We start from the raw sequence: 1,079,940 nt of genomic DNA, 5'->3' as shown, positions 1-1,079,940 counted from the left end.
TCTTCTCAGATTAAAAAAACACAAACTGATTTTTTGACATGCTTTGAAGACACTCGCTCATCACAGTGCTGACACATCCTAGTAGCACAACGTAGATTTTGTAATATACAGAAAAGGGTCCTACAGGTTGTCCAGGCTGACACACACATCATGATGGTGAAGAAAAGCACAACAGGTTTTGTGCTACATTCAATGTATTCTTTATAAACCAGCTCACAGAGCTAAAGTAAATAACTGTATTTAAAATGGCTTTGTGATATCAGTAAACTTGTTTTTAAGGGTAATGTGATTTCAGTAAACTTGTTTTTGAGAGCAATGTGATTTCTGTAAACTTAACAATATAAACGTAAAATGCTAGAACTATTTTATTTGAAAAAAAAATAAGTTAAAAGGATGGTTCAACCGAACAGCACCGGCACCCATTTACTTCTATTGTATGGACACAAAACCAATGCAATTAATGTGTGCCAGTTAGCAACTTCAAAATATCTTCTTTTGTGTTCTGCAGAAGAAAGTCATATAGGTTTGAAATGACAAAAGATAAATGTATGACAGCACTTTTGGGTAAACTATCCCTTTAAATTGTTAACAATCTCTCATTTTGGAGGTACTCTAAAGACATATAGAATGCATATATAGGTTAAACATTATAACATTTGGCCACTCATGTCATTTCAAAACTGTATGGCTTTCTTTCTTCAGCGGAACACGAAGGAAGATATTTCGAAGAATGTTGGTAACCAAACCCCCATTGGCAACCATTGTATGGACCACCAATACATTTCTCAAAATATCTTCTTTGTGTTCCAGAGAAGAAATACTCACAGACAGGTTTTGAATGACATGAGGGTAAATAAAAGACGACAGATTGTTTTTATTTGGTGTGAACTATCACTTTAAGGGTTGTCATGTGCACCTGTTGTTAAGCAGGAGTCCCCGTCACTGCAGCCCTGTTTGTCTACACACAGGAGAGCCATCGCTCTGCCTTTCCCTGAAATGGCTAAATATGCATTCAACAGCTGTCTCTCCACCTCTCCTCCGCTTTGCAGCCGCAACGATGCACATCTCCTTTGATTCAACCGAACGCAAAATCTTCAACACGCATCTTGCCCTGACATGATGGATATTTCAAACCTTACGTTGTATACCTGTAACCGGTGACAAATGCATACAGCTAAACCTCATTTCCATAGGACTTCCTTGTTATTCTTTACAAAGACAACCAGAAACCCAAGGGTACAAGGCTGAGAGAGCGAGAGAGAGAGGAACTGGATGGGAGGGGAAGGTGGGACAGAGGCGGAAAGGCAGGCAGAAAAGCGAAAGGAAGAGGAATGATGGAGTGAACGGGAAGAGGGATGAGGGAGGAGGGTAGGGATAGGGTAAAAGAGGGAATGGGAAAAGAGAGAAAGAGTGGGAGAGAGAACATTGACATTCATCCTGTGCACCGTGCCTCACTGCTGGAATAATGATTAGCTACTCAGTATTCCAGTCACACAACCTCGACAATAAATGGTGGGCAGAGGGGGAGCCGGCGAGCGAGAGAGATGGTGTAACAGTGAAACGTGAGGGACCGGCAGACAGAGAGCGTGCTTGCGAGTGAAATAGACCCGACTGGACCGGATAAGCAAACCTTTTAACAGGACGCTGTACACACATAGTCCTATTTTAAATGAATGATAGACACGACTCCATCAGAATAAACCCGTTCTCATTCATTTTGTGTAAACGATCTCTTTTCAAAACAAACATAAAGGCCAAGGCATCATTTCGAGACGCAAACAAGCACATAATAATAATAAGTCTCCTATGTAGATGAATATATACAGCTCAGGCCATGTCCTCTCCCCACACACACACACTGCAGTACGGATATAGCACACGCACATACACATAGGGGCAACACACAAGGGGAACACTCTGTCAAAGTCACAGTAGGTACAGCTACCTCAGCAAAGAGAGACGGATGCAGAGAGGGGAGGAAAATAAAGGATATCCGTATAGGACTCACACACGCAACACAAAAACACAATTCATGCTGAATTACAAAAAGTTTGGTTTGATGAGAGTTTTGCTTGTTTAATGTAGTAGTGTGGAGACGGGAAGATGAAATGGAATGATGGTCAGGTGTGTGTTATACCCACCCCTCAGGGCACTGTTTGTGCTCACTGGTGTATTGTAAGGTCAGCAGGTTTTAGCCCATCGCTGAATATTCAGCCTCACGGCTTTTCCTCGTGAGCAGATATTTATAGATTGAACAAGATTTATAAAGAAAACTCCGGTGGGAAGAAAAAAGGTGATAGCTGTTTTTTGTCCTAAAGGAAAACTGTGTTTTTGTCTTAAAAACTGAACTCGGTTCAATGTCTCTGTATACTATTACGCTTGGATTCAAAGCAGCTTTACGAAGAAAAGTGCAGTACAAACACACTGTGAGGGAAATAACGGCAAGTGTTTAGAAACGAAGAAACAAGACGACGTGTGAATACTGGCTGATTGGGACACTTTTTGACACGAAGATAAATGTCAAACAGTCCTTATCTACCTGAGTTCACCATACATATATTTTTAAGAATATCTCATTGCCTCTGCATGAGGATAAGTCCAAAACTAAAATATGGGCAAAAGCATTATTAAAAAAACAGCATTTTGATCTGAATTGGAAACCATTTGGCGTGCCACAACAAAGAGTGATTGTCAATGACCGTAACATTAAAAAACATGATTTTTATCTATATCATGTTAGTTCTACACATATCATAATATTGTAGTTATTCAGAACCTGGTAAAGTGGCCCTGCAACGATGTGTCATGCATTCTGACTTCTTTACAATGTTAAACGTGCTGTCTTCTCATGCTTAACATGGTCAACTTGTCAAAAAACTAGTTGGGCGTATTATGTAGTATCGTACAGGTTTCGGAAAGGTTTTATTACATATAAAACTTTTCTCAGTCCCTTATTGGACAATTCTCCCGGAAAAGCACGCAGCACAGCCACAGGAGAGCAGGAGAAGGACCATGCGCAGACGTTACTTTCACTTGTAATCTGGAGAGAGAGAGAGCATACAGTTGTGTTCAAAATTATTCAACCCCCAATGCTTTAAATGGTTTTAGGGAATTTAGTGTACATTTGTAATTGTATTCAGAATGAAATCCTACAAGGACTTCTTAAAGAACCATATGCAACTAAAATGACATCAATTAGTTTTGTAATACAGTAGTAAATGTTTCTTTTGTGAATTCTTCATTGACATAATTATTCAACCCCTTAAAGACTACCACTCTGAAGAACAGAGGTTCAATGAAGTGTTTTCAATCAGGTATTGAAAACACCTGTGGATATCAGGGAGCAGCAATAAAGCCTAATAAGCACCAATTAGGCAGCTTTAAAATGACTGTGATACTCAGCTCCTTCTAGACATTTACTGGTGTGGTTACAAACATGGTGAGGTCAAGAGAATGGTCCAGGAAGACAAGAGAACAGGTGATTACTCTTCACAGGAAGGGCAATGGCTATAAGAAGATTGCAAAGATGTTAAACATTCCAAGAGACACCATAGGAAGCATCATTCGCAAATTCAAGGCAAAGGGAACTGTTGAGACGCTACCTGGTCGTGGCAGAAAGAAGATGCCCATTGATCAACGCTATGTTTGGAGGAGGAAGAACAACAAGGCCTATGAAGAAAAGAACACCTTGCCTACTGTGAAGCCTGGCGGGGGGTCAATCATGCTTTGGGGCTGTTTTGCTTCTGCAGGTACTGGGAAGCTTCAGCGTGTGCAAGGTACCATGAATTCTCTTCAGTACCAGGAGATCTTGGATGACAATGTGATGCAGTCCCTCACAAACCTGAGGCTTGGAAGACGTTGGACCTTTCAACAGGACAATTATCCCAAGCATACCTCCAAGTCCACTAGAGCATGGTTGCAGATTAAAGGCTGGAACATTTTGAAGTGACCATCGCAGTCACCAGACTTGAATCCGATTGAGAACCTCTGGTGGGACTTAAAGAAAGCAGTTGCAGTGCGCAAGCCTAAGAATGTGACTGAACTGGAGGCTTTTGCCCATGATGAATGGGCGAAGATACCCGTAGATCGCTGCAAGACACTTGTGTCAAGCTATGCTTCACGTTTAAAAGCTGTTATAACTGTAAAAGGATGTTGTACTAAGTACTAAGATTGAATGTCACTTGGGGGTTGAAAAAAACTGATAATGATGTGAGCTCAGAAAAGACATTTGTGGTTATTTCATTATAAATGTTATGTTATATTTGTCTGACCTACACGTGCCTCTTTGATTTAATTGTAAGCAGGATGACTGAATGATCATAATCAATGTCAAACCGACCAAAACAATCAATTTCAGTGAGGGTTGAATAATTTTGAACACAACTGTATATTTACTAGTGGTGGGCATAGATAATTTTTTTTAATCTAGATTAATCTAGATTAATTCCAAGATTAATCTAGATTAAAATGGCTCATTTGAATTCTGCCGAAGGCATTCAGAATATGTGTGCAACCCAAATAATGACTAAAAGTAAGTCTTTGAGAACGGGTTTCTCAAGCCAGGTGGCGCATTAGACCAGGGGCTCATCTCCTGTTTCCAAAATGCATCACAAACTGCTTGAGAAAGCTGTTCTACTATGATAATTGGTGATGAAAACTAAATTATGTTCAATAAAATGAACTTGTGTTTACTTCCGCATTAGCTAAGGGATGATTTGCGTGTAGGTGGTACTTGAGACTGGAAGAGCTCCTACAGTATATTTACATTTAGCAGACGCTTTTATCCAAAGCGACTTACAAAGAGTTAGGGAGCAACAAGCGATATGTCATAGAGGAGCCATAATACATTAGATCTCAATACAAAGTTACTGGTTTCAACTAAAGCTAGACCACTACCTGTTGAGAGAAAGTGTTTTTTTTTAAACCAATTCCGCATTGCACAATGTGCAAACAACCGCAGTCTTGTCGATGTTTCTATTGGGAAGCTTCTTAAAATTTAATATTCCCTGAAGCAAACCCGGCGGCTTCATAGCTGCATCCATGTTAGCACGTCACGTTTGATGCGGTAATTTCACAGTAACGTTATGTTGTGTTCAGACCAAACGCGAATGGCGTGTCAAGCGCGAGTGATTTACATGTTAATGCAAAGAGCCAATAGACCTACTTGTTGCGCGAATCGCGCGAATGAAGCCCTGGTCATGAGATGATGAGGCTGCGCTAAGGACGCGAATGAAACACTGGTTATGAGATGATGAGGCGGCTTCTGCTTCCGCGAATCACGCGAATCACGCGAGTTGAAAAATCTCGTTCTCGCCCCGTACAGTGCAGTTAAGCTGGTATACATCCGCGCTAAAATATCAAGGTGAAAGTCATCATAGCTTGCGTAGTATAGACCCAGCTCACAACCCAACTTTGAGAATAGATTAACGGCGACATTTTTTTTATCGCGCGATAAGAGTCTCACTGTAACGCCGTTAACGGCCCACCACTAATATTTACTAAGTTCAGGTGTTTGTTGGTTTCTGTCATTATTAACTCACCCTCAAGTTGTTAATGCATAGAGATAACAAACTCTGTTAAACACAAGATATTTTGAAGAATACAGGAAAGAAATTGTTGTTGGGCACTTCTGACTACATTTGTAATTATTCCTACTATGGTAGTCAATGGAGGCAAAGAACTGTTTGGTTACAAGCATTCTTCCAAATATCTTTCTCTGTGTTCATCACAACAAAGCCATTTATAAAGATTTGGAACAACTTGAGGCTGAGTAAATGACATAATTGTTATTTTTGAGTGAACTGTCTCACGAAAAACAAAATGATTGATGAATTTAACTGATAACATTTATTTCCTTTTAAAATAATCAAAAGACATCATAATAATATCATTATTGTAAATTATTTTGACTACGAAAATCTTGTAGAGAAAGTATCATATCGTGACAGCTGTGTTTACTGTACATAGCTAGAATTCATTTGATAATGTTTCTTTATAACATAATGCATGGTCTCAAGAGACGATTAAGATGTCAAAAAAGGAGGTAGAATCGATCAAAATCGTGAACTGATTTTCTCTTTTATTTGTTTCCCAAAGCAGCTCAACAGCTACCAGGAAAACCCATGGTGCATCTCAAAATTGCCCATTTACATGAAGGTCACACAGTAATTGCTAGTCAAAGTCTGTAAATGAATGAGCTGGGGAAGATATCACTCAAATGATTGTTTGGGAATTTAGTGCAGGGATGGTGTTTTGCTATCAATGTCTATCATCTATGGGACTAATCATAATGATGCAGTAGCCGTGTGGGGGAGGAGTTCAACACGACCTGACCAAATAGAGAGCAAGAGCCAAGTGCAGGAAAACAGTACGAGCTCCAGTAATGACCAGTTTCTCTTTGTCTCTCCCAATGAACCAAATCTCAATCCCCTACATGATGAGGTAATGGAGCTCAACTTAAAGCCCATTCACGTTTTGAAATTCATGCCGAGATTTGTAGGGTCTGGTTTCAACTGCAGTCCTCACTTACACCTAAATCTGCAAGATCATTTATTTATGTTGAGTTCATTGAAAAGCTTTTAATGTCAGAACAAAGGATCAATCATTTTTTGTCTAAAGGGGTCATGCAATGAAACACTAATAGTGCAATATCAGAATATATGGCGATAATAAAACGACTACAATAGAAGGGGTTAGTAATATCTTAAAAGGTTGTAATAAAACGGTGCAGAGTGTGTCCATATATATATATATATATATATATAAAACACATTCTCAATTTGTTAGCAATTGCTTTTCATAGTCTTTTTACTATACCTGCAATGGCTTTGAAATATGTCTTGTCCTTCAAGACAAAGAGTATCAACTGAAGTTTGCTCATATCAACATATAACTTGATGTAATGATGTTTCCTTTATTCTGGACAATAAATTAACTATTTATATCACGTTTCTGTTGCTACCGTTTTGTAATAGGCTATACAAGGTGGTGCATTATAATGATTTTACAATGGTAAAGAGGATCTGATTGGGATTGTACACCTCTAGGAACACCCCTTATGCCACGGTCACACTAGACTTTGTTCTATTGACATCCATCCATTTATACGCATGGATGCCATATGCAGCAGATGGGAAGTCCATAATGCACAGTCATGCAAACAAGTTCCTTTTGATGCATTTCAAAAAGTCAAGTTTGGTGAACTCTAACCTGTGAATTTGTGTCACGTGATGATCAATACGTCACAGCTAGACCTTTTTTAGGTAAAGGGAAAGCAGAAAATAAAAGTATTGCACAATCCCACTTTGTACAACACAGCTTTAAAATAACAAAATGAATAACCAAGCACATTAGAATTTATGATGTGTAAAATAAGAAGAAACTTAGCATTTTGCAAAAGTCTAGTGTGATCATGGCATTACCCATAGTAAAATCAGAACAATGGGTTTTTACAGAAGTCAAAGTCACAATGTCTTTTTATATTGAAAGAGAAGGAAAAACTTCTTTAAGCAGTAACCTTGACTTACAGAAACCAAAGCATTATCAAAAAACTATTATAAGTCAAAGCAAGCTTTAGTAAATCAGTACCAACCCAATGGGCTCAAGCTTTTTATTAAAATTAAACACCACAACTTATCGACCATCTTTTCTATTCAAGGCAGATAAAACAATTGAAATGAAAGCTAAAATCAAAGCGTAACTACAGTGGCAAATTTAAATATAAAAAACACATATGTTTTTGTTTTTTTCTTTTCTCCTGGGTAAAGACACTGAATCACTGTATATTTTTTATTGCAAAAGCAATAATATATATCCTATTCAATAAAGAGCCATCTTTCAAGAATACATGTGCATTGCTGAATCTGCTTTTACTCCACCCAAAAAGCAGTATCAAATAAGAATTCATATTTTATTTTATTCACACCTCTCCTACCTTAAATCTACCTCTTGCATTAATCTATAATGCAAGCTACTATGAGATAACAAGCTACACAGTTTCCTCTAAAATGACTTCAATTGTATGAGGAACATCTTGACCTGCCACCACAGAGATGTTTGGAACAGTCAGAGAGGGCATTGAAATGGCTGGCACTGTGATAGTGGGCATACTGATGTTAGGGTGAAGAAAGACCACAGATGAGCCGCAATCGTCTGCCACAAACATGCCCTCCTGGACCACAGGCACACCAGATGCGGACGAAGGTGGAGAGGATGAGGAAGACTCCTGTACTAAGAGGATAGTTTGTACGGCTGCATCATCATCTAGAACGTTTGGTGCATTGGGGTCAATGGGGTCGTTGGCGTGGAGACGCATGTGTTTGTCAAGGTTGGGTCGTGAACGAAAGGCGGTGGGGCAGCGAGGGCAGGCGTACGGCCGCTCGCCGCTATGCACGCGGGCGTGCTCTGTTAGCCTCGCTGCTACGCTGAAGCTTTTACCGCACACCCAGCACGCGAAAGGCCGCTCGCCGCTATGAATACGCTCGTGATCCTGCAGGTGTGGAAGCTGCCGGAAACGCTTCCTACAATGAGAGCACTAAAAGAGGAGAAAATTAGGAAAAAAATATTTCTATTTATTTATTCATTCATTAAGCAGGTCATTCCAACAATATGCAATTTTTTTACAATATTTCTAAAGGAAATCATGTTTTGATTTAATGTACATAAAATAATTTTCATTAAGAAAGTATGAATGTTGTACCTCAAAGGGTCGTTCGTTGGTGTGCGTCCTCATATGAACAGCAAAGGTGGACGCGTAGGCGAACTCCTTTGCACAGAACTCGCAGGTGAAACGGCGCGGGGCGTTTCTTTTGCCCATCGCACCGCGGCAGTGCGCCAAAAGATGTTCCCCCAACGCAGAGCTGGAGGCGAATCGTCGTCTGCACGGGGTAAGCGGACAACGCAGTGGCGTCTGACCCGTGTGAGAGAGCCGGTGCAGGTCGAGTCCATCCTGAGTGACGCAGCGGTGGCCGCACATATCGCACTCCAGTTGACCCCCGACCTTCCCTCGCCCCTGTCCCTTATACCTGCGGCGTACCGTAGGCTCTCCAGTGCAGCGCTGCATGTGCGTGTCCAGCACTGTCTGATTCAGGAACTGAGAGCCGCAGCTAGGACACGTCTTTGGTTCTTTATCTACGGAAAAAAGATTGATAGCAAGGTTTTGAGAACATGATACTTAACACGTAAATGCATGAAATAAGAGGGAGTGGGGTAAGTGTCACCCACTTATTCTAGTATTTATTTTTTGGTTATTAAATACAAATAAAATATTTAATTTCATGCTCTTATTTCAGCAGAGATCCCAAAAATGTATTAAAGCCCCTCATTCATCCTGACTATATAAAAAATATGGCACATTTTACACTCCAGGGTCATCCTGACTATAAAAAATCTGGTACATTTTACACTCCAGGGTTGCCAGGTTTGCAGATATCCCACAGATTTAGCTATTAAACTGTTGTGGCATATTTGTTTTAATTAAAGATAAATAGATTCTGTTCATCGGATGTCGGTCTTAAGGTGAAATAAGGTGCGAAAGAAATGATGTGCATACTAATGATTTATTATTTATTGTGACTGTAAACAAGTTATTTTATGTACAGCAGTTACATATTTAGAGTATGCCTCATCTCTAATGCACTTTTTTACAAGAATAGAAAAGGAAAGCCTTGCTTTTAATTTACAGGACATCTGAGAAGCTCATGTTTATGCACACATTTTTCCACACACAAAAACCCATCTTCGGCTTCTTATCAAGTGAGAAAAACAAACACGTTCGTTCCTCATCTAGCGAGAGAGATGGGAGCAGAGAGTGTAACACTAACACAAACACAAACACACAAAAGCCAGATGCCACTTGTTTGTGGAGAACCAATCAGAGAGAGGAACGCTGACAAACAGACATTTCACAGAACGCACAGCACTAGCGCGGAAACAAAAACAGCCTTTTATGGGGGTCACGGGTGATGTGACTGCGAGGCTGATGTTTAGATGCAGAGCGTATTTGATTAAGCATTCGCGCTGCCTGTCTGTGACTCAGCAACAATGACCTTTACAGGCTTTTAAAAGCTTCTGCTAACCAACCCTGCTCTGTTTTATTTACACCTATAAAAAATCTATTCGGGGTTCTTTCAATCTCTGTTTTGCCGAGGAAGAGCGACGACACTGGGCTGATCTGTGTGAGAAGCTCAGATCGGAGGTGATAGTGATCAGCAGCTGATCTTATAAATATACACACACAACCCATCCTGATCGATGTGACCTCTGACCTCATCTATTTACTTGGGGACGATCAATAAAAGCTCATTCGTCTGACAGTTCTGTCAGTGTGTGTGTGGCCTGATACACAATCATTAACGCAGACGGTGGACATTGGAGAAACTAAATGGGCCACTTAATAAAGATCTGTGTTTGTGTACATATGCATGAGTGTGCACACGGTCCAAAATTAACTCGGCTCACCCACCAGCGGCGACAGAGGGGAGACATTTATCGACTTAGTACAGCATATCTTACTTTTTCAAAATGTATATTTACTTTGCCCTAGTGACAAATCAATTATTTAGCTGCTACTTTGCAGCAAACAGCAAAGGCCATCATTTCAATCGCGATCACATAAATAAGCCAGTGAAACAAAACCGTTTGTGCCAAAATAATTAATTCATTAATTTGCTTTAGTGGCTCACAGCCAGGAATTTTCTGCCACATTTCAAGGGGTGGCCAAAAAAGCACACACATTTTTTTTTCTTCTGTAGGCTTTTCTTTTTATACAAGGTCTCTCTTTGAGTACATCAGATTAAAACAGCGATGGCATTTGGAAGCACATATTTATTCTGTAATTCCTAGTTCAAGCCATCTGGAGAGTAGCTATTTTACACCCATTTTTATTTGCATTTGGTACTTGGCGAGAGTTAATTTTGGACTATGTGCAAGACTGTAAGCGGGACTACCAATGGACAAAGGGCTAAATGTGGGATTGCTCAAGCTGACCTTGGTGGATGAGAGAGTGGAGGTCCAGCTCCTTGCGACGTTTGAATGCCTCCCCGCACTCCTCGCAGGGGAAGGGATGGCTGGTGTGTAGAAGCCTGGAGGAGCAGAAAACAGAAGGAGGGAAAATTTGAAAGGCTGTGATCCCTGGAGGCGATCCAACAACAATCCCTACTTACAAATTTGGTTTAATCATGCACTCACATTGAGAACAATTATAAGGCATCTGTAAATACAGCATCTCTTCATTTAAAAAATATGCAAGCAGGTGAGTGGCAGCCTCTCTCTCATGTTTTGAGGCGTACTCGCATGGGATTAAAATCACCAGGGTCCTCTGTAATTATTACTGACATCAGTAATTACTGCTCATATTTAGTTCTCAGTCGCTCGTGAACGTGTCATGTTCAACCAGTAACCTCCATAAAATGACTCCGGGAAACGTGTATTTCCCCGTAAAATTACTGACATTATAATTAACATGCGCGTATTAGCTATAAACAAATGAACAGTTTATCTGCATCCTGTTTTCATTAGCCGTATCAGTGCTCAAGAAAAAAACAAGAACCTTAGCAGATGAAATGGAGATAACAGCTCTGTACAAATGCTTCACTGATATGTTTTACTCCTATACAAAATTGAACAGCAGGAGAAATCCAGTAATAAGGGCCCCTGTGAATAGGGTTTCGAATTATCAGATAAACATTACAATGGTGCATAATGCACTAAATGCAGTACTACGTAGACCTTCTGCAGTTCTGGTTGTTGAACAGATCTCAGTCTAAATCAGGAGATAGAGCAGTATATTCTTTTATAATTTGTATACAGATGACAGCTAACACAGTGAAAATATGAATCAAAGAAAGAAAATCTCAGACTAGAAAATGATTAAAGTACTTTAGTAAAAAAGCACCGTTCACCATGCTGAATTTTAACACATGGTGCTCACTGTTCAGGTATGACTTCAATTTACAGTAAATATAGATTACACATTTTTAAGGAGAAAAGTTGAGATTTTAGCGGCATCTAGTGGTGAGGTTGTGAATTGCAACCAACGGCTAGCACACCTGCGTTTGCACTACTTTCCTGAAGGAGATTATGTATTTACAAAACGCAATCGGTAGAGCAGTTTGACCGTTTAGAAACAACATGGTGAATTCCATGTAAGGGGACCCGCAGTGTTTTTAGATAGAAATAGCTAATTTGAAGGTAACAAAAACATAACGCTTCATTATGTAAGGTGGATATACAACTCTGAAGACATATGTATATTATATAGCATTTCTGTCAAAAGATCCTTCAAAGAATTACAAACAGCACCTTTAATAAAGAGTTTTCTAAACGCCTATGACTTTATTTTCAATTTAAAATACTTTGGGAATGTTTGCGGAAATGCATTTTAGGTCATCTTATAAAGATTTTATCCTCATTCGATGTGGGATGTCATAGGAAGCATGTGATATTGTCTAGAGTCTGAATAAACTGTTTTCATTCACTCTTTTGTCATGCTATTGAATGGTGACCTTTAGTATGTAATGAATAGTGAATGAATGTACGAGACATCATTTTATGACACAAGTGTATGCGTGAATGCGTAAAAAGCGAGTATCAAAATGTTCTCTTGTTCGCCTTGTCAGTTGCAGTGAGAGTCCTGAGAGACATGAGCAGAGGCAAAATTATCAGTTTGCCCTCATTTCCTTCAACACTGACAGCTACTAACAGCTATGCGCAGCTGTTGCTTCACAAAGTCTCTCAGCATCATTTTGAACCTCACATCACTACTATATGACAGATATCGATACTCCGTCTGAACAAACTGATTACATTTCTACACTTGCAAAACATCAGTGCGAACCAAGCCTAAGAGACATTGCAACATGACAAGTTCTCACCGCTCGGACCTTTCCATCTCAACTAACAGTCAAACAAAACATCAGTCAGCCTTGCGACCCTGCCTGAACGAATCAGATCAAATCAATGAAAAAACAAAACAAAAACAATGCACAAATGCCCACCTGTGACTCATCAGTTGGGACTCAGACTTAAAGCTGGCTGGGCACTCAGGACAGGTGTGCAGACGTCCATCGCCCAGGGTAAGCATTCTTCCTCTTCTCCTGCCTCGGACCCTGCTTTCCGGGGCTCCCACCTGGTGAACCAGCATATGGCGTTTGAGCGAGGTCGACTGGAAGAACCTCTTATTACATAGGGAGCAGCTGTATAGACGGGATCCTCCATGTGTCAGGTTGTGACGCAGCAGACTGGCAGGAGAGGGGAAGCTCTTATTGCAAACTTTGCAGTTGAAGAGTTTCTTGCCCGTGTGTTGGGACACATGCTCACGCAACAGGCTACGGCGCGTGAAGCCCTCCCCGCAATGGGGGCACTTGTGAGGCAGAGCGGTGCGAGACCAGTCCCTGCTCAGCTGGGCGGGGGCCTCGATGGTGGCGTCTGCCGTTGCTACTAAGAGAAAAAAGTTGTTAATGTTGAAGGATATTAATACATCAGTTGATATCCCCAGATTGTTTAGTTACTTTTGTGACTGCCAACAGCTGGAAATGGCAAACTGCAAATAATAAGCTGCAGGCTATTTTGTTATGTTGTGCCCCTCTATGAGGACCTGGCTTTTAAAGGTATAGTTCACCCAAAAATATACTTTTTAATCATTTATTCACCCTTGTGTCATTTCAAACCTCTATGACTTTCTTTCTTTATACAGAACACATAAGAAGATATTGTGAAGAATGCTGGTAACCGAACAACATTGGGCCCCATTGACTTCCATTGTATGGACGCAAAACCACCGAGACATTCTTCAAAATATCTTCTTCTGTTGTCTTCCACAGACGAAAGAGTGCATAAATGATGACAGAATTTTTATTTTCCTTGAACTATCACTTCCATTTCTATAAAAACAGTATGATGTTTTGATCTTCGCAGATAATAATCACTTTGGTTTGGGACTCCTGATCATCACCCAAACACGTTTTGTGGTACTAGCCATTCGACTGTTCATAGATTCCAGTCTCCCTCCACATAACTAAGTTACACTTGCTATAATAAGCAGCGCTAGCTATTCATTTTAATAACTTTTCATTTTAATAACTATTCATTTTATTTACATTTCATATCTGCTACAGTTAACAAAGTATTTTTCTCATGGTTACTTTAATTTTTACTGGAGCCCCTTGCCTAGAACCATAATTACAAAGAACCATAATCAGTTAGTTAAATGCCTCACTCTTGTTTTTAACATCATTAAACTGCACGAATCACATCTTAGGGAATGGCTGAGCCTGTAAGGATTTCCTACTTAGTTAGGTCTCTAAGGAATTCATTGCAGCTAATCAGTGTTGTTGCACTTACTCTGACCTGGTTGTTTGAGAAGCACACCATCCTTGCATTTCGCAATAGAGGAGACAGTTGAAGTTGGGTAGAGCTTGCAAGTTTCCCCATCAGTGGGTGTCTGTCCTGCAAGTGGGTTCTTGCGATGCTCCCGGCGATGGTACAGGAACTGTGTGGTGCTCATGAACTCAGCCCCGCACTCTGTGCAGGTGTGCAATGCCGGGATCAGATCGTGCTCGGTCATGCGGTGTTTTGCCAACTCCTGTTCGCTAGTGAGACAGGATCCACACTGATGGCAGAGGAACTTCTGTCCTTCAGTGCCCGAGGAGGAAGTTAGCACAGGTTCCTCTTTTGCTTTACCTTCTGCCTCTCCCTGATTCTCTTCAACCACAGCTTTCTCGGTCTCGACTCTATTTTCCACCTCCACTGCTTCACAATGCGGTCCTTCAATCTGAACAGCAACCATCTCCATTCTTTCTTCTTCATTGACCCCTGTGACCTCTTCCACCATGACTTCGCCACTCTGCTCTTTCATAATGACTTCTATTACAGGTTCCTGGTCACTTTGCAGAACCTCCTCTCCTCCCGTCTCATTACCGTCAAGCTCTACCTCCACGTGTGCTGCAGGGGTCTCAGTTATAGCCTGTTCCAGAGTGGTCACCTCCATTAAACTCTGTCCTTCACCGGCCGTTGCTAAAAGTAAGAGTCCCTCACCTGAGGCGTCAAGGAAGGCTGTGGAGAGCTGCGGGACGGTAGGTGGGACTTCTTTGGGTTCGTTCTCCACCTCTGTGCGATGCTGTCTGCGGTGATAGAGGAACAGCGTGGTGTTGATGAAGCCCTCTCCGCACACGGTGCAGCAATGGATGGCATCCTTTAAACTATGTTGAACCCTACGGTGTGTCACAAGCTCTGAAACCTGACTAAAGCTCTGGCCGCACTCCACGCAGAGCAGGTTGGAAGGGGGCTTGTCCTTCTTTTGCCGTCTGCGTCTTGGTGGACTCTGGTCTGCTTGCAAGTGCACTACGGATGTTTTGTTCTGAGGGGCTGGGGTCTCTGGAGCTTCCCCGGGTTCACTGTTGCTTGATAATCCCTGCTGGGAGACCTCATGTTCAGCAACTCCTTTAGAAACCTCTCCTATTGAGACACACTGTTGAGAAGCGTTTACTTCAGGTTGCCCTTGCTCTTCTTTCACAACCATCTGTTCATCTGCAGGTTGTTCCATGCCAATCTCCTGATATTCTTGTTGGGCTGCTCCAGGACCAGGTCCCGTCTCGAGGCAACAGCCTGTCTTTCGGTGCTGTTGCCAGAGTGACAGAGCGTCAAAGAGAACTTCGCATTCGGCACACTGGTACAGAACACGAGGAGCATCACCTGGAGAAATCTTCTTCTGTCCCAGTAGAGAAGACAGATCCACTGTTGTCTGCATCTGGATCTCAGAAACAGACTGCACTGCCACCTAGTGAGAGGTAGGAATAAAAACACAAATAACCTGAAGACAAAAAATACCAACAGCTGTAAGGGGGAACAATTGTTGGTCAATGCCCACATCAATCTGCAGATAAACATTTTCTATAATCTATAGCAGTATCGCAACTTGTTTGATCACACAAACCTATCATGTTTTGTTAAGGCATAATTAATAACTAAAATATGTGCTATAAAAAAACAGAATCAACCGATGACAAAATAATCTGTGATCGTACCAAATTTATAAAATCCTCTTTGGAGCATCATTAGTAAATGTCATTTTCAGAAATGATTCTCCTGGGAAGTCAAGAACATATTTGATTTTGTACTACCATATTCAGGGTTCCCCTCCGACTAATGAATTTCCATGACTGGTAAGAGTCAATCGTGATTAATGGATAGAGATTTTTTAATTGAATTTTAATGGTGACGATAGTGAGCACCAAAACACACTCAAGGCGTTAACTCACATCACGCTCAATCAATTCAAATCTACCAAGGGCACGGCGGTGGGGTTCACTTTACAGTCATCCGACAGAACAGTCTACAACATCCTATTGAACTAATATGGCGAAAACCGTTCACTTTGCCCTTGTGATCTTTTTAAAATAGTCCAAGTACCCACTTAAGCCATCTTAATAAGAGGGTATAAAGAGCAGAGCAGATAGGAGAGATAGGAGCTTTAACTGAGGACAGCCATAAACCCAATGGACAGCACTTATTACCACATCTATTATCAGTATGGATGCTTCGGACAAGAAATTGAGATATAAAAACAAAGTCAAAGAGACAAAAAAGCGCTTTAGACTAGAGTCCAAAATTGCCAGAACAAGCACAGGTTCCCTTGGGAATTTCAAATCGATTTTTGTAAACATGAATATTCAATATTTATATGAAATAGTGTGCTAAAAAACATAAGTTGCTATTTCACAATATACAGTTAACAGTATAAACTAAAATATATTAAACTAAATAACAAAAAATAACAAATAAAATACATTTGAAAACAGTATTCTTAAAACCTTAAAGGCAAGTTCACAGTTCACCCAAATATGAAAATTCTGTCATCATTTACCCACAGGTTTATTCTGCTGAACACAATAGAAGATATTTGGAAAAATGTCAGTAACCAAACAGATCTCATCCCAAACTGGGATACTCCCATAGTACGGAGAATAAATATTATAGAAGTGAATGGGAGATGAGATCTGTTTGGTTGCTGGGATTCTTCTAAATATCTTCCTTTACGTTTAAGTGGCTGTGTACTAGGGCTGAAACGATTAGTCGACATTGTCGACAAATATTCTTGTTGTCGAGTAGTCGTTTGATAACGTGACTTAATTTAAGGGCCTGCAATATCACAATTTGACCGCTACGGCATTGTAGCGATAGAGTGTAAAGCAGCCTTCCCGAATGCTTTCGCAGTAGAAGGACACGCAGCGAGAATAATGGCGGAGTACAAACGAATGTGAACAAGTAAAGTGTGGGAAATTGAAAACAACAAAATGCGGTTGTGTAATGCAAGCAAGGCAGAACTTGCCTTTCACATCAGCACAACCTGCATGCTGGAGTATTTAAAATGAAACATCCCGGAGAATGAGCCGAAGAGAGGCGAGTGTTCTCCATCTAGACCTAACTAACTAATTTAGCGGTAAATCTTTTTATGAGAGAATGCAATAATAACAGTAATGATAATAACAACAATAATCATATAATTACAGTTATGTTTTTATTTGTTTTGCAAAGTAAAAAGCTTTGATAGAGTTTAAAAGTCAAGCCTGTTTTGATTATTATAACACTATTAGGTATTACATGAGAGGAAAATGATTATAAGAGAGGGAAGTTAAGTGATTGGAGTCTTATTTCTTGACTTTATTTTAAAATATTTTCTTCTGTTTCTTGCTCTTTTTCAATAACTCACCGACATGATTGATGATTTATCTCGTCATTTAAAAAAAAACGGTTCCCCGCCAAACGAGTTATAACGGCAATAAGTGGTTATACTGTTGTACAGCAGGTGGCGCTGTTACACACATTTCAGGAAAATACAGAATCCTAGAACCTAAGTTTATTTCTTATCGGTTTTTAATGATTGTTCTGAGTGTAATCTGTGCGGAATCTTTGACAAAAAAAAATTAATTGACTCAAAATTATCTTGATGCATTTATGAAGAAACCTACCCACATCTAAGGAGTGCTAAAAAAAGATCTAATCAAGATTGAAGGATACGGTTTCGTTTGTTTAAAAGCTGAGACTGTGTTTCATTTCATATATTCTTTACAGAAAATGTAGTGTGAGCCATCAAAGTTTGGTTAAAATGTAAAAAAACGCTGGCGTAGGCTGGCAACTTTTTTTTTAAAAGGCTGACGGGGATAGAGTTAAACTGAACTGTTTTCATATAAATGCTGCTTAATGCTTCTGTCAAGAGATTTGTCTACATTTTAGAAAAAATTGCCTTTAATGTACCTGATTTATTTATTTTTATTTGTATTTGAAAGTTTCTAGAGAGAGAGTATTTGTGTGATTCGAGTTTGACAGAATCAGCAAACTTAAAGAGAGTAACCAGTTGGTTCAAGTTCATTAAAGCAAATTTCAAAAGCTGAATGGATTTTATTCATGACGTAAATTATCTATAACTCAATGTTTTAACTAGTTGCAAAAGCTGAATAATCATTAAAAACGTACTGATTAGTCATCGAAATAATAGCCGATTAATCGATCTAATAATCGTTAGATTAGTCGACTATCAAAATAATCGTTTGTTGCAGCCCTACTGTGTACATGAAAATGCAATGTTCTAATTTGATTCACTAGGTTTTAATGGAGATTTGCAGCTTGCTTAAAATGCAGACAGCCAGAAAATGTATTTTTCAACTGTTACTAATAACTAGATTGAAGAGCAGTACTCCAATCATTATAAAAACAGCCAAGCGTTAATTCAAACTTGGCTGTTTTCATAACAACTGGAATAGAAAGTGCATCAACATCAGAGCGTGAAAGACAGAATCTCAAGAGCCTAATTTCCCCCCTGTGGTGAAGAGGCAAATTAGGAGCTGTACAAAAAAAAACTTATCCTCTTCCTAAATTATCCTTTTCCATTTCAATCCACTATTCAGGATTACTGGGAGCTGCTCTTCAAACTCTTTAGTCTATTTTGGATCATTATAATTAGGAGTTCAAGGGGAATCAGAGCATAAAAAATATTACAGTTTTACAGATTTGTATTTAAAGCTGAATATGTTAATAGCCCCATTTAGAAATAACAGAACACGGACATTTATTGAATGAATATTAATAAAACTGTTTTTTTTTTATCTAAAACATAGGGAAACCTTTTTTAAAACCTCTAAAAAAGGACTGTCATGTGACGGGGCTTAAAATGTCTAAAAGCGAGCTGAGTGCCTATACCTGTGGAAGACCTGCAGCTGCGGCCGCCGCCTCGACAGGCGTCTCATTGGTCATCAGCTGGGGATTCTCAGCAGTGCAGGTCACCTGATGTGCCAGCACTTCCTCCAGTGTAGGAAACTCCCGATAACAGGGGAAGCACATATACACTGAAGAGGACTCCATGGCTGCAAAGGCACAAAATATAACGTTTATGTACAACACAAATAATACAGTCACAATTACGAGTAAGGATAAACATAAGAGCAAAAGTTAAAACGGAAATTGAGAATAACATAACGCCAAAAACAAAAATGCATAAATAACACCATCTCGTGACTTCAATAACAGCGCCCTCTGCTGATTCAAAGGAGCATGTACAACCTAAAAATGACAGCCGTCTGAATAAAAAATACTTTACATGATTGCATTTTAAGTATTAGACAGATAGATAGTTAAAAATGCAAACCGCATAAAAGGTAACCAAATTAAAAAGATTACATTAACAAGATTGGATCATTTGTGGCAGATACAAAATGCAGAACACATGACCACTCCATGAGTCAGTTGCTGATGGCAAGCGAAATGTACTTAACAGTGTTAAAACGAGGGGGCCGAGTGCAACACGATGTATAAACTGTGACTAAACAAACTCTGCATAATTTGTCAAAACTGTAAGAAACGGATTCAGAGAAATCACAGAACTGTCAGTCAAGTTCACATAACCAATAACAGATATCATTTACGTATGACATAGCAATAAAGCCGTTTAGTATAATTGAATAAATGTATATTCCTTACATACACCAGCACATAATATAAATCAGCTCTAGTTACCAATTTATTACTAACAGTTGATACTAGTACTAAATGAATCTAATCTAGCCAATAATCTATATGTTATACCCTACACAAACCGAGCTGACAGTAAATCAATCAGCTTCAAAGTACTTTATTAGCATGATGTCTTAACATATTGTACAGTCAGTGTCAGTCATTAGCTAAGTTATAAGTTAACGTTACCCGGCAAGCTAACATCGCAATCCAAAAGCCACAGCCTTGTGAACAGGCTCTAGTGGCCTACTAACGTTAGCTCTCAGTAAGTATAAACTCCCAAAACAACGGCAAACACATGATATATATCTTAAGGGAGTTACGCTAATCTATTTTATAAACCGTTATGGGTTGGATGTACAGCCACTGCGTGTGCTCGGTTGCACTTAAACATTGAAGGCGCAAAGAGCGAGAAGCGCCGAAGAAGGGTTGCACGCGCTTCTTCGGTGGTAGTATGGCGGTTTCGCGCGTTAGTAAACCATGAACGTCTCCCCCAGTCGAGAGACTCCGACATTCTGCTGTTAATACATTGGCGTAACTTTACATACACGTGTATTAACTACATTAACGTTTGATCAGTGGCATAAGATAAACAACTCACCGATAATGGCCTTCTCTTTCGTTTCTGTCAGAAATCCTATTTGTAACGTCTCAACAACACGCAATGTGATTGGCCCAAAGCAACTTTGAACTCCACCAATAGAATTTCGTCTTAGTAGCAAAATTGCGCTACTGGGGCTCCGCGGTTTAACTGCAAAAAATTTTAGTACATTTAAGATGAACGAAGGGCTATTGCATTTTCTTTTACAAAAATACAGTTTAAATTGCATGTATTTATATATTTGCGTAGTTGACAAATAAATATGTAACGTTAACTGTTAAAAAATGTAGCAAAAACTGCCTATTTTATATTAGAATAAATATGAATAATCTAAACATTACAAGTAAATAATAAAAATGACATGGCATTTCAATCCCATGAAGTACATCTGAAGATGCGTTAAGAGCAACATCAGCAGGTTTTAGTTCAGTTGCTCTGTTGTGGTATTTCGTTCATTTTAGTTTACTAAAATTTTGAAAAGTATTTGTTAATTGAAATCAAATTAAACATTGACTTATTGGAAAAACTAAAGGAACAATTTAATTTTGCCTAAAAATTAACTGAAATGAGTTGAAGGACTAACATTTATCATAAAGTTATACAATGACAAAAGCATTTACCAAAATTTCTAGAACGAACTAAAATGAACATAAATCTAAAAATAAAGCCAGTTTAAAATATTAATAAAACTAAAATAACTGCACTAAACCCATGAGTATACATTATCTTTAAAAAGATAGTTCACACCCGAAAAAAATCTACCATCACGATGTAATATGTTACTATAACTAATAATCAAAGTAAACTAGTGTTGTTTAAGTACAGAACATTTTCGTCACACCACATTAAAATGAAGAATTTAACCCACAGAAACATTTTATAACTTTATTAATGAGTTTATTATTTATACCAACAAACAAAAACATTGTTTATCTCTCCCTCTCTCTCTCCTTTAAACCGTTCGTTGTTTTTTTACACTGATAGGGCCGAGCAGCCTGTGTGTGGTAGTGTGAACCTGCTCTTTCCAGAACATTCCATCAGAAGATATTTCAGACTTTGAGATATGAACATTATCCCATGACATCACACACAAAACCCCTCCCCCATCAGATTGTTAAAAAAATCTGAATCAGACAGCAATACAATAAATAAAGGATCAGAATTAACACTGATGAGGAGGGGGAAGGCCAGGCGAGGAGAGAGAGTAAGAGAAAGAGACCGAGAAATATCAGGTAAAAACAAAATTTTGTTCAGTTTTGTTTTCCTCTCTGCACAGATCAGAGAGGCTGGATGAAATGTTATATACAGCTGAATGATGAGGGGACAGGAGAAAGTGAAAGAATGGGCGAGAAGAGCAAGAGGACAAAGGCCGGCGTCTGCGTGTACCAGCACTACTCCATTAGGGGGGAAATCAAAAGGACATCAGAATAACAAAAACAAAAATAACAAAATAAAAGGTACATAGCATTTACATATTAGCAATGAGAGGGATGGAAGAAGTGAAAGACAAACAGCTCCATTCGTAAAAGTTTCCTTTGCTACGTGTTTTGGGGGATTTATGGTGTCATGCTCTAAACGAGCGTGCGTGCTGTTAAAACCAAGAACGTACTTATGTACACATGGGAAAGTAAATTTATATAAACACATACTCACACACAGGTTTAGATTCATAATATACAACTGTAATAAAATAAATTCCTAACACAACTATTGAAGGAATTTGCCTGTGTGTGTGTGTACATGCCAAAAAAAAAAGAGTAAAAGTTATTATACTGAAACTGAACAACAAAACAAAAACCCCAGACAACCCTGTCTCAGCGTATCCAAATACCTCTTTAAAAAGAAATTAAAACACAAAAGTGTGTGTGCAATGATTACTTAAAACACCAGGAAACATACACACATATTAAGACACTCAACCCATTTTAGCTCATATACGTTTGTCTCCACTTTTAAAGAGAAACACACTCTCGACACACATCTGGATTCAATCACTGACATCTCACGCTCACCTCTTCATAAAACACATCACGGTCCTTGCTTTGTCCAAGAACACAAAGAAAGCTAAAATGTTTTAAACTTTAAGAACAAAATCATATTTAAACGACCAAATGAGCTCAAAAACTGGATATCATTTAAAATGTCAAATGGATGATATTACATTGGCAGAGAGAGCAGTTACTGTGCGGTGCTCTTCCTGCCACTAGGGGGCAGAGAAGCCCTAACAACCCCTTCCCTGTCCTCAAACCTAAAGATGAACATGATGACGATAAACAGACCGCTTGTAGCCTTGAGCAGCGATGCATACAGATTTTAGTCAACCTCATCATCTCCTCCTCAGATGACCAATGTCATTTGGGCATCCCACACTCGATCCGCAATAAGAGATGACTATACAGAACACAAGGTGACGAGTGTGTGTAAGAGAGAGAGAGAGAGAGAGAGAGGGGGGGGGCACAAGAGAGACGTTTGGAGCTGCTGTTATAAGGAGAGAGGAATGAAAAAGCAGGGATGAGGAGAGAGGGGTGATAACATTGTGTGATAGCAGTAATGCCAAGGGAACATTTAGGTGTTGTTGCTCAAGGGTCCCGGTGCAGAGCTTGACTGGACTGGACCATCTGAACCACTGCCCTCTGTGGAAAAACACACATAAACACACAGTTAAAATTCTCTGAACGTACAGATACCGGACCATTCAATAATCAGACTGACAGAGGAAGGGTAAATCAAAGACAGTGACCATGTGGGCGACTCAGTACCGTGGGAGGCAGGTGTTGTCTGCGAGCGAGCATGGGGAGGAATGAGAATGGAGTTCAACTGTGGTTGGATAGACAGCTCTGCAGGACGACAGACAGACAGATAGGTTAGCGACTCATATCCGTATGTAGTTTTTGAATGTACTAGATTACTATTTAGTAATATCTCAGGCAGGCAGTGTAATAATAATGTGGCCAAAATTGAGGCTCTGTTGTCTGGAAAAAGACTGAACACCATTTACTGAATAAGTAGAAGTCTTTTTTAAGACGAGTTAGAATTAATTTAAACAATTGCTGTTTTATCAGCTATTTGCAGGGCTATGCACTTTAACTGAATGAGGAGCAACTGACTCCTATAATTTAAGCAATTACAGAAGCACCAATAATTAAACTTTAGCTTTAAGTCTACTGAACCCAAAGAAAACAGCTCCCTACGCAGACATCACAGCTCAAAGCATTCACTGATGTAGAAAGATACAGATTTGATGAAATTTGTACAAAAATTGGCAGTAAAATTAAGTTGCTGCCTATGAAGAACATTAGTATTATGGATAAAACACTTCTGTAGATAAGTAAGCCCGCTGGATTTTGAGACACGACCTCTGTGTTCTGAAATGCTGGTGTGTAAGATACAGAGACGGAGACAGAGGAGGAAAGAGGGCTGAAGCTGAAAAGAAGTGGCAGCTCTCTCAGTTCAACTCACCCACAGGGCTAAAGTTGAAGAGCTGGGGAAGTTCTCGCCCGTTGGGGAGACGGGCGTTTGGTTGGCGCAGCTCATCGAAAAAAGCGTGTGCACAGGCCTCCAGCGGTGAGAGACGTGTCACCGGTGTGTACTCCAGCAGACGAGAGCACAATGAGATGGCTTCAGGGGGAGTTCTCGGCTTAAACACCTAACAAACACACACAAATTAATATTATATTTCAACTTCGAGATGTAATTTAAGCTGTGCCCTGTTGAACAAAATGATTTGGGGGAAGCAAAATAAACCCATGACAACTGAGAGATGCTTTAGTAATTTAATCCTCTGTAAAGTCTCTAATGTCTTTGATACAACTGAGAAGCACCACAATTTCGTTGTAATAAAAAACTTGCCTTCGTCCAAGGGTGAGCTTTGATCTGTGGGAATTTAAACTCTGTGTAGTTGGGGTTCATCTCTCTGATCTGTTCTCTTGTGGGGGTCCCCAAAACCTGCAGACAGCCAAAGATTGGTAACTCTCACAGACTTTATTCCCATGCCTTAACACAGAAATATCCATTATTCCCTTACCTTAATGATCTCCACTAGCTGGTCCACTCCGCTGTCACCAGGGAATATGGGTTGCCCCAGCAGCAGCTCTGCTAATACGCAGCCGGCTGACCAGATATCGATGTTGGATGTGTAATCTGTGGCTCCAAATATCAGTTCAGGGGCGCGGTAGTACCGCGAACAGATGTATGACACGTTGGGCTCCCCGCGAACTAACTGCTTTGCACTGTGGAGATAAAGAGAATCTGTGAAAGAATTCCAACAGATTCACACGCACACGCAGGTCTACAAGTTTTAATATGTAGTTGTCACTGGCGATCAGTGCCTCCTCTTGCATGTAGCCCGTCATGTAAGTGCCGCGTCATGTCAAAATACGAGTTCAGCGCGTCACATGAACCTATGTGTATCAAGCAGTATGTAGACAGATCGAAAGGGTTTATGATAAAAGAGACGCTCGTGTTCAAAAGATACTCGCAAGACACTCTCTTAACACTTAACTCGGATTGAACATTAGACTAAGTAAGTATCTTGTGAACACGAGCGTCTCTTTTATCATAAACTATCATAGGGTACTTATCATGACACTATGTAGATAGGTTCATGTTACACGCCGAACATGTATTTTGACATGACACAGCACATGACCCTCTAAACACATATTTTGAATAACTGCTGGCCCTGAAGATTAGACACCGATCGCCACTTGTAGTGGATTTAACCACAAATATTTACCACAAGAATTATAAACAAAACATCATGGAGTGACTGTCCTGCATATCTGCTGAAGGATTTATCTAACAAGAATGTACAGTTTTTAGTAAAAACAAACATAAATGTAAGGAGACTTACAATTACCCAGGAAGAGAATGATGAATAAACAGCCTTTAACGGCCTTATTTGGTTTCGAAAATGTTTTCAGTGTAGCTTGCAAGTCATGATTTCTCAATAACAATGCATGGCTTATCCAAATATTACAACATTTTCAAGGAATGATCTTTCCTCGTGGTGCTTGACAGGTGCAGAAAAACATGTCTTAAGGGCTTTGGCACCAAGTTACACAACAGTCATCCATGATACTGATCATTCTCAAATCTTAAATACACAGTCAACAGTACTGAAATCAGAGCATAATCAAAATCCAATAATTAGGGCCTGAGCCCCAACTCAAACTTAAAGGGATACTTCACCCAAAAATAAAAACTCACCTTCAAGTTGTTCCAAATGTGTATACATTTCTTTGTTCTGATGCACACAGAGAAAGATATTTGGAATAATGCTTATAACCAAACAGATCTCAACACCCATTGACTGCCATAGCAGTAAAAAACTGGTTGTCAAAAGTGCCCCAGAATTGTTTGGTGTCCTATATTCATTCAGATGTCTTCTTTTGTGTTCAAAAGAAAAAAAAAACGATAAAGTATTTTTTCCTACTATGGTAGTCAATGGGTGTTGAGATCTGTTTTGGTTATAAGCATTATTCCAAATATCTTCTCTGTGTTCATCAGAACAAATAAATGTATACACATTTGGAACAACTCGAAGGTGTGTAAATGACAGAATTTTCATTTTTGCGTGAAGCATCACTTTTAACATACACAAAAACCTGCATGCAGGAAATGTGATCACCAAATAGGCAAAGACATTGAGAGGCCAGAATACTACATCCTGCACATGAATGCATTTCTATAAATACATGCCAGCAAGTACAATGACTGATTGACACACACCTGCCAAAGTCACACAGTTTGAGTACAGCTGTGTCCGGGTCCACCAGGAGATTCTGTGGTTTGATGTCTCGGTGACAGACACCTTGGGAATGAATATACGCCAGACTGCGAAATAACTGATACATATACACCTGAGAAAGAGAGAGCGAGAGAAATAGAGAGAGTAAGGGAGGTAAGAAGGGTGGGTGGGTGTATGGATGGTAAAGGCGAGACGGGGAGGAAAGAAAGATGTTATTGTGCATGTACATACAGTACACAGCAGCAGCGGGCAAGAGCATTACATAGACTTACTTTGACATAGATAATGGGGATGGTGGTCTTAGACTTGTTAAAGTGGCGTGCCACCCTGTACACGGTTTCTGGTACAAAATCAAGCACCAGATTTAGATACACTTCATCTTTCTGAGGAGAGAGAAAAAAAGCGATTGCTTATTACCAGAGACGCTGTGTTCATCAAATTATTATAGCAGTATCAAACATACAAAACTATTTGAGGAAAGTACACAAACCTTTTCTCCACTGGAGTAAAAGAAGTAGCGTAGCCTGACAATATTACAGTGGTCCAACTTCCTCATTATCTGTAACTCGCGGTTCTACGGAGAAGGAAATGATGTGTGAATAAAAGCAAAAACCAAACATGAAAACCAAACACTCAGACGCATTCGATGTCATTGAAGGATTTTCAATACCAATGACGAAAAAATCTGAGGGCCGTCCATCATTTTACGGATTACAATGAGGGCAGTTTGTAATTCCCCTTTTGGTCGAGTTGGTAGCATCCAATCTTTTCCTATCAGAACATGATCGCAGGGACACATACCTTTTTCACATTCATTACTCATAAACGCCTCGTCCATTCAGGAAAACCCACGCAGGGTCAGTAGAGACTTACGGTGCGGAGCCGAGCCATATGAGCCAGGGTAGCGTATAATAAAGACGACTATTACGGCACACCATCATCTAATTTGTTTCGCCATAGTTTCAAAATGAACTGAAAATCATTTTGCACTTTTTATGATAACAGAGCGATCTCTAACGTTGTTTGTGGTGTTGTTTCTGGATCTCATTCAGCAAAGCGTAAATCTGTCATTCATCTGCCTCTCATCGCGGGCTCTCATACACACACAGGCGCGCACAAACCAGTGGTGCGGTGTTTACACACTTTTTATCCTTCTGGGGACTAGCGTCATTTTGGATAAACCTTAACTTTCAGTGAGTGGAAAAAAGTCTCTCTGCGTCTTCTCCTTTCATGACCTAACAGCAGCTTAGTTACAAATAATTATAAAAACAGCGTGTACAACCACCTGCCTCATTATTGCTGACTAAACATGAACATTTGTCTGTAAGTAGTATTTTATGTCCGACAACAGAAACAATAAATATGTAAACGACTTCTGCTTTATTAGGTATTAAAATACTGTAAGTTCAAGGAACGTATGTACGTCGCGATGACGTCACAAACATGCTAAATGGCACGTTATATCACATTGAACCATAGTGGCAGGTAATAATAGATTATGACAGGTTTTTTTTTACGAGCCTCTACGTAAAAATGACAGACAATGAAAAAGTCTAGCGCAACCTCTTCATTACAGCAACGCTCTATGCTGGCTTCCTCATAGTGGAACAGTGCAATCTGTTCTTACAATCACATAATACAGATTCTCACAATGCAGTGACTGGTTTCATTTCAGAGGTATGAGAAGTGTTTACAATTAATAATGTGAATAGTAAGTGCAAACATTTTGGGGCTATTAACAAAATAACCAGTGCACTGACAGTATAGTTTTTTGGATCTGCATGATTTTGAGTGAGGAGCATACATCCTACCTTAAACCTCTTGTCCTGAAGCACCTTCTTTATGGCCACCATCTCCTGGCTGTCAATGAGGCGAGCCTGGTACACCACCCCGAACGAACCATTTCCGATAACCTTGATGTCCGTGTATGCGACCTCCTGAGGGCGGTCGGGGCCTTGCCCTGGCGTGGCTACTACTGTCGTCACCTTCCCGCTATCTCCTACAAGTGCAACAAACAAAAGTGATGTGTAAGAGCCTTTAAATGAAAGATCTGACCACTGGAATAAGTAAAACCACGAAGGACACTACATAAAGGCAGATCATGTTTTTTTGTCTCTGCTTTTATCCTCATACAGATACATAAAAATGAATCCCAAATAAAAATGTCCATCAAAAATTCATGAAAGATTTATGTACGTTTGACCATATACTTTAATGTTTTAATGGCCAGCCTACCTGGCTCTCATGTTTTACAGTACTCAAACATGGATTAGAAAAAAGTATTTCTGCTATATAATAAATGATTTGAGTTCAACACTGTGACGTATTTATAATAAACTGATCATAAAAAACACAATGAACCACAGGGCAAAGCTTGTCAAAAGGAACACACCCTTAGGTTTGAACAAAGATGGTGTAGAAGGCAGAGAAAATTCTTTCTACCTGTGGTCAAGAAGACTTATGTCTTCTTATATATGGCAATAGTATTATCTGCTGTATTAAAGCAGACAGTATTTCTCCAACTATCAGAGAAGGGTTGATGATATATTGGAAGAATTTCTTATTAGATTGACAACCGCAGTACTAATATAGAAATAATACTACATGAGTCAGCGTCTCAATGTTATAATTTTAGTTGCAGCTATTAAATATACCACTCGTTAAGCTGAACTGACGGCTAACCTTAACCAAACCATTGAATACAATGCCCATAAACAGAAACTACCGGTTCAAGATTTTCTGGGATACAGTCTTTGACATAACTGAACCTTTTATTAACCATCACCACTTCATGGAATCAAGCAGTCAGCACAATTGCTTGTGGAAATCCACCAATAATAATTGATACCAATCAATGGAAATCATTTATATAGCAACACATGAAGAGATTTCTGAGTTTTAGACAAGCAATCATATTAACAGTATTATTTCATCCATATATAGAGGTCGCATTTTCTCAATAGGAATTTTGTTTTAAATAGGCTTGTAAAAGGATATACAGGACGTGTGTTTGCAAACAAATACGATTACCATCATCGCTAACTGTATGCTATGTTGTATTGATTTTGTTTTTTTTCAATTACAGAGCCTTTGCTAAAAACGACGTAGCCTTCCTTATTTTGCTTGAAAGTGTAACGTTAGCTAAATTACCCATCGAAGTAATGTTAAGAACATTAAATACATCCATTAGACATACAGATGAAAAGATTGCAGGCAAATAAAAGACATAATCAGTGAAATGATGCAAAACTGATGAGGGCTAGCCGAGCTTTGTTAGCAAGCGAGCACATCTTGAAATTCAACGACGCCTGGACATCTAGGCAACTATAGTTAAAGAAAATGATAATTTGGCTTTCTATGAAGTAAAAATCAATCCACTGATTTTGCACTTAACAGATGTGTTTAACATGCATCTCTATGATAGAGTGTCGAGCTAATGTAGTTAGCGAAATCAAAGCCCTTGATCCGTCTACAAAAACAAGCCCAGGCTAGCCTAGCCAGTTAGCCGCCTAAAGTAGGTTAAAGAGATCATTGAAAAATGACGAGAAAATTAATGAAGATCATACTACACGGAACAGCAATGTGTCATGTACAAATGTATTAACATCACGTTTGTTGTGATTTTCGTGTAATGTCATTCAAAGATACTCACTGCCCAGCTTTAAGTTTCCGAAACCAGACGAACTCCCGCCTGAGGCCTGCGCGCCCCCGGTCTTTCCTGAAGAGCTTCCACCGGGGACGGCTGTTCCAGTAGCGGCTGCAGCGGCTCCCGGGACTCCCGGAGGCTCAGCAAACGAGCTAGTCCTGGGCCGCCCGCTGCCGCTCATTTCGGGTTGCGAGTGTGCCAGAGCGGGGGTAAAGTGTACTGATAGACTGGCCCCGGCGCGTATTGGATATGTCAATTGAAACAAAAACAATCGTTAAAAAATAAAGATTGCTGAAGTATCGTATCGTTGACTGAGCGCCTCCTCTTTCTCCTGTGTGGCTGGGCGACTAGAGCTGACGCACAATGACGCTCTATGCGCATGTCTTCTGGGTAATGAAGTACAACAACATTCTTGAAAAGATTCGATGCTGCAACATACAAAACTGCTTAAATGGCAAAAATAAAGCCAAAACAATGAGATAACGCAATACACATCAGGTAATAAGGATGGGTGGCATTTATTGCTAAATAAAATATGGAATACAAATAAATCTATTGTACAAGAATATAGGCCAACTTTACTGTAACGTTTTCGTTATGATCACTAAAGATAATGTGATACAGGTATGTGACGCGTCTGGTTTTCACAAATCCAAAATACGAGCTGGTTTAGGACTACATGACCTCACTCTCTAGTCTTATCCAATAAATCAAAGCTCAGAATACAGTATATACATTTATCATTTTATTCACATCCAAAAACTCAAAAAATCTAAAAATAGACTTCTTAAATACTTATAGTTTATATTATCTGTCAATTCAATCACAGAAAAATATAACATTTATGAATGCAATGAACCACGATCATATCACTAGAATTTGTTTTAGAAGTCTTTGATCGACGCGTCAGTTTACAAATGTGGTACAATGAAAATTTTTGATGTTATTTCCTACCGACATAATCAAATCTCTTATTGTCTATGTGAGCAAACGGAGTGTTGAGAAAACAGGTCAATCTCAATTATAAAATCGTTATGAGGCGGTTTAGACGTGTGTTTAAATTGTCTGACAGTCACATTTCATATAATAGAAGCCAAACTCTATTATATGAAACTTTAATCGCTCAGTGGTCACTATCAAACCACTAGGCTGTCCATCAAGACGTTTAGTTTGACAGACAGCCCGTTCATCCAATCACCGGCTTCCTCGAGCCACATGCCAACCCCTTGAGGCGGGGTAGCGCGCACAGAGCAAGGAACAGAGGCCAGACAAACGGTGCAATTCCACGTCCATGATGGCATTTACATCAAAATATATAAACAAACAGGACGTCGCGTAGAATAATATTGCTTCGCTTCGGTAAGAAATCATTCTAAACACGGGAAAGCTTAGGGCGGGCAGAGAAGAGCTGCACGAGGGATCGCCCAGCTGCAGCGCGCGAGGAAAGGCTCGGAAACGGTTGGGGAAAGAAGGCCTCGCTCAGCGCTCTTAGACCTGCGGGGAAAAGTGAAGAGCGCCGCCTGACGACCGCCGTGGAGCGGGGTGACTCGCTCAGGAGACCGCGGTGCGCTTCGTCAGCTCTGGCAAAAACTGTAGAGCGCCGCCAACTGCTCGCCACAAGGTAAGCAACGTATGTGTATATACATTTATTTTGTTAGGGTCAGTCTTTATATATAAAAAGTAAAGATATCCGCATACTGTCATCTTCCCTGTTTTATTGAAATATTTATTAACATAAAAATATTCACTAAAATTGTAATATTAACAATGACGGTTCACGGGATAGGATAAAAGTATGTTGTAAAAATAATTTGTCGTGCAGAGAGAGAATATAGTAATTATATTATTGATTATTTTTAGTTTATTATTATTATTTTATAATATTAACATGATTAGTGACAAATTTACACTAAATGTTTCAGCATACATTTTGAAAAACCAAACCATGATGATATATCTCCCTTATGCCATTTTTTTAATATTAACAATTTAAAATAACATACTATTAACAGTTTTAATGTCACACCCTAGGACACATGTACAGTATATTTGTCAACTACCCATATATTCATAGTCTTCAGATTAAAATATGAGAAATCTTTATTCCCTGCATTATAAAATGACTAGTATAATATGTATTTTTTAAAGAAATGGATAATGTACAGGCAGCCGGTTGTTATGTAAATAATAACTGACGACGGGCCGTTCAATTATTCGAAAATCTATGCACACTTTCGCGTCGTGGCTGTTACACCTCGGGTGTTCATTACCATTCGAATAATTGAACGCACCGGAGTCAATTATTCGGCTTATACCACGGTTACCACACCACAGGACATTGTTCAAATGTTAAATTTGAACGTTTATCATGTTATCGTCTTTTAAATGCTCTTGATGATAGGACTACTTTCTTGCGCATCTCATTTCAATCATCCTTGAGCGAACGGACTCGGAGGCTTGCTACGTAGTGTGTGTGTGTGTGTGTGTGTGTGTGTGTCAGTGTTTGTGAGTTAGACCACTCGCACACCTGCGTGTTTACAGTAATGTGACAGAAAAGCCAGTGATAATAATATTATTTATGGTATAGTTTCTGTCTCTTTTAAAGAGTAGGTCTATCAAAATATAGGCTATCTGTTAAGCAGCATGAAGAGGGAAACTAACCAGTAGGCTATCAGTGTATACTGTGTCATTCATTCTGGTCTTCTATTTAGTTGTTTTATTTATCAGATTACAGTATATGTATTTCTTTATTGTTTTTTAAACAAAACTGCACACGTTTCCATTTACAGTAAAGTTTCACATTATAAACGTCGGATCAAGAGCAGGGGGAGAGGAGCTTAACGCTGTTGCTTAAAAGTGCAAATTGAAACAAAAATAAAAGAATGCAGTGCACGGATAAATCAAATATAATAATCACTGCAAAACTGTGTAAAACACATCATTGTGACATTAAACTTGGCACAGTGATACCGAACTGTATTTCGGTCGACAGACCTGGAAAATAATGCACCCCCGTTGAACATTCTTCAGCCAATCAGAATGAAGCATTCCACAGCCCTGTGATATAATCTTTCACATTTACTCATTTGGCAGACGCTTTCATCCAAAGCAATATACATTGCATATAACTATATTCGTTTCTGCGTACGTTGCGTGCGTTGATAGTGCCTTGCTCTAACCTCTGAGCTACAGGAAAGTCAATATTATTTAAGAACTGACCTTTTTGGGGGGTATGTTTGTATTAATTGTATTCTGACATATTTCTATTCATATTTTTTTCAGGTTACGGATTCATATCTGGCACAGTAATGTGTACTGAACTCAGTCGTTGTGCCTCATAACATCTACCTATGGTCACATAGCACCGCATCTTTACATATTACCTCCTGCCTGCATTATCACTGCAACTATTACAGTTACCATGAGTGACCAGGAGTATATAGAGCATCAGTATATGTGCAGTGAGTGCCAGCAGCTTTTTAATACGTTGGAAGAGGTGCTGGTGCACCAGCAGATCCATACTGGAGCCGAAGGGGATGAAACAGAAGTCTTGGCCAGCCATGAAGATTATGAGACTGGAGAGAGCCAGTATCAGTGTCTGGAGTGTGGAGCCATCCTCAGGAATCCAGATGAACTACTGGCACATCAGGAGCTGCACATGAGGGAGGCAGGGCAGGGTGAGTGTGTGGATTTATAATGGCTTTAGAGTTTGTGCTGTGCATGTCAGAACACATTTCTTAAATTTAGCTAATGCATGTTTTTCAGAGCTCTGTGAGGTCACAGAGATGGTTGGTGCCAGTGGGGAAGTGCCAATCCAGTACCAGTGTCTGGAATGCCTGGCTCTCTTCGACAGACCTGAACTTTGGATGGCACACAGGCAGTCACATAGCAGAAGCAGTACCCATAGCACCTTGAGCACTGAAACTGTAAGTACACACACGTATACACACTGTTGTTGAAGGTCTTCTTTGCGTTGTCTGAATTTCTGTTGTTTTCTGTTTAAGGAATTTGTTCTTCAGCCGGATGGCTCAGTCACTCAGCTCCAGTCTCATAATGTGCAAAATCTTATTCTGGATGAGCAAAGGGCAGGCCAGATACTGACCCTAGCACAGGTCTGTTCCACCTTTACGCAAATATCCACACAATTTGTTATTCTTGGTGGCACCTGTTACACCGACTGTGGTTAATTTTCAGGCTCTTCGAAATCAAGAAACTCCATCTGAGTCCGCAGCCCCTGCCAGAGCTATGCTAGTTCCGGCAAACGCTTCCTTAACAGGCACCTCCTCCGCTATGCTCCGCCTACAGTTCTGCTCCGCCCAAGCTATTGCAGATGGGACTGCCTCGGGTGCCCTTTCAAAAGCCAAACTCCTCGCCCCCTTCTTACATGCCGATCCTATCAGGTTGGACAACATGACCACTCTGAGCCTTCTTCCGGCTTCTGGTCAGGTGAACACGTTAAAGAAGGAAGAAGAGGAAATTTTAATCATCCATCCTTATGAATGTTCCGAGTGTAATCTGCTATTCAGCACACCAGAGGATTTTCTTCAACACCAGGGGGAGCACTTCTTAGGCCAGGACAAGGAGAGTGGGGGCACCGGGGTGATGGTGGGGTATGAAGACAGCTCTGTGGCTCGGGAGGACGAAAGAAGAACCAATGGATCGGAAGAGGGCCGTAAAGGGGGCAGAGTTACTGTAGGGAGGTGTGCACAAGCCACCCGCTCCGACGGTCAGGGTATGACATCTCCTGCCTCTCCCAGCAGTCTTCAGTGTGAGGAGTGCAACAGAACGTTCACCACAGCCAATCGGCTTGCGGCACACATTCGGGTGCACGAGCAAGGAACTCACGAGTGTCCGGAGTGTGATAAAGTGTTTAAGAAATTGGTGTCACTACAGACACACATGCGAACACACTCTGGTGAGGCACGTTTTCTGTGTGTGGACTGTGGACATGGTTTTACCACAGAAATGACACTTATGATACACAGGTACTGATACGCATACAAACTTCTGGTGATTTATGTTCTTCCTCATCACAAAATCTAGATCTAAATGCTTATTTTTTTCTCATTTTAGGAAAACGCATACATCTGAACCGCTGCACAGATGCCCGTTTTGTGCCAAAACCTTCACTAACATGACCAAATTCTTGTACCATCGCCGAACTCACAAAATCCGTGAGCCGGTGGTGCAAGACTCTCAGGTAACAGTTGGTTGTAATGAAGGAAGTGCATTGCAACTCTTTGCTCCATTAAAAGTTATTGTGGCAGAAGAATACAACTTAAAAACTTAAAGATTTATGCAGGTTAAGACAAGACATATAATGTGACGCTAAGTTTTATTATATTGCATAAAAATAACAGAAGGGGCTTCCTAAAGAATCATTTAAATTTTTGAAGTGTCCTTACTCAGTCGATAATTTACTTTTACTTTCACAGGATGTTCTTTACATTATGTAGAATGTAGAGTAAACAGTCAATAACAAAAATCGTTTTGCTTGGTTTTCACAGACAGAATCATATATGTGTAGGCGAATAAGTAACATCCATTTTCATATTTATTTAACACTTATGTTTCCAGTGGGGAACATAAGACCCCCATATTAAGCCATTGAATGCATTAGCACATGAAAGGAATAGTCGACCCAAAAATTTAAATTCTGTCATGAATTACTCACTCTCTAGTTGTACCAAATCTGTATATATTTATTTGGTTGCAACCGAACAAATGGTTCTCTGGTTGGTCCAAGAACTGTTTGGTTATAAGCATTCTTCCAAATATCTTTTTTTCTGTACATCTGAACAAAGAAATCTAGAAAGATTTGGAACAACAAACTGTAATTTGGGGTGAAAAATCCCTTTATAATAAACAAACAATGAGATGAATGGCAATAAAATAACATTGACAGGGTTAACCTCTCCCCTTTGTAGTTTGTTCTGGCCAAGCAGTCATCCCTCTCCATTATCCAAAGAGCAAGAGAACGAGAGGCTGCTTGGAAGAAAGACAGACAAGAACTGCCAACGTCTCTTGTGAAAGTTCCCAGCGAAACAGGTCCTGTTGTCATTGAAGGTATTACTGTGGTCTCCCGGTCTGCGGAGCTGGCAGAGAATGGACTTTATGCTAAACTCACAGAGCAAACCCAAAATCAACTAAAGATGGAAACATGTGACCCAAACCATTCAACTACTGGCAATATGGAAAAAAGCGGGAAGCAGGAAAGTAAACGCAAGAATCCTGGTCCAGAGGAAGATCTAAAATTCCCATGTCCCACTTGTAAAAAAAGATTCTCCTCGCAGGTCCGCTTGTTGCGGCATCGCAGGACAGCTCACACCGCTGAAAGACGCTTTAATTGCAACATCTGTGGGAAACTTTTCAAGAAGCAGATCCACTTGCGGAACCACCTGCGCACTCACACGGGTGAGCGTCCGTTCCAGTGCAGCGTGTGTGGAAAGACCTTCTCCTCTCTGGCTAATCTTTCCCGCCACGGACTCACGCACACAGGAGTCCGTCCGTACAGGTGTGACATTTGCCACAAAGCCTTCAGCCAATCTTCCAATCTTCGTCAACACCGTCAGCATCTTCACGGCAATGCCAAACCCTTGCCCTGTCCGGACTGCTCGGCCTCGTTTATCCGTCCTGCTAAACTGGTAGCTCATCGTTTTCTTCACCACCCGGGGTCACCGGCACCATACCCCTGCCCGCACTGTTCTGAAGGGTTCTTGCGGAAACGCCAACGAGACCTGCATTGCCTGGAGGACCATCCCAACCTAACAGCCCCGCACAGTATCTCTCAAGATTTCCAAGCAGCATCTAGTCAGCAGTTATCGACAGACGGCACTGAGCAACAGAACACCACCTCAGTACTAAGACCCAATCTGGATTGCCCTATCTGCGGCAAGCGCCTCAACTCGCCAGCAAATCTTCGCTTGCACCAGCTAAGCCACGGACTCGGGCCGGGCAGGCCACGAGGCTCCGCCTCTACTGGTAAATCCCATCCCTGTTTAGTATGTGGAAAGCTTTTCGTTTCTGCCTCAAGTGTTACACTGCATCAAAGAGTTCACACTGGCGAGCGGCCGTATCCCTGCGCCATCTGTGGCAAGCGGTTTCGTCAAAACACACACTTGCGCGAGCACCTTCGCACGCATTCTGGCGAGCGGCCGTTTCGGTGCGAGTTCTGCGACAAAGGCTTTGTGCAGAGCATGCATCTGGCAGAACATCGGCGAACGCACACTGGCGAGAGGCCGCATGCTTGTGCTGAATGCGGAAAGACTTTCAGGACAGTATCAAACCTTAGGAACCACCGTAAGACCCACAATCGCACCCAAAAGCAAGAGGACCCAGAGCAAAATGCGGATGCTGGTCCAGAAGCTAATACAGCAATCTTTACTGTCATGGATGCTTCTGAGATAGATCTTGCCACAGCAGTACCGTCGCTTTGCCAGCAGGGGATGCAGCTCGGACAGTCCCAAGTCTTTCAGATACAAACATCTAACCTGACACAGGTAGGCAGCTGGTACTTGTGTATGCGAGTATAGGCCTGTAAATGTAGTGTTTAATAAAGTTCATTTGTAAAACTAAGATTTTTGTAAAATATTTTTGATTTGTTGTATTTCAGACTCAAGGCACTCCCACTATTATGTGTAATGAGTTTGGGGAGCCAATTGCCATTATAGAGACGAGTGGAGACCTGGCAGAGGCCATTGAGCTGTACCACACCGCCATGGAGGGCGGCATCAACATGGAGGCCATTACTGTGGACAACGTGCAGTTAATGTGAAACGAGTGAAGAACCGTGCAGTATTCTAGCAGCCTTTAGGGATCATCTTCAAAACTGGAAGATGACAGAAAGAGATAACCCGACGTGAGGGTCGGACTGATTGAAGTGAGCTGTCTGAGACGTTGATTGAATTTACTTCCATTGAAGTGTATCACAAAACGACCACTCGAATCAATTCTCTGGGATCAGTTTTCATGCATATTTTCTTCTTCCCAAGAGATGGAAAGACATGTGGTAAAGTCAGTCTGTGGCAAGATGGCTGTCGACAAACATTTTGGACAAAGGCAGAAAGCACCGAAAAATGACACCTGTTGGTGTAGCGGTGCAAGTATGTTTAAAGTGTTCGTTAATAACGAACATGATATGCTCATTGACGCTCCATTGAACATTCTGATCGGCATTTCTTGTGAGGTACCAGAAACGGCAACTGTTAACTTAAGGACTCAAAAACCATTTGACAGGTCATTATCGTGATGGTCAAATGTGTTTCATGCAGTATCATACCTCTCTGTCCGTACACTGAACATTATTTGTAACATTTTTTTTAAGGTTAGTACGATGACTTGGACGTGTTAATAAATTTAAACAGTTTGTCTCTGTCTTTTGGGTTGGTTTATGAACGTGTGCAGTTCTTACAACACTATAGTCTGCAGTATGGTGAAAGTATGGGATTGTCTCTTCTCAAGCTTCAAAAGACTTCTAAAACACAAAAGCATCATTAAATGTATCCACATGACTCGTGCAGTGAATTTAAAGAGTGCTGAAGGCATACTGAGTAAATGCAAACTATAATATAATCCATAAATTTGGCAGGTAGCAATTTAGTCCCATTGTCCTTTCACTTTTAATAGATCTGCATTTTGGGCCAGATGAACAAAGAATGAAATACATTTTAATTCAACAGCCTGATAGCTTGGAGTCAGTGGGTGTATAAAGCGTGCAGTTTTTTTTACAGATGGAGCATCCAAACAGTTCATTTGAGTCTGAATGGACAAAGTGCACACAAATATAAATTGAACCTTGATTTGTCATTAGCACATCATTCACACAAACTTTAAACATCTATTTATGTGTATAATGAGAGATACAGTGCATCCGGAAATTATTCACAGCGCTTCACTTTTTCCACATTTTGTTAAAATACAGCCTTATTCGAAAATGGATTAAATTCATTATTTTCCTCAAAATTCAACAAAAAATTAATATTAATAACGTGAAATAAGTTTTTTCGAGTATGATGCTACAAGCTTGACACACCTATTTTTGGGCAGTTTCTCCCATTCTTCTTTGCAGGACCTCTCAAGCTCCATCAGGTTGGATGGGGAGAATCGGTGCACAGCCATTTTCAGATCTATCCAGAGATGTTCAAACAGGTTCAAGTCTGGGCTCTGGCTGGGCCACTCAAGGACATTCACAGACTTGTCCTGTAGCCACTCCTTTGTTATCTTGGCTGTGTGCTTAGGGTCATTGTCCTGTTGGAAGATGAACCTTCGCCCCAGTCTGGGGTCAAGAGCGCTCTGGAGCAGGTTTTCATCGAGGATGTCTCTGTACATTGCAGCATTCATCTTTCCCTCGATCCTGACTTGTCTCCCAGTTCCTGCCACTGGAAAACATCCCCACAGCATGATGCTGCCACCACCATGCTTAACTGCAGGGATGTATTGGCCAGGTGATGAGCGGTGCCTGGTTTCCTCCAAAAATGGCGTTCAATCTTTGTTTCATCGTACCAGATAATTTAGTTTCTCATGGTCTGAGAGTCCTTCTGGAAGGTTCTCCAGAAGGAGACATGCTGGAGCATGTCTCTCACCACAGAGACATGCTGGAGCTCTGTCAGAGTGACCATCGGGTTCTTGGTCACCTCCCTGACTAAGGCCCTTCTCCCCAGATCGCTCAGTTTGGCCGGGCAGCCAGCTCTAGAAAGAGTCCTGGTGGTTCCAAACTTCTTCCATTTAAGGATGATGGAGGCCACTGAGCTCATTGGGACCTTCAATGCTGCAGAATTGTTTCTGTACCCTTCCCCAGATCTGTGCCTCGATACAATCCTGTCTCAGACAATCTACAGACAATTCCTTTGATTTAATGGCTTGGTTTGTGCTCTGACATGCACTGTTAACTGTGAGACCTTGTATAGACAGGTTTGTGCCTTTCCAAACCATGTACTATCAACTAAATTTACCACAGGTGGACTCCTATCAAGTTGTAGAAAGATCTCAAGGAAGATCAGTGGAAACAGGATGCACCGGAGCTCAAATTTGAGTGTCATGGCAAAGGCTGTGAATACTTATGTACATGTGCTTTTTTTCGTTTTTTATTTTTAATAATTTGCAAAGATTTCAAACAAACAAAATTCTTTCATGGTGTCATTATGGGGTATTGTTTGTAGAATTTTGAGGAAAATAATGGATTTAATCCATTTTGGAAAAAGGCTGTAATTGAACAAAATGTGTAAAAAGTGAAGCGCTGTGATGATCTTTCCGGATGCACTGTAGTTACAAATTTAGAGCTTATCAGTATAAAGTCTTGGATATGTCAATCAGCCAAACAAAGTTACACAGTAAGAAAAGTTTATAACCATATTTATTTCTCTTTTGTTTTACAATGCAATTTTCCGTACTGGCTTTGTTTCTTTCATTGATGCTCTTTATTCTGGTATCGAGTCTTTGGACTCTTCTGTATTAATGTACATCAAAGACCAGCGCTGCAGGAGAAGATCGCTCCTGATGCCTTCGGTCCCACCTCACAGCCGATAGTGATTGAGGAAAGAATGATAAAGTGACAGAGAGAGGAATGAGGAAGGGGAGGAATGTAAGTAATGCATTTAAGAAAAGTGTGTGTATACCAGAAAGAGGCTTGGAGTGTCAAGACAACAAAAGCCCATGTAATGAATTCCTGGTTTGGGAGAAAAACACCTAAATGTTAAAAAGTCGCTATAATGATAAAGAAAGTAGTGGAAGTGCCTATAAAAGGGACAGTCATCCCTCCGTTTCTGCTAAAGAAAGAGTATATTAATAGGAATACAGTATATATAGGATATAGGGATCAGATCCACAAGAATAACAAAACATTAATAAGAACAGTAATAATGAGAAATGTTATAACATAACTTGTAGAATTACATGTTGAAAATCAAGCGTCTCTTCTAAAAAGTTAATAAAATCGTTATAGTAATATCTGCTTCCTCCGTGCTTCACCAGCTCATGAAAGTTGAATGAAAAAGGCAGGGAAAGAAATGTTTAAATACGTGGAATCTCTTAATATATGGAAAAACTTAAATCAATGGCAATAATGTGCCTGTTGACTTTCCTTCCATTACCTTTTTCCTTCATGGCCAGCCAATCAGAGGCTTTGGAATGACTCCAGTTTGATTGACAACCACTACAGCCAATCATAGGATGAAAGGTTTGCAAATGGCAGCACACAGTTCAGAATGTGTCCCTCAATAAAGGTATTCAGTGCTTTAACAAAGCTATCCATGAAGTCCTCAGAAAATCTAAACACCACAGAAGAAAAAAAACAAAATATGTAAGTCTTCATTATCACTTTATCTCGGCCAATGGAGGCCAGCCTCACAATGACCGGCAGGAACTCACGAGCCATTAAAAAAATCTGTAGCCAAGCTACTGCCAATCAGGCCATAAAAACACAAATCGGTCTGAAATGGATTGGGTGCCTTCACTAGTCCCCCCTTCTAGAGAGACATCAGCAGCGCGACTTCACTGGTTTACAGGGCTTAACCCACAATCCTCAAAGTTCAAAGAAAGCCTAATGACTAATATTATACTGTAAATTCAAGTGTGTATATTCAAGACGATGCACTGCGGCGTATGCAATTGTCTTTAAGTTGATAAGTCATTTGAAATCTTAAAGTTCTCTTTAGTAACATAAAATACTGAGGAAATACGTTTCCACACCCCAAACGGTTTTGAGGCATCTCCCCTCATCTGCTCAATTTACATGAAATTTCTGCTCTTGCATCTTCTTCTCTCTCTACGTCCTTCGGAACTGTTCATAGCAGAGACGAGACAACAAATGATACAGATATCGATGGGAGAGGTCTGGTCTCAAAGCTTTCCAGCGGTCCAATAACCTCATCTGGTGGAGTCCTGTGAATCGCCAGCGTTTCTGGGCTCCTCTGGGCTGTTCTGCTCAACATCTCGCTCTGTTTCTTTTTCCAGCGGATCCATCCCTCCTCCTTCACCGGATGCCCCGGAAGGTCCCGGTAATGAAGCAAGGTCTGAGGCGGCCGATTCTGAAGGAGCTGCCGTCTGCATGATCTTCTGTCGGACCTCACGGATCTTGAGCTGTAAGCACACCTTTGTGGGGAAGATGTCAGAATATCGCGCCTGGAACCCAGCGGTAGCTTGAGCTGTTGATTCAGGGGGAAAGAGGAAGAAGAAAAAGAGACCATAAGACAGGAAGAAACTGAAACAGAGCAAACTGCTAATTGTCTAATGTCATTTTTTATAATTATTTTCTTGACAAGCTCAGTTTCTTGGACTCTTTACAATAGTACTGTTGCAATATTGCTAATTATGTATTGTGCACACAGAAAATGCAGATAAAATATGCTCCTTTACATGATATGAGAGTTTTTTCCTCTTTTCACCAAGAATCTAAATGCATTTAGTCAGTAACTTAGTAATTTACAACATTTTACAGTTCACATTGTAACCTGAAATGTCCTTAACAGAACCTCAACATTTTCTAACTCACTTTACATTAAAGTGACTGGATTCTTGTTTACAAACTCATAACAAATCTCAAAACTTTCTGCTTTTTATAAGTTTAAATTATATTTTGTTTTTGAATACCAGAGTTACTGTAGTATATCTTTTTTAAATGTAGATTCATAACTATTTTAAATTTTAGTTTAGTTAAGTTAAGTTTAGTTCTTATTTATTTCCAGTTATTACACGGCTCGTTGAAATGCTTGGTTCTGATTGGCCCGGATGCAGCAAATCATTTTGACAGTTTTTTTTACAAATTAAATATATATATATGTCTTTAATAACATATATTACATTATATTTACAAATGAAGAAACCAAATAGCCTGTTTGTGACATTTGAACGTCATTTCTTAACTTAAAACCAAAAGTAAACGGCATTTCCTCACGGAAGGTCTGCATATGGTAAAAATGAGCTAATAAAATATATTTCATGCCCAATTTTTTTCTCATGTGGCAAGTAGCAGTGTAATAAGCAGGATAATGTATAAGCAGCCTGCTGTTTTTGCGAAATAAGCCCCCTTAATGAATTTAGTGGCTTTCTTCATTTAGAAAGCAACTTAATTTCTATTATTTCTTGATTTATTTTCAGTTTGTCTAGTTTGTTTAGGTCTTCATTTTATTTGATTTTATTTATAACCTTCTCTCAGATTTTTTTTAAACCGATCTAGGCCAGGACCCCCAAAAGTCTTGATCTAATCGATGTTATTGTTCCCTTACATCGATTTGTTTTAATTAAAATGATCTCTAATGGGTCATTATTCTGCTGTGTGCGAGTTACACTGCTACACAAGTATATGCATCACCTGAGGGGAAGAATCCATGCTCTTGAAATAACTGCATGACAAGAGCTCTCCTTTGATCAAGAGTCCTCCTAAGAGAGGAGTAGGGCACCTTATCAAACTCCAGCTCCCCTAGCATATCCTCTCCATCTGCCCCGGAGAGAAAGAAGGACATGAAAATAATGACAGAAAGAGAAGGTGGCGACAGCCAATAAGAGATGCATTTTAAATGGTTTTTAATGGGGATGGAACATTACCTGGCCTTTCAAAGGTGAAAATGTCCCCCTCACACTTGGCAGCACTTTTAGGTGTGTTGGGCTCTGAACTGCAGCTGGATCTGCGACGGCTTTTCCTTTTAGGAGAGACGGGATCTTCTGTGGATGAGTCCAGGTCTGCACACAGTAGAGTTTGTTAATTTTTATATATTTTGATACATACAAGACAGGACTTTATTTTTTTTTACATGAACATCTACACAGAGGAATCATTTATGCTGAATTTGACTCTCACCAGTGGAGTTTTTTCTCTTTCTGCGGTAGCTGCCCAATATGGCTCGCGGAGAGGTGGCAAGACTCTGTAGGGTTGGAGAAGGCAGAACCTCCTCTGGACGGAACTCAGGCAGCTCTGCAAAGCGCTCCTCAAAGTACACGTCTGACAGGACCCTGTACACATAAAACCACACTTAATATCAAGGATTTAAACAGTATGATCTTTGTCTAACATTTTAATATTATATAAAATGAATAAAGAAAGCACTTTTTGCACTATTTTGTCTAGAGCCCTATTCGCATCGGATTAGTATAATCTGGGTTCCCCACATATGTATTTCATTTGCATGGGATAAGTGAAGCCTGTGATTTTACTCAAATTTACAGACTTTTTTTCCCGATATGATGGCAAGGCTTTGCGTGTAGTTTGTTTAGCCTAAAGTTGGATGATGTATAATGATATATAACTGTACCTATCAGCATTTGATACCTGCGATCGCGAACAAAACGGGAGACTACAGTCCAAAACAACAATGTTTGGCGGTATAGATATGACCCAGCACCCAAAATAATATCAAAACACTTCAACACAGCCTCATTATTCACAAACGGTGGATAAAACCTTGAAAAATGATAAATGACCCCGCCAAATCACAGAGATGCCGATTCGCACTAAGATCACAGACAACCCCGGCATTGAATACAAATGACTAGAGGTCCCCAGTTAATACTAATCCTATGTGAATAGGGCTAAAGTCACCAAATGTGAGGCATCAACCACCTTTTTTCTGTACAAAATGTGTGATTTCGTCATTCTAAAAAGCACACAAGATTTTATTGAAACATTTTCAAATAATAAAGTGTACGTAAAATGAATACTTATACTAGAAAGTCAATATCAATACTAAGAGGTCGATCAGACAGAACTAGTTTTTGCTGTAAGACGCGCCTCGTTTGAATTGTTTTCAGTTGGCAGGGAGTGTTTTGCGCGCTGCTTATGTGCCCCTCACGTTTTTGCCACCTGCAGCACTTCGTGTTTTGGCGGAGCACTCTGAGCACCTGAAGTTGAAAATAACTCTGACCGATAAGGCTTTTTTTCTATTGTCCAATCGAATGAAAGGAGAGGCGGACCTTCCGATGTGGTGACAGAACTTTACAGTTGCTTGAAACATGCAGACTGCAGTGGAACTTGTGTTGGTTGTCGCAGGTTAACAGAGCAAGGTCAGAGCAAGTGCCCTCTGCTTGATCCTTTTTAAAGTTTCTGATAATATGACACTTAACAGCAACTACAGCGTTTGCGCAATAATCCTTGACTGACAGGACAGCTTCGGTGGTTACCTAGCAACATACAAACTGCTGCCTGCTCTTTTCAAAGAGTCAACCAAAAGTGCAGCGTGGCGCGCCTCTGGTTTTCAAACATGACAGGCACGTTCTATGTGATCGCCCCCTAACGAAAGTTTTGTTATAGCTTTTTTAGTTAAACTTTCCACTCAAATTGGTTTTATCTGATACGGAAAAAGTGTGCATCCAAATAGAGGCATTTTAACTAGTGGTCTGAGACTCAGATTAGTAGAATCCACAATATGATTCTTGTCATTAAAATAAATCCCTACAAACATATGATGTTACAGATGAGTAAGAATAAAACAATGAAAATGTCATATTTCATGAAACACACCTGTCAACAGAATCAAACGGGCGTTTGAGTGGTGGAGGGCGGGCCTTGACTTTTTTAGTGGGTTGTGCATCTTTATCGCTGGAAGGTTGAGGGTGGGCAGGATCTGATCCAGAGGGAGGAGGTAACGGAGAGGAAGGGCAGGAGTCCTTCCATTCAGCCTGGTAAGTGAAAAAGTGAGAAGAGTGACAAATGTTTTGTTTCACAACTGGCTTCAAAAATGTCCGAAATTTTCTATCCCATAGAATGATTAATAAATAATACAAAATATACAAATATTATTAATATTAAAAATACTGATACATATTAATTAACAAAATACAGTTAATTCAAAACTACTCAATTAATATTGACCCATTTTATTGTTGATTATACAGTCAGGTTAGGGCCTAACCTCTTTGGCGTTTGCCTCTTTGCCAAGCCCGCTGGTGGCACTTCCCTCCACTCCAGGGTGGGCAGTGCGTTCCACTGTGCCCTCCTCCGGTGGGATGGCAGCAGGAGAGTTCGTCTCACTTGCTTTGTCTATGTCAAATGTGAATCGACTCCCACTCTCTTTCTCCTTCTCTCGTTCTCGCTCTTTCTCCCTGTCCCTCTCTTTTCCTCTCCCTCCTCCATCATAGCTCCCCACGGGGATGTTGGCCACTGTGGCTTTCACCTTCTGAGGAGGCCTTGCTGTGATCAGTTTTGGAGTCCCAGGAGCACTGCCTGTTGAAAGAGAGAAGACGGATTCTATCACTTACTATTAAGAACTTTAGCTCTGTTTGTCTTTTTGTTTATTTTTCATGTACACTCATACCAGAATGAGAGAGGGGAGCAGGGCTCCGAGGCTGCAGTGGCACTGAGGAGCCTGGTGGGGGCGCAAATGAGCTGCTGGTTTTACTGGGGACATGGTACGATTTCTCCGCCTGAGAGAGAGAGACCTTCTCTGGCTGTCTGTCAGAGGGCTGTTGGTAGATGCCGTCCGGATGCTGCCGGTCCTGGTGCGGCTGACGCTCAGAGTTTGATGACACGTTCCCCAGCCTATCTGAGGTCACAGATGACACGGAGGTTGTTGCTGTGGTGTGTTTAGGAAGGATGTGGGGAGATGGACTAGACACTGGGTACACAACACTGGGTGACACCGTGCCCATGGACACCACACCAGTCGCCAATGTAACACTTGTGGGGGTGTAGATGGCGGTGATGACTGGTGCATGAGGGGCACCGGGAGATTGGGCTGGGGCCAGCAGCGACGGCTGACCTAGAAAATCAAATCAAAAATTGTGTTTGAAAGTGGAAAACATTGTTAACAAAATCAAAATAATGTTCATAAAGTAAGCGGACCTGCAATCAATGGCTGCACCAAAGTCTGACCTGGATGAGCAATGGTTGCAAAAGTTGCCAGGGGTGATTGTACATAAGTCGATCCAGGTGTTCCTGAAGCCGTCTGAGAGGACGAGCCTGTTGTTGTGGGAACTAATGGCAAAGGAGAGGGAACCCCAGGAGTAGACTGTACATAAGTGATTCTGTGGGAGAGAACATTATATCCACAAAATCAAGCAGCATTCAGAGCCAGGGAAGCAAGTCAGGTTTTTTTTTTGAGTGGTGCAGTGGATTAGGAGTGTAGGAGTTGTGTGAGGGAGGGCAAGTGTGCGCTCCTAGGTAAGTATAAGTGTGCCTGTCGTGTGTTCGCTATACCTTGTAGGTGGGGGCGGTAGCAGCACCGTCTGAGACGGGGTAGAGCCTGGGGCGACCACTGTAGCAGTTGCCATAGTAACAGAAAACGGGCTCCCAGGTTGCACTGGTCCGGCAGAGGGTAGTTGCGATTGGACGACAGGCATTGGAGCGATCTGAATGATCTGGATGAAAGCAGAGATAAGACTTTGCTTTAATTACACACAAATGTTAATTTTATGTTATTAGAACGTTTTACGTTTGACATCTTACCTTGCTTCCAGCCTGTGCTCCATTCTGAACAGGAAGAGGAGGGGCTACCAAGGGAAACTGCTGGGAAGGGGCAGGAGCAGCCCGCACTGTTGCCATGGGAACCAGCATCTTGCCCTGCAAGACTGGGGACTGTGTTTGCACTGCAGGCAGAAAAAAAGAAGACATTGTTAAAAAAACCTGGTACAGCACAACTATAGAGAACAGTAAGTGCAAATAACCCAAACACTCTGAGCAACAATACATTGAAAAATTGTTTAACACATAATAATATAAAGCGTTCAACACATTTATGATAGTATGAATTCTCACCTCTAGCTCCTGGGCCAACCATACCCAACGCAGGATTGGAGACATACCCCGACTGCTTCCCATTGGCCAGTGAGGCATGAGTGGGCAGAGCAGTAGGTAGGGTGAAGATACTGGTTGGCTGACTGGCCTGCTGAGGGGAGGGGCTCTTGGGATGGTTGGTTGAGAGGGTAGGGAGAATGTACTGAACTTGTGTTATTGGTTTTTGGCCTGAAGAGGGCACTAATGAGGCAGAGGGCAGAATGTGCGGCTGCAGCATGGGCAGTGGACCATTACTATGAGTAAGTGAAGCCGACACAGGCGAGGCAGAGTTTTGCAGAGGAGGCGTGACAAGCTGCACAGCAGGCGGGGCTTGGAACGTGCCTCCCAAAACTAGATTAGTCACCAGTCCCCCTTGACCTGCTGATGCACTTACATGACTGTGCGATGTTGAGGAATAGTACCCACCCCCCCCAGCGCCAGGTGTCAAGGCATTTCCTGCGGCGCCGGGTCCGATGAAAAGTTGCGTCTGGGGTGGAGCAGGTTTCCAGTCGTGCGAGGATTTGCTGGCGATTGGCACCGGCGTGCTGATGACTGGACGCACCACGTTTGTGACGACGGTGGACGCTACTCTCACTGCACCTAGTACTGACGATACCCCCCCGCCAGAACTGACTAGGATGGACTGACCCACAGAGTACTGGGGGAGAGACTGAGACATGCTTCCTTCACCTTCCCTTCGTTCTCCATCACCTCCTTCTATGATCCGCTTCCTCTTTAAGGGAGCATCGCCGAAGCGTCTGGAGGTGGGGTAGGATGACAGAGACACACTGCGACCATGACCAGGACCATACGACGAGGAACAAATCACTGGAGCAAAAACTCTCTGATGCAGCACAAGAGTGAAAGTGAAAAGAAAGAAAACCAGAAGAATTAAAAAAGACAACGACAATGGGCATTTGCAACGATCTAGATCCTTTACCAGTTATTAAACATGTAATGGCTTTTTGTTAACTTTATTAATGATTAACTCACGAAATATGCTGAAGGACCACAAGGAAGGTTAACCGACGTTTTACAAGGCCATTTAGTTTGTCAAGAAATAATACATATTTTTGTCATCAATTACTCACTCCTACGGTATATTACTGTCTAACTTTCATTAAAATTCTAAACGAATTCTCGAAATATCCCCATGCCTGCTTTCATTAGCAGGTGAGTATATATTGTGAATATAAACGCTGTGATCAGTCATGTGACACAAATATTATTGCCATTAAATGTTTGGGGTGTATTATTCCATTAAACAATTCACTGTTGTAAAATAGGGACGTTGCGGTGATTGAATTTTTCCATCGGTTAATCGACATGTAAAAACACACGTGGTACGTAGTCGGTTCAATGTCTTTCTTAATAAAAACAGAAAAAACTATAAAAAAGTACAATGACATTTGCTTATATTAAACACAGACCCTACAAAACGAATTATAACAGCACACATCAAGCAAAAAATAAATAAGAAACGAAAATGAAATGAAAAAAGTTTGTGTTTAATATATAAATAAGAAACAAATACGAAACGAAAAACGTCTATGTTAAATAAATAAGAAACTAATAAGACAGGAATACAAAACAAAAAAACGTTTGTGTTAAACAAATAAATAAGAATGGAATACAAAACAAATAACGATGGTTAAATAAATAAATAAATGTAAATTACATAAGAAACGAATAAGAAAGGAATATGAAATGAAAAATGTTTATGTTAAATAAATGGCAAAGCAATGGCTTTTAACATTTAAACAAAAAGAAAACTAAACCTTAACCGGCTCTTGACAACAGTGCTTACATATTCTACTACGTGTTTTTTTTGCCAGTAAAACCTCCGCCATCGTCTTGTCAGTCAACACTTCACTCTCCTCAGACGATGAATAAACTCTTACTTTTGCTGCTGATATTTGCAGCGACAATTGTTCCGCTTGTACTGAATGCAGCAGCCGCGCAACTGTAATTTCGTCTTTCACTAAACCAAGTGATTTATTACTATAAAAAAAAAAAATGGTGGGCGTTGGTGCCGCTGTGGACAAGTGATGTAATCGGTAGGCGGGTGGACACTGTGTATCACCGGTGACACCGACTATCGCAACAAGCCTTTTGTAAAACAAAGATTAAATAGATAAGACGAATAAACAAACAGCAATCAAGTCTGTTACCTTGCGTTCTCCTTCATCTCCAGATCCATTTTCACTGTCGCTGTCTGTCACCCTCTCCTTACACTTCAGGTCAATGGAGCTTGCCGGGTATGAGTCCTCTGAATAACACATGACATACAAAAAAAAAACTTTAAAAGCAGAATTACACAGTGCCATCATCATGCATTACATCAGCACTTATTTTTAGAAAGCATACAGATTTATGGACCAATAAAACTAACAGAGATGATGAAGTATGACTCACCGATGACATCATCATCTCCCTCTTCCTCACAGATGACCATACGCTCTTCGTCACTTGTCATGTCTTCACTCACCCCCCTATGCGATTGAGAGAGAGCACCCCGCCCAGAAACCTGACCCCCATCACCACACATCTACAAAAACAATAACAGTGGTTCAGGCATGAATCTTTGTAATCATGCACCTTATGTGAGTGTTTGTCCAATACCTGTGCGAGCTCAGCCAGAGCTTGCGGGTTGCCTCTGTCACTTCTCTCCAGATTATGCATGGCGCTCTGAGAGAAAGCACGGGGACGGGGGAGCTGAGCGTGTCCCTCAGCTCCACCCCGCTCGGACACGCTCACCATGCCAGGCCCCACCCCTTTGAGCTCCGACCCCAATGAAACATTTGGAGGTTCTGAAAAAGTTACAAAAGCATTTAAGGAAGAATTTGTAAACTCAGAATTTGAATTTTTGTACACTCAGATATTATAAACAGAATATACTCAAGTACACTAGCTTTGCGTGCAGTAATAAACTTTCTTAAGTCTATTCCATACCTGTGGTTTCTGACATGCTTCTCTCACGGATGTCTTTGCCCCCTGGAACACCACGCCCCTCACTGCTGGATTTCTTTCTGTCCTTATTACACCACTTCCAATCAGGATGTGCCTTGAAGTGTGCCTCCTTCACCTGAGAATGGAGATAGAGATTGCAAAGGCTTAATGGAAACTATTATTTTGTCTAGACATGCATCTAACAAGTGTAAGACGGTTCTGCCAACCTGAAAAGCAAGATCGTGGTATTTTTGTTTTTCTTTGGGTCCCAGTGCATACCACCATTCCCCAAGTATCTTGCTGACCGTTCGGTTGTCCTGGTTTGGGTGTCTCTGATGAACCAGCGCACGATGGCGCTTGCTGAAGATCATGAATGCGTTCATGGGCCTTCGGATGTGATCTTTTTCCCTCTGTAAAAAGTAGAGTGTAAGAGAAAATGAGTGGATGTGTTTGTGGTTGTTACATTGAATGACAATGTATGTGGAAATGTGTACCTTGCCAGGACTGGTTTTGTCATCTTTGGGTAATGCACTGAGGGACTGAGATCTACGCTTTCCAGGAGACGCAGAGATTGGCGGATCAGGAAGAACAACAGGGAAAAACCTGGAGAAAGATTACATGTTTTCATTAATAAAAAGAAGAATCAGGCAGAAAGCATGTAAATAAAAGTCAATTAATGCTTCAAAATAATCTATCTTAAAAGTGACCAAAGGTTAAGGGGGCGAGAAAATCTAGATTTCAAAGCCTTACAATACTGCCCATGTTTAGCTGCTAAAAAATTGCAATTCAATTCTAGCGTTTAAAAAAAAAAAAAAAAATGACAATGTCCTCAAATCCCAAAACAAGATCACATATATCTTAATATTAGCATATCATGATACTGTACATATATCAGTAAAATATTTAACTAATTCCATGCTGGTTGTCATCAGCACCACAATAAGGTTATAGTCATATAATACTATATTGATTTTTTCCATCTACATCTATTAATCATACATAACAGCTTGCTCGCTCTCTCGATCGCTGTTCTTTACTTACGAAAAGCTTTATTCTTTCTCACACGCACTCTTCTCATTAATGCACACATCGATGTAGTCTTGAGTACATATATGTTTATTTATTCATAGCTGATACAAACCTACTAACTCAAAGACTCTAACATGTAGCTCTACAAAGACAACAAAGAAAGCATTTTCACTGTTGTCGCTCGATCACAGCTGCCTGGTTTTCTAAGTGCGAAGCCCACGAGAATGACTTCATCCTAGGAGTTATTTCATTAAATTCATTTCAGAGATTTTGTTCAAATTCAGCCTATTATGTATTTCGCTTGATGCACATGAAGATGATGCTGGACTGTTCTGCTACTATTTAGCTGATAATTATTAAACCGTAATGGCTGTGTCGCTGCTGTGGCCAAAAACAAGCCCAAAAGATCCACCAATTTCACTCACAGAAACCCTCAGGGCCCTTCACTCTGCCGTGAAACAATACAGCAGAAAGAGCCGAGCCAATTACTGAAACTGCAATGCACAGGGCTGATCTGCTACTGCTTTGCAGCTTACACCCAATACAGAAAGCACAGTGCTTTAATATATCTGTGATATCCACCATATGATGTGAAAGACGGATGTCAGTAACATTCCAATGCAAAAACAGTACAGTAATGGGTGATACACGTTTAAAGGAATTTTACTTCATAACAACAAAATGGATACCTTTTATATTTTGGGGATTAAATGAGAATCAGAGGGATATACGTAGATGACATTAATGTAAAAGCCTCTGGTTTGTTGCCATCGTTCACACACAAGAGAAAGTGTAATGCTTTTGTTCTCTCTGTCTGTGTGATGTCATTATGCAGCTCTTTCTACAAGGAGCAACAAAACACACTAAAACAGAATGACACAACACACACACTAGACCACTCACGGATCATCCACGTCACTTTCCGTTTCGCTGTCTGGTCTTTCCCTCTCTGCATCCTTCTCTCTCTCCAGGGGCAGTTCATCGGCTGAGGGAGCAGGGGCGTGAGGAAGGGGCTGGTGCTCCCTCTATAATCTCCTTCAGAACTGACCCACTCTGAGACTCTGAAAAAGAAAGCCGCATTTTTCATTACAGTATCTTTAATGAATCCCTCCAATCTGGCAACCCCTGGGGTCAATCTTTGGATGGGGTAATGGCTGTATTACAGCAGATCGAGTTACAGAGACTCGCTGCAGATGTGAGAGAGGAGACCAAATACATAACAAGGTTCGGACTATTCCAGGAAAATTGCTTCTAAATGTTTTTAATATTAGCATATAAATATGTTCTTTAATCTAACCCAAATGTTGACAAATAGCTTTAGACTAATTTTAGAATCAGGCAATGGGTGCAAAGTACATTACCTTTTTTCAGAGAGGCTGTCTGTGGATGACTGACAGTTTGTTGGCCCTCACCAGGTTGAGCTGATGGATCTGATTGGGTGGGTGCCAGAAAGGGACCAATGAATGCCAAGGAAACACTGGAACCGATCTGGGCTCAACATTAGTCCACACTACAGAAAAAAAGACACAGCAGTCATTTAAGGTAACATTAACACCGATAAACAACATCAACGCCAATAAAAAACCTATACAACATAACCAACATAAATGACTAGAGGCAAATAGCAAAAATATTTAGCTATACATAAGTATAAACATTTTAATAAAAACACACACAAAGGTTGATATTGCTTTGTCCGATTCTACAATACATTAATGCTATTAACTCAACAAAAGATGAAAGAGGTAAACAATCATATTTTTTAAATAAAGAAGACAATATCACACATGAACTGAATGACATCTTCACTCAAAATGAAGTCTGTTGTTGTTTATGAATGCTGTCTTATTAAAATGACTAATTGTTACAACAATGAACTCATGCTGCTGGAGCACAATATTATTTCAGGGGTGTCATTCGTTAGAAACAAATATAAACACAGACATAATTCATCAAAACCCTCCTAGCATCACTACTTTATCAATAGTCCAGATAACCCACGAATATGCGACAATTTAAGTAGGTATTATTGAACCAAACGAATCAATGATTTATGTGACTCTTGAACAATACTTCCATGCACTTTAGACACCATTACAACTACATAGACACAACTCAATCATATTAGATTACGGTTGCAAGAGAGTTCGGTTTTTACCTATTAATAACACAATAATACAAATTGAGCAATAAAGACTGACCAAACATGCTGAGTCCTTGGCGAAGATACTGCGGGCTTTCCGATGAAAACATGATTGAGAATGATCCTTGCTGACTTTTTTCACAGAAAATGTTCACAAACGTGTAGTTTGTCCATTAAATAGATGCACTCTTTCAAATGTTCGTTTGATATGAATTACGACAAGTTCTTGCGATCACAAATGAAGTATCAACATGATGCTTTTCCCAGACAGCTGAAAATAAGCGGCCATAATCGATGCTTCCAATATCCGTCTACTAGTTTCTACACGTTGGTACCAAATGTTCTGCCTTACAGTGCCCGTTATCCATTTACATTATTCTTGAGTTTTTAAACAGTCCTTTGTGTGTTCTCAGATTTATTGGCTCAGACAATGTTAAAAATATGACAGTGTACCGCATCTCCAAGAACGCGCGAGATTAAAAACAAATGACGATCTTTGTTTTAAAACACTTTAATGTACACACATAAGGTTAATATCCACACTGATCAAGCTGTTGTGGTTCGATAGGCGGATAGGGGTTTGGTTTCATTTGGATGATGTAGTTTGTTTTTGGTCCTGCTTGCCCCCCCCTTCAGGTCTTAGCTTGTTTACATTTACGGATGGCTCCGGTTATGAAGGGGTTATATAGGCCTCGCGGTCATCCTCGGAATCGAGTAGTGCAACAGCCGCGACCTGAGCACACCTCAGCCCATGGGCTTTACATAAACAACGGTACGATTGATAATTAATTTGGCAACATATATATATATATATTATCGCTATAAAAAGATAAAAGCACGACACTGATATCAAATGAGAAATGTATTTACTCGTGAAAACGGTTTTCCGTTATTCGTCGTGAAAATGGGAAGCCCAAACCTGCCAGATTAGCATGTTAGCATGGTCACTTGCGCGTGTTGAACAGAGAATGCTACCACACCGTAGGTCGAGTGTAATCTATTCTTTGGGTGTCTTTTGGTTGCGACACGCATCGGAAGCGACTTTCTAGATCCACAAATTAACCATCGGCCAAGAAAATAATACGTATCAAAGGATCAATAAAAGGCCACATGTAATACACATCTGTCTTTTTCACGTGGTCGCTATCGTTCTATCTTGGCTGTCACTGAACGACATTATCAGATCCACATCCTGTTTCAAATAAGATTTAAATGCATCAGTTTGGTGTACAACGCCTGGTTCCCCATCTAATGATTGACATACGCACAATCGCATCCTGCCCCGTATACAAGCGACAATCGGACTTATTTTATATTGCCACTTTAGTTGGATGGTTTTGGGGCTGCATTGGTGATTCGGACCTGGTTTCAGCAGCACAGTTCCAGATGAGTCCGTCCCCTCGGGAACGCCCCTGGTCTCGCATCCGCACCGCCGAGATCTACGACGAAACTTGTCCTCATGTCACGGTTTAAAACTGTAACACTACACGCAAAACAAACAGGTTAAAAAGGGGAACGAACGATCCGCGTCTGCCACTACTAATGCTGATGTAGACAACCTAACGTTACGTAAAACCCAAACAACGATGTCCACCTGTGCAATGTTCCGGATCAACAATCATTAGTTACAGTGTTGTAACACTGTAGCTGTAATCATGAGATGTTCAGACAAAATATTGTGTGCTATTCTTTCCGTTACGGTGTTTAATATGTTGTATAACTGTTAAAAACACTACTTCCCACCTAATTTCACTGCAAATGACTATATCCGTGATAGCAGCCTATCATATTATATCAAAGAAAATGGAGCCACTGTAGATTGTACAACCGCACGCTAAACGTGTATATTCCTAGACACAAAGAGCATCTTTTTGTGTTTCTTCCCTTAATCTTACTTTACAATTTTGCTATCCTAAAGATTTTTAAATAATCTTGCGAGAAACTGAAGTAGGTTTGAGCTCAAACCGAAGTTAAACCAACGCTGTGACTTCTCTTTTTAAATGCCTTCTCCGACACCCCCTCCCTCGCGCACACCCCAGCCTCAATAAGTGTCATCCAAAAGACTAATCGACCACTAAACACATCGCCTTCAGCGCGGACACGATATTAAAACAAGTCTAAATCAAAATGCTCTAATAGATGACTGCGCGAGACGGTACGACCCCGCCGCGTACTAACCCACTACGGACAACGGGGGGGCAATACAAAACGGAGACGAAAAGCTGGATAGAGAAGATCCGGCACAATGCTGTTGTGATGAAATGACGGCTCTGAATTGTAAAAATAGCCCGTAAAGTCCAGTGCGGTTCTCCTGCAGCAGGGTCACTTTACCGATCCGAGGCGACCCGCGGCGCAGTACGTGCTCCTCCCAGCTCGCTTCGTAGGTGTTCGTAGTAGAAAAGTCGTTGTATCATAACACCATTCAATTGGCCACGACTCCTTCCTCGAGTTCTCGCTCCCCACTTGTTTCGCAAAGCCTTTCTTTCTCTTTCCCTCCCTCTTCCTCTTGTTGTATAGTAGGCTGCCCTCTTTCGTTCTATCAGCGTGTCAACCTCGCCCAGCCCGTGACCCGCCTTTTACTCTCCGAATGCTTTCGTGCATTGGTCTACGATGCAGCCTATCGTAAGACAATCCGCTGCGCTGATTGGTCCAAGCGAGCGTTGGAATGTCAGTCATATGCAAATCCTGCTTCGCTTTTCGTCCATTCATTGGCTATACGGCTGAAATCGAGCTCATGAATATTTAACAAAGAATCTGGGGCATGACTTTACGTGGGTTCTTGTGACGTTGAGCTGCTGCGCTTGTGTACTTGCCAAAAAGCACAGCGTGTCATATCAGGTACTTTTTATATCTTTGCGTCTATTATGGGTTACAAAGACTGAGTTATTTTGGGATGGATTAAGCACACAAAATAATAGGAGGCCACACTAGACATATGCAAATCCATTTCGTCAAACTTCTATCATGACAGTTTAAAATGTATATTATTTGAGCACGTTTGAGAGAAGTGGGGGCATGAGCAACACATAAACATACTGCTAAAAATGTAGAGATTGGATGCACTGTAAGTGTCGGTCAAATACATACATGTAAAAATAATCCTTAAAGTCCCCGTGAACCGGAAGTTGCGAACGTTTTACTTCCGTATTCTGACACATTTCCGAGTGAAAAGGATTTTTAAAGGATACAATTAGAGGGCGTGGCTTGCGTCATTCACGGCGAAATGATTGGTTATGTAAAACAGCTGTTGCATTATTTTAAAGTGAACTGGCAGCAGACTTATGAGGAGTTAATGGATGCTCCGGCCAAGGGGTCTAATTTACGTCATTTGAGACGGATAGTCATTTCAAAGTGCACTTTTAGATTTTAACTAAAGATTATGAGGGAATATGAGTTTAAAAAGAAAATGACCCACACTGATTACCTATTTACTATAAACGCTGCAATATTTTATGACAAAATAAAAATTGTCATTTTTTATTTCACTGGGACTTTAAGGCTAGTTTCAAACCTGTCTCCATTTCTCTGTTCTGTTGAACACAAAGGAAGATATTTGGAAGAATTTTAGCAAATGACATTCTGAGGCACCATTGACTGCCATAGTATTTATTATTTATCTATCATGAATTTCATATTTATTATTATTACTGGGGTACAACGGTGGGAGAGGGGATGAGGTTGGTAATTCATGACCAAATTTTCATTTTTGGGTGAATTATTCCTTTAAACTTTTTCGTCTGATACTCTTAAAATTGTTATTTGTAATCCACAGTAAAGAAATATAAATACAATTTTAGGTTAAAATAGTTTTTAAAATGTAAAGGTGTGATATTTTTAAACAAGACTGGTACAATTTACGCACACATACAAACAGTTGTCAGTAATATTTTTTTTAATGTTACACGTTTACTGTTACTACATAAGACAAAGCACACAGTAATGTCTTTATCTACCTAATGCAAGTAATTTTCAGTAGACCAACCATTTCCTCTTTTACTGCAATTTTTCTCACTAATGCCACATATATGGTATTCATGGCAATCACGATTTGAGGCCAACATTAGCAAGAAAGGCCAACAAATACATTATAATCTCCACTGTACTGCAAATTTTACCCACTCTTTTAATCACATGGCTATGAACAAATGACAGCTACACTGCTACCCAGGAATGGAAAAGTGGGGGCTTTTCCATTCCTTGGTCTTTAAAGATTGGTGGTGATTGAATGAAACAGAACACAAATAAGATTTGTCATTACTAGTTTTTTGGAGATCATGCGGCTGTTGATAAAGCCGCAAACATCTAACAAACTGGCCATAAACGAAGCCAAATTAAGTAAAAAGGCGAGGAGGATGCTGGGACAAAGTGTTCAATTTGTCCTTCAAACAACATTGTGAGTTCCCCCTATCTTTCTCTGTTTACTATTTGTTAATGTTTTTACTTCAACAGTGATGATATCGCAGTGAAAGTTGACTGTCCAAAACCACTATTATCAGTGCATGCAGCTCTCAGCCAGCGTGACAGAGGCATGCTCACACTGTACATGAGTGTCAGTGTGTCTGTGAGTAGGTTTATGTGTGTGCGCTGAGCATGAGAGATCTCAGTGACTAGTTTGTTTGTATGGGGCAGAGGGGTATTGGCCTTGTACCCAGTATCAGACAGTCCCCTCACAAACAGTCACGCTACAATGACGAAGATTTGTGTGCGACAGAAAGAAGAAGAGTGACAGAAAAAAAGACAATGTGGCCAAGCTGTAGTAACTCAGCGTCCAACCAAACCACATTATTATATCTCAGCAAAAACTAGGAACTGTACAAAAAGACACTCAGAGTGGGTGAATAAAAATGACTGGCTCTGAAATGTTTGAGAAAAGAGAGGGAAAATGGGTGGGAAGGGGAAAGTGTGCAAGTCAGGGGTGTAAAAATAGAACAAGAGTCATTCTATCAAGAGGAGGGGAGGAGGGAGTTGTGAAAGTTGCGAAAACATGGCCCCACTCACTATACGTGGGAAGATGATAATAGAAAGACAGAAAATCTTCGAATAGATTAAGCAAAACGCATCACGAAAGGCTTGAGTGATTCTGTGTGCACAGTGCCCACATTAACTTGCCCTCAGCTCATGTAGTGAAATCCACAGACATTAAACTGAGAGAAGATTGTGGCAAGATACATGTCTTCTCATAGAACACAATGTCATTGTCAATAGGAGGGGCTTATTTCTTTCTCAGCCACTGAGCTTGCGCTGAGCTCTTGGCAACAGCCAATAGGGGGTGGCTGAGAACCACCAGCTCAGAGTATGATTATAGTAAACAAGTTATTAACTCTTTCAATGCTGATCCGATTTAAAATGACTAAAAAATATAATATCATGCACCACTTTGAGCTTTAAATTAATTCAACGTGAGCCTAAATAAATGAACAAAGTCAGTCAAATTATTGAAATATTAAAATCTGTACAAAGTGACAGTTATCTCATGTAGAGATGGGTTAGGCCCAGTGTGATACAGGGTTAATACTGCACGCCCCATCCACAAAACCCTGTCCCTCTCTCGTTTAATCATTGTTTTTGCGTAATTAAAACATAATCTCAAAGCCTACTCCTTGTTGCCATGGTAACAGTTTATGGGTAATGTTACTCATGCCAGTTTGGTGACCACTGGCCATGGTACCATCCCCACACACACACACTGGCCTTTTGTAAGATATTTATATCACTGCTTCCATCTGTCAGTACAAGTTTCCAGCTTCTTTACAAAGGACATATGGAGGATAATAGAAATGAAGAATGATGCCTAACCAATCCATCTAATACATCCATGTGTCCTGTTCTTTCTTTTCTGCTTCACAAAGTCTTATAGATTATTACCCAGATGCATGAAATGCACTACTGAGGAAAATAATATGTACTGTAGTTATGAAACTGTCCTTCTCTTCTGTGTATGTAATGCCACACACTATTCACATGGGGGCAGCACTATCCTATTGAAAAACTGAAACCCACCACGCAGTAAGAGATTACAGCTAGGGATGGGGGCTCTTATGTTAATGTATGTGTACGTCTAGAATACATTTATTAAATCTTATGATTTCCCCTGAGATAAAGCATTGAAATCATACATTCAATAAATACAAGCATGAAGCGTATATAATGCAAAATGGCACTTAAATATAGAAATCACAAATTTTGCGTTTTCTTTGCTATCTTTAAATTGATATGCGTGTGTGTCATGGAGAAACCTTCTACATGAGGGGAGACGGCTGGCATTCCCGAGAACACTATGATCAGAGGGAAACTGAGATACTTCTGCACTGCACCACAGAATGAGAGAGAGAGATATAAAGAGAGAAACAGGTGACGAAAAAGAGTCGAAAAACAGATAGGAGGGTGAGCGTATAAAACAGAGAGTTCAAATGACTTTACGCATACAGAAAGATTAAAGGGGAGAAATGCTTCTTGGATATAGATTTAAGATACACTGCAAAATAAACATGCGACAGATGGCAACCTTACACATAAATATAGTATGCTCAAACACGACAGAGACCTATTATGAATTCCAAACATATAACAAAAATTCTATAGTTCATCAAAAACCTTTACGATTAATAATTAAAGGGATGGTTTAATGTTTAAGTAAAAAAGTACCTGTACTGTAGCTTTCAGAAGGAATTAAATGCAGAAGCTGCTTAGAATTGTATAAGTTAACAAAATATGCAACCAGAAAACTGATATTTACAGTAACTGCTCTGTAATAAGTAACCGTACAACCCTATTGCATTTAAAATAAAATAGCCTGCATTTAAAAATACTCATTTAAAGATATATCGTGTTTGTAACATCTGGAGTGAGTTGTACATCTGTTTTTGCAGTGTGGATTCAGTAAGCATGATCAAATTAAACGTAGAATGTTTGGAGTTGTTACAATGATAAACAATTATTAAATACGTCCTTGAAAAAAAGCTTAGTAAAGTAATATTATTTTTTGTATATTCGCATTTTAACCTGCACATCTTAGCTAAGTTAAGAGAACACATTACTTTTGTTATAATATTTGAAAAAAATATATCCCAAGACTGTGTCGTTTTGTTTTTGACTTTTGAAACAAATTCACTCTTTGATTCAGACACATGCTTTGTGATTACTGTCAAGACTGTCACAATAACTAAACATATTGTTAATGGACCGGTATTATTGGTCTCCCTGGATGTCCTACATATCCTTATAAACAAATGTAAAAAACATATCGTCATGCTAACACAGACTTCTACACTTAAAAACCAATGTTACCTAAATTGAAACGAACTCTAGTGTTTATTTTTCGAAGAAATGTAAAAATTCAAGATATATCTGGACCAATCATATCTTTACTGATAACCTCCAAATTCAGTCAGTTTATTTAATAAACAATTTTGGGACGCACAGACACATCAATTATAAATTAAGGATACTTTTAAAACACGACTGAAATACAAAAACTGTCTGTATGCAGATAAAAAGCAGTTATTTCAAAATTATTTTGACTAATTTAAGAACATCATTTTCTGCTGGCTACTCAGACAAAGATATTTTAACACACAAAATAAAAAAAGAAACATTTTCAATGCCAATACAACAACAAATGATCATGAATATGAGCAGTACAGCAGAATCTCAGTTTATATGTGTTAAACAGCTGAAAGGAGATACAATATATCTGTGAGAATAACCGTGTGTGTCTGCGTATGTAACTGTACAATAACATAAGCCTTTATATAAAACATGCTGCACATATGTAAGATAGAATAAGATAAAAAGGAAGGTACTGCTTTCTTGCATGTCTGCAATTTTGTTAGAAATGTTTTCTCTCTGTTTACGTCCATTTCTGCATTCTAATATCAGCGTATCAAGGCAGGCCTACAAGATCAGGGCTACATTTTAACAAAGGCCTCCTTGCCATCTCGCAAGACATGCTCCTTTTCCTTCTGTCACACAAAAATACACTCCTGATCACAGCTAATCAAATACCACCACACATAATTAAATATATGAATAAATAATCTATCAATAGACACATGAAGACATGTTCTTTTTTATCACACTAGAATACAAGCTACAGAACGTCCACTCATACAAACTGTTATTATGTCTGTATACTGTCAACGCATACACTGAGAACAGACTATGAGACGAGTGAAAATGTCAATCAGTGACTTCCAAACATAATTCAGACACACAAAATTACACATGAATTATGAGTAAAGATCAAAACAGAAATAACTTTGCCATAAAAACATTATTTTAAGGGTTTGTATGGAAATTACTAAAACAACAGATGTTCTCTTAATCCTTCTGAACATGAACAAATGTCACTCATTCACAAACGCTAAATAAAATTCAGTCGCCTGTCACTTGTCACACTATGTGTGATTTGACATTTATCTAGGAACATATTTTTAACAACAAAATAATGGTTGGGTAAGTATTTTGTCCTTTTCAAAAACAGGTTCTAATAAAGACATAATTGCTTTGGTCTGTACCTGAGAACATTTAACTATTAAAATAACAACCAAACTATTTTGGATCATTTGTGAATCTGAAAGACAACTAGGTTCCTTGAAGCTAAAGAGCATTTCAAAGACGTTACAAGTAAAACAAATGCTTTTGGTACACATAAGGAGGGCTTAAACGAGTGTCTGGATGTCCCACTGGGTAATGTTGATGAAATTATTAGTTAAATCAAACTATCCAAAGACTACCTGAAGATGCCGGTAAATAATAAAATTCTGGACTTGTAAAAAAAGCCACAGACAAGTCTCCAGTCACTTTTAAACTAGCTACAAAATCCAGCAGGTGAGAACGGGTCAACCCTATAAGGATCACTGCATAGCACTATATTTTAAGGGTAATACAAAAATAATGTTTTTAAAACATCAGGAGTTGTTCAAAAAAAGCTTAAAATGACCCAGTTCCCTCGTGGGAAAAAACCTTGCGGTCATATGAGACTGTGCTGGAGCTTTTAAGCCAGTATTCAAGAAGATTGTGTGTTTCAAATCTAACATTTCCTCCCCATCTAACACCTTAAAAAGATAGCATGTCTAAATGTGAAGAATGCTGGTGGTAGCATTATGCTGTGGGGCTACTTTTCATCAGCAGGAACTGAGCTTTTAAATAATAAGGGATTGTTTGTGAAATAACAGGGAAAATACTGCAAGGGAACCATTTTGGTCTATTTAAAGCTTTTTAAACTACATTAAAATCCTGCTTGTAGAAACACACACAAAAATAATTATATTGATAAAATCATATAAATATCAGCATTTACATTTCTCTGGATTCAAATTTCATACTCAAGTGTAACATTATACATGATGTTCAGTGCTTTGAAATAAAAAAATATGAAATAAAAGGAATTTGATATGGGATCTGGTAATTCAGATACATGAGAGAACTGGCTTTGAGTCGGAATACCTTTAAACGTGCACTTTATTTAGAAATTGACTATTTTTATTATAACATACTTCTCTATTCTATCCTATTTTCAAGTCTCTGCTAACAGTACAAATTGTTCTTTGGTGTTTTTTTAATCAACCATCAATAAAAAAAACGTATTCAATTCATGTAAGTAAATCAATTGACTTTAAATATTAATTTGAAAACATTTAATTGTGTAGGAAAAAGTAGCAGGGTTATATAGGAAGCACAGTACAACAGCACAGTTATGTAGGAAATCGATGCCTGTGACAAGGTCAGAAATATGGTTTAACTTTCATCATGCAAGGCCATAGGAATGAATTCCGGGTCTATCTACTGTATATAGTATATTACTTCAGGTCCCTTACCTCTGTTTTAACAAATGCGACCTGATAGTTCCGGTGTGTGAATGCAGCACATTATATTTAATTGCCCTTTCTCAATATTTGTACTCTATTTGTTCTTGTTTAGTTTTTATAAGAAAGGTAACCTCAAACAGGTTTTTTTTATTAAAAATGTTGCACTGACAAAGCAAGGATTCCCTTTCACATTTATTTTTCCTGTGTAATAATTTTACCTTGATTCTGACCTTTTCTTTTTTCTTTGGAAATTGGTAATTTGGAGGATTATTTTCTGGAGATGGTGAAAGGGTTCGTGGATTGATATATTCAAATCATTGGAATTAAACAGCATACATATATGAACATTTTTATTTTATTTTTACTTCATGACGATCAAACATATTGAATTAATAATGATACTAGATAGATCATGTCCACCTTTTATCCCATTCACTATACCCAAAAATGTAACCATGTTTTCAAATATTGCAACTGTAACAATCAAGTAATCCATAAAATTGTATAACAATGTTTTATGAATTAAGTTGGTATGCCATATATATAAAAAAGTCAATGCTTGACATTTAATTGTTTGTTCATCTCACAGTGCCTTTATTATATCATCATTAGTAATGTCTTTACTGGTATCACAGGGTTTGCAATTATGTCCTTCATGATTCAAATAGACGTGTAAAACTACAATTTTTAGTCTTCTATGGTACTTCAAAGACTGAATAAAAACGTCTGAAATAGATAGCACAGTCTTTAAAACACTTTGACAACTGCTTTGACATTCTGTGGTGAGTAAACAAAAAAAACAAAGGACTTTCCTTAATGTCTTTATTTAAACCTTCTTTAAATCTATATGATGTGGCATATTCTGTTGTGTTATCAGATCAAAACAACACAATAACTGTCTTGAGGATCACCATTGGAATACTGGTATTTGCATTAAATGTAAATATAGATTTCTCTTACCAGTTCCAGGCCGCCCCATGATGATGTCTTTGCATGGCACAGGATGCAGGGTCTCTGTAGGAAGTATGAGCGGCAGCAACGCAGTGGGAGCAGGATGACAGGGGACAGGCTGCTGCACCATCACCGGACCATTCTTATCCTGTCCTCCTCCACAATCTGCTGCAATGAGACCAGGCCGTGTGGCAGGGCTAGGCACTGATATGCAAGCCAAGGTGGCGCTGGATTGCATGGATAGACCAGCAGTATTTGGGATGGAAGAGGTAGTAGACACTAGAACAAGAGTTGAGGTGGGGTTTTGAAGTAAAACTGGTCCATTGGTGGAAGCAGCGTTAATTGGTACAGGAACCTGTAGTCCTGTAACAGACTGTACACCATTTTGGTTATTTTCCGTGTAACTGGTCCTGTCCACGTCAGCAACTCTAGCCAGTGGAAGTTCTGTAAACTTTACAAGAGGAACCTCAGGATTTCTTACTATTACTGGAGAGTCCCTCAAAGGTTGATGAGCTGTTTGTAGTGAACCCGCTTCTAAGCCTAGGGGAGAAGTTGGTGTAGAAGAGGCAGTGGTTGAAGGAAGTCTTTGGGGGAGTGTGACAGTAGGTGTTTGAGGAGTGATAATGCAGACATTTGTTACAAGTGAGGGGTCATGACTGATTTGTTCCTGATCATGTTTGACAAATTCTTGTGACAGTGAAGTTGAGGGAGGTGGGGCATCCGTCCTGCGTTTACCCGGGCTCATAGGTACAGTGAAGGTTAGACTGGTGTGGAAGGATGGCACAATACCAGGCAAATTTCTGTCCTTGTCCCTCTCTAGACCTCCTGCCCCGTGTTTCGGAGTACCAGTGTTGGTACCACTGGGTTGTCTATGGCGGCGGGGAGGAAGGACTGGAGAGGCAGTGATAGGGCTGAAGTTTGCAGGGCGAAAACCAAATAGTGGTGAAGGAGATGGGGAAGGTGTAGGTGAGAATGGGGACTGATTTGAAATTGGTGAAAATGAGGGTGTTACAGACCTTGAGCTACCTAGGGATACCAGCATAGTTGCAGCCTCGCATTCATCAAAGTCAAAGCGAGAGAAATCTTGAGCAAGCAGTGATGGCAATCCAAGACGTGGCCGAGAGTCAGTACCCCGGCTGCTTGTCTCACTACTGTCCCTTGAAGTCTCATCCCAATCAAATTCACTGCTAGCACGACCCCGCAGATCTGAAGGGGTAACGGTCCCTGAGCTGCTCCCTCCACCTCCTCCACTTCCTCTCTCTCCCACTGCTCCCTCCATTTCTTTGGTACGCATGGAAAGGTGGCGGGAACAGTAGCCACGACGCTGGGACTCTTTCATGCAACCTTCCCTGGAGCACAAGCGCCGCCACTGTTTCCCATTGAACTTTTTACGGATTCCATTAGGCGTACAGACTACATCACCTTTCTTGTATTTCTGTTGATTAGCTGACAAAGGAGTCCTTGATCGTGAGGAAGAAGCAGAAGATGAGGCAGAACTCCCGGGAACAGGGGTGGAGGTCTGTGAAGGTGTAGGAGTTTTCTCAAGAGGTGTCAAAGACCCCCTAGAGTTAGGGGAAGGAGGCACAGAGGGTTGCACATGGTGAGAGATCCCTCCATCAGACCCTAAAAGTGCAGGTGATGGGGTTGGATGGGGACTTCCTAAAGATGTCCCAGAGATGCCTCGCATCACTGTAAGTGGACTTGGATACCCAGGAGGTTTGGAAAGAATTTGTCTGTGCTGATTAGGTCCCCCTTTAGGTCCCGCTGAGACTAAGGATCCTCCAACTTCTCTGAGTGGTGCCATGTTAAGCTGCAAAACCTCCATGTCCACCTCTGGGGTCTGCAATTGATTTCGCTCATGTTCCCTGTCTCGAACTCTTTCCCTATTTCCTGTTCCCTCACTGTCCCTACTAGCTGCTATACTAACCATATTTTTTGCTACCATTACAACTGCTGGTGAAGTGGAAGATGAAAGTTGTGTGCTTCCATAGTGATGAACCTCTGAAGATGGGAATCTGCTGTTCTCCCTGAGCAAACCTGCAGTTCCCAAATCCAGTCCCTCACTTAACTGACATAGTTCCTGCTCCACCTCCATCTCATCCCTGTGTTCCCTCTCCTCTCGCACTTTCTCTTTCATAACCCCATCCCATGGCGGAACAAGGAGACGCAGGTTTTGGCGGGCCACCCACACAGTCTTAGAACTTGATGCCTCCTCACTGCTGCACATCTCTTTCTTTTGCTCCAACCCTTCCTGCAAAAGCACCATGTAGGGGCATGCAACACCTGAATGAGAGTCCAACTGAGCCACCACACCTTCTCTGAAGCACTCTTTACCTTTATCTCCTCCATAAGGCACACAAACATGCGTCCCAACCTCCACAGGTTCATTGCCTGGGGGTGGGGCGTCTAAAATGAGGTCAATGGGTTGGTGCGGGCGACTTACTAATGTATGAAATGGATATGGAAGCAGCATCCTCTCTCCATCAACCTGCAATTCTACATTCAGCTGCTCTCTACTGGACCCACGCACCACACCGCAAACAAATACACATTCCTTGATTAGCTTCTCGATTTCTTTTACATTAGTTCTTGGTCGCCTTCTTGCTAGCACTCTTTGGTTTTTCAGTCCTTTAGCTAGAGCTTCTGCTATTGCGTCAGAACCTACCTGCTCAATTTGCAGTACAGGCAGTGTTGAATTGTTAGACGGCAGTCTTTTTGACATCCTTACATGACTGCCCAAACTGAGCTGCACGCCAGAGGGCTCAAGTACCTCTAGATCCAGAGAGTGTTCACTGGCTGTGTCTGTAGATGAAGAGCGCACCGAATTTGGGGCCTGCTCCCCATATCCATCTGCTTCCACTGTTTGAACTACCTTTTGTCCTGCAAAGGGCATTTGATTTTTCAACAAATTACCCAAAGTTTCATCTCCTTTTTGAGATTCTGTGCTTGGAATTTTGACTATTTCTTTACTGCTACTCTCACTAATTTCCAGATCAGAACTATCTGTTTTAGCCACATTGTTTCTGAGCACATCAGTACTGTTCTGAGTAACGGGGGTGTGTGATGAAGTTAGATGGTTGCTATAAAGTGTGAGAGGAGCAGTTGACAGGGTTAAACCAATGGGAGAGGTAATGGAAGCTTGATGTTCATACATGTATTTCTTCTTGGGCACCCTGGATTTGAAAGTGGCTGTTTTTCGACTGGAGGGTGTTGTGGAAATGTGGTTGGCACTGATAGAGTTACTTTTATTTACACTATTGGCTGTAGTATTTGTGTTTTGTGTATTGCTAGAAGTACTGTTTGCTTGTTGGTTGCTACCTTTACTGTTTGTGCTAGTACAGTTTTGTGTTTTTGTAATACATATGTCTGTGCTATTACTGTTTACATTTTCGTGTGCATTGCTTTCAAGTGCATTCTTCAATGAGTCTGTGCTCTCTGTTAAACTGTTTGTGTTCATGTTCTTGGGGCTTTTTGTCTTATTCACTATAATTATGTTCTCCTCAGTTTTCGATGTTTCCACTGTCCTTTCTCTTATTTGTTCTCTTAGCCCCACCCTGTTTGGGATGTTGCTACTCTTGATTTGCTTGTCCTGAGCGCTGTCTGCTTTAGAAGGAGCGTGTTTCTGGGGTGAAAGTGCAGACTGTGTTGTTCTTGAAAGTCCATCAAGCTTGCCTGCACATTTTCTTGCTCCTTTTCCTCTTGGCGATAAGGGAGAGCGTCCTCTCTGTTTCTTGGGTGGCCTCATCTTTTTCAGTTTGGCAAATTTAGATGATTTCTATTTTCCTTTTGTGGTTCTTTTCTTCTAACATTTAATGGGCTCTTTCAAGGTTGTTTTAGTACAGCTTTCCCTCACAAACAAAAACCTGAAACAAAAAGAAAAAGAATCAGCAAGACAAGATAGATTTACATGCAGCTATCAAAATACAATGTTTGGGAAGATGCTATAAGTCTATGTATCTGCTTGACTGTCTGAACACTAAGGCTGTCACTTTTACTTTAGTTCATTCTTTCTGAATTATTTTTGGGTATGGGTAGTTGACAAATATACCTTGAATGTGTCCTATGGTGTGACACGATCTCTATCATGCTATTTTTTATTAGAAATATAAATGTTAATAATATAAAATGAATATATTATTAACAGTTTCGTCTTGCTGTGGCACACCATAGGACACATGTTCGGTAGATTTATCAACAACACATACTTATGCAGACCTTATGCATTTTGCATATGCCAGACATTTAACAATATATTAATGTTAAGGAAAACCATCAAGAAAGAACATGCTCTCTAAAGTACACTAAGTGGAAATGTCAAGAAGGATCTTGACAAGCTTATAATAAACTTTTTGTGTGTATCTCCTCCAATCCTCATCATCCTCCTTCCATCAGTACATTTTACAAATACATATAAAACAGACAAAGGCCTACTTTTTTAGTATGCACTGTCATGCTGCTATTAAAATCCTGGTGAAAACCAGACTTTGATTCCTCAACACATAAACACATTTTACTATCCAGTCCTCATTCATTCGTATTCAAACACGTGTGTGAAATCACACTCCCCTTCACTCAATTTCTCACTCTCTTTACTATTCCACACTCCCACCCACTCACGAAAAATGTGAAAACAGACACTCCCACACAAACAATACAAGCACAGGATTTTCCTGTGAGAGATGGCTATAAAGGAGTATTGGGGATTTCTTTGAGTCATTCCATGACACACCCCACCCTCTGTTCATAATGACCCTGAACTATTTATTTGCAATGAAGTGACATTTCTTTCTCAATAATACAATACATATTACGCAGACAACATTACTGTGGTTTATTTCAAGTCCTGGATATTCACACTACACTATTCTTTACATTTCTGATAGATTATGTTTTGTGAAGGGTCAAAGTTCAAAGTGTGTTCTTTTGGGAATTGCTACAAACAATTTTAATTGCTCAGATACACCAGGTGCTTTAGAATCCAACATATGAGTCAGCATTTGAACTAACAAGAATCAAGCCAAAATTCTAAGTACATTTTACTACATAATATTATCAGTTATGTAGCAGCTGGTGAATTTAAGATATTGTCTGTTATATGAACAAATCTCATTTTTTCTGTTTCTGTCCTCGGTTAAATTTAACATCATCTATTCCCCTATTCACATGATATTACGTCAAAGACTCCTGGCAATGTTTTAACAAAATGGATTTTTTTAATATGGACAGTGAGTCAAAAAGAAATCATTGGAATTAAATAAAGACAAAAAGAAAAACAAGGCCCACACCTGATCCACGAATTCTTTTTGCTTTGTGTTTAGCAAATATTGGCACATGTTAAATAATATTTTTGAAAATATATTATGACTTGTAATACTACATGATCAATACAACTGCTCTGCTCATTAGCAATATATGGCAATTCCAGTTCAAAAAGAACATGCTATGTCGGAGACGATGGCCTAGTGGGCAGTGCTCCGACATGTGGCACAGTTGCACATCGGGCGATCCGAGTTCGATTTGAGTCTCATGGTCCTTTCCCGAACCCACCCCCTTCTCTCTCCCATTTTCGCTTCCTGTCCACTCTACAACTCAGTTGTAAAATTAAAGGCAAAAAGCCAAGAAAAGAGAATAATTATAAAAAGAACATGCTATGACTTCCTTCCCAAAAACAACCATTTCTATTACATGCTTAAAGTGGGTCACCAAGAGGATGTTACAGTCACACACATGAAACAGCAAAAACATGCAACACTGAAAAAAGACGAGAGACAAGCGGACAACAGGAAGATCAGGAGCAGATATCGCACATAACAGTGTTACATAGAAATCAGTGGCATAGGTTTAGAATGCAATCACTTCGCAGTGTTACATTAGCCGTTTCTACTCGTTCTATTCATGGTCACCCATGTACAACATTCTGGATTAAATTAATTTATATATAATAATAATATATACCGTCTTTTTGTGGAAATCAAAGTGAATGGTGACTTTTAAATGTGTAGCTCATATATACAATTTCTAAAAAACATATTCCAAGCAAATTTTGTACTGCAATTGTATTACAATCTTTTGCAAACTATGAAAATATGTTGTCGTCTTTATCGTTGGTATACATTAACATTTTATGCATTTGGCAGACCCTTTTATCCAAAGCGACTTACATTGTATTATCCTATACATTTATACTTAGGCATATGCAATCCCCTGGGATCGAACCCACAACCTTGCGTGGTTAACGCAATGCTCATACCACTGATCAAGACCATTCACCACTCATACCACTGATCAAGACCATTCACCACTCATACCACTGAGCTACAGGAAAGGTAAATGATAAGCAAAGTTGCTGCTTAACTGACATAGTGCCAGTATGATCTTTAAGTTTGCCTTAACTTTGCATTTCAATTACAATAAATTACTATTAATATAAAATGTTAAGTACTGTAAAGATTTTTTATTTATGGCTTTAATTATCTTGTATTTATTGCATCAATACATTAAAGCATATTATACCATGATCAGAAATGTATCACATCAATTTAGAATCTGTTTTAATCGGAATACCTCATCAGCCAGATTAAACATTCTGTTAAAATGGGGTGCTAATTTGCCTAAATTCAGAGATCACTGCTGCTTTTAGAAATTCCTGCTCAGGAAACTGACAACCCAATGGACGACATCAAACAGCACAATCTACAATCTGGAAAACTTTGAAAGATTGATCATGTAAAATAGAACTATAATAGCTCTAGACGCGTATAGACGAGTTTTGCTTTTCAAACAATATTTCAGATATTTCCAGATATTTTACATATCTAATGTGTGAAATGTAATTTTGCGATTCTTTGCACATCATTCAGGTGTCAAAACGTTAAGCATTAGTATACATATATTATACATTAATATAGTATATTTTCTTTGCAAAAATATAATATTCTAGTGTAAATAAATTATAAAAGAATTACCAAAGGCTCTAATTGGCAATTTCAACAATTACCTATATGTTTAATTATAAGTAAACTTTGACACGATTAATAAATCATTTAAATAACTATAATAATATATTGAGAAATGATATAAATAAAAAATGCAACAACAAATGCAAAATAGACTCCAGCCGATCATTTTTATCCGATCTAAAGTCTGCGTGACTGTGACATGTCTGACTCCTCTGCATGTGACTACAGCTGGTCAAATGAAGTCTCAGCATTTTGACTATTGCCATGATACCTGTATTAAAGGTGCCACTAAACCAAGAGAAACTCATAACGTTAACCATATAAATCCAATCCAGACACGCACTCTGAGAAAAGTCTCTGTGTAATATACAGGTCTCTGTGAACAGGGCCGCAACACACGTCACCCTCAGTCTCCCCAACATTAAAATGCCTCTAGACATTTCAACCATACTGCTCTTAAAAAACAGAAGAAACTCACTTAAATTGATAAATGGAGATGGCTTCACCTGTCATTGAACGGCTGTCTTGATCCAAAAAGGTCAAATGGTTTATTTGAGAATTAATAACATATACTTCCCCTTTAATCGACCTGACAAAAGCATTTTTCCTTTTTCGATTATAGAAATTACCTTCATGAGTCGATACATTTACTGTAAATGAATTGAGCAAGAACATATTTCAGTTCTCCCGGCTTGAAAAGTGATAACAGAATTTTGGTCTTCAAGGCATTATGATCAAAAAATTATTTTTATCCAAAGCCTATATTATGTGCGTCACAAAGCAATGCAAAGCTTATGCACACAAGATCACACACACGCACTTCTCACAGTGCACCAGTTGTCATTACATGGGAGCCACTGCTTGCTTAAAAGACTTTGCTTTAACCAAAATTTAACTCTGGGTCAATTATGCATATACCTATATAGACATTGAGACTGATGTGCAACTGGATAGCAAAAAGGTGGAAACCGACTGACACTTACTGTGGTTGTGATGCCAGTATGCCAGCCTGTCACACCACTCGGATTTAATTGGGGCATAGGTCTTACAGTGCACTGCTTCACCGTAGTGTTAATACACGGTAAAATAAACATGCAAAAAAAAATAACTCGACCGTGCAACATGCCATTCAACCCAATACAATTTTTTTAAATGTAGCATCAGCCCACTCCAAGTAACACATCGCGTAACCACAGAGATTTTGCATATCGATGTGCTAATTCACAGATTGTTCTCCAAATGTGCATTCTGGGGCATGCAGGAGGGTGCAGGGCTGCAGCAGTGCAGTGTCGTGCAGCTCGGGGCATGCATGGGTGCTATGACTTCCTTCCCAAACAAGTTTCCCACTATATTACCTGCTTTATTTGGACCTAAAGTGGGTCACAAAGGGGAAGTTACAGTCACACACATGAAACAACAAAAACATGCAACATAGAAGAAAGTCAATAGACAGGCGCACAATGGGGAGATCAGGGACATGTAACACACTCTTTGAAGATCATCTGTCGAACACTTCACACACTCCTAAAAATCCCCTCAAAGAGCCTTCGCACACTTCGAAATTGGTACCTAAACATTTGACTGGCTTTACTGTCAAAGTGTGTACCAAGTGCGTGCCAGCCATCGAGCTGTATGGACGCTTAAGCAGTACATGGACTGAATGACGTAGGAAGAATGCTGCCCAAAACAACAACCTATCCTTCAACACTTCACCGCATCACTCTCACAGGGAATTATATTTGTAAAACCCAGAAGAGCACAGGTCCTCAGTGGTACAAATCTAGTAAAATCATGTATAGTGACTGATGAAAAAAATAATAATCTAGATGATTTTAACATCATGCAACTGAGAACCACTCTAACAGCAAAGGGCATGAATTACAGACAGGATATTTACATGCATCTCTGAAGATATCACACATCTCATAACAAGATCTCAGAGTAACATTAAAAAGCCACCGGTGCCAAGCACATAAGCTCTGAGCAAGGAAGGCCGTGAACACTGAATGATACTTTTAAAATATTTATTACATAATTATTTAAAAAAACAACTGCTGTTCTCATCAAAGGTTCTTAGAGAGAGTCTATAAGGACATATTCCGAAAATGCACGGACTACGAGGTGGGCCGTTGAAATAATGCACAAGTGTGAAAATCATACCGTCAGACTGCGCACGAAACCCGCCGGTGGTAGTACTATCACTCGTAGCGCTTCGCAATGTCACGGGAGTAGTACTATGGCAAGGACTCGCAACAGTCGGGGATGTGAGCCGCAAAATTAGACGAGGACATTACAAGAGAACAAAAGAAAGCTTTAAAACGTGTAAAAACACACGCACGCGAACGTGCAAAACACTATGCAAAAGGATGTCCATGTCAATAAGGACGTACACGCAGCAAAAGTTGCAAATTATCCACCTTTGTGCGTCGTTCCGGTAGGTCACGGGAAAACGAGATGATGACAGCGAGTGAAGTAACGTTAAGCCGAAGTAAAATGATCTCTTAGGGAGTGAAGTCTCAATTTGTTTGTTTTGCGCGTTATCATTCGGTTGTATTGTAGGCAGCGCGATCCTTCTTCTATCTGAACTCGCGTAATCCTTCCACTGCGTAACGCCGCGCATGAGTGCCAATCTGCTCCGTTCAAGTTGCTCAAACTCACGCAACATTTCGGGATGCGATAACGTTAACTCATAAGTTACTAAAACGCGGGGTTTTAACGCTGTCTTTTAAACATTGGACAAAGTTTAACTCTGCACCCCACCCCCTCCCTCCTACTTGTTCTGGGTTCTTCCTTGATATTTATTTCAGTGCGCTAATTTGCACTCCGTTTCTCTTTTGCATGAAACACGTTCCACACACATACATCTCTCAATACGGATTACCACTAACGTTGGCAGCGGACCCCTTGGGGCAATAACAACTCACCAAAACAGGAAAAATACGTGCTATCCGATGAATTTACGGTGCAAATCGCAGATGGGGTCTCCCGTTTCGCCTGAAGTGGCGTGCAACGTCCGTCCATGTATTCTTTCGGTCGGGAATTTCACTTTATGTGGGTCCTCCGTTAAACATCTTTGCCCCCCTCCCAACAGCAACTCAGACATGGATTAGAAACTATATGAATCCTTTTTCACTACAGTCACAAAATGGTGAATGAACCACTAACAGCTGGCCCGCCCGACCAATCAGAGCGCGGTGACAGATACAGTAACCTATTGATGTGACAGCACAAACTTGGAGGCGTTTCTCATTGGCATATTCCACTTGATTGGCATGTGCTGTGGGCCAATCAGAATGAAAGTAGATAGCAAGCCGGTTCTCACTCCAAAAGTTACAGTATCCAATGAGTGCGCTGGGAACCATAGGAACAGGGTGTGGGCGGGCACAAGGGCAGCGTTCAAGAAGGCTGGCCAATAACGCAGTACGAGTCTTCGCTCCCTAAATAAAGGTGCATGTTTACCACAAACGACAGCGCAAACAAACCACCCTTGAATTACTAATGTTTTTGAGTTCTTTTTAGTTACAAGTGTTTCTAAGATGAACACGTCGTGCATTTTAATAGTGTCTGCAATATACAAAATACTATATAGAAATGCGGACTATAAATATCCAAGTGTAGAGCAAAATTATGTCGAACTGGTTAACCTCAAAAACATTGGCACGTCTCTTAACTAATTCTTTCGCTTTCCCACTACTATGCTCGTGAATACGGGATGCGTGTACGACGGACACTGTTGACTTTCTCGCTTACAATATTTTCCACTCTACCTCTCTTTTCTCTCAGCAACAGCCCCTCACCTCGCGCTCGAGAACCAATCACGGCGCGCTGTCCGGCTGTCTCTAACGTATGTGCCGTTGCGCCCCGCCCCATCCATACAATCCTGGTAGGATTTGGGGTGACGTCATCTCTCCGCCGCGCGATTGGCCGAAGGGAGCGCGTCGACGAGCCAATGATCAAACTCAGCGATGAAGTCATCAACCATGTTGCCACCAGCTGGACGGTAGGGGCGTGGCCTGACGTACTCGCATAACCCCATGCTCGATGCGTAGTAGGACAACATACTAGTGACGGATGAAACCAATATAAACGGCTGTTCCATGACACAGTGCAAAACAAGTAGTGTACTTTTAAAACAGGAAATACTGTCGAGGCTCAAACATTGATTTACATCGTCCTGCGAATATATTTCTCCATCTCGTAGTCCGTTCACTTTAGCTAAGTATTGAAATTCATTTTTCTCGACGTATTGACGCATAGAAACGACATTTAGAGAATGAGTGTTCGTGTGAATTTTCTCAGGGATGCAAAAAAACATTACATAATCGCTGTTGTAGACAGAATCAGATACTACGCGCCATCCTGAAATTTTGAAGCAATGCACAGCGACCCCTGCTGGTTTCTTTGAGACGTCAAACTACTCCAATGCCCAACACAGAAGGGGATTCTCATAAGCACTAGTAACAATACTTGTAAAATAACATACGTTTTTTTTACTGACCAATAAATGATTACATAAAATATAACGTCGGCTCTAGCCAAGTAGCTATCTGCTCAAAGTTGAAGTCCCTCATTAATATGTCTTCCACTCCCTAGAGTCCTGCCCTTTGACCTGACCCTCACCATGATGTCGACCCCTTCTTTTGGCTCTGCAATGCTGTGTCAATCAGCTGTCATACATCTATCCCTCCATCATACTCTCCCACTGCGCCAGAGGGGACCGCGTTCCCTCATCTACCTCCATAAAATGCACAAATGATTGGGGTGATAATAGAAGTAAAAGTGGGACGACAGACAGAGGATGTGACTAAAATCATCTCACGTGAATGGGACAAGACAAATCAAACAATCTGCCTCTCAAAGTTGATTTTACTCAGTCTGTGCTTATATTTATTCAATGAACAGACAGAGCTGGTAATTGATGATTGTGGAGATTATTTAGCAGTGGATATAACATGTTACAGGTATGGATTCATGTAACGTTAATCAAGGTCACGATTCAATGTCAAGTTTAACATTAAAAATGGTGCTTTGACTTTGAACCTGATCTTGCTCTATTTTAAAACAAGGCAAGGTACTACTAAGAAGGAAAAACAAGAAACAAATACCTTTAAGTGGAAAAAGGATTACTGCTCTTTAGTAGGCAATACACATCTGTGCAATGGCTTCTTGTAACAAAATTACAATAGCAGTTACAAATCATTTCCTCTATTTTAAATATGTTAGCTGGTTCTGTTTGTGGGTCTTTATTCCATTATGTTTTATGCATTTTATTGTGCACTTAATATTCCAATATGGACTACATCATACAGACATACGTTACCAAAATACAACAAATATGTCTTTGCAATTAGCAGTATTTATTTATACTTAATATCATTCATATAAATCATCTGTATGTGTTTGCAAATCAATTTCTAAGATTTCTCAAAAATAAATGCTGACTATGACGCAAACACTTGTACTTCTGCTCTTCAGACAGCAGAGGTCAGTCTTAAAAAGAACATGCTAAATTCTCCATCAAAGCACTTTATATCTGCAAATTGTTCTAAATATCTACTGAAGTTTATTAGTTTGCATTCAATTCTATAAAGCTTGAAAAATCACTCATATATACGTAGAGTCTTAAAAATAAAGATGCTTCACGATGACAGAAAAGTACCTTTGACATCTGAATTACCTTTCTGTTTCACAAGAGGTTCTTTGTGGCGAAAAAGGTTTCTTCAGATTTTAAAAAGGTAAAAAAAGAGAGAGTTCTTTAAAGAACCTTTGACTGAACCTTTCTTTTTGGAACCTAAAATGATCCTTTTATGGCGTTGCTGTAAAGAACCTTTTAAATGCCTGTGTAGAAAAGTGTAGAAATTCCTTGTTCACGTAACAGAAACTCAAAAAGAACAGAATGGTTTTTAACCGTTTAATTGACCCTGATTACATTTTAATTACAATTCTGAAAAAAGAACACAAAAATGAATAAAGGAGGAATAAAATGTTACATTGTGGTATTTAAACCTGTTATTATGAGTTATGGAACCACAGAAAGAAATTTCGAGAAAGAAAGTGAGAAAGATACAGACTTTACACAATAAAACAATACACAATATATCTTTTAAATCATACAATCCCCCAATGAAAAAATTTACAAGAGCAAGAAATAAGTAACACTACAAAATAACAACTACATGACATGACTTGAGGTCAAAATCAGAAGCCCGAACCTCTCCAGAATGCCCTTCCTCCATCCGCCACATCTCCACCCATGTTAAAGACGCGGTTTTACGTTAATTTACACATATTTAATGTTACACTAAAAACACACTGTCGGGTTGCTCCGTGAGAGGGCATGGGTGGGGAGAAACATTCTTCAAAGGATCTTTTACAGTAATGTATACAATGTTATCGTGACTACAATTTTCAACAAAAATAATAATAACTAATAATATTTATGATTAACAGCAACGATGACATCAGAGAGGAGATAAACAGGAGCGAGTTGGGTAAAAAAATAAAATACAAAACCTCATCTGTTGCTGGGATTCTGAGCGAGTAACATCCTGGGACAACCAAGGAGAGCAGCCTAAATAAATATCTCCCCTCTTAAAGAAAAAGAAAGCACTCACTTTGTGCCCAAGCATATTTGGGCATACAGAAGCAGAGACTGCGGCGCCCGTCAATACTGCTCACCTCATCTCCACCTCTCACATTATGAGGTATGCTGGGACGTGAAACAAGTGGTAAAGACCAAATTCAAAACCATAAGAAAGTACATGGGGTTTGGTTAAAGGGGGAGTAAGGCAGCTAGAAAGAGTAAAAAACATTGAGAAGGTTGACATCTGTGCCAGTTCTGTTATATGAAACAGTCCAACTCTGTAAAATGTCTCATTATAGCTATCAGAGACACTTCAGACATGAGATAACTTTCTTCCTGTGACTAGAAAGCCATTACACCATCTCGAGTGCCTGACTGGCCACGTCACCGATGTCTTTCTGCCGTGCTCAGTCCTGCACAGGGCTTTAGTGCACACAGGTTTATGAGGTTCATGAAGCAAGATTTCAGTGAGTTGATGAGTCTTAGGTGTCGACATACATGCAAATAGAGCCTCTGTTGAAAACTCTTTCTCTCTCTCTCACACACACACAAGCAACAAAAGAGCACCCAGACATCAGTTGTGGCAGTAAGAACAGGATGTTGAGGAGGTGCATGCTGGTTAAAGAACTGAATGTGCCACGTCTGTGGTACACAGCTCTCCTGCTTTTGTTTTGTGTACAATTTAGCTTTTTGCTCCTCTACCCTACAATGTATTAATGGGATGTATTTAATACACCCAAAATGAAACATTCTGTCATAATTTACTCACTCTCCAGTTGTTCCAAAGCTGTATTCAATTCTTTGTTCCAATAAACGTAGAATGCTTTTAACCAAACAGTTCTAGGCTTCTACCATAGTAGAAAAAAATACAATGGTAGTCAAAAGTGTGCCAGAACTGTTTGCTTTCCTACATTCTTCAAAATATCTGATTTTGTATTCTATGGAACAAAGAAATGTATTACACAATTTTCCTACTATGATAGTCAACGGTGGCCAAGAATTGTTTGGTTGCAAGCATTCTTCTGAAAATCTTTCTCTGTGTTCATCAGAACAAAGACATTTTTGCAGATTTGAATCAACAATGTAATTTCATTTATGGGTGAACTGTTCCTTTAACGTGGTAAAAAAGCAACGTTTTCCTCCCTCACCCAAACAATGGCATCATCCCTAAGGAGAAGAGTCAACCTTCCCCTCCAAACCAAATGTTACAAAACCCCTGAAACCGATACATCTTTTAATGCTATGCTTTCAACAAGTTTACAGTATGTTTAACACATTAGATAAAGGTATATTAAGTGTATACTGTTCAGTTCTTTTTTAAGATTTTTGTTTTATACTTTAACCTTTCAGACATGCTATTAAAACAAGGCATAGGCGGAGTTTGTGTGTGACCTTCCTGTTTATAAGTTAGTACTTTAATGTTTGAGTTTACGGATTTTTATTATCCCCCAGACCACAATAAGATCTCATATTTGTCAAATCTATTCTTACAAAATGACTGTGCATAATAAAACGAGACCCAGAATGACCACCTAGCTCATAAGGACACAAGCAGAGTAGACACATTCTTAATACATCAAATGCCAAAACAGTTAGATCTTAGAATCACTGTACATGCTTTGTGTGTGTGTTTGTTTGTGTGTGTGTAATGCTGGTTTTGTTTGCACTAAAAGACTATACAAGGGAAACTCCTGTGTGCCACTTTGTACGATCGTTTGATTTAAAGAGATTCGAGTGCGTGGTCTTTAAAATGTTTTCATGTCAGAATGAAACAATTTCAGGTATGGTCCCAAAGATTTGACAAAAGAGAACACAAAATAAAAGTGAGCTGGTTTTGACAGGATTGGAAGGACATAACCTGAGAACACAGTTAAGTTTCCAGAAACACAGGCATTAGGACACAAGTCTTCTGCACAAATGCTCACTTGTGACACACAATCTGTTCAGGCTTCATACAGGGAAAAGGAAGGGATTATATCTGCATGTGTGTGTGTGTGTGTGTTGGGGGTTCGTCCCTGAGGGTTCTTACTTCTGACCAGGCTGGTTTTCGAACAGTGTCTTTGTGTTCGTGAGAGAAAGTTTGTGCAGTTGTATACCACCACATCTTGTAGAATTTGATCATAGTATGTCACTGAGGAAAGTCATGCTGGGCTGCTGGAAATAAACACCAAACCCCGTTCTAGCTAACCGTCTTTGCCGCGTCCATTTGCTTTCTCTGTGTTTGTGGTGTTTTAAGGGGTAGCTCACAGGCACTTTGCAAATTAAATCTCTTTTAAAAATATAAAATTTTCTCTAGTGCCAAAGGTCAAAATTAATGACACCTGAGGGTCACTGGGGCACATGGGTGAACTCATTCCACATCATCGGTATACTGAGATGTACCAGATTTACGTGCACTGGCAAGACCATCGGCTGAAGTCAAGGGAGGCAGATGAAGGGGGTATAAAGTAGGGGGGTCTAAGTGTATTTGTCAGTATTGTTGTCCAGAAAGCAGTCTGTCAGTATCAGCAGTCATTGTTCTACAAAGACTCACGTGTGAGCGTGAGTCCATCAGCAGTGTTGCGCAAGTCGTCGTTGTCGCGTATCAGCAGTCCTTATTTTCCAGTGACAGCTGCGCCGTGGCACGGTGGAGTTCAGCGCTAACCCTGTGGTGAGAAGGAAAAGGCGGACTCTCTGCCTCTCCACTGCCATTCCCGCTCTCCTCCGCCTCTCCGTTCCTCTGCTCTTCTCCTCTCACTTTCTTGTCTTCCGCCTCCTCCATGTGCTGGTCCTGGTCCCAGCGTCGCTTGAACCTAAGCTTCAGCGGGATACACTGGGACTGGGAAAGCCCACCGGGCGGCAGCGGTGCCTCCACGGTTTCTATGGGTTCGCTCTTTACGACAGCATTCAGGCGGCGGCTTTCGACTGAGGCAGGAGGGATGAAGAAGGGTGGAGGGGCGGGAGCTTTGAAAACGTCCTCCTCAAAGTCCTCATCTAGGTGGGCGTCAGTGCCATTGGGGTGATGGTGCTTTCGGCTGTGAGGATGGTGATTTTGATGGTGATGATGTTTAAGATATCGCGGTGGGAAAACGTCAAACTCTTCATCTCTTTCATCAACCTCCTCGTCGCTGATGTCAGTCACTTCAACTTCCTCTTCTGATTCAATGTCAGATATGGGCTCCACCTGTACAGAAAGAGAGAAAACACATGTAAGTTTTAAAACCGAATCATTGTAGATGATTCTTTAAAACACCTTTTTCATCAAAATATTCTGATATGTCATTGTTGAATAATGATTTTATTTCTGAAGTAAATGTTTAAACGAAATTATAATGAAAAAATATCCATTTCAGACCCATGTCAAGTATTTAAGCAATTTTTAAACTTGTGATACATGTGTTTTTTTTAATGTCAACAAATTGGACCTGGTGTGAATTAGCCATAAAATGAAATTTTAATCAAAAATGACAATTCTTTCATCATTTAATCACCATCTTGTCTTTTTAAACCAGTATGTCTTTCTTTCTGGAGAAGACAAAAGATGATATTTTGAACAATGTTGTGATCAAACAACATCAGCCCCCCATTGACAAACAAGACGTTTCTCAAAATATCTTCTTTTGTGTTCCACAGCAAAAAAACTCATATACAGGTTTTGAAAGACATGAGTGTGAACAAATTCTGACAGAATTTATATTTTTTGTGTGAATTCTTTGTGTGTGTAATTCACATTTACCTTAATTTTAGGCAGCCCTGCGCTGTTTAGCGAGCCAGTTGAGGAGGAATTTGACACCAGTCCTGATCCACTGGCCGAGCTGAGGTCACTACCAAATGACAAGGAGGATCCCAGACCAGAGGTAGATGTGGAGGACAGCGACCCCTGTCTGCCCTGACTGTCACGCTGCTTGCGGCCCAACGGTGGAGGCTGTAGCTTGAACTTGAAGGAGGAATGGTGCTGGTCCTCTACCAGGTGGGGGTGAACGGGGTGAGCGTGTTGCGGGGGAAGGCTAGAGTGATGGCTGTTGAGCACCGAGGGTCTCTCGGCAGGGCCGCGTTCGCAGCCCTGGGGTCCGGGCATGCCTTTGTCGAGCCGTTGAGGGTGAGGAATGATGATGTTCGGGTAATGAAAGAAGGCACGAGGGCTCAGGTGGTAATTGTAGACGCTCTGGTTGTGAGCCTGCAGATAGCGCTGCATGTCCTCTGGATTGAAGGAGAAGATGGAGCCAGGCATGGGTGACATGGTTGGGGACGGGGTGTAGCCCAGATGAGAGCCTGGGGTCATGGAGAGCGCCGGGGACAGAGGAGGCGCCAACAGACCTGACCCTCCCGGACCGGGCAGGGGCGAAACAGTGAAGGGTGAGAGAGGCTCAGTATGAACCCTGTGCCCGGAGACCTCTGACACCCGGTGACCTCTGTGACCTCCGGGTCCACCGTACATTCTGAACATAGCCTCGTGAGACAGACGTGGATGAACGGCACTCCTGAAACCACCTCCTCTCTCTGCCACTCTTTCTGTCACTCTCTCTTCCTGAGCTCCTCCATTTCCTTCTTCGATCTCAGAGTTGACAGATGTTCCGTCACTGCAGTCGGAGACGGAGCCACGGCCCATGCGACGGGACGTGCTGAAGATACCGGGACTGCGCAGTTCCTCGCTGCTAGGGGAACGCAGCACATCCGACACCTGCATGTCAGATGGAGTCGATGAAGGAAAACGGAAATGGGGACCTGTAGGCACTGGTGGGGCACTCTGAGGAACAGGAGCTCCTGCGGGAGGAGAATACAGATGGAGAGACGTTAGCGTTGTAATATATTCCATAAATATAAACTTGAAATGTGTGTCTGCTTTTGTACCTCCAGACCCCATGTCAATGTAAGGATAGTTGACCAAAACAAGTTTGTTGAAATTAAACTTGTAGGTGAAGCGCTTTCCTTTAGTTTTATGCAGAATCCTCTTGTTGTAGTAATACCTGCACACAGAAACACATGACATATTAGTACTATGATCCAGTATATAAATTTGCCATTTAAATTTGAATTTAAACCTGACATTTAATAAGAATAAAACTTTTTGACACACATTGATTAAGACATACTTTAGATTATGTTGTGTGTCTAGATCTCAAAGCAAATGTAAGCAAATGTTTCATTGGCCATGTGTACACAACATCACATTTGCTTCCATTCCAGTCAAAAGATGCTTTTTGAAATATCACAATACATCACACCAGGAAACATATCAACTGTACAGGCTATTTGAGCGATTCCTGTCATAAAGCAAAACAAGACTTTTTATTAAAGCCGGTATTATCGGTCGCACACACTGGCCCGAGGTTAACTTTCAGCCTGTGTTTGGCTTATAATATACACTCACCTAAAGGATTATTAGGAACACCTGTTCAATTTCTCATTAATGCAATTATGGTGGTGTTGTAATGGTGTGGGGGATGTTTTCTTGGCACACTTTAGGCCCCTTAGTGCCAATTTGGCATCGTTTAAATGCCACGGCCTACCTGAGCATTGTTTCTGACCATGTCCATCCCTTTATGACCACCATGTACCCATCCTATGATGGCTACTTCCAGCAGGATAATGCACTATGTCACAAAGCTCGAATCATTTCAAATTGGTTTCTTGAACATGACAATGAGTTCACTGTACTAAAATGGCCCCCACAGTCACCAGATCTCAACCCAATAGAGCATCTTTGGGATGTGGTGGAACGGGAGCTTCATGCATCCCACAAATCTCCATCAACTGCAAGATGCTATTCTATCAATATGGGCCAACATTTCTAAAGAATGCTTTCAGCACCTTGTTGAATCAATGCCACATAGAATTAAGGCAGTTCTGAAAGCGAAAGGGGGTCAAACACAGTATTAGTATGTTGTTCCTAATAATCCTTTAGGTGAGTGTATGTATATATTTTAAATAAGTTAATTCATATTAACAATCATTTATATTAATCTTTTATTGTATAATAATGGATTTATTTGATTAAATGAAAACTACTCAACAGTTATTGAATGTTTGCAGAGGTCTACCGGAAGTTAAATTTCGGCCATGTGACATTTGTTTATGTTGTTGTTGCTAAAACCGTCTATATTCATTATATTTTTAGTTTTTATTAAATTTATTTATTTATTTATATTAATAATATAAACTATTGATTATATTTTCATTACACAATGTATTACATTTATTTATTAAATTGTAATATATTATTTGTATTATTTACACATTTGAAAAATTGGAACATTCAGAGCCAAGTTTATTCAGTCCACACTCAAATCTGAGTGCAAAAAATACATACATATGAAGATGTTTTAATGTGTATATTTGTGCGATTAGAGGTCCTGTCAGGACACTTTTGGTCACTCAAGTGCATGTTTATACAACACTATAACCCACCGATAAATTCTCTTTTCTTAATCTCTTTATATAATCCCATTCTCTCGCTCTCTCTCAATCTCTTCCTATCTATATATTAACCTTTTTCATTCTTTACATAACATTCTCTCTTTGCCTCACAACCCTCTATCCATTTATGCAACTTCAACGCCATTGCATCTTCATTACAGAGCTTTCCTTTTGGGAAAGACGCTGACACGTAGCGTTTAAAAAGCATAGAAGATATATTTACCAACCTTGCGTGTGTGTGTACGTTTAGAGTTCAGACAGTTGTGTCTGTAGGAGATTAAGTTGAGACAGACAGACACAGACTTGTGGTTAGAAAGAGACGTTTGCATGTGTAAATGTGTTTGAACATTCTCAAATCATCCAGACCACAACTCAAACACGACCTTGTTTTTTGGGGGGTTCTGGCCAGCATTACAGTTTTACTACTGTGTACTGTGAACCGCCGAACAGGAAAAGCCTGTTACAAAGACACCGCAGAATTCACTGATCGCACCTTAAATACAATTATTAACAAAGGCAGAGATGTAAGCAGGTGATCATGTGACTCACGCAGTGAGATATAAATATACTTGAGACAGCTGTGGATTAGCATGCCTACCAGACACCCAACTCACGCAATCCACTTACTTCTGCACTGTTTGGCTGGAGGCAATAACCTGAGCTATACCACGAATCACAGAGGACAATGTTGAGTCGAGATGATGGGATGCTCTTTTGATGACACCCTGGACTGTGACTTACAAATCAACAGGCGGGGGAAAGAAACACTTTTATCCACTTCTGTGAATGTCACAGACCTCTGAAGACAGGAACTGGCAGGAATTAAAAAATTGTGGTTCCTTATGATGACTGCATTAAGGATTAGTTTTACTTTTTGACCCTATCAATAGTTTATCATGTTATCTACTTGATAACGTGAACACACGCACTGTCAGTCTTGAACACACATACACCGGCGCAGTGAGCAGCTATCACTGCCGCGCCCAGGGAGCAAGTGGGGGTTAGGTGCCTAGCTCAAGGCACTTATGAACAGGTCACGAGTCCAACTCTCTAACCACAAGGCCACTACTGCCCCAACTATGCTACCTCATTACACTGGTTTAATGGTCTCATGGACCTTACATAGACAGGTCAACCAAAATTTTTGGGTCTGCTATCCCTTTAACACCATAGTGGTTCTTGGTTTATTTTGAGTAGGACATGACTAAAAATAATGGCCTGTGGTTCAATGAGTACGCCAGATGTTAATTCAGTAACTGCTATGACTGAATCAGTCTGTGCGTGAACTATTTTAGACAGATGGGTTCATGTGTAAATCATCTGTGAGTCGTTTGAGTAATTCATTTAAAACAGCTCAGAAGAGTCATACTCCTGATTCACAGCTCTCAATTCCTATTCCTTAAACTAGAACTTACACAAATTAAATCGGAATGCAAAAATGTAATTGTTAAATACGCTTTCTAATAGCATGGACACAGGTTACCCTTAAAGGGATAGTTCTCACAAATATAATAATTCTGTCACCATTTACTAACCTTCAAGTGGTTGTAAATTAGCATACATTTCTTTATTCTGATGAACACAGAGGAATATATTTGGAGTGCTTGTAACCAAAGTTCTTGGACCCCATTGACTACCATAGTAGGAAAAATTATTATTTTTTGTTCTGTTGAACACAAAAGAAGGTATTTGAGGAATGTAGGACATCAGACAGTTCTAGGGCACTACCATTGTCATTTTCCCACTATGGTGTTTATTGGGGTCCAAGAATAGTTTGGTCACAAGCATTTCTTCAAATATCTTTCTCTGTGTTTATAGACATTTATACAGATTTGGAACAACTAGAGAGTGAGACATTCATGACAGAATTTTCATTTTTGGGTGAACTATTCCTTTAAACGGCATTGCCCTATTAATGGAAAAACCAGTGAATAAATATTTACAGCTGTGGAAGACACCGATCAAAAAATATAATTCGAATTTAATATTTAAAGGTAGATGTTTTTTATTCAGTGGACATTGGACAACATTAATGACAACATTTCTCCCAAAATACAAAAGAAATATTTGCACAAAATTTAATTGGTGGAAAATTGTCTAAATGACAAAAAACATGTTTTTGAATACTGCAAAAATGTTCTTATTCATATTTAAACAACACAACACTACAGTTTTACACGATTTTATGATCCGTTTTAAAATAAATATAAGACGGAATATAAAATGGAATTTAAGATTTTAAGGAATATAAGATGTTTTTTTTACAACTTTCATGTGTCTTTGCATTCTCTCAGTCTTTCGAGTTGGGTGACTTTTTCAGTCCTAACATTTGCTTCTGTTGAAATTAAACAGACACTGAACTGGAATTGCCACAAAACCTCTAGAAATGCATATTAAATGCGAATTTGAAGTGGTCTCTTCTTTTTTACATGGTTTTACGTGAGCAAACATGATTGAAACCAACACTTTCAAGGGAGACAATCTTGAATAAAACCTGCACAGTTGCAAATTTTTGGTAAATATGACAATTTACAGGTAAATAAACTCTGTGACATGGAACACAATGTGAAGACAGTGTATCCTCTGCCCCCTGTCCCCACATACAACTGCATGTGCACCCAACACTTTAAAGAGCATTTGACCTGACTTCAAAGCAGAAGAAAGGATTCTTTGAGCGTCACCCTTCTTCTGTAGTATTCACTTACACATCTGTTTATAAACCGTGAACGCACACACACACATGCTGGTTTAATTGAAACTATAAGCAATATTATCAAAGTATTATCAAAATGTTAGTAGATAAAATGACCACTGCCGTTGGTGACTAAATGACTTTAGGTGGCACAGCCGAGCAGGTTTCCAGGAAACAATCAGATTTCACAGAGTAAAGACTTGGATTAAACAGCAGATTATTAAAAGCTCTCCGGGCAAATATTCCGTAACTGACGGGAAAACAGGAGCTAAACAAACGCTACAGCCGTTCCTGGTATTCGCAAATCAGGTCTGAACAAGGGACAGGATGAATAAGAGAGAAAGAGAGAGGATTATCAGCCAGAAGTATGATGAAGTGCTTTTGTCCCTGTTGAGTGTATTTGACTGTACTTGTCGCACTATACTGACCAAATTCGTGAGATAGTTACACAACAAATGCATGTCCACATAAACATAAACACAATTCTCCACATTACCACGTATTTTTTTCAATCCCTTACACATAATTATTTTACTTGGCTATACTTTAAGAACATTGTTCCTAGCATTAGCAAAATATGACCATATCCTATAGGGCACATTTATATTATTACATATTATTAATAAATAAATAAAACCTATAAATCCACCGGTTTTATAACTCATTTATAATCAGCTTTGCTTGCGTGTGTGTTATGTGAGAGGATGAAGAAGAAGGGGACATAAAATGTGAAGTGAAGGGGGTTGTATGGGTGTGGGTGGGCTTGCATGGCTCTGGGGCGGATGGTGAACGTACAGTGAGATCCAGTCCATCCATAAGCTCTATTGAAAAGCCAGAGATAAACATCATGTTTTGTGCGCTGCGTGTAAGCGCGTGTCAGTGTTACATGAGCGTGTGTGTGTATCTCCACCCACCGAGCTAATAAAGAGCTCATTCTGTCCCCGACAATAAGACACAAGGCTGCCCTCGAACACACATACACACGCACATGTCGTCATCCTCCTCCGAACAAAGAGGGCTGTTGTAGGACAAGGCCTCTGACACACTCTTTCCACGAGTACACACACTCACGCACATACTCGCACATGCAGTCAATCTTAATCAAATCTCCAAAGAGTGAAGAAGGAATCACGGTCAACCACTTCAATCAGCACTAGATCGGTTCTGATGCAGATGATCGCATCGAGAGCATCTGACATCAAAATAAAATCACGTTTAGAATGTTGGCCGAGCTGTACAGGACTGGATGGTCACAACCATTGACTTCCCGTTTGTACCACACTGGAGGTGGGGAAAACATTGATATTTAACAGTATTGTAATATTTTTCCTGACGATGAGCTCTTTAAAGGGCATCCTTACACTAAAGGCCCGGTCACACAAAAAATTAAAACTATGATGTCAATACAATTATTAATCCATTAATATGTTAAATGTTAACATGAACAACGATAATATGATTTAATATTTTACTCGTCCAAATGTAAACTCAAAACTATGTAAAAAATCAATAAAGTCCATAAAAGATTTCAAATGGAATTCAAGACACTGAAACCAAGCTATACTATTCCCTTACATTTCTGTTTTCTGTCACTGACGTGATTAATTTCTACAGCCCTGATATGATAAAGTAAACTAAGATGTTTGGCACTTGTTGCACTGAGAGCGAAGTTAAAAGACGAATGAGAAATGAGAAAGGGATCACAATAAACAATAGTAGGAGGGAAGAAAAATGGGCCACTTGATTCGAATCCATCACATGACTACATTTGCAATGTCAATGCCAAGGAAAACCATTAGCATAGCCGCTGTGGATTTTAGCTCCAGTGATTTCTGTGGCTGAATATCTGCCAAACCAGTTTTGACGAGAGCTGGATGAGATAAGGCGAGGGAGGGGAGCGTGTGGCTGGGCGTCCGTCGCGGACCGAGCCAGACGGGAAACTTGTGATGTTTCAGTGCACTGATGTTTCATGGAACATCAACAGCGGAACAATAGAATTCCATTTTTGTGAAGTTTCCACACGCGTGTGTCAGGAAGGTGATGAGCCCAAGTCCCAGCGGGACGTCCATGGGAAAACATCATTGAAACAACAACCCGGCCAACATTGAGTCAAATTCCAGTCAGGATTGGAGCTCAGCGCCATTAGTCACAATTTCAATACATGTCACAGAGTGGCCTGAAAAGCAGAATTTGTCAGAATAACGTACGTCACGAGTGTGCTGGGTTGATTCTGAAAGGTCTGTTGTGAGTGTTGAAGTGTCAGATTGAAGGTATGAATCAGATGGAGGAGTGCAGTGTGGGATTGTGGGGTGGGGAGGCGGTGGAGATGTGGAGGACCGACGGTGAGTCATTGACATCGTGAAGAAGAGATTGAAGGAGAAGAAATAAGACGGGAGAAGAAAGAGCACCAAGAAGACACGAGGAAGTGAAGAGAGAAAGCAAAGCAGATATCAGACAGTAAATTCAATCGGATCCGAAAGTAAAGAGACTTGAAGTGCGGTCCGTTCAATACGTGCTGCTTTACAGGAATGTTCAAGTTAAGCTCTATCGACAGACAGAAAATGATGTTTGGAAACAAATGAGGTTTTACAGTAAAGCGCATACAATGGAAGTCTGAAGGGCGTTGGATGAAAATGTTAAAAACACACTCTAAAAGAATAACCACAGGAACTAAACACAATTCGTGTCAACATTAGTGAGGTAAAATCACTACGTAGTGCCTGTGCACAATAATATTGGGATGTCTTGTAACTTTCACACAACACACGCAACGATACTACAACATTTTCAAATCCAGTGACAGGAGTGTAATCTGTAACGCCTGTATAACCTCATGGGCCTATAACAGTGGATGCTAACAATACAGCCATTTAAATAGTAAAACCACTCGATTCTGTAACTTTCCAAAAAGGGTAATGTTTATCTTTTGTTTTTGACTTCTTATTTCATAATTATGCATATTTCATATTTAAGTGAGCAAAACTGTTTAAAGCAGAAGAAGATGCAACACAGACTACGTTAAATATGGGTTTAGGTGCAGCAAGGATAAATATGGTTTATATGCTGACCACAATGTGTTTAGCTCTGTGAATTATTGGTCTGCTGTTAAGTGCACTGAAATTTCATTGATATCATAATGCGAGAAACTGCGGTGCATTTCCCATATTCAGCTATTACAAGACTTGGCTCAGTGTTTGTTCCATGTGTGCTAGTAAAAAACACATTAAAATTCAGAATTGTTTTATTTACATTGTATGATGTACTGTAGTTATATTGGGAATTCTGATTTCAGCTTAGATTTAGATCTACACAATTTAGTATAAAGAATGAATATGAAAAATTCCTTCACTTTAAACTACACTGCTCTTAAACCCTTGAGAATGGCTTGCTAATAGACATCCACTGTAAGTGTATGACTGTAATGTGTCTTTAATGTCAGCATTAGATTTTCAATAAGTCACTAAGTGTGTAATGCCTAATATTTCAAATCTGTTAAGATTCAAAAAGTGTAATCCAGCCTTATGGTCGGATAAATCTGTAAATCCAAGGACAGAATAAGAAGTAATATGAGGCCGCCTGACCTTCAGCAATGCAAAGATTTCCAGCATAGAACGGACTGAGGAAGATTGATCAAAAGATCGGTTTTCTTCCTGACAGCAAATGATGTTCCAACCCAATCCACCGAAAATGACCAGGTTCGAGTTTCATAACTCACACACACTGTGTCAGTAGCCAGGTTTCCATTACAAATATGCGCAAAACTTAAGCGAACGTTGATTAAAACATTTTGTAGAATGATGGCGTTTCCATTAAACGGTGTTATGCGATTGAAGTGTATATTTTTCTTCTCGCAATTAGCCATTCTGGACAAACTTCTTCTTTTTAGGTGTTATGACAGGTTTCAAACAAATGTTAGAGGTGCATTTTGCCACCTACTGAAGAGAAATGTATATACTTCCCAATAAATTTTTATATAACTTCACTGTTCCTAATAAATCTCCACATTGCACTCACTCGTTTTCCTGCATTTGTGCCATCATATAAGATATTACTTAATGTGAATTCATTACATCTTATCTTTCCAAATGTTTCCTTTATCGTATTGCCTGAAAAAAATACCCTATGCGAACACATGGGAGTTCTTGCGAAATTGACATGTTTTCATTCGGCGTATTTTCAATGGGCTATTTCAATTTGCACTTTTTGAAGGGAAATGGAAACTCAGCTTGTGTCGATTTGAAATGGGAAAAGTCAAAACTACACTTTGCGCTATGGTTACACATTTCCAAGCGCAATACAAGTGCACAAAGTCACATGAACATTTCACACAGTCACACGCTCACAGCAGCGATATAAATTAAAAAGTAAATCAGCACGGCCTGTAAAAAGTTCTTTTTGTATTATTTTACAAATAAAAGTATAACTTGGATTACCCAACATGACTGTTAAAGATTTTTAATACAGTGTATTCTGGATGACTGTGGAAAAAATACATTAACACTGGGTTAATCCTTCACTATGGGATGTTTCCACTTCTATAAACAACACTATCCTGGTTGCATATTCTGTCTTTACACAATAAGAGTATAGACCACTTCTTGTTATCACTCAGAATACAAATTTTCCTCAGAATACTTCCAAATAAAGATGACCCTACATCCGCTTTGAGGATCAGCGCTGATCTCTTAAATCGGCCAAGTGAGAGACCAAAATAAAGATATAACCGCAACAAATGCAGATCATGTCGGAAATGCAATGGAGGCTAAACTTGTCATCTGTCCCCCTGCCAGCCAGCACTTAGAATACATTCACCTGTCTGTCCTCTAAAGAGATCAGATCCTGTACAGGTAAAGTGACTAGGATTACAGACAGATCAGACTGCACTGTTATAACTCTACCTGTGCAAGGGTCAATCCCATAAAACAACACAAAAGCTGGTCAGTGTGGCTTTGTTCTTCATTTAGATTGAGCAGAAATCCACTTTAGTCTTCATTGGCCAAACTAAATCTGTGCTGAGGGGTTTAGTTTTTAAATAGTAAATGATTAAAGAATCGTCCGTGTTTGAGAGGACCAAGATATGATGGGATTGGCCAACAAATGTGAGAAGTGGGAATGGAAAGCTCTAGAAATAAAGTGATAGTTTGCCCAAAAAAGGAAAATTCTGTCATCATTTCAAACCTTTTTGACTTTCTTTCTTCCGCAGAAAACAAAAGAAAATATATTTTGAAGAAAGTTGGTAACCAAACAGCACTGGCCCCCATTTATTTCTATTGTATGGACACCCAACCTATGCGATTGAATGGGGACAAGTTAATAAAATTCTTCAAAATATCTTCTTTTGTGTTCTGCAGAAGAAAGAAAGTCATACAGGTTTGAAATGACAAGACGGTACTCAAATGATCACAAATTTACATTTTTGGGTGAACTATCACTTAATACACATGTTTGTCCATTACCACTTATTTTGTTATTATTTATTATTATTATTATTTTGTCCAATTTTAATTAAACTGTTTCTGAAAACTTGACAAACACATTTTTTGGATGATGTAAGGGTGAGTAAATTATGTGAGATTTTCATATTTAATTTATTAATTCCTTTAAAGAGTCTTTGGTTGGTTTGGTTTAGTCACCAAAAGGTGAGTTACAACCTAACAAGAGGCAATCCATGAGCTATTTCCATTTAATGCTCAATTTAGAGGCCAGATAGCTCAAAGGGGATTGGGCCTGAAATACCTGTACTGTACATTGTGTCAAATTCAAATATCTGCTAAATGAGTAACTTACAAAACATCGTTTATAAAAACTACATGAAACTGTTAAGTCATGTAGGAAAAGATCAAACCTTAACTAAAACAGACACTTTACCCCAAAATTTCATCTGTTTCGATGTCAACAGTTTGTGAATAAAATCATCACATCGCTATAGTTAATGCATAGAAAAAATGCACAAGTGCCACATTATTTATTACCTGAGAGCTCTGCTGAGTTTGTCATAGTTCATCTGAGGCTTACACTTGCGGGCGCCCCATAGCCTGGCCACCTCATCAGGGTCTTTGATCACAAACTCCCCGTAGTCCCCCTGCCAGGCAATCACATCATGATACTCCTCCTTCCTCAGCAGCTCCAGGATAAAGTGCCACAGCTGGATCTGTCTGGAGCCAGGACTGGACTCAGGTTTATAGGCCCAGTCTGGGAATGCTAACCCTACGGAGGCAGAGAGAGAGAGAAATAGGAGATCAGATGGTGGATCTTTTTTTGTCCTGATGATTTTGGATGTATGTCGTTTATTGGCTGAACTGGTTGTTCATCATCACCATCATTTTCATCAGCAAGGATTCACAAGGTATAGTTGATCATCTGTGATGTACAAAACTAGCATTTCTACTAAAATGTTTGATGCCCGATTTAAAGGAACAGTACACCTTCAAAATGAAAATTCTGTCATCATTTACTCACCTTGTTGTCATTTTATACCTGTGTGATTTTGTTTCTTCAGCAAAACACAAAAGTACATATTTTTGAAAGATGTTGGTTACAACAAACATTGGTCCCTATTGACTTCTATTGTATTTACAAAAAACAAATGCAAGTCAATGGGGATCAACGGTTTTCTGTTACCAACATCTTTTTTGTACCGGAGAAGGTTATACAGGTTTGAAATGCGGGAGGGCGTGTAAACAATGACAGAATTTTCAGTTTGAAGGTGAACTATTCCTTGAAATACAGCATGGAAAACTGTTATTAATATTCTGAAAGAATTAAAATGTCTGTATATTGGTTAAAGTATTTGATCATGTTTAATCTATTACACAACATTTTGAATACTGTCCCCAACAATCAGCAAAGAAAAAAGCCTTGTATACCCTCACATGATCACATGCAACTCAATGTAACACATAATCTGACCTGTGAAGCTTTTGAGTTTAATAAGAAAGGGCTGCAGTGAGGGTAAGTGGTGTCCAGTCACTGAGGGTTCACAGGGTGAAATGGTGTAAGGAAGGGTCAGGTGAGGCTGAGACTGGTTAAGGTTAGATGGGGTAACGGCTCCAAAGTCTACAGCTGACCTTGTTTACACTCCTACCATTCTCACGCACACACACATATGGAACCTAAAGTCAAATTATGGTTGTGTGTAGGACCTACGCCATAGCCTGTACACCGCAGGCAACGTGCCAGTTTCATTTATACTTGTGCATCGGTGTCCGTGTCGACAGGCAATGACCACTAGGCGTCAGTGTCCATGCGTGTTGCTTAGGTAACCAAGACAAGAGCCGAAGAAGCAGTGATAGCGATAAGTAAACAGTCACTTTTGTTGCAGCTTGAGATGTTAAATACAGAAGGACAAATAATTAAAAATAATTAATTCGTAGATGACGCTATCGTGGAGTTGTTAACCCTGGGGAGGGGTTCACAGCGCATGCTGTCCGCGTTGAGTTGACGCTTTTAAATTTTTTTGGAGAGGTGCACGTCAGGCTAGGCAGAGCTACGTACAGCCTACGGCATAGGTCTTACGCATGACTATAACTTGAGCTTAAATTGTTTTTACTTTCTAGACCAGTGGTTCTTAAACTTTTTCGTTGAACGGCCCCCTTTGTGTAGAGTGAACCTTACAGTCAAAACCAAATTAAGTGTATTGTGACTCTGGGTGGTTACAGACAACTGTTTTGGCTTGGCTGACAAATCGGATGATATTTATATCTTAAAAATATTTACTATCTTAAAAATATAAGCATCAGGTAATATTATCAACGTGGGTGATTTGTGAATATCTAATTTGTGTCACTTACAAAACTGCCTGTATTTTACAAATAAAGAGACCTTTATTGGATTTAAAATGTATATTTAGGTCAAAGTTTGTAGACTTTAAAATTAACCACGAGAACAAAATGAAATTTTGATGCATAAAAAATCTGCATAGTTTATTCCCACAAGACAAAGACTGCACATTTTAAATGCGTACATCTGCTAAAGATTAATTTTGTCAACTTTCTAGAAATCAGAGCTAACAGATGTGGACAAAAATTAGCAAAAGTCCTATTTTGATTTCCTGAGGTTTTCATGTTCAGATTCTGTCTCTATAAAACATTATCCAGAGCACGTTGCTCAAAGCACTTTACTCAACGACTCTTCTTAGAAAACGGACGACTCATTTCCTGTTGCTGACTCATCACACACTGTCACCTGTTTTTCCTGTTTCTACCTGTCAACAACCTAAACAGGAACCCTTTTAAAGGAAACGTGGCAATGCATTTACTTTTTTAGTAAATGAGCTTTAAACATTTAACCTTGTGCAAAAGAACAGAAATACAATGAAATGCAACACACCCCATAACCTCAACCATCTCTCTAAATATAACAACCACACAAAAGACGCACACTTTAGAGGGCACATCAGATTGCTCCTTTAAGAGGTCAAATGTACGATGCACCAGAGAGCGAAGTCTGCCTTCTGAAACTGCAGACTTGGATCTGGTTTCACAGCTCACATTCTCACACACACACATACACACGTGCACACGCATGAAAAGGATCCTTGCTAAGAAGTCTGAGCCAAATTCAATATGTCTGTCAAACTCCCTGATGAACAATGAAGAAGAGACTCCATGAGTTACACACACACACACACACACAACTCAACTCAACTCAACTCAACTTTATTTATATAGCGCTTTTTACAATTTTCATTGTTACAAAGCAGCTGTACATGAGACACATTTAATACAAGTATGAATTCTAAAGCAGCCCCCCCGGCCAGGCAGATAGTGCAAAACAATATGCAAACGGTGGTGAGGAACCCAAAACTCCCATCGAGAAAAAAAACCTCAGGGGTTAAAAACACACACACGCACACACACAAAAGGCCAAAACAGATACAGTTACTGCTCAAAGGACACACAAAAAAACATTGATGTAAACTCAATCAGCCACATTCGAATTTACACAATATTCAACACATATTTCAATTCATCCAGAAACATCCCGATTCAGGTTTTGATGTCAATGGCACGGCTGGTTGCTGCTGGCTGTCTCAAGGTGGGCGGCTGTTCCATATGCAGTGAAACTGTAATGACAATGAGCTCATGTGTTAGGATGAAACCTCTTCAGGCACCGTCTGTGTGTGTTTGTGTGAAGTATTAATCATAAGAGAAGGTTCCAGTACCAATGCGTTCTTACGGCCATTCGCACTCGCAACGTCAGCTCTGTGAAATTAAACACAAGCGTTTCTCAGAACTACCTGCCCGTGTACAGGCGCACAAACTTCTATATTGACTGATCCTCCACAGCATGGGAAAACGCACATACTCACTGCCAGACTCTCAACATTACTTGTGCACAGATGTTTACACTGTGTCCTAACCAGCGTGACGGGGTAAAGCTATAAAGCTGTTGCATGTAAATCAGAGAATTTGTCCTAACCAGCTGCGGCGAGCAAATAGACTTGGTCGGCATAGCTGGGAACGCCCACAAAAACATCATATCAGTTTGAGCAGTCGGAGGAAACAATCCATTACAATCAATGCATGTGGACCTTGTTAGGCAAATTATTCAATGCATTTCTTTACCACTCAAACTTCAACATTTTAACAGAAAATTCTGTGTTCTTAGTTCATCGCTGCCTTGACCCACATGATGCATTTGACTTATAACGGACTTCTATGTGGGAAACCGTCGCGTGCTAGTCTTTGATATCATAGCTTAATGAACGTGGGATAAAAATATAGACTGTTGAATGACCCTGGGATACTGATATTACAGTTGTCGCCTAGCTGGAGACTCAATCTGGTACCATTTTTTTTTCCAAGCCATTTCGTTGGGTCGTTTCTTCAGTCACAGATACTGCACAGATAATGGTTTTTCTATATATTTTGCTCTGTTGAACAGAAAAAGTGATTTTATGTTGACCATACTGGCTCACGGCGTGTACTTCCAATGAAGGGGAGAAGAATGCTTTCCGACTCCGCCCCAGGCCGCGGCCCCAGCTATGACACGACACCGACTAAGTCTTTGGATGTTTTGTTAATCGTTTTGTTTCTGTTGCTTTGTGCTGGTTAGCCCCGCCCATCAAAAACTCTAAAATATTATCATTCTAAAATTTTGCAATCTCTGCGTTTAGTTGTCTGAATAGATTGATCACTTTCTGCTGGAATATTGGCATATTACACTTTATAAGACACAAATATGACAAGTTGTGTGAGAGTGTTAATAACATGCTGTGCTGTGTGAGAGTGTATGACCTCATCCCCCATCCTACTTAACCTTTGTGACCTCCACCCCCCAATACACCTCTTTCTCTCGCTCTCTTTGCGCCCCACCCCAGGGGAAGACACTAGATCCCCATTACAGAAGAGAGAAGATAGACCCACACACACATACACCACATCAATAATGCAACAACCTGACCGCCTTCGTGTTTGTGTGTGTGGAGATAGGCTCTCTGTCCTGGAACATTAGTGTGTGTCCCAGTGTGAGAGTTAAAAGGCACTTTACAAATACGCTACATTTTGGTTTGCTTGACTTTTTAAAGCGCAAGTTTAATGTTTGGGTGTGATAACTATTAGACAACACACGTCTACCCCACACTGAGATTCCAACAACTTTTACTGTGTCAATAAAAATAATATTTTAATATTATTAGTTAAATAATGTAACTAACTGATTTTTTACATATTGCAATTTAATTAATTATAAAGTAATATTAATAACTGTAGTTAATGACATTTAAAATATTTAAATGTTTTTCAAATTTGTAAAACAAAACATTTAACTGTGTTCTTCTAGATCTATTTAGAGAGGGTTTCAAAAAATAAAAAAACCAAAGATTACATTCAAGGTTAAGGCACATTCTTTTACTGCTGATTTATTGGAAATTTGTTTTAGGTCCTGTATCGTATCCTATTCATAAAAAGTAATGAAAAAAAAGAAGAACTTGGAAAACCAAAATTGTGATGTCAAAGACAAGAGAGACCGACAGACGAGAAAAGAAAGAAGAGAACAAGGAGGACAAGAAGAGGGGCCTGAGGAGGGAGTGGGATAGGGAGACAATAAAAAGAGGGAAAGGGGGATGGGGTGTGAGAGGGAGGGGGATGAGATCATTGCTCCTCTAGTAGTCTGTTGTCACTCAGGTCAAATTGCCCCCCCCTCCCTTTCTCAGGAATCGATTCATCTTGTAAATCTTGTAGACTCTGGACTCTCTTGCACTCAAGTCTTTACATAGGAAGTATTTAAAGAATTCAGAGTATGTGAGGAAGACTATATCTCAGCTCTGTGTAGTGACAAGTATAGAAAGAGAAAAAAAGGTGATCATAAAAACGTTTTCGCCAAATGCTAGGAAACCTGAGACTGAACAAATTTGAATTATTGGGAGGTATGACACATCATAACCTGAAGGAAAATAACTTGTGTTTCTGCAAAAATGACTTACTTAAATGTATTTTAAATAATCCTAGTTTAAACTGTTCCTACTGTATATCAATTTCTGAAATCTCTTGGTTTATACAAGTGGAACGGAATAGAGAGAGATACTCAAATAACTTATCAAAAAGTTACAGAAGCAGTTTCTGTTAGGCAGCACAGAGCTGTCGGATTGAAAAGGGAAAATAAAGATAACTCTTCATTCTTCTCTCATATAGAATCAGCAAACAAAGAGAGTTTGGAGAAAGGATTCATATATACATCAAGTGCGTTACTTTTTGGTGTGCTGAGGCCTTTTCTTCCATTTCCAATTGGACTGAACAGGATGAGCAGAGCTTCATGTCCTGTTATATCAGTAGCACTTGATCTCTGTATATAACGTAACGGGACACAATATGCTGGACGTGGGACTGTCCTCTGGTCAGTTTCACACCTCTGATGAGACTGTGTGTGTTTAGTAATGTAAACTGATAGTAAATAGCTGACTGAAAGGAGAGATCATCATTGGTTTAACACTAACAGGTAAGTGTGAGGGCAGATTTTAGCACAGCGAAGACATTCAGAAGACTGAGTGTCAAAAGTTCATGACTTCTCACTGTGTTTGTGTGCTTGGATGAGCTACTGAGACCATCCTCTGCTCTGTGCAAATGACATACAAAACTACCGCGTGTTTACTTGTCTTAGTTTTGAGAACATACTTCAACGAACTTATTAATTACATTGTTTCGGTGCCTTCATAAGAAACTGATATTGAAGGACCAAGATTAAAATGATGAATTAATATTGATGATCAATTGAAATTTACTACAGCCACATCATTATAAAACTGGTTTCATCTTATTTTATGATCTAAAACAAATTCAAATGAGCTTTAGCAATAACCATGCAAATATTTGGTAACGGCAATGCTTATTTCTCAGTAGAATTGTCGCAGGCAGCATATTTCAGAATTCTCTCAGTGAGTACTGTCAAACTAAACAGAGAGAGAGATGTATGTCAGAAATGAGAAATAAAGTGCATTAGTACTCATTTATTAAACTGTATTAGAACAGTCGAATGAGCACTTGAGGAGGGCATAATGTTATTATAATCACACCATAAACACTGTGTTCACACATACAGACACACACAAACATGTGGTGTGTGTGAGAAAGAGCGAGTGCTGTTTTGTGATGTGCCTTGGAGAACTTAGAAATAAGACCGGGGGGGTTAGCAGTGCCCTTGAAGCGCCAAAAATAGAAGCAAACACACTGGGGTTATTGTTCGAGAGAGAGAGAGAGAGAGAGAGAGAGGGAAAGAAAGAAAGAAAGAAAGAACAGACAAGTTACAAGGTTTCACACCTTTAAACAACTTTTCTCTTTCACAGTCCACTACTTCTAAACAACCATGTACAGCTTTTTCCAAGAACATTGCAAGGGGAAAAAGAGAGAAAGGGCAGATGTGGAATGCTTTAAAAATAACCAATGTTTTCTTAATTTCTCCTTAAATTCTTAACTCAGAAACACTACACCTAGAGTACCTCACCCAAAATTGTAAAACACTTTCTCAATCTCATGAAGTTCCAAACCCATGTGACTTTCTTCACATTCCATAAAACACAAAAAGTAGATGTTACACACTTCATTGTATTTAACAGAATGAGCAAAGTAAATAAGTTAGTCAAAATATGACTCTTGCACTATATTCAAAGTGAACAATATTGTGTCGAGAAGTGTGGTGTTGGGTTTGACATCAATGACGCCAAACACTTTGTGTCATGTTGTCATGTGTTTTGCAAGCGAAAATGTAAAGATCTTCCAATGTTTTCATCCAAGCTTCAAGAGAATTATATTTTTCCATACCAACACTTGTGTTGTGAATAGCAACTTTTAAACTTTTTCATAAACATTTAAATATATAGGGTAAGACATGATTTACTAGTGATTTACTAGTGAGGACCACCTTAACCAAATTTGTTCACACCTGCACACTCCTTTTATGTGTTGTGTTAAGTTTTTAGTTTCACCAAATTTGTAAAGACATTTTTCAAACATTTAGCCCTCAAGTATATCCAAACCTGTACACATACACACACACACACACACACACAAACCCACACTAGGCTCTCAGTCAGTGTTAATGTTCCAACAGGTAGGTGAGAAACTGTGAGTTTAGTTAACCCTCCCCTCACAGCTCAGAGCGCTTCAAAGCGTTTGGGTTAGTTTGTGTGGACACAGGACCGCCTCCTGCTGAACTTTGTTTATGAGGTCACATTGCAAAAGCAGAAGTTAAAAGATGTTAGCGCTCGGCTGAGTGACGTAACATCAATCACACATTATGTCACTCCTGTCAGTCAAAATGATTTCAGCGGGTACAGAAGTAAAACGTGCAACAGGAGCGCTAGGGTTAAACGCTATAGAGTTACAGTAAAGCAAGCGAGTATGCGTGTGTATTCGTACGTGTGACTGGGTGTTTCCTGGAATGTGTCACCAATGCGGTACAGGAAGTTAGCAACTGTTCTGCACCACAACAACATCTCTGCTTCCTGCATGTGTGTGTGTGTGGGGGGGGGGGGGGGGGGGAGAGGGGGAGAGATTTTGACATACAACATTTGTCACTTTCCCTTATCTGAATCACATTGGATGGAAGTCACAAACTTTCAAAAGTTACATAAATGGATGCCACACACACACGCATAAACGTTAAGCTGCACGAACTGATAAAAATAATAAAGAAAAACAAGCAACAGGCAGTGTGTGTGTGTGAGTTTGCGTCAGAGCTGACTCAGTGCGTGAGCGTGTTTGTAATTCAGCCTTCACAACGCAAACAATCTCTCTCCTCCATTCCCTTGCTTTCTCCATCCTCTCTCCCTCCCTCTCTCTCTTGGACACCGTCTCCTAGCAACCAGACACTTCAGGCCTAAAAATAAACCCCTAGAAATGAAGAGAACAAAAAATAAAACATAAACGACAATTAATCCTTTCACCAGAGTGCCGAGTCTCAAATAGAATAGGTAGAAGCGAGGTAGGGCATAGAGAAATAAGTGAAGCCTCCAGAGGAGAGAAAAACGAGAAAGAGAGAGAGCGAGCAACAGGTATTTGTTAGTTTTCTTGTGAACTCTAACACTTTCAAGCTTGCTGGGAAGAGAGTGGACTTCGCAGGGTCTTCAAACACACACAAACAGGCAGACAAATGTGACTTAGGTTCATGGTATAAAAAGTTTCTGCAGGTGGGCTGATGTGTGATGCACAGCAACTCTTATTTAATGTCCACATTAAAAATAGTTTTAATAAAAACATTGTTGTCCTAATATCTGACACACCAGAAAGCAGGAGCACATGAACATACACAGACGGGTTTTACCACACGATGACAAGAAATTCAATAATTTAAATAAATAAAGAAGGGTAATTAAACTAAATACATACAATAATTGAACTAGGGCGGTCATTGAAATAAATAAATGCTTTCTGTCAATTGATCTTTAATTTGTGTTTGTCTTTTATAAATGGGTAAAAAAGTATTGTAGGTAGAGGTATGTATTATCACAATAACGATATTTGTGTCTTTTGGTGTCACGGTATATTGTGGCGCCCATAAAACGGACAAAATGCGAACGATACCTGGTGGTTTAATGCTGGACCTCTCCACAATAGCACGATTTGATGTATCGTTCGTGTTTGTAAAAACAAACAAAATCCAACATATGAGAAAATGACAGGCTTGTATATCACACATCTACTGCTTAGCAAGAGCATCTATAATATATAACAAAAAAGTAATATTAAATAATTTCATATTCATGTTTACTGGGGACAATGGTGTAACATGGTATGTTTTGATGGCCCCAAAAAAAGTGTCAATTTGATGTATTAATGTCATTGTATTAGATGAGATCATTTCAAACAAAGAGGCAGAAAGACATTCAACTTTTTAGAAACACAAGTGTGGCAAAAACATCCATGGACACCTTCTTGTTCTCAATCTTATTGTAATATGTCTACACCTGTAGGTAGTGCCATTCACAACATTTGACTTTTTTACCCGATGATTTTCTGACACAGTTGGTTGCTTTATTAAGTGTTCAAGTGAGTCACAATACATCCACCCAACCAGATAGTCGTTTAATGATCTCCCTTTGTCTTCCAAAGGGATAAAGTCAAACAAATTTACCGTACGAAAAAGTCATGATGCTGAGTAAATGCTTGCCGAATTTACATTTAATAAACACAAATGGTGTCATTTTAAAGGTGACACCTCTGCACGAGTGTCCCAACAAACAGCGGCCACCCTCCTGTCAGAGCGCAGCGCTTTTATCACCTTCCTCCTCTTTGTTTGTGTACGACAGACTGATTTGCGTCTGTATGACGTGTAACCGGCCAAAAATACTCCCTCTTCTTTATCTCCATCACCCCATACCTCACCTCCATCAGTCCTGCTCTTTCTCTCTTCCTGCTATTCTTCTACCTCTCTAATTTTAGACTGAGGGGAAAAAGTCCACCACACATCTGCTAACAATCTTTGAGAGGAAAATAAAGAGAGGCTTACAAGTGTTTCTCGTACTACAGTTGGTAAGAAACTTTAATATAAGGTCAGGAAGAGTGTTTGTGTGTGTTTATGTTTGACCATACTCGTGTGGACCGAATCTTAAAAAATGCTTTCACAAATATAGCGAACCATGTCAAAAAGAGAGAGATTTTAAGCTAAATGTGTACAGCTGTTAAAGGGAAAGTTCACCAAAATCAAAATTCTGTCATGATTTGCTCACCCTCAAGTTGTTCCAAACCTCCATTTCTTTGTTCTGAAAATATTTGGAAGAATGTCAGTAACCACACAGATCTTATCTCCCATTGACTCCCATCATTCTTCCAAATATCTTAATTTGTGTTTAGCAGAACATAGACATTTATACAGGTTTGTAACAATCTAAGGGTGAATACATGATGACAGAATTTTCATTTTTGGGTGAACTATCCCTTTAAGATCTCTGTGTATGTGTTGGTCTATTTAACCATATTTTTGGGACAAATGTGTTTTCTCATTTGTTAAAGTGCAGAAATTGTTAGGTTGTATTTTAAGTTTATGGAATGTCCCAATTTGAATACATAATTAAATGTGTTTGTTTGTCCGTGCGTGTGTGTGTGATTTCACATGTCTGATTTTGTGGTCCCGAAGAGAAAAACAGCTTATAAATCAAAATAAATAGTTCATTTGAAAATGTAAAACTGCAGAAAGTTTTCGTTTAGGGCTAAGTTTAGGGCAAGGGTAAACGGATAGAATATACATTATACAAATAATTTTGTCAATGGATAGACCCCATAAAACATGGTGTGCGTGTGCAAAAGGGGGTACAGAGGCCTGGACGCAGCATGTCTGTGTGTCCAATGGTAAACATCCACAGGCTTAGGAAACATGCAGAGATACCGCCTGTCACCATCACACAAACACACATATGCAGACGTGTCTCTACGTGATGGTAGTGTGGTGGTGAGCAGAAGGACGACAGCACTCTGTTTCTGAGAGCTGCTTAAATGGATCTGCTCAAGCTGATTAAAGTCCTGCTGCTCATCATTACATAACATTCACCTCACTGACACTACGGGAGACCTGCTATACAGCCGCTGCGCAAGTCTCTGTGTGTTTGTGTGTGTTAGTGATCACACTGTATTACTTCAGTCTCTATTCAGACTGTCCACATATTCACTGTTTATCTTCTGCTGTGTGTGTGTTTGTCTGTGTGTATCATTGTCTATAGATGATGAAAAACACATATCAGGGAGAGATCTCATAAATGACTGAAGTGATTGAATTATCAGTGCTGAGTATTTTTGGGTCCAGATTTGCCACATCCATCTATCTTCATCTCATTCTGTTGTTTGTCTTTCGCTCTTGGTCGCTATCTGTCAATCAACTCATTCACCCCGTCATTCTCTCAACAGTCACCTGCTTTCTGTCCAGGTCTCTCTATTTCAGCCCTTGTGCCAAAGTCCACCTATGTGTCTCTCTGTCTCAATCCCTGTCGTCCTGTTGGTCTTTCTTCGTCTCTCTCCTTTGAGTCCCTTCAGGCAAAAATGACCCTTCTCAGCAAGAGAAAGTAAAGGATGTTGCATTATGCAAGTCAATGATGATGTAACCATGCTTAGTCATTTAAAAACACACTGATCACTGAGCATCAACTGCTGGGACATAGAAAATCAAAACAACCATTCATCATCAGTGGATTTCAAGCCCACTCAAACGATTATAAAAGTCAACTCAGTGTGACCTAGTCACTGCATGCTTTATATGGTTCCATTGTTTTATTTACATTTTGTTCATATTCTTTCAGCACGATTCTCTGTATTGAGAAAGACTTCCAGGAAGCATTACACAATGGAAAACAACTATCCTCCTGTCGTAGATAGTAAATTGTTGTAACTCATTACTTGGATGAGACTATATATAGAACACGTATTGGTTTTACATCAAGTAGTACACTTTGCTAAAGGCGATCACTGTGCCAGAAATTTCGTCTTCACAGTCTCCTGCACATAGAGTCTGAAGTTGTCTAAACTTGCATAATCAACAATAAAAAACCAAAACTATCAAATAATAATTATATAATTATTTGAAAAGTGAAACAACAAATAAACATTTAAACAATTCAATGTTTTTAAAGCTCTCAACATTAAAGGGATATTACAGAGGCAAAATAAATTCCCCATGTTTTACCCACCCTCAATGCATCCTAACTGAATATGACTTTCTTCTTAAAGAATAATGCAGTCGAAGTTATAAGACCACGTATCATTTTACTTCCAAGTGGTAAAATGGGAGAGAATGGGCGTCGATTTCTCCAAAAAGTCCATCCATCGATCACAGAACTGCCCGACACGGCTCTGTGTTCTTAAGATCTTCTGAAGCGAATCGATGCATTTGTTTTTAAGAGAAATATCCATGTTGACAATGCTATTAACGTTGACGTCTAGCTTCCGTTCTCCCTCTGCTGTGCGTGAACCTGAGGCTTGTTTTTCCAGCAAATAACGCAGGCTTGTCGTAAGTTCCGGTGTTTTCTTCAAATAGGATGCCGTCTCCTCTGCGTTGGAGCTTTTGTCACCATCATTACCTGGAAAAACAAGCCTCAGGTTCACGCGCAGGTTCTTCGACTGCATTACTCTTGAAGAAGAAAGTCATATTCAGTTAGGATGCCTTGAGGGTGAATAAAATATGGGAAAATTTTGCCTCTGGAATATCCCTTTAATTCATCTCTCAAAAGTAACATCCTGTCTGTAAAGCATCAAAGCATCAAAGCATACATTAAAGGTAGATGTCAAAAGTTATGACACAAAAAGTCGTACTACTTTAAGATAAATTTGGCACAATACAACTAAAAAGAACTTGAGTTCAAATCTGATCCAGCCGTTATAAAACCAGGAAACACATGTGTTCAATGTTGGTCTCACCCTATTTAACTTCTAATTCAAAGATGTAACCCAGTCGGCAGGTTATCAGTACAACAGGGAGTGAAAGAGATTTTACAACCCTCTTACATGCTGCTGGTAAACAGTATAACGTAACTAGAAGAATCAGTACACACACGCACACACGTACGCACACACACACACACACACACAAAGAGTATAGTCCATTGGCCTTAGATAAGAAGCTAAATCATCTACATTTATTATGAGTAATCCACACAATATGGGATGGAAAATGACAGGTCGGTGCTCCACCCAGGGGAATCCCACCAAAAGCACATCAACCATCACAGCCTGACACGCATGGTGTCAGCAGGCATTGAGTTACAGTACCTGCGGAAAAGACAATAAACCTTCATGGTTCTCAGAAAAAACACACCTTGCTTAGTCACTCGAAAACACACAAACTCACACCTTTAACCTCACAGCAGATCCTCAAACATTTCTTTAATGAACTGATAATGAACACACAAAACTGGCAAACACAGGTTAGACAGAAAATACACACCTGTAGTCTCCTACAAAGTTTTTACTTCATTAACACCGGTCAAACATATCAACACTGTCTAGTCACCATCAACACTTTCAGGTCGCATTTGGGTGGTCTGTGTATTAACTGTGGCAGTCAACAGTTCTTACTTATTAGCACAGCGGACTGCACCTCCATCTGTTGTGCCGGAAGACTCGGGTTCACTTCAATTCCCTCCACAGGGAGATTTTCTTCTTTTTTCCCACAAGGGATCAATAAAGGAATCAATCAACTATGTATGGGATTTATGTATCTTGTGTTTTTATGTAAATGCAAAAAGTAATAATAATAAAATTATGACCTTACCAGTGAAATACCTATATCAGCACTCATAAAGCATGAATTGCAGTTTTTCCAAAAAATTGAAGATTTGGAATGGCTGGAATATTTTCTACACTAATTCAGATTAATTTGAACATTTTTAATTAAAAAACATTTGTATTATACATATTTTTGAAAATCGGTAAAGTCACAAATTACAGAATTCGACTGTAAAAAAACATACAAAAAAATATAAAAATACAAGTATTTGCAGGACGTCTGAAAACGTTTACATCCCTGTACTGCAAATGCGAAAAATGTAAAACGCTATTAAATGCGTAATTTCAGTAACGCTTTTATTTACTTTCCGCCTCTTTAAAATGTTCCGGCAACGTAGTGGACAATTTATTTTAACTGACGGACATTGAGTTGGAGTTGTTGCAGTGGGTAATACAAGACTATAAAGTTGCAAAAGTAGTGTTTCCCATTCATTAATTAAGACTATAGCGCCCCGCCATAGTAATTCTTTTTTCCGTAAGTGTTTCAAGACGAACCCCAAAATTTCTAATACTTCTCATAATAACATATTGTTATGTATGCATTTTTGTCTGTATTAATTAATTTCTCTATTCATGCACATTGATTTATACACTTTATTAAGTCATTTCTTATTGTCCATAGAAAATTAGCATTTGTGAGAAAATGTAAGGGAAAGAATATGGCCACGATGGCTGATGTTATTAATGTAAGGATGTATGATGTGTTCTGACATATCTGATACACTGTAGAGAAAAATGCTACAGTTTTAATAAAAATGGATAGGAATTGCTCTCCTGAAATTGCTCTCCTGAAATCCCTATGAATTATTGTAGCCTCCTCACATACAGGATTCTCTATAAAAGCACATATGACATATTCTCAAAATGTGTGCAATGAATGACTTTATTAAATAGATGAATGAGGTGAACACCATTTGCGCTTTAAAGAAGGGGAAGAGATCGATAGAAACTCTGGGTTTACCAAATAAGACATGCTCCCGACCAGGTTAGGTTCACAGAGTTAGTTACTACGGTAACTGGCTCTGAGTATAAATTACCTCTCTTTTAGAAATGGGCTTGAGTTACCCCGCTTTTTCGGGTTCAACATACCTCGCATTCAGAAACTGAAAAACAAGAATTTCCCTCATTTCAGGGTTAATATACTCAGAGTTTTCACTTAACCTCCTTTCTAAAAGGGGCCCCCAGGCCAAAACTAGGCCAAACGCAAACACAACTCATGAAGTGATGATGTCACACATATGCTAATTAGCGTGTGACGCAATCAGTCCCACAGTCTCTCAAAATCCTGTGGGAAACATTGCAAAAGTGATCAGAAATGTCCTTGTATTGCGTATCCTTTAAAGATAAGCATTCTGTACGATATTTTACAACGTTATCACACAGCCAAAACAAGTGTGCCACATGGAGGAAAGTCTCTGTTTTTATAGTTGCAGATGAGCTAGCTATACCATGTGTACAGTATAGCAATTGTTAGTACACATTACGTTATTTTAAATACATTCACAGGCAAACCTCTTCAGAAACAGATCATCTGTCTCTTACATATGTGCAATGTAAGCATAAAACACAATGTGTTTAGGCAGTTTTAACTGTTTTTCTGAAGGATATGAGGGTTCAGTCTGTGGAGGAAGGAGGATTGACAGTGTGAGATGATCGCAACCATGGCTAACACGAGCACTATGAAAAGCATATAGAGAAAACAACCATAGCTCTTTACTAAAAGCTACGCCTGTTAAGAAAACAAAGCATAAATGTTGTGTAATTACTGCCTGTCGTTTTAGTTTGTGACAAAACATTTTGCATTGTTTACATATTGTTTATTACTGCATAATATAATAAACTAAAAAATAAGTTTAATGTTTTTCATAAAGTACAAAGTTTGTTTCCATTTCGTGTTAACGTGAATAAAAGAAAAAAAATCACTTTATTTTCATCATTGAGGATTTCTTTAAAAAAGTCGAAAAATCGCGTCTTTTTTTGTGAACCCAGATAAGTGTCTAGTCACACCCCTAGGCCATTGTGTTAGTTTTTGTTAGAAATCAACACGCAAATTGCTTACATATAGTTGTCTCTACACATCACACAAGAACAAAATAAAAGTATCACAAAATTACACACAGTGTGACACAGGGCATCTGTTCCTTTGAGAGACAGAAAGCTAAAGCATCAGACTTTGCGCTCAGGGCCTCTCGGTCCCTGTCCTGCTCCGTTATTAAACTTAATCCCCTAAAACAACAATCACACAACCGTAACGCAGTCGAGCCCTGAGCTGCCCTGCCTCTGTGTGTGTATGTGAGAGAATAATCGAGTGTGTCTCTCAATATCTGGCCCACATGCGCGTGAGCATTGCATAATCAGCCAAACCATGTCTGAGGCTAAATATGGCACAGTTAAAACAATTATGAGTCAAGCACTTTGGCCAGAGATCACACACATAAGAAGCTTAAAGCTGATGTCATCTTCAGCCCAGAATATCAACATCGCTCAGAGCCACAGAAATGAAAGAGAGCAATGATGAAGAGATGTTTTGCGCTCACTTGTTTGTTACGGCCAAACATGCCACTAACATTTGATGCGGAGGGTTTCCTAAATACAGCAGCTCTCGGTCCAATCACATGTATTATTCAACAGCGCTGACATTATATGTCCATGTACATAAGTTGAAGAGGGAAAGAGCATTAAGAGCTTTAACGTTTCGTTTCCTGACGTACATACGGAGGTCACGCACTACAGAGGGGAAATGTATAGAGTTGCAGCGAGTGGGAGATTTCTGACTGTGAAAGTGTGCAGAAAAAGTGATGACACAGCACACACACCACTGGCCATCAAAGAAACGAGCACAAGCGTGTGCAACCAGCACCCGCCATTAAAACAAGAGAAGGACGGATGGGGAAAAGACGAAGGGAAAGAGAGAGTGATGGAAGATGAGATGCCACTGGGGTATTCCAGCATGGATTAGTGACAGAGAGGTTATACGAGTGTGTGTAAGAAGAGTGGCAGAATGGAGGTGAAATCGATGGTTTAAAAGGTTTTGCCTCAGAGGAACACACACACTTCTCTTACGTAGCTCACTATGAAACACAAAACTCTCAACGTTTCACACACATACACACACACATGTTGGTTTTTCTAACATGAAGGGAACTTTACACTGATCTTAATTATATTTTTGTTCCACAAAAACCTTTCTGCGTTTTCACATTTCCACGTAGACACTAGTTAGTATGTTTATTAGTCACAATGTAGGTGAATGATGATTGTTCTATTCTTGTGGGAAGCATAAGTCCTCTCACTATAGTCAGAAACTGATCCACAAGTGCACACACACAGGTTTGTTTTACTTTATTAATAAGGTCATCTAACACATACCAGGACACAGATACTTTATTTTCAAACCAGGCTACTGATATTTTCTAAACCTGAACTGAACCCTCACACGACTCTTTGGACATTACTAGATTTCATGCAAAACATTTTTAAGCGAATTATCCATTACAAAAAGAAAATATGCGTTCCTATATTTCAACTGTCAATAAACAGATAAAGTAAAAGTCATTTAATATATATAAAGCAAAATATTGAATAATTACACTTGGTTTTAAAATATTACATATTTTGCAGTATATTTCCATATATCTTGTTTTGTAAGGGATGAGCCTTTTTACAACTGAATACCATCTAAAATGGCCTAACACGTCAATATTTGAAGTGTTTATTTGCGACTTGGCCCTCGCAGGTATAGACCACTTTGCAAAATTAAAGCGCTGGTCTATAAGCACTTCCGGTTTCAGTGTTTACTTCTTATTTTTTTTAACCTTAGATACGTAATTAAATCTTAAAGATATTTGTTTCACATTTTAAATCGGTTGTATTTTGTTAAATAATTTGTGTAGTGTTAAAAAAATGAAACAGGGAGTTATTTTGGACCAGTGTTGAACCAACGTTGTTTATGTCCTCCAAAGTGGTCTATAGGCGGTTTAATCTGTCCCACGTGCCTGGTCTGAAGTTAAAGTCTGTGTTTGTTGATCGGTCTGGCTAGTGACTATTTATATTTTTATATTTCCAACACTACAGACTTTATTTAAGTTTATTAAAGAAATGTTCAATGTTAAGTCAAATATGGATAGCAAAAACCCCCTTTGAAGATTGTCATGTCCCCTTATCGTTTTTTGGCCACAAAAATAAAACCGTTCAAAGCCAAATCTGTACGGACACACACAGAGCACATATGGGATGTTAACATCATTTCTTCTGACTTTAAAAGTGTAATGTTAGAGATTGCAACCACGCATTAAACTGAACGGCGACTCGTATCCAATCGACAGCATCATTTAAAATCTTCATGGAGAAGATGTGACACCCGAAATCCAGTCAGCGATGTAAACAGAGCCTCCGGAGAACGTGTAACAGAATATCGCGACTAAAACACTGCGTCTTCACAGAGAGCAAGTGGACCGGCCGTTCTCCCCTCGTGACCCTGGAAACATTTCGCACCTGTCCTCTATATGACTAGCAGTACTTATTGCACAGGTGCGCACGCATACACATTTCTGTTTGTATCCGACACACGCAAAAACCATCCTTTGACCAAACACAAAGCCAGGGTGTGCCTAACTGATGAATTACAAATGAGTGCCGTAAATGCCAGTGACAAACTGGTTCAAAGTTCAGAACAAACTCCAATACACTCACGAACAGGTTAAAACACATGCATCGAGTGAGATACAAGAAGAGAACGTGATCTTGCATTCCTAGGAAGAGAAGGAAAAGGGACGGGGTACGATGGAGGGGGTGGGGTGGGTGTTCAAGTGGCGCCAGACAGCATTTGAATTCCCGGCAGTTGACCACACGAGCGCACACACACTCAGTAGTTTGTATGTGTGTGTCATGAAGTAAAAAGAAAGGTGTTTGACTTTCATTTTATTATTTGAACAGCATTATCACAAGCCAACAGGCACACACATATACTGTAGCACGAACAAACTATACAAGTGAGGACATCTAGTAGACGTCCTTTGTTTTCGTGCCAGGCAGGCTCATAATATTTTAATCCCGTTTCCTTATATCCCTAAACTTAAATCTTACACAAACCTGTTCATTTGCATATTTAAAATATTCTGTTAACTTCTACTACCTTATGGTCAGTTTGCACATGTATGCACACTCGTATCACTATCATAGAAGCAGGTGTTACACAGCGTCACGCTCATGACAATGCAGGCACTGTAAACTACCTGTATTACATTTCTCTCTCCAAAGACACACACACTTCCACACATGGAGAGCGACACGCAGCATTCTTTCACATCAGCATGAATTTCCTTAGTTCAAACACGCAGTAAGATCCAATGACAGCTGAGAGCTAATGAGCAGCCGCATCTACACAAAAACTAGCAGGAAAGACTAAAAACAGTACACAAACACCGTTTTCATGGCAGAATTATGAGTGAGGAGCTAAACATTTGTTTGTACATCCGCACGTCAGGAATGCCGCAAGACGCGAGCTTTTGCGAGAATGCCATTCGACGTGTGAGACTTGTGTTTGAGTAAATGAGCGAGCGAGCGTGCGTTTGGCAGAAAGCTTTTCCTGGAATGAGTAATGCCACACAGGCTGCAGTGATTTAAGTTTTAAGCAGGAATGTGGGAGGTCCGCGTTTTTTCTGCAAAACAAACCGGGGTGAGAGCGTGCGCCTGTTGGTGTTGAGAGAGGGAGTGTTTGCTGAACCATGAGAAGATTGCCCCATTATCGGTTTTCAATGGCTTGTCCATCAATATCAACACTTTGGCCATTATTCAAAATCAATAAACTTTGCTCGATATATATAGAGTCTATAGGACTGCCACTCTTCAGCATTGTCCTGAATGAGTGAACACAGATGTCTGAACTCTCCTATGGGCCGTGCAATTATGAGTATGTCTAATAACAGGCTAATGGAGGTTCCTCTGAAAGCACAATAGAAAGCCAGGGTAAACTGTGGTCAGACAGAGCGAGAGAGTAAAAAAAGAAGGAAAAAAAGAAGAAAGTCACTTAACCTTTAGTATGCCATTAAAACACACATTAACATTCAAAGACAAAAACGACTGAAACCTCTTGTTTGTGAATGACTGTTTATTCAATTTAACAACGTAGTTTGGGGACAATTTTTTTTTCTGTTGTAGAGGTATAATGAAATAGTGACGGTCTAAAAGAATCATTTAAGTGATAACCTTTCCCTCGTCCCAGTGCTTCCAGTTAGTTAAACCAGTCCAGTCACTCTATTTTTAAGCTCTTGAATCAGTCAAGGTGACATGTCCAGTGGTGACATAATATGTCTTCTTAAGATAAAAGGTGAGTTTTCTTTGTGAATTCCATTAATTTAATAATAACAAAAGTCACTTTTATAGTTCATGGCTCATTTTTTGTTTTCAAATTCCATACTTATTAAATGTTTTTATTGCTACATTACACACCGGTATTCACAACAGTTCTAAAGTACCTTCAATTTAGAATGAGATAAACAGACAATATAAATATATCAAGGAAGATCAAATACGAAGTAAATAAAATAATTATAACCAATTTAAACTTTTGTGAATACTATAATCATAATCTTCATGACGCGCTCTATAGACCAGTTCGTCCGTTTTGCGCTACTGTAGAAACAACAACATGGCGAATTACATGACCCATGTATGTAGATAGAAATAGCTCATTCTAAGTTAATAAAAACTAGTGGTGGGCCGTTAACGGCGTTAACGGCGTTAACGCAGTGAGACTATTATCGCGCGTTAAAAAAATTGTCGCCGTTAATCTATTCTCAAAGTTGGGTTGGGAGCTGGGTCTATACTACGCAAGCTATGATGACTTTCACCTTGATATTTTAGCGCGGATGTATACCAGCTTAACTGCACTGTACGGAGCGAGAACGAGATTTTTCAACTCGCGTGATTCGCGTCATTCGCGGAAGCGGAAGCAGAAGCCGCCTCATCATCTCATAACCAGGGCTTCATTCGCTGGATTCGCGCAGCAAGTAGGTCTATTGGCTCTTTTCATATAAATCACTCGCGCTTGAGGCGCCATTCGCGTTTGGTCTGAACACAACATAACGTTACTGTGAAATTACCGCATCAAACGTGACGTGCTAACATGGATGCAGCTATGAAGCCGCCGGGTTTGCTTCAGGGAATATTAATTTTAAAAAAGCTTCCCAATGGAAACATCGACAAGACTAAGGTTGTTTGCACCTTGTGCAATGCGGAATTGGTTTAAAAAAAACACTTTCTCTCAACAGGTAGTGGTCTAGCTTTAGTTAAAATCAGTAACTTTGTATTGAGATCTAATGTATTATGGCTCCTGTATGACATATCGCTTGTTGCTCCCTCACTCTATGTAAGTCGCTTTGGATAAAAGCGTCTGCTAAATGACTAAATGTAAATGTACTGTAGGAGCTCTTCCAGTCTCAAGTACCACCTAAACGCAAATCATCCCTTAGCTAATGCGGAAGTAAACACAAGTTCATTTTCCATCCATCCATTTTCTACCGCTTATCCGAACTACCTCGGGTCACGGGGAGCCTGCGCCTATCTCAGGAGTCACAAGTTCATCTTATTGAACATAATTTAATTTTCATCACCAATTATCATAGTAGAACAGCTTTCTCAAGCAGTTTGTGATGCATTTTGGAAACAGGAGATGAGCCCCTGGTCTAATGCGCCACCTGGCTTTAGACACCCGTTCTCAAAGACTTACTTTTAGTCATTATTTGGGTAGCACACATTCTCAATTCCTTCGGCAGAATTCAAATGAGCCATTTTAATCTAGATTAATCTAGATTAATCTTGGAATTAATCTAGATTAATCTAGATTAAAAAAATTAATCTATGCCCACCACTAATAAAAACATAACGCTTCATTATGTAAGCTTTTTATACACAGTTAAACATATTATGTTTATTATATCACATTTATGTCAATACAGCCTCCGAAAAATGACATACATCCCCTTTAAGTGCAAACCAAAAATCCCTGACAGTAGTATATCCAACAATACACTGACACTGTCAAAACATGTTTTCAAACCGTTAATGAATATCTCACAGTTAAATCTCAGGATATGTGAATTATTCAATTGCGATATGCAAATACAAACATACAAACCATCGAGGTTAAACTATTCTTTCAAAATCCTTCCTTCAACCGTAACTTATGCATAAGAGTAAGAGCATGTATGTTTGTTTGTGTGTGTTAGGGAAAAAGCAGAAGTTCAACGCATTTCTTTTGATGCTTGAAGACTGTTGAGAATATGAAGTGAGGAAATCTGACCTTGATAACAACAACATCTAACCAGAACCTTTGTGTTAATCTGTAGTAGTTCTGATTTGAAGAAAAGGGGAATTACACAGCAGAATGTAGGAAATTAGATAGGGAAATGAAACAGGGCTGACGCATTTTATACGCTCTCTAGAGTATAGATATACACTCACAAATAGAGGAGATGGCATCGGGCCCTCGGGCCATTGGCTGCTTGGCATGTGACTGGCGGGGAAGGGGGTGTGTGCTGGAATGCAGGGTTAGGGGAGCAGCTATAGAAGGTCATTAGGTCAGGGTCATACACACACATATTCACCCTCCCCCCTTTTTATACACAGGGGTCTCTGTGCTTCTGTCAGTCCATAAATGACTCGAACACATGGATACTTTCGTTCGTATTCTATGCTGGCCCCCATAATCCACTGACATGGCAAACACACACAAACCACTGTGTCCCTGTTAGACTAGACACGCTCTTATTGTTTTCATGGGGTAAAAACAAACAAAATACTGTTCAACCCCAGAGGACCTTATTCATCCCTAGAAACACACCACCCCAACACTTCCAGCGAAACATTTATTCCCAATGTGCCCAAATCAAGGGACTACTTCTCCCAAGGCGCGCTGGGACAAAAAGTTTACATCTTTTAATACCTACAGCACATGCCGTATCGCAGATATCTTTATTACGGTCCCAGACGTAAGCGTCCGTCCAGCCTCTGTGTGTGACATTTAAAAGCGCGTTCTGGGGTTCCATTTGTGTTCACAGAAATAGCATGACGGAGCACTTGTTTAAGACGCCTGATGGGAAAGTAGGCAGTAGGGAAAATACAAAACACACTCACACACACACACTGCTGAACAGGATACACAAGCATGTAAACACACAGAGAGGTGGCTGTTGATGTTGAACTGGTTCCAGAGAGACCTGAACAACTGAGGCGGCTGCATAACACCAACTAAAATGGAGCGCGCAGTCTCCAGTGTAACAATGCAAACAAGCGATAAAGGGCTGCTAATTGTTCCAAATTAACAATCTATTACCAGTACATGGCAACCGGCGTACAGAGAACGAACAACAACATGCACGCAAACACTCAGTTATTATATGCATGCAATTGCATAAACTGTTATTTCATTCCTTATGCATGGATGCATAATGTGTCAACATTGTATTAGAGATAAACAGCAAATACGACCAATTAAAGATGCATCCTTAAATGGGAAGTTTGAACTAAAATCATTAACAAATTTAGTTTAGGCCATAAAGGAGTTTTCTTACATCCCTACTATAGGTTTAGATGAGAAATACTAATTTTAAGGGATGAAAATTCTGTCATCACTCACACACCCTGTTGTCGTTTCAAACCTGTATGACTTTCTTGTGTAGAACACAAAAGAAGATTTTTTGAAGATAGTTGGTAGCCAAACAACGGCGGTACCCATTCACTTCTATTGTACGGACACAAAACTAATGCAAGAGAATGGGTGCTGTAGTTGTTCGGTTACCAATATTCTTCAAAATATCTGCAGAAGAAAGAGAGTCCTACAGGTTTGAAATAACAAGAGACTGAATAAATTATGACATAATTGTTATCTTTGGGTTGAACTATACCATTTAATGTACCTTATACTAAGTTAACATCACAGATCAAATTTGTCTAGGACGGAATTAATCTCAATCCATGATAGTGACTAGTAACTACTTCTTTTACGCAACCTTTTCAGTCCAGTATGTAAATAATAAACAAGATAAACTGAAATTAGGAGATAGGCACTTAAACTCTCTTTATCTAAGAGAAACTCAGCTTCCCACATGAATGTCTCTATTTCCTTAAAACAGCATAAGGATTACATAACATTTCAGAACGACGCTATGCAAACCTCGGTAAAAAGCCATTTTTAGGGCATGCAAATGGGGTCACTGACTCTTTACTGGAGACCATCTCACAAGATGTCTCATATATTACACGATAAGCCACTCAGGACCCAGCACTAGTAAATGCACACTAAGGCCTGTTGGGTAAACCAGTTAAACCACAGACACTTTCAGATATTACAGAGGAAACGGGATCAGACCGGGTCAGGTGAGTCCTATTTGTGTAGACAAGTGAGGAACTGATAGAGCATCACCTCTTATCTTATATGATTCATGTGGTCAGATATTTTGATGGATTGATAGAGTCAGTGTCATGAAGACTGACAGACATACATATCATGATGCAGGACAACAATGCTGACGAGTCCCGTTCTCATAACAAACCACAGCTTTCACAGAAAATACTCTCTCACTACTTATACATGCTCTAGCTATATAATTATACTGCTGTGGGTGTTTGCAAGTAAGAATACAGGCTAGGAAGATGCTCACCTCTCATAGAGTTAAGCACTTTACAAACCACATCCTATACTCGATACTGTATCTTTCTTTTCCTCACACACTTGCTTGCTCGCTCATCTGCATACTCAGCAGCTGAGCTCACCTTGTAACTATCGAGGTCAAAATGTGGCCCGCTTTGCCGTAGACGGATAAAACCACAACGTACCTGTAGTAGTTATTGGCTTGTGACTCAAAGCAGCATTTCACCCTTTCGCTGCATAACACTGCCAAGTTCACAATACATTAAAATGACTCTTTCCAAAGTTTAATTCAATTCAAATGTATTTCTGTAACGCTTTTCACAACTTTGTATTGTTGCAATTGCAAAGCAGCAGAAAGTCCTGAGACTTCAAGGTGTATGAAATGCAGAGCATGCTGAGAATGTAAAGGTTTTTGCAGCGCAGGTCGAAAGGTTAGCCATAAATGCTTTGCTTTTTTTGTTTTAGAATGCACTCCATTGAAAGAATAGAATAGGATGTCATCTAAAATACTTTCCTTTGAGGTTTACCATGCTTTAGACTGATCACATGATTTAAAGAGATATGCAGTTTTCAAATGTGTTAAAGGGATACTTCAATCAAAAATGAAAATTCTGTCATCATTTACTCATTTACTCAAGAATGTCAGATCTCACCCACCATTTACTGACATAGTAGAGAAAATAAATACTATGGGAGTCGATGGGGGGTGAGATTTGACAATCTTCCAGATATGTTCCTGCGTGTTCAGCAGAACAAAGAAGTTTGGAACAATCTGAGGGTGAGGAACAAACCAGCACAACACAACAAAACACACACAAACTGACACTATGACAGTCACCCTCACTGAGAACTTTTTCTGTTTATATTGAGATCTATGTAAAGATACTTATATATTTTATTTTACTGTAATCTTAATCTGTATTTGTGCATGTTAATATTTATTTTTCCGGTGCTTTGTCAATGTACAAATTTGCATGATCATGACAATAAATCTTTGAATCTTGAGTAAATGATGACAGAACTTTCATTTTGGGGAGTAGCATCCCTTTAACACTGGTTTTACTGCGCAGATTATTAATCTACATTTATTAATCTTTATATTGGCCACATTAAAAAAATGAATTTACAGCCCAACAAAGTGCAGGCCAGTGATTTCAGATATGACCATTTACTGTGCACTTCCCCCAATGTTGCATCCGTTAAATCTTCTAAATGAAACGACTGCACACTGTCATACTATCTTCATTTCGTGTCAGAACACGCTAGACTGCAAACAAATAAAGTTTAAAAAAGTCCTTTTTAAAAAGTGAGGACCATGGTGATCTCTAAACCGGACACGCATCCTAAAGCGCAGTCTGCATTGTGATGCAACAGTAGCACGCGCGCGAGCTCGCAGACAATTCTGATGATAATAACAGGGCCGTTTTCGGTCTTGTAATGTAATAGTTAAAGTCCGTTAAACTTCGTGCAACGTGGGTGGCGGGGTACAAACGCTGAGAAAATCGTGATGTGAGAGAACTAACTACGCCTGGGAGAGAGAAAGTGCGAGAGAAAGGATTCCCAAGTATGCTAGAAAAGGCGTTCTGAACACTGCTACTGAAACTTGCTCTAGTTGGCGGGACAGTAACAGGTAGATACTGGACAAGTGCATACATGTTACGAACTCAATACTAGGCAAGTACGCTAACTGTGATTGAAGTGAATGAAAACGACCAGGCTACTGGAAAGCATTTATATCAAACGTATGCGATATGACGGGAAATCATAACAACATCAAAGCCATTGCGAAGTTATGAACGAAGTCATGTATAAGTCTATTAAATTCGCTGGTTAAACAGCGGGCTTCCATTTTGAGTGTGCCGTGATATTCGTTCAAAGCTCGCGCTAGATCTTCACACAGCTGACACGGCCGAATATAAAAGAAAATGTAACGTTATTAAAATGTGTTTGATTCCGAATAGTTTGATGTATTTTTGAATAATAAAAAACTCGCTTTGAAAATCGCAGCCATTCAACAGGTTAACTACTGCTGGCAGGAGACAGAAATTAAGCAGTCGTTGTTTTAACCTAAATTTTAAAGAAAGACAAGCAAGTCTTGTCAGCATTTGTTATGAGAATGAATTCAGTCTGAGCTGGACTGACACAGTAAGACTTTCCATAAACAAGCCTCCAGCCCTTCCGTTGTAAAAGGAATATTGCTGAATTTTGAGCATTATTATTAGCTGTGGTGAAATGCAGACTGCGATCAATTACTTTTTCATAGACGATAGGACAAATAAAAAAAAACATGTTAACAGAAGCCAAATAAAGCTAACAAAAAGTTTCAAAGTAGTAAATCAGGTGGTTTGTCAGGGTAATAAATCCTGGGGAAACACCTAATCATTACACTTAACTGCCTACCACTCTGTCAACTCTCTTTTCAAAAGCAAAAGTCAGTTTGCAAGAGAGCATTCTCGAGCACATTTTTCACATTGTTATCTAACAATAAAGACCCTGTCCTCAAGATTACCATAGTTAATTCCTAACGTAGTAATTTACACACAGTTGTACGTTATACGGTGTCCCAAGTTTTTGTGGCAAGATGATAATGAATGCCTGGGTAACTTACCCGAGTCCCCCGGGGTTTTCATGTTGAAAGTTCGCAGCCCCTAACGCAGCAAGCTGGGTTAAGTTGTCAGTTCAACAGTGGCGAGAGTCGGCCTCTCCCTCAGCCCCGTCTCCGAAAGGCCAAACTTTTGTCAAATGTTCTGCGCTCCTGTTGCTCCCTGCTGTACGATCACCTATCGGATCGTCCTCTTTACACGATCACTCCAAATTCCTCGACAGCTTTGAGTTTGAACTTAGAGAGTGGCTCAGCACTTCAACTAGCGCCACGGGACGGGGTGCAACGGAGTTCCGAAACACCGCTTTCCTGTCTGTCCCGGGAACGATCGGTACAATCCCAACACGGCGGAAAAAGGGTCCGCGGCTCGCTGTCACATATGCGCTCTCTTATGCCGAGTTGATGATCTTCGCAACATTTTTTCCTCGTGTTAGTTTGTCATCTGCTCTCCCGAGATTCGCAGTATAGCAGTCAGTTTCCCATTCTCTCTTTCACACCGACTTTTTTTCCTTCCTCCACTCTCCCGAGTCTGAAACTACTCGTTGTCTCCTCCCCCATCTCTCTCTCTCTCTCTCTCGCTCTCTCTCTCTCTCTCTCTCTCTCGGGTGTCGTGTTTCGCTCGCTGCTGCCGCACGGGGCCGCCCACACGGACGGGGGAAGGGGGGGACTCGGGCATTGGCGGAGTCACGCCCCCTCACCACGAGCTGGGGCTGGCGTCAATGCAGCACGAGGCGTCGTTATGGAGACCGCCGTAGCCTCTGTCCGTGATGGCGTCACATCCGCGTCCTACGAGCTGCCGACGAGGCCGATAGAACCGAGATTCAGCGTCATCGCGTCCTTTAACTACAGCAACAAGTGGTTTTCTGTCTAATGAACCTTCTTTCTCTTTCATTTAATGATAATTGCATACCGCATCAAGAGGTCATTTTTGTAAGTTGCGAGATAAACATGGATGATTTTTTTGTGAATAAAGGGATCTTCAGGCTATGCTCAGGAAAACGTATCAATCAAATAATCAAATGTTTTGTTATGGTTATGGATGATCAAATGTTAGTCTGTGACACACATGGCCTTTGTTTATTTTAGTTTTGAATTGCATCAATTGCAAATGGATACCTCACATATAGATTCAACACATTTTTGTAACATTTAAATTTGTTTTTGATTTATCATTGGAGCACAGATATTTAGTTAAGCCCAAAATGAAAATGCTTTATCATTTAGGCTGCTCAACTTTATGTCGTTCCTAGTCTGCTTGACTTTCTTCTGCAGAACACAAAGAAGATATTTTAAAGAACGTTAGTGACATACAGGGTTGATTCAGAACAGGGTTTGAATGACATGATGGTGAGTAAATGATGACTGAATTTGTATTTTTTGGTGAACTATCCCTTTAAGCACTGAAATCTGATGAGTCAGATTAAATAGAATAAATAATATTTGTTCCTAAACACTTTCTTTTTGATGTCTTTTCGCTGATTTCACAAAAATCACCAGTGAAACATGTGAGGTTATGACCACAAACCAATGAGAGTAAACATGGATGCTGCAGTGCCACTGTCTGTGTGAGAAAGCGGGTGTAGATGTTAGTTTGTTTCCTGTATGATTTGAATGTGATCCATCTGCTCAAGCGCACACATCCTGTTTTAGCTGAGCACCTGAACCATAAAAGGACCCCCCCCCTTCACTACCTCACTGATGAGCAGTTCTTCTTGAATAAATGTGAGGTCACTCATGAGCAGTGTAGCATGTCTCCTTCTCTAGATCAGTGCATCCTTAGTGCCAGATAACAGGGGACTGAGGAGAGCAGGACACAAAATATTAAACAACAAAAAAAGACAAATGATGAAGTATTGATCCTCTTCTGGTGGTCATAATGACTGCATTTCGTGGAAAAAGCAGTCTGTGCAGTGATATGCGTATGATTGTGTTTTTAAATTCATCAAATTTCCCAAGTCTGCTGCGCCTGACAGGATTGCGTGTGCCATAATGAGCTTTAACCTGATCAATTGTCCTGTTAGCCACAATGTCCTGCGAGAGGAAACGGGTGTTATTGTTCTGTGACTTGTTATGCGCGTTGTGGGGCTTCTCATAATTGTGCTTCTTGTTGTTATTTGTGCTGGTTATGCTGTAGTGTGTCAGCAGTCATTTCTGGTCACAGGAAACAGACGTGGCTCAGATATGCATCTCAGCTCCATAACGCTGCTGCCGCGAACCCTGTGAACGTGTGTGTATATGTGTGTTTTGGAAATATCCATTGCTGTCACCTTTGCCCGAGACACCCCCCCACCCTACCCCCAGGAAAGAAAACAGAGCAGTTATTGGGATGGGCAATTTCCTTTGACCATATGGACAATAAATACAATCTACTCTTGTGTTTACACATAATCTTGCTCTTTTTCCATTTCCTTTCTCTCACACTTTCGTCTAAATCCTTCTCTCTTTATCTGCCCCTGTCTCTGTTTCCTCCGGTACTAAAGCAGAAACCATCACAACAGCGGCTACTTTTGTAGGTAATAAAATAGGAAGGTTACAATAGAAAAGCATGAAAAGACAATGTCATGTCTTTGTTAGTGTCTTGTTTTTATGTCATTGTATTTGGTTACATGTTAATTGTTATGAAGTGTAATGTTGTCAATGTGTTGTGTTATTTATTAATGTATTCATTAATGAATATATTATTCATTTTTTGCCTGTTGTTTTCTTCATCTACACCATTATTGCATGCTATCGACCTGCTCTCCTCCACATTCCGACTCTTCACTACTTCTGGACTTATGTCGAGTCTGTCAGCACAATAAAGTCAAGGTTATCGGTTTCTCAGAAAACTTCCATATTGTTCACATTCAGAGTCTTTCACCTCTGCGGTTCTGATTATTTTCAAGCTTTTCCAGCATAACTTTCACCAGATACACCTTTCACAGCAGAAAGGGGAATGGATGGGGAAGAAAAGTGTGAAAAGCTACTTATTCTTTATTATTGGAATAGTTCACTCTATAATAATAAATACAATTAATTCACCCTCATGTCATTTCAAACCTGTATTACTTTCGCTAGCAGAATACAAAATAAGATATTTTGAAGAGAATTGGTAACCAAAGAAAGACCTCATTGACTTCCATTGTATGGACATAATTACTTAACCCATAAATATATTATTTTGTGTTCCACAGAATAAATGACAGGAGTTTTATATCCGGGTGAATAACCACAATACATACTTTATAGAGAACAGTTACAATATTGGAATTATGAAAAATAGTTTGCCAGTATTGAAAGATTTGTTTATTTATAGCCATTTTGTATCTATAGCTTTCCTGTGCTGGCTGAGCAAACGTGTCTATTAAAAGTAATATAATAAAAATCTTAAATTGTCAAACAGAAATTATAGTATTGTTAAGAAATTCATCAATTGGCAGAATTTATTGTTTGTCTACAAAACTATTTTTAAACAGAAATACAAACCCCCCAGACCTTTAAGCAATCTGATACATGGTTCTATTGATTTGGGATGTTTGATTTGCTGTATAATATGGCATTTTGTTTATTTGTCTTGATTTAAACAGGAATAAAAAAGCAACAACAATTTTTTTTTAACTGATCCAATATTTCCCTCATCTTTTAACTTCAAAAACTGACCATATATGAATCTGTAATAGCTTTCCCTCGCATTCCATTATTTGTAAATACTTTGAAAGTACAAGTATGGAAATTAAAAGCGGATTAAAGTTTCACAGTCGCTCAATTTCAGCAAAATGTGAGAATCACCCTTTTATATCCAACCCCTCACCCACTCAACACAAAACATTTTCTCTGTTGCTTTTTATGAGACGATCAGCATTTAAATCAAAGTGACAGACAGATGCCTGAGCATACAGTGCTTCTCAACACCCTTGCACAGTTTAGGCCCTCCGGCTCCCTACTCCCTCTGTTCTGCTCTAAATGAGGGTACACACGCACAATCATCACTAATGTCCCGAGTGACACTAGTTGTTCTCCGAAATTAGAGCTCTGAGAACACATGTAAAATAGAGGCGCTTAAAGCAACACTTTGTAGTTTTTTCGACCTTAAAATTATGTCTCTAAAGTGATTTCAGTGGTAGAACAGCTCTTAACTGGACGTATTCTACTCCTGCTGCTTCCTGAGCAGTCTCAGAGCGGCTACAACCACACTCTGTAAGTTCTGTGTTCGGGTCGGTACACACAGCCCCACCCATCCCCTGCCTGTGGAAGAGTTTCCAAATAACGTTTCCAGCAGCTTAGTAAACAGTAAACATCTACATTATTTACAACACTGGTATAAGACATTTGCGCTTATCAACCACATGGGTGAACCGTGAGCAAAAGTTCTATAGTGTGGCTTTAAAAACCCTAGCAGGCATTGCACATCATGTGAATGTTAATTTAAATACTTAAATAACATAATTCAAAAACAGACAAGTGCTGTTGCTCTGTCGTGTTGTTAGACGATAAATGAGAGAGTACTCTGTGGATGAGGGCCTCTTTGTAACGCTCTATCTTTTGGCTTTCTGCTCGTGTGAAGCACGCCAAAGTAATGGATATGTTGACAGAGCAAGAGAGAGTGAAGTAGGTGTTTATATAAACACAACAAAAAGTAGAAAATGTTTTCAGACAAAATAGGTTTCTGAAAAAGTAAATGTTATGGCTCAGTGGTTGATCTTTCTTGCTCAGGAGATTTGATGGAGTTCTCAGTTGTGTTTCTTTTGAGTATCTATCAACGTAGTCTCAGATGTTTCTTCTCAAATTGCGTTGGAGAAAAAAATACAAAACAAATAAAAATGTACCGGTAAGATAACTGTTCAAATGAATGTAGATTGTATTGGTGAAATAATCTGAATTTGGGTTTATTTCAAGAGAAGTGTTTGAGTTCATATTGAGATCTTCAATAATATTGATTTTAGATTGTACACTTGACAAATCTGGGTTAAGTTTGTGGCATGTTTGAAATCTCTTCCGAAACTCTTGTGACATTTGTGGGATTTCTAGGTCTTTTTCTCAGGAGAAATATGAGACACAGGAGACCAAGTAAATTTCCATTTGCTATAATTTAATCTCATTGATGTCTAGGACAAATTATTTAAAGATTAAAGAGATATTTTCTGTGTTTTTTCTTTCTTATCGTCCTGAGTAAAGTATTTCTTCTGTAACAAGGGAAGGAGAAATATGCTTTTATCAAATTAACTTGACCTTTTTTGTTTTTTTGTCTGAACAATTTATTGACAAATCAATAAATTACAACATAAATTCAGACCTTTTCCCTGAATAAAGCCATAATATGACTTGGAGTATAGCATACATATCACAGGGACCACTGTCATGATGCTTCTTTCCTACATCCTTAAAGCTTGACAACCTTAGTTTCTGTTTATTGTGTTCACGTTGTGTGACATGAATTAACGGCTTATCTGTGATGATCACACATGAGAAAAAAAACTCATTCACAAGTGAGAAGGAGTGTGTCAGTGTGCTTTTGTCATAAATGTTTACTTTCAAGTTTGGCGCTCTAACTGTCAAGAACCTCATCATCTCCCTTTATTCCCCCTCCCCTCTCTCTTTATTCTTTGCCGGGTCTTTAGGGTCATGTTCCATAGTTTAAACCGCTTTTTGTCTGCTCACCAGTGTAACACAGAACTGACAATCCCCCTCCGCTGCCTCCTCTCTTTCTCCCTCGCTCACTGGCTCTCCCTCTCTTTCTCTCTCAGCTGGTTTTTGCACAAGAGTAATAGGATTACCACACACTGCTCTGCCAAGGACAGACACTGGGTAAGACAGGAGAACAGGTTTGAGAGTGAGAGGAGATCAGGGTTCATGTCGCGAGGAGGAAACAGAATGGCAGCGGAGAAGAAAAGAGGACCAAAAAGTTTGCGAGGCCCGACGAGCAAGTGACATCAGGTTTGATGATGGGCGAAACAGAATTAGATTTCAGCGTTCACCCACCCTGAAATCCAGCCCTTGGAGTTACAGGCCTGTGATATCTGAGCAGGGAGAGGCAGGGGCGAGAGAGCAAGAGATGTATGTCTTGCTCTGTCAGTTGCTATATTAGGCCCACGCTGTGTGTTGATAGTGTCTCCGATATCTTGCTAAGGAACAAACTCTTCCTATTGGCACAGTTTGCTGTTTCCACTACGGCTCATCTCTCCGAACAAACTTTCATACCTACATTCCAGAGCACTGGCTGTGAACAGGTCTGGATCCGGTACAGCTGTCATTTCAGAGGCGTGGAGCTAATCGGAGGTCCGATTTAGCAGCGTGACGGGTCTAAACTAGGGTCACCGTGGCGCTGACAGCTGTTGAACTTCATGTCGCGATCAGAGTTGATGCTTGGGTTTTGACATACCGCAGATTCATATGCAAAAATGGATCTCAGGGTTTCTGGATTAGATTCATATCAGAGATCTGAAACTCTGTTCATTAAATGTTTTTTAATTTGTTTGCAGAAAGTCTTGTACTGTGGATTTTGGAATATCACACATCTGCCAACAGACTTTAAAGCATCCTGTGAAATCGCAGTTGTCTATGTGTGACAGCACTATAGGCTCTGTTAACAGCATCAAACAGTCAGAGGAAGCCCATGGTTGTGTTAGCCAATCACAGGACTAGTCAGAAACTCTTTCAGCCTTTGAATCATTTTGTCTAGTCAGGTTTGCTGACAGCAGATTGGATGACATGCCCTTGAAGGGCGGGGCTTTGGAGAAAGGGCATGTGGTTGCAAGGTTAGCAAAACTACACTCTGGAAACAACAGACAATTCAGAATATATTGTTGGTATCGACGTTGCTTTCAAGGCCTTGACAATAGAAAAACCTCGACGGAATCATGGTCCACATTTGTGTGCTACTAATATTTCTCAGATTGCTCTAAACCCACATCTATGACAGCACAGGTCCATTGCCACCAGACTCCCATCACATGTGAAAACAGCATAAGAAGACTTATAGAAGATGTTCTAAAACCTGTAAAAACCATCCTGCAAAAAAGATATTTTCATAAATAGAAGACATTGTATGTCAGAATGAATCAACATTAAATGTTTGTCATTCAGAGGTCCACAATGTGTTGTTCTGTGATACTTAACAAGATCCTAATGCAGAAAAAGTTTAGTATATAGCTATTTGGGAGTGTTCACTTCATATTTTCTTTAAATGTATCCTGAGGGAAACATGCTATGACAGATGAGTATGTTACTGTACGTGCGTGGGCTAACCGCAGAAATGGGAAATATGTGTAGGTATTAAATTTATACTGTGGGCACTAGATGTTCCTAATGACTCATCAAGTCCATGTGTACCGTAGGACACCCCCATGTTTTCACAGTTTTGTTTGTGTATTTGTGCATGCGTTTTATTCTCGTGAGAAGAGGTGCTGGTGCGATGTGATTTACAATCTAACCCAAAGCTCTGGATTTATACCCTGGAAGGGATGGTCCATTACCCTCAACTCTTGAGTGAGACATTTATTACTCCAGGTGGACCCTCACAAAAAAGAGTTTATTAGTATACTTCTTTTAAACACAACGAAAAAGGGGAAGGAGAGAAAGTATACTTTCTGTGTACTTTTTATCTATACTTCTCAGAACAATATAACATGTTATACAATGTTATACAATATACAATATGCACTATATTTATTCTTTTAATTTAAAGTATAAATGGTATTCTAAGTACACTAGGCTCGTAGTTGTATTGTCTTTTTTGACAGAGTAGCCTATTTAATAAAAAAATTCACAGTTGTACATACTGCCTTTTATCAAATAAATTAGGTAAATAGTTCATTACACGTAAGATGTTCAGTTCATTAAAAAAAAAAACTATTAAAAAGAAACATGCTAACAAAAAATATGCTATGAGTATTGAACAGGTGTAATATAGTTGTGTCCTCAAAGTTTACTACAAGTACTTTTAATGGAAGCTTTTTATTTTCTTTAAATATTTTCATCGAATAAAAGTATAGGGCCAATTTAGTTCCAAATGTTATTGAATAGTACACTTACAAGTTTACAACTACCGTAAAAAACATTTTTTAAGTAAGACATTTTTATAATATTTTTTACAACCATTAATACAATTTCTTTTTACAGCATTTCAAAAATATGTGAAAATTCTTTCTACTTCAAGTTTTTTTGCAGTGTAGACATTAGTATACATTACATAATATACTTAAATAAAATATAAAACTATAAAAACGTAGTAAATGAACTTCATACTTGTTGTAAGAGGGTTTATGGCAGCTGTTCTGATAGTAAGTTGACTGTGGGCAGAAGTTTCCGTCATGTTATGAAACTGTTACATACTCAAATGCATCATACTTATGACAGGTGTGACCTGTTATGCTGATTATTGATCATTTGTGTGTTCAGTCTGTGAATAACAATAGCTGCTTATGATTTGACATGTGTTGAATACTTTGTAAATTTGTGTTTGCTTTGTGCAGGTGCAGCAGATCAGTGCAGGGTGTGAAAGCAGACAGGTAGCATAGTGGAATGTCTTTAAATGTGTGAGAAAATTCACCAAAACACTAATAACTCTTGCCTTTCCACTCGAGACTTGAGTCTACCTTGCAGTGAGGATTTCCTTTGCTGTTAAATGACCGCCTGACATGATTTCATGACAAAGATAAAGTGTTATGTTTGATAATCTAACACAAACAAACAAACATGTGTTCAAGCCCCATGTTTGTGGAATTTACCGTGCTCCTGTTACACACCTGAAATGCCGTCGTCATCTGTTTCATCTCGGGTCCGTCACTGTACGTTCACACAAACACACACCTGTACAGCTGTAGTGACAGATTGACCACCTGTCTTTCTGAGTGGGCGGGTAAAGTCTGACCGAGGCAGATTGTGAGTGGGAGCAGATATGACTGACGCATACTGTGACCAATCTGTAAACACCTCACTTCCCATGGGGACTAAAATCACAGATCACATTTATTTAATGTGCTGGACTGACATAATCAGTGGGTTTTAAAAAGTGGTGTCTTAAACTGGATTTTTACTCTATTGAGTTCAGTTCCTATAGGGTTTTCTGGTTGGTTGCTAAGGTGTTGCTAAGTGGTTGGCCTAGGACAGAAGAGCCTTTCCCAATGTCTCTACGACATTCTCTAGTTTATAAACTCACTATTTACTAGGCCTACTTTAAGGTCCTATGTAATGCAATATAATATACATGACTTCAGTGGTGTATAAAGACAATACATAATGATGCGTTATGTTTTTATTACTCTAGAATGAGCTGTATCTATCTACATATACAGCAGGTCCCCTTGCATGGAATTTAACAGGGTGTTTCTACAGTAGCCCTAAATGGACAAACTGCTCTACAGAGTGCATTTCGTTAATACTCTATCTCCTTCGGCAAAAAAGCGAAAACCTGACAACATTGTCCTGTGTTGGCCTCCAGTGCTTCAAAAGGGAGGGGTGGAGAGAGCCATTCATTGAAATTTCGTACACTGGACCTTGACAATCAAATAGTTAAACCTTAGCTTGGTTTAAAGTTGTTAGATATTTGGCGTGAAAACCTGCAGTTCATCATCATCTATATTAAAGCTAGAATCTTTAAAAACACTCGAATGTAGAGGAGAAAAACATAATTAAAGGACACACTGCATGGCAAAGACCAGATGTCCTATGAGTCAGCTGAGCAAATGAGAAACTGTGAAAAGTGGAAAAGCAGGAGAAAAGAGAGAAAATGGATGTAGAGAGAGTCAGTGAGGGAAGGGGAAGAGAGGGTGACTAACTTGATGTGCCATGTGGAGGCAGAAACTCTTTGGATGATTCATACATGTGAATGAGAACAGATTAGAGTTAACGCTGATGCTGCCACCCAGTGGTTAAAAGCGAAACAGCGGTTTTAACTTGAGGTCAAGAAAGATTTCTATTTTTTGATCAAATCCATGATACTTGCTCACAATGCTCTATCAAGTAATAACATGATTTCTTATTATTATTATAAATACTGAATGCCCGGTTTCACAGACAAGGCTTAAGGCTAGACTAAAATGAATCTTTGAGCTGTCTTATATGCAAATAATTTGCCCGAGATATCTTAAAATACGTCAGTCCCATTGTTTTGTCTGAGACTCACACCAGTTATGTTTTTTATAAGACATATTTATAAAAACGACTTAAATATCCTAATTTTAAGTCAAGCCTTGTAAACGGGTAACTCAAGACCCTTAAGGACATGTTGTGTATTCTGTCACATTGAGGGGAAAAAGTTTCGTAACATAAATGGTACGTGTTTCCCTGTAGTGCTGAATCATTTTCATAAATGGATCTAAGTCACAATGAAAAGACATCATTTTCATGCATTCTTTTTCTCTCTACTGTTTTTATTCAGATGAGTGAAACACTTTCAGTTACAAAAATGACTTTAAATGAACAACACTGTACAATGCACAAGCGAGTTTTGTCAACAATTTTTTGGTTTCAGAGATAATTACACCAAAAGGCTAACCTGTCACCTTAGGGAGGAAGAGAGACACAGAAGAAAAGAGAAAGAAGAACTGCTCAACTCAAAAATAACAAGTCAATTAAAAAGAGCAAATGGAAGGGTAAAATGTGACAGCGTACATCAGATTAGACCCTCACATTCACACACATTTCCACACTACCAACATAACTGCATTTGTTAACTATGAGTCCAAAGTGTGTAACATGCATACATGAACGTTTGTACACACAGGCGACAATGACAGACTTGCATTTATGCATTGAGTGAGCAGTGAACATGAAGAGATTGAGACAGATCACTAACCAAAGAAAAAAAATAGCATACACATACTGAGTCTTTTCTTTAAGATCATCATCATGATGCTTTCCCCCATATAATAGATAATTAAAAATATACATTTGATCATTTACTTTGTATAGTAGTTGAGTTTATACCTTCAGAAACTGGGTTGCTAGGTGACCAGAGAAAGAGACCAAAAATAAAAGCAATGGAGGATGTCAGTGTAGCTCTTTGGTTTAACTAGATGTGTTTAAGTTCTTTGTTATTTAAAAAAATCTTTTTAAACACCTTTGGACTGAAGCTGTTTCATTTTTATTATAATACAGAGAAAGTATCGTAAGAATAGTAAAACAAGAGCAGCTCTGTAACATACAGTTCTCTTAACCTGGTCAGGATTTATCAAAGTTTTAAATAAAGTTTATTTCTCTTTATGGGAAATGTTTTTATGATATAGGAGGATCAGAACAAAGAGAATCGGAAAATCTGAACAGTTATTTTTAGGGAATGTGTCTGCTGTGTTTGGTCTCAGAATGGGGTGTTGCTTTGGTATCATTCTCTGGAGATTCACGCCATTAAGAGACTCACACTTTGAACACGCTCCCTTACACTGCAGTTCATTACTTGCATATCAAAAGAGTTTTTTTCAGATAACCAATATAATGCCTGACTATAAGGTGAATAAAAAACATGGGAAAGTGGGATCCCCCTATTTTCCTCTACAACACATCTCCATTTTTAGACATAAAATTTGTCACCTAGCAACAACAGTCACCCCCTCCTCTCAGTCACCCGTCTGATTTATATAGCCATACACAATAAGTGTATATATTTCTCACATCGTGCCCTGTGTTTAGTGACTGGAAATGTGGTTCCAGGGGCTGGTGCAGGACAGAGGAAGTGAACAGACCAAAGTTCTACGTTCTGAACGGGGCTTTCATCATCATCACTCAAGATCTTTCAGTATATAATCCCTCAGCTCCGGCCAATCAGAACGCTTCTTTCCGTGTCCTATTAGCGGATACGGCCCGCCTCTCTAAATGTTTAAAGCATTCATCTATTTGGTTTATCAGTGAAGAGCGTGAGGTATATGAGGAACTATCTTTCTTTTACACTCACTACCTAAGAGACGAAACTACAAACATTCACACAAAAACAAAGCAGGAACAGGAAAAAGAGAAGTGAGGCAGAGAGCAAAAGAGAGGAAGATGGAGATAGCGCGGTCTATACATTTCTGCTATCACACAATACATAATATTTGGCTGTATTCTCTCCCCCCGGGAACCCCTTCCACCCAAATACCTCCATCTTTTCTCTCCTAAAGTTTTTGGTTTTGTAGCTGTTTAAAGCTTTCAGGTCAAGGCTAACGACAGCACTGCGCTCAACATACACGCATGGTAGCCTTCACAACAGTAACTATAGCAACACGATGGCTAACATCATCTGTAGTGAGACAGGTATAAGAAGATATTAAGACAAGTAAACAGTCCAAAGATATGTTTTCTGTCGATTATAATCTCACCCCTTCCTCACCGTTCCATTCCAAACCATGGCAGTGCATGCTTTTACTCTGGAAGGTTACTTCAACGTTGTGAACGAACGCTACCACAACATTTCAGTAGAAGAAACACAGTGCTGCTTTTCCCCTGATAGGTTACCCCTCCGCAGGCTAAGCTGTCTCAGTAAGGGACAGTTTAGAGGTTGAGAAGATGAGCGTCGACCACGTCGCGGTCGGTCGCTCGAGACCGACGGTTGCATTTGTCGATGGATTTGGTTTGAAAGGTTGCCTTGGCAAAGGAAGTTTACATCGTAATACAATCTGGTGCCTCAAACACACCCACTACAAAACAGCATTTGGAATATATTAAAGAAATCTTACAAAATGAAGAAACTCCGCACACCAGCGAGAGGAGAATAAATAAGAATCGAATTCGTTTAAAACGGGGGAGGAAGAAAACACGAAGAACTCAAAAGCGAGATGAGCATGGATTTTTGGTCTAAGTAAATATCAACATTTTTTTAATCTTTTCACAATGTTTTTCTTCCATACATTAGCAATAAGTAAGCATTATAACATAGATAATTTACTACGAAATCTATAGAAGCGCTAACCGACCCTTTCGGACTATACGGTGAGTTCATGTTCTCCATCCCTCATTGAACCTGCTACAGATTTCAGCACGATATAAATACAACTGTACGGTTGGGTGGATGAGAATATGGAAATTGCAGAGCATATGATATTTGGTTCTCTTTAAAGCTTGCTTATATTCGACTTTGGTTCTTTGGATGCGTGTGTTTATCCTGGTTCTTTGTCTGCTGTACTGAATTTTCACAGTATTGTTTCATCCACCTGATTAGAGTCTCTAACACAACAAGATAGGAACAAGGAACGCAAAAAATGAGATACCTTTTCCCCAAATGATAGCACACAAATGAAGAAGTACAGCATCTACACACACCGCAGCGAAAAACCGCACAGACGGAACAAATGACCAAAAAGAACGACCCTCCCAACCCCCAAACAAACCCAAAACATCTTCTTCAGATGAGTTCAGTGAGGTCATCAAAGATCCCGCCACCCAGGACCAGAAAGAGTTTTGAATGACAGTAGGCAGAGGAATCCCATCCATCCATCCCTTGCTACAGTTCTGGGTGACCTTGGCCCAGACACATGAAGGGATGTCTATTTATTCTGTACAGCGACTCAATTCCTCTCCACCGATATTTGGTTTGTTTTTGTTTTTCCTTTCTGGGTTAGTGGAACTTTGGCTGGCTGTGAAGTTTAGTGTCATTTTTGGCTTGTAAAGAAAGCTGGAGGACGGGAAGCCTCTTTACCAAGACATATCCCACGTGTTTCCCGTGTGTAAGTGGGGTTACCAAGGTCTTGGCTCCCGATCACTTCCTGTGTCGCTTGAATAATGAATGAGTGTGAATGAATCGCTTTGGTATTCATAAGGGAGAGAGTGAGTAACGGAACGCGTGATGGATGACTAATGCAATGAGCGTTATTAAGACAGACGTGAAGAGATTATTTACACTTTACTACAGGTATGAATACTACAGAAAAAGAGAGAGATAGAGAGGGTTGGTGTCACTATTACAGGATTGAATGTACCGCATCCATTTCACAGGATGAATCTATGGAAACTCTTGCTACATGCTGATAAGACTGATGATGATGATGGCCATTCAACAAAGATGGCAAACCTGCTACCTTCGGTAAAATACGAGAAATGAGGAAGAAAGAGAAAAAAACTGAGAAAGTCTAAACTAGTTATGAAAACAAAGGCATGGCTCAGATGTACAACTAATGCTAAAATACAACTTAATGGTAAAATGTACAGAAGACAGACAGTGTGATTTTATGGTAGATGATGAGCTCAGAGATGGCTGGATTGTGTCGCTGGATCTGGTCCTGGACGGCTGGCTATTTACAGGTCCTTTGGATAAAGCTTTTCCATCCGTATTTTTGGTGTTTGTTTTTGGTATTTGAGATTTTGGTATGCTTGTATTTTTTGTCATAGTGAGTCTCTAAAAGTTCCATTATACTTTTTGGTTTTCAGTACTCCACGCAGTTGCTTCTGAGAGTTGAAACTCTCCTATCGTTGTCTACAACACATTCCAAGTTCTTTTGTTGTTTTTGGTGCACAAAGATTCCAAGGATCTCGTTCTCCTCTTCACACTGCGCTATTCGCTCGAATAGTTATCTTAGGTTACGTATTTGGCTGCGTCCTGCTAAGCCTCGTGGTGTTTTTTTGGTTTCATATTTCCTCCTCCTTCCTTTCTCCTTCCATTCTGTCTCTCCGTCTCTCCCCTCTTATACTTGGTGTATTTTTGGTATCGTTAGAGTGGGAGAGAAGAAGAAAAAGAGTGGGAAGGATGACATGAAAGGGAGGAAGGAGATCAAAAGATGCTTTGGTTGACAGGTGAGGTTTCACCTCCTCCTCCTCCTGTGATTGGCCTACGGGCAGTGTCACTCAATTTTAGCCCCTCCCATCGAGTGAGGGCTGTGTACCAAATCATTGGAAGAGCAGGAAGAGGCGGGGCTTGAGCAAGGGGAGGGACTCATGCCGCCGATGAGAGGGAATGATGTTTTGGCTGCATGGGCGATAGCGGAATCGCCCAATCCCATGCCGGCGCCTGTCGCCATGGGCAACAAAGAGGAGTGGTTGATGAAAAGAGAAGAGGGAAGACTTGCTCCCTGGGCCCCAGAACCACCAAATAAAATCTTGCTGCTTCCTTCAAGACTGGAAATGGGCAGCTGGCCACCACTGGCTGCTAGTGCTGTGGAGGAAAGACAAGGCAAAAGACTTAAAACAATAACATTATTATTGAGAGATATTTTAACATCAGTGAAACAAACATGCACCATGACAACCAGAATTGCCTAGCAGGGTGGGAAATCACAGATGTGAGATAAATGAGACTAAGAGTGTTAGCAAAGGCAGGACAACATATGGACTCGATCGGAAACAACACAGATATGAGGAGGCAGAAAATGTTTTGGGGATAATGTCACTCAAACAGGTCTACTCAACATTGGAAAGCTCAGGGGCCACAACAAAGTTTATTAAAAATGGCTATTATTCACTTTTTTCATTCCCTGAGCTCACTTGGTAGAGCATTGTGCCAGCAACACAACGGACGTGGGTTCGATCCCAGGGAAAACACATACCCAAAAAAATGATGAAGTGAAGCTTGAGTAGCTCTGCTTGAGAGTAATGAATGTATCTCTATCTGGCTCCCTTTATCACAAACCTTGGATAGTAGCAAGTGGGTTGTTGGCAAGAAGAGCTTGGTTCATTCCCGCGTTAAAGCTCCTCATCGTATTTCTGAGTCACAAACAAATAACCACCCCCAAAAACACAGACAACCAGGAAAAGAGAGGGGAAGTAAGGGAAAAAGGGAAAGAAAGGAAGCATTAGGAAGCATAGTTAAGAGCCGTATAAACAGTGCAAGAAGTTCAAATCTTTCTCTTAATGCAGTGGAGCTTGAATAACAGCAGAACTGAAAGACGAATTGGTAGTTTCGAGTATTTATCTATAGTATATACCTATATATTTGTGTAGGGTTTTTCATCTAAATAGATCTAAAAACATCATCTACATTTTCCTTGACAAACAGTGTTTACGTGTGTTTGTGTTTATATTATAGTTATATAAAGTATACTCTGCCGGCTGTATTCACCTCAGACTGGCAGCAAAATCATTGATGTAGTTAGAAACGTCTCCATTCTTTTTATGCCAAGAACTGCGGATGACAAAATCACGCTCATAAAAATACATTTGCAGACACTGCAGTCACCTACCTTTGCTCAGGCAGAAGATGATGTGCAGTATTGAGTGACTGCTATTAAATGTACATGTGTGTAAATGTTAATATTTGGAAGAGAGAGAGAGAGAGAGAGAGAAACTCACCCTGTGTTCAGACTTAGTGTGCTGTTAATCGGAGGGGCGGGGCTGGAGTTACTGCGGGGAGGTGGAGTTACTGGAGATGGGGCGGAGCTTAATGAAGGACCACTCGGGGTCAACGGGCAAACTGATGACATGGTGGTCACTGAAAAAAGGTAAACAGAGTATAAATGACTTATTTTCATTATTTAGAGATTTGAGATCGGTCTTTCTGTAATGAAGATATTTTTAGGTGTGTACCATACCTGCTGTACTGAGACTGGTCACCGTCTGGGATGGACCCTGACTGGCCATCTGTAAGGAGGATGCAGGGGAAGACAAGAACATGATCAAGGGGGAAGGTTTCGAGGGGGATAAGAGGAAATAAGCAACAAGAGGAGCAGGGGTCAAACGGTGAAAAGCATTTGGACTGTTTGTGAAAATCATTTATGCAACACTTTAAGTAAACCAGTCAGACTTTTTAAGCTAGGGAATAAATGCAACATACGTTTATAAGTAATAATGACAGGGGTTGAAATCCTCAAAATAATCATGACAATTACACTGAACTAGTTTTAAAAAGTGCTTATGCCCTTGAGAAAATTGACCTGGCTTTAATACAAATAAACATTGTTACTATTCATAGTATGAATGCTACATAGTTTAACCAGACTGTGCATATAAAAATAGTTATAAACGTGTATGGTTACCACCATCTTACAATAATAAAAAACTATTTTCATAAGGGTAAAGGTATGAATTAAGACAACTCTGCTTTAAAAGGGCAAAGCAATGCAGGGTGGGTGAATGGGAATGATTTTCAATGTCTGCACATGCAGGAGCCATTTCGGAAGGGGAGGTGTGGGTCAAGGGCGCAAGCCGGGTCGTACCATGTGCGGGCTGTAGCAGGGGGGGTTGTGCGAGGTGGGCTGGGATTGGCTGGGCAAGGGAGAGGTGGCACTGTTGGGGTTTATACGTTTCTCTTTCTGTCGGCGGTTGCAGAACCAGACGCGGATCACCTCCTTCTCCATGTTGAGCTTGTCTGCGATGAGCTGGATCTCCTCTGAGGTAGGCTTCTGGTTCTGAGAGAAGAAAACAACCAACTTCATCACAAATTTAGAATGAGGGTGATTGATTGAAAAAAAAATCTTTTTTGCAAAAAGGATTGTCATTATATCAATAATTCAGTAGTCAATTCCAAGTAGCAGAAAAATTATTAATATCAATTTCAATACTACACCGCAAAAATCTTGTACGCCAGTACAAATATCTGAAAAATCGTAATTAAAGACACATTCACTAAAGAAGCAAAATTATTAAGATATTAGACAAAATGTATGATTAAAACAATAAAAACAACAAAATATCTTTCAATAGGGCTAAAAAATAAACTTTAAGTCTATTGAAGCACATTAATTAGGTTAAGATTTAATAACAATTCATTTTTTACCCCCTTGCCACATAATTTCCCTTGTTTTAAGCATATGCTTGATTGAGATCATTTAGATCATTTGTTTTCTAAAAACTTAATTTTCATTTTTCCTCTTAAGTATATAAATGTATTTGTTCTGGAAGACAAAAAACAAGACAATTTTTTAAGTGTACATATTATATTGGATATGCATGCCAATTTACTGTAGTTTCGTTACATATGTCTTTAGTAAATATTTTTTATTTTTCATTTATTAAAATGTTACATCCTCAATAGTAAATGAAGTGTGTATCTTTTGTTCTGACCGTAATAAAGCTGCGTTCCAGAGCAACGCGGACATTGGTCTCAATGCTGGTGCGTTTCTTCCTGCGGCGGCCAGGCAAGCCGTCAATGCCCAGTGAAGGAGAGGAGAGAGAGCTGGGACTTGGCATGGTGCTGTCCATCGACATAATCTCTGAGCAAACCAGTAAAAAGAATCCTTGATTACGACCATAAAATCACCATCTCTGTCTCAACCTTTCAATAATTCACATTTAATCTAATAACACCTTATGCTCAGACCTGTACATGAGCTTTGGGTTTGGTCAAAGCATGTATAATATCATGCAGTTGTTAGTGATGGTTACCTGCATCGGTGAGCCACTTCTCAAGCAAAGGTTTGAGCTTGCACATGTTCTTAAAGCTGAGATTGAGCGCCTCAAATCGAGAGATGGTGGTTTGACTGAAATCATTGCCGTAAAGCTTCCCCATGGCCAGTCCCACATCACCCTTTAGAGAAATATAATACAACAAAATATTTGTAAGGAAGCTGTTAAAGAAATTTTACATTCTTTTTTAAGCGTATATGTATGATTGTAAATTGATGATGTACCTGCGTGAAGCCCAACTTGATTCTTCGCTGTTTGAACGTCCGTGCAAATTGCTCCAGTTCCTCCAGGTCGCTGGGTTCCTCGGGGTGAGAGGTCACTGGAGTTACCGTGGTAACACTGCTCTCAGCAAGTTTCTCTCTCTGACGTAAACCAAATAGACACATACATGAGTCTACTGTGTTGAAGAATAAACATTGCTCTGTCAAAAATACTGTCACATTATGTTAATGTGTCATACAGTATAATACAATTATATGAGTATGCACACAAATGTTGGTATCTATCAATATTAAAAACATCTATTGATGAAGAAGTAAAGTGTATTTAAAGTGACTGATTTGAATGTTTATTCCTCATTTCAAAAGTGTTCTATGCATGTGACCAGGGCTGTAGGCAGGGTTTGAAAATGAGTGAGGTCCAGGGTGGGGTGTCAATAATTATACCTCACACCGTGTCTACTTGTTCTTAATGGGTTTTTCATGTCAGGCGGCATCCAGTGTGGACGAAATTTAAAATGATAATGGGTTCTAATGCGTTTCTAATGTCTTTTATCATGTTGCAGCGTGCTGGCCGAGTCCAGAGTAGACACGGTGTAATTAATGCTATAAATCGTTAAATTTAAATAAATATAATAAATAATAAAGTTATGAAATGATAAACGTATACCTATGAACAAGTCGTGGATTCGATCCCAGGGATTGTACCTACTTAGTAACAAATGTATAATAAAATCCAATGTAAGTCGCTTTGGATAAAAGCGTCTGCCAAATGCATAAAATCTAAATGTAAAATGAACAGGGCATGATACTGTGGCTATTGGTTTTTGAGAAATGATTTTTTTTAACTAAAGTTGACAATGTCATGGTGTGAGATCAACCGTCGAAAAAATGAAAACAAAAATGTTCCCGCCTGCAACTCCCCACTATATTAACTTCCTAAAGTGTGTCATTACGTGAAAACAGGTTTTCAAGTGTGTCATCACGCACGCACTCACTCTTTCAATCAGATGACGCCTTCAACCTCCCACATCAAGTGAAATGAATCATTAACCATGGACAATAAACAACTGCAAACTGTATAAACTGAATTATAGACGTGTAACGCAGAGATTCAACTGCTGCTTATTCATTCAGAGCTTCTCGTTATATTTTTTTATATGAAAAAATGACCTCATAGATGCCTACGGCCATGAATGTGACTTTTCCTGAGATGCTGTACCTGTGCTTGAAGACCAAGTCTGTGCGGGGCGGCCAGCAGGCTTCCTTGGTTTTGCTGAGGTAGTGGAATTAGATTTGGTGTTGAAAGCATCCCTGAAACATAAATACGTAACCTTAAGATTAAAATAAATAAAAAATCATCAAATTAAACAAATTAGTCTGATTTTAAAACTTTCGTTGTTGTTGTATTTATTTATTTTTTGTATGTAATTATTTGTATTGTTGTTAGCCTTTTGATTACTAAAGTATAAAAAGATATATGTTTAAATAGGTTAATTTCAGCAATGCATATCATCTTGAGAAAAACTAGTAATTCCATGTATTATAATACCTTATATTGCGTCTCTTATTAACTAATCTATTTCTCTTCACTACAGAAACCACTGCCTTATTGTATATAAAGCTGCTTTACAACAATGCAAAATTGTGCTATACAAATAAAATAGAATTGAAAGGAAATGAAATAGCCACGTGATTATAGCCTTCGTTTAGTAGATTTTTTTCCTAACCAGTTTATGCCATGACATGACAAGACAAAAACTTGACAACCCTGTCAGCTCTGCCCAATAAAATCTCCACGTTTTGATGTTTTGAACAATATTGAACACCAATACTGTGTCTTCCTATTATTTTTGCTGAGGATAGAAAAATGATTTGCTTTTGGGAACTGACATAGAAGAACACAGTCAAAGTGAGAGTAATGGAAGTTACTGTGTGTAACATAAATCACCCCGAAACATTTGAGCAAAATTTTTCCACTTTTAAAATGCATTTTTTGGCTAGGTCACTAGCAACTAGAGTAGCGAAATGAAAATCCTTTCCAATTCTGGAATCGGAAATCAAATTTGAAATACTAGCCTAGTATATTGTAAACCAATCAATAACCATGCTAAATGAAAATACAGGTTAATATCAAAATGTTTTACTTTGAAATTGAAGCTGGGAATCAATGATAATTCAAATCGATAAGCAGAATCAGAATTGATCAAATGTAAACGATACCCAACCTTACTAGCGGCATGTTTAAAATGGACCCCAGACGTAGTGTAACACATAAAAAATAAGATTTTCATACGATCTGTCAGTAGAAAGTCACCTTGCTGCCCTTGCTGTGGTAAAAAAAACTGTGCGGGTGAAGGCAAGCTGTGTCCTGGGACGAGAACTAACTGCTGCAGCTGCAACAGCTGCTGAATGTCCTAAAAGACAGATAGAGAGAGAGAAATGATGTTTTTCAAGAAACAGTACAATGACAAACATTGTTTCTCTGAGTGTTATTTCGGTTTCATTTGCATTCTCCCTCACAGGTGTGCTGCTCAGCAACATATACTGGATGTACCTGGGCAGTGAGTTGGATTGGCTGAGTAAGAGGGAGCTGGTGAGGATGAGACGGGACGGGGGCGGCGGATTGTTCTTGTGTGTTCTGCGACTGGCCGTGCGACTGCGTCTGAGCGGCCTGCTGTTTGGCCTGCTGCTGTGCTTGCTGTTGATTGGCTGCATGGGCCGCGTGCGACTGCTGCACGGCGGCGGCGAGGAGCTGCGCCTGCTGTAAGAGCAGTTGTTGCTGTGCAGGCAAAAGTGCAGTCAACTAGAGAAGACAGAGAGAGACAGATAAAGATATATGTGGTGAAAAGAAGAAGTGGATGAAAGGAAGCACATCTAAAGCAAGCAAGCTCACATAAGGAGCGCAGTCACCTCTCATAAGCGCACATAAATTACGAGAGAACATGAACTGCGCGTGTGTGTAGTTGAATGTTTGTCTTACTCCTGCCAGCTGGCCGCCTGTTAACATCAGCTGTGTGTGGGGAAGAGGCGTCTGAGCGGGTGTAGTTTGGACGGGAGCTGGAGACATTTCACCACAATCTTCCACCTTAGCCTGAGACACAAAGAATGAGGATGAGTTCATATAATCCACTGAGTGACATCAGAAACTGCAGATGCATATACATGTTTATTCACCTTGGTGGCATTGACCAGTGTAGGGGAAAGGGAGTAGGGATTGATTTTCATTGACTGAACCTGTTGGAGGAGAGAAAAGTCAGAAATAGAGTCCAGATTAAAAATAACACTAATAATTAAAAATATATAATTTGCCACACTGAAGCATTAAGTGAAATAATGTTGTCTAATATAAGAAATATGTTTTTTTTGATAAGCATAAAACATAAACTAATAAAAGTCACAATGTATTCTTAGTAAATAACTTTTTATTCATATTTTAATATTTTCTTAGTGTGATTTACATTTTGAACAGGGCTGTCAAAAGATGAATCACAATACGGAATAAAAAGAAACAAAATCAAAGTTTGTTTTCATAATATGAGCCTGTGTACTGTGCATATGAATTTTACAAATACATTTTCTTAAATATAGACATGTATGTGCATGTGTTTATAAATACTAAATTCATATGCAGTACACAGATATATATTGTGTAAACACAAACTTTCATTCTGGATGCGATAAATCGTTTGACAGCCCTAATTTTATATTTTTAATGCACTTACCTGATTATTAGTATCTGAGACATTTCTCTCCGAGTCTGAGTGGGAGAGAGAAAAAGAGAGAGAGAGAGAGAGAGAGAGAGAAGGTTAATGTCGTTCGTGGGCCTTTGACACATCTAAACGATCGTTTTTTACAGACTCTCCAGACTATATCTCCAGTTCACCTGTGCTCTCCATCGGAGAGTCTGCTGCTGGATTCTCAACCTCTACTGGTTTTGACATTCTGATATCTGTAAAAAGAGATAGAAGAACCATTGTAAGAAAGAGCGATCATCTATTTCTACAGGTTTGTAAAGCGCGTATTTCAGAATATTTTAAACAGGCATGCAGTTTAAAGACTTTTTTGATAGAATTGATTGAAAAACAGGGTCTGTTAATAGTAATGACATAACAGATGTGTCACTTCATTTAGAACTGCAACCGTCCCCATGGGGCATTCCCCTAGAGCCTTTCAGCGATGAAAGATACCAACAACTAAATCAATGTACAATGTATTCTGTCTATATGAAAATAAAAAAGTTTAGATTTTTTTAGATTTGATAGTTTAAACATAAAAATGATAAACAAACAAAAAAGAGGTTTAATAATATTGCACCATATTGTAATGATAATGATATTCTGCCCATATAAAAATAAATAAAAAAATACACAAAATATAATAACGCACATGTGCATTTTGGGTATGAAAAGTAGAAAAAACTTTCAAACAGACAGTATAAGACACATACACACAGAAACAAAGTAACTTCCCTATTGAGAAAAAATGCAAATAAACCCAACGACTGACTAATAATATCGCCCACCTGCATGTTCTGCTATCTCCCTCCTGCTTCGCTCTATCTGTCTCACACGCACACACACACTTCATCCATTCCTTTCATCAATGCTTCATTCCTCACTACTACATTTAACAATTAGACCTTCACCAGATACTGACCATTGATATCAAACTCCAGGGGGCAGTGACTTGATTTTAACAATACATTAAAACACTTGTGCTTTATATACTGCATAATTCAATAAAATCCCGGACAAAGTAAGACAGGAAACCAGATTTGACTAATATCAGTTATGTAACTCGCGTAAAAGCCACCAAAAGGCTGAAAAATTGCCGACTTCCTCTGGCAATCAAATCCAGTGTCCAATGGTGAAAAGGAAGTCAAACGGAAAGGAAACCCCCTCTGAAATCTTGTCTATCTATATAGAAAATACTGATTTCTGGGTTTCCACACAAAGTCCTGCTGGTAAAAGGGGCTAAATTAGTTTCAGTTGAAAATTCTAGAATATTTACAGATTGTGTAATAGACACATTCTGATTGATCTGACAAGAGAGTTTGCGTCTCATATTTGGTTTAAATTATAATTGCATCTGGTCATAATTTACCGCATGTACTGTATAAGCTTTATTTTTTATATTAATTTGACACTTGCTAACGCTCTTTATCAGACTCAATAACAACAACTGCAACAGTATTTATATTATTAGGCCAGAACCAAATGTTTGTTTTATATGGAGTAAATGTGCAGTTCATCATTAATAATAAGTTAATATGAAAGGGTGTTTGATGGTTTGGTGTCAATGTCTCACTTCCCTCTCCGTTTCCCCTAAGGCTGGGGCAACACAATGTGTTAAACCAAACCTTTATAGCTATTAATACACACACAAGTACTGTAAAATGTTGAGGGTGCTGCTATCATACAGCCTTAAGACAGTCGCATACACATGCAATTTTTTCACATATTCTGAACTTCTGCATTTTATAACTTCTGTATCGAAAGGATATAATAAAACCAGATCTGTGTTCTTAATATAAACTGAAAAAAAAATTGCTTACACACTGCCTGCACATACTGTAAATGATTGCCGAGCTCAATTATTGCAATGCAGAGTTATTAATGTTTATACAGAGGTGAGGACAGACTCACACAAATACATTATGCCCCGGTTTCACAGTCAAGGCCTTAAGATTAGTCCCAGACTTAAATTAATTTCGAGCTGTCTCAACTGAAAATAACTGGCCTTATCTTAAAATATGTCAGTGCCATTGTTTTGTTTTCAAGATGGATATCAGTAATATTTTTTTCTACGCCATTTTAACAAAAGCGACTTAAATAGCCTAAATTTACTAAGGTATAGTCCTGGCTTAGACTAACACTTGTCTATGAAACCGGGCCATTTGGGTTTCCTCTCTAATATGTATGTCTTAATGTCATTATTTGCCACACAAAGTCGGTTAGCTGGGGGCGGGACACGCTCGTCGTCACTTTGCACTTTACAGTATTTTTAAGAAAATAAAGCTTAATTTCTGAATCACAAATCTTTATCATTGCATGAATAAGCCTATTTGTTTTTCTCTTATTGCTGCTCACTGACCTCTCATCAAATTGACTATGTTTAAAGGCCAAATAAACCATTTTTAATGTCATGGGAGCACTTGTCAAGAAAGCATTACTTTATCTATACTCACAGCAAGTGTTAGCAAACATTTTACTGTTACTCAAGTAGTTTTCTCTCAATGGTCCAGACAGCGCATTCTGTCATCTGCATTATAGCATTATAAACAGTCTGTCATGCCAAGAGTTGCCAAACTGAGAACATTTGTCCTTTGACTGTCTATCTGAACCGTCTCCACTATATGTCAAAGATGCAGTTGGGAGCTGGAAGACGGGGGAAACCCATGAAGAACTTTACATCGGGTTTCCCAGAGGGTCTCTCAGTCCTTGTGTAACCTTTACTTCATAATCTCCTCTCTCTCTCTCAATCTCTCTCACTCTCTTTAGCTTGCATATTTGTCCTTACTTCTGCAAAGCCATCAGAAAAGATCAGCAATTCACCCACAGTGCTTTGCAACAGTCGGATCATTAGTCAGTTCTCATATTTACCATTTGCAATACAGTACCTACAATGCAGTGTAGTCTGGATTTCAATGTCTGTATAAGAAACTACTCCTTAAAAAATACTGTCACAAAATAGATATATTTTACCCAAAAAACCATCATATTAGCTAAATGAGCTAAAGACATGCAGATCAAAACTCAAAGGGATGGTGCAAATGTTATATTGGATGGAGGGAAAGACAACAAGATTTAATTCTGCTGAGAAATAATGTTTTTCTTTCATAAGGATGATGATCTCATACGGTGTATATTAGGAACATAAAGGTGAATGCCCTAAAATGCCCAATGAAACTCCAGATTTAAATTTTCAAAGTGTGTGGTACCGGTTGAACAGTGCAGGTCATAAACATAATCTGACATGTACAAAAGCCTGTATGTGTATTCATTATAAACACTAAAACCAAATGTATTTAATCTAAGATTACAGCGAAATATATGTCTTCAATGTTTATACAAAAAGCATATTAAGGAGCATATTTAGTATTATATTTTAACTATATATCTAGGCTTATTATATATTATCATTTTTTATTAAATAAAACATTTATTTTTTTGAAAAAACAATTGCGCCAAAAAACAGTTCAGGAGAATATGTGGTTCAGTAAATTAGAAGAATTCCTTAAATTCAGTTACAATTCTCGTGCAATGTAGCATTTAGAAAAAATACATATAGAACTATTAAAATACTTTATATTTTGTTATATTGATACACTACAATTCCTGCTAATTAAACCATAAAATAAACTGATACCAACACCAACCTGGCAACAACACAGATGAACGGGACACATACCTGGCAACCACATATGGGAATAATCCATAGATGCCACAGGGCCAGTCTTTGTCATGTTGATGGATCTATTTGCACTTGTTCAGTGTTGTCCTCTCCTCTCGTCTTCCTCTCTCACATGCACACTCTCTCTCTCTCTGTTTCACTCTCAATATGTGGCCAGAAGGAGGAACAAACTGATAATAAGTGGGGTGAACTCTCCACTCCTCCTTCTCCCCTCCCTCCGTCACCTCCTTTCTACGCTGTACCCACCCACACCTCCACCCCCTCCTGCCTCCACTTCCTGCCCCCGAGAGCACAAGAGAGGAGCAGGTCAGAGTAAACATACCGCATATTAGAACATTACGTTGTTGGCGGCTTTTAAGATTGGAAAGCGTGTTACACACCGTTTCATCAGCCAAACATCAGATGCAGAATGTGATGCTAAGCGGCCGATGGAGGAAGGCAAGAGACTGAGGGCAGGAAAGCGAACAGAACCTTGACTTACTTCAGTAGGAAGTAACTAAGTAGTGGTGGGCTGAGAAGTGGGGTCAGCTAAAGAGAGAGGATGAAAGAGGTGGGACGACGACGGCGAGGAGCGAGAGATAAAAGAATAAACAGATCGTGCGATAGAGGTTAAAGGAGGGGGAGAGCTGGAAAGTGCTGGGGTTGCTGGAAAGAGTCGCTCACTAGTCCTGCGGTGACATACACACTCTTTCTCTCGTGTACTCGTTTGTGGCTTGTATCACTACTGTACATCAACAGATCTGTCACAGCACGAGCAGAAAATATTGAATGAGGACACTTGCTCACAGGCTTTTTCCAACCTCACACATCCACACTGGAGCATGAATCACTCCGTGGGAACCCAAAACAAAGCAAAGAAAGCAAAACAAGCAATGGTGACTATGAATGTTCTGATTCAAAATGCATTATAAGCAAAATGTGCTGATTTAACATTACTTCAACTGTTTCTTTGTTTGGACCAAAATGCTAAAATTATAACAATATTGGACAAAAAGTTTGGACATACATTCTACTTACCATCTATTATTACTGGTGTGATTAAAAATGAGCATAAAGTAATTATGGAGATATATAATTATATATAACAATTATGTGTGTGTTTGTGTGTGTGTGTGTGTGTCCAAGAATTCAGAATTAATTAAGAATTAAAGCGATAGTTCACCCAAAAATGAAAATTCTGTCATCATTTATACACCATATTGTGATTTCAAACTTGTATGACTTTCTCTCTCCTGCAGAACACAATAGAAGATATTTTAAAGAACGTTGTTAAATGGCCCCCATTCACTTGAATTGGCTTTGAGTCCAAAGTACAATAGAAGTGAATGGGCTGCCGGCGCTGTTCGGTTACCAACTTTCTTCTTTTGTGTTCTGCGGAAGAAAGAAAGTATACCTTTGAGGTAAACATTTATAGCCATACATATAGAAATATATGACAAAATATACATTTACTCATTTAGCAGACACTTTTATCCAAAGCGACTTATAGATGAGGAAAACAATGGAAGCTATTGGAACAACATAAGGACAACAAGTAGCATAAGTGCAATAAAAAAATACTTTACACAGCCTACCATGGTATACAGACGTAAGAGTAGAAAAGAGATAGAAGTCAGAACTGATCAGTCAGGTGTGGATGGAAGATACGTGTTTGCAGACGATTCTTAAAGATGGCTACAGAACCAGCTGATCTTGTAACAGCGGGCAGATATACAATAAATATATAGAAGCAAATATAGAAGTAAATAAATAATACAAAATGCCTTTTAAACGCCAGTGGGTAGATCACAATGTAATGTCTAGTTATATCTGGCCACTTAGAAACACTCCGAAGTGATTTACAGTCAAGGGCAAGTCCAAATACATGATGGATAGGCAATATAAGAAATCGCAATACTTTAAGGTTAACACTAGGGGGCAGCATTGTCACGTTCACCACATCTTATGAACGCTTTGAAGATTTTTTTTCAATATTTCAATCTATTTGAAGAGCATCAGTTTCTTAGCTCTCGATCTTTACTAGTTCCTATAAATAAATGTGAAAAATGAGTTTTCATTTTAAAGCCTATATTAGACAATTCATATGCACGCACACACTTTCATAAACAAATATAATGCAAATGTAACATTTCGGTCTTATATATTCTCTCTCTGCAAAAAAGTATTATATTGTATGTCAGATTTAAATATGTCCTGCCTCCACACCAGAAGAGTCATGTATGTCAGGTTCACGGTCATTGACAGTCTGTGTGCTTATGTGTGTGTGCTGTGCGGCTGCCGGGGTGAAAGTTCACGACCCCAGAGGTCAGACAGCACAGACGTGTCTGTGTGTGTCACAGGGGTCTCAGGCCATTTGGCTGCCCCATCAACACATAACATGGTTTCCATGGATACCTCACTAGGAAAGCCATCTTAGTAATATCTACAAATGAGAGGTGAGTATATAACATTAGATTTGATGTGTGTGGGACCACACAAATTACATGCTGTTTAATGAATGTGAAAAATAAACAGGAACAACACATAGACCTCTCTAGCCCTTTCTTTATCTATGTGTCTCTCTCTCTCTCTCTCTCTCCTCCTCTTTCCATGTTTATCTGATCAGCTGTCTGTTTAAGAGAGCGAGTCACAGATCTCAAGAGAACCATCAATCTTAAAGGTGTCACAGCTCACAGCTGTATGCGCCTGTGTGTGCGTGAGTGATTAGATACTAACTATTTCACACAGCAAATACTCTTTGGCCCTGAGTTACAATAATGTTCACTTGAACATCTTGAACCCCTATAGTCTTTAATACTCAGAAGCGACATGTCCCAGTGGGTTTTAAATGCAACTTCCAATAAATAAATATGTTATAAAAGTTGCACGATTGCACGAAAAATTCAGTAATCGTCTACACATCCTTGCGTCGCTCAAAACTAGTTTGACTTTCTTTTCTGTGGGACAAAATGTCAAAGCTGCTATTTTTCTTGTGCTGATCTGGCTGTCAAGTTCAGGTGCGATGTTGATTGTTTTATTAAATTAGCTCAGATTTGAACCCATTTCAAGCTAAACTATTCTCTCTCATACATATACGGAGAACTAAGTGGTTTTCTTTCTCCTCAGGTCAGTTCTTGTCAGGCATGACACAAATTTCTTCTCCTCTACAAACAATCAAATGTGCCGGAAGAGCCCTTATTGCTGAAAAAGTTTGTGTGTAGACACTTTGTCTCGTGCTTTCGTGTCATCCTGACTTTCACGGTCCATCTTTTGAGCTTCTACACTGTTTTTTGTCCACCTCCACACCTCTATGAATAAAACACATATGTCCATTCTTTTCACCTCCCACTCGCTCCTGCAGCTGTGAAACCATCAGCATATCATTCGACCTAATGATTTGAATACTCTCTTTAAATTGTTTCAGACATTTTCCTCTTTCTCTTTCCTCCCTGCTGGTCAGCAGACGGCGTGACATCACTGGACACTGCTCTGCGCTGTGATTGGTCAGTGGCTGACGTTGCCAAGCAACAGCAGCAAAAGGTCTCTCTTGTGTGTGTGTGTGTGTGTGTGTGTGTGTGTGTGTGTGTGTGCGCACGTCTGTGCTTATGTGTATGTTTTTACCCCTGTGACACACAGTGAAATGGTAAACGAAACGTGCCTTTCTTGCTGATAAGTTTTCCTATCTGAAATTGTTCCTGTAATGTGAGGGTTGTGTGTATGTGCATATTTAATTTCTGTGTGTGTTTAAAGAAAAGTGTGTGTGTCTGGGGAATAGGTGGTTATTGTTTTTTACACAGACCCTCATATTTCTGCATCGATCGATTCCTCTGACTCCCGAAATGACAATAATCGCACACACGCACTCATACTCAGGCCTCTTTCTATCGGTAGCATTTTTACTGTGCGGAGAGGTAGAGAGGGAAATAATGGGAGCTGAGCGGAATTCATACGGCACAACGGAAAACACAGAAAGCAAGAGAGAGTTGCTCGGAAACGAAGTGCATAGTGGGAAAATTGATAGTAAAATCTCACAGGAAAAGAGAAGGACAGGAGGAGATACAGAGAGATGAGAAAATAAATGAAAAACTTGAAAGATAAGAAACAGAAGGGAATGTTTGTAAGCTAAAGCGTATGAGTAAACTGGTGCTTACTGCTAATGGATGTCCGAACTGGATTCAAGTATGTATTTGTATAATATTTTCTAAGAAGCTGACAACCTTCGGCGGTCACCAAGGAGAAGTAATCAGAACACAGCAGCGCGGGATAATAAAGGAAGAGCATTACAAGAGAGAAGATGAAGGATTTGTCCCATCTTTTTCCAATAAAAGACGAAATGAGGGATTGAATTGGGGAGAAGGTTGTGGTGGGGAAGGGGTACGACAAATGAGATGAGAGACAAACGCGTACACACACACACACACACACACACAAACTGTTGTTTTCACGGGGATTTGGAAGAGATGTTATTAGCTTGACAGCAGCATAATGACAGAGTGAGTCCAGAGCTGTCACACACAAAACAACAACTGCACACTGATGGAGAACAAAACACATTCATAGACACACTGTCACTTTTTGGAGGAACTGTTTGGTGTGACATTAGGGATGGGTCATGGCGCTCGACTAGCTGTCAGTTACACTCTTAAAAATAAAGGCTTTTGCAGCAGTGCTATAAAATAACTTTTTTTGTTGTACCAAGAATGGTTTAAAGGGATACCCCTTCCAAACCTTGAAATTCGTTAATCGTTTACTCGCCCTCAGATTGTTTCAAACCTGATGAACACAGAGAAAGATATTTGGAAGAATGTTAGCAATCTTCAGTTCTGGAACATCATCCACTGCCTTAGTAGGAACATTTTTATTAAAAAATGTTGTTATGTTGAGATATTTCGAAGAATTTAGGAAATCAAACTGTAATGGGGAACCTTTGACTACCATTTAAATTTTACTTTTTGACTACCCTTGTCATTTCTTTCTTACCTGTTTATATGATGTCACCCTGCCTGTGAAATCAAGCCCAATGTATTATAATATAAGTATGAGAGAATGAGCATAAAAGTTTGATTTCAACCATTAATTTCACCATCATTTAACATGGTCTTACTCAGTTTAAATAGAACATTTCAAGGTTATACATTCACAGAATGTTCTTTACATTATGTAGAATGGTTTTATGTAAAAAACAATACATGACAAAAAATAACTTTAGCTTGATTTCACAGCCAGGGTCACATATGTATAACCTTTTTCCACTGTAGAGAACATGTTCTGTGGATGCTTTAGGTTCTTTATGGAACCTTTTTATGGAAGCATTGTATAGCACCTTTATTTTAAGAGTGTAACTAGTTTCTCTACACTATCTTCATTGTAAAAAGCCGCATTTCAGATGCCTTCAATTTTTAAGTTGAATAAAATTAGCCTTATGAGTCAATGGAACTTAATTATTTTGAACTGAATTAAAAAAAATTGTTGTAAAATACATAAATATAATTTAAGTTTAATTGACACATAAAACTAATTTGATTAATTAAATGAAACTGTTTAACTTTTAAAGTTGTTTGTTTGCATTGTAGATTTTTTCTTATATTTATTTTTATGCATATTTAAAGGTATTCTTTTATTCTTTTTTGGGAGGGTTGACCAAAAAAAGATATCTGTGAGTAGTGAGTAGACTGTGAAAAGGTTACCTGGTCAGATTAACCTTTGACATTTCTGTTGTGACCTTCATCTGGTAAAATACATTTTGGCGTAAATAACATGAATGCATGAATCCACTCTGCCTTGTATGATCGGTTCAGTTTGCTGTTTGGTTCTGCGTGACAAATAGACGTACATGATTTTAAAACAAAAATAAAATGTTCTTTACGGTGTCGGTTCGACTGCATTTCTAAGACCTTGGAAACACGGATTTAAGATGTTTTAATGCTAATTAATGCCTTATTCTGACATTATGGAATTTAAGACTATTTAAGACATTATAACTGCTTTATGAAGTGTACTTAACAACTAATGCCTATTTCAAGCTGCACATCGAGTCGTGTCATGAAGTTCGGATCATTTCAAAGTGGTTTCCTGCACATGACAATGGGTTTACTGCACTCAATCAGCTAAAATGTACAAATTGCCAATGGTAATACCAGTTAAACTTTACAGCTACCATCAACCCACACATTCTCTATTTCTATCTTTTCTCTTAGTGTCAGTGTTGTCATCGTGATTAAAAGTCACTGGTTTCAGTAACAGAAATAATTTGACCTTTAACCCCATTTCGCCCTTTCCCTCTTCTGTCCAGCCTGCCCTCCGTTTTTTTCCTTTTCACTGCCTCCTGTCTATCATTCTTACTCATCAATATTCCCGCTCACCCTCCATCTTTATCACAACATCCATCTATCTTTCTCCCATAATCCCCCTCTCCTTCCCTTTCCGCCCCCCGTATCACTTCATTCCTCCTTCTCTCCCCCCATTCCATTTCACATCTCTCTCTTTCTCTTTGTCTATCCATCCATTTCCCATTGCCTTTTCTTCCTACCTCTTTTATTGTTTCATTTCCTTTCCTTTTTATGCCCCACTTGGCTGTCTCTCTATCCATCCTTGTCTCTGTGTTCGTGATAATAACTAAAATAAGAGTTTCTTCTGCCATTATTTATTTGACTCCTCCTGAGCGCAGGGAGATATCAAAAGCTACTTGGAGCCAGCACAGGGGACCCGTACTACATTTGGGGAATGGAGAGGAGCACTATGGGAAGGAGCGAGGGATGGGGGGGTAGGGGCTCTACTGCTGGTAGATGAGGGGGGTTTGGGGGGGTTAGGAAATCGGTCTGGCTAGAGGAACAGCTTTTCACCTATCTCTCTCTCTCTCTCTCCCCACACTGCTTTGTATTCTGTGGAGATGACAGGGGAAAGCTTTATTGCTCTGAGTTGGTATCGATCGGGGCCCCAGACAGGGGGAGAGCGCACAGACGACCATTACAGGCACTTTCTCAACGACCGCTCCCTACGAGCACAACCCCACCCTACCCCCCTCTCTCCTTTTCATTGCCTCTGAAATTCAAATTCAAGGTTTCTTCCTTGAGGCTTGACTGAGAAAGAGGGAGAAAAGAGAGGAGAGAAAAAATCTGGTTGGGAAAAAGACGTGCGGCAAAAGAAAATGTATCAATATTTCAACAACCTAGGAATAAACATGAAGTCCTACATTTCTCTTGTTCCTTTCAACTCGCTTTTCATTTGTTACTATTTGTTGCATTTTTAATATCGCACAGGACTTTTGTTTGTTGTAGGTTCAAACCATAGAAGTCTGATATCTGTTTGTGCATACAGTGTTTCTTCTCACATGTACATATGCACATTATGATGCACAAACAGCATTCTGCTCCATAGAGAACTGAAGACAGGTACTGTGAATACTGACTGGCTGCGGACCAATACCATTTGACTCTGTGTATGTGTGACTGTTAAAATCCCAATGGGATACTTTCCTTCTTTCACACTCGGGAATGAGACCTATCACCTATAATCTCCCTCTTCACAGAATTCCTGATTTTTAAATCAGTCTTTGGCGAGACAAGAGCGCCAACATCCCTCTCTGCTTTCTCTCTCTCAGCTCACTGCAGCACCGAACTGTCATTTTCAAGAAAATGCTTTCTGCTACCCCCCTGACCCTGACTATCAAAAAATCATACATGCTATAGTATAAATATTAATTCTCTATTACCTTGGTGAAAAGGCCTCACCTGCCGAGACTGAACTATGACCTTGGGGAATATGGAGTTCTATCTCCTCGGTCCTCATGGAGTGGGTTATAAAAGGAGTGGAAAAGGTTTGCACACATATTCCAGAAATATTGAGCCTCGGTGCCTATGTAGGAGGTGAAGATTGAATCTGGCATGCAACATGCCGTGATGTCATTTCCTCTCAGTCACCCCTTAGATTTCTCGTCCCTGCTCTTAAGTGTATTGTTTATTATGTATTAAATATCTTTATTCATGGCTGTCTTTTCTGGTCAATAGTAGAAATGTTTTGATCTGACAATACGCCAATAATGATTTAATTTCCAACCAGACAGGTTCCCGAACACCAAAGGAGTCAGTCTCTACTAACCACGTGGGAATAGTTCAAGGGACTTCAACGCAGCAACTGTGCACCATGTTTACACATGTGAGTCAATCGCTCCCACGCCAATCGATGGCAAGAAAGAGAGAGAATCCGTTACCTTTGGTCATTAAGACGGGGGAATCCCAGACTTAGGGTGGTTAGGGGGTTCATTGATAGAAAGAGAGTATTTGGCAAAGAGAGAGAGCAGACAATTATCTGTATTGATTAAAGTAAGGCAAGCACAGTGAAGAACAGAGCGCACTATGTGTCGATCAATAGGGAGAGAGAAAAGGAGGAAAAGAGAGATGGAGAGGGGGAATTGTAGGAAGAAAGGGTCAATAGGGTGGGAAAAAGACGATGACAGAATCATGTTTGAAAAAGAGAATAAGAGCGATGTAGGTAACAAAGTAAGAGTGCATGAAGTTTAATTGGCTACAGATGGAAACGTTCATTATTCAGATACATGTTTACATTCAGACATATTATAATATAATATTATAAATTCACCTAACATATTAATTATTTGTAGCTTTGGGTAGAAAGCACTTTATAGAACACTGAAACCTGTGGCAGAACTCATATGTTAACATTAAAATTGAATCAGCCTATTTGAGTCACACCTGACTGAAAATTTAGTCAACTTTTACCCACTTTCACATTCACACTCTTTAACTTTTTTCTATTTGAACACAATCAGAATTATTATAAAGATAGGAAAGATGTTGTAATGTATCTATTTATTTTTCTGTCATCTATTTTGAAAGCCAGTGCAGCTTTCCAATACATTCCTTTCATATCTTACACCATTTTTGTGTACTTTGATCAAGTCTTATTTAACCATAGAAGTTTAGACACTAAAGAATAGGAATGCACTGGTGCTCCTTCATAAAAGTACATGATATTTATCACTGTTTACTGTGTCATTGTATAGTGAAATGGTGGTGAATGAATTTCCCCTCACAGGGATTAATAAAGTTGTCTAATCTAATATAATCTAAATAATGACCGAATTTTTATTTTGAAGGTGAGCTATTCCTTTAACATGTGTAGAGTCATTTCCATTAAAGGGTATGGCTGAATGTGTATGTGTGTGAGCAGGCGAGTTTGTATATATGTTGGGTATCTTAGGGGGCCAACATCACTTCTCCTCGGAAACGAGTGAAATGCCATGACAAAGGCTTCAAAGAGGAGTAACAAGGAGTGAACTATGTAGACACAAGCAGTGTGGACAGACCCGCTGCCTGCTCTTTCTCAAAATATTAATCCCCTTTCAGACAAACTTGACCCCCCCCCACTATACACACACTCCCCTTTCCGCTCCCCCTAGGAGCAGAATGCATATCTACAGACTGCACTAACCGTTGCCTGGTAACCGTGACCCTCATCAGCTAACACCAGTAACGACAAAACATTGGTTCAATCCAGCAACAAACTCAGTTGTTGCTTAGTAATGTAACACTGTGTAGAAAGCATGTGTTAGTGCACTTTAGCTGAAGTTTTAAAGTAAAGCTGAGACCAAAATTGTGAGCAATAAGGACATTTAAAATCAAATGTTTGAACATATAAAACAGAAAAATATATATAAAACACACATGGCCTGCATTAATCAACACATACTGTACATACTATTGTGATAACTTCCAGATGCTTTTATGTTTTCTTTTGTGATTGAAACTGTACTTTATTTGTCCTGTCAGCCTATGCAGTATCAACTTGATAAACAAGTCTTAATAACCATATTCCTGCCATTACACTAAGTGACCCTCAACACGCAGAACTCAAATGTAAAAATATCGCTGCTGTCCTTCTGAAACCTTTATTTCATGACATAAATCATTATCAATCATTGTTTGTCACTGGGTTTTGTAAATATCTAACCAATAAAAAGTATTAAAAAGTGCTTGTCAACACTGTATTCAATCATTTTAAACAGTGTTTCTCCCATTTCCTGAAAAACACAGAATTTGGACTTCCAAGATTTCAGAAGGCCTAAGACGATATTTAAATTTAATGTAGAAAAGAAGGTTTGTCCTATATTCTTAGCCATGAAGAGGCTAGATTACTAGACTTCAGAATAACGTTAGATTTCCATATTCATTTTGTATAAAGTAAATTGTCCAAATAAATATTATAACTTGACAACTGCAATGTGTACACACTGTATAAACAAATGTCCCTTTGTTTAATAACAATAATACATGAATAATTAATAGCCTAATACATTTTATAAAAGTTTGTAAGTAATTAAAAGGTATATAATACAATTTCGTGTTAAATCATTAAAAAAATTATCATTTAAATAGATCTTTATAGTATTAGGGGATAAACCTTGTTTAAGATGAGGCAAGGTTACGTGAAGGAGGACGCAAACTGATAAAAGGATAATGAATCAGATCTCATATGGCTGTAAATACTTCATTAGATATTTTAAACACACACAAACACATGCATATAAACACACACAAGCAAATTACCAAAATGATATATTATGAATGATGATGAGTATAAATAGATGTATAAATACAAAACTCTAAACACAAACTCTGAACACAGTTGTCTGAAGAAACACAGAGAGAAAACTGAAGAGAGGGTTGCTGAAATAAAAAGGGCACGAGAATTCAGGTGTATAGTTATGCATGCATGACATCACAGGACCCTCCCCAGCCCCTGGGAGTGGGTGCCTTGGAAACGGTCACTAAGGGAACAGACGAATAAGGAAGAAAGAGAGAGAGAGAGAGAAAGAAGGTGAGAAAGGAAGGAATAAAAGAGAGTTAGGAAGCATTCTGCTCTGCCGAGCAAAATAAAAGTGAGAAAGAAGTTAAGCACCAAAAGACAGAGAAAGACGAACAGAGCAAGAAAGAGAGGGACGATGTGACAGGTGAACACAAAAGACTACACTAACACATAATACAGTATTTTCACAATATATTTCATTTGCTATAAAGTTATATTATAGTGCAGAATACATAGCTAGTATAAAAGATATTAAGACAGCATTGAAACATGTGAGATTTCATTACATTATTTGAAGAGGCAGTGGTGGCAGGAGTCGAGGCCTGCAGAGAGCAATGAAACACATCCATCTTCCACCTCCCTCCTTACTAATACAAAACAATGAAAGAAGAGCCTGGAGGCTTATAATGTATTAATTGCCAAATCTGTGAAACTAACAAACTATCTAACCACTATGTATATAAAGCTTAATAAAAGCTGCTGATTGATATCTCCAAAAACCAAAATCCTATTTCACTTTCCAGCCACCTGATAGGAAATTACCTGGAGCTGCGCCCTCCAATCATTTGGCTTTAATGTAAATTTATGCTGATGTTAAAGTTCACATTTCCATTTATATTCCATATACTCCCACAGCCCCGTTCACCGGGGTCTGAGACAAGCATCTCCTGTTACATCATTCATGAGCCTCCTTGAATATCAAACTGCTTTAGTACTGTATACATCACCATGCTGAAAACACACATTCCAACAAAGGAGGAAAATAAAGGCGAAGAGGAGGGACTTGAAAGGATATTAGGGCACAACGGACCCCGGTAGCCATCTCATCACCAATCCATCAACAACCTACAACCTATATGAAGCTTAAACTTAGGCTAGATTTGGAGGGAAACAAGAGACTTTGAATTGATAGTTCAACCAAAAATGAAAATTCTGCCATTTACTCACCCACTTGTCATTTCAAAGCTGTATAACTTCATTTCATCTGCAGAACACAAAAGAAGATATTTGGAAGAATGTTGGTAATTTACCATTTACTTGAATTGCATGGTTTTGTGTCTATGTCGATGGGTACCGCCATTGTTCGGTTACCAATATTCTCCAAAATATCTTCTTTTGTGTTCTGCGGATGAAATAAAGTCATACAGGAATGAAATGACAAGAGAGTGGCCAATGATGACCGAATTTTCATTTTTCATGAACTATCCCAAGTCAAACTAGTCAAACTAATCTTTGTCGTATAGCCACAACCTAAACATGATGAAGAATCTTTAGTTTGGCAATCTTTAGGCAGTAATCTCAGTACAGCGCTCTCTCTGTCCTCCCTAAACTTTCGCTTCGCTTCGTAGGACCTTTTAAGGTTCGTTAAAACTTACAGAAATGACAGATTCTGCTATCAGCCGCAACACAGCCGTGTAAAAAACATCCAACTAGTTCCAGAACCATCCAAATGTGAATTTACAGATGCTTATCCACTCGGGTGCAAGTGTCCGCGGTGGGCGCGAGATAGAGGAAGCAGAGAAATCTCGAACCGACATGTTCTCATATATACTGATAGGAGTATCTGACTCCACAATACTATTGCAGCATTGTTGAGTAAATGGTGCGCTACCCCCACCTTCCACCCGCTAGGTTGAGTCTTTAACCTTGACCTCTCGTGCTTCTGCCTCCAGTAATGAAGTCAACCCCCCGTCCCCCCCACTACCCCCCTCCCCTTTTATATATGCCCCCAGCTCTGCTGTCCAGAGCTCCTCTCATTCATAGTAAACACTATTGATTTTTCAGCACAGAGAGTAAAAAAAGCCATGAATTTTAATGTTACTATCTATCCCTCGCCCTCGCTCTCTCTCTTTCTATTTGTCATCTTTTCCTCTCATCCATTTTGCTTCTATCCCTCCATCCTATCTTCTCTTGTGCTAAATGTGAGAGTTGAAGCAAGTGTGTGTTTGGTCGGTTTTAAAGTTTGAGTATGTGCATGTGTGTGTGTGTGTGTGTGTGTGTATGAAGCGCTAATGCTCTCCCCTCTTTCACCCTCTGTGACTGAGACCGATTGATTTTTCTGTAAGCAGCGTTGAGGCTATGACAGGCCAGTAGCGACAGACAGCAAAGCTCATCGACGGCCAATAAACACAGAAACAAATCTCCTTAAAAATCCTTCTAGCTTGGAACAGTGTGGCCGGAGAGAACAAAAGAGAACAACAGAAGATAGAGGAAAGCTTTTATAACTTTCTTAAGATAAATCATTAAACATTCATGTATCATCACATCAAATAAATAAAACTTTACTGTTCAAAACAAAGAATCACAAAAGGGTTTATGCACAAGGGACGATGACGTGCTTCCGCTAAAATCACTGTCAGCTTTCTAGCTTCCGCTTTCATAGCACTAAGGGGATTTTTTCAGATTTTCACCAATGTGTTTAGTTGGAAAACGTTCAACTTTCGGCAAACCGGCAACATTAGGAGGAGCATTGTTAAGTGCCTGTTTGTTTGTTAAGTTTGTTGATGTACCTGGAAACTGATAGCCTGAAGTGCTTCTCCTTTTTGGTTGTCGATGTATTTCAAAGTGTTTGAATAATAAGACTCACGTTGTTGATCGTAATCCTATGAGCATCCTGAAGCGAAATGTGGCACCGGATGTAACAGAGCTGGCAGAGATTTTAGCGGAAGGATGCCATCGCTCCGTGTGCATATACCCCATTGAGACCTCTACTAGACATCAATGAGATTTAATTATCTGTTTCAAAAGAGATCTTAACAACGTCTCAAACTATGCTCAGAGTCTGTTTCAGGAGAAACATCTGAGACAACGTTAATATTTAAAAGAAATATAACTGAAAACGTTATTAAGAGCTGTAAAGCAGCAACCTCTGAGCAATAAAAATTTCCTCTGCTTTGACACATGGGAGCACCGTTTTTTATGAGGGAATGATTTAGAAATCAAATTATTGTCAGGAATGAACATGTCATTCCTCGTAAAATCTGCAACCCAATATATTTTTATGACTGTAATCATTTCTGCCATGTTGCCTGTGCTTTCATATCACCTCATATTCATTCCACACATGATGAATATGAGGTTAATCAGTCGTGATCCAGCGTTCCCGCTTTAACGTCCACCTGCATCATCATGTGCACGAGACTCTGTTTATTTGTACTGCCTCGTTTTTAAGTGAAGGTACATGATTTGCTCTTAAACATATGAGAAAATAATACATACTAGATATAAATGTAGAGTTATTTGATGCAATAGGCATTTTATGTACTCAGGTGCAGAGAACAAATTGGCAAGCCACATATTGATCGATAAGCCCGGATTGAAGGAAACCCTTTTAACAGGGTCCCTGTCTGGGGATTCAGAGTCTGTCCCCCCCACACCTTAATTTGATTGATGATCATACTTGTCACTCAAGGCAGCATGTGGCCAATTACAAGATTTCTACAGGAAGGTGGCTGGTGTTGTCGGCCGCGTTGTCAGTTAAAAATACCCTGTGAATGGGCTACTATTCATGGTTTTTAAAATTTCACAATCATTAACAGTAATGGACGCAAGCAACCTGAATTAAACCCAAAAAAGTACAAATAAAGAGCAAAGATGAAACATAAATATGCTCTACAAAATGAACGAAACATGATCATGCTGGTAAAAAAGGAAGGAGTCATCCACACACCTCTCTCTCTATTTCAATAAGAGCAGACTTGTCTTAACCATCAGGACACTTGGCCACTACAATATACTCTACATCAAATGTAAATTTGATTTATCATAGCATCTTGTTGCAAATTTAGATGTGAATTAAGTTAGAAACCTGTTTTATATAAAAGAATTGAGAGAATATTTATGATTAATAAACACTTATCCCATGACATAAATCACGATTTATAAAGTAAAAGCAAAACACAACTATCACATACACCTTGAAAGACAGCCGCTAAACCCATAGTGTGAACGGCCGGCCTTTATCATCATAAATCTTAAATGAGATGGAGGAAGAGAACAGATTTAGGTCTCCGGCTTGATCATGAAGAGTGAAGGTCATAATCAAGCTGCAAGCTTTTATTACAAATTCTTTATTATCTAAATTTGTGCTGCACACATAAACCAGCTGCTCCAATGACAAATGACTTGCCAATTTTCATAAGAGGAACGAGGCAAATTTACAAAGTTTATAACTGTGTGTCAATCCATCGATTTTTTCCTACGTGTCTTTCCTGAAAATCTGACAATCTCTTAGTACATTGGTTTAAAAAACCCAGTCAGTAAACTTTCTACGAGACCGTCATTTCCAATATCAATCCGTCCATTCTTGTCTATTTATCTACCTCTTTCAGTCCCCCCTTCACTCTACATTTTCCCCCATTTTCAATCCATCCACAAACAAAAGTCCTGTGTGTCTGAGGGGAATTTAACAATCTCTCTCTCCATCTCCGACAAATGCGGCCATACGCGAGCAAATGCACACGTGCAGCCGGATAATCACACTAAATTAACACTGCGGTGCAGAATCCACATGAGCAGCTTTAGAGTGCTGGTGTGCTTGTGGGGGGTGTATTGACCAGGTGCTCTATCACAGATGTGTTGATTAAGAACCTGTCTGTAGTGTACACTTGAACAATGAACACTTCTATTCCTCTGCCTTCATGTGGCCACCCACATCTCCAGAGTGTGTTTTTGTATGAGAAAGACAGAGAGAAATAAAGGCAGCAAGAGCAATAAACAGGTTTGCATTTCTTTCTTATACTCTCTGGTATTTTAAGCAACTAAAGGCAGCCTGCCACACACTACAAGGTAATCAGGACGATTTTTGGCTGAGTTCTCTTCTTTTGACCATAACATCCGGGTTATCTTGATGGTTCTACAGATTTTCCTGTGGAGAAGAACATTGTGGCTGCACCAATATCAAATCAGAAATGTCAAACATTTACAATCCCAAGGACAAACGCACATGCAGTCTGTCACGTTGAAAAAAACGATACCCAATCAGAAAGTGTAAAATCTATGTGCACGCTGTCTTAAGTTCATCCAAGCCTTATTCTTTTGTATTGTGATTTTTTCTTAAAAAACAGTGCAAACACTTTTGTCCCAATTTCTTCTTGCTCTGCTGTGTGTGTTTGTGTCTTCTCGTCCGCCTTGTTCGATTTATCTGAAGTCACGTTTGACCACAAGAGATTTGTGGTGTTCTGGTTGTATGTGAATGTGGTGTTCTGTCCTACAATATAGGAACTGTTAAATCATGTTATTGGTCTTTATCATATTATGATGAAATATGTGCTTCAGACAGCACCAATCACAATTCAGTATATGCAAATATCATGACGATGTCATCATTTATATAATAAGATATAAATGGATATAATACAGTAAATGTAAATACCGTAAATATAGCAATCATATATGAAGTCTATACATTAAGCTGTTTCTATGGCTAAATATAGTCTCTCTAATTGTACACAACAGTCCACAGACATACAATCGCCCAAGTGTGTGTATAACTGTGTGTGTGTGCCGGGACTTGTCGCTGGGGGAAGAAGGGTAACTATAGGGAATTCTTTACTGAGTTCCATCTCTCAGCAGTGCTAATGAGTGGAAGGGTATCATCAGTTTTAATACACCATAGAAGGTCGACCAACACGCATGAACAAACACTTTTCCAATGTTGAAACTAACCGTACAGCCAGAAGACCTGTGGGAGTACTGTCACTAAATAAACATCATGATAACATAGCATATCAATCAGAGTAAGATGAGGACAGAGAGAGAGAGAGAGAGAGAGAGAGAGAGAGAAAGACACATAGCAAAAAGTGGTTGAACATTCCGTATTGACATCTCCCTTATATCTATTGATTTCCCATTATGTTACAAATAAACCCAAGCTGATATTTTGTCATTGAAAATCATCTTAACACCAGGACTCCTCCTGATCTATAAACACGCACGCACACTCTCTTACTCTTGCTCCCAAACACACAAGTTTTAGCTGCAAAACATCCCTAGAGGTCCTTGTGAGGATGTGGAGTCAATCTTAAGTATGTATGTTTCATTTTGTTGCTGCTATTTTAAATGAATTCCATTACTGACAACTGGCATCTTGATTTTAAATCTTAAGTTAATAAGACAATTAATTTGAGCGCTTTCGAGTTTAATCTTAACTGAATAAACTCAATAAAATAGATCTGTAACTTGATACAGCTCAAAATGATTAAAAACCGAAGGCTTCAATAAAAAGATTTTTCATCCTATAGGACCTGTCTGATGCCATTCATAAAATATTAATGGAGCTGTTAATGCCATAACTCCGGAGACCTCTTTCAGCATCTTCATTAGCTTCTTTAACTCACATTTCACTGCTGATTATATTCTGTATAATTGTGTATGTGACATATAAAACCTTGAATCCTTTGCTTCTGTGTGCACAGTTCCACTGTTTATGACAAAATGTTTAACAGCTGCATAAAAGTCTAACTCTGCATAGGCTGCTGTGTTTAGTAAACTTAAAAAAAAAAACACATACTGTACTCCATTTATTCTTGGGCACACTTAGGCAAACTATCACACCCACCCCTCATCTGCATTGAAAATAGTGTAAGGCATGTATAATTAAAAACATACAAAATGTACAATCTTTCTTATCTCTCATCACTAATGAGCGAGACAAGCGTGTCCATACAAGCCGAAGATCACCTCTCCCACTCAAACTTGGTTTTCCATACTCATTCTCATTTTTCACTGTCATCTGCGCCTACTTTCCTTTAGTGCTCCACAGCTTTTTCTTTTTTTCTGCCCTCTTTTTATCTTCTTTTGACACTCGCTTTTTTCAGCAAAAGGGGCATGAAGCTCCACCACTTTTCCCCTGGCCCTGTTAATCTCTGAGGGGAAGAGCCTCATTAGTCCTTCCCTTTAGCCTGTATCATTCTGCAGGTCCACAGAAAACCTGGTTATGCAAATTATGAGGATGATTAAAAAAATATAACCTAACAATTAACAACTAACAATGGTTAGGTTAAAATATGAGGCAATACTTTAGAAACACCTCCCATATTCTGAATTACATAAATTACAACTTCCAAGCTTTGTCAAAGATAAAGGGTCTCACATATATATAAGCTTTGTTCTCTATAAAATAGAAAATATAAAGCAGCATTATGTTTATGTATCTTCAACGCTGTCGAGATCCAGGCTACACCTATCTACTCCCACTCGACCCCCACCCTCCACCCGTCTCCGCGGTCTTTCGTCTGTCTACGGAGCATCCGTACAACCGGCAAGTTCCCTCAATAGAAACAATAACGGAAACGTTTGATTTTTTTTGCAGGTTGCCATTCTCCAATTCCACACGTTATACACAAAATAATGTATGTGGTCTTTTAATCTAAAACACTTCTAGTCGATCTCACGTGTACAGTTTACCATCACACTACACATCCAGATTTGTAAAGCAGACACAAAATGTAAAAGCGGAATAAATGTTCATTTCTTTGTTTCGTCGCAATCCTTCCTCCTCTATTGTAGCAGCTCTGATTCTCTCCTCTCTCCCCTCGATCCGCCGGCCCCGGAATCGATCTCCGCAGGATCGATAAGTTGCCATGAATATTCCCAGCTCACCGCGAGTTTAGTTCGGGGGAGACGGAGGCAGAGGCAGAGGCGAGAGGAGGAGACGGACGGATGCGGAGGCTTGGAAAAACTAACCCACCGAACGCGAGACTGGAATACTGCTCGGGAAACACCTTAACAAAACAAAACCTTCGTTTAAAGGGCGAGACGGTGCGGCTTCGTTGAGGACAGTTCTGCCATTTACAAACTTGAATTGCGCGAAAGAAAGCGGGAAATAAACGGAGGATGTTTCATTCACACGATGGATACGGGGATAAGGCCCCTGAGTGAAATGAAGAGAGGAGATTTCACGGAGCTTGCGGTTATGGTGTGAAGGGAATGGGATGGTTATGATGGAAGAAGGCTTACCGGAGTGGGAGCGGAGAGCCAGCGGGGACCTGAGGTGCCAGGCGTGGAGATCAGATGCGCTTCTCGGCAAAACAAACGGCACCGGCAAAGGAACAAACATGATCCTCCGTCTTCTTGGCTTGTTCTTATGAGCTGTTTTCTTTTTCTCTTTTCAATATTAGCAGTAGTTTAAGAGACTTTTAACACGCTTGGTCCCGTCTGCGTTCCTGGTAGAGAGCTTTCAGCAATTCCGGGATAAAACAGGCTGATTCGTAATAGTAATAGTTACATGATATATTTTTTGGTTTTCTATTAACTTGAATATACTTTTGGTCTACGTGCATAGATACTCAAATTGCGCACAGTCTGTGTTTTTCCAGCGTGCACACAGGCGGATAGACTGAATGGAACAAGACAAACGTGGGCTATTTTATCTTCACTTTTACTTTAACGCTTGTCTAATTGTTTTGGTATTAAGCTGCAGTATTTGGTATAATAGTTCGGTTTGGCATAATGTTTATATCTGTCACTCAAACGCGTAGATTTATCTAACGAACGTTGAGGACTGCATATCTCCAGTATGTATGTTCGGCCGGCCTGCTTCGCCCCTAGGGTCGCAGTCGCTTTAACTTTGGTTAACGTTATATGCTTGTAAAATAAACGGACGTGTCTGCATTTGTTCTAATAAAGACAAAACATTTCACACCCTGACTCTAAACGTACAAAAGACAGCGGATATTGTGTTATTACTTGGCTAAAGGTGCATTTTTTGGTGAATTGATTTGGTCTAGCTCCACTATAGCTCTCTTCCTTGTTTGCTACGGGCTACACATTCATTCATGCAAAGTCACTAAACGTGTGTTAAAATGGCATTGCTTTCGCTCGTTAAAAAAAAATCCATACAAAAATAAGGCAACTCAACGTGCTCGCCCCTCCTCTCGCGCACCTTGTCACAAGCCAGTAATTAAAACGCGATCGATCTATAAATAACTAAATCAGGTAAGCAAACAAATAATGAACGAAAACATCCGGGGAAAGAGCTCGTTGCGTTGCCGGGTTTTAAGATCACTTGCCTATCCTTTCGTCCATCCGCCTGCGTGTTTTGCTCTGTCTGCTTGTTCCCGTTATTTGGGAACCCCAATAGCTCACTCGTGCACGCTCTCCTCCATACGCTCGCGCGCTCTGATTCCACGCTGCCTGCAACATTGAAGCGCAAGCGGAGCCGTTACAACTCTCACATCACCGCCACCCCACTCCACCCCCACCCTCTCTCTCTCTCTCTCTCTCTCTCTCTATCTCTCTCTTTCTCTCTCTCTCTCATCCTAACGGTTCCGTGTCCACCAAAAGGTAAAATCCCACACAGATACCAACAACCCTGACTCACCTAATACATCATAACAACAGATGTTCGTTAAACCGCACAACACTTAATAACCTAGAACATTAATTTAAGCATATTTAATTCAATAAACGAGCAACGTTTTGATTTTTGACCTAAAATAAAATATTCGTTGTATATAATGAACGTTATTTGATTTATTTGAACAGTGTTTGGAGCACATCTTGCTGGCTTTTATGAGAGCCGGTGTATAAGGAAATCTCGCCGTGCCAGCAAACCTCCCGGGGGCCTTAATCAGCGAACGCTCGCGGCTTCTCTTCCTACCGCCAATTCATCACGCCCTGTCAATTACAAAGCACGCTGCGGCGCACTTACACACAAGATTATTGTCGATATAGATTTTTAAATAGAAAAATCTATACGCTAAACACTCAAGTCGATAGTAGTGAATCGATTTCACTAGGCAGCGGAACTCTGTGAGCGCAGACTCAGTCTAGGCAATGACGAACGAACGGTGAACTTGCGCTCGCAAACACAAATGTTGCATTTTAATTCAAACGCACACAAATACTGCTGTACACAACTAAAGAGATCTTTCTTTATTGTTACACTTGCACTGTTATTATTGTTGTTTAACACATGATGCTGTTCAGTTTTATGGGTGTCTCTGACTGCAACAATGTCCTCTCTCCACATTTTATTCATCAGAAAGATGTGTTTTTATTGTCGGTCTCCTTTTCTTTCATCTTGCTGTTGACAGATGACATCCGCCGGTCAAGTGAAAGAGATGAAAAGAAGGAGAAGTGACCAGTTGTCCCTCACGTTCCCCCTTGACGCAATGAGGTAACGGGCGCTCGGCCCCTCCCTCAAGCACTCCGTTCAGACAAAAGCAATTATTTCTTGTAGAATATAGTGTGGTTGTGCGCATCTAAGAGAAGGAGAGCGGGACTGGAGGGAAAGAGAGTGCGAAATTGAGGGAGAGGAAAATAAGATGGTGTTGGTAGGATAGGGAGCTAACACCTCTTTCCTAACTGTGCTCTCTCCTCATCCACACATAACTATCCCATTGTTTCTGTTTGTGTGACGTCTTGGAGACAGAAATAGGAAAAGCTGTTTTTTATTCTCATACGCACTTTTTTAACATAACATTTAACATAAGACAAGCGTTAAATAGCCAGTTTTTGTAATATCCATATACTGTATCCGACCCAAGTTTGCAGGTATACACAAGAACATTTACTGTTACTTTATTTTAATATTTGTGTTACAGTCATTTTGTAGAAAGATAAAAAAATGTATCCCTCTGCATAGTTAGTTTGATCATTTTTATCATAATAAGTCATTGGTTTTAAGATCTAATGAAGATTTTTTTTAAATCAACATATGTGAATATATAACCCTTGCCTCGAATATGGACAAAGCAGTTGTTTTGTCATTTTGCCTAATGCTGAGAAGAAGTTTGTCTATAACTGTTACCTGTCTTTAGGAGAGCAGTGACAGCTTTAGATTATCAGATCAGTCTACATGAGTGTGAAATGAAATGCATGCATGATTAATGCTGCCGTGTTTGTTATTGATGATTAAACTGTCACGCCTTGACAACTATAGAAATATTCTGTGCTTATGTGCACTGAAAATAATAAATTCTCATAGGGTGTAACACACATTATCCAGACAAAGACATATAGCAGAGGGGAAAGTATGATTAATATAACAGAGGAAAAGAGAAGGCAGTGAGAATGTATAAATGAAAAAGCAAAGAATGAGGATTTTGTGTGTGTGTGTGCGTGCGTGTGCGTGCATGTCCGTGTGTGTGAATGACGGTTGCTTCTAAACAATGACATTAAGTTGACGAATGGGAAAATCATATTAAATTTTCTTCAACAATGCAATAGTTTAATCAATAGTATCTGATACATCCAGCAACACATTAGAACTGACTGTCATCTCTCTTTGTCATGCACTTCATGCATGCAATATAAATGCGGTTATTGATCTGTATTTATTGCTGTCACACACACAATCTCGTTTTTGAGCATGGTTTTCTATCTGAATGAGTGTTTATATAAGTAAACATGCTCTATGTACACATAAAAAGCAGAGCATTCACAAACACACACGCGCTCACTCATTCTTTTTGATTTCAGTTTAGAGCAGAAAAGCAGATCCATCTAAAGCCTCTGTTCTTTCTTTACACGTTGCCTCTTTTATTAGTTTTTATGAACTCCCTCTCCCCCTTTCTCCTTCTCTGCCTCTGTCAGTACTCTCAATAATCAATGCTGATATATTGCCAATATCCCAGCAAGTCCCCTGTGCCATCCCTCACTGCTCTTCCTTTATTGTGGGAGATCGGTCCAAAAATAATGATATTTATTAGATATATTTATTATCCTCACCATTGCTGCAGTGCTCGTGCGACGTGCCACAATACGCTTTGGGGTTCCTTCCTATACCTCAACCCAGAGCTGCAATTCTTAAAGGAATCGTGGGTACATTGATCAGAACTAAGGCACTAAATTTGATTTCCTCATTTCTTTTTACTTTTGACGGCATCATTTTTATGTATTTCACCTGATATATAATTTAGGGCTCCTTAGCTCCTGTGGCGTATAGAGAGATTTACAGAGGAGAGCTACAGCCTCATGGCTAAGTCCTAAGGCAGCCCCCCACGAACCCCCCTCAAACCCAAGGCCTCCAGACGTTAATCTACACCTCCCTTCCTCATCACTTCTCCTATCGATTTCCTCTTTCTCTCTTCCTCCTGCCGCGCTCTCTCTCTCTCGCTCTCGAGGACACATCAGGTGCTGCTAACTCATTGGTCAGCAGAAGCAGGGGGGAATCTGGCTACAATGGAAGACCAGCGACTGCACAACAAAAAAGGAAATAAATGCAAACATAAACAAACAAATACATAAATAAAGGAAGAAGCAAACAGCGACGAAAGAAAGGCAGGCCCATCCCTTCAGCTAGACAGCCAGGAGAAGGGGAAGTTCTGGATATATTCAAACAAAGGCCATGTAAACATTATTTCAATTTGATATAGAAATAGAGAAAAAGGGAAACAAAGAAGCAGACCGGTGACGTGTAACAATCATAGCAACTGCGCTTTTCACACAGCATGGTGTAGAAAAGGCGAGAAAAAGCAGAAATCAATAAAGACAATTACATCAAACCCCAGGAAAAACATTTTTACTTTAAACTAGAGAAAAATCACAATGATGATGAAAGCACTTCTGAAGAGCTCTGGAAACAGAAATGTGGGATATCTCTCAATTCTGCTGTGACTGACCACATCACAGCAAATGGACAAGATACCTTTCTATTCCCCATGAATACACACTGTTTGAGAGGAGACACACACACACACATTTGGTCAAGAAAAGGTCTCTCAGGCTTTTCATCAGTGGTAACCCTCAGCTGTGTCCAATCACTCAGAAAATAAAGAGCAAAATCTCTTTTTCTTTCTCCTTTTATATATATATATATCTCATCACCTTCCTTTCCATCATAGCTATTTCTCTTTCCTTCATTGGGATCCTGTGAACAGGCAGATGTTGATTATTCTATAAATTCTCTGTTTATCCATTTATCTGTCCACCCCTCTATTGACTCATCACTTCTAATTCAGTGCCGTCGACTTTGTTGTGTGTGGATAAACAGTCAGTATGAGGGAATGAGAAAGAAAAGGGAGAGAGAGATTTAAGCCCGAGACCAACGGGAAGTTTAAAAATCAATGCACTAACAACCAGGAAATCAATGAGTTCTAATAAGGATGCCAGTTGTTTCTGTCAAAACAATTAAGAGGTGAAGAAATGTTTAAGAAGAGTCATGAGAGGCCTCAGTGTGAAGCCATGAGGGAGTGAGATGGAAATTTGTTTCGGGCGTATTGATAACGATAATAATCTGCAGTCTTTCGTTTGCCGTCAACACAACAATACTTCAGGATTGTCCTTTAGGACGTAATGTGGTGACTGAGACAATGAATTGACATTCTCACAGTGTTTTTACAGAATGACTATGAAAGGTCTGTCTTGGATGGCAGGTGAAGGTTTAAGGAGTCTGAACTGTGTTGACAGCTGAGTTCCAATAGAGATACTGTGACTGAGAGAAAAGGGGCTAATTTGGGGTCAATCAATCAATACCACACACAGTCTCTCTCTCTCTGTCTTGTTCATTGTTGAAAGCTATCAATAAATAATCCAACAGCTTGCCATTTGTTGAGCATACAACTAAGCACATACTCGCACTGACAAAGCTGCAATTAACCTATTGATTGAGAAGATGTGTTCATGTACACAGAGCGCATACAAACAAACACTCGTGGGACTGGTGTCAGTTACAGCTCATTTCCTTGTTGTCAACCACATGCATGCCTCTGTGGTTTATAGAGCGTTGGCCTAGAGCAGTCAATCCTTAATGTATTATAAATCCAGTGAATGTTACTGTTTTTTGGAAACACATTTACATTTATGCATTTGGCAGACGCTTTTAACCAAAGCGACTTACATTACATTATCCTGTACATTTGTTTCTAAGTATCCCCTGGGATCAAACCCACAACATTGCATTGTTCACGCAATGCTCTTACCACTGAGATTCAAGAAAACACAAATGCAGGGCACTGTGATGTCTTATTTTTAAGAATTATTCTTAGGTAACATTGTTCATAATATTATTAAATGGAGTCCCTTCAAGCATAAAAGTGGTCTGTGGTAAATAATCAAAATTGTTAATCGTCTTTCTGATAAATTTAAGGAGAATAATCATAAAGGGAGAAATTCTTTTTTAACTGATATTTAAAGTAAAGAGTGGCACAATAATCAGGACTTGCAGGCACTTTACATCACCCAGATAACATGCACCAAGTTTTGTCCTTTAAAACACTCTTCACAGACAAGAAGTTTGAAGAATAACTTTGAAGATTTTACAGAGTAAAGCAGCTGAAAACAGAGTTGCACCAGTGTGAAAAGGTCTGACAGAAGATAGGCCTTTACATCAAAAGAACCATTCAAGTATGAAGATACAGAGATGCCATTTGGGAAAATATACTTTGGCCACATTAAATAGTTGGTTGGAGATTATCTAAAGATTAGGTCTGAATTAGTGAATGGTATAAAAACATTTATCTTAACTTGTACCAATCTAACAGCATTCAACATCATCCACTGAAATCTGTCCTGTCTCTTTTCAGTGTAGACATAACAGCTCAGTCTGATATCAAAGGAAAATAACGCAAGAATAACAAAAATACACTATCAGCAATAAAAACATGTTCTATGTTTTTTTGTAGAGAAAGATTCATCACATGCACATGCTCTCTGCTGTTTATTAAGATGCAAACTGAAATGCAATTCATGATACTGTACAATACTGTATATAGTAACTTAAAAGCCCTGTCCACTTCATTTTCTACACTCATTTAGATTTTATCCAATATTATTAGTATTTATTATTTCTGAGGTCAATATGTTTTCATAAAAATAAATGTTTAACTCTCAGTATGTGTTAATATCAACATTTACTAACACATTTTTAAAACCAGTTGCTGTATCTGTTAACATAAGTAATTGTACAATGAACTAACATGAACAAACAATAAACTGTTGTATTTGTATTCTCGAGTTAGCAAAATATTGAAAATCCATCCATTTTGTCCTTCGTTTGTGATAGAATAACAATTGGCAGCATTTTAAATGTTTAAATTATTTTAAAATATTTGCTAATACATTAAAATATAAACCTAACAGAAGTACTAACGGGAAAGCAAAGCAAGGAATTACATGAATCTTGGGGATTCAATAACTGAATCTGGACAACAAAATCTCAACCAGATTATGTGGGCTTGATCCTACAGTGAATTTCGAGAGGGAGAGAGTGAAATAAAAAAAGAGGCATTTGGTGCTGTGGGGAAGCATTCAGAGATCATTTTTCTCAAATAAGAGTCTACATCCAGTCATGGGCGCCGTAAAGGGGTGGAAGGTTAGGACGATTCTAAGGGCCCAGCCTGATTTAGGGCCCAGAAGAGCAGACCCCCTTTTTATTTTCCTATTTCTTTTCTTTTTTATACATACATTAAATGTGCTAGGGGCCCTCGTGCACTAAATGTGTATTTTGTCCGTTTTGACGATAGATTGAATATTTAAAAAACAAATAATGTATTTACTGTTTCAGTCACACCCCTCCCTGCTCCCTCACAATGGTTCATTCCACCTGCGCTGTCCGAGCTACGATCAATAGTGTAGCGTCTTTTGTTAATTGGACTTGTTATGATGCAGCGCAGACAGTGACACACGCAGACATGTCACATGAAAAGTCAGGGCATCAAAAACGTTAAGAAAAGAAGGAAAGAGAAGACAGAGAACGCCAAAGTCGACAGTATGTCACACAGTTTTTCAAAAAGAAAGGTAGCTTGACCTATTCCTGTACTCCAAAACTTATTTTTGTTGCTACATGACCTGCTTTTATCTAGCTATCTTAGTAAAATAATTACTGAATTATGAACACAGAATCAGCGGCTGCTGCACACCCACGTCCCCCACCCCCCGTCCCCGTCTCAGCCGAACAAGGTGAGCCTGAGCGCGAAACTTCGCGAAAATTTTAGCCTCTAAACACGTCTTATCTACTGTGTTCGCCACATGATGATAACTTTGCAAAACAAAAAGTAATCTACACGCTTCTAAAACGACAAAATCAGTTTGCCGGTGTGTGTCGTGTGTTCTGTGAAGTGACAGTGCTGCTGCTACGATCGATGCTGTCAAACTTGACGTTCTTAATATGAATAAAATGCCCCAGAAAAAAAATATATAAAATTGAATAAAACGTGTCTCTACTGTAGCTGATGTTTCCTGAATGAGCAGTTTGACCCAGCTAAAGCTTGTTCATGTAAAGTATATGTCAATATGTGTACATAATGTTCTGTTGTGCTTGCAAATGCAATTGAGATAATAAATGTTCTCCCTTTTATGTAAACAAGTACATATTTCTATATTTTTTTCTTGTTTTTGTAGGCTTTGTACTCATCCTTAACATTTTAACTATGCAATGTGCTAATTATCTTTTTTTTAAGTATACAGGGCATGTTTATTGGGTTAAATTTTATCTGTAAAAAATGTAGGGGGCCCAGAAATTTTGGTTTCCATAGGGCCCAGAATTTCTGGCGGCACCCCTGCATCCAGTCTCTTTCATCCCTCTCAGCAAAGAGCCTTGTATTTCAGAGCTGCTCCACCTTCCTCTCTCACTCTCTCATCATTTCTCCATCTCTCACACCCTTTCACATTGTACGTTTTAATGTTTGTTTTGTTTCCTTCAACAGCTTTCCCCTTGTAATAAATGAGGGGCCCAAAACAAGCGAGAAAAAGCAAAAAAGGGCTTTCTGAAGAAACAAGCAACTTATTAGAGATATTTAAGAATTTCTGAATTCTTGTCCTCACAAATGCAGACAATGTAAAACATTGTTTCAACATTACATAGGCACTTGCATGTATCATTATTTATCTGGGATTGTAAGAAATAGAGACCCTGTTCGACGGACATCATTTTGGCAAGGTCTGGGTAAAGCCGAGGCCAAGTCCCTGTTCGTACCTAAATGTTGCATTATAGAGCATTAGATGTTCTGGTGTTACAAAGGTGTTTTTCCGCTCAGTCAACCCAGAAATGTTCTCTGTTATCACTAAAGTCACCTTGGAGATAATACAGCTCCATGAGATTTATTGTCACTTCTCTATCACAAATTTCTGCTCTTCTCTCTTTTTTCTCTCTCTATTTATTTGCATACAGGTTAAATATGTTTTATAGGTGTTTTTTTTTTAAGAAAAAAATCTTTGGTGTCATATTTTTACTTTTACCTCAAATTATTTTGTTGTGGTTTTGTGTTCACTGTGAATCCTCTGAACAATGATCATCAATCTAATGTGCATATTTATTAAATATTAATTTAGGTAAATATTGTTTGTCAGAAACATAAGTGCAAAAATATATTGTACATAGAGTTTCGTGGCTATTTTCAACTTCACCCATGAAAGTGTTTATTCAAACATAATATTTTATTATTATGAATATTTATCTGAAATGTTTTAACAATATGGAAGCATGTTATTTAATTTTCATTGACATGATGAAGAATTTACGGACAATCTTTATTTTACTCTGTAGATCATTACACAGTCTAAAAAGGAATATTCAAATTTAATCCATATAACCTGAAACCATTGAGACCTAAACCTGCAATACAAGTCAAATTAAACAGTAATAGTTTAATTTCTGACCATCATATATAACTATTTTAAAGCCCAAAAAAAAACACCAGCCACCAAAAATGCTTTAAATGCCTTGAGTTTTGAGAAGAATCACAGGAACTTCCCCATCAAAGAGCAAATTCCACTAAACAGCCCATCACTGGTCGTCAAGGCCGACTGATTAGGTACCACCATACAGACCAGATAAAAGAAATGTCAGCCAAACCTGCTGTTCTCCTTCAGTGAGAGAACACACAGATACACCCTTGGATTTGGCCCATATAGAGAGATGGAAGTAATTGTTCAAATGGGTTCCAGGACAGGGGTGTGCAGACAAGGAAAAACGAAGGAAAGGAAAGGGCAGAGGAAATAAAGGACAGAAGTGAGGAAGGAAGGAAGGAAGAAAAAAAAGAAAGAAAGAAAGAAAGAAAGAAAGAAAGGAAGGAGGAAGGAGGAGGAATATTTCATAGCTTGGTTATATATGGGTAAGTTATTTCTCACAAAATTCCTTCCATAATAGTGTTAAGAATATAGCAGTGCGAGTTTAGATTTTATAAAACAGAAATGGGTGGATGGTAGGCTATATATAGAAAATTAAGAAATGGCTCCACAATATAGAAAGTCATAACCAGGATTAAACAAAGATCACATCATTTGTAAATGCATTTAGGGCGGAGAAAATGTAACTCCAGAAAGCTTTCCTATAGAGCACAAAGCGACGACCAGACATTTTCCTGAGCCTTTTCATGTCATCTTCCTCACCCTCAGGCTTGCTTCCTCCCTCTCACTCTTGTATCCTCCCTTGGTCATTGGCTAAGATGAGTAGCTAAACTAAATGTGCCAGACAGCTGCCTCTCTGCTGCCAAAGACAGGTCACATATGAAACTGCACCCCACTCATACCCCCATCATCTGCTCCTGTGGCCCTCACCCATGTACCCTGCTGGGGCTGTGAGAGTGGTCATCAGCCCTGATTCTTTACTACCCCTTTGGTATACCCATGAAACCAAAGGTGGTGAACAACTGCTGGTGTCTAAACCTCAATCTTATGGTTAGAGGAAGTGTGTGTGTGAATGCCTATAGACAAGTATCTGTGTGAAATAGAGAGGAGCTCATCTAACAGCTGAGGTTGTGAGAGCGATCTGGAGCTGGGGTGAAGATAGAAGGTCAAAGGTTAACATTTCTTTTGTGCTGACGTGACTGGTCTGGAGCAAACAGAGAAAAAAGATACACTTAAGAAAAAAGAAACGAAAGAAAAATGTATGTAAGTTTGATAACCAACTTGGAATATTGTTTTATATATGTTGCTGTAAAAAAACACAAGCTTTCATTTTCTATAAACTCTCAAGTCCTTCCCCCATCCTAATATAAGGTCATGCATAAGGGCAAGGTCGTCTGTCTGGGGGTTGAGTTTGAACTCTGACCCTGTTGTCTGATCAGGTTCTAAACACACGCGCTCATTCGCAAATGGCGCACGTGCCCCTCTGTGTATTACTGTGGTCATCTTGATTTCTTCAATAGCCCCCGTAAGCAGCACAGGGCCGAACAGACCGGTCACACATTCAAACCAAGAGCAAAAGGCACAGCTGCAAAGGTTACAGAAACCATCATAATTTATAATTTGCTGATATCCAGGTTTCGTTTGCAGATGTGAATGTGGTCAACGATGTAAATAATATGAATGAATTATGCAAAACTAAATTAAAATGACGATTTACAGAAAATTACTTTAACTCTAACGAAAAAATTATACAGGCCTATGCATCATATTTTTTTGAAATATAATAATCAAGCAAGAATATTATATCACTAAGCAATTTATAGCCTTAAGAAGATTCTCAGATATAAACATAAAATACCAACGTAGTGAAAAGATCAATATACTGACAACAAACTAAATAGAGATAGGAATTAGGTTTAAATAAGCGTTTATTTTCTATTAACCTTTTTCCAAACACACAAAAAGCAAATAGCCTACATGAATAACTGAATCAGCACTCAGTAAATAATAAATTCCAAAAAGCTTGACAAAAACGTCTTAAAATAACATGTAGGCGTAAACTAAATAGCCGAGAATATTACACATCCCAACAATTTTACAACAATTGTATTATGGTCTGCTTTCGATATTTTTTCTATAGTTTGTAACGGATTTTTTTTTTCTTTTGTAAGAGGAGAATTGAATAGGGCTCTGTCTCTGTCCGATTTAATTGCACCTGTGGTCGTGTGGCCTTTGACACGCGAGGTCGTGGTGTTAGACACGCAGACAGATGCTTATTAAAAGCCCCTAGATTGATGCCGGACACTGCGCCGAAAAATAAGAAGATCATAATAGGCTAATAAAAGCACTAATATTCGCGTTCGGCTTTTTGAATGAGTGGTATAAATAAAACGACAGTTAAAAACCTCGACGAAAATGTCGGTGACTGTGACAGATTGATCAATATCGAGAGTAGCCCGCAAATTCAGCAGATAACGGAAAATATCCAGCCAGAAATGTTGAGCTTTCTGCTCTCCGGGATCATAAGCACAGCCTAAATAAACGTACATGGTAGACTGAATTGCACAGATGTACCTTTTCCTTGGAGGTTTAACGATGAAGAAATAAGCCTTTTAAATTAATTTGTTTTTAGAAGTTTTAGCTATATTCATGTTCAAACAAAATTACAAATATCTACCGGCCTAAAATAGATGCAAATTTAATAAGTCCAATTTATAAGGTTTACATCGTAAACTTTCCTGCAGCAAAACTAAGAGATTGCTTTATAAAATGCGTTTAGGATTGTTTTCGTGGATTGTGCGCTTTTCTTTTTTCATACTTTTAATTTATTATCCCGCAATAGGCTTTGGATATCGCCCTAATATAAAAAAAATTAAACATAATTGAATGTGCATGCATAACATTGACAACAGATAAGCGTACATGTGTATATTGTGGTCAAGCACTTGTCTTCAAGTGGAACTGATGCATATATGATAATATATGTTTTGGGATGTTAATTGTTTAAAAGGTTGAATTTGACTTTTAAATTTGTACTAGTTTTTATATAGAAAGTTTTCCAAATATTCCTAAAGACTTATTTAAAAAAAGAGTTCCATACAGCTAAACATGAACGAACGTCAGTAAGACGCTAAAATGGACTTAATATTTTGACTTTATGCAACAATCCGTAAATAATAATTTACACAGCCTATCGTTTAAAAAACGTTTACGTTAAATCTATAACACATTATGCATATTTACATGAGCTGGATATTTAGACCACATCCTTTAATAATTAAACGTAATAATTAAAGACTTTAAAAACACAACAAATGTTTCTATAGCCTATTTTTTGCACAAGGTCTCAACACAGTGACATTGTGTTTATACCTGGAAACGCTGATCATTATTTATGTTGATATGCGTAATCAATATCGAAAAATTGTTTTTTAATAATTAAGTCAAAATATAAAAACGCCAGGATTACGCACAAGTGTCAAGTCTAAATCTAATTTATTCGTATTTTTCGGCAACATCAGAATGCAGATTGTTGTTTTTTAATATCAGAAAAGCAATCTGCTTCTGCAAGTCGACTTTTAAATTTTGCACAGGAAATTATAGCGCAGGCCTATAGCATATTTAAAAACTTATTTTTAACTTTCCATTTCATAATTCATTCAAAATTTCGGCTATGCTTTATGTTTCCTAATGCGCAAATATGGCCCTGAAAACTAGTCCTGAAGACATCGTTTCGTATCTCCAGATGGTGTTGTTTCTAAGTTAATCTTAAGCCTTATAACAGGTACACGGGTCTGTGTATCGACCACGAAACGTGAGGCCACATACACAGAGAGCTAAAGCATGCCGTCAGGTTGTTCAAATATTTGACAGACCATCTCCACTACCTTATGTAAACCTATCAGAACGTCTTTCCTGTCTGTCCCTTTCTCCAAAGCCATATTTACAAAACAGAAAGTGTTTATTGTGAATAAATAGTCCACGCCGAAATACATTTCAGTTTGTTCTTCGGACTGACTCTGTTTACTCCTGCTACATCGTCAGCCACCTCCTCAGAGTACAGTAAAAAGTTACAACGCTTAAGCCTAAAAGATCTGTTAGATTGTCATGATTTAAACACAGACTTAATCTACATCTGCTGTTTATAAAACTGCAAATATCTAGCCATCAAAGACAGAGAAAGCCAGAACACAGTCCAGAAATCTGTGAGCAACCTTTCACACGCTGTCCCCTGGCATTTTAAAGGCAAAATCTCCACCTCTTAATTGATTTTCTCATAATTAACTCAGTCTGCTCATCGATTTTCCCCTCAGTGAAGTATCAGACTGCGTGGCAGCAGACACTAACGGCCATGCTGAGGCCGCCTTATTACAACGTCGTTATCAAGGATACTCCGCCAAACAAATATCGACCATATTGATTAAAAAGCTCCACAAAGGACTAAATATACGTCTAGATTGTCCAAGTCAAGAGACAAAACGGCAGCTCGCGCTTATACGCGCGCAAAATGACAGAAATAAAGGAAGCGAGGGTGTTCATCCCGATGCTCTAAACCACGCCAACAACAAAGCCCTTCGTAAAATGACTGAAGAAAATGTCATTATTTTGACCACAACAACAATAAAATACACACATTATCATCTTATAGAATAGGCTAACAGAATTAGAACACGATGTCTAAATGTTATAGGGTACTAAATTAAAAAAATCTTTTCATAAACATGATAGGCTTCCCTAAAATTAGTTAATGACAGTATATTTGGAAAATACAGAAACAAGAATTATGGAAATACAAATACACGGAAACAGCAACAATTACTACGATGAAATAAGCATGCATTCTGAGCATAAAGCATATTATAAACCCCGGTTAAATCTGAACAGCCCTCGTGCACAATAGCTTGTAAAATGCAGATTGCAGGCATATTTTACAGCACTTGCATATTTCAAATCAAATATTCCCGCGATGGCCTGCGCCAATTACAGCATGCAGAACAGCACGAGCACATTCACACACAGGGATTCGCAGGTACACGCAGAGCGACACAAGCACAGAGAGAGAGAGAGAGAGGGCTGTCCCCTGAATTCATTCCGAACTAATCAATAAAAAGAAAACCCCGGTCCGAACACGATATCATTAAAGGCGATAACTCTGCCCGCCACTCCCCTATTCCCTCAGTGCAGGACAGGTTAAATTGAGATAGGATCATTTAAAAGTGAATTGTGATCGTGGAACATGAGCAACAGAAACAGCGCAAGGTAACGAAAACCAAACAGCACAGTTAAAGAAAAACAGACAGCAAGTAAAGATGACGTCAGAGTATAAAATTGATATGCAAAGTATAGTTTAATAAAGCTGTCCGTTTGTTTACACAACATTACCAGCGTTTCCATCGATGAGCTCGGCAGTCTCCGTCACGCGCGCGAGCAGCTCGGACACCAAAAGAGACGGAGACAGCGAAACGCGAGAGAAAGGCCAGATATGGGGGGGGGGCAGAGGTGTTTCTGGGGGACCGTTGGAGGGACAGAGGGGCAGAAGGAGAAAGGGAATTGAGTGAGAAGCCTGAATTTGAAATTAGGGGCGAAAGGTGAGGGGGTCGGGTGGAGGCAGTGTGCTCGTGCAGTGTTTTCTCGCTGCCTCCCTACCTCCATCCGTTTCCATGACTACGCGTTGACCGCTGGTGCTGAGGAAAATAAAAGCTATCATGAGACAGAATATTAACCCAAATATTAGAAAGGTGTAATCATTATTTCCCCTTTCTGGGGAACAACACCTCCATTTCAATTTAAGCAAAAGTAAAGCTGCCATCTACTGGTGAAGCCAATAGTTTGCAACATAGGCCCAAATTTAAAAAGCTCTCGACAGGCCACTCTTCACAAATGTGGTTTTCGCATATTAATATATAGACCGACAGCATTTAATACAAACTATTGATTTTTTTACACCAGTTCAGCGCATCCGTTTAATCATGTGCAATGTCAATAGACGCACACGCGCAGCTCCATTCGTCAGCACCATGGACAGTGTCATTACCGAGCTCGTGTAAATGTAGAAGTAATAATGTCAAAGCATAGACATAATAAATACATGGTTGCATAACTGTGATTCTTTATGATCAGCTATTTGGGCTGAGTAGCTGATATATTGTGAACCTTGTAAGGAGACTGCCAGTGTGTCACTTGCTGATTTGCATTTGCTGAACTTGTTCAATTTTCTTCTCAGTATTTCCAAGAAAATTCTCTGTGTTCTGACTTAAAAACAGAAAAAGCCATTCACACAATGGCTTTTACATACATTAAACTATAATACATTGAGGACGTCCCCGCAAGGGTATAGTTTCAACCAGTCCAATATGGCAGACGTGTTGAGTTATCACAGCAACAGGCCAAAAAGCTATCTATGTATTTATTATGCCTGTGTTAAGTGCCTAAGGCTACAAAGGCATAAAACCCCACTCAATGTTAGTTTGATTAAAGAGCAGTTTAGAAACGTGGAAAATAAGTGATGACATTTGCCAAAAAGAATGAATCAAGGCACACAACTTATTCCCTTTACCTGACAAAGAACAGGAAGATGGAGGTACAGAAGGAAAAATAAGTTGAAGGGTATAGACAAGAGCAGGTATGGAGTTTCTAATTCTAAAGAAAATAGTGGCAGTCAATTGATAATTCCAAAAGAGGTGATTGAAACATAGTGATGAGCTTCTCTTGCAATGTTTACAGTGAAGTGTCTATAAACAGAACTTCAGTTCAGTTTGAATATGGCACATGTGCTGTATTGGTAAATTTGTGTTTTTGGGTAATTGTTTAAATTCCATTCTAAGGTGTTGATGATATCGCAAAGTGTGATTTTAATAAAGACTATAGAAACTTCTTAAAGTTGACCTCAAATATGTCCAGCCATAGAGATGAAAGTTTAAGCATGTTTATGCTACTTCAATTTTTTAAACTCAAATTTAAAATACTTAAATATTATCAAACGCCAGACATACCCAACTGTGTTAACTATATTATCTTTATTAAGAATTATATTTAAATAAATTGACATGTTCCAAAACAGGTTATATCATGTTAAACAAAAGCTTGAAAAAAAACAAAAGGGTTTAATTTTCCACTGGCAACCCATTTATGTTAATCACTGGACTGTTCCAAACTGAATCACCACTAAGTACAGTACTCCAAAATGTTAAGCTTTCTTTGCATGTTTCCTATAAGGGTACAGACATAACAAATGGACCAATATATATTTTTTATAAGCAAACATACTCTAGAAATAGGACCAGAGGTTATTCTGGTTGTGTGTCAACACGTGAGTAAAATTACCCATTCCTTTATTACAATTAACTAATCTTGTTTATTCAGCCTTTTACAAAAGCATCCGGTCGCCCTGTTAATCTAACTGACAACCTTTAAACTCTGCACAGTGGGAATCTGTGGAAAAAAGAATATAATTATTGAGTAGTTGCATAACAAATGCCATAAGTCTTTCTTGTAATTGCTTAGAGAAAGAGCTCTCCTGATCCATAGTACACTGTCCAGCGTATCTACTGGCAAATGTGATCACATTCAGTCAACCAATGTATTTAGGATTTCATCATTGAATTATGAGCTCTTAAATCTTTCATCTGAAGCCAATGCAGCATAGTAGACCAACCGAAGAGTAGTCAGGTTATGTTTCCTTTACAATGGCCTGATGGCGGCAGTGTGAGATTCACCAATACCTCGCTATCAGATTGGGGGCTGAAACTTAAATTGAAATTCAATTAAATTATTCAAAATAATGTTACCCCCATCCACTCCATTGGTAGATTTTACAATATTACAGGAATGGGGGATATACCTGAATGGATGAAAGGGAAACAATTTCACCTCCTTCATCAAGTCCTTGAGTTACATTTTTTATACAAATTTCTTTATCCAAAATGTTATTTTACATTTCTGAGACAAGGTTAAACATAACTTGAGTCCAAGGGGGTTCATTCAAGTACAATATTGTCATCGCATAAGAAAAAACTTTACATCCACATACCAACCTTTGGCACAGTAAATAGTTTATATGGATGAATAGAGGAGGTGTGTGTTTTTAGAAGTAGTGCACTTGTCCCTTTTAAAAGCGCCTTTTGAAACTAACCTGTCTATAATAAACAATAATTTTCTTTCAGAAATAGTAAATGTCCAAGTGGCTGCCCAGTTTCGTCTACAATCTTTTAATAGGCTATCCGTCCGAGCAGGGTCACCAACACTCAACAGGCAATGTAGTCAAAACTCTATTTTCTTCATCAATCATAGCTGAATGTCTCAGGTGATTCTGTCATTAATCAGGGCCTGTGAAGAAAACAGAGATATATCACTTAATAAAATAGTGCAGCAGAATAAAGTACAAGACAATAAAAAATTTGCAATTCTACATCCATGAAAATGCACTAAAAAGATACAGTAATACTGATTTTTAATGCCCCCTGGTGGTTAACATGTTAATAAAAAGACCATGCAAAAGTAGTAGACTATATGACTGCTCTTCTCTGTGTATGTATAAAACAAGTCACCATATAACTGTTAAAATTCTTTAGGTTGCATGATAATATACTAGTTGGAGAAAATGCATTTAGTCTATTCACAAAATGTATCTATTTCCAAAACTCACAAATGAGCGCTTACCTTCATAACCCCCAGTTTGTTTCATTGTGTCCTTGGTTGCTAAGCAACAGTTTCCTGCCCTCTTCATAATCATCTTGATCCACGCTGACAAGCAGCCTGACCCCCTCCTGTCCCGCTGCCCTCTTCAAAGAGTCCGTGATGAAAACCCCTTTCAGCGCCTCCAGCAGAGCCCCGCTCAGGTAGTCTGCCCAGAACGCATCCAGGTTGGCAAGTTCAGAGAACTTGATGTCACAGACAATAGACCCCAGGTCCCGGGTGCGAAGCAGCAAGCTCGCTCGACTGAACAGTTCAAATTGCCTCTCCAAAGGCTGCTGCTTGTCCGAAGAGACTCCGTCACGTAGAGCCGACTCGTGCTCTGAATACTCCGCACGCACACGTAGCCGAATATCTGATAGAATGACAGAATGTAGGAGATGGAGAGACAAAGAAAGAGAGGAGGGTGGTGTGAAGGGTGGCATGCACGAAAACGCGAAAAAATCAGGAAGGTTTTGAGATGCAGATGAGAGTTTGGGATTTGTGAAGAATGGGGGGTTTGGTTTTGAAATTTGGTGAAAATACATTTTCACAAAGATGGAGTATTAAGAAAAAGGGGAGAACAGGAGAAATAAAACACAGTTAGTGATGGTCAAAAGAGAACAAGAAATACTTGATGCTTTGTTTATTTATACCATATATTTTGGCATAAAAACAACTGGAATATCAATGTGGTGAATTTCTCTAAACCCGAATGCTCAAATACGGAACTGCATCAGGTCTGAGAAATCAGGGATGTCTGAGGCCAACATCCTGAGCAATATACTGATAGAAATATATTGACCCTGCATATTTAAAATGTGTTAACCTTTGCAGTCCGTGTGGGTAAACCAGCACAGTAATTCAGGATTTGTCTTTTGGGCATTTTAGAAGGCCAGCAGACAAAAGAAATCATGGGGTGGCCTTCAAAATTTTTTTTAGGGCACACAGGGACTTGTTCCACATGTCCACTGAATATGACACTTCATTGCAGGTCATAAAGATAAATGTTGAGGAGTTTTGAAAGTCCAGTGAGATGATTTGGTTAGTTGAGGTGACCTGACAGCACCTCAACTCATTTGAATTGATTGAAGATGAACATTTGATATAATCCAGGGACAGTGAGCTGTGGTATTGCGAGTTAAATTCTCTCAGATTCTTTTTTTTTAGGACAAAGTTCTCAAGAGTGATATTTCTACGGATTTGTATTAACCCAAGCTCAGAAGGGGCCGTTATTAAAAGACAGAATGATGCCAGTTGGTTTACAGGAGGTAGAACTGATGTCATGCAACAGCACAGGGAACAGAGACGGCAAAATACGATTGGAGGATACATACTGAACCAGAGCTTCGCAGTGATGTCATTTCCTTTCATGTCATTATCTCAGAGGTCAGAAGAGGAAGCGGACCCATCAATCTTCAGAACATTGCTGCAACACAAATCCATTTTTTCTACAACCAAAGCCCCACCACATACTGAACCCCTTTTTTATACTTGCAAGTTTATGAAGCAACGGTAAACATTTAAGGGACTAAGAGTAACATCAGTAGTTGAAAAACATGTCATCGAATGCTTTGATGAAACTAAGATTTAAAATTTTGTCAGTTTATCATTTGTCTGGTGCCAATTGTACCATTCGGTTAATGGCTCTCTTTCACTGTGCAGTTACAAAATATATAAAGATTAGCATATATAAAGATTTTCAGCCAATGACGTCCAGGATATATATATACATGTGGATATCTGAGGGCATTTAGTTGCAATTTTTTTTAATCTAGTTTTTACCAATTTTTTTCACCATAAATATGTCAATATTTGGTGGTGTAAAGTCTAAACATTTTTAAAGCTTTCCATAGTCAGGAAATGAATTGTTACAACCACAATGGTCTATATTGCTTATAAATGGGCATATAAAAATAAAACATAGTATGTTCTTTAAAGAGGCATCCCTTATCTATTTGTTGGATGTTTCTGCCTCTAGTCTGAGCATCTTAATTCACAGAAATTCTTCAAAGTATGTAGTTTCTAAAATGTGCATCCATTTTGGTCACATCCATAATATATAATTTTTTTCTCGCTTTAAAAATACAAAACTTGTGTAGACTGTCATTTTTATGATGTCTGGGCTCTATCAGGAGATGAGTAAAATAGAGGATTCAAACAAATGACTCTATATATTGGTAATCAATACATTCCCTAAATATTTTTTTAATTTATATTTCAAGTTTTAACTGTAAATGTGTCATTCATAACACTGCAATTGCCCAGTTATATACTACACAACCTTTTAAAGAAGGCAACTGCTCTATGACATAATGTTAGATGAGCTCGTATAGTCATCGCTTGAGAGGTTCTCGGAACTGTAAATTTAGATCAAATCCACACTTCAAAATGTCATAAGAACTGCATGTTGCTATCCCTTATTGTATCAGAGTCTGGAAGCTTATGGTAACTCTGTTTATTTCATCCAAGTGTAATATAAAATATCATCAGATATATTAAAATGTAATGCAGATTGGCACACAATAGACTGGAAACACAAAGTTTTTTAACGTTCTTTTTAAGACAGCACACATTTACAGAGCACTTTTTGGTTTCATTGAACAACACTTTCATGTCCCCTCACACAAAGTTGCATTTAACATGATCATCATCCGTTTCTATCATCAGCACTTTCACTATAATTCCTGTATACAGCAGGTGACCATAATAAGCAGTACAATGTAAGTTTGTATACGCAAGATATGTAATGCTCTCTTTCTATGCATTACAGTTGTTTGCTTAGGAAGGTATAAAAATACATTTTAAGCATCCCAGAGCAAAAGTTACATATATTCAGAAGATCATTTTTTTCAAAATTAAAGGAATATCAAAGGATTTTTTTTGGGGGGGGGGGGTGCTCCATGTGAAGAGCTTCCACACTTATATCAATACCTCTTTCCGGCTGAACAACAAACCAAGAAGGAGGGAGAGAACGAGAACAAAAAGCTGACCACCTGTTGGTATCAAGTTTTTGACTGTTTTCCCTTTCATTTTCTCCCTCTCTTAGTTTGTGAGGCTTTCCAACTTGTTTTTGTCCCTGACACTTGTATGTCAGTCTGTTTTTCAACTGTGGACATAGAGAAAGGAGAGGAAGAGAGAGAGAAACAAGCAGTTTGGATGAACGTTGTTGCAACACTTTTGCTATGTCTTATTCTTTGGTCAAGCAGGCAAAGTTGATTTACATAATTTCTTGTCAGTTCATGAAGGCAAAAATTATATAGAGACCGCTGAAGCAAAGCGTTAGGACCATAAAGAGCTTATAAGGCATGATTTTACAATTTTTTTTAAAAAATTAATTGTTAAATTCAAAACAATGGCAGAATTTGATTAGGTGAAATGCTAAATAGAACGTATTCATTTTCAATGTAAAAAAAAAAAAATACTAAAAACTGTTATGACAGGCCTAAACAAGAACTGTTGGGTCATTTTCCCCAGAACTGCTTCAGTAAAACTTTCACTGAGGACATTTGAGAACAAATAATTAGTCTTAACGGTAAAACCAGGATAAGTTGAGTCAAAGTTTGAGCAAAAACTAAAACAGAGCCATTTGCAGGCAAAATAATGTTTGGTGCATCAGGAAATTCGGACAGAATTTGAATGCATTCTTTGAGTCAGTTCTGTGAAACTAAGGCCAACAACCCCTCCAATGAGGATATCGTTCCTATTTCTCAAATCTAGTCCCCATTTCATATTTAAGCACATGTACAAGCGGGCAAGGGGGCAAGTGAAAACTGACATTTGTACACACATTATTAGATTCACCCCTCCTCCTACGCGTGTTAGGAAGGGGGTTCTTTACCTTAGAACATGGACCAGGTGCGTGAGTTAAAGCGCTGTGTATGAATGGACAGAGAGGACAGTTTTTGTTGTGAGCTCGGTCTTTTTCACTCTATCCATTCTGCAGCTTTGTCTACTCAATCTTGAGTCAACCTGCCAAGATCAAATGTGGAGTCAACACAGCAATCAGCACGTTCTGCTAGTACGGAAGCAAAAAAGGTTCAAAGGTCAATCATGGCACAGCAGGACTGTAATGTTTGAGTCTGAAAATCTGTTTTTAACACACATGTAATTATTGTTCAAGGGAGAATCTTACCGTCAATAAAAATCAATCAATCATGAGATTTGGAATTATTAGATTTTGGGAAAATCTTTAAGGAACATTTTAGCAAAAGGGAACCACATCCCAGTAAAACCCAAGGCCATGCAGAAATAAGCTCAGTTACGAAGGGGGAACTATTAGCCAATTTTAGGAGAAGTGACAGTGATCGGCAGTAGGGCTGCAACAACGAATCGATAAAATCGATAAAAATCGATTAGTAAAAAAGTTGTCAACGAATTTCATTATCGATTCGTTGTGTCGCGCGACGCGGAGACGTTTGGTTATTAAAAAAAAACTTTATTTGAGCGCGGAGCGAAGTGAACACACTCGGTCTCTCTCGCGCACTGATGCTAGCAGAGTTCGGCGCCTCATATACAGGGCGGAGCAAAAATTAAAAAACGAGCGGAGGAAAGATACATGACGGAGGCAGAGAAATCCCCGCGACCCAAGTCATCATAGGTGCGGGAGCATTTCACACTAAATAAACAGAAAAACTGTTAACTACAAAATATGCAAACGCGACATGGCGGGAGCAACGCGGCAATGATCCAGCACCTGAAACGCAAACATGTTTGAGTCTGTGATGAGGAGGAAGGGAGTTCAACAGCAGGTTAAGTCACTACAGAATCCTACTTTTGTTCCGTTTCGAAGTGAAGAACGTAATGTCCCTGGTGCGGATGTTTACTCGTTATCCAGATTGACAAGCATCACAAGTTAGCATTAGCTCGTTAATAACAGTATAATCAGGGGTGGTGTAGTTACTTTGCGCTTTGCATTGTAAGACTAAAAAGACGTTTTTATTCACTCGCCTTTTTTGGACCATTCATTTATCAATCTGTTGTCATGTATAGCTACACTGCAAAACTTCCTTAGTAATTTTGTCTAATTTCCAGTCCAAATATCTAAAAAATCTTAAATCAAGATTACTAGACAAGAAAATTAATTGATGCTTAAAACTTCTGTTTGAAATGATATCTCATTAAGATTATTTTTGTACCCCATTGGCAGATAATTTTTCTTGCTTTAAGCAAACAATCACTTAATTTGACGTGTTTTTTCAGAAAACAAGACATAATTTCTTATGCTTTTTCATGTGTCTAGTACATGTTTCTTGATATAAGATTTTTTTTTAAATTTGGACTGACAACGGGACAAAACTACTAAGTTAGAAAAGCAATTTTTGCAGTGTATAGGCTATTCTGTGCTTTCTCCCATATAGGTTATTATTGACAAATATATTTGTGTGTGTTGTACTTTTTAATTTAATTTTAAAGTTCTTTTATAGCTCTTGGTCATCTTAAGCTTTGTTAAAATGTGGTGTATAAATGAAGCTTGCACTTACTACAATGATGGTAGTAATTGAATGAATAAGCTTCAAGTGAATTTGAGAGAGAGTGTGTGTGTGTGTCAGTGTTTGTCAGTGTGTGCGTCTGCAAAAGTGTGTGCGTTTGCGAGTGTGTGCATCTGCGAGTGTCTGTCTGCAGTGTAGTGTAGAGAACAAGTTCTTACATTCAAACAAATCCTGTTAAGTTTTCTGATTTGTATTGTTCTTTAGTTTTTATAAATTATTTATTGTTCTGGCAGCTCAGGTGGCACTTTTATTTTAAAAAAGTCTATATATTTGGCAGATGTAAAGCATACATGTGTATGTTTTTTGTGTTAGTCCATTTTTGTTTGATTTTATTATTTTTATAACAGCTCAGGGATGTTCAAGGAGCAACATGCTTGTGCACTTTCTAAAGATTTTAGTTCTGTTTTTGAATAAAGGGTTGGAAATTATTGCTTTTCTTGTGTTTTTTTTATCCGATTCATCGATTAATCGAAAAAATTATTTACAGATTAATCGATTATTAAAATAATCGTTAGTTGCAGCCCTAATCGGCAGTGTTTTACTGAATATCGCATAGTGGGATATAAAGGCTGAGGCCCAGTACTTAATAAATGTCTTCAAGACATTTCAATCTTAACTTCAACAAACCACGAGTTTATCACACTGAAAATGCTTAATTTTAAAACAAAATACGGAAAAGCAACAGGGAGAGAAAAGTTGATGGGAAAAAGTGAAAAATCTAAACAGAATGTGAGTGCATTCTGTCCGTAAATTGTAATATGAAGGAAGCAGGGGAATAGAAGCAAGTACAGCTGGTGTCATTTACATTCCCACATAACAGACGATGAACACAATTGTAATATATAACCTAAACCTAGCTATACAATGTTGTTTCTGGTGCTGCATTGAGAAATATTTTCACAGATGAACTGAACCCCAATTTATAGTGATGTTGTTCTGTTCTGTAGTAAGCAACTGCTGTTAATGTGAAACTAACTCTATCATGCTGCCCCAAACTAGCATTTGCCCAGGATGTTAAAGCAACAACTACTGGGATTGTAAGAAAAAAATCATAACATGTTTGAATATGTTGTTGTTGTACATTGTGCAAGTAAATAAGCGGCTTCAAAATGGAGAGTTGAAGAGTTCTACAGTACATAAGATGAAGAATGCTTTTAGTGGCATGCATTTTGTGCACAAGCACCTTGGCACAATGAGAGGGACAAAGTTATTAGATACCGATTCACACACTGAACAAGAAGAAACACAAAATGGAATCAACAGCCGGGTTCACATCACCCCATGTTTTATAGGGGTGGGAGGAAAAAATAGATTCACAATTAATGTAATTTCAATCTGAATTGAAGATTGAAATTGACTGAACTGCAAGATAAACGGCATTCATTTTTAGGAGGGTCTTTCTCCGGATCTGCTCTGCGCAGTGAGTGAGCGTCGGTGGAGAAAGAGCACATTCAATATAATAACGTTATACCGCAGCTGACTTGTCAGTAAGTGCAAAATAGCAGTTCCCAAAACCTGTCACTGTTTACAAGAACATGAACATACTTAAATATGCACATTTTGTTAGCCAGATGGATGTCCTGGGCGCTCTGCACCGGACTAATACACTAATATTGATAAAATAACTGCTCTTTTATTGTTTGTGACGTGATTTGAAGATTTTGTCATACGATGTGGCAATTTGTGGAAGTAACTGTCGTTTAACACACAGCACTAATGAGTCGCATTTAATTACGATTATGTACTTGTTTCAATGTCTGACAGCAGAATTTGTTAAGAATGGCTTTACTGGACAATCAGTTGTATTAAAATACAATATGTGACAGTTCTAAGAGTAGAAGCCAAAGTATCAACACTAGTATGACATTTTAAATATTGCAAATTAGTACACACAGAATAGATTCTAAATCGAATTTTGACCCTGTAAATCGATTCTGAATTGAATCATGAGGGACCAAACGATTCCCAACTCTACGTTTTATGCGCATTTTGAAGTTTCGCATCAGAATCGAGTGATGTAAACGCCAAATATCAAAATAAAAACCCTTAATTCGGCCTTAAATAAGGTTTTACACTCGCTTCAGGTGTTTTTCTTTTTTACGATAAGGGTTAATGCGAATAATGGGAGGTGGAAACACATACGCCAAATAAATTCCTCCAAAAAGTAATGTATCTCCACTATGGAACCTGAAAAGTTGTTAGGGTTATTCTTAAATGCCTTAGCAAAGTCGACAAAGCATTTCTGAAATTGCCTCACAGAAATGTCACTATTGCATTCACAAACAGCAGGCATCCACGAAAGCACCGTAATTATTTCGTAATTATTGTATATGAAAATGATTTTATTCAGTGGCTTCTCTTTTTTCTTACTGATATTTAGTGCCAGTTTGTTAGGAATTAACAGTATTACTCATTGGATGGAAACTTTTTGAGAATTTTGCTTATGAGCTAAATTTGAAACTTTGGATGGAAACCCAGCTATTGTTGTCTATGTTATTGACTTACACAACACATTCCTAATATTATTGGTTGCATCAGCTACTGCATATTTTTACACTTGTAAATTGTTTTTCACTGACTATAACACATTCCCTCTTGATTTACCTGAATCCTTTTCATGTTTTGCTGATACAAGGTTCAGTGTGTGGCTCACGATTCAGACATTTGAAACGATTTATTAAAAATGTCAATGAATCAGAAATATTTTAGGCAAACCAGAAAGTACAATGTGAACTCATTTTGGCCAAAGATCAAAAGGCGAGCATCATGCAGGTAAAATCAAGAGATGTATTTGCCCTGCGATGACGAAAGAAATTGCTATATTAGCTGACAAAAACTAATCGATTTTTAAACACAAACACACTAAATAAGAAGACACTGTCATTTCAACTCATTGAGATGATCATAGGTCAGCTTTTAAAGGGTTACAGGAAACTGCAGTGATGGCCTTGCTCTGAATACGTCTTATGAAATGGATGCTTGTTTTGTCAATTTAAAAAAAGGCAGGTTTTTCTCTTAACATGTTCTTACCTACGTTGCCATTATTGTTACTCTGTGCTCTGTTCTGGAGTTAGCAATGCCCTGATGGCAGGACAAAAGCATGAAGTGGCTTATGTGCAAGTTGTCTTTGAGTCCAATCGGAATGAAAATCCAAGTTATAACAGTAAAGAGTGCAGGATGATGTAATTAATATCAACCCCTGACAGCACTAAATATTCAAAGAACAAAAGTGAAAGGCACGAATAAATCAAAGGCACTAATAAAGGAGTTATTGGTTAAATCTAAACTGTCAATGAATAAAGCACCTGGGTTCAAAGCTACTCACTTTAGTGTATTATAAATAAAAATGGAGAGAGATGTTCAAGACAAGGGAGTTTAAATGAAAGAAGTGAGGTGGAAATTAAGTTCCCTTACCACAGGTAACTTTGTTGGGTGTTGGCTGCGGTTGGATTTCCATCAAACTTCTCGATTTTCGCTGAGAGCCTCTGCCACGCTTCCGTCGGGCAGGGGTGGTTGTCGTGACAGAAGAACTGACACCTGACATGGCAAACACAAATTAATTCACTTAACTGGTGAGTGACACATTTAATATTCAAATGACTTTGCTGATAATATAACATGGTTAATAATGTGACCATTTTAAGGTGGTTTTCTTTGGCTGTTGAGTGTCCCTAAAAAGTTTCTTTCATGTCCTCAAGGCATTAAGACAACGATCTAACAAAACAGGAAGATAATCAACATTACAGGCATCAATTTGCCAAGTTTTAACTGAGATCTCTGCTCACCTGTTCTCCACTGGTGGTCTTGTGTGTTTTCCAAGGACGGTATATCTGTGTTGGGGCTGATTTGGGTTTCCCCTCTGTATTCCACTTCAGGGTATGCAACTCTCTCTCGCTCTGGAGAAACTAACAAATACAGATAGCATATCAATATCTGTGCATATGTTTTTACCATGTCACAATGTTAACCACAATCCAGTTAAAAGCAAATTCTTACCTGTTCTTCTTTTCTTTTGTGAGACAAAGGACAGGACATCATGTCGTGTCAGAATTCGCAGCAACTGAAATAAAGGTTTGAGGTTTCCTTCGTTTATGTACCCTCGTCTCTCCAACTCTAACAGCAGTTCAACACCACTCTTGGGTCGGAGGCGAGATGCGATAGGACAAGGCTCATTCTGCGGCGGCTTCCTCCGCCATGCCATCAGAAGCCGAGGGCATGGAGATTTGCTCTGCGGAGTTCCATCAGGCCTTTCAGGGGACTCCTCGGCCCATCCCTCAGGATCGAGGGGATGTTTTCCAGGATAGGTTTCATCAAGGAGGAAGGACAAAACCTCTACATCAGTTTCAGTGAGTTGGGAGCCCACAATTTCAAAGATCTCGTGAAGGGACAACATCTCATAGTAGCTCAGGCACTCGGTCTCCTCCCAGTACAGGGAGTATCTCGTGCACTGCCTTTTAGCCATGATCCTTGTCCTTCCAGAAATATATCTAAACGTCCAAAGGTCAAACGTTTCTGGAGAAGAGAAAAGAATATGCTTGAATCTATTTCTTTTAGGGTTACTGACTGTCTGATAAAGATCATGAAGATAAAAACACAACTATATTGGTTTACTTCAAGCAAAAAACTAATTATGAAAGGCCGTAATACCGGGAAAAGTCCAGACCAGTGCAACAGGTCAACTAATAAATATTAGCCATTTAGCTAGCTTGTTGTTTGGGCGGACGTGTGACGTAAAAAGTATACAAAACAGTCAACCCACCGTTTCTTAAATCTTAATTTCGAACAAAAAGAAGATAAATAAAGATATTTACACGTGTTTAGCTGAAATATTGGTGGTATTTTGATTTGTATCTCGTTTCTGTGGTAACCCTCTCTCAGTCAGCTGCTGCTGTCAAACTTTCCTCTTGCGCAGCCTCTTACGTAATCACGTTTCTGTGTGGGAAGCACGCAGGCGCAGAGACATTGGTCGACTGTGTTCAGTCGAAATAATACAGAAAATATAGAATTTGGAAATAATACACAAATCACAGAATTCGTTTAACTGTACCAACTATATTGCTGATACTAATTTCGTGTGCGTTTATGCGTCAGCTGACGTTTAAGCAGCTGTCTTCAATGCTAGCTTTTCCCTTGACATCACAATGCACCAAAACACTCGATGTACCAAACACAAAGAAACACGTTACAAGCTAAAGACTACATATAAGAGCAGACTCCACGCTCGCTAAAATGAGCATGTGCTTGCATCCGGAAGGTTCGCTGCTATTTAAATCGAACGATGTTTCTGTGACGTTATCTGTTCGTGTTATGTGTTTTGGTGTTTCTTGTGGCTAAATTTTGGATCGACATTTACGTTCATTGGCAAATGTCATCAAACAGCAATCATAAAAACCCAAATACCCCTATTGTATTTAAGAACAAAAACAAATAACTTACCCGTATCAAATCGTTTATAGCCAGATTGTGATCAGTCCTGTTGTTCAAACACCACCCTGTGCTAGCGTCATGCGTTTTGTAAACAATCTCTGCGCAGTCGCAGATCTTTAATGTCGCTGTTGTGTCCCTCGCGTATGATTTTTATATTATAGGCTCCGAGACAACAAACAGAGACGCATTTTATGTAAACCGTAGTGATTTTGTGGGGAAAAATATGCACGGGGAAAGTAAAGGGTGTAGCGATACTGCTGGGAGTTATGGGAAATGTAGTTTGGTCGATAAATAAGGCGCTTTTAAAATTAAACCGGGGCTGTGTCCGAAATAGCCCCATATACCCTAATATAGTGCACTATTTGAGTGGACATCCATTTTTAATTCATAGGCTGCGTCCAAATACCCCCACCACGCGCTTTCCTACTTTTGGCCCAGATGTTTTAGTGCGTGTGAAGATACCAAAGGTGCGTCCCAAATCGCGCACGTATGCACTGTTCTGCGCCATTTTGTAGTATAAATAGTGTGAGTAGTGCGTACACATTGATTATCCTCAAAAAATATGCGCAACTCAGACGCTGCTCAAGCAAAACTCTACTGTAGAGTGATATCTATCCCTAAACCTTAACCTAATAGTCACACAAACATGTGTCCTCTATTAGGAAAACATTATATGAGCGAATTATGAGCCTTTATATTTAGTGAGGACCAGTAAAATGTATTTCACTGTGGTGCTGAGGACATTTGGCCCTCACAAATATAGCTTAACCAGGACACAGTAAAGCCCAAGTTGGTCATCATGTCCACGTCAGTAGGAGGCGGTCGTCAGTTTGACTCGTGAACGCGTACACAGAAGAAGATCATCATTCCTGCTGTGTTGTGTTGACAAACCGCATCATATCCGCTGAGAGACACAACACGAAACACAGCAACACAAAGTACTGTAAGTACGCTTTAGCACTATTTAAGATCAATCAGCCTAACCAGTATTGGGTTTATTATCGCTTTTAAAAGGTCTTACAACATATGTTTAATGTTAAGAGAGAAAACGATTAACTAACCAATTTTAACTAAAGCTTGTTAGGTTCCTCTTCAATATATTTGATAAACTTTTAGGAGTGTTGGTATTGAACAGATATAATTATGTTAAATTATCAAAGTTCATAATCCAGTATATTTTTGAGATCAGCGGCGTAACAAACTGGTTTTGCCGGATTCTTTCTCTGTGTGATGCGGATCCTGTGTGCCAGCCCTTGGGTGACATGCATTTTCCATTACTACATGATATAATTCAAGACAAATCTACATGCTGAACGGTTAATGGAATATGTTAGAAAAGCTAGCAAACTAAAAGCTTCAACAAAGTATTTGATTTCATTTGATTGGTAACGTTTGTTTCATACAGTTGTGCCTCAAGGGTTTACACACCCCTTGCAGAATCTGGAAAAGCTGAAACTTTGGAAAAATAAGAGTTTTTTTTTTGAAAATTAAGATTTATTTTTAATTTAGTCCTGCCCTGATTAAGTTATTTCACTAAAGAAATGTTAACATAAAGTTCACACTAAAGAATAATAACATCATTTCTAAAAATAGCCCAGGGCAAGAGTTTACATACCCTGATTCTTAATACTGTATGATGTTACGCTCACAATCAAAGACAGTTTTTATGTTTAGTCACAGTTTTTTTTTTCAGGATTACTTGTTTGTCATGAGTCATTAGATTGTCCACTGATCTTCAAAACAATCACCCAAGTCCTCCACAATCTTTGCTTTTTCAGCATTTCTATATATTTGACTCATGTCCAGCAGTAACTGTGTAATCCCTCTTTTTACATTGAGAACAATCAAAAGACTCATACACAACTATTACAGTAGATACATTCAGAGCTGCCCACAAAGTCAACACCATTCATTTAAAGTCAGGTGGGTGTAAAACCTCTGAAAATGCTTTTGCTGTAAATTGTTATTGTTTCATTTAAACATCTTATATTTTCATTTACTAATGTCCTTCAGAAGATTTTAAAATACATAAATGTTTTTCAGGAAATTAAATATATATATTTTTCACCAAAACCATTTTCAGAGGTTTTCACCCACCTGACTTTAAATGAATGGTGTTGACTTTGTGGGCAGCTCTGAATGTATCTACTGTAATAGTTGTGTATGAGTCTCTTGATTGTTCTCAATGTAAAAAGAGGGATTTCACAGTTACTGCTGGACATGAGTCAAATATATAGAAATGCTGAAAAAGCAAAGATTTTGGAGGACTTGGGTGATTGTTTTGAAGATCAGTGGACAGTCTAATGACTCATGACAAACAAGTAATCCACAAACAACTGTGACTAAACATAAAAACTGTCTTTGATTGTGAACGTAACATCATACTGTATTAAGAATCAGGGTTATGTAAACTCTTGCCCTGGGCTATTTTTTGAAATTATGTTAAAATTCTTTAGTGTGAACTTTATGTTAACATTTCTTTAGTGAAATAACTTGCTCCGGGCAGGACTAAATTAACAATAAACCTTTATTTTCAGAAATCCTCATATTTTTATGTTTCAGCTTTTTCCAGATTCTGCAAGGGGTATGTAAACTTTTGAGCACAACTGTATGTTAAAAAAAACATTTTTGAATGTTTGTTAATGGACAGGCACACGTAGGGAATGGTCTGTGTGAATGTCTGAACGTCCACTTTTACTGTAGTATAATATATTACATTAATTTTAATCTGTGTGTGTGTTATAAGGCACATTGCAATGGATGGAAAACTAAGCGACCCGTTTAGCAGTGAAGCCGAGCAGCTTCCAGGGGCAGGAATAATGGGCAAGTAAGTAAAGCCTTTTCTCTCACCAACATTTCAACACTTGCATATTTCCTTTCATTACACAAAATTTTCTTCAGTTTACACAAAAGTAATGTTAATGTTCTGTGTGTTTATTAGGTAGTTATTTTATCAGTTTACTGTTCTTTACTGTTGTATGTGTTATTATAATACTGCTTTATTTTCATTATATTCAATATATACTGATTTTTACTCAGGCTGTGGCTGCCCAGAGGTCTGTCCGGGAATGTGATGAAGGATTGGATAGATCGTAGGCGGAAAGCCATCCGTCCTTGGGCAACCTTTGTGGACCAGCGCAAGTTTTCCAAACCCCGGAACTTTGGAGAGATGTGCCAACGTGTGGTGAAAAACATGGACACCTTTTACAGCAACTACATCTTCATCTTCCTGGGACTCATCCTGTATTGCATGTAAGAAACCACCTTGTTATGTTAACAAATATGCACAGTGCAATGAAGAGCATGGGGCACATGTCATGTTTTATCCTTATGTACACACTTTATGGGTGGGTGTGTGTTAAGTTTACTTAAATGTCCACATTCACTCTTGATTGTTCTTCCATGAGGAAGAGGTTTAAAAGAATAAACATTAACACGTTTCAGGATGCTGTTCAAAGTAAAAGAATGAGCTGTGATGTTAGGCAATATATGAAATATTCACCATGACTTTGCTGGCCATAAAATGCAGGGCCATGAGGTCATCTGGTCATAAAAAACATGTGATGATTTAATATCCTGAAAGTCTGTATCATTTCCCTCAATCCTTTGTATGTTGATGATTTGCGAGGATTATATATGATATTAAGAAGACAATGTGTCCACACCTCTGTTTATTAATAATTTTTGTTAGTTTGTTTTAACTGTATTTTACTTATGTATTTTGAGCGATTTTATAAAAAAACCATACTGATTTATTATATTTTAGTATTTTTGATATATATATACTGTATGTAATGTGTTCAGTAAGATTTTCCCTCTTTCTCTTTAGTATCAGTTCTCCTATGCTGTTAATTGCCTTGGGAGTGTTTGCTGGTGCGTTCTATATAATCCACTTGAAAACCCTTGAAAAGAAGTTTGTGATCTTCGGTAAGAAAATATAATATTTTAATAATTGTACTCTATATGGGTTGTATCATTTTTAATCAAGTAAAAACGTATGTGAAAAGATATGTTGTTATTCAATCATTAAACTGTGTGTCTCTCAGGTCGTGAGTTGACTCAGGGACATCAGTTAGGGTTGGCAGGAGGTGTTTCCTTCCCGGTGTTCTGGCTTGCCGGTGCCGGAGCAGCTGTATTCTGGATACTAGGTGTGCATTATTTTTCATCTTTACCTCACTGTGTTGACAAGTTTTCAACAAATGATCTTTTTATTTACTCAGAAACTATCAAATTTGTCTGTATTTAGGCGCTACAATAGCCGTTATTGGGTCTCATGCAGCATTCCGTGAGCTGGAGTCGTCTGACTTGGAGGAGCTTCTCATGGAGCCTGTATAAATATACACCTCTCACCTTTGACCTTTCAGCTTATTACCCTATAATGCCCTGCCTTGTTGTAATACCACATATCGGTTGTGCTACTTTGAATTATGCATCAATGAATTAAACAATATCAATTTCCTCACAGACAGACCGGCTGAGAAATCCAGATAGACTGTTAAAGTGATATTGTCCCAGAAAGATTCGCTTAGCGAGCACATTTAAAGACCTCAAATGCCTTAACTGGTACCAGTGGATAGCATTTGCATTGTTACAAATTGAAATGTGAATTTTTTTCTCGAAGCACATACCTGAGCGTTAAGCTTGAATAAAAATCCTGTATCATTGCAGTAGTTATGATAAAGTACTTATTAGATAATTTAGTTATTTTGAAATTTTACAATGTGGCAATTTTAGGACAATTCTCGAATGTCCGGAATAGATTTACAGAGGCAAAAATGGGTTATGCTATCTAAAAAAAATACCTAAAGCCAGATATAATTTGTTCTCCTCTTCTACTTTACTTTTACATGGAGGGTATGGGTCATTGCATAATATATATTTTTTGTAATATTTCATTCATTTGTTCTGTTTTCTTACATGGCCTTGTTACATCAGCGCTGTTGTAGAACAACATGATTTAATGTCAGCATGTGTCAGTGACAGCACAGATTGATTTTTATACAGTGAATTACTGCTATTCTGTGTAATCGGTTCATCATAATGCCAATATTGTCAATGGAAGGATTTGTTTGATCTGTGTCTTCTTATTTTGTAAACGGTTGTTTCATGCATCTTTTGGTATTTAACACGCTTCTTTTGTATCGAGGAATGAAAAGTGCAATAAAATGCTATTCCTGGAACACACTTTCAAATCTAAACCTCATTTGGTTATTGATCGAGTGATACCTTTCTTTTGCATCCAACCTATTGCACATACATTTTGACTTATGTGATCTCTACGTTATGACAGCAGACCAGCTGTAGTCCATCTCATTTTTAGGTTGCCATAGTGATGACCTTGAGTAGGATCTACCTCCGTTTAAACACTGCGTCAGGAGCAGCCGATCGATATTCCATTACAGCAGTGCAGTAAGGAGGGAGGGAGGAACACTGCAGTGAACCCATTGCATACTCCCAGGGGACATTAGGGCTGTGTGTTTGTGTGTTAGACAGCCCAATTTTGCAAGTCAGTAGTTTGCTATGACAGAAATGTACGGTGAGTGCTGCAGTCAGCATGCCATACGCTGTTGTTGCGAAAAGCAAGATATGTATTTTAATGTAGAACCATTTTTAATGTGCATTTTTAACTATCTGCACATGAGTGCAGCCATCATTAATAGGAAGAGATACAACTCTGATGTTCTGTTCAGATATTCTGTATGATCTTTTTATTTGGAGTCACAGAAACCTGTATGGGACATATGTAAAAAAATACTTAAAGGGACAGTTCACACAAAAATAAAACATTCGGTCATCATTTATTTACCCTTGAGTTGTTTCAAATCTGTATAAATTCCTTTGGATGAACACCTAGAAAGATATAAGACCATTGACTACCATAGGTGGAAAAATGACCGTGGTTGTCAAAAGTGCCCCAGAACTGTTTGCTTTCCTTCATTCTTCAACATGTATTTTGTGTTCAACAGAACAAAGACAAATTGAAACAAATCTTTTTCCTTAATAATTATTATAAAACACACTCTTTTTGAAGTATGTTTTTTACAAATGTGATTTTCATCCAATACATTGTTTTTGTTAGGGGTCCATCTAATCTCTGACATACTGTCTCTTGTGTACTTTTCCACACATGGATTACTGGCAGAAATGCACTGCTACATGGTGAACATCAGTCAAGAAAGAAAACACTTTGCAGTTATCATGTTTTATGTAGTTATATATATTGTCATGTAATATATTTTAGAAGTGTATGACATTGATATGTTGTTCTCAAAGGAGTGAAAAGTCATATTTTGCTTAAACCAAGAAAGAAAACATTAGTCTTACTCCAAACATGTGCATTAAATAACAACCTATTTTTATAACAGAAGAAGTATTAGAAATATTAAACATCTTAAAAATGTTCAATTGCAGTTTGCAATAGTTGCAAGGACCATTAAAGCAAGTAATAATTATACTAATGTTCAAACTATCAAATCTGATAAGGTCATGAATGAAGAAGGGGGGAAAAGAAGACTCAGACATAGTTTTGTAGTATTAAATGTACTAGATGTTTTATTGGAGTTGACCTCTTTCAGACACACTGTTCTGACCGACGTATTTTATTTCTGTGTCTCAACATCCACAAATCAGTCAGATGAACAGTCAATGAGTGACTGCAACAGCGTACCATCCCTCACGCATTCAGAACACAAGACCTGATACTGTCAAACCCATTGCATCTTCATATAAACCAGCTGTGGAACCCTCACACACCAGGCTCAATTGGTTAGTCAACAAAACCTTGAGACTTAGATGATGAATCTTTTGATTTTGATATGAGAGATATCAGTTTGAAATCTGTACCTGTGCCAGATATGTGAAAATGTGACCAAACCAAGGAAACAAAACCTAATGCGTTTAGTTTTGTGATGGCAGTAGATTTTGTTACAGAGACGCCGTTCAACATCATGATGGTTTTCTGTGCAACACTTAATATGAAACTGACCTGCTTCCATTCATGCGAGCACATACAATGAGAATCATTTTATGCTGTTCTGAGTGTTTTTGTTTTCCATTATACGTCTTTATTTGTTTAATTCAGAGGTGGTAACGTTTACATTTTTTCCTAAAACACACAGAATTTGAGAGTGTAATTGAAATATTTTGGGATTATTGTAACAAGCACACCAACAATGACAGACAGAATTAATGACGACGAGAGATCAAGAGAAAGAAGGAAATGACGTGACTGTGAGAAACAGAATCAAACTGCTCCCATCAAACTTTAATGGGAAATAAAAAATGTATTCGACTATTCAAAGCCACTGAGCCGTCCCATTATGTTCTTTACTGAAAAAAGAACATAATATGACCTTGCATGCAAAATTCTTAACAAAAATGTAATGTAACTTTAAAAAAGTAAAACGGAGAATCTACCGGTGTGTGCATTGGGATCCAACAACAGCTTTGTGTGATCTGTCTATCCGTGTGTGACTGCAGGACAGATGGTGTAGAGGAGGATGTGAAGGGACTGGTGGAGGGACGGCCATTTTAATAGGCGAGCGTACATACTTTCTTTTTTGGGTCAAAAGCTCCTTTCGAATCTACATAATGATTATGCAGCTGCCAATTTTAGATATATAGAATACTTTATGTACACAGCCGTGTGAAAATACATGCAAAGAGTATTATAGGCAATGGGGGGATGATGTGGACAGTCGAGAATCTGGAAGGTGCTTTATGGTTTCTTCTTTGGGGTAGACGTGCTATTTGTTGTGTCTCTTTGATGGGGGGAATGGTTGTGCGCCTTGGTCAAGAGAGAAGTTGAGAAGTAGAACAAAATGGAAGATGAAGGAATGTGAGTTGAGAATATAATTTGTTGATCAATAGTATGTTTCCCTCTCCACCCATCCTGCAAGAAAAAGAGAGTTTTGGTTATTGAGGAAAGCTCATGGTGATGGATCATTTTAGGTTTTACACAACCAAGAACATCTTCCTGTAGAAGCTCATTGACCAGTCAATGTAACCAATTACTGTGCTATGTTGTCATAGTACTGAAGTTGTACTTATGAATATAACTACGCACATACAGTAACTGACAAATATTACCATACTAAATGTATGTTAATATATCGCGGCTGTCCTTCTAAAGCCTCTTATGTCTAATTTGGCTGTTTTTATAAAAAATTAATGATTACAAACTTTTTAATACTTTTTAATTGCAAAACCCAGAGACAAACATGAAACGTGAGTAATAATAATGATTAATAATCCCAAAATATGGAGTTAGGAGGTTTTGGAAGGACGCTGACAATATAATGTATCTTGCATGTTTTTGGGAACAGAGAGGAGAAACGCACCTCCTGGGTTTCGGCGTAACAGCAGCTTTCGAACCTCATCGTACACAAAGATTAAGAAGCTGTATGGAAATGCACAGAACCACCAGCTTGGCCTGAAGAAATAAACAGATCAATAAAATTATTTCACAAAATGGTTAATATGTACACCCTATTGGGCAAAACAAGTGTAAGTGGTTTGCAGTGATCATAAACTGTATCATATGAGTATTAGATAATACTATGTCTGTCGCTGGAAAATAAAAAACTGAGTTATCTGTTTTTGCAAATGAACTCTTCAATTATTTACTGGAATTAAATAGAAATTAAAACTATAACTGAAATACAAAAAACGTACAGAACATCCAAGTAAATAATGAAATTACAGAGGCACTAGAAAATGCAAAAAAAACTTGAAATTTACATGAAAGCTAAAATATAAAAATAAATGCTATTACAACATATTGATAAAGCAAACAAACAAATAAAGACCCTTGCATTTGATATATCTTTATACATTTATTCATATGAACAGAATGTGTGGTAAACTCACTTAAGTGGGTACATTCGAAGGGCCACGTCCATGCCTGGGCAATATGAGAGGAATGCAGCAAGAGCTGTTTCTTCAAACAGCCCAAATATTAAGATCTTATTCCTGCGGAGGACACACAATTTCATGAAAAATGCCTCTAGCTTTAACGTTGTCACATGTCCAAACACATACAAGAACACACACAAGTTTGGTGAACTCACTTCATGCCCTGCTGGAACACTGAGTTGCGTCTGGTCTTGCAGATGATGACATCAGCCCATTGTACAACCACAATACTGACAAAGAACGCTGTGTGACATGTGAACTCAACAATCTTCCTCTGCTCGTATGTCTGTGGGGCACGGACACGCAAACACGTTTACAACATGCTTCTCACAACAGATGGAATGTTTTTTATAGAGATCTACCACTTCTGAACATCTAGACACGCATGCACAGCACACAAGCATGAGTGGACCTGGTACCCACCCACTGCTGTCCATAACTGTCCTCCAGGTCATTATTGGAGCGGTCATCCCAGTTAAGTCTGATGCCCACAAGTAGAGAGGGCAGGAAGCCGTTCTCGGCCAGAATCACAAAGTAGGCAAAGAAACCACCCAGAGCCTGGATCATACCTAGACACAAACACACACATAAGTTTTTCCACAGTAACACAACTAAGCTGTTTCATAAACAAAGTTTATAATTCTCCAGATTTTCAACTAACCAATCTGTCCGTAAGCGATGCTTATAAGACGCTCGTTCACAAGTTTGTCTCTCAGAGGGTTCCTTGGCTGCCTTTTCATGATGTCACTCTCAGCAGCCTCGTAGGCCAGGGAGATGGCGGGGACCTGCAGAGGTAGAGACAAAAAGATTGTACAAATGTCTGTGTTTCTAGGTGAGTTTGTACGGAGCTTGATGTAAGCAAGAGTGTGTTTATTTCATATTATCTTGAGTGTTTGTATGTAAAAAGTGCATCGCTGAGTATGTATTCCGTGGTTCTAGCTGCTATATATCACCATGTCAGTGCCCAGGTCGATACAAAGGATGGTGATGGTGCCCAGGGGCAGAGGGATATTGACTATGATGAAAAACAGGAAGGGGGTGATCTCAGGGATGTTGCTGGTCAAGGTGTAGGCAATGGACTTCTTCAGATTGTCAAAGATCAGTCGACCTGCAAGAAGACAAATGTATTTACATTTCCTGTAAGGCAGGGCTCTATAATTCTGCTCCCGGTGAGCTACCGTCCTGAAGATTACATCTCCAACCCTATTCAAGCTTAAACATAGGAGTTCCGTTCCATTTGACCGTAAGTGGACTGCGAAGTGGACTTCACAGGGTGTTCTGCCATTTTAAATGAGATTCCAATCCAAAGGAAGCGAACATGTTTAGTTTGAAGGTCTAGGGAATATGGGAACATCGATACATCAATTCGCCTTAAGTGGAAAGGGAAAAATCCCCCAACTGCCATTGTGCTGCGTCACGAGTCAGAAAACAACGCACAAGTTTAGGTTTGCCTTTTTTACATTGTGAAATATTGTTGAATTATTGTTAATTATATTAAATACTGTGGTTTGCTTCACGTAAATATGTTATTTTAATTTGTGTAGCATTGTTATAGGCTACACACTCGAGATGATGAATGTTTTTATATTTATATTTTAGTGTGCAACTAAAACATAGTTTTTATATGCGTGTAAGGATTCATCCATTCTGCTTTAGTTAACCAAATTAAAATGTATTTTTATATATCATAACAGTAGAGTTTCAAATAATCAAAGCTGCATGAGTCAAATAATAAGAATAAACTAAAATTTAGATTAAATTAATTAGACACATAGACGTTTTATGTTTATGTATATTTCTTTTAAATGTTAAAGTAAAGTTACAATCTTTATTTACATTGTAATCTTTTCTTTTCTTTGATGACGTTGCAGGGCATTCAAATTAAGCAGGTTTTTTGTCAGCGAAGTCCACTTATCAAATGGAACGCAGCTAGGTTCTGTCCTCCTCTGAGGTCTTACCCTCTTCCACTCCGGTGACAATGGAGGCAAAGTTATCGTCCAGCAGAATCATGTCAGCAGCCTGTTTGGATACATCAGAGCCAGAGATGCCCATGGCAACACCGATATCAGCCTTCTTCAGGGCGGGAGAGTCATTGACACCGTCACCTGTTACAGCCACGATTGCCCCCTGAAAGACAACAAAACACAGAGAAAGGAGAAGACATAAGAAACATAGGTTTACGATGATATAAATATAAAGCATCTTGACTCTTAATATGCCGGGGTGGGTGTACCTGTCGCTGGCAGCCCTCGACAATGATGAGTTTCTGTTGTGGCGAGGTCCTAGCAAACACAATCTCTGTGTGGTTTCTCAGAACGTCATCTATCTGCTCCTGAGAATAGTCCTTAAGATCTGTGCCGTGAATCACACATGCTTTGGCATCCCTACAACATACAAAAAATGAACAATACAATCTGATTTAATCCAATAAACAAATATGCTGAGTGTTTAAAAGCATTTAAAACAAAGACATATTATGTCTTGAAATATTTAATCATGCTACACAGATCCTTGTCCAGGCTCTTGTCCTGGCCAGACTGGACTACTGCAATGCACTACTGGGAGGACTTCCAGCTTGCACAACCAAACCTCTACAGATGATCCAGAATGCTGCGGCAAGAGTTATCTTTAATGAACCAAAGAGAGCACACGTCACTCCTCTACTCATTAAGCTACATTGGCTTCCCGTAGTCGCTCGCATCAAATTCAAGACTCTGCTCCTGGCCTACAAGACCACTACTGGTTCGGCACCACCTTATCTTAAATCGCTAATGCAGACATATGTACCCACCAGATCCCTACGCTCTGCAAACGAACGACGTCTTGTGGTGCCATCCCATAAAGGTAAAAAATCTCTCTCGCGCACCTTCTCCGGATCTGTTCCACCTATGTGGAATGATCTGCCCGCTGCTACAAGATCTGCAGATTCTGTAGCCATCTTTAAGAAACGCCTGAAAACACATCTCTTCCGCCAACATCTGACTGATCTGTTCTGACTCTTTTCTTCTCCACTCTTTTCTTCTCTACTCTTTTTCTTCTCTACTCAACTAAAAAAAAAAAAAAAAAAAAAAAAAAAAAAAAATGTATGAATGAGTGAATGGTTACGTATACTGTGTTAGGCTATATGAGACTAGTCTTCATTTTAATTGCACTTATGCTTTTGTTGTACTTATGCTGTCCTAATTGCTTCCATTACCTACCCCACTTGTAAGTCGCTTTGGATAAAAGCGTCTGCTAAATGACTAAATGTAAATGTAAATGTAAATCAGCTAATCAAATTCTTCTATTACATTTCAAATTATAATAATGTTCTGTACACATATGTACAGCCATTTTAAGTGCATGGGGTCATTAAAGCAATTGGAAGACATACTGTAACAACTCTTTAATTGATGTGTTATGTTGATATGTGCTTTGTAATGAAAACATGAAAATATGTGACCTTGGCTTGGACCACACAAAACCTGTATTCTGTACTATGGGAATATTTGTGGCAAAATCTAACAAAACATTGTATGGGTCAAAATTCTCGATTTTAAGTAAAGATCATGTTCCATTAAGATATTTTGTAAATTTCCTACCGTAATCTATAAAAAAGAACATGTGAGTGGATGCAGCGTAATCCCTGTTAGGGTTTTATGTGTTTTTGACATGTCTTTTATTTTGAAGTTGTTTTTGTAGTTCTGTTCCTTGGTCATTGTAGTCTCTTGTGTTTCCCTGACCTGATTTTTCACAGCTGGTCCTTGTTTGTATAAGTGGCCCTCATGTTACCATGTCCTTTGTCTAGCATGGATCTTTTAAACTTGCCTTCAGTGGACTGTCATAACAGACAGCTAGACCTAAACATGAACCCAGCTGTTAGTTTGTTAGGGTTTATTTAAGAAGATTGATGCATAGATGATTATGTGTCAGACTTTTGTGGACTCTGTCACCAAGTGGATTTTAATGACGTGGTGCTAAAGGACATTTTTCATGTAGGTTTCAATGAGCCCATTGGTTCATATTTACTAAGGACTTTTATCTTGTTGCTCCTCCTCCACGTTGGCGAGTTGGATAAGACTGCCCCTAAACATTTTTGGGGAGGGGGCAGTTGGCCTCAGGCTCCATTGGCCAAAGAGGCAGACCCAGCACGGCAGCTTGCATGCTCAACATTCAAGATGGCCGCCAGTCCACAGCCTGCTCGCGAGATGGCCGCCAGTCCAGAGCCTGCTCACGAGATGGCCGCCTGTCCGGAGCCTGCTCGCGAGATGGCCGCCACACTGGTTTTTCGAAGTCAGGTGGTCATGGAGGCATCTGTTCCTGAAGTCAGCACTGTCTGTTGTGGCTGCAGCTTTGGTGTGTCCGGGGTGTGCACTGCTCTTCCGTTTAGTGTGTTTTGGTCATGTCTTTTATTTTGAATTTGTTTTTGTAGTTCTGTTTCTTGGTCTCTTGTGTTTCCCTGCCCTGATTGTTCAAAGGTGTTCCTTGTTTGTAATTAATCTTGTTTGTATAAGAAGCTCTCATGTAACCATTGCGCTTTGTCTAGCTTTGTTGTTGTTCATGTAACCGCTGTTGGAAAGCTTATGTTTTGTTCAGTTCATGTTTTTTTTATGGCCTGTGCTACAAAACTTTAAACATCTTTAACAACAGTGCTATGAGCAAAAAAGTTAACATACAGCGTGTCTTTTGGAATAACCCACTCAAGTTCATGTCTCTATATAAAGCTTAGAATTTCAGCTTTCAGGTTCATCTACTCTCCACAACGTTATTATGGCAGTAAGCCCATAGAGAGCTTTAAAATGAACCTGTTTCTTCTTAGCAAAGGCCTGTTACAGCGTCTACGATAACTTAAAAGGTTCTCAATATTTAGATTTTTCCTAACAATCCATACACATGATGTATAAATCTCAATTTCGAAAAATTTACTCATAAGACTGGTTTGTTGTCCAGGGTCACATATTAGAAAAAAGCCATTTATAGTTGAATTTCATGTCAAATGCATATCTGTTTGCATTTTATTTGGCTCTTCAATGTGTTTCAGTGTCAGTCCGGCCGGTGGTTTTACCTGGGATTGACCTGACTGACGGGGATGTTGAGACGGGCGGCGATGTCCTCCACAGTCTCGTTACCCTCCGAGATGATGCCCACACCCTTTGCGATGGCCTTAGCAGTAATTGGGTGATCTCCTGTCACCATGATGACCTTGATTCCAGCAGACCGGCACTTTCCCACAGCGTCGGGCACGGCCGCACGGGGCGGGTCAATCAATGACATCAGCCCCACGAAACACAAGTTGTCTGTCTGGAAGTTCACATCTTCTGTGTCAAAGGCAAAGCCTTTTGGGAACTGATCCTCGGGCATTAAGAAATGACAGAACCCTGTGGAAAGGAGACAAGTTCATGCTACTGCAACCATGCATACTCATTTGATTTATTTGTACAATACATTATATGATATATAATACTCACCCAATACTCGCTCTCCGAGTCCTCCAAGCTCCAGGTATGCATTCTGAAAAGCCTCCTTCAACTCCTCATCCATGGGCTGCTCTTTACCCTGTAGCATGATGGTAGAACAGCAATCGAGGATGCGCTCTGGCGCCCCCTTCATCACCAGCAGGTAACGGTTATCATTGGGGTCCTCTGTCTCATGGATGGAGAGCTGGGATAAAAAGAGGGATAAGATAAAGGCGATCCTTCCTGTATGCAGACTACCAGCCCAGCCCATGGCTTGAAAAGGCTCGAAGCTAACAGTTAACTGCTAGTTGCATTTTTCAATTCTAGCAGTTGATGACATACCTGGTATTTGTTGGTGGAGTTGAATGGAATTTCAGCGACTTTCTTGTTCTTCTCTCTCATCGCCTTGACAGAGCCACAGGACAGTTCGATACACTTGAGCAGGGCAGATTCGGATGCATCACCCGCCACGTCCTTCTTCAGGATAGGCAGAGCTTCCTGTCCTCCTTTAAACACTGCTCGGTTACAGAGCGCCGCCACACGGGCCAGAGACACCCATGTCACAGAGCTCTTATCAAATGATGCACCTAAAGAGCAAGACCAAATAACACATTGTAAAAAAACTGTGTGTCAAATTGCAAGAGTAGACCTCCAAAGCATTGCAGAAGGAAAAAATAGCAAACCGGATTGATCTTCAGTGGTGTCGGCTTCGTGGATCTGGTTGTCGAACCACATGTGTGCCACAGTCATTCGATTCTGGGTTAGAGTTCCAGTCTTGTCAGAGCAGATAGTTGAGGTGGAACCTAGAGTCTCCACAGCTTCCAGATTCTTTACCAGACAGTTCTTCTTAGCCATACGCTTGGCTGTCAGAGTGAGACACACCTGAGACACAGACCAACAAGGAAATATTAAATGGAATGAAAAAAATCCAAAATTTGCTAAATGATGATATGGTAGCACTGTTAATTCTTGAATTAGATTTAGATGTTTAAATAAATATATTATAATATATGAGGCTCACGGTGACAGTTGCCAGCAGACCCTCGGGCACATTAGCGACGATGATTCCAATGAGGAAAATGACGGCCTCCAGCCAGGAGTATCCAAGGATGACGGACAGAATGAAGAAACTGATTCCCAGGAACACGGCCACACCTGTGATGATGTGAATAAAGTGCTCGATCTCCTTGGCGATGGGGGTTTTCCCCGACTCGAGTCCTGAGGTGAGTGTGGCGATGCGCCCCATCACGGTCCGATCGCCAGTGCAGACCACAATGCCACGAGCGGTACCTGACAGACACACAGAAATGCTCAGGACCAATGTTGAGGAGGATACTGAAAATGGCTCAAAGTAGCTAAAGCTGTAATCTGTAACTTTTAGTTTAAAATAAATGAAAATCAATATAGATCAAGTAAAACAATTGTCTTTAAAACTGTTTCCTATCTCACCCTAATTCACAATAGTAAGCTTATAAAAATGATTAAAGTTTACCCGAATAATTTTTTTTTGAAAATATTAGTTGAACCCACATGAATAACCGTGTAAATTGCAGTTTTATGTTTTAAATAGAGATGGCGATAGAGAGACAAAGGCTTTTCAAGCGACCTTTTAAAAAAGTAGTTAATGTGTCTAACCAAAAATTGCTTAATATGTTGAAACAAAAATGTGTTGTCTGGCAGAAGATTTTCAATAAATATTTATTAGGATTATTTAATTCTAAATTTGATTATACTACATCTAAATCCCACACCTTCCACACAATTAGTTGAGAAGAAAGCGATGTTGCGAGTTTCCAAAGGGTTGTCATGGGTACAGTCAGGTGATCTGGTCTGGGGTTCTGATTCGCCAGTGAGGGAGGAGTTATCCACCTGTGTATGAGAACCACAAATATGCATGACTAATGGGTACCACCATAAAAAGTGTCAACTAGGTAGTGAAAACTCATCATTATGAACAGTTGAGGTACCTTGCAGCCATGAGCCGAGATGATTCTGAGATCAGCTGGGATTCGGTCCCCACCTTTGACTTCCACCAGATCACCCGCTACAACCTCTTCAGCATTGATCTGCGTCTTCTCTCCTTCACGGATCACTAATGCTTGCTGTTGACAGAAATAATTTTATATCCGCTCACATGCCTTTATACATGTTTTCATTTGAATGGAGAGATTTGGTACCTGAGGCACCATGTTCTTAAAGGACTCCATGATCTTGGAGCTTTTTGCCTCTTGGAAGTAGGAAAAGCAGCCGGTGATGATGACCACAGCAGACAGCACGATACCCAGATACAACTGAGGAGAGACCGAAAAGACATATAACTCCAGTATCATTTGATTCCTAACAAATCTGAAAAAGTATATAGTAAATGTGTGTGTACGTGAGTGGCGTGTGTGTGTGTTTTTAGATTACATATGTGTGTAAGGAGGATTGGGGTGAGAGGAAGACTTCACAAATTTGTTCACATTAGTGGAGCCAAAGTCTCCCCAAAGAAAATGGCTTAAACTGTGCTAAATAATATGTTAACAAAATCTGTGCATATATGTTTCTGTACGGGTTAAATACTGGAGATAAAGAATTGAAAAAAATGGGAATAGAAAAGTTCTCACATTATCTCCAGCTGGCTCGTCCTCAGTAGCGGCCTGAATGGCATATGCCAGAAAGCAGAGAATGGCTCCGATCCACAGCAAGACGGAGAAACCACCGAAGAGTTGACGACAGAATTTAACCCACTCGGGTGTTGTGGGAGGTGGAGTGAGAGCATTTGGCCCATCTCTAGCCAAAAAGTCTCTGGCCTTTGCACTGGTCAGACCCTTTTTGCAGGGAGAGAGAGAGAAAGACTCCTAAATTATCTGAATAAAAATAGCCCTACAAAATATGTTTAATGTAACCCACACAAAAAGTCTGTTTATCAGTGAAGACTGCCCCCTAGTGTTCATTAAGAAGTAGTGCAGTTCAACAACTGCAACTCAACATGAAATAATAAATACCTGAACAATGTCTGTCTGAAACTTCCGGCATACTTCCTCAATTGACATCTTGTGTTCTGTCTGAAAATTAGTTAAAATAGCCACATTTATGAATAAATACTAATAAAACATGACAGTAAACACAACTCTGTCAATGAGAGTCTTACCAGAGGAACTTCTTTCTTCAATTCATCAAGATCCTTTGCTCCCTTCTTCTTCTTGGGAGAAGCTTTATCATCTTTATCCTGTGTGGTGGCCACACGGTAGCTATCTGACCGTCCATACTATAACATAACGGACAGAGAAAAGAGTCAGTTCCGTTCTGTCAGCTGTGGACTTCACACTGAATTCATAGATAATTTAATATTAGTGGTCTGGTGGATTTATAATATTGGAAGGTGACTGAACACAGCAATCTTTCTCTTGGTCACCTTAAAAAGGTTATATATTGAGCCAAAATCACAGAGCATGACAAAGAAAAGGCATCACTTTCATCAAAGACAGCACTAGTTAGGCTGAATATGAGTCTGTTTTAGATCACAGTGACATGAAAGGTCTGAGACATGTATTGAAAATCTTTTCAACACAAACACAGTTTAGAGGATCCATAAGAGCGTTAATCTGATGTTTTATACTTTGTTCTTTAGCTGAATGAAGACAGAGTTACAGAGGTGGAAGAGTTGCAATATTCTACAACAGTATTTGATTTATAAGAAACTCTCAGAGATATATCCTGAGAGAAATGTATTTAGAGGTGGAGACGAAGAATAAATATTTAAATTGAATTGATATGAAAGTAATGCTATATTTTACCTCATGGCTACACTAAATTGATTTTATCACGTTTTTATTACATTTCCTAGTCTTTAAAAGGAGGTTCATCATCACTTAACCAGTGAGAAGATGAAAAGGTTTAGGTTACCATGCACTTCATTATTTTTTATGGTAAAAATTAAATAAATGAGCTTAGAATACAATTGTGCAAATTGTTGTATTAAACTCGTGGTAGTTAAATGTCATGGACAGAGTTTGAGCTTTCAACTTTCAATGTAGTATCATTATTCGTTCCCTTGGTAAATCTTTTGTTCTTATTGACTGGATGTGTGGACGACTGCAGAGCCGCATTAATACTGCAGAACCAAGATGGCTCCCCTGAGACTCCGTGGCACTGTTTTATTGGAGCAGTCTGCATTAAAGCAGGAAACTGAGTATCATCCGACCACATCGACTGATCAATACTGAGCTTCCAGGAGAGCCAACATGGCCCCCTTCAGGGAGTACAGAACTATATTTGTAGCACTGCCAATACATAAAGTATATCCCTTCCAGGAAATTACTAAGGTAAGACCCTGGCTCTCCCCTTAACCCACTCTCTTTGTTTCCATTGACATTGATAAGTATACGGTGAACAGGATAGCAGGCAGCAGAAAAATAGATTCAATAAACACTACAACACCAATAACTCTTGACTCTGTTCACTTAAGAGATGACAAGATTTTCATTAAAAGGACAGTTCACTCCAAAATAAAATTCTGTTACCATTTACTCACCCTTGAGTTGTCTCAAATCTGAATACATTTATTTGTTATCCTCTGATGAACACAGAGAAAGATATTTGGAAGAATGCTTCTAACCAAACAGTTCTGGGACATCATTGACAACCACAGTAGGAAAAATGACAACAATATTTTTTATTTTGTGTTCAACTAGGTTAGTCGATGGGGTCTAAGAACTGTTTGGTTACAAACATTCTTCCAAATATCTTTCTCTGTGTTCATCAAAACAAAGACATTTATACAGATTTGTAACTTGAGGGTGATTAAGACAGCAAAAAGAAGTTTTGCTTTTTGGGTTCCTGTAAAGCCCCACTGCAATGCCGTGGAACGCGTAGCATTATTTGATGTGTTGACGTTATTTTTAACTAAAAAATGCATAGAATGACATATCGAGTGACACCGCCCCTGTTTAAAACCACCAATCGCGTTTTATTTATGGCACACAGTCAGCCTGGTAAAGCTGGATTTAACAGTGTGATAGACACAGTGGTGCAAAAGTCTATTAATAGGAAGATCAGTGATACCAGTGATGTGTCATTTGAAGCGTGCTATTTACGCTGGTGAGTGACACTGGTGTTTCTCTTCTCCTTTACTCATGAAGGCTGTGATGTCGGATCTCATCCATAGAGCCTCGACATTCAACGTACATCTCACAAAGTGATATTTGCCTGTGGGTTTTATTTGCATTGTTATGGTCAACCGACACGCCTGACTAGACCGGCATCCACGTAGACGCTCACACACATGGCACCTATTAAAAAGGAATGAGAATTTGAGAGAGGAAGATGGATGGATAAAGAAGTGTAACAGTACATGGGGCAGATGGAAAAAGAGAAGGCGTGGGGGAGGGTACAATTGACAGATTGAGAGAGATATCCAAAGAGATGGAGATTGCGAGAGTGAGAGAGAAGGAGAGGAATATTTATCACTTGCTGTGTGGTAATTAGATATTGCCCTGCTGCTCTCTTGGTGCGTGTACTTGTTATCTCAGTGACATCATTTAAAGCGACACGTTTTAGTTTTTGACATTAGATAATGTCTCTAAAAGGATTTCAGTGATAGAACAGCTCTTAACTGGACAAATTCTACTCCCGCTGCTACCTGAGCAGTCTCAGATCGGCTGAAACCACACTTTGTGAGTTCTGTGTCTGGGTCGGTACACACAGCCCCGCCCATCCCCTGCCTGCGGAAGAGTCTCCTCTATTCCTTTTGCAAATATTCCAAAAGGTTGTTTTAATGCATGGTAACTCTCGGCTGCACACTATGCCTGCCCAAACATGGAAGTGCATTAAAGTTCACCCCGAACCCTTTTAAATGTTCGGTGGAATGTGAAGAACTAATATCCTAAGGCTCGATATTATTATGTGTCGAAAAGCAGAATTAACCTTTCACAAACTGTTCAAACAAATGTTTTAGTAATGCTTTTATAAACGAACAAAGCTTTAAACAGGTCATGCAAGCACACATAATGACCTTCACAACAGCCCACACAAGACACGCACCAACAGGTCCGGTAACAAAAGCACGAGTGTGCGTGCGGCAGATGACACTCCTCAATAATTAAGTGAATAGAACGTGAGGATCACCCCTATCAGGTCTCACTGATCTCACAGCCATAACGCCTCAGAAACACACATACCCAGTCTATTTCAATCTGGCAGTAAGTTAAAAAGCTCATGATAAAACTGATATCATACACCTGGAGACACTACAAACACGCAACCCTCTTTCATCTCTAAGATATTACAGCACCAGCTTAATACACACAGAAACAGGAGATGATGAGAGAAACATGTTTATAACATGTAGTAATGTTTGCTGTTATACTTAATCTTTATGTTTTAATTGCAGGTGTTATTAACTTTGTATGCTAAGGTGAGTGTGTGAATGTGTGTGTGTGTGTGTGTGTGCGTGTGTGTGTGTGTGTGTGAGCACCTGCCTCAGATACATCTGCAATGATACCTGCACTGCGGCGTAAGCAGGAGAAGAGCTCTCTCTTGCTCTCTCAGACAGGCCCGGTGCAAATTTGGAGTGCAATCAGATGAATATTAACCTTGAGTAAAGCTTACATTGAGAGATCCACTGTCAGAAATTCATTTGGTTAAGCTAATGTTGCTGGTCAAACAAAACAGAGCGATGTTTGAATACATGTTTAATCTAGATATGCATCGATGTATCAGCCAGTAATCGGTATCGACCGATAGCTTAAAAACAGGGATGATATATCCCGTCAATCAAAGAGGACATTCATTATTTGTTCATATTAATAAATATTAATTAAAAAAAATATTAAATTATCATTTCATTAAATAGAAACCTATTAAAGATGTGATATCAGTTTCTGACGTGATTGTGCTCTTTTTGGTAACAAAACGGATGTGTTTCTCATGAAGAACAGCTCTGATATGCTCTGTTAGACAACCAGATACAACAGGCTGGAATTACACGCTGCACACTGACATTTCTACTGACTGACTCAGAACACACACATCCCACAGAGGTCTGTCCCCTGAACTCTTATCACCAATTATTCATGCTCATGTAACTGAAGGACTGCGGAAGTGTGCATGATGGCTGTCAGTTGCAGGTGACACTAACTTTAAAAACTGTGTAGTGTAGAGTCATGAATATTTTGGTTCATGTTGTCACGATACCAAACTTCGGTACCAGTTGGTATTAAATGTGACGATACTTGCATTTCCCGCTTTTTGAGCGCTGTTGAGCAGATTATGAAAGACCTCTGATTGGCCATTGTGTTTCCAAGATCAACGGATATGTCTTTGAATGGCTCCTTAACGAGCGCTTGCGCAACCAAACCCGGAAGCGAGTGAAATGATCATTGCATCACAGTCTCTACCGAGCGCTTACACAGATACACGCGGAAGCGTTTGAAAGATTATCAAAGTCAAAATCCATGTGTTCATCTGTGTAGGCGCTCGGTAGAGAGTGTGATGCAATGATCATTTCACTCGCTTCCGGGTTTGGTTGCGCAAGCAATCCGATGAGCTTGGAAACACAATGGCCAATCAGAGGTCTTTCATAATCTGCTCAACAGCGCTCAAAATGAAATCGGGAAATGCAAGTATCCTCACATTTAGTACCGACTGGTACGTAGTTTGGTATCGTGACATCACTCCTTACAGCTTGAATAAGATCATATAGCAGCCTGTCTGCCAGTAGCAAGATCATAATGTTTCTTTCTCCTGTACTCATCTCTCTTTCCTCTAGCATTGAAATCCCCTGAACTCTGAACAGGGGACTGCAATCACAGCTTCTTTCAGTCTGCTACGTAAAACAATCTTCAGCAATTTCAGTATTTTAGAAGAAACACCTTAGGTCTAGTTTGTTTTGCTGTTAGGTATTGCTGGGATTTATATCTTGAACGGAAGATTCTGGAACGGAGGGAATCCCTGGCAGATCTTGTCTTCTCAGTCAAGTCTCTTCAGCAATTAGTCCTGATGAATATCTCCCGGCAGCTGTATATACAGCAGTTTACTTTTTTTTTGCAGCAGACACATCCATTCTACCCTCAGAGGGCTGTTCGGTGTGTTTGTGTGTGATGAAGTACTAGTGTGACGGTGTAAATTATTTTTTTAAAGGCATGTCGAAACGGTCCTGTAAAGGCCACTATGATGTGGGATCGTATGTGATGAGGATGTGTTTGTACATGTGACTCTTCACAGTGTGACTCATGAGGACTGTGCTGTTGTTCAATAGCAGACAAAACTTCATCCAGTATGTGAGTAAGTGTGTGTGTGTTATTTTTATATCCCGGTGGGGACGTAAACCTGACTGCACATCAACTCATGGAGACTCACTCGTGTCACCGTGGGGAGCAATAATGAGGTTGAAATGGGCAAAAAAGCTTATAAATCGTACAGAATTATATTTTCATAAATCTAAAAATGCAAAATGTTTTCTATGATCTTTAGGTTTAGGGGGTAAAATATAAAGTTTGTACAGTATAAAATCCGTATGCCTATGGACTATCCCCATGGAGATAATAAACCATACATGTGTGTGTGTAAGTGACCTTGGGGCCTTGGTGTACCATCTGTTATGCCGCGAGATGTAGACCAGGCAAGTACAGATTAAATAATCTGATTACGGCAGACAGGGATTAGCTCCAACTGCATCATCTCAGTCTCAAAAGAGGCATATTCATTTTCAGTTTTTAAAAGTGCGCCAGACCCACTAGACACACATTAATATTTTAAAACAGTCACACCTGACAATAAAAAAATACTTAGAACATTCAAAATAAATGAGCTATTTTACATAATGTTATAATGATAATGCACTTACTGTGTGTGCACATAAATTGATGCCCAAACAGTTTAGTATAGACGTACTGTTTACTTTAAATAGAAAGCTTAAATATAAATCAGGTTTAATGAGATTATTTAATCCACTTCTGTACCAAAGAATCCTTAAATAACCCAGGGCACAGCATGACACACATAACATACACTTGAAGGGAAGCTGAGAAAAGTGAAGGAAGAAGAGAAGAAACATTAACTCAGTTGAAAAAATGCTGTAGAAGTATTGTTCATTACCAGCTCATGTTAGCTAATGCATTTACTAATTGTTAACAAATAGAACCTTACTGTAAATGTTACAGTAAGAAATAAATAATATAATTTGATATGGTCTGTGTTTTTTAAAATAAGAGGAATTCACTATCTGTAATCTGTTTTAATGTTACCTCTCTATACCCCTCGTGTTTTTCTACATTCATCATTCTATCCTGCCATCTGTTCAAACTTGATCCACTGAGCCCAGCAGGTTTATAAGGGTGTAGTAGGGCATCTGTATGCATGTCTGTGCTTGTGATTAGAACAATAAATCACTGTCCTATGCTACAGTCACGGCAGGAAACAGAGATAGGCTACTTGACATTTCAAGAGAGTTGTCTGTGGATTCTTCTTTATTCGTTGAACTGTTATCTAACATCCAATAATCATGTAAAATGTTGTGCGTTTAATTAGTTTTTCTGCTTCAAGATTACATTGGGAAAAGTCTATGATGTCCTAAATCATAGTGGTTGGAATCCCTTGGTTCTTCATGATTCGAATCAGAATCGATTCTGAGGGTCAAGACTTGATTTTTGAATTGATTCTCGACGTACTTATTTTCATATGTGTGACGTAATTACGTTGCATTTGTGCTCAGAGCTGGACTGGTGTTGGCCCTCTTGCATCTAGTCTCTGAACTGTCACATTCTGTAAATGTAAAATGCAAAACTGCCCAGTGAGGCCGTTCTCATTTACATATTTTCTGTTTCTCTTGTCTGACGTTAAAATAAGTATAATACAGTAATTAACATGACTAATTCCTTCTACATGTTAACCGGTGTCAGAATTTTACATGACACCGGCAGTCAATTCAGGAATTGCCTGATCGTCTTACAAAATCATCATACACCTATGGAGAAGTGGATTGATCTAATGCAGCGCATTACTGCAGCATCGGTTAAAGCCAAGCTGGTCTGGACAGGTTCACAGAATTCCTTGTGGGCTGTTCTTGCTCCGCTTCACCTTCCAACAAAGGATTACATTAATAAATGATTGGTGCGGTGTGGACGTGGAACATGAACCAGGCCCTCCGCCCATCTCCCCACCAATGGATCGACAGAGCTGAGGGGGCAGTTACACTATATCACAGGAGAGGGTAATCTGACCTTGTCCACTTCACGCAAAGATATCTCTGGGACAGAATGTGACAATGAAACAGAACAAGATCCAATCAAACCCACTTTACCCCCAACAACAGAGACTGTATAAAAGGTTTATGGTAAAGGGGAGTTCAGATGAAAAACTGACAGCCAATAAGATAAAAGTCATATCAGTATGTTGCTTGATGCTTTGAAAACAAGTTCACCGAACTTCAATCTCACCATAATACAATTCACTACTACTTTACACTGTGTAAAATCTTTGCTAATAAGCAAACAGGCACAATAATTTAAAAGGAATCTAAATTCCCCATTCTCTGATAAAATCACACACAATTTCAAGCATTAACAATCATTCGTTCCACATTACGGACACCCCTGTGTCCTTTTCTTTAGTCACTGTGTGCCCATACCATCTGTACTCAGGTAACCCAGCCCATTCACACTATGGAAACACAAGCTCAGTCAGGCTAATTATACGTAACAGGATCTGTGTCTCTTCCTTCCAACCCCACCCGACTACACAGTCCTGCTGCGGCACACCCCACCCTTTTCCCTGCTCTCCTCCCACATTCAATCACCTGCATATTCAAACACAGGCTACGCACCCTGTCCCAAGTACTGCTGCATCCTCACGTGTCTAAAGATCCAGCGGTACATACAGTAATTTCATCACCAGATGTTTTGTATCAGTAATGTATATTGGCATGATATAAAGGTATGCATTGTGAGTTCATTAACATTACACACAATATAAATTATCATACGCCAAGACTGTAACAATATTATTTCATTGGTTTCTTTCTCTTCTTTTAAACCGATCAATTACACAGTAAGGCTACATTACTATTACGTTATTTACATTCTAATTTGGTATATAAGAGTGCTTTGATGATGCTACGGATGTGGTTACACGTTCTGCTGGTGATAAGAATTTAAGATACATTTATACACGACCCCAATGAACTTTAGTCAATATCTATTGCTTTCGGCATCAGTATTTGCCTATCACAGACAGGTACAGGGAATTTCCACTCGCGTGACTCCGCCTCTTGTCTGACGCAGAAGCGGCCTATGGGGAATGAAACAGCTGTGATGAGGATGGTGGTGGTGCATCACTGCGACAGCTATCGGCACATACCGCTGCAGTTAGGTCAAACTAACCCAAGCATCAAAACGAAGTAGAAAATAACACAACCAGTGTTGTTTCTCCTAACCAGTTTAACGGGTACGCAATATGAATCCCTGACAAAACTGTTTGCGTAATCATTTCTTGCACTTTTGGTACACCAGCCAAATCATCCGTTTTGGAGCTTGAGCTGCTGTCATTGAGCTCTGCAACATTGAGTGTTTCTAATTGACTTTTTTTCGTTAATATCTAAACTGCCGGTTCATCAGTGGTTACGACGTAGCCTACAGCAGCTGTGAACCGGCTTTCCTATTGCGCACCGCTATGCGCAACGACACGTCGCTATTCACAGCTCCTTACAGTTGTTGGACATGTCGATTAAAATCTAATTGAAATTATAAATCTAAATTGGGAAATTTTGGCTGACCGGGGAAATTGCGCATGTTTGACATTCATTTCACCCTCGACGCGGTCACACGATGTACTTGTATGAATCCGTATTGCTCTCAATCCAAATTCGACCTTTCGGGTCATCATTCAGAAACGAATCCATGATATCTGCCATGCTCCAGTGACTGCCGGCGCAGATTTGTCCCAGATGTTGGAAATAAGCCCGTTTGAGCACAGATTCCCAGTAACCGCATTATGACGCATGGATTTCAGCGAAGGATCGAGATCAAGTGTGTGGCCATAACTCGACACCAGACAATTCTACAAACACAGTAATGCCGCAAACATGCATTGAATTCAGATTCTTGTAAATACATTCCTTCAGCGGACTGACTGTACAGAACAGGGGATGCGCGTTGCGGTCGGTGACGAGAAGAGGAAGGATGCGTGAGAGAGGGGAGGATGTGGGTTTAGGAAGGAGGGTAACGATACCCACATTGCCTGCCATGAAAAGGAAAAACGAATAAAACACATCCAAATAACTTTAATTTTTGTATAAAGTCGGATAAACAAGACGTGTGAATAAATAAGTAGAGTAAAATGAGTAATTATACAAAAGAATGCGCACGCGCATGACGCAAAGGCAGTATGACGCAGTGATGCCCTTTAGAAAGTCTCTGACTAGCATAACCCGATTAGACTGGAACGAGATACAATCATTCACACTGCACCAATATACGCTTTCATTGAATATAACAGGGTTATATGCGTTTTGATAAGCACATCGACTAGACCACAGCAAAAGTTTCAAAACGTCGTCCAATTCACTCAAATAACGCATTTTAATGATTAGGTAGTGGGCAACGTTTCTCTAGTGTCATAATGTGTTTGTCGCAGTCTCTGATGATGTCAATATCGCATACGCTGTATAAGTCAATGTCATTCTGTCACTTTATGTCTGATAATGCAGGACATGACTCATTCATAGGGATTCATAGGGATATGGGTTTTTATATAAAAAATATTCTCTCTTTTTTTTAGTAAATAAGGAGATAAAAAGAGTGAGATATGCCGGTCTTACCCCCATGGTTGCGCAGTCAGTCCGTTCTCCTCAGGTACAGTGATGGAGAGACAGCCTTTCACGAAGATAGGATGCCAGTAATCAAAAAAGGTCTTAATAAAGCCTAACACTTACAAACTGAGATAAAAAACGTGTTTTTTCCAGTGATTTACTCGGCCGACAAGCTGAGAAACCTAATGCGCGTTTACTTTCACCACTTTCACAATTATTCGTCGCAACATTTAGTTAACGTATCTGACAGCGTTCAAAAGAATGCGGATAAATTAACTGACCAAATGAAATGTGACAAAAACGGTAGTGCATTTCGCAGAGATGCCGGTCTCATGCACTGCTCTTGGTAGTTGCGACAAAGCCGGCGAAACTAAGAAGCCGCACCGCCCCCTTTTTGTGTTCTGGTCTACCTCCGCGGCTCTGCCAGCTGCCGCACCACTCCGCCTAGAAAGAAGCGCCGGTGGATGTAAGGGATGAGCTTCTCCAACTTACCGACCTCATAAACGAGTGTCTCGTTGGAAACGCCCATATTTTCGGTCTGAGCAAATAAACACACGCACGCCTTATTATCGACGTATCATTTGTCCAATCAACGTGAACGCACTAGGTAAAAGAGACCAATAAGATGCGCGGATGGCCCCTCCTGCGGTACTGCAGAATTCCAAAGGTGACAGCGGTACAGCATCATCGTGTGCTCTGAGAAAATGTCTTTATGATAAAATGGACTAAAAATATGTTAAATCTCGATCGGTGAGGTTGCATGATTAGCGTATTGTAAACGTGTTTGGTTTATCGGTTGTTTGAATGCTTTCTTACGTTAAATTAAATGTTATCCAGAATGAGAACATGCTGGAAAATGTAGGACTAGCCATCACTGCGGCAGGCCTAAAGCACACTAAGTAATCAGATGGATTTACAATATTAAAATGTTAATCTTTGTGTGTGTTCTGCACGTCTTTATTATATTTTATTGTGTTTATTTCAACAAGCAATTATTGTAATTATTTCAATAAGAATGCTGCAATCTTTGGCAAATATCTCTTGCTCTCCTTCATGTTCAGTGTATATCTTGCTCTCTTTCTTTATCTACTTCTCTCTTTCCTTATCGTGGTGATTCTGATCACCTTCATTATTGAGTACAGATCAAAAAATGGAACTGCTACAGCTCAGTAGACGGCTGCATATTGTGCCGCTAAAAGAATCAAAGTGTGACCTTAAACTCGGTGACCCTGGAAAAATTACGAAAGGTAAAGCTTAGGATGCCAAGCGCATACGCTTTGACCTTCAAGTACTATAGACACATTTTATGTATTTATATCCTCTTTTACAAATAACAGTCTCATGTTACAGAGAACTGCATATATCAGGGAAAATAAATCATACTGATGGTTTCTTTAATAGCTAAGCGGCGTATCACAGAGACAGAAAACTCCTCTTACTGCAGACATCCGAACAGTGTAAACAGCATCTTTACCAAAGTCAAACTAACCATTTTCAGACCCCTCACCAATGGAAAGTAGTGGTACTGTATTGCAGAGGGGACAGACATTGTGCCGCCCTCAATTGTTGTCAGTCTTTCAAACTTTGCTCCAACCCCCAATGCACTTGCGTTAAATGAAAACCTGCATGTCATTGTCATCATAGTGCTTATAGGTTAATACATTTTGTACCAAATAAATTCCCCAACAGCAAAACCATGCTGCGTAGTCTTTGGCCTACAGAGTATAACAAATAAAGTTTTTTCAAAAAATTTGAAAAACCAAAATGGCTAGCACCATGCTCTATCCTTCTTTAACCTTTTCAAGTATCCCCTACCCCCCTTGCTGCAGAGAGAGGAAAAAATCTCCGTCTCCACAGCAACAGCGGTCAGGTGATCATCTCTTAGTCATTTTGCTGACTCAGAACAGGGGGAAATGAGGAAGAGATGGAGGCAAGAGTCAAAGAAACCCTCATTTCAATCTCTGACAATTGCATTATGTTTTAGGGTAGCATGATCTGAACCTACTTCTTCAGAAACAGCCTTAAAATCTAAATTACATATTCTGTGAAATGATCAGTGTTGTAGGGAAAGAGAAAAGGAATCAATTTGGATTAGAGTAAGCACACATAGAGAGGCAATAGGCTACAGGATATGGATGTTGAAGATGCAGAAACATGTGGAGGACCTGAGATGAGAATAAAACAAATGAATGTGGATTTGTGCTACTTAACCTGGAGACAGAACATTCTCTCTCAAAAGGGATGTATTTTTTTAATAGAATGCGTCTCAGATTTTGTGACACTGTGACTGCTGACTCTGCAGTTTGCTGTGATGGCTGCGTGAGCGTGAGGTTACGCCTCTCGATTCAGAACGACATGTGCTAACTGGGCACTTCCTCTTTAAGAGGTGGGTAGCCAATCAGGAGGCCAAACAGTAAGAGCACGGTGTCCTTGGAAACGACCTTGCGAGGTTGAGAGTCTTAAAGGGGATGAGGAGGGGGAAACAACCTCAGTAAAGGTCACAGCTTCATACATCAGAATTCCAAGTGAAATAATGCACAAACAGAAGAATGTGAAATACAGAGATAAATGAAGTAGACAGGGGGTATTGGAGTATTAAGAGAACAGCGGTCTCTGCAACACATGCAGACATCACCCCCCTCCAGATTAATGTGACTGCATGCCATGAGTCCTCGTTGCGTAATGACTTCTGTGAAAGGAACAGAGGACAAGATAGGAATAGACCGGGATTAAGGAGAGATGAAAGAGCGGGAATAAAGAAGAGGTTGGAGGGATGAGAGAGGTTTTAAAACAAGCAATCAAGTTGAGATTAAGTGTAGCTCACCGTCAGTGTTAAATGTATGACTCCTAATCCACAAGGCCTTTTTGTGTTAAAAATACCTTTTTCTCTTAACCTACGTATATAATGACCTTCGTTAAGAATAAAACTTGCAGGGAATAGCCTAAACATAGTGTATATAAAACATTTTGTGACAACTAGCCAAGGGGAAATTATATTATGTCACAAAATTTACTCAGTTGTCTAAATAGTTTTCTTAATTTACTGTATATGGCCGTCTGGAATTAACCGTATATATGTGCAGTGCTTGTTTTGTGTCGTAGTCTGCATGGAAACAGATATTTCATGCCTCTTCTGCAGCTGTCGGTCCTCAGAGTCTATTAGCACTAGGCTAGCATTTAGCACTGACTGAAATGTATGTGGGCACAATCAGGGCTTAAATAAAAAACCAAATACCTTACTTTTAAGTGTATCAAAATAAACTACAGCGGCCAAACCATATATTCAATTTTTTTTTTAAATACTACAAGATACTTTTACAAGAGAGCACAAAATTTCTTCAAAATCCCTGCATGAATTGGCCTATTTGATCTATCCCTTCAACATAACACTGTTATGTGGATTAAGTAAGCAATGTTTGATAGTAACAGCTTTTCTCTGCCCAAGTCATGCAATAAATCTGACATATGTCAGGGTTTGGGTGAGGTGCAAGGATAGAGGACCCAAATGCAGACAGCGGGTAAGGGGTTAATAAGACATTTAATGATCAAATAAAACAAAGACAAAACCCAACAGGGAGTAAAACAAGAACTAGGGTGCAACAGGACATGAGAACAGGAACAAGGACTAACTACACCTAACAAGACTGAAAATAACATATGACATAACTACAAAAGACTATACTACACTTACAAGACAAGAAACTCAACACAAGCAACAAGTGACAATGAACCAGCTCAGGACAGAAAACACAAGGGCATGATAAAGGTAACTAAATCAGGAGGGGAACGGTGTGGGGCATGAAATCATAACGAGTACTAACAAGGGGGCAGGAACAATGTCAAGACTGGAGAGAGACTATGGCAACCCATAAGTGGCAAAATTGTCTCTCTCCACATAAAACATGGTGTTCTGTCATGATTCCGCCACTAGGCCAAGAGAAACATGACATGATTCGGCAGAATCATGACAACATAGGCCTTTCCAATCAGTTAACAGATCAAATATTCACATATGCCTGGCTGTGGTCTCCCAGATAAAGGTTGGTTATAAAATTATCAACAGTTAAATGTTTTACAGTTTGTAAATGACTTGTAATTGTATCCTAATTTAGTTACTTGGTGGTTGGTAACAATGGACCTACACTGACTCAATGATAATAATATTAAACATATTAACATATTATGTATTGATTGGGAGCTGAAAACAAACATTGTAGCAAAAATGATATTTAAAATGTTTAAATGTAGCCAGAAATATAATCAAGAAGTATCAACAGAACTTCTCAAGGAGTATTAATCCAATTCCAACCACACAAGAGAGCAGGTATTCCAAAACACTTAACAAAGGTCCAACAGAAAGAGTTAAACTTATGTGTGAATGTGGGTGAGAGAGTAAGTTTGTGATTGTGTGTGTGTAGCCTGTGGACTACATCACAGAGTCTCTTTTGCTACCTAGTTGATGCATTACCGTATAGGCCAACTAGTATTTAGCCTAGGCTACTAACACAAAGAACAAAACTTAACATTAACTCTTTTGAAGCAAGTTGTGCAATAGACAGATGGAAATCTTGCTGCCTGCACATTTCTTACCGTGACTACCTTATTCCAATCTTCTGTTCCGCTCTCAACAACAAGTCCGGGCAAACTACCGAGTAGGCACCATTCAGAGGCTGCATTTTTATGATGTCAGCACGTAGATACAAGTATTTTGCAGTATTTGAAAACTACAAAAATACGAACACTGAAGTATTTTGATAGAAAATATGAAGCCATTTTCATCAACCCAATCAAATACAAATTGCAAAATACATTGTAAAATACGTATTTTAAATACATGTATCATAAATACTGCTCAGTCCTGGGCACAATGAATCATGTAGGGGTGTATGCATTGCAAACACACACATGAACAAACAGTAGATAGCACAAACACCTGGGTTGCTAACCCTGAACTATCATTACTTATGATGAAGCTTGTTATTAGGATAACATTTTCAATAGATGAATGTCCACGCACACAGGCAAACACACACACACACGATAATGTCACATCTTCCTCATTAGTGTGAGAAACTGCTGTGGCTAGATTTCAGACACACATCATCATTCTCTCGCTTTTGCTGTTCTCGCTCTTTGTAACAAGTACACAAATTCACACAGACAAACACACACAAAATATTAGATCAGCGGATTTTGTCATCAGTAGTGTCCATGTGTGTTACCATCAAACAGCTTCTAAGACAATTACGGTATGCACATGCAGTCTGCAATGTAAAAGCTTTATATAAGGCGATGCGAGATTTGGAGGAAGGGACATTTTTCGCATGTTAAAGAGTCTATAAATAGCTGCATGACATCACTGCCTCTCCGCCACATCTGTTAGTCATGCTATTTATGCTAAACACACACACAAGCATACGCATTAAAGGGATACTTCACCCAATTTTTTTTATTCTCTCATCTTTTACTCACCTTCGAGTTGTAAATAATCTGTATACATTTCAAAATCCCCCACAGAGCCCCAGCACATAACCAATCCAAATTTAACCCCTGGTTATAAGCATTTTTCCTCTGTTCATCAGAACAAATAAATGTGTTCAGATTTGGAACAACTCAAAGCTGAGTATGATGACAGATTTTGAATTTTTCATTTTTTAGAGATTTCAACCCTTCTTCATTCAAATAAACTTCATTGTAGAGATAAAATGGTATGTTCTTCTAATGTTATATGTTGAAATACTAAGACACACTATAGAAACAGCCGAAAGCTTCACCTACGATTTTTTAGGTTTCCCACTTGTAAGAAAGTTTACTGACAGCAGGTGACAATACATTCTGTAATGCGTTTTAAAACTGACATTTTAACCCATTTTTGCATTAATAATCAAGTATGTACAATGGAATTTTGATAATGTATTTTTGATTGTTATCAGTACAGCCAAATGAATACAGAAAATGTTGAACAAACAGGGTAAGGTTTGTTTATAACATTAAAAAACTCACATAACATATGAAGAGCTCTTTTCCAAAACGCTATAAATCCATTTTGATAGTTTTCATGAAAATGACATTTTTTTACCTAGACCCAAACATTTTGTTAATATTCAATTTATCCTGTTAAAATGGTCAGTTGGCTCAGTCTGAACATGTTAAACAATGATTGTTAAATGAAACAACAATATTGTCTTTTATTTTTTCAAAAAAAAATTGGTTTATTTCTTTTTAAAAACAAACAAACAAGAGAACATGCAACATATGACATCAGGGACTCATACTATAAATTAATATAAATCAAATAAATGCAAATGCATGAAATAAATAACAACCAAATAAAATAAATAGTAACAAACTAAATAATAAAATAAAAAAAATATTTTCAATTTCACGTTTCAATATTTTCCACCACATACAACAAATAATTTAAAAATAACACGCAATTTGGCGTTTAATGCGTTTTGGAAAAGAGCTCTTCATTTATTGCTTACAATTGTGTTCAAATCAATGGTAGACAAATACAGGACACATAGTTAAGTATAAGTATGTAAGTTTTTATACCGTAAAGAAGACAGTAATATTCATAAATAAGGTTGCCGGCAGCAATGCCGGTGCACTCGACCAATAGGGCATGCATGTTATATGATAGATCAATTAGCAATCACTAGAATCCTTCAAACAGTGAGAAAGTCAAATCATCCAATCAAAATTCACCTTTGATGAAGAGCATAGAACACATGCTTCACATGCTACATAAACTGTTAAAGGAACAGCACAAATGTAACCTCTTTCATCATTAACTCGTCATTGTGTCATGTCAAATCTGCATGAAAAATGTTGGCAAACAAACATCGCCCCCCCCCATGGACTTTAATTCTATACACACCAAACCACTGAGATGTTTCTCAAAAAATCTTCCTTTTTATTCCACATATAAGAGTCTCATACATGTTTTAAACACCATACGACAGAATAAATGTTAAGTTTCAACATATGAACTATATCCCTTTAATACATCTGTGTTCCCTTCTCTCTTTAAGGCTCCCTTTTCTCTTTCAGTATTTCTCTAGATCTCATCAAAGGTCATTGACTTAGTGCCTTTATTTCCTTCTTTAATGTCAAAGCTGCTTTATTCTCTTTTATATATTTTTATGTCTTAACATTTGCACACAGTTATATAAGCCGACATGTTTATTTGGTCATAATAAATCAAATGTGCTTTTCAATGAGAACAGAAATTTGTTCCCCACCACAATTCCAGTGAAACTGACCTTTTCTGTTAAAGGGTCTTTTCATCAGGGTAGACACTAAAAGGAGAAACCATGTGGTGTTCTTATGCACAAAATGAAAAGTCTGTCATCATTTACTCACCCTCAAGTTGTTCCAAACCTGTATAAATGTCTGTGTTCTAATGAACACGCAAAAATATACTTGGAAAAATGTTAGCAACTGACAGTTCTGGGATTGACTACCATGGTAGTAAAAATATTTTGTCTATTTTTTTTAAAATGATATATTTTGAAGTATATACTGTTCTAGGCCACCTTTGACTCCCATTTATCATTGTCAATGATATCCTAGATATGTCAGTTGCAAACATTAGTCCAAATATATTTCTTTGTGTTCAGCAGAATAAGGGGAATTGTGTCATGACAATTGTAAGTCATGACACAATTTTCATTTTCCCTTTAACATGATGGTTCACATAAAACACACATGCGTACACGCACACACACAATCATCCAGCATCCAATAACTTCTCTCAACCACCTCTATTTCTTACTCACCATGCTGTTCTGGTCTCCTCCCCTTCCTCTTCCGTCTTCTCCTCCAGCACACCACGACCTTTCCACCTGACAGTCAGAGGTGAAACAGCAAGAGAGGCAGGTCAGAAAATAAAGAGATGTTCAATAGATAAGTGTGAGAGGGGGCCTGGTCTCTACTCCAGATACTGTCCAATAAGCCCCTTAAACAATCTGTCTAATCACAGCTTCTATTACTTATCACTCGCACACAGCATTGCATGGGGTCTAGAGTCACATGACTGAGCTAATATCATCCTCTTAGCGGGACAATGGGTTGTTTCATTTGTACACGGTAACAAAATAATTTTTGTTTCCATCCATTCAACATTTTTCTCACTGCTGTCTCTAAGTTTGGCAATACACTTATTGTACTGTTGCTAAAAACGTATAGCCATACATTAAGATTTAGTGAGTTGAATTTTTTTACAGTGTAGGAAAGCAGACTTAATGGGTGCACATAACATACTTACTCAATTTACTACACATTTTGTAATCACATATCATCTAACACATTTAACACACTCAGCGGGCTGCTTTTGACAGCCCATACAATGATTTGACTTGACTCTAGAAACATGGATGAGGGGATGAGTGTCATTTCATTTTAGCAGCAGTCTATCTAGAAACCAGAAAGAGTGTGTGTACTGTATGTGGCCATGCCCCAAATATCAAGGTCTGTGTGGATTTGAAGTACGACAGCCTTATTTTGAGCACGTCCTTGAAGTACACAAAACTGTGTCACATGTCTTTTTTTTCAAGAATTTCTTCGCATCCAGTCTAAATTTGTATGATTTTCAGTCTAATACCAAGTACTACAGAGGTAAATAACAAAGATAACACCATTGATCTACGTTGTTTTTGAGAATTCCATAAAATGAAAGTCAATAGTGGACAGTGTTGTTCGGTTACCAACATTCTTTAAAATATATTCTTTTGTGTTCTGCAGAAGAAAGTCATACAGGAATGACACGAGGGTGAATGTATGATGAAAGAATTTTCATTTTGGGCTGAACTATACCTTTGAAATTTTAATAAAATATGTTTCAAAACATAAAATCTATTTCAACATTTCATAGGCCAAACTACAGTTTGTTTCGGTTTGTCATTAATTAACAACAATAACAAAACACAATCCACTTTATCCATTGCTGTAAACCCATTATAATTAATGACACATTTAGATTTGTGGTTATTTAGTGTGAAATAATTACAGCTGCTCCCTGTTAAAATGAGTAATGTGAGTAAACAGTATTTTTTCAGTTTGCAGTGTTGTCTCATAATGCTTTGATTTGACGACATCCTGAACAAAATGAAAAATGCTGCGTTTGTCACCAGAACTTACGACATGCCTGCGTCATGTGCTGGAAAAAACAAGGCTCTGGTTCACGCGCAGCAGAGGGATAACGGAAGCTAGACATGAACATTAATAGCGATGTTATCATAGATATTTCTCTTAAACAAACGCATCGATTCGCTTCAGGAGACGTTTGTTAAAACTAGAGATCTGTGTTGAACAGTTCTTCGATCAATGGAGGAACTTTTTGGAGCTTCAAATAATCGACGCCCGCCGGAGCCAATAGCCTAGTGGCCAGTGCTCCGACATGTGGCGCGGTTGTCTCATGGTCCTTTCCCAAAGACACCCCCTTCTCTCTCTCACTTCTCTTCATGTCCTCTCTACAACTGAGCTTTACAAAAAAGCAAAACACCAAAAAAAAACAGTTTTTTCTAAAAAAAATCTACTCTGTAATCTTCTTGGAAGTAAAATGATACGTATTATTATAAGTTGACTCTAAGGGAAAAAAACATAACACTCCATTATGTAAGGTCTTCTCAAGACATTTTTTTGTATATTATATTGCATTTCTGTCAATAGATCCTCCAAAAAAATTACACACTGGACCTCAAACTCCAAAACGAATACAAATGTTTCGCATTCTTTCTGGGAAGAGAAATCATTTCTTTCTGTCTCGCCTGTCTCTTTGTTATCTGTGTCCATATAAAACTTTGACTACAAATACATACATATGAAGTATTACAATCATTGAATAAATGTAAAAAAATGTGATATGGACTGCAATATTTCAATAATTTTGATACACCTTGCAATCCTATAAATGCATTTTTTATCACCCCCCAAAAAACAACAGTTTCTTCCCCTGTAAAAATAACTTTTCTACTGACATCATCTAATACCTGCAGGCCGTTGGCCAGACTTATTTTAGGCATCATGTTAGAGTAACTGCATTCAGGTCATTATGTTACGGTATCTCAATAATCAAATCCCCAAAGAAAGAGATAAAGTCCCATTTATTTATTTGCTAAATAACACTATTTTCACCTCATGAAAGTACAGAAGTATTGTTAAGCACACAGAGTTGTGTTATCTGTACTTGTGGAAACTATAGTTGCATGGTAGTGCAACTCTATTCTATAGGGAAACGGACATTACTCACCAGCCATGACAACAGTGCACATGCTGCCATGCTCATCATAGTCAGACACATGGTTACAGGCAGAAAGGGAGGAGTGAAGTTTGTCCATCACACTTTATTAACATGGCCGACACACAAGCCAATTAGTACATAGACTCTGAAACACACACAGCCGGTCTCCAACTGCGTTCTGCACTGTGATTGGCAGAGAGGAAGGAAGGATCAGAGGAAAGTGAGCTCCACCTGCTCACTCTTTAACCTCCTTTTATCCCTCTTCCGGTTGCTCATCCTCCTCTCTTCTCATTTATTTTTAGATAGATTAGTCAAGGAGGGAGCAAGATGTCCTTACAGGCCTTCTGTGTCAGGTGTATAGATCCCGAATGAATAAATGTGTGTGAAACAAAATCGATTGCTTTTTTGTCACATTAGTTTATTTTTCGTCACAACATACGCAGATTCAAGATGTGGTGGAAATGAAAATTTTCCAATAATGCTACTATATATCCACAAAATAAAAATAAGTCAATTTCGAAAGTGTTGTGAGAGTTTCATTTCTAGAAATCCACAAGTCCCAAAGCACCCATAGTTGAAAGACTAATATCAAACTTAATTTTTATGTTAATTTGTAAATGTGTCCGAGTTTACCAATGATATGCTTCACAAAGTCCTGATGCGCCACATCTTTAAGAGTAGCCAGGATAGTACCCAGATAGGCCTACCACGGTGCACTCAAAAACACATTATCTAACATTTCTCCATTTACACAATCCCCACCAGACAGACACAAAGTGGCAAATGTCTGCAGCTGAATCAGGCAGAAGCACAGAGGTGCTTAGACGAAACCGTCCAGTCCAGAACACAGCTCTCAAATCAATCCCGGCACCACGGTATTCAAAACCAGACAATTGTTTCCTTCACTTGCATTTTCTTTCTATCATCTGATGATGCTGATGTTGCTGTGGTAATTTCATTGGTTGCCTAGCAACAGCCGCCCTGGGATCCATGCAACCAGGGCTTCTGCAGGTACATTTGGGATTATTTGGGATTCATGACCATGTCAAGTTCATCAGCTGTACTTCCTATAGCAGTTCGGAATAAAAACACAGGGTTATATCATAATTTATATGAAAATTAGGGTCAATATAAAATAAACCATGGGATTTATGATTTAAAATGAATTCAAAAATTCTCATTCCAAGTTTATACTAATAAAAAATGCTGATTTTATTTATGTTAAATAATTAGTACAAAAGGTTAGTTTCCCTTTCATTAAAACACGTCTGAGATCATTCACTCAGTTCATGAGTGCTTGGAAAGGGGTGCCACTTCTGTTTGATTATGTCTGTTTGTATGATTTTAGACAGATAGAAACTATTTCTCCAGGTATGTATAGGCCGACCGAGGTTACACAATCTGAATCTGTAATGTCTAAAACCAAATTTAGTTCATTTTTATTAGATATATTAAAATAATTACGTCTGACTGTGAAATGGTTAGCATGCAAGTGCGTATTTTTGTGAGAGAGCGCCCTCGTGTGGTTTGATTACACAATGACACTGTCGAGCGAGGACAGCTGGTTTAGTATCTTCTAGAAAAAGTTGATGAAAGTAAAACCATAATGATGGGACGGAGATTTCATCTATCCTTACCACAAATTAATGCCTTCTCGTGGTAAATTTAGGGTTAGGATCCCAATAGTCTTGCAACATGATTGGATAGTTTAAATCTCTATATTAGAAAAGTATATTAAAATAGACAAAATTAATATTTTATGATAGAACTGACCATATAAGAATATTAAAATGAAAGTGAATAATAATAAAATATATAAATTATAAAATGTAATAAAATATTGTGAGTATTCCGCCCGTACACAGCCATTTAAAGCAGAGATAACATCACCCTTTCACCGTTTATTGAGAATGAACAATCAATAGCAGTACAGGGGAAAAGACTGTAACAAAGATTAATACTCCAGAGCAGCAAACTAAAAACAAAGAAATCAATGCAATTAAATAAAAATAAATTGCAACAGGATGCGAATAATTAGATCTAGTGTGTTGTACTAAATCTAAAAATCAATACAAAAAACTCAATCTTGTAAGGTAACATTTTAAATCAATTAAACAACATAGAGGAAGGCTGGAAGATTGAGGAGTAAACAAATAAAACCCTTTTTGTTTTAGAGCTGATTTTTTTCACCGAGAAAAGAAGCTTCTAGCATTCTTGATTGTACATTGCACCAATGTATGTCATTATTGATTACAATTCTCTTTTTGAATTGTATGTTTCAATCAATTAAATGTGTTTATCACTGGCTCATTGTGTTTTTATAACTAAAACAACAGGCGTTATTCTTAATATTACACATTCACACATTCGGAGGCGACACACATGACGCATTTTGTTTGCACCTTCACATGCAAACAAAATTGTGAAAAGATAAATGATATTAGATACAAACAGACAAATAAAGTGTGTGTGCACAGCTACATATATAAGTGCACACAGACAAGCACAAATGCCTTCATTCAACCGTTGAGGTTTCAGTAAGAAAGAGCCTCTTTCGAGAATGGCTCATACAGTGTTTAGCTAACATTGTGTACAGTAAAAAATAAAAGATATTTAAAATACAGTTTAAAAAACGTAATATTTACTTAATACTAATGAATATAAAAAGTATAGAAATTCCACAGTGTAGTGTTCACATTACAGTATAAAATAGGGCTCTAAAAACATGTCATCTCTTTTTGACTCCTCATTTACAGTACAGTGGATGGCCCCAAAAAGTCTTTACACTCAAGTTCACACAGGCGTCTTATCAGAGTAACCAGATGTGCAATTTGTCACATTAACTATGGACATGTTCCATTATGCTTGGCAACCAGAAATGCACAGTGGACAGTATTTGAGAAAATGTTCAAGTATTTTATCAGATGTTTTCACTTTGAAACTTCCCTACATTATAAAGCATACGGTATATCCACTACCTTTCATAAATACAGTAAATGTTTATTTTTTATTTTTATTTCAATTATAAATCTAGTACTTTCTTAATTTTACTTTTTAAGTATAAAAAGGAAAAACAACTTGTATTTATGAAATTTAGTGGAGTAATAAGTATGACAGATGCTTTAGAATATAATGAAGTATATTCTTTCGAAAGTGGAAACACTAAGGTACAAAAACTTGAAAATATACTAGAGTAAAAAAGTACTGTCCAGCTTTAATTAAAAATTAAAAAAAAACTTTTGGTAAACATGTTTGTAAGGATTTTTTAATATTTTACTGTACATTTTTTATGTTAAACATATGTTTCTACTTTTACACAAGTAAGTATCTGAATTAAGTATCTTAATTGTTTTTGGGGTCAATGTATATGGCACAGCAAGATCCTCCTGTCCTAGACCATCACACCTGATGACATAAAGCTACTCCCTCTATTGACAGAGAAGTAACGTTCCTCTTCCATCCTCCCGTCTCTCTCTCTATCATCATTGTCAGGAAACAGAGCCTCTTTCTGCCCCCAGGCATAAGAGGCATTGTGTTGTGAAGTCTCATGACGATCACCCTCATCATAATACGCCGAGAGACTCTGTCAGATTAGTGGAATAAACGAGAGACTGCAGTTAGAGTGTAATGTGAAAGCACATACTAGACAAGTGTGTGAATATTAAACCCTGATTATTATGCCATTAAACATCTGTGATACATTATTTGTATGATTATTTAAATCCCACAAATAATTAGAAGAGGAATATTGAGTTCTTACTGTATCCGGCTTCTCACTGTGTGTCACATGTTTCATGTTTTGAGAATTAGAAATAGGTTCACTGATGGTCGGCTATAAGATAAAAAAACAAATGTTCACCCAGGGTAACGTTGTCTTAACATGATCAGCACCAAAATGTCTCTTAAGGATTTTCCTCATTTTAAATCAAAATGTTTATTTATTTTACACTTAATTTCATTATTAACTGCTTATTACCAGGTTAAAATATGATTTTGAGTCAGTCATTTAGGACCCACAGTGTAACCAGATTTACATGCATAAACTGATCACACTGTCTAACTCTGGCTTGCAAAAAATAGCTGCAACAGTTTCCTACTATGAATTCCAAAATGAATTCAAGTTCTCTTGTGCCAATAAAACATGTATGTTTATCTCTCCTATACTCACTGTCTTCATAAGAAAAGACTTCATGGGAGGAGGAGGTTTGTGAGTGGGTGGAGCACTGTGAAAACACATATATAGATAATCAATGCAGGAAAACATGCATTGCTCATTCATATGTAACTTTTAATAAAACAGGGTACCGCGATCAAAATACTTTTTACTGCAACAGTGAAAGAATACGCTTAGGGTACTTACTCTATGTTTCTTCTCTGCCGTTTGCGAACCATCACTACAACAGTTGCAATAATAGCAAGCAGGATGATTACACCGAGAATTCCTCCAATAATACTTCCTGTAGCGGAACCCTTCATTGGCTGCGGTGAATCTACGGGAAGACAAAGTGAGAAAGAGAGAGTAAGAAAGTTTGTCTCTCTAAATGTCATGTCTTCAAAGACTTCTGAGTTGATGCTTTAAGATGTAAAAAGTGATTCAGCAGTTTAGTTGTTTCTTCTTAATTTTCTTAAATTGATTCAACTTGTAGTTTCTGAATTTGTAATTTCAGCTTGACATCTTTAGTTTTTACTGTCTCAACTAGAGTATTTGTCGCCTCAACTTTAAAACACTGGTTGAGTCAATTCAGTATCAATCAAATGATCCTGTGCAAAATCTTTGTTTTTATATATTTAGCTACATTTTCTAGTTAAATAAGCTACATTAAGTTGAATGAACGTAATATTTAGTACAGACAAAAAGTTAGTTTATATTAAATTAACTTAATTTTTTGTGATACTTTAAGTTGATAAACATGATTTTTAGCACATACAACTTGAAAAAGTGAGTTTACGATATTCAACTAAACTAAGTACAGGTAACTTGAAAACTTAAAAAACGAAAAGTTTATGGGCCAAATGTTTTGGCGTCAACTAAACTTTTTAAGTTGAAAACTTAACTGAGTCAAAACAAAAAGTTAAATGAACAATTTTTTTACAGTGCACAGCATAAAACCCATCCACCCATCCATCCATCCATTTTCTTCCGCTTTATCCGGGGCCGGGTCGCGGGAGCAGCAGTCTAAGCAGGGATGCCCAGACTTCCCTCTCCCTAGACACTTCCTCCAGCTCTTCCGGGGGGCCACCGAGGCGTTCCCAGGCCAGCCGGGAGACATAGTCCCTCCAGCGTGTCCTAGGTTTTCCCCGGGGTCTCCTCCCGGTGGGACATGCCGGAGCACCTTCCCGGGAAGGCGTTCAGGGGGCAACCGGAAAAGATGCCCGAGCCACCTCAGCTGACCCCTCTTGATGTGGAGGAGCAGCGGATCTACTCTGAGCTCCTCCCGAGTGACCGAGCTTCTCACCCTATCTCTAAGGGATCGCCCAGCCACCCTGCGGAGAAAGCACATTTCGGCCACCTGTATCCTGGATCTTGTCCTTTCGGTCATGACCACAGGTGAGAGTAGGAACGTAGATTGACCGGTAAATCGAGAGCTTCGCCATGAGGCTCAGCTCCTTCTTCACCACGACAGACCGGTACAGCGACCGCATTACTGCAGAGGCTGCACCGATCCGTCTGTCAATCTCCCGTTCCATCCTTCCCTCACTCGTGAACAAGACCCCCAGATACTTGAACTCCTCCACTTGATGCAGGAACTCTCCACCGAACCTGAAGTGAGCAAGCCACCCTTTTCCGACTGAGAACCATGGCCTCAGATTTAGAGGTGCTGATTCTCATCCCAGCCGCTTCACACTCGGCTGCAAACTGTCCCAGTGCATGCTGTAGGTCCTGGTCTGATGGGGCCAGCACGACAACATCATCCGCAAAGAGCAGAGATGAAATTGTGTGTTCCCCAAACCGACACCCTCCGGCCCCTGGCTGCGCCCAGAAATTCTGTCCATAGAGATTATGAACAGAACCGGCGACAAAGTGCAGCCCTGCCGGAGTCCAACCCGCAACGGGAACAAGTCTGATTTACTGCCGGCAATGCGAACCAAGCTCCTGCTCCGGTCGTAGAGGGACTGGATAGCCCTAAGCAAAGGGTCCCGAATCCCATACTCCCAGAGCACCCTCCACATGATGCTGCAAGGGACACAGTCGAACGCCTTCTCCAAATCCAAAAAGCACATGTGGATAGGTTTGGCAAACTCCCATGAACCCTCCAGCAACCTCCAGCACAGCATAAAACCATGACTTCAATATGTTGAATCTAAAAAAAATGTATAAGGGTCTCTTAAAAAACAACAGTACAACAAGATTTAGGCAGCACTCAAACCGTTGTGAGGATGTACAGAGGAAGAAACTAGTAGGTTATGTGGAACACGCTTGACCTGATTTTGCCAAGTGGTTGATGTCCTCAGGACAACATATTTTGTTGACCTAAGGACAACATTTTTATAAATAAAACGTAATATCAACCACATTGCAAAAACAGGAGAGCGTGGAACACTTGATCAAAGCATGGTCGTTGCATGTCCTGAATCTGTGCAATATGGCAATATGGTTTCATCGGACGCATGGCCTGAAGTGAACTTTCGATCTTTGATTATCAGTCTGGCTAGTGGCTTGTAATATAAGTGCTTATTTTATATTTATATTATCATTAACGTAAATAAACATGTATTTATTAGGGTTGGGCAAACAAAAATCGATTAATCGTTTTATTTTAATGAGTAAATACGACTTTTTTTCTTTCATATTGCGGCAAGCACTGAACATTCATTAACGTGAATGTTATTTCTACTACTATCCACTAGATTTCACTTTTCTTTTTGCAACGGAAGGATGTTACAACAGAGGGCATATTGTTCATTCAATGTTACGCCTCTCACAATATTTGGAACACCATGTCGCAAAGCAATTATACTGACAGGTACACCTACCTTACTTGCATATACATTTGGACAGTCTTGGTCAAATTATACCACGAACTGACGTAGATTTGTTGGGTTGTGGTTACACGAGGACGTTTCAGGCAAGTCTGGGAGAGATTTCGCATTTAGATAGAATGCATCTTTTGTTCCGACACTTTCATTTGTGCAATTTTACATGTCTAATACATGCATGGGCAACTTATAACACAAAAAAGACAATGAAAAAGTAATTTTGCGTCATATGACCCCTTTATTTAACATGGCGGATGTAGGTGAGTCGTTGAATTTAACATCACCTTCACATAAAGCATTGCAGCCCCTCTTAACAGCTAATTTTGTGAAATTTTGTTTGTTATAATGTATCTGAAATGTAAAAAATAACCTGTTCTGTTTCAATATCCCTACGTGTGTTTAAAGTTTAATATACAGGTTTGTGGCTCATCATTTCATTTTAATTCACCATTGTTATGTGATATTTACTGATCTTTTTAAGAAATATCTATAGGATTTGTATTAAATCTATAATCATTGATTCGAATCGAGAGGTTGTGAATCGGAATCGAATACGATCAGAACATCAGAATCGATACCCAGCCCTCGTACTTATCAATAATATTTACAACCGTTATGGAGGCTTTGCCGAGGTCTACCAGAAGTTAAGTTTGGGCCACAAACTTATTTTGTTCCCGCTGAAACCGTCTATAAAACAACCATAGTGATACAAATGATGACCACAAATGTATTTTCTACTGTATTTTGAGTCAGTGTGGGGAAACAATTTGACATCTTTAAATATCTAAATCTTCCCAAGCATACAAAGTAGGAAGATTATAAAAAAAAATCTAATAGTGTTAATCAGCAAATACGGTTGGCTAGAGATGCAATCTTGGCATCTCATTTGTATTTCTGTTTGGATCCATTAGGATGTTGTAACAATATGCATAATCACTAAGGAGATGCACTTATGATTATAATTATAATGAAATATGATTTACATTTATGCATTTGTCAGACCCTCATTCCCAAAGCGACTTACAAGCTGTACGCATTCCCTGGGTTTCAGCTCTATGACCTTGGCATCGCTAGTGTTATGCCTTACCTGTAGCTAATCTACAACATTGCAACGCAACACCTGTAAACATGTTACTTTCATGCAACCTTAGGTCTATAATGAAATATAAAATTATATACATATAAAAGTATTATGCAATAACATCAATGTACATTAGATGGCGCTACAACTACACAATCCCATCAGTGAGTGCGTCAGGTCACTGTGAAACACATTAATATCAAGTATTCCAGACACATATTCTCTGATGTCACCACTGTGAAAGTATATCTGCTCTCAAATCACTCAAATTATGTCGCAGGTGTTATGCTGACAGGCAGGGTTAAAGTCTGGCTTATGGCCGAATACCTGCGCTGGCGATTTTCCACAGAAAATGTCAACATGGGGATTTAAGTGAGGTGGCAAGAGTATGGCTTGACAGAGCGAGAGAGAAAAAGAAAGAAATAATGAAAGAAAGAAAGAAAGATAGAGAGAGAGAGCGCAGAAGAAAGATAAAAGCGTAAACACAGAATTGGTCATCTACACCGTCTGGTTCTCAAGGACAGAAGGTAATTCTCTCAAAGGGGGAAGAGTTGAAAATAAAGCCAGGTTTCGGATGAAAGGATGTGTGCATGTCACGTCTCACTGAATATCTGCCTTGTCAATCACATGCCGTTCTTTCACTCGCACTGTCAATCTTCCTTGAATGTCCTAAAGCTCTTTCCTCTCACACTCCTTGAGAGAAAAGGTTGACATCTCTAAGCAGATGTCATAGCTGGGAAGGTAACTCATATCATCACAGACTGTACATGCATACTCACGCATAAACACTGCATTACACACAGCTCATAAAAACAGAACACGCTCGAGTACAAAATAGAATGAGCAAAGTCTACAAACACAATCAGGAAGACAGTTAATTCAGGGGCTTAACAGCCTTTAGCAGTAAACCTTACACACAAAAAGATGAAGAGAGAGAATATGAGGTGTATAAAGGAATTGAAGGTCACTGCAGACTGTGGAAAGAGTGTGTGTGCTGTAAGCAACGGCTCAAGAAAGCGCACTAGGGGAAAGAATTCGATCAATCATTAAAGTGACATCTCAGTTTATAAACTCTCAAGTCCAGACTCTCAGACAGAGCCTCCACGTAACTGTGTTTACAGAAATGGTGGACACAGATATTGCAGTGCAGGAACTGTAAAAAGTCACGTTCACCGGGAGGGTTGTGTCATGTGTTGTAGGAATAGTCCACTAAAGTTCTGTCAATATTTACTCATCAACATTAGCTCCCAGCTGGGGCTGTAGAACTCCAAAATGACAAAAGTCTGCATGACTTGTGTGCTGTATCCTGCTGAAGATATAGTACAGCATTGTGTGAAGTACAGAATGATCTGTAGCACCATCCTCAACTATGAAACTTCATTCTTCGCCATAAGTTCAGACATGTTTTACATGTTCAGCTATTTTACAGTAGATAACACATCATCTGTTTTAGTTGACCGAATCAAGTTTGGAATGAGGTAGATAAACATATGGATAAATAAAGTCAGATATTTTGTGTTTTAGGTGAACTTAAAAATCATGCGCATACGGATGTGACAAAAAGACGCACATTCTTGAGGGACAACATACACTCTTAAAAAAAAAACTATATAAATATCCTTTAACATCTGGAGAATCCTTTCTGTTTCACAAATGGTTTTTTGTTGCAGAAAAAAGTTCTTCTGATTATAAAAAATGAAAGAGATTTTCTTTGTGGAACCAAAAGTGGTTCTTCTTTGGCATCGCTGTAAAGAACCTTTTGAGCACCTTTATTTTTAAGAGTGTACTTTGTAGAATTTTTGTGAATTAAAACGTGCAAACCAGAAGCAATAATACCCAACAAATGGAGAGGGGATGGCTCTTCATAGATTATAAACAAGTTTTTTATTTTAATGTTCATGTACCCATTTATAAGGATTACGTACAGTTATTAATGAGACAATTCACTTATCTGACTTTTGAAAACTATTCTTTAAAACTTTAAGAGAGACTTCACAAGGTTATTTAAAGTATCAGTATGGTAAAAACCTTTGGTAAAAAAGAAGATTTATTTCATTTTACAGTTGACATTTGCATTGAATTGCCCAAATACAGCTCAACTGGAAGCAGTTAGCAGCGTAAAGGTCATGGTTTCAATTCCCAGGGAACTCACAGACAGAAAAAACATCTATTGAATGTAGTAGTTTTGGGGAAACAAATCTGTCAAATGCTCAATTGGAAGTAAATGCTAATTTATTTGAATCTAAATTACAGCAAAAAATAACACCACACATACACAAAGGGTTTCCAAGCACCCACCCATACTCCTGAAGTGAAACGTTTTTCTAAAGTTTACAGACAAACTACAGTGAGTTTTAACACAAAATTCCCCTCCATGTTTGTCAAAACCTGATAATCGATAAACACGTGTAGTTGTGTTTACCTTTCGTGGTGGCCTCTGTTCTAAATGCGGTGTAAATAAAACTAAAAGCTTTTTGAAAGCTCTTGGGCTCAATAAACCACACTATACAATAATTCAGTTACGGTGATTAGCATCGGGTCACGTGACCCATCTCTGCCGCAGCGATCCTATTTCACACAGTATGTCTAAAGTGGCAGGTTGATGGGATTAATTTGTTGAATAAACAATTTAAGGTGAATTATGAATGTGTCGATGTGAAAAGACACATGCAATTAGAGGGATTATGGCCATAGACATGATGCCCTGTCAAGGCAATACTGCAAATAGATTGAGTGTGATTGTGTGTGTGCAAACCTTTCAGATCCACGCTTAATGGAGTGAGATTATAAGAATCAATTCTGACTGAGTGGAATGTGACATCAGAACACATCTTCCATAAGACATTGCATCCTGGTTACTAACCGTAAAAGAGAGAGAGAGATCAAACAGGGATGATGACACGTCTGACACTGAAAACTCAAAGACGAACGCTCTATCCCACATCACATCTAACCCCCCACACACAGATGATACAGCCTCAGCTGTGCTTGAAGCTCGTGTAAAACCTGGAAACCGCCTCAGGTGGATGAATGACAGTGAATGTGTTCATTATCACGGACATTTCTTTTTCCTTTTTGAAGGAGCTCTAGTGTTATTCCTGGACCACTTTGTGCTTGAGATAAAACACTTTGTGCTTTTAACACCTTTGTATTTCGTTGTGTGATGTGATACTTTAGCTTAGTGGTACAGTTTTTGTATGTGTGAGATGACTTGGGTTCAAAGTCGTATATACACTTTTTGTTCAAGAATTTAGTTTCGTGGAAATAAGAAGCTTTAACTTTTTGATAAGTTTGTGTTAACCAGTCATGAGTGTTGAGGGTGGATATCGGGCAATTCCAGCGTTATAGACGTGACATAAAAACGCTCAGAGAATTTATTTGTTACGAATATATTGAACCATCTGTTTATATTTTACTGAACTGAGTCTTAACACTTAAAAAAATATCAGTCTATGAAATATATATTTACAAAAGGGAAATAAACGCGTTATGGATGTGACAAAAAAAGGAAGTGTTTTTTTGGGAGACGATAAACCATCTGTAAAATAAGATGCACAATCCTGAAGCAATAATTCCCAATGAATGGAGAAGGGATGCCTTATATAGAACATAAAAAAGTTACTTTATATACATTTTTATGTGTCCATTCATGAGGAATATGTAGCGTTATGGATGTGACAATTCTGAAAATGTCACTTACCTGACTAAGAAAAAAATGCTTAAAAAATAAAACAAATGCATTACAAATTTGAAGAGAGATCTCACATGGGTATTTGAACCACCAAATGTTTCAAATCTGTGCTGTTACCATAGTAAAACAATCATGGTAAGTTTGACATTTTCACGGAATTGATGACCAAATATCCAGTTTAAAGCAAAAATAAAATGATCTTCTACATGCTTGACCTCTGACTTTGAACGGATACACGGTTTACCATTCATTTGACTCTTGCTGCATTGCGGTGAATACCACAGTACATGACACATACAGTTTGACTCACCCGATCACTCTTTATAGTGACATTCCAGCATACGTAAGTGTGTGTGTGCGTGCATGTGTGTATCTTCATTCATCATGTGACCCGGCTCTAATCACAGCTGAAGTCCAGTCAGCCCATGCATTTAAACTGTCTGAGGATTAAACTGCTGTCAGCGACACCGTGTCTCTGCGTGTGGATGTGTGTGTGAGTCTCTCTGGGGATGCAGTGAGGTTTCTGCCACTGCGTGTTACAGCAGTGAACAGTAGCCACAGGAGGAGGCTAGATCTGGATCTCCAAGGTCACCGGTCCTTCAACACCCACGGCTCTAAGAATCTGCTGATGTCACACATGCGATTTTTCTACATTTTATCCAATCACTTCATTTCGTATCATTCTGATTTTGTTCAGTAAACACACACGCACACATACAATGTTGGGCTTCCATTTTCTATGGAGAATTTCCATGGACATGAAATGATTTTCTAGACTGTACAAACTGTATGTTCTCTCAACCCACACACATATCTTTATGCATTTGTACGTTTTCAAATCAACAATATTTTGTTTTATTTATAAGCTTTTTTCTTCATTGGGACCAAAAAAATGTTTTCCACACAAGGTAATTTTTTTGGTATAACCATATCTTTGGGGATATTTGTTACCCACACTATCTTATAAAAACTATGATGAGTACAGTACTTTGAACATAAATGATTGATTATAAAAACACAAAAATTGGGTCACTTAAAAATCCACACTACTATAAATAGTTATTATAACTTAAAATAGTCAAGTAATGTGAATCATATTTTTCAGTTTAGGACCTTGATGTCTTCAAATTTTTTGTAACGGATTTAGCTCAGATGTGGGGACAGATTCATTTTAGGATTAAGCTACTGTACATATGCACGCACACAAACACACGCGTACATACACACAAAAATAGCTCTCACCGGTGTCCTAGTCATCAATTATTTTTAAACTTGTGATCTCTCATAGCCCTATCTTTTTTCCCCGCAACGCATACACACACATGTTAACTGCTAATGAAGTGTTGAGGAAACACCACACTTTACTTTCCCCAAGTTTTCTCTCAGTCATTAAGATTATATTTAAATGTGTCATGTCTCATACATTCCCTGTCCCATAAACACCTTCAGACAGCCATACGCAGCTCATCAAGTATTAAATGGCAAGCACCATCCTTTCCCTCAGTGTTTGCTCCATCATTACGACTGTGAGCTCACAAACAACAGAGAGATGCATGTTCATCATGTCTTCAGCAGTGCAGCAGATATAAAAAGCTTTGCTTCATCTCATTGTGTATCTTCCTCCCTTTTCAATTGTATCTGTGCAAGAGAATCATTTCAGCTGCTGTGTCTATTGTGTCAAACCCTCAGTTTGTTTATTTGGACAGCATGGTATATGCTTATTCTAAGAGTGTGCTGTCTATTATGTGAATAATAAATTTGACGATGTTCAGTATATGAATTATTAAGTTTTCATTACAAATTATATTAGCAACATAATTTGAAAAATGAGTTCATAAAATGTACATGAATAACTTAGTATTTGAGTGTTTGGAATGTCTTTTTCTAATGATAGAATGCACTGGAGCTACAGGGGCCACATGAATTCATCAAAAATCGGACTGATTCGAAAATGTCTTACAGAGCATTGTGTGTTTTAACAGAAGAAAAATATAAATATATTTCATTGATAAGTGATCTGATAATCATACAGAACCTTTTAAAAACTCTGTTTTGCTTTATGTGCATGTTTATGTTTTCACAATCATAAAACTGTTTACAATAAACGTAGCCTAATAATTTTGGTCTCAGGTTTCTTGGTCGCCACTGTAAAGTATTAAAAAGGTTGTGATCAGTAATTCATCGCAACATGTTTTCACATTAAATCAACAAAACAAGCAATTTCATCTAAAGTTGCAACGAAATAATGGCAAACAAATATGGCTCGCTGTCCTAATAGGAAGCTCGATCCTGAGATTCGACTCGGCTCGGCTCTTAGCTGAATTGTTTAAAATGAAAATATTTTTTGGTGTATTGGAGGGATGACGGTAGAGCTGTCGTAGGAGACTGGTTGTGTATGTAGCTGCTTAAATATGCTTGGAAATGATTGAAAGGACCATAAAATGTTCTCGCAAAGATGTTGTACTTCCTCCAGTACCAACTACGAGTTAATGTATTTCTGCTTGGGGCAGATAACGTGTTAACCTTTGTAACCTCTGTCTACAACATATACAGGAAGTCATTTACTCGATTTCCATGCATTAGCATTTAGCAGTGGCTGCTGGGCAGCAGTGCAAAGATTGCTCGTGTTTAGAGATGCAGATATATTACAGTTCTGTAGTTTAAGGCACCTGCCTGTGGCCTAAACAGTGTCTCCAGTAAACCAACCAGCTCCTGATTACTGGGCCATTACCCCAATTACACAGCCGCATAGAGCCACAGGGGCTCGATCTCTGCGAGTGTGTCTGCGATGTGTGTTCACTCATGTGTGTGTATTTGTTTACCTGTTACCGCTAGCTGGGAGTTATTCAGCTTCATTAGTGAGCGTTCATGCTTGCCGCAGACGTAATTGCAGTGTTTCACCACAGTCCGCGGCTACATTCCAAACTCACCCCGACACAACAGCCTTAACCATACAGCTCAAATATTCCAAACATCACAAATCCCACGACCGCACAGCCCAACACGTCCATGAATTTCAGAGATTCTACCCAGCATCGCCCAAGCGAATAGCTTTCACTCTCCAACCCAAAGCCATAGTGTCTATTGCAGACGTTGTATCTGAAACGAGCCCAAACCTTAAATTGCACACCAGATGAAAAAGTCTTTAATCTAACGGAGTTACTGCGCCTAACAAGTGAATCTGTAGCTTTATACTGTACCACAACTCCCACTCCATTATCTGCTACCAAAATAACTGAGCAGAGAGGAAGAGAGAGTGGGAGAGAGAGAGGGAGAGAAAGAGAGAGAGAAAGAAAGAGAGAGAGAAGGGACAATAGCGATCATTATAGCCGCCCATGTTGTCCTTTCCTTCCATAGGTGCTGGGGGCGGAGGGTGCGTGTCATTTTTGTGGGTAATACACATTCTGCGTTGATTAATATTATGCTCTTCCTCTGTGAGTCAGTCTCTCTCTCTCTCATTTATTATGTGAAATGATTGCTCATTAAGCTATTGGCCCCGGCCCAGTAAGTACTCCGCTATATTGTAATGAATCTGTGTGTCAGATACTGCAAGAAACCGTGCAGCTTATATTTACAGCTTATATTACTGTCATCAGACCTAGAAACAGAGCGTTGAAGCAAAGAGAGGGCCACTGTTGGAATCCTTTCACAGACACAAGCAAACACTAGCCTGTGTTTGAAAAACCAGATAGACGCAGAGATACAGACAAGTTTCCTCACATAATGAAAATATTAGAATAATGGACACAGACAAACACATGCCAAGAGTGAGAATCCTGTGTTTAGGTGCATTTTAATAGCAATTACTATCTAATTGATATCTGTAAATTGCTTGTCAAATCTGTTATATTGGTCCTATCACAACCCCAGGGAGAATATATGAGCTTCCAGGGTATGCGATGAACATGCACAATGGGAGTTCAAAGATGTCGAGCATCACGTGATACATGGAGCCTTCAGAAAGTTCCAGGAAGTTATGTTTTTTCTTTCATATTTACTTTAAATGGCTCCATGCGTTGCTAGTAACTTCCGGGAACTATTGAAAGACTCCATGAATCACCATTGCTGTGCAAAAAACGTTCCATTGGAGTCAACGCAGTTGACGCGTCTCTCTGACAACAGCTTTGGTTCATACAAGGAAAGTCAACTGCGGCCAGTGTTGTTTGGTTGCCAACATTCTTTACAATGTTTTGCAGAGAAAAAAAGTCATATAGGTTTGGAATGAGTGTGAGTAAATGATGACAGACTTTTTGGGTGAACTATCCCTTTAAAAAATGCAACTTGTGCTAGGCAGCCAAAGAAGAGTTAAGATGAACATTCTCATGCTGTCAGTTTGCTTTAAATGCATTGCATCAATTTAGATTAAGTTAATTAAGAAAAAAATGATCCGATCCATTTGATGTTTCAACCGAAGGCATTTTCTATTAACTAAATTTGCCATGGATTCCATGATTTCATCAGTGGCTTTGATGGTCCCATTCCCTTAATCTCTTTCATAATCTCTCCGTCTCTCTGAAACAAATACCACCACAACCTCGGTAACTAAAAACATAAACCAAAACCTGATCTAACGCCAAAAAATCTGCTCTCCATAAAATTTTACGAGGCCACTACTACAATAAAAACAAGTTAAAGGCCCCGACATTTCATAAATCAACCAAATATTATGGTCAACATATTCAGGATCCTCTGCAGGAGAGTTTTCACAACCCACAAAACCTTCACATTTGACCATCTCACCACACTGTACCCTTCTCTCACAGCTGCTATGGAGACAGAGGGTGGATCTTGCAGTGTAGTGCCATGGCAACCGTCTCCTGGGTGACTCGCGAGTGTCAGTGGATGAAGAGTAATCAATTTGCGGCATTAAGTAAGTACCAGTGATGAGATGCATAGGAGAGATGACTGAAGGCTGTCCTCATGGCACGGACACTGGCAAAAGCATTGAATCAATGTTCCCGTCCAGTTCACAAAGAGTTCATTTCATCTTTATCTGTGATACTGAGATAAATCCGTCTGCTTCACCGTGGCATAAAAAATGCAGTTTCGTGCTGTTTGTAAGATTGCACCAACCCAGGCTATAGCCTGACAAAAACATTGTAGGTTAAATTCTACTTAATAATGCTGGATGGTATTTCGTATCATCATTAGTATTGATAACTTTATATGATTAACATTATTAGATAAGAATTTGTGAAATATCGTGGGTTACAATTTTTGAGTTTGACAAAAAAAACTGAATTTGTTCTGTAACTTTGCAATTCCAGCAGTTTTTTTGATGGTGAAAACTTAAAATGTAAAATTTCAGAGAATTCTTTTTTTTACAAGTGAATTGAAGTATGTGTTTATATTTTACTAAACCCCTGATAATAGAGTCCAGACATCAGAAAAATATCAGTCTATGCACAAGTTTTCAATTATAAAAGAGCAGAAAATTCATGCGTTATAGATGTGAGACAAAAGAATGCATGTTTTTAAGAGACATACTTTGTACGATTTCGGTGAAATAAAATACAACTAGAAGCAATTATACCCAACAAATGAAGAAGGAATGACTCCTCATAGAACATAAAATCTTAATTATCTGTTAAATTCTCATATGCCGATTTATGATGAATATCACCGTTATGGATGTAAAAAAAAACTTACCTGACTATTGAAAATAAAAAAACGCAAAAAAGCTTTAAAGCTTTACATTGATATCCACACCACCAAATATTAACATATGACCTATCAGTATGGTGAAAAACTTCTTCATCTTAAGGTTGAAATTTTCATGGAATTGCCCAACTATATTTAGTTTTATACGGGTTCAATTTGCAGACAGTTTTTTATATAATGAAATCAGGACAGGTCTGTCCTGTCTCAACAAATCTTACTAAATGTATATCACTATTTTTGAATCACTGAGCAAAATGACAAATTACTAGATTTAACTTGCAAGAAAAACACGGTTTCAAAAGAGAACTGAAAAATGCATTACTGTGGCTAAATTTTTCATCAATACAACGTCAAGGAAAGGGATTTTATCCCTGAGATGTGTTTTGGTCAATCTGTTAAGTAAATTCTCCCCCAGCCCTTGTCAGAAAACACTGTCAGACTTGTCATAGCGGATTAGAAACGGCGCAAAGGCGTTCGCGACACTGACCCGTCCTGACATCTCAGTGTCAGAAAAATCGCCTATATGTTTATTTTAGGTTAAATTGCATTAGGTTCAAGAATGGCTGGCACTAGTAATTTCTGGAAATATCAGGTCCACTGCAGCAATGGGCCTTAATGACTAATGTCTCTCTGTTTGCCCTACAAAGAGCTCCTCTGGTCTGTGTCTCAACAGCGAAATATTCTGAGCGGTATGAGGAAACAGGCCATCTTTAACCAAGTACTGTCAAGGTTTGAACCACACCTCCAGCTGGCTACCAGCTCTGGTAGTTTTTAGTAAATGCAATAGCCAGAGGCAAACCCCAATGCCACAGGTGATCTCTGATAACCATCTGGGCCAAAATAGCAGAAAGTAGAGACAAAATGATGACTCAATATGTAAGGCACACTCATTATGTCTGACATCATGGACAAAGCCATATTGTCTACGAACGACTCTTATCTTTTGTTGTATCTGTAGGAAACCGAATAGATAATAGAAAGAACAACAAAGACAAATGTGTTCAATTTCTCGTGAAGAGAGACAGGAATGTCTGACTACCGAAACTTAAATCCTACAATGAGAGAATAGTCACCTGGTTGGTTTTATACAAAGCATACAATACAAGCCGGTATTTCCTGTCCCGGGGCTCACGATTTGACTAAAAAGGTCAGTTTTGTAGTCTGCCTGAAGCACAAATGACATTCGTCTTTTAATATCCATAAAGAAATGGGTTAGCACTCAAGTGAAGTGGAAGCTACAGCTCGGTCTAACCTATAAAAATTGGAACAACATGAACCAAGACATTTATCCAGCATCAAGCAATCTAAAAATGGCTGACAGGGGACTGAACTGCGAGTGGGAGTGTAACATGACTGTTCTGGGTGGACCCATGATCCAAATTGACATCTGTGTGATTTGGCTCAGCTTGGCTCTGTGTGTGTGTTTTCGAGAAGTCCCGCTGAATAAATAAGTAAGAGAGTGGCCGTCATGCCTGATGAGGAGTTATTTCTGAAATACAGCATGTCACAGAGCACCCCGCACTGTTTGGGCTGCAGGGCATTCTGGGAGATCTTTGTCTGAAATGCTCCGGCCATGACCACAGTTAGACGGAGCTAGCACTGTCCATCTATACACATAAAACACTCTCTCTCACACAACAGCCTTCATTTTAACAAAGATAGATAACAAGGACACATACTATAGATTTAATAGCTCCTAATTCAGATTCTTGTGTTTCTACCAGTCACTAAGCATTTCCTTATTGAATTACTCTGATGGAGGCAGACTTACAATTGGAGACACATGCATCTCTGTCTAATGCAGCCAGTCATTTGACTTGGGTCATAAAGGTCTGGTCCACTCGGACTCCCTCATAATGTCGGGTCCACTTAGCAGCTTATTGGAGAACAAAGAGACCACCTGACCAACATCTAAACAGCCAATCAAAGATGGTTTTGCTTTTACCTGCTATTTGGGTAAAGTTGAGAAAGATTATTTATGCTTCAACTATAAACTAGTGCGAAAGAAACTCATTCAAAATATATGTTGTGACATTCTTACGGATTCACAAAAAGATAAAAGTAGCAGAAGTGTTTTTTCTGTATTCAATTTTGCCAAAGCAGTTATTAGTTTTCCCTCTCAAAGAGACAGTACAGTGCACACAAATAGTGTCATATTCATCCTAATGTCATTCAAAACCTGTAGGTCTAACACAAAAGAAGATATTTCGAGAAATGTCTCCATGGTTTTGTTTCCAAACAAGGGAAGTCAACGGGGGCAATGTTGTTTGGATCGAACATTCTTCCAAATATCTTCTTTGTGTTCTGCTGACGAAAGAAAGTCATACAGGTTTGGAATGATCATTTTAGAATTCATATTTTTGGTTAACTATCCCTTTTAGAATTCATAATCTCAACCTACATTTTTGAGACGATGTTGTTGTCTTGCGCTGTCAAGTTTTGTATGCAATATGCATCATGCGGTCAGTGAATTGTCTGCGGGGGCAGTGCATGCCGTCTACTGAGAGTACACGTACCTTTTATTCACAAATGTGTGGAAAATTGAACCCACTATCACAACCTCACCGCATGGCAGCTTGGCATCACATGGCAGCGCCCCCCAACAGTGGCACAAGCGTAAAACAATCTTACTGCTCTTTCCAGCTTCAAGAATAAAGGACCGAGGCATATGAACAAACAGAAGAGCCAAAAGGCTAAACTTTGAAGGACAAGAGAGTATAGAAGGAGAGAGAGAGAGAGAGAGAGAGAGAGAGAGAAAGGGGGACAGTGTCATCTCTCTGCCCGCTGGCCTTCCCAGCTGTTCTTTCTTTCCCCTTCACATTTCATCTGCCTTCGCCCCAGCACCCTTTCCGCCGCAGACCCCTCTGTCTCCTCAGCGTCTATCTCTCATCCCCCACCATCTCCTCCCATTTTTCACTGTGACTCAGTGAAACAGGTCAAGTGTTACTGAATTCCCCCTCCAGCTCAACCTGCTTAATACAAGAGCACATAAAACTCATATGCCAACACAGAGCGCAGGGAAGCTCAATGCCAGCCCAGCGAATTTCTGCCAAGCACACAACATTAAGCCTCACAATAAGCCATCAGTGCATTATTTGATTTGTGCTTCACATACACATGCAGGCTGTGTGGAATTGACTCCACAGGAAAGCTCAGTGGCTGAAGTGTGCCTCTGTGGCGACTATGAAAATGGCCCATTCAGTTGATTGGGTGTAAGAGCACTGAAGGACAACAAGATCTTTTGAGTGCTTGTGTTTTGGTATAGATATGTAGAGTGGTGTGTACACTTTACTTAATGGTGTGGAAATGACTGTGTAGTGGAAAAGCTGTAAATAAAAACGTTAGGGGAGACATTTGAGACATTTAGTCTTACGTGTGCTCTAAAGATTGCCTTAAGGTTTGATTATTCCAAACTAATTACAAAATGTAAATACTAAGTATGATTTTTAATGAATGTGATTTTGGGGAATAATGTAACTGTTTAATTAATGAATGCAAATCAACAAAAGCAAATCACTTCATTTATTCTATAAGTACAGACTTCATTGCACTCTAGATAAGACAATAATTGATCTGCATACTGCATATTGTCACTTTATATTCTTGGTCGTTTGAGGTATATTGACGTTAATTAGACAAAATTAATTATTAACAGTCTGAAAAAAGCAATTCATCGACATTAATGGATGTAGCTCCCATCAATTCAGACATCGTTCTATTTGGAGGCCGATTACGATTTTTTACATGTTAAATCAATTTGACACTCATACTTGAATATCATTTTATCAATGTACATCTTATAAAAAAATTGCAATAATATCTATTCTATAATTTTATAATAATTTCATTTTTTCCTGCTTGTCACTACTATTCGTATTAATAAATGTGTGCTGTACCGCTGCTTTGCCACAATGCAATACTGTAAAACAATTGAGACAGAAATACATTTTGATTGATATAAATAGTTCGCCCAAAAATGTAAAATGCATTTATGTTATTTTATTATGAAAAGCTTTAGTTATGTATGGAACAAAAAAGTCCAGCTTTCTTTTGATTCACACAGAGATTTTGCATTGCTCCATTACTGTAGGCTTCTTAAATGGTGCTTTTCTTTTTCAACGGAGACATTTTATTTAATGTGTTTAAAGTTCCAGTGTGTCATTTTTGGAGTATCTATTAAAAGAAATGCAATATAATATAACTGTTTTCAGACAAGTTAATAATATGTGTGGTGCATCGGGATATGACGAAGACAGCATACCACACGAGTGGAGAAATCTCGCAAATTCTCTCGCGATTTCAGATTACGTTTTTATTATTTCACTGTATGTTTATTATATACTGTATGTATCCAATAGAAACAAATGTGTACATATAACCTTTTAAGTGATTTTAAGTATTGTTTACCATTGAGAATTTTTTCAAGCAGGGTTGTCTAAAGCATGGCACAGCACTGTATATTTTATTATAACTTTCAAATATTGTTGTATTTATGACTTCACAGTAATAAAAAAGTATATTAATACTGTTTTCTACAAAATAGCTGTTGACACCTGAAAGAGTCCACTGGCTTCACTAGCTCCACTAGGCCTAGTTTTCTGTTCTACCTGAAATTATTTGTAATTTTGATGATAGTGTTTGTAATGCTTTTGACAGAAAATTGACAGATAAAAGAAGGGTTTGGTTGAAGACATGATTACGGTTGTTATGCTTCTGTCAGCAGGCTTTCTGATTGGGTATCGTTTTGTTCCACGTGACAATCAACAGAGTTCTTGTGTGCTTGTGCTCAAGGTTTCCCCCACACATCAGGATTTCTGCTCGTAAATATTAAACGATTTGCGTTCGGGGGGGCTCCGATGTTCTTCCGATCGGGTTCATTGCCTCTCAACACACATCACACCACAGGAAAATATGATGAAAAAACTGTAGAGCCGAAGGGGATAAATCGACCCGATTATCTTATGCTGAAGCCCCGGCATAAACGGACAAAGTGGTCTACAGACCAGTAACGTGACAACATCTTAGTCCTGTGTCGGCCCCCAAAGTGCTTCAAAAGGGAGGGGCGGAGTGAGCTGTTGATCTCAATTTTTGCAACCTCACCGCTAGATGCCGCCAAATTTTATACACTGGAACTTTATTGACCAGAATAAAAATGGGCAGGTTAAACTAAAAGCTGTCAGTGTCTGCATGCTGAAGTGGCCGGTGTTTTCTGCAGCGGGCTGTTTTAATGTGTTATCGAGCAGTGAGTCTGTATGGTTGGACTAGTTGTTTCAGTGTGGCGCTGAATGCTGCAGAACACTTGGCTTGGAGTGTTCGAAGCAGTGAGGCAGAAGTGAGCAGCACTGAAGCTGCAGAGAAGACCAGGACGGGGAAAGAGGAGAAAAGTGCCCAGCTCTGCCAGGCTGTCAGATAGATTATCTCAATGCATCCCACACTCATTCATCAATGTATACCACCTCTTCAACAGAGAGAGGGTGGGGCTGGAGATGGACAGTGATATTAGACGATGGATACAAACTGTGATTCTTGCCTGAGGGGAGGGGCTAGTTGTCACACGGGCTATAAGTAACTATGAGGTCTGCAGTCAAAAATCTAGAAGCACAAATGCTTATCCGTCTCATTTTATTGGGTCAGGCTGTCGCATAGGTTGTACTTTGAATTGTTTTTGTATTATATTTAACATTTCTGCTGTTTTATTGTTGCCGTTGTTGTGTTGTATTTTACTGCTTGCATTTAGCTGAAGAGCCTTACAGTCTGGCTGTTTAATGGCAGCTTCTATTGGGGCATTTTGTTAGAAAAGGTCACCTTGTATTTTATGTACTCTATCTTTTTATCCTTGGCAGTAATGGTGAATTGTTTAATGGTCTTTTATAGGCAAGAAATGAAGGCAGAAACAAATCAACCCTGCGAAACATTCACTAGAGTTAAAGGTGACATCTAACCCCTGTCTCCCGTGAAGCAAGAGCAGTCATTATTAGCGTGTGCTGGATAAGAAAGATGCTCTGTGTCTCCATCTACAAGACTGGCTATGTGTGCTTGCCCTTTGGAAGAAGGAAAAGTGTGTGTCCATTCAGAACACACTAAACGCCAACAGCCACCCTCCTGTCATCTCACACTCTGTGTTTGCAGGTGGGCTCTTTCTCATGGGAGAGGACAGAATGAGTGAGAGAGTGAGCGAGACACGTGAGTTTATAAGGGCCTGTGCTCAGACAGCTGCCAAGACCTCTACAGACAAAAGAGCAAAAGAGAAGAAAACAATGCTGGTTCAAGAAATGATGGTTGAATATAATTTTGACCTTTCTCCTTTCTACTTTCTTTTTTTGCCAATAGCTTCATTAATTTTAATGGCACGTTCCAGGCTAAGAGTCGGAAGTGTTTAAGTTTAAAGTTCTTATTTCTGACACTAAAGTGCAACTGAAGTTATACATAGAACAAAACTTTAAGGCCCAAATGTTAAAACTGTAAATACAGAATTCGTACTTGAATTAAATAAAGTTGACAGAACTAGGTTAAAATTTAGTATTACATAATCACTTTAGGTAACACTTTATGATAAGGTTGCAGAATAACAATAACTGTACACGGTAAAAACTGTGATTTCAGATTAATTTTTTTAAGGACTGCTTTAGAGTTTTCGTAAACTACGGTGTAATTTTACGTGAAAAAACATCAAATGGTTCCTCGAATGCAGGAACATCTCCGTTTTCTACAGGAAAGGAAATAAATTAGATAGCATAAACTAACAATGACCAATATTTCTACAACATTTATTAAACTTATTTCCGGTTAACTTCAACATTTACGAATACATTTAAAAAAAAAAAAAAAATGTATCTATTAACAGTAAATTGCACAATGAACTCACAATGAATTTAACGGAATACAACCTTCCCATAAAGTGATGCCATACAAAACTGCCTTTATGAAAATGTTATCAAACAGCGTTTCTCACTGTCTTTGGGTGTCTGACTTAAAGATTCATTCGGATAGTAATTTTCAAATTGGAGTTGGGGACAAGGGTTGCCAAATTGTAAACTGTTGCCTCTGGTTGTTAGAGGTGGAAGGATTTTGTTTATCAGCAGTCATTCATAAGATGAAGAAAAAACCTGACAGCCTTTTATTATTATTGTTTCAATAAGAAATTAAATATATCTGTAAAATCTGTATTTTTTGGTAGTGTCATATTTTGATTTTTGGGGCTAGGATCGGGCTAGTTTTGATTGGACATTGCGCTTGTTTTATAAGCAGATCTGGCAACCCTAGTGTGGGTATTGTAAGCTGTCTGGAAGGCTGCAGAAGCCCTCCCTCCTGCTGTCTCCTCAGGTCTGTCCTTCCCTCGTCCTACACTCATTCTGCTGTGTGGCAAAAGGCCAGTCCTGTAACACCTCTTGGGTATCTTTCATATGAGTCATTCCATCCATCCATCCATCCATCCATCCATCCATCCAACAAATGCAACGTCAAGTTTAAATTCTAAATGTTGAATCTGCCATTTATTGTGTACCCATCTTGAGCACTTTAGCAAAATTGTGCTTATTTAGCCAGTTTGAGGTGACAGGCTTCTGAACCCAACCTTCATTTCTTATAATTTTCAAAAGGACTAACATACACGAACGATCGATGACATGCCTAATATGCATTTACTTTTCATTTTGTTGCACCAGAGCTTAAAAGCGTTTCTTTGTCCACAAGTGATAAAGGAATCAAAGTACATTACTGTGTTCCCTTATTTTGACGATTTAAATGCACACCACATCCTCATTACGACTTCAGAGTGTGTGAGTGGGAACTTCCCGAGAGAACTTGAATGCAGCACACCTGACACAAAGAGAAAAAACCGAGACAAAAGCTAAAATTGAGAGAAATAATGATTCCGGAGGCAACAGAGTAGTGGTGTTACTATAGTTACCTGTCAGATGAAGTCTATATCATCATGCCCACTGATTGATTATGTGCCCTGTCCTCTCTCAATCGTTTCACTTAAATGTCAGCGTGTCTAAAAGGTCACGGAATCTTCTTTCCGTACTAACAAGCGCAATTATAAAAGAGTGGCAAAGCAACAGTGATTTACTCTCCAGCACAAACTGATCAATCATCCATAATCGAAAGAATTGATACGATTGGACAGACCACCAGAAGAAACCCCACTGGGCCTAATCTATCTATTCATCTGTTACCCGTGCATAATGTTGTAGCCTTCGGGTGCCCACGGTGGACAGGGAATACCAGACGATCCTCACAGCCTGACAGCTCAGGGCAACGCGGGTCAATCCAATCTCCCACTGGGCGAGGGTGCATGCGCACGTCCAATTCATGGAATCGCTATAGATGACGGAAGTGTCACATGGCTTCAGGGCCAAGACACACCATTGAATCCTCGCCTTTCCACTCGGCTCTTAATTCAGCTCTTTTTCAGCTTTTCAAATCAGCCCTCCCTTTGACGGGGAATAAAAATAGAGGCTTTGGATCAGACTCGTCACTCGCTATTAACCGCACATCCGCATGTGGGGAATGTGATGTTGAATAGAGTTCTTTATATGTGTGCAACTTTAGAGGGAATGTCTTTAGGCTGTCTGGCAGTGCATGATCTCATAAAACATCTTATAGTCAGTATCTATGCCGCACCATGACATACCATCAGTCACAGGCCAACAATGACACTGCATTAACTCTTCCTGACATCATTACCTCTGCCTGTAAAAAATATGATGAATTAGCCATGTTAACAAGTTTTCCATTACTTTTCTAATCAAAATAATTCAACCAATTTCAACTTTACGTTATAAGTTATATAATAAGCAACTACATTTATATTTGTATAAATGTCTTTCTTCGGAACAAAAGAAGATATTTTGAAGAATGTTGGGAACCGAAGAATGGTGGTATCCATTCAATTTTATTGTTTGGACACAAAACCAACGCAAGTCAATGGGTACCGTCGTTGTTGGGTGAGAAACATTCTTCAAAATATCTTCTTTTGTGTTCTGCAGAAGAAAGAAAGTAATATAGTTTTGATATGACAAGAGGGTGAGTGAATGATGACAGAAATTTAATTTTTGGATGAACTATTACTTTGAAACTAATTATCTTTACAAGGTTTACAAGAATTTAATCAACTTTTGAATCCATTTGATTTGAGCTGCCTAAAATGTAGAGAAAAGTTGTATTTGGACATGGTAGCACTGACAAGTGGAATGCTTGCATGTTTGTTTGTTTATTAAAGATATTGACAAATATAACAAATCGTCGCAGTCCCAACCGAAATCTTGGATGTCCGAGGATTCAGTTTTTTCAGGAAATAAAAAAACCTCACTGTACTTACAGTTTTTTTTCGAAGTTTACAAGCACGTTTTAATATGTTTTGTTGGTTAGATATTTGTGAAACCCAGCAACAAATAAAACGTTTTCCTGTAGCATATTGGTAAGAGCATGGCGTTAACAACGTCAAGGTTTTGGGTTCGATCCCAGGGGATTGCACATACTTAGAAACAAATGTTTAGGATAATGCAATGTAGGCGCCTGCGTATTGCATAAATGTAAATGTAAAGGTGACTAAAATGATTTATGGCAAAAATAAAAAACATGAAATATGGAGAGGCTTGGTTTTGGAAGGACATCAGTGAGATATAATACTTATAGAGCTCTGTTTATCACATTTTGCCAAAAATATACAATAAATACAAAACTGTAAATTGTAAAAAATTTCAACTTTAAAAATGTAACTCAAAAGCTGCCTTCACTTGGTCACTTGGATTAAAAATGACATTAAACTGACTTGAATGAAGTTGTACTTGTTTGGATTATGTTTACAAGTAATGGAAAAAACGTGTTAACGTCCGAAGGCATTAAATGTCAACTGTTTCCCTAAAAAAACTTTCCCACATTAGTCGCTGGATGTAAAAAATGTTCTGGCGCAAACAGATTATTTAAATGTGTGTACAAGTCACCGTTTTGGTAGAAGCACCAGAACAATAGGCAAGATAAATCTGGTGACAAGGAGGAAATGTTTGGAACAAAGCACTGCCTCACATCTTTAACAGACACACACTTGACTTCCTCCCTCTCATCCAAACCGTCTCCATTCCGGTAAAATCACCAAATGAAACGCAACCAATTACATCAGCGATAGTGACAAAAAGATTCATTAAATTCACATTCATGTATTTTGCAGGTGCTTTTATCCAGAACGAATTGCAGTGCATTAAAAACCTGAATTTCTTCAGTATGTTTGATCGTAACCATAACCTTTGCGTTGGCAACACAAAGCTATCAACTGAGCAACAGAAACATTACTTTTTGTAATTGTTGGTTATGTCAGCCCATGAGGGGATTGAGCCATACTACTAAAATCCCAGAATTTCCTATGGACTTTAAATTCATAGATCATCTGCAAACCTGCACACAAATTTATAATCCCACATCTGAGTAACGACACGATTGTGTCTCAAGACAAGTGGAACACACCATTATATGCTAACATAAGGTTATTATCATGATACATTCGACAAGTGTAGAGGACAGCGTGAGAGAGAGAGAGAGAGAGAGAGAGAGAGAGGAAACAGGCAGCTGGTGCTCACGCCAGGTTGCAACTCCGAGCAATTAGAGCAGGCAGATGGCTAAATGGCCAAGAAAAAAACTCCAATTCCAAACGACAGTGACAAGTGTGCCAGCAGCACAGAGATTCTGACCCCATCAACAAGAAGAAGTGGAAAGAAGGACTGAATCTAGGGCGCAGCTACTTTTGGTGGAAAAACTGTGTTGTTGTTTTGAAGAGGAACATTTCTATCAGGGTCACATGCCACTAATGCATAGATACCACTGACAGGAATGTCTGCCAGCTATCTTTACTGTGACTTTTTCGGTTTCACTCCTCCCCCCCGCTGTGTAGTGGCCTCACATGTTCTTTCGGTTACATTTAGCTTGTTGAGATATGAGATCTGTTGAGTTCATGAAAACAATAAGGGTTTTGAAAGCTGAGCCACTGCTGCATAACCTTAAAGGGGAGAAACTCCGATACCAGCTCATCCACATTCCAGACACACGTGATTTTACTTACAGTACAGCTTTTTTAAGGTTTGTAGTTATGCGAACAAAACAAAGAAACGAAACATCAAAAGTGGCATATTTTGCTTTACAAAGGGCAAAAAAGTCAAAAGCTGAGCTTTATGTGCACGTATGTGCTCTCTTGCATAGCCTATTTAGCTCCATTTCAGTCCCCGGCGTTATCTGCGACAGGAGACTTATCAATACGCACACACACACACACACACACACGTGTCTAACGGAGCATTCACCAGCCATTCACAAGCCAGACTGTAAAGCATTAGGGATTCGACTGAGCCCCAGAGCATTCACCACATACCAAGATCACTTTCAAATATATTTAAGACTTTAATAAGCAACCAAATAAGAAAAGACAATTTTACAAAGACAGACCCCAAATCATTTTCACACAGCGAAAACAAAAGTCAAAAGCAACGCAAGGTGATAAAGCGTTTAGTAAAGCTGTGTTTCTGTGTCCGTGAGCGAGTTTGCAGCACCGCTTAATTGTTTACAGCACAAACACATTACAGGCATCAATAAACCACTCGGAATAAAACAAAGCACAGGTCATCCAACAAAAACATAAAAGAAATGAGGAAAAACGGAAAAATCATATCATATAAAACGCAATTAAAACTATACATCCTTCATGCTCACAGCTGTGAAGTTACAACACAGGATGTGACATCACTGTTGTTTTACGTGGTCACGTTTTGTTTATTTATTTATATTATATACACAAGGGAAATGTGACGGGTGATATTAAGGCTTTTAAATGTGTGCGTGTGTACAGGCCGTGGAACATCTACAGTTCTTTAATATTCTCAAGGCATTCATTCCTTGATTGCAATATTCCCGCTGGAGGAGTTGGAAGGTCGGCATGTTCTCTTCTTAATGAGGAGCTAAAGCGTTCTGCCTCTCGGTGCACGACTGACGACATAACTTCCTTTCTACTCTCACATCCGCATCAAAGGACCGATGGCAGTCTGACCTTTCAATCAGGATGTAAACTAGGTTGCGTCGAAGGCTCGGCCTATTCTGTGTCAGTCATGCTGTCAGAGACCGAACCGGTCTTGTGTCAGATTGACCAGCTTTTCAAAGGTGAGAACAACTGGCATTGATCCGGGGGGATTAATGAATTAGGGCCTGAAAAGCAACAATACAGTACCCGGCGTACTCTTACCTGGTCGGAAACACAGAGGAACATTTACAGATTCAAGGGCAGCTGGATTGACAAATGATTTAGAGATTGTGTTTGATGTCCAGTCAAAATCGCCATTTGTACAAGATGCTGAGAGCCCTCGAATCAGACTCAACTTTATACGTTGATTCATCCGCACAAACTACACCTGACAGATTGACTCTCGTGTACATGTTTAAAGAGCTCAGTGACAACTCGCAGGCGAAACTAGCACACTTAATACTAGATTACAGATACATGTGATATGTGCTCTTTTGTGAAGCCGGATGTTCCCAGTCTTTGTATTTACACCATTTAGATATATAGACGTTTTTCCTTTTTAAGAAAAATAAAATGTGTACATACAGTAGTTTACAATCACCTCACGTCAGACAGTACGCACAGTTAATTCAGTCCGGTTTGCTCGCTAAAGAGCTTCATTTTATTTCCCTGTCGCTTGGCAGTATATCTCCTTCCTTTTAGAGGAACAACACTAAAACGAGGAAATAACAGAGTAAGAGACGCATAACTGCGGTGTTAGAGGAGAGGTATATATTTAGCTGTGTGACCATGGTAACCACCCTGGACATAAAGTACTAAATAAAGATTTGTGTGTATTCACCATCACTTTGTTTAGTTGTAACACATTACATTATGTTGAGTTGGACGTTTACACGAGCAATTCTCCAGTGACATTTTACACTTTTACTGCAGCTAATAATGTGACCCTGACTTCCTCGTAATATTCTTAACAGTGACGTGCTACATTCTTTTAATGATTCATCGCCGCAGGGCTTTTATCTAACACGTACGTGAGCGGGAATAACCTTTGACCCCCCGACATGTTGCTTTGATCGTTTTTACCGACAAAACGGACCGTGGGTGAGAACGATCACATAATTTATTAACTTTGATGTGATGGGATTTGATTAGCCCCGAAACCAAATGATTCACTGGTGAGTCATGTCCCGTGATTCAGTTATTGAGCGCCACATAATGAGCGACTGAGAGTGAACCGAACGCTTTATCTTTAGACGGATGACGGTTTGAGGGTGATTTACAAGAAACAGGGTCAGAGAGGTGTGCTAGTCAAATATTAGACCGAGACAATAGCAGTATGATTGATTAAGGAAAGTGTAACACATCAGAACAGTCTGCGCTGCATCTTTATCTCATTTAAAATCTGACAAATATACAGGGACACCTTTCATAGAATGAGAGAGAGAGAGGCGGTAAGGCCGAGAGAGTGTGCTTTAACTCACACTGAGTGAGTCAAGATTTAAGTAATGAAACCAAAAAATAAAAACAACTTAAAAATACAATTACATAACCAACAGCACAGTGCATTAAGATACAACTTCATTTGTGTGCATGTCATATATATTATGCAGTTTCAACATTTGACGTTTCGTGTTACGATGACCAGAGCAATAGTTAGGAAGTGGAAGCCTGACAGTTTTTTGTATAGTGTCTATTTCCGTACCCGACCCTTCTTTGATTTAATCTGTGCTATATCCTGCATATTAATTCTTCCATCAATCATCCATTAATCCTTTCTCTCACTGTATTTGTTTTTACAATAAATGACTATTCTGCAAGAGGAAGAAATGCAATCCTTCTGGAAAGGTCCACTGTTTTTTTCGATCTTTTCTAACCTCCCCTGTCTGTCCTTTTACACATAGACAGCAGTCCGAGAGATCACAGATCCGTCATTCTGGGACTCCATATCATCATCCATGTCGTCGTCGTGCGGGCGGAGCTGCAGGATGGGTCCGCCTCCACCGAAATGGTCATATCTCTCGTCCTCTTCTTCAAGTTCGTCGAACTTCTTTCTTTCTACCTCATCCATCTCTCGGCTGAGCAGGATGTCCTCAGCCGTATGGGTGGTCTCGAGCAGAGCCACGCCCCCTGGATGCATGCCCTGGTTGGCTGTTTTCTCGTTAAGCCCGACGTCTCCACGGTAAATGGGCGTGTTGTTGTTGCCGTTGTTCCCGGTGCCGTTCTTGCTGGATTTGGCAGAGCCAAACAGGCGGGTAAAGGAGTCGTAGGGAGCGCCGGCGGGCTTGCCGGTGCCGCGGTAACCATTCTGTTGGCGACGGTTATGGGTTACCAGGAAGAAGACGAGACCGGCTATCAGTAAGAGAGCCAGAATACACGCGAAGATCACGCCTGCGATCACGCCCGCGTTTGATGTGGAAGGAGATTGCTCTAGAGACATGAAGAAGAGAAAGAGAGAAGAGAAAATAGAACAAGAAAAGAATTAGACAAGCATCATGGAAGGGAGTAGTTCACCCCAAAACTTTCATTCCAAACTTTTTATTTTGCCATTATTTATTCAAACTCAAGTGGTTCTGAACCTAAATTATTCTCTGTGAATCTTTCGCTGTGAAACACAAAAGATGTTGAAGGAGTAGTGCACTTTCGAAATAAATGTTCATGATAATTGACTCACCACCATGTCATCCAAGATGTTCAAGTAGTTTTTTCTGTAGTCCAAAGATGAAAACATTCAGGATTTTTATCCATATAGTGGACTTCAATGGACAGTTTCATTGCAGCTTCAAAGGGCTTTAAATGATACTAGACGATTTCTTATCTAGCGAAATGAAATCCTGGAATGTTTTCATCAAAAACCTTTTTCGACTACAGAAACAAATACATAAACATCTTTGATGACATGGGGATGAGTAAATTATCATGAACATTTATTTTGAAAGTGAACTACTCATTTAAGGCTGTGAGTGGATGGGCTTTTTGATACTACATTAGCAATAAGCATCTTAACAAAACGTTAATGGGGATTAAAATTCCTTTAACATTTTATTCAGTCATGTCATGTCAAACATTTATGATGTTCAATCTTCTCCAGAACAAGGTATTTTAAAGAGCAACATATTTCTCAAAATATTTTCTCTTGAGAAGAAAGAATCATACACAGGTTTTGAACAACATGATGATGAACAAATGATTAACATTTTTTTGGCAGTGAACTGTCCCTTTATTTGTATAGTTAATGCAATAAATTTCAAATGTACCATGATTTAGAATATAGCACACAAGTCACATGCACCACTGTTATGATACTTAGGCCATTATAAATGAGCATTCCCTTTACCTGTATGAAAGGCAGTTACTTTAACCAATGTTTACATTTTTGTTTTAAAATAATATTAAAATAAAACAGTTTTAAAACAACACCTTAAAGGAGTACATTTTTGGGTGAACTACTCAGAAAGAATGAAATATGTGGCCGGTTGCAGGAAGCCCTTGAGTTAATAAAACCCTTAGCTACTGTATATACGGTTAAGGAATCCCTTAGTGGAACATCTCCCTTAAGTATTAAATACGAGACCGCATGGTTACTAAAGAGGAGAAAATAGCCACGCACATTTTTAAAGATCAAAATAATCCATTAAATATGAGTGATGCACAATTATTAGTAGAATATCGGTTTGACCCTCACTCAATCTTTCACCTAACCGAGATAGTTAAGCCTGACATTGAGCAGCAAACCCTGCGGTCTTGTGCACTTCCTGCAGTTCTTCCAGTTTTAATTGCTTCGAAGTTTTTTGCGTGCCGTACTTTTCACTCTGTTATTGGCGACTTCTTAAAAGTACACAAATCCACCGTCTGCAGAGCTGCTCATCGGGTGACCTTATCTATGTCGTCGACTTGACAGATATGTAAAATTTCCTTCCAGAGATGAAGAGGATGCAATAACAGAGCACATTTTTGCAATTGCTGGATTCCCACACAAGGGCTTTTGGGGGACAGTGGTTTTCTGTGCTGTGCATGGCTGATGACACGCTTTAGGAATCCAGCAGGAGTAAGATTTATTTGAAAAGAATAAACCATTCAAGTTTGGGAAATGTGGTTTCTTTCATCATTGCGTTTTCATAATATATTAACTTTACAACACTGCTCTGACAAAAAAAAATAGAAAACAAAAAGGTTGATTGGCCAATTTAAAAGAAGATTTCACTGTACTTCCTATAGTGGGCTGATATATGTTTCGCAATAATCTGCCTAACATATTAACATTTTTATTATAATAAGTAGATGTTGATAAGATAATAAAAACAAATAAAACAAAGCAAAATTAAAGGGAATGTCTACGATAAGCAAATCACATTGGATAATGGCATACAGTAAATAAAAGTTATATAAAAAAATATTTGAATAAACCAGTTGCAAAACATTCAGTCGACTCTTCACTTTTTGGTAGTATTATTCCCTCCTGAGCAGGCGAGTTAATTTTGTGTTGCAGTAAATAAGCACAAATAACTTTAACTTAATACTACTATTTAAATTGACCATTTAACTAAAATGAATAAACAGTTGTTTATTGCGGAGTGTGACACAGCTGTTACTAGAGGTTGCTTGTATTCATTTCTTTCTGTAATCTCCTGGTCTTTGTCTTGTGTATGTGAGTGGGTTATTAGGGATTTGGAGTCTTTTTTTCCACATATAATAATTGCTTTCTCGTTCTCAGTCTAGTTTTTTGTAGTTAGTTTTTTTTAGAAAACTGTGACAGTGCAAACACTTACATGTGGGTGAAGGTGGCGGTTGACGTGCCTTTGCTATGCACTTTCCCTAAGGGATTTGATTCCCCATAACTTAAGGGTTTTCGTGCAACCGGGCCCCTATTTTCAATACCTCGTACTCTCTTGCGGTGACTGTGTATAAGTGCAAACACATTGTGTGTTTACACTAAAGCACGTAGGATGATGTGGGTGACATTTATGTCCATTCCTTGAGGGGACTGTTTTACATAAGGCTAGTTTGCAACGTTCACACACAATAAAACGCAGCAGCAACATGCAGCATACAGATGAAAGAGGACGATGGACAAACGGATGGCTGGCTGATGGACAGACAGACAGACAGACGAGAGCAGCATGCGATTGACAGGCTTAGACAGCAGACAGACGTATCGGCCTTGAAGCTTCAAAAAAACACAACAGCACACAGCTTTTCCTCCACTGTCCGATGAGTTTGTGCTTGTGTAAAAGATGAAATGAGTGTGAAGAAGTGACCAGCACTGCTGAAGGAGGTGATAACACACAAACAATACATTCAACCAAATGCCACCCCTCACCAAAACCTAATCAAACTCTTTAATCATTCATAGAACACCATCAGAATATTTCTCACACAAATATACATATAACATGAGACAGGATACGATCATATCTCACTGCCTCAGTCGCTGTGTTGCTTTTAGCCACCCACTGCCCGGCACTTCTCCTACACACATATACACCTCCACCTCCCACTTGCTCCGATCATCTGAATTATTCATGACAGTGTGATCATATAGTAGTCACACGCATCACCGACAGATGTACATGAAATCACTACTGGAAAACTGTATGCACACCAATTTTAGTTTTAGAATTACTAACGAACAAAAACTACTAGCCAAATTAATTACGATTTATTATAGATGTGTGTCATCACTGCAGGCCATTGTTTCTGCCTTTTGTTCACACAGGGCGATTTCCGGGACTGATCCTATGTTGATCCTACTGATGTTACTAGGTCCCCTTTTTGGAATCACTTTTCAGATCAATCCGGGATGCGTTTGCATTCACACAAAAGGCACTCGGGCAATTTTTTGGCAATTTTCTGGGATCAGCGGTCTGTGTGAATAAGCAGATTTTCACTTTTGCTCATCCATGCAAGTTTCATTCAGATTGGTTAGGTGAAATACAGTAGAACTTAAATTTCAATTTGGTCTTTGCAAAATAACACAACTTTTGAGGGCTTAGAAAATAGGACATGAATCAAATTAAAGGTGTTTGGAATAATTTTTCTAAGCTTAAAAGCTTTTAATTAAAAAAAAGCCTTCAATTGTGTCATAAAGGTTTGGAATATAATGGTGATGACTTTATGATGTTAGAAGCTTGTGGGTTATGTTATTGGGTGAGCAATTCCTTTTATAAAAGCATATTAGAACTCTGAAAAATCTTCTTCTCAGAACATTTAAAGGAATAGTTCACCCAAAAGTGTTTTTTTCATCATCATTTATTCACCCTCATGTCATTTTAAACCTGCATTACTTTCTTCTGCATAACAAAAGATAAAATATTTTGAAGAATTTTGGTAACCAAACAACACTGGCCCCCATTGACTTCCATTGCAAGGACACAAAACCAAATTTCACAATATATTTATTATTTTCGGTTCCACAGAAGAATTAAGTCATTAAGAGGTTTTGAATGACATGAAGGTAAATAAATGACAGATTTCCATTTTCGTATAAACCATTCCTTTAAACTGCATAGAAAAGATAAATCTCAATGCCTCACAACCTCTTTTCTTTGTTTTTCTCAGCTGTAAATGAATGGGAAAGGAGAGAGAGAGAGGTGGGGGTTGAATCTGGGTTAGCCTTGCTTGCCTGCTAGCAACATGAGTTGAAGAGTGATTTGGATCCGAGGTTGGGTTCTATCTCGGCTCTGGCTGAGGTTCTTCCCTACGAGCACTGGAGTTCAAAAATCAAAAACACGCTTGGAGGTATAAGTGTCCCGCTCTCTCACTTCCAGAAGAAACACAGAGACAAGATCTGCGCGGGCCAATCTTAGTCACCATGGAGATGGTTGCCGGGGGGCAAAGACAGTCGTGCGACAGAGAAGGTAGTGGCCATTTCATGGCTGTCAAGGCGGGTGCGCTTAAATGCGGCAACTTCACGGCTAACCCACACTTCCCCTCACATCTCCCGCCACACAGCAGGACAACTACATCCGCCAAAAACATTTTCAGCATTTGTCCAGCACAAATGTACGGCTTTGCATGATGGGGCTGATTAGCATTTTTCTGACAGAGGAGAGGAGGATAAGAGGCGTGCAGCTGAAGCAGCAGGGAATGACTTATCTTCAAGGAGGGCTTTTTCAGAAGAAGATGGATGGAAACGGGAGTTTGGTGGGACTAGCATGTCTGCTACAAAATTATCATTCACCAAATGAGAGTCAAAATTGGCGTTTGGCATGCAAATAAAACAAAATTATGCCGATACTTACATTAAGTCAACAAATCACTGACCCTCATGTTTTTGAGAAATCGCACTAGTAACACATGCAATAACATATGGAAAAATTCTAATAATAAGAACTAATTTGTCATAAAGACATCAATATAACTAAAACAGTAATAACAATGTAATAAAGATTCATTTTAGATTCTGTTTGGAAGGCATGGGACCGACTGGCTCAGGCGAATGAATGATGCAAGTGATGCGAACGGAAGAGGACAGGAAATTGAGAGGATGCATTTGTGATGGGGGTAGATGAGGGAGAGCCGCAGGTTCCCGGGGAGGGTTTAAATACCAGTAGCATTCATCCGCTCCACCCTCTTCAGATGCTTCTCTCTCTTCCTGCCTGTTTTCCCTACACTCAAAAATTGAATGGACCAAACGCCAAAAGAGAGAAACCAAGACATCAGTTTAGTGTTTAGTACTTGGGAGAATTTGAATTGCCTTTAAGCAACACAGATCTGTCAGAAATGCTTGCCAGAGAGAGAGAGAGATGAATTTGTGAGAAAACCACTATTTCTCCCTATTACCTAAAAGCCATTACCCTTACTGCAGAGTTCAGTGCCTCTAGAGTCAACTATGTGTATATTTTATTCCAACAGCTTGTCACAGGATATCAGCATGGGCTAGAAAAGCCCAAAAGAGAGAAACACACCTCACACATGTTCGCTCAGGACATGAAGCTCTGAGGACGGAGTTCAACATCTGAAAGTTATTCAGGGTCAGAAATTTTCTTCAGAGGTCAGAAACCCAATACAACAGCACTCTTATCTCGCGGATCAGATTACTGACAGAGAAAGGATTTTGTCAACGAAAATTAAACTTTCCTAAGATGGAAAAGACGTATCATGGTGATATTGGAGTCATTTTTTATTTACACGCTGTGTTGATGATAACACGTAAAGAAAAAGGAGCACATCCAGATATTATCAACACTATAACACCATGTTTTGGAATCGTATGAAGAAAGAATTGACTTAAATGAGGCAATTATAACAAATTGCAGGCGTAGTATAACAGCTTACATTTGCACAATGAATCTAATGCAAAGGCGAGGAAAGTTATGTGCCGGTTAGACAAAAACTATGACTAGTACTTCAGCGTTTAAAAATTAACACCACCCAAACACAGCTGCACCACATCCAACCCCACCCAGACATACAAACACTTCTCTATTCAGCAAAGTTTTTTTTATTAAAAACAAGCTTTTGTATTAAAGAGCTTTTTCTAATGCCCAGACAATAAAACGCATAAGAATCATGATGAGGCGGAGAAAAGACAATGCATGAGCGTAGAGCATAGAGAGGAGTGATCAAGAAAATGTGAAAAACGACACAGAGAAAAGTGTGAACAAACTGCCTTATGTCAGAAGCCTAAAAAATGGAACAGCTAATTTTCCCAGCTGGAGCCCTTTGTCACCACCTCACACTCGAGTGTGAGAGTCTATGTGCTGAATAACTACTGAAGACTCGTGCAGACAGACTCACCCCTTACGAACACTGTGATTTGATCTTTGTTGGATCCCAGTCTGTTCGTGACCTCACAGATGAATGTTGTGTTGATGCTGTCGTCAACATTCTGCACGGAGAGACGATTTTCTTGCACCTGTACAGTTTCAGGCATCAGGCCGGATAAACTGAGGAACAACAACACCACCACAATATTAACATAAAATTAACATATAACTTACAATTCTACTCATGGAAATGTTGTTTTGTCCTACTAAGTGGTTTAAACTATAGTTAAAGTCGGTTTCATCTGATGCAGCACCTGAGCTGAAGTAAACTTCTGGTCTGTGTTTGGCTATCAGCCTCAAAACCAAAAGCTAAGAAAACTGCATTTTGTCCAAGACTTTGTCCAGTTTGGGTTAAAAACCATCATTTCAGCTTTTGGTTTTGCACACTAGATACTGTATTCTTCTAGAAGATGGGTAACAGTGCCCCCTACAGTCTAACATTAAAAACCTGCGTTGCTGGAAATTTCAGACAATGGCGGGGAAGTGTTGTCTCTCATAAGAGGGAATATTTCGTCAATGCAGAGGACAGAGTTAAAAAATACCTTTAAAACATAATTTTGGTTCCCCTCAAAACAGGCAACAGGTTGCGCAAAACCAGCCAATCAGAACAAGGCTTTCGTTCAATACAATTCTGCAGAGAATGGACTTGGGTGTTACTCATGGATGTAGACTGAATGAGAAAGGAAATACTCACGTTCTCCAGGTGACCGTGGTGGGGGGAGGGTTTCCATCAGCTTGACAAGTCAAAAACGCACTCGTCCGACCCTTGTACCAGTTATTATCGTACCCCACTATCTGCACCCGTGGAGGATCTGATAGAGAGAGCGGAGAAAGCAGCGGAAAATAGTGAAAAAAGTCAATCGAACATCTCTGACAAAGCTGAATGTTAATAAGCCTTCATAAATTTGTTTTTCCTTCAGGCACTTAAGTCTTGGACAAATCAAACACTGAAAATGTCTTTAAGACTACTCCATGATCTTCGACAACCTCATTGACCTTTAGCTTGTGTTTCTGGTCCAGCCTGCACTATAATGCCTTAGGGCAATTTGCTTGATGACCGTTACTAAATCTCTGGCATGTTCTTTAGATACATTAACAAAATAGACCCATTTAGACGTGACTCATTACAATGCAATTACTCTGGTATCGCAACAGAACTGCGGTCAGCGAATCATAGCATAATTGAGCAGTTGGATGAGCAGCCACTGGTTTATTTAATGGTCTGGTTAAAATCAATCTTACACTCAACGACGAGTTTCAAAGGGAACCTCTCCGGTTGGTCCATGGTGCGGTGCGACACCACGCAGGTGATGTCTTTGCCGTCATCAGTGGGCTGCGGGGCCAGCATGTACTCGCTCTTGACGGTGACAGTGTTGTCCGGATTGTTCGTCTTCGGAAGCATCGTCGCATTTCCGCTGAGTGTCGTGGACCAAGATATGGTCGCTGCAGGACGGCCATTTAATGATTCACAGCGCGCCACGATGACCGGAGTGTTGCCTGCTGTAACCGTGACAATATTAGCCGTGTTCCTCGGTTTAGCTATGTGGGAAAGAGAGAGAGAGAGAGTTTGACCTTTATTTTATGGTTTTACTGGGAGGAGGGTAAAAGAAGTGGGGGAAGAGGAAACGAAGGAGATCACAGCTTTGCTTGTCCCGCCACACGCAAGCACAGCGCTCACATTGTGCTCACGTTTCGCTCGGAGAAAGACATCAAAGGGAGAGAAAGGAGAAAAGCGGTGGAGATGGTTAGCGACAGGGGAGCGACGGCCCCTCAGCATGATAAGCAGGAAGATCAATAGAGGAGAGGGGAGGAGGGGGCGAGCCAACGAGAGCCCGGCCAAGGTTACTGCCACATTTCACACACATTAACAGCAGCACAATTGATCTGACAATACCATTTATAAATCCCGTTTAAGCCAACGGACAATGACCTGTGCATGAGTGCACGGATTTGCTCAAAGACTCTCTTTCAAGCAAGGCTGAAAGTAAACTTTTTGAACAATCACAACATCAATCATTTTTTTCTCCAGTTGCTTCATTGGTTGAAAAAGCCAAACTTTTCAACAGCATTTAAATGTCTTAACCCAATGTTATACACTAAGCGATGTGCAAACTAAAGACTATTAAACATGCTTATATATGAATGCATGATATACATCATGCACACATTTTTCATAAATAGTAGACATCCCATCATAAAATCCTCAATAGAATAAAATGTTGTTGGTTCTTTAACGTCTCTTGACAAAACAATGACTTATTTGATTTAAGAGCTGAGCAAGCTGAACTTTCAGAATGATTTAATTTGACGGTGAAAAAGGACTTAAATTCAAGTCTGCTCTTGACACAAATGTATCAAACAGCTTCATAAGACTACAGGGATCTTAAGGTATGGATACTTTTATAATCTTTTAGGGATGCTTTTCTGATCTTTATGGAACTTGAAAGAATGGTCACTGTTGTTACATAAATAATTGATTTCAAATTATTTTAACAATTAAATGTTCAAAATCCAATCCTGCTAATGTTTCTGTTCTCACACACTCACCCAGCATGACCAGCGACGACACACCCTGTTCGTTGCCAGAAGGATAGGTAGCATATTCGCAGATGTATCGTCCCTCATCTGTCATCTTCACATCTTTGATCTCAATGGACGGATTATCCAGGGTGGGCGGGCTCTGTATAAAATGGACACGTCCCGACACTGGGGAGCTGGGTGGGTAGTTTACCCCAAATGTTGGATGGAAAACGGCAATGTTGGTTCGTTCTCCATTTGCGGGTTCGAGGATCCATGACACCTGCATCCCAGAGGAAACACAAAGGCTTTAGTGCACAGATTTAGCCTCAAAACATTTAGCCTCGTGGTGGAAGAAAGGAAATATTACAGAAATGTTATGACCAACAGATTTGACATTTTAGAAAAGGTTAAACTTGCAAGTTTACATCCCTTTAACTTTTAGGATGTTTTATATATTCATACTAGAAGACAAACACTACTGGTGGCTTTGTATACTGGCGTGAAGCATTAAAGTTGATTTCATACCTGAGTGAGCTGGGTATCGCCCGGTTTTGGAAACTGGCACCGCAGTGTCACTGTCTGACCTGGATATGACACGACTTCTGGCTCCACCCTCACCCGCTGAGCGAGTGACCCTGGAAAGAGAACGAGAAAAGGTCATGAGAACAGGAAACAACCTTCACTTCTGTCTGGCTACATTCAGGAGAACCTCGACCTCCCTGCCACACGTGTTATGGAGAAAATCACCACATGCCGGTGCAGAGATGCAGAAATGAGAAATGATGAATGAGGTTACAACCAAACAGCAAGTAGGCCAATGTTTCTGATCTCAGCCAGGGTGTGTGAGAGAGCGCCAGTCTAAATGCGAATGCGTGTGCAAGCGTGTGTGAAAGTATCTATGAAAAAAATATCCGGCTCCGTCTCTGCCCTGAGCATTCATCATCTAACACAGCCCTGACAGAACACATTCAGTGCGATCGTGGGTGCGTTCATATGTCAGAGAGGGTGTAAGTGGTAAAGAAAATACAATAACATACACAAGTGCCATGGGAGTACCATACTGTATATGCTGTGGACCAGCAAGTTGGAATTTGTCTCACAAAACGTCCCTTTCTTATCTTTTCTACTACAAGTTTTGCCCTCTATATACCATGTTATAAATAAGGGGAAAACGGGGAAAAACTAAATATATGGGAGGAGAGGAGAGTTCATGTGTGTGGAGTAATTTTTCTATGGCCCTAAATTATAGACACATTCTTTAGTTGATACAAGTCATCCTAAAATACATTAGATTATTTTATTCTTTATTTTTGAATAAAACTCAGTTTACACAACTAACATTAAAGTTCCAGAATACTCTGACATCACATTGAAACAGAACTGGAAAAACCCTTGTGGGTCTAAAACCAGTTAGTCCAGTTAATCTGCTGAACAGCTGAAATAGGCAGAAACTCAAATCACTCTGATTGAGAAATCCAGCAATACTAAGGAAGTGATGGAACATGATGAAGGAAGTGAAAGAAGCCGGTGTTTTAAGGAACATCTGACCATGATCAGGAATGCATGTCTCTTTTTGCCTCTCACGGGTGCTCAAACTGTGGGACGTGTGTTTACAGGTCTACACTTAGCACACTGAAACCTGTCTTTGAGAATATCGCTCCTGCCTTCTCTCACTGGAGGAAAGAGTGTGGACAGGTCATTACCCTGATGTGTACAAGCCAGTCACCAATCCATCACTAAACACACACGCACACTTCACCTTGACGTACAGCATCCTAGTGTGTAAATAGAAAGACGTTGTGGGTGGATATGGAATAATAAACTATAAAAAGATCAGGAGGGATGCTGGCAGCATAAATCAGCATTGTAAACACAGAAGGAGAAAGAGTAAGACTCACTGAAGCTATAGCTACCGTCACTATAAAATTATAAAAGGTTGTATAAGGTTGACAAAAAGATGTGACTCCTCATTAGTCCTGTGCACACAGTAGCAGAGCAGATCAGCAGTCAATCCACTTTCTCGAGCTCATGATATCAGTAATGACTGTAACTGCAGTAATAGGACTGCACAATAATGTGTAAAATGATGGTAACAGTTATTTTGCTCAAACTTGATGAAATGATTAATAATTAAGATTATATTTCATTTTAGACATTTTTGTTTCACTTTAGCATATTTATTATACTTTACAGCCATTTTATAATCTGCCACTGTTAATATTCTATGATGCCGAAATTTTGACGTGTGCCACCTTTCATACGCTCCACCCCAAAAATCAACTATTTCACCCTTAAAACGAACTATTTCATCATGATGACAATTGTCCTTGCTATTAAAATATTATTGACAATTATTTTTTATTAATTGTGGGAGGTTTAAAATAGTTATCACAATTAAAATATGATTAATCATTCAGTTATGCCGTGACTAAGAAATGATGAAAAGTAAATATAAACATCAAGATATTGCATTGCCTCTTAAGAGATTTATTCGAATGTATTTCACACAGAAGATTTTTCTACCTATACTCTTTCAACTCTCTCTTACCAGATAATAACACTATTTTTAACCTTGCTTCATAACTTGGAAAAATCTGACCATGATTTTTTTACCCTAAGGTTTGTACTATACTTCTAGCGCAGATATCAACATTTGTTGGTTGAAATACCCATTTGAGGTCTCAAAGTTTTATTTTTAGTGCATGATTCCATAGACCGGTAAGTGCCATTTTCAGGATTGTCAAATCCATAACGGTCTATATTCCACATGAATGGACACATAAAAATAATGTAACTATTTTGCGTTCTATGAAGAGGCATCCCATCTCCATTTGTTGTGTATGATTGCTTCTGGTTTGTGCATTTTTAATTCAACGAAATCCTGCAAAGTATGTCGTCACATCCATAACGCATGTTTATTTTTCCCATTTTTTTTATTTAAAACTCATGCATAGACTGATATTTTTACGGTTTAGCAAAATCTAAACAGATGGTTCAGTTTATCGGTTAAAATGTGTTCTCTGAGCATTTATATGTCACATTCCGTAACGCTGGAATTGCCTTATGTTCAAACGTGCTATAATATTATATCTGCATACATGAATCTGTATACAGTATCTGACCTCTGTAAAGACCTAATGTAAACATCGATAAACGTAATTGCCACATTTCTGATTAACCTTTAGGTTAAGTTGTGCAATCTTAATGCATACAAAAATCATGTGAACCATCACGATCCCCTCTGTGCACTTCCTACTGCAGGTGATATGCCAAGCACACACACAAAAAGGGCGTTTATATAAATCACAGTCACCACCGTTCTGAGCCCTGTCACCAATCATTATATCACACACACAGAGAACACCTCCATCTCAGGGATGCTGTGGCCTCCCATCCCCTCATCCTGTAGAAAACTGCACAGTCCACTGCAGAGTGACGGGCGAGTGCCCGGAATGAGAGTCTGGATGGCAGACAGCACGCCGTGACTACCAATTGTGTGCGAATGTGTGTGCGCCAGCGAGCAGACCTTGATTTCGGCATGCAAGGACAGATGACAGAGCATACAGGTTTTCTGCCCGCGCTCACACACACCCGCAGCGCTCATTACAACATGCGCTGAAGATCTGAGCATATGCGTGGCAAGCAGGAAAATTTAGATGTCCAGTGGGTGAATGAGAATCATTCATGACACAGCTGATGCGAGCAGAGAGAGAGTGAACAAGGGACGAGGGAGTCGAGATGGAGGGATGGAACATAAGGATGCTAAGATATGAACAGCTGGAGGGGGTCTATGGGGAGTGTGGGCTTGTGCGTACAATCAACATGTTTATTTATGTCCATATGCAGATGTCTTAAAGTGAACAAGTTTGGGGCCTTTTTGCCACTTTTTTGATCGAGATGTTAAAAAAAGGAGGGAGAGGCAAAAGGTGATTTCGACACTGCTTAACATTGGGGAATCGTTGCCGTCCTGTATGGAAATGGCCAATTTAAAATGAACAACTTCTATTTATCCTCTCAGCTCTCACATCAAATGCTTTTATAATCACGCATACAGGACATTTTGGCAGTTGTCACGCAACCCCGGTACTTCTTACCACACATGCACAATTATGAGCTAATGAAGCCTGAGAGAGGGAATGAGTGGCACGTGCAGCTCGAAATGAAGCACAAAGCAACACCATTTGCTATTTGCCTCTTTATACGATCGCATACAGAAACACAATCGCACACATTTAAAGCAACACACGACCAAGACTGAGTTCCATCCTACAGGCTAAATTATTCATCTTCCACTTATGACAGAGAAAAGAGAAAAAAACAACAAGATCCTTTTTGCAAGAACTGCAAGATAAGCATGTACACAAATAGTGTACACAAAAAGTTTATACATATGTATGACTGCAGCTGCTTGAAACGGCTGTCAATCATACAGTAAGCACATCTCAAACATCATTGGCCAGACACAAGAATGTCCACAGGGTGACCAGACACACCGAGATAAAGAGTTGAATGATTGCTGTTTGTTTGTGTGCTCAAAACCTTAAGATAAGAGGCCAAGAAAACCATACACACTTAAACCTTTCAACACACACAAACCCTCTGGAGATAATCTGAGTGCACTCCAAGATCACAGGTTTTGCTGTAAAGGGGAAGAAATGTTTGCAAATGTCAAAACATTCCCAATGAGATAAAAAAACGACATGATTCACAAATATTACTATTAAGAATCACTGACACAAATATGGATACAGTATATCATTTGATTCATCTAGATTAAACAATGTGTTAAACCACAAAGTACAAAGCCACAAGTTTCTTTTATCAGACTGACATCGGATTTCGTTCATGTAAGGGATACGTACAGGATCATGTGGCTGCCTCGTGAACAATATAAAACAAATCTGATAATTAAACACTTTCGGAGTTACTTCACTTCCTCCATCACAAACACGCATTCATCTGTGTGTGGTGTGTAACTGGATTCCTGTATTTTCTAGGAGGAACCGGTTCAGATAGACGCTTGTGGGTAAAGTAAAGAGATAGTAAAGTCTCCAGCCATAAGAGACCGCAGCCAATCACATTAGACCAGACTTTAACTGGGTAAAATACAACTTCACCGCAGTTTTGTATTTACCTAAACAACACCCTGGAGATCTGATCTGGGACCTGCTGAGAAACGTTAAAGTGCCGTTAACCGCAAGAATGACACACATAAAGATACCTATATAACAACGGGTGATAATTGATAATGAATTACAGTTTAATGCGGCAATATCCAAAAGCCAGAGGGTGCTCTCGCACAGACACTCCGATTATGGGACACCGAAGAACAACGATTTACACACATGCGCTGCGTCCGAAATCGCCTACTTCCATACCAGTATGCAAAAAACAGTAGGCGAGAAATACCCGGATGGTCTACTACTTCCGCCGAGACTGTGGATTGGATGCCACGGGAGCAGAGCAACGGTCAAATTTCAAAAGTAAATAAACAAAATTTGTGGAAAACTTTAAGGTGGATGTTTGTTTTTAATGTAAATGAATTTTCTTGACTAAATTATGTCTTTATCAACAAAATAAACAATTGAATGCAAATAGAATCTGTTCAGCATTATAAACTATAATGTCACATTTGAATAGGTGGCACATGAAATCTGCAGGCACATTATTAGAGAACTGAATTGAAATGCTTGGCATACATAAAGGTTAAAAATCCTTCACCCTGTGTGTTCATTCATTAGGAATATTTCAGCTAATTTAATTACGCTCTATCCTATCAATGAGAATGTAGTACTCCATTTACCACTAAATTCATTTGGCAGAATCTGGATTGTTTCCCCTTAAAATCTAATTGTGTTAGAAATACACAAAAAGTCTCTCTCTGGTTCAGTACTGAGCATTCACATCACGCTTCCTGAACGTACATTCATTACAGCTTCAGTAAACACACTGAGAGTCAGTAAACAATCTGATCAAAAGAGCTAAATGGTCACTGTTAGCACAGCACACAGACATAAAAGAAAATTGTCTGAGGAAAATTAGGGGGCACGAAGTGTGACAGACAATACTGATGCGTCTGCATCACATTCCATGCAGTTTTGGGGGTTAACCAACCAAAAGAAGTGGCTTTGACTAATTACAATGTTAGTTACGTGACGTAAAGCCTTTTATAAAATAGCGCAGATAATACACCACATTGTGACCCACATATTGTACAGCCAGCGCCCCAGTAATTCACACCACTTCAATGTGTGGGTGTGGTAGGAAAAAGCTCATTGTCACAAATCATCATCCTGATAACAGATAAATCCCATTCATTCACAGCACAGATCACACATCTGCGAATCTTTCCTGTGCCAGAAAGCGGTGAACCCACACATGCATACACAACAAGCTATGTAGACAGAGGTTGAGGTCAGATCTGTCCTGTACCATTGGGAGAACCAACAGAAATGATTTCATGTTTCGAAAATGCTGCGTCAGAGAAAATCGTTCCGTGGAAAATTAAACCTGAACTAACATGTGTCATGTCAAAACCACCAAAGTAAGAGAATATAAATCAGGAGATCCATCACTACCTGTACAGACACAGACAGGATCTAACACCCCCATTAATTAAACTAGCTTCCTATAATTACACTCATCTTCAAAGAGAGCGACGGAAAGGAGCGAGAGAGAGAGAGCAAGAGATTGAATATGAATAGACGCATCAGTGATCTTGACTTCATGGGTGAATCGAACAGAGGTACACTATATATAAAGTCGATCATCAAAGAGCTAAATATAAGAGAAGACACACACACACACACACACACACACACACAAACACACACGTATTAAGCCATTAAATGAGCCGGCTTTCTGCATCTCCTTTCAAAGGATGTGAGAGAGATTAGACAGAGGCTGCGGAGATTTGCCACCACTTTTGATTAGGAACGGATCATCCAGGATTTTCTGCACATCACACTTGCACACTGACAGATCAGGAAGAGCGGCTAATTACAAACACGCAGCCGCTCGCGCACACTCCTGCAGCGGCGCCTAACTAATTACCTGCTGCGAGCGTCTGCAGGTGAGAGGAGACGATGGATGGGAAGAGAAAAATGAGAGGGAGAAATGAAGATGAGACATGAGATGATGATACCGGAGGCAACAAAAAACTGAGAAATGAGAAGAGGGAAGGCAAAAAGACTATGAGACATAAGAAGAAGAAGGGAGAAAAACAAAAACGAGACATGAGTTGAGAGGGTCTTATCGCTTCAACATCTGCTTCTCCTCAAACACATCGGCTGACACATTCCAGATGAAACCTGTGAGGAAAACTCCAGTTATCTATGTAGGATCAGCCGCAGGAGATCCGGTCTGGAACTGCCGTGAGACGGGCCGTAAACCCATCACTCTTATTTCCAGGAATTAGGAGAGGAGGAACAGGAGGAGGGGGAGAAAAAAGAAAGAGCGGGCAGAGAAATGCAACAGCTGTTTCCCATCACATCTGCACAGAGACACGGCCATCAGCTCACAGACGCTGCCCTGCGGAGGAGAGAGACAGACACAGGGTGGTGTGCGTGTGTGTGGATGGTCATGGTGGGGTGAGGTTTAAATGAAATATAAAGCAAGGGTTTGGAATCACTGGAATAACCAGCTCTGCATTCCCCTTGTGTGAGACTCTCTTTGTCGTTCACTCCCACAGACAGCTGAAGTTCCTCCACACTCACTTGCTCTCTCTCTCTTTCTCGCTTGCTCTCTTTCTGACATTCAGAACAAGAAGGGCCTGTGTGAGTTCAAAGATGAAGGGACCCAGAAGAAAATGTGTGTGCGAGTGTCCTCATCAGCCCTTGCTTCACCGTCAAGACAGCAGCGAGGAAAAATAGGACACAGCCATCTGAGACGAAATCTGTTCCTTACCTCACACAGGCAGACGGGAGTGTTGTTTGACAAGAATTTCAACAAAAATGCAGGAAACGTTGTTCACATTATGCAAAGATTATCTGAAGCACTAGACACACACTGACAAAGCAAACTACCGACACACAGAGTTGCTTGTGTTTCAATGACTCATAAGATTAGGAAAAACTTAATGCACAATAATCTTCCAGGGTGTGAGGTCATCGCATGGGGGTCGGGGGGTTAGCGCACCGTTTCCATGGCAATGGAGGAACCCAACCCCACCCCCAAACCAGCACCCCTCTGAGTTAGCGTCTCAATTAACTATTGGGCACGGAGACTTGCACCTCCACAGCAACTTTGTCACTGTGTGTACACAGTTTAACAGACAGGATCGAAAGAAACAATTCACCCAAACATGAAAATTTGGTCATCGTTTACTCACCCTCGAGTTGCAAATCTTTCAAAAGTGCCCCAGAACGGTTTGCTTTGCTACATTCTTCAAAATATCTTCTTATGTGTTCAACTGAACAAAGAAATGTATAAAGCAGTTTTTTTTACTATGATAGTCAACGGTGGCCAACTGTTTGGTTTCAAACATTCTTCAAATATCTTTCTCTGTGTCCATCAAAAGAAATACGTTTATACAGATTTGGAACAACTTGAGCGTGTGTATACGAAGATACAATTTCATTTTGTGGTGAAGCGTTCTTTTAAGGCTAGTCTCAAAATGAGCTGTCTTACCTGAAAGGAACTTGCCCTAAAATATCTTAAAATATGTCAGAGTGATTGTTCTGTCTCAACATGCACACATTTTTTTTAAGCGACTTAAATACCCTAATTAAAATAAGGCATAGTCCTGGCTTAAGCTAAGCTTTGTCTGTTAAACCAAGCCTTAAAATATTAATAAACCAAACTAAGAGGAGATGAATCAAGTCGTATGTGTAATGTTATGAAAAACACTTGAACACACAAACCTACCTCTCATCCTCCCTCTCAGGTCTCTCCAAAGCATTTTGAGAATGATAATGACCGTTACCCTAAGTATACAAACAGTGTTTTTGTTTGCCTTGCTTTCAGTCTGTGATTGGTCTCTCCTCAGCCCGGAAAACTAAACCAAAACACTTACCGTACTTCACTTCAAAGAGCTATTGTTTACAAGAGCTCTAATCTAAACTGTTTTAGAAACATAAATGTTTATTCGCCAGTTTAAATGGGGAGTAAATCAAAGTAAACTTAACTAAACACAAACCGTAAATGAAAAACATTTTGACGATATAATTAAAAATCTGAGAACACTGCATTGTGTCCCAAAAATGCATGTGCAAGTATCAAGTTTTTTTTTATGGTAATGTGGTATTATCATGGTTTTGTTTTCCATCCTTATTGATGTTCTTAATAATGTTTTATGTTACACGTTATGTTTTTAACACCAATACACTAAATAAAGATTGATATTATATCATAAATAATTAACAATTTATACTGTATATAATTAAGTAATGATTTATAAACTGCTTAATAATTCTAATAAACTATTGTATAAACTATTGTAATAGAAATACAAACTAATTACGCTATATATTAACTAGAATTATTCACTGTAATACCCATGATAAACTGTATTATTGATCTACACAAACACACATGCACAACTACAATTAGTCTGTGCTCTATTTAACCCTGTCTATCTCCATTATTGTGCACCAGGTATAAGGTTATGCTTGAACTCTCTCTCCCTCTTTCTGTCCGTTCTCATCTCTCATCATCCGTCTCTTTCTACGCTCCACCTTTCCGTGCATTAATTCATTTATCCGTCCACAGTGCAGTGCAGCAAACAGAACCAGGAAATGGTTTCTTTACTCTGATAGTATAGGATAAGACTTGATTTAATTTGCCAAGAATTGATTGGACGGTGGGCATTACACACCACAAGACGCCAGACTAAATGCAAATTTTGCAAAAAAATCTATTTGCCTATTGGTTAACATTATCCAAATCCCCTGAAGGGTGTAGGAAGCGTGAGCAGAATATGAACATAATTTCAGAGGCAGAGCAAGTTTTTCATTAAAGCTCACAAAGTTTGCTGGAGTTTAACATGTACTGAACAGTTCATAAGGAAAGCACACTGAGAGGAAAGAAGCTCAATTTAGGTCAACACCTAAAATGTTGATGAAAATGTCCTTACAAGAAACAATTGCATATCTGTAATGTACCACTGAGCCCTGACAGAGACCCTCGTCCCTTCATGCGGAAAGATTTTGTGGTTTGCAGGTTGACTTACATCAAAATGAGGGGCTGAATGGGAGCAGGAACAGACAAAATGGAGAGTGTCAGTAAAAGGCAGAATGTTAAAGCAAAGAGATTTGTTTCATCTGCTCTTTTCTACTCTTCAGGAACAACATCAAGCCCTCACAAAAGCACACGGGATGTGAAAAAAAGACCATCCATGTGGCTCAAAAAGCTTGTTTGAACAAATCTGTCTCAGAATGCTGAAATCCATTTATAAGAAAAAAAAACATTTTCCGCAACAGCTCAGCGTAAGAGTTGTGCGCCTGTCAGCTTCCCCGCCTCTGAACGTTAAAATATCAATCTTGCTCTCTCTGACACCTCTCCTTCCCCTTCATCATTCATCTCTTCCATCCACCCATCTATCCATCCATCCCTCTCTGCATCTAAATAAATAAACACAGAGAAAGGGAGCAAGGGGAACCAAGAGAGAAAAACTAGGACACTACAACCTGGGACCTACAGACCTCCCCCACACACAGGCACTGACTGACAGAGAACGAGAGAGGAAGGAACACGAAACCGACACACATTTAGGTAAAGCGAGGAAGGAAGACGCGAGGAAAAAAGGAAGAGCAGGGTAGAGATGTTCAGGAAACAGGAAAGTCAGCAGGGGGGAGGGATAAAGCAGGCAGCGGAGGGTGGTCGCCCGCACTACAGTTTATTAATAATCTATACCAGATAAATCTTTCCAGTATTAGACTTCCAGTAAAGAAGCGGGGGGATAAAGATGAAGCTGAATGATTTTGGCCTTTATAAACCGCCACTACCAAATCAGACAGCTCCGCCATTTAATCACTTGGAGCCGTTTGTACATCCCTGGCTCCGCCTTGGGCTTTTTTCCCTCATAGTTTTTTGTTTGTTCTCCAACACGCCCCTGTTGCCCTAAGGGTTTGCTTATGACACAGAAGAACAGTTCACAAACTGAAAACAAACTCAGAGCACATGTCATGTTAGACTAGTCATACATACGATATGCTTTCGGGATGTTAAGCTTGCGTGCAAAAGGGCGGTCGACATTAAATTTCCAGCAGCTGTGAGCGCTTAACTGCTTTTATCTTATGCACTGTAATTATTTTACATGCATATATTTAATACACATAGAGACTAATTGGAACATTTCCACTTTGAAAAATTCATTTCTACCATTGCTGGAACCGCAAACAAGCTAAACGATCCTTAAAGAAACTAAAAGAATATACAAAAATATAAACTTTTCCAAGAGCTGTACACAAACTGGAAACCAACATCGTATAAAAATAAGACCGACATATACAATAGATACACACAGAGAGATATTACATTTCTCTTTATGTTTTTCTTCTCACGGAGCCACAAAAGAGAAAGAGAGGATGGAAACGATCCATGCAGCCATCATGCGGGCGAGAGTGACATTTCTCCTCTCTTTATTCTTCTCTGTAGTCGTGTCCTCTAGAGACCAGAGAAAGAGAAGGGCAAGGGCTAAAACGCCGCTATATCACTTACCTGTATGAACAGACACGGACAAGAGAACAATAAGGGTCTTTCTTTAACCAAACACACATACACACTTGTTTGAAAGCAGTGTGTTTTTAAAAGATGTGAAGGGGAAACACAATGGTATCTCTGTTTCTGAATGGTCACAGATTCATGACCCTTTACACATCACTGTGAGATAAAATGATGAATATTTACACCGTCAAGCTCAAGAAATGACAAAAACACATTATAAAAGTAACCATTTACGCACTATTATTCTTTTATACTTTGTGACGCTGTCATAAATAATATTTCTATTTGGGAGTTTGCCCGCCACTGTCACTGTTTTTACATTACGTAAAGTAGTTCAAGATATTGTGGAAAGAGAAGTCATACAGGTTTGTGATAACATAAGAGTTAGTAAATTATGTAAGCATTGTCATTCTTATGTAGGCTACAATCCCTTACAATAATTCAAGCAAACATGATCGCCCACTGAAATATCGATTGCTTTACTAGATTCGCCTCACAGGTTCATACACATATTCTGACCTTTAACTGAATCACAGAATGATTTTCTCCACTTTCTTCAAGTGTGTTTTTCTCGTTTCCATCTTTCAAAAGTGCCGTTTCACCGACTCTATGTGTTAACCTTCATGAACCACGTAATGCGACAAGAAAAGAAAGAGACGAGCGAGAAGAAAGACCACAGGAAGAAGAAAAGATAGGTCGGAGCCAATTTTAAGAGAAACGGTAAGAGGGAAAAAACTAACCTGCCAGTAGAGAAGAAAGCAAAGGGCAGAAACACTACAAGTCTGAAGCACGTTTCGGGGTGAACATTAAATAGGAACGGACTGGTTTTATTTGTAGGAGTGTAATTGTATGAAAGTTAAATCCGGAGAGAACATCATGCCTGCTCTGCCCCGTCACTGTAATAAATGCACACGTACCAAAGACACCTTGTTTTACAAAGCCAGCTGGATTAAGCAACATCCAGCCAAATCCACCAGACACAACTAACAAAAGCATCACTGGAAAACAAAAAAGCTTGGACAGACTTTTCAGAGACCCCAAAACTGAAGAATATTGAATAAGAGATAGAGAGAGAAGAAGGCCACAGGAGAGTCAAAAGACACAACACCTCAGCGGTGAGATCGAGGTGTTAAGTGGAGCGGATCCTCAAGATAGACGTGAGAAACGGGGGATAAAGAGAAAAACAGTGGCTGTGGGGAGGATGGACTGGGCTTGGTCATTAAATGGGTGACAGGAGGAAAAGACGGAGACAAAAAACATCACAGAAAGAGGCTTTGAGGAACACAATGAAGATCATAGGTCAGCAAAGCTCCACCACCTGCTGCGACGACAACAAAGGCAGATTGTTCAGAAATCTCACCTAAACAAAATATTAATGTTCACATACTGAAACAAAGCTGAAATGAAGTCCTTCTCCGAAGACCTTTTTATGAGATTGTTTGATTTTGGAAATTCACAGACTTGTTTTTGGTTTAAAGTATTTATTTAAAAAATACTGACTTAAACACCAACATGCACCAAATGAAACCAGCAAACCTCCAGGGGACAATCTTACCAGCAAAAACACTGTAGAGAAAATATTTATGTGTCAAAGACTCAAGACTCAAGACACAGTTCCCGCTCTCCTCCTGCACATTCTCAAGAGAACTATGATTTTGTTTTATTTCAGCGCTTCACACACTCCTTCTTGGTTATTTCACACTATAACTTCAAACATACTGACCTTATAAAATACTACAGGGAACATACACTAGCATTCACCGAATATACCCGAAGTCGCAGGAGACGAGCAAAATTATCTTAAAGGTCATTGCTGTTTGTCTTTGACAGCTCGCTACACTGGGCATGCTAATGACATTAGCGTTCTCCGAGGAGCGCTGTGCAGTTCACGCTAACAGGAATCTTGTAATATGATAATTCCGCTCGCTGCCACTGTGGTGTAGTTACTGTTGCCGGTCTGGAATGAGGCTGCAGAAAAGCGTGGCTATTTCGGTCTTGCTTGGATCCAGCCCAGTCTCCGTCATGTTGTCAGTGATAGGAACCGAGCGCTGACACGACCTTCTGCGGTCCAGGTGTGGGGAGCTCAGGAAATGAAATAAGGGCGAGCGGTGAGAGACAGGCGCTAACACACTCACTTACCCCAGAAGAGCGAAGGGATTAAGAGTGTGAAAGAATGTGAAAGTGAAAAACAAAGAATACAAATAAAAAGAGAGGGTGGTGGTAGGTTTGGTGCTTTTTACAGACAGGGGTGTAAAGCAATCACACACGGTCTAATTTTGAATGCTTTTAACAATAAAAATCTCACGACAAAAACGTAACTATTTTACGATGTGGTTAATACATATGAATTCGTACAATCTCATTCGTACATTGTAGTACGATTTGCGCTCGCGCTAGTGAAGTTAGGGTCGGGATGGGGTTAGGGGTGGAGCTCCATATTGCTTTTATCCAGTAATCGTACGCTTTTGTACGATTCACAATGTATGTATTCATATGCATAAGCCACCTCGTGAAATACTTATACATTCCCATGAGATCATGCTTGCAGTTTTAACAAAAATAAAAGAACGGCATGAATAAAACATTTCTGTAAAAGGAAAACAAGGAGATTCTCTCAAATCTCCAGAAACCTTATTCGTGAAAGTTGCGTCATGACCATTAAGTCAAACAGGCACATACTAGATCTTCCTTTCCAACTCTGCACACAATTTTCATTATACAGTTAGCAAGCAAACTGTGGAAATGGCAGTGGATGTCGACTAGTGGGGGAGATAAAGGCAAAAGACTAAGTAAACAGAGAAAATTAATCATTAGGTTAAACGTCCTAAAAAAAAGGGATTATATTTTACAGAGACCTGAGTCCGATATGGACAGAGGCGTAATGTCTTCAATAAGCTGTGTCGACTCACAAGGGCATCGCTGGCCTTGCTGATCAATAGGGGATCAATAGAATAAAGCCTAGCTTCCCTGTCTGCCTCTTGCTAGACGACTCCAGATGGACACACTGAGAAGGGGGAGGTCAATCTTCTAAATATTATTGCAGTCACCTCACTTCATATAAGGAGAGAGAAAACCTAAAGCTGAAGAATAGCAGCCCTCTGTCTAAAGGTGTTGAATGCATGATTTGTGAATGGTGACTGGGCTACTGAAGGTCACCCAGCACAAGTCTAATTAAGAACAGGAACGTCCATGCATGCTTTATCGCAGACGGCGTTTCTCATTTTTCCATCCGTGGAGAATAAAATGTAGCCTAATAATATAACATACGACTAACTCTTTAGCGTTGTGGGTCATCAGGGACTCATGACCTTGACTTGTACGAGTACAAATATTACTTGTCCAAAGATAAAAAATTATATTTAATTTGAAGTGTCAATATAATTGTTTCGGATCCTGATTTTTACCAAGTGTCTACTATGACCACCTAAATGTCTTAATACTCTCAATGATTACTACAGAACAAGTTTGAAAGTATAAAACATTTGTTGTCATCATTAAAAAATATGCAAGTACAGTTCATCACATAAATAGGCAGGTAACAAATTACATGAATGTTACATACCGATGGATAAATTAGGGCCATATAATTAGTAGTTAACCTAAATTTGATTTATTTGTTATTATAAAAAATACTATACAATAGAGGTATATTTGTCCACATAAATTACTGTAGTATTTTATAGTGTTATTTACTATACTAAGCTGCAGTAAAATTCCTAGATACTGTAGTGTTTTTGAACCTTACTATAGTATACTACAATGTTTACTACAGTTAATCAATTTCCTACAAGGGTACTACAAGTTCCTTCAGCAAATACTACAGTATTTTTTCTCTGAAAGTTAAAGGGACTTTTCTTTAGACGGGTCGTCGGGAGAACGTTTGATTTTTAGAGTGTGCTTGACGATAGCTTCCCTAAATTGGTAAAATGCTCGTAAAAATAAACTCTTAGAATAAACTCGTAAACGCAATTCACACAAACAGGCAGCTCTGTCTAATGCACTTATTCGTCATATTATTATAAGCGGAGACCGTAGCGCTGTTATTTTTTTTCAAGGTACTTGTCCAGTCTGGCAAGTACAATTCCCTCTCACTTCCCACACAAAACATTCACTTGTCCCGGTCATGCGTTAATGTCGAGCCCTGGATCTATTTGGAGACACCACATCTCCAGCCACACTTGTCCTTTACACAATGCCATCTTCTCTCACTCCGCTGTTCCTGGTGTGAGAGACTGCAAGAACATCACAGCCCACAGCGAGTCCCTAAAACCACCGGCATGCTAAATTCATGAGACAGCACGAGTGTGCTTTTAAAATCCTCGGGAATCAAAGCCACTTTCACCCCTCCCTTGGTGAACCTTTTAGAACGCACTCACTCATTCCTATTTAAAAACAAAAAGTCATTTCAATCACTTTATTATGTCATTTTAAATGCTAAAAAAAGAAGCTATTTCTTTATGAAATCATTTATTGGAGGCTCTTCCTGTGAAGGCCACGATGAACCGCGGCTGAGTGAACATAGGGCCAGTAAATTTGAGTATCCTAAAAGCCATCAGGAATGCAATGAAAATCATAAAATGAACTAGATGACATTCTGTCTGAAGATGCTGAAAGCTCATCATGTCTTATTCCTTCTTATGCCATTTGGCATGTTTTTTAAAAGATCTGTAGTTATTTTCCCTGAGTAGGCATGACCTACCGCAGGAATCTGGCAGCCCTCAGAACTCCCACATCAATCTGGCAACCTCATAACACTATCCATACCAACTGGCTACTGGCCCCTGGAGGGTCACTGATCAGGGGGCAAACTCTGCCAGCATCGGTGGAGACACAAACTGGAACATATTCGCCAGGTATCCAATTCATTCGCGTCTATTAGCATTTCTCAGAAAGGTGAAAATGGAAGCAATTTCACAACAGCGCTCACACAGCGCTTCTGAAGCAGACGGGAAACCGCAGCATGAGAAGAAGCATATTTTTCTTTACTCCGTGGCACTTTTGTTTCACTTCACACCGTCTTGTTGGAGGCACTCGCTTGGTTGTCTTTCCATCACCAGGCAAAAGACTAAAATATGAGGACCAATTAAGTGGACATGTCAACCCCATGAATCTCTAAAACCATAAAAGCATTCTGAGATCTGACATCTGCTGAACCAGTGAGACTCGAGAGAGAGAATGTGACAAGAATAGAACGAGGCAACCAGAAACAGAGAGATGCTTTAAGGAGCCTTGTCCTCTAAGTGCTTCGAGGACCAGTCCAGAAATTCTTTTTTAGTCCATTTTAAAAGTAATAAAGTGATTTTTTTTAAATTCCCTGACTAAAAACCAAGGTACTCATTTCATATTTCACCTGTCAGTCTCCTAGTGTCGAACGTTTAGACTGATATAGAAGATACCATTACGTGCCGTGGGTATCGCTCGGAAGTTGCCGGGAACCCCTCCTGTGTGTATATTAGTGCAGGTTGATGTTAATTATAGGGTCAGTCATTGATTTGAGCAGAGTGCATTCCCAGAGCAGCGTGTCAAACACGGACCCCCGACAAGTGTTAAAAGCTTCAGTTCCCAATCTACAAATCCCCCTGCGTTCAACCGGCCTTATCTTTCCAACAAACCTGAATGACAAATCCCAAATCCCGGACTGCAGTCTTTTAGTAGCAACCCAATTCATTGGGAAAATCCAACTGTGAATTGAATGAGACATGAATGAAGGAATAGCTGGTAAAGTATTAATTGTTAACCCAAACTTCATGTATCAACATAAATAAGCAACAGCAGAGACTTGCCCACGGACCGTTGGCATCTGATGCATAAGCTACACTTTTCTGAAAACACTTCAGCACGTTTGAAGTCGTCATTTGATTTCCAGGAGACGTGCGTGTCGCATTCTTTAACGGTCCACATGGAAACAACATGAAGCCGTCTGATCTAAAAAGTAAGCTGTCGTGTTTACAACGGTTACTGTAAGAATTAATCACGATCGACTAAACGCTTGATTCTAAAAAGTATGCAAGATTCACATGACAAACTTATAATCATTTTGTTGCTGTTAACTTTTGACACGTTCGTGAATGTACACCGGGGACTTTCCACGCATCTTAACATGACGCGGCCCAAAACGAAACGGGATTGGTTCCTTTACCTGTTAGTCATATAGCCTCTTGGGACGGGCCTTGACCAAAGAAAGCGGCGATAAGTTGCGAGACTAAATTGTACCCGTCTGTTATTCGCATACAAAAACTCACACGCAATGGTGAGACAGAAATATCATTTTTGTGCATTTGTGAGTGTACTACCCCTTTAATCCGTTCTTTCTGTCCCTTACGTCTTCTGCGGCACCCCCGCCCGCATTCTTCCCCGACTGAGATGCTAATAAACAGAGTGGCCTTGAGGTCAGGGTGAGGGGGGGGGGATTTGAATACACCAATGACAATCATCTCTCAAACAAAAGCTAGCGGATGAGGACGGCAAAAACAGAGGAAGGAAGGGAAGGAAACTGCGCGAGGATGGGAGAATGCAGGTTGTATGTATAGAAAACGTTCAGTTTCTTTTAACAATAAGCTCTTATTTAGCATATTTTGTTCGCACGCTCCCTTGAATGCCTCCCTTAAGTCGCCAAGCGAATGTGCAGAGGCAAATCTTACGGGCCACCAATTTTCGCACTGTTTAACCCAGCTCTGCACGCCCCATGGCCAGCACTATCGCATTAACCGAGTGTGTTTGTTAATGTTTGTCTGTAACTGCTGTGCTCGCAGAGTTTAGAATAAGGTCAGTCTAGCCACCGCCTCCATCATCATAGCAGCCTAACATTTACGAACGGCCCCTCCTCCTCCCTCACTCAAACACAAACACACACTTGATGCATTCAGTCACAGACGCTGCTACAGTAGGCCCCCCTAACCCTGGCTTTCAATAAAAACACAGCGTCTCTATGGCAACAGGTTCAAGCATTTTTTGACCCCCCGTTCACTAGGAGGGTATTATAACACAATCAGTAGCTGTTATTGTGCGGATCTCTTCTCCCAATAGCACACATTTCTGCCTGGTGCCGCAGCAAAAGAGAAACTGGATCATGATTTTAAAAGATCAAAAAACATGCTTTTCGTCTGCACATCTTTTCCCAGAATAAAAAGAAAACATTTCTGACGTTATTAAAATAAATCTTATACTTCAATGTGTTTAGCTCAGTTTGGTTTTTATCAGGAGCACAGTAGAGGGAAGTCTCCAGGGGCCACGGAGTGCACAAAACAATGCTATGACCCTTAAAATATTCCACAGCTGCTGCACATAAAGGCAAAAGCTCCCAGGACACTGAACTAAACGGATGCGAAGAGGAAGGTAAAAGAGAAAACACTGAGACTGTTTACACTCTTCAGTTAAACGAGGCAATCTTCCGCAGCGCTCTTCATAAATAAAACAAATCCTTTGTTTCAATATTCTTGTTTTCCCCCTGAAGTGCTGCCGATGTTCTGTGAAATGGGCCAAGGTAGAGGAGGTCCAGCCCATCAATAAGTTAAAAGAGTGAATGGCGTTTATAAATGATGACGCAAGCGAGTTGGACGATCAAGAGCAGCACCATATGACGTCACAAAACTTTGACCAACATACCAGTTGAATGTAATTAAATAGGTGATCATTTGGTAACACTGACTGAACAGAAACATCATGAATTGAAATGAATAAAGATCTGGGTAACAATATTACTACACGCGCTTCTTTGCACACGCACACATCAGCCTTCCTACAGTATGACACTCAACACCAGTTTAGCTCGCTGTCAGGTGTGGACGCACCTGCGAGCCATGACACGGCCACTGAATAATTTAGCACCAAAAGATAGCGAAGAACGAGGCTGCAAACAGGGCCAAACCTGCGATGAAGATGAGAGAAACCGCATATCGAAAGAAAGCGAGGCGTGAAGTGTGACTAAACAAAAAGCGGTGACGTAAGGCTATCAAACCTGATCTGTGACGCGGACGCCACGAAAAAGAACAGCGCGCGTTCGTCGAAGTTTTTTAATGAAACACATTGAACGTCGAAGTTTTTTAATGAAACACATTCAACAAATAACATCTTCAAGAGTGCCTTGAACCGCTTTATATTTAGAAAACACCTCGCTGAAACTGACACCACGAAATTGACGTAAGAAACACTGTTGCTGTCGTTGCGCAAGACTGATTTACGTTCATTTATTCCGGTCCCTTCATCTGGAAATAATAGGATATGATTTGAAAGAGTGACGGGAGAAAAGGAGCAAGGGACGTGAGGAATTGAGAAAGAAATGGAGTAGAAGCGGGGGCATTGAAGGACGCAAAGATAATGTCTTTAGTTTCGCAAACAAACACACCTGCCAACACCTACCAGGAAAAAACACTTCTCTTAAGGCCACACCTAGATAAAATGGCGCTTACCGAAACCAAACTCTTATCATCTCTATTTCATCAATATGACATTGACGATCAAAGTTAGTTTTACACAACATCAAACACAACTTCTGCTTAGAGAATAAACTAAAGACGAATACAATCAATAATGAACCGTGGGAGAAGTGCGCACACACCAATAGAAAGAAACACACTGTGGGACATTTATGGCATGATATTGAGATACTGGTTGACTACATGTTAGACTGAAACCGAAAGATAACAGTGTCATTTATAAAATCTACTCTTAACTATAAAATGAATTGTACTGTTAAAATATGACCTTACCTTGAACAATTAGAAGAAAGACTGCGCCTAACATTCTTGTCATGTTTACCGGGAAAAGGGTGGACGGTCCACCTGGATTAATCTGTCTGTTGTCCGCTTGTTGACCTCAATCGCCGTGAAATCACAAAACAGTCAAATAATCGTCGCAGATCAAAACTGTTATTTCCTTAGTCTCGTTTCCCTCGATCGTTGAGTGCTGAAACTTATGGATAAAGTGAGAGGCGCCCGGATCTGTTCAGCGCGTTTCTCTCGGATTGACTATGAATTTGTGGTTAAAGTCCTTTTTATATCGTTTAAAGTCCTTCTAAACTGTGCTGAGAGTCCGGATTCCTGGTAAGAAACGTTCTACAGGTAAATAAATATCCAGTAACGGAGTTGAACGCTCCTCCGAAGGTTGAGTCTCAAACCTGTCGCCCTGGTATTGTGGCGTTGAAACTCTATCAGAGGCGCTGCGCTGATTGGACGGAACGTTGTGATATCATGTCAACGTCACGCTGCTTTTAAATCTACCTAAATTTTCACAGGGTAGTGGGTACTTTCCAGCAGCCCGCAACGTTTTGGCCACTTTTTCGACACTTTCGCATTCTTTTTGTATTATTTGGTCACACCAAGAACAAAGTTATTCAACAGTAATTCAATTCGACCGTAAAATCTGCGAATGTTAACTTGAGGATGCGTATCACCCTGCTAGCCACGAGATGATAAAAAAACTTCTGATTTAGTGTATAATTTAAAACATTTCATGCTAATTTATTAATCTGATCATTTAACCGGACATTTACGGAGCAGTACATTTAACCTTGTCAAAAGGATATACATTTAGTTTCATTTGATCAGTTAGAGAACACTTCAAAGTGTTTTCCTCTCATATTGAAATATTTGCTGTCTCAAAAGTTAAAAACTCTTTTATAGCTCAATTATTGCCGAAATTCATTCAAACTGAATGAAAAAAAGCATTTTTTCTTGGTCTGCTATTAATTTAGTTGCCAATGTGGGCGCAGTGATGATTCTTTTTTCACCATAATAAACACCGAATGCCTAATGAGTTTCATTGAGTAGCAAGTGACGCCAAATAACCCCTCAAAGTGAAGCCCTCAAGTGATGCCAAAGGACCACTCAAATGTATTTTATGTAAGTTAATTTTAGTAAGAAATGGGCTAAGCACGTTCATTTTGAGCACAAGCAGCTCCAGTGCTCCTCCTGCTGGTGATATTTATACACTACAGCTTGTGAACCGCACACGCAGACTTTATTTGACTCCTCTCCACAACTTTTCCAGTGCATTAAAGTTCACAAAACCAGCACAGTACACATTTTGTACAGCTGCATCTCCGAACGAGAATTGATTTTTCCCGGAAGATATGGGTAGCAGTTTTTCCTGACACCAAATGCATTCACATTGAACAAAACTGTATGTGTGAGTGAGATCAGTTATGATTGCTGAAAGTACTGTACTAATGGACAAAATTGGACAAAAGTGCTTGACTCTATCTCAGTAATCCCATTCAGTGTCGCTTCCGCCACCCTTCTAAATATTAACTGAAGCATCTATCTCTTCATCCATTCTCTCTATCTGATTATGCGCACATGCAGGATGTCACGCACGGTGCTTTGACTTTCATCAGTTGCTTTGGCCTAGTTTGTTCTCTCTGATGTTTCTCTTCCCCTTGCTCATTTATCCGTGCCTTCTTTCTCCATTTCACTTTCCTTCATTCACTTTTATCTTCTGTTTTATAGACTCTTTCTCCTTCTTTAGCTGGAGGTAATTAGGAGCTGAGCTGGTAATTGGACTTGGAGGTGCTGATAAGTCTGTTAGCTTTAATTAAAGACATTTACAGGAATGTAAAGACATTTAGCCAGAAGCTAAAGACCATTTCTGATTATATCTCTTAATTCATTTCACTTATTCTCTCTCCCTCTCTCCCCCTCTCTCTCTCTCTCTCTCTCTCTCTCTCCTCTCTCACTCTCTCTCGCTCTCTCTCTCTCTCTCTTTTTTCATTTTTTTATTCAATTATTTATTATTATATTTCTCCCCCTTTTCATGTCTCTTGAATAGATTGTTGTGCGGTATGTAGCACAATACAATGGATAATGGATTGTTTAATAAAGTGTGTGTAAAGAAAGTAAAGTCTCTCTCTCTCTTTCTCCTGCGATGAAAGTTCAATATTCCTTATGTATGACTTGTTATTTTACTACAACCAGATAAACACACTGACTATCATGTAAAGACTATAGTACATATATTTGGAAAAATGCTTCCGTTTTGTGCGTGAGTTGACATTTATTGTGTTTATCAGTTTCTGTCACACGATTGTTCTCAGCTCCGAGCATAATGCTCTTTCCTGCCTCGTCCATGCGGTCAAACCCAGAATAGAGGCATACACATGCACTTTAGTTATTAGGCTCAAAGACACACATGAGCGTCATTAAATTCCGACATTTGACGATTGTTTTATTCTTTCTAGCAGCACTATGGAGACTTATCTTGCCTCTATGCTTATTTGTTCTGGTATATTTTTTATCCCTCCACTCCTGGCACTGGTAGATCAAGGTATGAAAAACTATTCTTACATAAATTGATTTTTTAAACTGTTCATACAGTCACAGGAAATTTTTATTATAACAGGATGATTCTCATTGAAATATTATGAACAGTAAGTTTTTTTCTAGTGCAGTTAAAAAAAAGTGAGATTTTTATTATTCATTCTGACATCATTTGTCCCCCCTCATGTTATTCTAAACCTGTATGAGTTTATGTCTTCTGCAGAACACAAAAGCAGACATTTTGAAGAATGTTGGTAACCAAAAAACACTGGCCCCTCAAGTATGGAGACAAAACCACTGAAACATGTCTAAATCTTCTTTTGTGTTACGCAGGAAAATCCTATACAGGTTTTAAATGATGTGAGGGTGAATAAACGATGCCATCATTTCTATTTTTGGGTTTCCCTTTCAGAATAAAATAAGTACAGTAGTACAGTACTTTACAGCCACAACTGGAATGTTTCTAAACGAAAGTTGACTTGATTGTACATTTTCAAGTATTAAAAGTTTAATTATGAGGGACTAAAATGATTAAAGGATGATTTTATGTTATCTAAGTGCAACACTAAATTGCATTGAGTTTTTATATATAGGCTGATTAACATTTAAAAAATGAAGCTTACACTATACAACATCTAACCATTGAATTTGCTTCTCAACTTTGCTTAAAGAAATACAATTAAACCTATTTTAACCACTTGATATGCTGTTATAATCTCAATTTGATAGTTATAAAAAGAGACTTTGTGCATCTGGTCTGTTTAGGTGAAATATGGAACAGTGTGACCATGGCACACGAGGGTGAGTCCGCCACCCTGTCCTGTTTTGAATCACCACCAACATCATCTGTACTTGTTACCTGGAAGGTGATGCCTGTCGGAGGGGATCGCTGGTCATATCTATTATCAGCCAAATGCAACGATGGCCGGACTGAAGGATACAAGAGCATTGTGTTTGAAAACAGCACTTTTGAGATCTCTACAGATGCCTCGCTCATCTTCAAGGCCTCAGCACCCGGGATATACAACTGTGTGATAAAACACGGTGACAAAAATCTACAGGAGAAGACTGTTCTACTTGCTTTGGTTAAATGTGAGTTTAAGCTAAAGAACCACCATAAATTATTCTTTAAAGTCTCGATATGTCTGATGTCTCCAAGCATTCTCTTCCTCTCTCTTTTAGTGACAGTAACTCCTCAGCTTCCCGTTATGGTGGACAGAACTTTGAGATTGACAGCTCAGGTCTCTCCCACCTCTGTGGTCGCTTGGGGGACGTGGGTGTCTCCCCGGGGCGAACAGCTATACACTGAGATCACCCGCGCCACAGGCGTGCTGCTCAGCAAGCTGCCTCGTGTCACAATTAGAGAAAGCGGAGTCTATACCTGCAGAATTGGTGTCCATGGTAACAGTGGCACATCTGTCTCAGAGCACAGGGTGAATGTGACAGTGAAGCGTAAGATTTGAAGATATCTTTTGAAAACACACCATATAACCACCAAACAAGATATTTTAGTTTCATACCTTTACAAGTGTTGAGCACAAAGTTAAAACAACCATCAGTGAATCAAATTATATGTGTCACACATTTTGTTTAAAATAACAGTTTACGTCTTGTGTTGTTTTATGTTTTTTTAAAACAAAAAAAGAGAACTCAAATTACTAAATCTTTCTCTCTCCCTTTCTTTCTTTTTCTATTTCAGAAAAGGTGTTTATTTTTACACAGGTGAAATATGGTAAAAAACTCTATTGTTTCTTTAATACTATTTTGTTTAAAAATAGGACCTTCTATATGTGGTATTGGCTTAACGCAGCCTGTACTAAAATCAAATAAACTTAAAGGCAAGGTTCACCCAAAAATTTTGTCATTTATTTACCCTCTGATCATTTCAAACCTTTAAGACTTTCTTTCTTCTGCAGAACACAAAACAAGATATTTTAAAGAATGCTTCTGACTAAATAACAGCTGTACCCATTTACTGTATGGACACAAAACCAATGCAAGTCAACGGGTACCACCGTTGTTGCTTACCAACATTCTTTAAAATATGTTCTTTTGTGTTCTGCGGAAGAAAGAAAGTTTAACAGCTTTGAAAGGACTAGAGGGTGAGTAAATGATGACGGAATATTCATATTTGGGTGAACTATCCCTTTTAACTAACAGCATACTTTTCACATGCAGTAAAAGCTGTACAGGCTTTATTATTAAACCACTGCACAACAGCTGAAACAATTGAAAATTATTCGAATTCATACAATTCGCCCCAAACAAAAATGATTTGTTCTTAAAGTTTCAGCCCATGGTTAATAGGGGTTATTAAATCTGAGAGGAGAATGTTTCTGAAGAGCTTTCAGTGAGCTTAATAACCTAATCCCCATTTCAATGCCTCTCTCATTTTTAATATTGCCCCATATGACTTTGCTCTCAGACTCATAATGTTCTATACGCTTGACTGTCTCGAGAACAAAGAATCTGAAGTGACAAGCAGCATAGTGGATTACTGTGCGACCGGCTCACTCCAAATTAATGATATTGTTCATGTCTCACAGCCCATTATTTCACTCTTTTGGCCTCTAATGTCTTTTCTTTATCATCTTTTGTCTCTATTTTCCACTTTTTCTTGTATTGCTTTGTGAAGCTTGAGCCTCTTGTCTGCCTCTTTGGTCATTTCACATTTCTTTATGCTATCTTATGACCTCTGCAGAAATATCAAGGTCTATGGCAAGCATCTCGTATTCATTGGTCACTTTATCCTGCCCTCCTGTCCTTGGTGACTATGTGGTGCTCTACTGGGAGCATCCTGATTCAACAACAATGGAGCTCGTATTTCAGTTTGACCGCTGGAGGCGGAGCTTCACAAACCAGTCCTTGCCCCACCTTCATTTGATAGAACCCACAACCCTAGCAGCTGCTGGGAACTTCTCCTTCCTGTTAAAACCAGCCCTGAAGAATGGAGGACGCTATTTATGTGAAGTCTATTTGAATGACAAGGCTTTCATCCAGCAGAGCATACTGAGTGTTTTGTATGGTAAGCCTTTTAATAGCACAACACTAAATAAACAATATCAAATGAATATAAAGTACTAAATGTTTATAGCACAACTGTCAGTGGACTGTACGTTATATTTACATGTAGGCATTTGGCAGACGTATCAAAAACGACTCTCAGTCCTTTCAGTCCAAATTTCTTTTTAGATGTGTATTCCTTTGGTTCAAACCCAGAAACTTTATGTTACATCAGCACAATAGGAAATTTGATATGCTTTTACAGCTGTGAAAAAAAAAGAGATAATTCCTAATTTTAATTCAATCAGTATTTGTATAGTGGCCATTCCCAGTCCAGTGTATGTTGAATTTCAAGAAAATCAAACCTAAGTCATCCAACAGCAATGTGAAAGACTGACCGCATGACAGAACTATGAACTGATAAAAAAATCGAATATATAGATTACCTCAGCATGTATAAATATTGCTGTTGTATTACATAAAATATGATTTTTCTTTGCTGTTTTTGAGGTCTGGTTGAGCATCATCTTTGTTATTTTTTCTTTTTCTCAAGTTTTCTTTTCTAAAATGTAATATTTTTATTGTCAAATTTATCATTACAAATGTATCATAATTGACAAATATCATTTTGTCGAATCAGATAAATAGTCAATTCAGTAAATAAGCTTAATATTAAAATATTATATTAAATAGATTAAACATAGCAGGTTTAACCACCCTATAGCTGAAATGCAACAAACTTTATTTTAGTACTGTTGTCTGTACAATTTAACGTGATAAAGTTCACCCAAAAATATAAAATCTATCATCTACTTATTCAGTCTCATATCTTTCATATCAAACTGAATATGACTTATTCTCCTGAAAAACACAAAAGAAGATATTTTAAGAGTTTGAGTCAATGTAATGTAAAATAGATCAATATCTTCTTTTGTACAGATTTGAATTGACAAAAGGGTGAATGATGAAAGGATTATCATTTTTGGGTGAACTATTCCTATGATATCCATCTGCCAAAGAGTTAGATTTGTTTAGGTATGTCATATATTTTGTAATCTCCAATATTTTCTATCTTCTAATGAATTCAGAAGCATCACTGATCTTAGATATCTAATTGCAGGCTGTTATGTCAATCACAACATATCACTACACACCAGTTCAGTCTCTTGACTTTCATTTTTTATCCTCTTTTTAATCTCATCACCCTCCGTTTTTCCTTTAATCTCTTTCCCCTTAATGTCCTTCCCGCTCTTTTCTTCTCGCCCCATTCTTCTACTTGTCTGCTCTCTCTCTCTTTCTATATATACCTCTCCTCCTCCTCTTCATTCTCCTCCTCTTCTCTGTAATGTAATGTTTTATAGTAGGCCTCATTACAGATCTCATTATGTGTAATTACACCTGCCCGTTGCTGCTGACAACTCTGTGGGTTGTGTTATTGCCGTTGTAACGGTTGAGCACAATTAGCTCAGGATTGATACCGCCGTGAGTTTGAAAAGACACTGTACATCAGTCACAGTCATCCACGGCTGACCGGCTCCACCCGACTGTTTAATGAAGGTATGTCATTTAACCCTTCACTGACTGTTTCTTCTTTCTAATTATCCATCTGTTTCAACATCAGGTACCGCCAAAACATCCCCTTCCTCCTTGGAGCTGGCCTGTAGTTACTCGCAACGTTCCCAGGTGAGGTCGGTGAGGTGGTCACATGTTCAGAACCCCAGTCATCCTCTGCAAACAACAGGAGTACAAGGCCAGATTAAGACCTCTGTGGCTCTCCCCCTGACCCCTGAGACAGCTGGACAGTATGCTTGCACATTGTATCTGGATAATGGTAACTCAGTGCAGTACATCTACAGCGAGCAGATGTCAAATATAGGTGAGAAGATCTTTTGACACTCAGTGTGTTTACTTCTATGGCGTTCCGTTTGTGACAAAAATGTGTCGACTGTCGACTGTGTCTTGTTCTATACATTTCCAACGTTGTCTTAATTTGTCATCTTGTTTTTCATTTCCTGTCTTTTTTCCTGTCATCCTTATTGTTGTCCTCTTCTGTCGTCCTAACTTTCGGCAATATGTTGTCCTCCATGCTTTCTGTATATGTCTTCTGTATATGTTGTCCTCAAAGTCATCTGAATATGTTCTTAGTAAGTAATTACACCATGAATGAACCCCTATCCACGTTTTTAGAGATCTGTGTCCAATGTCTTATTATTTGAAAGATGTCTTTGCGTGATGGCGTTTAATGTCCCCACCAAAGGATGTAGCGGGGGAAACTTTTAGCACCCCCATCTTTAAGACACAATTCAGCTTTAGGAATCACGAGCGGGTCAAAATTTTGTTTCGTTTACCACATACCTTATTTCAGGCATTTAACCAAAAACCCATTTCAAAAACTTTTAAACTTTCGGGTGGTGGAACGGGAAGTGCTAAAATGCTAACACGCTTCCGGGTTTTGCATACAAAATATGTCATACTCAATTCCCACTCAGTCCAGAGAAGGCTGACTATAAAGGACCCTAATAGCTTCTCCCCTTACGGCCTGGGACAATGTTCACTGTCTTCCCACTACAATAACAATAGCTCTGTCTTTTTAAAATGATGTTTCCTGTAACGGGTGTCTGTGGTGAGTTAAGGCGGTTCACATGTGAGTGTGAGCTTGTGTTATGTTGTCAAAAACACTTTGATCTTCATGAAACATTCTTGCAGAAGTGTAACAATGTGTCTACACTTGATGTGGCTCGCTTTAAATTTTCCCCACACCGGACGTCTTGCCGTTTCCGGTGTAGACATGGTGTAATAGGAAGCACACAATGTAGTTGTAAAACTATAAACATGAAATGAAACATTTGTAAAGTATATATAGTAGTACTTTAAGTCCTATATTTAGAATCTTGATTAAATCAAAAATGGTAATTGTCATGACAACTAGAGATTTTAAATCAAGTCAAACATCTATTTAAACATATGAATTTAACTGAAATGAAAACTGTTACCTCATTTTTAGGATCAGTTTTCACAGTGTGAAGGCAGCAGTGTAGAGATTTATTTTGTTGTGTGAGTGATAGGCTGCATTCCTCTTGTGCTTCATTGAACTCAGTTTTCATAATGCATGACAAGAACATTAGTGGAATGATGCAGGTCACTGGAGAGGTCACATAATACAGCTCAATCAAGTACCAGTCCCCTGACCAATACATTTCATGAAACCTGTCTCCATCATAATGGATTATTTAAAATACAAATATTGAGTCTCTGGGGCAGCCATGTGCAGAAAAAAAGACATTTACACATTTCTGGTATTGAATAAGTAGTTGTCGCTTCAAAGACTAACTTGTAAACTAACGGTACTTTTTAGTGTGTTTAGCATGTAAGTCAATTCGGACAAAAGCATCTGCCAAATGAATAAATGTAAATTTGTAAAGAAGTGGTTTATTAACTCAGAAACCCATGTTATTTAGTCTCTAGTGTGGAACACAAGAAAAAAACTTTGAAGATGTTTTCTTGTTGTCTCTTGATAAATTGTTTGATCCTGTTCACAACCGCTCTGAATGATTCCTTCATGAATCTGGTATTACTACTTTTGAGCCAAGGATATTGTACAGATATCAGAATATTTAGTGAAGAATAATATGAGGAATAATAAAATTTAATCGTGAAATTTGAGAAAGGTTTTGATATATTGAAGATAACATTCTCATTATGTCCGTTCAACATTTAATTTATAAATATGTACATTTTCATTTTACAATTTAATCCACACCAAACAGTGAGACACAAATACTGTCAAATTTATTTGAAATTTTACGTCATAATTAGAGTTATTTCAATCGCAGTAGTATCATAAAATGTTACAAATGGAATGCAGTGGGACTCAGACTTATAAGAATGATCTTTCAGTGTTTGTGTAGATGAGCTACACAAACAGAAGATTTTTGAAGAATGTTGGGAACCAAACAACATTGACACATTTGGATTTCCATTGTATGAACAAAAATATCTTATTTTGTGTTCCATGGGGATAAAGATATAACATGCTGAATGATGACAGAGTTTTTATTTTACAAATTAAGACAGAATATGTCTCTTTAAGTGTTTGTTTTTGTTTCTTTTCGGTCTAAAGCCTCTCTAAAGATTAGACTGTGAATGATTATTTTGTTTGAATAAAAACAGAATGAATGAATTCTGATTCAATTCTTTCTACTCACCTTTCATATTGTGCAGGTACAACAGTTGTTCCAGGCTCTGCGGTGCCACCTGCAGGTGAGTTTATCACTACAGCTCAGCTTCATTCTCACTGATGCATAACCTAACATAGCTTTTCTCGCTCTGTCTTCCTCACACTCCCCCGGCAGACAGTGTTTCAACATCATCCCATGTTTCCACCCTCTCATTGCTCCTATTTTTGATACCCATGATTGCCATCGCTGTTGGGGTGTTGCTATGGAGACAGGGCTATTGCATCACACGTCGAAGTAAGGCCCTGCTTTTGTTAGTTTATTCCCCAATCTGTTCATCAAACACATGAATGCTTTCATTTCACCCTGGAAGATTGTGATGGACAGAGCAAAACACAACAGATGTGGGTTTGATGTGATCCAGATCCCTGTGTGTCTGTGTATGTAGGAATTGTGCAATCCCTGTCTCGTCACTCTGTAGAGGTGGAGAACATCTATGAAAATCCTGATGATCTGAGACAGGTGATTGAAATGTACCCCGCCTCCTTTTCCCAGTTTCTCATTCTCATCTCCTGTATTATTAAATCTATTTTCTTCTACCCTTTTTTTCTTTCACTATGTTTGTCCATGCGTTTCTCTCTCAATGTATACCTATCTCGGCTCTATTATTAAATCTATTTCTTCCTTCCTTTTTCTCTCCCTCTCTTCTCCTAGCAGACATCTCCCCAAGGCACAGTCTACATGGTGAGTTATTACAGTCCTTCTCAGGCAGAGCACTGAGTAATTGTTTGTGTGTGTGTGTTTTCCAAAAAGTAGGTCCCATATATTTTGCTATCTATTTGTATGTGTGTGTGTGCCTCTTTGTAGTCTGTACTGTCACACCTGCATTAGTGATATTAGCTCAACCAAATTAAACCTCTGCCAAACTATAAATCTGAAAATCTCCCCCTTTTTATTCTTGTCCCTTTTCTGTGTCTCTCTAGGATCTAAAGCCAACGGGTGAAATGGACGTGTATAAAGAATTAGATAGGTGAGAAATGTTTGGCTCCAGGTCATGCAGGGGACATGGTTCTGGCGTGTCATTGTTCATGTGCACTTTGTGCATTAATCATCCAGCTAATGTTTTCCTGGAATATGTGTGCTGTTCATGAGTCTTCAATGGATAAAATCACTGTCTATACTATAAAAACAACTAAATGTATAAAAATTGAGCCGTGTTACTGCTGTATTATTTCACAGTATCATCATAATCACTGACACTCATTATTCAAGTCACTGGCGGTCATTATGAAATCATCCTTTATCATGACATAATCCCAGTCATTATAACATCATTGCCATTCATAATGGCATCATCACTCATTGTGACATCATCACTGCCGTCCATTATGACATCATCACTGCCATACATTGTGAAATCATCACTGGCAGTCGTTGTGATGTCAATTAGGTTCATTATGTCATCCTTTATCATGACATCATCATCACTCTTTACGGCATCATCCCTTAGTGTGACATCATCACTGGCATAATGGTATCCATTATGACATAATCGTTGGCAGTCTTTATGATGTCATCTCCTGTATTATTAACTATATTTTCTTCTACCCTATCTTTCTTTTCACCGTTTATCCACGTGTTTCTTTCTCAATGTAAATCTACCTCGGCTCTATTATTAAATCTATTTCTTACATCCTCTTTCACATTATGAAGTCACTGGCATTCAAAATGGCATCATCACTCATTGTGACACAATCCCTGCCATCCTTTATGACATCATCGTTGGCAGTCATTATGATGTCATCTTTTATGATGTCAGCTTTCCTGTAGCTCAGTACTAAGAGCATTAGGTGAACAACGCAAGGTTGTGGATTCGATCCCAGGGTATGGCACAAACTTAGAAATAAAAATGTATAGGATAATGCAATGTAAGTTGCTTTGGATAAAAGCGTCTGCCAAATGCATAAATGTAAATGTATCATGACATCATCACCACTGACTATAATCATGACATCATCACTGGTAGCCGCTACAACGTCATCAGTCATAGTGACATCATCACTGGCGTTCAGCAATAGCACAATTAGTAGGCTTCTAGATAGACATACTGCTATTTGTGCATAATGTCTGTTTTGCATCCCCATGCCTCTCGATCATTGCCTCTGATGTAGTGAAGGACAGTGTTGGGTAAGTTACTCTGAAAAAGTAATTAATTACTAGTTACTCATTACATATTCAATAGTGTAATTAGATTACTGTCCAAATTACTCTGTCCAAAAAGTATTTAGTTACTCATTACTAATTACTCTCTATATCCTACATCAACCTTGATTAGTTAAGTGATTCAAGGATAGACATGAAACGGCTTATTGAATTCATTCAAATAAATAATATTATTAACTGACCAAAGTATTACAAATGTGAGAATTATACATTAAAGCACGTATTTTAAAGTAAGACTTTCAACTTTGATGTCGATTACACTACTGCACACGCATATATTTCACAAAGTATTTAGTTTAATTATATCAAAAGTAAAAAGTTCAATATTCTCCACATTTCTTAAAAGAGAAGAAGATACAAGAGTTTATTTTCATTCAGAAGCAAGAATGGACACGAAGGCAGCAGGCGCATCGACTATGACGTACGGGAAGGCGCCTTGCGCGTTTGCGACAGTAGAAGCTGTGAGCCTCGCGGGTCGCCGTAATTCCTGACCGAGGTGAGAATGGCCAGTTGGATGTGGCTCCGATGCCTTTTCGGGCCCAATTTACATCGTATCCACCGCTCACCAGACCAGACACGAGCCGACGGCAGAGCGGGGCGCAGGGTATGCCTGCTTCATTTAACTACTTTAAAAGCGAGCCTGACGACATGACTCTCGCATATATTCGCGGAAGTGCATGCTTGTGTTATTGGTTGAGTCCTAGTGGACTTGTCTAGCGTTACCTAAGTTAGACAGCATTTGTGATCATCGTATGCGCGTTTAATCAATTCAGAAAAGACTTACGATGCCTAAAAACACTGTATGAATGTCCAGCACGCATAGTTTTGAGACGCATTCGTTGACGGTGAGATGCTCGCTAACTGAGTTCTAACGTTAAGTGTTAGTGGTCGAGTGACAGGTGAGTTAGCAGTCTGTCACTGTGATAAAGAGAATGATTATCCCCAACAATGCACTACGTTTTCTCATTTCTGTTTCATTTATCATGTGACTCTGGTTTGGAGTGTCTTAATCTATATAGATCAAATGACATCATGTTTTTTATTACGTGTACTGTATAGGTAATGAATAATTAACGACGGGCCCTTCAATTATTCGAAAGTTAGTGCACACCGGGGATGGTGTTAAGGCGGGTGGACACGTTGCGATTTATGCTGTCGTACGAGCTCGCCGGTCGCGAAAAATCGTTTACGATCGTATGGTCGCGGTTCGCATTGTGTGAGAGGAATTACGATCTGAGCCGAGCACGTTACAAACACCTCCCGGATTATTTAAACTGCAGGGCTGAATTCGTGGGGTGGAGGAAGTGAACGAGCGGATTTGGCAATTCATCTGAAGTTGATAAACATTGTAAACTGTATCATAATAAATTGAAGTCATTATTTAAAAATGTATGAATTGTTCTCATGCATTTGCAAAGCTGTTGGCTCTATATTTATATAAATAAGATATCTTTTCAAACATTGTTAGAAGTATTCATTTGTATCTCTTAATTATTGCTGGTGGGTAATATTAATAATCAAAACTGTGGCGTTTTGGATGATACTCAGGGTAGGATGGCAGATATTTGTAAAGGTGCAACTCTTAATAATTCCTTTGTTTTTGTGTAGGGCTGGAATTATCAGCCCAGAGGTTTGGAAAGACACACGGGCAGCATCCTCGGCTGGGTATGTGTTTGCTGTCAACATATTTTCCTCTTATGTGTCTAAACATCAATCATTTTAAATGCAACATGTCCCTGTAGTTTGTTTACTTAGAAAGTGATCTCACTGAATATTAAGTTTAATTACAGGTTATTTTGCCTAAAGCATCCATACTTGTTTTACTCTTATGGCAGAATTGTTTAGTGATGAACAGTAAGATTAAAGACTATTATAATTGTTTGTCTCGCCTTGTTCTTTAGGCATCTGTGCTGTGGTCTCTGTCATACTACAGCTCTCCACTGCTGCTCTGCTATCTCTACAGGAAAGGTAAAAAAAACTGCAAACACATGGCATCATACAGAAGCACACCACGTTTTGTATGTATGTCAAAGTGACGCACACATTTAATCGGTTATTAAAAGTGTTCACCTGCATTTTCAGGTAAACATGAAAGTGAGATGAACAGGTTGGGATGTATTGTTATGCTAAACATGAATCATATCACATGAGTCATGGGCTAATGCTCTCTCACAGTAGGGCTGTATGTATTTTTAGCCTGCTTTATAAGAGCTATCAGTGATGTCCAGATGGTCTGAAGTAATTCTGCTAAACAGCCATAAGGAATACTGATGTCCAGTTTAGAAATGAGATGCGCTGTAGTTTATCACACTTTGTGTCATGTACTGTCCGTACAGAACAAATTCTGTAGATCTGTTTTACTGCTGGCCAGTTTTTTTTTTATATCTTAAGAGCTTAATAAGATCATCTTCTTCTGCTTTAGTATTTAAATAGCAAAATTATGTAAATCAAGTGTAATGTATAGTTTTAAGTGCTGAATGGAGCGCTCTGTATTTATGTACTATATTGATGTACTGTGGTTTTAAATCATTTTGGTTTTAATGAGTGTATTGTACTATTTGTGTGTTTGCTAAGAGTCATAGGACCAGAAGAGTTGTTATGCATGCTTATTACACAGTTCATTGAAATGCTTGATTCTGATTGGCCATTCGCGACATTTTCAGATTTGTTATTCCCAGATAACTTCCTCTCAGAACTATACAACACACAGTTACCCAGATGCAGCAAATCATTTTGACAGTTTTTTTTTTTTTAATTAAATGTCTTTTAATCACATGTATGAAATTATATTTACAAATGATTTAAACAAAATTGCCTGTTCGTGACATTTATTCATTGATTTGGCTTTTATCGACATTTGAAGGTCGTTTCTGACCTTAAAACCGAAAGTACACAGCTTTTCCTCAAAGAAGGTCTGCATTCAGTGAAAATGTGCTAATAAAATATTTCAAATTCACATTTCATGTCAATTTTTTTCTCATATGGCAAGTAGCCGTGTTATAAGCGGGATAATGTACAAGAAGCCTGTTGTTGTCGCAAAATAATCCTTATTTCTGCGATAACAACCGGCTGCCTATCGTTCAATACACGTCATATCTAAAGTATTGTGTAATTTGTTACTGGCCACAAAGATTGTTGTATTCTAAACTCTAAAGTCTCTAAACTCTCTAAAGTCTATTTTGATAGTAAGCATAAATGTTGTTGTAATTGTTGTTGTGTTGGTGGGCATTTATTTGAGATTTAGATTTGTATTTCATAGGGGAAATTGCAGTGCTTGCAATTCAGCAAAAAAATGTGTAAATTAATGGTTTTATATAAGTAGGATGTAGTCTGTATAAATGACTGATGCTGCACCTTTGTTGTCACATTTGTGTCTTATTTTCAACTTAAAGTCAGTGTGTTGCGCAAAAGCAGCAATGAACAATTAAATAGATGCATTGAGTACGAAAGACCATTCACATCAATATGCAAATATTATGATGACATCATAGTAACATTTAGAATGCTGAATATTAAAGATTAAAGTAATACAACCACCCTAAAATCTGTCATAATTTACTCATCCTCAAATTGTTCCAAATCTATATAGAATATAGAAAAGCTAATAAGTCTAGGGCAGCATTGACTGCCATTTTTAAGTTTTTCTACTATGGTTGTCAATGGTGCCCCACAACAATCAGTTGCGAACATTCTTTCAAGTATCTTTTTGTTCAACCGAACAAAGATATGTATAAAGGTTTGAAACACCAAAAAAGTAGTTCATGAGAGATTTGGTTGGAGTATCCTTTAAAGACAAGTTGAAATTAATGTTATAGTTTGAATTCTTGTAAGCAGAATGTTTCGGGAGTATGAGTACAATGCTGGCATGCAACCACTGTAATAACTGGACTTTTATTTATTTTAGGGTACATCTGCAGTAGTAAGCTGGTTCCCTTCAGTCAGTATGTTGGCACAGCGTTGGTCTGTCTGCTGGGAGTGGCCTGTTTGAGAGGTGAGACTGTCATTGTCTATTTTCTGTACAATACAGTTTAGTTACAATGATTTTAAATGTTTGTAATGTAAAATACGCTGTTCAACATGATTTGTGTCTGTTGTGTTGTGATGTTGTTAGGGTGGGGACGCTGGAGAAACCCAGAGTACCTTCAGTTCATCACCGTACTGGAGGAGACCAGGAAGAACAACACGCAAAGCAACAAGGTGAGAGCAGTACCACGAATAATGGTATCTCGCTTGGAACGTAACAAGCATATTAAATGGCTGGGTTTCTTATATGTTTCCTATAGAAAAAACTGGCATGCTTTGACTTTGACTTCAAACACTGGCCTGCCGATTTCAGCTGGAATGAAGTTAGTAGTCCGTAAGTAAAGCCTGTATCTCCCTTTCTTAGTGTCATTAGTTAAAATTAGTGGTGCACCGATTGACCGGTCAGAAACCAGAATTGGCCGGTTTTCGCATGATCGGCGGTGACCGGCCGGTCAGTCTCACGCTTTGCCGATTCGAAGACGATAGTATGTTGCCAGCAACGCGGGCAATAACGTCAAATACGCAAGTAAACGTCCGTTCAAGACGGCTGTCTTTCACGGCTCATTTACGCTTGTGACTGAGTGGTTCTGTGTGAGTCTCCGCGCACACACACATCATGTAGTGCACAGACAATTTTTGACTGTCCAGTCGTTCACCTTCGTCGCTCCGTCTACTTCGGGTATGTACTACATGCTAACTGTGATGCTAAACTCTGACACATGCTAAACTCATGTTGAAGTCGTTCACTATGTGTAAAACAAATGTAAATTCCATTCAACCCGATTAATTGTCGTACGTAAAAACTATGTTCATTTCACTGAGGTAAAATGACATTCAACACGACTTGAATAAAATCCAAACTGTAAAAAATAAATAAATCAACCAATATTTGTGATTTGTGAACTTTTTATTGAAGTGCCAGCTAAAATCAACCCACTTCTTTTAGCACTACAGACCCAAGATAAAAATGTTATTTTACATTTCAGAAAAAAATAAATAAAGCAACGATAGTTTCATAAACAGAAACAGACAAGAATAAAGTTGAAGTATTTTATCGTTATCTTAGACTTTTGTGAGAGGATAAAAACGAAAAAGGTATATTAGGTGATTAAGTTTAGTCATATTTTATTATTTATACTTATTATACTTATTATTTATACTGAGTTCTTCAATTTAAGAGTTATTTGGGCATGAGAAGATTCTGTAATTTAATGCAGGTTGTAAAACTGTATTAAGGAAAAATGTAATTTTCAATAATTTATGTAATGATATAAAAAAGAAATATGAAAAAATGTGTATTGAAGAAAAGTTAATGTTTTTATATATTGTCAATTATAGTTTGTGGATTTAAAATGGCAATCGGCAAAAATCGGAATTGGAACGTTTCACTTATTATAAAACCGGTATCGGCAAAGAAAATTGCAATCGGTGAATCTCTAGTTAAAATTTGTTACTAATGTGTTTCTGCATTTGTTTCTTCCGCAGGAAGTTGTCAAAAGGTGGTGTATCCCTGCTGAAACCAGAGCCTAAACACAGAGGAGCAGCAGACAGTGTGCTGAGTTCAGTCCGTACGCTGCCATGCCACATCTTAAGGTAACACACCAAAGACAGTAAGAGGATCACTGTTTCAGACACACAGATGCAGCTGTTAATCGATTGTGATGTGTCATGTGCGTTTTTTTGCGTAGTTATCTGATAGTTCACTCGTTCGGCCGGAGGATGCTGTACCCGGGCTCGGTGGGTCTGCTGCAGAAGGCCATGAGACCCATGCTACAGCAGGGCCTAGCCAGACTCGTAGAAGAGGTAACACACATTTATACCTTTTTAAAAAATACACATTTTAATCCTGCTTACAATACTCTTTTGTGTTTAGTATGAAGGACAGAGGAACAAACTGGTGGCTTGCGATGGGAATGAGGTCGACACAATGTTTGTGGACCGGAGGAGAGATGGAGGTCCACACAGTAAAACTCTGGTAAGAAACGAAGAGTTTAACCAGAGTGTTGTGTAATGAAAATGAAAGAATACAGTGTTGTAATGACATATATCCTTCTGGGTATTCACTGTATTTTCACAGCTGCTGTAATATTGAGTGTGTTTGTCACAGGTGATCTGCTGTGAGGGGAACGCAGGGTTCTATGAAGTCGGCTGCATGAACACACCATTGGAAGGTAAATGTGCGTGTTTGTGTCATATGTTTTAAAGCTCTGTTTAAACTAGCGCTGATTCTCTTCTCCTTACAGGTGGATATTCAGTGTTGGGCTGGAATCACCCAGGGTTTGGTGGCAGTACAGTAAGTAAATATCACACGTTGTCATAGGTTTCTTAACAGAGCTAATGTATTATTGCTGCTGTCCTTCTGAAACCTTGTATCTCCTTATTTCATCATTTTTATTTTTGCCATAAATCTGTTATTAGTCACCCTTTATGTTTGTCACCTTTTGGTTAAAAACGATTATTTAGGAAAACACTATTTAGTTTAAAATACATTCTTATAGCAGAACACCAGTTTTACAGAGATGTATTTGATCAACTCACCTGTGAATGTGTTTGGGAAACAGTGAAATGAATTGGCTTTAATGCAATGTTTGGAACTAAAGAGCCCTCCATGACACGAGTTACTTCTGATGGACGTCAATGCGAGTGTCGCAACTCTGTTTTTCAACGGCTCTGATATTACCCAAGTATAAAACGGTTAAATTATCTTAATGTGCAGTAGAACGTTTTATTTTCTCACGTGCAGGCTGCCTCCTGAATTATAGCACTGTCATAATAATTGTTTATTTTCTCTTCCGCTTTATCAGGGAGTTCCGTTTCCTCAAAACGAGGCCAACGCGATGGATGTTGTCATTCAATTTGCCGTTCACAAACTGGGTTTCCAGTTGACTGATATTGTTGTATACGCCTGGTCAATAGGAGGATTTACAGGTAATCACGCCACACAAATGCAGTTACATCTGCATCACCTGACCAATCACAAACCAGGAATCTTAGACACAACCAACAGTCATGGCATGAGTCTGTTTTATGTTTCTCATAGTAATGTCTGTTTATTTTAGCAAGCTGGGCTGTGATGTCATACCTCGAGATCCAGGGTCTGGTTCTAGATGCTTCATTTGATGATCTTTTACCACTTGCTCAGAAGGTCATGCCAGACAGTTGGAGTAAGTTATTGTCTCTCTTTAAATCCAATCAAGCAAGTGAAGATTAATGTGATCCAAGTTCATGGATGTTCTTCTGATTTTTTTCTTGCAGGACCTTTAGTGACCCACACAGTGAGGCAGTATATGAACTTAAACAATGCAGAACAACTTTGCAAGTAAGTCGTTCTCACCATAATTAATTTGATCAAATTAAAGTAAAACATTGACCTTCTTATAATAGCATAGTTACAATATATAGTTGGTTATTTTAACTCTAATCTGCAAATTCCAGCATTTACAATCTAAAGGCATTGACTGTTATTTCAGGTACCAGGGTCCAGTGTTACTGATCAGAAGAACCAAAGATGAAATCATCACCACCACGTGAGTTATCCAAGATGCAAAAACACACTTTTGCTGTTCGAGTCTAAAATAATAACATTTAATTTTGTGGCATTACTGCGACTGACATACAGGGGTCCAGAGGACATCATGTCTAACAGAGGAAACGATCTGTTGCTCAAACTACTCCAGTACAGGTCTGACCAGATTTCATACAAAACCGTTTGTCTCATTTTACTCAGATTTGACTGCGTTTGCACACGTGTCAGTTAGTTTTAGGTTTCCTGTGCTGTATTTTTTAGGTATCCTAAGATCATGACGGATGAATCTGTCAGAGCTGTCAGACACTGGCTTGCAGCTGGGACACAAATAGAAGACGGTGTGTTTGGATTTCTGTAAAGTATAAGAAATAGACAAACAATTCATTTAAAAAACTGAGTAGTTTGTTTAAATGGTTATACATTTCTTATCTGTTATAATATCCTAAAGCCTGAATTGTAATGTCAAACTCTGGATGAGAGTTTTTTTTATTATATTGAATTAGAACATTGGTTCTCATAGTGTTGTACATGTAGTGCCCTCTGGTGGTACATGCAGGAATTTAAAAACAAAAAACTTTTATATGTATTTTACATGCAGTTTTAAAAATGCTATTTCAAATGTTTTATAAATACATCATTTCTGATATATATAAAGTTCATTATTTATGTATCATTGGATAATGCTGTATGTATTACATAAAAACTCTTTGCATGATCTTAAAATTCAGCTAATTTAGAAATAAAAATATACAAAACAAAAAAACTGTAATACAATAATTATACAAACACACTTATCAGTTGTGTCATGGTATATGCATTTCATTTTCTACGAATGCTTCTTCTATAAAAGTTTGAGAACCAATGATTTAGAGTAATGACCATCATTTCTGTTATCAACCATTAAATCTTAGGATGATGTACTATAGTCAGAATCAGTTTGAATTATTATCTTAGTTCATCCTCAGGAAACTTGTATTTGTGTTGCTTCAACGATACTAATATGTTTGAAATGTTTTCCCACTGTTCCTCAGAATCCGTGTACACCAGTTATGAGGTAGATGATGACTGGTGCTTATCTGTGTTGCGCTCCTATCAGGCAGACAGAGAGACTTTCTTCCCCTGGAGCGTTGGTACGTGCTTTATGTAACTAACTCATCTTTAGTGCTATGCCTAACAACTCTTTGTATATAGGACTTAACTCCCACAGCTCAAACATTTGGCTTTAGTTGGTTAGAAATGTGTGTTTCTGCAGTGATCCTAATTCTTATTTGTTTTTAAAAACACCGTCTGCTGTCTATCTGTTATGTTTCAGGTGAGGACATGACACTGGAGGGGAGACGACAGCTCGCTCTATTCTTGGTATGTTAGGAAACAACAAACATGTCTAGAAATAAACAAGCTACTGAGCTCGAATGTGCTTCATAAATCTGGACTTAGAAGTTTAATGCTATACTACCGGATACACATTTATGTCAAAGATATTTAAAAGAATGTTGGTAACCAAACGACATCGACCCCTTTTGAATGGACACAAAACCGCTGAGACATTTCTTGAAATATCTTTTGCATTCCACAGAATAAAAAGTCATGAATTTTTATTTGTGGATGAACTGTCACTTTAATTTATTAAAGGGATGTAGTATTACTGATTTCTCAACACAGACGCTTCAGGTCATTGATCTGAGCTGATGTTCCTTTTTCTCACAGGCACGAAAGCATATGAGAAACTTTGACACCACACACTGCACTCCACTCCCAATATCCGAGTTCAAGCATCCTTGGAGACCATGAAGAGAAGACTGTAGAAGTGCTGGATAACAGAAGTCAAAGGGAAACACGCCTGTACATTTAAATTAAGAGGAAAGCAGTGAGACGTCAATTGCTTGTATACATGTGACAGGATTAGCAGTTTATTGTTTGAGCACATTGTTTGATAGAGATTTTAAAATTATTAGTTGGATGGTAATTTAAAGGTTGGAAATTTCTTGATGCTCAGGTTTGTCGTCGCGATTATTTCAGTGATGGGACTTGTATCTCTCTTGACTCTGTTTTTCCGTTTTTATTTTATCCTCTATTTTGTGAGCACTGTTATTATTTACAAAAGTATTGTACAATGTTCTGAATGTTATATTGCATATGAATATTAAATAGGGGATGCTCTTTATTCCGGTTGGATTCTATATTTTTTGTCACACACAAAAAATACATTGTAAATATATGAAACATGACTCAATAATTGCAATCAACTATAATCAATATCAATGACTGACTTATTAAATAATGCGAAATAACATTGAAACTCCTTTGATGTTTATTCAAGCTTCCCATATTGTTCTTCAGTAGACATGATTGACAAATACTTAAAGGGAACAAACAGATCTAAATTAAAAAAATTGTAAGTTAAAGACAAGTGCTGAAAAGCAAGCTGCGTCACATCATCTTGCTGAAGTTCTCGATGGCTTCCTTTACTTTCTGCAGTTCCGTCTCATTCTGCCTCAGCTGGAAAAACATCAATATATTAGAAAAAACTCTAAACAATTTTCTGGTGAATACCAGTAGTAAACAGCAGAAAACTGTTATTGACCACCATCTTTCTCTGACAAATTGCTTTCCTTCATCTTTCTCACCTTCTCAGCATCTGCCTCCTGCACTTTCACGGGGACTTTTTCCTTGTAATCGTTCTTGGCCATCTTATCCTTCAGCTTCTCCATCAGTTTCTCCAGCTCTCCTCTCTTTGCTGTTAGTTTAGTGACTTCTTTCTCCAAATCAATCAAACCCTGATCCAGGGTAACAATATAATGGATTCAGAACACACAGTTTACACAAAAAAGCTCATTAAAATGTGACTGTAGGAAGGAAATTAATTTCTTGACATCAAGCCAAACAATTGGCTGTTGAGTGTGTGCTGATGTTATTGTTAGAGAAGTGTGTTTATCTTAATCAGCATAAAATTAGGAGAGGCAGTCAAAGTTATTTCGGTATTTGTCAGCGGCTGTATTATAACAGCTAGAACTGCGTACAAGTGAGTACAATGTTGTCAAAGGATTTTCACCTTCAGCATGAGGTGGACGGTGCATCTGTCCGAGGCGATGGCTACCGCACAGCCTTGTGGGATGGTGCCGTCGCCTGTTATTGCATGAATGGCCTGCGAGTAAGACAATGTCTGAATCTGTAGATTGTTTTTCTGGACCAGATCAGCTGTATCAGCATCTATACACTGCAGATAACCTGAGATTAAAGAAGACATTTATTGACAGAGTTACACACTGTATGTCCATAAATAATACTTATAATACAATTCTTAAAGCTGTCCTTTATTAATCTACAGTGAGTGTTTATATGTAGTTTCTCTCACAGTCAGCACGGGTCTTGGTCAGGTTATAATCAGCCCTGAGTGATCGGATGGTTCTGACCACAGACATGACAAACTCCATCTGGCGGTCGACCTCCTCACTGTGCCAACAGAACTACAAAGAAAACACAATTAACACCAGAAGTCAGAAAATAATGTGTCTACAAATAACCTAAATATAAAGGACAGAATAAAGGGGGAACAATCTGGGGTAACCGGCTCAAGAACACAAAGAGCACAAAGTCCATAGGTTTCAACCTTCAGATTAGCTCAACGAGTTATATAATCACTAATAATTATATGGTTGACCTCTCTGTTCCTCACCTCTGATGTATCTGGATACGGTGTGACGGAGATGCTGGGGGGGCTGTCTTGAGGCCGTCTCCTTGGCAACCTTTGAAACAGCTCTTCTGTAACAAAAGGCATGATAGGAGACAGGAGGCGGAGCCCCACCTCTAGACAGGTGTACAGGGTCTGTCTAGAGATGTCTGCCTGCTTCTGTCCGTCTGGATCTGTCTTACCCATCACTGGCTTTATGCTCTCCTACATCAATGACAGAAAAACAAAAATGCTCCAATAATTTGAGATTTAAATCTTGAGATTATGATGATAAAGAATGGTGTTGTATATATGTTGTGCGATATTGTTTACCAGGTAGACATCACAAAGCTCATAGAGCCAGAAGTTGTAGGTGGCGGTGGTGATTCCAGGGAAATCGTATGCCTTGAATCCACTATCACACAGAGCTACTGCCGCACACAGCCGAGACAAAATCCAGCGATCCGATGCATTTTCACTACCACACAGCTGAGAGACAGAATAGAACAAGAAATGTCAACACCAGTCACATATCCATCATGTTTTCAAAATGCTCTCTTTTCTTGAATGTCCGGATACATCAGGTCATCATTCCTTCATTCGTCTATTTCTCTTGTTCATCTCTATCTGATCTCACCTGAGCTTTGTCCCAAGGCACAAACGCTTCTCCCAGAGTCCTCATGGCAAACTTCACAGCATTCCACAGCTTGTTACAGAAATGCCTGTATCCCAGAATCCTGTTCACATCCAGATTAATATCTCTGCCTGAGAGAGATGACAAGAGAGGAAATAAAACCTTATTTTACCTTTCACTTATTACAATGTCATAGATAAGCTAACGGACAGGTTGACGTGGATATGTTTATTGCCTCATTTCTTACCTTGACCTGTGTAGGCACACAGAGCAAATCGGAGCGCATCAGTTCCACATTCTGGAATTCCATTGGGATAGTCTGATTTCTACAGAACAGATACAAAAGTATATAAAAAATGTCATTGCTGTGGTACTAGGAAATAGGACCAAATTGGAGTAACACAATATGTCTCCGCCCAATGATCCTACAGTGTACAAAGAAGAGATTTCATAGTGGAAGATGATGTACCTGTCCTTGTATGGCCCTTTCGATCTCCAGAGGATCAAGATTACTGTCTGTTAGCTGAGCTTGAAGACCCTAAACACAAACACAAACCGTCAATTCATTTCACGCAAACACATGGTGTTAATATAAGATCTGGGTGTGTAGTGCTGTACCTCCAATGAGATGCCAGTGATGACGTCCAGAGGATCAATGACATTACCCAGAGACTTGCTCATTTTCCTGCCATGTGCATCTCGTACCACCGCATGCAGGTACACCTAAACATATAACACCGGAGGCGTCAAACCAGCGTTTGTGATCAACATTTTAGGGGTTGCTTCTATTTATCTCCAAACACATGCTGAATGATCTGCACACCCACCTCTTTGAAAGGGAGTTTTCCGGTGAGTTTGAGACCCATCATGACCATACGTGCCACCCAGAAGAACAGGATATCATGGCCTGTCTCTAACAGCGTGCCAGGATAGAACACTCTCAGATCTTCAGACTACCACACAAAGTACATATAAACACATTTTTGTTAAAATGGTAACAATGATAAATGCAAAAAATGTACTAGTGATTTCTTTCATTTACACCAAGAGTTTAAACAGATTTTAGACCCTGCATATGCAGCATGTGTGTGTGTTCTGTATTAATAAACTGACCTCATTGGGCCAGCCAAAGATGGAGAAGGGGAAGATCCCTGAAGAAAACCAAGTGTCCAACACATCTTCATCTAAAACACAGAGACAGAGAATCAATACTGACATACAGTAGGTACTCAACCAGAATGAGTCTATTTACAGATCTTCACTCAGCATGAGTTGACACGTCAAACTCATTGGCTCACTCAGCAGACGGGCAAGAGTCAAGACATCCAGGGGTAAAAGACAAACGCTGTCTACAATATTAAAGTATCAAGACACTTATATTTATACCAGTCATAAATACATAATTTCATTTAACAAGGGTTTACATTTTAAATTTGCTCTATGCAATAAATCAATGCTTTATTTGGTTTGAATCATTTTCAATATACAAGGAGCGTTTAATTTAATACTGGGCTGCACGCAGAGCTTTAATGTTTGTATTCGCTTTGTGTTTTGTGCAAATTGAGAAATACAGCGAGTGCCTGTGCAAAACTCTGCGAGTGTTTGCTCATGTGTATTGCGATGGGCGTCATTCATACAAAATTGCAAAACATGTTTTAGCTTTATTTCCTTTAAAACAGAATGTGCTCTATAATATCGTGAGATATCAGCATGTATCCCCCATATAGAATAAATACCACTGCAAACACAGCTGGGTTTATCCGATGTTAAGTTTGCAGTTTACTTTCTCCGATAGTATAAAGATAGTAATATTATGTCACATTCGCCATCAAATATTGGCTGAAAGGTTGCCACTTTGTATCATTCATTTCTAGTTTAGCTGCTTGTCACAGGACACCTGCAGTGAGCGAGCCTCGAACCAACAATCGGTCCACACCGGCTTGGAAGACGGACATGCTAACAAGGAGGCTGCGCTCCGATATGGTCTTCATAGGCATTTTGAAGTAGTTGGTGCAAACTGCCCACACATGCGTGATAAATCTGATCTGTATATGGTTTATACACTGACGCACAAGTAGCATATTTTGGTGTAAAATGATCGCTCATGGTAATTTTTGTAAAGGAGCTTAAAATAAAAAATAAATTGTACACCTTGAAAAGGAATATTACATTAAATGTTCTGCCCACATTGGCTTTAAATGCTGTCGCGCTTTCAGAATGTTTACCGTTTTGTTTTACTTGTTAATATGTTAAATGAAGACTGTTTAATGTTATTATAAAATATAATATTGATATTAATATTCATTGCGTTTGCGCTCTGTTGGAAATGAAATTATCCTTAAATAAAGATATATTTATTATAAAAGCTTACCCGCGAATAGGGACGTTTTAAACTGTGGTTTTGGAACTTTTTAAAAACAATCAAACTGTTATAAAGACAGAAAAGACATCTGCGTGGTTATTTTTTTTATTATAATATATTATTATTATCTTCTTATAACTATCAGGCATATGCGGTCACTTTAGACTGATATTCCTTATTTTGAACCTCTGTGTTCATAACCCGTTTGTTTTAATGATTTTTGTTCTAATGATTTAATGATTTCTTTACTTTGTCCTGCATTTGGCTCAATTCTCCACCTATATCATTTTTTTTTGTTATATTATAACGTGAATAACTCTGGTTTTAATCTTTAACGTGTTGCCTTTTGTCATGTTATAATGAATATATCACATTAAATTTCACTGTTTCGCAGTACATGTGGTCAAGTACTGAAGGCACAAACTCTCCCTTTGTGCCTCCTGGCAGAAATTTTGTGAACTAGTTTCACATGGAAATGTTTTTCAACTGCCGCCCTTCCCCAACGGCGGCACTCAACGTGGCGGTAGAGAGCATTCTGGTTGATTATCTACTGTACACGAGACACAGCACATGCTTTTGTGTGTGTGTGTGTGTGTGTGTGTTTCTTACCCTGACGGAGAGAGATTTTGTCTGCAGTCACATTAAAGCGTTTGGTTGCTTTTTCTATGGCTTCCTCCTCTGACCTTCCGCTGACCCAGTAATGTCCATCTACATCCTGAACACACACAGAAACGTCTTAATCCCAACTATCCTAGTGTATCTGAATACCGAATTGCCACTGTCTGGGCATCTCATCCTACCTCGCCTGGTTTCACCGACGGGTCGTTCACAGTTACAAAGTACGCTGGTATCCTGTGACCCCACCACAGCTGTCGTGAAATGCACCAGTCCCTAAAACCCCAAAGATGACATGTTAGCACACACTCCAGCAAGTCCAGTGTAAAAAAGGTGAACCCAGGATGGATAGGTCACCTGATGTTGTCCATCCAGTTGAACCAGGTTTTGAGATGGTGGTCGGGGATGATCTTCAGTTCTCCATTTCTAACCACATCTGCGGCCTGTTTTCCCATTTCTCTGCAGTCCACGTACCACTGGGGCTTCATCAAAGGCTCCACAATGTCCTTAGAACGGCTGAGAAATAATCAAACACACTGGTGCTTTGAAAACATTGCTTCCTTTCACTATGATCTGCCTGACACAGCAACATTAGCTTTGAGGTGGAGCTAGCCATTTATCAGACCAATTCCAAACAGGGAGAAGTGTGCGTGAATGAGAGTGTCTAACCTGCAGACGGGCACCACCATGGGATTGTCTTTGATCTCCTTAAACTGGCCTCTGTCTTTCAGAGCCTGAAGCACAGCTTTCCTTGCCTCGAAACGCTTCATACCCTACAGGCAACAAAAATGATCCGTACGTCATTATTTCTATCAAATAAACTGGATTAGACAAAAGACTGAAAAGCATCCTGATGGAATATGACTTTCTTTTTGAAGAAAAAGGCATTCAAGGTTAAAATACCACATATCATTTTACTTCCAAGCGGTGGAATGGGAGTGAATGGGCGTCAACTTTTTGAAGCTCCAAAAAGTGCATCCATCAATCAAAGAATTGCTCGACATGGCTCTGTGGTCTTAACAAAGGTCTTCTAAAATAATTTGATGCATTTGTTTAAAGGTCTGATGAACTGTGCTTGTTTATTGTTTTATACGGTTATATTAGGTCTACTTATGACGTTCGCGTGGTTTTTACATCCAAGAACATAAAAATCAATAAGTAATAGGCTATTTTTTTCCCAGGTTTTGAGGCTAGCTCTGCAAATGCTCGGTTTTAATTGGCATGCCGCATTGAAGACACTTGAAAGTAAACGCCCACCACTTTGATTGGATAGGAGGTTGCGTAGTTGGAGTCTTCTGTGAATTTAGTTCGAGACATAACGTAAGGTTACACATTAGCACCATTCCCAGTTTTCGAACAGCATTAGCATTATCCGGAGACCTCCTTGGATTTATGAATGACCTCGCCATATCAGTATTTTGTTTAATGATAAATGATCGTATCTATCAACAGTTTAGACCAGTGATCCCGAACCGGACAAAGGATCTCCGCGATCGCGCGTCTCAAATGTTACAAGTTTCCATGATTAATTTAACAAATGGGAGACCCTCGGTAATTTATGGATATCACCCAGCACCCGACTGAAATAATACCAAAACACTTCAAAACAGCCTCCATTATTCGCAAACGGTGGATAAAACCTTGAAAATGTATATAAGAGCCCACAAAATCAAAGAAATGCAGATTCGGACGGGCATGAGATCACAGACAACCTCTGTAATAAATACAAATGACCAGAGGTCCCCAGGTAATCCTAATCTCATGCGAATAGTGCTCAGGGCACATCAAGCGATCTCTAACAATGCAGTGAGTCAGTGACGCATAGTACAAAAACTTTTTACTTACATAAGATTGCTGCACCATTCCTATCGGATCCAATATTGATGGCACAGCACTGCTTTTTAATTTTAAACTCTCCACAAATTCAGTGTCGACCTGTGACTTGTTCACAAAAGAATCCTCTGAGAAATTAAACAAATAAACGCTCCATGTTTTTCCCACATGAGCTGGAACGTCGAACGAAATTTTTATCACGCATTCCTAATATCAGATTACAAATGAAGGTTATGCAGCGACTGCATTCTCCTACAACCAGGGATGGCACAATATTTAGCTATCTTTAACAGCATATTTCTTTATTGCTAGCTTGCTCTATCTGGTTCCGCGCCACCGGTTCTGTCTTCCGCAAACCGGTTGGTGGGGCTAGAGAAGTAATCGTTCATATTTTTCTGTGGAGGTGGTGTTCAACCTATCAATGTCGTTATAGATAGTTTCAATAAGGAAGTTCAACCAACACCGAGTTTAAATCTGAACTCGGAGTTGATTTACTCAGAAAATCGCTACTCTGCGTTTTCAGTTTCAGACCAGCTGATTTGAGTTAGTACGCACGTGCACCTTGGCTATAAAAAGCCATCATCAATTGAGTGAAGATAGCACGATTCACCATGGCAACGCCACATGACAAAAAGCGCTCTGTTTATTTCTCGCCAATCAAATTATTATAATTGTGCTTCTTATAAAAACAGTGCTTAATATAACTCCGACTGAATTATTCTTCAAGAAGAAAGTCATTTTCAGTCAGGATGCCTTGAGGAAGAGTAAAATGTGGGATTTTTTTTGCCTGTGAAATATCCCTTTAACTATATGATATACGATAGGCTACAAAAGTCAAGTGTACAGCTGGTATACACGTCCATCTCAGGTGATCTGAATATAGGAGGTATCAGATCTAGTGTGAATTACAAAAATGGCAATAAAACTAATTTTGTCTGACCACCTAGGACTGGATCGCTCAAAACGTTAATACCAAGTGTAAACAGGACTTTATATCTGAGCTTGTGTGTGTGTGTGTGTACCAGGAATGGAGAAGGGACGTTGATGAGGACACCATTATCGTCCAGGATGTTGATGAAAGGCAGCTTGTGTCTCTCTCCCACCTCATAATCATTATGGTCATGAGCAGGAGTGATTTTCACCGCACCTGCATAACAACACTGCAATCTTAACACGCACATTCTGATTTAAAAATATGCAAATTTGGCAACCCTTCAAAGTGCCGATTGGTCCATTGTGCTTTTCTGTCTACTCAAGATTAAATTCCTCCGATTATTACCTGTTCCAAAGTTCATATCCACAAAGTCATCAAATACCACCGGCATCTTTCTGTCACAGAACGGATGAATAACCATCTTTCCTTTGAGATGCTGGATGAGACAGGAGTTCAACGTTCCAGTCAGTGTACATTAATCATACATACGGAGACCAACAAAGCTTCCAGAAATGAAAGTTTGGCATCACCTGATATCTGGAATCTTTGGGGTGGACAGCCACAGCTGTGTCTCCAAGCATGGTCTCAATACGTGTGGTGGCCACCACAACCTCCTCATCTGAAAGAAAACATAATTTCATCTAAAACTCGCTTCAACTTCTAAAGTAGCACTCAAGAAATGAAGTCTGTAAATCTGATCTCAATCATATACTTTCTCCTCTCACCTGATCCTTCGATTTTGTACGAGAAAGACACCAGCACTCCAAACTCAACCTTCTCCTTATAGCCGGGCACAGGGAGAAGAGTCCGGCCTGTCAGCTCCTTTTTATCCACCTAGAACACAAAACAGCTTACAAAGCTCAGGAGGTGACCTCAAAGAAGATATGAATATATCTGAATCATAAACACTCTGAAGGCCTGTTAAAGCTTGTACACGCCAGGACGATAATCCCACACGCTTATCATCAGCATTTTTCCAAGTCATTTTTCGGCATTCATACCCACAATTTTCACTGGTGATGAGCAGAGTGAACGTGCAAATTCACTCCCTGACATAGACGGCGCTTAATGAAAAACCGAAACACCCCTGTACACAAGGTGGCGCTGCTCAACTTTATGCTTCTGATACTCGCTTGTCACATAGAAGAATTAATCTTGCTTCCTCTTCATCAATGTGTGTTCGGCAAGACCCTTTTGTTCTTGAGCACCACCAAGTCATGTTTTACTGTAACTTCAGCAGCTCCAGGCACGTGAACAAAAGCGTCAATCTCATTGTTCAGCCATCTTTTAACACGGCGCGTCAGACAAAAAAGCGACCCAGAGCGTTTTTATTAAATCACGCTTTTGCGCCTGGCGTTTTGCTTGTCGGTGTGCACACTCGCATTGGTACCCATTGTTTATTCACTAGGCGTTAAACGTTGACGAAAAACACGCGTGATTATCGTCGCGGTGTGGACAAGCCCTTAGGGAAGTGTCTAATGAGAGAAAATTTACAGTCATAATTTTGTATCCCTGATGTTGTAAAACTGTGACTTTGACTGACGGTCCTATATGGAGTAACTTTATCTGCTCCTTCTGAACTTTAAGTGACAGAAACACTGACACAAAGAGACAGACAACATTCAGATATAAATGTACCTCTATGTCTGAGATGGCCGAGTTTAGAGTGCAGGACCAGTTGACCAGCCTCTTGCTCCTGTAGATCACACCCTCCTCATGCATACGTATAAAAGCCTCCTGAACTGCATAAGACAGTTTCTGCAGACAGACAGCATTAGACAGAATTAAAGACAGACACCTTTAATCACTACACAATGAATCAATTGACTCCTTAATGCTTAGTAATATAAAGCATTTTAATAACAGGAATTTTTTGCATATACTTACGGTATCCATGGTAAAACAAGCTCTGTCCCAGTCCAGAGAGGATCCCAGCTTCCTCAACTGATGGTAGATGCGGTCTCCCTTTCTGTTTAATACAAAAAAGAAATGTCATCATTTCATTTAGTTTAAGCAATGCTTGTAATAAAACTATGAAATAGCTTCATGCCAGACTGCCATATTTAATCATTTTCTAGAAAAAAACGCTAAAAGGTACAGGTCTATAATTATCCATCTCAATCCTCTCATACTTACTCATTCTTCCACTTCCAGACCTCCTGGATGAAGTTCTCTCTGCCCAGGTCATGTCTGCTCATCTGTTTCTCTCTCATCAGTTTCTTCTCCACCACCACCTGTGTGGCGATTCCAGCATGATCACAGCCGGGATTCCACAGTGTGGTCTCCCCTCTCATTCTGTGCCTGCATCATACAGCAAACATATTGTTCAATCGGCCATGCAGGATTTGTCATGCAACTCATCAGATCTTTATATTATATATGCTTTTGCATGACTTTATGCTTTATTAGTAGTAATTATATTAAGTTAATGTAATTAGTTGAATAAAACTGTTATAATTATAACAAATCTATTAAATCGTATATAATAATTATGGCTGGTTACCATCTGGTCAAGCTGTCCTGAATAGCATTGGTTAAGGCATGGCCAAGATGCAGGGATCCGGTCACATTAGGCGGAGGAATACACATCATAAACACTCCATGAGAGTTGGGCTCACTTACATTCTTCCTCTGGTTAACAGTGCAGAAAAAAAATAAATGAAGTACAATTAAATCTGTTTGTCTATAGCATAGTGTTGTGAATTTGTATTTTCATATTTTTACTGTCACTTCTTACCCCATATTCAGGCTTAAAGAAACCCTGTTTCTCCCACCAGGGGTACCAGCCGGCTTCCACATACTGAGGACTGTAGGAATCAGGCAGAGCACTCAGGACATCTAAAAACAGATGAAACCAGACACATTAAGACAGTGTGAAATGGTAATGCTTGTATTAAATAACTTGCTAACAAAAAAACTGACAAAATACACCAAAGTCAAATCACACCTTTTTTCTCTCCAGGTGGAGTAGGGATGTTGTAGGTGATCACATCCAGTTCCTTTTTCTCAGGTTTGGCTTTTTTCTAGTTAGGAAAAGTGTAATGTATAGAAATATGGAATATAGACTAAACGACCCGTTTTAAATTCAGGAGAAATAGACAATGTAAACATCACTTTACCTCTGTCTGAGGTTGCAGCTTCTTTTTCTCCTCCATCTCCTTCTTCTGTTGAAACTTCTCCATCTTCTCACGCTTCTTGGCTTCTTTCTTCAGTTGTGCCTCTGTCTTAGGAGGACCTGCTGTGAGCAACAAGCACAGGATGAACACAAACTATGCAAAGACACCATTCAGGGGCAATATCAGGAACAATATAACCACATTGACACATCTTGACCATTACCAGGTTCATTGCCAGATGTTGCGGTGTTGGCAGCAGAGTTTGCTGTGGCATTGGATGCCGCAGCAGGTTTGGGTGTCACAGGGACCATTTTCTCACATAGTGAGATTTTACCCAACACCTTCAGGAACTGTGGCTGATTTACACAAGTGTTAAACCATCTGGCCACATTCACCAATGACTTCCTGTCTACAGGTTCCAAAGCCTTCAAGAGAAATAATATACGGTAATGATGAGCAGACACAATTACCCTTTTACACACCAATTATTAAAGAAGTGGATTTAATACAACTTAAAAAGTATAAAGAAGTGGTGTGAGATGCAGATGCACACTCACATATTTGAATGGCAACAGTGCTGCCATAGAAACAGCCATATCAGCCAAAGTAACAGCCTCCCCGACCAGGAATGTCCGTGTTTCTAGGGTCTTATCTAGAACTTTAAGGACACGAAGCAGCTCTGCCCGGGAACTCAATTGAAGCTGTAGATAGAAGTCAATAAACATTAAGACACCTAAAAAAAACACACTGCCACTCCATAACCAGCAAGGTCAACAAGAAATGTATAAATAAAGCAAACAAAAAAAGTATTTTACTGGCTGTCATTGAAAATGTAGATCTTATTTATGTACACAGCCTCACCTTCTTGTCAACTCCCATCACGCCAAACAAAGGAAAAGTCACAGCGCAAGCCACGGGCATCAACTCATTGTCAGCAAAGCTCAGCCATTGCCACACCTGACTTTCTTGTTTCTTATCGCTGCCCGTCCGTTTACCCGCTGCTGCCAGGTACCAGCTTACAGCACTGGAACCGGTGAGTGCCGTCCCACCTGCACCGGCCAAGACCAGTGCTGGACGAGATCTGGCCACATCAGCCGGGGGGTCGTCATGCACTGCTCGTGGAGGAGATCTGCAGTATTCAGCTGCGATCAATGGTAACAGACTCCTGAAGTCATCAGGGTGGGGAGAGATGTAAAGAGTGTCCATCTTGAGTGACCGGATATGGAGAAAAAACATTAATAAATTCACAGCAGTGTTGTGGAGTGAATTTTATCAGTGATGATGACAATTGAAAGCAAAAGTATCAGATGATCTACCCGAGGCATTTCCCTACATGTAAACATGCCTCCATGTCAAGTGACCAAACTAAATTTAAATCGAAATCTTAATATTGTAATAATATTCCTATAAATCACTATCATGCCGTTTGATTTCCGGTTTTGATATTACTACCAAAACAAAATTTAAAAATAATAATAATAAAAATAGTGAGAATAATCTGGTTGATTTAGAGTTCCTCTTAAATCCCCAATGATCTGGTTCTCAGTAACATTTTTGCAAGCACGATTACATTACAATTTAATGCTTGATTTATGACTAGTCTCGAAGTCTAGTGCGGCTAACCGGCTGAACACATCTCAAGAGCTATGCATGCCGATTAAAGTGTAGTAAAAACATACAAGTCATTGTCGCTATCAATATCATTGATCCGGATTCATTACTAATCTTAAAGTCTCTATGAACATAAGTTTATCTCACCTGTAGGAAGCTGTGTGAAACGTCAGCCTACACAAGCATGCAATAACTCCGATACGTTTCAGCAGCTGCCGTAAAGCCGTATAAACTGTCGTTCTGTCTGACGCAATAAATATGCAACAACAGCGGAGTCGCCAGTAGAGGCGTCTGTGATCTACAAACAGCGTCGATGGGATCTACAATTTTAACTTTATCATATTTAAATAATATAAACATTCGATCATAACATATGACTTGTAGGGTACAGAGACCGAGTCGGTATAGTAGGTATGCAAAGCATGTTTTTTATTAGAAGTATTATTTTTTATTTTTTTCATAATCTCATTCTGATGTAGATTCAGATATTACCTCCAAATTACGTTAGTGCTGTCACAACATAAGATTTTAACTACACGATTTATTGTGACAAGAAGAACTGACCATAACGTATTATCACTTAGCTATCAATTGAAACAAAATACTGATGCTCTCAGTCAATTTAATCTGTTTATTTTTATTTTGTGTTTATGACTCTTTCTTTCTGACCAATAAATCACATTAAAATATTAATGTAGGGAGGAAGAAATGGGTACACTACCACAACCTACATGTATTATATAACACAATATCAATCATCAGGGTTATTAAAGGTACAGTTTGTAGAAATCGTCGCTAGAGGGCGCACGATCAAAACAAAAGCAATCGCGTAGATTGATGACGCTGTGTAGACGCGTGGAATGATGGGATGTTGTCTTCAACTGTGTTCAAATGTTGCGTTTGATGAAATCATTTTATTTCATTATAATGAATTAGACCCGAGTAATATAAGGTTTAAAACTAAATTGTTAGTCATAGATGTTACTGTAATTGTCCAATTCGATGGTGTGATAATACTGCGCAGTTATAAGTGTACAGATAAATCATAGTAAAAGTTATTATTAGAACTTATTTTGCAATAATGCTGGTCGGACCGACAACACAAACTACTTCCGCGTCTATATACGACAGTGTCACGTGGTTTCTACGTTACTAAATGCGGTAACGCTGGCAGTAACGCTGATATGATGTCATTGACAGGCGACTAAACGACACTGTTCAGAATGGCGATTTTCTCAGGATTTAAAAGCATTTAGAATCATTTGACATATTGTAAGTACTCAGCTGAAAAAAAAATATTACATCGGCTTTTTTGGATATTTTTCTGCAAAATTCTTACAAACTGTACCTTAAATATATTGTCAATACAGCTATAGTGACCACTCCACATTGAAGTTGGCCTTGAAGAGTTTTTTTGGTATACTGTAAATGACAGAAAGCGTAACTCAGACATTTTATTGCATCTTATAAACTATGACACAGCATAGCATTTGCATAAAATGAAACTACAGACATTACACAACAATTACATCATCTTTTTTTAGATGTCACAAATATTGAAGTACCTTGAAATACTTTGTTACAATTCCCCCCAAAAGCACATTCGTTTCCATATCATAACAATGCAGCCCCAAACCTTGCCTTAAAACAAAGTAATAAAAAAAATGTGTCAAATTTCATGGTCTTTTATGGTGTCTTTTTGTGGCAAAATGTAACATTTGTTTCATACGCATTCACATGCTGTAAAGTCCTATTTGATGTGCCTTTTGCAGGACACTATTTATAGTGTAATATGCAACAAAAAATACATTAATCACTGGCATACACACATACAAATCTATTCAGGAGGTGGTACTACAGGTGGTGGCACTTCGGGTGACTCCATTATAGTTGATCCCCCCCAGCTCTCTTTGAACGTTTCTTGCACATTCTCTATTGTATTCTCCGCCACCCCCCATACAATATTCATAGCTATTCTGAGCAGGTTGACCACACCCTTTCCACTCCTCCAGGTTAGTTTTCCTATCCCAGAGCCCACTGTTGACACCTGTATGCCCATTTCTGAGGATACAAGATACAGGTAATCTACCATTTGATCCAAAACTGACCCAAGCAGCATCCAGCAGATGGTGATACCATTGCCCACTGTGCTCATCAGAAAACCCAGGGCATACCCCACCAGTGTACCCATGCCTACGAATCCCTCCTGGACCACCAGGAACAGGCTGCTGACCAGCGGACTGATACATGAGTAGAGAATACACGTAGTTACTTCCCCAGTGTCATATAAGGTGTTAAAAACACATGAAACCCCAGATGACACACCTGTGCACAGGTTGTTAACCAAGGTTACACTGTCCCCAGGCACCGAGGCGAGGACTGCCAGATCTTCTTGTAGGACGTATGCAACCTGGGAGGGAAAGTTAATGACTCTGTTTACGATCGGAGAGAAAGGGGTGCAAAGGAGTGAGATAGTGATAGACAAGACTTTAAGTGTAACAGACTCTGAGGTCTCATTGGTGCTATCCTGAAGGTCCTTTTCCAAATCCAGGGAGGATGTGAAACTTTGGTCGTCACTGAAGACACGCTGTGATGTCACTTCCTCATTGTCTGAGTCTGATGTTGTTTCAGGAGCGTTTTCGATTTGCGCATTCTCACTTTGCGCATCAGAGCTGGGTGTTTTGACTCCAATCATCTCCTCTTTAATAAGTGACATGAAGTCTTCTCTCTGATCTTCTTCTTTACCACAGCCTCCTGAAAACAGGCCTGTAACTCCTATCAACTCCTCTAATGCCTTAATGCTCACCACCCTCATTTCTCCATCCTTCACTAACCCAACACTAAAACTACCCTCACCATCTGAAACCGCACAACAAACTGCTGACCATAACACTTCACTCGCACATTCATCTAACCTTCCCACACCATTCTGCACATACATTTCCCCGCTTGTCTTTGAACACGTTGGCATGATTGAGCTTCGTATCAGACCTGCTGTCACAGCATCCCATTTCAGGAGGGAAGAACTCGGGGAAGATGGAGTTTCTGCGTAGAGTGCTGGAATGGCCACATGGGAATCTTCACTGATCGGCTCATCCTGCTGATGTATTTTAAAGAGACAGGTACTTAATTACTAAAACGCAAAAAGTATACAGCCACAGATTTTTTTGTAGGTATGTGTTTAGGTAAAATTATCATTTTTGTTTTATTCTGTGAACTACTAACAATATTTCTCCCAAATTTCAAAATAAAAATATTGTTTCGATTTGCATTTATTTTGCAGAAAATGAAAACTGGAGAAACAGGTGAAAATAACAGAAAAGATGCTGTGTAATTTTCAGACATCAAATACGGCAAAGAAAACAAGTTCATAATCACTTTTAAGTAACATAACAATAATTGTTCACGTATTTAGGAAAACAAAATGTTTTATGTGTTAACCTCGTCATGCTGTTGTTTTTTATGTGATAACCTTGTCATTCTGTGAGTCTTTCACATTGCTGTTGGACTTTGATTTTGTTGAAATTCAACAGTCACTGGACTGGAATGACCACAATACATCTCGAAATGCTGATTAAATGAAAATGTGGAATGGTCTCCCCCTTCAGCTGTATGCTGTATATTACACTGTATTTGTAAAAAATGTGAAGACTGAGAGCTTAGGGCAGTGCTTGACGGAGAGGAATGAAATACTTGTTCTGAGGTGTGACTGAAAGAAACAACCTGTTCTAAATAGTGTTCTGAATGCAGTCAGACTGTATTAGGCCCACTGTCTTATCTTTACTGCAATGTTCTTTCACATCTATTATACTTGTGCACAGTTACTATAAGTGCTGCGTGAAATGGTGAGATTTTCTTTCGCTTGACTTGTTGCCATTTGCATGTAAGGAGAAGCTCTAATAGATGTTGTTTATTGCTCTTATAAAAATGTATACAGCACATTATACAGTATAGCCTGTACACATTGTATAAACATGTTAGTTGCACATAACGTTGTACAGATTACCATTTATACTTTACATTATTTATATTATAACATTTATCCATAGCAAAATTCAAGTATTAATTTTATCCATAAACGGTTTTCCAAATCAAACATGTTATTTTAGCATTTGGAAGCACCATTCTCTACCCATTCAGCTACAGGGACTCACAGGATGATGAGGCATTTTGTTTTTGTATGTCTTGAAGCCTGTAAAGTCTCTACAGAGCATCAAAAGCAGCATGTCACAAGGTCAGCAGTAGTTGTCTCACCGTGTCCTGCTCTCCTCTGCCCCATCCATTAGCCGGGCTGAGATGAAGAGCTGTATAGACAGTGCTCTGGCAGCCGATGTTAAAGACCGATGCAAAAGGCCGTCCGGTCAGCTGTCTGTGACACCTCTGCTCCAAACCCAAATCAGACAGTGATGCTGGAGGTGTTCCTCTGAAAAAGCTGTCCTTACATTGAAGAAACCCTGGATCCAGAACCGTGTGTGTGTTTGCCCGGATTGAAACACCATTTAACAGCACTACAGACAGACACAGAGCGAGCTGAGGCAAAGCAAACAGCATGGTCAAAACCGTTCAGCACATCAAAGCAGAGACGCCTAAAGCGGCTAACAGTGCTGAACTAGCAGTTACACAAATCAAGAACCCCCTAGATTGTTCCTCCCTCTCACTCTCTTTCACTGTGCAGAATGAGTCTGGCCAGAATCTCACCTTTCTTATCCCTCCCCCTTTCAAATACTCTCTCTCTCGTTCATCCCTCCCTCCCTAAATCACACTCTCTGACAACACCTTAGTCTTAGTATTGCTATAAAGTACACAAACCAGTACACACACCTCTTACACGCCTTGGTGACTACCTGCATGTCAGCATTCCCTTGGACACACACACATAGACACAAACAACAAACATGGCTATTCTCTGCAGCTTCAGCCAGTTTTCATGCCCACCAGAACATTCTGATAATGTCTGCAAGCCAAAGAAAGGAAACGTTCAGTCATGAACTTGGAATTTCGTATGTTGTGCACAAATCATGCCCATTTTTTGACAACATAAGCTGGCATAATGAATCAAAAACTCTATTCAACAGACAGAAACATCAAACAAGAGAAATAGATTTTTTTAATCGTATTAATTAGAAGTTACTTGGACAAACAAACATCATTAAATATGGCATTTAAAAAAATTAACAAATTTGTGACTGTGTTGTCCGTTGGCACCTGTGTAAAGAAAAAACACAATTAATGGCCGAAAACAGAATTGCAGGGACTACAGACATGCATTATATAATATATTTAATATATGCCTGTTGTTTTGGTGCGTGTGCATGTTCTATGATCCCATAGCAACTTGTCTGGACTAGTGTTCATGTCCTCTTGGGTAAAATAGGTGTGGCTCTCACTCTGTTTTTTACTCACTCTTCTGCTCACTAACTCACCTTTCACATTTCTAAATACTGACTGACAACTCTATATTTACTGCACATTTTTGTCTCCTCTAACAGGTAATCCATTGCAGTTTAGCAGTCTTTTAAGGAAAGCAACCAGAACACATGACCTTCTTTGGATAATTTTAAAAAGTCTCAACCGGCATAACACAGATCCAGTTTTGTGATGAATCATAAAATTCTGAACATTTAAGGGATAGTTCACCCAAAAATGAGAATTCTGTCATCATTTACGGATTTCACTTTCTGTCGGCCGCAGAACACAAAATAAGGTATTTTGAAGAATGTTGGCAACCCACGGGGGTTCCCATTAACTTGCATTGATTCGTGTCCATACAATAGGGTACAGCCATTGCTCTGTCAACATTCTTCAAAATATATTTTGTGTACTGCAGAAGAAAGAAAGTAATACATGTTTGAAATGACAAGAGGGTGAGTGAAAAAAAAATGTTTAGATGCACTATCCCTTTAACCAACATTCAAACATCTGAATGATTCTAGAAACACTATTTCGATGATTCTAAAGACAAATAAGTATGTGTCATATTACATCTTGTGACAAATATAACTATCTAATAATGTATGCAATAGGAAGACTGTAAAAAAACAAGCCTTAAAATGATCCGAAGTATTTTGTCATTCCTGCCGATGAATGCTCACTCACGCTCGTGTGCATCTATTACCTTCACTCATTGGGTATGTCGATGACCAGCTCTGCCTCATCTCCCTCTCCTCTCTCCTCATCTCTGTCACTGTCTCCCTCACTTTCCCCCTCCTCCTCAGCTGCATCTTCACTAAGCATCTGCTGTGGGACCCAGCTGAATGGCCCACTCGCACCCCCTGCTGCACCACTGCCTGCAGGGTAATTAGATGTCAGTGGGCCGACCACCTGATGGGGAAAGATACAGAGTTGTTATTAAGAAGACTGTATATCAGAGGCACATTTTAGTAAAAAAAGCAAATCAAGCTGAATGAGATGATGCTACAAAACCAGCAACAGCAACCATGTAAATCAATAGCCTTCTGTTTTTCTCTATCCCTCTCTCACCTTCCCCGAACCGTCTTTCTTGTGTTTGGCCAGTTTAGTTTTTCTCTCTTTCTTCACTTGCTCAGCAGAGGGAGCCAAATACTCAGGAGGGAAAGGTAACTGCTCAACCCACCATCACACACACAAGTCCATCAAACAATAACAACCATTACCACACACAGCCAGCGTGACCCCAGTGTTTTGCATCCATATAAACCAGGTGAGGTGAGGTGATAAAAAGACAAAAAGAGAGAAAAATGAACAAAATGACAAATAAACAGGTGACAAACAGTATGCAAAACAATGCGAGCAACTGAAAAGCAAGTCCAGAATGTATATGGGTTGTGTGGAGGGTTTATGGAGGGATGTGGAGCACTCACAGTATTCAGGTACTGTGCAGGAGCAGAAGACTGGAGTGGAACCGCTCCAGAGCGGGACAGGAGTGAGAGATGAGAAGACGGTGATGAGGGGACCGGAGGAACCCCTGGACTCCTCTTCCTAAAGGAATTATTATTGAATTTACTGAAAATAATAAAGTTTTGTAGTTTAATATTGATTAACGAACGGTCCCATTGGGTCTTGGGTGATCTGATTTTTATTGCAAAATACGGGGAAAGAATCACAACTAAATAATTTACTGCATATCATACTGTTTACGGTTGTATACGTGTATAAACAAACTTGAAACTATTTAACAAACACATTTATTCAAAGTGAAATATCCTTGTCTATATCTGTGCAAAAAGCATACGAAATGTTTCTTTTAAAGCTGAATGTAAATGGTACACTAAATAATTGTTTGCCTACAAATAAACTGTTGCCTAGAAATGAGGCAGGATGAAAACACATGCTTTTACACTAAAAATGTGACGTGGTCATATATCTAAGCATCTCAGAATGTGGTTCCATCAACACCTGTATCTAGAACTGAACACTTGTCATCAGATCCCCTAAAATGGATGTTAATATCAGATTAAAACAGTGTCGATAATAGGCATGTGCCCTTTGACAACATCTCAATGTTTTACATCACATCCAAAGAGAGATAGAGTTGCTATAGACTCACTTCTTTCCTGCTTCCCTGTCTCTCTCTCTGGCTCCTTCTCCCTCACTCTCAGAGGACACGGTAGCTTCAGAGTCTGCAAAAACAGTACAAGACGTCAAAAAAAATCATATTCTTCCCAGTATATTTCAACAGGGTATTAAAAAACCTACCAGAAGATTCTTCATCCACTCTTTCATATTGCAACAGTCTGTCCAACAGAAAACTAAGACACAAAACACAGACCATGTCTTTTATTGTTTGCATTGTTTTTTGTGTGATAATCTTTAAAAAAGAGCTTTCACACCTTCTACCTTTTATCTCTGGAAACTTTTAATAATTTTCTTTGAGCTCTTCTTAGCTCCTCCTGAAAACATTCTTGCTCCTGAACATATGAACGAATGGAGAGCATTGGAGACAGTTAACAACTAACGTTAGAGTTCATCTGACAGTATTGAAAAAAGGAAAAAAATTAGGACCATTAAATCCTTACATATACAAGAAACTTCAATTTGCGTTTAAGATTTTTGTATTTTCTCTTGTAATCCACCTCTACTTCAGCTTGACCGTTCATTTTTTATTTCCAAGGCAATGTCTGGCTTCCCGACGGTTTACTTTCAATGCTTCAGTTTGTCCATAAAGATTTAAAAGACTAAAACCAGCTTAAAGAAATAGCTTAGGTCGGTCTTGTTAGCAAGGCTAACGCTACATGCTAGCAACCAGAAACCAAAATAATAAAAAATACGAATTTGTTGTATCAAATAATGATATACAGACCAGGCTAGTAATGTTATTATATACCATGCGATATAAACTTAAATTACGACAATGAGCTATCTATTCCAAATGTAGCAAGAGTTGAATTGACCGCTACGTGCTTTTTGTTTACTTCCGCTTTCAACGTCCCGGAAATGGGTAATGTAGTCCACCAGCAAGATTTACTCGGTAACACGTTACTGCCCGGTTTCACAGATAAGGTTAAAGACTAGTCCCAGACTAAGGTACTATTTGTTCACTATGCCACTTCATACTCTCTCAAATATTGTATTAATATTATATATATTATATATAATATAATATATTAAGTTTGAGCTTTCTTAACTGAAAATAAATTCCCCTGACATATATTAAAATATGCCATTGTTTTGTCTCAAGAGGCACACCAGTAATATTTGTATCTAAGGCATTTCAATAAAAGCTTCTCAAATATCCGGAGGCTTAAACTAAGCCCTGTCTGTGAAACCGGGCCCTTATGACTTTTATTGTGAATATTAACTTACATAATGTAACTCGTTATTAGTTAGAAATTAGTAGCCTAAATGTTTTATATTCCTTAGCTGTTCATGTGCTGGTTTAAGCTGGTCATGTCCTGGTCCATTTTTTCAACAGGGATATTTTCACAACTATATTATTTTCTAAAAACACTGGCTTTACAGGACAGCTAATCTTGGGCTGTCACAATATCAGTTTTTCATCAAACAATTATTACAATTACCAAAATTATTAACAATTCCGTATGTATTGAAATGTTTATGAACAGAAATAAATTATGTCATCAGTCAAATCCTTAATTTTGTTAATTTGGTATTTTAAATTTTTTGGCCAATGAATCACACTAACAGGCAGAGAGAAAGTGCCCCCACTGTTTCGCTTATGCAACATTTACAATGTTATCGTATAATATTAACACAATATTGATCATAATCATTTTTGATATCACATTTATTGTCAATACCGATTCTAACACATATGTTCAATAACCTGTGTAGTCTTATGTGGCAGTACGTGACTAAGCTTTAAATACCATTAAACTCCATCTTTTAACCAAGTCTGTGTCCCAGCAGTCAGACGCTCAGGACAGATCCATGAATAATACATTAGACTGGCTGAGCAGTGTTCATGGAGAGAGAGAAGGAGAGAGAGGACGAGGTGATTTTATACCACAAAGGATTTTATTCTTGTCATACAGCACTGCCCGCTACTATTGCACTAAAATATTTGAAAAATCTTTGCCGGACAGACTGCTCTTTATGAAACATAATCTTTCCTCTGTTTGCACATACAATTTGAGCATGCGCTCTTGCTTTCTCTCCTATTCTTTCTCGTTTGTGCGTATGAACATGCACACAAAATCCTGCTGCCAGACCCCTCACAGTGAAACATAAGCCCCACATCGTCCCTTCTCTCGAGCTTTCCCCCTTTAATAGTCTGCCTCTGTTCCCTGACGTTGACTCTTGTTGCAGACAGAAATAGAAGCTCTTCTCTCCTTCCCATAAATCGCTTGTGCAGTGAGACAACTGTGAACACCACAATACCTCCCACTGCTCCTCTTCTACTGTGCTGATTTCTTACTGCATGAAGTCAAATTCTGTCGACAGAATATGTGTCTGTGATGCTTATTCGAACAAAAATACTGTTTACTGTAAATCGATGCAAGTCACTTCCAGATTCTACTTATTTTACACTGAATAATCACTTCTACTTTGTTCTACTTTCAAAATCGTTCTACTTTGAAATAGTATACTATACTCACATGCTTTTCCATCCCCCCTCCCTCTCTCTCCCTCTCTCTCTCTCTCTCTCTCTCTCTCTCTCTAACACACAACTATCATTCAGCTTAATTTAACCCCTCTCTCTCATACACGACATCCCAGAGTTCTCTGTGTTCCACTTTGACAAGCAAAACTGGAATGCACACAAATCACATGAAGGACACAAATAACAACTTCAACAATTCACTCCTTTATGACCAAAAGGTAAGATTAAAATGTAACCTTGTTATTATAAGCCATGACAAGGTGAAAGATACATTGTCAATTATTTGCTCACACTGTAAATTGTTTTACTTAGAAGGTTCCAAGTGGGACAACATCTTAAAAAGGTTATTCGACCTGAGCTGTATTGATATATTGTTTTTTAATAATACTAATACAAATTGAAAATCTTTAAAGCTTTTAAAAATTAAGGATTACGATTTGTGTAAATGCACTAAATGTATGATAATCTAATAAATGTCTTTACTATATAACCTCAACGTACCATGAACTGGCTTTTTATGTGTTTATTTTTCAGGAGAAGCTTATTCAGTCAATTAAAAAGATAAAACATGAAATTGAAGAATGTTGTGAAGCTGAGGGAGATGCCTTCGTGGAAGCACGTCAGGTCGAGGTACAGTATAGGGGACAGAAATGACCCTGAATGGTGTAGCAGGACACATAAAACATAGAAAAATGTACTTAAATGAGGTGAAGAGAAAATGGAGATGTATGAGACAGTAGAACAGTTATGAAGATATGATTTGAGGATTCAAATGAGCTGTTTAATAGGCTGATAGCCTGCATATGTATTTTAAAGCACGTTATGGGCATTTACACATGTCAATCTGTCCAGTGACCTGGCATAATTCATGTATTTATGTATAATAAGCCAATTTTCCTATTACATATGAGTGATAATTCCATTAACAAGTTTCCTCCAGAGGAACTTATTAGCAATTCATTAATATTCTCTCTCACAGAATAGATTTGAGGAGATTGAACGTGAAATCAGAGCAGAGTTTCAGAACCTCCATCGCTTTTTGGACGAAGAGGAGGAGATGGACTTGGAGCGGCTGAGGAAGGAACGGGATCGACGGGTGAAGATCATTAAAGAGAGAGAGAAGAAGATTTCTATGCAGGGTAGAGATCTAGAGAGAGCCATCGAGACTATAAACTGCAAGCTAAGGGAAGAAGACAGTCCCAAACTTCTGAAGGTGAATCTTCATTTTGAATTGACAGCTTAAGTAGTGAAAGTCTTCATTTTTAAGCTGTTATCTGAACTGGAGCAGTGCTTTGCTGCGCACGCTAGAAAGCACTTTCTTATCCTCTGTAGATAGTCTAATTCACAAGGTGAATTTAAGGTCAATTTGATTAGTCTAAAGATTTAAGCTATTTGTTCTGGACTGTAGAAATTCTGCCTTTAACTCTATTAGTATTGCTTTATTGCATCATTGGCTCTTACCACATTACGTCATGGCGGGCTTAGTTTCATAGGTCATACAATGGAAGGGTCTGGAACATACTGCACCTGATACACACACACAGTAGTGCACAAGCACTAAACACTGATCAGATGAGTGTTTGAGGAATCTCAGACTGCTGTAACCAGGCAGATATGAACCTTAATGCTCATGTATAAACTATACAGACTGGTGTGCTATGTGTAACACTGTGTATTTTTATTAATTTAGGAAATCAAAGCGCTTCTGAAAAGGCAAGTGTCTGTATTTTATAAACTTTGTCATTTATACAGTTTGACTTTATTTACATTTCAAACTTCTTCCCCTTCTTTCGTTTCATAGAGTATTTCCCTTCATCCCATCTTCTTATTTCATCATAGTTAGTAGTTGACAAATAAAAGTGTCCTATGGTGTGACAGCAAAAATTAAGAAAGAAACGAACAATGATCTTTACATTTACATTTAAATATTAATTTTAATAATATTCCATTCTATTTTCTACCGCTTATCCGAACTACCTCGGGTCACGGGGAGCCTGCGCCTATCTCAGGAGTCATCGGGCATCAAGGCAGGATACACCCTGGATGGAGTGCCAACCCATCGCAGGGCACATTTTAATAATATAAAATAATATAATAGTTTCATAAATTAAGCTGTCACACAATATGACGTACTGTATAGTGTATTTGTCAACTGTAACAGCTACAGTAAACTTTATTTTAAGTTAATTCGTAGCGCTTATATGTCATTGTCTCTTTTTTTAGATGTGAAGTGAATTTCATCCCTCCTCCCACTGTAGACAGTTATATCTGCTCTGGTCAGTTTGTGGGACCCATTCAATACAGGATCTGGAAGCACATGAAAGCATCCCTCTATCCAAGTACTGAAATTATACAAATACAACATTTATTTCATTTTTATTTTAAAGGTCCAGTGTATGAAATTCATTGGCATCTAGTGGTGAGGTTGCAACCAACGGCTCACTCTCTTTTGAGGCACTACGGTGGCTGACACAGAACTAAGAAGTCATCGTGTTTTCACTTCATTGCCTAGGAGATAACGTATTTACAAAATGTGCTCTATAGAGCTGTTTGTCCATTTAGGGCTACTGTAGAAACAACATGGCGAATTCCATGTAATGGGACCCGCTGTGTATGTAGACAGAAATAGCTGATTTTAAGGAAATAAAAACATAATGCTTCATTATGTTAGTTCTTTATACACCTCTGAAGACATAGTCATGTTTATTATATTACATTTCAGTCTACAGATCCTCTAAAAAATGACACGTTGGAGCTTTAAATATTTCACATTTCATTTAAAAGTAATTTTTTGTTATTTTCATTTTGGATCTATGAAAGCAACATCATTTAAAAGCAATGCAGGATCCCAGTCAGTTGTGATTAATGTGTTCTGTTTGCAGAAGTGTCTATCGGGGGTTAGGTTAAGATAAATCAGTAGAATTCAGCTGGTCATGGGATCACTTGCCAGCCCCCCATGTTAAATAAATCAGCTTTTATTAGACTACTGATGTGACTGGATTTTTTATCTTATGTGATTTTAAGCACGTTTCAAAAATAATCTTAATTTTCACAAGGGGGGGAATTTGTGCATCTTAATTGAATACTGAACTTAACATTTGCTCTTGTTTTCACAGACATATCTACACTGACTTTTGACCTTGAGACGGCACATCCCTTGTTGACCATGTCTGCAGAGAGCACTTCTGTGATTTTCGATGAGGACAAGGAGGTGCCGAATGAGAACCCGGATGAGAGGAACCCAAAACGCTTTCATTACTACTACTGCGTAATGGGGTCTGAGGGCTTTACTCATGGACGGCATTACTGGGAAGTGGAGGTGAAGGGCAAGACCGCCTGGCGATTGGGTGTGGCTAGAGCGGACGTGCAACGTGGTGAGATGGATTCCAGTTCCACATTGAACGGACTGTGGACGCTGTCTCTCAGAAATGGCTCGGTCACTGCCTGCACCCATCCGAAGGCCACGCAGGTGCGCTCATCTGCTCTCCTCGCTCGCATCGGCATCTTCCTGGACTGTGATAAAGAGGAGGTGTCCTTCTACAACGCTGTGACCATGATGCCACTTTTCTCCTTCTACATGGGTACTGTTTTAGTGCCGATCTATCCATTCTACAACCCATGTGACAAGGATGAAGGAAAAAACTGTGCTCCTCTTACCATTTTTCAACCAACACTCTGAAGGGACTGACAACATGGATGAATGTTTGCTTTCACCGTATACTACTTCATCTTTGAAATGTTGATCAGCATCACCTTGAGGCAACACTTTGTCATGTTTTCGACCTTAAAATATAAAACAATCACACGCTGTAAGTTCTGTGTTCGGGTCAGGGGACACAGCCCCGCCCATCCCCTGCCTGCGGAAGAGTGCAATATGGTTTCCAAACGTTTCCGCATTCACCAGTTTAGTTAAGAAATTCACATGTATAGCGCTGCCCACAGGGAAACTTATTAACAACACTGGTAACAGACAATTGCACTTATCAACCACATGGAGAATCCGTGAGCAAAAGTTCAGTAGTGTGGCTTTAAATGTTGTATGCCTTGTTTTTGATGTTGTTATCAACTTTACAAATTAACAGTAACTTACTGTAGCATGAGACTCAGTACATGATACTGTAAGCACATGAAATGTAAAGATTTGATATTTCATTCAACAAATATTCCTTAATATTATCTTTATTTAAAGGAATAGTTTGCCAAAAAACAACCATATAACCTGCATGCTGTCATTTTGCACAACGCACGACTATAAGTACATGATGACAAAATTTGATGACATTTTTGGGGTAAACTATTCTAGAACAATGTTTCTTTTTTATTAGATTTTCTTTTGCACTTTATAATTTAAATGTAGTGATGCATTTATTGTCTGCAAGCCATGTGATTCTCACAGTAATAAATGAAAAGCAAAATAAGAAAGAATAAAAAATTGTGTGACTAAAAACAAACCAGTTGTTTAGCTCATACTGTTAATCTGTGTGTCTATAAATACATACACAACTGTTAAGTTCAGCCCTGGCACTACAATGGAAACTATGTGCTGTGAGACAGGCATGTGAACTAGAAAAGAATAGAGAGAGAGACAGAAAGAGGGGAGTGATGCTTCTGTAAACAAAGCACTCCTCTCGTCCTCCATTTCAAAAGCAACAGTCCAGAAAAAGAAAGAAGAGAGCCAGATGAGAGACTTTGAGTGTGTTTGACTACAAGGCCAGAAAGCACTATCTTTGTTGGAAAATGTCTTCCAGCCTCGGGAGATCTGTGTCAGAGTAGTCCGCTCAAACAAGAAGAAAAAAAACCCCAAAAAGGTTTTATTACTGCTGTGTCACTGGTGTGAGGCGACAGGCCTGGGGTAAAAACACCACTGACTCGGAGAATCATTCTCAGATCTTTTATTATCGTTTCTAGGCATGAAAGAAAGGAAGTACTGTATCACTTATCTTTACAAAATGTTACTGTGTCATGTTTGTGCAAAGAAGAAGACAGTTAAGCATCACTTATAGGTGGAATAAGGAGAAGAGACGAGAGGCACCAAGTGTTAGAAATCGTTCATGCACCTGTGGAACACAACCGGACTTGAGTTGACGTGGAGCTTAACTTCTCGTACTCGATATCATCCTCACCCTTGAGAAATAATTTTAAAGCACACCCACAGAACTCTGGTAAACCGTCCAAATGCCCTTTTAGAATTACTGTACATTAACCAATCAGGTCGCACACATCTGTGAATGTAGATTCAGGTTGATAAACAATACAATACTACTTATTTATTTGTCTATCTGACACTTGTACTCTTACACAATGAAATTATCCAATCAGATACACAAAGAGACGCACTAAACCCATGTTCTCTGTGTATATAAGGATCAATGTACTGTTTTCTTGTATAGATTTACACACTACCGCCTATAAATGCATGACCACACTAGCACAGATAAACACTATAGGAGCGCAACTCTACTGCATGCAATGAAAAACTTCAATCGCATAGTATTGGGTGTGGATCGAGTCAAAAATCACATACAGCACACAGCTGTCTCGGTATCAAAACAGAATTTAGTAATCGGGGGTTAAATATCATCAAAGCGTCTCATTCTTTGTAGGAAGCGACGCATTTTAACCTCCTTTATATTTCATCTGGTTTAATACCAATTAAAAGGCAATAACTAGCAGACATGAGAGAGAGAACACTGCTACATTGCATTGAATTACATCTATCCAACCAAAATTGCTGCTTTACTAACACACCAACACACACAAACTCACATGCACAAGTACAAATAATATAGGTGGGCCTGCTGATGGCGCCAATTCTGAATAACATCATACAATTCAAAGAGCCCACAGGTCCAAAAGGGCCCATGAAAATTCATCAAGAGCACATTGTGTCGCACACAAAATACAAAACAGACAATAATCATGAATCAAGACTAATATATCAGTGGCAGTGTCTTCAAGGTTCATGTTTCTCAATTCATGCAATTCTTGGTAGTGATCAAATGCTTTAAAACACTGTGTTGATTCAGCGAGTAACCAGAGGAATATCGACTGCCTGGAAACGCGTGATGCGCACTTCCGGTATGCACTTAAAGAGTGACATCATTTTGCTGGAGATTGAAAATTAGGGCATCTGAAATCAAGCTCACTTACATCCAACAGCCAATAGTATTAGTGGGAAGCCTGGTCTTAGGGGACCATGACGGTGATCCTATGTTTATTGGGTTTTTAATGCATGAAGTCAAAACCCCTGACGTGGCCAGCTTTAACTTCACTCGTGAGTAATAAAATAACCAGGAACTTCTCTCACTCTATAGAAGCTCACGATACAAGTCATTATTTGATTATGTATGTGTGCGTATCTATGCGTTTGGTGTATTGCTTAGAATTGCTAAATTCAATGCCTGCTCTCTCCAAGCAGAGTGAGGGGGTTTATCTTCATAACATTCCTAAAAAAGGTTCAGAAAAACCCTTCTTACTTAATAATTGTTAAATGTGACGGTGTCAAATAATTATATTATTTACATTATGTGATGTAACGCTTGCTATACTGTATGCCTTTCAGGTCTTATTTCCTTGCGTTGATATTACAACAGCTGATAAAGGCTAGGAAAGAACAAGGCCGTTTTTTCAGAGCTTCGTGGGGAAAGGCATCGCCTGGTCATTCTAATTTATAATCGAATATTGTAAACTTTCATTCCTATTTCACAACTTGTGCTTTTTGTTTACTTTTTTTGTCAACGTTTTAATGCTAATATAGCTTAAAATGTTGTTCAGGTTAAATCAGGCCATGATGTGAGGTAAAGATAACCTGCGCTTAGAAAATCTAGCCACAAACCTCTAATTCTCCCAAACTCACTGTCATAAATCTTAGCCTCCGTAAACGCTGTTTAGAGCAGGTTCCTGGACGTACAACTAACCGGCAGTGGTGTTCAGGTTACACTAGAGGCACCTGGATTATATGTAAACTAAGACGTGAGGCTGTTATCTTGTTGATGTGACTGTACTGTAAATCCAGAATCACTTGTGAAACATTGTAAATTAACCAGAACAAACATTGTAGATCTTATAAAGCACGTCTATTGCTACTCGAGGCTCTATCAGCAAATCCACATGACAACATTCTGAAGAGATTAGAAAGGTATTAGAAGCTATTCTGCCTGACCATTGAGATCTTTTAATCTGAGCACTTCTCATTCACGGAAGCAAAGCACCTGTACTGTGTCACCGAGTGTTTGTAAAGGTGAGATTTTTTTTAACAAAACTTGCTAATAGATGACAACAGTTTTGTTATTGTTTGAATAGAAGATGTGGATTGTTACATCTGTAAAGAACATCCATCGGGACCAGTGCCATATGTAAGACTCGCCACAGGTCCTCCAGCCACAAAGTATCCGATTGTGTTGGGAGTTTCAATAATTGTAATAATATTTTATTATTTTTCAGCAGGGTTGGATCTTGGTGTCACACCATCTCTGAGTTGACACATAATTTTGTAAATTTCAAAAAGGTTGGGGTTGACTCGCTGGCTTTCTCCAAACAAATCACACAATTTGTCAAAATAATCTCATAAAGAGCAAAAATGATTTATGTCCCTTGACCTTCTGTGCACTTTTCCCAAGTTTGGCTGCAGTTATCTTGCATTATGGAACAGATAATACAATTTATTTTCTCACTATCTTCATGCAGGGATGATGTATTATTTCTGTGAAGGGATGTTTGTCTTTATACACTTAAATGGCCCTGACAGCCACCCTCAATCCTGGGGGAATTCACTAAGATTGATTTGTGTTGTCTGTGTTGTTTTAATGCCTGAATAACTACAGATATTATGCATATTGAATGCCGCAGACAAAGCTAAATATTTGTACTGAATGCATTTTGTTCTCTGCCATCTTGCCAACCAATTCTGAAAGATATGCTTCATAAATACTATAGAAGAATCCTGTGATTTGCCATAAATTACAGGGACCGTACTGCCTGTAAATCAATGCGGTCCAGTCACCTGAATCACCTCTTTATAATGCAGTAAAAGCACTCAAAGCCATTTTAGTATCATTTGATTAATTACTGCTGTCTTGCTTGTTAGAAAACCTACACAACTGTGTCTTTAAAAGGTACAGTTCCCTACAAAATGAAAATTCTGTCATTACCCTCATGTCATTCCAAACCTGTTTGACTTTCTTTCTACTGCAGAAGACATAAAATATATATTTTTAAGAATGTTTGTAACCAAACAACATTATCTCCCATTGACTTTCATTGTATGGATACAAAACTACTGAGACATTTCTCCACATATTTGGTGTTCCACAAAAGAATGAGTCATTAACAGGATTTGAATGACATGTCGGTGAATAAATAATGACAGATGTTTTATTTTTGGGTGACATTTCCCTTTAAATGCAATTCTGTTACCATCTGCAATACCAATACCATCTGCTTTGGACTGGTGGTCACAGCAGAAAATGCACAAACTATAATAAACCTTAAATACATAGAAAGAAGGCGTGTTTGTGCTGAACAAATGTAATACCAAAAGCTAGAGCTTAAAGCTTTCCCAGCGCTTTAATGGTTCAACTTGCAAAAGTGGTGTAACCGTTTAGTGAATTCGACCCTTGGTGTTATTATCTAACGGTGTAAGGCCTGCAGAGCTTTTTCTATCTATTTGATCTATATAACACTGTCACGGGGTGATTAAATATTAGTAAACTGAGTGAATTTACAGTGGATATTTCTATTGTTGCATGTTAATCGTATTAAAAGTGAGACTTCAAAGAATTAAGATTCCCACCCCCTTTCAAAGTCACTTAGCTCTTCTTTGTTGGTAAGTCAAGTGTCTGGATTGTCTGTGTTGGTTAATACACTCGGAGGAGGCAGGAAAGAGGCTACGGTTTGAATCTCAGTCGGTGGCGGCTCCGTCAGCGTTGGAGGTTGGTGCAATGTCACTAGGTGATACCATGTCTAGTTTTCCTTCTGGAGAAAGACCTCCGCTGGAGATGAGCTCAGGAGTTTTGAGTGAGCTTTTCCCAGTATCAGGGGTTTTAGCGGAAGCTGGTGCCTCTACGTCCTTCCCATCCAGCTTAGGAGACTCAGCCTTGGACTCAGGTGTGCCATTCGTGGTTGGCTCGACAATTGGTGGTTTAGATTGTGGAGCAGGTGAAGTTGCTTTAGGCTCAGAAACTGGAGATAAAGCAGCTTTGGGATCAGGTGTTGGGGTCACAGCAGGGGAGCTGACTTTAGCTGGTGTAGCTTCGGGAGCAGGCGAGACTGCTTGTTTGGCATCTGGAGTAGTGGCTGGTTTGGCGTCGGGTGTTGGGGTTAATGCCTTCGGGGGTTCAGGAGTTGGGCTTGGAATTGGCTTAACATCTGCAGTTGGTTTGGTGGGCTCTGGCTTTAGGTCTGGTGTGACAGCTTGCTTCGGTTCTGGCGATGGGCTTAAGGTCGGTTTCGTGTCAGGTATCGGGACAAGGTTCAGTTTTGGTTCGGGTGTCACAGCAGGTTTGGGTTCTGGTGATACAGGTGGTTTGGGTTCAGGAGATGGTGGTGGAGGAGCAGTCGACTTGGGTGCTGGTTTCAGATCAGAAGCTGGTGCTAGTTTTGGAGGTGAGGGGGCTGTCTTTGGCTCTGAAACTTGGTTAGCAACAGTTTTGACATCAGGGGCGGCATATGAGCTTAACACTTCAGAATCTGCAATGGGTGCCGTTTGTACATCGGTATCACTGTCAAGTGGAAGGCCGCTAGTATTAAAGCCAACTCCAGAGTCACTTGTCTCAAGATTTCTTTCTTGAAGACTTGGCTCCTTAGTAGACACCTCCAAACCCTGAGCAATATACATAGGACAGTCTTACAAACACATTTATTTTTTAATCCTACAATTCATGATTTTATATTGAGCAAATACTTCTAGGGTTGAGATACAAAGATGATAAATCTAATGACAATTTGGAAAGTTGTAATTGTTTTTCAGATTCCTAGCACTCACCTTAATGCTGACCTCAGTGCTCTGTGATTTCTCAGTGATATCTTCTTTCTGGGACAGGGCTGGAGCTTCCTCATTCTGATTGGTACAGGCATCTTTCACAACCTACAAAAACATGGGTTTAATGCTTTATTTATAGCAAATGGACTCTTTTTTTGTTCGAAACATTTTTTTTTAATGTACAGAATTTGTGTTTAAATACTCTAATTGTGTAAAAGATGATAGATACCTGTCTGAAGGCATCTCCCTCCAATTTGCCTGCATTCTTAGCAGTCTCTTCAATCGCTCTGGCCTTTGTGGCACGTTTGCGTATCTTCACCAAACATGACACCAAACACACCAACAGCAGCAACACCAGTAACGACACCAGAGCAATGATGGCAATGTATAGCTTGGGAAGCTTGTATGCTGAGAAAGAAAGAGAAACACCATTAAAAGTGATGGATGGAACCGTCCTGACTACGTGAAAACATTTGTGAAAAACATAAATATGAACTGTCCATTTAATTTAAGTCTTATAATCTTGCATCTCCTTACCTTCTATCCGCAGGTAGACTTCAGACACATGGAATCCCTGAAGGTCAGTCTCAGTGAAAATACCTGCATCGCTGGCTTTTACCTCCGTGAGAATGCAAACAGATTCCTCCAAAGAGAGACGATCCTCGAAATTCAAGTGAGGAGGCAGCATGAGCTTTCCCCTCTTCAGAATCACATCTTTAGTGTTTTGAGCCTCATGGGTGTACACCAGGTTAGCTAAGGAGCTATTCAAGAGCAAATTTATTTTCAGAGTGCCACCGTCAGAAAGAGTAACAAAAATCTGATGGGCTGGAACATAGCAAAGAAAGAAAGAAAAAAGAATCAATACAATAATCAAGATGGCCAAAGAGTAAAGAGAAGTTTTTAGATGATGTCATTGAGTGCAAACAGAATCATCAGAGAGGAGAGAGCATAAATGTTTAAGAGAATAAATGCTGCAGACATGACTGAATAATGTGTACCATCTGTCTCTCCGTTTTTTACGTTCTTTGTTTTTATTGCCCCCATGAGTTTGATTAAAGCATTAATATATGAGGTGTATAGTTCAAAATGGACAAAATTCAAGCACAACTATTCAACACACATTTTTTAATCGTTCTTTAGTTATGTATTTCAATAAAGAGCGACATTATCAATTTCCCAAAGTTTTTCCCCACTCTTACATTTCACATTTAGGCAGATCTTCTTCTTCACTTTTCCATTGGAATCAGCGAAGGTGTAACTTCCTTCATCGTCGCCTGTGACTGCCTGAAGGGTGAATTTTTGAAGTGTCACAATGATGCGGTCCTGGTAATTCTCTTTGGGTGTTCCATCATCATTCAGCAGGTTCACACCCGGCAGCGATGTTTGAGTGGCTTCCACTGTGCTGTTACGAAAGCCCACTTGCAACGGCTCAGAAATATCATTCAGCACTACGTGGAAATCGGAACCATATTTCACGATGACCTCACTAGAGCAATCTGGAAAAGTAAAAGAGGCAAAGGAGAGATAAATTATACTGCTGAAAATCTAAGTGGTGTTCGCCAATGCAAAAGATGGTTCTTGTAGCTCATTTGGTGGAGCATTTTCTCAGGGAACACACATACTGATAACATAATTGTATATTTTGAATACACTAATGATAAACGCCAATGATTTCACATATTATTTACATTTCTAGCATGAACAATGCTGAACAAGCAAAAGCGAAAGTGATGATTGTCTTGGTAGGCACCAGTCATAGAAAGAGAGGGCTGGGTGAGAAAAAGAGGGATCTTTAGGTTGAGGAGAACGGAAGGCACCCGGTGTGGCTTGACAGAGCTACAATTACTGCAGAGGGTCATTAAACCACTCTTACTGTTCACAAATGACATCCTATAATAATGGAAGTCACTCAGGAGCTATTCCTGTGTGAAATGTATTACTCATCCACTTTAGTGTACATGCCGCTGTAGACAGTCTGTTACACACATATCTACAATAATACAAGACACAATCAAGACTGTTTGTGTGTGTACAAATGATGAAAGGAGGGAAGAGACATTTGAAACATTATCAGCTTGGCATAAGAATAATAACAAGATGATATTGACCGGCAATGGGAACTGCAAGATTTATTTATCTTATTGTTTGCTTAGCGCAAAGTGACTGATTTGAAGAGCATTATTTATGATTATTTATGGATGTTCCATACCTCTCACAAAAAGTGTGATGCGTGTTACGTCCTCAGTGTTTTGGCCAGAAGTGATGATGTAGACTCCTTCATCACTTTCTCCAACATTCTCCAAGATCAGGTGGCTCAAACCATCGTTGAGTTTGGCACGAATATCGATCACCTCTCTAGATGTCATTAGCCCCTTCTCACGCTCTTGACCAATCGATGGCCTGAATGATACATTAACTTTACCCTCCGGTATGGCGATGTGGAAGTCTTCCCCAAAAAACAGAGTCTGGTTCTCTTCTTGAGCTGAACGAAAGACAGATTTTATTTTAAAGTGTGCCATACTACTTCACTTTGATCAATTAAAAAAATTACTTTAAGCACAAAATCAGAAGCACAATGTTTAAAATAATAAACTGTTCAATTCTAGAGATGCACCGATATATGGGCCAATAATTGGTATCGGTCAATAAAAGCAATTGGCACGCTATCCGCCGATAGTTTAAAAACAGCCAATAATCAGGGCCGATATGTCCTGTCAATCAAAAGAGGACAAGAAAATGCAATTAACTTGTGCTCTGTGTATAGAAAATGTTACGAAAAATCACAAGTTTGATATTCAATATAAATAGTCATTATATAAATTAATATAATTCAGAAATTTAAGAAATATTAATTTAATCTTAAGAATCAATATCTGAAGATACCACTCTGAATAATCGGTATCGGTTGAGAAATTTAGTATCGGGGTAACTCTACTACATTCATTAAGAAATTGATTGGACAAATTAATTTGATTAATATTATAATTACAGGAAATCCAAATGCAAACTGTAAGCATTTATAAGCATTTTATAATGATCACAAAACAAGTTGTTTTACCTGTGAGCAATAGATTTGTGTTCACTTATTAAATCATTCTGTATGATTTACAAGGTTCAGCTCTGTTATCAGGGTTTAGATATGGCTAACAAGTTTATTCAGATACAGTACAATGCCCTGGTCTTAATGTACCTGTTACTCAAATAACAGACAGATAATGAAACTAAAAGTCAACCTGTTATACTCTATGAAGTTAGAAAATGAAAAGCTATGAAAGAACTGTATATGGCGCCTGTAAGATAGAACATCTCACAGAAACACTCGCTCAGTACACCTCTGCACACTTTTAAATCTACATCTCAGTAGAGGTGTCATTAACTACAACAGCTATTAGCACATCACAGGCACTGTCTTGAACATTTCATTAGACAACAGTTGTGACCACTAAAAGAAACTGACAAAAATCTCTCTTACCTGAGAAACAGCAGCACAACAGCATGCTGAAGACAAGCAGCCTCAGGTTCATCATGACTCTAAAAACATAAACACGTGAATCAGTTTCACTACAAACTCCATCCTTTCTTTCATCTACAAATCAGTTTTAAAACACATAAATAAGGCAGCATCTACTTTACATTCGTGTACATACTACCATTGCAATCATATAACTATTTTAATACAACATTGAATTGCTCCCACATTTTAGCTGGAGAATACGAGCAAAGTTATGAAAATGGAACGGTAATTTCCAAATGGACACAAATCAATTGAGTGCTTTGATTTTCATCCGCAAATAGAGAGCGGTTATGAAACAATTCAATTGAGCTCATTTAAGACGGTATGGAGATGTCAGCTCACACCCTGAGCAATGATTTAGCGGAATAGCTCATGAATCTAAAAGCACTCTGCTGACAAATGAGCCTCTTTAAAGAGCTATTTAGATCTGTCTGTTTTTGCGGTCTTGTTGGCTTGACTTGTGTTTTGCTGTTTGAAGACTGACCTTCATCTGGTCTCTCAGAGGGGCTTTGTAATGAATAATAATAAACGATGCGGGTTTAGTCGTCGTGAGAGTAGGGAATCTCAGAAATATTTTGCATTGGTTTGTTTATGGAAGAATACTGAGCTGCTGTTAAATAAAGCGTAGTCTGTGAGGCTGTGTCTGGCTGGATTATAATTTACAGAAACTGAAAGATATTTCTGAGAAAAGATATTTAAGGACAGACAGCATTAAAAATGTGATAGGAATAGAAATCAAGCTGAAAACCATCTGTTAGCCCTGTGTGTTGCTGTCAATTTAAGCCAAACAAACATGTTCATTAAAGCAATAACCCCCGTCAAGCAGTGGTTTACAGTGCATTTTATAACAGCTAAGGGCGAAGCGGAGTGTCTCAAACCCCCTTAGCTGTTATAAAATGCACTGTTACCCACTGCTTTGCGGGGCTTATTGCGTTTATAAAACGGTTCTTGGCAAGGTTTAATAAAATAAAGGGAATAAATGGATATTTAGGCTATATAATACGGTCAGCAGTTAGAAATCAGGGTATTTTATAATGGCTTAGAACTCGGCTCAGCCAATCAGAATAAAGAAACCAGGACTGACCGTTTTATGATGCAATTTTACAATATAGCAATAAGCGAAGTTCTAAGCTTCGCGTTGTGCCAAAACACTCTTAGCTGTTATAAAATGCATTGTAACCTACTGCTTCTTGGGGCTTATTGCTTTTATAAAACGGTTATTCCATATGCTTAACAAGGTCTCATAGAATAAAGTAAATAAAAGATATTTTGGCTATTTGGTGCAGTCAGCTGTTATTTATCGGGGGATTTTATCATGGCTGAGAACTCCGTTCAGCCAATCAGAATCAAGGACCAGAACAGACCGTTTTATAAACAAAGTTTACTTATAATGAAGGAATTTTTGAAACTTTTTAAACTGAAAAATAGTAAAGACCCTATATAGCTTTTTTTTTATCAAAGATGACATAATAGTATAAACATACTATTAGCTACAGAAAATTATGTGTAATGTGGCAATATAAGCACAAGCACATTTAGCTATACATTTAGTCTGAAAGAAGCCAAGATAATGAAAACCTTGGCCAGACATGGTCAGACATACTAAAATCAAACATTCAGAAGAGCAGATGTAGTGATCGGTGGCAGATAGCAGTCTCTCAATGAACACTTATGAACATTTTATCACCATTAATTTACAAAGAAAGAGACTTTATACAAAACCTTTATCTTTGAACAATGGGATGCATGTACTATTAGTAAATGTGTCCGTTCCATTTTAGTTTTATATGCACAAAGTGCCATCTGGTCCACTTACACATACACACACACTCTCTCTCTTTCGCTCAGCAGCCGCATAGTTCCTCCCATAAGACAAAACATCCATAAAACAAGGGGCAGCCGGGAAGAAATAGAGAGCAGGAAAATGACGTAACCCTAAAATTCTTTCATCTTGAGGGCAATACAATAGATGAATATGACATCAGGAATATTTACTCCATCTTGCTAGAGATATGGAGATTAACATGAACTGGTAGCAATTTTAGGACATCAAAAGTCCAAACCAGAAAGATAATATGAATGGGTTTTTTTTCAAGGTGCTGCATCATGTTTTTTATAATCAGTAGCAGATTTATGTGATTATTAATGCTAAAAGCAGGTCATCTTAAAAGAAACTATAATGGGAATCTGCAATCATTTTTTTTCCTAGGGTCAAACTTAATCGCCTACACTTTCATAATCTAAATGAATGGCCTAAATATTACAACAGATCAATTTTACATGAGAAAATGGCTGTTAATTGAGCTGCCAGCTTTACATCACATTTGGGTAGCACAAGCTCAAAGCTCAGCTGACTGTGAATGCACCTGCGATACATTCGGTCTGTAGCAGCGAGAGTTTTGACGGGTGTTTGCAGTTTAATTCAGCTTTGATTCAATCAACTTAAAGATTGCCGTGATTTTACTCTTTCCGTACATCATAGCACCTCAATGCAACACACTGCACCTTTCCTGTACTGCATCGTTTATCACCGTAAAACTATACAAAAAAGAAAAATAACAAAACTAACATTTAACATCATGGCGCTCTTACACACAAGCGTGTACATGATCTTAGTAATTAGAATGAGTTTGGAACAACCAACCAACGCTAACCAAAGGACTTCGAAGCTGCTCATCATTGTCTGTGGTAAGTGACAGTGACTTTAGTGAATACCGGTAGGTCTGCCCCAGTTTTTTTGGAAAAGAATAGTAATATGGATATTCTAATAGTAATTAACTGAAGCTAGATACCTAGAAACTATGAGAAGCTTGCCTACACTGGCTCCAAACATCTATAGGGAATTCAAGGACAGGAAGTTCACTGGTTGTCAAACAGAAGGACGGTTCAATGGTGTCTGGACAGACATGGCACTTGACAAAAGCTACAACCTTGATGCCAAGACAAAACTCTTCACTGGCACACTGGCATCAGTCAGAAGCCAGCGGCCATGGAGAAATGCTTGAAAGTTCAGTTATGACAGCTGTGTCAGAGCAGACAAAGGCTATGGCACACCTGGATGCGGATGACACCAAACACCACCAGGACATGGACAGCCAAGGTGCAAACGGAGGCAGAAGGTTTAAGGAAAATAACAGATGTCATCAACAACCAGATGATCAATCCTTTCACATGTGAAGAACAGGAGTTGATCAAGTCAGCCAAATCTGCTGACTTGATCTGACCTCGTGAAAAAGGACTGGAGGCACTGGCTGCAGTAAGAAGAACAGACAGTGATAAAGTAGCCCAAATTAAATGGTCAACCTTTGCACCAAAGCCAAAGAAGTCTGTGTCCATGGCATTCAAAGCCAGAAAGGTCTTTGAAGAGGAGAGTGCAGTTGTGCAGAACCTGTACTTTCTTCAGGACATAGAGGAAGACAGGAAGGTGAAGTGTTTGACCATGAATGGACAAGTTGCCCAGCCTCCCTGTTTGAGCCAGATCAGTCCCTTGATCAAAGTTACGCATAATGCGTAAAGGAAACAAGGCAGACTACCTGGTTACAATCAAGACAGACCTTGGCAGCTCATGGGGGGAAGTGGACAAACTGCCGCCGTCTGACAAGCCTGTTGTAATGGTAGTTGATGCCATGGCGTTCATTCAACGTTACCAACATCTTGGGAGCAGCACCTTCCATGAACTGCACGGAAAGTACCTGAGGCAGCTCCTTGGAAACCTCCCAGACAAGTGTGACTGCATTCACTTTGTTGGTGATCGATAAGATTTCTCCCCTGCTGAAAGTCTGAAAGGTGAAGAACGAGAGGAGGATGAAGACCTGCCCCAGCAAATGAAGGAGTACAAGCCACATGATACTCTCCCTATACCTGAATGGAAAGGCTTCATTCACAATCCACTGAATAAAGCTTATCTGTTGAACTACATGGGGGAAGCATGGTCAGCTCAGAACAAGTCACTTCCTGCAGGATGCACACTTATTCTTGGTGGAATCTTTTGTGATCCTGGTCACACTGTCCTCTTGTCAGGACCCTGAGGAAAGCCTGGATGTTCAGGAAGAGGTAATAACAGCAGCATGGCGATACATGTTGTCACATTATGACAGGAGTGACTTGGTGGTACTCTAGATGCACTGCGAGCCCATCTCTTTGTGAGCATAAAAGGAGACATGTGTTGCCTTCCACCAACTGAAGATTCCTTCCTATTACACCTTCGCCGAGCCCTGCATCAGTTGGCTGAGTGTAAGCGGGCACACATGGTTCAGGCAACCTACCAGCTGCCACTGATTTTGGGAGACAACTTATCAATGGCAAATTGGTGGCAACCAAGATGCTGAAAGAGGGAAAACCATCTGAACTCAAACACAGCAAATACTGCCGCTGCAAGAAAAGCATGTGTGCCCGAGGATGCTCCTGTGCAAGACCCAATGTGAAGTGTGGCATTGCATGTCTCTGCACCAGGGAACCCAACAGATGTTCAAGGATTGAACTTGCTCTTGAAGACAGGGACACAAAGTAGGCTCTGTGGGTGTGTGTGTGTTAGGGAGAGAGTGGGGGATGCATCTTTTATCGCGCTGCTGTGTAACCCCGCCGGTCTTGTTTGCTGTCTCCTCAGGTGTTGAGAGTGAAGGTCTATCCCCAGAGCACTATCTGCAGTGTGTCACCCTCCTGATTATCCCACCTCACAGGGACCTGCACCTACTTAATTAGGTTATGTTTAATTATTTAGTTCCGTTAAATTTGTAATAGTAATAATAAAAGAGGCAATAATATAATAAAAGTAATTTTGCTATATATTTCTTGTGTGACACATTTCCATTGGGAGAACAGGGTTATGTTGAAATTAAAAAGATGCCTAGGCCATGATATTAAATAATGTGGATAATAACAACCATGTTAAATATCCAGTATGTCTCTCGGAATTTTGAGAGTAGCCTAAAATTCGATTGAGGTTCTGAGCCTGTTGATCGCCAACTAGTAGTGAAATCATAACAAATCCATTGATTTTGGTTGGACTTTTTTTTTTTTTTCTGTGGAATGAATATACTGTTTGGTGAAAAGTATGACATATTGATTGATGTGATAACTTGGGGGATTAGTTGATAGCCAATGAAGTAAAGATGATGCCAATGAAGTGAAAACGCCTATTTTTTGCATTTAATTGGGCCAAAATCATGTAGAAATGTCTTTTAAGAGTTATTTTTTCATTGGATGTTGTCACCACATGTGTTCTGTGCATCTGGAATGCATTTATGGACAGCTTACCCAACCCACTGAGGATTTGAGGAAAACAAATTTTTTTGATAATACACTTAAATAGCCACATTTCTTTTCGCAATGTTTCCGGCAGAACAGACCCTCCAATTATTGGTTCTTAGGGTCAAAGTTAACAAAAAAAAGTATGGCAGACCATGTCAGGTTCAACCCATTTTTAAGTCTTTGGCTCCCCGACTATAAGCACAATTATGCGTTTCAAATCAAATTTATCAAATCCGATGTGAGCTTTTGCTTCCCTTGTGCTGCAACTCTACCCTTAAGTTCCCCTGCGCCCTCTAGTGACGTGTTCCAATAAAACAACAGGGCAAGCGGTCATGAATACGGTCCATATGTGATGTGAACGGCGGGGGCGGTGGCATCTTTCAATCACCCGGAGCTTTCCCTCCTCGCTCTCCTCTGTTTCTGACGAAAACCTTCATAAACGATTTCCTTTCCCCTCCAAATCATAAAAATATTTGCCGGTCAAACAGATTTTCTTTTGGTCACACGATGAGACAGACCGCCTAACGTTACACATGTGCGGATTATTACGGTGCATTGAACGTCGAAATGAATCAGGCCAACTGAACCGCAGTCAACCGGCAACACAGATGAAATATTAATTATAATAACAAATCTACATTATACATAAGACCGACACTAAAGTGAGCAGCGTGATATAATAAAACCTTTGCTTATTTCGAATAATTTTTCATATAATCGTCATCTTTACGTAAATTTGATTGACAATATTTCCGTCACGTTAACGGTACCGTAGGATGCTTCGAACCGGTGCTCGTGCGCTGACAGGGAATTTTTATGTGATGCTATGCAGAACCAATGTCAGAACACCGGGCTAAAATCTCTTTACTAAACACATTGCATGCTCATCTAAACCCTCAGACAGACACATTTGTTTAAAATACAATTGAAGCACCAACTAGCAACTTTAACCAGTCTGAAAAGTACCAGACGAGACAGAATCTGCAGAATTTAACCCTTCAATGACGGCAATCCGAACCCGTTTAAAACAGCCCTGCCGCAAAATTGACATTCCCCTTACCGTTACTTCCAATGTCCTCTACCGACCGAAGCACTGCAGGCACGATAAATAAAAGAGAAATTCCTTTATTTTGCCTCTTCAATCTCGTCTTTCCTCCTATTTTTCCAACTCGATTATGGTGAAAATCTCTTAAAAGACTCAATATGCACCTCAGGAACCCGTTCGGTACCACGGAGTATCTCGAGTGCGGTCTGTGAAAAACCCGGCGCTTCAGCCCTTATGGGCGTGTCAGGGATCTGAACACTCAGCCAACCTTTGCAGAAACGACGATAAGGTCTTAAAGATATTCTTCACATCGATCCATTACAAAGACCAACGCCCTTAATAATAACGTGTGCTGGGGGTGCTTTGTGCAGGGGCATCTAAATTGGTCACATTAAAATGTAAATATTTATTCATTTTAATTGTACATCACATTTGCATACATTTGCTCAGACAACTTGTAAAAATACTCTTTAAAGAAACTGGCAATTTTATGCAACAGTTTTTTATTCTGGCTCATCAGGCATTTTTAATAGCTTAAAAATCTGGCTTTAACACACTCATCATTCATGAACAGCCTCCTCTCACACCGTCTTAAGCTACCACATTCACAGGAATCAAAGGATGTGTGGTTTACAACAATGGCAGCATTTCGCAATCAAGCTGTATTCATTAATTCTTAAAATTAGGATTTAATGCATTCTCATATTCATCCTAAGCCATCTACTGAACAGAAACAGGCTGAACAAAAATGTAATACACGAAAAGTCCTTCCCTGTGTCATTGGCACTACTTCCTACGGCCCCTGGCTGGCGCTTTGGGGGCTGCGGTCTGATTGGCTGCATTGAGAGAGGATGTGAGAGAATAGGCCTGCAAGTCAACTTTCTGCTGCAGAATACCAGTCAATAGAAACTCTGTGCTGACCACCGGCAATGACATTCTCGATGCCTTCTCACAAAGCTCCCTGTCTTGCTCGCATGACACCACCACTGTGTGCTCCTGAGAGAGAAACAAAAATCGAAAATTGATAAATAGCATTTGAGGTTTTAAAAGCATAAGTGATATGTTGTGTGCATGCAGTTTGCAAGTATTCATGTGTCTTTAGCTACCTTACGAGAAGAGGGCATTTTAGGAAGGAAACGTGCTCCGCAACAGGTAATGATTTCTTTCATCTGAGATGGCTCTGGTATTACTGATGATGTCACATGAATCTCATAACCCTTAAAAGAACAATCGAAGATTTCTGTGTCTGGAAACAATATTTGAGAGAGTATGAAGTGGCATAGTTCACAAATAGTACCTTCAAAAGAGGTTGACGTAGAGCCGCCTGCAGTGCCGCCTGTAGGCTGAAACTAAACTTCTTCTCCTGCTCAACATCCTTCAATAAATATTCATCAGCAGAAAGGAAATGGCCGGCTTTGCCACACTGAGAGGAAAAGAGGGAGTTCTTATGATGAAGTTAAAGCAACACTAGAGAGATTTTCGACTTTAAAATAATCTCTCAAAAATTATTTTAGTGGTAGGACAGCTCTTAACTGGACGAATTTTACTGCCGCTGCCACCCAAGCAACCTTATATCGGCTGAAATCACACTTGTAACTTTGGTGTGTGGGTAGGTTCACAAACTCCGCCCATCACCTGCTTTATGGCATACGTTTTACTTGTAGCCTGGGTGAAGTTAGCCAACAGCTAACAATGAGACGAAACGATCTAGTTCAACGCAAGTCTTCAAACCATCACCATGGCCAGCCAAAAAAAAAAAAATAGGAAAAGAGTGATCGGACACAAGCCCGAACACAAATCAATTTCTGACGGACTTACAATATGTGCCGCGAGCTGCAAGAGGCAACAGGTTTCAAAACGAATAGAGACCTAGCCTTCCTGGCTGCAACTGGATATGAAAGTCTTATATGTAGGCTACATTTTTCTTGCTGTCCTGTACATTTTAACTTATTAGATATTAGGCTGTGCTCAGGTTATTTTTTGGAGCACCTACGTTACATGTTCACAATTTATAACCTAAAGGTAGACTAGAGATAATGTAATGTTGCTGGGTCTCAATAGCATACGTAGCATGATCGTGCTGCTATGTAGCTAACACAGCTAACGGTTAACAACCAGCTGCTACCTCAGAATCTAGTTGATCAATTAGTATAGCCCAGGAGTATACCTCGCGGGAGCCAAAATAATGCTTTAGTACATACACAGTTTATGAAGTGACATGATGTTACAACGGTTTCTGCTAAGGCAACAAATTCACGTGTATTGAGCTGCCCAATGGGAAGCTTATACAGCATCAGTATTTATGACACTGATGACAGACAATTGCGCTTATCAACCACATGGGGGAACCATAAGCAAAAGTTCTCTAATGTTGGTATTAGTTCAATAACACTTACTAGTTAGTAATATTCACATAATGTAGTCATCAAATGTTAGATCTGCCTAAATATTTTAGACATGGGTGAACTGGGCAACCGACAAGTAAAACACATTTATTAACCAGCCCCTTACCTTCTTGAGCCAGTCAGGGGTCACTATAGGCACTCCTCTGGCAATTGCACATAGAAATTTAACAGTGCGTCTAGCTTTATCAGTGACCAGGTGAGTCATATCATTCACCCCCTTTGCCAGGCTGCCACCCAACCGGGCAACCACTCTTTCTCCATCCTCATCCGTTAGCCCAGTAAATAAAACCTAGAACAGATGAGATATTGAGGTCTTGAGATGTGTTGCACACATTTATAAAACTGGCTTTTGAATAAATGTATGTAAGTGTGTTTGACCCTTTGCATCTGACTGGTTGTGGAGCGTCTTGGTGTCTTAGGTGTGGGTGGCGGAGTCTCTACTGAGGATGTGCTGGCAGTGGCTGTTCTCTTACGCCCTCTGCTGTTGGTTTGAGGCACGACGGCCTCTTCGACTACATCTTCATCTTGTTTAGTGTTTATCTCAACATTTGTTCCTTTCCTGCTTCCTTTCCCCCTGCCCCTTCCTGGGGTTTTAGGTTGGAAAACTTCCTCCTCTGGTTCTGGTAATTTCAAACTCTTTCTGCCTCTTCCTCTACCTCTCGTCATTTGATTTTGAGTTCCCATGCTATGAGACGATCTGTCAGAACTTCTAGAACTGGAGCGGGATCGGGAAGGAGTTATGGACACCTGCTCTGTTTCATCAACATCATCAGCAGGCCCTGGGATGGTTTTTGTCCTGCCGCTTTGTCTGCCACCAACTGGCTGTACAGTAGTTGTCGGTCTCCCTCGGCCCCGCCCCCTGCCCCTCCCTCGGCCTCTGCCTCTCTGACTGGACTGCTCCTGTTGAGATGAAACTGATTGTTCAGAGTTCACAGAGGAGTTAGAATGGCGTCGTGATCGTCTGACAGGGACATCATCATTGGGAGAAACTGAAAAAGCATTTAGCTTTGTGTTTTTCTCCTCCGGCGTCTCATTCTTTTGTTCTTCCTGTTGGTTTGTCTCTTTTTGTTCTCTGTTCAGTTGTGCTTGTGCTGCCATCTCAAGCATCTCATTTTCTTGTCTCTCCTTCTCTAATTGTTCTCTCTCCGCTTCTATTCTTTGTAAATGCTCTTTCTCTTTTTGTTCTTTCTCCATCTTCTCTCTCTGGATTCTTTCCTCCTCTTCCTTTTCAAGCCGTTGCCTCTCTAATTTTTCTTTCAACTCTTTTTCTAACCGATTTCTTTCCTCCTTTTCACTCTTTATTTGGTCCATTGTCTCCTTTTCTTCTTTCTGCTTTTCCTCTTCTTCCCTTTTCAATCGTTCTTTCTCTTCTAATTCCTTCTGCTCTCGTTCGAGATTTTGCCTCCCTCTCTCTTCACGTTCTTCATTTTCCATTCTTTCACATTCCAATCTCTCTTGTTCCTCTCTTTCTAATCTCTCTCTCGCCTCCTGTTCTTGCAGCTCTTTTTCAACTTTCTCTTTCTCCTCTTGGACATTGTTCTCCATGTCCTCCTTTAATTCTTGCTCTCCTATCATTTCCTTACATTTCTGTTTCTTTCCAGTCCTTCTTGTTCCTATCCTTCTTGTTTTTTCTTCTTCACTTTCCTCCTCTTCCTCAGATAATGCTTGTCTCCTATTTCTTTTCCCCTCCTGCCCTTTCCTAGCTCTGTCTGGGCCCTTAGAAGATGCACCCGACTCATTTTCCTGGTCTGTCTTCTCTTTTCTTTGTCTTTTGCCACCAACTTTTCTTGTCTGACATGATCTCCCTGCATTAGTATGTTCTTCTTCGACAACGTTGACATCAGAATTTGGTTCAAGGGACTTTGCAGGTTCTCCTTCATCTGTTTGTCTTCCTCTGCGGGACCGCTTAGATCTGAGAACACTGTTCATATCTTCCTCCTCAGTTTTTTCCTCAGACTCAACAGGTTGTGGAACATCGTCCTTCTTACTTGGTCTCCCCCTGCGACTCCTTCTGGATTTCACTCCGACATTCTGATCTTCATCATTTTTATTTCCTTCCTCGCAAATTAGTTGAGTTTCTGCAATAGTGTGATGGACAACACCCTCAGAAGGCTGTGAGACCTCCTCTTGTTTTTTTGGTCTTCCTCTGCTTGATCTTCTGCTAGGCATCTTGCTACTGAGCTCTTTGTCCTGTCCTTCATCTTCCTCGTGCACAGGCTGTGTTTTTTGGAATTGGTTAGATCTGTCTGGACCTGCATTATTCTGATCTTCCTGTGGTGTCTCTTGTTCCTCACACATAGGCTGTGTTTCAGTGACGGTAATGGTTAGCGGGGAGGGGGTTTTAGGATGCTCAACAGGTTTATTTTCATCTAGATTTATGGAACTGAAAATTGTATCAGCGAGCTGTATTGATTCATGTTCTTTTGCCTGCCTTGTGTCTAGTTTCCCAGAGTTTACCTCAAGCTTTAGCTCTTCCTCAAATATAGGTTGTGTTTCAGCAATGGTGACATGAGAGCTAGACGGTTCTTCTCTGATATTTTTTGGTTCATCATGTGTGTTTCTGCTGCTGACAGCACTGTTAAGACCTTCATCAGATGTCCCTTCATCCGCACACATTGGCTGCGTTTCAGCAATGACAAGATGGGAAGGGGAGCTTTTATTAACCTGTGTAGATTCATGTTTTTCTGCTTGCTGTCTCCTAGAGTTGACCCGATCTTCAGATCCATATTAAGTGTTTCATCTTCCTCAAACATTGGTTGTGTTTCAGCAATTGTGACACAGGAACTAGAGGGTTCTTCTCTTAGATGTTTGTGTTCATCTTCATCTGTATGCTTGCTAGTGCTCGCACTGTTTTGACCTTCATTTGAAGCATCTTCATCCTTACACATCGGTTGTGTTTCAGCAATGATGAGTTGAGAGGTGGAGTAGGTTTTATATTTTTGCATCCTTCCCCCAACATTGTTCCTCTTTCTACCCCATATAATATTCTCCTCCACACCGTCTTGTGTTTCATAGATGGTATCAGCCTGCATCAACTGGACCGGCTCACTCTGGTCCACCTCTTTCTCTTCTCCCTCCAAAATGAGTTGTGTCGGGGCAGTGAAGAGAGCGAAATGTTGCGTCTGCTCTTCTCGTCTTGGGGTGCTGGCGAGGATCAGAGTGTCTGCTGTGGAGAGGTTAAAGTCATCTGGCATCTCTTCATCATCATCTTCATCATTACTCTTTGCTGTTGGGATGAGCTGTGTTTCAGCAGTGGAAAGGTTTGAGTGAACTTCACTACAACTGAGAGGCTCCTCTTCATCCTCTCTGTCTGTCTCTGCTCCGTATGCCTGTGTAGCCTCAAGATCCACTTCCTTTGGCCTGAGAACAGCATTGGCTCCAGTACCCCCTGAGTATGGAAAAAAGACATAAAATACAACAGTTTTTAATCGTTTTGTAAATAAAGTGGGATTAATTACACTCTGTAATTGTTGCGAGTTAAATCATGCAAAAATGAAAGCTAGCATTTACTCATACACCTGCTACAACAGTTTTAAACCAGGATGACTCTTTATAGAACACAAAAGGAAATTTTGTTTGCTTTTTTGCGTTACTCTTCTTAAAATAGTGTCCAAATGCTTTCTGGGAAAATACTCATGTTGCACACCACACACTATTTGAAATTTGGCAGGAATGCTCACATAGTTCACAGAATGAAACAAAAGATTATAACTTTACCTAAACACATAATTACAAATAAGCTAGTAAACAATATTTTTTTATTATAAAAATATGTTTTCTTTCTATGTATAAATTTCCTTATCCATTTATATATTTCTCTTTAAATTTGATCCTTAAAAATCTGTTTGTGTGAGGTATTGAAATTTGTATTTAGAAATTGTACTGGTATCTAAAACATACATTTTCCAGCAAAATCACTATAATGTGATACATGTCTTCATTTGTTTTTTTTTAAGATTTTGGTCATATCACCCAACTTAGTTTAAGGTTTCATAGGAAATGCATTTTTTAGGCATTTATTTGACAGGGAAAGTCAATTCAATGAATTACATAAAAAGACTGTAAAAAATATTTCATAAGTAGGATTTGAATGGAATGGTTACCGTATGCCTGTGTCGCCTGTAGGTCCCAGTCATCTAAGTTGTCAAAAGCTTGGGTGGGTTCCTCATGATGATTATATGCTTGGAAAGGATGGGTTTGTTTATGGATGCTTTTTTCTGGTTGCTCTACTTTGCTGCCTGTAGAAACCTTTTGATTCTCTGCAACCTTGCCTGGTAAAGATTTAAAAGGATCCTCATCATCCTCTACATCTGTGTCACTGTCCATGTAGCACCCTGCACCTGGGTTTGAAGCAAGTCTGACGTCACTATCCTTTACGACTGGATGTGAAACCTCTGTCGCCGTGGGAACATCACTGGGATTGTCATCTTCTACATCAGTGTCACTGTCCAAATGTATTTCCGCATGAGGGGGAGCTGATAGGGGGCTTTCTGGAGCTGCTACAACTTTGGGAGGTTCAGCCGTATGGGTGGCATCATTCTTGACATCAGTATCACTGTCAATATGAAGATTTGATGAGGTTACAGGTTTCACCTCTGGAGCTTGTTTAATCTGAGTATCTGTCTCACTCTTGCTTTTCTCTGTCTCCTCTTCCTCAACGTCTGTATCACTATCTATGTGAAGATCAGCTGAAGTTACAATTCCGATCCTTGAAGCTTCTTTGTTAAGAGTCTGTTGTTCAGTCTTGCTTTTCTCTGGCTCCTCTTCCTCAACGTCTGTATCACTATCTATGTGAAGATCAGCTGAAGTTACGGATTCCACCCTTGAAGCTTCTTTGATAAGAGCCTGTCGTTCAGTCTTGCTTTTCTCAGTCTCCTCTTCCTCAACATCAGTATCACTATCTAAATCAAGACCAGTTGAAGATACTGCTTTCTTTAAATGTACGTTCTGAGCTTCAGGTTCAGCCTTGCTATTCTCAGTCTGGTCTTCCTCTACATCAGTATCACTGTCCATATGTAGATCACCTAAAGATACGGGCTCCACCTTTGAAGCTACTTTAGTCTGAGCATCTGCCCCACTCCCGTCTCTGTCTGTCTCCTCTTCCTCAATATCAGTGTCACTGTCTAAGTTTAGAGCCAGCGGGCCAGTCTTAGAGGAGTCTGAACAGCCTTCATTGAAGCTGCCTTTCACTTTAAATAGGTCTATTGTGGCTGAAGATGGAGTAATGGAGCTCTCATCCTCACTGTGAAGACAAAAAGGAAAAATATGGTCAAACTCATTTCAAGCCGAGAACAAATAAAGGTACTTGTAGAACATATTGGATGAAGGCAATCCTGTTTGGCAGTACTGAGCTAGCATTGTGTTTTCACACTGACAATGTTTCTGCTGTGTAACTGAGCTTCAGCTATAAACATAAAAATGGGGCAGCATTGCTCAAGCATTTGTATCTGCATGTGGGTATTTGTATCAAGTATGATAAAAGACATGTTTTTGATACGATAATATAAATTACCCCATTTCTTTTTTCTGTCTTTTTTAGACTAGTTACACATTAAAATTACATTAAAGTAAACTCTCCATACCTCTCTGGAATAACTTTTTTGGCTGGGGTCAGGAATGTTGAATCTGAAGGGCTTACCAAATGTGAGGAGGATGCAGAGTCTGAAACTAAAACAAGAAGAAAAACAATTCATGAAAACAGTTTTTAAAGGGATTCATAAATCCATAAATTCATAAATTCAGTTGAGCCACTATGACCGGATGGACCAATTTAACGATGTCTTGACCTTGACAACAACTATAACCATGATGTCTATGAAGAGGCCTGGAAACCTCTCGGATGTCACGTAATAATCTTTATTTGTGTTCTGTAGATGCCTGGAGATCTTAAAACATGTTTTAAAAAACAACGTCAAGTGGTGGGTGAGTAAAAAATAACACAATTTTGAGGTGAACATTTCCTTTAACTACAGTACATCTCACTATAATAAATGTTCATCAGCTTATGTTTCACCCACCTACATCTCTCCTATCATCTGTAGCGCTCTCTCCATCTGAACCCGAGTCAGAATCAGGCACCAGGGTGATCTCAGGCAGCTTGTAAACTGGGTTTGGTAAATACAGGCTGGCTGCACTCTTAGATCCTTCATCCTCAGGACTCCATAAAGGCACGGGAGGCAAGGCACCTCTCACTTTCTCGTTCAGCACTCCTTTCCTTATCTTTGGCTCTGAATGACTGCTGGGCACTGATGAACTTTCCTTTTTCTCATGCTTAAATGCTCCAATCTCCTTTGAAACTGACTGAGTGTCTCTTTTCGAAACGTGTAGACTGATATATTGGCACGGAATGTCAGCAAGTACCACACTCTCTCCCTCAGCCAGAGCGTATCTCACTTGAGGCGTCAGCTTTAATCTGCCTTTTCTGGTTCCATTTAAACTCCCAGTGTCCCATAATAGTGCTTCAACGGCTTCGATGTCACTGGGACGATTGTTGCTAGAGTGGAACACAGAGATGGAGATGACAGCATGTCGACCAGACACAGATCGGGCTGGAAGCAGAACAGAACAGGCAACAGGATCACGACCCAAGACATTTTCGCCAACGTAGAGTGGGAATTCTGTTGTGAGAGAGATGGAAAAGATATCATTTCAAACATTGAATAAAATAAAATTGTCAAAAACTTTAAATGTAGGATTTTCTCTCACCTCTCTCTGGAACATGGTCGTTTTTAAACACCTTCAGGGTCGCCACCTGTTCTCTTTCTGATCCCTCCTTGTACTCCTCTTTCTCACCATTATCTTCTTCTTCAGAGAAAGGATCTTCAATCTGTTGAGTAGCATCCATCCTGTCCACTTGCATGACTTTCAGACGAGAGGATCTTGAGAACAAAAACATGTGGCTGTTATTTCAAAGCAAATAAATCTGACGTAACTAGTTTTTTTTTAAACATTATAACTAAGCAACACAAATAGCATCCATTTCATTGGTCTAATCATATTGATGCATTTGTGTCTAAGGACACGAGACACTGCTTTAATTATAGTTTAATCGATAAAGCTTTCAAAATGCGTTCACATTGGCACAAGTGCTTATTATTAATCTAAAATGCAATGTTTGCACAAGTGGTCAGAAACATTTAGAGATAAATAACTTCCAATCGCTACGCAAAACATGTCAAACGCAAAGTATAATGTGTGTATATGCAGTTATATCGAACTTGATCATTGCATTTATTGAAAACATGCCCTTACCGTACCGTGCATAACACTTGCAGATTATTTCCTGAAGCCATAAAACCGCCTTTTACTCTAACGCTACCGATTCGCTGGTAAAGCTGTCTGTCATAGATTAAACCCTCGCTGATTGGCTAGATATTCTTCATTGTGGGCTGATTGGTCCTTTGAGGAACAACAGTCCCTCTCGGCCAATGTTTCCCCATTCCTGCCTGGCTCTCTGCAGCCTTGTGCAGTTTGGGAATTAATGAGTTACAGTAATGTTAAAGTCTTAAATCTTCAAGTGTTATAACATTATTTTACATATTATAGCAGTTACTATATTTAATCATGTTTTATATATTTAACTTTGCATATGTTAATCTTTGTTGTTTTGTGATGACATTCCGTATCAAATTTCACTACAACTCAAACACAAAATGATTTCCCTCAGTTTCTTCTCAGTTTTCTATTGTATTGTGATGTGCTGTTATGTAAATTATGTGTTAAATGATGAGGCCAAGGGGAAATTCATGTAGGTGCACACCTTCACATGTATATAATATTTATGTTAATATTAATTATATTTATTGACATGAAATTGGCCCTACAAGGATACACAACAGAAAACAAAACTAGGCTGTTTTTTTAATGAAATTGATTTTATTTTGGTTTTCTCCGGAGGCTCAGTTTTTCCAACAGGAAATAAAAAAACGCAAGGGACATTAAGACATTTTAAATATATAAAAAATGAATCAACACAGTATGGGCTCATATTGGACATAACGGAGTCCATAAATTTTATATGTGCACTGACAATCAATTCAACATGCTTAATCCCTCAATTCTTCATTTTCTAAAAATACTTTCTATTGTCACCCATGTCATTCAACTTATTTCCTCCTATAGACGTTGTCTGACGTCCAAGTGAGGTATAGATTCAGTAACACAGTTATTCTGAATCTTGGCTTTCTTTCAGTCCCTTTCTTTGTTTTTCCTTCATCTTTTGCAAAACATACTTTTCCCTTCGAAACATTTCTCTAAATACTGCAATGTGACCTCAGTAGGTCACGTTGAAGTGCAATTCTCACAGAGTGCCTTTTTCTAGTGCAAAATAGTAACATAATGTGACTTGAGGTCTTTGCAAACATGAAATAAGAAAGTCTTTCTAGTATTCCTCCCTGACTCCACCTACAGTTATCTGAATTATAGCAATAATTCTAATTCACTGGATAGTTTCCCTCCAACACTTTTGTTCTTACGTAATTTAGATTGTTTTTGACTTAAAGTCAAACACAAAGATGATATCATATGCTTTAGAAAAACTGGACGTTTGTTATTTTATTCTTCTCTGTCCCTGATAGCATACTCCATCTGGCAGACGTCTATTTGACCGTTTACATCTGCAATACATAGTTTGCTCATCGGCAGTAAGTCTCTAAAATGACTACGCTCAGATGTCATATAGACATCTAGAAGACATCTGTAAGATGTTTATGCTTTAGAATGGATGTAAAACTTCTCTTTCTATGTTTAGCGGATGTTTTTACTCAGCAGATGTTTTCCAGATCTCCAGACATCTTACAGATATAAGTGTGCTAGCTGGGGTTGAACTGATGACATCAGAATGTTAAATAAACCAACACAAAAAGCAAGTGAACTGTGCAGTTATCACTTTTTTTCACCCATTCCATGGTCAAGAACAATTTTTCTTCATACCTCTGGTTATTTTTGGCCCCATTTGTCTAGTGCTAATTTCTACGTCATCTGGCTGAGACACTAAACCTTGTTTCCTTATGTTTTGCTACATTTATTCAAACTTGAACACACTAACCCTTCCCCAAACACCACCCTTTCTCTTTCTCCCAACCCTTCTTCATTTCCTGTTTAGGCATCGTCATCTGCCTCTTCGTCAAACTCTCCTTCCTCTTCAGTGGTGGCATCCTGGTACTGCTGATATTCAGACACCAGGTCATTCATGTTGCTCTCTGCCTCGGTGAACTCCATCTCATCCATTCCCTCTCCTGTGTACCAATGCAAGAAAGCCTTACGCCTGAACATGGCTGTGAACTGCTCAGAGATACGCTTGAAGAGTTCCTGGATGGCAGTGCTATTCCCGATAAAGGTGACGGCCATTTTGAGACCCCTTGGTGGAATGTCACAGACGGCGGTTTTGACGTTGTTTGGGATCCATTCAACAAAGTAGCTGCTGTTCTTATTCTGGACGTTCAGCATCTGCTCGTCGACTTCCTTCATAGACATGCGGCCACGGAAAACAGCGGCGACGGTCAGGTAGCGACCGTGTCTTGGGTCGCAGGCTGCCATCATGTTCTTGGCGTCAAACACTTGCTGAGTGAGCTCGGGTACAGTGAGAGCGCTGTACTGCTGGCTGCCTCTGCTGGTCAGAGGAGCAAAGCCAGGCATGAAGAAGTGCAGACGGGGGAACGGTACCATATTAACCGCTAGTTTGCGTAGATCAGCATTTAGTTGGCCGGGGAAGCGCAAGCAGGTGGTGACACCACTCATGGTGGCTGAGACCAGATGGTTGAGGTCGCCATACGTTGGGGTGGTGAGTTTAAGGGTGCGGAAGCAGATATCGTACAAGGCTTCATTGTCTATGCAGTAGGTTTCATCTGTGTTCTCAACCAGCTGATGGACTGACAGTGTGGCGTTGTAAGGCTCAACTACGGTGTCAGAGACTTTCGGGGAAGGCACCACGCTGAAGGTGTTCATTATGCGGTCTGGATACTCTTCACGGATTTTGCTTATAAGGAGGGTGCCCATGCCTGACCCAGTGCCTCCACCTAGGGAGTGAGTGAGCTGGAAGCCCTGCAGGCAGTCGCAGCTCTCTGACTCCTTGCGAACCACCTCCAGAACGGAATCTACAAGCTCCGCCCCCTCTGTGTAGTGGCCCTTGGCCCAGTTATTACCAGCTCCACTTTGTCCTGTAGGATAACAAAAACATTAGATGGTGTGCAAGTTAAGCCATTTCATATCTGTTAACAATATTTATTTGCTCTGCTTGTTTAATTGAATGCGTTCTTGGGTCAGTCCTGCCATACTCCGTCACTCACCAAACACAAAGTTATCTGGTCTGAAGATCTGTCCAAATGCTCCTGAACGCACAGAGTCCATAGTGCCAGGCTCCAGATCTACTAGAATAGCTCTGGGTACATATTTACCTCCTCCAAGACAGAAGAAGAGACAAAAAGAAAGATGTAAAATTTCCGTTCAATGTATAAGACCAATAAGAAATTCAAAGCAAGTAGTTATACAAGTGTAGCGCTATAAAAAATGATGTATGTGTGTGTTTGTGAAAAGTACCTGTAGCTTCATTGTAATAGACGTTGATTCTGTCTAGCTGCAGGTCACTGTCTCCATGGTAGGTCCCTGTTTGGTCGATCCCATGTTCATCACTGATTACCTCCCAAAACTGCAAACAAACAACATAGATAAATTAAACCATTTCATACCTATACAATACAAATATCTTCTGGTATATTCTGGGTTTGTAAATGTAGTTTATAAAGTATTTTGGAGAAAAAAATCACTAATCTACCAATAATCTGTAATCTTGAAGACCAGCATTAGTTTTGACTGAGTTTTATCTTGGAGGAAGCCCTTAATCTGAAGCTAAAAGCATCCTTTTACACGGATGTTTAAATAATTAATTCTACGTTACTGTCCAAGTGACCTTAATCCAAGAAGTAAAGTATGAGAAAGTAACTAAGGAGCGGGTAAAAGTGAAAGTAGAAAGAATTCATGAATTAAATGTAAATAATTGTTTTGAAGGAATGAGGCCAATATACTGGAAGACACAGACTGGCAAAACCCTGCTGTGACCCTGCACACCGTTCACAATTTTTTGCTCTGTCATCCTCATCATCATCACACAGCACAGATTTGCTAACACATAAATAATAATTCAGCTTCACTCTTTTCACCTTGTTTAACAATAAAATGATTTTAAATGAATGGATTTGGTCAGTTAAATAACCGTAGGAATTCAATTTGACAAAAAGTTTTTTTCATACACATGTCATTTAGTCATCACTTATTCATATTTCATTTATATCTCTATCATACAGGCAATGGGAAGCAGCTGTTAGATCCATTACATTCATAAGTGAGCGGCTCCCCATCCCCACCCGGACATCATCTGAATTCAGACACTCTATTATCATCATTTAAAAGACAAACCTTATAAAAGAGGATGATTTAACCCAATTACTGATGAATCTCATAGACCTTTAAAAAAGTACATTTCATAGATCTTTAAAAATGTGCATGCATAATGGAACAATGGGTGTGGTGGGCAAATTTGGACAATTTTAGTCCATCAAAACGTACTCTTACGGCAAATATAACAATGACCTAATAAATAAAACACACCAACAGAATATAATTTAAGTGAATAAGATTTCACAAATATACATGAATCCTTATATTTTTACTTTTTACGATGCACAACTATTTTTCTTTGTCGTTCGCCATCGCTCCACCCTATCCATCCTCCGCCTGACCACTCCAACATATGCTCTATATAGAGCTCTAAAACTGCACATTGCCACAAGAATATCGAACAAAAAGGCAGAGCGTACGTGTTTAAGATTGTTTAAGATTATTTCCGATCTTGATGTTTTTGTTAATATTTGTTGTAAAATATGTGCCACTTGTCATGACTTGAGCGCTGGTCTCTGACAGCTGTTTAAAGGGCTTGTGACACTGTTAACGGGTGGTCACGGTAATTACTCCGCCACACCCGGTGCATTGCAAAGGATGATAGAGAGAGAAATAAAGAGGACAAACCCCTTTCCCCAGTGAATCCCTTCACCCATCGTACTGATTTATAGACAAAGAGACTTATGTCTGAAATTTTGTGCAGCACCCGTTTAAAGATCGCAATATGAGACAGCCTTGAACAAATAACGTTATTTTAGCTGGAAACAAACAAGCTTTGCGTGAATAAAAGCTACAAGCAAAGGAAGATAGTCACTGGAATAAAAAATGCAGTAAGTGCAGAACAAAAAGAGGGCTACAAAACTACCCAACATGTTGCTTTCATATAATACATTATTAATGTGCAAGTCCAAATAAACATTAAGTCTATGCTGTATTTTTATGTCTAGAAACATTTATACAGAAACGAAAAAGACCCAATTTCTTCCTATATGAGTTTATATCATATCTTCATGTTTTGCATTTAAAGGAACATCCTCATCCTTGCTTCATTGTTGTAGTCTGAATTTTTATTCGTAAATGCCATTTACAAATTACGAATTCGTACTCCGACAAAACTCTTACCTTGGCACCAATTTGGTTTCCGCACTGACCGGCCTGGATGTGAACAATCTCCCTCATTGTTGCAAAAATGTGCAAAAAGTTGTCTTAAAACGTAACAGTACGGCTCAGCAATAATTTGGAAAAGCCTGACAAAGGCTTTATATTCCTGGACTGTAGTAAGGGGCGGGGTTTGCACACACTAGTCCCGGGGCGGACCCCGGGCCGGACCCGCCCCTTCAAGTAACATAAAGTGAAAAATAATCTCTAGAATAAAACTAATTCCGTCGGGAACGGACCCTACGGACCCTACACTTATGAAGTAACCTGCGTCTGGTCCATTCAGCACGAGCTGCTGCAGCGCAGAGCAGGAGTCACGTGACGTTAGGCGAGCGGCGCGTCTCTCAAGCAGTCTCTCCATTGAGACGCGGCCGGTGTACAGGAGTCAGGACGTTGATGGATGAGAACTTTTAAGAATTTCATTTATGACATTTTAGTTGCACGATTAGGACCAACATTTCACAAGTACAGAGGCATGGGCGGAGAATAGCGCTTCGGAGAACAGCGCCTGTGTAGGCGTATGTTGTTTCACTGAATTTCCCTTTTTTATGCAATTTCAATATACAACAAATGAACATGTTTTAATGTGGAAAAACGCCTCCTTGGGCTTCTCAGCGGGATCACACAGAAAGCGCTTTTTCTGATCGAAAATGCGCGTTTCTCTTTTGTTTGACAGATTTGTGTGTCGGACGAAGAAGACTTTATTCATTTTTGTAGGCAATGCACCTAAATTACTCAAAAAAATGTGGTCTGGCTTTTTAGTGTTTATCCAATCTTATTTTCTAAGTGACTTTCCTTTTTTTAAAGACGCTTTCTTTGCATTTCAAATAAATGATTAAGATGATTTCAAATAAATTATTAAGATCGTGTATTATATCTCTAGATATTGCCAAAGTTTTCTTAATAAAAGCAATTGGCCCTGCGAAGCACTGAGTGCAATCTATAACAGCTGAGGGCTTCTTCGGCGACCTGTCAAAATAAAAGTCCGGTTAACTTGAACAAGTTATAACACACCCACTTTTTATCACACCATCCCTCATGATTTTCACTGAGTATATTATTAACTGTAGTTAACTAAATTAAATGTGCCAGTAAGATAAACAATCTAAATTTATTAAAATATTACTTGCGTTTAAGTAGACTTACTTGACCAATGAGAAGACATTTCTCCTAATTATTCATGACAGCGCTTTGTCATTAGAGCGCCTGTCTCCCATTCCGGAACCTTCGCCGGTATTTAACAGTTGTGCTTTACTTTTGAAGAAATGTGTTTATTAGGATACAACTTTAAACTCCTAACTGCAGTATCAATTTATCTATACTGTGTTATATAGTGGTTTATGGCTATAGTTTGGTATATTCAAATAAATATTAAATTCATGTTTAGTCATACATTTTATATAAATAAATTGTATAAATGGAGCAAAAGGGTGTCTTGATCCGCAGTCCCCATCCGAGTGCAGTCTTTCCCCACTACTTTAACATTATTTTACAACTTTACACGGTCTCAAAACATAGACCTAGGCCGCAATTTGGGCAGACACCCTCGATTCTAGTACACAAGGTTGTTGTCTAGGTAGGCAGCTCTGAGTTTTGAGACACGGGAGTTTACAGAAGTCTTTGAATGGGCGTGGCCAACATTGCGTGATTACGATAGACGAGCTTTTCCTGCCTCTGACAAGCGTGAGATAGTCCACTTCTGTTTACTTCATTTTAACAAGTATCTGCAATCGGTAAGGACGTACATGTTTATTTCAAATATTACGGAGTATGCGAACTGGTGGTTCTCAGCGCCAAAATAAACTTTAGTCGTGTGAAATCAAATGTGGCTTAGTTGTTGCTAAGCGATAGCCGAGCACTTCCTGTTCTGTTGCAAAATAAATAAGTTTGTTCTTCAGCTATAAAATATAACTTTGAAGAGTAAATATTTTAATGGTTATTAACGTTAGTTATGCTTTCGTATCTAGGTTTTATTAGCAAAAGAGAGTAAGATTGATTATCGATTAGTAGCGATTGAGTAACGTTTACTCAATACGTTATGGCATTCTTGTTGATTGAAATGGTTTACCGTATAATAATGTCTTATTACAATACTAGTTAAATGATCTCAAATTGTATCCAACAAACGTTTAAAGGCACGTCTGTAAAAATACATTACGTTAACGTTACATGATCAGCGGTTAAATGGTCGAATTCAGCTTTACAGGGAGTTAAAATTGCTTTAAGTTGTAAGGTTCGATATACATAAATTACAGACAGAACGAAGTTGTAATAGCTTCACAGCATAGCCCTCAAGGATAGATTTACACAAACGTAACTAACAGAGAACATAAAACCATTCAAACAACATCCCACCGAACAACTGAGATTGTATTGCGCTATATTTGTGTTAATAACTTCCCAAATATGCTATGCATGTGTTGATCTAGTGACTGAAGGCTTTTACATACTGCTGCTTTCTATCCTCAGAGCTAATTTAAGATGTTCTACACTTGTGGTCCCAACGAGGCGATGGTGGTCTCAGGTATGCTGCAGCTGTTCCGCATTACCACACAGACATATAAAGCAGCTTTAACTCGAATATGTATAGTCTACATTTACTCAGAAATAGAGAAAATAACAAAATATTATTTCATTACAGATTGCAGTAAATGAGCTGTTCGGTTGAACATTTGACTAGTAATCTTTAATGATTGTGAGGATCAATGGTGTTGTACAGACCACATTCCTTGGCTGCTTTTTTCTATGCAATTGTTTTGAAATGCAGGACCGGCTGTTTTCATGCGACTTGTATTCATATGGCAGGTCAAAACAGACAAAGTTCATAGAAATGACTGATATTTTGTGCACGTAGATATTAGTGGCTACAAACAACATTTATTTAGATGTAAACAACGTTGGTTGTGTTGGACATCACAGAAAACAATGTTAGCAACTGTAAGTTATTACAGTAGAGAAAACTAGTTGATTTATATCTTTTTTGAGGCTATTTTGCGTTCTGGGTTTAAAATCCTTATCTTGCAAACATCAAAGGATGTCACGTGGCGATGTATTATAACTGTACCTTCAGACGTGTCAATGTCTCGTTATTATTCATGAGACTGTGTTTTCTTGACCAATGAGAAGACATTCTCCTAATTATTCATGACAGTGCCTTGTGATGAATAGGGGCAATCGTGGTCTAATGGTTAGAGAGTCGGACTAGTGAAGGTTGCTGGTTCGATCCTCAGGGATGGCAGGTAACGATTGAGGTGCCCTTGAGCAAGGCACCTTACCCCTACATGCTCCCCGGGCACTGCAGTGATAGCTGCCCACTGTTCCGGGTGTACGTGTGTTCACCACTTGCTGTGCGTGTGTTCACTACTCACTGGATGGGGTTAAAAGCAGAGGTCACATTTTACCATACCTGACAAATAGGTCACTTTCACTGATAAGAGCGCCTGTCTCCCATACCGGAACCTTCACCGGTTTTTAACGGCTCTTCTTCTCACAGGGTTCACGGCCATTTTAATTGCATTTTTTTCAAAAACGATAGTGAGGTAGCTGACAAGGGATGTTTTTGTGACACTTTAAGTTCCCTTTTAATGAACAGGAAAAACTCACATTTAAAGCGTCCGTTTCCTCGTGATGCCAATGTTCAAACTTTAATTAATGTGTAATGTTGCTATTAGAGCATAAATAATATCTGCAAAATGGTAAAGCTCAAACTTAAATGCCAAGCGAGATATTGTCTTTAACAGAATTGGCTTTTCAAGGTCAACAGAGAATAGCTGGAATCGGACTACAGCCCATACTTTCCGGGTAATTTATGTCAATATTCCGAGATTTTGAAAAACCTCAGCCCAAAGGAATACGCCAAAAAAGGGGCGAGGTCTTCCTTAGAGAAGAGGGAGAGCCGCTGGAGTAGTGTTTGGTTATTATCAGAGCTTATCCTACAGCTGGTAATAAGAATTACGCTACAAATATTCAAAGATAACCAACCATCAAATAACAGCTTCCATGACTTTAATGTGAGCTGTGTTTGTGTGCATTCCTATAAAAGGCTTCTATGAAACGTCCTTTGCAGTCCTGCCTACAAATGTCTCTTAATCAATCTGCTTGTTTTATTATCCAACTCAGATCCAATATAAAAAGGCAAAACTAAGGTTTCTAATATTAATGTTTTGTCATTAATCGGTCAGGCGTCATTTCACTCGCCATAGTCGGAAATAAAATTTGCGATCTCTAACAAAGATTGATCTTTGCACAAGCACTAGGAGACCACCGTTGCACTTCGATCGATCTGCATGTGTTTAACTGATGAAGTGAAGTTTACTCTATTGTTACTGTTTATGCTAAAAGCCGCCAAATCTTATGAATACACGTGCACTGAGAGGGGGACCGACCAATCACAACAGCCTGAGAAGCGGAAGCTCGCTGATATGGTATGGGTGGGACATTTTCAGACACATGCTTAAAGCAGGCAACCAATCACGATAGACCTGGTCAGCTTTACCAATCAGTGTTTTGGAAGGAGGGATTTTATATAGACCAGAAGAAATCCAGTAGTTTTGTTAGAAGAGGGCGAGCGGTCAACTTTATATTTTCAACTATATGTGAAATAGAAAGCGTTTTTTTAAACTAGAAACATGAATATCCATTGTTAAACACCCCAAAAACATAATCAAAGCTTCAAAAACAAGAATGGCTCCTTTAATACAACAAGGTTAATGTACTCAGGTTATGTTGTGCCGTGGGCAGAGAATAAGTCACCAGGTCGATTATGTCTCTGTCACACTGAGGAATGGGTGGCTTTGTAAACAATAGACTGCCACTGTTGTAGACACACAGTGACAGGAAGTGGTTATGTGGTGTTTCTGAATGAAATCCAAGGCATTGCTGTGTTTTAGCAATCGTGCTCATAACATCAGTGGATTCAAGGATAACCTTTAAGTTATTACTGCTGTGCTCTTTGGTTAAATATTCCTGGTTTATACCAGCAAGCTAGCAAAATCTCTCTCTCTTTGTGTGTGTTTCAGGCTGCGGCCGCTCCCCTCCTCTGATGGTTGCTGGAGGAAGAGTGTTTGTTTTACCCTGCATTCAACAAATCCAGCGGTATGTATTGAAATACGAAAGACAGACCATTGAAACATGTACAAGTTTGAACACGTGTTCGTACGCACGATACGTTTTGTTTAATTATGTGCAGCAGTGAAAGTTTGTAATGTAATAACAAAATTGACTGGGGGTTACAGGCCTCATAATTGATGGTAGTAAGAACAAAAGCGTCTCTGTTTGGAGAGTCCAAGGTTTACATTCCACAGTACTCTTGTCTCAATCCTAAAGAAATACCTCCATTCCATTTTGTAGATATTTGCAAATGAATATGTATATGATTCACTCAAAGTGTCGAAAATGAACAACAGCTGTGTTCAGATGTCCACCTCCCTCCCTCTCTACTGCACTACGTATGTGACCCTGGACGACAAAACCAGTCTTAAGGGTCAATTTTTGGGAATGGAGATTTCGTCATCATCTGAAAGCTGAATAAATAAGCTTTCTATTGATAAATGGCTTGTTAGGATAGGATACTATCTGGCGGAACAACCACTGTTTAAAAAGCTGGAATCTGAGGGTGCAAAAAAGCTAAATATTGAGAAAATCTCCTTTGAAATTGTTAATCTGAGGCACTTTAGCAGGCCATCCACTCACAAAAATAAAGTTTTTATACATTTACGGAAGGAAATGTATAAAATATCTTCATGGAACACGATCTTTACTTAATATCCTAATGATATTTGGAAAAAAAGAAAGATCGGAAATTTTTACCCCTACATTGTATTTTTGGCGATTACCAAAAATGTTCCCATGCTACTTAAGACTAGTTTTGTTGTCCAGGGTCACATATATGATCTGTTTACTATATCAAGAGTCACAGCTGTAAGGTCAATCCTGTGCCAAAGCCACTAGCTAAGCCCACAATCATGGCTAAAAGCAGTGTAACAGCTGGCAATATGAAGAGAGGGAGACCAGCGGCTGGTTTTAATGGACATTAATGGAGAAGAGGCTTCTCTACGCTTTTCTAATAACATTCACTCTTAATGAATCTCGACAGCCTGTGTGCTAGTCTTCAATATGTTGTATACATATGTATAAATAGGGCTGTCAAAAGATTTATCACGATTAATCGCATCCAGAATAAAAGTTTGTGTTTACAGTATATATGTCTGTATTCTGTGCATATTGATTTTGTGTTTATACAAACATGCATATATTAAAGAAAAAAATATATATAAAAATGAATAAACATTCATTTAAAATTGTAATTAAATCTAAATAAATACATGTATATATTTCCTTGATATGTATACATGTATGTGTATGTTATGTTTATGTGTTTATGAATATAAAATTAATATGCACAGTACACAGAAATATGTTATGTAAACACAAACTTTTCTTGATGTATTTGACAGCCCTAATACTAAACGATTTTTGTTGGGAACTGTATGTTGGTTTTAGTTGGATTAAAACAGCATTTTATAAGAGAAGGCAGTGTGTGGAATGTAGCGGCTGTAGGATTTATTAACGGCATTACCACCATATTACTAGTATTTAACAATAGATAATATTGTGTAATATTTTGTGATATTGTAAATAACACACTGCTATATGTATGCCCATTAAAGCTATTTTTTATGAACAGACTGAAATTTAATCTTAAATTGTCACAAGAATCTGCCACATGACATCGCTGTCCTTCTAAAACCCAGATTCACAGTTAAGCCCATTGCACATTGAGTCCGAAATTTGCGTCCGTCATAAAAAAATTCGGACCGGGTTCGATTTTCTGCGTTTTTGCATCTGTCAAGCATTTTGAGTGACCTTTTTAATTATTCAGGGACACTGTACAAACAAGAGCAAAATACTGATTACTGATTGAAAACTGTGTTGTCAAAGTTGACCAGCACTTTCAAATATTTTTTTATTGCTTAGATATTTGCAAAACCCAGTGACAAACATAAAGGAGGACTAATAATAATGATTTATGGCAAAAATCATCAAATAATGGAGATATGAGGTTTAAGAATTACTGCAGCGATAAACTGTACCTGACCGATGTCAGTTCCACTATATGTTTGGCTGAAGTGCCTCATGTGTTCCAAGCTTATTGCTTTATTAGGACATGGACAAGTTGCTGCATTGTTAGATTCAGTTGACAGCTGCTATATCTGCCTCACTCTCGTTTACCAGTTGTTCTCTCTCTTGCGTTTTTCTCCCAGGATATCTCTCAATACTCTGACTCTGAACGTGAAGAGTGATAAGGTCTACACCAGACATGGAGTACCGATCTCCGTGACGGGCATTGCCCAGGTTAGTCATGCACCAAAAAACACACAAATCTGAAGTGTGCACTGCAGTTTGTAAACTACCGTGTCCTCTGCAGGTGAAGATCCAGGGACAGAATAAAGAAATGTTGGCCGCAGCTTGTCAAATGTTTATGGGGAAGTCCGAGACGGAGATATCTCATATCGCTCTGGAGACGCTTGAGGGACATCAGAGAGCCATCATTGCTCACTTGACTGTGGAGGTACTGAGAGATACCCCTGACCTTCAGTCAATATATACTAAAATGCTTTAAAACTTGTTTGTTAATGCTTAGGCAGCTGTAAACGTCATGAAGTGTTTTTCAAGAAGACACGTTATCATTATCTCTTTTTCTTCTCTCTGTAGGAGATCTATCAGGACCGTAAAAAGTTTTCCGAGCAAGTATTTAAGGTCGCCTCCTCTGACCTGGTCAACATGGGGATTGGCGTGGTCAGCTACACACTTAAGGATGTTCATGACGATCAGGTGAGTATTTGAGCTCCTCACACACTCGCTAACACACAATAATGTTTATACATGTACTGAAGTTAAAAACCACCCTGTACTTTCGCACAGAATTATCTTGTGTCGCTGGGTAAAGCCCGCACCGCTCAAGTGCAAAAAGATGCTCGTATCGGTGAAGCTCAGTTCAAGAGAGATGCTGTCATGAGGGTCAGATGTTTCAAACTCATTTACTTCATGTTTGTGTTAAATGGTTTTCACCAAAACTAAACGTGGGTGTTTGTATGTGTAGGAGGCTCATGCCATGCAGGAGAAGATCTCTGCTCAGTATACGAATGAGATTGAGATGGCTAAAGCCCAGCGAGACTATGAGCTGAAGAAAGCAGTCTACGACATTGAGGTCAACACTAAGAAGGCAGAGTCTGAAATGGCCTATCAGCTTCAGGTATTAATGACGTCCTACACAGGTGCAATGCAAGAAATCGGGAAGCAATCTTTGTGATGTAAATTCTTGTCCTAACCAACTGCAACAATTAATTGAACGTTTGGTTTCTACAATTGCGGCAACACACCGGGTATCACTTTGAATGGAAAACTTGAAATTGAACAGCGTGTGTGATTTGTTCCCTGTTCACATCAAGTCTGCTTAACCCTTTTTTACCCAATAGGTGGCTAAAACAAAGCAACGTATCGAGGAGGAGAAGATGCAGGTTCAGGTTGTGGAGCGTTCGCAGCAGATCACCTTGCAGGAGCAGGAGATCACCCGCAGGGAAAAAGAACTGGAAGCCAGGGTCAAGAAACCGGCCGAGGCTGAGCGATACCGTGTTGAGAGGCTCGCTGAGGCAGAGCGGTGAGAACAGCACATGCAACAGGAAACATAAACAGTAAAGTGAGGTCCAAAGCATAAGAAATCTCATAATTTTCCTCTCATCCTTTCTCATCTGACAGACTTCAGTTGATCATGGAGGCAGAAGCTGAGGCAGAATCCATCAGAGTGAGTCTGATGACATTGAATGTAACTGTTCTTTAAAGAAACCACACAACATTTAACTGTATTATATCTTCCTTTTGTGTCTTATTTTATCTCTCAGATGAGGGGAGAGGCAGAGGCCTTTGCTCTGGAGGCGAGGGGTCGTGCTGAGGCCGAGCAAATGGTCAAAAAGGCAGAAGCTTTTAAAGAGTACAAAGAGGGAGCTATGGTGGATATGCTGCTGGAGAAACTCCCACTGGTTAGTCCATCAATTAGTCCGTAAGATCAGTGATAAGGGGAGATGTGTTTAATGATGTTAAAGAAAGGATTGTCCTCCACTCCTCTAGATGGCAGAGGAGATCAGCAGGCCACTCTCTGGTGCCCAGAAGATCACCATGGTGTCCAGCGGAGGGGCAGAAGTGGGTGTGGCTAAGCTGACAGGAGAAATACTGGAAATTATGACTCGCCTGCCGATGGCGGTGGAGAAACTGACCGGAGTTAACATCTCACAGGTGACCACACGTCTACTTGTTGGTACTATTGATAGCTAGCAGGTATTCATGCCTGAAAGCCTTATTCAGCTGTATCAGGGGTAAGATACATGAGCGTTTGTCTGCATTCTCATTGGTTGTTGTAACATTGGATCGCTGCACATTGGTCATAAAACTTCATTAAAATTAAGATCAGTTTATTATGTTAAAAAACTTTACACAAATATTAAAAAATGATATTTTTTATCCAATTGAAATGGATTGTAGAAAACAATCTGAAAAAACATAATTTAAAACTGATATTATAAGCACGTTTTATTTTTATAAGAACACAGTAAAATGTAGTTTTAAATAATCAAGTCATGATTTCCACAATGTTCATTTCCTAATCATTTTCATTTATATATAAAGTCGTGGAAACAAATTAAGAGACCATTCCACATTTTGATTTACTAGATGTATTGTGACCAGTCCGTGTTTGTTGAATTTTAACAAAATCCAACCTCAGGAGTCATCCAACAGCAATGTGAAAGACTGACAGCATGACAAGACACATGAAAACTGTGCAAAAATCCATGTTATCATATAAAAAATATTATATATAGTACTTTTTCTAAATACATGTAGAAATATTACTGTCGCATTGCTTAAAAGTGAATTATATGAACTTGCTTTCTGCGTCTTTTCTGTTATTTTGATCGGGCTCTCCAGTTTTGATATTCTGCTAATAAATGCAAATAGAAACAATATTTGTATTTGAAATTTGTGAGAAATATTGTAAGAAGTTCACAAATGAAACAAAAATGATAATTTTTACATGCCAATAAATAATAAAAACTGACAATTATTTCGATTTTGTTACGGGGCTGTACATATACACCTATCTTACAATATATAGCATTATTTATTTGCATTTAATCGCTAACTGGTGTCAGTATGAACACCTTAATGGATGCTTTCGTACTAGTGACACACTTAAAGCTCATCCACACCTGCTTCTACTCAAAATACAGTAAATCTATGTCATTCTCTTTTTTTCCAGGGTGCCATAGCCCGTATGGGTTAAAGAAGTTTGTGGAGAGCAAATCGGAGCCTTAAACAGCTGCGATGTTGACCTTTCTGTCTTTGTGTGCATGAATGCATGCCTGTGTTTGAACTGAACCTGGAACGTCAATGTCATTTTAGTTCTTTTGTTGTAGTTCACCATTATGTAACGTTTGATTTTTACACCCGGTTTTGTGTTTAATGTGATTTTAAGTGAAGTGACTTTATATAATCATTTTATAAGTTAGTTAGAAGAATGCTTTATTGGTCAATAGGGAAGCAGGAGTACACAACAATATCATATTTTTGATTGTGAATTGTTTTTATATTTGCGTCCACATGTCTGTAGATTCTTCTTAGTTTCTGTCAAAGCCAAAGTGCATTTATAACTAGTCCATGACAGTTCACCCTAAGTGCATTACTGAATCCATGGAGCATGTGCATGCTGCCTTATATATCCAGATCTTTCCAAAGTCAAGACCTAACAATATTACGCCATCTTCTTGCCATTTAAACCTCTGTTTGACTAGCTTCTGAGATGTTCAGTGCTGTGAGGAACATATATTATAGAATTAACTGGCTAATGATATTTTTCTATAGAATCAAGTAAAACTGACAAACTGTATTGTTGGGAAGGGCTTTAGTTACTCTTCAGTCTCTGTGGTGTGTAAAGGGATATTTACAGCATGTTGAAAAGTGAGCGAGGGGGTGGGATGTTCGTGAGTAATACAACTGTTTTTTTTCTAAGTTTGATGAACAAACAGGAAAAAGAAGAAGAGAAGTAGGTTAGGTTTTCAACTCTGGCCACTGACTTGTCTCTGTGGCCACAGAAACTGATGTCAGTTTCCATCTCATAAGTTTCCAGTGGGTGCAGAAAACTGAAGCGAGTCTTTTCATTTTCGTTTTTATTTTACGGTTCTTTAGTGTAACCTATGCAGCCTTTCAAAGTGCCTATAAGAGCACCTTTCTCACTGAATCAAACTAATATCTAAAATCAAGCTGTGTTGTGTTTCAGTGATATCACTGTGATGTACCATCAGACACGTTCTGATATTAATCGTTTTCAAAATGTTAAATCTTTTACGATATTTGTTTTCATTAGAATGTCTGTTTGTTTCTATGTATGACAACTCCTTACTAAACATTGGCCCTAATGTTCAACGGAGATATAGATGTTTTCACCATTAAACCAATGATTATATATATTTTCATTCGGAGATACGTACATAGGATTGTGTGTTATATTTAATAATCAATAAACTATTGTCTGTGCTGTAATCAATAACTTGTCTTATATGTGTGCAGTGTTTGCATTTAAACACAATTTGATTCGTTCATATTTAGTCCATCATTTCACATCATCCATATATTTGTGCAAATCAAAAAACAAGCACCTGATTTAAATTTTATTTGAAAAGATTTATTAAAACACCTACAAAAATAGACAAAGACAGGCATTGACTAACACAAACAGAAAGTCTAATACAGAGACAGACAAACCCGATTAACAACAGATACCAGATACTAATGAAGAAAATTATGTCCCATGAATTATTTACATTTTTTATGAAACACGAATAGGCCACATAGCCGAGGACAGAACACACCGATGCTATGTTTATAAAAATATAAAGTTTAGTTTAGGGCTTCAGTGTACCAAAGAAGGTTCAAGGTCATTCAGTAAGCATAGTCGGCATATTAACATAACCATTTGTGAATCACATTCTCAAGTATTTTACAGTAAATATAGGGCTTACTTATGTGGCTCTGTTCTTCTCAACATTATACACACCCGCCTTTTTACTCTTAATCTGAGACTTCACACACCAGTCTCTATAAACTGTTATAAAGGTACAACACCACCGAGTCTTTCAGAGTTCTTGAGGTTTGAAAGTGCATGGACAATATTTACACAGAGGCACATGATACCCTCAATACCTTTAACTCATAACACTTACTGTTTTAACACCAACAACCAGCCAGTTGTAGAAATGATGTACTGTAACTTTAAGATGTGCACCCACCACTTCAGAGTTTCTCTGCATGTGCCATATGAGTTTACATAGTAAATCAAGGGCATTGGGTGACATTTATTACTATTTAACATATATAACATTATATGCAGTTTTCCCTCTCTCTCTCTCTCTCTACATACTTATGCCTCGGTATGCTTTTGTACGTTTAGAATACGAGTCCTTTCAGATACATCCAAAGATAACATATCTGGCATTCAGACATCTGCATCCAAACTCCAGTTGAACCAAGAACGTTCTTGTATTCAAGTTTAGGAAGTTTAGTTCAAGTCACAAAATACTTGACATTCTGCAGTCATCTTTATATTAGTCATGACCTCCCAAAAATTACATTTACACCTACGACCTCAAATACTAGTCAGAGACCAATTGTGTGGAGACAGACGGGGGGGAGCCACGAATGTCAATCTAGACAGAGCCATGTGATAGGTAAGTAAGTCAGACATTTGCACATAGTTAAAGTACACTTAGAAGTCCTCTTCTCTGTTCACATACTTTAAAAATGTCCCATTTGTCACAGTGTCTGCATTTACTCTGAAAGTGTCAGAATGGTTATGATGCCTCATAACAATGTGTCCTAACCGAGCTTCCAGTCACAAGCAATTTATCCGCTCACACGTGGATTCACACATTCAACATTCAGTTAAATGTAAATAAATGTACAGTTCCGTGAGACTGAATTTTGGATCATTTCACACAGGTTGGGGTACAGATGGTTAGCTTCAGATCTGGTTAGGACATGTAAGATATTCTATTCTTGCATTGATTCAAAATAACAATTTTATATCACTGATGAAAAACTGATATGCGAGTATTTCTGTTTTTAATAAGAGCTCATTTCCAGTATGCAAATAACCCTCCACCAAAGCCATTAGAACTGGCCATCACCACAAATGGTAGCAAAGTTAGACTGTAAATGTTAGTTTTCACTGTAATTATTTAAAATGCAAGTAAAAAAATCATCGTATACCATGTAAGTAACACTTTGCCCATTTAATTGAGTAAATGGATAGTTTGTAGAGCTACTGTTGTGCTGCCTGTCACCTATAGCTACAAAACCCTCCACCAGTAACAATGATTATGTTTAGAAATCTATTCAGTGTTCAGGGAATGAAGTAACAGATTCATTAGCTGTAAGTTCAGAGAATCAGAATTTAAGGTTCAGATGACAAGCAACATTTTATCCCAAAATCAACCGAACATGTTTTCCGTCCAAAAACTTGACCTCAGAATGTCCTTTTTTATGCTTAAAGGGATAGTTCACCCAAAAATGAAAATTCTGTCATCATTTCAAACCGTTATGGCTTTCTTTCTTCCGCAGAACGCGGAAGATAATTCGAAAGAAAGTTGGTAACCGAAAGGCTCCCGCTTCCATTCACTTCTACTGTATGGTCACAAAACCAATGCAAGTGAGTGGGGGCCAGTCAACAACGTCCTTCAAAATATCTTCTTTTGTGTTCTGCGGAAGAAAGAAGGTCTTTCTAAATACTGTGGAATGATGGTGTGATAACTAGCAGTGGGGGAACAGCAAGTGGAAACATGATAACAATGGGATAAAACGTTGCTTTAAAAGTTCAGGATTTTCAGGAGAAGAGGTGAAGAGTGGGTCTTATAGGGGCACCGTACCTGCGGTTTTATTCGCCTCAACCCACAAACATAACATACACTAATTTACATAAGAGTGCTTAGCTGTGTCTGCGTAAAAACACACCACCAGTCTGTGGTCCACATACACATTCTTTCATCCATCCTCTGTGTCTTCTCTCTCTCTTTTTACACCATGTTCATTGCGTCCTCGGTGAGGAAGGAGTGAATGTAGGCAAAAGAAGGCCGTAGTTTACAGTCTCTGTTCCAGCAGCTAAGCATCAGCTCGTACAAACCCTGCGGGCACACAGACGGGCGAGCCAGGTACACCTGATATAGAGAGAGAGTGAGAATATGTACGTGTCTGTCTTATAAGTGTTGATTTGTGTGTGTGTTTAAAAGCATGCATACCTGTCTCCCCTGGTCTCTGAAGAACTCCCCTGCGTTGTCGATGACCTGCTCGTCGGTCATGTGACTGTACGGCTGCTCCTGACACACGCTCAGCATTTCCCACAGCGTCACTCCAAACGCCCATACATCACTGGCTGTGGTGAACTTTCCCTACACGCAACAAAAAACAATCGACTTTTGTAGATGTGTATGTGCACAAACGATCCTTTTTGGATATTTGGTGATCTCACCATGAGAATGCACTCCCATGCCATCCAGCGAATGGGCAGCACAGCTCTGCCTTGTATCCTGTAGTAATCGCCAGCATAGAGGTTCCTGCTCATGCCGAAGTCAGCTATCTTTATCTGACGCTCCCCTCCTCGGTCCTCCCCGTCGCCTCTCTCTCCCCCCACCAGGCAGTTCCGCGTGGCCAGGTCCCGGTGCACGAAGTTCAGGGACGCCAAGAACTTCATCCCTGATGCGATCTGACTCGCCATGGATATCAAAGCTGGGTAACTGAGACACAGCGATTCAGCCTTTGAGTTAGAAATGCATTTGTATAATTATGGGATACTACGAGTACATTGTTTGATTCGTATACCTAACGGTGGGCGTGTTATGTAAAGGTCCTGTCTTGTCCAGCAGTGCTCTCTGGGAGAGGTATTGATTGAGGTCCCCGCTCTCCATGTATTCTGTGACCATACAGAGTGGATCGCTGCTCACGCACACACCGAGCAGACGGATGATGTTTGGATCCTTCAGGCGAGATAAGATCTTTACCTCCTTTAGAAAGTCATTTCTGTTAGGGATAAGAATGAGGGAGAGTGCTTCGAGTAAAGAGTTTACAAAAGACAAACGGTTGAGCTGCAATTGCTTTACACTTTTAAAAAGTATTTAAGTAAGTCTCATTGGTTGTGAGCCTGTATGTGAAATATCAGCTTAGTTTGTTTTACTGTTTTCTACATAAAATAATTCTACATAATGTAAAAAACACATTCAGTGAAAATATAACCTTGATATCTTTAATATTCAACTCAACTCAACTTTATTTATATAGCGCTTTTTACAATTTTCATTGTTACAAAGCAGCTGTACATGAGTCACATTTAATACAAGTATGAATTCTAAAGCAGCCCCCCCGGCCAGGCAGATAGTGCAAAACAATATGCAAATGGTGGTGAGGAACCCAAAACTCCCATCGAGAAAAAAAACCTCAGGGGAACCCAGGCCCAACCAGGGGATATTGAGTTATGTCAAAGATTATAATCACTGTTTATGGTGCCACTTTCTTAATATCTATTTATTGTTGTATCGTGTTTCATAGTGTTTTATTGTGTTAGTTTTATTTATTTATTAATACTTAATCAAAACAACCCAACCGCAGTTTGATTTATCTTACATGGAATGCACAATAAAACATGATTTTTAAATGATTGCTTTATATGTTAAATATTTTAACCAAACGATGTAATTACATCTGTGCCACTAGTACAGTACCTGGCATTTTTAGAGGCATCTGGTCTCAGAATCTTCACGGCCACCAGCAGAGGGCGCCCTTTCCTGACATTAAATGGGAACTCAAGGTTTGACAGGTCCTGTGGGTTTTCAATCTCACACAAATGTACCTAAACAGTGGCACACAATGAAGAGTCAGGTATAAAGGGAATACAAGTTTACTTTTAGCCATACAATAATGGCGGTTGAGTGAATATTCCTTAATGAAGAAGAGGCTTATTCATTTGAGAATGTTTGTCTAAGCCACAGCCGTACCTCGCCAAATTGGCCTTCTCCCAACTTTTCTTTGAACATAAGCCGTTCCCGTGGCAACTCGGGCAGTGGTGGGCAGTCAGTGGGAGTGGCTGAGAGAGCAGGGACTGCATATGTATTGTTTCCAGTGACTCCTTGTAGACTGATGATGTCAGCTTCTGCATAGTGAGGAACACTTCCCCCACCTCCCGATGCTTCACCATAATGAAGACCTGATAGACTAGGGGGCGGAGCTCCAGGGTAAGGAGGCGGACCCTCCTGAATGGGCAGGCCTTTATCAACCATGTCAATAGCACATGCTTGAGGATTAAAAGTAAAGTGACAAATGAAAAACTTATAGCAGAAAACTTTGAGTCATATAAATTGATGAGTAATTATGCACTGCAAACATGCACTTAAACATTTAAACCGATTAGAGCGGACACATTAAATGTTAGTTAATCCAAAAAATGTTATTCATCATTTACTAACAATTGTATTTCTGTAACTATTTTTTCCATGCCACACTATAGGATTTCCTTCTGAACGATTATTTTCATACAATTAAAGTGAATGGTGACACAAGGTTTCAGTCACCAAAATTATTGTTCTTAAAATGTGACCCTGGACAACAAAATCTTGTGGGTCAATGTTTCGAAATTTAGATTTCTACATAATCTGAAAACTGAATAAATAAGGTTTCTATTGATGTATGAGTTGTTAGAATAGGACAATATCTGGCTGAGTTTAAATCTCAGGAATCTGAGATGGCAAACAAATCTAAATATTGAGAAAATTGCTTTTGAAATTGTTAATCCGGGCATAAAAGAAAAAGCAACACTTTTGACCCATACAATGAATTTTTGTCTTTTACTAAAAATGTTCCCGTGCTACTTAAGATTGGTTTTGTGATCCAGGGTCACAAATATTCTCTATTCTTGTTCATGAATGGACCAACACAAGGGTCAGTAAATGATGACAGAAGCTTTATGACTGCAAAACACTAACAAACTTCTCCACTCCCCACCCCACATCCCTCACAAAAACTACACCCTTCCATTGTTATGAACATGTTTATAACCATCTCTGCTGTTCTGGCCCGTTATATAACCCTAGCTGTTACCTTAAGGGAGTTCTGGGGACTTTATCTGCTTCCTGTGGAGGGCATTAACCCCTGCCCATTACGGGTAATATAAACCCCCTATCTCTTACCCTGGGACAGGTTTTGGGGCTTTTCTTGCTGGCTGTGGCAGTTTGTCAGCCTGTTGGGGCCATGTGTCAGGTCAGACAGGAGGAGATGATAGGCTGGGTTGTTTAACAGCAGTGCTAGGAATCCACAAGTCCACAGAAATGGCATGACACCACAAAACAACACAACACAGTGTGAGGGGGTAACAAACGGATCGGCACAAACGGATCGCCACAACCAAACCACACAAGACGATTAACAAACACAACACAACAACAGAATAAACAACAAGGTTGTTAAGGGGTGACAGGGCAAACCAGTTACAAATGAGATGCAAACACAACAGGCAGTGTTATAATCCATAAAGATGCAGGCTGTTAATCATTCTTTTCATTTGTCAGTCTGTGTTTAGACATTGTTTTATGTTGATTAATATATGAATATGAACACACAATGATTTTAAAACAGATAGATTCAGCACGACAGCAACAATGGCAGATTCATCAGTGTATGAGTGGCCATGTTGTAGGAAATGAAATCTCTTAATCTCTCTAAATCTTTAATCCCCCTCTCTCTCTTTCAGATAAGACAGTGGGTCTTTGTGTCCAGGTATTTTATTGTCCTTAAGTACTTTTTCTGATGCTGTTTTGGCAGTGCTGTTTACTCTTTATGGTGACTTGGGTTCCAGTACACTAGTAAGATTATATAAGCCACAAACTCCTGTTTTTTAAGCAGACCTAAAAGTCTTGCTCCTATAGCTCGACTGCTTCAACATTGCATTAGCAGTGTAAAGGCTGCTGGTTTGATCCCCAGGAAACACATACTGAGAGAATAGTATACCTTAAATGCAATCTGCCAAATGCATAAATATAAAAGAGTCTGTGTGTTACCTGTGCTGTCACACTGCTCTCGGGGTCGTAGTACAGTGCTGGGCTCCTGGTACTCTCCCTCTCTGTCATCTGGGAAAGTGTGTATACGCTGATAGCGGCTGGAGTATGTGTGCGTGTTGGTGTTGTTGATCACCACGTTGTCCGAGGGAACTGAAAGATGAACACGTAGCTCGTCGCTGGAAAGACTACCCTGTGCCTGGATATATAAAGAAACAACATTAAAGACTCATGAAATCAAATAACAAATGCTGTCTGTAAACATAAGTCCTTAAGACTAGTCCCAGACTGAAATGAAAGTTTAAGCTGCTTTAACTGAAAATAAATGGCCCTGCCATATCTTTAAATATATCATCGCCATTGTTTTGTCTCAAGATGCAGACCAGAAATGTTTTATCTAACGCCTTTCATTAAATGTGACTTAAACATCCAAGTTTAACAAAGGCATAGTCCTGGCTTGAGCTAAACCTTGTCTGTGAAACCGTGCCTATTTAACTTTATGTCATTTTTGGGCCTGTCAAACAATGAATCGTATTTAATCGTATCCAGATTTAAAGTTTGTTTGTATAATGTTGCATATGTCTGTGCACTATACTACATACTTGCATATTTTTTACGAAAAATATAAACATTTATATATTTTAAATGACCGGTAAATAGAAATAAACACATGTAAATATTTCGTGAATATGTATACATGTATGTGTGTATATTTGTGTTTACAAATACAAAATAAATATGCACAGTACACAGAAATATATTATGCAAACACAAAACTTTTATTCTGGATGCAATTGATCATTTAATTAATCAATTAATCATTTGACAGCCCTAATATCTTTGTTTTATTTTGTCATCTTCGATGCAAGTTAGTCACCTTTGTCCTAGAGTTCGCAGAAGTGTTCTCTTGGCATTTTATCAAGCAGGTTCTTGGAGTTTTAAACAATATTAAAGTATTTCAGACTATTCTGTGCTATTACTGGCTGTTTTTTATTAGTCGGTCAAAAACGTAAAGGTTTCAGTTTGAAACGAAAAAAAGTTTATATTTGCACAATTATATTTTTGTCTACCAAGCTTTTATCAGACATTAAGCACACACCTTCAGATGAACAACTTTTTAAAATAAAAACATTTCATTAGAGGGTTCTAAAACCTTTGACCCACAGTTTATGTATCTAGAAATGGACAAAAAATATTCATTGCTCATTTTGATTGAGGGGCATATACAGATTATTGTCCATTAAAACACTCTTTAGAATGAGACTTTAGAATCTCCCCACCTTGCCAAGCAGTTTCTTCCAGTATTGCCTCCACAGTATGACGACTATGACAGCCACAAGGAGCAGAATAATTCCAACCAGGCAGCCAATCAGGATGGCTGTATTGCTGCTGTCATCTTTGGCCACAGGTAGCCCCGCCCTCAGAGTGATTGCAGGAAACTCTGCACCATGAACAGTTTATGTGATTACAAATAACGTATTCATGTTTATTACTGGCCTTAAATTGAAACAATTCTAGGCCACCGTAAAAACAAAGGAAATTACATTTAAAACCAATTAAAAAGCCATAAAGAAGGCAATTCAGGAACAGTGTTTACAGAGTAAAACCAAAGCCACCTCCTAATCTCAGTTATGATGGGTGGGGACGTTAACGAGTATTATGAGTCGTCATACGGACATACTTTCTGTGCTCTGACTTACAGTACATACACACTCTCTCTCTGCATATGTGAAAGTGCTTATGTCTGTAAATTTAGGAGGCAGCTGTTGTTTTGAGGGATGTAATAAGCTTTGACTGGAGCAAATGAGCTGTGAGAGTGTGCACAATCCTAAAGCTGAGGGAAACATGACAAAAGACAGCCAGAGTAATTTCACAATAAATAGACTTTATGAAACACTAAAACAAAACAATAGCAACTTGTTAGAGTCAAATGCAACCAAACCATGCACGAAGAAAACATTCTCTTCAGGCTTTGAGATGGACATGCACACATAACTACCAACCACATTTTATGTGAGGGTAGGATTGATTTTTAAATGTACGGAAATTGAGAGGCGTCATAACATCATAATGGCCTCTATATTGAAAAACATGCTGTAAAATGAGACACCGATAGCAAGCATGGAGACAATAGGAGTCTTTCTCTCTTGTTCTCTCCCTCACCTGTTGGCATGCTGCTGGGCAGCAGAAAGGTAGTGTTCATGAAGAATTCTGAAAAGATGAGGTTGGACAGGTCAGAAGAGGGAGAATTTGAGAGATGAGAGGGTGAACAGGGCAGAGATGACGAAATATAACGGAGGAAGTGTGTGTTCAGTCGATAATCGAGTCAAAATTAAAAGTTCTGTCAAGATTTATTCACATGTCATCTGTATGATGAATTATTTTCCTGTAGAACACAAAGGAAGATATTTTGAGAAATATCTCTTTGTGTCCATACAATGGAGGTCAATGGGGGCCAATGCTTTTTGGCTATCAACATTCTTCAACATAACTTCTTTTGTGTTGTGCAGAAGAACATCATACAGGATTGAAAGGACATCAGGATGAGTAAAGGATTAAAAAATAAAGGATGAAATAATATATTTTTGGACAAACTATCCCTTTTAGTTTTGAATTGTGTAAAAAATGGAAAAAAAGAAATTCTCATATATCAAGTATTGAAAAACAAATCATGGCATAAGTTCTTAAAAAAAATGCTGTTTAACAAAAAGTTATTATTTTCTATACTTAAAAAAAAAAATGCACTTTAATGAGTATACTATTTATGTCTATGTATGCTTGTGAGATTTCAACCAGTGAGAAACATTTCTGCAAAGATGCTAAAATTGTCATGAAAGGAACAGAAATCAGAAACAGATTTGTTACACATCTTATGATTCTCCTCTCATGTTTCTAATGTGCAAATGTCCCTCGACAAGGCTTTGCACGCACACACATGTGGCGCAGCAAGTGACGTGACTCACCCGTTGAGTTGTCGGTGGCATTCGAGGCGACAGGATTGGTCACATTGAGAGAACGAGTGCTGGCAGTAGAAGTGGGAAGGGATCCACTCTCAAACGGCACTGGAGATGAGAAAGATCAATGACATGAGAGAATCAGATATGCTCCGTCTCAGAATCACTCGGCTTTAAATTATAGCTATGGCTTTTAAATGACATTGTTAACCCCATTAGCATACAGGTGTGAGAAATAAGGCAGAGATGACAAGTACTATTAAGGTAATGTGGCGTTTTGCTGTAGGAGGTGAGGTATGCATGTGTTGTGTACCAGAGTAGAAGCTGATCTCGCTAATGAGGAGCCAACGGCTTTCAAAAGCAAAGCGGCAGCTGAGAATTTGTGCTGGTTGTCCGCCGAGAGGCAGCGAGATGGTGCGGGCCGACGGGTCGTTCATGTCTCCCAGGGGCACGTGAAGGATGAGCGGAGGCTCTGCCCATGGGCTCAACAGAGTTGCTTTAAACTTACACTCCACCCGACTGAACACCCGCACGCCCTGAATGTATCTGTTACTGCTGTGCACCTGACACACACAAAGACAGAGATGGTATAAATCACTGTAAAGCAACCGCTAGTTGTGATGTCACAAAATGAATGACGTGCTGACCATCTCAAAGGATCAGATTAACAAGACCTTCATTTTTACAATTTCATATTTTGTAGCCTAGTGGATAAGCTGTGTATAGACTATTGGAGTATAGGTTTGGTTTGTTTTTGCTTTGGGTTTTAAAGGTTTTTGTTTATATCCACCCAAACATAACCAAATTGGAGCTGGATGTTCGATTTAGTATTTCAGGAGGGGTGAAAACATTTGTTTGGATTCTGTTAAGTGGTTTTACTAGCACAGATAGCAAGCTGTGGAAAGGCAATAGATATGAAAGAATATTGTAAAGAAATACTTTGACACAGGTCATAAATCATCTCATAATGGCATGAAAACTAGTGCTTGTTGTTTTGAGAAATGTTTTATTGGGGATTCATCAGTTTCTCCTAAAGAAACAGTTCACCCAAAAATGAAAGTTTTGTCATCGTTCATTCACCCTGAAGCTTTGTTCGGAGTCTAATGAACACAGAGAAAGATATGAGGAAGAATGCTTGTAAGCAAACAGTTCTTGGCAACCATTGACTACCCTAGTAGGAAAAATGACAATGGTAGTCAAAAGTGCCAAGTTTGCTTTACTACATTCTTCAAAATTTAATTTGTATTAAACAGATTTTTTTTCCTACTATGGTATTCAATGGTGGCCAAGAATTGTTGGTATACAAGTATGCTTCCAAAGATCTTTCTCTGTGTTCATCAGAACAAACACATTTATACAGATTTGGACCAACTTGAGGGTGAGTAAATGATGACAGACAGGGTGAACTGTTCCTCTATGTATCTTTGTAAATTAACATCAAGGCATACATTAGTATAGAAGTGTGTCTGAAATAGTGGCGAGCCACAGAAAAAACTAAATAGCATGTTGACAAAAGACATTGTTTATGGATGTTGTGATAAAGGAATGTAGAGAATGCGTGAAAGTCAGAAGTGGTCAGCATTCCCAAAATGACAAAACAAACAAACAAAAAACCAACAGAATAATGATATGCCCACACAAACGAATGGCAAATAATTATGATTCCATAAACTGCATAAAATAAAAACACTTGGATGTCTCAGAATCACACCCAACCACAAACCCACAGGCAGAGGACAAACACAAACAAATCAAATGTTCATTAAAGACCTGAAGGGTAATGACCTATGAACTGACAGAAAAAAATGCTGGGATAGCACAAAGACAGGACGGCAAATTGAACATGGGTGAAACATAAATAGTATAGAAATGTTAAATATCCCAAGCACATTCAGGGAAGTAAATGTTTATTCTGTGTAAGCTTAGTTGACATGTGTTTGAAAGGTCTTATCTAATTAAATACTATCCAAACAATTGTCAGTTGTTAAGATACTTTCTGGTGCCGCACACATACACGCACACACGGACCTGCATAGTGTGAAAGATCCGTGTTTTCTCAAAGTGAAATTCAATGTCAACAGCCGGCTGCCCGAGGACGTCTTGACTCCAGCCCACATAATCATATCCTGGCCACACTCTCAACTCTTTACTCTCCATGAAATCATTCCCACCTAAAACACCATCACACAGCTGGCCTAATCCTCCAAACATCATCCTGCAGAGAGAGAGAGATAAAACAAAGACGTCAAGTCAAATTCATTTGATCGGGTCATTGGCCATACATGCGCTCGCGTATATGTTGGCGTTTCCCTTCACGCACACATACATCTGTGAGTCACGTCTGGCTAACATCAACATTGTTAGCTAAGCTAATGCAAACATTTCTGCTCTGTTATAAAATACATCTGGGAGTGTTTTAACGCAATATCCACCTGACACACATAAAGAAGTGTGGGACCTGGACTTTAACATATATGACAGAGTTCAGTAAAACAAGACCAGGTGGGAATTCAAAATAAGGGTCATTACGATAAGGGCTCAGATGATCGTGTTTGACCAAAGTAAGCATAAACCAACCAACTACTAAAGCAAAACAGACTTCAATTTAAATCAGCCAAATCTTTCTTCTGAACTTTAAAATAAGCAGTAATATGCAGTACAGTGTCAGACTTTATGCTTATATCAGAACTTGACTCTCATGAGCGCTCATACCTCTCAAAAGGTTGCAATTCGCAACCTCAACGCTAAATTTCACAAACTGGACCTTTAAGAAAGATGAAGAAATGAGATAACGTGTCTGTATTACCCAGCCTCTTTGCTGCCATCATACACAGAGTCATTAAGGTTGACAGGTGGCCCAGACAGATTCATCACATGACCCACAGGAGCGGTGTATGAGTTCAGTCCATCTACAAGAAAACAAAATCACATCGCTTAAAAACAAATCTCACAAGATGTCCCAGCAGTGTGTGTAATGTGGTTGTGTGTGCGGGTTGATGAGGGATTGCCTTGATTGAGACTCACCTTCCCAGACACAACCATAGAGTTCAACTCTTAAACACACGCTCATCACGCGATCCGCCAGCGGGAAGAACCGCACCATGCGTGCTATAATGGGCGGGCCCAGGTCCTTCAGCACCACATCATACGTGTTCTCGTTCCCTGACACCACCTGATTTGAAACAGCACACATACATTACTGTAAGAAAAGTAACTTACTATTTCGAGTGTCTGGATATGTATGCGAGCATTGAGACCTCCTGCCCCCAGCGATCTCTCCAAGTAATCCAATTACGTCCATCACGAGAGTAACGGAGCCGGTAACTGCGCGCAAACTCCCGCCCGAGGCCGTCTGCGTGCCGTCCCTGCGTCCCTACCAGAGACAGGAAATACAGTTTGTGTAGATCCACCTGCAGGTATTCAGAACCGCTCGGGAACACAGGACCAGCTGGACACCACGCTCCATCACCTTCTCCTGTACTCAACCTATGAGAATACATACAAAAATATGTCAATTCTAACAGGTTCATATATAGATTTTAAAATTATACATAAATGGATTGCCAACCATATTTGTCAAACTGTCAAGCAGTATCAGAAATGAACGTTATCTTGGTGAAAAATCTCCTTAGTGCTATGAGAGCGGAAGCTACATACCTGGAAGAGATTTTACCGGAAGTACGTCATTGTCCCATAAACCCTATTTTAAGTTGAACACAAATTCTTAACCAACATCAAATATGTTTATAAGATAATGAAATGTATCTGTTACACAACAGGATTATTCAGAAGTAAAAGAACAAAATTATAGGTGCACAATGTAATTGCCTGTATGAATGAGGTGATCTGTGAAAGACGTTTGTGTGTGTTAACACTTGCATGCTAAATTCACCTGGTTTCACTCTCTCACATGCTTGAAACAAATACACGCTCTCTCTCTGGCATCTGGTGATTAACATCTGTATGCCAGTATATTTTCACTTTTAAACTCTTTGACACATATGTGCAGTAGGCTGAGCTGTTCACTGGCTCAGGATCAGCAGATGACTAAATTAAGTAACAAACTCAGTGAAAAACGCAAGTGCAGCTGAATCTCTCTCCATTGAGATCCTACAAAGCAATACACCTGAAATAATGATATTCCAGGGCTGTGTGGGTACCGTCACCTCCAAAAGACTTCATCACGGCACGACTGAGATCCAGAATGGGTTTCTGAAACATTTCTCATCCAGCTTTCACTTTCCAGAAACATCCAATAGTATCTTTGATGAGAGCTGGATGGATGAAGATTTCATCTAATCCTTACAGATATCTATTACACATTTATCTTTCATGTTTTATCGCGTGTGCCTTATTTTAGAAAGAATGTGTTACTATTCCGTAGTGCAAAACTGCAAATGGAACAGTTTGTACCATGTTGTATTATAATTCTGCTTTGTTTTATCTACTCTAAAACCCCTGGGAAGGAAAAGCTGCGAATCCAGAAACTGCTAATCGACTGCTAAACAATGTTTGGGCCTTTTACCTTATAAATAAACATGATTTGGCTTCTCGGCAGACTCGTAAAACCTGTGCATGCTAACGTTCCGAAAATACATAATTGCCAGACGATCAGATTAAAGCTTTCGACTTTCCAAAAGCACTTGCTATTTTTATATGCGTTTTGCGTCTGACGGTCCATAACCAGTCTGTGATAAGGTGAGTAATCCTTGAGGGACTTCTTCTTATTTCAACTTCACATGTTCACTTGAATCTAAACTAGCTTGTCTCCTTCTCCAGCGGTATGATTTCATACAGTGCTGTGTAGTTACTAAATGTGCAACATCTAAAGTACCTTTATCACCATCAGATGAGGATTGACGTAGACACAAAGACACCAAAAATATGAAATCAATATCTGGTGATCCACACTCAAGATCAAATAGACGCCTTTACAGCAACCAAACACAAAGTTCAATCCAACCCTGATCCATAACAAAACCGCCAGACTGAAAGCAACATTAACGGAATGCAGAAAAAGATGCTGTGCACAGCTCTACAGGACCCATGCTTGAAGCTTTTTGATCTTTTTTTAATAAATCAAGTTTTTTATAAATAGAAGGGTACACTCCTTCATGTACTCACACTTATAGAAGCCGTTTCAAGAGTGTTTTTAAGACTTTCATTTTTCATTATTTTTATTGAATATGAATGTGTATATATATATATATATAGTTCCAAAATGAAGTTCCTGTTTATTTATTTTTTCCCAAAAAAAAATGTTATTACGTTATGTTTTCATTGTGTTTGTTAGCTGTGTTTTTTTGTTTTACTTTATAGTGTAACTTAATATTTTTGCAAACACAATTATTACATTTATGCATTTGACAGTCGCTTTTATTCAAAGCAGATATAGTGCATTCAATATTTACTTTTTAACAGTTTTTTTTTGCATCAGTACTTATTTGTTTCCTGTTGTGTAGAATGAATGATCTTTGCATTTCTAAGGTAACGCTCTACATAAATCACAGATGTCTTGACTCATTTTTTTAAGCTATGTGCATTAAGGGGGTCAAATGATACGGTTAAATCGAACATTATCATTTGCTTAAGATGTACTGATATGTGTACACACGATTTGAGGTTAAAACGCTGTATTTTCTGCATACCATGCAAGTTTGGATCTCCTCTTTGCCCCGCCTCTCTGAAACACGCCGATTTTTTACAAAGCTCATCGTTCTGAAAAGGGTTATGTGCTATGATTGGCCAGTTAACCAGAGTGTAGTGATTGGTCGAATACTGCAAGCGTGTGACGGAAATGTAACGCCTCTTACCATATTTGGAACATCAGGTTCCAAAGCGATTGTACTGACAGGTACGGCCACCTTACTTGTGTATACATTTGGGCGGTCTTAGTCAAATCATACCACGAACTGACGTAAATTTGTGGGTGTTTGAGGCGTTTCAGGCAGGTCTTTTGTTCCGACACAGAATTTGTTTCAATTTAACGTGTCTAATACATACATAGACAACTTATAACACACCAAAGACACAGAAAACATGTAGTAGCGCCACATGACCCTTTAACATCTGGAACGACTTGCATTAAAATACAGACATCATATGAGATCACAGAAATAAACAACACCTCCATCCATATTTCTCTTGCTATAGCCTATCTATGGTCTTTCTCATGCTCTCACACAGCTGTTCCATAGCGATGTCTTGTGTGAGAACATACACAAATCACACACACCTAATCACAATCCCCAACATGAATCCCTGCTTCAACACCTCTCAGCACCCCATCATTTCTCATGAGCCCCACCCTCTCCCTCTGTACTCATCCTCTTCGTTTAAGGCCGTATCTCCCTCCCTTGCTTCATTTTTTCTGTAAGCTCCTCTATTCCCCACTGCTCAAATCCCCCTGCTGTCTTAAACAGAATGTGGATTTAATAACAACCACATGATTCCTGTGTTGCCAAAGAGAGTAACACACACACTCCTCGCTTCATTTCAGGACTGAATGCTGATACCAAACTCCGAGCTTAATTAATTATGTGTGTTTTAAGTATCTTCCTCTGTGTTTTGTGAGCATGTCCGTCGTCTGCTAACGTGTGTGGTAATGGCCTGTATTCAGCAGCATGTGAGTCTGGTCCAGACAGACAGTGCTGTAATGTCATTACCTAATGCTCTATATCAGGATACGCACCATTACTGACATCTCATGTAACCTAATCACATCTCCTCATGAGACTCACAGAGACCACCAACACAAACACCCACCCACAAATCACGGCAAGAAAAAATGAGGGTAACATTTTTATGAGCGTTATGCACACGTTCATATCAAGCACAAGATGTTTTAAAAAGCTTGCTGCGTTCTCACCTGCCGTGTTTGGCTTCAGTGGAGTCGGACCAGGCGCTGGATGCGGTGATGTCAGAGTCGGGTATGGTGCCATCCTCCATACCGAGAGCGTAACGACATTTCGCTGTGTAACACAGAGAAAACACTTCAGACAGGCACCGACAGCAACCAAAGTAAGCTTATGAGACACATCAGGAACCTGTCACGATCATTCAGACGCACTTATAATATAATCAATTGTAAAGAGTATGGTCAAAACAACTCTGCGATGTGACAAAGCGTCAAGTGCAGGGTCATCTTCTCTTAAAGTAATTGCGGTAAAATCTACATAAATTGTCAGCGTAACATAAAATGACATTACTTGGATACATTACAGAGATAGTTTATTCAGAAAATCTAAATTCTTTATTTATTCACACTCATGTCAATCCAAACCCGAATATTTTTTTCCTCTGCAAAACACAAAAGAAGATATTTTGAAGAACGTTGATAACCAAACTGCATTGGACCCCATTGACTTCAATTGTATGAACACAAAACTACAGAGATCTTTCTTAAAATATATGTTTTGTTAGAAGAAAGAGTCATACATATTAGGTTTTAAACATCATTAGGGTGACAGATTTTTATTTTGGGGTGAATTATTCCTTTAAACACAAAACATGAACAGTATATGTAGTTTTAATATAGGTGTGTGTTTGTGCTTATATTTCTCAACATCGTGTTGTCAAATTTGATATGCACTTTTTAATACTTTTTATTGGTTTTTATGTTTGTCACTGGGTTTGGCAAATTTCTGAGTGACTAATAATGATTTATGGCAAAAAATGAAAATAACAAAATATGGAGACACAAGGTTTCAGAAAGACAGCAGCAATGAAAAGCAGCGATTCCTTCTGTATTATTTAATATGTTGTAATATATTAAACTTGTATTCTTCGAGATATTTTTATATATTTATATAATAAATATATATTAAACAATTTAATATATCAACAGGTAATATATCGGAATATAAATACAGAATTTATTTTGCATAAGGCTATGTCAGATACTTGTGTATTATATCTTGTGTCTGAAAACTTGTGAGTTTTATTATATTTCACAAAGTCTGTAAAGAGCAAAGAGTTGCAAGTACGAGAGAAAGTTTGTCTACACTTCTGATTGGATGTCTTTTTTGCCGTTAGCGTGAACAGAAAAAACACTTGTCGCTGGAATCTTGTCGTGTTGGTTAGCCAGCTCCTGGGGGCCATTTTGTACAGTAAAGCCATATACATGCACAACACTGTCAAACGCTTTGCAGCATTGTTGGAATGCTCGCTTTGCTTCGGCAAAGCTCACAGGTGTAGTGCAGAGAACCAAAACCATAGAGACAGGGTGAGAGAGTGATGTTATAAAATCAGGACAGCAGGGAATAATTCTGGCAGAAGCACAATGTTCGAATCATCTGCACCGATCATATATCAGCCATGCTTCAGAGGGTGTGCCTGTCTGTCTGTCAGTGTGTGTTAAAACTGGGGTGATGGGTGAGGTTTTGGGGGGGACGTGCTCAGTTGCTGTGAGTCATGAGATAAAAATGCTAAGGCTGGAAAACAAACCCAGCCCAGCCAGCAAGACCCTCACACACACATACGGAGTCACACTGTTGACAGGTGCCTGTTTCATTACATCATCATCCTGCTTCCGCCAATAAAATGCTTTCTGCCTTCCAAACTCCCTCTCTCTCTTCCTCTCTATGACTCCAAACCCTTCTCGCCATCCCAACCTCATTGCTCTATCTCCAGTTAAAACAGAACAGATGAGAGCTACGTTTTACAGACAAACTGTTTTATAAGGACGCCTTTTAGTTTTGACACTATGGACTTGGTGACAGAAATACACCTACTTTTCCCTCCAGATCAATTTCCACCTTTGTATTCATCTCTCACTCCTCCAAAAAAAACATCAATGTGACTAAATCTACAGTCTCACTGTTTCTCTTAGTTTTCCCCCTTTCTCTCTTTCTGTCTGGCAAGCTGTACGACCAGACCTTCCTCTGTTCCAGTTTATTACATTATTTACTGTTAGCAACTGGTCACAGATTAAAAAAAAACTGTAGCCCAAACACAGGGATCATGAGCTTTGATTCGGTGTCGAGAGTGGAATATAACAGCTTTTAATGACCCCCAAAACATTAAAGTGACATTAAAAACCCATTAGAAACTTCATCCCCAAATACCAGGAGAGAGGAAATGGGCAGAAAGAAAGATCTGAAAATTGATTTAAGGAAACACACACACACCCTTAGGGTCTGACCACTAAACCACAGTTAAAACACACTCAAAATATGTGTTTCTCACTTGTCGTAACGTAACAATAATAAACAATATCAATGGCATTCTTACCCGAGTCAAAATGCCAATCCAAATCCTGGGCCGATGTCCAGGAAATAAGGAGGACAGAGAGGAGAGTAGGCAACAACACCTGCATCTGTGTTGCCATGGCAACAGTGAAACACCTGGTTACCTGTCCAGATTGGGATTATGTTCTACAGGCATACCTGAGGAACAGAAAAATAAAATGAGTTTACTGAATTGCTAGTCAAGTTGAATGTGTGACACAGAAAACATTAGTTTATAATAAATAATTCAAGAAAAATAAATGATGTACACAGCATGTGGTCCCAGTTCTACTGAAAGATAGTAAATGAATATTCTGTAGCCATTTATACATCGTCATATTGTTCAAAACATATACTGTATGATCTGTTATATTAGTCTTTCTTCTACAGAACACAAAAAAAGGATATTTTGAAGAATGTTGGTAACCAAAAAACACTGACCCCCATTGACTTCCATTGTCTGGGGAGATTTCTCAAAAGATCTTCTTTTGTTTTCCACAGAAGGAAGACTCAAATATAAACACCATGAGGGTTAACGAATACATTCCTTTAAAAATTATTTAATAAGCAACTTTCCAAACAACTTGGATGATCAAACAGCACCTAATGAAAGCTAGCTTCACATATCTTATTTAAGAATAAATAAATAAAACATCATATTTAAATTTGACAATCACGGAGAAGTACATTCAAGCACTTCACTGTAGCTTCACTGAAACTGTTGTCCATCAGACCAGAAACTCTTCCAAACACAACACACTGGCATTCCAACAGCTACATGTACCAACACATTAGAAGAAAAAACACACACATCACACTTTTTTCCATAAACACCACTCCTTTGTTTCTGTGAAATGTGATTTGTGTTTGTATGTATGTATGGAAGGCATGGAATGAGAGACTCTGTGTGTGTATGTGTGAGGTGGCAGCTGTCCTCTTGCGGAGTGACAGTGCTGTTTCAGAAGTCGGCGAGGGGAGACGGACAGCTGATGCACAGCTGTGCAGACACAAGGACAAAGAGAGCGCAGAAAAGAGCAGGAGATTCTGAAAGGAGGTGTGGAAAAGAGGTGTAGACGAGGCAGGCATGTCAAAGAGCGGCTAATGGGCAGTGTGTTAGTGTGTGCATGCGATACCCTACATGCGGCTCTGTGCGGGTGCATGAGACCGAGCGCAGTCGCTGCAGCTGTCTGGAGCTTCGCACAGGCGGTGGCCAAAACACAGACTGCAAGTGTTTCCAAAACAGAGGGGAAACAGACGGAAAGAGGGGAGAGAAAAATCTGCATGTGTGCCAAATAATTTTGGTTCTGTAACGCAAGTTTATGTTTATTACCGTTGGCGTGAAGTATCCACATTGAATGCTGACTCTAGGGGCAATCGTTGTTGCGTTACCGTGACAACGCATCGGCAACTTTAATCAACCAAATCCAAACTATTTGGGAGAAGGGAACAAAACACTTAGGGGATGGGTGGGGGTATAGAGAATAATAGAAAACTCAGGAAATGAGAGTTGCTGTAAAGCAAAGTTCTGTTTAGTTTGGTCTGAAGGAACATTCATTCTCGCTGTAAACCCCCATATCATGTTCTTACTAGAAAGGCATCTGCTATATGGTCGTATTAGCTTAACATCTCTCTGCGGTGCTGAACGAATGGGCTCAGCCGTGGATATGGTCCAGCGGGAGAGATGGGAACTAGTATGGAATGACGCCCGTATGCACTGTGTCCAGTTTAAACAGACCTCGAACACACCCGAAAGACTCATTACACTCGCATACATCAAATATCAATCACGGCCCGTCATTTCTTACAAAGTATAACAATGAGCCTCGTAACTCAGGGTGACGCAACTGAGGTCAGTCCGGATCACCGCTTCATTCGCTCGCTTGTTTGCCGTGTGATTCTGCTCTGGGGAATTTCACACAGCTCTATTTAACGAAACTTTGATAAAAACAACATCTTACTGACTTGCCTGAAGCTAATTCAGACACATTAAGAGCTGTCAATAATATACCTGCTGAAACAACACAGTAAGAAAGAAAGCAGTGCTGTATGTGACTCCTGCATAACCCATGTGTGACAGATCCTAAGGAAAGCCCTCAGGAGCATTTTAATCTACATCACATCATCAACGTATGCAACACTTCATCACCTATGACATTTGTCTTGATGATTACATCTGCGTTTTCAGTTCACATGAGCCAAAACTGACATAAACCAGACAAACAAAAGGTTCTGATGACTTCTGAACAGGTTAGTCTCATGAAGAAAAGCTATTATTTCACCCTAAAATCAAATAAGAAATTTAGGTCACACTTTATTTTAAGGTCCAATTCTCGGTATTAATAAACCATTAACTGCGACTTTTGCCTCAGTTAACTACTAATTTGCTGCTTATCAATAGTTAGTAAGGTAGTTGTTAGGTTTAGGTATTAGGTAGGATTAGGGAAGTGGAATATAGTCATGTTGAATTTGTGCTTTATGTAGGGCTGGGTGGTATGACCAAACATTTACATTACAGTGTTCCGATACATGGCGTTATTTTTTTTATCACCACATTTTCTACTGATTGAGAGAAGAAATAGTGCTGTTGAATGAATTAAAATAACCTTTTATACAGTCATGGTGAAAGTGACAGTATCCCCTATCGTAACTGCAAAGTTTAGACTCAATTGCATGCGAAGGTAACTTGCATACATTTTATTTAAGCAAATAAATAGAGAACAGGGCTTGAAATTAACTTTTTTCCGTGGAATCCAAACGCCTCCGTTTAGGGCATTTATATAGAAAAATGATGATAAAGTAGTGTCGCGGCATAGAGAGACGCATTCTGTGTGAATGGCCGGTCACAGTGCAACAGTGAAAAGGGACCCCACGGAAACAGTGTGGCGCTGCGCCGCGTTCCGCACGTTGTTTAAGCGACATACACCGGTAATGCAGTATATTAAAAAGTCATTTCATAACAAAAACACACACCGGTATTCGGTATGAACCGGTATATTGTCCAGCCCTATTTATAAGTACTAATAAACAGCCAATATGCTAAAAATAGGCATCTAATAAGCAACTAATGTGACTAATGCAAAATTAATATTTCAAGTTTTGATTGCAAATGTTACATCCATAAGGCTTGAATTCCTTCAAAGTAAGAGAGAAATGGGGAAAGGAATCAGGCTACATTGAAGGCTGGATTAAAACCTGGGTCACATGTATGTGTGGCACAGCACTAATGCCTCAACTGTGTGTGATAACCACTCAACAACAATAGCTCCTAGAAATTAAAATTTTCTCAACACAATTTACATAACACTAGTGTTATAGCTTGCAGCTTCAAAATCATGCTTTATGCATTTTAACATTGTCTAACATTTTTGTTATTTTACAATATAAACATCACAATGCCTGTTATTTTACACGAATGGAGTAAAACTGTCTCCGGCTCATTTAGTATGATAGAACTGATCACCATACGCTTCTTTATACATATGTGAGTCTGTTATGAGTCACGCTGATCTATGCCAGGCAGATGAAAGTTTCCAGTCATCCTGTTTAAATTCACATAAACAGCGTGAGCTCACGCTGGCATGAGAATCAGCGGTGACTGTGAGTAATGGACAGCACACTCAGCTCTATTGTATCGATGATTTCCTTTCCTTTAGGCCCAAATGACCTATTACTCTTCGGATCAAAGCATTTGGCCCGAGAGCAGCCGTGTTTATGAAGAACGAAGGGCTCGGGCACCCGGTTTTTACGGTAAATCATGACTCGGCTGTGTGTCATTTGCGGGTGTGACTCAGGCACACCAACAAGGCACTTTTTTGGCTAGCCGGCAGAGTTGACCGCTTACTTGGGAAGAATGTGTGGCCAACAGGAAGAGGAAATGTCTATGGCTTATTAGATGAACATAAGAGGAGTCAGAGAGCAAAGAGAGGACGAATGACACAGAGAAAAACGGAATGAAGAGAAGAGTGAAAAAAATGTAAGGCAATTTATGAACTGAATAAAGGCAGGAAGGTTGAGTCACTTTACAAGGGATTTTACTACAATTGTCTGTAAAGGAACACATTATCAGATGATCATAGCTGTTGTTATTTAACCCTGATCTACATCATCCAACAGACATTTTATGGATTTGACCTGCCATGTACATTTTGCAGTCTACTTTAACTCCTCTGCTTATAAAACTCTCACTTCATTACTGACAAATCCCACAATACATCCAGGTAATTTATACAGGAAACCAAATCCACTTTCCCATTCACTCAAATCCAGAGTAAGAAAATCATCGTCTTCACTTTCCTGGTCATACATTAAGAGTAATGGACACATAATATAAACATTAATTTGTTTTGTCAGATTCAACCACATGTGAATCTTATATTTCACTGATTGCTATAGTCCATCACATTTAAAGAGTCACAACACTAAACACAAATTGTTGAGATGTTAACAGAGTTTGTTGTGTTGCACATCATAGAAAACAATTTAATTTATTTAAAAAAAAATTGCATTCCAGGTTTAAAATCCTCATCTGGTTGTGACGTGGCGATGTACGACACATTGATGACACGTCTGTGTCTTATAATTATTCGTGAGACTGCGTTTTCTTTTCCAATGACAAATTTATCCTAATTATTCATGATAGTGCCTTGTATGTGTCTATCTGATGATAGTAAGCTGATGGATAAATGAAGAAAAAGCAGACCACCAGGAGTTATAAAAATACATATTCCTATAATTATATATAAAAAAGTATATTTTATGTGAAATACACTTTATGCGGTATCCACTGAAAGTGATAAATACATGACAGTTGTTGAAATTGTGGTGCACAGAAAAAAGCGGGGATGGCCATTAGGAGCTCTCGGTGGGGAGGAGGTCATGCGGCATCCAATCGCAAACAAACAAATGCTAGTCGCCTCATTCGAGTGCCAGTCTGCCGGACCGATCACCGGTTCAAAGACCTCTCGTCAGGGATGCGAGTAAGGCCAGAACAGTAGGAAATTCGGAAAACTCGTTTAATGTTGGAAAGCTTTTAGAAAAGGAGACAGGTGGACTATTGGACTCGCTCATGAAGGTGGTCTGCATCAGGAATGCCGTACCATGACTCGAATACTTTTCCATCCCTTCAAATGCGGGAACTGTTTCTGTAATACCGCTGTGGCATGAAAGTATGATTTGTATAATGACTAATATATTCAAAGATATGGAATCGGATCACTTTCTGTCGTGCCCTGTCCACTCCCCCACTATTCTTCTCACAGCGTTCACGCCAATTTAAGTTGCTACAGTGAGGTAGACTGTAGCTGAAAATGGGGGTTTCATGAACCTTTAAATTAATATGAAATTGTTTTTTTAAGGATCTGAGAGCTCATTTTGAGTTTTAAAGGAATATATTACGTTATTTCAAACATGATGCAATTTTTGTTTAAGACCACTAAAATATACATCTTCAAAAGTGTATAGAAGAACATAAATGTTTGGATTGACATGAGGGCAAATTTTTGCGTTATGGATGTGACATTTTCAGCCAAAGCCTGACATATAAATTCTCAGATAATGTTTTTACTACAAATATACTCAATATTATATTATATTAAACCCCTGATTAATCCAGATATCAGAAAAATATGGGTCTGTGGATAAAAAATTGGAAATAAACATGAGTTATGGATGTGACAAAAAAGGATGACACACTTTGTAGTATTTCTTTGAATTAAAATCTACAAACCATAAGCAATAATACCCAACAAATGGAATAGGGATTGCTTATTATAGAACTTAAAATAGTTACTTTATTTTAATTTTCATATGCCCATTAATGAGGAATATGTACCCAAAAGGATGTGACAATTCACTTACCTGACTATGGAAACTATGCTTAAAAACTGTCTGTCTTTCTGTCAAAAAATAAATAAATATCTTGTTTGGATAAAAGCGTCTGCCAAATTAATAAATGTAAATGTAAAAACACAACAAGTGCTTTGAGACTTCACATGGGTATTAAAACCACCAAATATTGATAGCTGACCTATCAGTATGGTGAAAACCCTTTTTTGATCTTAAGGTTGAACGGTCATGGAATTTCCCATGTCAAACTCAATAAGTAAATCAAATAATTTTCATTATTGTGTGAACGATTCCTTTAAATTAATACCACCACTAGAACAGCACTAAATGTCTATCATAGTTTTGCAACACCGTGTGAGTTTAATTAGACTAAACCCTAAAAGAGTTTGAGAGTCTGTGTGATGGTCGACTGGAGATGTTTACTAGGTCATGCAAGTCTTTGTCTTTAGACATTCAAGAGCGAAATGAAAGGTTACTAGAGGGTCAAAGATTAGCAAATGTTCAACTTTATGCATGCATTATTCAGAAAAGGTGAAAGGAGGTGAAAAGAGCGCATTTCAAAAAGAAGAAATGAGAAAAAGTAATGGAGAGCTCAGCGCTGAGAACAGCAGTGATTTATGCGCAGAATAACACCAAGCCAGCAAGACCTGAGCCATTTCACAAAAAACCCCTTTGAAGCTTAGTATCAGAGTGCATGAGATGCCTCCAGACTCATTGTTTGATCCATGCGCATATCAGGGAACTGCAAAAAGCAAGAAAGCCAAAACAAGCAGGAGGGTTTAGGTGCAATGTCAGCCTCATGCCCGGAGGATTACTAATAACTATGAAGAACAACAGACAATAAAAAGACTTATAAGAAGTCAAAGCTAACAAGGTGTCGTTTTCCTCTCAAATGTCTGCCTGTCGAAATTCAGGCAAAAGAAAAACCAAGCTGCAGTTTTGATGTTGAAGGTTATCAGTTTTCACAAACAACCAGGTGTGGATTAAGGTGGTCAGGGGCCCCTAGGCTGCTCTTTGGGTGAAAACCCCCTTAGGTGGCTTTCAGGTGCCTTTCATGCTTGCAATTTTAATTTGAAACGGAGTACGGTTTGCATAAAAAATCTCTAATGTTAAAAAATTCTGACAATTTATGCTACCCTGTCAAATGTTGCAACCTCCATCCAAAACAGGACTAACCCCTCCCCCAACCCTTACACCTAAATTACCCAACCAAATCACAACACGAGGGTAGAAAAATTCGAAGGGTAACGAATCGCTATACGTTTTTTCCACGCTCAGCGACGGCGTTCGACCGAGAGCCCAGAGATGAATAATGTTCAACTTGGGGCAGGACGCTGTGGCAGCCTTTAAGGGGCTGCATCAAGTAAATAAAGAATACAAGATATTGTTTCTGTTTACTACCATGTGTCATGCTCGTTAATGATGATGTAAGATGAATGCAAACGCACCAGGGTTCGACAGAATCAGCTGAGACACAATCCAACGCTGCTAGGGGCATCAGAACATAGCACTCGGATACACACACATCAGATAGTATACTACCTTTTCTTCCTCTATATTCCTGGTTACTTTGCAATGGCAAACACCAGGAGAGTGCAAGCTCCAGTTTTATACAAGTATACGCGAAATTTGAACGGCACCTCAAAACTCCTCGGTGGATCTTTATTGACACACAAACCACTGTGCATTACATAAAATGTGTATAGAGCAAAGCCATTAATATGGGTGTTATTGTGGAATAACTCCCTTAAATATAACAGATGATATGATGAGCTAACTGCTGCAACAGCTAAGGATCCCGCTGCAGCTGTTTTGACTGCAGCACCGATGTTACCCAATGCGAGCAGCCAGTCCTCCTGCTGCGTTGTTCTTTTAACCTTTGAATTTGTATTTGTGCTCCACTATTATACTTTCTTTTAGACATTTTGCCGTTATGCAGTCTAGCAACAGCAGTGACGTTAATGAAAAAAATTGACATGATTTCACCTGCAGCTGATTGGACAGATGTGACCCAAATGTCTTTTTTTTGTTATATTTTATATGGGCCAATGAGACTCTATTTTTTGGTTCCTGCTGAAGTAAATTAAAATTAAAATCTTGCCAATCAGAAGCCTCTATGCAGGTGGGGCTCCTAGGCTGCAGCCTAGGCAAGTCTGTGCGTTAATCCGCGCCTGCCAACGACGTTCAAAAGATTGTTGACATTAGCTTGAAGCTAGAAGTAATTACTGTAGAAATAAATGAGCCCAGCAGCTTTGAAGTGAGAGTACTTGTGTATACACTTTTGTAAAATGTTTGTGTTAAACATATGTCTAATAATAGGTGTAGTATATTATATATTGATGTCAGATTGGTATATATATAACAAATATATTTATACTCATTAGTGAGAGAAATAAAAGACTCACGCCATTGACAGCTACCTTTGCTATCGATTAGTCTTGTTCTGTTTTAAACACTCTGCCTACTTTGTGTGAGGTAATGTTTCATTTCTCCCTGCGTGAATCATTCTGAATACACACTTGAGTTTCATTTGTTCATCTCATGGTAGTTGAGACGGTAAATTTGTTTAAGGTTGGCTGTTATGTTTTGCTTACCTTATAAAGGAAGTCTTTAATGAAAGCAGAACCCTTATGTAAGAATGATTCATGAAGACTTGCAGAAAGTAATGCACCACCACACATGACAGCAAAGGTACACAAGTAGCGAAAAATAAAGGTGTACAATACAGCCACCGAAAAAAATGTAAAGACCTCTCCAAGAGCATTTTCAGTTTCTCTACGGTTTTCGAATATTTGACTAGATGATTTAATTAAAGAACATCAAATAAATAAATAAACACTTCCCTATTTTTTCTGTGTTGATATGGTGGCGACGCGTTCATGTAACTAGAGTGTGGCGCTGCTAATAACGCACCTAAAAGCTGTCAAAAGACAATTGAAGAAGTCCCACAATTGCTTACATTGCGAAGGCTACGCACACTATAGACTTTCTTGGCATAACAGTAACTTGGGACGATGAGCTGTGTGGCGTCCTTCAAAAAAATTCATGCATGTAGTGCAATGCAAACTCTGCCATGCTAAGATTGCTCATCATAGGTCAACCACTAGGATACACATTCATTTGAGGTCAGCGGCAATCGGCCAGTTTCATGATCAGATCAACCGAGTTTAGTGCTAGACGGGCAGAGCAAAAAACAGCACTCATCACGAAGTTGATCGCTAAAGATACTTCCGATCAGCTGATGCTGTTTGCTTTAAAAACATAGGTGTTACATCTTATTAACAACTTGTGCTGCAAGGATCACATGCGATGACCAAAAAAAGATGTCACTGAGGAATCTAATTCACTCCATTCCTGCTTATTTTAAATGGACACTGCTCTAATACATTTCATCAAAATTTATTTTACACATTTACATATCAAATGCGCTGTCAATGCTTTGTGTATTGTGTGTTTGAGAGTATCATATTGCTCCGCAAGGATAAGTTAAGATCTTAACTATGCACTGTTGCGTTGTGTGTGAACCGAATTATTTGCTGAAAGTTCCATTTTCCATATTCTGCTCAAAATGCTAAAAAAAGGCACATCTGTAAATGACCAAGTCCAATTATAAACTGTAAACAACATCTATTCTGTTCAGCTACAGTACAACCTATGACAGTACTACGACAGCAAAAACTGAAGCTGGTAGAGCAAAGAGGTAGAAAGTGATTGAACACAGGAGACAAAACAAATATTATATGAAGTAAGACAGATTGCTCTGGAGGATGAATTGCAGCTGTAAAATGGGGAAGAGAGAGAGAGAAGCTGTAAAAAAGGGAAAAAGAGAGAGAGAGAAAACGAGAGAGATGGGGTGTGTCCAAAACCAATTTAATAGATGTTGTCTGATGTTAGTTCTCTCCCGTCTCTCCCTCTCTTTCAATTCCCCTTCAATCTCTCTATCATTACACACCACATGCTAGCCAAGGAGCTCAGACTGTTTACAGAGATATGAGCATGAAAACAAAACAGCACCTGTGGAAAACAACCCATTACCAACTTAAACAGAAAAGATCCATACATGAGGCCAAGGGAATGTCTCATGGGAGAGAAAGGGAGGTAAAACAAAGAAAAGTGATTTATAATCCTTGAACTCAAAGTAAAGCCTAGCCTCCCGGAGATAATGGCCCAGCGCTGAGTTCTCCAAACACAATAGCAAACAAACTCATAATAACGCCCATACTGCTCAAATCAATGCATTTGACCCCCTCTGTGATGCTTGCTCAATGTGTGCTTGCCTACAAGACATTATTCCTCTGCACCACACGTGGAACTTTGGTCCCCTCATGTGATGACACCGCACAGATCTTGCTGCGCCTTTCATTGTCTTTATACAGAAGTCTCTAAAACCATCTTGAGAACAGTAGAGAGGAGACAGAAACAGGGGGGGGGTGAATTTTCACCTACATGGTGCATTTTTTTGCATCTCTTCACAGCAGAGAATGCCTTTGTGCAAACTGTGCATTTTGTTTTCGCCCCTTCAGAGAATCCTGAAACCTATACGGAGAAACGCACGTTACAAAATCTATAGTTCCACCATTTGATAGCTCTTACATGTTGGTTCACAACCCAGCAGGGAAAGAAACGCTGTAAACCAGCCTGTGCTTGTTTGCTGGTCTTTGTTGGTTTCCAAGCCCAGTCAGACTCATCTTATGGCTTATTTTCGAAGGGTTTGAAGACATTTTCAGATGGTATATAACTTGTTGACCAGCTAAACCACCTGAGTGCCAGTTTGGCCAGACAGTGAGACCAGATTAAACCAGAAAATATTAACAAACCATTGTATGTTGGTTTGCCAATAACAAACAATATTGGTTCCATGGATACATTTGGCAACAACATCAATCCAATGAGTTAATATTTATTAATCTTGCATTGTGTTTGCTAGCTCGTGGTCTCTAGTGACACGATTTAAATCTCGCGACGCTAAAGGATCCGTCCGTCCATTGGGTCTCTCGCTGGTTGGGGTCACCTCTCGCGTTAAAGGTCGAAGGTTAATTACGGCAACCTTCTGGGCGTCACAACTGGACAAATTTGTAGTTTTATTAAAGGCTAGTCACCAGTATGGAAACTGAAGACGAATTGCTTTTGAGCCGCAGGGATTGTCCTGAAGGTACAATCGGTTAACATCAACTAGACGCGACATTCCCACACTAAATACAAACACGATACTCTCGAGTGGTTGTTAAAGAGAGCCTGATGTGGCAGACCTATCAAATTTGTAAGTCAGACAGCAGGAGCCTATATAAAAAAGCCCGGAAATAATCATTTAAGCGTATTGCTAGTGCCTCAAAGGGGTAAATATACCACCAGGCTGACCCACGACAACCCTACATCGATTTTTGTATGAATAAATTGCCATTAAATATGCTTTTCTGGTTTTATAAACAGGACCCGGTTAAGCTAAGCAAACGACTGTGATTAACAACCTAACCATGACTACACAAATAAACACCACTAACACGCAACAGTGCATTCAGAGCGCGTTCCCGGTATCGTGGCAGACTTCCAAACCTCCTGACACACACCGAGACTTCTGGCCGCCATGCACGAGACAGAAACGCAAAGTTTACTCGCGCACCGACACATTTCAGCATTATTCAAAAGAGCTGAACATAAAGTTATTGTTACAGGGACGCAGCTGTCAAAACAACACGGACAATCACAATCCGAGAACTCACGCGCAAAAAGTGACGTCTGACAGCCTGCATTAAATAATATACAACTTAATGTAACGTTATATAAACTGTAGAACAATAGGCATTTTCTAATCACTTACCTGGAGATCTGGCAAAGTTTTGAAGTGTCGACGATGTCAGATTTGTAACGGGATCCGTTTTTATTCCGAGTTGTTAACGCTGTTTTTTGTAATAAAAGTCTGATACTCCAGTACGTCTGAACGACTCCGTGCCAATGAATAAACCGAGTCAAGCCGATAGAAAGTTTTTGAAAGGAGGCGAATTGTACGTCCCACTGTCGATCATGGGGTGGAACTGGATTCTACTTTGTTATGAAGCAAAATGAGCGCAAATTACGAAAAAGACGTGTTTATTTCCTAATCACTGCTTCCCTCAGCGTGCGCTCATAAGCGCTCAGACCCTTTCTCTCCCCTCAGGGCTAGAAAACACTACCAGGTGCTCATTTACATAACTGCACTAGATGCAGCCAATGGCTGGCCTGGATCAGGTGCCTGCTTGAATATTACATGAGGCGATTGCCCAATCCGGAGCGAGTAAAGAAACCCGTGACCTGGCCGCGCGGCTGTAAATGATACCTGATGCGCACCTCTGCGCGACCAGCGTTACGGGAACGGAGAGATTTGGGGAATATGAAATTTAATATCGCTGGAAAGGAAACAACAGGATTTCCCTGGTTAACCCTTTCGAATGCTAGTCGGATATTCTTTCGAGTTTGTCTAATAAAAGTTTTTTTGACATTTCTCCACAGATACGCGAGTTCATGCAAATACTCCATAGGTGTGTCTCGAGACTGTTCCCTTTGTGGTGTGTTAAAAGATTGCATTATTACAGAGAATGACTGAAGCAATATACCATTACGTCCTCAGGCAAGACCATAAACACTACTGTTAACAGACTAAACCCCAAACTCTCAAAGCAATGCGTTTAAATAAGAAGGAAGGCTGGAGAAAAGTGTCTTAATGGCTTTCTGTGCTTCATTTAAACACTAAGTATTCTGCACATGCACTTCAAATGCAAACACGGGTGAGTGAAAGCGTTATTAAAGCTAAATAGGACAGGTAGATGTGGGTGGGGGAGTCAACAGAGAGCTATTCCACAGCTATGTGTTGCTACTTGCCCATCTATACTGGAAGGAGAAGGGAAATTGGAAACTTATTTTGTTGGCAGTCCTTCAGCAACACTGAGGTTAGAGGGGACTGAGAAAGACAGAACTCTACCTGGCATGTTAATATTGTCTTTCAAAGCGCAATGACCGCGGGCGTCGTGTATGAGCATGACTATGTGTGTGTGTGTGTGCTTGTGCAAAGTTATTGCTTTTTATGGCACCGAAGAATTTGCACAGAGAAGTCCAGGGAAAGTGAGAGCTAAAGAGCACATTTTACATTAAAAGAGAAAAATAACATTTAATACCTCAGGCATGAAACTGGGGGAGAGGTTTGTTCAGGGACAAACGAAGGAGAGAAGAGGCCTGTTAGAAACCTTTGTGACCTGGAACTTTGTTTTGTAAAGCAGAAGTTTTCTCAGCTTGCTCTTTTGTACTTTTTGCTCGAAAAGAACAATGATGCATGACCTGTTTTGAGTTTGCTATGATTAACTAGCTTTTGAACACACACATGCACACAAACTTTTAATGGTTAAGGATTCAAATCTTAAATCCAACACTTCATACTTTCCTCCCCTTCCCATTTTGTTTTGTTTCTTTTAAGGACTGATTTGATATCTGCACTTGTGTGCTTAGTAAAGTTAAGATACATTTACTCATGTTTTAATTTAATTGCAGAAAGTCGGGATGTTACAACTCTTGCTACAAATCTGTCATGTTTTATAATGACAATAAATACTGTGAAAGCCATTTCACCACATCGCAATAAACGGCTGAAGGTTTGTCCTTGGGCACAGCTCATTTTACCTGAATGCCACAGGGAAAAGGATCTATGATTTCTCTACTCTGTTATAAATAAGTCCTTTTCCCCAGGCTTAACAGACTCATGGCAAGCTGATCGCTTCTTTGCATTTCTTTTACTCCCCCACTTTCTTTTTACCTCTTTCTTGCTGGCCTAGCTTTGTGTGTTGCCCAGACAACCTCCAATCCCAGTAATGTTCCAATGACCTTCGCACATTGTTTCATTTGTTTTCACTACTTGCTTTGCCCCACTCCTCACTCTCTCTTTCATTCTCTTCCTGAAGATAAGGCCCTCTGTTACGCTTAATGCGAATGACTATTTTTAAACAGATCTCTTCCACAGCTGAAGTCCCACTTTTATTTCTTCTTCTTCTTCTCTCTCTCTCTCTCTCTCTCTCTCTCTCTCACTCTTTCTTTCTCTCTATCTCTCGCTCTCTCTGTCTTATATATATATACATAAAATATAATATATATAAACCAGGGATGGGGATGGATAATTATGAGATAATCTTACTAACAACCACTTTTGGACACGTTTCCCAAACTGCTGCTTCTGCACAATCCATTTTATTTGTGGTGCTGTGTTGCCGACTGCTATTGAAATGCTGTTGTTTATCATCCCCAAAAATGTCATAATTGAACTACAAACATAATCTCTGTCTCCAAAATGCCTTGTAATAATGTATATGCCTGTATAACATTTTTGTAATAAAGCAGGTTGTAATAAAGAAAAATGGCAGGCAGCACTAGCGAGTTTTTAGCCACATTTTAATTAAATTATAAATGTATGCAGATTTATGTAAATAAATGCTGATTCTCGAAGGGGAAACAGGAAGCAGAAAACAACACATAAGCATGTAACCCCCCCACACTCACACACAGCTGTTCACTCTCACAATGTCGGGCCTGCAGAATGTGGGGAAGCGACAGAAAGTTGCATTCCACTCATTCCCATACTAAAGCACATAATCTGTCCATCTCTCTCGATCCCTCATTCTGCATCTCTCGCGGTCCCTCAGTTACCAACGAGCTCTCAATGTCACACACATAGATCCTCCCCCATCTCACCTCTCTCACACACACATAGACACACACACACTTGAAGAATGCCAGGATAGTCTCTGTTCTGCCCTCTGCGGTGTCCTCTTTCAATATGGTCGGCCATCTCAGAGGTCCAGGGTTGATAGCTTCTCTAAAGTGTCATAAGAGTGGAAAATGACAGGGATGATACAGGAAAGGAGTGTGTGTGCGTGTGTGTGTGTGTGTGCGCGCGTGTGTGTGTGTGTGTGTGTGTGAGAGAGAGAGAGAGACAGAGCGAGAGGGAGTTGTTTTGTGAAATGAGATCAGTCACATTTGGTGTCTGAGGTTCAAAGGAATTTGAGACTTTTGACTGTGTGTGTGTGTGTGTTTGTGTGAAGTTGAAAGATAATGACAAGGACAGAGAGAGAATCCCCCAGGTTTTATCACATTCATAAAAGTAAATCAATGAAACGGAAAGACTTTACTAGACTAAAATCGAAATGGTCAAAGATGTCAGTCAGGTGCATGCTTACATAAGCCAAATATTCTCATTATTCTGTGTGCATGACAACTTATATGCTTTAAATAATAACTGTAAAGGTGGTTTGGTTGTTTGAGAGTTCACATCAAGGTGGGATTTATACAGACAGTTCATTAGGTGCTAAATATGACTATTTTGTAGACATATTATAGCACATTAGAATATACTAACCATTTTAAGTTACTCTGTAGAAACTTTTGACAGAGGTGAAGGTGTCAAAGGTTACAGGGTCAGGTTGCAGCCGCAAGCGAGTGTCTGGGTGGGGGTCAGGAAGGGTGTCAGTACTCTGATCTCTATTTTGGGTATAAGGAAGTAAAACGCACCCTGCTGTACATTATCCGCAAACTCTGCTGCTCAATTTCTGATATCATATCAGTCACCTCACATACTTTATAGACAGCTCTGCTTGATGCTTAACTGCTCTCATAGATCTAAGTCTGTCAAACCATTATTTCAGTCAGAAGAAGAGAGCAGTGATGCAGACCCAGACTGCCTGGAGGCGACCCTTCAATGTGATACTCTGACTATATCTTAACTATATAGTAATATATACTGTAATATATTGAAACATTTTTGTAATCTTGTAATTGTAAAAAAATGTTTTGATGGTTGATGTCCGTCTTGTTTCTAAAGGAGATCTCTCTGGCAGATTCCAACAGATGCACAAGTGTGACCATGGTTTTCTTTTGCAGACGCTAATTACATTTGTGTCTACCTCTCTCTCTTTCTCTCTCCGCCATATGGTTAGGTTAGGTGTTTCTCTGTCTGGTTTAACATGCATTATGAATCACAAGGACTATGCAGAGCATGTAATGTCCCACCCCTACACTCCTCTGGTCATCCCATTTCCTCATCTAAAACCATAACCCATAAAAAGAGGAATGATAAAAAGTCAAAGAAAAAAAAAAGGGAGAGACTTACAACTGTTGCACTTCCTCTCTTCCACAATTCTCTTTCAAACCATGAATATACGTGTTAATCTTTTGTGACATCCCCACAGCAGTGGTTTTGGGAAGTCTTTGGCCTAATTCATTAGTTCTCTTGTTAAAGCCTCATTGTCTCTTCTAATTATAGGTTCTGTCTTTCCATCTGCCTGCCTCATTCACTCCCACTTCCCCTCCCTTCCTTTCCACATCACACCAGAACTTCATTTTGTGCAAATTACTGTAATTCTCTGTCTGTGTAGTGGCTGGTGATAATAGTGGTTGAGTTGCGGCGTGACGATCAGGAAGGTGCATTTCAACAGCCCATCAAAGGTCCTATCGGCAAACTCTCTCCATGGATACAGAGCAGTGAGGGTCTAATTCTGCATAGACTGTCTGTGTAACGGCATAACTGCACTGCTGTCTCTCTCTCACACCGTGTCTCTGCCTGCTTTATCCACAGTGAGAGTGAGTGGAGTGGGGGTGCTGGGATTTTGGGAATGAGTGTCATTGCATTGCAGTGAGAGCCCAAGCTAAAAATATCTATTGACACATACACTTCAACAAACATGGTGGGCAAACAGTCACACCACCCACCAAAACACACATGCACACACACACACACACACACACACACACACACACACACACAAACATGTTTGTTTTTTAATTCCGTGGGGACAGTCCATAGTCATAATTAGTTGTATACTGCACAAACTGTATAGTTTATCCCCTTACCCATCCCTTAAACCTAAAGATCGTAGAAAACTTTGGGCATTTTTAGTTTTTTTTTTAAATTATTGTTCTTTACCATTTAAAAGCTTTTGTGCCTGTTGGGACCTCAATTTTGGACCCCACAGTGACACGGGTCCCGCTGAGTCGGTGTGCATTCAGGTTTAGGTCCCCACTAACATAAAAACCAAGTCCACACACACGCAAATGTAAACCCAATTATTTTTATATCACAGTTACAGCATAAACATTACAAACTGTACATCAGACAATATCTGTATAAGATCTATATGATGTAACCTACATGAACCATCTTTATGGCCTATGTCTTCTGGTGATACTATACATCCTCATCTCTCCCTATAGGGAACAACCTGGCACTTTATGAACCATTGTAACTGTGAGAGCACTTATTGTGTTTTTGCCTTGAGATATATCTGCTAAATGCCTAAATGTTAACGCAATGCTGTTTAACGATAATATATAATGTAATTTCTGTTGTTTGCCATCATTATTGCACTAATGAAAACACAGTTTAGATTCAGGCAGAAAACTGGTCACTTAATACACTCTATTGCCACCCCAGCACTCAACTCGGAAGCAGACTACAAACAACTGCCCAGTCATAAATTACATTGATGTGTGTGTGTGGAAGGATTCCTGATGCATTGGGTTTCCTGAAATAAATCAAGGAAAAAACCCTTTACAAATATGCAATAAACACTAGAAATATATATCAACATGACAACATACAAAATACTAAGATATTCTATTTTTTTTAACTACAATTGTAATTAGAATCAGAATGGTGTCCAAGAACGGTTTCTTCCTTATATCTTCCAAATATATTTCTGCGTGTTCATCAGAACAAAGACATTTATACAGATTGGAAAAACTTGAGTGTGAGTAATGATGACCGAATTTATTTTATAAAATTGTTATAATTAAATCAGAAAAATCTAAGATGAATACCTTTTTTATATTTTAGATAGAAACTAGACTGAAGTGACTTTAGGCCCCCATAAAAAGAATTATTCATGCCGTTAAAGATCACTAGAATCATCAATATTGTGAAGCTGTTAGACGATAGTGACATTCCTAAGATCTTCTGTGTCAGTGTTATTACCCGCTGAGTTCCTTCTGCATTCCTAGGGTGATACAGATTGTCAAGTATACAAAATGCCAACTGTGCCCTTCCTTTTAAAACAAACTCATCCATTCTTCACAATCACAAAACTTTATTTTTCTGTAAGAGATAATTAATCAACCAGAAGCCCCAATGGATGAAGTAACCCCATCATGTTACTGCTTGTCTAAATGTGAGTCACCTCATCTTGCCTTCGGTGTGAGTCTACCAGCTCAAATGTCAAACAAGACCAGATTGGAGATACAGTTCTGGATTTCTAAATAATCCTCTATTCGACCTGTGGTTAGTTTATTGTTATGGTGACATAGATAAGAAACCAGACTGTGTCTCAGACGCAGATAATAAGACTCATTCATTTGCTTTTGTAAAGCCAGACCGGTTCATTAGGACTAAATAAGCTTTTTTTCTGGTTTAAAGAGTGTTGCAGACTAGTTATGCACGTCATGTGATTAGCATGCTGCTTCACACTAATGTAACACATATGTGCAGAACTAGCATGACCAATGACTGCTGTTGGGGACAAAATAATTTTATTTGGATAATTTATGAGCTCACGGTTGAGTGAAATATGAGAGTTGCATGGAAGTTGTCAGGGGTTATTATCAGCCAAATAGTTTTACACAAACTCCAGCAAATTAGAGAGTTGTTTGTCTGCTTTACAGCGGAGAATGATTATTTGTGTTGGATATTAAGAGCAAAGTGTGATTCATGTCTCTCCCACTCCAAACAAAAAATCTGTTTTATAGTTTCCCCAGTTTAATTAGAAATGGATTATGATGTAATCCTTCTGAATGGTCTGATATTAACTTGATTTGTGTTTTATTGAAATGCTTCATTGTCTCTTTAAAGCTTCAACTGATAAACAATGGACCTTTTTCTCATTTCCGGGTTTCAGAAGACGTCAAAGTTTGGTAAACTTATTTAGCAGTGAACACCACAAATACATTTTCTTGCATTCTCATTTGCTCAAATCACAAGAGAAAACTCAATGATAGTGTTTTCACTACTTTCAACAAAATGAAAAAACAGAGTTTGATAACGTCAGTAAAAAGAGAGAATGATGTCAAATTTCCCATGATTTCCATGGATGCTGTATAAGCAACACCATCGGATTAGAGTTAACAATTTTTTGTAATTTGATGCAAAGCTAATATAATACAAAGTACAGTGTTATGAACGTACACACACAAAAAAAAGTTTAAGTTTAAAAATGGTCCATTATGAATCACAATAGTTGATCTAATGCAAAGTACAAAGTCTGTTGGCCTAGTAAAAGTTAAACTATTAACAAATATAAAAGTAAGGATGCAACACACACACACACACAAAATTGTATCCATCTCTTTCATGCTCATGTGACTATGGGTAGTACATTACACCAATTCCATTATAGTGTCTTATTGTGCTGACCTTTTGTGCCAAAATAACAATAGCAAAAGCCAGGGGTTCATCAGAGTTCATTTTTATTGCAGAGGGCTTCTGTCATGTTTAATAACTTCTCAAAAAAGAAAGGATGATTCACACCCACACAAACAGAAACGCGACCAAATGAAATCCCTCCACAGGGGCATGTAGGACTGGAAGCTGAATAGCTGAAACCAGCACCCTTGAGTCCTACAGCAAAAGTGCATAAATTATCTTACTCCAGTCCTTCAGTTTCATTCTTTACGGTGCACCTTAAGTCCAAGGACATGCATGTCCCCCAAATCACATCAATGTTAGTGTATGTGAAATGTGTAATACAACGTCACCTGTCTAGAAACTGGAACAAATGTATCCGCTCTTAAGATATCTTTTTAAACATTGCATAGTCTAAAACATTTTGTGGCACAAATTCACTCCCACTGCAAGTCCAAACAAAAACCTCACTTCATATCCCACCTTATAAATAAATCTGCTCGAAAAATAAAGTTTTCTTGTTGCTCGCTCCTGCTTAGAAAGTGCTTTTAGTTTCCATAAATTCTATTTATCTAAATAACTCTCTCTCTCTCTCTCTTTGATCAAGAGAGCTGGTTCTGCCCTGCATGCAGACGTTTGCTGTGCTGAGAATGAGGTTAAAATTCATTTTGCAATGCCTTCTTATTGAAACTTAGTCAGAGGTCAAACCCTTTCAATTCCTTTTGATCTCACCTGACCTTTGGCATCACAGCTGAAATTACTAATAAATCATTGATTGTTATATTCAATGCTTAGTTAGCTTCACTGATTGTACAATCACGGGTTGAATGGGTGCCCTCTCAGAAAGGAAAACAGACTGCATGCAGAAGTGAAAATGTGTTGAAGCATTATAACGTTCTGATGATTATAAATGAAAGCATGTTGAAAAACAAGAAATGTTGAAACACAACACAAAATCTGCTTTATACTACAGCACAAACAAGGCATATTTATGTAAAGAACAGAGATTTTTCGTGTGTTTATAAGATGGTCTGAAGAAGCGAGCAAGGAGTGTCATATAAAAAATAAACATCATAAAGTCACTTGATTGACACTGCAAATTGAAATAAGATGGTCATAAAGAGATTACAGGGTAATAGATAGAGATTGTAAAGGAAGGGAACAGGAATGTAGTATAAAACAGAACTTATCCCTCACTCGCATTCATTCTCACCCAGCACACTGAACATATTAAGAGTGAGACCCCTCCTGTCCGCTTTAACAGTATCATCTTCATCATCTCCATCAGCGTCCTCATCGTCATCAGCGTCTCGATCATTCTCTTCCTCCAACTCTGAGCTGGACTCACTGTCCTCGTCCTCCTTCTCCCTGCCCTCCTCCTCTTCATCCTTTCTTCCTTGCAGAGCGATGATCTCAGCCAAGTCTGGGTGGGATTCCCATTCATCTGAAGAGAAGGAAATAACATATCAAATCCTGACAGGGTATCAGACTGAAGAGTGGTGGCCTAAAACAAATCGGTGGTGACTTGACTCCAGACCTTTGCTTTGAGAATATCCTGGTGGTCGCATGCAGAGACAGAGTCGCCCATCGTTGGCTAACCGCAGGAGACTGTTGGCTGCTCGATAGACATCATTGCGGGCCGCCTTAGCAGTCTTATACCCTCTCCTCTGAGCCCATGCTGTGAAAGAAAACTTTTAAATACATGTGCACACAACACTGAATAAAAATGAAGTCATGTTCCTTTAATAAAAAAATGTAAAGTCCGATAGTAAAAGTTTAAAGTACATTTAATAAATGTATAAGTGACAATTTAAAGATGATGAATTTAAAAACTATTTCTCAGAGAATTTACTGTGCTGATAGTTTTAGAGTAAAGCTAAAACGAATAATGCCAGACTAGTAAACCTTCACATATGTCCCATGCGGTCCATTCCTGTATATCAGGGTTGTGTAGTGTTTTGGGGCTCGGGTCTTGATGTGTCAGTTTCAATAAGGAGAGGCAGTTGACCCGTTCACACAGGTATCCTACAGTACTATAAGGCTCCTGCAGCTGGGACACTGGATATATACCAGACAGGATCTGATTTTGGAAAATCATACACACATTAAAAGAGTTATTTAGCTTCCATAAATAATGAAGTATCATTCATCATGTGCCGTTTTTACCTGTAGTTGCTTGTCCACTTGGGAGGGGAAAACAAGTCCAGGACAGTCACATAGTTTAACAGTAGGGGTGAGGTAGTAAGTTTGAAAATATTTTGTGTGGCCGGGGGTCCGAGATACACTCACGACCTTCCGTCCAACCAGACTGTTCAGCACAGAAGATTTGCCTACATTAGGAAAACCTTTATGAAAAATTAAAAACAAGTTATTTTTAGTCCTGCACGTTAGGGAGATAATTCCCTTAATATATTGACACAATCTGTCATGCATTACGAACAGCATTACATAGAACATGCATTACACAGAACAGCAAACTAAAGGAATCTCAAGAAAACTTTGTTTAGCTTGATTGCACTATAAGTGGCCGTTTATAAATGTGTCTGCCAAACGCAGTTTTACCTATGCAGCCTATTGTGAGAACCCCATCTTTATAAAGTTCTTGTGTAGGGCTGTTCATTTCCATGGCAACGTCACTATGATGCTCCACCAACACGGATTCCAACCCATCCACAGTGTGATCCCCATCAGTTCCCATGGCAACAGCATCCTTCTGGATCTTTTTCTCCCAGCTACTTAAATCCACTGAAAACAACAATCATCACTCCTTAGTTACTCACTATGCATTTTTACTCTGAAATATACAGTGTATCAAGACATATTTTGCTATTGTCCAGTTAAGGGCAACTATGTTTCTAACGCACTTTTCACATCCTCCCCATCTTCTACATAGGAAAAAAAGTGTCAAACGTGCCACATTTCCTTTTTTGATTGAAAAAGTGCATAAGACCATGATGCACTTTCACACAGAGATTGCATTCTGCACTGTATGTTATTTAGTGCAAGGTAATAATTTTGAGGAAAGCCTTTTGGAGGAGGTTGCATGTCACCTCTTCCTGCTGTGATCTCCTGACATGCCCTCAGGATGTGGATTGGTCCTCCTGCCTTGCTCCATCCAGCGTTCTTTCTCATTCTCTTCTTCTGTAGAACTACACACAGCAAACAACAAAGAATAAGAAACAAACAGAATCCAACCACGTTACAGAAAACGGCCGAATAGGAACAGACTCCCTCACTGGTGCTGTAGGGTTGTCCTGGGTGTGAGGTAAAGCAGATACAGTGCAGGTTGGGGAACTGTTTGGTCAGGTAGTGTTTCCATGCCAACACTAGGGGGGGAGGGCACAAGTCCACTTTATTGAGAACTAGAATGATGTGTTTCTTTAACTCGTCTGTGAAGTAGTGGTACAGAGCAGGAGAAAACTGTAGTACCTACAGAATGAGGGATATAGTTTGAATGTACTGAATGTCAGTAATGCCAGCCCTTGTTACACATCATTAATAATAAAAACATGTATATGACTCCTGAACAACATGCAACAAATCTACGACTGCTGCTACCCATACTACACCTCCATCCTTTTTAACACATACAAATCTGAAACTTTATCATTTGTCATAACTACATATTAGATACAATCTCTGTCACCACCTAGTGGTAGTTTAAGGGTGGTTCACTTCAGTTTGTACAATTTGAGACTTCTCCTGTTTAGAGTGATAGCTATACAATTTTGATGCTCTTTTGAAGGCTGCTAAAAGTTTTAACAGACGTTACAGTCACACTCACTGGGTGTCTTATGTCCACTATGAGCAGAATGACATCAGACATCTCCATTACTCTCCACAGCTGCCTCCATGTCTGAGAGAGAGAAAGAGAGAGAGAGATTATAAAAACAAATAGACACAAAACACAAAAAGAAAGATATCTCAATCAATGGACAGAAGCAACAGCTCAGCAAAGGAAATTGGAATGCTATCTGTCATTAAACAGAGAATATAAACTGGCAGAATACCTCAAAAGTCTATCAGACGCTAAACTAAGTGAAGTCTTGAGCATGTACAGACAGTGATCGCAAGCTCACTGTAGAGACGGGTAAACACAGAAAGACATAGAGAGAAGAGCGACTGTGTCCACACTGCACACAGAATCTAGTGGAAACAGAGCTGCACTTTTTAATCTCATGTCCAAACTATACACACATCATAGAAAAATTCTTCCCCCAGTTTACAAACTTCCACAAAGTCTTAAACCAGTTTCAACAAAAGAACAAGATTTCATTCATACTGGGAGAAAACTCAAAAAGCTCAAACCTAGCTGCGAGATATGTCAAGCAAAAGAACAACCAGCATAACAGAACAAAACACTGTGAACACAAAAACTGACACTGACACAACATGCACAAATTTACACTATATGACAGGATCCTGTCACTCTCACTGAGAATTTCAATATACTTTGCTCTTTTTCTGTTTATATTAATATGTATATGTATATACTCATTTGTATATATAGTACTATACATGCTCTCTGAATGACACATTCGTAATCCTTCAAATTCTTTCAAATAAGCCCTCTTATTTGGCTCACAAAAGCCAAATAATATTTTTTCTGAGAGTTTTTAGGTCAAAGAATTTCAACATTTTAGCTTTTTTTACAAATTATTTTCAGCTGTGTCTGATGGCTCATAAAGTTCAAAACCCTACTTAAATTAAGCTGAATAATAACTTACTAAAGCCCTGCTCCTTATTCCTACTGCTTTAGATGTAAACAAAGCAACATGATCAAGTGTAACAGTTTCGAGAAGAGAAAGTGCAATATGAAGAATTTGTGGCCAAAACTGTGCTCAACAATCCAATTTCAGCTGTGATGATGATTATTTTGTTCGTAAGTATATCATCTCCGTCTTCTCTAAAGGAACATGCCTCACCTCCAGATTGTGCTCAAAGTGGCTGAGGGTACCACGGGGGTTCTTGGAGTAAAGAGCCTGCAGATACTCCTGAAATGATTTCTCCTCTTTCCGCAGCAGCGCCTCTCTCTGCATATCATAATGCCATGAGGGCCGTCGTGGGAAATTGAGGCCTGTGGTTAAAAACAATGAGAGTTAAATAAATAAAGTTGATTCACATGTTTCTGAAAGCAAGAACATGTGACTTAAGCGATAGTGATTTCCCAACAACTGAAGCTAGTTGTTTAACTAGGATTCTTGGTAGAGGGCTTTTTAGAGACTTTTATATTCTCTGACAAAAAGTAATATCCTGACTAATTAATGTAAAATTATTTCCTCAAATTTAAAGGCGCAGTTTTTGATTTACAGTGGCCACTAGCGTTGTAATATAGATTTGCATTCGGATAAGTATGTGAGTAACATTGTTTTTTCTGTTTGTTAGAACCAAGATATGTTGTTGTTTTTGTTCTAATATTATCTTTGTGACGGAGCAGTTTTTTTAGCCTCATTGTTTATCTGGAACCACTCTAATATTGTACTCGTCCAGATACTGGAGAGAGAGCGCGTTTTACTTTCTTACTCAATGATGAATAAACGTACATTCAATTCGTGGTTCACATGCGTTCAGAACCGTAGAGTACAATCCATACGGAACAGGGATCATCCGCGATCTGTTTCACCACTAGAGAGGAAACGCGCATTGTAGAGTTGTTTGTCCGTTTAGGGCTGCTGTACAAAACATGGTGGCGAATTCAATGCATGTAGTGCCGCTCTGTATGTAGATATAAACCACTTATTCTAAGGTATTAGAAACATAACGGTTCATTTTGTAAGGTCATTTTACACCCCCGAAGAAGTAGTTTTGTATATTATATTGCATTTCTGTCCAAAGATCCTCTTAAAAACCTAGTATTGTTCCTTTTAACATATACATACAAGTATAACTTTATAATTGCGCATTACAATGCATTCCCAGCTCCCCAAATACCTTTGTCCTCCGGGTAGATGTTGTTTATGTCAATCTCTAGTTCCCTCTCCGGCACGGGCTTTAGGATTTTCTGCATTGCTATTTTCTTCCTCCTCTCCACCTCCTCTTTGCTCTCCTTCTCAAAGTGCAAATGATATCTAAAAACAGCCCATTATAATATTAACAAACAAGATGACGCACGCCTGCCAGAAATAAAAGAATTCATGTTAATTTAACAAGGCAACACTAAACTGACTTTTTCACCCGCCCCGACTCACTTGTTGGGGTCATATTGCCCATCGCTGGTGCCAGGCTGGTGGTTTATCATCTTGATGTCTGTCGTCTCGCTGTCTGATGCGTCTGACTGCCTGTCTCTGCCTCTCTCCACACTACCATTCCTGCTGGAGTGACTTGAACCAGTTTCTCCTGTAGACACATAGAAGATTCAAAGAACGTTTATTGAACATATATTAAATATGATCACTCATTATTCCTAGATGTTTTTTTCTTTCATTTACAATATCATTGTAGGGCTTTTACTCTATTTGGACCCGCTGTCGACGTTTAATTCAGTCTGCGTCGTGCGTATTGACTCCTTTGTTGTTGTGTTAAGTAACTTCACGCTGCGCACTTTAATACCCAATAACACAAGCGCCAACTTCAGCACAACGCGAGCCGCAAAACAGCTAGGTTTTCAGTCATTTAGTTCAGCATTATCTCACTGAAATGAGACAAAGCTGTTTATATGACAGTTAACACATAAAAACACGTGCACGCATGTGTCCATGCTTGTTTTTCCCCTCAAATGACAAGTCGCACTGTCAGCTGTGTGTGAAATTTGGCTGCACACATGTGACTACAATAACTTACGTTATAAGCTGCATACGTCACGTTAGCTAAACGTGTGACGGTTAATATCGGGTTAAAAGTGCAGTTACGTTATCACACAACAAAAATGTAAAAGAAAGCGAGTCACGTTACGTTAGCTACATAAAAACACGAGACGTGTTCAGCGCGTAGAGAGCGCTAACTCAGCTCAGCTAACGTTAGGCTAACATAACACCTAGAATCACTTACCTCTCTTCTTCCCGCGTTTCACCTGCAGCTGCTTTTTCTTCTGTTTGTTACTGAAAGGCTTTTTGCGTGGCATGTTCTCATAAGTCCAAAGGAAAAAAAGAAAATCACAAAGGCGAGATCTACGCCACACTACTCGTGAAGTTTCTCCGCTACTCTGAGTGGGTGGAGCTTACGCAGCAAGTTTGATGAGGATGGCAGGAAGTACAGTATTTAAAAAACCGATTGAATATTATTTGAGAGCTAATTGTATGTTGGCATGATGTGGTTTATTTTCTATATTTCTTTGTTCAATTCAATTCGGATATATAAATTCATAGATGTCAGATACCGTTCCCCCTGTGCTAGCAAAATTATCAGCTATCAGATACCGTTCCCCTGCAACAGTTTGAAGCATTTAGCATTGATGGGATTCAAGTTCAAACAGCCACACCCAATAGTCCAGCTGGTCTAGGGGTTAGTGCTTTGGGTTTGGGATGTGCAGGTCATTAGTTTGAGGCCTTCTTTCTTTTCTCACTGAACACTGGGGAACCTAATCTGACAGCAACATTCTCAGTGGTCAGAGGAGGTTCTACTGCTTTGATTGAAAAATGATGTGCTTTAAGGCTGAAACTCTTAGAACATACTTCTTGTAGTTTTGAAAGTCAGCAGTTTAAATCTGAGACAAGCCTGAACTTTTTATATCATGGAACACAGGGGGGAGGTTATCTGACGGCAACATTTTCACCTTCAAACTGAAGGTCTGGGAACTTTGGCCTTCTTTGGTCAAGGCCGGCCAAAGAGGCCATTTTAATGATAGATAAACTGAACTATGGGGTGAACTATTACTTTAAAGTTCTCAATGAGAGTCGTTGCCAAGTTCTACCTTAAAAATGATATTTTTATTGGGGTTGCCTGTGTTGGAAGAGTCCGGGTGGGGGGTTACATGTCTAAAAACTATGTTGTGTGGGTGAGAATATTGGACATAAATAAAACATTTTTGAAAACAGATGTTGGAATGTTGCCTTTGTCTGGATGGAAAGTATTTCATTCACACGAAATAATTCACTCTATTTTCCATATTGTGTTATTTGGATGGCAGGCAAAGTATAAGCTGTTGATGAACATGCATGTACTGTACGTTTAAGATAAAATAAAAGCCAGACAGCTACAGGCACAACAAAATCATACTTTTTATTTTTTATATTTTGTTTCAAAAGGATTATTTCACACTAAGCTGTTTTTGTTTTGTTTGTTTGACTTTGGGTGTATTTTCACAGTTGTCACTCTGATAAATATACTAATAACAAAGTAATAGCAGAGCATTACATGTCAACCGTGGATGTGGATAGTAAACAGTAACCTATTAAGCACGAACCATCTGATTCATACTTGCAACCAACATGAGTTGACACATATATTTTTTGTCCTATTCCTTTATATGTTTACTCACACACAGACAATACACATGACAATCATATTCACATATTTTTTCTGTTTTACACAAATGCCTGCAAATTCCCTTTTAATATAAAAAAGTTAACAATTCCATCTATAATGTGCAAGTCAGACACTAAATATTTTCATTCTCGTTTTTAGTTACAATAATGTTGATGGTGCAGTGATCCTACAAACCTCTACAGATGACCAAACAAATGGAATAAACCAAAGGCTTGATACCGACTTAAGATATGAACTGTGTATCCAATGAAGCAGCCACAGTCTTAAAGGAAGCTTTTGCGCGGAAGTTCAGGATTACAGTAAATAATTGTTTGAAAAATTCTAGGCAAGAAAAAAAATACAAAAGTCTTCGTCCTTTGCGATTTCTTCACTTCCATTGAACTCCCATCCATAATTTGCATCTTCATACAATTAGGAAGGGATTGTGTAAAAAAGGACATATGTTCACAGCCACAGCTTTTTTTAAAGTTTCATCCCTTGCTCCATGGGATTTCTCATGAGTTCAGATGTTCCACCTGTATAGCCGACGCCTCCACAGTGATGCAGAGGTCTTTGTGAGGCGAGATATCAGACACACTGACAGTTTTATATTGAACATCTGAAGAAGTCACCAATTTGTATGGGTTGAGGTCAAACACGAATGGTACACCAGTCGTCAGGCCAAAGCTGTCGCTCCTTTCAGCTTGGCTTTGCTTGTCTTCGTCTGAATCTCCTCCACCAGTGCGTCCGGGGCTGTGACTTGGTTGGGTCGACCCAAGCGGAGATTGAACCAGATCGGGGGCGTGTTTGTGCAAGTGTTTCATCAAATATGTCTCCTATACAAGAAGACAAAGATAGATACACATTCAGTACAGATTATTTTAAGATTAACAGTATATCAGGAATGCTGCTGTATTTTTAATGAAGTGTGAGATTGGGTGAAAATGGCTGTACCGAGGTATAAGTGCGATTGCATAGACCACAGGAGTAGAGCTTGGCATGCTTAACCGTGTGAGTGGACAGATGTACTTCCAGGCTGGCTGCATCTACATAACCACGGTTACAGTGGTGACACTTGTACGGTTTGTCTTTGTTGTGCTGACGTCGATGAGACTGCAAATGATTGAGAGAAATAAACATTTAACAAGCCATGAATTAATAGGCCTCATGACAGAGCCAAGTAAGAGAAATAGTTAACAGAGTTGTGTTTACAAAGGAGATAAATATCAGAATGACAGATTCTTCTCACTTGAAGGTTGGAGAGCTGAGTGAAAGACTTCTCACAGCCTGGGTGAGTACATTTGTATGGCCTGTCTCCTGTGTGGATCCTAAACAGCGACAAATGTCAAGCGGTTAACGGAAAACTTATAGACAGTTCACCAAGGAAAAACCCCCAATGTCCTAGCTGCTCTTTAACGTAAAATGTAAAGTGGAAAAGCTTGGACACTTGGTTATGAATATCTTTTTGTGTTCATGTGATTTTGCAAGACATGAAAATATATTGACAAAAAATATATTTGGGGGAAAAACTGTCAAACAAACCTGTTTGATTAGAACACGGTCTAACAAGATGCCATTAAAGAATTATATAGGCATGTCCTGTATGTTACCTGTGGTGTTGTTGTAAGTGACTTAGTTGTCTGAAGCTCTTCTGGCAGAAGGAACACCCATACGGTTTCGCACCTGTGTGTATTCGTACATGCTGGGCAAGATAACTTGTGTTGGCAAATGATTTCGTGCAATGAGGACACTTATGAGGTTTGGTTTCTGTGTGGTTTCTGTAAGGAGACAGAAAAAGAAAAAACAATTCAAGACAAACATGGTTGCTCATGAGCCGATTTAATAAAAAAAAAACTCATGATTCATTTATAAAAAACACACAAATCTTAGTCATAAAAATATTAATTTTTTCCTTTTCACACACTCTTCTGGCCTTTCTTAGGTGGCCCCTATGAGTACCGCCCACACTCAAAAGGGTGTGGTGTAATGTTGTGGTACAATTCAGCCGCATGCATCGAAGGTTCCGGATGTGTTTGAGTGAGGTCACAGAAAGGGAAGATCAATCTCTCAAAAGACATTTGCACTTAATCCACCCAGGCACCATGCAGCTGCACTTCCCATTACCATGTCCAACTGAGTTCAAGAGTGGACAAAACCTTTATGTGACCTCAATTTCAAGAAAGCAGAAGCACATAAAACTTCTGTACAGTTATGGGACAATGATGTAGAGTCAAAGGAACCTGCACATGCAATGACAGCAGCAATTTTGCTTAACTCTCAAGTGAATTGGGGAGTGTGTATGTGCATGCATGTAAAGTTTGAGTATTCTGGTGGAATAAAAAAATGTGCAGAAGAGCAATGAATAACAAAAACATAACTAGACAAAGGGGCTAAATCTTAAATTATACGTCATCCTTTCTGTCAGAAAATCCTGACAACCTTTCATGACAATCTTCCGAATTCTCTGCAATTACTCATCCAGTATAACAGCGAAAGACCTATTTCAGATGCACCGTCTGTAACGCTCTCAGCTATAACTACCTTCGAAATTATACACACTGTGGTATATAATTACACAGTCCATTATACATTAAGTTACAGATAAGCAAACCATTCACAGAATGTGTTTCTATAGCAACAAGCAGAAGAGGTCGTCAAAGTATCCAACATGACCATCAAAACCATGGGTGGAATACAAACATGACATGTTTTTGGACTCACACACTTCTACTCGGAACACCATGAAACAAAACACTGGATGCTGAGGTCTCGAAAAAGCAAGTTTGTCTCCCAGACTTTCTAACAAGACGAACTACAATTACACTCTGAAATGAGCTTCAACAGTACTTTATGAAACGTATAGACATAGTTCACCCAAAAATAAAAATCTTGACATAACTTATTCTCCCTCAAGTCACTCAAAACATGAACTGTATATGACTCTCTAATGTAAAACAAAAAAGAAGATATTTTGAGAAATGGCTCAGTGGTTTTGTTTCCACACAACGGAGGACAATGGGAGCCAATGTTAGTGTTTTGTTATGTTTTTTAGTATGTTCTATAGCAGAAAGTAATACAGACTAAAAACTATCCCTTTAAGTACGAGTACAAAAATTGTGCAGATGGAACACATGTCCTGTCTGTAAACCTCCCTGAGTTTCCTCAGTCATTTCCATGCTCAATGCTTTGACACAAACCAGCCTGCGCACATACACTGCAATGCTCCTGCGCTATGCAAAAAGTCCACCACATACACTCTCCATCACCCGCCAGCTTTGCCACAGACACCCACACACACACTAGAAGTGCGTTTCGGAGTACCGTGTGTGCTGCTGTAAGTGACTGAGCTGTCTGAAAGCCTTCTGGCAGTAGGAGCAGGTGTAGGGCTTGGCACCGCTGTGGATGCGGATGTGCTGGGTCAGGTAGCTGGTGTTAGCGAAGGATTTGGAGCAGTGCGGACACTGGTGAGCTTTCACCTCCGTGTGCGACTTGGAGTGCAGCTGCATGTCTGACTTACTGCAAAACGTCAAACCACAAATCCGGCACCTACAGACAGAAAAACACACACGCACAGACGAAGGTATGAAAGGAGGAGAAGGAGAACATGGGCGAAGATAAAGTGCAGATGTCAAATGGGATAAAGTATGAAGTTACAAGCAAGAAGCATCAATAGCAATAACTGAAATGAGAAGAAAAAAAAAATGAGGAAAAGGCCAGAATTACAAGTGCAGATGGGCAATAAAGTAGTAAGGAAAGGGAAAAAAGTGAGAGAGAGAGAGAGAGAGAGAAAGAAGTGACAGCACATTTGTGTGAGTGGGAATGTGTGTAGCTGAGGAAAGCAGTAGTTGCACATGCTGCCGAGCAGGACAACACAATTTCTACTCAAACACAGCAAATAAACAAAACACACTTGTGGCGAAGCCTTGGAAGCCGGCGAGTGTGTGTGTCAACCAGAAGGACCGTGTGTTGCTGCAGTATGAAAATGGTGTTGCTTAGGAATCTCTGATTCTGTCTTTGCCTTTCTGTTAGATTGTAGGAAACACACCGTTTGCATGCTGAGCCATGAACTCCATGAAAAACCCCTACCTGTATGTTTTTCCGGCCTCCTTCCCAACATGCCCTTGTTCTGGATAGAGACTGTAGAGGTTGGCAGAATGATGCTGGGATGAAAAAAGAACTCAGTCAAGCATCTGTATATACAGCTGTGACCATTTGTAATTGTATAATATTCAATTTTTACTTATATACTATCTGTGTATTGTATTGAACTGTAATGCTCTGCTGTTGTTGTTTCTGTGTACTGGAAGCTCCTCCTGTCACAAAAACAAATTCCTAGCATGTGCAAACATACTTGGTAACAAAGTGCTTACTGACTTCTGACCTTAGGATTTCGTTGCATACCTGTCCTGCAAGGCCTAAAATCAGTGGATCTGCCCCAGACGTCGAGCCAACCAACGATAGTGTGGATTTTTTCTTTCTGCCCCTTTTCCCTGTTATGGGTATGACAACCGGTGAGCAGGCCACGGATTCATTTTTCTTGTCTGGTGGAGTCATGAAAGGTAAAATACTTTCATTATCTGAGTCAAGATTGATGTAGCAATAAAAATATATCTGGCAGCATCTCAGGCAAATTAGTACACTTTACGACAAAATGACACACATACTATGAAAACTTAAAGGCTTCTTTATTGCAATGTTCTAATGTAACACAAATCATCAAAATCTGAATTAAAAGTTAATTAGAATTTGAATTATCGGCGAAGAAATCAGAGTGAAAAGTTACATGAGAAAGACTCCCACAAACCCAATACATCCCAGATTTTCCAAAGCGTCCATTTGAACCCCACATTAAAACATTTGACCCTGCCTCTGTTCTTTACATGATGTAGAAAAATCACAAACAAAAAATGTATCTAAATAAGATGATGATCCGGATTGTAGATTATATCATTTGTCATTTGATTTTGCAAAAATAAATTTTGGGATCAGGAAAGGGATAGAACCGACTGGATGAATGTTTAATATAACGTATGTGCACCTTTTAATCCTATTGACATATTCTCTCAATACTACAAACCCTGTTATTATTCATCCTAGAGATCTTTGGGTTAGAATACATAAAATATTCAAATTATCTCACTATTTACAAGAATATTCTTCATTATGGGATAATCCGGCAATTCAAACAGGTAAAAAAGGATTAATTGGAAGTACTGGCACCAGCAAGGTATAAGTAAAATTGGAGATTTGTATGAGAAAGGTGTGTTAAGGTTTTATGAAAATTTTACGAAGAGTTACAACCTAGTAGGAAAAGAAACGTAATAGTATATGGTCTGCAGTTAGCCCCATGGAGGACAGTTCTATCCTAAAATATAAAAAAAAAAGAATCTCATAAATCTTCATACTTATATCAAATGGTAAACTCCTTTAGGAGTAATGATTTGGGAAATGTAAGGACCATTTGGCAGAGAGACATTAAGGAAGAAATTGACCCAGAAAATTTCAATCAAACTAGGGAGTTGTGAAAAATACATAAAAGAAGCAAGGTGGAAACTCACTCAATATAAGTTAATTCACAGAATATTATCACACTCCGGTAAGTGTAGGATGAAACGGATATGTGCTGGAATTGCCAGTTGGAAGCTGATACCTTTCTACATTGTATCTGCAAAAGTAACCTAGTTAAACCATTTTGGAAATGAGTTGTAGATGTCGTAAGTTGCTGGTATGGCTCCACAATACCTCTAATGCCCCAACTCTGTTTACTGGGTGACAAATCCCAATTACCAAATGTTTCTGAATTTGTATTTTCTGAGACATCGAAAACCCCAGAAATAAAAGAATGGATGAGTGCAAAAATTGAAAGTGCTTCTTATGAATATATGCTTAACAGAGTAAATGGTGTTAAAGAAGATGGGTTGAGTCCATGGGCAGAGTTTTGGACATTTACATCTATGTATTTGGCAGACGCTTTTATAAAAAGTGACTTCCATTGCATTACAGTATACATTTGTTTCTAAGTATGTTGAATCCCTGGGATTGTACCCATGACCTTGGCGTTGCTAACGCCATGCTCTTACCACTGAGCCACAGTAAAGCTATTACATTAGAAATTCAGAATTAGATTAATATTTTGTGATATGTCTGGTACTGTTCTTTCTTTATTACCCAGACTGTATCTATTGAAACCTGTCAATCTGTGACCCCAAATTATTCCCAGTATTGTGATACTGTATTCTGTAACCCACTCACCTTCCCAAAAAAGCAATAAAAAACTTGAATTATAGACAAAGATTGAACTTGGTTTTCACAGGCAGGATCCCATATTTTCTAATGTTATAACATTAATCAGTCTAGATTTAGATGTGCATTACCTGTTTGTACTGTTATCATAGTGGTGGATGGATGTCCAGGAATAAGGGACTGGGCAGAGGACACCGGAGACACAAAAGTTACCAAACCCGCTAGACAGAGTGAGAAAGTAAAAGTAGAAAGTGAAGAAGAGTCTCAGCAGTGTTAAAGAATGAGAAACCAAGAACCGGAGAGTTTGTGCCATTCACACATACAGTACCTGCTGTCATGATGCCTGTGTGGGTCGATGGTACCGGCACTACCGTGATACTGTGTGAGGAATGGGATGGTTGCATCTGCTCCTGTTTTAGTGTTCTTACACCCCCAGCAACCCCAGTCGCTGGGTTGTGGGCGGGGCTATGCGAGTAGGTGGGGCTTTTATCCTGACCCAACTGCTCCTTTACCTTATTGAGAAATATAGCATTCTCAATCTAAAAAGGTAAACACAGAAATGGATTATCCCAGTGAGAACAATGAAAGGTTTAACATGTGATCATGTATTTTATAAGCAGCTCTAAAGTGGCATTTTAAAGGTATTTTGTTGATTTGCTCACTGTTTTGCTCACCTGACCCTGCACAGGAGACCAGAAGTATGAGGAATTAAAATGGTCTTCCATCACCCCTGAACAACACACAAAAACTTCTGATAAGACAAAAACACTATGCACACATTGCAACCTTTGACATTTTGAAGTGATGGGGCAAGAGGATAAGGATAGCAATGACTTGTTGGTGGGATGTGAGAAGTCTGCTGGTGCATGTTATTATACGAACGAATGTGCATATTATATGACAGACACAGTAAGAAAAACAACAAAAGTATCAAAAATATATTCAGTGTATTCTAATAATACACAAACGCCCCGTTTCACAGAAAAGGTTTAAGGCTAGTCCCAGACTTGTGACCTGTCTTAACTGAATATAACTTGCCCAGAAATATCTTAAATTTCAGTGCCATTGTTTTGTCTCAAGATGCACACCAGTAACGTATTCTTCTTAGGCATTTTTTTAAAAGCGACAGAAATATCTTAATTCAACTAAGGAATAGTCCTGGCTTAAAATAAGACTGAGCCTGTGAAACCGGGCCTATAGGTCAATAATAATACATATTATTAAATATATCAACTACTATCTTGACCTATTACAACAAAAATGTAAAAATTTGATCTAGATATATAACAAATGGTGAAAACTTTCCTTTGGCTCTGTGGTTAGAGCATGGTGCTAGCAACGCCAAGGTCATGGGTTCGATGCCAGGGGATTGCACATAGTCAGAAACAAAAGTATAGTACAATGCAATATAAGTCGCTTTGGATAAAAGCGTCTGCCAAATGCATAATTGTTAAAACATATTTATTCTGGTTAAATTATCTAACGGTATCCATAACGGGTGTAATATAATCCACAGCACAGAAACAATTTCAATCGTGACTGAACTGAACTCAGGTTATTGTTATGGCGCTTAACGTTAAATACAGTAACTCCTGTCCCTGTGTTTCATTTATCATTTTATTGCAGAGAATGTGCTGAGCTTTGCTCATAGCCAGAGTCGGTGGTTTGACCATATAATAAAGCGCTCAAATATTTAAAAGCATATATCCAATTATATCCATTTTAAATGGTTGAATATTATAGACAGGATGGGTCAAATCCTGAATAACGAAGGCGGACCTGCAGCCCACTGCATGACGTGACCCGGGCACTCACTCTGTTGATCACTTCTGGTGAATTGAAAAGGAAAGGCGAAAAAAATAGACAAAAAAACAAAACAAGTGATGGGGAAAACGTCGACGTTGGGATCGAGGCGGTTTCACACACAGACTTCCGGCACGAGTGTCGGCGATCGGGGGACAGCAGCTCACATCAACAGCCAACAAAACAAGCTTTAAAGTGAAAAATAAAGACCGATTACCAGCTCTTAAGACTTTTGCTTCGCCCGCCGGGGATTTCCTACTATCGGGATAGTTTGCGAAGTTTTTCCTAAACCAACCGATTGGAGAAATCAAATAATTTGTTCCTTCCTTCAATGTTTTTTTTTTCTTCTATTTTTTCTTTTCTTACGGAGTTGGCCGAACTGTCTGCACGGCACTTCCTAGAGCCACCGTTTCGTGACGTCATTTCCGTCAAGTAAGGTCAAAGCGTCCCCAAGAAAAACAGCGACGTTGAAGCCCTTTTGCAATTTGTTATGTATTTGTAGATACTAAATATATAACTATTGGATTTCACAAGAACCACTGACGGAATGTATATAACCTATTTATTTTTTATATTTAATGTGGGTCTGATTAATATATTGGTATATGAGTCAGCATCGATGCTCTGCTCAATGCATTGATGCGATATGTCATTTTAATGAAACGCAATATTACAGTGTGATTTATGCACACGGCAGGTAGATTGTACAAGAATAAATACATAATCGTAAGAATCTTCCTTATCCACACGATGTCGCCAGAGATATTTTGACATATTTCCTTCATATGAGGTCATTGTTCAAATGTTGATTTCCGGCTGATGAGGTCTGAGTACACGTCTACATACATGCAGTTACCAGTTTAGCTTAGTCTGGCAGCGCAGCAACCAGAAATCCACTTCGATACATTTTAACCTAAAATTGGATTAAGGGAATCAAATTATCGCGAACTCCAGTTTGAATTACATAGGTCTTGGGTTTTTGTTTAAACTGCAATCAGATGGGGGAGGTGAGGAAGCTCCAAAAGAAGTTAAGGCAAATTGAGAACTTGGAGATCAAAGTTTCTCTCACTCCAGAAGAAAAAATAAAGGTACAGAATTACGATAGTATTCTCTCTCTTTTTTATGCCCATTGGACAAATCCCAAATATCGAGGGCTGATAAAGCTCTTTAGAGTACAAGCCTGTTTGTATCACTCTTCAGAGCTTGGTTTATATAAACATTTGTATTGTTGCCCAACACCTAATGATCACAATTCTTCAGTGGTAATTCAGTTATAGGAAGTGCATCATTGCATGGCTGACTAATGTATTTTGCTAACCATCATTCTGATATTGTCTTTTATGATTTGGATTTTATTATACCAAACAATGAAGTATCACTACATGAAATCTCCTCCTCTCGCTCTCTGTAGGTCTCGAAGAAGGCGGAGCTTCGCTCCAGATTGGCTGAGGTTCTGCTGCAGCTTTCTGGCCCCCAGCAAACTGAAGGCATTGTGGGAAAAGAGGAGGATAAAATGAAAAGACAAGTGTAAGAATGAGCATCTAGGTAGGGAGGGAGCCAGGCACAGGGTTTAACTGTAGCTTTCTGCCTGCGGCTTTTCTTCCACTAGTCTTAGTCCTTTTGTGTCTTGCCAGTATTGATTCATCATGTTTCTTTAAAAAGTTCATTCTTAAACTCACACAACCACGCTTTCTTTCTCACAGATTATTGTTTAATACTTACCTGTAACGACAGTGCTATAAATAAGACAAGTGTGTGATTCACGCCTGTAGGCTGTGAATTATACGCAGGTTTTTGCACTTGGGGTTTTTTGGTTGATGTGTTTATTTTTTATGTGATAGGGAGGAGGTAACAGAGCAACATGTCGCTCAACGTCCTCCACTAAAGATAGCACGAGAGAAGAGACGAACGAATGAAGAAAAGGATGGAGGTAAAACAGATGGCGCAGAGGAAACACATGCTCCTCCAGTCGGTCCCAGTGAAGAAGAACAAGAAGGTCAAATTAGTGCACTAATCACAAACACAATTACGGTTATTTACACAGATGTTGATGACAAGCCTGCGTGTTTCTCACAGGAGACGCTGCTTTTGTGAGCATATAACAGATGGTTAATGTATCTCTTTTCACCGGAGAGAAAAAAACTCCTCGTTTGATCATTTATTTTAAATAAAATATGTTTGTTTTTTCATGTGTCACAGATGCTGAGTTCAGATCTCTCAGCCAAACTTGGGAAAAAGCCAAGTTTCGTCTTCGATTTCTAGAGGGTCATAGTGATATCATCACATGTGTGCTCTCTGTTGACAACCTTGTAATTTCAGGCAGGTATTGGAAAGAATTGAAATGTACTCTTTACAATATATAGTGCATTTTGCTGTATTAGAGGATGTAATTCAGTTTATGAAATATGTTGTGAATTTTTTTAATGAATTTTCCAGAAAAAGATCAAATCTATTGCCCCCACCTTCTTAAAGAGGTGATTTTTGGCTATTATACTAATTTAGCGGTGTCCCACATTTTTCGCACAAAATAAGATACTTTTATCACAGACTTTAAATTAATGTTTGGTGCTAAATAAGATGGTCTAATAGCTTAATTTAAGCTAAAACAAGTAAAAGGCAACCCTGTAATCTTCCTGTTCTAGAGTTCTTTAGGATTTAGTTAGTAAATAATGTATGTTTCTTTTTTTAATTAGGTTTATATATTTATATTAATATATATAAAATCTGTTTTTTATGTGAAGCGTTATTAAAAAAAATTCCACATGGTTTTAAATTGAATTAATTATTTACCAATTTTACCAGGTTGCAGCAAACCCAACATAAATGATTTAACCTTGTAACAATTTTTTTTAATAACGTTTAACATAAAAATTACAATTTAAAATGTATATATATATATATATATATATATATATATATTGATAAAAACAAAAAAACTAAAGTAAAAACGAAATGTATGATTTAACTTGACCCGATAAGGTTGACAGTCAACAGTTTCTGAAGGTTAAGCACCTCCTTTCATGAACCATTTGTCAAAAAATAAATAAGTAAAATTTTCAGGCCCTATTTCGCACCTAATTTGTGGAAAGCGACAGAAAAGTAAACAATTTACGACACTAACTGACTGTGAAATTGTTGATGTATCCCGTAACGCTTTTCGTCAATTCTCTCTCCTTTTTTATCTTTTCTTTCTTTTCTCCTCCTTATTCTACCAATTTAAGTCGTGATACGACGGTTAAAGTGTGGCATGTTCCCACGGCAACAGAACAGCGCAATTTGGGAGGTCACAGCGGTGGAGTCACCTGTCTCAATGCACCACCTCCAGAGTACTGCAGGAGATTGGGTATGCACACACACATACACCCCCTCTCTGTCTGTCTCTCAAGGCCCCTAAGTGCTGGAAAGTAGAGAATAATTGATCCTGTTGATGGGGACAGCCGGTAGATACAGATGTACCCACAACTCCTCACTCATCTTTTATACACACTCCTCTCCCACGTCTTTTGTTCTGTGTACCGATTCCCTCCTTCCCATCTGTCCCTTTTGCTCTCCATCACTCCCTGTCTTGCTGTCATTGACAGTGCATTTGTTTCTTATGCTTTTTGTCCTTCATTTTTCCCATGTCCTTCAATCACTCTTTTCTTTTTCAGTCCATTTTTTTATTGTCTTGCTCTCTTTTCATGCAGCACATGAAATCGACTTGCCTGACAAGGAAAGATTTGTTTTAAGTGGTTCCATGGACTGTTGTGTGAAAATATGGGCTCTGAGTTCAGGTGAGTCAAATGCATACACAAACTTTGTGGCCTCAGCAAACATAGAGCCCTCAAATTTCTATTGCTATGGGGTAAAAAACCCATTATCTTAAAGGGATAGTTCATCCACAAATAAAAATTCTGTCATCATTTACTCGCGCTCATATCTTTTCATACCTGTATTACTTTGTTCTGATGAACACATTTGGAGGAATTTAATTTAATTTTAATTTTCAGTTCCGGGACATCATTGACTACCATGGTAGGAAGAATAAAAAAGTAGTCAAATGTGCCTGAGAATCTTTTTTAGTTTTTTTTATTGCTCAAAATATCTCATTAGGTGCTTAGCAAAACAAAAAAATACAATATTTTTATTCCTACTATGGTAGTGGATTATGTCCCAGAACTGAAAATTGCTAACATTCTTCCAAATATCTTTCTCTTTGTTCATTGGAACAAATACATTTATACAGGTTTGAAACAACCTGAGGGTAAGTAAATTATTACAGATTTTTCATTTGTGGATGAACTATCACTTTAACTTTGCAAGCACAGATGGCAATACAATGATTCATATTGTAAGCATGACAATACAAAGTTTTATACAACAATAATTTTTTTGATATTGCAAAACCACTTGGACTGTCGTAGCATTTTTATTGACAGGTAAACCGTTATATGTAGGAAACGGAATGATTTAAGTATGGTTTGTTTGACCTCGTATGTTTCCTATAAAGAAATGGATGGAAAGATATTGATGGAATGGAGCCACTGTGGAAAATGTTTTTAAGCCCTTTTATTTGAGTTTTTATTTATTTCTCAAAGTTTATTTTTGATACTTGTAAAAAGGTACATTCAAAATAATACAAATATTTCAAAATTGCATATTTAAACATTTGTGCAATATAGAGTTAAATAAGCTCCCAAAAAACCTCCTAATCTAATAAATGTAGCAATTCATGATGATATAGGAAAACCTTCTTTAAACTGTATTGTAACACTTGTTGAATTGCAACAATAGTTATTGCAAAATGATTAGAATATTATTAGTAATAGAAGTGTTGCAGGCTGGAGAGTGTGCTGTAGATGTCCTGCTGTGACAGTCGCAGTGTGTTAAATGACTCGGTCAATTCACTATGTGAATCTGAAGAAAGAGAGAGTACACACTGTTTTGATTCTGACTGCTGATGTGCTTGGTGTTTATGTCTGTTATGTGTTTCTTGCAGGTCAGTGTGTTAAGTCCATTTACACATTCAATGCGGTTACATGTCTCTGCTTCATTCCCGAAAGACAAGGCTTCATTGTCACTGGTTCAGGTAGGCAGATGCTCACACAACACAACATGTCTGTGTGTGTGCATGTGTGTTTTGTTGTGTTGACCATGGCTTGCATCAGTCAGGAGATATCAGATGTGTTTGAGGCTCAGATTTATCGATCTCGCTCTAGATGCTGGGAAGCTGCAGGTGTGGAGCTGGAGCTCACAGGAGAGCTGTCAATCAGTGAACGCACACCTGGACTCAGTCACCACACTCCAGGTGGGCGAGCGCCATGGCAACAGAACTACCCTGGCATCTGGAACTTTTTCAGTCTGCCCTTTAGATCAGCATATGTTAAGAAAAGAAGCTGAAGTGTTGCCTGAAGAGAGATCTCTTAAGAGTCCGCGTGCACTCCAGGCGATCTTTACACACGGTTCTAAAGTTCACAGAGATGCACAAGCCAGTAAAGGGCAACATATTTACTCCTGCGGTCTCAGGCTTTTTTTAGTGAGTGATTAATTGGTAAAGGACTGTGTATTGTGCTTTTAATAGTTTATGAAATTCAATTGGACCGAACAATATAAAGAAAGTCAATATATACAGACTGAAATCCCCATTGGGATCAGTGTAGTTCTTATTTAATCATATTTTTTTGTGAGAGGATAAAAAATTGTGCAATATATCATATAGTACATTGTAAGGTGAAATAAGAGGTGAAGATATGAAATAGGATATTGTAGCATCAAACAGAAGTGAATCTTGTCTCATATTTAATTCAGTTAGTTGGCACAAGTTGCCATGGAAACGCAGTGGCATTTACACTCAGTTCTTTGCAGTCCCAGGGTCCGCTGCTGTTCAGCGGCTCCGCCGAGGGACGCGTGTGTGTGTGGGGGCTGAGCAGTGAAGGGCCGGAGCCCCTCCGCAGGTTGCACCTCTGGGAGCCAGAAGTCACGGGGTGTGGTGGAGGTGATGGGCTGAATGGGAGGCTGTTTCTGAGCCCCCGCGGGGACCGGGTGTTTCTCACGTGTGGGAGGGCGAGCATACGGATCCTTAACTGGAGGACAGGTAATATATATGTGGCTGTGTCAACCACATGATTCCATGATCTGCCATCAACCAATATTTATATTATATATTAATTCAATTATATTTAATTGAGTTTATTTCTATTGCGCTTTTCACAGTTCTGCATTGAAGCAAAGCAGCTTTACATACATATAAATAGTGGAAACAGAAGTAGAGATTTATAATTATGAAAAATTATAAAACTATTAATACTTATAATATATGTACATTTTTCTCAATACGATGTAAGCACATTGATTATATATAATATAGTATATAATATAATACATTTTCATATAAGAAGATATTTCTACATCTGTAGGTTTTATGAGTAGTAATTATATAAAATCATCCTACATACTGTTAAGAACATTTTGAAAATATCACCCTGATATCTTTAATATTGACCGAGTAAGGCCATGTCATAGATAGAAATCCTAGTAAAATAATGATTGAAATCAAACTTTGATGCTTCTTGTCTCATAACTCGATTAGGAGACTTAAGCCTGGATTTCATAGACTGGGTGATATTTAATAAAATATATAGTAATTAAGTGCAAACGTTGCATTTCTAAATAACTTATGGCAAGGAAACGTTGTTCTGCTGAATCAGGGAGATGGCTTCTTATGGATTTGTTGAATTCTATAGCGCTAAATATTTCAACTCAACAGCAGACCTTCATTTGTTCTTTTACTCAGGGCTATTTAACAGATTTATTAATGGAATACATCTTGACTGAGTCTATTCGCTCAGAGCCGCTAATATCATCTGTGGTGAAATCCCAGCGGCTCAGAGAACACTGGCAGGAGAGGGTCTGTTCGCTGCAGGGCAGTGGAAGACATAAAAACATCCGGAAAATTCTCATTTTAATCCTGACTTCTCACAGGAGAGTTGTGCTGAGGGCTATTATATCAAAAAACCTGTAAACAATTACATCAGATAAATCAGTTTTACTGGTAGGAACGCACTACACGAAGTGATGTTCTAATGGAGAACGCTGAGCTTGATAATGATGCCAGTTCATCAAAACGCTTTAAAAGAAGTAATGAGCTTCATACAGACAGAAAAACATTTGTATTAACCACACAAATTACACAGCAGTGTAGTAGTTAATGACATGGCAGAAAAGGGTGCAAATGAAGACAAATTTAGTTATGATGCTCTTTGTTTACGGTTTATTTGTACAGTGTTTTCAATATGAATTAATCTTGTGTAAGCATTGTGTGTAAAATGGTTGTTCAGTTGTGTTTCACTGGAGGAATGTTGATGTGTGTTTGTTCTGTCCTATCATTCGCAGGCGTAGTGACCCGGTTAACCAATCACAGCAGCACTGCCGGTGTCACAGATTGCATCAGTCAAATTCCGGGTCTTTTGATTGGTTCTTGCTTTGACCTCGCCACTGGAGAAAGCACAATTAACTGTAAGTGAATGATGTCACAATTTTTAACACCACTTAAAGTGCAAAACCTTGAGACAGATTTAACAGTATAATCAGCCCCTCCCATCTCTCTCTCTCTTTCTTTCAGTGTTTTCAGTTCCCCAGTGCAAGTACCTGGTTTCACTCACCTCTTCAAGTCTTCCCAGAATTCTTTGTTTTGCTGCCTGGCTAACAGCGAGCGGGGACCATCGGTGGGTCACAGGTGGTCGTGACCTCATCGTATGGGAGCAGCTTCCAGGAAATTTCAAAAAGAGGTGTGTCTAACATTTTTTAAAATTTACTGTCAAGAATAATCCCTCTATTTCAAGTCCAATCCAGTTGCACTGATTTTGATTCCTATGCAATACTTTTTTCTATTAACAAAGCTAAGCTTGAATGCTTTGCAGGTTGCTTTAGACGGTGCATGAGTGCATTCTGCCAAATGCATAAATGGAAATGTGACCAACATAGCTCAGCTCCCCCATTCTGCTCATCTCTTGACCCTACATACTCTTCAATTTATTATGTATTATGTACATTACATATATATCGGTTCACTAACATGGACAGACAGACTTCTGGACCTCTATTACTTATATAAGACCCTCAGAACCTCTGCTCAAAGGTTCACTCAGTCAGAATATCAATATGTACATCTGTAATGAGATCGCAGCTGGAATGGAGTTTCTTTGGGATGTCTATTAACGAGGAGTCTACAGGAACGCTCCAGGCGCAGATAACTGACAATGAGAACTGTGGCTCGCTTCTACCGCTGGATACTGAAACAATAATGACTTTTGTGCAAAACTATTGATTTTTTGTAGTAACTACATTTCTGTATGAAAGGCAAACCCAGAGGTGGGTCCTCACAAGTGGGTCGTGACATAAAAAATTGGGTCGCAGGTCTACTGTAGTAGTGGGGCGACAGTTGGGAAAAACAATGCAAAACGCAATTAATAAAATGCAATTAACCATACAATTTATGCGTAGTTAGGGTGGCAAGATGATCAACTTTCTAAAGCCAGCAGACAGTATTTTCCATTTGTCTGTTGTTTTTCAAAGTCTGTGTGTCAAACTCTACAGTATTGTGGCGCAAGTTTACTGAAACGACAAAATAAAGATGGTAAAAGAATCAATCTGGATTTGATTTAATATGGGTTCACTCCCAGCGAAGATAAACACGGTTTGTGCGGACCACAGTGTTTTTGTGCTAAGAATTTTTGACTGCTGAGATCATGAAAACAACTCAATTTAAAGATATTTTTCATATTAAGCTATTTCCAAAATCATCTTTATATTAAATGCTGTTTAGTGTGGGTTATTGTGGCATTAAGTGTTTGTTTCTAAAGACATTTTTGTTAACGTGTCCCTGTAGCTTAGGTAGGAACCATGACAGTGCTAGCAACACCAATATCAGGGGTTCTAATCCAGGATCACAAACTGATAAAACATATTTGTTTGAATCCACTGCTTGATTAAAGCATCAGTCAAATGCATGAAACAGATATGTTACAATAGAATTTAAAGTTTCTTTTAACTTGTCCCTTAATGAATGTGCTGCTTTATGGAAGAAGCCGTTTGTATGATGAAACAAGTCATTCAGAAGTCATTGTCAGCAAAGCTGCTTTGCTTTTGCTTCGGGGCGTGTTAAACATCATTCTGTCCTTGTAAACAGCCTGACCCAAGTGCCCTCTGCTAACAGATTTCTGTTGTTCTGTCTCTAGAGGCGATGTCGCAGTGAGACGAGACAGACGATTGGAATATTCTCTTTTGGATTCTGACAGGGACTCGGAGGGAGACAGAAGTGACGGTAAGAGAGAACCAAAGACAACAGTGCTAAATAATACAGTACCTGTACGAAGAAATCAAAACAGCCAATGATAGACCTGTGAGAAATTTGATTTCCCAGTGTACTACTCATGCAGTCTATGTTCCCACTGCCATGAAAACAGAAGTCTTATGGGTTTTTAAAAGGATAATTCACCCCAAAATGAAAATTCTGTCATCAGAATTTTGGGGAATGTCAATAACCAAACAGATCTCATCCCCATTTGACCCAGTCAGTAAATGGGGGATGAGATATGTTTGGTTACTGACATTCATCCAAATATCTTCGTGTTCACCAAAACAAGAAATTTATACAGGTCTGGAACCATCTGAGGGTGAGTAAATGATAACAGAATTTTCATTGTTGGATGAACTATCACTTTAAAGTTTAAATGTCCAGATCTATAGAAACATTAGTTTTGGCAGTTTCCATAGAGAATGTGTTTTTCCTGCTCTTAAATATTCCCTATGATAGAAATGGCTTCCTGTAATCTCTTAGAAATTATTTTTGGAAGTCCTCATGCAGTTCTCACAAATAAAAAAAAATGATGTCAATTCACTGTTCAAAAATTTTAGGGAACATATGCAATTCACTCCCAGTTAAAATATAAAAAAAATACCAATTTCTCTTTTTCAATAGATGATGATGAAGACTTCATGCCCCAGGGTGCACCTGAAACTGTGGAACCTGAAAGTTCTTCGTGGCTGCGTTGCGTTCTTCAGTGAGAAAAAGAGGAGGTTTAGATGACAAACAGAGAGACAATAGGAAGGTCGAAGGAGGGCTGAGAAGAAAGAGCTGTAAAGGAAGAAAAATAAGAGGAAAGGTCAAGGGACGATGATGGAGTGCACGAAATAAGACACGAGAACTCAAGTGGAACTGATTGAGCGTGCAGAAACAGAAGGAAAGAAGCAACAGACTGTTTTCTATGTAAACGTTGATTCAATAAAACGGACCACGTTATATCTGTGCGTGTGAGAGTATTTATCTTTGCTGACGTTTCCGTCTATAAATATCCATGGCGTTGTTCATCACTCTGAGGTTGCACATTAATGAGTATTGATTTCCTGTCCCTGCATCCCTAAAACAAACAAATACTTTTTCTTTACTTCAACCGGTTATCAGAATATATGTCATTTCTGTCTAGCTATTTTCATCTTTGAAATGTATTCATTTTCTTCTCGCTGTCTAATTAATTTGAGCCAGTTAAGAAATATAATTAGTATTTCAATCTTTCCGCCAATCCCCTCTTGCACCCTCCCCACTCTCTCTCTCTCTCTCTCTCTCCTGCACTCTGTTTCTCGCTCGCACAATTTCTACATGTCTCTGTCGCTACGGCAACCAATGCTTTTCCCCACTTCCAGGCTTTCTCCCTCTCTCCCACTCCCATCTTCAGGGGCTTGAGGTAAGCATGTGAAGTGTTATCTCTGTTCTTGAGTATGTGAATCTGCGTGTTTTTAAGTACGAGTGTTGCCTGGAAGTGTGTAGCATTTTTCATACAACTAAATTTGGATACATCTATTCTGTTTCGCTTGAGGATGTTGATTAAGACTGGAAATGTATCCACAGGTGTGTGTTTTCTATTTATCGGTGTGTGTTTTTCTGGAGATATTGTATCATGGCGTATGATTCTGCATTGTTATGATTAATGAATGCGTGGTTGTTCCGAGCCAGAGAGTGTGTGTATGTGGGTGTTACTGTTTAATGTGCATTCGAGTTGTTACTGTGAGCGCAGCAACAAGCGCGAGTGTGTTTGTGTTGTATGTATGCCTGTGTGTGTGTTTATGTTTGTGTTGTTCTGAGCCAGCAGGGTATTTCTCCACTACAGCCATCTGTTTGAATCATTTAGTTAGTGTCAGGACCGAGTCCTCTGCCTCTGAATCACTCCTTCTCTTCTTTTTCCCTCTTTATGTCATTGATATTTAAGAGATGATTGGAACGGCAAAGTCTCAGTGAAAAACCAGAAGCGATGGAGCGATGGTAAGTCAACGAGAGAGTGTTAAACATACAGACGCACTTGATTGTTTTGGTTGCACTGTTGCACTCAGATCTGGCCAGTGGTCCTCCAGCTCAATGAGTTGCATCAGCTTCTGCTCACGTCTCTTTCCATCTTTCCGCACCTCTCAGCTGTGTGTTCTTTATGCATATCTAGCTTTTTCTTTTCAATCCCTCCTTCCGTCTTTCCGTTGCTTTGTATTTCCTTCCCCCCAGCTCCATCTCTCCCCACATTGGATTCATTCCCCTTTGGAGCTTCCTGCTGGTCACTGTCATTTTTTGCACTGCCACCGGTGACACGAATGACAGGAAGTTGGAGGAGCTTGGAGAGATGCAGATGCCCGTTACGGCGCAGGCCACCACCACTCAGCTCTGGGCGGTGGTCTGGGGTCCCACGCAACCGCCGGAGGATGAAACGCATCACTTCCTGTCCAGCCTGGAGACAGAGAGCCGGAAGATGACCACGTCCGAGGACTTGTCACATCATCGGGGCCAGCCTGCCAATCAGACCCAACAGCCAACGACAGGAGAGGAGGAGAGAAAAGATACAGAGGAGCAGGAGACTCAAGAAGGTTTGTATGGCTGGTTTCTTGTCTGAAGGCGAAATTGCCAGCAGACACTGGGTTCGTGCTGTTTCTTCATGGCAGTAAATTTGCGCTTGAGGAGAGTGTAGATTTCTCTCCCATTGAGCAAGAGGCAGGCATCAATCCAATCAATACAACTTTACCTGATTATGACATTGTGCCCCCACACGCATCGCCCCCATGTTTTCTCTCTCTTCTCCTACTCCTTATTGCTTTCGCTCAATGCTCTTACACATGCTGTGTTTTTTTGCACTTCTTTGTCTCTCTGCTTTCATTTCTTTTTATTGCTCTTTGTTGTGTACCATTCAGAATAAATTGGATGTTGCCGTTTGAATTCCAGCTCATTTCCTGGATTTGAATTGAGGTAGCAACAGAATGTAGAAAGTATAGTTGTAACGAAAAGAAATTTCACTCTTAAAATTGAAGTCCCTATACAAGTTGTGAAAGTTTAAGGATCCATAAAGAACCTTGAACATCTGCAGTACTTTTCTGTTTGACAAAATGTGGTTTAGATTATTAAAAGGTAATGACTGAATGATTCTTTGGGGTACCACATTTTGTTCTTTTATAACATTGTTGTGAAGAACATTGTGTAGCACCTTTATTTTTAAGAGTTTATAATCTACAGTTTTCATATAAAATGGAGAAATACAGGTAGCAAAGAGTGATTGTTTGAATGATCTAATTTACCCCAAAGTCTTTTTGTTAAAAATGCATGAAGACATTTCCTCTCTTAACAAAGGTGCTTAAAAATGTGCTAAAAAATTCACAGCCATGATATAGCTAGAACTATTTTTGGTTTTCCAAAGAACTTTTCAAAAGATAATCTTTTTATAGACTGTAGAACTTTTTTCTTCGCAGTACAAAAGATTCTGTCCTTGGTAAAGGTTCTTATTGGAACCATTCAGCCAGACATAGAACCTTTAAGGAACCTTCTTTTTTACGCTGAACAAAAGAGAAAACCTTTCCCTAAGAACATTTTACTCAAACGTTCTTATAAGAACCATGTTATACTTTTTCTAACCTTGTGTGAAGCAAAAAGGTTCTTTGGATGTTAAAGGTTCTTGAAGGAGGGAACCATTCATTGAAAAGTGGTTCTTCTATGAGATTGCGAAGAACCTTAATTTATAGAGTTAAAGAGATTAATGAAATGCCTCTAGTTGTGTCCCATATTGCATATTACTATGCACTTTAACCATGCACTCAACCATCTAGTGTATCGTCCCACTTAACGTTTTTATACTGACTGGATGTATGTGCATCTTCCCAGACGAGAGCAAATGACATCAATCGCACACAATACGTGTCAATAAAATCAATTTGTAAATTGTACATTTAATGTGATGTCCAGCATGACTTCAGTCATCATCAAATTAAGCGTAATCACTCCACATGAGAACTGATAGCCCGTCTCTCTTCCGCCACCCAAGCGAAACCGCGACCATTAAGTGCGAGAAGTGTACAGAGTTGCACACTTCATAGTTTAGGTTGAATGAGTGCATCATCATCCGGGTACTTAAAGGAGAAGTTCACTTCAAAATTTGACCCCTTTGACTTTCCATAGTATGAATAAAAACGATTAGATGATTTTGAAGTGAACTACTCCTTTAAAGTTCATTTATTTGGAGAATGTTCAATGAGAACGCACCTATTTATAAGACAAAATGGCGTAGAATAGTGCATAATTTGGGCCTCTGTGGCTGTGTTGAACGTAAATTGCAATTAGGTCAATTCCTCTTCCTGTCATTGTAATTGAAATATCCTGTGGGCGTGGTCCCCACAAAATGGATCCAATTTTAAACACCTTCATTTGAACTCTGCTTTTCCTGTCTCTTCACAATTTGTTTCAGTGGACCCACAGTTTTACGTGACTGTGACGATTTCATCTCTGCTGATCCTCTCCGCTGTCATCATCTCTGCTAAACTCTGGTGAGACATTAACGACACTTCTGCGCCTCCACATATCCTTGATACATCCCCCGAGACCGCCCGCTCGTACGCGTGTTTATGAGTTCATGTACAATCGGTGTGTCATAATAACAAAGTTCACGCAACAGATTTCTAGCGCTGGTTCTGGCGTTCCCCACGGAACTGTTCGAAATGTCATCTGTAGATATTCTAACTCTGCAGACGCAAACTACGCGGACACCGTACAGTGTTTTATTGTGCTGGTTTAATTAGAAATGTTGCCCAGAGCGTTGTGAGCCATCAGGCGCAAGACTGCATTTTCACTCGCTTGGACGCGTTCGATCTAACGGATGATCATTAAAATGATGTAGAGAGCTGAGGAATGGCCCATATCATCCTGAGACTATAAACAGGACGATGACAGGTTACGAGTCTGATTTATACCTACCTTTAGTTTATGCTAGAATTTTACGTACGGCCACGTTTCGTTCTGCTGGCACGTGTCGAACGTTTCGACCAATCGCGTGCTTTCTTTTTGATGCGGCAATGCAGGTATCACAAATCAGACGTTATGACAGAGTTTGTGGGTTTATTTGTAAGACAGACCGAGAGTTTTAAAACCGCCACATCGCGAATTATTGGCGGGTTGAATGTTAATGCGAGTCTGCCGCTCAGGTAGAAAATCAGAGCGTCTGATTGAGCTGAGGGCAATTTATTGCACGCACAGGCGTCCTACATCTACGCAATTAATCTCTGTTTGGCGCACGCTTGCCGTGACACCTTCCCGCTCATTTAACAACCCCTAACCCACCTCCCATCATTCAATCAATGCAGACAGAGGTGGAGTGAACTCACTCCTGACTGGGCGTAGATAAGTGTGTGGGGTATTAATATTACATGACTGTGTTTGTCTCCACGTCACCACACTGTGGACCTCACGCTGTGTCCCCGACACATCGTCGTCCTAATGGTTCCTGGACAAATGTAATTTTAATCGCATTTTTTTGGCATCTCTCTCTCATTCGCTGTCATTTCTCCTTTATTTCACCCTTTCTGCTTCAAGCTCAGGGCAGTCTATTAAATTAATCCACTCAGTGAATAAACTTCCTGTCAATGTCATTCAAGTGTTTGGCGTCTTTCTCTCTGTTCTGCTTAATCGCCTATTTCGTGCCTGTCACACTTTCTTCAGCTTCGGTATTCTTTCGCTGACTGTAGTCTTATCTCTCTTTTTCATTCAGTTACGACCGGAGCCTCTCTCATCGTCCTCCTCCTCTCTCTCTCTCCATCCCTCGCGCCATAGCTCAGGAGGACAGCAGGCAGACACTGCACAGCACTCCATCCTTCCCTGACAGAGAGAGGTAGTGTGTGTATGTCTGTAAGACTGTGAGACAGAGAAGTACTTGTGTGTTGTCCTGGTAAACCCTACGGTGATAGTACAGAGATACCAGTGATGTTTGACCTTGTGAGAACAACTTTTGGTCCTTATGAGGACAATAGAGTTTACAATTAAATGATGTTGAAAATGTCAAATTGAAAAAGAGAAGTTTTCTGTAATGTTTAGTTTATATGTAGGTTGAGGGGATAGAATAGACAGTTTGTACAGTACAGAAATCATTACATCTATGGAAAGTGCCCATAAACCACGGAAACTCAAGATGTGTGATGTGTTTGGGCTGTGCAATTAATCATATTTCAGTGATTACAGAAACAAAATAATCAAATGTGAAACAATTATTGTGCTGCATTCAGTTTTGCAAGAATCCACAGCGGTGTAGCTTTTTTACAAAAAAAAATTGCCTCATTTTTTTATTGAATTCAATTAATTAATTAATTAATAAATAATTTAGGTTGTTTTTAATGTTTTTAAGTCACTAGGTTCATGTTAAGTAATGGTGAACTAAATATTGGCCTAAATAACCGTGATTATGATATTTGTCACGAGTGAGCAGCCTTATTGTGTGTGTGTGAGAGAGAGAGAGAACTAAGGAAACACTGTATGTATTAGTTAAAGAAAAAACTAATATTGAAATATTGATTTTGATCACGATTTTAACATTTTTCATAAATTAAAAGGGAAAGAGCATGTTATAATCACTTTTGCTTTTTGCAGTTCCCCTAAATATTGTGTTGAGAATGGTTTGACCGATCTAATTAGTACTTTCTTATTGATTATAGATACTACATTTCCCTAATGTGTACTTCTGCAGATATGTATATGCATGCGTGCTGTGAACCTAAACTAATTCTGCATCAAAAATGTTCAATAGGAAATCCTACCACATTTACATTTATGCACTTGGCTGACTCTGTTATCCAAAGCGACTTACAGTGCATGCAGGCTTTGCATTTGATCACGAAGGCTCATTTGCATTTGCATTTGATACAAAAAAGCTCAAATGGTAGTGATAGAAAAAAAGCTGACTGAATGACATTGTATAATTTACACATTGGGATTTCTTAAAACCCATTTGTTCAGAAGAAAATATGCAGCCTTTTATTATGAGTTCGTAACTGCACATTTATTCTACAGAAACATGATTACAGTAGTTCTACATGAATTATAATGTGAACTAAATTGACTGATCATATTTAAAATAAAGAGAAACTGTTGTAAAAATAATCACACAACTTGTGTGAATATTTCAACATGAGAAAGAAAGCAAACGAGAGCATGCCATCCATGAAATCATTCCTCTTCCACCCGCTCTGTGAATTTCAGTTAATCTCACACTCGATAATAGACTGAAAGTCATGTTAATTTAATCTGCCGTCTCTTTCTTCATCTCTTTACCCCGTGCTGCAGGATACCAGTGGTCAATCTTTGAAGAGCCGACTGTTCCGAGCACGATAATCATTTCCTGCGGGTATATCACAGACTTTGGTGTGAACACTTCTGAATGTACATACGATGTATATACACGCATATGGATTTCCTGAACTCTTTGGATGCTCTGATGAAGACATTGGGTTCATAACTGAAAACTACGAGAGACTTTGTGTTCCGACGTTTGCTGGTGTTCTTCTTTCTTCCACTGCTGTTTGTATAGTATTACATTACTGAGCTTTCGATGAGCCATTTACAAGGGCTTGGGGAACGCTACTCAACCATGAACACGATCATTAACTTCTTATCTTCAAGTAAGCTGTGATGTATTTGGTCATTAATTTAGTATCCAGTGTGACATGCTCGCGGTAGCCTTTCTCATGCATACAAGGGCCCAAAGGTCACATTCATTCGCCTAGCTCTGCCTTTATCGCACTGTGTGTATCATTTCTTTCGACCAAGCGCCTGCCGTTATTTTGACGAGTTAAATATAGTTCACATGCTCTGTTTTGTTTAATACGGCTTTGCGTCACTTGGCAACAACGGACGGCTATGACGTCAACCGATAGAGATCTCTAGAAGGACCTCTGCTGTGTTAACTTATAATTTACACTGATGATCAGTGGTTTTTGTAATTATGGTTCAACATCTGTCGAGGTGTTCGTGAAACCTACGTAATTCTATTTAAAGTGTGTTATGCTTATCAATGTTAGTCTTCGACATTCTGGCCATGTATCTCTGCCTGGTTGCATAGAAACACAACCTTGATGGAGCATTAACAAAAAAGACTTGGAGGAGAATGGTTTGAAGAGGTATTGGCAGTTTTATAACAATAAACATTATACAGCATCTAAATGTTAGTCTTCGACATTGTGGCCATATATCTCTGCCTGGTTGCGTAGAAACACAACCTTGATGGAGCATTAACAAAAGAGACTTGGAGGAAAATGGGTTGAAGAGATATTAGCAGTTCTATAATCATAAATATTATACAGCATTTAGGAAAATTGCCGATGTGATTGATGCCACTATCAGGGATTTTTGGAAGTTTTATGCTGTTTATGGAGAGCACACTCAACTGAACATTTGTATTGAGATGAAAAGAAAGATTGCAGTTCAGATGATATAAAGCTGCAACTAAACCACCCCCAACTTAAGACAGCACCGCTTTGTTTCGAATATTGCTACCTAGTCGAGCAGCATGAATCGCTTTTTGCATTTGTCATTTATTTTGGTTTTTCGCTGGGTAGAAGCCTTTAAGGATTCAATTTTCTTTAATGAAACTCTGCTTTAGGCTACATTTTTTTTTCACAGAACTCGCCCCCCTTTGTACTTGAAAGGAAGTGAAAAATCTAAAGAACAACAAATATTCCTTCACCTGGGCTGTTGGAATTATCACAACATCGGATGTGCCATTGAAGTTTCTAGAAATAGAAGATTAAAGTGTCTCTTTTTTAAAATCATGCACAAGAAGCTACATCATGTGAAAGATGTATAGAAAAGTTTTACATCCTCCATGTAGCACTGCCTTAAATGTGATTTGATGTACTATGGAATTAAAAAAGCCATCTCTGGTGTTTCAAAACAATGAATGTGTGTCTGTGTTAATAAAAAACAGTATAGGCATATTTATCTCAGTTTGAAACATAAAATTACAAGTTATCGTTGCAGTTTAAAATCCAATGACCCATTAAACTTCACCTGACAGCACAAATTATAAATAATAATTATATTGTTTTTGGTTGTAAATTGTAAGATTAGCAACTGATTGTTTTCCTTCTTGCACAATGACTATTTTTATTTGACCAGAAAACAGAAAAGCAGACAGGCCAGAAGAAAACTCTTACGGCACTGGTTTCAGCAAATCTCTGTCCATCCCTTGCTTTTCTGTATATTATTTGTGACACTGGACAACGAAACTGGAAAATGGATCAATTTTTGAGATTAAGACAATATAATAAAATTAATTAATAAAATTGACAATATCTGGCGGAGATACAAAAGTTTAAAACTCTGGAATCTGAGGGTGCAAAAAATCTAAATATTGAGAAAATTGCCTTTGAGGTTGTTAATCCGAGGCACTGTAGCTGGCCATCCACTCACAAAAAAAATATTTAAGTTTTTATATATTTGGGTACGAAATCCACAAAATTCTTCACGGAACGTGATCTTTACTTAGTATACCAATGATTTTTGGCATAAACGAAAAATTGATAATTTTGACTCATACTATGTACTTTTTACTTAAAATGTTCCCGTACTATTTGAGACTGATTTTCTGATCCAGGGTCACAATTTGTCCAGAGATGTAAGAATGATCTGAAATTTGAAGATTGTGATAGGGCTGTCAAACCGATTAATCATGATTAAAAAAATGTGTGGCATGTACATGTATACATAAATACACAAACATTCTTCTACATATAGAACTGTGTGTAATATATTTATACGTAATAAAATTCTATTTGACTGTAAATTATATATTTATGTTAATATTTGTTGTATTTTTTTTTGTTAGATTGCCATTTACTTTGTTAATGGGTGAACATAAGCTTTTGTTCTGTTTGATCTTAAAGTTATCATAAACACTGGGACACACATGCAGACTTCACACATTCTCCAGACACACATAAACGCATTCAGTATGTAAGCTGCAAGAGTTCACAGCTTCCATCTGCTCAGAGCTGTGAGACTGAGAAACAGTGAACCTCACTCTCACAGACTGAATTAACACTACCATTTATAGCGAGAACGAGAAAAAAAGAAGGTGAGTGTGTGAAAGGATCAAAATTTTTAAGTTGGATGGATCTTGGTAGACACAAAAATAGTTATGTGGCAGGGGTTAATGTAAAAACTAGATGATCACTCTCAGCTTTTTACTGTTCTCTTCATTTCTGAGTGGGTGCCACAAGTTAATTGCTACCATTACAAACCATTATGCAGGACATAGAGAGAGAAGTATAGCTTAGTCAGTCTTTATGGCTGGATAAAGGGCATTTTACAAAACACATTTGCAGAAGGAAATGCGTGCGTGAAGATAGGAGAGAGAACCCGATCTGATGTTATTTCGGGGCTTTTGCATTAAACTGTGGCTAATTAATGTCACGACCTCTTGACAGACAAGCCCCCATTGAGACCAACCATTTACCAGCCAGCACTAACCATTAGAGCAAGGGAAACATGAAAGCCAAAAACGACACTGCGTGACAGATGGATATCATTTATTCATAGGTGTCATCCATTTACATCCAGATTTAATAATGAACAAAACAAACACGTAAAGCAAAATGAGCATGAGTCAAATTAATGACATTTACAGCATACATATACATAAACACACACATACTTGCACACACACACAAAATTGTGTAAGAGTCTATTTGTTTTAGAATTTGATGGTTTGTGGCTAAAAATTGACCATCAGTTTGTTTGCTTATCTATCCAGCAAGCTTTCAAGAAAAATGACTGTCTGTCTTTGAGCAGGTTATTGAAGACCGATCTGAGTTCTAGAGATCAATTAGATTTTGACCAAATCTTTCCACTTCCACGCAACCTGGAACACAAAAAAAATATTTTTTCTGTTAAGCAAAGCACCTAAACTGATTAAACGATTGTCTAATGCAATCTAATAAAATGATTACCTGGCAATAAGTAGCCGTTTAACACTCAGACACACAGTCGCACAAATGTTAACATTTCTAAATGTTAATGCCGAGTCTCCACTGAGATGCTTTTAAAGCCTTGGACTTGAATTAATCTGTGTCAGATCCGACCTGAATAAATTACAACTTCTTAACTGACACTGTTCGGCGACAAAGAGAAAGCAGTGGTGATCAAACCATCTCTCTCTCTCTCGCTCTACAGAACACATCCTGACATGAGATTTCCAAACCAGGACACAGACAATTTTAAACTCATCAGGGCTTAATTAGGACTATGAGCCTTTGGGTTATTTCCGACAAATCCCACTAAACTAAACCAAGGAAACAGTTCATAAAATACAAAACTATGCACCAACAATCATAAATCATATTCTACACGCTTACACTAAAAACGCCATTAGTGAATTCAAACTCTCAGCGATGTGATAGTGTCTGAAGTGATTCTTAGATGAGGGACTTAATAAGGAATAGATGTACTTTGCATGTGACATCTTTAATTTGCACCTGCTGCACTGGGACATTTATAATATGTTAGAGTTATTTATATACTTTACAAAGTTGAAGGAAATTAAAGCCGGTAAGAGGAAGTGAATGAACTTAATAATTTGAAAGACATTATTCAAAGGATTTTGTCAGAAAGCCCTAAACCAAAACACCAGTTACCTTACCCTTTGACCTTCGAACTCTTTTTTCCTGGTTGCCGTGGCTCCTGAGAGGAAGCAGGGTCTCTTGGTTCAGCGGGCTGATCTGCATCCTGATTGGATGCTGCCCCAGCAGGGGCAGGGCCAGATGATGGGGAGGCTGAGCTTGCCTTTAGGGTTTTCTGTAGGTTTGATACCTAATAAAGAAACAAATGTATATATGAATTTCCTACAAAAAAATCCTGGGTTTTTCAAGGAAGTAAAATAATTTTAAAAATACAGGAAAGACGGTAATGATATATGGTAAAGAATACATGTTTCAAAGCAGCTGTACAGAAAATTATGCCTTAATGTCTTATGGCCCCAATTGAGCAAGGCAATTGCGGCAAGTAAAAACTGTAATATCAAACTTTACCTAATTACCTAAGATAATTAGGTAAAAACATGGAAGAATAACAATTAGGGAAGAATACCACTACACAATATCATAGCCAAAAGAATTCACAATAACTATATTAAGGTAATATCTATTCAAATTAAATGAATAAATAAAATACTGCTTTCAGCAAAATCTCTTTATTTTGAATCACACTCAAAATACAAGTTTAGTAAACATTGTGGTAAATGTTAAACAGCTTTCCTGTAGCTCAGTGGTGAGAGCATGGCGCTAACAACGCCAAGGTCATGGGTTCGATCCAAAGTATTTCACAAAATTAGAAACAAATATAAAGTATAATGCAATGTCAAAGCATCTGTTAAAAGTAAAGTTAACTGTAGTAACTACTAAAGAAGATTTTTTTCCTGGAATTGATTCAACCAATGTGCAAAAATTGCATTTATAGCAATGCATATAAAGGAAAATGTCAGCCTTACTTTCAATGCGTCTAAAACGGCCAGTTGATGGCGGCTTTAGTGTCAGTGAATCATTCAACCAACTGTTCAAAACAGCTGATTCATTCAAGAGTGAAGCAAGTGCCTTGATGAATGACTCACTGAATCATTACCTCGTCCGAGTCGATCAAAATACGGATTAATTTAGGAGAGAAACATGGCAAAAAAGACTAAAGTAAGGGTTCAAATGAAAAAAACAGAGCGGCATCGCATGTTTTTTTACGCTTTTTGCTCCCGTAGTACCAATAAACCGATGCACCTCTAATACCAAAGTTTGATTGTGAAGATTCACACATACCTCTGTCTCCACTTGTACTTTGACCTTAAGCTGGCTCTCTCTATACTGATTTGCCCTGGACACCTGCTCCTCAATACCACACAGAACTGCTTCACAACCTGAACACCTGAGAGACATATTCAACAGCTTTTATAACATCGGCAACCCGATCCATCTGTTAAATCGATTCATCACTCAGCACGCTGACATGCTCACTTACCACTCCTGCAGTGTGTTGACAATGTTGGGTAATTCGTTGGGGCCCAGGTCTCGACCTATGCTGCAATCCACTTCTACCTGCTGGTTCCTCTGGTCCAGTTTGCCGTGGATAATGTCACTGTAAACAGCCTCGATCAGCAGGTCTTCCAGCTCACGCACATTCTTCAATTCTAACTGTTGGAGCAGTAGCGAGTATGGTAGACACTATTGAGAGAGAGACGTTTTTGGATGAGTTATATGCTTTGGGGATGTTCAAAATTGTATTTATTTCGTCCTAGTAATATTATACATGCTAAATAAAAGAATATTGGATTGAGAAATAATAAAAGTCTAATATTGCAGTAATAGCAATACTGCCAAAAGCAATTTGTAAACCGCGTAGAACAGTAATAGATATAAAAACATTGTTAATGCACACTGGCTTGACAATGGATGACTCAATACCTTTAGGTTGGAGGCGAGACTGATGATTGACAGGTGACGAAGTTTGTTTCTTTGGGCTGGTGTAAGCTCCGGAAGCGAGGCTGCTCTTTCTAATTGGAAAACGTACAAGCATAGTTCATCCCATCATTTCATTTCATCCCATCATCATTTGAAAACAGTTTGCACTGACATATCTCAAAATATATCAGTGCCTTCGTGCTGTCTCAAAATGCACACAAGTAATGTTTTTTCTAAGGCATGTCTGTTAAAACTCCTTAAATATTCTTATTAAACTAAGGCCTAGTCCTGGTTTAAACTAATCCCAGTCCGGGAAACCGCCCCTTTGTGATGGAATAAAAAAAAGTAAATCAACCTACACAGCCAAGACAGAAAAACATGACAATATAGCCATTGCAAATTGTGAAAAAAAAAAAAAAAACACTGACCAAATACACCTGCCTCCACCTCACAAGAGCTAACTCATTTAGTGTGGTAAGGGCAGTTCATTCAGTGTAAAACCTAATTCTAAGTCAGCGTAGAAAATGAAGGCACTGCCTCAGGGGGCTAATATCTGGTCAGATCATTTGTTGTCATGGTTACCTTTGTAGTCAGTGTAGGTTCCATACGCAAAAAGATTGAGAAGCTGGTAGACTGGAGCATGGGGACCCGTCTCCAGCTGAAAAGAGAGAGAGAGAAAGAGACACAGATGTGTATAACAGTGCAACATATTACTGAATGGTATAGCACTTTAGTTTGGTTCTTTTGGGATAACTAGGCATTTGGATGAAGACAAGTAAGTGCTGAACTTGATCTGCAAGATCTCTGTGCTGCGTGTCAAGTGTGAAAAGAGCTTTCATGTAGACATCTGAAGACATGTGTTACAGGCTTCTAAGAAAATGCTGTAATGTAATGTGTATGTATAAGAAGAAATTCGGATTCATTTTTAATGCACATTGTAAAAAAAGTCACTTCAGTAAAATGTTTTTTTTGACATCACAAAACTTCAATCAGAGGCAGCAGAATTGTCTGAAATTTGTTATATAGAAAATATAATTGCGTAAACATTAGTTTCTTTCACTACAAAATAGGCAAAAAAATATTATAAAAATGATTTTTGTGCAAATAAGAACACAGAATAGAAGGGAACTCTTTCAATGCCGTTTAAAAAGCATCTTGATTTTTTTCATTTCTTAGTTACTTACAACATAATTGCCATAGTAACATTTGCGTTATTTTATAGGTTAAATGAGTTTCCTATAATTCTATTAGTGGGAAATTCCAGCGTTATGTGTCATTTTCAGTCAAAACTTGAAATATAAATTCAGTGTGAATGTATATATTACCAATATATTCAATCATCAGTTTTTTTTTTATTAGTTCACTCCAGACATCAGAAAAAGATCAGTTTTTGCACTAGTTTTCTATTTTAAAAGAGGTAAAAAAATAATGTCTTATGGATGTGACAAAACAAGACGCACGTTTTTGAAAGACAACATACTTTGTACTTGTACGATTTCTGTGAGTTAAAATGTTTAATACCTGAAGCAATGATACCCATCAAATGGAGAAGGGATGTAGAACTATATTTCAATTTTCATGTGCCCATTTATAAAGTATATGGATCGTTATGGATGAGACAATTTACTTACCTGACAATGGAAACTATGCTTTAAAAACTTAAAGAGAAACTTTACTTGGGTATTTAAAAGACCAAATAATTACAATCGGACTATTCAGACGGAATGAGATCTTCAGAAAGAAAATGCGAATCATATTTCAAAACAACATTGTGATGATAACATCTGAAAGAAAATAATCTGATTTCATCTTTCGCCCAAACGTGCACTGCTAGTGTAAACACAGCCTCCAACACACACAAACACACACATTCATCCTCACCTCACGGACATTGGGCAGTTCTAGTATGTCTGAGAACACGTAGAGGCCTGGGGTTTCCAGAAGAGAGCTTATAGCCTGAGCCAGAGCAGAACCAGAGAGAGACAGCAACTGATCCACCTCCATCTGACAGCACGAAAGAGAAGCAAGACTTTAAACAACCACTGGACTGTTCCACAGGGTGTGAACCAGTACAAGAAGGTGAAGAAAACCAGCTAAATAGAACTGGAAAGTTTTCAACATTTATGGTGAGACGTTCAGACTTTACTTCTCCAGCTTCTCATTAAATCTGTCCTAAGCAAAGCACTACATCCAATAATTCATGTACAATAAACTGGTTTCATTGGCTCGTTAAAACGCCGTTCATCCAGAGCAATACGCCTATAATGACATTGTAATTCAAGGATTTAACGTAAGTATGACAGGTGGTGGCTCAAGGTAAAAAAGTAACTACATTAACAGGACCACGCACGCACCATACACCTTTATACTAATTGAAAAACTGATTCCAACGTGCATAATAATATTATTACTCTGAGAAGATACTACAAACGATGTAACGTTACGGTGTATGTAACACTGCAGCATTTCTAAAATGTACGCACTGCTTTACATATGGTGGGATATTGGATTCTTATAGTAAACAGACGTTTGAAATGTGATGTTCCTCGACAGGTTATGAAACAGCATGCGACTGCACAGAAACATACCAGCACATGGACCTGCAGCTCCAGTCTAGCCATACATTAAAGTGTTTGAATGCAATCTAAATGCATTTTCTGATGTTTGAAACTACCGATCTAAAGTTAAGAGAATGAATCAGCTGTAGACTCGTGTTCAATGCACCGGCAATGCACATCAACATTAGCAACTAGGCCTTATCGTTTTAAAACTAAGTTCGTATATAACTATACTGTGTTGCATACTTTGCCAAGCTAACGCGATTTTATTATAATAACGTGAAACCACATTTCGCATATTAAAAGCATGTAGATAAAGCGATATTACCTTATTTATAAAGACTGAGGTTGTTTGTCTCAACTATGGTATCGTTGCTACATCCGTTAGCAAACGTCTTACGAAACAAAAGCGTCCTCTCTGATTGGTTGAGGTGATGATGGGAGGGCGTGACTATGGGGCAGCGAGAAAAGGAAAGCACGAGTGGACACACATCGTCACCTCGTGGTCATGAGATGTCACATAAATATATTTAGTCGATAAAAATAGAACAGTACTTAAAACTGTACAGTGTGTTCTCATCAAGTGTTGGACATAACAAATATGTTGAAATAGGTTCATTTCTTCATATGCTTAAAAGTTTGATTTCCACACATTTAAAACCGTTACTGGACACATTTCTGCTTACGTCAGAGTATTTATGGGAAATCGTTTGTGGCAAACGGGAAAACTAGTATTGTGTAATGTTTGAATTTCTCCTAAAACCTTCCAAAATAGTTAAACATTTACGCACAAATGACAACAACACCAGTTGAAGTTTTAATATCGTTTATAGAAAAATTGGGAAATTTACATTTTTACAAAGATTTCATAAGAAATGTCTGGTAACACTTTATTATACAGTGCTTATCTCACAGTGTAGGATTTGTTTTAAGACTTAGTTAAATGTAACTATGCATAATTTATAGTAAATACTATTGTAAATACATACGTAACAAGGGCACCGTAAAATAAAATGTTACCAAATGTCTTATTTTATTTTTTAATACTTTTGCACACTTTTACACGTCGATGGTGATTGGATCCATCTCACAGATACGTTTGTAATTGAAATCACAGGGCACATCGACCCAAGTTTTGGAGCGCGAGTCCAGCACTGCGCAGTCTTCTCCATGAATCCCACCCGACTGGTGATTATCCGGCTCATCATCATTCCAGAATCTACAAATGAACAGGAAAAACATACTATATTAAAATACACAGATACTTTTAACAGGGTGGAATATTTAAATATCACTGGTTAAGCACAGTTTTAAAAACAATAGAACAAAGATTTCGTGTCATGGTCATAGAAACGTGTGCACGTGTGGACATACGTCTGATTAACAACTGTGTCGTCCACCCATTTCCACACCCCTTCAGTCTCAGTGTCTGATAAACCAATCCAGAAGTGATAGTCAAATCCACCAAGGTTACGTGCAACACTTTCCAAGATGTGCTACATTAAAACACAAACAAAAAGCAACAACGTTTGTTTACTTACTATAACAGTGGATAGACCATTAAGAACAATTAACTCAAATCGATTCGAAAACACACTTACATGTTGTTCATGGCTGTGCAGTATAGTTAGATGGCCGCCCATGGATGCACAGCCCTCTTTGCTGTGCTTCCAGTCAAGTTTATCCTCGCTAAAGAAATAACACCTGCCTTCTAAATGCAGCCAAGCCTCTGGACATGGCCTACACTGGATCACTAAAGAGGAGAGTTTATTAAAGAAAATATGTGCAAATGATGGAAAGAGTAACAAAGTAAAAACCGCAAGGTAAGTTTTTTTATTGTAGGAATTGTGTTTGATCTCATTATGAAGCCATTGAGGTTATTAAAGGCCAAAAATAAATAAGTAAATCACATTTGAAGAATGTTTCACCTGGTTTTGAACATGTCTCTCCAAGAGTTGTGTATTCAGAGCAAAGACGGGAGAAGCGTTCTTGCATGGCAGTGAGTTTGAGAGAAAGAGAGGCAACTTTAGGTTCTTCACCCCTGGCTGACTCTGCTGTGGGAGATGATCCGGCACTGTTTACTACTAGAAAAGGAGAGAAAGAGAGTGAGTTTACAAAAATAAAAAATAGCTTTAAGCACAAAGAGAAAGACCAGTGACAGTAGCACAATATGTGTCTGTCTGGCACAGTGAAGGACAGTGAGTCATGTGACATGATTATGTGTGTCTCATGCTGTTTTTAGTAACAGCCTTGTTTTTTAATTTTTATTTATTGTATGTTTATGCATCTTTGGTTTGCATCATTTTATTTGTATGCAGCTGTATGGTTTGGTTACACAAATATATGATATTTGTCATGCTAATGACTATACAATTTAATATCCATCAATATAACAAAGTATCACTCATGTAGGCCTAGATTTACATACATTTCATGTATTTTGACTATAGCAGAAGCACACACTGAAGGACACTGTGAACATGTGGTATGAAAGTGTGTTTACTTACAGAGGACACCGAGTGCTATGTTTGCGCAAACAGAGGCCAATAGACCCACAAACAGTACAAGAGAAGTCTGCCCTCTCAAACAGTTTATCCCTTTATAAACACCTGATGGAATACAAGATCAATGTTAGATCATTTGTTTATTACTCTGACTGCATGCACACATTTGACACAAATTCTAACCAACTCTCCGCTCCCAGTTCACACACATCACAGACATAAATGTACATGTACGTTACCTTGTTTGCCCTGTAATGTGTTGAGTATAGGTCTGTCCCCACTATGAGAGACATCCTCTGTAAAGTCTTGTAGAGCGGTATAGTTTTCAATCTCTTCCATTTTACAATAAGAAGTACAGTAGATCTGTCAACTGCTTGGTTCTACTATAAAGACAGAGCTACTTGATCAGACTGCCCGAAACAGTAATGTTTTTATACAAATTTGAAACAAAAATCAATAATGTAGAGAGACTGAAAAGAATAGCCAGGAAGCCTCAGGTTTTGCTGCTGAGACTTGTAGCAACTGCTCCTTTTAACCACTCACACCAGAGCATTCCCTCCCTCCAATTCATTCCAGCCTCCCTCTTCCTTTCGTGCAGCTTTACAAATACACCCTCAAGAGACAGAGAAAAAAAGAGAGAGATAGATAGATAGAGAGAGAGAGAGAGAGAGAGAGAGAGCGAGTGAGCCAAAACATGAATATGAAGGCGGGAGAAGGGTAAACACTGTCAGACATAGGAAAAAGAGAGGAGAACTGGTGATGCAATACAAAGATAATTGCCAAAATGAAAAAAAAATCGAAATTCAAATGTCTTTTTGGAGACAATTTCCTGTAACATGTTTCTCAATGAACATTTGGTGAAGTCCAAAAGCACAAACATCTAAGCCAACCTTTTATGTATTTGTTTAGTAAGAAGTTTGTTAAATATAGTAAAGAAAAAAAAACAATAAAGAGGAACAAAAAAAGTAAAACATCAAAAAGCAAATAATCACATACAATTTTTCAAGCACAATTTATTTGTAAAGCACAACTAAAGACAATCACAGATAGACCAATGTGCTGTTCAATGTTATAAGTAAAATAACAACAGCAACAACAACATAAAACAAGAAACATCACATAGCACAAAGATATGTTTTTAACTTTACTTTAAAAGTTTGTAAAGTTTGTGAAGTTCTAATCTGGATAGGTAAACTGTTCCAGAGTTTAGGTGCGGCTACCCCAAAAGCGTGGTCACCCCTGAATTTCCGTTTGGACTTTGAAACAGTTAACAGTCTCTGATTGGCAGATCTATGACTTCTTACCGGATGGTGTTGAAACAGCAGATCATAAAGATAAACATTTAAAAACAAGCAAGAGCACTTTGAAATCAATTCTCGAGCAGACTGGAATCCAGGGCAGGGACATTGATTTACAACTGAATTTATTTGCCTATCAAATTTACTCGCACTACCACACCACACCAAAGTGTTTTACACGTGGTTTTGCTGAAGATGTCAAAACACCAGAATTTTACTGAGTAATGTTTGGAATATCAGGGCAGCCGAACACAATGTTCACCCATTTACTCTCATTTCAATGTTAAAAAAATTGCTGACATCCAGGCTTTTACATCCAAAAGATAAGCAGTGGTAGAACAAGCCATGCTTTTTAAAAGATAGAACCTTAGGGAAGCATATAATGGGAAAACACTAAGGGGGCCAAGATAGATCCTTGGGGGACCCCACACGTGAGGGGGACCACACCCGAATGGCACCAACCTATATTGATAGAGAAAAGTCTATTTTTAAGATAAGACTGAAACCAACTTAATATATTCCCTTTGATCCCCACATCTTGCTCAAGCCAAGACAGTAAGACCTCATGGTTAATCGTATCGAATGCAGCACTTCAATCTAGCAGTACCATCATGACGGCACACACTTTTGGTAACACTATAATATTTATTTGTTTACATTGGTTAACTATGATCTCATCTAATGTCTCATTGTATTTTTATCAAATATTAAGAATTTATATTCCGCGTCCTTTATACAGCTCTATCCTCTCAGCTCTTGTCAGGTCACCGCTTCCCATTCTCAGGTCTGCCATCGGGTCTGGGTATGAACTGCATCCTGCGGTAACCTTGGTACAGACTGGCTGAGAGTAGAGTACTGTTCTGCACTCTTTGATGCAACAAGTACATCATCTGTTGTTGGATGTGTTCCTGGTTCCGGTTGATCTAAATAATGCAGCCTAAATCCTTTGAGGATTAATTTTATGGAAGTGTAGTGTATGCAAGATTAAAAAGATGCGTCTTTAGTCTAGATTTAAACTGACAGAGTGTGTCTGCCTCCCGGACAGTACAGGGAAGAAATTCCAAAGTTAAGGCGCTAGATAAGAAAAGGATCTACCACCTGCACTTGATTTTGAAATTCTAGGTATAACCAACTGACTGGACGCCTGAGAGCGTAATGCACGTGGAGGATTGTAATACAATAGAAGTTCATTCAAATACTGCGGCGCTAGACCATGTAGGGCTTTATAGGTAATAAACAAGATCTTAAAGTTAATTCGATGCTTTTTAGGTAACCAGGAAGGTTGACCAGCAAGGTTGACAGAACCGGGGTTATATGCTCATACTTTTTTGTACGTGTAAGAACTCGAGCTGCCACGTTTTGAACCAGTTGCAGTTTTTGTAATAGGCCTGCAGGCCTTTAAATATTCCACCCTGTTAAAAGTATCTTTGTATTTTAAAATAGTATGTTTTTCCTGTTCATTTGTAGATTCTGGAATGATGATGAGCCGGATAATCACCAGTCGGGTGGGATTCATGGAGAAGACTGCGCAGTGCTGGACTCGCGCTCCAAAACTTGGGTAGATGTGCCCTGTGATTTTTTTACTTTTCCTGCAGGTTCAGTTTAAGTTAATAAGGATGGTCTCTGCCGAGTGTAGGGAAAAATGAAACTTGCTATGTACAAATGTACGGTGAGAATAAAAAAATAAGAAATCATGTCAACCTTTAAAAAGGAATAGTTAAGAAAACCCTTTACCATGTGTTGTCAATATCAAGTGTCAATTGAACTGTAAATCACTTATATATGTCACTTCAATTAGACATGCATAGTGAAATTGTGTACAGACTGTGTACATTACATGCCCTTATCTTTAAAAACCCCAAACAAAAGAGAGAAAAACTTAAAATAATTAATAGATTTTCTTTAAAATGGATTGTGTCAATTATTATTTTTATTCTGTGTTAGTTGTTTGTTTTCACAATTTGTTTTAATGTCCATATTGGGGAACAAGAGCATACCATCTTGCTGGATTTGTAATGTTTTGCTTAACCTAATTCAGGAGTTATTCCAGCATTTCACACTGAAATGACATTAAACTATGCACAAAAAAGAACAAGCATGAGTCAGAAGTATGACACAGCACTTGCACAAAATTGCAACACAGAGGATTCCTCAATCACTGGCTTAGAATAGATGTTCATTCAACAGTTCCCCCTGCAGTTTCACATATTTAAACACGGCACTGAACTAACTTTATAGATTTTTTTTCTGCCTCTCTCCTCTTGCAGCTGTTGGTTTAGGATGGAAAGGCTATTCTGCATGACCTCAGCAGCAGTGTTCCCTTTGTCTCCAACTGTTTCACTTCCTGTTCCTGCTGTCTGGAGAACTTCTGCGTCTCTTCTAACATACCAGAGATTTGGACTGAACATTCTTTGGTTGCTGGTAAATTAATAAACATACATTTCCTATTTCACATTTTCTATAAAAGGTGTAACAATAATTTACATCTTATGGTATGTATATTCTGTAATATTTTAACAAAAACCATACCAAATTATGTCAATTTCTTAGCACTATGACACATGCTATGTAGGGTCTACTCATCAGAGGTAGTTTTAACAGTAATGGTTCTCATCTGGAACATAACAATAACAGAAGAAGCATCCATCGAGGAACACAAGATTTCCAAGATTTCCACATCCAAGATTTTGAGGTGTTTGAAAGAGGTTGTGTCACACAGTCTAAACATTAATTGTGCCAATTTTCATTCAACTTGTGATAAAATATGCCAGTTAATTTAGAGGCCTTTAATAGAGACCTTCGGCTAAGAAATTAACAACACATTAACATAAAAATTATTTAATTATATACCCACCAAATTTGAGAAACAGAACCAAACACTAAAAATGCAAAACTCAATGCGTAACTTCTACCCCTTAACCCAAAACTGATTTTAAATGTGCTTTATTCATACATTTATTTTTATAAATATATTACTAATAATATACTAGGCACTAATCACATTTCAAAACCAACGATAGATTAGCATTAACCCTATATTTTTAACTCATAGGTGGGTCAAAAAGGACAAACGCAACTGTTTATATTTGATTCAACCTTGGGTAAAACAACCCAGAATTTTAGGCTAAAACATCCAAGCATATGGGTTTGTGCCATTTTGACCTGGCCATGGGTTTAAAGAAACCCAGCGTTTGTATAGTTGTATTTATATATCCATCATTTATTTCCACACCACATTGTGTGAATGAGAGACATATTGTCTGCATTGCAATACACGACCTGACATTTCTCACAGTCTATATAAACTCCAACTCTTCTAGGAACAACCTGGTTGACAAGTAAGGTTTCTTCATCACCTCTTACAGCATATAGTCTGTTATGTTTTACTAAAAGAGCTAATTTCTCAAAGCTTTTAGGGGTTACTACTAGTGAAAAAGTCTTCAAGAAAGTGGCATGCTTCTGCTTTGGATAGTATTTTACTGTAAGCCCGTTTTCCCATCCTGGTTCGGTTCCTATGGCAACTTCCCAGTACAACCAAGTTTGCTTGTCTTCCACATTACTGTTTCTATTACCATTGTAAAACGGCAGAACTCTTGCAAAGTACTCCTGCCCGTCTAGCTGCGGGTGGCTGTCTTTTCTGATAGACAGTTTCATGTCTTCGTGTATTATAGATGTATTCAGGTCTTAGGAAAAACAGATAGCATAAATTATACATTTCAACATTTGTATTTATTTTGTGTTATAAAAAACATACTTCTGGGTTGTGACAAATTGTGCATCACATTCACAGCTGGGGAAGGGTTGCAATTTATTAAAAAACCCTGATATGTTTATATGGGAATAATCTGGTGGTATAACAAAATTGGATAGAAACCAAAGATTTAAAAGCTTGTTTCAACATTGATGTTTATAAAGGCTTGACTCACCTTGTTTAACTGAATCTAGCATGTCTCTGCAAACAATCATTGGCAGATAACTTTCATAAGGGCCAATAGTGAAGTGGTCAGAAATCACATGATTACCATAAAGTCTTGACCTAAATCTTTGAAAAACATTAATTTGGTCAGTTTCACCCCTTTTGTATAAGACATTTGATGTTATACTGTATGTATAACTGTATATATGAGATAAGTCAGTGGGGAATATTATTAGGTTACAAACATTCACTCCATAGGACTACTTGATTGAAAACCCAACAATGTAGGAGTCACTAAGGCAAGGTTGATGATTTAACTGCTTTTCTTTCGTAAGCACTAAGAGAAACACAGAGAAACACATCTTACTGGGCCTGGAAGAAAGGTGTGATGTCTTTGTTGTCGGTGGCAGTGATGTTTTTGACAACATCGGAACCTTCTTCACTCCACCACTGAAGACAATAAAATCAGTTTATAGATTCATGAAATCCAAAACAAATGAGTTAAATTAGTATTCAAACATGTTACAGGTGTAGCCTATTAGACAGTTACCTGTAAAAACGTCTCAGGTTGGGTACACTTTAGTCCTGACTCCAAACAAGACATCACTTGGTTTCCATTTATTTGCAAGTCTCCCAGGAGTGATGCGTTTTGCTTCATTGTGACCTCTGCACTGTCTGATTCTCTCTGTAGTAGCTTTATCATTATTTCCTCCTTTTCCCTCAAGAAGTCATGCATTTTCTTAAACTGCGCATGTATTCTTTCCTCAAGATTGTTGCCTCTTTCCTATAGATTCACAATGGATAAAATGTGAATACATTGCGTAAACACAGACTCTACGAGGAGTAACAAAGCTGATAATGAGAATACCAGAAAAACATACCTTGGATTTTGTGATTTCATTCATCTGATAAAAGATCATTTCACCCACTTGTTTGTTTTCATCGTGAATGAAGCTCAATGCTTGTATCGCCACATTCTAAAACAATCAAAAAACAGTTTGAAATCGCACAACTCTATTCCATCATATTTTTTTTCACACCCGTCATTACCTCATAGGCCGCCACAGCCTCTTTAACAGGCTTGAAACTGTGTCCACTGTGTTTTTCTCCCTCTCTGCAAATGAGGCAAACCAATTTCTGATCATCCTCACAGAACAGTTTGAGCGGTTCCTCGTGCTCAGAGCACAGCACCGCATGCGTATTCTTTGCATTATGTTGCTGTTTCTTCACTTCATTCTTCTTTTGTTCTTGCTGTACATCATCCACAAGGTTTCTCAGAGCTCGGTTTCCTTTCAGGTCCTGTTTTGTAAAGTTTTGTCTGCATTCCGGGCATCTGGTAGCACCTGATTCCAAACAACTCAAAATACACAGGCGGCAGAACGTATGCTCGCATGGCAAAACTGTTGGATCGTTGAAGAGGCACAGACACACTGGACACGTAAGGTGTGAAGACATTTTCGAAGCCATTAGGATATTCTTTTAAAAATCCGTTGATGTTCTGAAAAGTAGATGCAAGTTCACATGGGGATGTGTGTGATTGGAGTGTCCTCTCATTGACAATGAAACGTCATGTTTTCATGTGGATCCTCCTATTTGTTTAACAGGCTATGCCACATTCTTGTTCTTTTAACACAGAATGTTTGTGAATATACAGTTTCAATGTACAATAGAACTGTTTTCGTCCTTTCGTGACTTGATAGGAGGAAGGGTATAACATTCCGGTTGGGTTAGTTTTGGAGCCAACTGTGGGAGGAGCAATAACTTGATGTTACAAGTCAAATTACTAAGCGAAAGTGTTTTGAAACAAATCTTACCTGAACAACATAAGGGATGACATAAAACTTATTTTTTTAAAGAGAAGGTTTCCTGTTTTTTATTTCTATTCTACCTAAGAAAGGTTTTGACGAGCAGCAAATAAGTCAAATGGATTCACCTCTGTCTTTTCAGATAAAATGTTCAGTGTGTTTGAGCGATTTTACAGATCCAGTGACTCTCACTTGTGAGCACTACTTTTGCCGAAAATGCATTACAGGCCACATGCAGGCCAGCTTGGGACCTACTGCTTGTCCAGAATGCAATAAGCCTTACAGCAAAGACGACCTGAAATCCAGCCGTCTACTGAGGAACATCACCTCGACAGTGAGAGAGCACCTTTCTGCTAGGCGTAAAGCAGATAATACAGAAAACCCTGAATCTAAAAATGTCAGAGAACCCTTAAAGCCTTCTGAAGCAGAGCTGGTATGTTCAGAGCATGATGAGAAACTCAAACTGTTCTGTGACACGGATCAGAAGCTGGTATGTGTCATCTGCAGAGATGGAGACAAACATAAAGGTCATATGTTTAAACCTTTGAAAGAGGCTGCTGAGATCAACAAGGTAAAACAAATATTAAGAAGTTACACATGCTTACATGAAAGCACATTTTTGCATTGCAAGACTGTGAACAACACTTGTTTAGAACCATTTCCTGTTCATATTATCAAGTCTTACAGGTGCTTCTTTAACATTTTATTTTGGTTCTAAATGTTCTGGTGGTTGTGTTTTGTTCTAATGTTGTTAAAATACCAAAACCGAAAGTGCTTCTTGATCAGTGTTGAATACATCTTGCAAAATGGTTTCTGGCTTGTAGTTTTAGCTGGAAGCTTAAAAATGTCTGTGTGATTTTTTTGTATACAGACTGAGCAAGCATGTGTCTGTTTGTTTATAGGGGGAGGTAAAGACTGCTTTGGGTTTTCTTGCTAAAGAGAACAGACAGATGGATTACATGATACAGCAACAGACAACACTGATCACCAAAACTGAGGTATCTAAACATCTTACAATTTTTGGATAAATTATGTAAAGGAAATTATAAAGAGTTTGTTAGGAGAGAACATTTCCTTGATAGCTTATTCCTTTCCTGAGGATCCACATCCATTTTAAATATACACTCTTTAAAGCACAGGTGGTACATCAGGTTTTTCACAACAATGACAAAGAACCATTCAATCAAGACAAAGGTACTTAAAGTACAAACATTTTATTGTTTTATATAGAACCTCTTTCCACTTCAGCAGAACAGAAAGAAAGTAGTTTCAAAATCTTTCTGAAACTTATGTAATCAAACAGGCCAAAATGGTTCTTCAATTTGGTTGTGTATAGCACCTTTATTTTAATAGTTTAAGTGTTTAAAAACAGCGAGAAATGAAAGTGAGAAAAATCTTCTCTTTTTTACAATCTCAGGAGAAATCCAAAACCCTATTAGCTCAGATCTCTGCTCAGTTTGAAGAAATGCACCAGTTCCTGCGCCAAAAAGAGGATGAGGTGAAGAAACAGTTGCAAAAACAGGAGAATAAAATTACTGAATTCATGCAGAAGAACCGGTCAGTGATAGACAGAAGATTTATGGAGAGTAAAGGGAAGGAGTTTCTGCTGCAGTCTGGGCTGAAGATTGAACAACTCGATCTTTTTTTACAGGTAACATTCATAGAATATATATATCTGAATGAAGGTTGGCTATTAAAATGTATAATGGAAAGAAATACTTCTGAATTGTAGGAAAGATCCCAATTGCAGGCAGCGGTGTTTAACACAAATACTTTATTATAACAAACAAAAAAACAAAAACCCACGATGGGGCAAACAATGCACGATAAACAGGCAACAAAAGAACATAAACTGACTACACAGACACTAGACTAAAACACTTGAAACGATTACAATAAATCACAGTTGATCACAGTTGATCACAGGTGAACAATGACACAACGTCATCAAGGCAGGCATGGCACAAACAACACACGGGATACAGCGGTTACACACGCAGAATACAATGCACGAGCACTAGACAATGAACACGAGGGCTATTTAAAGGGAAACTAACAAAGGATAATTGACAAGGGAACAGGTGTAGGGGATGTAACACCGATGGGAAGGTGAACGAGACGAAAGAGCGGTAAACACAGACGAGACTCAGAGAGAGAGTATGACGATCCCTGATGCTTTAAACCTCTCTCTGTAAAACCTAAGGCTATGGCTTGATTCCGCCCCAAGGCCAAGAATACACATGACATGATGGCGGAATCATGACAAGACTAACACTTAAACTTTTAATGATCTAACACTTACAGTACCTTTTACTGTAGTGTGAATGTAAACACATAATATGATTTGTATTATTTTATACAGTGGTGGAATGAAAAAGGATTTCCAGTGATTGAGGGCATGAAGAACAAAGGGAGTGTGACACCAGAAGTTATCAAGTACATAAGAAACAGTGCTGCTATTAAAGGGATGCTCTACCCAAAAATAAAAATTCTGAAAACTGTAGTTTTTTTCTGTTCAACAGAACATATTTTGAGGAATTTAGGAAAGCAACCAGTTCTACGGGACCTTTGACTTACCTTTTAATTTTGCCTACTGATCTCTTTCAGTTGCTAACATGCCAAACACAACAGAACGCTTGGAGGGGCAATAATTCATGACAGAATATACATTTTCGGGTGAAGTATCCCTTTCAGAGCACAATCATATAAAAGTGTCAACATTTTTGTAGATTTTGAGTTTTTGCTGACATGACATATTGTTTCAGATATACATCTAAGGTGAAAGATCTTACTGTGGTCCCAGACACTTTCTTCCTTGGCCTGTGTGAAACTCACCTGCAGTTTTTTGTGTGGAAAGAGATGCTCGGATCCATCAAACCAGGTGAAACATTACAGACATTGATGATGGACTAACATTGAATTCCACAAATACTTGTGCTTTAAGAAAAATACATTAACTAAAATGACTTATTCTTGCATAATTAATTTTGTCATCTAATGAAATGTATGCATGTGTCTTTGCTCTAGTTCCTGGGATTTTAACTTTGAAAAATCCTGGAGATTCTTACTTAAAAGTTTCACCAGGGGGCACCAGAATCCGTCAAGCTGACAGAATGTCTGCTTTGTATAAAGACTTCAACCCTGGTACTGTTTCAGTGGAAAACTTCAAATCCGGTCAGCACTACTGGGAGGTAGAGGTTGGGGAGAAACCAGACTGGACAGTGGGGATTATGATGGGTGAAGTCAATCTGAAAACAAAGTCAGCTGAGAGTGAGATCCAACTCCACCTTAAACATAATGAAGGATTTGTCCTGTCTTGTGATGGACGGGATACTCCATTAAGTACTCGGGACAAACCAAGAAAAATAGGCTTGTATCTTGACTGTGAGAGAAAGCAGATATCTTTCTACAATGCTGACAACATGTCTAGAATGGCCCAGAGAAACTACAGCTCAAAGCAGCCCTGCTGTGTTAGTCTGGTGCCAGGACTGTACCTAAAGGGAGAGAACAGTGACTCTCTCAATGTATGCATATATGGTGCTAACACCACCAAGCTCTAAAGTGTCGGTCCAGTGATCTGGATTGTTAATCCTACAACATTCATTAAATCACCTAAATGACTTTAGAGAGTAACAGATGACTACAGTAGATTCATATTTGCATGCTGCTATTTGAGGGTCATGAGTGTTTCTTTTGTTTGTAATCTACTGCTGACCTATTGTTCAATATTAATTGCAATAACACATTTAATACTTAATGCACAATGTTGAAAATAAAGGTGCAGAAGGTTCTTCACAGCAATGTCATCGAATAACCATTTTTGGTTTCACAAAGAACCATTTAGTCAAATGTTCTTTAAAGAACCACTTCTTTCCTACCTTTACATAATCTTCGGATGTTAAGGGTTCTTTATGGAACCATTTAGACAAAAAGGTTCTTCTATTTATTTTTAAGAGTGCATTGTAGAAATAGATCTGAGATGATATATCGCGTCATTATTTCATCTCTCCTGTGAGGTGCGTTGGATAACAGCGTCTGATAAATGTCTATATGTAAATATATGCTAAATTTAATATTAATGGTACTGATCTCATATTAACATTGTTAAACATATACATTCATTTAACAAAATATACTGGAACATTCTGAAACTTTCTCTTTCATGATTGTAAAGCCAAGTTTTAAAATAATAAAATTAGCTATATCATGTTGTGTTTTTATAAATGGCAAGAGAGGGACCGCAGGTTACATCAAGGGGATTATGCTACACTAAATGAATTGGTTTTGATAAAACATCTGCTCATTTACAGTAACATCTTGAGGGAATGAACAGTTTATCAGAAGGACAGTTTATCCTGGTTCACAGGCTCATATTGATATTTCAGATATTTCAACAGATATGATGTTAGTTTTGTCTCATTCTCATGCAATCAGTAGACATCCATCAGTATACATTGCAAAGATCTTATTATTAACATATTTTTGGTAAAACACTGGATTTATAAGTAGGCTACATTACTGCTGTTGTTGTTATCATAAATACTGGCCTATTTACACTTTATTCTGTGCCGTTCAATGCCTGAGGCTCACATCAAGAATATCACAAAACAAATATGTATTACTCTGTCCTTGTTGTTTGGGGGTATTTGGTGCAAAATTTGTACATATTGTGTCTTTAAGCATACGATTTTATATATATATACAGTATGTATTTATACAACAGTTCTTTCTGGTTCTCGAATCTGATTGGCTGAGAGTCATGAGATCCATCAATATCACCAATTACAATCAAATTACTTGGAACTTACACACATATTCACGAATATTCCATGATTGAGGCCCATTGTCTTTAATATAAGAATAGTGCAGCAGTTCTATTTTGGGATATCACTGTTTATTATGTTTACATTTTTTAAGGTTAGATAGTAATTTATGGATTATCTGTTGATGCATATACAGTATTCTCTCTTTTCTGCAAAATGTTAAGAGTTTATTTATTATTTTATTTTGTTTGTGTAGATTTTCTTTCCTATGAAAATGTAAGATGGTTTAATTGTGGGATAGAAATGACTGTTCCTGTCTTTCTAGAGGTGGTTCCAAAGAAAGACATATTTATTAATTACTCTCTGATTTGAGTAAAATAACATAAAATATTCCTCAAACATGCGCATTAAACAGAATAAAGGAATGGCATCAAAAAACACATTACATTTCTTTTAGGTGTATTTTAGAAATATTTTAATTAAATAATTGAGATATCAGGGTGTGTTCTGGGTGGTCCGAGTCCTTCTGTTTTCTGAGAAGAGAAAATAAAATTAAAAACATCTCTTATAATTTTAGGACTTTTGCAGCTTGAATCAGATTGTGTAGAGGTGAAGATGTACCAGCTCTTCCTGCACAGAAGATTTGAAGAAGAATCAGAGTAGGAGCAGCTGATGTTGCGATCTCAACACTCATTATAATCACTATAAAACAGACAACAAAGAGAATACAGTATATAAAAGCATCAAATCCATAGTAATATGATTTATAGATTCAATATATAGTTCAGAACAAATAGGCAACATAATGACAAATATTTGATCAATTCCCTGATATTTGTCATTGATACTGTATATCCGAATATACAGTATGTTTGTAGTGTGGTGCTGTGATATCACTTAATACCTCTGTATAATGACACAGAAGTCTTACTGTCTTCAGTTTCTGATGCATTTGTAGTAGACGGGGTCTCTGGATTTTAGGTGGTGACTGGTAAATTTGTATCATCTATGTAACAGATACTGACTGTTAGTTTAGTTCAAAACATTAAGGCAAAAACATGAAGAACTGTATATCCAACATCACAACAGCGCACATAACAGTTTTCTTATAGACGGTTTCATCTAAACAACATAAACAGAAGTTGCTGCGCATGCACACTTTTTTGACCTCAAATTAACGTTCAGTACACATTCACAAACAATAGAGTGCCTATTTCTGATAGCAATCAAAAGAAAAAGAGAAGAACCTGGCTAAAGCCTGTGAAACCAAGCTCAACCGATAGATGTCAATGTACCATAAACGCGACCAAACTACAGGACCCATTCAACTAATTGTTTATTTAATAAAACGAACATACAACAAAATTCAACAAAGCGTTTATTTAATTCAATTATTATACATTCAAATAATGATATTTTTTTTAAATATAAATATAATATAATTCGTTATATTATTAGACACTAGCCAAACACAACTTTCTTTCGCCTAGCTGTGCTTTTCCGGCAGAATTGCGCAATAAAAGGAATATGATCCAGAAAATGAGCAGAGAATGATTAATCCCAGCAGACACGTATGACTCTTTACAGCCATTGTCTGGTTTGCTAGTATAGTTCTCCTGTAATGATGTTCTTAAAGCTATGTTTTGAAACATTTATTTCTTCCTTTGGTTTCTTACTCCCTTAATGTGTAATGTCTTTGCTACATTGCATTAAAAACAAAGTTACAAAATGTTTCTTAAAGATGTAATTGGCATTTGGCACACTGGCACCTCGTTGTGAGGAAAGTGATGTGTGTTAAAGTCACTATTTCGAGTCAACCCCTTGAGCTCTTCAACATATTCCTCATCCTATTCCTGAGCAGTGCGTGTGGTGTGCCAGTGTGCATTATCCTGCTGAAAAAACAACTTGCTCGAGGTAAAGTAGGCCTTCTGTTGGCTCAGAACAGATGGAACTGTTGCAAAATATTGGCACACTAAGATTTCCCCCCATGAGGCGTCTAGTTAATATATATATGTCTATGTTTCCATCGCCATAATGACTTTAATATTGTAATAACAGTACATATTCTCCCCTTTCCCTCAACCCTATCTTCAAACCTAACTATCACATAAAACTTTCAGCACTTTTACATTTTAAAATAAATATAATTTAATTTATTAATCAATTTCCATCACAAGGTCCATTAGCTGCTTCCAGAAATATAGACCGTTCCATCGGACGGGTGCACGCCTGGCCCCCAGTTAGCTTCTGGTTTGTGTTTGGCTAAGAATATAACTATTTAATTAAATTTATGCTAATATGTATTATTATTTTACAGTATAATAATTGTATTAAATAAACGATTTATTGAATTTTCAATGTTTAATTTATTAACTAAACAATCTTTTGAATGGGTACTGTAGTTCTGTTGCACTTAAACAAACCATGTGAGTACATTGTGAAAACACAGACTGTTGAGTAACAAAGCTGATAATGAGAATACCAGAAAAACATATCTTGGACTTTGTGATTTCATTCATCTGATAAAAGATCATTTTACCCACTTGTTTGTTTTCATCGTGAATGAAGCTCAATGCTTGTATCGCCACATTCTAAAACAATCAAAAAACAAAAATTTTGTTTGAAATCGCACAACTCTATTCCATCATATTTTTTTTCACACCCGTCATTACCTCATAGGCCGCCACAGCCTCTTTAACAGGCTTGAAACTGTGTCCACTGTGTTTTTCTCCCTCTCTGCAAATGAGGCAAACCAATTTCTGATCATCCTCACAGAACAGTTTGAGCGGTTCCTCGTGCTCAGAGCACAGCACCGCATGCGTATTCTTTGCATTATGTTGCTGTTTCTTCACTTCATTCTTCTTTTGTTCTTGCTGTACATCATCCACAAGGTTTCTCAGAGCTCGGTTTCCTTTCAGGTCCTGTTTTGTAAAGTTTTGTCTGCATTCCGGGCATCTGGTAGCACCTGATTCCAAACAACTCAAAATACACAGGCGGCAGAACGTATGCTCGCATGGCAAAACTGCTGGATCGTTGAAGAGGCACAGACACACTGGACACGTAAGGTGTGAAGACATTTTCGAAGCCATTAGGATATTCTTTTAAAAATCCGTTGATGTTCTGAAAAGTAGATGCAAGTTCACATGGGGATGTGTGTGATTGGAGTGTCCTCTCATTGACAATGAAACGTCATCTTTTCATGTGGATCCTCCTATTTGTTTAACAGGCTATGCCACATTCTTGTCCTTTTAACACAGAATGTTTGTGAATATACAGTTTCAATGTACAATAGAACTGTTTTCGTCCTTTCGTGACTTGATAGGAGGAAGGGTATAACATTCCGGTTGGGTTAGTTTTGGAGCCAACTGTGGGAGGAGCAATAACTTGATGTTACAAGTCAAATTACTAAGCGAAAGTGTTTTGAAACAAATCTTACCTGAACAACATAAGGGATGACATAAAACTTATTTTTTTAAAGAGAAGGTTTCCTGTTTTTTATTTCTATTCTACCTAAGAAAGGTTTTGACGAGCAGCAAATAAGTCAAATGGATTCACCTCTCTCTTTTCAGATAAAATGTTCAGTGTGTTTGAGCGATTTTACAGATCCAGTGACTCTCACTTGTGAGCACTACTTTTGCCGAAAATGCATTACAGGCCACATGCAGGCCAGCTTGGGACCTACTGCTTGTCCAGAATGCAATAAGCCTTACAGCAAAGACGACCTGAAATCCAGCCGTCTACTGAGGAACATCACCTCGACAGTGAGAGAGCACCTTTCTGCTAGGCGTAAAGCAGATAATACAGAAAACCCTGAATCTAAAAATGTCAGAGAACCCTTAAAGCCTTCTGAAGCAGAGCTGGTATGTTCAGAGCATGATGAGAAACTCAAACTGTTCTGTGACACGGATCAGAAGCTGGTATGTGTCATCTGCAGAGATGGAGACAAACATAAAGGTCATATGTTTAAACCTTTGAAAGAGGCTGCTGAGATCAACAAGGTAAAACAAATATTAAGAAGTTACACATGCTTACATGAAAGCACATTTTTGCATTGCAAGACTGTGAACAACACTTGTTTAGAACCATTTCCTGTTCATATTATCAAGTCTTACAGGTGCTTCTTTAACATTTTATTTTGGTTCTAAATGTTCTGGTGGTTGTGTTTTGTTCTAATGTTGTTAAAATACCAAAACCGAAAGTGCTTCTTGATCAGTGTTGAATACATCTTGCAAAATGGTTTCTGGCTTGTAGTTTTAGCTGGAAGCTTAAAAATGTCTGTGTGATTTTTTTGTATACAGACTGAGCAAGCATGTGTCTGTTTGTTTATAGGGGGAGGTAAAGACTGCTTTGGGTTTTCTTGCTAAAGAGAACAGACAGATGGATTACATGATACAGCAACAGACAACACTGATCACCAAAACTGAGGTATCTAAACATCTTACAATTTTTGGATAAATTATGTAAAGTAAATTATAAAGAGTTTGTTAGGAGAGAAAATTTCCTTGATAGCTTATTCCTTTCCTGAGGATCCACATCCATTTTAAATATACACTCTTTAAAGCACAGGTGGTACATCAGGTTTTTCACAACAATGACAAAGAACCATTCAATCAAGACAAAGGTACTTAAAGTACAAACATTTTATTGTTTTATATAGAACCTCTTTCCACTTCAGCAGAACAGAAAGAAAGTAGTTTCAAAATCTTTCTGAAACTTATGTAATCAAACAGGCCAAAATGGTTCTTCAATTTGGTTGTGTATATGTTGTGGATCAAAGGTGGTGCACAATGTATTTTATATATATATATGCATGTTCACATTATTGCTGTGTTTTCTCTTGTGTGAATTGCTGTGTTTTGCTTTGTATTGATTGCTGTGTTTTTGTTGCAAGCAGTATTCCCAAGCCACGCCTCTATCTCCTATTATTCAATTAACTAATAAGTGATCAACTTTGGGGTTGATCAGCTGTGAATGTTTCCCTATAAAAGTGCAACTACTGTGGCAGCGCTGTGTGTCCGTAACTGAAATCAACACAGCAAGAGCGAGACGAATCACGTGTGCCTGCATCGAGGAGTGAGTGTTTGTTCCACTTGCGGTGAGACAGCTTATAGCTATGAGAGCGAGTGCAGCAGAGCACACCAGTCGATGAGTCGCGGAGCACTATTGGAGTAGCAGCGTGTGAGACAGGTCGATGACCGGCTGCGAGGTACTATCGTGAAGATTGCGAAAGACTACCGTGAGGGCTGACGAGACGAGTGAAAACTGACGTGGTTCTTCTGTCGTGAATACATTGGACTGGATAGCAGGCCTGCTGTCCAGGCATGCTGTGAGTACGTTGACTTTCATCTAGCGGTGTGCCTTTTTAAATCCAGTTTGTTGCCGGTAACGGAAGAGATCGAGCTTGCTTGCAATAACTCTACTGGATGAGTGAATTTGAATCAGCCAACATTTTTAAAGGAGTCTCGAGTGAATATTCGCCTCTCTGTGGGACTGAGAGTGTATGGACGTCAGTTGCAATTCAGATGCCCAGCAGAGACTGAGTTGAACTTTGATTGTCCCTTGAGCTCGGATTTTTGGACTTTGGACTTGTTTCTTGCTTTGTCTACTTTATTTTTAAATCATTTTCCTTTAACAATTTTATTGAAATAAACTAGTTTTTGCTGTTATTTCTGAGTGTTGTTTTCCACTGTTCCATTCCCCGATAAAGAACCTGTTCTTAAAAGTGAGTTCCTGGGGTCTCTGTTTCAACTCTAGGTGGCGTAGTCGGCTACAACAAAAGTTTTGAATATAGATTTTATTAAATAGCTATCGGCCGCTGACATAATTTGGCGTAGTCGGCAGGATCGGGTACGGGAACGGTGGAACAGCACTTGATAGAAATTGTTTTTTTTTCCAAAGATGATGATGCCAGTGTTTCCTGGTGCCCCTTGGGTGCCCAAGTTTACAGGTACTGATTGTGATTTGAAGTATGGAGACTGGAAAGAACAAATGCAAGGGCTTTTAGAAGCCCAAGAAATACCTGAAGCAAAGAAAGTTAAAATCGTAATGGGTGCCCTGGGTGGGGATGCAAAGCGGGAATTAAGTGTTTTGGCCGATGGAGATAGGGATAAAGCCAATAAGATTTTTGAGCATTTAGATATCTTGTATGCTGGAGAAATACCTCTTCCTGTCCTTCGATCACATTTTTTCAGTTGCAGACAGAGGCAAGATGAGTCTTTTAAGACGTTTGTGTCGCGATTACGAGAGCTTTATTGCAGGTTGCGGCGACGCAGTCCAGAAGGGGCCCTTGTTGAAGATCAACTGAAAGAACAGCTGTTGTTGGGGTTGGAGGATGGACCTTTTTTGAGAGCCTTGAGAACGTATGCACGCCGAAACCCAGAAGGAACGTTTGCAGATCTCCACCAGGAGGCTTTACTGTTGGAAGCAGAATACAGTCAACCAAGGTATGAACTGGCTTGTGCTGCTATTAATGGGCCTAGTAGGATTGATTCTCGCTCACAGGGGACTGACTGGAAAGCGGAATTAAAGCGAGAAATTCTGGAGGAAGTTAAAGGACAGATGCGAGAATTTACACAGGAGGTGATGAAGGAGCTGAAGTCATCTAGTCCAGTCAAACAATCAAATCATGCACAACCTAATTATGTACATTTCCAGCCACAAAATATTTCTTCTAGGCGACGAAGGGGGCAGCCTTCCTCGAATATGTGGGATGCAGAGGGGAGGCCGATCTGCCGGCGTTGCCAACAGTCAGGACATATAGCAAGGTACTGCAAGGAAAGTGTGCTTCCTAATGGGAATTTAAACTAGTTTGCCCTGCTGCAGAGGTCCAGGCGGTGGGGCCAGCAAAACCATCAGAAAATCCAAGGACCATTTCTTCTTATATTGGTGGCTGTCCAATGGTGAGTGTCCTGATTCAGGAGATTGAGTGTACAGGACTGTTGGACACCGGCTCTCAAGTCACTCTGATGCAACATAGTATGTTTAAGAAGTTCCCTCAGTACAAGTTGGGCCAAGCCCCTGTTTTGACTCTAAGAGCTGCAAACGGCCTCGAAATCCCCTACATTGGATATGCCGTGTTTGATTTTAAAGTTGCTGGAGTCCATCTTCCAGAGCGGGGTGTTGTCATTGTAAAAGATGAATTTTCTACAAACCCTCTAATAATTGGCATGAATGTAATTTCACAATGTTGGAGTGCTCTTTTCCAGAATGAGGGGCATTCCTCATCGTTGTTTCAGAGTACCAGAGAACGACAAGCATGGCAGCAGGTTACAGCAGTTTGTCAGCGTGTTACGGCACGTATTCAAGAAGACGGCTCACTAGGCAATGTGTGGCTGGCTAACAGACGAGGTGTACGTGTTCCACCAAGGAGTGAAGTCATAGTCTGGGGACGTGCTCGAATGGGTCTGCGACAGCGTGATTACTGTGGACTTGTGGAACCTGTGTCGGAACAACCTGTGACTGCTGCACGAACAATTTCCATGGTAAGAGACGGTAAAATCCCTGTGAGACTCTGTAATATACATCCTTACAGTGTTTTCGTTGGAAAGTATCAGAAGCTTGGGCGGCTATATGAAGTCAATAGCCCTGATATTTATGGATGCAGGGACCTTGGACTAACTTTGGATACCGAAGGTATTGTGGAGGTGAGTCTGATTGAAGGTAGCCTCCTTGCAGAAGATGCAATTTCCCCTGGTATATGTCAACTTTCCCAAAGATCTGATTTGACTACGCAGCAGTGCCAAGATCTCAATGCACTTTTGAAGAAATGGTCTACAGTTTTTGCTGAGAGTGAGGGTGATGTGGGGTACACCGAAGTGGTGCAGCATAGAATTCACACTGGAAATGTGCCTCCCATTCGGGAGAGGTTTCGACCATTGCCTCCCATGATGTATCAAGAAATGAAGACCTTGTTGACAGACATGTTGGATAAGGGAGTAATTTCTGAGAGTGCCAGTCCATGGGCAGCCCCAGTGGTGATGGTGAAGAAAAAGGATGGGAGCTGGCGATTCTGCGTGGACTATAGGAAATTGAATGCTGTCACCCACAAAGATGCTTTTCCTCTTCCCAGAATTGAGGAGACTCTGACCACTTTAAAGAGGGCTGAGTGGTTCAGCACTCTGGATCTGGCAAGTGGTTACTGGCAGGTGGGTGTAGACCCGGAGGATCGCCCAAAGACTGCCTTTGCCACCCCTCTGGGGTTATATGAATTTCAGCGTATGCCTTTTGGACTGTGCAATGGTCCCGCCACATTTCAGCGGTTAATGCAGCGTTGCCTAAGTGGCTATATAATAGACTTTTCTCTAGTGTACTTGGACGATATTATTGTGTACTCATTTGATTTTTCTACCCATCTTAGCCACCTTGAACAGATATTCCAGCGGCTGTCCCATTATGGGTTGAAATTAAGACCTGATAAGTGCCGTCTCTTCCAACAGCAGGTGAAGTTTCTCGGTCATGTGGTGGACAAGGTTGGCGTACACCCTGACCCTGAAAAGACAGCAGCAGTCCAAGGCTGGCCCACCCCTACAACAGTCCGGGAGGTAAGGGCCTTTCTAGGCCTTGCAGGCTACTATAGGCGTTTTATTGCTAATTTTTCCAAAATCGCTCAACCTCTAAATGCTCTCTTGGTTGGCATCCCTGTTGATAAAAAGTCTGGTACACGTCAGATTGAGTGGACCGCTGCATGCCAGGCTGCATTCGAGACCTTGAAGTCTTGCCTAACAAAAGCCCCCGTATTAGCATACGCTGATTTTACTTTACCGTTTGTTCTGTATACAGATGCCAGCCATCAAGGTTTAGGCGCTGTTCTGTCACAAGCACATGATGGAAGGGAGCATGTAATTGCTTATGCTAGCCGAAGCCTCCACCCTGCGGAGAGAAATGATGCAAATTACAGTTCGTTTAAACTGGAGTTACTGGCATTGAAGTGGGCTGTAACAGAGAAATTTAAAGATTATTTGACTGGATCAAAGTTTACAGTGTTTACGGATAACAACCCTGTGGCCCATCTGCAAACAGCTAAGCTTGGGGCCGTGGAACAACGCTGGGTTGCCCAACTTGCCAGTTATGACTTTGTAGTGAAATATCGGGCGGGGCGGGAGAATGGCAATGCAGACAGTTTGTCCCGATTATCTGTGCCCCCAACAGAGCAGAACCGGGTTGCAGATGTGCAGCAGATTGACGCCAGCGGAGGTGCCACCGCTCTTGGTGCTTTGGGGATTGATGAGTGGCGAGAGGCACAACAAGGGGATGAGGATCTTCAGTTGGTGATGCAGTATGTAAGGTCTGCTGGTGTACCAACCACCCTTGAGAGAAGGGCATTACCCCTGATTGTACAACAGTTGCTTCGCCATGTGTCACGATTTACAATCCACGATGAGGTTTTGTACAAAAAGATGATTGATCCAAATACCCAAGAGTGTCAATTGCAGATTGTTTGTCCAGCTGTCAAGCAAGAGGAGGTGTGGAGGCGATATCATGAAGCACTGGCCCATGCAGGTGTTGAACGTACGCTGACCAGAGTGCGGTCCCACTTCTACTGGCCCAAGATGGAGGAGATGGTGCGAGGGCTCCATTCGGGGTGCGTTGCCTGCAGCCTGCAGAAGGGTAGGGACAGTCATAAAGCCCCCCTTAATCCCATCTCAGTGTCTTGTCCGTTAGAAGTAGTGGCTTTAGACTTTTTGTCCTTAGGAAGGCCTAATGATACCTACCAAAACATATTAGTTATGGTTGATATGTTTACACGCTACGCATGGGCAGTTCCAACGAAAGATCAGACTGCTCAGACCACAGTGAGGGCCCTTTGGACTCATGTGGTGCAGACTTTTGGTTGCCCTTTGCGTTTTCATTCAGATAGAGGGCCAAATTTTGAGTCCGAGTTGGTTCAGGAGTTTTGTCAGTTATATGGAACAACTAAGAGTCGAACGACTTCTTATCACCCTGCAGGAAATGGTAGGGTAGAACGAGTTAACCAGACATTGTTAAATATGCTCCGTACGTTGGAGCAAGAGAAACAGGATAGGTGGCCTGACTTCCTCCCTGAGCTGATGCAAGCCTACAACAACACTGTACATAGCGCCACAGGTTTCGTTCCATCCTATCTGATGTTTGGACGTACAGTGAGGATCCCTGTAGATTTGGGATTGGGTGTAGTGGTTGATCAGCAAAAGTGGGATCGAAGAGGGTGGGTCCAAGATCATTACAAAAAGTTAAAGTGGGCCTATGCTTCAGCTAAGAATAAGATGGATCATGCTGCTGAGAAAATGAAACAGACTTATGATCGTGGGGCTAAGGATGTACCTCTACTAGATGGTCAGCGAGTCTGGGTTAGGGACCGGAATAGGCAAGGTCGTGGAAAGCTGTGTGGCTGGTGGGGCCCTGTGCCCCATGTTGTAATAGGAACACTGGGAGAGACTGGTTTGGTGTATCGGGTAAGACCTGAAAAGGGAGGGAAGGAAAAGGTCCTGCATCGTAATGCACTTAAATTGTGTATTGCCTCTGAAGTGGAAGATTTAGCACCCCCTAGTACCCTTGATACCACGCCTATAGTCATGGTTCGGGATCCCGTACCATATAGTATTTGGGCTGCTCCGGCCCCTGAACCTGTAAATATGGGAAATGAGACTGTTAGACGATCTGCACGTACAAATGTTGGACAGCGACCTATTAGATATAGAGAGTGAATTGTATAACTTATGGCAGGGACTGCTTACATTTTACTGTGGGGGGGTGTTGTGGATCAAAGGTGGTGCACAATGTATTTTATATATATATATATGCATGTTCACATTATTGCTGTGTTTTCTCTTGTGTGAATTGCTGTGTTTTGCTTTGTATTGATTGCTGTGTTTTTGTTGCAAGCAGTATTCCCAAGCCACGCCTCTATCTCCTATTATTCAATTAACTAATAAGTGATCAACTTTGGGGTTGATCAGCTGTGAATGTTTCCCTATAAAAGTGCAACTACTGTGGCAGCGCTGTGTGTCCGTAACTGAAATCAACACAGCAAGAGCGAGACGAATCACGTGTGCCTGCATCGAGGAGTGAGTGTTTGTTCCACTTGCGGTGAGACAGCTTATAGCTATGAGAGCGAGTGCAGCAGAGCACACCAGTCGATGAGTCGCGGAGCACTATTGGAGTAGCAGCGTGTGAGACAGGTCGATGACCGGCTGCGAGGTACTATCGTGAAGATTGCGAAAGACTACCGTGAGGGCTGACGAGACGAGTGAAAACTGACGTGGTTCTTCTGTCGTGAATACATTGGACTGGATAGCAGGCCTGCTGTCCAGGCATGCTGTGAGTACGTTGACTTTCATCTAGCGGTGTGCCTTTTTAAATCCAGTTTGTTGCCGGTAACGGAAGAGATCGAGCTTGCTTGCAATAACTCTACTGGATGAGTGAATTTGAATCAGCCAACATTTTTAAAGGAGTCTCGAGTGAATATTCGCCTCTCTGTGGGACTGAGAGTGTATGGACGTCAGTTGCAATTCAGATGCCCAGCAGAGACTGAGTTGAACTTTGATTGTCCCTTGAGCTCGGATTTTTGGACTTTGGACTTGTTTCTTGCTTTGTCTACTTTATTTTTAAATCATTTTCCTTTAACAATTTTATTGAAATAAACTAGTTTTTGCTGTTATTTCTGAGTGTTGTTTTCCACTGTTCCATTCCCCGATAAAGAACCTGTTCTTAAAAGTGAGTTCCTGGGGTCTCTGTTTCAACTCTAGGTGGCGTAGTCGGCTACAACAAAAGTTTTGAATATAGATTTTATTAAATAGCTATCGGCCGCTGACATATAGCACCTTTATTTTAATAGTTTAAGTGTATAAAAACAGCGAGAAATGAAAGTGAGAAAAATCTTCTCTTTTTTACAATCTCAGGAGAAATCCAAAACCCTATTAGCTCAGATCTCTGCTCAGTTTGAAGAAATGCACCAGTTCCTGCGCCAAAAAGAGGATGAGGTGAAGAAACAGTTGCAAAAACAGGAGAATAAAATTACTGAATTCATGCAGAAGAACCGGTCAGTGATAGACAGAAGATTTATGGAGAGTAAAGGGAAGGAGTTTCTGCTGCAGTCTGGGCTGAAGATTGAACAACTCGATCTTTTTTTACAGGTAACATTCATAGAATATATATATCTGAATGAAGGTTGGCTATTAAAATGTATAATGGAAAGAAATACTTCTGAATTGTAGGAAAGATCCCAATTGCAGGCAGCGGTGTTTAACACAAATACTTTATTATAACAAACAAAAAACAAAAACCCACGATGGGGCAAACAATGCACGATAAACAGGCAACAAAGGAACATAAACTGACTACACAGACACTAGACTAAAACACTTGAAACGATTACAATAAATCACAGTTGATCACAGTTGATCACAGGTGAACAATGACACAACGTCATCAAGGCAGTGATGGCACAAACAACACGCGGGATACAGCGGTTACACACGCAGAATACAATGCACGAGCACTAGACAATGAACACGAGGGCTATTTAAAGGGAAACTAACAAAGGATAATTGACAAGGGAACAGGTGTAGGGGATGTAACACTGATGGGAAGGTGAACGAGACGAAAGAGCGGGAAACACAGACGAGACTCAGAGAGAGAGTATGACGATCCCTAAGGCTTTAAACCTCTCTCTGTAAAACCTAAGGCTATGGCTTGATTCCGCCCCAAGGCCAAGAATACACATGACATGATGGCGGAATCATGACAAGACTAACACTTAAACTTTTAATGATCTAACACTTACAGTACCTTTTACTGTAGTGTGAATGTAAACACATAATATGATTTGTATTATTTTAATACAGTGGTGGAATGAAAAAGGATTTCCAGTGATTGAGGGCATGAAGAACAAAGGGAGTGTGACACCAGAAGTTATCAAGTACATAAGAAACAGTGCTGCTATTAAAGGGATGCTCTACCCAAAAATAAAAATTCTGAAAACTGTAGTTTTTTTCTGTTCAACAGAACATATTTTGAGGAATTTAGGAAAGCAACCAGTTCTACGGGACCTTTGACTTACCTTTTAATTTTGCCTACTGATCTCTTTCAGTTGCTAACATGCCAAACACAACAGAACGCTTGGAGGGGCAATAATTCATGACAGAATATACATTTTTGGCTGAAGTATCCCTTTCAGAGCACAATCATATAAAAGTGTCAACATTTTTGTAGATTTTGAGTTTTTGCTGACATGACATATTGTTTCAGATATACATCTAAGGTGAAAGATCTTACTGTGGTCCCAGACACTTTCTTCCTTGGCCCGTGTGAAACTCACCTGCAGTTTTTTGTGTGGAAAGAGATGCTCGGATCCATCAAACCAGGTGAAACATTACAGATATGGATGATGGACTAACATTGATTTCCACAAATACTTGTGCTTTAAGAAAAATACATTAACTAAAATGACTTATTCTTGCATAATTAATTTTGTTATCTAATGAAATGTATGCATGTGTCTTTGCTCTAGTTCCTGAGAGTTTAACTTTGAATAATCCTGGAGATTCTTACTTAAAAGTTTCACCAGGGGGCACCAGAATCCGTCAAGCTGACAGAATGTCTGCTTTGTATAAAGACTTCAACCCTGGTACTGTTTCAGTGGAAAACTTCAAATCCGGTCAGCACTACTGGGAGGTAGAGGTTGGGGAGAAACCAGACTGGACAGTGGGGATTATGATGGGTGAAGTCAATCTGAAAACAAAGTCAGCTGAGAGTGAGATCCAACTCCACCTTAAACATAATGAAGGATTTGTCCTGTCTTGTGATGGACGGGATACTCCATTAAGTACTCGGGACAAACCAAGAAAAATAGGCTTGTATCTTGACTGTGAGAGAAAGCAGATATCTTTCTACAATGCTGACAACATGTCTAGAATGGCCCAGAGAAACTACAGCTCAAAGCAGCCCTGCTGTGTTAGTCTGGTGCCAGGACTGTACCTAAAGGGAGAGAACAGTGACTCTCTCAATGTATGCATATATGGTGCTAACACCACCAAGCTGTAAAGTGTCGGTCCAGTGATCTGGATTGTAAATCCTACAACATTCATTAAATCACCTAAATGACTTTAGAGAGTCATATCACTTTTTTAGCAACAGATGACTACAGTAGATTCATATTTGCATGCTGCTATTTGAGGGTCAATTGGTGTTTCTTTTGTTTGTAATCTACTGCTGACCTATTGTTCAATATTAATTGCAATAACACATTTAATACTTAATGCACAATGTTAAAAATAAAGGTGCAGAAGGTTCTTCACAGCAATGTCATCGAATAACCATTTTTTGTTTCACAAAGAACCATTTAGTCAAAGGTTCTTTAAAGAACCACTTCTTTCCTACCTTTTCATAATCTTCGGATGTTAAGGGTTCTTTTATGGAACAGTTTAGACAAAAAGGTGCATTGTACATATAGAAATAGATCTGAGATGATGTATCGCGTCATTATTTCCTCTCTCCTGTGAGGTGCGTTGGATAACAGCGTCTGATAAATGTCTAAATGTAAATATATCCTTAATTTAATATTAATGGTACTGATCTCATATTAACATTGTTAAACATATACATTCATTTAACAAAATATACTGGAACATTCTGAAACTTTCTCTTTCATGATTGTAAAGCCAAGTTTTAGAATAATAAAATTAGCTATATCATGTTGTGTTTTTATAAATGGAAAGAGAGGGACCGCAGGTTACATCAAGGGGATTATGCTACACTAAATGTATTGGTTTTGATAAAACATCTGCTCATTTACAGTTACATCTTGAGGGAATGAACAGTTTATCAGAAGGACAGTTTATCCTGGTTCACAGGCTCATATTGATATTTCAGATATTTCAACAGATATGATGTTAGTTTTGTCTCATACTCATGCAATCAGTAGACATCCATCAGTATACATTGCAAAGATCTTTTTATTAATATATATTTGCAGATGATATTACAACCAGAATCTGCTGTAATGTAAAACACTGGATTTATAAGTAGGCTACATTACTGTTGTTGTTATCATAAATACTGTCCTATTTACACTTTATTCTGTGCCGTTCAATGCCTGAGGCTCACATCAAGAATATCACAAAACAAAATATGTATTACTCTGTCCTTGTAGTTTTGGGGTATTTGAGTGCAAAATTTGTACATACAGTTGAAAGAAAAAGTATGTGAACCCTTTGGGCTTACTTGGATTTCTTCATAAATTGGTCATAAAATGTGTTCTGATCTTCATCTAAGTCACAACAATAGAGAAACACAGTCTGCTTAAACTAATACCGCACAAACATTATACGTTTTCATGTTTTTATTGAACACAACATGTAAACATTCATAGTGCAGGCTGCCTACCTGGGGCCCAGGTCAGGAAGGAGACATAATGGCTTAACCAACTGTCTGCTTGCCGTCTCATGCTACAGAATACACAAAATATACAACATGTAATAATCCCTTCTCACAAACAACATAAAGTAGAGACTGTGTCTGTCCCCCGGATTAGCAAACATAAGATAATGCGTAAACCTCTTGAAAGTCATTTAATAAACGTTAAACAAATCAAACATGAACAAAATACAGATAATCAACTGTTACGACTCGGATTGCTTAATATTAGATCACTCTCAAATAAAGCACTTTTTGTTAACGATATGATAACCGATCATAAAATAGACATGCACTGTTTGACAGAAACATGGCTAAAGCCAGATGATTATATTACTCTAAATGAATCCGTTCCCCAAGATTATTACTATAAACACGAGCCTCGTCTAAAAGGTAAAGGGGGAGGTGTCGCTGCATTTTACAATAACTATTTTATCACCTCTAAGAAGTATAATTTTAAATAAAATTATTTTGAAGTCATGGTGCTTCACGTATCAAAACCTAATACTAAGGACAAAACATTTTTAAAATGTATTCTAGCTATTGTATATAGGCCTCCAGGGCACCACACAGATTTTATTAAAGAATTTGGTGGGTTCTTATCAGAACTGGTACTGGCTGCAGATAGAGTCCTTGTCGTTGGTGACTTAAACATCCATGTAGATAATGACACAGATCCCCTGGGAATGGCTTTCAAAGACACTCTTAACTCCATGGGAGTTAGTCAACATGTGTCAAGACCCACTCACCTTCGTAATCATACTTTAGATTTAATACTATCTTACGGTATAAATGTGGACGATGTTAAAATCGTTCAGCTGAGTGAAGACATTTCGGATCATTATCTAATGTTATGTTTGCTTACAAACTCCTTGTTACAAATATGGTAGAATGATTACTTCAACTACCAAAGATGCATTTCTCGACACTCTGCCTGAATTGTCTCAAATATCTAGCATGAGTAAAAACGATGACGATCTTGACATTACTATTGAACATTTTAACTCTACCTCCTCGGAAACATTGGACACAGATGCTCCTCTGCGTTTAAAAAATATAAAAAATGGCAGCCCAACACCGTGGTATAATGAACACACTCAGTCTAAAGAAAGCGTCCCGTAAAATGGAGTGGAACTTTAAGAAAACTAATTAAGAGGTATTTCGTATAGCATGGAAGGATAGTACTCCAAAATACAGGAATGCCATAAAAACGTCTAGATCCGCCTACTTTTCATCACTAATAAGTGAAAACCATCACAACCCTAGGTTTTTATTTAACACCGTGTCTAAATTAACAAAAAATAAGTCATCAGCGACTTCAGATTCTGATTATCAGCATAACAGTGATGAATTTATGAACTACTTCACTAGTAAAATCCAAGATATTAGAGAAAAAATTATAACAATGCAACCAGAAGTGAAACCCGCTGAACAAACTAACTACAGCCCCCCTAAGGAGAAATTGCAATTATTTTCTACTGTAGATCACGATGAACTCTCTAAAATCATTAGATCATCCAAATCAACAACATGCGTGCTAGACCCAATACCTACAAAACTACTGAAAGAAATGCTCCAGGAAATTATAGATCCTCTTCTTAGTGTTATTAACTCATCTCTGACAATAGGACATGTGCCTAAACAATTTAAGGTGGCTGTTATAAGGCCCCTTGTCAAAAAAACCAAACTCGAACCAAGAGAACTAGGGAATTACAGGCCTATATCGAATTTCCCTCTTATATCTAAAGTTCTTGAAAAAGTAGTTTCAACTCAGTTATGCTCCTTCCTCCAAAGGATTGACATTAATAAAGAATTCCAGTCTGGATTTCGAGCATGTCACAGTACAGAGACTGTTTTGATCAGAGTTACAAATGATCTGCTTTTAGCGTCTGACCGTGGCTGTATTTCGTTATTGGGGCTGCTAGACCTTAGTGCTGCATTTGACACCATTGACCACAGCACACTCCTACACAGACTCGAAAAGTACGTAAGCATTTTTTTTTGTTCCGGCGTGCTCACGTGGTAAAGTGACCACAAGTCCATACCCTCTATTGTCTGTGAATGTGTGTCGGTAGGTTCAGTTGGGGTCACAAAAATGTGCATGGGCAGTAACGTTGGTTTATGTCATTAACACACCTACACACCTATAGGCAGATCTTATGCTTTACAGTCGTTGTGCAGAGCAAATGATTCTTACAATGACAGACAAACAAGAATGCGCACACACACACAAACACACACAGGGTGCAGGTTTGTCATTTCCGGAAACCAACCGCTCAAAACTAACAGCACACAGTTACCCGGATGCAGCAAGTCATTTTGACAGGTTTTTTGACAAATTAAATATAACTACTTCTTTCAATAACATAGCCTATTACATTATATTTACAAATGATTATACCAAATTGCCTGTTTGTGACATTTGAACGTCGTTTTTCACCTCAAAACCGAAAACTCTGCATTCGTTTAAAATGAGCTAACGCTGTCGGAAATTATTTCTACAATAATATCCGGCTGCCTGTACATGATCTCTTACATATACCACTTAAAGTGGTTCACCTATATGATTAAGAGCCATTCTCCAATTTTAGTGCTATAGCACCATTTTGTTTATTTAGTTTTTTTTTATGACCAGAACAAAGTATTTGCACCGTCCTGTCAAACAGCTCATCCATTGGTTTCTAACTTCCCATCATCACCAGCTTCATTCACAACACTATGATACCATCATAGGCTACAGCAGTGCAAGTATTTCCAGTTAGTCATAGGGGGGAAATGTTAAACAAGTTTTCTAACCCTTGTACAATTAACATTTTCTCCACTGCTATTTTCAAGTTTATGTTATTAAAAGTAGATCAATGACAAATTCTGGTTCTTCCAGTTCCTTTAATTAGGTTTCTGCATTAAGTCTGTTCATCTTAATAAGGCCTAAATTTAGCGTGTAAAAGCTATTTTAAATCTAAGCATATTGGAATCAGCCATTTACAATTATTTAAACTTTTCTGATACTACATTATGCTGCCACTGTGCGAGCAGCAGATCAACCACATGTAATCTACACCCTTCTGAATGATCAGGACTCTCTGGCACAACACAATTCAACATAAAACTGATTTATTAAACATCTTATAGCTAACTTTGGAAGGTCATATTAGAGACGAGACGAAGGTGGTTGCAAGTAAAATGACCTGGAAGGGAGCTTATTTACAGCGAATGCCAAACAAACAGTGAATTTGACATCTACGGGGAGTCCAGCTTGTGGGGGTTTTCTCCCAGTGTGGCTAGTGCGGGCCCGTTAATTTGTGGGCTGAATGTCCTCCTCATGGTCGGTCATCATGCAATGAAGTTATACAAGGTACCGTGTGCATCTCTGAGCTGCAGGTGTTGATGACCGGCAGGTGTGGGGGTGATTGTCTCCGTTTCCACGACGACGCTGATTGAGAGATGGGAGACTCCCCACACTTGTCGGTCAGTTTTGGTACAGGTAGGTTGTTCTTGGCTTCTGTGCTTAAAGAGTTTGTTGTGAACTTGTAAACTGTTTCTTGATATACAACCAGTGTTGGGTAAGTTACACTGAAAAGGTAATTAATTACTAGTTACTCATTACATATTCAATAGTGTAATTAGATTACTGTCCAAATTACTCTGTCCAAAAAGTATTTATTAACTCATTACTAATTACTTTCTATATCCTACATCGACCTTGATTAGTTAAGTGATTCAAGGATAGACATGAAACGGCTTATTGAATTCATTCAAATAAATAATATTATTAACTGACCAAAGTATTACAAATGTGAGAATTATACATTAAAGCACAGATTTTAAAGTAAGACTTTCAATTTGATGTCAATTACACTATTGGACACGCATATATTTCACAAAGTATTTAGTTTAATTACATCAAAAGTAACTGTAATTAAATTACAGAAAACATATGAGTAATCCCTTACTTTACTTTTTCAAGGGAAAAGTAGTTAAATTACGTAACTAATTACTTAGTAACTAGTTACACCCAACACTGTATACAACACTGTTGATTAACTGTTGACACAAGTTCACATTTCTAAACATTTCGAGGAAATTCCACCTATTAGTCTAAATTATTAAATGTATCTAGATGGTGAGAAAAAGTGTGTGCTGAAATGTTAAGTTCATCAGTGTGTTTTTTTTAAATAACCGCAAAAAAGTAATACTGTGTGAATTAAATGATGAACATAAACAATGACATTTATAAACAAATAACGTCATATTTTTTTGCTTTGCTCAACAAACTTATATTATTTACATTGTTATGGCACTAATACTGATACCAACAATAACAGCAACAACAAAAATGTGTGTTCTGCTAGTCTCTTGGAACTATAATGTTTCTTCTCTTGCTTGGTTCTTGTAGTTTGGGTCTTTAATTACTTTAATATTTTAACATGTTTATCATGAGCTGATTTTTTAAAGTTGCTTTCAGCACAGTTGCTTGACAGGCGTCAGTTTTTCAGCAGATCTTTAAGAAACAGGTCAGTAGAGAGCTGAGATCCTTTAGGGTGTGAAACATGAGAATGTACAGCTTGAGAACTAACACCTTTTGACCATTTCCATGCTATCATATTGCTGAATAAAAGCACTTTGTTGACTGTTCACACAAGTCTTGCTCTTAATAAAGGACAACCAGTGGAACAAAACATGAAAAAATGGAAAAGCTGTATAAAACACGTGATATTTAGGGCTTTTATTTAGTTATTTATATAGGCTTTTTAATAACATCCTCTCGTCCCTCCACCTTCGCATCTCTAGATGCTGACACTGCCACCGAGACGTTATGCTCAACAATTACTGTATATACTATCTTTGTGCCTTTGCCTCAGTAAACTACTAATTTGTTGCTTATTAATAGTTAGTAAGGTAGTTGTTAGGTTTAGGTATTAGGAAGAATTAGGGAAGTAGAATATGGTCATATTGAATATGTGCTTTATATGTACTAATAAACAGCCAATATGTTAAAAATAGGCATCTAATAAGCAACTTAATAGTGTGAATTGTTCCCTATACTAAAGTATTACAAAAAAGTCAGCTTCCATGTCTGGCTTAATGCTTTTTTTTCATTCAAGGATTTCTCTGAGGCAAAAACAATTAGTAAAGGATTTCTTTAAGAACGTTGCGAATCTGGACCCCTACTCATAAGCATTTTCCGACTTTTCTGTCAAAACACAGCAATGGAGAAGTGGTTAATATAGTTACATACTGAACTTAATCCTTTAAATATACCACAAATGTAACATTACAGCAACTGAAGATTTAATTAAGGACAATATTTATATGTAAATTATGTGTCATTCGTTATACTGTGGCTAAACAGTTGTACAAAAATGTTTACTGTGTAAATGTGTGAAAGAAATGTCTTCTGTACAGTATTGTAATTCTTTGTTACTTGTAATCTGCATGTCTGTATGACTGCCATGTTGGTCGGAACTGCAGTTTTTCACCTACTGTTGCACTTTTGTGTATGGTTGAGAGACGATTAAGGGATTCGATTTCACAACACAGGAAGCGAAAAAGCTACACTAAATGTGAAACATTTATTTTAGATAAACATGATAGCATCCTCTCAACAACGAGCATAAAATCACACCATTCAACGCATCATATAAATGCCTCGAAACGTTGTGAAAACGTAACTATTATTTTCACGTGTTTCCTATTAGTATCCTTTTCTGTTCCAAATTGACCAAACCAATGACCAACCTACACTATTCCTCTTTACAGTAAATTATTTTTATATTTCAGGACATTATTTTGGTCGGTTGTATTAACTGAGGCATATGCCAATACAATGAAAAAAAACTTTCAAAGGAATCCAACAATTTACAATTACATCTACATATAGCTTAATAAATCAGTTTAATCCAGAAGTCTTTTAGCCAATAAAGTGGAATCTCCACAAACAATGTTGTACTCAAGTTAAGAGGCATATTTAAGAAAATAATTAGTAATGGTGCAAAGTCAAAAACAAAGATCACTAGAGATCATTTAAACTGTAAAGTAGATCAGTGAAAACGCTTTTAAAAATTGTATGCAAACACCTATAAAATCCTTTAATTAAATCTTTCTGAAAACTAACTGTAATCTTTTGTCTATTGTTCGTAATTTTATATAGTTGATATCACTGTGTCTTCTGGGTGAGCATTCCTTCTGTTTCCTGCTGTAAAAACACAATAAATTGAGAAACCTCTGAAAATTTTAAGCACCATTTCAAACTATTGCAGCTCAATATGAATCATCAGATTTGTATGATGAACGAAAACTCACAAGCTCTTCTTGCACAGATGATCTGGAGAAAAATCACAGTTGGAGCCGCAAATACTGAGATCTGAACAATCACTACAATCACTAAGACAGAAACATTTACAGAGATAACTGTAAATAACAGCATTAAATCCATAATACTATTACTTAAAGATCAAATTAATTGTTCAAAACAATGAAGCATACATCAGTATAAATGAACTGCAGTAATATCACTTCATACCTCTGTATAATGACACACAAATCTTACTGCCTTCAGTTTCTGATGCGTTTGTTGTTGCCTTGTTTATGGTTGTGACTGGAATCACTGTGTTTGAACCTGTTGAAGATGAATATTCAGTATACTATATAACCAACATATTTCATGTATTAAATATTTTTATCAATAGAACAACATTAGAAATATTTGTTCTCATGTCTGCAGTCACTTTGAATTCTGTCACAGGTAAAGAACATAAACACAACATCAACAATTTTCCTTAAGGATTAATCTTGAACATGTTGTCATGTTCTACAAATTATTTGTGAAATGTCGATTTCTTACCTGTAAACCTGACAGTATAACTGGCTGTGGTCTTAGTCTCTTTCCTCATTTTAAGCAGACATCTCCACTCTGTGTTGTTGTCTTCATTCAGAAGTTTTGTAGTCAGAGTGCTGATACACTGTCCTGGTAACAATATCTGATATCTGAAGTCTTTGTGCAGATTAACACCAGCCTGATTCACCCAAACCAGCTGAAATCCTTCAGTACGAAACAAAGTATCACAAGAGTTTTCATGTGAAAACAACTGACAGGAGAGAGTCACAGAGCTGCCTGATCTCATCTCATTCTGTGTGGATGAGACTGAAAGAGAAAAATGATAGATATGGCATAAATAAGATGTCACTGTTTACATATGAAAATAAATAAACAAATTAAAACACTGACCATGAAGAACATGTAGTGAAACACTTTTATCAGTTCCATATGGCGTATCATACACAAATTGTTGGCAGGTGTACATTCCATGATCTTCTTCTGATGTTTTATAGATGTTCAGAGAGCAGTCAGACCCCAGACTCAGTCTCTCATGTCTCTTTATGTTATTCTTCTTTTTTCCTTTAGCAAACAGTTCTACTGCACTTGATCTGATATTTTGGTTGTAGTTCCATACAGTTGAGGTGCAGCCAGATAAAGCATTATCGCAGGGCAGAGAGACATCTTCACCTGAACTACTGAACACATCCCTGTTTCCAGTCGTACCTGAATCAAAGTAGATATGGATGATTCTTAGCCAACGAGTTGGCGCGTATGGTTGTGTTAATTTGGTAATGTGTTGTAATGTTATGCATACGGGACCGAAGGCACTGAGCACACATTAACAGTGTGAGCAATCGTGGCCTAATGGTTAGAGAGTCAGACTCGTGACCAGAAGGTTGCAGATTCAATTCTCAGGGCCGGCGGGTGACCACTGAGGTGCCCTTGAGCTTCAGTGATAGCTGCCCATTGCTCCGGGTGAATGTGTGTTGACGACTTGCAGTCAGGCACATGAACACATAGACATCAAAGGGGGCATGAGCCCCGGCTCTTTTCTTCCTTGAGAAAAGCTGCCCTTTTTCTGGGGATTATTTCATGAATATACCAAACGTATATATGTGTGTGCGTTTTTCTGTTTGCGCACAGTTTTAAAGGTGTGATGAACCGGGGTTATTTGTTGTTTTGTACTGGTAATACTAGTACCAGGTAATACCAGGTAATACTAATCTCGTGCGAATAGTTCTCAGGGCACATCAAGCGATCTCTAACAAAGCAATAGAGATGCATAGTACAAAAATGTTTTACTCACATAAGATTGCTGCACCATTCCTATCGGATCCAATAATGACAGCGCAGCACTGCTTTTTAACCTTTTTGCCTTGTTCACGAAGGAATCCTCGTAGAAATTAAACGAACAAACGTTCCATGTTTTTCCCACATGAGCTTTAAAAATAAACTTTAATCATGCATTCCTAATTCAGAATCCGAAGGAAGGTTCTGCAGCAACTGTATTCTTCCACAACCAGGGATGGCACAATATTTACCTATCTATAACCCCATGTTTGTTTATTGCTTGCTCGCTCTATCTGGTTACGCGCCACTTCTGTGACTTCAGAATTGTCATGCGCGAATCAGTGGGCGGGGCTTTAGAAGTAGTCGTTGATATTCTTTCTATGTGGAGGCGGTGTTCAACCTATCAATGTCGTCTTAGATATGTGCATTCCAGAACCCGGCCTGGTGTCAATAACAGATGTAATCTCAGTAACAAGGGTATTTTATAAGTATTTTCCCTCTAAATGTATCCAAATATGCATATAGCTGTTTTGGTCATTTAAAAGAAATCTATTAACATGTACAATTTTATCACACTTTCAATAATTTTGATATAGCACATTTTAACCATTTTATTGAGTGTGGGGCAATCACATAAACAGTGAAGTGTGTTACTACGCATGAATGTACTAAATTACCAACATTGTGATCTTGATAACTTGATAATTTCAGTGATTTTATTCAGTTTTTTTTCTTTAACATGCCACTACTGTAGCTCATTCAATTCAATAACAGACTAGTTCCTGATTTTTACTTCTTCATTTACGTCTTTAAATCCACTAGATGATAAGTTTATAACCAGAATCAACCTTGGTAAAGTCATGAAGATACATCAACATGTCATGAACTAACATGAGTAAACAGCTAGTTAATATTGAACTAATCATCACGGGCCCCTTCAAGTAAAGTCATGACATAAATATGCATTAACATGATATCATGGGGTGTTAATGCATGTACTAACATGCATTAACATGAAGTTAGTATACATGTTACTAACATGGGGAGTATTAACACATGACTCCTCATGACTCCATTAGGTTAGCCCTTTATTAATTCTTGATTACTTCATTTCTTCATTCATTATTAGTTCATGTGGAAGTAAATATTCATTCAGATATTAGTACATGATTATTCATGATCCCTTATTGTAAAGTGTTAGCAATAAATGTAATGTATATATCCAGATTACTTTACCTGTAAGAAAAGAAGAGAGAATCACTTGTCCCAGGAAACACATTTGACAGATACCAGCCATTTTATGCTTCTCAACATATGTTGGCGTATTTAAGAGATCTTCAGTTCTTCCTGTCTTGGTTTACTTCCTGTCTTGGGACTATTACTGCTAAATGCTTTTTAGTGAGTGATACTGCAGTTCTCCTCACAAACAGTTCTTTCGAACACTCACTTCAATAACACACTAATAACACACTATGGTGTTGTTTAGATTACATCAGATATGAATACTTATAGAAATACTACAGCAAATACAATGCACACAACTCTGACACAGAAACTGAACGGTTTCAATCTAACACTAAACATTTTATGGACACTAAACATTGCATACCTTTAAGAAGAGGATTCATGAATGTCAGTAAATATACACTCAAAAATATCTGTAAAAATAGGGCACAATATACTGTATTAATATGAAGGAATTTCCGTATTCATTTTTAACAGTTGTTTTACCTGTATTTTACATTTCGCACTGCAAGAAAGTATAATCTTATAACATTGTTATGGTTTAATAGCTGTGTTCTCATTTGAGTTTGCTTTATGAAATAAATGAAATAGTTTCTAGAATGAGTCACAGTCTAAACTGGGTTCAGAAATGACCAATAATCTGCGTGGGTTGAATTTGTGATATCAAACTGAGTGGGTTCTTACACTGTTGCAACATTTAAATGGCAAATATAAAAAAAACTTTAACAAAGATAATACAAAATGATGTCAAGAATGTACATTTAAAAATGCTTTTAAACATTAGCAAATCTAATCTAAGGCATTATATAGGCGAAAAAACAAGTTCTGTGTTCAATAAAAAAACAGGAAAACCTTAATTTAACTAGTTTTTCATACTTTATTGTTACAGATTGACCAGCAGCGTGACATACTCAGACCATAAGCACATTTACAAATATTTTGTAGGGTCCAAATTTGAAGTGTTGTTCCTGTTTACAGCTTTGAAAATGTATAAAGCTGGGCTCAGGATACAGGATTTTTTTTAATCCTGACCGATTAAGAAATCTGGACACGTTCTCTGACAGATTCTCTTATTTAAAGTCGTGGTTCTTGATCATCAGTGGCCAATAGCATTGTAATATAGATTTGACACAAATCGTTTAGTCCAAACACAACGGTGGCAACCACAGTACAATACGATTTCGTTCACATGTTGACGCAGGGTAGAGATAATACGGGCATTAGAAAGACTGTAGAAAGAGCGATGTCTTATTTATTACATCAAATAAAAGGTCTGTGGATTTTAAGTATAAAAAGATGTATAAGTCAGGCAGCAGCTAGGACCTGCGTTAATATTATAGTAAAAAAGGTTTGTACGCAATGTTTTGCATGCTTAATGAATGAATTAATAATGTTTTACCGTCACAGATTGTCTAACAGATATCTTGCTTTGTGCCACACGCACAGTGTAATGACACATTGATAATATTTGATAGGATTTGTGTTAAAGTTTACTGTTATGCATTAAATATTTAGAAAATGTTACAGAATATGTGGAAACGTGTTTTAGGATATGTGTGACTTGAGATCTGAAAACCAGTCAAAATTACAACTGTTATAGCTTAATTCTTTGCTCTGTTGATGGTGGCATATGTCACATTATCATCACAAGGAACCTGAAAGGATACAACAGGTATAGAATTACTTTGAAGTCTTTACATAGAGATGTTATGTAGTATAACAAATGAATGTGATGTTTACTACTTACACTGTTCTTTATCATTTGCTGTTTACAGGAAGCAGTAACCTCACAATAAGTCACATCATTTGTTTGCTCCTAACATCAACAAAAAACATGTTCAATGAAGTTTGTGTTTTTTGCCTATTTTACCTGTTAACATTAATAATCAGATGCTTATTGTAATTCATATGGCAGCCAATAAAATCACAGGATGGATAACAGGAAACCAACCACAAATACATTTCCAATTTTAAAATAGAATCTTGAGTTTTTTTCATTTTGTTTACTCACGTTGGTGCTTAGAGTAGGGAGGCTGGAAATGTTGATTGTTTCATATGTCCCATTATATTCATTCTTATCATTAACCTTGAGACATAAACATTTAGAACTGCATGATACATACAGTGCTTCATTGAACTTTAAAGACGATATTTAAATACAGTACAAACCATTGGCATTACTGAACTCCCCACAGAGCTGGATGTGCCCTCTCTATTATCTGCAAAAAATAGTTTTTTTTTATTCTTTTTTTTGTTTATTTGTAAAATGAGCATCCATGTGCCTACAACACATACAATTTAAAACAATGTGGTTGCTAAAGTGTTTGTCACAGTGAAGAATATGTAAACTCACTAGCCCTTTTTTTAAAGATCACCCACAGAACAGCAGCAGCAAGAACAACAGCTAAAGCAGCGATCCCAAGATAAATCACTGAGAGAGGAAGAAAAGACATTACAATCACGGGGAGACATGAAAAATACTTATTTACACGGATCTGAGAAATGCGTATAATTAGATTTTTCATATATTGTATATCTGAACTTCTTTTGCCACCTTAAGTAACTCAATTTGACAGCATTTTGCTTTCTGTTCTGCTAGTTTTGTGGCACTGAAAATAAAGCATATTCTAACATGAAAGGCTTGTAGGCCTACATTTACTTTTATTTTTGCTTTCCTGTTCTACAACTGGAAGTGTGTGTTACTAGCAACACCATGTTTCAATCTCCAGTGAATGCGTCTACTGATAAAACAATATATGCGCACCTTAAGTCGTAAGTGCAAAGTCCAGTAACAAAACTCTGCAGATCAAGTTTATGATCAACATTACTGTATATTTCTCTTCATGTTTAGAGAAGAATCAGAAAAAAATGTAGATACTCAAAGAAAACCGCTTTATGGGAGCCACAGCAAACCAGTGAAATGAGGAAGAGGATGATATACTTTACCTGGTGTAGAATTATTTGATTTGTCTGAAGGCGAGGTACCTTCAAAGCTTGTGTTGATGTCTGGATTTGGTGTTGTCCCTGTATTAGCCGGAGATATAGAAGATGAATGTTAGTTTAGATTTATCATACTGTTTGAACAATACTTTACAATGCTCAGCTACTTCATCATTATTTATAGCTGCAATTGTTGGATGAAGCAATGCTTTGGGGCACAGATTTTTTTAAAAATCAAATATACCACTTTTATGTGGTATTTGAAACGTTCTTCTAAAATTGATTTTCATAGTGTTGATTTTCTTACCTCCAAACCTGACAGTATAACTGGCTCTGGTCTTAGTCTCTTTCCTCATTTTAAGCAGACATCTCCACTCTTTGTTGTTGTCTTCATTCAGAAGTTTTGTAGTCAGAGTGCTGATACACTGTCCTTGTGACAATATCTGATATCTGGAGTCTGTGTGCAGATTAACACCAGCCTGATTCACCCAAACCAGCTGAAATCCTTCAGTACGAAACAAAGTATCACAAGAGTTTTCATGTGAAAACAACTGACAGGAGAGAGTCACAGAGCTGCCTGATCTCATCTCATTCTGTGTGGATGAGACTGAAGGAGAAAAATGATAGATATGGCATAAATAAGATGTCAATGTTTACATATGAAAATAAATAAACAAATTAAAACACTGACCATGAAGAACATGTAGTGAAACACTTGTATCAGTTCCATATGGCGTATCATTCAAAAATTGTTGGCAGGTGTACATTCCATTATCTTCTTCTGATGTTTTATAGATGTTCAGAGAGCAGTCAGTACCCAAACTCAGTCTCTCATGTCTCTTTATGTTATTCTTCTTTTTTCCTTTAGCAAACAGTTCTACTGCACTTAATCTGATATTTTGGTTGTAGTTCCATGTAGTTGAGGTGCAACCAGAAAGAGCATTATAGCAGGGCAGAGAGACATCTTCACCTGAACTACTGAACACATCCCTGTTTCCAGTCATTCCTATACAGGAGAAATGAAAGTTCATTATGATCATACAGTAAACATATCGATACCGTGTACACAAAAAAAGCTGTTGAACTAACTTAATTAAACTAAGGAAAACTTTTCCAATATGATTTACATTTCTCCAACACAATCTAATTTGTTTGAAACGGTTCTTTATAATCTTGTTGTATGAACTTTTAGGGAAAAAATGTAGTAGTCTTAATTAAATTAATTTGTGTCAAATACATGCATATTTTACATAAAACCAATATAAAACACCTAATTTTATCGAACAGATTATTTAATGAAAGTACTCAAGAATGTTTTTTTATATTATACATTTTTAAGGTCAATTAGACAGTACTTCATTAAACTTCATTAAGACATTAAATTAATAAAACTCAACAGAAATGCAAATATCAAATTGTATCCGCCCACAACCTAGCCAAAGGCAACAAACTCTTCAAAACCTTAAAGAGAAATGAACATTAAACACAAACAAGTCTTTTTTTGCTGAAAAATGCATAAAATTACACATATTTAAGATAATAGCTCTCAAAATGCAGTTAAATGCCAAGTATGCTTGGAAATATAAGCCCTCTGCAAAATTGTAACTGTTTTATGTTAACACAACACAACTCCTTTATGTTGTCCCAACATGGATGGATTCAGTTATATGGCTAAACATAAAAAAATCACGTCGATGATCTTATACGGAGCATCTGCATCAAATTCATCAGTGCTTTCAGGTATAATACAGTAAGTACTAAACATCACATGACTCTTAGTCTTACACAAATTGTGTATACCTGTAAGAAGAGAAGAAAGAATCATCAGTCCCAGCAAACGTACTTGACAGATATCAGCCATTTTCCGTATCTCAACGTTTCTCTTTTATTTCTGGACACACCTCGTCCTTCAAACATATTCACTTGTCTCTGTTGATTTATTTCTGTTCAGAGGGTTTAAGACCTGCTATTCAGTGAGAGAAAAGGAGGAAGTGATGCATCACGTGTCTTTTGTGAACAGCCACTAATTTCACCACTTTTTGTCATCGATTCATAAAGTTGCTTTTTGCAGTTATTTTATAATTATTTCAGGAACAATCCATTCTTAACAACTTGGACAGGCATCGCTTTCATAGCTTAGACGTTTATGTTACAGGTCAATATTGGGTTGAGAGCTGCTGGTTGATATTGTGAAACTTCAAGGTTTTGCGTGAGAAAAGGTTTTAACCACACTGACTCAGCCCACTAGAATCAACTTTTAGCTCAGTTTAGACCTCCTGGTTAAAGGGAAAGTTCACCATTTACTTACCCTCGGGTTGTTTCAAACATGTATACCATTTGAAACTCACATAAATGGATTGCTTTCAAAGGTTAAAATCGGTTTTCTTTATCGCAATAAATTTTCTTTTACATATTCTTCTAAACAACTCTTGGTTAAAACGACAGTGCTTCCCATTTTGGAGTACGGTGATATAATTGACATGTCTGCTTCAAAAACTAGATGTTATTTATCATGCTGCAATCCGCTTTGTAACTGGAGCTTCTTTTAACACTCCTCATTGTCATCTATATCTATCACTGAATTGGTAGTATGACTGTGGTAGTTTCCAATACACATTAGTAGCGAATCAACTTGTATCTTGTCTTGAAAGTATTTTAAAATATTAAATAAACATCTCTCTAAAGAAAGATATTAGAAGTGTTTTGTAATCCCTTCATCTCTGGGTGGTCAATTAACTTAATTAATGTGCTGTTTTTGCTCTCTGTAAATCTAGGACCACTTACAAACACGCACGAGGATGTTATGAGACAAAAAGAGCATGTTATGGCACTTTTCTGGTGATTTGCTTAGCAGCTGTGTTTCTATATCAAAGTGTCTGTACAGTTTTTACTATAAGCTGCATTTTCTTCTTTTAGTAATGTTTGATTAGAATAGCAGCCTAAAATTCATGACATCAACTTTTTAAAAATGGGAACTTTGTTAGACACGGTAAAAGCCAACAATGAACATTAAATGATTTGTTTTAAAAGAAAGTTCAAGAGAAATTCTAAGATAACTTTTTAGTCTAAACAACTAAACTCTCACCCTCTGAATATGCTGTTGGATTCAGGTCTAGTGATTCCCAAAAAGAATTGTAGTGTGAACGTTTATTATAACTGTGATAAAAGTACAATTTTGCTCGTTTTTCAAAACACAACCAAAAAGTGGACATCTAACCAGTTGTATACAAAGTTGATCACAAAAATAACAGTTAAAACAAAAAATAAACAATGGTTCTCATTTTGATAACAATGTATTACATAAAAGATGAAAAAACATTACAGACACAAGATTGACAGATAAAAATAAAACAGCTGTTTAATGAAAGGATTGTATAAATTCGAGGTTATGTCATAGTATTGGTTCAAGTAAAAGGCAGAGCTTTGCGAATCGGGACAGCTAATAGAATGCGCACATATACAGTAATTACAGCTTCAGGAACAAACTCCTCTTCATTTAGTGTCTCATCTGTTCTTATCAGTAGCATAGGCCTTATACGGTCAACACCAGCTTCTGGAGCTCTACGTAAGTGTTCATAAACTTATACTAAAAGAGGAACCTTTATGTTCATGTGTTAGAGCAGCCGTCCTCTGCATTCTGTCGATCCACAGCAGCACAGAAGCTCTTTACCCTCCACACTGCCAACTTCATAGTTATAATCCCACGTCAACTCTGTCCCTGCTCGGATTCGCCTGTAAAAACAAATGCAGTGACTTTGATGGACAACGATAAATCACCATGCAAATTCATACACTTGTTACAACATTAAAACTTGGACACTTTTAATTATATTTAAATGAACATCAGGTGCTGTGCTCACTTGCTAGCGAAGAAAGCCACCCAGGGGAAGCGTAGATCATGAGTGTCTACAAAGACATTCTGGACGAACAGGTTGGGACTGCAGCTATGCTGTGGGATAAAGACAGCAGCTAATAACACAACAATAAAGAACTAATATCCACAACTCCACAATGGGCTTCCAAAAGAATTTCTGTTGGATTTAATCTGCTTTAAAGAAGTAGTTTACTATAAAATAAAGTTCATGATAATTCCCTCACCCACAAGTCATATAAGCAGTCCGTGAGTTTATGTCTTCTGTCGAAAAAACAAATTAATGCTTTTGAGGAAATGTTTTCAGTCTTGGAGGAGATACTTTACAGCAGAGAAACATCGTCTTAAGATCACCCCCGAGGAGGTTGCTTTGATTCGAATCAGTATGTGGGTAACATTGTTTTTTCTGTTTGTAAGAACCAAGATATGTTGTTGTTGTAATACAAGCTGTGTAACAGAGCAGTTTTGAGCATCATTGTTTATCTGGAACCAGTGTGCTGTGCTGCTTGTATATACTCGTATCATCTTTGCTTATTTTATTCATTTGCATTATTATTTGCGTGGTCTAAGCTATGATAAAGCTAAGCATTTCATGCTTGCATTGCACGGCACGTTTGAGGGCAGAGCTAGCTAACAGTAAATAGCAATGCTGTTAAAGGCGTTCGTTCTGACAGCGAGATAGCAGTTAGGAGTAAGTAGACGTTTTTCTCCCCCCTTTGTAAAGTCAGGGACAACAGGACAACGTACTGCTGGGTAGAGGGAGAGAAAGAGGAAACGCTCTCAGTAGAGCTGTTTGTCCGTTTCGGGCTACTGTACAAAACATGGCAGCGCAACATGGTGAATTCCACGCCGCTCATCCTGTAGATAGAAATATATTATTCTAAGGTAAACAAACATAAAGGTTCAATACATCGATATCTTGGAAAATGACCAGTCGTTTCGCTAGACAACGCCCTTATTCCTCAGCTAGTGTCTTGTGGAGCCTTTTGAAGGTGCGATGAAACTGAAATTTGGACCTTAACCACCAGCCTCCCCATTTAAGTGCACTATATGGATAAGAACCCTGGAAACATTTCCTCAAAAGCCTCAATATGTTTTCGACAGAAGAAATAAACACACGGTCAGTGAATTAACATGAAATTGTATTTTATAGTGAACTACTCTAAGAACATTCAGACAAAAGAATAATTGTTAATGTTAATGTAAAAGGCATCTCTGAGTATGTCCTTGTACTTACATTGAGGTAGCGCCCCAGGTTGCCCTCTAGTTTGGCGTCAATGATATAACAAGACTCCTCCCCGTCGAAGAACAGGCGGGTGTTTTTCGGACCACTGTCACCCCCACCACCACCCTGTCCTTGAGGAGCTCCAGACCCACCTCCTCCAACCGCTCCACTGGACTTGACCATCATACTGTGGGAGGACTTCAAAGCAATGCCACGTGTGGACTTCACTGCCACCTGCCTCTTTACCACAGCTGAAGTGAAGATATATACATTAAATATGCATGTTATGGGTAGGCCCATTTGACCTAATTCTGTGCATATGATTTTGGAGTGATATATAATATATTGTAACCTTATACATTTTTGCCATAAAACATTATTATTAGTCAACCTTTAAGTCAGTCACTGGCTGACATTTGATATTATTTATTTATTTGTGATTTCATCCATGTAGAAGTACATGTAATACTGATGTAAGAAAGTATTCTGATAACATAAAGAGAAAAAAAAGTTTGTGGAAACTAGTAACTCGGTATTAGCACCTATTGTGTTATTTCTCCAGTATGACATGTTGTTTTATTGCTCCCTGAACTCTTTGTAAGTCGCTTTGGATAAAAGCATCTTCTAAATGACTAGATGTAAATGTAAGAAACAATTATGCTACTTCCTGCTTTGTGTTCCGCTCTTACCCTGAGTCTTTTTCTCTCTCTCTTTGTTGTCATCTGACCCTGAGCTAATGGTTTGCACGTCATCACTGTCAGAAAGAGTCATCACTTCCTAAAACACAGAAAGAGAAAACAAGAACCAGAAACTTAAGAGAAAAACTGACAAGATGCCATGAAAAAAAGTAAGACGGCAGAAAAAAGAGGAACAAGTTGAGAGAACTGTCAACTATGCATAAAAACACGCACAACGTTTAAAAGGGAAATTCACCCAAAAATGAAAATTCTGTCATCATTGACATTTATTTTCTCTTGTCATTTCAAACCTGTTTGACTTATTTTCTTCTGCCAAACACAAAAGAAGATATTTTCAAGAAACCACTCATTCACTTCTATTGTACGGACGCAAAACCAATGCAAATAAATGGGTACCAGTTAACAACATTTGTCAAAATGTCCTCTTTTGTGTTCTGCAGAAGAAAGTCATTCAGGTTTGAAATAACATGAGGGTGAGTAAATGATGACAGAATTTTTGGGTGAACTGTCCCTTTGTGATCCATTTGAGTTCTATTCACAAACCCAAGTTCACCTTAACTGTTTTTACAAGTTACATGTCAGTTTGGTCATGTGAAATTCATTCCCATTCAAAACTTTACTTAACACTGTAAAACAGGACAGACAGTGCAAACAATTGTCTTCCACGTCCACCACCAATTTACCTTCTTTTCAGCCTTCAGCCCTCCCTCAATCTTCACGTTCTGAGCTCCAGACGCAGAGGATTGACTGGTGAGCCAGGATGCCACTTTACTCTTCCCGGTCTCCTCTGGCACAGGAGGTGGTTTCCTTTCGTCTCCTGCTGATGCACTCAATCCATCCTTACTGTCATGGCTCTCTACAGCAAAGAGTTCAATTGAAAAATAAGCTGTGCAAAAAAACTGCACAAACATGCATCGTGTCTCTTTTTACAGTTGATATATTTAACTGCTGATTCTTGATATTAAAAACAACAACATTCTGTTCTAGAGTGCTCAAGACTGCCATCTAGAGGTCTATATTCTTTTCTGTTTGTCCTCTTCCACACATTAATTTCCCCTGACCTTCCTTCATTCCTTTTGCCTGTCTGCGGGTGGTGTAGCTCCTCCACACTGAGCTAGTGGTGTAATATGTGTCTTTCACAAACGTGTCGTCTGAACTGTCGCTCTCGTCCTCGTTTGAGTCTTCGTCTTTGTCGTCGGAGCTCGATTCAGAGGAATCGTCTTGGCCTAGTGAGTGTATGAAGAAAAAGAGTTAAACATTATATTACTGGTATAAAAGAGGAAGATGCCAGGCTGACACATAATATAATAGAAATACATTTGTTTTAATGAGAAAATTAGTTTAAATAATGTTTAAAAAAATATAATTGTTTGTGCTTTTAGAAAATGCATGTGCTTTTATTATTATTTATTTTCTACCTATATAGGTTAAAATATTTTTTTATTTCAGTATAGTTTAATTTTATTCTCCAGTTAATACCTTAATGTATCAAATGCAAATATTATTTTCGTTCATTTTTGGTTAATTTAGTTAATGTGAAGGCAATAAACAGAAATGTTAAAACGGTTTTAGTTTATTATAATAACCCTGATGCTCAGGTCTCCTACTTTTGCCAGTAGTGCTGCTACGCTCCTCCTTGGTGTTGGGTTTGGCATGTTTGGAGGAAGGAGGAAGTTTAACTCTGCTCATATCCACCCCACTGCCATCGCTATCAGAGCAGTGAGCTTCACTCTCATAACCTTCCTTAAAGTTCTCCACGCTCTCTATGTGGTCCAGATTGGCAAAATATTCATCCCCCATCTCCAGACCTTCCTTATCAGCGAAGTCATCTGTCAGGATTTTACCTAAGAGCACAAAACAGACATTTCGGTCCATCGAGGCACTTAAGAACAACAGCTAGTCCATCATCGAGACTAAAATGGAGCGTCTAAAATGTTTTCAAGCCTGTTACCTGCATATATACAAACAAAGGAGCCCTTGGCAATGTCGTCAAGGCAACGGATCCCCCAACCCTTATTCTGTGTTTTAAAAAGCTGGAGCCGGACCTGCAAACCGTGCTGAACCAAACGGTTAGTGCACATCTGTGGATTACAGCGACACCGCTTATTGCATTCATAGATCCTAAGAAAAAGAGAGACAGAAGCCATTTTGCAAGGATTTGAAAGCCATCAAGCTGCTCTTAAATACTTTAAAAGGAGCTTGCTACTGAAAGTTGGTTGTGCATCACAGACCCTGTAGGCAGACACTCTTCCAGTCTCTTGTTATGGTATCCAGCGTTGTGGTTGATCTGTCCTCCTGGAGTGCATCCTGTGGCCTGCAGCGTCAGCTGATGGCACGAACACTTCGATCTAGAAGACACAGAACAAAGAAATTTAATTTTACTGCGTTACGGCAAACGACCTACAATATGTTTTAAATAATAAGGGGTGTCAATTTATATAGTTAAGTAGGGGGATCTGACATTACTGATGTCTTTAACATGTTCTTTTTCACATACACTATGATACTTTGATACTAACTTGTCTCTGCAGCCATCAGTGCAGTCACATCCCACCAGGAAGTCAGGGCTTGTGTTAATATAGACACCATCTTCTGGGATCCTCTCTTTACTGTAAGCCACGTTGGGAGGAGGAGTGTTGTCAATTTCGTTCACGCAGGACAGAGGAATGTCCTCTCTGCCACCCGTGATGTCCCGGATGAAGTAGAAGGGCCTCTGGGGTTGGAATCGACGGTCCACCAGCACGTAGGGGTCTAAACAGAACATCTCCAGGAATATGAAGTCACAGCGTGACTGGAAAAGGTAACGTTCGATCTCTGCCATATTTCTCAGACTTAAACCACACGGGGACTTGTAGATGACATGGAACGACATCTAAGAAAGAGAGAGTTTAGATAAATTAGTAAGTAAAAAGGCGATATTTAAATGGATTATTTTGTGTATCGGGAGTCACCTTGCGGTTGAGCCTTCTGCGGCCAGTCATGCGGCGAAACTCATAGAGCAACGGTGTAAGAAGGGGGTTGCGTCCTCTGTGCAGGCTGGTGCGGGTGGGCCGAATGCTCTTCAGACAGTCTGGAGTGCAGATGTGTGTAAGGTAGAAGGGTCTGTCGTTTGGAGCCTGGTACGACGGCTCCTGAGGAATACGCTCACTTGCGTATGTCGTAATGACTGACTGCAAAGGATTGACTGAAGTGATTGGTGTCAGAGTATGTACAGCACCAGGCTGCAGAACGTAAAGCCTGTGGAAATGAGAGAGAGCATGCTACTATTATTAACATCCAGGTAATCTGATCAAATATACAGTATCTCACAGGAGTACACCCCTCACATTTTAGTCATATTTTATCATGTGACAACACTGAAGAAATGACACTTTGCTACAATGTAAAGTAGTGAGTGTACAGCTTGTATAAGTGTAAATCAGCCATCCCCTCAAAACAACTTGCACACAGGCATTAATGTCTAAACAACTGCCAACAAAAGTGAGTACACCCCCAAGTGAAAATGTCCAAATTGGGCCCGATTAGCCATTTTCCCATCCCTGTGTCATGTAATTCTGTAGTGTTTTAAGGTCTCAGGTGTAAATAGGGAGCAGGTGTGTTAAATTTGGTGTTTTCGCTCTCACTCACTAATACTGGTCACTGGATGTTCAACATGACACCTCATGGCAGTGTGCTCACTTTTGTCACCAGCGATTAAGACACTCATGTCTGTGTGTTGTGTTTTTTTGAGGGGACAGCAAATGTACACTGTTATACAAGCTGTGCACTCATTACATCGTAGCAAGGTTTAATTTCTTCACTGTTTTCACATGAAAATATATAATAAAATATTTACAAAAATGTGAGGGGTGTATTCACTTCTGTGAGTGTTAACATTTTGTATCATTATGCATCCTTAGTAACTACATGAGGTGTTGCTTGCTACTAAACGCACAAAAAGTAAAAAATAAAAGGTCTGAAGCAAATGAAATTATGAACTGACCTGGAGGTGTTGGCCTGGGAAACAGTGCTGATTATTGCTTTGGATTGGAGGTCAGGGGTCATAACCGGTCGAGTCTGAAATGGAACCTGACCAGTGCTTTTCTTAGCCATTTGACTCTTCAAGCTAGGACTTCTGGAAAGAATTAGAAATGCACATTACATAGCATGACCAAAAGCACTTGGATATATAAATGCAGCAATAAGAAAAAACAGAATTATGGGTAACAGAGAAGAAGCACTTACTCTGTGCGAGAGGGCTGTGAGGGTGCAGAAGGCTGTAAAGGTGCAACAGGCTGTAAGGTTGCAACAGGCTGAAAGGTTGCAGCAGGCTGAAAGGTTGCAGCAGGCTGTGAGGGTGCAGAAGGCTGTAAGGGTGCAGAAGGCTGTAAGGGAGCAGAAGGCTGTATCTGGGGTCGAGGCGGAGGGAGCTGAGGGAGCTGTGGAGCTACAGGTCGACTGGAGGTGGCATTACTATTGTCACTGGTGTACTGCACTACGGGGCCCTTAGTCCTCAATGCTCCTGAACACACACATGGTAGGAATTGAGTGCAGAAGGCAAACACACCAGAAAATACTTCAGATAACAGTTCTAATATGACCCCTTTTATGCATGTGTACACATTTTAAAGATATGTAACTTAAAACACGACTGAAGAAACACAAGGCAATGCATTACCCATATTAGGGCGCTGTCTCTGTTGACCAGCCATCTTCTTCTCCTGACTGTTAGCAGTATTCATTTTCAGATTAAACATGGGCTCCAGTCGCGTAGAGCCACGATATATCCACTCACTGCGCTTATCATCCTGCGAACATCAAAAACAACTGCTACAATTTTGGGGGTTTTCAAAAATTGTTGTCTACCTCATATTTTACTGTATGTATGTATTTAAATTGAAACATCATATCCAGACGTGAACACCACATAATTAAATACAAATAAAACATCTAGCTACAAAATGAAGCATTGTCTAGCTAACCAGAAAGAGCATTTTGACAAGGCTTCCATCCACTTCCTCCACACGGCTCTTCCACCACGTCCCTTCCCATTCCGTCTTTATAATTTGCCCTGGCTTCAGCAGCACCATGGGTCTGTTGGGATATGATGTTATATACTCTTCGATGAAATCCTTGCATGATGCATCTTCAATATCCTCCCAGGTCTTCTTCACTAAATGCAGATAGAGAGAGTGTCGGTGTGGATATTACATCATCAGAGAGCTAGCTTTATCACAGATTATGCCAAACTGGTAAAATCAAATGCCTCTTACTTGGCCTGCAGATGGGGTGGAGCTCGGGCAGACCCACGTATGAGGCATAGCCATCGTCAAAGAAGATCAGGAACCTGCAAGGACATTTCGTCAGTATATTACTTATTACCCATCCACTATTCGTTTCAAGTATTTCTCCATAACCTTACGCCCTCCCGTCTCCCTCACCTCATACGGTTCTTGCTGCTGGGCATCTCAGCCACTACACCTGCATACAGCCAGACCTGGTTGCCATCCTTGTACTTGGCAACAACACGGGCACCAACATACAGTCTCTCCAGTGTTGGGTGGTAGTCAAAAGCCACATGGTTCCCAGATAAAAGACTTTTCCCTTTATTCTCAAACCTCACCTTATACTTAAAATTGTTCCCTGTGGGAAAAAAAAACAGAAATTGAAATTAAAAAATGGGGTTTTGTAAAGTTTTTGACTTTAATGTCATCCACATTATAATAATTATGTGTTAATTATATATTCCTAAGAAAATGTCACATCTCTTCTTTAAAAAACAGCATTTTTTCTATCAAACCTAAATATGAATGACTATATTGAGCTAATCTGCACATTTTAATTGTAATAAAATTCCCCGGTTAATGTCCCTTCTCACCAATACCTGGTGCAACCGACTAGCGATTGTCTTTTTAAAACACAGATAGCACCTAAATCATGACATTTATTTACAATCTCTATAAAGGGATTTGCCATGCAGGCAGAAAATGCAAGAGGACCTTACCCACTTGCTTGATGGCAACAAGCGTTCCACGGTGCCATGTCTTAGTTCGTTTTTTCCCCAAAAGAGTCATGTCTATCTTCAGACTGTCCAGTTTCAAATTAGGATTTGGTTGTGTGGCTGCATTCTTTGGGGCTGAGGACATAAACACTGCTGGAACAGTCAGACCACTGTGTCCTTGTGAAGGAGAGACCAAGGTCTTGGTGGGTGTGGTGATACCCGATGGAGGCGGGGCTGCTCGGTTGACGGTCTGGACCAGGTTTTGCACTTGCTTAGATGTTCTCTGAAGGGCAGCTGAAGCTTCCTTAAACTACAAGTGAAGTCCAGACACAACACACAACAAAATTAAACAGAACACACAACAATTAGCACAAATGATGAACAATGTTAAGAAGTGCTTGCAGCATTCAAGTAAAAATGGCAATCAGATGATCTCTCTCTTACCGATGTGTCCTTGGCTGGGGTCACAACCTTCTTGGGAGGAACAACTGTGAAAGATAAAACACTGTTACAGTACAACTGTGCAATTACACAATGTAAATGAACAAATGTGCGTGATCGCTTTTGCAAGTCATATCCAAATATAACAATATCTTACCGCATGCAACAGCAATGACATCATCGTCATCATCATCATCAATCTCAATGACTTCAGAAGTGTTTGCTTTGCTTCCTCCCTCGTCTTCCGAGCTGCTCTCGCGATACGCCAGACCCATCTTCCTGTACACCTCCTTCACTAGAGCCTCACACTGAACCACAGACCTTAAACACACATACACAGATTCATGCACATGCTCCAACGCTGCATTTTACTCAGAGACTATACGTACATTGTCAAACGCACCTTTGCTATAAACTCTTCAAGGATAATATATTTGCACTCTTTACTTAGTTAACCACGTCGATAGTTCATGTGAGAAAATCCAAACTTGGAAAGTTAAATATAATTTCTAAATAGTAATATGAAGTTAGTTCTAAGGAATGGTCTTACATTATTTAATTGCACAAATCTCACTTGGTTTGATATTTTTATTCTATCTAGTGCATGAAACTCACAATTTGAAATGTTTCTTGAGTGCTTAAAGTGTAACTTACACACATCATCTAATCTTTTCGATTTCGGTCGTTATACTTCAACAAATGAAGTATTGATTAGTTATAGCACTATTGCTCTTAGTTTGCAACAAACTTACTCTGATGCATTGGAGCAGAGAGTATCAATATCAGCCACCTCCTTTTCCCTGTGCTCAACCCAGTCCTGCAGCTGTGCCAGCTGAGCTTTCCTCTGAAGTACAGCCTCACTGCAGTCTACCTGCTCATCGATCCACTTGCGCAATTCATCCAGAGACACACCAAACTCCTCCTCCAGCTCTGGATCCAACTCCATCTCCATCCCTGAGCTCAGGCTGCCATCCTCATCCATATCCTTCAAAGGAAGGGGACACAGAAACAGGCTGTTAACAGATTTTAAAAGTTGTGTCATCTGACAGAGCATAACATAAGCAAGGCCAAGATCAGATAAAGGGATAACTTTTGATCCCTCAAAGGCAATGCATCCGCCAAAAGCATATAAACTTCATGGGGTATCACAGCCTGTTCCGTTGTCGCTTTATCGTGATCTTGATGGGATACATAAATATAACCTGTCTGATCCTGCAGCTTTAAAGAAATTATAAAATGCAGACGCATATTATTCTTATAAGGGAGCTGCGCGGTATTCACGTGTGAAATAGGTCTGTAGGTTTAACTGCACTTCAGGGCATGTAAATGGCGCGCTGTACACAGAATGGAGGATGGCGAAACAGACCTCGTTGTGCATGCACATCGAGTGAAAAAGGACAAAAACCAATAATTTAAATCTTAAATCACAAACGTGTATACGTATAACGAAAAGATCTGTAATATACAGAATAGTTTGGACTTTTAGCGGCAGAAGTCTTGTTTTGATGCTAACTATGTTAGCATAACGTTACCTTTCTTTTCTGAGGCGCTTGTTCACCCCCGCTCCGTTATCACTCTTTTTCCCGCGTACTTTGAATTATGAGCAGACCGGTAGTCGTGCATTTACTGATTTTCCCTATTCCCCTATTGTTTTTTATTTATTTTACACGAATCCACCGGTGCTCAAAACACATTGCACAGTAAAGACCTCAATGAATGTTTTGGATGACGGGCGAATAGCGGACCAATCAGCGCTTGAGAATCGTGTGAGTGACAGGTGAAGTGGTCAATCGCGTGCAAGCAAAAACGCGCAGTTGAAAATGGCAACAGAGAGCACTAGTGGGCAGCCCAGCACAGCGTAAATCGACTTGCTCTGTAGGGTAAAGTAAACCATCACTTAAAAATAACTTCGATACTGTAAGAATTATTTATAAACGACAGGAGCATTAACTTTGTTTTTTTCAAACAATTCATGAAAAAGGCCAAATAGTAAAAAATAAACAGACAGAATTTTTTAAAGAAAATCAGACTACATTATTATTGTTATAACACCTGGTATTATAACACACAGATAAATTGTATACTGCTAAACAATAGCATATCATTTCAATAGTTTGCTTAAAGACACGTAAAGTATTTTCATAGTAGAGGGAATTTACAGTTATTAATTACTAGGTAAATATCGAGTTAATACTAAAACAATATTGCTGAAGACGGAAGCTGGTGATGCTCTTAATGTAATGTGCATAGAAAATAAATTCCGATCCAAAATGCACAAATATATAATGTGGATAAAACAGAGATTTGTCTGCCTTGAGTCGAGTGTATATAAAATAAAGTCTGAATATTCTTAAAAGCGAATGTGAAAAAGCTGTGTGGTTGTCATGAAAATAAAAGTCCTTGCTATCAAACGCAACAGGTACAGTTTAAAATAGGGGGTGTTCGATTCCGTGTTTTTGGAGTCGACTCCGATGTTCGACTCCCACTTGTGAAGTTGATGGAATCGACACTTCGACTCCATTTACTGTCATTCAAAATGGGGCCAGGAACACGAATATGAAACAAATGAATGTAAGTTCACAAGTATGGGAACTTTTGACTGGGAACCAGTTACTCCTTTCTGGTCCTTAACTATTTTGGTTTTCCAAGCGTACGCAGCGCAAGGACATGACGACCCAGGTGGGACTTTTACCTTACTGGTTTTTAAATGTTATCCGTTGCTATGCGCCAATCACAAAGACAATTTAACCGATTTGAGTCACTGACAACATTAAAAATGACGGAGTCAATGACAGTCGATTCCTGTCTCGGATCGAATCGAACTGAAGGGAAATGAAGAGTTGAGGAATCGACTCTTTAGGAGTCGACTCCCCATCCCTAGTTTAAAAAACACATCGATTGCGTCATTATATCACGATGACGGCCGTTTGCGATGCTGCGCTATTCAACTAAATAGTTCATATGAAAAACAACTCGTTTTCAATTCGGACAGTTCAGACTCGGTTGGATTTTTATACTGGAAAGACTTGTTTTTCTTCTTCAGCGGTGACGCAAATGTTGTGCGCCGGACTGGTTCCCTCACTAGGAGAATACGCAAATATTTGGCCAGGTAAACATAAGTTTTCACGTTGACCAGAAATAGCATCATTTATCGCCTTAAGTCAGTCATTTGCATCTTATATATGCATACATGTGAAGACTAATGCTATTATCCCATAAACGCTGATTCTTTTGTATTATCAGCGTTAGACGCTGTACAGTAACTTATATTGGCGGGTTAGCTGCTTGGCTAACGTTGAATCCTTTAGCTAGCCTGTATGTGACAGATTATTGCTTATGTTATGTCATCGCGACATACAGCCTCTTGCTTATGTCCAGTTTTTGTGATTGGTGAACTATATTATTTTGTCAATAGTAGTAATAAAAATAATAATCATGCAGAAGACACCTTGAATTATTTAGCCTATTACAAGTGTGCTGATAAAAGTTCCTGGTGGTAGATTACGTTACGATCGAGTTAACTAACGGGCAACGTTACTTAGTCTTTTGCAGGATAAATAACACCGAGCCCCTTTATATATGTTAAAAGCTTTATTGTTAAGATCCACTGCAATGGAAGGAAGTTTAACGTTAGACTCAGATAGCACATTAGCACATTAGTTACACTTCCTGTAACTAACCAAGGAGTTTTATTACCTTCTTTTAGCCTTAGTCACATTTACATTTATAACATGAGATGGAAATATATATGTCAAGGGAATTATGTATTTTTTCTCATTAATAATTATACTCTTGATGCTTTTGAAAATATAAACCTTTTATTATAGTATGGTGAACTTATCACATGTGTTCTCCTGTTATGTTACAGGAATTTGTCATCCACATGGGAATGGGGGACATGAAGACACCAGATTTTGACGACCTACTGGCAGCTTTTGACATTCCAGACATTGATGCGAATGAAGCTATTCAGTCTGACACCGACGGTAATCATAATGAACCGAGTGATGTTAGCGGAAAGGAGAGAAGTGGCAGTCCCAGCCTAAGACCAATTGTTTCTCCAGAAAGCCCTGTTCCTTCAGCTCCTCATAATGATCCCTCCGTGGTCAGTGTGATAGTCAAGAATAGTGTACGGCCCGATCGATATGTAGATGATGACGACGACAAAATGGAAGGGAATTTATCTGAAGACTTTTCTGGAGCTGATAGGGCTGTTGATGGATCTCCCCAACAGGCTGCCACGGTGCCCTTAGATCCATTAATCTACAATGGACTCCAGGCCGGCTCAGTTGGGGATTCTTTGGAACCTTGTCCCGCACCCTCTTTAACCCAGATGCAGCCCAATAGACAGCTTTGGTCTGCCAGTGAGTGTATTGATGACAATCAGGATGGCACGTCTTCAAAAAACTCTGATAGCACTTTTCCTCCACATCAGTCTTTATCCTCACCTCTTCCCCTCCTCTTATCCCCACATTTAATTGGTCCTCACCCCAAACTCGATGCTAAAGAAGCACAATGTTCTGCTTTAAATGGCGCTTTGAGGACTGGAGTCCGACGGCACTTATCTGACGATGAAGAATCTGAACCGGATCTCGGAAGCCCTCCTCTCATCATACAAGAGAGTCCGGATTCTCAAATGTGCTCGGCTCCCAAGGTGCCACGCAGAAACCAGTCGCATCTAAGTGCTTTACAGCCCTGTTCTCCTTCTTCCCCAGCCTTGCCAATAAGCAACACTCAAATGGAGGAGTCAGCTCCCTTGGTCCACCAATCAGCATCACTACAAATCAACATCAGCAAAACCTCAGTGACCTCTGGAAATGAACCACCTACTGAAGAAAAACACCTGGAGCACATTATCGAGGAGAGAGATTCTCCCGAAAGCCCTGAGCCGGAAATTCCCTTTTTCTGTCAAGTTAGCTCTGTTTCAGAGAAACCTCAGGTTCATACACCGTTAGCCTCAAATCAACAGGGAATCATTGAGACTGAACAGAAGAAAGAAGAGGGTGCTCCTGAAGATCAACTTATTGACATGAGCTTGAGTTTACAGGAGCGAGAGAAGAGTGTCCATCACAGTAACATGAAGAAAGATGGGGCTGAAGATGCAGACATAAAAGCAAAGTTGGTAGATGCTGGCTCTTCTAAGCCTCTCAAAGTCAGAATCAAAACTGTCAAAACCTCTACTGGAAACATTACACGTTCAGTATCAAAAGTGGCCTCCAAAGGAGCAGGGTCCTTGGGGGCATCCAAGGGTTCTGACGGTAGCAAAGTTCCAGCAGGGGTCCGTAAATCAGTCCAAAGGATTCAGAAATCCAGTGCTGCGTCGATGTTGCCCGTGTCCACCCTCCAAGATGCCAGCACGGCTATGTTATTTGCAGCCAGCAAGGCACAGAATAAAATGGCTGCCACTCTCTCTGCCACTGCAGTCAACATCACCAGAACATCAACCCTCCCCTCTGTCTCATCTTTATCTGCAACCTCCTCATCCATGACAGGGATGAACATTCGATCATTGGGACAAAAAATAATGAACGGGAACCCCGGTACAGCTAAACCAGCCTCTATTGTAAACAGTCCGGGAGCCGTGATCTCTCGCAGCCAATCTAGCCTCGTCGAGGCCTTCAACAAAATCCTAAACAGCAAGAATCCATTGCCAAGTTACCAGCCGGATCTCTCCACCCCTCCTGCAGAGTGGGGTCTGCGATTGCCCTCCACCGGATACCGCTGCCTGGAGTGTGGGGATGCTTTTGCTCTGGAGCGCAGCCTGGCTAGACACTACGATCGGAGATCTATGAGGATTGAGGTGACATGTAACCACTGCTCCAAACGATTGGCTTTCTTTAATAAGTGCAGTCTGCTGCTTCACGCTCGAGAGCACAAGGAGAAGGGACTGGTTATGCAGTGTTCACATCTGGTCATGAGTCCGGTCAGTATGGAGCAGATGATTGGACAACAGGATACTGTAGCTAAAGGTAAGAAACTACATGGGTTTCTGCTGTCTGTATCAATGTAACTTATAATTTTTTCTCTCCCTCATACAAGTTTTTCCTCAATCGCTTTATAAGTTTTATAAAGAATGGTGTTCTTGGTATCAACTCTTGAATTCTTACTGTGGGAAATGTGCTTTTGAAGGGTCAATAGGGAATCCAAAATGTGTTATCTTAATTTGTTAATAAAATAGTAAAGTGGATTGGTTAAAAAATGGTAAATTTACAGAAAGATAAAAACACATCCTTGCACATTATTTTGATTAATTGTGTTATCAAAGCTGCAATACAAAATATTATTTTTGTTAAACTGCTCCTTTTTTGGCCCAATAATAAGATAATAATTATGATTTTGAGCTGTTGGGTACAATATTGTGAGTAATTTAAAAAAAGTATGTAATGTAACCTGCAAATTTGTTTTAAACAAGAGATAAAAATAAAAGCTTGCCGTTTTTAGGTGCTTTAAAAACATAAATCATTGCTAAAGTTGCAACAAACTTATATCTTGGTCATGACTCAAAAGCTCAGGTAACAGTTAAAAGTGTAGACAAATGCTTAAAGGGATAGTGTACCCCCCAAAAGAGAGAACATTCTTGTGTCCCTGACTTTCTTTCATGTCATTTCAAACCTGTATGACAAACAACAACACGTTCACTGTATCAACACAAGATCACTGAGACATTTCTCAAAATATCTTCTTTGGTGTTCCACAGAAGAAACAGTCAAATACAGGGTTTGAATAATATGAGGGTGAATATCTTATGACGTTTTTTTGGGGGGGGGTAAACTATCCCTTTATGTACAGTAGCACTGTACTGGACCAGTCGTTGATTCGGAAGAATTCACCTGGGGCTTATTTTCTCTGTATACTGTTTCACAGAATTGTCTCTGGGCAATTTGCTTTCGCTTAATAGGACTAGTTGTTATAATCCCACTATTTCAGCACCGTTGAATTGCCTAATAGGACAAAGGATCCTTTAGGGAGCTGAACTGTATTATATTAGTACATTATCACATATTGCATTCATTGCTTAGTTGAACTGTAGATATTTGACCGCAGTAATTTACAACGATTAGTTCATGTCTGTCATGAACAGACAGTAGCTTCAATACAGATGTGATGTATGTTGTAACTGTCCCTCTGCTACAGGTTTGCTTTGTCCATCTCTTTCAGGATCTTCTCTCCTGCCTGCCATTAAAGAAAGTACAGTTCAACTTTCACAATCCACTGAAAACTGGTAAAAGCATTTAAAGAAGCATTTCTCATTTAAAAAAAACGTTAGCTATAAATCACGTACATAGATTTACTATCTTACAGACTAAAAATAAATAAAATTCACTTATAATACAGTTTATACTGTAACCTGCTAATATACAGTTGGTGCTAAAATAAATCTGATTTGTGAAATAAATTGAAAGCCAACTGTGTTAAATGTTCTCAGCTGTCCAGAGTGTTGGAGTCCCTTCAAAGGGAAGGCAGAAATAGCAGCACACTTCCAAGAGGTCGAGCCTGGCGGTGCTGACACAGTAAGTATGTAGGGAGACAAAATGCATGTCTTTATCGTGTAGCCCAGGGGTAGTCTTAAAGGTTTTACAGTGATTTACATCTGTGAGCTTTATTAAGGAGGTATAATAAATATCATTCTAATCTAGTCTTAAGTACTAAATATGGATCTATCTGTGCAGTGTTGCATGCAGTGTTCTCCTCCGATGCCTCTGTGGAACTCGTGCAGCGCTGCGGCTCACCGTCGCTTACATCAGCAGCGGTCTCCTCTTGTCTGCCCTGAATGTGGTGTCACCTGTCAGCTTCAGAATCTCAACACACACCTGAATCAATCCTGCATGCACTACTCTCGCCGCCTTGGATACAGGTACCCGCACATATCCCATACCTCAACGCCAGGATCATGTTTACTATGAAATCTAATGCATTTACCATTTTGGTGAAAGAGCTTTTCTTTTTTTCTCCTGTTACTCATAACAGATGTCCCTGTTGTCATTTGGTGTTTGGAGGAGTAAACAGTCTAAATGCTGTAAAGACACACATGCAGACGGCTCATTGTGAGGTGTTTCATAAATGCCCATCATGCCCCATGGCTTTTAAAGCTCCCTCTGGTGCTGAAACTCACTGCATCAGTCAGCACCCTGAACTCCCTGAGACTGCTCGACAATCCAAGTGGGTGTAAAAAATTTAGCTTTATTGAATCTGGGTTAAATCATTTATAAACTGTCAGTGTCTGTACTTTTAGTTACTCTCCAGCACTGTTTGTAAATCTAGATTCCTCTCTTCATTCGTATAACCTTCTTTAAGTTACCGTCTTCCTTTCTTTTTGACAGGGAGATCTACAAATGTGTGATGTGTCGGACCGTTTTTACCCAGAAAGCATTGCTCAGCGTCCACTTTGACACCCACTTAGCCAAGCAGAAAATGAGCGTCTTCAAGTGTCCAGACTGTAACAAGCTCTTCACACAGAGAGGTCCACTTCTTGAGCACATCAAGGTAAGACATTAGTTCCGTTTACACATATTGGTTCCGTTCTTTGACAAAAAACATCTGATCGTTCCATAATGTCTCTTCAGGTCTCTCACAGGGCCTCTAGAACTCAATATGATGCAAAGACGCAGAGGAGTTTGGTAAAGATGGAGAGCTCTGATGGAGAGGAGTGGGGAAGAGAGGAAGAGGAGGACAGAGGAGGAGTGCGAAGAGAAGCTGAGGTCTCCAAGGCTCCAGATGTCCAGGGCTGGAGCTGCACAAAGTGTCAGACGCGCTACACAGCGAAAGAAAACTACATCACGCATATGTCCGAGGAGCATGGCGAGGTCGGCACATCGTCATTACAAGAGATAAAGCTTGTTACAGTAATAATAATGTAGAACAATTGTGTTTATTGTTTGCTGGTTTTTGATCGAAGGAGCTGAAGAAGTTTCCGTGCACTCTTTGTGAACGCTCCTTCTCTTCCTCCTCGAGTTTAAGACGTCACATTCGAGTCAAACACAAAGGCATCAAAAGAACTTTTTATTGCCAGTAAGTATAACATGCTGCATGTACAGTAGGGCCCAAAAGTACTTAAAAACACTCAAAAAATGTGTTTGTGTTTGAAGAATGTGCAAAGGTGGGAAGAGGAGTTTCAGTAGTAAGCTGATTCTTGAGAAACATATTCAGGCTGAACACAGAGGACCAGCCAATCAGAGTCAGGTGAGAACTCGCATTCACTCTGTATGTTTGATACGGACGAGATTGTGGTCAGTCGATGACTAAACGGGCAGCATTTTGTGAATGATGGTTCCTAGATTCAGAAAGGGCCCTATAACATCCCATATATTGATCTGAAACAAAACCAATTCAGCTTTATTAAAAACATGGCAACTACTTTTTAGAAACAAATTACATTGATAAGTACTTTAATTCTGTTCAAACGTTCCATTTTCATTCTTTCCACCATCTGGGAAGGATACATCTGCGCTGCCTTCAAAAACTGACGTGATGAAGGCATCTCTGTAGACAGGATGTAAGACAGAGACACTGGATTAAAATGTGCCTTGTTGTCTTCTCCTACTTCCCTTTTAAACTTGGACACAACTGTACTCTTAAATCTCTTTAAGGCTGTACATCATATAACTGATCCAGCGGACAGCTCTTCGGAGCAGGATGGTGGTCCTAGCACTCTGGGCGAAGCAGAGAGCCGAGTGGCCGAGAGCAGAGTACCTGCAACCGAAGATCAGGAAGCTGCGGGATTCCGCTGCATGCCGTGTGGTTTTGCCACTGAAGACAAGGAGGAGTTTCTACAGCACATTGCTTGTCACCGTGGTGAAGGAGGAAGCGCCTTTCAGTGTCAGCAGTGCGGGGCGTGTTTCGCATCCGCCTCCTCCCTCAGCAGGCATCTCTTCATCAGCCATCGGGTACGTAACGTCCCCGCTAAGCACGCCGAGGTGTCTCCCGGCACCGGTTCGGCACCTGGGAATGTGACCTCTGACCCTGCTGGGTCCCCGGGGTCACCGTCGAGTACAGGGGGCTCACAGGTGGAGGATGGGGAAGGGAAGCATACCTGTAAGGTGTGTGGACGATTCTTTACCAAACCTGCTGATCTTAACACACACTTCAGAACTCATGGCATGGCCTTCATCACCACATACAAATCAGACAAACCAGCATAGAAAAACGGATAGAGGGAATCAGCAAGAGGGTGAATCTCACTGAAAAATATTTTATATAATGAATTTATTTCAGTGATAGGCATGCTGTCTTTATTCTTAATTTACAGCTACAAACATACAGTTTTTTTACTGTAATATGATGTTAAAGAAATAAAAAAAAACAATTTTAAATGCCATTCTAGTTATTTTAAAATGTTAAAAATCTAAATGGTCATAATAGCTGGCTTTATTTTATTTATGCAAAATCTAATATCCAAAATCTACAAAATGTAATATACAAAAAATGAGTTTTAATATTTTGGGCTAATTTATTGTGGCCTGGTCATAACTTTCATGAGATTCCCTGAGAAGAACAGTCTGTAACTGTCTGTAACTATAAAACTGTTCATGACTAACCTTTAATGCTCTACATTCACAGTTGTAAAACTAGAAGACACTGCATCAGGTCAAATATTTGCAAGAATGTTCTACTTCAGTGATTGTTTACGTAGTTGAAGTCAAAGTAGAGCCAAGCAATAGAGACTGAATGTTTATCTTTTGGAATTAGAATGAATGTATTTGAATGGTCATAAACGTGTTCACTAGCCCTGCTGTATTTATGTGCCTACTGATTTCATCGTGCAAGCAAAAATTGTACAGTCTATTTTCTTGAATTCCAAAATGCAGCTTGTTATAAATATAGGACTGAAATGACTACCCGTTTAGCACAGCCAAATGCTCATGATTCAGGTGATTTTCAATCATTATTTTCCTATGGTAGACGTTTGTAATTTCTTCTTTTATTTGTTTTCACCGAAGCATTATAAGCAAGAGTCTTGCTAAGGAGCACAGGTGATTTTAAGAATAATAATTAAATAAGTGCCTTCATTTAATTGGAATTAATCTAACTTCTCACAGGCCTGCAGGAAACTACAGTGTGTTTCATCATTTGAATGCAATCTGTACTGTGTGTGTAGTTGAGGTGATGCATGACAAATGAAAAAATCTATACTTTTATGTTTGTTTTATTGGTGACTTATACATCTTGTCTTCTCATTTTTACAGATTATTCATATAATTTTGTTTTACTCTTGCCATCTCAGATTGATTGTGACATAATAAAAACTGTAGTGCCTGATCCATTAAGTTTCTTTCTTATTGCACAGTATATCAATTGATATAGTTTTGATTTGATTTTATATTTATTTTAACTTCATTCTGTATTGAAATCTCAAACAATCGGTTTTTCTTTTATAAACCTTCTCTAAAATCTTGCTCCCTACTGGAAATTTTCTAAATTTCCCACTGGAAATTTTCTTTGCCAGCTCTTTTACGTTATAACAATTGTGTTTCAATTTTACCTGCAGCTCTTTATTGTTAAATGGCTTTGTATAACATTGAAAATGTTTTGCAATGACATTAGTTGAGAGAAACCAGATGTGAATTGCTTTGAAATGACCAAATAAGTTTAGTTTTCTTCTATTCAAATCTCACACTTCTACTCTATTTGGGTCCTGTGTTATATTCATGTTTGTGCATAAATTCTTTGAAATATGTTAGCAAAGAACACAACCTTAAACCAAGATTTAAAATAGCTGTCTTATCCTACAAACATATTAAACTAGTTTTTAATGAAATATTTGTATTGTTAAATACCTTTATTAAATTATGAATCTGCTTTCAAAAAGATAAACATAGGAAGATAATGAAATATAATCTTTTTTTTTAAATAAGCATAGAGTTAAAGATTAACTAGACCCCAATTTTTTTAAAACCATTGTCCCTGTCTTTGGCTTACATAAATATAAATGAGTATACTTAAGAAATCAGTGACAATGTTTAAAGTATTTTAAAATATAGCAATTAAAAGAAATGTAATAACCAGGTATTAATCTAATAGCTGACTAGTTGATCATACATCAAAAGAAGGTGTGAATTAGCCATCAGTCATTGTCATGAGACATGTCATCCTATAGCGTTCAACCTCTGCTCTTTTTAAGCGATGTAACCAAACAACATCAGCATGATGAGCTGCACCAGGAGTGCATATCCCGCCATGCTCTGTACCGCTGCCCCTGCAAGAGAAAGTCAACATTGATGATTTAACATAATCCAAAAGATTGCTTGTTTAAATGCATTACTTTGTCATACGTTTAACACTGTTTTCTAAAGAATATATTGGAGTGGCCATGCAAACAGAGTAATGTTTGGATAGTGCCACAGTGTTGACACCTTCTGGGAAAACAACCAAGTTAAGGGTTGCTTAAAGGAGCAGTTCAACCAAAAATAACAAATCCTCCTGAATTTATATCTTGTTGTCAAAACCAGACTTTATGCTGTCTGTGATCTTGAAGTCAGCAACTTGTTCTACAGTTTTGACAACAACACTTGATTTTTCAGAGTCTATTTACTAACCCATATGTATTTTTGTTCTCTCTCGTGACCTACCTCCTTTCAGTGGCATGGGGATGGTAGGGTTTACACTAGTGCTCTCAGCACGCGGGGCCACCACTCCCATGGCCTCATCCAATGCAGCACTTTGATCGGCTTTCAACCCTGCCCGCTGAGAGTCGGTTACCATAGCAGCATTATCAGGACCCAAAGCCTTCAGCTGGCTGACTGACAGCGCCTGAACACAAATTATGAAAGAAGTACTTCATACTTATCAAGCATCTTTCAAGAACTGATCAGACATTAGACTCAAACATTAGATGTGATTAAAACCGAACCAGAAAAACTGATCAAAAAGTGAACTCACATTCAAACGATCAAGAGGTATGAGAGGAATGGTGGAGGATTGAATGAAGGACATGACTGTGGGATTAAGACGTCCTATTTCCGCATCACTTAGACCAGCTAGAGAGAGACACAATGACATCGTAACATGAGGCACTAAAGTATGTTGTTCGAATATATGTTGATAAAATATGGCCACAGAGTTTTTTTTAGATAAACATTTTTGTAATACTAACCAATGATGTTGCCCATTATTTCAACTCGAGCTTCGCTCCAGGTCTCTGGACTTCCAAATGCAGCCACTGCTTTATCCTTAAGACGCTCTGTAATGTTTAGAGGACAAGGAGCACGACCAACCACGTCCACTGCCTCCCTGGTTTCCAAAAACAGTACATACAGAGTAACATTGGGTGTTGTTAGTATACACTTTAATGGTCAGCGAGGATACATTCAGTACAATTATGAATAAAAGGTCTAACCTGAGGCATGTGGAATTGAGCTGATCAATCTGGGCAGGTTGTAGGCCACATATAAACTGTCCCAGTCCCTCCAGTTCCAGTTCTCCCATTTGAGTCACATTTATTCTGGTTCCCCTTTGAAATGCCTGCCAGACTGCTGACCTCTGTAACATATAGTATTTTGGGGATTTCATATGTTTTTCTCATTGCTTTTGGGGCACACTGTATTCAGATGGTGTGTGAGTTGAAAAAAGATGGTTGGGAATCTTATCAGGAGTAGTTAAACTAAAGCGAGTACATAAAAGTAATATTGTTCATAATAATTATATAATAATAAATACACCTGACTTTTCACACACTTTCACTTTTGTTCACAAAGTAAAATTTGGCTTCCACCGAGGTTCTTTTGCATGTGCATGATATAATCTGTGACTAAAAAAACATTAGATAACATTTGATTGTGCCGTGTGAGTTGTCACCTGTGTTTGGGTAAAGTTGCAGGTGTTTAGTGTATCGAGAGTGTCCGGGGAGGAGATGCTGACGTTATAAAGCTCTTCAGAACTGAGGCTTTGAGAGATGCAGGCCAGCTCAGATAAAACCGAATCATTCAACATTGACAAACTAGGCCATGCCTGTCACACACAAGAGTCATTTTAAAAACTATAAGGTCATATTCTGTTGTACATGTGTGAGAACCTCCACTGTTTATTTCTTAATAAAAGTGTAAAGTGTACCTCCAGAGTTTTTGCTCTGAGTGCAGACATCTGTTCTGGACTGAAGTTTGTTATCTCTCCTAGTGTTGACAGAGTGTCTTTGAAGGTCTGCACACTCATCCTATACAACTGGGTCGGATTCCAATACACATTGTCGAGTCCTAAGTCTTCAATGACTGAAAGTATAGGTATGGATAAAGTGGGCACCACAGTGACAGATGCGAAAACTGCGAGAAACAGGAAGAAGGATATGAGAAATCATCTATTGGTTTCATTTTGCTTGTGATCAATTTTTTATGTCAGAATGCTGAAACGTGTGGTTTCACACAATGGTTTCTTTTTCTTTAGAGCATTTAGTCACACACACCTTGTCTCTTTCTGCGGCTTGGTAGCGAGCCGGCTGTTTTGAGTTCAAACAGTTTGCGGCGAAGTGCAGAAAGATCAAACCAAAAGCGGAAATCCTTCGGGACAGGCATGGGCTGGATGGGCAAACTGTCCTTCAGATCTGTAAGACTTGAACTTAACCAGCTCTGCAAGACAAGAAATAGGGTGAAGGAATGGGTTGTGTGGAAGAGATCAGCGGTTGACAAAACAGGACAATATAAAGGTAGCGGATGGATTAAATATGATTGTGGAGAAAAATAACATATTTGATTGATCTCATGTGAATCTTACTTTGAAAGGCAGTCTTTCAATAACTGTAGTATTGAGTAAAAGAAGTGGTCCAAGTGTTCTCATGTCATCCTCCGACCAGTTAGAAGGGTCCCTTTGTGAAGACAAATGTCATGATCATTAATAGCATTTTTGAGGATTGGTTAAGTTTTAGAGCACTTTCTAATCCTTTTTTTTCACATTTAAGAATAATAGTATACAATAAAATAAAAACTAGGCAATAACGCAAATGTAACACTGTGATTTATGTTGTAACTGCAAAATGTCTTAAATAAATCAAATCTGGTTTTACTTTATCATCTTGAGTGTTTATTTGTATTGCTCCACTGTACAATACAAGACAGGGAACAACACAAACAACAACACAAGGCTCGTCTTCAGTCCCCTCTTGCCTACAATTGGCAGAGATGGTCACCTGGCATTTTTTCAAGCAGTTTCTTGATGTTTTACCCTAAGATGCTTTTAAAAGAACATTAAAGGAGTTCCCATCTGTTCTGAGCTTTTATTGGATGTTCTCTTTTCATTATTCAGTCATCCGTTAACAATTCACAAAAGTAGAGTCAGTTATGTTCAATCTCATTGTTTCCAGAACAAAGTCCTGCCAAGCCACAAACAACATTTTCTCATCCTAGTGGTGGGAAACAAGTTTTTTATCAAGCTATTCAAATGGCCCTATATTTAAGCCACAAAAGTGGAACTGTATTGAATTGTGCCGAAGTGTAAAAGGAGAACATCAGCGTTTTGCTATTGTGTGTTATTTCCATGCTGGGTTGTGTGTTTTGTACATCGTGTTACCCAAAGGTATCTGTAAGTTTTCTGAAGAGTTGCTCTCTGTGCTTTTGTGGGATATGTTGACAGGATGCTAGTGCCCGCAGGGTGGTGTTTAAAGCCTCTGCGTTCAAAGAGTTGATCCAGACAGGATCTAACTCACACACCAGAGAGCCAAGACTCAAGATCCCTGCTGCAGGAACATCAAATGCATTTCCCCCCTGCAGGACACAAAATCAGGGCATATTTTACAGTACAATAATATTCTATGTGGTATTTTTGCAGCTTGAAGACTTAAACTGGTTGAAGCCAAAAAGTAAAAATGACCCAAAAACACTTAACCACCTCAAACTGGTTCTTCTTGTTTTTTTCTTACCAGGATTAGATTCTTTGTGTTTGCATGTACTTATCTTGGAATTTGCATCAGTGTTTACAATTAAACCAATGGAAACTTGTGTTTTGGGAAACGTGAAACAAGAGTGTGCGTTTCTAAGAACATATTACCAGACATCTGATGGCTTTTCTGGCAAGCGAGGCGCGTGATGGAGCGTCATTTGGCAGAGAGGACAAGTTCATTTGGTTCATCTTTTCCAGGAAAGCAGAACATACAGAATCGGACAGGTTTTGAATCTTCTCCATGCTGAATGTGCCGTGACAGGATAAATGTTGGTCAGTGTGCGTGGATGGAGAGAACAGAAATAACATTATGGTTTTAGCACAATACAAACATAAGCTTTACATGTTATAATGTTAAATATGTGACGGCAATAATACAAATATGTAAATCTCGAGCAATATCTATGTAATATAAGCACTGGTTTGCTCTTACGGTAGATGAATGAGCAGAATGGCTGGAAGGGCCTTGAGCTCAGAGACTGCAATATCATTGAAATATCCAGGTCTCTGTTCCTCCAGACTTGCGAAGAGTTTTTGAGCTGCACAGCGTATCTGAGAATAGCAGGCAAACCAAATATTAAATATAGATACACACACAAACCCGCACAATTAATAATGAAAAAAAGTGACAGAGCTTTAAAAAAAACAGTGCCGTGCGTGACATGAATGTAGGATTGTTTACCTGTACCCTGGAGAGCAAATCAGAGGATTCCGAAAGTGTCTGTAACATTTCCAAAGCATTGGTTCGATCGACACTTTCAATCATTTCACATGTAACACCCTGAACAGCCGGACCCAGCTTCCTGTTGTCAATACAGTGAAATTGGTTATCATGTTCAGCAAGCATTTTTTTGTAACACATTGTATTGCTTTAGTTTAGCTTATTATAGTACTTGCTGATACAGGTATATATTTAAGATATTGCATATATGTGCACTTTTTTGTTATATAACACACACACACATGCTATATATACATGTCACACACATATATTATATAAACTGACAGCACTAGCTTATCATTGGTTGATCACAAAAAATCTCACCGTAATGCGTTGAGGTTAATATTTTTACCCAAAATTTTCTTTACAAGATATGCAGACTGCAACGTAAAAAATGTTTATTATTAGAAACAATGGAATAATCAGATATGGAATAAGCAGATGTTAGTGTTTCTGTATTGCATGTGTACCTGAGCAGGAGTCCAGCTATGGCCCTCCAGCTGGTCCACTGAGGTCAGATTGGCCTTCTCCAGTGTGGAGAGAGACAAAGAATGGAGAAGAGAATCTGGTATTTCCTTTACCAGTTGAGATGCATTCACATCACGACGGAACTGACAGAAGACAAAGTATAAACATGAAGTTTATTAACTTATCATAAGAGCTTAGATTCAATTTCATAGCCAGTGAGGTACAATATTGTAAGACTTTTATCTTTTTTCATTACAAATTATATAATTAGCAAAACTATTTCAGAGAAAAGGTCACTAAAACTAAAGTAAAGTTTAAATTAAATAATCATATCTAAAAATGCTGTAAGATTTTATTAGCCATCGTTTCTTATCAAATGTTTGACTTTTAAGAAGGCCTGTATTGTAAATTATAAATTATACTCTTCATATGATGTCATGCCATATATAGAATCTCCCTTTTTGTGGGACTCTATCTGAACAAACTATTTTATTCTTACCGCCTGCAGTAGTGCTTTCTTCTGTAGGGGCGACATCTTCTCGGTAATGGTTTTCAAATCTTCATTTCCCAGCAGCCCTTGTGCCTTCATTTTTCTGAGAAGGCCACTGCTCACTCCTCTCACAACCGAACCCAAAGACAATAGCCTCTCACTGCTCACATTCTACAAAACAAAACATTCTTGTGAAAACAAGAAAAAGAAAACTTCAAATGCAGAAATGCAGAAGATCAAACCTTGGTCTCATCTAGCAGCTTATTAGCCAAAGTTCTGGCTTGAGCTGGATTCCATTTGGCCTGTCCCAAACTGGCGAGGGTTCTGTTGAGGGCCTCAAAAGTGAAATTGGATAACTCGGATAGTATGAAAACAGACGCGCCGGAGCCCAGAGACTGTAACATCTCAAGAGTGATAGATGTGTTTTCTTTCTCCATGATCTGCTGTACTAACAGTTTCTTCATCTGAGACAGATCGCATGAGGGAATAATTATTTATTTAACTATTTATATAACTCTTATATTAAATTAAACGTAACATTTTGATGATAGATTATTGTAAACATATCAGAATTAAATAAAGGTAAAACAAAGCGTCAAACTTATCCAACGAGTCTTTCGCTTATAACTACCGTAGTACTAAGTCCTTTTTTTAAGTTTCCATCACATTTTATTTATTTATTAATGTGTTCATTTTAATTATGCTTAGATTATTTAGAGCAGCATTGATAGCGTCAATCGTCAAGCATCTGCTAAATGATATAATAAAGAGGCAGTTCTGACCTTGGCTATTTCAGAGTTGTCACAGGCATCGAGTTGAGACAGCAGTTTCTTACTGAGATTCGCATTCAGAGACTGGAAATCATTAAAGAAACAGCCCAGAGAGCCCAACCTATAGAAGTAAAGAGTAAATAAAACATCAGAGAATAGATCTTTTACATCTCTTGTGACGAAAATATCCATCACAGATGTCCTACCTGTCCACCTGTTGGGTAAAATTGTTAGCACTCAAACACTCTTGTTGCAACCGCTGGAAAAGTGCTCGGCCCAGGACGGGTTGTATTCCACCAATGTTACGAAATGACGAAGAGAAATCTGGACTTCTGAAATACGTACAGAGCTGAAAAACAATATATATATATATATATATATATATACTTAATAAGATTGGGTGTTTGGGGAATGTTTTGAAACACAAAGACTCAAACAATAAATGTGGCTTTTTACAGAAACTGACCTCTTCTTTAGGGATGGTCATTATTTCCTCTAATGGCAGCCGAGACATGAAAGGCCCCATCATTGTCAACACCTTAGCCTTAAGCCATGGCATTTTGGGAGAACATTTAGGCAACGATGCTTAAAGAAAAATAAAGTTCATAATAAAGCATGTTGTTGTGATTCCCTTTTCTTTCTTTCTTTCCTTTTTTTTGTTCAGCGATCTTCCGTTTTTTTTAGATTTATCTTTATTGTACATACAACATATGCTTTTAATATACTGTACACAATGCATGTAACAGAATTTTTAAACCGATGATTCAGTGCTTTCCCATATGTGACCCTACCTGTGAAAACCCAGCTAAAGCTTTTTTAATAATAATTAAAGTGAATGTAGGCAACATTCTGTGATATGAAAAAACAACCTTCATCTTTAATATTGACTGAGTAAATTGTTGATATCAAACCTTCACACTTGTTTAATGACATATGATTTATGGATTATTGTCCATTTCACTGAGAGGGTCTCATTAAAACTTGATTCAGTTGCTCTGTTGTCTTGTTTGCTCTAAACTTACAAGAGAGGGGCTTGAAACTCAATGAGGAAGGATGGAGAAGGCTGGAGAGAGGCGGTTTCGAAAGGCATTTAAATTCACTCTCTGCAATTCTCTCCTTTAACCACCCAATGATCTCCTTCCTCTGGTCCTCAGATAGAACGTTAAACACCTCACCAAACATCTTCATGCTTGAAAGAGAAAAACAAACAAACAAACAAATGTTCACGCAAATGCAGAATAAATATTTGCGTACTTGTTGAATCACTCTAGGAGAAGAAAAGTTTCCAACAAGGGATGAACTTACATTGCATCCAGGTTAGAGATCTCTAAAATGGGTGGCAGCAGAAATTTAGATGGAGGCATTGTTTCTAAGAAGGGTTTGGCTGTCCATAAAAGCTTCATTAGATTGTTTTTGCTGAGGTCTGTTCCATTCTGCATGATGGCCAACCAGGAAAGAGGAGCCAGAAATGCCCGCATGAAACAAAGATTGCCGTCCTGATATGAATGTTTAGAAAGAAAGAGGAAGTGAGAAACAGAGTATGTTGTTTGTGAGCATTTCATACCAGTATCTCACGAAATAGGATTAACTATACATTTCAATGAGTTACTGAGTGATCGGTTTTTACGACTGACAGTTAAAAAAACTAACCGTAGTATTCCTCATCAGTTCAATCATTTGAGCCAGATTGGTGGAGTTGTGAATCTTCTCTGGAATGTTCTGAATTTGGGGTTGATTTTTCCATACAAAAGGCGAACGTGAAAGAAAATGTAGAACAAGATTTGATCATTGGGTTTTTCTGAAGGTTGCATCTTATGTATACACTATATGTGTCATGCTAAAAGTAAAACAAACCCAGGCTGGTTCCTGCTTCTCTGCCGTTGGGGGGGAGCGAGGGAGGAGGGGTGGAGAGAGCGATGAGAGAAGTTCAGGAAAAACTGGGAAGGGGTTCTCCATCATGTCTCTCCCTGTGTAAGAGCTGAAAAATAAATACATGTCAGTGTTATATAAAATTAAAAGTGATCGTACATCTTGCATATGATTGGTTGAATATCAGGTTACCTGTTCTGTGAATTGGGCATTATGAGAGGCACTCTGTAACCTGAAACAATGCAACCACATTACGTCACAGAAGACACAATATGCCTTGCAAACACTCTCTAATTGCCTTCTCTTTCCATTGTGCTTGAAAACAAAGGCATTCTATACAACTGACAAACACAAAAGTTCTGCACAATAATGTTAGTCTGGCATTACAGGATTAAATAGTTATTTCAAAACACCCACATAATATATTTTGATAGTGCATGGCAGTGATTTTTCCAACATCATGCAAATATACCCGACATGGATGATTTACATTTGCATAGGGCTTGTGTGATAAAACTCCCAGCTGGATTTAGCGAAACTGATGCTCAGATACTTTAAATATATTGATTTACATTTAATGTGTTTAGTTCATCAGTAGCAAGGGTGGCTTTATACGTTTAGACATTTTACCTTTTTTGGAGCATGTCATCATCTGCGAGAAAAAATAGAGATTGAGTGATTATACAAATGTATGTATGGTTTGTGGTTTTATATACTAAAACTATATTTGATTCATTTTTTATCATAAGAATTTTAATTGACTGTACGGTGGTGAGTTACCAGTTTTCTGGCCATTTCCTTAAAGTCTGGAGGCATTCTCGGGAAGTTCACGCTTGATTGGTTACGGACTGCCAAATCTGGTGGCATCATATCTGGTAAAATTTCTGTGAGTAAACAGAGTATTAATATGAATAGTTTATGTAAAGTTTATATCAAGTTTATTTGGTGGGGGAGTTGCATATGATTAACGTCATGTTGTATTTTATTTGACATAAAAAATGAGACCAATTTACCTGCTGCCGACACGGCTATAAAACAGAGGATTACAATCCCCCTGTGTAAAGAAATCATCCTCTCCCTTATCCTCTTAACTCAGATGACTCTCTGTAAAAGTACAATATGTATCATTGAAGCGCATCCACAAAAACAAATCATCACAATATTCACTCTTAAAATCAGTGTAGTTGTTTCTTTATTTATAATGATGTTTTATCAGACAGGTACATTAAATGTGGAAAGTCCAGACATATGTGACCCTAGACAACAAAACCAGTCTTATGGGTAAATTTTTCAACTTACAAAATTACAAAATACCTTATGGAACATGATCTTTACACTTCATATCCTAATGATTTTTGACATAAAAGAAAAATCGATCAATTTGAACCATACAATGTATTTTTGTCTTTTCCTAAAAAATGTTCCCGTGCTACTTAAGACTGGTTTTGTGATCCAGAGTCACATTTGTGACGACACACACAATGTTCCGTTTACTTGAATTAGTTTGCATAGTGCTTGTATATTATGTAAACACGGCAGTGAAGATTTTACTAGATCTATATGCAAATGTACATCGTCCAACATTAAATAAACATTAAACTTTGTTTTTGTACTTGATGAGATTGACAGCGCATATAATAAATGAAAAGTATGTCTAATAATTACACAATGTCTCCTCCAACAACAACCATAGAAACTTAGACCTTATGACTCATTGTGACTATGGTTTTTGTAGGTATGCCAACCAACAAACTCCGAGCTACTGCCTATATGACTCCCTAGATCTTGCCCCTAGGATTCGGGATGATTGCTATGATACAAACTCTCACTGGAATACAGCTAAGGAAAAGATTGTCTTCAGTCTCACTGTGATCGCATGATAAGGCAATCTTATCAATTTAACCCATGATTGGATTTCCTTTTATTTGCATGGCTCATAGGTGTTTGCCTTTGAGTATCATGTGTCTCCGATGAAAAATTTGAATGGCTGAGCTGCGCACATACATATATGCCGTGGATTGCTTAAATACATTCTCAGTCCACTAAATTAACAAACGACATCACTGGTCTGGCACTGACGAGATGAGCGTTAATAATAGCCCTACTTATGGTTATTTATTCAAATATTAGTCCATGTAGGCTATATCACAGACTTTCTTTTACATTAAGGTATAGCCTAATTAAAATGCAGCCAAAGTAAAACACCTCTCTTATCGAGAGACGCGATTCGTAGTAATCTAAATGATAAAGATACTAAAATACTGATAGGCCTACTTAAACTAATATACAACACAAAATATTTTCTTGATTATTAACTATTTTGGTGAACAAAATCATATTGTAAAATCCTATAGGCCTAACAATAGCGTTTAATGTTTAAAAATAAGAATCTACAGTAACTAAAGCAAGTAAACTAAACTAACATCAGCGTGTTATTCATGACTTGATTTTAAGGTTAAACGCTACTAAAACGTTCAGGCTACTCACTGTGAATGATCTTCTCTGGAGATAGAATCAGAGCATGTACTGCGAATAGCTGACACTCCTCTGAACAGGTGCACCCTATAGATTAAGAACATGGATATTTACTCCCCAGTCATATACACCTCCCTTTTTGGAATACAGTGCAGGTGTGTCATATGTAAATCAATGAGTGTCTGTGTGATTGATGGCATGTACGGCAGCACTTTTCCATGTATCATCTTTTTTTATTTTATCAGTGATTTTACAGAACCAAAGATTTATTATCACTGTCCACCTCATAGCAGTGGAATTTTAGAGTGGAAGTATATTAGCGTTTGTTAAGTATATGTTGAATATATATCAGTTATGCATGATATACTGTATGTAAGTATGTAGTTAATTAGCATTCCGTAGCAAGCTAATAAAGGCATACAAAGTTGAGATGACCGTAAGTTTGTTTCTATGTGAATGAGCAGTAACTTATGAGGTCCCTGGACGACTTGTGAAATGTAATAAGAAACGGTTTACCTACAATACTTTAAACGTGGATCAGCTAACAAAAAGTGATGAGCCAAAGGTGACAAACAGCATTGTAAATTTGACTCCTAAATCAGCTACATGCAAATTTAAGGTAAATATGTGACAAAACAGAAAAAACACACAGAAGTTATTTTATCAAACCTTTCCATTACAGCGGTACTGCTTCATTTTCCTGGATGACAAGTAATTGATTATATTGTATAGCATGGCCGGTGGTATATTTATTGGCTTGATCTTACTTTTTTTCAAGAGAAACAAGTCAACCACTTTTTATTTAACTTTTTTCTTAATACATAAATTACTATGGTGCCAAATGATTTACACTAAAAACAGATTAATAACAGTACAATTAAAATAATTAGCGATCTCAGCACTGAAACACTATCTGGACATATAGAAAGACCATAATGATCTGTTCAATTAAGATAGTCTCACTGGACTCATTTAACAAGTCTGGACTGCCCTCTTCCCTGTACAACACATTAATTGCTGCTTAAAGGTAAAGTATCAATGTTTTCAAACACAGCTATATGATTTATAGAGAGAGATTATGACAAACACACACCATTAGCGTTTTTGTATTTTATTAAATTTTTACATATGGATATGTTTATATATGGATATTCATTTGAGTCTCAATTTTCTTTTGTAGTCCTGGGTCACTGAAATGCTCTGTGGGAAAAAAGAGAGATGTTGACTTGCATCATATGTCGCAATAAAAACATACTGCCTAGAGACATTTCCAACATTCAATACTATAAACAGTGGGTACGGAAAGAATTCAGACCCCCTAAAATGTTTCACTCTTTGTTATATTGGAGCCATTTGCTAAAATCATTTAAGTTCATTTTTTTCTCTCATTAATGTACACACAGCACCCCATATTGACAGAAAAACACAGAATTGTTGACATTTTTGCAGATTTATTAAAAAAGAAAACCTGAATATTACATGGTCCTAAGTATTTAGAACCTTTGCGACACTCATATATTTAACTCAGGTGCTGTCCATTTCTTCTGATCATCCTTGAGATGGTTCTAGACCTTCATTTGAGTCCAGCTGTGTTTGATTATACTGATTGGATTTGATTAGGAAAGCCACACACCTGTCTATATAAGACCTTACAGCTCACAGTGCATCCATCCATCCATCTTCTTCCACTTCATCCTGGGCCGGGTCGTGGGGGCATCAGTCTAAGCAGGGATGCCCAGACTTCCCTCTCCCTAGCCACTTCCTCCAGCTCTTCCGGGGGGACACCGAGGCGTTCCCAGGCCAGCCGGGAGACATAGTCCCTCCAGCGTGTCCTAGGTCTTCCTCGGGGTCTCCTCCCGGTGGGACATGCCCGGAACACCTTTTCCGGGAAGGCATCCAGGGGGCATCCGGAAAAGATGCCCGAGCCACCTTAGCTGGCCCCTCTCGATGTGGAGGAGCAGCGGCTCTACTCTGAGCTCCTCCCGAGTGACCAAGCTTCTCACCCTATCTCTAAGGGATCGCCCGGCCACCCTGCGGAGAAAGCTCATTTCAGCCGCCTGTATCCGGGATCTTGTCGTTTCGGTCATGACCCACAGCTCATGCCCATAGGTGAGAGTAGGTACGTAGATTGACCGGTAAATCGAGAGCTTCGCCTTGCGGCTCAGCTCCTTCTTCACCACGACAGACCGGTACAGCGACCGCATTACTGCAGAAGCTGCATCGATCCGTCTGTCAATCTCCCGTTCCATCCTTCCCTCACTCGTGAAAAAGAGCCCTAGATACTTGATCTCCTCCACTGAGGACGGAAGCCTCTCCACAGTGCAAGACACATGAAATCCCGCATGGAGTTTCCTAAAAAACACCCGAAGGACTCCAAGATGGTGACAAATAAGATTCTCCAAGATAGAACTTTTTGGCCTTAATTCTAAGCGGTATGTGTGGAGAAAACCAGGCACTGCTCATCACCTGTCCAATACAGTCCCAACAGTGGTGGTGGCAGCATCATGCTGTGGGGGTGTTTTTCAGCTGCAGGGACAAGACGACTGGTTGCAATCGAGGGAAAGATGAATGCGGCCAAATACAGGGATATCCTGGACGAAAACCTTCTCCAGAGTGCTCAGGACCTCAGACAGGGCCGAATGTTTATCTTCCAACAAGACAATGACCCTAAGCACACAGCTAAAATAACGAAGGAGTGGCTGCACAACAACTCCCAGCCTGAGCCCTGACTTACACCCAATTGAGCATCTCTGGAGAGACCTAAAATAGGCTGTCCACCAACGTTTACCATCCAACCTGACAGAACTGGAGAAGATCCCCAAATCCAGGTGTGAAAAACTTGTTGCATCTTTCCACTCATGGCTGTATTAAATCAAAAGGGTGCTTCTACTAAATACTGAGCAAAGGGTCTGAATACTTAGGACCATGTGATATTTCAGTTTTTCTTTTTTAATAAATCTGCAAAAATGTCAACAATTCTGTGTTTTTCCGTCAATATGGGATGCTGTGTGTACATTGAGGGAAAAAAATGAACTTAAATGATTTTAGCAAATGGTTGCAATATAACGAAGAGTGGAAAATTTTAAGGGGGTCTGAATTCTTTCCGTACCCACTGTATTTATAGACATTTCTAAGATTGCATCCCTACCAGTGTTTTATAATCATTATGTCTATAAGAAACAACTTTTACATGTTGAAAGAAATGTGCATTTATGAAATACCTTTATGATCACTGTACATTTCTAAGGGACTTTCAAAAAAGTTTAAAAAATACATAATTATAAACCGAATCCAGTAAAATCCACCCTTTAAACCAACCTGCTGCAAATTCTCGGATATCTGTAGGTCTTTTCAGAAACACCTCCCTGGTAGAAAAGAGAGAGAAATAAATGTCTTATGTAGGTCTACTTTATTATTTATCGTCTACACGAAGTAGCCTATAAATCTCACCTTAAGAAGTCACTTAATAACAGGTCCACCTCTGGATGAGATCTCAAATATTTTTCATTAGAGATCCTCGTTTTGATCTAGAGTAAAACGTAAAACGTTATTAATAAATATGACAATTTTCTTCATATACGAGTTTGTGGTGGGTGGGGAGATTACGCTATAAAATGTAACCTGCATGTTTAACTTTTAGAAGGGCAGTGAACACAAAAGAATATATTTCGAAGAATGTTGGAAACAGAAGAACGGGGTACCCATTCACTTGCATTGGTTTGTGTCGAGAAGTGAATGGGTATCACCATTGTTCGGCTAACATTCTTCAAAATATCTTTTGTTGCGTTCTGCGGAAGAAAGTCATAAAGCTTTTAAGTGACAAGAGGGTGAGTAAATAATGACAGATTTTTTTTGGGTGAACTGTCCATTTATGATCAATAATTGTAGACTTCACCACAAAACGTTAGGTTAGCCTTTTCCCAGTGCAAAACTAACCTTTTCTAATGAATGAATGAATGAAAGTATACCTTGAACTGTCGCAGTCTCTCCTGCTGCTCGAAGCTTAAAGCTCCGAAATCCAGTTTCTCTAGAACGCTGCTTTCCGCCATAACGCGTTTGTGTTTAGTCTCTAAACAACTGATGTTGACGTGCGTCACGAGCACTGCTAAGCGACGCTCATTTCACACATGTTTAGACAGATCTTCACAGGAACGCTTAAAATATATACAATAAAAACGTCTCGTTAATATACTTCTGTATATATGCAGTAGGTTATCCTCGTATTTACTTTATTTTTCTAATTATCTACCTTTAAATAGCTTGAAGTAAGCTCCTGTAAAGGGCGACGAGCGAATTCGTCACATAGCAACGCGTCCATGGCAACACTTACACATTCGAGAGGATACAAGACAACAAGTGAGGTAACGTAACGTTAGCTCATCATATTACGTTTGTGTGAAGTATCAGTTTGAGGGCATTTGGCATTTTAAGGGCAATAAAAATAATAATAAATAATTTAAATTTAACGTTGCTGTTTTTTAAACAGTTTTTTCTACAAATGAATGTGGACTTTGTATTTTGGTTATAGCGGGTGGATGGCCTAAACCATAGATGCAGATAATTCAACTATATGCAATTTGCTTGGCGTCTGGTAACTATATTACAAGTATAAAATATAGTTAAAATCTTACATTTAGAAATGGAACTCCACCCCCGTTTAATAAACAGAATAAGAGTTTAAATGAGAACTTTATTGAAATTAAAATATGAATACTTACAATGAATAAAACACCGAGAGTAAATAAAAAACATCCTATTAAAATTCAGAGAATTGTGCAATTGCAAAGAATTGCAGTGAGTTACAAGAACAACAAAATAGTTTGATTAAAACTGTAACAACACTGACCTCTTGTGACTATTCTAAAATGCGAATCTAAACGTAACAGAGAGAAGAGTCAGCTAAATTTAACGTTTGATTCTTGAGAAAAAAAAAATAACTATACAATAACGTGCAGCAATAACAGGGTATGTATTATTAACATCATATAAACCCCTATACAGTTCACATACAGTATATAATAATATAAACACATATCAGGCTATATCTAAGTTAGATACTATATATATATCTAATATTATACAATATTTTCATGTATTAAACAAAATTCAGTATATATTATATTATGCATAACTATCTTAGCCTCTGGTGTTATAATAAATTACACATGCCTTGAACTGTAACAATATAATATAATATAATATAATATAATATAATATAATATAATATAATATAATATAATATAATATAATATAATATAATATAATATAATATAATATAATATAATATAATATAATATAATATAATATAGTATAATATAGTATAATATCAAATAGGCTGGTTTCACAGACAAGGTTTACATTAAACCAGGTAATTTTAAATTAGAATATTTAAGTCGCTTTTATAAAAATACTTTAGACAAAAACATTACTGGGGTGTATCTTGAGACAAAATGGCATTGACATATTTTAAAAATACGTCAGGGCAATTTATTTTTTTAAGACATGTTGGGGCGGTTTCCCGGACAGGGTTTAAGACTAGTCCCAGACTAATTTAAATGTTAGAAGTTTCTTGATCGAAAACAACTTGCAATCACATATCTTAAAATAAGAAAGTGTGATGGTTGTGTCTTGAGATGTACACCAGTAATGTCTTTTTGTAAATTATGGATTTAAAAATGACTTAATTATCATAATTAAACTAAGGCCTAGTCCTGGTTTAAGCTAATCCCTGTCCGGGAAACTGCCCCGTTAAAACCTTCATTTTAGTCTGAAACTAGCCTTAAAGTGATGCTTGCCTGAATCAAAATTTCCCAATCACCTCTTGGAAGTAAAAGGATACGTATTATAACTCTGACTGCATTATTCTTCAAGAAGATATTCATATTCATTTCGGATGCCATGAGGGTGAGAGTAAAGCATGGGGAAACCTTGATTCAGGCCTGAAGTATCACTTAAGCCTTGTCTATCAAACCTGCTCTTTATAATACCATATTATATTATATATGATATAATAAATGTTATATTATGATTGACATGATATCTGATATGATATATATAATATTCTGTTACATTACAATATTATGTATAGACTCCACGTCGTATAATAATTGGTCATTTCCTCCTTAAACTCTGGTGCTTAGGGAGAATATACTGATGAATCGGGTTGGTTTTGTCCAGCAGCAGAGCCTCTATTAGTAGGACATAAATCAGAGCAAGAAAATGAAAGATTGTATGTCGTTAAACTAATAAACAAATGTTTTAGATATGTATTTCCGGTTTTGTGCAAATGAAATTAATGCTATACAATACCTCTTTGTTTTCCAGATAAAGATCAAAATGAGGCATATGCAGCCAAAACAAACAGCAAAAGTAGCATCTAGAGAGGACATTTTAATCAAACTTGTAAATTAAACATTACAGTACACAGATGTATCAGCATAAATAGTCATACATAATAAAATAGGCATAAACTACAAGTGCATCACAATTATTCTACACACCATACAGATTTTTGAACCTTAAAAGTACATATATGTTTTATGATTATATATGGGTGGGTAATTTATGTATGATAATAACAACATTTGTTTTATTCCATTTGAATTACGGTTCATTGGTAAACAAAAACTCACAAATAAATGTAATTAGTTACTCTTTGTAATTAGCTGTAATTAGCTTTACAGACATTATACTTACAGTGATTTCTCTTGTATCCAGAACTCCATGGTGCATCTGTAAATACAACGTGTTATTTCACAGTGGTTTTACGCGGTGACCAGTCTGGCCACATAACTCTTTCTTCTTATAATGCATTTATCAAGATATACACAAACTCAAGAGCAGTTGCTTATAAATTTCTTATTACTACTTATACAGTAAGTTGCTGTAAAGTAGTTCCTTAAGAATAACTTGTATACGTCTAAAGTGCCTTGTATGATTGTTTATATGATCAGCTAACAATGCTTTTGGGAAATGCAGCCCTGGTCTATTGTGACAAGGAAAAAATCTTTAACTGCTTTTTTAATTTCCTTTTTGTTTTTCATTTGATATGTGGGAAATATCTGGGCTCCAACCTTAGGAAAAAGTGGAGTCTGGTGAGAAACAGATTTGCTGCATTTTCATAGCTCTTTTATGGAGCCATTGTTTCGTTTCATTTTTTAGCAATGTACATCTGCATCGTAATTTGTTAAAGGACTTTTCTCCAAAGTGTCATCAGATTCTACATTAGCCAGATTTAAAGACATTTTACTGCACTGCACGGATAGTAGTAAGGTTATTGTTTCTGCCTTAACTTTGGCTTTAGTTTATTTGGTCTTTAAAATGTTCTAAAAATGATACGGAGAAGTATACTCCTTTATTTTCACAAAAGTTGGCCACGTAACCTGTACAAATTGTAGGATGTGTTCTAGATAAATGTATATGGGTCAATGACAAATAAGAAAATGTCAGGTGGTGCGACCATATATTAATTTAAAATAATATACATTTAATGTATTTAGCACTGAGTATTTTTCCCCTCATATATAAGAAATTTAACATAAAATCATGCCAAAATATTTTATTAAGAATTGTATTGAGAAAATTAACATTTTTTTCTCAGTTTTGTTCTCTGTTTGTATGTTCGGACGGTCGCACCACCTGACATTTTTGGTCTTTCAAACACCAAAACTCAAAAAATCCATTGAATTTCAATAAAATGAAAAGGGTTTCTTATAAAGGACATATTGTAGATCCATTTGATATATGACATGTATTTATTCAAATTCTTTTTAGGAAAATAATGAATTTGGACACAAAAAATACATGTCACGTCATTGACCCATATAACATTCAGCGAATTTGATACTTAATGAATGTTATCCATTAAATGTTTAAATATTAGAACTAATTAATAAATCATGAGAGTTGAAACAACGCAGAAGGAATATTATACTGACCGGTAGATAGCAGAGTTGTTATATTAACAGATTGTTTTGTATTGGTGCTGTTCGTGCCTAAAAAATAAAAAAATATTGTCAGTGCATACAGGTATTGTTGCGTCTGCTAAAGGGAAGAAAGGGAAGCTACTTACAGGAACATGTGAGGCTATGTGTCAAAACCTACAAGAAAAAGATGTATTACTAGTATTGAAATGTTCGATTGAAACTATAAATCTATCCTAAATAGAAGTATGATTTTGAACTCACATGACAACTGACGTGATACTTGACTGAAACTGGACAGTAATTCACACTGATTCCATATGTAGTTACATTTTTGAAGGGATAGCTAAAGTTGATTGTTTTTCCATCCAGGATTGCTGTGTATTGCTAGGGGAGAATTGCAAAATGTTGAAGATGAGAAGCTTGTAAACATTGAAATGAATTAATGAATGAATGACTATCCAAGTCAAATCTCCCAGCACAGAAAATATACCACATCTATGAAAGCGTTTAGCTGGGCCAATGTCAGAGACCCGGAGTTATAGGCTACATTTACGACCAATCTAACAGAAAGTATAACTTTATATAACGATCGAAATAATGCTTGTTGATTTTCCATGTATAAAATACTGAATTGTAAGGAAAGACCACAATGATATAGCCACCATCAAGACCAATCTGAGATCAACAGGTAGCTACTTACATCAACGCTCCATTCTGCATCACAGCTGTCGGTGTAATCCTTGGCCACAGCGTCGGGCAGGAAAAAATCGTGTTCTTCCCCTCTTCTCATTCCAACACATCCATGATCTACCGCGATAAACATTATTAAACTAACCGCACTTTACGGTCACATGTAGTTGTAATATCATATTGCAAAAGTCACGTTTCATCACATACTGTCAATTTCATGTAAAAGGCTCCATTTCGGCGGAAAACAGAATTTAGCGCAAACTTGTTTGAATGGAGCATTTCTAGCAAGCAAATGTAATCGCTTATATTACCAAGTCCACCTGCTATGGACAATGTAAACTAAAACTTTCTATTTAAACGGGTAGACAGCCATCTTACCTTCCAACGTTTTAACCTCAAAAAGAGAGATACACGAACAAAAAACTATGAAGAAACCGCTCAGGGTGGTCATGGCTCAACTTCTTCTCAGAACGTTGCCGGTGCTCCTTGTACTTCCTGTGAAAACTGCGCGGCGTGGTGGGCGTGGTACACATACCGTGGCCTTTACGAACAAGTGAATGGAAAAGTGTTGTTAGTCACACGATAGGCTAAAATGCTTATCGTTTGGAATGTGCTTTTATAAAAACGCTTTCACATGGGCATATGTCAATGTTTTTGCTGTGTATCTTACGCGGATGACAATATAAACAACGCGTTTTGTACTTTATTTTCAAGCTGTAAATGTAACCTTTTTATGTGATAGCCTACATTTAAATAGAATTGAATTTTTGCATTCTGGTAAAACCAGAATAATACGTGAAATGTCTACTAGCCTATCTCTCTCTCTCTCTCTCTCTCTCTCTCTCTCGCTCTCTCTGTGTGTGTGTGTGTGTGTGTGTGTGTGTGTGTGTGTTTAAGTAATAGAAAAGAAGCCTTTTAATGGCCAATATATAGGCCTAAATATCATATGAACGAAACCTCAGCTGCTCATTGCTCCTTTGAATTGCAAAATAATACCAGAGAACATGAAACAAACCTTTATCTATACATGCATTTAGTGACATCTGAGTTTAATTGCAGTCATGAAAAGTTGTGAAAGTTACGGTGCAGCGAAAAAGTTTACAGCTTGAATATAAACGTCAAAACAACAAAAATGTGTTCGATTCGATTCGCTCTGCATGTTGTTTAGTATCCTACACGTAAACTACACAGCTAAAACATTGCCATATTGCACTGAGAAAGCGTTTTTATAAAAGCACATGCAAAACGTTAATCATTTAAACCTATTCTGTGAATAACATGAACAGCTGTACATCTTAACTGGTCATATGAACATTCGGCTGTATTACCATAACGAAATAATTAACCAAAAAAGAGCTGAATAACAGACACAGCTCCTCGGTGCTCCTCGGTGCATAAAGGGTACCGTTTTATTTTAATTACTGCATTCATTGTGTATCATTTAAACAGCTATATTTAAGAAAACAGCTTTTAATATTCCCCCAGAACTTGCACTTCAAAGGATCTGCCCTTGTAAATGCGCGGGGCTCATGAATGCGATTGGAATGCACCCGAAGATGTGATAATACCGTATTAGCGTTCGGTTTCTTGCTCAGACCAATTGATTCGCTTTAGAAAACGCCAGATTAACGCCACAAAGGCCATTGATCAGTTTTGTGCTGAATGTGGGCCTATAAACGTCCTTGACTTTTATTGATTTGACTTTCATTGATTAAAATATCTTCACAAAAATCTTCTTAAAAAAACATCTATAAAAGCCAAATAATGGAAGCAATATTTGATTGCATGACTTAATAATTAACGTATAAGTAAAAGCAACAAAATCAGTATAAGAAACAAAATGCAATAAATAACAGTAATACAAAATAACTTAAGAAATGAGAATATGGTGAAAACTGCCCGGCACCCTATATTTTTAATTTTGGAATCTGGCACTCAAAGAAAAGTAGTTGAAGACATCTGGAATAGGCCACAGTCAAATAATCAGAACCAGAAGAGCTTTATTGCCAAGTGTGCTTGCACACACAAGGAATTTTCTTTGGTGTTGGAAGTTTCTAGTACAGACACAATGCCAATAAAATAAGATTTACTTTCTAAACGATTAATTAATATGCATATAAATATATATATATATAAATAACCCGGCTGTATAGTAAAAAATGTAAAGTAAAGTAAATATGATGTACAAACGGGTATGGTAAAATTACATGCAAGTCGCTTTGGATAAAAGCGTCTGCTTGGATATATTTAAATGCAGAAATGTTTTAATTTAGCCAGCTACCCGATTGTTATCCTTCACTTTTCTTAAAATGAAGACAATATTTGTTATCGGGTGTCAATGTGGTTTTGTAGAAAATAGGCCTACCCCAAATGACTAATGTCCCGATAAACCGCAGATTGTCTGTTTTGCGGCTTTGAAGAATGAGGAGCTTAAAAGGATTAATAATAACAACAATATTATTTTGTCAAAAAAATAACAACAGTAGCAACAATAATTATAATAATAATAGCCATGGCCATATAATTAGGCACTTTGACCCAGACGGATAAGTTTTTCTTTTTAGAACCAATGGACCAGGCCACAGATAGACTACAATATATTAATATTTATATTATTACATCTTCCACTTGACGTAGCCTAAGGATTTTCCTGGCTTTCCCCAGGCTATAAATAGAGATTCACACGCAGCAATAAAGTTAATTTTGCTTAACCGGTTTTAGGATAGGCTTTTAAATTATGTTAATACATAAACCTAATGCTTTAATAGGCCAGTTGCATTACAGTGAGCTCTAATAAAGATAATTATTATATGTTACATAGATTTTTTATATTAAATAGATTATATTATTTTACTTTATATACTTTAATATAGGCATATTGATTTATATTCTGAATGGTATTTTCACATTTCTTTCACTTCTTGGCAATTAATTGTTTTAAAACATTACAAGTTATTTGTTCGAAAGGGATTTAAAAGACAAAGTTGGAAATCCAAATATTAAATATACAAAAAAAGGATTTGCTTATTTAGTGGCTTTGTGCTTTGAAAATGAACTGATTTTATGAAAAATGTAAAATTAATCATCATGCTATGTAGATGGATAGTTTAAATTAGCGAACACCTGAAACTGCAAAAAAAAAAAATTTGTGGTTGTTGGCACATATCTCATTTTTTGTAAATTGGATTTACACTTATGTATTAAAGCCTTCAGATTAGTTTTGTCCGCCTTTATGAACTAGTCGGCGTAAAAACACCATCAGTGTTGTCGTTGTCTTTAAAAGGGCAAAATTTAACTTGTGCGGGTAAAGCAAATGATCGGCCGCTACATAGCCTTCCGTGAACATTTTGCAAGGCATAAAACAAATCTGTTGTATTAATTAATAAAACAAAAATCATCAAGAAGAGGCAGTCCTGAAGTGCTGTGCAACTGTTCCAGTGGAACCACACATCCTGCACTTGAGCCAGGTGCATTGGCCACCGTAGTGCCTTGGCAGTTTAATCTCCGTTTTATTACACATCTCTTTTATGTGTATTCAATAGTCAATAAGACTTTGTTTATATGGGACATTGATTGCTGTCACCCTTTCATTGTATAATATGCAAATGTGTCCGCATACATATTAAAATCATGACTTCAGGGCTATTGAAATGGCATGATTTTGAGCAGGAGTTTTGTCAAACTGATTTGATCAAATCTTGAGTAGAATCAATGTGTCAATCTCAAAAATTGGGGAATGTATCACAACGGGCTGCCTTGTGGTTATAATGCTATGCTTGTGATATGTGATAGCCAAGCCCATATGAATATTTTAATTAATTTGATAATGAAAGTGTAGTATTTTTTTACAAGGTATAAATCAATTCAACAGATTTTTTGCGTCTACAATCTGGGCCTTGTAACACCCAATAATCTAAAAAAACAGAACACTTCAATGAACAGATTTAGTTGCACCTTTTTTTTAAAGTGACAGACTTTACAGGCAGGACTATTTACACATCTTGTATCACACGTCTCCGGGCTGTGACCTCACGCTTATGGGCCTACCCGTGATTATTTAGACACACCTATAATTCAGATACTTGTTTTCATGACATCCTCATTTGCAGATTGCAAATTAAGTAAATAGCCTAAAATTGTCATAAAAGGACAAGTGTGATGGTCAGATTTTCAGATTCACAGTCTTATTTCCTTACAGATGTCAGTCTGGAAATGTTCTCTTCATGCAGGAATTTACAGTCACAGTCTAAGCTGTCATGAACAAACAATCAAACCCAAGCCTGCATTCTATTAGGCCTATGTTCGAACGCGACGCCTGTAACCACAGACAAATGAGAAATTGAAAAATATTGTTCTTTTGCAATGGATTTGTAGCGAATATGTGATTCTGTTCACAATCATGAACAAAACTTACTAAACACTCAATCCTAAACACAGTGGGGATTACAGGAGCAGCGTTCTAGTCTGAAGAGTATACAAATATCTCTATAACTATCTAGAAATAATTACACATCACAACAGATAGTTATTGTAAGGGAAGACCGGAATTCGTCATTGCTTGCCAACAGGCCTACAGGCCTGGATCTGCACCAGCATACTCTCACACCCCCTTACAGTACTTTCCTACACCCCATCAAGAACCCTGCATTCAGCAAACCAGCGGCTTCTTGCATTCCATTTACTTCTCAGTAAATCCCTTTGCCCCTCATTCTCCTTCACAACTCTTTCCTGATGGAACATTCTTTCTAACTCAGTCCCGTCAACCACAGTTCTCACAACATTAAAAAAACTACTTAGAACCCATTTCTTCTGTTAATACTTGTAAGAAAAACAAAAACAAAACTAACCCTATGTCTTTCTCTTATTGGTCTCGCTTTTGTAGAAACTAGTAACTTTATATTAGCACCTATTGTATTGTTGCTCCTGTATGACATATCTCTTATTGCTCCATGAACTCTCTGTAAGTCGCTTTGGGTAAAAGCGTCTGTTAAATGACTAAATGTAAATGTATGTCATGACAATATTTTAGGCAGTTAGCCTAATGTTGCTTAACGTATTTACATCACTGTAATTATAAAGCCAACAAACAAATTATGATTTCAGTTTAAATTGTATGATTTTAGTGTCTTGTTACATGAAAACAATGTCTAATGTTCTATTTCGAGACAAGACTTGATATCTTGTAATCTGTAAGAAGAGCTTGATACAATGTATAAAAAACTGTTTTACTGTTTGTTGTTGTAAAACAGCAGTATTGTGTTACATTGGAACTTGTGTTTCAACATAGAGTTAACAAGGATAATCAAGTATAGACATTTTTTATGAAATCTGATATTTCTTTTGAGACAAACTAAATTAACTTCACTTAGAGCTGAAACCAAATTTCTTTCGGTCTTACTTTAGAAAATTTAAATATTGATTTTTTTTGTTGGGCCAGCAAAGCAGACAGTATAATGTTATTTTATTCATAAACATGAAACAGACAGTACAGAAGCTTGGTGGTTAGCACTGTTTTCAAATCGCACAGGAAACACAGGTCCCCCCAATAACCAAAGCAATAACATCTAAATTACATCATCTGGCACATGATTGGCTCCTTAAAGTCACCTCATGCATCACCCCATCTCCAAGTAATGAAAATGGCAGTAGAATGAACTATAATAACCCAATATGTAATGAATCACTTTCTATTCTTAGATCAAGGAAAAACATTAACACCAGAGCCTTTTCAACTTCCTGAATAAACTTCCCTTTGACGCTAAATTAACTTACACCGATGATTTTTAAAAAATGAATCTTTATAGTATTATCATTACTAATGAGAAAACTTGCCAATGAACATAGTATAATTGGTGACATCTGTAAAAAGAGAATAACAATGCAAAACCACTCCCCTCGTCAAGGCAAATAGTCCCTGACAGAGAAATCAACTGCCTTCCAGGAAAAGATCACATGTTTTTTCAGTTCCAGAGTTAAAACCTTGACACTTCTTTAATCTTACCATGTGCCTAATGTTTGGAAAAGCAGATAAGGCATTATGCATGGTTAAACGTATGTGTTTGCGCATTTATTGATGTTTTGCCAACACATGTTGTAATCTGAGATCGCTCTATTTGCTGTGGTTTAAAGTGGGCTCATAAGGGACTCATGTCTTTCATGAGCCTCACTTAACATTAATAGATAAATAAATCTTGCCGCTCAATTGTTTTGTAAACTGTACAGATGTATAGAAATAAATCCACTAGACCTTTTAAAATAAACTTTTATTTAAAGACACCAGTAATAAGCGCATGGATATTACAGGCTATAAATGGTAAAATAAATGAAAGCCGGAATGATTTAAAACAAGTTGTACAGAAATGCATGACAGGTATAAATGCTTACAACATACAGCCCTTTTTCACCAGCAGATCACATGGGCTTTGGTATATATGTATATATATATACTACTGCACATAGTATGTATTTTAAATAATCATAAACAGTTTTATATTACTAAATATAATTATATAATATTCCAAGTATTGAACAATAAATGTATTATCATTTAACATGGCATATAGTGAGAACAGTTTCAGTTCATTTGGGGAATTCCATTACAGAACATCAGTGTTAATATTCAGGCCTGTTATAAAGCGCAGCTAGATGCAGATTTGATTTTACTAATGCATTGGGTTGTGTACTCACTGGCACAGCATTTCATTGTTTTGCTTCCACAGCAGCCATTTTAAATACTTGCCTAGGTTGTAACGTTGCCATGACAAAACATACACACTGAAGTTGTTGTGTCTCAGCCAGTATGTAACTCACTTAAACTGTCCCCATTTTAGAACTGTGTGCTCCCTAACTCCCATGCAATCCAATTATTAAATACACAGTGGCATATTTTAATCATTGTTAATGTATATAAATAGATTTATTTAAAAATGTATAAACATTTTAATAAATAAAGGCATATTATATTAAAATAATAAAATATATTTATATGTATATATGTTTAATATAAACAATTGATATCATGTTATAATAAATAATATAAAATGTTGTATTAGTTACAATAATATACAAATACATTTTTATAATGACCAGGTAGCTCCTATCTCATAACAAGAGCTTAAATTATGGATATTGAACCTAACAACATTCAATTAGCCAATACCAAGCTTTACAAATCATGTGTTAATTCTTTCGAGCAGCAAGATAGTCATGAACAAATCTGGAATAAAAGAAACACAAAGTTATGTCAGTATGGTTGACATATTTTTCTCATATTTTTCTCATGAATAAACCACATGAAGTCGAATGAGGATTAATATATTGGCATGTTTCATTTGGGCATGTGCAAATGTGACTTCAGCTGAGGTCAAGATATTCACATAATAAATTTCAAGCATTACTGATATATTTCACACACCTATCATGGCTAAGATTGCCTTGGAGGGACATCCCAATGTGACCACAAACCCAAAGTCTGAATCCTCTGTGCATCAGTTTTTACTTCACTGATACAAATGTGGAAAGCATCCCTTGAGATTTGATTAAGAAAGTTAAAATACAAACCACAACTGATAGGGCCTATCTGTCAGATATGACTACAGCATTATGTAATTAGGCCCATAACGTATTTCAAGACACTGTTGAGTGTTGTGTAGTTTCTTAACTTGTTTTACTCATGCAGAATAGGTTTATCTATTTATGTTGAATGCGTTTCGTTTCTGTAATACAAAATTGTTAAATACCAGGATCAAAGGTTGAATTCTCCACCAGCAGGAACATACTCAGACCCAGACCCAGACCTGAAAACAGAAGATCAGACCAAAAAAACTAAAATTAGCTTTTATTACACAAATATTATAAGGATTGTATTGTAGATTAATCTAGATTAAAATGGCCCATTTGAATTCTGCCGAAGGCATTCAGAATATGTGTGCTACCCAAATAATGACTAAAAGTAAGTCTTTGAGAACGGGTTTCTCAAGCCAGGTGGCGCATTAGACCAGGGGCTCATCTCCTGTTTCCAAAATGCATCACAAACTGCTTGAGAAAGCTGTTCTACTATGATAATTGGTGATGAAAATTAAATTATGTTCAATAAGATGAACTTGTGTTTACTTCCGCATTAGCTAAGGGATGATTTCCGTTTAGGTGGTACTTGAGACTGGAAGAGCTCCTACAGTACATTTACATTTAGCAGACGCTTTTATCCAAAGCGACTTACAAAGAGTGAGGGAGCAACAAGCGATATGTCATACAGGAGCCATAATACATTAGATCTCAATACAAAGTTACTGGTTTCAACTAAAGCTAGACCACTACCTGTTGAGAGAAAGTGTTTTTGTTAAACCAATTCCGCATTGCACAATGTGCAAACAACCTTAGTCTTGTCGATGTTTCTATTGGGAAGCTTCTTAAAAATTAATATTCCCTGAAGCAAACCCGGCGGCTTCATAGCATGTTAGCACGTCACGTTTGATGCGGTAATTTCACAGTAACGTTATGTTGTGTTTAGACCAAACGCGAATGGCGCCTCAAGCGCGAGTGATTTATATGTTAATGAAAAGAGCCAATAGACCTACTTGCTGCGCGAATCGCGCGAATGAAGCCCTGGTCATGAGATGATGAGGCTGCGCTAAGGACGCGAATGAAACACTGGTTATGAGATCATGAGGCTGCTTCTGCTTCCGCGAATGACGCGAATCACGCGAGTTGAAAAATCTCGTTCTCGCCCCGTACAGTGCAGTTAAGGTGGTATACATCCGCGCTAAAATATCAAGGTGAAAGTCATCATAGCTTGCGTAGTATAGACCCAGCTCACAACCCAACTTTGAGAATAGATTAACGGCGACATTTTTTTTAACGCGCGATAATAGTCTCACTTAACGCCGTTAACGGCCCACCACTAGTTTTAACTGATCGTAAGATATGTGTAAAAATATTAGTACTGTGTTGTTTTTCAGCAACTACATATACATAATATTATAGTAACTCACTTTTTTCTAATCTTGCGAGCAAGAATAAAGACAATCCCAGACAGAAACAAAGTCACTGCAACCACAATAATAGCGATCCCCCAGTAAGGAAAACCTCCTAAAAAAAAGTAAAAACAGAAAGGATTATTTTGGGGTTCTGATGAACACGGAGAAAGATATTTATAATAATGAAACAGATCTTAACCACTGTCGACTCCCATAGTAGGATTTTTTTTTTCTGTTGAACACAAAAGAAGACAATTAGGAAAGCTTGGTGTCAATGGGGGTTAAAATCTTTGGTTATAAACATTCTTCCAAATGTCTTTCACTGTGTATTTCAGAACAAAGAAATGTATACAGATTAGGAACAAATCAAAGGTAAGTAAATGATGACAGACTTTTCACTTTTGAGTGAAGTATCTCTTTAACATAAATTTATTACAGAGGCAAACCCAAACATAAAATAAATGACGGAGAAAAACAAATGGGAAACCCTTAAAAAACACTACCTCCATTCATAGACGGCCCATTAGCAGACAGGGGGTCAAGAGTTGTTAGATTTTGTGGTGCTAAATGTGTAAACAATAGAAAAAAGCATCAGCATTAGCTTTGATTGTAAAGAAAAACCTGTGGAGATCTCATTTATAACCGTTGCGCACACACAAAACATGCCCTGAAAGAGGCGTACGACACTTCCCACGCAAAAGAGGGGATTAAAAAAAGCAATCTTGTGCGCCCCTACACGCAAACTCTGACCCATGCATACGGAAATTTTAGAGACAGAGCAGTTTGGCTATATGGTGAGTTAGAGAGAAGTTAGATTTCAGAAAGTAAGAGTTATAAAAACGATTATAAGCATTAATGCCTCACACACAATTAAACATACCATAAAGATCCACATTATCATGAAGATTAGATCTGCAGTTATTTGTGCTTGTATTGAGTTATACTTGTTTCATGCATAATTAATAATTAGATTAGATTAGATTAGATTCAACTTTATTGTCATTACACATATACAGGTACAGTGTAACGAAATGTAGTTTAGGTCTAACCAGAAGTGCAATGATGTGGTTTTAATGCGGTGTTAAGGATCAGTCTAAATGCAGTAAACATTTAAATGATGCAGAGAACTTCTTTAGCTTTAATATAATTATAATAATATGAATTATTAATAATAATAACAATTATTAATTTGTGAATAATATGTGTGGCCATGTGTGATTTCGTTACGGAGATATAGGATGGGATCGGTTTTTTTTTTGCCGTTTCACATAATTTTTTGTTTTTTTTCTATGGCATCTGATAGCGGTTGGACCCGGAAACGATATATGTACAGTATGGTCATGCTTAACAACCGGATTGGATGCCAGGCTTATTAATATATGAATCAGCATTCACGAGGTACTTTGCATTGACTATTTACGGGTAAAAATGGGCGCGTAAAGTGCGGGATATGAGGCTGATCTACGTATGCACACTTTCAGGTGACCTTTGATTTATAAAGCAAATATTGCTAAAAGGTGTGCATCCTCACGGTTTTATAAGTCTGAAAAATTTTGCCGTATGCAATTTAGGGCTTTCGGGTGCACGTACACTTTTTGTAAGGATCCTATTCATAGTTTTACAAATGAGACCCGTGGTAGACTCACACTTTAGGTGTTGTGTTGGATCTATAATCGTATTATTAAGGTCTAAACCCCAACCAAATACACTATAGATTCTTAACATATTTAAAATGGAGTCGATCAATCCATTAAACTTACAAGAGCATGACAGTCTCAGGAGCACCTGCAACACAAAAACAGTTACCCCATAATGAGTGTTCTGCTATATATGGCAGTATATACAGCCTTTAACAAATGATATTAAACTTACATTGATTTTGGGGCAGTCAAGAATATATTTAACTTGAGAGCCGACCTCCATGATGGCAGTGTTTGCTGTTGCATTAACTATGGGAAACTCAAAGTGTATACTGCCATCATACAATGCCACCACCTTTTCCTGATCAGAAGGAAGACAATGATGAAATGTGGGAAACCAGAATAGGGCATCAATTAGAAAATCTTTGTAGGAGTGGGCAATTTTAACATATTAAGCAATTACTTCGACTAGCCATTGGGCTTCACAGTGTTGCATGTGAGCTTTGATGTCAGGTGTTACTTGGAAGTGGAATTGATGTTGAAAGATTTCATTCTTTCGCTTTCCTAGACACTTCAAGTCATCTGGGAATCCACACGTTAGTAGAAAAAAACACAGCAGCACGGTCACAGCTACGAGACAACACACAAAAAAACGAATAATTTAAATATGTAAATATATTTACTTTACCAAAACTGTTATGAACACAAACAATCCTATGAAGGGTGATATTTGACATACCCATACTCATGCTCTGACACAGTATACATTACGGGATGATACGGGTTAAGAACAATTACTGTAGATTAAGCACATATTAAACAGATTAAGCAGACTGTGCCTGAGCCAGTTTTAAGCGAACAGCAGATTGAAAAGCCCACACAGAGCTGTAACTAAACCTACAAAGAAACCCATGGGGACATTATTGGAAATGAAACAAACAGTCAGGAAGTTTTTGCACATTAACAGTCTTTAAACGTTTGACTCATTGCTAGACTGAAAGTTCTTACATAATAACAACAGTTATCAGGCTGTGTAATGTAATTGCACTTTTACCAATTTGTCTTTTCACATCCAGGACAAATTCGTTACTGTATATGACAAATAGGTTTAAGGAGTAGGCTAACGAATTAAAGACAAGTGTATTCAACTGTGATGGGCATGGTCTTGTAATCGATCAAATAAGCCCCTTCCCTCACCTATGTCCCGTGACAGATTTTGCAACATTTACTCCTTCGTCAAAGGGGGAATCCCGAGCTCGGACCGCTCCCCTCGGACTGCACGCTAAATATGTGTTTTAAGTGATATGCGAAATCATGTAATGCAGATACAAATGTATACGTGAATAAGTGATCATATCTATTGGAAAAAACACAAATGCGCCACGTGCAAACGTTAACAACACTGCAATATCGCTAATAACAGTTTTATGAAAATGTGTACGTGTTTTTATTCTAAATATATTCTATATAACAAAGGGAATATTCTTTATTCCAGATACATGCAAAATCGTTTCAGCACACAATTGACAACAAAACCGCCGTGCGCTTTGAATGTTTGCCGAAAGACATTTTGTAGCCGCAACAGTTATGCAGTTGAAAGGTATGAACAAGGGTTAAATAAACAAGTATTAATCAAAGTCTTACCTAAGAAATCCATGCAGTAGGTCTTGTAGTATTAGCCGTCAGCCTTGAACTGACTTAACGAATACGGAAGAACATGTGATCGCGGCTCCCCTCCCCCCCTCCTCTTGCGTCACATTCCGGTAAGCCCAGAGACGGGTTCGCATCCTCCAGACGTCACCAGCGCATTTGCTTTATTGAACAAATTATGACATTCACTATGCATGGACATTTTTGATGCATACATTTTATTTAACAGGTATATTTTATTTAATAATTATCAGGCACTTCCACCTCCTTCCAGAACATAATTTTGGACATGCCCCGCCGTCTGCTGTGAAGCCTCATAGCAAACTGTGATGCAATGTTATTTCTATTATGGGCTGCACAGCGTTTCAGCAATTTCATCTTAACACAATGTGCCTCTGCAAGACTTGACTGACACTGCCAGTTCTGCCAGTTGTCCTTCTTGCACTTTGACTGTTCAATTGTGAACAAATGCATAAAATTAAAGAAAAATAGTCGTGAAATAGTAGTTAATTCAATCAAAAAAGGTGTAAACAACAACAATTCTGACTGTTGAAGTTTGAGGAAGAAGTTTCTCTTATTTGGGAGCCTCATTCACTGGCTGTTTGTGTTGCAGTTGTAACTACATCGGACGCGACAGGCGTCCTGCTTGTTCCTATGAGTTTGTCGCGTCGAAGCGAATCCAGTGTGGACAAAAATTGTATATAAAATAATAAATAATCTCATGTCACGTGTAAGGAGATCTGCTTTTAAGTATCCACTTTCTGTCTTTTCTTCTTCTTCCTGTAGCTCAGTGGTAAGAGCATTGCGTTAACAACGCAAAGTTGTGGGTTTGATCCCAGGGGATTGCAAATACCTATGTAAAATGTATAGGATAAAGCAATGTAAGTCGCCTTGGATAAAAGCGTCTGCCAAATGCCTAAATGTTGAAATTCCAACACGTGACTGCACATGACCACCATCAACAATGAAACTTGAATTGGACCATCGGATGATTGGCAGGCTGCCAGTTGAACCCTGGTTCAGTGGAAACTCCAAGGGCTAACAGGCAGCCTGCCAGTGGTCTTTCCCTGCAAACCAATAACATTTGTAATAAGTTGAGAGATTTTAAGAATAGTGTGCTTAAGAAATGCACTTCCTGAGACTCCACATCTTTGAATTCAGAAACGCACTACATTCAATACACACGTACTCTGAAAGAAATATTCTTGAGTGTTAGAAAATATTACCCATGCAAATCAGTTCAATTTTACTTACATAATTAGGTGGCAAAGTAAAATATATGCCAGCTTTTTAAGTAAAGAGTTCCTAAATTTATCAGCTATGAGTCATGACACACTAAAGGAAATTAGATAAATTCTACATAATGTTCCACAACATTAATTAAACATGGAGAAACAGCACTTCATCTCCCTCCAGAACTCGCACTACAAAGGATCCTGCCCTTCTGAGTGCGTGGGGTACATGAATGCGATTTGATTTCATTCGAAGATAAGACAATAACGTTCAGTTTTTTTGCACAGATCAACTTTTTATAAATATTGTGGGGATACCACAGAAAATTACCCTTTCAAAAGCAGGGATTCGGGTGAACCCACGATACCACACTTGTTCTATATTATATATGCCATCATGGATATGCCATCCATGACGTGGTTTTCCCTGGACACAATCAGATGATTGTTTTAAAGAAGCAGGCAGTATATTAAAATAATTTAAAAGCCACAGCAGAAAAATCCAAATAAAAAACTACAGTCGAAGTGCTTACCTGGACATTTTACATCAAATAATACCTGATACTACACATTAGGGTACATTAGGGTGCATTGCCCTATAGTGGGACACTGCCCAATGTAGGACACTTAAGGTGTAGTGTTTGTAGCTCCCTCCTAAATAAATGAATGACAGTGAAATGTCATTTTCAGTCAAGTTTTAGGACTAATGATCATTATTATTTGTAAGCACAACAGTTGTACAAACAATCAGCCGTTTAACACTCAACCATCATTTAAATAATCTGTAGAAAAATATATTTAGCATCATTATGTTGTCACAATTAAAAGACAATGAAACGTGATGTAAAAACACATGTATTTCAAACAGACACCACCAGAACACGATAACACTAAAACATAACAATGTGCTATACACTACTAAAACAGCTACCTCTCCACATCAGAGGAACACATGTGAACACCTCTTACATTGGTGTGAGTCATGATAACCCACATCACACATTTCGAGATCCTAGAATTACAAAAAGTGTTTCTTAGAAGGCCTACTCGACGACGGGCCATAGAATTCTATGACGAAAAAAGCCCCCCACGCGACATGTCAAAGAATTCAACAATGCACAACCCGCTTTTTTATTTAATGTACTGTCCTAAATACTTTACATAGCTACCAAGACACAATAATAACAGTAAAAACAACCCAGTTCAAACTTTTACTTTTAAGATTGATTCCTAATGTGCTGTCTGTGTTTGTTTGTGATAGCTGTTCATGACTCACGTCCTGTCCTGAAAATAAGTCCATTGTTCATCTTAGCTTGTTTACACAAGCTAAAACAGATTAACTAGCACAGTTCTCTGTGCTGAGTGGCTCATTTATAAAATTATGTAAACATTTTGAGAAAAGAAAAGTGTGAACTTACAATAAATTTGTGTCACATAGCCAAAATGAGGAAATTACACGGGTGAGGTCTGAGAAGCGGCGTACACATTCAAACGCATGACCGCAGTGTCTGCCGGATAAACGTGAATTAGAATGCAGAGTAGATACATTTTTTTAATAGCGACCATAAAAAAAAAAACATCTTGTCCTGCTTGCAATCTGTAAATCTGGAGTTCAAAGCTGCAGCGGTTACGTCATAGTCATGTTTGTATTACATAACAACAATCAACGCAACAGTGCAAATACCTTAAAAACAAAGGAGCAGACGAGCAAGACTGTTTGGATAAAGAGGACTACACATTTTGGATTACAGATATTTTCTTAAATTGACACTTGCAAGGTAGGAAAACATTTTTTCTGGACATTCCCCTTGTATAAATAAAAATACCAGATCGCTGGTGTTTTCCAGACAAGGAAGTAAATGTGGTCTTTAAATTTTAATAGTAAACAATATATTGCCCTTGTTTTGTAATTGGAATGTCAAGTTTGCTCGTCAAAGAGTGAGCATTTATCCATTAATTTGCAGAAAGATTATGTTACATAGCTTGTTTACTGGATGGGATTTGTTTTTTGGATTGCAGATATGCCAAAGCAAATTTGGCAATAATGAAGTGTATCTGAAAGAAAAATCAAATGTTACAACATGTATACAGATCATTTTTTGGTGCCCTAATACAGGGCTTCTGATTTAGTTTCTTATGTGACAGGTTATTAAAAACTTAGGTCTACTGAAGCATGCAAGGAGGAGTCAGAGGCGATGACTAATGCCGTCCCTTTCAAATGGTCAAAGTTAGTTCACAATTTAGCGTTTTGCAGCAAGACAGCAATTTAAGTTTCTCTTGACATTACTGTCTTAACACCATTTTGCAAGATAAAACAGTCCAACCACCTCATTTAGTACAGTATTTCAACTTCAGAACAAAATACAAACAAGAGATAATTGACATATTATTGTGTATTTACTTTATTTAAGTGCAGAATGCTGAGGAGGTTACTGTTGATAACCAGTGTTTTGAAAGTGGTCTGTAAATATTAAGGTAAATAGTAAATACTGCGATGCCTTTCAATGATGTTGCTAATGCATCCAATACATTTTCAATTAGAAAATAAGCATTTCATAGGAAGATGACTGAGGCAATAAAATGAGGCGATTAACGGAGGCACACCAATTTCCACATTCAAATACATTTATTTTGAGCACAGACATGAATCCTGGCACCTGGTACATCACATGTTGCTATAAATAGTCAAATAAATCAAGGTACAGTAGAAAGCACTAAAAAAGCAGTCGTACAGTAATGCATGACATGTCAAACGCCTACAACAAATCTTTTTCAACCAGAAGAGCAAATGGATTTCAGTATTATGCATATCATACTACTGCACATAGTATGCATTTTTATATCAACATAAAGGCCTGTTATATTTTTAGATAATGAATATAATTGTATAATATAATTAATTGCATATATTTATATATACCTTCATTAACATGAATTTATCATCATTTTACATTGCACATAGTGAGAACCATTGCAGTTTATTTTGCCAACAACAATAGCACAAGATGGCACCCATCAATTACATCTGTTTTTCACAACATCTGTGTTAATATTTTGTAAAGAACTGCTAGATGCTGAGTGGATTTGAATAGTAATACATTGGGTTTGTGTACTCACTGGCACAGCATTTCATTCTGTTTTGCTTCCACAGCAGCCATTTAAAATACTCGCCTTGGTTCTACAGTTTCTTTGCTTCCACAATGCTTTACCCTTAGTATGCACACTAAAGTTGTTGAGTCTTCTCACTTTAACTACTGTGCATGCTCACAAAGTGCCTTGTAACCCCCCTTTTAACTATAATGTAAATAGAAGTCATATTTCTAAACATGTATATACAATAAAAATGCTAGGTTATTTCAACCCAACATTAGGTTTTAAATATAATTGTGACCCAGACTGTGAAAACCAGGCTAAACTCTCCTGATCAAATTATAAGAAAACTAGCATCGAAGTTTGATATCAACCATTAAAATCTGGCCTTAGTCAGTCAAAATTAGAAAGATCAACGTTATTTTTTCACAGAATGTTCTTTACATTATGAAGGATTACATAAAAATGACTTAAAGGACCAGTCAGTGAAATCTATCAACGAGGCTGTAATTTGCCAATGGCTCGCTCCACCCCTCCCCGTTCCTTTCGTGGCACTTTGACGGCTGACACAACATGGCGAATTTCATGCAAGGGACCCACGAAGTATGTAGATATATATAGCTCATTCTAAGGTAATAAGAACATAACACTTTATTATGTAAGGTCTTTATACAGCTCTGAAGACAGTTATGTCTGTTATATTCCATTTCTGTCATAGATCCTCCAACATTTTACACACTCAACCTTTAAAGGGGTCATATGGGGCGAATACGTGTTTTGATGTGTCTATGGTGTGTTTTAAGTTGCCCATGCATGTATTAGACACGTAAGATTGCAAAAATTACAGTGTCGGAACAAAGGATGAATTCTAGCTAAAAGCAAATTCTCACCCAGACTTGCCTGAAACGCATCGTGTAACCACACCCCCACAAATCTACGTCAGTTCGTGGTATGATTTGACTCAGACTGCCAAATAGTATATGCTAGTAAATTGTACCTGTCAGTAAAATTGCTTTGGAACCTGATGTTCCAAATATGGTAAGAGCCGTTACATTTCCGTCACACGCTTTGCAGTATTCAACCAATCACTACGCACTGGTTAACTGGCCAATCATAGCACACCTCGCTTTTCAGAGTGATAAGCTTTGTAAAAAATCTGTATGCTTAGAGAGGCGGGGCAAAAAGGAGATACAAACATGCACTGTATGTGAAAAAAACAACCTTATTGAACCTTAAATCCTGTATAAACATTGCATTAAATCTAAAAAAAACCGAAAATATTAATTTAGGCGGGATTTCAGACTGGGTCACAAGTATACTTTTTGAATGTATTATTGTTTAAACATATTAAATGTCATATATTATATCATAATATGTCATATTATTTTTTAAGACCATGTAGCTCCCTTCTCATAACAAGTGCTTAAATGATACAAACTGAGCTGAATTAACAGCATTCAATACAGGGCTAATATATGTAGCAAACCTGTTAAATAATTCAAACTGGCGTACAGCAAGAGCCATGATAACATTTGAAGACAAACAGAACAGAACAAGAAAACCAATAAGCCATTCATTGCTATATATGTGATGATAAAATGCCCAGGTGCAGCTTCATTTATCCTGTGGTAGAAATGGACATTTAAAGTCATGTCACCAACAAAACTTATTTTCTAGTCAAGGCTATTTGTAGTCACTCAAGCCAGTTCAGCATGAAGAGACAAAGATAAACTATAAAGAGCCACACACTGTACAATGTCGTACAAAAGCTTTCTATGTGTAGGAGTATATTTCTTATATTTAACTTTTGTATCACAGCAATGCATAACTTCTTACTTTCTTCGTAAAAACTGGTTAGGTTGACCCAAAATCAGACAATGACAATCACATTTAAATGATAGTCAACCCAGAAACAACAATCTCGAAAATTGTGTCATGCGCACAGACGGACCATACTTCCAGCTTACATGGAAAGGCATTTCTTTCTTTAGTAGAAAAAAAAAACTAACAACCCCAGTTCAATAAATCTAAGTGAAGAGGTCCTAATCTAGATTCCTCGCTGAAACAGATTTGTCACATCAGATGTCACTGATGTTATTCGCTCTGTTTTGAAGAATATTCCCGGCATTTGCCAACTGAAGCCAGAACAAGAAGAGTGTTTGGCTCACATTTTGAATGGAGTTGATTTCCTCTGCTTTTTAATGGTCCTTGGAGTTTTAGAGGGTGTCTCAGTCTCTTTTATCTGTAGAGCTCGAACTGGCACCCCCCATGAGAAATTAAACGCTTGTCAATTATGCCCATACAGACTCTGTCTACGAAGCAAAGCGAAGTAGCAGAGTTTGGTATTACCAGGCTAATTGTAAGACACTGTGGTGTGTTATGTGGCTCTTTGCACAAATTTTTGGATCCTAATGCAGAACAGGTTTGGCACCCCCTAGTTTACCTAACAACCTGAAAGTTGTACCTAACAACCTGAAAGTTTTACCTAACACCACCCAAAATAAAAAATCTGCCATCATTTACTTACCCTCTTGTCATTTCAAACCTCTATGACTTTCTTTCTTCCGCAGAACACAAAAGAATGTTTTAGCTTGCCCCCCATTTACTCTTTTTGTGCCCATCCAATAGAAGTGAATGGGGTCCTGTGCTGTTCGGACTTCGGTTACCAACTTTCTTCAAAATATCTTCTTTTGTGGTACATTGCATGACAAGAGGGTAAATAAATGATGACAGGGTTTTCATTTTTCGGTAAACTTTCACTTTCAGATAATCCCTTTCAAATAAATAAATCACACATGACTCAAAACAAAATGGTGTAACATACCAAGATCAATCAGCATCACTGTCATCAGTTCGGGCATAACGTGTTCGCCTGTGAGCAAATTATTATTAAAAAAAAAAGTTTCAAAAGTTTATAAATTTTATGACAACACCTATAAACACTGTATTTTAATAAACTTTATTATTTCATTTGCATTACTTAACTTACTTTTTTCTCACTAACTTGTGAAAAAGAAGGGGGAAGACCACAAACAGTAGCACAATCCCTGCAATCACAGCAATAATAATCCCCCAGTAAGGAAAACCTGTTAAACAACATGTAAAAACAGAATATGCGACATGTGAAAAGTGTTAAGAAATAAAAGCTTTAAGATAAATGATTGCAGTGAAAAAAGAATCAAAGGTGAAATGAATAACAACGATGAGATATTTAAATGTAATAAGATAATCAAACACTTTAGATGGCTACCATATTCATTTTGTTCCGGCAGGGTGTCCAAAGGAGGGTCTGTAGATAAATAAACAAAGCATTAATTACTTTGGTTGTAAAATGTCGGCAGTTTTACTGATTTGTCTCCTATTTGCTTCTTTAAATGGTGAATGACCTTAATTACTACATTCTGATGTTTACATTCATTACACAAGCCCATTGTTTCGCTTCAGAAGACCTTTAATAAGATTACTTTATGACGGATCCCTGTGCTTTTTGGAGCATAAAGGGGGCATGCAACAGTGTTTCATGCATTCTGTTAAACATGCAGGCTTCTCATGCTTAACATGGTTAACTTGTCAAAAAACGAGTTGGATATATGACATATTATTTCTGTGCTTGATACTCTTCCCCAGCAATCCAACTTGTTTCTGAAAGTTTTTTTTATAAGTCTGGATCCCTGTTCCTTAACAGGGATTCTATTCCTTTTATTGGGCAATTTTCCTGGAAAAGCACGCCAACGGCAAGGCAAAATAAATAGCCTGCCCACGGGCCAACCACCAAGTGAGACTTTCTTACCATCAAGATTGGCTGCGCAGCATCAAGTTTGGCTGCGCTGTGGGCCTGCAGCTGCAGCTCACTACTCTTGCGATAGTCAAGTTTAGGTGCGTCTGTTTGTTCACAGCATTTCAGTGATGGATGTTATATAAACGGTGGATATAACGTTGGATTTGCAGATCGTTTGAAACTGATAGATGGGGCGGTCCCAGCCCTAAAAGATGCCGGATATGAATCGAATGCGGTAAGTGAAACTAAGTCATATGTCTGTGTAGGGATGGGTATCGTTAAGGTTTTAACGGTACTACTACTTTTATCGATACCACTTAACGATCCGGTACTTTAACGGTACTCTTATCGGTACTTTTTGTTGTGTTTTTTTATTAAACTAAAGCTGAAGTTTTTTTCACTATTTAAAACATTGTTATTCTTTACATTCGTTCACCAAACATATCTTAATGCAGGTAAAAGATGACTGATACCTGCCTATTATTCATAGAGAATTAAAATAAAATGCATGTGGTCCTAAATTTGTTTTTTGTTTTTGTTTATAATAATAAAGAAAAGGTATTCCAATTATGTGTTGTGGCTGGAGATCTTCTCTTTTGTTATGATGTGTCTAGTGTAGCACATATTTCCTTCATTTGTGTGTTTGTTCATTTAGTACTTATGATAAATAGGGACATAATATGTATAAACACACAAACACAAAAAAGTTTATGTATTTCATTGCTACAAATTATCTTTTTAGGTAAGCTCTGCGTTATAATTTCTTAAGCATAATTTATTATTACTCATCCATTTTAAATGCAGTACTGTGAAAGCATTTTTTATGTTTAAGATATATTTAGGCTACTGCTGATTTATATGTAGGCTATTTTTTATGTGATGTGTGTTTATTAAATTATTACATACCAATTTAAAGAAATCTTATGCAATGTTTATGTCGGGGTTATTTAGGAAGACTGCTAGGCTAGCATACGTACCCGAGGACGTGGATGATGAACTATTAGCTAGCAGGCAGTCGAAAACTTTGCATTTCTCTGTCTGCACATAATGCACTTTAGAGATGTTTAGCCAGATTACTTGTGTTTCCGCTCTTACAAGCAAAAGTCTTGTTGCACTTGTTGCAACGAGCATTATCTGCATCCACTCGAGTGAAATGTAACCAGACTGTAATTCTCTCCGCCAACGTCACTCTATTAAGCGCGAGCTTTCGTGTTGTGTGCGCGCGAGCTCTGTGTTGTGTGCGCGCGAGCTCTGTGTAGTGCGGGTCAGACGGACATTTCGCGTGCGAGATTGCGAATAACAATAATGCAGGTAAATGTCTTTAATATTTCGCAAATTAGAAATGGTTGGTCAGTTAAAATATGCTACTTAACGTTTATTTAGCAATAATAAATAGGAAATGTTTTTCTTAATTTCTCCAGTACCGACAGGAGAACCGTTAACGTCAGAGCTTATCGATACTTCGGTCTTTTATAATTTAGCCCCGAGACCGATAAAGTACCGAGTTTCGGTACACATCCCTATGTCTGTGTTTTGTTGGCAATTGGCGCATACGTGCATAATGTAAACAACAAAAACTTATGGAGACTCAATAGTTATGAAGGGATAATGCGATGATGTAGGCTATTCTATGCTGGTGATATTGTTTGCCACCACCAGGATGTTGCATTTTTTTTAAATAACTCTTTTTGTGTTCAGATGAAGAAAGTTTTTACACCTGGAACTACATCTTTTACCAATTTAGGAGATTCATTGAACTTACAAGAGCACAGCAGCTTCCTGTTGATCTGCAACACAAAAACAGACTATCAATAATAAAGGCAACAGTTCTCAAAACAATAACAGTTTAGTTCTTCTCCTGACATTTATTTCATGGCTTGACTGAAGCAAACGGCAGTATATACAGTTAATTACATGATATCAAACTTACATTGGTGTAGGGGCATTCAAGGGTATATTTAACTTCATCAGAGTTGACAGCCATGAGCGCAGTGTTTGCAGTCACATTTATTATCGGGAATTTAAGATGTGCATTTCCATTGCTTTCCCAGTATGCCATCACTGTTTTCTGAAAAAGAGAAGGGAATAATTATATAAAGTGTATAAATGGCAGAAATAATTTATTCAATCTTTTTTTTACATAAAATTATTACATTCACAAGCCATTCAGTCTCACAGTCCAGGATTTGCTTAGTGATGTCAGGGGAGACTTTGAAGAGGACGTGTCCTCCTTGTCTTATTCCCAGACATTGCAAGGCAGCTGGCAATCCAAAGGTCTCCAAAATATAATACTGCAGCACGGTGACAGCTAAAAGGCAACATACACCAAAACAATCTTGATTAAAATAAACTGTTACAGATACAAACAGGAGCATATGCAGGGTGATACATTTATGTTCTTTAGTCAGAATACACAAGCTAAGAAGCTTAATTACAGCTCTGAATTATGTGTTAAGCAGCAGAATTACTAGGAGTGTCTGGAACAACAGTTGTGATGACAGGGCTTTATTGCTAACACACTTTTAAGAGGCACATCTGCTAAATACTGTGATTACAGTAGCGGACACATCCTTTAATCTGATAAAGAACCGGTTAAGACAATTGTACAATTGTTTTAAAAAAAGCTTTGGATTTGAAGAGTTGTGCTTTCAAATAAACTAGCCTGAACATCCACAGGGCCGATGTTAACACAACAGACAATGTGTTAGAATAAGGAATTTTAGACTTGAGTAAATAATATCTGAAATGCTACACCCAAGAGGAGGATGATTATAGGTTTTGATGCATTCATGAAGATGTGATGTTCAGCTAATAATTAAGGAAATAACTACTTATGATCCTGTAAAGCTTCTTGTAACAAGTATTATGACAGCAATTTGACCTACTTATAGTGATAATGCAGTGTGTGCAAAACAGTGTAAAAAAAGCTGTTGGAAATGATGTAACCTATTGACAGAAGCCCTTAGGTCTGACTTATCCAAATCAACTTTCAACTTTTGCGTTTACTTGTAATTGGGCAATTTTGTGTTGATTTGCAGAGAGTTGCAGGAATTCTCATAGCTTTAGGGAAACCTCTAGCAAAGTGGTGTAGGAGTTGTTAGAGGCCTTACTGCTGCTTAAAGGGATAGTTCATCCAAAAAGGAAAATTCTGTCATCATTTGCTCATGCTCATGTAATTTCCAACCTATATAAATTAGGTTCCAATGAACACAGAGAAAGATATTTGGAAGAATGTTAGCAATTTTTAGTTCTGGGACATCATCCACTACCGTAGTAGGAAAATAAATACTGTATTTTTTTGTTCTATTGAATACATACGATATTTTGAAGAATTTAGGAAAACAAAGTGTTATCGGATACCTTTAACTATGATTTAATTCTTCCTACTAGTCAATGATGTACCGGAACTCAAAATGACTAACATTCTCCAAAATATCTTTCTTTGTGTACATCGGAAGTCTTTTATACAGGTATAATATTTCAGGAGCGTGAGAATTTACAGAATTTTCATTTTTAGATGAACTATCTCTTAAAAGTTCTGACTGTGTTTAAAGTAGGACACGATACTTCATGTCATTTCTGGTAGAGTAAACATGCGTGGCCTTGACCACTGATTTAGCCTCTGTCAATTATTAAAGATGAAAAAAAACATGTGCTGTAGAGATTATTGAAAGCATTGAAAACAACAGAATATAGTCCGACTATTCAGAAATTGGAGAGAAGTCAGAAAGTCTGGTGGGGGTTTTCCAATTCGCTGTTTCTATACAAATGTTTAGTGAAATACACGTCAATCTGAGATATAAGATGAAGGTGGAGCAAACAAAAAAAGATGTGCCCTATTGTATTATTATATAAGTGTTATTATTATTGTTGCTTGTTTTCCTCTCTCCTTTAAAAAGTAAAATCTTTACAGGTCACTCAACAGGGATGTCAAAACAGATTAAGATAACACTTATATATACAAGCTAGTAATAAACCGAAACCGACTGTCACACTATCAATCAAAGCACCTCACTGTTTGACTGTAGAAATTTTGCTATGAAATGGAAATTGCATCACTCATCAGAGTACTTAAACACTTCTCTACTTTCTTTTACTTTGAACGATCAGTTTTATTCTCCGCTGAATACCGTTTATGGAGAAAGTAAGTTAAATCAGTGTTTGTTGTGTCGTATAAAGTTATTTATGACTTTAGTTCAAACAATGACGTAATCTACCAGTTGCCATGACGACGACGTAACGTCCGATCCCCTATCCAGAACAAGACAAAAAGTTTGTGCGGTGAGATCAGCCGATGAGCCAGGAGAAAGAGAGCGGTTAACTGCAATTCATTTATATATACTTAATTAATTTATACTCTATTAAACTCGTCTCCCTCAAAGAAACACATAAACAAAACACACTTCCGCCTACTACAGTATTAAAACAACGAAACTTCAAAGCAATGTACTTTTCGAGTATTCATGTTGTGCGTGCACAGGCAGGTCAAAATAACGTGTTAACTCGGTCAGTTCGATGTTACATCTGTTCTGCAATTTAGATGGACTGTTAGATCAATAAATCAAATACACAACAGCCGAAAGTCAATAGATCGCTGCCAGATCATTAATAACAACTGCAAGCATACGCGAACTGTATTTTACGGCACAGACAACCCAGATAAATGTCGCACACCTTCTACACGCTTTAAATGTTTAACTAAAATGTTGTTTTGTAGTCACAACATGAATGCAGAACTAACTGCTAAATAACTGTTTATATCTTACCAGATAGCACCTTCATCTCGACGATTTAAGAATATGACCGACGCAGCTTCGAAGGGAAGTGATCAGAGCAGAAGTGTGGGTCCGTTCTGCGCATGCGCAGAAAAACGTCACGGTCTCCCCACACCGGGATGTCCAATGTCGGTCCTGGAGGGCCACAGTCCTGCAGAGTTTAGCTTCAACTTGACTCAACACACCTGTTTGGATGTTTCTAGTCTGCTTTGTGAGACCTTGATTAGCTGTTCAGGTGTGTTTGATTAGGGTTGAAGCTAAACTTTGCAGGACACAGGCCCTCCAGGACTGACTTTGGACACCCCTACACTATTGGTTTCACCATGTAATGAAACACTTGACGGCCTGGGCCCAGTTGCAGAATGCACCATAAGTGTGGTTTTCCCTTAAAAATGCCCTTAAATATACCTTAAATTTTACTTAAGTTATTATCTTATTGTCTTTGGCAAAGGGAAATCACCCCTTAAGAGTAACACCTTAAGTCAGGGGTGTCCAAACTTTTTCTTAAGGGGGCCAGATTGCATTTTGTCAATACACACGGGGGCCGTATGCTTTTATTTTTGAATGCTTTCATGGATTTTCATTGTTATGCTAATCATGGTCATTATAATAAAATCCAACTCTAAATTAACTATAATTTATTTTTAGGTCCAAGCACATATAAAAACAAAACTTCAGCGTTACATAAATTGAATAAAGTATGTATGAAAAAGAATGTATGAAAAGTTTAGCTCAAACGAAGTATGACACTATAGTAGTTAAAGGTAACATTTTAACAGTCACTTTCAAATTCAACACCTCAATGGAGGGATGATAGGCCTACAAACATCAGGGTTTAATAAATTAGAAACTGATTTATAACAAAATGTATACAATGTGTAGAGAGAAAGTTATATCTCAACGAATAGTGACAAATAAAAAAAATATAGATTATTAACAATTACCTGCAAACTCAACAAAGCATCAGAGGTTTTAAACATTTATGTAAGCTGCATTAATTTAAAATATGGATGAAATATACTGATGAAAAGGCTAAGCTCGAGTTAAGTGACACTAGAAAAGAATACGTTTTAAGTATTCGGTAAACAGGTAACAGTAACACTGTCGGGCCTCCTTAAAAAAAAATTAATAGACACACTGCGGGCCGTTTAAAATTCATCCCCGGGCCGTGATTGGCCCACGGGCCTGACTTTGGACACCCCTGCCTTAAGTGTATGGGAAAATCTTAAGGTGCTTTATGGAACTGGGCACAGCCGGCACAACTGGAGGTATATTTTTGTAGGCTACATTGTGTTTTTTATTTAACAGTTCATGGCGGGTCTATTTTGATGTTTTTAAATGTAGCGTATGCTATACATTGCGATGTGTTTACATGGTTGCCGATCCAAAATAATAATGCTTCTCAAACGAGCTCATTCTTCTTCGGCTCTTGTCTTGGTTACACAAGTAACACGCGCATGGACAAGGACGCCTAGTGGGGCTAGGCCATCCTTAGAGAAGAGGAGCTGTGCAATGTATTACTTTCACTTTCATCACAGTCCTACAGCCGGTAATAAGAATTACACACATTCTAAGATAACCAACGGTCAAATAACAGCTTCCATGACTTAAACATCGACTGTGAAAGCTGTTCTGTGTAATACACTGATAGTGTGTGTGCTTCTATGAAACGCTTCTATGAAACGTCCTTTGAAGTCCTGCTTGCAAATGTCTCCTAGTCAATCTGCTTGTTTTATTATCCAACTTAGGTCCAATGTAAAAAGGAAAAACTAACGTTTCTGTTATTAGTGTTAATTAATAAAACCGGTCTGACCTAATCGGTCTGGTGTCATTTCCCTCAGCATAGGAAGAGGACTTCCCAGTAGTAAAAAAGCGATCTGCAACACAAAAACAGACTATCAATAATGAAGGCAACAGTTCTCAAAACAATAACAGTTCAGTTCTTCTCCTGATATTTATTTGATGGCTTGACTGAAGCAAACGTCAGTATCACGACAGACCTGGTCAGCTTTACAAATGAGAGTGTTTCCGAAGGAACGATTTTATATAGGCCGAAAGAAATTCTGTCGTTTTGTTAGAAGAGGGACAGCGGTGAATAGACTTGAAGTATGTGAAAAGGGTCACTTTTTAGGCTGTAATCCACAAAATTGATTTGACCAAAGTTGACAGCAACATTTTGGATGTTTGTGATAAACATTGCCGCATCTCCGTACGATCAGTGATGTTTTATAATCAAGTAGGCCTATGTAAGTGTAGTAGTGGTGTCCTATTTCTTAGGGTAACATTTTTAACCCTTCCCCTTGCCACTGTGTTTCACGGGGAAGGGGCGAGGAGTAAGTGAAGGGGTATAAAATAGAATTGGGATTGGGCCAAAGTGTTTCAACACTCTCCAGTCTTACATTTTTAACAATGGTTTTGAATGGATTGGTAAAACAATGCTTGAAAGAAACTGTAGAACTGTTAATAGCATTCCTCTAGCTCAGTGGTAAGAGCATTGCGTTAAAAATGCAAGGTTGTGGTTTCGATCCCAGGGGATTGCAAATATGTAAAATGTATAGGATAAAGCAATGTAAGTTGCTTTGGATAAAAGCGTCTGTCAAATGCATAAATCTAAATGTGAATGAAAAGGAAAAGAAAATAAGGGTACAGTGTGCAACAACGCAGAGATGACAGAGTTTGCTAACTAATTGTGTGAAAAGGCAAGAGTTGTTGGTTTAATGAAAATAAAACAGATTTAAAGAGGTAACACCAATCTCGTATTAATCTTGAGTACCTATACAGTACTACTGCATACTTCATGTCTTCAAAGAGTATTTAGTTTGATCACATTTATAAAAGGCAGATAAAGCTGTAAGATTATTTTCGAAAACAGTTGATCTCCTGAAGAAGAGCAGTGCTCTTTCTCTTGCTCTCCCTTGATGACGTGTGGGGTGCTTTCCGGGAGAATAGTCCAATAAAGGTCTAAGAAATCTTGTTACGTACCGGAAATTCATGTTAGAAAAAAACTTCCCCAAACCTATACGAACATTAGGGGAGTGTATCGAGCACAGAAATACAATGTCATACGTCCAACTAATTTTTTGACAAGTTGACCATGTTAAGCATTAGAAGTAGGCACTTTTGCGAAAATAGCAAGTTCGATGATGTGTGATATGATCAAGCTGCAACCAGCAGTGAGAGAGAGAGAGAAATGTGCATGTGCACGCTTTATTAACGCATCAAAAGTGTTGGTTGCATATGAGGTCAAAATGAATGAAATGGCATGTTACGCCCTCCCCCCCATAAGGTTCAGTACCTTGTGGTGAAAGTGCCAGGTTCCACGTTTAGTGTGCTTCTCAATCCTCAGAGGATGCATCCCAGGGATTACACAGATCTTTCCTGACCAGTACTTCTGCCGCTTCTAGAGTCCTTCTCAGCATTAAACACTAGATGGTCATGAGCATGACAACATAACAATTTCTAACCCCTAGTCCACAGCGCAAAAACTTTGAGATCTAATTTAATGAAATGCCACAAAATGGTACTGTATGATTTTCAATTGCTATTCCAGTGAATGACAATCTCATATCAACCACATGAGAAGTTTAGAATTATATATTTAATGTACACTGTTAAACCTTGCTGTAAATTTCAGGGTAAATAACTTTAAAATAGGCAGTGTTTAGCAGTAACATTGGGAAACAGTATTTTACTGAAACATGAGATGCATTTCTGTAGTGCAATAATATATTACAGTTAATTACTATATAAACACATTACAGATAACAGCTGTAATATTCAGCTGTAAAATACTGCCTTTTTTACTACACTGTCACTAATTGCAGCACTATTTATTGCCAAGAGTAAGATTTTCAGGTAGAAAACAAAGATTTATGCATTAACACACATGTATGTGCACTGACTGCTTAATTCTTAACACAAAGGTGTTGCCCCTTTAAGGGCAACCAGGTGTGTGTGATCTCTGAGCTTATGTTCTTTTGCTTGTGCTGTGTTAATTATCTTAGTGACTGGATTTTCATAGTTTAAAACTTAAAATGGAATCCCCAACAATGAGTGAGTAAACATTTCAAATATTTAGAAGTTTTTTTTAAAATATCCTGCAAATGTAGGTAAAGTTAATCATTTCTTACTATGTGCTCCGTATCTTTTGGTTCAAAAAAGCTACCTGTTAGCTAGCTTTTAGCATCTCACAACTTTAAGTATCCCATAGTGTTGAACATTATTTTTTATCAGCAGCTGACCCCACCGCTTGTTTCTTTATTTTTCCTGTTTATTTTTTATTGTGTAGTAACATTACCCACAATGTACAGATGTAAACTGTGCGATTTGCCTTTCCGCCAACTCGGCCTTTTTATACACATTACAGCAAATTTTCAGTTTGACCGTGGAATGCAGCAGTGCCCTTGTATGTTTAAGAAATTCTCCTCATTAAGATCACATATGCACAGAAACCACAGGCAGTCATAAACACAAGACACACATAGGCATCCACAGGCTGTATTCCACTGTCAGCTTCCAGGGTGTGAATTTGTGGCTAGTCATTTTTCAGAGCTGTGCATACACCTGCGGATTCATATTACAGATGGTAGAGAAGTTGGTTGCACCATTGAAGGTTTCTTGAAATATTTAATAATACAATTATTTTAACGCATAAAGAGGTTATTCAATTAAATTGTGCTGGGTTACTACCAGTTTGGAACAACATACTAAACCAAATCTACAAATGATTGGTATTGTTTTTGTTTTGATTATTTATGTTTTTTTAATACTTTTTATTTCATTTAAAGAATTGCCCATTTTCTATGTATTTGAGTGTGTTTGTGTAAAATTGTAAGTGAATATTTTAGTTTTTTGGTTACATGTATTGTTGTGACTACTATTTAATTTGCAAAGTTGTGTTGAAAATATGTTTAATGAATTGATACGTGACAAACTTTCTGTTGTTTATTTATATATTTTTTATATTGAAAAAGAATGTATTTGTTAAGATTTTGACTGATCTTTGCCATATATGTCTATATACACACCCATACAATACAGTGTTATTATTTTCTATATTTTCCTTTTATTTTGTTTATACTTGTTTATACTTTGCTATACACTAGCAGTGGACTTTTTATTTCAGAATAACATTCAGTTTTGTTGAATTATGTGATTTGTTTAATTTCCTTATGTTTTGTATGCATGTTTTGCTAAAGTAATAAATTACGTTTGTTGAAACCTCTTGAATTTCTTTGTCTTTTTAGAAGATAATACCATTAAATAAAATTGCAGCATTTTTGATGGAGCAGAATGACTACAATATTAAATGCACAGAATGTATATGTAGTATTCTACTGTGATTGTGTTGCATTACAGTAAATAACTATCACTACTCTTGCCAGTTATAAGCTGTTATTCTTGATTTACAGTAAAATACTGACAAAACTGTTGCCAGTTAGTCACCGTAAAGTCTCAGTAACAGTAAAATACTGGCAACACTGTTGCCAGCTACTTACTGTGGAATATACATTACAGTAAGTAGCTGGCAACAGTGTTGCCAGTATTTGACTGTAGAAATGCCTGAAAAGGTCTAACTGTGTACAACAAAATAAGAAAATAAAACAAATGCTTTCATATCTAAAAACATTTCTGTCTTGTATTTTATAGCTCAGTGCTGACTCATTTCCTGCCATGTTTTTTAGTATGCACATGAACAGGATTGTGGTTGATTGGAGGATGCAAACAATACACTTCATGCAGCTTTTAAAAGAGCCCGAAGGAATGACGTAAAACAAGGGTGACTTCCAAGAATTATTTTTAATCTGAAATGGCCTTTCACAACACAAATCATGACTGCCAAAATATGCAGCGTCAGGATGCAGCTGCTGTTTGAGAAGCACCACATTAGTGTCTGTACTAGTCACTGTCTTGTTCTGAAGAAGCCACATATTTGTATTCTTTCTTTCTTTTATGTGTTCTGCTGAAAGGTTAATGTTAATTGCCATAAAAATGTAAAAAAAGGTTCATTTAATATATATCTTCTGGAAAAGATAAATATAAAAAATAAAGTGTATTGCCTTCTCTCAGGAATGGAAACAACATTGCTGTCCAAAAGGGGCCACCTGGATCTGTCATCCATCCAGAGATCTAAATGAAATTGTTACTGTAGCACTATGAAAATATACTCATGGTAGGGTAAGGGTTAATAAGAAACTAAATGTTTTTTGTGGTGTTGAGTTACAGCAGGTTAAGTGACTCATAGGGAGAAGTGTTCGCCGGCTATGACATTTGCAATTTCTAGGAAACTGGTCCGTCTAGTTAGACCCTATTTTTCTTTTTTTTGCCACACAAGCTGGCCTGGACAGGGGCTTCGCACCTGATGAGGTGCATTCCTCATGTCTTTATGTTTTTTTATGGGTGTGCCTGGGTTTCTGTCTTACTAGAAATGCACTGTTTCTCTTAAGCGCTTTGTGTTTACACATATTTTGTTAAGTTGCTAAGGTTACAAAAAGATGATGTAGGGTCTAAAGTTTTTTTAAAGTGCACTCTTTTCAGTTTTATTTTGCAGACAATTTATGCACTTTCCACGGATTACATTCCTCATGAACATAAGAACATGTAAAGATAGTGGCTTTTGTGGTAATACAAATATCCTGGAGGGTATTTATATAAAGGGTAATTCACCACAGGGGAATTAAGGGCTTACCGAAGATCAAGTGCTAGAGCCGCATAGACACATGTTGGCCACAGAGTGTTAAGTATGCCCGTATAGAGCCTCCCAAATCACATTTCCTTGAATACTTGCACTTTCTTTGAGATACCAGATGTCTCATTTTCCCAGTTTGGCTGGGCAGTGTGCCAGAGTGAAAGTTTTATATCACTGGCTTTATTGAGTCATTTCAGTACACCTCTACTTTAAAACAATGAAAGACATTGTCCACCTGTGTTAATTATAAATCCACAAAGTACAAATTAAGATATTTGAGGACCAATTTGGCAGAACCAAAAGTTTCTTGACTATCTGAAACTGTTTGTAGAAGTGTAGAAGTTCTTCTTTTTAGACAAAAAGAGGTACTTGAGATGCAGTATTTACTTCCTTCAATAGAAGGGTATTATTTTTTCGTTTGATCACATGCACAACCTCTCTGCAATCCAATTATAGTAAATACGTAATAGAGACCTTAAATCCTGGTAATCCACTTGACTAGTGTGTTGTTATAATGTGAAGCTAATCCTGTTTTAGTCCATCTGGGGCCAAAAGATAAATCGAGCAGCGGTCTTTAAATCATTGATTTTCTATCATTTACGTGTAACTGTGCTGTTACTTTTCTGTGTAGCATTTGCATAATCCTCTCATTAATCAATCTTTCTCTAGTTTATACATGTATTGACATAAATCTTTTCAACAAGATTTTTTAACTTGAAATCGGTGCTTTGCAGCATTGTCTTCTAAATTAAATTGAGTAGTGGAAAGTTGCAGCAGGCTACAAAACGTTGTGTTGAGAGACAGACCGGGGTTTGATCTTGAGAACTTATCATCTCCGAGAGGAATTTAAATCGCCAATGGGCTTTGCGAATGGCACACGCATGCCAGTCTCCACCATGTACATATGGGTATAAAAGGAATATGGCGGCGGTTATTCATTCAGCCTTTGGGCTGAGGATCCCGAGAGGTATCTCCCAGTGGCTGTATCTCCCAGTCGCTGACACTTGTGGCATGAAGACACAACGTCTCGTTCCCTCCATTAGGGAACGTAAGTTACAGTCGTAACCGAGACGTTCCCATTCAGTGGGTCTCTTGACGTTGTGTTTAGAGACAGACTGGCGACCTATCTTAACTCGCCACAGTGCTGAACCGTCTCACAATCTCAAGTGGAGCGACACTGACTAGACTGACGAGTCACAAGAGAGCGCTACAGTGAGATGTAATCTTCCAGTAGGATCAGTAATGGTCATACTAAGAAGCCTGTACTGACGGCCATCACGGAAAGTGGTGTTTGCATCTAGTAGCAACGCGCCGCCCGGAGCCGTTATACTGGGAAAACACTGCTCTCCTCTTGAAAAGTGTGTTACAGAGACCAATACAGAGCCAATACAGAGACCAGTGCTTTGAGCGGCTGGTCCTGTCACACCTAAAAGACTCTCTACCATCCACACTGGACCCATACCAATTTGCCTACCGTAGCAATAGGAGCACAGATGATGCAGTGTCCATGGCGCTGCACTCCGTGCTCACACATCTGGACAATAAGGACACTTATGCACGCATGCTGTTTGTAGACTTCAGCTCTGCATTCAATACCGTAATCCCTTCCAAGCTAATCATCAAACTTGGAAACCTAGGCATTAACAATTCAACCTGCAACTGGATTATGGATTTCCTGACGAACAGGCCTCAGCTTGTTAGGTTAGGCAACATCTGCTCCACCACAACCACCCTCAACGCTGGTGTACCACAGGGCTGCGTACTGAGCCCCTTTCTCTACTCCCTTTTCACACTCGACTGCAGGCCTGTGAATGGAACTAACTCCTTAATCAAGTTTGCAGACGATACAACAGTGATTGGTCTCATCAGCAACAACAATGAGACTGCTGACAGGGAGGAGGTACGGCACCTGGCCACATGGTGCTCAAACAACAACCTGCTCCTTAACACCTCCAAGACAAAGGAGATCATCGTGGACTTCAGGAAGGCGAAAGGAGGCACACACGACCCCATCCACATTAACGGGACGGCTGTTGAACGTGTTTCCAGTTTTAAGTTCCTGGGGACCCACATTTCGGAGGACCTGTCCTGGACCACCAACACCTCATACCTGGTCAAGAAGGCTCACCAGCGTCTCTTCTTTCTGAGGACACTGAAGAAGAACCAACTGTCTTCAACTATCCTGGTGAACTTCTATCGCTGCACGATAGAGAGCATCCTGACCAACTGCGTCACAGTCTGGTACGGGAACTGTTCTGTTGCTGAGCGCAAGGCACTGCAGCGGGTGGTGAAAACAGCCCAGCGCATCACAGGGACTACACTCTCTTCCATTGAGGACATCCAGAAGAAACGCTGTCTGCGTCGAGCTCGCAGCATTCTCAAGGACTCCTCTCACCCCGCTCATAGACTGTTTACTCTCCTGCCTTCCGGTAGGCGCTTCAGGTGCCTCCGGGCAAGAACCAGCAGACTAGGAAAAAGCTTTTTTCCCAGAGCTGTTTCATTACTGAACTCTGCTCCCCACTGATTTCACTACCTCTCATAACTTTAACTTAATGCTGCTATTACAATGTTTACATTGCACTATAGGGCTGCCATGCATGACTGAACTGTACACACCAGTACTTCATGTATCTGCTCTACCGGACTGTTTACACACACTCAGCATCATTTGCACTCTATTCTGCTCACTTGCACACCAGGAATATCACACTGAATGCTCATTTGCACTAATGGACTACTCTCATAACTGCATTAACTCATCTACTGCACTGTAACTTTCATAACTGCATTAACTCATCTACTTCACTGTAACCTTAATAACTGCATTAACTCATCTACTGCACTGTAACTTCAATAACTGCACTAACTCACCTACTGCACTCTAACTCATCTATTGCATTGCATCTATCGCATAACTAACTGCATCTACTCATCTATTGCACTATAGCTTCAATATCTGCACTAACTCATCTACTGCACTGTAACTGTATATCTGCATCTACTCATGTATTGCACCGTACCTTTAATAACCACATTAACTCATCTACTGCACTGTAACTTTCATAGCTAATGTCTTTAACTAATGCACACTCAAGTCACTTGCACTATTGTATAGTCTATATTGTTATCTGTTCATAACCTCCTGTACATTAATGTTCACAGTATATAGCCTTCTGTATATATTGTTCATAGAACATACCGATTGTCATATTTTTATAGTACATGCCCATCGTAAATTATTTTCCTAATATCGTATTCTGTATTTATTCACACTGTATATCTGCACTTGCTAATTGCACTTCTGGTTAGACCTAAACTACATTTCGTTACACTGTACTTGTATATGTGTAATGACAATAAAGTTGAATCTAATCATCTAATCTAATCAATAGGGGAGGTACATGTGGAGACACTAACATGGTCTCACCAGTGGGAAGAACAACATGCGAAAAAATGCGTCAGCCGGAGTAGGGGGGACAGAGCCCAGGTGGGACAGCCACCGGAGGAGTGATCAAAGATTTACCAACGGGGAATCAGGAAAGAGGAATTCAACATACGGCACGACCCTGCAGGGGAGTCACTTCGTATGGGGCAATAGTCCTAGTAAAGGGGTCCACCTGAGCAGGGTTGACTCTACCAATACTGGACTCTGTTTCAACAGACCGCTCCGCGCAGTCTGTTTACCAAGAATGCCAATGCTTCCCAAAGGGGGGAAGTAGGGAGGCTATATAGAACGCTAGACTCCCCTGGAGAGGGGGGAAGGTGCTTTTGCAGGCGTACGCCCAACCCAGATGCCTGTCCTGTGCCCAAGGTTCCCACAACTATCTTCCGGGACCAGGTGGTGAACTTGCAGGTGCTCCCCTCTGGGGAGGAAGACCCAATCTCCAAATCATGGAGATTGTTGTGTCCAGTACGCACACTGCGCCTTTGTCTAGACCGCACGCAGAGCCTTAGAAGCTCTGAGTAGCTCTTTGTTTGTTCTGGGGGACAGCACCACACTGTTAGACCTTTCCAGGCATTTCTACAGTCAAATACTGGCAACACTGTTGCCAGCTACTTACTGTAATGTATATTCCACAGTAAGTAGCTGGCTACAGTGTTGCCAGTATTTTACTGTAACTGAATCTTTACGGTGACTAACTGGCAACAGTTTTATCAGTATTTTACTGTAAATCAAGAATAACAGCTTATAACTGGCAAGAGTAGTGATAGTTATTTACTGTAATGCAACACAATCACAGTAGAATACTACATATACATTCTGTGTTTTTAATATTGTGGTCATTCTGCTCCATCAAAAATGCTGCAATTTTAATTAATGGTATTATCTTCTAAAAAGACAAAGAAATTCAAGGGGTTTCAACAAACGTAATTTATTACTTTAGCAAAACATGCATACAAAACACAAGAAAATCCATAATTACATACGACAATTAAACAAATCACATAATTCAACAAAACTGAATGTTATTCTGAAATAAAACATCCACTGCTAGTGTATAGCAAAGTATAAATAAGTATAAATAAAATAAAAGGAAAATATAGAAAATAATAACACTGTATTGTATGGGTGTGTATATAGACATGTATGGCAAAGATCAGTCAAAATCTTAACCAAATACATTCTATTTTCTTTTACAATATTAAAAATATATATATAAACAACATAAATTTTGTCACGTATCAATTCATTAAACATATTTTCAACACAACTTTGCAAATTAAATAGTAGTCACAACAATACATGTAACCAAAAAACTAAAATATTCACTCACAATTTCACACAAACACACACAAATAAATAGAAGATAGGCAAATCTTTAAATGAAATAAAAAGTATTAAAAAAACATAAATAATCAAAACAAAAACAATACCAATCATTTGTAGATTTGGTTTAGCATGTTGTTCCAAACTGGTAGTAACCCAGCACAATTGAATTGAATAACCTCTTTATGCGTTACAATAATTGTATTAATAAATATTTCAAGCAACCTTCAACGGGGCAACCAACTTTTCTACCATCTGTAATATGAATCCGCAGGTGTATGCACAGCTCTGAAAAATGACTAGCCACAAATTCACACCCTGGAAGCTGACAGTGGAATACAGCCTGTGGATGCCTATGTGTGTCTTGTGTTTATGACTGCCTGTGGTTTCTGTGCATATGTGATCTTAATGAGGAGAATTTCTTAAACATACAATGGGAAACTGCTGCATTACACAGTCAAACTGAAAATTTGCTCTGTGTTGGTGTTTTTTAACACGTGTATAAAAAGGCCTAGTTGGCGGAAAGGCAAATCACAGTTTACATCTGTACATTGTGGGTCATGTTACTACACAATCAAAAATAAACAGGAAAAATAAAGAAACAAGCAGTGGGGTCAGCTGCTGATAAAAAATAATGTTCAACACTATGGGATACTTAAAGTTGTGAGATGCTAAAAGCTAGCTAACAGGTAGCTTTTTGGAACCAAAATAGACTAAGCACATAATAAGAAATGATTAACTTTACCTTCATTTGCAGTATATTTAAATAAAAACTTCTAAATATTTGAAATGTTTACTCACTCATTGTTGGGGATTCCATTTTAAGTTTTAAACCATGAAAATCCAGTCACTAAGATAATTAACACAGCACAAGCAAAAGAACATAAGCTCAGAGATCACACACACCTGGTTGCCCTTAAAGGGGCAACACCTTTGTGTTAAGAATTAAGCAGTCAGTGCACATACATGTGTGTTAATGCATAAATCTTTGTTTTCTACCTGAAAATCTTACTCTTGGCAATAAATAGGGCTGCAATTAGTGACAGTGTAGTAAAAAAGGCAGTATTTTACAGCTGAATATTACAGCTGTTATCTGTAATGTGTTTCTATAGTAATTAACTGTAATATATTATTTGCACTACAGAAATGCATCTCATGTTTCAGTAAAATACTGTTTCCCAATGTTACTGCTAAACACTGCCTATTTTAAAGTTATTTACCCTGAAATTTACAGCAAGGTTTAACAGTGCAGGGGAGGACACATGGGATTGTGGATGTCATTGCTTTGGCATAGTAGTCCCAGAATCGCCCGTGCCCGTTGGCAGTGAGAGCCCACTCCACTCGGGGTATGGCCTCCTCGTGGACACTGGCTCAGGCCGCCTCTCTGGCAGACATTTGTACCGCTGTGGGTTGGCCTACACCCAGTACCTTCACAAGGTTTTGCAACATCCGAGCAAAACCAGTGTTCCCCAAAGAACCAATCAAAGAACCCTTTTCTTATATTATAGTCTGAAGAACTTTAATCCACTACCAAGAACCTTTTGTGCAACAGAAAGATGTGGATGTTGAAGGTTCTTTATGGAACAATACACACAGAGAACAGTAATAAAATGTCATGTTTAAAATCATTATATAATTTATATATTATATAAGTAGCATGTCACAAAGCAACACCATTGATTATGAGCTTTTGTTTATGATTCTTATGCTTTAAGAAAATATTCTGTTTTTTAATTAGTAACTCGAGTTTCATTCATGTTTCTATAGATTTACAATACGTTTTTGCAACAGAATTGTTAGTTATCACAGTCCTTTCTTGGGCCATGGCAGAGGTTAAACATTAGGTTTTTGTACTCACTGGCACAGCATTTCATTACGTTTTGCTTCCACAGCATTAACCTGAAATACTTGCCCTTCTTGTATAGTTATTTTGCCAATCATTTAGGCATTCAAAATTTTGTCTGGATAATCCAGGCAAACACTAAACATTCCTCTTTCTTTCCTGCACATTTACTCTGCCTTATAGCCACTGTCCGTCTGAAACCCTGCATGTCCATATTTTGTGATTTTTTTTGCCACCTTTTTTGCCAAATTTGTCACCCTTTATGTTTGTCAATGGGTTTTGCAAATATCTAACCAATAAAACGTATTAAAAGGTTTCAGAAGGACAGTGACGATATATTTCATCCATGTTTTCATGGGTGATTGCCATGTGCCATGCCACATTAACATTTACAACTTATACAGTTACAGTAAAAATATAAGTGAGACCAGGGCTTGTAGTCACAAGGGAAAATTGTAAAAAGAGCTTAAGTTAATACTGTATAATTTGAATCAAGTCCAATTAGTGTAGTGGTTTTGTACATTTAAACAATTAAATAAACTTGATTAAATAAATATAATGTAAAATAGTTTGTGAATCCTCTCCTCCAAACTACTGTAAAGTCATTTTTTTATAGCTGTTGGTTAACCAAATGATTCCATTAAAACCGCATTGGCATGTATTTAGAAAATAACCACCAGAAAAGTTGTGTTCTTTAAAAAAATATTAACTACATTTTTTATGTACCCTTGTACAACTAGCCCTGATCTCTTCTTTAGATATATTATTAGTTATATAATGTACATGTCACCCCAACCTCTGTATAAAAAGGCAAAATGTTGACCCTAATTTGCGTAACAGAACTCCTAAAATTCCCTATTTGCACTATAATGCAAATATCCAATATCATGAAGTACACCACACCGTACATCAATGAGAAGCTTTGAATTTTCTATTTGCATTTGTATCTCATGCTTAACCTGCTACAATCTCTGATGGGGGGCATGTATAACGTATACAGTGATATTAAATTACCTATCTATATCTACATATCATATTAAATATATATATATATATATATATATATATATATATATATATAGTCTGTTCCATCTCTCTAATTTGAGAATTTTCTTGTAATATTATTATTTTTTTAATTAAAAGGCATAAATAAAACCCAACAATGCATGATGCAACTATAGTTTGCTACTAAATCAAGTAAATAGCTTAGTGGTACATAAGTGCCAAAATTCATAACTAAAAACTTAACTGATAGAAACTGTAAAATGTGAACCCTTTTAAGACGTTGGTACACATATCGCAGGGCATTAAAGCGCTCAATGGCATAGTGTAATCTGTGTGTCCACTTCTTTCGCAGAAGGCCCGGATCATCACCACTACAAGATACCATTTGATCTGTTGGGAAAGGACAACAGCAAAAGTCTGTAAGGCAAACTTATAAGTACATGACCTGCCGTTTTCAGCTATGTAAAAATGCATTTGTGGACACAGCCCCTTATGCATTTATTGATTCAAGTTATTACAATATTTTGATGGAAACTCACCCATTTCCACATTGAAGACAGCATTTCCAAAAGGCAAACAAACCACAAACCACCACCAACACACTTCCAATCACAATTAAAATAATATTCTGGATGGGTAAAACTGTTGAAATACATGACAACAGAAACAGTAGGCAGTCAAAAGATGTTTTTTTTAAACAAAGCAAAAGGAAACATAACATTAAAAACACTTTGCTGTTACCATTGAGGTCTTCTTTATAATTACAATCTTGTTTGTCTTCTGCACATGTCTTATTTACAGCCTGGGAGTCGTTGTTTGTTGATCTGCTTAGATCTAAAACTTCATATAAATAGACAAAAGTATATTTTATACATTAAAAAAAAACTTACATTGAAAAGTCAAAAACTGTGAGTACTTACTAGAAAAGATGATCTTACAATGAAGCTGCAACAGAATAACAAATATTGTTAGAACATTCAGAATGACATTTGATCATACACTTTTAATGTACATATACTATAGTTTTGTAAATACACGGACACATATGGTTTGTACCTCCTTACTGTTGGGGCAGTCAACATGCCATTCAAGGTTTAAACAGGTGCTCATGGTCAAAGTCTTTACAAATCCTGATGTTTTCCCACCGACAGTTGAATCAGCAATAAATGTTCCATTCTGGACACAGAAACTTCAGAATTACAAGCCCATTTTAAGTTATCTTATTATTATTTAAATGATTTGTTTAAATTGCACTAAACACACCAGGTAATACCACCCATGTTCGCAATGATCTGTTAGACGCATCACCACATTGTCAGGCACATGGTAAGTGTATCCCACCAAGGATGTCCAAATGTCCTCACATGAAGGTATTTCCTGCTTTGTGGGACATTCTGTCAAACAAAACTAAATTTATTCTAAATAGTAAAAGGTGTGTGTGTGTGACTATCCCTCCATTTTTAGGATGTATTACAAGGTCCAGCCTTTACAATTGTGGGTGCAATCCATTCACATTTATACATTTGGCAGCCGCTTTTATCAAAAGCAACTTACATCAGATTGTATTAGCACTTGTCTGCACAACTATCCAACAGTGACTCGGAAGAATTATGTCTGTCCGCCTGTTCATCTTCAATCGCACGCGACTTTTTTTTTTTTTTTTTTTTTTAATCGCACGCGACTTTATCAAAGTTACTTATTACTATGCTACGTCAGGCACGCGAGGTTCCTCTCTCATCCGGTCAAGAAGAGATCTCAAAAATCAAGTAAATAATCGACATTGGGCAAAAAAGTTACGTCTTACCACTTGATATCACGGCAGCCATTTCATGTTCCGCAGACATAAAAAGAAGAATTGCGCATATGTGCCTAATCCTTATCATTCTCATCACTATTTAGATAAATATCCGCTGTCACGTTCTTCTATCCTATGAGGCGCGGAAGTTGACAAAAGTGAAGCGAGTGCCGAGAGAGGGGTTGAGTGTGCGCGAGAAGGGTTGAGTGTGCGCGAGAGGGGTTGAATGTGCGCGAGAGGGGTTGAGTGTGCGCGAGAGGGGTTGAATGTGCGCGAGAGGGGTTGAGTGTGCGCGAGATGATTTGAATACGCGCGAGAGGGTGCGAATACGCGCGAGAGGGTGCATACTATAAACGTGCGCAAGAGGGAGTCGAGAGTAAATTATTCTGAAAAAGTAATTAATTACTAGTTAATCGTTACATATTCAATAGTGTAATTAGATTGCTGTCCAAATTATTCTGTCCAAAAAGTATTTAGTTACTCACTACTGATTAATTTCTATATCCTACATCAACCTTGATAAGTTAAGTGATTCAAGGATAGACATGAAACGGCTTATTTAATTCATTCAAAATAATAATATTATTAACTGACCAAAGTATTACAAATAGGAGCACAGATTTTAAAGTAAGACTTTGAATTTTGATGTCAATTACACCATTGCACACGCATATATTTCACAATGTATTTAGTTTAATTACATCAAAAGTAACTGTAATTAAATTACAGAAAACATATGAGTAATCCCTTACTTTACTTTTCAAGGGAAAGTAATTAAATTACAGTAACTAATTACTTAGTAACTAGTTACACCCAACACTGTATACGACAGTGTTCCTCCATTAACCTATGCCACTGATCCATGCTGTTCAAATTTCTGGAGCGCATACTTTCATCATATATTGTCACACAAGTGTTTAGTTCTGTAAAATATCTTTGAACATCATTGCACTGACAACAAGTGCACTGTAAAAGAATAGAAATAGAATTATAAAACGTGTCTTAAACATATTTAGAATTGCAGGATACCTCCGTTGACCAATTCCCATTCTAACTCATACGGTATTGGTCAACGGAGGTATCCTGCAATTCTAAATATGTTTAAGACACGTTTTATAATTCTATTTCTATTCTTTTAAAGTGCACTTGTTGTCAGTGCAATGATGTTCAAAGATATTTGGGTGTTGGAGTGTTGGGTGTAACTAGTTACTAAGTAATTAGTTACTGTAATTTAATTACTTTCCCCTTGAAAAGTAAAGTAAGGGATTACTCATATGTGTTCTGTAATTTAATTACAGTTACTTTTGATGTAATTAAACTAAATACATTGTGAAATATATGCGTGTGCAATGGTGTAATTGACATCAAAATTCAAAGTCTTACTTTAAAATCTGTGCTCATATTTGTAATACTTTGGTCAGTTAATAATATTATTATTTTGAATGAATTAAATAAGCCGTTTCATGTCTATCCTTGAATCCCTTAACTTATCAAGGTTGATGTAGGATATAGAAATTAATCAGTAGTGAGTAACTAAATACTTTTTGGACAGAATAATTTGGACAGCAATCTAATTACACTATTGAATATGTAACGAGTAACTAGTAAACTAGAGAAACATTCTTCCCCCAGTTTACAAACTTACACAAAGACTTTAACCAGTTTCAGCAAAAGGACAAGATCTCATAGATACTGGGAGAAAACTCAAGAAGCTCAAACCTGGCTGCAAGATATGTCAAGTCCTGCCACCACCAAAGAACAACCAGTACAACACAAAACAACACTGACAGGACAACACACACAAACTGACACTATCACCCTCATTTATAACTTTAATTAAAACTCTTTCTGTTTATATTGAGATGTATATATGTAACAGAGTCAAGCCAGTGAAGTGCTGAGCAAGTATGTAAACCTCACTCCTCTGCCTCAAGGACTCTCTAGCGACAGACGCTAGAGACTGCGGTCTTTAGCCTCCTCGCTAGATCGCTCGACTCCCGTGCAGAACCGGTTCGAAGCCCGCTTGGAGCAGGTGTGGTTCGTTCCGTCACATATATTTATATTTACTTATAGATTTATTTTTATTCTATTTTACTTTTATCTTAATCTGTATTTGTGCATGTTTAGATTTAATCTTGTGCTTTGGCAATGTAAAATGTTCTTTTTATCATGCCAATAAAGCTCCTTTGAATCTTGAGAGAGAGAGAGAGAGAGAGAGAGAGAGAGATATTTTCTTCTGTGACATACAGAGAATCGTTTTATAGGTTTAAACCTTTAGCAGGATTTGTTAAAAAAGCATACATCTAAAAAGTTTACAGATACAACAATGTGACGAAACAATGAATTAAAGCTTTGCAAATATAAACCAACATAAACACGTTTTATACTATCAGTGCTAATTTCACAGTTCAAGACAAATTGGCAGTTTATCATTTTATAAACTGTAATATTCTTAGAACAGCATCGATACTGAGACGGGAGAGAGCAATTGTGTAATTTATAAACGTCTGCATATATTGCGCAGCGGCTAGTCACCCTACTAAACTACTACACATTTCTTCAGGAACTTTCACACAGCATAATGCATAATACAACGATGCTCTCTACTGACCATTATGGAACGTCACAGGCTATTCTCGTAACATCGGTTCCCTGAGATGAAACGTATTGGGGACTCCCCTTCTCTAAACCTTACTCGTACCTTATTGTATAACGACAGTGGAAATTAAAATGTAACTTCCCAAGCACGAGCAATAAACCCATTGCTTGCCGAGCAAGCGGGAGCCAGGCCCGGATTAAGAATTCAGAGGCCCCTGGGCACAAGTGTTTTATGCCTCCCCATCACACACATGCGCACAATTAAGTTTTAAATGAGTCTATATGGTACTATGTGTATGAAACACCTCTATCCTATACAGGATTACTTTGACAAGTTATGTAACGTGTAATGTGTCACAGACGACTAGACTATTATATGTAAGTATACTTAGCCTATATATTACGAAATCATCGTATTTGTGTATATGTAAACATTTTGCAATGCAATTCAGCAGACAGGTTTTATACATACTGTGACTACAAGAAACACAACTGGACAGGAGAGATGAAAAGGGTTTTTTAAAGCAACACATATACTCTTTGTTAAACAAAGATAACTATGCAGATTCTGGTTCTTTTTTACTTTTCATATCACAAAATTGTCAGTTCAGGCCCACAATAAAGCTCTGTTTCTATATGCTGTTTGTAACATTTTACAACCCGTTGTTTGACTGCAGATACATTACTGTTTTTCTCTCCTATTTGTTTATTGCTTTAAAACACAAATGGTTTTATGGTTAACATAAAAGCACACAGAGTGAGATCAACACAGAGTAGAAATGTCCACATCCTTTGCTGACTACATATCCATTACAGCATTAAGGCAAAAGCAACAATATTATAACAGTCAATAATTCAAACTACCAACACATGTGCGTTCTCTTGATTTTCCACACACACCATTTTAATAATCTCCATTGAACCAATAGGTATTGTAAAAATATTGTACAAAAAATGAAATATCATTCAGAAGATACGGTGCAGCTCTTTGTATTTCACAAAAAAACTCTAACACAAAAACATTGCACACAATGCAAGATTTTATTGCATTTCAACAAATGTATTCAAAGCAATAACACCACAGTTTCCCTTTACAGAATTTTCATAATTATAGAAGTTTTATAAGGGTTTCAAGTAGAAAACTATTGTTTCACCTCTTTAGTCAAGATGGCCATTTTTTTCTTCCAAGTAGGTGAAGTTTTTATCACTTGGTATACTTGGAAACACTATTATAAAGACACTTGGCAGAAGGCAACCATGTTTAGAACAGTTAATAAAAAAGCATTTTAGCTACGCGGTACTGTTCAGCAGCAGGTGTGTTGCATTGTATAGCATTATAACCAAACATTCCAATAAAGCAACATGTCACTGGCTCCTATAGTGATTTGGCTATAGGGCCTACAATAACAAAACATTACAAATATTGTGATCAAATCATTCAAAGCCACAGAGTGATAGACATAAAATGTGATCCATCAGAGTCAGTCACATTGTATATTTCTTCATGTGTCTTGTAAAGAAGAGCTTATAGTCAATGGCACACCCTCAGTCGCCGGGGTCAGGAAGTAGTCTATGTTATGCAGGTGAATGCCCTCCTGTTCCTCTTGCTGATCAGGAAGGAAACGTTGCTGGTTGTGGTTGATAGGAGACAACAAAGAATTCCCCTCTTCTGGAAGCTGCACAGAAAGTACCGGAGGAGGAAGAGGGGGAGAGGAACGAGGGAGGAAAGAAAATAGCAAACTCTCTTTCCCTAGTGTAGACATAAACCGTAGCCTATGCCTGAGAAAGAGTCAAAGATATAGTGAAATGATGATATGTGGAGGTTACCATTTGTTTACTAATAAAAAGACAATAAAACAATACAATTTAGCTAAAGGAGATTTACCTGAAGAAATAAAGTGTGAGAATCATGAGGGCTGCAAAACAACACAGCCCACAGACTGCTGACACACAGAGCCACACTTTATCGCTATCATCTGCTCCAACTATGACCACCGAATCTGAGAGCAAGGGCAAGAGAAAGTGAGGACAGAGGTGAAATGCCATTTGGAGAGGAATACTGGCATATTGTTAAACTTCAGGAATGTTTCTAATAACCTTTTCCTGTTTTGTATTTTGAGGTACCACATAATAACTTTTTAATCTTTTGTTATTGAATTAACAGATGTGGGAGAAACAATATCTGAATTAGAACAATGATGTTCAGGTCATGTTCATGCTCAGGTCATACCCACTAACTCTTACCCAGACTCACCTAGACCAGGACCTTCTCCAGATCCCTCGGAACCTTCAGAAAACATCTCCTGCAAGAGAGTGAACAGATGTGAGATGTGCTGCTTTGTGCATGTGGATGCATATCATTGTGTTTTTGTATTGATATTACATTGAATAAACGTACCAAGCTGTTGCTTTCAAAGCTGGTAGTGGTCTCAGGAGCTACAGAAAAACATGACAAACAAAGATTAAAATGTACAAGTAAATATTCTTTGAGGAACAATAAATAGTGTTTTGACTACAAAGCTGCTCCAACATTAGAAATATATATATTAAAGGGATTATTCACCCAAAAATGTACTCCATTTACTCGCCCTCTCATCATTTCAAGCCTGTATGACTTTCTTTCTTGCACAGAAAACCAAAAAATATATTTTGAACAACGTTGGTTACTGAACAGTGGTCCCCATTCACTTCAATTGTATTTGCACAAAACCAATGCAAGTCAATGGGGACCGCTGTGTTTGGATGTGTGGATGAAAAGATTTGAAATGATAAAGGGTGAGTGAATGATAATAGAATTTTATTTTTGTTGAACTCTTTAAAGGAGTCATATGACAAGGCCAAAAACAAATGCTGGTTACACGAGGCGATCCAGGCAGGTCTGGGTGAGCATTTGCTTTAAGATAAAATGTATCTTTTGTTCCGACACTTTCATTTTTGCAATTTTACGTGTCTAATACATGCGCAACTTATAACACACCGAAGAAAACCATGTATTCGCACCATATGACTCCTTTAAGATGTTTTTAAGCATGTTTAATTGCATGAATCTATTATATTTTAATTTTGTTTCATTTGATTGGCTAATTTTGTACTTTTAACCATAAATGTGTAATAACTGTTACAGTTAGGATTTTTTTTAATTTGTTAAGATAGTTGTACTGGAAGTGAGATAAGAATACACATTTTTTAGATGTGTAAATATTTACCAATATATATATCGTTGTTTGACCAGGTCATTCCAAACACAGTGTCAGTCCAGTCACTGTAATGGCCATCAAACTCTTCTTTGGCCTGAATCTGAATCTCATACTTAGTGTGTGGCAGAGCATCAGAAATCGTAAAAGATAGGCGTCTGTGCAGAGTTTCTTTTATCCACTCTATCTGGTACTAGATACACCAACAGAAAATATAAAAAAGTATCAAACCCACAAATCAAGATGCACATTGATTTATCTACATGCAAGCAAATACATCAAAACTCCCATATTACCTTTTCTGCCTGTTGTGGTCGGTATCTCAGATAGAAGTCTAGGAAATAGTAGCCAATTTTCCAATTTCTGGGATAAGACCAGGACACTTTTAAAATGTTGTTTCTTCCCTCAACTGGTCTCACTTCAACTTTGGTAGGAGGGTCTGGTTTAACTACAAAGAAAATATGTGTTTTTATAAGTATATAGTTGTTAAAACGTCTTATTAAAGGTGCTGTAAGCTAAGACAAGCATAAAGAAACACATAGCCACTGGGATGAGTAATAGAAGCACGCACGGATCTCTTGTGGCGTGAAGGATATTTGAGGGCTGGTGGCGCTGCCCAATGTGTTTGTGACACAAAGTATTGCCTTATGGAGCGTTTTGTCGCCCTCCTCCACGGGGAAAGCACACCAACACCGCGAACTGAAGAATGAACACGGAGTACGAGTGACGTTACCCGAGTATCTTTGTAAAGAACAGGAGAAAAAAAGGGCGTTATTATACTGTAAACGTTTTCAAAACAGATATCATTTTTTTGCGGGACAGAATAGCACAAAAGCTGTTCATACATGTACTTTAATCTTCTGAAGCCTTATGTAAAAATGTATTATGCATTTTAAAGCAACACCTTGTTGGTTTTCAACCTTAAATTAATGTCTCTAAAATTATTTCAGTGGTAGAACAACTCTTAACCAGACGAATTCTTCTCCCACTTCTAGCAGAGCAGCCTCAGAGAGACTACAACCACACTAGCTGAGTCCTAATTCGGCACTGCCTCCTTTGAAGGCTGCATTTTTAAACAGATTGCATCACATCTGCGCGACTGAAGGCTGGGAAGGCTGTCCCGTTTTAAATGTTGTTTCAAAAGCAACCCAAAAATCAACCTTATTTCTGCAGGTTTTAAAGATAGAACAAATGTCTCCTTCACAGCTTTTTTAAATAATCATTTAAAACTTAAATTAAATAAAAGTATGTAATTCACAAAGACGGTCAATTTCAGTTTTTTATTATATATATGATGTTGTTAATTAACATTATTGGTGCATTATTTTGCTCAACTTAATATAATGTTGGGCTGTTTTAATCTACATAAACGTGTCATATTCTCTGGCTCTTTATCTGTTTAAATAAATCAGAAACGTCTCTGCTGTGTCCTGCTGTTGTCAACACGCAACATGGGCAGCAGGTGATGCAATAACACTGAAAGAAAATCTGTTGGAGTAACATGAAAAAATGATGTACATTGGTTGCACAAATTAAGTTATGTTTACATAATTTCATTATGTTCATTTTGCCGAATTAATGTTTGTTAAACAAACAAACGTTTCTTATTTTCATTTATCGTTCTCAACATAAGTTAGTTTATATGATGTGACATAACATTTTATTTTATCTGTAACAAGATATGAAGCTACCCAAGCTAACGGATATTCATATTCAAAAATGTAACCGACCACTAACGTAGCAAAGGCAACGCTTTCTAAACAATGGTTACCACAAAACTTTAAAAACATAAGAAACTCCTCTATAATTCTCAAAGATAAATGAATATTAAACCCTAACAAGTATTTCTCTGTACTGAAAATCACAAAAATCAACACTTAATTAAGAAAATAACTCTCAAAATGCAGTCTTACACAAAGCTTGCTGGGAAATATAAATCCCCTGCCTAGTTGTAACAATTATGTTAATACAACACAAATCATTTATGTACTGCCAACATGAATGGATTACGTTACATAACTGAACATGAAAAAATCATGTTGTGACAAAATAGAACAATTTAAAAAAAAATGTGTTGCTGATTTAACTTTTTTAAATAAATTAAATTGGACAAGCAGCAATATTTTTTTTTTTTTAGTGTAAGAAGTCCTCTGCGACTTTTGAGGCTGTGTGCTTTGGAGAGCAATTCCTTTTTTTCATCTCAGCGACCTTATAAGGTTGCGGCCCCCGAATTGGTGGTCACCCTAGCTGTGGCACACTGGCACAGCGAAAAATTTCAGCAAGCAACAAAACTAAAGAACATCTAGTCACCTGTTTATTCATTAGATCATCTCTGATCAGTTAATTTACCATTAGATACCACTAGAGAAGCTTCGCGTGAACTTCTTCCCTTTTACGCCTGTCTGCTGTCTGATTAAGAGGTCAGGCTGATCTGAACAAAGCTCCTTGAGTAAGGTACGTTTTCGGATTTATCTGAGCCTGCCATTGACACACAATTGGAAATTGCGCCACTACAGACCCACCCTGAGTATAGAAGTCTGAGGCGACAGACAAATCGCCCATTTCAAATAAGATTTGTTGACGCTGATTGGGTAAATTTTATATCACGTCTTCAATCAGTTGTATATCTTGAATCAGGATTTGACTAAATTCTTCAAAGTCCCGCCTTCTGTGGGCGAGATCTCGATCGCCCCTCAGCTGAAATTGAGACGTGCAGTAGGCAGAACCCATATTCTGATGGTGAAAACATATATTTTCCACATATGATTATCTATAACATTACATTACGCAAATATACAATACATTTTTTTTTATTATTATTTTGTGTGTATAGCTCAGGGAGGGCGGCGCCCTAGCGCCCTCTATTGGCCAGCCGCCACTGGCAACTATCCCTTCAAGACATCAAGTGAATACTGACACAGTTGTGATAAGTGATGATTAGTTTGAAGTAAGTTTCATGTTTACAGACATGCACGCACACACACTTACCTAAGGAGGAGGTAACAAAGTGGCCGTGGGGTTATTGGTTCTTTGGATGTCCAATCACAGCGGACCTTGCTAGTTTGAGTCTTCCTGGAGCAAATGATCGTGGGTCTCTCTGGGGATGCTGTAAAAATAACACAAGTGATTCAGTGTACGTCTTAAATAATATATTAATACATCTGTTTGTGGAAAAAAGTCCTCACCCCCCACAGTAATGTTAGTCGTTGAAATCCATCTGTCTCCTCTATAGCAGCTGTAATTTCCAGCATTGGCCAAGCTGAGATGGGGAAGCCGTAAAATCCCTCCCCTTTCAACACCCACACGCACTTGTTGGCCATTCCGAGTCCACCACGTTCGCTTTTTGATACCCCTGGTCACCCTGGAACTTTCCTCCTCATAATCGTAGTCATCATATTCATCTTCCTCTGAAAAGGAGTTTGTTCCCATGGTAACCGCATACGCCTTCTCCTGTCTAGCTCCACCGGCCCCATCTGATTGGGTGGGTCGATCAACATCACGCAAGACACGCCTTGAAGGGGGTCGATCCTCTCTTATAGTTACAGAAGGTTTAACAGTGACCGTTGTGTTCTCTTTAGGTTCAGTATACATTCTGGAATCAACAGTCTTCGTGTTTGTTCCAGTTGTAGCACTTGCTTTGATCTGATGTATACTATTATCTTCAACATATACGGAATCGCTTTGGGTTGTAAAGCCACCATTTACAACTTCTGACCTATTTCTGTGTTTTTTATGCACCACTGTGGCCAAAACCAATGGCACATCATTCACAGTGACATCACCTCGGCAGCCCAGCACAACATTGCTTCCTATCTGCAATACCAAAACTCCAGGAGGGGGCTCTGAAAAAATAAACAGTCCACTGTAGTCAAACAATGTTACAATAGTTGACTCAGATTAAATCCTGAAATATCTTTGTCCGCATGTCACATGTACAAAGATATCAAGTCTGAGCACATACACGAGTATATTTCATAGTTCATTGAGTTAGTTAAATATGGAACCAAATTATGCAACAGAGAGCTACTTTTGATTTCAGTTCCTTTTACTAAGATCTCCCAGATTCGTCCCCACAAACTTTCTGTCTATCTAAATTAGTCTAACTGATCTAACATGTAGCACCAACAGATTGGCTATAGGCTTTATTTTAAGATAAGGCAATTCTATATACTTGGGCCTGGTTTATGGCTTACAGCTTATGTCAGGACTATGCCTTAGTTGAATTAAGATATTTATGTCGCTTTTATAGAAATGGCTTAGAAGAATACGTGACTGGTGTGCATCTTGAGACAAAACAATGGCACGGATATATTTTTAGACATTTCTGGGCAAGTTATGTTGAGTAAGGCAAGGACACACATTCATTTGAGGACTAGCCTTAAACCTTGTCTTTGAAACCGGGCCTTACAATTATTAGAAAATGTAAATAGCACATTATGTATTTTTCCAGGTTCATGGTACATTGTAAATAATATGCCTGCAAGTAAAAAAAGGTACCATCCCTTTAAAGTATAAGGTCATGAATAATAGTCAATCACTTTAGTTGTTGTAGGAAAAGTCATTCTTACATGTTAAGCAAGTTCTTATTTACTTATATTGCTCACTGTACATTTTTTAAAGATGTTGATATAGCATTACGGTTAAAATTACATCTCAATATTAACCATTAACCACATAATCGGACCCTAATTCGCAGCAGAGGTTAAACACAATCGTCTAATAAAACTGACTGACAATATACAGAATAGGTAAAATAAATTTTACCCACCAAATCAACAAACGAATAAGAGATCTTAGGTGAAAGTTACCTTTGCGAGGACACAGCTCATCTCCTTCACGATAACAGTGAACTTTCATCGCAGACAAAACAAAGACGAGTAACTTCAATGTCGATCTGCTCCACATTGTACTTAATAAGATTTTTGCTTCCAAGAACAATTAGGCACAAAAGTACTATTACGCGCATAACGGGACATTTGACAAGTTCAACGTGTAGACTGTTTACATTTTCCTCCATCAGCACTAAGAGACCATTACGTTAACATATTCATTGAAACGATTCATTTCAATTCTTGATCTATTCGAACTATTATATTTTCACTTCGGCTCGGGGTCTTGTATATATGATAAATCCAGAAGAGTACAGCCCCCTTCCTCTTACTCCGCATATTAACTATCTGCTACTTAAACAAATCCGCTCTTGCGAAACTGTTGAACCACAAAGACAAACAAGTTCCTATTTGACAAGGCAAAGAGCGTGAAACTAAGTGTTCTGTTTGCGGTCAGGTTTATAAACAATAGAGAGACGGTGATCCAAGAGATCTTATGTCACTGACAGGCACGAGATCATACATTTATATATAAAGACATCTACTGTACGCTAGTTATCATTGGATAGCCTACATAACAATACCTTTCCTTAATTTGTATTTAATGATTTATGAAATTTTGATGGAGCAACATAATTTAAAACAACAATATTATTATTCATTAGAAGTATTATAACACTGTATATTACTAATAATAAAGTATTACAAATTCTTTTTATAATAGTAATAACCTATTAATTGTATGTTTAAAAATTAAACACTGAAAATGTATTTAAATGCTGTTAGTTCGCAGTGAAATAACAATTTGTCTCAATGCAAAAGCTCAAGGTTTTTAAACAACATCTAAGTTATTTTTCCAAAACAATGACATCAAATGGTGTATGTGTTATCTTTTAATATTATTCTAGCAAATGGCGTCCGTACAGTATACATCCTTGAGCAAATTTGTGAGGATATAACCACTCTGCACATCCTACGCAACAAAATCACCCCCATTTCCCACTGCCATACATGATTATGGAAAATGGTTTGTTGTTATAAAAGGATTTCCTTCTGTGCCAAACCAACAATTTATTAGGATATTCACAGCCAATCTCTCTTTGTTTCAAAATAATTGTCACGTTTTGTACGGTTACACATCTGATTGTCTTTTATCATTGCATGCACTTAAATTGTCATGGTGTGGAGGTGTTAACATTTAAAAGGCTGTTTGCCATATTGTCCCTTCTCATGAAATTATAATTTATCCTGATGCCAAGATAATAATTGATTATCTTACAATATTAATTATTTCTTGAACAATAAGAAAATATTTCAAGTCATTCACACACACAGTTAGACACATAATCAGGATCAGTTGATCACTTATTACTTGAAGTTATTTAATATTTTCATTTTTCCAGGCTCATCTACTGTTCACAACACAAATAAACATTAGACAATAAATTTACGCAATAGAAACTGTGAAAAAAACAAACATTTGACATTAACCCTCTTATTGTATCAGACAAAATAATTTTGTATCAGATGAAAATATTTTTATGCTGTGAATGGAAGAAGGTAGACATTTTAAACACTGACACGTTTTGCTTTTAAGGCATATAATAGTTATCTCTATTCATCAGTATGAGATTTAGATCTACTAGTTACACAGGGTGCGTTTGAAGTACTGTACCTAGAAGCTTTAAGTTATCATTTGATCTATCTGTCATTCACAATAAACATACGCACGCACACTATTATTTTACATTATACTCTCATTAAATTACTCTCAATCTCATCCCAACATTGGTGAAGGCCACATTTAGACCAGGATGGTCTCCATTTGGTAACTCAAAGTTTAAGTTGTCAAGTTTTCAAAGTCCAAACATTCACTATACCAGCCCACTGGATCCATGCACAACAGCTAGGCAAACAGCTGGACTCCAGTAGATCAGAGTTTAGGAGTGGTGAATAATCAAACTTAAATTCTAGACAGACGTTCAGGGTTTAAGCACCAGTATGGTGCAAAGAAATGGATGAGGAAGGAAGGGTTTCATCCAGTAAAGTCACGTTCTCACTGAGAACGATAGTGTTTCCTTCAACACATAGAATCTTAGTGCTATTCTCAATCTTGGGAACTGTATGACAAATCTGTAGATCTCTCTGCCAAACAAACCCACATGTCCTTCTCTCCAACAGCACATGGGAACGTTCATTTCACAGTTGATAGTTCCACATTATATGCAATTAAAGATAAATTGTCACTGGAGAGAATGTTAACAGGCTTAAGAACGGCTGAGCAACAGACAGATACAAAAAGAAAAATATTATTTTCTAAGCTAACAAAAAAAGGCAAAAGACCACATGAGAGACTGCTGATACAGAGAAAGAGACTTAACTCATCTGAATACTGAAACAAAACTTGATGATACTGTGCACTGTTTACTTTGTTAAAGGGATAGTTCACAAAGAATGAAAATTCTGTCAACATTTACTCGAACTGTCCCTTTAAGGCCTGTTTAACGCCGCACATTTAAGTAATGCACATTCTTACACTTTTATATTAGGACAAATGACACTGTTGGATGTTCATCTCTTGATGCAGATGGTAAGCTAACATTTTTGAGAAGTGTATAAACATTTTGGCTGGTGTTTAAATAACCAACCAGGTAATAGCATAACTACTGATTTTTGACTATATTCTAAAGCTTTATTTTGTTAACATAGAGCAACAGCTGTTATGCAGGAAAGACGCTTCCAGTATGAAAGTGCTGCTTTTGTTGTCACAGCTTCACTTAGTCTCTGCTAGCATGTGTGGTGGAAAAAAGGCCTGATACTCATATAACCAAAAGGTTAAAATGGATATGATGTATTAAGGTCAACCATGACTCAGAAAAAGCATCTTCATCCTGATTTTTCTTTAAACTTTGACCTGAAAACTTTTTTGCACAAAAGGGCAACTAGCTATAATAGAGAGAAGTGTGTGATATTATTACCATTGGCAATGTTATATAGTGGTTTGCTGTTTTTAACAGCTTGGCTAAAATGGAAAACTCTTTCATCCATAAACATATCAAATAACTTAATAAGAGATAAGCAAGTTATCTGAGATCATATTTGAATACAAGTGAGTACCACCACACAAAAATAAAACTCTCTTTGTCCTGTCTGGTTGCACAGTTCGCCCACTGATTTGCATTTTTATGTGTTTTGAAATAGTTATGCTCCCGAACTGTCTGTCCAGGGCTCTATCTTTACTGGCCATGTAAACTGTACATGACCAGGAGGTGTGAGGATCCACATCAAGGATTGAAAACGATATATCCACCCAACAAACATTTTTTTCTCACTCGCCGCTGGATGTTTCCTCTTCAATGGAAGGTTGGCTACCGGCACCACTGGTCCGAGGTCCAGCTCCCCTCTCTACAAACACTGCTTCCTACAACAGAAGAATTCATTTTCAGTGAAAATACTTTCAATTAAGTTTCATCTAACGATCCATATGAAATGTTTATTTGCAGATAACATATTTTTATCATGGTTTTATTGTATTGGCTGCATTTTTTTGTAACTATTACTTAATCAAAACAACTCAACTGCACTTTGATTGATATTACTTGGAATATAACACAATAAAAAATTCATCTGATCATACATAGTACTGTTTTTAATATTATATTTTAACACAGTTGCATATTATGTAACATAATAACCCATATGAATATCAATAGTCATATGAATAGCAATGATGAGCCATAAAAATTAGACAAGCATATCTCCTCTGTAATTGGCTCTCAGCATGCTGTCTAAAATCAGATTTTAAGTGCTACAATGTTAGAGATGGCCGTCCATGCTATCATCACTTCGCGCTTAGAAACACGTTGTGTTGTGGTATTGCGCAATCACAAATCATCCACCTATAACTGGTTCAGAATGCTGCTACGAGATTTTTTATAAATAGCCGCAAATATGACCACATCACCCCTATTCTGCGGGCTCTCCACTGGCTGCCCATACTTTTCCGAATTGTTTTTAAAATTCTATTATTGGTTTACAAGTCTTTACACAACCAGGCCCCCAGATATCTGTCAGATCTGCTGCAGCTATATACCCCCACTAGAAGCCGACGGTCCTGCGCTCAAAATCTCCTTTTAGTTCCCCAGTCAAGACTAAAATGTAGAGGAGATCGAGCTTTTTCAGTGGCTGGCCCTCTGCTGTGTCTTGCTTGAAAACTTACATGTTTGATCTGACCTACTAATAACCCACTTTTATTAAATTTTATTTTGTATTTCTATACTTATTTTCTGCGCTCTCTGAATGCTGATCTGTTTCCCCATGGTCTGTCATTGAATTGATAATTTTGTATTTCTGTTCATGTGTTATGATTACTTATATAATGTTGGTCAGTCTTGTGCCTTTTTTAAAATTGTGCTCTATAAATAAATGAACTTGAACAATAGGGTTCTCCTAAATATTGGGGAACTTGTGAAGGCTAAAACAGATACCACTACTACACCCCCCCCCCCAAAAAAAGAGAAATGAAAGTGTTTTTAACATTCTGCTGTTTCCCGTCATTTGGTCCTTAGGGGAAATTAGCTTTTTGACAGTTCACAACATTACTAAATTAGTATTACGCTTCATCAGCATTCTAACCCCTATTTCATCTAAATTTACATCTATGTAAGCGGCACTGCAGTTCCTCTATTCAATCACTGCTTTTAGAGCTCGAATGTTTCCCTAAAACATATTTACCTGAACAGTTCCAGCACCATATCCTCCCACCTCTCTTTCTGTACATCTAACCACACCGAGAGCAATTTCATCAGGGCTGTTTTTGACGACAGATTCATTACAGGCTTGCCCTGCCTCGCCCAGGGTTGCGTCCTGAGGGCCAGTCACAGAGGATGCTGCAGAAAGGGGTGGAGCTTGAGTAGTATCATCACCATTAGGCGGTGTGCTATGTGAACTTGTGCTGTTTGCATGTTTTTTCTTGCGAAGAGTGTCAATCCAACTGCTGCTGTGTCGAGAGGCAAACGTGGCGAGAGCCATTGAGCTCAGGCGCATGTTCTTTCCTGACGTGATCAGCTCGCCGAAACCTTCCTGGTGCGCAAACGCATACCCAGAGCGCCGAGAGCCACCTCTCCCCAGACGGCCGAGAGCACTGCCTCCAGTTGCTTCTGCCCTGCCCACTCCACGACCCGCGCGGCCACAGGGCTTCCTCTTTTTCTGCCGTACGAGTTGAGTGTAGCGCACCTGCAAAAGATGGAGCGAGAAATAAAGAGGTGGGGTGAGTGTGTGGGGGAAAATTTTTGTCATACTAATGCAATATTACACATAAGAAAAGATGTTTGACCTTTATGTTAAGTTTCTAAATGCTTTATTTAGTTCGCGTTTATACATTTGTGACTAAAAAAGGAAATCAATGGTGTTTTGTGGCAAACATTTAAAAACGATCAAGACGGTGATGTCAAACACATCGTTTGTATTTGTGCGTCTATGTGTTGAAATTGATCCCATTAAAGAGTAACTAGCACAAGATCATGAAAATTAAATTTCATGCAGTGCATTATGTTGCTGTGTTTTGAAAGTAAGCAGTCTGCCAAGTTTTAAGTCCTAAGGTGACTAAATAACAAAGTTATTGGCTCATAAAAAAGGGAGTCAACTCTGAATAATGCAAACGAGACGTGTCTCTAACCGCCGCGTATCTACGTCACTAGACATATTCCCCGCCTAAGTTTTGCTGGGACTGCCTCGAAAACTTCGCTCTCTCCTTCTCCAAAAAACACTGTTGCTCGTTTGTGATGCGTGTGCCGTCTGAAACCTGTGTTCTATGTTGTGCAACTAAGTGCTTCTTATTTAAACTACCAAAGGAAGAACTTCTGAGGAAACAATGGTTACAATTCATTTTCAAATGACACCAAAGGAGTTGGTGTCGATACCCGTGCAACGCGCAGCTGACACTCATTATCATCACTCGCTCTCGTACCCCCTTGCTCGTTACAAACGCGTTTGACCAATCACAGCAGACTACAACATCTGACCAATCACATGACACTAGGCCCAACAGATAGGAGGGGATAAGATGGATGAATCGCGGAACGAATCATTTATGAGACAGTCAAGAAGTAAGGTAAAAATATTAACCTATTATTACAACATAATAGTGTTTTTACACTTTCTATGTACATAAACTTGTCGTTTGACACTCCATAAACCAAAGTAGGACCTTAAAAATCATATGCTACTTACTCTTTAAAGGGGGTTACACAGCGGACGCGGAACTGCCAATTGGTAGAATACAGTAACTTATTCAAGTTTTTCTGTATTAATGCTGTGTTTTCCGTTATTCGCAAACACATAAATGCATCTTGCAGCTTATGGTGAAATCAGTTTGTACATTAAAGAGGATTAAGACCAGCGGCTATATTTACCTTTTCCCAATTCTAAACACATACACAAACAAACAGTATTAAAAAGCACTTTGGGCTTAAAACTGGGTATGCTTTGTGTTTCTTTACAAAGTGACATCGCCAACTACTGGCCTGGTATAAATGACAGCACTGTCATGTGCATGTGAAACAAAACTTTTTGGTTTTCTGCCCCATTGTTGTCATGTATAAGTACTCCTAGTGACAATGAGCTTTTTAGAAAATTGTATACATAATATCTTCTCTTCTATGGAACAGTTTAACATCAAAATTTCATGTTTAACATAAACATTAGATGATGACAGACATGTCACACACATACTTACAGTATCAGACAGCTGAGGTTTTAAGTCTAGTTTGAGAAAGCGGAAGGCGAGGACTGGAACAATACAGATGACCGTTGATAATGCAATGGTTAACCACACCAAAGGCTGTCCTAGCGTGTTATGAGCAGTACCTGTGGTCACAAATAATACACACACAAAAACAAAACACATCAAATGTTCACACAGATTACCAAGTTATATGCAATATGCATTTTAAACCAAACAAGGCTCCATATTCAGTTTAAAAGCAAGTCTCTAGCATGTTAAGCATATTAAGGTTTGAATTTCACTTTTAAATGATTCCTTTCAAATTCATACTACATCCTAATTAAACCAAACCAAATCATTTCCAAAGACGATTTCCAGATGTAAGAAGGTATGGCTAGTAAGCTTATGATCCTGGTAGATGCTACCGAAATACTGTATGCACACAGCTGGCTGAAGTTTTGACTCACCCAGGAAATGAAACTGCTTGGGGAAGATGCTGAAGAGAATACTGGAGTGCATAGCAAAGAGAATAGTGAAGTAGGTACCCAAAGAACCCCATATAAAGAAGTGATTGATAGCTGTCCAATAACCAGTGTCCAGAGCAATCTAGAAAACAAGTCACAAAAAAACATTTTAGCCGTTAAAAACTCGACACCTTTGTGAGTAGTAATATCAGGTAGTCTGGTTAATGGCTGTGTGACTTTAACTAAAATCTATTATCTGTCTACATGGACTCACTTGCACGCTGACGACGATAACAAGGGCCGTCGCTGTAGTAACTGCAAATGTCTGATAGTCTGCGAGGGGGACGCCGTTGCTCTGCGTGGCATGAGACAGAACTCCATACGGTATGAAGAACAGAACCACAGAGGTGTAGATTCCTTGTGCGATGCAGATGAAGAACTCGCGTTTATTAAACAGCAGGTTCAGCTGACCTGGCTCATACAGCTTTGGATACTCAAGGCTCCTCTGCTCAGGAACATCCTGAGGGAAATGAGGATTATGTGAGGTGGTTAATAAAATAAATAGGTTAAGTCATTTTGGTGGGTATCTATAGAATAAAGAGTGATTTACCTGATCGAAGATACCCATGGCCAACACAGGCAGGGATGTGTATACAATATTGTAGAGTGTGATGAAGTACTGGTCGTAGACAGTCTAAGCATAGAAGGACAGTGAACAGAGCAAATAAAAACTTGTATATATATATAGACGCAGAAAAAATAAAGAGACCATTTTCAAATGTTAAAATTGACTATTTCTAGGTACGTTTAGGTAAAATGATCGTTTATGTTTCATTCTGTAAACTACTAACAATATTTCTCCAAAATTTCAAATAAAAATAATGTGTCTCGATTTTTATCATAGTTTTCATGTGTTTTGTCACGCTGCCAGTCTTCCACATTGCTGTTAGATGACTTTATGTGATTTTGTCGAAATTCAACAATGACCACAATGGATCTAGGAATGCTATTTAAATGAAAATGGCAATGCTCTCTTAACAAAACCTGTGTAACGTTCATAGTTATCAGAAACCAGCTGAAATAATTTTTTAGATTGACAATTTTCTACATAAAAGTGTCCAACATAATGGAAAGAACATTACATAATCTTGAGCATAACATAACCTTAAAATATGATTGATATCTTTGATATTGTCTGAATGTTTAGGAAGCCAACATTCTGTATAAACAGTGTCAATTAAAAAATTAATCTCAGTATTATATATGACAATTCTCAACGTTTATGAATCTATCATTTACAGTGATTTAGTTACAGTGAGCTATTTTCTTTATTTTATAACTAAAACTACGTTGATGGTCTCATTTCGATTTTGAGACTTTATGATGGATTTCACAACAAATAAACCAAGCATAATTACAACTGAACTGTATTTACTCTGTACAAAATTCCTTTAGTGTTGTAGTAAAAACATATGAGAGCTCACCCTGTATGTCTGATTCTAAATGGAAGTATTATTACTAGCTTTACTCGCTCTCACCTGTGCTGAGAATCCACAGAAGAATCCAAACCAGAAGTGCACCATAGTAAAGGCGAAGTTCTTGTAGAAGAAGTAACAGAGAAAGCGACACATGCGCAGATAGGACCAGCGTCCGTGTACCAGTAGAAGTCGCTGCAGGAAGCGGAACTGGGAAAAGGAGTAATCTGATGCCAATACGGCCTGAATCCCCTCCTGACCGCTGATGCCCACGCCGATGTGAGCCGCTACAGGAAGACACATGCATACACGTTCAGCTGGGTGACATGATAGGGTATGTTTGAGGGTACTTTGGTTAAGAAGCACTAAACTAAATTTCCTCTACCCTTTTTGATAAATGTTTTCTATTTTAAAGAAAATGAAACAACCTTTTCGGAGCAAAAATATACGGGAATATACTTCAAAATATAATGCATTATGTTATATAATACATTTCCATATATTGGTGGCTGGTGCTAAAATTTTTCAACATACAGCAATATATGCATTGACAATATATGCTTATAAATTGAACATTTAAATATATTTAGAAACAAAGGAAAACATAAATCTAATATTCATCACATTTGATCTTTTATTGAGTATATATTGCACATAGATGTTCCCATATAAATGTGATTTTATAGTATACACATATATGGACACATTCACAGAATGAATTAAAGCAGATTTCTAGTTCCCAGCATGCTTTGCTTCTGACTGCTAAAGGAGAGTAAAATGTTTAAAAGTAGGTGTTATTTCATGTAATTTTACTGGATATTAATATATCTGTTAGTGTTTAATGTTGTATTACTTAGACATTTAGAAGGCTTTCTAGTATGTGTATATGTGTGGGGTTACCGTGTTGTTGAAGAGTAGAGTCTGTGGTTAGGATAACGATTGGCCAAATATCATGAAGATTATATGTTATTATATTTAAAAAGTAAAGGGGGAGCACTTTTCAATTAAGTTATTGTCTGTTCCCTAACTGCTTTTGATTTGAGCAGGTGTGCTTATGTTATTGCAAACAGGCTATGTTTTAAAATATGAAACATGTATATTGTAAATGGTTGTTTAAAAGTACATACAGTTGTGTTCAAAATTATTCAACCCACACTGAAATTGATTGTTTTGGTCGGTTTGACATTGATCATTCAGTCATCCTGCTTACAATTAAATCAAAGAGGCACGTGTAGGTCAGACAAATATAACATAACATTTATAAGGAAATAACCACAAATGTCTTTTCTGAGCTCACATCATTATCAGTTTTATTCAACCCCCAAGTGACATTCAATCTTAGTACTTAGTACAACATCCTTTTACAGTTATAACAGCTTTTAAACGTGAAGCATAGCTTGACACAAGTGTCTTGCAGCGATCAACGGGTATCTTCGGCCATTCATCATGGGCAAAAGCCTCCAATTCAGTCACATTCTTAGGCTTGCGCACTGCAACTGCTTTCTTTAAGTCCCACCAGAGGTTCTCAATCGGATTTAAGTCTGGTGACTGCGATGGCCACTTCAAAATGTTCCAGCCTTTAATCTGCAACCATGCTCTAGTGGACTTGGAGGTATGCTTGGGATCATTGTCCTGTTGAAAGGTCCAACGTCTTCCAAGCCTCAGGTTTGTGACGGACTGCATCACATTGTCATCCAATATCTCCTGGTACTGAAGAGAATTCATGGTACCTTGCACACGCTGAAGCATCCCAGTACCTGCAGAAGCAAAACAGCCCCAAAGCATGATTGACCCCCCGCCATGCTTCACAGTAGGCATGGTGTTCTTTTCTTCATAGGCTTCCTCCAAACATAGCGTTGATCCATGGGCCCAAACAGTTCTAATTTTGTTTCATCAGTCCACAGAACACTATCCCAAAAGTTCTGTGGTTTGTCCACATGACTTTTGGCATACTGCAGTCGACTCTTCTTATTCTTTGGGGACAGCAAGGGGGTGCGCCTGGGAGTTCTGGCATGGAGGCCTTCATTACGCAGGGTGCGCCGTATTGTCTGAGCAGAAACTTCAGTACCCACATCTGACAAATCTTTTCTCAGTTCCTCAGCAGTCACACGGGGACTTTTCTCCACTCTACGCTTCAGGTAGCGCACAGCAGTCGAAGTCAGCATCTTCTTTCTGCCACGACCAGGTAGCGTTTCAACAGTGCCCTTTGCCTTGAATTTGCGAATGATGCTTCCTATGGTGTCTCTTGGTATGTTTAACATCTTTGCAATCTTCTTATAGCCATTGCCCTTCCTTTGAAGAGTAATCACCTGTTCTCTTGTCTTCCTGGACCATTCTCTTGACCTCACCATGTTTGTAACCACACCAGTAAATGTCTAGAAGGAGCTGAGTATCACAGTCATTTTAAAGCTGCCTAATTGGTGCTTATTAGGCTTTATTGCTGCTCCCTGATATCCACAGGTGTTTTCAATACCTGATTGAAAACACTTCATTGAACCTCTGTTCTTCAGAGTGGTAGTCTTTAAGGGGTTGAATAATTATGTCAATGAAGAATTCACAAAAGAAACATTTACTACTGTATTACAAAACTAATTGATGTCATTTTAGTTGCATATGGTTCTTTAAGAAGTCCTTGTAGGATTTCATTCTGAATACAATTACAAATGTACACTAAATTCCCTAAAACCATTTACAGCATTGGGGGTTGAATAATTTTGAACACAACTGTAACTAGGGTATTTTTGAGGTCCTACTTTGTTTTATGGAGTGTCCAACAACAAGTTTAAGTACATAGAAGGTGAAAAAACACTATTATTTCATAATAATAGGCAGTTATTCCTACTTTACTACCTCTGTAGTCTGATGTGATGGGCAGATGGTCTAGTCTGATGTGATTGGTCTACCGCGAATGAGGCTCACGAACTACAGTGTTTGGGGGAGAAGAGTGAAGTTTTCGGGGAAAGTCCTAGCAAAACATAGGTGGGGACTATATGTAGTGGCGTAAATCCGTGGCGGTTTGCGAATCGGACTAGGGATGACTCATTTGCGTGACTCAGAGTCGACTCACTTTTTTCCAAGCCAATAGCTTTGTTATTCATTCACCTTCAGATTTACAACTTGGCAGACTGCACAGCTTACTTTCAAACACAGCAACATTACACATTAATTTTCATGATCTCATGTTATGTACTCTTTAACATAAGAAATATATATTTCCATATATGTGTGTGTATATATGGCATGAGTAAAAATATATATGTTTAAAAATCCAGTACCATATCTTATTACATGTACATCAATATATTATAAAGTATATTACTGATTAAAAAATTACATTTATTGGGACATATAAGTAAATATATTGTCATATATTTTTCAATATATGAAAAGCGGCAATTCCATATTAATATTCAATATATAGTAATATATTTATTTTACACAATATATTATTCTGTATATTTTCTAATATACCATTATGTCATTTTATATATTTTTTATTCATATAATAGGAAATATTTTTTCCTCCATAAGGAAACTCTTCTGTTAAAGCTTTTCAATTCAATGAAAATGGTAACAGAAAGAAATCTGGGTCTAGATTTTCAAATAGATGACTGGTGTCTGTGTAGCTGTTAAAGGATGACTCTAGAAACACAAGGGTCATAGGTTCGACCCCAAAGAATGCACAGACTAATAATACTGTAGGTATCCAATAACTTAAAATGTCAGACTCTGGATAAAAGTCTCTGTCAAATTTATAAGCATAAAGTCATGTGAACTAGTGAAAATGATTTTTTCCCCAGTAGTGTCATAAAATCTTATGATAAACTGAACTGTCTGATATTTAATGCTAACGAGATTGACCCTTGACCTGTGCACACCAATAAAATAAACACAATCCTGCACACACCCACTGCATCAAACAAACAAGAGAATGGAACACTGCTGCAGAGGCAGCAACCTGTTCGTGTTTGTGTGTTTCAGCACAGGATGGTGCAAAAAGATTTAGACATAAACCACATCCGTCACATCTTGTTGTTATCCATGTTCACAGGACCCTTATGAAATATAGTTGTGACACATGAGAGCCCACGGTAAGAATCCTGAAATGTTTTTGCTCAGCCAGGGGAAGTGACACAACCACAAAACAACAGAACAAACGAACATCTCAAACCTTTGGTTTCTGTGGCCCGACTCAGGTCCTCCATGATCTGGACTTACAGTGGTGGCCGAATGTAATGTCTGGAGGGGGCGTATTTGCACCATATTTCCCCCCTTAGGTTAGATTAACCAATCAATATAAAATGCATGGTACAAAATGGACAAAACTTAACTTTTAAAGTATTTATCAGACAAAATTATTTTGCAATAAGGCTAACCACAGTGTATCAGGGAACACAGGTTTCACTGTAATATACAACAAAAAATGCATAGACAATACGCTGCCTACATTTTTATCAGTTATAAATATTTGTTGATAATCTCTTGTGGTACTATTTTGAAGTTATTTTCTTGGGTGTGTCTTTATAAACTTTGCATATCGCTGCTGTCCTTCTAAAACTTTGTGATTAATTGTTTTTGCCATAAATCATTATTATTAGTCACCCTATATGTCTGTCACTTGTTGTCAATTTTCAAAACACAGTGTTTAATATTTTTTAAAGTACGGTGTTTTTCCATTTCCTGTAAAACAGCAATTTTGACATCCAAGGTTAAGGGAAGGACAGCAACGATCTGTGTTGTGTTCAATTTTTGTAAAGTCCCTTTATTTTTGTCACAGCTGAGATTCAGTTTATTCTCCAAACACATCAAAACAACATGCATGGGTACTTAAAACAGACAAACTGTTAATATTACATTGTTTTACATATAATTAATAATTATATTATAAAATAGCATCAGAAAGATTTATCTAGATTATTATTATTATTATTAATTTTTTTTTAAATCCCATCCCAAATTTGTATATTAGTCTGTCAACTACCTTCATACAAACGTTTTAAGATATATGAATAATGAGCGAAGACTTTAATTGTGTTTAATTGTTAAAAGTCAGATATCACTTTTGGCCACCACTGTATTTACTGGAATACGATGCAACAATACTCACAAGTGAGAAAGAATCAGTGTTTAATTCTGTCAAAACTGTTTAAAAATAATGATCTGCAAAATGTTTGATACTGTGACAATCTCTGCATTGATTTATGATGCATTCAACACAAATCTGCATCTTTTGATAGATTGAATCAAGGCAAAACAATATAGCCTTAACTAACCACAGTGACTTTGATAACTTAATTCACCAGGCTAACAGAATGTTTAAAGAAGTCTCTTACTCTTAATCATGCTGACGTCATTAGCTCCATCTCCAATGGCGAGTGTGACGGCTTTCTTATGGTGTTTAACCAGCTCGACCACCATAGCCTTCTGTAGAGGAGTCACCCTGCAGCAGATCACTGCCCTACACGCACATGCAGTTTCCAAAAACTCTCGCTCCATATCAGCCTCCAAAGCATGAGCCTGCAAAGAGAGAGAAATTCCTTAATATGTCCACACAAACTAAACCAATATCATGTATTTGTTTTGAAAATGCAGGAACTTTTTTCAATCTAAGTAAAGTGAACAAAATAAAAGGTATAGATTTTTTCCTCCTTCACATCCTCCAATTGCATCTTTGGAATCAGGTGTCACCCACCAGGCTGTGTCCGCTGATGACGAGGGCAAACTCTCCACTGATTGACTCTAGCAGGGATGAGGGCGGGGCTTGAGGAGCGGGACATTTGCTCTCATCGGGTGTACAATTAGCTGCACCACCTTCACATCCATTCCCACACGCCCCACCCCAACCCTGAGCCTCCGCTTCCTTCCCTCCATCCCTGGTGCGTGCTGACTCTAGCATCCGCTCTCTGGCTTTTCTGTAAAGATGCAGCGACAAGAAAATGATGAGAGGATGAAAAAGACACTCCTCATATTTCAGTTACTGATGGATGGACGGATGTCAGTTGTACCTCAGTTCTTCCCGCACACTTTGGACAGTGTGTCCATTAACAATGAAGATCTCCGTCATGTCGTCTCTCAACATCTTACAGGAATAACCAATATTCACTGCGGTCTCTGTCACAGGAAGAGAAAAAACCCCCCTAAAGTTACATTACACGTACATCTTGTTTTATCTTATTGGGATGCAAAGTATAAAGCTGTTGTGGTCATGTGTGCCAAATCTAGACGTTACCCTGCTTGTCTCCAGTTAGCACCCAGATCTTGATGTTAGCCAATGAGAGAATAGCAATAGTTTCAGGAACGCCCTCTTGTAGTTTATCTTCTATGGCTGTTGACCCCAGCAGCTTAACAGATCACATGTAAACATCAATGATTATAAAAAAATTAATTATTCAAAGCGAAACCAGCACATTTCTACACAAACACACCATCATGTCCTGTTCGATCTCTTCATAGGCGGCAGCCAGCCGGTCATCTCTGCAGTCTGTGGCTTTATCAGCACCACGGTAACGCTCCGACCACTTCTCCCACTGTTCCTCAGACAGATCCCGATACGCCACAGCAAGCGTCCGCAACCCATCGCCCGCATACTCCTAAATCAACATACAAACTTCTCAACATGAGCTCAAGATAAAAAAAAACATTGTGTTATTATGCTTATCAAAAGAGAGCAAATGTTAGAAATCAGTGTTAATTTACTAATGTAGTTGAGCATGTGGTTAACTAGTGTTGTGGTTCTCAAGACTAGTCTCAGACATTTTTCGGAGGTCTTGGTATTGACAGCATCTGTCAATCTTGTTAAAACTAATCTTGATTACTTAGTTTATTAATTGTTCATCTTGTTAAAAGTGTTGATCTCTGTGTGGAGCACTGGATGTTGTCAGACTCATTTGGTAAACAAAAATCTCACTGGATTATTACAATTAATGGCAAAATAAATGTTTGGAAAAGTAAACTGGTATTTCCTTCAGACACACTAAAGCAAAAGATGTAAATAACAGACCGTAAACCATTTTTTTGGATGGTGAAAATACAAGTATACTAAAATGGCCACTACTGTATAAATGAATCACTAAAAACACCCACTAGAGGGCTCTGTCGTTTAATTGATAAAAAGGAAGTAGACTGTACATCTCCTTGAGTGTATTTTTAACCATCAGCCACAGGAGAAACAAGTCAAGGTGAAATCAGATATTATAATACTATATAAAAAAGTATATGGATATAAATAACCATAGTTTGTGCAACTCTGCTGTTTCAAATTCTCTATATATTTAAATGCAAATACATATTTATACACAGCCAAAACACTTACATTAAGATGGTCGGAAGTGATGTTCATCATCTCCTGGTTGCAGGAGTGTAGTCTCTCGAAAAGCACAGTGTCTGCGCCCTTACAGTACAGACGAATGCGGCCTTCTGGATTTCTCACTAACACACACACACACACACACACACACACACATACTCAATTACAGATGTTCTTGTTTTGTGTTGCTGATATGCTCCCAATATAGCTTACACATCCCCATTTCAAATAAACACAAACCACCAGCAATAATTTATTGTATACAAACATAAATTAAATGCCTGCCACACTTTGATCACCACTTTCCCCTGATATGAAGGGCATTATTTAGAGTTACATGAGGGTTTCTGACACACACAACATTAGTGCTAATGTTCCACTTATTTATGAAGCTTGGCAGGGTAGTGTTAACACTGCATTTCGATTTCTCAGTCCCAGAGGAATTCCCACTGCCTGTTTCTATTTGTCACAGTATTAGCCCATCTGGCATTAAGGCAATATTATTTTTTTAAAACGAATATTATTGTTTGTTTTAGATGTAATGTGCAATGTGCATACACGATTTAAGGTTAAAAAACGCTATATTTTCCACATACCGTGCATATTTGTATCTCCTCTTTGCCCTGCCTCTCTTAAACGCCCTGATTTTTAACAAAGGTCATCGCTCTGAAAAACGAGGTGTGCTATGACGCCTTTTATCATATTTGGAACATCAGGTTCCAAAGCAATTGTACTGACAGGTGATCCGCGAGTGATTAACCTGTTAAGGCAATGCAAAGATGCGATTGCACACCCTCCAGTGCTATTCGCGTGAATGATACGGCACAAATTTATTGTTTTGAGCGTTTGAAACGTGTAATTCACACCACGTTAACCAATCAGGAGCTTCCACTAGTAGTGACGTGATTATGAAATTATGAGGCAGAAATCTGAAACAACAATGGAGGACAAAATCATCGTTGCTGTATGTGGATACCTAAGCATTCGCTTTTAGACAGAATGCATCTTTTCTCCCGACACTTTAATTATTGTAATCTTACGTGTCTAATACATGCATGGGCAACTTATTACACACCAAAGACACAGAAAAAAAGGGTTCGTGCAATATGACCCCTTTAAAGGTGAGCTTTTCATTGAAAAAGACTTACGAGTTACATGTTTTGCCTTTGATAGACATATTCAAATGGTTTAAATGTGGAAATGTGCTTGGAATACCTATGACAGACATTCTTTTGCGAATGTTATTGAAGTCCAGGATGGCGAGGAGCGTATACGTCACAGCATTGCCGAGCTCGTGGGTGGTGATGGTACCGGGTGTCCGAGAGCGAAACACAAAGCCAAAGTTACGGGCAGCCGTTACCAACGCTCCTTCATCCGGAGACTGAGCCTTATACATCAGTTCTCCTTCAGAGACAATGAGGCAAAGAATAAAAACACATAATGACAAATCAGACTAAAACCCATTTCCCTCAGACAATAGCTTCCTCCTTTAAACCGTTTTATCTCATTTTAGGCAACAGCTGGATAAAGAAGCTTGGGAGTAAGGCAGGTTCTTACCCTCACTCTTCTCCTCACTCATGACAGTGTGGCAGAGAGACAGCACCCGGAAGAATTCATGCACGGCTGGTTCCCCCACCATCACTGCCTCCAGCAGGGACTGGTCATAAAAACAGAAGCCACAGTCGGCTAAGGGGTTCCACGCACTGAAGTCCAGGGGCTGGGCTCTCTAATAGATTCATAAGAGAATAATAGATTGATAAAACACTATTTCAGAAAAAATAAAAATATATGACACAAAGACACCGATTTACTTGATTGTCACTATATTTGTTGTATTAAAGAATAAAATACGCACCAGCTGTATCACATACTGAACTCACCTTTTGCAGGGAACCTTGAATGTCCATCACTTCACCTAAAATAAGCAACACTATTAAACATATACATAACTTTTTTTCTTTGCGCAATCTACAGCCACGGTTAAAATGAAAATGCAATTCAAAATTCAAGAAAAGTTTTTTGAATGTACTATTAATGTAAATTATTATTTTGTTTCATTCGGTCAACTTCTGATAATATTTCTCCCAAATTCACAAAGATAGCTTTCCTGTAGCTCAGTGGTAAGAGCATTGTGTTTACAACGCAAGGTTGTGGGTTCGATCCCAATCGATTGCACATACCTATGTATAAATGTATGGGATATTGCAATGTAAGTCACTTTGGATAAAAGTGTCTGCCGTATGCATAAAAATGTAAAATATTTGCATTTACTTGCAGAAAATCTAAATAACAGAAAAGATGCTCTTTATTTTTTTTTGCTCAGATTTTTATCACAGTTTCCATGTGTCTTTTCATGCTGTCAGTCTTTCACATTGCTGTTGGATGAAATGGACTTGAATGGCCACTTGAATGTATAAAATGAACATTTTCAAAGGTCTCTTAATCTATTCCCGCAGCAATAGTGCATCGCATGTTTTCTTAATGGCATATTTTATTTGTTTTAATTGTTACAGTACTGTAGAATTAAAATTCATTAAAGCATGTATTAGTTTGGTGTATTAATATGTATTATATGTTTATTTTACAACTATTGCAGTATAGAAATATAGAACTAAAGAGCGTGTCTCACCATATGCATGGCCGTTGATGGAGCACTTGTTGAAGATCATGATATTCTGAGTAAGGGTTCCCGTCTTGTCACTAAAAATGTACTCCACCTGTCCGAGCTCTTCATTAAGTGTTGTGGTCCGGGCCTCCGCTGCTGTGTTACTACGGGTACAGAACATCCGCCGGTCCCAATTTATAAAATAACTATGACCCAAACGAATCACCTCCACACTAACACATTCAGACAAGTGGAGAGAGAGAAAGAAAAAGACAGGAGGTTGTCATCACACTACAAATGTGCCTTTTTCCTTTTTGTGGAAGCACACAAAATGACTACAGACTCACACCAAAACACACACACAAACATGAAGGTTCTAAACACATTGTTTTGGTAGCTGAGAAAGACTATAGCACAGCAGTCTGTCAGACATTGAAAATATATTTAGATTTTAATAATATTAATGTATATACATATGTCAGAAATCTGTCAGTGGAAAATGGACAGTGATTAAAAAGTCAATTCATCGTATTTTTGGTGGTTGTGTCCCTTTACATGTAAAGATACTGTTTCATTCTTCCAGAAAGTGAAACAATATAGAAGTGGAAGAGGCTACGACTGCCATGAGAATTCTGAAGTTCTTCCTGTATACGTCTGCAGAGGTCAGAGGCATTAACAGCAGTGAAAGTTCAGACAGCTGGTTTGGAATGGGCAGGTTGGGTTTTTACATTGAATATGCAAGCATAAGGGGCTAATGTTATTTCGAAATGAAAAAAAAGGAGGGTGATGTTTGGGGGACTACAGCTTACCTTACCTGTAATAAAAAAAATACTGAAAAATGCGTTAAGGATGTCTTTCACACTAAAACATCAGAACTTGAATGTGTAACAGCAAAAACGTGGTCTAATAGTCCATAGCAATCCGTTCTGTAACGAAGCAGTTAATGTCTACTGATAAGGTGTAATATGCATCTTTTAACAATTTTTACCAAAATCTCTACACATCCTGCTCAATCTCTCACCTGACATAGAGGGAAATGGGCACGACTGTATTAAGGATGATGACATAGGACCAGAAGGAGAGAAAGGCAGAGAACAGGAAGTTGTCCACTGGAGGGTCCCATGGTAGGAAACTTTGGAACAGAGCACCCACTTCTTTTTCCCACACTGCATTCCCTATGGCCAAAATCACTCCCATACACACCAGGAACCCAAAAATCTACCAAAAGAAAAAGACGAAAAAACATGCAAATAAGGAAGAGGTAGCATTTTAAAGCCAATCACTTGACTGACTGTCTAGATATGTATACAATTTCAGACCGCGTTCTATCTGAATTGTGTGCATGTTTGTGTTGAGTTTCTCACCCACAGCACCAGTGTGTTCATCAGTCGATCTATACTGGTCCGCTTGAACTTAGTGTGTCCGCTGTTCTGCATCAGCTTGGTGTCAGGACCTGGGCATTACCATAATGACAGTTTAAACCCACATGTTTGCTACCAAATGAGATATTCCATAGAGATATTTTGCTTTTATACACAGCTAGTTATAAACACCATAAGCTAACCGTATTCCAGAGACTAACTTTAACAGAAAGCTTGTTTTTTTTAGCTTTGTATATACTTTTATTAGTGTTTTACAAATTTGTATAAATGCGCACTTTGGGTCCAAATTTGTTTTCAAATAGTTACAGTTACACACATAAACATTACGCTAATAGAAAGTGTATTTTTCTGATCCCCCTTACTCTTAAACACAAAATTATTGATATAGTGTAGGTAGATTTAAGAGCAACTGATGATAAACCAGGCCCGTGTCCAACTAAAATGTTTACACAAATATAACATTTTATATTTGTTTATTTTATATTTGCATTTTATTGCAAGGACTTAAGCATCTTCAAAAACTGGGCCAACTCTATACACAAACACATACTAACCTGCAAATATAACAAGGCCATAGCAACTCTCTGTGTTGCGCAGTACACAGCCACGCAGCAGCATGTTCTGGTTGCTGAGGGCATATTTACAGTCTTTCCAATACAGAGTCCCACAGAAACGGTCAAGCTTGTTGTTGGGGGGCTCACACACCACTTCTCCTGCACATGCACACAGAGACACAGAGAGCAAATAATAAAACAATAAATACTGAAATGCTGTACCATTTGAAGAAATGTAATCATTAAAGGGGTCATATTACACAAATATAATTGTTTGTTTTAGATGTAAGGCAATGTGTATACAAAATTTAAGGTTAAAAAACACTGTATTTTCAAGATACCGTGCATGTTTGTATCTCATCCCTGCCCTGCCTGTCTGAAACGCACAGATTTTTCTACAAAGCTCATCGCCCATAGTGTGCCATGATTGGCCAGTTAACCAGTGCAAAGTGATTGGTCAAATACTCCAAACACGTGACGAAATTCTAGCGCCATTTACCTTATTCCGACCTTCAGGTTCCAAAGCGATTGAACTTACAGGTTCAACGTAGATTTGTGGGGGTGTGGTTACACGAGGCGTTTCGGGCAGGCCTGAGTGAGCATTCACTTTTAGATAGAATGCATCTTTTGTTCCGACACTTTCATTTTTGCAATATTACGTGTCTAATACATGCATGGGCAACTTATAACATAACAAAGACACATAAAAAAACGTGTTTGCGCCATATGACCCCTTTAAAAAGTACTAAAATGTGTGAGTGTGAGCATGTGTAAGACTTTGTGAATGACGTAGGCGCTTTTTTTAAGATGGGCGCACCTGATTTTGAACGACAGTGCAGCATTCCTGTACTCTGATCATTTTGAGAGCTTTGGATTTTTTTGTTGCCGTTTAAAACAGGAAGTGTGGGTGGTCTGTGCTGACACAGGTTTAATGCTGTGAATGTGTGGCAGCCGCTGCGGAGAAACTGTCCACCACACACACTTTTTCCGCTTGCTGTCTCTCTTAATCTGATCTCTTTACATTCTTTTGCATGTCCTAATTATTTATAAAATGTTTTCTTGTATCTCTCTCTTATTGATCCTGTATTTCACATCCTTATTGGCACAAACATGTACACAAACAGGCTTTGCCAGGTTCGTACCATTAAACTGGGCCAGGCTGTTAGGACCTCCCAGCTCTGAGGTGACTGACAGAGACTGACGCACCTTCATGTTTGTCTCACTATGACAGAGAAACAAGGAAATGTAACAAAGCAACAAACAAACCATGAAAAGTTACAGTATGGCCACACATTAAAGGTCTGAGATTGGCAACAGTATTCACTATGCTGTGGGTCTTAAATTGCTTGAATACAGAAGTGGCACAAAAACTGCCTATACAAACAAGCAAATAAAGTCAACCCTGTGATATAGCTGCTTGTAACTATAGTGGCTAAAACACATCTCTGAAAACAAAACTAAAACTAAATTTCACAAAACTACACGAAATGTTGAATACTGCATGAAATCAGATGATAAAATTATCTTAGCTGCATGAAATCATCTCACAACTGCAGATGAAAAAGAAAACAATTACCCATCTAGTTCTGCAGTCTCAATGTAACACAGGCTGTGAGGTTCACTGCTGGATAGCAGGAGCAGGTCAGCCTGTAACAAATACACAACGGCTGGTTATTCTCAAGACCTAGATAGACCTAGAAGTTACTAGATCAAAAACATGGTGCTTTACAGCAGCATGAGTATTTAAGTGTAATTCCATCATGCTTTGTGGGCCAGTATAAAGTACATTGTCATGAATTACTGAGAGCAGTTTCTGAGAGCTGATGTCTATTTATTGAGCATGTTTAATGAAAGGCCCTTCATATTGGGGTCAGAGGGTGACAGTGATGTCATAAAACACCACAGAAGACTCACTGCCACAAACTGATTGTTCTCCAGCTTGATGATGTCACCCACTCTGACATTCATCCATTTCTCTTTCTGAAGACTGAAAACGAGAAGAAAAGAATAATGGAAACTCATTAGTGATTTGTAAGCCACTGCTCCTTTGCATTTTTTACGATACAATTGCATTTTCATTTGCATTGTATTTGAAAAATTATCTTGCTAGAATGACCTCTCTTGTCAATATGATGTCAAAGGAAATTTAAGGAAGCATACAGTATAATTACAGGACTCACATGCCACCGATGAGGACCTGAGACTGACGGTTATTGACCTGGTTGTCACTTTTGTGACGAAACTGTAATGCAAAGAGACAAAACTGTAAGCATCTGTTTTTCGTGTGGTACTTGTGGCATGTTAGGTGTTCGTTGTAAGTGTATGTGAAATTTGTGCTTGGAGGGGTTTTTGTAAGTTTGTAAGTAAGGATTTACAGTAAGTTACAGTATGTTACAGTTACAGTGTGTGTGAGTGTGTAAGTGTGTGCGCGCGTCTCACATAATCATCAGTGGCATCTTTGACAGCAGTGATGCTCAGAACCAGCACTAAAGGCACGATGGTGGTGAACCAGGATAATGAGGAGATCTGTGGAATCAACTAAGACAAAGACCAACACACATTTACCCTTCAGACATTTCTGTAGCTCATTTTAATTCTTATAAAACAATTAAATTAAACGTTTTAAAAATGCTTCAGTACAAAGAGAGAAAGTCAGATTTCCCATGAGCGCCCAGCTCTCGGCTATTCGTGTATCTCTCCAAATAATTTAAACACCCTTTTCTGCATCAAAGTTTTTATTTCAAGCTGACATCACTGAAGCATCAATCCCGGATGCTTATTTATACAAGATTACACACATCTATGATCCCACTCTCTGTCATCCTTTACACACTTATGTCTATTAAACACTGCAATAAAACATATAGTACCTGCAGTATGAGTAGAAACAGGAAGTAGGTGTTGGCAACTTCCTGGAACTGCTCAAACAGGTTGACAGCTAAGAAGGTAATAATGTTGTACTTTGAGGTCATGATGCAGTTGCTCTTTGGACACAGGAAAAGAGAGAGTGGATAATGACAACAGAGTTCAATGATGTGGGAGAACAAGATTCAGACAGTAAAATAAAAATCAGTCTCAAACTGTACAGGTTGTGTGTGTCACTTACAGCATACTGAAACTTCTCATTGTACTCTCTGTCATTGGCTCGGACTCTCCTTTCCTCCTCTGTTATGAAACCAAAACACATGTGACTAACAGGAAAGACATAGGGCCTACATTTTTGTATGAACTTTGTATACACTGTTTTTTTAAAGCTCAACGAAAAGCATAATTCTTCTCCCAAGTAATATCTACCCAAATGAAATCTGTCATTGTTTAAGTAGCATCTAGACGTCTCAAGCAACAACGTTAACCTTATTGCAGATGCAGTTTGTGGCCCGAATTTAACTTCAAGCAAAGAATAGAGCCCCTGTAGATTATTTCAGACGATAAGCAACAGAAACAACAAATAAATTACATTAGCTAGCAAATTAAAAGTATGTCTGTCTGGCCAGTATTATTTTGGGTTACCAGCCGTCAGTTGGCTAAACTCAAGTGTTAAAACAAAGTTACACAACTTATTCAACAAATTGATTCTTAATACAGTTATTGTACAATAAGATTAAATAAAATATAAACAGTTAAATTAGGAACTATCAGTAGTTAACTTTGAGCTATAGGTGTGCACCCAATGAAACCATCAACACAGTTGCCATGCAAAGAAAGTAGTGGAGAGATGTTCATGATAAATGATACTTATGTAATGAAAAATTTACATCACTAGACCCTACAATCAAACACAACGCGCAAATACCCAAAAATAATCCAGTGATATACCGTAGTCACGCTCTGCTTGAAAACCACCTGTTCTCTATTAGAAGGAAACTACAGTATATCTGATGATGGTACAACAACTCCTGTCAAGTGGGAGAAGAGCTGTGGTTGCTACATCAAGCAGAGCACAGCTGAGAAATGAAGAAGGTGGCTGATTGTGCGTTAGATTAATTTCTGCATTATAAGGCTGAAAACAGTACTAACCGTGACAGAGAATAGACTGCGGTTCTCATATTATCATAAACCTTCAGTTTTCACTTCTGCTGAGAGCGAAACTCAACGTTTGTTCAGGAGCTCAGTTTCACCTCAGCCTGTGTCTTTGCAGCCAGAGTAACACACAAAACAAACACCTGCATCTATCTGAGAAGGGCTCTTTCCTTTGCCTCTCTCCATCTGAACAGGATAATGAGATAAACAGGAGAAAATGGCTCTGTCGGATTCACTTCGCCATGCATCTGTCGCAGCTGCAGTTCATTTCTGCTGGGTAATGGCAACAGTTTCAAGCAGACCGCTGTATGTGGGGGTGGGGTGTCATCAGACCATATTATGGATGGGTGAATGACTCGCTTCTTAAGGACAGAGTGACTTATCAATTTGAATCTGATTTGGTCTTTAGAGAGACTAAACTCACTCTTAACTGTTATCACTCATGCACCCTCCTCTACATAACCGTAGGCCCGTTCACCCTGATAAACACATGGGTCACTTGTGTGTCTGTACATCTGCTTAAGCAGAAAGATATAGAGAGTGAGGTTCTTTGTGTGTATTGAGGAGGTCTGATTTTGCACTTTGTTGCTTCTTAAATATTGATGAGAATCTGTTCAATGCAACTAGGGTGACATGATTATAAGAGAGCCAAAAAAGAGACGAACTATGTTCATCGTACCCACATGCAAACCTAACACCTTTAAAAATATATGACGTTAAACACATCTCCAGAGAGAGTTGAATCTCAGAACATTCAGACTTAAACCGTATCTTAAGATTGATTATATTAAACCTTCAAAGAGAGAGAGAGAGAGGAAGAGAGACAGAGAAGGGTCTGTTGAATGAGCTGCACCATTTATGTGCATCATCGAAGGTCAAAGCCCTGCACGCAAACAGATATAGCCAGCCTGTAACCTGTTTCCTCACATCTGCTCTGGTCCTGTTGTCTGTGACTGAGACTGTCACTGTCTGTGGTTTCCTGTGTAAATTTAGGCCGGCTCGCTTATGTGTTTCTCCTCTGTACTGCCCGGAGACAGGTTCACAAATACGGCCCACACATAGCCAACAGATTGCAACACACACACACAAACACATACAGACTACCAAGTACATCATACATAAAATGCGTCTCCAGCTATATTTTACTTCCAATGATGAGAAAAAATAAACTATTAGTGGTTGACCTATATTGTCTTTCAATGGTTGAATCTTGCATTATAATTGGGTCCTGATGCTGAATTATTCTTTAGCAGTATAGAGTCAACGTGTAACAGGATGTAAACACACATGCTGATATTTATTGTGACAGTATGATTGCAAGTATGATATTGCTTTTTATCACCATCGTCTGACACTGCATGGACGATGCAGTTTCTAATATACTGCTTATATCTCCTATACACCTACCGATTCACAGAGAATGTAGGCTAAGGCAGTATTATCAAAGTTGGCGCCCATGTTTGCAATGGGCCTCTGAGCAGTTATTACGCAATTCAAACCAGAGTGAATGGGGAATACAGATATAATAAAAAATAAAAAAATATTTTTCATGTTTCTTTATTTACTACGCATGCACAAATCTTTACTAGGGCGGCCATATTGAGTATTGCGTTCCTCCCCATTCATTTCAATGGCAGTGAATGGGGAATACAGATATTGCTACAATCGCTGGCTAAAATCCCAACTTAACAACATATTTAAAAACTAAATTTAAAATGACATAAACTGTACCATACATTTTTTTTCCGATGATCAAATTGCGCTTAAAAAACATTATTTTCATGTAACTTAGATACTACGCATGCGCAAAGCTTCGCTAGGGCGGCCATATTGAGTGCTGTGCTCCTCCCCATTCATTTCAATGGCAGTGACGCATCTTGTTAATGTTAATATCTTTGGTATAATTTACAAACTCATATACTGCAACCTGATCCCATCACTCTACCCACTTCCTCAAGGTCACTTTATTCTTCCCACTTTCCTCCAGGCTATCTGCTGTACTCCGTCATCAATACGGATGGAAACCACACTGCTGTTGCCAGAGTCCGAGAGTGCATTACCTGCCTATTGGCTGCTGATGACATAATGCCTGTCTGAGGCTCTGGTTCCAACTGAAGAGCCGCTCAGCAAAACTGGCCCATTAAGCACTTTCTAACACTGCACCCTTACTAATACGTCCAAGGACAGCCCTTTGAGAGCCGCAGTGGGCAAAATGCTGCTTGTGTGACGTTTCTCAAACTGTCGGTGACAGAAGCTGTAATTCAGCGCTACTGACAAGGACATGGTTGATAGCAAATCTGTGCAGATTCAAACAGACCAGCAATTTCTTGGTGGGCAGTGATGCAATACACATTATTTACTGTGTCAGCTAGTGCCACATGGAAGATTTTTCATATTATACTTCATGGATATTCTGCTAAAGTCCATTGCAATTCAATTTTGCGACACTTGAAGTCAAGAATTCACACACTTAGGTCATTTTAGACAATATTGATTATCGACCACTTATATGTAATTAAAATAAACATAGTCAATTCAAGCCAAATCCTTCTATGATGTTTAACGATGGTATATATTTCATCAAAGTACCTCCAGTGTCCCGAATTGAGGGGAGGCCTGGGGGGTTCCGGTACCTCCCATAAGGCATTAGGGACCCCTAGGAGGTAAAAAATGTACTTTGTAGGTCCTTCAGATATTTTTTAAAAGACAGTAATGCAGACAATATTCTGCAAATATTGAGAATGTCTTTTACATCTATATTGGGAATGTCTATTACGCTGATTTTAGGAATGGTAGGGACCCCTAAGACATGACTCAGTTCTAGCACTGAGAATCGCCAAAGCACCATTGATGTCCTTTCGACCATCTCAAACTATTTGTCACTGTTAATGCCTCAAAGAGACAAACCACAGGCTCAAATTAGCCTCTTAGGAGGTGAGCTAATTACTACAGTGCTTCAACCTTTTTGCACACACAGCAGTGTTTCAGCCCGAGCCAAATGTTGTTCATGACTCCATCCTTAAACAGAGGCCAAACTCTCACCAATGTCTTCATTTAATAATTCTCTATGTTTGCTCAAAGGGTTGTGTGTGTTCTCCTGATTTACTTGGAGTGTTTAAAGCAGAAAGAGGATTTGTTTTCTGGAGACTGATATAGCGTACAATAGTGAATGAACGTTGCAATGAAGCTGCAGTGAACGAACGTGTACTAAGTTGCACAGACACTAGTACGAACTGTGTATGCTGCGTAATCATGAAGCATTTGTTTTACAATAACCAGTCTGCCCTTCACATGACCTTGAACTCATATCTGACTCATTCTGCACCATTTACTTGCATATTCTATCTTTTTGCAATATGCTCCCTTTTCCTCATTCGATGTTCTCTTTGCTTGTGGTTTCATACAGTACGGTCAACTACCCAACTCATCTGTCTGATAAAGTGCTCATCTGCTGTATCTACTTATATATCCCTACACTGGACTGACTGAACACATCCACCAAATTACAAAACAACAGACAATATGCATTAAACTAAACATTATACTAAATAAAGGAAATTACTGAGATAAGCTCTGAAAGATATTTCAAAGCAAATGCAACCACATTTCGGGTTCTTTGTGTTTCTGTGGCATTTTGCCACTTCAGAGCTGTATGACAGAAACACAAATACAGTTTACTGAGCTTGACAGCCAGAATCATTTTCAAAGACTTTTGTTTGACCTTACAGCTAAACGAGTGTATAGTGGGACTTTTCTATATTTACTGTAAAACAAAACTGATACTTGTGTCAGGTATTATATACCTGTACACAAGGTACATATCACTGATGAGTCATCCTAGACCTTTTAAGAGTGAGCTAATCCTTAAATAACTGGTAATGAGAACATCAAAGATATGCTAGATGCTGTAGTTAAGCTATCTTGTTATGAGGTGACGAGCTACAGCTTTCCTGTAGCTCAGTGGTGAGAGCATTGCAAGGTTGTGGGTTCGATCCCAGGGGATTGCAAATACCTATGTAAAATGTATAGGATAAAACAATGTAAGTCGCTTTGGATAAAAGCATCTGCCAAGTGCCTAAATGTAATGTAAATGTAAAGGTGAGACATAAATAAAGCTGACAGACAGACAAATGGAATATTTCATTGTTATTTTGTACATTCTGTTGCCTCAGATGACTAATCACTAAATTCAAATGGCTACAGGACACTAAAGAGAAATTCCCTAGACCTATTCCCCGAGTGCATGAAACCTGATGGCAATCCAAAACAAATAAAAGAAACTAGAGATGGCAATCGTGACAAAGGGAAATACAAAACAATATTCAGCTTGACTAACTTTGCGAACCAAAACAGCTACAGTAAACATCACGTCCACTGTTTCATTTCACTGATATAGGTTAAAAAAACTTTCATATGAAAAAAGATTTCTTCAAAAAAACAGTGAAAAGTGTGCTGCAACAAAACAGCACATTAAAGAGAATATATTGCAGGCTGCATTTGTGACATTAAAAATTACTTTTAGACAGGGCCAAGTATACAGCAAGCTGACCTCACACTGATAAGCAATTCACCCTGGTGATAACAGATCACACATGTAACACATTATAAATGAAATTATTAAAACAGCATGAAAATACTGGAAAAGTTTGATTGGACTGAGTTGGAGTATTGTGAGAATATTTTTATGACGTAGATAGCAGAAAGGGTTAACAAGCAAAAGTGCTCACTCTCAAAGCATAAATAAGGTTATGTAAACATTCCCATAACATTAATTAAAACCCTAGAGTGTTTTATATATAAAAATAACTAAGATGCGGGACAAAATGATAAAGATTGCGTGTATAGTGCGACGTATAATACAGATGATGACATGTGCTTTTCCTCAGCAGGGGGAAGCAAGCATGATGAAGATGATCATCATCACAAGGTCATGAAACCGGAAAACACACACATACATAAACAGAGTTGAGTGATTAAACTGTTCTTAAGGTGATTATGTGAAACATGAGGTGAAATAATGAATGAATGGACACATTTATGATGAGCACAGAGTGTTTTTATTCACATGACAGGAAGGGTAAACATTGATGCATTTGTTTAAAGGCTAAGTTAATGTACTTGTTATAAATAACTATATTTGTTATTATACAAATGTTTTAATGGTCTCTATTTTGATCAAATGTACGTCTTGTTTCATAGAAAAACGAATAGACTGTCATTCGGAACATGTAAGGTAACACAGTATAAACATCTCTCAAGTAAAAGTGAGCTACCTGCACGTTTTCTTAATTTTGTCGAGCTGGATAATCCCTCTTTCTTCCATTTTAGAGGGAGAATGATTGGGAACCACTTCTCCGGGATGTCTTTCGGGATAGTCATGGTGTCCCACAGTTGTTGTGTTTACAGAGCTCTGCGCACATAGCAGTCGGTGCACGCGGAGCGTCGGAAAAGCGCGCGCAATGACGGACACCGAGCGAAACGCATGAAACTACAGACGCGCAGTCTTCGATCCCTCTCTCATTTCATTTGCCGCAGCGTCGTCGAGGTCATTCGGGGTGAGGTAGTCCTATCTAACACATCTGAACTGGTTCTTGTAACTTATAGTTATAAAACGGCGTATACACGTCATAAAAATTACACTGAACCCTCTTCCAGTAAGCGATATATTCTAACTTCGTTCGTTTCAGATACAATCTGACTAACGCGGTCCCCCATGTTTGTTTACCTGCATTTGAGGGTCTAACAATTTCTAGATTAACGTCACAAAAACTAAGACAATACTAACTTTTGTAAAAAAATATATTTTATTGACAGCGACATATTCAAGTTCATATACTAACAACAGTCTCATCGAGCTGCGCCAGGGGACGTACGCCGTTGTTTTTATATGACATAACCAGAAAGTATTTTTATTGGCTAAGGACTTGTCCAATAGGATTTCGCTGATGAGGTTGCCAGGGCAACTTACACTGCAGAACTGTGCGCGAGCACGAGAAACTAACCATCACGCTGGCTCCATGGCGATTAAATAAGGATACGGTAATGAGATTGAGAGTCACAATGGCTCAAGACAGATATGTAGTTTCATATCGTTTCTTGTAGGATAGGTGAGGAGGGGTACAAAGGGGTGGCACTGCGGAAGACATCTGGACTAGTCTGGTGTCTGTGCACGTGCTGTATGGAGAGAATGGAGCAGTCTCGTGCCAAGAAAAAAAACTGACTGCTAAACACTGCTTTGCATGCACGTGCAGCCGTATATTTTTTAATGGTTTATAACCTACTGTAACTTCTGATGTTGAAATACACCACACACTGACATTGAATTGTCTCAGTGAACATGCTTTTGTATATATGGAATAGTTTCCTAAAGGACAATCACAAGTTCACATCCAATTGCCGAATGTAACAGAATATACCAAAATAGATAAATAAATACAAAATCAACCAGCAGAGGCCAGGAAGGTTATAAAAAGTATCTTAACCCCTGAAGAACTGGAGGCGTATCGTTTCATTAGAACAATACCCTTATGCATTTTCGTTTATTCAAGCATGAAATGGATATTATGGGAAATCAAAGAGGCTAAATCTTACAGAAGCACAAGTATTTGGAAACATTTGTTTAGTATTCATAAGAAGCAATAAACAAAATTTTGATGTTAAATTCAAAGCACGAACTGGCAAAATGTGTGGTTAAGGAGAGAAACTAATCGTTTACCTGTGGGAGGTCTCTTTCTGAACATTTCCACACCCCTGAATATCTGCCGCTCCGTCCCATGGGAAAATCTACAGCGGCAAGCAAAAACACACACGGTGAGAGAGTAACACTGTCAAGAAGATCTCAAGGGTAAAACAGGCGACACATACCAACAGTTTACGCTCACTCAGGAAATTCAATGATATTTAATCCTTGACCACAGTGTGTGCAAAAACGTCAGCTAAAACTAAGCCACTGGTAATGAACCTGCTGCTGTAAACTCCATGCATGACTGTTGTGAAACATTACGTTCATTATACGTGTATTTTACAATATCATAGGATGCATCCTCCATTACAACATATGCAATATACTTGGTAAACATTTTGAGAAAAGACAATTCATGTGGTCATATGTAGCCATTATTCTAGGGTGAACTGAAATGCTAAGTGACAGATGTGGACATGGTCTGGGGAGGTCTTGACCAGCAGCACATTGATGTCTGGTTTCCAATAAATCTGTCTATGAAGACGCCACACACTGTCTGCTTTCATCTTCTGCTTCTGCATCCGCACAATAAATACATATAAAGAGAAGCAGAGCTCATCTACCTAGACCTTGATTATTTTACTAAATAGTGGGTAAATATGGTTGAAACATTGATATTTGTGTTCTAAGTAAAACATAGAAGTAACAGACAGATGATGAGACTAAAATCAATGTAAAAGCATCACCACCAACAAAAATAATAAGTAATGCTGGCTAACAAAATCTATGACCCCATTCCCTCGCTTATCACCACTTTGAAATAGTATTACCGTTCTAATCTTGACTTTAACATATCCTTAATTTGCGAGGGTGTACCCAAAATTATAGGAGCAGCTTTTCTGTCTCAGACAGGCTCTCAGATTATTATTACTGATGCTGATCATTTGCTTGGAGATATGACATTTAAACAAAGATACGATTTTTTCATTTTATATTGAAAATCAAAGTTCGTGAGTGTGGGAAGGAGAGACTGGGTAGGAGGCTCGATAACAGACGAAAACTATCCACTGCTACAGGTAAACACATAAACTGACATAATAAAGATAACAAATCCACAAAATATATTTTACCAAGCCAGACAAATTGGCACATACATACATACATGTCAACCACGATTATAGTTTTTACCATACATCTGACCAGAGGCTTGACACACAAGCAGGTCAAACTCAATGACCCACAACACAGACCTGCACAAACACTTAAAGCTACACAAGGACAGATTCAGTAAACAGGCCATTAACTAACTAACCCAGATCTTAAATCCATTTTGAATATCAATAACACAGTCAGAGAAATGAACATCTATACTTTGACAACAGATTGCAGCGGTGTAAAACACGTCCATTGACTCAGCAGCTATAATAAGCATCATGCAGCAGTGTGTAAACAAACATAAATTTCACATATGCTGTATGTATGCAATCCAATAAGAGCTTTTCTACAGCTCAACTGGTAGTGCATTGTGCTACCAACCCTAAGGTCATGGATTTATGGCCAAAAGAAAATAGAGAGGTGTAAGTACAACCCAAGTAAACGAATTAAACAGGTTTATCTTAAAAGGACCAACCCGTCTTCCATCCCACAATATTATTTTAATCTCTCTATTTATTTTTCACGTCCAGGGCTCAAAAGGCCAAACAACGACTTACCATAAGACCAAAACCACAATAATGATACTGGCGGCAGAGAAATGAAGAGCAAGGGCAAGTATACTTATACATATATAGACGTTTTTAATTTCGACTTTTGTTATTTTTTTTCACCCTGGGAAATGATTACATTGTTGGTTCTCTAAGCAAATTAAAGCACATTTCTTGGCTGCCAGTCAAAATTTTACTCTCAAAGGAATTTCAAGAAGTATATTAAATCTCTGGTTCAATAAAGTTTGTAAGTCACTTGGAAATGCTTACGCAAATTCTGAACTCATATCGCAGGAACATTCAGTTTGACACATGAACTTTTAATCGTTAATGACCTTTCATTTCACCTTTCTCTTGAAGGTGAGTCATGTCAATACAAAAATGTTTTTGATATCCAGATATTACAAAGGTTTAATTGAAGTCCATCCTAAACTCATTCAAACTGTTCATGTGCTGCAAGGTTTGTCGTGGCATTGTACGGCTGCAGAAACAAAGTATTCTTTTACACGTTTATTGTTTTAAATAGGATTCAATACAAATATCTACAGTGACGTGTCATTTATACCGATATTTGTTATTATCAGACGGTGCTGAACTGATGTTAAAGCTTTGTTATTAGCGGATAAGAATAAACCACCGTTACCTTTATCAGGTCCTCCTATATGCACTTAGGATTTCCGTCATTTCTCTGTGGTCTGTAAGGACTTTGCCTTCTCTACAGGTATCCAGTCGCTGTAAGGCAACATAGGTTATATGTCGGCTGCATACGTCCCTTCATCATCAAAACCTCCGTGTTAGGGTGAAAATGTATCGGACACGATAGGTCAGCAGATCCTCGTAATAGGATGAGGGAGGTGGGGGCGGTGTTTTCATCTGCATCCGTGCCTTCCGACTTACGGGCTAAAAACAAAATGCTCTTCTATTTGTTTTGTGGGGTAATTATGTTTCAACATTCTCGCCGACTACACGCTTCTAATTGTGTTATATTAGCGTCGTATGTTAAGCATACCAGTTACGATATAAGATAAGAAGTGTGAAGAACTTTTCTTCACGATATTGCAAAGCCTGACTTTCACCATGTGCTCATTGTTTTGGTTTGTCCCGAGCGCACTCTGCTGGTCATGCGCAGTATCGATCCCATTTCTAAACAGTGCTGGTGACAAACAGTCCGTTTAAAAGCTAGTAACAAAATTGTATCATCATATAGAAATCGCTATTTTTTCTGCTTACTTTTATTTCGCTGCTGTAGTTGTCGGAACAACTGATGGCGCGTCGCTGGCTTGGCTACTCAATTTCCAGCGGCGTCACTAAGTTACGCATGCACGTTAGCCTACGCGTCACCGTTGATGTTGTTGAATATAGCCTATATATCTTTAATGAAAAAATAATCACTATTCTGTGCATATTACTTGTTTATATGTTTTTATATTAATATTATTATTTTTGTGGTGCATTGTGTTTTGTTCTAGGCAGCACGCACTGTCAGTGCTGATTTTTTGGGTTAGGTTTGAAACTTTTGTTGTGGTCATCTTGGACAAAGAGAGTAAATCATCTTGTCATACTCTTTTTAAAGCTATCATGATATGTATGAATAGGCGCATGTTCATGTTTTGATAAGTTTTTTGGCATCTTCATTTGATCAATCTCCCCTAAAGTTCTCAAGTTATCCAACAACGTCCTGTGACATCTATAAATCTTGCTTTTGCTATATTAAAAGTCTAAGTTGATGATTTTAATCTTCAAAAGACCTCAGAAAGACAGAAAATGTATTTAAGTGTTGAAATGCTGTTATTATTTTTACACTTACATTTAAAAGACATGGTCTAGTTTGTGAGTAATGGATGCCTCTAGCTTTATTTGCTTAATGTGTGGGCCAAAGTATTCATCTGTCAGACGTTTCAGCTCGGTACACATATTGAAGGACACAGCTGGGTTTTTATAATGTCACAGGCTTTATAAAGGTATTGGAGTGTGCAGCTTTGCATAAACATCTTTCACTTAAACAACTGGGTAATCTGTTGTCACTGGTTTCCTTATTTATTGTAGAAGAGGAACAAGGTTTATGCACAGATACATTTTTCATTTTCCCTATGAGGCCAAACAAGTGAAAAGGCAGCTTTTAATTGATCAAGTTGTTATTGCCACTGTTTTCAAATGGCAGGATCTAATACACTGTGCTGTATTGTGAAATCATTTCCCTGAACAGAGGGTAAATGCTGGTTATCTGAATATGTACAATCATTATACCTATATACCCAAAAGTTCAGATAAGTTTTTACTTTAAGGGGGCTTCATACATTCTCTTTGGCCTGTCAGCTCTTCGTTGGTAAATTTGCACCAGAGGACATAAGCAAATATATAAACTGTACAGTGGCTTTCGGTAGCCATGTGGTCCTGAACTTGTACATATGTTGCATGTGAAAGAGAGCAAACCTCTCCGAACCAAATAATAGAGGGACAAAAAATAATTGGTAAACACTATTGTATACACACACACACACACACACACACACACACACACACATATATATATATATAAAAGTTAACAGAGAGAAAATTTAATTATAGTCAAACATTAAGAAAAATGAGGGAACCAACTGTCAGCATGAAGTAAAATACAGCACAAATATAGACCTAGTGTTGGTGTAGAGATTTAGTCTGAGGCTGAAATAATATGCGGATTCTTTACAAAGAATACAATTTGTTTAATAGATGGTTTGATTTGTGTATTGGAACTGTGTATTTTACTTTTAGATGGTATAGAACTACTAAGCCTCATTGTATTGTAGCTGCCACCAGTCTAACAATAAATCTAAGGAAATATTATATAGGGACATAAAAAGTTTTTTAATACACTTTATGAGCTTCTGTATATACATTTTAATTCAGCACTTTATCAAGTGATACACTGAAAAAAAATTACATGTAGAATTTACTTAATAAAATCGTTGCATAAAAATATTTTAAGTAAAATTTGCTACTATATTTCAAGTACAACTTACTTACCAGAATAACGTTAATTCTACTTATTAAATACATTTCTTTTTTGTTAATATATCAAGTAAATGTTATTTAAAGAAAACAAAAAAATGTCGCTCAACAAAATCATGTGTGTAACTCAAACAGTTACTTACAACATAGATGTCAAGTAAGAAGAGACTGGTTGTCTCTGTACTGGCATAAACACAATTACTGCTCAATAAATTAAATAACACAATTCATGACTAATAGTGTGCCTCCCTCAGCCTAGGCATAAGCACTGCTCAAAACTTAAAAATAATAACAAAACTCTTCTAAATCTCAAAGATAAATCTACATAAAACACAAAGAAGTCTTTCTATTTACTAAAAATCACTTAAAATGACGGTTATCCTGAAAATGAATCTCCTGAAGCAGTCAAATACAAAGTATGGCTGGGAACTAAAGATCAACTGCCAAGCTAGTCATATCTAAAAAAAAAAAAAATTTAGTCTCCACACAAAATAAATAAATAAACTTAATTTTGACCAATTTAGATGGGTTTAACATAATAAAATTGAGTTTGATTTACTTAATAATTTGTTTAATTAAAATAACTCAAACAATATATAAATATATATTTTTGTTAAAAACAGGAACATCATTTTGTTAAGTATATTTTTATCATTTATTTTCATAAAATCTATTAAGGCACATAATCATTGTTTTTCAGTGTACCTCAGTGGTAAGAGCATTGCGTTAACAACGCAAGGTTTTGGATTCGAGCCCAGGGGATTGCACATAGAAACAAATGTATAGGATAATGCAATGTATGTCTTTTTGGATAAAAGCGTCTGCCAAATGCATAAATGTAAATGTAGATGTAAAGCAAACAGTAATTCCCTTAGTATCCTTTAAGTCTTTGGTGAAAATCGGAATTGTGTTACACATGAACGCTGTGACCAGACTGAACTGTCCCGAGGTTTTCAAAGGCTTGATAGTTTAAGGTATGACTCTTCCTTTTTGGATGATTGTTGCAGGTCATTGTGCTCCACAACCTTTGTTTGATCTTTAACCTCTATGCATTCAGATTCGGTGGCATCATCCACCTCAGGCAAATGCCACTGAATGAAAACCAGATATATGATTGAGCCCACCACACCCCCTATCATAGGGGCCACTATTGGAATCCAGAAGAAGTAGTCATAGCATCTGTGTAGTTCAGAAGAAAGACATAAAAGATTAATTTCATGTAAAAAACTGAACAACTCAAAGTGATGGTTCCCCCCCTTTAAAATCTTCTTCTGTGTCTGCGGAGGTCATACAGGTTTGAAATGACAAATAAGTGAGTAAATGATGACAGAATTTTCATTTTTGGGTCGACTATCACTTTAAAGAAGCAAAGAACATGATGAACGTCAAAAATTTACTAAAACATAAGAATTGACACATTGACTCCTAAAATCATATAGAAACAAATTAACTGTGAGGAGAGATAAGTACGGAGATAAGAGGAATATTTTTTAGTCTTAGTCTTTATGTAATAAGATAATAAAAGATTAATTGTAGATCAGAGAACGTACGTGAAGACTTCAATGCCCCAGCCTGCAGTGAGACTGAAGAGACGTGGACCAAGGTCACGGGCTGGATTTATGGCTGCTCCACAATTAGCTGACATTGACATGGAAATGCCCAGCACGACGGTTGCTACGATGGGAGGGAGCAGTGCCTCAGGTGCAGGAGCATTTCTTTTATCATTTAGAGGTAGAATGCACAACATCAGCATGGCTGTACCAACCACCTAACCGGTGCACAAAAAGGTCAGGTCAAGTTACCCAGCGTGCATTTCTGGCAATTTATGTGCTTTAATGTTATAGTGACTGATGGTAGCTTAATGTTGCCAAGTATTGTGGTTTATATTTTAGATTGCTTAAGATTACGCAAATTTATGGCATAACATTTGTCATGTGCTAGCAGTAAATGCCAAGCCCTTGTACAAACTTCAGTGGCCTTTTATCTGACCTGATCCAGAAAGTTGGTCTGCACTGACACCACGTCAGTTGGGTAGGTGGCAAAGATGCTTGCAGTTTCATTAGGGCCAAATACAGTCAGAACTCCACCACTAAACTCCATAATTGCATCTGGTGGAATACAGAAGAGAAGTGATAGTTTCAATAAAATATTTGATATTATTTTTAATACGTTCTGTATTTTCTTACCATAGTAGATGAGATAGACCAGCCCAGAGCCAAGGTACGCCCCCAACAGCTGAGCCAGAGAATACGGCAACAACTTAAACCAAGGTAGATCACCCAACACACAGAAACTCAGAGACACAGCTGGATTTAGATGAGCTCCTGAATGAGAAAAAGCGATGTTAAACAATGAATATTTCAGAAGCCACTACAGTATCAATGGCAATCATTACCAGAGACTGCCCTGCATAGGTACATTGCAGACATGACACCTACAGAGAAGGCCATGTTAACAGACAGAAATTGCCCTCTTGTTTCTCTGCTGGTTTTCACTTGGGCTGCTGCAGCACAACCAAACAGCTATAACAGAAGAAAAAACATGATATATTAATGTATAGTTTGAATGATATAGTTTATGGTCCAGTTACTTCATATAGTACAATAAAGTACGATAAATATAGAGTCCTTGATAACTATTTGTGGACTGTATAGAACCAGATAACGGGCTGCTGCTTAATTACTTAAACAAACACATTGTTCCAAGTTGGCAAACAGAGAACCTTGTGTCAGTTGTGAGTCCTGTACACTGTACTTTTTTTTACAGAAGGTCAAATTCCACGTAAAACAGGATTTTTTAAATACAGTCAAAACCCGTAAAATTACAGAAAAAGACAGAAAATTTACAAGAGAACAGAGATTTTTGCAATTATTTTTTGCTTTCCCTGTAATTATACAGGGAAAAATATTATTTTACAGTTTATTTCTGACGCCCCAGCTGCCAGATTTTTTTTAAATAAGATTTCTTTATTTTACAGTTTATTTAAAAAAAAATGGTCAGAAACTATAAAATTATAGAAAAACACAACAAATAAAAAATAAATGGGTAAAACAATCTATATCCTTATATCCTATAATTAAACAGGAGGGGAAATATTATCTGTTTTTCCAGTTTACAGAAAATTTCCGTATTTTTATCTTTTCTAGTAATTGTCCTCATATCCCATTACCTTATAAATACATTTTTTTAATTTGTTTATTTATTCTTCTTTTATTTATTCTCCCTTCTTTTTTCTTTTCTCTATTTCACAATATAGAGAATTATGTATTCTACATTGATGTGGATCATTTTTGGATATATACATTATCGCCTAAAAATGCAGCACATAGAAAAGTTCACAGCAACAAAATTTATGAGGAATATTCCAGTCTGTGTGAGGAATAATAGTTTACAGTTGGGTTTAAAGTTTATATTTTTCAAATACTATTCTGTGTATGAGATAGTAATCGTTTACTTAATAAAATTACCTGAAAGTCAACATTAATGGAACAATAATATTTACAAAACTCTATAAATCAATAACTATGCTCAGAGTTCATTAAAAAGTGGAAACTATGAAAAAACTTACCAGCAGGACAAAAGTTCCTAGGAGCTCTCCTAAAATCTGTCGTGCCAATTCATTTTCCACCTTCATCCTCTTAATCGCTTTTTTAACGTGGCTCATGTTTGCAGGTTTTGGGGATTTCTGCTGTCTGTGCAGAGATTGTGACCTCACTCCTGTCTCTCAGGGCTCACCTTTAAACCCTCTTTTAAATATATTCACGTGGTACAGAAATCCCTCCTATCAACAGTCAACTTTCACATCCAAGGGCTTATCTGGACTATTAGACCATAACCCCTTTATAAATCATTACTGATCATGGAGGACACCGAGATAGAAAGAAGTTATTAATGATCTATAATCTTCTCTTATGAAACACTTTAAGGGGCAATAACATGCAATCTAAATTATCAATTTGACACTGGAAGGGTACATGACAAATGCAATTATTGTGCAGTTATCTCTTGGACAAATATGATACAAGAATATATTTCCTAAAGCCAGGACCAGCATCCTTCACAATTGATTAAATAATAATTTGCAATTGGTGATAATATTGCTGTTTCAACCATGAACTGAACTACCTCATTCAACTTTTACTGTCGTTCCCCTTCAGTCGGTCTCTCGACATTATGTTCCCCTGGGCATGTCGGCAGAGAGCTACAGACATTTACTAAAAGATCTTCGCGGACCACCCATACCCCAACACTCTCAACTGGTGCGTCCCCGATGGGCGGCGGTCGACCTTCCCATAGCGGGCCGACTCACAAGAGGGATGAGGACGAAATCTCTGTCATCGCATCTACCTTCTGGCATCAGACCCTGAGGACTTCACTGAGCTCCCGTCTACATCTGTTTCATATTGACTTTATTACAAGTGTATGTTACTGCATGTAAAAGTTGTAACGCAATGATTAAAGTTCATTAAGGTTTAATTTACAGATTTAATTTTATAGTAGGAAAAAATTGTCCGTAGGGTGTGAGTGCGTGAGTGAATGAGTGAGTGTGTGTGCCCTGCGATGGGTTGGCACTCCATCCAGGGTGTATCCTGCCTTGATGCCCGATGACTCCTGAGATAGGCGCAGGCTCCCCGTGACCCGAGGTAGTTCGGATAAGCGGTAGAAAATGGAATGGAATGGAATTTTATAGTAAGGACTGGAAAGGAGTCTGAACAGTCCTCTGTGGTACAATATTTAACTTACCAAAATGCAGAAAATCAATCATCAATAATATAATGTTCCATTGTCCAATGAAACATTAGAAAGTCATAAAAAAGTGGGGTAACCCCAAATAGTTGAAGATTTGATGCTTCGATAGGAGGAGCCTAAATCGACTACCAATCTCACAGTTGAATCTTGGCAGATGCGTTCAAGCAACTCAAAACATCCTGTTTGTTTTTATGTATATTAAATAAAGGCAATATTTTGTGTTGTTCATTCTCTCCCTTGCTCGCTTCACCTTTAATCCTCCTAGTAACATGGCCTGGTAAAGGCTAGCAGTCGCCTAATTTTTACTGTGTTGTCAAAATGTCAAATGTGCTTTGGATAAAAGCGTCTGCCAAATGAATGAAAATGTAATGGCAGGGCAAATCCTGTAACTGTTAGGCATGCAGCTGCGATCCTCAGGCAGGTAAGTTTGCTTTAGCCTATTAACTGCTAAATGGCTAAATACATATATAAATGTAAACAGCTAAATTAATAAACATTTATTAAATAAATAACTGCTGCTAATATTGTTATACCACTATTTGCATACTATTGTAGTTGTGCTTAATATGTTTTATATGTAATCTGATATTTTACATAAAGTGTCACTCTCCCCGTAAACTCCTGCCTTTGAACGTTTCTTAATAAACGTCAGTAATGGTTCATTAGTTATTGTAGTCAAGTAGGTCAATAATCCAGGAGAAAGTACATCCAGTAGGCTAGAATAATGAATAACGAATGCAGATCATAGATTGCGCGACATCCAGATTCAGCTCCAGTGTGTGTATTATGGTCAAAGCAAATGTTTTGTAGACATTGTTTGCATTTGAATCGGTTATTATGGCAATTTCTAACTGCACACATTACGCTTGTACCTTTGGGTTCCATAATAAATATTAACTACCCAGAAAAAAAACTGTACACTCATCTCACTTGCCATTCGACTGCCATTAGCTATAGTGGCTCACCTGAAGTCTAAACACAAACAGGTCAAAGATGGCGGCGCCCACATTTACGCCAAAAATAAGATGGACAGCCAAGATGTGACAATTCTGATTCGACTATGTAAATTCCTTAGTCAAGGACACCACCATAAAAACACAAACATGAATTTAGTTCACATTGGCTTTAATATAAAAAAAACGAGGACGGATCTGTGCTGTACAGCCAGCATATTCACATATACACAATTTATAGCAAAAAAATATAGCCTCTGACTGATTGTAAAATATAACTATCAATAATGTGAGTGTACAAACATTATTTAAAATAACACAATCATATTTAAAAGAAACTGGCCTCCAGTACTCATATTTTCATTACAATTAGACTGTGTTCATGTAAAGATATCTTCTAATTTCTATGAAAGACAATTTACACTTTCTAAATGTGGAGCACACAATTTGTAAAAATACAACTTCACAGAACCTGTATAGTTCTTATAGCAAAAAACAGTAATCAATATGACTGAATCACAAAGTGCTTTGAGAAGTGAGGAGGAAGAAAAAAGTCTTTAATATGGTTGGTGAGGACGGTGTAATAAGACCTCCACAGGTCCAGGGGACAGTCTCCTTATTAGATTCCACGCTTCAAGACGTCTCATGCCCATCAAACTCTTGCCTTGCACTTCCAACAACTCATCCCCAGGAAACACTTTATTCACTGGTCCACCTGGAAAAAAGTTAATTATTGATGAAGCTGTTTTGGTTGGTATAAAAGTGCTCCTCCCAGATATTGCATCAGATAATATTTGATAAATATATTGAACAATATTGACTCTTACCCTGGAAGACTTTTTGTACAGTCAGGGGTTTGTCTCCCGAGCTGGAGTCCACCCCTCCTTCCAGACTAAAGCCAAGATCATAGCTGGACTTGTTTACGGTGACAGAAATTCCCTTGCCTACAGGGGGCATGCAAACGCATACAGAATACAAAACATCTTAATTAGATGGTACAAGAGTCTCTCCCTCTTGTTTTCTGTTTTGTCGAATGCTCTTCACAAGCTAAGTAAGGAAATGCATTTTGTTTGTATTTGGCTCTTATTATCAGATAATAGTAGCAACCTGTCTGTGGTCTGTGAATGGCCTCTTTTCTGTGCTGTGTCTCATTTTGGTCGCCTCTCTGCAGAACCACCACTGCCATGGCCTGACTCCTCGTTTTCCTCAGCGTCCTCAGAGCCTCCCAGTGAGCACACGTCTGCAGGGGCGTGCCGTTGATCGACAGAACCCAGTCACCCTCAAAGATAGAGCCTTCCTGTGCTGCAACTCCTTCAGCAATCACTTTGTGGACCTAAAAACATGAGATGGGTATAAATCGCCCCAGTTATGAAACAGTCACTTGAAATCCAAACAGATATTTAGACATTATACAACCAAACTGAACTTTTTTCATGTCATACTTTTTGGAGTATTAAAATACTGGAAAATATAATGCAATATATATATTAAAAAAATATTTTCATACGCTGAAACCCTGTGTTTATTTTATTTTATTATAATATATTTTTTAAAGATTTTATATAAAAAGCAGCAATTCCATGTGTTTTATTAAATTCTGGAATATTGTAATATATTATAGGGATATTCCACCCAAAAATGAAAATTCTGTCTTCATTTACTCAACCTCAAGTTGTTCCAAACCTGTATACATTTATTTGTTCTGTTAAACACAAAAGAACAATATTTTGAATAATGTCAGCATTTCTTGGATTTCCTTTACTTACATAGTAGGAAAAATTAAAATGGTAGTCAGAGGAGCCATAGAACTGTTTGCTTTATTAAATTCATCAAAATATCTCGTTTTGTGTTCAACAGGTTTTTTCCTTTTATGGTAGTCAATGATGTCCCATCATCAAAATATTAGTTGCTAACATTATTTTGATAACTTTTTTGTGTTCATGAGAAAAAATGTATACAGGTTTCGAAGAACTTGAGAATGATTAAATGATGACAGAATTTTCATTTTTGGGTGGAGTATCTCTTTAACAGTGTATTATACATATTGTTTTATATGTATATACCGTATATATATAGATATATAGTATATAGTGTTAAGTATATATTTTCTTTGCATAAAAGCTTGAAGGTACATGAATCATATTTTAAAGGTGGTGAATATTTTGAAGTAAATTATTCGCAAATTAGTAAAGAAAATCATTTTATTTATAATTTTTTTCAATACACAGTGTCTACACCGGACGCGACGTGACAGACACAGACAACGCATCAGAACCCATTATCATTTTACATTTCGTCCACACTGGATGCGATGTGACAAACCCATTAAGAACAAGCAGGTTGTCATGCCGGTGTAGACACGGTGTAAGTTTCTTTTATAATTAGCTGCTTTTTATCTCATGTTTTTGAGGAATTGTGTGAACGCTGTATTTGTATCTATCTCTATCACTCATGCCGTCTGTTTTGTTTTGTGTCAAAAGTTTCTGTGGCAGTCAGACTCTCACCGTCACTGGTTTATTCTGATCCACTCCACCTGCCAAGGTAAATCCTAAACCACACCCCACCTCCTTGTGCAATACAACCACCTGAATATCTTCATACTTCTGTCATAAGTCAGAGACACAGGTTATAATAGCAAAAGGAAATAACAAAGCAACAATAGCGGCATCAACACTAACATATTTGTAATTGCATATTTAGCTGGCAACCAATATTTCCATTTCCATCTATTCATTTTAAATATTTACATTAAAACAGATATATACTGTATGCTGCAATTGACTTCATAATAAAGTCTCATTTCACTTATTCAACCTGCAGGGTGTCGTCTCCCAAGTTTTTGACATCATCCAGCAGGCGATCCATCTCATGATTGCTCAGCAGGGTCACAGAGGAGAACCCCGACATGTTTGAGCTCAGAGAGGCAGAGCGTGAGGGCGCCCAGTCCTCACCATCCTCTGACAGACTTCCATCTGATGGTTTATAGTCCACTCCACCGTAAATACATAGTTCCACATAACTGCACATAAAACGTGAAGTAGAGATGACAAACAACAGGCAGAAAGGAAGAAATAGGTGAAAGGTGAAAAGGAAAAACTGAACTTCAATGACATAAACACACTAAGGTAATATTTAGGGATAGTTCACCCAAAAATCAAAATGTAGTCAATGTTTTTCACTCACTATATGACGTTTATTCTGTAAAACACTATTGAAGATATTTTGCGAAATGTTTAGTGGTTGTGTGCATGCGCAAAAAATGGAAGTCAATGGGGACCAATGTTATTTGGTTACCAACGTTCTTCAAAATATCTTCTTTAGTGTTCTGCTAAAGAAATAGTGTCATAAAGGTTCGGACTGACATGAGGGTGACTAAATGAATGAATCTTCAGGTTTGGGTGAATTATCCCTTAAAGAAGCCTGCAGTTAATGCATAAGCTCATTCACATTACCTCAAAGAAAAGCTTTTGCGATCTGATCTGCTCATGTTGCTTGTTACGGTCACAGATGATTCTCCTGAGTCAGAGTCTCCTGAATCCGTTCCCTCATAGTCCTCATCATCGTCTTCTTCATCAGAGCTCCATATGCCATATGTGTTTGGATCATTGCTTATTGTGTTATAGTTATTATTGTTAGAATTATTGAGCGAGGAATAGAGTGTCTGAGCAGGACCGATGGAAGCAGAAGGATTGGAGACGGCTTTAGGGAGAGTGCCATTGGCTGCTGACTTCACTGAGGTGAATACACCTGTATATGAGGTTTGCGCTGAGGTTTGTGGTTTTACTGTGTTACTTTGACTTTGCATGTTTATTGTGAGAGGATCTCTATTTGGAGAATTAGTAGGTGTGTCATCGTCATCATAGTCGCCTTTATCATCATCCATATTTACACAAATGCTTGGTTGCTTTATTAAACGGTTGTCGTTTGACTGTTGTGAGCCTGTAGGTTGAAAAGTCGGATTCCTTGATTTCTTCTCTATTGTTCCTGTGTTTGGAAGCCCTGAACGAGGAACGATGGCAAGATCCGGTTCATCCATGTGTCTGTAACGCACAGTTGTCCTAATTTTATCATATGTGTTAGGTTGATTAGGCTTTGGTTCATGGAGTTTTGGGAACGTTGGAATTATGTCAATACTTGTTTTGTATGTCTTCATCTTTTGTTCTGATGTGGGTTTTACTTGGATTGTGGGATTTGATTGGGGAGTTCTGTTTAGATCTAGATTGCCTGCTGGCTCCTTAACTTTATAACCAGGATTTGTTCCTGCGCTCTCTGTGTTCCCCATGACTCTTGTAAATTTAAGATTCATATCTGAATCACTCTTCTTCACATGGATCACAGGCTTGGGTTGCTCTGGTACTGATAAGGCTCTTCTGGGACGTAAAATTTGTGGCCCGCTTTGGCTTTGTTGCATCACAGCTTCAAACTTGTGGATGGTATTTTTCACGGAGTCCGAAGAGAATTCTAGCAGACCATCTCCTTTCCCTCCTTCAGCCTTCGGATCCTCTTGATACGTTTCACCCTGGGCTGCTCCCCTTGAGGATAGTGGATACTTGGGTTGGGTTGGTTCTTCTTTCTTGGTTTCTTTCTTGATACCCCCAGACGTTGCTATTATTGGTAGCTGTCGTTTGGAGATGTTTGAACCACCTTCTAAACCCGTGGCCTGAGCATGTGTTCTACTGGGTTGAGGAATGTCAGAAAGGTTACTCCTGGTTCTTTCTAAGGACCTTATTTTACTTGTCTTCTCATCTGCGGACGTAAATGATTGAAACTTTTTATGAGTATGTGTTTCCATTCTCATAGGCTTTGCCAAGATGACACCCGCAGAAGCATCCCTTTGGTCATTTCTGATCTCTGGGGTAGATGGTTCTTGAATCTTATCGAAGAACGTTTGTTCATTTTTAGACAACCATCTTGGGAATGTTCCAGATTTTTCTACAGTGTATGAAGGCCTCGTCTGTTGGCTGTCAGAGGGAGATAGAGGTCCAGAAGGTGAATCGGTGCATGTTTTTCTGTGACGTAGGACCTGACCAGAATCTGAAGTACAGTTGCGTTTCTCATTGAGCAAATCTTTTGAGTTTGCATCCGACTTAGTATCTGTACAATTTGCCCCATAGAGTTTCTCAATTCTTTCCATAATTGTTTGATTTCCAGTCACCTCCTCTGTAATGGTTAGTCCTTGCTCTCTGACCCGAATTCCTATTTTGTTGTCCGGTTGATCAGGACCGGAGTCACCATGTTGCACCTGTGCCGAGGGACTCCTATTGTCTCCAATACTATGTTGGCTAGGTCTTGATTTCAACCTGACAGGGAGTGACTGACCACCACCTGTCTTTTCCATAGCAAACGTGAACTGTTTCATTGTATCAGGCGTAGATTCTGAGTTCGGGTAATCTTTTCTGTCCCCTTGTCCGGTTAAACTGGAACCCTGAAACCTCCATGGAACACTATTAGGTTGATTATCTTCAGTGTACGATGTGATCTGGTAGTTTGGATCATTTCTATTCAAACTTTCAGAGCGCCTAAGATGTTGACCGAAAATCTGGGTCCCACTAGACACCCCTGTTGTGTTTCTATATCCTGTTCTAATACCTGCCCCTCTCCAGTCTAAGCTTTTGCTTTTGTTTGACTCATAAAATGTCTTCATCTCTTCTTTGCTTCTTTCAACTGCTGTCTTGTCTTGATAAATGTGTTTTGCGGGTCCATACTGGAGTGTTTTAGCAGAGCGGATTTGGAATCTAGCGGCCGCAGAGCCAAAAGGTTTCACACTTTGCCCCTGTGCGGCTGCTGCACTGGATAAATCTACATCTCTAGTTGTGTCAACCGATGCATCTGGTTCGGACAACTGACGTCCAAAAATGTGTTTAGTTTGCAAATTCATGCTCTTAAATGTCTCTGAATGAAATCCAGTACATTCATTACAATGTAAATGAAGTCCAGTTGTTAAAGCATTTTTAGCGCCTTGGATTTCAAAATAATAGTTTTTCTTTCATTGATAAAAGTGCAGTGTTTTGCCATCATCAGTATACTTTGAAGAGGAGGTAAGAAAGCTGTGTTTCAACTGGACTCTGTTGCTCTTCTAATAGCTGTGATTCTATGAATCCAAAGACAGCTTGTAGGTGATCCTTCCCGGGAATCCTACAAGAAGCATTACACAATCAGTATTTTGTCTTTTAACATATTATGTTTATGTGTAGAAACTACCCTGTGAATGCAGGGATAGTGACATGTAAAAGCTGTGATTATGATAAAGTATTTTTAAAAATATTAACTTCAGCAGGTCACATTTTGAGCCTGTCAAAGAAAGCTAAGTTAAAAGTGTTTACTGACTTTGCACCCAGTTTTAAATAAGTAATTCATATTTAAGTTAAACAAACATTAGTTGTCCTTTGTGCATTCATGCTTCTATACTAATTAGGGCTTAACGTTTAACCTGCTGCAGGCCTTTAAAGTATACAGTACATTCGTAAAACCACCTATCTGAGTTCATTCTAGTGCCTCAGGATTCTAACATACTGAAATTCTGCATTTATTAAAAAGAGAGTCAATAAGTCTCAGCCAGGCGTACTGCATCCATAACCTAATTATGTAAACATCTTAAACTACACCAACACCCCCGCCAGGAGTGCTTGTAAACCATGCCCAGCAGAACCAGATTTTTTTCTAAATGAGTTAACGTGACTTTATAGTGTGTGGGTTTCTGCATGTTTCCTTCGACAACATTCTTTATGTTACTCGTCACAGTCCTTAGTTCTAGTACAAAACCCGATAAGCAGTCAGATAACAAGTAAAACACACCGGACCACAATCCTGTCTGACATCATATGTGTTACACAGTAAGAGTGCAGATATGTGTGCACATCTCAATAATATGGAATTCTATCCTGCTGGGACCCTATTCGTTTCCGTCCTCAGAGGATTTGTATTCTCACAAGCCACACTTAAAAAAATGAAGGTGCTACACTGTTAGAAGAACCTTTTTTGTCCAAATGGTTCCATAAAGAACATTTAAAATCTAAAGAACCTTTCTGTTTCATAAAAGTTTTTGTGGTGAAAAAGGTACATACAATAAAAAATGTTTTTGCCGCTTGTTCAATTAACTTGTTTAACGTGCTTAAGTAAATTTAATTCAATTCTGGAAAATTTGGTCACAACATGATTTTTTTATGTTTACTCATATAACTGAATCCATTTGTGTTGGGACAACATAAAGGAGTTGTGTTGAGTTAACAGAAATAAGTTACAATTGGGCTGAGGACTTATATTTCCCAGCATGCTTTGCGTATAACTGCATTTTGAGAGTTATTTTCTTAAATAAGTGTTATTTTATGCATTTTTCAGTAAAAAGAAACACTTCTTTGTAAGATTTTGAAGAGTCTGTTTTACCCTTGTTCAGAAAAGTGTTGCCTTTGGTTAGGTCGTGGGCGATTACATTACTTTATTTGCATGTTTGTTGAGTTTAATCAACTCGATAACTTCTTATTGAGGATAAATTAAGTAATGTGTAATTAATGTTAAAAATGTAGAATAAAAAATGTTCTTGAGTGCTTTCATTAAATAATCTAATCGATAAAGTTGGGTTTATTATATTGGTTTTATATATAATGTCCATGTATATGATACAAATTAATTTAATCAAGACAACAAAAAAATGAAGTTCAGACAACAAGATTGTAAAGAATCGTTTTAAACAAATTCGAATTTGTTGGAGAAATGTAATTTAATTTTGTGGAAAAGTTTTCCTTAATTTAATTAAGTTCGTTCAACAACTTTGACTGAATGGTTCTTTGTGGAACCAAAATGATTCTTCTATGGCATCCCTGTGAAGAGCCTTTTAAGCACTGTTAGTTTTAAGAGTGTTGATGTTTCGAAGGGGGCATACAGTTAGTTTTTAGAAAAGCCAGATGTCTGAGATTCATTGAATTTTATGGAATCATTTATTATTTTATATATCATTGGGCTTTCCACCACATGAACGATTTCATCGTTCCGGGACGATTTGCTGGGAGTAAACGCATTTTGTCGCGTTCACACCGCAGGAACCAGCCGGAATTGTAGTTCAAGAGAACCTTTTTGGAGGACCACCTTTGCTCCTTCTCCGAGGCAGGCAGGTCTAAACCAGTAGGATGGGAACGGCCTGTGACGCAAGAAAAAACCTATTTGGCCAAATTTCTGTTGTTTGATTGTTAGTCGTTGTTCGACAAACACGCTTAAATGACATTGCTATCGACCAGCTTACGTCACTAAATACAGGTGTTCCTTTTGCTGCTGCGAACGTAATCGGAGGAATGGACCTTTACTCGTTTCAGAATTTTGTTTCTGAACTGAAGCGCTCATTTTTAATGTTTAATTTTATAAAGTTTATCTGGTTATAATTTCTGTCATCATTTATTTAACCTCATGTCAATCAAATTCTGTATATGATGGTTTCTTTAGTGGAACACAAAAGAAGATCTTTTGAGGAATCTATCTGTGATATTTTGTTAATACAATAGTCAGTGAGGTTCCGTGTTGTTTGGTTACTAATGTTCTTCAAAACATATTTTGTGTTCTGGAAAACAAGAAAGTTATACAGGTTTGGAATGACATGACTGCCATAGACATTTTTTTTTTTTCATTTTTGAGTGAACTATCCCATACAATTTTGTTAGTTTAGTTAACTTATTAAGTGTATTTGTGTACAAATGTTATTTTGGTGTTGCGGCGCAGAAAAATAGTTTCACTACAGGTAAATTAAGTATTCAGATATGGGAAATTCCGTGAAAATGTCAACCTTACCACAAATTTATTTTGTTGTTACAATTTTTACTATGGTAAAAGCACAGCTATTAACGTTTGGGGGTTCAAATACTTATGTGAGATCTCTCTTCAAATTTGTAAAGCATTTGTTTTATTTTTATTGCATGATTTTTCATAGTCAGGTAAGTGCCATTTTCAGGATTGTCACATTCATAACGCTACATATTCTTTATAAATGGACACATGAAAATGAATATAAAGTAACTACTTTATGTTCTATAAAGAGGCATCCCTTCTCCATTCATTGGGTATTAGTGCTTAAAGATTGTGCATTTTATTTTACAGAAATTGAAAGTTTATCGTCTCCCAAAAACCTATCCATGTTTTGTCACATGTTTATTTCCCTTTTTTTATATAATTTTTTTTCATAGACTAATCTTTTTTATGTTTAGAATCTATCAACAAAATGCAAAATGTCACGTCCATAACGATGGAATTGGCCATATATTAAAGGGGTCATATGGCACTAAAACATCTTTTTATGTCTCTTATAAGTTGCCCATGATGTATTAGACACGTAAAATTGCAAAAATTAAAGTGTCGGAACAAAATATGCATTCTATCTAAAAGTGAATGCTCACCCAGACCTGCTTGAAACGCCTTGTGTAACCTCACCCCCACAAATCTACGTCAGTTTGTGGTATGATTTGACTAAGGCCGCCCAAATGTATATGAAAGTAAGTAGTCGTACCTGTCAGTACAATTGCTTTGGAACCTGATGTTCCAAACATGGTAAGAAGCGTAACATTTCCGTCACACGCTTGCAGTATTCAACCAATCACTACACACTCATTAACTGGCCAATCATAGCACACTTCGCTTTTCAGAGCAATGAGCTTTGTAAAAAATCTGTACGTTTCAGAGAGGCGGGGCAAAGAGGAGATACAAACATGCACGGTATGTGGAAAATATAGCGTTTTTAACCTTAAATCGTCTATACGCATTGCATTACATCTAAAACAAACAATAATATTTGTTTTAGCCGTGTCATATAATCATAAGTAATAAGTAAACAATAACCATATTCGATTCATATAAGATTTTCTTATTTCCAGGGTACTTACAGTACTACAATAGATTTTTCTTTGCAAAAATTCTCCAAAGTTTCATTAAGTGCTCCACGTATATGTATATGTACAAATGAAGGGAAGCTAAAAGAGAAATTGGTTATGAGTAATATATAATATGAATATATAATATGAGGAATATTTAAATACGGGCCTATCTTTCATAAATCTGAAATTTGTTATCTAGCCTGGAAGAATCTCTGGAGGCAATCTGCCTCTTCTACACACCCACGTTCATTCAAAGCAGCACATTGAAATTCATTCAAACACTTCACTAACATCTGATAAAATTCACATGCAATCAAGGAAGTGTAGATTCACATTTCAGCCAAAGAACATTTTAAAACAACACAGTCCAAATGCAAGACTCTGTATGGGTAGAAACCTTAAATAGAAGAGTGTACCTGGGCTTTAAAATGCTGTAATGCTGATTTGCTTGCCCTACCTTTTGCTGTTGTTGTACAAGGACTCCCTTTGTTATCTTTTCTTGAGCGTATATAGGTCAGGAGTTCTATAATTATGTATAAATTAAAAGATTTGAGCAAACAGCGAGCTGAGATATGAGTGTGGGAGGAGTAAAGGAGTGTGTACACTTCAGGATAGCCAACACATTAACAAACCAAAACTGATTTCAAACCCATTACAAAACACTGGCTGTACTGGTTATAATCTTGATCGTAGCAACAATTGACTGCAGATATAGACCCAAAATAAGATACAAGTTCCATACAACTGCAGCATTACAGCATTTCCAAGTACAACAGATCAGTGTCAGTTTACAGAAACACCTGTTCTCCGAAGACACACTCACCCACACTCACACGGATGAACAATGGACATACACGCCACAAAAAAAAGCCACATCAACTTATGTCAAACACTTATGTTGATGCTAACAGACACGACGTACCTCAAGACAACTGCTGCTTCCCTCAGACGCTTGAGAGAACAGGTGCCTCCATCCTGCCTTCACCTCTCTCTCTCTCTTTCTCTCTCACTCCCCACAGTCTGTCATTTTTCTATCATACATCTGCACTGTAACAAGAACTTGCCCGACAGGTTCGACATGCTCACCTTTTCCACCCCCTTTGATTGTTAGGCCTTCCTCTCTCATTTCCCTAGCTCTCTCTCCTCCCCCAATCTCTTTCTTTCTGCCTCTTTCTCTCCTTCAATCTATTTCTGTTTGGTTTCTTTGTCTATCTCTTTCCGTCAGACACCTGTCAACATGCACACCCTTCCCATCTAATGAGAACATTCTTGATCCGTGGTTTCTCGGTGACTCAGTAGGTGTTCGTGGGTAGAGCAGGTGAGACCTATTTAAGCATGCAGCTACAGCACCCTGAACATGCTTCAGACATTCAGAACATCATAGACAGAATTAAAAACAAACACTAAAGACTACAATAACATGTCTTCCTTTGATATTTTCTGTCCTCCACCCTCTAAATACACTAGCTTTACATTGTGTGAAGTTTTACACGGTTTTGGCAATTTGCTGGTCCTAAGTTATCAAGCATCTTTTAAGAAAACACACCCTTGGATCATGACATCATTAAAGCCTTCAGGTGGGGAGTTTACATTTTGTTAATCAGAGTTTATCCATCTGTCTGAACACTTCATTCATGTCCTCCCTTCATTCCCTTTACTTTGTTTCTTTAAAGATAAAACGCCATTAGGAGAGACCTGTTTGATTTTTGTTGTGGTTAGGAGCAGTTAACTTATTTGTATCTCAGCTGTGGTTCACGAATGCAATGGATAGTGTACCCACAGCTTTACATACAAATACTGTAAATCAAGACGACCAAATATGAGAGATGTTGAGATATGAGATTCATTGTCATTCCAAACCTGTATGGCTTTCTGTCTTCTGCAGAACACAAAAGATGATATTTTGAAGAACGTTGGTGACCAAACAACATGGGCCCGCACTGACTTCCACTGTATGAACACAAAACCACAGAGACATTTCTCAAAGCATCTTCTTTTGTATTCTAAAGGAGAAAGACCCATTTACAGGTTTTGAGTGACATGAAGGTGAACGAATTATGAGAGAATTGTTATTTTTAGGGTGAAATATCCGTTTAACAAAAGAAAAGGTCTTTTTCAGACAGACTGACAGGCACTAAACCCAGTGCGGATAGACAGTCTTTACTTTTAAAAGAGAAACTCGACAATAACAAACTATGATACTGCAAAGGTTTCTGAAAGAACAGACACAAAACCATTCACCATTACACAAAATAAAACCAGAAACACCAGAATTCAGAATGAGACGGTATTATTTTGGAAAATGCATACCATACTTAAGGCATATTTGTATAGTGCTTAAGCATTTTTAAATGAGCGTCAAGCAAGGTGCATGTACACAATTACAGTAAACTAAATATACTTTTACCCTCAAAAGACACATTTAAAGGTTATAATAATGTTGAACATAGTCATTAAACATTATAATATAGAATTATAAATGGAAGTGAAGTATTTAAAGTTAATTACCCGGGGTGTACTTCAGAAGCACATTTTGCTGCTCAACTTCCTGCAGCTGCAAGAGCACATGAACAGTGCAGCACAAGAAAGAGAGAGAGAGAGAGAGAGAGAGAGAGAGAGAGAGAGAGAGAGAGAGAGAGAGAGAGAGAGAGAGAAAGAGAGAGCAAAGATGGGCGGGTGACACACTGTGAATGTAACGTATGTGAAGCTTAGCTGCTTGAACCTTCAAAAGCTTTAAATTTGTGAATGAAGGTGAACATGTGCTCAGACTGAAGATTGAAGAATAACTCATAAAACTTGGTCCCTTAATGTATATTGTACATATTAAGTATACAAATAAATTATGTATAGAGTCTATTACATAAATATGTTCTGTTGTTCAGCATCACATGTTTCATTTCACAGATGTTCTTTAGGTAAATTCTATTAAAAGCAGTCTTGAAACCCTCATCACTTAAAAGTGTGTCATGCGTCAGCGACTTGCTGCTCTGCACATGCCAGCAGCAGAGGAAGCTGGTTTGTGGTTGCAAACAAAAAATGTAACAAAACAACAGTTTCTTCTGACCAGATTCTGATTGCAGGTGAATGCACGTAACACGCTGTCATCAATGGAATGACAAAGAAAACAACAAAAAACACATTGTTGAGATGCTTGTGGGCACGAGCTGTAATTAGGAGTTTCAGCATCTGCTGTCCTTTTATGACCTGTTTAGCAAAAACTACCTTTCTGCACTAAAAGCAAAGTTATAGCTATAAAGACATGTCTGATATCATATCTCAAAAATATAAACTTTGAGTGTGGTTCATGTTGAACAGGACAGAGGTCATGCTTGTCTGTGCTCTTTCCTATTTTCAAACTACTGTATATAAATTAAAGGGATAGTTCACCCAAAAATAAAAATGTGTCATTTACTCACCTTTGAGTTGTTCCAAATCTGTATAAATGTCTTTATTGTGATGAACACAGAGAAAGATATTTGGAAGAATGCTTGTAACCAAACAGTTCATGGACCCTATTGACTACCATGGTTGGGAAATTGTTCTTTATAATTTTTTAGTTCTGCTCAACACAAAAGAAGATATTTTGAAGAATGTAGGAAAACAAACAGTTCTCGTGCACTTTTGACTACCATTGTCATTTTTCCTACAATGGTAGTCATGGGTTCCAAGAACACTTTGGTTAATGGCATTCTTCCAAATATCTTTCTCTGTGTTCAAGCAAACAAAAAACAAAAATACAAATTGGGAACAACTAGAGAGTGAGTAATTCATGAATTTTCATTTTGGGGTGAATTATCCCTTTTAAATAGTACTTTTTCCCTCTTTCATTGAACCATGACCATTCACAGAACAGAACTCGATACAAACTATATTCTGAGGTGGTGCAGTCATGCCCAGAGATATGCAGGAAGTGCTGCCGTATAGTCTTGGTGTACCAGAGAAACAATTTTGTTCCTTGTTGTCATTTCATGTATCTGCCACCCACCTCTGTTCCCTCTGAATGAATTGGCGTCATTGTTCTTTCTGTCGATCAGATAAAGGCCAGCTGTCCACTCGTTTAGATGTTCTTCTGACAGCTCACTTCATTTTCTATGAAGAAATGAGAAGAAAGAACCATGCATTTGCATGTCTGTATGACATGTGAACTAGAAACTACATTCTCACAGAGAAAAAAATGACAAGGTTGTTTGGCACCGAGCATCAACAACAGACTCAATGAGAATATTTGCAAATGTAGGCTACAGCTACTATTGGTTACAGACCTGTGTAGCCAAACAAAATTCCAAAACATATCTGACAAACTCTGACGCCATTTGACAATGTTGTTAAATTATCAGATCAAGATGGTAAGAGATAGATGATTGACAGAACCTATGTGTTTACAAATGTGAAAGGAATACCTACCGATGAATGACATCGTATCGCGTTACGTACGCCGAGCCACAAGGTGGCGACAAAGTTAATAGGCGTCTTCAAGTTCACATTTAAAACATGCGACGAGGAGATCGTTATGTCAACACAAACTGAGCAACACATCCTCATTTTAGGGATGTAACGTAAACCTCAATAATAGCTAATCGAATTGAACTGTTAGTTATTTATTTCGATCGACAATTTCTTACTTCTTATGAGGATTCAGAGAGGGGCTGATATTTCACAATGGCGGGGGAACCAATCACGCTTTCTGGTGTAAATGTTGTGCTCGTTATGGCCTACGGCAGCCTGGTGAGTTTTAGACCTGCTATGATTTATTAAACGTTTTAATAAAATAGACAGTCTATCAGTTGTGTTCGGTGTGTCTGTACTTTTCAACTTTTGTTAGACAGACAAGTCTTCTTAATCAAAAATATTAGGAAACATTTTCGTTTGGACAAGAACTTCGTCTGAGTTACCAGACTAATAGAATGTAACGTAATGTATTTTTTGGCATTATTTTAACGTTACTAACGTTACCGAGATTATCTCGCAAAACTCGTGTCACTGTTTGTATGAGAAGAGTGTAATGTGTTGATTTGAACTGTCGGTCTTGTGCAGGTTTTTGTGCTGCTCTTCATCTTTGTGAAAAGACAGATCATGAGATTCGCTATGAAGTCTCGCAGAGGACCGCACGTCCCGTTGGGTCATAATGCACCTAAGGTATAACACTTCTTTTACTCTTCTTGGATCCACCGTCATTTTATATTCTTTATGGGTACATTCATGCCACCGATTTAAGTCATTGTTTCTGCTGTAGTGCATCCTTTTTATAGGGCAATAGTTCTATCATGTACAAATCAGGTATTTTTGTTTCCAAGTGTAATGTTTTTCTAATTAAATATATTTTAGTGAGTTCATCTTTGATGAAACTTTGCCATGTCAGTACTGTATTTTTTATTACATTTATTTAAAATCACAATAATCTAAAATATGAGATGCCATCATCTCCGTGTCTTGTCTGCATTTACACAAGGACAATTATGTCACAATGTTTTTTTTCTGTAAAGATAATTTTATTAGTAGGGCATTACCTGTTTTAATACGTTTTGTGTTTGTTTTTTGCCACATTAATATCATCGAGGTATAAAATGTGTTTTTACTCTAGCTTACACTAGATGGCAGTATATACCTCTTTGTAAACCCCTTTCACTGTGCACTGTGTGGATTTACTTTGTACTACATTCAGAATAGAAGCGTCTACTTTTGAGGTTTATTTAATATTATTATTTACATTTTATGTAAAACAAAATGTTCGGCACACTTCAGTATAGGGGGCAATTCTCGCTATAGACAAACCATTAACTAGGACTTTTTCCCCCAATGAACTCTTAACTTTGTTATTAATTGTTAGTAAGGTAGTTGTTAGATTTAGGTATTAGATAGGATTAGGGATGTAGAATATGGTCATGCAGAATATGTTTCTCATAAGTACTAATAAACAGCCAATGCCAATAATAGGCATGTAAATAACAACCAGTTAATAGTGAGAATTGCCCCCTATACTGAAGTGTTACCAAATTTTAAGTCTTGCTATGTTTATACAGTTCTGATGCATGTTGTGTCATACTAGCTTGTAAAGTCCTGAAACAAAGATCATTTCTTGCAGGAACTGAGAGAAGAGATTGACTTCCGTTTGTCTAAAGTGAACGACATTCGCTTTGAGCCAACACTGCTCTCTAAAGAAGACAACAGACTGAAGCATCAAGGCCGGACTAGTGAGAGACAAAAATAAACCCACTAGCATTTTTCTTTGTAACCCTGTTACGGCTGTGAACACTTGTACTTTATACTCATGTGTTTATTGTATTTGTACAGGCTGTTATAACTACCTCTACAGAATGCAAGCATTAGATGCCATCAGAGACTCTGGTAGGTCTCTTCTGAGGTTGGGATAAACACAAGTTTAGAGGTCCCCCCCCCCCCCCTTGTGTCTAGTCTAATAGCATATGTACCACATACAGATATTCCATTCCATGAGATGTGTCGCAGTGCCAGCGCTTTAACTGGACGACGCTACAAGAACTGGCTGATGGAACTGCGAAACTCTCACTCTGTCTTTAAGTCGAGTAACTGCGCACTTATAGATCGCTTACTGGAGGGATACGACAACGCTCGCCACGGAGCCGGGGTGAGTTTGAATCAGAGAGTGTGTGTCTCAAAGTTTAACCGAATACTATCATCTTTCTTCATTAGCACTCTCCATGTGAATTGTCATTATATAGCGGGCTAGATAAGTGATGAGTGCTGGTGTGCAGCAGGGGGCGCTGTGGGACACTGATGTGATTTAAGAGGATAAAGGTGTCCGTTCTGTTTTATTAGGTGTTCGGTGAGCCAGAATATGTCAAGTATAAGCAAGATCTGGCGCAGCTGGCCACTATGTAAGTTTTGCTTTTAAACTTGTCCCACTCTTCCTCTCCTTCATTACTCATTATATGACGATGTCTATTTGTCTTTCTTAACAGTGTAAAGACCCACTCCAGCACCACCAGTCTAAACCAGCAGCACCAATCGGCCGCCAAAGATCTGACCAGTTCTTCTGGACCCTCGAATGCCTCTACCATTCAAGTCACATACCTGCCCTCCACAGGGCAGCGCAGCAAGAGGCCCAAGCACTTCCTGGAACTCAAAAACTTTAAGGACAATTACAACACTCTAGAGAGCACACTGTAGGGCCTTTAACCTGTTGTGTAAATAACACAAAGAATGTGAATCAGTCATCCTTCACTGGAAAGGCAGCGGTGGGAGAACTTTGACCTATGCAGTGTCTACGTGAGATGGCTGAGAGATGTGCTTTTAAAAGTTTAACCAAGGTGTATTGGAGAGCTTCGAAGTGCCCCCCTCAGACTGAATGATTATTTCATTTTTAGTCTTTGTTATAGTTCAACCAAAAATTTTAATTCTGTCATGTTATCATTTACTCACAAAAGAAGATTTTTTTGGAAAAATGTTGATGACTGATGACCTTGGTTTTGTGTCCATACAATAGAAGTCAATGGGTGCCACCGCTGTTCGGTTTTCAACATTCTTCAAAATATCTTCTTTTGTGTTTTGCGGTAGAAAGAAAGTGAAAAAAGATTCGAAATATCAAGAGGGAGAATAAATGGTGACAGAATGTTTATTTTTTGGTGAACTATCCTTTAATGTGTTTCTAGTGTACCAGAGCTGTCGTAAAAAGCACTATGTGTCTTATGTCTAAAGTCATAACCATTAGTATTAATTTGATTACAGTATGAATTGGTAACAAAAATGTTGTATTGTCATACCCAAAAAAGAGCAACATCAAAGCAGTAACTTAAGCAGAAATTAAGTTTTTAACTAAAAATAGCGACTTTTAATAGCCCTATACAAAACATAACTCAACTTGAGGTTTCTTCATATGTGACCTGCACCTTGAGCAATGCTACCAAAAGTTACACAGGCCACGCATGTTCATTCCAACAGACAAAATAAGATAAAAAATACTTTCTATATGTTCATATTTCTTTTAAGTGCAATATCTGAATCTCACCGTATGTTGACTTTCTGTGTTACAAAGTTTTGAGAAGTATCTACAGATGTGTCTGTCGGTTCTATACCTCAAACTCATTATTTTTTAATACTTTCTGTGCATGTTTCAATGCAATATTTTGCTTTTATTTTGGATACTTTAAAATAATTACTGTATTGAACACTATGAGCAATGTCTTGATTGAAAAAAGCTGACAACATGTCTCAAAAAACTATTTTATTTAAATAAAACACAAACTGCATTGGCATTAATTTAAGCTTGATTGAAAATAATTTGTTTCACAAAGCAAAATCTGTAGTTATGAGCTCTTTCAGAAAAATCTATTTACAGTTAGTTCACACAGAAAAAAGAAAAAAAGCATAAAAACAGTATTTACAAAAGTGAAAGTGTATAAACACGGCAATGAAATGCATATTTCAACATCTTTGTTTGGAATTAAATATAAGATTTATATATAAATAATCTCTGTTGCAGGTATTTCATTAGGTCCTCGTGGAGGGCAGATGCTCCTTTTAAGATTAACTTTAGGTACAATAAAATCACTTTAATGAATATTGTAAATGGCTAACTGAGTAACTAGATTGTACTTCATTGTTTCGCTGGAACTGAGAATGGAGGCCACCATGTGCCCTATTGGCCTGGACTGGTGACGCAGTGGGGGGTATGTGTTACATTTTTTCAGACTTATGAAACATTCACAAGATTGTTTGGTCAAGTCGTTGGATTCTCCCTGCTGAAATATTTGGTTGAGAATAGTATGTAGACCAAATATCAACATGTGTTTCAGTTTTGACTCAGGTACTAAATAAGCATCAATGGGAGTGCATCACCCTCTCATTAAATTACTTCAGCATTGTCGCCGTATCCTAGCAACATTACTAAAGACATAAACAACGCGTGTGACTGTTGTTCGCGTTCTCAGACTGTCCTCTATATTAAAATCGTCCATGTTGCTTGTGAAATGAGGGCTTGGCCTGTCTGATCCTTTGCCTGAGTCAGATTTGTTTGCCATATTGTCAATAGCCACAACACACCTTCCTGCCTTAATTCAGATAGAAATGTAAAAAAAAAACCTGTGTACTTCTCTTTCCTTCATATAATACAACGGAAATATTCCTTCCTTCTCTCTTTCGTCCTTTTAACACATCTTCACGTGTGACTCAAATACAGAATAAGAACCTCTGATTGAATTAAAGGTCTTCAGTGGAGTTAATGCGGATTAAGAGAGCTCCAAAGAGAGACTTTAACAACACAGTCTGTCCATTAATGGTCAGCGAAGGGCCGCGTCATCTTTGGAGGTCCAGCCTCAATAAATACCAAAATACTTCCAGCATCCATCTGTTCTTCCTTCACTGTTATTTCAGTTATGATTCCTTCATTATTATATGACACTTAAACAGTCCTGTTTCGTCAAACCTAACAAGAGTTACATCCATGTTTGAGTACATGACAGCAATAATATTATTTCTAGGTAACAGACATCTTGTACACATGTCACTCTGCAAGTATTGAAAAATTGTGGACATTTAGGCAATCTGAATGTCCTCTGGTGAAGGCCCGTGACGCGTGTGGTCATTATGTGGTGGTGCCTGTGGACCCATCACATCCACTGTGTGCTGATGGTGCTGTTGTCACAAAACAGTGCTGTGGTAACGTTCACGATTTGATTTCAATGACCTTGATGAAGGGCAGATTCTTGTTGGTCTGGGTGGAGGGTCTCAAGGGCTTGCTGTTATGAAGAGACATAAACCGACTGTCAGAATGTATGTTTCCTTATCAAGGATCGCTCACAAATATTTCCATAAAAACATTTGTATGCACTACAGATATGTGTGTGTGCTTGGCTTACCTGTAGACAATCTGGGCGTTGCTATCCGAAGGCAGGTAAGAATTCGACCTTTGACCTTCGAGGTAATAATCCATCTGATCACGCATTTGTTTGTTCTATAAACACAGTACGTTCAAAAAGGTCAGAGATCAGAAATAAGGGTCAGAGTTCACTATGCTCGCAAGCTGTGATTTCAGGTAAAAAACTGTCTTATTAACTAATGACCGGTAATCAAGTTTTACCAGACGCTAAATGTGCTGCACCCTGACTATTACGCTTATGTCACAGTCTTTTCAGCACAAACACTTTTTATGAAAATTAATCTAATTATAGATTTTTTCATGAAGGAAAAAAGCATCTCTACACACTGACCTCTGCCTCCAGCATGGCCACCTTCTCCTCCAGCTCTCTGATCGCTCTGTCCCTCTCCTGGATCACCATGCGAGAGTTCTGAAGCTACACAATAAAAACAGCATTTGTGTGAGAAGTTTTGCTGACACACAGGTCAACAGTAAATCTGACAGTCTGTGTGTTTGTGTGTCTACCTGTTCGATCATTTGCCGGAGTTTTCTCTGTTGACTTTTAAGCATATCGTCCAAGTGATGAATCTTCTCTTTCAGAATTGCGTTTTCCTTTGTCAGCTCTTCTGACCTATTACGTGACAGCACCAAATTATAGTTAGATAAAGATAAACACCCTCACCAAAAAAACTTAAAAAAAAGAATTGTCTCCCTACCTCTCTCTCCCCGCTTGGCCCTCCTCCCGGTGTTCCCGAAGCTGAAGGAGATCAGCTTCTCTGATCATCAGCTGCTCTCTGAGGGTGGAGCTCTCCTGCTCCATCCCGCTCATAAGACGCCGCATGTCTTCGATCTCTTGATCCTGCTGCTCTTTGGTCAGCCGAACTCCCTTCAGATAGTCAGTCTGCTCTGAAAGCTGCTGCTTGTACTTTTCAGCTTCCTCCTAAAATGTAACACATATTTATGTTTCTAAGGGAAAATCTCATCCAAAAATGTATTTGAAATAATTTAAGATGGACTCAGTTACAGTATATTTGTATTGTATCATTTAGCATTAGCTGATTGCTTAACATTGACTCATTTCGTTTGACGTATTGAAAGCAAGCAGGGGCGAGTAGAAAACCCCATGTAATAATAATGGAATGCCTACTTTCACCCCTGCACACATTGTTCTTTCCCAACCTGGATCTATCCCAGCTGGCTAGCTGGAAAAACTGGCACCACACAGTCACTACCCTTTCTACAGCCTACTATATATAATAAAAGGCTTTTTAACTCTCAGAGGAGGGTGGGATAGACTGGTAGCTTCCAAAAACGTGGTAACAATAGGTAGTAAGAGACTAACCAGCAGTCTTTCTCGTTCTTCCTGGTGTCTCTTTTCTGCGTCTTGCATTTGAGCGTACAGACGCTTACTGGCCTCTCTCATCCTCTCTCGTTCCTGCTCATCCATACTCTCCTGAAAAAAAAAGAGAGAGAGAATATAGTGCCAACACATTAACGGCAGACCCTATCACTGTTCTCTGTAACTGTTTTTGTATTCGCAATGTTTCGTTCGCAAACAACATATTTGGTTTATGTCATGACGATAGAAGCAAATGACACAGTTCCACACCGATCGTAATATCACAGCCACAAAATTCTTCTCCGGTGATTATCTTCAACACACCCACATCTCCCCCCGAGGTTATGAATAGACTTGTGTAAGCCATAGAGCACTTTAAAAAAAAGGAGAGAGAAAGAGGGCGGGAACTTTTCTGTGCATGCGTCAATAGGGCGTGCTGTTACCGTCAAGATACTGCAGTATGATTTTTTCCACCCATACTCCAGATTTAACAACACAGACAAACACATCCAGCTGGGAGCTTAATCCACCCTATTCTAGCTGTTCAGTGAAGAATGTGCTTCCACTGCATTTGGTTTCAATAAACTACAGAGGCAGGAATTTGAAAAATGTGAGAAACGTTAAAACTTGTTTAGCAAATACTATAAACTACAAACAATTATAGAAGGCGGATTGATGGGTTTAATTGGAGCATTTTTGCATGGTTTCCAGTATTATTGCTTCCTGACATCTGGATAACACCGAAGCTCGCGGGTGTTGAACGTATCGGTGGAGAATGTGAACATTTGCTTATGTGGGTGTCAATAAGCATTTCTCTAAATTATATATACAAAACTCCAATTATCAACTAAAAGAATACAGATTTATAATTACATTACATAACATCTGTGTGTGTGACAAGGCACACGAATCTCTCACCTGTCGTTCAAAGCCGTTCAGAGTCTTTGTTGGCACAGAATGAGTACCATCAACAACATTAACGTTTCTCGGGCCAGTTCCAGCTAAAACCAGCTGAGGATGAGAAAGAGAGAGAGTTAACATTGCATGTTTAAAAAAAGCTTAACGTTTCACACACTCACACACCCATGTGCAGATGAATGTTTGCTTGTCTCACCCTGTGTTCGGTCCTGTGACTTTTAGCTGCCATTTGCTCCCGGAGGTTCTTCAGACAATATCTCACCTGTGCGCAGCAAAGAAGTGTTTTAATGCAAACGTTATGTAGACACACCAAAACGCAATTTAAATGCAAGTCGCGGGATGACTAAGAGAGGATATCTCTAATATATTTTGCTCTGACCTCCTGTATTTGTGAAACTTCTTCTGAAAGCATCTTCACGCTCTGTTGGTGTCTGGTTTGGGCTTGTTTACGTTCGTCCAGATAAACCTATAAAAAAAATCATGACGTTTCAAAACTAATAACAAATGACAGTAAGAGAAAACACGACTATTGTCTGAATAAATAAATATAATGCTGCATAAGGGCTGTACTTCTATCTTTTATTAGTTTTATTACATTATCCATGTCAGTAAACACCACCCACCTTAAGGACCTCGACTTGACCCTCAGATGGCTTGATCCGCTCTGTCTTGTCCTGTTTTGTCCAGCTCTCTGGTTGCCGTTCATAGGTTGGTTGCACCAAAGCAAAAGCTCTGCCAATTGGCTGGAATGACAAGATATGAAATGATTTAGTCACAGTACATAAAATAACTCAACATGTGCATGACACAAATCACTTTCACTACACTGTGAATACACACAGTATGTTATACTTTTTCATAGTATAGCTGCTATATAACATGCTAAGTTCCCATATGTGTCACATATGTGTCCAAACTGATTTAAAGCTTTGGTAAGAGAGACTTCTTCTTCCTTGTCTGGTATTATGTCTTATTATTTCGAAACTCAATTGTCCATGACACAGTCTAGCTACATTCCTGAGTACTAAACAACACAAGTGATTCAATATACTCGTTATGTGATTCAAAATACTTGTTATGTAATATACATACAGTATGTATAACACAAACATTACCGTGTTAACGTCATTTTTTAATCTGACATTGGAAATATAGTAAAAAAGGATCAATCTATGTCACAAGAACAAGTTGCATCTAAAAAAGGATAGTCAGTAAATACAATAACATTACATGATTAAGCAATCCAGCGACCTTTCTAAATACAGAGTATAAATATATCTGACACACAAAGGGCAAGAAAACCCCCAAAGAGCCGGAATGGACGCAGATGTGGGAAAAGGGACATGGAAAGTTATGTAATTCCAGTAGTCTAGAACAATGAGCCTCTGGTTCTGCTGGAATGTCTAGTGTAGGAAACCCTTTAGCCTGGAACACAGCCACATGCCTGTTACTTGTTTATAGAGCTTTGGCCGAGAGTCAGGAACAGATAATGAGAGAGAGAGAACAGAAAGTAAGGGGGCTATTCTAGTAAAGATAAACTGCACAGATTTCACAGAACCTGCCTTATGTCTCATGACATAACAAATCAACTCTGTATAAAACTGTACACGTGGAAACATACAGAATTAAGTTAAATGTTGTTAAATATAGCTGGTATAATGGAACATTCAGGTAAATTGATGCATAAATACTAAAAACGTAATATAGGCATGTTTTTATTAAAACATGTCATTCATGTACAGTTACTCTGAAATTTTGATGGCCATGTACCACCTCTGATCAAAACAGGCAATGCCAGACTTGCCAGATAGTGATTAAATATGATAGCCGATATAAAATATTCACGACCAAAATAGTATAGACTTTTATCATTGATTTATTTTAGGAAATGAAGTTAAGTTGCATATCACTGAGAAGGTTCTAGATCAGTGGATCTCAAACCTACCAGAGTTAGAAAAGCATCATGTTTAATGTTAAATAGATTTTAAAATGACACCATATTTGTACAAAACATGTTGGCCAAGTCTATTATAAAAAACACACACATCAACAGCTCTAAACTAAAATAATTTCACTTCCAGATGCAGTTTACATCCCTCATAGTGATCATTTGAGACATAAAAAGAAGAAGAGAAATATTAGACGTTTACCTTTTCTGTGATGGGCTGCGGTTGGTTCTGGTCGTGGAGAGTGAGTCTGAGCCGCCTGCGCCCGTTCTGAATGAAGAGATGAAGAGATGAACAAATGTGAGGGATGCAACAAAGAGACCGTTATAGAAAGCGAAAGGGTGGGAGTCACTGGATGAGGGGAACATGTGGGGTGGAGAAATTGAGTAATTCCCTGTGAGAGAACCAGCGAGAGAGAGAGAGACCCTGACTGGACGCCAGTGGGCCATTAAGGTTTGGCATGAAGGTCTGTGGTTACTCAATGTGAAAGAAAAAAGAGAAAGTAAAAGGCATTTACAGTCTCTGGAATATACAAAGCTTGATATGATTTGTTTCCAAGCTTCTGGAAAATTCCTAGGCCTCCGTCATGCCAAAACTTTGAATTTGAATGTAAATTCTGTGGCGAAGAGAGAGGCGGAACGCTGCAAATCTAAACGGAACAATGCATTCCAGTGGCCAGCGGAATATCGCCATGACAACCCGGCCGACCATCAACAACATAAACTAAGTCTGCTGGCCACACAAGAGACAAAACAGGGGATCTTTTGCTTTGGCGCAAACACAACAGCTCAGCATTCTTACGCAACATTCAGATAACACTCACATTACCAAATTAAGAGATATAGAAAGGATCCTGGAGGATGAAAGGAGGATACAAGTTAACTCTAAATGGTGTTCAAAAGCAAATTTGATCAAATCTTAATGACAAAATTCTCTTAAACTGTCTTTTGTGTTGGTGGAGAAGGGTTGTGAAAGAGTATGTGTATGTGGTGCAGACGTGTGCACAAACATGAGGACATATTACTCAAATGTGTGTGAGCTGGTGGGTTGATTTACAGTACGCAAAAGGACTGTAAAATGCACCTGGTCATGACTGTGATAAAAGTCAAACTAAGTGTGAGATAAGGACATACAGAGATCATCACGCAATGACCCAAGACACATTCCAGTCATACTGTAAACTCGTCTTCCTTTGACTTTTGTAACAAACAACACATGGCATACGTGAGAACATTGATTTCCTTTCCCATTGTGGATCACTAGACCATATGGCGATGCGTGTATAGGTGCTGTAAGCCAACCGGCAGACGTGCAGACGTGCAGACCACAGCTTAGTCCAGTATAATACACATACTTTCTATTCACACGTTTGGCAGACGCTTTCATCCAAAGAGATTTACAAAGCTATATATTTTATCAGTAGGTGTGTTTCCTGGGAATCAAACCCATTACCTATGCGGTGCTCACGCAATGCGGATACCAAGCTACAGGAACAAAAGCAAAGACAACTTATGTGCACACATATATAAAGAGGATTTCAGACAGGTTATGCATAACAACTATAGCATGCCGCCATACAGTTTAACAGCAAATTACAATGGAATGATCTATAATCTCTGTTAGGTCTGGACAGCATAAACGGTCACTGTTATATTATATGTAGTCATGTGGGATCACGGTATTAGTGATGCAATTGTGCAAACGCAACCCGGTCGACTAAAAATACCTTATTAGTGTACCTGTTGCTAAATCAGTCATGGTGGATCATGGTGAACGGTCACACCTCATCCCACCGGATCAAAATAACCCATTTATACAATCCCATCAACACTAGACATTACAACAACTGCAAACAGACGAGTGACTCAAAATGTCTGAAGCAACACAATCTCAAAGATTCTGTTACAGCTAAAATTACAGTTAAAGGATTTGAAAATAAATATCATTGATATATTTACCTGAGTACATCTACTCTTCCTGGTTGTCTGTTGTGTGAGTGTTGTATACAGTAGACTGGGACTGTGAATACTGTGACTGTCTGTGACTGTCTGCGACTGTGCGTCACACGGGTGTTGCCATAGAAGGTTGCGTTTAGATTTGAGAACATTAAAGTTCAACACCACACCTCAGGCCAGTGCAGCAACAAAGGCGAAATGTATACGAGCTTACACACACATATGGAAGGTGAAACGCACCAAGCAGAAATCAATTATCATGCCTGTAATGGGAGAGGATTAAAATCTCTTTGGAAGAAAGATGGCAAGGATTCTACCCTAGGCTTTTAAGACTTTCTTTGTCGTAATATGACCAGAAAGTCATTTAAACTCAAACTTACAATGCATTTGTGTAGCGACGGTAAGATAGAAAGGGTTGGTTAACACAGTTTCACAGGAAGAATTTATCAGGTTATGTAAGAGATCTGCCGAATTTGCGTATTGTTCGCACTGAGGAAACAGAATGGGATGTATTGACACAGAGATATAAAAAAAGGAAAAAGAGCAAATGAGCAGATGGTGAGAGATTGAGCCCTTGAGTGGCATTTGTTTTTCCACTGCAAATCAAATCAGGTCAGGGTGAAACCTGAGCACAGGTGTGTGTGAGGTATACTGAGAAAAAAAGAGTAAGAGACGCAGAGCGAGAGAGAGAGAAAGTGATGCTGAAAGGAGAGAAATGGGTAAAAGAGGGTGATTGTTTGAGACCTGTGAGCGGAATGTGTCATTGGATACAGGCTTCAGGGCCTCTCGCAGAGAGTCGCACAAATGATTCATCTAAGCTCACAAGTGTAAGATGCAGAGAGTCACACAAATAATTCATCTAATCTCACAAGCGTAAAACGCAAAGGTCGCACGATACAAACTGAATAGCCGTGGGAAATCTGACACGGCATAGAGACAATGCGGCGTTACATAAACGCTGAATCAAATGCAACATCAATGATTCATTTTAATGTTCATTTGAGAACATTTTGATATATTAGTAAACATATATTAAGTAGAAAGATCCTAACCAAAGATCTTCTCAAAGACACAAAATAAGTCAAAAAGACCTTAGAATAAACACAAGCTTACGCCAGTAATTCGGTTCTTAAAGCGTAACGTTCCTTTTTTACAGTTTACGGTGTAAGCTTAATATGATAGGTAAAGCATGCAATGTCATACTTCATTTGCAGTTTTCAAAGGAGAGAAAAGCAAACACATCAAAACAAAACACCAAATGGCTTTTTGATGTAGAGTAAACACCCATTGTACTGTAGTTATTTTAGTAGCTATTTTATTCTGGCAAGTTTAGCTGGATGGTTACAGAAGGCGTTTCCCTTCTTTCTAAAGAAAACCCTTTGTTATGGCACCTGCATCTGCAGTATTTACACTATCTCTCCCGCTCTCATCCATTTACCCCTCCCTCGATCAATATATCTTTCACTTCTGAGATGAGACGAGTAGTCAATAACAAATATTTATCTTTAGAGATGTATTTAGTCATCTGTTAAAGTATGAGTTTTCCCTCACTCATAAAGATCACCCAGGTTATGAGCAGGTGGTTAAGCATGGCATGACATGAGTTATTAATCCTCTGTCGTTTATGTCTATTGTTCTTGTCCAGGGGTGATATCCTGTTGTGAAGTACACTGTGTACACCATGCTTGGTTGTGTTCACACGAGTTGATCGAATTAGTTTGTGTTTGAGGGAGCACTCATACGTCTACAACAGAAATGCACAGTTTGGGTCAGAATTTTGATGAACATTGTAAAAGAACTAGCAAAGCGAGAATCGCAATATTTATTCCAAAATAAATGTTTATCTAATATAATGAGCTGTGTATATTTGTATGTATATACAATATATAAATACAAAAACATACCTGTATATATTTAAGAAATATTAGTAAAATAGTGTGTCTGTGTTAAAACAATGAGCCCTTTATAGTTTTTTTCATCTTTTGATCTTTGACCCTCTAGTTCTTGTAGTGTACATTAGAAAGCTTCCTGCTGCGATAGCATTACATTGTGTCGTCAGACATGCAAATAACCACCATATACGCACTATGCATGCAAAAGCATTAGCTTCAACACATGCAATGCAGTGCTGTATGCTCAGATCTTTGGCAGAGAGTAAAAACCATTTCAGTCTCAATGATATCTCTTTAAAGAACAACAGGGAGCTCCAAAATAAAGCTGTTAAAATGTTTTAGTTTATCCTGGATGAAAACCTGCTTCAAATAACCAAATAGCCGACTTGTTGAATGCTGTCTCATAACCTCCGGTCTAGTTTACGTGCAAGATATGCAAAACACACTTTATAACTGTCCAGCAATGAAACTCCCAGTTAACGGCCATATACTGTAAGTAAAGTACATGTTTAAATAGTTCAACATGCAAACACTAAATAAGTTATTTTCTATATTTGATCTAAAACTTGATTTTTTTTTTGATTTAACCTTATTTAGTATGTTTTGAACAGAATAATACAAGTTAAACAATTGCTTTTTTCTTAGTTCCCAGTAATATTCGCCAATAAGAGAAGCTGGAGGGAAAATGTGAAGTTATAGTCACATCACCTAACTTCATGAATAGTATTGTGAGGTTGTCTGGTGATGGAACAGACACAGCTAAATACTGTCCCATGTGTGTTTATAGTTCTGCCTCTACAAGTTAATAAAGAAACATGAGTCAAGGAATAGACATTAAACCTGATCAAGCACCTACATCTAAATGAAGACCACATACTTTTGGCTACTTTAGTTAATAAAGGAAGCATATATTAATCATTAAGTATTTATGGAAAAAGGAAAGTTGAAAAGTGACCAAGGAGCGCATTTAATATTTCACCGGGACGAAATGAATACATTACAACGGATCAAAGGTTTCTTTTATGGTTGAGGAAACGTTGACCTAGAAACAAACTTCTTGCTTATCTACGTTCAAACGCTAAACGTGTTTTTAAAACGAACAATTCATTATTTCTCACATTATCAGCAAATCTCAAAGTTCTCCGTTTCAGACCTTTCCAAAACTAAGACGATACATTTGGGGGGAATATAAACGTCTGATAAAATAAAAACGTTTAACAACTTTTCTGAAATGTTCAATAAGCCTCTTATATTTTCCCAGAGATAAATTGCAAGTTGGTACATACCACTCTGTCGTCCCATCTGATTTCATCAAGTGTGCACATGCTCCCTGTCCGATTCATTTTAACAGAAATGATCGATGAACAGGACTTCAGAAGATAAATATAAAGATAAAAAAGGCAAATAAGACTAGAGAGGTGACCAACACTCCTCGTTGTTCAGTTGTATTGTGATGACGGATCTGGTGAATAATATATAGCCTCAGCGCTAAACGGATCTGTCAGACACACCCCTCCCTTCACTTCTTCACGGGTTTCACACTATTGTGATTAAACGTGTCAGACTGAAACGCGTCGTGTGATCTCATTGCTTCGGCGCGAGCGTCCTGTAACGACACCGTGACCTCATTCACTCACCCGAGGGAACGAAAAATTAGGCAATGAGGTGAAAAAATTAGGCAATGAGGTTCGACAGAAAATATAGTTTGTCAAGTGCGTAATAGTTGCAAGAACGATGATGTAATGTATAGTAAACGTAATGTAACAACATTTACAGAATTAACTTTTAATAGTGTGTCTTAACCTTAATTTCCTCTCTCAAGAATTTGTTGTGAGACAATTCTTGGATGCACACTGACACTCATGTGACACTTTATGTGTCTTCAGTAACGTCACCCCCCCCCCCCCCCAAAAAAAATGGTATTGAGTAAAAGGTGTCTGATACACCACCTTTCTATGACAGCCATTGCTCAGGGGCAAAGTGCAATAGAAGTAAAAGAAATATTGTAATACAGTATGTGTACACATTCTGTAATAAGGTTTGTGATAAATAAGTACTTCCAAAGAATCTCACAGTGATAAAAATGTAGGCATACCAGGAACAGAAAATGACACAAAGTGTGTTTGAAGGAAAGGCCATCTAGCTCCGTACTATACAATTCATAAGTGGGCAATATTTATTTTATTAATATAAATTAAGCGAATAGAATGAAAAGTTGAGGAATATATTGGCTTTTTGCTATTAATACGACATTCATAAATTCTTCTGTACTGATAAGCATTATTTATAACCACCAAATTCACATGTGGAGATATCGCATTGTAATGCATTTAAAATTCTGTTCCTAAAGGGTGTATTCACTGTTGTTAGATCACTCGAGGAATATTACCAGAAGAATTGCATTCTTTCCATTTAAAAATAGTTTCAGCTAGGAGTAAATATCTTGACATGAAGCAACAATACTTTTCTGAAAAATGGGATGGATCAGTATTGGTCTGCATGTGTGTTTGTCAAGGGTGTGGATTTTGACTTTTGACAGGATTAATTATTCAATGGAATGTTTTATATGTTTTTTTATTGAAAGTATCATCTGGTTTTGGCAGTATACCAATGTTACAATTACTGTAGTTGCTTTCACATGAATCCTTTGTGATATGTTCTGGCTTAATATGAAATCTGCAAAGCAGTAAAATAAATGCATTCTACAGAAAGTTGCGACCACATTTCATCTTGGTAGAACAGGGTAAAAACAAGTTGGCACGCCACGGCTCAAAGAAACAACATGTTTACAATTTGAAGACATTTCAAGCCACTCTTAGACCTGATATACAACATGTCCAGAATTCTACAAAAAATGAAAAAAGGCCTTAAATGCATTCAGTGAATTTAATAGGCATACTGTAGATTTATGTGTCTATGCATAATGTCTGTCTTTCTGTGTCTCCTACAAAACAAATTTGACACACTTTTTTATAAACAAGAAAGCTTACACTTGACAACCAAACATATTAAGAGCTACATTTTTTAGTAGACTGGCTGTCGTTTACATATGCAGCAGCTTCTGTTTGTCCAACTGTTGAGAGATAAGGTTCAAGAATGTTAACAACTGAAGGTGACATGTAAATGTATTTTGGTTATGTACACGTAAATATCTGAAGGTCTTATAACTCCGTTTAAGTTATAGAGATGGTAGTGGAGGAAGCGGGTGCATATTTTGTTGAGGGTTGTTTTTATTTCTTTTTAAAAGATGTATTTAATGAGTTTTCAACACAATTATAGAGACTATTGACATACAAACACCAAACTTCAAATCGAAGAGGGTAGCTCTTTTTAAATGTCTTAAAATGTTTTAACTTACAATGAAAACGTTTTATATATATATATATATATATGCTGCCACATCAATACACTTTTACACATATGTTCACTCAAAATACAGTTTATTTTTCATAAAAATCTATATGCTGCATTTGCAAATGCATTTAAAAATGTCAATTATTTCAACCCGATTTGACATGACCAAACACATCTGTCCTTCTTTCTTATTTTGTGTAAATATAGAAATGCAAGTATCGCTATAAATCTTTTACTTACAGGTGGTCAAGGTTTCTGAATTATTTCGCAGTAAAGGATACGATAGGAATTGCAGCCCTGTCAAGCAGAAAATCACAAGTGTCTAAAGCTTTTTAGCTGTTGCATGGAATTCAGGTCTGTGGGACCCATTCTCAATGTTTACTAAATATTTTTTCATAAATTGTATAGGATTAAAAATCAAACAATGCTGTAACAAAACATGAACACACTACCAGAATTAAATACATTAACCAAATAACCATTTTAATACAGATTCTAGGGACCACTTACCTTCTGAAATCTGGGAATAATATACTGATTCCCGAGCAAAATATAAGGAGTTCCGTCTAAATTCAACTACAAGAAACAGATGGTAACTTTTAAAAACAGAATTCAAGTATATCTCAGTAGAAACTTTGCTGTAATTGAGAAAACAAAGGGTTTTTCTAGGCTTTAATTGTAGTCTTACTTTGGCTGGTGGTTTTGCTCTTTCGTATTTTCAGATAGAGAATAACACAGATGATCAGGGATGCGACGATACACACAGATAAAACAGAGGCCACTGTTGCAGTTGAGCTCCTGCTGTCCTCCATCTGACCAACATTACTGACAGTTGGATCTGGTTTATCTGTGCAGACAGACAACAAACATACACCACATCGGTCCATTTGCTTAGATTATTATTTATGTTACACACTTGTGCATGCACACATACTGTATTATTAGACTGCTATCTTACCTGTGGTTGACAAAGCTGTGGAAAGTGTTACGCAAGACGTTTCATAATCTGTAATTAAAGGACCAAAAAGGCAAATGTCTCCAATATATATTTACTCTGTACCTCAAATTCACACATGCAGATATTAGACCAAAAGCTCTTATTCTCACCACAGCCACTCCACCCAACACAACCCAATAATAACCTTACCATAAACATAATGAAATGCAACAAAATAACCTTGCCTCACCCATCACAATAGCTTACATAACACTATACAGTCTGTCTTTAAATAATGTCAAGACCATGAAAGTTTTTTGGTTCTGAAACATTCCATTAAAACTCATACCTTTCACATTCAGCTTCACATCATAGCATGTTTTATTCCCTCTGCAGCGATACCACAACGCATCACTGTTTACCACATCTCGAATGATCATAGATGTTTTGACAATTTTCGATCTCTCACACAGGGGCTTCGTGGCTCCTTCTGTCTTTTCTGTGTGCTTGCATTCATATTTGGTGATCTCTGTCGATTTGTCACCATGAAGGACTTCCCACTTCACGTTTAGAAGTTCAGGACATGGTAGCATGATTTCAGACTTTGGCGTAGTCCAGACTGGTTTCAGGACTTTACACTCTGAAACCATGGAGCAAAACATCTAGTGGTTCAATTTGCACAGCAATAAATAAATAAGTTTGTTGTATACAGTATGTATAGATATATAAAGTAGCTTCACCTTTGACCTTCAGATAAAATTGGGTTGTAATACACTCTGAATTCATTTGCACCTCACATTCATACTGGCCAGCATCCAATACAACAATGTCTTTCAGATCAACTGTGACATTTCCAGTGTTATTTGTAAAAGACCACCTCTGATGATATGATGATATATTTGGATAGGAAAGGATGTCTGTGTCTTTGTTGGTTCTCCGTAGTTTCAGTCTAAATGTATTTGAGTTACGGGTTGTGTTTAGACAAGAAATGGATACATTGTCACCCTGCACATGTATGTACGTGATGCTGCCTGAAGTGACACAGGATGTCCTTGTCTCAGCTACAAGGAAATGAAAAAGGAGAAACATTCTACTCTGAGTATCAAAAACTTCATAGAACTGAGAACATAGAACAACTTAATTTCCTGTTTAGAAGGATCAAGAAATGTACCGAATAATGAAGAACAAAAGCATCAAAAATGTTTCCTAAAGCATCATATTTTTTTTAAATGCAGCAGTTATTATGTAGAAAGAATCCTCTACAGATCAAATGGATGTTTTGAACTGCAGTAGTTTATCATGTGATCGAGATCTGTCACATAAGTAAAAGCATAGCACCTAGATGCCTTTACCCACCATAGAGATTTCGGTGGGCTTAAAATCAAAGACCACCAATGATGTACAATCGTGTTTTACAATAAGGGCTTTTGTGATGCAAAAGGCAGGTGTAATGAAAGTGTAATTGAAGAGAAATAAATTCATTACACTCTGAATAAACAACACAATCAACACTAAACGTGTTAAAATGTCACATTATTACATCGTTTAAGTGATATTTCACCCCAAAATAAAAATTCTGTTATCATTTACTAACCTTTTGTCATTTCAAACCTGTATGACTTTCTTTCGTCGGCAGAAAACAAAAGAAGATATTTTGAAATGCTGTTTACTTGCCCCCATTCACTTGCATTGGTTTTGTGTCCATATAATGGAAGTGAATTGGGGCCAGTGCTGCTCAGTTACCAACTTTGTTCAAAATATCTTTTTTTTTTCTGCTGTAAAAAAGTCATACAGGTTTGAAATGACAAACAGGTGAGTAAATTACGACAGAAGTAAAAATATCCCTTCAAAATTACCAGAACGTAAAAATAATGTTATTAATAAACATGAGTGTAAGCTATGAACGCCAACATTGATTGATAGGATTTATATGTTAAAGGAAGTTGACATAAAACGTACCTTTACATTCTGATAAGGCTGCTATTAGTAGATTCAGAAGCTGTAGATATGAATGCTGTAAAAACCCCATCACACAGAGAGCACAATGATGTTCACTGTGAAACCACTGAACTCTATTTTAACACAACCCAGAAGACCTTTTAAGGTCATTCACAGAGCTGGTTTCAATCTCACTAGATAAACAAAAGAAGGAAATGAGAAGAAACTACATCCACAGTAACTGTAACTAAAATAAAATATAAAATTTGATATTTTGGGAAGCATGACAGAACATCACGACCACTTCTGCAAACATCCAGTGACAGTAGTTGTTTTCCTACATATTAAATAAAGCACCTTTATACACTTAATAAAGTGGATTGACAAGTGTGCTTGTCCAAGGTAACCAAAGAAATGAGTGACTCCTTACCCACTGACTTCTACCAGAACACACAGACGCACTGACTGCCATAAAATTGCTTTATAAATGTCTTTGTGTTGAACACGAAATAAGATAATTTGAAGAATGTAGGAAAGCAAAGAGTTCTGGGGCACATTTGACTACCATGGTCATTTTTCCTACAACTGTAGTCCATGGTGTGTTCGTCAGATTTTTTTTTATAGATTTGGAACAACAAATGCTGACGGAATTTGTATTTTTTGGGAGATCTGTTCCTCAAAGTAATATTGAAAACAACCAGAGTACTTTCTTGACTCACTCACTTCCCAGCAATAGCCACATCAGTACGTGCAAAGCGTGAAATCTGTGGATCAATTCACATTAGACATGCTTCTAATTAGCCGAAGCCAAGCACTTCAACTGCATTAACAGCATTCATTGTGTTTGCAAGCACAATGAATATATGAATAAGCACAATGGAAAAACAAAGTACTAAATACTGAATTTATTTTTAATAGAAAAGTATGTGGTTATGTAAAAATACAAAGCTTTCATTGATTTGATCATTGTTTGATGAAAATACTATTACAAATACATAAATACAAAAAATACATGTATATAAATCATTCTGCATTACTTAGTTTATGGGAAATATTTAAAAACAATTACATATACAAGGCATTGTAGTTGTGTTGTACAATTCACATTAATCAAAACTGCAGTGCGCAAAGAGAAATTATTAAAATAACAAATATAAGAAAAAGGCAGCTTAGTATCAAGAAATGCCAGACATGTCTGTGTTTTATTGCATGAAAACTCCACTTACGGTACCTTATACTGCTTCAATAATGTGCATGGAAAGCAGCAGGTCAAAGCAGTTATGGTAAACAAAGAACACAAAATAAACCTAATTCATTATTCCTATAAAATAAAATTCTACCAGAAGTGCCAGCTCAAATCAGGTCCAAAATAGAGGTTTTCATCTTTAAGGACAGAAAGGCGATAGTGCTGTTGATTTTAAATACAGTAGCTCTGCAATGTTTACAAAAGCACACAAAACTCATACTTCAATTTCATGATTTATAATCAAATTGAAGAAAACATAAATCAGTGTTTATAGTCTTATTGTTGTTGTTATGAATTGCATTTGAGCATCAGTCTTGCATTAACGTAGTGCTGATTTTCTCGTACCTGGATCCACTCCTGCCTTATTTGAGTTCTATGTAAACATGCAGTAAGAAAATAAATGTGCCTATTCTAAAAGGATTAACAAAAAAGAATCACATTACACCCCTCTAACCTACTGCTCTAATAACTGTACAACTAAAACACAATGTACATATCCTTACAATTTATATTATGGAATTCTACATTCTACACATACGGAGGAAGATTTCTTTTGTCGCAAGAGCTGGAATGGGAAAGTACATTTCTGTACTTGCAACACAACTGCTGCAGTCATCCCCTTCTACCGTTACCCTAGAAAAATCATTCTTCGTTCCCTCTCCCTTCTGTGTTCCTCTTTCACTTTATGTAAAACAAAGATTTTTACTTTCTCCTGGCCTAACTTAAGACTTAAGCTTAAGTGGTGTCATGCCATTGAACACAGTGTTACCTACTTCTTTAATAATAACTTCTCTTTGTGAATAACCTATGTACTCCTGTATACACGGCATAAAAAGGATAAACATCAGCTGAGGTCAATTATATTCTGAATATACTTAAAGGATTAAATGAGATATTGACATCTCTTCTAAAATGAGGCCTATTGTCAAATTGACAAATGACACCGATCATTAATGTTGTCTCTATGGTTGAATGGTTGAATGGTGGCGTAGATGAAATGTCTGGTGATGTGACTACAGACGGTATAAATATCAGATGTATTAGTGCGAAAGATTTATGATAAAAAAAAAAGAGTTAAATCCAAGACTGTAATTGTTGATTTTAAAGCAGGACTGAAGTTGCGCTGTGTCTAAAAATGGTGTGTCAATCCTATTTCCTTTTAGAGATACAACAACAAACACTCGTTCCCACCCCATTCCACAGATTCTTATCTCTCTCTTCAGCAGGAACTGGTCTTCAGGTTGCTCTCGGTGAGTATGGAGGTTATGCTGGAGTGATCATACAACCCATCATCATCATCATCCTCAGAGCTGAGTATTGAGGAGTCCAAAACTGACTGCCGGGCCTGCTGGATCTTCCTCCTGAAAGTGAAAGATCGATTATACATTAGGGTCGATTAAATAAAATGTCAAACAGTGTTCTCCAGAGAATTCCAAATACAAATGCTACACAACCTAAAACCACAAAACCTCATTCAATTATTTGCTCATAAACATTTCTTCTTTAGTAACCCTTCATTATAATCTAGAACTTAGAAAAAACATGAGCATGTCTCTTTTTATATGATAGTTTACAAACTACCCAGAAGTATGTGAACCAAACCCTTCTAATGAATGGGTTTGGCCTTTCAGTAATTTCAGTGAAAGCAAATCTTCATGCCACACCATTCAATGATAATGACATTCTGGAGATTTCTGTGCCTTCAACAATTCAGGGAGGGGCCTGTTCTGTACAGCAGCAGAATGAAAATGCCCTTGGCCACAAAACATTAACAATTGAGAAAAATATTTACTAGTAGAAGAACCTGACTTGGCACTACAAACGCCGAACCATTGCACAGATGTAAGAGATAGGCAGTGGGAGGTTGCTGAAATGAGGAAAGTGTCATCATCTGTGTGTGAGGTTTGAAAAGGTAAAGACTTTAAGAGATTAATGGTGAGAGCGGTCTGGACACAGTTCTGTTCTGAGCAAGGTGTCAAAGGTCGGCTGGACAGCACGGCTATACACTAGACAACAGACCACAGAATTTTTTTAATTAAATGTAGCCAAATGTCACAAAGTTGTCATATTGAGAAGTGGATACATTTCATTTTATATGTCACAGCATTTATGCCGCAGGAACCTAGTACTCTGAGCAAAGATGAAAGATTTTCATTTGCACACAGCCACTGTAAAATGAATAAAAAAATTATTGCATTGTTTTCCCTGATATCCGGTATGTGTTTTAGCCCTCTTTAGTTTTAAAAGACACACACTGCCCTCTGCTGGCCTTAAAAACAACAGCATTATAAATCTTGAAACACAGCTAGCTGTTTTCTCTCTGTCTCGCACACATACTTGAGCTCATTCTCCAGCGCCGTCACTCGGGACTGCATCGCCTCTTTCTGTTCCATCTGCTCCTCCATGTCTCTGATGGCTTTCCTCTTCGATCCCTCCAGCCGCTCCACTTCTGCCTCCCCTTCGTCCACCTGCCTCTTCAGAGCCTTCAACTTCAGAGTCAGCTACAGGAAGACATGTGTTTAACAGACACACTCCAACCTCAGAGAGACAAGCTTTAAATGCATGTCTATGTAAGATGTGTATCAGTCACCTGGTCTCTCTGTTCTGCATGCTGCTGTCTCTCCTCATCCAGAGTGATGTTCAGCTCCTTTAATTTCCTCTCCAGCCGTCGCTGAGATGACAGCATTGTGTTCTTCTCTCTGCAAACACACGCAAAGATGTGCATGAATGCTCGGTTCAGGTGTATATGGGTTTGCTAACTTTTTTAACAAGAGGTGCTTTCCATGTAAGGATCATAAATAAATTAGTATCAGAAAAATCTAGGTAGATCTAGAAAGTCATTTTTTTTTAAATAGTTTGGAGCCTGTATGTATTTGCAATGCAGATTGTTTAAATTTAAAATTCATTGTGGGTATTGCAATTGTGGCACTTTACATTTAGCAAATAAATAACAATTCATTAAGAGCACTTTTTACCTCTCTTCTGTATGCAATCTCTCCTCAAGTTCTTGGATTTTGCTCTCCAGCTGAGACACGCCAGTAGTAGAACGTGTCTGGCCCTCCATTCCTGCTATTCGAGACTTGTACTCCTTTAACTGTGAGAGAAACAAAAGACCACACAAAACCTCCGAATGAATGCACTGTGCAGTTAAACAAATAAAGCCAAGAATCTACAACTCGGTCATGGGGTGTACCTGTCTCTCCAGGGCATTTTTGTCCAGTTCCAGGTCTTGTTTGGACGATCTCTCTTGCATGAGCTCTGCACGCAGCTGTTCAATCTAAATGAAAAGAATTGTTACTGCATTTACAGTACATTCATGGCATTTGGCAGATGATTTACAAAAACGGTTTGTGTCACATTTTGGGACATTATTTCTTTGACACTTAACACTTCATTTGAAGAGCTGATTACTCAAAGCTGTCAAAAATTGTAATACTGTGTAAAGAGAACAGTGTGTGTATACAGCACCTGATCACGGCTCCTGTTGATTCTCTCTGTCAGCATTTCTCCATTGCTCTTCTCCTCATCCAACTCAAGCTCCAGATGCTTGATTTTGTCCTGCATGTTAAGATACACATCGGTTCTGAATACCTCTTACCAAAATAAAAATGAGTCATACTTATAAATATAGATCTGAGAAAATTAAGAGACCACTCCAAATTTGACTTATAGGCATTCCATGTCAGTTTAATTCCAAAAACCTCAGGATTGACATAATAACCCAACAGATAAGTGAAAGACAAAGAATGTCAAGATGCATGAAAGTTGTGATTAAAATCAGGGTTTATTTAATACCATATAATCAAATATAAATGCAAACTTCTTTTGGCCTGAAAGCAAATGGATCTTTTATTTTCTATTTCAATTTTATTTTTTAATTATCTGCAAGGAATTGCATATAAAAAACTGGAGTGGTCTCTTAATTTTTGCCAAGGCTGTATACTCTATCTGTGACCAATAATGATCAAAGTTAAAAATTCTAGGATTTTAGGTCGCAGGATGGAAGACGTACCTCCATGCTGCGGATCTTTTGCGAGTGGTCATTGCGCGTGCTGCGCTGCGTCTCCATCTCGCCCTCCAGATGTTTGAGACGATTGGTCATAAGCTCTTTATCCAGCACAGCATTGTCTCTCTCTTCATAACATGAGAAGACCTCCTTCTTTTGACGAGCCAACTAAATATGCACACACACAAAATAAATGATATTTCTTAAATATGAATGCCTACATGCATGTAATATATAATCAATATATGAATATAGTGTCTGCATCACACCTCCTCCTGTAGGGAATGGATGGTGCTCTGTAATCTCTCCAGCCCACTCAGCTTCTCCTTTGTGCTTTTCTGGGTGTCTTGCTGTTCCTTCCTCCACTTCTCTCTCTGCTCGTCCAGCTGAGCCTGTAGGAGCCGCACCTCCTCACGGGAGGCTGCAGACAAGCGCTCCATCTAAAAGAGAGAGAGAAGAAATGAGATGAAGAGAAATACTGGAGAGAAAACTGTTCTTTTTTTTACTGTGACACACACCTCTTTGTTTAGTTTGTCCAGCGCTCTCTCCTGCTGTCTGTGCTGGTCATCTAGCTGTGTGTTCTCCTTGCGCAGGGCGTCTCTGTCCCTCTCTCTTTCCTCCAGATTGCGAGCCACCTCGTCCCTCTCCAGGCCCAGCCTAGAGTTCTCACGTCTGGACTCCTCCAGCTGCTGCTTTAGTCTTCTGGTCTCCTCCTGCTGCTCCTGCTCTACCTCAATGTTCTGAGATTCACGCTCCTGCAGCTGAGACTGGAGCGACGGATAGATGAAAGTGTCAGACAAAAAAAGCAGAAATTGTAATATGAGAGAGGAAATGAGGGGTGTGATTACTGCGTCCTGACCTCCAGGCGTGCAATTTTCTCCTTCATGCGCATTTTCTCTCCCTCAAGTTCTCCGCTCTCATGCATCAGACTATTTGCTTTGGTTTGAAGAGAGCAGAGTCTGTCTCTCTCTGACTGCAGCTCTTCCTTAACCGAGAGCAGCTGACTGCGCAGTTGCTCCGCCTCCCTTCCCGCATCACTCAACTCCCCCTGCAGGGCTTCCACCAATGATGGCTCCGCAAGCTGTTGGAGATTTAGAAAAACCAACAAATGGAAAAGACGTGGTCAAGTGGAGAAAACAACACACATATCAAGATCATTTCAAAAAAATAAACACGTACCTGTTTGGCCCTCTCATGTACTTTTGTCAGCTCATCCTTGTCTCTGCGTGATTGGTCCTTCAACCTGTCGATCTCATATTTCTGCTCTGCCTCCAGCTCCTGTTTGCTCTTCTTTAATAAGACGATTTCCATGGTCTTCTTATCAAGGTTTTCCTTAAATTTATCCAGCTCTGCTTGGGCCTTCTGCAAGTCGGCACGGCAACGCTCAAGCTCCTACGGAACCATTGTGAATGCGTGTGAGAGTATTGCTTACTTCCACTATGCACTAAAAGTATGTATTGTTTTTCTTATGGAAAAGTATATACATTTTAGTGTGTAGCAAAACAATATGCACACACTAGGACATAATAACAGGAAATGGAGACAACATTGTGGCCATCAACTGTCACACATTAAAATACATCTCTTTATTCATTCTTTGTTTCATATGCAATGTTAACATAGTCATATTTTTTAGTGTAAAACTCGTGGCGAGTTATGGGTAATATTAGCCGTTAGAGAGTGCAGCATTCTGAACTTCGAATTTCAACAGGAAGTAGTAGACCATACCGGAATCTTTGGAATACTCTTTTCAACATTCTACGATTTGGGACATACTTATTCTATTCTTGAATACTATTTAGGATGTATAGTATGCAAATTGGGACGCAGCTCACGTTCCTATGCACGAATGGGTGGAATCTAACTGTGTATTTATGGGATAGAAAATGTGTGTGTACCTGGCTGTGTGTCTGTGTGTGTTTGGGATCTGGTATCTGCTGTTTCATGGCGGTCACTTTCTCCTGCAGCTCTTTAACCTCCTCCTCAAACTCATCTTTCTCCAGACGTGCCTGAAGTAACCTAAAATCAACACAAAACACCAAACATAAAAAAAAACAAGTGCCTTTTAAAAAAACCTGCACACATATGCTGCCCATAGCAGCTGTGAAATTGTTCTAGGGAAACTTGTTCTTAGATTTGTTGACAATGTAAATGTGTGTGGGTCAACTACTGATTCAGTGTCAATATTTATAAAATACTGAAGATAAAGTACACAAATAACGCACAAAATAGGCACAGGGTTAAAGTCAGGCCAGATAGAGAATTTTGAAGCAAACAAGAATTAAAATGAATCTAAATATGCATTGTGTTGTAAAGCAGTATTGATCAATAGTCAGCTCAGAATATGTTTAGATTATTTTCTATTCAGTCAAGAGCCATTAACATTAGTAAAAATGATCTTTCTTGATGTAAAGTGAAATAACTATACACAAAGAAATCATTTATTTAAAATGGTGATCATATATGGACTAAGATTCAAATCTATAAACACTAATGATGAAATCACGTCTCTACATGAACAATCTACACTTTTCTCCCAGAGTCTCTCACTGTTCTTTGGGCTGAACCAGTTGTCCACTGCATCGACAAATGCACGGAATGGAAAAGGAGAGACATGTTAACGCTCACATGAACAGTAGATGCAAATGCAAAATCTGCAAAACAAGAAATCCAATTCGGTTGTGTGACTCACTCTTGTTTGGTATTGCGGAGCTCTACTCGTCCGGACTGAAACTGCTCTCTCCAGTGATTCCCCTCATCTCTGGTCTCCTCCAGCTGCTGCTGAAGTGTCCTCACCGAGGAGTTCACGCGGTGACGCTCCGCTTCTATGGACACCTGAGACTGAGGCACAAATACATAAATACAACTCTAAACAAAGCTGTTTAAATGTTTTACACTCTTGTGTCCCCCAAATGTTTATGTTTTGCACTTAGTTTTAGAAGTTTACCTGTGAAACCTGCTCCATGCTGGCTCGAAGTCGCTCCATGTCTTGCTGGTATTGCTCTCTGAGCGTCTCTATTTCTTTGTCATGTGTGGAGACCTCCTCTTTGAGTGCCCCCTTGAGAGCGGTCAGCTCTCTCTCTCTCTGTCTCAAAAGATCCTCCTGCCTCTGACGCAGAGCTGTCGCTTCAGCCAAATCGGCTCTCACTGACATCAACTCCTGAACACAAAAACAAAAATGAACTAAATGCAAAGACCACAAGCAAGCAGGAACCTTACACATTGGCGATGGGGGTACATTCACTCAAATCTATTGTCATTTTAAAGTCCCCTAACATTCCAGGTTTTCTTAGACTGTGGAATGTATGTCAAACATGGACAAAGAATGATTAACCGTGGCAGCTGTAAAACACTGGATATTGTGACAAATCCTCCTATCCAAACTTCCACATAGTAAATCCTAAAAATATTTTGATATTAGTTTTTAATAGTATCTATTTTGAAGTTTGCACAGCTTGCACTCTGACAACATTTCCTATCAATCAATGACTGTATGCCAAATATAAAAGAACGTCATGTGCAGTGTGTAACTACTGTATGTAATGTGTGATCACCATCTTTATTGTGTCGGCATCAGCTCTGTTGTGAGTCTCTCTTCTCAGCTCTTCCTGTAGTCCTGCCAGCTGATACTCCAGCTCTCTGACATGAGACTCTGCTTTCTCTCTGTCCATTCTCAACTGAGTCAACCTGACAGAGAAAGAGCACAACAAAAACAATGTAGGATGAATCAGAAACCTTATTTATGTCTAACACTACTGGCACGAGAAAGAATGTGACATTTATCAGAAATAAAATAAATACTATTAGAAACAAGTCATATACATTTGTATGCCTCTAGTAGTGCTGTATAAAATATAATGATGATTAAAAAGAAATATATTGCACTACATGACAGCCATTACGGTATATTATTCTAAGATTATATTATTCTGTGAAGGTTGTGTTTATCTCACTCTGAGTGTATCTGGTGTAGCTCTGTGTTCTTTCTGGCCAGGTGTTCCTGCAGCTGGACATTTTCATCCAGATGTTTCTCAAGCTCCTCATTTAGAGATTCATCAGTTCTGTTCACCTGAGAACTCTGAAGAACAATAATTCATTGAATTCCTACACGTCCAAAACAGTCCAAATTTAATAAACCCCCAGCACGGTCTATGACATAGTTAAAGAGTACATAACTAGGGATTTTTAAGGTCCTGCTTTGGTTTATGGAGTGTCCAACAGCAAGTTTATGTACATAGAAGGTGTAAAAACATTATTATTTCAAAATTATAGGCAGTTATTCCTACCTTACTTCTTGACTGACTCTCAAATGCTTTGTTCCGCGATTCATTCCCCTAATCCCCTCCTTTCTGCTAGCCTAGTCTGATGTGATTGGTCAGATGGCCTAGTCTGATGTGATTGGTCAGATGGCCTAGTCTGATGTGATTTGTCAGATGGTCTAGTCTACTGTGATTGGTCTACCGCAAATGAGGCTCACGAGTGTTTGAGGGAGAGGAGTGAAGTTCGTGGGCAGTCATAGCAAAACGTAGGCGGGGACTTTATGTAGTGACGTAAATCCGAGGCGTTTCGTGACTCCGACTAGGGAGGACTCGTTTGCGCGATTCAGAGTCGACTCACTTTTTTCCAAGCCAATTACTTTGTTATTCATTCACTTTAGGATTTACAACTTGGCAGACTGCACTGTTTACGTTCGAACATGGCAACATTACACACTGCATGAAATGTAATTTTCATGATGTCATGTACTCTTTAACTATAATCAGTTTTTTCCAGTGGTATTCAGAAGCTAAAAGAACAGCCACTAATGTGCAAAACAGGTTTTTTATGCAAACACAGTATTAACGGATTATGCTCTGATTAGGCCTAACCAAAGTAATCCTCATCCACCTCTGACAGTATCTAGGCAACAAAGTAACCATTAGTGTTTTTTCTAACCCTGCTGACATACATTAAACTTGAAGATAAAATCCCGCATAAAAATACAGTAATTGCTCAGTGATCACTATCCATTAAAAAAAATCTAAATCAATATTAAAATCTTAAACATTAATATGTATAACAATAAAATCACAGAGTAGTACATGAAACATAATTCAAATCTTATAACATGTTGAATGCCAATACACAGCACCTCATGTAATATTAAAATGTGTTATAAACAGTGATATAAATGCTAAGGTTTAAGGGTTTTTGGACAAGTTGTGCAAGTTATAAAAGTTTTTTTTGTACAGATAAATGACAATATCCAAGATTATTCCAGGATGTCTTGTTAAATGCTTTTTTAATGTTATAGTACTGGTATTTAAAGCTTTATTTGTGTTGATGTTTGTAAATAAAAAATGGGTGATCAGGAAGAATTAGTAAATATTAGTAAAGCTTTTGTAATGTTAGATCTCGACCAAAAAAAAAATATTACATTTTGTGAGTGTATGTATGTGTGGGTGGCTTATGGTTGAAGCAAACATATTGCTTCCTCCGCTCACTCGAAACTGGGCTCAGCTGTTGTAAATAAGGTGGGAGCTGCTGCCAGCTCATTACAGTTTAGGCCAAGAGATGCCAACACATAAAAAGCCATTAATCGAATGCCAATTTTAGAGATGCCTGAATATTAAACACAGTGCCAGCTTTGCCAACCTAACAACTAGAGTAAATGCTCTCAGTTCCTATCTACCCGAATGTATGAAGACAGATATCTCCAAGAACTGTTTGTTACATATCAACTATTACAAATTAGCAATAACATAACAAAAACATTGGGTTTTAAACATAAGGTTTGTGATGTGGATTGAAATTGTAAATTACATGATTAGTAGTTGACGTTTACAAATTTCATGTTAGTACGTTTTCAGTAAGTACCTAGCAGAAATCGCTTTGTTGAACTCCAAACTTCTGTAAACAGCTTTGGATAAAAATGTCTGTCATAGGATTTATGCCACAATTTTAAAGAGTACATAACTAGGGATTTTTAAGGTCCGACTTTGGTTGATGGAGTGTCCAACAACAAGTTTATGTACATAGAAGGTGTAAAAACACTATTATTTCATAATAATAGGCAGTTATTCTTACCTTACTTCTTGACTGACTCTCAAATGATTTGTTCCGCGGTTCACTGTGTCTAATCCCCTCCTTTTCGCTAGCCTAGTCTGATATGATTGGTCAGATGGTCTAGTCTGCTGTGATTGTTCTACCACGAATGAGGCTCACAAGCTACAGTGTTTGGGGGAGAAGAGTGAAGTTTTCGCGGCCAGTCCTAGCAAAACGTAGACAGGGACTATATGTGTAGACGTAAATCCGCGGCGGTTCGCGACTCGAACTAGGGATGACTCATTTGCGTGATTCAGAGTCGACTACCATTTTTCAAGGCCAGTATCTTTGTTATTCTTTCACCCTCGGATTTATAACTTGGCAGACTTTACTTTCGAACACGGCAACATTACACACTGCATTACACACTGACATGTAATTTTCATGATCTTATGTCATGTACTCTTTAACTATAATCGGTTATTTCCAGTGTTATTCAGAAGCTAAAAGAACAGCCGTTTGACAGACACTATGCTGAGAAAATCTGAGTGAACGTAAATGTCAAGCCTCAAAGGGTTTCAGAGTGTAACCTTACCTTGAGTCCTTGGATCTTACTGCAGATGACTTGAACCTTTCGCTTAATGTTAGCGTCTCCCTCTGTACTCCTAACAAACAGATGAAAATCAAAGTTAATATTGACATTTTCAGACTATTCAATTTGCAGTGTTTCAACTATGCACAATAAATTATCGACTATGTCGGTATCGGCTGATAAATGGTCATTTTTAATGTTATTGGTAGCGGCCCAATAATAAAACAGGCTGATATATTATAGCCGACAGTTTAAAGACCTGTTAGACTTGTGGCTATTGAACACTTTACAGAATTGCAATGGAACAACATATATAATTGTTTATTAAATTCATATTACTGTAAAAAAATTATTCAACTAGTGTAAAGTAGGCTTGGTACCTCATTTTTTGGGAAAAAAAGAGATCTAATGGTCACCTCGTTTTCTGCAGAGATTCTTTTCAAATAAAAGCAGTTGTCCACTTTTTGCATTTTGTTTCAGTCTCAGAAAAATGTATATTAATTTTTAGATACTGTATATCGGTCAATGATGTCAATTTTTGTTTGTCTTTATGCTCTGAATTGATAACAGGAAGTGTGTCTAGCTTTTAAGAATGAAACTGCGTAATTAATCCTTTTATAATGAAAGGAAATGAAGGCTTTCAGAATTTAAGATAATATAATATAAGGTATGAGAATTGTTCTGTGGTTTACCCCTGTCGCAGAACACCATAGATTATCTGCTGTATTTGTTCTTCGGATGAGAACTCTGACCCTGAACTTTGACCCTGGTCCAACAAGAGGTCAGGGGTGACCTGAAAGCACATGCAAATAACACACAAAGTTTATTAGATGTAATACAAACTCACAAAATAAAATTTCTTACACAATCTGTGAAGTAACAATAGATCCTTCGGAGTAGTAATACGAGCATACACTGTTCTCTTCTGTCCTGCATTGAATATCATTTGGCTTGATTTAGCTGATTGGTGTCAGTTAACAGAGTATCAGGTTGATGATTAACCTTACTGTAACCTACTCCGATTCCACCTATTGTACATATTTGCGTGTTCCAAAACCTAGTGGGCTGCCTAACTAGACAGTATGTTTAGGTGTCATACAGTAGGTGAGGTTCTAATGTGGCACACTTTATTAACGGAGAATGCAATCCCAGAATGTATTAGTACAAATGTATGTACAAATCTAATTTTCTCAATTACTCACAAGTGAATCAACTGATGTGGGCCACTGATTTGAAGATGAAGTGACAGCTTTGACTTTGGCAACAGACCCGGAGCCTCGTCCAAGGCTGCTGTAGGCAGAACCAGGTGAAGAAGAGGGTGGTGAGGAGTATGAGTTCTGAACAAGAGATGAATGTGATGGTGATGCTGAGGCAGGTCTCTCTTCTGCATTAGGGCCTGGATAGCGCCCCCTAGAGTTATCCGCATGTACAGAAGAGACCCCTTCTGACCTTTCGAAGAATCGGTTGACAGGAGTCTGGCGGTTGGAGCTGGGAGCCCGTTCACTGTATTGGGATATTTCAACAGATTCTGATGAGATGTAGTGACTGCCTCTTCCTCTTCCAAAAGTCCCGTTCAGCCCGGCCTGGTGGGAACCGCCCCACTGATTTCTCTCCATCCTTTCTCTGGGACGGTCTCGCTCTGTTCCCACACCAATGCCACCTCCATCCAGGTTGCCGTAGCTACCAGAGCGTCCATCTCCAAGCGGACGCCGGATTTGATCTGCTAAGTCATCACTGCTGTCCAACAAGTCTCCGTGAGAAACAGCCCTACGCAAGTGGCCATTCTCACCTGATGAGAAATATGGCCCCTGGATTACTCCATTTTCCTGCCTCCTACCATTCAAGGAGAAAAATAGACATGATAGAAAATACCTCACAATTTCATTCCAGCAGAGTTCATTCCTTACATTACGTGATACTGTAATCAATAAACAAATAAGAGAAAGTGCAAACAATACCTGGGCAGGCTGTTGTAAGCAGGTGGTTGGGTTCTCAACTGCACTCCATAAGAATCTCCTTTCTCTCCCTCTTTCAGTACAACATATGGCTGTCCATCGATGCCTTGTACCCTAACCGCCACGCCATAGCGGGGGGAAGGCTTTTTGGGAGCCTCTTTTCGGGACTGACCACTCACTCCCCCTCCGGTATCATGTAGGTTATTTATAAAGCGAATCTGAACACCATGGTCTACTGGAGTCTTCCTACCCGAGACAGGAGCAGACATACTAGAGACAACATGAGATCAGGAGAGAGACACAAGCATAAGGTCAACACACACCGTTACAGGCCGACAGATTTTAATTATTTTTGAAGACCTATTAATAGATGAAATCATAGTTTAAAGCATTGATGGGATGTGGTTCAGAAAAGAAGGGATGAAAGTTATTGGTCAGTTGTAACATTAAATGTCCAGATTATGGAATTTATTGCCATCTTGCAGTGAGGTTGTGAATTGCAACCAACGGCTCACTCCACCCCTCCCTTTCGAAGCACTACAGAGGCCGACACAGTTTTAATATGTCTTCACGTTATCGCTTCTTTTCTAACATATTTACAAAACATGCTCTGTAGAGCAGTTTGTCCGTTTAGGTCTACTGTAGAATCAACATGCTGAATTTTCAGGGACCTTGGTTTATCTAGATAGAAATAGCTCATTCTAAGGTAATAAAAACATTACGCTACATTATGTTAGAGCCATGTTTATAAACCTCTGAAGACATAGCTATGTATGTGCTATTGCATATTCTGTCAATAGATCCTCTAAAAAAATACACAGCATTTTAACAGTAATTTTTACATCCAGTCATTCCATAACCACATTTTTTCCTAGGATCATAATTTCCCCTGACAGCAAACTCTAAAACAACTGGATGGAGATGAATCACAAAAGTACAATTGTGCAGATGTTGATGTTTTGGGTGCACTATTTAATTCCTAAACACGGAGAGTCATGTGTTACAGGATCAAATAGCAAACAATACTCAATGTCGTCGCCTCTGAATCTTGGCACATGAGACCCAATGTCCTTCATTATTCATTAACTCTAAAACACACACTCAACAAAAAAAGCACCATTTCTCATGATGACCAAGTCAATCGGTCAAATAGTTTAACTATTCTAACTCTACATGAAACCTTTCAATCAACTTTAAGACTGTTCCTGTTGTTGTACTTCAGATCACAATTAACATTATTTTTTATGTGTCTAATTGATTCTATATTGAAACTATTAGTCTAGTACTCATTGCTATAGTAGAACTCATTTCCAATGAAAACCCAAAGGATCCTTCACCATAACTTGTGATGTAATGGACGAGAAAAATAAAGGTGTGCCTTGTGTGATGGAATGAAAGTGTCTCAACCAGTAACAGTGTGAAGGGTGTGGACAAAGGAACAAAGGGCAATCTCAGTGATCCCAACCTTACTGCAGTCATCACCGAAGATAACTCGTAATGACAGCTGAACCAGAAATAAAAGACAAAGAGCATTCCCGTTCACGCATACAAAATAAAGAGACACACCTTGACTGATTTCGCTTTCTGTATTTTCCATTCTCGATGTTAGTAAGTGACAACATAGCAACACATAAAGTAGATTTAACATTGAAACTTTAAAAGAAACTATTTGGCAGAGATAAAAAAAGTGTGTGACCAATATACGAGCCTTCATGACTGCACTACATTGGTGATGCTACAGTACGGGGTTTATTATGTTGTGCCATTAGATTTTTGACAGTAGGTCAATGACTTAGAGCAGATAAAGGAGAGCTGAGCTCCCAGATGTGTGGTATGGAGTTTTGTGCTGACAGATAGACAGGCGCTTCAAACAAATACATTCATCATTTGTGTTCACTATGGTTTCAATGGGATCTGTGTCACTTTTACGCGCTCACACTCGAACAGGTGGAGTTTAAATCACAGGAAAAAGACTTTGAACTTCATAAAGGGTTGTAAAAAACAGGTTTTTTTTACAGATAGTAGCAGGTATACAGCTATTTGATCTAATGTATCCTAAAGGTCTAGACCAGGGTGCCCAAGAAATTTTGTTTTGAACATTATATGTAGAACAACCCTGATGCCTGGACATGAAAACTAGTAGACGCAGATTGCTCATGGACAGCAAAATCGCAGTTAACATGCACATATCACCACATATCACAAACTAACACAATTTCAGCATACAGCCCATGGCTAAGCTTCCTAAGTGATCCTTGACTTCTTTCCCCTCCGGTGCAAGACATGACCAATTAATGTTTTATAAACAAATTTCGGGAGTTGCCGGAGCATATAATCGAGCCAGGCTGATCCGTATCAGCCATCAGTGATCCGGGTTCGAAAGGACCCAGCGAGCTCGAGGCCGGACAGCACTCCAAGCAAGCATAACCTCGCTACTCCTGCTACCATCATTATTATCTGCATAGGCAACTTCATAGGCAAAGTAGAACAATTTCATGTTGGGCTCAAAACACTGACATTCCAAAACAAGTCATTATTGGATAAACAAAAACAGACTACGCTTTTCTATACAAAAGCAAATGTCTTCCACCAGCACCAGCAAGATATGACAACTTAGTTAGAAAACCATGATCAGGGTTAAAAGATTTGCAGTTTAACTACAGTTTAACAATGCATTCGGCAATGGTCAACAACTATCTGGTCAAACAAACAGACAATATTCGGTCATGGTCCAAACTAATGTATTTCCTCTGTGTCAGTGGCAAGGCAAACAGAAGCACCATTTAGTCTTTCTGCACTGCATTATCTGATACACTGAATAGAGGGAGTCTGTGAGTGGGCAAAGGGGGAGTAAGAGGACCCTCTTCCCATTATAACAGTGAAGTGGGGCAGAAAACAAGAGCAGCTATGCTGAGAACCCTAGTTTCTCTATCACTTGTTCTCTCTCTCCTCATAAAAATCCATGAACAAACTGCATTGATTCATGCAGTCGAGGTCCACGTTTCTGTGCCATAAGGGGCAAATAAACTGTTCAGTGGTGTATGAAGAAGAGAAAAGCTTATAAATGCTGATGCACAATGCATCTTGTCTGTTTAAAAGAGTATATCGTAGCTGTCATTCTGATACCTCCTGTTGTTTAGGAAATTAATAAAACACTGTACTTTTAGAATGATTGCGTATACATACATAGTGTGTGGTCAATGTTGACAGGAAGTTTTTAATACGTTTTATGCGTTTATACGTTCACAAAATATGGCAATACGAGGTTTCAGAAGGACTGAAGCAATATTCTGCCTCTCTTATTCTGTTTCTTTCTGCAGTCCTGCCTCTTACCCCATTCTACCCCTTTATAACTCTTACACATCCACATTACTTTTTCTACAGTTAATCATCAGCTGACTTGGGGCACATGTTCTTGGACAGTGTTAGCCAACCTTTTTGTCTCACAGTCCTGTACTGTACAGGCTCAAGTGCAATTTTTTCACAAGAGCCTATTCCAGCTCCAGTTTGGAGAGATAACGCTTAACCCTGCAAGGACTCCAGATGATGTCAGCCCTGGATTATCATACAAAATGTTCAAATTTTACATATGCAGTCATCTCTAAAATCACATTATAATAGATATACAAAGTTAGTTCATTTTGCTAAATGAAACACAAAAAATATATATTTCTATAAAGCTGCTTTTAAACAATATGCATTGTGAAAATAATCTATAAATAAACAATAAGTAAATCGAATTGAAGCATACACTAAGCATTGCAGATTCGCTTACTAGGGCTAGTTGTTATAATCCCACTATTTTAGCACAATTGAATTGCCCAATAATTCAACAATAAATGATAATAATTAGTATTCCTAATTTTGTGCATTGGACATCAAAGCATTTCAATGATTAAATTATTTAAAATAATTATGATGAGGCATAATTTAACCTTAAAAGCAACCAAAAGTTTACATGCAAACAGGGCTGTCACAATTATTAAATAATCGCCTCATCACATTCTTTGACATAACCGCAATTTTTGTGTATCCTTAGAAAACAAGCATTTTACATCCACCTCCTTGATCTGCACTCACTGTTACGATCTAATGGCATTTCTCAATTATTTCAGTTGGATCAGATTTCTATTTTTGGGGATTATGAGTTTTATTAAAGTGATTCCAGATTTGCTGCATCTACACAGCAAGACGACATCATCCTCATATCTCAGTCTTTACTGTTAAGGTAACTCTATAGGGAATGTTACTAGTTCTTTACAGAATTTTCACATTTCTTAATGCATCTATATTTTATTAATTGAATAAATTAATGGAATTAATAGTTATAATTACAATTATTTCACAATCGTGGTAGCCCTACATGCAATACAGACTCATATCTTCCACCATCAGAAAGACAATTTGTTTTAATAAAACTCACTTAAATAATCACACTCCTCAGGATAGTACATTTGCTCACAACTCTGAGAGACGGCAACCTCTTAATCTATCATTGAATTTAATTTTCTGAATTCATATCTCCCTAGCCCTCAGATGCAGAACATTTAATAGAATTAGGGAAGACAAGTCATACCAACTAGAAGGACTCTGGAGACATGTGTGCAATCACTGTGACTTCTAAGTTGTTTGTCGACCAAGTCAACGCTTTTACAGACAGCACCTGTATATAATTTTACCCTGAGGTGTGTCACGTCATAATTCATTCTCATCTCTGCGTAAGGACATTTTTAGTTCAAAAATTCTTCAGTGCGGAATTACAGAGCATAAGCATGCTTGGGACTTTGGTACTGAATACCTAGTTTTCCTAACCCAATCTCTAAGCATTGTTAAACAGCACAGATTATATGAACTGTGTGTATATTACCTGCACGCCAACCACATAACCTCTGTTTTCGTTTCGATTAATTGGTTTGTGTTTTCACCTAATAGAAAGTCTGCATATACAGGAATCTAGTTGCTGTGAGAAAGCATTGGAGAATGTGCAGCCCAACGCAAGCTTTCATCACATTTTGGTCTGTTATTCCTGTTACATTAGTGCTTGACTCCCATTGGCATTCTTTGTTTCCTGCCAAAATCCCTCTCAGTCCCTCTCTTCTTTTTCAATAACCTATTTTGCCCCCTCCCTTCTCCTTTCAAGACAAACAAGAATTTCTTCTCTTTCGAATCAACCTCACTGCCATGGCTAAAACAGGTTCCAGTGTTGCTAAACACAAGATCCTTCAGCCGTGCTCTTTGGAGCCCACATATCCACTGAACACACACGTACCTATTCTGAAATATTATCTAACCCAGTATGTGCTGATAAGGAATGTGAATTATGCTTCTACGCTGTAAAGTAAATCAAACTAACTAGTGTATCAAACACTTATCAGCAATGACAGAGTTAACATAAAAAGTGTGTGTGTGTATTAAAGTTATTTGTCTAGGGCTCAGCATAGAGGTCAATAACCCTGATTCTATATTATGAATGCACATCTTGGTCCTATAGAATTGTTGCGCACTGAGTTACGGTTTCAGTCCTCGCGACTGAATATTGACAACTAAGCAACAGTTTTTGAACGTTACACAAAACACACTCCCTCTTTAAAAGTGATACGATATTAATTGACGTCACACGTTTGACAGAGTACATTGCGTTGTAACCTGACAGCTCACGGCAGATTTATTGGCTCTATTCATTTGAATGCAAATTTAGCTATTTAAACACAACCACTGAAGTGTTTAGCGGACTTCAGATAATCACAACACAATAAAAAAACTGTTTGCCACGTCAAGAGTTCTCTTATGACTTGTTTCCAACGAGTGAAGCGCAGGTGTTCACCTGTCCGTGCACCTGCGCTACGAGTTACAAAGTCTCCCGAGGCGAAGCGCTCGTTTTCAGAGACACAAAACAACGGAAAACAAATACACTTAATCCGTTGGAGAGCTATTAATCATTTGTTTGAGAAGGCTACTTCAGAAGAACATAAAATACGACAAACCACAAACCTCACAGCAGCTGTCAAAAGCGTTACACCCAATGGAAGGAAGTTCAGCTCGAGAGGGAGTTTAATTCATGTGGCGCGCGACAAATAACTTAGCATCAATTTCTACAAAGGCTAACAGGCTTAGCGATAACAGCGAACAATTTAACTTACGTGATAAAGTTTTTATTTGACTCCGCGGGATATTTCTCTGTTACCTCTTCCGACTTTCCTTCATGGAAACTGACGGTGTACAAAGTATCTTAAATATGACAGTCCCAAGTAATGAGCCTCAGGGGAAACACTTGCTAAAGACAACCTGTTACCTTTCAGACCGATACCACAGGCCCCGCCTAGTCTGACTGAGAGGAAGGACCTCATTGGCTGATGGTGGCGTCGTGGGTGGAGAGCATGAAATGGGTTCTCTATAGATTATTTGTGCGGTTGCATGTCAATCTCAATTAAATCTGGGTTTGTTAGTCTCTGGAAACGGGGTGTAAATGAGAGGAAGGTGACGGGCTGGCATTGATATACTAGAGGCTAAAATAAACAAAACGTTTGCTCAGATTTTCAGTCTGGACGTGTTGCAGAAATTCTGTGCCAATTTGCAGATTTTATCAGTAAATTTGTTTCTATCTGAAACTTTCAAAAAGTCTGCCAGTGTATGTTGTTTTACATTTCAATGGTAAGTGTATCATTGTTTTATTTAAGTTATCATTTTCCTCTGATTTTAGGGGTAAATATGGTCAGGGTTGGGGTTTGGTGTGGGTTTAGGTTTTATTTATAAAAATGTTGTGCTAATGTTAACAAACTTTGTTACACTGAGGACACCAAACACTTGGCAAAATCAGGTCGAGCGTTCATAATGCCCTCGGTAATACAATGCTGTTACTCCTTAGTGTGGTAACAGTCTGAAGTCACGTGTTGGCACAGTTAGGGTCATTGTACTGTGTGATTACAGACCGACTTCCAGCCCTTACCACTGTAATAATACGAAGGTAGATTATACAAACTCCTGCCCCAAGAATGCAAATATTATTTACTACATTTTCAAGTCCCAGGTCCTGCAGTTCCTATTAATTTCTCCAATTCCCAACCCGACTTTTTAATTTTGCAGGACACTGATACATGTTGTGGTTATAATGTGTGTTCTATTATTAGTCCAACGCAGTGCTGTTTTATGAAGAAGGCCTGCATCTTGTCTTTACGGTGTCTTTAAGTGAATTCATGAGGAGTTTTTACTGTGTACTTTTTTTTACACATTAATTACTTGTCTAAGTTTCGTGAGTATGTTCATGAGTTATGAAAAGATGATGAATGTTTTAGCAATCCGCCACTAGATGGTGGCAATCTAAATGGCATCAGTGTTGTGCTCTTAAACTGTGTGTTTATGGTGCACTGCTGCTGCCCCTGTCTGTCTTGCACATTTAGTTTTTCAGCTTCTTTGTCACTAATCAAATACGACTTTTGTTCCGTGCAATATATTTGAAAAAAGACTGTTATTATGAGTGTGTAGTAGCCTAAATTGAATGTCATCTTTCATCTGTTTTAATGCAAATTGTATAATACGGAATATCAAGGGAAATAAATAAAGATAGTTGTATTGAGTAATTTAGTCTAAGCAATACACTGTGGCAACTTTATTAAAGCCTATATTCTGTATAGTGATTGCAAATAGGGCACACAATCCTTAACCAGTTAAAAGTTCCCATTATGGGGAACAGTAGTCTGTAGAAGCCACCCCCACCCAGTAGCAGCACAAATGCACGTACATGTATATCCTCTTCACTTCAGTTACTGTCGCTTGGACTGGATATACCGGGAATGGGATCTTCAGCAAGAGCAAAGAAAAACTTTCAATTTTTCCGCGTTTATGCCCTTCAGAGACTGCTCTTTATCTTGCGGGAATAGCTGCGAACAGAACAGTCTGAAATAGTTTATACCAATGTGAAGAATTAGTGTAGTTGAGGGACGTTCCTGGAAAGAAATACGAATGGGATGAATTTTGTAAGCAAGATTACATTAAATCATTTTTATTTTAGGAAACTTTCCCTGAATCAATTTGGCAGATTTGAGAAAATACTTTGAATCCAATTAAATCTAATCATTTAGATATATTCGTTGTCCAATTGATTTTTTTGTTATTAAGGATTAATATTTCAAAAGTTTGGGACAAATATATCAGATATTGTTATATAGTGGACTCGGTGCGTAATTTTTAGAAGTTGAAACGTTTTCTAAAAGAGTTGCTCGTGTGTATGGAGAGAAGCAGAGGCACCTGTGCTTATTCGTTGCATTATACCAGAGACAGTCATGGCGAAGTGGTTTAAAGATTTCCCAACTAGTCTGAAGACCGGATCCGATCGGATCCGATCTGCTTCTGAATCGGGAACACAATCCCGGCCAAAACCGGTTCTGACACCCGCTGCTGGTTCGAAGGGGAGTCTGCGTAAAAACTCTGGATCGGACAACGGCGGCGGTGGAGTGGGCTCGTTGCTCCACGGAAGAAATCGCAAAAATTCGGCCATCGAGCTTGGACGAAACCACCCAAGCACCGGTTCAATAAAGGACGGGAAGATATGGGAAATTCTGATCCCTGGAAAAAGTAAGAAGAATACTAAAATGGAGGGCTTCGAAGACCATCGCACACTGCGCACAACCAGTCTCGCTGACGCGTACATGAGCCGAATGATCAAAGTTAATGATCCAAAATCCAGTACGGGAGGATCATCTCCAGACAGCGAGAGAGCGAAGTCAACCATCAAAGCAGAAACAGTAAGTGTGAGAATGGGACATTTTTTTTTTAAATAGACATAATAGACATTACAACTCTAAGAAAATAGTTCTGATACAGTTAGTGCTTTATCAGTACAGCAGGCCTCAGGGAGATGATTGTTGCATGAGCTTTTATGAGTTCTTTAATACCAGACCAACTCCGGTTTCCCAGTCGCCCTGTTGACTGTGAGAACCAAAGAAATGCCTTTGTTTTAGAAACTAAGATCAATATCTCTTTTACAGCTCTTTGTTTAAGCAATATCTTCTTCTCCCCCTCCCTCAGCCCCCACTCCCCTCTTCTGTCTCTTACTCTTTCCTCCCTCCCTATGTATCTCTTCTTTTGCCTATCCCCCTTTCAATGTGTTGTTGTATCATAACCAGTCAACAAACACAATGAGAACCTTTTCCTCGCCTCTTTTCCTGTCTCTTTTCCTAGTCATATACACACACGTTTCTCTCGCTCACTCTATCTTTCTGGGAAACACACTTTTGCGCTTGTATACACACTCTTTTCTCCCTCATTGTTTTTCATTCGCACACATTCACACACCCATTTTCACGAAAACGCAAAGACTACAATGCACACGCACAACACAATGCCTCTGTCCCTTTCTTCCAGTCCCTAGTGAAGGCAGTGTTTGAAGAATTATGTCACCTGATACATAGGTTGTCTCCTCTCCCAGTTACGGACATCCCCTCTAGGTACACTTTGAACATAATAGCACAGAAGTCACACAAAAAGACGTCCAGAGGGAGAATGGGAGAAAGAGCATGGGACTGATAATAGGCATAAGCTCTTCAACTTGTAAATGAATACTGATTCCTGAACTACAAGGTGGAACAAAGAATTGTTCAACATTCTACCAAAAAAGATGTAATTTTACTCTAGGATTTGACCCCAAAATACCTTTTTATATTTCAGCACTTCTTATACAGTAAATCAGATCCTTGCAGAAGCTCCATCATTGAATCAGTTTGGTTTTTTGCACAAATCATTGATATATCTGTTGTTTTTCTTCTCTTACTCCAAATAGATGATTATCTTAGAAGACTATGCAGACCCATTTGATGCCGAGAAAACAAGAGAACAGAGGGAAGCTGAAAGAGAAGGAGAGAATGATGGATATATGGAACCTTATGATGCCCAGCTCATTATTACAGGCACGTCACAAAATTTTCTTCTGTCTCTCCTTTTTCACGTCTTCTTTTTTTTATTTCTTTATGTGCATTTATTTCCACCTTCATTTGGTGTAATGGTTTTTCCAAAACAGAACAGAAAACACACCAGCAGATTTTCAGGCAAGTGACACGTATGAAAAATCACAGCTCCCTCTCTTTCACTCTTTGGTGGTTTCCACGGTGACAGTGTTGTGCTGGGACAATGGGTGCAGTTTCCTCTTTCTGCTTCCTGTTTCCTGTCTGTGTTTCCTTTGCCCCATTCTATGGACAGGAAGTTGACCCTACCGTCCCCCTATGCCTGGCTATGTGAGAAAGGCTCCACAACGCTCCTCTCTCCCCCCAATCACTTCCCAGAACTCAGGAAGTTGCTTAGTTAACCAGCCAATCACAGACTCGCTCTGGCTTTCCCCTGGTATGACCATTGTTTTCTCACACAATAGGCCAGACACAAAGTGACAGCAAAGAAACAGTGAGTGAAGGGAGAAGGATGGAGCTCCAACATTAAAATTCTGTCTGCTGGTGCTCCATTACTAAAAAGTGTAGGATGACGGGCTAAGACATTACCTAATAATTTCATATTTTCACTGTTGCATTTTTTTATCTGAAAATGCAGTGCACATTACATTTACAACTATGCATTTTGGAGACGCTTTTATTCAAAGCGACTTACATTGCATTGTACTATTCATTTGTTTCTAACTATGTGCAATCCCCTGGGACCATGCTCTAACCACTGAGCCACAGGAAAGCACATACAAGATAGATTTTATATATGTGTACATTTTTAAAAAGACCGTCATAATATACTGAATACTTAACAATTTTCTCAATGTCCTGCTATATGTGTATATTTTCCATATGTATATTTTAAATTGAAATAAATATCAAAATTCTTTTTACTTTCAAACAAGGATTAAAAGCTCTATTTATATTAAAATTATATAAAAATATTTGTATATAATTTTTATAAATGTTTTATTAATTATGTTCGAGATAAGTTACAGCATATAGTAATAATGAGAATTTGAAAGCTGAATGTATACTTAACATTCCATTCCCATTCCATTTTCTACCGCTTATCCGAACTACCTCGGGTCACGGGGAGCCTGCGCCTATCTCAGGAGTCAAATACGTAACATAATTTTTATAAATAATAGATAATCTAATCCTAGATTTAAATACTTCGATAACATGTGAAGAGAAACAATGACTAAAAGTTTAATATCATTTGTAACACTTAGTGCAGAGGAAATGACAAGTGTTGGGAATTAGCTCTGTTTTTATTTCTTATAGTTCTGATTAAGTGAACATGTAAAATTGGTTTATATTTTTTTATTATTTAGAGAGCGAGAGAGCTGCTGAAAACTTCTATAGATATATATTTCCTGTAGATATATAAAATATGATGTTATGTTGTAGCAAATGTGAGTCTTAAAAGATTTTTAAACGATTCTCATTCCAAAGCAACATTCTGACCACTTTTCTAATTTTGTTATTCTCCTTGAAACAGTTTCTATTTTACAGGTAAATGGGTCATGATGAAATAAGATCATTTGTAAATTCTGTCCCTTCACAGAGATTCGCAGACGTGGATCAAAAGACCTGCTGAAAGTGTGTGTTGTGTTAAACGGGGGAGAGGGGTCTGGACCCCCGCAGATCTATGATGTCCCATATGAAGAGGTTCTGGAAGGAATTCCCTTGACCCGACCTGAGTCTGATTCTAGACCACCTGCAGAGTATGAACTGCCATGGGAGTGGAAGAAAGAGCAGATTGCTAGAGCATTGTCAGGTAATTTCTGCCTCATATTGATACAATCTTTTTCTTTGATAACTGTCGATATGTAAATTTGACAGGAACAATGGAATGTCAGTGATTTTGAATTAGCCACAGACAACAGTCCCGGGGCTGCATGTACATTATTCTTTCAAAAGTGACAATTCCAAATTATTGCATATTTGGACATTTATTAATAATAATAATTTGATACATTCATATAGCACTCCTGGGTACTCAAAGCGCTTTACATGGAAGGGGGGAATCTCCTCAACCACTAGCAATCCATCCAAATGAATGATGCGACGGCAGCCATATTGCACCAGAATGCCCACCACACAGCAGCTTATTGGTGGAGAGGAGAAAGATTTAGGAAGCCAATTAGCACATATGGGGAAGATAAGGAGGCCATGATGATGCATAGAGGCGAATGGGCGAATTTGGCCAGGATGCCGGGGTTACACCCCTACTCTTATTCGAAGGACACTTTTAATGACCACAGAGAGACACAACCTAAGTTTAATGTCTCATACGAAGGACGGTGCTTTTTTACAGTATATTGTCCCCATCACCATACTGTGGCATTATGACCCACACAGACTACAGGGTGAGCACCCCCTGCTGGCCTCACTATCCTGGTAATGACTAGGCTTTACCCTGCTTAGCTCCTGTGGGCAACCAGTCCTGGGCCACAGGGTGCCTGTTTTAACACTTGAAAAACAACAAAATTGTTAAAAGTAAAAACTACTTTTTAATAATAAAACAATTCTATATGTTTCTTGTCAAATATTAAGCAAAATATTAAAGGGATAGTTCACCCAAAAATGAAATTTCTGTCATCATTTACTCACCCTCAGATTGGTCCAAACCACTAAATAGGACAAGGTGTTCTGTTAAACACAAAGGAAGATATTTGGATGAATGTCAGTATCCAAACAAATCTCATGTCTCATTGACTCCTATACTATTTATTTTCCCTACTACGGCAGTAAAAGGGTGATGAGATCTGTTTGATCTCATCAATTTATACAGGTTTGGAACAATCTGAGGGTGAGTAAAGGGTGGGTTTCTTTTTTTGGTGAACTATCCCTTTAAAACATGTTTATATAGGCTATGTAAAGGTAAATAGACTTTCCAGCTTGTGACCACATTGTAATCCCATAATAAAATGTATTGTTATTGTCGTGTTTTTATCTGTGTACAGCTCAGTTTGATGGAATGGACCGTATGTCTAAGGAAGATTTTGGTTCTTCTGGTTTAAAGCAGCAGACCCTCAGACACAAGAGCTGGACCCCCAAATCTCTTCGACCGAATCCCCCCTCCCCAACATCTTTATCATCTCCAAGTACCACCCCAGACAGCGAGACACCAATGGTTGATCCCACCGTGCCCCTGGAGAAACAAAGGTGTGTGTGTTTATACTATTAGATATGTGTTTATCTTATTATATGTTACCGTCTATATGCTTATTTGCAGATTATATACAGATTGTCTGAAACTTTCATGGAACTGAATTGTCTATTAGTAGTCCTTTTTCTTTAATAGATCTGCCTATTTAACCATATTGCATCATTTAGGTAGAAAGATGATATAACCTCAGATGTACAGTACAGTGCAGTATTACTAGGCACATTCTGTCCAATTTAATTTCCGTTTGTCCATCCATCTTATTCCCTTCCTTATCTAATCTTCTTTCCACTATTCTCTTTCTAATCTATTTTGTACTGTTTATATGACAATCATTTCAATGTCTCTTTTCTCTGTAGCTGGTACCATGGAAGCGTGAGTCGACAGGAAGCAGAAGCTCGGCTGCAGCACTGTAAGGAGGCCAGCTTCCTGGTGCGAGACAGCGAATCGGCTACCAGCAAATACTCCATCGCCCTCAAGTAAGCGTGTCTTCTTGTATATGTGGCCTCTGTGTGTTTGATTTCAAACTTTCAAAATTTGATGTAGAAGAAATTAGATCATTCTAAGGGTTGACTGTATCTTCCTTTCACTGTGTGTCTCCAGGACGAGTCAAGGATGTGTCCACATCATCGTAGCGCAGACTAAAGAGTGTGGTTACACGCTGGAAAAGAGCAGTTGCGTGTTTCCGAGCATTCCAGAAGTTGTGCACCACTACTGCACCCAGCGTTTACCCTTCACCGGGGCAGAACACATGACCCTACAGCACCCTGTACCACGCACACACTGAACCCTCACACGCGGTGTTTGCGGTTCTCTGGCGCTAGCAAATCACACCAACAAGCCACAGCGTGACACTGTTTTTCTTAGTGTATGTATGCATATGGGAATGAGTGGGATCTTCCTTAATTACGTTTTCGAACCCCACCGAAGCCAAAGATTTTGCAATATGCCACCAAAAAGACAAAGGGAGGAAATATATATCATGAATACCCAACTGTTGTTTAAACATTACAACATAATTTACCCTCTCTGTATCTGTTTTTTATTTTATTTTATTTTAATCTTTACTTTTCCCTTACAAACGTGCAAGGAGTGTAGCTTTAAACAAGCTCTTTAAACAAAACTTGTGATGTTGAGGGGTCTGGATAAATGGAGTTATAAGGATACTATTTTATTTTGCCGAAGTGTTTCGGCAAACAGGCCTTCATCAGGGCTAAAAAGGCTCTTATTGTACAGCCACGGAAAAAATTAAAAGACCACTCAAGTTTTTATTTAATTGGCAGTTCTGCATGTATTTGGGTCATTCCAGTCCACTGTCTGTTGAATTTCAAAAGAAACAAACCTCAGGAATGACAAAAAAAGCAATATGAAAGACAGAATTAATGTAAAGACGCATAAAAGTTGTAAAAAAATCAGGCTTAGGCCATTACATCATATTGCATCTTGTTATTATTATTGTTATTATGTATTGTTTTAAAGCAGCTTTACAGGAACAAACCAAACCAAAAAGTTAGTATTAGTAATTAAAATAACAAGCGGTCCATCTTCCCTCTTGATTGATTGTTGACCAAGCTGGAGCTGGTATGATCAGTCAAGTCCCCAGGCTCTCGCAGGAGAATGTCACGTGATGTTCACAGATCATCTCGCATTACTCATTACACTTAAACACGCAGAAAATATACTTTTGGAGTGGTCTTTTATTTATTACGCAGCTGTATGTACCTAAAAAGTGAATTGCTCCTTGTCTCCCTCTTCTGGCAGTAGTGCCAAATTGCAGCATCTGATGCCATTCTTGTCAAGTGACGTTGTGTGTGCCTGCAACAAGGACTGCGCATTTGTGGGCAGAATCTTTCCTGCACAGCTCCTGTGTTCTTAGTTCGGCCTGTAGAATTAGCTTCGAATTGTAGTTTAATTCTCATACTGTGATCCCAGAGAGAAATTCTTCTAGGAAACACTGGCGCTTCTTGGATAGCTGAGGTAAGATCGTTAGTTTGGATCAATACAGCAAATTGAAGCTGCCTTGTTCATCAGGTAAATGAGCCATTACTGTTGATTGGCTAATGTCCCTGCGTTACTGTGATAAACTTTCTATTGATTGGTTTTAGTTTGGGAATAATAAAAAGTTGAACTAGTCAATGACTTGATTGACCAGAAAGGCATATTATTGATTCATGGCAAACGTATGTGATACTGACTGATAAATCACGTTGAGAAATCACTGTCTGGTGATGGGAAGCTTACCTTTGAATTAAAGTGTCATTTTTAAAAGGAATAGATTCCATTTTCATTTTGAAGGTTTTTTTATTGCAAAGTCTGTTTGTAGGAAGACATGTTACAATCTAAAAGAGAGAAAATGAAAGAAATGCCATATGTTCAAAGAAGAATGTGCCTTTGTACAATGTAAGACTGTGCAAAGCCTGAAATAAAGCGGATGATGTTAAATAATGTCGACCAACTTTGTTTGCCTATAGTCACACATACCCACAGACAAATAGTGCCTGAAACAAGTAACATATAAGAGATGTATGTGCCAAAGCCACAACCTGACCGTGAGGAATGAACCAAAGCCATTGAAATCAATTCATCTAAGGTAGGCCTGTTATTCACACCCTCTCACACTGTCTCCATCTCAGACTCTATATGTGCGCCTAAATGTATGTGTGTGTGTGTGTGTGTGTGTGTGTGTGTATTTGGGCGATCTGCAGTGCATTAAATTTCAACATTTCTTATCAGTACGTGCTGCAGATCAAACCAATGACAGTTTGTTTAAATGTCTGGAGAGTAATGCACCTGCCTGTGCATGTCTTCATTTTTCCTGTTACTCTATTCACTTTATATAGTGACTATGATGTCACCGTAGTTTGTCAGACTAAATAAATAACTTCATCCTTTGACCTTAAGCACATAAATGTGCTATTTTTAAAGCTAACGTGAGACATTTCTGCACCTCTAGCGTCATCAGATTCAACTGAAAAAACGATTTACGATTTTTTTTATATTTTAATCTCTTAAACACTCATAGGCAAGTGACTGACATGTTATTTCTTGCAGAGAAGAAAATTACACTATGAAATCAAAACGGACCATTCTTATTTCATATTATAGAGTGTATTATAAATCATTTATCCATGCAGGTGGTACTTTTTTAAACTCGTGTGCCCTCATAAACTTTAGTAAAAAAGGAAACTTTCCCTCCTCATGAATGTGTTGGTGCGATATTCACTTCCAACAATCAAATCCATTCCTGAAGGATTCAAACCTCTTTCCACAAAATAAAATGTGTATTTTTTTGGTCGGTCAAATCGATAACAAAATAGAATTCTTCATGACAGTTGAAGTCAGTCATTGTGTGAAAAATCACGCAGGTTGTAAAGAGCGGAAGGAAATACCGCCAACAAATGGTGGGAGTCAGAGAGGAAGGAGTGTGCAAGGAGGGGAATAAGCACTCGGGGGGGTCCCAGTCTTTAAATAATTCAAAAAGAGACTCCACGCACTTGGAACACTGAAGTTTCCCTGACAGCACAGCTCTGCAGAGACTTAAAGAGAAGAGAGAGAGAGAGAGAGAGAGAGAGAGAGAGAGAGAGAGAGAGAGCACACAGGTCCACATAGAATATGACATCACAGGAAAAGACAGATAACAACAGAGGGAAGGAGAGGAAGGCTGTATAAGAAAAACTATAGGGGAAGACAAGTAGAAGAGGGAGCAGAAGTTTAGAAGAACAGCTAAAATAAAAGCAGGAAGAAGATGAAGGTTATGAAAGAAGGAGCAATCAAGTTCCGTTTGAGACATCAATGATGTCATCTTCTAACTAACCAACTCTGAATCATCTAAATGTTTAAACTTTTAGAGAACTGCCACATATGTTCACATTTTCTTTCCATCATATCTCTATTTACAATGCTCTCATCTGTTTTCACTGCTTCTGCTCTTCAGGTCTGTTCCACATGCAAGTCAGAAAATGTACTATATTATTCTGATGACGTATCTTCATCTCTCTTTGACTCATATTTGAGAATAAGCATAGCTGCACACTAGCGTGTGAATAGGACATGAACACCTACGTAACAGTCAACCAATGAGTCACCAGTGACCAAGCTTTTGCTTTCCTGCATTATGTCCACCTCCTTGCTCTCTCTTTTTTCTCTATGAATCCACCACTCTATTTTCTCCACTCCTTTTCTGCATCCTCCCACCAATCTCTAGTGACATTAAGAATGGAAAGCAGAGGTCATCTATAGGAAGCCCCTAAGAGAACATGCATAAATAGATATTTCAGCCAAAGGGTGTAAGCGTATGTTTAATGGAAGGAAAGAGAGAGAGCTGTAAACAGTTTGAGTGCTAGACAGAGCCAGAGTCTAAGAAGACATGGAGAGCTTGGAAGACCCCATCATCTTCCCGGAAGCGATGGTTATTTCTGGAACGCTGAGCACTGAGTTTTGACACAGAGCGACTGCAGAGCCACTGGTTGAAGGTCTGTGAGTGACTGACAAGCAGACAAATGCAGTTTTGATATGAGATAGTCAGTCATACAGTGATGTAAGCAATGCTGACTGGTGAAAAAACGATACCTATCTCCTCTAAACTTCTCACCTGACTACCCGCTCCCCTGGAGTGAAAAGAAGCAGGGGGCTACATTCCGATTAAAAGCTTTACCTTCCTCAGCTGGAATATGGGTGATTTAATACAGCTGTTTGGATAAGAGCGAAATTGTATGTACAATATTTGGCATAATAATATTTTCACCCTGAAATTAAAACAAAAGAAATCATAACGATTTTGTAATTGAAGATGAACAATGTAATGCAGTCACGTTTTTAAAGACGATTGAATGTACTGCCACACTGCAGGTGTTCAGGTTTGACAAATGACCTTGTGAAAATGCCAAGTGTCCTATGAAAAAAATCTATGTAACCGGATGTAGGCATGGGAAATCTGAGGTATGCCTCTATCCCTCCATCCCTCCCCCGCACTCCCTCTTCACTCTCGCTGTGATCTCGTCGCAGCTCTTTTCAGTCTTTCATCCACCTGGCTCGTCGTGAAGCCATGCCCACTCCCTCACAGGGGAAAAGCACGGGTCCAGCAACGCGCAACCGCTGACGCGACAATGGCAGGTACCGACTAACGTCGAGAAGAGAGAAGAAAAATCCCGTAACCACCACAGTCGCGTGTCCACCTCGACGAAGTCACGCACTGAAACGCAAGACCACACGCGCGCAAAAGGGAGAGCGGTTTACGCGCGGCAGATGCGTCCCTATCCCCGTTGAGATGATGGCTCTGTGGGCGCTCTTCTGCATCCTCGCCATTGTGAAAAGTAAGTTATTTGCCCATTGCTTTCGTGCGGCTGTTATTCGCGATCATGTTTAATTGTCCATTATGCAGGTTTTATTGGGCGGGTGTAAGTGATAATGCGAGGAAGAAAATGATGTGGTGAATCAGATCTCTGCTGTATGGAGAGATGTTGGGGGGGGGGGGGGGTGTAACAGAATAGTGCGCGCTAAGCTGCCTCGGACCACGAATCTATACAATCGCTCTGTTTATGGCATTAATGTCGTAACATTTCATTTGCGAAAGAGATACATTAACCGGATACATTATGTCCGTATTTTTGCCAGGCGCCCTCTAAGTTCTTCTGCGCACAGGCGCGTTAATGTGAAATATGCTGGGTTGTTTCTCATTGTGCGCAGAAATGCTGAGCTGCGTTTATGGTTTTGTGTTTATAAGCCCGATTGATAATGCTCATAATTATTGCAATGAGCCGCAATCTTCAAATAAACGGTGACTGAAGAGATTACTGTGATTTTTAGAGTCCCTTATGACTAGCCTGTTTACGAAGATGGCATTTAATTTTTATCACTCCTCATTACCTACCTCATAGGTTTCATAGTTGCTTGATGGTCATAAACCTGCGATGATGAGTGACTTGAGGTGTGGGGGACACAGAAAAGCATGAATCTGGCATAATGTTTTCCATGGTATTCCACAAATTATGAAACCTTAAAAAGCTGGAAACCTTTTAAATAAGACAAGTTGATTTGGTCAATAAATAATACATTTACTTAGAAAAAAGAGTGATAATGTGGTAGTTACTACATAAAGCACATTTTACAATACCTGCATGACAAAATATTACTAATGGTTTTAACGGTTACTATATCCTTGTTAAAGACATTCACAAAACTTAACCACACTGAGCTTGTTCAAGTGATAGTTCACCCAAAACTGTAAATAAATCATGTCCGTACCCTCTTGTCATTTTAAGCCTGTATGACTTTCCTTCTTCCACAGAACACAAAAGAAGAAATTTTGAAGAATGCTGTTAATTGAACAACGGTACAAATTGACTATTGTATGGACACAAAACCAATGCAAGTCAATGGATACCGTCGTTGTTCGGTTACCAACATTCTTCAAAATATCTTCTTTTGTATTCTGCAGAAAAAGGAAAGTCATACTGGTTTGAAATGACTAAATGGTGAGTAAAAGGATATCATTTTCATTTGTGGGTGAGCTATCTTTTTAAGAAGAACACACACACACACACACACACACACACACACAGAAACTGTGGGCTGGGTGAAATAGGCTTAGGTTCTCCTGTCTATGTGTCAGACCTCCGAAGACTAATTCAGTTAATTTACTCTGACTACAAGCTAATGAGTTTTAAAAAACAAGTGACCCCTGTGAAAGGGTCCCTAAGATGTGAAAGGAGTTATTATGGGGTCAGAGTAGGGCCCAAGCTCACTATCCCTCATCCATCAGGACCTCAAGCCTCTGTTCTTCTTTTGAACTGACGAAAATCTCTCAATGAGCTCAACGTAAAGACCAAAGCAGTTTTTATAAATAACAGACATGCGTACAGTGTGTGAGCGATTATATAAGGTTTAATGTACAGTCATCTTGATATCATAACAATGCAAACCCCTTTAGGGTGATACAAGATAACTTCACACCCTATCAGGTTTATTTTGCAATAATGACATGCTGACTGTGTCTTATCCAGCATATGACACAGCTGGTTAATAAATACATAAATACATGGAAATTAAATATTGATTTTTTTATGTTCTTTATTTATTATAAGTCATTTATGAGTAAAGTCAATTTCAGCATAGAAAACAGATGGCCAGTACAGAAAACGAACACCTCAACAGTTAACAATTACTGTATTAATCTGCAATTTTATGTTGTAAATTCCTTTTTCTATACTCTTTACTTTAGCTCTTTGAATCCTGTACCTGTCCAAACCTTTAGCCATCTATCAGAGGTTTTATGTAAACCCACTGTATATATTTCAACTGTGAAGTCCTCCTTGATTAGAGTATTTTAATTTTGTGTCTGTATAGAATAACTACAGCAAATAGATAGATCGGGAAATTGACAGAAGGGATCGTTCACCCCCCCAAAAATTCTCGACCTCTCGTCATTTCAAACTTGTATGTCTTCTTTCTTTCATAGAACACACACAAAAACGTATATTTTGAAGAGTGTTGGTAACCAAACAAACAACGGTAGTAGCCATTCAGATGTATTGACACCAGACTAAATAGTCAAGTCAATAAATAGCGCTAAAATATCTGATTTTGAAGAAAGAAAGTCATACAGGTTTGAAAAGACAAGAGGGTGAGTTAATGATGGCAGAATGTTCATATTTGGGTGAACTATCACTTGAGACTGTCAAGTTTTTGAGAAATGTGTTCAAACCACATTGTACTGTCTGCATTCACAATTAAAATGTATTATGTTTGAGACAGGTTTTGAAATCAGGGTCTGAAGTTAATCTGAAAGACTTTGTGGTTGTATTATCATTACACATTTACATTTTGTCATTTAGCACACGCTTTTATCCATAGCGACTTACAAACGAGGTAAACAATACAATTATTGGAACGACATATGGACAACAAAAAGCATAAGTGCTGTAAAAACGGGTCTCATATAACCCACCACAGTATACAACGCTATAGATTTCTTTTCTTAAGGATGGAAAGAGTAAAAAAGAAATAGAAGTCAGTACTAATCGGTGAGGTGTTGATGGAAGAGATGATTCTTAAAGATGGCTACAGAATCTGCTGATCTTGTATTATTGAATGCACATCTTGTAAAATCAACCTTCTGACATCAATGCACAATTTCACACACATAAGAAGCATAGTTTAAAGAGAATGAGATTTTCACCCATTTAGTGCCACAGAGTCAGAACCACTGACCTGTATTATGTCCGGGAGAAAAATTGTGCAATTTATAATTCTTTGAGTTCATGTGCTACATCAATAGAGAAATTAATCTATTCTGATTCCTTGATTAAAAAACTTTTTATGGAATATATGGCATTCTGTTGCTTTTGAAGACTTCCTTTTTTTACATTTATTGATTTAGCTTTTATCCAAATCTTATATTCTCCATCGCATTTGCGCAATTGTTTTTCAGGTCCTTTAGTTACTTGCCATTTAGTAACTTCTCCAGTTATTATCTTAAGAAGTCCTGGCTCCCATCTGCTAAAATGGCAGATTCCAAATCACATACAGGGTCTTGCAGTAGCCGGGGAACAGTCACTGAGATGCAAGAATGCTAACAGATAGCTTTCTTCATGTATTATAGACATCCTTGGTTGAGACACCCACCCAGCCAAAATATACTGTGGATCAATATTCATTTCCTCTCTCACCTCATCCATTCTGCCCAGGCATTAACCGTAATTACTGTCAGCATCTCTGTCCTGGCTCTGCTGCGCTAAATGTCCTGCTTTTCACCCACTCTTTAATAAAGGAGGAGAAAATTTGGCAGTGATTTGGACTAAATACGGACTTGGCCTTGAGGGAGCAGTAAAAACAGACAAAGCCTGTTGTGGAGTGACTTATGGCCCAGCATCTGATCGATGGTGGAGACACAGAGGGTCAAAACCTCTCCACCTCCTACATTAAAGCTGTAGTCACTCACACCCAGCACCGCAGCATATGCTACATGAACCAAAGATGAGATTCATGAGATAAACGAAGGATGTTGGATGCCTACACATGGTGGAACTGCTGGCACAATGTGAGTCGAGAAAGTGAAGTGGAGTGTGTTGCTTCAAAACAGAGACAGATCTCAAACCTGCGGGGTTGCTTACTAATCAAATTACAATGTACTTAGACGTGCCCATGCGTGCTTCGCTTTCTTTCCCACAAATGCAGAAAGAGACGCACAATTTGAGAGGTCAACGAAGAGCACTGAGCGACTGCAGGTGCGGATGGGAGGTTCACCTCCTGTTCTATTTTTAGCATTTATCATTCACACCTCAGTGCACACACACACACACACTTGCATAGAGTCTCTCTTACTTCTGGTTAAACTCTCAAAGGACTCTCAAGGACATTTGAGAGGCAGTGTTTACGGCCTTAATTTTAGATCGTGGTACTGTTTATGTGCTGAGACACTTTATGTCATTCATGCTGGCTTAACACTTAAGACATCTAGATAGGGAGGAGATAAGATTGTCTTCCTACCATATCAGATCGTTTCAACAGTGAAATACCATTGCTTTAAAAACGTAATCTATTTTGTACAGTGTCTTTAAATAGTTTATTGTGGTATGATTGTAAAAAAAAAATGTTTGCAGATGTGCAAAACCATGACTCAGCAAAGAGACTTATGAATATTGATAACCGAGATGGTTCATTCTGTGCTCATCTCTAATGTAATAATGCCAGTATATTGCTCAGCCAAAAGACACGCACAGAAAGTAGTGTTGACTGTGCTTGAATTTGAGATCAAGATCTGTCTGGTGGATTAACAACAAAGATTAGCAAAAGAAAAGCAAAATTAGCAAAAATATAACTTGTGCATGATTAAATACACTTTTACAAACAAAGGTGCTTCGTGATGTCATAAGAACTTTTTTGTCTAAATGGTTCCATAAAGCACCGTTAACATCCAAAGAACCTTATAATGTATTTCACAAAAGTTTTTTTTTGTGGCTATAAAATGTAAGAAAGAGATGGTTCTTTAAAAAACCTTTGACCGAACGATCCTTTGTGGAACCAAATATCATTCTTCTTACTAATAGTTTCACTGAATTTGAATACCTTACTTTTTAAGGGGAAGAGGAATTGTTTTGTACTACTTCAGGATCTATTTAGGAAAAGACTGCCTATTTTTTAACTCAAGTCCAAACTCCTTTAAAATCCTACTGTATTTACCCTGCTGTTTTTCTCTCTGGATTGGATTTAAACTTGAGGGAGAACATGACAGTGCAGTGATGTTAATACCATTGTCATGATTTATAAAGAGTACGCTCAGTAGCACAACCAGCAGTTAACCCCCAACGGAGGATCATGACAGAAAATGATACTCACAGTTTGAAAGAGAGAGAGCATGAAAGAGAAAGAGACAAAGGGAGAGAGAAATAAAGTAAAGTGAGAGACAGTGAGGCATAACCGCTAGCTAGCTTTTTAAACCTGCTTGGCATCTTCTTGTTCAAGTGCCATTAATATAAGAACATATTTATACTGTAGCTTATTTTATGAGATGCAACATGTCACTGGTGCCTCTCTCAGACAGAAAGTACACTTAAAGATCCATTACAAAGAATTAGATTTAAAATTTAAAACTCTGATCTAACTCAAAAAAGCTGTGTGGCGGAAATGTACAAGATTGTATCGTACATTTGTCCACAACACACCATTATGCCTCCAGGGTAACTTTTGTAGAATTATTCATGTCATTTTTAACCCAATATACAATGACTAAAATATAAATTAGTGAAACTACTGCATCACATTATTACCCAATCAATATGTATTAAACTGCAGTGCCTGCAACAAAGATTAATAGTCAACTGCACTGCAAAATAATTGTATCCCTTTAAATTGAAATGTTTAACGTAATCTTTCCTAACGGGATATCTTCAAGATATCCCAATCCAATATTTCTTATAGATGGGCACAAACAAGCTCAGACTTGCCATTACAAATCAGCCAACAGTAAACCCTGCCAACATAAGCTAGACACACTAGCGTTCATTTCTGTATGGAGGTTATAGTGAAGTGTAATGATTTAGGAGATTCAGAGTGCTGTTGATAAATAAATAAAAAGATTTTAGGAGGCCTCATGGTTTCCACAGAAAATGAGAGTGCCAGCTGTTGAATTCAATTTCTTCAATTTTGCCCCCAAAAATGTTTGCCTTCATGGTGTATTCCATTAACAATTCAAGAATATATGAAGCATAATAATGAAATATAAATACTCATTAATGCTTCAGAATGTAGCAAAATTAAATATTTTGGACCCACATTTTGAGAATAAATTCAAATTGTGTCCTTATAGATATTGTTCCATTTTTGACAGAACATTGCTGTCATATTGGAAAGCACAAACAAGTCTTTCAGATAAATGTTGAATTCCTAACTGCCTGGCAAACTACTGCACAGGTTCGATTTGCTTAATATTAGCTTGCCAAATGTCATGATTCTGCCTCACCTTGTCATACATGTAGTCTTGTGGCAGGGTCATGACAGCCCCCATGTGTTTTGATTATTTGTTTTCATTAAAAAAAACATTTTCTTATATGCTGTCTTTGTTCTGTCTCCTCGACATTCTTGACACAAAAAAAACAATGTTAGCCAAACAAGCTTAGCAGACTCTCCCACGTGTCTTTGTGGATTGGATACAATTTGTATCAAGAAGCATTATAATAGCTCTCTTTGGCCTGCAATTTGTTTGGTCTGTATTTGGAAGCCTGTACTGTTTCAAGTGTACTTTACTGTATTTTTTGGTCAGATCAATACCATCAGCTCCAAGCATTTGTCTAAAACACAGTCTTGTTTGTTTTGAGTTGAAGTCTCTCTCTCTCTTTAAAAGCATGTGCTATGGAGAATGTGGGTGTACTATAGCACAAACATGTAAACACTCCATGCAAAGGCTTATGTATCACAGCAGAATGTAACGGTGTGCTTTTCTCCACATGCATATACTGTGTGCATGAGATCTTATAGAATACAATGAGTTGAAATATTGAATATTTAAAATATGAAATGAAAACAGATCTATTACAAAACTTTTTTTGATTTACCTCTATCAGAATAACATAATAAAATATAACTTACTTAAAATAATAGCACGTTCACTGTTACTTTACACATTATTCATAAAGAAAATAAAACTACAATACTATCATCATTTACTCATCTTCGAGTTGATTCAAATCTGTATACATTTCTTTGTTCTGATGAACACAGAGAAAGATATTTTGAAGATTGCTTGTTTTTGGACTCCATTGACTACCATAGTAGTGAAAATTATTTGAAGTGTTATAACAATAGAAGTGAATGGGTACCGCCATTGTGCAGCTACCAACATTCTTCAGAATATCTTCATTTGTAAGGATGAGGGTGAGTGAATGATGGCATAATAAAGAAAAATTGGTGAACTATCTAACAATCGTAATGTGGGCACATATTTGAAATACTATACTGATATTTTAAATAAAGTGTTTCCCCCAGCCTTTGTACTTACAAGTACAAGTAGTCGGTTAGTTAAAGAGAGAAAAATTGTTGCCTCTACTGTATTTTTGTGACAGAAATTCCACATGGAGGGAAAAGCACAGGGAAACATTATAAGCCCTTCTAGAGAAACTGAAGACACAATCCCACTGATTGTCTTTATATAGCACTGCAAACATGCACAGAGATACTGTGGGAGATCAAGGAGAGAGAGAGAAAACATGCTGATTTATTAAAATACCTTCTGCATGAACACAACACCACACAACAATGTATAAAGGAGGAGAGAGAGGCTTGGATAGATGAGAGAGGAGGGAACAGAGAGGACAGGAGAGAGAAAGATTGAGGAGTATTAGACCTTTTGGAATTATAATCATCACAGCACCTCTGAATGCTTTGTTCATACTGTACAACAATTTATTTGCTAACGCAGAAGTCTTCAAACATAACAAAGCATGTTACTTAATATTTATGTACCACGTGTGTCTTAAAATGCAACAATCGCTTGTACACAATAATCTTGAACCTTGGCTTTCTTGAAGACCTCTAATATTTACAATACAGTATATATATACTATAAATCAGACAACACAATTAATACATTGTCATGGATTTTAAGCATTAAACTGAGCAGGAAAGGGTGCAGCGTATACAGTAGATAAAGATAGATTCTAAGGAGCGTGCAGGTGGAGATGCACAGAGCGAGGTAGGGTTTATGGTGTGTTATTAGAATCTTCATCGATCTCTTCCGTAAGGCCATCATTCCTGTCCAGTGAACACAACAAGAACAGCAAGGACAGGCCAATGAGACAGAAATGGAGAGAGAGAGGGATGCATGTGTCATTGAAAGGATTCTGCCTCAGACAGAAGAAAACAAGATGAGAAAAGTCGACTCCAATATGCTGCATTAGGACAACCACTCTGTGGTCCAGCAAATGGAAATGATAAGAGCACTTGTTGTCCACTTTCTGTTTAGGTAGCTACATTACATGCAAATGCAACTGAACTTTGGACTCAAAGCCCTCGTGTCAGCTTCCGTGCGTTTATTAAATATGTAGTAATGCTGATTGGATTGCAATATCTGGTGTCATTTTTAAACTAATGTGCTGAAATTAAAACAGCTTTAACATGATTTGATGAGCAGGACAGCATCGACAGCACAGATTTGTAGGAGCTATTAGTCAATTGAAAACAGGGGTTTATTAAGCATGCACTGATGGGTGTCAGACTGTTACTCCCAAAAGCAAAGCAAATGTTTGTTTGGCTTTCCAGGCAAAGGCTCAAAACTGCGTCTTGTTTACTAAACTGCATCATCAACACTCATCTGTTACTAATATTTTGTGATCAGTGGTTTGGTGGGAGATTTTATGGTGTGTGAGGTTTGTTAAATGTTAAAATTATTATTACTTTTTGGAAATATAAATCGATTTGTTTGCATTAGTAAAATTAAGAATGAGTTTAAATTTGTAGAATGATTTCGGAAAATTTTGCATTCACTCACAATATGTACTTATTGGCACAGTACAAATATGTACTCTTCCTGCTGTCTCTAAAAGTGCCCTATCTTTGAATTTGGTGAAAACTGAAAACAGTTTTTTATGAATTTTATTTTTGTGTGCTTAAGCTGCGCCCCCTAGAAAAAGTGTGCAACGCAATATTTTAGAAATGTGAGATGTTTTTCTAAAACGTATTTTCTCACCTGCAGACAGTCATGGAGCAGATACAGAAGAGAGACTGGTCGAACATCTTCTTAATCCGGCACACTACAATAAACTGATCAGACCGGCAACCAATGGCTCAGAATTGGTGACAGTGCACCTCATGGTCTCATTGGCCCAGCTCATCAGTGTGGTAAGCATAGGTTCACTTGCTTTATAATGTTGACACTGTACCGTAAAGCCTACAGTATTTATGTTTATGGGTAGTTGACAAATAAACATCACATGTGTCCAATGTTGTGATAGTTAATGTTTTGAAAAAGAAAACAATGAAGATAATGCTATTTTATATGATAAATAGTTTTAACATAAGATGTTATATTGTCAACATTTTTGCTGTCATACCAAAGGACACGTACAGTGAATGCATATTAAATTCTAATTTATTCATGTCGAACTACATATTCCTGGAAAGGTCTATGCCTCTTATACTCATAAATTATGTAGAAAAAGTAATTTGTCCAAAGAAACTTCCTCATAACTAATATTATAGTGATTTGTTTGTTCAGCAATAATCTGCCAAGTCCCTTCGTGCATAAGAAAACCAACTTTTCGTCTGTATTTCAAAGCATAAATCCTTAATAATAACGATTTACGTCTGGATTATGCCTTTTCATGTGTGTTCTTAATACATTTAGTGACATTAAATATCTTCAGAAAATGAAATGTATTGTTGTATTGTTGGTTTCGCTAAACTGTACTTCACATAATCAAACTGACACCAAGCTATTAGTGATGTTATCGTGGAATTATAAGGTTCTATGTGATGTTTCTGTCAAAATTTAGTTATTCACATATTCTTTTTTTGTGACAACGTGTGATTGTGTGAATTTTTTCTTCACATTTTGTACATTTTGTAACATTATAATTCCAACCATCCTTTTCAGTCTTCATTGTGGCATTATGCATCTTACCTCAGTAAAACTACTCAGCTTTAATTTAGAGCTGTTAGGCTGTGTGGTCATTGTCCAGCCTGTGGATTAGCATGTTTTTGTGCACTTTGCGGGTACATACACTGTAGGATGCAGAGATGGACAACAGGAAATTGCCATCTCTGTTCCCACAGGTGCAGAAAATTACCCATGGCTATCTGACCATTTATCATTCTATGCTCACCCTTCAGCTGTCAGCCTATTATATGCTTCCTTTATGGCAGTAATGGATTGTAAATCAACAGCTTACTTACCTGGGTTTAAAGCTGGAGGAAAGCGGCGTTATTCAGGTGTAATTTATCTCTGGGGGGCTGCTTGGCTCGGCTTGTAATGTCCATGACCCATAAAACCTTAACGCTCATATGCCCAATACTGTAGCTTTCATTGGGAAACAAGATATTTTGAATAGTCAAATGAGGAACTATGATGTGTTATTTTTAAGATATCATTATGCAACAATATTGATTTCTATGCATTTGGAGAAATGATTTGTATTTATTAATAAATGTATTTTAATTTCTCTGTTTCTCTGTGTGTTTTTGTGTGGACAGCACGAGAGAGAGCAGATCATGACCACTAACGTCTGGCTTACACAGGTTTGTCTGTGCTTACATAATTTTACTTTTTTCCCAAACACACACACACACTAACCCTAAACTAAAACTTTAAAGAACTTTTTGCAATAAAAAAACTAGTCGCTTGATAAAACCTATTTAGGTAGGATTTGCTTGGATTTGTCAGGTTTTGCTCACGTTTTGTTACAAATTTGTCTTCAAAATATAGTTAGGTGACTCCAAAATATGATTATCTTTGGGTTTCCATGTTCAATGAGCACTTAAGATTATTTTTGCTGTATGAACAGTTTTTCTATCCCCTCTTACCCTCACCCTTCTCTTAACCTTCTTACAAACCTTTCTGCATTTCAAATAAACATCATTTTGTTTAATTTATAAGCTGTTTTCTTCATAGGGACCCAAAATATCCCCACAAGCTCAAAAGTTACTTTGTTTGTGGGGACATTTGGGACACACATACACAGATGTCATCAAAGCAAGTGTAGACTTTGGGTGTGAGAATGCTCTTGGCCTATATGACCCCAGATGGCATTGAGTTAAATCATACCGTATCTTTACTGCTCAACTCTCTCATAATAGAAATATGAGAATAGAATAGAAAAGTATGTCAAAATGACACAAAACATCTCTAAGAGACAATTCTCTCTATCACACACATGCACTCACATGCACACTTTATACAGCATACATCTTCCTGTCTCACTCTCTCTAAATCATGTGCTCATGGTCACTATAACCATAAATGCCACTTGGCAGGAGTTATTGGTGCTGTCAGTGCAGGTTACCTATAAAATAATTGTTGTATGTCTGTTTTTTCATGTCCGAGTCTGTATCTGTTTGTGTGTGGTTTGTGTATCGGACTACAATGTACAATGTTACAATGTTACTGTGGTCAATGTCTGGTCAAAACCCAATAGGAAGTGTGTTGAATTGCCATCTTTCATTTGGTAATGAACATTCATCAGTCTTTTTGTGTGCATTACTGTAAGACAATCATTATGCTTTCTAACTGCTGTTTTATGCTTTCTATATTATCTGACAGCACTTATTGGCCTAAAGTAATTATTACTTTTGGTAATCTAGTTTATTAAAACATTTTTCATCAGTAATGAAATGTGACATTGACGTAATATATACTGTACACTAAACACATTGGTACTTCACTGAAAGCAGCTATGTGATAGATGAGTGTAATCTTAACACATATGATGATTGCTTACACGTCAGCACAAAGTGATGGTTTTATAAAGGGAAAGATTTATGGTTTGTTCTTGTTGGTGACTGTATCATGTGATCTCTGTCGGATTGGTTGTGCTCAGGAGTGGCAGGACTACAGGCTTACATGGAACCCAGATGAGTTCGATGGCATGAAGAAGGTCCGTCTTCCTTCCAAACATATTTGGTTACCTGATGTTGTCCTTTACAACAAGTAAGTCTCAAAGATCATCTCGCTTCTTATTGAATTCTCTCCTTTCATATATGATCTTGATATCCATCGCCACATCCCTCTCGTCTCCTGTCCATCTTCCTGTCATCCGAGAGTAGATGACATCTGTGCTTATTTCATTAGCTGTGTTCCTGTGTAACGTTACCTGACCTCACTGTAAATAAAGCATGTTCCTCCTTTATAAAGGTCATGTCACCGAGTGGAGGAAGTTTAAAATTCTACCTAATTAACACCAGTCGCTCTCCCGTGTTTGACTTAATGCATTATTCAAAAACCTTCTACAGACTCAAGTCTGGAAGATGTTGATTCAAGTTGATACAATATGTTGTGTAATTTGTGATGAGTCTGTCAAAAGCTAAAGATATTAAAACCACCACCATTTTTTTAATTTAGTTAATACCATAAAATAGTGTTCTGGTTAGAGTAACGTTGAACTTAATCGGCAGCACATGTCCCCACTTTAGGTAAATACCACAGAAAATTGTTATTATTAAAAAAAGGACATTTTGATTTCTTTAGTTTTTGTTTACTTTTTAAATAAGCAAATCTACAGTTATAGCAAAACACATACAGTTTTCGAAATAAAAAGTACACATGATCTTTGTGATGCAAGTGCAATGCTTAGTAATGGTTTTGTTGTAGATAGTTGATGTATCACGCCTAAAACATTCCTAGAAAGTACAATAACCACACTGTCTCCTTCCTCATCAGCGCCGATGGGATGTACGAGGTCTCTTTCTATTCCAACGCTGTCGTCTCCTATGATGGAAGTGTCTTCTGGTTGCCACCTGCCATCTATAAGAGTGCCTGTAAAATTGAGGTGAAGCACTTCCCATTCGACCAACAAAACTGCACGCTAAGCTTCCGCTCGTGGACATACGACCGTACGGAAGTGGACCTGGTTCTCCGTGCTGATGTGGCTAGCATGGACGATTTCACACCCAGCGGAGAATGGGACATCATAGCCCTTCCGGGCCGTCGGAACGAGAACCCCTCTGACCCCACCTATGTAGATATAACATACGACTTCCTCATCCGACGCAAACCCCTATTCTACACCATCAACCTCATCATTCCTTGCGTGCTAATCACTTCGCTGGCCATTTTGGTGTTCTACCTGCCGTCGGACTGTGGGGAGAAGATGACTCTTTGTATTTCCGTGCTCCTGGCTCTCACTGTGTTCCTACTTCTTATATCCAAAATCGTGCCGCCTACATCCCTGGACGTCCCTTTGGTTGGGAAGTACCTGATGTTCACTATGGTGCTCGTGACTTTTTCTATAGTGACGAGCGTGTGCGTGTTGAATGTGCATCACCGGTCGCCCACCACACACACCATGCCGCCGTGGGTGAAGCTTGTGTTCCTCAACAAGCTCCCCGCTTTGCTCTTCATGCGGCAACCGTGCAACAGCAGCGAGCGGCAACGCCTGCGCCAGCGCCGCCATGCCAATGAACAGCAGGAAGGAGGCCGAGGGGGTTTGGCTGCAGGGCTTATGGCGGGGTTGGGATTAGCTGGCTCTTCGTCAAACAGTAAAGAAAACAATGAGGCATGCACTTGCTACGTGAACCGAGCCTCAGTGAAACAGTTTGGGGCTGAGTTGGGTGGAGGGGGAAGTGGGGGGTCGACGGATGGACTAAACGGGTTGAGGGAAGGGGGCAGAGAGGCCAGGGAAGGAGGTTCCAATCCATTGCAGAGCTCTGCTGTGCCTCGAGGGAAACAGCAGCCACCTACTGTCCTCACACAGGCCCTGCTGGCCCAGGCCTGCCCAGGGTTCGAGGATGCTGTGGATGGAGTCCGCTTCATTGCAAACCACATGAAGAGTGAGGATGATGACCGTAGTGTGAGTCACCCATTTTCATATATCTACACTCACTGGAGGTGTACTAATGTCTATAGGAGTGTTTTAACATGCACTATGATAGTAGTGATTATTGATTGATTTAAAGGGACCGTTCAGCCAGAAATGAAAACATTGCGCATGCTCATTTTGTTCCAATTTGTTGAGTTTTTCCATTGTTTACCTATAAAACAAATAAGATTTAGAATGTATGTTATGCAAAACCTCAGTCATCCTCATATTATTCCAAACCTGCTTCTTCTGTATAACACAGAAGAAGATATTTTATGGAATGTTGGTAACCAAACAATGTGGGCCCCCATTGACTTCCATTGAAAAAAAGTGAAAGTGAATGTTGACCATTTGTCAGATATGGTGACTCATACACGAAATTTGAACTCTGCATTTAACCTATCCAATGAGTAGTATCACACACAGCAAGTCGTGAACTCACGTAGACCCGGAGCAGTGGGCAGCTATCACTGCAGCGCCCAGGGAGCAAGTAAGCTTGGTAAGCTGCCTTGATCTAGGCCACCTCAGTCGTTACCCGCCAGTCCTGAGAATCGAACCGGCAACCGACTGCCTAATGGTTAGAGTATGTACACAAACCCACTGAGACATCTCTCAAAATATCTTCCTTTGTGTTCTGCAGGAGAAAGAGTCATACAGGTTGTGAATGACATGAGGGTGAATAAATGATGGCAGAATTGTTATCTTTAGGTTAACTTTCGCTTTAACATAAATTTACATTTACATTTGGCAGACGCTTTTATCCAAAGTGACTTACATTGCTTTATCCTATACATTTTACATAGGTATTTGCAATCCCCTGCAATACTGTCTACAGTTTATATTAAAACAGCAGTGAGCTCTAAACCCCATCTCAAAACCTTCACATTCTCGTTTACTTTCACGTTCAAGCAGACACGCTCAGATCAATATAGAGCTCCACATTTGTGGTTTAGTAATCGCTAATGTGGAGGCTTTGACAGGCAGCCCTAAAGCATTAAAAAATATGGTCTTTAGCCAAAGCACAGCCACCCATCAGCACTACACTCACTGTTGGCGTTTACATGGCTTGCAGTCCCATTCTGTCAAACACTGTCTAAATATCAGTCACGTATGAGAGTAGCAGTCGTCCTGGATGATCCTAGAGGTGATTTTTTTAAGATTTGTGCATTTTTAAAGCCAAGGGATCTATTTCTTTACAGTCCAGTCGATCTGATTTTAAGCACTGTACAGTATGCCCACTGGTCTAGGTACATGAAACACATGCTCAAAGCAAATTTTGGTGTGAATCAGTCATAAATACATTCAATTTGTTTTGCTTGTGCATCATCAATAAGTCCCACTACATTTTATACTGAGAAATAATTTAGAAAATAATTGTATTAAAACTGTACATTTTAAATAGTTTGGTTAAATACATTAAAACAGTCATAAAAATTACAATTTTATATTTTAAACAAAGTTGCCAATAGAGGCAAAGGTTATTGCAGAAAAAAAAATACATATTACAAAATATAGAAACTGTATGTTGTGATGTTCTCTATAAACATACAATGAAAGCCTTTTTCTTAAAAACATTTATAAATATAACAATCCATATTTATATTTTATCATGTGAGTAGGTCACTTTCAAAATATGAATCCTACAGTATGCTACGCTATTAAAAAGTAAAGATGTGGATCGATTCCGATAAAGTGCAGACATTTTTTTATTTTTCTAGCATTATATTCATGATATTATGTAATATATTTTTAATCTCATCAGTATTACTAAATCCAGATGATTTGTCCTTAAAGAGCAACCTTGGATAAAATTAACAGCGCTCAGTAATTCTGTCAATCATCTTGACCTGCACACAGTCTCATCCCCATGGTAACAAGGCATCTCCATGCCAACTCCCTCGCAGGCTTTGCCGTGGTTACGGTTCAAGTCCCCTGTGTCTCACCTCATCAGAGCACTGTGGTGGAATGAAGTCTCTGTTCGCATTAACCTTCTCCCTCACCCTGTTCTCTCATCCTTTCTCTCTCTTTTTCTCACTCACACCCACTCAATCCCTCCCAGTTTCCAATCTCATGTCAACTCAACCTCTCACTCTTGTTTCTTTTTTTACCTCACCCAAACATTTCATATCTGACTCATCTGTGTCCGGTCTGCCTCTTTTTTGACATTTCCCTTTTCTCTTCTCATCCCTCTTTGATGTTTTTTTTCTGTTATGAACTTCATTTGATTTATAGTTTAAATTTTAAGAATTAACAAGAAGGTAAAACAACAGGCATACTAAGTAGTTTTGACAGTTTGTGAGGATGGATATCAATCTAAATTTACAGAAATAAAAAAAAAACTCTGGAATTCATCTGGAAATGGAATTCATTAGTAAATATGTATGATGCAATAATGTTGGTTTAACATTTGTCAGTAACACCCTGATTTTTTCCCAATAAGTCATCCCTGTTCGGACTCCTTTTTAGCTTCTCTTTCTATCTTACAGGTGAGCGAGGACTGGAAGTACGTCGCTATGGTGATTGATCGGCTGTTCCTTTGGATCTTCGTGTTTGTGTGTGTCTTTGGCACGGTCGGAATGTTCCTTCAACCTCTGTTCCAAAACTACACAGTTAAAACTATCACCCACACACCTGGCTGAGTATTCACCAACAGACGCTACCCACCATCAGCTGCAACAGGAGGGCGAAGGGAAAATGGGTGGTCTGCCCAAGAGGAGGGGAACTGTAACATGTCAACGTGTCACTCTGGACTAATATTAGGTTTATACCAACCTCGTTTGGAATATAACACAAACACACAGTGGGGATTTGGTCCAGTATTCTCATGCAGGACATCCAGTCCACCATCCCCTCCTTTTAGGTAAAAGCCACGCAAACCAATGGGAGAGGGAGGAGACACTGTGTACTCTGCTCTGCAGCCAATCACCACTCTGCTATTTGAAAGCCATGCACCGGCCACAAACTCCACAATGAGTTTTCTGCTTCCTCAAGTTACACGTGACTTCCGTTTGTGACCTGCTCACGCAAGAAAACAATGCATTTAAATACCTGTTCTTTAGCATTTCTTTCATATTTTAGTTTTTTGTTTTAATACATTTCATATTTTCATGCAGTACTGTATTATTAATATAATAAACCAATGCATTGTATTAATACAACACACAGCATTAAGAAAGAGGATCCAGGATAAGAGCAAAAGATTGAGCTTGTGGGCCAGGTTAAATATGGCAGGTGTCTGAGGGGTTTTGATTTATAATCAGATGGGAGTCTCTGTTGGAGACATTTCAGAGGTCCCCGAGCGGAAAGGCAGAATGGCTCATACATACACAGCTGAGTCTAAAAGCATCTCAGAAATCCTCCAGGCAAAAAGGGAGAAACTAAAAGACCAAACAGACATGAAAGGTTATGTTTAAATTCTTCAACTGTTTGTGTGTCCAGTTTCTCAGATTTAAGAAACAAATTGAATCCGAGCAGTATTGCAATGATGTTAAGCCTCCTATAAAATGTAATCTTCCCTTCTCCGTTTCATGCCCTTCTCTCCTATTATCGCCTGCTTCTTTTTAGACTCTCCTCTTCCCATCATCCCTCTCTCATTGCTGTAATTGAAGCTCTTTGTACACTGCAACAGGCCTATGCTGTGTGCAGTTGTGTGTGCATTGTCACATGTAATTGTGAGTAGGGATGGGTATCGTTTGAATTTTATCGATTTCCATTCCAATTCTGCATATTGGTTCCGATTCTTATCGAGACCCAGTTTCAATTCCAAAGTTGAAAACATTTAGATAACAACCTGTATGGTCATTTAGTTGCTTATTTACAGGTTTGCAAAAATGAGCACCATTTTGTATATATATACACATAGCAACTATGTTTGGTCTGATTTATTATAATTTGTATTACCATAGCATAACTACATCATGGTTAAACTGGAGTTTATATAATGAAACGATGGTAAATTAACACATGCACATTTCTGAAAATAGGCACACAGAAAATGATAAGACCAATTAAAATTTCAAGTATCTGATTTCAATTCCGATCCGATTCCTTGCCTTTCGATTCCGATTCCCAATCGATTTCGATTACCAACCCTAATTGTGAGTGCATACGAGTGTACCAGAACTGTATTCCAGAATATAGGCCAAGTTCAAGAGGACGATGTACTTCACCAAACCACATCTATTTCAAACTTAAAGGGATAGTTCATCCAAAAATGATTTTATCATTTATTCACTGTCATGTTATTCCAAACCTTTATGACTTTCTTCTCACAGCGAAAATATTTTAAATAACGTTGGTATGCAAACGTAATTGCCCCCAATTAACTTGTATGCACACAAAACTCAAAGAGCAATGTGGGATTTGTAGGAGGATCTATTGACAGAAATGCAATATAATATACTAAACAATTTCTTCAGAGGTGTATAATGACCTTACGTAATGAACCGTCTTGTTTGTATTACTTTAGCTTAGAAGAAGCTACTTTTATCTATCTGCATACAGAGCGGGCCTACATACATTGAATTCGCCATGTTGCGCTGCCATGTTTTGTACACTTATCCTAAACGGAAAAACAGATCTACAAAGCGTGTTTCCTCTCCCTCTACCCTTACTTATGTAGTTCGATTGTCCCTGACTTTACAAAGGGGGGAAACATCTACTAACTTACTCCTAACTGCTATCTTACATTTACATTTAGGCATTTGGCAGACGCTTTTATCCAAAGCGACTTACATTGCTTTATCCTATACATTTTACATAGGTATTTGCAATCCCCTGGGATCGAACCCACGTTGTTAACGCAATGCTCTTACCACTGAGCTACAAGAAATCTTGCTGTCAGATCAAATGCGTTTTACAGCCTTGCTATTTACTTTTAGCTAGCTATGCCCTCAAACGTGCCGTGCAATGCAAGCATGAAATGCTTAGCTTTATCATAGCTTAGACCACGCAAATAATAATGCAAATGAATAAAATAAGTGCCCTGCGATGGGTTGGCACTCCATCCAGGGTGTATCCTGCCTTGATGCCCGATGACTCCTGAGATAGGCGCAGGCTCCCCGTGACCCGAGGTAGTTCGGATAAGCGGTAGAAAATGGAATGGAATGGAATAAAATAAAATAAGCAAAGACATCAGGAGTATTCAAGCAGCAAACTGGTTTCAGATAGTCAATGACGCAAATATTTTCATTAACAAAAACAACATAACAGAAAAACCATTGTTACGCATACTGATCTGAATCATAGCAACCTCCTCGGGGGTGATCTTTAGACAATCTTTCTGTCAAACGTCTCTCTGCTGGAAAGTATCCCCATAGATATCTGAGATCTCTTCTAAAAGCCTTAGTAACGTTACCACGGGTCCTAACACGTCTCTGCTGGAATGTCTTTATAATATTAACGCAGGTCCTAGCTCCTGCCTGACTTTTATCCTTCTTTTTATACTTAAAACCCATAGACCCTTTATTTAATGTAATAAATAAGACATCGCTCTTTATAAAGTATTTCTAATGCCCGCATGATCTCTTCCCTGCGTCAACATGAGAAAACGCGTGCTGTCTCAGCTGAAGACATCTTTTTGTACTGTGTTGGCAACCGTCGGGTTTCGAAAGGTAGGGCTCATTTGCCAATTGGTTGCAATTCTCAAACTCACCGCTAGTGGCCGCTATAAATCCCACTACAGACCTTTAAGACAAAAAAAAAACTCAAGTCATACAGGTTTTAAAGGCGGGATGTCCGATTTCTCATAGCCGTTGTTAATGTTCATATCACCAAAGCAGACACACCCCATCTTTCGCTTTCGTCAGCGCTTGGCTCGACTAATCCCATTCTGTGCACTGTGCATCTTACTGCTGTTGGCTACAAGGTTGTTTTGGTACTCAGCCCGACTTTGTCTAAACAAGAGTCATTCGGAAATCGGACACCCCGCCTTTAAACTACATGAGAGGGAAAGACAGCCGCTATAAATCCCACTCTAGACCTTGTATTTGTATCTCCAAAATCTTTCACACTTTCTATTTACTGTTTTTTTCTGCCACTTCTTCTGAGCCTCTACTGAATTACTGCATATAAAAAAACTGTACATGAAAGAAAGGACTTTCTATTTTTTAACACAGATTTTGTCGATCGCTTATGTCATTCTTTTGGAATTATAAAACGAAGGTCAAAAATGGTACAGTAAATCTGCACAGTCATTTATCTGCTGATATTTCATAACATGATAACAAAGTGAAGCAATAAAATTGCCATCAACATCAGCTAATTTGGATTTACACATTCTTTCAGTTTGCACCCATTCACCACTTTTTGGCCGTAAAGATTTCCGAATGGATTTCTCTATCCTCATACTCGTATACAGTAGTTCATTAAGGGAGCCATTTCCAAAACAATCTTTCAGAGAGCAGATTATACGAACACCTTCACCCACGGATTAAAATGATTTACTGAGCCACATTTCCTTAGCACTACAAATGACCTCGCATATTCACAGCCTGTGCTTTGTTAGGTACGCCATGAGTTTACTGTATGTATTCATCATGCCTTCTCTCACCAGCACTGATCAGCAGAAAGCCCTATTACAAACCACAGAACTGCATTGTCCCGGTGCTTTATTACATTAATGTATCCTAACCATTATCTTTTTAAGACCTAACAGCATAAAACGCGAGTCATGGTGAACGTGTATTACTTGGTCTTTGTTTGGGCTCCAAATGGCAGGCGTTCTCCAATGACTCACTGTGCCCTTTGTGTTCAATCACTGACATCAGCAACACAAGGGTCCAAACAGGGTCTCTTTATTCATTAAAGCATCCTGTCTGTGTGAGAGAGAGAGGAAGCATTTTATATCCAAGTACTGAAGTCTCTTTTACTTAGTCAGAGAAAATGACACGGAAGAAATATGTTATGCAACGCCACAATGCATTATTGCAATAATACAGAACTGTGACATCATATTGATTCTGTGTCAAACCACTGAAATACCCCTGATAGCACACGTACATCTGGCAGACATCTATTTGATGTCTGGATATTCATCTGGAAGACATCTGGTAGATGCTGTTTGTTCATCTGCCCTATACATCTCTGAGACGTCTGCTGTCAGATGTCATATAGACCCCTAGAAGACGTCTGTAAGATGTGTATGATTGAGAATGGATGTACAACAGTTCTTTCTAAGATGTTTTGTAGATGTTTTTAAACAGCAGATGTTTTCCAGATCTCTAGCAGACATCTTATAGATGTACCTTTGCAATCTGGTACCCGTCTTTTACCCTTACTTCCCTCCCTTTGCTAACCTAACATCCCATATATTCTGTCTAATAAAGATTAGAAATTTATCATACCATCTCTTTGTGGTCCATTATTCTTGGTCTTTGCAACACTAAATATTTTTGTATTTCATAGACAAAATGCAAAGTTTCAATTATATTTATCCTTAAAGGGATAGTTCACCCAAGCAATCTTCAAAATATTATTCTCTGTGTTCATCACAGAAAAAATGCAGATTTGGATGAGTTCGGTGAGTAGGCTAACGACATATGTTTTAGTTTTGGGTGAACTATCCCTTTAAATGAAACAAAATGGCAGTAACACTTTAACGTTGGCTTGTGCTGTTCCTCTGCCCAGAGATTTGTTTACCAGTCTATAAAGTCACATTCATTGACATTGCCACCTCCTGACAGCATAATAAATTCATGTCTTATTTCAAGTCGGCTTGGCATCTTCCTTTATGAAAGCTCTTCGAGACAACTTTATGTGGCGTGTAGTTTGGAGAAAGCAAATGCACTTTCATGCATATAATATTAATATGACCTTTGATTTGTTACATAAACTTTTGCGTGGTCCTGCCTTCTTGGTGACAAAAATAGAGCTCAAGTAGGAAGAATTCAGGATGAATTAAAAAGCATTTCCATTAACTAGTATCTGCAAAAACAATGCCTTTCGCTTCTTGTGGTGCAATGTTGATTGATGTTTCAATACTGCCCTCTAACGGACAATGTGTCACTAAAGAATAACAATTCAAGGGCACTTCTTAGCAACTGTACAGTGAAACGAGCCAAGTGTGTTTTAGACAAAGTTTTATAGACAAATACACAACAACAGGCATGGCTTTTTCTGTTGTGCTTGTTTATTGTAATATGGAAAGCTTACTTTACTCCAACATTTAAAAAAAAACAAAGGCTGAAACATTATTCACATATTCAACAGTCATCGAATTAAATCTCGTTTCATATGCTTTCATGGATGCAGATTGTTTCAGGGGTGATGTACCCGGTTTAACATTTAGTGTACCCAAAGATTCGTTCTAAGCAAAGATGACGTAAAGAACGTCGGCAGCAAGCAAGACTGTACACACATACTGTATATTCCCACAGCATCCCTCACTGCTCATATATTGGCTTATGTTGTTCAGCTCTACTTTTTTTCATCCTTCTTTTCATCTTTATCGTGGTACTCAAGGAAGAAGTCGTTGCAGGCGACGGTGAGGGCTCCCACAAGGATGATGAACTCTGTGAAGTCCACCTCCCCATCATTGTTTGAATCCAGGTCCCCCATAACTTTCTCTACTGCATCTTTATCCTGTGCGTTCTGTGAGGGGATTCGTGTAAAATTCATTCAGAAACAGAGAAATAATATTAAAAGTAGCAGTTAATCGTTCACCAACTTACCCCAAGGTAGCTGCCCAGCTCCTGCGTCAGCATCTCCTTGAGTTCCACTCTGCTAAGAGTGTATTTGTCTCCTTCATTCCCAGAGTACTTGTGGAATGTCTGGATCATCAGCTGCATGGCGTTCTCCAGAGTGGAGGCGTTCTCTGACTTCATGGCGTCCATTCTGGTGAACAAATGTTGTTAAGGTTGGCTATATTTCGTGTTCCTTTTAAATGCTCCAAAATGCAAAAAAGATGTTATTTTCTTGGTCTTTTTGGCCTTATGTTAAAGTTTTTATAGCATGAGGCAAGCTTGTTTTCTTTTAAACACAAGTAAAAATAAAGACTGATTACAGAAGGAGGAGTTATACGTTCTCTGCATAACATACAGCAAACCGTAAACTAAAGAGTAAATGTGAATCTGGAAACACTCAGAACCTAAGCTGATCCGATGTATACCGAGCAATGAATATGAGGACAAATACTGCTCAGGGTTGGAGCTATGCCTGAATAAGCACATTTGATGATTGATTAGCATTTACTACTGTACTGTGCGCACATGGCAAAAACAACAGCACCTCAGATGATGTAAAGAGATGTGTCACACAAAACTTGCATTTAGATTAAAGGTTTTCTCCTCTGAAGTCAAAGGTTCAAACAGTGTTCGACGTAGGCCATTTCAATCTGAATGCTGTTTTTGTGTAGAAAAGGACTAACCAGAGGACTAACCAGCATCAACAAAGGAAATGACATTTAAAGTACAGCACGAGATACAGGTAATACCATGAACATGTCTAAGTTTAAGAAAAATTCTGCACTCTACCCTTCAGTTCATCCTTTCAAATTCTTTCCATTCATCCATCCTCTCCATCCCCTTACCTTGCTGTTAGATGGTTGCTGCTGTTCTGTTCCTCGGGGACAGATAATTGCTGGTGAAGAGAGAAGGCAATGGCCGGCATCTTATATACCTACAGTACCTGTCCCTCCTCCTATCATACCTCACACTCCTCCTCCCTTCATCCATCCTTATCCATTTCCCACCCCAGCACATTTAAAACGTTATACCAAAAACAAGCAAAAAGAATGTTATATAAGAAGCGTAAATGTGATGTTTGAGGCTCGGTATAATGATGAAAAAGGGAGAGCGCACTGCTTTAGATGGTAATCTGAGAAATCTGGAAACAAGCCACACACTCTGTTTTGTTTTGTTTAATTCATTTCCATTGTTTGATTAAATTGCCTCGTGTATTTGTGTGTATGCGTGTGGGCGTGTATGCGTATACACTTCATACTTTATTGTCACCCTGCTTGAAAACCCAGCTAAAGTCATTTTTGGGGTGATTTAGTGTTTTCTACATTAAATCAATTAATAAAATGGAAAGAACATTTTGTGAAAACATAACCTTGAAATCTTGAATATTGACCGAGTAAGGACATGTCAAAAGATTGAAATCATAGGAAAGTTAATGTTTGAAATCAAACAAATCATAATTAGATATTGAAACTTCAACATGGTTTTCGCTGGCAGGGTCACAATTTTCTTAAAAAATGATCACTCACATGAGTTCATTGTTGTGTGAGGATGTATTGTGAAATTTGTGTATATAAACAAGCTCTGAAGACTCGGAGAACATTGAAATAAGAGCTTTTGGGTAAATGGATATGTTTGATTCTTAAGGTTAGTTATATGTACTGGTGCTTGTCACATTAAAGTTTAAGGGACGTGATAGTTCAGCACCCCGTCCTAAATGATTCATCTGCTGTAATTTATGACCTAGACACAAATGTCACTATCCCAAAAATAGTTAAAGCTCCAGAAATATTTTAGTCTCAGCAATTCTGTAAAAACGCGTTTATTATTTTAACAGTTTGGACTCTTAAACGTTAAAAATAAGCACTGTCAATATCTATATTATGATTTTCATTTCAAATTTTTTTTACTTTTTAGATTTACTGTACATATTTCTGAAACAGGTAAAAATATTATGACATGTATTGGTTTTTTGATAACTGATTCAAACAAACCTTGCTCATGTCTTTACATTTACGTTCCTTGGTGTTGCTTGAGATATTAATGTAAAGATGAAATGGAGTCAGGTACCAGAAGGCTGATAATGTTACAAGCCAAACAAGGACATGTGGCACCTCCGTGGTTGCTAACAGCCTGAGGGTCTTGAGAGTCGCTGATGGTGTGTTTGTGTGTAAGAGTAAGAGAGTAACTAACTACAAGTGGTCCTGTCACACCTGATACTGCTGAACAGGTGTTAATTCATCCTTATACAAAGAATGTCCATACACATCTGCCAGCCAAAGTTTGAAGCTGAACAAACACACAAATTAACACAAAATACCTGAAACCGGTGCATTGATGTAGGGCTCAGGATGTGCCTATAAAACAATGTGCTGTTTACTGTACCTTGTATTAGATGTTTTAAGTTTACATTTCAGAGATGAGCTGTAGAAGTGGCTAATGCAATAATGAATTTACAGCTATCAGAACAATATATATATATATATATATAAAAAAAAATCTAAAATGAAAACGTTGAAAACGTTTCTATTTATTAAAATCAATTCAAATATTGGCCTAAGACTTTTGAGGAAAAATGTTTCATCAGAAATAGTTAAAAGCACTAAAATAATAATAGTAAACAAAGCTAAACTAAAAATAAAATTAATCTTATATAACAACATAAACAATAAAATGACAGAAGCATATAACAAAATTGCTAACTAACTGAAATTAACATAAAAATTAAAGTAACTCTTCAGATACAGCTTTCATTTTACACATATGATAATATTGTAAACAATGTAACACCAATTGAAAAGTTTTGCCTTAAAACCTTGAATGTTTACAAGTTCTCTTTCTCAATTCCTGCAAATCAAATTTTAAGCACGATTTGCCAAAAGGGAGAAAACTAAAGATAAAAAAATTAAAGATAACTGACTGACATTTGAAAATCAGATATTGTGACCATTGTTACTTTTCATTATTTAGACCACGGTAACCGTGAAGAGAAAACCTGACAAAGTATGACAGCCTATTGCTCACAGTATTTAAAATAAATGTTGATGACAACAAAAGGACTTCATCCTCATTGCTTTGTTTTTATTGAAAGATTTTACAAAAAACATTGTCACCATATGCTGTATATACTCGTCCCTCCTCCAACTGGACAAATGTTGGCGTTACAATAATGAGCATTGAACATTTTAAGCACACTGATCCTGCTTTTATCATTCGTATATCGTGCTTTTGGCTATCCGGTTTGGAAATTATAAAGAGTAAACATCTTCAGACAAACAATTAAGTTGTTTATAATGACAAAAAATATCTGTTACAAAAAATTTGGACGAAAGCAAAACTGTAACAAAAACATATAGGCGACTTAGCACTTGGGCCACAGGTAAGAGATTGTATAATCACACATCAGAATACATGTAAATATTGTACCAACCGAGACTTAAATGTAATTGTTGTACTAAAATGTCTAGACACAGGGAAATTATTACAAGCACTATATCATGGAACAATTTTGGGCCAATTTAACTGTTTGTTTTCCCTATAGCAGTAATTTTGTATGTTTAAACAGCTAGTTCAATACAACTTGGCCCTTGTCTTCCCTATTTTCCGTGAAGATCTGTTCAAGACTCCAGTATTACAAATCACAATCAGCGGTTCATTAACCCAAATGTCATATGTGCTTCTGGACGTTGTTGCATTCAGCCTATTGTCCGCCGGCCGCATTGGACTGTCCTTTCTGCTCGCACACTGACTTAGCCACATAGCCTATCAGCGTCATGTACTCCTGGAAACTGACCTTTCCATCCTGGTTGTCATCTAGCCCTTTCATCATGTCCTTGACTGCTGAAGAGCTGTCTGTGTCCTAATAAAGACAGAGAGACTGTGACATCCTTAATAATTGACACTTGACCGCATCACAATTAGCATTGACCAGCTTAGCCCGGCCAAGAATGAAGACCGATAATGAGACTTAATCCTGACATTTAGACTTTAGCTGAGAAGGTTTTAGGCACATGTGGGTGCTGCTTACACTCATAATGTTGCCCAGCTGACTCTGGACTAGTTTTTGGAAACTCTTGCCGCTCAAATTCTCTTTGCCCCGTGCGGCTGACAGGAACTGCGTGACAACTGTTTTGATGGCGCCCTCCATATCTAGAACTGTACAGAAAAGAGAAGAACTTGTTAAGATATATTGTTATTATCGTGTTTAATCGTGTATATATGTTGTTGTTACTACTGTACTGGCATGGATAATATTCTGTAATATAGGCACAGAAAAATATAAGCGCTTTTGAAAACAAATTGACCAATCAAATTAAAGGAGCAGAATTAACTGTTGTTTGACATTTCACGTTCATGTCATATATTTACTGATTCTCGTTCTATCTTGCAACAATGTATCACAAGGAGAACATTTTAATGTCAGCCAATTACATTTCAGGAGCCGAAATAGCTGAAAAGCAAGACCAGGCACTGGAAAATGATTGACCCGAGGAGAGAGATGATGTTAGAATAATTAAAAAGCATGAAGAAGGGAGAGAAGAGTGTGGAGCTGTAGAGTTTATATCACAAGACAATGGAACCTCTGATCTTTAACAGACATTCTATCCACTGAGGACACAGGCTCACGTTACCACAGGGGTTGCCTGCTACCTGTCTGTTACTCTCTCTCGCTTCCGACAGCAAACCTACACAGAAGCCCGTAAGCGTACTTTTAAGTGTGCAGAGGCTTTTTTCCTTGTACAAAAACTCATTTTTAGGTTCCTTTCCAACACACAAAGTAATAATCTTTAGCCTATTGTATTTATTTCATATTCTTGTGATCCCCATCGCATATTTGGCACTAACAAATAATTCATGATGTAATTTGTGTTTCCATCAGGTGACATTTTGGAGGCTTATCTTTTAGTGAGAGATTCGTAACAAGCACACAGGTACAGTAAACAAGCAAGTGATACTAACCAAGACTGATGCTTACGTAAAATTGAATTCTATCATCATTTACTTACTCTCTTGTCTTTTCAAACCTGTACGACTTTATTTTTTCTGCAGAACACAAAAGAAATTATGTTGAGGAATGTTGGTAACCGAACAACAACAATGCCTTTAACCTCGCATTGGTTTTGTGTCCATACAATATAGTGAATGGGTACTTGCGTTGTTTAGTTACCAACATCCTTCAAAATATCTTCTTTTGTGTTCTGCGGAACAAATTCATACAGGTTTACATGATAAGAGGAGGGTGAGTAAATGTTCACAGAATTGTTATTTTGGGGTAAACTATCCCTTTAAGAGTTGTGATTATTCAGCACCCAATTTTCACACAAAAATATAGGCTAGACAAATACAATAAAGAATAATATTGACATTTATGCATTTGATAGCAATTTGCATTGCATTATACTGTTCATTTTTAATTATATGCAATCCCTGGGATTGAATCCATTACCTTGGCATTGCTAGCGCCTTGGTCTTACCCCTGAGTCACAGGAAAGCTTGTATTAATGAAGAATATAATGAAGTATACCTTAAAAATATGTATTTTGAATTACAAATTCGAACACTGTAGGGGGATTTGTGCTTTAACTATTTTAATAAAATTATGTCAATTTATTATCTACACACTTGAAAATGCTAGTATGTTTTTATCCGATGGTTGGGTTAAAATAGAATATAAAAGAAAAGAACCAACAATTTATTGTTATTGCACAGCTGTACAACAAAATGAGCAGTTCTCTTCTAGCAGTACTCTTCAGTAGTGCACATACAGTACATTAGACAGATGAGACACACATAAACAATGTAAACAATATGTGTAAATGTCATAAAGGACATATAAAATACACACATATGTGACCCTGGATCATAAAAAACCAGTCTTGAGTAGCACGCGAACATTTGTAGTAAACAACAAAAATACATTGTATGGGTCAAAATGATCGTTTTTTCTTTTATGCCAAAAATCATTAGGATATTAAGTAAAGATCATGTTCAAAGAAGATATTTTGTAAATTTCCTATATTAAATATATGAAAACTTTACTTTTGTGAGTGGATGATCTGCTACAGTGCCCCTGATTAACAACTTCAAAGGCCATTTTCTCAAGAATTTCCTTTTTTTGCACTCTCAGATACCTCAGTTTTAAAAGTTTGTATCCTAGCCAGATATTGTCATATTCTAACAACTCATACATCTATAAAATCTTATTTAATCAGCTTTCAGATAATGTAAAAATATCAATTTTGCAAAATTGACCCATAAAACTGGGTTTGTTGTTCATATGCATATACAAATATGTTAAAAAAGGGAAAATGGTCAAATCTAACCGCTGTTATAACCCATGATTATTTCAAATCTAGAAAATGTCTAGGTTCATTTAATTTACACTTATGTTTGTCCCTTCTTTACCTAATCCTGGATTAAAATCAACCCATCATTTTTTATTCATCCAACAGATAGTGCTTATATTTTCTTACCTTCAGCTATTTTTTATATTTAATTGATATAAATACTCTTCAAAGCCTGCCGATTACACCATCATATTTATCTTCAAATTATCAATTATTTTGATCTAGGTGTGTCATGGGGTAATACTATAGGCCACACAGCTAAATCTTCCATCTGACAGACGTCACACCTGAATACTTACACTACACCACTAACATTAGTACACCACACCAGTGCTCTGACGTTCTTTCAATTACTGATGCACCCCTATTAACCTAATTACAAGAGAGAGGGAGACAGACAGAGAGCGAGAGAGAGCATCGACTGCATGAAAACACAGAAGGAAGACATGGTAGAATGTACTCATTGTCTTGTTGAAATCGTGCATTACTTATACTGCATCAGCACATAGGAATTCTTCATATGATGAGGGCATTTGGCTGTGAGAAACAAAGACTTTTGTATTTGCTCTAGAGATCTGTTTTTATTACGAAATGTTACACTTACAGTGTTACAATGCAAGCACTGTAGATCAGACAAAAGGAGGCTCATGGACAGGATGATTGATAGGTGCTCTTACTGATGAAACCCAAAGGACCCAAACAAACTTGCATTTTAATGACGTTGTGAAATTCGGACATCTCACAAACCAGTTGACCTCAACATTATCCCCGCACTACCTGCCAAAACAAAATGTGCACTGACAGCGTGCTGGGACAGGCTAATGTATACTGCCACATTCATGACCTCTGTGGTGCTGTGAGAAACCATGGCGCCTCACTTCCCTATTGAAAAAAAACAGCATATGCTGGGTTAGGCATGTTTTGATGCTGAATTGACCACCTTAAACCAGCTTAGGACCAGCTAAAACCAGCATCAAAACATTCGCAAATATTTGATTATAGAGTGCGTACGCGAAAATCCACGGCAACATTCATTTTTTATAAAAACGGTCTTTAACGTGAAATTACTTAGCGGGACCTCAGTGTCTGACCAGACATAGGCTCGATTCACATCGTGCGTCTTAAACCGCGCGGAAACGCGAGGCGCGCCTCTGTTTCTCTCGCGGCACTCCTACAATTTTAACTATTTCCATCTCGATGACGCTCCTAGAAAAATGTGCGTCGCGACCCCGTCGCCCCTGCGCACAAATTCAAGATTATTTTGGATTTATAGATTTCACATCTGAATATGTTTTCTGTGCATACGTTCGTTCTATAAATTACACTGTAAAAAAGGACGTAAAAACGGATACTGGAAGAAAATGACCAGTACATCTTTTTACGGACAACTCCGTTAATGCTAAAATGTAATTTAATGCAGTGCAAAAAAGTTATATATTTTTTATTTATAATTTTACAAATGCCTCACATTTTAGTCATTTAATAATTATTTAGTCCTTTAATGTCTTTCCAGGCTACATTTTTGTTGTTTAATGAAAATGTCAAACTTGTCTGTGGGTGAATAAAGTGAAGAATGAGTTTGAGAAAGTGATTGACGGAATGAGGCAACTCTCTTGCGCTGGTGCTTGTGGGGGCAGGTGTGGAGCTTCTTCAAACTCTTCCCTCACATCGAAGTTTGTTTCCCTGCAGGACTCTTTGCCTTAACTTTTTGTAGAAATGTTACAAATCATCTGTGTTTTACATTTTCTTTCCTTTGACCAAAGTAGGCTAGGCCTGGTGCTTGTTTTTCCATCCCTAACTTGTTCTCGCCATCCGCGATGTGTGAATAATTTCTTCAGCATGTTTGAAACGGCCAGCAAGCAGTTTCGAGTCCCCCTGTTTTACTGGACGTCTTTCGGCATCTGCATTTATAATTCACGCGTTTTGGTGGCCGTGTCGACCTTGACACATCGAGGTTGCGCCCTGTCCGATTGAGGATCGAAAACATCCTGCAAACGCCCGAACAGTCAATGCAGAGTCGCGTAAGGGGCATATGCAGGTCTGTTCACCTAATCCGGGTATTCGCTCGTACTTTATAAAAAGCGCAATGAATTAATAAAAAGCAGGTTTCTGGTTTCTCCTCGCAGTGTAAGAGGAGAAGGTCTTGCGTTACATGGGAATCGGATAGGCTTTTTGTTGTCACCGAATTAAATCGAGCCGTACGGTCGCTCGTAACGACTGAAATATTCACGCAGAACTGAGAGGATTAAACGGAAAGTGACACATTTCCATTGGACGCTGAAGTTTATTTATGGGGCGCCACGTTTGTGATGCGCAGGAGCTGCGTTCACATAAAACCAGTTCAATGAGCCATGTCACGAAACACCAGATAAAAGTAAAAGTTGCCCCATCTATTTATAATAGACATTTGATAAACAGGCTGTGTCTGAACAAACGAAACATGGTTTGTCCCTCTGAAATAGGAGCATTAAACAGAACTCTTACCTAGTTTAGTATCCCCAAATTCTCCGCAGAGTCTTGCCTTTTCAAAGTCAGTACAATGATGCCTCGTCTGTGAATTCCTATCTTCCCAAGTTGCCTTTTTTCATAAAAAAACTGGGCGTGTGCCCAGAACTATTTGGGTGGGGATAGCAGGATATTACTCAAGAGTGGTACGTGTTATGTGGACGTAGCTCTCATACAAATCCATTGTCTACACACGCCTACTTTTGAAAATTAGGTGAGAAATAGAAGAAGGCTTATAATAATAACAACCTACCACTTTGGTTGTTTTTATACTATTATACTATTATCTAAAACACTTGCCCCTTTCAGATGTATAGTTTTATATGTTGGCTATACTGTGCGTAACTGCATGATGCATGCCTGCATTACCTGGGTGCCTTTCACAAGCAGGAGCATGTACGTTGCTTAGTGAGATTGGAATAGTGAGATCATCGTCCAGCCACACCTCGACAGTTAAGACGTATTTTTGAACATGCAGTGCCACTATTTTCCAAAGCAAAAAGGTCAAGAAGTCACGATTCGTCCTATACGAGGACATTTGTTATGTATGCAGATGCACGTTTATGTGGAGAAAGAGTTTGAGTGTGTGAGAACGATCCAAAACATGCGCTTTCCAATTACGAAGACAAAAACACTTTTTGTTGAAGCCCTCTACCGGACACACCCATTGGAAATCTGATTTACCTGCCAAAGATGACTAACAACAAAAGTACTCGTTAGAGAAACTGGGTTTGTTTTAGAAAGAGGTGCATATCACAAGCACTTTAGATGTAGAGTATACAACCATCTTAATGGGTTAGTTCACCCAAAAATAAAAATTCTTCAGATATAGACTGTAGTGTAGTCATCGTTTATTCAAGTGAGTCTGTGTGTAACAGCGCTATCTAGTGTTTTAGTTGTGGATTAGCAGAATCATATTTCATCCACTGTCTCTAAAGAGAAAAAGATTCAGCCAAGCTTCACAAGGAAGTCTATATTCAGTTCAGTTCCTCTTTACCAAGACATATACATATTTTAAACTTGCTGAACTTAATTAAATATGTGACATACTTTGTATTAACCTTTACTATTTGATCATGTGAATTAAATCATGTTCTCTTTTCTGCAATTACTTTTAGCACGAAACACAGCAGATGTGGTTTTATGGTTGAGTGGTTTTTGGGTGAGCCTTTATGAAGTTTAGAGAACTCTCTCTTTCTTTCTTATGTTTAATGGCACATTCAAAAAACAACTTTCTCTTTAATATTTTTTAAAAGGTATATTTTCTTCCTGTAGCTCAACTAGTAAAGCATGTGGGTTTGATCCTTATGGAATGTACACTGAGTTGTTTTGGATATCTTCTAAATGCATGATGTCTATGTTCAAAGCATGAATTTAGATTTTCAATGTTTATTGTTGATTTCAGATGAGAATCATACAGACAATGTGTAAACCATGGTGTCAACAGCAATATACACTGATAGCATTTTAAATACTAAAGGACAGCACAAGGTTTATATTACAGTACATCACACATCATACTGTAACATACACAATGTGATGCATGCATGAGACCGTTTTTACTCAATAGGTTGTGGCAAAAAAAAATACAGCCTGCTTCACTCTGAAGTTTCAGGAAGCATTCTGTAAAAAAAGAAAGAAATATTTAAGAATATAAATATTCAATATTTAAGTATTGCAATAATATAGCTATATAAATATAGTTTGCATTCCGTTCAATTTCTGTATCATTCATCGTCTCATTAATCCCTGACCCCGTCTGTTTTTCTCACCGTGTCTACCTCCACAATGTTCTTCCTCAGACGATCCCAGAAGTTGACTCTATCAGCTTCATCCTCTGGCCAGTCCAAATATGTCTGAGATCTCACCAGTCTCGCCAACCTATGGGAAGAAATTTTAATACAATTTGTTAATAGCAAATCACCAACGAAAATCAGAAACAGGATAGGCAAAATTACCGATGGAAAGCGGAGAGCTCAAAGGGAGAGATGTGTTCGAGAAAGATGAGGATGAGACGGTAATCCTCCTCTTCCAGCTGGTGGTGAGTGGCCACTCGGATCTCCAGACCACACCAGTTGCTCCGCAGATACGAGCGGCTGATCAAACAAATGGTGCACTGGCTGCTGTTGATGCTCTCTTTGATATTGTCCACAATACCTTTCCCCACCTGGAAGATGTTACAAACGATTTTTACCACAGTGAATTGTTTTACAGTAAATTCAGATCATCATATAAAACATTGTTTTTTTTTAAGTCTAACCTCAAAGTCTCTGTTATGAAGACAAAGTCTCAGTCTGAGGTGGCCTTGTTCCTCCAGTCTTGGAATCATCTCCTCCATGACCCAGGCTTCATCTCGGTTGCAGAATGACACGAAGGCATCATACTTGACCTCCTCCAGCTCTCCATCTACCCGCTCAAGTCTTCTCCTCCTCCTCTGCCACTGCCTGCCAAACATCCTCTCCGCCAAACCTCTCAGACGGAAGTAGAGGACCACGGAAGGCCAGCGAGCGAACCGATATCCGACCGCCAGCGACATCACGAGAGAAACACAGGCAGCCGTGCCCACATAGCACAAGTACTGCGTGTCAGTCTGACACAACTTTTCCATAGTTTCCAAAAAGTTGCGTTTCTGATAGTGCCACACGCACTCTTGCTTTTGAATGGAGACAACCTGCACGCTTTTGGTGCTTTCCGCCCATTCAAGAATCCAGCCGTTTATGCAATTGCACTGGAAGTCAACTCTATCGAGAAAAAAAACTTTTAGCGCCGGCAAAACATCAAACGTGCCATCAACCAACACTAGAGGGCTGTCACTGTAAAGACGCAAGAGCTGCAGAGATGTCAGGTTTTGGAACATGCTCCTGGTCAAGAAGCTTATGTGACAGTTTACCAGAACAAGGACCTGGAGCTGTGTCAGGTTCCAGAAGACTCTTCTTACATCTGTATTGTTATTGAACCTCAGGTTCACAAGCTTGAGACGCTTCAGACGGTGCAAAGTGTTGATGTCTGTGTAACTTATCAACACTCTTTCTGACGTCTCCGTGATCTCGAAGGATTCCAGGTTTGGGAAAAAAGGTGCCATGAAGTCATTTTTGCATATGAAATAAGCGCAAGTCACTTTTACCTCGCGAACAGCTTTTAAAACGGGAGCGTCACAGCCGATGAAACCCAATCGATCTCCTTTTAGCTCCAGAACAAACGTCCCACTGGGCTGCGGTGCCTTGCCCAGGTAAAAATTTGTTCCGAAATGTGCATCAATACTAAGCCGCTGCATTTTCGGTGGGAATCCATGAAAAATCTTACTGATATACAACTCATAGACATATTCCAGTCTGCCAATTGCCAACTCACGAAGCTCATGCTGGTGACGAAATGTTCCTTCCTCAATGCTCTCTATAATGTTGTCGTTGATGAGAACGACCTCCAAAGAATAGAGATATCTGAAATCGTTTGCAGTAAGCTTTGAGATCTTATTTGAGTTGAGATTAAGAAAGGTAAGGTTCTTTAAACCACGGAATGCATGAGTCATCAGTCTTTGTATGGCGTTGTTGCTGAGAACAAGTTTTTCAAGATGAGGCATACAAGCAAACTGGTCTCCCTCAACTTCTCTGAGGAGGTTTTCGGAGAGGTCAAGTGCTGTTACAGACCACACAGTTCCATTCGCTGCAACACAGAATGGAGCTTCTGTTAACTTCATGCTGTAAAATTTGAATGTCTGGATCTCTGGTTTACATGTCCAGAAGTCAAAGTCTAGATGTGTCACCTCTGAACAGCCAATGGACAAATTTATCAATTCGGTCTTACAATCCTTTAAATCCTCGGCCGTCCATCTGTCTATTTTCTCGTAAATGAGGCTGAGGGATCGAGGATGGAGGCGGGAGATGAGGTGACACAAGTCACTGACGTTTGTGTTGCCTTTGCTCATCACATCACCTTTCAAAGTCAAATCGCTGACGTTTCCAAGCCCAGATTCCCAAATGCTATCGAGCGATTCACCTTTAAACTCAATCATAAGGCTGGAAAGGTTCTGGAAGGCAGATAACGTGTGTGTTTTTATGACTTCGAAAAGGTTCCCCGTTAGGTCAAGATTCTGAATTCCAGCAAGCACATTCAAAGGCCAACTCTTTGACCCGTCTGAACATCCGTTATTCTCAATAGTCGAAATGAAACTGTCAAGCACATTTAGTTCCTTCAGACTGGCCATTCCTTCCGAAAGATGACAAAAAATATCACCAAGGTTCTGTTCGAAAGTCCTGATCAATTGTAATCGGATTAGTTTTATCAATGGATCGAATATAATGCTTGACACATTAGCTAACCGAAGACCTATTAACGTCAACTTCTCCAAATTAGACAAGCCGGAGAATGCGAGACTTTCCACGTTGACTGAACTACATTCCGCATTGTTGAAAAGCATCCACAATTCTTTCAGACTCCTAAGGCCTGAAAAAGCACCAGCCTCAATCCTCACCAAACTTTCCCCTTTTATTTCAAGAACCTCCAAATTAGGAAAGTTTGAAAAGGCGTTGGCAGGAATACTTTTAATATCAGTGATGATACAAAGGGATCTAACCTCTGGGCTGACCTCTGTCAGATCTGTACGCAGGTCGGTAACGTTGCATTCGGCGTATAGACCCATCCCTGGTAAACGGTAACAGTATGGAGTCTTGGGCATGTCTTTGAGAAGATGCTCCTCGATGGTTATACAGCGTCTCGTGATAAGGGCAAAGCTGACATTGCAGATACTTAAACACAGTGCAGATATCCACCAGATGCGCAAAGAGACGCGGTTTGAGGGAGATGCATACAAATCCATAGTGAGAGATCTCTCAAATCCAACCTTTGCTTACTTCAATCTCTTCATGTGCGTTTAGTCTGCAGAGGCATATTAGCTATTCCGCCTTGATGTATTGAGTTATTTATTGCTTCTTTCACTTCTTCTTTCACGCAAAAACCTCACAGGGCTTTTAAGGAAAATATACAGAGGTGAAAAGTGAGAATCACTTCTCACTGACCATCACATATAAAACAGCGAATAACTTTAACTGTTAAATTGACTTTATGCACTTGTACAAATGAAAAAAAAGTATGTTGTAAAATGATGAATGTTTATCTTTTGAGATTGATAGTAAACTTATAAACATTTTCTTACATTTGCATATTGTTTAGGGTTACTGTGTGTAGCACAAGAGGAACCGAGAAAATCGTTTTCAGGAACTGCAAGCTTATCTACAGTGTTTGTGATGATAAGATAAATTTCTCAGCTGCAAAGAGTAAATGAAAAAAAAGTGTTTTTAAAGACGAAACAAATATAAGATATAGCTCAAGAATGAATACATTTATAAAGAAATACAATTTGCATAACTGTATCCATTGTGTTTATTCTGTGAAGGTTTCTCAGCAAATACATTTGAACTATGACAACAAACAATTGTTAGCTACAGTAAACAGCTAACCAATAAAAAACGAACAATATTTGTCAGGGTCGCATTGAAAAATAACAATTAGATTACAATAACATCAGAATTTAGTTGTGTGTGACAAACCTCTTGCCTCAAGTACTTATAAATCGATTTTAACACCAAATTACTTACAGCGGTGCATTTGTAAAAGCAGGAATGCAGAGGGACAAGAGGTTTTGCCTGACAGCTTACACACTGACAAGTGCTAAAGGGACTTTTAATGACACTTATAAAGCCAAACCTTCACTCCCTTTCTAAATTAAACAAAGGAAATCTGAACATTTTCATTTGAAGGACTTATTTCAATTTTGTTGTTTGTTTAAGCAACATTTCTCACCAGTTAAAAGTGCAGGATGACAAAGACATTATTTACTAAAAATATCCTCCATAAAATGGTTTAAATAGTAACAAAAAAAAAATCGAACACTGGGTCAAAAGTCACAACCCTAAATATAACACAGTAATTTAAGAATTAACATATGATGAGCATAACAAAACTAAAGAACATTAAATAAAGTCAAACATATTCTATTCAGTATTTGTACGCAATGTATTAGCGAAGTTAATCTTCCAAATTAACAGGTATGAACTACTGTAAAGCTAGAAATAAAAATTGGACTTGACTGTACTAGTTTGTAACTCTCAAACTCAAAGAAAAACAATACATTCTTCTGATAAGTATACCCAGAAAAAGTAATGTAATGAAAAACTTTATGTAATGGACAGGTTGTGTAACATTCCCCAAAAACGCCAAACAGAAAACAGTGAGCAAAACAGCTTTTATATTATAGGGACTGCAAGCGGTGGTTTTCCAGTAGCATTTGACATATAAACAAATAATCTTGATAGTTTCCTCATGTTCCACAATCTCCTGGGGTTTCTAAACTTCTTTCAACCTCTAGATTTTCTGCTCTCCACTGGAAGAGCAAACATCTCCATCGCCTCCCTTTCCAAAGCCTCCATCTCCTCGTCATCATCGTCATCCTCTTCCTCGCTCTCCTCCGAATCGCTCTCTTCTCCATCTGCCATATCCTCCAAAATGTCCGCCACATCTTCCACAAACTCGCTGAACGGCATCCGTTCATGCACAAACAACCCGTCTGTGAAGAACTCTCTCACCAGCTTACTAAACTCTTCCTTCTCAGATGTTCGTTCTTCAGGAAACTGGATCTTCTTCAGGTAGCTCTGGAGCAGGATCTCAAAGTCCTGCAGGCTGACAGGAGAAAGCCCCTCGACACCAGCACATTCTGTTACACCGCTGCACGTCTCCTTGTGTCTGTGGTTGTGTTGTATCTTCTGTCTCTGTCTGGGCCAGTAGCTCTCAGGATTTATCTGGTGGTGTTGCTTCTGGTGGTCTTTAGAGCGATGGGAAGACGTTTGGTCTGAATGTTCACGCCTGTGTCTCTCGTTGTTGCTCCGTTCCTTCTCATCTTTGTATCGTTTCTCCTCATTCTGACTTTTTTTCTCATCATGTTTACCCTGGTATGCCTTTCTCTGTTTATCGTCCTTTAACTTATCTCTTTTCCAATCTTCATCTGTAGACCTCTCCCTCTCTTTCCCTCTAAAATGAATTTTCTCCATTTCCTTTTCAGCAAACCTTTTGTGAAATTCTTTTTCTCCTCCTTTCCATTTTTTCTCTGTTTTATCATTGAACTTGTCCTGGCTTTTTCCTTTCTTCCACTCCTTTTCTCCTTTCCATTCATCTTTCTCCTTACCCTCTTTCTTTTTCTCTTTCTGGTCACTCTGTTTATCAGTATTCCATTCCTTTTCCTCTTTCCAATCTTTCCTGTCTCCTCTCGGTTTCCATTCCTTCTCTTTGTCCTCTTTCACTTTCTTTTTTCCTGTATCCTTCCAGTCTTTTTGGTCTCTCCTATGTTTGTCCTGTCCCTCGTGCTTGTCTTTCTTCAATGTTTTCTCTTCTTTCCATTCTTTCTTCTCATCCCAATCCTTAAAAGCTTTCTTTGCCTCGTTTCCTCTTTCTATTTTACCCTCCCCTCGTTTTTTATCACTTTTCCTCTCTTTCTCATCTCTAAAGTCTTTGCTTTTCCCTGCTTTTCCTTCCTCCGCCTTGCTTTTATCTTTTTTCCAATCTTTCTGTTCTTTAACACGTTCTTCCTCAGTCACCTTCTCTCTCCTTTCCTTGCCGTCTTTCTTCCCACTTTTCTTCTTTTTTTCTTCTTTTTCCTCCCTGCTTGGCTCTCTCTCCTTGCTCTTTTGTCCCAGTGCTTCGTGTGCTTTATATCTTGTGGTTCGATGGGCAGTACGTTCCTGATGTTTCCACTAGAGGGCATCCCAGAGGCAGTAAGAGGATGTGCATGTTCTACTCGTTCTGAAACAGAGCCAAGATGAAAACATTAACATGTAGTGACAAGGCATTGAACATTTTGTCAGTGAGCTAACGGTAAGTGCAGTCTGCAAAAGTCATAAGCAACAATTTTATAGCAAGGTCAATTGTCTTATGTAGTTTATGATTATGTGTAAAACTGTGTATTTGGAAAAAAGTGAGTACTGGTAACTGTGTGGGGACCTAATGTCCCCACAAAGATAGTCATACCAGTTGATTTTGACCTTGTGGGGAAATTCTTTTGGTCCCCATCAGGGAAAACTGTTTATAAATCATACAGAATGATATTTATTGAAAATGTAAAAAATGCAGAAAGGTTTGTGTGATTATTAGGTTTAGGTGTTGGGAATAGAATATATCATAAGCCTGATATAAAATCAATGGAACTATATAGAATGTCCCCATAAAACATGTCAACCTGTGTGTCTGCGTGTTTTACCTGTGCTCTGTGTGAGCTGTGAAACTTGAGCTCTCAGATCCTCTAGTTCTCTGTGCAGTGATGGTAGAGCCTCCAGCTCTTTTTTTGCTCTCTCATTTTCTTCTTTCATTCTCTCGTTCTCTTGCTCCAGCTCCTTCTGAAGAGCAGGCAGTCTATCAAGCTCTTCTTGTATCCTCTGGTAGTCTTTCTCCAGCTCTTCTCTCTTTGCACGTTCTATCTCTCCCTCCTCTACCAGATGGTGTACTCCTTTCAATTCCCCTTGATGTTGCTGTGTTGACCAAAAATATAACACATTATCATTTAAACTTCAGTTTCCCTGCTTCTTTAAATAAAAAGAATATATATATTAGGTTCTAGTAATGCATTAGGTATTGTAGGACTACTTTCTCCTTTGGATTAAACACTTTCATTTATATTCTCATTTGTAAGTCACGTTGGATAAAAGTGCTTGCAAATGTACTAGATCATAATCTAATGTTCACAACAGGAGTGACTTTGTTACTCATCTCACATGCAAAGAGGTTAATCTTTTTTTGCATATACAGTAAAAGTAGGTTAGTTTCTTTATTTATATAGCACAATAAAACAACAGTCGTTGAACCATTGTGCTTTACAAAAGTTTTTCAAATATAAAGAGTAAAAACAAAACAGAAAGACATACAACAAGAAATAAAACGTATACAAATACAGCACACTCCATATGACTCACATGCTATAGGCTTTTTCTAAAAGGTGAGTTTTGGGTTTAATTTAAAACTGAGATTCTGTAGTGATCAACCTAATGGATAAAGGGAGGCCATTCAAGAGACTTTTAGCCTTGATATGGGGACCCTTAACAGTCTCTGATTTGATGAGCTTAAACATCTAGCCACTATGTTAACAGTCACAAGTTCAGATAGGTAAACAGGAGCCAGAACATTTAAGGCCTTAAAAAAAAAAAGATGAACTGGAAACCAATTCAGAGGGAGTAGGACGGGTGTAATGTGCTCAATTTTTTTCAGTAGTGCTGTGCTACTGTCCTTTTTTAATGTCAGAGAAGGAATGTAATACTACAGTAAATTACTATGCCACATATTTAAATTGTTCCAAAACTGTACATCGGTATAGATGATATTACAGATCTGCATGTGACTGTACCTGAAGCTGTGCTTGCAGTGTAAACATTTGCTCATCTGTATCCTTTGCCTGTTTGCTTAAAATGTCTGGAGGATTGGGACCCACAGGTGTGTCTCTGGATACTTCAGAATTCAGCCACTCCTGTTAAAAACAAACATATTCAATCTACATCTGTTCAATTCTATGCGAGTAGGTGTGAGAATAACCGATAGAAATCAGACAGCCAATGAGAGAACATCAACTGACCTTATTTGCTTTATCTTTCAACTCTCTAACATCAATGTCGCCTTCTGAGAGGAGAAAGAAAAGATTGGGTAATATAACATGACACCTTAGAAAATAGCGTGATAAAGATGGGGAAGAACAAGACTAACATAAAACATCCAGACAGCAAGACAACTTGTGTATTGATCACGTGCATGAGGAATCATTCACTTAAGAGTGATTTCATCTGATACACTTTCATTTACAGCTGTTCAGAACTGTTGTGCACCTATTTGAAAATTAAACGTCATTTATAAACAATAGCAGCAGCCATAGTTTTAAAGGGATAGTTCACCCAAAAATGAAAATTCTGTGATGAAATACTCACCCTCAGGTCGTTTCAAACCTGTATGCATTTCTTTGTTCTGTTGCACACAAAGCAAGATATTTGGAAGAATGTTAGCAATTTTCAGTTCTTAGACATCAACCACTACCATAGTAGAATTTTCTTATATTTTTTGTTTCTGTTGAACACAAAATGAGATATTGAAGAATTTATGAAAACAAACATTTCTGGGGCACCTTTGGCGACCATTTAGCGTTTCCTACTATGGTAGTCAATGATGTCCCAGAGGTTGACATTGCCTAATATCTTTCAAATGTCTTTCTGTCTTCATCAAAACAAAGTAATTTGTACAGGTATGAAACATGAGGGTGAGTGAATAATGACCACGTTTTTATTTTGGGGTGAACTATTCTTTTAACTGTACAGATTTATATAGATTTTAAACCATCAGTACATGAGTTTAAGTTTAAGTGATGATGTTTTAAATGTTTTGAAAATAGGATATTTTAAATATTTATGTGTTCTTATGACATCAAAAGTATATTGTGAATTATTTTGAAAATACAGAGTTTTAATTGTGACTAATATCGTGTTATGATTTACGAAATCTTTGAGAACGCCACCACAACACACAGTGATAATGATTTCATATTCAGCAGCACATGGTCAGATAAGCGACAGCACATGCATTAACCAATCACCAGCAAAAACCTAAATGGTGCCACTCTTTTAACTTCACACAAATTCTCACACATGCTTTCTATTCTCCTACCGTCATCTGGGTCCATGAGCACACCTGTGAAATAACACACCTCAGTCTCAGACACATACTAAATACTCAGTAAATACTCAAATGCACTCTCTGATATGGCCCACTCCACATGTACAATGCCTTTAGTCACATGACTCATTGTGACATGCACATGGAGACACACCATATACCAATTTCTGAGACTGCACTGAAAACCTGAAACTTAAGTTCAGTATATAGTCGAGTGTCGGAACTACACAAGCAACACGTGCGTGGACACAGACATCTAGTGGTCATTGCCTTTCGACGCAGACAACGAAGTAGAATTATAAATGACAACTGACACGTAGGCTATGGCGTAGGTCCGAGGCAGAACTAAAAAAACTTTCAGGATATTGAAAACTAAACACATACATTCAAAATTTTGCTCTGTTGTCAGGTCACTATTCAAATGTGTGGGCCAGTAGCCTCAAATGATCGAAAAGAGAGAGAAAGCGTGCGTCACACTCACCAGAGAAGAAAATGGTTCCTAGACCTAACAGAATGAGCGCCGCCAGGATACACTTGTTCAAAGAAAAGACCTTTTCATCCTCTCCTTGAGGCAGTTGAAATTCCTCCTCCTCTGCTTCCTCATCATCCTCCAACTCAGTCCTGCCCTGGTCCAAAGAGCCCAGGTGGGTAATCTTTCTTTTACGTAAACCATCTCCTTCCTTTTCTTTTTTTCCTGGCAGTTCTACACCCGGCTTGAAATCTACACAAAAAGCATGTGATTAATGCATATTCATTAGTTATGAATGGCATATGAGTTTATAATCAAGATAAATCCCATTTTTCTGGTTAGTACAGCAGCATTTTTTTTACAGTAGTTAAAGTTGGCCTTTTGATGCGTCCATACAGTATATAGTAGTAGCTAGTGTCATTCATACAAATAGGACGTATTTGCAGATAAATATGCTTAACAACATTCTTATTAACCAACTACCCTTTTATTACTGTATGATGGTAAAGGTATGAAGTGGAAATAATGTTCATCCACGAACACGTCCTATTTGGATTCTCATGCGGCTGTACGCCTCTGTATAATGCATTATTCCATATTGGTTTGTTTGGTGAATTGAGTCTACACTCCAGGAGTGCAAAGAGTCTGAGGCTCTATTTCCGTAAGTCCCCATGGTAATGAAATCAGTCTGGGCTTTGCCTCCACAAGTGTGTTTCAGAGATCTCAGGACGGCTTCCAGAGCGCAAAAAAGAAATGCCAGACATCTGCACGCAACGTTTGTGGTGTGGTGTACAATAAGCTGTGTAAAATACCACAGCCAATATGCCTAATTTCAAACCGTTGCTTTAAATAAAATATCTGCAAGCAAATGCTGAAAGCAGGGCATATCAGAGAGAACGATGCCGTCAAAATGTAAACACAGCTGACTCGCTGTATAAATACATTTATAAAATACAGCGTTAAACAAAAAACAAGCTGTCAAGCTAGTCATGCAGCTAGTGCATTGCATATCAGACCTGTCACTTAGGCTCCATTCTGACCACGTACAAGGTTTTATCAAAAATATATAGACATACACAGAACAGATACACATAAATAAAGTATTAAACAAGCAAGTAGTAAACATGGGTAAAAAAACTAAATTAAATATTTGGGAATCTTTACGTGACAGGTATCATTTGACTCGACCAACCTTCTGTTCTGGTCTTCTTCAGATGAGATACCTCTCCTCCCTGACAAACTGAAGCAGGATGTGTGCTTGATCCAGAGGTAGAGCTCATGTGTGTGTACGAATTAGAGAATGATTCAGCATCAGTGCCGGGACCGTCTAGGCTCTCTGAATGACCTGTAAGGGCATCTTGTTCATCATGGTCAGGGGTCCAGGAGCTGAGGTCTTCAAGTGAGGTGCTGTCTTCCTTAACTTCTAATGTATTTAGTAGGGCTCGACTCTCACTAGTCTCTGGATGCTTTACCTGGTAAACATTTGGTATATCAAAATTTTGTTACAATTTAGCCTTTACAGGATTGTTCACCCAAAATCTGCCTTCATTTCTACCGCAGTTCTTTTTTCTTTAATGGACCTTTTAAATCATCTTGTAGTTTTTCTTTTCCCTATAATAAAAGCATGCAGTGTATTTCTGATTTTCTAAAGCCGCATAAAAGGTTTCTTTGAGAAACATTAGTCAATAAAATTTATGTTTTGGCCTTTCGACCACAATGAGATGCCGTTTTTGTCAACGAAAACTGAGTTTTTTTAAAATATACTCGAAAGTGGATATGATTGAAAACGCCGGTTTCCCGTTGTAGTGAGGAGAAGGAATACGAAGGGGTTTAAAAACGATGAAGCGATTTTAGTCATGTGACGCAGTTGTATCGGCTGCTCTCCTGTTTGATAGCATTAATGTAAGTTCATGCATACTTTAGATTGAATTTTAGGAGACAGAATATTGAATTACTTGCTGTTATTGTTAAGTTAAGTTTAACTTTCGCAGCTTTATAGTCTTGTGTTAAAGGATGTTGAAGGAGACTCATCTCCAAGTTACCTCATAGTCCATCAATTAAAAAAACTGTGTCTTTGCTCCACATTGCCGCAACATAATAATGCAGAAAGTAAATAAACGCCTGACAGATATGACAGGTGCTGACGCGTCTTGGGTTTTACTCACGCGCATTATATGGATGTAAGCGTTTTCAGACGTTTCAGTGTGGATGGGCAGCGTTTGGAAAACGCTTGAAAATGCTAGTGTGGACGAAGAGCGCTCTGAAAACGAACACCCCCTTTTCTAATGAAAACACCCTAGTGTAGCCAGAATCTTAAAGGGACACTAGACTATTTAAAAGTCTCATATCAAATTCCAAGATAAAGAGAGAAATAAAGCAGTATTTTGTCGCTGTCCTTCTGAAACCTTGATGAGAATGGAAAAAATACTTTACATTTAAAATGAATAAACGCTGGGTTGTCAAAGTTGACGAGCACCTTTTAAATACTTTTATAAGTTAGACATTTGTAAAACCCAGTGACAAATATAAGGGTGACTAATAATAATGATTCATAACCAAAAAATATAAATATGAAATACGAAATATGAAGATCCAAGGTTTCAGAAGGACAGCAGCGATTTATAAGTTAAGACACCTGAGGTGGCTCTGTGGAATGAATTTCCTTTGTGTCCTCTGATTCCTGGCCGGGATCCGATTCACACTGCCCTGGTGCTGATGCTTCAGTTGAATTCTTCACCAGGTCAGTATGGACCTCTGTTGAGGCTTTATGCGCTGATAAATCGTCTGAATCCCCCTCGGTCTTATTACCTTCAGCTGCTGGACCCACATTCTCAACTCCTGTCTGCTGTATATTGAAACACATACTATATTAGACGATCTGTCTCTGTCAAACAAACCTACAGCAAGTTTCTCGACCTGAAATATGGGCATTTTCAAACCACCTTACCTCAGGGGTAAGAAGAGTCCAGCTGTTGCCACTGGCACTGTTGCTGTTTGCAGACATTGCCCCCTGGTGGCTCAGTCCCACAACTGTACAGCATAAAGGAAGTCATCAATTATGTTTACATAGAATTAATTTTTTTGGAATAACAAACCACATCAACTGAAGCATCACTGTACACTACGCACACTGTTTGTACATTTGTTGCGGTGTAGTTATATGTAAATTTTGTGTCATTATTATGTGTACACTACGCACGTTGTTTACTTTTGCTGCTGTGTAGTTACATGTAAATTGTGTCGTTCGTTATATTGTGGTCTAACATTTGTACAGACATTTTTACTGTGTAAATGTGTGCAAGAATTGCTACTGTAAAGAATTGTAATTATTTGTAACTTGTAATCTGTCATACTGCCATGTTGGTCAGAACTGGAAGTTCACCTACTATTGCACTTGTGTATATAGTGGCAATAAAGGGATTTGATTTGATGTAAGGAGTCCCTTTACAACGATAAAGTTGAAATACAGGTTATGTCTAACATAAATAATATGTTTTTATTTTATGCTTGGTACAGAAAGCAACCCCTAACTAAGAAAGTAGAGAGAAAGTCCAAGCGAAAGCTGAAAGTGCAGCGAGTTTGTTTCACTTCATTAGTATTATTCCAGTGTATCATCGGTTACACTATGGGTTTCCTGGCTGCTAAATAGGTTGGCAAAGAACTGTGTTACTAAGGATGTCATTCAAGAGAAACAGCACTAAAGGCATCAAAGGAAGAGGAGAATGAAAGACTTATATTCACAGTGACAGCACTGAAAAACACAGCAACAGACCTACAGCTTACTACTAGAATAGAGTAAGAAAGCGTAGCTTATCCAAGTGGGTCAAAGACTGCCGCTTTAGTTATTTACAGCCAGCTATTCAAATGTTCCTAGCATCTGTGCTCATCGCTTATGACTGTTCTGTAGATTTCAATATTAAGTAGAGATCATGCGTGGACCAAGCAAGCATATGATCCAGTTAATCCAAAATGGTAATTAGAAAAAGCAATAGTCTAATAGCCAGTGTAACACTTTGTGGCACATTTCATTCTCTAAGGATCTTTTTCCTTTCCCAGTAATTTGGGTCTGCTAATAATGTGCCTCCCCTGAGAGATTCTTTGAATGTAGCCATGAGCCACGAGAGATGTGAGGATACAGAAGAACGTCTGAAATAGATAAAAGCTAAAAATAACACAAAATGAGGCACAGAAAGTATATCAATTAAAGTGTAATTCGTTCTGAATTAAGAAAATGTCGACTAATTCAAGATGCTTTTTATACTTTTGTATCTACTTAAACATGACTTTGTTGCAATACGGCATTGTACGTCTCGTCATTATAAACATTTATTTAAATAAAACAGTAACGTTAAACGACAAAGATCGCCTTACAACGCAGTACGACACTTTATAATTATAATGATTATTATGACAATAGTAGTACATTATAATTTTGAAGTCGCAACACTGGTTATCACGGTACATTTTGACAAATAGCTTTAATACAAATATTTAACAAAGTTTAAGGGCAGGCAGTCTTATCTCCTCTCGCATCTTCTCCTCTCAAATTAAACGCCATACAAGGAAACATTTCTTCACGTCTCATCTCGAAAATTATCGGCATGCGACAGAATCCTGCATTCAGTCCCACCATATGATCCACTTATGTTGACAGACATATGTTCACATTTCGAGCAGACACAGCTGTCAAAAGGGGAGTGTTCGGTTGATAAACCGCAAGCAAATAATGACGGACTCGCAGTTTGCATTCATTCCGGAAATACAAAACAAGCACCGAAGTTACACCAACTGAAGTCTGATTAAACTTAAACGCGAACTATGTCAGAAAGTACTGCATTAAACAAAGCCCTACCTGAGAACCCTTTCCGCCTCTAGTTTCCTCTTTCACAAACCAGTCACACGTCTTATGCAAAGTTGCAAATTTAAGTGTGCAGTTTTGTTGTCACGTCTCTGGTCCTTGAAGTTTCCCACCAATCAACACTTGACCTTCAGTTATGTCCCGCCCATACTCTGAGATCTCCCCCAATCACAGCATTTCGTGTCCTCCCCTTGTGGGTAGATTGTGACTGACACGAACAGGTGACATTAAAATAAGGCGCATGTGTTGTACTGCGAACAAATGTTCAACGCCAGCTTCTGTAGAAACTTTTATTAAACTACAGGTACACTGCATGAAACTCGTGCCGCACTGTTTTTGTTATGTATATTTATGGTGTTTTAAAATCGTGAGGCGAACTGAACGAAAAAACAATTTACCTGTGACGGATGATTAAACAGGCCGACAAAGTCCTATAAACCTTGAGTATATAGGAGGAGGGACACGATCCATATCCAGAATCTTGGGAATGGGCTCCTTTAGTTTCAAGAACATCTTAGCAAGAACTCACAGTTTTACATCAAACCCAATTAACATTGTCTTAAAATGATTAACATTAAATGTACTGAATAGGATTGCAGAGAGTAATACTAGCATTAAATCTGTGTGTATCCACTCGTAAAGAAACATACTATACGAGGACTACAATATCCACATAAACTATGTACTGTACATAACAGATGAAAGGACTAGTATATAACATATTGACAAAAAAGGCCTAAAACTCTTTAAACAAGCTGCTAAAATCATAATAAAGGGTTTTACACTCTTTTTTCATTGATAAGATCATCATTTATTGGACAACATTCTCAAAAAGGTTTGTAAAATTTGTGTATGTGTAAAGAGATCTGGGGTTAAGACTGCTGTCGCAGAGAACATGTCTCTGATGATAAAACACTGGTGCCGAGATGCTGAAAAACAGGGAGATGACATAAATGTGACAGTACATTTTAAAAAGGATTTTTCATTATTTATTCACCCTCATGTCATTCCAAACCTGTCTGAATTTATTTCTTCTGCATAACACAAAAGAAGATATTTTGAAGAATGTTGATAACCAAACAACATTGCCCTCAATGACATCCATTGTATGAATACAAAATCAACGTGACATTTCTCAAAATATCTTTTTTTGTGTTTCACAGAAGAGAGTCATGTGCAGGTTCTGAATGACTGTCATGAACATTATTCTGTTTTTAGAAAGTTACTAGATGTCCACCTAGTGGTAACGTATAAAACTGCAACCAAAACAAGGTCAAGGCAACCAGTATGTTTGAGTGCCTGTTTTTCTTCCAGTACATTGATACATTTCTACTTTAAAATCATAAACAAATAAGGCGTTATTTTCTTTACATAACATTCTGCAGTTCTTTTAAAGCTTTAAATTTAAAATAGTGCCTTATGTTACATTGGTGGATGTGCTTATAATTCGTTTTTAGGCAACAAGATAAAACAAATAAAATATTATCGTTTTTTACCTTTCTTTTAGTCCAAGATCTCTTTAATGCACCAGCAACAGAGCAGGAAGTACAAACACTCTTTAAGAGACTGGGTGACCCCATAGGCTACATTTCCCCCCAGGAGATTCTTGCCACGGCCCATCCTCAGGGCCGCATCTCTGAAGTTTTGGCCCAGCGAGGATGGCATGGCATGGGTTTGCGGTCGCTGCGGGTGCATGTCGCTCCAGCGCTCCACAGTTGACTGGACAGCGAGAACAACACTGGAAGGGATGAGATTTAGGAGAGCAGGACGAGACCCTATTTGCGGCGGTGTGCTATGGATTTCCACTTTCTCTCGCTCAAGCGTCACCTTTCTTCAAACGAATGGTGTGAAATCACCCAAGGCATTCAGTTGAATCAGACTTTCTCTGAATACGTGTTCCCCGCTATGTGCTCGGCTTGCTCAGGGCTGGTGAAGCATGGATACACAACCCCTGTGCCCTTTCTGCCCGCTCTAGTGTAAAATAGGTCTGGAAAATCCCAGCTAACTGTTCACATCCTATTGCACAAAGACCATTTTCTGAGCGTTACACTGCCTCATACAATCTGTCTATTGTTTATCTCTAATTCCTCTGTTGTTCACTGAAAGATCGTGAATGGCTCAGTCAATATATTTACCAACTGGTGCACATGCACGCACCAACAGACAAACAGCAATGTTTTTTGCGCCACAACCTGTTGCTTCTGGAAGTTATGTCAGTTTGAAAACAATTTCTTAATGGAATTAACTACAGCGATAAGCAAACCTTGAATACCCTTAATATATCTCTTGAGAGAATTATTCATTCTATATTACAATATAATATAATAGATCTAATATATGTATTGTATAGATTGAATGCAACGTTGCTTTAAAAACAAGCATCTGTCCAATCCATCCAAGTAATTCCATAGATCATGCAAAGAGGCTTAGAGTGCATAGAATTGAGTTTTATAATGAACAACTTTATGCTAAACAATGCAACAGGTCTAATTAAACACATCAGGAAAGGTGAATGATACAGTATATGTATTTATATGTAATCTATTGTTTGAGATACACGTGTAAACATTTATGTTTTCTCCAAAGAACAACAACATAAAAATGATCATTAAAATAATCATAAACATGGAATAAAATATTTATATAGGTAAACCAGTAAAAAAGCCTTTGGCTTAGAAAATAGCAACCAACCAACCACAGCACAAAAGTCACCATTACCTCTACAACATGAAGTGATTTCATGCAACAAAAGGCCACTGTGAAATATGAAAATGAGCAAACGGTTCAGTGGTGTACAAAAGCTAGATTATTTGATATGTTTCAGCCCTCCAAGTCCATACATACGAGTTCACACACAAATACTCAGACAGAAAAAACAGATCCAATAGTCCATCAGCACATCAAACAGAAAATCAAACAAACCATTCTTTTTATGCTATAAGCATACATTTGGATTACAACCCATTCAAATTCACAATTAATGTGAGGGATGGTTATAATCAATGCTGACTGAACATCACAAATACCAAAGCAAGTCACCAGGTACCAATTTTAGATTCACAAAGCAGCCATATATGGCCTGTGATGGGTCTCATTTACAGATTTGTGGCGGCTGTGTGAAGACCAAATTATGATATCAATGTGGTTATTGTTGACATTGTGAAATCTTTGTTTTTCTTTGTTGTCTTCGGGATTTGTAAATGACCCAGTACAATCTGCTATAAATCTGACAACTCTCGACAGATTTACAATGTTATTGACAGATTTTAGATGTGATACACTTACAGACATAAACTACATAGCTGTTAGCAAATGTAAAGCATATATACAAGTTGTCTTCTAGGGTGTTAAGCATTGCTTTCCACAAACAGAATGTGTTCTTAGTCGTAAGTTAAAGATGAAACCGAACAGTTTTATTGTAACCACAGTTCAGCACTAAACTAAGAGCACATTATAACAGCAAGGCAAAAAGAACATGCAAAGGGAAAATGAAGATTGCTTTCCCCAAATCTGTATTAAACCTCATTGTGTCATTTTTGCAGGTTTTACCTGTTTATGTCCCTACTGTAGATCTACAAAAGGTGACTGTGTTATATTGGAGTGTCTGTGTTGGGTGAAAAGGCACAATCCAGAACATAAAAAAATGATCAAATAAGGAAAAAATGAAGAAGAACCTTGTGTCCTCCCTGCCTCTTCCTGTTTGTGGTTATACAGAAACTGTACTTTGTGGTGGCGAAAAAGCCGTAATGTTTAGAAATTATTTGGAGTGTTTTTTCCCACCATAATGAAGGCCTCCAGAGTTTGACAGGTAAGGAAAGTCAAGCAATCCTGCCCCACCCACAAAAACACATCATTAAAATGCAGCAGAGTGATCACGGTGAATGTTGAAAAAGCATGAATGTTCCAGAATACACATTATATTCTTTGTTTTGTAACTAAACATACAGAAGCACTTCATCAATAGACGTGAAGATCGATTGTCAATGCCAACAAAGAAGAAAAGTCAACACGAAAAAGCAGCAGAAGAAAAATAGTCTTCGCTCCATTTCCCAACACATGAAGAATTAAACCAACGAAGTCGTCCACTGTTTAAGGAAATGACATCATTGCAACAAATATTCAAATTCTTGGTTAAAATGACATCATAGGAAGGCTTTAATGCAGATCTCTTTGATCTTAAACAGTCTTCATACTTCATCTTTACAGTTCAGCCCATTTGTCCTTTTCAGATTAAAGATTTATACTCGCATCCACAATGCACTTCATGGTTCATTCTCTCCTTGTTCTCCCAGACAGATGGATGATGTTATAGGGAAGAGAAACATCCCTTTTTCCAGTAATTGAGTATATCTGTATTATACCTTACAAAGCCTAGGATTAGTCCCTCACAGCATCTGCATATTTGCATAAGGAAAATTCCACACAGCACCTGTGCTGGCTGCTAAAGCTTTCACATGTTCAGGGGTGTTCCCAAATGGCCAAAATTCCTAATCTTTCCCGGGATCACATCAGAATTCTGTAAAGGGCATTTCGGGGGGAAAACGAGGGGCAATTCGGAGTTTTATCCTCTGGCATGAGCTCTTCCGCAGTCATATTCCAGTTGGAATCGCAACAGATGCGATTCATTTCATGGCGAAAGTGAGTTGTAGGAGCTTTGTTTTCTCTTTAAAGTTTTGCATTTTCATTCAAGAATAAATCGAACGCATTATCTTCACAAACGAAACATCTCTTTTTTTATAATGAGTCATTAGTCTTCAGATTATTTCCATTGCATCCCAATTTTTAGAGTGCTACAAAGGTGCTCTGATTTACATCAACTCTATGAATGCCTAAGTCTGTTGCCATGGTTACAGGTGCACCTCAGTCTGAAAGACATGACATTGGTTTAAGGAAGTGATGTCACACCCAATACTGGTTCCTTTTTCCTCTTTTAGACGTCTCACCATTTCAGTTTGGCTTTTTGTACTCGCTCATTTCAAACGTCTTTAAGTCCTTGAGTAATGATAGCATCGCTTTAAAATTTCATGGTCCGTGGTTGACGGCATATAAAATTCTGATAAAATTCGTTTTTTTATGACTCTGCTATGATTAGCTTATACTCCCAGTTGAAGAAAGTTCTAAAACAGTCTGGCAAAAAAAGTGGGAAACGAAAGCTTTTTTAGCACGGTAAAGAAAAATCCCATCATGTTTCTCTCAAATTCGGCGCTCAACTGGCTGCTGCAGACACACTTCACTTCCTGCAGAGATAATTGGTAGCCGGTTGTCCATGTGATAGCTGATCAAGTGACTAACGCTCTCGAAGCGGTGATCTTTGGTGCGTACCTACAAAAACATACAAATAAAAGATTATGTTATAGGTTTGGTAAGGATACACTTATAAAATGTGTTGATCAACGTTTTGACACCATCCTGTCACTTACCACTCCCTCAGGATCCACCAGAAGCAGGTGTTTGGGCTGACCGCCCTGCTGTCCAGTGAGGACATATTGGCCTGGTGTGGTGCCTGACTCCCGCACCAGAAAGTCTCCATCCTTCGTCAAAAGCCGCTCGGCCTGTCTGCGGCTTAGAGGACCATGGAACCAAGGCTCGTTCTGCAGCTGCTCTGCCAGAGGAGGCGCCACTGCACCTGACACACCTAAAGCATCATCAAATGGTTCTGGAAAGGAAGAGACCTTCATGTACATTTACATTCAGATATAAAATGTAGCTGTTATTAACTACATAAACACTAAATAAGACAGAAATCTCTATAAATAATTGTATTTATTTATCTATTTTATTTATTTAATATAAACGTTTCATCAGACACACAAGCCTGGCCGAAGTGAACTTTCAGTCTGTGTTTGGTTCAAATATATAATTTTTTTAATATTAAATTCACATTACCATTAATTTGTATTCATATTTTACTGTATATTATTTGTATTAAATTAAAACTAGATTCTTCGCAGATGTCTACCAGTTTGAGGCACATAACTTTATGTGGTTGCCTCTAAACTCATCTATAAATGAAGAATTAGAATTAGTGACAAGTCACTAGAGGACATTTCCTGACATTTGCGAGTTTTTCCACATCTGTGTGAACCCTGTTACTCACTCATGTCAAATGCATCTCTGTGAGCATTCCCGTTGGCTGCTGCCGCCGCTGGAGGGCGGGACTTATGCACATTGACGTACGAAGGGTCATCAAACAAGCCTCCTTCCTTAACTCCCACTGAAAAGAAAAATAGTGAGGTTGAAGCGAGTTAACCTTCAGATGACTGCGCTTAAGTGGTGCTATTTTGATGTCAACTGTCAGCGGGGCCAGCTATCCAGAAGTCACCTCTCGCAGCAGTGTAATAGGTTTGGGTAGCGTCCAACAGCGAGCAATGAACGGTGACAGAACAAACGCTGACTCATTCTGTGCAACGGCAGTCTCATAGATGAGAGTATGAATGAGCGGTAATAATATAAAACTGACAAATACTACTGTATGGGGAGTAAAAGCATTTGTAAGGAGCTTGGCTGAGATTTGAAGTATCAAATACAGTAGGATCTAGATGCAAAACAGTAAAATGTGTCACTAATAGTGTACGTGTGCAGAGCTGACCTGGTAAAGGAGGTAGTGGCTGCTTGTGAATATCGTTCTGGCTGGGCTGTCCATACGGCTACAGAGGCACAGATGGGCATTGCATTAGAATGTGATTCGCACGCAAACCACAAGCCAAGACATGCGGGTTCATGGGGTGTCTCACCAATGTGGATCCCGTGCTGTGGCCTTGGCGGATCCTCATGTCAAGCAAACCTCCAGGAGGAGGCTGTTTGCCAGGAAAGTTATTATAATACGGAACGTCTGGGGGTGGAGCCAGGTCTTCTTCCTCTTCCTCCCACGCTGACCCGTCGAACGGAGCCATCCTAACAGAGAACAAGATAAACATTAATACTTTATTATATTTACATGGGCATGCTGCCCTGTTCATGGTAAATGATGAGCTACTTCTAGGCTGCTGACTTCAGCAGCCTAGCATAAACATATAAGAGTAAATGGTTGTACAAGTAGGGACAGCAAACAAATGAAATGTGATGTGGCCGCACAAAGTAAACAGACAGAAAAATGCACAAAGAGTCCACATGTCTATATTTACACATTTATTAGCCGTCTGAGTGTATTTAAGACGCTTAACACACAGAGACAGGAAAACAAGATTCTCTGTGGCAGTAAACATTTACAGAGGATATTGAGGGGACTTCTAGTGGTCTTAGTGATGTACCTTTATTACATCACAATGCCATGGAATTTCATGGAAGCTATAAATGTAAATACTTGGACCGACACGCACATAGAAACGAAAACACTTACCGGTCGTGAGGGGTGACCAGTTTAGGGGGGTTCTTCAGATACTGCTTGAAACGGAGTTCAAAAGCCTGACCGATGGTGCTAATGACCTCCTGAGCCAATCCCTCTGAACACTCCAGGATATGACACGCTACCAGATAGGAAGTAGTCAGTCAGAACAAGTGAACGTTCAAATCCTCAAATGAACAGGTTAACAAAAATATTATTTCCTCATGTGTTTACACATCTGACTAGCATTTACAAAAAAATCCAACAAAGACTGGAGCATCATCCTATTACACACACAGGAGTAAATAATGACAACATGGCCCTTTAGTTGCAAATAAATAACGGCACATATAACAAGGTTATTAAAAACTTATCAACTCAAATTTTAATCTACAATATTTCAATTAAGTTCTGGCTGTGCATGGAAAAACACTCATTACATTTCACTTGCAGATATGACGCCACACTCATTCAGTATTTAAATGCAAAAGTACCACGCTGTTAAATTACCTCTTTGATTGACAGGGTCTTTGGCGACGTAGGCTACATACTCTGCTGTGTCCTAAAAAGAGAGAGAGACGCGATGAGCGAGAGAAAGGGCTGGAGAGATTGAAGAAGAGGCCATTAAGAGAAATTAGAGTACAGAGACAGAAAACAGAGGCATAAGCAGAAGGTAAGTCTTAGTTAAAGCTGCCAATTCACTAGAGACAGGAAACAGTGGAGGAAATGGACAGATGAGCAAGACAAATGAGTAGGATGACAGAATGAGAGTGAACCTGATAGAACCAAGGCTCAGAAGAAAGCAAGGAAATAAAATAAGGAGAACTAGAGAAATAAGGGAAGAGAAGACAATGGAAAGAAAAGTATGCTCGTTTCCAAAACTTTGTAAACTGCCTACAGCGGCATTTTCAGGCATAATGGGCACAACGACAACAACGTGAGGAGTGTTTCAAATAGTACGCAATCTTATTATGCTGCATCCTGTAATACTGTATGTTATAATAAGTAATGTTTTTGATTTTATGTATCCTTGATAGTGAAAATAATCCAAGAAGCTGGATGATGCAAGAGAAACATTCTTTTGACTTCAACTTATTTTTACATTCAATACTAAAAAGCATTAAAATAGCTGAACACAAGGGTGCTGCCTATTTAGAGGGCTTTAGAACAGAGCCGGAGAGATTTTAAGAGAGAAAAAGAGGCTGTGACTCACTGGGTCTCCTCCTGACGCAAAAGAGATGGACTGCATGTGATGGTTGGCGATAATCTGTAGGGAGAGAGGGATGGACAATGTGACAAACAAAAACGACATGACAGGATGAAACAAACATGGAGAGTGACATACGAAGGAGAGAGGATAAAAGCAAGAGGTGGGGAGAGACAAGGGAAGAACTGATCCGATGAGACTGTGGTCTAAAGTAGGAACGGTTGCGTGTTATAATTCTACATAGCTTCGATTCATTAAGATAAACACATATCAGGAGAGCAATTACTCCAGGCCTTATTCTGGGCTCCAGTCGGCTGCCTGCTGTGCTGCCTGAACACAGATAAACCTCACAGGCATAACGCAAATAAAAATGAGCAGCGAGAAAAAAAATCTTGTGGTGTTTGTTTCTATAGACGACGGCGGGATAATCAATTGGACCCCCGGGTACCACAGTTATCTAGTATAAATTCACAAATATCTAAATAGGCTCTGAGCTGCAAGACCTCATGCAAATGAGTTCTACTTTTATCTACACTGAAAACACATTAGACACCTGCTATTAAACACGGTCTCAGATGATCTGATGACGACAAGATTTAAGGTGTAACAGATTGTTGTTTACACCTTATAGTAACTTGGCTAGTAGGGAAAGTTCACCCAAAAATTTAAATTATGTCATCATTTATACACCCTCTTGTTATTTAAAACCTGTATGACTTTCCTTCTTCTGCAGAACACAAAAGATATTTGAAGAATCTTGGCAACCAAACAATGATGGTTCCCATTGACTTGAATCGGTTTTGTGTCCATACAACAGAAGTCAATGGGGACCAACGTTTTTTGGGGACTGACATCTTTCAAAATATCTTCTTATTGTGTTTTGCAACAGAAATAAAGTCAAAGGTTTAAAATGTCAAGAGGGTGAATAACCACTTTTTGTGAACGCAGTTAGTTATTGGATCACCCATAGGTTTGCCCCACCCCTTTTCTCAAAGCTAGCTCTTCCCTATAGTGACTCCCTCCACTGAGCCAGAAGTCCACATGTAAAAGCGATTAAACAACCAAAGCGATACTTCGAAAGCATCATAGAGCTTTAAAACGCAATAGCATTGTTCATACAAACCTTCCCTGCTGCACTGAGCATCAATTCACTGCAAGATGCTTTTATGATATTGTGAGTAAAGATTTTCACAGAGAAAAGAAAGCGCTGCGTTTTGTTTGCATGTCTGACATCTCACCTGTTTGCAGTCAACTGCCAGTAGGTTTAAGCTGCTGGTTGACACAGTCAGGTTGATTATCATCCCAGCAAATTGGAGATTACTCTTCCCTAAAATGGAGGAGAGGCATCGAGAGCTTGGCTGGAGAGAGAGAAACAGAGACTACGTCAGTTTTACCACAAAGTGTTAAAGAGAGGCTGAATTAAAAATAAAAAAAGAAATATATCATGCCTTAATATTTTATGAGAAGACATTTTTAATGAGGATGTTTTAAATAGTTTATGTCCACGACTAAGTATGGTAGGCTGACTCACAGATGCTGAACTGCTTTGGAACACTTTTGCATCTATATGTATCGTACAAATAGCCATTTTTAAAGGCATTGTGCTGGAGAACTCTAAAATAAACTAATACAATGCACTAGGGCCACGTTTACACGATGAAAAACTGAAAACATTTTCCCTTGCGTTTTTAAAAAGTTTCACATACAGATGACAGCGTTTTCAAAACGGTCTGCATTTACACGGATCCAGGAAAACGGATAAAAACACTGTAGTATGCACGCCAGGCCAGTGGATGGCGATATTGATGAGTAAAGAAACAGGACGAGCGTCTCCGCTGGTCGTAATGGTGCAGCAAATCTACATTTTGCTGGGGAAACGTTAATACATAGTCGCCGTTTTTAAAATGTTGCACTTTGAGACCCGATTTCAAATGTTTGTTTTTTCAGTCACCTAAGACACGTTTCCGTGTAAATAGACAGCCAAAACGATTTTTTTTGTTTGTAAACGTCTAAGATAAATATAGGTAGTACATTTCCAGTGTATTAAATGTATCATTATTTTGAACTATGATTACAGCTACTTTTCAGTGTTTAATGTTTTATATTAATATAAAACACACACACAATGATCTTCTTTTGATTGACACCTTGAACTTGTTTAAAGGAATAGTTCACCTTCAAAGTGAAAATTCTGTCATACTTACCCTGTTGTCATTTTAAACCAGTGTGATTTTCATTCTTCTGCAAAACACAAAAGATATTTTGAAAACCATTGGCCCCCATTGACTCCAATGCAGGTCAATGGGGACCAACGGTTTTTGGTTTCCAACATTTTTCAAAATATCTTCTTTTGTGTTTTGCAGAAGAAAGGAAGTTGTGCAGGTTTGAAATGACAAAAAGGCGTGTAAATAATGACAGAACTTTCATTTTGAAGGTGAACTATTTCTTTAATCACTGAGCTGTTGCAGCGCATTCTGGGATTGCATTCAATGTAAAATAATGTACGTGAAATAACTTAATTTAGGAAGGAACATAATTTAGTAGGTGTCCTTTTAGGAACAGTCTAGTCAGTCTATAATGTCTAAAAATACTATTGGGTTTTGAAACACAGCTTGTGAGCTATGACCGTCTCGATCACAAAATCTATCTTTCCAGTCTCACACAGCCTCTGAAACCTGAAATAAACCAAACACCATAGTATGACCACTATGTGCATTTGTGTGTCAGAGTGTACCAGAAGGACGCAACGTTTGTAACAAACTAAAGTGAGATAAGATAAAGCGTAAAATACCTTTCTTCTGCGTTGAGCTCCTTTGGCTCCTGGCACTGCCTCACACACAACTGATATTGCCTCCCTGAAACACAACACAAACAGTCACACATGCAGCGTGTCAGATAGGAAAACAATCCAAATTGACAGACGATTCGCTCTGTGATTTCATATTGTCGAGGGACTATTACATTAAAAAGGTCATATGGTGTGAATATGTGTTTTTCTGTGTCTTTGGTGTGTTATGAGTTGCCAATGCATGTATTACACATGTAAAATTGCAAAAATTAATGTGTCGGAACAAAAGATGCATTCTATCTAAAAGTGAATGCTCACCAACCTGCCTGAAACGCCTCATGTAACCACACACCCACAAATCTACATCAGTTCGTGGTATGATTTGACTAAGACCGCCCAAATGTATACGCAAGTAATGTGGACATACCTTTCGGTACAATTGCTTTGGAATCTGATTTTCCAAATATGGTAAGAAGCATTACATTTCCGTCACACGCTTGCAGTGTTCGACCAATCACTACACACTCATTAACTGGCCAATCATAGCACATCTCGCTTTTCAGAGCGATGAGCTTTGTAAAAAATCTGCGTGTTTCAGAGAGGCGGGGCAAAGAGGAGATACAAACATGCACGGTATGTGGAAAATACAGCATTTTTGAACATTAACTCGTGTATACACATTGCATTACATCTAAAACAAAACAACAATGTTCGCTTTAGCCGTGTCATACGCTACCCTTTAAACACTTTCGTAATGTAATTTCCTGCAAATCACACATGAATGTGAACACCCCCCCCACATGATTCTTTCCTAAAAACTTTTCACACTCCTAGAAGTATATAGGATTATGTATGAAATGGTTTACTGAGCAGCTGTTGGTGTCAGAAGTGAGAAGCAAAAATGTCTAACATCCCTTAACAAACAGCACAGCAAATACACACATACAGACATTTGCGGACAAACACGCTAACACACACAAAAATGAGGAAACCACAAGGGTTCCAGGGGATTCTATTATAAGACTTTGAGGTTACACAGCAGGGCTGATGCCATTATAAAGCCTTCTCTCTTCCTCATTCTGTTTTATATACGCAACCACAAACTATTTCGGAGCAGTCTACATAGGGTTTCCACTTTCCAAGAAAAATGTTTTTTTTTCCTGGACTTTTTGTAACAAGTATGGAAACGTGCAATCATTTCTCAGTAGCCAACAAGTACAGACAGAAGAGATTACAGCAAGACTGCCATACTCTTGTGCAAAATGTCCAGTTCATCTTTTACTTATTAGCAGAGACAGGACGTACCCCCTGATAATCTGTCTCTCATCTTGCGCTTGACGGATGCACTTTTGAAAAAAACACAACTAACTATGGCAACGTTACTCTCTAGCACATGCCTCTGATTTTAATCTACATTAGGGGACCTGCGGTGTATGTAGATAGAAATAACTAATTTCTAAGGTAATAGAAACATAACATTAAGTAACTTCTTTATACAGCTCTTAAGACATAGTTCTGTATATTATATTGCATTTGTGTCAATAGATCCTCAATAGAAAGGACACACTGGATCTTTAAATATTGCCGTTAAAAATAATAAACACTCTGAATATAACACACTTAGTCACAAACATTCAGCCACAGAAAAAAATATGAGACAACAACATCCACCTTTTTTACCGCTTTTTATCATTCTGTAAACTAGTGACGACATTTCGCCAAAAATGAAACTATTGAGTTTTTGGTGATCATTAAAACGTGTCAAAATAACAAAAAAGAGCAAAGTTTGCAATAGTTTATACTCATGTTTAAACAATACAATACCGATGTTTATAATATACAGTACATGTACTTTAGGATCGGTTTATAAATTAATATACGATGAAATAATTATGTGTTTTTTCCACAACTTTCATGCATCTTTACATGATGTGAAAGACTGAAAGAATGCAATTTCTGTGGTTGGTTTCTGTTGAAATTCAACAGTCATTGTGCTGGAATAACCACAATACATGCATAAATGCTGATTAAAGGTCTCTTTATTATTTTCTGAGGCGGTTTTATTGAAAGTATGCAAATAGGAAGCAATGAGAAATGGCACCATGTGGTTGATATTGTTGCATTTCTCTGTTTCATTCTCTTCATTCTCCTCCTCCTTTGAGAGAGTGACATTAATATTTCATCAGGGGTGCTTTTATCCGGCCCGCGCGTGTGAGTGTATGTCCATGCCCATGTGCATTAGGATGTGAGAACAATGTACGAGAGAATCACTCCTGGGGGAGAAAGATGTACTGTATGTGCAAGTGCATCTCTGAGTGAACAAGAGCATGTGCACATGAGAATTAATGTGTTTTGTACTGTATTGTACGGTGTATATCTTTTAACGCACAGTACTGTACATTTGCAAGGTCACTTTCACACAATGCCCTTGTGTGTGTTGCATAACCAGCCTTCAAACATTTCCATGGAACCTGCGGTTTAGTAATATATAATATTCTATTTGAACCTTTTCAATTTTATAATGGGGGCAATTGCAAAACAAAAATATGGGTTAGGGCTAGTCTGTAATCATTAAAAACAATAGATGTCTAAAGTGTGTCATCATTTAGATAGCTGGGAATATGTTTAAGTTTTCGTTACCTGGTAACCTGAGTTCTGGTGCTGAAGTCCAGTGCTCTCATAGACTGCTGCACTTCTACGCAGCCCATATACTGCAGCAAGGACAAACAAAAAAACAGTTATAGCACTTCCTGTGTCAGCATTACGAGCACAGATCTTTGACATCACCAGCTAAGAGCGGTTAACTGTTGTGTGGTTAAATGTGTGCGCGTGTGTTTTATGAAAAATGATGCTCTAATTATGAAGCACTAATCAAAAATAATAAGTTCTCAAAGCAATTGTTGCCTGTAGAGTTTGAGGGGAATCTGAAGATGCGACACATTAAAAAGAACTCGCTTCCATCATGCTGAGGAAAAGAGACATTTTTTCAAAGACAACCGATAAACAACATGGTGCCCACAAATGTTAACCAACATGATAACAATTGAGATGAAAGACATGACCCATTTAACTGTTTTGAGCAGCCGTTATGTGCATAAAGTAATACTTAAGCAGAGTTTGCCTTTTTGGTAAGTGGTGTGAAAGTGAGAAAGTTTTGATTATAAACTATAAACACCAAAACCAAATGCAAAGTGGATGAAAATTGACCTACAATGGTTCATGCTTACTTATTACCTTAACCCTTTCATGCAAGAATAAAGAAAACCTCTGTCAAGATTTTTGTCCTACTGTTTTGATTCCTCTCAGGGCATGAAAAAGGTTTGAACATTTTTTAAACGCATGTTTTCCACAGTTTAACAATTTGTTACTGGGTGACGGTGTTTAAAAAGGATTTATGAAAATTCCCCAGCAGGCGCTTAACTAAAAGACAAGCTAAAACGGCACAATTATATTTTTATTAATTAATTTACATTACAACATGCAGCTTTTCTAAGAGAGTTCACAATATCTATATTATCATAATATTGAAATGTTTTTTAAACACTTTTGTTACATTATATAACAAAATAATCTTACAGCAAAAACAGTTTATGCATATGTGGGATTAACCCAACAACAATAATGGTTTTTAAAGGAAAAGTTCACCCAAAAATGAAAATACTGTCATCATTTGCTCACCCTCAAGTTGGTCCAAGGCTGCATAAATTTCAAAAAAAGTTATATGTAAGAATATTATATTATATGTTTTATATGAATTATATGTTTGTAACCAACTACTATTGACTAATATAGCAGGAAAAAGTACTAGGGTAGTCAGTGGTGCGGTTTCCCACATTTTTTGAAATACCTCACAAAATATCTATTTACTGTATATAGATTTAAACAACATGAGGGTGAGCAAATGATGACAGCATATACATTTTAGGGCATATTGTCAATGACTCCTAATTAAATTAGTTTTTTTTATAACTGTAGCTTGCAATGCATTTGCAGAATTAAGAGAGACAACCTGAGAACATCAAATAGTTTGAGGGTGGAGTAGGAACATGCCTTACCCTGACAGTGTAAGAGACCCCGGTCGTGCTGACCACACCGTCCGAGTGCAGCCAACCTCGCATGGGTTTGTTGACGAAGGAACCGTGCCGCGTCCACTCGTCCCCGCCTAGCTGGCCGCCTTCCACTCGGGCCCTACGCGAGGCCCCGCCCAGCCGGTTCATATCCTGTGGAGGACGAGGAGGAGGAGACGGGGCTGTTAGAGAAAGGAGAGGAGAAGAACTGGCGGCCGGGGTGCCGGCGTCTTCCGGAGATTCCCCCGAACCTCCCTGACCGCCCGCCGCACCTGTCGGCCTGCTGGAGGCCTTCAGGCCTGGGAGGAGAGTGGAAGACACTCCCAGCCGTAGGGCTCCCATCCTGGGAAAGAAGGAGCAGAGGGTGGTGGGGCTGTTCTCAGCCTGCCGTGGAGAGGTAGGGGGGAGGATGGGGGTGAGTGAGGAGGAAGAGAAAGAAGGAGGGATGCCGGGAGGGGTGAGAGGAGTGAGAGGAGCGGAAGAAGGAAGGGAAGGATTGGACGCAGTCTCGTCCGTCGAGCTAAAGGAGTCACTCCTGAACGGCGTGTATTTGGTTTTGGGGATGAGTTCCATGATGATTGTTCACCGTCTCAGTGTCCAGTGAAGCTCTTTATATTCTTTTTATGTCTCCCTACGTCTCTCTTTATTACAATCAATAACTTGTCTTGTCTTTTCTTTTACAGTCCTCTGTTTTTCTCCATCCATTGATCGCTTCATCATCACACCGGAGAGATGACAGTGGGCAGACAGCTTAGTCCAAAAAGTGGGACGATAAACCAGATGGTGGAAAAAAGCTATTCCGAGGAGCACCAGCCTAGATCACAGAGACATCAGAATCACTGTTGTCATATGCAAGGCGTAGAAAAGTTTGCATCAGATCTAAGGTCTGCATAGAGCGTCTTAGGTTCGATTCTCAAAGCACGAAAAATTTGACTCAAGGATGATTGTCATGACATTGGTACATTTCTAATTTGTGCACCAGATGTGATCCGCCTGTGTGAAAGACAGTACTGTTGTTTTAAATGCCTCCGTGTACGTGTGTGTCTGTGCATGTACCGGACTCCACTCTAGTAGCTCTTGTCTGACAGAGTCCCATAAAAAGCCTATTAGATGCAGCTGAGACTCCGAGAGAGGAGGCTTCCGTCAGACAGACAGATCGATCAATAGCAAGTGAAAGAGAGAGAGGAAGTGAGCGGGAATAGATGGACGGAAAATTCTAAAGTACTGATCCAGTGAACGCAGATCACTTAATGATAAAGTCAAGGTTTAGATCATGACTCTTTACACACACAAGTGATCGTCTTTATCCCCATCACTGCTTTATAGACTTAATTTAGTCCAAGTGTTAAAAGTAATAATGTGTCTTCAATAGTGGGCCCTTGATCTGTAAAATTATGATTTGAATAAAATGTGTTGCTATATTGACTATAAACCTAAAGTTCTTCTAAATGATTTATTGAGCCGCTCACATTAAAAAACATTAAGCGAAATTAAAACGTTATGTATAGGTACTTGAAACTGTATGTCGATAATGGTTATTTTAATGGCTTTGCAATGTAAGCACCATAAAGTACGTAAATATATTAATGTGGTCGTTTTTATAGGCTAGGCTTAAAATGTAACACTCAATTTTATACACCATGTAACAGATGTTGTACACTATGTAGTTCACACGTAGGCTATAGTCTGGACTAATCTTATTCTCTCCAAATCTGTCACCTCATTTCCCGTCACACATCTGAGAAGCATTAGTGCTGACACATCCACAGCGGTCACTCTCTTTCCCTCCTCCTCCAGATGATTCTGGGACCTCTGTCACAAAGGCGACCTCTATCCCTGTCTTTCTCCTCCTCCTCTTCTCTTTTTTTCCAGATAACCTCGGGCTGCGCTTCTTTCCCACCCTCTGCACTCCTCCCCTTGAGACTATCCTCCTCTTTCTCTCTCCTTTCCTGAAATCCCTCCCTCAGCCTCCACACGGTGTACTCCACAGCGTTCCTCTCCTCCTCCTCCACCTTCTGCCTCTCCTGCTCTCTCTCCCTCTCCAGCACACTTGCCCTCTTCTTCCAGATGATCTCTCGCTCCCCCTCTCCCCCACCCACGACTTCTTTCCCGTTCTCCAGGCTGTCCCGTTACTCCTATCTTTTCTAAAAAAAAACGTAACACCTGAGCCTTTTATAATCTTTAACTTAGTCTTTCGGACAATAAGTCACTGATGCAATAAAACTCAGATAGAAAGAATTTAAAAGTGTATACAAAGGACCCATAAACAACCCTGATAACGAACAGTTTGTAGAAATATGGTTTAGAAAAAGACCAAGTAGACTCAGAAACAGCTAAGTTTTAAAGTTGTAGAAACAAGATCGGTTAAATATGGCTGTATTGAAGATAATATGATTTTGAGCACCATTTAAAGACTCACTCATAAGTTTCAGTTTGGTGTGACCAGTGAAAAAGTTAAAGTGTGACGATCAAAATGTGATGTTCCCGAAGCAACAAGCTCCTGTCAGGGTGACAATAATAAAACCCGATTGGCCAAATCTGAAGTACCTTCTCCAGAGATTTTTTGATATATGTTCTCATTAGACACTAACCGGAAAATCAATCACACGCTCATTACCCTAAACGACACCTCGAAATCAGACAAACGGTCTCTGATGGAGCGGCTCTTTATAGATCTGTTTCCTGAGTGAAAACCTAACCTCCAAACATCATTTAGCAAAGTCATCCGCCCAAATGAACCGCACCAATGCGTGTCCCCAATGTAAACCACTTCATAACCTCTGATAGAGGCGCAACAGCCTTAGACCCTCGAACAGTTCCGAGCTATCAAACTGATATATGCTCGGGGTAACTTTGAAACTCTCAAATGATTATCGGTTCAAGATCTCTTTAGAGAACATAACAGTCTCCCAATCTCCAGCCAAGCCTAGTCAACTTTCGTTTTGTTCCATTTACAATGGTTTTCACTGCATATATTTTACATAAGAGCCCACAAAACCACTTCAGGCTTATTTGGTGATAACTCGCCGTCAAATTTTTCCAATAGCACCAGTGTGTGAGCTCCAAAAAACCTTGAGCACCAAAAAGAAGACGTGTTTGCTTCAGATGTAGGCTAAGGGAGCATACGTGAGACCTTTAAGTCCATGCAAACAGTTGTGACTGGCAATCAAAGACGAGCTGGCTGGACTGTTATCTCAGCTGCAGTACGGCACAATCCCCATGGTCTGAGATGTACGACAACTCAACTGCATCTATACAGCTTCTAACAGGCCAGGTGAGCAAAGACCCTTATAGTTTACAAAGAACAACAAGCATGTACTTTACAGGCCTCTGGAACTTCATATGTCTGTAAACTGTACAATTGATTTCTATGGCACAGTCATTATTGTGTGATCGAACAAAAGTGGCCAGATTGTGGCTGTGATACAGAGTCGTGCATCATGTCAAGATCTTGTTATTGATGTAGACAGAACCTGGCACAAAAGCGGCACAGTGTTAAGGAGAACCAGTGCAGAGTAACTATTTCAATTCCTGTAACAGTATTGAGAACAATGCTTCAAGAACAGTAAATCAGACTATGGTAACCAAGCTTGGGTGTAGCACCTGTCCATTTGAAATATGGCAGCATCCCAATTTTGATATGATCACAATCCAGTAAACATGATCAGAGTCAATGAGTTATGCAGTCAAAGCAACATTGGCTGCATTGTAACCTGAAGGGAGGTCAGGGTCACGATTTGTCTTAAGTGCAACTAAAGTTAAGCAAACAGTAACCAGTTGCCACAATTGAGAGATTATTGTGAACAATGGTACCAATTCGGCCAACAGGTCCAACCTCTGTCTGTGTGATTAATGTGAAACTGTTAGTCTCAAAGTCCAAATGATAACTTGTTGATATGATATTGTTTTTTCAGTGCAGTTGAGCTCCACAATGCGTTTGACAATAAATACCAAAAATTAAGACCTGAGTTTAACTACACCACCAACAAAACAGTACAAAGCAACACAATAAATCAATGATTCAACACTTCCGACAGTAGAAAAAAGTAGGATCTGTAGGGCTATCAATGCACTGAAGGTTTAAGGATTGGAGGATTGCAGCCAAAGTTGACTATGGCAACTGTTGTGTAATTCTGATTTAGAAATACACAGAAAGAATAAAGGATTAAGAGAGAGCACCTAGATGACCTGATCTGAAGGCACAGCTCTTATCTAACATTGAGTTTAAACTGTAACCTGGGACAGCGCACTAGCGCTGAAGTTACGAAACAAAGCACTGGAACTTAACATGACCACAAAGCTGTTGCCATGGTAACAGACTGAGGAAAAATCGTGCGAGACGAAGTCATGACAGAACCCAAACAAAAGCCGACAAGTTTCGCCAACACAAAATCTGTCGCCTCCTCTCCGTCCAATCAGACTCCAGGAAAGCTGCGTTTCAGATCACTGCAACAAAAACAGCCTGAATCACACAGCATCTGCAGCAAACACTGACACGGGATGGGAAAGTTTAGTTGCTATTATCACCAACACTTAAGTAATGCGTGTTGACATTCTTACTCAGACACACACACAGACTGGAACACACACGTACACACAGCGCACTAGTGGCATCAGTCCAACAAGGAAATCAAATATTGCTCAGAAGTGCACACACACACAAATATACACGCATGCACACACGCTCTTGCCCACACTTCCGGCTAAAGCAAGCGAAACTAGCAGGCATCAAAAGTCTTCCTGATTGGGATATCTATGAAAGCACCGGTATGACACTACAAATAAAGACTTCTAAAAGTCTTGCATAAAAAACCTGATTTTGTCTGCATAACATTTAAATAACTTAAAAAAAAATATTCTACACTCTAAATTTGCATTTTAAAAACAGAAGTCCCTATCTTCATTAAAAAACATCTCAGTTCATGTTCGCATCCAAAATAGTAAAAGCAAAATGTATAAAAGAGTTTAAAGAGTTTTTAATGTCTTTTCCCCTCACTGTGTAGTTCTCATCTGTTGTTTTGTTGCAAAAAAAGAATAGCAATTCATTCAAGTCCTTGAAGGCAAAAACGACATCCACATTTTAGGCAAAAATGTCCTCTGTGTTCGAATTAAAGTCACGTTAGTATTTTAAGCGTGCCAGACAATCCTTCCCCTCCTCTTCCTCACTCGCGCTCTCTTTCGTTCAGTCCCCTCCCTGAAATAAAAACATCATTCAATTTCTTCTCTTTAAAACAACAAAGTCACGCTCCTGCCTCTTGCACTCTTGTTTAGCATCAGTCTCATTCACTTCTGTGTAACGCTGAGATGAATGGTCTTCTATTGTCCTCTCCTTCCCCCACAGTCTCTCATCCTCTCTCCAACTCCGTCTGTGTGTGAGGAGCGATGCAGCCGACTGTCCTCTATTCTCCTCTCCTCCCTGTCTGGTTGATCGCTCTCTCTCTCTCTCTCTCTCTCGCTCTCTTTCTCCCTGATGCTAGTGTTGATTCCATCTCTCCCCGCGCTCCGGCCCCCTCCCACCCTTCCTCTCTCTCCTTGCAGTGTCAGTCATTTATGCATTTATGAGTGTGTATGCATGCAGAACCCGATCGGGCATCTCTCTCTTTCTTTCTCTCTCCCTATTATGGACACAATTATGATGAGGGACTAAGAGATGGGGGGTGGAGTTTGCACTCAACGCTCCTCCCATGGTAACTCAAGAGCAGGAATGTTTGGGGGGGTCATCTTCCTGAGATCTACTAATCTTCATATAATTCTCACTTTCCTGGTCTCTGGTGACACCTTAAGACTGCACTCAACAACGTCAATAAACCACCGCGGGCCAACGTGAAGCAGGTCACGGGTGCACACCCAAGGTTATCCAAACTGGATTTTTTGCGCACTGCATAAGAGCTTATGCCTTAAGAGCCTTCCTGCAAAAAAAACGGCTAATTGACGTGTCAAAATACCTAAAGGGTACGATTGTGAATCATTCAACCGGGTGACCTGAATTCGGGGTTACATAGAACAAGTGTCGGTGATACAACTACAAATCCCAGAATGCAATGGGTGACAGCTCTCTTTCTTACTAAGGGTGCTTTAAGAGCCGCAAAGGTGCATTGATTCAGCTTTTGTGAAGCTTCTTTGTCAGTTCCCTGTGCTAAAATGTCAGTCAGTAATGTCTGCAGGGAGGGAATATTTTTTTAGCCTAAACATGGTCCCTAGCTCCAGGGCATGAGCATGTCTGGTGAACACACAGACACATACTCAGAGCAGACAGGGGAAGGGGGATGGGGAAGAAGGGGGAGAGAAAGAGCGAAAGAGTGCAAAACAGGACATAAAAACATACACAAAGACACAAAAAATACAATGATCAAAAAGAAATGCATTTGCACAAACACAAACAGTTACATAGATACTTCGTTGACTGTTAAATTTCATATAAAACATGCAAAGCTGTGCATTTTAAGGTAAAGAGAAATAATGCGCAATTTCAATGACATGAAAAGATCCATCTTCATGTAACCCAGAAGAAACCACACCAAGAAAGGTAAAGACAACAACCCCCATACCAGTATACAAAGACACTCCATAATATAATACAATTCCTCAACCATGACCATCCATTTTAAACAATTTCAATTCAGATGAATGAAAGATAATTCCACACCTCAGAAAGAGAACTGGAAAACAGAAAATATGGAACCATAAAGTCCAGATCCTTAAACCCATCCCATCACCTGGTGTGTGTCGGGAGTGTAACCTGAGGCATAGAGGCTGATGATTCTCATTAAATACAATGTGAAGGTGTTCAAGCGTCTCAAAAAAGACGGACAGAAAGTGAATTAACATCTCAGAGAGATGCAGAGCCAGGCTTTATGGTAAATCTAATGACCTACATTCTCAACTCCCTGCAGAAACGTAATGTTGTGTAAAAAGACCTGTGCGCGTGCACGCAGTAAAATCATTCATAGACAGAAGTGCTGCAACACTAACGTTAGATCTTCTCTTCTGACCCTGTTCATTTTACTAAAAGTAGAAAAACGAGGTGAACATAATTAAAGTATAACATGTATTACTACAATAATAACAATGGGTGAACATAATGTATTACTAACTACCTTCTAACAGCATGTTGATGCATGGTTGGAATAAGATAAGTCCCTTTAATAATACAACTAGATCATTAAGTCACACCCAACAAATTGATGTAATTTAAGCCAAATGTTACAAAATAATAAATCCATACCCGTTATAAAGAGTTTAATTCCTTTCGGTTGCGTCTCCGCTGAGGTACACTGTGATAAAATGCAGGGTTAATGTACCGGCTTTTGCGAACGCCTGTAACTTGCAGGAAATGTACAGTAAACCAGTAAGCTCAGGTCTTTGGTAATGCATGACCAGCCTCCATGCCTTAGGACATTTATGTGCAGGTGTGTTTGGGAAAGCTTACCACATACTCCATTGGAAAACACGCTTTTGTGTGTCAGTTTTTCCCTAGAAAGTGCATGTAAATGTACATTAGCATGACGTACATCAGCAAATCACATGAGAATCAGAGCCACCAATTATAGCAAGCCTTGGCCTAAATCATCAATAAGAAAAAGCAACGTTTTATTGGAATTTAACATTTAAACTGATCAAAACAGCCCTTAAATGGAAAGTTTGACTTATTTAATACTCATTTAAATGTAGAGTTCACCCCAAAATAACACCCTCCATTTATTGTGAAACACATAAATATGATATATCAAGAAATGTCTCCACACAATGGAAGTCAATGGGGGCCAATGTTGTTTGCACACCAACATTCTTCAAAATATCTTATGTGTTCTGCAGACAATAAAAGTCATTCAAGTTTGAAAAGAAACAAGACTCAAATCTTTACTAAATTAGTCCCTTTATAAAGCACCTGGCAGAACGACACCACGTGACCATAAACTCATTTGAGCCAATTCACAAATGCAATCCTCCCGAAAAAGGTTACTGCGTGAATCTGAGCGCACATGCGAGGGTGCATTTAAGACTAAAACGTACCAATTAACATGACAAAGCCATATTTAAGAATGTCTGCAGACGTGTATGTCCGTGCGTTCACTGCGGAAGTGGTCGTGCTCAAACAAACCATGGAATGAGAGGAATGGCTGAGCATGATGGGAAATGGGTATGTACGCTTTAGCTTGCCTGCGCCTCTATCTGCAGTAAAAACAAGCAGACTGAATAGGTGACAGGGACCGCGTGTTCCAGCCTGCTGGGAGATGATCAGAGAAGGTAACATTCTAGAAGAAACCACCCAAAATAGAAGTGTTCCGGAAGTCAGTAACCAATAGCAACTCTTCTAGAACACTTGGTGTTACTTTGGTAACAATGTGCTCTTTGATTATCAAATACATTGCTCCACGCAGTCTTTCAAAAATCTTTCTCAGATATAACATCTACAGATTTGGAACAACTTGAGGAATTTCAGTCTTGGATGAACTGTTCTTTTAAGCAAACAGAGGTAAAATGAAGTGTGAGAAGCATTTTTACAATTAGTAAACAAAAGCTGAGAAAAACTTGGGTAGTCATGGTTAAGTAAATATATTTATACATTATAGGCCACATGTTAAATGCTCCCTCATTTGTATTTCGCTTTGGAATAAATTATCTGGTAAATGTTAGAAATTGGTAGAAAGAGAGTCAAGATAGTCTAGCACTTTATTCATTCAGTAAGGGGAATTGTAGATGGTTGCATTTTATCTAAATTCATAAATCCTGGTCCACACTCCTACTCATTCTTCATAAACAACAAATTCCTTGACAGACCTGTGAAAACCTTCAATTCACTTTTCAATGTTATGAAACATTTGCAAGGCAAGTAAATCTCTAAAATCAGACAAAACCATGAGAGCAAATCACAATATGCAGGTGTGTTTATGGATCCCGTATCTCAACTAGGAGCATGTCAAACCAAATATTGGATATCTTTAACATACTAAATGCCACAGCCCTGAAAATACCACATCTAGCGCCTTGTGAGAAACCACACCAACAGCTTAGGGACTAAACAATCTCACTTACACTAGTCGACACAACTTTGTTTCCTGGTAGCTTTCTAAAAACAAGTGTGACGTCTACAAAATGCAAATGATGTTAAAGTACAGCATAGAACTAAGGTGGACTGTTGATATTAGAAGTGCATGTGTCTGTGTTTGCACTTTGTCTGCATGGGAGTAGACAGACACCCAACATAGCCTGTGTTTTCTGCGTGATCTTTAATAACAGGGTTGAGTTAAGCAGTGAGCTGAACTTGACTGCAGTGCAACAGACCCGTATCTTGCAGTCCTTAATGATAAGGTACAGGGCTGGAGACAAACATGTATGCCAATTTCGGAGTTAAACGTTCCGACATGCAGAATTTATGTTGTTTACATACTGACAGTCCCTGTCGAGACTCCAGACCCGGGTGTGACCTCTGTGGGATGGGATCTAGGGAACGCTGCAGGTTTCTTGCCCGTTTCATGACATGAGATAAAAAACATGTCTTTTTACGCGAGTCAGTAGCAAGAACATAAAAGGGCTCAGTGAGTTTTTCATGTGGTTTCATATTGGTCTTCTCATATCTTTGATTCTCTCAGGCTGTGTACTGTGTAGTGCAACATATAAAGAAAACAAATTTGACATGACTGACTGAGAGGTAATCCAACAGCGTAACAGAACTACTGCTGCACTCAATGCACACAATAGGCCCTTGTTCCAATTTTCACTGTCACACCCAATAAAATGGAAATGATATTTTATAAATAATAATGAAGAATGAATAAATATATAAAGCGACTCATGGTTACTGTGTGAACTAAAGGTTAAAGCACAAGGTCTAAATTGTGGGAATTTGTCAGGGCCTTCTAAGTGGCCATTAGAGTAACATTCACTCAGGCTTCTACAAAAGAGTCTATTTTAGTCTTCTATTCTGCCCATCGTTCTGTTTTTTCCTAGAACTACCACAGTCTGTTCAGTAAAAATACACAGTGTAGCCAGCTTTCTTAAATACCAATTTTCAATCTTAGAAAGTAGACACTCTGAAATCTACAGAAATTATTCTTCAGATAATGACTTAAGGGATTGTTCACCCAAAAATATAAGTTTTGTCATTATTTATTCACCTTCTTGTCTTTCAAAATATGACTCTTTCTTCTGTGTAACACAAAATAAATTATTGTGAGAAATGTTTCAGTGGATTTATTTTTATACAATTTAAGTCAAAGGGGGCCAATGTTGTGTTGTTAACAATATTCTTAAAAATATTTGCTTTTGTTGTCTGCATTAGAAAGGAAGTCATACAGGTTTGGAAGAAAATGATATTAGTTTCTATTTTGGGTGAACTATCCCAACTCACATGTTTTTGCACTGCAAAATAAATGTTGAATCAAGCTTACAACTAACTGATATAAATATAGATTAATCCAACCTATAGGTTCAACTAAGGCTGCACACGATTTGGGGGTTGGCTGCGATGTTTTATGCAGTTTGTCAGTTAAATACTGTATATTACAGCCACTTCCGAAAGCCAGAGGGCACTCTCGCACAGACACTCAAATGCTTCATAGAAGAAGTACCACACATATAACCAGGAAATGCTGTCTTCCTATCTGCATCTGGCATCTTTCCATCACTGTTTTTTAAAGCCTCCTCAGGTATTTTCATGTTGATAATAAAGTATATTAATAAGGATGATGTTTGACGGCCGTAGCTTTTTTTAAATGCACGTTTTAAGCTAATCAAATGCGCAGTTAGGGAAAACACGGGAAAGAAATATTTAATGGGACCGCTCATGCGCAAGACACATGCAAACATCCAAATGCCTCCGTTAAGCGCATGTTTATATAGATAAATTATGATAAAATAATGCCGCGGCATAGAAAAACGCATCCTGTGTGAATGGCCGGTCACAGTGCAACAGTGAAAAGGGACCCCACTGGAACAGTATCACGCTGTGCGGAGTTTCGCACGTTGTTTAAGCGACATACACCGGTAAAGCAGTATATCAAAATTCATATCATAACAAAAAAAACATATTCTTTATGAACCGATATGTTGCCCAGCCCTACGCGCAGTGCTTTCACATGGAGAAGCATATCCCACTGATTACAGAGCCGTGCTTCACAAACAAGCTGCGCATAAAACATAATCGTAGTCTTTGTGATAGCCACATCGATTAAGATCACGATTTGAATGGGAATAGCGAATAATCGTGCAGCCCTAGGTTCAACAACATTTTAATCCACAATAACTTCAGGATCATGTTGAAACTGTAAACTAAGGAAAATATTTGTTGCAGCTCACATTTTCCAAATGCCTAGGCGTCAGGAACACAAGTGCAGGACTTGAGAAACAGCTTGTGACACTCGCAGTGGGTTTGCCATGTGTGGGTTTGCTCAGAGCAAGACCATTTGGACAAAAGGCTCAAGCATCTCAGGGGGTAAATAGTTCAACTTCACAGGAACCATAAACATCTCACTAGGGCTGAGGAGGATGTGCGTGTGATCTTGGAGATGGTCTAAACACTGGAAGAGGTCACGTAACACTCCTGGTACACCCACTCTTCAGACATAAACTTTGAAAGAAAACAATTATTGCCCAAATGTTTTTTTTTTCGGTGGCTAGTAGGGATGTAACAATATCAAAATCTCACTGTACGATAATAACACCTCTGTAAAGATGACGGTACGGTATTTATTGCAATATTTAGAATCACCAATGATGACTTCCAAACGTGCCATAATCATAACTGTTGCTTAGAGGTATGAGAATGAGATAGGTCAAATTACCTTAAAATAAAATAATTGCATCAGATGATCTATTATTTTTTCTAATATTCTCTATGTTAGTCCCGGAAGACCTTTTGTTTCATACAGTCATGTGACCACAATAATATTAAGACATTTTTTATTGCTTTTGCAATAACGGTCTCGATTATACCGTTACATCCCTAGTTGCAAGTTTTGAAAAGTCAGAAAGCCAGTCAAGACATGTCAAATAAGAGACACAATGTTAGCAGAGAGATGCATTGGTCTATAAAAATATAGACAGAGTAAGTTCTCAGACATGAAGAGACAAGCAGACAGACACGGAGGTGAAAACATTTGGTCTGTTGGTTATCAATAGTGTATGTGGTCACATCGACGTGTGATATTGTGCCAAGACAATACAAGTGAACAGGAAATGCCCCCTCCCCACGCCTTGCATGGGTGTAAAGACAACCAATTAGGTGTTGAGAAAGAAAGGCAGAGAGAAGAAAGAAACGACAATGTGTGTTCCAAGAAGGTTTATGTGCAACAGAAGCAGAAGTTCTCGGTATATGATTGTTTTCGAAGGACAATGTGGCTTCAATACCTGACCATATTCCTCTTTGCGCAGCTGATCTACTCGCTTTGTTGCAACCCAAACCGACATCCTGTTGACTCAGAGTTGACCACCCACACATCATTGTCGCTCTTGTTTTGCTAGCATTGGTCAAACTGTCTTAAATGTTCACACCAATCTTCACAAAACCTAGCCTCTAGGATCACAACACACCTTATGATGGAATACAGAGGGCAGGCTGGATCAAAGTCACTGCCTTCAGCAGTCAGTGGTGAATATTGCTTTAGATACGACACAGCTGAATCTAAATCGCGTGGAAAAACTTATTTGACATTTTGCCCAGTTTAAAGGAGTGGATCATACAGCTGCTGTAGATTACTGTGTGCATGTTTAAGCAGTCAACTTGACCAGACAAACTACAATTCCAGAAATGTAAGAGTCATCCTAGATATCAAAACTACCCAGTGGACATTTTGATAGCACAGGAACACGATATCCTGTGTAGCAATCCTTGGAGACCAGATGGGAATTTTGGGATATTACCCCATAGTGATGTAACAACTTTCCAGGGGATGCATTTTTAAAGACCCTAGACTTTAATCACATCACCACAAGCAATATATAGTCATGTTGTGTATCTTTCGAAAATACAATATCTGTAGATGTCTTCACATCATAGCGAGTGACGTGAGATACTGCTCTCTACTCTGACACGTTCTCTGACACAGAGGAGGTATGTGTCACTGTGACATCAAGATGTCTCAAAGAGTCAATTTAGCAGTAATAATTCCAGCTGTCAAGCTGCTCTTCCTGCTTCTCATCATGTGAAATTGTGTGGTATCTAGTGCTCACCAGTTTGTGTTGTCTGCAGGCAAGCCGATAACAAACAGTACATTTAGGAGAAACAAAAGAGATGCAATAAAGCAATCCTGTCAATTCATCACAAATTCTGTTTGGTTCTGTCATGGCACCATTGTCAATCATTCTAGTATGAACAAACTGTTAGGGTTTAAGAAAAAAGATTAACTGATTCTGATTTGGAAACAATTGGCTCATTTAAGTAACCTATTACTACTGTTGTAAGTTCTGACTACCGATAACTTGAACTCCCAAATCATTTTGTCGGTTAAGTGCATAAATCACAAGCACATTTCATCCAAAATGTAATTCTGTCATCATTTCCTCACTCCTATTTCATCTCAAACATTGGCGTTATTTTTTCAGTAGCACACATTTTTATGAATATCCATTCCTCATCATCTTTTCACAAATAATAAAAAGGTAATGAGGACAGGACTGCTAAGCTCTAAAACCACTATAAATTTGCCAATTTGGTTTATGTTCTAAAAATATATTTGTATGTGAAACAAAGTGTGAAAAAATAACAGAATTCGATACTTTGGGTGAGCTTTTTAGTCCCACTGAAGCATAATTGACCAGTCTGAAGTTGTAAACCAGCCAAATCATATATTTTTTCAAAACCTGAGCAGGAAGTGCATATTTAGGGCTTTTTTGAAGCCACAAGGCTACTAGTCTAGTGCTGTTCTGCATTTGGACCCAAGGAAATGAAACATAATATGATGGAGAGACCAGGTGGCTTGGCTATTGTTAATAAACAGTCCACCTACACATGTACAATGAATATAAAATATCCAGAAAAGCTCCATGTAGACAGATACTGAGACTTAAAATCCAATTACACTGTATCTGCCAAAGTTACTGACTCAGTTTCCTGGAACTTTCCTTAACATTTAGTCATTGTATTGTTTCATACATGACTAAATAATCTAGCTCTCATGAATTGTTCGGGTCAAGTGTTACGTATGATCTGATAGTAACACGCGGTCTTGTTCCTCATGTTGGACTGAATCATTGTTTTAGTTGCTGCAAATGTCTGCGACAGCTGCTTAAGCAGCCGATAGGAGCTCACAACCCGATCTCGCTGCAGCTGGTCAGATCAGTTTATGATAAATGGACCCAATATCGAGCACTACTTTTCACAACAAAACGCCATTTACATTCGTCTGGCTGTAGAATGAAACATAAGAAGCGTTTTAGCAAAACATTTAAACCACATACTTTACAGACATTTTGCTCACATGTAGTTTTAACACTCTAAAAAGAAGTTTCAACCGAACGTACGCAGATTCACGAAAAGCACTTAATGTGTAATCTTAAAATAATTGAGCCGAATAATAGAGTCTCTATTTATAATATTGAGTAAACACATGACGTTAAACACGCGCAAATGAAAATGTTTAAAGAAGACAAGCTTTTGAAACAATTAACGTGTCAAATCAGACTATTGTCAAAAGTTGTGACCCGTTCAAACTCCTTCGTTTCATTAGACACAACCATACGAGCACGTTGCAGTACGGAGCGGCATTATTTCCCGTCCCGGGTCTTGCAGTCACAACTGTGGTCAACTTTTGCCAGAACTTACCCACTCGCTTCCTCCTCTTGGCCCCTCGATTCCGGTCCCGCTCTTCTAAAGCGCTTTTAAGATTAACTCCTCAAAGTATTACATTTAAGGAACAAAGAACGAGCAGGTATTGGTAAACCGCCCTGTCTCGCCAGGCTCATTTAAACGTCGAGTAATGTCATGAAACTTTTCAGCTCTGCCTTCCTTTCCTCCCCAGACTGCCCCCCTTTTCCACGGTCCAAAAAAGTCGCACTTCCGCGATCGGATGGCTGCTTGAGTCATGTGGTTTGGCGTCCACGAGAGCGCCCGCACCTGGTTTTCTGAGCTCGCGCCCTTGACCTGTGCACTACGTTCTATTCATCTCAAAAAGATCATTTTCTATGAGCCGGGATATGAACTCATTCGCGGGCTTTCCCGGACCTTTGTGCCTTTTGTTGATATGGAAACTAACTGTTATAAAAAATGTGCCTGGGAGTAAACGTCATTCACATAACACGTGTGTTTTTCCGTTCAGTCTTTTTCATAACTTACATTTGAGTGATTGTGCAAAGTCTTAAATACTTCTATAAAATATGGCTACGTAATGCATTTTGAGAATATCTGCCTCGGAATAATTTAACTGGTTTAAGCTTTTAAGTGTTTGTGTCTTATTCAAAATTATAGTATGCAGTGTACATGGACATCCAAGTAAACATTTAGCGCACTATTCAAATGAAAGAAGCATACAAGCGAGACAAAAAGACGTGTTTACATACAAATCCCTCAAATGTATCATTTCGTTCATCTTTGTTTGAATTACCAAACAAAAAGCTATTACAAAATGATTATTAATAAACGATACGCTTCGTATATTAAAAACACGTCGTTTATTTCATACTCTAAACTTGCACAAAGAACTCTCCACATTCTAACTGGGCACCTGACATGACAGCGGCGCCGCACTTCCGACTGTGAACTCCTCCTCCCGCCCTCTTCACGCCAATTGGTCAGTTCATTGAGGAAGTGATATCAAGTCTGATTTCAATTGGCCAACAGGCGTCACGTTACAGACGAACGACGACATGTTCCTTTTACAGCTATGAAACCGGGGTCGTTTGCTGGGGTGAGTTTTCGTCTGAAATAAACGTCTTTACGGTTCGAGCTCATTTTATAAAACAAGATAACGATTCAGTTTAGCATTTTATGTTGGCTAGTAGCAATGTATTTTAATGTTCGTTTTGTTAAACTTTTGTTTAGGGTACTGCTCATAAGTGTCTTGACCGGACAGTAACGTTACGGATGATGGCATCTTCATTGATCTGACTAAGTGACTCTCTAAATCGTAAACTCTTTGGATTAAAACACTGTTACTGTATTTAACAGGAAAAAAGCAGCATTTCAGTTACCTGCCTCACAGGTATATGATATATCCCAATATGTCCCAATAAGAAATGTGTGTGCCTGCTAAATACATTACGAAAACTACACAGCTGTAGTATCAGAGCAGTTACCGCAAGTTCTGTGACTCTGCTATAATTATGCAGCCACAAGAAGGTTATTAAAGTGTAAAGTTAGATCTGGGGCGTGTGCTTTGACTCTTAATACCAATGCTTAAGTCATTGGTTTGCATGTCAGATTCACTTTTAGAAGTCACGTGTTTTTCAAGACCCTCTTTAATCAATCGAGCAAAGAGAGACCAAAACTATGCAATGCTGACCTTTCTGTCTCAACAATCCAAAACTGGTTTTTGCTCTCAGTTTAAATATAACCGTATGGAATAACGATTTAGTTTTAACATGAAATTATTTTGCCATTTAGGTTTTGTAAAAGCACAAACATTGTGGACTGTTGTGCACATGCCTATTGTTGGGTCATAAGTAGTGGTGGGCATAGATTAATTTTTTTAATCTAGATTAATCTAGATTAAAATGGCTCATTTGAATTCTGCCGAAGGCATTCAGAATATGTGTGCTACCCAAATAATGACTAAAAGTAAGTCTTTGAGAACGGGTTTCTCAAGCCAGGTGGCGCATTAGACCAGGGGCTCATCTCCTGTTTCCAAAATGCATCACAAACTGCTTGAGAAAGCTGTTCTACTATGATAATTGGTGATGAAAATTAAATTATGTTCAATAAGATGAACTTGTGTTTACTTCCGCATTAGCTAAGGGATGATTTCCGTTTAGGTGGTACTTGAGACTGGAAGAGCTACTACAGTACATTTACATTTAGTCATTTAGCAGACGCTTTTATACAAAGCGACTTACAAAGAGTTAGGGAGCAACAAGCGATATGTCATACAAGAGCCATAATACATTAGATCTCAATACAAAGTTACTGGTTTCAACTAAAGCTAGACCACTACCTGTTGAGAGAGTTTTTTTTTTAAACCAATTCCGCATTGCATAAGGTGCAAACAACCTTAGTCTTGTCGATGTTTCCATTGGGAAGCTTCTTAAAAATTAATATTCCCTGAAGCAAACCCGGCGGCTTCATAGCTGCATCCATGTTAGCACGTCACGTTTGATGCGGTAATTTCACAGTAACGTTATGTTGTGTTCAGGCCAAACGCGAATGGCGTGTCAAGCGCGAGTGATTTATATGTTAATGCGAAGAGCCAATAGACCTACTTGCTGCGCGAATCGCGCGAATGAAGCCCTGGTTATGAGATGATGAGGCGGCTTCTTCTTCCGCGAATGACGCGAATCACGCGAGTTGAAAAATCTCGTTCTCGCCCCGTACAGTGCAGTTAAGGTGATATACATCCGCGCTAAAATATCAAGGTGAAAGTCATCATAGCTTGCGTAGTATAGACCCAGCTGCCAACCCAACTTTGAGAATAGATACCCCTACATTTGTGTCCGCTAAACAAATAAATGTGTAAAGAGAAGTTATTCTCTAATAAATGCATCGTTGATTCAGTAGTATTTATCTATTGCTGAGACCTTTTCTGCGTGTTCCCAACAGACAGTCTGTTTCTCCCCTCCTTTTTCTGCATTTCTCCTGTGTCATCATTTTTGGCCTGAATGCTGCAGGCATTGCCCCAGATTAGCAGAGCAGTTGTGAGGATTCGTCGACTTGCAGCACAAATCATCCCAATGGCACAGAACTGCAATGCCTCCTCCACGGAGAAGGGTGTCACAGCAGCTATTCTTATCATAGGAGATGAGATTCTCAAGGTGAAATTACAACTGCTATTGATCAGTCACAGTTGATCCATCACCCTGTCACATAGTGATTGCTAATTTTTGTTATATGAGCAAAATACTAAACGACTTTTTGTAATTCATGTCGACATTCCAGGGTCACACCGTCGACACTAACAGTGCTTTCCTGTGCCGAGGGCTTCGCAAACTTGGCGTCACTGTACAGCGCATCACTGTTGTACCTGACATCCAGGAGGTCATCGCTAAAGAAGTGTCTCTTCTATCTTCCTCCGTCACGCACCTCATCACATCAGGTGGCATCGGCCCCACCCACGATGATGTCACTTTCGAGAGCGTCGCTGAAGCATTTGGCGAAGGCATTCATGCCCACCCAAAACTGACAAAGCTTGTGGAGGAGTTCTTTGGTGTGGTGGATCCTAACAGTGCTAACATGAAGCTTGCCATGGTCCCCGTTTCTGCAAAACTCAACTTTGGCACAGATCCTCAGACAGGCCGGCCAAATCGCTATCCTCTAGTCAGTGTCCACAACGTGTACATGTTCCCCGGCATCCCCTCTCTGATGGAACGGTCCTTTAACGGACTTACCCATTTGTTTTCAGGTTCGGGAACCACCTTTCACACCCGTGAGGTGTTCGTAAACGCAGATGAGACAGAGATTGCCCCGGTTCTAACAAAACTGCAAGCGGGTTGGGGCAAGCGTGTGTCTCTGGGCTCTTACCCAGACTGGCTGAGTAATTATCATCGTGTCCGATTGGTCCTGGACTCGGACAGCGTGGATGAGGTGGAACAGGCACGGGCTCAACTCCTTGAGGAGCTACCCGAAGGAAGTGTGATACTTCTCGTCACTGATCCGGTGTCAATCGCCAATGAAGAGGTTTACTTGCTCTCGAACAGCGGTGAGTGAGGGAAAAAGTCGTGAATACAGGAAACTGGTCAGTTATAACAAAAGCAATGGTGGATGAGAGAGATTGAGATGATGAGAGTTGGGTAGCTAGTCGTGATTTGATCTTTACTAGTTTAAACATACTTTAAATCTGTTGTGATAAGCTAGTTGAACATTTCAAATTTTTAATATTCGAAACAGAATTTTATAAATGAATGTTCTATAGGTTCACTGCTGGGGCAGAAAGTAGCATCAGCATTGAGGACCATTGAGACTGCACTGGATCAGTATTCAACTAATGAGATCTGTGTGGGATTCAATGGTGGCAAGGACTGCACAGCTCTACTGCATTTATATTATGCTGCTCTCAAACGGTAAGAAAGGAAATGAAATGCAAGAACTACACAGAAAAGGGAATTTGGGGCCAAATTAAATGACTGAGGTTGCAGAAATATTGCTTTTGCCTTTATGCTGTGCTTTCTCAGAATAAGGATTTTGTCCTCTCTTTGACGGAATGGATATGTGTGGTGGTGGCCCCATACAAAGTACAATTATATTGTATTAATATGAAAAATCTAAACATTAGGCGTTGTTTTGAAGGAAAATAGCACATGGACACTTTCCAATCATTTAATGAAAATAAGTTCACTGTACTCTTTCGATTTTAAGAAATGTAGGTACAGCTGCATATCATGTCCTGTAAGTGTTCAGATTTACCGATAAGCAAGTCATTGAGTAGCTGAGATTTCACAGATATTTAAAGCTCATGATTAGCTTATTCAGCTTTCACTGTCATTTTGACCAAACAATAATGGGAAGCTGCCCAACGTGAGCTTTAAAATGTATCCTAGAGCACTCAAGGGACTTTGCTGTGTCTTGCGATACATCTATTTCTCTCTCTTTCTCTTAGGAGATTTCCAGACGGTAAAGACAAAGTCAAAGCTCTGTATATTCGAATAGTCTCGTCTTTTCCAGAAATGGAGAGATTCTTGCAGGATACCACGAAGAGGTAAGAAAATATACTCTTTTCAACTCTGAACAAAATAGACACAACAATGATTTAAGAGATCACAGAAATCTAGAACCGGTTACTTGCCTCCTGATAAGGTGAATCAAATAATCAGATGAGCAACAATTTATGCCTACTGATCACCTTCTGATCCAAACAACATAATAATGTTTGAACACATGTATAAAGTATTTTAAAATAAGCAGCTTTAGTATTATAACTGATGACATCACTGGTTATAATTGTTTATATACGTAGGATATGCGCTCTGGCACTACTCAACCACATCACTTCTGCAGACTGTGAAAGAGCTTAGCACTCCTAAACTTGAATCCTCTCTGTCCTGTAGATATGATCTGGAGCTGATCTCAGTGGAGGGCAGTATTCGGCAGGCGCTCAGTGAGGTTCAGGAGAGGAAACCAGAGTTACGTGCGGTTCTGATGGGAACAAGGCGGACTGACCCTTACTCGCACACACTGACACCTCTGTGTCCCACAGACCCAGGGTGGCCCGATTACATGAGGGTCAACCCACTGCTGGTGAGGGAACGCATTACATTTGCATACATACAATGGGTTTTATTATTTTTATTATTGAGTCTATACAATTTATGTGCAGATTTCACTGGAAGAACAACTAATTCATATAGCAATAATAGAAAATGTTTCATGTTTCTATGGCCACCAGGAGTCTGATTTTTTTATGTACATGTAGTTTGTTGCCACAGATGCTGGAATGGCATTAAGAAATACATTTAGAACCAATAAACAACAGAAACAAAAAATCATCAATTTAATCATGTTGTCCTTTGCATCAGAATAACTGCACAACTGCATTTGTGTGTTGCTATATCTGAAATATGGCTGTCACAATATAACCGTGATATCACAACCACACTTATCAATATTGTGGTATTTCTAAGCATATGGTAATATTGTGAACTATTCAGCACCTTTTCAAAAATTTGCCTCTACATTTGTGCTTTCAGTGGGATTCATGGACCATATAAAAGACATAACAGAGATAAACCTGAATTAAAGATGGTTTTTCTTTTTTATTATAATCGATATTGCAATACTGTTTTTGTTCATTCTTTTGTCCGATCTTCGCATAGTAAAAGTTTGCTATCGTGAAAACCCTATTCTGAAGAACAACATTGTTTAATCATATTTTTCATTATATTATATTATATTATATCATTATATTTTTGTTGCAATGTGTTTTTTTTTTTTTTAATAAAACCTTACTACATATATGTGAAGCCGTGGTTTACCACGCCCTACGCTGTTCTAAATTTACCATTAATCACAGCTTTTTGGGTCTTTATGCTTTATTATGCAATATGTATGCGAGGTGTTTATGGTTGCGTGTTGGTTTTTTTAAATGGGTTTCAGCTAACATCCACCTGTCCTGCAGTCTCTGAACTGACTCCAGAGTCAGTAAATCACTGTCTTGTCTCACATTCATTCTCATGTCAGCTGGCAGCAGAAAGAGGCAGAGATGGTGAATGATGATAAATGAGACTCTCTGAGACAGTTACATAGAAACTCCATCATCCTAATCAGCAATGCAGATGCAGAAGACATGAGCACAGCTTGTTTACAGAATTATAAATGACCCAGGATTTGCTGGCTTTTGTTACTTGCAGATGCTAGGGACGTCAAAAGAAGCAGTTCATCTCAATGCTGAAGTGCTTGATGCTTTCTTTACTAGTACTTTTCACTCTGTTTAGTATTCAAACCATCAGATAATTACTTTGATTGTATGTTTGAAGTGTCAACAATATGCAGATGGTAAAATATTTTTTGGTAGGGGTAAACCAGCTCTTTAAAACAACAATGCAAAAGACATTTGGAACATTTTCTTAACTGACATACCTGAAGGCTACATATTATACAATTCAGTATATAGATTTTTTTTAAGAATGTTTTTTAGCTTTAGTTTTTGCTGTTCCCTATCAGATGAATGTTCATAGTAACCCATATATTTCTTTATACCTTTCTCTTTTCCTCTTTGTCTGTAGGACTGGACATATCATGACATTTGGTCATTCCTGAGAACTTTGTATGTGCCCTACTGTATTCTTTATGACAAAGGGTGAGAGCCTTCTCTTTATAAAGAAATCTTTGTTGTTAAGATAAGTATCATCGTCATGATTGGCTCATGTTTTTTATCTCTTTCTTCACTATAGGTACACGTCTCTGGGCAGTATGGATAACACTTGCAGAAATCCTTCTCTGAAAGCGATGGACGGGAAAGGTGTGACCCGCTACAGACCTGCCTACCTGCTCGAAAATGAAGACGAAGAACGCAACTCAAGGGCATGATGTCATCCGTGGCGTCTCTAATCACTGTTTTAGAGGAAGCACAATGAAGTGTAGCTGAGAACATTTTAAAGAGGAAACAGAATCTGAAGGACCCAAGGATCATAAATTCTAGTATTTGCATTGTATGCCATTGTATATTTGAAGTGGATGTATTTAAAGATTTAGATTAAAAAAGGAAAAATGGTTTCCTGATCTTTTTTTCAATAGGTCAATATGTTAGGGAATATCAGTGAAATTAGGGGTTTGTTAATGATTACATTTGAATGTATGAAACACAGTAGGCAGTCGGTTAGAACTGAGTGAGATGGATTCTTAAATCAGAATTAAGCACTCGACAAAGGTTTGAATGATGTCCTCTTTACTGAAGAGCAGTGGCACCTCCAGAAATTTTTCATAGGGGTGGCCAGATGGGGCCACTTAAAATCTTGGGGTGGCACACCAAAACTATAAACCATCTGTTGTAGCAAACCGGCCTGTAGAAAACTATCAGAAAACTATTACATTTTGGCAGTCAAAAGTAACTGACGACCTTTTACACAAAGTCGTCAAGATTTATGGCCCTAGTCCTTCTTGATTTTACACTCAGCACACCCAAATTGCTTAAACGCAAAAAAATGACATAACATACATGCACCAGCTGCTAATGGCGTTAGCTAGGTAACTCTGGTCAAAACGTGTCAAAGACACATCAAAAAGCTGCTGTTACAGTATACTGTAACTATTTGGCATTAAAAAAGCACGTCACGACAAATAGTTCCCCGTCTTCTTTTACTAAATAATATTTTGACTTATTTACTTACCGGTAGGCTTCTTCGTCTTAACTTATTTTGAAATTGTTGACCGACGGGCACGCGCTGCGCAACAGCGGCATGGACGGAGGAGCGGGGGAGGGGCAGACGACTGTGTGCGATCGAAGGTCTAGAGCGGCTTGCCTGCCTGGCTGTGCATTAGGGATGAAATGCATAACTGATGCTAAAATGTATACTGGGCAGTCGGGTGGCCAGGAGTCGGTAAGGGGTGGCCGTGGTCACCCCTGGCCACCCCCTGGTGGCGCCACTGCTGAAGAGCTTAGTGGATATTGTTGGACTTTAAGGGCGTCCTGCATGTTCAAAAATTGAAGGAAGGCAATCTCTAACAAGTATTGAAGTTTATTGGTCAGAAAGTATCAAAATACAGCGCGCTGGGTTGCTGGACAACACTCCTCTGTCCTTCCAAGGAACAACAACCCCCACAGGACATATTCACAGCATTTATTGTTATTTCACGCCGATCTCTCTTCTGCTGGGGGCAGGATCTTCCTTGTTTTCACCAATCACCAACTTCTGCCTTATCTCGTTCCTGTAAAACACTTCTGAAACAACATTCCAGATTCCTCCCCCAACCCCCTACAACTGCAGCCGAAGATGACCCGTCTCCACCCAAACTCACATTCATCTGCTACATGCAATTCCCCATCAAGACACAGCCTGGGCATCAAATGTATGCATCAAAACACTCACAATATTATGACTTTACCTCCAAACAAGACAAAACCAATCAAATTATTAAATGCAATTACACAACTGATTAAATGATCAAATCCTTTCTGCATAATAACGAGAGAGATTAACCTCTATTACTGACTTCACATTCACGCACACTGTAACCCAATAAAGTCTCTAGCTCAGTTGTATCTGCGTTGATTAGAGTACAGCCGCCGAACTTTGCGTCTCCTCAAGTGCGCCGTTATCTAACGTCTATTTCCGCATCACCTGATGACGTTGCTGAAGTATGGAAAGCGAACGGGGACATCGTTCCATACTGAAGCGATGCATGCTCTGATGGATCCGTACTATCCGGGGCATTGAAGAGAGGCGGGCCTTTTGTACAATCAGAGAGAACTGGAATGTTTATTTATATCCGGAAGTTTCTTTTTTTAAGAATAGTACACTAAATTCTGAGAATTTAAATTTGAAAGTAAATTTGTCACAGTCCAATCTGAGTGTTTAGCAAATTAATATCTAAGATAAAAGTAACGTGAGCCAAAAAAAACACATCTGTTACTTCAAAATATGTGAGTCACCAGGTTCCAGTTCAAACATCCTTACAATAGGCTACATATTAAATTTATATTTAATTATAGTTAGAACATACAATTTATCCGTTTAAGCACATGAAGAAGCAATGATCAAACAAATAAAGGCTTCAAGACAAGTATGCTGTGCATGAAATGCAATGTCTGTTTCCGGCCTCTTGGGTGCGTTATAGTCACGTTGTACATTTAGGATGGGGTTTACAATAAATTACTCCATTCACGCAAAATTAAAAACTGGAGTATCGATCTCTATCCCAGTCTGGAAATCAGTCAGCAGTCCGCCAACGAGAATCGATGCTGCTCAATCTAATAAAACGACTCGTTTACGGCTATTACATCTCCGATTCCACCTCCACAAGCACCAATAACACCATTATCGTCTTCTCATACACAATAACAAGGGTCGTAGCCATCATTTCAAAACTAGGGGGGACGGGATGTCTAGTGTTATACCTGTTTTTAGGTAGGATTATGGGATGCAGAAGATGGTCATGAAGAAAACAGAATTAATACGTGGTTAAATTCTAATAAACAACCAATATGCAAACTTATAATTACATGGTATAGTTAAAAATGATAGCTGAGAACATTTAGTCATTTGGCAGACGCTTTTATCCAAAGCGATTTACAGTGCACTTATTACACGGACAATCCCCCTGGAGCAACATGGAGTAAAGTGTCTTGCTTAAGGTCACACTGGTGGTGGATGCTGGGATCGAACCAGCAACCTTTTTTGATTACCAGTTCAGTGGTTTAACCCACTAGACCACCATCTCCAGAAGGTGTTCATCATACTAATGTTACATATATATATATTTTTTCTATATGTTTGATGATTGGTCCATATATAATCCTACAAACACTTGTGTATTAATAGATTTTATACAATGTAAAAACACCCATGGTGTTAAAAGCCACTAAATCAGTTCTTCTCACCTTTGAAGTTTGTTTTTCTAGTGTGTCATCCTGATTCTGCCCTAACAAACCTAGGCTCTCTGTTTCTGATTCATCCTTGACAACATATTAAAAACGTAAAATTAGTGCAATAATTACATTTACATTCATGCATTTAGCAGACGCATTTATCCAAAGGGACTTACATTGCATTATCCTATACATTTTACATGGTATCGAACCCATAACTTGAAATGCTCTTACCACTGAGCGACAGGAAAGCTGACAGAGCACCTCTGAATTAAGATCGTTCCTATATTGCATACTTGATTAAAATACGTTATGTAGAATTGGAGTCAAACATGTCACAATGCTGCAAACGCTGTAAAATCTCAGTTCAACATTATCTTTATTCTTATTTGATGGGTTCTGATAACATTCATACGTGTTAAAATAAAAGACCTTACAAAAGAGTTGCGGAAAATACACTGAAAATAAGTGCATGTTTGTCCAGGCAGCTTTTTTTCCTCCATATAATGAACATCAAAACTTGGTTATTATTCAACAAAAGCAATAGGCAAAGTTACTCGAGATTGTGCAACACTATTCGGATACCACATGCCAACTTACGCTGCTTGTCTTTTTCTTAAAAAAGGAGTGAAAGGAGTGAAGAGCCTGGTTTCTACCGAGGTATTTTTCTCCATTAATCAATCACTGGAGTTTGGGTTCCTCGCCACACCAGGACAGTGTTGGCTTGCTCACCGGGAGACTGCATTTATTTATTTATTAATTAGATATTATTAATTTGAATGATCTTGCTCGTTCTATAAACACCATGCACTGTGCTGTGCTTTACCTTTTATGTTTTTCCGGTTTGCCCCTGTAAAGCTGCTTTGGAACAATGCACACTGTGAAAAGCACTATATAAATAAACTTGAATTGATGTAACAGGAGTAAATAGTAAGTTACAATGGAAAACACGTAACCATTATGCGTTAACAGCTGAAAAAATAGTCGTTCTTTAAAACAATGCATGTACCTACATGAAAATGTAAAACCAGAATGTCAGTTTGAAGATTACAGAAGACATTTATTGGATATAATATTTAATAAAAGTTGCTTAAGCTTTATGGAATTACTTCTGATGAGTCACAAGCTGTTCGACCGAAACATCACCTGCTTTCGATGTTCAAATGCTTGTCATCCTCAAGTTTTGGTTATGCCTACCTGTATGCCCGTCCGCCCAGCGTGAGTCATATGCAAATGCAAAAAATGTATTTTCACTCTGAATATACACTCCCTGCAACCTACTAGACAAATTGCATACAAACATTATCGACCCTATACACATATGTTTCTTCTGCTTATCTGACTGTATACTGTAGCCTATCAGATCTTAGGTTTCTTCTAGCACTACATCAGCGTATTGTTCCCGCTTACATCTCGCACAACAACTCAAGGCAGGTCAGGTGGTGAGTTGTCAAAGTTAAAACGGACGGATAAAAGGATAGCCTAAGCATCGTTTGAGCATCCAAAGGTAAGCAAAGTACTAGAGCTGGTAAGATAAACTATAAATGCAAGTACAGATAGATTGTGTAAACATTTTTACATTACTAATGAAAATTGATACACAAAAACTGTTTATTGTCTGTGTCAAAGCTCATGCTCACCATGTCAGTGGTTGTAAAGGTGATCAGTTTTAAAAAACAGATTGAGTTGCATCATAAAGTTATTAATGTAGTGAGTCATTCTCCAAAAGTTGTACAAACTCAGATTTGTACGAGGTAAAAATATTACACAAAATATAAATAAGTAACACCTATTTTTAGTGAAATATTCAACAAATAAATCAAGTAAAATTACCTAAGTTACATTGTTAGCCCTTACCTGCTATTTCTACAATAGTATATTGGCAATAAGGTTGCCAGCTAGTAGGTCATAATCAACTTCTTTCTGATGTATTTTCAGCAAATAAGCAAAGATGACGTTGCATTTCCTGTAAAGTCACTTTCAGTGTTATTGGATACAGTTGAAAGAAAAAGTATGTGAACCCTTTGGGCTTACTTAGATTTCTTCATAAATTGGTCATAAAATGTGTTCTGATCTTCATCTAAGTCACAACAATAGAGAAACACAGTCTGCTTAAACTAATACCGCACAAACATTATACGTTTTCATGTTTTTATTGAACACAACATGTAAACATTCATAGTGCAGGATGGAAATACAGGAAGATGCAGGAAGATTCATATTGCAGGGAGGAAATACAGGAAGATTTATTTCTGTCATCTTACGAAGATGACAGCAATAAAGTGAAATTGGTGTTTGTATTTCAGTGAAGATGATATTTGTGTTTAATTCTCCTCTGGTGAGATCTTGACAGACCTCATGTGTTCATCTGTTATTTACACTTAATGTTCATCTAAGACTTTGTGACTTCAGTGAGCTCAAACAGTCATTGCAGTAGTTTACTGTAACCGCCTACAGTATTTAGCTGGCAACAGTGTTGCCAATATATATTTGTAGAAATGGCAGGTAGGATTTGGAGAAGGCATTCGACTGTGTCCCTCGCAGCATCTTGTGGAGGGTGCTCCGGGAGTATGGGATTCGGGACCCTTTGCTAAGGGCCATCCGGTCCCTGTACGACCGGAGCAGGAGCTTGGTTCGCATTGCCGGCAGTAAGTCAGACTTGTTTCCGGTGCATGTTGGACTCCGGCAGGGCTGCCCTTTGTCGCCGGTTCTGTTCATAATTTTTCGGGTTTGGTGACCACACGATTGCATCTCTGCTCTTTGGGGATGATGTCATCGTGCTGGCCCCATCAGACCAGGACCTTCAGCATGCACTGGGACGGTTTGCAGCCGAGTGTGAAGCGGCTGGGATGAGAATCAGCACCTCCAAATCTGAGGCCATGGTTCTCAGCCGGAAAAGGGTGGCTTGCTCACTTCAGGTAGGTGGAGAGTTCCTGCCTCAAGTGGAGGAGTTCAAGTATCTGGGGGTCTTGTTCACGAGTGAGGGAAGGATGGAGCGGGAGATTGACAGACGGATCGGTGCAGCTTCTGCAGTAATGAAGTCGCTGTACCGGTCTGTCGTGGTGAAGAAGGAGTTGAGCCGCAAAGCGAAGCTCTCGATTTACCGGTCAATCTACGTTCCTACTCTCACCTATGGTCATGAGCTGTGGGTCATGACCGAAAGGACAAGATCCCGGATACAGGCGGCCGAAATGAGCTTTCTCCGCAGGGTGGCCGGGCGATCCCTTAGAGATAGGGTGAGAAGCTCGGTCACTCGGGAGGAGCTCAGAGTAGATCCGCTGCTCCTCCACATCGAGAGGGGCCAGCTGAGGTGGCTCGGGCATCTTTTCCGGATGCCCCCTGGACGCCTTCCCGGTAAGGTGTTCCGGGCATGTCCCACCGGGAGAAGACCCCGGGGAAGACCTAGGACACGCTGGAGGGACTATGTCTCCCGGCTGGCCTGGGAACGCCTCGGTGTCCCCCCGGAAGAGCTGGAGGAAGTGGCTAGGGAGAGGGATGTCTGGGCATCCCTGCTTAGACTGCTGCCCCCGGACCCGGCCCCGGATAAGCGGTAGAAAATGGATGGATGGATGGATGGCAGGTAGGAGCTAACAGTGTATTTAAGTACACATCACATGATCAACTTAATTAAATCAAGAGGGGATATTCATTTGGTCATTGGAATGAACCTCTTGTTCTTTTTTAACTTTAAAAAACCTGAATAATTGAACCAGTTCTCTTAAAATAAATAGGTACACCTCTTTCCTTAGTTTTATTAGTTTATTTTGTTCCTCATAAAAAGTCTGCTTAATGATTAAATGTAAGCTTCAAAATTGCAGGCATTTCCTTAAATACAAAAAGAAAAAATATCTCTTGGTTTACTTAGTGAACTTGATAATCTTCTCAATAATTTTCCTGAGACTCTAAACCCCAATGTTATTAATGAAAGATACACACTATTTTCAATAATAACATTAATTTCTTTAGAGAAATTTACAAGAACAAATTATTTATTTTTTACAGTGCAGTGTATTACATGATTGTTCCATACACACTGTATATTTTATTTTCTCTGTCTGTTGTACTGTCCGTCGTGACATCTAATCATTCCTAAGAACACTGTATGTGCTCTATTGTATTCTGTATGACAATGGGTAAGAGGCTTCTCTTTTGATGCCAGTTGTGGGTAGGGTAAATGATGTCCTCGATCCGATAGTTGTGCTCTGAAATTGAACTTGGTTCAATCTTGTATAAGCTACAGAATGAAAGAAAACTTAATTTATATTCACACAATATCTTAATTTTGACATTAGTTGCTAGACAAGCAAACAATTTACTTAATATTAAAATTTAAATTTGGATTAAACTTATGCTCGGATATATAACAAAATAATTAAAGTGTCACGTCAAAATAATTAAAGTCATGTCCCAACGGGGATGGAGCTTACCAGTGCCCGAACTGTGTCAAACATATTAAAGGAGGCATGAATTAAAATCACAATTTTAACCCAAATGTTACGAGAGTTTCCATGATAAATAAACACACGGGAGACTCCCGTTAACTTATGGATGTCACCCAGCACCCGAAATAATACCAAAACACTCCAAAACAGCCTTCATTATTTGCAAACGGTGGATAAAACCTTGAAAAATTATGTATGAGCCTGCCAAATCACAGAGATCCCGATTCGCAAGGGCTTAAGATCACAGACACCCTGTGCAATTAATAAAAATTACTAGAGGTCCCCCGGGTAATACTAATCTCATGCGATAGTGCTCAAATGCTGAGAGGTACGGTCATAGTGTCACGTGCTTGCTGGCAGAAGAGAGCGTACTCGAGGGTATCCAAAATAAAGAACTTTGAATTACCATCAAAAAGGCAAACAGGGAACCAGGAACACAACAAACGGTTACATAAAACAATAGCAGACATCAAACTGAGGAAACCACAGGGCTTAAATGCATGGGAAACACAATCAAGGGAAACTGAAACAGGTGAGGGTCTAATTAACTAATTACGATATCAACCATGGGAGAAAAAACAACCAAAACATATATAATTAAAACCAATACAACTATAGCCTATACAAACCAATGCAAAAAGCCTTGCCATCACATCCGGAAAAGAAGTCAGTAAATTTGAGTAAAATCATCCTGTGCGAATGCGTCACGTAAAATACTGATGTGGGGAGGTCATTTATAAATCGCAGGAGGTCTAGAGCCATGCGAAAACTGTGAATGGGGCTAATGTGTAATTTAAGGGGACGTCTCTAACCAAATTCACAGAAGGCTCCAATTACGCAAACTTCTATCTAAACAAAGCAGCGGGTGTTAACTTATAAAGACTTCAATGCGGGAACGTCCATTATAACCGAGTGTTTGCTGAGCTGTCCTCAAAACCCGGGTAGAAATAGCCTATTACTTATTGATAATTATGTTTTTTATGTAAAAATCACGCAAACGTCATAAGTAGACCTCATACAACAGTATAAAACAATAAACAAGCTTAGTTCATCGCACCTTTAATATTAACAAAATGCGCCACTGCTGTTACAATAAATGGCGAGGAATGCAACGCTCAATATGGCAGCCCTAGCGAAGGAAGTCCTGCCTTCCAGTAAAACGTGCCAATCGTCAATCATTAAAGACTGACGATTCTCTGATCGGAAATATGCTGTTTAATTGTGAATTGAAGTATATACGACTGTTAACAGCTTTTTATGCTTTTAAATCACCCCTCTCGTACTTTATTATCGTAAAGCCTATTGTTACACACTTTGTACTATGTTTGACAAACCTGGAGTAGTTTTGACTGCGTTTATCAGCTTCCATGCTGTTTATCAGTTTTTTACGGTGACAACTGAATCTCAAGCAGGTATTTAAACAGTCGCAACATTTACGTCAAGCGTTCAGTTCTGTGCAACGGCGCGATTTGGGCTCACACTACATGTGTTCCACGCCCGAGACAAACCGCATCGTGTTCTGGCCCACCTTTTGCAACCGAGCCAGGGACGCTAAATTAACCATGCCCGGGCGCGATACGGATCGATCACACTAGTCAAATGAACCAGGCTTTTAAACGTGTTCGGGAAGAGTTCAGATTGCCCAGTGAGAGTACACCCTAAATATCTGTACATTGCTGTGCTGAAATGCTCTGATTAAACCGATTAGCTAAAACTGGTATCTTAAATATGCCCACCACTAATAAACATTTTACTTCAACTTGCCTATAAATTAGCTGACAGGGCTAAAAACTTAAATCTTTTCTTACAGTGTATTGTAGGTGAAAGAATGTAAACTTCTTATGTCCACTTGTCTTAACAATATTATACGGTTGAAGAGTCTAGTCGACGGAACACACAGAGTATTCAGGATCCTGGAGACAAAGTTTGACACAGACACAAGTGCTTGTTCAATCAGAGTCCAAAGTTTATTATTTTAGGACTAATACTTATAAGTTTGCCTCAGGAGGCGTCATATAAAACCACCAAAACAGTGGAAAATCACCAGACTTTCTGTTTAGTCTTTCCTCCTGAACAATCAGATATGATTACATATTTAATATTACAATAACAGAACAATCGTCCATAGGCATCATTAGGAACCTTGATATGGAGAACAACAGATGCTTATATCAACATAAGACAGCATAAGACATAATACAACTTTCAACATGATGACACACTGTATCAAGAATAAATTATTTCCCTTTCTGTCGGTCTCTCTACGTTGTGTCGAGAACGACAGATGGGGTTCTTCAGCGCGGCTTGTCCTGCTGTTCTCTTGTCTGAAGCAGCGTTCGTTGACACATCTTGCCCGCACTGGGGGCAGATTGTCATTCAGAAGTTGCGGTCAATGGTGGCTGTCTTCCTACGGGAACCAGCCACCATTTCACATGACATCTGTGGCTACTGCCCTGAAGACCGCCTGTGTTAACAGGGTTGGTGATGTGGGGACCTCTGCGAACGTAAATCCGCCAGCCAAGTGCTCACGGGCCGATCACACCCCGATTCGCTCTTCTGAACGTTCCCCAACAGGCGGTGGCATACTGTCCGGATCCTCAGGCATGCACTCGGAAACGATGCGTGATGTGTCTGAGATGTTGCTCGCAGCATCAAAGAAGGAAGACTGGCATACGACGAATCCGAGCTCCCCCCCAGGGGGGTCGAACTCTGGAGGAAGCAGAAGTGATTTCAGCCATGCTAACCCGGGGATACGTGGTTCCTGCGGTAGGAGCGCGATGCATACCGTGCCCACCCCGGGTGCCATTTTTTATGCGGAGGTGCATGAAGAGCTGTGTAAGACTTGGAGCGCGCCTTTCACGGCCCGCTCAAGTCAAACCAGCTCCGGCTCCCTCACTTCCCTCGATGGTGGGGCTGCAAAAGGCTACGCCCAGATACCCACATGCTGCTGTGGTGTACCTGTGCTTGCAGACGGCTGCCACCTGAGGGAATCGTGTAGGACTTCGGCATCAATGGTGGCCAGGCTGCCTCCTCTCTCTATGCCTTGCCATCCTGCAGGTCCGCCAGGCCAAGGCATTGAGAGAGCTCCACGACGGTAAGGCCGACCCGGGTATAATGCAGGATCTCTGTGCCGCCACTGAGAGCGCTCTACGGGTGCCCAAGGTGGTGGCACGGGCCCTGGTCGGACGATGTCAACGGTAGTGGTCCAGGAGAGACAATCCCGGCTGAACCTTGCGCAGATGAGTGACACCGAGAAAGTCCGCATTCTTGATGCACCCGTCTCGCAGGGTAGGTTGGTTGTAAAACCGTCGAGGACTGCGCTCAGCAGTTTTTGACGGTGAAGAAGCAGACAGTGGCGATTAGCCACATTTTACCGCGCCGCGGCCCAGGACCCCTTCGACATCGGCTCCGGCAACACTCTACCCCGTCAGCAACCTTCTCGCAAGAAGGAACACTGATGGGAAGACCCCAGGGAGAACAACATCGGGCCAGACCTTCACAGCCACGGCTCTGATTGTTCGGTACGGGACGGCCCATGCCTCGTCACCAAAGCCGGACCCTTTTTAGGGCCTGGCGCCCACTTACTCAGAGTTTTTCCGTTCTCGTTCAAGAGTTGTGGGCTGTGCTACTTGCACTTAGGAGGCTGCGGCCTCTTGCGAGGGGCAAGCACTTGCTGGTCCAAGGACAGCATTACAGCTGTGGCGTACATCAATCGTCAGGGTGGCGTACGCTCACGGCAGCTAACACGACTTGCTCAACGCCTCCTCCTGTGGAGTCAACAGGTGATCCGCTCCCTGTGGGCCACACACATCCCGGGCAAACTGAACCAGACACCCAACACGCTTTCTCGTCAGTATTCGCCAGGGAATAAGTATAAGGTCCGGGAAGAGGAGCACCAAGTGTTATTGGTTACACCGCACTGGCCTAGGACCTGCTCTCTCAGTGGGAGTACACGTTCTGGCATCCCAGATCAGACCTCTGGAACCTCCATGTCTGGTCTCTAGACGGGGCAAGAAGATCCTGAGATGGCCACTCCCCCTCTATGGCGGAGACCATCACCCAGGCTAGGGCCCCATCTACTAGGTGGTTATACCCCTCTAGATGGCGCCTCTTCTCGTCCTGGTGTCTCTCGTAACGAGAAGACGCACTGAGGTGCTCGATCAGGATCATTTTGTCCTTCTTAAGAGTCTGGAGACTAACATCTCCCCTCCACACTGAATGTGTATGTAATCGCTATCGCCACTCATCACGACTCAGTTGAAGGAAAGTTTCTAGGGCAGAACGACCTGGTCACCAGGTTCCTAAGGGGCGCGAGAGGGCGGATTCTGCCTCATCTCCGCTCAATACCCTCTTGGGACCCTAAGATCTCTGATGGATCTCTAGGCCCCCCTAAAGCCCCTTGGAGGTTCCGATCTTCCTCACCTGACGAGTAAGATGGCCCTCCTGATGTCGCTAGCTTCCTTCAAGTTATCTTGATACCCAGGCCCGGATACGTCCCCAAAGTTCCCACTTCTACCTTCCGGGACCAAGTGGTTGACTTGCAGGCGTTCCTCAATGGGGTGGAAGACCCAACCCCATCCGTGTTGTGTCCTGATTGTTGTTGTGTTTCCGTCTGATGTATCCTCATGAGAATGGTTCCCACTCCTGGTAACCCATTAGCTTCCCCAGGTGGACCTCCACCTCGCGATTAACTACTCAGTCCGCACGTTCCATGCATTCTCCTCCAAGGACGAGACCATACCTATGTCCACCATATTCCTCACTGCGGGTAGGAGGTGGCCTCTGCAGCGCATCCCTGATTAAGGAAGTTGCTCTTACCCGGTGTAAACCCGAGCCGGACGGCCTCTCGCCAGGAGAGAGATAAGGCCTCCATCCGTGAAAGGTTACTGGTCAGGGCTGTACCCATCTTTCTCCAAGAAAGCTCTTGAACCCCCCGACCACCACACTGGAAGGTTACAGTTTTGCGAAAGCTTCGAGCTGATATGCCCAGGCCTGTTACCGTCGCTTCGCTAGAGATTGTGACACGATACAGCGTTGTGCCGTTTTCCATAGGCAACCCCATCTGTCATTCTCGACACAACGCCGAGAGACCGACAGAAAGGGAACGTCTTGGTTACGTCTGTAACCTCAGTTCCCTGATAGAGTCCCTTATGCCACAAACACATATCGTATTCTGCTGCAGTCGTGAGAGGCTCTCAGGCTCTTCAGAACAAGAGGTAAATGAATGCTGCACGCCGGCTTCCTTTTATACCGGAGACCGGCATGCAAATTTAATTCGCTAAATTTCATTGGCCTTTTCTAAAGTGGTCAGAGTTGATTGGTTCTCAAGGGCGAACCCCATTTGTCGTTTTTTGACACAACGTCTCGTTCCCTCCATCAGGGAACTGAGGTTACAGACGTAACCAAGAAGTTTTTTATATAGTCAGAGGTATATATGAAAACAGACAATACTCAAAAAGTGGCTGATGATTTTTTTATCATCAAACCAATTGTTTTGTGAAACATAAGGGTTTGCATGTATTTCTGATGATGAACATAAATAATCAAGACATTTGATTTAATTACTGCTTTCATTTAATCTATTTTATCTATTGTGTTTGTGGAACAGAGAATCCTTCACCAAAGCATCACTTTAAAGAAATGGAATCTCGAAAAAATCAGCCTTCACTTCGTTTTATTTCCTGGAATACTATGGGAATCAAGAGCACAAAGGATAAAATCCCCAAGCTCCCACTTGTGCTGGATGAGCTCGAAACACAAAAGGCTGATGTAGCCTTTCTACAAGAGACACACCTTGGGCCACAGGATTACGAAAAAATAAAAGAAAAATTAAAAGGATGGAGGATCTACTACACTGTATACAGCCATCGCAGCAAGGGAGTTGCTATATTGGTAAACAAGAAAACATCATTTCACTACATTTGCCATGATGAGGACTATAGTGGAGGCTATATTGTCCTATTTTGTCGTATAAGTGGTCAATTATATACTCTTGTTAATTTATACAATCATAAAGCAGACAAAGATATGTTGCACAGGTTAAAAGATTACTTGACAGCTATTACAACTAAAGGTGTGCTTTTGGTCGGTGGAGACTTCAACACAGTTTTGGACCCAAACTTTGACAGGAAGACTTTATCAGATCAAACATACCAATCCTCATTGAGATGCATTTTAGAGGAATTTACAAGTTCCCTGAACCTCATAGATATATTTGCACATATCCATGCAACAGATGAAGGTTTTACACGATCTCAGAACGAGAGTCACTCAAGGTTGGATATGTTCTTTATGCCAACAAACAGAGCAAAAGATGTAATATACTGTGAAAATGTCAAAGCAAAACCGAGATTGTCTAAAACTATGACAAAGCAAAACTCTGATCATGATCCTTTAATTTTAGAAATCAAACGTACATTGTCACCTGACAATGAAATTCCTGAAGTTTCCTCATTTTTAAGCCATTTTGAATACAATGGAATCCCTGAAGAAATAAGAGAAGGAAAAATAAATGGTGCAGAAATACTGAGAAGCATCAGATCTTTGCCCGATTCAAAACAGCAACTGCCTGACAGGCTAAGTGTTCAAGCCTATAAAACCAATGATCTTCCAATGACAGAAATTCTAAAAATAAGCTATAATATAATGTTAAACACGAAATATGTACCTGAACCTTTTTCATTGTGTGATGCCTCAAGCGATGAGCCTTTTTTCAATGTTGACTATATGATATTCACTCAAATTTTAGCGAAACGTCTTAAGGTGTTTCTAACATCATCTTTCAGATCAAAAAAAAAGGTACCACATGCTTATCGAAATTATGTGACTCTTTCAAAGGACCAGCAAAAAATCAAAATGTCTTTCCTGAAAAAAAGTCTCTCTTCTCTTAAAAATATTCAACCCTCACCACCAAAAGATTTCACCATACTGAAATATCTCCTCCCTAAAGCCAGCAGTTTACAGAAAACTGACTACAGAATATTACGGCAAGGCTGCCCACTCACCAGGCCCATTCTTACACTGGCATTGAAACAACTGGAAAATGAGATAATAAATGCTGGCACACGCAACACTAGTGTCAGCCCCTTCAGACAGTGTCTAGTGATTTTTTCAAATATTAATAATGATTCAACAATTTCAATGTTGGTTGAAAAGTTCAAGAAACATTCTGGGATTAAAATACACTCCAAATGGATGAAAATACGTCCCCCTTATCAAAGATTGCAGCTACACCCTCGTTGACCCAGTAAGCAAACAAAACTAAGTGAGATCAACGCTTTCGTAAGCCTGTGTTCATAGATGAAAGGTTTTTGAATGGTATAACTTTTAGACATCTACAGTTTACTGTACACGGTCAAATGTTTTCTTATGTGATTTCATTTTAATTATGTCATTGCTTTTATTTTGTTTCAAGATGCACAACATGTTTTTATAAGCCAGGTTTACGAAAACTATCAAAAGTAACCGGCCTAATCCTGTCTTTATCAAACACCCGTTTGGGAAACTGCCCCTTACGGCTGGTATACAAGACTTTTAAAATCTGAACAGACTTTTTTGTAAACTAGACATCACACACTTGCAGACTTTAAAAAACGGTTTAAGATTGAAACACACTAACTGATCAAATCTACAGACAAGTCCTGACTGAAAATCTGGGCAAAATCTGAGCAAAATTCCTGTAGTGTATTGTAGCCTTTCAGTGTTTAGAACGGTTCATTTACTATTTGGCTTTGTACATGGTCTAATGGAACCAGGAGTCATATACAATGTAGGAAATAATTGAGAAAAAATGTTTAGATTTTTTTGACAATGCACACGAAACTCGCCGAACCTCATACTTATCAACATGGTGTGTCAAACAAATATTCCATATTCCTATAAACACCATGCACTTTGCTGTGTTTTACCTTTCTGTGTTTTTATTGTTTTCTCCTGTGAAGCTTCTTTGGAACAATGCACATTGTGAAAAGTGATATATAAATAAATTTAATTGAATATCCCTTAATTGTTAGGGTGTGAAGGACTTCTTGAATTATTTTTTATTTTGGGAAAATAAAGTTGTAACAGTTATGGACTTTATTTGGTGTTTTACTTGTTTCTGTTTGCCATGTCTAATTTGACCAAGTTTCCATGATCCTTTGATTAGTCATTATGTTCACCTGTGTCAATTTTAGCTACTAATTAGTCTGGTTATATATACTTCCTGTTCTGTTCATTCCTTTGACGGTTTTTGTTTGTTACCTCCGACTTTGACTTCTTTAATAAATGCTTCATGTGGATCACTCCTTTGTCATGCACATTGTATATACAGCTGTACCTTGAGAATACAATTTTTTTTATCTAAAGCCTTGACCTAATATAATTTTCCCACACAAACCGAAAATAATAATTGATCACACAATTGTCCTAAAAGGAAAATATGCAGTGTGAATGTGTTATGGATAGACCCGACATGGATGGATTACTGACTGGTCAATGGGGCCAGTGCCCAGAGGCCCTTGACTACCTGGGCTTCAAGGTGGCGCCATCCAGTTTGGTACATTAAATATATGTATATTTGCCAGTTATTTAAAGACGTGTGTTTCATATGCCTTAATTTTTTCACTGTGTACATAGCTAGACTTCTATAAACCGTCTACAGATTATGTTTTGCGTTGTGCAGGCATTCGACGCAGAGCGAGAATGGTTTTAATATTCATTATCATCTAAACTTTCACTTTCTATTACTGTAAATGCGCAGCTAAGCGAAAGAACGAAATATTGTGGCATCGGGGCCCCTGAATGTAACTGGCCCCGGGACCCTTTGAAGTCATTATCCTTCCCTGACACCCAATCTCCAAAGGCATTCTTCTCGGGGCTATTCATCTATTCATATACCGTTTTCACATGACATCACGCATCTTGCGTTCTGCCGCAAAGCAGTATATTGTTACTTCCGCTAGCGCCTCATAATGAGGTTTTCCAAGTGCCTTGCATAGCTGCCACAAAGACGGCTAGATGATGTGAAACATCCTGCTTACAAATTTTCACTTATTACAAGATAATAGACAGCTAATGGATACAAATACTCTATCGAACAGTACCTGTCTGATTATGAAGGTAAGTGTTTTGTTTTCTTTTTGTGTAAGCGAAGGTGCTACGATAAGTACTTGAATAAGTGCTTATCAGTTTTTCTGTCACTGTTTTTAAATTCCAGCACGACGGCAAAACAGAATTTCTTCTTCTTCTTGTTTGTTGCAAGACGGATGTCATGATACACTGCTTTGCAAAAAAGCGGAAGTTAAGTGAAGTCATTGTGAAAAGGCCCTATAGTGTTGTAAGTGGTATGTTTTAAAGCGCTTTAAAATTGCCAGTCTGCTTACTTTAAAAGCTGTTTTATTCTGTGACAAAATTATACTTACCTTGACAAATAATCAACTATGTACATGACTTCTCATTGCGTGTTTTTATTTTTACTATAAGACCAAACATTGTTTTCTGAAACTCTTAATAATTAACAGGGAAAAAGAAAAAGAAACAACACCACCATTAAAGACCAAAAAGTGCATCCTCTCCAAAAAGACCAAAAAGTCTCAAGAGTTCATTTAATTTTTTCTACCTTTTGGCTGTGAAACTATATTTCTGAAGCTTTGCTACACCTGACACCCGTTTCAGTGTTTGACTAGTTAGAGTGTTTGACTAGCTTTTCCAAAGCTAGAACATTGTTTGGTTCGATTCACATTTCACAACTTTACCGTGTGCATATGTGTTATTTTAAATGTATACGCAGGCACACGGAAATAGGGTAGAAATATGAATAAGGCCTTAAGGAGATAGTCTATCACTTTAACTTTCCATGGCGATGAGGCACTGCTTATCATGTGACACACCGAAGAGCCACAGTAGCTGCATGGCTGATTATTTGCTTTCACATAATTTTTCAAACTTAAGTATGTTCAGTGCTCCTCAGCATCACTTTTGAACGTGCAGGGTACCCCTTGGCGTAATTTTTCGACGAACAGGGGCCTGCTGTTTGCTAAATGCTCCAGAACGAGATGCGTGTTATTATTAGCATTTCATATTTATTTATAGTTTAAATATTTTGTAGCACTTAACCCCAACCCCACCCTAAACCTAGCCTTGCTCAGCCATATAAAACACAAAACGCGATGAAAAGTACAGTCAGAGGTATTTATTGCACAAACTGACCAAAAGCATTACAAACTACTCGTGTTGCAGAACTTTTAGCACCTAATCCGTACAATAAATTTACATTTACGCCGTGCGTGTCTGTGAATGCATGAAGTCCCATTCAAAAGATAAACGGGAACAGCTAGATGCAAGCTGTGTCTCAATTCGCCTACTTATACTATGCACTTAAAGTGTGTTCTGGTTTTGGTATGGAAAAGTATATACACTTTAGTGTGTAGCAAAACAATATGCACACACTGGGACATACTAACAGGAAACGGAGATTGCCGTTGTTGCCTAGAGAACATTGTGGCCATTAACTGTCACAACATTAAAATAAGTGGTTCACTTAACTTTTTAGCAGACCAATAGTGCATCCGACCACTGAACAAGTCCAACAATGTTTATCGTTATAGCACCTTTCTTGTTCATTTGGAGGTCTAGTTAATGGAGTAAGCAGCCAGGTTCTGAGGAGGTAACCACTGTCTCTTGAGAAGTAAAACATTTTAAAAGGTATGTTTTAAAGATATTTGCATCATTACACACAATTACATGCCCCCTGCTGCTGACTTACTAAGTAGCATTCATCACGAAGAGCTCCTGTTTGTGGGAATGTAGGAATCATCAGTTGACCCAGGCCTTCTCGCAACTACATTTGTCAGAGACATATGCGCATCACATATCATCTGCACGTTCATTGAGTGAAAATGTTTGCGGTTAACAAATTCATTCTCAGATGGTGCTTTTATTGCATCATGAATGCAGTTAATAGCACCGATTACATAGGGAAAACCGGCAATTTCTGCAAATTGCATTTTGATGTTTGATGTCCCAGAAAACACGGTCTCTTCGTAGAGTGTCATCGGCAAGGTCTCCTAACGGCGCAAGCGCATCCATTGTCATGATATGTTGTATACTACACACACCTTTAATTAGCCCGTTTATTTAAGTAAATAAATAATTTCTAAGTATTTGCACCTGGATAAATCGGAAATATAATTTGATCAATTACCTACTTGTCTGATTGATGCAATGTAGCCTAATCAATTTGGTGGTGTCCATCCGCTAAATAAAAGAGGACTTAGTAATTTTTAATAGTTTATAATACTTTATTGCGTGGCCATTTGGTGTCACCAAATCACATACTCTTCTGAAAGACTGCATTAGCACGGTCTCGAGCATCTGAACATATTTACGGCAAGATTTTTTTTTATTATATGATGACATTTCTTTGCTGCTAATAATGGTTAAATTACCCAGTCTTTGACTTTTTTAGAGGCTTTGAGTATGTTTTTTGGGTGTTAAACAATGGATGTTCGTGTTTCTAATAAAAAAGCGCTTTATATTTCAAATTTTTCCAGTTTATTTTTCATTGCTGTCCCACTACTAATAAAATGACTGGATTTCTTCCGGTCTATATAAAGTCCCTCCTCCCGAAATGCTATGATTGGTAAAACTGACCAGGTCTTTTGTGATTGGCTTCCGCTTCTCTGGCTGTTGTGATTGGTCGGTGCCCCTCTCACGTTTTTTCATAAACTTTGGCTTTTAATAAACAGTAACAATGGTGTCAACTTCACTTTATCAGTTACAAACATGCAGATCGATCGAAGTGTAATGGAGTTCGTTTATTCGCATGGGCAAATACTATGGTGAGGGAAATGACACCGGACCGAATGGCTTTAGACCAGTTATATTAATTAACACTTATAACAGAAGTGTTTGTTTTGCTTTTTTATATTGGACCCGAGTTGGATAATAAAACAAGCAGATGACTATGAGACATTTGCAGCAGGACTTCAATGGACGTTTCATGGAAGTGTTTAAGAGGCATGCGCACACACACAATACCAGTGTATTACACAGAACAGCTTTAACAGCCGATGTTAAAGTCATGGAAGCTGTAATTCGACCGTTGGTTATCTCAGAATGTTGATGGACTGTGATGAAAGTGAAAGTAGTTTAGCAAATAGCTCAGTCAAATGTTTACGATCTCTGACAACCTGAACACTGCTCCAGCGGCTCTTCCTCTTCTCTAAGTTAGGCCTCGCCCCATTTTTGGCATATTCCTGTGGGCGGAGGTTATTAAAAGCACTTGGAATGATGATATACCCGTGAAGTAGAGGACCTTAGTCCGATCCAGCCGTTCTCTGTAGTTCTTGAAAAGCGAATTCTGTTTAAGACAACATCTCGCTTTACACTGAACTTAGAGCTTTATCATTTTGCCGGTATTATTTATGCTCTTATTTAACAGCAACATTATACACTAACTAAAGGTTGAAAAATGGGATTGCGGGGAACCTGCTCTTTAAAACTTGTCACATGGAACACTTGTGGAGTTAGAGAAATGACTGAAGTTCCTTTATACAGTATGAATACCAATATTTGTTTGCTGTTTTTAAATGTGTGCAGTGTTTTATTTAAAAAGGGTGGAGTGACGGGTTGGATTAGCTTGTGGACAAGAAAACAACAAAGGGAGAAGTCACAGGCTGGGCACAAAGAAATAACAAATTATGACCACCGGTTGTATATAGGAATATGTTAAAGTTTCATTTTGACTTTAGACATCGTTAGAATTAAGTTTATATTTGAAAATCTGAAAGCACTGTGTAATGATTATATAATGGGCCATGAATATTTACAGAAGAATCTAACCCACCCTGTTGTGTAATGAAACTTTCCGTGGTGCATTATTGAGATAAGCTGAGCATGAGCTGTTTCTTTGTTAACATAACAATAAGAATATGCTGCCTTACCAGAAAGTAAAGTAAAAAATAACAGGGTCTGTTGTTTTGATGGTTTAAATTTCCACATGTAATTTTTAATAAATGTATGATTCATCACACATGCACGCACACTCGCATTTCTCCACATGCTAGTTAAACCAACACTGCTGCATCTTGATCGGCTCAACTTGTAACTTGGAAAACTAATTAAACAATAGATAAAACAATTAACTTTAAGAACAAACAAATAGAAAATAATAAAAAGACAAATAAATACAATGTTTAAGTATATATCCAGTATCTAATTGCTTGTTGTGATGAAGACCTACCTGGTCATCGTCTCCCCCTTTTGGGGTCCATCCTTCAGTCTGATTGCAAGCCTGGTCGAGCTTTGGTTACCTTAAGGAAAGTGAGAAAACAAACAAACAGAGTAGAATACTACGAATTCTGGCCAGAATTGATTGGGAAGGACTGTAATGCAACATGAGCTCATTCAGGTGCCGAGGAGCTAAGCCATTTAGAGCCTTATATGTAATTAACACAATTTTAGCTTTTATACTGTACCTAATTGGCAACAGTGTTGACAGAACCAAGTTGATGTGATCATACTAGCCGTAGTTTGGATATTTTTAAGATGATCAAATTATATTTGACAAATGCTGGAGAAGTGGCGTTTAAAAGACAGATTGCTATCAAATATAATGCCTAAATTCTTTATGGAACATTCATTATGTGTGGAAGATTTTTTACGATAAGTACACCTACTGATTTGTATAAATTTAATAGTAGGAAGTTGCTAGATATCTAATTTTTTGTATCTATTATCTATTATAATACAGTATATTGTTAGATAACACGCTTACTGCCCTGCGAACACATCTACTAATCTTCACAACATTAAAGTCACTAAAGAATGGCTCCACCTAACTGTGACGTGGTTCTATAACCTGTTTATCTGAATAAACTTGATAAACAAAAGGAACACAAATATTTCATGTTCCAATTGCAGAGGTGTCTGAGAAATGATATAATTTCTAAATTTTTCAAGGTAATCCATTTTCACTATAAACTCAGAGAAGTTGGGAAAACTCCTACATTTCAACATGTTTGAATTAGTTGCTTCATTTTTGGGACGAGTTGGGACGATCCCTCCCTGAACACGTGCTTTGTGATGGGGTCGGATGATGACTTCCATCTGTGTCTGGCACCCGAGTTTAGGGACAGACCCGTCGGGGAGTTCATCAGCCTCATCCGGTGGATAATGGAATCTCACTCCAGTGTGAGCGAGACCATCCTGAATGAGGTTGATCATCCAAGCCCATCCAAACACGCGTTGAGCGACCCAGCTCACCTCACCCAGAAGTCCTCCACTGGAGACAGAGCCCGTAATCCAGTCGTCTCCGAGCCAGTCCCGTCCGGCCTTCCAGTTTCCCTCGAGCCGGTCCAGTCCGGATTTATGTGTATGTGCTTTTTTGGGGATTCAACAACTTGTGCTGTAACTAAATATTAATAAAAAGAGGTGGTTAAAATAAGATTGTCCTTTAAATTTTTATGCTGTTGTTTTGTTTACATAAATATTAGGCTACCAATAAAATCTACAATTGTTTTATTCTGTATTACTTCATAGGTTTTAGAAACAAGGGTTCGCCCTTGAGAACCTTTCAACTCTGACTACTATAGAAGAGGCCAATGAAATTTGTCTAATGAAATTTGCATGCCGGTCTTCGTCCCCGGATATCCGGTATAAAAGAAAGACGGCGCACAGCATTCATTTACCTTTTGTTCTTCAGAGCCATCGCTCATGATAACAAACTACTTAAAAATCTTCAAGCAAAATTGCCGGATCTACGACGTGAAGCAGCGGATCGTCCCTATCCTGCACCGACCTTTCCCTGGGTGTCTCGACGGTTCCAGAGGTGTTCAGAGAAATTTTAACTTTTTAAGGACTGAGCATTCTCCAACGCGGCATGTCCTGCTGTTCTCTTGGGTGTGGCACCCTCATAGAGGGGAGGGATGGACACGATAGCTGCATCAGGTGTCTGGGTGTCCAGCACGCTTGGGCATCTTTCGTAGACACATCTTGCCTGCACTGTGGGTAGATGGTCATGCAGAAGTTGCGGTAACGGGGGGCTGTCTTCCTCCGGGAACCAGCCACCACTTTGTCTGCTACCCGGGCTGTGATGTCGGTGGCTAAGGCCCCGATGTCCGTTAGGGCTAGCAGCATTGGTGATATGGGGACCTCTGCGAACCCACCAGCCAAGCGCTCACGGGCCGCTCGCACCCCGCCTCGCTCATCTGTCCGCTCCCCAACCGACGGTGGCAAACCGTCCGGATCCTCAGTCACGTATTCCAAAACTATTCCGATGCGAGACGATGATGAGATGTCGCTTGCAGCATCGGAGGGAGACTTGTTGGCATCCGACGCTGAAGACTCCGAGCTCCCCCTCAAGAGGGGTCGAGCTCAGGAGGAAGCAGAGTTTGAGATGTCAACCATGCTAACCCAGGTTGCCGCAAGCATTGGGTTGCAATGCACACCACTGCCTCCTCCCCAACCCTCGCGGCTGAATATGTGGTTCCTGGGGTCCCCCTGCGAGATGGGTGCGTCGAGAAAGCGGACTTTCTCTGTGTCACTCATCCGGGCAAGGTTTAGCCAGAGGTGTCTCTCTTGGACAACTAGCGTGGACATCGTCCGACCCAGGGTCCGTGCCGTCACCTTGGTTGCCGTAGGGCGATGTCAGTGGCGGCACGGAGATCCTGCATAATACCCGGGTCGGCCTTACCCTCGTGGGGCTCTCTTAAGGCCTTGGACTTGTTGGACCTGCACGATGGCCATGGCGTGAAGAGAGGAGGCAGCCTGGCCTGCAGCAGCGTAAGCCTTCGACACCAGTGATGCCGAAGTCTTACACACTTTAGACGGTAGGCGTGGAGATTCCTCCAGGTGGCAGCCGTCTGCGGGCAAAGGTGCACCGCGACTGCAAATTACACCTGTGGAATATCGACGTAACCTTGGCTGCCCCACCATCGAGGGAAGTAAGGGAGCTAGAACTGGTTTGACTGGAGCGCTCCAAGTCTTCACAGCTCTTCATACGCCTTCACTAAGTGAGCCTCATTGCACAGACAGTGTGCAAGGTCAGGGAAGAGGAGCACCAAATGTTATTGGTTGCAACGCATTGGCCCAACCACACTTGGTGTATGTAGTCACTATCGCCACTCGTCATGACTCAGTTGATGGAAAGTCTCTAGGGCAGCATGACCTGGTCACCAGGTTCCTAAGGGGGGCGAGAAGGCAGAATCTGCCTTGTCTCCGCTCTATACCCTCTTAGGACCTCAATGTGGTCCTGGCGGGCCTCTCTGGGCACCCCTTCGAGCCCCTCAGAGGTTCCGATCATCCTCACCTTTCGAGTAAGACAGCCCTGCTGTCCCCGGTTTGCCTTGAATTCGGCCCTGGCAACTCTCACGTTATCCTGAGACCCAGGCCCAAAAGGATACGTGCCCAAAGTTCCCACGACTCCCTTCCGGGACCAAGTGGTGAACTTGGAGGCGCTCCCCATTGGGAAGGAAGACCCAACCCCATCTGTGTTGTGTCCAGTACGCGTACTGCACCTCTACTTGGACCGCAGGCAGAGCACGTAGTTTCTGCCAATCTCATATTAATCTTGAGTACCTATAGAGCAGTATTGCATACTTTGTATCTTTGAAGAGTATTTAGTTTGATCAAATTTATAAAAGATAGTTTTTATAACACTTTTATAACTATAACTATTTTATAACTATCCAAGCGAGCCAAGGACCACTAAACGAACGATCCCCGGGAGCGATACAGAGCGATCACACTAGTGAAATAAACCGGGCTTTGGGGGTCAAACGTCCTTGGGGACAGTTCAGATTGCCTAGTGAGAGTATACCCTAAATTCATGTTGTTGACATTATGCATATACACATGACTTAGTTTCACTTACTGCGTGCGGTTCATGTCCGGCATCTTTTAGAGCTGGGACAGTTTCAAACAATCTGCTTGTCGTTTGATACGTGGGCGGGCTATTTGATTCGCCTTGCCGTGAACTAAGAAAAGGTATTATATAACGTTTTTTTTCATGTTCAAAAAAACGTTCCAAAACTTATACGAACCTTGGGGGAGTGCAATACTACTGAATACGTCCATGTTAAGCATGTTGACATAATATAGTCAGAATGCATAAAACAGTAAAATAACCCCATTAACTTAATTAACCATTAAAACTTAATATTGGCCAATTAGTTCAACTCTCAATTAATTGAGTAATGTCACATGAATCTCAAATGAAAAAACAGTCGAACTAACTTAAGCAAGTTAGCAATACTATTCTTTTTTGAGTTCACTCAACTATGGACTTTGTCTACTCAACTCAAAAGATAACTCGTTTTTATATTACTTCAATATATAATTGACATTGGCATTGTTTTTTCATGGGCTGTAAGTTTCCTGGTGGAGATCAGGCTCGACTTGATGGCACAGTCCCTTTGTATCTAATAGTGAACAGTGTCGGTGCTACTGTGCCTCCGTCTGTAAGTCATATTAAGTTTTTAAAGTTGTTACGTCACAGGACTTTTGCTGTTGCTTCTATTCTCTCCCTCTCCCTCTCCCTCTCCCTCTCCCTCTCCCTCTCCCTCTCCCTCTCCCTCTCCCTCTCCCTCTCCCTCTCCCTCTCCCTCTCCCTCTCCCTCTCCCCCTCTTCACCTCCAAGATCGTCTGATACCAGTCACCCGGACATAACCAAATTATTTCTGCACAAACTGTCAGAAACCGTCTCAGGGAAGCTCTTCTGCAATGCTCGTCATCCTCATTGGGGTCTCGACCTGACTGCAGTTCGTCGTCGTAACCGACTTGAGTGGGCAAATGCTCACATTCGTAGGCATATTTTAGCACATTAGATCTTCAATGAAAATTTGAAGTAGTATAACAGCTCTAGTACTGTACAGTATGTGTTCATAAGATAAACTAGATTCCTCCTATATTTTCTGAATAGAAATGTAAGAAGATGAGAATCAAAAGCATGACACTACAGGATAACATCACATTTCTATATTTTAAAACCTTGTTTAAAGTAAAAGGTAAAGTATAGTCACATGCAAATGCATACACAAATTTCCACTTTGACAGACACACCCTAAATGGAGCAATAATGAACTATAAATAACTAAAGAACGTCTCCACCTTCTGTAGAAGTGACGTGCTTCTATAGTCTGTTTACCTGAAAATACCAGTAAAGAAAAAACAGGCAAATGCATACTTCATTACAGGCCACAGAGGTTTTGGACAACAAACTTAACTTCAGCATTCCTCAAGGTAATATTTTTTTCTATTTATAAATAAAATGCTATACTATTTCCTATAGAATTACAACATCTAAATACTGTATACAGGTACAGCATTTTGTTATAAAACAAAGTGTCGTTTCCAAAATGTGGCCATCCTAGTAAAAAAGCCTTTTTATACATGTCTCTAAGTATATAAATGTATAACTGATATAAAATTATAAGTTAACTTATGTATTCTTAATATTAAGCCTAAAATGTGTTTTAGTGTCACTTTTGATAAGGATTGTTTTTTTAATAATATCAGCCTTTCAATGCAATATATTTAAAGTGTACCCGAAGTATCCTGGCAATAATTCCACCTTAGCACAATCAAATATACTCAAGTATATCTTTAGTTAAGTGATACCTTCACTGTTTCTGCACAATTAAAGTGCATTAAGTACAAATTAATTAATAATCAATTAGTTGTTCCAATTTAGCAGACTTTAAGGATACCACTTTAGAACACCAAAAGTACAATCACATGGTATTTTTATTAAGTACATAAAGCCTACATGGATTTGCACTATTGGGCTGTCAGAACTTATAGCCTTTGCATAGAGCCAATTGAATCAAACTTTTATTTATTATGATGATCAACTATTGAGAACATCAATTGAAGTTCTAGTGAAGTAATTTTTTATGTGTGTTGCTCCACAGAGTCTCCTTATCTAAATACATCTGATCATGGCCTCATCTGAAAAACAAACACTACGCTTTGTCTCATGGAATGTTAACAGGGTTGAAACCAAAATAGGTTCAAAACCTAAGCTTTCTATAATTCTGGACGAGCTAACCAGCCAAGATGCTGAAATTGTTTTTTTACAAGAGACATGCGTTGGAACTGAAAATTATGACACATTACACAGAGTTACAGGCTGGAAATCTTTCTTCACAGTCTTTGACACTCAAAGCAAAGGAGTGGCCATTCTGATCAAAGATGGTGTGGAATTTAAGTACCTATGTCATGATGAAGATTACAGTGGAGGATACCTGGTGCTCTTCTGTTACCTATATGATGAGCTGTTTACTCTTGTTAATGTGTACAATCACAAAAATGACACAGAAATCCTGAACCGACTACAGGACTACTTGAAGGAAACAGCTGAGGGCGTGCTTTTGGTTGGAGGTGATTTCAATACAATTCTAGACCTTAAACTTGATCCAAAATCTGAAACAACTGAACATAGACATACACAACTGAGCGACATATTTGTGAAATTCATTGCCTCTCTTAATCTTTTGGATATATGGGTACACTTACACCCCACAGACCAAGCTTTCACACGATCACAGAATGACAGTTCCTCTAGATTAGACATGTTCCTCATGCCTGAAGACATCATAGAAAGAGTGAACAGTGTAAAATTCTGCAATATCAACGACAGTCTAAGTGATTCAGATACGGGGAACACGTTTGATCATACGCCTGTAGTTTTAACTTTCACTCTTGTTAAATCCTCCAGACAGCTAATGCCACGAGTTGCTTCATGGTTAGAGAAACATCCATCAAGTACAGATGAAAGATATAAAAATGAAGTTAATCGTATAGCAGCAAAGATTAGTGGGGAAGAAATCCTGAGTATGATCAACTCTAAGACTGACTCTAATCAGCAATACCCAGACGGCATTAATATGCAATCGTACAAGATGTACCGCTGTCCCATTACAGAACATCTAAAAATATCTTTCAATCATTTACTTTATTGTAAACAGGTGCCTGACTATTTCAAAACATACACCTGTCCAGCAGGTACTAGAAAAATATTCAATGTGGATTATTTGATATTTACTATGATCTTGGCTAAACGTCTCAGAATGCTACTTCAGGTTTATCCTGAGAACAAGAGCGAACCAAAGACTGACTGTTACATTGTGATCTTTTCAGAAAATCCAGTAAGAATGAAATGGACCTTCTTAAAAACTATCCTTACATTCCTATCTGAAAACTGGAAGACAATTAAAAATAAATCTCTACCACTAGCTGATTTCAGGATTCTTGAGGCTTTAGGATTTACAGAGAATTTCTGGACTTTAGACAGTATTCTCCCTAATGTCAGTAGCACTTCAGAAAACTACAAAGAGTTACAAGAGGGCTGTCCACTTACTAGGTCCATTCAAAGTTTGGTCCTGAAATACCTGGAGATTAACCTTAGCAAGAAAGACTATAAATGTCATATATGCCACTTCAGGCAACTTTTAGTGATACATGGTACTCAACAATCTCTAGATCCAAGCCTTTCCAGAGAGTTCAGTGAAAATGGAATTAAGCTGACAATTTCAGAGATGGAAAAAAGCTAACTACCTGTATTTAACATATTTATTTTACCACAACATACTGTGATTCATGGACCTATATGCCTTTTTTGAGGCAACATGAAAAGAGTGGATACGATTTAAAAAAAGTCTCATTGCAGGATGTCAAAGTACTATTTATTCAAGCACAACTAACATGCAACTTTTTAATGTGTATTTAATAAATATATTGAACCAAAAGCAAAGACACAAATTTTCCAGTGTGAACTTTCAAAGTTCACTTTTGACCACTACTGTATACATACATGTATTTATATATAAAATTATCCTGACTATTCTGACATTATACGGTTGAAAGGTCTCAGCTCCACTGAGATGAGAAAATAATGACACACATTTGTGTTAAAGATTCTACTTTTTTATATGCATATGGAATATAATATTTGGTAATACACTGTCTAATTGTATTCTTTGTAGAAACTTAAATAGAAACGGTGTGTATTATGTTACTGGACACCACATCGCATGTAAAAACGTATAATGCTACACCCTGTGAATTCTATATTGTACATTGTTGTAGAGTATATGTATATTTCTGTGCCTCTCCTGCATTTAGAGAATGTGACAAGTACTGGGTCAATTCAAATGTTTAATCTGAAATGAGTGAGATTTACTAACTCAAACCATGTGTGACTTTTTTGAGCTTGCATTCATTTTTAACTTACATAAACTGACATAAACTTCTAGCAAATATATGCTTATTCACATTAGATCACATAAAAATAAAATTATTTTAATACCAGACGATAATTGTGCTGACTCACAACTAACTTCTGTGAGTGAAAAACATAAGTGTACAGTAGGTACAAATATTAATTATTCACACTCTTAAAAGTTCTAGGTTGTTTTTGGAGTGCAGGTTCAGTTATGCAACTGTAGTTTGGAATCTCTAGTTTCTTCAAAATACGCTTTTTCTTTCATTTAAAATTACTGCTGCCTCAATAGTGTCCTCATGATTTAAGAATTCCATCTAGAGGAGACAAATGGATCAAGATTAATTTAACACGTCTCTCTTACACAATCCTCCGTCTACATAAGGATTTACTTTAAAATCAGGGTCAAAATTTAAGTGCTTTGAACAATAGATTACGGTTTATATGTTTCAATAAAAGTATAACACTATTCCATGTATAAGTGTTATTATTTAGTGAAACTATATAAATAAAAACTTCCACATTCTTACAACATGAGCACATTGCAAGGAGAAGACAAATTAAACAAAAGGTAAGTGTGATAATATAATTATCCTTATATCTTCATATATTCCCTCTGGTTAATATGGGCTAAATTGAGCTCTAATAAAATTCTTTTTTCTTTGTGTGTATGAGAAAGTTATGGAAACTGTTATACTGTTATCGAAGCACATACAGTTGGGACTTGGACTGAGTTTCCTTAATTATTTGCAAATGATTTTTAACATGACTCGTTCCATATTAAATTAACTGTTAACAAGGACTGCAGTTAAAAAAGAACACACATTTTTTAAGACACAACGTATTTTATTTCTATAGCTCAAATGGCCAAGAAAGGAGATCTTCACGAAGGATGCTTACCAATTCACAAAATGTGAAACACCCAAATTTCAAAATTAGAAATCAAGACTCCTACATTTCATGGACAAAACGTTGTAAACTGTTTTCTTTTGGCACCTCCATCCATCCATCCATTTTCTACCGCTTATCCGAACAACCTCGGGTCACGGGCGTTTGACACCTATTATTTGCAATTCTGAAATTAATAGAAAAACCAAAACATGTTTAAGAAACTTAAATTCAAAAGGCCAAAGAAACATCATCATATAAAAAGTATGAAAATAAAAAGCCTTCATTTTTAATTAAAATGGTTTTCTTGAATTTTTAAAACTACACAATTTCTCATCATTTCAAATGCTTAAAATATCATGGAAATAAGGATTGTTTGTATTTACAATAAAATATTTTTCACTAATACTAATATTTTAGGGTAACAATTTACAATAATGTTCTTGTTAACATGAGTTAATGCATTACATAACAAAAACTAACAATAAAGAACAGAATTAGAAGCATTTATTGATCTTAGTTTATGTTGATTTCAGCATTTACTAATCAATTTTTAAATTCAAAAGAATTTACTGTTAACATTAAAGTGTCACCTTGTATTTTTTATAGCTTAAAATAATGTCTCTTAAATTATTTCAGGAGTCAGGACACATAGCCCCGCCCATCCCCTGACTGTGGAAGAGATTCCAAATGTTTCTGCATTCGCCAGTTTCATCAGATTAGTAAATAAATTCACTTGTATCGCGCTGCCCATGGGGAATCTTATACAGCGACACTATTAAGGACACTGGTAACAGACAATTGCGCTTATCAACCACATGAAATTCTAACGTGTTGCTTTAATGCACAGTGAATAATTAACACAAACAAATTTAAATTAACTAACAATCACAAAGATTAATAAATGCTAAAAAAATATATTGATCATTGTTAGTTCAGGTTAGCTAATGCATACATGAACTAACACATGTTAACAAATACAGCCTTAGTGTAAAGTGTTACCTAATTTAGTTATACACCATTTTAAACAATACTCAACATAATCTTTTTACTGCTCTCATCAACAAACTACTTGATACTGGGAAACACATTAAACATAAAATGTTCACACATTCCCTTATAAAGTAAATAAACATCAAAGAAAAGAAAACAAATATAAATTAAAAACAGAAAGTGGTAAATTAATCAGATGTCCAGAAAATCGATTCAAAAATCAGTTGGTATGATCCCATAAAAGATGTAACCTGTGTACAGGAAGCATTTTTTCATTATTCTGTGTGAAACAAAACGGGTCATCTCTGCCCACATCATTTATTTAAAAAAAATCTGAAGGTTCAAAACACAATTTCAGGAAATTCCAAGGTTTACAATAATTTGTATTGGAAGCATTAGTAATAGACACTGTATAACACAATAAAATAACTTTGTAATCTTTAAAGGGATAGTTCATCCCAAAATGAAAATTCTGTCATCATTTACTATAGTAGTGGAGGATGTCCCAGAACTGAAAATAGCTAACACTCTTCCTAACATCTTTCTCTGTTTTCATTGAAACAAATACATTTATAACTGTTTGAAACAACCTTTGGGGGGGTAGCAAAATATAATAGAATTTTCATTTTTGGGTGAATTGTTCCTTTTAGATATTTAAACAAAAAAAAACAATACATTGACAAAAAAGGTTAAAAGATCGACAGCACAAAGTAAAACCTAAAATCTATAAATAAATAAAACATTTACGTAAATATAACTTAAATTGCCTTGCCACTGGATTGATGCAACTATTTGTGTATAGGAATTATGATATATCTTAAATGAATGAGAGAAAATGGTTTAGAAGATGCACAAAACGATAATGGATGCAGGTGTTTGTGCTTTTTGGAGCTTTAATAACTTGTGTTGCTCTAAATATAAATAAAAAATATTTGCTAAAATAATTTTTTTGTATTGATTACATAAATATTAGGCTACCACTTTACCTAATACATCATTAAGCTTTTCTATATAACTACATAGGTTTTTTAAACAAGGGCTTAAAACCTTGATTGACATGCATTCCATTTGCATAACAAAACATATGACATAACACATGTAACAAGAGTAAGGACGGGTTTACAATGGAAAACATGTGACTGAACGATGATTCAGTTAAACCAGAACATCAGGTTGAAGATGACAGCAGCAGATTGTTGGAAATAATATATAATAACAGTTGCTTCTGCTGGGTCACATCACATATTTGTGACGCTCAAAACTTTGCCCCACCTTGTCATACTTAAGTTTTGGTTTCCCTGAAAGACTGCCCAACATAAGCAAAATACGTATGCAAAGAAAACATGCAAAATATGTTGCTCTTTCTTTTCACTCATAAGTACACAAACTGCAAACTACTATAAGCATATTGTGCATTATTGACGCTATACCGACTTCTTCCTTACACATATCCTATACTGTTATCAGCATTCAGGTTTTAGCTGGCACAACACTGCTTTCGTCACACACAATTACTCACGTCAGGGGGTTAGTCGTATGGATGAGCGGGTTAAATACCTGAGCATTATATGAACATCTGTGCACTCAAGGTAAGCAATATTAAGATGTTTTTAGAAAGAGTCTTTGTAAAAAGAAGAACTGGTTAGAATAAGCTATACAATAGCAATCAGATCAGTTAACATATAATGTTAATGGACAGTGTAGTGTTAAAAGTTTGAAAAGTTTAATTGCTGTTGATGTGTAATGCATAAAGTAAATGCAAGTGCAGAAAGCTCAAGTAAACATTTCACATGATCACAACTGTTTATTGTCAGCATCAAAGGTCTGTGAAAGGAAAGCAGGATAATGCAGATACTCAATGCTGACCATTGATAGATCTGGATAGAAACATACACTTGTTTCTTGTTTATTTCATTTTATTATTCTATTTCATTTATCCCATTCATTACAATATTCATCATATGTATTCATTCATTTATTTTATTATTCACTTCTATTCATATTATTTGTTCTTTACTTTCCTGTTGTTTAACTTCGTTGGGAGTTGTATTGTGTCTTATGCTGATATGAGTATCCGTTGGTCTCCATCTCAAGGTCTGGTCTGAGTGCAGTGTAAAAATACCTAAAAGCACTCTGTAATGATCATATACTGGGCAATAACTATTTACAGAACAATCTAACCCACCCTGTTACACCAGTTAAAAAAATATCTTGAAAATGTGTTGTGTAATGAAACTTTCCGTGGTACTGGCATTATTGAGATAAGCAGAGCATGAGCTGTTTCTTTGTAAACATAACAATAAGAATATTTTTTAAACAAAAATTGCCAAAATTCGCTCCTCCTTCTCTGTCCCCTCCTCCTCGTCGGTTCCAACTGCTGATCTGCAGTCTGGTGTTTCGAGACTGCTCTGCTGTTTTCCACAAATCACTCTACTTGAGGTTGAGGATACTATTAGGGGGATGGGATCCTCCTCTTGTGCCCTCGACCCCTTTCCTACAGCTTTGGTGAAAGCAAATATTTCTGCCATCAGTTCCCTTATCACCATGATAATAAACCAATCTCTTCAATCTGGTCATGTACCTTCTGCTTTAAAAACAGCAATAATCAGACCAATACTCAAGAAACCTACTTTTGATCCTCAAACTCTGGCTAATTATAGGCCCATATCCAACATGCCATTTCTTTCCAAGGTTCTGGAGAAAGTTGTTGCCAGACACCTTCAGGACCATCTCAAATGCAACAACATTTTTGAAAAGTTTCAGTCTGGTTTTCGTTCTGCTCATAGCACGGAAACAGCCTTAGTGAGAGTTACAAACGACCTGCTGATGACAGCTGATGCTGGTTCACCATCCATCCTTGTCCTTCTGGACCTCTCTGCAGCGTTTGACACCGTTGACCACGGTATACTTCTCAACCGGCTACACCATTCTATTGGACTTAATAACACCGTTCTGTGCTGGTTTGAGTCATACCTCACAGACAGATCTGAATCTGTGGTGATGGGAAGCTCAAGGTCCCGTTCACATGCTGTAGATTGTGGGGTACCACAAGGGTCAGTTCTTGGACCTATTTTATTTATTCTTTACATGCTCCCCCTTGGTAAAGTCATCAGCCGCTTGGGAATTTCTTTCCATTGTTATGCTGATGGTACACAATTATATATGAAAACTGATATTAATCCGTCATCATCTTCAACAACTTTAACCACACTCACTGCCTGTCTGGAAGAGATGAGGGAGTGGATGAATCAAAACTTTCTCCAATTGAACAGTTCAAAAACAGAAGCTATTCTCATTGGTTCCCCTCATCAGACTAGAACATCGACCATAAACTGTATTACATTTTCAAGGCAGCACATTCCCCTATCAACAGTAGTTACAAATCTCGGCGTCAGGTTTGACCCTCTTCTAAACTTTGAGGCCCATATCAAACATCTTTGCAAAACATCTTTTCATCACCTCAGGAATATAGCCAGACTAGCCCCCTCATTTGCCATACATGATGCAGAAAAACTTGTCCACGCCTTTGTCTCCTCCAGACTGGACTACTGTAATGCTCTACTCATTGGGATTCCCGACAAGAGCATCCAGATGCTCCAGTATATGCAGAACAGTGCTGCTAGGATTCTGATGAGGGTGCGTAAATACGAGCACATTACTAATTCTTCAATCTCTACATTGGCTTCCAATTTCTGCTCGGATCGAATATAAAGTCCTTCTCCTCACACATCAGTGTATCCATGGAAATGCTCCCTCCTACCTTAAAGAACTTCTTACTCCACAGATCGCAGCACGTTCTCTACCTTCCACAAACACTCACAGGCTCCTTCCTCCAAGGACCAAGACTCGCACAATTGGGGACAGAGCCTTTTGTGCCGCCGCCCCTCGCCTGTGGAATGCCCTCCCTGAACATCTCAGGGCTCCACAAACGACTGATGGTCTTAAAAAGAGTTTAAAAACGTACCTTTTTAAAAAGTCCTTCAACGTCCCTTCTTGAACATTTGAGGGCTTCACAAATGACAGATTTTATGTTTCTTTTAGTGCTTAAATTGTGGCAATCTTAGTTGGTATTTGTTTTTAGTTGACTTCTTAAATTGTCTAATTAACTGTTTTATTTTATTACGACACTTTTGTAGCACTTTGAGATTTTCCTTAAAATGTAAAGTGCTTTATAAATAAAATGTATTATTATTATTATTATTAATTTATATACTACCTTACCAGAAAGTAAAGTGAAAAATAACAACACCTGTTTTTGTGATTGTTTACATTCTCACATGTCATCTTTTAATAAATGTATGATTAATCACATACACACGCACTCACATACCCACAATAATTATAAATAAACCTTAAAAATAGAGAAATGCATGAAAAATGACGTATTAAGGCCTTAACCTGATTTCAGTAGGCTCCCAGTGAGCAAGAACACAACTGCCATTGGGCAATGTTTTAAATAAATGGAGAAAAAAAACCTTGGCAGAAACCAGTCTTGACCATGAGACCCATTCCTTCACTGGCTTGTTAACACAACACTGCTGCATCTTGACAGACAAACTTGTAACTTGGATAAACTAATTAACCTATAAATAACTTTACGAACAAACAAATAGAAAATAATAAAAAGACAAATAAATACAATGTTTAAGTATACATCTAGTATCAAATGGCTTGTTGTGATGAAGACTTATCTGGCCATCGTCTCCCCCTTTCGGTGTCCAGCATCAGTCAATTACAAACCTGATCGAACTTTGCTTACCTTGGGAAAGTGAAAAAACGGTCAAATTTCAAGAATACCATTCTGTGCCACTCAATGTAACAAGTACCTCCGTTTTCACAGGAAGTGTTCCTTATTCCGATTAAGCTAACTAGCGCAGACGTATCCTGTAAGAGATTTGGAGTGTGGTACAGTAGAATCAGATGTTGAATAGATGAGTTTTTAATCTAGATTTAAGTTAATAGAGTGTCTGCCACTTGGACATTAAAAGAAACTGTTACAAAGTTTAGGCGCTAGGTATAGGAAAAAGATCTTCCTCCCACACTTTATTTTGAAAATTGAATGCGAAGGACTGTAATGCGACTTCAGCTCAGTCAGGTACTGAGGAGCTAAGCCATTTAGAGCCTTATATGTAATTAAGATTTTAACATTGATACGGTACTTAATTGGTAACCAGTGTTGACAGACCCGGGTTAATGTGATCATACTTTTTTCTAGCTGCTGCATTTTGGACCAACTGAAGTTTTTGTATCAGGCTAGCAGGGCTTTGCAATAATCTAATCTTGATGTCATAAAAGCATTAATCAACTTTTCTGCATCTGCCATTGATAGTATGTGCCGTAGTTTGGATATTTTTAAGAACATCAATTTACAAATGCTGGAGATGTGGTGTTTATAAGACAGATTTCTATCAATATTAATGTCTAGGTTCTTTATGGAACATTCTTTCGAGTTAGAGAATATTGTGGAGGTTTTTGATCCGATAAGTAAAACTTCTGTTTTGTCTGAATTTAATAGTAGGAAGTTGCTAGTCATCCAGTTTTTAATATCTATTAAATATTCTTATTGATTACATACTTACTGCCCTGAGAACACATCTACTAATCTTCAAAAGTATCTAAAGAAAGGCTCCACCTAACAGTGACGTGGTTCTATAACCTGTTTATCTGAATAAACTTGATACACTGAAGGAACACAAATACTTCATGTTCCAGTTGCAGAGGTGTCTGAGAACTTATACAATTTCTAAATTTTCAAGGTAATCCATTTTTCTATTAACAAATAAAATGTTGATATTAGATAGACTTGCACTTAAAAATATTTATATATATATTGCCAGTCAACCTTTTATATTTACTAAGGCTTTTGAAAAAATACATTAATTTAAGTTCCTTTAAAGAATTTTCCATGTTCTTTGCTCCACAGATCCTCCACATCAAAATACATCTCAACAGTGATGGAATCACCAACACTTCGTTTTATCACATGGAACACTCATGGTGTTGTGTCCAAATTACCTTCGATTCTTGAGACGCTCAAAAATCAAAATGCTGAAATAGTTTTTTTGCAAGAGACACACATTGGAACAAAAAAATACAAGAAATTAGAGAAAATTGAAGGGTGGAAATCTTTCTATACAGTCTATGACCCTCGAAGCAAAGGAGTGGCCATCCTGATCAAAGATGATGTGAAATTTGAGTACATATGTCATGATGAGGATTACAGTGGAGGATATTTGGTACTCTTCTGTTACATACATGACGAACTGTATACTCTTGTTAATGTGTACAATCACAAACATGACAAAGACATTCTGAACCGACTTCAGGATTATTTGAGGGTAACAGCTGAGGGGTTGCTTGTAGTTGGGGGCGATTTCAACACAGTTCTGGACCTTACGCTTGATACGAATAAGAAAACTGGAAATACATCACTGAGAGGTGTTTTTGAGAAATTCACTACCTCTCTTAATCTCATGGACACATGGGCACATAAACACCCTACAGAAAAGGCCTTCACACGATCTCAGGGTGACAGTTTCTCTAGATTAGACATGATCCTTATGCCTGAAGACATCATAGAAAGAGTGAGCAGTGTTACCATCAACGTGCTTCCAAGTCGTATTGGAACAAATAAGAAGATCTCAGACCATGACCTTGTAGCCTTAAATCTCACTTGTAGTCAATCCTCCAAAGAATTACCAAAAGTTGCTTCATTGTTAAGGGATCATGTATACAGTAGAGATGAAAAAGCAGGTAAGATCAGTGGGGCAGAAATACTGAGTGTTATCAACTCCTTTACTGACTCTGGGCAAGTATACCCTGATGGCCAAAGTATACAAACTTTCAAGACACAACGCTGTGAATTAACAGAAATCCTTAAAAAAAGATTTAATGAATGGCTAGTTAATGGAAATATACCTGATGAATATAAACAGAATACTTGTACAACAGGTACAAGAAAAATCTTTACAGTGACGTATTTGATATTTACTATGATCTTGGCTAAACGTCTCACTATGCTGCTGCTGGATCCACCTAATAAGACGCAATCAAATGAGGACTGTTTCATTGTAACCTTGGCCAACCTAGAAAAAATCAGACAGTCTTTCCTAAAAAAGATCCTGTCATACCTGTGCGAAATTTGGAAGGGAACCCAGAAAAAGAAACATCGACCTCAGGGTGATTTCAGAATTCTTGAGGCTTTAGGATTGCCTGAGGATTTGGGGATTTTAGACAACATCCTCCCTAAAGTCACTTCAGATGACAACATCAGTACAGACGACATCAGCAGTACAGATGACAACAGCAGTACAGATGAATACAGCAGTACAGATGAATACAGCAGTACAGATGAAGACAGCAGTACAGATGACTACAGCAGTACAGATGAATACAGGGAGTTACAAGAGGGCTGTCCACTGACTAGGTCCATTCGTAATTTGGTCATGAAATACCTTGAGATTCACATAAAAAAGAATGCCTATGAAATACATACCTGTCAGTTTCGGCAACTTATAGTTTGTCATACCATACCTCAAGAAAACTTAAAAGAAAAATTAACTTGTTTGGAGTGGTTTAAGGATTTCCGTAAATGCAGATTTGAGTTGAATATCTCAAAGATAGATTAAAGCTAACTGCTTGTATTTTACTTAGTACAATGTACAAGGCTTTGTAAAGCACTATACAAAAGTAAGTACAGAGTGATTAAATGGTAAGACACTCTTATTGTAGAACCATGGGTTCCAAATAACCAAATAAAGTTAATGAGAGCTAAAAACTAAAATATATATAAAGATAAAACTATCCTGTTATCCTGTTATATGGTTGAAAGGTCTCTGTATGGTTCCATTTGAGATGGCACATAGTACATATTTTGGGTAAACTATTCTACATTCTATATTTTACGGTATATTAATTATCCATATTTTACTCATCTCATTTTCTTTGTTGCAAGTAAAATTGTATTATTGTACTGGTCACCACACTGCATGTAGACATGTATTATTCTCTGTATTCTATATATTTTTTTATTTCTGCTAGAATGTACTATACATTGCCATGTATGCCTGTCTTGCTCTTAAGGATTTTGATTGCCTTAACCGCAAAAACCTATAAATTATAGGTCTGAATTAGTTGTTCTTGTTAAACAACATTTTGTCTAAAATAAAATGATTTTATTAATAAAATGATGTTATAATTTTTTGTTCAAGCATTTAACTGTTATACATTACAATAGCTTTAGTTCTGGTGGGCCATGTTAATCAGGCTCTTATCAGCTACTTACATCATGTCCAACTCATCAATAGGGATACAACACATACCATATGACATCCAATTTCACATGCCTTTCTTATCAAATATTGTTCTATCACAAATATTAAAGGAAAAGTTAATCTCAAAATCAAAATTGTGTTCTTTTGGGGGTTTTTTACGCACAAAAAGTATTCTCGTCAAAACTTCAATCGAGCCACTATGAGCGGATGGACCAGTTTAACAATGTCTTTACTTTTCTGGACCTTTACAACTATAACCATGATGTCTATGAGGAGGCCTGGAAATCTCTCTCGGATGTCACCCAAAATATCTTTATTCGTGTTCTAAAGACGACGGGAGGTTGACCGAGTATCATGTTGGTGAGTAAAAAATAACACAATTTTGATTTTGAGATGAACTTTTCCTTTTACATTGATTTATAAATGTGAATTATTGGGTTCTACTTATATGATACAAAACATTACAAATGTACAATTTTTTTGAGTTCACTCAACTATGGACTTTGTCTACTCAACTCAAAAGATAACTAGTCTTTATGTTACTTTAATATATAATTGATGTGGGCATTGTTTTTTCATGGCTGAAGTGACTGGTAAGTTTCCTGGTGGAGATCAGGCTCACTTTGATGGCACAGTCCCCTTGTATCTAATAGTGAACAGTGTCAGTGCTACTGTGCCTCCGTCTGTAACTCATATTACATTTTTACAGTTGTTACGTCACAGGACTTAGGAGAAAGTAGATAATTAACTAGGTTTTACAGTGTCTGTATGATTACATATACAGTACTAACAAAGTTGTTAGACTATACATTGTATCAGAAACATATTTTTTTGCAATTAAAGGAAATCATTTTTATGTCCTTTACATGAATTGTGGGGGTGGGTTCCTCTGACTTGTTTAAATTATGAAAATATAAAACAATCTGAAATATCCCAAACCAACAACTAAAATCCCTGCCATAATATAAACACAAATACAATTTAAGATCAATTTGGGGTGTTACAATAAAGAATATAAGTTTTTGAAAACAATATAAACATTTTGCTCAAAACTTAGCAAAATGAAAATTAAATAAAAATACCAGATTTGTTTTAAAAATTATTTCCTTAATTTCAAAACAACTTTCAATAGCATTGTTTGTTTCAAACACAACACAGATTTTAATTTTAATTTTAATTTTAATTAAACCTTCTGTACATGAATAAGCCTGGCAACGGCACTTGACAAAAACGCTCTGTTTATTTCTTGCCAATCTAATAGGATGTACTGTTACATGCGTACGGTGAATATGAGCACATATTCATATAAAAGAGCAACACAGCCGCAGCAGCAAAAGAAAGAGAGTTGGCGTGAGAGAAAATTTGCTTCACGTGTTAATGCGCAAGTTTATATGTCAATCACTTTTATATTTATTTTGTTGAAACTGTGAAAATGAGAATTATATTTAACTCTCTCGCTCTCTCATGCTCTCATGTAGGTGCAATCCTTCTGCATTAAAAATATCTTGGCAGCAGCCGAATATGAAATACAATAACATCATTCACTCAGGAAACTTTAAAGAAATAAAATGCTCTTTCTAGTAGGATGCCTGATTGGGAAATTTTAAATATACTACTTAAACTGGCCTTAAAAAAGTTAAGATAAAACGTCCAAACCGTGCCTCACAATTCTCTACCGACATAAATGTAACTCTCTGAGAATTAATGCAGCTTCCTCATCTATGGGTTCATGAATAAACGGACATGCCATTTTAAGGTCTTTGTGACAAAATAGAGCGCGATTAGGAATCAATAAACAAATGGCGTATGCAATTTCAACACCGCTAGCGCTTCGAAAAGGGGCGGAGATTGTAACAAACCCTGGGTTTGCGGAATAGAACCTGCTCCCGACCAGGTTTGGTTCACGGAGTATGTTACTCTGGTTACTCACTCGGAGTATAAGATACCTTGATTTCTGAAATGGGCTTGACTTACCCCGCGGTTGCAGGTTTGACATACCTCTCGTATTGAAAGAAAAAACCATGAGTATTCCGTTTCCTGGGGTTGACTTACTCTGAGTTTGCACTTACCCTGCTTTCTGAAACGGGCCCCTGCCTGTGACATCAGAAAATAATTTTTGTTTGTAAACATTGCTATGACAGAACTAATGTTGCATGACCAGAAAATAAAGGGTGTTGGTGTATGTAACATGCCTGCTTGTGAATCACATTTTGACACAGCACATGTTTTAAGAAATGTACATTGACCAAAGTTATAAACGCAACACTTTTGTTTTTGCCCCAATTTTTCATGAGCTGAACTCAAAGATCAAAGACTTTTTCTATGTACACAAAAGGCCTATTTCTCTCAAATTTTAGTCACAAGTCTGTCTAAATCCGTGTTAGTGAGCACCTCTCCTTTGCGGAGATAATCCATCCACCTCAAAGGTTTGGCATATCAAGATGCTGATAAGACATCATGATTATTGCACAGGTGTTTTAGGCTGGTCACAATTAAAGGCCACTCTAAAATGAACAGTTTTATCACACAGCACAAGGACACAGATGTCACAAGTTTTAAAGGGGGGCATGCAATTGCCATGTTGACTGCAGGAATGAGCTGTTGCCCGTGAATTGAATATTAATTTCTCTATCATAAGCCGTCTAAAAAGGTGTTTTGGCAAAGAATTTGGCAGTACATCCAACCGGCCACACAACCGCAGACCATGTGTAACCACACCAGCCCAGGATCTCCACATCCAGCATCTTCACCTCCAAGATCGTATGATACCAGCCACCCGGACAGCCGCTGCAACAAACGGTTTGCATAACCAAATTATTTCTCCACAAACTGTCAGAAACCGTCTCAGGGAATCTCATCTGCAATGCTTGTCGTCCACATTGGGGTCTCAAACTGAATGTAGTTCTTCATCTTAACCGTCTTGAGTGGGCAAATGATCACATTGGAAGGCATATTTTAGGGACAACAAACATAGGTGCATTTTATTGATGGCATTTTGAATGCACAGAGATACTGTGACGAGATCCTGAGACCCATTGTTGTGCCATACCTCCACGACCATCAGCTCATGATGGAGCATGATAATGCACAGCCCCATGTTTCAAGGATCTGTACACAATTCCTGTAAACTGAAAACATCCCAGTTCTTGCATGGCCAGCATATTCACCGGACATGTCACCCATTGAGCATGTTTGGGATGCTCTGGATCAGCGTATTCGACAGCGTGTTCCAGTTCCTGCCAATATCCAGCAACTTCGCACAACCATTGAAGAGGAGTGGACCAACATCCACAGGCAACAATCAACAACCTAATCAACTCTATGCAAATGAGATGCGTTGCGCTGTGAGAGGAAAATGGTTGTCACAACAGATACTGACTGGTTTTCCAACTCCCGGGACCCTCGCAACACAGTTAAATTGCACATTTTAGAGTGCTTATATTATGGCCAGCCTAAGGCACAGTGACTGGCACACCTGTGCAATAATCATGCTGTCTTATCAGCATCTTGATATGTCACACCTGTGAGGTGCATGGATTATCTCGCCAAAGGAGAAGTGCACACTAACACAGATTTAGACAGATTTGTGAACAATATTTGAGAGAAATAGGCCTTTTGTGTAGAAAGACCAAGATTTCACATTTAGTCATTTGGCAGACGCTTTTATCCAAAGCGACTTACAGTGCACTTATTACAGGGACAATCCCCCTGGAGCAACGTGGAGTAAAGTGTCTTGCTCAAGGACACACTGGTGATGGATTCTGGGATTCAACCAGCAACCTTTGATTTACCAGTTCAGTGGTTTAACCCACTAGACCACCATCTCCATCTCCAATCACCAAATGTGATTAGATATTTGACTTCAGCTCATGAAAAATGGGGGCAAAAACCAAAGTGTTGCGTTTATAATTTTGGTCAGTGTATGTATGATTTATCACACATATAGTTATTTTGAAATGAAAAAAAATTTGTAGGTTGAATTAGGTTTGAGTCATTTGGTGAAATGTGCCCAGCAGAAACTGCATGTCTAACCAGCACATTAGATCTTCAATTAAAATTTGAAGCAGTATAACAGCTCTAGTACTGTACAGTATGTGTTCATAAGATAAACTGGATGCTACCTTTTATCTGAATAGAAATGTAAGAAGATGAGAATCCAAAGCATGACACTACAGGATAACATCACATTTCTATATTTTAAAACCTTGTTTAAAGTAAAAGGTAAAGTATAGTCACATGCAAATGCATACACAAATTTCCACTTTGACAGACACACCCTAAATGGAGCAAAAATGAACAGTAAATAACTAAAGAACGTCTCCACCTTCTGTAACAGTGACGTGCTTCTATAGTCTGTTTACCTGAAAATACCGGTAAAGAAAAAACAGGCAAACGCATACTTCATTACAGGCCACAGAGGTTTTGGACAACAAACTTAATTTCGGCATTCCTAAAGGTAATATTTTTTAAAATAAAATTTAAAAAATATATTGTTAAATGCTATACTATTTCCTATAGACATACAACTTGTAAATACTGTATACAGGTACAGCAGTTTGTTATAAAACAAAGTGTCTTTGTTTTCAAAATGTGGCCACCCTAGTAAAAAAGCTAAACATTTAAAATATATCTCTATCATACATGTCTCTAAGTATATAAATGTATAACTATGTATTTACTGACATATCACTTAGGACTCACAGATATAAAATCATAAGTTAACTTATATATTCTTAATATTAAGCCTAAAATGTGTTTTAGTGTCACTTTTGATAAGGATTGTTTTTTTAATAATATCAGCCTTTCAATGCAATATATTTAAAGTGTACCCGAAGTATCCTGGCAATAATTCCACCTTAGCACAATCAAATATACTCAAGTATATCTTTAGTTAAGTGATACCTTCACTGTTTCTGCACAATTAAAGTGCATTAAGTACAAATTAATTAATAATCAATTAGTTGTTCCAATTTAGCAGACTTTAAGCATACCACTTTAGAACACCAAAAGTACAATCACATGGTATTTTTATTAAGTACATAAAGCATACATGGATTTGCGTGAAATAAATGTATTTTTATTTTCACTATTGGGCTGTCAGAACTTATAGCCTTTGCATAGACCTAATTGAATCTTTATTTTTCAATTTTCAATTTATTTATTAGGATGATAAACTATTGAGAACATCAATTGAAGTTCTAGTGAAGTGATTTTTATGTGTGTTGCTCCACAGAGTCTCCTTATCTAAATACATCTGATCATGGCCTCATCTGAAAAACAAACACTACGCTTTGTCTCATGGAATGTTAGCAGGGCAGATAACAAAATAGGTCCAAATCGTTGGCTTTCCTTTATTATTGACGAGCTAACCAGCCAAGATGCTGAAATTGTTTTTTTACAAGAGACACGCGTTGGAACTGAAAATTATGACACATTGCACAGAGTCACAGGTTGGAAATCTTTCTTCACAGTCTTTGACACTCAAAGCAAAGGAGTGGCCATTCTGATCAAAGATGGTGTGGAATTTAAGTACCTATGTCATGATGAGGATTACAGTGGAGGATACCTGGTGCTCTTCTGTTACCTATATGATGAGCTGTTTACTCTTGTTAATGTGTACAATCACAAAAATGACACAGAAATCCTGAACCGACTACAGGACTACTTGAAGGAAACAGCTGAGGGCGTGCTTTTGGTTGGAGGTGATTTCAATACAATTCTAGACCTTAAACTTGATCCAAAATCTGAAACAACTGAACATAGACATACACAACTGAGCGACATATTTGTGAAATTCACTGCCTCTCTTAATCTTTTGGATATATGGGTACACTTACACCCCACAGACCAAGCTTTCACACGATCACAGAATGACAGTTCCTCTAGATTAGACATGTTCCTTATGCCTGAAGACATCATAGAAAGAGTGAACAGTGTAAAATTCAGCAATATCAACGACAGTCTAAGTGATTCAGATACGGGGAACACGTTTGATCATACGCCTGTAGTTTTAACTTTCACTCTTGTTAAATCCTCCAGACAGCTAATGCCACGAGTTGCTTCATGGTTAGAGAAACATCCATCAAGTACAGATGAAAGATATAAAAATGAAGTTAATCGTATAGCAGCAAAGATTAGTGGGGAAGAAATCCTGAGTATGATCAACTCTAAGACTGACTCTAATCAGCAATACCCAGACGGCATTAATATGCAATCATACAAGATGTACCGCTGTCCCATTACAGAATTTCTAAAAATATCTTTCAATCATTTACTTTATTGTAAACAGGTACCTGACTATTTCAAAACATACACCTGTCCAGCAGGTACTAGAAAAATATTCAATGTGGATTATTTGATATTTACTATGATCTTGGCTAAACGTCTCAGAATGCTACTTCAGGTTTACCCTGAGAACAAGAGCAAACCAAACACTGACTGGTACATTGTGATCTTTTCAGAAAATCCAGTAAGAATGAAATGGACCTTCTTAAAAACTATCCTGACATTCCTATCTGAAAAGTGGAAGACAATTAAAAATAAGTCTCTACCACTAGCTGATTTCAGGATTCTTGAGGCTTTAGGATTTACAGAGAATTTCTGGATTTTAGACAGTATTCTCCCTAATGTCAGTAAGCACTTCAGAAAACTACAAAGAGTTACAAGAGGGCTGTCCACTTACTAGGTCCATTCAAACTACCTGTATTTAACATATTTATTTTACCACAACATACTGTGATTCATGGACCTATATGCCTTTTTTGAGGCAACATGAAAAGAGTGGATAAGATTTTAAAAAAATCTCAATGCAGGATGTCAAAGTACTATTTATTCAAGCACAACTAACATGCAACTTTTTAGTGTGTATTTAATAAATATATTGAAACAAAAGCAAAGACACAAATTTTCCAAAGTTCACTTTTGACCACTACTGTATACATACATGTATTTATATATAAAATTATCCTGACTATTCTGACATTATACGGTTGAAAGGTCTCAGCTCCACTGAGATGAGAAAATAATGACACACATATGTGTTAAAGATTCTACTTTTTTATATGCATATGGAATATTATATTTGGTAATACACTGTCTAATTGTATTCTTTGTAGAAACTTAAATAGAAATGGTGTGTATAATGTAACTGGACACGACATCGCATGTAAAAACGTATAATGCTACACCCTGTGAATTCTATATTGTACATTGTTGTAGAGTATATGTATATTTCTGTGCCTCTCCTGCATTTAGAGAATGTGACAAGTACTGGGTCAATTCAAATGTTTAATCTGAAATGATTGAAATTCACTAACTCAAGTAATGTGTGACTTTTTTGAGCTTGCATTCATTTTTAACTAACATAAACTGACATAAACTTCTAGCAAATATATGCTTATTCACATTTGATCACATCAAATAAAATTATTTTCACACCAGACAATAATTGTGCAGACTTACAACTAACTTCTTTGAGTGCAAAACATAATTGTACAGTAGGTACAAATATTAATTGTTCACACTCTTAAAAGTTCTAGGTTGTTTTTGGAGTACAGGTTCTCAGATTCAGTTATGCAAGTTTGGAATCTATTATCTTCAAAATACGCTTTTTCTTTCATTTAAAATTACTGCTGCCTCAATAGTGTCCTCATGATTTAAGAATGCCATCTAGAGGAGACAAATGGATCAAGATTAACTTAACACGTCTCTCTTACACAATCCTCCGTCTACATAAGGATTTACTTTAAAATCAGGGAAAAAATTTAAGTGCTTTGAACAACAGTTATATTATCTATAAAAGTATAACACTATTCCATGTATAAGGGTTATTATTAAGTGAAACTCTGTAAATAAAAACTTCCACATTCTTACAATTTTTAGCACATTGCAAGGAGAAGACAAATAAAACAAAAGGTAAGTGTGATAATGTAATTAACCTTATATCATCATATGTTCATTCTGGTTAATATGGGCTAAAATCAGCTCAATAAAATGTTTTTTTTTGTTTGTGTGTATGAGAGACTACTAATACAAATATTAACATTAATATAAAATTTTGAATTATTGGGTTATCTTTGTATAATTTGAACAAGAACAACAAAGTGAAGGACAATGATGAGAATCATTTGACAAATAAAATGGTCTCCACAGTTACATGCAAGTCACACAACATTTTGAAACTTCTCAAACTTTTATCGAAATACATACAGTTGGTACTTGGACTGCGTTTCCTAAATTATTTGGAAATTATTTTTAACATGACTCGTTCCATATTAAATTAACTGTTAACAAGGACTGCAGTTAAAAAAGAACACACATTTTTTTAAGACACAACATATTTTATTTCTATAGCTCAAATGGCCAAGAAATGAGATCTTCATGGAAGATGCTTGACAACTTCACAAACTGTGAAACACCCAAATTTCAAAATAAGAAAACAAGACTCCTACATTTCATGGACAAAATGTTGTAAGCTGTTTTCTTTTGGCACTTATTATTTGCAATTCTGAAATTAATAGAAAAACCCAAACATGTTTTAGAAACGAAAGATTCAAAAGGCCAAAGTAACATCTTCATATAAAAAGTATGAAAACAAAGAGCCTTAATTTTTAATTAAAATGGTTTTGTTGAATTTTAAAACTACCCCATTTCTCATCATTTCAAATACTTAAAATATCATGGCAATAAGGATTATTTGTATTTACAATAACATATTTTCACTAATACTAATAATTTAGGGCAACAATTTACAATAATGTTTTTGTTAACATTAGTTAATGCATTACTTAACAAAAACTAACAATAAAGAATACAACATTTAATACAAAAAGCATTTATTGATCTTAGTTTATGTTGATTTCAGCATTTACTAATCAATTTTAAAAATTCAAAAGAATTTACTGTTAACATTAAAGTGTCACCTTGTAGTTTTTATAGCTTAAAATAATGTCTCTTAAATTATATCAGGAGTTAGGACACATAGCCCCGCCCATCCCCTGACTGTGGAAGAGATTCCAAATGTTTCTGCATTCGCCAGTTTCATCAGATTAGTAAATAAATTCACTTGTATCGCGCTGCCCATGGGGAATCTTATACAGCGACACTATTTAGGACACTGGTAACAGACAATTGCGCTTATCAACCACATGGGGGAGCAGTGAGCAGAAATTCTAACGTGTTGATTTAATGCACAGAGAATAATTAACACAAACAAATATAAATTAACTAACAATAACAAAGATTAATAAATGCCAAAAAACGATATTGATCATTGTTAGTTCAGGTTAGCTAATGCACACATGAACTAACACATGTTAACAAATACAGCCTTAGTGTAAAGTGTTACCTAATTTAGTTATAGGCCTACACCATTTTAAACAATACTCAACATAATCTTTTTACTGCTCTCATCAACAAACTACTTCATACTGGGAAACACATTAAACATAAAATGTTCACACATTCCCTTATAAAGTAAATAAACATCAAAGAAAAGAAAACAAATATAAATTAAAAACAGAAAGTGTTAAATTAATCAGATGTCTGAAGGTGGGTTTGTGCCTAGTTCTGCAACTTAAACTGCATTCACACTTCATTGATGTGCACACCGATAAACAAAAGTCCAGAAAAATCGATAAAAAAACAGTTGGTATGATCCCATAAAAGATGTAACCTGTGTCCAGGAAGTAGTTTTTCATTTTTCTGTGTGAACCAAAACGGGTCTTCACTGCCCACATCACAAAAATCAGAAGATTCAAAACACAATTTCAGGAAATTCCAAGGTTTACAATAATTTGTATGGGAAGCATTTGTAATAAACACTGTATAACATATTTAAATAACTTTGTAATCTTTAAAGGGATAGTTCATCCCAAAATGAAAATTCTGAGATTAACTATAGTAGTGGAGGATGTCCCAGAACTGAAAATAGCTAACACTTTCTCTGTTTTCATTGAAACAAATACATTTATAACTGTTTGAAACAACCTTAGGGTGAGTTAAATATACTATATTTTCATTTTTGGGTGAAAAGTCCCTTAAAGATATTTCAACTAAAAAACAATACATTGACAAAAAAAGGTCAAAAGATCAAAAGCACAACGTAAAAACAAAAATCTATAAATCAATAAAACATTTATGTAAAAATAACATAAATTTAACTTTTTTCTAAAAAAATTGCCTTGCCACTATATTGATGAAATTATTTGTGTATAGGAATTATGATCTCTATCTTAAATGAATTAGAGAAAATGGTTTAGAAGATGCACAAAACGATAATGGATGCAGGTGTATGTGCTTTTTGGAGTTTTAATAACTTGTGTTGCTCTACATTCACATGCATGCTATTTGCATAACAAAACATATGACATAACACATTGATGAAACAAGAGTAAGGTCGGATTTACAATGGAAAACAAGTGACTGAAAGATGATTCAGTTAAACCAGAACATTAGGTTGAAGATGACAGCAGCAGACTGTTGGACATAATAGTCGTATTAGTCGTATGGATGAGCGGGTTAAATACCTGAGCATTATATGAACATCTGTGCACTCAAGGTAAGCAATATACAGATGTTTTTAGAAAGAGTCTTTGTAAAAAGAAGAACTGGTTAGAATAAGCTATAAGCATACAATAGCAATCAGATCAGTTAACATATAATGTTATTGGACAGTGTAGTGTTAAAAATTTACTTTTGAGTTGGAAAAGTTTAATTGCCGTTGATGTGTAATGCATGTTACTGCATATATACTGTATTTTTAATTTTTTAAGTATAATGTTCCATTAAATGAAACAGATTTGTTTAAACATTGGCTTACCGCTGTAATGACGCTGTGGAGAGTAGATGCACCCACAAGGAAAATTCTAAGCTTTACAAAGATATTAAACTTGAGTGGGTACGTTTAGTTAATATGATCAATAATCTTTCCTTAATATCCTGAGGATTTTTGACATTATAGATAAATCAATAATTTTGACCCATACACTGTATTGTTGGCTATTGATACAAATATACCCGGCTACTTATGTCTGGTTGTGTTGCGCAGGGTCACATTTATATAATACAAGTTTGTGTTTGTTTTGTAGTATGTTTCTTTACTGGTTTGTATGTGTGTGGAGTTAAATCATAAGACTGCCCTGTTTCATATAGGCTGTATTTTCCACCAAGATTGTGATTCTACATTGAGACAATGGCCACATCATTAAAACTTGTCACATGGAATACTTGTGGAGTTAGAGAAACGGCTGATGTCTGAGAAACGTCAAAGATTCTAGAAACACTAAAGAAACTTCAGTCATCTGTTGCATTTATTCAGGAGACACATGTTGGTGTGAATAATGTTAACTGTGTCGACAACATTTTGGGTTGGAGATCATTTTTCAGTGTTCACCATCCACGTAGCAAAGGTGTTGCAATACTGATAAAGGATGATTTACCATTTCAGCTCATAAATTCTGACATGGACCCCACTGGTAGCTACATTGTACTTATCTGCAAATTATTTGGGAAGTGCTTCACTCTGGTTAACGTATACAATCATGCAAAAGAACACAAAGTCCTACAGCGTCTATCTGAATATCTTGGTCATATTGCCCAAGGTATATTGATAGTTGCAGGGGATTTCAATACAATTGGAAACACAGATCTCGACAGACAGTTCCAAACCGGACATACAGGACCACTCAGACCTTATCTTGAAGAATTTATATCTTCTTTAATGCTTATAGAGGTCTGGGGTTGTTTACATCCTTACACATGTCATTCATTTACTCGGTATCCACCGAAATCATCCGACAAGGAAATGTCATCCAAGAAAATGAAAAGCCAAAAGATCAACCCAGTAAAACAGTCAAAAGATCGTCCAAGAAAAAAAAGAACTCAGAAAAGTGCATCAAGGCTAGACATGATCCTTATGCCACGCAATACTGTGCAACTTGTTGAGAGTTGTGAAATCTACACATGTAAAACTGGTTCTATTTCAGATCACCAACCTGTAGTTTTACGTATGCATTTGCCAAAACCACACAGCACTAAACCAATTCTTCAGGAGATCAGGCAAAAAAGTTCAAGGATGAAAAACCTTTAGAACGAAATCCAGGTGAAATTTGTGAGGCAGAAGTTTTGAAAGCTTTAATGTCTCTTGTAGAATATGAAACACCACTTAGCGAGAATCTTGGAAATTTCAAGAGTAACAAAGTGCAAAAAGTAAAAGAACTTAAAGCCCTTTTCCACAAAATGACCAGAGAAGTCATTCCAAGTGGTTTCACTGAAAGTTTAGAAAATAACGGATGCCATGTCTTTAGTATAGAGTACATGATACTTGCCACAATATTTACTAGGCGAGTGGAAACATTCCTTCAGCCATCTTTCAAAACAAAAACTATTAAAATTGATTGTGAACTCTTTGTTGTTATTAGCTTTTGTGAAAAGCCGCAAAAAATCAAAGGAAACTTTTTAAAACAGGCTTTCTCATCAGTGAAGCAGATACATCCATCACCCCCACGTGACTTCAGGATTGTGGAAAAAATGCTTCCAAGCACTGACGGATATAAACTGCTTAGAGAGGGCTGTCCTCTCACACCAACTCTCCTTACATTGTCTCTGAAGCACCTAGCCAGGACCTTAAAGGATGATTTGAAGGAATCTGTTGTTGATGTGTGTCATCATAGGAAATGCATTACTGTCTGTCATGAACTCTCATGTGAGACATGGCGTGAGAACCCAAGTGCAGGCAGACACAGACGGTATAGATGGTGACAGATATTTATTAAACAATAAACAAGACTAAACAAACAGGCAAAACAAAAACCCACGATGGGGGAAAACAATACAGGGAAATATATACTTTAACAATAAACAAGGACACTGACTTACTAAACTAAAACTAAGAAAACAAACACTTGGAACAAACACTAAACTGACACTTACTATACACAAGGGGAACAGGAACAAGGTAACAAAGACTTCAGAAGACAACGAACTCTGAACAGCAGGAACATCAACAGGTAAGACGTACAATGCACCAGCACAAGACAATGAACACGAGGGTGTTTTATAGGGGAACAGACAAAGGATCGTTAACGAGAAACAGGTGCTGGGGATTAGCACTAAGGGAAAGCTGACGAGGGACGAGATGTAGGGAACAATGACAAGACACGAGAAAGATCACTCAATCTCACACAAAACCATAGGTTATGCCATGACTCCACTCAAACAACAAGAATAAACATGACATGATAGTGGAATCATGACAACTGTCTACATGCAAGCTAATCAATATTTCACCTTAAAACAAAAGATTCGAGAATTTCGGTCAGCATCTGGGATTTCTCTTTTACCAAAAGTTGGTCGTGTTTGGCGAAAAATAAGCATCAAAATACCCAGCGTCCAAAACCAAATCACTCAGGGCGGAAATAGTGGTGGTGCTCACTGAAAGGTTTTTTGCTGTATATATTTTCTAACTACTAATAGATTAATCTAAAGCTGCATTTAATTTTGGGGGGAATTCTAAGCACCCTGAAGAAACCCATTACAACAGAGTGCGAAAATACACACACTGTAAAAAAATGTGTGCCTTATGTTTTTATGAAATTGGCTTTATAGGTCATTTCACTTTACTTTTTTAATTCTTAAATATCTTCACATTAATTAAAGTCATCCAAATAAGTTGAGCAACATCAATATATATATAATACATATAACACAGTACTATTTATTGAAAAATGAATATTCATCTTGGAGTGGTCTCTTTTTTTAGTACTGTATTTGGTATTTTAAATATATGTTATGTTGTATTTACTTTTGGTAGAAGTTCTGAAAATCAAGTAACTTGAAAAATTTAGTAGCCAAATTGAATGATGAGTGAAGAAATATGTTTCAGGCCCTATGTATTTAGTTAATATTGAATTTATGGCATATTGTGATTTAGTTGTGAATTTGTTTTATTCCGTTTATTGATTTGTTGTAAAATATTGTAAAAACATGACTCTTATAATATAACCTTTATCATTTTTTGCCAGCTGCAAACCTGTTCCTTCTGTTAGAAAGCTTGTCAGGTTCTATCTTTTATATTAAAAGAAAGGTCACATTGTTGTATTAATATCAATATTTGTTTTTAATTGTGTGCAGTGTTTTATTTAAAAGGGTGGAGTGATCGGTTGGATTAGTTGGACTAGTTTCCCCGTGGTGGTCAGGCTCGGCTTGACGCCAGTCTTCTGTCTACAATGTGAACATATAAATGCTGCCTAAATACACCTGTATACAATTTAATCATACATGTTCATATAAGTTGTTACAATTCACATAACAGAAATATATAAATATATATATATACAAACATATTGATTTTACATTACAGTTAAATTAGGTGTCTATAAGTTTAGGACCTTGTCAGTTGTGTTACTATTGTCTATGTCAATGCAAACCAATTCTGCAGCTATTCTGCTATGGGAAATAATATGTCACAAAATAAGACAATGCTTTTCTAGGGATTGTAAAAACATGTAAGGGCGAAAAGTACATGTTTATAAAGTCAATACATTTCTTTCGGTACATTAATATGAGTTATTTAGAAAGATGTGTTAACCTCTTTTGTGCATTTGTATTATTCATATTTTAACCTCATTGTTTGTGTATGTTGATGGGGTGGGTGCCCTGGCTCCAAATAGCTTGGAAAATATCCTTTTCTGTGTCTCTGACAAAATTACAAATCAATTATTAATCAGCAATTGTTTCCCAAAATAATAATTATTTTAATATTAAGGAGATCAAATTCATATGTTTCTGCCCAATAATTATTTTCATCTGAGTAAGTTATTATATATGAGATTAACAATGGTTTTAGCATCAGTCTTGTGTTTTAGCTTTCACTTTTTAGATAGGCCCATGACATGTTGTGCCTAAACTAGGACTTTTGCTTTGAACTGGATGTATAGCCATTATCTTTGGCTTAACCAATCAAAGTCCTAAAACTTTAAGTAATGACATAGATTACTTAACTCTGTTAGACTGTAATAACTATTGTGTTGAATGTAAAGCAGGTCGGCCAGTGGAACTCCTTGTTAGTGCTGAAGCTGACTTCTGTTGGCAAAACTAAAAAAATTCAGTAAATTTGTCTTCAATAAACTTCATTCCTGACTCCTTGTCTTCATTCATCATCATTGGTCTACAGGTCTGTACTCATGTAACGCAATATTTTCTTCTTCACAATTAACATTAGGAACCTGAGGATTGCAAGTATCACAATACAACTCCTTTGTGTGACCCAATGGTGTGACCCAATGTACCCAATGGATTATTTGTTCATTCTTAATCAACTTAAAGAATGAACAAATATAAAATAATAATACAATGTTTAAATATCTAGTTTCAAATGGCTTGTTGTCATGAAGACTTATCTGGCCATCGTCTCCCCCTTTCGGGGTCCAGCATCAGCCTGATTACAAACCTGATCGAGCTTTAGTTACCTTGGGAAAGTTAAAGTTCCAGTTGCAGAGGTGTCTAAGAACTAATGTAATTTCTACAGACACGCATTGAATCTAAAATTACATGACACCTGTAAGGCAATTTGATGTGTGGATATGTTTCTTCACATTCTTTGACCCTCAAAGCAAAAGAGTGGCCATCCTGATAAAAGATTGTGGGAAATTTGAGTACATATGTCACGATGAGGATTTCAGTGGAGGATATTTGGTACTCACTTATTTTACTAATAAAATGATTTGTTATTATTTTGTTCTAGGATATAATTGTTATACATTACAATAGCGTTAGTTCTGGTAGGCCATGTAAGTCAGGCTCGTATCAGCTACGATAGAACACATTCCAGAGGACATCCAATTTCACATGCCTTTCTCTGATCCTCATTGAGTGCTCAATTGTGCCGCACTACACAATACATCTGACTGCAGGTAACAAGGTCTTATAAGCTGCATGGACAGGTGGCGAGTTTTGACCAGAACAGTTCCATTCCATCAATTTATTATCTCTCACACTATAGTGTTAAAATTACAGCGAGTAAGGTGCAGAAAGGTAATAATATTTTCATGATCATTAATCACACTCTCCTCACACCATATGATTATTTCTCACATAACACAATGAATATACAACAGCTGACCACCACATTTCAGAGTTAACTGAACTACTGCATGTTCTTAGAGACTGTTCAGAACACGCCCTCTAGAGTAGACAAATGGATTTACATGATGTGTTTCTGTTCAAACACACCTTTACATCATGACTTTACAATCAAGGTAAATTTGTGATTACTTGTGCTTACATTATTATTGGTATGATTTTGTGGTAAGTAAAAGCATCTACATTTGTATCATTCTGAACCAGTAGCGTAGCCAGAAAAGAGACTCTTGGTGTGCATTTGAAAAACTGGGTTTGCCACATTTATTAACAGATTAAAGTGCAAAAACCCAACTCTGCATATGACGTTCCAGAATAGACTGGGCTGATGTGTAAAACTAAACTCGCCACATATCAAAACTATATACATTTTATATTTATATAAATGATCAAATTTAACCATTCATTACATTCAACAACAACGCCATAACACATAAACAGTACCGTTAATAATACCTTACAGGGGGAGAAGGCATGGCCTGACCTTGAATTATTAAATTATGTCATCTGGGTCCAGTGTTTCCGTGAGCTCTCGTTCAAACGTAACAGTAGGCCGGGTTTTCTTTGCTAAAACAAATTAAAGGAGGGATCTCAATGACATATTGCTAGCTAGCTAGCAACGTTCAATGAAGGACTCTATGCGCGCGTCAAACGTCTGCCTGGGTGCATGGGTGGGGTCACGTGAGTCAGTGCGCGTTTGCGGAACGCGGATTGGTTGACTGTCCGAATGCATTTTTTACCAAAATAATTAAAATGAAGAAATATTGTGGTAAACAACAATAGCACGAGTATATTTTTTTAATTAAAACACTTAAACACGTAAGTGGAAAAAAATCAGAATGACTCTCTTGCGTGAGTTTTTTCAAGAACGTATCGCTGTAATATTTCCATGGCGACGCGGGACTGCTTATTAACAGTTATATATCATGTCATATTTGTTTGTGCCATATTTACAGCACGTGAATTTAAATGTATGAAGCCTAAAATAAACATTATGTGATTGAAAGCACTGCATAGTTGTGATATGTGAGAGGATTGAGTAAGTCTGTCTCTGCCTCAGTGAATATTCTAATCACACAGGTGTGACCGTAAACGCGCCAAAAGGTTAATTTAAGACTTCTAAAAAATCTGCATTTATTTCTGCACACCCGTGGCTAGGCCACTGTTCTAAACACAATTGCAAGGTCATAAATTGAACAAAAAAATCAAGGTTATTTTGAGAATGTTATTTAATCCTATATCTTCATATATTCCTTCTGGTGTGTAAGGGCTTGAAACACGTCTGAAAAAAGTTTTTGTGTGTGGATGTCAGAGAGTTCTATCACAAATATTAAAGGAAAAGTTCATCTCAAAAACAAAATTGTTTTATTTTGGTTTGTTTTACGCACAAAGTATTCTCGTCACTTCAAAAACTTCAATCGAGCCACTATGAGCAGATGGACCAATTACTTTTCTGGACCTTGACAACAGCTATAACCATGATGTCTATGAGGAGGCCTGGAAATCTCTGGGATATCACCCAAAATATCTTTATTTGTGTTCCAAAGATGCCGGGAGGATTTTAAACATGTTGACCTTCATGTGGGCCAGTAAGAAATAAAAATAAAGTGATTTTGAGATGAACTTTTCCTTTAACATTGATTTATAAATGTGCATTGTTCTACTTATATGATATCAAAACATTACAAATGTTAAATATTCTATTTTATTATAGATCTTTTTTTACTGTTCATAAAATGTCCTTGGACTTCTCAATTACAAAGAATTCAGATTTTAAAAAAAACTGAAATACAAACATGTTTCCTAAATTACTTATACTATGAAAAAAGTTTGTACATTTATATTTATTTTTAAAGCTCATTTTAAAAATGGCTTAGACAGGAGATCTTCACAGAAGATGCTTGACAACTTCACAAAAATGTAAAACACCCAAATACAAAGAAATTGTCATTACATATGAAAAAAAACACCGTAAACAACTTGCTTTTGGCACCTGTTATTTGCATATCTGAAATTAATAGGAAATATATATATATTTTAGAATCTAAACATTCAATAAAGGGGGTAGTTAACGTCAAATTATAAGGAAAAAGTATTGAATATATTTTTAGGCATTAAACCAATTGATATAAACATTTTCTTGAATCCTCAAATACTAATATCCTGGAAATAAGAATTATTTATTTATTCAATAATCTTTGTTCTATACTAATAATTTAAAATAAAAAAACATATTTTAAACAATACTCAGCATATGGTTTTCTCTGCTATCATCCACAAACTATTTCATACTAGAAAACCACAAATCATTTTTTTAAACATTAAAAACTATATATTCCCTCATTTAGTAAAACCAAAAACAGAATTCAGGTACACACAATAAGGAAAGCGTATCAAAAAGGTTTAAAAACATATATAAATGAAAAACAAATAGTGGGAAATTGGTCATGTTTTCCGAAAGGTGTTAAGCACCCAGTTTAACAAATAGTTTATAAAACTACCTTCACACTTTATAGATAGTCACAAAATGTCCACACCAACAACATGAAGAGAAGCCCAGTCCTAAATGATCCACAAATGTAGCACAGGAAGCACTTCTTTCTTTTCCTGTATGAAGTGATGTAGAAAAATAAAAATAAATCCTCCAAAACAAACATAATCTTCTCATTGAATGAGTATTTAGAATGAGTATTTAATATGTTATAGCTTTGGTTTCAGTCTTCGTTTAAAAGATGAAAAAGTGTTCTTTAAAAAAAGTGTAGAAAAAGTCAAACGTTGTAATTTTCTGTACATGATTGTTTTCTTTCCAGTCATTAATTCCCTCCATTCTGGAAAACTGTTGATCCAGTGGATCAACGGGACTGAATGTGCTGGTGATCGCTGGTGATCATTTTGTCCCTGATCTTTCTCTCAGAAGTACATACAGCAGGACTCTTTGGCTCAGTTTGGTGTATACAGTAGGATGGAGGCAGGGGTTGTAGAGGACGAGGGGAGTAAGAGAAAGTCTGTCTCATGTGAACAGGCAATTTAAAGAAACTGAGTAGTAAGATAAGCTCTTTGAAGGTAGATTAGTGTTGGTCAGTAACACAGTGAATGTTTATCAGATCAGACAGGAGTAGAGAGGCTGTGATTGGACATTGAGAGTGCCAGACAGGAAATTGAGGGGTAGAGATTAAAAGTGTGACAAAAAAATGACAGAACAAAGAAGTGGGAGTCCGTTTGTGCGTGCACTTTAGAGCACTGCCGAGAGGCCTGAATAGCATTTAAGTCTAATGATTATAGAGAAATATTTAAAAGTTACTTAAGAGCCGATATCAGAGGGAAAAAGCAAAAAAAACCGGAATGAGGAGTAGATGAAGTCCACCTGTCCATGGATGAAAAGCACCGCTGTCAGATGGTCCCTCTTTGTCTAAAGAAAACCAATATATATAATTATTTACTATTCTTTTTACAGACCCTTTTTACAGTACATTTGTTATTAAGTATTAAAAGGTAGCAACTTATTTAACAAAGACAAAGTTTCAGAACATTCAAATAGAAAACAAGATTCGTAAAGATTAAAAGTCTTCTTACTTTCTACAACATAGCACTGTGCGTACATGAGGGTTAATACATCGAAGTATAATAATAAATATTTGAGATCAAATAATTATAAAAGTATAGAAAAGTAAAGTTTGTTCTGAGAAGAGGTTTAGCATTATTTATATGTAATAGTTAGTTTGAAAAGAAGAATTTATAAATTAGTAGAACTGATAGAATTTTTGCATGGCACATAACTTTTACCTTCTTGTCGTGAACGTCCAGTGGTTGCTATAGAAAACAGAGAGGGAGGGGAGAGAGACATGTGAAGTGTAGTTTTTCTTTTTTGAAGAACTACAAACTGGAACATCATTCTTGAGAACAAATGAGGAGAAAAATGCACATACAGACACATTTAGCATTACTCTCACAGAAACGTACTGAAAAATTACTGCCGGCTGTGCAACCCCAAAATACATCCTTAATGCAAATTCTTTTAAAGGTCGCACACAGAAAAAGAGCAAAAAATGAAGGTGGAGGGAGATGAAAGATTCTGCGTGAACAGAAAAAGTGGACTGGGAGAGGATGAAGAATGAAAGGAGAACGAAAAAAGGAAAGATTTAGAGGGGAAGAGGAACGAAGGAGCAGCAGATACAAGAGTGAACAGAGAAGAGCCACAAAAGCTACAAAGAGAGAGAGTGATGGAGCGAAACACAGGAGAAGACAGAGGGAAGAAAAGATGAGGGGAAGAAGTGTGAGAAAAAGCAGAGGGAGAAACGCAGGGGAAGACGACAGCCTGTAAGAAGGTCAGACGGCAAGAGACGAAAGTGGAGAGGGGGGTGTTTGTGTCTGAGTGTCACTTTCTCAGCAGGGGGTCAGACTGAGCGACATAATGGAGAAGAGATGAATGGAGAGAGACACAGAAAGGTACAGAGATACAGAATGAGTGAGATTTAAGATGTGGTGGTGGTAAGTAAAACACAGTGGGGCAAAAATTGAAAATAAATATGTTGACTAAACAAGCAATAGTAAGAGAACAAGTGTACAAACATACATGAGTAGTTGTCAAGATTTTAGATTCAGGAAAAATATATGTTGGGCCCATATATATTCATTGTGCTCTGACTATTTGACATATTTTAAATGTTTTAAAAAGTTATGTGTCATAACAAATACATTTTATGTGGAAAATATATCATAACATTTTATCATAAAAAATTATAAATTAAAAAGGCAAATGAGGTATAAGAACAATGTATAAGATAATCACAACAAATGAAACAAATTTAATAATTTAAGTAGGCTTATAACTATGATTTTGTAAATGTATTTATTAAAATATAAAAAATCTCATAGATTTATATGCAACACTCACGTAAAGGCACGTGTTTGATAAAAATGTTTACACAAATTAATACAATCTTTTAATATCTGGAACCATATTTTATTTGAATTCTAAAAAAAAGATATTGGCAGGAGCAAAATTGTAATAAGATTTAAAATAAATAAAAATAAATATCAAACAAATTTAAATTATTATAAAGCACTTTACGAACACTGATGATAATTAATTTTTCAAAGGCTGGGTTAATTAAAATTTTGACTAAATTATATCATATGTTTATAATAAAATATCTATTAATTAAATTTCGGTATGGAATCGAACAAAATCAGACAGTTCAAGCTATACAGGAGTAGCCTATTTTTAATATATTTTCTAATCTTTTAAATTACCTTTAGAATTTACATACCAAATGTAACAACACATTGCTTATTGTAGTATGTTCACTGTTAGAAACAGAAGGGGTTACCAACACTGCCCAAAAAGAGGGACATATCTCACAAAAAATATTATTTGTATAAAAAGATTTAATTTAAAACGTAATTTTTTTTTAAATGTCCGCACAGCAAAATTGGGGCGTTTTATGTTTATGCACAAAATGGCTGCGGTTGCTGTTCTCTCGTATCAAACATGGCTGCCATGGTCTGACGCAGCGAACGATTGGCAAAGAAATGCGAGAGATGAAGAGCTGAAGAGAGGGAGGGAAACAAGAAACCCAACTCCTCGCTGCTTCATTACATTTCTGCAGTTGTGGACTTTACTTACTAAAGCCAAACCAAAAACACAGCACACGTTCCAAGAACGTACATGCTTTTCTTTTTGCCTTTCGTTTACATCTTCCAAAGAATCATTCAGTGTGGAGAAAAACTACACCTACACTCTAAATTAAAAAATGTTATTTCTTTTGTGCTTTTGGCGAAAAGAGACTAACAAGGGGAGAGAGGTGGATATGAGGAGAGCGTGAGGTATCCACAGAGGTGGGCAGTAAAATGGATGGATTTTCGTTTTTTCTTTTTTAAACCGAAGAGCCGGAAAGACTGAACGACAGAGAAATAGACCGAAATTGGGAAAGGAAATGTGCTCACAGCGGGATTGAGTGAGTTAAAAAGAGGAGAAAAAGAGAGAGATCAATTAGAGAGAAAGTAGAAGTGACTGAAATGGTTTCTCACCGCAGGGGGGAGAAGGAGTAAGTAAGAGTCTGAATGAGAGAGAGCAAAAAAACAACAGCAGAATTAATGTTTTGACAAGTTGCCCTGAGTAAGTGGAGGTTGAGAAGCGAGTGCAAAGAATGAAAGCTATTTTTGTGACAAGACTGTTATCAAAGCAAAATATTGGGGAGCTTATTTTTACAATTTCACCACAGCGTACCACTAACACAAGATTATAAAGGATGAAAAGCTTTTCTATCAAGCACCTGGTTCTGGCGAAGCATTATATACCATATAAACAGCAAAGAAAGGGGACGGATTTAACTGCAACACAGTTTTGTGATGTGAGCTTTTGGGGAGCCTTCAAGCATGAGGGGGAACAATTTTACTGTTACACTCAAATGGCAGAATTAATGCCTTTTTATAAAAAGACACATTTGCTTTATATTCTACTAGACCTTCAACAGCAAGCTTCAAACACTTACTCGAGACCGTAAAAAAAGCTTCTCGTAGCATTAACCCGCATCCCAGAATAGACAGTATGATGCTATCTGTCGTGATGACACAATTCCTCATCTCAGTTTGGTCCTTACTTCATTCTGGACCCCACGAGGCTGGTCATTACAGCTCAAATGATCGAACTGAAAAGCCCTCTACTCGATAAAACTTTAAACAGGAGCTTACTGCAAGTGCAACGTGACTGGTTTCTAGCTCCGACTGCAGCTTTTTTTTGCTATGGCTAACGGTTCGGAGGCTAACGCTTCTGGGTCTGACAGAACACAGAACACAGATGCAAAGATAAAAGACCTGTCACAAGAAGGAACCAAAGTCAGTCTGCAGCATTACCAGGAGGGACAAACAACAGCTGCACAAAACATGCCCTGATAACAAACTCCTATCACACACCTCTGCTTTAATTCATCATATCACAGAATGATCAGAGGGAAATGGTCGTGAAGGTGTGGAAGACGGCATGCAGAAAAGATGGAGGGGGTGATTTTATAATGTGAGAGCTAAAATATTTAGAGCAGAGCAAAAGCAAGGGAGGAAAATAAAAGCGGATATTCTTCAATTTTGTTTAAGTTATACAGAATTGTAGATTTTAGACATACCATTTTTTCATTGGACAATTTCTGGTGAGATAGCAAGGTTGCAATGGCCAACACAATGTGTGCATATTTATATTTTTTGGTCTTTAAACATTTTCTCTTTTTAAAAATGTTAGAAATGTGAAACTTTTTAAAGCCGTTTTCATATTTTTTTCTGTGTAGGGCTATTGTGTTTTTACACAATTTTAAACATATAAAATTATAAACATAAACAAAAAATATATATAGTTATTGTTTATGGAATTGCATAAAAATTACACAATTACTGTAACAATTTAACAAAAAAGTGCACTTATAACAACACCAATGTTAAGTGTTGGAACCAAGAATAAAACTATTTCTGTTAAATATATTGCATAAATACTGTATATTGCAATGGACCATTGATGTGAGATATACACACTGAAAAAAAAAAAATTTCCGCGACTTATATTTTTAAGATAAATAAAATTAGCTTTATGAGTCTATTAAACTTAATCATATTGAACTGACTTTGAAAAATCTAGTTTTTTTTACTAAACTATTTTTTAAAGTCAGTTCAATATAATTTAAGTTTTATTTGATTTAACTCAAACTAAAAAACTAAGGTTGAACAGCTTCATTAATTTTGTTTAAAATGGAAAAACATGATTTTTCACATAGACAATATAATTAATATATAAATAAACTTATGAATTTAGGTTATTATGCGTGTCAAACTCTACATTTGTTAAATATATGAAATCATTATGTTGCCCAAACTAAATTTCCGGTAGACCTTTGCAAATATTTTATAATTGATTAGAAGCTTTAAATGTATTTAATAAAATTAATATAAAATAAAAAATCTATACAATTTAACATTTATATTATTGAAATATAAAATAAATGGTTAAATTATTACCAAACACACACCGGAAAATAACTTTCGGCCAGCGCGTGCGTCCGATGAATTTTTGACGAAATTTTCACAACTATATGACATTTTAATATCTTTTAACCCATACAGCATGCATTTTAATGTGCCCAATTTTAGTATGTGCTCAGTGAATTACTAGTCAGGAAGACAATAAAAGAGGTGTCATGATGAAATAAGGGCAGAAATCAGGAAATGGGCGGAGCTGAAAAGAAATATAGGGTGCAAGTGAAAGTCTAGTGGATGAGACTGGATGATTAGTTTCGCTCTGGTAACGACAGATCATAAAAGTGAAGGAGGGGAGGAAAAGACTAAAGGAAACAGAGTGGGGGAGATTAGTGCCACTCCAGGAGCTACTGAACACTAGAAAGAGAGAGAAGAGCAGGAGGGAAGGGCTGGGATGCTACAGTTTAGTCTGGATTAGTTTCAGTCAGAGAACAGAAAAAGAGGGAAAAGATAGTAAGAAAGGGAAAAAGAGGAGGATAAAAGAAATGGGCCATCTGAAGTGAGAGCATGAGAGGAAGAAAATGTGCAAAGATGAGGAAGAAAAGTTGTCATTCCATGGGATTCATTAAAGCATCCAGCACGGATAATAAAGTAGCTGTCACTCAGAATTCAGAATCAATGAAGGACGCTTTTCCTTCAAAATAACATTCTGAAATAAACATCATCCACCTCAGATCATTCTCAGCTACAGATATTTCACACACAAACATTTCAAATCAATTGTATAAGATATTTTTCACGCTGACCACAAAAATGTTGAAAACATAAAAATGTCCTCCGTTCCACAACGCTCAAAATGCAGCAAAGCATCGTCCTTCATGCAAATGCTTTAAGATTTAGATTTCACGACACAGAGTTTCTATTTGATTTCCTTTATGTGGAATAAAAACAATGATTACCCAATTTTCCAGCTGAGAGATAAAGTAATTCAGATGTGTATGCTTGGTGCTCGGTCTGAATGGCATAATCTTTTAAATAAGCTCAGTGGACGCCTCACTTCACATCTTAAACAATTTAACAGCATAATTAGGTTGACTGAATTATTACAAAAGGTGCCACAGAAAGTTAGGGAGACTATGAGAGGCCAAGAGGCAGGTTTGGGGCCACGGCACCAGCTGGATATTGGGTTAGACAGCTCCTTAGCTGGTGTGCGTGTATGTACATGTGTGAAGCGTGAGGTGGAATTGGGTCGGACGGCTTACGGACTGGACTGCCATTCCCACTCTTACTGGGCGGCATTCCCTGCTGATCTCACATCAGCCAAGCCGAGCGGAAGGTCAACATAACTGCAGGGGGCTGAGAGCCAGCCTTGCTTGATGTACACACACGCACATGCTTTTATTAAGCTAAAAATATAATATATAAAATTGTAAAAAAATATTATTAAGGAAATGTTGAGCTTAATTGACATCACTGCTTGCTGATAATATATTCGTCCCAAAATTAGAAATGTAAAAATGTGCATTTAGACTTAGGGTCTCCATTTTAATATATTTTGATTTTAATTCTCTTTGGAGTTGAAAACTGGGTATATGTCTGAAGAGTTCCCAAATTATTCCGAAACCAAGTACCACTGGTAGTAAAAATAAAATAAAAATAACTTAAAATGTAATCTTCAATTATTATTGTTATTGCTATTTTTTTATTAACATTTTTTCTCATTTAAATTATATTTTGTTTGTAATCAAAGTGATTTATTTTTTATTTATTTTTTAATCAACTGCTTCTGTTTTTATTTAAATGTTATTTCGTTTCTAATCAAATCTTTCTTTTTGCTTTGGCACAATCTCACCAAATCCCTGCAGTTCCCTTACAAACCCCTAGGATGATAATCCAGTAAAAGAAAAAATAATATAATAAATCAAATAAACTTAATAATAAAAGTGAAAAAAATCTGTTTAAAATGTAAAATCAGTTTAACAATGAATAGCATGCCTTATAATGCAGGTTTACAGCAAAACAAGCATGTGAGGATCAGAATAGAGAAAGAAAAGATGGAAGACAGAATGACAAACGAATACATTTGTAGGAGAGGCAAAATGGGATGATGAAGACCAATGTGTGGAAGGTAGGCTAGAGACGGAGGGGCGGGAGAGATTGCGTGCAGAGAGAGGGGGATATCTGTGTGCGTGACAAAGTGAGTGGGGGGGGACTTTTTTCCCAAGGATAAAAGTGTAGACACAAGAAAAAAGATAAAGTGAGGTATGTACTTACTGGGCGGACAACACACAGTCACTCGTAGCTTCATACAAAGGAGGGGGGGTCCATCATCCGTCGATAGTGCTAGAAAAAGAACGACAGCGAAATTGGAGGTTGATGTCTTTGGAACAGAGAAAGAGGAATCTAAATTTGCTGCCAACAAATCGATGCTTATGACTGCTCACACAAAACACAAATACACATATAACTCAAGGCCATAAAAAGACTGCTTGACTTCGATGGAATGGCTAATCCATTAGCGCGAGCAGGAGCCGTAACGCTCTTGTTAATGCTGAGCTCGGCAGGACCGAATGAGAGCCGTTGCAGAAATGATGGACACTCTGATGCAGTCAGATGGGCTGTGCGCAAACATTCACACTTCATAACTATACATGATTACACCATTACAGCATTTTTTACACACCTGGGGGTTATATTTTCTTTCAGCCCGTCTGCGCCCTAACAGGTTTGATTTTAAGCATGACTGTATATTTATTCCTAAAATTTCATAACATAGTTGCTTCAAACCGCTCAGACACGGGCTAACACTTCAAATACAGAGAAGTAAAGACTTCTGTAAGTGGTTATATTAGAAAAATATTTGTGATTGTATTTTATTTTTGTGTATCTATCGCAACATATACATTTACGCTATGCATTATTTTATCAAATCAAATTAAAGCATATTCATTTACACCAATTTTATATTCTAATTAAATTACATGCTAGTGAACACATAAATGTCCTGCGAAAATTGTTTGTTAGATCTTTAATGCATTAAATGTGGTTAAAATAACATGCATAAACAGTCTCTGAAAATCTCACATAGTCAGTGTAAAAGCAATCTAAGCAAAGTTATTTTAATAACTATACATAGACCTATTCATTGTATAAAAAAATATTTGTAACTGAAAAAATACATATATACGCAATTCAGGGGATATATTCAAAATCCAATATCTGAAATCAGAGTGGGTTCAGTATTTAAATAAATAGTAAAAAAATTAAATAAATTTTATTACCTTACTTTAAACTCTTTAAACGCTAAAGTTCGACTTCCTGCAAGAAGATGCCGTTTATGGGAACTTCTAGCATTGAGTATGTGACATTTTCGCAAAAGTTGAATTATAAATTGTCTGAGAATTTATTACCAATCTATTGAACCTTCTATTTATATTTTACTAAACCCCTGATGTTTAGAGTCCAGACATCAGAAAAATATCAGTTTATGCCCTCCTTTTTAAAAGAGACATGCGAAAAAAAATAAAGCATGTTTTCGAGAGATGCCATACTCCGTAGGATTTCTGTGAATTAAACTGTACAAACCAGAAGCAATAATGCTTAACAAGTGGAGAAGGGATGGCTCTTTATTGACCACAAAATAGTTATGTATTTTAATATCATGTGCTTATTTATGAGGTATATGGACAGTTATGGATGTGACAATTCACCTACCTGACTGCTTTACAAACACAAATGTTTTTTTAAACTTTGAGACTCATTAAACCACCAAATATTGACAACTGAGCTACCAGTATGGTGAAAACTTTTGATAACATCTTAATTTTTCCACCTTAAGGTTGACATTTGCATGGAATTGCCCTTAGGTATTAATATGATACACTACAGTATATTAGAAAGGACATCTCATAGAATTCATACCAGGCCAAAGCTATCGATTCGAAATCCCTACTTCTACACCTAACCCACTCACAAACCTGTGAACATTACAGTATTCGATTAGAGAAATTTCTGAGCCCAATTTATGAAATCATTTTTTTGTTTGTTCTTCATTAAAATTTGGGCAACATCCTGTACACACATAAATCTCCAAAACGCTACATTGCTTCAAAATGAAGAGCTTTACACACAGACCTCAATAGCAGCCGGCCATGTTATCAACGCTATACCACCACTGCGAGTTTTCTTCCCAGAATCTGAGCAGCCGGTCTGAGACTCTTAAATTCAGGCCTGAGTGAGTCTGCTGTTTTAAAGAGCAGCACTGGCTCCATGTTTAATCATAACCATAAATCCATAACAGCCATTTCAGTAACGCACACCACAGCAGTGGCCATTTTCATCTGGCAGAGAGGCTTTTAACCTGACGTCTAACAACCGCAGATACGTCCATTTAGCATGCGCCGTAATTTCACATTGACGATAATGAGAACGGCTGACTCCAACGGGGCTGCACGGGTGTGTTTGGGTTTATTGAAACCCATATACATATGTGCTTTAACTTAGGGGTACAATTCATAGCATTGAGTGACCCCTTAAAAGCAAAAGTAAACTCAGAATTTTATGAGCACACCAACAAGACCATTAAAATACGGCAGACATAGAGGAGACCGAAATTCTGTGTCTTAGCTTCTGTTTGACTGGCACAAAATTGCCTAAGTCTAAAAGAAATCAATGTAGTAGAAGAGTTCACCCTGACAAAAAAGAAAATTCTGTCATTATTTACTCACCCATGTGTTATCAACATGTCTATTATTTGTCAAGAATTTCTCAAGAATTTTCAGCTGTTTATAAACTTTCAAAGTAAAAAAAAAGCAGAAAAGGGTAATATAATAAAAGTAGTCCATATGTCTGGTATTTTTCCACAATTTTTAGAGCCATATTAGAGTTCTGTCCACAGAATCCAGCTATTTTTAAAGATAATATTCTCTCCCGGAGTCCGGATCAGATCAGACCGAATCGTTCTTTTAAGTCATTACTCCCCCCAAATGAACCAACCCACAACTCAAACTAAATGATTCGGTCACAGATTGTTCTGATTGAACTTCACAAATTGGACTAATTCATTCATGAAACTCATTCAACTCGCAGTATGTAATTCGGTCACAGCAGTTCTTGAGTTAAGCATATAGCTACAAAATGGTTTAGATCTTCGCACATGTCATATGACATACTTTCACGAGGCTTAAAAGTTCTGTTGACTATAAACTGTCATTGAAGAATATTTTCGTGGGTCTTTCTATACAAAATAAAGGAATTAATGCGTCACAGAAGAAAGTAACTCACTCGGGTTTCGTAATGAAAATTGACCCAAAATACAAATTTAGGTTAGACACACTGATCCCTTGTTTTTAGATTAAGGATCGAGCTTAAACAATTATAAAGACAGACACATTGTTACTATCTTTGAAGTGAACAATAGACACACATAATCACAATAAATGGGCAAGGGTGGGTTTGTGAAGTTTGCCACAAAGGCTCTGTGCTGTGTACACTCTCTCATACTTGAACAATGCCCTATTGTCCCAGTCATCTCTGCCATAATTTATGTAAAGATACTTTCCCCTCATTCCAGTCTCCCCTTCTCTTTTCCCACCCTCTTTTTGGCTCTTGTTGTCCCATTCTTGCTCCTCTTCTCTTGCTTTTGACCATCACCCCTCACCCTGTAAGACCCCTCTGTCTGACAACCCCTCATGCAGCACTCAACGCCTTATATTATCAGTTTACTTTATGTCACTGTATTGATTGTCTTTAATTCCGTCTCTTTACTCTATCAAGCTATTCAGCACATTACAGTCGGGATTCTATTGCAAATCTTTCAAAGCTTGTATGTGTTTCTATACCCTCTTATGATTCATAAAGAGAGGGCAGGGGAATGAGAGAGAGCGTGATGAGGGATATGAAGAGCTTTGGCACTAAACCAAAGCTGTAAAAAACAGGAAAACGAGTCATGTCATTTTATGGCCACGGACCATCTTTCCTTCCGCTTTAGGATCATGTTGTGAGGAGCAGGAGAGAGCAGGAGGGTGGGGCCGATATCAAGATAAAAGTAAAGAGTATTTTTACTTACGTGCTTTTCTCCTTAATTTCTAGTATCTAACCTTCAATCATTTATTTAACAGCCAACACATTTAGATGTATGCATTTGATAGATGCTTTTATCCAAAGCGACTGAAAGTGCATTTGTGTAATACATCAGTAGGCATACATGTGTTCCCTTGATACTGAATAGATATATGTTCTACCGCCATGCTCCACCAGTAGTAAAAGTAGATAATTTGATTTTGATATATATTCATTAATAAATATTCAAACATGAAAACTTTAATATTTAGCATTTAAAATACAAAATATAATAATACAAAAACTTATAGTTTGAAGCAGTTTCATAAGCTACAATAGATTTCCATTCACAGTTACGAACTTAACTTGAGAACAATTTAATGCATTTCCAACCAGTGACACATATACAGACAGCCGATTATTCAGAGTGATATCTGCCGATGCCAAAACCGATTCTGAAGATTAAATTTATTTTTCTTAACTTTCTGAATGTTATTAATTCAAATAATGACTATTAATATTGAATATAAAACTGGTGATGTTTCTTAACATTTTCCATATACAGAGCAAAGAGAGGACAAAAACCCGTACATCATTCTCAAAAGGGTGCTCGACCAAGAGAAAAAAAAGTCGGAACACCAAAGGTCTGATGTAGAGCCTGTGTGCGCGAAACGTCACAAGCCATGCGATAGTCTTTTAAATAATAAAGTATTTTTATATTTTTGAAGCTTTGGTGTGCCTACTTTTGTCACTATTTCTATATACAGAGCACAAATTAATTGCATTTTCCCTTCCTGTTTTGATTGACAAGATGTATCGGCCCTGATCATCAGCTTTTTATCATCCGATACCGATTATTGGCCGATATATATGCATCTGCACATTTTATCTTATCGAATAAAAACATCTGACTCAATTGAGCGCATACTTTTTTAGAGCTTGGTGTTAATTTATGCTGATATTGCAGTTTTCATTCAGCGTTTTTTCTATGGGATATCCCAAAATGCACATAAAAATAAGTGGATGGAAACATACTGTTCAATGATCTGACTATGAAACTACTGCATACATGTGAAAAGGTATTACCGGTTAAAAAGCTTAAAATAATTTAGTTGTTAGGCTTGTAGTTCAGCTAACTACTTCTAGCTAGCAAAATAGTATCTTGATCACAGCAAAAATATTTCAAAGTAGAGTATCAATTTGGCAAGCTAAAAATCCCAAACACTACTGTTCACTTACAGCTATAGTAGTAGTGATGTCCGGGCAGGAATTCGAAACCCAGGGAGAAGGGTGTGAAGCGCTGGATCTTCTCTGAGAATCTGACAGGGCCGTAGGGAGCGTACGGCTGGTTACACTCCCATCTCTTAATGGCCTCTTTAGTCTCCACACAGCCTCTGAACTGGCCCTCAGCCACCAGGTATAGAGCAAGAGTCTCAACGGGGCCGGTGGACGGGTGGCTGGCAGGGTAGTGGGGACACAGTATATCCAGATAATCATTCAGATTGACCTGGACAGAGTAATCATCCCCAGTTAACCTGCGAGAGAGAGGAGTGTGTTAGGTTATATTTCTATCACCAGAGAAATTCATTGCCACAATCATTAAAATGGCATTTTTCCAAGTCGACAGAGCAGATTCAGATGTGTCAGCAGGACCTGCACTGAATCACACTTTCATCTGTTTGCTTGGCTGCACAGTGGAATATTATTAATGTCGCCATCATTCACGAGCTCCGAGCTGGAAAACAAATGTTTTAACGTGACACAGACATCTTTACAACCTGATGCTGTGGACGGAAGACGGTAGAAAAACAGCTTAATTGTAAAATAAGACCAAATGAATACGTTTTTGTTTGAATATGCAGTTTTTGTTTTTAAAAACCCTCTTCGTCCACAATAGCCCCTGACAGCACACATACATTTGCATTTACGTTTCTGAGATGTCTTCTGCAAGATGTCATATAGACGTCTAAAAGATGTTCGCAAGAGGTTAAGATTTAGAATGAAAGTACAATTGCCATTTATCAGATATTTTCACTTCTTCAGCTCTTGAGCAGACATCTTACAGACGGACCTGTGCTATCTGGAACATTTTCAAGGGTTTTCCAAGCACTACCCATCCACAATAAAATGTCTTGAAAACGGTCAGAAAAAAGTGTCACGTATCGATGTGTATTTACGCATTAATGGGCCTTAATTAAACAAGTTTAATGATATGAAAGTGGTGAACAACACCGCATACTGAGTCTGACCAGAAAAAAGAAACCCTAAGGATTTCACTAAGGTCAAAGACTCACAGACCACAAGATACGGACCGTGGTTCTCAATAACAGCGTCATGCTAATTAGAAAGAGTTTCATCATTCATCTCCGTCCCCATACACACAAACGCGTTCACGAACACAATACACACACAAAGTCAAAAGTCAAGTTGCACTAATGGGGTAAGTATTAGCATAGAATGGCCCTTAGTGAGCTGGTAAATAAATTCACGCTTGTATTTGTTTACACATGGTTGCCTTTTAAAAGAAGCGCATACAAGTGAACATCAATAAAAGAAAGTAAGGAGTCCAAATTAATGAAAAAAGGACGAAGAAGAATTAGGGAGTAGTCAAAATTAAGAATCAAAAGAAGAAGTTCATAGTTCTAAAGTATTTTAAAGGTGCTGTACGCATGAGGTAAAAAAGCAGAGCAGTGTAAAACGTCTGGAGCAACGGACATGAAGCGAGACAGAAAGGGAGGTGAGGATGGAGTGGTAAGGGGTTATAAAGCAGGGCAGAGAGGCAGACAAGAGGAGAGAGAAAGACACACAAGAGGGAGGTAAGAACGCCTGAGAGAGGAGGGCTTCTATTTTAATTAGTGGCCCTAGAGAGAGTTTGGTGGGAGACAGCGAGAAGACAAGATGGATTTTAATTGGTCTTTCTTCACTGCAAACGTGCGTGTGTGCCAAAGAAGGAAAACGGCCGAGGGATGAGAGGAGGCCACGGAGGAGAAGAAAAGACAGGATGTGAGGAGCAAGACGGCCGGTCCGGGTCTGTCACCAGGAGTCTTTTGTGAAGAAGCGACAGAGCGATGGAGGCAGAGGAAGTCTGGAATGGAAAAAAGGGGAAAAGAGAAGGTGCGCAGGCAGAAAAGCAAGGAGGGGGGTCATCCTGAGTTAAGTGGGTGGACAGAGAGAAGACAAAAAAAGGCTAATGAAGGACTTCAGACCAGAGAGAGAGAGAGAGAGAGAGAGAGAATAGGATCGGAAGAGGTAGAGAGACACTGAGGGAGTGCAGAGGGAGAAAAGAAAGGAAAAGTTTGAGTGGAACTATACCTAACCCACGATCTGTGGCCTAGTTAAAAAGACATCTGAATATCCGCAGTGTAAACTACACTACAAAAATCCTTCGTCGCTTTATCTAGAATAAAACCAGTTAAGTTAAACAATTGTTTAACAAAACAAATTACCACCACACTACTCATTTCACATTGTACGGTTAAATCATAGAAAATACAGTATGTGTGTGGTCCGGCTGATGTCATCTTTGCTCATAAAATGTTCATGACATACACTTCTCTTACCGAATCAAGAATAAGCCCTGCCAAAAAAATATCTTCTGCTCATGAAAACTATCATGTCATCATCCACACAACTGGATGTGACAGCAAATGTCATATTTACAAACAACTGCAGGCTTGACCAGTGATGAGACATCCATAAGTTGATAATTAGCTGTCAGGAAAAAGACGTAGTCATCAATCAGCCGCATATGAAGGGATCTTCTCATTTAATGATTCTTTATGTTGAATAACTAAACACTGTCCATGACCAGAATAAATTAAGATGGACCTTTTGCTTTTTTTTTACAGGTTAATGCTTTTGTAGACCAATCTGAAAATCAGGTTTCATGTTTAATTGTATTATTATTGGTATTTATTAGTAAAAATGGCAGGAACAGGGAATATTTGTAAATATAATTTTATGTATGTTATTAAGAGATATTTCTATTTAAATAATTGTGTAATATCAAACTTTAAATGATTCCCAGAATCCGGGTTACCTTTGAGCGGTTGTTATATGGGAATATCAGACCTTGGAATGTCGCGATTGGCCAATCATAATTAAGTATTTCAGAGCACATTCTGATAATAAAAACAATTGTTAGGTGCATGTTTAATTAAGTACAGAACATGAATTTTTCCACAATATTATCTTTTTCATGATATGTTTTCCAAATAATTAAGATTAAATCCATCCATCCATCCATTTTCTACCGCTTATCCGAACTATTAAGATTAAAGCTTAACAAAATTGAAATGGCTTTGAAAATTCCAAAAATCTATAATTCATAACTTTTGCCTCTATCACTTTCTCTTTTTAAAACTTTAAATTTAATTATGTATAAAACATGTCAAATAATTTTCACAATGAAATTACTTTTACTAATAATTAAGATAAAAGATCAAATTTAAATTGGCTTTACATAGAATTAAAAAATATACAAATATATAAAATTCATAACTTTTGCCTCTATATCACCATCTCTGTTTGTAATACAAACCGCAGGTTAGATAAATTAACATGGATTGAAGTCAAATGATGTAAAACTGATTTGATTTTCCACAAAAATCGCACTCAACATCTAAAATCATTAATTCTTCTGAGCTTACCATTGTGAAATGGTGTAAAATAACGCAACACTGAACATTGATTTTTTGTTTAAGTAGGCTACCCGATATTAGCTAATTTCTAAAAATACGATCAGATATTATTGTGCAATATTATTTCTATATGAAGTGTAACCAAACACCACAAAAAGCTGTAATGCACAGCAAATCCATCATTGATGCAAGTTATTACAATGAATCCTCTGTAAAACCCCAGTCTGCAATAAGAATTTAATCTTAACCCTCCTGGACAGAAGGTTAACAGCAGTCCTATGTAATTATGGCAATATGGAAAAGTGAGTACCCTATCTGAACCTTACCAGTGTCACAGACGGTCGTTAAACTGTAGTCAAAATATATAGTTATAATAAACTGCTATAATTCTTTAAGACCAGTAATTACGTTTCGCTGAAGTTAGATGCATGTTCCAGTCCGAGCAGGAGTCTCTTTTTAAAGGATGGTGGAGATGAAAGAGTAATAAAAAGGGGAAAGGAAACATGTTTACTGTTCTCCCCCCTTCCTCACCCCCGCCAGAGTGATGAACCAGCGACGTGATCGATACTTGTGACACAGTATTGGTGATCAATCTCCTCGACAGGCTGAATCGATCAGGAGTCATTCAAACGTAACTCAGACGAGACCTTCTGATCAATTGCGCTCCTGTGTTCAACACCCTCATGCTGCAAAACATCTCTCTATTAACCCACACACAGAGATTCGTTTCACTATATTAGTGAAGACAGCTTTGCTCTATTTCTATTGAAAATTGCCCAAAATGTCCTTAGCAGTCCAAACGCACACGTCCACACAAATGTAGTGAGAGATTTATTTATATATTAAGAATAATTTGGCCCTCATTAGTGCCATATCTACACACACGCAAACAAAGCCACTTTAATCAACTGACAGCTAAAATTAAGCATGCAGAACAATGAAACCAGCACACACACAGAGACAGGGCACATTACTAAAAGCCAGCAAATGGACTCATACATTTACATATCATTTTACATAAGGTTATTGTGAGTTAAAAGGTGAGGGAGAAGAAGTGAATGAGCCTATAAGAGACAGGAGGTATAAAGCAATCAGCAGAGAGGGGTTCAAATGTCAGGCAGGATGAAAAATGCTCTGCGTCATAGAGAAACGGTCCTGTAAGCTATATAGTAATCATGGTCATATTCAGCCCTGATAAAGAATTCGGCTTTAAGAAGAGGTCTGCCGTGCACTTGCGGCTCGACACATTTCAGCAACAGATGCAATGATTCTAAGGAAGAAGAAGAATTCTTGGTTCACTGAAGATTAATATATATACTTCACAGTCTTATATATGCATGAACTAGTGGTAAAGAGGCATGAGATGTGGCTTTTGATTCAAAACACAAGACGGCTTGTCATGGTGGCTGCCACAATTTTACTGTGAAACACTTAAGGCATAGTTCACCCAAAAATGAATGTCATCACTTACTCAGCCTCAAGTTGATCCAAGTCTTTATAAATGTTGATGTTCTGCTGAAGTTGGAAGAATGTTTGTAAGCAAACCGTTCTGGGGCACTATTGACTACTATGGTAGGAAAACAACGACTATGGTTGTGATTGGTACCTCGGAACTGTTTAGTTTTCCACATTCTTCCAAATACATTTTTTTGTGTTATACAAAACAAAGAGATTCATACAGGTTTGCAACAACTTAAGGGTGATTAATGATGACAGAATTTTCCTTTTTGGGTGAACTATCTCTTTAAGAATAACCCATAACGTATGAACGTCAAATGTAATTTTATTTGCATTAAAGCTACCTGACAAAATATTTTCTTTTCAAAGGAAAACTTATGCACGAGTTCCTATTTCATTTCAGTTGAAGATGTTTCAATCGTGTTTGAGTGTGAAACATGATAAAATGACATGAATCAAAATCAACTGTTTAAATAAAATGAACAGTATCAAAAAATAATCTTCCTCTTTTCCTGCTCTCCAATGACCTATTTTTGCATTTTGATCCACCGGTTCTGCACAATCGAAGACCTTAAGTGATTAAATACATACACAGTAGATCATCTTACAAGATCTATATAACGTCTATAACATATATAGTGTGTGATGAAATCTCAGAGCAGACAAGAGTCAAACTGGAGTCATTATACCATTACACATGCGCTTCACGGTTTTAATAATAGAACATATTCATAGTAAAACTCAAAAACGTGCGTGGGTGTATACGCCCGAGTGCAAGCGTGAATGAAAATAGGGCCAACTGTGCCAGCAGCACCTTTGATCCCTTTATAAAAGAGAATAATTAAAACACGAACAATTTCACAACCACAGTGGAGGAATACAGAGCAGCCCCGACGAAGCGTGCATACCAAAAGTGCTACGCTATCTAGCTGTAGTTTTACAGTACGCCGCGACATAATTGCTAAATTGACCTGATAATTGATCAACAATGCTAAACTATCCACAGCAAAACATGCTGGGAAAGTGGGAGGTGTGTGATGAATGAGCTCATGGGTTCTTCGAGCTTTAGTGGTCAAGGAACCCGAGGAGAACTTTGAATCAGACCAACAAGTGAAAGGAGAAGAAAGGGCATAGTGATGTTGAGCTGCCTTGAGGTGAATAACAGAAGGGCTATCTGAACATCTTTGATAGGGGAAACGGAAAAGAATGCATAAGACAAGGTGTTGGAGTTTGGAGAAGGCAATATGTAGAGCAAAGCTCAGTGAGACAGGTGAGAGAAAGAAAGCTGAAGTGATTTAGGAAAGACAGAGGTTTTGGTTGAAGGGTTAGGGCTTTGAGGACTGAAGGTGAGCTAGCATGCTCCGCCAAGCCGAACTGCACAGTGGAGATGTGCCAGCATGAAAAGGAGGGATGCAGGGAAAATGAAGAGAGAAGCAACAAAAGGGGTAAAAATGTGAGAGACCCTGGCAACAGAAGAGGCATCTAGAGGGGTAAGAAAGAGAAGGACTGCGAGAGAACAAAAGAAAGAGAGAAAATATTTATTCTCCCAAAGGGATTCGAACAACCTACTGATTTTCAGTCAATGGCCCATCCATCAGAATCAAACACGATGAAAGACTCAATAGAGGAAGATAAATGAGCAAAATCTGAAAAAATTAATTCTTAAGCAAATGTACATTTATGCATTTGTCAGACACTTTCATCCAAAAAATCCCAAAGTGCTCCCTTGGAATCAAACGCATGATAGTCACATTTCACGGACTAAAAGGGGAACACGTCTTGCGTTTGTGTTGCATATCAATACTGATCGTTGTCTTTCATCCAGTCGCTCCATCATTGCCACCGATTCTTTTCACTCACAAATATTTCATGTGACGCGCATATGACCTGTTTCAAAGTCGTCTTCATACTCGCCATTAACCCTCAGTTCTGTTCTCTCTCGCATTCTCTCTTAGCTTGTCTCTCGCTCTCATCAGTTCATGTTAGACACCAGGGTGTGACAGGCATGCTGCAGATGTAGCCCTGTAAGACTTCCTAACATTGGCGAAGCTCAGTCAAATCACGCAACTCTGGAATTCAGTACAAAGGGGTCTTAAACTCAAATGATCACGGGCCACTAGACAGGTGGTGGGGAGCGTAGACAAGTCCTGACAACAAGTAATGTTTTTTCAACTACTCCCTTTAACTTTGCAAAGTTATTGCAGGAACGTAAAACTTCAATTATCCAGGGGACTATTAGCCAGGTGGCGTTCTTGAAGTTAAATACAGTTACATACAACAATGAATTGTCATTACACAGTGTACAGTTTGTTATGTACAGTATCTGTGTGTATATACAGTACAAACACAGACAGACATACACACAAACAATATTTGAGAATAAAAATATTAAAATTAAGTTGATTGGGAAAAAAACATGTCTCGTGTAGCAGTTCTGGATGTGAAATATAGAAATGGGGCGTCTGTCAACTGAAGGTGCGTCGCCGCAATGGCCGCTCCCAGTGTAGACAGTTCCATTAATTATAATGGGAGTGATCTAGTTTTGTTTGGTGTAGACGCACATAGCCAAACTTTCTCTTTGATAAACACGAGCACACAAGCTTGTTTGTCACAGACTTCAGTTTACGTGTTTACATTTGTGTTTTGTGCCTATTAGAAGCTCTGTGGAGAAATATAATTAGGCCTCTGTTGAACAATCTTTACAAGATAACATTAAAGGGCAAACCGAAAGGCTAAATAAATTAAGTTTTTGTGAGATTTAAAGTGATAGTTCATCGAAAATAAATGAAAATTCTGTCATTTCAAACCTCTATGACTTTCTTTCTTCCGCAGAAGACAAAAAAACATATTTTGAAGAATGCTCGCAACCGATCATTGGTGGTACCCATTCTTTTCTGTTGTATGGACACAAAACCAATGCAAGTAAATGGGTACCGCCGATGTTTGGTTAACCAAAATTCTTTAAAAAAAATTATTTTGCGTTATGCGTAGGAAAAAAGAAGGGTGACAAGAGGGTTAGTAAATGATGAGAGGATTTTCATTCTTCGGTGAAATATCCTTTTAAGGATAAGCAGATAACACTCAAGGGGACCTTTAACACAGAAGCCATTCATCATAGACCCATAGTTTGACATTCCTGGGTTACAGAGCATTGCACTACAATATTTACGACAGTCTTTTATTTAAAAAAACTGTCGATATGAGAGTGCACCAAGCAACGAAACCAGAGTAGTAACAGTATGAGACACAGAGAAACATGTCTAAATGACAACACTACAGCAATTCCCAAAATCCCCTATAAATGCCTTTCAACTAACAGAACAGAAGTACATCATTTGGCGTATTCTGTAATGCGATTCAACAGAACACACCTTAAAATGTGTTAAATATTTGTAAACGGATCTATATTTGAAATACGCCCTCTTGTGATCATAAAGCAATGCATTTGTAGTGCACATTCAGTTTGATTATATGGTAAACAATAAATAAAGGTAATTATACAGAAAAAGAAGGAAGGCTTTTGGGATTCCCAGTCAGATGAAGGCAGGCATGCACAGCCTCCATAACAAATCCAAAAACACACACTAACCGCCTGGCAAACCCCCCAGCTCCCTGTCACAAATATGCCCCCCCCATCCCCTCCTGTGATAAACCAGCCTAAGCTCCAGCATGTGGAGCATCCCCAAATCCCACGGTAGGGCCAAAGCTGGCCCAACAGGGGCTTAGCTTCTCACGCAGCTCTGATGTGGTCAACCGTTTAAGGCAGCATGTGTGTGTTTGCTCGTTGAGCCATGTTGTGTCTAAACTGACCCTTAAGGCGGTTCAGACAAACACCTACTTGGCCTCCCACTTTGGCCATCTGGTACCCTATATTTTCCCCTTCACATATCTTTCCACTTCACCATGACATTCATTCTACAAGCCTTTCCTGTCCACTGCTCTCTATGCTTCTTTATGTGATTTCTAAGCAGCAGCACTTAAGCAGGTTACAGGAGGTTACTTGAAAGGATTTTTGATTTGTCTTTGTTGCCTTAACGCAACACAGTCATAAACGTGCACACACAAACGCACATGCACGCACACACACAATGAATACTAATAACAATGAGAAATTCATCTCATTATTTCAGTTCCTTTTCGAAAATAGCAAAGCAATGTGTATAATGTTATTATTGTCAGACTGTTACCTTGCATTTCCAAAATTGCAAGTAAAAAAATGAAATTGTGGCTGGTGACAAGCTCCGTTTATACTTTTATGCATTAAATATTTGTTTAACACAAAGACATGCATTAAAAGGTGACCAACAACATGATGTTTGAACAAAAACCCATAAAAAGTGTGGAATATTTAATAATATAATATATCAAATTGAAAATTATAATGGGTTCTTTTGTCATGTTGCGTTGTACTGTGTTGCACCCGGTGTAGATAGGTTGAAAGAATAAAAATGCTAAATGATATCTAGTATAATATAAGTTTAAGGGAACACATGTTTAGTAAAGGAACACATAAATAGAAACTCTGCTCTGTGCAGCTCCTGAAGCACTCAACCTCCTTTAGGTTTCAATCCCGTCCTCTCTGTTCATTGGCAAGCGGAATCTCAACCCTATTTTATGGGATGTTATTCTGTGTGTGTTGAACCCGTAGTGGAGGAAACAAGGAAACGCACACAATAACAAACGGGACTCCTGACCCTATGCTTCCTTGCTGGTGCCAACATAGCATTTCGCTTTCTATCTCTCCTAAGGCGCCAGGTGTGGGGCCACATGTGGTTAGGGGCTTATTTTGTCTGCGGTGTGTTTCCTGTTGAGGAACTGGGTTTCCGCACATATTTGAGTGTGTAATTCATGCATTATCCTTTCTCCACATAAGCCTTTTTTAAAACTTCTGTAGTAAGGTTTATGCTGAACACTGATGCTTTAAGGATGATGAAGCTAGAGTACTAACATAAGAATGTCATTTGCAACATCTGATTCATCAAGCCTGGTGGAAATATCAGCAGCATCCAAAACACAAGTTTTTTTTTTTACCTGGGTAGTTGTTAGTTTACAAGCGATGTTTGTAATACATTACGTGTTTCAATTGTGCAGTCTGTGTGTGTTTGAGAGGAAAAGGCAACTTTTGATGAAAATGGCGGAGTAATTTGTTCAGTCTGAACCCTGGGTACGGACTGGGTTGAAAGCTTCACCTACTTCAGGGATTTTAGCCGAGGCAATCTCATTCAGAGCTACGAACCACTTGCGTTCCAGATGAGAGAACAGCACCAAAATACCCATAGTTACCTTTGTTGGGACAGAACAAGGTTGTTCTGCAGGTGCAGAGATACAGATATCGATTCTAACATTTTTCATAACAAGGCTTTCGTGCCGTAGTAAGCTGTAACTACACTCGCAGCTCGAGAGATGAAATTAATTTCTATCCTAACGCTAAGAACAAGTTGACAAAGATAAACGCTTGTGACTGAGCTAAGCTGTATTCGCTTGTCGGTGGCATTTAATAAAAAACAACGCATGGGAATTTTCTTTCGTCAGTGTAAACGCAATGCTGCAAATGTCGGAAAGTTTCATAGTTCTGGTTCCTTACTAATGCATTTGTAAATATGCATGCCATGGCAAACTGAATAAAGAAATTAAATTAAATGAAATTAAAGCTGTATAAAAAGCACCATATAAATCTTGTTCTTAGATTCAATTTATTCTAGAGCAGGGGTTTTTGATTAAAGTTCCACGAGGTCCGGTCTTTCTATTTTCTTCCAAACGGAGGTCTGGACAATATGTTGTTTGAAAATAAATAATTATTTAATCAATTTAGACCATGGATACTCTGTATAAAAGAGATTATCTTTTATCAGGTCATTTATTTTATATTTTGATATCCACAGTATGTATGTATGTATAAGGGTAATGAGCTCTTAATAGAAGTCTGATAATTAATATTCGTAAAAATACTACCGACAACATACAAACAGCAAATGTAATTTAACAATTAAAATGCTCTCATCATAAACAGAAAACAAAGTTACTTACTAAATTAGCCTTTCCATGCCATTCATACCAGAACTTGTTTTATCTTTAAAAAGAATTCCAATTAGAACATTGTTCATTACAAAATGTGACTCTGCTTGTGAAAACGCAGCAAAAGACATTCACAAAATCAGAATATTCTGTGAAAATATAACAATATCTTCAATATTGACTAAATAATGCTAAAATCCTATTGTAATGAATGCTTGAAATCAATCTGTGATTGCTATCTAATAATCAATTCAATTATGAGACTTTAGCCTGGGGTTTCACAGGGTCACAAATGTATACATGCTGATCAATAATGCTAAATGTAGATAAAAATATTATGGTTAACAAAATATCACAAAACTGGTTGAAAGGTTGGAGACATATAGCAAATAGTAAACAGGATACAATGATTTGATTTTTCTTCATGCGGCGCTTCTTTGGTGGGAGAGAAGGAGCATGCTCAGAGCAATTAAGAGTAAAAAAGAAGCACATTTGGCGCTAGATAAAGATATTAGAGGATATAGCGGCAAAAGATAAATTACATAAATGTTCCTGAGAGCGCGTGTGATGTGATTCTCTGTTGTCTAGATGCGCGGCACAATTTAAACAACCAAAGCAGTCAAAAGTTTTAAATAGTGAATTAGGCTATATCTACGGTCCGGATGGTACGAAGCAAAGGTCTGGATCCGGACCACGGTGCCCCAATTGAGGATGACCGTTCTGGAGGGTCACCGATAGCCGATAATTACCGATTACTGATTCTGAAGAATTCATATTTCTAAACTTTGTGAATGTTCTTAAGATTTCTCTTTACAGAGCACAAATTCATTGCATTTTTCCGATCATCGCCTGTTTTTAAACTGTCAGTTGATAACCGATGGAAAATTGCTTTAATCTACCGATTATTGCCCGGTATATCAGTGCATCTCAAATTTTATCATTATGTTCATTTATCCTATCAAGTTGTTGCATATCATGCAAATGCATTGACCTACATGTTACTGCAATCATAACGTGTGAAAATCCGTTTCTGCGTGCCGAGAAGCTCAGGTTTGCTAGGGCCGCCGATGCTGGCTGCTTCTCAGCAGAGCTGCAGGAGATACGTTTGTAAAGCCCTCTGAAAAGGGATGCAGTGTGTTTGGATGGCGTTTAACATTTAGCAAGGCGCTGGAAGACTTTATGTGCCCCCCGTATTTAAATGCGTTTATCACTGGGCAACGGTGCGGCCCAAAGCCTCTTGAGGCCAGCGCTCAAACGGAGAGCAGGGTCTATTTTCTGCCTGTTAGCACAGCGGCCCTTTCACCGCGAGTCAGCACGACCCACGGCACTACAAAGAGCAGGAGGGGATGACTTTTGCGCCGTGCGCGGGTGTGTGCGTGCGCAAGCCGGGACCTGAAAGGGAAAGATTAGCAAATGGCCTTCTCAGCCCCGACACGAACCTTGGTGCTGATGCTCTACTATAAAAGCGGACAGTGGCTGCTTTTTTGCTGAATACAGATAAAGCTAATACCTACATAAAATAATAGCTTTTCTGTGAATATCCCCAAGCATTTAAGGCTCTTTACTAGGCTTTTTCACCCATTTTATACCATGAAAGAAACTCGCCACCTACTTCAGCCTGTGAAAGAAACCATGTAGAGTAAAAGAAACCCTCAAGAGCAAAAGGATTTTTTTTTTAATTTCATGAAAAATAAAAAAACAGCAACGGAACTCCAATTAAAGGCAATTTGTGTACAAAGACGTGCAGGGAACAATTTCAGAAAGTGTATAATCCAATGAACTGACAAGGCATCTTTGCAATAAACAATGATGTTGCTCAGAGGGTAGTGTTTTATAGCGCAGCAGATTTATTGGAGATATACATGAAACTTCTAATATGTCACCACCTCGATTGTTTTTACTTCTATTTATTTTAAACACTTGTGTCAGAAACATTCCAGACAATGGTCAACATACAATGAACGAAAATATAATTTAGTTAATTTGGCAATTAAATAAAAATGTTCATTTTGAAATATTTACATTTTAAACTGGTACAACTGTTCTGAGGTCTGTTCTGTAACTCTATAAAAGAATTTGGTGGTATTTAATGTAGCTGGAGGTCTCATTTGTAATTTATGAGCTTTCCTATAGAACCTTTAAGTGTATTCATTATAGGACACGCAAGAACATATGTGAAAACATGCATGTGGGTGTCCAGGGGGTATGTGAGGCCAGAGGTGCTGAGGTCTGGGAGTCAGCCAATCTGGTGCTGGCAGTTACGCCAGACCCTCTCCGCCCCACCCTTTCCTCCATCCCTGCCACTTCCAAACCTCAGACTAATGATGGTTCTGCCCATTATAAACCTTGTTGCCTGAACTTTAAATACAACTTCCTCTTTTAGCTTTACGACACAGCCGCCAGTGCTTGTTCCTGGGGAGATCTTTGTAAGGTCCAGAAAGAAAAGCAGAAAGAAACATGTAATGACAAGCGCATTCAGAGACTAGTGTTGGCCTGTAGAATCACTGTTGTGGCGGTCTACCGGGTAAGTCTGCGTCTTTGCCGCGATGAACCCATCTCTCTGGGTCTGCAGGCCCAGCTGTCGACAGTAAGTGGGTTAGAGCGACCAGCCACTGGAGTTACATGCTCTCATGTTCAACCCTGTTCGGCTCTGAAAAGGGCGCCTGCTAAGCAAATAAGCAATAACGATAAATCTGAGCTGGCTTTGGACATCCATCATTTCAAAAGTGGGTCACAGATTTGATAGGCTAAGAACTCCTGCCTCTTTCTTGCCTCTTTTCCCCGCACATGTCCCTTTCACATGCTCCATACTTGATTTTTAACTTGCACGTTCTGTTTCCGTCTCTTTCCCTTCTTGTCCAGTTCCTTTTCCTCATTAACCTGCCCCATGTGATGTGACGTGACGGGCTGCTTGTTCCTGACTCTTCCATCTCTTTTTCCTTACCCTTTTTTACATTTCCTCCTCACAGGACTTTCATTATATTAATGTAAGTGTCACTATTACTGTTGGTCATATTTGGGACGAAGAACCCAAGCCATAGTATAACTTTGGACCCCATTGACTTCCATTGTACGAATGCAAAACCACATTTCTCAAAATATTTTCTTTGGTGTTCAACCGAGGGCATACAATACAATCTTTGAACCACATGAGGGTAAATAAATGAGGACAGAATTTAGATTTTTTGTGGGAGTGAACTATCCCTTTAACATGTTGCTTTATCTCATGTCTAGGTAGGGCTCAGCATGACAAGTCCCCTCAATCTTCCTTCTCTCTTTATCTCAAACAGATGTATACAAAGCCATGAGTGCTTGGCATAGAAAACATGAGGAATCTGTAGCTTTTTAATAAAGTTCTGTCAACCCCAATCACTCACTTCCTAGTCAACAATTTTCTGTTGCTCGGTTTCTTTTCTTCCCTCCCTCGCATCCTCTCGCTCATCTCCATTTCTCAGTGCCGGTCTCTCCTCCGCTCCCTCTAACTCTCTCACACACTGTTTATTTAAGCACTTTCACGGTCACTGCATTGTAATCTCATGGGACAAAACTGCCCTTTCTCTTTAAATCTCTCTCTCTCTCCTTCTCTCGCTCCTTCCCTCTCATCCCATTCTGTCTTGGTAACCTTCTCCTTCTCTCCCGCAGCCCCTCCTCTCCATCTTTCTCTGTCAAAACGTTTCAAATTCAAATTCAGACTGGTTTTTCCTCAGCTGAAAGGGCATGAAAGAGTGCTGGTGCTTGGCAGGCCTGAGCTTTGTGGTGCGGTGGCCAGGCGCAGAGCCGGAGGAGAGCCAAGCACCTCTGAACATGTTCAGGTCACAAAGGCCCCGGTCGCACAAAGGAGCAGAACCCGTTCCATAAAAAAGCAGCATCCGCAGGCACCATTAGGCAGATATATAACAAAAGACTCGAAAACGGCACGCACAAAACCTGAGAACCCCTTACCACTGTGAAACAAAAGAAAAAATATTAATTATCAGATGATAAAATGAAGCACACAGACCTTATACAACTCACTCAAAAATAAATAAATAAACAACTATGTAATTACTTTTGCAGAAAAAAATATATTAAATAAGTGTAATCTGCTTAAGAATCTAAGAGCTCTAAAGAAATAATTGAAAAAAAAACATTATTAACTGAATATTTCAACACCGTAAAAATCCCATACATTATTTTTAATGAACCAAAAAATAAAATAAAATACCATCCTATAAAATTACACATTTCCCTGTTTTTCTTGTAAATTTGCGATCTTATTCTGTAATTTTATGTTTTGAGCGGCAATTATAAAAAAACAATAAAACAAATAAATTAATTTATCGTGAAAAATCAAAAACAACAAAAAAAGAAACATGTGGAGGTGTATTACAGTGAAGCCATTTACTCTATTGACATAAAATTATGAACAAACTAATTTAAGTAGAATTTAGATCCAAAGTCAGATAAACAGATTGTAGATGTTAATAAATGTTATAAGGATGATATTGTCGTTGTGTTTCCAAAACCCTGGATGTCAAAATTCGCAGTTTCTCAGGAAATGGATTGACCAATTACTGGTAAAATTCTGCGTTGTCGAAGTTGCAAGCACTTTCAGTACTTTATATTTGTTATATTTGCAAAACCAGTGATAAACATAAAGGGTGATTAAAAATAATGATTCGATTGAAACTACAAGGTTTCAAAAGGACTGCAGCAATATATTGATGTATAGTGATAATATTGCGATTTACATAGTCAGGCACTAAATGTAATGTAATACTTGTCTCTTTTTTTAAATACTGTGATTATGAATTAAAACAGGAACTAGAAGGTCTCTAACTCAGTCAGTATCAGTTAGAAGCAGCTGTCCGAATCGAAGCAGCAGGGCCACGGGTAGCTGTCTGTAAACAGGAGGATGCACTTCAAGTACAAAACTCTTTTAAATGCTCCACACAATACTGAACACCAGAAGAGCTGTGGGGGAGGCGGGACCAGGCTTGGTTCAAGAAGAACACATGTTGTGTAGCTATGGCTTCTCTCATGCCACATGCAGCGAGCGAATTATCCACTTAATTTAGGATTACAGACAAGCAGCCACTGCAAGAACAATGAGACAGTGCGGTGTTGTCCTTTCAGATAACGTTACAAAAACCATCAGGAGGCGCATCTTCAATGCAAGTGCAGCTGTCACCTCATACTTACGTGGAAGGACGTGAAAAGGATTCGAGAAGTAGAGGACACATTCATACATGGGTATTGATTATCCCCCCAAGAATTGAGCGGGGACAAAAATAAATAACGATTATTATAAATAAGGATAAGCAGATTTACTTCTCACTGTGTAGTCAATGACAAAGATGTTACTTGGAAGTAAAAACAAAAATTAACAAACAAGCGTAAATAGAGAAGTATAGACTACCGGTCAAAAGTTGAGATTATATTTTTATTAAAAAATAAATGAACTTTTATCATCCAGGTCACAACCTGGGAAGCTTTTTAAACAGTATGGAAGGAATTTCCATCTATGCTGGATGCTTTTATTCAATATTTGTAATAAACAAAATTTATTGTAACTTTTTGTAATAAAAACTTTTCTAATTAAAGAAATGAATATGTTGGCAAAATTATACTTTTGTCTGCAAAAGTAATTTCAAACATCAAAACATAAACCTTGAGATTTTTAAGATTATGGGAAACATTTTGGTCAAATGATCCTAAGCCTTAAAACGGTAGTGTGCATGTTTAAAAAAAATTTTTGGACAACGTTTTTTCGAAATTTAATCAGAATTAATATCATAAGAGTAATCTGTATTCTGTTTAATAACATAAAAGTGTCATGGTGCAGATATTGGAACATCATGCGGGTTACGCAAGTTCAAGTCCCAGATATCCTGTCACTGCTGCAGCTAATAAAAAAGATGGCAAAAACTACATCATGCTCAAATTAATCTAAATAAATGTATTGTACAACATTGGGAAGATATGTATTTCTGCTCGGACAGATGTCCGTATTATAATTTAATTATTTTTAGTATATATTTTGCTTCCGTCTCCACAGTAATGATGACAAGTCTGCTTTCCATATGAGAAACGATACAGGACGCTCTCCAGGATATCTGCTCTGTGCGTTCTAGATACGAACCTGCCCAACCTGCTCGATGAATGAGACCCAGTCATTCTCAGCCCTGCATGTTTTGATTGTGCCCTGTTTTCACTCAGGTAGGATAAATCGGTTTAATAACCAGAGAATCGTGAGCTGCCGGTTTAAGCAACTAAAACGGTTATTGTGTGGTGTTTATCAAACACGCCCATACCTGTGCGGTCACACGAGCTGCATCCTACGCACACAAACAGCCTTGCCATGTTGAGTATTCAAATAATGTACAACATACTAATATCCAACCAAAGCATTTCAATAGAGACCCTTATCTGTTGAGCACCAGCAGCACCCTGATACAGAGGAAGCAGACACACAACTCAACCTCCCACAAATTGTGAATAATCGAAACACGCTGTAAACATGAATGTAAAACTAAAACAGGTCACATATACAGGTGCGTTCACTATGCAGTCAACTCATTGCAATAGATGAGCTCAAACCCATACACGCTTATGGGTACCTGGCATAAAAAAACTTGGGAAGCTGACATGTCCTGCGGTCTAATATGCTGCAAGATGAAAATTTTATAATGCATTTTCACAATTCTTTTCATAATTATAATGCACGCAGCTTTTATGAATGCATAATAATCGAGTAACTATGAAATATTTTTTTTAAACATCTATTAAATAAATCTATGAAATAAATGCTGATATAGCACTAACAAGCATTCATTAAAAAAGTTAAAACAATGACAAATTAGAAGACATTCTCCCTTTAAGACACCATAGACCCTGTCTGCAGCCTTCTTCCTGCTTGCTACAGAAAATGACATTCTCAAAATATACACACAAACATTATACACACACACACAAATACACAAACTTCACAATATGGTAATTTTATGATACACACTATTCCCCAAATGTCCTCCCTTTAGGCTAAGTAAGCATGACGATGGTGTTTCTCTCCACTACTGCACAGTGACAGTGATAGTAATACCCGCTGACATCTCTTGCTCCCTGCCTCTGTCTCTCCCTCTCCTGCTCTCACCTCACCCCTTCTTCCCCAGAGGGGCTCCCCTGCCAATTCAGAAGCTGAACACTGTTGATTCTTTCCCTGCCATCCCTTCATAATGTGCTTTCCTTCTTTCTGCCCATTCAGTATGGGCATAATGTCTTTTCCTTCTCAGGAGAATTGGAAAGAAGGGAGGATGAATTACAGAACGAAACATGAGTTGAATCTGTACAAGTCTGGGTGATGTAGCTTCAAAAACCGTAACTTTACATTTTCCAGCATTTTGACAATGTTTTTCTCAATATTAATGCATTTGCTGTGATTAAATAATGCTTCCGTTCAATCGTAAGAATGATCGAAACGTACATTTCAAATCTAACGTCTAATGTTATTGCTCCTGAAGTTGAAATCAGACACTATCTTTTAATGCTCTCATACTTGTGAGTCACGGGTCAAGACGCGGACACAAAACTGATTTGTTGGAACAGCCTTTAGAGAGGGGAAAAACACATTCAAAATTGCAATCATGAAAAAAGCTATCATGATTTAAAGTCGCAATATTCACGACGTTGCGTATTTTATTTTGCTGGCAATATCGTAGAGCTGCTGTAAATATATGGTCTCCATAATGCCTTTCAATAAATGTTTAAAGGGGTGATACAGGAATCAGAGAAGCAAATGGCTACTTTCAAAGCTGCAAGATAAACTGAGGTGAAAATCAGTCACTGCAGATAAGAATACAAAGTGGTCCGACAGGAAGATAAAAGACAGAACCACAAATCAACACACGCCCACTAGACAGACACACAATGTGTATGCCAACAAAAAAACATAGAACACCAAGTGCACATACAGTCTTAAAAATAAAGGTACAAAAACTTTTGTGAAGCTGGGAACCTATAGGGAAGCCTACAGTCCTTAAAAAGCTTTATTTTTAAGCTTATGGTATTTTATAAACCATATTAATGCAAGGTAATGTCCCTACAAGTTTGTTCATAAACAACACAAATACATTTACCCAGAGATGCTGTGGTAAGGTCAAAGATCACATGCGTTAGTTCATTTCAATACCAGTTCCTGACTGGTTTACAGATACAAATGTTGTTGGAACAATAGGAGCTAATGAAGCAGTGATATGATTTGGTCTTTGGTAATGAGTAACTAGGTAGGAGGCTATTTCAAAATTAGACAAGTATTTGGTATATGATTAACTTTTAACTGCTTGGCGATAAATAGACTATTTCACAAAAGTGTGATATTTTGAACCCTTTCAGTTTAAACTTTGAAACTTTAAAAAATGTGGGAAATATTGTGTTGTAAGTAATATTAAAGGGATAATTCAACCAACACTGAAAATTCTGTCGTGAATTACTCGCACTCTTTTTGTTCCAAACCGTTTGGTTGAACACAGAGAAAGATATTTGGACGAATGCTTGTAACCAAACAGCTCTTTGGACGCCATGGACTACAATAGGAAAAATGAGAATGGTAGTCAAAAGTGCCCCAGAACTGTTTGCTGTACGTTCTTCAAAATATATTCAAATATCTTTCTCTGTGTTCATCAGAAAAAATTAATTTATACAGATTTGGAACAACTCAAAGAATAAATGAAGAAAGATTTTTTGGGGGTGGGAGAAATGTTCCTTCAATTATGTTTTTGAATATCTGCAGACACAGTAAAACCTGATTCACATTTCGCATCTTTTGCACGCGCAAGTTCATTATTTTAAATGTAGACAATGCAGAGGCGATCAAATAGGTAAAGACAAAGATGCGATGCACATGTTGTACAATGCTCCCGATTTTCTAGGCACGTCGGCGCAGCATAGAGATGAAAATAGGCTCGCTTTTTCGTGCGGTTTTAGACCCGGAAATGTGAATTGCGTTTGGGAAACCAGATATACACATATTTATAAAGAATAATGCTGATTACAATAACAAATCATACAACGATACAGATAAATATGCTCCCACTTAGACGAAGGAAAAAAACAGGAAAGGCCAATGAGTAACTGATACTAATGAAACCTGGGAAGGAAGGTAAGGGGGATTGTGGAATTCCAAAGACATCGCAAGAGAAAGCAGACAGGCACATGTCTATATAAGTCCAAAACGAAACAATGTAAAAGGCCTGGATACTTCTACCCTCCCTGTCTCACAGATAATACATGCCCATTAGCAGGGGGGAAAGGAGGACACCAATCATGATCAAAGTCTGAGAGAGAGAGAGAGAGACAGAAAGAGAGAGAGACATCCTTTAACTGGAAAGTAAGCTAAGTGTATGTGCACATCAATATATTTGTGTGCATGTGCGTTTCCCTAGAGAAAGCAGCTTTTTCTTTAAACACAATTGTGCATGTGTAATATTGAAAGCCAAAACAATAAGATTTCCGGTCTGGATTTGATCCCTCGTAACAGGCAGTGCTAGAAATGCAATATCTCCTTGCCAGGCTAATATGATTTCACAAACACAGTAAAACCCCCATATCCCTCAATAATTCGGTTTAACCATTGAAGTGTTGACACCTAGTACTGAGTTGGAGGTGTTTTCAGAAGGGCACCCTGAGGTTGGGTTCAGCAAAAACGGATAGAAAACAATATTTTTCGACTAAGAATCTTTAACCGTGGTCACATGCACAGTGCCAACCTAACCTGCTTTCCTCATCAAATACTCCCTGGTGTAAACAAACCCCTTAAAATACAGCTACACAAACTTGACCTGAAAATATGCGCGCAATGTAACTAACACATGCTATGTATTTAGGAGTTCATATAAACGCAGACATAACGTATAAATTATTATTTTCAATAATAAATTTTCAAACAAATTTCTGCTATTGGTCAGAGAAACCCGCAACTGGTAAGATAGCCCCGTCCCCGCTGACCTAATGTTGCTGTGTTGGCATATGGTTTTCATAGTGCCTCAAAAATAAATCGTGCATATCAAACTGGGCTAAGCATGTATTTTAATATGAAAATTCACACTTCATCTTTAAAACTTTTGTTTTCACCCAGCAGACACTTTCAGGCCACTGGTCAGTATGGAGACCAGCCCGAACTCCGTCTCAAATAATGGAACAGTTCATATATGCACACGCACACATATCCACACAAGCAGCCATGCAAAGGACAGGAAACTGGCGAGTGATATTGATGTGGTCACGCTGAGAGAAGAGCTATTGGCCAATGTGTAGGTATGAGATAATGGAGTGTTCACGCTGATAACATCTGTACGGGGGATATTAGCAAAATATCCAGGCAAGGTGAAAATATAGAAAGTCTCTTTTCGCCGTGTGTAGCAGCGCAGTTGGAAAGCCGTGCCTGTGCAATCGCACAGACAAATCTGAACCTCACATAATCACTAAATTACAATATTAAACAGGTGACAGAATACGACTTTCTCTAAGGTAGATTGAAAGGTTATCCCTGCCAGGTACGGCCAAATTCCAGCGCTCAAGAACCAGTTTAGAAGATTACATCCGTCTTATGCTCAATCCATCAGCTTTGCACATCAACTGTGGGAGTTGATTGGGTCTCGGCGATTTTGGAAGCAGCCATGTGACAGTCTGTCGGTAAAGTCCCTCTATGAGCCTCCAAAATCTCTTCGTGCCCAGTGGGCCAGGTGGCCTTTACAGTATACGCTGATAGGAGACTCACTGAGCAAAGGAACGACTCCGGAGAGATGCCGACTTATGAATTGAGCAATTTTATTTTGGTGCTTTAAATCTCATACGTAAAGACAAGAAGAATATGGTGACACACACAAACGTAAACATGCTTTCAAAAGAACCTCCATGTGTACTACTTAAAGGAACAGTTCACCCCAAAAATAAAAATTCTGTCGTCACCCTTAAGTTGTTCCAAATCTGTATACATTTCTTTGTGTTGCTGAACACAGAGAAAAATATTTGGAAGAATGCTTGTAACCAAACAGTTCTTTGCCTCCATTGACTCCCACAGTGGGAACATTTGTTTTATAAAAAATGTTGTTCTGTTGAACACAAAAAAGGTATTTTGAAGAATTTAGCCCAGCAAACAGATCTGGGGCACTTTTGACTACCCTTGTCATTTTTTCTACTAAATAAGTCAATGATGGCCAAGAATTATTTGGTTACGAGTGTTCTTCCAAATATCTTTCTCTGTCTTCATCAGAACAAAATAGATCTATAGAGATTGGGAACAACTCAAGGATGAGTAAATGCTGACAAAATTTTAGTTTTTGGGTGAACTGTCCCTTTAAGAAGAGAGCCATTAGAAAGTCAAATCACGATCTCGCTGTAGGTGTTTTAATAAAACCTTTCTGGGAACATGTTGGATAGTTTCCAAGAAGGAAAAAAATGCGATAAAGGCATAGCTGGGAACTGGTGAGTACAAGGTTGAGGAATATTTCCTGTTTTCGCAACACTTTTCCTTTATGTAACTATTTCTTAGGTCATCGACATTATCTGGAAACGTCTGTTCATGACAATGCACTGGAGATTTCTAAACGTTACATTCAGACTATGCGAGGGGCGGACAAAAACAAAGTAAATATAGTTCCATTTATATGGATAATTATACAATCCAGTATGATGCATTAAGCCATACAGTCAACCACATAATAACCGGCGTGCGAGACAGAGAGCAGCAGGGAGTTTTGTTCTTATGTCTCTCAAAACACAAGCCAGAATAAGATTATTTCTGAGTAGGATTGTTGATTTCAATTCACAGGTTCTCGAAGTTAATGATTTATTGAAGTAGTGGGGAGATTATTTGAGAATTATGGAAGTCCTCACGAACAATAAGGCGTGCTTACATGTCCAATCACTGCAACCCTGATTGAGCAAAATTACAGTTGAACTTCAAGCCTTTATTATTTAAATCTGCAAGCGTATGGGTGCGTCTGCTCCGCTCACCCCCCCCCCTCATGCTGGGTTCCATTCCCGCCCATGAAACAAGTAACAAGGATAAAACACAACATTGTATTTGGGGTGCGTTTACGGGTTGGGGGTGTGATGTGCTGTATGATCTATCACAATCGCGTGTATTATTATAAATTGTATTAATTTGATGTGATCTCCAAATGAGCAATAAAAGCACTCTGTTCTTCTGAAACGCGTAGAGGCAAAAGGGAGGTGTCGAGAAAGAACCTTGTGCTATTTCAACAGTATCAGAAATGTGTTCGAACCTGTTAAGTGAGTCACACAAAGAGAACCACAAATAAACTGTACGTACACAGATAGAAAAGTTTAAAAACACAGATATGTTTAACTCACTGCCTTTTAAACATGTTATGTCAGTCAGGTCAATCTGAAAGCTCTCCTGAATGTCTACACAGCTATTGCATCAGGTATAAAACGTATTGGAGTGTGAGAAACATAAAGGGGCGAGCCGAGAGAGCAAGCGCGGAGATAAGAAGAACATGTTATGTGCTTGATCCACCTGGCAGACCATCAAAAACGTCAGCTGATAAATGAAAAGTGTAGCTGCTCACAGTTCAGTTGCAACTAAAAAGGCAGGAGGGTAGATTAAAGAGTAAATATGACATATCACATTCACACACAAGACACTTTGGGAGATACACCTAGCATTATTCTGAGAGCTTTCACCCTTTACAAAGAACTGATGTAATAAACCACGGGTAGCTAAACATGACAACCCCGCAGCGTTCATGTGTCCAGGGCTGCGCCTCATTAATCTGGTTATATTGCACTACTTTGTGTAAATCGATGTTTGTGTAATGTGCTGATTGTTTGCCGGGTTGCACTGCAGGACTCCGAGCGAGTTTGTAAAAGGTGACGTTAAGTGTGCAGACGTCTTTACCTGCATGGGTGCTGCATCAGCGTATATCGGTATTAATACATCACCATGAAGACCAAACACGATGCAACTTTGACTTTAAATGTTGTTTTTATGCATATGCGCCAAAGCTAATTTTTCAGCACACTTAACAATTTATGAATGCACTAGGCATGGGCCGGTATGAGATTTTGACGGTATGGAAACCTTAAGCCAAACTATCACTGTTTCACGGTCTGGCGGTGTTGCGGTGGCAGCTTTAAAATGTGTTATTATAAATGTCTGAGTAAAAAACATTGAACACAATAGATTTGAATTTTAAGCAAAACAAAGCATTTTGAAAGCATGGCACCCCTTTCAAGTCTTCTTTTAAATGCATTTCCAGTAATCAAACTTACATGCATGCATTCATCCATATATACAGTCTATGCATATACATAAATAAATGAAATTCAGATGAGCAAACAACTTAATAAGCATAAACAAAATAGCACAGAACCGGATGGATTCCTGCACAAAACAGCTCATACCTTTGGAACGGTATAAGATAAACTTTTAGTGGCTGTAAAACCGTGGCTGTCCACGCCGCGGTATACCTTGAAACCGGTATTCGGCCTGTGCCCAGGTTGCACAAGATAAATAAAAGAAACAGATATTCAGATTTGGAACAACCCAAGGGAGAGTAAATAATGGCAGATTTTTTTTATTGAACCGTCGCTAAAAAAGCAAGCTTCTAAAACAGAAGACCACAAAGGGTAGCATACTTGTGAGTACGGGTTGTCCCGGGAGGGGCAGAGCACAGCTGGCCCAGAAGGCTCTCTTAAACTCAGACAGCCAATCCCGATTTAAACAACACCTGGAGTGGCAGGTGAGCAAACCATCAGTGTAACAAATTACACCAATTAAAATTATTATTCAGCAAGTCAGAGGAGAGCTCTGTTGCACTACAGGAAGACAGCTGATAGGCACACACCATTAGCAGTGATTTATTCCTCGACTCCACATTAACTGATCAAACCTGGAGAACCTGTTCACCAGACTGTACGGATCAGGAGGCCACAGGATTTGTACAAAATGTACTTGATTCCCCCTCGATCTGATACAAGCCCTTAATCGAGCACTTGCCAATTAATTAAATTGTTACCGGTTTACAGACTGTTTGTTTGTTTGTTTGTTTGTTTCTGTGTGCTCTGCAGAGATCAATCTATTTGTATAAACAATGGTACACTTCACTGTATAACTGAAGGGAAAAATACACTAAAGTTTGAGTGTGCAGTAAAAAAATGGTATGGAAGCCTATGTCACCATACATACATGTACACCCGTGAATACATGTGTACATGTAGCTCAGTGTGTGGTTCATAGCTCGAGCCCTTGTGAACCCAAACACTGATTAAAAAACTACGTATAGCTTTAATGCATTGTAAGGCACTTGGATTAAAAACATCAATATGTATTAATGTAATAAGTACAGGTGTGTTTTAAGACAAGAAGAGGCAGAATTGTAAGAGCGCTTTTGGTCTTAGTCACACACATTTAACATGTCAGCACTGGGCTGAGCTCCTGCCGTGCCCACTGAAGCGCTGAATTACGCACAAGAACGCAACAGCGTTCAATGAGGTCAATTGGAAACACGACTGTCTGTCATCTTGATCTTACCTCGTATTCGTAGAGTTCCAGTATATAACGTGTCTGTTTGCTGTAGTTGATAAAAGTTGCATAAACAGCGCTAGAAGTCTCATCATAGCGCACACTCCAGAGCATCTTGGCATGTTCATGATTGAAGTGGACCAAGCCCTTATGGGCCGCCCTCAGAGTTTAAAAAGCGGAGTAAAATACAGCAGCAAAACTTTCATAGACTTGTGAGGAAAGCGTTAGGGACTTTCACCGTTTTTTAATAAAGAACAGAAACATGTTCTAGTTGCCAAACGCAACAAGTCATACGTTGCGTGTTATAGTTTTATGTAAAGTTACATCACATACGTTGAAGTTATAGAAAAGTCCTTAATCGTGTTAAATTCTTGCGATTCCTTGAATTCCAGAGAAGTGCAGACTAAGGCGACGTTTAGTATTTCCTCCTGAAGAAAAGTATTCCTCTTAACACTCCTCCAGAGGAAAACGTCTTCTTGAAATATAAATCCAACATTGATTCATGAGATCCGACTATGACAACCCCCAGTCTTTTTTAACAATGGCAATGAAAGACTTTGTTTGTGGTCGCAGGACGCTCTCAATCACGTCCGTTGAAAGTTGACATGATTAGGAGTGACTTGAGCGCGCTGCTGGGTACGGCGCAGAACTCAAGGGCGTGGCTGATGAAACTTTAAACCAATCAGTGAACACCATGGGGCTGATACCACATTCCATAGTTTTAAAAGGTGTGCTGGCAAGTGCCCTCACTGCCCTTACAGATACGTCGGATAGTCAACGTTTGGATGGGTTACAATTTTGTGGGACATTTGTTAACTGAATAAACATGTGTTGCATATGTTTGAAACGCTATTACATATCACATTTCATCGTTCGTGCATGAAATAATGTTAATGTTACATGTTGAATATTATATCATTTAAAACACAAAACATAATGCCTTTCTATTCTCATAATTCATATTAATTATCAAATGATGTTTGATTTACTAGATTAACTAGTTGAGTCACGTTATTTAAGCAGATTAATTTAAACATCACTAAAGAACACGTTTGGCAGAGAAACCTTCACGGTTATTACACACTCTAATTGTCCTCTGAAACTGGTTATTCACGAATAAAGAAAACCGATCCGTATACCCTGGAATGTATAACATGTGTTTGGGGTGCACCCGCAGCATCTTATAACATCTTAGTCCTTTTCAGCTTTTTTCTACATAATTATATGCAGAATTGTATGTTTTATAGTTAACTTTTGTAAAAACCCCAAGTGCACGAGAACGGTTCCACATATTCCCAAGTGGTTTTGTGTGTCCTGCTGGTCTCAGTGGGAGTTTACATGTTTTGTTTTCTCTTGTGTACTGTACACGTGATCGTGTTGACAGGTAAGGGAGAGGTGAAATTGATTCACCTTGCTGACGACAGAATTCCTTGGAGAGCGCGTGTTCAGGCAGTAATCACCGCGGCCACCGTGTGCGCAAGCAGCCGGTGGTCCATATGCGCGTGTTAAATTAACGGTTCAACGTATGAGGCAGGCAAGACCAGCGGTGCGGCAGGCCCATCACTCTTACCGACATGTGGGGAGTGTTCGACGTCGGGAAACGCGGCGGTGGGTATATTTGGTTACGTTAATTCTTCCAAGTCTTCCCTCTTGCTATGGCAGTATCTATTAATTCGCCTGTCGTCTGCTCATTAATATCATATGATTGTGCAGTGGAGTCTTTCCCTGTGTGACTCGATACTTTGGAGGATTCGTAGTCCCTCGTTCCCTCACGAACATGGGGTAATTACACAAAAGGTATCACCCCCAAGGCCTAAATTGGGCACCCTTGTTACTATCTAATTAATAAAGCAGTGTGATAACAGAGCTTGGCAGTGCTATGTCTGGGTCATCTCTTGACCACATTTGTCCTTTCTCAAAATTACAAAGGATTTATCCAGGTTTTCTGGTGGTGTACCGGAGCTGAGCCCTTGTGGAGGTCATATCTGCTGCGCGGCGGAGCTCTGATTTTTATAAATGAAGAGCTGGGCGCCAATGGTCCAGGCGGAGCAGGTCTGCGCGATTGTGTGTTGGCCTCAGCAGTGCTGCGGTAATTAAGAATCGGGGCTAAACGAAGAACAGTCACCTTGTGCTCCTCCAGGAGCCCCTCTGAAGTGTGTTTCCTGCTTTGGTAGCTAATCAGCTGTTGTACCCACCTCGCCCTGTTCCTGTTTTTTCAGTGTTGGCAAACAGAGCAAGGGGACAGACCGACACAAGGACAGCACGCAAGTGATCTCCGAAACGATGAGAGTGACTCTCTCTCCATAAATCCCTCAACCCTATCAATGTCACTTATGTCCTCCTCGCCTTCCTCATTTTTTCTCTTGTTTCTCTCTCTTGGTCCCTGTTGTACTCAAACTGTCAGGGGAGAGTTAATCCTGTTATCTGTACAGGCACAGACTGACAGCCTCACACACACACGTACACAAACACACATTTTCCCAATACACTGTACTGTAATCAAGCAGGCTGTACACCACTCTCCCCTCTATAATTAACTTTCCTCTCAACCGGCATGTAACAGACACGCGCGCACACATGCACGTACACACACACACACACACACACACACACAGAATTGAGCACTGCTCAATTAATTAGGCTGCCCACATGCAAACTCAGAGGGAATGAGAGACTGTTTTTTCACTTTTTTGTCGCTAAACTGCCCCTGTTACATTCAAAGTGTGATAGCAAGGACAAATGAAACCTCTGATTGGTTCGTGGCTTTATTTTTGGCCTCACGTACAATAGTGTGTCAAGTTTGCACTTGACCGGCAAACACAATGTGACTGAAAGCACCTATTTACGTGCGTGAGAGCTACGTCTTTGCACGTGTGCGGACTGTGGGTGTGTTTGTGTGGGTAGGTGAGAGCGTTTAAGCTTTTGTTCATTTTAAATGACAAGCGAGGGTGGCAAACGAGGACAGAACTGTCCCTTCATAACGACCTGCCCCATACGCACAAAATGCACGTACACGCACATAAAAGCAGGAGACATGTGGCTTCGTCGGGCATTCAGGTTGAGCTGTAGCTTTTATACTTTTCAAACACTTTCTCTTCTCTCTCTCTCTCTCTCTCTCTCTCTCTCTCTCTCTCTCTCTCTCTCTCTCTCTCTCTCTCTCTCTCTCTCTCTCTCTCTCTCTCTCTCTCTCTCTCTGAGGGGTAATTACAGTGGTGGGGTCAAGCCGAGACGCTAAACGCTTCTCTTTTCCTCTTTCGCTCACACCAAACAAATTATGCACTGGTTACTATAGAGACCTGTTTACAAATTGTGGTTTTTGCCTTTTTCTTACCTCCCCCTCGGCTTTCGCTCGCCCCTTTTCCCTTCAATTTTCTGCTGCTCCCTCTATCCTGTTTGAAACTCAGTATGTCTTCTTATGTACTGACTGATGCCTTTATCTTCGTCTTTTATTTCTTTCTTTGCTTCTTGCCGGCTGTCTCTCCCCGTACACACACAAAACGTGGATTATTTGAAAATGCGATTGTGTGTGATATTGAAAAGCTGTCTGCGTTTGACGTGAATGATGAATGTATTTTTTAATAAAGATGAAGGGAAATCTAATCTAAGACGTTCATGTGGACTATTATATTACAGTTACATTTATTTTTGTGCATATACAATTATAAAATTGATAAATAGTCAATAGTGTCTTTTGGTGTGACATGCCACGTACAGCCACGGAAAAAAAAACACATTTTCATTTCAAATCTAGATGTTTGTGACCACAATATCAAGGAGTAACAAAGTCACTCAACATCAATGTAAAACACTGACAGCCTGAAAAGACACATGGAAACTGGAATAAATATCAAGGTTATCTCTTAAAAAAAGTATATTTTGGACTTCTAAATACATGTACTAACGCAAAGCATCTTTTCTGTTATTTTGACCTATTTCTCCAGTTTTCATTATTGCAAATAAATGCAAATAGAAACAATCTTTGTATTTGAAATTTGGTAAAACAATATTGTTAGTTCACTGAATGAAACAAAAATGATAATTTGACCTAAACACAAGTAGTACATTTTGAACAACTGAAAGTGGTCTTTGAAATGGTCTTCCAACTCCCCAGCTGTATATATTTCTAAATAATGTATTTATACAGGTATTATTTTAAACAGCCAGACATTTGGAGCCCATTGCTTCTAAAAATTGTTCCCTCAAAGCTTAATGAAAAAGTACATGATTATTTTATCCAAATCTACTTACAATGTAAGATGTAAAATGAACATTTGATGCACGCTTTCCCTGGGAATTGTACCCATGACCTTGGCGTTACTAAAACACCTCTTGTTTTGTTCAACTCTCCCTTTCTCTCTTTATCTTTCTTGGTTACACTTTCCCACACACTTGTTCTTGGCAACTTCCTATTTGTACCCAGTGTATACAAGGTCCGTTTCCTGTTTTTTTTCTCTCTTTCTCATCACTCTTTGCTGTCTTGGTGATCTATCCCATCTCCCCTCTGTCTTGCTCCCTCTTTGAGCATTTACTTAAGGCAGAGATTGACTTCTGCCAAGACTGTTCAGATATTACAGTGCTTAGACAATACAAATACACTATCATAGCAGCTTGGGCAAACTGCACAGGACCAGAGAGAGACTGTGTGTGTTTGTGTGGTTGTGGTACATGAGGGTAAAGTATCTAAAAAACCCTTTAGTTGTGCATCAGTGACTATATCCTGACTATACAGAGGTCTGGCATAATGTTAATTACCCACGAGTCTCTGATTCCTACAGAGTAACTACTCAATGTCTTTCTCACCCCTATCCTGTTCATGCAGTGCTGGGAAGCATTGTCAGCACATAGACCAGTGTTGTGTTCAGGCAATTAATTTAGACTCTTTCATCTTGTTCTGTATTCTCTGAATTTGAGTGGTCCTTTGGGGTTCATTAGGGGCGGGGTTTAGGTGGGTCAAAATAAACAGTATTATAAAGACCAGACTTTCTGATCTCGTGAGCTTTAAATAAGGGACATATTTATATCTTTAGATGGTGAACGTGTGAGAGATCTTTTTTGGGCGTGACCGGGCGTATTGAAGAGGGTTTGATGGAGAATGGGCGGCACATGCTGACTGGAAGTAAAAGTTAATTGTTCCCGGAGGGCACATGCAGAGCCGGAGGACGAGATATAAGCTGGAGATGATGGTGCAGATTTCTCCTTCCCTCATTTCATCTTTCTCCAGATTTGCTCCTCTCGTGTCCTTAATTTCATCTTGTTCCTGCGTTTGTAAAATAAATAATGAAGGTTTTTAATTAAAACTGTAATGCACTGTGTTTCTGTTAATCCCAATTTATGTTTCGTAATTAAATCTGTCTACTCAAGCTTTGTAAATTGCTCACACATATGTAAATATGCAACTGTAGAAGGCAGTTGGATTGATATATGCATAATCAAAGCGTTTGATTGTGTCTGTATTTGTGTGTTTGTGTGTGTGTTTGTGTGAGGAAGCCAATTGCATTTGGTTGACACACAGAGGTGTGTGGGCAGACAGGATATTATTATGCTGTCATAAAGGCGGTTGATTGGTATAATGGGCTGATACATAATAATATGACTCAACTTATTTGTTTAAATTGTCAAGATGTAGATAATATATATCCATCAACTCAAACGGACTAAACAAAGCCAGTAGTTTGAGTATGTACAGATGTGTTTTATTTATCCAACTGTGCTCTCTTTCTCTCTCTCGCTTTCATTCTCTCTCTCTCTCTCTCTCTCTCTCTCTATCTCTCCGCTGCTCATTAGAGACAGAAGGAAAGTGATATGATTCTAATGATTATCCTTTTTCCTCTCCCCCACTCTCTCCCTCTTTTCAGTAAATGAGTGAAAGTGATATCGCTCTCTAATGATCAGTGTGAATAATCAGCCTCTATATAAAGTCTTCCTTTAGTGTTGGAAATCACTCTCGCTTTCTCCCATTCCATCCTTTCATTATTTTCTCCTTTTATCCATTAGCCTTTTATTAAGATGGTTCTCCACTTCATAGCCTTTCACGCTGAGTAATAGTGATTGAGGATTTACAGGAACATTAAATAAAAACATGCAAATTCACAACACTGTAAAAATAGATCTTTAACGTCATTATTTGAGGTAGATGTCTTAACTGAATTGAATTCAGAGAAAAGTGCTTAAAGGAGTTTTATAAAAGTGTTTCTTTATGTAAAATTGTTCAGAAGGCCTGTTGTCCTAGACTATAAACCTCATAAACACTAATGTGACAAAAACGTATGAAAAAATGTAAAGAAACTTTATTTAGTGGCCGGAAATGTCTTAATTCAACTCACATGCTCGGCTGGTTGGTTAGACTTAAGAGTATAATGTGATAGAAAAACTTCTGTTCCTGTAGACCATGATAGGCATTGTGTTACTGGCAAAAAAATCACGGGTTCATTTTAATTTAATAAAAACATTTTTTTAAGGTGCTTTAGATCAAAGTGTCTGCTAAATGTGTAAATATATCTCTTTTTTAAAGTTTTAAAAAAATGCAACAATCAAAGTCATTGTTTGTTTAAAGCTAATTATTTAGCATTATTTACTCTTATTTTTTACAGTTTGTCTACATTTACATGATTCCAACTCAAAAAGCAAACAAAACTGCAAGTGCGCACACACAAACGCACAGAAACTAAGTAATACTGTCCACATAAAGACCTAAATAAAAAATACATTCAAGGACACAGATTGACAGTATACAGTTATACAAATGTACGGTACACGGTAGAAATAAGAGCTACAGGAAAAATTGAAAACAGAACCAGTTTTACACGTGTTTATTTTGTGCTTACGGAAGTTTTTTTTTTTTCACCTTTTCCCCCTTGTTCTGGTGTGGAGGACTTGAGTTATTAAAATGTCAACCTTTCCAACAAGAAGCAATTAATCAACCTAAAGATCCTGGGAGAGAGAGAGAGAGAGAGAGAGAGAGGATGAGGAAGAGATGAGAGAAGAAGGTTTTAGAGTATGGATAGATTGACGAAAGAGAAAAGAGACTGTAGGAATGCAACATTGTCAAATACTCAATTGAAAAGAGTTTAATCTGTCTCTGAACCCACTAAAATGCTTTGTTATTCTGTGCTGGTTAGTTATAATTTATTTAATGTATGGCTGTATATTTTCAACCTGGTCGCACCAATTGCGTATAAATAACACGCAGTTGCATTATCGTCTAATACGTACGCCAAATTGCGATTTTGTGTGCATACGATACTCCAATGTTTGCTTGTACCTGGGTGGAGAGCAGCCATTTTAAAACGTACATGAAGACGAAACACTGAAATAATTTAAATAATAATGTTAGGTTTAGGGTTTGGGTAGAGGTTATAATATGCACGGACGCTAACATTAGGTTTAGGGTTTGGGGACAGGGTAATGAGACATATTGCTGTTTAATATGCAAACACGCTAATTGGCGCATCATATGCACACAAAAATAGGCGTTTTTATGCACTCAAAATCGCAATTTGGCATCCGTATTATACGATAATGCACAGCGCGTGTTATTTATACGCAATTGGTGCGAATGGGCTGATATTTTAATCTCAACAGAATATTTGACATTATGTTAATCATGAACACAATTGTTTATATTCATGCACTTGTTTAATTTTGATACTGTAAAAGTGGAGTGGACTCAGATGCACACACACACACATCCAAGTCACCATCTTGAGGTTTCTGAGGTCCAAAGGTCTGAGATCTTTAACTTTTTTAAGAAATCCAAAAACCCTCTGTTAAAAGGCAAGATTTTTAGATGATCTATGACATTTTTATCCCACTGCCCTGCTGAAAACAACAACAATAGAAATCCAATAAAAGTCATCACGGAAAATTCTAATGGTTTCAATTAATCCATAGGCATTGTTTCAAAAGGATTAATCTACCATAACAGCCCACCAATAGAATCCATCACATACCAGTTGATGCCATATACCACATACCCATTATAACCATTAAATCCATTACATGTTCTGCAGCGTGTACAGTGTATGTGTGTATATGTTTTATTCTGGGTGTCTTGAGCTTTACTGCAGTAAGTGAAACTACAGAAAGATGCTAAATAAATTCTCAATATAAATAAAGGTTCTCAACAAACTTTCTATCAAAATCTCTCTTTTTCTCTTTCCCATAACTATCCCTCTTCAATTTTTCATGTTACCCTTTTCGTGGTCTCTCTCCGTCTTTTCGTCATACCTATCTATCTCCATCAAAAACCTCCCTTCAGCTCCTAGTTATTTGACCATCAGTTTTTCTGTCAATTTCTGTCATACTGTTTTTGCTTCAATTTAGCCGCCTGTAGCTACCAATAGAAAAACACATCATATCCGAGACTTTCTGAGGTTAAGAAACCTCTGTGCCACACACGGGCAAAGATTCGTTCTCCGCTTCCACTGCATAGATGAGAGCGATTTAACCTCACGCTCCCTGCAATTGCACATCTAAACACGCGAGCAATCCACCACGCAGCGAGCGCCATCTTCCACAAACTACCACGTTTGCAAATATCGCCTGTGTTCTCACCTGTGAAATCACAGAGCCTCCTAGTGCTGAAACAGAATGAAAAAAGAGCCATAGACTAAATCCTAGGCACACAAATAGTGAAATCTGCAATGTGACTACATCAACCATTCCAGCATTTCTGGATAAAACGCCTAGAGAGAAGCCTACAGTGTCCAAGTATAAAATTAAGACAATGTCATAAGAGATATGTGACATTACATATTGAGTGTAATGTCTCAGAGGGGAGAAAGGTTTTCTCTATTTCAGGAAGAACACTATTAAACCATCTAATGACCCAGCAGAAGAGAAACTCAAAACCATGGCAACAACTGCAAAATAGCCACTTCTCTAATTACATATTAGCAAAATCTGATACTGTAATTAAAGAAAATTAAATATGGAAATTGAGCAGACCTAGAATGGCCATTATGCTAATAGGAATGAATTTGTTACATGTTAAATGAAGTTTAACTTACATCAAGTTATTCATCTAGTTATTTTTGTACATCTCCAAACACATGCAACAATCAAGTCATTTTAGGCCAGAGCGTATTACATTTTTGATGTGTGACAAACATGTTTGATTCTTAAGATTTTTGCAGTAAACATACACTCACCTAATGGATTATTAGGAACACCATACTAATACTGTGTTTGACCTCCTTTCGCCTTCAGAACTGCCTTAATTCTACGTGGCATTGATTCAACAAGGTGCTGAAAGCATTCTTTAGAAATGTTGGCCCATATTGATAGGATAGCATCTTGCAGTTGATGGAGATTTGTGGGATGCATGAAGCTCCCGTTCCACCACATCCCAAAGATGCTCTATTGGGTTGAGATCTGTGACTGTGGGGGCCATTTTAGTACAGTGAACTCATTGTCATGTTCAAGAAACCAATTTGGAATGATTCGAGCTTTGTGACATGGTGCATTATCCTGCTGGAAATAGCCATCAGAGGATGGGTACATGGTGGTCATAAAGGGATGGACATGGTCAGAAACAATGCTCAGGTAGGCCGTGGCATTTAAACAATCCCCAATTGGCACTAAGGGGCCTAAAGTGTGCCAAGAAAACATCCCCCACACCATGACACCACCACCATAATTGCATTAATGAGAAATTAAACAGGTGTTCCTAATAATCCTTTAGGTGAGTGTATGATGTAGGACCTAAATGATCTGTTCTACATTCTAGGGATGTGCAAAAACTGCACTTATGAGGTTACGTCCTTTTAGTCCTGATTTCTCTCTTCAGACAGCCTGTTCAGTCAGTCAGATTCGGTTTTGGAATTTCTACCCAGCTGATGCTGATCAGCTAGCGAATGCTGGAGGTTATGCACCTATAATATCTCTCATTTGTTCCATATATCCGTCATCAGCCGTAAATAAGATCTATAGGTTCCGATGTAGCTCATTGACTCGTGTCATAACATTCCCCTTTCGCTTTGCGTTGTTCATATCCATTTGTCTCACATGGTGAGATACATTAGCCAACTCTAGAAAACAGATGAAATGTGTTTTTGACATTACAATAATTTAGCTATTAAATAGAAAGATGGTTTTATAGTTAAACCATTAATACACACTCTCCTCCAACACACAATAAAATGCAGTAGGCTACACTGTAATACTGTAAATATCAGAGAAGCACACAGTAGAAATACCGTTTGTAAGAGATATAAACATGTTGAGTTGAAAACAACTACGATGTGAGGGTGATTGAGAGAGCGACAGAGATTGAGAGAGGGATATGGTTAAATAGAGCGAGGGAGAGAAGATATAGAGAGACATGGCACATTGATATAGACTAAAGAGAATGAGTGAAACAATAAAAAATGTGCTGACACTGAACAAATACATGGATTGCACTTACACACATTCTTCAAGTCAATAATAAAAGAGAGAGAGGAGATGATGACAGGGGAAAGGGGACCAACTGAGGTAGCCTACTGCTGGTCACAAATAAGAAACACACTATACACAAATAAAACAATTGTGTTTATCAGTAACAAGACAAGATAAATTTACTTCCAAGTGCACAATTGTTTATATTAAGTATTTAGTAAAAAGAAACAAATATTTACAAAAATAAAATACTGATTAACATTTATTACTAATGTTATTATTATTATTGCTGCAGTGCCAGATACCAACATAGACTTGCTACCAACATACCACAGTGACTTTAGGAAGGAAAGAGAGAAATAGAAAGACAGAGGAAAAAGAAGACTAGAATGAGGGATGAAAAAGAGAGATGTAGAGAGGGAGCAGAAGGGAGATGATGGATGCGCTGCTCTCATTTTGTGCCCCCTAACGAAGACTCTAATTAGTGTTTGTGTAATTCTGCACTGCCTTCACTGGCTGCTCATCTTAATTAACTACATTCATCTTCTCCTCCCTCTTCTCTCTTGTTTTATCCCTTTCTTTCCATCTCTCCCATTGCTCCCTTTAAAATAACGCCGACTGACTGCCTCCCACCTGGAGCAGATCTTCTTTTACTCTCTCTTTCTGTCATACACAAAACTTTTTCTCTCTCTCAGAGACAATAAAGCTTTATTGTAATGACTTTGATGGATTGCTATATTGTCAAAGCATTAAAATACTTGCTTATACAAGTGTTTGATGTAATTATTACAAGGTCCAGAAAGTAGGCCCGGAGTAAATTAAAATATGATTGAAAATAGTGCATACACAATTGATTGATAAGAAATGTAGTAGTTAAATACAGTGTATGGTCTATGATTATGCACAAAGGCTCCAAGTGTACGATGTGTGCCTAACTTTTTATATAATATTTATTTGTTATCTGGATCATCTGGATAAAGTTTGCAATAGAATCAGAAAAAGATCGGTTATGTTTTTCTCAGATTAATTGCTTTAGATTAGTTTTCTAGTTTACTTTAGTTTTCCAGGAGTTTTGCTCCTGCTTACTTTAAAAGTGTGGTTTCTAAGGATGCACTTGCTCAGGATTTGTTGCTGGCAAAACCTCTTAACAGTAATGTGATATGCTGACTTTTTGAATTCTCTTTTTAGGTTATGGTAGCATTTTAATTTGCTTTTATGTTTTGGTTTTATTTTCCCAATGTTCCACATAAGTGCTTTCAGTTTGTATGATGAGCAGGATAAGCTTTAGATCGGATCAGTCTGGTGTGTGTTTAGAATTTGGCGAGAGTTTTACTGCCAGTTGACAAATGAGGGTCTATTGACTGTTTGCAGTCCTTTCTATTGAAATGTGTCATGTTTTATATGGGATGATTATAGAAGTCGAGAGCCCTTCTGGTTAGTGTTTCTAATGGAAATGTGAGTGCATTTGTTGTAGCAGCACCAATTTAAAGGTCCAGAGTATATGAAGTGTAGCAGCATCTAAGGTTGGGAATTGCAACCAACGGCTTACTCGCCCCTCCCTTTTGACGCACTCCAGTGGCTGACACAGGATTACGATCTTGTCACGTTTTTGTTTCTTTGCCGAATGACATAGCGTATTTATGAAACGCGCCAGAGTGGTTTGTCGGTTTAGGGCTAATGTAGAAGCAACATTGTAAATACCATGCAAGTAGACCTGCAGTGCATGTAGATAAAATACATTGACATTTATGCAAAGCTACTTACACTACATTGTGTTATACATATGTTTCTGAATAGGTGCAATCCCCTGGGCTCGAACCTATGACCTTGGCATTGCTAGTGCTATGCTCTAACCGCTGAGCCACATGAAAGCTGGAGTAGCTGAAAATAGCTCATTCTAAGGTAATAAAAACATAAAGCTTCATTGTGTAAGGTCTTTACACACCTCTGTCAGTAGATACTCCAAAAAATTACACACTCATGCCATCGGTTGAGCCAGAATTTGAACAGATAAATGACAACACAAACTTTACTTTTTCACCACTACATTTCCCAATTTATGCATCCCAGATATGAGAAATGTAAAAATGCCTTATTCATTTCATGCTAATTAGATTATGATAAGCTAATATGACTTGATGATATCAATAAAATAGAGCCAAAAATATATATGTCCAAATATCATTTAAATGATAATTCATGTTATACTACTGCATCACATAAATTAATATTCTCAATGTTTACAAATATAATATGATACATTGGAACTTGCAATTCTGCCTGACTTTTTCCTTAATCATGATGGTGAAGATAAAGCACAAGCGCCTCATAAACCACAGAAGGCAGCATCTGATGGCCTTATTTCATGCAGCATCAAGAAGTATGTTGTGCTACATAACATTGGCATAATAAATGTTCAGCAGTGTTTAACATTTTTTCTTTATATTAAAAATCCATATTCAAAACTGCTATTGTCGATTAAGTCTGTTTAATTTCCTGAAAACGGAAAAGAGAAACGCTTTTATTGCGGCATCATTTAGGAATAACAACAGAATATCCCCCAGGGCCCACCTTCAGATGGAACTCAAGTTTTTCATTCTGAAGATCTTCAGCATGTTTTTTATGCAAAACATATTTTTATTCTGTCTTTTGTTAATGGTTTCTTTGCTGTCTGACGAAAGAAATGACATTAGAGATTACTTTACCTTAATAAAAACTGCTAAAATAGAAAAAGCATATATACACATATGAAATGTTTATATGCGTCTTAAATGAATTTAATTTCCATTGTATATTGTTCCATTGCGAAAAATGTTCCCACAATTTAAGTTCAGTGCAAGCAAAATAAAATGGTTTCCAATTTACATGTGTGTGGGTGAAAGTGGTCTTATTACAGTTTCCCCTCAATTGCTTAAACACATTTCTTGAAATTAGGCCTCGTATTCTCAAAACAGTGAGCACAAATACATAACATCTCACCCAATTCCCCAAACATCCTATTTTAAGGTCAAAATGAAGCTCTATTCTCAAAACCATTCAACTTGGCAGAAAAAAACGAACATTTCCCCCAGATATGACACACAAGCCCTCAAAAATGCAAGAATGATCTTTAGGAAAAAATTAAAATAAAACATTACACTACTGTAAAGTAGATGAAGATGATGTTACGAGACAAGAAAAGTAAAAAAAACAAAGACCTATATGAACTGGTCATGCAACAAAATACAGTACACAACTGCACAAGTAACATTTACATTCAGGCATTTAGCAGATGCTTTTATCCAAAGCAACTTACAGAGAAGATACAGGAAACAACAAAATGAAGTGATTTGTCAATAGGAGGCAATGTCAAAAAATATGGCATCCTCTGCAACCTTGGCACAATTTTGTAAAAGTACTGTATACTTTTTACTGCAAAAATACAGAACAGATAAAAAAGGATACAAATGCACAATTGTAAACTTGACAATCACAAATGTGAGGCTTTACACGTGCTACAGTTTACTGGATACAGAAAAGTGAAATTTCTCATATAAAGTGTGTACATGCATTAAACTGTATGTTTATGTAAGTAGTATAAAGCCCAGTAGATGATTCTAGGATGCACAATGACCTGTGCTCCTTTTGATATTATCCTTAGATTCTGATTGGTGTGTCATCAGTTTTGCTACTGAATGTTTACTGATGGATAAATGAGAGCTATCTGAGTTTACATCTTGACAATTCAGTTCATTACATTATGTGTTTTCTGAAGGAGAGCATGGTCGAACCTTTGTAGATTGAGGCTGTTTGTGTGTGGGGTTTGTACAAGATGGTATATTGTTCTGAGAATGTATTTGTAGTTGTCAGAAAATGGTGAATTGTTCCATGAATTGTGTGTTAGCAATCGAGAAAACTGTAAACCAGTTTAATATTCCTCTTCTAAATCTTTTTTTTTTGGCAGCTGTATGTGATCACTTCATACTTCATTAATTTACAGTTTAAATGTAGTCTATTGCATTGCATCTGTATTACATAATACAAATGAACTTCAGGAGTGAAGACTTATTACAAAGCTTTGCGTTCTGCATCACTGAAATACTGTCATGCTTTTTTAAGCATTCATTTTAGCTTTAATTTCCATGGAAAACATGTTTGATGCTTTGTTATCATGTTACAAACTTTTCATCTGGACTAATTTATTCCCAGTGATTCGGGTTTGTCTGTATCTATCAATTAAATTACTGAATCAATTTTCCCACATAGTACGATGTGTATAATGTTTACGATACTATGCTTTGATGTACATCATTTCTTATTCCAGCTTAATGTGCAGAAACAGCTATAAGTAGCCATTAGTAGAACGCATGATGGAACGAATTTCCAATGAGCTTCCAGCAGTCTCGACTCAATCTGTTGAGACTATCATAACCTTTAAAAAAACAGCTGAAGACAGACCTATTCTGAAAGCACTTCATCAAGCCAACCTATTCACAACCACACAACTATTCTATGTAATATTATTATTAAAATGAAAACTCTTCACTTGTTTACTAGCTTGCTGAAATATTGCAGTTAAGGCACTGCACGTTTGCTGGCTCTTGTATGATAAAATGCTGTGATGTTCCTCATTTGTAAATCCCTTTGGATTAAATGTGCTGAATGACTTAATGTGAATGTAAGAATTTAATGGAATTCTAAGAATGTACGATTTTTAACTTGCAACACAGATCTGTTTTTTATATTCAAAATTTGCTCCAACCCATGAAGTAAGTTTAAAGGAACAGTTCACCCCAAAATGAAAATTCTCTCTTCATTTACTCACCCTAGAGTTGTTCCAAATGTGTACAAAGTTATTAGTTCCGATGAACACAGAGAAAGATATTTGGAAGAATGCTTAACAGTACTTGTGCACAAGGGGAGGAAAGAATGCTTTATAAATGATGTGTTCTGTTTAACACAAAATAAGAAATGTAATGTAGAGAAGCGAAGAGTCTGAGGCATTTTTGACAACTGTTGGAATTGTTCTATTCTATTAATATTTAGCAGAATCTCCAAGCTTCTATTTACGTAGAATGAAGGTGAATGGTGACCAGGGACGGCTCAGGTTATTATTCATTTTCACTGTATAGAAAAGAGCACCTTCAACATTTTGTTTTGTGTAACAATGTAGAAATTATACGGATTTGAAGATGAATCAAGATGAGTGAATTTGTAAAAATATTTAATTTTTGAAGCACTGTGCCTTTAAGGTTTTTCTCTGCAGCATGGGTCTGGCAGATAAAATGTTCATAGACTCAGTGTGGCAAAAAAAGAAAAGAAAACTAAAGTGTTCTGGAGAAAGAGCAGTTCCAAATACAAGCCTTGTTACAATGTTAAGGTTAAGACAAAACTTGTTGATTTGCTTGGCACAAAGCCTCCATTTCCTGCGAAAGAAATGTCAGTGTAAATCATATGTTTTTCTGTTTGACTAATGCATGAATAATTTCAGTTTAGAACCTATATGTCATTTTATTTAGTAGAGCTTTATTTCGAGTCCTGACTGAAAACATATGAGTCACTTTTGTGATGATGCTCTTGTGATGAATGATTCACTTTGTGTTTTTGGCTTTACAGGTGTGCTACAGAGGATGTAGAGTTCACCTCTACCCACCTGTCCCATGATGCAACAGCCCAGTGAGACCAGCAGACTCAACTCGACAACAGCTGGGAGATGAAACTATAAACTGCCTTATAAATCTCAAGCTGTACAGCAGGGAGTAATTATCATCAGGGCCATTGTCACACATCCAGAGCATTTTTTAATTGAAAAACTATAAACATCTCAAGCTGAGAAATACTGAAAAGAAGCACTCAGGGGCCATTGAAAGGGATAAAAAGAGCAAGAGAAAAATGGAAGAGTCTATGTGGTCCAGTAAATGTGAGCACAGTCATCGTTTCATATTGGAGTATCCATCAACCTGCCTGACACTTATTACATTAAGCAGCCAATCATATTGCTCGGCCTCAATGGCTTTAGGCTGAATAAACAGGAAATGGTATGATCACGTTTAGAAGAAGAACATGGTTCACTGACACAGCTGTTGAAAGGTGCAGACCTGGAACACACATGTTTGTTTGCTGTGAAACAGAATGAAGCAAACTAATGCTTTAACACGGCTATTGTCTTCTCCTCATATGTTATAATATATAGAATTTAATATATTTTAATGGTTTATTTAAAAAGGGGCTGAAATATATGCATTGAACATACAGTAGACAGCGTTTGGTTATTTCTGTCTGAACAGCTTTTATCGAAGAAAATGTATTTCTCTAAGGAAAAAGTATCAAATGTTTCTGATACTCAGTCAATGTTCACGGGTCTACTGGACCCACAACATTATTCGTTTTTTAAATCAATACAGGAATAAAAATATTTAGTAATATTTTACAGTATACTTTATACCATCATAGACCACTTCAGAACGTTCAGACGCCGGCGTTCAGACTGACAAACTGGAAGCGCCTGTGGATGAGAAAAAAGAAACACAATTTTGATTTTGAGATGAACTTTTCCTTTAAGAGACATGCTTAGGTTGCAACCAATTGACGTCATGGAGTTTGACGCAAAAAAACGCGTGGGAGTCATTTTTTTTCCAAAGTTTATGAATTAATTTCACATTTATAAAGTCAATGCCATTGTTACATTTCTCTTAAACCAAGGTTCCTTTAAAAATAAATCAGTCCTGTACACATTTTAATTATCTTATCTATATGTTGCCAGGGTTGGGAGTATTTGTAAATCCCCCACAAAAAACAACAACAAATGCTGTAATAAGCTGTGATGAGAAAAAACGATTACTTAAATAAATACATAAAACCGTTTGTATAGTTTGTCATTTCTAATTGAGCAGAAATTTTGTGACACAATATAAAAATACTATTAAAATATTATTTCTATTGAAATGTGCATTGTAGGTAGGCAAATTAGGTTCCAAAATTGCCCTAAAGAAACATCCATATACACACACATTCACACACACAAGCTTGCGTGACAGCAGTTGCTTCACACGATCCATCCACTTAAGGGCACATGAGCGACTCCACCCTCCCCTGCCCCCTGGCCCCACACACACAGACACACATGATCGATTCGTATGTGTCAGTATGATGTGAACTGCTGACCCACTCTTTAAATGCGAAAGTAATGTTGTGTAAGGAGTATACAACCTGAATTAACTCACAAACCCACACACTATGACAAAGAGAAAAGTCCATTCTGTGATGTGGATTTACTTTTGTAGTTAAACATGGCATGTCTAATATTGCTTATAATAAAAAAAAGAAACAAAGAAATACTAGTGAATAAAGTCCCTTATCGCCGTTTTTGATTACATAACAAATTCAATTTGGAATACATGATTAACAAATAAATAAAAAATGCTTGCAAAAACACTAATTGGAATCTTCCACACTAATTGGAGTTTTGTTTGTAATGGAAAAACGTCTTTCAAAGTTTGACCAAGAACATCAAAAATGCTTCACCAATCAACTGAACTTATTCCCATGAGCCCTAAATAAAACCTTTTCAGAGTTCCTACAAAGATCAGCTCTGCAAAAATTGTCAAAGTGCTAACTCCTATAATTCGTATCAGCGGAGGCTTATAACTTTTTATTAGAGGAAAATCTTATATCTAGGAGCACTGTGAAGACCATAAACGTGGAGACAACATTGCAAAGTTCAGGATGCTCATTCAGAATTGATGACCAGCCGAAAGCTTGTTGAGAAGGCCAACGACAACTTTAAAGAAGCTGTAAAAATTTATGGCAGTGACTGGCTACTCCCTGCATATTATAAGTCTGAGTTGTAGGCCAGAAATGCAAGACTGAAGCTTTTACTTCCAGCGAATAATGACCAGGATCGTATAAATTTTGCAAAGAGAGATAGAAAATCCTAAAGATATATGTACAAAAGTGGCACAACTCAGAGCCAAACAGAAATTGTGCACACATCTCACAGATGCTGGTGTTTTTTGTTGCCAGATATTGAGACTGACCTGAAGACAGTTTTGCACTGGAGACCTTTGTACCATCTGACTTGAACTATGTTGTTTGTGATCAATTGTCCAGAGGTGTCCTTTATAGAGACTTGCACTGATAGAAAGATACAAATTTTGATAATTATCAGAGGCTATTTCTAACTGACCTGACCCTATAAATGACCTTTGCATGTGACCTTTTTTATAGGGGGTATATTTAACCTTATGTAGTCATATAGATTCAGTTATATTTACATTTTTACAATGTATCGAAACAGTCAAAAAAAATGTATAACAAATAAATTAACAGATAATTTACCCCAAAATGTAAATTAATGTTTTTGATTATTTATTGTCTACTCAACCAAGTTGAGTAAATAAAACCTGTGTAACTTTTGTTGTTTTGCTGAACACAAAGAAAGATATTTGGAAGAAATTGTGTAACTAAACAGATCTAGTGCACTTTAGACTTCTGTAGGGTGGTTGATGGTGCCCCAGAATTGTTTAGTTTCCCACATTCTTCAAAATATCTTCTTTCGTGTTCAACAGAACAAAGATTTTAATACAGTTTTGGAACAACTTGGGGGACTAAATGATGACAGAATTTTCAATTTTGGGTGTACTATCCTTTTAAATACAAGCAAGAAGTACTTAAATGAAGTAAGTTTAATATGAATGCTACCAAAACATGTATAATTTAATAAAAATTTCATTAATGGCTGTTTGTGCTTTATTACAGTTGCATTTCTTACACCTGTTTTTATTGCTAACTAACTTTTTAAAGATGAAATGAATCGCTTTGTGTGTAGTGTATGTACACTACATACATAGTCTAAGCCCTTTTTTCCAAGGACATATAAACACAAGCATCCAGACAGTGTTCATGGGAAAAAGGATGCTCCTGTGGGGCAGTACAGCATCGTGGGCGTGATTTATGTCAGTGCTCGGCAGGGAAATGCACTGTAAGAAACCCTGGCGGCCAGCCTTCATCCACCCATCAGCACCAGGCCGGATCAGCTCTCTCCCATTAACCTCCACACAGTCCCAGCTTTACCTTCACCGGTTGCAATCAAAAATTCCCCCTCTCCAGGTGCTGAGTTGGTTATTCAGACAGAAGTTTCTTCAGCTTGCCGAAACAGCCTGGCAAAAGTCAATACCGGCCCTTGGCTTTCAAGTCAAGGGAATTAAAACATGATTTGAAGGTATCAGATCGGGCAGCAAGTCGAAAGTCATTCCGATGATGACGGGAGGACAGACCTAACACTCTTTCTTTCATGGGGTTTCTGAGAGGAAGCTGAGGATTATAAATGAATAATGTTTTAAACGACGTGCCTCTAAAATTTTTACCCTCTGGCTCGCTGTTGGTAACTGCGCCAAATCTGAGCAGAAAAACACGAGCGCATCTGAACAAAACTTGCCAAACATTTCAAATTTGATGGGAGAGAAGGAATGAGATCAGTGGGAAGAGAGAGATCAAAGCGGAAAGAGTGTGGAAGAGAGCGAGCGGAAGATTGGAGGGGGTGGACTGTTGGGAGAGAGGAGAGATGATGAAATATTTTTTGCAGAGTAATACTTTCAACAAAACCACACCATTCATCCACATATATCGTCAACAGAATCCAAACAAATGTTTCTCACTCTTTCGTTCGAAGACACAGCGCTCTCTCCTCACGGCCTTCATTCCACGGGCAGAAATCCATGCTTCATCCATCTTTTGCAAAGTGTTGTCTCCATTTCTTCTTCTTCTCTAGCTTCCTCCATCTCAAGCTTTCCCTCAGTGTGTACTAAACAAATAACGATTGTATTTATCTCTATCAGTCTCTCCATCTTCCTTTTCCCTTGTTTTCTTGCTCTCTCGTTCAATATTTCATGTGGATGAGAGCTTATCTATTCTCAGCTTTGCCTCGCCTTCCTCCCTGTCGTTAAAAAAATCCCTTTTCTCTCCACATCATTCTTTTTGTCTACATCCTTTCCCTCCACTTTTATAAATCTAGCTCTCTCCGATTTCAGCCCTTCTCTTCTGTGTCCCATTTTTGCTATCTCCGCTCTCCCTTTCAGTGAGTAGACAATATCCACTTCATCCTGTTTTTAGCCATTTTACCTTTCTAGTTTTGGCATTGTTAGGCATAACACAAACATTATTGAGGCTTTTATGAATACATGTCACTTTGTTGTCCCAATATTTTTGATAAAGCATTATAGGAAGAAATTCCATGTATTTTTGAATCTATAAAAAAATATATACATAGTTTTCTAACAAAAACACCACTATCAAACGTCTATCCACTTTTGTTTTTTGAGTATAATATTTAATAGTATTTAATACTATGATTTTCCTTATTATAAAAATTGTATTTATCCTAAAAAAGACATCTCTTATCTTTTATAAAAACATATATATATATGTATATATAAAAAAATGTACTGTATATTTTTATGCACCTTATGCTCTTTTTAATTGTTTAATTAAAAAATGGCAAGCCTCATATAATATTTTAAGTAAACATAAACGGCACATATACTATTTAGCTGGGCATGATCTTTGTATGGTCTTCCTTTTACAGTCATATGATGAAGAAAAAAAAATATTTTTAAAAAGTTGGGGAAATGCCACACACACACGCCTTATTCTTTTTACCCATTAATTTTAGTGCTCCTCTCTTTTGTCTCGCTGGTCTTACAAAAAATTCACCTCCTGCTTCTTGATCTGCTGCTCATCTCACTCACCTTTTATCTCATCTGCGCTCTATGTCAGTGTTGTTTTAGGCACAGCAGTGGAAGGTAAACAGTGAGATTGAAAATTCATGTAAGACAGATGAGTGAAAGGAGAGTGTAAGAGGGAAGGAGAGAATGAGAGCGACAGAGAGAAGGGGGAGCACGTATGTGCTGTGTTTTTTGCTTCTTCCCTTTTAATTTCACACGTTTTGAAATCTGTGGCAATACCAAAAATTCTGAAATGAAATGATTCTAAAATTAATACGATTCTAATAAAACATTAGCGATGAATGAAAACTTCTCACAGAATCCATGCAAACGACAACAGGTTTACAACAAAATTAAGCTAATTGTAACTGATCACTGATCGCATCCACATAATTGGCAGACACTTTTATCCAAAATGACTTACATTGCATTGTATTATACATTTTTGTTTGTGACTATGTGCAAACCCCTGGGATCGAACCCTTGACCTTAGCATTGCTAGTGCCATGCTTTAACCCCTGAGCCACAGGAAAACTGAATAACACAAAACATTTAACCTGGAATAATCTTTTAATAATAATTTCAATGTACATGGAATAAAAAAAAAGTGACAATGAGATCATGGGGAATGTTGCCAGGTGCATGCCTATAGAACTTGTTTCAGTCTTGAACGTGATGCCATGTCACTTCCCAGTCACAGGATGGGAACTTCCTGTGTCACCAGGTCATCCATGCAGTAAGTTGTGTTTGTGTTACAGTTTGATAGTTTATATCTGAAGAAAATCAAAGCTGGTTGAGAGCTGAATGTTCTATTAGATTGAAGCCTATGAGTGTTTGGAGATTGGATTTGAGAGAGAACTGCATGGGCATGTGACAGATAGAGCCGAGCACAAACTCCCAAAGCTAAATGTCATAAGGGCCAGAGTGTCACGGGCCCGAAAATGATAGACTACCATTTTTCATCATCTGCTGTGGAGACAGAGAGAGACAATTGAATTGGGAGGCAGCATTGCAAATGAAAGATGTTTTATGAAAACTGACAATGGCCTGTCACGGTTAAATAAAATGGTTTGCATTGTTGTAAATATAGAAATGAGAAAAGGATGGAATTGAAAGGTTATGTAAATGTTTCACTCTAGGGGGACCCCACAACTGACTTGCGTGAATATTACAATAGGAGCTATTTATGATTGCAAATTTCAAACTCAATTTGCAAAATACTTAAAATACATGGAATCTTATTATGGGTGTGCGTAAATGAATATTTTCTTCTAGATTTACTTTACCATTTGCATTTTTCGCTCGGGTCCCAAAACTTGTGTGCCGACATAAAGCGAGGAAACTGTGGAGTTTGCTGCCATAGAAACTCGGGCAGAGACGTAGATGGCAGGCCGATGAAAGTGAGGTATACAAAGAGGTGACAGAGGTAGATCACGAGAGAGTGAGCGAACAAAAGCAGGACAGAAATAGACTTCGAAAGAGTCAATGTAGCTTGACACAATGGGTGTAAAGTAGAGACAGGAGGAGCTGGCAAATGTGGTCATGGCGGTGGGGAGGGGGGCGGTGCAGTGCTTTACAAATGGGCGGAGGGGAAAAGACAGGTGAGATATAGTAAAAATAAAAAGAGGGAAAAGACAAAAAGACAGAGGGATTCCCCAATGACATCTAATCTCTTCCTCTCTTTCTCACTGTCCTCTCTCTTTCTATTCCCTCCTTTTCTCCCAATAAATCATTTTGACTTCTCCTTAACCAACTCATTCCCTGCAGACGGGAGGCAAACTGCAACTATCCCTTCTGCTCTCTTCTTTCTGCATCTCTATTTTTTTTGCTCGCCATTTTTTTATCAAAGAAAAAAAGAAAGAAAAAAGTATCACCGATGATATCAACTCTAAAACATTACAGTGCACATTTAATTGTGTACTATTTATTTATCAGTGAAGATAGATATGACATTGGATAGGCTACAGATAAATTAGTCTAGCATCCTTATGTTAGGGTGAGCAGATCCCACGAGTGATGGACAGAAATGCAGAAATCTATCCATTCATCCCTCTAAGAGGATTTCCCGTTATTATTCCATATTAGAAACGAATCGCAGTGTCGGCTGTGAGTGTGAAGCAGGTGGGATGCGCTGCGCTCTCACAGACAGTGCTGATAGGTCATTAAAACTGCACCAGGAGCGCTTTGTTTCCTAATTGTTTTGTAATATTTTACGCTAGAATGAAGGTTTGCTAGTGCGTCGTGTGAGCTGCAGTCTAGTTAACCTCCCTAAAGCGCTTCAGAGTGAGAGCCGGAGTCGACGGAGACGCGCTTTTGTCCTGGGCAGGAGGCGGAGCTGAAGACTGAACGAGCACAGCCTACCAAACAGTGCATGTGTGTGTGTGTGTGTGTGTGTGTGTGTGTGAGGGAGAGAGAACGTGAGTGTGTAGAGAGAGAGAGAGAGAGAGATAGAGATAGAGAGAGCAGTGAATGTGGCCAGAGAGAGCGAATAAAACTCGCTCGCGCACTTGTTCGTCACACATTTGTAGTGTGAAGCATCCCGCCGCAGCGCGAAGGATTCTCCGCGTGCGTCCTACCTGACAATACCCGCATTAGAAACAAAAGCAAATATAGTTTTGCATTTACAGAGCACGTGAGAGGTTATTTCTGTAGCTCTCCAGCGCGAGCGGGAAGGACACGCGGCACTATCCCTCATTTAAACTCTTACCTTCCGGCTGCCTGCATCTCTCTGATCCATCAGCACCTGAAGAGCTCCGGTAACAAATCCGCTGTATCAGACTGTTGGATATTGGTTGACGCCATGGGGAGAGAGGGAGGGGGTCTTCACCATGGATCGTGACTTTTTAAACACCTAAGTCAATACACCGAACGCCTAAATTGAAGAAGTCCCTCGTGCTTTAGGCGCGTTACCGTACTCACCTTCTTCGCCAAACGGGATGGTTCCTGATCGCAGGTGCCTGGGGTGAGAAGAGACCGAGAGACTGAAGAAAAGCGAGTGGAGGAACGGAGAGATCGAGGGATTATGGCTCTCTTCCCGCTCTGTGTCTTTATTCTGACTCTCACCTGTGCGAACTTTGACCTGGTGAATGCGGCCAGACATGCGGTGCACTGGAACAGTTCAAACCTACTGTGAGTTCCTTTTCATTATCACGTCATTAAACGCGCAAACGGGCCTTATTTATCGCAACAACTAAAAAATGCAAATATATAGTGATAAGATGAATTTTCACAATAGTTCCTTCTTTGTGTTCAAAAGTGTAGAATATATACCAAATTTTAAGTGCAGCTATCTTATATATGGAACAAATTTTAAGGTCCATCACCAAAGAAATAGTTTCCCTTATGGGAAAGGTGCCTCCTCTGTAGGCCAGGATAGGAGCTTTGAGAAATGTATTTATTTTAGTTTTTTATGTATTAGAAATCAGAGCAGATTAGCAGTTTGTTTTGGTCACACATTTTCAAAACGACAACAGGAAGGGATCGACTTCCCAGAACCACCTTTTGATTTGGTAAACAGTCACAGATGGTCTCAATCTACTGACGCTTCTTATTCGCTCATAAACAGATGCTTAATGGATATTACTGCTTTGCAGTTTACACATTAAATGTGTCATGGTCCAAATGGTGTCGTTCAGATGAGGCCTTTGTTTCACCTAGTGCATCTAGTAGCAATACTCTATCCGGCTATATTTGCATTATGCTTTTAAGTAATTGACGCAAAACAGCTTTACCGGAATTCCATGCTTAAAGTGCCAATTAAACTGTCAAAATCAACCAAAGTATAGACGGCAGTAAACATTATCTGGTTATTCAAAGTTTGCAGTTTTGTCCTTATAATACCGCTCTCTCGCTTTCTACCACTTCTCTGTTGTTTCCTCCACTCATCTCCTCCACGTTTCTCCCAGGGAGTTTCCGTCTGTCTCTCCACATCTCTCTTTTCGTTCTCCCTCTTTCAGCATCACACATGGAGTTGACTCTAGTCCCCTGTTTCTTCTCATTCCATCTGCTGTAATTAGCATCGCTTTTTCATATTGACCTCAATATGCCTGCTTTGTGACATCGCTCAATCTCAGCCTCTTTCTCCATTCACACATACACACATTCGGACCCTCTCACAAGCACACACTTAATTTTTCCTTCTTGTTATAATAGTTGGGGTGTTACGGTCGTAGAACGTGTGTGAAACTCATGTGCTGTGACTGAACGGTAAATTAGAGCGACGGAGTGGACGTAGATGAGTGTGTGCTGGTGTTTACCTCAGTTATCAGACTCACAGATTCTAAAACATATACAATTACCGAATGCGGTAGAATACAGATGTGGCCTAAATTATTATCAAATTGAACACATGGACTGCAGCTGGGGTAAAACCCAAGCATTTTTATATATTGGTACTAAAATGTCCCTTACTTTCCGTTGTGCAGAGATTATTTATAACTAATATGTTTTAAGGCTATAAGAAAATGATCCTTTATTATTCCATCCTGTGTTTAATGTTGATTCAGGATTCTTCATGTCTAGCTTGTGCTTTCATTCACAATGGAGTGCAGATAAAAAAAGTGCTTCTTCGGCTCAGCCTAAACGTACAGCAAGAGCAGCCTAACTGCATTAGCATCGGTAGCAGCACGGGGCGGATATACGTGATAAAACCAAATTAAACGGGATTATTTTCATGGCTTAAGTTTATTAAGACAGCAAATGCTGTTACGCTCTACCGCTCCAGCGCACAGCGTGCTCTCTGCTGAGAACTGGAAAGAATTAGGAAATTAACCCAATTGTTTTGTCATGAGCTCAGTTCTTGTGTCTGGGAGATGTGTTTGATGGAAGATTTACTTTGTTTGGGGAAAAGAGTGAAGGATATAACAAAAGTTATGTGTTTTATACACCTCCCTTTCTCTCCATTACTACTCCGCAACACTGATGACACCCTGTTACCTCAGCTTGGCCTAGTTACACAGAGTAGCACAGAGAAAGAGAGAGAGAACCATTAGAGCTGTGTGGGGTGATATTTAAGCATTGTATGGCTGAATGTCACTCCGTATTCTTTCAGTATACGTGCGCTTATTCTCTGGAGTCAGAGCCTAAATGTAGCACAACAGACTAATAGCGGCGATGGCTGTGGTCAATGTGGCCATAAATAAACTGCTGATTCCGAGCTGAATTCAGGTTTGTACTATACAGCCAGACAACGAAGTTGCACAGTCACTCCGTATCTCATCGCCGTGGACCAGACCAAGCAGGCAGCGCTGGTGAGAAATTCTCTGGGTAGTGTTTTGACTCGAGGGTGTGATGCAGTACAACTTAATGTCTTTGTTTCCAGCAGCACGCGTTTGGTGTAAACAGTAAAGGATGGCCCGTCGGCTATGAAGTAAAAATGAAAACAATGCAACCGAACCACTGGTTCCTCATTCATCTTTTGGAGACTTATAGCTGAGAGTGTACCTTTAGCTCACACACACACAAACGCTGACAATTACTGAGTGCGGAGTAGGCAGTGATCCTAACGGCCCTACACTCTCTCTCCAGTGATGCGAGTCCTGGAAAAATAGCGAACCTTCTCAGACGCATAATTGAGAAAAGGGTTGAATAAATACTTGCAGGTTTCTTTGCACACATACAAACACCCGCATGCATCTGAATAGGAAAAGATACAATGTCTTCACACATTCTGGGTTAATGCTTATTAAGAAATGTTTCGTGTTCACATGAGGCAAGCAGTTAGTGCAGTGTTTCATATGAGCGCTGTACATGTGGGTGTAATGGTGTGTGTCCATGTGGAGATCTGGGGTGCTCTGCTGCTTCACTGTTAGAAAATAATTACAGGGAAGGAGAGACAAAAACAGGCTTTTAACTACATGGAAGGATTGTTAACTTAATGTCATTTTTTTGTTTAAGTCTGAAGTAATTAAAATAATTGGCAAATAATACAATACCTTCCATATTTTTGACGCGGGTCATCTTTTGGTCAGCGTTTATGCGCAATCTGTTGAGGTTCATCTCTCCCCAGCCAAATAGACTGTTGGCATGCCTAGAACATTTAGTTAAAGACTTTTCTTAAAGACTTTTTAAATATTTACATTTACATTAGTGTTCAGCAGATGCTTTTATCTGAAGCTGCTTACAAATGAGGAATATCACTAGCTGTTTATTATACAAGTGCTATCAATACAGCGTGCTCCGCAAATGGCAAGTTTCAGAAGTAATGTAGAGTAGTACTAAAATGTAAAATAAAAGTACAAAAATAGTAAAATAGAGACCAATCTTTTATATTTGTTTACAGGCGGAGTGCTTTGATTATGGTTGTACATTAAAGAAAGGGGAAAAAATTATTGACATGTCTGTACTTCTTCTTCTGCAAAACACATACGAAGATTTTTCGAAGAATGTTGATAACCGAACAACAATGGTCGCTATTGACTTGGATTAGTTTTGTGTCCATACAAGTTAATGGGTGCTGTTGTGATACAGGTTTGAAATAACAAGACGGTGAGTAAAAGATAACATAGTACATAAACTAAAATAGTAAAGTTTAGACAAAAAACCTGGGGATGGAGGAGATGAATGCTCTCATGGTCTCAGCAGATTTGTTTCACCACACGACTCTTAACACTTATTGTTTTATGATTTATTTGTTATATATGAATCCATAATGAGGTGATTTTGACAGTTTTTTATGTTTTGCCAAGGTTCCATTCAGTAACGATCCTTACAAATATTGCTGGTGCGGTCTACTGTTGCTATGGTTAAATCAATTTACCTTTAGGTGAAAATTCATGGCCTGACAACTTTCTGTTCTGACTTCCCCCGGGGGTTTCAACCATAATTGGGGGGTTCAGACCCTTTCATCATTCACCCCCTGTCAATGACACTGCTCTGCTAGTATCCTTTATTGAGTGGCAAGTCTGAAAAGGGATTCATGGTGTCATGAATCTCAATTTCCAACAGTAAATTGGAGTTGGATTTCTAGCCAACTGGTAGAATCAGGATCGGGAACCTATGTATTTACACTAGTGTTAAACACATGCTCGTTAGGTGGGATTTTCTCTTCTACTATTAGTTATACTGCAGACTGAAAACACAAATGAAGGGAAAAAAAGTCGTATTGCTTTATGCTATTAAAAAAACATTGAACACAGACATACAAAATATATAATTACTATGGGAATTATAATGGTTGGCCCATTAGCAGTGCTTGCGTGCACAAGAGGAAACACTGATATATCCAGGTGTTGTGCAGATGGTTTTCAATCGTACAGGTTTAGTTTAGATGGTGAGCTGATTTCACATGGCATGTGTGTAAAAGTCCCTTGGATACGTTTCTAACCTTGTTATTCCCTTTTGGTTATTATGAATGCATAAACAGTGACTTGATTGGCAGGTGGATGGAAAGACTGAACGGCAAAACTCATAAATCAGATAACCGTCTGAGGTTTGCATATGCAAATTGCTCTGTGCATATTCATGAGTAAACTGAAAGATCTATCTAAGTGACAGAGAAGACCTGGTTCTCGTTCATCAACTTTGCGTTATCATTGAGTCGACCAGTCACCCGCCGGGTTCGACCGAGTGTGTTCGTGCTTTATGATGTTAGTATCTGTTTGAAGAACAGCAGTCTTAATTAATAACGCCAGTTCAACCGAATCTGATGAATAGAGTGGTTGTGCATAACCACATCCACTTATCACGCAAATCACTTTTGTTTATTTATGCTTCGTTATGGTGAGGGCTTGCGATGAATACAAGCGATGCGACATCAAAGAGCCTTCGGCGCACTTTCTTTTCTCTAGGCCACTCATGATCACACCATTGTTTCATGTAATGTTTTTCACACCCTGTCACACATTTTGTTACCTGCTCAGCCCTCTCTTTTTATTTATCTCCTCTTTTCTCTTTAGTAATTTAATTTCTGTTACAGACCACAACCCTCCATTTATCACCCATCTCCAAACTGTGTGACACTTTCCCAAAGCATCAGTGGAGTGCTGAATCCAGAAGTCTCAACACACTGTAAAACATAGTGCAAATAACTGTTGTGCATTTTAGAATTGATTTGGTGCAATGTTATCCAGTTTATTAGCTTCTTTGACTTGATCAGCCTGCTATTTAAACCCACGGTTTTAATCAGGGGTCTATGGGGGTTCCTAAAGGTAGTACACAGGTTAAGCGGAGAACAAAACCATATAAAACCTGTGATTTTTAGACTAACAATGTTCATAAAACAAGCCTTTGTATGTTACACACATTTGAGAGGAATTTACTGTATATATGGAGAACATGCATGACACCTTGATACACCTTTTTTTATTGTAGGCCCAGGTAGCTTAATACTGTTTAGCGGATTTGGCAAACACTTTTATTTTAAAGAATTATTGACTTATAATAAGTTATTCCCAACATGCCATACGGCTTAAGATAAACATTATGTGTTTACTTGTTATTGTTTTTTTAATATTTGTTTGCTTTATTTGTATGTTGTTGTATTTATTTTATATTTATTTTGTATATTTTAAATGCTGCTGTTTTTATGGGTAAATCAAACCTTTAAAATGAACTTTAAAATAGCTGCAGTTTTTAACTCTCGCCTTTATATTGTAATCTCTGATTAAAACATATAATTGGAGGATACTTTGCCAATTTATGTGTTATTTGTAACATGTGTTGAAAAAAATCACAGACAGCTTAAATTACGAATTATTATTCAAATCTTATTGATCCGGTAATGCTACAGTTTTTGTGCTTTTGTACTTGCTCAATAACATATTATTATTTTATGTTTATTGTTAACCAAAATTATAAATTGCAGTTTTAAATATCATTATTTTGTAACATGTTCTCTCCTTTAGAGGTAAGAAGCGGTCTTTGAAAACTGTGCTTGATAGAGAAAAAATCTGTGTCGCTAACTGAACATTTGCTTAACAAGAGATTTTTGTAGTTTCTGCGACAGTTGTTCATTGACTGAAGGATACAAGTAGCATTTAGTGAACCGACTTTAAAGACTACGCTCCACTTTAAACACAGACAGAACCCTAAATATTGTGGGAGCACAATTTAGCAAATTTAATGTTGGTAAAAAAGGTAACCGAAGAGCGGCAGTACTCATTGACTTGCAAAGTCAGCGTGTCCATAGTAGAAGTGAACAACATTCTTCAAAATATCTTCTGTTATGTTCTGCAGAAGAAAGAAAGTCATACAGGTTTCAAATGATACGAGGGTGAAAAAATGACAGAATTTTCTATTTTGTGTGAACTATTCCTTTAAGGTACTGAGTGAGTACAGTAACAATTATTCAAAGAACTAAAACATTTTAATATCTTGACTTTTTCCTTAAAATATTTTTTCGCAAGGCCTAAAGTTTTTGTGAGGTGCTTTTGTCCAATTTGAAATGCCTTGGATCATGCTGACATAATATTTATGGCTTTCTCAACGTTTCATGGTTTAATATTTCTGGGATGATTTTGATATAAACGCAGATGGAAATGATATGTATTTCTGGCCTCGAATTATTCACTTCTAAAGCAGGCCAGATTTGACAGACCTTTCATTACTACGACTCGCGTTGATGAATCGAACAACACGCTCGCCTCATGCTGCTGTTTTATTATAAATAAACGTTTGACACAGAACCAGTCGTCTCTGTGGTCTGCTTTTATATTCATCTGTCATACTGTCACCTGGCTATAATTCAGTCCTCGTCTGAAAGTTGCTTCTCCCAGTGTCGTAATATTTACTCATTTCTAATTCGTAACAGCTCCAACTTCCTCTAGGGAAAATATTGCTTTTGTTTTACGTAGCAAGACAATTTTCCCTCACTTAAGTTTTCAGACAGACATTACATGTACTATAAATTACATACATATGCTAATTTCCTCAACAAAGTGTATGCGTGCGTGGGTATTTGTCCTCTGAAGGAGGGGATGTGATCAGTGTAGATGTGTGTGATTGGAACAGGAAGACCTGTGACTCCTGCTCTTTTAACTCCAGCTGGCTGATGGAGGTGAATCGCTCGATAGACGAGTCATCTCATCTTAATGACTAGAGGAGAAAAAGAGCATTTGAAGTTCTCTCTCTCTCTCAGTCTCTCTCGCTCTCTTTCTCCTTTTGAGATTTGGCACACAGAACAACAGCTATCCAACACAGACAGGCATCAAAGCCTTCACACACACGCACACAGATTGAAATGCCTGGTACTTATGAACACCGTGATTTCCAGACACATGACAGCAGGCTGGTCTCTTGCCTGTGTGTGTTCTGTAAAATTAGAAGGTTTGAAGGCATTCTGCTCTCGTTTCATGTCAACAAAAGACAAAACTGACTGACGTGATTTATTCTGAACACACACAAATCGAGATTGAGTATCAGTAATCCGAAGACAAACTCATTTGCAAAGCATCATATGTAAATATAAACATTTCGAGGGTAAAAAAACTGAGAATTATAACGAGGTTGATAATATTCACACTTACTGCGGCTTTATGTTGGTTTAGAGTGTGACCAATGCGCTTTCTGGAACTTCTGCTATGTTTGTTATCAGATGCATCAATAAAAGACATACAAAGGTTTGTGCATTATTTATTATGCATTATTTATTATGCATTATTTAAACTATTATTTATTCACTTAAGATTGTGTTTTTATGATGTAACATGTTGAAGTTTAATATTAGAGACATGATTACAGACATGAGGTATCCAGCACTTTAAAAGAATTGTGTCAATTTACGTAAAAATGGGCTTTATTTGGTAAAACAAATAAAATGGAAAAATGTAGTTATGTCGGAATCAATATTATGAAGCTTACGTGATAAATGTCAATTCAGGGTCAAATCAGGTAGAAAGCATCTGCACATTTTTCGTTGTACACAGAATTCTCCCGAAGTTAATCACTTTAATTTAGTTTACTGCCAAGTGCACAACATTAGTTCTCATTTAAGATGATGATAAATTCCTAGGCCTTTCTTATTCTACAAATTTCCCGTATTCCAATTTTCGATGGAAAATTATAAGCTCTGACTCTTACTTACGGATGTGTGTGTGTGTGTAGAATGCAGGATTTAATGGGGGTTTTTGGTCATTAAAGTCATCATTAGTCGGGCCAAGAGTGCACCCTGTTCGCCATAATCGTGAACATAATTAGAGAATTACTGAGAGTTGGAGAGTTTGTGTGTGTGTGCGCACATCGTGGATTTTAATGGAGAGATTTTAAATGGACAAGCTAAATTATGACCTTGTATAATGGCCTTTTTTATCAGTCAATGTCAGACCCCGCTTCTGGAACGAGTCTCCTTGCCACACTTGTGAGTGTATGCGTTCTTGTGTACTTGTTTATAATTTGTGTAACTTGCGGCAGGTTTTTCTTTCGAAATCTCATTGCATTTAAATCAATTTATCTCTTACAGCTCTCCCCCCTCTCTCTCTCTCCGGCTGTCTCCCTGTCCATACACATGTAATCTATATGAGAGTCCTACAGAATGTACAAGAGATTTACAGAAATAAACCAGTTTCTGTTAGAGCTGCTGTCAGAAATGCATGTGTGTGTACGTAAGTCTTTACTTCTAAATCCTCTTTCCTGTTTGTGGGTGTAGAGAATATCACTGCCCTTGCAGGTCCGTGTGTGTGCAGTTGTTAGCATTGCAGGCTTATGGTAATAAATGCATTTTCACAGCAGTTAACGGAATTCTGTGTCACATCCCGGGAGAAAGACAGAAAGGAAGGGAGATGTCTAGAAAAGAGGGATTGAGTAGAGCATAGGTAGGTATTTATAAAGAGAGAGCAGCAGAGAGGAGAGCGAAAGGGAGAGTATCTTATTCAGAAAGAAAGACTGAACCGCCTCCTTGGGTTTATGGACTTACACATGCTTGCACACACACTAATAAAGGTAATGCACATACATTCGCATTAAACTAATGCAAGACAATACTCAACACAGAATCTGTTTTTTGTCACCATGGGTTAAAAAGGACTGAGATATTTTAAGCTACTGGGTACTGAATAAAATTGAATTCAATGAAATAGCCGTAAGCATATTTGAGGAAAATGCAAAACTGAATTTCGAAATTGTGAGCATATAAGATGTGTGTGTTTTTAATTTTTGAATTCACTTGAATAACCAAATTTGTAAAGCTATCTGTTTATTCAGTATTTTGTCAATGAAGTGATTATAAACTGATCTACAATACAAAAAAAGCAATCAAAACATTTTAAAAGTAATTGAACTCCATTACTATATGTAAAAAAAAAGAATAATCATTTTTAAAGACCTTTACATCCTTGTGTTTAGCTGACATAAATGCAAACACAACCACACGCATTTATTATCAGCGAGGCTCATACTGGAAAAAAAATTAACGGATAAGCAGCGAGGCTATAGAAACGCACACACACTCGCTTCTGTGAAGATAAACTCATTTAAAAGTTCAATATACAGTTTCCTCAGGATTGCACTTGTCACAGGTCTGAGGAGATACTTCTAACAGCTGTCATGAGTTAAATATAATTGAGGGAGGGAGAGAGAGAGCGAGAGCAGGGGTTGTAGAGAGAGAGAGAGAGAGAGAGAGACATTCATTAGAGGAGAGGTAGTGGAGAAAGACGGAATGGGGAGATAAAGAATAGATGGGAGAGGAACGAAGACAGAGATGGGTAGAAAGAGAAATGGATAGAGGGATGGCATGTTGTTGCTATGAGATCGGTACTTATCTGAAGCTCAGAATGACAGCGGGCTGACAACACTGCAGAGCTATGACAAGAACTCAGGTTCCTCGCACACACAATGATTCACAGAGCAACAAGCTCCCACACGCACAATACGGCTGAAACGCATCATTATGAATGTGCTCGCGTACTTTCACTATAAATCTCATGCACGTGATATCACGCGCACAATCGTGGTTATACTGTACATGTAATAGTGTGTGTGTACAGAAACATGCATGCTTATACACACTGGCACAGGACCACTCGCAAGCTTTCATTCACTGTACAACTCATATGCATAATTATGCAGACACACACACACTGCTTATGGAGCCCGGGGTCATTATTTTTGATGTGATGTACAGCAGCTGGAACATGCAGGGGTCTTATATTCTTCCGGTGGGACTGCAGCAGGCCAGCGAGAAGCTGGTGTGCTCTGCAATTTACGATACGTGCAGCGCAACAGCTCTGAATAAATAACTTGATCATAACATTTCAGTGTTTTCCTATATTTAATCTACATATTATCCTTCTGCTTGCCTTCTGCTTTGTTTGATACATTTTTGAGAGTTTATTCGGTAAGAATATCTCACGGCGTGTTGCATGCGGGATTATTGTATTGGAATGGGAAAGGTAGTGTTGAATTTGAATCAAACTTTGGAAGTGTAAAGATGAGAATGGACAAGGATAGAAGGGGAGAGGAGGGTCTGGAGTCAGGACGGGCGAAGAGGGAGAGACAGACCAGACTGCCAATCAATTGTAATTATTATGTGGGTCAATTGTAATTAGATTGAACTCTCATGTGACATTGCCACAGTGATATACAGCCGACATCACACACCATATGCTTGTCTGCGTGTGTGCCTGTCTGAATGTTTGCGAGAGCCTGTCACGCTCAGTCACTCACATGAAGGTGGTTGGAGACAAAGTAGATTTGAATGCCACTGAGATTTAGCACCGTTGAGTAGTTTGCTCTGTTTTGGGGTCAGCAGGTTGAAATATTTTACCATGTAAAAACTGCTATAGATTACCCGGTGTGCCATTAGATATAACTATGATAAAAAATTAGTTTGTTTTCTTCATGTACGACATGCTGTATCTCCCTAGTAAGAAACTATAAGTAGGATAAGGAACAATCAAAGCTTTTTCAGTAATGTGGCATAGAACCTGGTTTCAGAAAATCTTATTCTTTTCCAAGTGATGTCACGTTGCACAGTACAGTGCCCTAACTATGCTACATCCGTGTCACATTGTATTGCCATCATCGACTCTCAGCCAAGTGAGCAGAAGCAAAAAGCTCTCTATATCCAACATTGATATTTTTGGTGTCTTTATAGCTTCTATAGCTCTTCATTGTATTTAGATTTATCTCTTTATGTGTAGTCAAGATTTATTAACAGAAAAGCCATAAATTCTTTCAAACTAAAAAATTAAGTATACCTTTTCAGTCTTCTTCAAATATATCCTTGTCAGAAATATACTTAAGAGTGCAAATAAATATAGTTGACTCATACTGTCAGAAAAGTGTATACTTACTGTGTTTTTTTTGGCCTGTATTTGTACTTGTATACTTGTAGTCTGTGTTTAGGGTAGGGAAGATATACTGTACTGAAAAGCATAATGAAATATTCAAAGCATACTTGGCTTTTAGTTGTGTTTACCATTTCAACATAATTAACAATAGGCAGTTAAGCTCGCTCAAAGAAAACTTTGAAGTATGCTTGAAGTATAAAAACTACTATAGTAAACTTGTGGTTTACTGAAAGTACACTTCAAGGAGTACTTTCATAGACAAAAAAAATGGGCTACAAGTATTGAACTAGTAAGTTTACTTTTGTTAATTTGTTGTGTACCCAAAGTTTAGTACTGTTACACTTAAAAGTGTACTTTTATTGTTTCATCTGACACACGCGGCTCAGGCCAAAGTTAACTTCAGGTCTGTTTTGATATAATATATCATATCAAATTCTATTTATTTTATATTTAATTTATATTACCCTGAAATAGTAACCTTAGTACTATAAAATAACCTTACTTAAGTACACTTAATAAAATGAATTTGAAGTATATTTATTTTTGTAAGGGTTGTTATGGGGCCAGAGAAATACTGCCTAATAAAAAATTATATCAGAACAGTTTTTGTTAGTGGCCTATTGTGAAGCTTACCAATTAATTGGTAAGGATTTTTAAAATATGTAATTTAGCTGCTGTAATGGAGGCGCTCCTCCGACACTGACTGCCCCAGCATCAGAACCAGCCATAATGCCTCGGCGTGTCACCGCCTCTTCTACACAAACCTGAGCGCTCACCTGACAAAAGAACAGTATTCATTACTAAATTTCCACATTCATGGCTGGTGGAATATGTTTGTTCCAGTCAGATTTTTCCAGTATTAATTACCCAGTTCATTTCACAGCTCCAGAAACGTATCATAATAAAAGCCCCTCTCAACCATTACCAGTTTCACTTGACTGCCTGCATGATGGCTGTGTGTGTGTATGTGAGAGAGTGAGTGTGTGTCTATTAGACAAGTTAACAGAGTGTGCAGCGGCAAGAGCTGTCACTATTAGAACTCTGTATGGCTGGGTGGCTGAATGGAGCGTATCGGAGGAGGACTAATTTTTTTGGTTTTGACATCTGACATAATTATAGCGTACAGCAGCCCGCAGTCAAAGATGCATTAATGTAGGAATGAGGGGTTGGTGGTAGGTGGGCCCAAATCCAGCTTTGTCACTTGTAATTAGAGATCTTTTTTTTTTCTGGCTGGGTATTGGCGTGTTGTTTTGAAGTTGGAATCAATCAACAGCGTAGTGATGCACCATCGGGATGCAAGTTTCCCACTAGTAACTTTGTAATTGGTAATTAGGAGTGAATTTTTTATTTGTTGTTGGGTGTTTGATGGAGATTTTTTTCCTTTTAACACCTTTCAGATTATCAATAGGAATGCATACCGCTTGATAGCGTTTTAGCAGATGGAATGGTGGAGTGAATGCTGAACAGGGTGAAACTGGATGAGCTGAGCAAGAACATCCCTTAAATCAACAGAGAAAGTGCTGGTCACATCGTGCCGCACTGTTCTCTGATTTATATCTGTTGTGGTCAGCGTTGCAGCTGTCTTCCATTGGGACAATTAAGACTACACATAGCAGAGCAAAGCTTTTCAAGGCTTTTAAAGTACATACGTTAAAGAAAAGGTTCAATCAAAAACGAAAGTTCTGCCACACTTGCCTTCACGTTCTTCCAAATCCCTGTAACTATGTCCTGTGGAACACAAAAGGTGGTGTTTTTTTTAAATAATAGTTAGGCGGCTATTATTAATTCAATTCCAGTGAACTTAAAAAAGACGGGCTGAAATTTAGGTCATTTTTCAGAAAATATCTTTAGCTACAGTCCATGTTCACTGTAACTGCGAGGAAAAGAGTTAATACTACATTATTTATGTGTCAGAGAGTCATTAGGGTTCGGAATGGCATTTAGATAAATAATGAGTAAACAAAAGCGTAAATAATGAACGTTTTTTTGTGTTGATCTTATTTGATGCTGTTTGACAACTTATTTTACAAAAGACTCAATTTCATTTTATATTTGCAGCACTTTTTCCATTGTGCTTTTATGCAAAGCAGCTTTACATTTTATTACATGACAATTATGCAAAAGTATTTTTATCTCTTTCATGCATAGTGGGTGGAATTTAACGGAACAGTTGACCCCAAAATAAACATTCTGTCATAATTTACTCACCCATAAATTGTCCCAAATCTTTATAAATTATTGGCCACCCTTGACTACCACGGTAGGAAAAATGACAACGGTAATCAAAAGTCCCCGGTTTGCTTTTTTACATTCTTCAAGGCACCAAGGTCTCTTCTGTATGCTTACTGTAAGCATTGGTAAAAATTGGTCAAATAAACACGTCAGCCGATGATATGAGGCAGGCTTGTTACCCTGTGAAAAGATCCTTAAGTGGTTTTTGTGCTTTCTGTCATCGGCTAACCGCATAACACAAGAGTCTCGCACGGGATTTTTCACCTGTTTGCTATTTATAGCAAGTCCAAGGTCAAAGTATACCAGCTGGAGCTGTGACTCGGAGCATTTCCCAGCGCATGCTGTCTGCCAGGCTACAGAAGGATACATTGGGTCTAACAACTAGGTAGCAAAGAACTCCTGAAACAACCCCATTACATAAATTTAGACTGAAGGTTCCACAGGATTTGATTGATTTTGCACGCCCGCTTTCGTGTAGTTTTACCAAATTAAGGCGTTGCGTCGTTCATCAAATACATTTTCGTATTGCTTATTACTTTTTTGAGGCCTTCAAGGTGCACTCTGTAATTTTTTTCTCATTAAAAAACTTTTATCCCTACAGAAACGAATGGTACTTTTGAAAAATATGTGCGTTCACATGAGATGAAGAATCCGGTAATTTGGGGCCTAATAAAATCTGATTTATTTTACACGGAGTGGGCCGGCTAAGCCTGAGATCACACGACTTGGCGCATACTTCTTACTTCAGGTCTGTAACCCCCGAATACAGGGCTCATTTGCTCACTGAATAACACTGTAGTGGCGTAGTAATTTAATAAAATTGGTGCATGAAAACTTTTGCTTGATGCTAGATCCAAGCCACTAGGTGTCACTACACATTAAAGACGACTGTCATATCAGTCACATTCAAAAAAAGACAAAATGCAGCTGTAATACAACACTTTTATTTGATCAAAACCTTCCTTCCCATTTTATATCTGTGATATCTATGTAAAGATCGACTGGTAACTGCTTGTCAACACACACCTGCGCAATAAATCCAGCGTCTGAGCCCAGCAAAGATCTAGCCCGGAGCAAAAGTAATGCCACATCCCTTCGGAGAGCTTACAGCCCTCTGAGCGTATTGAAATGCCATGTTCGACAGATCCCTCATTTGTGAAGCAGAAATCGCAGAGTAACGGCGCAGAGAAAGATTTACGAATGGGATTTCTCACACTCTAACCTTGTACTGCTGGAATTTCAAATGAGATTTTACCACCTGCTAGCGTGCTAGCATATGTGAGGGAATTCACCTGCTGTGTGGGGGCAGGGTTTATCAGTCATTAACCACCTTTCACACCGACACAGTTATTCACGCCACACACTTATCTCCGCTCGCCCACCTGCCTTCCCCTCTGCATCTCTCAGTGAGTCTTAGCTAGCAGATATTTGCTGCACAGCATAGTCGAAGATTTGCTAACCACGCTGCCAAACTCGTATATACATGTCACACTATAATGCTTTATGTGCAGGCTGTGCTATCTCCTGCAGCTCTTCAGATGGTGTCAGATTAGGTGCACATAGCTACTGATATGCTATCCTCAAGATCAAAGGGGCTTATTTATGTTTGTCACAGTGTATTAATATTGTGCCGAAAAAACATTTGGTGTTGTTGGGCTCTAGCCAGTTTCATTACATTTACGTTTACATTAAGGCATTTGGCAGACACTTTTATCCAAAGCGACTTAGATTGCTTTATCCTATACATTTTACATAGGTATTTGCAATCCCCTGGGATCGAACCCACAACCTTGCGTTGTTAACGGAATCACTGAGCTACAGGAAAGCATTACAGTGGGACTGAAGGTTTTATGAGAGTTCAAATAAAGCAGCTGATCATTCTTTAGTCTGGATTTACAGTACGCAATTTCCCAGACTTTTCCATGAACTTTCCAGCCATTTATGATTGCTGGAATAATTTTGGCGGTTGTTTGTCAGTCTTCGAATTCTTAAGTGAAGTCACGTCTCTTTTAAATCGAGATGCTCATTAATTCAGAGAGACACATTTGAAGATCGAGTTTTTGTTCAAACATGATTACAAATATGTACTGCGCATGTGTAAAACTCTTCAACATTCAACATTTTATTTCGCCTCTTTGAAATGTCTTTCTGCTGAGTATTACACAATGAATAGATTATTCATTATACTCATGTGATAGAAGGAAAGTTATTAACTATAATATTAAATATTATTTAATTACTAGGCTAAGCTAAGAAAATTCCTTATTCACTATTGCCACTTCTTTTATTTTACTTCGCAGCAATTTCTGAGGCCTTGAAATGTAAAGTGAAAAATGTCAACTTTTTTGCATGTCTGTGTCTGTGGGAACTCTGTTTAATGCTCTATAAGAAATAATCATTATTATCGAATTATCAAGTTCCAAATAATATTTTATTCAATACTTCATTAAAAAACTATTTATGCTTCAGTAACCCAGAAACCAAAATTGTAGAACCTGTAGAATCAAAAGCTAAATACTTTTGTATGAATACTTTTTCCCTAAATACGGGCACAGCCATCTTTGAGCTGTTTGTGTTTAGACTTCAGGTGAGCCACTATAGGCAATGGCAGTCATATTGCGAGTGAGATGAGTGTGCAGTTTTTACTGGGTAGTTAATATTTATTATGGAACCCAAAGGTACAAGCGTAATGTGTGCAGTTAGAGGTTGCCATAAAAGCCGGTACCAACATTTTAAAAATGTAATTTTGTTTGGACCATAATACACACACCAGAGCTGAATCTGGATGTCGCGCACCCTATGATCTGCATCAATTATTCATTATTTTAGCCTACTGGATGCCCTTCCTCCTGGGCAATTTACTGACTACAATAACTGATAAACAATAAACGTTCAAAGGCAGGCATTTATGGTAAGAGTGACAATTAATGTAGAAAAATATGAGATTATCTATAAATGATATTTAGCACGACTAAATAAACCGTATGCAAATAGTGGCATAATAATATTAGCAGCAGTTAAAATGTAGCTTTAAGCATTTTTATATGTATTTAACAGTATAAAACTTATTAGACCAAAGCAAACTGTCCTTCCAGAGTATCGCAGCTGCATGACTGTTACAAGATCATTCATTTGGCAGAAGCTCTTATCCAAAGCACATTTAAAATTTTGTCAACAAATTAAGAAATAGCAAAAAAATACATTTGCTAGCAAGCGAAAAGTATGTCTAGCCAGGTTTATTTTGGGCTACATATATATAAGTTACTTGGCTGAACTTAAATGCGACAAAGTTACACGACCCATTCGATAAATTGTTTATTTAATAAAATTAATATACAATAATACTCAACAAATTGTTTTTTTAATACAATCATTTTACAATGAAATATTAATATAAATCGTTTAAAATATGTAATATTATTAGCCACTAGCCAGACCGATCAACAAACACAGACCGAAAGTAACTTCGGGCCATGTGCGTACATCTGATGACACCGTATGTATAAATATAACTCATTCAAGAACTCATTCAGTGAGGTCTATTATATGTAGTATAATACGTTTCATTTTTTCATGCAATTCACGATTGAATATGCGTTATTTTTAGGGGAATGCGTGTAAGAAACACCCTCTGTTCTTGTATTGTTTGTGTATGTTTGTGTAAGTATATGGTGAACAAGGACTCTGGTATTGTCTTACACTGACTGAGGTATGTAAGGTTTTATATTTTGCCAACATTGCACAAGAGTTTCAGAGTGATCGTTTAGTGTAACATTGAGATGTCTACTGTGAGGAATGTGTTGTGATGGCTGAGCCGGTAGAAGGACCTTTACGACTTGCAGAAAGAAAACACACACACAATGTAAATAAAGCCACGCTTCTGTTCAAAGAAAGATGTTATTGGGACAGATAGGTAAATACAGACTGGTGGAAAGACAGGAGGGAAGGCATGGAATGCCAGAGGAGAGATGAGTGTTGGATGTCTGAGAGTCTAGTTGACAGCGTGTAGAGGCTAAAGTAAATCCGTGGCTCAGAGGAGCCACGGTGTGAAATAGAACAGCTTACACTCACACTGGGGGACTTCGGGACATCACATTCCTGCTTTCATCCGTCCCTTTCTCTCCCTTTCTCTCAGTTTTGCTCCTTCCAGCCTCTCTCTCTTTTTCTCCGGGGCCATGCTGCGTCTCCTCTGATGCCCCATAAGAAGAGCAGTCACGGTCCATTGAGTTGCATGGACAGCAATTTGGTTGAGCCGCGCTCAAAGCTCGGCCAGTAAGTTTCCTTAGGAATAGTGTGTGTGCGTAGTGAAAAGGTTTTAAGGTTGATTCTGGAATTTCAAACAGTTTATTCCAGAGATATTGTTGTATTTTAATGCTAAATTGCTAAAGCGGTGCATTTGATACTTCCCAATCTGCCTAAAGAAATCTGTGCGAGGCGCACATGGCCCTAGGCTAACAAGACCCACCAGCTACGCATTCATATGCATATGTGTCTGTTTGATGCATTTGTTCTGTGTGTTTGTGCGGTTGAATTTTTTCCTATTTAAAGTCAGTTTTGGTGGACTTTGCTCTGGTATTGCTAGTTTGGTGGATTAGCATGTGAATTTGGCGGATTCTCTCAGCAGCTCGAGTTGGATTCCAACCTTCACTCTGAAATTAATCACGAATCACTCCCACCGAGAACTTCACAGAGAACCCCACAGTCACAGAGACGGGATAACCCACCATGACCGAAGCTTTGTTTACAAGGCAAAAATTTAATTTACGAAGAGATTTTTCATCTTTAGTTCCATGGTTTGATCCGTTTTGTCAAAACTCTTCATGTTTCTTTTATCCCGGTTTGCTTTGAAGGATTATTAGAGCTTTGCTTGACCTAAAGCTAACATTAACTGCAATTTCCTCAGTGTTTTGACGTTGATCTGGAGTTGTGATTGAATGAAGCCAGAGAGAGGGTGAGAGAGAGAGCACACGCAAAGGTACTTGAGGTTAAGATAAAGGCAAACGGGATTCCATTAAACTTGCAAGGCTTGGATTCACTTCTTTGGTTTATATATTTAGCCATTTAGTGAGTGATCTGATGAGTATTGATTCTGCTGAGTAGAATCATTGCTGCTGGGGCGGACAGCCTGTTCACACAGCTAATCTTTCCATTTAAATTATACATCTCTTTTAGAGCGCGAGAGGCTATTTCTACCCTCTCCGTCTAAGAATTGTGGCCCCTATTTCTATGCATAATAAAAAAAAGAGTTGCGACAGCAAAATTGTATTGGGTAATCAAATATTTAGAAAGACTACCTTGAGGTGTGCCTTGAATGTGGCCGCGGTCAATAACGTTCTCCACCTGCCGATCGAGCTGTTGTGTGCTCACCGACTTAAGTGAGGGTTTTTGACATTTTTACCGAATGCAGTGTAGAAATATAAATATTTAAATCTGACTTTTTAGCGCCTTGAGTTATTTTCCACGATCGTTCGCGTTCTGCAACTTATGAGACATTCCCTTGCGAAGCATTCTGGGCATTATTTTTACCCAGCCAAGCCTGTGTTTGGATTTAATGTTCAAGAAATGAGCCATATCCTTGCTTCTAGTTCTCCCTCTCTCTCACCAGTGTTGATTGGCAGTCATTGTGCCGGAGGGTGAAATATGATTCTAATGTGTTTATCTGTAAACCGCGCAGTTCGCGTTATAAAGTACTATTCTCGGTCCGTACGACACGGCTGATTACAGCGGCCTCGCTTCATTTAGCCCTCAAGATATAGAGAAATACGCGGAAGAGCAACAGCTCCATTGCTCTTTTCGGGCCGACGGCAACAAACCGTGTCCATTCGATCGCTCACTTCGCATAAGCCCAGCGCCTGCTAACTATTCCAGAACGCTTTGACCATTAAGGATGGAGCGCGGCGTCATAATAAAACAATGAAACAATTAAAGTGTGTATACACATGCAGGAATTGCTTTTTAAACAGGTTGTCACGCTTTACCGGACCGGGAGGGTGACTCTATTCCACATGGTTGCCGCGAGAATAATCATATTACACGTTAATCGCTTGCGCGTGCACGCGTACGCCCCGTCGCAGAGCATATGCTTGACCAATCAAATTAACAAGTCATCAAAGCAACGATATGAACTTTTAAGTAATTTGCTTTTCTGGTCCGCTAAGTCAGACTCCCTATCTGAGCCACACACACACGCGCCTGCAAATACACAGTGGGACTGAGGGATCCACTCCTGGGAGATGGTTGGGATTAGTGCCATCAGTCGCTTGTGCTGTTACAGGCACACACACATAAACAGCCTCTCACACATTCATAAGAACCATGCAGCCATGAAAACAGTTCAGGTGTACAGCTATGCAGAACGATGATTTCCCTTGTGTGTGTGTGTGTGTGTGTTTGTGTATTATAAAAGGAATTCTTGTTGGAGTGTTTAAAGCTGGATTTGTGGGTCGCAGAGGTCTAAATGTGCACATCTGTTGAGAATTAGAAATCGAAACCTATTTACAGAGCTTGTGTACGTATACTCAACCTATGTGTCTGACGTGAAATCGAAACCCTTTTTCACTGACAATCTTCTCAGCTCCCTGGACTGAAGCCGTACTGAATTTGACAAACTCAAACCAGGAAGGAAAGGCCAAGATCAGGAAAGAGGGAAGTGTGCAGGGCAGGGTAAAAGATAGATGGGGGAAGGAAAGATGAAAAGATGAAAAAAGAGATTGGATATCATGGTCAATTCGTGATTATTCCCTCTCTCTCCATCTCTTTTTACCCCCCCCCCACCACCTCCATGAGTGCTGTTCATGATTAGAGTGAAATTGAATTATTACAGGCATAAATTTAAGAGGACCCGATGGATGGACGAATGAATGGATGGGTGGATGGATGAAAGGGGGATGGAGAGAGGGATGTATGAGAGGGAATAAGTTGAGGTTATTGCTTTGGCGATAATGCACTTTGGACTGTCGTCATGACAGTCGTATAAATGTGAATTTCAGATTTAATTGAATGGAAAGGTAGGCAGGACAGATATATAGGAGAGAGCGTGAGACAGAAAGATGGAAATGCAAAACGAGCTCTCATATATAAATAGTGACCCATAGTATTTGTTTTTTTCCCTCTTCTGTTTGTCTCTTGTGCACATTGTTTCATCTTGTTTCTAGTTTCTCACCGTTTCTACCTCTCCCGAGCAGAGTCCGCTGTGCTGAGTATTTGTTTTTACAATGAGCGGATTGTATTTATCGGTCTAACCTTTGACCTTTCACAGGTTTTTTCCTCCTGTATTTTTTCATATTTTCTCTCTCACAGAAAAGTTCACGCATTTATATTCTTCAACTGCCAGGGCTCAACAAAAAGAATATTTCTGCAGGTGCAGATGGGCATATAATTCAGATCTTATCTGGTCCGCTTAAAAATAAGATGTTTTGTTAACATTTTATTAACAGGTTTATTAAACATTTTCTTTAATTACAAAGAAACATGTGTTTAAAATGTAGGAAAATCTGGAAATTCATAATTCGAAATGTGAAACTGTGTGTGATTTATTATTTTCATCATATTTAGATTTTTATGATTTAAAAAAAGCCTATGTAGATAATGTTACCTGGGAATATTATTAATTCACAGACATGATTATGGCAAACATTTATTTTGTATGATGGGTCGGTTCAACTCTGGCCTCAACTCAATTTTGTAGTGACTGGTAAAAAAAAACATTTTCAATGTAAAATTTATCAATGTAGATAGTCACAAAATGTTTTGAGTTGAGGTCAATTTTTTTATGAACTTCTCTTTAATTTATTCCTTCTGATATATGTTTACTAGTATCCCTTTAAAACTGCTTCCATTTAAAAATCATTTAAACATCCCATTCACTGTTTGTGTAAATTGTACTATGAAAATCTGTATTTTCTTTCTTTCTCTCCATGTATCCTCCTTCTTGTTCTTCTTACGTGCTCTTTAATGTTCGCAATGTTTCTAACATCTGCTAAAATGAATTCACAACAAGACCAAATACATAACAGAAAAAGTTTATGTTTGCAATAAATGCAGGAACCACTGACTCAATATTACTGGTTATAAGGCCATCCATATTGTTGAGCCCTCACTTTTTTAACCCTGTAGGATACTTCTCTTTGACCGTAAATTATATGCTCATGACATGAGCAAAATTTTCATGCTGAAACAAACATCCTGAGATTTACTGTATATCCGTATCCATGCCTTACTGCACTGTATGTACCAACAACATTAGCATAAACACACAGGAGAAATTTCCCATTTAAATATGTCACCTTCATGAATATTTAATTGCATTCTAGAGCATCTCTTAGTTTTCCTCTTGTGAGTATAAATTCAAAGAACTGCACCCATGCATTGGAGCCGGAATGGCTTCGTCTGCATATAATTGTGACTGTAGGATGGAAAGCCAGTGTGCCAGGATTCAGGCTTCACTGCTCCTCACTATTTTTTTCTGAGTGGAGAGATAGAGATGGCCCAGCGGTGATGACACTTCCTGCTTCGTCACCGCTGTTGAGCTCATATAGCACATTACTGTGAAAGCTCCAAGGAACGGATTTGAGTCATAATCACAGAAATGGACACAGATCATCTTTATGGCCTGCTAATGTTTTGTGAGTTTGTGAGCCTGACGGAGGCATATACTTTAAAAAGACGATCATGTCTGCTTGTGCTTACATTGAAATATTGACCATAAATGATGTCAGAATTTATAATTTTGGTTGAACTTTCCCTTAAGGTAATGAGGATTTTACACTTATTAAACCAGGTTTAAAATGCAGGATTAAATTGCATTTGTAACCCCAGATTTCCTATGTATTCAAACCCCAATCAGGCTTTTCCCTGGCTCAAGATGAGGTGGAGGTGGTTCCACCCTTATCTTGTACACACATGCCTGTGAAGGCCTATACCGTACCTTTAAGTGGCTTAACCATCAATTTACATATCAAAACTTACAAATTTTATGAAAATGACAATTATTTAGTTGTATATAATTTCCTGAAAAACATTTATGTATTTTAAAATCTTCTGAAGGACATCAGTGAATGAAAAAATAAGATATATAAATGAAACAATAACAATTTACACCAAAACCATATTCAGAGGTTTTCACCCACCTGACTATAAATGAATGGTGTTGACTTTGTGGGCAGCACTGAATGTGTCTATCTATTGTAATAGTTGTGTATGAGTCTCTTGATTGTCCTCAATGTAAAAAGATGAATCTCAACATCATACAGTTACTGGTGGACATGAGTCAAATATCCAGAAATGCTGAAAAAGCAAAGATTGTGGAGGACTTGGGTGATTGTTTTGAAGATCAGTGGACAGTCTAATGACTCATGACAAACAAGTAATCCTTAAACAACTGTGACTAAACATAAAAACTGTCTTTGATTGTGAGCGTAACATCATACAGTATTAAGAATCAGGGGTATGTAAACTTTTGCCCTGGGATATTTTTAGAAATTCTGTTATTATTCTTTAGTGTGAACTTTATGTTAACATTTCTTTAGTGAAATAACTTGCTCAGGGCAGGACTAAATTAAAAATAAACCTTTAAAAATAATTGTTTTCTTATTTTCCAAATGTTTCAGCCTTCTCCAGATTCTGCAAGGGGTATGTAAATTTTTGAGCACAACTGTATTTTAAGGCTCTATAGAAGAGATGGGACGTCGCAGCCTTGATGAGTAAAGGAGAAGACAAACGCCAGTGTCACTCACCGATGTAAATAACAAGCTTTAAATGATACATCACTGGTATTAATGATCTTCCTATTCTTTTCAATAGACTTTTACACCACTGTGGCTATCACTAGGGCTGGGGATCACAACAGGGATCATATCGTTCATTCATTGCTTAATTAACATGGCGGATAAGGGTGTAAGACAACCAGGGATGGCACAATACTTAACCATCTTTAAAGGCATGTTAGTTTATTGCTTGCTCGCTCTATCTGGTTCTGCGCCATTCACGGATAAGTGGGCAGGGCTAGAGAAGTAGTTGTTGATATTTTTCTGTGGATTTGGTGTTCAACCTATCAATGTCGTCATAGATAGGTGCATTCCAGAACCTGCCGCTCACTGGGCCTGGTGTCAATAACAGATGTTATCTCAGTAACAAGCGCGTTTTCAGTTCTGACACGTACATGATGTCCGTGTGAAACGATTCCCTCTTCTATAACAAAAGTTTGGTTTAAAATTGTGATTTACATTCATGCCTCCTTTAGATGCAACATAACCTGTTCTGTTTCAATATACCCAAATGTGTTTTAAGTTTAACTAACAGGCTTGTGGCTCTTTATTAAATTTTTTTGTAATGTGATATTTACTGAGGATTTGTATTTAATGTACAGTCACTGACTCGAATCGAGAGCTTGTGAATCAGAATCGAATCGGTACATCAGAATCGATTTCCAGCCCTAGCTATCACGCTGTTCAATGCAGCTTTGCCAGGCTGACTGTGCGGCAAACTTAACTTTATTGGTTATTTTATAAATGTAGACGTATTTTAAAAGGGGGCAGGGCCACCCGATATGTCTTATTCTCCACATTTTTCAGTTGAAATTACGTCAACCCATCAAATAATGTTGCGCATTCCACAGTGTTGCACTGGGACTTTAAAACATACAATGATGTACGCCACGTTAATTTAAGAAACAATATTTTCCTGAAAAGCTGTGAAACGCAGCTAACACAGTTCCTATTAGCTGAAGTACAGCAACTCTTCAGCGTCTCAATGGGCTGATAACGAAACAGCGCTTCCTGTACGGCTTAATGCAGTTACAAATGACAGTCTGTTGACTGAAGACACGCAGACCTTATTTGGGCGAGAGACTGAGGCGGCACGAAATTTGACGGAGGCGGCAGCCTCAAAGATTTCTATGCCAGAAAAACCCTGCCCAAAGATATGCACATATAGAATGCCGTTGTATGTTGGTGACAGAGGGTGGCTAAGAGAAAAGCAAAAGGAATGAAAAATGAAAATAGGAAGATACCCTGACCTTGTTGCAGCGCACCGACTCCTTTGCTTCACCCATCGAGAGTCCTCATCTGTTGCAGCAAATGTGTTTATGATAGATTTCAGTGTGGAACTATTTACGACAAAGAAGGTCTGCGCATTTAGAGAGAATCTGTCCTCCAGACACGTTGTAACATTGAGGGCAGTATTCTACCTCAGGAGATAAATGACACTTTAAATGACCACAGGACACACATGCACAGCTGCCCAGAGCGTGCAGATATTCACTTCATCTTCCATTGAAGGGGACTGAATTGTTAGGGGAGCTATTCTAATTAGAGTTAATTACAGCAGTCTCTCTTGTCTCTGTGGTAAAGTGAGCAGTCTGTCACGCTGCTGTTAGAGAGACTGAGAGGAACAGGAGATGAGGAGACTGAATGTTTGAAGGGGATTTAGATAATGAGGACTGGGTTTAGTGGTTGAGGTAGGGAATAGAAAATATTAGAATTGTTGAGACATTGGAAGTCAGTGTGATGTCCACATTAATAGTGTGTGATATGATGTCTGAGGTATAGTTTCTAGGTTTGTCACATTTGGACTGGTCTTTCTCGATCATAGACTGTTTTAAACACGGACGCAGTGTCCGTGACGTCACCCATAGGTTTGTGAAGAGACATTTTGAAGCCTAAAGTGGGTGGAGTGTACGCGTATCTAATAAAAAAGGGCAAAAAGGCGAGACATTGGTGGAGCTGAGCTGCCTGGATGATGAAACCGGATGAGTTATAAAAAAATTCATACCCCTAAAAAAACCTTTTTTTTGTATCAGGTTGTATACATGTTTTTCTGCTATAAAAATGGCCTTTTTAACATGGGGCTCAGTGAGATTCTGCTCTCTTTTGAAGCCAGTCTGTAGCGGCCAGTCAATGAATTGCAGTTATAGTCACTTCCGTGTTGGTTTCACCAGAGAGACCGGAAAGTTGCCGCTCGGTTTGGACACAGGAAGGGAGAGAGAGGCATAGAGAGATGAGGGAGCCCAAGGAGATAAGGACAGAGTTCAATGTGAAATGCATACAAGGAAAACTGATATTTGACATATGGCCAGGGACAGCACAGACAGCAGACGATAAAGAGAGAACAAACTTGAGAAAAAAATGCGAAGATATAGAGAAATCAACAAAAAAGGAGAATGCATGAACAACTATACATTTGTTTAATGATTTAATGTTTATCCATGTAAATGTATTTAATAAAGCATTATGTCATGAAAGGTTGTGCATTACAGTAATTTTACGATGACACTGGGATTCTTAGACACAACACAATATTTTTTTTAACACTGCTGCAGCAAGACTATAAACGGCACCAATTTTTCTTATTAAATATTTATATAAAGGAAGAGTGCATTATCCTAGCTGTAAATGTTTGTTGTTATTGTATTTATCTTCTATATAATGTAAACCTGTGAAAATCTGTCTAAATTTGATCTAATTATGCGATAATGCGCCATAATGTTATCCATTAATTTCACCATGATTTTAATCTTTGACATGACATTACTCAGTCAATAAAGGTTATTTTGTTTCATGATGTTATCTGCATTATGTGGGATGATTTTATATAGAAAAAATGGCTTTAGCTGGGTTTTCACAGGCAGGGTCGCATATATTATGGTTGAACAAATATGGTAATATGTACAGTAACACCGTGTCTACACCCGGACGCGTCAGGTGCGTCATGCAGCGCTGCATACAGTGTTGAAAAATGTGTAATTTGTTTTAATGCGTTTCTAATGTCTTTTGTCGTATCGTGTCACCTCGACGGTCTTGTCCGCGGTCGACGCGGTGTAAGTGTTTTGAGAGTGATTAAGAAAATGTAATAATGAGATGAGTACTTTATACCCGAAGTGTGAAAACCAACTGACGATTTAGTTGGCACACACAGACGTGTTTGTGTGAGCTCACACATGCTGTTCATGTCTGTGAACTCTGTTATACCACCGTATCTCACTACCTCAACTTTACAAGAAGTCAGTTCGCAAGACTGTTGCCTCTTCTCTCTCTCTCTCTTTCTCTCTCTTCCCCTTGTTGTAGGCTTCCTAACATTGCTTTTTCTTATTTTTTACATGGTAATAAGATGATTCCTCTGTTTTGCTGTTTCATATTATCTCTCAAGGTTTCCTTTTCTTTTGCTCTCTCTCTCTCTCCCTCTTGTCTTGTTTTTATTTTTTAGAATTCATCACTTCATTACGGAAACACTTTCCTTATCCAAGTGCACTTTTTCTTCTTCTCAATGTAACTACAAATACACTTGGTTGAGTTTGCTGTGCACGTTACCATTTGGAATGTGAACTTATTCAAGTTGTACAGGGAGAGGATGACATTTTTTTGGTGAATGGACTGGTCTATTAAAGGGACCCTGAAAAGACTCTCTCCCTTGCTCTCTCTCTTTCTTTCTCTCACGATATTAAACTTTCATTCCCTGTAGCTGAGAGAAAGAGAAAAGCTGGCAGATGACAAAGGGAGGTGAGGAAAATAAATAGAGAGGGGGCACTGAATGTGCAAGGGTGCACGCTTTGGATATTTTTTATGAATAAGCAATTTTTTTTGTATTTTATAATTCATTACCTACACGAGTCATAAATCATATTTTCGTTACAGATGTAATAAGCTTCTGTTAATAAATGGTCAATTCAGAGAGAAAAAATTATAAAAGGGAAGAACTGAAATGATGGAAAGGAAGTAAATGAAATCATGGGGAAACTAAAAAATGTTAACAGTAAAAGCATTACCTGAATAATACAGATTGATTTTCCATTGCAAGTTCTTAAATGTTATCTTTTTTTAACAAAGACAATAAGTTGTTGAACATAGTTCATTTTAAACCTGATTTTGTTTTAAGTGCAAAATAAATGCTTTACATGATAATGACTGTTCATTATCATAATTGTTAATTCATTATTATTGTTTAAATATAGAAAAGATGCTTGTTGAACTTTCAAATGACCATTTCTAAATTCATCGATTGCGAAACCTCACAGGGCATGGGAATTTTTTGGTTGGCCACCTGTCTCTTGGAACCAGCGAGTTGGCTATACTATAGAGATTCTCAGTGGGTCCCCCCATTATAGGTCCCGGAACAATGTTTCCGGGTGTCCCCCCTGCAAGTGAAAAACAAAAAGAGAGAAAGGGAGAAAGAAAGAGAAGGAAACCGAGGTCAAAGAAACAAAGAATCGTGGGGTCTTTGACAAAATGAGCTTCTTGTTGGGGGCAAAATACCATTTAAAATATTTATCAGTAAGACAAACAGATACACAAACAAACATATACACATCTCTCCTCATTTTGTTTTGTTGTACACTTTCCCATCTATCATGTCAGGAGATGGCAACATTAGACATGTGGGAGGAGAGAGAGGGCGGAGGGTTAATGGAAAAACACAGACACATTTACAAACTTAGTTCTTCGTGCCATTTGACAGTCTCATGCGTCTTTGGGACTCATTCTGGTCAGACTGGCAGAAAAAGAGATCATGAAATACACACTATGACATAGTAAACTAGACCTTACTACGCAGCGCTCACATCCGCCTCCTGTTCGCTCCGAGCAGTCCATGGATGCGGTCCAGACTGAGACCTGACTGTGTAAACAGACCCATTAACCCTCAGTGTGAGTGCGAGTTTAAATGTGGTATAATGATGATCCTGCACACGCGTGTGTGCGTGGGCTCGGGTTCAGAGAAAGCGCTTTTAGAGTGAGTACTTGAGACCATTATACTGCTCCAATCTGCGCCGCTCTTAACCACTGTATTGATTCTCCATAAGGGCCTCCAAACTACCAATATCCAGGGCTGTAAACATGCCACACAATGTGCGCGTACATGTGATGAGGTACTAGGGATCCGTTTGGATCGATGTCAAGGTCAAAGGGTAATGTAACTCAATTAAAGTGTGCAGCCTTGCTGTTTTACTAGAGATTGGAAAATTAAGAGCGGTGGAGCCTCTGAAGTTCAAGATGTCTCTATTAACTCTGTTTACCTTCAATTTGTCAGCTTCCCCTCCACAACTAGAAAACACAGATCCAATGGTCATGTGATTATACTTAATCCTCATTTAAGTCAGGCTTCTTGTCAATATTCCCAATACAACTGTTTTGAATGTGCACCACAGAGTTTAGTTCAGAAAAAACGCTTAGAATGCAACGCACGCTTGTGTTGTGCAACGAACAACACAAAGTCAGCTGTCATATAAGTGTTTTCATTCATGTAGGTGTCGTATGGCAGAATGTTTCAGGTCTAAGCCTGAAGCCTGATGGACGTGTCCTCATTCTCCTATTTACCTTAGCGTCCCGTTTCACCTTGTGCATCTTGGCCAACTTCTGTTCCTGTAGTCCATGTCTTCATTTGCATTTCTCGTCCTCCTCATCCCTTCATTCCTCTCCTTCTTTTCTCTATAAATGTGTTCATCCATCTCTGTCGTCTATCATCCATCTCCGCGCACACACGCAGTCAATGCTAATTCCGTTTTAATTCATGACACATGGCCTGTGCTGAAGCCAAAGCTTTTAGAATGGAACCCCGGCTCAGATCACATCTTCACACTCTTTGTCCTTTGTCCTCTCTCTCTCTCTCTCTCTCTCTCTCTCTCTCTTCCTCATGTCCTTTCTGTATTTATCATCTAACAGGTTTTGCTGTGTTCCATATAAAGCTCCAGAGTAGTAGTACAAGAAACAAATAGCTAATTAAACAAAAGAATGAAGTGAAATGTTATGGCACAAAGGTTGCTTTTTCATAACATTAATATGTTTTATTAATGTCTCCTATAATTCTTCTAAAACTCTTTGGAGAAATAAAAATGGATGAAGCTGTATAATAGAGCTATAAAATAAATGTGGATACCATAGATCAGATAATGTGGTCATGGAGGGCTAGTGTGTGCAGTTTTGCATATTGTTGAACTTTGAAAGAGAAACATGTAATATTTCTGGAAGTTTTCTCTTGTGTGAAGAATCAATGAATCTCAGGAAGAATCCTTATATTTGCGCTGTGATGTTTAGGAGATATTAAAGAGATCTACTTTGGGAATTTCTTCCCTATGTGAATTAGAGAGAAACAAAATAGAGATGTAGTTTATAATGCTTCTGATTTTAATATATTAGCATATATTACAAAAGTCTTACCTCACCTTATCACCAGATTACAGCATGATACAATAAATGTCATGCCTTTAATTTTTTTAAATTATATATATTATTATATTAATTATTATAATTTACTGTAATTATTTATAGAAAAATATGCAGTTATGAATATTGAACTGCATAAATCCTGTAATGCCAATCATATGCCATCCTAATTCTAAACATTTGGGGGGGAAATATGAACCAAATGCTTAAAAGTTCAAAGACAGAAGGCAGACAACCAGTTAACACTATGATTTTTACTAAAGCCACTCATTGGTTTGTAATTTCAAATAAACAGTTCACCAAAAAATTTACATTCTGTCTTCATTTACTTTAAAAACCCTCAAGTTGTTCAAAATCTGTACATTTCCTAGTTCTGATAAACACAAAAAAAAGATTTATGGAAGAATGCTTGTAACCAAACAGTTCTTGGTCTCCATTGACTACCATAGTCGTAGGAAAAAATGCTTTACGCGTTTCTTTCTTCTGTTAAACACAAAGTAAGATATTTTAAAAAATGTAACAGTTCTGGTGGCACTTTTGCCTACCATTGTAATTTTACTGGTGGCCAGGAACTGTTTGGTTACACGCATTCTTCCAAATATCTTTCTCCTGTGTTCAACCAAACAAAGAAATTTATACAGCTTTGGAACAACTTGAGGGCGAGTAAAGGATGACAGAATGTTTCTATTTTGGTGAACTGTCCCTTTAATGCTTCACATGGATTCAGCAATGCCTTAATATCATAATCTTTTTTTATTGAAATATTGATTTTTTTCAGCAATTTGTCTAGCTATAAAATAACGCTAATAATAACATGTAGACCCATAATAATCCACAGGCCATAACTCAGTCGTGCCCACACACACGAAGAAATGAGGCCCAACAGACACGTACATTGTTCCTTTCTTCATAGCTCAGAGGGGAGCTGTGTTCTGTAAACTCACTTGCACTTGCAGCGAAGAAAGCCAGGGAGTGATAAAAGATGCAGAGGAGAGAAAGCGAGGGTCAGTACTGTATGTGTGTTGCCGGTTCATCTGTATAGAGGTGACTGAGAAGAAAATCGAAAAAGGCTAGACTGAATTGATATATTGTAGGAGATGAAATATTGTGTATTAAAAACCATATCGGCACCCTCTGTTTAATCAAACTACCGTAATATGGTTAAACTTTATGTACTATCGACAAGTGCCAGAAAAGCAGCACTGTGTATGTTAGTAAGTTAATGTGAATTTAGAATTAGCGCAATTCAAAGGGGAAAATTCACAAAGGGAGCTGTGACATTGACCAACTGCATCGATAGTGAGAGAGCTGAATAAAGTGAGATGTACAGAGGGGAGGCAAGGCGAGAAGGAAGACGATAGAGAAAGATCGGTTGGTTTCTAATTGCCTGTGGTAAATGGTCTTTGAAATGATGGTAAGAGGAGGTGTGTGATTTACGCTCGCACATACACTGCCGAGGTGAGTTGAGCAGTGATGAGATCGGCCTTGAGAACAGGTAACAGCAGCACCTAATCGCACCTCCACCAACACATATCAATTCTTTAGATTTAAGACCAAACCCACACAGCAGTGTCTCTCTCTCTCTCTCTCTCTCTCTCTCTCTCTCTCTCTCGGCTAAAGCACACACACTAGATTCTGAGAAAGTCTGATTGATTGAAAAATTGTGTACTTGAATTGTAAACGTCTGTTTGGCAGCAGAGAAAAACATTTGCGTTTGTCAATGGGGAGGGAACTTGTGCACACTAAATGTGCATGTAAGCTTTTATATTGTGTGTCTGAATTAAATAACATTTAAATAATTTACCACTGAAATGGATGGAAAAAGAAGAGTGAATGAAAAAAATCAAGAGTGACAGCAAATAGTAGAAATATACTAAATAATTGAGCATGACGAGCAGTCACACGCGTTTCAAGCTATAGGAATGTAAGTAAACAAATTAATCTTACTGTGAGCGCATGAGAACGCCAATGTTAATCCCACAATCTATCTCTGAGCTTTGTAAAAGGACTAGTACAACTTTGCATAAAGGTCCAGTGTGTAATTTTTGTAGGTATCTTTAGAGTACGGCTTCAACAACTAATCAGTAATGAAAATAGTTGTCAACGAATTTCACTATCGATTAGTTGGTCTGTGATCACTTGCAGTTTAAATCAAGGGCGCCTTCTTCCATTTTAAAATTACCATTTTAGACATGTCTCTTGTAAAGTCAGAAGTGTCTCGCCGTACTTGCATCTCTCTGTGCGGCACAAGTTGCACAGTTTTTAACGCAGACGTGTTTGCATGCATCTCTTCAAGCTGCGCAGTTTTAAATTTTAAAGGGGAGAAGTGTCTTGAATGACAAAATTAAAGATTATATTGGTAAAACCCAATTTTGGGCGTTTGCACTTTGAAAAGTACACAATAGGGTAAATAACCTGATTTGGGGTTTATTTATTTCAGATGTGGTAAGTAACGAAATACATTTACTTAAACTTAGTTATTAAGTATAGTACAGATACTCAAAAAAACCTCTGGATACTTTTTACTGTACTTAACTACATTTGAATGAAAAATATCTAGCTTTTCATGCCATACATTTTTTTTCCTGGGCCGGCCGCCCCCCTCCATCCCATGTTTAGGACTATGACTATGACACACCTGAATCAACTCATCAGCCTTGGTGTGTTATTTAGGCGGACATCCACAACTTTTTGGCATAAGGCTAATGAGTTCAGTTGTGTATAGTTTTCCCATCTCTGATTTGCTTATTATATGCAAAATATAAAATTAAACTTTTTATCCGATTAATCAATTAATAAAAAAATAATCGTTCAACTGATCGATTATCAGAATAATCAATAGTTGCAGCCCTACATCAGAGGTGTATAAAGACCCTACATAAGCATTATGTTTTTATTACCTTAGAATGAGCTATTTCTATCTACATAGCCCCTGCATGGAATTTGTCATGTTGTTTCTACAGTAGCCCTAACCGGACAAACTGCAGAGTGTGTTACATAGTTCTTAGAAAGGAAGGTGTGGAGTAAGCTGTTGCTTGCAATTCACAACCTCACCATAGATGCCGCTTAATTTCATAGACCGGACCTTTAAAAGAATAGTTTACCCCCCAAAAAATGGGTCATGATTTATTTACCAATGTTAAAGTGTATTCACCTTTATATTTAACATGAGATATGATGACTCAGAGAAGAGGGACAGCATCAACTAGATTTTCTTAGTTTAAAGCGTGGATCTGCAGGTGTCTTCTGTAGAATCCAAATTATTTGTGTTTGTGTGTTAATGCATACATTGCATGTGTTTTGTCAACTGTTCACAGGACAGATGCTCTCCTTTAATTAAACGGATTGAGGGGGTTAATTAGAAGAACAGAACAGCAAGAGAAGAGAGACGCTGTTTTTCCTGTGGTGCTGATTCAGCGTTGCTCTCTCTCTCCCTCATTAAAGATCTGCTCTGTAGGCACAATCATTCTGCACATATGTAACTAACAGGAATGTGCGTCTTACTCAAGTTTTACATGGAGACTATTTAATTAATCTGTTTAAAAATCCCATGTTGCCCAGCTCAGCGGGTTGTGTCCTGGACACACAATGCAGTTTACACACATGCACACGAGCATGTAGACTAATGAATCACATAAACACTTTGTATTTATCCATTCTTTTAAATGCATGTTGGATTCTTTCAATGATTTGCTTTTGAAAAGGGGTCAGAGGATAAAATGTGTCCCTGTCTGTTTTAAAATACTCCCAAATCAATTTTAAATCACCCACAGTGGTTGACTTTTCTCTCTTCGACGCCTCCTAGTGGACATAAAACAACTTCAGATTTTTAAATCAGTCTTCCTTCCAAGGATCTTCCACCCTCAAGCTTATTTAGCAGAAGACGAAGAAGAGAGACTGTTTTAGTTTATTTTAGCACTCATTAAGGTTGCTTTATCTTGCATTTTATCATTAAAAAACTATATATAGGTAGGGAAATCTATCTGGCACGATATTCAAGTGGCATTTTATTCTGTATTAGTAAATATCAACTTGGTGTGGATAACATTCCTTAAAGAGACAATTCACCCCCCCCCAAAACAAAATCTGTCAATATTTATTCACCTTCATAACATTCAAAACATGAATGACTCTTCTTCTGTGGAAAACAAAAGATCATATTTTGAAAAAAAAATGTTTTTTGTATCCATACAATGGAAGTCAATCTGGGGCCAGTGTTGTTTGAATAGGAACTTTAAATTAGGTAATTTGTGTGTGTGCGTGTGCGTGTGTGTGTGTGTTGTGGGGCGTCACGTGATCCCAAGAGAAGCAGGCAAACATTTTAGCATCTTTACACACCTTCATTAGAATAAAAGCCACTAGTGAGATTTAGAGGAACAGAGTAAGTCTCAAGTGAGGATCAGAGAGGATTGTGAAGAGGGAGAGGCGTTAAAGCAGGGTTTTTGATCTTCATTTAATAATTGAATAATAATCTCCCAGGAGAAGTGACCTAGAACCGAGAGAGAAATAGATATTCATTTGCACATCTACATAGACACCTATTGGTCGGCTGGTGTTACTACAGCACAGATAGGGTCTCCCTCAGCGTTTCACTCGATCCTCTGTGTTTTGCCTCTCTTTCATTGGCAAGACATTGACAAACGAGAGCAGTGAAGAGGGGGTTCGAATTGTGACACTTGCAGAGAAGCTATTCTAGCCGCAGTCTGACACGTCTCTCTCGAGAGAGCCCCCGTTCACCCACCAGAAACCATGCTGATGTTTTCTATACATTATCCAGCAGACATTACGCACATTTTCCTCAGACGCTGTGGTGAAATGTTAAGACTCATTGTCATACAGCTGTGCACTGGTGCGATGGAACAATATATTACTGCAGGTCTCAACACAGTCCTCTCTCGGTTTTTTTATCTTCATGCTCACCTTCATTCACTCTCTCAAGCCCGAGGGAGCTTCCGCTTAATGCAAATGACCGATGCAAGCTTGTACGGTATCCTCCTGAACCAAACAGCGTAAAGATTCATTGTCAAGTGAAAACGTATTTGTCCTCCCTTAACCTGGAGGATGGAGATTGAAAGAACTGCTTGTGTTTGTGTGAAAATGGTTTGAAACACTCCACCTTTGTAAGGGTTATACTGTAGATGTAGGTTAAAGAGCAAGTAAGCTTCATTTGGATCTGTGGACTTACTGGATGCTTTCCTCTAAGCGTGTAAGTGAGGTCAGAAGGGGTCTTTTTTGGAGGAATGGGGAATCACTTGCACACTTTTGCCATTTTAAATAAGATTTGCTTGACTGGTCTTAAATGTGAGGGCATTTTTATTTGCTCACAGCTTGGCTGTTGAAGAGAGTAAGGGATTTGTCTACTCAATTGTGTCCTGTTCTTTGGTTTCACTGGACATCTAGTCAGAGTTTTTTTATTTAAATGTATGTTACTTACTGTTTGTTTAGTTGACACGAAGCAAAGAACGTAGTCACAGAAGTGTGACATTTAATTCTTAATGTAAACATATTTAAACAATGAATTGAATTATATTTATTAAAGGATTTAAGAATTAAATGTGTGTGTGTTTTGATCATGTCTGTAAGAAATTCATTCAATTTAATTTAAATTGTAGAAAACCAAAAGGGTGGTTTGAAAAGGTTAAACACACGCAGTAAATATACAGAACCTGATGTATTCAGAATCATTATACATTATCTATACATTAGGGGAAAATGATATACATTTCATAGATAGAAATTCAAACTAAGATTGATGCTTACGTCTTTGTTTTTTTTAATTTGTTGGAACATAACTGGTGTTTATGAATATTAATATGTTGAGATGTTTGTTTTTTATTAATAAACTTTGACCCAAATTTTCTAATCATCTTAAAAATCTGGTCTGTAATTATAATTAAAATATCTTGATCAATTTGATATATTATTTAAATATAAAATATAAATTTGTGCCAACATATTACTTTCTTTCATTAGATATTTTTTTAATTGAAATGCTTTGTTGAAATTTTTGTTTCATGACTATTAATTTAGATTTGTATTATTAAACCAACTGTATTTTACACCACTTCTAAAGATGTAAACAAAGCTTATTCAACGCTGGTCCAAAATAACTTCTGTTGCAGTTTTAATCCTACACAAATGTTTAAACTAATACAACCATGTGAGCATTCATAACCTTATCAAAATGTTTGAGTATTTTATAAAAAATCTAGTATTTTTACGTTTTATCTATACGAAATTATACAAAATTAATTTAATTTAAATGTAAAAAATAATTCGATTTTTATTTTTATAACAAAATGTAAAAAAGAAACCAGAGGTTCTGCTGGATCAGTTTTTACATCTTGTGAAGGGACAAATAAAAACAATTTTACAGATTTCTTTTAGAAGTTTTTTTTCTAGATCTCTTGGGAGTAACCCGCCATTGCATTTGTTTTTCTGTCTCTCTTCATCATCAGACTTCGTAAAGAGGGCTACACAGTGCAGGTGAATGTGAACGACTATCTGGACATCTACTGTCCTCACTACAACAGCAGTCAGAGGGGCGTGGCCGAGCAGTACGTCCTCTACATGGTCAGTTATCGAGGTTACCGTACCTGTGACCCACAGCTGGGCTTCAAACGCTGGGAGTGTAACCGCCCCCATGCCCCCCATGCACCAATCAAATTCTCAGAGAAATTCCAGCGATACAGCGCCTTCTCCCTCGGCTATGAGTTCCATGTAGGGCAGGAGTATTATTACATCTGTGAGTATTCAAACTATATCTACTTATAATCTGGATTTTTGATAAGTGATGTATGCATGCTAGTGTAGCACATTCATATATGAGCTGAAAATCACAAACAAAACTACAGTTATTGGAATAATATAATTATAAAATAGATAAACTAGCATTACAGTTGAGATGATCGGATGACTGAAATGCATTTGTTTTTTTAGCCACGCCCACACATCACCACGGCCGCAGCTGCCTGAGACTGAGAGTGTATGTTTGCTGCTCAACAGGTATGGACTTCTATTCTCCATCCATCAATCTACCAACCTATCAGTCATTCCATCATACACCTATCCATCCAACCATCTTATCAATTGATCCACCTGTCAGCCCAAGTGCTCTCACTCCATGTTTCATAACTATGCTATCTGTCTTTCTGTGGATTAAATCAATGTATATGTTTGATCACAGAAAGCACGCTCTCTCTTTCTCCTCCTCCACCAGGTTTTGTTCACCGTAAACATAATCCAAACCAATTGCGACACTTCTGGGTTCCTCAGGCACCCCAGAAAGAGCTGCCTTGGGTTTAAGATGAAATTTAAAACATGACCACGTCCTATTTTTTTAACGATTTTTGAACAAACAAACTCAAGGGTGTGACTCAGATTATGATAATTGATGATAATGATGACTGTTGTTGGTTTTGTTTATTACTAAGGCAACAAGAGGACAAAAGCGACGCTAAATACTAGGGATGCACCGAAATGAAAATTCTGGGCCTAAACCGACACCGAAAAATCAGGATGCACTAGGCCGAATAGCAATACCGAAAAAAAGTTTTAAAAACGTTGAATTCTATTAATTTCACACACTAAAACCACAACAATTAAGGAGAAAATATTTTAAAACAATACAACAAATATTGTCTTACTCGTTCTTTTTACAAATCATCTAAACATTGTAGTTCAACAATTATTGTGCGTATATGCATAACAGTAGTCAAGTTATAGTCAAACTTAAACTCATATAAGAAGTTTATGGTGCACAACCATTTTAATGAAAATAAAAGGCAGAACACAGAGGGGCAGTGAATCTTTTTATGTAAACAGGCTTAACATGAGCTTCAGTGATAGGTCCACGTGAGCTACATCATCAGTTACTGACAGTTCGTTCCGCTGATCATTCACGTCTGTGAAGAGTCTTGCGTTTAAAGTTTTGCTTTAAAACGAGCACGAGTCAATGCAGTCGCGCATCACACAGAGCTTGTGTGTCATTTTCTGTTCGGTGGTTTTGAGCTTTTATTGTTAAATGTATTAGATTTAGACTTTGCTTTGGCGCGCTTACATAATCACTCTTTTAAAACAGCTAGTGAGAGAGTGAACGCGAGCACTGAAGGGAGGAATATTTCGGCTTTAATTTCGGCCAGTTTTTATCTTCCACCCAATAATGCACAATGCATCCCTCCTAAACACATTACCATTGATGATGTTGCTTCCACCATTGCTCATACTGGATATGCAAAACATTAAATAATTTCCCTATTTCTCCCCATTCTCTCTCTTCCAGGTGCTGTCAAGATCCATGTTCTCTCAAATTTAGCTGGCACTGAGAGTTATCTTAACCCTTCGTCTTCTTTCTAACTCTCTCTCTGTCAGAGCTCATGTTCATTAAAACGAATCCGGTCAAGTGTATGTATGTGTGTGCATGAGAAAGAGAGAGAGAGAGAACATGCTGTGTGCTATCTTAACCTCTGCCCTCTCTCTTGGAGTCTCTGAGTTCTTATGTCAAGATGAATCTTGTAGTTCTGCTCAGTCGGGTCTGAACTCCACCGCCTTGAGTTGCTGTTGCATGTAGTCTGAAATGAACTAGAAACAGTATCTGCCACCCAACCCCCCCCCCCCCCCCAACTCCTCATGACATGAAGGAGCTTACAAATGAATAAACAATGACTGTTTGTGTGTGTGTGTTCTAATTCTCATCTCATGTGTTTCTAGAATCTGATTCAGATGATGAGCCCCACCCCACGGAGCCAGACTACACTCTGCGACCCAACATGAAAATCGATGACCTCTGTGAGTTGTAATCACACAGCCCACACACATACATACAGTCACACGGACACTTATACATACGCATATTAATCACAGTCTACGTTGACATTTAAACCCAATGTTTCTGAGCCCACAACTCTGGCTTCCGCTCGGCTCAATCGCGGTTATGCGGAAAGCTCATTAATCACGTGTGTCTGTGTATATATGTTGTCATGCAATCAAATTCAGTTTTGCAGTTGAGACCGTTTAAGGTCATGTCATTTAAATGTGGAATAAAACAAGATTGCATATCATTTCCTGAAAAGACCCGGCTGATGAACACAACAGTTAACATGCGTCTTACGGTCAGTGATTGGCACTAATGAAGCCACGAGCTAAAAGGCCAACGAAGCGTGATGTACGCGACTAGAGTTAGCGCAAATGCTAGTCTTAGCGTTGATCACATGTGACAGAACCATCCCTTCAGGTCCCCGTGCTTCTCCACTCCGCCACAGTAACCTGACTCAAGGACAACGGCGACCGCACCATTTAAATGAGAGAAAAGAAATTGATTGGACTTCAAGTGTTTTTAGGGAATAAAGAAGGCATCGATTTGCGCGTGTTTTTTCCGAGCGTGTGTTTTGAGACAGATGGATGTGGATGTGTTTTGGGTCGTCTCTGGGTCGGTGCCACCCAACGATTTCCGATAAAGGAATCTGAGAACCAGCTTTCTCCCACTCACTCCGAGCGGAGGTTCAGTTTTCAAACGGGCCAGAGAGGGGAAGAAACCAACCGCAGGAGGCCAGTCGGGTCTCAGGAAGCCACACGTCTCAGTATTGTTCCATACATCTCTGTCCAATCGACAGAAGAAGGAAAAAACGCCCTTGTCCTTGCTCAGAGCTTACCGTTATCCCATTAGTATTGACCACTGTATGTGTATACACAGAAGTCATCCAAACAAATCAAGAGATGCCCACAAAACTGCCACATCGGTTGAATTGTGAAACTCTAGAATGCTGCAATGTGGACTTATGGAAGAAGAGAGACACCCTCAAGGTGCTTAAATACAACCGGGTTCAAAAACATAAATGTGGATGTTCTCATTTGCAGTTTTCTTCGGATTCTTAATGTCAATTCTATAAATTTACTGGGGCATTAAGCTCCATCAATGGCAGTGTGTTTCATGAAGTTTGTCTTCGCACAAACACGCAAGGGATAAAAAATACAAATTCAATGCAAATTAGATTTGGCCCTGGGGAATATTAATACAGATGCATTAAAAAGATGAACAAGAGAAAGATTTGTGCCACCCTGCTCATACCGTTCTGTTTCGTACAAGTTAAAGAAAACAAACAATTTCCGGCTTGTGTGAAGCGTGTTATCAAATACAAAGATCTGCCTGTACTGTAATGTAAGATCTGATTTCCCGTTCAGGTCACATACAGGTCAAGCTCATCAAATATCTTAATAATTCAGTATAAAATTAACCCAACTTGTCACAACAGCATTATTTGTAACAGTTTGGTCTGATCAGCTGTCTGAGATGATACAGCAGTTTTAATTCAAGCAGGTTGACAAGCTGTAGACTTCTACTCTTCTGGCCGATCATGTGAATGTCTGGCATGAGTTGTGTATATTGGCACGGAGTGGTAAATTCCAGCATGTACACACTACGTTCCAGAACATCCCACACAGCTCCTCTCTCCTGCCTGGCATTCAAGGCATCTTGTCAATCAATGGTCTAAAAAACAATTAATAATATTAGTATTATATATATTTGATCAGTTATTATAAATACAGGTAACGTTTTATTAAAAGTAAGATGGGTTACACTTTACAATAATGTTGTATTTGTTAACAGTTAGTTAATGCATTAGCTCACATGAACAATACTTTAATACTGGAACAAAACAGCATTCTGTATTTTATTAATTTCAGCATTTACTAATATTCAAATCAAACACTGAAACTGTTAACATTAGTTAATGCAGCAACATGAATAGTTTTATTGACATTAACTAACATAATAAAAGAAAGTGCTGAAAATCTATATTGCTTATTATTAGTTCATTATAGCTTACGCATTTACTACTGTTAACAAAAACAACATTATTGTAAAGTGTTACCGATTATATATACATTGTTACAGATTAAATAACGGTTATATATAAATCAAAATAACGATTATTAACCACACATAAAAAGGTCACACTTGAACCAAAAAAATTTTTTAACTAGAGCTGTCAAACAATGAATCACAATTAATCGCATCCTGAATAAAACTTGTGTTTACGTAATAAATGTCTGTTAACTGTGCATATTACTGCTGTATTAATAAACACATACACATACATGTTTACATTTAAGATTTTAAAGATTTTTATTTATTATTAATAAATCATTTAAATTAATGGTAATTATAAATAAATACATAAATCTTAAATATAAATATTTCCTATGTGTTCATTAATACAAAATCAAAGTGATAGTTCACCAAAAAATCATTTATTCACCCTCTTGTGATTTCAAACCTGTATGATTTCCTCCCGCGGAACACAAAATAAGATATTTTGAAGAATGTTTTAACAGGCAATCACTTACTTGCATTGTGTCCATATAATAGAAGAGAATGAGGGCCAGTGCGGTTCGGTCACCAGCTTTCTTTAAAATATCTTCTTTTGTGTTCTACGGAAGAAAGTAAGTCATACGTTTAAAATGACAAGAGGGGAGTAAATGATGACAGAATTTTCATTTTTGTTGAAATCATTTGTAAATCCAGTTGAAGCAACACATATTAGTGGCAGCGCTGCACAGTTGGTGTGTGGCTCAAACGGTGGCTGAAAATGTCACCCCGTGTCCTTCAACATCACATTATTCAACAAAAACACATACTTTGCGTGTCTTTCTGTGTTTCTTGTCAGCCAATTTGCGTCACACACTGTTTTCTTGTGACCTGTAAGTCATGATGTGTGTTTTTGAACTTGTCTGTCTCAAAGTTCATGAAGTGAAAGACACATGCTCACACACACAGACTTAGACACAAACTGGTTTTGTCAGATTGTTGTCCATCTAATGACGAAACAGAATTCCGTAGATTTTTTCGACACTACATTTATAGATAAAGTAGTACTTTCATCTTAGTTCATTCGACATGCCGACTTTGAATCCTGTGTATTAACTTCTGATTTACAGCCGTTGATGTAGTTACGAATCCTGGGCCTCCTAACCTCTAGAATCATCCGCACCTTACTAGCCGTAGCCCTCCCTCAGCACAAAACACCAATTAAGCCCAGACACCTACAACGCATACCTGATTTAGTCACTGCTTTTATTTTTAACTACTTCCCTCAGGCCTCCAGTTGGTCAGAGGTTTTTCTCCCCTGAGTTCATGACTTACCGACTTCAGCGAGTCACGGCAATAATAGCGTCTAGACCTAATTGTTTTTCTGTCTGTCTCATTCTCTCTCTCTGTAGATGACTATGATAATCCTGAGGTTCCTAAATTGGAGAAGAGCATAAGCGGTAGCAGCCCATCCAGGGATCGACTTCTCTTGACCGTGGCATCACTTTTCCTCATTGCCCTCTCTGTCTCCTAGCATCCATTTTTCGACCGTCGCCACACCAACGAGGCCTTGGGGGGAACGGAAGGGTCCAGGGCCGATGGGTTCGCGAATAGACTAGGGAGGAACGCTTTAAAAGCAACGGACGGATGTTTGGAAAGATGCCGCAGCAGCTTGCTGAGTGTTGAGAACCAGCCCACAATTCAGTGGTTTTCATGTCTTACAATAGGGACACACCTCGTGTCACCCAGACAATACTATTATGACTTTTAACACTATAATATGAACCGTGCCATTTTGGTTACAAAAGCGAGGGTGTGTTTCGTTCGTGCGCGCGTATGTGTTGTTGTGTGTTAAGCGTTTGTGTGGGCTTGTTAGGTGAGGCATTATCTGTCAATTGGCAGGTGAAAAGTTTACGAGCGTCTCAGATTGCTTGATGGAATGAAAGCAAACTGTTGCGTTAAGAGTTGAGGAGCTCAGATTACTCCTCACATAAACCTGGCAAAATAACACAACCACTGAACACATAAACTAATTGTTTTTCCCTGTTTGTTTTGTTACCGGAGTAACATACAAATCACTGATGGAGCAATCGCCTTAAGGGACGGAGCGGCGATATTATTAGATGAGTCTAAACATGTCTACAACAGGAACAGAGAGTCAAAATCTCAAGTAAACAACAAAAGAAAACTGCATCGGGAAAGCTGCAATTTACAAAGCGTTGAAATGCAATTACATCAGATTCTTATTTGAACTTATTGTGATCATGAAAGCAGGGCCAGGTGTTTTGTTCTACGATGCAGAAAATCGAGAGAGATGTGATTTCGCAAACACGAACGCCGACACAAACGCATTAAACACATCGAGACAAAAGCCAAATAGCTTTTTTGTTGTTGCTTTTCCCCTTCTCTCTTTTGATAAAAGGTGCTTGTGTGTGAGCGATTGAGCGTGATTGAGTGTAATTGAGTGAGCGCGTGAACGTGTGCATTAGCAAAGTAATGCTGGAATATTTTCCCCCGGATAGGACTCTATGGACTTACACCTTAATGGAGACACCTACACAGACACTGTACATAAAACGATACACATGCATATTTTTATGTGTTTGGAACTAATGGACGGCCATGTGTTTGGTTACGGACGGCCTCGTGTCAACTCATTAGTTTGGATCATGCTGATTCTCGCTGGATTCGGAGAACGGATGCCAACCAACGTCGGCTGGTTCGTTCCGGTTCAAAGCAATTCCACTTGTCGGCTGCTCGACTTCATTTGGTGGTGATCAGCAGGACCAAATGGAAATTGAGGGGTCCGGTGGTTATAATCTGTTTCTATGGCAACAGTTATTCAGGGGTGTGTTTTTCTAGAATCCACACACGCCTAATGGGAGACCTGCTGGAAATTGGAACATCATGCATAAAACTGAAATAACTGCATTACAGACAACAGTACTGGTGACACTTGCCAAGCGTAATAAAAACAAACGAATGCTTCGGGAAAGGTAGTTATTGTGTCGATATGAGCTTTTCAATGGCTAAACAGCAACATGAATCATTTTACAACAAGGTTCAAAATTAAGGTTCTAACTGTTTTACATAGACAAGCACCTTATCATGATGGTAACCCAACCATACCACAGCCCACGATAGCAACCAGCGCCGCTTCTTGCCATGCAAATGCTGCTTAAACTAGCAATGGCATGTGGTTTAGGAGAAATGATTTGTGGTAGAGGTTTTCTAACGTAGATTCATAGCAGCGTTTGATACGGACACCTTCTATCACACCTACAGGCAGTCTTTATATTGATAAAAGCATTTATTGTATCATTCCGAAAATAATTTCAGTTTATGTGGATCATTGTGTCTGCTTTATATTCCATTACTATGACTGCTGTGGTATCATCGTTCTAAAACAATGAATGGAACATGATGTAAACATTTTACAGACTTGAAATCTCCTTTTGATTTGTTTCATGACCTTCATGTTGTGTCTTTTAAAGGGTTGAGCATTAGTAAGTTTTGTGTTTAGAAAGGATTTGCTTTTTTTGTGATGAAATAATGTCATGTTTCAGAGGAGGTGATTATGTAATGGAAGGGTAAATGTCACTCTTCAAATGTTGCACTTACAAAAACTTGGACACGAGAATTGTGTGTGTGTATGTGTGAGCGTTTGTTTCTGTATTCATTATTGTTTCAGGCAGAGAGAATGCAATTGCTAGACGTCATGTCTTTAATGAAAACTAGCCTAAATAAGCGTTTCATCTTTTATGGGTGTATGAATGAGAGATCAAGCGGGAATAAACAGAGCGCAGAGTGTTTATGTATGCGTGTGTTGTTTTTCATTGTTTAGTTTAAGCGTATTCTGTGCGAGTGGGTGAGAGTCAGATAAATTGGATTGTTTTGGGGAAACAACAAAAGCATTTATTAGTGTTGGAAACAACCAATTACAATCATGTTTACCTTCAACTGGAATTAATTTAAAGAACTTGGAAAAATAAACTGTTAATTGAACACACCATTACAGAGCCTATAATTATAACCGTGAAAACATTGCGCTTTTGATTTGTATTTGTTATAAACGCATAATTTATGCACTCATGTGTCGAATGTTCATCTGAATTTGATCACCAAAATAAAAAGGACCTAATCAAATGAGTGTTCAACTGTACCTGCTCTCATATGATTTTTCTTCTAACAGCAGCATAAATCAGTTTTCATTTGGGTTGCTTTCATAATCCAAATTGCTCCTTTGAGTATTTTGTTAATTTGCAGAATAAGAAATATGTGTGAGAAGTGCACTATCCAAAGATGAAACCCACCCACAATCCATTTCTACATTTTGTTTGCAGCTTGAATTCTTGCTTTATCATATTTGGGAGAAAGCGTCAAAGGAATAATTGACCCAGAAATAATATTTCGTCCTCGTGTTAATCTTATTGGTTCTTATGTGTCTGTTGACTGATATTTTGTCACGAGACCTGCAAGAGCCAATCAGGGCCAAGTTTCTAATGTTCTGCCATATTTTAATATAGCGCTTATATGCATTTCTTCTGGTTTACTAAATAAACTTGTAATATTAAACGCGTTAATTCCACAACCCTTTTTTCCCACCTTGGGCACAAGTTTAAGGTTTTTGGAGCGTCAGCATGTAAAGGTGTAAAGATTACATGAAAACTATACTAGAATGAAAGTACAGATACTTTGCAGTGAAAAAGTCTTATAGGATCTGATTTTAATAGTATTTAATTATTTTACTCATACTGAATGTAGGATCTAAGCAGCACTAGTCAGTGAAAAAAGAAACAGTTGAGGATAGCAAACTGAACACCTCAAAATTGCAACAAATCAAGGTCAACATCATAGCCTATGTCTATAACTAAAATTTCATTTCAATGTCCTTCAAAAATGTCTCTTCAGTAAAACGGATATATAAAATAATGTCAAGTAAAAAATGACAGTGCTTTTTGCTCTGGACAAGGTGGTTTTGGCCTTATCGCCGGCTGCAGAAATAGCAGAAATAAACTGCTGCAGAAAAAGTTAGGTGCCATGCTAAACGTAATGTGTTATTGCATTACTCGTTACAAATGTAGTGGAGTAAAGAGTACATATATTTATTCAAACATGTAGTCAAGAAGAGAGAAAAAGTTGCTTATATCTTTAATACTCCGTACAACTACAAATTAGCTAAAAAGATACTTAAAGTCCCAGTGAAATATAAAATGATCAATGTGGGTCTTTCTCTTTTTAAAATCCGTGTGGCCTCATAATCTTCAATCAAAATCTGAAAATGCACTTCCTTCCTGTAATGACTATCCATCTTAAATGACGTGTGTTAGACGGCTTGAGCGGAGCATCCGTTAACTCCTCCCCTTCAACTGTCTGCTGCCATTCCCATTAAAAAATGCAATGGATGTTTTTATATATCCAATCAAATCGGAGAGAAAGGCTAAAGCCACGCCCACTTTTTTGTCATTAGAAACTACATTTAACTCTGGAATGTGTCAAAATACGAAAGTAGAAACGATTCCGGCTCACGGTGACTTAAATTACATTAACTTATTACATTGACTCCAATACTTTACACCACTGGAAAAAATAACATGAAGTTTTAATATAAACTCATCTGTGTTCGACTGAAGAAGTTAAATAATATGGGAGTAATCTGAGATTGCATTTGGGTAAATAATCAAATTACCTGTGACATCACAAAGTGTGAAGTTTTGAGTTTTAAAGAGTGTGCAGGCTGTACAAATGACAGTTCATATTGTAGACTACACAAATTTAGTCTATCTAGTGTACAAAACGTAAACATAAAACACATTATACAATTAATTAGAGGATTTTTATTGTTGGGTCATGCGATTGCTAGGAGCATTGACACACTCTAAAATCTCTCTGTTAGTTGTTGTGAAAAACAAGGCAGAACAAATGTTTCTGAATTGAATTATCATTTGATTTCTTTCATCTCATTAGAGTGCAACGTGTCGAGACACACAAACTCCTCATCATGACTGAATTTCCACTAAATGCTCAAAACCAGGCCGCGTGAGTAAACTGTCTGAACAGGACGCGACAATAACAGCGATAGATCCTCCCAGACATCGACTGACTGCCTTCTGCTACCGGCCATACCGAGCAGACGCTGACTTCATCTGCTGTGGGAAAAAGACAAAGACGCATAGAGAATGAAATGTTCTGTGCAGACCAGTCAGACCCAACACCCACACTCTGATGTTCATGTACGTCCTTAACAATAAATATAGGTTCCTCCAAATAACAAGTTTATTTTGTTGTAAAAACAAAGATTTACTTGCTGAAAACCAATAACCTGCACAAAACACAATATAAATGTAATGGTTATAATGGAAATTGTATTGGTTTTGGTGGAATACAGTGTTTACTGGTATGTGATGGATTCTATTGGTGGGGTGTAATCTGTCAGATGAATCCTATTGGAACAATGCCCAAATCATAGTACAAAAATGAATTTGGTAATGGTAAAAGCTCATGGTTCATAAGGTTGTAAAATGGAAACCATTAGAATATCTGTGATGGTTTGGGTTTTTCAGAAGGGTAATTTAATGACATTTGTAAAATCTGTGTAGCCCTTTTGTATTTTTTAGAATTTATAGTTATTTTATTTATTCCAACACTTATTACATGATATTATTTGTACTTTTGTATATCAATTTGGCAAATCCTAGTAATTATGGTATTCGGACAAGAAGTTACCATGGTAAACTTTTTAAATGACGCTCAGAGAGGGGGATCTATGACATTGCGATTTAAAAGAAGGGATTAGATTACAAAAAGACTCTACCATGTACTGTGATGCGGTGGTTTAATATTACTGTTACATCATTTCATCAGCTGGGCACGTGAGAGATGAGTTTAAACACTCCTTGTAATGAAAATTCATTTAAAATTTCAGTATTTTAATTAAATTTATATGTTTAACAGTTTAACTTAATCAATGTTGTATTTGTTATAATTGCAATTGAAAAACAATGTTTATTTGTCTTTATCAGAACACTTAAATAATTTCATCCCTTAATATTGTGGTATATAATTTATTTTGAAGTTTATAGAGTGGGTCTACTCTGTATGAAACAGAATTGGTAGGATATTATTATACAATTATTTTCAAATACAAATCTATGTTGTTGTTACAGCACCAGTTATATGTCCATGCCATTTACTGTTAAATCACTAAAAACGCCTCAAAAAAATTCTCACAGACAAGGTGCAGTTTAACATTACCATCACCAGATGTCTCTGTTTCCCTCACCGTCCATTCAGATTAATAACAGTGTACCATTTAAACCTAATCCATAGATTTAACAAATAATTAAATCCAATCGTTGCTGTTGTGTAAAATTTCTGTAGGCGTCTTGGATTACACCATCTGGATTAAATCTAGTAGTCAAAATATAATCTCAATGTGCAACATTCACAGTGATGGTTTAACAAATATATGTGTTTACAGAATGGTTTTGTCTTCCGTTGATCCAGGAGCATCAAATATTCAGTTTAATGATGATGAAGTGTAAAAATTGTAGTTAATTTACAATAAAACAATTTTAGTAGATGTATACAGTCTTTAATAAAAATAGTTCAAGAGAATGCATTTGTATCAAAGTTGATATAACTTAAATTGCAGCCTTAAACTCTTAAAAAAATGAACCTTTGGAGAAATTATGAGAGACTTCTTTATATTGCGTGTCTAGGAGGGACTTTTTGCAAGATGTCAATCCCAATGCAAAGGGATCTGTAGAAAAATATGTTTTTATTCACTAGATATTCCCGATCTGTGCTGAACTTTCAGAGGAAGCCTCTCCACCCACTTCCTATTGCTCAGTGCTATAACTGTTGGATTTTCGTGTCACCAGGATTGCGATGGTTTCCGTCTTGACTCAGTGAAATGAGGGGAATCTGTTATGAGAATTTATAGTGTGTGAATAGGACCTGCCCCCTCATCCATATGGCCCAATCAGAAATGAGTTTTGAGTGTAACTATTTTAGAATAAATTAGCATGTATTAGTGTAACCATTAGCTCACCCGGAAAGATTAGTCATGAAGGCAACGTGCGGCGTGAGACTTCAAATACCTCTCAGAAAGTGATGACTTTATCATACTCTGAGTATAATGAATCCTGCATGCTCATTACAGCGTTCAGTAGCCTCATTATTCTGCCTAAACTCTTCCCCAAAGCCCCAAATCGTGTCATATTTCACACCCAGAATTAACCTTGCCTTTTCACCCTGCACCAAATGATTGAGTTTTTCTTGTAATTTGCAAAATGAACATAAACACTAGACAGTAAATGTATCATTACTGGGGGCAGATGAGATTAGGGGTGTAATGTTTTTCAATTGGCGAGAGAGGAATTGAAATGGGGGAAAACCAAATTGCTAATCTGGCCCTAATGATATTAATAACTGTCCAATCACATTCATCGTCAGTGAATTCATATTTCGGAGAGACATCATCGCCATTCTTGTCCCCTCTATTCCAGGCGAGCATGTGAGCTGTCAGTCATATGGCTGGTCTATATACAGCAAAGAGTGTTTCATTAATCATGATCTATCGAGGCAAAAATGACAAAATCTTTCACTCAACAACTGTTGAGAAGTTAACTGAGAACTCACCCGCCCTCTTTTTTCCCTCGTTTTCTGTTATTAACCCTCTAGTCATGAAAGAAGAACCAGACACTCTCCCACTTTCTTTATTTCTGTATTTATTTACCCATAATCCTGGATCCTTACAGCCTATCAACAGATGGATGTTATATATAGACACTGGCTCTGTCAAATGTCATGGTAAGCTTTTATTTACAAAAAGTACAATACTCAAACGATTGACCTAGATGTAATAATCTCAAAAGACATTTAAAGCAAACAAGCATTTTGTTGTTGTTTTGCTGATATACGGTTACACTATTCGCATTCTTTTATTCGTTTATAGAAACTTGCCGCCACTTGATGTCTGTTTGTTTTCATAACTAAATACAGCATAAGCACATTATGCAAGCACATTTATGCTCTTAAAACTGACCTGAACTACTGAACTAAACCATTATTGGTGCTTATAATAGTTTACTTCTAAGAATACATTTATGCCATTTCCTGTCATTTATGGTTATCATATTAAGTTTTTCTGATGGAAGTTTAGTAGAACTGGAAATCTGTTTTTAAGAATAGGGATTATACATAGATTATGGAAAGATTTATACATTCAAAGTCACTTTTATTTCATTTCCATGTTCCATTTACTCAATTTAAGAGAATTAAATAAAGCAAAAAGGAATATCGTCAGGTTTTTTAGTTTGCGATTTGTACATTTTGTGATTTCGAATAATCATCATTCTTTATTAATGAATGTTTTTTGTTCATATTTAGGTTAAATTATTAAATTGAAATGTTTAGAAAATAAAATAAAACGTCACGTTTTCTTTAGAGATCATGATCATAACGAAAATTTGATTACACAGACTGTTTTGTATACCAGACGTCACCCAAGGCACCTGTTTTCCACGTTTTCTTTAAGATATAGGTTGTCAAAAACCAACACTTGTCCCTTGAATTTATAGGAAACTTAATATCATAATATGTAAGATATTTATTTGATTTGCTTTCATATGCAATGTGATTACATGGAGCAGCTGAGCTTGTTTGTGTTTACGTGTGTTTGCATGTGTTTATGAACAGCTCAGTGGCCTCAGTGCTGTCGTCACGGTGACGAAGCCCAGAACAGGATATGAGCTCAATTCTACCTGAGCTCTTAAGACTATACAGACTAATGAAATTACACTGTCCTTTGACTGGACAATAGCAGTGTTTCATCAATTAATGTCACCACTCGTGAATGACCAGGGAACAATGTGGATTACAGTTTCCAGCATGTAGCTTTCCATTTGTCAACATCATTCAGTGACATTTACTGTAGATGGAAAAAACATTAACAAATAAAACAATCAAATTAAACTTCTTTGCTTGAAAGCACCGGTACAATCTAATAAGAGCTAAATGTATGCTTATATTTTGAATTACTTTTGCAGTTACTTTTTGCATTTAACGCCTATGTACAAGTACATTTTTGCACGCATGTACGTCTCTAATAACAAATTATGTAATCCACAAATGTGACCCTGCACGACAAGACCAGTTTTATGGGTCAATTTTTTCGAAATTGAGATTTTTAAACCATCCGAAAGTTGAATAAACAAGCTCTCTATTGATGTAGGAGTTGTTAGAATATGACAATATCTGGCGGCGATACAACCGTTTACAACTCAGGAATCTAAGGGAGCCAAAAAAACGAAATATTGAGAAAAATGCCTTTGAATTTGTTAATAAGAGGCACTGTGGCAGGTCCTCCACTCACAAAAATAAAGTTTTGATATATTTACGATAGGAAATTTACTAAATATCTTGATGGACCGTGATCCTTACTTTTTGGCATAAAAGAAAAATCGATCATTTTTACCCATACAATTTTTTTGGGGCTTTTCCTAAAAATGTTGCCGTGCTACTTAAGACTGGTTTTGTGATCCAGGGTCACAAATGTGTATTCACTTATGTTACCTCACTTGTATTTGTCTAAATCTATATGATCTATATTGAGTCTGCACCTTCATAGGATCGCTCAGCCCTTTCAGAACAACCACGGTCCAATGAACCTGAAGAGCAGGTGTTTTATAAGTTCAATTTTTCAACTTTGACTTACGTCACATCATGACTGGAAAGGAGGTATGTTCATGCTAAACGTTACACCAAGGCATGCAAGTTGCCACTTAAAATCTGTCATCACCTACTTACACATACACAGTCCATATGTTCTGCATTCATGTGATTTCTGTACATACTGATTTAGATTTGTGTTGGGCCAAAAAGGGATGAAAAAACTGTTGGGTTTTAAATTAACCAATCCTGGGCTGTTTTAACCCATTCTTGGGTCAAATATAATAAATATATATATATTTGTGCCTTTTTGACGCAGTGCTGTGTTAAATATAACCTAGCATTATAGAGTGTGTTATTTGATAATAGCCTTTTGAATACATTTAAATTCATCTTTAAATTGTAAATACTACAGTCAAATTTTACTATGTATTTATGCTTATTGGAGTGATGCACACCTTAGCATCACCTTAGGTTTCATTTTAATATTACAATGCCACATCAGAATCTGAATGCAGACTTGTAAGTTTAGTGATGATGAAACATGTCCCCTGATTAGCACTCAGGGCCGTGAACGTTTTTCTTTTCCTGACCATTTTTCAACAAGTCCCTTCTCACTTTATAAGATCCAATGTGGACATCTGGAAATAATTGCACACTCTTTATTCAAATCAGTGAGATTGCTGTGGCTTCCAAAAAATACCTCGATAAATATCCAACTTTACATTCTTATCCCTGATTTTGCCCTGCACCAAATGATATAAACATCGAACCGCAATTTTCTCCAAAACTCGAAAGAACTTGCACACAAAAATCAATGACTGATTGATTTTGTCCCAGCAGCTATTAGGAACAGTAAATGACGGTTTTGATTGTTAATATTTGGTGGCTTAAGGGTCATTTTGGGTATCACAGTATTTCAGCAGGTTCCTTTACGGTCAAGTCAGGACAAACGTGATGTCCTAGCTTTGTTGAAAAATAAAACGACATCCATTACACAACCATTTAAAGCCATCAAAGAACGTAACAGATTTAAAGCTGGTGTGTCTTGTTCTCTTTGTATGTCTATGTGAGTGTGTGTATTTATAAACTTTCAGTCAATCACTTTATAAGGCCCTAATTCTTTTAGTAAACTCCATTACCAATACAGTCTGATGTGTCCGGTAATCTCCTAAAGGTCAGAAAAGCAGCTCAATGAACTGGTCAGTCTGTCCTTACGTGACACTGAATGGCCAAAGCCTTTCGGTTATCCCTGGCCATTGCCCAGCGTCGTGTCAATCTGTGTAATGAATGATGCTGATGTTGGTTTGCATGATTGGGGCCGAACGAGGTCTTTGTCAGCGGAGTACCTTCTGAAGTCTTTTGCGGAAAGATTAAACCCTGGCATTTTGTGGGCAGAATGTCAATCCGGTGACCTTTTGCATCAGATCTTGTCCCTAAATGACCGTGAGATGCATCTATGGAACACTGATTGCTAACCTGATCCTCCACATTAGTAAATTCTGAAAAGGATTCTGCCAGTGGGTGTAACTCTAAAGTCTTTACTTTGCATCCCAAGTCACATAAGTACAGCAGAAGGAAAACAGAAAAACAAAAGCGTCTCACACCTGCCAACGCATGAACAAAAGATTAGAATAACAATTATCTCACAAAACATTGTTCCTGCGAAACTAGCCTTGAAAATCAGTGCTTATTTTTATTATGAAAAAGAATCCAGCTGACAGCTAGAGGCTTCCTGCTGTAAAAACACATTTATCAAAGAATTCAGAATGAGGGATTGATGTCTTGTTTAAGACTGATGAAACTGCAGGTAATGAACAACATGCATGCACACAAACACCAAATAATTCTCGAGCTGCCAGAATGAGGCAGTTACATATTTAATGCAACTAAATGTTTAATGTTGTTTTACGCTAATATTGAGGTTATAAAATATAATGTGACGTTTTATTTTTTTCAGCACCAAAAAAACATTATTTTGCTTTTTATGTCCCCAAATGGTTCCCTCATTTAAACATCTATTTCTTCATAAGTAAATGGACAAATACTTGTTTATAAATCTAAATCTGATGTCCTTGCAGTTTAGCACCAGTTAGACATCTTAAATCTTATGGAATAACATTTGATGAGACTTGCCGAGTAGCAAAAACAGCACTTATATAACCTCACTTAAAGGAGTGCATTCAATTTAGTCCAAAGGAGACAGAGCAGCTAACAGTGATGGACAGATAAACAGAGAAAGACTTGGAGAGAAAGAAGGGAATGGAAACAAGGTCACGGTTAAGTTCACAGGTTCTCAAGTTAAGGAAATAAATGATCTATTAAAAAAACTTCACGGGTATTAGAAGTTCTTCTAGCTGAGTTGTAAGACAGATTTTTTATTTCCTTGATCTTTTATTTTTTATATTCAAAAAGATTTTTTTTTTACGTATATGTAAAATATTATTGCTGTCCTTGGATGTCCAAATTCAGTTTTTCATGAGGAAATATTGTGTTGTCAAAGTTGACAAGCCCTTTTTAATACTTTTTATTGGTTAGATATTTGCTTTCCAAAACCCAGGGTGGCTATTAATAATGATTTATGGCAAAATAATATAATACGAAAATATGGAAATACAAGGTTTCAGAAAGACAGCAGCGATAAATAAAATCTGCTCTGCAAATAATACAAAAAATTTAAATTGAAAGGTCTATTCATTTCAGACACTCGTTTTTTCTCTGTCTTCAAGAATATGACATCACATTAAATTAATAGATAGGGGACACATACAGAAAACGAACAGGCCAATAGAGCCGGTCAGAGATAAATTCTCCCAGTCTCCGAATAGTCAAACCCCCTCTCACATACAAACATAGTCGAACTAGGGCAAGTTACTTCCTTTAATCAATTTCGGATTATTCACATTTTCTCAAAGAGACCAAAGCACTTGTTCACCCTGACAGCTGTTTTTTTCTTTCAAAGCCCCTCCTCCCATTCATCCGTGAAACATCTCCCTTGTTTTGCCCTTGAGTTCTCACAGTCACAGAGGCTGTTTGTCCGATTGTTAAACACACACACACACAGTCCTCTGCAGTGTCAGTGATGTCAAATCACGAAGAGTTCACAAACATCACACCATCCTTCAAAAGACTCGGAGAAACAGAGAAACTACTGTGTGGATACAGAGAGAGAGAGAGAGAGAGAGAGAGAGGGGGAGGGAGGGAGATGATGACATTTGTAGGACGTTTAACATATATAAAAGTTTTACTTGCTTTTAACAAGCTTTCTTCTAGGAAGCAATACAAAGTTGATTTATTGCCAAGAGACATAATTATTCTGCAAAGATCATTTGGGCTTGTGAATAATAACTCGTGTCCATGGAACAAACATTTGTGAAGCTTTGCAGTCAACACCAATCGATTGTAACCGATGAGTCAGTCATGGAATTTGACAAAACAGCCCACACCTGGTAAACAATGAAGACGTATATGTGTTCTCCTCTGTTTAACGCATGTGTTTGTGTTCACGAGCACGTGATGGAGGGAATGAAAGACGTATCTTGCCATGAAAACAAACAGTTCAAAGTGACAAACACTTCTGAGGAATTTCATTGCACATTGACTAATAGAAAGGACTATGCGTTTCTGTGGAAATCATTGAACTTGTGATGTGATAGTTCATCCAGAAATTAAAATTCTGTCATTCACTTACACTCTTGTCATTTAAAACCTGTATGGCTATATTTTGAAGAACGTAGATAATCGAACACCGGTGGCACTGACTTCTATTGTACAGACACAAAACTAATGCAAGTCAATGGGTACCACCGTTGTTCTCTTACCAACATTCTTCTAAATATATTTTTTGTGTTCTTCAGAAGAAAGAAAGTCATACAGGTTTGAAATGGCAAGAGTGTGAGTTAATTATGACTGAATTGTCATTTTCACTTTAAGGGTAAGTGAAGACAGGTTAGGTACACTCCCATGTTGAAATATTATGATGCTGCAGTGTATTGGTTGTATTAAGGGCATTCCCTTATAGTACTTAGTCATATAGTGACTATTTATAGACGGTATTGTAATGTTAAGTCACTGTATTTACGCAGGTCGTCACTGTTAATGAGAAAGATAAGTACGTTGTCTATTTAAACGTATTATGATTTGTTATGAGGTGTGTAGGTGGAAAAAGCATACGTGACTGACCTGTGTAATTGAATGTTATAGATGATGTCATTGCTCTAAGGTGTAACCCTAAGGTGCTTACATCACAGTTTCTTTACGACTGTGTATTGATAGTGTACAAACTTATTCATACTGACAACATACAGAAAGATATTTTCAGTTATATCTGTATACTTATTCTCTTCAGACGTTTTCTGGATGTCCTGGTCTTGCTTTACCTCCTCTCAGTTTTTCCACTGGTTTCTAATTTATACCCAATGGCAAAAGTTAATATATTTACTGTCTGGTTTTAATTTGAAAGTCCTTTTGTTTAACATCGCACAAAACCACAACTAAAACCCACAAAACAAATTCTATGACATCACTTGCCATGTGTGCATGCAAAAGAGACAACAAGCATAAACATATATTTATCATTGTAAAGACTTATATTCAAACACATTCTTTGTTTAAGGGACGACGAGGAACAAAGAGCTGTGTGTATATGCTGCGTATTTATATAATGAATTGCAATGAACAGGAAGTGAGATGCTGTGAAATTGGTACATGCTGTGAGACTGAAGCAGTTCACCCACCTCCACCATTCTCATTTCTCACATATATAATTTTAAACTTCCCTCCCCACCACACTATAACCACTTCCAATCTTATCAAACCCCAGTGCCTGTCAAATCTTTTACGAAAGTCATTTTCTTCCATGCAAGCCTAAATACCGCTATTTGCATACATTTCCAGATACTAATGAGTCTCAAATGTCACGCTGAAACAAATAAGAGCAAATGCTCTACAGAGATGCTCTGAAAATCATCAATCTTACTAAAGTGATGCTGAAAAACAAAAAGTTAAATGAGAAAGTTTACGAACATTAACAGACGAACAGATGATCGTGACTTTTATCCTGTGCTAAATTATGTGTGCGAACTGTTACGGAAAAATAACAATAAATAGCAGTCCACCGGGACAAGAGGATGTTTGGAGGAATAAGCACAGATTTATGCAATATCGTAACACACTTCCTGAAGTTTATAGTTTTTAAAGAGTAACACCCTCACTTAACTAATTTGAAGGGGAGGCTCACTAAAAAAACTAAAATATTCCTCAGAACAAATTCACTTTGTGCAGCTATTCCTGAATTAATGAAAAAGACTGAATACATCAGGGGCACCAACAGTAAAAACATCGTCCCAGGCTGTCGGACAGGGGCGCCCTGCCGTGACCGATAAAATAAAAAGGGGCCCCAAAATCCCCGTACGGGTCCTTTCGGCCTCACTTCATTATAAACCGTGTAAGAACAGCTATGGCTGAGGATGATTGACTCTGATTCAAAATGGCTGTTTATGGTTGGCTTTGGCTCTCGGCTCCCTGCAGGTGCTCTCAAGAGTTTTACAGTGGGGTTAAAGTCCTTCCTGTGTAAATACTAAAGTGCACCTAGGGCTATAAACACATGGAATACATCATTGTATTAAGATAAGGAATCATGCTGAAATATTTTTCTCAGTCAGTTACTCTTATCGCAGCGGAGAGCGTGCTCACCGGCACATACATGCTAAGGGTTCACCCAAAGGCACGTAGGCAATGAAATCTGAATAGGACATTGATCATGCTATCATAGGTTGTCTTCTTGATAAATAAATTAGAATGAAGACCTGTAGTGGTGCCAACCAAAACGCATCAAGAACACTTATTTGGCTTATTTGAATTTGTGCTTCTGTTAACTTGTAATAAAACATAAGGGTTGGTATTTCCTAATGTGACCCAGATGTTGCAGATTTGTCGCAGCAAACCAGACTGCCAGGAGCCGGAAACTAGCTGGACTTAATTAATACCCAACACCCTGTGGCCTGAACCTCGACCTGTTACTTCTCTCTTTCAGTTTGTGTCATGCTGAGCATTCTCCGCATAAAGTAGAATAATGAATGTGAGAATGAGACCGGCGGAAAATCTTTAAAATAACTCATTACAAATGATCTTTAGAATGATCTTTCCAATCCAAATTACACACAAAAACTTTGTGAATACATTTCTATGTTTTAATCATATATACTGTCTAAATGAAGAGTTTGGTTCCAAAATGAGATAACTCGATTTCAAAAATAATGTTTTTTATTATGCTTATCGCGTTTTTATTGGGTTTTATTGGGTTAGTTCGATTTATTATTTTTTTATATCTCAAATCAAAACAAACCATATGCAGTTTGATTGATATTAATTGGAATGCTCAATAAACACAAACATGGTTTTTCTTTTTTTTACAGAAACCAAACTCTTCATATATCTACAGTATATATGGTACGGTTCTCAATGCTAAGCTGATGTTAGGGTCAGGAGCATGTTTCTGGGATGGATGGGCGAATGGATGGATGGATTTATGATTACAAATTCTAAAAGAGAATGTAAAAATCCAACATGCTTTATGTAATTTTAAGGTTTAGGAGTAGACTGAGTATACAGTTTGTACAGTATAAAAGTCTTTATGACTATGGAAGGTCACCACAATGTAGAGAAATTCAGCATGTGTGTGTGTGTGTGTGTGTGTGTGCGCATGTCTACGTGATCGTGTTTAATGCTTTAAGAATGTTATAATTCTAAAGGGATTGGGTGGTGATCTGGGTTGGACTGACAGAAGGACAGACTGATTCATTTCTGGATGAAACTGTGAAAACAGGGCCAGTATTTGTGAATTTTGAATTGTGAATTGAGGCCAGAATAGGGTGTGCTGGACATTTGGCTGGGCAGAAACGGATTACGCACAGGGGATCGAAGCATTTCTCAATAAAAAGCTCATGCTAGGGTCAGAAACAAGTTTCTGATTGAATGTGGCATGGCTTAAGGGAGGTGCTGTTTGCTGTATATTGTGTGGTCTCAGTAGATATCGAAGCTAAATGTCACACCAGAGCAACATGTGCTGTGTACAAGTCGAGCCTGCCTAGAGTTGGGTCACGTGATTCTTAAGAGTGTTTGATCTGTGTGCCTGTGTGTCAGTCAGTCGTTCAGTTAAACAGTTGGAGCGTGTGACCTAGTTCAGTTGCTCCAGACATATTAAGTTATAATGAACTGTGATTTAGTGTTCACGTGGTAATCTCCAGATATACTGGATACACAGCATACGCTTCTACATGGAACATGTTATTTAATAATTCTTCTCAGATTATCTTTTCTTTCTGAGGTTTGGCTTGCGTGTATGTATAACTCAAAGACCTACAGTGTACTGTACTTATAAATGACTTGGGTGTCTAATGACATCATCCACTTGAATTGATGTAAAATTCTGTGATGAAATTACTTTCTCAGAGAACTAGGCATGAGCCAAACTTGATTTATTTTATTATAAAATTATTATAACAAAATGTTTTCTAAAATATTATAAAGTTATATTCAAAACAAGAAAATAATAAAATGACAAAAGCACATGACAGAAATTCTTCTTTATAACTAAATGAACTCAAATTAGCAAAGTAAACCTAAAATATTTCATTTTATTTACAATATTTTACATATAATTTTACATCAATTCAAATGGATCTGAAAAATCTAAAATATTATGATACAATTAAATGTAAAATATTGTAAATTCAATTAAATAAAAATAATAAGACTACAAAAACATAGCTTAAACAACCCTTATGGCGACTATAGCTTTCTGTGTTTATATGCTTTAAAGCCCACTGTAAAAAATGAATTTCTGTTTATATTTCTATGTTGTGTTTTAATATGCTTTAAGATTAACCATGTGCAAATTCATAATTTTAAGTCATTATAGAGTATTTTCTACATAAAACTGCAGTTTACCTCGCCAGGAACGTTGGCTGCTGTTTCAGCTCAGCTTCTTCAACATGAGCATGTGCTGCTCACAAGTCAAATGAGGCATCTGTGTACCTATAATCAATGGTCCAAGCTCACGCGATGCAATGGAGTTAGGGACTCATTTGCATACTTGTGAATCCGCGTATACTAAATATAACAAGGGTGTAGAGTTACCTTCAAGTAATTTTTAAGTATGTGGATATTAGCATCACAGGCAAAAAAAAAATATATGGTATTTTAATGCTCAAGGATGAGTTTTAGAAGATGAGTGATTAGAGTTAAAAGATGAGTGATAGAAGCACTGAATGCAGTGATTTTAAATTAAGTGTCATTCACACTTTTACAACAAAGGATGTGGGATAAATGACATGCAAAAATCATAGTTTATTTAGATCTCTTAGTCTTAATACTTCAACCTGTGTAAGAGCATTTGGGTCAGTCCTAAACAAACGTGAGCACAATTCTCATTGTAAACAGGGTCTCCATCCATTCCATTCCAGGTGCTGAGTTATGCAGGGGCTGCTGACTCTCACTTACAAACCGATAACTGTAATACATGCCCAGAATAAACAGGAGCAGCTGTGGGAACAGCAAATGCCTGTTAATGTCAGATTGATGTGGGTGGAAAGGGTGCTGAAACACAACAAACTCAATGAAGGAGAGAGAGAGGAACGGAAATCAATTTCGGAAGCAGAAGAGAATGCGAATGAATGTAAATTAGAAAAGCAGAAGAGTGACATAATGAAAGGTTAGGAGAGAGAGAGAGTATGCGAGTGGGTGAGTAAGTCAGGACTAGTGAGAGGCCTCTCAGTTCTGCCACAAAGTCCAGCCACACATAGAAGAACTGTAATTAGGACCGTCCCAGAATAGAGGATACACCGAAGGGAGAGATATCGGAGGAAAATAAAGCAAAAACATGTCACTACATCCCCAGCATCAAGCTAAACTATAACCTGGAAAACAAACATGAAACGACTTGCTTTGTGTTACATCCGCACATCACATTCATCATGCAAATCGGTGCTTTATTAAGCTTGATGCTATACTGGTAACGTTTCATACGTCATTTTAAATACATTGAATTGATTAAAATGTATTCAGGTGGGAAATGGTTTGAATATACATTCCAAACTAAAATCTTGGTATTGAATCATGGTTAGTCCCTTACCATACCAACATCATTAGACATCTGACATGATGAATGTCTATGTGCATTTGTTGCAGATTTTGTTGATCTAAAGCCAAGGCCAGATGTCATTTCTTACTTGAGTTCTTACTTGAGTTATGTTTACTTTGGAGCTCCCACATTAGTTTGTTTATCACGTTGCTTCTCTCACAAACAAGAAGAAGAGTGCCATTTTGTTTGAAAAATAAATGCATCCAGATGCTTGTTACATTTGCACGCTACAAAATCTGTAGACTTGACTTTAAGGTCATTTTTCCACAATGTTTAATTTCACTTTCGTTTACGGAATTTTCATATGATGCTTGAAGTTATTATAAAGAGTTTTGAATCAGGTGCCTATGTATACTTATCACAAAAAAAATTCATGATAACTAAGAAATTATTTACCCCCGTTCAATGTCTAGACCTAACAGACATACACAGAGGCTAGCGCACATTATTCAAGCAGCGATACGGCTAGTCAGACAGACTATAGTGGTCAACCCAAAACTCCTTTATGGTTTCTGATGTGAGGGCTAGCAGTAGCTGGACGTAGACAAGCTAATCCTTTAATTGGGTTAAATAAACAACAACCGCCCCCCACCACCCCACACAAATGTCACACTGAGTTCTGTCAATTAGATCCTAATCGACTTAATCACGCACAAAACTGACCATTTCGACCACTGACTGTGACCCTCGAAGATCATCCTAGCTAACACTGTAATAACCTTATGTGTGCAGTTAATGTCCTTATTTCCTGTAGAAAACAACAAACTGCAGGAAGCATTACATTGGACCAGTGGCTGCTTTTGGAAAAGCACAAACAGCTTATTAAAGTGATAGTTCACCTCCAAAAATAATGTCTGTCATTATTGACTCACCCTCAAGTCATTTCAAACCTGTATGACTTTCTTTCCTCTCCAGAAAACAAAAGACTTTATTTAAAAAATAGTTAGTATACAAAACAATTGTGGTACCCATTCGTTTCTATTGTATGGACACAAAACCAATGCAAGGCACTGGGTTCTTCCATTGTTTAGTTACAAACCTTCTGCAAAATATTTATTTTTTGTTCCCTAGAAGAATGAAAGCCAAAGAGGTCTGAAATGACAAGATGATTCATTTTCGGGAGACTATATCTTTAAATGCTTCTTGTGTTTTCAACACTTGACACCTGTGTGTTGGTTGCTACTTAACCTAGTCGTGCATCACTACCCATCATACTGTTACTTCTTGCATCAGGTTGCATTTTTACATTAGGTCAATACAACTGGCTTTAAATGTTCACATCTGACAAAAATCAACAGTTGTTTTATTAATAAATCATGGTTTAAAATATTTTGATATTACAAAATGTCATTTTCTTATATATTGTTGTCAGCGCAACACATTCCTTCAAAATGTAGTTTTATCTGGTTCATTAGGTGGACGAGAAATTTGCCTATGCTAAGCTCACGTTGTACATGTAGAACAGTAGGCTGACACAGACAAATGTAAATTAGGATCAGAAATATTACTTTATGATATATTTATATATTTTTTCATGAGCTCATAATATCAATCATCTAGGTTTCTGGTTTATGTCCTGTGGGAAGATCCATAATAAAGAACAGACCGTCCCCAATACTCAACACCAGGTGTGCGTGTGTGTTTTTGTGTGTGCACGACCACTGCTGTTTGTATGGCCAGAGGGAGAGCCCTTCACAAGCAGAGTAAGTGTTAGACGTTGAGTTCTTGTTAATGGTGTGTCACTTTTGCAACAAGTTTCACACACTTCCTCATGCCAATAACACATGCTGTTCCAAACACACAGCCGAACCGTAGAAAGACACAACTACACCGTTACACAACCGTATAACAAAGCCTGTCGCATAGAAAAAACATCAGAGGCAGATAACGTAGTATTGCTACAGTGTAAGTCAACCTGCCACACTGAAACATTTCCACGTAACATAATTCAACCCACTACAATACACATAGCACAGTCTTTCATAAAGACACAGCCACATAACATAGAAAAACCCCACAATTATAGAAGACAATGTTCTTGCCCATCGATTCCTCAACACTCTTATAAAACACAACTTTGCATTGTAATCTGCCGGACAGATAATAAAGAATAGCATCACGAAACTCCAAAAACACGTTTATCATCCACAATCGCTTGATATTCAAGATAATTCACGGCCAACCATAATCATTTTTTGCACATTTTTAAACAAACTCAAATTTTTTAGCTGCCCTAGGTTGAACTTGAATACTGTTTTACTATTTGATGTTTTTATGTGTTGTAAAAACGTATTTATTCATTGATTTATTCATCAAGTGATGTTATTAATAAATTATGTTACTTAATGTGTTTGTTATGCTTGGATTACTGTGTTACTTGCAGTAGAATACTTGCAACATTGTAATCTGCAACATCGGTGTGCACGATGAGACACAGAAACATTGTGAAATTTCAGGACTGGCCAGAGTAGAGCAAAAACTTTATGGGTGAAAAGGTGAAAGAGAAGGAGGGAGAGAGAAGATGAGATAGACCACATGACTACACCACTGAGACTGCTGTGGTCAGGGTTTGGTGAGTGATTATCTACCTCTCTCTCCTACACAAATACACTGATTTTAAGTACTTCTACACTTGCAGAGAGTTAAAGAAACGGTAAGGAACAGGCTGTGTGTGTACATGTGCAGCAGAAATCTATGTATATGCGTGAATGCGCTGAATAAGGCAAGCATTCTCCAGCATGTATTTACAGAATACACTCTCATGTTACACGTGTTATGTTATGCGTGTATTTTTATGATACACATGTTCATGAACACATCAGTCAACCATCCATGTAAATAACTTTAGCAAAAAAAGGGGAAAGCACCCTTAAAGGTGCTGTGTGTCAAATGACAGAAAAAAGACAGAAATGCAATTTAATAAACATAATTATGTCTTCAGAGGTAAATAGAGACCTTACATAATGAAGTGTTGTGCTTTTATTACATTAAAATCAGCTATTTCTATCTACGTACCACGCGGGTCCCCTTACATGGAATTCTCCATGTTGTTTCTACAGTAGCCCTAAATGGACAAACTGCACTACAGAACATGTTAGGTAAATATGTTGTCTCCTTAAGCAGAGAAGCAAAAACCTGATAACGTCATAGTCCCGCGTCAGCCGCCACAGGGCTTCGAAAGCGAGGGGTAGAGTGAGCAGTTGGTTGCAATTTGCAACCTCAACACAAGATGCCACTAAATTTCATACACTGGGCCTTTAAGTCCTCGCTCTATAGTGCATTAATAGAGAGCACATTCAAAAGTTAGCATTTCTGTATTTGTAAGAGACTTTAAGCAATTTAAAATGCAATCAGGGGATAGATTTTATCAGGTTATGATTTCCTTGGGCATTAAACCACTGACCTTGGCGTTACTAGCGCAGCTGAGCTACAGGAAGAGGAGATTTAGTTTTACAGTAACTAATTGTTTAATCATTACTCTACAATCTCATCACTTGTTTTAAAAGATGCCTGAGTACACAAAACCTTATGAAGCATCTATTAATCGAAAGGATGTGGCAGGAGCAACAAACTGACAACATTCTCATATATGTGTATGCTTTCCAGAAATGCTGGTAACATCCTAACCAAATGACGATGCTATTTCTATTTTAACTTTTAACCATACGTTTATGGTTTAAAAAAGCGTTAGTCAGTTTTGCAGACAGTTTTGTCTGAGTCATGCTGATGATTCTCCGAAAAACAGTAGCCCCGATGATCCAGCATCTCTGTATCTGCCTCTTTGTTCCTGTTCCTTTGTTCTGTTCTCTCTGTCCTTAAAACACATCACACCAAGCCGAAATTGTACAATCACAGGCACACTGACTTGACTACCTTAAAACTACTTGTTTCGTGTCTGTGTGTGTGATCGTGAGTGCGTATAAATTGTCACACGTCACACCTCGCCTCCGCAATCTACAAGTCAGCCCATCTGGGATCGTTGAATATGTGTCTGTTTCATTGCTGATGAATAGAGTCCCAAAACAGAGAGTGACAGAGACCTGTTTCTTTCGGGTATCGCCAGGACAGAGGGCTTAAGACAATGGGATATATGAGGAGCGTGTGTATCGGTACTTCAGATTATTTTATGGATAGCTCAGGTTCTGACTTCTATGCGTTTTACAAGGTATCAGATACATAAGTGTCATTTGTGTTATTTTTTTTATTATTAAAATGCATGACCCAGATGTGCTGAACTTGAAAGAAGAGTTTGCTAAACACAGCTTCTTAGCAACATTCAAAAAGCAAAATTCTCAATTTGTTTTCCATTTGTTTCTATTAGTCTCTTGGACCAAAAATTAGAAAATAAAAGACATTGGTGATTTAGATATTGTTTTTTCCAAGAAATGCCATGTAGCTTTACTGTCTCACAGTTGTCTGGAAGGGGTTGACAGTTTTACACTCCAAGCAGAAAGTTTAGTATTTAACTGAAATGTATTTAGGCCAAGACTCAACTTCTACAAGGCTGGAGACGTGTTATGGTTCTTAGGGTGTAAATGTGTGTGTGTAACTGAACAAATAAAGGAAAACATGAAGCACACTAGCTGCTCACTAAGAAAAAAAATTGGGAAAGAGCGAGACGTGATAGACGCCACCTGATGAAGCCTGTAAAAGAACAGACAACAGAAATGGATGGTAATTGGTGGTGGTGATGGTGTGTGTGTGTTGAAGGAGGCGCCGAAGAAGACGGAGAGAAAGATAAAGCGAAACTGTGGCAGCCTTCTGACACATACAGCAATCCTTCATCTGCTGCTTTTAATCCTGACATGGTCCACATACGTGATAAAGCTCGGGCTTGCATAACCAAAACAAGAAAATTCATAATCATAACACTAAGCCTTCTGACCACTTCTAAATTTAGATGGGCTTTTAGAAGAACTGAGAGAGAACAAGAGAAAATGGCTTAAAAGGACAAGAATATGACAGTGATGCAGAGATACGGTGACAGTAACACAAAGAAAAGAAAGACCAAATGAATAGGATGTCACTAGCTAAAAGAGAACAAGAAAGACCGAAAATAATGAGTGAAATGTAAAAAAATTATGGTTTGAAGAGACTGAAAAAGGTGAAAGGCAAAAATGGCATGCACAGAGAAATGAGAGTAAATATCAAGAAAATCAAGAAATTTTCATTTTTCAAGGGGAATATTTTAAGCATACAAGATGTTGTCCGTCTGTGTAAATTACTGCTATCTGAAATTTATATGTCAGTCTGAACATATGTTATTAATTTCTCATTGTGACAAAAATCGCATGCCTATAAAAACTTGACCAAAAATTTTCACAATTTGAAAAAAGAAAACATTTACAATATAGCCAACAGGGCACTACAGTGTTAAAAGATTCACTTTTCATCCTAAATGCTGTTTTTTCTAATGTTTGTTTGAACAATTAAAACAGTAAATCAAGTATCCCAGGAATGACTGAAATGAGCATTACTGGAGGGCCCAAGAACAAAAGAACATGTGGAACAGAGACAAGCAGGAATGATAGGAAGAGGCAAAGAAAATGACCTGTGCAATGAAAACTCTGGTTAATTATTGGCCTCTGTTTAATAGTTTAGACAGAAGTGTGAGAGTATGTATAGGCATCGGCTTTAGAACACACTCCTGGTCCTTCATTTACCCCCTGTGGAGTAACAGGAGCTCTATTGTGAAGGAGTGTGCCATACCAGAGCCAGGGTCCACAATGGAGACCACCTATATGCTAATGAGTGTTCATCCCATTGTATCTGCAAAAAGAGAACAGCTTGTTGGAGTGTGCCGCAATGAGACAGGGTGTGACAAAGCGGAGAAACAAATAGGGCGACAGAAGTGTGTATGTGTGCCCTGGGGTCAGACCGCGGTGCTTCTAATTGATGACCTCAGATGGAGGGCATGGAAAACAGGCTTTGATTTTAATACAAGTGCCCTGTTTTTATCTTTGTGTGACAGTTAATTCATCTGTGTGCATCCGACCACACACCGGGATCCAAAAGTCTGAGATCACATTAAAGGTAGAGTTCACCCCAAAATGAAAATTATGTTATCCATTTACTGACCCTCAAGTTATTCCAAATCTGTATACATTGTTCCGATGAACACAGAGAAAGATATTTGGAGGAACACATCCAATAGTTATTGGCCACCGTTTATTACTATAGTAGGAAAAATGACAAGGGTAGTCAAAAGTGTACCAGAACTGTTAGCTTTCTTACATTCTTCAAAATATCTTCTTTTATGTTCAACAGAGCAAAGAAATGTATACAGATTTGGAACAATCCAGATTTGGAGTCATTTTTACTACTATGGTAGTCAATGGTATCCAAGAAATGTTTGGTTACAAGCATTCTTCCAAATATCTTTGTATGGGTTCATCAGAACAAAGATAATGATACAGATGTGGAACAACTCAAGGGGAGCTAATGAAGACCGAATTTAAATTTTGACGTAAACCGATCCTTAATGAATTTTTTTTACACAAATTGGTATTTTGATAAATTATTGTGTAAGAAAAACATGCCAAAATTAAAGAATTTTACCAGTGGTGTGATGTTCGACTTTCGGGCCTCATTGTTCTATGACATTATACATTTGTTCATTCTTAATTTATGTTTAGTCTTCTCTTAACTAACGTCATACGTTGCTGCACTTAAAAAGGTTTTTCTATCAGCAATATGCGGAATAAACAGAGGTAGACTTTTAACATTTTTATGTTTTTTCCATCTATTCTTTCTCTCCTACATAAACACCTACTCCATTCTCCAGGTCATCCTTCACTTTTGTCAGTTTCTATTATGCGATTTTAAACCCACATTTTGCTCTTCGTTTATCTCTCTGCACACAACCCATCTGTACGCCGCTCCATCTCTCCCCCTCAATGTTTTGCAATAGCATGTTCTGAGATACACCTCAGGGTGTATCTTGACACAACAATACAGAGATCCACTCCTTGCTTTCAACCAAACCCTCAACGGCTTCTGCCATCTCCACCCTTAATAGGTCCTCACCTGTTGTCAAACCACGCTTTGTTTCTCATCTTTTTTCATAAATAAGTGAGTTCACCCTCCCACTATCCCCACGTCTTCCTTTCAGAAGAGTTCTTACAAGATAATAGCAAAACAGTATAACTATACCTCAGAAATCATTCAATGAGGAGAGTCTGGAAACCAAAACATTGTGAATAAAAATGTTTTCTGCAGGTGCCGGAAGGGCAGACACCGCTTGAAGCGCTGCATAAAGGTTGTCCAAAGTTTGTAAATGTTATTGTTGTCAAAATTCTTATTACATAACTGGCGCTAATTTTGTATGCCAGCCAGCTAACAAACAGAGTTAATGTTCCAAAGGGACACATTTAGCTTGTGATAACAGCTATGGGCTTGTTTCACAATGAGGAATAAATACATTTTTTATGAGGTATTTTATCATTACCATCTGAAGTCAGGAGCTGAATTATTTTCTTTGCATCTAACTGAGCGTGAGCCCACATGAAAATGTACTGGCAACAAGAGAGCTTAAATGACAAAACTCTCAATTTTCTTAATGGTTGTATTTAATTATCCTTCTTGTTGTCATTTATCATCTTGCTGGATATCCTGCGCTCCAAAAGTTGAACCTCAAAAGCTGGACCCACTGAATGAATGCGTACAATGAAGGAACACTTTACACGGTGACATTAACAAGACATTAGAGAACATTAGTGTTGAAGTGGACACAATGTTTCCGTGCTGAATGGCAAAGCCATTGGCAAACGCCTTCGCTACTGTGTAAAACTGAGGTCCATTATGCAAATGCAGCCTTTGTTCAGCCATCGTTCAGAACACTGGACAACTGCCCATTCACATTCGCACACATACACTTACAAGCAAAGTGGACAGTATGGCCAACAAATGCTAAATACTCCCACACTGATCTATCCAAACAACGGCTACTGTGGGGGGAAAAATGAGAGAAAACTAACCAGACAGAGTTCGAATGGAAAGAGAGAAGGGAGAGAGGATTTTCAGCTCATGTCATATTTTCTGAGAGGCTCAATGTATGCTGCCAAGTTCTGCTGTCAGGGAAGCCTGCTGTGGCCAGATCTGTTCCTGAACATTTGCTCAGAGCTCTACCTCCTACGCTAATGGATCTCGTAAGCACTGACACTGTTTAGACTTTAGAGTTTTCAAAACGGCAAATCCTGATACATGACAAATTTGCCCGCTCACCTGGCGAATGTGACGCACTGCACTCATGACAGATGGAAAAGCCCCCTAACGCGTGCGTACACACTCAGCCCTGACTAACAGTCCCGAACTGAAGCCTTTAGCAACATATAACATGTATGAGCCTGCCCAGCCCATCCCAACCCATCCCAAAATAGTGTCCACAGGTAGACACCTTCCACTCATCTCACCTTATGACTGAAGAAATCTGGACTTGGGATAATTGCTGTCCACTTCAACCCTTGGATGAGTGGCTAGGCGGCCTAGGCCAGAATTAGAGAGCCCCCTGCAGAGGGGAGTGAAGGGGGAGAAGCCTTGATGACAGCAGATGTGACGTCATAATGCCGTTATCACCTGTAAAAGGGGATTGAAGGGATTATAGTTTTTGATTGATATCCCGGAAAATCCTGCATTGTCTGTCACTAATGCACAACGAGTGAATTTCCACATGTAATATTTCATAAGTAACATGAATGCAGCTGACCATATATTACTCAACTTGTTGTCATGCTGATTAATGAACGAGGTTTAAGTCTCACTTCCGGTAAACGGGTTACAGAAAAACAGCTTTAAAAATTGCGTGCAGACTTCTAGACTAAAGAAAGGCTAAAATAAAAACACAATCACGTATTTACAAATATGTGTAAATGGAGAGTGTTATAAATTAATATAATTTACTTAAGATCTGTATCTTGAAACAATAGTAAAGGATGTGTTCGTTTTCATAACTGAATAAAAATATAAATAACCGATTTAAAACGGGATTTATTCATCACTACAGATGGCTCGTTGTTGACTTCAATCTTTTAAGCCTGTGTGTAAAGGCGTGACAAAGGAGAACGAGGCTCCTCTTATTGGCTGCCTTTAGATAAGAGGCGTGGCTTTGCGCGCTTTAAGATAAATAGACTCGAGCGCACATTTCACTCAGCATTACCGCAACAGTTTGTGATAGAGGAACTTACAGAACTTATTCAAGCAAACCGACTCATTAGCGTTTTCAGCGTTGCTTGCACTGCAGAAGTGCACACACATTTGCTCTTTCAAATTTCAAGTTTTTGCGCTCGTTTTTATTGTTGTTTAAAGGTATTATTATATCTCGAAGACTCGAAGTCGATGGATTTGCTGTGGCTTGTGTGTGTAACGGTGAGCGTCAGCGCCTGGCACGCATCTGCGGAGCGACACAGTGTGTACTGGAACAGCTCAAACGCAAAGTAAGTTTCTTGACTTCTACGTGTGTTATTATATTTGATTGAAACCTTTTGACTGCCTTCATGTGTGTAGTTTACACGTTTACTTTGTTTGTGTAACTCCTGCTATTATTCTCTTGGGATCTCAGACACCTCTCTGTGTTACACTCCGAAGTTAACCGAGTTTTTAAAGCACTGTTTTGGTGTCCTGAGCACATATGCTGAACTAAACGACCATGAATTCCCAACGTTTCGACTGGTTTATCCTATGATATATAACGTTACGTTGAATATAATGCATTGTTGCAAACTGCTAATGTTTATTTTCTTCACTGTAATGATAAGGCCAAAGGGTTTAAGGAGCATCTCTAATACGCATTACCTCTTAACAATAATTACACATTTCTTCAGTAAGAGCAAGCTCGGTTATGTTATATTTTTGTTGTTGGGCTGTACCATTCTGCTGATCACACTTCTCTAAATCTAACCTTTAACGTGTTCTTATAAATTCACGTTATTGTGCAAGAGACCGCATCAGGGGATGGCAGTACATGGAAAGAAATCCAGACAGATGGACAGACAGATCAGACTAAATATATATATACACACTGTTCGTACATATACACAGACGAGCGCACACACACACACACACACGGCAATAAATAGACAGACATGAGCAGTCTGGACCAAAATATCTATGGCTAGTAGTAGCTTGCTCTTTTACGAGAAGGGTCTTGTTACTGTATATTATTAAGTTGTTACTGTCTGCTAAAATGGTACATATTTTGATGGTAAAAAGGAATTTCCATTCAGCACTTTAGGAAGATCAATACAAATGACAGCGATCAGTAAGATGTATTATGCTTTTAGTTGGAAACTTAAGAAAGAGAAAATGGGCTTTAATAGATGGTGGGTCTTGTATCAAGGGCTATCAGTGTCATCTTGGTTAGTGTAAGACAGCATATTTGACCATCAAGTGACATGATCTCACTGATTGTATATTACCTAAAGGATCTTCTTCCTTTTTTAGAAAAACATCGACTTGAACTCTCCTCAGAGAGTTCACCTCTTTTTCCACGTACACAGTTCTTCAGATATTACCATGATAAACCTTTAATCGTAAAAGGTAGCTCTTAACGACTCTATTGCCAAGGAAATCTGTGCAAAGAGTCATGACCCAATGAAAGCTTTAGTGATGGTAATGGTGAATCATGCCGTGTGTTATGATTCAGTCACTCTCTGTGCCGTTGAGTGAGTAATTTATGTTGTTGCACAACCTACTTTTACCAGCATTAAGTAGACACGGTGAGAGAGAGAGGCAGTCACAGAAGCAGCTGAGAAAAGAGAGATAGAATGACTTTAGGAAAACATGGACTGAAGCTTAAACTCCTTTAAGACCCGCTGTGAACGGAATGAGACGGAAGGTAAGGTGATGAAGAAGGTGTAACAGAAGCTGGTTGGATTTATTGGCTCAAAGGGGAGTAGGCGAGAGTAGAAAGTAATTTGAGTTAAAAAGCTAAACCTTGACAATTTGTAATTTAAGAATCTATGTTGTTTTTATATTTTAAGACTTTCACCAACATGAACCATACATATGTCCATCTCTAAAAGTACACAAACCAGAATCAGTTGTGTTGGGAACTGAGTTCGATAACAGTTCGTCAAAATGAATCCTCTCGCATAATCCCATATTCTAAGAAAACAGATACAATGATATTATCATTAATGGGACTTCCAGGCCGTTCCTTTTGTTTTCCTTTCACACTTTAATGGCTTTTTACTATATCCAGTGATTATTCAATCAGCCCATGAAACACAATCAGTCAGTATGTAAGTGGATTAGTGAGGCTTGGCCAATCAATGTCAGACCCCTAAAGCCAATTAAGTTTAAAATATTAATAGGAATGATGTTTATCTGTTTCGGCCTGTAACATAATAGTGCACACACACACACAAACAATCTAAAAAACACATGCACACACACTGGGTGTTTTTTTTTAGCTAAGTGGGTGTGAGTGTGCGTGAACGGTAATGATTTAATCTGCTACGCGTGTCCTTCAGCGAGCCGAATCTCTGGTTTGGCGAGTATGTGCGTGAGTGTGTGCACTGGATTTTCAGGTCTGATGTCTGTGTTGTGACAGGTGATGTTGTTTTTGACGTTCTGTTGTTGTGTTCGTCGCATGCCAGCGCTTGCACGCGAGGGTTTAAACCCTCGTCACATCAACGTCGCCAAATCGTTGTTTTTCACTTAATCATTAAACACAGGAGGTATATGTACGAGTTGATTTTGCATGTAACATACTTTTAGTTAGAGTGCAGGGGAGTGGTTTAATAAGAAACCGTATCACTACACGCTGGTGAAACAGTGACTCATGCACACAAACAGTGTGGCACAGGGGGGATTTTTTTAATTCGGGTTACGGGTATATATAGTAGACAAGGATTCCTTCCTGCAAGCATGTTGCTATACTTGAGCTTTCAGCTGTCCACTCATTGTCCATTTCCTGTTTCCCCCCTTGATTCGTTCTTTTAATGTTGTACTTCTTTGTTCTCCTTAAGCTTGGGAATCCAGTGCTTAAAGTGTAGCATGAATTGTCTTGAGGAGGGATTTTAAAGAAGCAGACAGATCGGCATACGTATGCAGACGCATTCAACAGACGGATCATAAATCCATTTTCTTGAACCTCTTTGTTCTTTGTCTCTAGCTCATACACACAAGACAGCTATGTACACTTGTCTATAATCTGTTAATCGGACAGAGTTCAGCCTCAGATTTTGTAAATGTTCGTAATCTGAACGCTGACCCATTCACACAAAAAACACGGTTGTACTTGTATTTATAGATTTTGTAATCCAGTGCTGCATAATCCCACTCTACTCAGAAATGGACGTGTCTGGAAACATAATCCATCATTCCAAAAAGTATTATGCAACACGCTACCCACTAGGCGTTTGATTACAAAACGCTCTTATTTTGGTTTCTGCTGGTTTTAAAGTAGTTAGGTAACATAATTCATAATTGATAATCATCCAAAACATTTCTCCAGAATGAACATGGGAGTTCTTGTTTGGTATGTTTCTTTCTCTTTTGTATGTCTTCCTTGTAACCCTAAAGTCTTCCCTCCATCTCTTTCTCATATTTCCCTCTCCTTATCTTCACAACAGACTTCCTTACTATTTCGCTTCATACCCTTCCTGCCCAGTCTTTCTTTTCCCACACAAGTCCTAGTCATCCACTTGTCTCACTCCCTGATTGCTGTTTTGATTCCCACTACACGGTTGAATTCAAGTTTTCCTCTTTTTGTGCCAATGGTGTACTAGATTGTGTAATTGTAAGCATAGTAAAGTGTGGACCTGTGAAAATGTAAACAACAGCAGCATGTTGCCCTGTACTATTTAATTGCCTCAAGTTGTTTGTCGGCATTCAACGTTTCATAGAAGCTCACTATCACCACCTACAGACCATTGAAATACATTGACAACAAATGGAATCGTTCTTCTCTTTCATTGACCGAAAAGGTACTGCAAGGCTGTGTTTATCATTTATTAAATACATCTTCCCCTAACATTGCTGACTTTGAACAAAGCTCACAGTATGTTCGCAAACACCAAGCCAACGTAACAGCAGGCAATTAGCATGCATTTAAAAGTGAAAGAGCGACGGAGGAGGGGAAAATCGGGTATTTGTAAGGGACAGACTTAGAAAGACACACTCGGGGGATGGGTGGGGGGTCAGAGGTCAGACCGAAAGAAAGAGTGTTTCCCCAAAAATTAGCCTGAATGAAGAGGCCCAGGTTTATAATGTGATTTTAAACAGAGGAGAGAAAGAAAGCGGGCGGAGAAGATGGATGAACAGGGGGATGGGAGATAGAATGATATAAGATTTATGTACAGATAAGGGTGGAGTGGATGGACAGAGATGGATGGCTGGAGAAATCGACTAAAAACAGATGATGTCAAATTCCCAATGTTTATTATATATTTACAATCATCCACGTAGTCACCCATTTGCAACTTCACATGAAACATGTTTGTAACCTCCTCCACCCCCACGTTAAAGCCTGTAAACGGTCCGTGTTAGACGGTTCTGCTGAATAGCAGCGCTATGATCCGTGTGTTCAGTGTGATAATCCCTGGTTTGGAAGAAGGGATTAGCTGCCCGGCATTCCGACCCGCTCCGCTTCGGCTGTGGTAATTACTGACACGTAATAGGTGAGAGGGACAATACAGGAATGTGAAGATCGGGAAGAAAGCGAGAGAGCCGTGAGGCTAATATGACTTTGGGACGGCTTAGCACCCTGAACATGTCAGATTTGAACAGGACCAATGCGGAATATTGAGACGTCTGTGTGTGTTTGACTCGTAATAAAGAGAGACAGACACAAATAGTGCGAAGGTTTACGTGTGCTTGGACAGACAGGTTTCATTACTTGATAGTGTGAGAACAAGCCACAAAAATAGGATCATAATGCGTGTCATGACAAGCAGAAGCTCCTAAAGGTTTTAGTAACCGAACACTTGGGTGCATGTGTGTATGTGCGTCCGACTGCTGACAGCGAGTTTAACGCAGTTGGCAGTGTATGCTTGTTTTGAAGCGCACTACGCTGACCATATATCAGTAAATGTATGTGAGAGCCCAGGTGACTCGGTAAGGGAGTGCCTGAAAATTCTGACCCTGAACTTTGACACTGACCCGTCTGATAGTTTGAAACATTCAGCAGGGAGAGAAAGAGGGAGAGAGTGAACGAAACATAAAAAACTGATCAATCAGAGTGAAAGATAATATAATATAAAGAAAAAAACATAATTTGCTCTTTAAAGGGATAGTGCACCCAATAATGAAAATTCTGTCATCATTTAATTGCCCTAAAGTTGTTCCAAACTTGTATAAAAAATAGTAGCTTCTAAAATCGAACAAAGATATTTGGAAGAATGTTAGCAACTGATATTTCTGGCACCACTAAATACCATAGTAGAAAAAATATTGTATGGTTTTTTTGGAGAATAAGAATTTTGGAAAACAAACAGTTCTGGGGCACATTTTAATGATAGTCCCCAGAAATCTCAGTTGCTAACATTTTTCCAAATATCTTTCTTCGTTCAACAGAGCAAAGAAATGTATACAGATGTGGGACAGCTTGAGGTTGAGGAATTAATGACAGATTTTCTTTTGCGGGTGGAGTGTCCCTTTAAAATTAGGTAGCCAGGTTAAACCCAAAGGCTCCACTGTGTCTTCTGATAAATGGATGAGTGATGTGGCCCCCAGGGGCCACAGGTACAGACGTTCCTCTGGCAGACCATAATGAGAAAAAGAGAGAAATTGCAGAAGACCGTAGAGATCAGGTGGGAGATGTTCATGTTTACCTTGATTCACAGCTAGCTTCACTCTCGGCCCGTCACAGAGTAAACTGTCACACGGGAACATGCAGGATACAGTCGCCTTTGAAATTACAGATCGGCAGGAGGAAAAGAAAAACAGAGCTGCTGAGTGATTGTTGGAGCTATCGGTGACTGACCTTGGATCAGCTCAGGGAGATTAGACGGGCATGGGATTGGCAGTGTGACTTCTAACCAGACCTTAGTAACCAAAGGCATGAGACCAACCCTAAGGCTGATGTGTGTGAAATGGGGGAGTTAATGACACCCAATTCAAGTTGTGGCCTTGGTCTGGACTACTCCAGATCAGCTGCATCAAAGGAACGTCGGAGGAAATGAGACTGAGGGAGTAAACCATGCTGTCTAACTTGTTGCAAAACAGAGCGAAACTAGTTATTTGAATCACTTTGAAATTGATTTTTCTGTTGGTGTTGATTCCGCAGAGTTTCCGCGTACCTACTGCCGTGACTGTTAAGCGGTTTATTGAGTACACACACAAACACTGCTTTCCCACACACGCAAAAGTCAGGAGGCTTAGCAAGGCATACACTCTGCCTTTTGAACGCGCCACTGATTAGAAGCCGTGCGAGACAGACTCTAATCTCCACATTAGCTGGCGCTAATAAGCGCAGCGATGTGTGTGTTTACCCCCCCGTCTGAATAGACAGCGAAGCTGTTTAGACACGTCGGCCAAGGCCTAACAGAGTGGGAAAAGAGAGCGGGATGAAAAGGATTGGAGGGGGACGCAGGGGGCCCGTCAGGAGCCTGCGTGTCTGCCTGTCATTTACCCGCGACTGCCGATGGCAACAGCTACATGTGCCAAAAGGGAGAAAGTGATAGAGCAAAGGGCATGGGGGGGAGTGAGGAGCCGCCTTGTGTTTTCATAGAGGTTCACATGGGGGCTGTGTGATTTTTTTGAGTCTAGGTAAACGTTATGGTAATATGCTTGGGTTTAAAGAATATGGGTGTATGGAAACGTCACAATCAGATTGTTTATTTCCTAATGGGGTTGAGTGAGTGGTGGCGGTGTAAATACACCACTCCCATTACTTCAGATATGGATCATAGACTTTTGAATGTATTTGCAATTGGTACAAAAAAAATTACATGACATGACAACACTCAAAGGAGAAGTTCGTGGATTTGTCATTTGTAGATCAGACAAAATTCACATTCAACGACAGCAGGGGGGAGGCTTAGATCAGACTCAAATGAGAAAAGCAAATGACACGATAATAAAAGGACAGACAGACAGAAGGTCATAAAAACTCTTCGAGCAGATTCAAAGAGCCGGTCAGTCTCGCCGGCTCCATCCCCGAGGATCCCAACAACAACAGTCACAGTGTAGAAAAACAAAAAAAGGTAGATTTAAAGTCCATTCAAAGACGTGAAGTGGGCTAAGGAGGAGGAAAATTGACAATACAAAGAAAAGAGGGAGGAAAATAGTCAAAGAATATGATTAAAAGTATATCGGTCATGGCTTCAAGAGAGAAATCCAGTTGTAAATGTTCCTTTCTCACTCTTTTATCCAATGTGACACAAACACACAGACAAGGCAATAGAGAAAAATAAAGAGAGATTTTACAGGGTTTTTATAGTCATTCAAAAAAATAAAAGGTGTAGGTAAAGGCTGATCATCAGTCACTGACACCCACATGTTTCAAGGCGTGTAAGCCTTGCGTTGGGTTGGCACTGATGCTTGCCTGGGGCCCTTTGGTGTTTCCGTGATTTCTGTTTGTTTGTGCACTACGAGTTTCTTTTTTTCCTGGGCCATTTTAGTCCCAAGGTGTGTCTGCCTTCTGTACATGTCGCAAGCAGTTCCCAATAAACATGACAGCTCAACTTTTGTTTTTCTCTCTTATTTCTTCCGCTAGTTTCCTGTGGGACGATTACACCGTTGAGGTCCGCATCAATGACTACCTAGATATTGTCTGCCCTCACTACACTCGGGGCAAGATACCATCCCAGGAGGCCGAGCGGTACGTGCTGTACATGGTGGAGCTGGAGGACTATAAAGCCTGCAAGCCGCAGTCCTTCGACCAGCTGCGCTGGGAGTGCTCAAGGCCCTTCGCTCCTCACGCTCCAGAAAAGTTCTCTGAGAAGTTTCAGCGCTTCACTCCCTTCACTCTGGGAAAGGAGTTCCGCCAGGGAGAAAGTTATTACTATATTTGTAAGTATCCACATTCATATCTGTAAAAGCAACAATCAGGAGGATAAATCTGTAAAATTGCTATTTTAGATTCCAATTGTAAAAATTGCTTTTTCTTTTTACAGCCAAGCCTCTTCACCATCATGGCCAGGAGTGTTTGAGACTGAAGGTGGATGTGGTTGGACCTCATGGTAAGAGTCAAATTTGTTCTTTGCCTTGTCAGTCTAGACTACTTCAACATTTCTAAAAACTCAACTTTATTATTTTATGTTCTAGGTTCCAAAACCAAGAAGATAGTGGAGACAAAGGAAGATGTTGAAGGAAAAATGGCTGCAGGTGGTGTTCACAACGCATCTAACAGGCTTCCAGCAGGTGAGAACTTGTGCTTCTGTCAGCACATCCATTTGCTTTAGAGAGTATGTGGAATTCCACAGACTTTGCAGCCTCTTTCGGCCAAGGTGTAAGAGTGTGACTTTAGTTATACAGTTGTGAAATGTTCTCATCGTCCTTTTATTCTTCTTTCAGATGACCCCGTTGCAACGTTCCCAGTTGTGCAGAGGAGTGTGGGCAGTTCAGGCTTCAACACAGCGACGGTCTCAGTTTTCCTCACATTGGCCTCTGTATTCCTTGGCATGCTTCTCCACTGAGCCTTTGGGACACAATGGACTTTATTGCTGGTGCTGGTCATTGGCTCCAACGAAAATTTTATACTAAGAATTTTTTATACAAAGTAAATGGACTGAAATTTTGGTGCTGCGTGTAAGTTGTTGAGTGATGTGTTTGTGCTTGTGAGAGTGATGTGACCAGAGAACGGTGTTTTTGAAGAACCTTCTCTTTCTTTTTGCCGAGACATTTTTTTAAGAGTGTTCACCATTCTGACATCTCCCCCTTAAGCTATTTACATTTATTTTGTAAACTGTATTTTTTGTTTCTACCTGAAAAGCATCACAAATGTATTTTCCAATGTTAATATAAAAGCCAAACCTGGAAGCTTGTCCTTCAAAATTAACTGTTCACTGGAATTGTGATCGATTTTATCAATACCACTGTAGCCAAAGATCACAGGTATAATCTCAACCTTACCCTGACCTTGCACCTTATAAAGAATTGATGTTTGTGCATATAACAGTGTTTGTAAATCTAGAACAGTTGTGGAGCATAGATGTTTTCTGTGTTTTCAATCGGGTGTTGCTGTTGTTTTGGTTTGCTTCTGTGATGTAATGCGAACACAACACAACCTACAAAATATACTGGCACTAATTCAGAAAGCCACTTATCATACTGCAAAGATATAGATAATGTCAGATTTGTTTTTTGTAACACAACATTTGGTTTTGAACACCTATGTTCAGTTGTGCTGCGTGTGTGTTTGTGAGTGTGTGAGAGAGAGAGGCTGGCCTTCTCTTGTATTTCTGACAGAGAGCACAACTGTACACATGCAAAGATCAATTCAAATGCTTTAAAATTCTCAAATAAGTTAAAAGAACATTTGATTTTGTAAAAAGTTTGTGTTTTGTACTGTGTTGGTTTATACACTTTTGTAAATAGTTCTGTAAATATGTATATATTGAGAGCTATATATATAAAATAAAAATGTTTGTTTCTAATGAAAAGGTGCACAATTTATTTTTTGTCATATGATTTTTTTTATGGCATTTAGAGGACTAAAAAACGACCATACAAAACATCTCCACAAGTACTACAGGAGCATACACTGATTTTCAGGGGAATTAGAGACTTCAAAGCTTTTACACTCTTAAATCACAGTTCTCCCCTCTTTTCATCTCTACATCCTGTCCAAGACTTCACATATTCTAACCAAACACTCAAATGGGGGCGAGATGAATGAATGAAAGCACAGTGAGGGCCCAAAAGAGAAGAGTAAACTCGCACTTTGGTGGCAAGATGTAACTTTTATATTTTCACTGGACCTCTCAGCACTTCTTTATTTTACCAAACACCTCAATGGAAAAGACATCACTTTCCATGATCGTTTGAAAGCAAAATAAAGTGTAATGCACGACAAAGGTATTCACTTTTACTGATATTTGTGAAGCATGTGTATTCGTCAAACCCCTGCTACGTTAAGTGAACACCTTTACTCGATAGAAACCATTTCCTCGCATTTGAGAAGCCAAAGCGCCACCTGAGGGACACAGGTGAACACACTTCAATCAAAAGCTTAATAATTACAACGATTTATGGTTTTAAATGTTACACGTGAAACAAAATAAGCCGTCAACTGTAGTTACATAAAATTACAAATTTTCTTTCCTACCGCAAGCCAGCGAAGCATTCGTTTACTTGTTAATACTACAAATCCGGACTACACGTTGACGTGAGTGATCAGCGCTCCGTGGTAACCAATCAGAGTGGAGGACTCGGTTGACGCCCAGACGCTGATTACAAACACGGAAGTACTGAATGTGTACGTCAGCGTTGAATGTGTGAAAGTTTCATTTTGATTTATGAATATAATAGTATTCGCGTGGTTGCACAGGTAGCTTTACAGTGACACAGGTGTTCAATAATTCTTTTTTTTGTCTATGGATTTGTTGCAGCTGCTATCATGGGCGTGCATCGTATTTACCGTCGGGATGTTCTCGACAGGATTGTAAGTTTTTGCAGTAACGTTACTTTATATTTATGACTACCATTCAGATCGATTTGACTTGGGAAAAGACTGTCTAAGTTACCAAAAACTTTATCATTACACAAACATATTTAGAAAATTAATAAAAACAAATACATAAAATTGCGATTAAAGGAGTAAAGGTATTAATATACACATTTTGGGACGTTTAACCACACTGGTTATGTTATATCGTATATAAATCTGTTGCACTGCTATCAAAAGAGAGTGAGGAGCTTGTGTATTGCAATGGTCCGTACAGTTTATGTCAATAAAATAATACTTTTTTATTATAAATCACCATCACCATGGATACAATGGTGTGGTATATAAACTATCTAGGTACATAACTTTCTGTGTCTGTGTGTATACTGTGTAAAACAACATTCCTCGTATTTCCTTTCTCTTTTTGCAGGAACGACCTAAAGAAAATGAAAGCCTCTCAGAGTGCAGATAATGTTCAGTTCCTGCCCTTCCTTACAACATGCCTAAAGTATGTATTTGGAGTAACAACGAGACGGACAGCCTTCAGTTGTTAATGTTTTTTTAAAGTTGTTAATGCATGCATATAGACAAATCCATATGTGCTAAGTGCAAAAATTGAGTGTATTGTAACTCAGTCCATTTATTCTGATTGACCTGTGAATATGTATTTTTGTGTGTTTGTGTAGTAATCTAGGATGGCTGTACTATGGATTACTTAAAGGAGATGGAACAGTCATACTTGTCAACACCATTGGGGCCATTTTACAGACAATATACATCATCACCTATTGTCATTATACCAAAGAGAAGGTTTGTCTTTTTAATATACTTTTTTTAGAATTTGTAGCTGCACTGAATATGATACAAAATGAAGGTTCTGGAATTCATTGTTGGAGTGAGCAGATATTAAATTGTGTAAAGCAAATAGTAAGATATTCAGTACTGGATAAAATATCCAACCACTAACCAATTCAAAGTAAATACAAATGTGCCTCTTGTTAAAATTCTGCTGTATTTGTGTGTGTGTTTCAGAAACGCGTGCTGTCGCAGACACTGGTGATGGTGTGTGTGTTGTGTGTAGGCTGGGTGTATTTTCGTATGCTGATTCCTCCTGGACAAACACAGCTGTCTCAGCTGGGACTGGCCTGTAGTGTGTTCACTATCAGCATGTACCTCTCTCCTCTGACTGATCTGGTGAGTGCACATTTATACATGTAACCAGCATTAATCATAGTTAAAACACACAGTCAGCAAGTATCTGCTTCTGTTTGCTGAGTATAACATTTTAGGAAAACACATGGACATGGAACGAACATGTTAAGAATACACATATCAGCCTCTATTTAATTTTCTGTATTACAAGGGAGTTTTGATATTTACAGTAATTTTTCAAAAAGAATGCATGAACGGGAATCCATCATGTGACCATTTAACTAACAATATCAAATCAGAATGTAAAATGAAATAAACATAAATCAATTTGAAATAAATCTTGATATTTTCTCCTGTTGACATTTCCACACCAAATAGCATGCATTCTTTTTATGAAATTCCAGCATTATTTGTTCATCACGCCATCCATCCTTTGCCCTCTTGTAGTCACCATCTTCCTGTTTTCAGTCCTTCTCTTCCATATTTATCCATCCAGCTCATTTTATCTGTCCTGTGCCCTGTTGTATGTTTCCTGTCATTCTCTTACCTTCTTTTGTTGCTTCCTGTTTTTCCTTCTGTCAGTGTCTCCAAGTGGCAATATCTGCTTGTTATGGAAAATACTTATGTGTCTATGTCTGTGAGAGTGTAAACTGGCTTTGATGTGTATGTTGAGTCTTGGTGCTAAGGTGAGAGACAAAGGATTTAATCCTGTCTGCTGTCTTGTCCTGATCAAATTCTTCCCCTTATTCTCCCGATATGATCTACTTTGCCATTAAACGATTAAAGTCTAAGAGTTTAGCAGAAACTTGCATCATGCATCATTAAATACACCTTTCTGCTTTTAAAAAGTATTTCTATGCTTTATTTCCACCAGGTTCATATCGTACGCAGCAAGTCCGTAGATCGGCTGTCATTTTCCCTGACCGTCGCTACATTTTTTACATCCACATCATGGACGCTTTATGGCCTTCAGCTACAAGACTATTATATCATGGTAAAAGGCTGAAAAACATCCTAAAACAGTAGACTTCGGTGAAGGTGAAAATTACATGTTTGGTAACTTTATCTCTCTACCTTCTAGGTACCCAACACCCCAGGCATCTTTACTAGCCTCATCCGCGTCTACCTTTTCTGGAGGTTTGGAGCAGTCTTTGATAGACAAGCCCGCGTATAAACTCATCCAAATCTGACCAATTTAGTGTCTTCTTAACTGTCCTTTAGTTCAGGGGTTCACAAATTTTTCAGCCCGCAGGCCCCAAAATAACATTGCCAGTGACTCGAGAGCCCACTATCCTCGGAGGTGGTTAAAGTATACGAACGTTGCGCACAACTGCGCACATGCGATTATTAGGTCAATCCAAACATGCGCATAACGAAGACAAGACAAGAGGGCACAGTCTAACATAATATTATTTTATAGTTATTCACTCATTACTTTAATTGTAGTTATACATAAACTATGAAATATTTCTACAGATGGTCGAATTTCATCAAACTTATTTGAGTACTGATAGATGTACTCTGCCTCTTTTCGTACCTGAGGACGATGGCCTTTTTGACTGCGGTGCTTCTCCGCTGGCCTCCCTCGTTGTCTTTGGTCAAAATTAACCAATGCTTCATTTCAACCATTAAAAATATCCTATACTTGAAGCCTCAACTTGCGACCCCTACTTTGGGAGCCCCTGCTTTAGTTTACACGATATGCCTGAGATTCAGGTTACCTGAAGTGTCTCTCTCTCTCTCTCTCTCTCTCTCTCTCTCTCTCTCTCTCTCTCTCTCTCTCAAATCTCTCTCTCTCAAAATCTCTCTCTCTTATGACAGTGCCACTTTAAATTTTAAAATGACAAAAAAATTTCACTTGATTTTGTATCGGTTTTGATAAAATATTGTTAAAGACGCAGCGGTAGGGTTTAGTTAACAAATTTGTAAACATGACATACTATAAGCTTCATTAAGTTTTGTGTTTTTATGTTTCCTCTTGAAGTTAGGCCTTAAAATGTAAAATATTAAGCTCCTATCTATTTTTACAACTTGGGGTACATGGTTCTCAATGTCTTTAAGGGAAATCCTATGTTTTATTTGTGTCATAAAATGAATGTACTATATTGTACTATCTAAGCTATTTTAGCTTTTTAATGGCTTATTTAAACCATACTTGATTGTGTCCAAGTGGCAGTTCGGCAGCTATTTAAATAGTGCTTGACTTAGTCACGTCGTAAACTTTTTAGATGTGTGCAACTTGAAACGAGTTTGTCTGATTAAACATCAAGGAAGTTCCAGAATCTGCAAGACATTAGGAGTGCATAAAGTCAGAAATGCACAGAATAAAACATCTTCAGAGATTGGAGAAGAGTGGTTTACTTACATTCAGACAGCAGTAGTGGGGCTTATGTGCGGGGATCAGTGTTGGGTGTAACTAGTTACTAAGTAATTAGTTACTGTAATTTAATTACTTTTCCCTTGAAAAAGTAAAGTAAGGGATTACTCATATGTTTTCTGTAATTTAATTACAGTTACTTTTGATGTAATTAAACTAAATACTTTGTGAAATATATGCATGTGCAATAGTGTAATTGACATCAAATTCAAAGTCTTACTTTAAAATCTGTGCTTTAATGTATAATTCTCACATTTGTAATACTTTGGTCAGTTAGTAATATTATTTATTTAAATGTATTAAATAGTTTCATGTCTATCCTTGAATCACTTAACTAATCAAGGTCGATGTAGGATATAGAAAGTAATTTGTAATGAGTAACTAAATACTTAATTTGGACAGTTATCTAATTACACTATTGAATATGTAATGAGTAACTAGTAATTAATTACTTTTTCAGAGTAACTTACACAACACTGGCGGGGATATTGAGTTTTAATGAATCTTATTTCTATTGCCATTCACAACAAGCCCCTCCCCACCACCATCTTTACATATTCTCTGCCCTATTAATTAAAAGTCGTTGCCCTATCAAAATGTCCATATAATGATATCAGAAACATATGTTCCCCTCCCCTGCAGATGCTGCATAGTTGCTTAAAACTGAAGGCTTTATTTATTGTGACTTGATGAGTTTGATGGAAGCTGCTTATTATTATATAAATGTAGGATTAGAGAGGAAAAGGTCAGAAAATTCACCCAGTTACATTTTTACATATTGAAAACCAATAACATTGCCAGATGAACATCTTAAATGAATGTGCTTTGCAGAAATTGGTTCAGCTGTAACGGACACAAAATGCTAAAACATATGTTAAAGCCTAAACTCTTAACGGGCAGTTTCCCAGAAAGGGATTATCTGTAGCCAATGTTAGGATATTTACGTTGTTTTTTAAAAACATTCTTTACAAAAAAAACATGTCTGTGTTCATCTCGAGACAAAACAATCTCAAGGATACATTTTATAATATGTCAGTGCAAGTTGTTTCTCATTAATACACCTTTAACATTTAAGTTAGTCTGGGATTAGGTTTAAGCCTTTATCGGGAAACCACCCCTAAGTGTATTTTAGCGGTTTACCTGAATATCATTTGGTACTTTATTTACATCTACCTACTTTGTAGCTATTCAAAAATCATGATGATTTAAAGTCCAACTCGTGTTGCTGTTTTGTTTAAGGTTTTAATTTTATTCAATTATGGTTTGTGCTTTACATTTATTTTTCTTTGTACTTTTTTATATACTATATACTATTTTATATACTATGCAACAATACTATTATTATAAATTGTTTAAATAAATTTTGTAAAACATCAAATGTCTCCTTGAGCTTCAGAGATGTTATGAGAGCTTGTGAGCTTCCGGTCACAAAGAGAAGTGTTGATTGTGAGCAAGGAAATCTCAAAATGTGTTCAATGTTTTGACAGGCATTATGAGTTTTGTGGGAAATCACAGCACGATTATCTCCCACTTTTAGGTTTTGTTTAAGCTCTAGACAAGCATATGCGAGTGTGTTGTTTGCCTGTTTGTTTCAGTGAACACGAGTGAGTGCAGTGGGAACCGTCTGCTTGCTGGTTCTCAGTGCCTATGGGGTCTTTTCCTGCCTGCTGTATACAAAGTGAAAGATGAAAGCAGCAAAGCATTGTGGTTTGTGATTGTTTATCAGGAGAAACAGTTTCTAAAAGACAAAAAAGTATTAAGGATTTAAGTGGGGAAAGCTGTGTTGTGAGAGAAACTCAGGATGCGTGTTTGTATTTGATGGCATAAATAAGAAAATGTCCACTGCTAGAATCAGAGTTCTCCTTAATAGGTATGTATTTTTTTAGTCTAGAGCCCTTGAGATGCACCATCTTGGTTCACTACATAATGTTTAATATTATATCTGTGTCCAACATAAGAATGTGAATTTAAGGTTTAATATGAGGCATACCCTTGTGGAAAAAAAGTGCACTTTAATATACTTTTTAAAAGTGTACTTATTACGTAAATAATGTACTTTAAAACAGCATACTTAATTGTGAATTAATTGTAATGTTTTCAACCATCTAAATACGTATTATCTGTAATTTATTTCAAATATATTACAGTTTTATTGTGTGTTAAAGGCATTAAGCTGAACTTTTGAGTGATTTTTTTAAACAACTTAAGTGGCACTTTAATACATTTTTACGTGTACTTTCAAATTTGCGTATAGTGTCTTCTATATAATATAATACTTTATTCTACATATGCTTTAGAATTATTAATCAATACAACACTATAAGTGTACTTCTGTCAAGTACTACAAATTCAAACTCACTTAAATTAAAAGCACATTAAAACTTGCACATTAAGAATTGTACATTATTACAAAGCACATTTTTAAAAAGTGCACTTAAGTGTGTTTAAAAAAAATATCATGAAAATGTACTCTCTTGAATGACAGTTAAGTTGACTTCAATGTCAGAAATATTATGCTACCTAAAAATACACTTTTAAAAAGTGTGCTTTGATTATTTAAAGCACACTTGAAGTACACATTCAATAGAATTAAATACACTTATTTTTCACAAGGGTACACTTAAAAAAATTCAGGGTTGGGTCAAAAAGGGACAACCCTGTTGGGTTAAACGTACCCAAAAAATGTTTATATTTGACCCAACAATGGCTCAAAGCAAGACAGCATTTTGGTATGTGTATGATTAAAGATTGAGTTTTTGGGCTAGAGAAAGTGAGATATACAGAATGGGGAAATGTTAGAGATACTTCTTCTGGATCTGCCTTCTCAGCTTTTGATTCAACCACAAACACATTATGAATTATCCCAAAATAATCCAAAGAAATTTAAGTGTCAAATTCCCTTATGCATTGTATATTTAAAGGGCTCAAATCAAATCGTTGCTTCTGCAAATATTTACACTCCTGCTAACACAGTAACCTACACCTTGACTGGCTGAAACAATGAAGCAATTTTGCGCAATTCTAACTTCAATAACCAACTTTCTTATACAGCAGACAGAGACGGGGGTCAGAGGGGCTGGCCGTCTGCGAGTGATGAATGACCCCGTGGAGACACAGAGACTAGACAACTTTCACAAGACTCACAGTTCTGAAGAGTGTGTACTGTAAGTTTGTGTACTGTATATTACAGTTGTGTTTGGTGTACTGTATTTCTTCCATTGTCTGGTGAGATTGGAAATCTATTGTAAAGGTAACCGTGAAAATGTTTGTGTCTCTCTGTGTGTGTTATGAATCCTGTCTGATTGGTCTTGGATAGGTTGCTCTGTTCTTATCATTAGGGGTGCAGTAGCTGTAATGTTTGCATGTGGATGTGTGTGTGTGCGTCTGTGTGCGCGTGTGTGTTTGTATGTTTAATCAGAGCAACAATGGGAGTCAACTCAAAAACAGGATACCAGGGTTTCCTGTAGTAGAGACTGTCTCTGGGATACCCACGGATATGTACAGATTACCTTGCAGATGTTAAGATCACTAGCTAGAATGCATTCTTTGGTAGTGTTAATCATTTGCACATGCATTTTATTGTTATGTATTTATGTTGACAAAAACAACAGCTTTCACTGGGTTTTTTAAAAACGGATGCAACGTTATTGTATCAAACTGCATTTATTTAATAGGATGGTAACACAACATATTAACAAAAAAAATGTAAGTTATAAAAACGAACACAAAAGATTGAAGAATGTTGGTGGCGGTACCCATTGACTCACATTTGTTTTGTGTCCATACAATAGAAGTGAATGAATAACGATATTCATCGTGTAAAATAATGTCATCCAAGAAAGAAAGTCACATGGGTTTGAAAGGGCAGGAGGTTAAGTAAATTATGCATATTTTTCATTTTTGCGCAAACTTAAACATCTCAGATAATTCTCCTCAAAAAGATTCAGAAATTACAGAAAGTATTAGAGTTTTAGAAGGACTCAGTGTCACCGACTGAGTTCAGATTGAACAAATCTGATATCAATATTAATTAAGTTTTCAACATGAACTAAACATTTTTTTATCAAATGAACCCAAATTATTTTATCACCCTCCACATTAATTTTCATCGCCATACCCTTAGAGGTACGGTTCACTCACAAATACTAATTCTGTCTTCATTTACTCTCCCTCAAATTGTTCAAAATCTGTATAAATTGAAAGATATTTGGAAAAATGCTTGTAACCAAACAGGTATTGGTCACTGTAAGAATATAAAATTCTTATGTCCCCTTGTCTAAGTATTATTCTAAGGTTGAAGAGTCTAGTCGACGGAACACACAGAGTATCAGGATCTATCCGGGAGACCAAGAATGAAACACAGACACAGGAGTGTAGTTCAATCAGAGTCCCAAGTTTAATGTATTAAGGACTAATATTTATATGCTTGAAACAGGAGGTAACATTGGTCATGGAAAATCACGAGAATGGAAAATCAAAAGACCTTCTGTTTATTCTTACTCCTCCTGAGAACAATCAGATATGATATCACAAAGTATGTATTCGATATTCTTTATACATTCAACATTACAGTATCAAAACAATTGTCTCTTGACATCAGTAGGAACCTTGAGATGGAGACCAACGGATACTCATATCAGCATAAGACAGCATAAGACATGATACAACTTTATTGTATTAGACACAGCCGAAAAATTGTTGAGGACACAGAGGAAATCCAAATCTCACAGTCACCATTGACTACCATAGGATTTTTTTTTAATTGCTTTGTTCTGTTGAACATAAAATAAAAGAATTTGAAGAATGTTGGAAAGCAAACAGTTTTGAGGCACTTTTGACTACCATTGTCATTTTCCTACTCGGTAACCAGGACATGTACACAATAATGATCCAGGTCCAAATGCAAATAATGACTAAAGTAGTTTCAAGAAAAAGACCTATAACATTTTGTTCGCGAATGCCCCCACCCCCAGCCAATTAAATTCAACCTTTTTAAATGTGGATTAAGTGAAATGTGCTTGATGTGATGTCAAAGATAAGTGTTGTAACGAATGTTATAAGCGTGCAAATGGAGCATATTAAACTGTGACAGGTTGTGTTTGCTGAACTCTAAAAACAGAAGTGTGCGCGTGTGTGTGTTTGCTGCATCAGCATGCCTGCATGTGTGTGCGTGCAACGTCAGCTCGCGTGTTTGAGCTTTCAGCAAGTAAAACCCACCTGTGAGATCTCCAGCTGTTGTTGTGAAGAGTCTGAACAACGGAAGGAGGAACAGAGGAACAAAATGTGCTGCTCTCCTCATTCTTCTCCTGTATACGTTCTGTTCTCTTTACCTTGCAACTCATTCACGTCTGCTTTTGTCTCACAGGCAAATTTCTGTGGCTCCTTGTGCTTGTTTGCATTTGTCTGGTGTTGTCTTGATGCCAGCGCTGTAGCTATGATCTCTCTTAACATAGACGCCCCAAAACACCATACGTTGTACCGACATGTTTTTAATAGATAAGATTTTGCTCTCCAAATATAGACTGAAAAGTCATAAACGAGACGAAAAACACAGGCACAGACAGGCAACACCCCTCTGGCACCTGCTGACCTATGTCACAGTTTCTTGGGCGTTAAACCTTTGCTAGTAAAACAGGTGAGGTCAGAGGTCACAGGCTAGAATGGCGACCTTGTTTTTCCCCTGTGCAACTGTCCTGCACACTATCTCTTGTCTTGTCTATGTTTCATGTGCAGTTGCTTTATGGTATTTATGAGCAACAGTATGCAGAGCAGACTGCTGTTGAAAGCTTTTCCTACTTTGTCTATACTGTACTGTAGCATGTGTGTATCCTGCTAGACTGCACAAAAGTCTAACCCCAATTTAGATGTTTTAAGGTGTAATTTTATCTTCATCCAGGGCTCCATCTAAATAGCTGCTGCTTTCTGAATCATCCAGTGAACGGATTCCTTCACTGAACCAGAAATTTCTTTCTTTTAATTTTGTTTTATATTAGATATAATTAAGCATTATCATTCATATTTTCTATGGTCATTACCTTGATGATTCCCTTAAAAATTAAATCACTCAATATTGTGACTAAAACAGACCTCCCAGGTTGCTTTCTTTCTGTTTAATCTGAGGAATAGTCTTTTATTTTATATTGCAAAACGTGTGTTCAAGTGTACTTTCAGTACACTTATTTTAAACTAAAAACAAGAACGTACACTTTGATTTATACTTTTGATGTACTTTTCAGAAATGTACTTGAAATTATAAGTACTTACTGACACATAATTGTTTAAGTATATTTACATTATTAACATTAAAAGTACATTGATGTATTCTAAGTTTGGCCTATACTTGGCTTTTGTGATTAAAAAATATAGTTGTAAAAGTATACTTTTATAAGCTAAAATGTAGGCCAATTAATTCCCACATAGTATTAAAATAGTACACTATACTAGTAGCCTATTGAATTGTATTGAAACACTTTATACTTTAAACTCAAACTTTACTTATTACTTAAAGTACTTTTGTGTAAGAGTATGTAGACTGTCCTATATATGAACGTTTCATAATAAGTGTCATTCACAAAAATTGATAAATAAAGCACGTTTTGCTGCATCTTGACTAACTGAATGTGTTTTGTGGGCATTGATAATTAAAAGACAATAATTTTTGTTCAGTGTTTTGACAAAACGATTAATAATACAGGCAAAATTTAAGTTTTATATGTTTAACCAAGTGAAATAAAAGTCTAAAATTCCAAGGATGATAATTACAGCCACATTAGACAACAGTGCTACAACTTTATTTATGTTCAAGATTTAATGCTTCTTTACAACTTTCTTTAAGTAATCTAAGTATTTCTCTGTTGAAGTGCTACATCGCAGATAACAAGATTAAGATACTGACTTAATAGTTAAAACATTTTGTGTGTGTTGTGAATGTGTGTTTATGGCTTTCTGATGCTGGCCAGGACGTTCTGAACGAGTTTGGAGCACTCAGCCATATTGAGGCGTCTGTCATGATCCTCATCTACATCACGCACCCACTGCTCAGTCTGCATAGGGTTCAGTGTCTACAGAAAGAGAAGACAAGCTTTTATTGCCAAACTATCATTTAGTAATACAGGGCTTTATATTTATTTTTAATCCTTTTTTTTTAAATGAGTCAAATATCCAGACCTGGATTTGCCTTCCGAACTCGATCATCAGCATGTCAAAGATCCGTGGCATGTCCAGCAAAGCATTTCCACCCTGTGTGTAGTGAAGGCAAATCTCGTGTCCCAATGGAGGAGGAGGAGGAGGAGGAGGAGGAGTTCCAACGTCTTTTAAAGAAACAGAGATAGCGAAAGTTTCGATCAATTTAAAAACATGAACAGGGAATTTGATGCTAATTGATGCTGTTAATTGATCTTAATTGAATAGTACATGGACATTATGATGCCTTGATGCCTGATGACTCCTGAGATAGGCGCAGGCTCCCCGTGACCCGAGGTAGTTCGGATAAAGCGGTAGAAAATGGATGGATGGATGGACATTATGATCTGCAGTTAAAGTCAGAAGATCTGTGATCAATCTCACCTTGACAGTTCGTCACAGCGACCAGGAAACATAGGCCCAACAGTGCCACCAACTGACCAGATTTTGCCATTGTTTTTCAAAAGACCGCAACACTCAGGTGAAGAGCTGTAATCAGGAAGAAAATAAATATGAACAGTTGATACAATAAAACAACAGCAATGATCACTCTGTAAGACTCAATTTTATGCGTTTTTAAAATCTGACAAATGTTTCTCCAAAAATGTATTTGCAAAAATCAAAACTGGACAAACAAGTCAAAATAACTGAAATGATGCTCTGTATTTATTCACACCACAAAAACTGCAAAGGAAACAAGTTCATATTCACTTTTAAGCAATGCAACAGTTAATTTTGTACATATCTTTAGTTTATTGTAAAAAAAAATTATCACAGTTTTCATGTGTCTTGTCTTTCACAATGCTGTTGGATGACTAGGCTACATGTCACTCCTGAGGTTTGATTTTGAAATCTTTAGACATGAAATGGCCACAGTACATCTAGAAATGCTGATTTAAAAAAAAAATCTGGAATTGAATGTTAATTTCTTCTTACATTTTTTGAATCCCCTGTTATTCAGCTAGCGTGACATTAGATCTGAAATTAAGTGGAAGACATAGCAGGAACTAAAGAAGTAATAAGACATACTCTGCAAGAGAAAGTTTCTCCGATTCTGACGTAACATACTGATATTATTTTCTCATTATTTTAATCTTGGCAAAAAATAAAAATAAATGGAGAATGGTATATATTAAAAAAAAGAACATTGTTTGATTTAATTGCACTTAATGTGTCAAATGTTTTTCAAATGTTGATAAGCTGTTTTTGTTTGCAAGGGCGGACTGTACCACAAAGATTAAAATTTTCGCTCTTTCTTATTTATAGTTTAGTGTCATGTTCCTGGCATCAACCTGCACCAGAATCATTTTGCAAGTCATGTAATTGTTGTCAGTTTTCCTGAACTCACGCTGAGCATTCTTGTTGAGCTGGTTTTACTAGGTTGTGTCCAATTCCAAACTCCAACACACAACTGATATAATTTTAGATGCACGTAAACACTTTGTATCACTACAGCGAATACAAGCAAAGTGAAATCTTTAAGCTTGATTATTTATTTTTTCTATTCATATTTCCTTTCCATATCAAAACTGTGCATTCTAAACTAGATGTGATAAAAAAACTGCATAAATAATAAATAGTAAGTAAAAAGGATAAACACGTATGAAATGGACAAACACTTTATAAATAATTCACAAATAATAATAATAATAAATAATAATAGATTTGAATTATTCCTGAAGTAGCTTTTGTAGAGAACCTATTTGAACTGAGTGAATTAAGCAGGTGAGAAGAGGAAGAAGTGGAGAGAGTAGAAAGTGAGAGAGTGCAGGTGCCTCTTACCTGTATGAAGTCTGAAGAGAAACTACTGTACCGCTTGCTACACCTGCACCAAATAAGCGTAGAAAAGCAGGTAATCATGTGATTTACATATCACCACCTATTAGCTCACTTAGAATAGAAAGAATAACCAAAGTGGGAGGGACTTTAAAAGAAAAGCTGCATGTTTAACTGGTATTTCAGGATATGCTTCCTTGTTCCTGATTAATGTTGTGGAACATCATGAAAACAGGGTAAAGACTGAATGTGATAAAGAAATGCAACATTTGTAAGACCCTCAAAATCACTGTTAGAATTAAAGTCACATAAAATGGAAGTTGAATCCACTTAAACAATAGAAGACATTTGATTTTGTATTGCATGTAACATCATCTTTCTCTCTCACACACCCAAATAAATAAATGAATACAAAAATACTTAAGTTGAACATTTACTTTATCAGAAACGCATGTCCCAAAACTGTCAAGACTGTGAGTTGTCAAGTATGCAATAAATATCCAATTAATATGACAGGTGTGTTATAATGAAAGTATTTAAAATATTATTACATATGGACATCATAATGGATGAGTTGGGTGTGTGTGTAGCAACAGAAAAAACAGGTCTTTGTATTACATGCACACTCTTTTACTTTTACTTTTACTCTTTTCCTTTTAATGACTTGCTTCACTGTAAATGACAATAGTCAACATCTAAAGTAAACAACACACAGGGCGGAACTGCTTTGCTGGACAGGCCATGGATCTTCAACATGCTAATGATTGAGTTTGGAAGGCAAATCCAGGTCCGGATATTTCTCATCTACTAATTTTCAAAAGAAGGATTAAAAATAAATATAAAGCCCTGTATTACTAAATGATAGTTTGGCAATAAAACCTCTCCTTCTCTTTCTGTAGACACTGGACCCTATGCAGACGGAGCAGTGGGTGTGAATATTTACAGAATGAATTCACAGGAAAAAAAATGTTTTTACTATAGTCAGTATCTTGTTATCTGGAATGTAACACTTCCACAAATAAATACTTAGAATGCTTAAAGAAAGATGTAAACAAGCATTAAATCTTCCACATGAATAAGGTTGTACCATTGTTTTCTAATGTTTTCTAAACTTTAATTTCGCTTTAATTTAAACATATAGGTAATTTGCCTGTTTTAGACCATGGAAAGAGAATGAAAGCTTTATTAGCTTCATTTATGTCATCGTTTGCCCAAATAGTTTCATTTGAATGGGTTACGTTCTTTCAGTTTTGTATGCAGAAGGTCATGACACCAAAGATCACAATGCTCGTCAAGAAAAAAAACATTTATTTATCAATGTTTGACCAATATTCTTTCATATTTTATTTTTATATTTCACAATCAAACTAAATCTTTATCGTTCCATCGATAAATTCACCAACTGTGACAGAAATAAATGCTTCCCTTATAATACATTATTTCTGAACAGCTTAGTTTGTTTTGTGTTATTTTATCCCATGTGCCAAAGGAACGTTTTACATTCTCGAAGGTTAAGGTTATTTATTATCAGCTTTTCATATAGTCTAGGTTTTTACACAGACCTGCATGTCCAATCCATACTCCTGCGATATCATGTCAAAGACTCCCTGCAAGTCCAGAACACTGTAACGACCCGTGTACTTTAGACATACTCCATCATTCATGTCAGCATCATGGACACATTTTCTGGAAACCCTGTTAGACAGAAACATCAAAATGTGAGTTTTAGATTGTAATGCTAAACATGGCAACCCAACAAAATGAGACACATTCGAGAAAATGTGTCAACACACTGAAATCTACATGAAATTGATGCTAATCATGGTAAAAATTCAGTTGAATACTCATTTTGTTCAGTGATGATCACAGCAGATAGCAGGCACAGACTCACTATGACTAAACGCTGTCCAAACTGTGCCATAATCACAGTTATCTTAACTAAAATGTGGAGACACTGCAAAGGAGAATAAAAAACAGGAGGGAAATTCAGTCTATAGAGAGATGAATCACTGTAATAACTAGGACTTAAGTTATGTCGAGTTATAAATGGAGCAAGAAGACAGTCTGAAAGTAGAAGAAGTGCATGCGATTCTAAACTTAAAACTGCCCAAAACACCTGCACTGAACATGTAATCCAAAAACGGTGTGAAATAGGTATTACTTACTATTTATAAAGGACTAAGATTATGTAAAAGGGTAAGGATTGGGAGGTCATCAAATTAAAACCAGAAATGTAGGGAGTCAGGCAATGTTTTTGAGCAGGTTTTGTGGTTAAGGATCAAATCGTTGCCAAAGCAAGTTACAGTGCATTTACTTATAATGCGTGTTTTCTGAGAATCAAATGATAATATGGAGAATATAATACGAGGAATCATATGAGTGATGCATTCGTGTAAAAGCATGTAGGGCGTGTGGGGCACAACCTACACACGATTGCAACACATACCTTATATACATACTGTACATTCCACACACTTTTGTCTTTTGTGAATTTATGGAAAGTTTTGATGAAATTTTTGTTTTGCGTTCAAATCAAGTTTTGCCCATTTAAGTACATTTTATCATATGTTTTTGTTCTGAGTCTATTTCTGAATCACCAAGTCCATTCCTGTATTATTCGAATATTGTTGCCTAAAACATGGCACCATTTTAAAACATCTTAGCAACTCCTAGAAACATTTTTCCCTTTACTTGAAAAGCTTTTCACACAGTGGGGTTATTTGCGACGCACTGTTACACAAACTTTTTTAAGATTGAAGTCAAATGAAACCATTTTAGTTCTATTTCATTTGATTAATCTTAATGCTAATTACAATATAGGGGGGAAGTGATCATTTGGTTTATTTGTCATCATTTGCAGCATTTTCTCATGTATCAATTAATATATATGAATTGATAATAAAACAGTGTACTTTTTAAATGGTTACATGCAGTGTTGACAAGCACTTTTTAATACTTTTTATTGGTTAGATATTTGCAAAACCCATTGACAAACATAAAGGATGATACCTTTAATGATTTATGACAAAAAATAAAAAGCTCGAAATATGGAGAAACAAGATTCCGGAAGGACAGCACCAATAAATGAATGATCACCAATAAAGAAGTCAGACTCTTTGGAAACTGGGTTTTTTACCTTCACACGCACCAGTGTTTGCCACCATCTTCAATAACCAGTTTCAATAAGGGAATTACTAAACCATTCATTTCTTATCTGCATTAGAACTCTAAATATTGTTGCAAAACTTCATTCAGCCTTTATCCAAAATCATGGGGCTTTCAAGTCAAGTCAAGGTTTATTTATAAAGCCCTTTTTAGAACAACAAGTGTTTACATAAGTGCTGCACAAGCATAGTTAATACGATATCAGAATATCAATAAGACGATCTATTAAAAAGTTTGTAAGTAAGATAAGATATCATTTAATTTTTCCTAGTCAATGATGTCTGAGAACTGACCGAACCTTTTTTCTAAATATCTTTCTCTATTTTCAGCAGAACAAAATAGTTTATATAGGTTTGGAACAATTTGAGTGTAAATGATGACAGGATTTCAATTTTTGGGTGTACTGTCCCTTTATGTTTTTTTTAATACGTTTATTTTATACGGTTTTCCTAGCTTGCAAAGGCCCAGGTATTTAGATAAAATGAGGAAAAAAAGAGCTCAACACGCACACATGTGAAAAATTCTATTTGAATGGTTTGTGCTCTTTAGGTTTTTTTTTCGTTGGTTACACAAAATATCACAATTTTAATTTTAATAAAAAAATCAAACAAATTCAATCCCATGATTTCTGAGTTTAAGGTGTTTAGTTTTAGTTTATTTCTCATCATATCTGGAAGATGAACATGCACTCTCGAAGGTTAAGGAATCCATAATGATTCTGATCTGCACCGAAAATCATCTGCTCCACCATCCTAATGTTATCAGAATTCTATCAAAGGGAAGAGAAATTAGATTTCATTGATATATGCCTTATTCATTCAATTGGAATCTAAATATTAGAGATTATCTTTTTAGTGGTATAGTTTTAAAAAAATATACAGACCTGCATGTCTCATCCGAACACCTGGGCTGCCAGGGTTATACAAGTCCATAGGCTTTATGTGCCTTCGACTTAATTGAATATCTAAATCAGGGAAATTGTTTTCCAGATCTCCTGTTGGACAGAGCACAGAGTTTTACAGTAAGACAATGATGAAATTATGACACTAAATAGGTAGCAAATAATGAGGTCAACAGGTGACAAGCAGGAAACAATGACTAATTAATGAATAATTAATGAGGAAACGGGGGGGGCGGAGTCTGGAGACTAGACATGAGAGCACATGGCACACCAAAAACAAACAATGGCCATGTGCTTTCACACAAAACACGTTGGACTGTCACGACCCTGACACAAGAATAGTAACGCATGACTGACCGAGGTAGGATCGTGACAAATATGTAGTTATTTAGTACAAACTTTGTTCAATGATGATCACAGCACCCAGCAGCAACAAACTCAGTATTGCTAAACACTGTCCAAATTGGGCCTAATAACAGATTTCTAGACCTGTTATACTGTATGTGCAACACTGAAACTAAGAATCACAGGCAATTTATAACAGAAAGAAATAAAAATTTATCAACTAAAATAACTTTAGGACAAATGTAATATCTAATATTAATAAGTGAAGCGGTAAAGATCACAGTTTGTGTGAAGAAATAGGTGATACTTACCTGTATAAGACCTGAAGAGAAACTGCAAAACACACCTGCCCTGAATAAGAAAGCCAAAGATGGAGTGATCTTAGTTATACATTTTCTGGCATTTATATGTAATGAAGATTATGTAAACATATTATAACTCAAAATTAAAGGTCATTAAAATGGAACAAGAAAAATCAATCAGGGAATGTTTATTGGTTTCCAGGTTAAGAATTAACATTTATACTTTTGTTGACATTTTATTTTATTTTTGGTTTGAAATGCATTTTAAAGCATATACATAACCTCAAAATATTTGGCATCATTTCTACCAGGTGAGCTGCAAGAACTGTGAGAAATTTCACTTTGGCAATTTTATTTTTGCATAATTTTAGACATTGGAAGTAAGTCAAAGTCATTTTGTTCAGATTACATATGATTGTGGTCCAGGAACCACAAACTATCGTGTCAGTATTTCTATGTTATAAAGATAATGTAAAAGTATTAAGATTGAAAAGTATTTTAACCAGAATCAATAGACAGGTTTTGCTGCAAAAAAATAATATATGTCAGAAATGCTGCTACTTTATTCCACTTTCGCTGTGTCTTTTAAAGACATCTCGCCAATTTTAAAAGTCACAATTATGAAATGCTACATAATATCACAACATCTGTCACAAGACATCAATTGGAAACAATGCGCTCCAATAGCAAATAACATGGCCAAAAATAGAGCTTTCAGAAACTTACAACAGTCTTTATTGCAAGATTACACACTCACTCACAACATATACAATTATTAACATTCGGCATACAAATCACAACTTTACATCCTCATATTGACACACACACGTGTGACATTCGCACAGTCAAGAGCAGCATTCATTTAAAAAAACCAGCCTCTTCTGTCATCATACCCTGTGGGTAACAATACACATGTCTCACAATCATGATCATGGCAATAACGAAAAAACATATGAGTTGTGTCAGTAGGCCTACAGACAGTAGTGTGCTGGACATTCAAATGAGTAAGTCAATTGTGTAACATTAGAATGGAAGCCTCACATGAAAGCAGTGACCAGCAGAATCATTTTCACTTTATCACTCGCTGGATGTTTCATTCAGTCCTGTCCTTGTCCAAACAAACCACACAGATAAGATCTCTATTCACAAGACGTGTTTGTCACCAAAACAATATAACTGTAGGTTTACAATGGGAACATCTTATTATGAAACAGAAGACATTGTGAACAACACGACAACCGGCTACTGCCGTAACATCTCTGGATATCATCAAGACTTCTCAGATGATGAAATCCAAATTTCAAGACATTTTGACATTCCTGTTAAAGCACACACATTATTAATGACTTAAATCAAGGTGTTTACTAATTAATATAACACCCATATTGGGCAGTTCACATGCTAACAATGCTGAAAAAACGTTTTTTAAATAATGCGGAATCATTTCCTTTTCAAAACCTGAATCAAACTGCATTTTAATCATGCATTAAACCTGAATTTCATTTTTTTAATCAGCATTTGATGATTCCTCATTATTTAACCATGACCTACATGTTGTTGGCATGCTGCAGGTTGTTAGCATACATAACCATATTGATACTCTGCTTTTGAAAATTAAATATGTCTAAATTCTAAAATAGGAATCTTAATATAAAATATCACCAATTAATGCATAATTAGCTACGAAATAAGCAGGTAAACAAAGTGGATAGAAAAAGCTGAAAGGTGCTGAGTAGACTGCTTTCATAGTCAACTATCGCTTCAGTGATCCGTGGCACGTGTTTGGATGGTCACTCTTCTCGGCGGGTTCTGCTCTGTACTGCGATTGGCTATTAACTCCTGCAGCTGCAGAGCCCCTCCGCCAATGAAACAGAAGGCGGGGCAAACAGGGGCGGAGCAATCGACCGTCCCCTCCCACAGCACCCGAAGAGAGTGCGCGTCATAGAACGTAAGCTGTCCTTTCTCAAAGTCCAAGCACAGTCCGAGCCGAGGCGGCAAGGGAGCTGTGAAGGGGCCAGAAGTAGTGTTAGATGCCCCGCATTTGGGCAGTAGGATTTTGCCCATGCCCATTGTTAGAAAGCAGAATGGAGGACAGTCCTGAGCATCTTCTGCCCCGCTGTCGTGACCACTGTCTGGATCGTACCTATAGAGTCGAGATGGACATATTATAAAAATCAGGTATAATAAATGTATATTACGACATTTTCAGTTAAGATTTATTCTTTCTCACCGGGGACTTGCCATGTCTTGCGGAAGATGAAACCATTCCTTCAGTTTTGCTTCTACGCCTACACCCACCTACACACAAGACACAATTCAGTGAGGCAATGAAACAGTGAAGGATAAACTACAAAGTATTGGCTTACAAAAACATTAACAACATAACCAGTGTTACTTATTTACAACAACATTTTGAAGTACATTTAATGGGTAACTTGTTACTTTACACATTGCATAGCACGTGTTACCTCCAACCCTACTTAGAAATGTACTGGCCATGTTCACCTTTACTAAGTAGGATCCAGGCTCCACTGAGCATGCCCAGTAGTGACGCCCTTGCGTGATGGGAACGTCAGCCACAAGGAGGTCAGTTGTGAGATGACATGAGGTCAGTGCCCGATCAGCAGCTTGTAACAGAGTCATCCCCGGAACACTCCGGGCGTACGTCTGCCCTTTACCCAGCGCCACTCGCTCGGCATGCAGGCTCCAGCGAGAATCCAGGCAGAAAGACAACACTAAGATTGAGATATGCAGGAGGAGAGGGGTGGAGGAGAAAGGAGGTTGAAGATCGGAGAGGCGAGGCAGCAGGGAGGAAGAATGCAAAACGAAAAGAGAATGAAAGAGTAAAAGTGAGGAATAGGAAAAACAACGTAGAAAAGATATGGAGGAGAGGGAGGAGGAGGGGATGTCAGGAGGAGAGGGAGTATGTAAGGAGGAGAGCCAAGGGGAGAAAATGCGGTGGGAATGTTGGAAGAAAGAGGGTAAACAAAGAGGACACATAGCAGGAACATTGTATTCCAGATTTTTAAGATTCAGAGGAGATCAAGCAGCTGATACAGTCCAGTTGAACGGGAATACAAGTCAAAGAATCAGCAGAAGGAGCAAAGAAAGGTGGAGAAATTGGAGAAACAAGGAGAAATTGTATAGAGAAAAAGATCAAATGTGTCAGAGAGTGACTATGAAATGAGAAGAATTTTCCTTATAAGCAAAACATAAGTGCATGAGAGAAAGATGAAGAAATTGCATGGTGTAGATTTTTTGGAGAATTTAAGAATTTGATAAGGAATGTGTCAAAATTGATATTAGGAGGCCTGATTTTCATTGACAGATATTCTGGCAAATATAAGAATAGTTGAGACATTGTCGAGATAATGAGTTGTCAGATAAGTAGGGTCTTTTTCACAGGAACAACAATTTTTCAGAAATGTATTTTATTTGTGACTCGCACTTTAATCTTAGATCTTAAGATTACCCAAAAATCTTAAGTTCACCCAAAAATGAAAATTCTTTTATCATATACCCTCTTGTCATTTCAAACCTGTATGACTTTCTTTCTTCTAAAGAAACCCAGTGCAACCAGTGCAAGTGAATGGGTACCTCCGTTGTTCAATGACAGAATTGTTTTTTTGGGTGAACTTTCCCTTTTAAGAAACTAAGATATTTCAGAGAACTCATTTGTGATTTGTCTTATAGGCTGGGTGAATGGATGAAGAATACAAAATATGTGAATCGAAAGATTTAGAAAGTGAACTGAAAACTGCAACATAGGTGATCTTAAGATAATAATAAATGTTTGTGAATCACATTTGGTTTGTGAGCTGTTGGATGTGCAGCTGTTTGTATGTCATTGTCCAGCTGTGTCTTACCTGGTGCAGGTGGTGTGTGTAGATATACTTCCTCACTGTACTCTCCGTACCCTGCCTTATTACAGCCTCTTACTCTAAGGACATACACGCTGTCCATCTCAAGCCTGTCAATCACTGCACTAGTCCCGCCCACATCCTCCAGTCTCTGCCATGGACTGTGTGCGCCATTGCATCCTTTTCCTCCTTCAGACCGGACCCCACCCCACAATGCCCCGGCACCGGCCGCTTTTCTCTGATAATCTACTGAGTAGTGCCAGGCAGGGGCGGAGTCCTGTGGCAGGCGCCAGCACAAATACAGCTGATCATAGGCTAGAGTCTTTTGTGTGTCAATCACAGGAGCCAATGGGGCTGCAGAAGGAAAGTAAAGGGCTGGGTTAAAATGTATTCAGCTTTTTATGCTAATGAAATTAAGTGGAAATTAGGTTTTTATGAACCTTGTATGAAGTTCATGCTAGAGAGTGCTTTGAGCTCCCTGGAGACGTCTATCTGAAAGCGTCTGAACGAGGGGTCAGCAGATAGAGAGAAATTTTGAAGATTTTCTATTGCTTTGGCCAATCTAAGGAGAAAAAAGAAAAACATATATACATGTATAAAAAGATCTCTCTACAGTAGCTGTAATCAAAAGTAACCTAATATTCCAGCGCCTATTTTCTTTGCCCTAAGCGTGTCAATAGAAACACACAATAGGGTATTGTGGGCTAAGCTTTCAGTAAACAAACAGGCTTCCTACACACAAAAGCCAGCTGAACACACCCACACAACTCCCTAACCTGTTGTGTGTGGTTCTGGCAGCCTGCACGAAACAGGGCTGGTCAGTTTCTTTGAGCAGCTCCTGAGTGTATGTAAGCAGTCCCGCGTTTTCCAAAAGACTCTGTTTTTCGGAGAGCTGTGCATTCAGGGACGATGCCCTATGCGCATGGGCCCCCTCCAGCATCATGGCCAAGGACCCCTGCCGCTCCGCCAGCATCCCGCGCAATTCACTTAGAGACTGATTCAGCTGCTCATTGGCCACTCCGCTATTCACCTGAAATGAAATATGGAAAAAATAAAGAGAAACAAAAAGAAACTCCATGATGTGCAGTTAAAGGGGATAGTTCACCCACTATGACTTACTTTCTTCTGCAGAGCACAGAAGTAGATATTAAGAAAAACATTGGTAACCAAACAACACTGACTCCCATTGACTTCCAGTGTATGGACACAAAACCACAAAATATATTCATTTGTGTTACACAGAAGAAAGAGAGTCATACTGGTTTGGAATGACATGAGGGTGAAAAAATGATATCAGAATTGTTATTTTTGGGTGAACTCTCCCTTAAGGTCCTTGTCAGATGTCTCACAAACCCTGAACTTGTGAATATCAATGTAGTGTACCTCAGTCTGAGCGATGCCACTTTCTACTTGAGTGATTTGTGCTTGTACAGCATCCTGATTGGCCCAAATGTAGTTCATCTCCTTGGTAATTTTCTCCTGGGAGTTCACAACATAAAGAATGATGACAGTCAGGGGAAGAAAGGCCTATCGTTTCATTCAGTCATGTGACCACGATAATATTGAGACTATTTTGCTATTGCGATTACACGATATCGATAATATTGTTACATCCCTAATAAAGACTGAATAGTGCTTAAAGTTTCACAGGTTTTACAGACAATAAAAATATATCAGTGCCATCGTTTTGTCTCAATATGCACACCAGTAAGGCATTTTTATAAAAGCGACATAAATATCTTAATTCAACTAAGGCGTAGTTCTGGCTTAAGGTAAGCCGTGTCTGTTGAACCAGGCCTAAGGATGCCAAACATTAAGAGCGAATACCTTCAGTGTTTGGTAAGCCAGGGCAATAGGCAAGACCTTGTGTCCACTGTGGGTACGACGCAGTTTGCACAGAGCGCACAACAGACGCTGACATGACCGGCAGTAGAACTGCAACTTCTCCTGCTCATGCTCCACACAAACTAATACCTGTACATTTCAAATAAACAGATGATGGAAGCGGAAGGAATGTTAAATGGAAAACTTGTTGATGTCAATTGCTTTGGAAAAAAATATTTGAATAATATTTCTGTGGGATTTTTCCTGTCCCTCTATCATTTGAATAAGACCTATTCTACATCTACGGATCTTCTGACCTTTTTTGGGTCGGTTTCAAAATATTTAATCTCCATGGCCCAGAATCTTAAATAAAAAATTACAATTACTCACAATCACCCATGTGCTCTTACCTTAGGTCTGAAGCTAAGTGTAGGGAGGATGTGTTCATGTTGGGCCCGGGGTGTGCCCCAGGGGTGGTACAGCTTAAAGCATTCATTGCAGAAGTTGGACCTGCAGTCAGCACAGCCTTTGGTGGCCTCCAGAGCCTGAGGAGGCTTGCAAAACTGACACATGATTGCCATGCTGCCAATACTCACTGTGTGTCTGTACCTACATAATAATATACGAAGAGAGAGATGAATAATATAAAAACAGCCATACAGCCGCGGGGAAAAATTAAGAGACCAATGCAGTTTTGCATTTAATTAGTATTTTTGCATGTTTTGTGGTGATTCAAGTCCAGTGACTGTTGTATTTCAACAGAAACAAACCTCAGGATCGACAAGTCACCCAACAGCAATGTGAAGGACAGAGAATACAAATCTGGGTTATCCCATCATACATTCATTTTTTATCCTAAAATACATGTAAATACATCAGTATTGTGTTATTTGAACACGAATATGAACTTGGTTTCTTTGAAGTATTTAAGATCTGCAAACATTGCATTTTATTTCTAATTTTGACGAGTACTGTTTCAATTTTCTGCAAAATAAAAATACAAATCTTTTCATTTGGAATTTAGGAGAAATGCTGTCACTAGCTCACACATAAAACAAAAATGATCATTTTACTTAAACACATACTTATAAATAGAAAATTGAGAATAACTGAAAATAATTATGGAGTGGCCTTAAATTTTTCCCAAGGTTGTATAAGGAATTGGACCATACTCGGCCAAGAAGTCTCTTTTAGGTCTGTTGTTGAATATGTGTGCATTTTGTTCTACAGTTTGGAATGTGTGAAGTCATTTACTGGCAGGAAGAAAGATTATTTTTCTTTTTTGTTCCTGAAAGCTTTGCTCAACCTCATGTAGCTATGCAGTTGAGGCAAGTTAACGTGATCCGATTGGTCCACGTGGAGTGTGAGACTACTGTGAGAAAGGTCAGTACTCGTGGCTATGTGCCTTAGAATAGCTACGAGATCAGAACATCTGATTTGGTATTCAAAACAGGCAGAACAACATTTCTGTGTCTTGAACTGATAACAACTGTTAACACGCTTCCAGTAAGTAAAAGTATGAAATGAAACCTCTCCACAATTCGCTCCAATGTGAGGTTTCTGAGGCAGTCTGCGAGGCCTTTTTCTCCCAGCTCGACATCTTTTTTGCAGGTGGGACAGGGGAACAGCATGATCACAGGAGGAGTATCTTTTCGTCTGCGACCTGGATGTGTCCCGCACACTGCACAAATAGAGAGAAAGAAAAAGCTGTTTCCAACATTAAAGTCTCTGAAGACCTCTATAAATCTAAACCAGGAAGAAGCTAAGCACTGCAAAAGAAAACAGAATCAAGAGACACTAGGTGCTGACACATTCAGAATCCGCCCATCACGACGGCTGCTACTTTTAAATGCACACGCAGTTTGCACAATGCTGCACAAATGCTATATGTCTCCTTCAGCAGCGATACAGTAACTACCACACAGACCACAAAGAGATTACTGATGCTTAAATCACATAGCATGACGTCATCATTTTAGACACTTCGCAAAGAAACAAGCCATTGAAAAGAGATAGCAGAAAATAATGTCACTATAGTGTACCAGTAACCATCATCATGCACATTGACTGTTAATATATATATTGTGGGATCTCACAAACCTGTTCTGATCACCCGGTCAAGCCGGTCTGTTTTGGGTGGAGGTCGGCGTGTCTGTCGAGGAGAGCGTGTGATGGGGCTTGAGGTTGGAGTGTTGGGCTCTGGGGGGAGCTCTGGTGGAGGGTAGCCCCTCTGAACCAAAACTTCAGCCGCGCACATTACGCACACACTGTGCATACATGGCAACACTATCGGCTGCTTCACCATCTCCTCACACACTGGGCAATGTAGCTCTCTCTCTATACTCTTCATATTGGACTTGAAATACAAAGAGAAGTATGATCAAACCGAAATCATGAGGAAAAAATCAACCTCTATGACTTTTTCTTCTGTGGAACACAAAAGAAGATATTTTGAGAAATGTCTAAGTGGTTTTATGTCCGACGTGTGCCCATGATGTTTGGTTCCCAACGTTCTTCAAAGTGTTTTCTTTGTGTCAACTATCCTTTGAATTGTCACAATTTTATACAAACCAGTTATGCATTCTTAAAAACTGGATGCCGTGTGTAGGTTGCATGTCTGAAGTTCCATGTAGACCATAAGATATTTATACGTCTATAAATCTTTAAGATATTTTTATAGACTGGGGTAACAACCCACACATATCAAACTGAAAATAAGCCTTTTAAATAACTGAAAAATCGTCAGCACTCTCCTGTCTAGCACAACAGAGTTGGTCGTTTCCAACAGTGGCTTCATGCCTCACTCCGGGCCTCAGCATCTCGTCTCTATGGCAACATACTCCCCGTCGAGCTACATGTACAGCGGCTCATTAATAATCCTTGACATTTTAAACGATATTTCATGTTTTATTTTACCATGGCTTTACTTGCGTTTCCTAAACTAAGGCCCTTATCAAACGAGTAAATGCGTAATGTATTGAGTCAAGCAGATAAATGACTATTTTTGCGAAATGATGCAGGATATATTCGATAGCGTAAGCAATGTCAGAGGAAAATACGCTTGTTACAAGTCCTAGACACATACAAATATATTTAACACAAAATACAATTTAAATCGCCGTGGGCATGGCCTAAACGAGGAAGCAGTGCGTAAGAAATATCGATGACATGGGCCTATTCTGTTTCTGCGTACAGGTGTTATTGGTTAATGGATTATAATAATAATACTAGCAAATAAGCAATGGGTATTCATCTTATAAGCCGTATGTTTGCATTTCGGCTGAAATACACAATATCCTATTTATTACATGACCCGAGACACCGGGCGCTTTAATGGCGAAACCCAGTGTTAAATAACAACTGCATGCAAATAACAGATAATGTGGAAAATGTGCTACTGGCGATGCAAATATACTTACGTTTATGCGCACGAGAGCGTCCATGATGGATGTGAAGGTTTGCAACTCCGCGTCTGCCATTGCTGCAATTGCATATATTTTTAAGAAATGTGCGAGTATAATTCTGTGCTCACGTCTCTATGTATCTGGGTTCGTTAAACAGCCAGCCGTTTTAATGCCACTACGTAACAAATTGAATTTCTACCTGTAACCGAAATAATGCTGCAAAACAAACCTTTACGTTGTAATAATAATATGAGTGTCTAATATATTTGAGGGGACCGATTTAAAGCCATCCATGTTGATTCAAAGGTTCTCGAACAGTGCTCGCTAGGGTCCATTCTGACGGATGTACATTACCGTCCATGTAGGTGATGGATGTTGTGGTCCTCAGGGTGAGAGCAGAATAGAGCATGCGTAGCGTATTGGATGCTGAAAAGACAAGGTTCCAGGAAAGGGTGGAATGTTATTCTAATTAATTAGTTTCTTAAGACCACGCTTCATTTATAGCAATATAATATAAGATAATATAATATAATATAAAAATAGTATAGTGTAGTGTAGTGTAGTATTGTAAAGTGTAGTATAGTATAGTGCAGTGTAGTATATTATAGTATAGACATTTATATGAGTTAATTTATATGTTTGGATATCGTTTACATACAGATATACATTTATATATACATTTGAATTTTGTGATGCAATCACAATACATTACAGGTAAATATGGATGGCAGCAATGTGCTTCACTGTCCACCAGATGGCGCTAAAGGATTAGCTCGGAAGAGCTGGCTCACTTTATACACGTCACGGTGCGCGTCATCTCTGCTCTGCTGGACGTGTAACTGAACTCAGTCTGGTGCGAAATCCATTTCATTGATTGTTGTTAAAGATGGGTGAGTTTTGCTTTTGTATTTATAGTAGCCGAGACAACTACTTTTTACACTGTATAGTTCGGTTGTTCTGTCTGCATGCAGATGAGAGACGGAAGATGTCAGCCTTTGGAGAACGCTTGCTTGAATACGTGTCTAGCCCTTTGTCGCCGAGAAATATATATTTAGTCATTTAAAGTTCTGTGTGTACACCCACTGGCGTAAAATATGAATGCCTATTTACTATAGAGTTAGAAATAAACGTATTAATGGCATCTTTAAAATTAGGCTCTTGGTTTCTTTATCGGCAGAGTAACGTTGGTCGCTGAAAAGCGTAAGACAAATAATAATAGAAAAGACATAAAGTATAGTAAAAATACATGTTTAAAGAATACAATGCGTTTTTGTTTTACTAGCTAGACAGTACAGTAAATTTGTAGTTATTTTTGTTTCCAGACGGAATGTATTAAAGAGCGTACACTGACGTGTCCTAGTTCTTTGTGATTTCCTACTTCAGTATTTCACCATGATGTCATTTAATTTACTTTGATGCCATTTATTTGATCTCTGCGTAGTATTAAATGTTTTTAATACGTGGAAATGAATCGTGGATGTGTTATGTATGTTATGCCTTTTGTCCAGTTCCCACTTAGAAGTCTTCCGTGTCGAACACTAGTTCGTAGCGGAACCAATGTGCCAACAGTTCTATAGGACGTCTATTTGCCATATTTATTTTATTTATTAATCAATTATTCAAATATAGTTAACGTAGTACATGCATTAGTTTATATAGATGTATGTTATACATTTAGAAGAATATCTTATGCAGTGAACGAACATATTGTATAATATACAAAAAAAATAATACTGATATGAACCCTCCTAACTGAACTTTATTCTCTCTTTTTCTATTATAGCTGTGAACACAAGCACATCATTGGTGTTGTCTAGTCTGCTGTCAGTCCTGGTCTTTGCAGGGATGCAGATGTTTAGTCGGCAGCTGGGCTCATCAGAATTGTTAACCATCCTAGGCGGCTTCCTGGGCTCTGTGCTGTTTGTTTGCTCTCTTACTGTATCCTTCCGTTTGCATTAACATGCAAACAGTCCCAGTAAAATTATTTTTATTTCATGCTTGTCTAATCGGTTTTGCATTTGCACATCTATTATGACTTAACCTGCAACTACAGGCTTTCAATAACCTGGAGAACCTTGTCTTTGGCAAGGGCTTCCAAGCCAAAATCTTCCCGGAGAGTAAGTGTGAAAGTATTTGGATAATATTTAGATATATGAGTTTGGCATATTTTTATGCAGAGCATTTAAATAATGAATGCTGAACATTTAAAAAATATATGTTTCTTTCCCATCTTTTTTTCTTAATTTTTCGTACCGTTTATCTTGATTTCATGATTTCATTTTTTTAAGTGTTTTGATTGTTGTGGATGTCCCAGTTGGGATACATTTTAGGATAATTTTGATTCAGAATCAATATTTGAACTTGCCTGAAAAATATTTTTCTTCATCTCTCTCAGTTACCGTGTGCCTGTGCCTCTCTCTGTTTGCCTCTGGTTTGGTGCATCGTGTGTGTGTGACTACATGGTAAGTAACCAAGTCCTCTTTTATTGTAGGCCAAGGCCGTGTTCACACTTGACTTATTTTTTGACAAGATAAAGTTTACTGAATTATATTTTTGCGTTAAAAAAAAACGCACAAATAGCAGCTGGCAATGTTAAAAAATAGCATTTGAACATGAAGGCAGCTTAGAGATACAGGCTTCATAGGCAGCGTAACGGAAGTCTATATGATTTATAAACAGAGAGCATTTTTGTAATAACCAATCACACACTTTAAAACTACAATAATAATTTCTCGTTAGAAATTATGGCTGGAACAATGTGAGTGGAGTGCGTCGACGCATGGTATTATAAAATATACACACAACGTATCTCTGCCCTCAGACCCAGGTCCAACGTTTTTTGACCCTACGCTTTTCACAGAAGATATATAATTATAAAAATACCAATGTTTTGCTTTACTTCTTGATTGCTATCAGGATGCTATGAGACTTCCAACCAGCATGACAAAACACGTTTCTGGACAGGTTTGCCTACAACACAGCTTTTAAGCGCAACATTCTGAGTTCAGGATGCACATGCACGCTTTTATGCCACTCTGCATTGGGGTACTTTATAGGGTGATAGTTTTGTGCAATAGACAGAGATCAAAAGTAGTATTTTTACTTTTACTCAATTACATTATGAGACTGAAAACAGAGTATGATATTATTTGGAGGAAAAAATACAGCGCATATATCATGCATATTAAAATAATTTAGGATTATAATGTTAAAACAAGAACATTTATTTATGAAATGTAGTGGAATAAAATTAAGATATGCTTTATAATGTATAAAAAATACTAGAACTTATTATTCATTGTAAAGTTTGCCAAAGGATTAATTAGGTTACCAAAATCTTTATTAGATTAATCTGAAAAAATAATCGTTAAATTAGTCAACAATTAAAACAATTGTCAGTTGCAGTTGTCTATTAGAAATGCAATCAGAAGTTATTGAAAGTGAAAATTAAACTTACATTTGTACAAAACTATGATCCAGTGGGTGTTTCGGTCGGAATTTTATTTTTTAGAGCTTGATCCTTCTCAACCATTCACGTTCTTCGCATGTTGTTATTTCGACATCAAAAGACGCTCTGAGCTGCAGAAAAAGACGCTGGCGTTTGTGCTTAAAAAACACTGTTTACTCATTATAATGTAAAACAGAAGCTAGCCTCTTCAAAAAAGAAGTCAAGTGTGAAAAAAATAGATACACTGCTACATAGAGTATACTTTTATGTTCACATTGTCAGTGTTTCTTTAAAACAGTAAAAATCAATTTTTTTGTTGTAGTCCTCAGAGCTTAAGCTGTATTTACTTCAAAACATTGCATTAATATATTCACCATTGAATTAGTTAAATAAACCAACTCATGTTAATTTGTTTTTTTCCTCTGTCCTCCTATTTAGCCTGATCTTTTCTATCTTCGCGCTGTACTACATCAACAAAGTATCAGCAGCTCTTTACCAAACGGCGCCTGCTACAACTCCGGCCAAAATTACCAGCAAGGGCAAAAAAAAGAACTGAAGCACTTATGACATGTTATTCCCGCAGTCACCCTAGAAAATATGATGGTTATGCCATCAGCAGCAGCATTTTTTCATTCCACTCATATGTGTCTCACAAAGTGTCTTTTGTCCCACCAGTCCTGTATGACTTTGGTTCTGCATATGGAATATTTTTGTTAAAGTTTGTTATTAAAAACTGAAAAAATTAAGTCTTGCTGATTTTTGTTTAAGTGTTGATCTTGTTTTTTTTCTTCAACATCCAGTTTTACTGGTGTCCGAATTCATAGTGGAATTAAGTGCACTCATTCGATCCCATGATTCATTGCAATAACAAGTGTACAACCGATGTACACTCCATACAAATATGTTTCACTCCAGCTAGTCACAATGGAGTCTGATCTGGAGAGAGAGATACATATTCTTATAGAAGTTTTTACCGACACGTGAGCAAAGAGGGGCCGAAAGAACGCTAAACCGCAAAGGACTCAAACTACTGATGGAAACAGAGCTGCCCCGGTTTCCTAATGTACATTTACATCTCCACTCCTCCTATTTCCTTTCCCTGTGACTACACCATCTTTCAACCATATGAAATGTATTCCCTCTTTTGCTCAAAGTTGTGTAGAAGATTCATAACACGTGACACAAGAAAGGAAATATGTCTGTTTTATTATTGTCATATTTTTTACAATAGCTGAGAGTGGATACTGGTTCGGACTGACACATCCCTTAATCTAGATCAGTTAGTGTGGGCTTAGTTACGGTTAAATTTTTTCCAAGGGATGTTAAAAGAAACAAAAATATTATGTTCTGAAATCGTGTAAGTCTTACAATGAAAATAAACATTCAATGAATTCAGTTTATCATTTTTCTTTGCCTCCATATTGTCTGTTCCTGGTTTCCCAGCCACCTAGCCCAGCCCTGCACACCACCCACAATCCCTCCTGCAATTTAAAGTTCTCATGTCACTTCTAAAAACTCTACCAGCTTCTTGAAGACTTTATCAAGTGTCCTCCATAATTCCATTCCACTCATATCGTAAAGATAATAAAATGTCTTTTGTCCCACCAGTCATAGCTAGGATTTTGGTTCTGCATGTTTGTTATTTAAGACTGATTTCTTTTTAGTTTGTTTAATTTCCAAAGCATTTATTTTTGCATTTGTAAACATGTGTTTTAGTATTCCTAAAGGTTCTAGGTGTAAGGTGGGTTTGATGCCACCATAAAATCCTAACTTAGACACTTACAATTTTTCAGAAAAATAGAAAAATCAGTGTTTCTTATAAATGAGTTGTCTCTGTTTGGGTCATTATTTTTTCTTTAAATTCAAGTGTCCTCTTAAACTTTTTCAAAGCATCATCTTTCCGCTCTAAACAACATGAAACGTCTCTGAACGATGTTACGAAAGATAAGACCAGTGGCCAGGCTTTAAACTTTCAACTATCCAACCACTTCCTGAAGTACAAAAATGAAGTCATGCCCTTCTTTTTTCATTCCAAAAGCCTTTTAACTTCACAATATGTAAAACATTGTCGCAACTGCTACTTTGTGTTGAGTTTAAACAGCAGAAGTGGATCTAAACCGCATAGAATCTTAAGAATGGGAATCCCCCCCCCCCCCCACACACACACAGCAGTCCCACCCAACTATTTCATTTTCTTCACAGATTTGTGAAATTGCTGATCATAGTTTCCATGATGGAGGAGTGCCATGGGTGCTTATGGTTGGAAATAAAAGCAATGTTTTTGGTGGTGCTTGATAAATAAATTATAATGATGCATTCTACTTTGGTGCACCCAACCACTTATTGGGCAATTGAAAAAAAAACGTCATGCCCCAGCCTGCCAGTAAACATCTTTTTTCATCAGAGACTTGAACGGAATGATACTTCACTATGACAACACAAACACACCCAAACACGCCTGTATCATCCAACCATGACTGTTCTCTTACTTCCTTTTTCATTTTCTAATGTCCTACGGATAAGGATTGCATTGTAAAACTTTTTTAACTAACTGGACTGTCATCATTGAGAGATTCTGATTTGTTCGGCCTGTAGTGCAAGGAATGAAGGAATACCTGCCAAACATATTGACACACTTAATGATGGTATGTCCACAGGAGCAGCTTGAAAGTTAACACTCACTTCTCTTTTGTCGCAATTCTAATGTCTTAAATCCAACCAGACTATCACTTAAAAACAGGCCTAATTTCTGCCAAAAACAACCTCATTTTCCTTTAAAAAATAATGATAAGCATTCACATAGAGGGATTTTTTTTGTGTGGTCATACGTGAAGCAGAAAACGAGTGTGAGTCACTCAGGAAATGGTGAAAAAAAAGGGTTAATGTTCCCCTCTTAAAAATAAATATATATATTTTATATTATTTTAATTATTATAATTACATATCTGTTAATCAACCGTTTGTGATAAATTTCACTGTGATGTAAAAAAAATTGTGCCAATATGGGATGGCAAGATGCAAAAGAATATAAGAATACAGTAACATGTTCTTATTTCTAGATGTTATGTACATGCTTTCTAGCTCAAATGTTTTGTTTTATATTTTCTCATTGTTGGTCTCCTGTAGTTATCTATAATGTTAGCTCTAAACGGTTAATGTTAGTCATCGACTCACCAAAGCTCAAAGTCATTCGGGCGGAGCCCCACTATAAATTCCTCGACTGCCTCTTGACCAGCTCCTGCGCAGCATTTTCCTTCTTTACTTCTTTTAGGTGTCGCTCTGCATTTATCACGGTTAGTGGTCTATATTTACACCTTATTGCACAAAGTTTTCTTCATTGGGCTTATACGTCATGTTATTGTTCATACTAAAAGTACTTCTACTTTTACATGGGTTGCGTTCACTTAAAGGTTTTGTTGGCGTTTCGGTCCGTAACGGATATCGAATTGTAAGACTGCGTCATTTGCGCATATGAAACACGCATCTAATAAATGGTGAAACGTTTATTTGCAAGTGTGCAGGCGCATATTCCGTGAACGTCAGCAATTTATTCACGGGCTAGTGATTTGGCAAAGTTTTTCAGATGTGGATAAATGATCCTGGACATAAAGTTACAAGAAGGCTTTAAGAGGGTTACAAGTTTTAATATCATTTGTATTTACAAAAACTACTAATATGCCTTTGTTGTAATGGATTGGATTGTTTTGGGCTTGGAGGGCATTGCTCACTCTTTGGCTCCTTTCCAGTTGGAAAAATCCACCACTATTTCCCAATCCCCCAAAGATAGGAGGAGAACAATGAACTATTTGCCAAATATTTCCTTTTGTATGAGTCAAGTCTACAATTAACATTATATAAAGAATATCATTATATTAACATTGTTAGTATATGTGATGAGACAATAACAAAAATGTTACATTCCAGCCAGTCACAATGCCGTCTGATCTGGAGAGAGCGATGGAGACTCTGATCACTGTGTTTCACCGTTACGCGGGCAGAGAGGGTAATAAAGCATCGCTGAGCCGCAAAGAACTCAAACAGCTGATGGAGACAGAGCTGTCCAGCTTTTTGAAGGTACACTAACATCCTTCCAGTTTTCCTATTTCCCTTCCACTTTTCAACATTATATCTTTGGTGTACCACATATGACTGTATTCCCTCTATGATCTCTTCCAAGAAGTTGGTTTTAAATGTTTTGCACACTTTTTGACAATCTTTCTATCTTGGGCTACTTATCAAAACATGTCCATCCATTTGATATATTTCCTGTTTGGTGAGAAATCTCAGTGTTGCTGTTCTCTTTTACTCTAGTCTCAAAAGGATCCTGCTGCAATAGACAAGATTATGAAGGATCTGGACGCTAATGGCGACGGAGAGGTGAATTTCGAGGAGTTTGTTTCTCTTGTGGTCGGTTTGTCCATTGCTTGCGAACAGATCTACCAGACGCACCAGAAACTGACAGCAGGTGTTAAAAAGCAATAAAAACTGAAACAAGAGGGGAAAATATGTTTTATTCGTGTCGTATTTTAAAAAAATAGGTGTGAATGTACACTGTCTGGCACATTCCTCAATCTGAATCTGTTACAGTGTATTGTGTTTTGATGACTGCACAGACAAATTATGTTTAAAGATTATGTTTTGAAGTGGTGTAAGTGTTAACCATGAACATAAACATTCACAATAAATTCATCCATTTTTCTTTGCCTCCATGCTGTCTGTTCATGTGTTACAGCCACTCCCTCCCTGCACACACCCACAATCACTTGTGCAATTTAAAAGTTCTCATGTCACTTCTAAAAACTCTAACAGCCTCTTGATAAAACAGAATTTTTTCAAGTGTTGTCTATAATTCACTCATGTGTGCAGACGCATTAAAAGTGAAGGATATCTTAGATTTTTTATTTGTGCCTGGAATATGTGAAAGAAAATAACAGATAATGCTTTCAAATCATGACATACAAATGGTTTCCACATTTCGGAACTAAGCTTGCACTTTGACTGAACATTTCGTCTCACATTATTTAAAATGTTACTCACAGCTGCTTAAAATCATGGAGTATCAACTAATCCCGATGCCTGTCTTGGAATGGCATAAATACATTCAAATGCATGGTATCACTCTCAGTTAAAACACAATTTAGTAAAGTTTTTTCAATTACAGTGTATTTGTAACATTTACCTGTTATGTACTTAACTGGTGTTTTTCAGTTGTGTCTTCAAATGTGTGTGTCACTGATAATAATCAGAAGAAACCTGTAATATGGGTTAAGATTTCACAATAATCACTGCTTAATTTAACATGAATGGTTACAGGACAGTCATCACTTTCACGTTTTCAAAATGGCATTGCTTAAGAACAAGCAGATTGACAGAAACATCATTTATAATAAATCAAACACAGAAATTTGTCACACAGTGAAAAGTATTTGGAATTTCTTTTCATACATATATTTTTTCTTTAAGGAAATATTTAAGATTTGTGTTTCTTAGCAATACTGGTCCCAACATACCATTGGCCAGAATAATTAGTAATGTTCTTGGGTTACTTAGAATTATATACAGCATAATTGTCATACAAATGATCTGAATTGTAACTTTATATCTTCAAACAGTGCAGAACCAAAGACGAACTGCCTCTCAATAACTTCTAATAGGCCTAGACTGCTGTTTATATTTACATTACATTTACATTTAGGCATTTGGCAGATGCTTTTATCCAAAGCGACTTACATTGCTTTATCCTATACATAGGTTTTTGCAATCCCCTGGGATCGAACCCACAACCTTGCGTTGTTAACGCAATGCTCTTACCACTGAGGTACAGGAAAGCTTATTCTGTTTACACAACAGAACAAATGAAACAGATATGTAGGGTAAACAGCAAACACAGATGTCAAAGGCACAAAAAGATTCATATTTATCTTATTCAATTTCTTATAAATATTCCATGATTTGGTTTGGTGTCAGGGTGCTTGTAAATGGATCTTTATAATAAAAATATGTATACATTGTGCATATTATAAATAAACAGACCTGAAAGACTTAAATATTATTATGATGATGATGATGATTCATTTTGATAATTTTTAATATCCAACCCTTCCCCCAACTTCAGGAACCACTGACAATATGTGGGCGTGTTTTCATCTGTGTAAACATTGGAGTTGCTTAACAACCATGAATGACTTTTGGGTGTGTCTGTCAGCTCCATGAGGTCATGCGAGCAAGTACAAACATGTTTTTTTCTCTACCACAAAAGCACATGATTAGTATCTGACAATCCTTGTCTTTCTTTTCCAAGTTATAGCTTAGAACACTCTGGAAGGCAATTCAGAAATGAATAGGCATAACCCATAGACATATTCTGCAACTTAAATATAGCAATCTTAATCAAATGCAAGCAAAAAGGAGGTCAGAGGAAATGCATCGTAAAACAAACCCTGAATGTTTCATTAGTGTAAAGGAGAATCACAAGAAGAGAGACAGCGTTTGCAATGTGAGAGTGCAGTTTAGAAATATGACCACTAGATGTCAGCAATATTCCACACGAAATGTCAACTTCCTTATCCCCAAATCCTCTACCACACCCTTATTTAATTTCTCCATTCATGGGATCAGAGACTTGTGTAAATTATAACTTAAATTCCTCAATGACTCTTTTAGTAAAATTGTTCAGCAGAGCTGCATCTCACAACAAAGATAATTTATTTGTGGAAAGTATTTCAAGCTTTAGACATGTGTTACGATACTATAGGCTACCAGCTGAAGTATCTCGATACGAAGTAGTATTACGATGCCGTGCCATGTTCATAATTCAAATCTATACAAAAAACACAGATTTAGATGAAACATTTTGTATTTACTATAGTAAGATGTATTATACTATGCACTAGAATATGTTGTTGCATTAACTGTACTAATTGGATAAATTGTAGCAGATACTGTAGTATACGTATGTATTTACTATGGAAAGACTCAAAATCACTAGTGTCTATCAGTTTTAGTAGTTTAATGTAGTAAATACTAAAGTACACAAACCATTTTTCACATGGGAACTAATTTAAATGTGGGCTAAATTTCATTGGCTTAATTTAAAGGCAGAACTATAGACCGCCATTAGGCGGCGGCGATTTTTTACAGAGTTAGTGAATCATTTAACCAACTTTTTCAAAACGCTCATTTGAATCATTATTGCGTCCGAGTCATTCAAAACCCACATTCATTTAGGAGATATACATCTTAAAAAGGCAGATGTAAGCGTTAAAATGAATATTAATGCGCATATGCAACATTACCTACGGTACTATGCTACTGTTTCATGAAAAGAGAAGCTTTAGCATCACGGTAATACCGTAGCTCCGGTACATCGTGCATCCCTAGTAACTAGCTACAGTTATTATTGGGCTCTCTCATTTGTAAGTCGCTTTGTATAGAATCGACTGCTATGAAAATAAATATAACATACTTATACTGACATGTTGTGCTTGCATAACCATTCACACTCAATGCACTTCGTAGTTTAATGAAGTTTTTATATCGAATTAATTTTTGCTGTGGCCTTCATCTCTGAATCCATGCGACAGGCTGAGCAATGGCTTCTAGACTGTTCTATGGTTTGTGTGGGTGTGTGTTTGTGTTTGTGCACTTCTCACCACACAATGTGGAAAAACCTGAAGTGAACAAAAGCATAACCTGAAGGATGTACCTCTAATAGGCCTTCACACCCTCTTTTGTAAATGTCCCACGGCCATTATAACTTAAGAAGTGTTGACATTTACTATGTTGTGTTAACAGAGTTACCATAGAATGTTCTGGGATTGAATTTGTGAAAAGTATGACAAAGGGTGTGGTCTCTAACTATGTGTTTACTCAGGATGCAAAACTAACATCCCGTCAAATTTTTTTGCGTCTTTGGATAAAGTAATGATTTTGGTAAATGCTAAATATTTACTTCACAGGATTTATCCATGTTTAATAAAGACTGAAATGATTCAATGTTAAAAAGATGAGCAGTTGCTGACCAACTTGTGGTTTTGCGCACAATTGTTTGCACATGTGTGTTGAGGCCTGCAGCATTTTGCAATACATTATTGCTTAGCTTTTTACTTGTTCTCTTTTATTTTCACCAGTTGTCTGGGGCATAAACCTCACTTAATCACACATTACTCAAAAAAACAAGATTTAATTTTGCTATATTTAATACAGAGGTTTGTGTAAATGTGTCTTATTTCAAGGATGTTTAGATACTTTCCCGGACAGCAAAAAGGTTTTGAATTTGAAAATGATTTTTGCTAAAAAAAATTGTGTCAAGCTGCATTCCTGTGGACAGCTGGGGTACTCATAAAGTTTGGATGTCTGCAATGAATGATCCATTGCAAAACCTCCTTTGATGTCTGAAGTCAAGATTTAGAAAGGATAAGCTTGTCTTTGTTTACTCTAAATGAGAAGCTCGTGATCTAGGTCGACTCGAAAGAGTTGCTATTTGAAGGAAACATATCCACTAACCATAAAACCGTTTTATAACAATGCCTCTTTCTACTTTCTAATTTTTCAAAATTAGGTTTAAAGAATGAATAATCACACAGGAAAAAAACATGGAAATGTGGCGGGCAGGATGGGCAACACCCATGACAAAAAAAAACTGGTGGGGCTAAAACCGACACAAAGAGACGAGAGACATCGTATCATAAATGTGACTCAGATCCTTATCCGTTATTGTTTCAATATTTATGCACATAAAGGAACTTCTTTCGAACACTGCAGAATATTTTTTTGTCTTTAATTTTGTAAAAAATTATATAAAAGGGGAGTACTCTCAAACTGTTTTGGGTGTGTTACCGATCCCTCATTGCCAAAGAATGAATCATCCCTGTGTGTGTTTGTTAGTGTGTATATGTTTGTGTGTGTGTGCTGTGAAGAGTATAAAATATGTGAATTAAAGGCTGCAGACAATTTACTACACCATAATTCTCAGCATACCTTGTGAACACATCAGTCTTGAGGTAAGTGGAAAAGAAACAAAAAACTGAGACTGACGATACTACAGAAGAAAAAAGAGAAGCAGAGATTTAAAATGACAAGACAGTGTCGAAATGTATTTTTATGTGGATTTTTTGTTGATGTTGTACAATGCATCTTAAATGAATTCCCGACTTAAATTTCATCAATTTACTAAGACCTTCCATGTTACTATGTTATTTTTATGTAGAGGCTATAGGGTCCCTATCTTTCACACTTTGAATTCTACCTCTTTTGTTTTCTCTTCCAGACATGTCTAAGCTGGAGCAAGCCATTGTGGCCATAGTGGAGGTGTTTGAGGAGTTTGCTGGAAAAGATGACAAGAAGTCACAGCTGAGCAAAACCGAGCTTTCAGACCTTATTAAAAGCCAACTAAGCAGTGGTCCATTCAAGGTAAGATACAGAGAACGACAGCAAAGAATTAAGTCCTCCGACATGTCACAAGAAATTCCTTGCATAACGATAGTTTGTGCAATGGAGGTTTGTTATGGAAACCTCACAAACAAGAGGTTTACCAGCATGAGTCATACAATGAATGCATGAGATTCATTAAAATAGGCATGGGGATTCCCATTTATTTTTCCTGGTCTTCAGTACAACTAACCTTCCTACAAAATCCCTTACACTCTGTTTTCCTGACAGTTCAGGAATTTTGGGCCTTCAGGCTGTGTTTTACTGTTTGCATGCGGAGTCTTGGAATAATTTCCATACTTTTTACCACTAGCTGTCTGGTTGATTCTCAGAAATGTTTTAAAATCATTATTGTACTGTCGGCAAATAATAAAGCGACTGGCGTTCTTCTTTCAATGACTATCTCAGGACAAAGTCGATCCGGAGAATATCAAGGAGGTCATGGATGATCTGGATAAGAACCGCGATGGAGATGTAAACTTCGGTGAATTCAGCAAGTACGTGGCTTGTCTAGCCAAAGGCTACTACAGGAAAAAGCATGGCGACGATAAGGATAAGCCCAGGAGGAATAAGTGAACACTCTTCACGACGTTGATGCCCCTCAAACAGTAGTCATTTACATCCTGTAACATCCCTAATCTTTTGCATAACTAAAAGTATCTCTTCTCTATTCTACTCTGCAAGATTGTTAAGAACAAATGATGTAATGACAAGAGCAAATGTTGTATCTATTCTCTCTAAGATATGAAGAACACAGTGCAATAGTGATTTACCGTTCTCTGTTTTTTGAATAATAATAAAATCGTTTTGTGGGTACTCATGTTTACGTGTCATTTTTTTCAAATTATTTCGTAGTTGGTAGAGCATCATGCCAGGTATTATAAGGCATGTGTGCACAATTCCCAAAGATACACTCATATCAAAAATATGTATGGCTAGATTGCACAGAAACCTTTGGATGAAAGCATCAGCCAAATACTAAATGAAAACAATTACAGACCTAGTACACTTTTTTAAACTGACTGCTACGTATGGCATGTAAATGTACATGCAAATGTATGACTTCGAAAAATGTACACCTGTGCTTCTAAGCCACATATGTTTTCAGAATGCTTTCGTTATCTTGTGCAGTGAGATGTAAAAAATGTTAAATCTTTAAAACAGTTTGGCCTCAAAAGTCTCATCTAAATTAATCATAAACAACGTATTTCATTAAAAACATTCACTGCAATGATAAATGCACAAACACACGCACGCCCTCATTTCGTGAAGGTACATAGGTGTGGTTGAGGGCTGCAGGCGATTTTGTTTGAACTGTCTCATCGTTCACATATTCAAATCAACAGACTGCAGTAATGCAAAGGTAAATAATAGAGGCTGTTTTTGACAAGGCAGTTTATCTTAATTACTTGAGAAGATTGTTTTACAGTGGGTGTAGGGTAACGACACATTTACAGACAACGTAGGTAAAACATTCACATTCAAATTCCCACTAGTCAGTTACTGAATGCAGTATAGTTGGGGTAGTGTAGGTGTGGTGCAACTGTCAGAGCGTGTTGATCCTGTTTAAACCATCTGTTACTAATCTCTCACATTGACTTTTAAATTTAGTTCATCTGCACAACATTTTATGGCTTGTGGCATCTTGTCCAGAGTTTGTACAAAACCTTTTAATCCTTCCCTGCATGATCTGAGATTCTTCTGAAAATCATAATGGGTTTCGATCGAACCAAGAAAAATAATGAATATATGGTTAAATGTTCACTGTAAATGCGGATTGTTTCGTCTCATGATTAGATTTTCAATCACAATTGTCTCAGGCCTCACAAAGGATATTGATGAACCATGCAGGGAACCCTTCTGCAAGCACACCTGTGTCATACAGCTGTATATCTTGTTTTTCCCACACTGCGGTCCCTGTCCACGGCACCTGTAGAGCGGCACCTGTACACACACATGGGCCTAAAACAAACACACACACAAAGCACACAGCATCACGGTCGGACTTGTTTACACGGAACAGATGGCATTAACTAAACGCTGGAAGAAATCCTCTGGTACCTGCCCCTCTCATGATGTTACCTGGAAAATATTGTAACCAATAAAGATTAACACTGAGCAGAGTCATAGTGTGATCCTAATATCTGCATTCAAATAGGCAGTGATGACTCACATAGTATCCAAGCTAAATATTTCCTGACATCATTTCCATAGTCATTTAAATTAAGAAAAGTACAATAAAGCTAACTGTTACACTTGCGTGATGGGACTGTAAACACCCGTATGAAGAAAGATGCAAAACAAAGATCTAACAAATGCAAAGATAGACAAATACAAGCCTGATATCATCGTAGAGGTGAAAGAGCTAAAACAGAGATATATGATAAAGTTAAATTGAACCGTCTTTCAACAATGTAAAAAACTTGTTTTAATGTGAAATTTTACGTGAAATCCGATTATATTAAATGTCAAATTTGGAACGTTGCCAGGTAAATGAATGTTGGCCAGGTCTTAAATTTAATTGTATTGAGGAGGATTTGTTCAAAAGTGCCTGCCTTGTAGAGACTTTACTAAAATATAAACTATTTGGCTGTTGGTTAAAAATATCCTAAAGATTTTGATATCTTCAAAATCTGACAATATTCGATATACACAGATAATCTTCTGCATCAGTGCATTTTTGTGTTTTGGATGAGGCGTGGCTTTGGAGAATGCTTTGAAGAGGGGATGGCTGCCAACCGTTTGCTTGACAGAAGGTGTGTCCCAAATCGTGCACTTACGCTCTATTATACACTAGTTTGAAGTATACATACTATAGTGTGAGCAGGGGGTTCTCATTGATAATTCCAAAAAAAGATGTTGAGCTTATTTAACCAAAAATGTGAAGTGTGGAACAATAAACACTTCATTAAACACTATTCTTCTAAAAATCATACACTAGTTGGTAGGGTGCATATAAGTGCTTAGTTTAAGTGCACTTTGTATAGCATGTCATCTGGGACTTAAAGAGACTTAGTAGCAGTAGCTAAGGCCAGCTGTAAAAACGTTTTGGCGCAATTTAAGCTTAAGAAACAAAACCTATTGTGCAGTTAATATAATATTTAATTGTGGGACGTTTGAGATATACTGTATGTCCTCTCCTATAAGATAGGAATTGAATCTTGCATGTCTGAAATAGCTGTATTGAAAAAATGACTGCCGAGTGCTACGACTTCCCTTCAGAGACTTTGCAATGGCTCACGTCTTCAAAAATAAAAATAAAAATACATCCTGTGGAAATTTTATAGAGGTTATTAATATGGTCACTGTGCAAATGAGGATGGATTGAGGGGTCTGCAGAGATGATTGGTCAAAAATAACTTTGAGGTTTGGGTAAAGAAAGCACTCCAATGAAAGAAATGCTCAAAACCAGACAGCCTCAGTCGCATGCACGCACAGATACACACACACGCACACACACATCTAGACCACAAAAGACCATACAGGGAAATTAAGCACATGTCAACAAAAACAACCACACTGTTTTTGTGCACATCCATGCCAGGTCTGAAATGACTTGAGGAGTTCAATAACTGAAAATCCACCAATGCATTTAAGTGTTGTTCAAACAAAAATTACATTAATGCTTGTTAATGCAAATTTACTGACATGTCAATAGAGGATTTGTGGCTGGTATATTCGTCAGCAGTTCCTAGTCTAAAGAGTTTTTAAGCACATTCAAAGGAGGTTCTTCGTGGTGGTTGTCAGGGTCAAAAGTATCCTTCTTATGTATTGCTAACAAAAACCGCAGCACACCTTTCCTAAACAAGTCAACCGTGTTTAAGATATCATTCAGGTCTGGAAGACAAATGTTGGGAGGAGTTCAACATGCCATAGTTCAATACTTAGGGTTAGGGGTTCGTTCTCTGAAGTAATAATGAAGCTTGTGTTAAGGAACACCACAAGACTGCAAGTGACAAACCTCTTGTCAGCTACAATCACACATGACATATGTGTAAATGTACAGAAACTCCAGGAATCACATCAGGGCTATAAAGAACAACAGGTGGGAGAAATGTAAGGGGGTAGGATTTCCTTTCTGTAGCTTACTCTGCCAGTGTGGAAAACTTTTTTTTTATTTGTCCATAGAGAAATAAAAGAAAGACGCAGATATAGGGATATGAGAGGTGTCCCATTATAATGGTGTTGTGTGACTTTCCATTCAGAGATGCACTGGGGCTCTCATGTTTTTGCCAAGTGGTTGATATCCTTAGGACAACATCATGTAGAGCCTGGGACAACATTTAAATCAGATTCTTCAATCACATTTCAGAAAAAAACTCAACCACTTGGCAAAATCAGGTCGAGCATGAACTGAAGCTATAAAAACACACATCACTTCCTGGAGACCTTAATCTATTTTCACAATAACACAGAACTCACTTTCATGTTTATTTGTTTGATGTTTTACAGAAGACGATGCAGAAGTTTCAGAAGGTAATGTTGAATGAGACTGCTTTCACAAACAAAAATCAAAGTTCATTTAACAAATATACAGTATGTGTTCTGTATGGCAACAGATTAGATACTGTCCCAAATCATATTTTAACATATTCTTAAACCCTCATTGAGGTGTAATGCGGAGATTAGGAAGATATCTGTAGGGTTAAAAATAAATGGCTGAAAAAAATAATATGTGCTTGTACCCCTAAAGTCTTGAATATTTCCAGGTATTTGAATGCGAGTGGACCATGTTATCATGGTATAAACTGTTTCATTGGACAAGCGTGCACCTGACCCCCGTTGACTTCTGGTTTGTGTTTGTCTAGAGTCTTTAATACAACTATTTATATTTAATTTATTTATATATTGTTTTATTTGTATTATTTTACTGAATAATAATTATATAAAATAAACGATTTGATTCATTTTGTTGTATGTTAATTTTATTAAATAAGCAATTTTGGGTCCTGCAGTTCAGTCGCACTCAAACAGACCCTATGGTACATTGATATCTAGCGCTTGAGCTTAGTATCTGAGTCTAAATTCAAAATATAGGAGAGACAAGTTTAGCCAAGTAAGGTTCTTCTTGGTTTCTTTTAATTGTTATCAGAAATAATGTCACTCTATTGTTTGTGAATTTGTACCGGAAGTTCAGTTGTGGTCACAAAAATGTCCATGCATGGTAACTTTTGTTTATGATGTCAAGATGAAACTGTCTACATGGGGTATAGTATGACAGGTGTTACATATACTAAAATAAACCTTGATAATATTCACAAGGGCATCAAATTGGTGATGTATTGTAAAAGTTATGCACAAACCTTAATTTAGGAATTTAACCAAAAACCATAATCTCTGCAGTACTCTGAATGTCTTCCCACCCAGTCTTAACAGAAATAATGTTAAACAATTCCAGCTTGATGTCCTTGAAGGATAAGCTTAGTCTTGAGACTCATCTCAAACTCAGAGATAACACCCTGGACTGCGGATTCAAATAACATCGGGTGACGTGGATTTGGGGCGGGGGAGAGATGCTGAAAGAATGGGCTCGACTGCTGCTTAAATACCTGTATACTTGGAACAACAATTGTTGTTTATTTAAACTAAATAATAAAAACAATTTACTGAAACAGCAATTACTGATAGAATATAATTACAGATCGCTCTTTGCTTGCATGCATGTTTGCACATGTTCTGTTCTGCAAGTGAAAGTATCTCACACTCACAGTTAAAATTGAAACACAGAGGAAAACCATATCTTCTGTTCGGGATTTTCCCAATTTTAAAGCTTTCGTTGTGATGTAGTATTGGTAGTCGGAGGAGGAAGAGGGAAATGCTTTAAATTTTTTTGATTTGAGTGATTTTTGTTCTGTCAGCAAAAAGTGTAGTTACACCACAGATATCTGTTTAGAAAGCAGAATCCTTTTAGTCTTCTGCATCCTCTGTGTCGTTTAGACCTTTGTATGTGAACCTGTTCAGACACATACATACATTTTGGAAGCCTTTCATTAACATACCTTCAAGCATGTCTGCAAAAAAAAGCTTGCAGCACTTTCTCACTGTCAGTGTTCTGATTGCACTTCTATTCAGGTACAACCAATACAACCTAAATTACCTCTCCTCTTATGTTCTCCAGAACTTTTTACCCTTCATGATTTACCTAGCAACTGTTCTGAAATGCTAACCCACACTATCAACCACATGCCGTGAAACACTGATGGCAGCAGGAAGGCCCCGCTTACTCAGAGACGGTGTTGGTTGGTGACTCACACGGAAACTGGGCAGAGAGTCTACAAGATTTGATCATGAGCTCTTGTTTGCCTTCTCACTGCCGTTGTATCACAGACACCATTGTACGAGCACAAAGGTGTGTGTGAATTTCATGGAAAATTGTAAGGGCATGCAAGGGAAATAGGCAGAGAGTAAAAAGTGCATTGAAACAAACTTGTTCATAAACACATAGTGAAAACCAGTCAAACAACCTAACGTGCAACCGTGGCACAAAAAAAAAACTGAAATTGTACTTGCATGAGTCATGAACAGCTTCTTACATAATGACAGGGGTTAAACAAGGCCACTCGTCTCCTCCGCCTCTTTGTTTTTTTCTCTCCCTCCCTAACATTTTTCTTTTCCCGCTCTGTTTAAAACTCTATTACTGTTCACGAAGTAGTAGGCCAACTCATAAATTCTTTTTCAAGTTCTTTTGTTATTATCTATCTCATTTATCATGATCATTTCTTTGCTTTAAAATGTGGCACTGTTCTTCCTGTCCACTGCTCTACAGTGCATTACTAATAACAAAGACTAGCTTAAAACCAACACACATTGCCACGGAAACATTGCGATTGAGTCCATGCTTTGCATCATAAGTTTTGCAAACTAGTGACCTGTCACTCAAAAGAAAATTCTTTCTCCTTTTACATTAACAGTCAGTGTTTCCAGCAGTGAGAGGAGTAACATTTTGTTTCATAAGAAAGTTAATATAAAACATAAAAGTCTGATTTTGTCATACCCCACAACATTTTTTGCAGAGAAGCAGCTTAGTGTTTACTAACAAAACTTTTTTCTGTTCTAATGTTTGTGTCATTGTCTTTTAGCCCTACGTACAATGGTAAAAGGTTGCTTTGTGCTTTTAGACAATGAAAAATGGATTGCTATGCTACACAGAGGCATGAGGGAACAGTTAAAAGTTTAACAGCAAAGTGCTGGACTAGCTCATATTCACTGTGCAACACAGTTCATGGCAGCCTATTCACTGCATCTTTTATTGATTAATGAAATAGCGTAGGATGTTTTCATAACCTTATAATGGTGTAACATTGTGCCCTTCAGCTGTGTAAAAATATACCCCAAAATTAAATACAGTTGACATCACTGCTCGTCTCATTTATCCCATTCAGTTCGTCTTGCCTTACTGGTTTCGCATGTCGATGGTGAAGACCAATTAACAAAAGAGTGGGCTTTGCTTTAAACATGTTTAATCATAAAAAAGTCATGTGCAAGTATGCGTCAGGAATTAGCAACATCCTGTCTCTGCTGATTTTCACTATAATTAAAAAACTATGGTCAAACAGTCAAATTACATCTGACAGTAAATTACAATGAATTCTCTTGCATTTAGTGCAGGAACTGGTTTAACCAGCTGAGTTAGTCCTGACAATAAAATGAAAAGCCGAGCACACCTCGCTTACTTTTTTCAAACTGAATGATTAAGTAAACAAGAGTTTTATGGTTTAAAGCGGTTGAACAATGAGAGTAAGAGAGCGAGAGAGAGAGAGTTATGTGTGTGTGTGGGTGTGTTAAGGGTTGTATACACTGGGAGGGGATGAATTAGAGGGTGCGGCATTCTGCATATAACACTGCGTGTCTCCTCAGCCCTCACATCCTTAACCTTCTTTTCTTTGTTCGTTCATCGTGAACTCCGCAAAAAATCCAAGGTGAGTTAATGTCTGAAAGACTTTTACTGCTAACAGATTTGTTAAAAGTAACATTTTTTGAAGAAGACATAAAGTGCATGCAAAGCTTTTTTCAGGGTCAATTGTATACATTTACAAGTAGTCAATCCACAACTGTAGTTGATCTGCTCTGGTGCTATATATTATCATATACCGTAACTTGTACTGGGGTAAAAATGTGTAGATTATTGGCATGCTGGCATTCACTTCGTCGTTTTGCTTTGATACATGGCTTAGTTTATGTTGCGTTTGAGCCCTCAAACCCCTCCCATCATGCTCCTCTTTTGTTACTTTCTGTCTTTCCTTCTCTTCCCAAGTGCACATCTCTCAGCTTTTTGGTTTGGTAGATATCTTTCATATTGCTGGACTCATGTTTAGAGAAAAGTTTAGAAAGTTGCCAAATTAAACTCTCTCGCTCTCTTCTCTCCCTCTCCCCCTCTCTCTCTATCTGTCTCTCTCTCTCACTCTCTCTCTCTGTCTCTATCTCTTGCTTGAATTGGGTGTGCTCAGGGTGTTGGTCATGATCCGGGTTACATTGTTTTTTAAATCACTCCCCTTCGTTCAACTCCCTCTTTTCTCTTTCTACTTATTAGACCATTTTAATTCCGCCCCTTCCTCCATCCCTCTTCCATCTTGTATGCTTAGCTCCGTGTTGCACAGAGGGGTGTAACCTGTTCTGTATGCTATTTTGTTGCTGGCCGTAATGTGTGATGCGATCCTTTCGTCACTCACTACTACTAATTGTCAAGAGAAAACTATTTGTTAGTGTATTTATCAGTCTACCTCTTCTTGTATTATATTTTTTTGTGGGTTGGTAAATAAAATAATTTTTTCATATTATTTTTTATTATTGTTGACACAACCATGTTAATATGATCTTTCTTTCTCTTGTTTTTCTAGTCAATATGTCACAAATTCAGCAGGCCATGGCAATGTTAATTGCAGCTTTTCATAAATACTCCGGAAAGGAGGGAGATAAAAAGACCCTGAGTAAAGGCGAGCTAAAGGACTTGCTTACTGCGGAGCTGGGTGATGTTTTTGGGGTGAGAAGCACTAAATACTGATACATACACTGATCTGAGAGTTCATGATTCTACTGTAGTTTGACATTTTAGATGGAAGCAGATTTTTGTCTTAACTGCCATAATTATACTGAAGGGCTTAGTCTGTATACTCATATATAAATATAGAGTATATTATGTTATATATTTGTCTATAAAAAAATAAATAAGGTCTGCTTTCTTTTTTTAATTCATAAAGGTGAAGTTTTGTTATCTATACTGTGTATCAATATCAAAACATGCAAATGTGCATCCAGTTAAAATGATGTGTATGTTGTATTTGTTATAGAAAACCCAGGACAAGACAGCACTTGACAAGATCTTTAAGGACCTGGATGCAAATGCTGATGGAACCGTTGACTTCGAGGAGTATGTCACCCTGATTGCCTGCATCACAATGCTGTGCAATGAATTTTTTTCTAAACAATAAATGATTCATAAATCATTAGCCTTGTCATTGTTATAAAATGGTTTTGTCTGTAAAGTGATGGTGTATTGAAACGAATTAAATACAACATGATGTTTTGAATTAAACATTGTGCATTTTATGTTGGTGTGTGTTTTGTAAATATACGGTATATTTGGACGTTTGTTACTTTTTTGTGGGTTTAAAGGTATGCAGTAGGTTGCAATAGATATACAACCTATTGACTTGGTTTATGAGAAATTTACTACTTACAAAAGGTTAAAAAACCTACTCACATAATTGCATCATCCAAAACATTTGCCTCATAAACAAACAATTTTCAAGTCAAAACTCTTGTTTAGTATGGCGAAATCAGCCTAATTCTATAAGGTTACAAAAACAATCTAAGGGTTGATTGAAATGAGGTGCAACAACTGCACAGATTCACTTGCGGCCTTCTGGTAGTATGATGACCAGAGCTGGTTAACAGATAATGGTAGTTACTGTAAAATATTTCGTCCTGCTGTACTTGCAGGAGGAGCTTGGTCATGTGACCTGCTTGAAGAATCATCACTGTCATTGCTTGCTTATTTAAGCTTAAAATAATTGACTACATTTACCTACTGTTTTAAAGCTTTTACTACTTTTATGTCCACAGACAAACACACACACGCATATTTTAAATAAATGTCTCCACCTAGTGGTAGATCTCATAAAAGCTCTTTAAACAGATTATTTGATTAAAGGTTGAGTAGAAAATCCAACCATGCTGGTTGGAAGTCTTCTAACATCCTGATAGCAATCAATAAGTAAAGTGATACATTGGTATTTTTATCTGTGAAAGGCGAAGGACCAAAAAACGTTTGCCCAATCATTGCCTTCAGTCATGTCTACAATTTCATTCAACATATTTTGCATCCCACTGCTAACCCTGTGTGCAAGTTTGCAAGTGGCACTTCCAAAGGACGAACAAAAATAAAGACCATCTTAAAAACTGACACCACTAAAAATGTCTAATAAGCACAGAGGTGAAAGCAGTATTCCATTCGCCAATAATGCATTCTGGGGTTTGCAGGGGTTCCCGGGGTTTCCCGCTCAGTCTTTTTTTGTTCTGTAGGTTTCAAAAGGACATGAGGGTGAAAAATGGGCCATGTTCACGGTATGATTATAATCTGTATTGCTTTTCCACGCTGGGACCAAGCACGGGAGTCAAGGGTTTCAAAGATGATGCCAAAGATGATGCCTCTAGGGACGAGTGCCCCGAGCTCGGAATCGGCCCGAAACCCAGAACTCACCGGATGAACCTGCTATGTATGAAAATAGTATTCAACTATACATCCTACAGTATAGTTGTATTAGTCAACTCGCTGAAGTCTGCAATAGCCTGGTGAAATACATGATATTTTCGCAGTGTATACAACACACAGTATGCTTCAAATTATCATTCTTATATGTAAATATGTACTAATTTTAAATGCAAGGCAATGAAGCTTTTGCAGGGAAAAAAATATAAATCATATTTGTCACATCTCCTATCCGCCATGTTGCTTGTGTAAGGCCAACCATCGCGAGAACTCGTGTATCAAAATGATTTCCTAACTTCCGAGTGGGAAACGCGACATCAGAGGGCGTTCATGTGCCATTTTTACCTCGGAAACGCATATTTCCGATGATTCCGAGAGCACATGCTTGTATCTTATCCCGTTTTAAAGCTGTTATTACATTAGCGGTTTTGCTTTTGTAGTAACGTTATTAACTTTGCACAGCAACATGTTTTCTCACGTCTGGTTTATGCGCCTTCACGTTTTTTGGACGGCGATTCTCATGGAGGGTGGGATCATGATTTCAATTTCTATGAGGCTAGAGTTAGCATTTTACCAAATCATCTGTTCCGCCTTTAAAGGGTCGTTAACATTATAACGATATTGTTTAATAATTGTGTAAATCGCTTATATAATATAAGGTATATAAAAGCACTATTGTACTTATTTACATAAGGGTTTGGTGTTTCACCATATAAATGTTATTACTGTAACCGGATACATAAAATAGTTTTTTTATCTTTGAAACTGTCTGACGAAAGACAAATCTGTTTCCCCAATGATAGTTATTGTGCACTGAAACCACCGGACAGGCTGGTTTTAGCTGGTGGGCTAATATAGTCTCCCATCCTGACCATAAAACCAGTTTGAAGCTGGGAATGTGTCCAAAACCCCTCTAAAACCAGCCTGCCCTCCCAGCTTGACCAGCTAAAACGACGAGGCGGGGAGAACCAGCTGGTTTTAGCAGTTTTTGACATTATATATTGTTTTGTTCAATGATTCAAACTCAGAAACTGCCTCAACATGTCTGTTTTATTCACGATTAATAGTGCCACGTATTATGCTGCTCCATATCTTGCACATGGTGCCATCTAGTGGAATGTCATGAATAACAAGGACGATTGTGAATATACAATCGAGATTTTAAAGGACCATTGTGTAATTTTAGCGGCATCTAGTGGTGAGTGGAAACAACATAGCGACAACATTTCATGCATGGGGACCCGCACTGTGTGAAGATAGAAATATCCCCGTTCTAAAGCAAGAAAAACATAAAGCTTATTTATACACATCTGAACCCATAGTTATGTATTAGCCTATGGCATTTCTGTCAATAGATCCTCCTAAAATGACATACTGGTCTTTAAACTAGATGCATAATGTTTTTGCTACTCCACGCGCATCGTAAATCACCAAAATGTAAACGTTTCTGTGGTTTTAATACCGAGAAAGCCCAGCTTTCCCGTTCACTTGTGTTGGTTTTTAGTAGTTTGCCAGGACTTTAACGGCGACGGCGACCAGTAGGAGGTTTTCGGACTACATATACCATAGTTTACCGGTATATCATCACGTGATGGACGTAACTTTCAATGTACGCAGGCGCCTGAGTGTCTCGTGACGGGGGCTGCCGTCAGTCTTTCCCGTCTAGAGTCTGACGCATTCCGCCAGCCAATAAGCTCATGTAGCACTTCAGCGCTCGAGCCCGCTGTGAGGGAGGATTTCTTCAAATAAAGATGGCAGATGTTATCGAAGGAGACGGTCCTCGCTCCGCTCCCTCTTCTGCGCTTCACCCGTCGGCTCGGAACGGCTCCGACATGAGTTCGGTGACGTGCGCCGGCGGTCACGTCGGGACCACGGTCGCCTCCGGGCCTCGGCTTGTCCGCATCGTCAAGTCGGATTCGGGCTACGGTTTCAACGTCCGCGGGCAAGTGAGCGAAGGAGGGCAGTTAAGGAGCATTAACGGCGAACTTTACGCTCCGTTGCAGCACGTAAGCGCCGTTTTACCGGGCGGCGCGGCAGACAGAGCCGGAATCTCAAAGGGCGACCGTATTCTTGAAGTGTAAGTTTACATCGTATAAAATGAAGACGTTTTGGAGTTATTATGGAAAAGCTGAATTAATTATACAATAAAGGCAGAGTTTGGTTTAAGCGACACAGACAAGGGTATTTGGTGCTCTTAAAAAAGAGAAATGACGCTGATGTGAACAGCAGTTGCTAATGTAGCTAATAAGTAGGTTGATGTATTCAAGTAAGGTTAGCTGAAAGTTAGCCAACGACATCACTGCAGCTATACCATCTATACACATACAAATAGTGTAGAAAGCACTTATTCAAAGTTGATGGATGGAATAATCTGAGATTCTGAGCACATCTCAGCCTGACATCCAAACATTGTCTGGTACCACACACATCTCATCCCCTTGATGTTTGAGCAAATCCCTCTATTTTTAGAAGTTGTCTGTTGAAACTCATCTCAAGGGCACCTATTTGCTGACAAAATTGACTTTGTTTTCACAAACGCAACCTGCATTGTCAACCGCCGTAAAATCCAAAACATCTATTCGCACACAGCCTGTCTGTCATGTGCATTTGGTGTATGTCCCCGTGTGAATAGCCGCTTCATTTCCCCCACATAAAGGAGGTTTGTGTTTGGACGCGTGTGTCTTCATTGCAGATTCAGGTCACATACAGTACGGCAAACAGACAAGCTCTCTCATTGCTTCTCTTCTTGCTGTAGCTGACTGCGCACTGTTTTCATCAATTCTGGGTCAGAATCTAAATCAACCCCGACAATTGCCTGGCCCTGCCTTCAGGTAGATTTCAGTTTCACATTAGTCTTCTGTGATTTGCACAAATGTGACAACAAACATTTGCAGCAAAATTATGTAACTACTGATATGGTGTCTCTGAATGGCATTGGATGAGAAGAGTGAAGTATATTTGCTTCCCTGTCCTTTTGTGAATGGTGTGATTTAAGAATTATTGTGTCTAGAATCACCGATGGTATTGTTCAGGTGCCATGTTAATATTCACAGGGCACCTCAGTGATGCTAGCATAAGTTGCCATGGTGACAAGTGGTTTCCGTGGCATTGGAGGAGACTGGGCTCAGCATCAGCAGCAGTCAATGTAAACTCAGGACAGAGAGGGAACAGAGTGTGCGTCTACGCTATAGACATTTTGTGGATCTTCTATATATACCTAAAATTATAGTATTCAGGGGGTTAGGCTATTCCTCTGATTCATGATGACCTCTTATGTCCATCTCCATTTCTTTAAATATTCCCACACTCCCTCTCTTTCCGGTCAGGTCGGTGCCCTGTTGACCACTCCAAAGTTCCCTTTTTCTCTATAGCATGACTACATACATCATTAAGAAATCTCTCAATAATGTCTCTTGTTTTTTATTTCATTGTGTAATGTTATGAATGAATAAATGAATTAAAGTGTGTGAAGAAATATGTATAATTTAATGCATACATTGTGAAAATGACACCTGGAAGACTCGCCAATGTAAATAATATGTGAATTGGTGTTTAAATCCCCAAACTATGATTCAGTGGCAAGACCACAGCCATTATGTTATGTACAGTATAGAAGGATACGAGTTTTAGTTGATTCAGCTTATTTAGTGCTGAATTGGATTGGCTGACTGAGAGTGGCTTTTAAGTGTCTGAGAGAAACAGGGAGGAGAGTGTGTCAATGCTCTCCCCATTGCTGTTGAGTAACTTTTAAATATGTTTTTTTCCAGTGGTCTTGCTGTATTGTGTGTATGGACTTAAAGGCCTCATGCGTCTGTTTTCTGCCTGGTTAGATTCCTACATAAAAGACAGGATGACCTTGCTTTTCGGTTGCTTAGATGGCTCTACCAATGCCAGGGCCATGCGTTTGGTTCACAGGCAATGCACATTCCGAGAACATGTAAAGCCTTTGACGTTTTATAAATAATAGAAGCTCTAAGAAACAGTTACTTAGCATGAGACAATATCTGATCCGACCCTAACTCTCTGAAAGTGATGTGAAACAAATGTTTTTGCAGCATTGCGCTTCATGTCACACTGGTACTCTTGTTCTCTTCCCAGGAATGGGTCGAATGTGGAAGGAGCCACTCATAAGCAGGTGGTAGACCTCATCCGAGCAGGAGAAAAAGAGTTGGTCTTGGCAGTCCTGTCAGTCCCCCAGCCAGAGACAGACAGTCTTGATCCAGGGGATGACGGCTCATCTCAGTCTTGCTATGACTACAGCGACAAGCAGGCAGTGCCCATCTCTGTGCCTACCTACAAACATGCAGAGCAAAATGGGGAGAAGTTTGTAGTGAGTGTTTCATCGGCTTAGTTTTCCTTGAATTATAAGAGAAATTGGGTATTAAAAGCTGTCATTTTAAAAGTTATTTCGCTTGTGTCTGTCTAGGTGTACAACGTGTACATGGCAGGCAGACAGTTGTGCTCTAAGCGCTATCGGGAGTTTGCCATCTTGCATCAGAATCTGAAGAGGGAATATGCAAACTTTGCATTTCCCAAGCTGCCAGGGAAATGGCCTTTCTCGCTGTCTGAGCAACAGCTAGATGCTCGCAGACGAGGACTTGAGGAGTACTTAGAAAAAGGTAAATGGACAAGACAACTGAGAATGTGAACTTTAAAACCTTACAAACCTATTTGCAGGCGTTTTCAACATTCTGATCTTTCTGTCCCTTTACCAGTATGTTCTGTTCGGGTAATTGGGGAGAGCGACATCATGCAGGAATTTTTGTCAGAGTCAGATGAGGTAAGACATTTTTGGTGTATATGATGGATGTTTAATTTTTAATGTAAAGTATGCATCACATGCATGCATAGATTTTCCAATTATTAAAAAACACCTACATATTAAAGTTCCTGTTATCCCTATAAACAACATAACTAAGTAATGCTACAAAGGATTAATTATCTTCCAGTAACAAATGTGTGTTATAGTTTGATCTGGGATAGATATATAAAATATATTCCAATATAAAAGCAGATTTTCGCAAAGAGTCTAGGCATATCGCTGCTGTCCTTTCAAAACCTCCATAGTTATTTTTGTTTTGGTGCCAAAAATAACTGGGTTTTGCGAATATCTATTCTTCAAAAAGTATTGAAAAAGCATTTGTCAACTTTGAAAAGTACAGTGTTTCTTCATTTCCTGAAAATCAGCTAATTTGAACATCCTAGGTTTGGGAAGGACAGTGATGATATATTAATGTACTGCATGTGCTTTTGAGTGAGTAAATAAGAACAGTTGAAAGATTGAACATGGACATCTTCTTGTGTTTGGCTGCTTCATGCTTTTCCTGTTATAGAAGGGTTTTTATGAATGATTGCAAGAAGTGACGAGTAATAACCTACTCTAGAAAATGCCTGCATTTACCATAATAATCACATGACCACCCGGGCATGCATGTTTTAGTCTACTGGGGCATGAAGGCAGGGCCAGGTTTTAGGATCATCATTACATGCTGGTTATTACATTTCCTGTATTGAAGGCGAATGTTAATAACATGTATCATGTTCCTGTAGCTCAGATGTTATTTTTGCGATATAATGGGATGTCATGGGTCCATCCTACTGGGAATTTTCCACAATGCATAAAAAACGTAAACCACAAATTGCTTTGGATTAAGGAAAAATTAATTTGAAAACATTTGTTTTGGCAAGAATACTCATTAAGGTTTGACGTAGTCTTAATTGGTTTATGTTAAATAAATAATTGAAATGGACCTTTTTCAGAAGCGCGTTTCACAAGCGCGTTCAACGGTCATCAGCATAGTAAATAAATTAAAAAAGTATGTATGTTTATAACACTATTCTTTGTATTATATTACCTTTGCATCAGATTACAAAAAATTGTTAACGCTAATGCGACGCTCTTTCTTATTCAATGTTACAATATTCTCTCTGTTGACTGCCATTATTAGACTCTCTATTTTTTTCTCGTTTTGTTGAAAGTAGTGAAAACACTAATGTTGAGTTTTTCTTTTACTATTTGAGCTAATGAGAATTTAAAAAAATATATTTGTGATATAGTGTCCCATTCACTGCGATAGAAGTTGCTGCTGAGAAACCCGTAAATGTGAAAAAGGTCCATAAGGAACTCTGCTTAGTTGTTATAATTTTTAGGGCATTGTTGTCACAAAAAAATTGCTTTGTCTCCCCCGTTATATTCCAAATACAGATGAGCCATTGGCAAACTGTGCAGTTACTCAAATTATTTTCTAGGTGGTGAAAAAGTACTCTGGTGATGACCTTCCTGTGATGACAGGCCTAATCTAATTACCATAACTGCATCAGCCTAAATGGCTTGTTTGTCATAGAGACTAAGGTCCTCACTTTTGGCACTGCATTATCACTTTTCTCAGACAGAGATTTAATCATGTCCACTGATCATGAGTCACCATGCAGTTCATATCAAAACTATATAGGTATATAGCTATAACAGAAATTTGAACTTCAAAAGAGATTTCAAACAACAGGAAATGCTGCATTACTTTTGATGAAAATGTGGTAGCCATGTTGTCTGTGACTTTGTGTATTAATTAGTTCCACTGCTAATACCCATTTAAGACTGTGATGGCAGAGCTGCAGGTACCACAAGTACTGTATATGGCTGAACAAATGTCTCCCATAGTTGTTCTGCCTATTAGAACTGTCTGCCTCAAGTCTGTCTTTAATTTATTCTAGAACTATAATGGCGTTTCTGATGTGGAACTGAGGATAGCCATGCCCGACAAATCTACAGTTACAGTCCGCGTGCGAAAGAATTGCACAACAGACCAGGTCTATCAGGTACTGCATTTAACCCGTGTAGCACTTTATATCAAATTATATCAACTCCAAGTTCAACAGCATATCAGACTGCTGAGATTGTTATTCATCAATAGGTTTTGCAGTACTTATTCGGTTGTTTAGTCTGACGTCACGCACCACCCTAAATGGAAGGTCAAATACTGTTTCCGGGTCCAAACAATCAATAAGATGCTATAGGCACACAACAAAAATATATGGCAAGCTGTAAAACTATCGGAAAACCACGATCCTAACCTTTAGCTTCGTAACGAAATCCTACATGGCCAGTCAGTGATTCATTTTTCATAATTTATTCAAATATTGATGTCGGAGATTCCGTAAGCCTGGAGACTGGAGTGTATACAGTAAGTTAATAAATGCTCCACTTAAATATGCGATTAGAGTAAACTGTGATCATTAACAGCTGTTTAAGCTGTTGCCCCGCTTGAAATGAGTGGATGCTTGGACCCGGAAATGGTATTCCTTAGGTCATCACTTAACATCCAAATAGTGCGGAAAGAGATTTTGATCTACCATTACACAGTTACTGCATATACACCCAATATGGAAAAAACTTTTACCTGTAGTTTTTCCTATATTTTTATTGCTTCTCTCTTTCAGGCTGTAGTAACAAAGATCGGGATGGATAACATTACTGCTAGTTACTTTGCTCTATTTGAGGTCATTAACCACTCCTTTGGTAAGAGTTTGCTTTTAATAAGAGTGTATTTTGATCGAGGGTTTGTATGTAATATGAACTTTACTGTTGTTATCTTGTGACACAATTACAGGTAGTAAACACTGTTGGCATGGAGCATCACACACATGCATAGAGATCGGAAAACAGTTAGAAACAATAGAGATGTATCCAATACTAGCTCCAGTTAAAAATCATTAGTATCCATCTAGTCTGAGACTGGGACTGTTTCTATCGGTCCAGTAACTAATACCTGTTTTGTTTCCAATTTTAGTGTTTTTCCTGTCTGTAACTTAGATTGTGATTCACCAATACTGTAATTACATCTGAAATGATAAATATTCAAAGTTTTTGTATTGAGGTGTCATTAGACCTGATGTGGGTGGCACATAACATGAATCTCTCACTCGACATTCTGTGTATTTGGGGTTTTCACAGCTGTTGATTTACACAAGCCTCTTTGTTCGCTAATCTTCTTATCAAGTCACCTAACTAAAGCCAAGTGTGGAGGGCCAGCATGTGCATGCTGTATATCTGTGGGGGTTATCTGTGTGCGTTGCTAAATTTTGTTTATTTTTATAGCTAGTTGTAATTATTATTCAAGTTTGTTGCCGTATTAAATGCTCCCCAAAATATCCCATTAGCTAACATATAGCAAATAGTGTAGCGGAGATTGAATTATAATAGTACTAGGTAGGATAGAAATTGTGCTAAATTGTTGGCTACTATTATATTGATATGAACCTTTTAAATCTGATTTAAGTATTGATCTGTCATGGTATCTTGTGTAATAGAATGTAAGCAAGTGATCGTCATTAGCTTCTTGACTCTGTATCTGCCCATTTCTAAATTTATATTCATCTATAACACTTTCTCTCCGTCACTGTCTCACACTGCTTAAACCGCTACATCTCTGTCTCTCTCTCTCTCTTAGCACGCAAGCTGGCCCCTAATGAGTTTCCACATAAGCTTTATGTGCAGAACTACACATCTGCCATCCCGGGCACCTGCCTCACACTTCGCAAGTGGCTCTTTAGCACAGAGGAGGAGATTCTGCTTAACGACAACGAGTTGGCCATCAACTATTGCTTTCATCAGGTCTGCCATCGTGTGTGTGTGTGTGTGTGTGTGTGTGTGTGTGCGCGATTGCGTGTGATATTTTTTTGCGTACTGATGTATGATGTCTTGTCTCAGGCTCTGGATGATGTAAAAAAGGGATTTATCAAAGTGGGTGAAACATCCTACCAGCTCCAAAAGCTTAATGAACAGAGGAAAATGACCACGGTCAGTTTAAAAACAGTGCCAATTTGCATTGATTGAGGTGCACAGAATCCTAATGCGATATTTTCTCTCTGCAGTATTTAAATATTCTAAGGCCGTGTGAGGGCTACAATGAAATCACTTTCCCTCACTGCTCTTGTGACTCACGTAGAAAAGGTCATGTCATCACAGCGATAAGCATCCACCACTTTAAACTCCATGCGTGCACTGAAGATGGCACTCTAGAGGTAAACGTGTTTGTTTCGAAGGGGTTGGAAGTTTGTGTTTATTTTGTCACTTTCCAGGGATTTTACTGTTCTATTTTTTTTAAGCTGTAAAAAAGTTTCAGATTTCTTAATGGTGTGACCTCTCTTTGATAACAGAATCAGGTTATTGCATTCGAATGGTCAGAGATGCAGAGATGGGACACGGACGAAGAGGGAATGGCATTCTGTTTCGAGTACGCACGAGGGGAGAAGAAACCTCGCTGGGTCAAGATATTCACTCCTTACGTAAGTTTACCAAGCACGCGGTAAGAAAACCTTCACATTCGGCATATAGATTTTGTGCGCTAAAGATGTCTTGAATTTTATAGTTCAACTACATGCACGAATGCTTCGAGAGAGTCTTCTGTGAGCTTAAATGGAAAAAAGAGGTGAGCTACTTTAGTAAGTTGTGTATGTGTTTGCTCTTCAGGTTTGTGTATTCATTGATTTATTTGTTCAGGTCGAAGAGGAGGCCACAGACAAGGACAACAAGAACTGCAGTAAAGATGGTATGTGTGGTAAGGTAAGGCTTTGCCTGCCTTTGATTTGCACTGTGGACTTTTAACTCACAGTCTGGAATGTGCTTCTGAAACGCGTCTCTCTTTCACAGAATATCTTCCAACTGTTGAGACACAGAAGGGATGGAGGCACATGAACGAAGAGATCATCTCCTCTTGAATTCTCGAATGCACACGCACACCGTCACCCACACTCACAGCAGCATACAGAAGCTCAAACAGGAACAATTTCAAACTAGTCAAGTGGCAGATACACACATACAATACTTCAAATTCCAGGCTGTCAGAAAATAAAATAAAACACATGAGATGACACAACCACAGTACACTAATGGAAACAGCCATCACATCATTTCATTGGACGGTACAGATATCTCTGACATATTGAAGGTGACCGCCAGCTTGGGGCAGGTCAGGAGACTTGGGAATAAGAAAAAGACTGATCTAGCTTTTCGAGGAGATGGCTTCTGATGGACCCTGGTCACACTTGTCATTAACATGGCACCAGCATTGCGATTAGTCCAGGTGACTATTTCATGTCATGTGACTGGTCACAAGACAAGCGTTTACAGACCCGAAGAAACAAATGAGACTGAACTGTGCTGCGTGGGGCAATGTGGCTAAATCAGAGAGACGGAGTATGGTCATTTTAGAAATGCAGACCTCTGCAGTCTAACAGATACATTATCCTGACACTAACACATGCTCCTGTGAGGGTGAAGATGCTCTCTCAGAATGTATCAAAAAAGCATTACTACATTTTCCACTTGGACAATCAGAGTGAGAGAGGGAAAAAGAAATGGCCCAGTAGAAAACAGGGCTATAGATCAATACTTTCCATGCTTTTCAACACTAATTTGTTATCTCACTATTGTTGGTGGTGGGTATGTACAGATTAACAGCCCGTTAAGTGGTTGTTACTTTTTCTGTTCTCTCATCTGTCTTTTTTATTTTCCAAAGCAGTATTTGATTTTTTTATTAGCCATTTCTGGGCCCAAATCAAATTGGTTTTGAATTTGGTGTGAAATTTGTGAAATTCCACAGAAAGTGATTATGAGGTCAATCACGTTAAACTGAGCTTATAGCGCTGTTTTTACTAGGAGCTAAAACGATTATCAAATTAGCCGTAATATGTCATAAACATGCATGGACAGTACGGTGGGACTTTGAGAAAAATGACGCTTGGTGCATTCTGTGGAAATTTGCAGAGCTTTCTGCAGGTGTAGGCTTTGTGTGGGCCTGGAACACCTGCCCACCAATAGTCTGTGAACTGTGTGGGTGCTGTCTCTGCAAATATATATATATATATATATATATATATATATATATATATATATATATATATATATATATATATATATATACTTGACTTATTAACAGTGTTATGAATGTGAAGCACAACATTGGAACGCCAGAGTTGGCTATCATGGGTTGGAGTTCTGGGCTGTCATGCCCTCATCGAGCAGTAGATGGCTCTGACCACACAGCAAGTCATCTGCCTTTGCTGTCATTTAAAAGCGGAGTGTTTATCTGTTGTTTTGCATTTTACTTATTGTAGCGCAGGCGCATACAAACCTGTCACTCCAGACCAGACATGACATGTTTTGCACTTTTTTGTTTGACGTGTATGAGTGTTTTTTCAAACCTGACAGCATGGCAATTTCTTTCCTGCACTGTGGAACCTTCTGAGGAAGTGTCATCATTTTAATTGACTTTATTAGACACACTGAAACTTGCATTTGTGTTTTATAGTATTACCAGATCTGTCGTGGGAATTGATTATGCAGAATGATGCACAGTCACAACGTAAGCATTTATTTTCGTTCTCATGTCATTGTAAGGTTTGTTGGACTTTTAGACTTTTCTCTATGTCTGCGTGCTTCTCTACCCCGCTCTCATTCTTTATCATACTCTGTCCATTTGCGTTCTTCTCTTTGACTGAAACTTTAATTTATTTAAATATGATATTACACAAACTTTTCAGTGTACAGTATTTTCAGCAGTGTGAGTTTTTGAGTAATCTTTTCAAATAAGGGACAAAAAGTACATTAACAAGTCAACTCCAAGGTGTAGTATGAACTGACATAAGTAATGTAGGATACATACTGTAAATAAAAAAACAAGACAAACAGTATGCCGGAAGGGTTTACCTTGTTTGATATTGTCAAAACAATGTAAAAGCATTTGGTAATGTTTGATCATAGCATTATAATAAAATGTAACATATTCTTTTAAATAAATTGATTTATTGACTCGACCATTGTGTCTGTGAACTTTTTTACTTTTTATAGTGTCTTAGTGAGATACACCTGTCCTGAACCTCTAAGAAACACAGCTAGAGGGGGAGAAAAATAAGTGAAGCACAGTACAAGGATGTGAGCAAGAGGTGCCAGCACGCAAATAATTCAAGAGCCTACTAAATTGTGAAGAGGCTTAGTAACACCAGTATTGTTTTCTGTAGGTCAGCATGTCACTGACCTTGACTCCAATGATTTTATCAGGCACTTAACAATTAAAGAACAAATGGGACTTGTAAGGCAAGATGGACTGTGGCACTTTATCAGCAAGTCTGTTCAACAAATACAACTAAATTACATATAGCTATAAGCCTGATTTCTGTGGCAAGCAATATACTGTATATGCAGATCTTTTGGGATTGTGCTCCTAAAAATTTTAATTCTTTCATGTGATGATGAAAGACTTGTATAGATATATGTGTGTGTGTTTTGCAAGCATGCACGCATACAGTGGTGTGAAAAAGTATTTGCCCCCTTCCGGGTTTTTTGTTTTTTTGCATATTTGTCGTGCTTAAATGATTTAGATTGTCAAACAAATGTTTATATTACTCAAAGAAAACCAGAGTAAATTCATAATGAAGTTTTTTTAATTATTTTTTATTAAGGGAAATAACAATCCAAACATTTCTGACCCTATGTGAAAAAGTAATTGCCCCCTAAACCTAATAACTAGTTGCCACCCTTGGCAGAGGAATTTAAGCCCACTCCTCTTTGCAGAATTTTTTAATTCAGCCACATTGAAGGGTCTTCCGGCATGAACAGCCTTTTAAAGGTCATGCCACAGCATTTCAATTGGATTTAAGTACAAACTTTGACTAGGCCACTCAAAACCTTTATTTCGTTTTTTTAGCCATGCAGAGGTGGATTTGCTGGTGTGTTTTGGATCATTGTCCTGTTGCATAACCCAAGTGCGTTTAAGCTTGAGGTCAGAAACCGATGGCCGGACATTCTCTTTCAGGATTTACTGGTAGAGCGCAGAATTCATGGTTCCATCAATTATGGCCAGTCGTGCAGGTCCTGAAGTTGCAAAGCAGCCCCAGACCATCACACTACCTCCACAATGTTTGACTATTGGTATGAATACCGTGTTAGTTTTACGCCAGATGTAACGGGACGCTCACCTTCCAAAAAGTCCAACCTTTGTCTCATCAGTCCACAGAATATTTGCCCAAAAGTTTTGGGGATCATCAAGATGTTTTTTTTTTTAGCAAATGTGAGATGAGCCTCTGTGTTCTTTTTGGTCAGCAGTGGTTTTCGCCTTGGAACTCTCACATGGATGCCATTCTTTCTTATTGTAGAATCATGAACACTGACCTTAACTGAAACAAGAATGGCCTGGAGTTCTTAAGATGTTGTTCTGGGATCTTTTATGCCCTTGGAGTTATTTTGGAAGGCGGGCCACTCCTGGGACGGTTTACCACTGTTCCATGCTTTCTCCATTTGTGGATAATGGCTCTCATTATGGTTCGCTGGAGTCCCAAAGCCTTAGTAATTAGTAGACTGATACATTTTAATTACTTTTGTTCTTCATCTGTTCTTGCATTAATTTAGATCGCGGCATGATGTGTTGCTATTTGAGATCCTTTAGACTACTTCAGTTTGTCAGACAGGTCAACAGTATTTTGGCTTGAGTGTGGCTAGTGAAATTTAACTCTGTTATTCAATTCATTGCAGTTTATTCATGATTCACCAAGGGAGGCATTTACTTTTTCACATAGGGTGCATTTTGTATTTACTCTGGATTTCTTTGAGTAATTTAAAAATTAGATTGATGATCTGAATAATTTAAGCATGACAAATATGCAAAAAAAATCTGGAAGGGGCAAATACTTTTTCACACCACCATACATACATATACAAATACATACATACAAACATAAGTAACCAAATAACATTGCGATTTTTAATAAAGCAAGACCAACCTACCATAGTTATATTACATAATCAAACAAGAAAAAACAAAACATTCCATTGAACGCAATTGCCTCCCAACATGGCGGAACATTCTATGGAGCTTGTCAATCGACGTCACGCCGTGTTGAATGTTCCGCCGTGTTGGGAGGCAAATGCGTTCAATGGAGTGTTTTGTTTTTTCTTGTTTATGTAACACTATATTAGTATTTACGTTAGATACCTCCAAAATGGCCGACTTCCGTATTGATGACCCTATGTACTTTAATTATTACAGTAGTATTTTAGTAAATGCCTGAAGGTCCATTGCAGGTTGTTGCAAACGCATACGTCATCGAAGAGCGCCAAACAGCGTCGCATCTATTCGCCGTATTTCAGTGTCGTCCACCAGCGTTGTGTTTTCATTCCGCATGTGTCCTCTCATACTCAAATTGAGTATTTCCACATTCTGCATATTGCCTGCGCACGTAAGTATACTTATATCTTGTAACGTATCGTATTTACATTATCTCTGTGTTCCGCTGTAAACGAAACAGAAAGGGACTCGCATGGAGTAAGAGAAAGATGCTTCAACGTCAATGACGATTAGTGCTTCGATGTAACGTTATATTGTTGTTGTTTAGCTCATAGCCGAAACAAGGTTTCGTGTTGTTCTATAATCATAAGATTACGTACTTTTATTTAGTCCATTGGAGTAAAAAAAGAAAACCAAATTAGTATAATTGGTTAGAATGGATGCTATCAAACATTTAGTGTCCTCCTAATGTACGCACAAGCAACAAAAAGTCACGATAATATTATAGTAACATTATAGGATGAATTCGGTGCGTTACTATACTTCAGTTTTTATGCTTTATCGTTGCTTTCAATGTTTGCTTGTGCATCTGTATATCTTTTTGTGAAAAAGTGTTTTTCATATGCGTATTTCATTGTAACGTTAGCCCATCCAAGTCTATTGCTCAGCATTGTGACCAAAGTCGAAACAGTCTTTAAAATGGGATGAATAAAACTATAAATATGATTCTTTATCAGTTACTGGACACGAACAAAAACATCGTAGTTAAATTTACTTTTGGCGTCTGTACAATAGTTATCATGCAATGCAATACCATTACACATACATAGCAGGACTGTCTTGGATACTCTTTCTTTGCGTTAGTTGCATGTTTTTTTTTGACGCTATATGTGTGCATATAGGTTATACAGCACCTACAGGAGACGTTTGCACCTTTGTGACTAAACAGTATTGAGTTTGTTTGTCACGTCCATAATCCAGGTCCTCCAGTACCTATACTCTACATTTGCCTAGGCGCTTCCCCAGAAACTTTTCGCTCTTTAAACACTAAGGAATACATGATTTGGCACTTCAGGATATTAGGTTATAAACTGCAATGCAGTTTATTGCGTTCACAATACTGTAAACTCATGTATTATGCATCTTGGAGGGTCGCAGGGTAAGGTCTGCTTTCAGTCCGCTGAGTACTGAAATCTGAAACGAAACTGATGGCTCAATGGCGAGTCATAAAAATGGGTAGTGCGTTGCAGTATTTATGTCCTGCTATCAACTGATATGCAGTAATATAGAGTCGCCCTGAACGTTTTTAAGTGTAAGAACAGCTTAACATTATTTTATGTTATAATGTGAATATGTTTGTTTCCAGATACATGTTGTTATTTTATTGTGCTAAAAGATGTAACGCCTGCGACTAATGGCGCCATCTGCTGTCAATGTAGAGAAATGCGCGTTTCGAGACAATTTCATACTATAGCCGAAGAGCTTTGTGAAGAACGGAAAGCGAAACTTTAAAACGACATGTGTTTGGATTGCGTCTGAATAGCAATATCTCTTACGTTTTTATTTGTTCAGTTGTCCTTTGATTATGAAAATTTAGTCTTGGAAAATTGCTATCGAGAAAAGACAAGTTTCAGGATCTACACGACATTTCGTGGAGTTTACCGACCTAAACGGTTTATAAAAGCAGACAGCGGATACATCTCGATAGAGCTTTGACAAACTGATGTATTTCTAGTCATTTGCGGGTTTAAATCCAAAGAGCTTTTAATTCACAAGCCAGAACGCAAATCTTTGATTCGTTCCTACCTGCTAGAGACAGTCAGGCGTGACGCCGATTCCGGTTCATCTGTTTTGGCGGTATGTAACGCTGTCTTTCGAATACGACCTTCTATTGTGAACTTTGCGTCAGTGGAAACATGTAGATACTTTATATACAAAACAGAGTTAAAATAAATATTTTAAAATATTCGTATACCGTTTTATTAACCATTGATTTTTCATATCCTTTCAAACGAAAAAAAAAACTCATGTTGAACCATAAACATAATGAACTAATCTAGATCAGCTAGCTATCACTTTTTATAAAGAATTTAAAAGTCATTTAAATAAGTTAACTTTGTAGCAGATAAAATAAATGTTATTAAAGAATGTGTACACTTTTCTAATGATAACCTTGCTACCTGAATGCAATAATAAGGATGTACTATTTTTCATACCTGCTGTGGAGTCTTCATTTTCGAGGTGGTGTAAGTGTTTGTGTATATAGACTTATTTTTTTTTTTTAAAGATAACGTAAAATGATAGGCTACAGTGATTTACACCAGACCAAACCTTCTACACATGTTATCTACCAATATTTTGTGGTCCCCGCTGAGAAGGAATGCCCTTTTTATGGCCTTCTTCCTTCTATTACACATTGCCACTATCTACAACCATAAGGATCTGCAAATTACTTGATAAACCGTACATAAATTGGTTGTGCAAAATAAGCATGAAAAATTCATCTGTGCCTCTTTACCCAGGTTCTCAAATGACTCCTGTGATGCCAAGAAATGTTCAAACTGAATGTGTGTGTGTTAAATGACAATGTAGTAGCAGTTGTAACTTTTACATTATCTTTCATTGATTATTTTGCTGTTGTCTGTCCCTTGTGATTTCAGAAGCAGTGCACAGCTTAAGCTCTCTAGTGACATCACATTAAGGCGACACTTGAGGATCATTTAAACGTGTGCGCACATCCACCAGGCACTTTGTCCGTGCCCAACGCTACACCCCCACCCCTGCGCTATGAGCAGAGGTAGAGGGTTTCACAACGATTATCAGCGATTCTCCTTTCCAGCCCCCCAAGGAAGACCTCGTTTTCATTCCCCGTCTCATCTTTCCACCGGTCACCCACGGGGCCCTCGTGTCCCAAGCCCCGGCTCTGCATCTGGCAGGTACACAAACCCTTCATATCAGACCTCCCGTCCTGCCACTCCTGGTGTACATCCTCGCGGTCCCTTTTTCCCCTCTTCTCCCTATGATACGCCCCACTGGACACCCCCCCAGCACAGCAGTGATCATATCTCTGATTCTAATGTTGTGAGCTTCCAACAACAGCAGGTGCATTTTCTGAGGGGGGAGACTGCACAGGCTCCGCAGTTCAACGCATCCCATCAACGGGAGCTCCAGGCTTCCATTGGAGCCGAAGAGGGCACAAATAGACCTCACCAATACCAAACAGGTTATCGCAACGTTAAAACAAGCAGTGGTGGTTTTGGAAGAAGAGAAGACTACAACAGGGCAAATTGGCAAAGAGAACAGAATTTTGGATATACACCTGGACCTCAGAAAAAGTGGAGTCACCCTCACCAGAAGAGGCAGAATTATCAGAATCTAAATCAATACAGTAAGCACTACTGGAATGCACAGGTAGATAACGTGTCCAGTCTGTCGTCTGGTCTTCATAGTCTGTGTTTAGACGACCGAGTGAAAAGGGTAGAGTACTCCGACCCCTTCTTGTCCAACCGTAGCCGTGCCAGCAAAGTGTCAAGTTCGTATGGCACCGCCAGAGAGCTTCTCTGTTTGACCCCTGAGATCAAGAAACAGGTTCTGTCTTTTTTGACGTCACTCGGGCCAGACGAGACCATTCAGGCCAAGGTCCTGGCCAAAAAGCTCCATCTGCCCAAGAAGATCATTAATGCGGCCTTGTATGACCTCTTAAATTCACATCAAGCTGTGAAACAAAGTGACACTCCTCCCCTTTGGAGCCTCGGCAGGGAAGACGACAGTGAGCCTGTCAGCAAGAGAGACAGAGCACAGTCTTCAAAGGATTCCGAGAAAGAACACCGCGAAAGTTCATCCATAAATCAAGACTCTAAAGCAAAACTCAACAGCACCATCGCTAAGCCCGAAGCACAGACCCTTGAGGACAACAGTGATAGTAGCGACGAGTCCGAGGTCTCTCAATCGGAGGACTGTGAAGACGAACGTACTTTGGAAACATATTTTTCTGACAAGCCTCAGCCAACACTTTTATCTACAACGCAGTCTGTAAGCGCATCAACAATGGCGGACTCGAAAGACATGAAAGAGCAGGTCCTGCAGTACCTCTATGAAGTGGGCAAGTCTAGCGCCCTTGTGATCGCCAAAAACCTCAGCCTGCGAAGTGCCAAGCAGGTTAACCCAACACTCTATGGCATGGAGAAACAGGGTGATGTGAGACGAAACGCAGACGTTACTCCGCCGACCTGGGAGCTTAGTGCACACCGTCAGGGAAAGATGGACCGACAAAGGAAAGCCGCCGCACCCATAAAACAGGAAATGAACATCGATGAGATGCTAACCTCGCCGATCCAAGGGATTGCAGATGTGACGGCTGTGAAGTTGGAGGGGACTAGTGGAAATGAGACCAGCGAGTTTACAACAGCAGAACTGATGGACAGGAGTGCGAATCCAGTGAGCATGTTGGTAGAAGACAAGGAAAGTGATTTTGGTAACATGTTGAGTGACATGCCTGATCTTGAGGCTATTCCCCCGAACCCTGGTGACCTTTCTACTTGCACCACCTATCCACCTTGTCCTCCCCGTCAGTTTTCCCACTATCAGGCAATGCCCAGTAATGGAGGGGAACGCTCGCAGTGGGCGTCCGACGATATCCCAGAGTTCCTGAACTTTATCAGATCGGAGGTTGCTGTATCTCTGGCTGCTCCCCCTCCCCCATCACAGAGTTCGGAGTTGAGCAGATTGCAGAAACTAAGAGAAGCCCAGAGTAAGAACCCAGTCAGTGGACTGATGGAGTTTGCGCAGCACCTTGGATACAATTGTGAATTTCTACTCCTGGACCAATCTGGACCCTCGCATGACCCAAGGTTGGTGAAAGTTTGTGTGTTTACGGTATTAAAGGGATAGTTCAACCAAAAATAAATATTCTGTCATCATTTATCTTCCCTCTTGTCATTCAAAGTCTGTGACTTTTTCATCTCTGGTACACAAAAATGTCTCAGTGTTTTTGTGTCCATACAGTGAAGGTCAGTGGATGCCAGTGTTGTTGTCTTACCATGTTCTTCAGAATATCTGCCAAAGTAAAAAAACTTGACATTTGGGTGAATAAAGGATGATAGAATTTTCATTATTGGGTAAACAATCCCGTTAAGAGCACCTTTGCTTTCTAGTGTTAATTTTGAATTTGACAGGTACAGCTGTGTTTTATATAACGAATCTGAGCATTTAATGTATGTGCATGATTCAAGATTTGTTAAATAAAGAGTTGAAGAATTCCAAATTAGTTTTGATCTAAATTTATCTTGAATGTTTTGCTCCTCATCACCAGGTTTCGGATGCAGGTTATGTTAGATGGTCGAAGGTTTCCACCAGCCGAGGCTTCCAGCAAAAAAACGGCCAAAAAAGATGCTTCATTCATAACCTTAAAGATTCTTTCTAGAGAGATGGAGGGAGGATTAGGAGATACAGATGACAAACCGGGCATTGAGAGTGCTGAATCAACCACAGATCCTGCAGATGACTTGCTGGTATGTTTGCTGTTCTTGTAGTTCAAGTTGCAGTATGCTTTATCAACTCTGATCATTTAATCTGTCATGGGAGTGTTTAACAGCCTTTCATTACCTGTTGTGCCTTTTAATAAAGGGTGGGGAAGATACTCCCCATCAGGCTCTGTCCAGGTCCCTTCCTGGAGGAAAGAACCCTGTGTCAGTCCTGATGGAGCACAGCCAGCGCACTGGGAGCGCCATCCAGTTTCTTAACACAGGAAAGGATGGGCCTCCCCATGATCCGAAGTAAAACACACTCTACATGAAATAGTTCTGTTTTCAAAGAGCATTTATCCGAATGCCACCCTCACATTCTCTCCACACCAGCATAATCTCACACTCTCCACTAACCTTCTGTACTCTAACCTCTCCTTTCTCACTGTCCTCAGTACACTTCTCCATTTATGTCATTTCCCATCTCTCCTTGTTTCTTTTCCTGTTTCTCTATTTCACACACACACACACACTCACACACACACAGTGTCATACTTGTCCTTAAACCTTAAAGTTCCACTGTGTAATGTTTTGGAGGATCAATTGACCCAAACGCAATATGATATACATAATTATGTCTTCAGAGGTGTATAAAGACCTTACATAATGAAGCGTTATGTTTTTATTACATTAGAATGAGCTATTTCTATCATCATACACTGCGGGTCCTCTTACATAGACTTTGCCATGTTGTTTCTACAGTAGTTCTAAACGGACAAAGTGCCTTTCATAAATATTTTATCTCCTTCGGCAAAGAAGTGAAAGAATGATGACATCTTTGTCCTGTGTCAGCCTCTCCCTTCAAAAGGGAGAAGCGTTGGTAGCAGTTTGCAACCTCACCACTATGCTGCTGAATTTCATACACTGAAACTTTAAAATGAGACTTTGCAAACTTTGAAACTCAATCCTTGCTCTGTCTCACCTTGAAGGACTGACTTTTTTTATCAGTGTCTTTGTCATTGCTCAAGCGCGTTTTCTTGTACTTCTCTTTATACGCTATGTCCTTGAGTTGGGTTTGTATTTGCTCTGAGAATATATATTGAAACAGGAAGCCATTTTTCGTTGGCATTGAGCAGAGTCTGTACAGTCTGTATCTTCCTTCCTGTCTTCACATGATTTCGAATTGTAGATGCAAAGTTCTTACCTGAAGGGCTTTACAGTTTGCGAAATTCTGAATGATTTTTGCAAGTTGCTCCTTTAAGTCTAAGTTCTATGTTTATAGAGAATACTCTCTTGTGGATGGTTACATTTGTAGTAGTTTGTGAAATGTGAACTGCCCCTAATAAGAATTATGCCTGCTTACGGTATTTAAAAATATGCAATTTATGTCTTATTCTGATTGTTAAGCAAGTCACGAGTCAAGCAATGAATCATCCAAATCCTGTCTTGTTTATCTATTTTTGCATACTAAAATTGGCCTTAAGTCAAAGGGAGATTCTTCTTTCTGGCATTGATGTAATTAAAGCAGTGTTCGCCAAAGTAGCATGACCATATAGAAACATTCATTTAATTTAATGTTGGTTAATAAAGAATGTAGTGCTTTTTATTCATTAAAAAAATCCTATGTTCACTCTGACTCACTCGATCTCATTTATTTTTCCTCTCATCTCCCCTTGCTGCTATTTTACTTCCTGTTTCAGGTTTATGTTTAGGGTCATGGTTGGAGAGCGACTCTTCCCAGTAGCCTCGGCACCAAGTAAGAAAGCAGCGAGGCAGCTGGCGGCAGAGGAGGCTGTGAAAGCACTAATGGGAGATGGACTACTGCATGTTAACAAGGTAAAAATTGAAGACAGACAGAAGGAGAGCCTTGGTGAGTGTGTACAAGAAAGCAAAGGGTTATGTTACAAAGATAGAGATAAACGCATTAATCAATTGCAGGGCTGTGATGCACTAAATGTCACATTTGTTCGTATTTTTGTGTATTGGGTTACGTTGCAATTTCTGCTGAATTGAAGATATCTAGCTTGAATACAGCAGTGGGCAAAAGAAAAAAGATTAAACCATCAATATATGAGGTGTAAGGAAAAATTGACAAAACATAACACATTTAATCTATTTACTGTACAAAAATGCAAACCACAGCATATCTGGGAATGTGGGTTTATTTGAAAAAACAAGTCTTGGAAAGCTTGCCGGAAGTATTTGATCAATTATTGACTTAAGTTTAATTAGTTATTAACAGTTTGTTGTTCCTGTATTGAAGTAATATTTTATATCCATTCTTATGGACCTTTGTGTTGCAAAGCTTCCTTAAAATTTTCCCAAAGCTATGCTTCATTTTACACTGCAAACATAACTACCCAACATTCACAATATTTTTTTTAAATGGATAGTTCACTTTCAAAATTTCAGTATTTTTACACAGCCTCTTGTCATTTTAAACCTGTGTGACTTTCTTTTTTCCGCAGAACACAAAAGATATTTTTAAAATGTTGGTAACCAAAAACTGTTGGTCCCCATCGACTTTGCATTGGTTTAGAGTCCATACTATAGAGGTCAATAGGGATCAACTGTTTTTTGTTACCAACATTTTCAAAATATCTTCTTTTGTGTTTTGCAGAAGAAAGAAAGTCACAAAGGTTTAAAATGACAACACGGCGAGTAAATAATGACAGAATTTTCATTTCTAACACATTTTGAATAATATATGTGATAAAACCAAAAATTATAATTCTGTTAAACATTTGCCCATGACCTTATTTGTTAGTTACTGTGACACACAGATATTCCCATCCTCTTCATTTTGTGACCCCCACTGCTTTGACATCCCACACAGCCGTGTTCATCCCTCCGTGTTCATCTATGTGCCGCTCGATTGAACACAATCTTTCTCTTCCAGCCTTCAGGTAATTTCTGTCCGCTGAGTGAAAACGAATCGCAGCCGGCGTTGCCTGCATGCCCCTCGCTCCCCCCACTGACAGCAGCAGAGCTTCAGGCGGCACATGAGGCTGGTGTGGGTGACCTCATCAACCACCTGAACAACAACGCTGTGTCCGGCCTGCTGGAATACGCCCGTGCTCGCGGCTTCGCTGCGGAGATCCGCATGGTGGGCCAGTCGGGACAGCCCCACGAGCCAAAGTACACACACTCACCTGGTCACGTTTCACATCTTTACGTTCTTATTAAAGAAGCAGCAGGAGTTTCATCTCAGTGTGCTTGACTCCCCACTACTCTACCACACAATAAAACGATCAAATGTCACACACATTTACACCCCTCTCTCTCTCTCTCTCTCTCTCTCTCTCTGTATCTCTCTCTCTAAGGTTTACATACCAGGCTAAATTGGGAGGCCGATGGTTTCCTGCTGTGTGTGCTAGTAATAAGAAGCAGGGGAAGCAGGAGGCAGCAGACGCTGCACTCCGGGTGCTTATAGGAGAGGCAGAAAAAGCAGCACGTACCGGAGAGCTCACACCAGAGGTATTAAAAAGACACACATACACACAGTCTCATTCTGTTTGGTAGAAATTTTTGACTGCTTAACAAAGATACCATGACATTTGTCCGCAAGTTATATACTTGCTTTGCTTTTTATGGTTGCATCATATTATTGGCATTTTTACACTCACTGTAAATGATGGCTTGGTACTTTCTGTTCATAATAAATGAAAACATTGCCACACCTGCAAAAAGTGAGGTAAATCTAAGTGAGTAGTTTAAATAATATTTCTTATTATTCCCCTGCATATTTGTGAGAGCTTATCATTGTCTTGTAGATGTAGTGAGGGCAAGTCAGTCTGTCTTGGTGAAATGGCATGATGGTGGCTTCTATTGTTGGGAATATTAAACATTCATGCCAGTTTACACTAGGGTTCACAAAGCTTGCAAAATCTTTTAATCTGACGGCTTATGACTCGATCTTTCAAATTACTTTTGTAGAATGAAATATACACTACCTGTCAAACTTGTTAATTTTTCCAAATTCATGAATAATAAAAACTCTTCAAAATTAGGAAACAAAACAAAGAGATCTATGGGAATTATGTTATAACTACAAAAAAAAAAATTATAAGTTAAAACATGTATATTTTATCATCTTATTTAATTTTTGTGTAATTTTAGACATTTGAGCATATACTGTACCTTCAGATCAAAAGTTTTGTTTTACAAAATAATGAAACATTTCACTCAATTGTCCAATAACGTTTGACCTATAGTGTAAATGTGCCAACATATTTATTTCTCTATTAAGAAAACAACAGTTTTATAAAAAATAGATTTCTTGGGCATTAAAAGCAGGTAATAATAGTCTAGCTGCAGCGTAGATGGAAATTCCCTCAATACTGTTGAAAATAATTCCCAGTTTGAGACCTTAAGAAGCTGGATGATAAAATGCAAATTCTAGTCAAAGGGTGACTTCTTTAAAGATGGTGTAGTAAAACATAGTTAATTTATTTTGGAGGTTTTTTGTGAAGTTATGCAAAATATTAATCAGAAAGTAAATTATCATCCGATATGAGTAAAAATGTATTCATTTTAATTGATCCGATAGAGTATGCTTGCTGGTAATTCAGACATTCACCCGCTTTCTGAACTGCATCAATATTTCACTGTCCCTGCGTTCAAACTCGAAGTCATCCTTATGCCCTACTCTCTTCAGAGAGTAAATCTCTCGATGTGTAAACTCTATAGGGAACAAACACAATCGTATCTCTTAACGTGTCCGTTTAAAATTCAATTGGCAATAAAACACCCATTTTTTTTCTTTATTTGGATCGATGTTTTATTTGGTTTTCCCTTTCCAAGGGCCCTTGGGTGGGCAATATATCCTGTTAGGAACGCACAGTATTTAATTTGTAAAAAGCTACAGTCAAACCCCCTTTTTACAGCCACCTGTCAAAATAAAAGTCCCGTACATAGCCATACCTATACGCTTTTGTGGATGCACTTTATTTTTGTTGAGCATGCACTTCTTTCATCAGTGCATCTTAGATTTTCAATTCTCCTGGGTGCAGAAACTGCAGAAAATATGAAAATTATAATAAAAAATATAACTTATTGGTATTGGAATCGACCATTAGAAGGACTTGGCTATAGGTATGGGTTAAAATGTTTTTTTAAACATAATTCCTACTGTTACAATTGTGTTATTCTAGTTTTTCTAGTTTTGATGGGTTTACTATTACTCTAAAATGTGGAAATATAAATCATGTTTATGCAATCCTAAACCTTTGATCTGAAGTGTGTATGAAAAGCATTATGCACCCCAGATAAACTGAGGTTAAAACTAATTGAACGGATACATTTTCTTACAGATATTTTCTTTGATAGGCTATTTTGGTGTCAGTTGCTAACATTTTTCTAATGGTCTTTCTTTGGGGTATCCCTTTAAATCTTTATATATAATAAAATCATTTGTTTGTTCCAGCTGCCAATATCGGGCAGTACGATGCACGATCAGATCGCCATGCTGAGCCATCAGCGCTTTAATGCCCTCACAACACGCATCCAACACAGCCTTCTGGGTAGAAAGATTCTCGCCACCTTTGTGATGAGGAAAGGAACGGACAGTCTAGGCACAGTTGTCAGCTTGGGGACGGGTACAAACGCACATACACAACAGACACAGTCAGTGTGACGCATCAGCCCATTAAAGACTAGATGTAATTATTAACTCTTTGCGCCTGTAGGAAACCGCTGTGTTAAAGGAGAGGAGCTCAGTCTTCGAGGGGACACGGTTAATGACTGCCACGCTGAAATAATCTCCAGGAGAGGATTCATCCGGTATTGTTTTACAGCGGAAACACTCTCCGACTTCTTCCCATAATTCATCTTTCTCTCATTCTTGACCTCTTACTGTCTCATCGTTCAATATGAAGGAGTCTTATTTCATTGCAGCTTTATGTGCTTACTGTTTCACACCATGCTTCTTTGTTGCTGTGATTTCCCTTTATATCTCTTAACATTTCATTGTGCTTCAACTAGATAACAAATAATAGCAAAATGCCACAATAGAGACACTTTTTGTAAAAAAATATCTCTGTGATAACCCTTATATCTCTATGACTCAGGTTTTTGTACAGTGAGCTGATGAAGCATTGGGAAAGTCCCAATGAAGAGACTATTTTTGAGTTAGCAGAGGATGGCAAGCTCAAGATCAAATCTGACATCACCTTTCATCTGTACATAAGGTGAAATATAAATGCGAGCTACGTTTAGAACAGATATTCATTTGTAAATATGGATGACTCTGCTTTCATGCTTTTTCTCACAGCACTGCTCCTTGTGGTGACGGCGCTCTCTTCGATAAGTCCTGCAGCGAGAGAGCTGAGGTAAACGGTTCTGGACACATGCCTATCTTTGAGAACGTCAAACAGGGCAAGCTTAGAACCAAAGTGGAAAATGGTAAGAAACAAAACATGCCATGAATGTTAGATATTTTATGTAGTATGCTCTCTGCTGACACAAAATGTATAATGTACCAATATTGAAACTTGAAAAAATGTACACGGGCCATGTGATTTTTTTTGTTTTTTTGTTAGTCATAATATTTGGCCTAAACAGCAAATATTGCAGTGCTTGAAATAGACCTTGTGCATCTCATAGCTTAGTGAAAGTAGCTGATTGCCAGGAAAACCATATGATGCAATTGCATGGCCATTTACATCTATCACATTACATTTATGAATGTAGCAGATATCATTTTATGGGGAAAATGATTTAGAAAGGCCTTTTAACAGTAAGGGATAACCATCAATTCCGGGATCCAAATCAACTTAGATTAGGGCTTTAAAGATTTTAGCTTTCGCCATTATGTGCTTTTCATTGTCATCAATCCCTTGAACTTTCCAGTGGACGTCTTTTTTGCTAGCTTAAAACGACTGGGCAATGCAATGAAAATGTCAACCTCAAAATTGAAGTAATTTAATGACTTTGGTGATTTAAATAACCAATGTGAAGTCTAAAAGTTTTTGAAGCATTTTTTGCGTTCTCAAGCAGTTTTCCATAGTCAAGCAAGTGAATTGGCACATCCATAACAGAATCGTCACATCCATAATGGTCCATATTTCTCTTAAATTGCATCATGAAAGTTAAAATATAATAAATATTTTATATATTTTATGTTATATAAAGATCGATCGGTTCTCCATTTGTATTATTGCTTCTGGTTTGCACATTTTAAAGGGATACTCCACCCAAAAATGAAAGTCATCATTTACTCACCCTCAAGTTGTTCCAAATCTGTATAAATATCTCTGTTTGGTTAAACGCAAAGTGAAATATTTGGAAAAATGTTAGCAACTGACATTTCTGGGACATCATTGACTACCGTAGTAGGAAATCATTAATTTGTTTTATTGATCACAAAATTAGATGTTTTGAAGAATTGAGGAAAGCAACAGTTCTAGAGCACTACTTAAAACAATTTCTAACTTGGTAGTCAAATTTATACAGTTTGGAAGAACCTGAGGGGTGGAGTATTCAATGACAGAAAGTTTGGGTGAAGAATCCTTTTAATTCACAGAAATCCTACAAAGTATGTTGTCTCTCAAAAACATGGATTCTTTTTTGTCGCATCCACACATTTTTCCTCTTTTAAAATAGAAAACTTGTACATAGACTGATATGTTTCTTATGTCTGGACTCTGTCGATGGGGGTTTAGTAAAATATAGATGATTCAATTAATTGGTAATTTATATTTTGAGTTTTTACTGGAAATGTCAAATCTGTAGTGCTGGAATTTCCAGACTTAGAAATCTTTACAGGTTAAAACGAATTAAACAGGGTCATTACGTCAGAACTCACACAAAACATAACACCCGTGTCTTACTGTACATCTTTACTGTGTAATGTACCTGCTGTATTTACATGTCTTTAACATTGACTTTATAGGTTCACCTCTTTCACAGAGTTGACTTACATTTCCCAGTTGTCTGCTTTTAGTGTTCTCTCCTGTTACTGTTTTTATTTGACTGTGCCGTTCTTTAAGGTGAGGGCACAATCCCTGTTGAATCCAGTGAGATTGTACCCACCTGGGATGGCATTCAGCACGGTGAGCGTCTGAGAACCATGAGCTGTAGTGACAAGATCCTGCGATGGAACGTGCTCGGCCTACAGGGGGCGCTGCTTAGCCACTTTATCCACCCTGTTTACCTGCGCTCCATTACACTTGGTAATACGTTTCTAGCTATACTTGGAGTGGTTATGCATAATAATTTGGGTCCAAACCTTGTTGATGGATTTGTTAATGTTTTTTTATGTGTTAGGATACCTCTACAGCCACGGTCACCTGACTCGAGCGGTATGCTGCCGATTGGCCAGAGACGGGGATAAGTTCAGAAACAGTCTACCGCCAAATTTTGCTCTCAACCACCCTGAGGTACCGTCAGAGTGCTGCCAAGCCATCAAAGATGTGTGACTGGTTTCATCTCTTTGTAATGCCTTTTTAATTCTTTATCGCCTCTGCAGGTGGGCAGGGTAAGTGTGTATGACTCAACACGTCACACAGGTAAGACCAAAGAATCGAGTGTTAACTGGAGTCAGCCAGACCAGTTAACTGTGGAGGTCCTGGATGGAACCAAAGGCAAATTTGACAGGTGCGTTTCTCTTAATAACCTGCTTATAGCATGACACAAACCACATTTGCACCTACTTGCATCAGTTTTTCCACAGCATTTAAATCCTAGCCACTGGCTTTCATCCATGTCACCTGCTGTTTCTTTTCATGCCAGTCCCAAGATGGAGGTATCGAGAGTCTCCAAGTCAAATCTGTTTCGTCTTTTCCATCGCTTGTGTCAGAGTGCGGGGCGAATAGATCTTCTGGCATTGCCTTCTTACGCCCACGCTAAGATGGCAGCCACTTCATTCCAGGATGCCAAGAGGCTGTTCTTCCTGACGCTAACACAGCATGGATATGGCAACTGGATTGGGAAGCCCTTAGAAGAAAAAAGCTTTGAGGGCGATTCCACAAGCATGGACAGTGGGTGCGCAGGTGCCAGTCACGGCTGTGCTGTTGGTCCTAATAGATGCTCCAGCACAAACAACAACTTGCATTCAACTTCTCAAGGCTTTTAGGGGTAGCGAGAGAACAAAGAGAGGGATGGGGAAGTTTCTTGTGTGGCTGCCGGCAAGAGCGAATAATATATACTGTGTGATGTGAGATGACAGGATTATGGGTTTGGTTCCTCTAGGGTAAGTTTGTTCCTTAGATGGGGGAAAACAGGGTGAGCCTGTGGGTTTTGAAAATGTAACTTCATATGTCATGACCAAGCAGAAAAGGGTGCTGCTATGGCAAGAGAGTTACAAACCTAAGCCAAAATAGACATGATGCTCTATTACATTTTAGTGGGTTTCCCTCATTCTGCGGAATTGTGTTTGCAACCAATTTTTGCTACCAGCAGAATGCTTTATTACGTGACTCTAGTGGTGACATTTCTCTTAGTTATTAGAGATTTTATGTAGAGCAGAATAGAATTTTCTTGTAAATAAAAGACAGCTTTGATCAGGTAATGTCACATATTTGCTGAGGCTTATAGAATCCCAATTAGATTTCAATTTTATTGGATTCAGCAAATGCAGGATGCAGAAAATCGTTTAACTTGGAGGTTTGACATGGTCATGGCGTATCAATTCCTGACTTAACTGCTACTGTATCTGTTTAGAGTCAAATTATTTTTATTTTTTGCAGCACTTTACATTGTAGGACGTAAAGTTCTGCATACCAAAATCTGATTGGGTAAAATGTATACATAATGTACATACAGATACATATGCACTCAGATCTATATGTAAAGTCTACTGTGAGTTTATATATATGTGTGTGTGTTTATGTATGTGTATATATTGTATGTATATATTTTGTAAGGATTAATAATTTTGAAAATCGTTTTCTATCTTTAATTTTTAGAGTGTCTTTTTATACAACGTGTGATGTTTTAAAAATTGTTTGTGTGCGTTGTAAAAAATCAGCAGCTCCTGGTTAATACTGCATGTAGCCAAACGCTTTCCGATTTGCATCTGCTGTAATGGGCGGGTGGCACAAACCAATCATATGCACCTTTGTGTACCTGAGCTGTTTTATTTCCCTGTATTTTGTTTGTCCATATATTGACCTACAAATGCCTGCTGTTTTTGTGTTGTATGTGAGTACAGGCACACCGTTAATTGATTCACCGCTGTAAGACTAAAGCAATAACATGTTATTTCCTCCTACCAGCACGTGAACCTGTATTCTTCTCATCTTTCTCATTTAGCTATTGAGGTTTGTTCCTATACACGCATTTAACGTTTTTGAAGATATGTTTTTGTTCAATAAAAAAACTAAATCAAAAGATTTATTTATAGTGGCCCTTTATTTGAGGAGACTGAGATGACCTAAAATTACTTTTAGAAACAAAGATATCTTTTATTATAAAATGTTATTGAAAACTCATTTTTTTAGCATCAAACAATAGAATTCTTAAAGCTGTAGCAATTTCACAAAAATACAAAATAATTTACTAAATTAATAAAGAAAAAGAATTCATTCTTAAAGAAAAAACTGAAGACATTATTCCAACCATAATTTTGAGGGGGTAGGCCAACTTTCTACTATTTTAACTCCAAAACAACCATAAAACTGATTTTCAGAAATAAAATAAAATTTGAAGGTGTCTGCCATCTACTCAAGACACACATATGTTCAATTATAAATGTTGTGGTACCAAACAATAAATTCTTTAATCTGTAGCAATTTTACAAAATAAATAAAAAGAATTCCTTTAATAAGGAATTTAAGACATTATTACAACCATAATTTTGTGGGGGCGCTTGCTATTTTAACTTCCAAAACAACCATAGAACTGAATTAAAAAAAAAATCATTAATTAAAAAATGCTATTTGAATATGATGATATGCAAATTAGGGTTTACATTTTTAGTGTTGTGACAACCTGATATAAATCCTTTCCTGAAGATCATGCCTACAAAAGTTCCCAACAACTGTTACAAAACAATATTTCAGTTTAGGTTTGCAGATGAGCTTGTAGTTATTTTACAGAGATAAAATTATTTGTAATAAATTTGATTTCTTTAATAACTACGACGGCGTTTTAGTGCCACGTAAAAAAAAATCGAGAATAAAGTCGAAATGTTACGAGAATAAAGTCGAAATGTTACGAGAATAAAATCGAAATGTTACGAGAATAAAATCGAAATGTTACAAGAAAAAAAGTCGAAATGTTACGAGAATAAAGTCGAAATGTTACGAGAATAAAGTCGAAATGTTACGAGAATAAAGTCGAAATGTTACGAGAATAAAGTCGAAATGTTAAGAGAATAAAGTCGAAATGTTAAGAGAATAAAGTCGAAATGTTACGAGAATAAAGTCGAAATGTTACGAGAATAAAGTCGAAATGTTACGAGAATAAAGTCGAAATGTTACGAGAATAAAGTCGAAATGTTAAGAGAATAAAGTCGAAATGTTACGAGAATAAAGTCGAAATGTTACGAGAATAAAGTCGGAATGTTAAGAGAATAAAGTCGGAATGTTAAGAGAATAAAGTCGAAATGTTACGAGAATAAAGTCGAAATGTTACGAGAATAAAGTCGAAATGTTACGAGAATAAAGTCGAAATGTTACGAGAATAAAGTCGAAATGTTACGAGAATAAAGTCAAAATGTTACGAGAATAAAGTCGAAATGTTACGAGAATAAAGTCAAAATGTTACGAGAATAAAGTCGAAATGTTACGAGAGTAAAGTCAAAATGTTACGAGAATAAAGTCGAAATGTTACGAGAATAAAGTCGAAATGTTACGAGAATAAAATCGAAATGTTACGAGAATAAAGTCGAAATGTTACGAGAATAAAGTCGAAATGTTACGAGAATAAAATCGAAATGTTAGGAGCAGTGTTGGGTAAGTTACTCTGAAAAAGTAATTAATTACTAGTTACTTATTACATATTCAATAGTGTAATTAGATTACTGTACAAATTACTCTGTCCAAAAAGTATTTAGTTACTCATTACTAATTACTTTCTATATCCTACATCGACCTTGATTAGTTAAGGATTCAAGGATAGACATGAAACGGCTTATTTAATTCATTCAAATAAATAATTTTATTAACTGACCAAAGTATTACAAATGTGAGAATTATACATTAAAGCTCAGATTTTAAAGTTAGACTTTGAATATTGATGTCAATTACACTATTGCACACGCATATATTTCACAAAGTATTTAGTTTAATTACATCAAAAGTAACTGTTATTAAATTACAGAAAACATATGAGTAATCCCTTACTTTACTTTTTCAAGGGAAAAGTAATTAAATTACAGTAACTAATTACCTAGTAACTAGTTACACCCAACACTGGTTACGAGAATAAAGTCGAAATGTTAAGAGAATAAAGTCGAAATGTTAAGAGAATAAAGTCGAAATGTTACGAGAATAAAGTCGAAATGTTAAGAGAATAAAGTCGAAATGTTACGAGAATAAAGTCGAAATGTTACGAGAATAAAGTCAAAATGTTACGAGAATAAAGTCGAAATGTTACGAGAATAAAGTCGAAATGTTAAGAGATTAAAGTCGAAATTTTACGAGATTAAAGTCGAAATGTTACGAGAATAAACTCGTAGTAATACGAGATAACAGAATAACAGAATTGCTAGAAACAATGGATGTGGAGGATTTGGTTTAATCCTACTTTAGATTATGATTTAGCGATAAGGAAATTCTTTGTCTTTTTACGCATCATCACGGTTTTATTAGTAAAAGGACACAACAGGGATTATGTAGGAAACTGAATTTATTCAGAAGAAAAATCAGACATGAACTAAGAACTAACTCACTGGTTCAGATGACGTGCTTAAACAACTTAAACTCTTAAACTACAACTTTCACGCAAACAAAATACGTATTACGACGAGTTTATTCTCGTTACGTTTCGACTTTATTCTCGTGACATTTCGAGTTTAATCTCGTAACATTTCGACTTTATTTTTAACTTGGCACTAAAACGCCGTCGTAAATATCGACATAAAATAACCATGTTTTTTTAAAAAACAATCAAACTGCAAGTGCTGCTGGACCCGTGCGTCTGTGTATACGCCGCTAGGTGGCGACTTTTGTATAGCGACCCTGTATAGCGCAACTTCACAGAGAACACTGAGTTTTACAAGAGACGTTAGTGCACAATTATTCATTTTCCTCACACTTCTTTCTCTGGCAAGTCTGCTGATACGATGTGTGGACATTTTATAGATTAGATTAAGAATAAAATACCACCTGGACTTCGTCCATCTTCGGTAATGAATTTATACATGTCATATTAAAGCAAGCGGAGGGTCGACTTTAACCTGCGCTGGAAACCGATTGACAGCCGTCACGTTCTAGTACTCCGCGATTATAAGCAGATGAGTTTTGTCCGGCCTAAGCCGTGCTATTATCTAACTGCACTTCTGCACAAATATTTCGACAGATGTGTCCAACAATGCACGGTGCGTAGATGAAATATTAGTCGCCTCCACGGGCCGTGTAGGAGCCGATCGATGTCCACAGATAGGAATGAATGAGAGAAGAGCATAATGGAGTAGGTTAAGCAATGTGATCAAAACCTCGGGAGGGAGCAAAAGATTGAAAAACGGCTTAAATTAACCGGCAAAGTTTAATGAATCCGATAGCCAACGGTCGGTGCTTGTGAGGTTTACTCTCGTCTTGGCGCTTATGTTGCATTCCGGTGAACAGCTGTCACCTTTTAAGCCCTGAAACAAAACATCGACTGATCAAACATTGCACGTTTTAAGGGTCCTGTGAAGAGCACGCGCACATATCAAACTCCTCCCTCCAGCTGACTAAGTGAAATTAAAGTTGTTCTGCAGGCCTTTCCTGACTAGAGAGCATGACAAATGCAGTGATGTGATGTATGTGTGCGAGAGACAGAGAGAGAGAGAGATCAACCTCTAAGGGCTTTCCCTTCTATCTTACACCTACACACCAACTGTCATGGCACAAGTGTTATTACTGTATTTAGAAATCTGTGCATATCTGTGGCTTACATAATGAGGTTATACTGTGATGCTATTCAAAGTGCACGAACATGTCGTTTCTTTCATTAATTAATCACATATTAAATGCAAATGTGTCTTGTTGTGTAGGTCAATGAAACCCCTTGGACTTTGTTAAATAAATGCTTAGAAACAGGACTGACCGTGGCATAATGGACGCATTGACTGCAGTAGACAATATGTGTGCAATAAAACAGAATATGTAAGCAAGTGTGACCCCATTTGCTTCAATCTAGAAAAAAGTGAAGGAATGAAAGAAGGTACACGATGAAAACGGAAAAGTTTTTCCTTTGCATTTTTTTAAAAGGTTCACGTGACGTACACACGGCAACGTTACCAAAACGATTTGGATTCACATCGATCAGGGAAAACGCATAAAAACGATGCAAAGTGCATCCCAGTGCATGGGTCACGCTGTTGCGCTATAAAGAAATCCTACGGATACACTGTTTTAATCTAAAATCGCTTTTAATACACTATGTAGGCTTGTATGTGTGTTTATCTCCGCTGGTTGTAGTGGTGCAGTAAGCATCATTTTTGCTGGATAAATGATACGTCACGCGGCACAAATGCAGCTTTGAGGCCGCCATTATTGTTTGGTGGTAAACATTTATTTGTATTAGTAGCATATAAGCAAGTTTACATACAAAAAAGACATTGAATAAACAATATTCACAATTTACAACTCTCAAAGGTAGACTTAAGCAAATACACTACGTAACAATGAGATTTTACATTAAGTGTACAATCATGAATAGATTTGGGGGGTACAATTGCGCATTGCTACTTACTGAACGCGTAATATATATGCGTATGACATCATCGTTTTTGAAAAGAGCCCCATTCAGAGTTTACATGGAAACGATGAGCCGTGGATTTCAAAAGCTTGCACTTTTTTAACCGTTTTCAAAGGTTTCGTTTCGTGTATTTGAACAGCAAAAGTTTTCTGTTTTTAGTCAAAAATGGTCTAGTGTAAAACGGTCATAATAATGGTTGAAAGGAAAAGGTGAATAGGTGAATATAGGGAGAGACGATAGGGAGTGGTGAGGGAAGGTGAGAGTTAAAGGAAGGAATGATGGACTGGTATTTATGTAGTAATCTGTTTATAGCAGGCTAACCCTGACCTCTTTGCCTTTAGTTTAGGGAATTCTCTAGGGGCTGCAGGTGGCATGTGTGTATGAGAACCCTTCAAAGGTTTAGCAGATGAAATGTCCTTGCAGTGAATTGTCTAGGAGGTCTTTAGGGAGTGGTTTTATTTCTTATTCTTTCAGGGTGACTATGGAGTTGACAGGCCTCGAATGTTATTATGGGTGCCAGTGAGTTGACTCTAATTGTTTATATTTTCTTTTGTTTGCTAAAGGACTGTGTTTTGATATTCCTTTCAGATTTCAGTCTGTTTATATAATTGAACCCAAATGTCCTTTAAATCATCACAACAACAGACAGAGGAATAATTATATAGAATGTGATTATATATATTTATATATATTGCATTTTGACATCTCTAGATAACATATCATATCAAAATCATATGCAGTCTGCATAAACATTTAAAATTATTATTTGAACTATTTTTCAATTTTTTAATATTACAATCTAGCAATTGTGACAGCACAATATATTAAAATTATCAAAATATCGCACATGTGCATATTGCAATGGTTTAAACTAAATTATTGAAAAAAAATCCAAAATTTATATTTACTTGAGAAGAAAAGTGACAAGCAAAAATATCTGTCACTAGTTAATACAGTAGTCAAATCTGTCAAATTCTTAATTCAACAAACTTAAAGGGATAGTTGAAAATTTTCATTTACAAAAATCATTTACTCAGCCTCAGATTGTTACAAACCTGTTTAAATTTCTTTGTTCTACTAAACATAACCAAACAGATTTCATCCCCATTGATTCTCATAGTACTTCTTTTCCCTCCTATGGCAGTAAATGAGGGATGAGATCTGTTGGTGAACAACCCCTTTAATTATACTTTTTCAGAAAAATTTTTTTTGCTTGTCAAGTAAATGTATCTTACTTTTAGACACTTTTAAACATTTGTACTGGAAAACAAGATAAAAATATGAATATTTGTTTTATGCAGTCCAATGATTCCCTTCAGGTTAGAACAGTAGGGGAATGTAGACCGTCACTGAACAGAACATTTGGGCGAGACCGGGTGATGTGGTGTAGAGTGTAATATAGCACCAGTATCATCCATTAATGGACAGAGATATTGTCTGAGTGTATTTGTCAGAGAGAGAGAGAATGATAGCGAACAAAATGCATGTCGTTGTGTTGCCTTTGCTCCTAGGTTGAATACAGGAATATTGAATAAGGGAATACACAAAGTGTGTGTACATAGTTTAATGGGATGTAAGGCAAATTTTTTACATAGTGCCAGAGCGTCACTGTGGCACCCCTCTCTCTTTCTGTTTACATGTCTGTTTGTGTCCATCTGTTTCTCTCTCTCTCTCTCTCTCTCTCTCCCCTCTCTCTCTCTCTCTCTCTCTGTTCCCCGGCCCTCCATCATTAACACTCTTAACTGTCTGTCATTCATTTTCCTTATTGTCCTCCATTTTCTTATTATTCTTAATTTTATTTCTTGCTCCCTCCAACTACTATACTCTCACCCCTTTTATCTTTTTCTCATTGTACTCTCAAGTTTCTCAGCCCCTTTCAGTTGCACTAACGCTTTTTAACGCTTTTTCTGCGTGAGAGGATGCATCGAGTAGACTGGTGAAAGAATTGAACTGTTAAATTGTTCAATTTAAGCCAGAAACATTATCATCGTATTTGATGTATTTAATCTCATGCATGTTTTATACATGCTTGCTTCATATAAATGTGTTTGAGTCCGCAGCTATAGCAGAATAGGCAATATTGTTAAAATTGCGATTGAAATGTTTTGAATGAAATGGAATGGGATTGAACCTGGCACTCCCTTTGATGTAGTGGGATCAGAAAAGTACAGATCATTTTAAAACACTGCATGAGTGTAGCATGTCCACTGAGTCATAGAGGTCGCAGAGATTTACCATTGCCTCCCACTGACTTTGAGAACAAAGTGCATTGTGTGTTTAGGATGGACAGATGATGCATTGGTAAAGTGTAGTATTGTGGAGTTCACATTTGCATTAAATAAAGAGGGTTTGTTTTCTCATCGCTGCCCACTGAGTGATGTTATTCCACTATTGATTAGCATTGATGGTCCAGTGTGCAAGTTAGTTGGTCCAGGTGGAAATGGGAATTTTATGGCCAGCGTGGACGCAGCATCCCCTTCACAAACACTCGTGAATCAACTGTGCTGGGCCTACGCATCAGTTAGTGAGAGGTGCTATTTTAGATTAGAATGAGATCAAGGAAAAGTAAAGAACTCATTCTCTCTGGTCGATGGATACTTTATGGTATTTAAAAAAATGGTGGTCTTAGTGTGGTTACTGTTTTGTCATAAACTGTTAAAATATGGAGCTACAAACGGTACTTCACAGTGTGTGTGTGTTCATGCCTTTGTCATTGTCTCCTAATGTAATACACAATTTCAGTGGCGTCCTTTAGGAATGAACCTGACCTTTTCTCCTCCCAAAAGGAACAAAAGAATTTGTTTGGTGTCACTATCTTCCTATCTCAGTGTTGCCCATAACCTTCACAGCCAGAAAGACTGAAAGCAACATAATTCATTTCACCTTTTTACTAAAGATTTGCTTCTCCATGGTCTTCAGTATGTAATATTTCTGTTTCTACTGGTTCTGCGTATCTTAACCTGTCAAACTCCCATAATTACGTCATAAAAGCGTTCCCTTAATGTCTACATGTATTTCTGTAACTCTACCGATCATATGGGGTTTAATTTGAAAGCTAAGAGTCTCTAGTTTCTGGAACAGTAAACAATTTTTGCATTTATCTTACATAAAATGACTTTTAATCATATCCTCATGTCATAGCCCTTTTAAAATCATGTATGTTTATGATCACGAAATTTTTCATAACACTCAAATTTGTCCAACATGATCAAGTTATATATCAAATGTAAGTGCTTCTTCGACAGAATATAGATCTCCAGTTGGATTTATATTTTTTTTTACCACAGATCGAATGCAAGTTGAATGAATTATGAATTGATATTTGTAAACAAACAACACATCCATCGAATATCTAAGCTAATAACTGCATCCCACCATTATATTTAGCCACAAATGCTACATAATCTTTTTCATTAGGTTGTTTTCTACAAAATAAGTCCATTCCTACCTCTTTTCGTTGTTTCAAAAGTTAAATATCTGCTTCGGATGTCTCCCATCAACGTGGTGGGTCAGCACCGTGACATAAAAGCTTGGATAATTGAAAATTCAGTAAAATATCTGAACCTCTGTCTATCCACATTATATTACTCAGACTCTGACCTCTATGGGGACCCCTCATTTGTCCAAATAGGCGAATCAGAGGCGGAGATAT

General features: G+C 38.4%; 67 protein-coding genes and 2 long non-coding RNA genes across 119 annotated transcripts; 26 read left to right on the top strand and 43 right to left on the bottom strand.

The window, feature by feature from the left end:
- Positions 1-7,595: 7,595 nt before the first annotated feature.
- znf574 (zinc finger protein 574) lies at positions 7,596-20,680 on the bottom strand. Of its 5 annotated transcripts, none has more exons than XM_056763344.1 (7): positions 20,606-20,680; positions 19,195-19,358; positions 14,341-15,775; positions 12,996-13,437; positions 10,987-11,081; positions 8,699-9,129; positions 7,596-8,533 (listed from the first exon to the last, which is right to left on the bottom strand). In XM_056763344.1, exons 2-7 carry the CDS (start codon positions 19,354-19,356, stop codon positions 7,988-7,990), a joined length of 3,111 nt encoding a protein of 1,036 aa, XP_056619322.1. In that variant the 5' UTR covers positions 19,357-19,358; positions 20,606-20,680; the 3' UTR covers positions 7,596-7,987. The 5 variants fall into 5 exon arrangements, with proteins under 5 accessions (XP_056619322.1, XP_056619318.1, XP_056619320.1 ...); XM_056763340.1 differs by lacking the exon at positions 20,606-20,680 and adding an exon at positions 20,194-20,576; XM_056763342.1 differs by lacking the exon at positions 20,606-20,680 and adding an exon at positions 20,194-20,576 and having other exon boundaries at positions 14,347-15,775.
- Positions 20,681-21,476: 796 nt separating this feature from the next.
- On the bottom strand, positions 21,477-30,344 carry gsk3ab (glycogen synthase kinase 3 alpha b). Its single transcript, XM_056763399.1, has 10 exons — positions 30,007-30,344; positions 28,166-28,353; positions 26,845-26,928; positions 26,627-26,737; positions 26,336-26,466; positions 24,630-24,834; positions 24,455-24,550; positions 24,065-24,251; positions 23,365-23,442; positions 21,477-23,238 (listed from the first exon to the last, which is right to left on the bottom strand). The coding sequence occupies exons 1-10, from the start codon at positions 30,179-30,181 to the stop codon at positions 23,171-23,173; spliced, it is 1,323 nt and encodes a 440-aa protein (XP_056619377.1). The 5' UTR covers positions 30,182-30,344; the 3' UTR covers positions 21,477-23,170.
- A 187-nt stretch (positions 30,345-30,531) lies between these two features.
- znf526 (zinc finger protein 526) lies at positions 30,532-38,365 on the top strand. Of its 2 annotated transcripts, none has more exons than XM_056763338.1 (8): positions 30,532-31,621; positions 33,283-33,677; positions 33,766-33,926; positions 34,005-34,112; positions 34,195-34,985; positions 35,074-35,200; positions 35,928-37,499; positions 37,613-38,365. In XM_056763338.1, the coding sequence occupies exons 2-8, from the start codon at positions 33,422-33,424 to the stop codon at positions 37,772-37,774; spliced, it is 3,177 nt and encodes a 1,058-aa protein (XP_056619316.1). In that variant the 5' UTR covers positions 30,532-31,621; positions 33,283-33,421; the 3' UTR covers positions 37,775-38,365. The 2 variants fall into 2 exon arrangements, with proteins under 2 accessions (XP_056619316.1, XP_056619317.1); XM_056763339.1 differs by having other exon boundaries at positions 30,532-31,630.
- Positions 38,366-40,333: 1,968 nt separating this feature from the next.
- cicb (capicua transcriptional repressor b) lies at positions 40,334-74,711 on the bottom strand. Its single transcript, XM_056761818.1, is given in 23 exon segments — positions 40,334-42,140; positions 43,307-43,432; positions 43,540-43,674; positions 43,793-43,944; positions 45,449-45,606; positions 45,840-46,150; positions 46,242-46,685; positions 46,799-46,950; positions 47,123-47,283; positions 47,372-47,511; positions 47,681-48,542; positions 49,870-49,967; positions 50,114-50,246; positions 50,321-50,508; positions 50,651-50,783; positions 50,875-51,057; positions 51,142-51,250; positions 52,580-52,684; positions 52,686-52,737; positions 53,038-53,133; positions 53,136-53,186; positions 64,589-68,442; positions 74,463-74,711. Coding segments are annotated over 22 exon segments (7,803 nt in total). The 5' UTR covers positions 68,325-68,442; positions 74,463-74,711; the 3' UTR covers positions 40,334-41,862.
- Positions 74,712-77,435: 2,724 nt separating this feature from the next.
- On the bottom strand, positions 77,436-120,783 carry erfl3 (Ets2 repressor factor like 3). The gene is made up of 5 exons (XM_056762690.1): positions 120,172-120,783; positions 93,182-93,416; positions 82,952-83,067; positions 81,837-82,864; positions 77,436-81,284 (listed from the first exon to the last, which is right to left on the bottom strand). Exons 1-5 carry the CDS (start codon positions 120,191-120,193, stop codon positions 80,706-80,708), a joined length of 1,980 nt encoding a protein of 659 aa, XP_056618668.1. The 5' UTR covers positions 120,194-120,783; the 3' UTR covers positions 77,436-80,705.
- Positions 120,784-130,517: 9,734 nt separating this feature from the next.
- On the bottom strand, positions 130,518-165,964 carry pou2f2a (POU class 2 homeobox 2a). Its single transcript, XM_056763175.1, has 17 exons — positions 164,781-165,964; positions 142,489-142,554; positions 142,328-142,362; positions 141,780-141,839; positions 141,586-141,696; positions 141,160-141,408; positions 140,920-141,019; positions 139,825-139,916; positions 138,609-138,746; positions 138,364-138,505; positions 138,043-138,191; positions 137,196-137,387; positions 136,572-136,620; positions 136,333-136,471; positions 136,103-136,165; positions 135,674-135,747; positions 130,518-135,199 (listed from the first exon to the last, which is right to left on the bottom strand). Exons 1-17 carry the CDS (start codon positions 164,878-164,880, stop codon positions 134,889-134,891), a joined length of 2,070 nt encoding a protein of 689 aa, XP_056619153.1. The 5' UTR covers positions 164,881-165,964; the 3' UTR covers positions 130,518-134,888.
- Positions 165,965-181,329: 15,365 nt separating this feature from the next.
- dedd1 (death effector domain-containing 1) lies at positions 181,330-194,311 on the bottom strand. 2 transcript variants are annotated; one of them, XM_056762016.1, is made up of 6 exons: positions 193,931-194,311; positions 192,491-193,006; positions 192,280-192,399; positions 191,909-192,031; positions 182,991-183,378; positions 181,330-182,657 (listed from the first exon to the last, which is right to left on the bottom strand). In XM_056762016.1, exons 2-5 carry the CDS (start codon positions 192,954-192,956, stop codon positions 182,993-182,995), a joined length of 1,095 nt encoding a protein of 364 aa, XP_056617994.1. In that variant the 5' UTR covers positions 192,957-193,006; positions 193,931-194,311; the 3' UTR covers positions 181,330-182,657; positions 182,991-182,992. The 2 variants fall into 2 exon arrangements, with proteins under 2 accessions (XP_056617994.1, XP_056617995.1); XM_056762017.1 differs by lacking the exon at positions 193,931-194,311 and adding an exon at positions 193,306-193,434.
- Positions 194,312-194,723: 412 nt separating this feature from the next.
- On the top strand, positions 194,724-199,105 carry rabac1 (Rab acceptor 1 (prenylated)). Its single transcript, XM_056762640.1, has 6 exons — positions 194,724-194,864; positions 196,668-196,748; positions 196,961-197,173; positions 197,751-197,848; positions 197,968-198,069; positions 198,168-199,105. Exons 2-6 carry the CDS (start codon positions 196,678-196,680, stop codon positions 198,254-198,256), a joined length of 573 nt encoding a protein of 190 aa, XP_056618618.1. The 5' UTR covers positions 194,724-194,864; positions 196,668-196,677; the 3' UTR covers positions 198,257-199,105.
- Positions 199,106-200,960: 1,855 nt separating this feature from the next.
- atp1a3b (ATPase Na+/K+ transporting subunit alpha 3b) lies at positions 200,961-221,531 on the bottom strand. The gene is made up of 21 exons (XM_056763454.1): positions 221,066-221,531; positions 211,403-211,519; positions 211,257-211,316; positions 210,876-211,079; positions 210,447-210,560; positions 210,237-210,371; positions 210,021-210,138; positions 209,291-209,559; positions 208,953-209,151; positions 208,612-208,856; positions 208,282-208,474; positions 207,879-208,191; positions 205,068-205,218; positions 204,793-204,961; positions 203,788-203,942; positions 203,496-203,619; positions 203,258-203,403; positions 202,990-203,120; positions 202,790-202,891; positions 202,261-202,352; positions 200,961-201,812 (listed from the first exon to the last, which is right to left on the bottom strand). The coding sequence occupies exons 1-21, from the start codon at positions 221,069-221,071 to the stop codon at positions 201,784-201,786; spliced, it is 3,072 nt and encodes a 1,023-aa protein (XP_056619432.1). The 5' UTR covers positions 221,072-221,531; the 3' UTR covers positions 200,961-201,783.
- An 11,656-nt stretch (positions 221,532-233,187) lies between these two features.
- On the bottom strand, positions 233,188-235,148 carry LOC130433135 (uncharacterized). Its single transcript, XR_008908538.1, has 2 exons — positions 235,060-235,148; positions 233,188-234,882 (listed from the first exon to the last, which is right to left on the bottom strand). It is a non-coding gene; the product is annotated as an uncharacterized LOC130433135 (long non-coding RNA).
- A 24,929-nt stretch (positions 235,149-260,077) lies between these two features.
- Positions 260,078-292,792, bottom strand: si:ch73-22o12.1 (poliovirus receptor homolog). The gene is made up of 7 exons (XM_056762125.1): positions 292,372-292,792; positions 272,525-272,634; positions 272,027-272,279; positions 270,722-271,018; positions 270,174-270,291; positions 269,451-269,599; positions 260,078-263,141 (listed from the first exon to the last, which is right to left on the bottom strand). Exons 1-7 carry the CDS (start codon positions 292,412-292,414, stop codon positions 262,606-262,608), a joined length of 1,506 nt encoding a protein of 501 aa, XP_056618103.1. The 5' UTR covers positions 292,415-292,792; the 3' UTR covers positions 260,078-262,605.
- Positions 292,793-294,782: 1,990 nt separating this feature from the next.
- g6fl (g6f-like) lies at positions 294,783-303,296 on the top strand. Of its 4 annotated transcripts, none has more exons than XM_056763562.1 (11): positions 294,783-294,922; positions 295,681-296,007; positions 296,098-296,316; positions 296,615-296,647; positions 297,617-297,940; positions 299,540-299,794; positions 302,140-302,178; positions 302,271-302,390; positions 302,542-302,615; positions 302,808-302,837; positions 303,077-303,296. In XM_056763562.1, exons 1-11 carry the CDS (start codon positions 294,844-294,846, stop codon positions 303,125-303,127), a joined length of 1,551 nt encoding a protein of 516 aa, XP_056619540.1. In that variant the 5' UTR covers positions 294,783-294,843; the 3' UTR covers positions 303,128-303,296. The 4 variants fall into 4 exon arrangements, with proteins under 4 accessions (XP_056619540.1, XP_056619539.1, XP_056619538.1 ...); XM_056763561.1 differs by having other exon boundaries at positions 296,098-296,367; positions 302,811-302,837; XM_056763560.1 differs by having other exon boundaries at positions 296,098-296,367.
- A 1,467-nt stretch (positions 303,297-304,763) lies between these two features.
- On the top strand, positions 304,764-314,029 carry abhd16a (abhydrolase domain containing 16A, phospholipase). The gene is made up of 20 exons (XM_056762291.1): positions 304,764-304,920; positions 305,925-305,981; positions 306,218-306,284; positions 308,221-308,307; positions 308,428-308,513; positions 308,600-308,673; positions 309,825-309,932; positions 310,028-310,142; positions 310,213-310,314; positions 310,447-310,510; positions 310,583-310,632; positions 311,144-311,267; positions 311,399-311,503; positions 311,595-311,658; positions 311,810-311,866; positions 311,959-312,021; positions 312,127-312,203; positions 312,897-312,995; positions 313,178-313,224; positions 313,573-314,029. Exons 1-20 carry the CDS (start codon positions 304,819-304,821, stop codon positions 313,654-313,656), a joined length of 1,632 nt encoding a protein of 543 aa, XP_056618269.1. The 5' UTR covers positions 304,764-304,818; the 3' UTR covers positions 313,657-314,029.
- Positions 314,030-314,153: 124 nt separating this feature from the next.
- vars1 (valyl-tRNA synthetase 1) lies at positions 314,154-326,922 on the bottom strand. The gene is made up of 31 exons (XM_056762290.1): positions 326,788-326,922; positions 325,891-326,235; positions 325,587-325,730; positions 325,253-325,454; positions 325,033-325,151; positions 324,861-324,936; positions 324,651-324,751; positions 324,417-324,544; positions 324,050-324,214; positions 323,801-323,882; positions 323,552-323,671; positions 322,639-322,747; positions 322,444-322,532; positions 322,259-322,349; positions 322,002-322,126; positions 319,816-319,919; positions 319,504-319,662; positions 319,332-319,422; positions 319,141-319,246; positions 317,283-317,353; positions 316,997-317,122; positions 316,788-316,892; positions 316,639-316,707; positions 316,417-316,495; positions 316,173-316,300; positions 315,869-316,024; positions 315,542-315,760; positions 315,221-315,332; positions 314,918-315,093; positions 314,493-314,642; positions 314,154-314,364 (listed from the first exon to the last, which is right to left on the bottom strand). The coding sequence occupies exons 2-31, from the start codon at positions 326,233-326,235 to the stop codon at positions 314,296-314,298; spliced, it is 3,816 nt and encodes a 1,271-aa protein (XP_056618268.1). The 5' UTR covers positions 326,788-326,922; the 3' UTR covers positions 314,154-314,295.
- A 335-nt stretch (positions 326,923-327,257) lies between these two features.
- LOC130433262 (uncharacterized) lies at positions 327,258-331,357 on the bottom strand. The gene is made up of 2 exons (XM_056763050.1): positions 330,895-331,357; positions 327,258-329,740 (listed from the first exon to the last, which is right to left on the bottom strand). The coding sequence occupies exons 1-2, from the start codon at positions 331,189-331,191 to the stop codon at positions 328,478-328,480; spliced, it is 1,560 nt and encodes a 519-aa protein (XP_056619028.1). The 5' UTR covers positions 331,192-331,357; the 3' UTR covers positions 327,258-328,477.
- ino80e (INO80 complex subunit E) lies at positions 331,009-335,040 on the bottom strand. Of its 4 annotated transcripts, XR_008908555.1 has the most exons (9): positions 334,635-335,040; positions 334,456-334,526; positions 334,315-334,367; positions 334,166-334,238; positions 333,480-333,597; positions 333,121-333,219; positions 332,756-332,961; positions 331,462-331,594; positions 331,009-331,148 (listed from the first exon to the last, which is right to left on the bottom strand). XR_008908555.1 is itself a non-coding variant. In XM_056763052.1 (8 exons), the coding sequence occupies exons 1-7, from the start codon at positions 334,713-334,715 to the stop codon at positions 332,758-332,760; spliced, it is 699 nt and encodes a 232-aa protein (XP_056619030.1). In that variant the 5' UTR covers positions 334,716-335,040; the 3' UTR covers positions 331,730-331,845; positions 332,756-332,757. The 4 variants fall into 4 exon arrangements, 3 of the variants coding, with proteins under 3 accessions (XP_056619030.1, XP_056619029.1, XP_056619032.1); XM_056763052.1 differs by lacking the exons at positions 331,009-331,148; positions 331,462-331,594 and adding an exon at positions 331,730-331,845; XM_056763051.1 differs by lacking the exons at positions 331,009-331,148; positions 331,462-331,594 and having other exon boundaries at positions 331,730-332,961.
- A 1,722-nt stretch (positions 335,041-336,762) lies between these two features.
- si:ch73-54f23.4 (zinc-binding protein A33) lies at positions 336,763-343,932 on the top strand. The gene is made up of 6 exons (XM_056762903.1): positions 336,763-336,897; positions 337,214-337,309; positions 337,659-337,892; positions 338,370-338,392; positions 338,903-339,018; positions 339,796-343,932. The coding sequence occupies exons 1-6, from the start codon at positions 336,832-336,834 to the stop codon at positions 340,356-340,358; spliced, it is 1,098 nt and encodes a 365-aa protein (XP_056618881.1). The 5' UTR covers positions 336,763-336,831; the 3' UTR covers positions 340,359-343,932.
- si:dkeyp-77h1.4 (neural cell adhesion molecule 1) lies at positions 341,557-356,752 on the bottom strand. The gene is made up of 8 exons (XM_056762900.1): positions 356,483-356,752; positions 350,131-350,189; positions 348,868-349,140; positions 347,858-348,154; positions 347,196-347,483; positions 346,888-347,066; positions 346,662-346,763; positions 341,557-346,499 (listed from the first exon to the last, which is right to left on the bottom strand). The coding sequence occupies exons 2-8, from the start codon at positions 350,183-350,185 to the stop codon at positions 345,579-345,581; spliced, it is 2,115 nt and encodes a 704-aa protein (XP_056618878.1). The 5' UTR covers positions 350,186-350,189; positions 356,483-356,752; the 3' UTR covers positions 341,557-345,578.
- A 144-nt stretch (positions 356,753-356,896) lies between these two features.
- mdc1 (mediator of DNA damage checkpoint 1) lies at positions 356,897-366,099 on the bottom strand. The gene is given in 10 exon segments (XM_056762904.1): positions 356,897-357,463; positions 357,574-357,684; positions 357,765-357,890; positions 358,979-359,161; positions 359,251-361,372; positions 361,375-362,260; positions 362,976-364,114; positions 364,455-364,539; positions 364,890-365,489; positions 365,578-366,099. Coding segments are annotated over 10 exon segments (5,601 nt in total). The 5' UTR covers positions 365,717-366,099; the 3' UTR covers positions 356,897-357,253.
- A 644-nt stretch (positions 366,100-366,743) lies between these two features.
- Positions 366,744-371,580, bottom strand: tubb5 (tubulin, beta 5). The gene is made up of 4 exons (XM_056762902.1): positions 371,389-371,580; positions 369,409-369,517; positions 369,159-369,269; positions 366,744-369,029 (listed from the first exon to the last, which is right to left on the bottom strand). The coding sequence occupies exons 1-4, from the start codon at positions 371,443-371,445 to the stop codon at positions 367,972-367,974; spliced, it is 1,335 nt and encodes a 444-aa protein (XP_056618880.1). The 5' UTR covers positions 371,446-371,580; the 3' UTR covers positions 366,744-367,971.
- Positions 371,581-373,048: 1,468 nt separating this feature from the next.
- On the top strand, positions 373,049-383,016 carry flot1b (flotillin 1b). Its single transcript, XM_056761770.1, has 13 exons — positions 373,049-373,157; positions 373,894-373,948; positions 376,443-376,518; positions 378,687-378,777; positions 378,851-378,994; positions 379,138-379,257; positions 379,348-379,443; positions 379,526-379,678; positions 379,902-380,083; positions 380,182-380,227; positions 380,325-380,462; positions 380,551-380,715; positions 381,737-383,016. The coding sequence occupies exons 2-13, from the start codon at positions 373,906-373,908 to the stop codon at positions 381,758-381,760; spliced, it is 1,278 nt and encodes a 425-aa protein (XP_056617748.1). The 5' UTR covers positions 373,049-373,157; positions 373,894-373,905; the 3' UTR covers positions 381,761-383,016.
- A 120-nt stretch (positions 383,017-383,136) lies between these two features.
- ddr1 (discoidin domain receptor tyrosine kinase 1) lies at positions 383,137-413,729 on the bottom strand. Of its 3 annotated transcripts, XM_056761767.1 has the most exons (19): positions 413,411-413,729; positions 401,753-401,907; positions 399,390-399,492; positions 395,779-396,007; positions 395,546-395,693; positions 395,328-395,430; positions 394,550-394,736; positions 392,835-393,084; positions 392,531-392,629; positions 391,731-391,778; positions 390,848-391,008; positions 389,571-389,766; positions 388,704-388,817; positions 387,516-387,811; positions 387,243-387,370; positions 386,347-386,544; positions 385,997-386,261; positions 385,767-385,916; positions 383,137-385,685 (listed from the first exon to the last, which is right to left on the bottom strand). In XM_056761767.1, exons 2-19 carry the CDS (start codon positions 401,847-401,849, stop codon positions 385,545-385,547), a joined length of 2,913 nt encoding a protein of 970 aa, XP_056617745.1. In that variant the 5' UTR covers positions 401,850-401,907; positions 413,411-413,729; the 3' UTR covers positions 383,137-385,544. The 3 variants fall into 3 exon arrangements, with proteins under 3 accessions (XP_056617745.1, XP_056617747.1, XP_056617746.1); XM_056761769.1 differs by lacking the exon at positions 388,704-388,817; XM_056761768.1 differs by lacking the exon at positions 391,731-391,778.
- A 7,313-nt stretch (positions 413,730-421,042) lies between these two features.
- gnl1 (guanine nucleotide binding protein-like 1) lies at positions 421,043-428,122 on the bottom strand. Of its 2 annotated transcripts, XM_056761635.1 has the most exons (12): positions 427,982-428,122; positions 427,183-427,330; positions 426,926-427,062; positions 425,920-426,071; positions 424,779-424,850; positions 424,231-424,423; positions 424,045-424,143; positions 423,557-423,739; positions 423,161-423,339; positions 422,900-423,074; positions 422,532-422,672; positions 421,043-422,438 (listed from the first exon to the last, which is right to left on the bottom strand). In XM_056761635.1, exons 1-12 carry the CDS (start codon positions 428,052-428,054, stop codon positions 422,188-422,190), a joined length of 1,803 nt encoding a protein of 600 aa, XP_056617613.1. In that variant the 5' UTR covers positions 428,055-428,122; the 3' UTR covers positions 421,043-422,187. The 2 variants fall into 2 exon arrangements, with proteins under 2 accessions (XP_056617613.1, XP_056617614.1); XM_056761636.1 differs by lacking the exon at positions 427,982-428,122 and having other exon boundaries at positions 426,926-427,107; positions 427,183-427,320.
- A 1,004-nt stretch (positions 428,123-429,126) lies between these two features.
- On the bottom strand, positions 429,127-437,800 carry znf384b (zinc finger protein 384 b). Of its 3 annotated transcripts, XM_056762152.1 has the most exons (11): positions 437,661-437,800; positions 436,315-436,370; positions 435,969-436,179; positions 435,772-435,861; positions 433,799-433,938; positions 433,484-433,557; positions 432,719-432,943; positions 431,008-431,175; positions 430,647-430,725; positions 430,352-430,510; positions 429,127-430,233 (listed from the first exon to the last, which is right to left on the bottom strand). In XM_056762152.1, exons 2-11 carry the CDS (start codon positions 436,363-436,365, stop codon positions 429,913-429,915), a joined length of 1,518 nt encoding a protein of 505 aa, XP_056618130.1. In that variant the 5' UTR covers positions 436,366-436,370; positions 437,661-437,800; the 3' UTR covers positions 429,127-429,912. The 3 variants fall into 3 exon arrangements, with proteins under 3 accessions (XP_056618130.1, XP_056618132.1, XP_056618131.1); XM_056762154.1 differs by lacking the exon at positions 432,719-432,943; XM_056762153.1 differs by lacking the exon at positions 435,772-435,861.
- si:ch211-154o6.3 (uncharacterized protein LOC563854 homolog) lies at positions 437,745-447,722 on the top strand. Of its 3 annotated transcripts, none has more exons than XM_056762151.1 (13): positions 437,745-437,875; positions 438,855-438,970; positions 439,285-439,439; positions 439,643-439,766; positions 440,665-440,786; positions 441,130-441,216; positions 442,422-442,511; positions 442,642-442,730; positions 443,288-443,516; positions 444,815-444,937; positions 445,044-445,209; positions 446,659-446,744; positions 447,402-447,722. In XM_056762151.1, exons 2-13 carry the CDS (start codon positions 438,957-438,959, stop codon positions 447,485-447,487), a joined length of 1,371 nt encoding a protein of 456 aa, XP_056618129.1. In that variant the 5' UTR covers positions 437,745-437,875; positions 438,855-438,956; the 3' UTR covers positions 447,488-447,722. The 3 variants fall into 3 exon arrangements, with proteins under 3 accessions (XP_056618129.1, XP_056618128.1, XP_056618127.1); XM_056762149.1 differs by lacking the exon at positions 437,745-437,875 and adding an exon at positions 437,897-438,531; XM_056762150.1 differs by lacking the exons at positions 437,745-437,875; positions 446,659-446,744; positions 447,402-447,722 and adding exons at positions 437,894-438,531; positions 445,342-446,651.
- Positions 447,723-448,046: 324 nt separating this feature from the next.
- pianp (PILR alpha associated neural protein) lies at positions 448,047-455,702 on the top strand. 4 transcript variants are annotated; one of them, XM_056762679.1, is made up of 6 exons: positions 448,047-448,164; positions 448,687-448,739; positions 449,064-449,326; positions 451,189-451,267; positions 452,485-452,604; positions 454,050-455,702. In XM_056762679.1, the coding sequence occupies exons 2-6, from the start codon at positions 448,729-448,731 to the stop codon at positions 454,069-454,071; spliced, it is 495 nt and encodes a 164-aa protein (XP_056618657.1). In that variant the 5' UTR covers positions 448,047-448,164; positions 448,687-448,728; the 3' UTR covers positions 454,072-455,702. The 4 variants fall into 4 exon arrangements, with proteins under 4 accessions (XP_056618657.1, XP_056618654.1, XP_056618656.1 ...); XM_056762676.1 differs by having other exon boundaries at positions 448,971-449,326; XM_056762677.1 differs by lacking the exon at positions 448,047-448,164 and adding an exon at positions 448,209-448,328 and having other exon boundaries at positions 448,971-449,326.
- Positions 455,703-457,276: 1,574 nt separating this feature from the next.
- Positions 457,277-463,209, bottom strand: cops7a (COP9 constitutive photomorphogenic homolog subunit 7A). The gene is made up of 8 exons (XM_056762316.1): positions 463,088-463,209; positions 462,083-462,205; positions 460,784-460,859; positions 460,205-460,293; positions 459,762-459,964; positions 459,563-459,668; positions 458,401-458,570; positions 457,277-457,623 (listed from the first exon to the last, which is right to left on the bottom strand). The coding sequence occupies exons 2-8, from the start codon at positions 462,203-462,205 to the stop codon at positions 457,584-457,586; spliced, it is 807 nt and encodes a 268-aa protein (XP_056618294.1). The 5' UTR covers positions 463,088-463,209; the 3' UTR covers positions 457,277-457,583.
- Positions 463,210-463,568: 359 nt separating this feature from the next.
- cldc1 (C-type lectin domain containing 1) lies at positions 463,569-465,862 on the bottom strand. Of its 2 annotated transcripts, none has more exons than XM_056762318.1 (6): positions 465,503-465,862; positions 465,267-465,368; positions 464,688-464,840; positions 464,361-464,512; positions 464,134-464,255; positions 463,569-463,978 (listed from the first exon to the last, which is right to left on the bottom strand). In XM_056762318.1, exons 1-6 carry the CDS (start codon positions 465,600-465,602, stop codon positions 463,819-463,821), a joined length of 789 nt encoding a protein of 262 aa, XP_056618296.1. In that variant the 5' UTR covers positions 465,603-465,862; the 3' UTR covers positions 463,569-463,818. The 2 variants fall into 2 exon arrangements, with proteins under 2 accessions (XP_056618296.1, XP_056618295.1); XM_056762317.1 differs by having other exon boundaries at positions 464,688-464,843; positions 465,503-465,857.
- A 3,521-nt stretch (positions 465,863-469,383) lies between these two features.
- Positions 469,384-472,090, bottom strand: LOC130432809 (zinc-binding protein A33-like). The gene is made up of 6 exons (XM_056762315.1): positions 471,528-472,090; positions 471,359-471,454; positions 471,028-471,261; positions 470,845-470,927; positions 470,488-470,603; positions 469,384-470,244 (listed from the first exon to the last, which is right to left on the bottom strand). Exons 1-6 carry the CDS (start codon positions 471,942-471,944, stop codon positions 469,778-469,780), a joined length of 1,413 nt encoding a protein of 470 aa, XP_056618293.1. The 5' UTR covers positions 471,945-472,090; the 3' UTR covers positions 469,384-469,777.
- A 195-nt stretch (positions 472,091-472,285) lies between these two features.
- LOC130432808 (nuclear factor 7, ovary-like) lies at positions 472,286-476,375 on the top strand. Of its 2 annotated transcripts, XM_056762313.1 has the most exons (7): positions 472,286-472,853; positions 473,185-473,280; positions 473,417-473,476; positions 473,700-473,933; positions 474,645-474,718; positions 475,048-475,163; positions 475,310-476,375. In XM_056762313.1, the coding sequence occupies exons 1-7, from the start codon at positions 472,401-472,403 to the stop codon at positions 475,840-475,842; spliced, it is 1,566 nt and encodes a 521-aa protein (XP_056618291.1). In that variant the 5' UTR covers positions 472,286-472,400; the 3' UTR covers positions 475,843-476,375. The 2 variants fall into 2 exon arrangements, with proteins under 2 accessions (XP_056618291.1, XP_056618292.1); XM_056762314.1 differs by lacking the exon at positions 473,417-473,476.
- Positions 476,376-477,360: 985 nt separating this feature from the next.
- On the bottom strand, positions 477,361-480,193 carry LOC130433371 (zinc-binding protein A33-like). Its single transcript, XM_056763205.1, has 5 exons — positions 479,718-480,193; positions 479,589-479,636; positions 477,950-478,051; positions 477,667-477,747; positions 477,361-477,578 (listed from the first exon to the last, which is right to left on the bottom strand). The coding sequence occupies exons 1-4, from the start codon at positions 480,132-480,134 to the stop codon at positions 477,745-477,747; spliced, it is 570 nt and encodes a 189-aa protein (XP_056619183.1). The 5' UTR covers positions 480,135-480,193; the 3' UTR covers positions 477,361-477,578; positions 477,667-477,744.
- A 17,796-nt stretch (positions 480,194-497,989) lies between these two features.
- Positions 497,990-501,895, bottom strand: LOC130433545 (uncharacterized). 2 transcript variants are annotated; one of them, XM_056763459.1, is made up of 6 exons: positions 501,782-501,895; positions 499,664-499,978; positions 499,280-499,579; positions 498,959-499,054; positions 498,739-498,819; positions 497,990-498,631 (listed from the first exon to the last, which is right to left on the bottom strand). In XM_056763459.1, the coding sequence occupies exons 1-6, from the start codon at positions 501,840-501,842 to the stop codon at positions 498,579-498,581; spliced, it is 906 nt and encodes a 301-aa protein (XP_056619437.1). In that variant the 5' UTR covers positions 501,843-501,895; the 3' UTR covers positions 497,990-498,578. The 2 variants fall into 2 exon arrangements, with proteins under 2 accessions (XP_056619437.1, XP_056619438.1); XM_056763460.1 differs by having other exon boundaries at positions 497,990-498,628.
- Positions 501,896-502,647: 752 nt separating this feature from the next.
- LOC130433322 (uncharacterized) lies at positions 502,648-506,724 on the bottom strand. The gene is made up of 9 exons (XM_056763139.1): positions 506,531-506,724; positions 505,422-505,736; positions 505,038-505,337; positions 504,737-504,814; positions 504,144-504,221; positions 503,960-504,009; positions 503,802-503,876; positions 503,538-503,606; positions 502,648-503,445 (listed from the first exon to the last, which is right to left on the bottom strand). Exons 1-9 carry the CDS (start codon positions 506,589-506,591, stop codon positions 503,392-503,394), a joined length of 1,080 nt encoding a protein of 359 aa, XP_056619117.1. The 5' UTR covers positions 506,592-506,724; the 3' UTR covers positions 502,648-503,391.
- Positions 506,725-507,862: 1,138 nt separating this feature from the next.
- setdb1b (SET domain bifurcated histone lysine methyltransferase 1b) lies at positions 507,863-518,673 on the bottom strand. Its single transcript, XM_056763077.1, has 22 exons — positions 518,478-518,673; positions 517,698-517,930; positions 517,103-517,266; positions 516,949-516,992; positions 516,508-516,814; positions 515,945-516,146; positions 515,777-515,850; positions 515,486-515,676; positions 515,182-515,311; positions 514,749-515,025; positions 514,507-514,638; positions 513,476-513,761; positions 513,044-513,396; positions 512,756-512,872; positions 512,476-512,645; positions 512,132-512,368; positions 511,586-511,750; positions 511,208-511,380; positions 510,516-510,603; positions 509,839-510,077; positions 508,591-508,679; positions 507,863-508,462 (listed from the first exon to the last, which is right to left on the bottom strand). The coding sequence occupies exons 2-22, from the start codon at positions 517,925-517,927 to the stop codon at positions 508,345-508,347; spliced, it is 3,786 nt and encodes a 1,261-aa protein (XP_056619055.1). The 5' UTR covers positions 517,928-517,930; positions 518,478-518,673; the 3' UTR covers positions 507,863-508,344.
- A 1,165-nt stretch (positions 518,674-519,838) lies between these two features.
- On the top strand, positions 519,839-528,203 carry znf687a (zinc finger protein 687a). 2 transcript variants are annotated; one of them, XM_056762566.1, is made up of 11 exons: positions 519,839-520,054; positions 520,814-522,914; positions 524,104-524,167; positions 524,372-524,456; positions 524,616-524,800; positions 524,914-525,105; positions 525,267-525,429; positions 525,510-525,749; positions 525,842-525,954; positions 526,032-526,125; positions 526,533-528,203. In XM_056762566.1, exons 2-11 carry the CDS (start codon positions 520,829-520,831, stop codon positions 527,082-527,084), a joined length of 3,774 nt encoding a protein of 1,257 aa, XP_056618544.1. In that variant the 5' UTR covers positions 519,839-520,054; positions 520,814-520,828; the 3' UTR covers positions 527,085-528,203. The 2 variants fall into 2 exon arrangements, with proteins under 2 accessions (XP_056618544.1, XP_056618543.1); XM_056762565.1 differs by having other exon boundaries at positions 524,080-524,167.
- A 147-nt stretch (positions 528,204-528,350) lies between these two features.
- On the bottom strand, positions 528,351-539,697 carry otoa (otoancorin). Its single transcript, XM_056762567.1, has 29 exons — positions 539,612-539,697; positions 538,138-538,228; positions 537,905-538,008; positions 537,755-537,776; positions 537,317-537,356; positions 537,110-537,233; positions 536,906-536,974; positions 536,561-536,751; positions 536,278-536,444; positions 535,722-535,840; positions 535,462-535,604; positions 535,268-535,376; positions 534,728-534,949; positions 534,495-534,656; positions 533,998-534,138; positions 533,852-533,907; positions 533,489-533,609; positions 533,240-533,358; positions 532,915-533,050; positions 532,438-532,631; positions 531,646-531,736; positions 531,338-531,500; positions 530,992-531,197; positions 530,737-530,889; positions 530,279-530,421; positions 530,036-530,172; positions 529,822-529,919; positions 529,512-529,692; positions 528,351-529,138 (listed from the first exon to the last, which is right to left on the bottom strand). Exons 2-29 carry the CDS (start codon positions 538,193-538,195, stop codon positions 529,059-529,061), a joined length of 3,549 nt encoding a protein of 1,182 aa, XP_056618545.1. The 5' UTR covers positions 538,196-538,228; positions 539,612-539,697; the 3' UTR covers positions 528,351-529,058.
- Positions 539,698-540,694: 997 nt separating this feature from the next.
- LOC130433250 (RIIa domain-containing protein 1) lies at positions 540,695-543,914 on the bottom strand. 2 transcript variants are annotated; one of them, XM_056763034.1, is made up of 5 exons: positions 543,849-543,914; positions 543,568-543,753; positions 543,050-543,126; positions 542,918-542,964; positions 540,695-540,799 (listed from the first exon to the last, which is right to left on the bottom strand). In XM_056763034.1, exons 2-5 carry the CDS (start codon positions 543,646-543,648, stop codon positions 540,738-540,740), a joined length of 267 nt encoding a protein of 88 aa, XP_056619012.1. In that variant the 5' UTR covers positions 543,649-543,753; positions 543,849-543,914; the 3' UTR covers positions 540,695-540,737. The 2 variants fall into 2 exon arrangements, with proteins under 2 accessions (XP_056619012.1, XP_056619011.1); XM_056763033.1 differs by having other exon boundaries at positions 543,568-543,906.
- An 18,298-nt stretch (positions 543,915-562,212) lies between these two features.
- Positions 562,213-594,350, top strand: LOC130432784 (uncharacterized). The gene is made up of 3 exons (XR_008908484.1): positions 562,213-563,489; positions 588,011-588,077; positions 594,216-594,350. It is a non-coding gene; the product is annotated as an uncharacterized LOC130432784 (long non-coding RNA).
- il6r (interleukin 6 receptor) lies at positions 593,074-600,427 on the bottom strand. The gene is made up of 10 exons (XM_056762281.1): positions 600,054-600,427; positions 598,431-599,087; positions 598,234-598,351; positions 595,817-595,986; positions 595,542-595,693; positions 595,258-595,438; positions 594,450-594,487; positions 594,306-594,354; positions 593,937-594,051; positions 593,074-593,830 (listed from the first exon to the last, which is right to left on the bottom strand). Exons 1-10 carry the CDS (start codon positions 600,148-600,150, stop codon positions 593,554-593,556), a joined length of 1,854 nt encoding a protein of 617 aa, XP_056618259.1. The 5' UTR covers positions 600,151-600,427; the 3' UTR covers positions 593,074-593,553.
- A 1,008-nt stretch (positions 600,428-601,435) lies between these two features.
- On the bottom strand, positions 601,436-634,274 carry atp8b2 (ATPase phospholipid transporting 8B2). Of its 5 annotated transcripts, none has more exons than XM_056762278.1 (29): positions 634,220-634,274; positions 631,320-631,387; positions 623,691-623,749; positions 623,455-623,568; positions 623,024-623,122; positions 622,765-622,826; positions 622,499-622,571; positions 622,161-622,231; positions 621,727-621,806; positions 620,585-620,743; positions 620,013-620,101; positions 619,670-619,866; positions 618,673-618,881; positions 617,924-617,958; positions 617,601-617,769; positions 617,259-617,447; positions 616,050-616,165; positions 615,163-615,327; positions 614,967-615,078; positions 614,743-614,848; positions 614,430-614,649; positions 614,071-614,254; positions 608,801-609,024; positions 607,873-607,956; positions 607,537-607,782; positions 607,266-607,404; positions 606,811-606,941; positions 604,809-605,309; positions 601,436-603,495 (listed from the first exon to the last, which is right to left on the bottom strand). In XM_056762278.1, the coding sequence occupies exons 2-29, from the start codon at positions 631,342-631,344 to the stop codon at positions 603,403-603,405; spliced, it is 3,951 nt and encodes a 1,316-aa protein (XP_056618256.1). In that variant the 5' UTR covers positions 631,345-631,387; positions 634,220-634,274; the 3' UTR covers positions 601,436-603,402. The 5 variants fall into 5 exon arrangements, with proteins under 5 accessions (XP_056618256.1, XP_056618255.1, XP_056618254.1 ...); XM_056762277.1 differs by lacking the exon at positions 634,220-634,274 and adding an exon at positions 633,633-633,985; XM_056762276.1 differs by lacking the exons at positions 631,320-631,387; positions 634,220-634,274 and adding an exon at positions 629,878-630,386.
- Positions 634,275-635,710: 1,436 nt separating this feature from the next.
- On the bottom strand, positions 635,711-639,682 carry aqp10a (aquaporin 10a). Of its 3 annotated transcripts, none has more exons than XM_056762531.1 (6): positions 639,549-639,682; positions 638,376-638,502; positions 638,167-638,304; positions 637,970-638,088; positions 637,531-637,748; positions 635,711-637,159 (listed from the first exon to the last, which is right to left on the bottom strand). In XM_056762531.1, exons 1-6 carry the CDS (start codon positions 639,642-639,644, stop codon positions 636,934-636,936), a joined length of 924 nt encoding a protein of 307 aa, XP_056618509.1. In that variant the 5' UTR covers positions 639,645-639,682; the 3' UTR covers positions 635,711-636,933. The 3 variants fall into 3 exon arrangements, with proteins under 3 accessions (XP_056618509.1, XP_056618510.1, XP_056618508.1); XM_056762532.1 differs by having other exon boundaries at positions 638,167-638,301; XM_056762530.1 differs by having other exon boundaries at positions 637,970-638,304.
- A 2,155-nt stretch (positions 639,683-641,837) lies between these two features.
- Positions 641,838-655,904, bottom strand: si:dkey-92i15.4 (uncharacterized). 6 transcript variants are annotated; one of them, XM_056761889.1, is made up of 8 exons: positions 655,796-655,904; positions 655,519-655,622; positions 645,135-647,817; positions 644,497-644,701; positions 644,187-644,285; positions 642,790-643,015; positions 642,510-642,626; positions 641,838-642,397 (listed from the first exon to the last, which is right to left on the bottom strand). In XM_056761889.1, exons 3-8 carry the CDS (start codon positions 647,558-647,560, stop codon positions 642,240-642,242), a joined length of 3,231 nt encoding a protein of 1,076 aa, XP_056617867.1. In that variant the 5' UTR covers positions 647,561-647,817; positions 655,519-655,622; positions 655,796-655,904; the 3' UTR covers positions 641,838-642,239. The 6 variants fall into 6 exon arrangements, with proteins under 6 accessions (XP_056617867.1, XP_056617865.1, XP_056617866.1 ...); XM_056761887.1 differs by lacking the exons at positions 655,519-655,622; positions 655,796-655,904 and adding exons at positions 653,394-653,483; positions 654,042-654,083; XM_056761888.1 differs by lacking the exon at positions 655,796-655,904 and having other exon boundaries at positions 655,519-655,634.
- A 134-nt stretch (positions 655,905-656,038) lies between these two features.
- Positions 656,039-659,682, top strand: c12h1orf43 (chromosome 12 C1orf43 homolog). Its single transcript, XM_056761892.1, has 7 exons — positions 656,039-656,258; positions 656,568-656,669; positions 657,616-657,724; positions 657,825-657,878; positions 657,971-658,137; positions 658,329-658,387; positions 658,472-659,682. The coding sequence occupies exons 1-7, from the start codon at positions 656,193-656,195 to the stop codon at positions 658,677-658,679; spliced, it is 765 nt and encodes a 254-aa protein (XP_056617870.1). The 5' UTR covers positions 656,039-656,192; the 3' UTR covers positions 658,680-659,682.
- Positions 659,683-659,718: 36 nt separating this feature from the next.
- tuft1a (tuftelin 1a) lies at positions 659,719-670,915 on the bottom strand. The gene is made up of 12 exons (XM_056761891.1): positions 670,702-670,915; positions 665,773-665,838; positions 664,246-664,365; positions 664,002-664,088; positions 663,819-663,884; positions 663,623-663,715; positions 662,708-662,818; positions 662,082-662,305; positions 661,891-661,996; positions 661,718-661,801; positions 661,367-661,461; positions 659,719-661,246 (listed from the first exon to the last, which is right to left on the bottom strand). Exons 1-12 carry the CDS (start codon positions 670,756-670,758, stop codon positions 661,174-661,176), a joined length of 1,182 nt encoding a protein of 393 aa, XP_056617869.1. The 5' UTR covers positions 670,759-670,915; the 3' UTR covers positions 659,719-661,173.
- A 1,055-nt stretch (positions 670,916-671,970) lies between these two features.
- On the bottom strand, positions 671,971-675,765 carry LOC130432993 (uncharacterized). 2 transcript variants are annotated; one of them, XM_056762624.1, is made up of 8 exons: positions 675,666-675,765; positions 674,447-674,767; positions 674,056-674,346; positions 673,728-673,775; positions 673,458-673,616; positions 673,280-673,345; positions 673,010-673,066; positions 671,971-672,488 (listed from the first exon to the last, which is right to left on the bottom strand). In XM_056762624.1, exons 1-8 carry the CDS (start codon positions 675,733-675,735, stop codon positions 672,424-672,426), a joined length of 1,077 nt encoding a protein of 358 aa, XP_056618602.1. In that variant the 5' UTR covers positions 675,736-675,765; the 3' UTR covers positions 671,971-672,423. The 2 variants fall into 2 exon arrangements, with proteins under 2 accessions (XP_056618602.1, XP_056618603.1); XM_056762625.1 differs by lacking the exon at positions 673,010-673,066.
- Positions 675,766-676,534: 769 nt separating this feature from the next.
- Positions 676,535-695,750, bottom strand: LOC130433099 (cingulin). 2 transcript variants are annotated; one of them, XM_056762795.1, is made up of 21 exons: positions 695,608-695,750; positions 689,471-689,737; positions 688,715-689,345; positions 688,205-688,305; positions 687,516-687,585; positions 684,850-684,974; positions 684,451-684,583; positions 683,844-684,056; positions 683,589-683,737; positions 682,795-682,915; positions 682,076-682,288; positions 681,756-681,977; positions 681,415-681,663; positions 681,166-681,336; positions 680,903-681,064; positions 680,359-680,448; positions 680,084-680,167; positions 679,866-679,984; positions 679,481-679,589; positions 679,228-679,391; positions 676,535-678,251 (listed from the first exon to the last, which is right to left on the bottom strand). In XM_056762795.1, the coding sequence occupies exons 2-21, from the start codon at positions 689,734-689,736 to the stop codon at positions 678,110-678,112; spliced, it is 3,534 nt and encodes a 1,177-aa protein (XP_056618773.1). In that variant the 5' UTR covers position 689,737; positions 695,608-695,750; the 3' UTR covers positions 676,535-678,109. The 2 variants fall into 2 exon arrangements, with proteins under 2 accessions (XP_056618773.1, XP_056618774.1); XM_056762796.1 differs by lacking the exon at positions 695,608-695,750 and adding an exon at positions 695,459-695,524.
- A 1,472-nt stretch (positions 695,751-697,222) lies between these two features.
- On the top strand, positions 697,223-705,007 carry she (Src homology 2 domain containing E). Its single transcript, XM_056763265.1, has 6 exons — positions 697,223-698,208; positions 699,243-699,369; positions 700,964-701,176; positions 702,366-702,567; positions 702,928-703,047; positions 703,172-705,007. The coding sequence occupies exons 1-6, from the start codon at positions 697,747-697,749 to the stop codon at positions 703,353-703,355; spliced, it is 1,308 nt and encodes a 435-aa protein (XP_056619243.1). The 5' UTR covers positions 697,223-697,746; the 3' UTR covers positions 703,356-705,007.
- Positions 705,008-707,571: 2,564 nt separating this feature from the next.
- On the top strand, positions 707,572-727,826 carry chrnb2 (cholinergic receptor, nicotinic, beta 2). The gene is made up of 6 exons (XM_056762849.1): positions 707,572-707,880; positions 716,754-716,899; positions 718,250-718,294; positions 719,593-719,702; positions 720,432-721,560; positions 724,056-727,826. Exons 1-6 carry the CDS (start codon positions 707,835-707,837, stop codon positions 724,206-724,208), a joined length of 1,629 nt encoding a protein of 542 aa, XP_056618827.1. The 5' UTR covers positions 707,572-707,834; the 3' UTR covers positions 724,209-727,826.
- A 1,877-nt stretch (positions 727,827-729,703) lies between these two features.
- s100t (S100 calcium binding protein T) lies at positions 729,704-731,110 on the bottom strand. The gene is made up of 3 exons (XM_056762797.1): positions 731,096-731,110; positions 730,239-730,401; positions 729,704-730,158 (listed from the first exon to the last, which is right to left on the bottom strand). Exons 2-3 carry the CDS (start codon positions 730,398-730,400, stop codon positions 729,985-729,987), a joined length of 336 nt encoding a protein of 111 aa, XP_056618775.1. The 5' UTR covers position 730,401; positions 731,096-731,110; the 3' UTR covers positions 729,704-729,984.
- Positions 731,111-733,307: 2,197 nt separating this feature from the next.
- Positions 733,308-739,233, bottom strand: si:ch211-105c13.3 (uncharacterized protein LOC325758 homolog). The gene is made up of 3 exons (XM_056762056.1): positions 739,079-739,233; positions 734,275-734,402; positions 733,308-734,106 (listed from the first exon to the last, which is right to left on the bottom strand). The coding sequence occupies exons 2-3, from the start codon at positions 734,392-734,394 to the stop codon at positions 733,948-733,950; spliced, it is 279 nt and encodes a 92-aa protein (XP_056618034.1). The 5' UTR covers positions 734,395-734,402; positions 739,079-739,233; the 3' UTR covers positions 733,308-733,947.
- Positions 739,234-740,504: 1,271 nt separating this feature from the next.
- tlr19.1 (toll-like receptor 19, tandem duplicate 1) lies at positions 740,505-744,316 on the bottom strand. The gene is made up of 4 exons (XM_056762055.1): positions 741,360-744,316; positions 741,058-741,266; positions 740,872-740,980; positions 740,505-740,722 (listed from the first exon to the last, which is right to left on the bottom strand). Exons 1-4 carry the CDS (start codon positions 743,913-743,915, stop codon positions 740,711-740,713), a joined length of 2,886 nt encoding a protein of 961 aa, XP_056618033.1. The 5' UTR covers positions 743,916-744,316; the 3' UTR covers positions 740,505-740,710.
- A 144-nt stretch (positions 744,317-744,460) lies between these two features.
- pbxip1b (pre-B-cell leukemia homeobox interacting protein 1b) lies at positions 744,461-755,206 on the bottom strand. Its single transcript, XM_056762057.1, is given in 10 exon segments — positions 744,461-746,771; positions 746,774-746,881; positions 747,345-747,612; positions 748,482-748,601; positions 748,707-748,750; positions 750,273-750,512; positions 751,453-751,732; positions 752,896-753,105; positions 753,208-753,290; positions 755,113-755,206. Coding segments are annotated over 9 exon segments (2,646 nt in total). The 5' UTR covers positions 753,265-753,290; positions 755,113-755,206; the 3' UTR covers positions 744,461-745,452.
- Positions 755,207-755,902: 696 nt separating this feature from the next.
- On the bottom strand, positions 755,903-757,075 carry lenep (lens epithelial protein). The gene is made up of 2 exons (XM_056763176.1): positions 756,615-757,075; positions 755,903-756,047 (listed from the first exon to the last, which is right to left on the bottom strand). Exon 1 carries the CDS (start codon positions 756,811-756,813, stop codon positions 756,622-756,624), a length of 192 nt encoding a protein of 63 aa, XP_056619154.1. The 5' UTR covers positions 756,814-757,075; the 3' UTR covers positions 755,903-756,047; positions 756,615-756,621.
- Positions 757,076-757,550: 475 nt separating this feature from the next.
- On the bottom strand, positions 757,551-785,572 carry shc1 (SHC (Src homology 2 domain containing) transforming protein 1). 3 transcript variants are annotated; one of them, XM_056761659.1, is made up of 14 exons: positions 785,266-785,572; positions 777,934-777,977; positions 770,493-770,657; positions 769,078-769,148; positions 766,441-766,504; positions 764,888-765,007; positions 763,656-763,709; positions 762,953-763,004; positions 762,458-762,584; positions 761,853-762,012; positions 761,708-761,765; positions 761,216-761,332; positions 760,539-760,774; positions 757,551-760,440 (listed from the first exon to the last, which is right to left on the bottom strand). In XM_056761659.1, the coding sequence occupies exons 2-14, from the start codon at positions 777,943-777,945 to the stop codon at positions 760,312-760,314; spliced, it is 1,365 nt and encodes a 454-aa protein (XP_056617637.1). In that variant the 5' UTR covers positions 777,946-777,977; positions 785,266-785,572; the 3' UTR covers positions 757,551-760,311. The 3 variants fall into 3 exon arrangements, with proteins under 3 accessions (XP_056617637.1, XP_056617638.1, XP_056617636.1); XM_056761660.1 differs by lacking the exon at positions 777,934-777,977 and having other exon boundaries at positions 785,266-785,568; XM_056761658.1 differs by lacking the exons at positions 777,934-777,977; positions 785,266-785,572 and having other exon boundaries at positions 770,493-776,004.
- A 724-nt stretch (positions 785,573-786,296) lies between these two features.
- Positions 786,297-792,793, top strand: flad1 (flavin adenine dinucleotide synthetase 1). 4 transcript variants are annotated; one of them, XM_056763466.1, is made up of 9 exons: positions 786,300-786,346; positions 786,481-786,640; positions 788,191-788,402; positions 788,527-789,286; positions 789,500-789,647; positions 790,184-790,282; positions 790,632-790,821; positions 792,306-792,379; positions 792,474-792,793. In XM_056763466.1, exons 3-9 carry the CDS (start codon positions 788,250-788,252, stop codon positions 792,607-792,609), a joined length of 1,560 nt encoding a protein of 519 aa, XP_056619444.1. In that variant the 5' UTR covers positions 786,300-786,346; positions 786,481-786,640; positions 788,191-788,249; the 3' UTR covers positions 792,610-792,793. The 4 variants fall into 4 exon arrangements, with proteins under 4 accessions (XP_056619445.1, XP_056619444.1, XP_056619443.1 ...); XM_056763467.1 differs by lacking the exon at positions 786,481-786,640 and having other exon boundaries at positions 786,297-786,346; XM_056763465.1 differs by lacking the exon at positions 786,481-786,640 and having other exon boundaries at positions 786,301-786,346; positions 788,259-788,402.
- A 4,124-nt stretch (positions 792,794-796,917) lies between these two features.
- LOC130433213 (uncharacterized) lies at positions 796,918-808,073 on the top strand. The gene is made up of 2 exons (XM_056762963.1): positions 796,918-797,114; positions 805,658-808,073. Exon 2 carries the CDS (start codon positions 805,690-805,692, stop codon positions 807,289-807,291), a length of 1,602 nt encoding a protein of 533 aa, XP_056618941.1. The 5' UTR covers positions 796,918-797,114; positions 805,658-805,689; the 3' UTR covers positions 807,292-808,073.
- Positions 808,074-824,547: 16,474 nt separating this feature from the next.
- LOC130433035 (uncharacterized) lies at positions 824,548-831,226 on the top strand. Of its 2 annotated transcripts, XM_056762684.1 has the most exons (3): positions 824,548-824,718; positions 828,818-828,885; positions 829,053-831,226. In XM_056762684.1, the coding sequence occupies exons 1-3, from the start codon at positions 824,698-824,700 to the stop codon at positions 830,755-830,757; spliced, it is 1,794 nt and encodes a 597-aa protein (XP_056618662.1). In that variant the 5' UTR covers positions 824,548-824,697; the 3' UTR covers positions 830,758-831,226. The 2 variants fall into 2 exon arrangements, with proteins under 2 accessions (XP_056618662.1, XP_056618663.1); XM_056762685.1 differs by lacking the exon at positions 828,818-828,885.
- Positions 831,227-849,226: 18,000 nt separating this feature from the next.
- On the bottom strand, positions 849,227-888,802 carry si:dkey-246i14.3 (ephrin A4). The gene is made up of 6 exons (XM_056763458.1): positions 888,205-888,802; positions 862,798-863,093; positions 857,773-857,841; positions 851,323-851,349; positions 850,904-850,948; positions 849,227-850,146 (listed from the first exon to the last, which is right to left on the bottom strand). The coding sequence occupies exons 1-6, from the start codon at positions 888,321-888,323 to the stop codon at positions 850,043-850,045; spliced, it is 660 nt and encodes a 219-aa protein (XP_056619436.1). The 5' UTR covers positions 888,324-888,802; the 3' UTR covers positions 849,227-850,042.
- Positions 888,803-911,711: 22,909 nt separating this feature from the next.
- Positions 911,712-956,846, top strand: efna3b (ephrin-A3b). Its single transcript, XM_056761647.1, has 5 exons — positions 911,712-912,401; positions 948,336-948,622; positions 948,817-948,882; positions 950,587-950,664; positions 954,097-956,846. The coding sequence occupies exons 1-5, from the start codon at positions 912,295-912,297 to the stop codon at positions 954,216-954,218; spliced, it is 660 nt and encodes a 219-aa protein (XP_056617625.1). The 5' UTR covers positions 911,712-912,294; the 3' UTR covers positions 954,219-956,846.
- A 24,816-nt stretch (positions 956,847-981,662) lies between these two features.
- efna1b (ephrin-A1b) lies at positions 981,663-991,045 on the top strand. The gene is made up of 5 exons (XM_056763476.1): positions 981,663-981,931; positions 989,158-989,453; positions 989,558-989,623; positions 989,709-989,804; positions 989,958-991,045. The coding sequence occupies exons 1-5, from the start codon at positions 981,834-981,836 to the stop codon at positions 990,077-990,079; spliced, it is 678 nt and encodes a 225-aa protein (XP_056619454.1). The 5' UTR covers positions 981,663-981,833; the 3' UTR covers positions 990,080-991,045.
- Positions 991,046-991,848: 803 nt separating this feature from the next.
- slc50a1 (solute carrier family 50 member 1) lies at positions 991,849-996,956 on the top strand. Its single transcript, XM_056763455.1, has 6 exons — positions 991,849-992,046; positions 992,480-992,557; positions 992,736-992,859; positions 993,082-993,243; positions 994,076-994,195; positions 994,283-996,956. Exons 1-6 carry the CDS (start codon positions 991,979-991,981, stop codon positions 994,373-994,375), a joined length of 645 nt encoding a protein of 214 aa, XP_056619433.1. The 5' UTR covers positions 991,849-991,978; the 3' UTR covers positions 994,376-996,956.
- Positions 996,957-1,002,347: 5,391 nt separating this feature from the next.
- Positions 1,002,348-1,004,662, bottom strand: si:dkey-247k7.2 (uncharacterized protein LOC797677 homolog). The gene is made up of 4 exons (XM_056762787.1): positions 1,004,543-1,004,662; positions 1,003,145-1,003,249; positions 1,002,746-1,002,888; positions 1,002,348-1,002,639 (listed from the first exon to the last, which is right to left on the bottom strand). The coding sequence occupies exons 2-4, from the start codon at positions 1,003,212-1,003,214 to the stop codon at positions 1,002,514-1,002,516; spliced, it is 339 nt and encodes a 112-aa protein (XP_056618765.1). The 5' UTR covers positions 1,003,215-1,003,249; positions 1,004,543-1,004,662; the 3' UTR covers positions 1,002,348-1,002,513.
- Positions 1,004,663-1,010,070: 5,408 nt separating this feature from the next.
- Positions 1,010,071-1,018,717, bottom strand: trim46a (tripartite motif containing 46a). Of its 2 annotated transcripts, XM_056762584.1 has the most exons (13): positions 1,018,567-1,018,717; positions 1,018,353-1,018,414; positions 1,017,034-1,017,289; positions 1,016,464-1,016,614; positions 1,015,344-1,015,542; positions 1,014,937-1,015,083; positions 1,014,493-1,014,588; positions 1,013,886-1,014,139; positions 1,013,550-1,013,671; positions 1,013,116-1,013,463; positions 1,011,755-1,011,984; positions 1,011,480-1,011,547; positions 1,010,071-1,011,392 (listed from the first exon to the last, which is right to left on the bottom strand). In XM_056762584.1, exons 2-13 carry the CDS (start codon positions 1,018,410-1,018,412, stop codon positions 1,011,011-1,011,013), a joined length of 2,313 nt encoding a protein of 770 aa, XP_056618562.1. In that variant the 5' UTR covers positions 1,018,413-1,018,414; positions 1,018,567-1,018,717; the 3' UTR covers positions 1,010,071-1,011,010. The 2 variants fall into 2 exon arrangements, with proteins under 2 accessions (XP_056618562.1, XP_056618561.1); XM_056762583.1 differs by having other exon boundaries at positions 1,018,353-1,018,717.
- A 383-nt stretch (positions 1,018,718-1,019,100) lies between these two features.
- Positions 1,019,101-1,022,531, top strand: krtcap2 (keratinocyte associated protein 2). Its single transcript, XM_056762585.1, has 5 exons — positions 1,019,101-1,019,227; positions 1,020,121-1,020,275; positions 1,020,391-1,020,454; positions 1,020,733-1,020,799; positions 1,022,224-1,022,531. The coding sequence occupies exons 1-5, from the start codon at positions 1,019,224-1,019,226 to the stop codon at positions 1,022,339-1,022,341; spliced, it is 408 nt and encodes a 135-aa protein (XP_056618563.1). The 5' UTR covers positions 1,019,101-1,019,223; the 3' UTR covers positions 1,022,342-1,022,531.
- A 2,439-nt stretch (positions 1,022,532-1,024,970) lies between these two features.
- Positions 1,024,971-1,026,483, top strand: s100a10b (S100 calcium binding protein A10b). The gene is made up of 3 exons (XM_056762427.1): positions 1,024,971-1,025,078; positions 1,025,710-1,025,859; positions 1,026,097-1,026,483. Exons 2-3 carry the CDS (start codon positions 1,025,719-1,025,721, stop codon positions 1,026,265-1,026,267), a joined length of 312 nt encoding a protein of 103 aa, XP_056618405.1. The 5' UTR covers positions 1,024,971-1,025,078; positions 1,025,710-1,025,718; the 3' UTR covers positions 1,026,268-1,026,483.
- Positions 1,026,484-1,030,634: 4,151 nt separating this feature from the next.
- s100w (S100 calcium binding protein W) lies at positions 1,030,635-1,032,030 on the top strand. The gene is made up of 3 exons (XM_056762962.1): positions 1,030,635-1,030,787; positions 1,031,054-1,031,196; positions 1,031,623-1,032,030. Exons 2-3 carry the CDS (start codon positions 1,031,056-1,031,058, stop codon positions 1,031,788-1,031,790), a joined length of 309 nt encoding a protein of 102 aa, XP_056618940.1. The 5' UTR covers positions 1,030,635-1,030,787; positions 1,031,054-1,031,055; the 3' UTR covers positions 1,031,791-1,032,030.
- Positions 1,032,031-1,038,974: 6,944 nt separating this feature from the next.
- Positions 1,038,975-1,040,760, top strand: LOC130432874 (ictacalcin-like). Its single transcript, XM_056762445.1, has 3 exons — positions 1,038,975-1,039,133; positions 1,040,052-1,040,194; positions 1,040,502-1,040,760. Exons 2-3 carry the CDS (start codon positions 1,040,057-1,040,059, stop codon positions 1,040,640-1,040,642), a joined length of 279 nt encoding a protein of 92 aa, XP_056618423.1. The 5' UTR covers positions 1,038,975-1,039,133; positions 1,040,052-1,040,056; the 3' UTR covers positions 1,040,643-1,040,760.
- Positions 1,040,761-1,043,522: 2,762 nt separating this feature from the next.
- On the top strand, positions 1,043,523-1,053,736 carry snx27b (sorting nexin 27b). 2 transcript variants are annotated; one of them, XM_056762841.1, is made up of 13 exons: positions 1,043,523-1,043,999; positions 1,046,021-1,046,252; positions 1,046,349-1,046,541; positions 1,046,638-1,046,702; positions 1,048,634-1,048,738; positions 1,049,360-1,049,438; positions 1,050,370-1,050,533; positions 1,050,630-1,050,719; positions 1,050,794-1,050,943; positions 1,051,079-1,051,207; positions 1,051,291-1,051,350; positions 1,051,422-1,051,484; positions 1,051,572-1,053,736. In XM_056762841.1, exons 1-13 carry the CDS (start codon positions 1,043,674-1,043,676, stop codon positions 1,051,614-1,051,616), a joined length of 1,701 nt encoding a protein of 566 aa, XP_056618819.1. In that variant the 5' UTR covers positions 1,043,523-1,043,673; the 3' UTR covers positions 1,051,617-1,053,736. The 2 variants fall into 2 exon arrangements, with proteins under 2 accessions (XP_056618819.1, XP_056618818.1); XM_056762840.1 differs by having other exon boundaries at positions 1,043,526-1,043,999; positions 1,051,422-1,051,470.
- A 2,308-nt stretch (positions 1,053,737-1,056,044) lies between these two features.
- Positions 1,056,045-1,071,773, top strand: adar (adenosine deaminase RNA specific). Of its 3 annotated transcripts, none has more exons than XM_056762212.1 (15): positions 1,056,045-1,056,154; positions 1,058,643-1,060,832; positions 1,061,294-1,061,492; positions 1,061,608-1,061,756; positions 1,063,145-1,063,280; positions 1,064,344-1,064,582; positions 1,064,768-1,064,921; positions 1,066,870-1,067,041; positions 1,067,132-1,067,225; positions 1,067,513-1,067,632; positions 1,067,716-1,067,846; positions 1,069,433-1,069,615; positions 1,069,710-1,069,822; positions 1,069,912-1,070,039; positions 1,070,175-1,071,773. In XM_056762212.1, the coding sequence occupies exons 2-15, from the start codon at positions 1,058,770-1,058,772 to the stop codon at positions 1,070,515-1,070,517; spliced, it is 4,224 nt and encodes a 1,407-aa protein (XP_056618190.1). In that variant the 5' UTR covers positions 1,056,045-1,056,154; positions 1,058,643-1,058,769; the 3' UTR covers positions 1,070,518-1,071,773. The 3 variants fall into 3 exon arrangements, with proteins under 3 accessions (XP_056618190.1, XP_056618192.1, XP_056618191.1); XM_056762214.1 differs by having other exon boundaries at positions 1,056,062-1,056,154; positions 1,058,646-1,060,832; XM_056762213.1 differs by lacking the exon at positions 1,056,045-1,056,154 and adding an exon at positions 1,057,463-1,057,839.
- The last annotated feature ends 8,167 nt before the right edge of the window (positions 1,071,774-1,079,940 follow it).

This window comes from Triplophysa dalaica, chromosome 12 (assembly GCF_015846415.1).
Source record: "Triplophysa dalaica isolate WHDGS20190420 chromosome 12, ASM1584641v1, whole genome shotgun sequence".
Lineage (NCBI taxonomy): Eukaryota > Metazoa > Chordata > Actinopteri > Cypriniformes > Nemacheilidae > Triplophysa > Triplophysa dalaica.
The sequence above is the reverse complement of the archived record's forward strand: the minus strand, read 5'-3'. Positions and strand labels throughout refer to the sequence as shown.

What these genes read in the sequence shown, in the direction of transcription:
- s100a10b (XM_056762427.1), top strand. Translation starts at nt 1,025,719, where the DNA reads ATGCCGTCTGATCTGGAGAGAGCGATGGAGACTCTGATCACTGTGTTT. An exon ending in AGCTGTCCAGCTTTTTGAAG is followed by an intron (nt 1,025,860 to 1,026,096) that starts GTACACTAACAT and finishes CTTTTACTCTAG; the next exon opens with TCTCAAAAGGATCCTGCTGC.
- LOC130432993 (XM_056762624.1), bottom strand. Translation starts at nt 675,735, where the DNA reads ATGGGGTTTTTACAGCATTCATATCTACAGCTTCTGAATCTACTAATA. An exon ending in TTATTCCCAGATTTCAGAAG is followed by an intron (nt 673,067 to 673,279) that starts GTAAGTGGTCCC and finishes TCTGCTTGACAG; the next exon opens with GGCTGCAATTCCTATCGTAT. An exon ending in TTCAGAAACCTTGACCACCT is followed by an intron (nt 672,489 to 673,009) that starts GTAAGTAAAAGA and finishes ATCTCTCAACAG; the next exon opens with TTGGACAAACAGAAGCTGCT.
- pou2f2a (XM_056763175.1), bottom strand. Translation starts at nt 164,880, where the DNA reads ATGTTTGTTCCTTTGCCGGTGCCGTTTGTTTTGCCGAGAAGCGCATCT. An exon ending in TCTCAGATACTAATAATCAG is followed by an intron (nt 141,840 to 142,327) that starts GTAAGTGCATTA and finishes CTCCTCCAACAG; the next exon opens with GTTCAGTCAATGAAAATCAA. An exon ending in CCCACTTGCTACTATCCAAG is followed by an intron (nt 135,200 to 135,673) that starts GTTTGTGATAAA and finishes TTTCCTCCACAG; the next exon opens with CACTAGCAGCCAGTGGTGGC.
- erfl3 (XM_056762690.1), bottom strand. Translation starts at nt 120,193, where the DNA reads ATGAAAACCCCGGGGGACTCGG. An exon ending in AAACTCAGCAGAGCTCTCAG is followed by an intron (nt 83,068 to 93,181) that starts GTAATAAATAAT and finishes TTCTGTGTGCAG; the next exon opens with GTATTACTACAACAAGAGGA. An exon ending in CATTGACATGGGGTCTGGAG is followed by an intron (nt 82,865 to 82,951) that starts GTACAAAAGCAG and finishes CTCCTCCCGCAG; the next exon opens with GAGCTCCTGTTCCTCAGAGT.
- LOC130433213 (XM_056762963.1), top strand. Translation starts at nt 805,690, where the DNA reads ATGGAATCTCGAAAAAATCAGCCTTCACTTCGTTTTATTTCCTGGAAT.
- efna1b (XM_056763476.1), top strand. Translation starts at nt 981,834, where the DNA reads ATGGATTTGCTGTGGCTTGTGTGTGTAACGGTGAGCGTCAGCGCCTGG. An exon ending in AGAAAGTTATTACTATATTT is followed by an intron (nt 989,454 to 989,557) that starts GTAAGTATCCAC and finishes TTCTTTTTACAG; the next exon opens with CCAAGCCTCTTCACCATCAT. An exon ending in ATCTAACAGGCTTCCAGCAG is followed by an intron (nt 989,805 to 989,957) that starts GTGAGAACTTGT and finishes TTCTTCTTTCAG; the next exon opens with ATGACCCCGTTGCAACGTTC.
- ddr1 (XM_056761767.1), bottom strand. Translation starts at nt 401,849, where the DNA reads ATGGCAACACAGATGCAGGTGTTGTTGCCTACTCTCCTCTCTGTCCTC. An exon ending in ACTGAAGCCAAACACGGCAG is followed by an intron (nt 396,008 to 399,389) that starts GTGAGAACGCAG and finishes GTATTCTCATAG; the next exon opens with GTTGAGTACAGGAGAAGGTG. An exon ending in GAGAAGGCCAATTTGGCGAG is followed by an intron (nt 387,371 to 387,515) that starts GTACGGCTGTGG and finishes GCCACTGTTTAG; the next exon opens with GTACATTTGTGTGAGATTGA.
- chrnb2 (XM_056762849.1), top strand. Translation starts at nt 707,835, where the DNA reads ATGATGGCTCTGTGGGCGCTCTTCTGCATCCTCGCCATTGTGAAAA. An exon ending in TGGCCCAGCTCATCAGTGTG is followed by an intron (nt 716,900 to 718,249) that starts GTAAGCATAGGT and finishes TTGTGTGGACAG; the next exon opens with CACGAGAGAGAGCAGATCAT. An exon ending in GTGAGGATGATGACCGTAGT is followed by an intron (nt 721,561 to 724,055) that starts GTGAGTCACCCA and finishes TCTATCTTACAG; the next exon opens with GTGAGCGAGGACTGGAAGTA.
- gnl1 (XM_056761635.1), bottom strand. Translation starts at nt 428,054, where the DNA reads ATGCCACGCAAAAAGCCTTTCAGTAACAAACAGAAGAAAAAGCAGCTG. An exon ending in TCTCACAATAGGCTGCATAG is followed by an intron (nt 423,340 to 423,556) that starts GTAAAACTGCGT and finishes TTTTTCATAAAG; the next exon opens with GTTTTCCTAATGTAGGCAAA. An exon ending in AGGATATTCTCAAAGCAAAG is followed by an intron (nt 422,439 to 422,531) that starts GTCTGGAGTCAA and finishes CCTTCTCTTCAG; the next exon opens with ATGAATGGGAATCCCACCCA.
- znf526 (XM_056763338.1), top strand. Translation starts at nt 33,422, where the DNA reads ATGAGTGACCAGGAGTATATAGAGCATCAGTATATGTGCAGTGAGTGC. An exon ending in CATGAGGGAGGCAGGGCAGG is followed by an intron (nt 33,678 to 33,765) that starts GTGAGTGTGTGG and finishes CATGTTTTTCAG; the next exon opens with AGCTCTGTGAGGTCACAGAG. An exon ending in AAACATCTAACCTGACACAG is followed by an intron (nt 37,500 to 37,612) that starts GTAGGCAGCTGG and finishes GTTGTATTTCAG; the next exon opens with ACTCAAGGCACTCCCACTAT.
- LOC130433099 (XM_056762795.1), bottom strand. Translation starts at nt 689,736, where the DNA reads ATGTCTGCTCCTGTCTCGGGTAGGAAGACTCCAGTAGACCATGGTGTT. An exon ending in AAAATGCCCTGGAGAGACAG is followed by an intron (nt 679,985 to 680,083) that starts GTACACCCCATG and finishes TTTCTCTCACAG; the next exon opens with TTAAAGGAGTACAAGTCTCG. An exon ending in GCGCTGGAGAATGAGCTCAA is followed by an intron (nt 678,252 to 679,227) that starts GTATGTGTGCGA and finishes TTTCACTTTCAG; the next exon opens with GAGGAAGATCCAGCAGGCCC.
- krtcap2 (XM_056762585.1), top strand. An exon ending in TGTTTGTTTGCTCTCTTACT is followed by an intron (nt 1,020,276 to 1,020,390) that starts GTATCCTTCCGT and finishes CTGCAACTACAG; the next exon opens with GCTTTCAATAACCTGGAGAA. An exon ending in CGTGTGTGTGTGACTACATG is followed by an intron (nt 1,020,800 to 1,022,223) that starts GTAAGTAACCAA and finishes CCTCCTATTTAG; the next exon opens with CCTGATCTTTTCTATCTTCG.
- gsk3ab (XM_056763399.1), bottom strand. Translation starts at nt 30,181, where the DNA reads ATGAGCGGCAGCGGGCGGCCCAGGACTAGCTCGTTTGCTGAGCCTCCG. An exon ending in CGGAAACTTAAAGCTGGGCA is followed by an intron (nt 28,354 to 30,006) that starts GTGAGTATCTTT and finishes TTGCACTTGTAG; the next exon opens with GAGATAGCGGGAAGGTGACG. An exon ending in AAGCTCACCCTTGGACGAAG is followed by an intron (nt 24,252 to 24,454) that starts GCAAGTTTTTTA and finishes TGTGTTTGTTAG; the next exon opens with GTGTTTAAGCCGAGAACTCC.
- dedd1 (XM_056762016.1), bottom strand. Translation starts at nt 192,956, where the DNA reads ATGGCTAAAAGGCAGTGCACGAGATACTCCCTGTACTGGGAGGAGACC. An exon ending in ACAAAAGAAAAGAAGAACAG is followed by an intron (nt 192,400 to 192,490) that starts GTAAGAATTTGC and finishes TGTATTTGTTAG; the next exon opens with TTTCTCCAGAGCGAGAGAGA. An exon ending in AGACCACCAGTGGAGAACAG is followed by an intron (nt 192,032 to 192,279) that starts GTGAGCAGAGAT and finishes TTGCCATGTCAG; the next exon opens with GTGTCAGTTCTTCTGTCACG.
- cldc1 (XM_056762317.1), bottom strand. Translation starts at nt 465,602, where the DNA reads ATGGAAGAGATTGAAAACTATACCGCTCTACAAGACTTTACAGAGGAT. An exon ending in CACATTACAGGGCAAACAAG is followed by an intron (nt 465,369 to 465,502) that starts GTAACGTACATG and finishes GTATTCCATCAG; the next exon opens with GTGTTTATAAAGGGATAAAC. An exon ending in CATAGCACTCGGTGTCCTCT is followed by an intron (nt 464,844 to 465,266) that starts GTAAGTAAACAC and finishes CTCCTTTTCTAG; the next exon opens with TAGTAAACAGTGCCGGATCA.
- si:ch211-154o6.3 (XM_056762149.1), top strand. Translation starts at nt 438,442, where the DNA reads ATGGGGGAGGTGAGGAAGCTCCAAAAGAAGTTAAGGCAAATTGAGAAC. An exon ending in GATAAAATGAAAAGACAAGT is followed by an intron (nt 438,971 to 439,284) that starts GTAAGAATGAGC and finishes TTTATGTGATAG; the next exon opens with GGAGGAGGTAACAGAGCAAC. An exon ending in CTTCATTGTCACTGGTTCAG is followed by an intron (nt 442,512 to 442,641) that starts GTAGGCAGATGC and finishes ATCTCGCTCTAG; the next exon opens with ATGCTGGGAAGCTGCAGGTG.
- znf384b (XM_056762152.1), bottom strand. Translation starts at nt 436,365, where the DNA reads ATGGAAGACCATTTTAATTCCTCATACTTCTGGTCTCCTGTGCAGGGT. An exon ending in CACTTACAGCAGCACACACG is followed by an intron (nt 431,176 to 432,718) that starts GTACTCCGAAAC and finishes GTCTCCTTACAG; the next exon opens with AAACCACACAGAAACCAAAC. An exon ending in GCAATCGCACTTATACCTCG is followed by an intron (nt 430,234 to 430,351) that starts GTACAGCCATTT and finishes CTTCTTGTATAG; the next exon opens with GAGACATATTTGATGAAACA.
- tlr19.1 (XM_056762055.1), bottom strand. Translation starts at nt 743,915, where the DNA reads ATGGATTTGTATGCATCTCCCTCAAACCGCGTCTCTTTGCGCATCTGG. An exon ending in TTCATAACAGAGACTTTGAG is followed by an intron (nt 741,267 to 741,359) that starts GTTAGACTTAAA and finishes AACATCTTCCAG; the next exon opens with GTGGGGAAAGGTATTGTGGA. An exon ending in GAGCTCTCCGCTTTCCATCG is followed by an intron (nt 740,981 to 741,057) that starts GTAATTTTGCCT and finishes TTCTTCCCATAG; the next exon opens with GTTGGCGAGACTGGTGAGAT.
- LOC130433262 (XM_056763050.1), bottom strand. Translation starts at nt 331,191, where the DNA reads ATGCTGTTTGCTTTGCCTCAGCTCGCTCTGTGTCTGTCTGTAGTGCTG. An exon ending in GCAGAGGAGAGCAGGACACG is followed by an intron (nt 329,741 to 330,894) that starts GTGAGACAACTA and finishes AAAATACATCAG; the next exon opens with CAGGATGAGCCGATCAGTGA.
- she (XM_056763265.1), top strand. Translation starts at nt 697,747, where the DNA reads ATGGCGAAGTGGTTTAAAGATTTCCCAACTAGTCTGAAGACCGGATCC. An exon ending in TGCCCAGCTCATTATTACAG is followed by an intron (nt 699,370 to 700,963) that starts GCACGTCACAAA and finishes GTCCCTTCACAG; the next exon opens with AGATTCGCAGACGTGGATCA. An exon ending in GATTGCTAGAGCATTGTCAG is followed by an intron (nt 701,177 to 702,365) that starts GTAATTTCTGCC and finishes ATCTGTGTACAG; the next exon opens with CTCAGTTTGATGGAATGGAC.
- aqp10a (XM_056762530.1), bottom strand. Translation starts at nt 639,644, where the DNA reads ATGAGCCACGTTAAAAAAGCGATTAAGAGGATGAAGGTGGAAAATGAA. An exon ending in TAGGAACTTTTGTCCTGCTG is followed by an intron (nt 638,503 to 639,548) that starts GTAAGTTTTTTC and finishes CTTCTGTTATAG; the next exon opens with CTGTTTGGTTGTGCTGCAGC. An exon ending in AGACCAACTTTCTGGATCAG is followed by an intron (nt 637,749 to 637,969) that starts GTCAGATAAAAG and finishes TGCACCGGTTAG; the next exon opens with GTGGTTGGTACAGCCATGCT.
- si:dkeyp-77h1.4 (XM_056762900.1), bottom strand. Translation starts at nt 350,185, where the DNA reads ATGATGAACCTGAGGCTGCTTGTCTTCAGCATGCTGTTGTGCTGCTGT. An exon ending in GATCTGCCTAAATGTGAAAT is followed by an intron (nt 347,484 to 347,857) that starts GTAAGAGTGGGG and finishes GCTATGTTCCAG; the next exon opens with CCCATCAGATTTTTGTTACT. An exon ending in AGTCTACCTGCGGATAGAAG is followed by an intron (nt 347,067 to 347,195) that starts GTAAGGAGATGC and finishes TTTCTTTCTCAG; the next exon opens with CATACAAGCTTCCCAAGCTA.
- LOC130433545 (XM_056763459.1), bottom strand. Translation starts at nt 501,842, where the DNA reads ATGGCTGGTATCTGTCAAATGTGTTTCCTGGGACAAGTGATTCTCTCT. An exon ending in TTCACTACATGTTCTTCATG is followed by an intron (nt 499,580 to 499,663) that starts GTCAGTGTTTTA and finishes TTTCTCTTTCAG; the next exon opens with TCTCATCCACACAGAATGAG. An exon ending in TTGTGTGTCATTATACAGAG is followed by an intron (nt 498,820 to 498,958) that starts GTATGAAGTGAT and finishes TTTCTGTCTTAG; the next exon opens with TGATTGTAGTGATTGTTCAG.
- znf574 (XM_056763344.1), bottom strand. Translation starts at nt 19,356, where the DNA reads ATGGAGTCCTCTTCAGTGTATATGTGCTTCCCCTGTTATCGGGAGTTT. An exon ending in CCACTCTCTCATCCACCAAG is followed by an intron (nt 9,130 to 10,986) that starts GTCAGCTTGAGC and finishes TTTTTTCCGTAG; the next exon opens with ATAAAGAACCAAAGACGTGT. An exon ending in CCAACGAACGACCCTTTGAG is followed by an intron (nt 8,534 to 8,698) that starts GTACAACATTCA and finishes CTCCTCTTTTAG; the next exon opens with TGCTCTCATTGTAGGAAGCG.
- LOC130433035 (XM_056762684.1), top strand. Translation starts at nt 824,698, where the DNA reads ATGAACATCTGTGCACTCAAG. An exon ending in TGAACATCTGTGCACTCAAG is followed by an intron (nt 824,719 to 828,817) that starts GTAAGCAATATT and finishes GATACACTGAAG; the next exon opens with GAACACAAATACTTCATGTT. An exon ending in ACAATTTCTAAATTTTCAAG is followed by an intron (nt 828,886 to 829,052) that starts GTAATCCATTTT and finishes TTTGCTCCACAG; the next exon opens with ATCCTCCACATCAAAATACA.
- tubb5 (XM_056762902.1), bottom strand. Translation starts at nt 371,445, where the DNA reads ATGAGGGAGATTGTTCACATCCAGGCCGGTCAGTGCGGAAACCAAATT. An exon ending in GAAACCAAATTGGTGCCAAG is followed by an intron (nt 369,518 to 371,388) that starts GTAAGAGTTTTG and finishes GTTTGTTTGCAG; the next exon opens with TTTTGGGAGGTAATCAGTGA. An exon ending in ACCAGATAACTTTGTGTTTG is followed by an intron (nt 369,030 to 369,158) that starts GTGAGTGACGGA and finishes GTTATCCTACAG; the next exon opens with GACAAAGTGGAGCTGGTAAT.
- s100t (XM_056762797.1), bottom strand. Translation starts at nt 730,400, where the DNA reads ATGGACGCCATGAAGTCAGAGAACGCCTCCACTCTGGAGAACGCCATG. An exon ending in AGCTGGGCAGCTACCTTGGG is followed by an intron (nt 730,159 to 730,238) that starts GTAAGTTGGTGA and finishes ATCCCCTCACAG; the next exon opens with AACGCACAGGATAAAGATGC.
- znf687a (XM_056762565.1), top strand. Translation starts at nt 520,829, where the DNA reads ATGGGAATGGGGGACATGAAGACACCAGATTTTGACGACCTACTGGCA. An exon ending in ACAGGATACTGTAGCTAAAG is followed by an intron (nt 522,915 to 524,079) that starts GTAAGAAACTAC and finishes CCTCTGCTACAG; the next exon opens with GTTTGCTTTGTCCATCTCTT. An exon ending in CACTTCTTGAGCACATCAAG is followed by an intron (nt 525,430 to 525,509) that starts GTAAGACATTAG and finishes ATGTCTCTTCAG; the next exon opens with GTCTCTCACAGGGCCTCTAG.
- c12h1orf43 (XM_056761892.1), top strand. Translation starts at nt 656,193, where the DNA reads ATGGCGGGGGAACCAATCACGCTTTCTGGTGTAAATGTTGTGCTCGTT. An exon ending in TTATGGCCTACGGCAGCCTG is followed by an intron (nt 656,259 to 656,567) that starts GTGAGTTTTAGA and finishes GGTCTTGTGCAG; the next exon opens with GTTTTTGTGCTGCTCTTCAT. An exon ending in TGGGTCATAATGCACCTAAG is followed by an intron (nt 656,670 to 657,615) that starts GTATAACACTTC and finishes CATTTCTTGCAG; the next exon opens with GAACTGAGAGAAGAGATTGA.
- adar (XM_056762212.1), top strand. Translation starts at nt 1,058,770, where the DNA reads ATGAGCAGAGGTAGAGGGTTTCACAACGATTATCAGCGATTCTCCTTT. An exon ending in GGACCCTCGCATGACCCAAG is followed by an intron (nt 1,060,833 to 1,061,293) that starts GTTGGTGAAAGT and finishes CCTCATCACCAG; the next exon opens with GTTTCGGATGCAGGTTATGT. An exon ending in CCGGAGAGCTCACACCAGAG is followed by an intron (nt 1,064,922 to 1,066,869) that starts GTATTAAAAAGA and finishes TGTTTGTTCCAG; the next exon opens with CTGCCAATATCGGGCAGTAC.
- otoa (XM_056762567.1), bottom strand. Translation starts at nt 538,195, where the DNA reads ATGATTTCTTTACACAGGGGGATTGTAATCCTCTGTTTTATAGCCGTG. An exon ending in ACAACTCTGAAATAGCCAAG is followed by an intron (nt 534,950 to 535,267) that starts GTCAGAACTGCC and finishes GATCTGTCTCAG; the next exon opens with ATGAAGAAACTGTTAGTACA. An exon ending in TCAGAGCAAAAACTCTGGAG is followed by an intron (nt 530,890 to 530,991) that starts GTACACTTTACA and finishes TGTGTGTGACAG; the next exon opens with GCATGGCCTAGTTTGTCAAT.
- si:dkey-247k7.2 (XM_056762787.1), bottom strand. Translation starts at nt 1,003,214, where the DNA reads ATGGCAAAATCTGGTCAGTTGGTGGCACTGTTGGGCCTATGTTTCCTG. An exon ending in CGCTGTGACGAACTGTCAAG is followed by an intron (nt 1,002,889 to 1,003,144) that starts GTGAGATTGATC and finishes TTTCTTTAAAAG; the next exon opens with ACGTTGGAACTCCTCCTCCT. An exon ending in AGTTCGGAAGGCAAATCCAG is followed by an intron (nt 1,002,640 to 1,002,745) that starts GTCTGGATATTT and finishes CTCTTTCTGTAG; the next exon opens with ACACTGAACCCTATGCAGAC.
- lenep (XM_056763176.1), bottom strand. Translation starts at nt 756,813, where the DNA reads ATGCACCCGCAGCGACCGCAAACCCATGCCATGCCATCCTCGCTGGGC.
- si:ch211-105c13.3 (XM_056762056.1), bottom strand. Translation starts at nt 734,394, where the DNA reads ATGGAGGGCGCCATCAAAACAGTTGTCACGCAGTTCCTGTCAGCCGCA. An exon ending in AGCTGGGCAACATTATGAGT is followed by an intron (nt 734,107 to 734,274) that starts GTAAGCAGCACC and finishes TGTCTTTATTAG; the next exon opens with GACACAGACAGCTCTTCAGC.
- cops7a (XM_056762316.1), bottom strand. Translation starts at nt 462,205, where the DNA reads ATGGAGGTGGATCAGTTGCTGTCTCTCTCTGGTTCTGCTCTGGCTCAG. An exon ending in AACCTACACTGACTACAAAG is followed by an intron (nt 460,294 to 460,783) that starts GTAACCATGACA and finishes TTTTCCAATTAG; the next exon opens with AAAGAGCAGCCTCGCTTCCG. An exon ending in GTCTCGCCTCCAACCTAAAG is followed by an intron (nt 459,965 to 460,204) that starts GTATTGAGTCAT and finishes CTCTCTCAATAG; the next exon opens with TGTCTACCATACTCGCTACT.
- setdb1b (XM_056763077.1), bottom strand. Translation starts at nt 517,927, where the DNA reads ATGGATGAGGATGGCAGCCTGAGCTCAGGGATGGAGATGGAGTTGGAT. An exon ending in TGTCATTGCTGTTGCATGCG is followed by an intron (nt 516,993 to 517,102) that starts GTAAGATATTGT and finishes TATCTTTCACAG; the next exon opens with TTGTTCCTCCCAAGAAGGTT. An exon ending in CTTTGTTTGTATATATGCAG is followed by an intron (nt 512,369 to 512,475) that starts GTAACAGGCTTG and finishes TTGTGCTCTTAG; the next exon opens with GTAAAATCCTGACAGATGAC.
- trim46a (XM_056762583.1), bottom strand. Translation starts at nt 1,018,412, where the DNA reads ATGGCAGACGCGGAGTTGCAAACCTTCACATCCATCATGGACGCTCTC. An exon ending in ACACACACCACCTGCACCAG is followed by an intron (nt 1,011,985 to 1,013,115) that starts GTAAGACACAGC and finishes TCTCAATCTTAG; the next exon opens with TGTTGTCTTTCTGCCTGGAT. An exon ending in CAAGACATGGCAAGTCCCCG is followed by an intron (nt 1,011,393 to 1,011,479) that starts GTGAGAAAGAAT and finishes TCGACTCTATAG; the next exon opens with GTACGATCCAGACAGTGGTC.
- s100w (XM_056762962.1), top strand. Translation starts at nt 1,031,056, where the DNA reads ATGTCTAAGCTGGAGCAAGCCATTGTGGCCATAGTGGAGGTGTTTGAG. An exon ending in TAAGCAGTGGTCCATTCAAG is followed by an intron (nt 1,031,197 to 1,031,622) that starts GTAAGATACAGA and finishes TGACTATCTCAG; the next exon opens with GACAAAGTCGATCCGGAGAA.
- tuft1a (XM_056761891.1), bottom strand. Translation starts at nt 670,758, where the DNA reads ATGAATCGGACAGGGAGCATGTGCACACTTGATGAAATCAGATGGGAC. An exon ending in CGCAGCCCATCACAGAAAAG is followed by an intron (nt 664,366 to 665,772) that starts GTAAACGTCTAA and finishes TTGTCATTCCAG; the next exon opens with CCAATTGGCAGAGCTTTTGC. An exon ending in GTCACAGGACCGAACACAGG is followed by an intron (nt 663,716 to 663,818) that starts GTGAGACAAGCA and finishes TCTCATCCTCAG; the next exon opens with CTGGTTTTAGCTGGAACTGG.
- flot1b (XM_056761770.1), top strand. Translation starts at nt 373,906, where the DNA reads ATGTTCTACACTTGTGGTCCCAACGAGGCGATGGTGGTCTCAG. An exon ending in AGGATGTTCATGACGATCAG is followed by an intron (nt 379,258 to 379,347) that starts GTGAGTATTTGA and finishes ACTTTCGCACAG; the next exon opens with AATTATCTTGTGTCGCTGGG. An exon ending in AGGCTCGCTGAGGCAGAGCG is followed by an intron (nt 380,084 to 380,181) that starts GTGAGAACAGCA and finishes CTCATCTGACAG; the next exon opens with ACTTCAGTTGATCATGGAGG.
- atp1a3b (XM_056763454.1), bottom strand. An exon ending in TGAAGAAAGAAGTTCCTCTG is followed by an intron (nt 211,317 to 211,402) that starts GTAAGACTCTCA and finishes ACTAATTTTCAG; the next exon opens with ACAGAACACAAGATGTCAAT. An exon ending in CACCACTGAAGATCAATCCG is followed by an intron (nt 208,857 to 208,952) that starts GTTTGCTATTTT and finishes CTTGCTCTTTAG; the next exon opens with GTGCATCATTTGATAAGAGC.
- slc50a1 (XM_056763455.1), top strand. Translation starts at nt 991,979, where the DNA reads ATGGATTTGTTGCAGCTGCTATCATGGGCGTGCATCGTATTTACCGTC. An exon ending in TCTCTCCTCTGACTGATCTG is followed by an intron (nt 993,244 to 994,075) that starts GTGAGTGCACAT and finishes TATTTCCACCAG; the next exon opens with GTTCATATCGTACGCAGCAA. An exon ending in TACAAGACTATTATATCATG is followed by an intron (nt 994,196 to 994,282) that starts GTAAAAGGCTGA and finishes TCTACCTTCTAG; the next exon opens with GTACCCAACACCCCAGGCAT.
- g6fl (XM_056763560.1), top strand. Translation starts at nt 294,844, where the DNA reads ATGGAGACTTATCTTGCCTCTATGCTTATTTGTTCTGGTATATTTTTT. An exon ending in CATACTGAGTGTTTTGTATG is followed by an intron (nt 297,941 to 299,539) that starts GTAAGCCTTTTA and finishes TTTCAACATCAG; the next exon opens with GTACCGCCAAAACATCCCCT. An exon ending in ATCCTGATGATCTGAGACAG is followed by an intron (nt 302,616 to 302,807) that starts GTGATTGAAATG and finishes CTCTTCTCCTAG; the next exon opens with CAGACATCTCCCCAAGGCAC.
- LOC130432809 (XM_056762315.1), bottom strand. Translation starts at nt 471,944, where the DNA reads ATGGCTTCGAAAATGTCTTCACACCTTACGTGTCCAGTGTGTCTGTGC. An exon ending in AACCTGAGACGTTTTTACAG is followed by an intron (nt 470,928 to 471,027) that starts GTAACTGTCTAA and finishes TATTGTCTTCAG; the next exon opens with TGGTGGAGTGAAGAAGGTTC. An exon ending in ACACCTTTCTTCCAGGCCCA is followed by an intron (nt 470,604 to 470,844) that starts GTAAGATGTGTT and finishes TGTTTTTCAAAG; the next exon opens with ATTTAGGTCAAGACTTTATG.
- vars1 (XM_056762290.1), bottom strand. Translation starts at nt 326,235, where the DNA reads ATGGACACTCTTTACATCTCTCCCCACCCTGATGACTTCAGGAGTCTG. An exon ending in GTCTGGAAGTGGAAGAATGA is followed by an intron (nt 323,883 to 324,049) that starts GTAAGTATGAGA and finishes TGTATTAAACAG; the next exon opens with AAAGGGAGACCGCATCTACC. An exon ending in AAAGGGCCATACAAGGACAG is followed by an intron (nt 316,496 to 316,638) that starts GTACATCATCTT and finishes TCTGTTCTGTAG; the next exon opens with AAATCAGACTATCCCAATGG.
- LOC130433322 (XM_056763139.1), bottom strand. Translation starts at nt 506,591, where the DNA reads ATGGCTGATATCTGTCAAGTACGTTTGCTGGGACTGATGATTCTTTCT. An exon ending in TTATACTGTCAGGTTTGGAG is followed by an intron (nt 504,815 to 505,037) that starts GTAAGAAAATCA and finishes CGGCTAATACAG; the next exon opens with GGACAACACCAAATCCAGAC. An exon ending in GATCTTTAAAAAAAGGGCTA is followed by an intron (nt 504,010 to 504,143) that starts GTGAGTTTACAT and finishes TATTTTTTGCAG; the next exon opens with ATAATAGAGAGGGCACATCC.
- efna3b (XM_056761647.1), top strand. Translation starts at nt 912,295, where the DNA reads ATGGCTCTCTTCCCGCTCTGTGTCTTTATTCTGACTCTCACCTGTGCG. An exon ending in TGGAACAGTTCAAACCTACT is followed by an intron (nt 912,402 to 948,335) that starts GTGAGTTCCTTT and finishes CTTCATCATCAG; the next exon opens with ACTTCGTAAAGAGGGCTACA. An exon ending in GTATGTTTGCTGCTCAACAG is followed by an intron (nt 948,883 to 950,586) that starts GTATGGACTTCT and finishes ATGTGTTTCTAG; the next exon opens with AATCTGATTCAGATGATGAG.
- ino80e (XM_056763051.1), bottom strand. Translation starts at nt 334,715, where the DNA reads ATGAACGGTCAAGCTGAAGTAGAGGTGGATTACAAGAGAAAATACAAA. An exon ending in AGTGGATGAAGAATCTTCTG is followed by an intron (nt 334,239 to 334,314) that starts GTAGGTTTTTTA and finishes CTGTTTTTGCAG; the next exon opens with ACTCTGAAGCTACCGTGTCC. An exon ending in GACAGGGAAGCAGGAAAGAA is followed by an intron (nt 333,598 to 334,165) that starts GTGAGTCTATAG and finishes TAATTCCTTTAG; the next exon opens with GAAGAGGAGTCCAGGGGTTC.
- LOC130432808 (XM_056762313.1), top strand. Translation starts at nt 472,401, where the DNA reads ATGGATTCACCTCTGTCTTTTCAGATAAAATGTTCAGTGTGTTTGAGC. An exon ending in AGGCTGCTGAGATCAACAAG is followed by an intron (nt 472,854 to 473,184) that starts GTAAAACAAATA and finishes GTTTGTTTATAG; the next exon opens with GGGGAGGTAAAGACTGCTTT. An exon ending in ACCATTCAATCAAGACAAAG is followed by an intron (nt 473,477 to 473,699) that starts GTACTTAAAGTA and finishes TTACAATCTCAG; the next exon opens with GAGAAATCCAAAACCCTATT.
- si:dkey-92i15.4 (XM_056761889.1), bottom strand. Translation starts at nt 647,560, where the DNA reads ATGAATTTGCAAACTAAACACATTTTTGGACGTCAGTTGTCCGAACCA. An exon ending in CGCAAAAGCTTTTCTTTGAG is followed by an intron (nt 644,702 to 645,134) that starts GTAATGTGAATG and finishes TTTTATGTGCAG; the next exon opens with TTATGTGGAACTATGTATTT. An exon ending in ATCAGAATAAACCAGTGACG is followed by an intron (nt 643,016 to 644,186) that starts GTGAGAGTCTGA and finishes TCATGTTTTTAG; the next exon opens with GTCCACAAAGTGATTGCTGA.
- LOC130432874 (XM_056762445.1), top strand. Translation starts at nt 1,040,057, where the DNA reads ATGTCACAAATTCAGCAGGCCATGGCAATGTTAATTGCAGCTTTTCAT. An exon ending in AGCTGGGTGATGTTTTTGGG is followed by an intron (nt 1,040,195 to 1,040,501) that starts GTGAGAAGCACT and finishes TATTTGTTATAG; the next exon opens with AAAACCCAGGACAAGACAGC.
- atp8b2 (XM_056762276.1), bottom strand. Translation starts at nt 629,983, where the DNA reads ATGACTATCCCGAAAGACATCCCGGAGAAGTGGTTCCCAATCATTCTC. An exon ending in CCCATTTCCCTCTATGTCAG is followed by an intron (nt 618,882 to 619,669) that starts GTGAGAGATTGA and finishes TGAATGTGTTAG; the next exon opens with TGTGGAGGTGATTCGTTTGG. An exon ending in CAAAAGAATGTCTGTCATAG is followed by an intron (nt 616,166 to 617,258) that starts GTATTCCAAGCA and finishes TGTGTGTGTTAG; the next exon opens with TGAGAAATCCAGAAGGCCGC.
- si:ch73-54f23.4 (XM_056762903.1), top strand. Translation starts at nt 336,832, where the DNA reads ATGCACACAAATCACATGAAGGACACAAATAACAACTTCAACAATTCA. An exon ending in ATCAAAGCGCTTCTGAAAAG is followed by an intron (nt 338,393 to 338,902) that starts GCAAGTGTCTGT and finishes CTCTTTTTTTAG; the next exon opens with ATGTGAAGTGAATTTCATCC. An exon ending in GAAAGCATCCCTCTATCCAA is followed by an intron (nt 339,019 to 339,795) that starts GTACTGAAATTA and finishes TTGTTTTCACAG; the next exon opens with ACATATCTACACTGACTTTT.
- si:dkey-246i14.3 (XM_056763458.1), bottom strand. Translation starts at nt 888,323, where the DNA reads ATGAACATGCCAAGATGCTCTGGAGTGTGCGCTATGATGAGACTTCTA. An exon ending in TGGAACTCTACGAATACGAG is followed by an intron (nt 863,094 to 888,204) that starts GTAAGATCAAGA and finishes TCTCTCTCGCAG; the next exon opens with GTTAACTGGGGATGATTACT. An exon ending in ACATCACTACTACTATAGCT is followed by an intron (nt 857,842 to 862,797) that starts GTAAGTGAACAG and finishes TTCTTTTTCTAG; the next exon opens with CACTATCGACGGATGATGGA.
- abhd16a (XM_056762291.1), top strand. Translation starts at nt 304,819, where the DNA reads ATGGCCAGTTGGATGTGGCTCCGATGCCTTTTCGGGCCCAATTTACAT. An exon ending in ACGGCAGAGCGGGGCGCAGG is followed by an intron (nt 304,921 to 305,924) that starts GTATGCCTGCTT and finishes GTTTTTGTGTAG; the next exon opens with GGCTGGAATTATCAGCCCAG. An exon ending in CATGAACACACCATTGGAAG is followed by an intron (nt 310,511 to 310,582) that starts GTAAATGTGCGT and finishes TTCTCCTTACAG; the next exon opens with GTGGATATTCAGTGTTGGGC.
- flad1 (XM_056763465.1), top strand. Translation starts at nt 786,323, where the DNA reads ATGAAACCGGGGTCGTTTGCTGGG. An exon ending in TTGCAGGATACCACGAAGAG is followed by an intron (nt 790,283 to 790,631) that starts GTAAGAAAATAT and finishes TCTGTCCTGTAG; the next exon opens with ATATGATCTGGAGCTGATCT. An exon ending in TGAGGGTCAACCCACTGCTG is followed by an intron (nt 790,822 to 792,305) that starts GTGAGGGAACGC and finishes CTTTGTCTGTAG; the next exon opens with GACTGGACATATCATGACAT.
- snx27b (XM_056762840.1), top strand. Translation starts at nt 1,043,674, where the DNA reads ATGGCAGATGTTATCGAAGGAGACGGTCCTCGCTCCGCTCCCTCTTCT. An exon ending in AAAATGGGGAGAAGTTTGTA is followed by an intron (nt 1,046,253 to 1,046,348) that starts GTGAGTGTTTCA and finishes GTGTCTGTCTAG; the next exon opens with GTGTACAACGTGTACATGGC. An exon ending in TCAACTATTGCTTTCATCAG is followed by an intron (nt 1,050,534 to 1,050,629) that starts GTCTGCCATCGT and finishes GTCTTGTCTCAG; the next exon opens with GCTCTGGATGATGTAAAAAA.
- pianp (XM_056762676.1), top strand. An exon ending in ATCATCTCTGCTAAACTCTG is followed by an intron (nt 451,268 to 452,484) that starts GTGAGACATTAA and finishes TTTTTCATTCAG; the next exon opens with TTACGACCGGAGCCTCTCTC. An exon ending in TCCTTCCCTGACAGAGAGAG is followed by an intron (nt 452,605 to 454,049) that starts GTAGTGTGTGTA and finishes CCCGTGCTGCAG; the next exon opens with GATACCAGTGGTCAATCTTT.
- LOC130433250 (XM_056763034.1), bottom strand. Translation starts at nt 543,648, where the DNA reads ATGGCGGAAAGCAGCGTTCTAGAGAAACTGGATTTCGGAGCTTTAAGC. An exon ending in AGAGACTGCGACAGTTCAAG is followed by an intron (nt 543,127 to 543,567) that starts GTATACTTTCAT and finishes GTTTTACTCTAG; the next exon opens with ATCAAAACGAGGATCTCTAA. An exon ending in TTATTAAGTGACTTCTTAAG is followed by an intron (nt 542,965 to 543,049) that starts GTGAGATTTATA and finishes CTTTTCTACCAG; the next exon opens with GGAGGTGTTTCTGAAAAGAC.
- si:ch73-22o12.1 (XM_056762125.1), bottom strand. Translation starts at nt 292,414, where the DNA reads ATGACAAGAATGTTAGGCGCAGTCTTTCTTCTAATTGTTCAAG. An exon ending in GTCGTCGCTGGTCATGCTGG is followed by an intron (nt 271,019 to 272,026) that starts GTGAGTGTGTGA and finishes TTTCCCACATAG; the next exon opens with CTAAACCGAGGAACACGGCT. An exon ending in ACCACGGTCACCTGGAGAAC is followed by an intron (nt 269,600 to 270,173) that starts GTGAGTATTTCC and finishes GTTGTTCCTCAG; the next exon opens with TTTATCCGGCCTGATGCCTG.
- il6r (XM_056762281.1), bottom strand. Translation starts at nt 600,150, where the DNA reads ATGTGGAGCAGATCGACATTGAAGTTACTCGTCTTTGTTTTGTCTGCG. An exon ending in GACTAACATTACTGTGGGGG is followed by an intron (nt 598,352 to 598,430) that starts GTGAGGACTTTT and finishes TTATTTTTACAG; the next exon opens with CATCCCCAGAGAGACCCACG. An exon ending in CTTCACGCCACAAGAGATCC is followed by an intron (nt 595,694 to 595,816) that starts GTGCGTGCTTCT and finishes TTTTCTTTGTAG; the next exon opens with TTAAACCAGACCCTCCTACC.
- shc1 (XM_056761658.1), bottom strand. Translation starts at nt 771,077, where the DNA reads ATGGAACTCATCCCCAAAACCAAATACACGCCGTTCAGGAGTGACTCC. An exon ending in GAGCTCAACGCAGAAGAAAG is followed by an intron (nt 765,008 to 766,440) that starts GTATTTTACGCT and finishes CTCTCTCTCCAG; the next exon opens with CCAAGCTCTCGATGCCTCTC. An exon ending in ACAGCACGGGATCCACATTG is followed by an intron (nt 761,766 to 761,852) that starts GTGAGACACCCC and finishes GTGCCTCTGTAG; the next exon opens with CCGTATGGACAGCCCAGCCA.
- LOC130433371 (XM_056763205.1), bottom strand. Translation starts at nt 480,134, where the DNA reads ATGGCTTCGAAAATGTCTTCACACCTTACGTGTCCAGTGTGTCTGTGC. An exon ending in AGGCTGTGGCGGCCTATGAG is followed by an intron (nt 479,637 to 479,717) that starts GTAATGACGGGT and finishes TGATTGTTTTAG; the next exon opens with AATGTGGCGATACAAGCATT. An exon ending in TTCACGATGAAAACAAACAA is followed by an intron (nt 478,052 to 479,588) that starts GTGGGTAAAATG and finishes TCTGTTACATAG; the next exon opens with ATGATACAAATTTACCAGTC.
- rabac1 (XM_056762640.1), top strand. Translation starts at nt 196,678, where the DNA reads ATGGATGGAAAACTAAGCGACCCGTTTAGCAGTGAAGCCGAGCAGCTT. An exon ending in GGACTCATCCTGTATTGCAT is followed by an intron (nt 197,174 to 197,750) that starts GTAAGAAACCAC and finishes CTTTCTCTTTAG; the next exon opens with TATCAGTTCTCCTATGCTGT. An exon ending in AAAGAAGTTTGTGATCTTCG is followed by an intron (nt 197,849 to 197,967) that starts GTAAGAAAATAT and finishes TGTGTCTCTCAG; the next exon opens with GTCGTGAGTTGACTCAGGGA.